Genomic DNA, 1,153,433 nt, shown 5'->3' with positions numbered 1-1,153,433 from the left:
GTTAAAAAGTGTTCTAGTTTCATTCTTTTAGACATGGTTGACCAGTTTTCCCAGCGCCACTTGTTGAAGAGATTGTCTTTTCTCCATTGTAAATTTTTGCCTCCTTTGTCAAAGATAAGGTGTCCATAGGTGCATAGATTTATCTCTGGGCTTTCTATTTTGTTCCATTGATCTATATTTCTGTCTTTGAGAACACCTACAAACTTAAGGGGTCATAAAGTAACAAGGGCCCTTAAAGCCACCTTCTAAGTCCTGCTCTTTTCCCAATGCAGGAATCCCTTTGACAGCATCATCTCTACGTAAATCATTCTAGGGATCCTCAGAGCTGGGGCCTGATAAGTCTACTCAATACTGCTGATAGGATCTCAGTGGGAACATTGTGGACATAAAATTGTGATCAATCCGTGAGATCTCAGAGAAGGTCAGCCAAATGGTAACCGGCTCAAATCTATGTCCAGTGGAGAAGAATTGAAGGAACTGGGAATATTTACCCAGGGGGAGAAATAAAAGACCTTGAGACCATATAGATAAGTCTCCAGATAGTTGTGCAGCTATCACAGGGCGGAGTTAACTTATACTGTAGGTTTTGAGATCAGAGTGAGGGTAATAACCTGCAGTTACAGAGGAAAACTCTGCTGTAAAAGGAAGAACTTTCTGAAGTTATAGCTATTTATCAATGTGACAGTTGCTTTTAAAGTAGAATGGAAATCATCTACTCAATACATATTTACTGCTTACTATGTACCAGACTGAATACTGGTTTCAGTTCAGTTCAGTCGCTCAGTCATGTCCGACTCTTTGTGACCTCATGAACCACAGCACAGCAGGCCTCCCTGTCCATCACCAACAGCCGGAGTTTACCCAAACTCATGTCCATCGAATTGATGATGCCATCCAACCATCTGATCCTCTGTCGTCCCCTTCTCCTCCTGCCCTCAATCTTTCCCGGCATCAGGGTCTTTTCAAATGAGTCAGCTCTTCCCATCAGGTGGCCAAAGTATTGGAGTTTCAGCTTCAACACCAGTCCTTCCAATGAACACCCAGGACTGATCTCCTTTAGGATGGACTGGTTGGATCTCCTTGCAGTTCAAGGAACTCTCAAGAGTCTTCTCCAACACCACAGTTCAAAAGCATCAATTCTTTGGCGCTCAGCTTTCTTCACTGTCCAACTCTCACATCCATACATGACTACTGGAAAAACCATAGCCTTGACTAGATGGACCTTTGTTGATAAAGTAATGTCTCTGCTTTTTAATATGCTGTCTAGGTTGGTCATAACTTTCCTTTCAAGGAGTAAGCATCTTTTAATTTCATGGCTGCAATCACCATCTGCAGTGATTTTGGAGCCCAAAAAAATAAAGTCAGCCACTGTTTCCACTGTTTCCCCATCTATTTCCCATGAAGTGATGGGACTGGATGCCATGATCTTAGTTTTCTGAATGTGGAGCTTTAAGCCAACCTTTTCACTCTCCTCTTTCACTTTCATCAAGAGGCTCTTTCGTTCTTCCTCACTTTCTGCCATAAGGGTGGTGTCATTTGCATATCTGAGGTTATTGATATTTCTCCCAGCAATCTTGATTCCAGCTTATGCTTCTTCCAGCCCAGTGTTTCTCATGATGTACTCTGCATATAAGTTAAATAAGCAGGGTGACAATATACAGCCTTGACGTACTCCTTTTCCTATTTGGAACCAGTCTGTTGTTCCATATCCAGTTCTAACTGTTGCTTCCTGACCTGCATACAGGTTTCTCAAGAGGCAGGTCAGGTGGTCTGGTATTCCCATCTCTTTCAGAATTTTCCACAGTTTATTGTTATCCACACAGTCAAAGGCTTTGGCATAGTCAATAAAGCAGAAATAGATGTTTTTCTGAAATTCTCTTGCTTGTTCAATGATCCAGCAGATGTTGGCAATACTGGTTTAGTATATGATAATTCCTGATGAGCTTTTAGTAACCTATAGTGTTCAAGTTACACTTATTTATTTTCAAAATTTATAAAAACCTTTTAAAATATACTCTTTTAGAATGGGGAGTGGTCACCAGTATTAGTGGCTTCATTTCTCAGTGAACTGACCACCCCCTTTTTTTTCCTTTCAAAATGTGAAAACCTGAGATGATATTTTCTCATGTTAAATATTAGTTATATGGACATTCTTCTATCAAAACAAGTGTTTTTAATATCTGTAAGTCAAAATTACCTGTACTTGGGATCACTTACAACTGGATACTCCCGGGAATTCCCTGGTGGTCCAGTGGCTAAGACTCTGCACTCCTAATGCAGGGGACCCGGATTCAATCCCTGGTTAGGAAACTAGATCCCACATACTGTAACTTAAGACACAGCCCAGCCAAATAAATTAAAAAAAAAAAATAAAGTGTAATCTTAAAAGACTAGATACTCCCTTGCTATTTGTGGAGGAAGAACTACAAAGTTTTTCTAAAACTCCTTTTCCTTTCCTCCTGAGCATACAGCTCAGCCACATTTCCCAGCCTCCTTTGTAATTGGGTGTGGCTGAACTTAAACCAGTGCAAAAGAGGTGAATGTGATGTGTGCCACGTACAGACCTGGCTCATAAAACCATCTCTCCCCATCTTCTGGTTCAATATCAGGTTCGTAGAGAAAGGCAGAGCCATAGGCTAAAAGGAGCCTGGATCTTGAATGACCACGTGGAAGATTATTTGCCCACTGGCTAAGTTGGTTTTTTTTTTTTTTTGCACTGGACTTTACCTGAATGAGAAATCAACTTTAGTGTTGAAACACTGAGATTTTTGGAGTACATGTGTTAAAGCTGCTAGTGTCTTCTTCTTCCAACTTGTGCTGTAAGATGCCCTCCAAGAGACAAGAAACGTGGAACTGAAGTTAGGGACTTTGTTTCACCCTTTCTTGTTTAAAGAGAATTAGTGGAGGAGGCAGAAGTAAAAGACACAGCACTTAATTACACACTGATGCTTCCTTTTTGCTCACGTTTTCTTCCCAACTGATTTATAAATTTAATGAGACATGTTGCTTTGTCTTACTTTCTCTTGTATATTTAATCTTTTGGTGGATATTTATTGAGCAATTCCAGGTGCTTTGGGGGTTTCAGAAGAAGCATAGGTAGCATGAATTATTAAATGTTATTCATTATTCAACAGTTTTTGAGAGTTCACTATGATCTAGACACAGGGAAACACTGGTGAACAAAAGCCACGGTACCTGCCCATAAATTGGGGTATAGCAAGGAAAATAGAAATAAAGAGGCAAGACTAGTTGAGCATGACAGTGCTGTGAGAAAGAAGGACAGGATCTTCTGGGATGCACATGGAACGGACATCTGCAGGGGTGGCAGTCAGAGAATTGTCCTCTGTTAAGGTAGTGAATACATTGAGACCACAAGGATGAGTAGGATTAGCCAGAAGAAGAGGAGACAGTGGAGACAGGAAGAGTATTCTAGGAAGAGCGAATGCATGTACAAAGGCCTAGATATGGGCTTGAAAATGGGGTTGTGTTTGGAGGGACCAGAAGGTAAGCTGAAGAGGAAGCATGGAGAAGATGAGCATGAGAGGAGGAACTCTTAATTTATGTATGCACATACTTGATAAATGCATATGGAAGACCTTGTACTCTATGTGTATGCATTTTGTTGTTGTTGTTCAGTCACGAAATCCTGTCGGGCTCGTTGTGACTCCATGGACTGCAGCACACCAGGCTTCCCTGCCCTTCACTATCTCCTAGAGTTTGCTCAAACTCATGTCTATTGATTCAGTGATGGCATCCAACCATCTCATCCTCTTTTGCCCCCCTTCTCATCCTGCCCTCAGTCTTTTCCAGCATCAGGGTCTTTTCACATCAGGTGGCCAATGGATTGGAGCTTCAGCTTCAGCATCAGTCCTTCCAATGAATATTCAGGGTTGATTTCCTTTAGGACTGACTGATTTGATCCCCTTGCTGTCCAAGGGACTCTCAAGAGTCTTCTCTAGTACCACAGTTTGAAAGCATCAATTCTTCAGCACTGTGCCTTCTTTATGGTCCAATTCTCACTTCCATATATGACTACTGGAAAAACCATAGCTTTGACTATATGGACCTTTGTTGGCAAAGTGATGTCTCTGCTTTTTAATGTGCTATCTAGATTTGTCATAGCTTTTCTTCCAAGGAGCAAGCACCTTTTCATTTCATGGCTGCAATCACCATCTGCAATGATTTTGGAGCCCAAGAAAATAGTCTGTCACTCTTTCCATTGTTTCCCCATCTATTTGTCATGAAGTGATGGGACAGGATGCCATGATCTTAGTTTTTTGAATGTTGAGTTTTAAGCCAGCTTTTTCCACTCTCCTCTTTCACTCTCATTAAGAGGCTCTTTAGTTGTCTTTGCTTTCTGCCATTAGGGTGGTGTCATCTGCATATCTGAGGTTATTGATATTTCTCCCAGCAATCTTAATTCCAGCTTGTGCTTCATCCAGCTCAGCATCTTGCATGATGTACTCTTCATATAAGTTAAATAAGCAGGGTGACAGTATACAGCCTTGACATACTCCTTTTCCAATTTTGAACCAGTTCGTTGTTCCATGTCCAGTTCTAACTGTTGCTTCTTCACCTGCATGCAGGTTTCTCAGGAGGAGGGTAAGGTCATCCGGTATTCCCATCTCTTTAAGAATTTTCCACCAGTTATGATCCACACAGACAAGGCTTTAGCATAGTCAGTGAAACAGAAATAGGTGTTTTTCTGGAATTCCCTTGCTTTTTCTATGATCCAACCAATATTGGCAATTTGATCTCTGGTTCCTCTGACTTTTCTAAATCCAGCTTGTACATCTGGAAGTTCTTTCTTCAAATACTGTTGAAGCCCAACTTGAAGGAGTTTGAGAATTACCTTGCTCACATGTGAAATGAGCACAATTGTGTGGACAGTGTATGCATTTACCTAGAAGAAAATATAGCAGATTTACCATCAAGATGTCAACATTTGCAATATTTGAGTAATTTCTATTTTTCCCCTTATGTTTCACTGTTTGTTTTAAAACTGTACACAGTAAACATGTGTTACATTAGGAATTTTGAAACTCAGAGTGTATTTTCTCCTTAGTTGTGATTGCACCTGCTGTACATCTTCGGATCCTCAGAGCAGTTGTCTGAGCGAGGTGAGGTCAAGAGCTGATGCACAGTGGTGCTGGAGTTGGCTTTCCTCCGGTCCCATTCATTCTACTTCCTCTCCATTTCGTCTGCCTCCCTGGCCATTATCTAAGTACTGAGGATGGCTTTTCGTGGAACTACTGACTTTAGTGCCATGTTGTATGTTCTTGTGTATATTGTTTGCGACTTGGAGAAATTGGATCCACATTTTCATGATCCTGACTGACGTAAGAGGCTTGCCACATGCAAAAAATGGTCCTCCACTTACCGGACTATGTCATCACACCTCTCATTTCTGTGATGCTCTCATGTCCTTTGCATAGTGATTTGGCAGCAGGGGAGAGGGCTATGGATAATTTTAAAGAATGAAGTTAGTGGGGAAATAGTTTCTTATTATCCCATCAACCCACATCTTAATTGACTAGCATGTTGCTGCTTGGTCAAACCAGTGACAGTGAACACCCAAACATTTGGAAGTCTTGAAACACTGTATTAACATTGTCTAAATTGTATTGTGGCCACAAACAACCCCCCTCCCCAAATCTCAGAGGCTTGAAACAACATGAGTTTAATTGATGTGCATATTACCTATATCCATCCTCATTTAGGGCTTAGCACTTTATTCAGAGACCCTGGGTGAAAAAGTGTACAATACACTTCTTCACAAGAAGTACAATATCTCCTGTACGAGATATTGCTGGTTTGTGTCACAGGGAAGAGAGAGGTGACACCAGAGAGGACTTCTTAAAGCCTTGCCCACAGTCACTTCCTCTCACTTTGAGTGGTCATGGTGTGTCACACGGCTGATGAGGAAGAGCAGCCCGTGTTTTGACAGACACCTTCTTAGCTCTCTGAATCTTAGCTTCTGTATATATAAGATGGAAATAAGTAAAAAATTATTCAAACTGTGGAATATTTGTAGCCATTGTAAAAAAGTGAGTAGTTGCCCTTAAAAAAAATGAGTTGACCTGGAGAAAAGCCCATAATATAGTGTTACAGAAAGCAGGTTATACAGTAATGTGTATAACTTGGTCTCATTTTTGCATAAATTAAAAACCCTATATCTGAGCATATTTGTTTACATGAGAATATTAATAAGAGCAGCGAATGTTTACAGAATGCTTACGTCATATGCCCATCCTGTGCTAAGTGCTTTTTACATGCATTTGCTCATTTAATCCTTGCAAAACCCAGAAAAAGGAGTAGAACATTATTAATAGAATGAATGGTTTTTGTTAGCTATCTTACTTGGGGGTGGGATGAGAGAGATTTTATTTACTTTTAAAAGTAAATGATTTCTGTACATTGTTACTGATCACCATACTGTGGATTAGTCAACTTTTGTGATGAAAGAAACCACAGTAACACATGAGTGCAAAGTATTTTGTTTTCTGCTTATGGGTCTGCAGTCAGCTGAGGCAGCATAGCCTTTCAAGGCCCTGCCTGGCTTTCTTTCCTCCCACTGCGTCTGCCTCCCCTGCAGTTTTCTAAGTAGTGATGATGACTTTTCCTGGAACTGCTGACATTAGTGCCGTGTTGTGTGTGCTCAGGTGCAACCTGGAGAAGCAGTGCTGAGGGTCAAGTCAGGTCTGTTCCATATGCCTCACCTTAGAACCCATCCTGGAGATGCAGAATCTGCCAGGGGTCTGTCCTTCTCATGATAGAGGTGGGGGCAAACGGACACATGGGAAGCTTGTGGAGGCCCAGGTTTGGAAGTAGCCTGATGCCATTTTGGCCCACATTCTATTAGCTGAAGCAAGTCACATGGCTGAGTCCAGTAGTGGTGGAGCTGGAAAGTCATAGAGGTTTGGAAAGAGAGAGTGAATATTCACTGTATAGTAATCTACCATCAACATTCATTGCCTTCTTAGTTAAAAAATAAAGTGAGGAAAAAAAAAATAAAGTGAAGAAAAGAATATTTACCAGGGATAGTTTAAATTGTGTTTAATGTATTACAAAGTCACTTTATACATTTCTTAAAAATACAAACTCTGTATCTACAATTATAATGAGCACAGTGATATTAAGATGGACGTATAATTAGCCAGAGAACTCGTTGCCTAGTAGGGCAGGTAGGCCTTTACACCAGTTGGCTTATGCTGCCCGTGGTGTAACATTCTGAGCATAATTCGGAGAGTGTTTAATGGCCCTGTGTATACATCACTGCTACTTGTGTGGCCATTTGCAATCCAAAGAACTTAAATCATAAAATCACAGACTCTTGGGCCTGGAAGGCTCTAGTGCCTCTGGTAGGCAGGTGCCTCTTAACTCATATGAACAGCTGCTTTTGCCAGTTATAGTCATTCTTGATTGTGTGTGTCTCACATTCCTGGAAAACGGTTATGGAATCAAAATTCTTTCAGGTAGCCCATGGGGACAGGGAGAGCCCCCAGCTATCACTTACCTGAGTGGCCAAAATAGGATGGAAACCTAAATGTCTTGAGTGGGCCCAGGGCCTCTTATCTTGTTTCTCTGCATAACATGAACAATCAAGCATATGGAGCATTTGGGAATAGTCACTAGACCATGAAACTAACGCTACTCTCTCTTTAAAAAGTATATTAAGCCTCCTTGTTTTATTGTTTCCTCTGTCTTAAGAGAACCCAAGTACTGCTTAGACCAACTACCTCTGAGTCATGCAATGAAACGCTGTTGGCACAGACTCTGAAATGAAGAGAAGCATGTTAAATTTCCTAAAACACTGCCTAGGGAATCATGCCTATTTTAATTTCCTTTCTTTTCTAGGTAATTTAGAAATATCTGCTTATATAGCTTATGGGAATCAATTGCATAAAGCAAATGTTTTACAGAGGACTCTATTTGTTAAGATTAAGAATTATATTTCTCAAGTTTCAGTCATTTACCCACCACTTTTCCTATTTTTCTCTACTTACTTCTCTCAAATCAGTATACTTACTAGTTTTCTTTAAATAGATTCACTTTTTTAAAACTTAAAGGTATTTATATAGGAGATGATATATTACCAGTATATATTGATAAAAAGTATTACTTGCCATAAACATTTAGACAACTGTAAAAATAAATACATAATCATTACAATAGATAACTTGTCTCTTATTCTACGTGAGGTAGGTGTTTTTCCATTGATATTGTAGAAAGGTATGGTCTCTGGACAACGCTTCCCTGGTGGTTCAGTGATAAAGAATCTGCCTGCAATGCAGGAGACATGAGTTTGATCCCTGGGTTGGGAAGATCCCCTGGAAAAGGAAATGACCACCTACTCCAGTATTCTTGCTGGAGAATCCCATGGACAGAGAAACCTGGAGGGCTACAGTCCATGGGGTCCAAAGAGTCGGACATGACTTACCAACTAAACCTCATTATCAACACGGGCTGTGCAATCAGGAAGACATGGGTTAAAATCTCAACTCATTCTCTTCCCGATAGTGTGACCTTGGGCAATTTTCTTAGTTATTGAGCATCAGTTTCTTATCCATAAGATGGAGCATCATTTTAATCCATAAAATGGAATAACTTAGTGATCAATTGCCTGCATGTACTAGATAATAGTGCATGGGTACTATGAAAGCTGAGTAAAGGGAGTTGAAGACTTGGATTCCAGTCCCATTTTATCTCCTTTTGGATAAGTCATTTAATATCTCTGAGCTTCAGTTTCCTCATCTGAAAATGAGTGTGGTGGTTGCCATTTATGCTACTTCAAAGAACTTCTAGAAGGAATGACATCATAATGAGTGGGAAAGTCTTTGGGTGTTCAAATACAGGTGTTTCTGCTATAATGTGACATGTACATTCCTGAAACACTCTGTGTTGTGCAGAGTTGTACATTTTTAAAAAGTTGTACATTTAAAAGTTGTTTAAAAATTTAAATAGGGTTAAGGCAGACCACTGACAACCTGCACAACCATACTGCTAAGATAAAACTGAATATCCTAATAAAAGTAATAGAGCTAAGGAGATCTATTAAATTTTGACTCAATAAATATACAGATACCCACACATACTACAGCAAATGTAGGATTTTAATCCTGCATTTAAACCTTAAGGCTGGCCAAGAGAACTTGATGGAAGGCGTAAGGAAGACTGGGCTGCTGAAGCTCTGGGAACAACCAGGGCAAATCCTCACAGATGAGGATGCACCATGCAATAAGCTCTCTCAAGGAGTATGCAGGCAAACAGCCCAGCAGGAGGATGGAGGGTGAGAGGGCATTCTGTCCAGTACTCCCAGATCTGTGTGCCTCTGAGGCAACCACATTCCACTCTGTTTATGTCGTTTCTGCTCAGTTGCTGCTCCTCGGTAGAACAAAACATTAACATCCTGGGAAAAATCAGTGTGGAAAAAAGCAAGTTGCTTGTTATACTGCTCTCCTTCCTCTAGTGATCAGCCTTACCTTGTTTTCTAGTAAAATGGGTCACAGTGTCATGTATTGTAGTCGGGCAACCCACATGTGCAGATGAGAAGGAGGCACAGTTCTTAACTGAACGCCCAAGTCCTGGTCCCAGACTCCGTAAGCAGGACAGTCAGAGACTCCCGGAGGTAGAATTCGTCCAGGGCAGAGTCTCCCTCTCTGTGCCCGCTTTCCTTTCTTAGTCTGATCTGTCTAACTTCTTTTCTTCTCCTTGGTTTCAGACTTGCTCTTCCTCACTAGCCTGTGAGCTCCTTGAGAGAGGGCTCTGTCTTAATTCATTGATGTGCTCTGAGGATCCACACAGGGGTCCTGGAGCAGAATAGTTGCATCACAGTTGAACCTCTGTCTGTAGATAAAGAAGAGCCCAGAACTCACTGAAGGGTCCCTGGGCACATCTGAGGGCATCCAAAGCACTGGGCCACCCTGAGATGAGGATGGAGGCACCTTCCCCATAAGGACAAGGACCGTGTCTCATTCAGCTCTATCCCTATCGTCCCTGTTGCTCCGAAGTGAAGCAGGGACTCCTCAGCGGGTCCCGGCCCCACTTTACCTACGAGAAGTCCACAATGGGGCTAGCAGCACATCCTCCTCCTCACTCCTCCTCCCTCCCTTGCTTCCTTCCAACAAATATTTACCAGGCCCCTATCCCATATCAGGCACTACAAGATCCTGAGGATGAAATGGTGGGCAAGAAAGACATGGAATCTGCCTTCATGGTGCTCCCATGTTGCTTGGAGATTAAGGTTACTTCACTTCTGGAGCCAAGTTGCCTGTTTCTGCCACCTGGCTCTGTCTTTTGCCCACTGTATGAACTTGGCCAAATTCATCTCTGAATCTCTGTTTCCTTACCTGTAAAATAAGGCTCATAATAGAACCCAATTCAGAGAGTTGTTATGAATATTAAATGAATGGACATATAAAATACTTAGAATAGTACCTGACCCAGTAAGTGCCCAATAAATATTAACTGTAATCACTAATATTATAGTTGCTGCCTATAGATAATAAACACGTGCATATAAAATCACAGTAAGCTATAAGTATTATGAGTGAAAAGAACAGAATAACCTGGAACTCTGTGGTTCTAACTAACTCTGTAGTTAGTAGACTATGCAAATGTTATCTGATAGGGGAGTGGGGAGATCATGAAGCCTGGGGACCTGAGAGATTTCTATACATTTTGTGATTTGAAAGAAGATAAACAGTGGGAAACTTCTTAAAGACGGTTATCTAAAAGGGGCTCTCTGAAGAGTGACTACGATATAAAGGATGTAAATGCTGACTCCTGAAGGAGGAGGGTAGTGTGGGAGGGGCATTTCAGTGGAGGAAAGGCAGGACAGAGCCATCACCAGTGACCAAGTGTTGAGGAACTCTGCCTATGGTTCTGCACTTGGCCAATCTTGTTAAAAGATCCTGTTTCCAGTTGGGCATTTTTAGTGTCTACTGTATCGGGAGCCTTCGGTGGTGGCTTTCAAGTACTGGTACTAACCACAGCCTGATAAATCTAGAACTCCATGTCTTTTCAGGCTACTGTGACCCCTTCTACATGGTCAAGCCAACCAGGCCATTGTTTATTGGTTTTTTTTTTTTTTTTTTTGGCCAGTGGCATGACAGTCCTAATTCCCTGACCAGGGATTGAACCTGTGCCCCCTGCAGTGGAAGCATGGAGAATTAACCACTGGACCTCCAGGGAATTACCCAGTTATTTATTTCTTAGGTTACACTTGAACAGACTAAAGAAGGAAACATAATGAGCATGCATTTCTATGTACCATGGTCTAAATTCACTCCCAGTGCCTAAGTTTTAATCAGTATATGTTACCAACCACATACAAGTTGGGTAACCTTGGTTAGGTCATCTCATTTCCTATTATTTACCAATACTCACTCAATGAATACCAACTGAGCAAGAAGTATGTGCTGGTGTGATGGGGTAGAGAGGTTGCTTGGGGCCTCAGATTCTCACTAATAGCATGAAGGCTTGAGCCAGATCACTGGTTTTCAACTGAAGTGTTCACTCCCAACTTCCATTTTATTAAATGGAGCCGTACTCTTTAGTATATTGAAAAGTTTTCTCAATTCCTGGATTGACAACTAGCAGCTGGAGAGTTTTATTATTGTGACCTAGAACTTAAGTTTTCTCTGTCTACATTGTTACGCTATGTGAGCCTCACTGTCATAAAGACTCCATGGAAGAGGTTGTGAACTGCTGAAAGGGATGTTCTCTGAAGTCCTTTCTAGTTCTGACATTCTCTGAATTCTGTGACTATTTTTCTTTTCTCTTAGTTTCCTTTCACTTAACACTATTTTATATGCAAGTTTCCAAGAATCCATGGGGTTCTCCCCCTTATCAGCCTCAGGGATTTCCTCCTCTTTGCTTAGCACTTGCCCTATCAATTCCCCGCTCTTGATTCCCTCTCCTTTACAGGCCTTTTCAGAGCCTTCATTTCAGTGAATCCTAATTGTCTGTGTGTATATATCTCCCCACACTTAAGGTCTGTATTCCTGGCACTAGTAGGCACTCAGCAACTGTTGGATGAATTAGTGAATTCTTAATGATTTTCAGGAACTGCACCATACACATTCATACATGTAATAACCTTTGGATCATTTGGCTTCTTTTGTGAGGGTGTCAGTTTGGACAGAATTGCTAGATTCAAAGTTATAAGCTGGTTACCTGCTTTTATTACCAACTGCCAGATTGCTGTGGCTTTTGTTTTATGTAAGCACTAGTATTGCTGATAACATGTGTGGTAATTATTTATAACATAATATTAAATAATTAAATCCAAGAGTACTTCCTCTCTCTCTTCCTCTCACCCTTGTTTCTGGGTGTCAATATCCTTTTTATCCCAAACTCCAGTGGTTTCTGTAAAGCCACTCTAATCAATGCTACTTGCTCTGCATTTAGCCAAAGAAAAAGATATGGGCTGTTCCAGTGCTAGGTGCCCGCAATGTTTGTCTCTTCTTTGAACTCTGCACCATTTTGCAAGTTCAATATCAGCTTGGCTGGGGGTTTTCTGCTGTGTGGATGACTATGGTGATGATGATAAAGATAACTACAATAATCCCATTTTATAGATATATAAACTAAGGCTCAGAGATGTGACATGGCTTGCCCTCAGTTACACAGCTAGGAATTTTCAAAGACAGGATTTACATCTGTTTCCAACAGAGTCAAATATGGTCTTTTCCCACAAAACTATACTACACGGCTCCCCAAGTGGACGTATAGTGTCAGAAGCCTTGTGGGAGCAGCAGGTTTGTCAAGTTCTACAGGACTGAGCTGTTTATTGCTGCTAGGACACTCATCACTACACTAATTACATTAATTGCTGCCCACTCTGCGGCTACGTAGGTGGTTTAACAACACCTAGCAACCTGGTAATGATGCCTGGGCCTGCCTTTCTTTGTGAAAACATCTGACTGCTTTAAAAAAAAGAAAAAATCCTTCCGGTGGTGGCCAAAAATAGTAATTATAGGTTCTATTGGTTGGAAGTTAGTGACTTTCTACCTTGTAGGGAAAAGGTCAAGACACTGAACTTTGACACTCCATCAGCCTCAACTGTGTGCTTGACACTTTATTTAAGGGATCTTTTATAATCCTCATGATAGCTTAGAGGTAGGTATTATCCTTATTTTGTTTCTAAGGAAACCCAGTCACCTGCTTGGGTTCACATAGCTGGAAATGGGTTTAGAACTGTCAGAGGACAAATTTAGCTTCCACACATTTCCCTATACCCTAGCACCTCTCAACAGGAGACTTTTTGCTTCTGATGCTTGGAATTGAATTACATACCAGCGGGGCAGAGTCTGTATTTCTAGAGAGGAAGCAAGGTGTTGAAAATCGGTGTTTCACAGAGGCCTCCATTGCCAGGGGATGATACTAACATTTCAACCTTCTGACTCCCATCTTGTCCCAACCTTCTCAAGGAAATGTTAGCAGAATTTTCCAGTTGACTTTTTAAGAAGTAATTTGAAGACTACATCCAGTACTTCTTGGGAATAGACAAGGTGGCTTTGGCAATTTATCATAATTGGGTAAACTACTTAACTTCCCCAGACAGCCAGATAACAGAGGCTAATTTAGGAAGTAATTGACTTTGGAATGTTGTATATGCATGCAGTTTATAGGTGTGTCCATATTATGTGTCAGTAAATGTAGTGTGTAACCTATGCATGGTGTGTGTTCTTCAGGAAGTCTTGAGGTACTGGTGTACTTAGATGATTTGGTCCCTTTTACCTATCATCTAGCCATAAACAAGGCTTAAAAATATGTTTCACTAATATTCTAGGCAACTATATTATATGATGACACAGAGTAGTGGTTAAGATATCTGGAGCTTGACCAGGGTTTGGATTTTGGCTCTGCCTCTTACCAGCTGTTGTGACTTAATGACTTGGCCATCAATTTTATCATTTCAAAAAACAGGGGTTAAAACAGTTCTGACCTCATGGGATTACTGTAAGTCAGGGAGTTTTTTGTAATTTAATTTTTAATTGGAGGATGATTATTTTACAATATTATAATGGTTTCTGCCATACATCAACATGAATCAGCCATAGATAAACATATGTCCCCCTCTTCTTAAACCTCCTTCCCCCTTCTACCCCTCTCGGTTGTCCCAGAGCACCAATCAGGGAGATTTTTTAGGGCAGGGACTATGTCTGTACACTTCTCTGCACCCAGTCAGAATGAGGTTTGGAAAGAACAGGCTTTGGAGTCAGACAATTTCTCAACTTTGATTTTAGCACTCTCATAGTGACTGTGTGACCCTGGAGGAATTATTTAACTTTTCTGGGCCTCAGATTCCTCAACTATGAAATAGAGGCTCATTATTCCCACCTCAAATGATTGTCACATGATAAGGTGGGACCTATGGAGACCTAGTACCTCAGATAGCGCATTGGAGGTATCTGTTTCCCTTTTTCCTATCCCAGGGGCTGACATTCAGGATGGGTGTGTTCTTGTTTGATATGTAAAACACGTTCTTTTCTCTCATGCGTGTGTTAGTCGCTCAGTCGTATCTGACTCTTTGAGACCTCGTGGACTGTAACCCCAGGCTTCTCTGTCCATGGGATTCTCCAAACAAGAATACTGGAGTGGGTTGCCATCTCCTTCTCTCAGGGGACCTTCCTGACCAAGGGATCAAACCCAGGCCTCCTGCACTGCAGGAGGATTCTTTACTGTTCTGAGCCGCCAGGAAGCCCCTTTTCTCATACTCCACCTCTATTTTCTCCTTCCCACCCTTTTCTGTGTTTCCCTTCCTCCCTCTTTTCTCTTTCTTTTTCGGTCAGCCTCCATCTACAATGACTCGGCCCCTCTATCCAGGGTCATCTGGTCCCTGGATTGTGGCCGCAGCTCTCCCTGGCCTCCTCCATCCTCCTGTCCATCCAGCACTCTGTGATCGTATTCTCCACACAGGGTCTCCTTTCATAACCTGACCCAGACCTTGTTACTCCTCTGTGCCACTCCTTCCAGTAGCTTCTGATCACACTGAGAGCAGTCTGTGGCCCTCACCATGGTCCAAAAGGCTCTGTGTGTGTGAACTGTCTTTGGCAAACTCTCTGATCTGGCTTCCTAGCACTTTTAACTCTGCCCCAGCATCAAAAGCCTTCTGACTATTATGGGAACTTTCCAAGGACGTTCCAGCTTTGGGTCTTTTATAAATGCAGTTCTGTCTCCCTCCAAACAGCTATAGAGTTTATTCTCACTTCCTCACACCTCTGTCCACCTGTCACCTTATCAGAAAGGCCCGTGATGACCTTACATAAAATAACACCCCCAATCACTCTCAATCCTCCATTTGATTTATCTCTTCACTTGTCATAGACAGATTCTAGATTTATTCCTTTACTTTTGATTGCCTCTCTCCCCACAATGGAAGGTAAGCTCTATAAAAACAGACTTTCTTTTCTGCTGTGTCCCCAGAGCCCAACACATAGTAGGTGCTCAATTAATATTTGCTGAGTTGATGAATGTGTGTTGCCTCTGTATGAAATGACAGGGAAGAGCCTGCATAGGTGTTCCAGGTGATTCCAGCCCTGCTCACTGACCAGTATTTATTGTACCCAAGCCAAGGTGATGAGCAGTGAAGAGGTAAATCAGGTGGTCTTTTAAGGACCCACCCCTTCACACATGCAACTTCAAGACCAGATCTGTCTCATCTGTAGCAGTGACTTATCTGGTTTTACACTGCTTCATGCAGAGTTGCACTATTGTCTAGAATTCTCATTGCAGCTTTGCAATATGATTAATTTTGCTCATATAGATAATGTATCAATCATAGATAAAGATCACTCATTTTTTTTAACTCATGTTTTATGTTTAGCGTACTACCACAAACTGAAAGTTAGAGACGTAATATCTGCTTATTCCCAGACTATGAAAACAGAAACACAAAGTCTGCTAGCACTGAATCACTCTTAGCCACCTGATCTCTCTCTGCCTTCACCCTCCTGTCCTGATTCTGTTCCTGTAAAGTATGGTAGCTTAGTGGAGGGCAGAGTTGTACTGGGGGTCCCAACACCACCCCTTATTCACTGTGAGATCTCAAGCACTTACCCTCCCCCCCTGACCCTCAGTATCCTCCTCTGTGAAATGGGCCTTGACAACAGGTACTCAGTACTATGTGCCGAATGAAAGATGGCAAAATGTAACACTGAGGAAGAATGGTAGCCAGTGGTGACCCCTCAGTGGTGCTTGTGCCTCCCATGAACACTGATTTACACGACTGTGATGTAAATTTACCTTGGCTTTGGTCAGCCTTTGGGATAGACAACCCAGCTAAACACGGAGACAAGGCCTTTTGGAATTGGTACTGCATAAGGCTTTCATAGAGGTCCTGTTGTTTGCATGTTCAGTCGATTAGTTGTGTCCGACTCTTTGCGATCCCATGGACTGCAGCATGCCAAGCTTTCTTGTCCTTCACTATCTCCTGGAATTTGCTGAAACTCATGTCCATTAAGTTGGTGATGCCAGCCGTCCATCTCATCCTCTGTCGCCCCCTTCTCCTCTTGCCCTCAGTCTGCGCCAGCATCAGGGTCTTTTCCAATGAGTTGGCTCTTCACATCAAGTGCCAAAGTATTGGAGCTTCAGCTTCAGCATCAGTCCTTCCAATGAATATCTAGGGTTGATTTCCTTTAGGAGGGACTGGCTTAATCTCCTTGTGGTTCAAGGGACTCTCAAGAGTCTTCTCTGTTTGCATGGCAGGGTGGAAGATTCTGGGGCAGGCAGGCAGGCAGTGAAAGGCATGATTCTGCTCCAATTAGTTTCCCAGGGCTGCTGTAACAAATGCCACAAGCTTGGTGGCTTTGAACAACAAAAATTTCTTCTTGCATAATTCTAGAGGTCAAAAAATCAAGGTGTTAGTTATCAGGGCTGCACTCCCTCTGAAGGTTCTAAGGGAAGATCCCTTCTTTGCTGCTTCCAGCTTCCTGTGACTCCTGGTAACACTTGACTTGAGGCAGCATCTCTCTAATCTCTGCTTCAATCGCTGCCTGCCTTCCATCCCTCCCCTCTCGGTATTTCTGGGTCTCATGTCACCCTCTCCTTTCTAAGTCACTAGTCACTGGATTTAGGGCTCACCCTAAATCCACAATGAGATCCTTAATTTAGTTTTACCCACAAAACCCCTATTTCTAATAGGGTCATATTCCCAAACACTGGGGCTTGGACATATCTTTTGGGGGCAGGGGGACACAGGTTGATCTAATACAGTTTCTTCAAGAATTTCAGATTAGGCAAAGGGACAGAATACACACAGCTGAGCAACCAGAGTTTCAAGTAAAGAGCAAAACAAACCCTTCTGGAAGATGGGTAGGGGTTTGATTCATTCATTCTTTGATCCAGCAACACTGCTGAATCCCTGCTGAGCTGGGTGCCAGGAAGTAGAAGTGACAAGGTGACCCCCAGCTGGTGGGGAGGGTGGTGGTGGTGGTGAGAGGGGGTGTGTGGGGGATGGGTAACAGAGAGTAACAGGTGTTTCCAGCTCAGCATGGTAGGGCTCGGAGGACATGGACCCTGAAGCTGTGGGCACTTAGCAGAAAGTCTGGAGATCTGGAGAGCTCTGCAGGCAAGGTGGTCAGAGAAGTCTTCCTGGAGGAGGAGGGGCAGTATCTCACAGGAGACCTGAAGGATGAGGGAGTAGGAAGCAGCCATGTCCAGAGAGGAAGGAGTTCTAGGGAGAAGAAAAGGAATCCACAGGAAGCCCTGAGGATTCTCCACAAAGCAGAGGGTGTGGGCTAAGGAGGCAGGCAAGGGATCAGATTGGACAGGGTGCTATAAGCCATCCAGAGAGTAGTGGAGACATAGACGTATCTGTCTATTAAAAATAAAAATTAGAGAAAGCCTCTAATGGAAAGTGATTTTGTAGTAGATTTTAAAAGTATATTTATCATGTGTTTCTTTTTTTAAGAAGTATAACATGTATGCAGAAAAGTTCACAAGTTATAAGAGTGCAGCTTGATGAATAAGTGTATAGCCCTGTGTGTACACCACTTAGGTTGTTGGATTGTCAGAGAAGAGGCAGAATAGAGAAGAGATTAAGATGGGTCAATGACTCAGAATTCCTCTTCTTTGTCCTGTGGACAAATGACCCCCATAACAGGAAGAAGCAGGGATCTGGATGAGGAAGACTCCACTTTGAGCTCCATATCTGGTATTCCCCTGTGGTGTGATCTCAGGCAAGTGCTATACTTCTCTTATCCTTGGTTTTACCATCTGTGGAATGGGCTAACAGTGTCTGCCTCACCAAGACGGCGTGAAGGTGAAACAGCACAAAGTTGAGGAAGGTTCTCTGTGTTATGCAAAATATGATTCTCAAATTTGAATATGTCTCAGATCTGGATTTCTTCCCTTTATTGTCTTCCTTGTCCTCCTGACAATGTTTCAGATAAATGAGGAGGGGAGTAGGGGGCGAGTTACTCTTGGCAGCACTGTTTTTGTTTGTTTGTTTTGTTTCCCATTCCAAAATATCTATTCCAGATCTGGACTGTCAATCCTGTGCCCTTCTTTATCTTCACTCTTCTTGCTCACTATAGTCCTTCTCACCCAACTAGGCTCAAAGAGGCAGAGGGAAGAAGGAGGGGATTAGGGCCATGGCAAGAAGTTTGAGGATAAAGATAAATCCAGTACTCCTTTCACAGCCTTCACTGAGGACCCGCTGTCGGATAGTGGGTGGGAGGTGGGGAGATGTGGAAGGGAGACAACATTCACATTCAGATCATCTCCTGGCTCATTTGATGAGGTAAAATGGAAACAGGTCCATAACAGTAAAATCAGTTAAGGTCAAGATCTTACTGTTAAGAGGCAAAAAGCCCCTAAGCAGCTGAGAAACAGAAAAAAGGTAAAACACCATGAAGAAGGTGAGTCCAGCACTAGACTCTCCCCCTCTCCTCCCTTTTCAAATTCTTGGCGTTTCTGCAATAAATACCTTTAAGCATCTGTTGCATATCAGACCACTCTTTTACATACATTGTCTTACACGATCCTCGAAACAAGACCAAAAGCTAAGAACTGTGAATACTGTGTTTCAGATGAGGGGGACTGAGATGCCTAGAGACGTGCTCAAGATCATACCACTATTAAAAGAAGGAAACAGCTCTGAACCCCCATTCACCCAGCTCCAAAGCATCTACTCTTTCCATTCTGCTCTACTGTTTCACTGAATGTACGTGGAAGGGTGCCACGTATTTTATCTGGCTGCATCGCATTGCATGCATTTTTAGTATTTGTGAGCACATGTCAACAGGCATGTCGACGTGCCTGCTAGGTGAGTCGTAATGATTGCATTTTGAGTGCTAACTGCATTTTTTGCTGGCAAAGCCTGCCTCAAGAAAACAGGAAAGGCAGCACAGAAACCCACTGCGTGGGAGGCCAGACGCATGGTGAGGCTGGTCCTTGAACAAACCGATGGAAAGTGGCCCTGGGTGGCCCCAGTGGAACTTTACTTTGCTGGGGGGAGGGGGGGTTGGGGTGGGGTGGGAAGTTGAGTTGTTCCATGACTATTCTATTTCCAAAGCACAATTCATTTCCCATTCTTTTTTTTTTCTTTTTTTAAAGGAGCTAATATTTGTTTGGCACTCATTATGGGCCTGGTGGGCATCCTGGAGGCTCAGACAGTAAAGAATCTTCCTGCAGTGTGGGAGACCTGGGTTCGATCTTCTTGGGAAGATCGCATGGAGAAGGGAATGGCTACCCACTCCAGTATTCTTGCCTGGAGAATTTCATGGGCAGAGGAGCCTCAAGGGCTACAGTCAATGGGGTCGCAAAGAGTTGGACATGACTGAGCAACTAATACTTAGATTTATGGGCTAGGCATGGTACTGGGTACTTTTTTTGTGATATCATTGAACTCCCACAAACCCTGCCAAGGGCCTCCATCAGTGCCCTGTGTGGCCCAGGAGACAGATTCAGGAAGTTGGGGCCATCTCCCCGAGATCACTCAGTTGGTGTGGAGCAGAGCAGTGCTGTCCAAACAACAGGTTACATTGACATTTTAAGGTTATTAGTGGGACATTTTATTCTTCAATAAAGTTATAAATGATCTCTAAGTCATGAACCAGGATGCTGGCATGCTGACTCTGCCCCTGATCGTTTAGAAAAAGAAGTGCTTTATCTTTTCATTCTTGAGTAACTGGGCTGTTTTGTCCTAGAGATATAAATCTTCACCCCAGGTCACTTAAGTGTGATGTCTGGAGGTACAACAATGGCCACTCTTGCTCATTTGGCCCTTTCTCTCTTTTTCTTTTTTTCCCCTAAGGCACTGGCCTCCTTTTAAGACTGTCCCCTACCATCACCGTAGTTATGTGGTTGCTGAGGCAGCATTAGCCATGACCAGGACCTGTGGCCTGGACGAGCCTGTGGTCAGAGACAGCTGGTGTGGCCAGGGTCCAAAAGGGACCTTTGAGATTTGTGATGGGCTCTAATAGTCTTCCAAAGCCCCCTGGCCCCACTCAGCAGTGCCCCTCATAGAAAGTAGATGTCCTCAGTGTCATATTTGAATATTTAAGATAAGCATTTGGGCCACCAGCCCCTTTTTAGAGTAGATGACAATTTTGAATACCTGAACAATATTGATTAATACCTTAATGGTCTTCATATTTTGCACTGGGCACACAGATTAACCAGATCTTCCAGAAGCAAGATGAATAGTAAAGACGAAAGTCCTTGAAATCCTAGAGTCTGTCTTTTCAAATCTCTTTCAAGGCTCATAAAAGCAGAGAGCAGTGGGGAGAGAGAATGGGATAGAAGGAGCTCTGAATACAGGCTGTGACAGGAAAAGCCCGAGATTCCAGCTGTGTGACGTTGGGTACACTCCACTAACCTCTCTGAGCCCCACTTTTCTTTTCTGCCATTTGGCAATGCTCTCCCTTCCCCGCTCCCAGCTCCAGGTGACTGCTGTGAGAATTAAAGAAGAATATGTTCCTAGAGGCGGCATAACAACCCACTCCAGGATTCTTGCCTGGAGAATCCCCATGGACAGAGGAACCTGGCAGGCTCTAGTCCATAGGGTTGCAAGAGTTGGACACGACTGAGCGACTAAGCACACCACAGCATGTTTATGGTTTAGAGTAGGGTCCCAATACAGAGAAGGTGCTGAGACAAAAGTCCGGAGGCCTGAGCTATCCTGTAGATCTTCCCTAGACTTTGTATCTCCTTTTTCTGGGTCTCCTTTTCTGTAGAATGAAATATTTAGAGTAAGTTTTATTTCTTCTGGGTTCCCCTTTGATCTAACATGCCATGATTCCTATCTCTAAGTGGAGGATTAACTTGTAAGAGATGAATGGAGCTTTAGTATTCAGCTGTTCAACAATCATTTCATTAAAGGCCAACCATGTGTCAGCATAGTGCTAGGTGATGAGTGTGTGTGTGTGTGTGTGTTAGTTGCTCAGTCATGTCTGACTCTTTGCGACCTCAAGGACTGTAGCCGGCCAGGCTCCTGTGTCCATGGGATTCTCCAGGCAAGAATACTCAAGTGGGTTGCCATTCCCTTCTCCAGCGGATCTTCCCAACTCAGGTATTGAACTTGGGTTTCCTGCATTGCAGGCAGATTCTTTACCATCTGAGCCACCAGGTGATGGGTACAGAGTGACAAACAAAACAGATGCAGCCCCTGCCTTCTTGTCTAGTATGAGATAGCTGGGGGAGCTTCCTCGTCTCAGATAGTTGGAGAAGTGCCAGGGCTCCAAGGGCAACACTGTTAGCTGAAAAAGCAGTGTAATAGAGGTAGGAGATGGGCAGATAGTCATTGAATCAATAAATCAATGCAAGCACCTTAGTGAAGCTCTTGGGGTGGAGTCGAAGAGCAGCTCCTTGGAGTCAGGAAAGGCTGTGGGTGCTCCATCCAAAGGTGTGTGTAATTGCTAAATAGTTTGTTTGTTGAGACACCTGAGAACAGGAGGATCTGCTCCTACCTGCCTGGTTCCCAAGGGGGCCATTTACTGGGAACAAGGAACAAGGACAGCTTCCCATGCCCTGACTTTTCCCCAGAGGAGGAGCCAGTGCAGATGCTGCAACCCAAGGGAAAAGAGAGGAGTGGCCAGGAAAAAAAGCCAACGTTAGGATGACTTTTGGGTCAAGTCCAGAAGATCCCTTGAAGTTACGAGTTTCATCTATATCCCTTTTGAGAGAGAACCTGGGGTCCAGTTGGTGCCTAAAGCTACATGAGAGCTGGCTCCAGAGCCACAGTCAGGAGGCTGTCTGGGGAGATGGAAAGAACCTGGGCTTAGGAGCTGGAGATTAATTTGGGTTTGAAGGCTGTGGAACTTTGAGCAAATCACTTAACCTCTCTGAACCAGCTTCCTCATGTGTTAAGCAGACATCATAATGTTGTCCTCTCTAAGGTGTCATGAGATATAAGCTGTCTCAGGCACCTAAAATCAGTCCCTGCAACTAAGTGTAGATTTGATGATTGGTATTCATAAATATTCCATTATCAGGACCCAGCATCTGTTTCTGTAAAATGTGGAGAGGCAGTGCTAAGAACAATTTCAATAAGACAACTTAGAAGGAGGTTGTATTATCTTTAATATAAGTAAAACAGTGAAACAAGATGGGATTTAGAAGAATTTATCTCTAGCTCAATTCACCCACTAACCAGCTGTCTGACCTAAGATAAGTATTTTTGCCTTCTTTGAGACTTGGTTTTCTCCTCTGTTAAATGGAGACAATCTTCATGCTCAACATTTTCTCATCCATCCATTAAATTTTTATTGAATGCGTGTTATAAGCCATACCATGCTTGGTGCTGAGGATACCGTCCCTGACCCTAAGGAGCTCACCATCTAGTGGGAGAGACTGTTTAACAGATACTTACAAGAGAGTGTAGTCAGGCTTAGCCCTGTCTGAGTGGACGAGGAGGGCTTCCTGGAGGAGGTGACATCTAGCTGAGAGCTGAAGGATAAATATTATTTAACCACATAAAAGTAGGAAAGGAAGGGAGGAGCTGGGAAGGGCAGTCCAGGAAGAAGGAATTGCATATGCAAAGGCCAGGAGATCAGTAGAAACAGCAGATGTGATAATGTGACTGGCTGAGTCTGCCTTTCCTCAGTGTGGACTCTCAAAAGGCAGTGGGAGACCACTGAGAGATTTTAAGCAAGAGAGTTGGAATAACATAGTCACATTTGCACTTTAGAAAGAGCACTCAGGGTTGAATGCGCATGTGTCAAGCTTTATTGTGGACACATAATTATTATTGGGATAAGCTGATTCTTTCCTCCTCCTTTCCCTGACCACAGAAGATGAAATAACCCTCATGAGCATGCCTGGTGTAGGGTCTGGCACACAGTAAGCTGTCCAGTTATAATCCCCCCTTTGAAAGAACAGTCCCTGAAAGCAGGATTCCCAGCATGAAGTGCAGGCTGGGGCAAGAAGGCTGAGGGTGTGGCTGCTTGCATTTCTGGCTGGTGCTCTGGTGGAGCCCACAGGATCTAGGTCAAAGGAAGCGCCCCAGACAATTCAGTCTTAACCAGCCATCCGGGGTTTCAGGGAGGGCAGATGAAGGTCAGAGTATCGTCCCTATTTCGGGAGGCCTCTCCTCCCCAGGATCCTGGTCTTGAACACTTACCAGACATGAGCCATCCTGTTAATTTGTCCAAGTCAGCTCCCTCATCTGTAAAATGGGTATGAAGTTACCTGCGCTGCCAACCACAGTGGGGGGTGGAGGGTTGGTGGTTGTCGTGCAGACTGGAAGCAGTATGTGAACCACAAACAACAAAGTAATACAATAGATTCCACTCATTAATAGCTACCATGGGCCAGAGCTTGTTCTATGAAGCCGGTATTATCTTTATCCCTATCTTACAGATAAAGTGGAGTTCAGAGAAATTATGCAAATCATTCAGCGGCACAAAGTAAGTGGCTGATGTTTTAAACACGACACCCTTATACCATAAACTGCTACCCCTTGAAAACCCACCAGCTGCTCCTTGAGCTCTCAGCATGGTGCAGGTACTCCAGAAATGAGTGCAGAGAGAGGGAAGGAAGAAGGAAAAGAGCAGTGTCTGAAGCCTGAAAAAGTTTTTCCTAGAGCTTCCTGACCGCACCTCTAACCAACTCAGGGTCTTCTCCCAGAGAAACTCCGGGAAATGGTTCTTTGCCCTTATTAAAATGATCTGTTTGTTACCTCGCTGACTCACTAGGCTAGAACTGATGTGGGCAGGTTCTGTGTCTGGGTCATGGTGATCTCCCCAGGGCCTAGCACAGTGCCTGGCACTCAGTAAATATGTGTGAATAAACTCTATTTGAAGAGTTTTTTGCCCAAGCTTTCCTCTTGGCCATGAGGTCTAAAACAGAGGAGCCAGGCTTCTGTGAAAGTCCCCAAGAACCCTGGGCACGTGAGGATGGAGGGCCAGTGGCACTGCCACCCCCAGGCCAAGCCTGACCCTGCACTCCCACACCCCTCATTGCTGGATGGACCCAGGGGGCCGGATAACTCATCCCATTCTGCTCACCTTCCCCTTGGGCCCTGATGCTGGCCGGCCCTGCACAAAGCAAGGGGCCCAGATGTCACCTGAGGAACCCTAAGGGTTTGCTGGGTAGACCTCGGTGCACAAGCCGGTGTACTGTGCCTGGTGGCTTGAGTTGGGTCCACCTGACTGATGGACTCGTTTCATGAGTTGCCTGCGAACCAGAACAATACTCAGGCACATTGAGCAACCGGCTTCCCTTTCTCGCCCGCGGCGGGAGCGGGGCCAGGGAAAGTGAAGAAACCTGTTCTGGGCCTCCGCTGGGGTGGGCGTGGGCGGGGCCCTGCCGGGAAAGCAGCAGCTGGACCAGTTTCCTTGGCTCCCGGACCGGATGCAGTCCCATGACTAGGGCGGAGGATGGAGAAATACGTGCCCTGGGCGCACCTGTGTGTCCTCTGGGCCAACACTGGCTTTGGTAATGATAAGACTAAGGGCTCTAGGTCAGCGGTCGCCGGGCGTGCGACTTCCGGCTGCTAAATTAGGTGAGCGGGCGCGGCAGCAGCGAATCAGCTGATAGTTAGAACTGGAAGAGGCTTTGGACATCCTGTAGGTAGGTAAAGAAAAAGGAGGGAAGGGGCGGCTCCCAGAAACAGCTAGGTCGCACCACTGTCTGTACGTTGCAGACGCCCATTTTGCGCTTTATCCTTGCCCCCTGCCCGGGGCAGCAAGGTTGGATGGAAGGAGCCAGGGACAGAACTGTACTGGAATTCAGCCGTCCCATCTATCGGCTTTTGTGTTCTGGAGCAGGTAACTTCCCCTGCCTACCAGAATAGGGGATCCTGCTCAAAGCGCGGTGTGAAGAGTCGTGAAACCGCACAGGAACAGTGCCTAGCACAAGAGTAGGTGCCCATAAAACGGGGTCCCCTTTCCCTTTGTTTCAGACTCAGGTCTCACTCCCGCCGGGAAGGCGCGCCCCAGAGGCCACCCTAGGACCGTAGGGTCTGGGTGGCAGGCGTCCTGGTTTGAATGCCCTCCTAGGATCACAGAAACAGGACCCAAAGGCAGCCCTCGGAATCCTCCCACACGTCCCATCCTATCTGATAACTTATTTGACAAGTTATTTGACGAGTTATCAGATAGGATGGGACGTGTGGGAGGATTCCGAGGGCTGCCTTTGGGTCCTGTTTCTGTGATCCTAGGAGGGCATTTCAATGCATTCTTTGATTCACGTTATTTATTTATTCACAGATTCCTATCAGGCGAACCGCTTTTTACTGCCTCCCCCGGCGACGTTCCCGGCTCGCCAACGTTTCTTTCGTCCATACAAGGCCAGCTTCCACCGGCTGCTTTTGTGTAAATAAAGCCTGGCCTTCTGCCTGCAGGTTGCCGCCAGAAGCCGGCCGGTGGGGGAAGGGTTCGGAACCGGTGCGACCGCCTCAGCCCGTCCAGAGAGGCCGAGAGCCTGCCACGCTCAGCCGTCGCGCGGGGGCGGCACTCCGGGGCCCCCAGAATGAGCCGAGCGGAGAAACCCAGCACGTGAAAGTCCCCACCCACCTGCACCGTCTTCCGTGGGTCACCCCGCGCGTGGCAGGCCCTTGACAAATGTCGTCCTGAATTCTCCCTGCGACCCTGGGAGTATCCTCCCCATTTTATAGACGAGAGACTGAGGCTCAGCAAGTGTAAGTGGCTTGACCGAGGTCCCATAGGTGAAAAAAGTGGCAAACCAAGAAATTCTAACCGAATATATCTGGCAGCAAAACCCAGTCTTCTCCCACCCAACCGGTCACCAGCGAGCTTGTAAAGGTCTTAAGGGAGAAGAATAAAAAAAAAAAAAAATAACCACACGAATCAGATTAACAGATCGTGGGGAGTTGAAAGGGCCTTCCAGAGCTGCTGGTATTTCAAACAAGTGGACTCGAACCACAGTATAAGTGACAAGACTATTTTTCCTGGGAGACCAATCATACTCTTTTTTTAAAATTAAAAATATATTTATTAAAATAGATTACGATGGAGAAGAATACAATTTTCAAAATAATGGTAACTGAAGACAGAAGACTTAAATGTCAGGCTGTTTCCACCTCGCACACCTTTCATTGCACACACATTCTTGACATCAAGTACACAAACAGGCAAACTGAGGCCCGAAACCAGTCCCACTGAGAGCCAGAGGCCGAGTGGGAGGAGAACCGAGATTTCCGAGCTTTCGGCCTGGGGTGCTTTCGGCTGGGGGCGGGGGTCCTGTTTGTAAACAGGTGTCCTCGGACAGCCACTGCCGATTTTTGTCACTCCGCCAACCGAAGGACGATTCTGAGTAATCGCGGGCAGTCAGCGCAGCTGGGGCTTTACGAAAGGGACGCGCGCGCGACGGGCCCGGGAGGGCCGCGGGTAAAGTGCCCAGGCGTCCGCGCAGGCGGGGCCGTCGCCGGGGTTCCCGTGGGGCGAGCGCGCGGAGGGCGTCCTCCCAGACCGCTCTCGGCGGCCCCGCCCCGCGCGGGCGGCGGGCGCTGCAGGCCCCGCCCCTGCTCCCAGCCCACGGGACCCATCCCGGACCTGAGAACCCGGGTCCCAAACCCCTCCTTCCAACAGGGGCTAAAAGATGCAGGGGGTTTTGACCAGCCCGTCCAGCTTCAGGTCCTGGGACTGGCGGCCCTGTCCTTGCACGTGGGGACAGTCAGGTTCTTAGGCTTGAACTTAAATCCGCCCCTGGTATTTGCTAACACTAAGGTCTTAAGAAAATTGCTTACACTCACTCTGAGTTTCTGCATCTATAAGATGGGAGTTAGCGACTCTTACCTCATGTAATTGCTGTGAGAAGTAAATGTGTACCTAGATGTAAAGGTCTAGAACATTAAAAAGAAAAAAACAATTAAATGCTGTTTTACTGTTATTGCTAGGCGGGCCTGGGTGGGACTCTCAGGCCAATTCAGAACTGGATGACCTGGGCAGATGGACTTTCTTCGTTCCCCCACCTGGAAAAGAGAGCTTCATTACAATTGCCATCACAGGGTGGGGATGAGGACAGGCGGCCTCCCCAGCATCTGGCAAGACCACACGTGGTTATGTTTGCAACTCTTATTATTTGCCATTATTGTCTTAAGCATTTTGCACTTATTAGTGCCTTTCATCCTACACAATTACAGTATGAGAGAGAGATTACTATTTTCCATTTCACAAATAGGAAACTGAAACAGAGAGGTTAAACGATTATCTAAGGTCACTCCCCTACTAAGTAGGATTTGCACAGAGCTGCAAAATCTGGCTTCCTACTCCGTGTTCCTAACTCCTACCAGATGTAGGAGGCGGGGTCTGGGGATGCAGACAGGAATAATGGCACACAGCCATCTCCTCAACAAAGGGCAGGATCTCCTTTCTTAGTCTGCCAGCCTTCCTTCCATATTCTTAAGCATTGTAGGCACTTTATCGTATTTTATTTGTGCATTGTATGCACCTGGTGCAGGGAGGTATTTGACATTGTTGATTTCCCTCTTCCCCTATTTTTGTGGTCTAGTTACAAGTCTTTACTTGGAGGGTGGACATTAGATGTTTTAGGTGATAGAGAACTTAGTGTCTAGTGGGTGCTCCCCATACCTGAGTTCCTCCTTCTCTGTACTTAGCGAACACACTAAGGCTTAGACCTTTAAATAATAATGATTGCTTCTGCCTCTGAGAATTACTGTCTGTGCTGTGGGGTTCCCAGAACTGAGGATGAACTTACTGTATTTATCACTTAATCATTTCCAAAACAGCTTATGACTACGACATCTTTAATCAAAGGTGCAGAATGCTCCCTCTCCAACCCTCTCTCTTTGGGGCGCCTGTGATAACTCTTGCTGTAAATGACTAAAGCTATTAAATATAGAATGTAGATCTTCCTGCGATGCAAGTGTAAGCTGTCGTTACATTCATTGCTTAAATGTTATGATCGTTTCAAGCTTGCCTTTTGCATATGAAACCTTGAGTTAAATGTGGAAAGTAAGGGGGGAAAGTGCTTAACGGTTGGAAATAAAAGCATGCAGTGGATAGGTTTCCAGAGTAATAAAAAAAGATAGCTTTAAAATTTAGAAGATTTGAATCCTGGTCTGGTTCCAGGCAGCATGCCCTAAATTCCCATCATCCAGCAATTCTGTATTCTGAGGGTTAAACCACCTTTAGACAATGCAATGAGCTCAACTGATGACAAAGCATTAAATTGTGAGTTTCTCCTTGAACATGAGATAGCTGTGGAGAGGGTTCAGCAAATGGTAGACCTCAAAGGAAGCCTTTATTAGGGACTGGGATGCAGAGAGACTGTTGAAGATTTTTATTGATTGACTTTTATTGAATACCTACTATGTGCTACATGCTTGTAAGTCTATTATTTCAAATAAATTGCAAAATGAACTTGTGAGGAAAACATCATGTTATAGAAGAAGAAATTGACACTCTAAAAAGTTCATTAACTTGCCTGTCTCACCAGGGAGTAAGTAGTATAAGCTGAGTTGCAATTTGGGTCTAATCCTAAATTCAGCGGCTAATTCACTGCACCTATCTTCTTTTTCCCATTTGCCTGGCTGTCAGTCATCTTAGACCTGGAGGCGAGAATCAGAGGGGACTTTAAGTTGCCCTCAACCAGGGTTTCTCTACCTCTTTATGAAATCCAGGTCACTGTAGATAATGCAAAAGCCTTTTCTGAATAAGTTTCAAATTCAAAATAAATATTATAATTCAAAACAAAGCAAAGGGATAGCATTTCCACATTTTCAGGTTTTTTTGTTTGTTTGTTCTTATACTTTTCAGCCATGCCCTGTGGCATCTGGGATCTTAGTTCCCCACCAGGGATCGAACCTGTGCCCACACCCCCCTGGTTTGGAAGTGCAGAGTTTTAAAACACTGAACCTCCAGGGAAATCCCATCTTCAATATTTTGTTTTTAAACCCAATAAGCCTCTTCAGAGCTTCAGGTCCTAGCTCCTCATCTCCACCCACCCCAGTGAGAGCTGCTCAATCCCCTCACCTCCTGGTCAATTCCTTCCTGGGAAGTAGAGCCCAGAGAGGAATGAATTGCTAGTGGCATGGTCAGCACCTGAACTCAGGTCTGACTGGCTGGCTCCCTTCATGTGTGGTGTCTTTTGTTTAAAGACACTGCTTGCCTCTCCATTTGGAATCTCACCACGCCTTAGCTCAGGGTCCACACTTGAAACTGACTTGACCACCTGGAGTTCCAGAGTGTGTTATCCTTCCAGGCCTCTGTTCTAGGATATCCTCTGCTTGGATTGCTCTCAACCCCTTCCCCGCACCTCCTGTTTGCCGGGTAAATGCCTATGCATCAAGATGCAGCTGAAATGCAGCTTCCTTAGGAGGTTTTCTGGACTCCCACCTATATCCAAGTGAAGGGACTGATTCTTCTTTCCTGATTGCCTGTGTAGAACCATCTCCTGGCATTTGTTATACTTACATGTTATTGACAAGTCTCTCCCTCTCAATCACTTATGACCTCCCTGTGCACCCTCCCACCACCACTGCTCAAATTGTGGCGATAGAGATGAACCAGGTTTTTGCATTTTTTTCAGCAGACTGCCTGACATGTAGCAAACGCTTGGTAAACGTGTGTGCAATGAATATATGCATACACACCCACATTGAATGTCACCATCAGATTATTTTTATAGCCTTAAATCTTCATCCAGACTCTAAGCAATGAGGGAAAACTGTCCTCTGTTGAAGCCATGGGGAGTCACTGCAGGTTTTTGAAGTAGAGAGTTCCTTGATCCACAGGTCCTTGATCCACATAGAGACTTGCTCAGGCGATTGAAACTATCTCCGTTTCTAGGCCTTTACCTTTGTAGTATTTTCCTAGAAAGACTTTATAAATAAGAGGAAGAGAATTTGGGGAAGAGAGTTTATTCTCTTTCACTCCATGTTTATTTTTTTAAAAAAATTACCTGCTAACCCCCAGGTGCTGTTTTGGGCACTACCAATATAGCAGTGAGCAAAGTAGACAAAATATCTCCCCTCATGTTATTTCCATTCTCCTCGGGGAGAAAGACATAAGTAAATCATAAATATCTCAGTTCAGACTATGAAGAAAGAACAGGATCACAGAAGGTAGATGGAATGGAGGAAGGGCAGACTATTTTAGATGGAGGATCAAGAAAGGCTCTTTGAAGAAGTGACATTTGCCAGGGCCTGGAATGCAGTGAGGGAGGAAGCTGGGTGAATATCTGGAGGAAGCATATTCCAGGCAGAGAAAGTAGCAAGTGCAAAGGCCCTAAGGTGGGGGGTGGGGGAGGCCCCAAGTTGTTTTCAGTGGAAGCTGTTGGTGTCAGTTGTTAGTTTGGTAGGTGGGATAAAATCAACATGCAGTTTGTCCTGAGTTCAAGCCAGCTGTGGGTGGATGAATAAGAGAATGAATGAAGCATGGTCTATCAGCCAGAAAATTGGGCTGAATTCCTTGGTCAGATTTTTATAGCTTTCAGTCAACAACAAAATGAAGGCTTTGGAGCAAAGTATAAGAACAATATGATCTTTAAAATGAATTTAAATGACCAAAATAGAACAAAGTCAGAGTGAGTTTCTGAATGTAAAATAGATGGCATTTTAGTGTTATTCCTTAAAGAGAAATCTGCCAAACCCATCCCAACTTGAATGAACAAGTTGCTCCCACTGTACTTTTGGGGATAGCACTGAGATGCCACCTGCAGAGGGTAGCTTCAGCTTGGTCTTGCTGGTGGACTGTGGAGTGTGGGTTACACTTCAGTTACCCCCACCCAAGGCTTAAGGAGCTATAGTACTTTACCATCCTCCCAAAAATAGCACTGGCCATTGAAGTCATACCAGACCACACTAGTAGTCTTCTTCACACCACAAGTAAAGAGGAATCCCACTGGAATCTGGTCGGAACAATGACATTATCTGGTATAATAAAGCAGAATGAAAAAAGGTTGAACTGGACATTCTTCTGCTTTAGCTCTGCCTCATGCATGTAGTACTCATTATACTATAATGATTTCAGGACCCAGGACAGTTATGGGACAGCCACAGACCCATGTCCCGAGGCACAGTTTGCAGCCCCTTGGTGAGCGTCCACTCAGCCTTGAGGGTGGATAAATACATATTTTAATCCAAGAAGGCAGGGAAGCAATGTGGAGGCAGAAAGACCTGAATTCAGATTTTGTCTTCATTCTTGACTCTGTGGAGTGCTGTGTGACCTTCAGCACTTTACTTAACCTCTCTGAGCTTCAGTTTTCTCTTCTAGAATGCTTAATAATCCCCAGGCCCAGACATTTCCAGCTCATGGTCTTGTTTCTCGGGGTCCCCAACTGTGTGTCTATAATGTATCTGAAACAACAAAAATGATAATTTCTGTTTTTCAGGAACTAAATGAATTCTGGCTGGACTGTGTATAATTGATATTCTTGCTTTGTAAGTCATTGTCTTTTACTTATTTTGTTGCTTATAATTACAGGATTTTGATCAAGAAATTTGAAATACGTTGGCAGAGTAATGTTATACCTTTCTTTAGAACTGGAAGGAAACATTAAAAAAGGGCAAGAGAAGGGGAAATAAATTCAGGTTCATTTAAGATGCACTTATGTTGTGGGTGGGGTCCACTGTTGGATCACTCTTCACCTTCTGTTGGCCAAGCAGACTTAAGAGTCTGTGAGAGTTGCCTTTTGATGCCAAGATTTGGAGGTGGCAGTAATGGGGCATCTAAGAGCTGTTGGAGGAGAGGGGACCTGAATGTCTAACACACTGGTGGGGCTTCTTAGGGACATGCCCACTCCTGAGTGATTGGCAAGCCTGCTAAGTTTGGTGCTGAATGAGTAAGTGATTTGTTCCATGTCATGTGATAGCAAGCGCCTGCTTCCTAGTCCCAGTTCCACTTCTTGGGGAAGTCCCTTACCCTCTCTGGATTCTGTTTCTTTCACCATACAGTGGGGCACATCAGACTTGCCCATCCTACCTTCTGGGGTTGTTTCAAGAATCAGATGCTATACAAAGGTACCTGTCTATTACCTGTGATAATGCATGGAGCAAGTCAGATGAAGGAATCATAGGCTGTCTGCAACCGCTTTGCATGAGCTCAGGAAAATCTTATAATTTTACTAAAGCCTCCATATTTTTTTTCATCTGCAAAGTGGAGATAATACCCACCCATCTTTCCAAATTCATAGGGATCCAATGAAGCAGTGGATGCGAAAACATCTTATAAATTGTGAAGTGCTGAAAGAAAAATGAGGAATTATCATTTTCCTTTTCCTCATCCCCTTTGCCAGTATTATATCCCCTGGTCCCTAAGAGGACCTCCAGGGCGGATGTGTTCACACCATCCTCATCAGGCTGCTGCTATGTCCAGAGCCCCAGCTTCCAAGTCAGTGAGGCTTCTGCTCAGTCCCCCACCCCACCGACTACTAGCTGCTGTGTGACCCTGGGTGAGTCACTTAACTTCTCTGAACACTTCTGAAAACTCAAGACAGTGAGACCCACCTCAGCGCTGTTTGTGATAAAACCCAAGCAGGAAAGCATGTGCGTACATCCAGAAGAACGTCTGTTTTAAGTTCAATCCTTGCTGATTATTTTTTTGCTAAGCCCTCCTCCCCCACTTGGATCTTCATACTTAAATCCACAATGAGGTGGCCATCGTAGGGGGTTTAGTCTGGTTTATTCCTGAAGCTATTTGTCACATGCTAAGCTGAATCATGGTGAGTTGCTGAGTCTTTTTCTCCGTTAGACTGTGAACTTCTAAGAAGGACATGTGTGGCTTGCAGCTGTAGCCCCTGGTATAGGGTAGCCATGGTGGTCTAGGCACAGGAGAAAGAACACGGACACTGGGTACACAGATCTGGGTTTGAATTTCTCTCCACTGCTTCCGTGTGGTTGGACCCTGGACAAATCATTGTACTATGCTGAGATTTGGTTTCTTCACATGACCCTAACCAAATAATGGTGTCCATATACCGGGGTTGTTGGGAAGCTGGCTATAATGCATTGTATAATGGTATAATGGCTTGCATGGTACCTGGCACGTCCTCGGCCTTAGTGAGTAACTCTTGACTGAAAAACTCTGCCCAACCTTGTATTCTGTCCCTGATGCGTGTCCTTTTCCTGGACAGAAGGCATTGGAGCATGTTCACAGGAGTGGCACAGCAAGGGGTATGCCACTTGCCACATACCCTTTGCCCCAGAGAGGAAGAGTATTTTATTAAATATTTCTAACATTGTTTACTGCAGCCATGAAATTAAAAGATGCTTACACCTTGGAAGGAAAGTTATGACCAACCTAGATAGCATATTAAAAAGCAGAGACATTACTTTGCCAACAAAGGTCCATCTAGTCAAGGCTATGGTTTTTCCAGTGGTCATGTATGGATGTGAGAGTTGGACTGTGAAGAAAGCTGAGCTCCAAAAAATTGATGCTTTTGAACTGTGGTGTTGGAGAAGACTCTTGAGAGTCCCTTGGACTGCAAAGAGATCCAACCAGTCCATCCTAAAGGAGATCAGTCCTGGGTGTTCATTGGAAAGACTGATGTTGAAGCTGAAGCTCCAATACTTTGGCCACCTCATGCGAAGAGTTGACTCGTTGGAAAAGACCCTGATGCTGGGAAGGATTGGGGGCAGGAGGAGAAGGGGACGACAGAGGATGAGATGGCTGGATGGCATCACCGACTCGATGGGCATGAGTTTCACTAAACTCCGGGAGTTGGTGATGGACAGGGAGGCCTGGCATGCTGCGATTCATGGGGTCGCAAAGAGTCGGACATGACTGAGCGACTGAACTGAACTAAACTGACTGAATACTGTTTACAATTGCCTGACTGAATACTGTTTACAATTGCCTGGTGATGATTAAAACAAAATTGACTTTTATTATATGTACTTTTTAAAGTTTGCTGCAGGTAGCATCCTCCTTATTACTTGCCTCCAGAGTGGACGGCTCCTATTCACCGTCATGGTTTCATCACTGGCTCTCAAAATTAAGAGAGACATGGTGTGGGATGGGGGGGTTGTTGGTTGGGGAGAAGATGTGCTATGATTACAAAGCGGTACAGTGACTGTCTTTAGAGGTGGGTCTATGGCTCTGCAGGAGCTCTGAGGTCAAAGCCAACCACCCACCCTGGCTTTGGGGCCTAGATTTGCCAGGGAAAGTCACAGAGGAGGAGTCTTTCAGCTGGACTTGCAGGAGGAGCAGGGCCATACCAAACAGGGAAGAGGAGGAAGGGCTGTCGGGGGGGGGGGAACCCCACGTAGGAGGTTTGGGGCAGATCCAACAGGACATATTACTTGTATTTAAAAATCTCCCAGGGAATGTTCTCTAAATTCCCATTTTCTTACAGGTTCTGGAGAAGATTCTAGCCTGCTGCTCTCTTGTTCTCTGGGTGCAGAACTCGGTGGAACCCTGCCTTGGCCCAGAGCCATTAGAATATTTCTCAGGGAAAGCCCTTGGACCAAGAAGTCTGTTTTCTCTCTTCTTTGGAAACTATGGTGCTCTTTACAAAAACAAAGGCATTTGGATTCTATTCAGGAAAAATGTAACCTACAAACAAATAGCCTTGGAAAATCTGTGCCTCACCCTGGGTGCCTGGGTCAGGCTCAGGGAGAGCCACACCCTTCCACTGCTTTCTAACTGGCGGCCGCCTCCTTTGTCCTCTTGTGTATGTTGTCTCTGGTCATCCAAAAGGCAGCACCTCCTTTCCACGCTTCTTCCTTCCCTGCTGTTCAGGGCCCCCATTTTGCTCTGCCCGGAATGTTCTTCCCCTCCCTGCCTGTAAGTCACTAATCCTCTTTTGAGACCCCACTTCAGCATTTCATCCAAAGTTCTGATTTCCTTCAGATAGCTCGTTTCTCCTCTCTAGTGTTGCTCTGGATAATTTAAAATGTTAATGTTTTTCTTCTTCTTTTTTTTTTCTCCAAATAACAATCCATGATCTTATTTTTAAAAATTATAATCATTATAATGGTTGCCAACTTAAATTTTTGCTGTGTGCTAAGCAATATGGTACATAATGTTACTCACCTCAGATGCAAAGTTCTTAGGACAGAAATTGACACACAGTAAGTTCTCAGTCGATGTTGCTTTTTATCTTAATTCTCTCATGGCACTTGTAACAAATACAGTTTGTCCTTGTGATGCTAAGGTTACTGGTCTGAGAGCTTCTTGAAGGTAGAAACTTTGTCTTCTTTCTCTCATGTCTCCAAGCATGTGGATATGGGAAGGGCATTTGGTAATTGAACATTTAGCCTTTGAAACTGATGACTCTTTGTAGAGATATATTCCACAAATTCCCACAACAATAGAGTAGCTCTAGCCTGAAGAATTTACGATGGAGAATCAGAAAAATCTGGGCTTAATTGTGTTCCATCTACCTACTAACGTTGTGACCTTGGATAAATTAACCAACCTTTTCTGAGTCCCAAACATCTATTTTCCATAAAGGGGTTAATAGTCCCTAACTTGCCTTACTCACAGGTTTTTCTTGAGCATCAGATGAGCTAACACATGGGAGAGTTTTGTAAATTGTGAAGTATTTTATATATGTGACACATTATTGTTAGAATCACTTTGTTCTTTATTCCTGTCACCTTCATAATTGACAGAACATGAATCCACAGGTAGCTCTAGTTGGACAAATACCAACATGCCGTTTGGGTTTTCATAAAGTCTAAAAATGTTCTTAATGTTTGAGACAGCACGATTTCTTCTTTTCAAAGCATGTGTCTAAGACATTATTATCAACCTTTCTAAAGGTTTTTAAATGGTGCTAATTTTTACCACTAGACTGCTTTGAAATCTATGACTCTAAATATCAATTATGTTCCCTCTCAGGAAATTTTCTGAGAATTGTAATAAAAAAATTTAGTATTTATTGTAGCTTGAGGCTAGGGAGTATAAGGAGGAATGAAAAGATGTATAAGACGTGGTTTTACTCTCAGGGAGCTTACCACCTCATTTGGGAGTTTGGGCTGAGTTACAGACTTGTGGGCACAGTATGTGATCTGAGAAAGAAGAGATTCCCCTATGTTGAGGTGGTTTGTGAAGACTTCAGGGAGAAACTGGGCCTTCTGCTAAGCTTGAAGGAGGGCTAAGGTTTAGACTGCAACCTTGGGAATATAATTCATAAGTCAACACTAGGGCCATAGACAAGTGGTGCTCACACTTGTTGTTTCAGCAGGATTGTTAACTTCTTTAATTCCTGGTGGATTTGGAGGAAGATGCATTCTAGAAATGTATTCACTGACAAATGCCTGAATCCAGAAAGCAGATAATATTTTGTGCCTGAAGATTTCCATGATGAGGAAATATAAAGTTTCTGCTTTAAAAAAAATTTTTTTTTCAGTCACGATGTACGTGTCCAAAAGACGTCAGAGAAAAAGCTGGTTACAGAAAATTGAAACACTCTAGTTCCAGCATAGTAATAACAATGAATACTCCTGGATCAGTAAAGCCAACACACACTGCTAAGGATTGGATAATATTCATAATAACTCAAAGAGGAAATTTTAAAAAATACACAATCGTAAACAACTTAGAAAAAAAGAAAAGGAGAACACTAGATTTAGGGTTTCCCTGGTGGCCCAGTGGTGAAGAGTCCTCCTTGCAATGCAAGGGACACCGGTTCAATTTATGGTCTGGGAAGATCCCACGTGCTTCAGAGCAGCTAAGCCTCTGTGCTGTAACTACTGAGCACGCGCACCGCAGCTACTGAGCACATGCATCTCGAGCCTGTGCTGTGCAGCAAGAGAAGCCCATGCCCTGCAACAAAGTGTAGTCTCTGCTCACCGCAACTGGAGAAAGCCCGTGTGCAGCAGTGAAGACCCACTACAGCCAAAAAACAAAATAAATAAATCTTCAGAACACTAACTCTAAATATGTACAAAATGCAACCAAAGCCATAGTCAGAGGTAAACTCATAGCCTTCATGCTTTCACTTAAAAATGAGAATGCATGAAAAGAGAGCAACGAAGTATCTAAGAATTCAGAATATGGGTAGCGCAAGAAAACCAAAAAAAAAAAAAAAAAAAAAGCAGTACAAAAAAACGAGGATAACAAGTGAATTAGAAAATCAGCAAAATAGTAGAATTCATTAATGAATTCATGAGCTGATTCATTGTTGGGGGAGGGAGGAGTAAAATAAGCAAACCTATAGGAAATCTACTGAAGAAAAAAAAAATTGATATCTGAAAAGTTTCAATAATTTGTAAAACACCTCCCCATTCCTTATCAATCTTGGTTCCTAAATTAATCCTATATGTTATATATTTGTATCTCTACTTTGCTAGTGATCAAACTAAGAATAAAAGAAATGAGACTACTTTTTAGGGTCACACAACTAGTGAATGGTAAAACTATAATTTGAACCCAGCTCTTCTAACCTTGTTGAATATTCTTTCAGTAGTCTCATAGCATGCTCTTGGGATAACTGTAAGGGAGGGAGGGTGAAACATTTCATTTGTGTGTATTAGTTTTCTATAGTTGCTGTCATAAATCATCACAAACCACGGGACTTAGAACAATAGAAATTTATTCAGTCAGAGTTCTGGAGGCTTGCAGTCTGAAATCAAGGTGTCAGCAGGGCCATACTCTTTCTTAAGATTCTAACGGAGAATCATTCTCTGTTTCTTCCTAGTTTCTGGTGGTTGCTGACAGTCTTTGATGTTTCTTGGCTTACAGTTACAGCACTCTAATCTTTGCCTGCATCTTCACATGGTCTTCTCCATGTGTGTCTACACATTGTCTTCCCTCTATGTATATGTCTCCTTTGTTTTAAGCTATAGGGTTTTGCTTTTCAAATTGACAAATTTTTTTTTTAGTATGATCTCATTTTAATTGTTTAATTGCTTCTGCAATGACTCTGTTTCCAAACAAAGTCACGTTCTAAGGTCCTAGGTAGATAGGAATTTTGGAAGAACACTGTGCAAGTCAGTACAATGTAGTTAGTTTTTATAAATTATAGTTTCAAAAGTCTTTATTGTGTCCCATCCACATAATGAATCTGTGCATGCATCCATCCAGTGATCATTTACTGGGTGCGTGCCTGTGTGCTCAGCCATTATGTCTGACTCTTTGCAACGCCATGGACAGTAGTCCACTAGGCTCCTCTGTCCATGGAATTCTCCAGGCAAGAATACTGAAGTGGGTTACCATTTCCTTCTCCAGGGGATCTTCTTGACCCAGGAATCAAACCGATGTCTTTTGCATTGGCAGGCAGATTCTTTACCACTGAGCCAGCTGGGAAGCCCAATCATTTACTGAGTGAGTACGTAAAATGTGCCAGGTACCTAATTACATGGCCCACAACACATAAAAAAAAGACATTTAAATCTTAGGTGGTGTTATTAGGTTTTGCTAAGCTAGGGATATTCATTGGAAGGACTGATGCTGAAGCTGAAGCTCTAATACTTTGGCCACCTGATGAGAACTGATTCATTGGAAAAGACCCTGATGCTGGGAAAGATTGAAGGCAGGAGGAGAAGGGGACAACAGAGGATGAGATGGTTGGATGGCATTACCAATTCGATGGACATGAGTTTGAGCAAGCTCTGGGAGATGGTGAAGGACAGGGAATCCTGGCATGCTGCAGTCCATGGGGTTGCAAAGAGTTGGACATGACTGAGTGATTGAACTGAAGCTGGGGACAGGTTGTGAATGGTAGTCCTACTAGTCAGACCAATTAGAGTAACCGTTCATATGTGCTTTAAGAGGGAGGTAAAGTGGGGAAATTTCAGAGGATGGTGACCTGGACCCTAAACTAATATCAATCTGGCCACACTGATTAGTGTGGCCACTGTTAGAATGCCTAAGAACATCTCAGGTGTGTTTACATGGGATGGGATGGGTTGAGAAGTAAGGGCATGGGAACGCACTTCTAATACACGATGGGCTGCCAGCTAGAGGAGTCTGGGTTTCTTTGTTGGGTCTCTGGCTAAAAGGGCCACGGCCAGTTGGGAAAAGCTACAGAGATTTGTATTTCAAATCAGTTTACAATTAAAACTAGGATTGTCTAAAGCCAACGAGGAGTGGGTGACGCTGGTATGTGCATAATGGAGATTTTTTAAATTTATTTTTTAATTGGAGGAAAATTGCTTTACAGTGTTGTGCTGGTTTCTGCTGTGTAACAGTGCAAATCAGTTATAATTACACATGTACCCCCTCCCCCTTGCGTTTCCCTCCTCTCCTCTCGTCCCGCCCCCTCTAGGTCATCACAGAGGGTGGACTGGGCTCTCTGTGTTACATTGCAATCTTTAAGCAGCCACGGCTGGGAAGAGACAGCTCATCTGTTGGAGGCGCTAGAGGGAGACTAGGAGGGGAGAGGATTGTGAGTGGATCTTGTTACTTGTGAAGATTCTAAACCAGGTTCTCGCTGGTGATCTTGGTTTAAAAATTGTAGAAACACATACTTTAACATTGCTTTGTACAAACACACTCTGTTTCTCAATATACAGGGGTTTTCATAAAATGAAGTCAATTTTATGTGCCAGACACTGCAGTTCACACTGAAAAAGACCTGGGCCTCAACCCCCAGAGACTCAGAGTAGAGTAGGGGAGATCTAACACAAAATAGAGGCAACCAGCTATGATAATATATGGATTCAGCTCAGTAAATATTTGAAGGATGAATGACTGAGTGGTTTCCTTCCAAGAATAGTTTTTGTTGTAATCATCACTTCGCCTTTGGGCTGCTCTGGTGGCTCAGCAGTGAAGATTCCACCTGCCGTGCCGAAGACACAGGAGACGCGGGTTCTACGGCTGGGTTGGGAAGATGCCCTGGAGGAGGGCATGGCAACCCACTCCAGTGTTCTTGCCTGGATATCTCATGGACAGGGGAGTCTGGTGAGCTGTGGTCCTTGGGGTCACAAAGAGTTGGATACGACTGAAGCGACTGAACACTCATGCACACGCATAGCATTGCATTTATCATAGGCTGAGCAACTATCCCAATTTGCTGAAGCCCAAGAGGTTTCTTGGGACAGAGTACTTTTAGTGCTAGAGCCAGGAAAGTGCCAAGCAAACTGAGATGAGCTTGTCACACTATTTTACAGGCTTTTTTAAAGGGGGGGAAGACATAAAAGCAATTACAATAATGGCAGTAACAACAGTTAGGGGAGCAGAGAGAGGGACACACACTGTAAGGGGGAACTAGGCAGGGCTCAAAGCTTCATCAGGATGGAGACCGTGCGTGTCCCGGTCATTGCTATCCTCCCAGCACCCAACCCAGTGTTTGGCACATAATCAAAGTTCAGTTGATATTAATTCGAATGCATGAATTAATTACCATGAGTCAAAAAGCATTTGAGCCAGGCCTTGAAGGTTATGTAGCATTTTGCCCAAAGGGATGTATGTAGAAGTTTCCAAAAATAGAGAATTTGGGTATAGTAATTGGTAAATATGATTTTTAGTGGAGTCTACTATTTTCCTATGGCTATTAATATAGTTCTTGGGAAAGCCCTTGAAACAATAAGTCTATTATATTTCCTCTTCTTTTTTTTTTTCCATCCTGCTGACTCTCCCCCTCCTTCCTTTTCTATTTCCTTCCCTTTTCTCTGTTGGAAGAGATAATGCTTTTTGCAGAGAGGATACCACTAGGAGCTCTTTCAGAGGAAGCTTAACTGGCAAATCAACTGTCCAGGAAAACAGTCTGCTTGGAAATGCACTGAGGTGCAGGTGGAGCAGGAAGGATGAGATTTGGCCAAAGAAGGACAAACAGTCTGGACGGTTGGAGCAGCATGGCAGGAGGAAGAGGGAAGGACACTGTGGCTGGGTAAGGCGCCTGGGTCACCTGGTGAAAGGTCTAGGTGCAGAGTCACGCGCACCATGCACTGCTCTGCCTGGGGTCACACAGGTGTTTCCTACCGAGTTCTCATGATGGAGGACAAAGCATGAGCCTTCCTCCAATGAAAGAAAGAGATGTTTATCGATCAACTACTAAGTGCCAGGCACCATTGGGTGCTTTTACATGTATGATCCACACACATGCATTTTGAAAGAAAGTGTTAGTATTATCCCCATTTTACTAGTAAAGAAACAGAGGCTTAAAGACGTTAACTAGTTAAACTTGGGTCTGTTTGACTTTGTAGCGGTGGTTTCCAACTTCTCATCTTCCTTTTATAAAAGCAGAACCTTTCCCAGCCTCCTCCCTCTTACTTCCTCCCTCTTGTCAACAGCAGTGGAGCCTTCCTCACCAAATGCTCCCAGTAGTCCCTTCCACTAAGCTCAGAGCACCCTGTCCTCCTTAGAGACAAGGCAGGATCTTGGAATCACTGAGACATTACATTTATTATTTCAACCTGGCAGACCCCTAGGACTTTGTGATAGTCTTTAACTTCCATTCCTCCTCAGGAATATTTCTAGCAAGCATTATTGTACTGTGATGATGTGCTTCTTAAAGGGGCATAATTACCCACAGGTGGAGCCTGGGGAATGTTATAAGCAAACAGTCAAACCATCTCTTAGAGCTCATAGCTATGATTTATTAGCAAAACAGAGAAAAACAAACACCAGATTTTAGTCCAGGCACAGTCATTACTAGCCATGTGACCTAAGTTCCTTTACTTCTTTGGACCTCACTTATATTATCTATAAAATGAATGAATTAAACTTGCTTTGCTCCCCTTGCAAAACCATATCGAGAGATGACCTTGAGTGAAATAAGACATCATAAGTCACAAAATAAAAGACAGAGGAAGGATATTAGCTTTAAAATCGTTTATGAAAGGACTTCCCTGGTGGTCCAGTGGTTAAGACTTCACTTTCTAATGCAGCCGGTGCAGTTTTGATCCCTGGTGGGGGAGCTAAGATTTCCACATGCCTAGTGGCCAAAAAAACCAAAACATAAAACAGGAACAATATTGTAATAAATTCAATAAAGACTTTTAAAATGGTCCATTAAAAAAAAAAACTTTAAAAATCATTTATGGAACAAAGGGAACAAAAATAAAACATGAAATATTATTTTTCTTTCTTGGTAGTTAGTGGGTAAAGGAAACCTAGTTTATGTCAAAAAGGGGGCTTTATTTGTTCAGATGAATTAAGGGCAGAGGTGGGGCCAACCTCGGAAATGGCTAGGTCCGGGTCTCCAGTCCTGGCAGAAGTCCTCTCTGACTCACTGTGATTCTGCCTCATTCTCTCCTGAGCTGCGGGAGCATCCTATGTATGCTGGCTGCCACGACTGCCCAAACTCCAGGCTCGCCTTCCAGCTTTTACACAGTCTTTTAATTCACAAAATATAATATATACTTGACATGTACATAATGATGTAGGTACAGTTTAGCATTCCATTTTTCTCAACTGGCTGTCAGAAAGCAAAAAGAGTTTTTCCTTACAACCTGAGGTAGAAAAATCCCAGGGAAGCCCTGTGATCGGCCTGGGTGGGTCATGTGCTTGCCTTGGACAAACCCCTGTGACCAGGCATGAATATTACCATCGGCCCACCTCAAGTGGCCGAGGGGTGGACAAAGCACAGACATGGCTACACTCACTTGTATTCACAAAAATGGAATTTAAGCAATGAAAGAAAGGGGATATTTCTGTGGGCTTCTGGCTTCTCTAGGATGTCCCATCTCTGGGAGCACAGGCCTGCTTGGAGTTATGAGGGGGGAGCTTTGCACTGATTGCTCTTGGGATAACTTGCCATCTCTCACTTAATGTGAGTTTGGCTCAGTGTAATGTATAAGCACCTACTTGCTTCATCAAACTTAGAATAGAGAATGAAGTGAAAGGAACAGGCTCATGAATGAACTTTGACTGTGTGCTCATAAAAATCCCAACAGAGTAAGAAAGACAGAAGTTGAGCAAATGTCTGTGCTGCAGAGGATGAGTCCAGACTACCCAGCAGCATATCAGACCAAAGGATGCACTGACATCAGCGCCGTTCAGGGTCATGGATGGGAGGAAGGCCTTCTCAGTAGACGGACTCAGTTCAGTTCAGTCTCTCAGTTGTGTCTGACTCTTTTCGACCCCATGGGCTGCAAATGGACTAGCATGTGCAATAGTTCTGGGGTTAGAACACACACAGTGGAGGAGTCAAAGGGCCAGTGTGCCTTCATATGAAGTGCTAGGGGAGGATGGCTCAAGATGAGGGAAGGAGGGGCCAGATCAGGTATTTGGGTAAATACTAAATTCTAGGGTCACAGTTCTCTCTCTTTCATCTCTTTGGCCAGGGTTGACTTGTGATCATTCCAGGGGCCTGCCTCATCCTGTCATGTCATCTCCTTTAAGAGGAAAACGAGCAATGGAGGGAGCCTCAGCATCCGGGAAATAGTTGCAGGGCCATTCTCTCTTTCAAAGAGCTCAGCTGCTCACAGTACTTATTAGTGGTAATCATCACACTGGACACCTCTATTGCCACACAGCAAGCCGATCTTCAAAGCTGCCAGGAGCAATAATTACTCCTCCCAGCTCCCCTATGAACAAGGTAAATATGGGTCTGAACACGAGATGAAGAGCCATAAAGTCCTGGAAATCAGATTCTTTCTCTGTGGCCTGGAGCATAAAAAGGAATAGGCACCCTAAAGCCCCTTTTGGCTCCTGATTCTAGAAAAGGTAAGGCAGACAGAAGTAGAGAGGGACTTGCCATCTCACAGGTGAGCTGAACAATTTTATTAGAAGGTAGGAGGTGTGCTTTTATGATAGAAAGGGCTACTGGGCACTGCTCTTCTAGACTTCAGATTCCCCTTTTAGGCAGAAAGAACATGAGGGTCAGGCAGCAGGTGCTGGGATGAAGGAAGGGGTTGGAGACAGCCAACACTTCCTATGAGATGACACTTATCTGGTGTAAAGAAGGCCAGGCCAGGTGCAACCACTTGGCTTGGTGCTGCTGGGATAGGAAAGACCAAACTCTGAAGATATTCAGGCCCTGTCTCTTGTGCTGATACTATGACCTGATAGGTTTGTGGTGACTCAGAAAACCTTGTTCAGGTTTTGTTTGGTCCTCTGCCCCAGCCCTCCCACTCTCCCCCAAGTGCACTTGTTCAGCACTCACAGTGTCATAGGTACTGTGCAAGGTGGTAGGGATAAGACAACAGAGAAACGTGGATCCAAGCTCAGGAGTTGGCAGGGAAATGGATGCATGAATAAATGATTCCAGCTCAGGGTGATGTGCTTTGGGAAGGAAGTGTAGGGGATGAGGGAGTTCAGAGGAAGGACACCCTCCCACGTTAGAAGGACCTTGAATGTTCTTGAGAGAGGCTCAGGCAGCCTTCTAAGCTTGTCCCCTTGAGTCCAGTTATCCTTTGGAAAAGAAGCCTTTCCCAATCATCTCAGCCCGTGTGCAACCCAGGCCTCCTCTCCTGGAATCCTGCAGCTCTGAAGGTCTACTCTTGGAATCCTACAGCTCTGAAGATCTTCTCTTAAAATCCTACTGTACGTCATGCATATACAATGGAATATTACTCAGCCATTAAAAGGAATGAAGCAATGCCATTTGCAGCAACATGAATGGACCTAGTGATCATCATACTGAACAAAGTAAGTCAAATAGAGAAGTAGCCTATGCCATCCCTTATATATGGAATCTATAAAGAAATGATATAAATGAACTTATTTACAAAATAGAAACAGATTTAAAGAATGAACATATGGTTGCCAGGGGGGAAGAATGAGGAGAAAGAATAGTTAGGGAGTTTGGGATCAACATGTACACACTGCTATATTTGAAATGAATAACCAACAAGGACCTACTGTATAGCACAGGGAACTCTGCTCAATGTTATGTGGCAGCCTGGGTGGGAGGGGAGTTTGGGGAGAATGGATGCATGTATATATGGCTGAGTCCCTTTGCTGCTCACCTGAAACTTATCACAGCATTGTTAATCAGTTATACCCCAAGATAAAATAAAAAATTAAAAAAAAAAATCCTACTGCACTTCAACAGGAGCTGCAATGAAGGAGACTGCCTGCAATTCAGGTGACCTACATTCAATCCCTGGGTCAGGAAGAGTCTCTGGAGAAGGAAATGGCAACCCACTCCAGTATCCTTGCCCGGGAAATCTCATGGACAGAGGAGCCTGGTGGGCTACAGTCCATGGGGTCGCAAGAGTCAGACATGACTTAGGGACTAAACCACCACTGCACTTCAACAGACTTATGTCTTAGGACATCTCTTTAGGCATGAAGTTTTGTGCTCTGAAGGAGAGAATGAATGGCGATAGCTATGTTCCCTTATCATGTTTGATAAGCATTCTGCAGTTTACAAAGCACGTTCACAGCCATCACCTTATCCTAGTTTACCAAGCAAGAGCTCGTGCTCAGTGAGTCTGAGAGATGGGGAGCCTCTCACTGTTGTGCTTTCTCATATTCTCATGCCGATGGACAAGTCAGGGTGAGGGGTGGTAGGCATTAGCAGCTAGGGCATCCCTGTGATTTACCCCCTAAGACTTCTCATATGTGGTCCTATTCAATCTTCACACCAGTTCAGTGAGGGTGGCATCTGCCCCCTTTGACAGATGAGGGAACCAAAGCTCCCACAGGTCAAGTCATTGACCAGCATCCCGCAGCACATGGGGAATGAAGCTGGGCATCCCCCTAGCAGGGGCTTAACTCCCAGCCTCTTCTCTCTTGTCTCCACCATGCTGCTCTGCATTGATCTTGGCATTCATTTCTCAATGCCAAGAGTATAGGAGCAACTTAGGAAAAGTTTGATGTTCTGATTTATTAATTAGTCTTCTCTTTCTGGGCTTCCCAGATGACTCAATGGCAGAGAACCCTCCTGCCAGGCAGGAGACATGGGTTTGATCCCTGGGCTGGGAAGACCCCTTGGAGAAGGAAGTGGCAACCCACTCCAGTATCTTTCCCAAGAAAGCTCATGTGCAGAGGGGCCTGGCAGGCTGCAGTCCATAGCATCTCAAAGAGTTGGACTTGACTTAGCGACTAAGCAGAGCAGTAGCAGCAGTTCTCTTCCTGTCTCATCTTCTTGTTCTCAGGGCAGGCTTGCAGAGGTGAGGGGAGAGAGTTTTGTCCCTGACATCCTGACCCCACAGACACTGATGAAGCATCATCCCTGACTGAACACCTGTTTTGTTTTGTTTTTTTCTTTTTTTTTTCCCTGTCTGGAATGTGTCCAGGGAGGAATAGGATGTTAAGATGTGGGAACATTGACTGTCCAAGGTGGATGCTTCCTTCCTGTCCCTCCTCTCCAGTCCTGAATGCCAGCTGCCCAACCACCACGAATAACTCTGCTTGCCAGAACATCATCCCCTCTCTTGGCTAGAGCTAGGGACATGCTACCCATTTCTCATCGGTCCCATTTTCCCAGCATCCTTGCAGGTCATCACTCCTGGATTCATTTCATGACCTCATGGCTTCCTTTCTTATTTACCAGGAAATCTTCTGGTTGTCTTCACTTGATGCCCTCTGCTGAGCCAGGCACTCACGGGTCTCTGGGAGTGTAGAGTTGAACACAGCCTCTGACCTTGAGACATTCCCAGGCTAGGAGGCCTTGAACACTTCAACCAGGGTGAAACAGGTAGATGGAAGAAAGTGTGGGGCTTGCAGCTTCATGGAGGAAAAGCACCTGAGCAGGCAGGGAAGACGGTGGGCGAGGTAGTCCGTGTGTGTGTGTGTGTGTGTGTGTGTGTGTGTTAGTTGCTTAGTCGTATCTGTTTGCAACCCCATAGACTATAGCCCACCAGGCCCTTCCATCCATGGGATTCTCTAGGCAAGAACACTGGAGTGGGTTGCCATTTCCTTCTCCAAAAGGAACTATAGAAAGAAAGAAAGTGAAGTTGCTCAGTCATGTCCAACTCTTTGTGACCCCGTGGACTGTAGTACCAGGCTCCTCCATCCACGGAATTTTCCAGGGAAGAGTACGGAGTGGGTTTCCATTTCCCTCTCCAGAAGGGTCCATAGGTTCCAGCATAAAGGATGCACAGAGACTTTCTAGGCCAAGAGACAAAGGGAAGGAATTAGACAAAGAGGAATGTTCAACCATCCCCTGCTCCATGTGCCCTTGATAAACTACACAGATGCGTATGTGAATTCTGTGAATGGCCCCTTGATACGGGAATAGCTCATGTGCCATGCTGTGTGTGTGGCTTGGTTCCTCATTCCTGAGCACCTCTGTCACCCCTGACTAGTGTCATGGTTTCCAGTTCCCTTCTCATCTTTGAAGATTGACTCTGAACTTGTTCCATTTGAGGACATCCTTCAGAAAGTAGCAGGTAGCATGGCACTTAAGAACAGCCTTCGGGATTTCACCAGGCCTAAGTATGAAGCATATCTTTGCCACTTATTAACTAGGAGAGCTTAGGCAAGCTTCTCTGAGTCTTAGTTTCCATATATGTAAAACAAGGTGGTCATAATACCCTGTCTGTCTGTTTGAGGGGTTTAGATCAGATCGTGAATGCAAAGGACTTGACACGGAGCCTGACAAGCACACAATAATCATCAGCTATGGTCATATGCAAAGTGTGGCCCAGAACCGAACACAGGTTGACCTGAAGGAGCCTAGCAGGAGTTGGATTGTTGCCTCCTGGCCCAGGATCTTCTCATGCGGCCAAAGATCACGGTGGCCCTTTTGGCAGGCGTGTTTCCTGCTGACTCACCCCAGTTCGCCCAGTCCCTGGAAACCTTAAGCCTCATTCTCAAGGGCTATACTGCTAACTCATGTCTCCCTAACCATTTGCTGGAGCCATTGGTGTTAAGTCTTGTCCAGGGCCTGACATTTAGGCTAGTGAAATTCTATTCTGCCGGGAGTACATTTAGCCCATCTATCAAGTCTGTCTGGAATCTTGGTTCTGCCACCTAACACTTGCTAGCCTGTTTCCTAGCAGGATTTTCCCCCTGCCCTATCCATCCAACAGACTATGCCTAGGAAAGCTTTTTGAAAATGATGTTTGCTTCATATTCCTCTCCTGTTCAGAATCTTTCCATGATTGCAAAATAGATGGGGCCTAACCTCCTTAGCCTGTTGCACAAAACTCTTCATGACCCAACACCAACCTACTTTTTGAATGCTCTTATTCTATTTTTCCTGCCCAAATAGGGATGATAATCATTCCTATAGCATAGGATTCTTGTGAGGATTAAGTGAGTTCATAATGGAAAAGCACTTAGAACAGGGCTTTTAAGAATTGTGAAGGATCTACAGTCTTTTGTCATTTGCAAAATAATAATTTAACCTGGCACAATTCCATGTCTGCAAGGTTAGAGACAGGGATTTTATTACAGCAATCACAGTAGTCAGTATATCAGTGTTTTCGTCTTTCTTGTTTTTATTGAAGCATAGTTGACTTACAATACTATATTGCTTTCAGATGTGCAACATAGTGATTTATTTTTAGAGATTACATACCATACAGAGTTATTATACCAACTATATTCTCTGTGCTATATATTATAGCCCTGTAATATACTGATTATTATAGTTATTTATTATATAACTTAAAGTTTGTACCCCTTAATCCCCTTCACCTATTTCACCCATCCTCCCATCCTCTCCTCTCTGGCAACCACTAGTTTGTTCTCTGTATCTGAGTCTGTTTCTGTTTTATTATATGTTTGTTTTTTAGATTCCACATGTAAGTATAAATATACAATATTTATGTTTCTCTGTCTGACTTATTTCATTAAGCAAAGTATCCTCTAGGTCCATCCATGTTGTCGCAAGTGGCAAGATTTCTTTCCTTTTTATGGCTTCAGTTCAGTTCAGTTCAGTTCAGTCGCTCAGTTGTGTCCGACTCTTTGCGACCCCATGAATCACAGCATGCCAGGCCTCCCTGTCCATCAATGATAGTCTATTGTGTGTGTGTATACACACACACACACATATATACACACATATATATGCCACCTCTTTAGCCACTCATCTGTCAAACGATATTTAGGTTGTTTCCACATCTTGGTTGTTGTAAACAATGCTGCAATAAATATCCTTTCCAGTTAGTGTTTTCATTTTCTTTGTATAAATACCCAAGAGTAGAATTACTGGATCATATAGTAGTTCTATTTTTAATTTTTTGAGGAACCACGATTCTGTTTTCCACAGTACTGCATCAATTTACATTCCCACCAACAGTGCACAAAGGTCCCTTTTCTCCACATCCTTGACAACATTTGTTATTTTTGTCTTTTTGATGATTGCCATTCTGACAGGCTCAGTTGGTAAAGAGCCTGCCTACCAGTGCAGGAGATGCAAGGGGCGTGTATTTGATCCCTGGGTTGGGAAAATCCCTTGGAGAAGGAAATGGCAACCCACTCCAGTGTTCTTACCTGGAAAATCCGATGGACAGAGGAGCTGGCAGGCTACAGTCCAAGGGGTAACTAAGAGTTGGACACAACTGAGCATGCATGCACACATGCATTCTGACAGGAGTGACATGATTTCTTGTGACTTTGATTTGCATTTTCCTGATTATTAGTGATCTTGAGCACCTTTCATGTGTCTGTTGGACTTGTGTTTTTATGTCTTTACAAAAATGCCTATTCTGGTCCTCTATTCATTTTTAAATTGGATTGTTTATTTTTTAAATATTATGGGTTGTATGAGTTCTTTATATATTTTGGATGTTAACCCTAATCAGACATGTCATCTGCAAATGTCATTTCCCCTTCAGTAGGTTGCTTTTTTATTTTGTCGATGGTTTCCTTCCCTGTGCAAAAGCTTTTTAGTCTGATGTGGTCCCATTTAAGAACTTTTGGTTTTGTTTCCCTTGCCTAAGGAGACAGATCCAAAAAAATATTCCTAAGACCAGTTTCAAAGAGGGAACTGCCTATTGTTTTCTCCTAAGGGTTTTATGGTTTCAGGTCTTATATTTAAGCCTTGAATTCAGTTGCTTCTTGACCTTTCCGCATGTGTAAGTTTTTAGTTCATTTTGAGTTTGTTTTTGCCTATGATGTAAGAAAACGGTCTATTTTCATTCTTTTTTAAATAGTTGTCCTGTTATCCCAACATCACTTGTTGAAGAGACTGTTTTTTTGTATATTCTTACTTCATTTGGTATAGATCAATTGATACAGGCATATGAGTATTTCTGGACTCTATTCAATTCCATTGATATGAGTGGTTTTTTTGGTGCCAGTACTGTACTGTTTTGATTGCTATCTCTTTGCAGTTTAGTTTGAAATCGGGAAGCTTGATACCTCGATACCTCAAGTTTTGTTTTTCTTTTTCAAGATTACTTTGGCTATTTGTGATCTTTTGTGGTTCCATTTAAATTTTAGGTTTGTTCATGAATAATGGATATTTTGATAGGGATTACATTGATTGTTTTGGGTATGAACACTTTAACAAAGTTAATTCTCTCAGTCCATGAACACAGTATATTTTGATTTATTTGTGTTGCCTTCAGTTTCATCAATGTTTTATAGTTTCCATAGTGTGGGACTTTCACCTGTGTGGTTAAATTTATTCCTAGATGTTTTGATCTTTTTGATGTAATTGTAAATGGGATTATTTTTCATGATTTCTCATTGTGATATTTGGTTAATAGTATATGTGGATGCAACATATTTCTGCATATTAATTTTTGTATCCTGCAATGTTGCTGAATTTATTAGCTTTTAATATTTTGGAGTCTTTAGGATTTTCTGTATATAGTATCTGGAGAGGGAAATGGCAATCTACTCCGGTATTCTTGCCTGGAAAATTCCATGGATGGAGGAGCCTGGTGGGCTACACAGTCCATGGGGTTGCAAAGAGTTGGAGACGACTGAGCGACTTCACATTCACTATATAGTATCATGTCTATGATAGTGACAGTTTTACTTCTTCCCTTCCGATTTGGAAGACTTTTTATTTCTTCTCTTGTCTAGTTGCTGTGGCTGGGACTTCCAATATGGTGTTGAATAAAAGTGATGAGAGTGGATATCTTTGTCTTATTCCTGATCTTAGAAAAAAGCTTTCATCTTTTCATCATTGAGTGTAATGTTAGCTGTGGGTTTGTTATAAATGACTTATTATGTTGAAGTATGTTCCCTCTATACTAAATTTGTTTAGAATTTTATAATGAAGGGATACTGAATTTTTTCAAATGCTTTTTCTGTGTTTGTTAAGATGATCATGTGATTTTTTATCCTTTGTTTTGTTGGTGTGGTATATCACATTGATTAATTTGTAGATATTAAACCATCTTTGCATCCCTGAAATAAGCCCCGCTTGATCATAATGTATGATCATTTTAATGTATTATTGAATTTGGTGTGCTGATATTTTGTGGACTGAGGCTGAAGCTGAAGCTCCAATACTTTGGCCACCTGATGTGAAGAGCTGACTCATTGGAAAAGACCCTGATGTTGGGAAACATTGAAGGCAGGAGAAGAAGGGGACAACAGAGGATAAAATGGTTGGATGGCATCACCGACTTGATGCACCTGAGTTTGAGCAAGCTCTAGGAGTTGGTGATAGACAGGGAAGCCTGTCGTACTGCAGTCCATGGGGTCACAAAGAGTCAGACGTGACTGTGTGACTGAACTGAACTGAATATTTTGTGAAGAATTTTTGCATCTATGTTTGTAGGGATATTGGCCTGTAATTTTCTTTCTTTCTTCTCTTTCTCTCTCTCTCTCTCTTTTTTTTTTTTTTTTTGTAGTTTCTTTATCTGGTTTTGGTATTAGGATAATGTTGGCTTCCTAGAATGAATTTTTAAGTGTTCCTTCCTCTTAGGTTTTTAAGAATAGTTAAAGAAGAATGGGATTAACTTTTCTTTAAATGTTTGGTAGAATTCTTCTGTGAGGCCACCTGGTCCTAGACTTTGTTTCTTGGGAGTTTTTTGATTATACTGGTTCAATTTCATTACTAGTAATTGGCTTTTTAGATCTTCTGTTCTCTCTGATTCAGTCCTGAAAGGCTGTGTTTCTAGGAATCTTCCATTTCTTCTAGGTTGTCCAATTTGTTGCATATATTTATTCATCATGTTCTGTTATGATTGTTTGCATCTGTGAGTATCAGTGTTTTCTTATGCTCATTACTTGAACTTCAATTCCCATGTGATGATGTGAAGAGGTGCCAGATGACACCTGACATTTGTGGGCTGCATTATGGAGAGGATCCCTGAGCTTAAGGAACTTCAGTCTTTTTATTAGCGGGTTGTAGGTGAACCTACCCTCTGCTGTAGAGTGGGGCACTATCTCTGTCTTCCAAGTCTTTTCTTACACAGACATCCTTGAAAAGATGATCTGGAACAAAGGCAGTCAGTGCCTCTGCTCAGAAGTCATGCAGAAATGTGAGAGACCTATAGAGAATTACCTTCCAACAAGGGCCAGGGGTATTGTGAGTAAACATCAGCTATGATGAGTATGGTGGTGGTTGTGTGCTCTGCTTTAGTATGGTGCATCTTCTCTTTACCTTTTTATACATGACTTCTGCCCTTGGTACCTTTAGATATGCAGTTCCTCATGCCTCCCTATCCTCCCCTGCTGGCTAAATACTCCATCCAGTTCTAGCATCTCTAGCGCATCTTTCCTGACCACACTAATTCTACTGGAGCTTTCCTCACTAAACTCTGGCAGTGTCATTTGTCCCATTTTCTCAGCACTTGGCAAGTAGAGTTTCCTTCTGCTCAAGATCTTTGCAAAGCCTTTTCCTCCACTTGGTATTCCTGCTTGTCTCTCTTCAGACTAACCCCACTCATTCTCTATTCATCAGCTTAGATGACATTTCCTTCAGAAAGCATTCTTGACCTCCCTTATACCCAGGCAGTATTAGGGTTCTCCTTTCGCTCCTGTGGCATCAATAGTGACCTTTAAGTGACATTTCTTTCCTGGCTTCCCCTTGAGACTTGGAGGACCTGTTCTGGAGGACCTGTTCTGAGTTCCCCAGGTTCTGGAGGACCCTTCCATGCCTAGCACCTGTAAATATCACCCGGAGGCACTTAATTAACATTAAGAAATGAATGAATAATTGCGTGAATGTATGAACACCCATATCACATTTTCATGCAAAATTAACAAACAAGTCTAACCATGCTGGAAGCTCCTGGAACATGTCCAGTGGTCATGGACACATCAATCAGTGTTTAATATCTGTGGACTGATTGATGAAACATATAATTTGTCCTTTTACTCCTTTTCAGATATGCCAACTTTATCTTGCTTCAAAGGATATCTGTGAGACCAAGTGGACTTCTATTTGAGAATGTAAAACATATATTATCAAAAGCTTTATTCATTATGATTTTTAATAAGGAAAAAATTCTAGCAAGCCTCCGCAAAGCAATTTGAAAACCATAAGCTTCATATTTCTTTAACTTGGTAAATATCAAACTCATTTCATCCTTAATAGTTTACAAAATCAACACTAGATTAATGTTCTGTTTATAATATTCATGCAAGTTTCAAATTGCAAATACATTTTTACAGTGGCTTTTGAAGGTTAATATTGGAAAGAATGACAGAATAGTCACCGTGAAACCTGGAGCTGAGTCAGAGGCCGGCTCCTTGTTTTTCATTATGTGATAAAACTATATGAAGAATGGAAAACTTGGGAACTCAAACCAAAGGACAGGACACTTGGGGACGTAAAGATCACAGTGATTAAAAACTAGCCATCTGGGGACCAATGAGGCTGCTTTTGAATCCTGCTTCTCTTAATGACTGAGCCTCAGTTTCTTCATTTGTAAAAGCAGGAAACTATGACCCACATCACAGGATTGTCATGAGAATTCAATGAAGTAACGCGTCATTAAAAAAAAAGAAACTTTGCACAGCATGTGGTCCATACTAAGCTCTTAACATATGTCAGCTGTTATCATTATTATTACTAATATTGTAGTCAGAAAGACCTGGATTTTGTATCCCTGGCAGTAACTATGTGTTGCATATCTTAAACTGAGGGACATGAGGAGTTACTAACTTTCCTAAGCCTTAGTTTCCTCATCTATAAAGTGGAGACAATAATAATACTTGTATCATAGGGTTGATGTGAAGATAAATTAGCAGATGACATGTAATGTGCTTAAGAAATGTGTGGCATATGGTCAACACTCAGTAACTAGTAGGTAGAAAAAGAGTGATGATAATTATTATTATTCCCTGAATCACTTTTTTGTTTTTTCATTTGTAAATCTGGGAATGCTGGTGTGAATGTAAGAACTGGAAATGATATTTACAAAGCACCTAGCCCAATGGCAGGTACATATTAACTAGGTACTCAAGAGATGGAAGCTATTGTTTCTAGTCTCTCTTCCTGCCTTTGCCTGGTTTCCAGCTCTGGATCAATAGATGCAGCAATTTAGATTTTGGGGTGCTTCTCTGACAGCACTGGGAGGAGGTGAGGGCACCAACTGGAAACTGCAACCTGGAAGTGAACTTCCCTAATCAGCGCTGCAGGATTCCAGCAGCTGGTTCTACTTAGAAATCAATTGGAACCTCCTGGGCCCCTTGCTCTTTTTCTGCAAGGAGCAAATGCCATCCCGCAGCTAAGATTTAGAAATTTGCCACGCCGTATCAGAAACAGATCCAGCCTCTGGCAAGGTCAAGGTTCTCCAGGCCGAGGCCCCAGCTCTGGAGCCTCTCAAACTTCCCAGTGGCCTTGGAGGCAGAGGCTCTGGACTGAGGTCAGGGCTGCCTGTGGCACTGCCAGCAAGCACTATCCTGTTGCTGGCTGTTAAGAACCGCCACCCAAACTCCAAAGTGCCCAGATTTCCATTTCAGAGAGTGAGTCAAGTTCGGATGTGGAGAGCCCATTAAACAATTTTTAGGATATGAGTGTTAGAGTGCAAGAATGCATTTGATTTGGAAAGGAATTGCTTCCTAAATGCCTGCCTTATAATTTCTTCCATCTGTCCACATTTCTGGGGGGCCCTTGAAGGTTTTTGGGGGCCTCTAGGGTGGCCAGTTCTGGCCTTGGGTTCTGTAGGCAGCAGAGGATGTTGGTGAATAGCCTTTGTCATCACTGCCCGAGGCTTGATGAGTCATTAGGTGAATGAGCAGCAGGCTGAGTGAAGTTCTAACTCCAAGTTTACCAGCTGTGTGACCTCAGGAAAATCCCTTGCCTTCTCTGAGCTTTCATCTCCTGATTTGAAGAACCTACCTCAGGGCTGTATGCTCTTAAACTCCCTTGCATCATATTGATTTTCAGATCCCAAGTGATCACAGATGCTATAATTGCTCAAAGGATGAAAATATCAGTTGCTCTTCCTTTTGTCATGAAAAGTACTTTACTGTGCCAATGAATGAGTGAATGCAAATATCTATGATCTCTTTTGGAAAAGAGTGAAAAGGGAGATAAAGTGGCATTTTGAGCACCCATTATATATTAGACACTAGTCTAAAAGACCTAACAGCTTTTGTTTTGTCCTCTTTTCAAATTGGTAGGTGGTATTTTCACAATTTATAGATGCTCCCAGGTGGTGCTAGTGGTAAAGAGTCTGCCTACCAATGCAGGAGATGCAAGAGACACAGGTTCGACCCCTGGGTCAGGAAGATCCCCTGGAGTAGGAAATGGCAACCCACTTCAGTATTCTTGCCTGGAAGATTCCATGAACAGAATAGCTTGGCAGGATACAGTCCACAGAGTTGCAAGGAGATGGACATGACTGACTGACTGAACACACAGAGAGGTTAAGTAACTTGCACATAAGCAGTGCAGTCAAGAACTTCAACTCAGTTTCGTTACTTGGAAAGGGTATGCGGACGTGTCTTCCTCCTGGATTTTGAGCCCTCCTCCTATGTGTTGCTGATAAGCAGGAAGTGCTCAGGCCCAGGGAAGTCCTGAGTCCAGACTGGTTAAATGGGTAATGAAGATCGCAGTGACTCTGTTGGAGAGGAGCGGGCTCTGCCCAGGGTGCACATGTTGGGAGGGGGTGGGAATCAGTAGAGCCCAGCCTCCTGAGTCCCCTGGCCTCACAGTGGTCCCCTACCTGACATCTCTGAGCCTACCCCCTGCTTCTTCAGCAGAAGCAGGGAGAAGTGGGAGAAAAACAAGAAAGAAGAGAGGAGGAGAAGGAAACAGGAGACAGAAGACTGTGCCCAGCTGGACTAGAGCCTGGAATTCCGGGAAGCATCCTTTCCCTTTCATCAGGGCACCTCACCTCTCCTGTTTACCCACCTGTGTGGGTAAACCTGGTGCCAGCCTCTGAAGACTCCTGGGAGGAAACCTCAGGCCCGCTTGACAAACTGGGAGATGGATACCCAAATGCACCCCCTCCCTCCCCGTCCCCAAGCCATCTCCCTCCACGCCACCTCACCACCCTAAAAGTTGTGCTGCTAATCCTAGGGACTATGTCCTGGTGAGAGCAGCAGGACAGAGAACCCAGTATTCTTTGCTCTGACTCAAGAGACTTCCCTGACTGCAAGCATCTGAAATTTGGTTAGTCATGCTTTCAGTTTTTTTCAACAATTTCCATGCTCCTACTTGGACCCTGGCGCTTCTAGACGCTAGATACAATAAAACAGTGGACAAAATAGAATCTATGACTGCCCCTGTGGCTCTTATAGCCTAACTGGAGGCTGAAGTGGAGGTAGGGGGCATTTTAGTTTCCCGTGGCTGCTATAACAAACACCTCAGCACTGGATGTCTTAAAATAAGAGAAATTTTTATCCTCTCAAAGTTCTGGAGGCTAGAAGTCTGAAATAAGATGTTGATGAAGTTGGTCCCCTCTGTAGACTCTGAAGGATAATCGGTTCCAGGCCCCTCTCCTAGCTTCTTACTGGCAAGCCTCCGTATTCCTCGACTTGCAGACCATCACTCCAAGCTCATCCTCCAACTACACATTACCTTCTCCTCTGTGTGCCTTCTCTCCTTCTCTTGTCTTACTAGGACGTTTGTCACTGGATTTAGGGTCCACCCTGATCTAGGATGATCTCCTTTCAAGACCTCTATCTACAAAGACACTTATAAGGTGACATTTGCCCTGGTCCTATCTTTTGGGGCACTTCATACAACTCACTGAGTGGCAAGAATAAAATGAAATCAATAAACAGTGATGTAATTGTGCATGGTGGTAAGTGGTGAGATAGGAAAAGAAACCTGGAAAGTTTTGGAATGAAGATATAGTCTACCTGTTGGATACTTAACTTCTCTGAACCTCACATTATTTACCTGGAAAAATGAGGATATTAATGCTTAACTGACAAAGTCAAGGGCTTCGCTGATAGCTCAGTTGATAAAGAATCCACCTGTAATGCAGGAGACCCCGGTTCAATTCCTGGGTCAGGAAGATCCCTTGGAGAAGGGATAGGTTACCCACTCCAATATTCTTGGGCTTACCTTGTGGCTCAGCTGGTAAAGAATCTGCCTGCAGTGCAGGAGACCTGGGTTCAATTCCTGGGTTGGGAAGATACCCTGGAGAAAGTGAAAGTGAAAGTCACTCAGTCATGTCCGACTCTTTGCAACCCATAGACTATACAGTCTATGGGATTCTCCATGCCAGAATATTGGAGTGGGTAGCCTTTCCTTTCTCCAGGGGATCTTCCCAACCCAGGGATTGAACCCAGGTCTCCTGAATTGCAGACGGATTCTTTACCAGTTGAGCCACGAGGGATCCTCTGGAGAAGGGAATGGCTACCCACTCCAGTATTCTCACCTGGAGAATTCCATGGACTGTGTAGTCCATGGTGGCGCAAAGAGTTGGACACGACTGAGAGACTTTCACAAAGTCAATATTGGGATTCAGTTGCTAGAGAGTTAACATCTGTAGTTGTTGATTGAACAAATGACCAAAGTCCCTGGCAGATGTGTATGGGATTTCTTTTCCACTAGCCTCAAATGTTCCTTCTCCTCATTCATTCATTCAATATGTTTTGAGACCCTATTCTGCACTAAACTTCATCCCCACCCAGGCCCTGAAAATACTACAGGAAACAAAATAGACAAAAATTTGGTTCCCTCATTGAGCTTACATTTTCACAATTGTGATGATTAACTTAAATTGGTTAACTTGACTGAGCTACAGGATATCCAGCTCTTTGGTCAAGCATGATTCTGAGTTTTGTCTGTGAAGGTGTTTTTGGACGAAGTTCACATTTACATCAGTAGGCTGAGTAACGCAGACTACCCTCCCTAATGTGGGTGGGCCTGACTCATCCAATCAGATGAACGCTTCATGCTAGGTCTCTTCAGTCATGTCCAACTCTTTGCGACCCTATGGACTGTAGCGCACCAGGCTACTCTGTCCACAAAGATTCTCCAGGCAAGCATATTGGAGTGGGTTTCCCTGCCCTTGTACAGAGTATCTTCCTGACCCAGTCTCCTGCATTGGCAGGAGGGTTCTTTACCACTAGGGCCACCTGGGAATCCCTTAAATAGAACAAAAAGACAGATACACAAACGCCACCCCAACCCCCACCATAAGTGAGAGAGACTTCTTCAGTGACCACCTACTTGATGATCTTTGAACTGAGACATGGGCTTTTCTCCCACTTTATGACTCAAACTGAAATATCAGTTTTTCCTGGGTCTTCAGCCTGCCAGCTTTCAGACTAGAACTTACACCATCAGCTCTTATTCCCAAGCCTCTGGACTTAGACTGGAACTACACCATTAGCTCTCCTGGGTCCCAGCTTGCTGACTGCAGATCTTAGGCTTGTCAGCCTCCATAATCATGTGAGTCAGCTCCTCATAATCAAGCTCTCTCTCTCTCTCTGCTTCTGTTTATCTGGAGAACCGTACAGTCACCATGATCTCCTTTGAATTTGTCCAGCATCTTCATCTTTTATCTGTTTACCTACCAACAACCTTGTAAAGTAGGCAGAGCAAACTTGTGAAAATCCCCATTTTACAGAGGAGGAAACAGGCCAAGGGAAGATTCTCTTTAGCTGCTGTGCCCCGGGGCTGATCTTGCCACAAGAGAAACATCCTTATGTTCTTGCAGCCAGAGGACATGTAGAAAGATGGATAAAAACATAATGCTCAAGTCAGGTTTTCCAAACCTCTTTAACAAGGGAGCAGAATTTTGATTATGATTATCATTTTTCTTTTTGTGGCCAGGGTGGAAAAACTATTACTCTCCTCTTTGATTTTTAATATAGCATTGGTCATCAATTAGAAACCTCTTAAGATTCCCTCAGGGAGAAATCTGAGACTGTTAAAATGTGGGCTAGGCAAGTCTTGTGAAATAATATATTGATAGAGGCAAGATCTTTTAGAAAAGCTTCAAGTGGCCTTTAGAAAACAGTCTGGATGAGTCACAGCAACTCAGGTTGAAAGTGATTTCAGAGTTTGTCCGTTCCAGTCCATTCCTTACACAGCAAGAACACTGAAGCCCAGAGAGGTCAGCTGGCTGCCCAAGACCTACAGCTTAAAAGGAGTGTATTGATCCTGTTGCTCAGTTGCCTGGACTTCCTGTTCAGTCCTTTCTTCATTATTTACTATGTGTGCACTGAACGCAGACCACCCTCCCTCCCCCTGCTCCCTCCCCCACACTTAGGGTCATCTCATGCCACCCTGTGCAGTGGACTAAAATGGTGGTGGAAAGGATATTCACAGCCTTAAAATGCAGTTTAACACTTGTGATCCTGCATTTGTAAGCAAAATATTTTGGAGTCAGGCAGACCTGGGTTCTAGCCTAGCTTGAGGAAAAGCAGCGGTGTGGCTGGCATGGTGCTTGGTGCTGAGAAAATATTGGTAAGCAAGATCTTGTCTCTGTCTTCTAGGATTTACAGTCAAGGAAAGAGGACATTTCAATATATGAAATGATGATAATTTTAATCATCATTGTCCTCAGATTTCCTGGGATAAATGAAAACTTTTGGATGGCAGGGACCTTCATGAATGCTGTTGACAAAGCATGTCAGGGTGAAATCAGAAATGGCACAAATGAAACCTGCGGAATATGGTCAGGCCGTTCCCCTGCTTAAGGTGCTTTGGTGGCTCCAGGGATAAAATCCTTGCTTCTGAGCAGAGTATTTTTTAAGTTCCTTCTGCATGTTATTAATGCCTCATGGCTCAGCCCTCTATAAATCTCACTTTTTGCTCCAGCCACCCAAAGCTCCATTTAGAGCCCTCCTATTGTCGTTCGTGTCGTCTTGCTGTTCTCTCTACTGAAGATGCAGTTCCTCTTCTCCTCTCGGCTTAACAAACCATCGTCAGTCCTGTAAGACACCACCTCTTCTCAGCATCCCCCAGGCCCTCTGTGTGCTGAGTGGCCTCCTGTGGCTGCCTCCATGAAAGCCACAAATGCTATCACCTGTATTTTTGTCTGTGCCCTGATTGATAGAGCCTGCTTATGCCAGCAACTCCCTGACATCCAGCATAGAATCTGGGAAAGAGAAGGGCTCAGCAAGTGTTGGTGGTATGAATGAGTGAATAAGTGGTAGTTATTCTTAGCTACTTCCTCAAGCCTTGGTTATCACACATTAACCAAGCCTTCAGTCGAAGCATGCTAGAAAACAGAAATCGTTTTCCTGCTGTGTCCACATGGGGATTTGATTTCACCCAGGGTCTCATGAGGCTGTCTAAATCTGTCGCCACCATTGATGTAGGTATGGATCTTAGGGATACCAAGGGAAGCCGGAACCTCCTGGTGGAGGGAGATTTTGAGACTCCATTCTCTTCCAAGAGGGCTCAGAAGTGGTTCTTGTGTTGTCAACGTCAAGAAAGGAGAGAAACGTCCCATTTCACCACGTGTTTGCAATGCTAGACTAAGGGTTTTCATCCTGTGGTCCAAGAAGAACCTCTTGTAACTGAACTTTCTCCTGGGATTCTCATGGTTTAATTTAAAGAATGAGTGCTATGGGGGTCAGAAGGACAGGACTGGAGTCTTTGATTCTTCCACATGCTGGTTGTGTGACTTGGGGACAATCTGAACCCTGGTACCTCCTTTGTAACATAACCTCACATCATGGTGGACCAGATCCAACAGGAGGACATCTGGATCACTGGCCCAGCATCCAGTGCCTCATGCACGGGTGCATGCTAAGTTGCTTCAGTCGTGTCCCCGTGGACTGTGGCCCATCAGGCTCCTCTGTCCATGGGATTCTCCAGGGAAGAATACTGGAGTGGGTTGCCATGCCGTCCTCCAGGAGATCTTCCCAACCCAGGGATCAACCCTGCATCTCTTATGTCTCCTGCATTGGCAGGCAGGTTCTTTATCACTAGCGCCACCTGGGAAGCACCCCCAGGGCCTCATACACATCCAGTAAATGTGGCTCCTTTCCTTAGCACAGATGCTCACTCTTCCAACTCATGCTTCAACTGTTACCCTTGACTAGCCACGTCTGAACTTGGGAAGATGCTCCCTAAAATCTGGTAAGAACAATGACACAAGCACGTGCAATATAGAGGGGTTTCTGTGGACCAGGCACTGTCCCCACAGTATTCCTATGGGGAGATGCCACTGTTACCCAGTATTGTTACCCCCGATTTTCAAGTGAAGAGACATAAGTACAAAGAGGGTCCAAATCTTGCTAAAGGCTCCAAAACTGCTAAGTGGTGAGTCAGGGATTCTAGCTCTAGAGCCCCGTGGCACTAATAGAGCTGGTCCACCACACATACCTCAGTCAGCTGGAGGTTTTGGTGAGTGGTAACCCACTCCAGTACTCTTGCCTGGAAAATCCCATGGATGGAGAGCCTGGTGGACTGCAGTCCATGGGGTCTCAAAGAGTCAGACATGACTGAGCGACTTCACTTGGGCTTCCCTGGTAGCTCAGATAGTAAAGTGTCTACCTACAAAGCGGGAGACCTGGGTTCAATCCCTGGGTCAGGAAGATCCCCTGGAAAAGGAAATGGCAACCCACTCCAGTATCCTTGCCTGGAAAATCCCACGGACTGAGGATCCTGGTAGGCTACGATCCATGGGGTCGCAAAGAGTCGGACACGACTGAGCGACTTCACTCACTCACTCACTCACCTAGCTAGTGGTGATATCAAACCACTACATTTCAGCCTAAAGCAAGGAAACGTGATCATCCTGGGAGTTTGTGGAGGTCACGTATTGACAAATGTAAATTTTCCCATACTTTTTGGAATATTGAAAACACTTCTAGGCACCCCTGTCTCACTGCTTTTACTTTCCTAATGCTTTCAGTCCAGGGATTTGAGGTCGGAAACCCCAACATAATGAACACAATCTAAACTTCTCATGAGAAAGAACACAGAAAGAGAAAAAAAAAAAAGAAAAACAGTTGCAATCAAAGTACTAACGACCACATTAAGCACCTCCCTTGAGTTTAATAAGTAATACATTTTATCAAAAACAACGGCTTAAAATTTACCAATAACCTTCCATGTAGTGTCTCATTTGATGCTACTAAAAAACCATGATTCACTGACAGCCTGCTGAGTGCAAGACACTTTATTAGGCCGTTTTAAAATGTCATCTACTCTTCACAATAATGAGAGATGTATATTATTTCCTCTGGCTTATAGAGGAGGATGCAGGCTCACATACTCCCTGATCTGATCTTTGTCATAAGCCTTTGAGGCTGGCTCTCTAGTGATAACAGATGAGGAAACAGAAGTTCCGAGAGGTGAGGAAACAGAAGTCCAGAGCGGCTAAGAAACTTGCTTGAGGTCACACAGTGAATTAGAGGCAGAGCTGAGTCTCACATCCAGATTTTTCTGACTCAAAAGTCTGAGTTTTGAACCACTGTACTGCAGTTCTCAAAGTAACCCATAATGTAGGCAGGTATCATATCTGTTTTGCAGTGGGGAAATTGAGGTAGTGAGTTGGGGTTGGGGGGATGACTTAATATTCTCCCAGCTTCGCTATGCTTTCTGCTTTCATCATGCTCTGTAATTGTACACAAGGGCTTTGGAGCTGTTGGCACTGAGTACAGTGTTGGGATCTGATGAGCAATCAGTAAATGGTAGCTGCTGTCATTTGCAGTGTGGCAGCTCGGCAGCCCATGACCTTGGGGACAGGCCTGGTACCTGCAACCTGGACTGTCTGCATTCCGTTTTGTGCCGGCTTGTGCTTAGACCACAGAACTTTTCTATCATTTCCATTCAATGCCTGGCATGCACCACCCCCAAGAAAAGGCACCTAAGTCTCTGCAAAGACAGCTCCATCTGTGTGGGTGGTGCATCTGAATGGATGTGGCTTGCCTGAGACTCTTGGAGCAGAGACCCAGCCCCTGACTCACGCTGAGCTGTTCCCCATCCGGCTGAGGCTGGCCCAGGAGCAGCCCCCTCTGCCTCAGAACCAAACCTGGCACCGTCTTCTTGGCACAGACCTCCGGCTGCAGCTTTTGGACTCCCGGCTACAGTATTACTCACTCACTGATTCTTCCTCTGTCATCTGCCAGGATCCAGGAAGAGGGTTATGTAGCCTCTCTTTCTAACTCAGCTTTTTCCCTGCCTTCTTTATTATTGGTTGAACGGTGGGAGCCAAAGCTGAGTTTCTCCCCAATTTCCTCCAAGAGCAGTATCCGGCAGGAATCATCTCTGCACTTGAGAGGCTCGGGAGAAGTCAACAACCAGTGCTGGCTCTTGGCCTCCAGAGGAAGTGTTAGTCACTTGGTTACCACTGGCTGAAATTGATCGGAGATGTCACGCGGAGGAAATGTGCTTCTTATGAGCTTAGTAGAGCATGGTCTTCATGAAAAAATGCCCTTTTCAGTGCACAGAGAAAGTGGCAAGCTGATTTCCTCTCGTGGGAGTTCTGACTCTAGTTTCCTAGGTGCTGCCATGAAAGATTTCTTTCTACTCACTGCACAGAAGTTTTGGGAGGCATGTGACAAAAATGTGGAGTTGGGAAAAGGAAAATGAGATGTTTTAACACCTTGTCTCATTTTATCCCCACACAGCCTATGATCATTATCCCCATTTTTCAAGCAAAGTAGGGTCTAAATTTGTCCTTGCCTGTCCAAGGTCACATAGTTAGTAACTGGCAGAGCTGACATATGGACCCAAGTCTGTCCAAAGCCAAAGCCACAGCAGGAAAAGTGGCTCTTCATCTCTGTCTCTCCCTGTGTCTCCTCTTTTTCTCTCCTTTCCATTTGTCACCTCCTCTTACACCCACCTTCCAAAAAGTCAGAGATTTTCCAAACAATTACCCAAGACAGCACACTGCCTTGCATACAGTAGGTTCTCAGTAAGTACACATTGAATCTGAATTGCCCGTGCCATGCTTTTTAAGTATGTTTGCATTTTCTAAAAGTATTCCTGGAAAAGATAATACCTGACCCCAACAACTAAATGGTGAATTTCTAGCACAGAGAATCTTTGCTCAAATATTTCTTCTACTGCCTTATCTTCCCCTCCCTCCCTTCTTTCCTTTCTTCCTTCTTTCCTTCCTTCTCTTCCCTTCCTGTTCTCTCTTACAAAACATTGGCACTAACCCAAGTGCTCTGTCAATATTTCCTAATTTAATCCTCATCACCACTGTATGGCTTCCCTGGAGGCTCAGATGGTAAAGAATCTGTCTGTAGTGCAGGAGACCTGGGTTTGATCCCTGGGTTGGGAAGATCCCCTGGAGGAGGGCATGGCAACCCACTCCAGGATTCTTGCCTGGAGAATTCCACAGACGGAGGAGCTGAGGAGCCTGGTGGGCTACAGCTGTGACCTGGTGGGGTCACGAAGAGTCAGACATGACTGAGCGACTGAAACTTTCACCACTATATGAGGTAGGTACTGTTATTATCAGCAGCAACCCATTTTTGGAAATAAGTAAATGGAATATGGAGAGCATGGCTTAGATTTCTGCCTAGGAACACACATCTTAAGCATCAGCAGAGGGGATGTTTGAAGGTGGACAGTCAGGTTCTTTAACTGCTACCAGTGTGCTCGCCCACCTGTGAAGGTGGGGAGAACTTCCTGGAGCTATTCCCATCCCTCATACCCACCTGACATTGTACAGTTTCCAAGGTATGTTCACGTCTCATTCCATTTGATCCCCAGCATCATTTATGAAGGTCACACCATCATTCCTCTTTGCCACAAAGGAAACTCAAGCTCTGAGAATTTAAGTGACTTGCTTAAGGTCACACAGCTGGTAAGGTGCAGAACTTGGGAACCCAACCAATGTGTGGTCCTTTTATTTCTATGAATGAGGCTGGTGCCGGGAATTAGAGCTGACTGGAGAAAAGACAAAGCTTTGAACAGGAAAAAAAAAATGCTCAGTGTGTTCATTTTTCTTTCTTGATAGTGGGACACAGGAAATGTGTGTGTGTGTGTGTGTGTGTGTGTGTGTGTGTAATAACCATGAAAGTGTTCCTCAGACCTTGAGGTTTTAATAAAATGTGAAAAAATTTTACCAGCACGTTCCCTTCCCTCCTGGTTTTTGGGCTCTGCATAATTTAAGGAAATGTAATCCATGTGTCTGATTATTCATACTTCCATCATCAAAAAATATTGTTGATTCTTTGAGGAGCGTTTGATGTTCTGGAAACCTTTTTTTTTTTTTTTTTTTGAGGGCAGCAGAGAAGAGAGAATTTTTTTTTTAAAAGCATCTTTCCTTTCTCCTACTATTTTTTATTTCCCTGGAAAAACATTTTATGGCATTTGAATAGGAGATGAGCAAGTGGTCACTAGAATATTCTACATTTTCCTATACATGTTTCTGAGTGATGAGTCCAGGAATGTAGTTCTTGGCCTCAGGGATCTGACATAGCAGGGAGGAGAATGAATACTTATGGAATTTCTACTCCATGAAGCTACTTTACCTTCAAGGTCTTTTGAGTATTAATAATCCACCTGGGATGAGGTGCAATTGGGTCTATTTTATAGAAGAGGGGAGTGAGGCTATAGTGTTTCCAGCTGAGATGCAAATCCAGTTTTGCCTGACTCCAAAGCTGTGGTGCTCACACCCTACATCTCCTTTAAGAGAACATAAGGGTGTTTGCCATCCAGTCAGTCCATTATCAATTCCATCCACATGATCATCCTTCTATCCTTAACCGACCTCTGCACCCGAGCCGCACCCTCCCTTGCTCTTGTCTAGAGGGAGTGAGAGTCAAGGTTCAAATTCAGTGTCCCCATTCATCAGTATTTACTGCATGCTGATTGCAGAATTTGGTGTGGGGAGGGACAGAGATAGACATGACCATCTCTTCTCCTCTGGAGCACCAAATCAAGCAGGGACAGTCAATGTACACCCACCACTAACAATCCCTCCAGGACTGGGAACACCGCAGCCTAAATTCCACCTCTTCAGAGAGGAGCTCTCCCTTCCTGGGAGGAGCTCAACCTGGGGCTCTGTGACAGCCTGGGCGGGGGTTGGGGGGGTGGGGGGTGGTGGTGGGTGAGGAGGGGGTTCGGGGTTGGGGGGGTTCGGGGGGGTGGTGGGTTCGGGGGGTGGGGGGTGGGAGGTGGGGGGGCGGTGGTGGGGGGTTGTGGATGAGGTGGGAAGTGGGAGGGAGGTTCAAGAGAAAGGGGACATGTGTATACCTATGGTTGATTCGTGGTGATGTATGGCAGAAACCAGCACAGCATTTTAAAGCAATCATTCTCCAATTAAAAATAAATAGATTTTTAAAATATGGTAAGGAGAGAAGTGGATGGGGGCACAAATAAAGCAAGATTGGCCATGGGCTGCCCGTTGTTGAAGCTGGGTGATAGAGGGTTTTCATTATATTATTCTTTCTGCTTATTTTTATGTGTGAAATTCTCAAAATAAATACTAAAACATATATATTCTGAAAAAAGAGAGAGACCTTCCCTGGCCTCCCATCTAAAAAAAACCTTCTATACTCTATCACTTCAATCTATTGTAACTTGCAAAACAGCACTTTTACCAAATGACATTTTTTTGTTATTATACCTATTTGTTTATTATTATCTATCTCTACTCCTCTCCCCTTCCCACTAGAAGTAGAACAGTCCCTGGCATATAGAAGACACTTAAATATTTGTTGAAGGAAAGCTTGTCTTCTTTATCACTGAATCCCTAGACCCTGAAACAGACTGGGTTTTTAATAATAACATTATCCAGGACTTACTGAGCACATTCCAAGCATTCTTTGAATGATTCTACATGTGTTACCTTGTCTGGTTCATCTCACTTAGCTTTACCAGACACCTCTGCGGTAGTTGCAATCATTACTCCCATTTTGCAGATGAGGAAACTGAGGCACGAAACAGCCAAGATCCCACAGCTGACAAGAAGTGGGGTTGAATTACAAACACAGGTAGTGTTGATCCCAGAGCTGGAGTTCTTAACCATGATTCCAAATGTTTAATAAACACATGTATGATTGAGACAACTACAGCTAAGCAGAATGTGGGACTTAGAAGGCATTTGGAAGCAATGTGCTGTGTGTAGAGAAGAGAATCAATGCACTGTAGCTGACATAAACTGTTGATTAAGCTCAGTCATTGAATAGGTAGGATGTGAATGTGTGTATTTCAGAGTAGAGTCCAGAATTAGAACCACAGTGAGGATGAAGGAGAGATTAAGCACAGAGAAGGGAGAGAGGGGTGAGGTGGAGTGGGCAGTAAGGCTGAAAAGGCCAGAAGGCCCAGAAAGTGGAGGGCTTGGTATGGGAACAGGTTACCAGGAAATGTTTCCGCACAGGGGGAGCCTCCTGTTTTAGGCTGTAATTAGCCTTGTGTTTCTTTTATTCATTTACTTGCCTGCATAGGATCTTAGTTACGGCACGCAGGATCTTCATGTGTCATGTGAGATCTTTCATTGCAGAATAAGGACCTCTAGTTGTGGCATGGAGGCTTATTGCTTCTCGGCATGTGGGATCTTAGTTCCCTGACCAGGGATCAAACCTGCGTAGCCTGCATGGTAAGGCAGATTCTTAACCAATGGACCACCAGGGAAGTCCCCAGGCTTCTGTTTCAACTCCAGTGCAGATTGCGTGTCATATCTCAATTAATTGTTCAGTCATCTCAGGAGGTTGCCATTACTGTTCCCATTATACTCATGACCCTGTGGATGCTCAGAGAGCTGGATTTTCCCAAGTTTGTGTGTATTCAGTTGCTTCAGTTGTGTCTGACTCTTTGAGACCTAGGGACTGTAGCCTGCCAGGCTCCTCTGTGCATGGGATTCTCCAGGCAAGAATACTAGAGTGGGTAGCCATGCTTCCTTCAGGGGATCTTCCCGACCTGGGATCAAAAGTGCATCTCCTGCATTGGCAGGTGAATTCTTTGCCCACTGAGCCACCTGGAAGCCCCTTTCCCAAGTTTATTAGCTGTTAAATGGCAGAATTAGAGCTCTACCTCCTGCCTACCAGGGCTGTAAGCGTTCCCACCACTGCAGGGAGAAAGAAAGGATGCCTTTTTTTTTTAATGCTTTCCTCAACCTCCTGAGGGAAAGGGAGAGAATTCACGACTCTCCTTTCCCTTCTCAACATTTGAGGCTGCTTCCAGGGGACAGAGTTTCTGATGTGGAGGGAGGGGTCAGAGGGTGGGCATGGTATGGTTGGCTGGGCCCTTAGTGGTGAGAGAGCCTGGTGGAGGAGGGGAAAACAAGAGGAGAGACAGCAAATTGTTTCTGGATGGAATTTTCCAGACGGGGCCTCAGTCAGAGAACAAATGTGCCTTCTGAATTTTCACTATAATTGTTATTGACCTTTAGTGCAATGAGCAAAATTGCTCTCCCGAACCCCTCCGCCCCCACCCCTTTTTACCAAATTGTTTTCCCTGACTTTTCAAAAATGAAATTTGGCCAGCCCAGCCCCAACTGCCGACTGTGGGAAAACAAAGCAACTCCTTATGGCCCCAAATGGAGCGTTGGCAATTAATCCATTGATCTCAGTAGAAAACCCTATTGTATCAGGGTCCGCCAGGAGAAAGCTGCATCCTGCCCCTCTCCCGCCCTACACAGAACGTTCATTGAAGTCAACCCCCAAATTGATGGCAGGATATGGCCCTAAAAGCCTCCAAATTAAAGGGGCCCAGAAAATAATGTTGGCTGGGCAGCGGAAGCTGGGGTGGAGGAGGTGGGGGAGAATGGTGGAAGGGGCTGGGCTTCCTCTGGAATCCATGGGTAGGAGCAGAGTGGCCGGGTGTAGAATTTCTGGTTGCCCTTGACTCTCTATGCTCTTTAGCTTGCCCTGCAGCCTCAGACCCTCAGACATCTCATCTGCTGATTGGCTTTTTGTTGACGCTGTTGCGTGTGTGATCAGTGGTGTCCCACTCTCTGTGACCCCATGGACTGTAGCCCTCCAGGCTCCTCTGTCCATGGGGTTCTCCAGGCAAGAATACTGGAGTGGGTTGCCTTTCCTTTCTCCAGGGGATCTTCCCATCCCAGGGATCCAACAAGTGTCTCTTGCATTGCAGGCAGATTCTTTACCTTCTGAGACACCAAGGAGGCAAATGAATGCTAAACAAACATTCAAACGATGTTAAGCCTTCAAAGAACACCTACAGTATCAGTCTTGTCCTGTTGGTATGTATTATTCTCATTTTATAGTTGGCTGAAATTGAGGCACCCCAAGATGAAATGACTTGTTTAAAGACACACAATTAAGTAGTTGATTCTGATCCAAAAAGAGTGTAAGCTCTAGGAAAACCAGGATACTTTTTGTCTTATTCAGAGATACAGCTCCAGTATCTATAGACCTATATCCAAACTGTGTCTAGTGTGGTGCTGGACACATAGATGGTGAGCAAGAAATATTGGTTACATAAATGAAAAAACTGTATTTTGCTCTTTTCTAAGATATGTGGGGCCCTGATTCTTCTCTGCCTGCCTCATTGCTATTTTGCAATTTATCTAGTCCTTACATTTTTTTCCAGTAATCTTTCCATAAGGATCTTCTGATAAATCCCCCATAAAGTTCAGTTATAGGAGGGAATTGAGTTTCTTCAGACAAATAAAAAAGGTATACTTACTTTAATCTGAAAACAAGAACTATAATAGTCTTCAAATTTCCCATTCTATCTTGGCTTCCAAGGAGTTCAGAATTAAATTTGGTGCTTAATTTCATATTTTCCTTGAGTTAGATTTTGAGTAGAGTTTCTTCATGAATTCTGTGGTTTCAGTTCTTTCTCTGATTCAGTTTTTGGATGTTGAGAAGACAGTCTAGTAATAATAGTGCCCGTGATGTCAGTAGGACCGTATGTTGTTCAGAGCCTCTTACAGGTCCAAGAGCTCTACTGGGAAGCCCCATCCAAGCTCAGACTTGACTATAAGTTTCATTGTTCCTCTAGACCAGTAGTTCTGCATTTGAGGTGAGGGTGGGGTTGGGTGATTTTGCCCCTCCAGGGATGTTTGGCAACGTCTGGAGGGATCTTTGGTTGTCACTGGCATTAGTGACAGAGACCAGGGATGCTGCTTAACCTCCTGCAGTGTACAAGATGGCCTCACAACAAAGAATCTTCTAGCACTAAATGTCAATAGTGTCAAGGGTTGAGAAAACTTGATCTATACCTGTGAACTGTCATGAAGCATCACATGGAAAGAACATCACCATTTTTTTCTCCTTTCTTGGCTGAGGGCACTCAAGGAAAGCCTTTAACCAGGCTTACCATATGTTCTCTTCTGAGCAGACTACCTACCCCCACACCCCCCATCCCCAGCTTCTGTCTTGCTTACACATGAGAGGAACCCAGACAAATGAGGACCCCATCTTATCCATCTTTTGATCTTTCATTTTTGCACAGTTTGTAGCATGGAGGCTTTTCTATTTAAGGTACAAGGTGATCTCACATCTTTGGCACTGAGAGAAGAGAGATAATTTCAGAATGAAATAATTTTCTTTTTCTGATTGCCTTCAATTACACAGTCCCAAAGAGGAAGTTAATAAAAATATAGCTCCCCAGAGATCTGTACTGATAAGTTTTAAACAGAGCTTGAATATTTTTGCTGTGTTAGCATCATTGTGATGAAGGCATTCCCCATGTCCGCTTCTGCCATCATGTGTTCTCTTAGTTGACTGTCAGTAGCAGCAGCCCTTTGGGCCAAGGGACAATTTTACTGCCAACAAGCTAGATTCATCCTGGCACTCTCACAGCCTCTCAGCTGTAATTTTTCTTCCTCACATCAAGCTGTCTAGTCTAAATTCCTGGGCATCTACCTTATTTTCCCTACTTGGCACCTCAGGTCTTCCTGGGGCAAAAGGTAGACTCGAACTCAAGCCTCATGAGCTGGAACGCTGCTGCCCATTCTCTTTTCCTTGGTGTGGGCAGAGAGAGGGAAGGGACTCGTCCTGCTTTCCCTACTCATTCTCCACTGACTGGGTCCTTTCTGCCATGAACCGTGAATGGGGTGATTTCCATGGCTCCATGTAGTTACCATCCATCTGATTTTCAGCATTACTTGTGACTGTGTCCCAGTGAGGGGTGGTACCTCCTTGGTACTGCTATTAGGAGAGGTGAGTTCAGGCTCACTTAATCAAGCAGACACCAATTCATCCCAGAGCATTTAACATTTTGGGCAAAAGTACTGTATGACAAGCACTATGCCCTCTGTTGGGCTCACATGATCAGTAATTTCCCATCACTTTGCTCACAAAGAGGACAACTGGAAACATGCGTTAAGTGTTGTGATTGAAGTGAGCACAGGGGATTGGTGCCTGGAGGGTGCCCATCTCAGGCTGGAGAATGTGGTCAGGGAAGCCTTCCTGGAGGAGGAGATGCCTGAGCCAGATTTTAAAGGGCTTCTATTGGCTCAACCTGGTGGCTCAGTGGTAAAGAATCCACCTGCAATGCAGGATCTGTGGGAGATGCAGGTTTGATCCCTGGGTCAGGAAGATCCCCTGGAGCAGGGCATGGCAACCCGCTCCAGTATTCTTGCCTGAAGAATCCCATGGAGAGAGGAGCCTGGTGGGCTACAGCCTATAGGGTTGCAAAGAGTTGGCCACGATTGAAACGACTTAGCTCACATTGGCTCAGCCAGCTCCTCTAGCCAGTCCGGTCTCCCCAGCAACTGTGTCACACTGGTTCTCTTCCTCCTCATTCTTCTCAGCAATCACTCCTGACAACATCTGTGTTACAATACTTGTGGTGATTCTTCATTCTAGACCAGAAAATAAATTAAAATGAGAGAGTGGTGGACCCCTTGATTTGGGGAAACTTTCCACTGGAGAAGTTATACCCCAGCCTGTGAGAGAGTCATGGATCTCGAACATTCAACCTGGCGTGACTTCAGGTCGTTAACCAACAGCTTCGAGGAGCTCAGTGTTTCTTGTTAGAAGCAGCTGCAGGGGTGGGGTGAGGCCACCACACCTGTCAACCCGCTCCAGCCCTGCACCCCATCAAAGAAACCAGCCCCGAGAGGCCAAACCAGGAGGCAGAGTGGTTTTTTTTTAATATACAGGATAAAGGGACTTTAAAAAAATATTTATTTTTATTTATTTGGTTGCAGCCCGTCTTAGCTGTGGCACATGGGATCTTTAGTTGTGGCGTGTGGTATCTAGCTCCTTGACCAGGGATTGAACCTGGGTCCCCTGCGTTGGGAGTGCAGAGTCTTAGCCACTGGACCACCAGGGAAGTCCCAGGCACAGTATTTTTGGATCTTCTCGCCAGCTCTGAGAGGTGGAGGTAATTGTCCCCATTGCCTGGCTGAAGAAACTGAGAGTCGGATGGCTTGACTCACTCACTAATAAATGCAGGAGACAGGCTGCGAAAGCAGGGCTTTTCAGTTCAAATCTGCTTCCTTCACACCACCCCATTTTCTTCCCATGGCTGAGACTCCACGACCGACGAAGAGCAAAGCAGAGCCCTGCCCTAGATTCCCCTCGGGCTTGCTTTTCACCGGGTTGCTTGGGAAATGAACCAGAACCAGAACAGAGCTTATGTGTTCTGTTATGTCACACCTCTTTTTCCCAAGATCTCAAAGGCCTGGGTCCGTTTATCTAGATACTCAAATTCTCAACAGGGGCGTTAGATAGACACTGGAGAGGGAAATGCTGTTTTGGAAAGAATGAAACCATTCTTGCAGTGTTTATATTCGATTCCGGAGACCTGGTTAGAAAAATATTTTTAACAAACGGAAGGAAGAGTAACTATGCACTCACAAAATGTGGGCTGCTCATCGCGGGGAACCTTTGCCCTGGGAGTCTGTTCCCAGGACAGGGCATGTGCAGCCCCAAACGGCCGTTAGAAGATGAAAGGGAATCTTTCAACATTTCCTCCCATTGTCTGAGCTTTCTCCCTGCTTTGTCACCATAACATTCTTTTTTGGAATTCCATTAACATGAAGTTTTTCCCTCCCCCAGAAACAATTAAAAAGAGGAGTTGGCAAAGCCAGCCAGGAAAGACCTGTGGCTCACTCCTAAGTGAGTAACTATCATGTGTCTTGGAAAGGTTTGCTGCTTCCAATCGAAGATTTCAAGCCTGAAGAGGAAAACACAGAAGTATCCTCTCTACTGACTGCAAGATGTTCTTTAGGCTCTACGGTGAGGCGCTGGGAGGGCTGAATGTGACCCGGGGACCAGAAGACCTAGGCCCAGTCTAAATAGGAAGCTTTAAGCACTGGCAACTCCATCTAACTAATAAGGTAACTAACAACTTCAGTTGGCTACTACATTTGTATATGTGTATGTGTGAAGCAGTCATTTGTAAGTAAAAGAAAAGGGTACTTGATTGAGGCTATCTGTCCAATAATGTGGTTTTCATCATTGATCTGAGTACTAATCAGGATGATATATATATATATATATACACATAAATATATATGACTATATAAAATATATATGTATATTTTTTGTGTAAAATAAGTCTATCATTTATAAAGTACTTGTTGTATCCTGGATACTTTGTGAATATTATCTTGGTTAAACATTATAACCATATTATATAGTAGTGAAGTGAAGTCGCTCAGTCGTGTCTGACTCTCTGCGACCCCATGGACTGTAGCCCACCAGGCTCCTCTGTCCATGGGATTCTCCAGGCAAGAATACTGGAGTGGGTTGCCGTTTCCTTCTCCAGGGGCTCTTCCTGACCTAGGGATCAAACCCAGGTCTCCCGCATTGCAGGCAGACACTTTAACCTCTGAGCCACCAGGGAAGCCCATATTATGTAGTAGGAAGGTCCATATAAGGAATTAAGACTAAGAGATCTAGTCAGTAGTGGAGTTAGTATATTTTTTTAAGAGCAGTTTTAGATTTACAACAAAATTTTGAGGAAGGTACAGAGGTTGCTAGTAACAGCCCTGCCCCTATACATGCATAGCCCCCTGCCACCATCACTCATCAGAATGGTACATTTTTTACCAAGGACAAACCTACATGGACTCATCATTATCACCCAAAGTCCATAATTTACCTTAGAGTTCACTCTTGGTGGTGTACCTTCTGTGGGCTTGGGCAAATGTATAATGATTTATGTCTTTCATTACAATATCATACAGAGTATTTTCAGGACTCTAAAAATCCTCTGTGCTCTGTCTATTCCATCTCCTCTTCCTCTTCACCCTTGCCCACTCCAGCAACTAGTAATCTTTTACTAGTCTCCATAGTTTTACCTTTTGTAGAATATCATATAGTTGTAATCACAGTGTGTAGCCTTTTCAGATTGACTTCTCTCACTTAGCAATATGTATTTAAGTTTCATTCATGTCTTTTTATGGCTCATTTCTGTTTAGCACTGAGTAATATTCCATTACTGGATGTACCACGGTGTATTTATCCACTCACCTACTGAAGACATCTCAGCTGCCTCCAAATTTTCTTGCAATTATGAATAAAGCTGCTATGAGCATCCTGTACGTGGGTACAGGTTTTTGTGTGGACGTAAGTTGCCAGCTCCTTTGGCTAAGTACCAAGGAGTGTGATTGCTGGATCATACAGTAATAGTATGTTTTGTCTTTATAAGAAACTATCAACTATCTTCCAAAGTGACTATATCATTTTGTATTCCCACCAGCAATGAATGAGAATTCCTGTTGCTCCACATCCTCACTAGCATTTAGTATTGTCAGTATTCTTGCTTTTGGCCATTCTAATAGGTGTGCAGTGGTATGTCATTATTTTAATTTGCATTCCCCTGATGACGTATGATGTGGAACATCGATTCATATATTGGGTGGGCCAAAAAGTTTATTTGAACTTTTCCATAAGTTGTTACAAAAACCCGGATGAACTTTTTGGCCATCCCAATACTTATTTGCCATATACATATCTTTTTTGATGGGCTTCCTTGGTAGTTCAGCTGGTAAAGAGTCTGCCTACAACACAGGAGACCCCAGTTTGATTCCTAGGTCGGGAAGATCCTTTGGAGAAGGGATGGACTACCCACTTCAGTATTCATGGGCTTCCCTGGTGGCTTGGATGGTAAAGAATTCCACCTGCAATGTGGGAGACCTGGGTTTTATCCCTTGGTTGGGAAGGTCCCCTGGAGGAGGGCATGGTTACCCACTCCATTATTCTTGCCTGGAGAATATCCAAGGACAGAGGAGCCTGGGGGGGTACAGTCCATGGGGTCGCAAAGAGTTGGACACAACTGAGTGACTAAGCACAGCGCAGCATCTTCTTTGATGACCTCTGTCCTAAACTTGGGCTTGTTTTCTTATTGTTGAGTTTTAAGTGTTCTTCATATATTTTGTATAATAGTCTATTACTAGATGTGTCTTTTACAAATATTTTCTTCTAGTCTGTGGCTCATTCTTTTAGTATTATCTTTCACAGAGCAGAAGTTTGTGCTTTTCATGAAATTCAGCTTATCAATTATTTCTTTCAAGGATTTTTGTTTTTGGTTCTGTATCTAAAAAGGCATGACCATATTCAAAGTTATCTAGGTTTCCTCCTATGTATTTTCTTAGAGTTTTATAGTTTTGCATTTTACATTTAGGTCTGTGGTCTACTTTGAGTTAATTTTTGTGAAGGAGTTTGTCTAAAGATTCTTATTGTTTTTTTTGCATATAGATGGCTGGCTGGTTGTCCCAGCATCATTCATTGAAAAGACTGTCTTTGTACAACTGTATTCCCTTGGCTTCTTTGTCACAAATCAGTTGATAGTATTTATGGGGATATGTTTCTGGGATCTCTGTTTTGTTCCGTTGATCAATTTGCAATTCTTTTACCAATATCACACTGTCCTGTAGCATTATGGTAAGTTTTGAAGTTGGGTAAGATCAGTCCTTCAATTTTGTTCTCCTTCAATACTGTGTTGGCTCCTCTGGGTCTTTTGCCTTTCCATATAAACTTTAGAATCAATTTGTTGGTATCTACGAAATAACTTACTGGAATTGTGATTGGAATTGCACTGAATCTGTAGCTCAAGTTGGGAAGAATTGACATCTTGACTATATTTTGTCTTCCTGTCCATAAACATGGAGTATCTCTCCATTTATTTAGTTCTTCTTTGATTTCATTCACCAAAGTTTTGTGGTTCTCATTTAGATCTTTTACATATTTTGTAATATTTATACCTAAGTATTTCATTTTCTTGAGTACTAGTGTTTTTAATTTCAAATTCCACGTATTCATTGTTGGTATATAGGAAAGGAACTGACTTTTACACATTAACTTTATATCTGCAACTTTTCTATGATTGCTTAATAGTTCCAGGAGTCTTTTTTCTTTTTATTTTTTGTTAGTTATTCTGAATTTTTTACTAGATGATCATGTCATCTGCAAACAGTTTTATGTCTTCTTTCCCAAACTGTGTACTTTTAAATTTCTTATTCTTGTCTTATTGCATTAGTGAAGACTTCTAGTACAATGTTAAATGGAGCAATGAGAAGGGACATCCTTGCCTTGTACCTCATCTTAGTGGGAAAATTTCAGTTTCTTATCATTAAATATGATGGATAAGCTGTAGGATTTTTGCAGTCTCTATCAAGTTGAGAAAGTTCCTGTACATTCCTAGTTTATTCAGTTTTTATCATGAAGGGGGTTTTTAATTTTTAAAAAATTTTATTGGAGTGTAGTTTATTTACAATGTTGTGTTAGTTTCGGGTGTATAGCAAAGTGAATCAGTTATACATATATCCACTCTTTTTTAAGATTCTTCTCCCATGTAGGCCATTATAGAATATTGAGGAGTTCCCTGTGATATACAGTAGGTCCCTATTAGTTATCTATTTTATATATAGTAGTGTGTATATAGCCTGGTGGGCTGCAGTCCATGGGGTTGAAAAGAGTCGACATGGATGAACACTGCACAAGAGGAGGAAGAGTGTATATATATCAATCCCCATCTCCCAATATATCTCTTTTCCTTCTACCCCTTTGACAACCACAAGTTTGTCTTCAATATCAATTACTCTATGTCTGTTTTGTAAGTTCATTTGTACCCTTTTAAAAAAAAAACAGATTCCATATAATAAGTGATATCATTACTTCACTCAGTATGACAACCCCTAGGTCCCTTCATATTCACGAATGGGTTTTATCATGAGTTGGATTTTTTCAAATAGTTTTTCTTCCTCTAGTGATATGATTATGTGATTTTCCTTTTTTAGTTTGTTGGTACAATGGATTATATTAAACATTGAACCAGCCCTGCATACCTGTAATAAACCCCACTTCATTGAATTAGGATTCTGCTCTTTCTGATTCAAAAGTCACTTCTCCCACCACTGCATTTCAAACACCCCTGTGATCTCTAATGCTCATATTAGCATTTAGCAGGCACAGTCTTGTAGTCATTCATATATTCAGTCAAGGAACTGTCAGGTACTATTCTAAATAGGAAGATTCCAAGTTGTAGAAGATGGTCTTTACCAGTTATCGAAAATTTGTGAACTTCATGTATGTTTAAAATTTGTAAATGGAAATATTAATATTTACCTGAAGATTTGTTTGGGAGTATTACTTGAAAGACATGTACATAAAACATCTCAGATTGTGCTTAGCCTATGGTAGGTGTTCATATAAGATTCTTGGCACACTCAAACTGGTCAATTTGAGAAGACTAATTATTTAAGGAGTTACAGATAGTGTTAGAGAAAGCAATGAAGGATAGTTTTCCATCCTGTCTAGCAATACCTAGCTAGATAGGGCTAACAACAGAAGGGGGATTTTAACTGTCCTCAGGCCTGAAGGAGTGAGAGGAAGGACCAGTTATGCAACTAGAAGGTGTAGCCCATATAGAGAGGGCCACTTTTCAGGAGCTGTGGCCTTCAGTAGAGGAATAGCATTAATCCACAGCCACCTGGCACAGAAGGAGCCAGGGGGGCCAATATCTGAACCTCACTCTCCCCTCACTTCCTGATCCCCCACTGGTGGCTCCCGCTGGCCAAATCCAACTGAAAGCCAGAGCACAAGGGAGCCAATTGATGTTCTTTATAAGGTCAGCCTGCTGGGGCAGAGAGTTAGATGAGATATGGGGAAAGTAGATCTGGATGGGCAAATGGAGAATATCCAGCAGAACGTATTAAATCTGAATTCCCACTCTGAAATTGCTTCTGGTCAAATCAACATCCACAACACAGGGAAGAGTCTATTACAGTAGGTTTGAGCTGGATGAACTGCCACTTCATATCTGTCACAACCTGTCGTGGTTCTCCAGTGTCTAACAGAATGTAGACTCCAAGCAGGCCTTAAAGATCTGCTATAATGGGACTTGGATCGCGTTGAGTCTTCCTCTCACTTGATATTGTGATTGATGTTGATATTGTGAGCAAACTGGACTGCTCACCGTAGCAATCACGTAAGTCATAAGCCCTGTCATGACTGAACAACAACAAAGCCAACTGCTTTGGCTGAACTGTTTCTGACAGCCCAGCAGGCCCTGGCCTCTTGCCATCGCCCTTGCTTTTCCAGCTCTCGGGGCACATCCCTCTGCTCCCAGCTCCCTTATAATCTTAGGATCATTTTTCCTCTGCTTCAGCAGTTTGGGGCCTGCTTGTCATGATAGGATATACTCCATTCAACAAGTATTTTGCTCCACAAACACTGAATACCCATTGAGCTCCTGGCCCTAACCAAAAAAGGAACTATATGGGGAATTAGGACTGGTTCTTGCCCCCAAGGAGCTCATGTTCTTCCCAGGATTAGAACTCTCCTGTTGCTTGGCCATCGTCCTTCTAGACTGTGGGTGTCTTGAGGACAGGGTGTCTGCTTAATTCTCTTTGTACTTCCAGTGCTTAGCAACTGAATGGCGCAGGGGTCCTTCAGAAAATGTGAAGCCATAGAGGAAACAAGGATGGAAAGAGGGAGGGAGGGAGGAAAACAGAAATGAATTCATTTATTCCACAGTGATTTGCTAAGTGCTCACAATGTGCCAGGCCCTGAAATACAATGAACAGCACAGGTTACACACATGGAGGGTGTGTTTGTGTGTGTGTGTGTGTGTGTGTGTGTGAGCACACACATGTGCATCAAGTCTGAGCAATTGGTGATGAATGCCTCAGAGTCCTGAGGACAAATCAGCAGATGCTCTCTTGACTTCAGCTTTCTGAACTAAAGCTTTCATAATCCAGACGAGAGAAGAGAAGGGATCTGTTTCAATGTCCGACTGAGTGATTGAGGGATGGTGTGAGAGGACTCTTCAAACAGTTTCTGAAAGCAGGTGATTTTTTGTAAATGAGGGCTTGTCGGCATATGGTATTTGGATGATATAATTTCTTTAATTGAAAGTGTTATCTTAACCAGAGAGTTTTGCAAAACCCCAAAACAAAGACATCTGTTGCTGTTTTTGTTCTTTTCCCCAGCAAACAATCTGGTGGTGAAAAATAGGAATGACTAAATGGAACACCAGGGAAAATTGTGGACATGAAAAACAAACCCCTACATCTTTAAAAGGGGGGCAGTTAATCAAAGTACAAGGCAAGCAGCTTGTCACAAGAACCTTCATGTGACATCTTGGGTCCTGATAGCTCTACTTCTTTATATATCAATAATTACTAAGAAAGAACCAAGGGGATGGGTTTGTGGCAAATTTAACGCATTTCTCTGTTGTTTGTGGACCTTAACGATCAGCTCTGTGCTGCTGGTGCCTTGGTTTGTCTCCAGGTGGAGACCCTTCGATCCACTGGTCTCCTGGACATCTGTTCCTGATGCACCTCAGACTCAGGTGATCAAAACTGACCTTGTCAATCCACCAGAACAGCTTCTCATGAACTCTCCATTTTGGGGAGTGCCCCATCACTTATTCAGTCCCCCAGGACTTTCCCCCTCCTGGAGACCAGCATAAGCTGAAATCAAGATGCATGGCGTCCCTTGGAAAGATCCTCCACTCTGCTCCCTTTTCCTTACCCCCACTACCACAGCATCCCTCCTGCAGATCACTGCCATGGCCCTGCCTCTCTCCAGACCTGTATCTCACCTTGACCCCTGAATCAGTCAGCCTCATGGCAGGAGGCAGAACTCATCTCACATGGTTCAACTGAAGAGCCATTAATGAAGGGACAGAGAGGTGGGGGTAGGGTTAGTGTCACAAACAAGGGATATCGAGGCACCCAGAGACTAGCCAGTGCTGGAAGCTGTTACCACTTCTAGGACTGAAGAGACAAGGGAATAAATAAAGATGATGAAGCTCAGAGAAAACCAGAACCATGGAGGAAGGACTACTTGGGAAGGCTATGCAGAAGCAGGGAGGGAGTGGGGAAGAAATCACATGATGACTGCTTCCTCTGCCCTGCTTGCTGGAGCTTCCTTCCCATTGTTTGAACACAGAAGTCCAGTTCTAGGGGGTGCAGAGGTGCAGTCAGCAGAGGTCAGCCTCCTGGGGCACAGAGCTGCAGAGAAGGGCTGAGGTTGGATCTGGGAATATGGAAGAGAAGGACTGTGAATGCCTAGCCTCTCCCCTCTATCTGTTCTACACTCGGATATCCATGTGCTCACTCTAAGACCCTCATGATGCCTCTTCTTGAACTGAACCACTTTTTTTTTTTTTGAGTCATTTGCTTCCAATTCAGTCCACACACAGAGCATTCAGCATCACACTAGTGACTGGGAGTCGCCTCTCTAATTCATGTAACGTGTCACTCTTGGTCTCTTCTCTGAGACCACTAATCTCATGCTCTCCCGTGAAGCCATCCTGTCCTTCAAACCCTCTCTTTAGCCCCTCACCCACTCCCCCACCCCCACCAGGAGCTGAACCACTTTCAAAACTCTCCAAAGCTCCTTAAATTGGCATTGAATATTCCTTTGACCCTTTCTGACCTCCCTAGTCCTGTCTCTCACCACTCCTGGTCCTTATTCAATACAGTAGCTCTACTGTATTACTCCTGAATACACCATGTTGGCCCAGATCTCCATGCCTTAGTAAATGTTCCCTTTGTTCCCTAGAATACCCTCTTCTTCCTGCCCAAACTTTCTCAACACCTGCCTGGGAAACTGCAAGTCTTCCAAACCTAGTTTAGCTGTCACCTCCTCCAGGAAGACTTCTCTAACTGTCCCACTCACCTTCCTGAATTAATCACACCTGCCTCAGAGCAGTCTTCATTATATCTATTTTTGCACTGTTGATACACCAGTGGATTGTTTTTAAACCTATCTGTAGCCCCCAGCCAGACTGGCAGCTCCTTGAAGGCAAAGACGGTGTATCATGCATCTTCGCATCCCAGCTGATTATCATAGTGCTTGGAGCTTTAAATCTGTTCAATAAAGATTTAAGGAAGAAAAGAAAGCAATAGAAAGGACGGAAGAGGGAGGAAGGAAGGAAATCATTTCACCTGCTCAAAACCTTTTCAAGTACCTTGTCTCATCTGACCTTCACAAGCAGTTTAAATGCTGGGGTAGGACTGTCTGGGTTTCCCTGGTGGCTCAGTGGTAAAGAATCTGCCTGCAATGCAGGAGATGCAGGTTCACTCCCTGGGTGGAGAAGATCCCCTGGAGAAGGAAATGGCAACCCACTCCAGTGTTCTTGCCTGGGAAATACCATGGACAGAGGAACCTGATGGGCTACAGACCATGGAGTTGCAGAAGAGTCGGACACGACTTAGGGACTAAACAACAGGAATGGTTACCTAGGATAGACACTAAGTCTCAGAAAAGATGGGAGGAGGTGGCAGTGAGATGAGCTGAGAATTGGGAATCAGCAAATTGGATTTGAGCTCCAGGTCTCTAACTTATGGGATGTGAGTTCTTTTCTGAACTAAGAGCTTCTCTCTGAGTCTTTGCTTCATCTTTGCAAATTGGGCATAATAATGATTTTTACCTCCCAGAGCTGTGGGCGAGGCAATGTGTGAAGATGTTTCATGTACTACACAGGGACAGACAAATAAAAGGGATATTAGGACCACTTTTCAGCACGCACTGCCATTTTTAGTCGTTCTGATTGACTGATTGACATCTTCCCAGCTGTCCTACCTTTTGTGCCCAAACGAACAGAAGGCTGAGAAGACTCTTCCCACAGTGGGAAAGTTTCTCCTTGAATTTTCAGAGTTGTAATGGCAGCCCCAGAAGACACCTGGAGACCACCTAGGCCAGTCGTTGGTCTGAAAATACTAAGGTCCCCCACTACCAGCTTCCATGACAAGAGGACACAGGTTTCACACACGAGTGGCCACTCACTCCAGTACAGCTGGCCCCTTCCTTCTTTGGAAGACTCTGGTTGTCAGAAACTTCTTCCTTTGAGCAAAATCTGTCTCTCTATAGTTTTTTCATGCTGTCTGTGGTTCTAGGCTTTGGGGCCACCCAGGAGAGGTCTATCTATGCTCATTCCAAGGGATGTCTCTTCTGAAATGAAGGCAAGTCTGTTGTCCTCTAAATTGTTTCTAAGCCAAGTATTTCTCATCCTTCAGATGTTCTTCATCATAGAGTCTTTGGAATCTCTATTACTCTGAGGGTCTCATCAGAATTTTTCTGTCTGCTAGTAATTCCTCATTCAGACCTGTACCAACTCACTTGATTGCTTCTCTTTAGGATATCAACACCACAGCAAGCCACTGTGTGTCCAAAACAATAACTCCATGTATGGGGGAGGGGCTCCTATGTCCAGATAGAATAATTGAGGTTCAGTGAAGTGCCTGCTTGTCCTACTTCATGTGGATGGTAAATAGCAATACAGGGCTTATATCCAAAGCCATCTGGCTTCCAGAGCCCTGTGGTTTCTACTGCCAGTTATACCTTCTCTTGCTCTAGTCAAGAGATGGAAAAAGAGAATGGAAGTGTTCACTGGTTAATCCCCCCCCCCCCCCAACAGCAGTCTCCTCCATGAGAAGATGTGATAGCGCTGGGTCCTAATCACCAAGAGTGCCTTCCACATAAGAAGCACTTGAAAAGTGATGCTCTCATCATCATCATCATTAAATGCTTTCCAAAGCTTGCCAATTGATTAATTTTCCAAGTGATTCTGAGATCTCCATATAATACATAAGGAAGAGTTTTGGAATCGTGTTACTCAAACATGTTACTCAAAGTGTGATCTGTGTACCGGTGTCAGGTGGGTGTTGATCTGTAAACTCTTACGTGTCCTTGATGGGATCAGTACAGAAATTGAGAGCAAATTGAGAAATATTATAGAAATTTGGCATCCCTATGGCATCCAATTATGTGATTTTGTATTTCACAAAATATTGAGAATAAAAACCTGGTCCATCACCATAGACACTCTGAGAAGCAGGGACACAACCCATTTGGCCAATGGTTAGTTCTATTGGGTTGGCCAAAGAGTTTGTTTGGGTTTTTCCATAAGATGTTGTGGAAAAACCCAAACAAACTTTATGGCCGGCACAGTAGTTCCTTTGTAGAAGAACTTGAACTTCATGTGGACAGCAGAGTCAGTTTAGCTCAGTTTGGCAAAACGCCAGCCATACCTACTGTGTGTTGTGTGGTGTACCAGGAGCTGTGGGGAATGCAGGGATGAGCAAGACGTTGGGTCTTCCACACGGAGCACTCAGTTCGACTGTGGGCACAGAAGAGATGCTCAGGAAATGCTGTTGAATTCAAGTTTTACTTGAATGTACATTTGCAATCCTGCAGGCTACTGAAAGGGGGGCTATCTTCAGGACTCCTCAAACCTGGTGGAGAATCCCTGAATGTGTGGCCTCCAGTGGTGAGTTGTAAGCAATACAAAGCAGGCTTCCCTTTTGTGGATCTCCTAGTGTTTTGCAGAAAAGGAGAGATGACTGACCAAGACCCCCAATATTTAACCATGTACTTGCTTGGGTTGTTTTGTTCTCTTTTTCATCATGGTAGTCATATCTTGCCAATGGGGCTGGTTACTTTTGGAAAGTAGAGGCCACATCTTAAGACCACATTGTTTCAAATTCAAAGACATACTTTTTCTTTCATATTTCATTTTTTCTGAAATCAGTATGGATCTTACAATTGATATGTGCATATTACATAATTTTTCTTTTTCCTTCTCTTCAAACTAAAAGTTGTTTCAGCAATGTTTCTTAAAATCAATGTTATCTTAGAATTAAGAAATACTATAATCGTATATGTGAGAGAATACAGGTATTAACTAACCTTGTTGTGGTAATCATTTTGCAATATATGTGTGTATCAAACATTACATTGTATACTTTAAACTTATAATGATATATGTCAATATCTTAATAAATCTGGAAAAGAAAAAAAAAAGAAATACTGAATTTCATGGTACTCAAATCACTCTCTGCACCTTGCTGGATACATATAGAATGCTCCATAAATATCCCCTGGTTGGATTTTTAGCTTCTGGTTTTAGAAACATAATTTGGAGTCATCCTAGAGCAGTATCTTTGTTGTTGTTGTTTAGTGGCTAAGTCGTATCTGATTCTTTGAGACCCCATGTACTGTAGTCCACTAGGCTCTTTTGTCCATGGGATTCTCCAGGCATGAATATTGGAGTGGGTTGCCATTTCCTTCTCCAGGGGATCTTCCTGACCCAGGGATCGAACTAAAGTCTCCATCATTGCAGGTAGATTCTTTACCACTGAGCCACCTGGGAATCCCTACAGTTGAAATATATATTTGTTTACTAATTTAACCCTAGGAGCAATCCTATCTCACTAGTAGCTTTATTCCTGCTCTATGGATGAGGAAACTGAGGCTCAGAGGGAGAAGCTATGGTTTGAGCAGGGCCAACAATGGGTCATTTGCTGAACTGAGAGTCCATGCCCTTTCCACTGTTTCAAGTTGGTCATCTGCATGCCTTGCAAAGCCTGATTCAAAAGGTACTCTTTCAGAAAGATGTCTTTGATTCCTTTCTCCAAGTAATGGTGACCTTTATCTTCTCTATACCTCTCTAACACTCTTCCTGTGTCCAGCTAATAGCCTTAGTGCTTTATGCCTTACATTACAATATTTTATGCATGTTCTGGTTCCCACCATTAGATACCAGTTCCTTGGGAGGCAACTAAGAGACCAGCCTCTGCTAGGAGATGTTTGTATCTTTCCACAGATTTTATATTTCCTTTATAAAACACAATTTAAGGCATAACTCTGTCTAGGTGGCTTGTCTGTGATGGTAAGATGGGATTCTGGTTCCAACTGAGATTCTATCAGTCTATGTGTCCTGGAGTGATTTATTGTTATTTTTTTTTAAGCTTTAAAATAACACAACTTTCTCTCTGACAGTTGTGAAGGTCAAAAATCCAAAATAATTCTTAAGGGGTTAAAATCAAGGTAAAAGGAGAGCTACTTACTTCTGAAGGCCCTGGGAGTGGTCCATTCCTTGCTGGAAGATTCTAGAAGCAGCCAGCATTTCTTGGCTCCTGACTGCATCATGGAGTGATTTACTTTTAAATTCAGCCTGCCTCAATGTGATTGTTTGTTTCCTAGAAGTAATGGGGGGCTTCTACAAGGAATGAGGATTGGGGGCTGTAAGTATAAGATACACAAATTTCCTCTTAATATAACAAAATGATATCACTAACAGTAATAAAAGTCAATGTTTCTGTAGCATTTTATAAATTAAAAACCACTTCCCATCTGTTCTGTTGTTTCATTCTCATAATGACCTTATAGGGTAGGTAGCCCTATACCCATAAAGGGAAACTGAAGCCAAGAGTTCTCCAAGGCCTCCACTGACAGCTGGTGAGTGGCAGAGCCAAAGCTAGAAAGCAGTTCTCAATCTCCATACTCACACTGCTTTTAACAATACAGGAAATGCTACCGTAGCAATTGTTATTCTTATAACAGTACTCTGTTGTTTGGTCACTCAGTCGTGTCTGACTCTTTGCTACCCTATGGGCTGTATCCTGCCAGGCTCCTCTGTCCATGGGCTGTCCCAGGCAAGAATACTGGAATTCTTGGTTGCCATTTCCTCCTTCAGGGGATCTTCCTGACCCAGGAATCAAATCCATGTCTCCTGCATTGGCAGGTGGATTCTTTACCACTGAGCCAGTTGGGAAGCCCAATTATATTAATACATGGATTTATATATGTTACAATATACACTTTGTACTCTAGTTTTGCTTTCAAATTAATTCTAGTCTTTATAGTTTCTTTTCTATTTCCCATCACTCTTTCTCTAATGTGGAGGATTCATTTAGAACACCACTTTGGTAAAAATGTTTACAAGTTTCATCTTCTTATTAAAAATAGTAAATTATCTAAGTAGGGTTTTAGCATTCTAAAATATAATACTTTTGGTTATTTTTAAAAATTGCTCTTTTTTATGAGCAATGAACTTGCTACTATATGTCTTCGCTGTCCTGTTAATTTCATCAATAAGAAATTATTCATTTTTTTTACCTTTTGCCATCTGGAAATTGCTTTGTCTAATTTCTAACGTCTCTTGCTTTCTCCTTATGTTTATCTGACTTACACAGTTGCATACTTATTATTTTAAACTTTCCATGACAGTTCATGTACCAGTCTTTTATATTAAAATATCACTGTTTTTAGTTTTAAAACCTAATCAGAGAGTTTTTATCTTTACAAGCTTTTTTTTTCTGTTTATTCATGTATGCCTTATAGCTCCTTTAGCATCCTGGTTAATAGGGGGTTTATAAGAGCTTCATGTCTTTTTCAATTTCAACTTTCATGAAATCTTATTTTATTACCTCCAACCTCCTCATCTACTCTTCCCTTTGTTTCCAAATCTCTGCTTATTTCCCCAAGGAAACCAGCAGATTGGACAGATCATCAATTCAGTGATATATTTATATGAGTAGTACTTCTCAGACTTTCGTATATAAGAAACATTTAAAAAATAGTATATTTATGGATACCAAAGGACCTTATAAATACCATGTGCATTTGAATGAAAATAGAGAGGTATAATAAGTTTTCTGGATGATCTATTTGTTGTAAGAAATGATCACATTTTGATCCATATGTTTAATGTACAATAAACATTGAATAATATCAGAAATATATGGTGCTTTTATAAGAACTATATGTAACAAAACCCAACAATCATCCAAAAGGCAATATACATGAGCTGATTCAAGCTGTCTATGCATCATGCTGCCATGGAATGTTCCAGGTTTGTGAGTCCACCAGGCATTCTAATGTAGGGTGTGCTGTTTCTCCATTTCTTCTGACCAGACCAGATTATGCTTTAATATAGTGTAACCATATACTGTATTAAAGAATACACACACACACTTTTCTTACAAATATGTGGACAATAACAACAAATGTGTTAAATTATATTTTAGAAAAAAAATGCCAAGAATTTTTTACTCTTTATTGATTACTTTTTCAGGACAACAATTATTTCATGGATCTCAAGATTTCACCGAGTGTAATTTGGGAAAAGTTACCTTAGGAAAAACTAGACTGTAATCATTCTGGAAAAGATAAGACCACAGTGTGCTGATAAATGTGAAGAAGACGTTATTCATCCATCCAGTAACTCGTTCTCATGGCAGACACTTATGAAGCACTTACTCTGGGTCAGCCGTTGTGCTCAACAACGACAGCTAAGATGCTGAACATGACATACTCCTGGCCCTTGAGAAGATCACTGTCTCAAGTGAGTGGTCGTAGGAAGGTGTGATGGGTGCAATAGTAACAGGATAAAGCAATCATGGAGGTGCAAGAAGGCAGTCTTATAGGAAGCCTGAATGACTAAGGAAGCGTTTTTTTGTTTGTTTTTTAATGTTTATTTGTGATTTACTTATTTGAGTGTGTTAGGTCTTACAGCATGTGAGCTCTTCATTGCTGGCAGTTTGTTTCTCTGTAGTTGTGGCTTAGTTGCATGTGGCATATGGGATCTCAGTTCCCTGACCAGGGATCGAACACACGTCCCCTGTGTTGAAAGGCAGATTCTTAACCACTGGACTACCGGGGAAATCTCAGAAAAGAGTTTCATAAAGGGGACACCAGGGCCACCACTCAAGCTCAGAGAGGAAGGTCCTTTATCTGTGCGTGGTCTGTGAGGACACACCTAGCTGTCCATGGACCACAGAGCACATGATCTCAGTCGTAGTGTGAGCGTCAGCCCCTCCCTGTTGAGCATCAGTGTCGTGTCCCAAACTTATATTCTTGGAGGAATTTCAAGAATTTGGGATGTGGTGGGTCCCAGGGGCCTCAGGCAGATGACGATGGACAATATTGGTGATTTCTATTCATTAAACATCAAATATAGTTGAAAGGGGCCGTCCAGTGGCTAGCAGGATGCTATTCAATGGTGGTATATTTTCTCAGATGCTAGTTGGGGTTTGGCCCAAATGAGGTGTGAAATCACAGCTGCCTAAGAGCCATTATACCAAGGCTAGATGTCTTTTCTGAGCCCTACAGATCGAATACTAGTAGATCTTTAGCTCATAGAAATGGCCTAATGATTATGTCCTAATGATTATGACTCTTAAGTCCTCTAGAGAGAAATTCACGATGTGGCCTTAGGCAGTTCATCTCTCTGGGTGCTAGTTTCACTGTCTATAATTTGAGATTCACAAACAGGATCAGGGATGACAAATACGTGTCTGGTGTACTATTCTGCATTCACACATCCAGGACAGATATCCTTAATCGATCTCTACACACCCTCTGGCTCAATCCAAACATGGACTCAGACTTTGTCTCAATGCTGCTCCACACTGTCGCTGTCAGATAAACCCTCGTGTTTTCCCTGGGGTCTGATGTTACTTTTGGTTCTAACATTTTGTTTTTAAGAAATGTAGGTAACTGTTCCGTTCATGTAGTCTATATGTGAACAAAGAAAAGTTAAACCATCATGGCATGTTGAAATCCTAGGGGTAAGAATGATTTCAGTTTCTGTACCTTCAACAGTAATAAGAAGCAGCATGTATTTGTCTATTTTTTTTAACTTTAAATAGTATTGTACAACTGTGGGACATTTTTGACACCCCTGGCCCCCCCAGTGTGCCTGGTGTTTGCTGACAGTATTGCATTTCTGAGATCTAAATTTTTCAGAGTTGAGGGGTTGCTTGCCATTTAAAGAAAGGTTGTGGTGATTCCATCCAACGGACAACTCTTGTGTATTACAGGTAAATACCCTATGATTTCTCTGTGGTGTTTTTGAGCTTTGTTCTTCTTAAATGGAACATACTGAGTATTAGCTGAATTAAGTGAGTTCTTCACTGAGAACAGGAAATTTGCAGGTTTTCACCTTTTGGTTTTATAAAATAATTTTTAAAAGGTTTAAAATCCAGAAATATTAACCTTTGGTAATGATGTTGGGGGTGTCCTAAACTGGTACCTGTGTCTGAGTGTTCAAAACCTCCCTTCTGCATAGAGATTGAGTTGCTCCCTGTCCTGCAGACTAATCCAAGCTTAGAACATTTTCCCAGCCACAGCAATTCCACTGAGCTGGGAGAAGTGAATTGGTTCAGTCCCATAGCAGGAAATACCTAGCATACCTGAGCCCCGGAATACATACTAAGTGTCCCCTAAAGAATTACTTAGAGGTTCTAGGAAGAATCCCAAAGGTGAAAGAAATTTGGAAAAAAAATAGAAGGAATCCTTTTCCTTCACTCTTTGGCATTGTCCTGCTCTTCTGATATCAACATCCTTCTCCTAGAGCCTGGCTTACTCCAACTCTCAAGGGGCAACATGGTCTTATCTATAGGGAGCTTAAAATCTTCAGGGAAAGTCAACCCTATTAGAGGAAACTGTACAGTCATTTGTTCACTTAACATGTGTCTTACTGTTGACCTCCTATGTTCCAGGTATAGAGGAAGGCAGAGATGATGATGATGTCACCTTCTCTGCTGTCAAGAAGATCAGCCTAGGAGAGGAAGTAAGCCAATGAATCGGGTGGTGCTACAGCGGCAGAGGCTTACAGTACAACAGGGACACAGGGGGATAGGTGTGATTCATCCCTAGGATGGGATGGCCTTGGGATTGGCCAAGACACCTGGGGAGATGCTGACCATCTGAGTTTGATGGATTAGCAGGAGCTGGCTACTGTAGGGATAGAGAAACCAAAATGCAGATGTAGAGATTACAAATGTTAGGGATTGTCTCTAGTTTTAAGAAACTTTCCATCTTCTAGCAGCAGGACTAGACGTCATTGCTGAGTTCAGATGGGTCAACAGATGTTTATAGAGTTTTTGTTATGTGCTAAATGAGGACACTAAATGGTGTCTGATTAGGTGCCCATTCTAGGGATAACAGTGGAAACAGTGGCTGACTTTATTATTTTGGCCTCCAAAATCACTGCAGATGGTGATTGCAGCCATGAAATTAAAAGATGCTTACTCCTTGGAAGGAAAGTTATGACCAACCTAGACAGCATATTAAAAAGCAGAGACATTACTTTGCCAACAAAGATCCGTCTAGTCAATGCTATGGTTTTTCCAGTAATCATGTATGGTTGTGAGAGTTGGACTATAAAGAAAGCTGAGCACTGAAGAATTGATACTTTTGAACTGTGGTATTGGAGAAGGCTCTTGAGAGTCCCTTGGACTGCAAGGAGATCCAACCAGTCCATCCTAAAGGAGATTAGTCCTGGGTGTTCATTGGAAGGATGGATGTTGAAGCTGAAACTCCAATATTTGGCCACCTGATGCTAAGAGCTGACTCATTGGAAAAGACCCTGATGCTGGGAAAGATTGAGGGCAGGAGGAGAAGGGGACGACAGAGGATGAGATGGTTGGATAGCATCACCGACTCAATGGACATGGGTTTGGGTAGACTCTGGGAGTTGGTGATGGACAAGGAGGCCTGGCGTGCTGCAGTTCATGGGGTCAGAAAGAGTCAAACATGACAGTGACTGAACTGAACTGAACTAGAGATAACATTATATTCTAAATGGTGGGAAAAAGACCATGTGTGGTTGGACATACTTTGCTCTGAAGATGCAGGTCATTCAGCTGTTCAGAAGATGTGGCCAAGGCCATATGATCTACTGAGGGATCATCCCATGATGGAATTCTAACCCAGCTAGGATGACCAATTTTAGGACAGCATTCCTGTGCTGAGTTCATCTTTCCCATCTGTACATGTTTCTGTGGCTCCAGGAGTCACATTTTATGAAAGGTGTTTATTCCAGAGTATGCATCTGCAGCAGTCAGTTCTTTGCTCCATCCAGCACCCACTGAGAGACAAGGGCAAGTGGATTGAATAGGGAAGAGTCAGAAAGTACAAAGGGTTTTAAGAACACATGCTGGCTTCCCTAGAGTCTTAGTGGTGAAGAATCTACCTGCCAATGCAAGAGACACAGGCATGATTCCTGATCTGGGAAGAACTCACATACTGCAGGGAAACTCAGCCCTGAGCCACAACCATTAGGGCTGTGCCCTAGAGCCCAGGAACAACTATTGAGCCCATGTGCCACAACTACTGCCCGTGCACCCTAGAGCCTGTGCTCTGCAACAAGAGAAGCCAGCACAATGAGAAGACTGCACGCCGCAAGTAGAGAGTAGACCCTGCTGTCTGCAGCTAGAGAAAGACCTACGCAGCAACGAAAACCAGGATAGTCAAAAACAAACAAACAAATAAATAAACCGTTTCCTCTCTTTACAACGCAACTACAATAACACATGCTAACCCTGATTTTTGTAGCCATCATAGTCAACAAAATAATCCAAAGTGCAGTGCTTGGATGTAATCTCAAAAATGACAGAATGACCTCTGTTCATTTCCAAGGCAAACCATTCAATATCACAGTAATCCAAGTCTATGCCCTGGCCAGTAATGCTGAAGAAGCTGAAATTGAGTGGTTCTATGAAGAACTACAAGACCTTCTTGAACTAACACCCAAAGAAGATGTCCTTTTCATCATAGGGGACTGGAATGCAAAAGTAGGAAGTCAAGAAACACCTGGAGTAACAGGCAAATTTGGCCTTGGAGTACAAAATGAAGCAGGGCAAAGGCTAACAGAGTTTTGCCAAGAGAACACACTGGTCATAGCAAACACTCTCTTCCAACAACACGAGAAGACTCTACACATGGACATCACCAGATGGTCAACACCAAAATCAGATTGACTATATTCTTTGCAGCCAAAGATGGAGAAGCTCTATAGAGTCAGCAAAAGCAAGACTGGGAGCTGACTGTGGCTCAGATCATGAACTCCTTATTGCCAAACTCAGACTTAAATTGAAGAAAGTAGGGAAGACCACGAGACCATTCAGTTATGACCTAAATCAAATCCCTTACGATTATACAGTAGAACTGACAAGCCTTTGACTGTCTGGATCACAAGAAGCTGTGGAAAATTCTTCAAGAGGTGGGAATACCAGACCACCTGACCTGCCTCCAGAGAAATCTTTATGCAGGTCAAGAAGCAACAGATAGAATTAGATGTGGAACTACAGACTGGTTCCAAATTGGGAAAGGAGTACATCAAGGCTGTATATTGTCACCTCGCTTATTTAACTTACATGCAGAGTACATCATGCAAAATGCCAGACTGAATGAAGCACAAGCTGGAATCAAGATTGCTGGGAGAAATATCAATAACCTCAGATATGCAAATGACACCACCCTTATGGCAGAAAGTGAAGAAGAACTAAAGAGCCTCTTGATGAAAGTGAAAGAGGAGAGTGAAAAAGTTGGCTTAAAGCTCAACATTCAGAAAACTAAGATCATGGCATCCTGTCCCATCACTTCGTGGCAAATAGATGGGGAAGCAAGGGAAACAATGACAGACTTTATTTTTGGGGGTGACTGCAGATGGTGACTGCAGCCATGAAATTAAAATACACTTGCTCCTTGGAAGAAAAGCTATGACCAACATAGACAGCATATTAAAAAGCAGAGACATTACTTTGCAACAAAGGTCCATCTAGTCAAAGCTATGGTTTTTCTTTCTTTTTTTTTCCCCCAGGGCAGAAAAAGCTATGTTTTTTCCAGTAATCATGTATGGATGTGAGAGTTGGACTGTAAAGAAAGCTGAATGCCAAAGAATCGATGCTTTTGAACTGTGGTGTTGGAGAAGACTCTTGAGAGTCCCTTGTACTGCAAGGAGATCCAACCAGTCCATCCTAAAGGAAATCAGTCCTGAATATTCATTGGAAGGACTGATGCTGGGAAAGATTGAAGGTGGAAGGAGAAGGATATGACAGAGGATGAGATGGTTGGATGGCATCACTGACTGAATGGATATGAGTCTGAGTAAGCTCTGGGAGTTGGTGATGGACAGGAAAGCCTGGTGTGCTGCAGTCCATGGGGTTGCAGAGTTCGACCCGACTGAGTGACTGAACTGAACCCTGAGTTTATACAAAGTTTAGACTTCCTCCTTGATCCAAACAACAGTGATCATAAAAGCCAACAGCAACAACAAAAACATCTAAGGCAACAAAAAGCAACAAAAATGGTTCATTCCTAATGTTGAATTAGGTGAGCCTTTTGAAGCAGCTAATCATCTCCTTGGAGAACTGTTATCATGTTGGTCCCTGAATTCCTGCATCAAGCACCTGGCTTCTGGAGAGGACCAAACTGTGCTGGATGTCAACCAAACCATGAGTGTGGAAGTTAGGGGCACAATGACACAAGCTCTGGACGTGCTTGACAGGTTTGATAGACATTTATTGAGCATTTACTATGAGCTACATATTAAAGAGTTAAAAACAGCATATGTTTTAGTCTGCAAAAAACTCATTTTTCAAGGGTACTAGAATTTATTGATGGTCTATGGTATGTGGATGCATTTCTTTATCTGTTTGCTCTTGTAAGGATCCTGACAACGTACTTTTTTACTATTTATTTATTTGACTGTGGCGCATGGGATCTTGGCTGAGTCCCATGGGACCTTTTTTTGCAGTGCATGGACCCTCCAGTTGTGGTGCTGCAGCACATGGACTTAGCTGGTCCACAACACATAGGATCTTAGTTCCAGGACTAGGGATTGAACCTTCATCCTTTTCATTGCAAGGCAGGCTCTTAACCGCTGGACCACCAGGGAAGTCCCAGGATCCTAACAACTTATGTAGGAGAAGATGGTGATGAAAGGTGAGCTCCCAGGGTGTATGTAGGGGCAAAGACTCTTACTTTTGACCTTTACTTTTCCTCCACCGTGCTGAGGAAGCTTTTCATTGCACCAACATAGGAGATTGGAGTGACTGCAGATGGAGCCTGAGAGAGGTGAAGAGCACCGGATCCTTGGGCTTTCAGAGGTGCTATCTCCCTTCAAGGTCACAGAATTCCCACTTCAGAGGTGAAGACGCTGAACCTCCCTGAGATTGGGAGACTGGCCCAGAGTCACTTTGCTTCAAAAACTATGTAACAATGATCATAGGTTGGTCTTCGTTTAATCCCCCATCTTCTATCCTGATGAAGAGTTAATGGCCCCTCTACTTCTCTCTCTGGGGGAAGCCAGGCCCTTCATCTTCACTGCCTTACCTGTTCAGGGTGCAGCGGTGACCACTACCCTGGGAGCTCAGCACCTCTGAGTTTCTGCCCAATAGCTGTATGGCTTTGAGAAAGTCACTCAACATTCCAGCTCAGAGTCACTTCATTATAAAACAGGAATGGTGCTACCCAGATTCAGATGTTGATTCTGTCACCTCTGGCTTTGTTTCTTTGGACTTCAGTTTCCTTGTCTGTGAAACAGGGTGAAATCATATCAGGTAGGTAACATGAGCTAAAGCGTATGAAAGTGACCTGCCAAACCCCCAGCCCCTAGTTGGCACTCATTAACTCTGCATTTCTCCCCTGTTTTAGGCAACCTGGCTTTCAAAGAACTCACCAGAACTTACAGGAAACATTTGGGCTAAGGGTGTCTCTGTTTTCACCTCCCTCTCATTCTGTCCCTCCCCTAACCTCGCCACTGGTAATGTCTTTGTTTCTTATCTCCATTGTAGGTCTCAGCGTGGTGGACTGGGGAGGGGACAGAGCAAAGCCATAAAGAGAAGTCTTGAGGTAGTTGGGCCCCTGGGAGGGAGAGGGGGCAGGTCTCATTCTATTTGTACAGGTGCATTGTAATGCTGCCTGTGGTGTGAACATTTTCCACTTCATTACTCCTGGCCTGGACCCAGGCCCCTTCTGCTCCCCTGGCCCCTGCCTTGGTTTAATTTCAGCGGTTCCTGGCCTTTGGAAGGCAGCAGTCACAGAAAGGAAAACAAATGAGGTCGCCATAAACATTTCTGCACATTGCCCAACTCGGGCAGATGGGTACATTCATAGAGCAGGAGAGGGGGCCGGCTTGGCTGTACCCCCATCAGAGCGCCTCAATCCCAAGAGCTTCCATGTGCTGAACTCAGCCTTTCTAACTGGAGTTGGCTTAGGTGTAAGGTGTAAACATGGGCCGTAATAGAGACCCAAATGCCTAGGACACTGCTGGTGGACTCTCTAAGAGACGATTGAACAGAATAAATAATAGCTAATATTGATTGAACACTTACTATGTGCTAGATGCTGTCCCATGCACTTTAGATGGATTTTAGAGTGAGGTTGTTGTTCAGTTGCTAAATTGTGTCTGACTCTTTGCAACCCCATGGACTGCAGCATCCCAGGCTCCTCTGTCCTCCACTGTCTCCCATCCTGTTATTATTCTAATTTTTTGCAGATGAGGCACATAATATGATTCATAAATAGCAGAGGTAGATTTTGTCCCCAAGTTTGACTTCAGAATCTGCATATTTAAGTACTGTCCTATGGTGCCTTATAACACATTCTATATGCTTATATTTTGATGATGAGGAACCTTGAGGTATGAGTTATACAGTTGCAGAATGATATAACTTGGACCCATTGATTCTCATGGTTGGATTGGGCCATAGGTGATAAAACCTGATGATGCTCGGGTTCTCTTTATCCACACTCTGCTTACATTCCTCCACTGATGGGAAGCTCACTACTGTATGAGACATCCCATTACATTACATGACTATTTAACTCAATGGCAGTGCCGATGACTCTGTACAAAATGCAGCTTTTTCCTAATCATGTTGATTATCTGTAAAAGAGCTAATTCATGCAACTGTGCCTAGAACACTGTTGGGCATTCAATAAATCTTTATTCCTTTCCCCCTTTCTCCTTTGTCATTTGCAAATTAAAAAGGAAGATATTGTTTACTTACCATACTATCAGGAAAGTACATTCACAAAATAATATGAAGCTTATGCCTCATGTGAAAGGTGAAAGGTTTAGTAGGACAGGAAGATCCAGTTCTCACCCTCTCTTTTTTTATTTCTCCTTGCTTTCCCAAGTAGTTTGTGAATACACATATACCAGTCATTTGCTAGTCATGGGGTTGCAGAATGGAGAAGTACCAATAACATTAGATATGCAGGTGATACCACCCTTATGGCTTAAAGTGAATAGGAACTAAAGAACCTCCTGATGAAAGTGAAAGAGGAGAGTGAAAAAGCTGGCTTAAAACTCAGTGTTCAAACAACTAAGATCATGACATCCAGTCCCATCACTTCATGGCAAATAGGTAGGGAAACAGTGGAAACAGTGACAGACTTTATTTTCTTGGCCTCCAAAATCACTGCAGATGGTGACTGCAGCCATGAAATTAAAATACACTTGCTCCTTGGAAGAAAAGCTATGACCAACATAGACAGCATATTAAAAAGCAGAGACATTACTTTGCCAACAAAGGTCCGTCTAGTCAAGGCTATGGTTTTTCCAGTGGTCATGTATGGATGTGAGAATTGGACTATAAAGAAAGCTGAGCACTGAAGAATTGATGCTTTTGAACTGTGGTGTTGGAGAAGACTCTTGAGAGTTCCTTGGACTGCAAGGAGATCCAACCAGTCTATCCTAAAGGAGATCAGTCCTGGGTGTTCATTGGAAGGATGGATGTTGAAGCTGAAACTCCAATACTTTGGCCACCTGATGCAAAGAGCTGACTCATTGGAAAAGACCCTGATGCTGGGAAAGATTGAGGGCAGGAGGAGAAGGGGACGACAGAGGATGAGATGGTTGGATGGTATCACCGACTCAATGGACATGAGTTTGAGCAAGCTCCAGGAGATGGTGAAGGACAGGGAAGCCTGGCATGCTGCAGTCCATGGGGTCACAAAGAGTCCTACACCACTGAGTGACTGAACAACCTGTCTCTGGGACTTCCATCTACCCTGGGAGCCAGCCACATAAATAACCCGCAGTCAGAAGTGTGTAGAAATGCTAGGGAAAGTCAGCAGTAGGAGGAGTGGCCATCTCACAGTGTTTATCAAGGTAGGGTCTCCAAGACCCAGTGGCAATATTTTTTCATCTCCTGGTAAACTCACTCTATGTAATTGAAAGAAATGTTTGCATTTTAAAGCAGTTTAAAACTACCCCCAAACATTTAATTGTGTTAATTGGGGGGCATTTTATTATAGTAGAAGACACACCAGGGGTTGAAACTGATCCTATCGCTCTCATCTTCTCAAGGACATTGTCCTCTGTCCCTCTCCAGCAGGCTGTAATAGTAACAATCTGTGAAGGCAACCATCTTTAAAAAGAAACCTTCCATTGATCTCAATTCTCTGTTCCTCTTTTGTTTTCTTTTAATTTTTTGAATTTTTTATTTTGTATTGGGGAATAGCCTATTAACAATGCTGTGATAGTTATAGTTTCAGGTAAACAGTGAAGGGAATCCAACCGTACATATACATGTATCCATTCTCCCCCATACTCCCCTCATCCAGGCAGCCACATAACTTTGAATAGAGTTCCCTATGCTATACAGTAGGTCTTTGTTGGTTATCCATTTTAAATAAAGCAGTGTGTACATGACCTTCCCAGACACCCTAACTGTCCCTTCCCACCAGCAAACGTAAGTTCATTTTCTAAGTCTGTGAGTCAACATAGATGGACCTAGACAGTGTAATACTGAGTGAAGTAAGTTGGGGAATGAGAAATATTGTATGGCATCCCTTATATGCGGAACAGTATAGGATCTGTCTGCAGTGCAGGAGACCTGGGTTCTATCCCTGGGTCGGGAAGATCCACTGGAGAAGGGAATGGCTACCCAGTCCAGAATTCTTGTCTGCAGAATCCCCATGGACAGAGGCGGGCTACAGTCCATGGGGTCGTAAAGAGTTGGACAAGACTGAAGGACTAACACTGCTAACACTACTGAAAAGAAATGATGCAGATGAATTTACTTACAAAACAGAAAGAGACTCTGTTCCTCTTTTCAGACACACTCTCCAAAGAGGTGAATCTACTCTCAGTCTCCACTTTCTCTCTTATAGTCTCTCTTGAACCCACTCAATCAGGCTTTTGCCCTCACCACATCACTGAAACAAACATTGTCAGTGTCATGATCTGCCATTTCCAGAGAGAGGGAACTGTGCCAAATTAGAAGTTCCTCACCCTAACTCATCACCAGTTGGGAAGATCCCCTGGAGAAGGGAATGGCTACCCACTCCAGCATTCTAGCCAGGAGAATTCCATGGACTGTGTAGTCTATGGGGTTGCAAAGGGTCAGACACAACTGAACAACTTTCACTTCACTTCGCTTCCACCAGGGAAGTTGAAGAATGGTGAGTAAATATCTCCAGCTTGCCTTTCTCTCTACCTTCTCTGTTTTTACCATTGGTTCTCCAACATACATCTCAAAGTACCATACTTAAAACAAACCTTTTTATCATCACCCCGCACCTGCTCCTTCTCTAGAATTTCCCATCTCTGGAAATGGCAACTTTACTCTCCCTGTGACTCAGACTGAGAGCTGTGGTGTCATCATTGCCTCCTTCTGCTCACACTCCACATTCAGCCATCAGCAAATCCTGTTGCTTCTTTCTGAGAAACAGATCCAGACTCTGCCACCTCTCACCATCCCACTGGCACCACTCCCTGAGCCACAGTCCTCTCCCGCCTCAGTTGTGGCCAGAGCTTCCTAACCGACCTCCCTGTCCATCCATGCTGCTCCCAGGATTGCTCACTTTGGAGCCAAAGGGATCTCTTAGAAAGTCACGTCATAGCACCCCACTCCTTTGCCCAACACCCTCCAATGGCTCCAGTCTCTCTCTGGGTGGAATCCAAAGTTCATTCCATCCCCCAAGAGACAGTTATGAGCTAGACCCCTCACTTCTTCTCTGGCCTCAGCTCCTATCAGTCTCCTCATCCTCCTGTTTGCTCCAGCCACACTGGTCATCTGCCTCCTCCACAGATGTGCCAACAGTGTTCCCACCTCAAGACCTCACGGGTTTCCCTGGTAGCTCAGCTGGTAAAGAATCTACCTGCAATGCAGGAGACGCTGGTTTGATTCCTGGATAGGGAAGATATACTAGGAAAGGGAAAGTCTACCCACTCCAGTATGCTGGCCTGAAGAATTCCATGGATGGTATAGTCCATGGGGTCGCAAAGAGTCAGGCACGACTGAGAGACTTTCACTTTCTTTTCAAGACGTCAAGCCTTCTTCTCCCTCCTAACTGGATGTTCTACTGTAGTCGCCACGTGCCTGGCTCCTCGCTTCTCTCAGGCCTCCATAGATAGGACTTCCCAGAGGATTCTATTAAAAAATGGTACTCAGCATTAATATTTTCTTCCTTCTGCCTATTTCTTCTGCACAGTGCTTATCCTTCTCTGACAGAGTATGTTTTTATGTGATTGTTAACAGAATGATTTTTCCTCTGGAAATTAAGCTTCTTAACAAGTTTGTTTTGTTCACTGCTTTTCTCCCAGTATCTAGAACGATGTTGGCACATAGTAGCTGCTCAAGAAATATTTTTGGAAATAAGAAGTTGGGAACTGGGTGTTTGAATCCCAGCTCTGCCTCTAATTCCCTCTATGACCCAGAGAAATCACTTCCCTTTGTGCCTTAACACCTTCGACTTAGAGTGGAAACAATGTCTTGGCCTTCCAGGTTCAGCAGAGTTAAGAAAGTCCAGTGAGACTGTGAAATCCTTGGATTATGAAAGCATGCCATAATGAAGACACACTCCCCATTTTGTCCAAATTGGTAAATGTGTCTTGGATATGAGAAGAACATTATGAAAATACATAGGATCTCCTTCATCTTTGGGGGCTTTGTTTGGAGTACCCCAGGATGAAGAAGGGAGGGAAAGGAACTTTATAGGATGATTGGTCTCCACTGGGAACCAGGCAGGGGGCATGGGGTGTGAACCAACCTACTATTAATATTTAATATAGCTCTGCCTGGTAGGTTACATGAGCTCCTGGAGGGCAGTGCATGTGCGTGCATTTTAAATTGAAGTGTAGGTGATTTATAATGCTTCTGGCGTATAACAAAGTGATTCAGTTATACTTGTATATATATCTATTTTTCAGATTCTTTTCCATTATAGGTTATTACAAGATATTGAATATAGTTCCTTGTGCTATACAGTAGGCTCCTGTTATTTATCTATGTTATATATAGTATGGATAGTCCCTTACCTATGAACCTTCAAGTTTCGAGCTTTCCAAGATGTGAACGTGTGTGTTCCCATGTCCAGTCATGTAAGTAAGCTCTGCTTGAGGGGGCACCATTAGGTTTCGGGGCATAGGATCTGAGCATAAAACAGTACAGGAAGGTTGCAGCAGCCATTTGGAATGCAGTTCAGCGCTACCATGTCATCTATGACAAGAAATAAAGAGCTACTATTCAGATAAGAAGGTAGATAGAACTGAAGCTGGCAAGGAACCAGAACCTGTGCCAGCAATGTCAGGCATGAGTGAAAGTGCAGTTTGCCCTCCGTCTCCTGTTGCTGACGATTCTTCAGCTCCACCATCTCCCACCGCCTCTCTCTCCTCCGTCAGTGACTCTTGCGCGTTCACTCAATGCTAGCCTCTGTATGTACTGTACTGTACCACTGCACTTTTCAAGATTGTGAGATTACAGATGTGCTACTTTGTGTGTGTGTTTGCTTTTAACGTATTCACCTATCTGAAAAATATTGTAAACCTATTATGTGTGCTAAGTCACTTCAGTTGTGTCTGACTCTGCAACCCTATGGACTGGAGCCCACCAGGCTTCTCTGTCCATGGGATTCTCTTAGGCAAGAATACTGGAGGGGGTTGTCATGCCCTCCTCCAGGGGATCTTCCCGAACCAGGGATTGAACCCACATCCCTTATGTCTCCTGCATTGACAGGCAGGTTTTTTTTTACCACTAGCACCTCATGGGAAGCAGGTTCATTGTGGAGGGTAGTGGTTTAGTTGCTAAGTAGTGTCCAACTCTTGCGACCCTAGCCAGCCAGGCTCCTCTGTCCATGGAATTTCCCAGGCAAGACTACTGGAGTGTGTTGCCATTTCCTTCTCCAGGGGATCTTCCCAACCCGGGGATCGAACCTGCCTCTCCTCCATTGCAGTCAGAATCTTTGCCAACTGAGCTATCCAGGGAAGCCCATTACAGTACAGTACTATATAGCTGATTGTGTTAGTTGGGCACCTAGGCTAACTTTGTTGGACTTAAGAACAAATTGTGTTTATGTATGCGATCTCAGAACAGAACTCATTTGCACTAGGAAACTTACTGTACTGTGTACCTTTTAATCCCCAATTCCCAATTCATGCCTTTCCCTCAGTAGCCATGTGTTTTTTGTTTGGTTTTGTTTTCAGTCCTCCATGTTTTGTTACTTCCTTCTTTATTTCATTACTGCACATAGTTACAATTTTTTTTCTGTGATAGAAACTTAAGTCCCTACTCTCTTAGCCTCTTTCAAATATACAATAAATACAGTTTTGTTAACTATAATCACTGTGTGGAAAGTTATATACCAAGACTTACTTATCTTAAAACTGGAAGTTTGTATCTCTTGACCACTTTCACCCATGTTGCCCACACCCCACCTGCTATTTCTGGCAACCACCGATCTGCCCTCTGTGTCTCCAAGTTTGTGTGTTTGTTTTGGATTTCATATATAAGTGGTATGATACAGTATTTGTCTTTGCATAATGGGCTTCCCTGGTAGCTCTTTCCCAGTTGGTAGAGAATCTGCCTGCAATGCAGGAGACCCTGGTTTGATTCCTGGGTTGGGAAGATCCCCTGGAGAAGGGAAAGGCTACCCACTCCAGTATTCTGGCCTGGAGAAGTCCATGGACTGTATAGTCCATGGGGTCACAAAGAGTCAGACACGACTGAGCAACTTTCGCTTTACTTCACTTCAATGCCATCAAGGTCCATCCATGATGTTGCGAATGGCAGGATTTCCTCCTTTTTTAAATAGCTAAGTAATCTTTCATATTATTATATGAAATAATGTATGGTATAAAGTACTTACTACATTTTCTTTATCCATTCATCATTGACTCATGCAGTGATAGACACTTAGGTCGTTGCCATGTGAATAGCCATGTGTTTTTAACTTTGCAATTTCAGCATCTATTTCAGAGTGGGAAATCAATGAGTTTACTGGATTAAGAACTGGGTTTAATTTAAATGAATTTTTTGTTGTTGTTATTAAGGAGAGGACTCATTGACTGGAATTGACTTGTCCAAGGTCACCCGGGTAAGTGGCATTGTTGTCCTGCACCAGAACCAGAGTTAGGACACCATGCTGCTAAGCTCTGCAGCAACAGCAGGCTGCTTGATTTGGGATAAGTCTCTTAAAAACTGTCCTGGGCAGTTGGTACAGCTTTTGCACACATAACTTTCATGAGAGCCAGCAGTAGTCTAGGTGCGGCCAGCATAAGAGCTTCTGTTTAATGCCTTTTGAAACGAGCCCAGAAAACTCTCCAGTTAGACAGCAAGGGAAAGGTGCAGGAGAAAGCCTTCTTCCAATCAGGCCTGTCTTTGCAGCACCTCCCAAGTTTCGATGTGCAGTTTCAAGGTTTCACTATGGCCAATGCCGTTGCCCTGGAGACACAACAACAAATACTGGGAGGCTGGTAACACATCCCCTCCCCCACCCAAGCCTAGTAAAGGATGTTTGGGACAAGGCCCCTGCCCATCAGGCTGCTGTTTGCAGCTGAATGCAGCCTTTGTGACCGGCCTCCTGGCCTGCCACCAGGCTCCAAAGAGATGATTCGGCCCAGATCTTTCTAAAGAGTGTTTGTGTTTCAGTTGTCCACAAGGAATGGAGGGAAAGCTCTACATAATTCTACGGAAATCATCCAGCCTGTCTGGTTGACAAGACAAAAATGATGCTAAGTCTCACTTTGCAAACGCCTCTAGGACAGCCTGGAAGGAAAAGGAAAGTTCACCCTGCCTGGGCATGTTCAAGGGACTCTGGTCTCCTAGGATCTTTGCCACTGCAGGGACAGTTACTCCCAGCTTACCAGGGAAGTTCACGATCAAGGAAAGGCTACAAGTTGCTTTGGGACATCATGTTAGCTAGCGGTGCTACTGAGGCTGACATGTCCCGGCATTATGAATTTTATTAGTAATTTTGTAAAGTTCCCTAGACTTCTGTTGCACAATGGCTGGCAACTTTTCAGAAACTCTCACCGTGCGCTGTGCTGAGTCAATTTTAGAAAAAGAATATCGTCAAGCAGAGAATTTAAGCCTTAAGCTGGGAGTTCATTTTATTTGCTCATGAGAAGTTGATCTGCCTCCCTATCTCTGCAGGCCGGGCACCGTGCGATCTTACCAGACTAAGTGGGCCCATGGCTTACCAGGTGGCTCCAGTTCTGTTTGGGGGTGGGGAGTGGGAAGGAGGTGGTGAAGGATACTTGACTTAACAGCAGCTGTTACTTTGAGGGCTAGAAAGGTGCCATTGTCTCCTCTGCAATAAACTGCCGCTTTTCACCTGCTGGCGAGTCACAAATTCACTTCCCATTAAAATACTGGGTCATTACTTCATTAATTTAATACATCTTTATTAAATGCTTACTGAGGGTCAAGCTCTGGGCTGGGTATTGTGGATAAGAGAAATGAATAATATTTGTTTAACAAGCACAGATTGAGTGTCTACTCTGTGCAAGGTACTATGTATGTTAGGCCCTGAGGAGACCACACTTGTCCTCTCCTCAAGGGAGCTGCTTGTGGATAAGCCACGTAAACAGATACTTGCCATGGGGAAGATTACTTCTTCTCTTGTAAGGACAAGGTGCCGGGGAGCACCCAGAAAGGGCGCATACATCAGCCCCAACTTGTAAGATCTACCTCAGTGGCCAGTAGCCACTTTAAACGTGTCTGCCAAACTGAGTTGTTCTGTAAATGTAAAAAAAACACTGGATTTCAAAGTCTGAGTAAGTGAAGTAGGTTAGACAGAGAAAGACAAATACCATGTGATATCACTTATATGTGGCATATAAAAAGAAATGATACAAAGAAACTTATTTACAAAACAGAAATATACTCACAGACCCAGGAAACAAGGTAACCAAGACGAAAGTCAGGGAGGGATAAATTGGGAATTTGAGATTAAAAGATATACACTACTATATATAAAAAAGATAACCAGCAAGGACCTACTGTATAGCACAGGGAACTAAATTCAATATCTTGCAATAACCTATAATGGAAAAGAATCTGAAAAATAGTATGTTTATGTATATTCAGATGAATCACTTTGCTATACACCTTCTGCCACTGCTGCTGCTAAGTTACTGTAGTTGTGTCCAACTCTGTGCGACCCCATAGACGGCAGCCCACTCGGCTCCTCTGTCCGTGGGATTCTCCAGGCAAGAATACTGAAGTGGGTGGCTATTTCCTTCTCCAATGCATGCATGCTTGCTAAGTCACTTCAGTCGTGTCTGACTCCGTGCAACCCCACGGACAGCTGCCCACCAGACTCCTCTGCTCATGGGATTCTCTAGGCAAAAATACTAGAGTGGGTTGCCATTTCCTTCTCCATTGCTATACGCCTGAAACATTGTAAATCAACTACACTTCAATAAAAAAAAGAAGAGAAAAGCAAAATCTAAGTATGAAAAACTGTAAAATATTCCATTGGCAATTTAAATTGGTTCCAGGTTGAAATGATAATAGTTTGAATATATTGGGTTAAATAAAATCTACTAACAAAATTAATTTCTCATGTTTCCATTTAAGCTGCCCAGCAACCCTATGAGGTAGATATTATTTTATTCTAGTCTTCATTTAACTGATAGAAAACATGCTTCAGTTCAGTTCAATTAGTCATGTCTGACTCTTTGTGACCCCATGGACTGCAGCACGCCAGGCTTTCCTGTCTATCACCAACTCCTGGAGCTTATTCAAACTCATGTCTATTGAGTCAGTGATGCCATCCAACCACCTCATCTTCTGTCGTCCTCTTCTCCTCCTGCTTTAAATCTTTCCTAGCATCAGGGTCTTTTCCAATGAGTCAGTTCTTTGCATGAGGTGCCAAAGTATTGGAGTTTCAGCTTCAGCATCAGTCCTTCCAATGAGTATTCAGGACTGATTTCCTTTAGGATTGACTGGTTGGATCTCCTCGCAGTCCAAGAGACTCTCAAGAGTCTTCTCCAACACCACAGTTCAAAAGCAAACATGCTTTTGAAAAAGAAAACATGCTTACAGTGGTCAAATGAATTGCCTAAGGTCCTGTAGAGGCTTCCCCGGTGGCTCAACAGTAAAGAATCCGCCTGCAATGAAGGAGACACAGGAGATGCAGGTTTGATCCCTGGGTTGGGAAGATCCCCTGGAGGAGGGCATGGCAACCCACTCCAGTATTCTTGCCTAAAGAATCCCATGGTCAGAGGAGCCTGGCAGACTGCAGTCCATAGTGTCACAATGAATTGGACACAACTGAGCATGCGTGCACTGAAGGTCATATAGACTTAGGGAAGGTAATTGATTTGCTCAAGAACACATACCTGACCTTGCCTCAGAGAAGGACTGTTGACCATTTGGTTCAGAAATTCAGTCTTTAAGACTTCCCTAGTGGTCCAGTGGTTAAAATTGTGCATTCCCACTATGGGGGACACAGGTTTGACCCCTGGTCAGGGACCTAAGATCTCACATACAGCCCAGCCAAAACAAACAAACAAACAAACAAACAAACAAACCCAGAAATCTACAAAGACTTCCCTGGTGGTGCAGTGGTTAAGAATCCATCTTCCAATGCAGAAATTGAGTCCTTGATGAGCAGTTGGTTGTCTTCCCTCAGTGTATGTTAATCTCCTCTACAGAAGGGCTCAGAGTGTCTCAGAAGGATGAAACATTTCTAATCATGAATCTAGCAAGCAGGGCAAACATATTCTGAAAACAAAACACTCATACTCATGTCATGGAACAACTAGTTGTCCCCTTCCTCCTTAATAATAGAATCTCTGGTTTTCAGCTGGGTGTGTGGCTGCTGTGAGTGAAGTTGGTATTGTCTGACCTTCATTATGGCTAGGTGTTGCAGCGTATCTAAGTTCTGGTCCTTGGGATGTAAGCGGAAGTGATGTAAGAGATTTCTGGGAGGTGTTCTTGATTGAAGGAGACATGCCCTCCATCCTGCTCTTTCTCCGTCTTGCTGGAGAGAGTAGCCGTGCTGGGCCTGAAAGTGGAAACTATGCATGAAGGATGGCAGAGAAACAAGATAGAAGGAGCCTGGGCCTCTGCCTTCATGGAATGTATCACCTTCCTCCGGGCTTCTTTTATGTGTGAAAGAACTAAACCTCACGATGACTGTGAATTTTCTGTCATATGCAGCTGACCATAACACTAACACCATATATCAAACTTTTCTCCAAATATGTCAGAAATGAGAAGGTTATAGTGGAATGACCCCTGGAGTCAGAAAACCCCAAATCTGAATTCTTCTCAAGGTGTGTGATCTTCAAAACTTTGTATAGGTTCATATTTCAAATCAACTATTTTATTTTTTGAAAAAGAAACACATGTAAATGATTAAAAAAATAATTCAGTTGCAAAATTTAGATGATGAAAAGTTATTTAGCATCTCTGGGCCTCTTTATTCCAGTGTAAAATGGGTCTAACAATACTTAAAAGAATGTGTGTGTGTGTGTGTGTGTGTGTGTGTGGATGTAGGGATAGCAACTAGCCCTGGACTATACACAGTAAATGCTGATTAACTCTTGCTTTCTGTCTCGAAATCCAATATGTGTCAGATGCTATAGAGAGTGCTAAAGTTGCTTAAGAAATAGTCCTCTGTTTTCAGGAAGCTCACAGCAGAAATGAGTAGATTAGTTCTCTAGGAAAATACAACATCTAGCAAGATGAATGCCACAAAAAGGTACAAAGAACTAGCAGAGTAAGAACCAAAACTCATGGAGCAGCTTTGGAGGCAGGCAGACTAATGTGTGAAATGTCATGAGGTGTGTGAGGTCAGGCAGGTCAGTTCTCCTTTCTGAGTGTCAGTTTCCACATCTATAAAAGGGGAATAATGATATTCATGACTAAGACTGTGGGATGCATAGAATTAAAGGACTCATGTCAAAGTGTTAATCACTATGACTGGACAAAATATATGCTCAACAAATATAACTAGTGCTATCATTTTGGGCTGAAGACATCAGAGAATGCTTCCTAAAGGGCCACCCCCTCCCCTTTTTTAAATATTTATTTATTTGGCTGCATTGGGTCTTAGTTATGATACTCAGACTCTTCATTGCCATGCATGAGCTTCTCTAGTTACGGAGCATGGGCTTAGTTGCCCCTTGGCATGTGGGATCTTAGTTCCCCAACAAGGAATCTAACACGGGTCCCCTGCATTGGAAGACGAATTCTTCACCAATGGACCACCAGGGAAGTCCTCTGTAGGTGGCTTTTAAGCTCAGATGTGAAGGATGAATAAGAGGGCCTTGGAAGGGAAAGAAAGTATATTAGTTAGGGTGAGGGGAACAAAGGATAAAAGACAACTTTGAGGGATAACGATATGCATCCTGAGCTAAAGTGTGGGCTTCAGGGAAGTATGGACTGGGAAGGAGACTGGGAAGGTAGGCTGTCATCAAGAGAGCCTTGAATGCTGAGCCAGGGATTTGGGCTTCATTCCCTATGTACTGGGGAGCTTTTAAAGATTTTTTTTAACATCAACATGACATAGTCATAATGTGTAACTAGGGTAGGTTACTTAATTTCTTAAGGGAAGGTCTGTAAAGTGGGGGCTGAGAGCCTAGTCAACACGAGAGATGATGAAGGCTTTGGCCCTCGAAATGGAGGGGAAGGGATGCCTCTGTGTTAGGGGCCACTGGACACAGTGACTGGCTAGGTGTTGCCCTTCAGACACTCATGCGAGAGAAGGGAGTGGATCCAGTGTGACGTCTCTGTACCCATCCCCTTGCCAACCCCCACCCCGTGAGGGATTTCCTGGGTGATGTGGTTGGCTGGCCTGAGGGATCCCTGGGCACACAGGCCCGGCAGGACTGCTCTGCTTTCTCTTCAAGTTCCAGGTTCACCTCCACCCATGATTCAGCGTGAGAGGCTGATGGATTGGCTTAGTGACCATGGAGAAGGGTGAATCATGTCCAGCGGAGCAGTGTCAGCCTACCTGAGCCAGTGGCTTGTGTTGCGGAATCTAGCAGAAAGGTCATCAGAACAGGTCTGAAGATGTCTGGTTCAGTCACTGATTGCCAAGAACTTGCTGAACCCTGTACACTGTTTTCTTTCGATTTTCAAAATGGGTGGACCTCTCTGAGGTTGGGAAAATCAAATCAGATAATAAATTCTTCTATCAGTTCATTTAGCCAGTGTTGATCGGCACCTGCTCTGTCTCAATGTGCTGGGGACAGGGGGATGAGGGAGACATACATTCTCCCTCAAGAGGACTGACTTCTAATGGGGAAATAGATAAATAAATAGAAGCCATAGGGGCTTTCTAGGTGGCACTAGTGGTAAAGAACCTACCAGACAATACAGGAGAGATAAGAGACATGGGTTAGATTCTGGGGTCAGGAAGATCCCCTGGAATAGGAAATGGCAGCCCGTCCCACTATTCTTGCCTGGAAAATTCCATAAACAGAAGAGCCTGGTGAGCTACACAGTCCATGGGGCCACAAAGAATCACACATGACTGACCACACACACAGTATAGAACTAAACTTTCCGACGTATAGTTTCACATTCACTAACTTACTTAAGGCATCTCATGTGAGGTAAAAACAAATTACATCCATTTGACAGATGAAGAACCTGAGGGCCAACAAGACAACATGATTGATCTTTTCTGGCGTTCCTACATAGAGTTGAACATAATTCTGTCACAGTTCTTAGACCTCTCTGTCAGGGTTTGAAGTTCAAACATTTATTTCACCCTCCCCCCAACCCCTGCAAACTTGAAACTGTCTATAGGCAGGGCTAGCTTATCACATGTCTGTTGACTACCAGCATCTAGCCCAGTCTTGGCATATGGTGATAGAGGCTGGCAGGAAGGGTGAGTGGTGGGGGAAACACAGATAAAAGTTGTGGGGAATCAGCCAAGAGCAGGCTTGGCTTCTCACCTTACCTTTGTTATTGGTTGACCTACTATAAAGCCTCCACACTGTGGATATGAACATATCTGTTTTATAGGAAATGTGCCAGAGGCTGGGATGAGTTATGGGATTTGTCCAAGGTCACATTGAGAGTAACCTGAGAAACTTCAAACTCAGAGATGACCCAGGAAATCATGTGTGTATTGGGGTGTGGTGAAGCTGCTGGTGTATCCAGCAGTCCAAACCCAGAACCAGAGCAAAGTTTCTATAAGGCATCGGGGTGATTCCTGAAAGCACCTTTATTGATTAGATCCCTACCCTGCCCTCAAGCTTTTACTATCACCTGTGTTCCTTTCATTTACCATCCCCCCCCACCCCCTGACTCTGGGTGAATATTTGCTGTGCAAATGCTTGAATGGGAAAGCAAATACATGGATAGAAATCTCCACAAATGCTTAACTCCTCTTTTGTGCCAGGGTACCAGGTAAAACATTTATTTATGCTTTCTCTTTTCATTCCCTCAATATCACGATGAAGTAAGTGCCCTTATGGCTCCAGGTTTATAGAAAGAAACTGAGGTTTTAAAATGTGGGAGCTTGGCCTAAAGTCACAATGCTGGTAAGTGGCTTAGAATCCAGGCCTGCCAGATTCCAAACCCTGAACTACCAAGCACTACTTTAAAGTGAATCCATGCAGGAATGACCTATGGTTCCCCAACTCTTCTGGAAGTGAGCCTCACCCAAGGTCACAGCCTCATTTACTCCCTGTCCAGGGATGTTTTCCCATCATTTACTGATCGGACTCTGTCTGCTGCTTGCCCAGCAGTCAGACAGCACTGTTTAGTCACCCACTGGATCCAGTGATCTTTGGGACTTCAAAGGCTTATGTTTGAGGATGCGGATTAGCCCCTAATCTGAGAGCTCCCCCAAAGTACCCTCAGAAGGGATCCCTTATGAATCCCAATATGCCCAATATCCCATAATGCCAATGGGAGAGTCTTAAGGAATGGAATCAGGCCAAATAGAGGAGAGGGCAACAGACAGGATCTCAGGACGTGAGAGTCGTGAGTCAGCAGTGTGTGGTGTCTGCCAAAAGAAAGAACGTAAACTTCAGTTGCATTAGTAGGAGCATGGTGTCAAATAACAAGGTGACATTGCATTTCCTCCTGGGTCAGACTGGAGCTGGAATGCGGGGTTAAAGTCTGCTTTCACATTTTCAGATTATCATAGTCAAACCGGAACTTGTCCAAAAAGTGCAGAACCAAAACAGAGGAGGGCATACTATTGTCATCCTTGTAAAGGCAGGACCTGCATTTCTTTTCTGAGAAAGAAAAGAGGTGAGAAAGCTGGGGGAGCCAGTCCAACACCCTGTGTTACTATGTGCCAAGCTTGGCCTAGGTGCTTTTCCCCAGTTTTCCTCAGTTCCCCTTTGACCGAGGCAATAAATTTCTTCTCTTTGACCCAAATAGGACTCGAATGAGGATGTAACAGGAAGCTGCATTTGGACTCATTCTTTTTTTTTTTTTTTTTACCCGTGGACTCATTCTTAATGATGCTTTTCTACCAGTTGAAAAGATAGACAAAGAAAGAAATAATTTGTTTAAAAAAATTTCTTTTTTTTTTTTTTAACATTGGAGTACAGCCAATTAACAATGTTGTGTTAGTTTCAAGTGGACAGCAAAGGCACTCAGCCATACATATACATGTATCCATTCTCCCCTAAACTCACCTCCCATCCAGGCTGCCACATCAAAGAAGGAAATAATTTTGAAGCAACAAAAACCTCAGCGAACCTCCGGTCTTTCCTTTGTGTGACACTGCACAATTACCCGATTTTCCCGAGTCTCACTTTCCTATCTGAAAGATGCAGGTGGTGTACATGAGCATCTGACAGCATGCCATCTATGGGAGCAGTGCAGGGCAATGGTTTACACACATAGCCCTGGGACCCAGACTGCTGGGATCGGACCCTCAGCTTAGGACAACCTTGTTGACCGATGTTAACTTCTCAGTGCCTCGGTTTCTTTATCTGCAAAATAGGGTTAATGTGTGTAAGGCACTCAGAACTGTACCTGTCGATAAAGTTAGCCATCATCATCCTCACCCTCACTCTTTATACATGAAAGTGATGTAATAGCTGTTCAAAGAATGCTTATTTCCCCCTCCCCATTCTCTTAAGGGAACTCTTTCAGGGTGTCTCTGGGTACCAGGTTCTTCTCATCTCTAGACATCTGGAGAACATTTCTATAATAAATATTGTGTTTGTGCTAGTTGCTAAGTAGTGCCCAATTCTTTTGTGACCTCATGGAGTGTAGCCCGCCAGGCCTCTCTGTCCATGGGATTCTCTAGGCAAGAATACTGGAGTGGGTTGCCGTTTCCTCCTCCAGGGGATCTTCCCAACCCAGAGATTGAATCTGCATCTCCTACTTGGCAGGTGGAATTTCTACCACTGAGAGACATGGGAAGACCTTCCAAATAGTACGACATCTATTTATATAGATTCAAAGGCAGCTATGTACCTCTGCCTAAATACTGTTTTGGTGAAGAGACAGAGCAAAAAAAAGCCACCCCCTATTTTTAGAAGTTTCCAGTTGTTATTAGTATCCTTTACAGATTACAATGTCTTCTACCTTTGTGACTTCATTCTCGTACCAGCATGTGACTTGGCAGGCAGGAGGAACACTGATGAGGAAATCAGAGAGGTTCTCTGACTTACCCAGGACCAATAAAATCTGAATAGGTGAACCAGGACTTGAATGCCGGGCTTCCCTGGTAGCTCGGACAGTGACGAATCTGCCTGCAGTGCGGGAGACCTGGGTTCGATCCCTGTATTGGGAAGATCCCCTGGAGGATGGCAATCCACTCCAATATTCTTGCCTGGAGAACCCCCATGGAAAAAGGAACCTAGCAGGTTTTAGTCCATAGGGTTGCAAAGAGTCGGAAATGACTGAGCGACTAAGCACATAGCACACAGGTGAACCAGGACTTGAATCAAGGCTTTCTGACTCTGAACAGGAGCACTTAATGTCAAGCATTGCCCTGACCACTGGCCCCTGACCCCACACATATTCTTGGCCTGGAGTTCTGCTCCAGGCAGCATGAGAAAGTCACTCAGCCAGGATCCAAACCTTGAAAACAAATCCCTATAGTATTAGAGAGGAGTGAGAAGGAGAGATGAGCCTGGAACCCCAGATGGTCCTGCCTGCAACCTGAACCCTTAGAGTTGGAGACTTCACCTGGACCACCCTCTGTTTTTAGACGGCAAGACCAGAAGTAAGTAACCAGTGTCAAGAGCCTAGCGCCCCCATCAGCACTCTCCAATCCTATATCTGGACTATCTAATACAAGAGCTACTAGCAACCTGGGCTCTTGAGCACTTGTGGTTGAGCCATCATCACCCTTGTTTTATAAACATCTTGGTCAGGGAGTTTGTTGGCAAGCAGCATTGCCAGGACTCAGACCATCTTGTCTTTCCCAAAGCCAAGCTCTTCCTTCACCATCAGCCGCTTGTCTTCCTTCATACTGGCTGCTTGTCCCACTCCCCAGGGAGGGTCTGTGTCCCCTTCTGAACCCAGACAGGTGATTGGGTCACGTCTGCCTGTGCAGAGGGGCCCCCCTTCCTGCTCAGCTCCACCTGGACCCAACTCCAGAAGCCACCTGTGTTGTTCTACTGATAACAATGTTTGCCCTTCCAAAGCTAGGGCCATAAAAGGCAGCTTTCAAAGTCACTGCCGCAGAAATGTCAACATGAGGGGAGGCCAGTTTCTGAAGTGGAATGTCACCTCTGGGCTGTCTCAAAGACTGCCAGAAAGATCTTCGAAGTCTAGGAGCCAAGAGTCTAGACTTGCTTCTGCTATAATACAAATATGCTGTCCTCCCCTGGGCATGCTGCCTACTTTCTCTGGGCCTTGTTTTTGCCATCAGTGTAAGAGGAGGCTTGGACTTTGAAGACTTTAGTGGGCACTTCTGTCCCTAGAATGTTTAGCTTCTTTGCTCTGGATCCTGGGAGGACAACCCCCAAACTCTGAAGGTAATATCTGTGAAATGCTTTATATAGCTGTAACCAAGCAGGGGGCTTCCCACGTGGCACAGTGGTAAAGAATCTGTCTGCCAGTGTACGAGATATAAAAGACATGGGTTTGATCCCTGGATCAGGAGATCCCATGGAGAAAGACATGGCAACCCACTCCAGTATTCTTGCTGGTAGAATCCCATAGACAGAGGAGCCTGGCAGGCTGCGGTCCATGGGGTCACAAAGAGTTGGGCATAATGATTGTCTGAGCACAACTGAACAGGACCTTATGAAGCTTTCCCAGGACAGGCCTTCCCCGTATCCTCTGCTTTAGCTACTCTCTGAAGTATAATACCTACATAACAATATCTGATATACATTTCCTGAGTTGTTTTAAAGATGTGAAAACCTCCCACCAAATGGAAGGTGTTAACTACTTGATGACTATGAGCACATAGCCCTAAGCCTCCTGGAGCCTAAGAACTGATAAACAGAATTGTGCACAAGCTGATCACAGGCCCAGCAACCACTGCCCCTCGCCCACCACCCTACTAATTTGGCTTTTAAAAATGCTTTGCCGAAACCCTTCTGGGAGCTTGGAACTTTTTAGGTTGTGAGCCACCTACCTCCTTGTACGGCCTTGCAATAAACCTTTCTCTGCTCCAAACTCCGACGTTTTAGTTTGTTTAGCTTCACTGTGCATGGGGCATGCGAACTAGCCCTAACATAGCGACGACCTTCAGAACAAAACCACCTCCAAACCTGAACCTGGATATTTTTCAAGACCTTCAACAATGTTGCCATTGAAGCGGTAAAACTACTCATTAATATCTTGTAAAAAGCGATTTTGTGATTTTCTTAATATATGAAAACAACGTCCCCCACTCCCGATACTGTGCCCAGAACCCCAGAATAGAAACCACAGTCAGACCACTAGGATTCTACAGAGCTCAGGTGTTTGAACAAATTGCCTGCACTTGAGAACACAAGGCAATTTTCTCAACTTTTAAAACGTTTTCACCTTGCCCCCCCTTTTCTGGGGTTTTCACTCCTGCTTGTAACCTAAACCACAAATAAAGCTTTAAGCCTCTGGCTGCTAGGAGTGGAGCAGTGACTGCCAAGAACAGCATGGTTCACGTGGACCTTTTTTCTGCGGCTCTGGAAAACAGCTCTGCAGAGGACAGCAGAATGATCATTTTTCTTTTTCCCTTCTAATTGCAAAAAATATTGCCTTGAGTGTAGTGTGGGGAAAGGGCAGATTGGTGTTGATTCGTAGTGGGCAGAGAGAGACTGGCTGTTTTAGGTGAATCAGAACAGAGCCATGGTAGCCCCAAAGATTCACCTATTCCTCCTAGATGAAACCCCTAAAATTGGCTTCCATGAAGTCCTTTACTCTAGAACTTGGGACATATAGTTATTTGCTACATAGTTGCAGTTGAATGGATGCACTTTTACATTTCTTTACTCTTAACACTTGGCTAAGCATTCACATCTTCATTCAGTAGCTAAGGAAACAAAAACTCTGAGAAGTTAGCCAACTCTTTCAGAGTCATTCTCAAGGTTACCTGGTAGGGATGATGTGTGAACCCAGGCTGGCACCAGATTGGACTCTAAAACCCATGCTTTTTCTGCCTCTGCCTCTCAGCCACACAGGCCCAAGAAACACTTTGTTCTCAGCTCACAGATGAAGCCCGGGCATGATGGATGATGCATGTGAAACTAGATTTCTCTTCTCCAAGCACCCTTTCCCATGACTGCTAGAATTGTCCTGTGGGGATGACATTTACAACAGAAAGGCCAGCTCAACCCTCTTTCCAGCTGCCTGCTAGACATCACTGCCCAGATTTATGCTCAGTTCTCTGGACAGGCATGCTCCATAGTTGGTGATTATTGTTAGTAAAATAATTAAGTCAGTAATGGTCCACAGACATTATCCAAATCTCAACTCATCTTATCCAGTACTAAGTTCCCAGTTTATAGAAAGAGATTGGCAAATGATTGTTCAATAAATGAATGGATGGATGGATCAATGAATGGAGGAATGCATTTTCCCTTCTTCTACCCACCTTCCAACATAATTTATCTTCTGGATTTCCTGCTTCTGCTAAAGACACCACCATCCTCCAATCTCTCAAGCCAAAAGCTGGGGACTTCCCCTTGGACATCCCTTTTACATGACTCATCAGATTGATTACCACATTCTTTTAATTCTGCTTCTGACGTCTTTCATGCCTAACCCCTCCTCTCCAAGTTTGAACTTATGAACTTCTTGTCTTTATTGTTCAAACCTTTATTGGTTACAAGGAGCAAAATCCCAACTTAAACTTGCTTAAGCAAAATAAGGGGAGATTTAAATCAGAAGAATACAACTGCCACAAAGACAATGAAGATGATGGTAATGGTGATGGTAATGATGGTGATGTTTGATGTTGATCTTGGTGGTGATATCTGTTCTCTGGATTTAGTCCTCTCTTGAGCGGTTTTCCAGGCCTGTGTGGGTTTAAGGCACAGGCTTTTGACTTAGGAGATCTGGGCTCAAGTCTTTACTCTGCCATCTGAGTTACCTTGACTAAGCTAATTCCTTTTCTTTAAGATTTGTTTCTTTATTCATAAAGGAGTTCTGACATCACTGAGTTGTAAAGAAATCACAAAAGAGGGGATATTGAAGGAGCTATAAATTTTGGAACACCGTGCTCCTGGCCAAGGCTTCTTTTATCCTCAGAAGATTAGTGTGGCAAATGGTTGTTGTTGTTTAGTCGTTAAGCTGTGTCCAACTCTTGGCGATCCCATCGACTGCGGCATGCCAGACTTCTCTGTCCTTCACTATCTCCAAGAGTTTGCTCAAACTCATGTCCACTAAGTCATGCTTTCAATGCCTTGTTGTGAGAAAGGGGCTTGTATAACTCAATGAAGCTATAAGCCACACTGTGCAGACCATGGAAGGTCCTGGGTTCTAAGCTGCAGGTGGTGAGGAGACCTTAATGGATTTAAGCAGAAGAGAGACATGTCACAGAGCTGCATGCCAGAAAGATCACCACTTTGCTGCTGTGAGGTGGATGGGTTAGAAGGAGGGGGAACTGCATGAAAGAACAGTCAAGAAGCTGTTGTAATGAGTTCAGGCCAGAAAGGGTTTCAGGCAGTGGCCATAGGACTGGAGACGAGGGTACTGGGGGAGAGGGAAGGGCCAAGACAAAGAGCAGCATCAGCAGGTAGGCAGCTGCTGCAGGGGATGGGCCGCCAGCCTGCAAGCCCTCCCGCTGGCCTTTGAGGAAGCCCCTCCCCCTTCCTGGGATTTCTGCTCCTCCCATGTGGACCCTGTTTCTCAGGTTGGATCACCTCCCGAGCTTCACCTCCTGATCTTGCCGGAAGGCCTCTGTAGAGGCGACAGGTCATCTCTGAGCTGCTGCTTGAGCATAAGCCCTTGCCCAGCTCTGTGGAGACACCTAAGCTCCCCGTCCATCTGGGCAGAGGCCCTCTGAGCCCCTTGGGGTCCTTGAAACCAGTCTCAGAGTCTGAGGAGCCAAGGCAGGACCTGAGGCCGGCAGCGGGGCGATCCTGGAGAGCTGCCTGTCCATCTGCAAGCCAACAACAGTCACACTGGAATCAACAAGGGAAATGGGAAGGGAGAGACCCAGACTCCACAGGGGCGCCTGCCCTGGGCCCCGCGCCAGGGTGAGCAGGGCTTTCCGGGCGAGGATTTCCCTTCTGGAATGGGAATAGCTGCTGAGGGTGGTGACGAGGGACCAGGAACAGAATGTGCTTTCCAGAGGAGGCTTCCTTCCACAGCATCTTATTTACCTCAGCTTCGTAACAACCCATGTGTATGTGTGTGTACCCTCATGCACACACGTACACACAACATGCACCCTCTTTCTCTGATTGACAGGTGAAGGAGATCAAGCCTCAGAAGCTAAAGGACTTGTGTGAGATCACTCACTAGTAAGGAGCAGAAAGTGAGTGAGGAAGAGGATTGAGAATGAGTACATCCTTGGGAAAGTTTCGGTTTTGCCAAGTCTAGGGGCTTAGAAGGAGGGATTAGGGATTGAGGAGGTTCAAGGGGCAAGAAGTGTCACTCTGTCCCAGGAGATCTCCCTGCTGGTAATCTCTCCTTCTTGCAACTCAGTCTGACATCCTAGCTGAGGTGCCCCTGATGCAGAATGGTCCAATCTTGAGTCTCCAGACTGCTGTCCTGATCTTCTCCTTTGCCAGCACCCTACCCTCCAGCTACACCTGTTATCTTTTGCCAGATGGCACCATTATTCTTTCAGGCTTGTGCATGCATGTGTGCTAAGTTGCTTCAGTCATGTCAGACTCTTCGTGATAGCATGGACTATAGCCCGCCAGGCTCCACTGTCCATGGGATTCTCCAGGCAAGAATACTGGAGTGGGTTGCTGTTTCCTTCTCCAGGGGATTGAACCTGCATCTCTTATGTCTCCTGCACTGGCACTCAGGTTCTTTACCACTAGCGCCATCTGGGAAGCTTTTTTTAGGCTTTAAACAGGCTGTTTCTTTTGACTAGTGGTCAGGGGAAGTGGCCCTGGGTGGGATGCTTCTTTCTGTACCACATTCTCCAAAGGTGGGCCCCTATGTGACAGTAAAATGACATGAGGGAAATGTGAATGCAGGACTTTAAGGCAGTAGAAAAGATGGTCAAAGGCAACACCTTTTAAATTTACAACCTCCCCAACCAACTAGGAGGGCCCCCCTGACCCCCGCTCACTGGGCTAACTAGCCTGTGGTGTTCCCACCTGGCCATGACTATAAGTGGTAGGCCCAGTGCCTGGAGCATCAGAAGCCACCAGGGTGTCTTTGTGGAAGGTCTGGAGAAGGAGGAGGCTGCAGAGGGAAGTCAACTGCTCTCCCCTCTGCTGGGACTTCCCTGCTCAGGACGATAGGAGGCCATCACTTGGTCAAAAGCACAGCTGGAGGAGGAAGGAAAAGGGCTGGGAGTGGAAGTGGGAGACAGAAGGGGCAGAGTAGGATGGAGGAGGGAGGCGAAGGAAGCATGGTGGGAGTTTAGCCGACTCTAGTAACAATCCCTGAACCTCTTTCAGCTCCTAGAGGAGAAGTCCAGCCTGCCCAAGGGACAGAAGAGGTTGGCACTTCTTCTTAGGAACCTAGAGGCCTTGTCATCTTCACACTCACATCCCAGGGAAGCTTGGGTGAGCGCTGGGCTGTTTGAGCCCAGCTTCCCACCAGCCCTGCCAGCTTGGGATCAGATCCTGGGAAGACCGACTTGCCTGGGTCAGGTCCAGCTGCACTGGGTCTGGATGACGATGCGTCTAAGGAGCCAGTGGGGATGGGGTACAAATGTACAGTCTGTCTGGGAAGCTGCAGAACTGTGACTCAGAGAAAGCACTTCCAATGCCTTCAGTGAGACTCCTGAGCCATAGGGGGATGGGGCACAGGGCTGGGTGAGAAGGAATAAACACTTAATTTCAAAGAAAGCATAGCTAGAGGGGAGGTTTATATAGACTTGAGGTGAAAGAATCTTGAACTATAAGAATAAAGGAAAGCATGCCTTGTGAAGACCTGACTTTGTGCTGGACACTGTTAAAGAGCTGGAGGTATGGAATTATTACCAGTGGTCTTAGATAGTACATATCCATAGTGTTCACCCCGCTATCCGATTTAACACCACAAGTATCCCCTGGGGGGGCCTAGGTATCCTCTGCCAGTCACGGAGGAGGGTCAGACATTCAGTCAGTGACTGTACCCCATCCCCATTGTCTGAGCCCTCCACACTCTGTAGCTGCAGAAAGAGGGGCTGAGACGGGAGTGACTTGTCACAGTTCAAAGACCTTTGAGTACATGGTAAGAGCTGGAGCCATGCTCTGGGGCCTCTTTATCTGCCACACACAACTTCTTAGAAGTTCTCAGGTCCAGCACAGCAAGGCTCAGAAACTGTTATTTCAGACGAAAAATGTCCATTTGTAGGGCCCATGGCCAGCTGCCAGCCCCACGTTCCCAACTGATGGCAGCTTCTTGGTTTCTCCAGCGCAGGAGGAGTTCAACACCACGGGCTGCAGCCCTGCTCCATCGTCTCCCAGGGCAGTAACGACAGCGCACCCACAGGCCGAGGGAATCCCCCTGTGACAGAGAGGACAGGAGAGGGGCAGCCAGGAGCGGGGAGGAAGGGCTAGAGCCGGCGGCAGGTGGGGCCGGCGGCCAGGCCTCCCCACACCCCGCCTTAGAGAGAGGGAAGGCTCTGGGGACTGGCTTCCTTGTAAACAGTGCAGCCAACTCTAAAAATACTCTTGCCCTAGACAGGCACCCTGAGCTCCTTGGGTCTCCTCCAGAGCCTTCAAGGGCCTCAGTCTGTTCCCTGAAAGGTCAAGGGGATGGGAGGAAAGTTGACTTGTAAAGAAGAGGATTTCCTTAGCGAGGAGAGTATAACAATAATTCCTTCCTCTGAAAAACAGAAGGAGGATGCTCTGTGGGTTTTAGCAACAACAACAACTATGACAAAAGGCAAGAAGCAGCTTCACCAGTTCCCTTGTTGGTTATTGGAGGCCTGGGTCCAGTTCAGGCCAGAGGCCTAGAAATGCATTCACAGCCAAGGATCAGGGAGCCGGGAGACGGGGCTGGGCGGGAAGCTCCAGCTGTTCCCCTTATTAGGGGTGTGACCTGTGACTCAGCCACTCGATGCCTCAGTTTCCACAATTATAAAAGGGAATATAATAGTGTTTACTTCACTAGGGTGTGGAAAGGACTAAATGAGATGCTATATATAAGTCTCGTAGCACACCATGTTTGACATGTGGCAAACTCTGGGGAAATGCTCATTATTACGGCAGATGGAAGGCTATAACTATGCCTGAATTCTAACTGAAATGTAGTTTAAAGGGAAACTGAATCAGAAGACTGAGAGAGTGGTAGCAGATAAAAAGGTGTGGGAAGGGACAGAATCATAGAAAACTCAAATCTACGTTTGATATATGGGGAACCTGAGACCCAGGGAGCAGAAAGAAGGAGTCACCCTAGGTCTGGCATTGTATTAACAGCTGCCTGTAGGTTTAATGTAAAATAACAGGGTGTGAGACCCCTAAAACCCTGGGTGACTAAAAGTCTGCCCCAGTAGGAATTAGGAGAAAGAGGCCTTGCATTTACATAACATTTTAGTGTTGGGAGGTTTCTCTGGTGGCTCAGACAATAAAGAATCTGCCTGTAGTACAGGAGACCTGAGTTCGATCCCTGTGTTGGGAAGATCCCCTGGAGAAGGGAATGGTTACCCACCCCAGTAATCTTGCCTGGAGAATCCCATGGACAGAGGAGCCTGGCGGGCTACAGTCCATAGACTCGCAGAGTTGGACAAAATTGAGCAACTAATGCTTTCACTTAGTGTTGAGAAGTCCTTTCCAAGGCAGGCCCAGAGCTCAGCAGGTTGCTGACTGAGGGTGAACTCCATCATGGGAGTGTGATGTGCAAGGACGTGGCCAAACAGAACTCATTCTCAGGGCTGGTGGCTGTGATGATGGTGCCCTTGGACCCAAGGACCATGGGGGCGGGGCCCAGGCAGGAAGAGCTCGGCTCAGCCCAAAGAAGAATTCTAAACTTGTGCTCTCCAGTGTGGTTGCCACTAACTAAATGTAGCCAGGGAGCACTTGAAATGTGGCTACTCTGGATTTTAAGGACAATTTAAAAAGGAAAAAAAAAAAACTCATCCATCATTTGTTTATTGGTTCCATAAAAATGATATTTTTAGATCCATTGGATTAAATAATATATCAGAGAATCCACCTGCCAATGTGGGAGATACAAGAGATGTCCATTGGATCCCTGGGTTGGGAAGATCCCTTGGAGGAGGAAATGGCAACCCACTCCAGTATTCTTGCCTAGAGGATCCCAGGGACAGAGGAGCCTGGAGGGCTACAGCCTATGGGGTCACAAAGAGTCGGACGTGACTGAAACTACTTAGCATGCACACTAGGAGATTTAGAGCCACACCTGGGGCTTACAGTTATCTTTCTTTTGGGCAGTGCTATTCCAACCACTGTAGTTGTACAACAATGGAGCAGGCTGTCTGATCAGGTGATGAGCTTCTCATCCCTGGAGATGTTTAAAAAAGGTGTTGTTCACAGAATTCTTACGGTTAATAGGATAAACTCTGTAATCACTTTAATGCTGCTTCAATTGTGGCTCCCCACTATGAGTCTCTGAGGAGTCTTATTCCTTAGACTCTGAATAGATGTTACAGGAAAAAAGATTGAGGATCAATTTAACATGGAAAATTCTTGGTTTAAAAAAAAGTAAGTTCCTCTATTCTGGGACTTCTCAGAATCTTATAGACACACAAAAGTACATCTCGGTTCTTTATGACAAGGACACTGTAGGCAGCATTCCTCGTATTAAATGAACTTAATTATTAAGTTCATTCTTGAGCCTTGCTGTCCTCAGGTTCTCAAAAGAACATAGATTCTGTTGTCAGATGGCATTGAGTTCATATTCTGGCTCAAATCCCAGATGAGTTTGAACAGGTTATCAAAATGAGAGGAAGAAAATTCACCTCTTGGTATAGTTTTGAGGGTTACACTGAAAAACTATATAGAAAGTGTTGCTATATAGTATATAGCAGTGTTGGGATTTCCGTGGTGGTCCAGTGGTTAAGAATCCACGCTTCCAATGCAGGGGGCACAGGTTTGTTCCCCTGGTTGGGGAAAGAAAATCCCACACACCACCTGGAACAGCAAAAAAAAAAAAAGCAGTGTCATGCCTGATGCATAGTAGGTATTCAACAAATGGTAACTCTAAACCAACTAAAGCCCCCCATAGGGAGAGGGAAGTGGCCTTGCCAAGTGCACACAAGAAATGACATTGCCGGGCTTTGAACCTCCTTCTCTGGGTCCTTCTGGTTCACCTCACCCCTCTTTACTAATCAACAGTAAAAAAGGAACCCAGTTCGTGGAAGGAGATAGAACTTTCCTCAAATCTGTGTGATTTTATAGGTCAAGTGGGTTTTAAATGGGAGATGACTATTTCCTTCCCTCCCTCCTGCCTTGTCGCCTCTAGACGATCTCTGACAAAGGAAGCCGCGGCCAGGCCTGGCCGGCTCCCCAACCCCCTCCTGCTCCTGGTTCCTGTTCCTGAGGTTCTTGGAGCCCCCAGCAGATGGGCTGCTCCTTATCAGCCGGCTCCAGGCCAGAGGAGGAATCCTCAGGTCACATGCGGTTCTCTGGAGGGAGGGAGACCTTGTAAATAAACACTGCCCCAGCGGAGGAAGGGGGGAGGGTCACTGGAAAAGAATCCTTGACATTTTGGTGACTGGACCAGGATGAAAGGCCACCGGGCACCGCTCCTATTGGCCATTTCTGGGGGGAATTGCCAATCTAGGCATCTTCCCAGGATTCAGGGTGGCCTTTAAATAGCCCTGGAGCTGGGGCATTCCCAGCCTGCTGCTGCCTTGATCCAGGCTTAATCCCTTGCCCAGGACTGACCTTTCACAGTTTACAGAGCACTTGATCTCCTGGCTCAATGGAGTCTCACAGAGCTGTCCCGAGAGAAGGGAGTTTATCATCAACCCCAATTTATAAATGAGGAAACTGAGGCTTGGGTTGCGAATGACTCCCTCCTGGCTACACAGCTGGCAGTGAGAGGTTGAATCTGGGCTGAGATCCAAGCTCATTCTGGTGCCACATCCCAAGGTCTGTGCATCACTCCAGTGTCCTCGGGTAGCGGGGCGGGGGGGTGGGGGGCGTCCTCCTTCATGCCCGCATCCGTACCCCGCCACCACAACCCAGAAACCCACATTCCAGGGAGGAGTGAAGGTGGAATGGGTGAATCTCAACACAATTCAGCGAATATGCTGTGCGTTCTCGCTCAATTGTGTCCAACTCATTGTGACCACAATGGACAGTAGTCCATCAAGCACATCTGTTCATGGGATTCTCCAGCCAAGAATACTGGAGTGGTTTGCCGTGCCTTCCTCCAGGGGATCTTTCCAACCCGGGGATCGAACCCAGGTCTCCCGCATTGCAGGTGGGTTCTTTACCAGCTGAGCTACCAGGGAAGCATAAGACAGTCAAAATACAGTCATACTATATCTTTCCACCACTCCCTGGTGGCACAGTGGTTAAGAATCTGCTTGCAGTGCAGGAGACCCGTGTTTGATCCCTGAGTCAAGAAGATCCCCTGGAGAAGGAAATGGAAACCCATTCCAGTATTGTTGCTTGGGAAATCTCATGGACAGAGGAGCCTGGTGGGCTACAGTCCATGGAGTCACAAAGAGGAGGACACAATGAGTGACTAAACCACCTAGAAAATGCAGGCTGGTCTACAGGGCTAAAAAGCAGATAGTTGATTGTTTGGGGAAGGGAGGCAGGAGGAAAGATTGCAAGGACAATTTGAGGTGAGGGGTGTGTACACTGTCTCGGTTGTGGTGATGATTCCACACATCTGTGCATATCAAATTGTGCACTTAACTTCACGTAGGACCTCTATAAGGGCTTCCCAGGTGGCGATAGTGCTTAAAGACAATGCAGGAGACATAAGAGACGCGGGTTTGATCCCTGAGTTGGGAAGATCCCCTGGAGGAGGGCACGGCAGCCCGCTCCTTGCCTGGAGAATCCCATGGACATAGGAGCCTGGCAGGCTGCAGTCCATGGGGTTACAAAGAGTTGGACACGACTGAAGTGACTTGGCATGCACACATACACAGCACAGACCTCTCTAAAACTATTAACAAAGAGAAAGATAAGAGGGGAAAAAGAAGGAAGGAAGTTGGCAGGCATACATTATAAGAACGTTGTGAGATGTTTGAAGAGAGGACACAGCGTTCCTGAGGCATACAGGGAAGAAGAGAGAGATTCTTGCCCAAGTTAGAGAGATCAGTAAAGAGTTCTTGGAACACGTGTATGACGTGGCTCTAGGTATGGATGGGGAGGTGCGAGGTTAAGGGAGATTAAGTTAGAATATACAAGGAGTTTGTTTGGAGAATAGAGAGTAGTGTACCCTGCCCCTCCCCTCCACTGCCCCCACCATCATCCTCCACTTTCTTCCTGATCTTTGAAGGCCTGAGGTTAAAACTAACAGCTTCAATTCTCTCTTTTCTTCAGAAATTCAAACACACGCCCTACTTGGCAGGCAGCTGGTTTTGCTAATAAGATTCCTGCCCTTCTCCCTCCCTCTCTGTGTCGCACATCCCTTTAGGTCTGGCTGGGCCTCTGCCCTCTCCGATTTCCTCTCTCAACTGAAGGGCCAAATGCTTGCTGCGTGAGCCACTGACAACCCCAGCCCCCAGGGCCCTGGGCACGTCCATGTCAGTCCTTTCCAGATCCCACAAAAAGAAGGAGGATCGGGGGGATTCATGTAAGCGTGTGATGGGATTCTAGGTCCAAAATGAAATACCTGTTTTTTCTCTTCCATATCTTTTGACTTAGTAATAGACATACGATCACTGGAAAATTCTGAACAATGAGTTTATTAGGATCTATTGTCATAAAGCAGTAGGAAATTCAAGCATTATTCTAATGTACATGGACCAGTTGGTTAATTTGCTCCAAAAACAATCACTGCTCTTAAAGTTAGTAAAACATTAACTTGGTTTTGGAAGGCCCATTATTCACTCATAATGGACTCTTCCAATGACATATGAAACCCTCATACGAAGTTGTGGGTGAACTCTTACTTTTCAATTTCCTTGGCATGTTTGTTGATTTTTTTAAACTGCCCCTTTTCAAAACTTGCCTTACTAATTAAATAAGCCAGTCAGCCATATTCCCTGCTTCTAATTCAGCACTCAAATGTAAGCTTAGTTCTGGAGTCGGCTTTCTAACCTTGGCTTAAGGGACATTAGTCACTGGGAGCAAAATTCGGCATGTGAACAGCTGTTTCAAGCTTTCAGAGTCCAGGGCCTACAGGTTTGGAGAAGGTCAGGGAAAGGAACCAGTGTTTACTTACTGAATACCTATCATGTGCTGGGCACCTTTATAAAGTATAGTTCTTTCAATTCTCTAAACAGCCCATTAATATGTGTGTGTGTGTGTGTGTGTGTGTGTGTGTGTGTGTGTATAGGTTTGAGATATATCTTCTTGAGGCACAGCAAGTTTAAGAACTTGTCAAAAATCACATGGCTCAAGAGTGGTGGAGCTGGGACTCAAAAGCAAACCAATTCTAGAGCTTAAACTCTTGAAAACTGTCCTATGTGTCCCATGTTTAACCTTCCTGACCCCAAGATATTATTATTGACTGTTATTATCAGACCTGTCTTCCAGATGAGAAACTAGAAGCTCAGAAAAGTAATTTTCCCAAAATAAACTAAATTCACACCCATTTGAACTCTGTGGTCCAGGGCAAGTCACTTCATCCATCTATCCATCCATCCATCACCTTTCCATTCACTAATTGAACAGACTTAATGGGAAGTGCTTATTCTGTCCCAGAGATTGTCTGGTCCATAGACATGAAAAAATGTAAAAAATATTTCCCCAGCTCTTCAAGAATTCATAATGCAATGAGGAAAGAAAGCACCTAAACCATAATAAGAAACAAGAATGTGGGATGAGAGGTGCTATAAGAGGTATATAAAAAGAGCTACAGGAACTTGGAGGAAAAAGCAGCAAACTGCTTGGTGATGTAAAAGCAAGGAAGGCTTTAGAAAAGAGGGGACATTGAACCGATAACTATGCACTCCCTAGGTGGAGAAAGGGAGGGACAGTCCAGGCAGAGAGAGCATCAAAGGGAATACATGGTGCAGTGTCAGATGAGCTCAAACAGTACGTGCCTACCACCTGCTTTTGTGCCCTAACCCCAACCTTAACCTCAGCAACTCTGTGCAGCAGTTTCTATTATTCAGACCACTTGACAGAAGAGGCCCAGGCCCACAGAGGCCTTGTCTACCTGCCTAGGATCACAGGTAACTTGCCCATGATCTCACAGCTAGTAAGGAATCAAGCTGCAATTCAGTCCTAATCCAAGCAGCCTGGCTTCAGATCACACACTCTCAGCCACTCTGCTCTGAGTTTTTGGGGGTGCATGCAGGTAAGGTGACTAGCCGCAGAAACAGGAATTGGGTCCAAAGGGTCTCCCTTTCTTCAGAAGGTCTTAGATATTCTTGGACTAAGGGCCTTGGACCTCACGGAATCCATAAAAGTAATTATGCCATAGTGTCATGGTGTGTGTACATATGTCTGTGTGTATGTGTGTGTGTGTTTGTATGTTGGAGAGGGACATCCAACTTTCTCTATAATGAGGCCATAAAAAGGAATAGTAAATCAACTTTGTTTTAGACTGGGACTCTATTTGCTTGCTGTAGGAATATTGGGTATCTTATGCTCAGCCACATTCTTTGGGCTTCAGGGTCAGTATTCGAATCCTTATTCCCTTTCTGCATCCCTCACCAGACTGGAGAGTCCCTGAGGACAGAGCTCCCATACCACGCTCCAGTACCCCACACAGTGACTCTCACATAATCGTTACTCAGTAAATATTTGTTAAATGAATGATTACTTGTTGAATGAACTCTGGGTCTTTAGTTAATAATTTATAGAGAGAGTAAATAAGTTAATTATGAGTTAACAAATATAGTTTGGTCAATAAAATCCTTTCCTCTGTACAATGGAGGGAGTAGGAGGGGATAACATAAGGGTCTTTGGAAGAGAAACAACCGTAGGGATTATTGGCCTACATCAGTGGTTTACAAAAGGAAGCAGCTGAAGCCAGTACTTCCAAAAAGCTTGCCATCAGGGGTTTTGATTCAGTGGATCTGAGATGGTGTGAGCTTCTTAGGTGATTCTGAGATGACCTGGTCAGTATCTGAACATGGCAAGAACGGGTCCCTTCCTGTTCTAATTTTTTTTTCTTTTTTCCTCCGTCTCATTCAGCTTGTGCTTGACAAGTTCACCGCCACACAAGGCAGGCTGCCCAACCCATTCTGAGAACAGCAACACTAATAGCAAAGACACCAATACAGTGACCATATATGGAGCATTTCTTTTGGATCAGAAGCTCTGGATAGATGTGACCGATTTCAGAAGCTAAGCATTATTTATTCCCATTTTATAGTGAAAGAGACTGAAACTCGAAACTTCGGAGGTTTAGTGGTGTATTCAGTGTCTCAGAGGTGGTGAGGGGCGGGGCCGGATTCCAGCCACCCCCGGGGCGGGGGCGGGCCCACGTGCTTCCCCCGGGCCGAGAGCAGGTCCCCGGGAGGGGGCAGCGGCGACTCCCCGGAGGCGGGAAGGGAGCCGGGACGCCACGTCGCCTGCCCTGCCCTGGTGCACACTCCGCTCCGCCCAGCCCTCCCGGGCCTCCCCATAGAAGGTAAACTCGGGCAGGATCCCACTGGGGCTGGCGGGGCCTGGCGTCCTGCTGGTTTCAGTTTCTGAAGAGCCCGGCCCTGAGCAAACACGGACTGGGAGGAGGATTCTGGAAGCCTTCCCATCAGATAGCAGATTAACTCCCTGCTGCCTGGGAGCCACCCACACGGGAACCAGCTGGGTTACCAGCGTGCGGCGTCCCTGGCGGGTGACAGTCCCCGCGGGCTGCCCAGAGCCACCTGAAGGCGGCTCAAGGTTCCAGTCCAGTCCGGTTCTGGCCAGGACTTCCAGGCGGGCCGACGAGGCCCAGGCCCCAGCCCCACCCTCCAAATATGGACCGATCTTCCTGCTACAGCTTGCTTCTTCCCTCACTCTCTAGGGCGTTCTTGTTCCGACGCATTAGTAAAACGCTTAGAATGTTTGTTTTCTTTCTGAGAGAGACCGAGGGATATTGCCAAGACCAACATGAACTCCCAACCCGGGGCATTGTCTGTGAGACATTTTTCTGGACAGACAGATGAGGGTCTGGGTACCAGTTCTGCCACTTTCTAGCCAGGTGACCTTTGTGTAGATTTCTTCACCTCTCTGAGCTTCGCTGTCCTCATCTGTAAAATGGGGATAATGATACCTATCTCTAAGATATGTTCAGAGAAGTAGATTAGATAGAGGTTATACATATTAAGTATTTAGTGCCCTCAATGTCAGTTAACATTGTTATTAATTATATTGTTATTATGAATGACTAATACTGACACTCAGGATTATTACTAATGCTACTATAAGTAAAAAAAAACCAAGCTCAATTAAATTTTTTTACTGAGGGAAATACCATTAGTTTTTATGAGAGGTAAAGCAAGAAGAGTAACACTGGGTCAGAAAGTATATGCACATGGCCTCATTTAATATTCAAGCAGCTTCACAAGGCAGGCCTTATTATCCCTATTATACAGATGGGGAAGTTGAGGCTCCTCGAAGTTAAGTAAATTGCCTCCAGCACACACTGAGTTAGTACCTGGTGTCCTGACCTCCCTTCTTCAAAGTGTCTCTTAAGCTCCAGCTACTCCACACCTGCCAGTCTCAGCAGAGATGCCTGTGTGTATTAGGGAATGCCTTTTCTTCCCCTAGGCTCCCCGAATTACCGGAAAATGGGAGATCTCTGGAAAGTGAATTAAGGTTACCTCCTCCAGGCAGCTTTCCTAATTCTCTCCCTCCTCCCCTTGTAGATCAAACCCTCCTTCTTCTGTTCTCCAGGTGCCTGGAGCATGTGACTGCACACCCTTGTAGGCTGTGTCTCTCCTCCAGGGACTGTGCTTCTCTGATGCCGACACTATATTTTTTTTTTTTTACCATGGGAGGGTAAGTATGGTGTAATTAAGTACATGTTTAGAAGCCCAACTGCCCTGGCTCAAATCTTGGCTTTACTACTTGCTGGCTGTGAGGATTGAGTAAGTAATATAAGTTCTCTTTGCCTCACTTCCCGGATCCTATGAAAATGGAAATTAACAAGAAGATTGGCCTCATGGCCTTGCTGTAGAATTGAATGAACATCTAGATCTAATCTATGTAGATCTAGATATACTATTGTGAATCTCTTGAGTGATAGATGTCCAGGTAATGATGACGGGAATGCTGAGGATCTGAACTTTGCTTGTTAACAGAAAGTGAAGCATAAAAAGAATGTCACTGAGCATGCCAGGTCAAGGGACATAAGACCTGGTTCCAAATCTGTCTCTAACTTCATGTGCGGACTCAGGCCTGTCTCTTCCTATCTCTTGAGAGTCCCTTGGACTGCAAGGAGATCCAACCAGTCAATCCTAAAGGAAATCAGTCCTGACTATTCACTGGAAGAACTAATGCTGAAGCTGAAACTCCAATACTCTGGCCACCTGATGTGAAGAACTGACTCATTGGAAAAGACCCTGATGCGGGGAAAGATTGAAGGCAGGAGAAGGGCACGACAGAGGATGAGATGGTTGGATGGCATCACCGATTTGATGGACATGAGTTTGAGCAAGCTCTGGGAGTTGGAGATGGACAGGGAAGCCTGGTATGCTGCAGTCCATGGGGTCACAAAGAGTTGAACACCACTGAGCGACTGAACTAAACTGAACTTCCTCTTTCTGAATTTATTTCTCTTGCAGAAAGAGAAGTTTTACTCCTGTAGCTGGATAGTTTTTGAAGAGTAATATTCAATATTATATTAATGATCAGTTCGTTTCCTGTAGGACTTTTACTTGAGTAATGTTCTAAGTTAGAGGTTATACCCAGAAATAAATGACTGGCTCACCACTGGAAACACAAACCTCAAGCACTGGTAGGTGATTGTGCTAACTGTGATTGTGGCCAACTTTTACTGAGCACCTAGTAGTGTTGGGCATTGTGCAATGTGCCATCATTATCCTGTTTATTTTTCTCCAGAACCCTGTAAAGAGGTATCACTGTGATCCTTATGTTACAGCTGAGAAAACAGAGGTTCAGAGGTTAGAAGTAGTTGGGCAAGCAGTAGAGTCCTTATTTGTTAGACTCCAATTCCCTACTGCCTACGAGAGTCCTCCCTGGAGCCAACCTGTTCAAATATCTCTGAGGGAAAGGAACCTATTATCTTTCCAGCCAGTCCATTATTAGGTATCCTGAATAGCTGAGAAAGGTAAAGCTGTCATTTTTATATTTGCTTCATGACTGGACTTAACTCAAGGCAGACACGATTTGGGTAGAGGGCTAGTGAAGTCAAGTGAAGTGTAAGTCGCTCAGTTGTGTCCAACTCCTTGTGAGCCCAAGGACTCTAGCCCACCAGGCTCCTCTGTCCATGGGATTTCCCAGGCAAGAATACTGGAGCGGGTTGCTATTTCCTCCTCCAGGGGACCTTCCTAAACCATGACTTGAACCCGAGTGTTCTGCGTTGCAGATTCTTTACCATCGGAACCATCAGGGAAACCCCAGAGGGCTAAGGAAAGGGAAATTATAAATCCTGTGCACCACCTTCCCCTGCCTCACCCCCGGAAGTCTTCCAATGCCAGTTTACAGCAGAGTGATCAGAAGACATATCAGGTCACCTCGCCCTTGCCCCTCATCCACAGAGTCTGGCCTGGGGATAGAGCTAGCGGATGTTGAAATATTCCAGTATGGCCTAGATTGGGGTAGGGCTGAATGTAAAGAATCAGAAATTTGTGTTTGTGATCACCAGAATTGATTCCCTTAGGGGTGGTATTTCAGGGAGCACATTAACAAAATGTTTGAAGAAAATTCAGGACTGCAAAACCTAAAGGAGAAATTGGCTCCAGGATGACTGACTTTGTCTGGCTTTGTTGGTTTGCTCTTTCACCAAAAACAAATATTCTGCTTGAACAGCTGGAGAGACTTGTCATTCCCAACAAGATAAAGTCCAGACTACAAGGGCTGGCACTCAAGGCCCCTTCACTATCTAGTCCCAACTCACCCTTTTCATCTCTTCTCGGATCATATTCCCAGCCCCATTCCCAGCCAGAGAATTCCATGCAGTTCCCTAAATACTCCATGTTTGTTCCTGCCTCTGTGCCTTGGTATATGCTATTTCTTCTGTCCATGGCATGCCAGCAGATATCACATCTAGATGACACCAATCCCATTTTCAAACTTGTCAGATTTCCCCTTCCATTCCCAAGACTTCTGTAGTCCCTGCAAAGAGAGAGCTTTTGCTGTCTTTTTAGAATTGCAGCTGAACAGAGAAACAAATCAAACCAGCGGAAATACAGAGTGAAGGCATTGAGTGCCCTAACCTAGAGCGTTATCAAAAGCATTATGGTAAAACCCAAACTTGTAAGGCTGCATATCAGTGTGGTTTGAAAAACCTTTCATTACTATGAAGCTAATTTAAGGATGATACACAAATGAGCTCCTAAATCGGAACAATTCACTGTGTTATACTGAAGTCCAGCAACAGGACTGAAAAGCATTGTTAGGGGAACCTCCGCAGCTTATTCAGGAAGTTAACCAGGGTGGGGGAGGCCTTCCCTGGGGCATTTTCATCACAGGTTCTAATGTGTAAGGAAAGAGATTCAGAGCCCTGTTCTTCACAGTAACAAAATGTCAGCATGAAGTCAGGTGGCCATCTGATTTTGTTTGCCCAGGAAGTTGTGGTTTTCACCCAATGTCCTGACATAATTATCAGTAGTTCTCCTTTTACTGTCAAGTACCCTAGTGTGGAAGATAAATTATATGTCACGCTGGTGCTAGATAACCAAACGAGAGCTTGTCTAGGCGGTTGCTTTTCTAAGGCTCTGCCATCTGTTGGATGCCAGTCTGCTCTTCCAGACCCAGCCTTTGTCCCGTCCCCTGCGACAAATTAATAGCTCTGCCTACACACTCGCAGGGCTCCCTTCACTCACTTTTCCCCCCACTAGGCATCAGGCCTCTTCATCAAGCTCTATTCCAAGTATCTCCTCACGTGTGTCCTGGACATGGTAGGTTCTTAACAAGAGGTTGTAGAGTGAACTGTTTAAGAAAAAATTTCCCAAGATGTTTTTGTTTGGGTTTACTTTATTTGCAGTCATCAAAAAGAATAAAAAAGGCTTCATAAGAACTAACCTTTATATCTAAACACTGAAAAGTAGATATAAAATGAAAGAGTTATTTACTCAGTCGTGTCCAACTCTTTGCGACCCCGTGGACTGCAGCCTGCCAGGCTCCTCTGTGCATGAGATTCTCCAGGCAATAATACTGGAATGGTTGCCATTTTATTCTCCAGAGGATCTTCCCAACCCAGGGATTGAACCCTGAGAAACTACCAGAGGCCCAGAGTATTTAAATGATCCAACTGAAGCCTCACAGCCAGTGAGTGGCAAAGTTAGCATCAGGACCCAGTCCTCTGAATGCATGTTTCTTTTTTTTTTTTGCTTTTTTTTTTCATTTATTTTTATTAGTTGGAGGCTAATTACTTTACAATATTGTGGTGATTTTTGTCATACATTGACATGAATCAGCCATGGATTTACATGTATTCCCCATCCCGATCCCCGCTCCCATGTTTCTTGATCCCTGCACAGTTCAGTTCAGTCTCTCAGTTCTGTTTGACTCTTTGGTGACCCCATGGACTGCAGCATGCCAGGCTTCCCTGTCCATCACAAACTCCCAGAGCTTACTCAAACTCATGTCCATTGAGCTGGTGATGCCATCCAACCATCTCATCCTCTGTCATCCGCGTCTCCTCCTGCCTTCAATCTTGCCCAGCATCAGGGTCTTTTCTAGTGAGTCAGTTCTTCATATTAGGTGGCCAAAGTATTGGAATTTCAGCTTCAGCATCAGTTCTTCCAATGAATAGTCAGGACTGATTTCCTTTAGGATTGACTGGTTTGATCTCCTTGCAGTTCAAGGGACTCTCAAGAGTCTTCTCAAACACTGCAGTTCAAAAGCATCAATTTTAGCAAATTTTCCTTGGAAGAAAAGCTATGACCAACCTAGACAGCATATTAAAAAGCGGAGACATTACTTTGCCAACAAAGGTCTGTCTAGTCAAAACTATGGTTTTTCCAGTAGTCACGTATGGATGTAACAGTTGGACTAAAAAGAAAGCTGAGCACCAAAGAATTGATCCCTGCACAAACCACTTCTAACTCTTCTGGACTGACAAAGGGGATTTGATCAGAAACACTCTTATCTTGTCAAACCTGGAGTTAGAATGTGAGCTCTCTGCCTCAGCAAGGCTTACGTGGATACAGTTAAACCATACACAGCCCCAAATTTAGAGGAGTAGAGAAGAAAAATGGTGCATGGATTAGGCTCTGAATCATGAGCTTTGGAATAAGGCAGCTGGGGTTCAGGTCCTGATTCCTCACTTACTTGCTGAATGACTTTTGTCAAGTTACTTAATCTCTCTGAGGCTTAGTCTCCCCATCCAAAATGGGACGACTATGTTTCTTGTAGGATTTGGTGGTTTAAATGAAATAACATGGAAAGCACTCACCAGTTTCTGAAAGTAGTAAACATTACAAAATTATGGGCACTAATATAATTACATTATAGTAATACATTAATATTATATATTATAATATATAATTTTATACTAGGATTATCATAATTATTACTATCCTACTTCCAAAGCTTGCACTGGAGGAGAGCTTATCAGTTTCAAATAGGGCATCAGCAGACATTTCTTTCTGCCCTCAGTTGCCAGTCCCACAAGCAGCTTGACCTAAGAAACCTGTTTCTGAGGAGGTGATGACTGACATAGGGATTGTATGTGGAGGAGCCTGTATGACTGGTTCCTTTGCCATGAGGCATTTTCCTATGTTCTTAGAGTCCTTGAGATCATGATTTTTTTCTTTTCTTTTTTTTTTTTTATGGCTTGTGTTTTGCAAAACTTACTGGTGGGTAGTTTTAATCATCCTTCCTAGCAGTTTGCAAGAGTATGTTATGAAGCTGGAGATCATAAAAAATCTCAGAATATGGGATATGTCAGATATGTCAGAATAAGAGAAAAAGAAGGAAGATGTCTCCTCATGTTTGTTCACTTAAAATATCAGTGACTAGTTCTTTGTTCTTTAATCTTTCATGGTGACTTTCTTTTTTCCTTTCTCTCTTTTTTCCTTTTCTTTCTTTCTTTTTCCCCAACCTCTGCAGACCTCTGTTTACCATTGAAAATAAAACCAACCCGGATAACCTGGCATCTACCAAAGAAATCCATTCATTCAAACATTCACCAGCTCATCTATACATTATTAAATACCCACTGCACTGGGCCCTATGCCGGGTATAGACATGCAGGTTACATAAACTGTCTATGGAATATGAACAAACCTGGGTTACAGCCTCAGCTTCATTAGTTCCTATTGACTTGATCTTGGACAGATTAGCCACTTACCCTCTGAACCAACTCCTCTAAATTCTCTATCTCCATCATGATATCACCATCATCCTCCTGTCCCAGTTCAGAATCTGGAAATGATTTTATTCTCCTCATTAACCCTCTCCCTCATGTCCAATAAGTCCCCCATTGAAGCATGATTTAACTCCCACCTAGCTCTTGAATGTGTCTTCACTATCATCTCCATTCCATTCAACAGTTATTCCCTGACAGTCTGCTGTGACCCAGGCTCTCTGATGGGCATGAGGATACCCATCCCCAAGGAGCTTCCAGACTGGTCAGATGCACCCATAGACACACAGTTCCCCTACAGTGAATGGGTGTGCTGGTAGTAAAGGCCCACTTTTATTGCCCGCTTAATCACTGCTAGACACAATTCTAAGTTCTTTAAACCCATTCAATCATTTAATCATCACAGTAACCCTAAGAGATTGGTACTATTATTATCTTTATTTTATAGATAAGGAAACCTAGGCAACAAAGCAAATAAGCTACTTGCCCGAGGTCACACAGCTAGGCTGCAGTTGAGGCAATTTGCAATGGCCTAAGGTTCAAAGCCAGCTAAAAAGCCACTGCTGTTAACCACCACTGAACTCTGCCTCTGCTTATGGAGAGGAGCAATGTCTAATGAGACTGGAGGTCCAATGAGTGGCTGTCTGTGCTGAGCCTTAAAATCTGAGTAGAGCTTAGCCTGAGCAATCCTCCCGGTTCCCTCTGCCACTGCCCCAACCTTCTTCATTGGTCCTACTCCATTAGTCCATTCTTCCTGCTGCACCAGTGAGCTTCTCATCCAGTTCAGTCAGACTCGCTGATATAGAGAACAAACTAGTAGTTATGTGGGGAGAGGGAAGTGGGGGAAGGGCAAGTTAGGGGTAGGGAAATAAACAAACTATTATGAACAAAATAAGATACAAGGATATATTGTACAGCACAGGGAAAATAGCCAATATTTTATAATAACTATAAATGGAGTATAGTGCTTAAAATTGCCAGTATTTTCTGATAACTATAAATAGAGTATAATCCTTAAAAATTGTGAATCACTATCATAGATACCAGAAATTTAAATAATATTGTAAATCAACTATACCTCAAGTTAAAAAAAATTGTTATCACTCTTTTGCTTTTGTTTTGGAATGTCTTTTTCTCATCTATAGGAGAGAGTCTAAACTCCTCTGCATGACAACAGCCTCATTCTCAGTTTTGCTCCCATCCCCGCCCTCTACACCAGGCCTGAGCCACAGCTGTGGTCCTCTGACTGTAACAGGCTCACTTCTCCCTCAGTTGGTGTCAGGTGTAGGATCTCACTTCCTCAGTTGCCTTCCACGCTCAGCTTCTTCCAAGGATGCCTTCCGGGATCCCACAGGCAAAGTAAAGTACTGTCAACAGCATGCTCATCATACCCCAGATACTGTTATTTTAGCTTCTCCCCCTGAATTGGAGCAGTTGGCTTCTGATTCTGTCTCCTTCTTTACATAGTAAGGTCTTTGAGGTAGGCCCTCCTAACAGGAAGGCTGAGTGCTGAAGAATCAATGCTTTCAAACTGTGGTCCTGGAAAAGACTCTTGAGAGTCCCTTGAAAAGCAAGGAGATCAAACCAGTCAATCCTAAAGGAAATCAACCCTGAATATTCATTGGAAGGACAGATACTAAAGCTCTAATCCTTTGGCCATTTGATGTGAAGAGCCAGATCATTGGAAAAGACCCTGAGGCTGAGAAAGATTGAAGGCAGGAAGAAAAGAGGGCAGCAGAGGATGAGATGGTTGGATGGCATCATCAGCTCAATGGACATGAGTTTGAGCAAACTCTGGGAAATAGTGAAGGACAGGGAAGCCTGGCGTGCTGCAGTCCATGGGATTGCAAAGAGTTGGATATGACTTAGTGACTGAACAACAACAACATGGCCTGACACCTAATGAACTCTTAGAATGAATGAGTGAGTAAATGAATGAATAAGTATTGAGAACAGGGACAATTTTTATGTCCTTTTATCTCTTGCAGCTCATAGTATAGTGCTGAGGATATGGGCTTCCTTGGTGACTCAGATGGCAAAGAATGCCTGCAATGCAGGAGACCCAGGTTTGATCCCTGGGTGGAGAAGATCCCCTGGAGAAGGGAATGGCAACCCACTCCAGTATTCTTGCCTGGAGAATTCTACAGATGAAAGAGCCTGGCAGGCTGCAGTGCATGGACTTGCAAGGAGTTGAACATGACTGAGCGACTAACACTTTCACTCAGGGACACATCCAGTTAAATATCAACTTACACATCTGTGGGATACAATCAGAACTATGAGAGGGTAAATGCTGTCTGTGAAGGCAGAAACATCATGAGAAGAGCATTGGACAAGTAACTAGGAGGTCTGGGTTGTTAGCTGGGTCCTATCGCCAATTAGCTCTGTGGCCTTTGGCAAGACATTAACGTTTCTGAGCCTCCATTTCCTCAACTGTAACACTTCTGTGAAAAGTCCAAGACGTCATGGATGCTGAAGAATTTGTGAAGTGCTGGACCGGGCAGTGGGAGTCAAAGGCATGATTCCTCCAGCTAATCTCCAAGTAAGAGTGCTACTGCAGGCCATGGGGCAAACCTTTCCCACCCTTTCTCCTCTTCTTGGTCCGAGTCCAGGAAGATTTCCATCTGTACCTTGTCTGCAAGCCAGACTCTGAACCTAGTGTTTGGAAAAACAGGCAAATTATATTCTTCCAGGTGTATCCTGTCTATATACTGAGCTGTAAGGCCAAGTTTGTTCTCAGAATAAAGTGAGTGCAGGCACGTGTGTGTGTGTGTGTGTGTGTGTGCATGCGCGCGCAGACGCGCGCATGCTTTCATTAGCAGGGCAGAGTTCAGGATAATAAAGGCAACTATGAGGTACTGGTGAGAGCTCTGAACTTGGCATCAGAATATTTGGGTCTTAATTCCCACCATTGTCACTTCTGTAATGGATGACTTAGGTTGTATTATCAACCTCTTGGAGCCTCACTCCCTCGTCTCTAATATGAAGGCAATGCATTTGCCATAGATTCACTGTGAAGATTAAATGAAATAGGAATATAAGGCAGTTAGCCCAGAACCTAGTGTGTGGTATGTACTATCTTGATGTTTGCTTGTTGATTTTACTTGTGTTAATAATAACAGTGTCAAACATTTTCTAGGTGTTCTCTATGCATGAGGCTTCATGCTAAGCATTTCACATACATTATATTCTTTTAGTCTCATCACAACTTTAAAAGGGAGATCTTATTGTCCCATCCTAAAGACTAGGAAATTGAGGTTTCAATAGGTTAGGCATCTATTCTGAGGTCACAATAGAACTGGTAATTAAGAGAGCCAGTGCTCTCTGGCCTTCAGTAGAGCCCAGATGCCTGTTGCTATATTGTGAACTGATGGATTTGGGACTTCTAATGCGAATATGTCTGTCAGCATTTCCCACCTTATTCTACTAAGAAATTATACTAAGCGTACAATAAGAACAGGGAAAAAGCTGAAGACTCAAGTAATTTAAATATAAGCTTAATTACATAAGTATCTTAAAGAGATGGGACTACCAGACCACCTCACCTGCCTCCTGAGGAATCTGTATGCAGGTCAGGAAGAAACAGTTAGAACTGGACATGGAACAACAGACTGGTTCCAAATAGAGGAAGGCGTACATCAAGGCTGTATATTGTCACCCTGCTTGTTTAACTTATATGCAGAGTCTATCATGAGAAATGCTGGGCTGGAGGAAGCACAAGCTGGAATCAAGATTGCCAGGAGAAATATCAATAACCTCGGATATGCAGATGACTCCACCCTAATGGCAGAAAGTGAAGAAGAACTATAAAGCCTCTTGATGAAGGTGAAAGAGAAGAGTGAAAGAGTTTGCTTAAAGCTCAACATTCAGAAAACTAACATCATGGCATTTGGTCCCATCACTTCATGGCAAATAGATGGGGAAACAGTGGAAACAGTGACAGACTATTTTTTGGGGCTCCAAAATCACTGCAGATGGTGATTGCAGCCATGAAATTAAAAGATGCTTACTCCTTGGAAGAAAAGTTATGACCAACCTAGATAGCATATTGAAGAGCAAAGATATTACTTTGCCAACAAAGGTCCATCTAGTCAAAGCTATGGTTTTTCCAGTAGTCCTGTATGGATGTGAGAGTCGGACTATAAAGAAAGCTGAGCACTAAAGAACTGATGCTTTTGAACTGTGGTATTAGAGAAGACTCTTGAGAGTCCCTTGGACTGCAAAGAGATCCAACCAGTCCATCCTAAAGGAGATCAGTCCTGGGTGTTCATTGGAAGGACTGAGGATTATTTGTATTTTCGATCTACAGTTGGTTGAAACTGTGGATGTGGCATCTGTGGATATGGAGGGTCAACTGTATTTCAAACTGTGTAACCTGGAAATGGAGACTATCTTATGTTTTTTCGAATCCCACTTTGTACTCACAAAAGTTTGTCATGTGATAGATGCCCAAACTGAAAGATTCCAAGATGCAGAAATATTATGCAATATTCTCTTCTTAAAAAACAAGAAAAGTAGAAATTATAATAAGATTTAAAAATAAATTTGTATTTCAGTTAAATAACTTTTAATTCAGGCAGGATTTCAAGTAACATTAATACGAATATTATGTATTAAAACCATGGAATACTGTAAAAGCAGTTTCCAAGGTAAATTTATACCTCAATATTCATATCAGTTAAAAAGTACAGGAACCAATGGACCAAACAAGTATCAAAAATTTAGAAAAAAATAGTCAAGTCAATTGTTGGAAAGCAGAAGGAATAAATTAATAAAGAGAAAAAGTTTAATGTTAGCAAACAGAACAATCTGCATAAATGAATAAATAAATATACTGATTCTTTTAAGAAAGCTAATACAGTACAGTAAATAAAATACTAGGTCACCTGATCATTGAAAAAGCTGTGGGGAAGAGGGGTGTGAAGAAAGGGCAATTACTAAAAATTAGAAACATAGGCATGCAATCTAGAAACAGTAAATAAATATATGATTCTTCTTTGTAAACATTTTTTTCTAAAAAATCTGGATGAAAGAATTTTTGAGGAAAATGCAGTATATCAAAACAGAGCCTAAAAGATATAGGAAATCTAAACAGACTGATTTGTGGAGAAGACATAGAGAAACTAGACAACAAAGTAGTCCCTTTCCCAAATTTCACACCTAAAGAATTTCACCAGAAAATCCTACAGAACTTCCCGGGTGGTCTAGTGGTTAAGAATCCACCTGCCAATGCAGGGGACACCGGTTCGATCCCTGGTCTGGTGAGATTCCACGTGCCGAGGGGCACATAAGCCCATGTGCCACAACTACCAGCGGGCGCTCTAGAACCTGGGGGCTGCGATTACTGACGCCCACGCGCCTAGCAGCTAGAGAAGGCTCGCTCACCACAACTAGAGAAGGCCGGTGCACAGCAACAAAAACCCAGCACAGCCAAAAATAAATAAATATTTTTTAAAAAAGAAAGAAAATCCTACAAAACTTTTAAAAGCAGGTAATAACTGTTCTATTCAAACTGTGTCAGGTTATAAAATAGAAATTTTCAAGTTTTCTTTTTTTTTTTAACAAATGAGAATTCACTGCTATCAAAATCTAACAAAGATTACACAAGAAATATTTAGCATTAGCATTGATTAAAAAATACTAAATGAAACATTAAAACCAGAATGAAGCAACCAATGAAAAGAATAATACATCATAACCAAGTTGGGCTTAATCCAATGCAAGGATGTTTCAGAATGATTCACGATTATTAGTAGATATAAGAAGAAAAACAACATAAGCATCTCCATAGATACTGAAGAGGCGTTTCACAACATTCAACAGCTGGTTTTAATTTTTAAAAAGCCAGTGAAATAAAGATAGTTGAATAGTCCACATGTGTTAAATGACTGTCTCAATCTAAAAGCTACCATTATACTAAGTGAAGAAATTTTCATCCTGTGCTGTCCGATATGATAATTACTACACAAAAATAGCTACTAAATTAATGAAGACTAATAAAATCTTTCAGTCTCAATAGCATGTCAAGAATCCAGGAGCCGCACATGGCTAGATGTACTCTTTAGAAGTAGTCTCACTAAGAATGTCCACTATTACGATTTTGTTATTCAAGCAAAAATATTAATACATAATTGGAAACATAAATATTAGAAAAGATTAAACTATCTCAGTTTGCTTATAATATAGTTGTATAGCTGGTAAAACTAAGAGAATAAACCTGAAGCCTCCATACATAAATAATTATTCCGTAAGGAAGTGGCATACAAAATTAATATATAGAAATCAATAATTTTCATATATGTAAATCACAATGAGAATAGTAAGCATAACAGAAAAAAAATCCATTTACATCATTAACCAAAATATTAAAGTAATATACAATGAAATATAGTTATAGACTTCATAATATACACTTACAGACTTTATAGACTTTGTAAGTCTATAAACATACTTATAGACTTTATAAGTAATATGCAATGAAATATGAAGACAACTTTAAAATAGTCCTGAACATCACAAAAGAAAACTTAAGTGAGAAAGTACACTGTATTTTTTGTACAGGAAACTGCACTATCATAAATATATCAGTTTTCCTTATGTTATTTTGTAAGTTCATCACAAGCTTACTAAAAATGCAACATGTTCTGCTGATTCTAAAAATCCTCTGAAAAAATCAATTATTCAAGTAAGCTAAGAAAAAGAATATCAGTATTAGAGGGCAGCTATAGGGGCTTCCCAGGTGGCTCAGATGGTAAAGAATCTGCCTGCAATGTAGGAGACCTGGGTTTGATCCCTGGTCAGAAAGGTACCCTGAAGAAGGAAATGTCGGACACAACTGATGACTGTCGCTTTTCACTTTTTTTACCTCTACCATATAGTAACACATAAAATAAAACACCAGTGATTTAAACAATTTGATATTATTTTTTGAATTGATACAGTCCAATGAACGGAATAAGACCATCTCTATGAGGATTTAATTTATGATGAAATGACATTTTTTTATCTGTAGGGAAAAGATGTGTGTGTGCTCAACCGTGTCCAACTCTTTGTGACCCCATGGACTGTAGCCTGCCAGGCTCCACTGTCCGTGGAATTTTCCAGGCAAGAATACTAGAGCAGGTTGCCATTTCCTTCTCCAGGAGAATCTTCCCAATCCAAGGATCAAACCTTTGTCTCTTATACCTCCTGCATTGGCAGGCAGATTCTTTACCACTGCACCACCTGGGAAGCCCATGGAAAAGATAAACTACTCAATAAATGGTGTTAGAAAAAAAAAATGACTAGGGTTATTATGACTTCATAGCAAACTGCCCCAAAACTTAGTGGCCTATAACTATGACATTTATAGTGTTCACAGATTCTGAGTGTCAGGATTTCTGAAAAGGTTCATCTGGGTAGGTCTCACTTGGGATGTCTTATGAAATTTTAATCAAATACAAGCTGGGGCTGTTGTTAAGACTTGACCCGGGCTGGAGAATCTGCTCCTGAGGTGGCTCTCTCACATGACTGGCAAGTTGGTGTTGGCTGTTTTCTGAGGTCTTTAGTTCATCTCCACAAAAGGGTCCTCATAGCATGGCGCTTGTTTCCCTCAAGAGTGAGGAATTCAGGATCCCAGGATGCAAAATGCAGAGCTACCTTTTATGACCTAGCTCAGAATGCACACAGGCACTGGCATCATATTCTCTTGCCCAGTCACAAAAACCCACCCAGTTCCACCTCTCTGTGAAGGACTGTCAACATCACATTGTAAGATGACAGTTTGGTGCAGAATCTGTACTGATGTGGCATTTTTCGGAAAATAGAAAGCGTAACAGATAGACATTTGGATATGCAACATTTGTGTATTGATAGCTCGTATTAAGACAAATACCAAGTGTATTTTACTATTAATATAAGAAGTATGTCCATAAATATAGGAAGAAAATATGGGAAAGAAAATTCCTTTGCAACCTGAGAATTAATCTAAAATTATTTTACATGAATTAAAACTAATACAATTAAAAAGTTAATTCGTTAATCTCAATAACCACATTTCAAGACTCCAATAGCCACATGTGGCTGAGATTCAGAAGATGAGGAAGGCGTGAAAGAGGGATGAATGGGCCGAGCAGAGGGAAGAGCACTGCAAAGTCATGGGCAATGAAAGAACACGCATGTAACTGGAGCTCTGAGGACAAGTGGGAGAGTAGTGCAAAGTGGGCAAGAGCCAGCACGTGAAGGACCACATCAGGAATTTGGGGTGGCAGAATCAGATTTACATATTGCCAGGATTGCTTTGGCTGCAGGACAGGAAAGTTGATGGGAGGGAGTCAGAGAGAGAAGACCAGGCCAAAGACAAACAGTAAGAAGATGGCAGCTGTCCTGAGCCAGCGGCCTTTCCCCTGTGTCCACAGGTGACATCACCCTTCTAGAACTGGGTTCAGTTCCAGGGGGCCACTTCCAGAAACCTAGAGCAAACCCGAGACTCTTGAAATGAGCATGAGCACAAGATAGTGAAGGAGTTAAAGACCACACGAAGGAGATGACCCAAAGGAGCTAGGTAGTTTAACCTGGAGACTCAGGCAGCAATGCCATCATGGCAGCCCTCACTCTGTGTGGGGCAGCGGCCAGGTCACAGAGGCCAGACTCTCCCTGGAAAAACTGGCAGGTTCCAAGGCTAAGGAGAGGAGGTTGAGGTTTCTGGCATTCCCTGAGGAGTGAACAAGATTTCTTTCTTTTGTAAAAGCTCCGACTCTTTTTTTCCCTCGCTTCTTTAAGTAAAGGCAACTATCATTTGAGTCACTTGGGAATAAAACTGTTTTGGTCGAGAAGACTTCTGTGGGCGCCCGAGTAGGCGCTGGGATGGCTGCTGTCAGGGAACGGGAGAACATATGGTGGTCTGTTGTGAATGCGATCTGTTTTTTGTGTTGTTGTTAAACTTCCTCTCGTTAGCGCTGGGCCTGTTATGTAAGAGCTTGAGGGTCCATATGGTTTGTTGCATAAGACGCCAAAGAGGAACACGGTTTTCTGTTGCCCTGCAGCTAGTCCAATTGTGAGTTTGGGAAACATGTGACCACAGCATCACATTTAGGTAATAGAGTCAAGTAGCCCTGGATATGAACCTCACTTCTACTGCTGGTTAGCTGTGTGATCTTGGGCAAGTGACCTAACCTCTCTGAGATTAAAACTCTTTGAAACTTTATTTTCCTCTATGCAAAATGGTGAAAATAGTACCAACTTCACAGAGTTGTTAAGAGGATTCAGAATTAATATTACTAACTACAGTTTATTGAGTATATAGAATTTTTTAGTATTGCATGCTTTATAAATACTCTTTCTTTTAAACCTCATAGAGCCCCCCCTGGGAGTAGCCAATCCTAAAGTAGTACTGGGAGTAGTCAATCCTAAAGGAAATCAGTCCAGAACACTCATTGGAAGGACTGATGCTGAAGCTGAAACTCCAATACTTTGACCACCTGGTGCAAAAAAACTGACTCGTTGGAAAAGACCCTAATGCTGGGAAAGATTGAAGGCAGGAGGAGAAGGAGATGACAGAGGATGAGATGGTTGGATGGCATCACTGACTTGATGGACATGAGTTTGAGTAAGCTCCAGAAATTGGTGATGGACAGGAAAGCCTGGTGTGCTGCAGTTCATGGGGTCACAAAGAGTCAGACACGACTGAGCGACTGAACTGAACTGGGAATAGCTATTATTATCTTCATATTTCAGATGAGGAAACCGAGGAGGAAAATGATGGAATGGCTTCCCTCACCTATTAAGAAGTCATGGAGCTCAGATTCAAAAGCTGAGACAAGTGCTCGGGGCTGGTGCACTGGGAAGACCCAGAGGGATGGGGTGGAGAGGGAGGTGGGAGGGGGGATCAGGATGGGGATTACATGTAAATCCATGGCTGATTCATGTCAATGTATGGCAAAAACCACTACAATATTGTAAAGTAATTAGCCTCCAACTAATAAAAATAAATGGAAAAAAAAATAAAAGAAAAAAAAAGTTGCTCTGTACAGACGAGCCATCAGCAACAGAGAACTGTGATTCTCTGCCTCTAGCACTGTGGTTTTCTGCCTCCTGTACTGGTGAAGCACAAGCAGGTGCCAGCAATTGTTAGCCTGGACTATATGCTATCTGAGGGCAAGGCATTTCTCACCTTGAAAGCAGTGCCCTGTGTAGAGCAGGCAACCAGTAATTATTTCCAGACTAAATAAATGAATTTTTGCATTCATAATACATTGTCCTTAGTGATGCAGATATTAACATATGCCAAGATTAATATGTTGTCTTCAACAGAGAACTTAGCACTTCAACAAGTGCCTTCTTGAATCATGGTAATTTAATCCTTGCATAATTGCTTACTGGTAGAATTATAGCCAGACTATAGGAAGTCCATGCCAAAAGGGTTCTCAAGTTTGTTACCTGGGTTTGGGGAAAACAATGATGTGATCAGTTGGTGATCACAAGAAGTGATAATAGTTCAAGGGGTTGTCGGGGCTTGGATCTTGGGAATCTTGGACTAAACTGATTTTCCCATATTTTGCAGCTAGGGAAATTGAGGTCCCAGCAAGGAAAAATGACTTGTTCAAAATCAAGTAACTAACAGGTATCAGAAGCAGCATTTGACTCCTGGTCAGTCTGATTAAGATTCTAGCGCTCTTGCCCTAATTTTCTGACCTAAAGTTCAAGATAAAGCTTCCTCTCACTGCCCCCGTCTCTCACAATAAAAGGTGGGGGGGAAGAAAAGGGAAATAGGACATCTATAAAGCATCTTCTCTGAGCTGGACACTCTCTGTGAGACACTTTACAAACAAAAGACACTCCCTTTGAGCCTTATTGTTGTTTTATGAGGTGGGCAACACTACCTCCATTTTACAGGTGAGGAAACAGAGTCTCAAAGCCATGATGTAATTTACCTAAAATCCCAGAACTGGAGAGAGAATCCTCTATCCTCCTCTGCACCCCTACTGATGATTTGAACCCACACCACACTCGAGGGCTAAAGAGTCATCCATCCAACAGATTTAGGAGTTAAGCTTCTCTGCCTTCCCATCTGCAGAACCAGCTGTGGAACCTTGGGCAGGGGACATAACCTCTCTGGGCCTCAGTTTTTTCATTCTTAATTAAGAACAATCAGCATACATTCCTCAAAGAACATTGTGAGGATTCAATAAACTTAAGTATGTAAAAATGAATACAGAGCATGGCTCGTAGTAAGTGCTTATCCAATGTTAGTTCAAAACAAACAAATTCAGCACATGCAGTCTCTCTGCAGTCCCCGGAGAAGGCAGAGGAGCTGGTACAGCCCACGCGGGGCCCAGGGAGGCTGCAAGCCGGACTGGCCTCCCGGCACCTTCCTCCTCTGAGCCGGTCTTGGCATCCAGCCCAGGACTGAGAAGTCCCTGTTCCTCTCTCCTGTCAACTCAGCAGAACAGGCTGTTTCAGGAGAAGGTGGTTCCCCCTGAGAAAATGTTCTTGCACGCCCTGGAGGCTCTTGCCCTGCACGTCGGCAGCAATCAGCTGGGACAGGGCCGGCGCCCCGCCCTGCCCAGCCATCATTCTTGTCAAAGTCTGCATCCTGCCAGGTCATGAAAGGCAGTGTACGTTCTGAACAGCTGTTGTGTTAGAGCACAGTCCCCTCTGGTCTGTGATGACATTTCACCAGCTCATCTTTCTGGGTCTCAGTTTCACATACTTGAAGATGGGCTGGTAATGTCTGGTCAACTGTTGGGAAGGGAGGTTGGGAGAGATCTCTGGAGATACGGCCTCCCATACCTCACTGTCCATGTCTTCCTCAAATGTCTGCGTCTGACCTCTGTCCCCTCCAGCCTCACCACCACCGCACTGGCCAAGGTTACTATTGAAGTCCACATGGCTCTTGACCTCTCAGTAGCAGTGGGAACACTCCGTCCTTGCTGGCTCCTTGCTACTGTATTCTCTTGATTTGCCTCCTCCCTCTCTGGCCACTGCTTCTGATTCTTCTGTGAGGGGTTCTTCCCCTGCTCCAGTCTTTAAATGCTGCAATTTCTCTAAGATTCAGTCCCCATCCTCTTGGTTCTATGCAAAACACACACCCTCAGGGTGTCCCGACCTCTATCTTCAGGTACAATCCCTGCCTTTAGGAGACAAGGCACAGTCTCTGTCCTGGAGGTCTCTCCCTCCTGACCACAGACTTCCTCTCCTCCCACCTACTAGTCAATTCAGACTCAACCTGTCCCACACTCCCTTGTAGATTTCTCATCCTTGCCCACCAGGCCATCCAACCTATGATTGGAGTTTCAGGGAATTGTACCACCATCCATTCATTCAATGTACAAGGAGCAGCTTTGGAGTGCTAGGCATTGCTCCAGGTATAAACAGAACAGCTGGAAACAGATCCAAATTCCTGTCCTAATGGCATTTATGTTGCATCTACCAAGATGTCCAAGGATCTGGGACTCACTGCAACTGCCTTCATCATCCACATGTATCTGGATACTTCATTGCTGTTGTTCAGTCGCTACGTTGTGTCCCACTCTTTCTGACTCCATGGTCTTTAACATGCCAGGCTCCCCTGTCCTTCACTATCTCCCAGAGTTTGCTCAAGCTTATGTTCATTGAGTCAGTGATGCTATCTAACCATCTCATCCTCTGTCACCCCACTCCTCCTGCCCTCAATCCTTCCCAGCATCAGGATCTTTTCCTCTTTGCATCAGGTGGCCAAAGTATTGGAACTTCAGCTTCAGCCTCAGTCCTTCTAATGAATATTCAGTTGATTTCCTTTAGGATTAACTGGTTTGACCTCCTTGCAGTCCAAAGGACTCTCAAGAGTCTTCTCCAGCACCACAATTCGAAAGTATCTGGACAAGCAACTTGAAAGCAACTGGACATTAAGACTAGCCAATTCTGCTTTCGTAATATCACTTGAATTGATCCCCCTCTTTACAGCCATTTTTACTGTCATGACTTAGTTCAGGCCACCGCTTCAGACATGGTCCACCAGCCTCCAGCCTTGCCCTTTTAGTCCACTTGACATTGTAACCAGTGTGTTTTCACACAAATCCGGTTATTTTCCTCTTTTGCTCAAAGCCTGCCATGGCTTCTTTCCACTATGTTGAAGATGAAGTTCACTTAGCTGGCTAAGTATGTATCAGTCAGTCAGGGGTCTACCAGGAAAGTAAATCAGGAGGAGATTAGGAGTCATCTGTCTACTTATCTATGTATCATCTAGAGATTTATTTGAAGGAATTGGCTTCTTTAGTTGTGGAGTCTGGCTGAGCAAGTCCCAGAGGTGTAGGTCGGCCGAAGCCTGGAAAATCTAAGACAGGAGCTGACAACGCAGTCCACAGGCAGAATTTCTTCCTTCTCAGAAAAACCTCAGTTTTGTTCTTAAGGTCAATCAATGGATTAGACAAGGCCCACCCAGATTATTAAGGATAATCTTTACTTAAAGTCAACGAGTTGTAGATATTACCCATATCTACAAACTACTTTCACAGCAACACCCAGATTAGCATTTGACTGAATAACTGGGAACCACAGCCTAGCCAAGTCAACACATAAAACAAAGGAGCATTACTACACGATACCCTTGGACCTAGTCCATTCTCGTCATCCTCACTTCTTTTCTTCCCTCTGTCCCCACCTCGCACTCTAGGTTCAGCCACTCTGCCCTGTGCCAGCTGGCAGGAAGCCAGCTGTCCCTGCACTGGCCAGGAATTTTACCCACCCCTTTCCTAGATGACTCCTACTTGTCTTTAAAACCACTCAGGTGCCACCTTCTCAGGAAGTCTTCCCTGCCCCAATCCCTGTCCAGGTCCTCTGAGCTAAGTGCACTGCCTAAGTTTGTAAATCCCCCACTGTTACTATGCACTGGAAATTGCCTATGGGTGGCAGGGTCTGCCCGACCAGCATGGGAACAATTCTGGGACAAGAACTGAGCAACTGTTAACTTTCTATTGTATCACTCTGAAGTCCCCACATTACACAAATCCCCATCAGAAATTACCTTGTTTATTGTGTATAAGTACCCACCCCACACACACCTAAAATTAGAACATAAGCTCCATGGATAGGAAATCATGCCAGTTTTATTTCATACAGTTATCTCTAGGACCTACCTGTACCTGGCACATAGTAGTTGCTCAATTAGTATTTTCTGAGTGATTGCGTTAATATTTGTTTGAATGCATTGAACAATAAACACTTAAGTTCTAAGCACCATTTGGGGGGCTGGAAACTTGATAATCCATAAGAAGGGCAAAGGTCTGCTCTCATGAAGCTTATATTGCAAGGAGGGGAGACAGATAGCAACTAAGTATGAATAATCAGCCTAGGGAAATGAAAATGTAGTGTGACTGAATAAATGAAGGGATGAATGAATGAATAAATGAGTGAATGGCTATAAAAATATATATATAAATATATGTGGCTTCCTCCAGGGGAAGCACCAAATTGAGAGAGAGATGGGCCCTGGATTTGGAGTAGAAATTAGACCAGTCTGTTCTTTGTTGTTGGTACGTGTCTGAGTAAATAGCCTAGCCCCTTATACTTAGGTTCCTGATTTGTGATAATGGAGTTGCAGCAATTGCTTTGTTACTCTCACAGGGCTATCACATCACATGAGATAGCAAATGTAAGTGAATTTAGTAGCTAGGCAAGGGCTGTACAAAAGTTAGTGGTCATTGTTGTTGATATTGTAATTGTTGCAAACCAAGCACTTGAGTTCAACAAGTTAATTGCATTGTTTAGTTGGAGAGAGGCAGAAAGGAATTTTGGCAGGAGACAGATGTGGGTTTCTGTTCCACCTCAGCCACCAAATGGTGAGCCATGTGACATCGAACATGAATTAGTTCAACTCTATGGGTCTCGCTTTCTGATCTTTGAAAATGGGGAGGACACAGACCCATCTCAGAAGCCTGTTGCCAGGTTTAAATGAGACAATACATCCCAAGTGTTTGGCATTAGGCTGAGCCCATATGAATGGTTCTGCTAATGTCAGCTATTAATAGTCATTCTGTCAATCAGTGGTCGCTGTTCATAAATGGAGCCATTCATGGTTCAATTTCTCAAGTCTCACATTTCTGCCAGGAAACTTCCAGGATTCTTTATGCACCAACACCTGTGATTATGCAAAACTCCACTTAATACCACAATCAGCATTCATATCCAAAACATAAAAATGCAGAGAATTTGATGTTCAATACCCTCCCCTCCCAGGTTTTCCAAAAAAATATTTTCTGGAACACAGAGATGCACTCTCCATTTCTATAGAAAACAAGTGTTCCTGGTTTTATGATCCTATAACCCTAAACTGTTATGATCCCTAAACCCACACTGTTATGTTTTTTCATGTAAGACCTTTTAGAAGTCCCATAAAGGAATCCCTGTCAAGAGAAAACACAGCTGGTGCCCAATTAGAGAGGTGATCGAGACCAATGACCGGCGGGGCTCTTAATTAAGCTGGACCCCAAGCTGCAGGAGGGCTGGCGGCTGGGAAACTGAGGTGGCCCCACATGCTCACGTGAAGGCAGTGAATGGGGAAGGCAGGAGGTTTCCTTAAGGAGGCAAAGAGTTGGTCTTTTTGGTGACCCCTGAATGTAAGATTTATGACTGGCTCTGCAGAGACTGACACCTGTGTTTGGCTCACTCCTTTCCAGGAGAAACCCCAAATTCTTCAACCTCTATTTAAGTATCAGCTCCAGTCTTATTTTGTCATCACTGACCCCTGGGAAATTTCCAGAAGGGGAAGGGAAATAATCGGCTTCAGGAAGGCCTCCAGGTCTGCACTTCTCTCCTGTTTGGCCATCTTCAGACAACTGCTATCTTTCTTACCCACCCACACCCACAACCACACCCCAGTGTCTCCCGTTCTGGCCTGTGACTGCTGCCTTCTCTGCCCTGTCTCCCATTCTGCCCTCTAGAGCCCCTGGGTTGAGCCAAACGCACTCTGCTACAAACTTGTGTGCCTCATCTCTGGACTTTTAAGTGGAACCTGATGCCCTCACTCTCTGCGAGGATGGTTTGTTTTTCCATATCCCACATATCCCAGGGCCAAAAGGCAGGAACACGTTTCTTATCTCAGTGCTGCTTAAGTCATAACCCTCTGTCCTCTGTCACTCACACACACACACACACACAGATGCACGCACGCACACACACACACACACGCACACACACACACACACACACACATGCACGCACACACGCACGCACGCACACACACACGCACACACACACACACACACACACACACCTGCTCCCAGGCATTTGGTAGCCATATTTGGAAAGAGATGTTATACTTGCTGTGACTTGAAGGGTTGCTGTGTGTCTGTCTGTGAAGCAGAAGGAAGTGTGGTCTTGGGACCTGTAGCATAGGAACTTGTTAGAAATGAAAACTCTCAGGCCTCACTCCAGACCCCAGTGGAGGGGCCCAACACTCAGCTTAACAAGCCCCAGGTGATGCTGATGCTCACCCATATTGGAGACCCACTCACGCAGCATTTAAGTGCATGGGCTCTAAAGCCAGTTTGCCTGAGTTCAAACCACTTCTGACACATCAGTGGCCACTTGGCCACTCAATCTTGGCCAAGTTACATAGCTCTTCCTTGCTGGGAATAAAAATACCTCCCTGTAAGATGTCATGAGAGAACAGAAGCAGCTATACATATAAAGTGGTTAGAACAGTGCCTGACATATAATAAGCTCTCATGAACTGTTAACTTTTATTATCATTACCATTTAATGGAAATTTTAATAGACCCCTGGTTGTTGGATGCTTGCACCTCAAATCCTCCTGGTTGTCATGATCTATGAATTTTCAGGGACTCTTTTACATCTAGTGCTTCTCCAACTTTCCACTAGAGAGGGGAGTGGACTTCCACATACACTTTTCTTTGAGGTCTTATATTTTATATTTTCATGTTTGACCATTTAAAAAATCATTTCCAAATCTCCTCTCCTGGTAAAATGTACAACCCAAAGAGCTGCAACATACTCACCAGCAACTTGTTATCACCTTCCCTGGTCCCCAGTTCTCCCCCCGGAATGGAAGCATGGCTCCATCCGTCAGAACCTTGACCTCCTCAGTTCCGGGCACCTTTACCTTTATCCTACTCCAGCCACCCACACGCAAAGCCACACCTGGCTCTTATCTTGGCTGGCTATTGCTCCAGCCATGAAATCTCAAACAGCAGGGTCCCACTCTCTGACCCGTCCCTCTTATCTTCCCAGAGCTCTCTCACCACACTGGTCTTTTGACCTCATCCTGAATTCCAGGCTCTGGACACCTCCCTCCTTGCCAGGCTTTTAGATCTCAGTCTCGCATGTCTCTTCTTCTGGCACATTGATAGGTGGACATATAGTGTGAACAAGAAATACATTTTTGTATCTGTAAGTCATTTAGAGTGGTTTTTGAATGTTGTTGTGGTTTTAGTTTCTGTAGCATGGCCTGGGTTATCCTTGCTTAGGCGCCTGCCTCCTGAACAAATGTGATGATGAAATAAGGTCATGTAAGCAGGGCACCAGGCTCAGTGCCTGGCCTCTAACAATTGCTCCAGGAATGTTAGCTATTCCCCTTATGCCCCCACCCCTCCCCAAATCATAGAATGCATGTCCCTCCCTTGTAGTGTGTCTGAAAATCCCCAATTATATCAGTCTTGCTTTTGTTCCAGAGCAATTCCAAACTTCATCCTTTACCTTCCCAGCAAACCCACAGCCTTCACACAGAAAATAGAACCCTCGGGGGTGCTTGTTCAATGAGTTTCCTCCAAAGCTGCAAGATTCAATTTCGTTGAAATTGAAGAGACAGTTGGGTTCTATGTCCTGACTATAGAAATTAGAGACCAGAAGTAGGAGTGATTCTAAGACTTGGGAAATGTTGATTGTTTACTCACTCATTCATTCATCCATCCATTATGAATACCTAGTAGGAAGGGGCTTGGAGAGATGTGATTTGAGGATGAGGGAGGATTGGACCTGATTGGACCTACTTTTTCCCCCAAATTGACACTCTTCTTGTCACCTCTTGCCTGCCTCTCCTACCCAGGTACATCCAGTGGCCAAAGCTGGGATGCAGGAGACTGGACTCAAGCTTGTGAATCAGGTAATCCTGCCACCATCCTGAGCATATGGAGGAAAGAACGAGAAGGCCAGTGAGGAATCTGTGAGGAAAGTTGGAGGAAGAAGGTGTTGTAGGGACAACCCTCTTGGGAACTCCATCCACCCACCGTGAAGGCTACCCAAGCAGCAGACCCACAGAGTCTACATGCTTCCTCTACCTCCAGGCAGGTTTTCCTGGAACCCCAGACAGACAGACAGACAGTGATGTTTCTCCTCTCCAGACAGCATCCTCAGCAGCTGCCGCTTACTCAGCCTCCCCACCCTCCCTGTGGGTGGGGTAGGCGGGCAGCTCAGTCCCCAGGGGTGACGCTGTAGGTGCCACCAGGAGTAAAGTTACAGACATCTGCAGACACAGAGACCTTTGACTTGTGTCCCCCAAACACAAGGATGTTTGCAACTCTCTCCTTCATCTGTCTCTCAGCCTCACTATCAGGTCCAAACCCAAACAGTCATCAGCACCATTCTTAGGAAATTGGAATGAAAAGTTCTTGGAGGCAAAGCAGGTGCCATCTGAAAGGACTGTATGGGCTGGCCAGTGCTCCCCTTGAGGAGAAGAGGACTGCCCACCCAGAGGAGTCCTGGGGACAACTCCCAAAGAGCTGGAAAAGCTGAGCAACTCATATCAGGGATGATGTACCTGTTAAGGGCAACAAGCGCAGAACCTTGGTTCCACTTACTTCAAGTCAAAGAAATATTTTAGTACATAATATTAACGTTTGCCTTTATACCAATGCAATTGTAAAGTATAATTATACATACATAAAGTATAATTACACATACACATATACATACATGCATATGTGTATGTGAATGAGTATGTATGTGTATACATTTATGTGCATCTATGTATACATATGGGGCTTCCCAGGTGGTGCAACCTGCCAATGCAGGACATGCAGGAGACACAAGTTTGGGTTGGGCAGATCCCCTGCAGGAGGGCACAGAAGCCCACTCCAGTATTCTTGCCTGGAGAATCCCATGGACAGAGGAGCCCAGTGGGCTACATTCCATAGGGTCCCAAAGAGTCAGACACGACTGAAGTGACTTAGCACATGTATACATGTATTTATGAAGAAAAGAGCCCATGAAGCTAAAAGAGTCTAGAGCCCACAAAAGTCCTCTTGCAGCCTTTCAGGGTCTCAGTTTCCCCGTCTGTAAACTGTAGCACGTAACTCCATCCGCACCGTTCACCCCCACAGTGCCGTAGTGCTTTCCGTGACCTATCACGACATTACCGTTCACTGATTCAATTTGGAAGGCTCCCGTGTACACCTCACACAGAGCCCAAACCTCTTAATGTTTCGCTTGAAGCCTTTCACTGTTTTCCACTGTGAGCGTCTGCTTCCCGGGGAGGCACAGTTCTCCCACTACAAACAGCGTGTCTGGGACTGCCTTCAGAATGAGCTGAGCCTCAGGTTTCAGCATGTCTTTGCACACTCAGAGCTCTTTTGCTTCAAATGTACCCCCTCTTCTCTGCCTGATATCCTATTCACAGAGCTAATGCATAATTTGTGGGGTCCAGTGGACAATGGAAACCTGGGGTCCTTTGTTAAAAAATTCAGAACTTCAAGATGGCAGAGTAGAGCATTACGCCAAGTGCAGGGTCTTGCAGGCGTGGCGCCTGGTGGGACAGCACAGATCACTCTCCTATGATGCCGGCTCAGCCTCCTCCTCTGACATCAGCTCAGATCTCATCTGCTTTTATGTGCTCGCTTCGGCAGCACATATACTAAAATTGGAAGATCTCATATGCTTTTTGAAGCCATGCTTGGTCCCTAAGACAAATAATAGGAAGTCACAAAATGAAGCGCTTTCTATGTCCTAGGCACCGTGCCAAGCACTTTGTAGCCAGGGGCTTATTTAATCCTCACAAATACCCTACGAGGTAGGTAAGATTATGGTTCCCATTTTGCAGTTGGGAAAACAGAGGCTCAGCAAGCAGGTGTCAGAGCAGGCATTTAAACCAATGGCTGCCTGACCCCAGAGCTCACGCTCTTACCAACTAGGCTGTACCAACTCTTTTTAAAAATCTTGCCTCTGCTGTCTAATTTCTAAACTCCTCAACCTTCGCCCTCTTCCCTCATTTCCTGGGCATCCATCCTCTGGCCCTTCAGACACACCAAGGAGTCAATGTGCTTTCTTTCCAGCCAGAGTAGCTTCTGGTTTCCCAGGAGCCATGCATTGAATAGAAGCATCTTTTCCCTGAGACACCTGGGAATTATCAGTCTGTTCTCATATTCCTTGTGACCCCAAATTTAGTCTATTTGGGCCCCATAAGGTCTTGTGAGCCCCACGCCTCACCCCCAGTGCCATTGTTAGTTCAGGGCCTTTTTATCCTTTGCCAGACATCAAATCCCCTCACTAGCCTCTCTTTCACCAATTTATCTGACCCTCTGCAGCCATCCTGTCTTCCAAAAACATGCAGACCCAATCATGTCTTTAAGATCCTCTGTTTCTCATGTATATTGTCTAGGGTGAAACAAATCACCAGCCCAGGTTGGATGCATGAGACAAGTGCTCGGGCCTGGTGCACTGGGAAGACCCAGAGGGATCGGGTGGAGAGGGAGGTGAGAGGGGGGATCGGGATGGGGAATACATGTAAATCCATGGCTGATTCATGTCAATGTATGACAAAAACCACTACAATATTGTAAAGTAATTAGCCTCCAACTAATAAAAATAAATGGAAAAAAAAATCCTCTGTTTCTCCCCATTTCCCTCAGGTTCCTGAGCCTGGTACACAAGACATCACCAGCCCCTCCATAGGAACCCTCCCACATGGTCGTCACTAATTGCTTATTTGAAATTTAGAAAGAGTTGTGCTCATGATGACACTTTCCTACCTGGCATGCCCTTCCCAGAACTCTCAGAAAACTTCCAACAAGTTGAGACTCATTAGCCTCACCTCCTCCAGGAAGCCCTCCATACTGTCCCTTCCCAAGTCTGAGTTAAAGGCTTTTTCTCACCAGCTCCCCCGCTAAAATCTCCCAGAGCTCCTCTCTGGCCCATCACTTATTTACTACCCCACTGGGCTCAGACCCCTTCGGAGATGGAAACCATATCAAATTCACCTCTGGGTCCCCAGCCTCTGGCATTGGAATTCTTTTGGACCTGGAAAGCACATAGTAGATCTTTTCTGAGTAAAAGCTATAGATGACTGACCACTGGGCCAAGATGCCTCTGACCCTGATCACCTGTCTGGCCTCGGGGGCTCCACTGAAACACAGCTGGGCATAGCTGCCAGTGCAGCAGGTAGAGAACAGGTGTTTGAGTTTGAGCAGCAGCACTGAAGGCTCTGGAAGGAAGCAAGATGGACAGATGGATTGATTATCTATTGTGCTTGAAGCTTCTGCAAAAAGACTTACATTCTCAGATGGATGTGCTCATAACATGAAACATATCAAATAAAAAACTGAGACCTTAATTTCAGCAAAAAAGAATAACTTGTACAAAAACAGGAATTTAGTCATCATATTATATGGTTCAGCTGTGATCTACATGGTCATGAGACTATAAACGCTAAATCTAACCAAAAATTATGTTTGTAATTGGATTGGGAAGTTGGGGTAAGGGAGAGTGGCTTTGTAGGGAAGAGAGTTAGATTCTTCTCTTCCATCACAGCAGGTCACTAGGTTATATCTCACATGGAAAATGAAGGAAGAGATGTTTAAACACATGATTTAGAAACATAGGGTTAACGATGGAAAAAATGGGCTTCCCAGGTGGTGCTAGTTGTAAAGAATCCACCTGCCAGTGCAGGAGTCATGAGATATGGGTTCAATCTCTGGGTCAGGAAGAACCCACCTGCCAATGCAGGAGTCATGAGATATGGGTTCAATCTCTGGAGAAGGAAATGGCAACTCACTCCAGTATTCTTGCCTGGAGAATCCAATGGACAGAGGAGCCTGGTGGGCCACAGCTCATGGGGTCACAAAGAGTCAATGGGTGGCTGCCTCTGGATAGTGAGATTTGGGAGTGGAGGGGAATGGGTCTGGGGAAGGGGCCTTAGAGACCTATCTGACTTTCCATACTATGTATGCGATGTTAGTGAAACACACATATCATTTTTCAATATCGCCTGTGGTCTGAAAGCAGGGATCTGTCGTGAGGCAAGCGTCCCTATCCAATCAGCCTGACTAACCTCCTGCAACACCACTTGCGTAGTTCACTCTAGCCCTCCCAGCTCTGGAACAAGACAGGGCTGGGCCTCCTCCCCTGCCCTCGGTGACCTGACCCCACCCTTCCACACAGGACAAACGCCCTTTGCTCCCCACAGACTGGCTCCTCCCACTTCTTCTGCAGACACTGTTGCTCCCACTTCTTGCCTTCCACTCAGGCTGTGCCTTCTGCCTCCACACTAAACACCTTTCTTCTCTTCTGCCTTCCCAGCTCTTCCTCTGACACTAAGGCCGTCGAGGACAAGCGTGTCAGCTTTTCCCAGGTCAGCACTGCAGACATCCAGAGGGGCTGTTGTGGGCTGTGCCTCCTCCCCGGGGCCTTGACACCATCCTTGCTCTCTGGAGCTGTGTGTGAAGGCCACAGAGCCCCTTCCCAGGGCCGTCTCACCCACCTCTACCATCACAGCCAAGAGCCTCTCTGAGTCTGCTTCCTCAGCTGGAAAACTGTGATCTTAGGCCAGCTCACCAGGATGTTCATGAGGGTGGGCTGCCACAACCTTAGTGGAAGGGTCCAAGCGGACCCCCAGAAGCAGCTGCAGCAAGAGTTCACATTTATCAAGTATTTACAACATGTTGGCCCTGTCCCAAACCGTGCATCATCTCATTTAGTCCCTACTGTGGGTAACAGTATCCCTATTTCACAGATGAGGAAACAGGAGCTCATCTGGGGTAACTTGCAGATGAATCTACCTGTCATTCCCACATGAAGCCACAAGCAGCTCAAAGGCAAGGAGCATTGCCCACCCATGTTCTTAGTGGCGTTATCACGGTGGCCAAAAGATCCACCAACAGAAGAATGGATAGATGCGTGTGGTCCATACACCAAATGGAATATTACTCAGCCTTACAAAGCGAAGAATTTCTGACATGTGCTATAGCACAGATGAATCTTGAGGACATGATGCTAAGTGAAATAAGCCAGTCACAAAAAGACAAATTTGTTATGATTCCCATGATGCGAGATTCCTAGAGTCATCAGGTTCACAGACAGAGGGGGTAGAAGTGGTTGTCAGGGGCTAAGGAGGGAGGATGGGGAGTTAGTATTTCATACAGAGCTTCAGTTTGGAGACATGAGAAAGTTCTGGAAATGGATGGTGGTGATTCACACAAAAAGGTGAATATACCTAATGCCACTCATTGAAACACATGCATAATTTTTGGTTAAAATATTAAATTTTATATTATTTATTTTATCACGATAAAAATTTTAAAATGTAGTTAGAGACAGAAAATAGAATGTACTTGATGTCACTGCACTGGATACTTATGAATGTATCTATATATTGTATAAAATAATATATATAAAATAATATTATATAATAATTATAATAATATATAAAATAATATATATTGCCTTAAGACTATTTTACCAGACACACAGGTAAGGCAGGGAGAACCTGTACCTTGCCAGTGTCTCTGAACCCAGAGTTTCAAATGGAACCTGGCACACAGAAGGCTCCCAAGAGCATCTGTTTGTTTGAATAAACTTCTGTTGGAAGGGAGGAGACGCCTTCAGCCTGGGAGAGATGAACAGGATCAGGACTCTGCCTAGAGTCAGCTCTATGGCCAGTTGCATCTTCCCTATGGTCCAAAGTTCCATGGATGTGTAGAATCCCCCAAGACAGAGACAGAAACCGTAATCACACACTTAGAAAGCTGCTATTAATTGCTAGGCATTTTATACACACATAATAAGAGCTAGTAATTATTGAGTACTTAATCTATGCTAGATGCTGTCCTAAGAGTTTTCATTCCTAACAATCCCTCTGAGGTTGCTACAATTGTAATCCCTATTTTGTGGCTGAGGAAATTAACACAGAGAGGTTAAATAACGCATCAAAGGTCACCCAGCCATTTGCAGTGAAACCCAGACTTGTCTGCAGGCAGTCTGGTTTGCTTAAGGAACATGGTCTGTGCTACTGCGTGGCACTGTGTTGTGGCTGGCACTTCTGCATCTCCCCAAGCTCCAGCCGGAACAGCACCGAGAGCCTCTTCAGAGTGGGGAGCGAGGTCAGAACCAGGGCTTTGGAGACGGGAATGGGGGCTCTACATTGGGTACCAGCTCAGGCTTAGGCATCACCTAGACTTGGTTCAAGACTGGTTCAGCTTTTATTGATTGTCTGGTTCTGGACAAGCTACTTCACATCTCTAACGTTTGCTTGTGACATGGCTATAGCAACAGTACTCGTCTCATGGGGTTTTCTTGGGGTGACATAAATTAGTGAGCGTGCACATCTCAGTGAGCGTGCTGCTGGGTGGGGGAGGAAGTGCCCAGGACGTGGGAGTTGGGATGGCGCTCACCCACTTCCTGTAATGATCTTGGGCAACTTCTCTTCCTCTCTGAGCCCCACAGATCTCAGTCATGAAACAGAATTACTAGAACCAACCCCGCAGGTTTGTTGTGAGGATTACACAAACACCTCACTTTGTATTTATTTCTATTTATAACTCGAACTCATTCTCCGAATGTATTTAAGGCAGTTAACAATATATAATTATTTTTAGCTGGAAAATGAAGAATTGGGGGTAAAGAGAAAGGAATGGAAAGAGAAAAGAGGAAATAAGATAATTTTTAAAAGGGACCAGCTGTTCTGACGTGTATTAGCACTCAGTCAATATTGAACATTATTTTCTGGCTGTAACATCTGTTCCCAGTGAACCTGACTGCTTGATGTCATTAGAGCCTGGCTTAGCCTTAGCGATGAGGAGGGCTTCAGAGGGTGTCCCACTGCATGCTTTCTGGAACAGGGAGAGCAGAGGTGAGCCTTGAGGGGTCAGATGTCATGTCTCACTTCAGAGAAGCTTGGACTTTATTTGCATTACATATTGGGCTTTGAGTAAGATTTCACTTCAAGAAAATGTTTCAGTAGTGAGAGAGAGAGAAGAGAGAGGGAGGGAGAGGGGGAGAGAAAGAGAGAGAGAGAATGGAAATTTTGTTTTAAAGAAAAGCATTGATAACTAATCTTTTCATTTCATAGAGATAGACACCGAGGCTCAGAGGAGGGGAGTTAAATGCATTTTGTTGCTTACATCTGTGGTAAGATTTGTCCTTTGGAGAAATCCATCAATCACAAGATAAACTTTGTTTTTTCATCGATCTCTGTTTAACAGGCATTTCTTGAGTCCCTTCTCTGTTCCTGCCGTCCTGTGAGGAAGCAAGCTCCTCAAGGAGCTCATGGTCTAGAAATAGGAGTCAGTTACAGACCCAGAGTGACAGGCGCTGCCTCGGCCTTGGGGAAGTCTGTCGGATTGGAGAGGACCCAGACGGCGTCACCAAAGAGGGGGTGCTGATGTCCACCTCCGAGGAGGGCAGGGGGTGTCGGGTGGTAAGGATAGGTTCACCGTTTCTGGTCTCAGCACTCCTTGTACCCTGTCCTTACCCTTGCTGTTGTTCAGTTGCTGGGTTGTGTCTGACTCTTTTGTGACCCCATGGACTGTAGCCCTCCAGGCTCCTCTGTCTATGGAATTTCTCAGGCAAGACTACTGGGGTGGATGGTCATTTCCTTCTCCAGGGGATCTTTTACCCTTGTGTGTGTTAGCCGCTCAGTCATGTCTGACTATTTTGAGATGCCATGGGCTGTAGCCCTCCAAACTCCTCTCTCCATGGGATTCTCCAGGCAAGAATACTGGAGTGGGTTGCCATTGCCTTCTCCAGGGGATCTTCCCAACCCAGGGATTGAATCCGGGTCTCCCACACTGCAAGCAGATTCTTTACCATCTGAGCCACCCTGTTTTTATCACTTGTCTAACTGTCTTACCTGCCAAGTTCTCGGTAATTTGCAGATAGGGAAGATCCTCATCAATTTGTCCCTCTGTATACAATGTCCCCAGCACAGAAGAAGGAAAGGAGGGAAGAGGGAAAAGAAGGCATTCTGGGAAGAAGGAAGAGCACATACAAAGCACCAGAGTTGGGGAGCTGTGCAGTTCTAAGAACTCTGAGTGCTTCTGGATGGTTCTAACCTTTGCAGATGACTTGAGTGTGATCAGACATGTTTTGGATTTCATTTTGTAGATGATGAGAAATCACATGTCCTGAACTTGGACTCAGAGAACAGGGAATTCTTTGGTGGGTGGTAGTGTTATGGCTCGGGAGATAGTGGAGGACAGAGGAGCCTGGTATACTGCAGGCCATGGGATCGCAAAGGGTCAGATGGGACTTAGCCACTGAACAACAACAGCAAGTGTTATGGCAGCTGATACGCCGCATGAGGAACCTGGACTCTTTGATTTGAAATGACTCTGAGGGCCCTTCAGGTATATATGTTCACCTGACAGGTTATGAACTGTGTGCCATGAGCAAAAGATGTAGCTCCCATTCTTCAGCAACCTTGCCACCATGGCATTCCTGTGAATTGCCTAATTGTATTGCAGGATTTGTTACTGGATTTACCCTCTGGTGTTTACTAGAAAATATTTGTTCATAGTTACTGAGTGTTCACTGTTATGCATTCTACATACTACTATCTCATAGACTCTAAAATGTGATAGATTATAAGAAATATTCTAATTTCAGAGATAGTAATCTGTATCTTAGGATCTATGAGTTGTGATATACAGTTATCCTTAAATTGTCTAGTAAATTTCAGGGATATGCACATTTATATCCAAGAAACTAAGGCTCAGGGAGGTGAGATACTCTGTCCTCAATCTCAGGACATGTACAGCAGAGCTGGGTGGTTCCAAAGACCCCTTTTCTCTTTCCCTTTTCTCTCCCACCCTCCCATTGCCACCCTGAGTATTTAAGAGGCCCTTTCTATCACCTTGCAAAATTTAGTCAATTTTGCCACAATAGGCAAGAATCTGTTCCTTCCTTCTGCTGCCACCTGACCTGGAAACACTTTGCGGTGTGGCTTTGTTTTTATCTCCTTTGCATTTTCCAAGTGAGTGGACCAGCATGCTCCCATCATTTCATAACTTTCCAGATTAGCCAAGTGCTCTCATGTGACACCCCCCCTACTCCCTCCCGACTGTCACTTGAGCAGAGTGCTTCTATTTTCCTCCCAAACATGGACAGCCCACCAAGAAATGCTCTGTGCTGAGGACTCCTTCCTTCCCTTCCCCCCTTTTTTTCCTGTTGTTATTGTATTAACTTAAGATGAGCCTGTACATGCTCCCTGCCCCCCAGGAGAGCTCTCTGCTGTCACCCAGGCAACTATATTGTCATGTGGCAGAACCAGGGCAAGTCAGACTGATCAGTGGAAGAAACTCTAGTTTGAAATCCACTGAGGACTTGTCTCCTGGGTGGGCTTGGGCTCAGACGATGGGCAGATGCCCATCAGATAGAAGGTAGCAAGAGAATGGGTTCAAGGAACATGTGTGGTCTGGCTTGTGCATGGATACAGTAGTTAATATTCACAGATTTGCTGGGAGGTCGATGTAAGAGTTGATAGGCATGTGGGAGTCAGCCAGTATGGTCCCTCCTGTATCACAGCAGTCCCCACTGGGCACCAGGGACCAGTTTCATAGAAGACAATTTTTTCACAGATTGGGGATGGGAGGGAAGGTTTTGGGATGATTCAAGTACGTTACACTTATTATGCACTTCTATCATTATTACATCAGCTTTACCTCAGATCATCAGACATTAGATCCTGGAGGTTGGATCAGACAGAGAACAGAGCTCCAGGGTCAAGAAAGAACTTGACTGAGATCAGGCAGCTCGTGGCAGGACCAGTATTGAGATACATCCCTGTGTGCTTCAGGCAAGCGATACACTCTGGCAAGAGTGGCTAACCTGGGTGGTGTATGGGGGTGGGGGTGCAGACTTCAGCTGTGTGCCTGACTCCCTACGTCAGCAGCCCTGCAGCCAGTGCTGGACTCTCTTAACTTCTTTTTCTGGATGCTGCCTGCCGTATCCTTGAGACTTTGGCTCAGATGTTTGCATCGAGCTCTTCCTGCTCCCCTCTAACCTTGTGCTCTAGACCTTTAGGCTGGTCTTTTGCCTTATGCAGAGATCTTGCCTTATATCTCTGCTGGAGCCCGGGCTCCTGCCTTTTCCTCCAGCCAGTTTCCCAGAAGGCCAGGCTTGGTGCCTTCTTCCTTCCTCACTGGCCCTTCCCCATCACCTTCTGGGGGTCTGGCTGACATGATACTTTTCCTGCCATTGGAGATACCCCTGGTGGCTTTGCCATACAACTTGCATTGATATCTGCTCCCCCAGGCCTGAACCCCCATTGACTCTACAACTGGAGCACTTGGGGGTCACCCATTCTGCTCTCTCGGTGTCCAGTGCCCCCTTCTCCCCAGCCCAGGGTCTGCTTCTCCCTGATGGCCATGCTCTGGTCCTGACACATGGATGACTTTTCAAGCTTGTTTGTATGTTTGAGTTTTACCTTTTGAAAACTGTCTTCCCTCTCCATTCAACCAGTATTTACTGGATTACTGACTCCCCAAGGCAGTGGTGTTCAAGCCTAAGTGTGTTTTAGAATCAGCTGGAGAACTGGGTAGACAGGTACTGACCCAGAGCTGTCTGGGTCAGTGGCTCTGGGCCCTGGGCCGTGGAACTAGGTGCTAAGAGAATCATGTTTGGAGGAAACTTGTTCTTCAAAGGAAGGAAGGCACTCTGGCAGATAATAAGAACCACAGGAATCTCACAGTTGGACACTTGAGGTCACAATTTGTAGAGTACAATTAGATCATCAATCCCACCCTTTGATTAAAACAAAAATAAAATAAAACATATCCTGCAAACTAGTATAGAAAACAAGGGCTCTAGAGTCAGAGAATTGGGGCCCCCATTTATTGATACCAGTTAAGAGACCTTGGACAAATCACCTAAGCTTTCTTGTGCTGTGTTCATTCACCTGCATAATGCTATTGCTGTTCGGTCACTAAGTCATATTTGACTCTTTGCAACCCCGTGGACTGAAGCACATCAGGCATTGCTGCCCTTTTCTACTTCCCAGAGTTTGCTCAAATTTCTGTCCATTGAGTCAGTGATGCCATCCAACTACCCCATCCTCTGTCACCCTCTTTTCCTCCTGCCTTCAATCTTTCCCAGCATCAGGGTCTTTTCCAATGAGTTGCCTCTTTGAATCAAGTGGCCAAAGTATTGGAGATTTGGCTTCAGCAACAGTCCTTCCAATGAATAATTGTGGTTTATTTCCTTTAGGATTGACTGGTTTGATCTCCTTGCAGTCCAAGGGAGTCTCAAGAGTCTTTTCGAGCACTACAATTCAAAATCATCAATTCTTAACAGGGCTCTTAAATCCTACCTTAGAGCATTGTCAGTATTGAATGAAACATTGTATGTAAATGTGCCCATTTTCATGTCCAATAAATGTTTGGAGAATGAAGGAAGAAGGAAAGCTAATGTGTTGTGATCTCTCACTGTTGCCCAGAAGTGGGCCAAGAGCTTTATATGCGCTATATCCTCTCACGCCCACAGCAAAGTAGGGGCATTTTCCTCTTGGAGGTTCCAGGACATTACGTGACTTGTCCAAGGCCATCAGTCTAGTGGCAGGACTGAAATTCAGACTCAGTGGCTCTCACCTTAGAAACAGATGTCTTACTTGATGTGTTGTTTGTTGTTGCGCCACTCAAATCCATAAGTCATATAGTCCTTTAAACAACTCTTTTGGGATTTGATCTCCTTCTCCTGACATCACGCTACAGAAAGACCACGAGCCTGGGAATGAGGACAATGATCATCCTGACTCCATCGCTGATGGTTATGTGATGCTGGGCAAGCTTCTCCCATTCCTGGAGGGAGGAGCCGTAATTCTGCATGGAGATGTGGGGTTGTAGAGCAGGGTGTCAGGAATATCCATGTGATGTCCTCAATGCAAGTGGCTGACGGTTTGAGAGCAGAGAAGGAATTTGGTTTCTCCATATGCCTGGATGCTGGCCTCTGACCCCCCACAGAGGGGGTCACAACCCGCACCCCCCACACCCGCCCCTGACAGGGACTTCTTGGAGCAGGTCTGCCTCACCTCTTCTCCCCTTCAGGTCTGGGTGCCAGCACTCACTTCCCAGGAGATTGGCATGAGTTGATATCCCTGTATCTGTTGGTGGCAGGGGATGACACCTGCTTCCAGAGAGGATGGGCACTGCCCGGGGAAGGATGACCACAGATGTGGGATGTTGGCCTCCCTTTCCACGCCTAATGCCCGCCTCTATGGGGACACACTACAACACAAGCCAACACCGAATACAGTAGCGCAGGCTGCCGTGTGGATCTTTTACTTAGGCCTCTAGAGAGAGGACATTGCCTCTTCCTGCTGGAAGCATGAGAGACAACCAGAGGGCCAGGAACTCAAGTAGGTCAGAGAAAAGGAAAACCTCAAACCAGAGCTCTTCCTGGCAGTGCAGGGCAGGGGTGAAGGGTGTGGGCTCTGCAACTGTCACCTTTGGGTTCCAGGCCTTGTTCTGCCACCCAGGAGCTTTGTGAACTTGGGCGAGTCATTTGACTATTGAGCCACCTCATAAGTCTACACGAGGCATAAAGTCACACAAAGATAAGGCTGTCCTGTGATCACGTGCGGTGGACACGTGTTCTTGTTCAAGCCCGAGCTATCACTCTCAGGGATTTGGACTTCATCTAATCCAGTTCCCCATACTTTACTAGCAATTTCTAACTTCCAGATGGAGTCTGGGGCACTGGATATCCAGCCATACAAGCTTGCCTCAGGGAATTCACAACCTAAAATTCTTAAAACTGTTGTTGACATTTCCCCTTATACACTAATAGCAATAATGACACTAATGAACACCTTGAGCCATTTACTGGACAATTACTACTCGCAGGTTCAGTGTCAGACACTATATACACAGTACTGTTAATATCAGAACAATCCTCTGGGGAATGTGTCACCATTCCCATGGAGGAGGAGGTAGATTGAGGCTGGAGGAGGGAGGGTGATTAGTTACTTGCCAGTGTTTCTGCAGTCGTAAGTGATAGAGCTGGGTTCCGCCTAGGTCCTTCTGATTGTCGTAAAGCCCTCTCCTCCCCAGGCTGCCTCACTGGCCTTCACCTAGGTGCCCCACCCCCACCCCTCCCCAGGCACATAGCTTTACAGATGACTGAAATTTCTGCAGGACCTCAGTTAATCCCTGCAACCACCTTGAGAGGCAGGAACCTTTATTACCAGACTTATTTTTCGTGCGTGGGATCCAAGTGCAGGTGAAGGAATCTGCCAACTGCAGCTTCTAGTGAGATATAAAGACATTGTGTGTCTTGAGATCAAATAAAAGACAACTCTGAGGCTGCCGCTTGGTGAGAAGCCTTCTTGCAGAGGCGAAAAATATGTGCAAACAAAACCAACAGCTTTCTTTATGTTCCCCAAAGTTGCTAAAAATGCCTGCGGGTTTGCACACAAGCAGACGCCCGTGCTGACAGTGTTGTGTGGCTTCTGTCGTGGGTTCTGGCAAGAAGAGACCTGGCAGGTATTTCTCACATCTTTGTTAAACACACGCCAGACAAGGAAAGGAGTTCCAAGGTAGTCCCGGGGTGTGGATTTCTGCCAAGACTCCTTTTTATTTGTTGTTAAGTTAGGGGGAAAAAAAGACACCTCATATATGAGCCAACCATCCCTTGAGGTGACTGGTGTGGCTGAAAAATGCCTTTTCTGTACTTGGAGTCAGACAGTCATCTGTCCTAATTTGGGCTCTTTTACCTGCAAGTCCTGTGAGTTTTGCCTAGTTGCTTGGCCTCCCTGAGGGAATCTGTCTGCTCATCTATAAAATAGGTGTTGTCTTCTGTAGAAATGCAAGCTCCATGAAAGCAGGGACTTCTGTCTGTTTCATTTGCTCCTGCATTCTGGGGCATAGAACAGTTCCTGACACAGAATAAGTGTTCGTCCTCAGTTGAATGAATGAGTGGGTGAATGAGTTGCTATCTTGTAGGGTCATTGTAAACTTAAAATAAGATCATAGATGTGAAATTGCTTTCCAAACTGCATATTGCCATATAAACATGAGGATGTATTATTATACAGAACATAGTCTGGTTTCTATCAAATTAATTTATTCAGTCAATCATTCAGTGATTGCTAATGAGCTTTTTCTTGGGTCTGGCCTTGGGATCTAAAGAAATACGAGGCCTGGTTCCTTCCTTCAGGTGCTCGCAGTCCAGATGGAAGATGTACGAGTTAATCAAGTACTAAAATACAGCAGAGGTAAGCATAGGCTGCTATGGGAACAGACAGGAGACAGGTCTGCACTGGAAAGGGGTAGGTCAGGGGAAAATGTTCCTGAACATTCTGGCAAAAACATCCTGGGACTGTCCCAATCCCAAATCCTTGTCAGACTCATTCCAGCAAACCTAAGCCTTTGGGCCACTGGGTTTCCTTACGACAGTCTTTTAACTCTTGTGTTGTCATTTTCATCACAGTCCCTCCCTGACCTGCAATTTCTCTTGCTTCCATGTGACTCACTGCGCTGCTGGGCAAAGCCGCAGCCTGGCTAACCGTGGCCCTCCACCCACTCGGTTGCCTACCGGTGCCGTTCACCACAGCCAGAGGAGAGCATGCAAACACGCTCATTGTGTCTGGCGAGCTCCTGTTTATTTTCTGGTCATTCTCCCAGTCTCAACTGTTTCCAACTTTCTTCTCTGTCCCTCAAGCTCCAGCCCCTCCTTCTCCATCATCACTTCTAGCTGGAGACCTTGCTTCCCACCTCACTGAGGAAACAGCGGCCCTCTGAAGAGAAGCCCCATGTGTTCCCGTCACTCCCACCACGGTGAAGCCCTGGGGAGAGCAGGTTTACTCTGCCTGAGGGTAGAGCAGAGGGAAAGCTTCTGGAGACATTCTCCAGGCAGGCAGCTGGAGAATGGCCACTTCCTACCCAGGGAAGCATCTCCACCCCGTCTGGAGGTGTGAGAGAGAGTCCCTCCTGCTGACTCACGGGACACCTGGTGGGGCGAGGCTGGAGCTGGAAAGGTTCCTGAGGGTCAGAGAGGAGCTGCTGGACCAGGGTCTCAGGAGGGGCCCCGTGGGGGAGGGAAAGGCATCTGCGTGGACGCCGAAAGACGGCAGGTCCTGGGTTTGTGGGCAGGCAGCCCCCACCGGGAGAAGAGTGGAGGTGTGTCTTCCTGAGCGGAGCCCACACACGTGGCCCAGGGGGCAGTCCATGGAGAAGGAAGGTGGCTCCTGGACGAGCACGGCTGACACAGCCCAGCCCGACCCCCAAGCAGCCACTCGCTTCATTTCTCCGTCCTCCCTCTGACAGAGCTCCCTGAGCGGCTGCAGCAAGGCTCTCTGCTGGGTCTGGGAGGAGCACACACATGAAGAGCCAGCCTCTTCCCTGACGACAAGCGGAGGAAGACAGAGCCGACAGCAGAGTCCTTCCCTTGTTAAACACGGACGGCACGCTCACTGCGTGCAACAGGCAGGAAACAAGGCCGTCCTCACACCGTCAGCCAGGGGCTCCGTTCCGGAGGCCTGACGGAAGGCCCAGGAGGAGAGACCCCGGGTGCCAGGTGGGTGGGGAGCGGAGTGGGCGAGAGAGCGGTGCGGGGTGGAGAGGCACACATCGAAGCAGGTGTCAGGTTGGGCCTCCCTGAGAAGGCGGCCTGGAGCAAAGATGTGAGAGAAGCCGGCCGGCTGTGCACGGCCTCCCAAGGTGCAGTAGGCCAGGCCCAGACGGGTCTCAGGAGCACGGAGGAGGGGGCAGGGGGCAGGGACAGGCCCTACAGGACCCGAGGGTCCTGACTCTGCCTTTTCTTCTGTTTGTAATGGGAGCCACTGGAGGGTTCTGAGCGAAGGAGTCATATGACCGGTCTCTTGTGTTAACAGGATTTCTCTCGGGGCTGTGCCAAAAACAGCCAAGGGGGACAAGGATGGAAGCAGGGGGACTCCTGTGGAGAGTTGATGAAAACTCAGGGGCGAGGCAATGGTGCTCGGATTTGGGCAGCAATGGATGCTTAAGACATGGTCAGACCCTGAGCCTCTTTTGAGGGGAGACCCAACAGTATTTGCTGACAGATTGGAAAGGCAGTGTGGAAAAGTGAGAGGAGTTAAGAATGACTCCTAGGATTTGGACTCGAGCAAAGGGAAAGATTGAGCTCTTGTTATCCAAGATGGGAAAGATGGCAAGGGAAGCAGGTGGGGGATGTTTGGTGAGGCAGGAATCAGGAAGCTGATTTTTATAAACTTCAAGATATTTTAGGCCATGTGAGATGCGTGAAGACATCCATGTGGAGGTGTTGAGCTGGCACGGGAGAGCCTGGGCTGGTGGTGGACCCTGGGACCTGTCTGTGGGGAGATGGTACGTGAAGCCAGGCGGCTGTAGGGGATGATACAGGCGTGAGGGCGCTTACAGAAGAGACTAAGGACTGAGTCCTGGACCTCCTGTAAAATGCCTGGGAAGATATGGAGGAACTACAAAGCAGGCTGAGGTGAAGTCACCCAGATAGAAGGGCATTCAGAAGACCGTACGTGGTGAAAGCCAAGGGCAGAAAGAACTTCACGGAGGAGGAAGTGACTGGTGATTCACCTGCTGCTGCAGGAATCATTAAGATCTAAACTGAGATGCAACCATCGGATTTATGGTGAAGGGCTGCTGTGACTTAAACAAGAGCACTTCTGGGAGTGGGTGATGTGAACTTGATCAGAGTGACTCCAAGAGCTAGAGAGAGATGAGGATTTGAAGGTGGTGTGTATATTCAACTTTTTGGAGTGTTTTTGTTCTAAAGAGGAACAAAGTAGCAGGCAGTAGCTGGAGGAGGATGTAGGCTCAAGAGATGATTGTGTGTGCGTGTGTGTGTGCGCGCGCGTGCGTGCGTGCGTGTGTGTGTGTGTGTGTGTGTGACATCACAGCACATTTGTATGCTGATGAGGATTATCAAGTCTGAAGGCAAACACTGATGGTGTGGGCAAGAAGGAGAGAATCGCTGGAGCACTGACCTTGAGTACCTGAGACAAGATGGAATCTGGTACCCAGGGGAGGAGTAGGTGTTTGTTCAGAGCCTTGGCATCCATAATAACACAAGTGATGCCACAGGAGAGGAGCCAATGAGACAGTGAGGTATATTCTCAGTGTTTTAGCACAGAGTAATAGAAACCCACACTTCTGTAGCCCATACTGTGTGCCAGGCACTGCTCTGAGTCATTTACGTATATTAATTCAAATTCTCATACCACCCCTCTGAAATGAATACTGCTATTATGCCCATTTTATGACAGAGCACTGAGGCATAGAGATATGAAGAATTCTGCCCAAAGTCACACAGTAGCGAGTGGCGTTTCTGGCTGATGACCACCACCCACTGTCTTGGTATGAATGGAGGGATGATGGATGAGTGGGCAGTAGAAGAGAGTCTGCATGGTTTTGGTGAGCCCAGAGCTGGGATGAAATAACTGGTTTCTCCTTTTGAGACACCTGTTCATTTGCAAAGCACTTTTTTGTCATTACTTACTGAGTCAGCAGTCAGGAGGCAGAGAAGGGGGGCTGGTTCCAATTTCCAGTGTGGTCTTCGTGCAGTCTGGAAGGATGGTTTCCTCCCTACTGCCATGCATCTTCCACTGCTTCTGCAGGGAATTATGATCCTTTCTCTTTAGAGACACCCCTGGGGCTCTGAGGACCTGGAGAGCTGCAGTTCTTATCTTCCTGATGAAGGGAAGGGTGGGAGAAAGGAATTGGGGCAGCTGCAGACCCGGCCCTAACACAGGCTGAGGCCAAGTCACTTCCATCCTCTGGGCTTAATCTGCAAAAGGCCAGGGAGGCTGAGATAATGCTTACTGCATGGACTCACGTGTTCCATCAGCACATGTGTCACGAGTGTGACTATATGGCAGACAGGATCAGGACACAAAGATATGAGAGGCAGCAGAAAGGACACATGCTGACTTCATGGAGCTTGTCATCTATGGGAGGGAGAGAACTGACAATCCCACAGTTACAAACATCTTTGAAGGAATATTCTAGGAGGCAGACAGTACCCTTTCCTGAGCACTTCTGTAATTGGGGGAAATCCACCGCTAGTTGGTGATTGTGGGCACATCACTTAACCTCTGATCTCTAGATTTTTTCACCTGAAAAGGAGGTTAGTAATACCACTGTGGGGAGGTAGTGGCATTAAATGACATCCTTTCTGTGTGAAAGGCCAAGGGTTCATGCTCATTTTGTTCCACGGCCTGGCTCCTCAGTGAAGCTGACTGATGCCCCAGGGAGACCGGGGAGGGGAGGCCGCGAGCCACAGAAGCACTCTAAATGCTGAGCATCCTCTCCAGTAGGGTTAAAGAGTGCCAAAGATGGGTTTTGGTCATTTCAAGAGCTGAGGCAGAATTCAGGCCAGGGCGTGAGCTCTGTGGGTGTGGAAGGGGTGAGTTCCCATCTGCCGATAGCATCACGACCTCCTCCCCAACACCAGCCTCTCCCACTTCCCAGGAATCTCTTTTCTTCCTTCCAATGAAGACTTCAGACACCATGATACAGTTACAACACAGTCCTAGGCATCTCCGGCAAGAAAGAAAAGAAAGTGAGGTTGTTCAGTCGTGTCCAACTCTTTGTGATCCTATGGACGGTAGCCCACCAGGATCCTCTGTCCATGAGATTCTCCAGGCAAGAATACTGGAGTGGGTTGCCATTTCCTTCTCCAGGGGATCTTCCCAACCCAGGGATTGAACCTGGGTCTTCCACATTGCAGGCAGACTCTTTACCCTCTGAGTCACCAGGGAAGCCAAACAGACCCATAAATAGACCCTTACAGGCAGTGTCCTGGTACAGAGGGGGCACCAGGAAGGATGCCGCTACTGCTGAGGACTGGGGGTGGGGTGGGGGTGTTGGGAAAACAGTTCTTGGAAGGGGTTGCTCCTGGACCTGCAGACACCCTCCCCTACCCCCTAGTTAACCTCTAACTAGGTTAGATGCTCCTGCTGCCAGGTAGTCAGTAGGCTACAGGCATTGGGTGGTCAGGGACTGCTATTCTGCTCCCTGATGTAGCTTCAGGGTCTAGAACAACACCTGGCACATTGTGGGCACTCGGTACACATTTGTGAAATGAATAAAGAGTGTTTTTTGGTTTGTCTTTTGTTTTGTTTTTGGCCACGTTGAGTAGCCTGCAGGATCTTAGTTCCCCAACCAGCGATCGAACCTGCACCCCCTACAGTGAGTGAAATCTCAGAGTCCCAGCCACAGGACTGCCAGGGAGTTTCCGATAAAGAGTGTTTTAAAAAATGACTAGAAATTTATCAGCTGGACCTGGGGGGAAGGGAAGGGTATCTTTAGCACAGGGAACAGAATGAGCAAAGGCATGTAAAGGATGAGAATTATTGAAGGATATAGGAGGAAAGGATGGTGGTTAGTCAGCTGGGCAGATGGACCACACAGGGGCTGGTGGTATGTGCATGACAAGGCATTTAATGTCATCTCAGGATTAGAGGATTTTACAGGGGAAGGGCAGATGAAGAAGAAAAGTGTCTGGAGAGAGCATGACCCCATTCATTCAAGATTTAGTGAGTGCCTGTAAAGTCCTAGGCATCGTGCTGGCCTGTGGTTCTTGAGAAGGCTATTGAGTTGGGTAGAGGAGAGACAGAAGGGGCCAAATATGGTGGAGATGCAGCTCAGGTAATAGACTCACATGTCACTGAGTATTTGCCAATCAAAGAAGACTCTGGATTCTGGTTTTAAACCACAGAAACTGCCAGAGGGCTAGAGTTGTCGATGAAAGTGGAAGCTACCAAAACAAGAGTTCATGCAGAAATGACACTGGATGAGACCTTGGGCCGATTCCTTTTGTGAGCCTCAGTTATTCATCTTAACACTAACATTCATGATTACATACCAGGCTTTAGATACCCCTCTCACATTTAATTGAATCTTTATAACAGTTCTACAAAAGAGACACCATCTCTCTCACGTGGCAAAATTAAGGCACAGAGGTTCAAGGATTTCCCCAAGGTCACAGAGCTAGGCAGGGTCTTGTAGTAGTGGCAATGTTATTGACTGTAGGACCACTGACACCAAACCCACTCCTTTCTCCTTCCACCAGCTCAAAGAAGGAGACCTCCTGGCTGCCAGCTTTAATCCTGAGTTGTCTACACTGCCTGGTAGCAACCATCTGGGTTCCTTGTGCTTGAGTTGGGGCAATGGGGCAGGAAATGCCTTTTTCTCAGGACTGGTTTATTCCCCATAGACTCTTCCTTCAATAAATGTTAAAGCCATCTTTTGCACTTCAGTAAGAAGGTTCCTCCTCAGAAATGTGAAATCTTAGTCTAAATGAGGCTGTACCAATCTCTAAAATAAGGCTGACCTGTAACACATCTCAGGACTGTCAGGGGGATGAAGTGAGGATGGAATACCCTTGCCTTGAGCCTTTTCACAGGGGCTTCATATAGGGGCAAGGCAGCTGGGTAGGTGGTCAAGCTCCCACACTTCTTGGAGGCAGTTTGTTTGCATTCAAAGCGTGGTTCCTTCACCCAGCGTACCAGCTGTAAGATTCTGGGCAGACCTCAGCCTCTTAGTGCTTTAGTCTCCCTACCTGCAAAACTGGTGGAATACCAGAATCTATTTACCACACACTGTAGTGGCACCCCACTCCAGTGCTCTTGCCTGGCAAATCCCATGGATGGAGGAGCCTGGTAGGCTGCAGTCCATGGGGATGCAAAGAGTCGGACACAACTGAGCGACTTCACTTTTACTTTTCACTTTCCTTCATTGGAGAAGGAAATGGCAACCCACTCCAGTGTTCTTGCCTGGAGAATTCCAGGGATGGCAGAGCCTGGTGGGCTGCCATCTATGGGGTTGCAGAGTTGGACACGACTAAGCATGACTTAGCAGCAGCAGCAGCAGCAGTAGAGACCAAAGGAGTGTGGATTAAACACATGAAGCACTAAGAACAGTGTCTCTGACCTCCCTTCCACTGGGGGGTCTGGATCCTGATCAAGCAGAATCCCACCCCTCTAGGACTCCTGCCTCAAGCTGTTCTCAGAAACCGGTCCCTCCATGATGAGTTGCCAAGAGCAGGCCTGGATGAAGAGGAAAAGAATGGAGTGGGAGGAGGCTTGGATTTGTTCTTTTCTCCAGCATTTTACGCTGCTCTTCATTTGGACCATGTCAAATGCTTAGGTGCTAGGGACCTTCCAGTTCTTCCCTCCCATCAACCCTCCTGCCCTTGCCTCTCAGGGACCCTCCACGCATTTTCATTCCCTTGAGCCTCTGCATGTGCTATTCCTTCTGCCTGGGACACCTGTCTCTTCCTTTGGGGCCATCAACAGCCTTCCATGGGAGGATCTCAGCTCAGCGGGCCACGCTCTGGGAGTCCCTCCTCGACATCCTGGCTGCTGTCGCCTCAGGTCACAGGAGGGACAAGCCCTCCTTCTTGCTCTTCACACTGGGTGCCGCTGTCATGTGTGGGCTGCAGCTCCAAACTCTGGGTGGCCAAGTCTGGGCCAGCATCCAACTACCTTTGCCACATGTTGCCATGCACCCTTTATGTGCAAGGTGTTAGACCGGGCTCTCAGGACACAGGGGTAAGACAGACAGGTATGTATCAGCCTTCGCAGGGTTGGTAGTCTGGTGCAGTAAACAAGCCAATGCTCAGGACCATATGGAGGGTTGGTTGGTGGGGGGTGTGTGCACAGAACAAGGGGCTGTGACTTGGGAGGTGTAGCAGGGCTTTGTGGAGCAAGCAGTGGTTAACCAAAGTAGAAGGAAATGGCAACTCACTCCAGTATTCTTGCCTGTAAAATCCCATGGACAGAGGTGCCTGGTGGGCTACAGTCCATGGAGTTGCAAAGAGTCGGACATGACTGAGCAACTGGCACAGATGATAGATTTAGGTAGGCTTCCAGGTGGCACAGTGGTAAAGAATATACCTGCCGCTGCAGGAGACACAGGAGACTCAGGTTTGATCCCTGGGTCAGGAAGATCCCCTGGAGAAGCAGATGGGAACCCGCTCCAGTATTCTTGCCTGGAGAATCGGATGGACAGAGGAGCAGGGTGGGCTACAGTCCGCGGGGTTGCAAAGAGTCAGATATGACTGAGCGACTGAGCACAGCACTAGTCAGGAGAATAACTAAAGGAGAAGGCAGTGTCCCAGGCAAAGGGAGCAGCCTGTGCAAAGGCCCGCCAGAGAGAGAAAGCTGGATGTGCTCAGCACGACACAGCATTTGCAAGGCCAGGGCTACAAGACCAGTCTGGAAGGCACACTCTGATGGACCCTTTGACCTTGAAGATTTGCATGAATCCTGTCTCCCTCAAACACTCATTTGTGACTCCACGTGGCTTTAATAACAGTTCCCCACGGAAGTTGACAGTCTGGCCTTGCAGTCAGCAAATCTGGGCTTGACTTGAGTGACGTCAGCCATCTACTCAACTGTTCTGGGTCTTCCCATCTTTTAAATGGGAACACTCATGGCCACCACCTCGTAGAGTTTGGGAGAAGACTATATAACTTGATAGAAAGAGCATAGTCCATGGCACATGGGAAGAGCTTAATTGTGTGATTGTCATAGTAATAACAATAACATATTATTGCTATCCCTATTGTTCTCATCCTTATTTCTATGACTGGATCTGAATCATTTCTGCCTCTTTTATGGAGGGGACACCAAAGTCCCCTGTTGCATGTCCAGGTCTTGGTCCTGGGGAAGGAGCAGTGAAGGTGGGTGAAGGCCAGGAGCATAGAACAATGACACTTTGCCCTCTACAGCTATGCATGGGCCAAGGTATGAGATGTCTGTGACCATGTGGACTATTCTGGCAGATGCTTTGGGTACAGGACCCGGATGCTATGTGAACACTGTGGCCTGGTTGGGAAAGCTGTCTGTCAGCCAGGTTCCCTCTTCCCCTTACATGGAATTCTCTTTCTTGGGGAAGAGCCGGCCCTCTTAGGGTTGGCTGTTCTCACTGTTCCTGTAGGATGCCGGGACACCTGCTGTGAGGGTAATTCTTTCTTTGTGGTCATTCCCGTCCAGTTTTTCCATACTCTGCTTGCCCTGAACCCCAGAGGGCTCATGCCTAAGAATGACATCACCCAGACCCCTCTAGACTAAATTCTAGCTGAATCTGGCCAAAGGAAATCTGAAGCAGGGGAGACGAGTGTTGGAGGAGAGAGAGATCAGGTGTCTGTCCCTCTGTCTGTCTGTTCCTTTCTTCTGAAATCTGGCATTGGCTGTGATGCAAAGAGCCACAGTGCCCAGGCTACTCTTCCTTGGTGCCAGCTCTCCACTCTCCCAGAGCACGTGTGTTCCTTCTTTTCCCTTGACCCCTAGAGCAGCACGGGCTTCCCACTCCCCTACCCCGGGCTGCCTCAGCCTCTCTTGCTGGCTTCTGTAACCCTGCCCCACCACTAACCAGCATCCTGCCATCAGAGTGTTTGCCACTCAGTCCTTTTGCATGCAATTTGTTTCCTGCTGTGATTCTGGTCAATAATCCCATGGAGGCTCCCCACGATTCCTCAAAGAGACCTGCCACATGTAGCCAAGAGCCAGGCACTAGTCTGCCCCCCTCTCCTTAGCCTCTCACAACCTTAGTGTCTTCCAGGGGGGCAGGATGAGGTCTCATGTGGGCCCCCATCCTGGATGGACCAGAGCTGCCTGGCCTCCAGAGGCCCCACTCGTCGGCACGTGTGGCTGCTGAGGAAGCCAGAGCCCCATCAAGGAGGGCTTTGGGGACCATAGGGAAGATTTGGGATTTTACCATGAGAGCAGTAAGTCAAGGCAGACATTTGGGCTGGGGAGTGCCATCGTCTGAGTCATACTCGTAGAGGATTTGTCTTCTGTGAGGTTCTAGGGGATAGAGAGTTGGCCCCGAGAAGCTAACCAGGAGGTTGGTGCAGCAGTTCTCTGTTACGTTGGGCACTGCCACCCTCAGAGACATCTGCCCCTCAACCGTGAAGCCTCAGCTGTTCACTCCATGAGGAATCGAAGTTTTCCTTCAGTGTGTACACAGAACTCTTACAGCAGTGCTCACAGTTGGCTTCTGTGACCTTTGCCTCCTCTCCAGGGTGAGCTCCTGGACTCAGTGCCCACTCATTCCTGGAGTCCTGAGCCTGGCACAGGGTGGGCAGAGCAGGGCCTGCATGTCACTGAACTGGTTGTGTGTGTGTTAGTCACTCAGTCGTGTCCAACTCATTGTAACCCCATGGACAGTCTCCTCTGTCCATGGACTTCTCCAGGCAACAATATTGGAGTGGGTAGCCATTCCCTTCTCCAGGAAATCTTCCTGACCCAGGGATTGTACCCAGGTCTCCCACATTGCAGGCGAATTCTTTACCATCTGAGCCACCAGGGAAACCCACAGAACTGGTTGATATGCACTAATTCAAGTGCAAGCACCTTTGAAAGTATATCCTGTTATAACATTATCAATGAATAATGGAAGTCTAACATCAGATCAGCCTGCATCACCTTATCAGGCACAGAAAGAAGGTAAACACCTAACAAACATTGGCTCCATGCTGAGTGGCTTTCTATGTGTGGTATCTTATTAATCTACACATCAACCTTGGACATAGGCAGTATAGTCCCCATTTTACAGTGTGGAAACACAGGCTCAGAGAGGTGGTCTGAGTGCAGCTCGCCCAGCTTGTGAGCAGCAGAGCCTGGATGCAAACCTGGGTCTCTTGGTCTACCAAAGAGATGAGTGGAAAAAATCTGTTGGAAGAACCGGGCCAAGCCTGCTGAGGAAGCTGAGCCTGGAAAGAGATATTTGAATAATAACAAATCAATACAAATTCAACATCCGTGATGTCTGGCTTTAGACACACTTTAGAGGCATCAACCGTCCCCCGCTGTCAGGGCAGAGGAGACGTGCCCTGAGTCTATTCCCTCCTTGTTAGCTGCAGGAATTTACACAATCACTTCACAGTAACTACTGACAGCTTTCCTTTAAGAAGCCTCCTGGATCTTCCAAGTCATAGCTAGACATCCCCTTATATGTGCCCATGTAGTCCTTGTAATTACTGATACACACATACCATATGCAAAAGCCACACACACATACACACGTAAGTATATATGTGTATATATATAAAGCCTTGAGAATTCTGGAGGCATCTCAAGGAGGGCCTAAAAGCTATGTTATATGAAGAAAGTCGCAATGGGGGTGATGATGTAGACTCGTTTTGTAGAAGCCTGAGTGGGAATGGCCAGTGGGTGAATGCTCCAGAGAGATGGTTGTTAGACTTTCTTCAGAGTCAGCCTAAGGAAGAACTTGCTAGCAGTGAGAATTCCTCCAGGCGGCCCTGAAACTCCGAAAGCACAGCCTGCAGAGGCAGCCATGGAGGAGACACACCTCAATGGAGCAGGGAGGGGATGAGACTAGACAGGTCCTGACAGATGGGAAAATCTGTTATGAAAACAGAAACCACCACAGATTAATTTCCTACAAGGTGCTTGGCCCATCATGTGATGAACTCATTTACCTTAGCCTGCGATGTAGGTATAATCCAGTGCACGGATGTGGAAGCAGGGTTCAGACAGTTAAGTCACATGCACAGGAGATATTAAGAACCGGGATCTAAATATGAGCTGAGCCCAACCCTGGAGCTCCCCTAAAAAGCCAGCTACCACTGCCTGCTCAGGGTTTGTGTTTGGACAAGCTTCACCCATGTCACCAGCACAACTTCTTTTGTTTTGTTTTCATATGCCTCGGTTTCCCCTCCTGGGTCAGCAGCCTAGCAGGCAGCCCATCAGATACAGTCTGTTCTGGGAGAGTGGAAGCCTGATCTGGGTCAGTTCCCAGATTGCCTGCTCCTTCCCCAGCCTCCCTTTGTCTCCTTCTAGAAGGAATTCATCATTTATCAATTTGTCACTGGACCTCTGGACACATTTATGGATCCACACGGCCTGGGAGGGGTAAGCAGGTGACACGAAGCATGGCAGCTACTGCTGAGAGAAGGTTTCAAAAAGTCTGTGGCTTCAGTTTCAGGTTTGATGAAAGAAAAAAAAAGAAAAATCTAAACCCAAACCCAGCAGGCTGCCTGCCAGAAGTCTGAGAAACACAGTCCAGGCCAAAGCCAGTGTCGGCCAAGAGGGAAATTACAGGCCTTAAATGGGAGACAAGTCTGCAGAAAACTCCCAGTTGTGTTTGGCATGAGTTTGTTTGCATACATATGTGTTTATGTAGACGTGCTTTTCAAAGCACGTCTTTTTTATTTATGTATTTAGCCCTGAGACCCTTTTTAAAAACAATGTAGAAACTGTACTTTAAAATACTTTAGCTCTGGATGATATCTGGGGCAATTCCATCTAGTTTAGCTAAAAGTCAGCCAGTATTTACTGAAAAACATATTTTGTGCCAGGCGGGGTACTTGGTGCTGGGGTCTAAGGTTGTGGAAGGCATTGCCCTGTCCTGAAGCAGCTTGTCATCCATTGTAAGAAAAAGACATGTGTACAAGACCGCAGAGTATCCACAGGGCCAACATCTTTCAGTGAAGCCTAGCTGGGACCCAACAGAGGGGAGTTCTTAGTTCTTTGTAGAGAGGTGCTCTAGAAAGGTTCTCACAGGCAGACAAAGGTGGCGGGGGGCCATTTCAGGCAAAGGGAGAAGCTAGAAGCTCATCTGAAGGCCAGAGACATGTGATTTGCCCAAGGTCACTCAGCTAGAAAGCAGCAGCCTGAGGATTTGAATCCTAGATTCTGATTCCTCAGATTCAACCCCAGCAGAGAAAGCTGAACATTAAAGTTCTGCTATGCAACTTGTCTGTAAGCCCCTGTCCACTCCCTAGTTGAGTTCTTTCATGTCCCAGAAAGACTAATTTAATACCTACTACTGAGTTCCTATATGCCTTGATATTCCTAGGTATCATTTAATGGAGCTATGCTTTTCAATAGTATAAACACAGGTACTCATGTATTTTAATTTTTGTAAAACAACGATTTGTGATTTCTGTGTCATGACTGCATTTGATAAAGGAGATGAAAGGAGCAATAAGACTGTCTTTGAGGTCAGAGATGGTTTTAAATTCCTTTTTACTTCCCATCACACCTAGTAGGTACTCAAGAAATACTTGCAGAACTGACCAGGTTTGTCTGTATTCATTTATGGAGGTGTATTAGTAAGATATTGCCATAATAATGCAAGGTAAGAGATTTCCCAAGACTCAGTCACTTACAGCTACAAGCATTTTTTTCTAACTCGTGGCCTTGAGGGGTGGCTGGGTGGCCTGGGTTCTGGCTACAAGTTTTAGTGATGCTATGGGTTTGTTCCATTTGTTTCATTCCATGGGCCAAGCTGAAAGGTAGCCTCTGGTCACCATTCTCATGTAAATGAGCAAATAAGCAGAGAAGAAGATGATATAACAGGTGATATCTCTTCATATGGTCAGTCCAAAACTGCCATACTGTCATTTCTCCCTTCTGCCCATCATTCCTTTATCCACGATAAAACTCAGTATGGTTGAGTAGGGAAGTATACTCACCCACTTTAATGGGAAGTCCTACAAAGTCATATGGAAAGGGTATAGTTCTAATACAAAGAGAGCATAAAAAATTGGAGAAAGATACTGGGCTACAGAGGTCGACTTGATTTCAAATTTGAGTTTTTATTGCTTACCTGCTTTGGAGACTAGAGAAATCACTGACTGTTCTAAATCTCTTTCCTTCTCACATACCGAGAGATGTAAACAGTGAAGCACACAGTTTACAATATGCTGGTCACCAAGTGTTTTATGAACATTACTGTATGGAAGGTAGGTTAGATAGGTGTTCAGCGCCCATTTAATGGATGAGGAAACGGAGACTGAGGGGAGTAACAGACTTGCCCAAAGTCACATGTATTCAGAGTTTCAGGCTTACGTGTTCTACCTCTTCTTAATTCAAAGAAAGTGTACATACCATTTGCCATATAGAGGGTGCTTATTCACATGAATTTCTATCTTTTTTCCCCTTATAGTATTGGAACCACCCAGGTCACTGGACTTTTACTTTCTGATGCACTCCCCCAAGGGATAACCAACTGATGTGACTAGCTACCACCACCCAAGTTTCAAAGTTCATTGTGGTTAAAAAAAAAGTAAGAGCTATTATTAGCAGCAATTGGAAGGCGATCACACTTCCCAGTCATGAGTCTTTGGGAGGAAGGACACTTGAAGCAAAGCCTGGGTGGCATTGGTGTGCAACGTGTTTGGTGCAGAAGTGAATTTCGCAACCACCAGTCCTGTCAGGTGATGCTGAGGTCTCTGCTCCTCGGATATCTTTCCGCTCTGGGGCAATGGCTTTGACATCGCCAGGGAAGGACAGATGGCAGCTTCTCTTTTGCAAGACTTGATTCATGTGGCATGGAAGATACTAGCAAGAGCAAGTCTTGCATCAGACAGACCTGATTTGAATCGGGCTGGGTGGCCTTGCCCTGGGCAACACTTCCATCAGCCTGCATGACCTCTGCTTCTCAGAGCCAGCTCTCTGCCCAAATGTCTTGTTGTCCAGAAGATCTTCCCTGACCGTCTCCAGTCCCATGCTCCCTTCACACCCCAGGCATCCCCAGGCCCTTCACTCAGGCTATCCTATTACCTGCTACTAGGATACTGCTCCGGTGTTTGCTTCCCACTGAAGTTCTCCTTCTTTCCTTGTTTCCAGGGCACATGAGCCACTCCAGGAACATTTATTTATCTAACAAATGCAATAATAAATTACTAAAAGCAGACCATTGCTTTGTAACCTTTCTGGAAAAGATTCAATATTGTCTGGGCATCAAAAGCCACTTGTTTCTAAATCCTTGCCGCTCCAAGTGTGGTCATTGGATCTGTATCCTTTGGAAACTTGTAAGAAGCAACATCTCAGGCCCCACCAGAGACCTACTGAATCAGAAGCTGTGTTTTAACCAGATTTTAACCTCAAGCGATTTGCATACACATTGAAGTTTGAGAAGCACTGCTCTGAAGGGCTTTAGGTTAGTTTTAGAAATCAAATCTAAGTGTGGAATCTTGCTCTGGAATATTCAAAGACTACCCCAGCCTCTAGAGCCAGTTTGGTTAGTAGAAGCAGTCCGGTAGCTTTAAGTGCGCACAGCCTGAGAGGGGCTGCTTGGACAGGATGGCCGCTGTCAGTGGTGTGTTCGATAAGCAAGGGCTTGCCCAAGTCCTTCTAGTGACTAGTTTCAAAAGCATGCTGGGTGTACTCATGGTCCCCAGGGGAGTTTTCGTTAACTCTCTAACAGGGGCACAGGGGTGGCCAGTGCGTGGTGTCTAGTCTCACTGCAGGTCTGGGAAGCAGGCAGTATGATCTCCTCGTTTTGTGGAAGGAGGCTGAGGTCCAGAGAGGGGAAGTCACTTGCCCATGGCCACACGTTCAGGGGCACGTCGGGGAAGAGGTGGGGATGCTCCCTTTGCTCCAGACTAACTCTCCAAGGAAACTATGTTTGTAACTCTGACAATAAAGCTTCAGTCTTAGTCCACATTCTGTCCTTACCTCCTCTTCTGTATAGGACTACCTACCTTCTCTGAACCACGTGACCTGGCTCTTCTCTGTTCTCTTGACTTCATCTCATATTACATATGTCCGTGATTCCCTCTGTTCTAGCCACACTGGCCTGCTTTCTGTCCCTTGAATACACAAACGCTGGTGCCCACCCCAGGGCCTTTGCATTTCATTCTGCCTGCATACATCCAGATCTTTCTGTTTTCCTTCTTTGCATCATTCAGGTCTTGCCCAAATGTCACTTCTTCAGGGAGTTTCCCCAACCACCCTAGGAAAAGTCCTCCTCTCTACCCCATTTCCACACCAACCAACTATCACTCATATTCCCATTATTTTTTTTCTCATAGCACTTAGTTTATCCAAAATTTCCATGATCATTTTTTTCAGATGGTCCCTCCCCACACCCCTCCTTCTCCAACTCCATTAGAATGGAAGTTCTATGAGGACAGTCCCTGTCTGGTTAGGAGCTGTATCCTCATACTAGAACAGTACCTGACACATAGCAGGGCTCAATGATACTGGTTGAAGGTATGAGCATGGGATCATATTAAAAGTTACAACACAGAGTAGATGAAGTATGGATTTTGCCATCTGATAGACCTAATTCAATTTCATGACTTTAGCCAATTCTCATTTAACTATTATGAACCTCAGTTTCCATATCTGTGAAATGGGGATAATAACCCAACTCAGAGAGGTAGTGAGGATCACATAAAATTATCTAAGAGATAGATTTGGGCATAATCCAGATCCTCAGTAAATTTAGGAAACTGTTCAAACCCACTCTACCCCTCACATCCTGAGCCTTAACCATGATTGAACTCTTTATTGTTCCTCTGAGCACAGCAGCCTGGTTTTTCCCTCCAGAGAGGTACCTTATCTGTACTGCCCTTCCCTCTACCTTTGAGTGTCTGCAAGTACCTACTCATCTTTCAAAAGTCTCAATAAACTCTCCTGATCCCCAGGAATCTCCATTCTCTGCATCCTGCTAGGACTTCACCCAAACACCTAATCATAGCCCCGGTGACTCTGCAACATGAATTCACACTTGGATGGCGAGGGGAGGGTCTCCTCGCCTTCTGGCAGGTGGGAGGCCAATGCAAGTCCTGACATAAATTCACTGGAGAGGTACTCATTGTGATATAGAGGCGTATTCAAATTACCCATGGACTACATTTGATTTTGACCCTAACGTTGAATATAAACTCCACAAGACAAGAAAGTGTCTATTTTTCTTACTGCCAGTACATGTCACTTGCTCAGCCCTTTGGAAGGAGGCATCTGATAAGCACGTGTGTCTTCTCTGACTTGTCTGGGTCTCAACTGAAAATGTAACAACAGTAAGGATGACTTTTTGAACTCCTTTTGCTTTGCTTTGCCTGAGTCAAGTATAAAAGGGGGGGGAAAAAAAAAACTAACAAAGCAGAAAGGGATGTAGGGAACTCTTACTCTCTTGTGTGAATATGTAAAAGCCCAGATTTGGGATGTCCACCATCTGATTCTGAGACTCAGATGACTCTGCTGTCTGCTCTTCATGAGAGCGAGGTCTGTTGTCCACTTGGGCTGTGGCTTTATTGAATTGCCGTGTTGTGTCCATGCCGTCTTTCTATGACATGCCTGTGGTGTTGCAGAACCCCTCGACACCCCTGCTAAGTGGCTGGAAACCGGCTTGTACTTCTTTGTTTCTAGTCTCAGATAACTTAGCCTACAGAGCTGGGGAGTTGCAAACTAATCTCTGCTTGTGGCATGGTTTATAATAGACCTATTCCCTAAATGGTGTGGAGTCAGACGTGGTCCTGAAGCATTTCTTGGACAGTCTGACCCAGGCTGAGCGGAGAGGAGCAGTGATTTGGTCCGAATAGATCCTGAGGGCCTACTGTGCGTGAGACACTTTGTATACATGACCCTCAGTTCTCACAATGACTTTTATTAGGCTGTGCATGTGAGGAGGGTGAGACCGAGAGGAATGTGATTGCTGATTGGCCCACAATCAGCATGGAGTGGAGCCCAATGCTTCGTCTTCTGGTCTAGAATCAAGGTTGGAGCCAAGGAGCTCTAAGTTACATACCAAGTGCTTTGATTGGAAGCTCGTATCCCCTGCACCCCTGACAAGTGGCAGCACTGGGGTTCAAACATTGCCTGCCTCGCTCCCAGACTCTAGGCTGCCAACCCTGCACCAGTTCCAGTGACCTCTTTGTTATCATTGAGGAAATCTGCCCGAGTTCATGTGGAGCATTAGAGGCTGTGCCACTCACACACACACACACACACACACACACACACACACACAGTGTCTGTTGTCTGAGACCACATCACCCGTCCTCCCTCTGCACTGCCCTGGGAAAGGACTTCCCGAGAATGGTGTCAGGATGACTTCTGATCCCCGGGTGACCCAGGCTTCCACTGAAGCCGAGTGAGTCACTTTGGGGAGGCCTCTGGCTCCTCCTCTGAAGTACTGTTTCTGTGTTTAGTCTGGTCTGCCTCCAGGGAGGAGATGATGAAATGGAGGATGGCCTTGCACAGCTTCTGTCACTTGCATGCCAATCTGTCCTTGTGTTTTCCTTTTGCCAGGGTCTCCAGAGCTGGGCTAAAACCCATGAGCTCAACACTAAAGGAGAAGAGCACTTATCTGCAACTCAACCTGTAGAAAGGGGGTATTCAAGGGGACTATTCCCTAGAAAGCCAGGCTGAAAAGTCCCTACGTTCTCTAAAATCAGGGAGTCACAGTCCTGCAAAGATTCTTAGAAAGCCTAAGTCTTTGCAGCTTAATGGCTGGAATCAGGTCTATGACCAGGCCTGCTCTATCTCCTCCCACTCCCTCCCATACAAACTCAACATGGCTGTGATTTTAAAATGAGATAATATGTGTGATATACCTGGTCCAGAGAAGGCAAGTCATAAATCAAGAGTGGAGTATATGTGTGTGTGTGTATGTTTTTACCTCCTACATCCTCATTTTATAGACAGAGAAATGAGAGTCAGAGACAGAGGTTGTGATGCGCATAGACACTTTGGAGATAATGACAGAGCCGAGTGTTCTTTAGCCTCCCAGGCCAATGTTCTTTACTGCACATCACAACTGTAAGGATGACAATTGTTAAACATATCCCTAAATTATGAGCCATGGAAGCATAAGAAAGATAATTCTCAGACAGCATAGGATGGATAAACTAAAATGAAATTGCTCTTCAAGCATTTCAGCATCTAAAGAACCCTTTGAGGTTCCATCGAGTCAGTGATGTCATCCAACCATATCATCCTCTGTCCCCTTCTCATCAGAGACAGTATCAGGGTCATCTTCTAATGTGATTTCAGAGACCAGTGAAAAGACCCTGCACCTTGTGGGACAAGGTCATTTCTGGAATAGTCCTTTATACTAGCAACACAATTACTGTGTGTTGTTAAGTCGACTTATGGCTCATAAGGGACATTCGCAGTCCTTATCTCATAGATGAATGTGCCCTATGTTTAGGGCACCTTTCCATAGGGTCAGAGCAGTAAACATTTAGTCATGACCATTTTCATTCAAGGGACAGTTAAATTCATGCTCACTCCACTCCCAAGACCAAAAGATTTCAGCCAGGTGTGGTTCAAGAGACAGTCAAGGGTAGAATAAGGTCTCATTGTGTACAGGCCTTGGAGCCAGCTGGGGCACCTTTATCTATGAGATAAGGACTGCAAATGAGCCTTATAAGTCATAAGTCAACTTAGCAACACACAGTAATTGTGTTGCTATTATAAAGGACTATTCCAGAAATGACCTTGTCCCTCAAGGTGCAGGGCCTTTCCACTGGTCTCTGAGATCACATTAGAAGATGACTGATATCTTCTCTGATGAGAAGGGGACAGAGGATGAGATGGTTGGGTGGCATCACCAATTCAATGGACATGAGTTTGAGCAAGCTCCGGGAGTTGGTGACAGACAGGGAAACCTGGCATGTTGCAGTCCACGGGGTCGCAAAGAGTTGGACATGACTGACCGGCTGAACTGAATTGATACCACAGCACAATATAAGGATGCAATTTGTTAGGCATATCCCTTAATTGATAATTTAGGGGAAGTATCCTTCACAGTTAAGAATGAGAGATAGAGCCCCAGCATTCTTTGGTGCCTTCTGAACATCAATGAAAGGCTCAGGCACTGCTTGGTCATCCTTCCGGTCTGTGTTCAAATAATCCTTTCTCAGTCCAGCACCCCCCAAATTGCAAAGTCACCACTAACATGAGTCTATCTTCATTCCCTGATTGACTGTTCATCTTCACACTTACTATCATGCAACATACTACATATCTTATTCACTTTGTTGTTGCCTATGTTCCCTCATTACTTGTTTAACAATACTCACATGCTCTAAATGCTATATAAATATCAGCTCATTCAGTCTTCATAACAACCATAAAGGGAGATACCCTCTATTCAGATGAACAAACTGAGGTACATGGAAGTTAGGTAACATGTCCAAAGTCACACAGCTTGCAAGTGGCAAGGTTAAGATGTGATCTCAGGAGTCTGGCTCCTGAATCCTTGCTCACACTCACCATGTTGTTCTACTCATAGGGTGTGAATCACATAAGGAAAGAGGATTGCCTCTTCATTCCCAGTGCCAGAATATTGCCTGGCACACCATGGTACCCAATGATTATCTACTGAATGAATGGATGGTGAAATGGCACTTTTACTGTTCTATTGCTTTGAAAGCCACTCTCCGTGAACCAAATGTGTGCATCATTGGAAAGCAGTGGGACAAATGGAAAGATCATGGGCTTTAGTGTCAGAAAAGAAGGGACCATAATCCTCACTCTTTCAGTCACACATACAGTGTTACCTGAACATGTGACCTTAACAAATTCATCCGACTTCTCTGAGCCTTGGTTGCCTCAGCTTTCAAATGTAGAGAACAGTGGACTCTCTGTGGAATTATGCCCTACAGTGAATGCTCAATGTAGATAAACACTGAGGTCCAGAGCAGGCATCCAGTAAATATCAGTTCTCTCCTGCCTTAGAAGGATTAAGGAAAGCAAAGTGAAGTTCCATCTTCTTTTAGCTGAGCAAGCTTTTATTTTTCCAGAATGACTATATTAGAGTCAGGGTATGGGAAAAGCAAAGAGGACCAGGAGACAGAAAAATTTCACTTTTCCCTTCTACCGCAATTAAGATTGGAACAACTTCAGTCAAATCAGCAGTATATTTCTTTTGTTTCTCAGATAAAGCTGTATTGACGTCACTTTTTTCTCCTTCTGTTAGCTTATTAAATTAGGTTGCCTATAACATAAAACACTGGCTCTTCAGAAGTGGTTTCCACCATATTATTGAACAGGCGGGACAATTTCAATCTATCTTCCACCAGAAAACAAAATCTGCTTTAAATTAGAGAGAACAAAGTCGTACATCTGACGTTCAAGTTTCCCATTCTTCCTAATTTGTAGACTGAGCTTTTAAAACTCTAAATATTTGTCTTACTTCTAAGACTGTTTTCTTCAAATCTTGGGATTCTGCTGTGCAACTAACCGAGAGTCCTGGGCTCAGGCTAAGTTGGGCTGTGGTCTTTGGACGTTGCTTCTGCTTTCTGGGCCTGGAGAGAACCCTGACGTCAGACGGCACTGGAAACATCCACAGACTGCCTTCAGACAGAGGTCTCTCCTTCTGTCGGGGGAGGTCTGGGGTCCAGGATCCTTTGGCATGTGCTCGGTTCTCTCTCCTAGACCCTCCTACTGCTCAGGTGTGAATTTTGCCCAGGAGCCACGTTGAACTAACTCTAAATTTCTGCACTGGCTTTGCACATGCTGTTTCCTCTTCGCTGTTCCCCCTTCCCTCCTACTCTCTGACCTCTGAGATCTCCTACTCAATCCTCAAAATCAGTGTAGTTCTTCCTCTGGGACAAGGCCTTTGAGGGGCCTGTGGTTGTCAGGTCTGTGTCCTTTCTTAGCAATTATCCCTTTTCTAATCATCTTTAGAGAGTCTTGTTTTTCATCCAGGAACTGCTTCAGAGTAAGGCTGATGCTATTCAGTTAAATATCTTTAGCCCTGGCATAGGGCCTGGTCTTTAGCCAGTGTTCAATGACTGATAGATTTAAAGAGCATTGGTGAAGTTTAAGGGGGCTTCCCAGTTAGTACTAGTGATAAAGAACCTGCCTGCCAATGCAGAAGATGTAAGAGACATGAATTTGATCCCTGGGTTGGGAAGATCCCCTGGAGAAGGGCACGGCAACCCATTCCAGTATTCTTGCCTGGAGAATCCATGGATGGAGGAGCCTGGCGGGCTACAGTCCATAGGGTCGCAAAGAGTAGGACACAACTGCAGTGACTTAGCACACACGCTGCTGAAGTTTAAACTTCAGCAAATGAAATAGTGAAATGAATTGTGCAAATGAATAGTGAACTGAATCCTTAATCACAAGAGCAGGAAGATGAGGGCTGTGTGGACTGCTCCCTAGGGAACCCCTTGGGCCAATCTGGTCCAACCCCTGTAATTTTGCACATGAAAAAGTGTGTGCTTAGGGATATCTCCACAGCTGTATGTGTAGCTGGCAGGGCTGAGGCCTCCTGCCTCTCAATCCAGTGCCTGCCTGTATTATCAGGATATCTCTTGTGCTCATGAGAAGTAGCTGCAGCAAAGGCACAGCTGGAGGAGTGGGGAAAGGCACCCTGGGAGAAAAGACTGACAGTGAGCAAATATCACAGGAGCATGTCCTGCCGTCTTGGCAGCAGACTGCCTGGTGACCTGGCAGATGCTGATAAGAAAGCAATGGGGAGGGTGATGGAAAAGAACCCTGGAGAGGAGACTTGGGCTTTTCAGGCAAGACGCAGTGGCCTGAGTGAGCACAGGAGCCAGGAAAATGTGCCATAGAGCCATCCCCAAATCGAAGCCTTCTGGCTCCTTGCAGCCAGGCATCCAGTCAGACATGAAGGAAAGGGGACATTGCAAAAAAATCTCTAGTAGGAGGAAGTGATTTGCATTTTCTGCTTTCAGGAGGATGTTTCATTTAAATAGAATTTAGTAGAATTACTAAAGGGGAAGTATCCCGAGCCTTCCACTGGTACTCAGATTTTGCTTCATGTAGAGAAGAAGGATTCAGACATGGCCGCCCAGAGGGAGGTTTTCAGCAAGGACTCTCAATGTGGGTAGGAATGAATGTCACAGAATATACTTCCATCTATCAAACACCTGTTCTGTGCTGGGCATTTACCCCAGCTAGTCGTCCTGACATTCTCCCAAGATCCTGGTGTAAACTCAGGTTCTCAGGGGGGAAATGACTTGCTGGAGAAGACACAGCAAGACAGAACCTGCACTCAGACCCACAGCCCAGACTGCTGCTATATCAGCTTGCTCCCAAAGTCAGCTGACCATCCCTGAACCCTTCAGGCTCAATGTAAGTGAGCTTCTCTTGTCTGTGAGCTGACAGTCACCAGGCCAGTTCCCTCTTCTGCTTTGCAAAGCCCAGTTTTGCCCAGCTTACTCCCTGCAGCAGACTCTGGGGAGACTAGCCTCAATGTCTGAGGACAAGCTCTGGTTGAATTCAGCTGGTACTCACCCAAAAACCAAGAACCCAGTAGATGATTTGTAAGAGATTCCTATGCTGGGATCTTTGTTTATTAGCTCATTCCACCCTCACACCAAACTAATGAGGTAGGTTGTATCATGCCCATGTCTGAGAATCACTGAAAGTGATTTTCTCAGTAGTTTGTTTGTTTTTTAAATAAAAGTGTTTCCTGAGTATGGTATAGGTAAGAAATATCCTATTTATTTGTACAACTGTCCCTCTGTATCCATGGGTGAATGGTTCCAGGATCACTGTGGATACCCAAATCTGTGGATGCCCAAGTTCCTTATATAAAATGCTGCAGTAACCGCCACGCACGTGTTTGAGCACACCGAGTCACTTCAGTCGCCTCCGACTCTTTCTGACCCCGTGGGCTGTAGCCCACCAGGCTCCTCTGTCCATGGGATTCTCCAGGCAAGAATACTGGAGTGGGTTGCCATGCCCTCCTCCAAGGGATTTTCCCAACCCAGGGATCAAACCCATATCTCTTATGTCTCCTGCATTGGCAGGCAGATTCTTTACCACTAGCGCCACCTTACCTATCATAGCTGACACAAGGTAAATGCTCTTCAAATAGTTTCAAGTTTTGCTTTTTGGAAATTTCTGGATTTTTTTTTTCCCTAAAATTTTTACTACTGCAGTTGGTTGAATCTGTAGATGTGGAACCCATGAATATGAAGAGCTGTCTGTACTTCTAAATCAAATCAACTGACTCTGCTGCATTTGGCAGGGGATTTTACTCAGCTATATGAGTTGTTGTTGTTTAGCAGCTAAGTCATGTCTCTTTTGTGACACCATGGACTGTAGGACTGTAGCTGTCTAGGATCCTCTGTTCATGGGATTTTACAGGCAAGAATACTGGGGCAGGGCTATCATTTCCACCTCCACAGGATCTTCCTGACCCAGGGATAGAATCTTTGTCTCCTGAGTCTCTTGCAATGGCAGATGGATTCTTTATTGCTGAGCCACTGGGGAAGCCCATATGACTTAAGGTTGCCCCAAACCCTGGGGGTTTATAAGGAATGGAGTTTAGAGAAGAGTCCCATCTCTAGTCTTCAGCTCCAAGATGTTCTAACGACAAGGGTGATGTTAATGAAGCTTTAGCCTCAGTGTCCCTCACTTGCACAGGACCCCTCTTAGAAGGACCCTGGAATGTGTCTGCAGGTCAGATACTAGACAGTTTTCAGAAATGTGATATTTAACTTCAGTGGGTGAAGACTACTGCCTCCTTCCACTCACCTCCATCTCCTCCATCACACTTCCCCTGCGGGGTGAGTCGCAGTAGCTATGGGCATTTTCAATTTGTAACTTATTTTTTCTTTTTTGAGAAAGCTCCCCAAATTGTATATGCTTCAGGGCCTGTAAAGCCTAGCTCTGCTCTTGCTGTGCCACACTCACAGGGAGCAGTGCCCTTCCATACATGCCACGGGCAGCTTGCCTTGCAGTCCCCTGGAGCCCACAACTCTTCCTGTTCAGTCTTTTGATTTTTTACTCTCAGAGCTTTTGCCCCTTTGGGAGGGGAGAGAGTGCTATATGGGAGTGGGATGCAGGGCCCTCCTTCTGGAAGCAGCAGCTACTACAATTTATTTTGCCATCTTGGAAAACCCCTGCCAGGGTCAGGCCATTCCCCTTTTGAACTAGCCTTGCCCACCTCTGCCGCCCAGAATGATCGATCCCTATTTCACCAGAAAGTAAGGGAGAGGATGTGTACGGCTGCTTAGATCCTCCGAAAGACAGGAGTGTCCTCCATGCTTGTGAGAAAAGGTGTTCCACAGCATTCAAGGAAGCAGACCAAACAATAGATGTATTGCTGGGGTTTTTTTTTTTTTTTTTTTTTTTGGCCTCTCACCAAGATGTGTAGACTGAAGGGAAGAGGGCTTCCTGGAAGAAGTGGCATGTGAACTGGGCTGTAAAAAACAGAAGGGTTTCTGCAGGGGAAATGGGTGGGGAAGCCACGATTGGAAAGGGTCCAGAAACCCAGATGCTTTATAAACAGAGTCAGAGTCAGAGAACAGAGGAAAGGCCAGCAGTGAGACAGCAGGCATGGAGCATGTGGTTGTTTTTATTCTCTTAAACAAAGTTCAAAGCAAAGGTCTCTGATATCCCCTGAAGAGAGGACATCCAGGTTGTTTTCCTGCCCAGAGCAAAGTAAACAGGATTATGGGAACCTGCGGTGGCCTCAGCAGGACACGGCTGCCCGGCTGGCCCCGGGAGAGAGGGCAGTGTGGAAAAGGCTGAGATTAGGCACCTCCCCGGCCTCTGGACTTGGTTCCTAAGGAAACGCCTCTGTTGCGACAACCTGTTTCAGCTGCTTTGAATCTATATCTCAGGTCAGAAAAAATGCACAGCCTTTGACCCAGTAATTCTACTTCTAGAGATACAACAAGAAGAGACAGTTGCGGATGTGTGTAAAGATACATGTGCAAGGATGTTCAATGCAATACTGTTTATAGTAGAGAAAAACTGGTAGTAAATATCTAGCAATGGGGGTAAGTGAGGAGACTTAGAGTACATCTATATGATGAAAAATATTAATTTGTATTTATTGACATGGAACATTCAGGATATTTTGCCAAATGAAAAGCTGGCTGTAAAGCAGTACTATCTATTGGCTCTCAGTTATGTAATATACATGACACTAACATTCACTGAACACTTACTGTGTGCCAAGCATGGCTCAAAGCATTTAAAATACATTAATACTTTTAATCACACAACAAGCTTATGAAGAAGATATTTTTATTATTTAGACATTGCTCACAAGGGCACCGAGACACAGAGTATTTAGGTAATTTGTCCAAAGTCACACAGTAGGAAGTGGCAGAACCTAAATGAGAACAAGGCAGTCTGGCTCCAAAGCCCATACTTAAACCACTAGTCTGGTATGATCTCTCTTCCCCTGTATATGTGTGTTTGTCTAGTTTTCCCTCTCTTTCTCAAAAGATTTACACCAAAATGTTGGCTATGTGTTAAGTAATCCTCTCCTATGACAAAATAATGGAACAAGGGAGGAGTGTAGGTATTTCACAGTTATTACTATATTGCAGCTGGTGTAGGCCCTGGAGGCCATCTTGACCATGAACATGGAGACCACAACACGTGCCTAGTTGGATCCTTCCCTGGCCAGAAACAGTGACTCCCCGATTCACTGATTCAGCAGAGAGGGAATGCCAGTTCTGTGCAGGCCTTTTCTAAGGATTCAGCCGTGAACAAGGCAAGGCACCCAAGGCCAATTCCTTCATAAAGCTTACATCCTAGTGCGGGAGGCAGCGCGGTAACCAGTAAATAAATAACTAAGAACAACACCAGCTGGAGTTCAACACTGTTGAGAACTGCAACTCAAGTGGTGTGACAGGGACCATTAAATGGTCAGGGAAGATGACCTTTAAGAGGTGGTACTTCAACTGAGACTTGAATGACCAGGAGGAGCAAGATCCATGTCTTTATTTCTGTATCTTCTCTATCTCTCATCTGTCTTTAACTATCTACCTAATCTTAGAGACAGAGAGAGAGAAAGCTCACTCAGTAAAATGTTAACATTTTAAAGATCTAGGTGAAGGGTACATTAAGATATTTTATATGTGTTGCAACATTTCTCTTAAAACTTTTTTTAAGAGTTTTTTTTTTTTTTTTACTGCGGACCATTTTTTAAAGTTTTCATTGAATTTGTTATAACACTGCTTCCGTTGTTTATATTCTGGTTTTTTTGCCAGGAGGCATGTGGTATCTTAGCTTCCTGACAAGGGATCAAACCCACAACCCCTAATTGAAAGGCAAAGTTTTAACCACTGGACCACCGGGGAAGTCCCCAAAACTATTTTATTATTTATTTATTTATTTTTAATTAAAAAAAAGAAATATATATATATATATGTATATTGGCTGTACTAGGTCTTCATGGCTGGGCCTTTCTCTAGTTGTGGTGAGTGTGGGCTACATTTCGTTGTGGTACCCAGGCTTCTCATTTTGGTGGCGTCTCTAATTGCAGCACACGGCCTCTAGTGTGCACAGGCTTTAGTAGTTGCAGCTCCTGGACTCTAGAGCACAGGCTCAATAGTTGTGGTGCATGGGCTTAGTTGCTCGAGGTATCCTCCTGGATCAGGGATCGAACCAGTGTCTCCTGCATTGGTAGGTGGATGCTTTCACTGAGCCACCAGGGAAACCCCCCCCAAACTATTTTAAAATAAAACTTTGAAAATATGTTAAAGTAAGTATATAAGAATTAAAAATGATAATGCTACATCCAAAGAAGTAGTTGAGGGCTGACTGTTGAATGGCATGGGGTGGGTCAGGAACTTGAGGGGCAGGTGGACACTGGTGCCATTGGCTAAAGTGGGGTGAGGCTGAGGTTTGTGGAGCAGAGAGCAGCCTTCTTTGGCAGCTCTGTTAAATTTAGATGCCTCGTGGCCACTGTTTATAAACTGATGTACATTCATCTTTTTATTGGCTCTTCCCCTGTATTCTGTGAGTTACTTAGGATTGGAATGATATTTTTTTTTCTGCCAGTGAAGAAATTGAGGTCAACAGTGCAAAAATGATTGCATAAGGCTTCATGGTGAGTGAGGAGCAGTTAAGGGTCAAAGTCAGCTCTTCCAAATCTAGTCAACACAACATTCCAAAAGTTCAGTCATTGGAGGCACTCCATGTGTGTTTTCTGCTATTCCTAAGACCATATGGATATTGAACAGGTTGGCAAAAAAAAAAAAAAAACAAAAAAACCACGTATCTGGAGGAAGTACATAGTTCAACCTTAATTAGCTTGTCTGAAAGTGGTTGACACAACTCTATTTGTTAGAATCTGCCAAGGATCTCCAGTGGCTCCTGAAACCATCTAATCCCCAAGCTGTGCAATGTGATGGGCTGCCCCCGACTTTTCTTGCTGCTAAATTATTATTCCATTTTATTATTCTATAATAATTATTACAGATGCAGGTAAAACTACCTGTCCCCATGCAAAGATAGTTATGGGAATTAGCATCCAAGTGAGATGGTACAAATGAAAAGGCTTTGTGGTCTTCAATGCTTTGCCAGACAGAACTTCTGACTGGGACTTGGGCCTTGTTCATTGTCTCCAAGCACATGGAAAGTGCTTCAGAGTTCTTTTAGAGCTCATGGCTTATGACTGACTTGACTTCTGCTGACCCAGAGACCAATTTAAAATGACAAGACATTACAAAAATGAAACAAAACACAGGAGCTTAGAGAAACAAAGATGACTATCAGCAAAGCACTACTAGGCCATTACTTCACTTAATATCCCCAGTGATATTTTGAGCCTGCTTTTACAGAATTCTACAAAATTAAAGAATTTTACAATTCTGTTAGTCTGGTTTTACAGAAGACTAAACTAAAGTTTAAACCAAAACATGACCCTACACCTGCCGTGAGCCCGTACAGTCTAATGTCAAAACCTGCACCCTTTCTGCCACACCACAAGGCCAGATTGGCCCTCTCTGCTCCCAAAGATGAAAGCTAACCCAATCACAAGGTGAAGGACTGAGTTGCCTTGGAATCCACACAGTTTGCAGGTCTTCACCACCCCAAATCAACCATCCGCATTATTTCACTAGGATGGTATGCACGCTTAATTTATGTTGGCATGGAGCAAGCTATAAATTGTGCCCATGGACCCATGGAAGCCTCTTCTCACATTGGAGATGTTTATAGAAGCAGAGAACATGGCCTCTGCATGAACATACTGGTCCTCTCTACGTCAACATCATCATAAATAGATGTATCCAGGATTTCTGCCTGAACTGTTTTCCACAGATACTCAGAAAACCCATGAGGTGGGTCATGATTACCAAGGAGGAAGAAAGAGGCTTTTCCTTAGTCTAGAATTTATCCTGACAAGAGGCCTGCTTGACTAGGGATCATGAAAAAATTCCCCACCCCACCCCACTCTCCTTCTCTCTTGCTAGCAGCTGAGTCTTGTCTTCCTGGATGTCCCTCCCCTTTTCGCAGCTTTGATCAGCAGGTTCTTGACATGGGCATCCAGAGTTTCAGAGTTGTTCTCTGTTCTCTGCTCCTGGAGAAGTGGGTCCACCCTCTGGACTCTGTACACTTCTGTTGTCATTGCTCTTCTCAGCCTGCAAAGCTACCCCGCGCTTTATCACAGTGGACTTCCATAAAGGTCATAGGAAGGGACTACTTTTAATAGCCCCATTCTGCAGATGGGGAGAATGAGGCACAGAGAAGGAAGGGCTCATTATTTGGCTTTACATTTCTCCTGGGGGTTTAGCACTAAACCTTGCCTTTCCCAAGGAACTTTATAGGGGCTGTAGTGGTTTATCACTACAGTATGGTTTATTACCATATTACCAATATCTGTATCCAGGAGAGGCCTGCCAGAAGACAGTCAGCGCACTTGTAATGGGTTCAAATTAAATAGCATGTGTGAAGATACTACTGTAGTGGCGTGGAAAGGGTTAAGGACCAGGGCTTCCCTGGTGGTTCAAATGGTAAAGAATCCACCCACAATGCAGGAGACCTGGGTTCGATCCCTGGGTTGGGAATATCCTCTGGAGGAGGGCATGGCTACCCGCTCCAGTATTCTTGCCTGGAGAATTCCCATGGACAGAGAAGCCTGGTGGGCTGCAGCCGTGGGGTTGCAAAGAGTTGGACATGACTGAGCAGCTAAGCAGGCATGAAGATACTATTGGAGAAGTGTGGAAAGGGTTAAGGACTAGCACCTAGGCACTTACAACAGTTCTGCCACCTGTTTGGGCTGGATCTTGTCCCCCCAAAACTCATATGCCAAAGACCTAATCTCTGCACTTCAGAATGGGACTATATTTGGAGCCAGGGCATTTAAAAAGGTAACTAAATTAAAATGGGGTCATTCGTGTGGGCCCTAATCTGACTGGTGTTCTTATAAGAAGAGGAGATTTGGACACAGATGAATACAGAGGGAAGATCGTGTGGTATCACAGAGAGAAGAAGGGTAATTACAAGCGAAGGAGAGGGTCCTCGAAAGGTACTCCTCTGCCGACATCCTGATCTTGAACCTCCAGCCTCCAAAACTGGGAGAAAATAAAGTCTGTTAAGCCCCCAGTCTGTGCTACTTTCTTATGGTAGCCCTCGCAAACTAACACTATCTTCTAAGCTTTAAATTAAGGGAGCGGGATAAACAGCTCACCTCTTTCCCTCCCTGCCTCTGATATCCGGCTGAGACCTCCAGTGAGCTGAACCCAACTGAAAACCAGGCAAAGTAAGGGTATAACTAGTATGTGATCACAGTGAGCGCTTGGGATAAGAGCTGAGCACATTCATTCATTCATTTTTCATTTAACAAATATTCATCCCTGTGTGCAGTTGCTCAGCTGTGTCCAACTCTTTGTGGCCCCAAGAACTGTAGCCCACCAGGCTCCACTGCCCATGGAATTGTCCAGGCAAGAATACTGGAGTGGGTTGCCATTTCCTAATCCAGGGGATCTTCCTGACCCAGGGATCGAACTTGTATCTCCTGCATTGGCAGGCAGATTCTTTACCACTAGCAGCACCTGGGAAGAAATATTCATCAGATACCTACAACAGACCAGGAGTTAGTCTGGGTACTGTGGATACAAAGATAAATAAGTTACCAGCCTCTGTCCCGCTTTGGGCTCACAGTGTCAGAGAAGGCAGACCCTGAGAGGTGTTCTGCTCTGTAAATAATCCACTATACAATGCAATCTGTCTATTAGCTGATAACCTGACATTTGAGCATGGAGTTGTGGCAGAGAAGGACTCACCCACTCAGCCAGGGAGGTGGGAACAGTACTACAGAGGAGGGATGTTCTGGCTGGCCCTTGAAAGATGCATGGGATTTTATGGAGAGATAGAGGGGAAGGTCATGCTGGGCCGAGGGACATACAAAGACCCAGAGATGCAAAGAGGGGAGGGCCCCTTTGGAAGGAGAGGCTGAGACATAGATGTAAACCACGTGTAGTTAGAATCACTTCCTAACTGGGATGTCTCACAACACTAAGGTCTATGTCTTGAGTACTTTTGGCCACATGGTACCATGGCAAGAACAGGGTTCTGAGTCTTGTGTTCAAGCTCCAGTGCCAGAACCTGCTCCCCAGGTGACCTTGGGCAAATCACTCAACCTTCCAAACTTCTTTCTCTCTGGTCAATCGTTCTGCCAACCCTGCTGACTGTCTTCTCTGTTCAAAGTCCTGGAGCTGTAAAAGTACATGAGCCAGCCCTGGGAGCCCAGAGTAGAGAGAAAGGCAGACCGTACAGTGAGCCTCCTTGGGCAGGTGGGAAGGCACCCAGGTCTCTGCTCCAAGTGCTCTGGGAATACACAGGTTAACACACTGCCCTGCACATTTCAGGGACAGGAAGGGAGACTGCAGAAATAACAGAAGACCAAATGCTTGTAAACTGTGAATCTGACTGGGTGGCAGTTGTGGCTGCTGACATGTTACGTGAGGGTTCTTGGGTATCCTCATTGTACTCCCTGATCATCTTTACGGTCACACCTTGGCTCGCACCACATCTGCCTCATGCCTCTGACTACTGGAATCCTCCCCGTCCTTCAAGGTCAAGGTCCAGATCCACCTTGTCTAGGAATCCTGGCCAGAGGATGGGCCACAGAAGTATTACCTTGCTCTCTATTCCATCACATCCATGGGCTCATTGGATATTTATGCATTAATAAAAGACACTTGGGGCTCTTCTAGGAACAGTGTCTGGTCCGGAGCTGTCTTGATCAAAGAATGCCGAGACTGGGTGAGATGATGAGACCTTAAAAGGCCAATGTGGAGCCTCCATGTTCCAGCTTGTCCACCTGGCAGTCAGAGCAATCACTCAAAACACAGACTGGAGTGTCCTCCCCTCCTGCTTAAGACCAGATGACTCTACAACTTATTGATCAAACAGGAATATTTTGGAGGACAAAAGGGAGTGCTATTATTATAATGTCAGGACAACAGGCCTAAACTGGGGTGACACCAAGCCAACCAGGGCAGACAGTCCTTGTGTGATTTGTCTGCCTCTTTTGGACTCTAGCCAACCTGCACTGGCCCAGCCTCTACTGAAAAACTTATAGTTAAGCAGACTGGCCCGTCTGCCTTGTAGGTGCCGTTCCCTTTGCCTGAAATGGCATCCTCTTCACCTTGTCAGCTTCACCTTGAAATCTCAGGGCAAGGGTAGCTGCCTGTGTGAAGTCTCTTACTTTCCTCTGCACATAGGGGATTACTTCCAACACATGTGTTCTGTCTCCTAGCACAAGGCTCTCCCCTCACTGAGCCCTGGCCTCTCCACTTGACTGAGTTCTCAGATGCTGTATCACAAGCACGCTTGTGCCCATCCACTGGTCCAGTGTTTGTGTCTGACCCCCAGGAAATGCTCAGTATTTATTAATAGTAGTAAACAGATGAGATAGTTTACCTTTGCATATGTTGCTCTGTGTTTTCACTCCATTCTTTCCTATTTAATTTTTGATGTGTAGGTTAAATATCATAATGAGGGTGGACTGCTCAAAATATCACATCCTGAAGATCAAGGTGTATTTTACTACTCCAGAGTTCCCAGCAGCTTCAGAACCCTAGCCATGGATTTCTATATCGCCTAGAGGGAAAATTCTCACCCTATACAGCTACATTCATTGAGTAAAAATTCCCTAAAGTCTTTCAGAGCCAAGTGAGGAAGTTAAGTGAGTGATGGAAACAACAAGAGCCCACACTGGCTAAATAAACGAGTGAAAAAGAAAGGGAGGAATGTACAGAAGGAAGAAAAAGAAAGACTAATTTTCTTATTTTGCTTCTCAACTAACCCTGAATAGGACTTTACAAAAGGGAATTGTCAGAGTAATAGGCAGAAGCATAGGAGAGGGAGAAGGGACCAGCTTTTACTGAGTGTACATTGCATTTAATGGACTAGGCATTTGGGATTTATATGAGCTCACTTTAATTTAAAAGGGACAACACCCATTGAGGGCAGAGATCATCCTCTGGGTTTTACAGATGAGAAAATTTGGGATCAGAGAAATTAAAACATTTTCTAAAGGTCACACAGGTTTTAAACTGTGGCTTGATGGGAAGTTGTCCCCAGGTCAGTGTGACTGTGGCTCCCCTGATCTGTCTCCACATTCGTGAGAAGCCTAGTCTCCCAGTAGAATTTTCAGAAGTCACACCCATTTGGATGCATCTCTTCTGCTTTTTTTAAACATGATGACACTTTTATTATTTATTTATTTAGTATTGGCTGTGGCCCACCGCATGTGGGATCCTAGTTTTCTGATCAGGCATCAAACCCACAACCCGTGCATTGGAAGTGTGGAGTCTTAACCACTGGACTGCCAGGGAAGTCCTGGAAGTGTCTCTTCTGAGTTATTTTGTTTTTTAAAAATCAGTCCTCTTATTTCATAACCACAGCTTACAGATACCAGAAGGACAAGGTCATGTCTTGTTCACAGTGATCAAGTGAATAAATGATCACAGTGCCTGTCCCCGCAGGGTTTACTTGATACACGTTTACTGAAGGTCTTAGCTCAGGTTCTCTGGCTTTCCATGGCTCATCACCCCAGCAGGCCCACTTCTCTGGGCCTTTTGCGTGGGTGCTTTTTGTGAGCTTCTGCAAGATCCCCACAGCCAACCTTGTAGCACATCGGGATTGACTGTCAGGGTCCTTGACAGGTGTCATAACCTGCGTCAGGGGAGAGTGCTCCCATGGCAATAAGCTCTCTGTCATCCCACTGCCTATTGCCCCTGGATCCATCCCCACACAAGAGCTCCTGGCATCTGCCAAGGCAGGTTGGCTCGGCCCTGAAGCTTCTTCAGGATGTAGCATCTTTCCTGGAGGACCAGTGTATCTCTGGTGGGATTATGGTGTGACTTGATCCTCATTTTTGGTCTGGTGGCCTGGAGGGGAAGTCCTGAAGCTGATGTGTACTGCTTTTTCTTTCTGAGGCCCATAGTAAGTTTATTGTGACTTACAGCTTGCCAAAATCCTCCAAGTCATTTGTAAGCAAGAGAGATAAGTCCATAACTGAGAAGATCAGGTCTCTTCTGTGGCCTAGAATGTCCAGGCAGGGCTGGAGTGTCAAGGTTCTCAGGTTCTCAAGTGTTTCAACCCAGATGTCCTTACCCTATGTCTGAGGGTCCCGCTCCTTCCCAATCAGGGTACTGATCTTAGTCACACAAGGGTAGAAAATAACAATTTTACTGAAACTCTGCTGCCTTTTCAATTAAGTCCTGGGCCCAGTCCTCAGCTTTTTCTGCTCTCCTGCTATAGAAGAGACTCTCTTGACATGCCAAGGAGTACTCTGACTTTCCCACCTTGTCTTAAGTTATTGATTAATCATTTCTAGCCTTTCTCCAATACATTGATAGCACTCAGTGAAGTCAACACATCCTACAGTTTTAATAATGGCAGCTTTCCCCCAAATCTCTCAAATGTCTGACCTATGGCACCAGCCAGTGCTTTTCCTTGCACTATCTTCTCACCTCAGCTCACCAAGAGTGAAAATCTTCCCAACATCAGGGCCTCAGGATGCCAGGAGCTATCAGTACTTTCCCTGTCCCAGTGATGGTATTCTAACTGACAGGCAGCTGACAGGTGACCCAGCTGACAGGTGTCCCAGCTAACAGGTGATGCACGCTCAGTCATTCAGTGGTGTCCATCTCTTTTGCGACCCTAAGGACTGTAGCCTGCCAGGCTGCACCATCCATGGAATTCTCCAGGCAAGAATATTGGAGTGGGTTGCCATTTCCTCTTCTGGGGGAGCTTCCTGATCCAGGGATTGAACCTGCATCCCTTGCAACTCCTGCACTGGCAGGCAGATTCTTTACCACTGTGCCACCTGCGAAGCCCAGCTAACAGGTAACCCAGCTACAAATCCTAGATAGAACCATTCCTGCTACCAACAGCCTTAGGATGTGTCTCTTGGGAAACAGACTCTGAAATACAAAATTTATCAGTGGGTGCTTCTGGGAACACCACCCCCCCCACCTCCATGAAGGAGTAAGCAAAGCAGGATTGGGTAGAGACAGAAGTTGAGCTGGAATGAAGTTGCCCAGGACTAAGCCTTCTAAGTTGTCACAGTAGAGGCAAGGAGGCCAGACTCTTGTACCTGCCACCTCAATCCACTGATGGGCACGAGTTGCTCATAAAAAGCAGGCACAACTTTGCTCGAGACAGCACCCTTCATCTGATGGTCTTTCTGGGAGAGGAAGCCAGCTGTGAACTGTCAGCAGTTAACATTCCTGGCAAGTCGAAAAATGGTCTTAAGAGGACAGCCTGGTAACACACCACAGTATCCACTACACTGAGTGAATGATTGAATAAATGAATGTTCTGCTTCTCTAACTACTTTGAAAATCCTTGGGGACAAAAAGGCTCTTCTATTCTGTTGTCTTTATAGACCAAGCACTGCTTGTTGCCTAGGATTATGCTATGTATTTGGTAACTTTACGTTAGAAAGAACCTTTGAAAATGCCCTTCTAGTTCAATCTGCTTATTTCCCAGATGAGAAAACTAAGATCCAAAAGGTAGACAACTTGCCGGAAGTCCCACAGTGAATCTGTGATTGAACTGAGACATCACAAGTGTTGTTTCAGCTTCAGAAACAGCGACTGAAACACACAAGGATTTCCTCTGATGTATAAAAGAAGTATGAAGGCCTAGAGTTGGTTGCAGCCTCCATAGTTATCAGGGACTGCTCCCGCTTCTAGCACATGGTTTCCATCCTCAAGATCACCTCAAGCTCTGAAATGGCTCCTGGATTCCTATATAGCACATCTGGTTCTAGCTTAGCAGCAGGAGCATTGGAAGAAACAACAGAACACATACTCTATCCCTTTTCAGGAGCTTTCCCTGAAGCTCCATTTTCCTGCTCTATGTATCATTGGCTAGAACTTTGCCCATGGCCCCTCCAACTATGATGGAGGCTGCAATTCTGTCTTTATTCTAGATGGCAATTTGCCCAGCAGAGAGCAGAAGTTCTATGTCTAAGCACAAAGGGAAAAATGGATATTTGGTAAGTAACTTACAGAATTTTCATCATTGGTAATGGGACTATAAAGAAGTATACATTTGGGGATTATACCTAGATCGGTCCCCTCTTAGATGCTGGATGAGTTGTAAGTTATTTAAGTAACCACTAGACCTTTAGTTTCTCCATGTGTAAAATAGGCAGTGATCCCTAACCTCACAGGTATGTTACAAACTGCCCTGTGACCAACCAAGGTCAAGTACATGAATTGGCAGAATAGCCACCCCTCCTCCCAAGTACCAAATAACTTGTTTACAACTTAATGCATTACACCATATTGTTTTGTTCCCCAAAATCCCCAAAGAACAGTTCCCACCTTGCTCTTGGAGCACAGTTCAGTGGAGACATGTGTCCAGCATTCCATCAATTTGTTGGGGACTGTTTATAGGAGGAGAAAAGAAAAGTCTGATGTGAAGCTTTCAACAGGCTTCTCCATGAGTTCAGCTGGTGCAGACAGACATAAACCCCCCAAAAAACCCAGAGCATTTTTGAAATGAAATCCTTTCTTCTTCAAATTACTCAGGAAGCCAGATCCAGAATCTAATCATTGCCATACATACCCCCTGGGCAGCTCCTCCGCACTCAATGCAGCCACTGCTGGCCCTACAGGGGCCTGCCTCTCTGCCCCTTTAGCCGACTCAAATCCTCAGACAGCTTCTGTTCATTGAGCCAAGCTCTGCTGGAGGAGCTGGGATACAGAGATGTGTAAGGTAAGGTCCCTGCTTCTGAGGAACCACAGTCAGGTGGGGAGACCAATATGTAAATAGATTATTTCACTTAGGTGAATGCTCAGTAAAAGGAGCTGGAGTTACAGAGCAGCACCCACCCTCGCTTGGGGTGGGAGCTCATGGAAGACTTCTCAGAGGTGGTGAAGATCGAACTGCCTCTCAAGGGATGAATGAGTCTCTTTAGCAGAGGAAGAGGGTAAGGAATGGGAGGGTCCCCAGGAAAGAGAACAGCAAGAACAAAGGCTCAGTGGAATAATAATATAACTTGTTAACAACTGGATTGTAAAGGAAGAGACAGCGGGGCCTGGTTATTGGAAGAACCATTGAATCTGACAAAGTTTCGGTGACTTGCCTCATCTCACTTCTGACTAGGAACAGGCCATTCTGGAAAACAGTGAGCACCCGATCAGTGCCAGATTCAAGCAGTGGTGAATGGTGGGGGGTAGAGAATACTAAATCTGGTGTAATTATTCTGTAATTGATCACTGCGTGAGTCACTTCCAGTTTTAGGATACTGTGATTCAGGATGCTCCCAGAGTGTGTTTCTCATGGATGTGTTTGCCTGAAAACATCTGGCCTTCAATTTCTTTGTGTTTTCTTGGCAGTCTCTGATTGTCTTTAAATAGAAAACACAGAGGAATAAAACCAGGCAACTTGGAACACCTTCACTGTGCTAAATAACCATTTTTACACACCATCTCACAAGTAGTTGTGAGTAAGAAAGATGAGCCTAATTTTTTTTTTTTTTAACGAGATGAAGACACCAGATCCAGTGGCCTGCCTGCATTTACACTGTTAGTGGTAAGATCACACAGTTAGTGATGGAATTGAATCTAAGCCCATCTGACTCTGAAATCCATGCAGCTCTTCTACCACCATCCTAAATGTCTTCACTTGGTTGGATAGAACTTTATTTTACTCCCTTCCTTCCTTTCTCACCTTAGTTTTAAATCCCTGGTCTTTTGGGAACTTTCCCTCCAGGATGACCTTGAAGTTGGGATAATAGCCAATTATTCCAGAGACTCTTAGAACTGGCTAAGGTTGGGTTCTCCCAAGGAGAATGGGCCTTTGTGGGAGGGTTCATTTTTCTATTAGTGAGTTCTTGCCTCAGGTGGTTTGTAATGTTCCAGCATCTTGGAAGGTTAGAGCTACAAGGTCTACAGACGAAGACCCCCCATTGTTTTACAAGTGAGGTTACCGAGGCTTCAGGTGGGTCGCTCAGGGAGAGAGCACAAATTAGTGTAATTTCATGAGAATGTTGTGTTGGGGTTCACCATCCCTCTTTTCCTAATGGGATTTTGGCTTCAGGAAGAGAGACACTCAGCCAGGCATGAGCCTAGACATGCAGACCTATGTAGGAGTTTCCGTGCTGGTTCAGAGACCGGTGTGAATACATGAAAGAGTGTGGGAGAGGAGCATCAGTTTTCTGCTGACTAGGGATCATCATTTGAGAATTGACTATTCTCCAAGGGAAGCCCAGGAATAAAGGATGCCCAGGGCTATATGGACACTGCAGGGCATTATAGGTCTTCAGGAAGGAAGGGAGCATACAGATCATTGAGTACAATCATTTTGTTTTGCAAATGAGGAAACAAAGGCTCAGAGAGTGGAAGTGACTTGCGGCAAGGTCATTAAACAAGTGAATAATAGAGCCAGGTTTCAAATCTAATCCTTATGAACCAGAACGGACTGTGGGTCAATAATTAGAGCACCAGACATCTGGGTTCAGTCTCTGATTCTGCCACTTTTCACTATATAATAAGTGCAGCTGTGTGTCTTTAGCAAGTTGCTTAGCATCTCTGAACGTGAACCTCCTCATCTGTAAATGAGGTCACTGCTCTGTACTCAGAGCATTGTTGTGAGAATTAAATGTGACTCTAACATAGGTGCAAGTGTCTGGCACGCAGTAGCTCATCTCCAGGCCAGAGCATCCCACTGTACCTCGAAACCTTGGTAAGATGATGTTGAGGCAGGGGAGAGAGAATTGTCATGATGATATGACACATAAAGGTGTCAGGAAGTCAGGCTGTGAAGATGCAGGGGGTGCTGTGTGTCCAAAGCACAGATGTAGCGTGAGGCTGGAGGAGCCAGCAGTGGCCAGAGCCTGGGGGTGTTCTGTTGTTATTTGCTTGTCATGTGAGTAGCTTCTACTTCATCTTAAAGGTGAAGGGAAAACACTAAAGGTTTTTAATCCAAGCAAATAGCATGGTCTGATTTGAGCCCTTTAAAGTTCCTTATAAGAACCATGTGTCTGATGAGAGTGGAAACCAGGGAGCTCCCAGGAAAGTAATGCAATTTTCCAGGGGAGACACAGAAGGCCTGAGCCAGGACAGGAGCTCCTAAACATGGGGTTGGTGGCAGAGAGAGGAGGGAAAAAGCAACAGGGCCTGGAAACTAATGTGTCCTCACAGACACATCCAGAATAATGTTTGACATCCAGAATAATAATGTTTGGACACCCTGTAGTCCAGTCAAATTGATACACAAAATTGACTATCATACGTATTAAGTTTCCTGGGTTGTTTTTTTTTCTTTTTTCCTCCTGTGTCTTTTAGCTTAGACACTAGGGCAGCCTGAATCCTGGAGCAAGGCAGTGTGCATGAACAGTAATAAATCCAAGATAAAACCCTCTTCCTCTGGCTAGAGGACAAGGAAGAGTGGGCCCTGCAGGACCAAAGGTTTTTGTGCTTTGGGAGAAGGCAAAATCTCATTTTATTTTATTCTTTTTACTCTCTTGGCTTGACTCCAAGGCAAGTCCCAGTCATGAACTACCTTACTGCCCTGACAGCAGCATCTTATTAAGCGCTTAAAACTCAGAAAAAGATTCTTCCTCTAATCATAAGAACTGGGGAAAGGGATCCCTGTGACCTGAAGACTCTTTTGGGGGAATATCTTTTTATTTTCACTTTTTTTTTTCTCACTGATTCATTCTCAAGGTGGTCTCAGTTGTGAAAAATGTATGATAGCATGAGGAAGCAACATCCTGTCTTACTATCCAGCACACAAAGAAAATGGGACTCTGGGTAAGGGAGAGAGAAGGATATTCAAGAAGAAGGAGCTCAAGAAAGGGGTTCCTTAAATTTGTGGATGAAATTCTGGGCTCACTCCCAGGCTGCACATATAAGGGACTGACCCAAAGCAGCATAACAAAAGCCTGTGACTTAACTGTGGTATAGAACACTTTCCTGGGTGGTTCATACATGGGATTGACTCTAATGGCATTGCAAAAGCCTTAAAAACTAAACTGGCTTTATAACCACAGGCTGAAGAAGGTAGGTTGGGACCTGTGGTCTAAACTTAGCCATGTTAATAGCTTGCTTAAAAAATAAGAACAACAAAAAACATTCTTTAGCTACTCTTAAGAGGATCCACAGTCTCTTTAACACGATATTCAAAATGTCTAAGATTTAATTCAAAATTAATCAATGTACAAAGAACCAGGAAAATCTCAATAACTCTCAAAGGTAAGTAATACCAAGCTGACCCAGATGTTAGACTACCATGACAAAGCCTTAAGAAAAGCTATTATACCATGTTTATGAAGCGAGAGCAAACATTATTGAAACAAATGGAAAGATAGGAATTTTCAGTAAAGAAATAGAAACTATTGAAAAAAATGGAGGAACTTCCCTGGTGATACAGCAGCTAAGGCTCTATACTTATATATTTATAGAGGAATAAATCTCAAAGATATAATATCAAATAAGAAAAGAAATAACTAGGAGGCTATTTTTAGCATGATATCATTTATATAAAATTTTATTACATGTGAAACAATTACATATTGTTTAGTAAAGAAATAGAGGGAGGAGCCAAGATGGCGGAGGAATAGGACGGGGAGACCACTTTCTCCCCTACAAATTCATCAAAAGAACATTTGAACGCTGAGCAAATTTCACAAAACAACTTCTGATCGCTAGCAGAGGACATCAGGTGCCCAGAAAAGCAGCCCATTGTCTTCGAAGGGAGGTAAGACAAAATATAAACGATAAAAAGGGAGACAAAAGAGCTACGGACGGAGACCCGTAGCTGGGAAGGGAGTCTTAATAGAGGAAGTTTCCAATCACCAGGAAACCCTCGCACTGGCGGGACTGGGGGAAGTTTTCAGCAATCTAACTGGGAGGAAAAATTAAATAAGGCCCACAGATTACGTGCCTAAAAGCAACTCCCAGCAGAAAAGTACCCCAGACGCCCGCACCCGCCAGCAACAAGCGGGGCGGAACGGAGAGGAGCGGGCGGCATTGCTTAGGGTAAGGACCGGCCCGAAGATCCTGAGAGCAATTGGAGGGAGCTTTTTTAAACTGTGGGATAGCAAGGGACAAAATTAACCAGCCCGAACACACTGCCAGCGGTTCGCAAAACAAAGGCACTGAGAAACTCCAGAGAAGAGCCGGCCCATCCCCGCTGGAGGTAGGAGGCAGGGGGTAGGAGAAAGGGGCAAACTCAACCCCTGAAAAGCCACCCCCTCCCACACTGCAAACAGGCCCCCGGTTCCTATCTAAAGACTTCCTGAGACCCGACTGGCGGCGTGTGCTGGGGCTGCGGAGGGAAAAAGCGCGCCGTACCCGGGGAGATTGTGCCCAAGCCTCTGGCTGCCTGGGCCGCTCGACGCGGAGGGAAAAGGCGCGTTGCACCCGGGGAGAATGCGCCAAGCCTCTGGCTGCCTGAACCGCTCAGGCCGGGAAAGGCACAAAACGCAGGCGCAACCGAATCCGCACTTTTGTGGAGTACCCGAAAACTGGAACCGCACTCAATGCAGGGCCCGCTCCATATAGAGCAGCCGGGAGCCTGAGCAGTGTAGATGGGGAAAGCACTGACACCCGTGAGCGGGGCAAACCCAGTGTGGCCGGAACACGGTGAGTGCTATCCACACTGAGCGGTATCTGTCTGCAGCGCCCCGCCCTCCCCGTAGCAGGACTGAACTGAACTAGAGAACCTAAATAAGAGATCACTTCTGCCCGCCCGTGTCAGGGTGGAAATTAGACACCAAAGAGACGGCAAACAGAAGCCAAATAAACAAAGGGAACTGCTTCAGAAAGGACCGGTGCAACAGATTAAAATCCCTGAAGGTAACACCGACTACACCGGAAGGGGCCTATAGATATCGAGAAGTGTAAGCTGGAAAGAGGAGCTATCTGAAATTGAACTGAACCTACACTGACCGCAACAACTCCAGAGAAATTCCTAGATATATATGTATATATATTTTTTAATTAAAAAAATATTTTTTCTTTCTTTTATTATTTTTTATTTTTTCTCTTTTATTTTCTTTTAAAATTCCCTATTACTCCCCCATTACTCCTCAACTTTCATTTTCATATATTTTTACGATTTTTTTAATTAGGGAAAAAATTTTTTTTTCTTTTTTTTTCTTTTTCATGTTTTTCTCTCCTATTTCCTTTTAAAGTCCTCTAATACTCCTCTATTATTCCTTAATTTTCATTTTCATTTCACTATAACCTTGCCAAAAAAAAAGAGAGAGAGAAACCCTATTTTTTAAACCGAACTTCATATACATTTCTAAATTTTTTGTGTGTTTTTGTTTTTGTTTTTAAATATTGTATTTCAAAGAGTCTAACCTCTACACTAGATTTTTAATCTTTGTTTTTCAGTATGTGATACAAATTTTGGACATTTAAGAATCCAATATTCAGTTCCCATTTCTATTCAGTAGTGTGGTGATTACTCTCTCACTTTTGACTCTCTGTTTTCTATCTCAGAACACCTCTATTTCCTCCTTTCCCCTTCTCTTCCCAATCCAATTCTGTGAATCTTTGTGGGTGTCTGGGCTATGGAGAACACTTTGGGAACAGACAACTGCATAGATCTGTCTCTCTCCTCTTGAGTCCCCTTTTTCTCCTCCTGCTCACCTCTGTCTCCTTCCTCCCTCTCCTATTCTTCATGTAACTCTGTGAACCTCTCTGGTTGTCTCTATGGTGGAGAATCTTTTCACCATTAACCTAAAAGTTTTATTATCAGTGCTGTATAGTTGGAGAAGTCTTGAGACTATTGGAAGAATAAAACTGAAATCCAGAGGCAGGAGACTTAAGCCCAAAACCTGAGAAAACAAGAAAACTCCTGACTACACAGAACATTAAGGAATAAGAGACCATCCAGAAGCCTCCATACCTACACCAAAACCAACCACCACCCAAGAGCAAATAAGCTCCAGTACAAGACATACCATGCAAATTCTTTAGCAACACAGGAACATAGACCTGAGTGTCAACATACAGGCTGTCCAAAGTCACCCCTAACACATAGACCTATCGCAAAACTCATTAGTGGACACTCCATTGCACTCCAGAGAGAAGAAATCCAATTCCACACACCAGAACGCTGACACAAGTTTCCCTAACCAGGAAACCTTGACAAACCAATCGTCCAACTCCACCCGCTGGGTGAAACCTCCACAATAAAAAGGAACCACAGACCACAAGAATACAGAAAGCCCACTCCAGACACAGCAATCTAAACAAGATGAAAAGGACAGAGAAATACCCAACAGGTAAAGGAACATGAAAAAAGCCCACCAAGTCAAACAAAAGAGGAGGAAATAGGGAATCTACCTGAAAAAGAATTTAGAATAATGATAATAAAAATGATCCAAAATCTTGAAAACAAAATGGAGTTACAAATAAATAGCCTGGAGACAAAGATTGAGAAGATGCAAGAAATGTTTAACAAGGACCTAGAAGAAATAAAAAAAAGTCAATTAAAATTAATAATGAAATAAATGAGATAAAAAACACTCTGGAGGGAACCATGAGTAGAATAACAGACAGAAGATAGGATAAGTGAGTTAGAAGATAAAATGGTGGAAATAAATGAAGCAGAGAGGAAAAAAGAAGAATCAAAAGAAATGAGGACAACCTCAGGGACCTCTGGGACAATGTGAAATGCCCCAACATTTGAATCATAGGAGTCCCAGAAGAAGAAGACAAAAAGAAAGGCCATGAGAAGTTACTCGAGGAGATAATAGCTGAAAACTTCCCTAAAATGGGGAAGGAAATAGCCACCCAAGTCCAAGAAACCCAGAGAGTCCCAAACAGGATAAACCCAAGGCAAAACACCCCAAGACACATATTAATTAAATTAACAAAGATCAAACACAAAGAACAAATATTAAAAGCAGCAGGGGAGAAACAACAAATAACACACAAAGGGATTCCCATAAGGATAACAGCTGATCTATCAATAGAAACCCTTCAGGCCAGAAGGGAATGGCAGGACATACTTAAAGTAATGAAAGAGAATAACCTACAACCTAGATTACGCTACACAGCAAGGATCTCATTCAGATATGAAGGAGAACTCAAAAGCTTTACAGACAAGCGAAAGCTGAGAGAATTCAGCACCACCAAACCAGCTCTTCAACAAATACTAAAGGATCTTCTCTAGACAGGGAACACAGAAAGGTGGTATAAACGTGAACCCCAAACAACAAAATAAATGGCAACGGGACCATACCTATCAATAATTACCTTAAATGTAAATGGGTTGAATGCCCCAACCAAAAGACAAAGGCTGGCTGAATGGATACAAAAGCAAGACCCCTATATATGCTGTCTACAAGAGACCCACCTCAAAACAAGGGACACATACAGACTAAAAGTGAAGGGCTGGAAAAAAATACTCCACGCAAACGGAGACCAAAAGAAAGCAGGAGTTGCAATACTCATATCAGATAAAATAGACTTTCAAATAAAGGGTGTGAAAAGAGACAAAGATAGACACTACATAATGATCAAAGGATCAATCCAAGAAGAAGATATAACAATTATAAATATATATGCACCCAACATAGGAGCACCGCAATATGTAAGGCAAACGCTAACAAGTATGAAAGAGGAAATTAATAGTAACACAATAATAGTAGGAGACTTTAATACCCCACTCACAACTATGGATAGATCAACTAAACAGAAAATGAACAAGGAAACACAAACTTTAAAGGACACAATGGACCAGCTAGACCTAATTGACATCTATAGGACGTTTCACCCCAAAACAATCAACTTCACCTTTTTCTCAAGTGCACACGGAATCTTCTCCAGAATAGATCACATCCTGGGCCATAAATCTCCTCTTGGTAAATTCAAAAAAATTGAAATCATTCCAGCCATCTTTTCTGACCACAGCGCAGTAAGATTAGATCTCAATTACAGGAAAAAAATTATTAAAAATTCAAACATATGGAGGCTAAACAACACGCTTCTGAATAACCAACAAATCATAGAAGAAATCAAAAAAGAAATCAAAATATGCATAGAAATGAATGAAAATGAAAACACAACAACCCAAAACCTATGGGACACTGTAAAAACAGTGCTAAGGGGAAGATTCATAGCATTACAGGCCTACCTCAAGAAACAAGAAAAAAGTCAAATAAATAACCTAACTCTACACCTAAAGCAACTAGAGAAGGAAGAAATGAAGAGCCCCAGGATTAGTAGAAGGAAAGAAATCTTAAAAATTAGGGCAGAAATAAATGCAAAAGAAACTAAAGAGACCATAGCAAAAATCAACAAAGCTAAAAGCTGGTTTTTTGAAAAAATAAACAAAATTGACAAACCATTAGCAAGACTCATTAAGAAACAAAGGGAGAAGAACCAAATTAACAAAATTAGAAACGAAAATGGAGAGATCACAACAGACAACACTGAAATACAAAGGATCATAAGAGACTACTACCAGCAGCTCTATGCCAATAAAATGAACAACTTGGAAGAAATGGACAAGTTCTTAGAGAAGTATAACTTTCCAAAGCTGAACCAGGAAGAAATAGAAGATCTTAACAAACCCATCACAAGCAAGGAAATCAAAACTGTAATCAGAAATCTTCCAGCAAACAAAAGCCCAGGACCAGATGACTTCACAGCTGAATTCTACCAAAAATTTAGAGAAGAGCTAACACCTATCTTACTCAAACTCTTCCAGAAAATTGCAGAAGAAGGTAAACTTCCAAACTCATTCTATGAGGCCACCATCACCCTAATTCCAAAACCAGACAAAGATGCCACAAAAAAAGAAAACTACAGGCCAGTATCACTGATGAACATAGATGCAAAAATCCTTAACAAAATTCTAGCAAACAGAATCCAACAACATATTAAAAAAAATCATACACCATGACCAAGTGGGCTTTATCCCAGGAATGCAAGGATTCTTTAATATCCACAAATCAATCAATGTAATACACCACATTAACTAATTGAAAGATAAAAACCATATGATTATCTCAGTAGATGCAGAAAAAGCCTTTGACAAAATTCAACATCCATTTATGATTAAAACTCTCCAGAAAGCAGGAATAGAAGGAACATACCTCAACATAATAAAAGCTATATATGACAAACCCACAGCAAGCACTACCCTCAATGGTGAAAAATTGAAAGCGTTTCCCCTGAAATCAGGAACAAGACAAGGGTGCCCACTCTCACCACTCCTATTCAACATAGTTTTGGAAGTGTTGGCCACAGCAATCAGGGCAGAAAAAGAAGTAAAAGGAATCCAGATAGGAAAAGAAGAAGTGAAACTCTCTCTGTTTGCAGATGACATGATCCTCTACATAGAAAACCCTAAAGACTCTACCAGAAAATTACTAGAGCTAATCAACGAATACAGTAAAGTTGCAGGATATAAAATTAACACACAGAAATCTCTTGCATTCCTATACACTAACAATGAGAAAACAGAGAAATTAAGGAAACAATACCATTCACCACTGCAACAAAAAGAATAAAATACTTAGGAGTATATCTACCTAAAGAAACAAAAGACTTATACATAGAAAACTATAAAACACTGATGAAAGAAATCAAAGAGGACACAAACAGATGGAGAAATATACCGTGTTCATGGATTGGAAGAATCAATATTGTCAAAATGGCTATACTACCCAAAGCAATCTATAGATTCAATGCAATCCCTATCAAGCTACCAACGGTATTTTTCACAGAACTAGAACAAATAATTTCACAATTTGTATGGAAATACAAAAAACCTCGAATAGCCAAAGTAACCTTGAGAAAGAAGAATGGAACTGGAGGAATCAACCTGCCTGACTTCAGACTATACTACAAAGCCACAGTCATCAAGACAGTATGGTACGGGCACAAAGACAGAAATATAGATCAATGGAACAGAACAGAGAGCCCAGAGATAAATGCACGAACCTATGGTCACCTTATCTTCGACAAAGGAGGCAAGGATATACAATGGAAAAAAGACAACCTCTTTAACAAGTGGTGCTGGGAAAACTGGTCAACCACCTGTAAAAGAATGAAACTAGAACACTTTCTAACACCATACACAAAAATAAACTCAAAATGGATTAAAGATCTAAATGTAAGACCAGAAACTATAAAACTCCTAGAGGAGAACATAGGCAAAACACTCTCCGACATAAATCACAGCAGGATCCTCTATGACCCACATCCCAGAATTTTAGAAACAAAAGCAATAATAAACAAATGGGACCTAATGAAACTTAAAACCTTTTGCAAAACAAAGGAAAGTACAAGCAAGGTGAAAAGACAGCCCTCAGATTGGGAGAAAATAATAGTAAACGAAGCAACAGACAAAGGATTAATCTCAAAAATATACAAGCAACTCCTCCAGCTCAACTCCAGAAAAATAAATGACCCAATCAAAAAATGGGCCAAAGAACTAAACAGACATTTCCCCAAGGAAGACATACAGATGGCAAAAAAACACATGAAAAGATGCTCAACATCACTTATTATCAGAGAAATGCAAATCAAAACTACAATGAGGTACCATTGCACGCCAGTCAGGATGGCTGCTATCCAAAAGTCTACAAGCAATAAATGCTGGAGAGGGTGTGGAGAAAAGGGAACCCTCTTACACTGTTGGTGGGAATGCAAATTAGTACAGCCACTATGGAAAACAGTGTGGAGATTTCTTAAAAAGCTGGAAATAGAACTGCCATATGACCCAGCAATCCCACTTCTGGGCATACACACCAAGAAAACCAGATCTGAAAGAGACACATGCACCCCAATGTTCATCACAGCACTGTTTATAATAGCCAAGACATGGAAGCAACCTAGATGCCCATCAGCAGATAAATGGATGAGGAAGCTGTGGTACATATACACCATGGAATATTACTCAGCCATTAAAAAGAATTCATTTGAATCAGTTCTAATGAGATGGATGAAACTGGAGCCCATTATACAGAGTGAAGTAAGCCAGAAAGATAAAGACCATTACAGTATACTAACACATATATATGGAATTTAGAAATATAGTAACGATAACCCTATATGCAGAACAGAAAAAGAGACTCAGATGTATAGAACAGACTTGTGGACTCTGTGGGAGAAGGCGAGGGTGGGATGTTTCAAGAGAACAGCATCGAAACATGTATATTATCTAGGGTGAAACAGATCACCAGCCCAGGTTGGATGCATGAGACAAGTGCTCGGGCCTGGTGCACTGGGAAGACCCAGAGGGATTGGGTGGAGAGAGAGGTGGGAGGGGGGACCGGGATGGGGAATACAGGTAAATCCATGGCTAATTCATTTCAATGTATGACAAAAACCACACACACACAAAAAGTAGAATTAACTAGAAAAAAAAAAAAGAAATAGAAAACATTAAAATCAGAAAAGTGGCCACATCTGGGGAGTGATAGAAGGCAACAGGATTTGGAAATTCGTTCAAAAGGGAACACGCTTTACTATAATGACTGAATCTTTCTTTTTAGAAAAATCTGAATCACACACAGTAAAATGATAAGATGTGAGGAGCAGAACAGAAGAAATATGACTGTTCATTATATTTATTCTCTATCATAACTCTTGGTGTTGTACCTTGTATGGGTTTGGGCAGATGTATAATGATATATGGGGTTCCCTGGTGACAGTAGTGGTAAAGAACCCACCTGCCAATGTAGGAGACATGGGTTCACTCCCTGGGTCGGGAAGGTCCCCTGGAGGGGGGCCATGGCAACCCACTCCAGTATTCTCGCCTGGAGAATCCCACTGACAGAGGAGCCTGGCAGGCGACTGTCCATGGGGTCGCAAAGAATTGGACACGACTACTCCCCTGCCTGGTAAAAAAAAATCTTACAACTTTTACAAATCTGGTAAAGTACTGCGATAAATGGGTACCCAGATCTTATAGAAGTACAAGGGCCTTAGGAAGAAGGGAAAATGTTTGGGTCTTAGAGCCAAAAGAAATTGTGAGTATATATATTTACCTCATTTTCTTTATCCATTCCTGTTTTGATGGACATTTAGGCTGTTTGCAGTTCTTGGCTATTGTGAATAGTGCTTCTATGAACATAGGGGTGCAAATATCTTTTTGAAATGATAGTTTTGTCTGGATATATATGCTCAGAAGTCCCATTTGCAGCAATATGGATGCAACTAGAGATTATCATACCAAGTGAAGTCAAAAAGAAAAAGACAAGTACTATATGATATCACTATATGTGGAATCTAAAATGTGACACAATCAAACCTATCTATGAAACAGAAATAGAATCAGAGGCATAGAGAAAAGATGTCATTGCCAAGGCAGGGGTGGGAGAGGGTAGCACTCGGAGTTGGGTTATCAGATGCAAGCTGGTATATATAGGATGGATAAACAACAAGGTCCTACCATATAGCACAGGGAACTATATTCAATATCCTGCAATAAACCATAATGGAAAAGAACATGAAAAAGAATATATATACATGTATAACTGAGTCACTTCAGCTGACTTTGCTGCAAAATAATTTGCTTAATTATTTGCTTAGCTATAATTAACACAACATTACAATTCAACTATACTTCAATAAAAAATAAAAAAAAGAGAGAGGTCATGAAGGCATTGGAAGTGGCAGGGTTTGGTAAATCTTCCTGCCTCCCCATTACTTGGAGATGAGATTGGCTAGCCTGCAAGGGCACTTAATTTTCTCTGTTCTGTTCGTGTTTAAACTCCCCTCAAGCCTGACTCAGGGGTTTCTCAGGTGGCTCAGTGGTAGAGAGTCTGCCTGCCAATGCAGGAGATGCAAGAGATACAGGTCAGGAAGATCCCCTAGAGGAGGAAATAGCAACCCACTTCAGGATTCTTGCCTGGAAAGTTCCATGAATAGAGGAGCCTGGCAGGCTACAGTCTACGAGGTCACAAAGAGTCAGACACCAATTAGCAACTGAGCATGCATGTACTCATACAAGGCCGACTCATGCTGAGCTTAGCATCTCCCAGAGCACCTAGCTGAGGGCCTGTGGGGCTGGAGCACTTGACCTCCAGAAGCCAAGGACTGGTCATGGTTTGATACATGCTCCTTACTCCTGGGGCAGGTACATGAGAAATCAGCAGTGCAGTAAGGTTTTCATAAAGTTAAGTTTATTCAGTTAAATAAACTTTATCATGTGTGTGTGTTTTTCTGAAGGGCATGTGGTTAAATTTCTTCCTGTGTAAGAATAGTGACATTGGATGGCAAATTAATTGCTTTCCAATGCTCTTGTTTTTCCAAATAAAATGTTGGCAAGAAATCTGTTGGTGCCTCAAAGTTATTTTTATATTTTTCTGATCAGTTAAATTAAAAAAATATCTGAGAACAACTGTCAGAAACAGCATAGGCTTTTGAGTCTCAAAAAACATGTGTTTTCAATTCTGTCACATGTATGAGCTCTGTAAGTGGGAGGCAATTCACTGAATTTTGGTGAATCTTGGTTTCTACACTAAAATAGGTTAATTATACTCACCTTGTGGATAATATAAGGATAAAATGAGATAATATCTGTAGGCTTCGTACGCATCCATGAATGGATCAGTTCAGGTTTGTTTTGTTGCTCTCTCTCTTCCTGGAGGGCACAAACTGGGCTTTATTTGTGTCCTGACAACTCTCTAGTTGGGACCTGGATCACAGTAGGTGCTTAAGAATTGTCTGTTAAAAACCACAATGAGATACCACCTCACACCCATTAGGATGGCTTAAAAAAAAATCCAAAAGAGAAAATAACAAGTAAGTGATGGAAAGGATGAGGAAGATGCGGGAAAACTGGAAATTTTGCTTTCTCGGTGGGAATGTAAAATGGTGCAGTTACTATGGAAAACAGTATGGTGGCTCCTCAAAAAACAAAACAGACAGTTATCATGGGATCCATCAATTCCACTTCCAGGTGTAAACCTAAAAGGAATGAAAGCAGGGACTTGATCTGATATGTGTACACCCATGTTCATAGCAGCATTATTCACAATAGCCAGAAGGTAGAAGTAACTCAGGTGTCTATTGACAAAATGTGGTATATACATGCATGGCATATCATTTAGCCAGAAAAAGCAGATATCTGACACATGCTACAACATGGATGAACCTTGAAGACATTATGCTAAGCAAAATAAACCAGTGGACTGTAAGAGTACACTTATATAAGGTGCCTAGGTAGTCCTATACATAGAGTCAGAAAGGGGAATGGTGAATCCTGCAGCTGGGTGAAGTGGGAATGGGGAGTTTGTGTTTAATGGGTATAGAGTTTCAGTTTTACAAGATGGAGAGGGTTTTGCAGGATGGAGATGCATGGTGGTGATAGTCACACAACGATGTAAATCTACTTCATGCCACTGACCTACCTTTCAAAATGGTTAGGATCGTAAATTTTGCATTTTTAACCATAATTAAAAATAAAAATTTTAAAGTTTACAAACGGTCTGTTAAGTGAAGGAACTGATAAATGAGTAATGAGAAGAATCAAGCTGCAAGGATGACTGAAGCAAGAGCCTTTTTAGCAAGGAAATAGCCAGCAAGCTCACTCCACAGTGAACCAGTGACGGGCTAACCTGCGGTGGGGTGAGTGAAGGGGAGAGTGGAGGAATGAGGGGTGGGGGGCCGTCAGGAGGCAGAGCACGCAGGTTTTTGAGGTCCATGCACTTTAACTGAATAAGACGGAAGCAAAGAGCGGTGAGGACACACACGAGCAGATGTAAGAAGGAGGGCATCCAGGCAGGCGGGAGGAGGGGCAGGGCTGCTGTGGGCTCTTGGACTGAGTGGCCTATCGACAGGCAGGCGTTCCCTGGGGACTCATGGCATCCTTTGGTCAGACCCCTCCACCCTTGAATGTCCTGATTGTGAGCTTGGCTGGACAGGGGGAAGTGTGTCTTTCCCAGAGACCCCTGAATGCACATCACTGCTCTTGGGTTTTAACGTGGGAGGAGGAAGTGTGAAGGGTGGGGGAGCGGTTTTTCTTATCACACAATTAGATTAGAAAGCTGGTGGCTGCTCGGGGCAGGGACCCACCCATGCTAGGCCTCCAAGGGAGTTGCCCCTGTGGGTGGCCCTGCTTTGCCCTGGAGCAGCTTGAGTCTTCTGGCTCTGACTTCTTCAGTTCTTCACATCCTTGAGAAAAGGCCTATGCTGAGCTTCACGCGAACACCCAAACCAGACCGCCCCCCCCCATGCCCTTTGAGTCCTATGTTGTTCGTTCATTCATTCTTTCATGTATTCATTTGCTCACTGATCATTTCTTGAGCACAGACTATGTGCCAAGCATTATTTTAGGCCCTGTTGTCGAGGTACTCAAAGAATCAATATGGGAATCAGACAGACAAACCTGAAAGTATACTAGATGTGTTAAGGACTGTGATATACTGGTAATAAAGAGATTAAAAATAAGCTGATTAATATTTATTAAGTGCTTACTCTATGCCAGGCAGTAGTCTCAATGATTTGCATATGTTGACATTTAATCTCAGGAAAACCCTATGGCGTGGGTGCTAGCATCACCCCATTTCACAGATGCTGATACTGAGGTACAGAGAGGTTAAGTGGCAAGAGTACAATGCAGCGAAGAAATGTTGTGTCCAGAAACCTCAAGCTGGGCAATCCAGCTCCAGAGCTGCCTCTGTGTGAGAACTTCCAGGAGTGTGGGTAAAGTGCATCACCTAGGGGTGGTGCCGTCTGCATGTCGGCAGGTGACAATAAGTTGGCTAAGCAGAGAAGACAGGGACAGAGGATTTATGAGGACTCTCACCAATCAAATTTCCACCCTTTGGAAGTTTCAAGTGCAAAGCTGAGAAGCATGTCAAGACAAAAGCATTCCAGTTGGAGATAAATCCCGTGCACTGTGGACAACCTATATCAGATCAAGTGGTACATCTTCTTATCTTTTTCATTTCTCTGTCACCAACAAGACTGAGGATGCCCCAGAAACAAAGAAGTGACCTTTATACTGAGTCTCCATGTGGCCCATCACATGCTGAGTATATTACTTCATTTAAATTTAATTATGTTACTAAGTGGATATTATCATTATCTTATCCAGTAAAAAGTCATGATTTTATAGAACTGGAAATTGATATTCAGAAAGTTTAATAACTTCTCTAAAGTCATTTAGGGGGACTTCCCTAGAGGTCCAGGGGTTATGACTTCATCTTTCAATGCAGGGGATGTGGGTTCGATCCCTGGTTGGGGAATTAAGATCCCAGATGCCTCACGGCCAAAAAAAAAAAAACAAAACAAAACATGAAACAGAAGTAACAGATTCATTAAGGACTAAAAATGATTCACATCAAAAAAAATCTAAAGGATGTGATTTAAAATAAATAAAGTAATTTATGGTTTAATGAACTCAGGGGGGGAAGAAAGAGACGAGCACTTCAGAAAATTCTGGGAGAGGAGAGGCAGGAGATGAGCTGAGAGAGAGGAGGGTCTGGGACAGGATCCCAGGGGTGAGGTAGCGGGCTCATATCTTTAGGTACTGGGAGATCACTGCAAGCTCTTTAGGTCTGAAGTGATGTGATTACAATGACCCCTTTAGGATTTTTGCAGGTTTTTTTTTCACAGTTTGGGTTGACTAATACTAGCCAGTATGTAAGTCATAAGGAATTCCTCTCTCTGAATGGCCTAGTGATTCACCATTTGCACCCTCTTCCCACTGAGCTTTATTCTCTAATCTGCACTGTGCTCTGGAAGGCTGACCCTTACTTAGGACTGAATCTGGCGGCTCCCTTCTCTGTCTTCAGTTGGGTGTGGCCAGTGACAGGCATCGCAAAGGATTAAGGGGTGGGGGAGCAGGAGAGGCTGGGACATTTCTCCCCAGCTGCCTCCCTGCTTCTGTGCCTCTGTCTCAGTGACTAGCTTCTCTAACACTGTAGCTCCTGCCAGCAGCCTCTCTCCATTGCTCCACCACTGACTGGGCTCCAGCGCTGCCTGGCCCTCCTCTTGTCCCGTTAGGTCTGGGGGTGGTGATAATCCCCGCTGCTATAGGTATCTGGGTGCTTCAACATCCGGTACTGATTCCCTTAGCCCTGCCCCACCCCTATAAATTATCCTTTCATCACATCCTCTTGAGAATGCCAGCAGAATCAGCCTTCTTCTTTGTGCTACAATTAGTCCTGCCAAGAACGTGATAAAAATGGCCTTCTGTTGACTACCTACTGTGTGCTTGGGGCTTTGTATGCATTTTTTCCATTTAATACTCACCTAAGTCCATGCATTACAGATCATTTATATCCATTTTCAAGGTGAATAAACTGAGGCAGGCACAGACACAGTTGTTAAGTACCTTAGCCAAGTTGGTGTAAGCCTCTTGTCCACAATCACATAGCTAGCCAGGAAACAAAGCCAGAATTTAGTCCTGGGTCTCTGGACTTCAAAACTTACGGTCTTTCCACTGCTTCACATCACTGAGTAAACTGTAAATGCTTAATTTGTCGGACTCTGGAAAATCAGGACAGGCTGTAAGAATAAAATCTCGAGGGGAAGTGGCAATGGGGTATTTTGTGGAAGGATGTGTGTCTCTGGAGGAGAGGCGGATCTTTAAGAACAAGTTCCTGAACGTTGCCATTCCCGCGTTGATGGAAAACACAACGGAGAATGACTACCCAGAAGGCCTCGCGCTACACGATGTAACTCCACTGCGGAGGGAGCGGAGCCTTTAATGAGTTCAAAAAGAAGGGGAAGCGCATCCCTCCAAGACCCACAGCAGAAAGCGTAAGGGTTTATTTATAGAGAAGATTTTTTAAATTATTTTTTAAAGTCACTGTGGGTTCCTGCACAAAGCTCAGGAAAAGGCATATATTCGTGGCCAGTGGTTAAGGGAAACCACCCTGTTTTCTTGGCAGTGCTGTGGCTGAAACGGCCTTCCCAAAAACAATACGTGGGGGAAGGAAAGGCGAAACCAACGGGAGGTTTTAAAATGCTGTGGTTTGCCTTTCAGTTTTGGGGGGCTTGTGTGTGTGTGTGTCTGTGTTTGGGCTGGAGAAGACCGTGGGATGGATTCTACAGCTGGTCAGAAATGTATATTTCCCTTGGCCTGAGCATTTCTGGAACTGCCCCTGCATGCCTCCTGCCTTCTCTGACCTTCACTGCCTCTCTCAACTCCTCCAGGCCCATCTGGGAGTTCGTGATAATAAAGCTGCTCTGATAACACCTTCACCCTAGATTTTAGTGGCTCTTTATTTCCCGAACTCACTCATATTGTAGCAAAAATGGCTGCCTTTATCCCAAGTACCTGGCTTTTGATCTTCATGATTTTATTTCATTTTGAGACAGTCCTTAACCTCATGTGACAAATGAAGAAACTGAGGCTCAGAAGATTAAACACCATGCCCCGAGTCACATGGCCAGTGAGGAAGGAGCTGAGGTTTGAATGCAGGCTCAAGGCAAAGCTGGTGTCTTATGCTTCAGGACTGTTCTGGGGATTGGCATTGTGTTCCCTTTTTCCAGATAAGGAAAGTAGAGATACATAGAGAAAATGCTCCAGACCGCTGGGTGAGTTGAGGATGAAATTGGACCAAATGCAGAATTCAGGATGCTGCCCAGGCATGGCTCCGTCCACAGGTTTGTGGCTACATCTCAGGAAAGGAGCCCGCTAGACAGATTGTTACCTGCTGGGCCATGTCAGCCAGTCACAGAGCTTTTGTTTCAGACCCAAACAGGCACCCACCATGGCTCTGATACAACCACAGCTTTGCTTGGTCATACCATCTGTTCTTGGGCTTCTCTGGTGACTCAGATGGGAAGAATCTGCCTGCAAAGCAGGAGAACAGGGTTTGATCCCTGGGTTGGGAAGAGTCTCTAGAGAAGGACATGGGAACTCATTCCAGTATTCTTGCCTGGAAACTTCCATGGACAGAGGAGCCTGGTGGGCTGTAGTCCATGGGTTCGCAGAGTTGGACATGACTGAGCGATTAACACACTCATACATACATACCGTCAGTTCTTAGGCATATTTTTAAAGCAAAGTTTCCAGATGATTGCTTTCCCTCCCCCTGCAAAAAAAGTCAAGAAGTAGGTGGTGCTTGAATCTGACCAAAAAACTTAACCTGAAGGACAGATTTGAATTTACCTCATGTTCAACCCCAAGAGGAATCAGGGCTGGAGAAAATGCTCCAGTTTGGAACACTCCTCCACAGACTCTTGCTGTCTGTGCTTGGTGCCCTGACCTCTGGTTCACGTCACTCACAAGCTGTGTGTCCTCAGGCAAGTGACAGAAGCTTGCTGAGGCTCGCTTTCCTCAGAAGACTGATTTAGGTTTTCATAGTCGGGAGCTTATTCCTTCTAAAAACATGACTGGCTGTGAGGGACCCAACTGGGCCTTCTGGGTCTAAGAGACACAGGACCAGTGCTAAAGAGCAAGGTGGTTGCTAAAATTCATAGTTTTTATTAAAACTGTGGGCAATGTTAAGCTATTACAAAGAATAGTGAATATGTTTGGTACTGGAAAGTTCTGCTCTTATGTCACAGAATTTCAGAGGAAATAGGTTCATACCAGCCATCTTGTCAGACAAGCCCATCATGATATACAGACTGAGGTCTAGGGAACAGAAACCCCTCAGCGAGCCCTTTCAGGGGCTTGAACCAAAACACCAGTGCTCTTTCCAGTAGGTCCTAATGCCATTTTAAAGAATTCCCTCATCTTCGTATGGGAATAGTAGCCAACTCATATCATGCTTGTGAGGATAAGAAGAAGTAAGGACTATGCAAATATTTTGTACACTAAAGCAGCATGTTTCTAACAAGAGTTATCCTTCATCTCAGACAGTCCTACCAGTGCTGTCGAAGAAGCAGCATGTGCTGGACCTATGGGGAGGTCTTGCTTGAAAATGCAACTCTGCTTTGATTTGTTTTCAGTCAGTATATTGACACTGCTTAGAAATTGTAATTAACATGAAGGTAAGGGTTATCTGATTTTGGTTCTCATAATGGGTACCTGAATGTTTAGAGAGACTGTTTTACCAGGACTCTCAAACTCATATGTCTCCAGGAGTCTGGAGGTGAATGCCTCACTATAGGTGATGAGCTCCTGTCTGCTCTAATACAAGCTGATTTTTGCCAGACAGGAATAAAATTTTGCCCCCCTCACCATGCAGATGGCTATTTTTTTTATATTAGCTGCAAGGATGGGTTCCAGAGTTTCTTTAAACCTTAGTTGAGTCCTTCCAAAAATACACCTCCTAGCCTCATACAGGCTGTGGGCCACCGATGGGCATTCTCGGTCAGTTCAGGTGTTAATGTTGTGTGACTTCTGTTTCTCTGCTTAGCACAATATGGGCATCTTCCTTAAGTCCGCTGGACACCAGGACTGTGTTACCATTACTTATGCCTGAGGCTAGGGTTCTAGGTCAAGGATGTCAGTGTGGGGAAAGTACACAGGCTCCAGGCAGGTGGCCCAAGGTTAGGTCTCAGCTGTGCCATCTACCAATGGAGCAAGGGGTGTAATCACTTCAATCAAGCCTCAGTTTCCTCATTTGTAAACATATAATACCCATCACACGAGGTTGTGGAAAAGAGTAAATGTGGCAGGTGTTAAAGGCTTAGCTTATAGAAGATGCTCAAAAAATGGCAACTCCATTATCTTTTTATGTGGGTGTTAGTTGCTTTGACCTAACTCTTTGCGACCACATGGACTGTAGCCCTCCAGGCTCCTCCATCCATGGAATTCTCCAGGCAAGAATACTGGAGTGGTTGCCATTTCCTTCTCCAGGGATCTTCTTGGCCCAGGGATCAAACCTGCATTCCTGTCATTGAAGGCAGATTCTTTACTGTCAGAGCTACTAGGGAAGCCCAACAAGTCCTAGCTAATTTTGAAAGTTCAACACAGGCTTCAGCCCTTCCAGACCTCTCTTGACCACAGGATGCCTTCCATTTCCAATTTCCAGTTGCCCTTTATAACTGACATTTGGTGGACAATTCTTGGCATTCCCATGTAACTTTCCATATGTACATAATGCTTTGCCTCAATAGGTCATCAATTCCCTAAAGGCCCTTCTTTTTTCCTTTTCATGAACTTAGTTCCTTGCGTTTTATTTTCCATCAGGCCTTGCTTTGTGTCAAGCTTTCTCACAACATCTGTGTATGGGAGGGAGCATCATAGACTAGAACCCCAGTGGGGCAACTGGCACATGATGTTGGATAACTGGAAAGAACTAGGTAAGTGTGTAGTGTTTAGGTCACCAAGGCAACCAGGCAAGAGAGTGTGGTTGATCAAATTCAGTCTGACTTCCACTCCTGGAGAAATAATGCCAAGGGCAGTTTTCGGGGGGAAAGCAAACCTCATATCCTCTAAAGATATCAGGTCCTAAACCCTGGAAGTTGTGAATATTGCCTTACAGGGAAAAAGATGTAATTAAGTTAAGGGTCTTGAGTTGGAAGATTATCTTGGCCCAGGCGGGCCCTCAATGCAATCGCAAGTGTCCTTGTAAGAGAGAGGCAGAGGGAGATTCAACACAGGTAGAGAAGAAGAAAAGGAAGGCCAGGTGTGGATGGAAACAGAGAACGAGGTCTGACTACCACGGAAGAGAAGAAGGTGTGTGTCAGAAAAAGAGGAAAGTAGAATCTGAGAGAGGAGATGCTGTGCTGTTGGCTGTGAAGATGAAGGAGGAGGCCACGAACCAAGGAATACAAGGAATGCAGCAGCAGATGCTGGAAAAAGCGAGAAAGTGGATTACTCCTCTGGAGCCTCTGAAGGGAGTGTGGTCCTGACAACACCTTGATTTCAGCCAGAGATACTGACTTCCAACTTTTGGCCTCCAGAACTGTAAGCGAATCAGTGTGTGTTGTCTTAAGCCACTGAGCTTGTGACAGCATCCCAAGGAAATGAATAGCGCAAGCGAGGGAAAGAAGTAGAAGAAAAGAAACAATGATAGGGTGTGGAGGGGTTTGAAATAGTCCTTCAGAATGCATCAGCAAACTGGGGTGCTTGTATCTGCTCTTTCATCATCTGGCTATTTCAGCTTGGAGAAATCACTCCACCTCTTTGAGCCAGGATTTCCTCATCGGGAAAATAGGATAATAACCTACCTGTCATGTGGAGAAGCTCATAAAGGCCAGCTGCTATTATCTTAATATTAAAGAATGACTAAATATCATGGCCAGGTGGTAGAGGTACATTCCAACCATGCTTCTGTGGAACATGAAAGCTGGGCTGAGGCAACCCACTCATGAAATTGAATAGGAACCCCCTTGACTCATTTCACAGAGGGAAAGGAGTCAAGAGGAATAGTTTTATTAATTTTATGTTTTGCTCTAATACTTTCCTTTAGGCCTTTGGCCTTGCTTATAACCAGAAATCAGTTAGGATAGCATCTGACTTAGGGAAAAATTGCATATTTAGTCATTTAAAAAAAATATTTGGCCACACTGCAAAGCATGTGAGATCTTAGCTCCCAGTGCGTGTGCTAATTTGCTTCAGTTTCATCTAACTCCTTGTGACTCTATGGACTGTATAGCCTGTCAGGCTCCTCTGTCCATGGGATTATCCAGGTAAGAATACTGGAGTGGGTTGCCATGCCCTTCTCCAGGGGATCTTCCCAACCCAGGGATCAAACCCAGATCTCTTATGTCTCCTGCATTGGCAGGTAGGTTCTTAATCACTAGCACCTCCTGGGAAGCCCTTAGTTCCCAATCCAGGGATTGAGCTGTACCACCTGCTTTGGAAGCATGGAGTCTTAACCTTCAGACCACTAGGGAAGTCCCCATTTAGTCATTTTAAGTTTAAAAAAGTAAAACAACATTCTACCTGTAGGTGTATTCTGCAGAGACCACTAAGACCCTGAGGCTCTGCAACAGGTCCAGCTTTTGAGCTGCTGTTATAACCTAGCTGACCTCCAGCTGTGATTCTGCCATATCCCGGTTAGGTGACCTTAGGGAAGCTCTGCATCTTCTTTCTGACCAGCTACCTCGTCTATAAAATGGGGATGCCCCCTTCCTCAAAGGGTACTTTTGTGGAGGGGTTGAAATAGTGTATGTAAAGTGGGTATAGAAAGTGCTCAAAAATTAGCAGCTTCTTAGCAAGGTCATTATTTGTCATTATTGTTGCCCAGTTCTTAATGAAGGTAATTAACTGTAGAAAAATCTCATCCCCTGTATCCATAGTAAGTTACCTATAGTTCCTACAGGAACTTTGAGCCGTAGGGGCAGTAGAGCTTAGTGGTTAAGAGAAATGAAGTTAGAGAATAACCTAAGTATGCACCTTATTCACACCACTGGCTATCAGGCCAATGGTATCAGGCCAATCATGGGAACTTTCCAAGCCTTTGTTTTATCTTTAATATGGGCTGATCTTAGTATTTATCTCTTAAAATTGTGATGAGAATTATACAAAACAATGTATTTAAAGGGCTTAGCCTGGGGACTTCGGTGGTGGGCCAGTGGTTCAGAATTCACCTTCCAATGTGCGGGGCGTGGGTTTGATCCCTGGTTGGTGAACCAAGACACCCACATGCTTGGGTGTGTACGTGCTGAGTTCCTTTAGTCGTATCTGACTCTTTGCGGCCCTGTAGACTATAGCCCACCACGCTCCTTTCTCCATAGATTCTTTAGGCAAGATTACCGGAGTGGGTTGCCATGCCCTCCTCCAAGGGATCTTCCACACCCAGGGATCAAACTCACGTCTCCTGCAGCTCCTGCGTTGCAGGCAGATTCTTTACCACTGGGCCACCAGGGAAGCCCAAGATCCCACGTGCCAAGGAGCAATTAAACCTGCTTCTTCAAGAGCCTGTGCTCCACACCAAGAGAAGCTCACGTGCTGTGTAAAGACCCAGCACAGCCAAAACTAAAAATAATAATAAATAAAGGGCTAAGCCTAGCTGGCACATAGTAGGCCCTTAGTCAATATTTAATGAAGTAAATTCCTTACTTTCATTTTCATTTAAAAATAGAGGTGGGGGGGGGATGTCTGAAGGTCCAAGGCAAGGAGAGTTATAGGGCTATTAACCAAAGGTGAGAACTATAACTTCATGCCTGGCGTTCTTGTCACTTAAAAAGGGAGTGTTATTTCTAGAAGACTGAGTTAACAGGAAATAGGACCTCTCTCTTCCAGAAACCTGAGGTATTAGCCTGAAGAAAAATCCCTGAGCCAGGAGGCTGTTCCCTGGTGACCTTTTACAAGCAAATTTACCCCAAGCCTGGAGGGAAGAGGCCTGGGAGCCCCCTTTCCAAGCTTACAGCTGTGGGAATTTCCTCCTGGCCTTCCTGGGTCTGCCCTGCTGCGCCTGACTGGGCTCCTTGTGGCTTCTGTCACCCCTGAAACTGCTGTGGAAAGTTCAGCTTGAGCAGAAGAGGGAACTGGGCTGTTTTGATTTTTTTTTTTCCCCTTTCTGTTTGAAAGTCGAACAAACCCACGACTTGATTTCAGAAACTTTAACCCGAACCAAATGCTATTCTGTGTGGAGCACCCGGGGGGTTTTGACTTCATGGAGACAGCGGGCAGATCTCTCCCGAAATCAAACGTTACAGGTTCACACGCCACCAGGGACCACTGGAATGTGGCTTTGTTTTGGACTCTGGATTTATGGCCCAACCCCTCCTTCCTCACCCCCTGGAACTTGATTTATTGTTGTGCAGACCCAGTGGCTCTCCTCCAACTTTATTTCTTTCCTCAGAAGTAAACAAGAATTTTACAGCTCCATAACCTCCCCAACGTTTGTTTGTTCTTTCCTCTGTACAGTGTGGGCCATGTTTGTTCCCTGGGAAAGTCTCTTCTCTAATTATTTTCACATTTCAGCAGTTTCTGCTGCTTCTTCTTTCTCCAAGGTTTAGAAAAGTGCTGATGGGCAGATGTGCTTTGGGCGAAATTATGCCGTAAACATCTTCTCCTAGGTACCTGGGGGCCTTGGCGACTTGAGGTTTTGCTGCCTTTTATTATTGCGTAAAGCCGAAGAATTGGTGCTTTTGAACTGTAGTGTTGGAGAAGACTCTTGAGAGTCCCTTGGACAAAAAGGAGATCCAACCAGTCCATCCTAAAGGAGATCAGTCCTGTGTGTTCATTAGAAGGACTGATGTTGAAGCTGAAACTCCAATCCTTTGGCCACCTGATGCGAAGGGCTGACTCATTTGAAAAGACCCTGATGCTGGGAAAGATTGAAGACGGGAGAAGAAGGGGACGATAGGGGATGAGATGGTTAGATGGCATCACCGACTCAATGGACATGAGTTTGGGTAAACTCCAGGAGTTGATGATGGACAGGGAAGCCTGGCGTGCTGAAGTCCATGGGGTCGCAAAGAGTTAGACATGACTGAGCAACTGAACTGAACTGAACTGAAAATATGGAAATGTGAACGTCTTGAGGTGCTCCTTTGGATGGCTGGAGGAAAAAAAGTACATTGGGAAAATGGGGAAACGCTGTCATCTTGTACCAGAAACAACTTTGTGTGTGTAATACTCAGCTGAAAAACAGCCTGTCTTGAAGGTTGTGTTCTCCTGTAAGCTGAGATCTTTCTCCCTTCAAGCACAGATGGAAAGTTGGTGCATTTTTAAGGATATACGAACTTAGGAAATCAAAGGCTACTATATCCTAGCAAAATCTTGGATTATGGGACAGGTAGGGGCTTGTTCTCACCCAAAAGTGTGGATCTAATCTTGGTGTTTGCATACCCCAGTTTGAAGCCTGAAGGATCCCTCTCATACTAACAGTGGTTGGTTTTGGGTGAAACTGAGGCACAGAAAGATGATGGATTGTTTGTCCATCACATACTTAGGGTCTTGCAAGTTTCAATACAACCTCTCCCTACATCCACCTCTGATAGTAGTACTGCCTATTCTCCAGAATCTCAGAGCCACATGTCCAGTCAGCCATTGTCTGAGGTTCCAGACCTGTCCCTGAGCATCTCTCCTAGTATCTGAGAGGAACCTCAAACACAGCTGTCTAAAATGGAATTTGTCTTTACCTTCAATTGGCACTCTCCTCACATTTCTCACCTTTGTAAGGGGCACCATCATGCATTAAGGCCCCTTGTGGGAAGCCTGGAGGCATCTAGAACCCTTTCTCCTGTCTGATCTGGCCTTCATACTGTCCACTCTACCTGTCCAGTGGTCCTTAAACTGGACCTTTCTCCTTTCTCACAGCCTTTTGCCATATTCAGACTTTCATTGCCTCTCACCTAGCCCACTACCAGTCTCCTTGTTGGTCTAGCCCACTACCAGTCTCCTTGTTGGTCTCTGCCATGATCTGAATGTTTGTGGCCCCCTCAACCACCAAATCATATATTGAAATCCTAATGCCCAGTATGATGGTGCTAGAAGGTTTAGGTTTGGGAAGTGATTAGGTCATGAAGATGGAACTCTCATGAATGGAATTAATGTCTTCTTAAGGGCTTCCCCCATGGCTTAGCAGATAAAGAATCTGCCTGCAACACAGGAGACACAGGAGGAGTGGATTTGATCCCTGGGTCAGTAAGATCCCCAGCAGAAGGAAAAGGCAACCCACTCCAGTATTCTTGCCTGAAAAATCCCATGGACAGAGGAGCATGGAAGTCTACAGTCCATAGGGTTGCAAAGAGTCAGACATGACTCAGCACTCAGCATGTGTGTGTGCATACACACGCATGCACACAGACACACACACATACACACACACAAGAGGGTCCAGAGAGCTCCCTCACCCCTTCTGTCAGGTAAGAACACAAGACATTCACAGTCTGCAACCCAGAAGAGGGCCTTCACTAGAACCTGATCATGTTGGCACCTTGATCTTGGATTTCAAGCCTCTAGAAGCATAAGGAATAATTTTCTCTTGTTTATAAGTTCCCTGTGGTATTTTGTTACAGCAGCTTAAATGGACTAAGCCAGTCTAACCCACAAATCTCACTGCCTTGGTCCCATTTAAAGGATTGCCTCCCAAGCTATGACCACAGGATCAGGTCATAGATAATACCTATGTCCCTCTCACCCCATTGTCCACACAGGCTGGCCCAGGCCTTGCAGCGTGGCCGGTTCCAGGCGTCTCTCCAGGTTTGTTTGATGCCCACATCCACACACCCATCCACATGGTTGGTTAGTGTCCCCAATATCCGCCATGCTCTTCCATGCTCCATGCTCCTCCCTAACTGGGAGTACTATTATGCTCCTTGTCTAGCTGGCAAAAATCCACTGAACCTTGAAGGCCCAATTCATCCATTAGCTTCTCCATGAAACCTTCCCAAATCTCTCTAAGCAGTGTCACTACTTCTCAAGTGTTTCCAAAGCAGTCTGTACACTTCTTTGCACTGTATTTTTATCTTGGTGTGTCCTTACCTATACTCCCCATCTTCCATCCCTGTACCCACAAGGACTTCGAGTCCCTGGAAGGCAGGATGTAAGTCCTTCCTACCTTTATATAACTGCTGTTTAGTACAGAATTTGGCCTATGGGAGGGACTGGGGATGAGTGTGAAAGGTTTCATGGACTGAATTGTGTTCCTAACCCCCGCCATGGTTGTGAGAGTTGGACCATAAAGAAGGCCAAAGAATTGATGCCTTTGAACTGGGGTGCTGAGAGAAGATTCCTGAAAGTACCTTGGACAGCAAGGAGATCCAACCAGTCAATCTTAAGGGAAATCAACCCTGAATACTTGTTGGAAGGACTGATGCTGAAGCTGAAGCTCCAGTATTTTGATCATCTGATGAAAGCAGCCAACTCATTGGAAAAGTCCCTGATGCTAGAACAGACTGAGGGCAGAAGAAGAGGGTGTCAGAGGATGAGATGGCTGGATGGCATCACCAAAGCAATAGACATGAACTTGGGCAAACTTCAGGAGATGGTGAGGGACAGGGAAGACTGGTGTGATGCTGTCCATGGAGTCACAAAGAGTGAGACACAACTAGGTGACTGAACACACATCCCCCACCATGACCCATATTTATATGCTGGAGCTCTAAACCCCAAAGTGACAGTGTTTTGAGATGGGACCATTAGGGGTTAATGTTGAAGTCAAGAGGATGGAGTTTTCCTGATGGGATTAGTGTGTTTACAGGAGGCAACACCAGAGAGCTTGCCTGCTGTCTTTTCTTTCTATCAAGTGAGGGCCCAGTGAGAAGGCAGCTGTCTCCAAACCAGGAAGAAAGCCCTGGTTATCATCCTTGAGGCATGCTGATCTTAGATCAGATCCTTGATCACAGACTTCTAGCCATCAGAGCTATGAGAGATAAATTCCTCTTGTTTAAGCCCTACAGTCTATAGTATTCTGTATGGCAGCCCAAGATGACTAAGGAGATGTCTCTGAGTTCATTTCAGGGGAGACAGTCCCCTGCCCCAGGATGTACTTGTGGTGATGAGGGTGAAAACATGGCTTCTAGCACTGCTTGGAAGACATGGACAAAGCTTCAATCCAGGTCAAGGGGAGACTGAGACTCTGAATGGAGTGGGGCAGAGGCTACTGTCATGGGCTGCAAGTTATAGCCCCTTTAGAGTCTCCCTTCAGAGTAAAGGGGGACATCATCCTGGGTCCTATATACTACTGGTACCACGCCCTGTCTGGAACCTCCTGTCATCATACACCCCCACCACTTAGTCCCTCCTGCCCCAGCTTCCAAGCCTGAATGTCCCACATCCCTAACAACACATGAGGAAGTCCCAGCATGCCTCAGGACAATACCACTTTTGGCTGATGGTACGTGTTTTATCTAGGAATAGGGCAGCAAAGCGGCTATGAGGTTGGGGTTGGTGTCTCCTCTGCTAAGACTTGAATGAGACAGGAAAGATTCTAGGATCTGAGAGGTCTATACTATAGAGCTTAATTCATTTCTTCAACTCATTTTCAGAGAACCTACTATGTGCCAAGGATTGGAGCTGGGTGATGAGGATATAAAGATGAGTTAAACAACATTCTTGTCTTAGGAGACAGCATCTCTTGATTCATCTTGGAGGTTCCCTTCTGGGTCCTCAGCCTGAGAACCAGAAAATCTCCTGAGCTCATGTATGTGTCAGGCTGCATATACATGATAGGTAGAGCTAGGCTGGGGGTAGGAGGTGAGAAAGCTGAAGGTTAGTTCCAGGAAGGTCTGAGTCTTGGCATTATCTGGGGCCCTTACTTTCTTTGCATTTCAGTTCCCTTGTCTATAAAGGAGGGATCTGAATCCTTGATTATTCAAGATTGTAAACATCTTCTGCGTGGTCAAGCCTAGGGATGTGAACATGCATCCAGTACAGTGTCTACTACAGGTGCTCAATAAACACTAGTTGATTAAATGAGAATGAATAAGTGGTTTCTGTTCTTAGTCTTAGAGGGAAAGACCATTCATTTATAGAGTTCCTGCTGTACTTAGCCTCTGTCACAACATGGCACATGCAATCACAGCTAACAGGACAAGGTAAGGTACCTTGAGCTGAGACTCCATGTAGAGCAAATGGTTTCCTTTCCTTCTCACTGCCATCCCTCACTGATATCCCTGCTATCTCACTGCAGGGATAGCAGTTCTGTTCAGGGATGCTGGGGAGGGCTCCGTGGAGGGGGGAGCTCAGAGCAGCCCTTGGGTAAGGTTGGATCATACACTCTTTACCCCTCCCTACCAGGCTCCTTGGAGTACCACAGAGCTTCCAAGGAGGGTCTCCTTGCACCCAAGGCTCCTTCTTCCCTAGCATGGCAGGGACTTTCACAGGCATTATACATCATGAAGCCAAAACCCTTTCTTGAGATCTTCTGCAGATGGAGAAGAGGTGTTTGTGGTATGGAGACTCTTTGGTCCTGTCTCTGCGTCTGTGATTCTAGATATTTTACCACATCTTCCTTCCTCTGGGTCTTGGTGTGCCTCTGACTTTTTTTTTTTTTTCCTCTCATGATATCTTCTCTTCCTGCCTGTTCCCCCTCTGATTGAAAGTGTTTCTCTCTTCTCTGTTTTTTTCAAAATGAGATAACTTCGAGACTGAGTGTGGTTGCCTTTAACCTGGAAGTTCTTTGATTACAGGCCCCTTGAGGGCAAGTATTCACCTCTGTCTGTTCACTGAAATGTACCTGAAATCTAGCAAGGGACTGCACTCAGTAGGGACATCCAGATGCTGTTGATTGAATGCATGCAGAAGGCAGGTTTGCTTGGGAAAGCTGAACAGCGTCAGAACAGGATCTGGAAAATCTGAGCAAGGAAGCTATAGCTTGGGTCTGGCTTCAGCCTAAGCTATAAGGAAAAGTCAGAAAAACATGCTTTGAGATTTGTAGACTGTCTATCCCAGATTCCTATGTGAAAAGTATGAGTAGAAGCATCTCTCAGTAACAAAGAGGCTCTGTCTATAAGCATGTTCCCTTGGTTTTATCTTTTCTTAGCAACATGAAGACCTGGGGAGCATAAAGTTCTAAGGAAGCCTGATGCTATAGGAGCATTTAATGTGGAGTCCCTGCCTTCAGGGTACTGGAAGTCACCTCATAAATGGCAGTGGTGGTCCCCCTTCTTGTCCTGTCTATGGATGCCTGTATGAACCTGCACAAGCTGCCCTCTCACTGGCTCTGTCCCTTCCATAAAGTGAAGGATATGACCCAGGTGATCCCCAAGGCCTCTGCCAGGCTCAGCTGTTCTCAGAGTTGTGGTAAGGGAAGGGCTGATGATTTGATCAGGATTCCTTATCAGAAGCTGTCATTCTTGCTGGAAAGATGGGAAACAATAATTTGATTGACCTGTTCATTGCTGGCCGCACTGAATGTGCCCCTAAGCTAAATGCTGACTCATACAGGCCCTTCTAAAGGAGGTGCCTGGCCCAGGCAGGATGCTACCAGGCAGGATGTGAATGTGGTAACCAACACATATGACCACAGGGCACAGAAATCCAGGTCTCTAAACACAAGTATCCATATGGGAGTTAAACTATTTCACAACTTGAATTGTCAGGAAAATAGTACTTGGTTGCCTGGTTCATCTTTATATTTCCCCCTTGGATGGTGTTCCTACCCTCCAACACCTAGTACTGACCACAACTAAAGAGGTCAGGCAGCATATGCCCCCCAAACCGCATATAGACATATTTGCCCATGTGAATACTCAGCATATATACATGTGTCACATAAACAGACACATGCCTTAGACATATATAGATCATCTATATGTTCTACACACACACACAACCTACATGCATCCCGAGATATCCTACTTTTGCCCTTGGACTAGCATTTGGGGATACACAGGGTGGCTGACAGCAAAATGGCTTCTGAAAGACATTCATATCTAATCCTTAGAAACTGTGAGTATGTTATGTTACATGGCAAAGAAAATTGACATTGCAGATGGAATTTAGGTTGCTAATCAGCTGACTTTCAGATAGGAGTATTAGTCTGGACTACCCTGGTAGGCCCAATATAATCACAAAAGTCATTAAATGATAAAAAGAGAAGGCAAAAGAGTTGTTGTCAGTGTCAGAGAGACACAAAGTGGGGAAGACTCCACCAGTCACTGATGGTTTTGAAGATGGAGGAAGGCACCATCATTCAAGGAATGCAGGCAGCTTCTAGTTGGAAAAAACAAGAAAACATATTCTGCCCATAGAGCCTCTATAAAGAAACATGGACTCCACACAACTTGATTTTAGCCCAGTGAGGGCTGTATTGGACTTTCAACCCCAGAACTCTACGGTCATTAATTTGGGTTGGTTTAAGCCATGAATTCATGGTAATTTGTTACATACAGCAACAATTGGAAACTAACACCCATGTAGACACACAGTCCTACCACCATGGAGCCCATGGTCTAGTGGAGGAGACAGAACCAAGGTCCTAGAATGCAGAGTAAAAAGACGGTAATAGGATCAGCTCAGATTGCTGAGAAAACACCCAGGAGAGCCGCCCAACACAGACATGAGCACAAAGGAAGGTTTTCTCATAGAAACTCCATGAGGGAGGGACCCTTGTCAAAAACACCTACCACTGTGCCTGCAGGTACTGTGTCCAGTAAATATGTGTTGGCAGGAGGAAGGAGGGAAGGAAAGAGGAAAGAAAACTCAAAGTTGGGGCTGATAGATAAATAGGGTTTAAGATGGGTGAATGGAAAGCAGGGGAAAGTATTTCAGGCCAAAGGGACAACATGGGCAAAGATGTGAGAGCTATTTAGAGAACTAAAATAAAATTTAGTTTGGCTGGGACACAGTGCTCCACAGGGAATGGGGAAAGATGAGTCAGGTCAAGGTACAGATCATAAGGGGCCTTATCAACTATAATTAGACATTTGGCCTGTATCTTATATGCAACTGGTGCATGCTCTCTCTCTCTCTGTTTTCTGGTTTCTCTCTCTCTCTCTTTTCTCTTGGTTTATACTTTAATATCTCTTAAATGGAGTATATATATTCAATCTCACTTAAGCCAAATAAAGCTTATAGAAATACCACATCTTTGTCTCACAGGTTATATTTCAGACACTCCCTCCATTTTAGCAATGCTTTACTACCTAAATCATCAATTTTCATTTTAGGTAAGATGAATTTTTGGTCTGGTAGACCTACTTTTCATTTTCATTTTAGGTCTGGTAGACAAAGAACACTGGATGTGTAATCATGGCCAACTGGGTTCAAGCCCACACTCCTCTATTTACAAGCAGTATCTCTGTAGTCTCTAGTTTCCAGTCTAAAAAATGGGACCAGAAGTGTGCTTACCTCATGGGCTTTCTGTGAGGATCAAATGAGCTAATCTATGAATGAGTTTTCAAAGTGCTATGTATACATCAAGTAGTCAATGGAAGCTATCTGCCAAAATCATTACTCGTGGTATAGTTACCCTCAACCAGCCATAACCATTGTGCTGGTAAGTGTCCATATTGCCCCAGGTCAGCTCTCACTCTTCTGCATGCCGAGAGGCTGGCCTACATGGACCACGTCAGTGAGCTCTGGCCCTCTAGCTCCCAGGAGACTCCAGCCTATGGGATGCATCAGCAGGCAGTGCAGAGAGTAAGACTGGTGTGTTTGCTTTCCCCAGTCCCTTCCTTTCAGGGTTTCTGGGGCTCAGCTGATTTCCTTTATCAAAGGTAGCCTCTTCTCAGGAGGTCCTTTCGCTGCAACTATCCTCTTCTGCTTCCAGGAACTTCTCCCCCTTCTTGCCCCTTTAAGACCAAGTGATGGTAATGGCTTTCCCTCCTTTGCCAGCCCCAAGCTTTCCTTCATACCATCTCCTGTTGATTTCCTTTGCACCTAAGTCATGGTCCTTTCGTTAAATGTTCCCCAAATGAACCCTGTTTGAGCATGTGTTCCATCCTTGTTGGAACACTGATCAAGATAACTGTCTTGGTAGGGAAATTTGGGTCTGTTGACTCAACAGGCCAAGACCTCACTCTGTTAAGGAAGCCCTTGTCCCCCTGATCAGATGTGGACTCTTCATGGAGCTGACCACATTGTCACAAGACCACTTTTTTCTTCAGTCTGCAAGAAGCTTTGAAAGTATAAGGAAAGTTGTAAGCTTAATATGCATGATGACCACATTCTGTATCAGAAAATGAAAGCAGAACCAAGTGACCCAGGAAGAAAACTGGGCTGCTGCGGGATTCCAGCAGCCAGGGGCCCATGAGTCAGAGTGACTGGCATGAGGCCATGAAGGGAAGAAGGTCAGTGCATCTAGGGGCCACTGTAATCACGCTGCTGTCCTCAGCGGCCTCCAGCCACATTCTACGGCTGTGTAGGCCCTTCATCCACATGCTTCTCCAGCACCATACTTGAATAGGCTCTCTCCTACTGGCAACACCACTGAAGTGGAATTTGCAAGTGACTTTCCCCCACTACAGCCCTGGTGTGACACTGAAGAACGTGAAGTTCAGTTGTGTCTATCCTTACTCCCATCCAGGTGTGCCCACCTCCCTCTGCTCCTCACCCTCATCCCATACGTTGGCTCCTTTCTTGTTCAAACTAGATCTTTCTTGTTTAGCCTGAGAGCTTGTTGTGGTCAGAGAATGAGTCTTAATATCCTTGGTACCCATCTCAGAGCCTGCTTTTTAAAAAAAATTTATTATTTAATTGAAGGATAATTGCTTTACAGAATTTTGTTGTTTTCTGTCAAACCCCAACCTGAATCAGTCATCAGTCAGTTCAGTTCAGTTCAGTTCAGTCGCTCAGTTGTGTCCAAGTCTTTGCGACCCCATGAATCGCAGCACGCCAGGCCTCCCTGTCCATCACCAACTCCCAGAGTTTACTTAAACTCATGCCCATAGAGTCGGTGGTGCCATCCAGCCATCTCATCCTCTGTCGTCCCCTTCTCCTCCTGCCCCCAAACCCTCCCAGCATTAGGGTCTTTTCCAATGAGTCAACTCTTCACATGAGGTGGCCAAAATATGGGAGTTTCAGCTTCAACATCAGTCCCTCCAATGAACACCCAGGACTGATCTCCTTTAGGAAGGACTGGTTGGATCTCCTTGTAGTCCAAGGGACTCTCAAGAGTCTTTTCCAACACCACAGTTCAAAAGCATCAATTTTTCAGTGCTCAGCTTTCTTCACAGTCCAACTCTCACATCCATACATGACCACTGGAAAAACCATAGTCTTGACTAGATGGACCTTTGTTGGCAAAGTAATGTCTCTGCTTTTCAATATGCTATCTAGGTTGGTCAAGACTTTCCTTCCAAGGAGTAAGCGTCTTGTAATTTCATGGCTGCAGTCACCATCTGCAGTGATTTTGGAGCCCCCAAAAATAAAGTCTGACACTGTTTCCACTGTTTCCCCATCTACTTCCCATGAAGTGATGGGACCAGATGCCATGATCTTAGTTTTCTGAATGTTGAGCTTTAAGCCAACTTTTTCACTCTCCTCTTTCACTTTCATCAAGAGGCTTTTTAGTTCCTCTTCATTTTCTGCCATAAGGGTGGTGTTATCTGCATATCTGAGGTTATTGATATTTCTCCCGGCAATCTTGATTCCAGCTGTGCTTCTTCCAGCCCAGCGTTTCTCATGATGTACTCTGCAGATAAGTTAAATAAGCAGGGTGACAATATCCAGCCTTGACGTACTCCTTTTACTATTTGGAACCAATCTATTGTTCCATGTCCAGTTTTAACTGTTGCCTCCTTGACCTGCAGATAGGTTTCTCAAGAGGTGGGTCAGGTGGTCTGGTATTCCCATGTCTTTCAGAATTTTTCACAGTTTATTGTGATCCACACAGTCAAAGGCTTTGGCATAGTCAATAAAGCATAAATAGATGTTTTTCTGGAACTCTCTTGCTTTTTCGATGATCCAGCGGATGTTGGCAATTTGATCTCTGGTTCCTCTGCCTTGAATCAGTCATAGGTATACATATATCTCCTCCCTCTTGAACCTCCCTTTCATCTTTCTCCCCATCCCACCTCTCTAGGTTGATACAGAGCCCCCGTTTGAGTTTCCTGAGACATACAGAGCCTGCTTTTTAGAGAGTCCTGAGTCTAACATGAGGATAAGATATACACCTCACCTAGGTTTTGGTACCAAAGAGATGAATCTTGGTTCCCTTAGCCTTTTATCCATCATTTCTCACCTTACCTTGTTAGTATCTTTTGATTCTAGTCTTGATACCATTGACTTTAAGATATTTCATTTTCATGAGCTATGTTTCTTTCATGCATAAAAATGAAGATAAAATTATCCTCCTCATAGTGTTTTTATGGGAATTAAGTGAGATAAGCATATACAAAGACCTCAGCATATTAACAAATACAGAAACTTTTATTGCTATTACACTGGTGAATAAAACTTTCTGAAATTAGAGACCCACATGTCTGCTTGTCTATAATTTCAAAGCAGACAAGTACACAAGAGAAACATCAGAAGATCTGAACAATGTAGAAGCATCATGTTTCTATGAATGTACCTATGTCTATGGAGAAGCAGTTTCCTGTAACATGAGAGGCCTGGGTCTTGAGAAGGGCTTTGGGTCTCAGATTTGCCAATTACAAATTGCCACAGGAGGCATGTCACTCCACATCCATAAGCCTCAGGTTCCACCTCTCCAAAATTGGTATCCACTCAAGGTTATTTTCTCCTTAGATGATAATTGAGCATGTACTATGTGTCAGTCATGATTCTAGGCTATAAATATAGCCGCAAACAAGTCAGTATAACCTCTGCCCTCATGGGGCTTACACTTTATTATACAACAGTTGGGGAAGGGGCAGGGGGAGACAGATAATAAACAAGTAAATAGATCAATAAGCTAATTTCAGGTGTTGATAAGTGTTATGGGGAGAATGAAAAGGGACATTAGAATGTAGACTAACCCAGGGTGGGGACTGTGTTGGGTTCCTTGATTAAGGTGGTCAGAGTGAGACTCTCACAGTAGGTAACTTTTGAGAGTAAATAAAAATGGGGAGAAAATGCCAGCCATGGGAGGATCTGGTGGGGAAAGAAATCCAGGCAAATGGACAGCCAGTACAAAAGTCAGAGGTTAAACAATCTTGCATACCCAAGGCATTAAAAACAGACTAGTGTTGCTGGATCACAGTGAAAGAGACAAGGTCAGAAGGTCACAAGGATTAAATGAGATGAGGTGACTGACCTGCCCAGCACAATGACACTGGGGGTATGTTTGGGGGGTGCTATCTTTCTCTCAACATCATCTATACCTTGAGGACCTATTGTGTGTCAGTGTAAGATACAAAAATCATTAAATTATATTGCTATCTCTAAGGAGTTCATGGTGTAACAGGGAAGGAAAGATATCCACTTTAAAGATAAACATATCAAAATGAGGCAAATGATGAGGCCTGAAACAAGTGATAGAACCTGAGTGTTGAAATAAAAATAGAATATATAGATATGGATGTGGACATGGGCGTTGGATGCAGGTGTAGATGTTCCATATCAGATGTAGATGAGGGTGTGGACATTGGGTGTGGATGTTGTGCATGGATGTGGATGTTGGATGTTGGAATGGATGAGAATGTAGATGCTAGATATGGGTATAGATGTTGGATGTGGATATAGATGCAGTGTTGTGGGATATGGTTGTGATGGTGGATGTGGACATTGGACATGGATTTTTATATATATAATAGAATGAATAAATGATTGAAATAGGTAAATACATATAAAGGAGGCAGAGAGTCCCAGGGTGGATGGCTGATGAGAAGTCTTCCCTAAAAAGGCAGAGGTAGGCAGAGTTGGCATTCAGAAGACATGTCCACACTGGAAGACACTGCCTGAGCTTGAACAGAGGCTTCCTATAGGGAAATAATGACTGGAAAGTAGGCATAAGCCTGACTGTGGGGAATTCTGGATTTGCCCTGTGAATCTCTCACGTTATTTATACTTGCACAACCAATAGACATTTCTGTAGTACATGAATGGACAAAGCATGTCTGCATCAGGCCTGAGTTTCTATAAGCATATTCTATTTCCCAGTTTCCCCATGGGAAAGCAGAAGCACAGAAACTATCTTTCTTCTGCTTTTCTCCATGACTATTTTAGAGTCAGTCATTATGTCTTAAATTCAACAGTGAAACAAACAAAAGACTCGTTTCAGGTTCTGGTGGGGGAAGGAGGATGGAAGAGCCAGTGGTGATATTAAAAAATGTCATAGATTTATTTCTTTATAATAAGTACTTTTAATGTTAAAATCTGGATATGAAATAGAACTCAAGAAAGTTCAAAAAAATAAAATAATTATAAATGTCAAAATTGGGGTGGCCCAGGAACACAGATCTGCAGACTGTCAGGACCCTCATGATTTCTACTGTCCATTTGATTCTGTGCTGCTTCACAGTCAGAACCAAACACAGATTTAGATTACAGAACTCCCCACACAAATGATCTTCTTGCAGGACTGTGTTTGGCAAAGGAAGCTCTGGGAAAAGCTAATATATGCCATTGAATATAGTCAGTATGGTTTAAACTGAATACCTTTTAAAGCAGGGGTTGCCAGTTGTCCACTAGAACTGTAAAACTTCAGAAAAAATATTTTAATAATACACTATGGAACATGCAGTTTTGAGCAATATAAATTGTCAAAGAGATTTTTCAGGTTGAATTAGTTGCAAATTATGTCACTTAAATTACCATAAACATCAAGCCATTGTAAAGGTTATGGGCTATGAGACAATTACATTTGTGCAGTCATCAGCCTAAAACAGAGTTTTAGAAGTGTTGACATTAAGCTGTCTTTGCTGCCAATAATTAGATAAAAGATCATTTGCTGGTTGAAGTAATACTTCAACCAAAGAGAAGATCCTTTCCCTCGTTCTCTATGGGAACAAAGCATGGGGCATGTTTGTGAATTAGCATCCAGCTCTGATAGGTAGCTCGGGGGTCTATATGAAAAGGAATCCTCAAAAAATACTGGGTGATGGTGATGCCAAGAGAAGGTTGCAGCTCTTTTAGAAAGGGATGGAGTTGAAATGGCAGAACCTTGTTTCATCTACAGAATGTAACAATTCGGAAGAGCTTTTAAATTCAGGGAGTGAGTTCATTTTGCTTTCCCTTGCTGTGATAAATTGGTTTGCCTTTGAGGCAGGTAAAAGCTAAGTGCTTGGCCCTGATGTGGGTCTTGAGTTAGCCCTGAGTCCTGCATTTTGACAGACAGGGTCCTTCTCACCCCCACCCTGAAATCACTGCAGAGGCAGCAGTCTAGTGTTGGCACTCAGACCAGGATTTCAACCTGCTCTAGAACATGTTTCTTGCACGTCAACCTAAAGGGCCCCAAAGCCAAAGGTCTTGTTCCCCCGAGAGCTTCTGGACCCAGAGGAGCCCCGTGTTGGAAGCCCAGGGCATGTGGAGTGGAAAAATATGACTCCTTTCTCTCCCTCCTAAGTTTTTGAAGTTTCAAAAAAAAAAAAAAGCAGGTGCAAATCACAACTGAATTTGAAACCCCTGAGGAAGTCAGAGCAAATTAACTTAACAACAACAACAAAAAAGCTGATTATAGCAAAACCTGGAGAAAAACTACAGCTGTGGTATCTCCGAGCAATTATCAACTCCCTGGCTGATTTCAAAGGCCCCTCAGGAACTCACATAGATTGAATCCTCATGATCTCGCCTCATGTGAGGCTCGAGTGGGCTGTTCTTGAGCCAAATGTCTGCGGTTGTGGGTAAATATATTGATATCCTAGCAACTTGCAAAAGCCACAGTACCCTAGGCAAGGGCTTGTTTTTGCTTTTTGTTAACAGGAGAGTAAGTTTGAGGTGGGGGCCTGGAGATCTTTGGAACCAGCTAAGAGGTTCTTGGTAAGCACGTGAGTTCTCTGACTTCTGGTCATCCTTGGCTGCCCCTTGCAAGTTGGAGTCATCTTCCCATTCAGCCTTCTTGTGTCTTCCCGAAATGTGAAGTTTACTCTTTTTTCTTTTAAATGTAGAAGCCAGTATCATTCATTCACCAAACTTTCACAGTTCCAGGCACTGTGTCTCAGCAGTCCCTAACCTTTTTGGCACCAGGGACTAGTTTTGTGGAAGACAGTTTTTCCATGGACCCAGCGGGGTGATGGTTCAGGTGGTACTCTGAGCAGTGGGAAGCCACGGGAGCTATAAATGAAGCTTCGCTCACTTGCTGGCTGCTACCTCCTGCTGTGTGGCCCAGTGGCAGAGGGAGGGGTGGTTGGGGACACTTGCTGTGCATGGTTATGAAAATGGAGTTAAGACATGGTTTCTACCCTCAAGAAGCACACTGTCTAGTCAGGAAGACTGCCTGAAACATTCACACTAGACCTGCTGCTTTCCACCTTATTGTCCTTACACTTGGCTCTTCCTCTGCCTGAACAGAATGGCTTTGCTCCCTTTCTCCTCTGGGGCAGGCCTCCTCCACCCCCACCCAAGCCAAATTGTCCACACCTCTGGGATGCTCTGGGCTTTGGTCCCTCATCTGTTTCCAATACTTTGGCCACCTGATGCGAAGAGCTGACTCCTTGGAAAAGACCCTGATGCTGGGAAAGATTGAGGGCAGGAGGAGAAGGTGATGGCAAAGGATGAGATGGTTGGATGGCATCACCAATAGACATGAGTTTCATCAAACTCCAGGAGATAGTGAAGAACAGGGAAGACTGGCGTGCTGCAGTCCATGGGGTTGCAGAGTTGGACACATCTTCAGCGACTGAACAACAACGGTTTCACTTTTTTTTAAAAAGAATGGGATGATCTGAGATCCTGTGTATCCCTCCTTCCAGGTCCTGTTTATCCCTCTTCAGCTTGGACTATTTCCTGGCACATGGTAGACATATGATCATTATGGATGGAATGAGTGAGTAAATGAATTCACAAGAAAAGTATAGCATTCTGAAGCTTAACTGCTGATTCCAATGCTCACAGATTGAGCAAACATAATTGAGTTATTCTGCTTCCCAAGACTCACTACTTCTATCTATAAAATGGGAATAAGACCTGTTTCCCAGGGTTGTTGCAGGGATGAGCAAATTCTTAATATGTGCTTAGCAAAATGACTGCCACCTGGAGCTTCGTGACTCATAGCCACAAGGAGAGTCATCCCTAGCACACAGTTACTGCTTGCCTACTAGGTGCCCTGCACTGAGGATATAAAATGAATAAGGAATGGTATCTGCTATCAGTGAACTCTCAGCCTGGTCAGGAAGACAGATATATTAACAGAAATTAAAAGGCTGTTCTGCCAGTTAAGTGGGATTAGGAACGCAGAGGTAGGCACCTAATCCAGACTGGGGCCTGGGGCCTGGGGCTGAGGGGCTAGATTGATGAGGAAGAATTCACAGAAGTCAAACTGGGGATGATGAGATCCAAACGGAAAAACAAATCCAGAATCTTGCAGGCCTTCCCCAAACCCTGCCTTAAATATTTCTAACATACGTCAGCATTTCCCTTCTTTCCCCAGCTCCTTTTTTCTAGCTATACTGTTGCTTTTTATTATTCTTTGATTTCCATGAGTGTATTACTTTATAACTTACAAAGTGCTTCCAAACAGTATATGGTCTTATTTGATTCTCCCAACTTCCCTGGGCAGCAGATAAAACAGGTAATATAATATCCTGTTTACAGGTGAGGAAATTGGAGCTCAGAGAAATCACACAGCCCCTATTTGATATCAGCTAGATACAGCCCCCAGGGCTGAATTAAGTCTGATGTCTTCCCACTCTGACAATCTGTACGCCCCATGAACACACCAGGAGCCCACGACATCTGCACCTTTGCCACACTAGATCCTCCATCTGAAGTGCCCTTCCTATCTCTTTGTCTGAATCCTTCTCTTCTTTGAACTCCTTGTTCTAACCCTACCTCCCCTGGGAAGTCCTTTCCTGTCCACACAGCCAGCAGGAGTCTCTTGAACTCCAAGAAGACACGCTGTCTAGGCTGTAATAGGACACTGACATCCTCTGGTAGAAGCTTTTGGTTCATTTTTATGTGCCCATGTCTGGCTCTCCTACCTGGCTGTGAGCCTCTGGAGGGAGAGGACCTTGTTAATCTCTGTAATTGACATATAGAAAATGCTCAGAAATGCCTCTCAATTAAGTGAATGGCATCAAGGTTGTTAGCCAAGCTGCCTTTTAACTGATGGGTACATACTTGCAGGAGAAGCAGAAGAGTTTTTATTAGGCAATCAGGCCCTGATGCAGAGGTAGAAGTGAGGTGGAGTATCAATGAACACAGAGTCTGACAGCAAGCATATGGATAATAACCACACAGATTGGGAAAGTTTCAAACAGAGTAAAATACAATGGGAGTAAAGTGCAATGGGAGAACACAGGTGGTATATGGAGGGGATAGAAGAACCAACAAAGGAAGAGGCAATTCTTAAGAAGGTCTTGGAGCATGAGTAGGAATTGACCAGGAGAATAACTGGTGGCAAGGTGGAGTGTAGACAGGGGCTCCCAGGTCTATAGAAGGAATAAAAAACAAAAACAATCCAGAATAATGAAAAGACATGAAATGGATATAAAAATAATATGGGCTGTTGTTTAAATACCATCCTGAAGCCCAAGTAGATTCTGCTTTCTGGATGGATGGTTGGAAGAATGCTATGAACATCCACTCAGAAAGAATTGAGAGGAACATAAGTCAAAGATAAATTCTAGACTCTGAATGCTATAATTGTTGGTGTCAGTAACTATGTGTTGACAAGAGCAATGTAAATTTACTCTTAGATATTAAGAAGCAGAGACATCACTTTGCCAACAAAGGTCCATACAGCTAAAGCTATGGTTTTTCCAGTAGTCATGTATGGATGTGAGAGTTGGACCATAACAAAGGCTGAGTGCTGAAAATTGATGCTTTTGAACCATGGTGCTGGAGGAGACTCTTGAGAGTCCCTTGGACTTCAAGGAGATCCAACCAGTCAGTCCTAAGGAAATCAATCCTAAATATTCATTGGAAGAACTGATGCTGAAGCTGAAGCTCCAATCCTTTGGCCACCTGATGTGAAGAGCCAACTCATTGGAAAAGACCCTGAGGCTGGGAAAGATGGAAGGCAAAAGGAGAAGGGGAAAGTAGAGGATGAGATGGTTAGATAGCATCACAGACTCAATAGGACATTAATTTGAGCAAACTCTGGAAGATAGTGGAGGACAGAGGAGCCTGATGTGCTGCAGTCCATGGGCCTGCAAAGAGTGGAATACAACTTAGCAAACAAACAACAACAACAGCAATCAGGAACTAAAGGTTAGCAATTTTAAAAATTACTCTTAATACCTCCATTCAGGTATAACCACTGTTAATATACTGGTGTAGGTCTTTCCAGTCTTTCATGTCTCTCTCATCCATGTGTCTATCCATCTAGCTATATACCTCCTTTCCTCCATATCTATCTATAATCCTTCTATTTATTTGTCCATCAATCCATCTAGATGTCACTAAAAATATGCTTATCTGGCACATTACATGTTGTAACATAATTTTTTAACCAATTAATTATAAGAATTCAGTTATGCATATCTATTTTTAACTCAGATTCTAGTAGCTGCCTAATATTCCTGTGAACATACCAGAATTGGTATTACGATTCCCTACTTTTTTTTTTTTTTTTGCCATTATCAAAGATACTTCGGTGAACATGGGTATTCTTTTTTTGATCCAAAGTTACAGCAGGGAGGCTTTCTCTATAGCTAATGAGGTTCTGGGTGTTCTGGGTTGATTGAGCACATCTTGAACTTGATATGGAATCAGGTTTAATCCTCTGACATAAATCATCTGCCTCCTGGAGTGACTCCCCTTCATCTCCCCTGGACTCCTACCTGCAGCAGCCAGGAAGGGTGGAGGGGCCTCTGTATAGAACAGGTACATCAGCGGAGCCACTGGCAACTGCAGGGCATCTGCCCCTGATATGCTTTGACAGCACCAGCAGTTCTGGCATCTTCACAGCGCTGATGATTCAGAGCTGTCAACTAACACAGCTGCGAGAAAATGTCAATGATGGGTTTATGGTGTGTGGCAGTGGCTTCATGACCCACGGATGGAAAAGCAGATGCCTTTGAAATAAGATTAGTCACTGTAGCAAGAAGGGGAGAGAGGGACCTACCTTATATAGTAAAAACACAACCCATTCTAATACTTTCTTGAAGTTCAAGAATTCAGTCACTCCCTAAAACTTCCAGGAAAAATATCAAACGTTTTCTTTTATTATGGCAGTATGGTTGCTTTGGCTCTGCTGGTAAAGAATCCACCTGCAATGTGGGAGACCAGTTCGATTTCTGGCTTGGTAAGATCCCCTGGAGGAGGGCATAGCAGCCCACTCCAGTATTCTTGCCTGGAGAATACCATGGACAGAGGAGCCTGGCGGGCTGCAGTCCACGGGGTCACAAAGAGTCAGATGACTGAGTAAAACACACACACACACACTTACATACACAGACGCACACACACACACACTCTCACACACTCACACACACTCACACACACACTCACACTCTCTCACTGACACACACACTCACACTCTCACACACTCACACTCACTCACACTCACACACTCACACTCACACACTCACATACACAGATGCACACACACACTCACACACTCACACTCACACACTCACACACACTCACATACACAGATGCGCACACACACACTCTCACACACACACTCGCACACACTCACACACATACATACACACATACACTCACACTCACACACACATAAATACACACACACAGTCACTCACACACAGTCACTCACACTCACACTCACACACACACTCATACACACACACACACACTCACACACACATACATACACACATACACTCACACTCACTCACACACACAGTCACACAGTCACACACACAGTCACTCACACTCTCACACTCACACACACACCTCACACACACACTCACACACACACAAATGCACGCACACTCACACACACACACACACACTCACACACACCCACACCCACTCACACACTCACATACACACAGTTGCTTTACAATATTGTATTGTTTCTGCTGTGCAGGAAAGTGCATTAGCTCTATGTATACATGTCTCTCCACTTTTTTAGATTTCCTTCCCAATGAGGTCACCACAGAGCACTGTGTAGAATTCCTTATGGTATACAGTAGGGTCTCATTAATTATCTATTTTATACATAGTAGTGTATATATGTCAATCCCAATCTCCCAATTCTTCCCACTCCTTCTTCCCTTTCTTGGTGTTCATACTTTAGTTCTTTACATCTGTGTCTCTATTTCTGCTTTGCAAATAGGTTCATCTGTACCATTTTTCTAAATTTCACATATATGTGTTAATATAAACATTTGCTTTTTCTTTCTGAATTTCTTCACTCTGAATGACAGTCTGCAGGTCTACACATATATCTGCAAATGACACAATTTCATTTCTTTTATGCTGACCAATATTCCATTGTACATATGTACCACATCTTCTTTATCCATTCCTCCATTGTGGATAGTTAAGTTGCTTCCATGTCCTGGTTATTGTAAATAGTGCTTCAGTGAAAACTGGGGTGGATGTATCCCTTGAAATTATGGTTTTCTCCATATATATGCTCAAGAGTGGGATTGCTGGGTCATATGGTAGTTCTATTTTTTTTTTCATTAAAAATTTTTATTTTTAGTTTTTTAAAGGAACCTCCATACTGTTCTCCAGTGTATCAATTTACATTCCCATCAACAGTGTAGGAGGGATCCGTTTTCTCCACACCCTCGCCAGCATTTATTGTTTGTTGATTTTTTGATGATGATCTTTTTGATTGGTGTGAGATGATACCTCATTGTAGTTTTGATTTGCATTTATCTAATAATTAGTGATGTTGAGCATCCTTTCCTTCAGTTCAGTTCAGTTGCTCAGTCGTGTCCGACTCTTTGAGACCCCATGGACCGCGGCACGCCAGGTCTTCCTGTCCATCACCAAGTCCCAGAGTTTACTCAAACTCATGTCCATTGAGTCAGTGATGCCATCCAACCATCTCATCCTCTGTTGTCCCCTTCTCTTCCGACCTTCAATCTTTCCCAGCATCAGAGTCTTTTCAAATGAGCCAGTTCTTCACATCAGGTGGCCAAACTTATATTCAGGATTGATTTCCTTTAGGTTGGGTCGCATTGCAGTCCAAGGGACTCTCAAGAGTCTTCTCCAACACCACAGTTCAAAAGCATCAATTCTTCGGCACTCAGCATTCTTTATAGTCCAACTCTCACAGCCATACATGACCACTGGAAAAACCATAGCCTTGACTAGACGGACCTTTGTTGGCAAAGTAATGTCTCTGCTTTTTAATAAGCTGTCTAGGTTGGTCATAACTTTTCTTCCAAGGAGCAAGTGTCTTTTAATTTCATGGCTACAGTCACCATTTCTAATGATTCTGGAGCCCCTGAAAATAAAAGTCTGTCACTGTTTCCACTGTTTCCCCATCTATTTGCCATAAAGTGATGGGACCAGATGCTATGATCTTAGTTTTCTGAATGTTGAGTTTTAAGCCAACTTATTCACTCTCTTCTTTCACTTTCATCAAGAGGCTTTTTAGTTCTTCTTCACTTTCTGCCATAAGGGTAGTGTCATCTGCATATTTGAGGTTATTGATATTTCTCCTGGCAATCTTGATTCCAGCTTGTGCTTTATCCAGCCCAGCATTTCTCATGATGTACTCTGCATATAAGTTAAATAAGCAGGATGACAATATACAGCCTTGACATACTCCTTTCACAATTTGGAACCAGTCTGTTGTTCCATGTCCAGTTCTAACTGTTGCTTCTTGACCTGCATACAGATTTCTCAGGAGGCAGGTGAGGTGGTCTGGTATTCCCATCTCTTGAAGAATTTTCCACAGTTTTTTGTGATCAACACAGTCAAAGCCTTCATGCTCAACATCAAAAAGAAAAAGCACAATTAAAAAATGGGCAGAAGATCTAAATAGATATTTTTACAAACAAGACATAGAGATGACCAAAAATACCAAACTTTTTGGTCAAGCAAAAAGGTAAGCAATATGGTGGAAAAAGGATGGGCTTAAAAGCCAGAAGCCATAGATTCTAGTTCAGTTCTGCTCTTCACTGGCTATGTGACTTGGGCAACTGGCACTCTTCTTGGATTTATCTTTCTCCATCTCTGAAATTGTCATACATAGAAGATGTATACGTGTTTGAGTAATGAGTCAGTAAAAGGTCATGTATCATCTGAAAATCATTTACTGGGAATCTGATGTGCTAGGGGACACAGTTGACTAGATAAACCAGCCCCCTAACTTTGAAACTTGTGCTCTAGGGGAGTGGGAATGAGGAAGTCAGAACATAAAATAATGAAATAGACTGTTAAATAGTGATTCAGTGCTCGGTTGAAGACAGAGCAGTGTGATGGTCGAGACAAACTGGGTTGGGTAGTCAGGAGATGGAGACCTGGTAGCTAAAGCTGGAATGAGAAGATAGAAAAAGCCACAGCCAGGGCTGGGGAGAAACGGTCCAGCCCGAGGGAACCACTATACAAGGCCTCCAGCTGAGCTCGATGTTCCGTTAACGGAACACGTCTTTACTCTGTGTTCCTCCACTCTCCCATAGGGACGTGAGGATGCACGGGAAACCTACAGGCTCCACCCTCACTGGACTTGGAGTGAAGTGGAAGAAAAGACACTTATTTATTAAACAGTGATTGTGACACAGACTGATGGATGAGTACTGGGATGATGAGCAGAAACTTGGCATACTCCTGGAAAATATGACAGAAACCTCTAACCTAGCCTGGGAAAGCTGGGAAGCCTTCCCTGAGGAGCTATCATTGAAGCCAAGATCAGATCAAGCAACATCAAAACAAAACAAGCCAGAATGGGATTTGAATTTGAACCAACCATTGGTCAACCTGTCCATGCCCACTCTTTAACTGGCTACACTGGGATTCTGCTGGACTCATAGTGATGCGGCAGAAAGTGTTTATTCATTTGAAGAAAGCCCGGGACATTGCAGGAAAAATACACGAGATACACTAAAGCAGCCAGTAAAACATTCACAACATCATCACGTTATCACCTATGGCAGGGGTTCTCAAACTTGAGCTCACATCAGAAGCCCCTAGTGGGTTTAGTGAAATACAGAGTGCTGGCCCTATGCTACCCTCTGGTTTCTGACTCGGGATGTTTGTGTGGGGCCTGATAATTTGCATTTCTAACCAGTTCCCAGTTGATGAAGCTGCTGCCAGTCTGAGAACCATACTTTAAGAGAACTGACTTAGAGGGGGTGCTTGAGTCTGTAGGTAGGACTTTTAGGGCTATAGGAGTGTTTTCTAAAGAAACAACAGAGCTGGGGACAGGAGTTCCCAGGCCAGGATGTCTGGAACCCTTCCAGAAGGATCCTTTCCAGCCAGGTTTCCCCTTCACACTTCTCGTGGCCAATGGACCCCAAAGAACAACACCTACTGTGGTTTTGGCATTTGTGTGCTAACAGGTCAGTGCACTTAGATATTCACTTCTTTTCTGAGAGAGACAGAGCTGGGCTTTGCCAAGCCAAATACACCGACACCAAACGCCATTTCAGCTTGTCCTCTTGGGTAGTCTACCTTCAGTTCTTTTTTTCTCAGTTGTGTGGATCCCAAGTGAGTTGAAAGTGAAAGCATTAGTCGCTCTCAGTCATGTCTGACTCTTTTGCAACCCCATGGACTGTAGTCTGCCAGGTTCCCATGTCCATGGAATTCTCCAGGCAAGAATACTGGAGTAGCCAGCGACTTCTCCACGGGCTCTTCTAGATGCAGGGATCAAACCTGAATCTCCCACATTGCAGGCCAATTCTTTACCATCTGAGCCAACAGGGAAGCCTCCCTAAGTCCGTATTAATTCTCTGCTGGGTCGGCTCCCAAAGATGCTGCTGTCATAGCTTCCAACAGTGTCCAGATAAACCTACCAGGCAGCATGTGAGGTGAACTCGAGTAAAGCAAGTCCTGGCTTTATTCCTGACCAATCACTTAGCAAGGACCCTACATGGGAGACGCTTCATCTCTCTGAGCCTTCATGGGATGGTGAGGGAGGGGCAGTAGCTCACAGGATTGTTGGGATCTTGGCAAGAGGTGATGGATGTTAAGCCTCGGTGATGTAGGAGGAACCCAGCAGGTTAGGACTGTCACAGCATTCTGTCTTGTAAGGTGGTGGTTGGCATAGAATAGCTGGCTCATCTCCTACACTTCCCCAGGCCTCCAAAATACCCACAAGTGGCTGGAGGGGCCATCGCTCAATGCCTATTGTATCCTCCTCTGTGGCATATTTCCAGGCCCTTGACATCTTTTGCCTGGATTATTACAATGGCCTCCAAAGGACTTACTTGCCTCCAGAGGGCCCCTAAAAGCCCTCATCCACATTTGTAAAGCAGAGACCTGATTATGCGTGCCAAAAATTCTTCAGAGATTCTCCAGCATCCAGAGCAGGGATCATGTCCTCAGAGACTACAGAAGGTAGAAGGAAATAGACATGAGTGCCAGGACCACAGAAAGGCAACGGGGCAGGGGGTGGGGGGCGGGGGGCGGGCAGTAGGGATTATGGCATACCGAGACATCACTGTCTAAAGGCATTCAGACTCAGAATTCTGTAAAATCCTCTGTGGTCCAAGGAAAGCTTGCCCTGGCACTGGGTGTAGTCTTGGATTACCAGAGGAAGAGAGTTCCCCTGGTGTGTGAAATCCAAGCTCCTCAGCCTGGCTTACAAGGATCAGCCTCCTCCTCTTGCTCTGCCCTGCTGACTTGAAATTCATACAGCTGGCCAGCTGCTCTCAGTCCCTCCATACGTGCCATGCTGGTCCTCGGCTCTGTGCAGTGAGTCTCCTACACATGAACCTTCAAGCTTTGAACTCTCATAAATGTGAATGCACATTCCATCAACATCAGGCATGAATGAAATTGCAGCTTGCCACCCCCCACTCTCTCCTTTTGCTGATGATCCTTCAGCTCTATCATTTCCCACCTCCTCTCCCTCCTCCAGGCAGTAACTCTTCTTGCCTGTTCACTGAATACCAGCCCCTGTATATCAGCTGTTGTACGGTACTACTGTACTTCCAAGGTTCTGTACTGTAAGATTGAAAATGTTTTCTTAGTTTTTGTGTTTGTTTTTGTTTACATGTTATTTATGTGGAAAGTATTACAAACCTATTACAGTTCAGTACTATATAACTGATTGTGTTAGTTGGGTACCTAGGCTAACTTTGTTGGACTTATATGAACAAATTCAACTTAAAAATGAGTTCTCAGAATAGAACGCGTTCATATGCAGGGGACTTACTGTACCTTGCCCCTGGAGGAGGGCATGGCAACCCACTGCAGTATTTTTGCCTGGAGAATCCCTTGTACAGAGGAGCCTGGCAGGCTATGGGCCATAGTGTTGCAAAGAGTAGGACACAACTGAAGTGACTTCGCATGCATGCATGTACTATACCTTGATCAGGCCTACAAAGATTTATTCTTACTCTTCACATGGCAAAATCCTGCCCATTGCTGAGAACTCAGTGCAGGCAACACCTCCTTAGGGAAGTCTTCTTTGCACTTACTCCTAGTTCTACTAGAAGGGTTATGAACCTTTTCCTGGTGCCCCAGCAATATGTTGCTTTTCTCTTTTGTTAATACTCATCAGATGGTACTATCTCTTTTGTATCTGTCTCTCTGCTAAGGTGGAAGCACTTATGCTTAATTGCCAAATGTTAATAACCTTTGTACCTAACAATCACTACTTGTTAAATGGATGATTGGGAGGCAGGCATTCCCCACAGCAGTGCAGAGTCTGAACAGTGGCACAAGAGGTATACCCTTTAGCGACAGGAAGAAATTGGGAGAGGCATGGGACTGGTCCTTCCACTCTCCCTTCCCATCACAAGAATGGATAGAGAACAATGAAAGTAACAGAACTGAGGAGCAAGAATGCCCTTGACTTTATCTCTCAACCACTAAAGACTGTCTCCTCTTATTGCTGATTCAACATCCCAAGAGAGAATCTGATTGTTAAATCACTTTAGGCCCATGGGACAACTGCCCACACTAGACTACCTTAAGATGCTAGCCAGACTGTATTGGCCTATGGTCAGGGGTCCTTCTTTAGTCTAACTGGGATAGAATCATCTGCAAGAAAGCATGGTACCTTCCATGATTAGCAGCTCTTTGGAGGGACTTTGAGAGTGGCAGGTGAGTTCCGTAGCTTAGGTGGCACAGGGTTCAGGATTGAGGCAGATGAAAATGTCAGGAGGACTCCCTCAGGGTTGTGCAGGGGCCTCTCTCGCTTTGCCCCCATCCTAGTCCTCATGGGTTTGCTTTTCTGCATGACTTCAAGGAAGTCCCTGTCTCTCTGCCCTTCAGTTTCCTCATCTGTAAAATCAAGGGGTCAAACTGTTGGGCCTATTAGATTCCTTTTGGTCTTGAGACTCCTGCATATTTCCCCAGCTTCTAGAACAGTCCACCTTCCTACATCTTATCCTCTGGACTTTCCCCCTTTGTCTGAGGGACCTGATCATCTCTTCATTAACAGCCCTGGTCAAGCCTGGTTTGACTTCCAAGGGCCCAGCTCACAAACCAGTTAGCAAAGCCAGTCATAAAAGAAAACATAACATCTGTTCTGGGCTTTCACAGAGGGCATGCTTCACATTCCTCCCCTCAAAGCAAACTGGATCAAACCTTGACCTGGGGCCAACCAAGGAAAAGTAACCTTCAGGGGGTAGGGTGCCATTTGATGCCCAGATGAGGTCACTTAACATACAGTCATTGGTAGCCCTGAGGAATGAAAAGTATTTGCCTTCCCTATTAATAACTCAAAAAAGTTATGAACATCTTGGATCAAACTGAAAGTATAAATCTTGCAGACAAAGGGGCCCCTTTGACTTTGAAAGTTTGGGTCTTACAGACAAAGGGCCCCCTTTGACTCCCACTTAGTATTGAGTTGGCCAAAAAGTTCATTTTGAATGAACTTTTAGACCAACACAATTCAAGTCCAGATAGGTTTGTTCCTCTGAGCTTAAGTGAGAGGACCACAGAGAAAGGAAGAGGAGATAATGAGAAGAAGGGAGGAGGAGGCAAGAAGGTGTTATTCATCTAGTCCAATGCTTGAATCCAGGCTAAAAAGTTTGGTTCCTTCAGTCATCCTCCTCCAAAGGCAGCTCATTTACAGTTGGATGGTAATGTTATTAGAAATACCTTTTAAGACAATGAACCAAAATATATCTCTTTGATCCATCCCTATATTAGTCAATATGAAATTGGAATAAGTCAATTTCTCTCCCAAATAGTTGCCCTTAAAGTGTTTGAAGACACATCCTACTTGAATCTCCTATCCCCCATGCAAAAAAAAAAAAAGAAAGAAACAAAAAAAACACTCTCTTTCAGTTCATCCTTATACATCATTTTCCAGCCACACATCCCCTCTGTTTCATCCTGACACACTCTTCTGGAAACATAGTGTATTTGTGACCTTCTCACAGTGTGGGGCCAGAACTACACATGATTTTGCAAGTGTGCAGATCAGATCAATCATCTCAACACACAGATACCACTAGGTGATGATAGAGTCAGGAAAGAGCCCAGTTCTGTTGATTCTCAGGTACCTGGGGCAGGTGGAGAAATACCAATAAACCAGTAAGAGAGGGGACTAGCCTTTGCAATACACAAATAGTTGCATGGAATTTATCATGTGTCCCTAGTGGCTCCCGTGGACCACAGATCTGTGCAAAGCCAGCATGCCCATAGATGCAGAATCCAAATCTGAGCAACCACAGGTGCTATCAGCCAGTCAAACCAATAACAGTTCCATGGCTATTGTTAAAAAACTGATAATATAGTGCAGGGGGAAGGCCTGGATGAAGACTCAAGCCTCTTTGATTTACAAGCATGTTGCCTAAACTGTCTTCCCTACCTTGATTACTAACAACCATGGAGATGTTCGGTTCCCTTTAAGGTATATTTCCAAGAAACTATACCAATATGTCAGCTCATTTTTCCTGGCTTCTCTTAGCCCAATATTCCAGAAAAAAGTATTCCCTCATTTCATATGATACCATATTTTTCATTCTGCTTCTAACGATGCTGTGATTTCCTCTTTAAAGTATATATTAGTCCCATGAATATTGCACAGTATCACTATGGTAATAGAAAGGACTCTATTCTTAACTTACCCCTGTAGTTTCAGGGCTACATACTCAAAGACATCTCCCAAATTTTCACCCTGAACTATATCCTAAATCATGCACTATGTATTTCCCTTGGTACCTCTCCCTTTTAGCGTCCCACAGGTGGCTTCCCTTATAGCTCAGTTGGTAAAAAAAAACTGGGCTGCAATGCAGGAAACCCTGGTTTGATTCCTGGGTCGGGAAGATCCACAGGAGAAGGGATAGGCTACCCACTCCAGTATTCTTGGGCTTCCCTTGTGGCTCAGCTGGTAAAGAATCTGCCTGCAATGCGGGAGACCTGGGTTCAATCCCTGGGTTGGGAAGATCCCCTGGAGAAGGGAAAGGCTACCCACTCCAGTATTCTGGCCTGGAGAGCTCCATGGACTGTATAGTCCATGTGGTCACAAAGGGTCGGACACGACTGAGCGCCTTTCACTTTCACTTTATTTCGGGTACTTGAAATTCCTCATCTCTTCTCTCTACCCAGACTTTAAATAATCTACCATAATTAATGGTCCAACTGAGTTGCTGAGAGAGAAAATTCACATTTCTTGAGCATCTACTGTGAAGCTTAACAACTGCATAGTACAAATATTATCCCTATTTTATAAAGAAGGAGACTGAGGTATACTGTCTCCTGCCCCACATTTGATCCTTTAACAAATGCAGTGAGCTCTGCTTTCAAAGTACATCCAGAATTCGTGTGCATTTGCAGTTTCTAGTCACCATCATCTCCTGCTGTGGTTACTGCAATAACCCCTGACTAGGTCTCTCTGTTTCTATGCTTGCTCCCCTAAAACTCAGCTTTGTAAAGTCCTGTTAAATTTCCATCTCACTTAAAACAATGTCCTTCTCGTTGTCCTGGAGGACCTACATAATCTGCCCTCGGTTCCTCTTAGAACTCATCTGCAGCTGTGCTTTCCCCCACTCTCTCTGCTCTATCACATGGGCCCCCGGCACTGCCACAAACACACAGAGTTGCTCTTGCCTGAGGGCATTTATACTAGCTCTTCTCTCCATCTGGGAGGCACCTCCCCCAGACAGTCACACGGCTCGCACCCTCATTTCCTTCAGCATCTCGCTTCAGAGGTGCACCCATCCGTAATCTTCACACTCTCCCTTCTCTCCTCACCTGCTCATTTTCTTTTTCTTTCTGATGCATTTACAGCCAATATATAAATTCAATTTTTATTTGTTTGTGGTCCAGCTCCTCGCTAGAATATAAGCTTCACAAATTTTTCTTCTTGTGACAAAACCTATTTTGTCTGCCATCCAGCAGGTGCTCAAGAAATAGCCAGTGAAAGAACGGTTAAGAAAGTGAAAGTGAACATGTTAGTTGCTCAGTCGTGTCTGACGCCTGCAACCCAATGGACCACAGCCTGCCAGGCTCTTCTGCCCATGGGATTTTCCAGGCAAAAATACGGAAGTGAGTTGCCATTTCCTTCTCCAGAAGCTCTTCCTGACTCAGGGATTGAACCCGGGTCTCCCTCGTTGCAGGCAGACTCTTACTGCCTGAGCCATCAGGAAGCCCAAGACAATGACTAAGAGGCAACTGGCTGAGTGGGGAGGACCGAAGATACCGTGGAATTCAGACCATCACCTGCAAGAGTTATTGGGAACAGGAAGAAAATATGACCCGGAAGGACAGGATAAGGAAGGGAGTCATGGAGAATGATTTCCATTATTTGAAAAGCTGGCATGCAGAGAAGCAGCAGATTTATTCTGAATTTTCCATTAGGTTAAACTAAGATACTAAGTAACTTGCCAGGTGGACAAAAAGGGTGTGGCGGGCATTCAAGACTGAGAATTATTTGAGAACTGGGTTGATGCTGAGACATGGAAAGACGTGGTTTGTTCGCCAAATACCAATTACACCCCTACCCTCCAGCTACCAATCATGTGTAGCTGGAGGATACATGGGGCCACAAAAATAAACTTGGTGGGCTATATATGTCATGTCATGGAGTTTTGACTTATATTTTACTTATTTGTTAATTTATGTAAACATCATATGCTTGCCATTTAATGAGCACACGTTCTATCCTAGGCTGTCTCCTGGGTCATGGTGATGAAGAGCATGGAATATATAATCCCTGTCCTGAAAGGATAGTAATGGGCATGGAGCAAGTTCCTAATGGCCTCTGCACATAATAAATGCTCAAAAAATACTAGATGCCTGAATGCAGGCTAAAATTTTCTAGTTAACATGTATAACAATCCTGTGAAACAAATGAAATTTTACCCATTTTATACGTGAGGAAACTAAAATTTAGAGTTTTCTGTCCCATCTTCATAGAATTGGTTAAATTTTGAGCCATCATTTAAATCCAGCTCTGTCTGGCATCGAAGTATTTTCCTTTTCTGCATCATGTCCTCTCATCACCTCAAAGGAGCTCAAACTCTTATAAATGCCTTCATAGGCCAAGGAGATACAAAGAGGAGGGCTGGGTCTACTATCTACATCCAGGAGAATTTTGAGGCAGGCCATGAAAAATGAATGAGTCTCTTTAATCTCCTTGGCTAAATAGTTACCAGGTACCTATGTGCCCAGAACTGCCTTGCCACCAATCTCTGGGAAGTAAGGGTTGCCGAGACTGAATGTTCCACCCTTAGGTTGTATAGTCTGGGGTTAGAACACCAGCTTTCACCTTGATTAGCTATGTGACCCTGGGCATATCAAGTAATCTTCTTAGCTCTCATTCCTTATCCACAAAATAGGAATTAAAAGTTGTACCTCCTGATACAATCACTACAGATCCTATGGCTATCATAGGGAAATAAAGGAATACTATAAAAAAAAACTCTATACCTACAAATTCGATAATTTAGGTGAAATTAACCAATTCCATGAAGGACATAATTTGCTAAAACTTGCATGAGAAGAAATAGATAACCTGAACAGGCCTGTGTCTATTAAAGAAATTATTAATCCTAATAGATCAGTTAATAACCTTCCAAGACAGAAAGCACCAAGACCAAATGGGTTCAGTGGTGAATTCTACCAAACATTTTTTAAAAGTTACACCATATCTCTATAATTTTTTTCGAAGTAAGCCAGAAAGATAAAGACCATTACAGTATACTAACACATATATATGGACTTTAGAAAGATGGTAATGATAACCCTACATGCAAAACAGAAAAAGAGACTCAGATGTATAGAACGGACTTTTGGACTCTGTGGGAGAAGGCGAGGGTGGGATGTTTCGAAAGAACAGCATCGAAACATGTGTATTATCTAGGGTGAAACAGATCACCAGCCCAGGTTGGATGCATGAGACAAGTGCTCGGGCCTGGTGCACTGGGAAGACCCAGAGGGATTGGGTGGAGAGAGAGGTGGGAGGGGGGATCGGGATGGGGAATACATGTAAATCCATGGCTAATTCATTCCAATGTATAACAAAAACTACTGTAATGATGTAAAGTAATTAGCCTCCAACTAACAAAAATAAATGGAAAAAAAAAATTGTTGAAAAACCTCTTCAAAAAAAAAAAAAGAAGTCAAAGGTATACTTCCTAACCCATTCTATGAGGTCAGCATTATCCTAATACCAAAAACAGACAAAGACATTGTGAGAAAAGCAATCTACAGACCAATTATCTCTCATGAACATAGATGCAAAATTCTTCAAAATATTAGCAAATTAAATCCAACAATATATAAAAAGAATTATATACCACAACCAAGTGGGATTTGTCCCAGGTAAGTAAGACTGGTTGAAAATTAGAAAATCAGTTCAAGTAATCTATTACATCAACAGGCTAAGGGGAAAAAAAGTCACTTGATCACATGATCATATCAATAGATGCAGAAAACACATCCAACAACCATTCATAGTAAAAACTCTTAGTGAATTATGAATAAAGAAGAACTTCCTTGACTTGATAAAGCATATCTTCAAAAAACCCACAGTTAACATCACACATGATGAAAAACTCCAAGCTTTCACACTAAGATTGGGCATAAGACAAGGATACCCCTTAGCACTCCTTTCAACATCACACTGGAAGTTCTAGCTAATGCACTAAGACAAAAAAGAAAAATAAAATAACAAGTATGCAGACCTGGGAAAAGAAAAATAAAACTATATTTGTCTACAGATGATATGGTCATCTAAGAAAATCTGAATTGCTAAAAAACTCCTGAAACTAATAAGTGATTTTTACAAGATCACTTACTGTACAGATCAATATACAAAGGTCAGTTGCTTATACACATATCAGTAATGAACAAATGGAGTTTGAAAGTAAAAATACAATACCATTTACATTAAAGCCCCCAAATGTTAAAAACTTAGGTATAAATCTAACAAAATGTGTACAAGATTCATGTGATTAGGACTAAAAATCTCTGATTAAAAAAATTAAAGAAAAACTAGATATATGCATAGGAAGATCAGTATTATACAAATGTCTGTTCTTTACAACTTGATCTATGGATTCAATGTAATCCCAACCAAACCCTTAGCAAGTTATTTCATGGATATTGTCAAACTAATTCTCAACTTTATGTGTAGAGACAAAAGCCTCAACTAGCCAACAAAGTTGGGTAAAACAAAGTTGGAGGACTAAAACTATCCAACTTCAAGACTCACTATATAAAGCCATAGTAATCAAGACAGTGTGGGATTGGTGAAAAAACAGACACATAGCTCAATGGACAGAGTGGAGAGCCCAGAAATTGACCCACATAAATGTAGTCAACTGATTTTTGACAAAAGAACAAAGGCAATGCAATGGAGTAAATATAGTCATTTCTACAAATGGTGCTTGAACAACTGGACATATATAGGCAAAAAAACTCTGGGAGTTGGTGATGGACAGGGAGGCCTGGCATGCTGTGATTCATGGGGCCGCAAAGAGTCGGACACGACTGAGCAACTGAACTGAACTGAACTGAACTGAGGCAAAAAAAAACACAAAAAAACCCCACAAATGTAGACAGAGACCTTATACCCTTCACAAAAGTTAACTCAAAATGGATTACAGACGTATATGTAAAACTTTAAAGTATGAGATGCTTAGAAGATACCATAGGAAAGAATGATGCATAGATGGTGCCTTTTTAGATATAATACCTGATTCATGAAAGAAATAATCATTAAACTGATCTTCACTGAAATTAAAAACTTTTGCTCTGTGAAAGACAACATCAAGAGAAGGAGAAGACAACCCATGAGCAGGAGGAAATATTTGCAGATGACATCTGGTAAAGGACTATTATCCAAAATATATAAAGCACTCTTAAAATTCGGTGACAGGAAATCAAACAACTTGATTAAAAGTTAGCTAAGAGCTTGACAGATATCTCACAAGGAAGATATACAGATGGCAAATAAACATATGAAAATAGCTCCCTGTCATATGTCAACAGGCAATTCAACTTAAAGCAATTGATATACCACTACATACCTATAAGGATGGCCAAAATCCTGAACGCTGACAACAGGAAGTGCTGGCAAGAAAATGGAGCAACTGGAACTCTCATCCACTGCTGGTGAAAATGCAAAATAGTACAGTCACTTTGGAAGAGTTTAGCAATTTCTTACAAAGCTAAATATATTTCACCATTTGATCTGGAGATAATAATCATTGAAAATTTATGTCTAAGGAAAAACCTACACACAGATGTTTATAGCAGCTTTACTTACAATTGCCAAAACTTGGAAGCAACAAAGATACACTTCAGTAGGTGAATGGATAAATAAACTATAGTACATCTAGACAATGAACTATTATTCAGCCCTAAAAGTGATGAAAAGGAAAATTAAATGCATAATTTCTAAGGGAAAGAAGTCAATCTGAAAAGGCTACATACTTTATGATTCCAACTATAGGACATCCTAGGAAAGGCAAGACTGTGGAGACAGAAAGATTAGTGGTTGCCAGAAGTTGGGAAGGGGCAGGGAGGATGAATAGGTAGAGCACAGAGGATTTTTAAGGCAGCAGAAGTACTTATGTACAATGTTATAATAACGGATATATGTCATTATACATTTGTTCAGATCCAGAGAATGTACAATACCAAGGGTAAAGTATGGATTTGGGGGTAATTATGATTGCGTCTGTCTGCAATGCAGGAGACCTGGGTTCAATTCCTGGGTTGGGAAGATCCCCTGGAGAAGGAAACGGCAGCCCACTCCAGTATTCTTGCCTGGAAAATCCCATGGACAGCGGAGCCTGGTAGGCTACTGTCCATGGGGTTGCAAAGAGCCAGACACGACTGAGCAACTTCACTTTCACTTTCTTTCACTTTCATGATGTGTGAAGGGGCTTCCAACGTGTTGTTAGCAGTAAAGAATCTGCCTGCCAATGCAAGAAAAATAAGAGACCAAGGTTTGATCTTTGCATGTGGAAGATCCCCTGAGGAGGGCATGGCAACTCACTCCATTAGTCTTGCCTAGATAATCCCATGGACAGAGGTGTTTGGCAGGCTACAGCCCATAGGGTCACACAGAAGTCAGACACCACTGAAGCAACTTAGTACACGTGCATGATGTGTTAATGTAGGTTCATCAACTAAAACAAACATACTACTCTGGTGGGCAATGTTTATAACGAGGTAGGCTATGCATATATGGGGACAGGTGGTGCATAAGACATCTTAGTACTGTCTGTCAATTCTGTCGTGAACCTTAAACTGCTCTAAGAAAAAAAAATTAATGAAAACATTATACTTCTCATAGCAGATCATTAGGGAATTCAATGATATAAATCATGTAGAATAGTTAGCAAAATTCCTGGCTCAAAATAAGTGATCAATGACTCTCAGCAATGGTAATGAAGGTAACAATGATGGGGATACTCTGGCTCCAGTTGACAAAGCCAAGCACATGTCTGATTAATAAGGTCAGCTTAGAGGATTTCAGTATGAAAATATTCAGAAAAAAAAAACTGGGACCCCCATCCTTCTAGGCCAAGAAGGGTTTATTTTTGCTCTGTTCTAAATCTTTTTCAATGAATTCTTTTAAGGAAATAACTATGACCTCTGTCTGGGGTCTAATCAGAATGCATTTGTGTGTGTTAGTCGCTCAGTCCTGTCCGACTCTTTACGACCCCATAGGCTGTATAGACCCCATAGAGCCCAACAGGATCTTCTGTCCATGGAATACTCCAGGCAAGAATACTGGAGTGGGTAGCCATTTCCTTCTCCAGGGGATCTTCCCCACCCCAGGGATCAAACCTGGGTCTCCTGCACTCCAGGCAGATTATTTATTGTCTGAGCAACCAGGGAAGTCCCATTAGTATGCCTATAAATGTATATATTCAAGAATATTAATACAAAACACTTTTCAAAATACCTTTTGCTTTTGGGATGCTGATGTGCATTTTATGTTAAGTCTTGGCTGTGCTCTAGGCAGCTGCTCTAATATTTCTGCTGAGCAAGGCAGGGTCCACCACCCAAATGCATTTCATCTAAGTGCGATTTGGTCTGGGACATCTTGGTAATCAGGGGAGACAAAGCAGATTGAAAACATGTGAGCAGCCAGTTTCCCAATGAGATGAGACAGGCTCTGTTGATAAAAACCACTCCACACTGGGCATGGGTGGGATGTGGTGAGGGAGAGAGGGAAGCCCAGGGTCAGGTTGTGATGAGGAGGTAGGAGTTTGGTCAAGCCCAGGGTCTGTTTGGGATGCCAGCCATGAGAAAGCAAGCTTCGGCACAGCTGTGTCAGATGTGGACTAACCCCACATATTTATATTTCAAAACCCATTTCCCGGGGCGGATTGGGGGGGGGCGGATTTTGGGAAATCACAACATGTTGTTAAAGTCAGAAAATCCTTGGGTCTTGGTATTCTCCCCAGACTCCACAACATTCAGTATGAGGAAAACCTGAGAAATGATCCACTCTGACTTGAGAATCTAATATGTGCTTTTCTTACTTTTCCTCTAACTATCCCAGAAGCGATTACTCAGGTTCAGAGAGGAGCAGTAATTAGTACCTGAAGACCTCAATGTCCTAGAAAGGCCCTGGGAATCTACTGGGGAGCAGAGAAGGAGGGAGATCACGGTTTCTGTCACCTTCCAAATTGTGAGCAGGGCACTGGAAACTCAGCCAGAGATGTGGGCTGCCAGTGAACAAGACCTGTTCCAGGTCATTCTGGACTTCCCATTTGAGACGAGAGAGGAGCAGTCATTCCTATTTCCTTGAAAATGATTCAGTCAAGGCCATCATGTCAACCTTCTGGACCGGGGAGCAAGACAATAACAATACCCACTCAGTCTGCTAGAAGGAAGTTGTCATGACTTGTCCTTATTTTTGTCATATTGGAAGTAGGTTTGTCATATAGAATACAGGATGCCTAGCTAAATCTGAATTTCAGATAAATAATGAAAAGTTTTTATATAAATATGTCACAAATGTTGCATGGGATAGACTTTAAAAATTATTTGCTTTTTATCAGAAATTTGAATTTAATCAGGTATCTTGTATTTTTATTTGCCTAATTTGGAAATTCCTTCCACAAGTCACTAGATAACATCTTACAAGCATCCCTTTGCAGAAGGTGGAGGGTAGTGTGACATAGCACAACTTTCTGTGAAGATGTGAGTGATGATGGGAGTGAGCCTCCCATCACTGAGACTTCACTTGGCAGTTCCCACCCCTCACTCTTCAGCTCCTAAGGACCATGGACCCTGAGCCAACTGCTTGGGTTTGAACCCTGGTTCTATAAAGAGTTAGCTGTATGACCTTATGTTAAGTAACACAACTTCTCTCTTTGTTACTAACTTTCTAATTTACAAAATGGAAACAATAATAACAGTAGCCTTCAAAAGTATTTTTTAAAACATAAAAGTATCTATACTTAGATCAGTGTTTGGCCCATGGGAAGAAATAAATGTTAATCTTTATCATTCTTCTTCTTATTCCTTGTAACTATATATAAAAGGAGTTGGGCTAGTGAGAATCCTGTTGTCACATCAAAGCTGGGGCAGAATATTTTGTAGCTTTCTATTTTATATTGGAATGTAGCCGATTAACCATGTTGTAATTTTTTCCTGTGCACAGCAGAGAGATTAAATCATACATATACATGCATCCATTCTTCTCCCATCCAGGCTGTGGGGCAGAATTTTGGATCACTGAAGCCTTTGTGGGACCACTGTAGTCCAGAGAAGATGAAGGCTTTGTGGACATTGAGTGCTATCCTCTTATTTTATAGGTGAAGAGAAAACTTGAGGCAGAGAGGCCAAGTGGCTGGCTCTAAACTTTACAGGTGGTTGATGGTATGGTTTTGGGGTGAAAAGGCAGATATTCCTTTGAATTGAGTTAACTGTAGACAACTTCGGCTAGAATCACAGAATTAGACAATTACAGAGCCACAGGCTATAGCTATGGCAAAATTTGCACCGGGGTCAGCTTAAGATGAGAGATACTGACTCAAGAACCCAGTGTTAAAGAGTTCTCTTCTCAGTTCTGCCTTGATGTTTGCTACGTGTCTTTTGGCAAGTTCTCACCTTTTCTGGCCTTCTGTGTCCCATCTGTTCAACAGAGATAATCATCTTAGTTCTGTCCACTTCCTAGGGCTATTGCAAAACCTTTGGAAGGACTGACACTCTGGCTGCCTCCCCAAAACTCACTACCCCATTTTGCCCTTTTGGCCTCTCCCCAGCTCATCAGAGCACTGCCTTCCTTCACGTCCTTGGCTTCTGGCCCTCACAGGTCTAGGATATCTGGGCCTCAGCTGACTGATGACCAGCAGATTCTAGTAGGTGGAGTGAGGGTGCAGATGGCTCCTTCCTGCTGGTTTAGAGCCAGGCAAAGACAACCTCTGAACTCAGCTCTCAAGCAATGCTTCTTGAATTGAGCAGTGACTTTGCTAAAAAGCAAGTCTGATCTTGACACTTACCAACCTAACACTTGTGTTATAGGTGTTAAACTGGTCCCTTCCCACACTGTTATATATTACCTTTTACCCAGTTACCTCTGCTCAAATCCATTGTTTACTTGGCCAGTGAGAATTCTTACCAAACTAAAACTTCATTTAGACATCTATCTGCTTAAAACCCATCATCCACTGCAGAGATTTGAGTTGTTTGTGGGTTTTTAAAGTTTATGGATAGCCTTCAGCAAATCTGTGAACATCCTGAAATGTACACCCTAGTTTTATTTGTGTGCACATTAACTTTGTTCAGATTCTCAGAGGGGTCTGTGACATCTCTCACACCACATACTTCCCAGTCCCTCCTCCTCCTATAATAGTTTACAAACCTCTGATCCACAGAATCAAGTCCAAAGTCTAATTTGCAAGGCATGCAAAGCCCTTCTTGATACACTGTCTTCATTTTGAAGTCTCTTGTTCAATTGCTCAAACAAATCTCACTATTCCTCACCTCCCTGCCTTTGCTCAAGGTTTGCCCTCTGATTTGAACATCTTCTCCTTCCCATTTTTCCTGCTGACTTTTCTCACCTCGTTGACTCCTACTTAACTATTGTAACTCAATTCAAGAGTTCCCTCTTCCAGAAAGCTTCCTCTGACCCCCTCTTCCACCCCAAACTAGAGGAGAGTTCCCTCCCTAGGCTATCAAAATGCAGATGCATCCACTTCTCTAGAACTGCACTAGTCACACTGTACTCCCATGAGATGAAGCTCTTCGAGGACAAGACTGTCTCACTCATCCTTTCCCTCTTCTCTTTCTCTAAAGCCAGTGGTCCTCAGTGATCAGCAGCATCCTCATCACCTGGGACCTTGCTAGAAGTACAAATTATAAGGTGGGTCCACCCCAGACCCACTGAATCAGAAATTGGGGGCGGGGCCAGCAAGCTGGGCTTTAACAGGCTTTCCAGGGGATTCTGATGCCCACTCAAGTCTGAGAAGCACTGATCTCAAGGGATTCTCTTATCTCTTGCCTGGCCCACTGGGACAGCTCCCCACTGAGCTTCCTCATCTGTTACTTTCCAATCTGTTCCCCACACTACAGCCAGATTACTTTGTTGTAACATGGTGGCGCAGTGGTAAATAATCTGCCTGCCAACGCAGAAGACATCAGAGATGCAGGTTCAATCCTTGGGTCAGGGAGATCCCCTGGAGTAGCAAATGGCAACCTGCTCCAGTATTCTTGTCAGGAAAAGTCCTTGGACAGAGGGGCCTGGTGGGCTACAGTCCATGGGATTGCAGAGAGTCAGACACGACTGAATGATTGAGTACATACAGCTCAACATGTAAGGGCCCTGTTCAAAAGCCTTAAGTGCTTCCTTTTTCCCTTAGAATTAAAGACCCGACCCCTCACCATGGCCTACAGGATCCAGCCTTGGTTTGATCTCCAGCCTTGCCCTGAAGTCCCCACCACTAACTCTCCACCATCGGACACACTGGCTTGCTCTCTTGCTTTTAACTTCTTAGAGCAGCAATCTCTTCCTGCCTTGGGCCTTGTGCTGGGACCAGGGAAAGGGCATAAACGAGTCACCTTCTCTGCCCTTGAGGAGGGGCAGTCAAGTAGGAGACACAGATATGGACACAAATAAACATGCAGATTACAGGAAGCAAAGGAACAGAGTTGGGCATGTCGTGGACAAGCAGCCAAGATTAATTCCTTCTGGGGATTTCCTTTCTGTGGCCATTTCCGACTGTTTCAAAGCCCTAAGGGGAAGATTTCCCCATTTGAACATTCCAGCTCTAGTTATTCCATGGCCCCGAGCCTCAGTCCCCACATCTGTAAAACGGGCCAGGGGCAAGGCCACATCAGGATGCGTGTAGTGCGCACTTGAGCACAGGGTGTGCCTGCCGCAGGGGCACAGCAGGGCCATGGTTCTTCCTTGTTGCTGGAGCAGCTCCAAGTTTAGATCTTGGGGACACCCGAGCCTCAAAAGAAAATTGAGTATGTCCTGAAAAAAAAAAAAAAAAAAAGAGTTCAGCAGCAAGCTTGGGGTTAGGCCTAAAGAGAAAGGAAATTTCCCCTCCACATTGAGAAATCTCCCTCCTGTGGGTGTGGTAGTGAATGTGAAAGTGGAACCTCCCTCCTGGCCCCTGCACTTACCAGAAGGGGCACTGAGGCTTGCAAAGGCCTTACAGAAAGAGCAGCTGTTGAACAGGAACTGGGGCCACTGCTTCTGGGAAGCTGGGGGCTTCTGGGGCAGCGCCCAGAGGCCCAGTGTTTACGAAGCCCAGAAGCACCTGCACTAAGACCGTGTTAGACATAGACCAGATCATGCTGAGCTCTTGGCACATCCCCCAGAGAGAAAGCCAGGATCACTTCTCCAGGGCTCAGAGCTCCCAGATTCCCAGATAAAACAGTGCAGCTACGGCCACCAGGAGGAGGTGGGGCATGCAGAACAGGCTGAGTGGGTTAGATATTCATATATTCATTCATTCACTCTTAAATTCTTCATCTGTCAAATGGGGAAAGGAAGTATTTTTGCTGTCTATTTGGGATACATATAGTGGGGAAGGGTGGAAAAAGGGTTGTTAGGAGAACAAATGAGAGAATAAATTCAGTCATCATTTCATGTATCCTAACAAAGCACCTGCTTCTTGATGAAAGTGAAAGAGGAGAGTGAAAAAGTTGACTTAAAGCTTAACATTCAGAAAACTAAGATCTTGGCATCTGGTCCCATCACTTCATAGGAAATAGATGGGAGACAGTGGAAACAGTGTTAGACTTTATTTTTGGGGGCTCCAAAATCACTGCAGATGGTGACTGCAGCCATGAAATTAAAAGACACTTACTCCTTGGAAGGAAAGTTGTGACCAACCTAGATAGCATATTAAAAAGCAGAGACATGACTTTGCCAACAAAGGTCCATCTAGTCAAGGCTATGGTTTTTCCAGGGGTCATGTATGGATGTGAGAGCTGGACTGTGAAGAAAGCTGAGTGCCAGAAAATTGATGCTTTTGAACTATGGTGTTGGAGAAGACTCTTGAGAGTCCCTTGGACTGCAAGGAGATCCAACCAGTCCATCCTAAAGGAGATCAGTCCTGGGTGTTCATTGGAAGGACTGATGCTGAAGCTGAAACTCTGGTACTTTGGCCACCTCATGCAAAGAGTTGACTCACTGGAAAAGACCCTGATGCTGGGAGGGATTGGGGGAAGGAGGAGAAGGGGACGACAGAGGATGAGATGGCTGGATGGCATCACTGACTCTATGGGCATGAGTTTGAGTAAACTCCGGGAGTTGGTGATAGACAGGGAGGCCTGGCGTGCTGCGATTCATGGGGTCGCAAAGAGTCGGACACGACTGAGTGACTGAACCGAACCGAACCAAGTACCTGGGCCTTCCAGGTAGGTCAGTGATGAAGAATCCACCTGCCAATTCAGGAGATGCAAGAGATGCAGATTCGATCCCTAGGTCAGGAAGATCCCCTAGAGGAGGAAATGGCTACCCACTCTAGTATTCTTGCCTGGAAAATATTCTTGTCCTCCTAGGGACAGAGGAACCTGCTGGGCTACAGTCCATGGGGTTGCAAAGAGTCAGACACCACTGAGCAACTGAGAATGCATGCATGCAACTAAGCACCTGCTATAATAAAAATAATAATGGATGTTTATAGAGTGCTACTTTAATCCTTATAACCACTCTTCTGAAGTAGCTTCTATTATTTCAATTTACAGATGAGAAACTGAGGCTCAGAAAGATGAACTCACCCAGATTACATGGCTCGTCAGTGATAGAACTGGGATTTGAACATGAGCCCACTGTTAACTAGTCCTGTGCTCAGAGCCACAGACAGAGCTTACAGCAAATCTCTGGCACTAGAGTCAGGGATCTTCAAGGTCAAAAATGATCATCTATTAACCTCTGAATCTGCTGTGCCTGGGCCACAGCCCAGGGTGTCGAAGCTAATCACTAAATGTGGGTGGGCCACTTTAATATTTATAAAGCAAAGTGAAACGAAGCAATCTGGTAGGGCAGACGGGGGAGCAAACAGAGCATTGTGAGTAACAGGTGTGTGTGTATGTGTGTGTGTCTGACTCTTTGTGACCCTGTGAACTGTAGCCTACCTGTCTCCTCTGTCCATGGGATTTTCCAGACAAGAATTTTGGAGTGAGTTGCCATTTCCTCCTCTATGCGATTTTCCCAGCCCAGGAATCAAACCCATGTCTCCTGAGTCTCCCACGTCTCCTGCATTGCAGCCAGAACCTTGACCTGCGGAGCCACTGGGGAAGCCGCTGTAACAGGTAGGTGCCTACAAAGGACTTCTGAGCTAGTGCTGCATCAGCAAGTACCCATCAGGGTCTCAACGGCCCATCACTTTATTTGTGTTTAGAGGAGGGCTTATCTGCAAAGATGTAGATGTAGAAGAATCACAGGGCAAGTATAGGAGTTTAGTAGCTGCTGAACTTCTCCCACAAGGGGAGGGAGCATCCTGCAGGGTTGATCACCTTAGTCGGAGCACGTGAGGGACATGCCAGCTCCAGTGCCCTGGCAGGGAGGAAGGCATTCCCTCTCTCCTGAAGTTCCCAACTGGACAAGCACCCACTGATGCCATCCCCACAGATCAACTTCCTGGGCACAGCGCAAATGGAGAAAGCTGGAGTGTGGATCTAAAAAGGGGGGGGGGGGGATAAGATATTCTGCATAGATGGGAAGGAGGTGTAGGTGTTTACTGGAAAGCAGAACTGGATGCGACATTCCCCTTGAGGGAAAGGAAGTGCAGTCACCTTGTCCGGAAGGCTTGGAATACTTAAATATATCAGGACGTTGGGAATGAGAGATGGAGTGGTAGGAATCGATATCAGAGAGAGACAGAGACTGGATCATGGGAAGGTAAAGCAGGAGTAAAGGTAAAGTGCCGTTCTGCAGGCACTGAGAAACACTGAAAGCATTTAAGCAAGGAAGTGACTGGCATCTATATGTTTAACATATTATTATTAACTTTATGTAAAGACTTACGGTGCCCATTATAGATGCTTGGAAAATGGTGGCTAACTAAAACGGCCATTCCCCAGTGAGAAAGAAGACTCTAAGAAATTAAGGAAGGTTGGGCCATATTGCAAAGGTCTGGCCTTGCCAGAGTTCAGCTGCAGTTCACTCTTGATTTCTGTGCTATAGGATGATTGTCTGAATGAAAGTGAACTCTGTCTCTCTGCCCCACCATCAGATAAGCCCTGTGTAATCTAAATCCATTTTGATCTCAACAGAGATCTGTGTACACATGCACACACTTGGCAGCCATGGGCTGTGGACCTGGTGCTCTTGCTTGTGATTTGAGCCATGTTATCAATACTTGTGAGTGTAAACTTGGGAGATCAAAGCGATCCAGGTCAGAAAGGCTAATATTGAAATTCCAGGCTTGCAGGCACAGCTCTCAAATTCCATGGCTCAGAATCAAGTTCCCATACAATCAAATCAAACATTTGCTTGACAGAGTTGTAGGGCTCTGGAGTGTGGGTGGGGTTTGCATTTAGAAGAAATTGAGGGTACGCCCAGAATGGAATTCTGTGCAATTCCAGCTGAGGATGGTTTTTAGGTTAAAAGCTCTGTGTGACCCTAGTTGGAGGAAATGTATTTTCATGGTCCAGCTTTAATATCACAGAGGAGATGTTTATAGTCTTTGGAAATAATATATTCTGCTGCTCTCAAGAGGAAAGACCTGGAGATACCACACCTTACCCAGCAAAGTAATATGAAAACTAGATATAATGGGCATAACCTTCCGAAACTAAATAGGCTCATAACACATGGGTCTGTTTTTGTAATTGGCCTTGATATTATTGTTCCTTCACCACCGCAAACATGCAGATCAGAGACAATACTCATTGGCGATACTGAACCATCTTTTCTGTCTACCCCATTCACTTCAGTAAACCTTTGGAGAGTGCCTTTCATATGCTAGGTAAAATGTAAGGCTTATTTTGAGTGCAAAGATGAATAAGATGGCCCCTCAAGCAAATTAACCAGTCTTAGGAAGATGATACACTTACTACTAGTTATAATACAATGTTTGTGACTTAGGGGTGGGATATACCCAAGTCTATGGATTCACAGGTAACAGAGTCATTCATTTTTTTTTAATTTTCATTTTTAAATAAAGGATAATTACTTTATAATACTGTGATGGTTTCTGCCATATGTCAACATGAATCGGCTGTAGGGATACCTATGCCCCTTCCCTCTTGAACTTCCCTTCCCATCCCACCCCACTAGGTTGGCACAAAACACCAGCTTTGGGCTCCCTGCACCACACAATTCCCACTGGCTATCTATTTTACATATGGTAATATATATGTTTCAATGCTACTCTCTTAAATCATCCCACCCTCTCCTTCCCCAACTGTGTCCAAAAGTCTGTTCTTTACGTCTGCGTCACCTTTGCTGCCCTCCAAGTAGAATCATCAGTACCATCTTTCTAGATTCCATATATATGCATTAATATACAAGATTTGTCTTTCTTTTTCTTACTTCACTCTGCATAATAGGCTCTATGTTTATCCGCCTTCTTAGAACTGAGAGCCTCTCATCTTAGTAGCAATGGATTAATTTTCGTGGAGGAGCTGGACCTCCAAGTCTTTCCTAATGTAGTGTAATAAATAGCACTGGATCCCAGAAACCGAGGTTCAAATCCTGGCCCTGCCACTATTTGAGCTGTGTTATCTGGAATGTATAACTTAATACGTTGTTGCCAGAGACGCGTTAATACATTTTCTGTTACCCAAACATTAATGACCAGGGTGTTTCAATATTCACTTACATAACAAATCACTGGCCACAAGCGTTAGTTTCTGCAAAAATCCCCTGGTCAATAATGTGTTAACCTCACCGAATCTTAATTTTCTTGTCTGCAGAACGGGTATAATTATAGGATCTACCTCATCGAAGTGTCTGAAGAAATAATGAGCTATCTACGTAAGACATGCAGCACTGTTCCTTGTAAAGCTTGCCCAGTAGATCATTTAGTTACCATTATTTCAAAAAGGAACTTAACATTTCATCTTAAAAACATCCCTTTCTGTGCTGGCATACAATCAAATCAATTATAGCTTACATCCATGTAAACTATATCCATGAAACATACATAATTGATAATATTTAACCAATTTTGACCTATAAAAATGGCAACCTCATAATAGCTTTTCAAAACACCTTCTCCTGCAATATCTCATTTGATCTCTGCAACAATTTTGTGAGTGTGTTAGTGCTATGTGTTAAGTTGCTTCAGTCATATCTGACTCTTTGTGACCCCATGGACTGTAGCCTGGCAGGCTCCACTGTCCATGGGATTCTCCATGTGAGAATACTGGAGTGGGTTGCCATTTCCCCTTCCAGGGGATCTTCCTGACCAAGGGATTGAATCCATGTTTCTTATGTCTCCTGCATTGGCAGGAGGGTTCTTTACCACCACGATTTGGAGGAAATCCTCCCAGATTCCAAAAACACCTCCTTCCTCAATTCACATGGATGCTGAGACACTATCACATTCAATGGCTCCTGCTGTTTGTCACAGGTAAGCACGTGGCCTCATTGGACCAAATGAGGACCAAAACTTCTAAAATTTTTTTTTTTCTTTTCTGACTAGAGTCTTAGAGAGCTTTGCTAGCCTTTCTCCAATAACTGAAGTTGCTGGGTATTAAACTCTGGAGCAGCTGGTGGCTATGTTTTCTAATTAGCATTTATTTATCTAATTAGCATTTATTGAGCTAATCCTTCATTTATCTAATTAGCATTTATTGAGCGCCTTCTATGCTCCAGGCACTGTGTTGGGGGCAAGGGATTAACAAACGGATAAGATCCTTTCCATCAGTGAACTTCATTGTACTTAAAGAGATCGAAACTAAGCAATGAAATGAATCAGTGATGGTAAAATACAATCAGTGCTTTGCTGGAACTATAGGGAAAGAACTAGGCTACACAGAGAGAGGAGGATACAGTCGACACACTGATAGATGCTGAAAAAGTGGTGGAGGGAGCAGTAGTGGGATATGAGTCCCTGGTTCCAGCAGCATCTGAGGCTCTGCTCTCTTGCTGGCCTCCTAACACCTTAGCTGTTCAGCTTTCCCTGGATTTCATATTATAGTTGAATTCAGTTAGGTTTCTATCAGTTATAATCAAGGACCCATTGTAATATAGCAATCTAGAAGGGAGCATGTGAAAATGAAACAAGGAAGGGAATGTTTGGAAAAGTGGATCGGAAACCTAAGCCACTCAAATCCTTTTCGGATATGTAGCTTAAGTACAAATCATAAATAACTAATGTAATCTGGGACACTGTGTGAGATTTAAGAAATAATTCATCAACTTTCATCAAGTCATTGCTGTCATCGCCATCTTTGATGGCTTTTTATGTTTAACAATATGAAAATATCCAATAGAATCAGAGTATCTGGAAGTTGAAAAGAACTTTAAGGATCATGAAATCGGAACTCACTTTACAGATGTGGAAATGGAAGCCCAGAGTGATACATGACAAGTTCAAAGTCACGTAACGTGAAAGCAGCCAGGTTAGAGTTGAACACAGGATGCCTGACTCTCAGTTCATGTTCAGGCTACCATGGACTCATTCATTCACTCCTTCAAGAAACATTTTGAGTGTCTATTATGTGTCAGGCCCTATTCTAGGCACTGGGGTCACAGTGGTTTCTGTTCTCATTGTTTCATTCTAATTCAGGAAAGACATACAATAAAAGATATATATCAATAGAAAATCTTGTGGTCCATGTTAGAAAGAACCTAAAACAATGTGAGAAAATATGTATATGGGAAAGGAGTCATGTTATTCTAAACTGAATGGTCAGAGAAGTCTTCTCTGGAGACATGTGGTTTAAATCAGGATTTGAGTGGCTGGAGGAATCATGTGCAAGAGTATTCTAAGAGAAGAAGGAAAAGTATTCCAAGGAGAGGTGATTGATGGTGCAGAAGTCCTGAAACTGGAGTGAGTTTACTTATTCAAAGAAAACAAAGAGGGTTAGTGTAGCTGAGGCACAGTGAGAAAAGGGGAATTAGGGATTGAGATGAACTGAAGAAGGAGAGGTCAGCAGGGGCTAGATTGTCGCCTTTGGGGCCAAGGCAAAGAAAGGATGAGGTTCTGACCCTCAGTGTAACAGGAAGCCATTTGGGCAGTTTTAAAGAAAGAAGCAACATGACTTAACTTCTCTTTTGAAACCTGATTCTAATAACTTGCTGGTCAGTGAAGAGTAGAAATAAAGAGCTGGTAAGGCAGGTAAGAATGCTGGGGATCTGGATGAGGGTGGAGTCACAGAGGTGGAGAGAATATGATGCTTTTCAGATATGCCAGGGGATGTAGAGTTGGTAGGACTTGACAGTGGCTTGGTATTGGGGAGATGATGGATCCAGTCTGAATCAATAGCCAAGTCCTGAGTTTTTGCCTTAAGAAACTGAACAGATGGTGTTGCCATTCACTGTGGGTCAATGGGGAAGGTGAAGGATTGAGAAAAAAAAAAAAAACAAATCAAGAGCTCTGTTTTACGTATCATTCTGTACTCTTCCGTGATGGCTCAAACTGTAAAGAGTCTGCCTGTAATGAGGGAGATCCCTGGGTCTGATCCCTGGGTCGGGAAGATCCCCTGGAGAAGGAAATGGCAACCCACTCTAGTATTCTTGCCTGGAGAATCCCATGGACAGAGGAGACTGACAGGCTACAGACCATGGGGTCACAAAGAGTCAGACACAACTGAGTGGCTAACACACTCTGTACTCTTGCACCACAAGAGGTCTATATTGAAGGACAGCAACTAACAAAGTAAGTCTGAAAAAGAATCAGAAGGAAACTTTAGAGGGCAAAGACCGCTGCTCAGCTGCTACACACCTGGTCATCTGGTTCCCTTATTCCTCATTGATTAATCAACATGGATCAGCCTAATAAATAATAATCATCATGATGGCAAGCCACAGAGAGGTAGCCAGAAACTGTCAAAGGTTCATCTCAGCATGAAAAGTTACAGGTCAGACCCTACCAGGAAATACAGAGTTGGACCAGGAGGGGCATTCCAGGCAGAGGGGAAGTATGTGCTCTACGAGTTAGGAAATGTGGAGCTTCACAGAGAGCTGAGAATGGAGAGCCCAGGCCCTCAGAAAGCATTTCAGAAAGCAGGTGAGAAGTAGGTGTAAGGGAATATCACCATGTGAACAAGTTTAGGAGGACAAGCAAACTCACTCACTCATTCAAACAAATCCTTCTGAAGCCCAATTTTCATGTAAAACTCTTGTCGGTGCAAGGACATAACAATGAACAGAAGAAAGACCCTGCCTGTGAGAGGTTTACATTCTAGTGGGAAAAGACTGACAGTAAATTCAAAATGTAACCTGATGTCAGGAGCAGGTTACGTGCTGCAGAGAAAAATAAAACAGTGTGTATTTTGTCTGAGCATTTTGTTCTCTGCCAGAGAAAACAGGTGAGAAACCCAGTCCTCACTTGACTCGTCCAGCTTTGCTCAGTGGCTGGCTGCTTCTGCACCAGGGAAGCCTTCATGCTCTTTCTTGGCACCAATCACTGGGGCTGAAGGTAGGAGGGCAGTGGAGGGGAGGGTGAGGTCAGAGAGGTAACAAGATGAGGTCGTGTAGAGCCTTGTAAGCCATGTCAGAACCTTGGGTTTTACTCTGAGTGTGAGGGGCGCAGAGATAGGCATCCTGTGTCTGTTCCCAAGCAGCACTTCATTGACCTGTCCCTTCCCCTGCCCTGCAGGTAGATAAAGGAATCAGAAACTCTCACTAAGGTGACATCCACCAAATCTCCAGTTCTTTTTTGGTCCTTTTGCAGAAACCCCACCAGGAATTTTGGGGTATGATGGAGAGAGGAATGAACCCACTATTTCATTCAAACCTAATAACAACCAATGTAACCCACTCTATCCCTAAGGTTGTCATCTTGGTGGGAAGGCTCCTGGCCAAGGAACTTGGTCTTGGGTCTGCCCCTGTCTATCTGTGTCCCGTTGGTTAAGTCAACTCCCCTTTCTGTGGGTCAAGGGAGATGAGTGGCTGTATAAAGGCTCAGACTTCATTCTCTGTAAACTTCCTTTCTACGGTAGGATTTCTTGAACCCCCATCATTCTTTTCCTTCTCAACATGTCCCTACTCTCAGGCTTTGAAATGTGTCCATTATTGAAAACAAGGACTAGGAGGCTCAGGGTGGAGAAGGGAGTCAGGGCTGGGCAAGTGAAGGGCTCCATGGGCTGGTCCAATACTGTGGAGGCTGGGCAGCCAGAGTGCGGGGTCCCTCTCCGTGACTTGGGGAAAGTGCTAGCTCTCTGTGCAGTGGGGACTCTGACAGTCTAAACCCAAACCAGATGTGCAGCAGAGAGAGCAGGGCCTATTACAGAATGTTGTGAAACGGCCCAGGGGAGGTAAATAAGCAAAAACAGGCCGGTTGCCTAGCAGCGCATACACCAAAACAAGCCAAGCTCCACTGGCATTGGCTCTCTGCAGTGGGGGGAAAGGACGGGGAGGACTCCAGGCTGATGAGGACCCAGGGGCCCTGCTCCCCAGCGGCTTTGCCCACTCCCAACAGGCGGCTCCTGCTCTCGGGGGTGGCAGGGTCTGCCCTTGGCCTCTGGGGCTTTGCACCCAGCCAGCCCCACAGGGCGGGGGACCTGGGATGAGGAAGAGACTGCACCCGCTGCCCGGAGCTGTGCTCTAGTCCAGCCACCAGGCTGGGGAAGAGGCGGGCTGAGGCTACGGAGATCTGTTAAAGGTACACTGCGTGCCCACCTGTGCTCTACACAGGACTCTGTCATTCATTCCGTCAGACGCCACCTATTTCTTGACTGCCTAATTTGCCCCAGACACTGCGACTGACCCCAGGGAAAGACAGAAAGGAAAGGAGAGACACGCTCTGTTCTCCACCTACGGGAGGAGACCCGACACAGAATGAGGAATCACTGAACCAAATGCATGATTATAAACAGTGATGAGGACTCTGAAGGAAAAGGAAGAGCAGCAGGAGACCATGAGAGAGGGCGCTGGGTTTGAACAGAGCATTCAGGGAGGAAATGGCAACCCACTCCAGTATTCTTGCCTGGAGAATCCCATGGACGGAGGAGCCTGGTGGGCTACAGTCCACGGGGTCGCAAAGAGTCAGATACCACCGAGCGACTTCACTTTCACTTCTCTTAGGAGGACACGTTGAGACTTACAGGCTAAGTAGGTATTGTGTGCTTAGTCGCGCAGTTGTGTCCAACTCAGGAATCAAACCAGGTCTCTTGCATTGCAGACGGATTCTTTACCAGCTGAGCTACCAGGGAAGTCCAGGTGAAAAGAGGGGAAGGGGAGTCCCTGGGGGCTGGAACAGCAGGTGAGGGGTCCCTGGCAGGAAAGAGTCTCTACTTAGGTGATGGCAAAGAGAGAGAGGGTCTGCAGAGGAGTCTGGAAGGGGTGGGGAGTGGAGAGGTAGGTGGGGGCCAGATCACAGAGGCCCTTACATGATAAGGATGGGGGTTTTATTCTAAGTGCAATGAGAAAGGCTTGGCATTTATTTGTTGATAACATTGGGGGAGGAGCCCTAATGACCAGATTTATGTTTTTATAAGATTATTCCTGGGAACAACATGGCAGTTCTGAAAGGGAACAAAAGAGGGAATAGCAGAGAAATTCAAGATACATTTTCTACTGACTTTAACATTACAGGTTGTGCTGTGCTGTGCTTAGTCGCTCAGTCGTGTCTGACTCTTTGCGATCCCATGGATGATACAGTCCATGGAATTCTCCAGGCCAGAATACTGGAGTGGGTAGCTTTTCCCTTCTCCAGGGGATCTTCCTGTCCCAGGGATCAAACCTAGTACTCCCGTATTGCAGGCAGATTCTTTACCAGTTCAGCCACAAGGGAAGCCCAACATTACAGGTTGCTGCTGCTGCTGCTGCTGCTAAATCACTTCAGTCATGTCCGACTCCGTGCGACCCCAGAGACAGCAGCCCACCAGGCTCCTCTGTCCCTGGGATTCTCCAGGCAAGAATATTGGAGTGGGTTGCCATTTCCTTCTCCAACACTGAATGTGAAAGAAAATGAAGTCGCTCAGTAGTGTCTGACTCTTTGCGACCACATGGACTATAGCCCACCAGGCTCCTCCATCCATGGGATTTTCCAGGCAAGTGTACTGGAGTGGGTTGCCATTTCCTTCTCCAACATTACAGGTTGGGTATTATTATTTCATTTATAAAGACTGTGTAATTTGCCCAGGCTTCCCAGGTGGCGCTAGTGGTAAAGAACCCATCTGCCAATGCAGGAAACGTAAGAGATGTGGGTTCAATCCCTGGGTCCGGAAGAGCCCTTGGAGGAAGGCATGGAAACAATCTTTGGTGTTCTTGCCTGGAGAATCCCATGGACAGAGGAGCCTGGTGAACTGTGGTCCATAGGGGCCCAAACAGTCGGATGTGACAAGCGACTTAGCACACAGTTTGGCCAGATCACACAATTCCCTCGGAGGGGCAGTTCATAAAGAACAGACCTGGAATTGGAACCCAGATCATCTAGACTCCCAAGCCCTTGCTCAGTTCATAGTCCTGCACCAACAAGGTTGGTTTTCTTCCATGATCTACTAAGGATGCAGAGCTGAAGATGGTTGGCTCAGGAAAAGTGACAGGAGTAGAGTCGCAATAATAATGTGGGAGGAGATGTGTATATGGTGTGTGTGAGAGAGACAGAAAGAGACACAGAGAGAGAAGACTAAGAGGAGGAGAAGTAAGAAGAAAGGGCAGCATGCAAAATGCTTGCACAGCTTCCCAAAGTATTTCTGCCTCCATGTGGCCACTTTACAAGGCATTTCTGGTTGTTATCATAATTAGCCCTTTCCAGACCAGTGCTTGCTTACCGCCAGCAATGATGGAGACATATACCCCTCCTCCTGGGGGACAGTTAAGGCAGCTTCTGCAGCTCAGCAACAAGCTGGTCTGCAAGTCAGGAGTCGGCATTTAATGCACAATTTCAGGCCTGCATCCCACCTTGGTCCCATCATGACTTTGGGCTAGTTTATGAACTTTTCCATTTTCAGTTTGCTAATCTGCAAGTCGGACATAGTAACACCTGTGTCAAAGGGTGACCATGTCCAAGGAGATATCGATGCTTAACTTAATGCCTGCCACTAAAACTGCACTCAGCAGAGAGTGTCCATTTTTATCCCAGCAGCTGAAGACCCTTGTCAGAATTAGGCAAGGAGGTCTGTACTCCACCTGTACAGTGGTCGTCTCCCACTCCTGCCATATTCTGCAGTTCAGAAGAGCACTGGCCTGGATGTTTGGAGATTGAGCTCTTCTCTGGCCCCACTGCTGACTTGTTGTGTGACTTTGGGTGAGATCCTCCCCTCTCTGAGCTTCAGGTACTCCCCTCTACAAAATTAGGAGGTTGTACAGATGGAATTCTAACCCAGGGCATAGAAAGAAGACTCTGCTATTCACTTGGGGCTGCTCTAGTGATGGGAGAGAATGGAGGAGCAAGACATAGAAGATGATCTCAGAGTAAATGCTTTTAATTAATTGGGGATTTTTCCCCCCCATGAAAGCTCTTTATTATTTCCAAAGAGTCTGAAGTTTGGGCAAACCTGTCCTACACAGTAGGGTTGCCTGTAGCCCCACAGATGGGTTCTCTGGTCTCCTGCTCTGCTTCATCTTTCTTCCACATAGAGAGAGTTCATCATCCCCAAATATGTAGAATCTATTTCCAACTTAAACAGCTCCTTTATGCTTTCAGTGTTGGAGAAAGAAATAACAAAGAACCAAAAGTGGGGTGCCAGAGTATACCCCATGGTGCTGGGTTGGAGCTGGAGACATCAGCATAAACCCTCATTTAGTTTAATCAATATACACATGGGTAGAGATGCATGTATATGTAGATTAGAAGACATAGATACTGCCCACTGAAAGGGCCCAGAAACAATGACATTCCAAGACTAACAAACACAACTTAAGTGCCCAGGGCTTGGTTTTTATATACCATTCTCCAATAGAAGAAATTGGGATTCCTTGAAGACATACAAGGTAAGCCTGGAGTATCATGCAGTGGCAAAAGGTGTTCGAAACTAAGCCAAAAATGGATGGAGAATGTCAAAAGGACACAGGAATCAAACTGAAAAGAACACCCAGTGCCCAAGGCTAGAATGATTTGAGGCACAACAACAACAAAATAGCAATTATATTGAATTGTACACAAAAAATAAACTGTATTGTATTGAACACAAAGAATAAAATAAATACCCATGAGTCCATATTGTGATAAATGATTGATTGAATAAATAAACAAGTTTCGGTGGAAGGGTCAATTTTCTTTACAGACCATTTCCAATAATAAGTATAAAGGAAATGAGAGAAGCAGCAAATCACCATGAGAACAGCACAATAATAATTGCCTCAGGCCAGAGTCATTGCTGAAGGCTAAAATTAATGGACGAAACCTTAAGGAAAGACAAGATATTTTGCATAGGCTCAAACCACCTTCCCCTAGTTATGTACTAATTGCCGTGGTGGTTTTAACATATGTCCTAAATTCTTTGATACTCCTCTTTCTAGAGGAGAAACGCAATTCCCTGCTAACCCTTGAGTGTAGGTTAGACTTAGTGACTAATTCATTTCTGGTGACTAGAGTATTGGGGTAAAAAACAGCAACTTGCAATAGAGAAACCTGCCAGACACCACCTTATCTAAGTGTTCCAAGTTAGCATCACCTGGGATAAGTCATGTTGACACAATGTACCCACAGATAGGATGTGATGAAATGGCACATCATTTACGTGTATCCTTTTCTTAAATCCATAACCTCAGTCTAATCTTTAGAGAAACATCAGACAAACACAAACTGAAAAACATTCTGCAAAATACTCCGTCAATATCAAGATCAAAGTTAAGAAAGGCAAAGAAATAAAGAGGAACCGTCACAGATTGGAGGAGACTAAGGAGTCTGCATCATAGATTGAATCCTGGAGCAGGAAGGACATAGGCTGGAAAACTAGAAATTTGAGTCACATCTATAGTCCAGTTAATAGTAATGGACCAGTGTTAATTTCTTGACAGACGTATTTTGGTTATGTAACATCAGGGGAAGCTAGGTGAAGATTGTGTGGGAATCCGTATCATGTTTGCAACTCTCCTATAAACCTAAAATCGATCCATAACAAAAAGTAAAAACAAAAACAAAGATACCCCCCCCCAAAAAAAAACCCTCTAGAGTGTAAAGTCTTCCAGGGAAAAAGTCATAATGTATGCTTTCTCTCTGTCTTCTCCGAGTTTCTGAAAGTGTCAAATATTCTCAAGGAATTCTTATGGAGAAAAGCTCTTTGGGAGCACAGTGTGTGGGTGTTAGTTGCTCAGTCATGTCTGACCCTTTGCAACCCCATAGACTGTATCCCACCAGGCTCCTCTGTCCATGGGACTCTCCAGGCAAGAATACTGGAGTGGGTTGCCATTTCCCTCTCCAGGGAATCTTCCTGACCCAGAGACTGAACGCAGGTCTCCTGCATTGCAGGCAGATTATTTACCATCTGAGCTACAGGGAAGTCCCTAGTGTGTCCTAATCCCATCTGTATCCTCAGTGTTAACTAGTGGTGGAACATGAGAGATGACTATGGCTCTGGGAGCCTGGAGAATGGTGGGGCAGTTGGGCAAGTCAGGCTTCCCAGGGATTGACTCTGTATACCTTAGGAAGTTCACAGTTCACTTCATCTCTGAGTCATATTCTCCATCTAGGAAATAGGGACAAAAATACTGTTTACCTTATAGGGTTTTGAGGATTAAATGAGACAATGGATTGTGGGGAAGAGCTTTATAAATTGCAAAGCCCTATGTAAATATTCATCATTATGTTGACACACAGATGCTGATCAATCAGAAGTTCCACCTGAAAGGATCGGTGTTTCCCCAGCTCTCCACCTATGACACACCACCTATGCACAGAGTCAAGGGTGCATCCTTCCTTCCAGTGCTCACCTAATTCAGCCACTTGTCCGTACACATCCTGGATAAGTTAAGCACATGAAAAAGTTCAGTCCTCTTTTCCTAATATGGCAAGTTCCATCTTTATTCTCTGCTTGCTTCTGTTCATGTGCTGGCAAAGAGAAATCAGGAAATTCTAATTGTTCTACAGCATCTAAGGCTTCTTTTCCTTAATACTATACAACTCTACAAAGTTGCAATATGGTTAGATGACAATAACAATGTCAGCCATTCATGGTGGGGTCCTAAGGGTTATATGTGAATTAGTTGAATATTTCTAAGATTTTCACCATTTTGCACTGTTCTCCTAATTTCTTCCAGATATAAGTATTATCTTCAATCTGCTTTACTACAATTCACTGTAGATCCAGTGAGCTCTGGAAGTCTGCATTAGTTTATTTTATTCTATACCCTGGGATGTCCTGCTGCCCTAAACAGGATAACATACTCCAGGCAGCTATTTAATCAAGGGATCACACTTCAGAGACAGCATTTCAGTTATATTTCACTCCATTTAATGTCAAACATTTTGTTAATTAGCACAATAGATGTTAAAAGTAGGTTTCAATGAATTATTTTAAAGATATGTGTGTTGGCTAAAATATTATGGAGACCATGGTCACTTCTGTATGAATAGTACACAAGAATCTAGTGGGCTTTTTACTCTCCACTCTTTGGAAATGTGGATGAGGCTTCATTCTACAATACTCTGAGTTCAGCTACTCATGTAGAAGGGCTTCCCAGGTGGTGAATGGGATAAAGAATCCACACAAGAGATGTGGGTACTATCCCTGGGTTGGGAAGAGCCCCTAGAGTAGGAAATGGCAACCCACTCCAGTATTCCTGCCTGGAAAATTCCAAGGACAGAGGAGCCTGGCAGGCTACAGTCCATGAGTTTGCAGAGTCAGACACAACTGAGCGAATGAGCATGTATAGTGACGTAGAACATTCTGATTGCTCATGTGGAAGCCATGAAAATGGGCTTCTCAGATCACTGACTGCATAAGCCTAAAAGCCCTCACCCCTGGGCTCTGAAATCCATTACTTACATTAGCACCAGAGCCATGTTCCCACCAGCTGCCCCCAGCCCACGACTGCCTGCACCAGGTACTAAGACACATACTAGGATAGGTTGGCTGTGAGGAGAAGACAGAGGACTCCCCCGATGAGCAGCACTGGCTCAGGACTCCCAACAACTCCACCAAACTTCCCCTGGGACTGCTCTGAAGTCTAAGACACTTCCACCCAACTTTCCTTCCTTCCTTTTTCTCTTCTTCACTCCGGGGCATACAAGCCTTCCTGGGATCCCCCAGCTCCTTCTTCATTTTCTCTCACGTGTTTAAATTTCCCTAATAAATTTCTCACACATATAGATTTGTGTCAGCATCTCAGAGGACCCAGAACAGCACACGTGGCACTGAGAGTGGTCCAAAGAAACTGACAGTAAAATGGGGAGTTGAAATGAGCTCATCTCCCACACAGCCAAGGAGGGGGACACAGTCGTGGCTGACAGGTGAGGCACGGGTGGTCTCTGGACTCAGGTGGTGGCCTCACAGAGAAGATTTCACCAGTGGTGACCTGGGGAAATGTCCTGGTGATAGGAAATGCTGTGGCAGGTTCAATGATGTAAACAGATGAAAAATAGGGGGGTATAGTGCCTGAAAGACCAGGAAGTTGGCTGGTTACTCCTAAGTTGTATTAACACCCCAGAGAACGATACCGAGAGATGGCATTTAATAAGCAGCTAGTGTCCAAGTAGCAGGGTCATCAGCTTGTAGAGAGGCCTGTTACCACCTGTGACCGAAGGGCAACCCCAGCTGAAGGACATGCTGAAGTCCTACCTGTGAGACCGGCAGAGCTCCAGAGATGTTTTGAATGCCTGGGCTGTGATGTGAAGGACAGCATCCTGGTGTGAAAACCCAGGACCCTGAAGTATTGGACAGAGACATCTGGATGGGTCCCCTGAATGTGTTGACTCTAATCACTTCTAAGCCAGTACCTATGGTTAGATCTCCACATAACCCAGCTGGAGGTGTGTTGGCTCTAGTAAGAGAGGAAGGAGACCACACGCTTAAAGAGTTGCAAGAATGAGCTGTTAAACGTCAATAAGAGCCAAGGGACGACTGCTGGGGTTGGATTTTGAGGATGCTTGATGAAGAAAGTAAAAAACTAAGAATTCATTGACTCAGGGGAGCGTTTAGGGGACATGGGACTTAACATTCTAGGAAGGACACCAGGATGGGGCAAACACATCATAGGCTGTTAGAAGCCTGGAAAAACAGATGGGCAGCTGCCAGGGAAATGAAACTGCCTGAAGCGTTCCCAGCAAATGGAAGAGGAAGTAGAGAGGCAGAGAAAGGAAACACACTATAACTAATATAACATATAAGGCCATAATCTCCACCTGAAGACACATAGTTCCCCAAGGCCACCAGGAACACACTGGTGAGAGGAGCACAGGATTGCTAAGTTCAGCGGTGGCCTCCTCTGCAGGCCATGCATGATGGCCAGAGAGACCATCAGAGAGATGGGCTCCTTAACTGCCCTGGGTGATGGTGCCTCACCCACCCACCCACCAACCCAAAATAAGGAGGTCAGGTGGTGGTGCTTAACCACCAGAAACCAGGAGACCACAATTGCTGAAATGACCAGCAAGGTCAGAGGGGCAACCAGGAGAGACTGACCCAGAGGAAGCTGAGGAGATAGTTAATAGCACATGATGTCCACAGGGGCAAAATAAATGGACAGTTAACAAGGATGATGCTTAACATCTATTACAAAGAAAAACAAACATGGAGGGCAAAGTACATCATGAGAAACGCTGGGCTGGAAGAAGCACAAGCTGGAATCAAGATTGCCGGGAGAAATATCAATAACCTCAGATATGCAGATGACACCACTCTTATGGCAGAAAGTGAAGAAGAACTAAAGAGGCTCTTGATAAAAGTGAAAGAGGAGAGTGAAAAGGCTGCGTTAAAGCTCAACATCCAGAAAACTAAGATCATAGCATCTGGTCCCATCACATCATGGCAAATAGATGGGGAAAGAGTGGAAACAGTGTCAGACTTTATTTTGGGGGGCTCCAAAATCACTGCAGATAGTGACTGCAGCCATGAAATTAAAAGATGCTTACTCCTTGGAAGGAAAGTTATGACCAACCTAGATGGCATATTAAAAAGCAGAGACATTACTTTGCCAACAAAGGTCCATCTAGTCAAGGCTGTGGTTTTTCCAGTGTTCATGTATGGATGTGAGAGTTGGGCTGTGAAGAAAGCTGAGTGCCGAAAAATTGATGCTTTTGAACTATGGTGTTGGAGAAGACTCTTGAGAGTCCCTTGGACTGCAAGGAGATCCAACCAGTCCATCCTAAAGGAGATCAGTCCTGGGTATTCATTGGAAGGACTGATGCTGAAGCTGAAACTCTGGTACTTTGGCCACCTGATGCAAAGAGTTGACTCATTTGAAAAGACCCTGATGCTGGGAGGGATTGGGGGCAGGAGGAGAAGGGGACGACAGAGGATGAGATAGCTGGATGGCATCACTGACTCGATGGGCATGAGTCTGAGTGAACTCCAGGAGTTGGTGATGGACAGGGAGGCCTGGCATACTGTGATTCATGGGGTCGCAAAGAATTGCACACGACTGAGTGACTGAACTGGACTGAACTGAGGAGGTTCATGATCTTTGTTCAGTTTCATACCAGAGCCCTTTTTCAGATCCAGAGCTCATTGGTGCAGAGATGGCTGTAATCTTGGAAGAAAAACCCTGGAGGACCATGACAAACATACTGTGATGCTCTCCTCAGTCCCTTCTTAAATGGACCTATGTCTATGCATATGGGTGACCATTCTGGGGAAAACTGGAATATCAGGATTTGTAGGATTATTGATTACAGGGTCTGAGTAACATCAATATCCAGAGGTCCAAAGCACCATCACAGCCCCCTGTTATAGTGGGGGCTATATGGCCCCACCTATGGGTGGGGCCTCTTATACTGGCCATGTGACCAGCATAGCCATACTCAAAAGGGCCTGCACACTCTGGGATTGCTGCTTTGACACTCTTAATTTTATCTTTGAATTTGTTTCATAAGTGATGTCTAATGACACGGGGGAAACCAGCATGACCCTCACCCACCACTGCCTTCCCAGGACAAGTTCTCTGTCACCTGCCGCTTGTCCTCCAGGGCCCACCCAGACTCCTTCTCCATGTCCTGCAATCACTGCTGTCCTCCAACCTGGGAGAGACCGGGACACAGGCAGAGGAAGGGTCAGCTCACAGCATCACAGAGCATCTCAGAGAAGGGCATGGAAGCAGCCATCCTGCCTTGGGCTGGCAATACCACAGTATACCTGGTGGGTGACAGGCTAAAGGTGTGTCTTGCTCACCCCTGATCTTGGTATCAAGCATGTTGCCTCTCCTGGGGCAGAGGTTTAAAGATCCTTGGGGGTGGCCCCTGTGCCATGAGCTGGGATGGTGGGTCTTGGGATGTGAAGACACCCAGCTCTACATCCTCATGTGGTGTGCTGGTCCTAGTCGCTCAGTCATGTCTGACTCTTTGCAACCCCATGGACTATATCCCCCTAGGCTCCCCTGTTCATGGGATTCTCCAGGCAAAAATACTGGAGTGGGTTGCCATGCCCTCCTCAAGGGGATCTTCCTACCCAGGGATCAAACCCAGGTCTCCTGCCTTGCAGGCAGATTCTTTACCATCTGAGCCACCAGGGAAGCCCCAACCTTCTCATACTCTGTTCCTTATCAGACATGGTGCAGTCCAGTGGCTGGTGAGAGGAGCCCTTGCGGCCACCAGGTCAGCGTGCCCTACTTTGAAGGCTGGCTTGTACTCACACTGCAAGTATCTCCACACCCAAAAGCTTGTATTGTCTGGCTCTGTGTCTGCAGGGATCCTTTTTTCTCATTCTAACCTTCCTGAGTCTGGCTTATATTTGTCTCTTGTAGCCATCTTGAGGCACCCTTAGAGACAAGCTATGAAATACAGATAAGTAGTTTTGGTGATTCTGTCTACAAGTTTACTCTGATATTTACACTGAAAGCTGGCACAATGGATGATAAAATTAATGCTAATCATTTCAAATTTTTATTTGTACCTTAAATAGCAAATAAAAACACCATGACAAATTGAGACAACACACAGAAGAAGGGAAAATCTTTATGTGTATCATGAATGACAATTTTTTCCTCACTTTTGGAACAAGGGGCCCTGCATTTTCATTTTTATTTGGCTCTGCATATGATGTAGCCTGCCATGCCTAAAGGAGACAGGTAATAAATGAAATTCTGTCTAACATCTGACTCATAGTAAGCCCAGTGGGCCCCTGGACTGACCCAGTGGTCATTTTCTCAGCTCATGAGTATATATTTGTGTGTGCTCAGTTGCTCAGTTGTGTCCAACTCTTTGTGATCCCTTGGACAGTAGCCCACCAGGCTCCATGGAGTTTTCCAGGCAGGGATATTGGAGCAGGTTGCCATTTTCTCCTCCAGGGGATCTTCGTAACGTAGGGATTGAACCTGAGTCTCTTGCGACTCCTGCATTGGCAGGTGGATTCTTTACCACTGCACTGCCCAGGAAGCCTGAATATATAATTGGAATTTATATATTCGGCAATTGGAATAATCCCACACCAGATCCCTGGATTGTGATCAAGGGCTACCATGGCAGGAAGGCAAAAGGAATTACTCTGAAACTGTTCCCCACCTCAGCCAAGATAGTAAACCAAAAGCAATCACATCCTGGGGGAGTGGAGGATTAGTCTCCCCATTAAACATTTAAAAATTGCAGAAGTGGTGGTCCCGTGTAATTCACCAGTCTAGACCCTGCAGAACAGACCCTGCAGAAAGCAGATCGATTCTGAAGAGTACTGCAGACTGCATAAGTAGCAGCCCTGAGTGCAGCAGCTATGCCAGATGAGGCCTTCCTGCCAGAACTGGCTGATAAGACCTCAGGGATACGTTATGTCACCATTGGTTTGCTGAATGCATTTTTTTCCTTTCAACTTAAAAAGAGAATCAGAAACAATCTGCGTTCTTATGGGACAGTATTAATTTTTCTCAGGACTATGTGAATTCTCCTGTGCCTAGTCAGTTAGTCGTGTCCAACTCTACAGTCCAACCCCATGGACTATAGTCCACTAGGCTCCTCTGTCCATGGGATTTTCCGGGCAAGAATACTGGAGTGGGTTGCCATTTCTTTCTCCAGGGAATCTTCCTGACCAAGGGATCAAACCTGCATCTCTGGCATCTCCTGCATTAGCAGGCAGATTCTTTACCACTAGCACCCACCGCCTGGGAACTCTCCTGGCATCCATTCTAATGTAACCTCAGAGATGGACACTGATCCATTACATCCATCCTATCATGTTGATTGGATATGATGGGCAAGCAGTGGCCAGTAGGCTAGAGACCTTGGTAAGACACATATGCTTCAAAGGGGAGGAAATCAACCCTACAAAGATTCAGGGTTCTGTCACTTCAGTGAAGTTGATAGACATCTAGTGGTCCAGGGCATGCTGGGGATAGCCCCTCCAAAGTGAAAGGCAAATTGTTGCATTTTGTATCTAATACTACTACTGTTCAGAAGTGGTGGTGATGTCTAATTGACCCTGTATGTAGGCATCCTTCCCTCAAGACCTGAGGTCAAGAGCTGAATCATCTGATGCTGGTGAGTTGCTCATGGTCTTGGGCAGAACTTCCCTATCAACAAGGTATCTACTGGGTTGGGCAAAGTTTGTTCAGCTAATCGAATGTGTTCTTCCATAAGGTTCTTCATGAAAATGAAAAGTGTGAAATGAAATGAAAAAATCTGAAACTGAAAGAACTTTTTTGGACAATATTTTGGTGAGTAGCTGGACCTGGGGTTTTCATTCATAAGCAGCAGGATCTAGGTTCTGACCCTCATTTTATTTAACCTAGGATGCTGCCCTGCATGTATTATAGTGTAGGAGAGATGCTGGGAAACCCTGTTCTAGTTATTTGGTGAGGAAAAAGGAAAAATCTTTCTTTTTGGAGACAAAGCCATGCTCCTATTCCAATATGAAAAGAACTCTCTGACATTAGATAGCTAAAAAAATGCCCACTCTTTTACTAAAGTGGAAGTGTTAGTTGCTCAGTCATGTCTGACTCTTTGTGACCCTATGGACTTGGAGCCCACCAGGATCTTCTGTCCATGGGATTCTTCAGGTGAGAATACTTGAGTGGGCTGTCATGCCCTTCTCCAGGGGATCTTCCCAACCCAGGTATTGAACCTGGGTCTCCTATATTGCAAGTAGATTCTTTACCTTCTGCTTTTATTTTTTTAAACACCTATTATGTGCTCACTGTTTGGTCTAAGTAACCCAGGTCTCTCTGATTGATACATGCTGGGAATGGTTAAACCATCTCCTGAATAATTTGGACTATCATGGGCATGATGTTTCTCGTTTGTGTCATTTCTGGTCATTTTCACTTTGTGGCTCCCATTTTTTTCAACCAAATTTAGGCTGATGGCTTATTTGTATAATTCCCTATGCAGAGACATGGTCTTTTTTCAGAATCCCGGAACCTGCACGGTGCTTCTTCCTGGAAAATGCTAAAAGATTCACAATGAAGATTTTCCTAGCCTGTTATCTCCAACATTATATCATCTGACAGAACATATGGGCCAAGGTGATTGTACCACAGCTCAGATTTCCTGAGAGCTTCTTAGGATACTGTTGGGAGACAGAACCACACCAGCTATGTTAACAGAGAGAGCTTCATATAAAGAATTGTTAACTAGGTATTAAAAACACTAAGAAGAAAAGATAACAGGAGGTAAGGATTGCAGAAAGCAACTACTACCTCCAGCACTGGGGAAATGAAGGAAGAAGTTGGAAATATCAAAATGTAGAAACTTGAATATGGGGCTGAATGAGGACTGAAACACCAAGTGGGTGCTGCTCGGCTGGGACTGAGGTCTCAAGCTTGGAGGAGGAGCTCCATGTTGCTGCAACCCAGACCTGTGGGTGCCAGCAGCTAAGTACTGATGTTCCTGGGCGGACGCAGTGAGGCTAATTCTAGAATTGGAAAACTCCTACCTGGCTTCAACTGGAAGGAATTGTTGCTGCCCTGCCCAGGGACAGGGAGGAGAAGAGGAAAGGTAGGTGTTAACACTGGCAGGAACAGGAAGAAAACAGGAAGGAGCAAGTCTCTCCTTCCTCTGCCAGGCTTACAGTCTCTCTCTAGGATCCCCCATACAATACTTTGTTGACAAAGGTCGGTATAGTCAAAGCTATGGTTTTTCCAGTAGTCACATATGGATGTGAAGCTGAACCATAAGGAAGGCTGAGCACTGAAGAATTGACGCTTTTGAACTGTGGTGCTGGAGAAGACTCTTGAGAGTCCCTTGGACAACGACGAGATCAAACCAGTCAATCCTAAAGGAAATCAATCCTGAAAGTTCATTGGAAGGACTGATGCTGAAGCTGAAGCTCCAATACTTCGGCCACCTGATGCAAAGTGCTGAGTTGCTGGAAAAGACCTGACTCATTGGAAAAGACCCTGATGCTGGTGAAGATTGAAAGCAGGGGGAGAATGGGGTCAACAGAGGATGAGATGATTGGATAGCATCACCGACTCACTGGACATGAGTTTGAGCAAACTCAGGGAGATGGTGAAGGACAGGAAAGCCTAGCATGCTGCAGTCCATGGGGTTGCAGAGTCAGACATGACTAAGCGATTGAACAACTACTAGAATTCCCTATCGGCAGAGCTGTTGGCAAAGGAGGCATCTGCTTTGGAGAGTGCCAATCCAGTGTCTCAGAACAGAGAACTGAAGTGTGGGGAGGGGGATGAGGGGTTGTAAACCAGAGACAATACCCTCATGACGTATACACAGAGCCATCCCTAACACTGGTGACAATCATTTGGTATTATAAAGGATGTGTGTGTGTGTGTGTGTGTGTGTGTGTGTGCACACGCGCACATGCTCAGTCATGTCCAGCTCTTTACAACACCATGGACTACAGCCTGTCCATGGAATTTTCCAGGCAAGGACACTAGAGTAGGTTGCCATTTCCTACTCCAGGGGATCTTCCCCACCCAGGGATCAAACCTGCATCTCTTGTGTCTCCTGCATTGGCAAGTGGATTCTTTACTACTAGTGCCACCTGGGAAGCCAATCATAAAGAATAAATCTTTAATTTTCTTAAATGTTCCATTTATACAAGAGCTGATATTTGTGTATCTCACTGTAGTTTTTCATTTATTTGTTTTTAGTTGAGCCTAGTATCTCATTTAATCTTTTGAAAATGATAGGAATCATACTTTCCCTGTGGAAGATAATGGTTCCCAGAAAAGCCAAGCACCAAACTAAAGATATACAACATATAAAAGATAGGCTTGGGTCCCTCTTATCTCTTGTCCAGCCTCTTACACTACACCATATTGTCTTCTAAAAATTTGGCCACAAAGCAAATGCATTAGTGACCATATCTTTATTAGAAAATCCTCAACCAAAAATTGATTCAGGTAACCGTATTAGTAATTATCATTTTAATTCTCCCCCTTGAGAAACCTGTATGCAGATCAGGAAGCAACAGGTAGAACTGGACATGGAACAATAGACTGGTTCCAAATAGGAAAAGGAGTACATCAAGGCTGTATATTGCCACCCTGCTTATTTAACTTATATGCAGAGTACATCATGAGAAATGCTGGGCTGGAAGAAGCACAAGCTGGAATCAAGATTGCCTGGAGAAATATCAATAACCTCAGATATGCAGATGACACCACTCTTTTGGCAGAAAGTGAAGAAGAACTAAAGAGGCTCTTGATAAAAGTGAAAGAGGAGAGTGAAAAGGCTGCGTTAAAGCTCAACATCCAGAAAACTAAGATCATGGCATCCGGTCCCATCACATCATGGCAAATAGATGGGGAAAGAGTGGAAACAGTGTCAGACTTTATTTTGGGGGGCTCCAAAATCACTGCAGATGGTGACTGCAGCCATGAAATTAAAAGATGCTTACTCCTTGGAAGGAAAGTTATGACCAACCTAGATAGCATATTAAAAAGCAGAGACATGACTTTTTCAAAAATGGTCCATCTAGTCAAGGCTATGGTTTTTCCAGTGGTCATGTATGGATGTGAGAGTTGGACTATAAAGAAAGCTGAGCACTGAAGAATTGATGTTTTTGAACTGTGGTGTTGGAGAAGACTCTTGAGAGTCCCTTGGACTGCAAGGGGATCCAACCAGTCCATCCTAAAGGAGATCAGTCCTGGGTGTTCACTAGAGGGACTGATGTTGAAGCTGAAACTCCAATACTTTGGCAACCTGATGTGAAGAGCTGACTCATTTGAAAAGACCCTCATGCTGGGAAAGATTGAGGGCAGGAGGATAAGGGGACAACAGAGGATGAAATGGTTGGATGGCATCACCGACTCAATGGACATGGGTTTGGGTGGACTCCGGCAGTTGGTAATTGACAGGGAGGCCTGGTGTGCTGCGTTCATGGGGTTGCAAAGAGTTGGACAGGACTGAGTGACTGAACTGAACTGAACTGAGTGAATTAAGTTTCATCCATTCATTTAACAAATATTTGATGCTATAGGAGAAAAATCTTAACTAGAATAGTGTATCTGTCCTCAAGGATTTTCAGTCTACCATGGGAGACAAAAAATTACAGCATGTAGGAAGTGTAATTCTAGGAGTGGCATAAGATGCCAGCGGAAAGAAGAGCCATCCTAGTTCATCAGGGGAAGGGAAAGGAGGGAAGGGAAGTTAGTGAGGGTTGTGGGAGGGGATGACAGGGCCAGCGGTGTGTTCCAGGAAGACGGCACAACCTAGAAAAGTCCAGAGGCTAGAAAGAGCTGAGTTCATTAAAGAATATTGCCTTTGTAAGTGCATCAAGACTCCCTCATGAGAGGAAGAATGGGCAGAAGGGAAGGGATTGAAGAGAGGGACCCAGCCATCCTGAATACTTTGAATGCAATCCTGAGGGCAGCTGGGGAACCTGTGTCTCAGGAGTTGCACTTAAACCAGCAGCAAAGCCAGAGCTTGCCTCTGGCTGTCTCATCTGCATGCTTGTGGAGGCAGAAGGTAAATTTAAACTGTCCCCTCTCGTGGATGCCTCTGTACTAAGAGGATTCTGCTCTAGACGGCCAGGACAAATTAGTCCTATGTCTACTACTGAAGAAAATTCTTATCTTCTTTGGGTTCCATGAGATCACTTTGATGTCACAGGGCATTTTTCAGGGAAAATATATGCCAAACTTTCCTCCCAATAACTAAGTAATGCCCCCACAGAGAAATTAAGGAGGAGAAAGCCCCTGTTTGGAAAGCCCCAGGTGACCAAATTTCTAGTTCTCTGTGTTTTCATTCTCCCTCTGTTATCTCTGTGAAGATCCCTTGCTGATGTCACCATGAACTCGAGATCCCCACCTGAGAAGACAACACCCAGAAACCCGCTCCTCCACGTGATCAGCCCAAACGCATTACCTCGTCACCTACCACACTGAGGGGCTGCAATGACTTTGAACTGAAGAAAAAACCAGATCCTTTCCCCAAAAGGCTCCTATTCATGATCAGGACAGCTGAGCATGACTTTTGGCAGATGGTCAGATTAAATACTTTACATCATTAACAATGGTTCTCCTTTGGGGGTCGATTACCAGGGCACTTCCACATCATATGTTTTTATATTTCTGTATTGTTTGAATTTTTAACCGTCTGTATTACATACGTAATTTAACAAGTGGTGTGTTTAAGGATATACCTAAAACCCTCAGAAACACAATTCTTGTCACTCAAAAGACTATGATGCTTGCAGAACACAGGAGGGAACTTCTGAAACAGATTCTCACTTCGACTATATTCCCCAGTCCATAAGCTTCACTAAAACTTTTGAGAAATGCAGAGTCTCACACTAACCCTGGGCCTGCTGCATCAAATTCTGCACTTTAACAGATTCAGAGGTGATTCCTATGCCCATTAACATCTGATCTAGTGTAGCCAACATTCAGGATTTCGACTGCTGAGGCAGCAGGAAGGACAGCAGAAACTATTTAAGTTCACACAGCTCCTCAGCACCAGAACTAGGGCTTCAGTTCCTATCTTTAGACTCCCAGACCAGGGCTCTTTTCATGCCTCTCCAGCATGTGGTCTTCCTAGAACCTCAACTTATTTTTCTATATTTTATAAGTGAAGGCATTCTAGGTCTCAGGGCAACAGAGAAAGTGAATATCAGGTCTCTTAATACAACACAATACAACACAATACTTCTGGGTAAGATAAAGCACTGCAGTCTAAAAGCTGAGTCTACCATCCCTGGATGGAACCCCAAGTCATATTCTAATAGTGTTTGAGAGAAGGCCCAAGTGGATTCAGGGACAAGTAGGGATAGGAAAGCGCTTCCCAGGTGGCTCGGTGGTAAAGAATCTGCCTGCTGATGCAGGAGACACAGGAGATGTGGGTTCAGTCCCTGGCTCCAGAAGATCCCCTAGTATTCTTGCCTGGAGAATCCCTTGGACAGAGAAGCCTCGTGGGCTACAGTCCATGGGTTTCCAAAGAGTCAGACATGACGTAACAACTAAACAACAGCAACAAAGGTAGGAAAACTAGCAGGGCCAGTGACATCAGGGCATCTCTGGAAACTCAGGGGCAGGGGAAATGTCCAGGAATCCCTTAGTTATTGGTTCTCATTTGTATAGGTGGTGGAATGAGTCAAGTGCTGGCTGCTGTGTTACATAGAAGGGAATCACCTCCGATTGAGTATTCACTGCTTATACGGATACTAACCAACCAAGCTGTTCCCAATTTGAGTTTAGCTTCCTGTACACACTTACCCAGAGTAAATCATCCCAGGCTGTTGGCTTGACTAAAGGAAGAAAGACTGGGTCTGCAGTGTTGGCTGCTCCTATGGATGTGAGGTCATCCTCAGACTCGGGTATATCTGACTCAGGAAAAGTCTGAGTCCAGCTCCAACCAGCAGAAGAGCCAGATCACAAGAGGGCCTCCCCAGGGCCACATGTCTGGAGGCAAGGAGTCCTTGCCTGAGACCTTGCAAGATACCTTCAGAGGCCAAAGGTACAGGCTGAGCCAAAGCTACACAAGAAAGGCAAAGTCCCATATCTCAGAAATACTATTCATAAATGGGCTCCAGTGGAGGGAGAAGCCAGTAGGAAAGAAGGATGGTATGGTTAGTAGCTAAGAGGTAAGTGATAAAGGGTCAATTCTGCCTCCAGCCATCTCTATTTGTGTGACTGTGGGTGAGAGCTTTCTTTTTTCACAGGTATCATATATCAAATCAAGAAATATTATTGCAAGTTAATATATCTTTTTCAAAATAAAGCACTAACTTCTACAAGGAGTTGAATATAAAGTCATTCCCTGCCATGGTCTGCATGTGTCCCCCCACCCCAAATCAATTTGTTGAAATCCTAATTCCAATGGGATGGTATTTGGAAATTGGCCTTTTGGAGGTGGGGGCTTAGGTCATGAGGGGAGACCCCTTATGAATGGGATTAGTGCTCTTGGAAAAGAGACCCCACTAAGCTCACTAGCCCCTAATACCATATGAAGATACAAAGAGAAGTTTGCCACTTGGAAGAGGGCCCTCTGTGACCATGTTTGTACTCTAATCTCAGACTTTCAGCCTCCAGGACTGTGGGATTATATTTCTATTGTTTACAAGCTTGGTATTTTTGTTATAGAAACCCAAAGACTAAGACATTCCCTCTTTGCTGAGATCATTTTTTGGGGGGTAGGATAGGGTGAAGGAACAAGTTGTTTTTGTTGTTTAGTTGCTAAGTCACGATCAACTCTTTGTGACCCCATGGACTACAGCCCACCAGGCTCCTCTGTCCATGGGACTTCCCAGGGAAGAATACTGGAATAGGTTGCCATTTCCTTCTCCAAGGGATCTTCCTAACCCAGGGACTGAACCCAAATCTCCTGAACTGGCAGGCAGATTCTTTCCTGCTGAGCTACCAGGGAAGCCTTATATTTAGGCCTGCAGGGGAGCTTACTCAGGGTTTCAGTTAGTGAGTGGCTGAGTGGGATTCAATACAGTCTCATCCCAGAGTCTAAATTCTCAGTCAGAAAGCTGTGATGTTTCTTCAGGATGAGGCTCCAGCATCACCTGCTCAAGCCCTCCCTAAGCAGTGTCCCTTTGTCTTTCCTCTACATGTAAGACCTGGTTAAACAGCCCTGTTCTGCCTTCCCTCAGGACTCCAGGCTTTCCTCATAGAACTTTGTGCCCTGTGCTATAAATTGCACAGGAAAATTCTCTGAGGTTAAGGGCTGTGTCATATTCAGCTATGACTACAGCATATAATGAATGCTCAGTAGAGAATATCTGTTGAGTGATATTCTCAGGATATTATATATCTCAGGTTATTATAAATCTACTTTTCTAGATAGGGTGGATTAGCAATCAAACCCATCACATCCTCATTATATGAGTATACATTGCTATAATGTGGGGGCTAGAAAGATAAAAGGTATGTGTCCTAGACTCCCTTGCAGCTAAGCTCTGGACGTGATTTAGGTTTGGCCAATCAGGTGCACAAACATGAACTCTGGAAAGCAGATGTGAAAGGACTAGCTTCTGCTGCCTCTGCAGCTTCAGGGGCAAGCTCAGCTGTGAGGATGCTTGGTTTTTGGTAGCATCCTTGGTGGAGCACCCTGTCCTGGGTTGCTTGTTTTGTGGGGATCAGGAGACAGGGGCACCAGGGGTTCATTCTGTTGATGGGTACTGTAGCAGGCATAACCTGGCTCTTCCTGGTCTTAGTTGCCCTGAAGCAGCTTTGGAAGCAAAGTTTCCATTCCATAGAAGGTCCAAGAAGAGATAAAAGGTTCCTGTCTTACCCAGGACTTTGGGCTCATTTCTAAAAGCTTAATCTAAATTCTATTTATTCAGTCCTTCCCTGACCCAGGGATAGAACCCAGATCTCCTGCATTACAGGCAGATTCTTTACCATTGAGCCACCAGGGAAGGCTTGTCAATAACTCCACTCCAAAGCCATTTAATACTAGAGGTTTCTTATTAGGACATTGCTTCAGCCACTTCACCAGGACAAATACAGTCTCTTAAACAAGATAAAAGGCAGGCCAGTAAATTATAGTGCCTCTGCCCCTCAAGGTCATTCAAGGACTCAGTTTTCTCTTTTCTTGGTGCCCAGTCAGCTCCCTAGAATGCTGCCCTCATCCCATGGTTGTAGTTTTTCACCACAGCCATGCTGTATTCCAGTAAATGGGAAATAGGAAAGAAGAAAAGGAAGGGAAGCAGCTTCCTTTAAACGAAGTGAATGAAAACTTCACACATCCCGTCCATGTACATTCCATTGGCCATAACTTAACCAGAGGACTTCCCCTCATTGCAAGGGGACTGGCAGTTAAAAGAGTGGATTAGAGGGATCTAAGAGTGAAAATAGTTTTTGCAAGAGTCCAGGTCTTTGGATGCTAAATTTCAGGTTTTTCACTACATCACAATGTGTACTTTTAGGTGTTGGGGCTAGGCATTTGCAAACCACATTTTAGGCTAGGCTAGCTAGTGACCCATTAAATTCTGCCAATAGGGGTAGAAGAGGGAGCCTGCACAGCTGGAGGGGTGAGAGGGGACTCCTTCCTGTTTACTTCCTGTCTCCCTGGGGCTCTTGTCTGTGTTACTGAGCAATACTTCTTTACCCTGGCAGCAGGAGTTCCTGTCAGGAGCAAAAGTTGAACCCACTTTGTAGCAACAGTCACAGAAGCAGCCTCACTGTCCCCCTCAGTGATATCAGGCAACCCAAGTCCCTTCCTCAGAGATCTGGCTCCCCAGCCAATAAGACCCCTCCTTCAAGCTCAGAAACACCATCATAAGGAATTACCCCTTCTCACAATCTAAGTTTCAGCTCCATAAGCTCCCTCCCACGCGTTTCTAACTTTTAATAATGCCAACCTCTTACCCAAACACAGTGAAGGTCATGTATGACAAACACAGCTGATGCACTAATCAATGGGGAAAAACTGAAATCTTTCTTCTGAGATCTGGAGCAAGGCAAAGATGCCTACTCTCACCATTGCTATTCAACAGAGTACTGGAAGTCAATCAGGCAAGAAAAAGAAATAAAAGCCACCAATCAGAAGGGAAGCAGTATACTCCTCTCAGTTTGCAAATGACATGATGATATATACATACAAAACTCTAACAATTCTACATACAAGCACCTGCCTCCCCCACAACACAAGGAACCTTGAGCAAGATGAACAAAGCTGGATGCATCATACTTTCTGACTTCCAGTTATATTACAAATTTATAGCAATCAAAACAGTATGGTTCTGGAAGGAAAACAGACATGGAGACCAATGGAACAGAATAGAGAACCCAGAAATAAAGTCATGCATTTAGGGTCAACTGATCTTTAGCAGTGGGGAAAGGATAGAGATTCTTCAACAAATGGTGGTAGGAAAACTGGATATCTAAATGCAAAAGAAAGAAACTGGCCCCAACTTCACCCCATACACAGATATTTACTTAAAATGGATTAAATTCTTAAACATAGAACTTAACACCCTAAAGCTCCTAGAAGAAATCAAGGAAAAAATCTTATTGACATTGATACTGGCAAAATTTTTAAAAATATGACACTGAAAGCACAGGCAACAAAGCAAAAAATAGAGAAGTGGGATTGGATCAAATTAAAAAGCCTCTGTACAGCAAAAGAAACAACCAATGAAATGAAAAGGCAACCTATGGAATGTGACAAAATATTTGCAAGTCATATCCGATAAGATCCGTTAACATCCAAAATATATAAGGAACTCCTACAACTCTTTGCCAAAAATACAAGTAACCTGATTTAAAAATGGGCAAAGGGCCTAAATACACCTCTTAAAAGAAACTCAAATGACAGAGGTATGTGAAAAGATGCTCAATATTTCTAATTATCATTAAAACCTCCATAGGATATCACCTCACATCTGTCAGAATAGCTGATATAAAAGAGACAAAATACAATAAGCATTGGGAAAGATGTGAAGAAAAGGGAACCCTTGTGCTAGTGGGTGGGAATGGTAATTGGTGCAGTCATTATAGACAACATATGGCAGTTTCTCAAAAAAGAAATAACAATAGAATTACCATATGAACCTGCAATTCCTCTTCTTGGTATATACCCAAAGAAATAAATAGTAGGAACACAAAGAGATATCTGCATTATTCACAACAGTCAAGACATGGGAACAAACCAAATGTCCTTTGATAGATGAACAGATAAAGAAAATGAAGTGTGTGTGTGTATATACACACAGTGGAATATTACTCAGCCTTCAAAAAAGAAGGAAATCTTGCCATGTGCAACAAAATGTTTGGAGCTGAAGGGCATTATACTAAGTGAAACAAGCAAGACACAGAAAGAGAAACACTACATGATCTTATATATAGAATCTAAAATAGTCACACTCACAGAAACAAAGAATAGGTCAGTGGTTGCCAGGAGCTAGGGGAGGAGGAAATGGGGTGATGTTGGTTAAAGGGTACAAAGTTTCAGTTAGCTAAGATAAGTTCTAGAGACCTAAGGCACACAGGGTAATGATAGTTAACAGCACTGTTGTTGCTCTTCAGTTAAGTCATGTCTGACTCTTTGCAACCCCATGAACTGCAGCATGCCAGGCTTCCCTGTCCTTCACCATCTCCCCAATTTGCTCAAACTCATGTCCATTGAGTCAGTGATGCCATCCAACCATCTCATCCTCTGTCACCTCCTTCTCCTCTTGCCCTCAATTTTTCCCAGCATCAATCTTTTCCAATGAGTCAGCTCAATGCATCAGGTGGCCAAAGAATTGGCCCTTCCACTTCAGCATCAGTCCTTCCAATGAATATTTTGGACTGATTTCCTTTAGGATTAACTGGTTTGATCTCCTTGCAGTCCAAGGGACTCAAGAGTCTTCCCCAGCACCACAGTTCAAAAGCATCAACTCTTCAGTGCTCAGTTTTCTTTATGGTCCAACTCTCACATCCATACATGACTACTGGAAAAACCAAAGCTTTGACTAGACAGACTTTTGTTGGCAAAGTGATGTCTCTGCTTTTTAATACACTGTCTAGGTTTCTCATAGCTATTCTTCCAAGGAGCAAGCATCTTTTAATTTTGTGGCTTCAGTCACCATCCACATTGATTTTGGAGCCCAGGAAAATAAAATCTGACATTGCAGTGTACTTAAAATTGCTAAAAGGATAAATAAATTTTATTTAATAAATTTTAAATCTGCTTACACATAAATGGTAACTTTGTAGAAATAATAAATATGTTAGCTGTTTTGTGGTGATCATTCCACAATATATACATACACCAAAATACAAAGTTGTCATCTTAAATACATATATACTTTATATATGACAATACTATCTCAATAAAGCTGTTTAAAATTGCAGTCAGAAATACAACAGAGCTACATAATAGCAATGTGAGCACAGGTATGACTCTTAACCTCTGTGAATCCTAATTTCTGCATCTGTAAAATAGGTACAGTAAACCTCTATTGAAGACAGTTATTGTGGGGGATAGCACATGCTGGGAATGTCACAATTCATGGCAGGTATTATTATATCTCCCATAGAGAGCGGTTGATTTCAGATGACTAACAAGTATTTTTAAAACATGTTCTGTAAATGTTAGTTTTATTTCTCTTTTTTTTTCTTGCCAACTTTCAGATACCTCTGATTCTTGACTTCTGTCCTTCATGTTCCTCACTCACTTTCCTACACATTCAACTCTTCCTCACTTCCTTTCTCTCCCTCCGAAACTATGACCTTGACAGCATCAGGAGGAAAGCACTCAGCACAATGCCTGACGTTGTCCGCATTCAATAGTTAGCTGTTGGCTGTCTTCTAATCTCTGCTTGCTAACTGCTCACTCCTTGCTCTTCCTGGTTCCTCACATCCTCCAAATACCTTTGCTTCCCATTCCTGCATGACTGGGCCCAAACATCCAGACAAAAAGAGAAGAAGGTGAAAAGAGGACACTTTTCACCCATCCATGGCTTCCTTCTATTTTGAAGGCCAGTGACACTTTGACAACCAGCTTCCCTTTAACCTTGGCCAGCTGGAGCCATATAAACCCTATCGGCCACCCTGGGCTGGCAGCTAATACTCATTAGCAGCTGATTAAGGAGTAATTAGTGAGCCCAGTCAGGGCCATTAGCATTTCTAAGTTCCCATTTGTAAATCATATTAATAACTGTCTTGACTGAGGTTCAGAAGCAGTTGGTGTGGGGAGATTCAGCTACAGTTGCCACTTTAGCACATGTTAGGAATTCCCGGGGACCTCTGCAGGTCAGATGGTTTCTATCTCCCTGCTTACCCCCCCACCCCACTACATGCACACACTATCCATAGGGGTAATAGTTACCAAGAACTCTGAACCTCTCCTGCAGTTCAGAATCTCAATTGTCTCCTTCTCCTAGTTAAAAAAAAAGACTTGGTCACCCTGAAGAGAACAGAGATTTGGAGTTAGACCTGAGTTAGAAGACTGCACTTATTAGTTTGGTGACTTTGAACAAGTCACTTAACTTCTCTATCAGTTTCATTATTGAAAAACACTCTTGTCTTTAGGCAAGACTTTTAGTGAACTTTCTAGCAAATCAAAAGGGTATTTGATGGCAAAAGATCAATGTTTGCCAGGGTTCAGGAGCAAGAAAGGAGAGATGAATAGGGTGGAGCACAGGGGATTTTTAGGGCAGGAAAACTATTATGTGTAATACTGTAATGGCCAATACATGACATTATGTATTTGTCAAAACCCATAGGGTGTACAATGTAAAGAGTGAGCCATAGTATAAACTATGGACTTGGGTTTAAAACATTGTAATATTGGTTCATCAACCTTAAACAATGTACCTCACTAATGGAAGGTGTTCATGTTAAAAGATAAGCTAAAGCATGTTAAAAATTTTAAGTTTATTTGAGCAAACATCTATTCCAATAGGGCAGCACCAAACTGGAAATGGTTTGGAGGGCTCCAGTAATAGGAGTAGGGGGATAGAGGGATCCTAGACTTTAACAGAAAAGACCTAGGCAAAGCACAGGAATCATTTGATTGGCTACAGCTTTAGTGTTTGCCTTATTTGGAGAAGTCTAGTTGGCCCTTTGTGATCAGTGGTCTTCACATTCCACATTCTTTGCCTTGAGGCATTTATAGGTTAAGTCTGGGTTTGCTTAAGTAGGCAGCAGCAGCATTAGAAAATGACCTCCAAAAAAAATAAATAAAATTAAATTAAAAAAAAAGAAAATGACCTCCATCTTATGAACTCTTCGTTTAATTAATTGAACACTAACAATAGGGGAAACTCTGCAGAGAGATGAAGTCTATGAGAACTCTACTTTCTGCTCTATTTTTCTGTAAACCTAAAACTTCTGTTTAAAAAATCGATTTTTATTATTTTTTTAAAAGAGTTTTTGACTAGGTATCCTTTACCCGGAGTTGCCTCAACCAGTATTGTTGAATTGTCATGTTTGCATGAATCATCTATAGGGACTATGTCAGTCCAGAGTGGAGCCTGAGAACCTGCATTTATAATAAGCAGGGCTGTTGGTCCATGACCCTACTTGGAGATGCAAAACTCCAGACTGAGGCGATAACTGTCTAAGTAAAGGAACTGGGAAATAACAGGTGCTCAACAAAGTGGGACAAATATTAATATTGTTCCCTACTCTGCCATACATTCGGTCTGGAGAGAACCCAACAGCGGGCTACAAACTTCAGGGATTTAGGATTCAAATAACAACTGAGTCCAGGGAACTCCTTGGTGAACCAGTAGTTAGGACTCACTGCTTTCACTAGCTGGGGCCTGGGTGCAATCCCTGGTCTGGGAACTAAGATCTTGCAAGTCGCTTAGTGTGGTCAAAAAAGAAAAGAAAATACTGAGTCTATTTAGGAGTAGAATTGTCAAATTAAATATGGAGCATCCAGTTACACTGGAATTTCAGGTAAGTAACAATTTTTAATATAAATACACCCTGTGTAAATATGTTCCTGAAAAATCAACTTAATCAGGAAGATGTTTCTCTTCTGTAACTTTCTTACCCACTTAAATGATGAGGAGAAATTCTGAGTGTGTGTAGGTGTACTGATACTCATCTCTACCAAGTCACTGCTAACACAGTGCATCTGACTTCACATGCGTGCTCAGTTGCTCAGTCATATGCGACTCTCCGCGACCCCATGGACTGTAGCCTGCCAGGCTCCTCTGTCCACGGGATTCCCCAGGCAAGAATACAAAGTGGGTTGCCATTTCCTCATCCAGGGGACCTTTCCCACCCAGGACTAAACCCTTGTCTCCTGTATTAGCAGCCAGATTCTTTATCACTGAGCCACCAGGGAAGCCCGCACCCAACTTTACTAAACATATCCTCTAGCTCAATGTTTCTCAGTAATGCACACACAAATCACCTGGGATCTTGTTAAAACACAGGTTCTGATTCAATAGGTCTGAGGTTGTGCATGTCTAATGAGCACCAGGTGATGCTGATGCCCCTGACCTGTGGACCACACTTTTGATTAACAAGGGTTTAGATTTCCTTTTTCTGGGATTTGATGACATGAGGAGAGGTAAGCAAATTATCCCAAGTTGTAGGCTGTATCATCCTCACTATACAGTTGAGGAACTAAAGCCTTGAGTGAAGTGGATATTCTCAGGGCTGGGGAGACAGAGAGGGAGATGGGGAGAGAGGAGGAGAGAGAAAGAGCACCTCACCAGGATGGAGGTCCAGGTCTACCATGCTGTGCTATGCCAGCTCTGCAGGAGAGAGAAGTCCTGGGCATCCATCCCTCTCTAGTCTCTCATAGGCTGTATGGTCTTGGGAAAGTTATCTGGCTTCTCTGCATCTCAGCTATATCAACTATGAGAAGGAAGGGTGAGGACCACTACCTTGCAGAGGTTCCCATGAGAGGCAAAGGAGAGGGAGGCTCTGTAACAAAATCTGAGATTCTGTGACATGATACAAATGCTAGTTCTTATTTGTTCTAATTCCTGAGACAGCTTTTTAAAAGATTGTTCGACGTGCTTCACATATGCTAGTTATTCATTCCTTACAGTGGCCCTGAGAGGTAAGGAGGATCATTTTTAGCCCCCTTTACAGTAAGGAAACAACTGAGACACAATGAGGTTAAGGAAACTGGCCAAGGCTGAGAAGCACAGAGGCAGGGTTCAGGCCCTGGCCGTCGAGCTTCACAGTCCATGCTCTTCACCTCTGTATTGCTATATTGCTTCTCTGTAGGTATAAGCCCATCTCTTCCTCCACTGGTTTCATAGATAGAAAACTGAGGTTCGGCAAAGTTAAGTGATTTTCCAGTGGTCACAGAGCAAGACTGCACACATATGAACCACACAGAATCTTCACACTCTTTCTAAAGCAACTGTCTGGTCCCAAGTAGGCCCCAACTCTCTGCCTTACAGGAATCCATGGAAGCTTCTCAAAGGTGGGGATGTTGTTCAGTCACTCAGTCGTGTCTGATTCTTTATGACCCCAGGGACTGCAGCACACCAGGCTTCGCTGCCCTTCACCATCTCCCAGAGTTTGCTCAAACTCATGTCCATTGAGTCGAAGATGCTATCCAACCATCTCATCCTCTGTCACCCACTTCTCCTCCTACCCAGCATCCGCAGGGTCTTTTCCAATGAGTTGGCTCTTTGCATCAGGTGGCCAAAGTATTGGAGCTTCAGCATCAGTCCTTCCAATGAATATTCGGGGTTGATTTCCTATAGGATTGACTGGTTTGATCTCCCAGAAGTCTAAGGGACTCTCAAGAGTCTTCTCTAGCACCACAGTTTGAAAACATCAGGTCTTTGGTGTTTAGCCTTCTTTATGGGCCAACTCTCACATCTGTACATGACTACTGGAAAAACCATAACTTTGACTGTATGGATCTTTGTTGGCAAAGTGATGTCTCTGCTCTTTAATACACTGTCTAGGCTTGTCATGGCTTTCCTTCCAAGGAGCAAGTGCCATCTAATTTCAAAGGTGGGGAGATAGTCCTAAATATTGTGTTCTGAGGAGGGGAGTGGAGGGGACCAAAAGAATCTTTTAACTTCCTTCCAGTAAGGTTAAATGAGTGAGACCATGTCAGCCCCCTGACCCACTTTTTATATTTCCAGGCCATTATCCTCCAGTGAGACCCTAGAACTCATCAGTGTTGGGCAGAGACATATTAAGATGAAATGGCTTCTTGACCATGCTGCTGTATAACAGATGTAGCCCAGAATTCTAGGATTAAAGTCTGGCTGGCTACATGGACTCAACAGTGATAATTTAAAGACAGTTTGGTAGGAAGGGCTGCATGAGCCATGGAATTTGGAAACCAATTTCTGGTTCCACCATTTTCTGACTGACAACAGGCAAAATTCATCAGCTGAGGGAGTGTCAGTTTCCTCCTCTAGAAAACGAGGATGATGACAGTGTTGCTACGAGATCAAAAGTCATCATGGATGTGGAAGCACACTGTTAACTTCAAAGGGCTGTACCTTCATTAATTGTGATTATTATGTTTGAGTCCAACCTTTCCATTTCTCAATAGAGAATGGCCAGAGCATCACCAGTCCCCATGACAAATGATCACACCACTCTTTCTCCCTATCACACTGCAAGACTTCTGTGTTCAGGCCTGGCTGCTCATGCTCTACATGGGATGCCCCTCCCTGTTTCCCCACTTGGGGAAATTCTTCTTGTGCCCCAAGACTCAGCTCAGATGCTGCCTCCTTTGTGACACCCTCTCTCAGCTGGAATTATTAATCACTCCTTTCTCTGTGCTTCTACACTATTTTGTTTTTATCTAGAGTGAATGAATATATTAATATTTGGGATTGGATCCCTGAGGTAGAATGCTATTTCTTCTACTAATTCTGAGACCACGAAAAAACGATTTATTGTCTGAGCCTCAGTCCTCTCTCCACTTCTGTGAAATGGAGATAGGAAACAAACTTGAAAACCATTGCCAAACCTAAGGTATGCCCATACAAATTTGCCCGTAGAAATTTGCCTCTTTGTGACTCAGGACCCACCTGGGATTTGATGCAGTCTATCTCAGCTCTCATTGAAAACAGGACCCCAGGTGTGTGACCTGCACCTTCATAATAACAAAGTGTGTAATCTAATGGTCCAGCTCATGAGGCGAGCTGGAGGCTTGAACTCAGAGTCTTACCTTACGTGGTAAGCACACAGCATTGCAGGAGGAGACCACCAAAACTTGTTTCTTAAATGATGAGGATTTCCCCTGCCTGGCAAACTTTTTTTTCAACTCTGATGGTATTCATAGTTATATTCACTTATCTCTCAGGGTATGGTGAAGCTTAAATGAGTTTAGAACAGTGTCTGGTATGTGGTGAGCTTAATGATAAATGGTAGCTACCTAGCTAGTAGTAGTACCGTTACAGTATTACTTGTATTACTGCTGTAGTATTAAGGCAACCGCGTATTTCTGTTTTCCCTAGAGGTTCTGAGTGTTTTGAGAGTAGGGCATGTTTTACTCATCTCCCACAGCCCCAGCACATGGTTCCTGGTACAGGAATGAAAATGAATGTGAGGGTGATTTTTAAATGATGAAGGACCCTACAAGTAGGACTTGTGATTATTCAATAGATATTGCTAGAACTGAAGTGAATTGAACCCCTCTCTGGTCATGAGGACATAGGAGAGAGAAAGATCAGGGATGAATGTTTATGAAGGTAGGTCTAGAACTCGAAGAGAACTAGACCTGCAGAAAAGGCGAAGCGTTTTGATCAACTGGAGCCATGGGATGGCAGATGAGGGAGCAGTAGCTGCCTGCTGGAGCCCAGAGATACCCAGGTTTGGGCTGGGACTCAGGGCTGAAGTGGTGGGGTAGAGATGAGCAGATGGACCTTGCTGTATTTCCTGGATCATCCCCAGGGTGAGAGGTGCATACACCAGTCATGCAGCCCCTAGAACTCCCACAGCAGGGAGTGGAAGCTGCGCTCGCTCATGTGAGACTAGCATGGCCAACATAGGTTCCCCCTCCCCTTCCATGAGTGAAGAGAAAAAGAGCTTCCCAACAGCCCTGCGGTGGCCCATCAGGGCTCAGAAAGCCGAGCCAAGCCACTGAAGTGGTGGTGTGACTTCAGCAGTGCCCTTAACCTCGTGCCGCAGAGTCTTGTGTCCTTAAATAGAGGATAAGAAGGCCCACTGTGGGTACCTCGAAGATCTTTGAGGGGGTTATATATTGAAAAACATAGTATATTAAAGATTCATTTACTAGTATCTATTACCAAAGTAAGAAACAGGACACATAAAGCAGATACAGATCCTACAGATCCTACCCACAAGGAGCTCATGTTAGTAAGGGGAGAGAGAAAGAGAGAGAATTACCATACTGTGTGACATAATACAGAATTATCAGATGTGGAATAATAGTCGCTAACAATATTTGCATGACAGTCACATCCAAGCACATTACATTAGTATTACTGTACAATAATGACATTAGTATTATTATTTTTATAACAACCCCAAGAGGCAGTTATTATTACCCACTTGTACAGATAAGGAATCCAAGGTGTAGATTCACAACTGACTATCGTTTGCAAAGCAATGAGTGCCAGAGAAAGGGTCCAGATGCAGGCATGCTGACCTCAGTCCAGGGCTGAGTCACTGCCCCTCAGTGAGTAACACAGGCCTCTAGGCTACAGAGGAGGCTCCCGGGGCCCTGCCTCTCTCCTCCTTCATCACGCAGTCCACTAATGCTTATTGATTCTACTCTGTGTCAGATACTGCCTTGGAAAATCAACACCAGCAAAAGCAAAAGCACGGGTCTTCCTTTGCTTTGTAGACATTCTAAAGGGAGTAACTTGCAGCCACCCTGGATTTCTAAAGGCCAAACACGTAGCCACCTTGAATGCAGGCACTGTGCTAAGCACATTACAAATATTATTTAATCTTGGAGACTCTCCTACAAGGTCCCATCATTAGCCTCATTTTACAGATGAGGAAACAGAGACTTGAAGAAATGAGACAGTTTGCCCAAGGTCCCATGGTGAACAAATTCCTAAGTGAGGATCTGAACTCCAGTGTCTGACATGAGAGTCAGACCCCTAAGCACAGGGTCTATCTGATCTAAGCATCAGGTCTGTCTGAGACCTAAGGACCCACTGGGTACTGTGATGGTAAAGTGTGAGGGATGGGAGAAAATCTTATTATGATGGAAAGACTGGAGACAGCCTCTCTGAGAGATGATGTGACATTTAATCTAAAGCTGGAATGATGGAAAGTTCTAGCAGCTGGGCACTGTGTTAGGTGTCAGTAACCCTACTTCCCCCAACATCTCCAGGAGCTCACACTCTCACAGCAAAAAGAAAGACAATGCAGGATTGACCTCTTTCCTATGTTCCAGATGAACCAGGAGAAAGAGCTTAATATGGGGGGAGGGGTGGGTTGTCAAGTCCTAGAGGAGGAAATGGCATTTGACTTTAAAGAAGGAGCAGGATTCCAGATAGAGAGAAGTGGGGAGAATCTTCTAGACAGGGGGCAGCACATAAGCAAAGACATGAAGAGATCTGTAGTTCAAAGACTGGGAATAGCTGAGTTCACCTTAATGGCCATGCTGAGGAGCTTTGCCCTGATGGAGGAGGCTGTGTTGAAAGCCCAGATCATAGACTCTGGAAACCCAGAGCAAGTACCTACTGTGTGCCAGGCAGTGCTTGGGTGAAGAAGAGGCTATGGCTCAACAGCAAGGTCAGGGAGCAGAGGCAGGCTGGGTGAGGAGAGAAGGTTCTTGGAATCAGCTTGGCAAGTTTAGTATAGTCATTTGTCAGACAACCCTACTATGCTTTGGGAAAGGTCACCAGTGATTTCTTAATGAAGCTCTGAACATGCTTCTCAAGGGTGAGGGTGGTGAGACAGCAGACTCCAGGAAGGAGGGACTGAACTCCTGAACAGTCTTATGTGCCCAGCCTACTGAACATCTGTAGGATGATCTCAGAAAGGGCCCTTGACCCTAATCATGCTGAAAGCAGGATGGACTCAGACAGACCTCAGTTCTTCCTTTTTTTCTTTTCTGTTTTGGTTTCCCATCTGTAACATAGGGATAACAGTTATACCTATTCCACTGGATTGTAGAAGATAAGTCACTTCTTATTGTTGTGAAAAAATGAAATGTCAGGAAGGCATTTAGCACAGTGCCTGGCACCAAGTAAGTGCTCAGTAAAAAGGGATTATGGGTAAGAAAAAATAAATAAATAAAAAACGTTTCTGTAGTAACAGGGCTGTGGGAGGAAGGAAGAAAACAAATGGATGAAACCCCTTAAATCCACACCATCAGTAAAAGTGATTTGCCTATTCAAATCCACAAGTCTTAGAGTTGGTTAACTCATTTCCCTAAAGAGGGGATGCAAATGAAGTTCTCTCTCTGTGGGGACTACATTTCTCTCTCCTTCCCCTTCTCCTTCCCCAAAGAAAACTGTTCTAGGGAAAGGAACCACAAGTCTACAGAGTAACTGCTATGTGCAGGGCCCTTTATGAAGATCTTTCTTTTATATCCACCCAATGCCTCAGTTGGGATGTAAATTCTATTAACTCTGTTTTATGGAGGAGGAACCAAGACTCAGGTTGAGTGCTACACCCACATCCACCCAATATCAGCTAACATGCCACGCTCATTCATGATGGATCTTAGATTCAGACCTACCTCCTCTGAACCAACATCAAACTTTGATAGCTCCTTCAGATCACATGAGGCCTTCCCTGGGTCTGATCGGTACTCACCACCCAGCTTCTGCGATGACACCACTCAGCACCAGACAGCCTTGAAAGCATTTCACCACCGAGCACAGAACCATTTTCCCACAAGCTAGGTGGTTCAGTTGTAGTAGCTCCACTTCAGCCTTGAGAGGAGGCAACTGAGTTAATTATTTGAGCTGAGAGCCCCTGGGTTGTATCAGCTAAGATAATGATCACAGTGAGTAGCTGCCAGCCCCAAGCAGAGCTGAAACACTAGCACTCAATTACTTACTAACATGATTTGGATAATTTTCTCAACAGCTCTCCAGTGGAGCCGCTAAAGAAGAAAATTGTAAAAGCCCATCAGTTCAGATGCCCAGCTACCCAGTTCAGATGCCCAGCTACCCCCTTACTATTTCTTTCCCCAGGAGTAGAGAAATCCCATGGACAGAGGAGCCTGGTAGGCTACAGTCCATGGGGTTGCAATATGGACTTAGTTGCAACTTAGTGACTAAACAACGAGAAAGAGAGATCTGCATTGGACATCTGGCTGGGGACAGTCACTTGTTGGGTGATCCTAGCTGATAATGACCCTTCTCTAGGCCTCCTGGTAAAATGAGATGGAATACCACATGTGATTCATGAGTTGTTTCAAGGACTAAACTGATAAGGTTTGTAGAGACGTGGATGGTGCCTGGGGCTTAGGTCGTGCTGATGAGGGAGGAAGGGAAGGAAAGAGGAAGGAGGTTTATTGAGTGTCTGCTGGGTAGCAGAAGGGCTTCACTGGTAGCTCAGCTGGTAAAGACTCTGCCTGCAATGCAGGAGACCCTGGTTTGATTCCTGGGTTGGGAAGATACCCTGGAGAAGGGATATGCTACCCACTCAAGTGTTTTTGGGCTCCTCTGGTGGCTCAGCTGGTAAAGAATCTGCCCACACTGCAGGAGACCTGGTTTTGAGCCCTGGGTTGGAAATATCCCCTGGAGAAGAGAGCAGCTACCCACTCCAGTATTCTGGCCTGGAGAATTCTATGCGGCTCTTTGAGTCACAAAGAGTCAGACACTATTGAGCAACTTCGTTTTTACTGGGTGGCAGAAAATGCATAGACAAAATTTTATTTGATCCTCACAACAATCCTATGAGATAGTCTCACCCTCATGTTACAGATGAGGAAACTGAGTCAGAGAGCTTTATTTAAAGTTGAACAGCTGGTAAAAGCAATGATTCAAGCCAAATCTGGGTGACTTCAAAGCCTGAGCTGCCTTTCCGTTTCCTTTTCATTCTCTTTCTGTCTCTCTTTCGGTCTCCACCTCACTGTTTCTGTCTCCCTCTGTGTATCACTCTTTCTCTGTATCTCTGTCTTTCTGTCTCTCCCTGTGTCTCTCTCTCTTCATTCACTCCTTTTAACCTCCTCTGTTTCACTCTCACTTGCCTCCTCTTTATCCTCTCTTTCATTCTCACTCTTTTTTTCTCACTCTGTTTTATTTTTGATCACTTTCAGACCATGCTACTTCTAGAAATAAGCAACCAAGGAAAAATCTGGACAAAGATACGGCAGCCAGAGCAGTGATGAAAGGTCTGGGCCCAAGAAGGGAAATTTTAGAGAGTGATTTGGAAGGGTTAGGAAGGCAAAGAGACTTTCCTCTATGGATTTTCATATCGAGGGTCAAGGCCAAACCCAAGGCAAAATCCAGCCTCTAAAACACCTCCAGGAACTGAGAAGGAATGGGCTTCCCAGGTGGCTCAGTGATAAAAAAAATTCACCTGCCAATGCAGAAGACACAGGATACCTGGTTTCAATCCCCTGGGGGAGGAAATGGCAACTCATTCCAAGTATTCTTGCCTGGAGAATCCCATGGACAGAGGAGGCTAGTGGGCTGCAGTCCATGGGGTTGCAGAGTCAGACATAACTGAGCATGCATGCACAAATAAGAAGAAAAAGCACCACTTTTTCTTCCATCCCTGTTTCATAGGTTAGGTTCACATCTCACCTAGAGGCTGGGTTCAAATCTCCACTCTCACCATTTTAGCACTGAGACTTTGGATGAACGCTTCATCAATGCTTCAGATGCTCTGAGCCTCAGTGTCTTCATCTGTAAAATGGGCATCATAGAAGCCTCCCTGTCTCCAACATCTAGGTGAGGATTTGAGGCAGTGCTCTGCACCCCACCAGGTGCAGCGCAAGTGCTCAGCAGAATGAGTTTGGCTACTGTCACAACCCAGAATAAAGCTATGTCCCTGGTTTCCTCCAAATTCCTTACTCCGACACGTAGGTCTTTTGTAAATGTGAACTTTTCCCATGGTTCACTTTCTGCAGGCTTCCCATGGTGATCTGGCCCTTTTAACTACAGCGGTGTCAAGGCATCTTTGTGAATCAGCCATCAAGTGTAGGCTGCTTGACGTGACTGTGGGGTTAACTTACAAGTGACTAATTTTTGGAGGTGCGATTTGGTACCCTCCCACCCGTGGCAGTGTAACTGGGTGTAATTAGTGCTGATGAGTTTACTGAGGGGCTCATTAACGTGTCGGTATTAATATCCATATGAATACTTTCAACAAAACCTTTTGTTCTTGGAGGAGGGGGTGTGGGAGGTAGTTACAGGAACCATCCTGCTTTTCCAAATTTAATTGTCTAAATACAGTGCTGTCTCAGCAATTCAGGACATTTTTTTTTCACTCTCTTTCTCTCACAGGGCTCTGCCAAAAGCCTACTTTGGCAACAGGAATGATTAGTTTGTGTTTCAATAAACTTGCTCCCTCAGAGTCACTTTATCCCAGCAGGGCACAAGGAGTTGAAATGTGCTCTCCATAACCAGTTTGAACTGTTATTTATTAGAGATGAGTCCAGGGCAGGAGTTGTGGGAGTTTGGATGAAGAGGAGCTTAATAGCTCACAGGTGAGTCATCTTTCTTTTAGTTGATACACTGGGTTCCCCACAAATGTCAGGGTCAGAGTCTCCCTAAAGACACACCCACCCCCAACCCCTCACCCCCCACTTTTCACCATCTGCTGAATTAACAATCACTAACATTGCTTTGAGAGGCACAGTGCAAAACTTTGCTAAGTTAATCTTCCTAGTAACATACAGAAGAACTATTGTTAGCAGTCTCATTTTGCAGATGGGGAAACTGAGTCTCAGAAAAATGAAGTCATTTGCCCAAGTTCACACAGAAATCAAGTGGCAACATCCAGTATGGGAATCCTGGTTTGTCTGATTACAGAGCCTAAGGTCTTAATCATAGCCCTCAGCTGTTTACAGCAGTTTGAGGGTTCCTGGCACCCTACTCTCAGGCTTGCACAGGGTCATAGAATTTTATAACTGGGACATCTTGATTTGCCTGAGAATGCGGGAGCTCTTGTGACTTGGGACATCCAGTTTTAAGACTGGGACAGTCCCAGTCAAACCAAGATGAGTTGGTCATATCCTCAGGCTAGAAGCTTGGCCAAACTGTCAGAGATAAAAGCACAAAAGCTTCCAGACTTACTTGAGGCACTCTTATTACCTCTTCCTCTTTAAGTGTGTAGATGAACAAAGCAAGGGAGAGGGGAAATGACTTTCCCAAGTCATGTGGCTCCTTAGTAGACAGAGCAGGAAGTGGAAAACAAATCTTGGGACTCTCCTGCCATTTTTTTCTTCCAGTGAGTGAAGCTGTGAAATTTAAGTTTATGAGCATTTTTTTGACCTCTTACTGTGTGAGCAACTGGGCTGTGGGTTAGCAAAAACTCAGGAGAAAGGTCCAATAGAACCTTCCATGATGGGGGAAATGCTCTAAATCTGTACTATCCAATGTGGTAGTCACTAGCTATATATGGCTAGTGTGACTGAGAAAGTGAATTTTTAACTTAATAGCCACATATGGCAAGTGGCTACTGTGTAGTACAGTTCTAACAGATATGATTAGTATTTCCAGAGGCATTTTCTTTCTCTGAGAACAGATTCTATAGTGGGCTCACTCTTAAAAGGTGAAAAAAATTTTTTTAAATAGAAGGACTACTATATTTAAAATAAACAACAAAGACCTACTATACAGCACAGGGAATTATATTCAATATCTTGTAATAATAACCTGTAATGAAAAAGAATAGATGTGTATATGTAAATAATGAAACATTTTGCTCTATACCTGTAAAACGGAAAATCAACTACACTTTAGTGAAAAATTAAAAGCTAAAAAAGGAGAGGGGAAGATGGGAACAGAAAGAAAGTACCATTTACAGGTGCTATACTAGGTACTGGGCTTCCCAGATGGTGCTAGCGTTAAAGAATCCACCTACCAATGCGGGAGATAAAGACTCGAGTTCAGTCCCTGGGTCGGTAAGATCCCCTGGAGAAGGAAATGGCAACCCACTCCAGTATTCTTGCCTGGAAAATCCCATGGACAGAGGAGCCTGGCAGACTACAGTCCATGGGGTTGTAAAGAGGGAACATGAATAAGCAACTGAGCGCACACACACACACACGCGCGCGCTGGGTACCAGGACTGAAGTAAGCATTAGCTCACTTATTCTGGAGGTCTGTGCTCACAATTCTGCACATCTAACAAACTTCCAGGTGATTCTAATGCTGCTGGTTCAGGGACCACACTTTGGGCAGTAAAACCCGGCCTCTCTTAAAAAACAAAACTTCCTCCCTTCCTTCCATTGTCAAGAAACACTTACTATTCACCTTGCTTATAGTTTCCTTTGTTGTGCAAAAGCTTTTAAGTTTCATTAGGTCCCATTTGTTTATTTTTGCTTTTGTTTCTAATATTCTGGGATGTGGGTCATAGAGGATCCTGCTGTGATTTATGTCGGAGAGTGTTTTGCCTATGTTCTCCTCTAGGAGTTTTATAGTTTCTGGTCTTACATTTAGATCTTTAACCCATTTTGAGTTATTTTTGTGTATGGTGTTAGAAAGTGTTCCAGTTTCATTCTTTTACAGGTGGTTGACCAGTTTTCCCAACACCACTTGTTAAAGAGGTTGTCTTTTTTCCATTGTATATCCTTGCCTCCTTTGTCGAAGATAAGGTGACCATAGGTTCGTGCATTTATCTCTGGGCTTTCTATTCTGTTCCATTGATCTATATTTCTGTCTTTGTGCCAATACCATACTGTCTTGATGACTGTGGCTTTGTAGTATAGTCTGAGGTCAGGCAGGTTGATTCCTCCAGTTCCATTCTTCTTTCTCAAGATTACTTTGGCTATTCGAGGTTTTTTGTATTTCCATACAAATTGTGAAATTATTTGTTCTAGTTCTGTGAAAAATACTGTTGGTAGCTTGATAGGGATTGCATTGAATCTATAGATTGCTTTGGGTAGTATAGCCATTTTGACAATATTGATTCTTCCAATCCACGAACACGGTATATTTCTCCATCTGTTTGTGTCCTCTTTGATTTCTTTCATCAGTGATTTATAGTTTTCTATGTATAAGTCTTTTGTTTCTTTAGGTAGATACTCCTAAGTATTTTATTCTTTTTGTTGCAGTGGTGAATGGTATTGTTTCCTTAATTTCTCTTTCTGTTTTCTCATTGTTAGTGTATAAGAATGCAAGAGATTTCTGTGTGTTAATTTTATATCCTGCAACTTTACTATATTCGTTGATTAGCTCTAGTAATTTTCTGGTAGAGTCTTTAGGGTTTTCTTTGTAGAGGATCATGTCATCTGCAAACAGAGAGAGTTTCACTTCTTCTTTTCCTATCTGGATTCCTTTTACTTCTTTTTCTGCCCTGATTGCTGTGGCCAACACTTCCAAAACTATGTTGAATAGGAGTGGTGAGAGTGGGCACCCTTGTCTTGTTCCTGATTTTAGGGGAAACGCTTTCAATTTTTCACCATTGAGGGTGATGCTTGCTGTGGGTTTGTCATATATAGCTTTTATTATGTTGAGGTATGTTCCTTCTATTACTGCTTTCTGGAGAGTTTTAATCATAAATGGATGTTGAATTTTGTCAAAGGCTTTTTCTGCGTCTATTGAGATAATCATATGGTTTTTATCTTTCAATTTGTTAATGTGGAAACTATAAGCAAGGTGAAAAGACAGCCCTCAGATTGGGAGAAAACAATAGCAAATGAAGCAACAGACAAAGGATTAATCTCAAAAATATACAAGCAACTCCTCCAGCTCAACTCCAGAAAAATAAATGACCCAATCAAAAAATTGGCCAAAGAACTAAGCAGACATTTCTCCAAGGAAGACATACAGATGGCTAAAAAACACATGAAAAGATGCTCAACATCACTCATTATCAGAGAAATGCAAATCAAAACCACAATGAGGTACCATTACACGCCAGTCAGGATGGCTGCTATCCAAAAGTCTACAAGCAATAAATTCTGGAGAGGGTGTGGAGAAAAGGGAACCCTCTTACACTGTTGGTGGGAATGCAAATTAGTACATCCGCTATGGAAAACAGTGTGGAGATTTCTTAAAAAGCTGGAAATAGAACTGCCATATGATCCAGCAATCCCACTTCTGGGCATACACACCAAGGAAACCAGATCTGAAAGAGACACGTGCACCCCAATGTTCATCGCAGCACTGTTTATCATAGCCAGGACATGGAAGCAACCTAGATGCCCATCAGCAGACGAAAGGATAAGGAAGCTGTGGTACATATACACCATGGAATATTACTCAGCCATTAAAAAGAATTCATCTGAATCAGTTCTAATGAGATGGATGATGAAACTGGAGCCCATTATACAGAGTGAAGTAAGCCAGAAAGATAAAGACCATTACAGTATACTAACACATATATATGGAATTTAGAAAGATGATAACGATAACCCTATATGCAAAACAGAAAAAGAGACACAGATGTATAAAACAGACTTTTGGACTCTGTGGGAGAAGGCGAGGGTGGGATGTTTCAAGAGAACAGCATCGAAACATGTGCATTATCTAGGGTGAAACAGATCACCAGCCCAGGTTGGATGCATGAGATAAGTGCTCATACCTGGTGCACTGGGAAGAACCAGAGGGATCGGGCGGAGAGGGAGGTGGGAGGAGGAATCGGGATGGGGAACACATGTAAATCCATGGCTGATTCATGTCAATGTATGACAAAGCCCACTACAATACTGTAAAGTAATTAGCCTCCAACTAATAAAATAAATAAATAAAATAAATAAAATAAAATAAGCAATCAAAAAAAAAAAAAAGAAACACTTACTAGATACCTACAGAGAGGAGGAGACATTACAAATTATAAAAGAATTACAAAAGCTCTGAGAAAGAGTTTCTTTTTTTACTTGAAAAAGGACATCCTCATGAGCGGAGATCTGAGGGGCTCCTGCTCAGTGAGCTTCATCCAATAGCCAATCGGATAACATTTTTGTCAAACGGTACACAACCAACCAGGAGAAGGGGAGGGGCACTGGGAATGCTGCTTTGGAATGAGGTTGATTTGGAGAGGGGTTCCAATTCTGCTTCTGACCAGCAACGTGACCTATTGCGAATAGCCGTCATCCACCTCTCTGAGCCTCCATTTTCACCCTTGCCCTGTTGCAGAAACCAGTACTTGAGAAACCACGCTCCACACTCGGAGAGTTGGAGAACTCAGGTTTATTATGCCAGTGGGCCCAGAGAAGTTAACACTCCAAGCTCTGAGCCCTGAACAAAGGGATTACAGAGTTTTTATAGAAAGACTGTAGTGGGCAACACTAGCTGTTAATAGGCTGGCTTAAACTAAGGGGTTTCGTGCGCATGGGAACAATGGTCAAGATGGGGAGGGGGATGCCTGACCTGGACAGGCATGATTAAGCAGGTTTGCAGGGGCTGGGCGATTGCAAAGAGCAGGACAAGGGTGAGTGAGATAAACTCCAGTTCCTAGTATTGCAAGTCCCCACTTTCTGAGACTACGTGACCTACATGATCTAGACTTTGCAAGGGGCAAGCTAAGTTACAGAGGCAGAAGGAGAAGGAGGTTATGTAAAATTTTAACTTTTCCTTTTCAGCCCCTGGTGACAAAGAGATTGCAATTCATGGGAATAGAGATGGTATAAGAGAAATTGTGTGTAAAGTGCCTGACCAAGTACATACTTAACAAATAATGGGTTCCTCCTACCCTCTCTCCCTCTTTCTCACCCTTCCTTTTTTCTTACCTCTTTTTGGGAAGGCTCCTCCAAAAGCAACTCTGAGCAGAAGAAAGACAATGACCCCTGGGCTCAGGTTAGTCCATCTAGATGTAGCCCAGTCAGCTACTTTCAGCTCTGAGCTTGGGCAAGGTTGGGAGTTCCATAGGGAAGGCCAGGAACATTGTTACTTTCTGATTTGTACCTGGGAACCACCAGAGAAATGTCCTCTTCCCCATCTTTTCTCTGCATAGCTGAATAGATTGGAAACACTGGAGAGAGAGAGAGAGAAAAACAAGTTTAATCACTAAAATATGTCTGAGCTGAAATCCAAATAAATTTAGTTTTAAAAAATTAAGAATGTGATTTCCTTGACAGGAAGCAGAGTTCACATGAAGGGCCCATGTTTTAAACGACGGTGATGATTTCTTTGTTCTGTACCTCAGAAGAGTGTTAGAGGCAAGACTAGAATGTTAATCTGAGATGAGTGCAACTTCCTTCAGCAGCCGTATCTGGGGAGGATTGCTGACCCAGCACTCATGTCCAGCTGCTCATCTGCCCCACAGGCTTAGTGCTTAGGGCAAAGCTTAGTGCTTCACCAGGGTCCCTCAGACTCCCAGCCAACTGACTTGTCCTGCGAGTCATTCTAACACTCTAGGGTATTTATTTCCTGTCTGAGCCACCTACTGAACTGTGAGCTTCTGGGAGAGCTGTGTATGAAGCTTCCTGGTGGCTCATTGGTTAAGAATTCACCTGCCAATTCAAGAGATGCAGGTTCGATCCCTGGGTGGGGAAGATCCCCTGGAGGAGGAAATGGCAACCCACTCCACTATTCTTACCTGGGAAATCCCATGGACAGAGGAGCCTGGTGGGCTACAGTGCATGGGGTCACAAAAAAAGACAGGACTTAGTGACTAAACAGAAACACATCCCTAGCTGCCTTTGAAATGTACTTAAATTTCAATAAACATTTGTTAAAATGTGTTGATTTGTTCATTGTTTTGGTAATCCCTACGGTGGTAGATTAGGCTTCCCAGGTGGCTCAAGAGGTAAAGAATTTGCTTACAAATACAGGTTTGATTCCTGGTTTGGAAAGATCCCATGGGGGAGAAAATGACAACCCACTCCAGTATTCTTGCCTGGAGAATCCCATGAACAGATGAGCCTGGAGGGCTAGGGTCCAAAGGGTCACAAAGATTCAGATACAACTGATGACTGAGAAGGCACACACGGCGGCAGATTGCAGTATAGATTCCAATTCCTCAACCCACACTACCCTCTGTCTCTGCCACGGCTAAGTTCCTGCCATGTCCCTCCCCCACCACCCACCCCCACCCCAACCCTCTCCCCCCCCCCCCCACACACACAGAGTTTCTGATGTTGTAGGTCTGGGGTGACACCAAAAACATCTCAACTACAAAAAAGAGCTTAAGAGAAATCTCCAAATCATGCATTCTTCTTTTTAATACCAAAGGAAAAAGGAAAGAAGACCTGTTCTGATAAGACTCCTATTTATTTTCCTTCTTTAAGTGTGCAAAGAAGACTAGATTAAGATGCAAGTTTTAAAGGGGCCACCCAGAAAGACAGCTGAGCTTTTAACCAGTACTCAGCCTATATCTGATAAAGGATTGCCCTGCAGCCTGTGAATAGAAATGGTTTCTCTTCTCAAAAGTAGTCCAGGGTCTACTTTGGGAGCTTGGAGATCCTGAGCTTCAGTGACTTTCCTCTCCTCCCTCCCTCCCTCTTTCCTTCCTTCTCTCCTGGCAGAGACTGTATCCTGTTGCTCTGAGCAAGCCCAAGAGAAAGGCCAGCGGCAAGTGACTGCTGGGAAGGAAGACAAATGAGTCCCTTTTCTGCAGGGCTCCTGGCATCCTGTGGGAGGAAGGAAAGGACAATGCTTTGAGGGAGCTGGCTCTGCTGACCCCCTCCTGGCGGGCTCTCCCCTCCCCTTTCCGGTGCCTCGGGTTTGTCAGCCCCAAAGCCTGCGCTTCCTGAGTAATCATTAGATGCACGCGTGAGGTATGTGGTTCCCCGGGCCCTGGGCAGATTCCTGGCCCAGCCTCAAGAGGCACAGTGCAGACAATCCTGGGCTGGGACCCTGAAACACAGGTGTCTTGGCTGCTTCCCTCTCCCTGCCACCGTGGCTATTGCCAGATCACTGCCCTTCCCTGGGCCTCCATTTGGCATGTTTAGAAGTGCCTTCTGTGTGCCTGAAATGGCCATCTGCATCAGCACTTCCTGAGCCTCGGGGGCACCAAAATCACGTGGGGGCTTTGGAGCCCTCCGCCCTGAATGGGTCGATGCTGCAGTCTTGGCACGCAGAGCAGACCTGGCATCACTGGAAATGGTCTGGGGTGATGCCAGGCTGCCTGGAATGGAAGGACCATCCCTCTCTATCCCAGCTCCTACCCAGCACTTTTCAATCTCTTTCTGACAAGTTGGTAGATAAGAGGTCAGTAGACATAGTGATGGGCTTCCCCGATGACCCAGATGGTGAAGAATCCACCTGCCCTGCAGAAGACCTGTGTTCAATCCCTGGGTTGGGAAGATGCCCTGGAGAAGGGCATGGCAACCCACTCCAGTATTCTTGCCTGGAGAATCCACATGGACAGAGGAGCCTGGTCGGCTATAGTCCATAGGGTCACAAAGAGTCACACATGACTAAGCCCAGGCATGGTGATAATAATAGAAGTAGTAAGGAGTAGCAGTTTAGAGAGCTTCCTTCAGAGACAGATTAACAGCAAGCAACACACAAAGCCACCACCTGACCCACAGCCTTGGGAAGAACTTGTAACTGTTAGGAGCATCCCTTTATTCATCTACATAACAGAAACAATAATAACAAGAACACCTTCCTAGGACTATTGTGAGAGTTGAGTTGATATGTTCAAAGCCCTTAAAATAGTATGTGGCAAATTGTAAATACTATATAGGTACTGTGCGTGTGTGAGCACTCAGTCGTGCCTGACTCAGCAACCCCATGGACTGTAGCCTGTCAAGCACCTCTGTCATGGGATTTTTCAGGCAAGAATATTGGAGTGGGTTGCCATTTCCTTCTCCAGGGAATCTTCCTGACCCGAATCGAACACACATCTCCTAGGTCTCCTGCATTGTGGACAGATTCTTTACCAATGAAGCATATGTAAGTGTTAACCAATATTATTATTATCTAGATGTTCACAAGTATATTCCTACTTTATTGAACATATAATAAAGAGTATCTTTTCTGCACCTAATGTCAGGCCAAGCTGTGGTGATTTAGGAATGAATAAAATGGGTTTCCTTGCCCTCAAGAAGCTTTCAGGTTAACAAAGACTTGTAAACTCATAAAGAGCTGACTATAATATAATTTTGTCACAGGCTAAGTCCCCAGAGAAGTAGATTCGGAAGGTGTTGAACACACAGGATGTTTTTAGGGAGTGCTTTGGGATTAACACCCATGGAAGTGGGCAAGGTCAGAAGCAGGACTGAAAAAGCACTCCTACGTTGTCCAAAGTTAGGTCCGGATGGCCGAATCTTTTTACACCCCTGGGTTAATCAGTCATTGGATGTAGGCTGCCCCAGAAACGACTGTAACCTCTGGGGAGGTGGCTCTCCACACTGAAGCATCTCTGAGGGCTGTCTGCTAACAGCACTCCCAGCAGGTGGAGTCAGTAATTACAAGTTCTTCATTGAAGGGGGTCTGGATTGGTCAACATAGCATCCACCAGATATAGAAGGGTAATTCTGATGAGATGACAGAAAGTACAGATGAGTGCTTTATTTTTTTATTTTTTTATTTTTTTTTATTAGTTGGAGGCTAATTACTTTACATCATTACAGTAGTTTTTGTTATACATTGAAATGAATTAGCCATGGATTTACATGTATTCCCCATCCCAGTCCCCCCTCCCACCTCCCTCTCCACCCGATCCCTCTGGGTCTTCCCAGTGCACTAGGCCCGAGCACTTGTCTCATGTACCCAACCTGGGCTGGTGATCTGTTTCACCCTAGATAACATACATGTTTCAATGCTGTTCTCTTGAAACATCCCACCCTCGCCTTCTCCCAGAGTCCACAAGTCTGTTCTATACATCTGAGTCTCTTTTTCTGTTTTGCATATAGGGTTATCGTTACCATTTTTCTAAAGTCCATATATATGTGTTAGTATACTGTAATGGTCTTTATCTTTCTGGCTTACTTCACTCTGTATAATGGGCTCCAGTTTCATCCATCTCATTAGAACTGATTCAAATGAATTCTTTTTAATGGCTGAGTAATATTCCATGGTGTATATGTACCACAGCTTCCTCATCCATTCGTCTGCTGATGGGCATCTGGGTTGCTTCCATGTCCTGGCTATTATAAACAGTGCTGCGATGAACATTGGGGTGCACGTGTCTCTTTCAGATCTGGTTTCCTTGGTGTGTATGCCCAGAAGTGGGATTGCTGGGTCATATGGCAGTTCTATTTCCAGCTTTTTAAGAAATCTCCACACTGTTTTCCATAGTGGCTGTACTAATTTGAATTCCCACCAACAGTGTAAGAGGGTTCCCTTTTCTCCACACCCTCTCCAGCATTTATTGCTTGTAGACTTTTGGATAGCAGCCATCCTGACTGGCGTATAATGGTACCTCATTGTGGTTTTGATTTGCATTTCTCTGATAATGAGTGATGTCGAGCATTTTTTCATGTGTTTTTTAGCCATCTGTATGTCTTCCTTGGAGAAATGTCTGTTGAGTTCTTTGGCCCATTTTTTGATTGGGTCATTTATTTTTCTGGAGTTGAGCTGGAGGAGTTGCTTGTATATTTTTGAGATTAATCCTTTGTCTGTTGCTTCGTTTGCTATTATTTTCTCCCAATCTGAGGGCTGTCTTTTCACCTTGCTTATAGTTTCCTTTGTTGTGCAAAAGCTTTTAAGTTTCATTAGGTCCCATTTGTTTATTTTTGCTTTTATTTCTGAAATTCTGGGATGTGGGTCATAGAGGCTCCTGCTGTGATTTATGTCGGAGAGTGTTTTGCCTATGTTCTCCTCTAGGAGTTTGATAGTTTCTGGTCTTACATTTAGATCTTTAACCCATTTTGAGTTTATTTTTGTGTATGGTGTTAGAAAGTGTTCTAGTTTCATTCTTTTACAGGTGGTTGACCAGTTTTCCCAGCACCACTTGTTAAAGAGGTTGTCTTTTTTCCATTGTATATCCTTGCCTCCTTTGTCGAAGATAAGGTGACCATAGGTTCGTGGATTTATCTCTGGGCTTTCTATTCTGTTCCATTGATCTATATTTCTGTCTTTGTGCCAGTACCATACTGTCTTGATGACTGTGGCTTTGTAGTAGATTCTGAAGTCAGGCAGATTGATTCCTCCAGTTCCATTCTTCTTTCTCAGGATTACTTTGGCTATTCGAAGTTTTTTGTATTTCCATACAAATTGTGAAATTATTTGTTCTAGTTCTGTGAAAAATACTGTTGGTAGTTTGATAGGGATTGCATTGAATCTATAGATTACTTTGGGTAGTATAGCCATTTTGACAATATTGATTCTTCCAATCCATGAACACGGTATATTTCTCCATCTGCTTGTGTCCTCTTTGATTTCTTTCAGATGAGTGCTTTAGAGGATGAGTAGTTAAGAATATATTTTAAACCCCTCAGATTTCCATGGCGTTTAATATTTTTCAAAGCATTCTCCCATAAAAAAGCTTGCTCACGATTTTCATTTTGGGTTCCACAGGCAGACTAAGAAGATGTGTACTAAAGGAAAAAGCACTGGATTTGGAGGCAGAGAAGACACTGAATCCCAGCTTTGCCTCTGCTTAGCTGGGAGTCCCTGTGCAAGCTGCTCGTGTTTCTTGGGTCTAGTCTCTGGAAAGGAAATGATCACATGCAATTCACTATAAGGGTTCAATTAAGGGGTAGATGGGAAACAGTGTCTGGACATAGTTAGAACTCAAAAGAGTAACAATACCAAACACAACTTCAGAAAAAGCAACAACAATAAAGATTATCTTCCCCATTTTATAAACAAAAGTATTGAGACCTCTAAAGGTAAGATTCAACCCTAAGAACTCACAGTGGACTCTGGGTGTATCCAAGACTATTCTATTCAGTATAAGCCTACGGAGTTCAGTGCTATGTAACACTATAACTTTCATCTTACCTACAGAACCTATAGAAGTAACACACCTTTGAAGGGTCAATTCAGATGTTCTGTTTATAGTTAACACTAGAAGGAATCTTAGAAATTACTTTCTTGCAACACTGAGAAATTCAGGGCTCCATGTGGCCTAGCCTCTACATGGAGTAGACTTTCAATAAGCCAAGCCCAGCAGTAACTAAGGACAGATTCCTATACATATATATATATATATATATATATATATGTATTTATGTCTTGGGAACTTTCAGTTCAGTTCAGTTCAGTCACTCAGTCATGTCCGACTCTTTGCGACCCCATGAATCGCAGCACACCAGACCTCCCTGACCATCACCAACTCCCGGAGTTTACGCAAACTTATGTCCATCAAGTCGGTGATGCCATCCAGCCATCTCATCCTCTGTCATCCCCTTCTCCTGCTGCCCCCAATCCCTCCCAGCATCAGGGTCTTTTCCAATGAGTCAACTCTTCCCATGAGGTGGGCAAAGTACTGGAGTTTCAGCTTCAGCATCAGTCCTTCCAATAAACACCCAGGACTGATCTCCTTTAGGATGGACTGGTTGCATCTCCTTGCAGTCCAAGGGACTCTCAAGAGTCTTCTCCAACACCACAGTTCAAAAACATCAATTCTTCAGTGCTCAGCTTTCTTCACAGTCCAACTCTCACATCATACATGACTGCTGGAAAAACCATAGCCTTCACCAGATGGATCTTTGTTGGCAAAGTAATGTCTCTGCTTTTCAATATGCTATCTAGGTTGGTCATAACTTTCCTTCCAAGGAGTAAGTGTCTTTTAATTTCATGGCTGCAGTCACCATCTGCAGTGATTTTGGAGCCCCAAAAATAAAGTCAGCCACTGTTTCCACTAACTAGTTCCCCATCTATTTGCTATGAAGTGATGGGACCAGATGCCATGATCTTAGTTTTCTGAATGTTGAGCTTTAAGTCAACTTTTTCACTCTCCTCTTTCACTTTCATCAAGAGGCTTTTTAGTTCCTCTTCACTTTCTGCCATAAGGGTGGTGTCATCTGCATATCTGAGGTTATTGATATTTCTCCCGGCAATCTTAAGGAAGACCAATTCCCAGCAACGCTTCTGGAGAAATCTTTCCTCCCTAACTGATTGCTTTGTATTATTGCTCTAAAACCACACTTTCAGCAAATACGCTGGCATTTATCTCTCAGATTTTAGCCTTCAAGGCTTTTCTTTCTTTTCTAGTTCTCCTCTTCAACTCTTTATTACACAGATCACTCAGTGTCTCTTTCCTTCTGCCTTTCAGTTTCCGTTTCTTCTACATTTCCCAGATTCAACATCACATAATTCAAGGACCCATATTAGCAAAGAGAGAACTTTCCATAGGTGAACATGGGTCTGTGAAGGAGGGGAAGGAGGAGGGTAAGGGAAAGGACAGTATTCAAAACTGTTAACAGCTTATGCAGTCTAGAGACCCACGGGTCAGAATACTTAGGTCAAAGAATTGGATTAAGGTCTGGGCAGCTCCCTACTGTGCGATGGTAACAGGTTGCTGACTCAAGGGGAGGTGAGAGATGGTCCTGGGGGCTATCTGGGATGGCTGAGGTAACCAAGGGAAGGGGTCAGGGCAGTAGCAGCTTATGAATGGGTGGGAAAATATTTCAGTTGTTGCTCTTTGAACAACTAATACAGTCTTACAAAGAAGTTGCAAACTGTGTATCTCCCAAGTCAAGACACATCTTCTGTGTGGGACAGTCAGTGCATTTGACCACTTCCATCTTTGGCTCACTGGTCTCCTGGTATCCTAGGAGAGACTTTGGATCCTTAGGTACCTTCTTCATAGGGTTCTTAGGAGGATTAAATAAGTTAACATATAATAAAATTGCTTAAAGAAGTACCTGGCAATGGAAGTGCCCTGTAATATTATCCATCATTAGCAAGTAGAATTTTATAGACATTTCTCAGTTAATTTCCCAATAATATAAGGTGGGAACTATTATCCCCATTTTACCAACAATAAAACTAAGGCTCAGAGTATTTAAGTAATTTGCTGAGATTCACACCAAGAGTAAATTATAGACAACGAATTTAAGCCCCAGATTGAGGGACTCCAGATTAATCATCACTCCACCTAATTGTATCTGGCTCCTTCCCTCTGACTCTGGTTCCCAAAGTTTGTGGACTTAGGCAACTACGTGCCCCAGGCTGTTCTACTTCCAGATTTAAGCGTTCATCCTCAATCAATACACACACTATGGATGTCCTAGATTCCACTTCCCACTGTATTCCAAGGGGCCAGAGGTCAAAGCTGGCAAGTCCAACTCCTCTAACATCCCATCTTCTGGAATGGATGTGAGCATGCAATGTTTAGTCTATTGTTTGTTTCCAGCAAGTCTATATTCAGACTGCTTTACTAGAGGATTATGACTCAGGAATCCAGAACAAATGGCTTTTCCAAAGCACTCTTGATCATGTCTTTTGCATTTATTCAGGCTGAGATGTTTTATCATGTCCCCTCTCTGATGCAACCAAAAATGCTCAATGTCCTGGTGGCTGGGATTAAGTGACAGGCTTAACTCAGAGGTGCTGTTTGCAAAGCACATGCAGCACCTTCTCAACCCCCCAAAATGTGTTTTGAAGTTGAGAACTGTTTGCAATGGCTATATTGAACATTCAAAACTATTCATGATAGTTATGGTTATTGTAAATTTATGGCTTTGGAGGTGTTGCCACAGAGTCTGGGACCTAGCCATTGACTCTTGGGAGATGACTCCCAGCTTCATTAATTACTAGATGTGTAACCTGAGGCAAATAACTTCATCTGTTGAGGTCTCAGTCTCCTCATCTTTAAAAAGAAAATAATATTACTATATTTCATAATGCTATTGTGAGGCTTAATAAGCAAGTGCATGTTACATGCTTCAACAAGGTTAGACATGATATTAGCTCAGTGGCTCACTGGTAAAGAATCTGCCTGCCAGTGCAGAAGATATGGGTTTGATCTCTGGACTGGGAAGATTCCTTGGAGAAGGAAATGGCAATCCACTCCCGTATTCTTGCTTGGAAAAAACCCATGGACAGAGAGGCCTGGCGGGCTATAGTTCATGGGGTCACAAAGAGCCAGACAAGATTTAGCAACTGAACAACAGCAATTGACTCATTATTCATAGCCAATAGCCCTGATTTTTCTGGAGATTTAACAAATTTGGGTAAAAGCAATTAGTATAATTCATGGCATGTGTCTTAACAGGTCTTAGGAACTGCTTGAATGTGGGAGCTGACACTCAGGTGACTGGGTAGATATTCATGCCATTCACAAATACTGAGAACACGAGCAGAACAGAAGCGGGTCTCAGGAGACAGTGCTGAGCTCAGATTGGGGCACCCTAGAAGAGTGAGGCCCAGGGGACAATCAGCAGGCAGAGATGTTGTCTCGGTTTAGACCGCTTTAACAGCTACCGTAGAGTGAGTGACTTAAAAGCAAACATTTATTTCTCAGAGTTCTGGAACCTGGGAAGTCCAAGATGAAGGTGCCAGCAGATTCTGTGCCTATGAGAGCCCATTTCCTCATTCATAGCTGTTCTTTTCACTGTGTCCTTAAATGACAAAAAAAAAAAAAAAAAACCCACAGAGATCTCTCTGGGGTCTCTTTTATAAGGGCATCAATCCCATTCATGAGGGCTCCAGCCTCATGACCTAATCAAATCCCAAAGGCCATACCCCTTAATACTATCACATTGAAGGGGAATTTTTCAACTAATGCATTTGAAAGGGAGAAACATTCAGTCCACAACAGATGTCCAGTAACCCCCTGGAGCTATTCAGTGTCCTTATAGATAAGGATGTGAGAATCATTAGCAGGTAGGTATTTAGAACCAGAAATAGCTGAGGTTTCTTAAGAGAGGTTTGTGAGGTGTGGAGGCCTGTGGATAGAATCTTGGTGAGCCCTGGTATTTATGGGGCTAGCAGGGACATGGTGCACAAAAAGGAGGCTGAAAAGGAAGGAGCCAAGAGTGGGAGGTAGAGAGAAAAATATAGCAAGGAGTCCAGCGAAGGCCATGGCCTTGGGTATCTTACAAGTGTGGACTTGAGGCCAGGTTCTGCCACTTAAGGGCTCTGTGTGTTTGAACAACTTACAGAAACCTCTGAGCTTCTCTTTCTTCTTCAGTGAAATGGAACAGTAGCATCTAGTTCATAGGAATGTTGTGAGGATGGGATGCTGAGATGATGCAAGTAAGGTGCGAGAGGAAGCATCTTTCACTTATTTGTTGTTGTTTAGTCACTAAATTGTGTCCCCAAGGACTGTAGCCCACCAGGCTCCTCTGTTCACGGGATTTCCCAGGCAAGAATACTGGAGTGGGTTGCCATTTCCTTCTCCAGGGGATCTTCCCACTGCAGGGATCAAACCCACATCTCCTGCACTGGCAGGTGAATTCTTTACCACTGAGGCACCAGGGAAGCCCCTCTTCACTTATTTGCCTGCTCTTATTTCTCATAGCTCCTCTGCAGGTCAGAACCCCATCATACTCCTAACTACCTACCCGAATGTAAGCCCAACAGGAGCCTCACCCACTCTGGGTCCAGAGTGCCCAGCAGAGGGCCAGGCAGCGATCTACCTGCTGGGACAGAGAAGTGAAGCAGTGACCAAGCCCAGCGCTTGCGGAGTTTACTTTCTAGCGCAGGAGACGGGCAACAAGCAGGAGCATCCAGACGGTGACAGAGGCTGTGAAGGCAGCCTAGGTGTGTAATGGGGTGGAGAGAGGGCTGGGGCTGGAGGGGAGCAGTCGATTTGGGTCAGGAAAGGTCTTGGGGAGGGGGTGGTTTTCAGCTCAGAAAGGCAGCTGTGTGAGGATCAGGAGGAAAGCACTTCCAGCCCTGAGACCCACAAGCACAAATGTGCTGAGGTGGTAGCAAATGTGGCCTGTGTGAGGAGAAGGAAGGTCTGCAGGGCTAGAATCAAAGAGGGGGAAGGGACACAGGAAAAACAATTTCAGGTTAAAAACAAAAAAAATTAAAAATTTAATAATTAGAAAAAGAACACCTTATGCAGCAACATGGATGAACCTAGAGATGATTGTAATAAGTGAAGTAAATCATAAAAAGACAAATATCATATATCACTTATACACGGACTCTAAAGAAATGATACAAATGAACTTATTTACAAAACAGAGACAAATTCACAGACACAGGATACAAACTTATAGTTATCAAAGGGGAAGGGAGGAAGGGATAAATTAGGAGTTCAGGATTAACAGATGCACACCACCGTATATAAAATACATAAACAGTAAGGAACTACTGAACAGCACAGGGAACTATATTCAATATCTTGTAAGAAGCTACAAAGGAAAAAGAAGTTGAAAAGTATTCATGTATCTGAATCACTTTGCTCTACACCTGACACTAACATGACTTTGTAAATCAGCTATACTTCAAAAAAAAAAAAGAGAGAGAGAGAAGATTGCAGAGAGAGGCGGGACCTTTTTTTTTTTTAAGTATTTATTTATTTGTCTCTATCAACTCTTGATGCTGGGAGGGGTTGGGGGCAGGAGGAGAAGGGGACAACAGAGGATGAGATGGCTGGATGTCATCACCAACTCGATAGGCATGAGTTTGAGTAAACTCCGGGAGTTTGTGATGGACAGGGAGGCCTGGCATGCTGCAATTCATGGGTTCGCAAAGAGTTGGACACAACCGAGCAACTGAACTGAACTGATCGGCTCTTAGCTATGGTACGAGGGATCTTTAGTTTTGGCAGGTGAACTCTTAGTTGTAGTTTGTGGGATCTACTTCCTTGACCAGGGATCAAACCCAGGCTCCTTGCATTGGGAGCGCAGAGTCTTAACCACTGGACCACTAGTGCAACGGGTCCTCAATTTCTTCACTCACTGCCCCTCTCCTGATGGTCTGCCCGCCCCGGGAGTGTCTGAGGGCCACTCCACAGACTCGCCCTCAAGTGTCCTCACAGTGGACAGGCTCTGTGGCTCTGTGCTGACAGCCGTGGTGTCACTCCCGTGGCCCACAGGTTCTCTGGCATTAAGGACCCAGGTCTGTGACAGAGGGAAACATTGCCTTGTAGCTTTGCTTTGAAGTGTATTTCATTCTAAGGACAGAAGGAAGAAGAGAGATTTTTTCCCCCCAAGTTTTTATTTGGAAAATTTGAAATTTACAGAAAAGTTACAAGAATAATACAACAAGCATATGCCCTTCCAGTAGCCCCACCAAGTGTTCATATTTGGCAACATTCATTTTCTCTCTCCCTCTCTCTCTCTTCTCTCTCCTTCTTTCCTATGTGTTTATCCATTTTAACTTCTGCAGAACCGTTTGAATATTAGTTGCAGAAATCATAGTTGTTGTTCAGTTGCTCAGTCATGTCCGACTCTTCTGTGACCCCATGGACTGTAGCCTGCCTCCTCTGTCCATGGGATTTCCCAGATAGTTTGACTCAAATACTTTAGCACAGATCTCCTAAGAAGAAGGAAATGGGAATATTCTCCACAACAACAATTTTCACACTCAGGTAACTTATATGATATGATACCATTGTATAATGTAAAGTCATAACAATATAATATACAGTCATATCTAGGATCCAATCAAGGATCACACATTTTAACCATCATGTTCTGTTAGAATCTCTTTCTATCTAGAATAATTTCCAAGTGTTTTTATTTTGGAGTTTTTTTAAGGCTTTCATGCTAGTGAAAAATCTGAAGAGCATAGGCCAGTCAGGTAAAATGTTTGTTTGGATTTGTCTGATTATTTCTTCTTAATTAGATTCAGGTTGATCAGTTTTGTCATGAATACTGAATCCTTCTAGGTGTCTCATATCAGGGGCCATAGGATGTCCTATCACTGGTGACACTTTCTTTGATCATCTGGTTAGTGGTCTCTCCCAACCTCTCCACCGTGAAGAGAGCTTTGTAGTGGATTAGTAACCTACTGAGTGGTACTTTCACCCACTCTAGTGTTCTTGCCTGGAGGATCCCAGGGATGGGGTCGCACAGAGTCAGACATGACTGAAGTGACTTCGCAGCAGTAGCAGAGTGGTACTTTCAGACTGTGAATACCTTGTTCCCCATTTTTTCAGCAAGTGGTTTTAACCATTTAACCATCATTCCAGGATGATTCTCATTTGAATCCAGTATTATCATTGTTGAAAAATGGTGATTTTTCTTTGTTTAGCTTTTCTGTTACATTTCTTAAATATTACTCTTTAGTGAGGAAGAGGCTTTCTCACCACCCACTTCCAGGACTTATCCACTCCTGACATTCTTGGTGCTAGGGTTACAATGCCCAAGATTCAAATTTCATTCAAAGTCTAGCTTTGGGAAAGGTGATGCAACTTATTTAATAATTCTACTAAGGCTGGGGAGAGGTCATTCCTCAAAGAAAACTGGGGTGTGATCATTAAAAGTGGGAAAAATGGAAGCCAGGCGGGCAAAAACAACAGCTACTCATACGGCAGGCTTCCCTTGTGGCTCTGCAATAAAGAATCTGCCTGCCCATGCAGGAGACATGGGTTTGATCCCCAGGTTGGGAAGATCCCCTGGAGCAGGAAATGGCAACCTGCTCCAGTATTCTTGTCTAGGAAATGCTATGAACAGAGGAGCCTGTGGGCTACAGTCCATGGGATCACAAGGAGTCAGACATGACTTAGCAACTAAACAACAACAACTCATTATGGCAAAGAGTTAATATTGATAGGACTTCTTCCCATGGGGACTTTGGGGACTACTAGTCCTCAAAACAGCAGTGGATTAAAAAGAGAAAAAAAATCTTAGGCCAACACATCAGTAAGATATTCAGAATTGGTTGGGGCTCATACTGGCCCAGACTCCTAGCCTATGCTTCACTAGGTGTGACCTTCATTCCCATGGTTTCCTCTGGGTTCCCAATAGCTCCTCTAGCTTAAGTTTTCACCACTGTATCTCAACCAAAGGCATGAAAATAATAGAAGGAAATCATACTTTTACCCATCAGGGAAATTTCTCGGAAACTGGACATGCCATTTCTGCTGGCATTCTGCTAGGCAGAGTTTACTCCTATGGATGTGCCTTGCTAGAATGAAAACAGGGGAAGTGTGGTCTTGGGTCCAGAGAGTCATTTGCTCAGCGAAGAACTGGGGGTTCTATTGCAATAGAGGGTGGAGAAAAACAAACTAAAAACAATTAGCCTCTTCAACAGACCTCACGAGGTACATGCTCATTCTAAATGGGAGAAAAGATAAAGCTCAGGGAAATTCAACAGTCTGGTAAAGGTTGCACAGACAATAAAGTACTGGGTGTTTGATGCCAAACAACACTATGCTATGACTCTGATTTTATCCCACTTGACCCACTTTCCAATTCTCTGTATCGGTATAGATTTGCTAAATTGCCTTCTTGGTGGAGTAAGTTGCAGCCTCATGACACAGTGACTCTAGTGATAGCAGGTCTTTCTTAGAAATGTGCTGTTCATTCCTGGCCAACGTTCCCTAGACGACCAGACCAGTGCGGACAGCTGAAAACCTGACACCTACGTGGCAGTGACAAGAGATGCAGATGGAAAATAGAATGGCAGTGGGTGTGTGCTGGAAAATACCCCAGCCTGGGAGCCTGGATACCAAGTCTCAGCTCAGTCTCCAGTCTCAGCTCAGCCACTCATTAATTGTGCTATCCTGGTTCAATCATGACCCACTGTCCCCCAGCTTCCTCCTCCACGTGTTCCTTCTAGCTCTCTCTTTTATTTTAGGTAATATCTGTTTGCAGGATGACTCAAACTGGGATCTGAATTCTAAAACTAAAAAGCCTCTACTTCCCTATGTGGTGCAATTTTAGAATCTGTTGGATTTCAAGACCATGCTTACTAATTGGGTTTGCGTTTTGATTTTTAGAAAGTCTCATAGGATTAATGGGAAATGCTCATTAACCAGAAGCTCTTTGAGAGCAGGAATCAAGTTTGATTTTTCTCACGGTTATATCCCCAGCAACTGTCAAAGCCCCTGGTAGATGGTGAGCTCTGCAATATTGATTGACTTATTGACCGACCTGGACAATGTCTTTGCTGGAAAGACACATGTGATCAATTATTACCCTCCCTGCTCCTCAAGAGAAAGCCTGAGCTTTGAGGGAAGGAGTAAGGAAACTAGGATTTACACAGCACATATTTTCAATTTACCTCATTTGCTTTTTACAATAACTCTTCAAGAAAGCTGTAATAATCCTTTTTTTCATGGATGAGCAATCTGAGATTCAGAAGGATGAAGTGATATCTTAAAAACAAATTTTGACAAGAAATGATCAGAAATTATACCAAGAAAACTATAAAACGTATCTGAAAGACACAAAAGTAGACTTTATCAGCATTTATGCCACCTACTGTCACTCAAACAATTGACAAGTCCATCCCAAATTCAAGGGCAGAGGAAAGATACTCCACCTTTTGCTGAGAGAAGCATCATATAATTTATGGCCATGATAGCCTATCACAAACATGCACGGTGAAAAAGAGTGGGGCGCATCTCCGTGGGTGGATATGGAGTGACTTCCAGGGAAAAAGCAAAGTGCAAAAGTATATATTTTGCATAAGAAAGATGCAGAAATAGGGGAAACAGAAACATATCTTTCTGCTTACTTTTGCAAAAAGAAATAAAGGAATAATAAAACAGAGAGCAATCAAGTTGTTTATCCACTAGGACTTGAGGGAGTGAGGTAAAAGGAATGAGGAGGAAGAACACATCTTTTGGTAGAGTTATGTCTTAGAAAGCATGTTAATGTTTTCAATGTTCAAAAAGTAAAATTAAATCAAGAAGGAAAAATTTTAATTTGTATACAAATAGAAATAAATATACCAGTAATTACCTCAGTTACTGGAGAGGAAAAGCTGCTATAAAAGACATTGAAAAAATTGAAATACAGACTGTATATAAAATTAATATATTAATGTTAAAGTTCCAGAAACTGTACTGAGGTTGTATTAAGAAACTATCCTTCAGTAGTACACATGAAAGTCCTAAGAGGTGTGATCTACACAGCATGATACATGCAATTTATTCTCAAGTGGCTCCAAAAATAAATTCATATTATTATATAATATCATAATGTGTTCCAAAAATCTTACTGCAGTTTTAAGCTGCAATAACTTTAGCAGTATAAATGCTAAAAACTTATAAGCAGTGGCACTTCAATGTTTACTTATAGTTCTTTTACTTTTATTTACTTTTGTGATTTTTGAACATTTTGCTTTGATTTTTTGGTTTCAGAACATTTTTGTCTCTCAATGCAATTTTTTGTGGCCGATGAATATTTGTCCTCTTCAACCAGAGAGGGATTAAAATAAAAAATTAAAAGAGAAAAAGAGCAAGATAGAAAACGTGGCACAATGTAAAAATTGCTGGATCTGAGCAAAGACTTCCCTGTACCACTCTTGCAACTTCTCTGTAAGTTTGAAATTATTTCAAAATTTTAAAAACTTGTTTTAAAAAAGATTATACAGTTGGTAAGTGATGTATCCACTTTTCCTTCCTAGCTCAAGTTCATTGAGCTTCAAGCTCAAGTTCATTCTTCTTCACGGCGCTGCCTTTCACAGTGAGTAGGAGGGATGGATTTGCACTGACCCATTCGCGTTCTCTGACCACTGGGACCAGGCGGGACCACAGCTACCTCCGGCCGGGACCGGGCAGTCAGCCTGCAGCCATGCAGCAGAAGAGGGGAAGAGCTCCCAGTGCCCTTGTCTTTGAAGGAATCACTCTCTAATCCCCGGAGCTAACCAACTCCAGACTTTTCCCTGCAGAGAACCGTGTAATAGGCATGTAAAAGCAATGAAGGGAATTGCTTTGGAAACTTGTGTAAATAACTCTTTGGGCAGGAGAAAGATTGCCAACACCTGCTTTTTGTTTTCTGGTATTTATTAGAGCCACCCTGTGCGGGACCTCTAAGCTTCCTGGATCTTACTCATTTATCTGAGTTCATTCTTGGTTCAGGGTCAGCATTGTTGGGAGTGTAGAAAAAGTTGGCAAGGATCAGAGGAGGGTCACTGACTCTGAGCTTTCAGTAAGTGAACATGGTTCAGAAGTCCCCACATCGACAGTAACGGTCTTTGGGCCAAATCTGATTGTTCACCATGCTTCTCCTAACCTATTACTTCCTACTCCATTCCTCTCACAGTCATTTCTTAATTTATCCATTCATTCATTTACACATTGACTTACCCAGTCATAAATAATTAGGCTCATATTGTGAAAGATGTTGTCCTAGATGCTGAGACTACAGTGGCGAATTAGGTACATGCCCTCAGGAAGAGAAAGGGACAGACAATTTAGCACAGCAGGAGCAGTGCTGTGACACATACAGGTAGAGGGTCCCTTACCCAGCCTGGGGAGGCCAATCAGGAGGCGTCTCTGGAAATGAGTCTGGAAAACGGTGGGAATGATGAGTTAGGCAGAGGACGAGCATGAGTAAAGGCAGGAGAACTTCACCTCTTGCTGCTCAGAAGTGTGGTCCATCCATCAGCTGAATCAGTGTCACCTGGAGCTTATTAGAAATGTGGACTCTTGGGTCCCACCCTAGATCTCCTGAATCAGATTCTGCATATTAACAAGGTCCTCAGGGAAGTCCTATGCACATTAATGTTTGTGAAGCACTGTTTAAACACCGTTTCTTGTGGAAATTGCCAGTGGTTGCTAGGCATCCACTTAGTCCATCTTAGTCCAGAATGCCCTAACTTACTTAAAACCCCAACATCCTCAGCCATCTTACAGTTTCTGAGAAATGAGAAGTTCCTTCTCTGGAAGAGTTGCTATGTCTAGCTTTCTTCTAGCTATAACACTGGCTGTACTTTTGGAATCAGTAATTCCACTCTAAGGACACTAGCCCAAAGGAAAAAAAATCTAAAAGAAAATCGTCATTTATACTCAGATGTAAAATGTTTACAGCCATGTCATCTTCAATCATAGGCGATCAAAAGAGAAACAAACCAAATGCTTAGCAATGGCATAGGAGTTGGGGGTGGGGAGCTGGGTGTTTCCTAAACACATGTGGGGGTAGCCAGAACTGCCTCTGGGGACACGTCAGGATGTCCTGGAATGTGTCTTGGCTTAAAAGTCAGGAAACCTGGGTCTACTTTTCCTTCTACCCCTTTGAACTGTACCCCCCTTGAGTAAGCCCATTCCCAACTGAGGGCTTCAGGTTCTTGGGTGATCTTTACGCTGTGACATTCAATCTGTGCTCCTTGGTGCCCCACATCCTCCCTGCCTGTCACCCAGGGAGGTGAGGCCAGATCACAGCTATGAGCAGAGCCAGCAAACACTGCAGGGAGAGAGAGAAAAGAACATGTATTAAACTCCTAGTCTGAGTAGACTCTATGATACCAATAAAGGCTAATGTTTACTCCACGCTTGCTGTTTGCCAGACTTGGTTTTAAGTGCTTTACATGAATTAATTCACTTAATACTCATATCAACACTATAAAGTCAAAATGATTATCACCCCTATTTTCCAGGTAAGATTTAGGAACGGCCTCAGGACACTCTCCTAGACATAGCAGGGCCAGGAGCTGAACTCGTTGAGGTCTGTCTCAAGAGCTTACACACGTAACCCATGACCCAGTGGTGATCCCCAGATCAGTGGCATAAGCATCACTTGGCAGTGTGCAAGAAATCAATACTATCCAGACCCATGGAATCAGAAACTGGGGGCCAGAGCCCAGAGATCTCAGTTTTAACAAGTTCCCCATTGGCCTATGTGACTCAGATGCAAGATACATTTCTCGAACCACTGCTCTAGCCATTTGCTGATTTTATATCCATAACAATCCCTAGAAATAGGTATAATGAGCTCCATTACATCACCATGGCAACTGAGGGTCATGTGCTCATGGTCCACCAGCCAGAAAACTGCAGAGTCGGGATTTGAGCCCAAGTCACTGATGCCTCAACACCAGCTCTTTCCACTATACCACGCAATGCCTTCAGTGCCTCTGCAAATATCAGTTTACTGGAGGTAGAGAAGACCAAAGAAAGGCAGAGGAAGGCACTGGTTCTAATGGTGGGGGGGAGGGGAGGGTGGTTTCGGAAGAGTGGGGAAAGGGGATGCATGTGGGAAAATGAGCCAGACCTCCTCTCTTTGGCCACTGTGCCCCTGGGGCGCTGGTGGCTGTTTACTGCTGCCTGGTTGGCTAATCCTGTATGTGCCCGGCTGCTGATTTTCCTGGGCCCCACGGCACAGGACCTATTTTTAGCTCAGCCCTGATGGGACACGTTTGCCCAGTGTTGCCAAATCACAAGAACAATCACACCCTGGTAGCAGGCGGGCTCGGCTTGGCTCACAGACCACACAGGGCTGCCTGGGCATGCTCCCAGCCTCCACCCAGATGCTGCTTCCACCTGGACCAGCCCTAGGTGGGGAGAAAGGGATTCCAGGGGAATCCAGGCCATGGCACATCCTTTCTCCTATCCCAGGCGGCTGTTACTGATGAGGATCTCAAAAATCAGAGGCTCAGAGGGGCACTGTGACTTATCCCCAGGTCCCCAACCAGTTGGCGGTGAGGTGGGAATTCAAAGCCAGGCTTCCTAACTCTGTTTCCCCCACAATGTAGATAATCTTTGTGTTCTCCAATATGTTTGTGTATTTATGTTCTATTTGCTTCTGCTAACAACAACAACAACAAATCAACCTAAGGAATGCCAAAGCCCATCCTAACAGATGGAGCATCCCAGGAGGCACTGTGCAAATAGAGAGAGCAAACCAGTGACCATAGAAAGCAGTTTTCTATGGACAGAATAGCAATCCAGGGAAAAAGCTCAGGGGACCAAATGCTGTGGCTCCAGGTCACAACTGTGGGTGGTATTTTTATGCAAATTTTCCCCAAATCTGCTAAGAGATTCTTCTTCTTTATTATCTAGTATCTCATCACAACTCACCGAAGAAGAGAAAAAAGCCAGAGATGCTTTATTATTATTAATCATCAAGATGTTTGCAATGATACTGACTGCTATATTTGGTGTCAGGCTCTCTGTTTTGCATTCATTAGCTCATTTAAACCTCACAATAACCTCATGAGCCTTATATTACAAATAGAGAAATGAAGTCTCAAATAGCACAAGTCAGTTGCTCCAGGTCACATAGCTAATAAGCATCAGAATATCAGAGCCAGGCCTAGAGACAGCCAAGCATGTCAGCTTCACCATATGCCACACGCACTCTAGAAAATTGGAGACTGGTTGGAAAAAGAGAGGACAGACAGACATGAAAGTGCCTTCATGTAGCAAATGGGCTATTCTGTAACATGAGGAATAAGCAAGACCTATCTCCTAGCCGAATCAGTGCTCTCAGGTGAAAGGATTTGTTGTTGTTGTTTAGTCACTAAGTTGTGTCTGACTCTTTGCAACTCCATGGACCGTAGCTCCCCAGACTCCTCTGTCCATGGAATTTTCCAGGTATGAATATTGGAGTGGGTTGTCATTTCCTTCTCTAGGGGACTCTTCCTGACCCAGGAACTGAAACCTCGTCTCCTGCACTGCAGGCAGATTCTGCATTCTTTACCGCTGCGCCACAGGGTGAAAGTTACCAGGATGCAAATATTATTAATGTAAGAAGGGAGCCCTGTGCGTCATTGAGTAAGCAGCCTCAGATGTAGCTCCTGAGTCTGGAGGTGTGCCAGTAGGAGCTGAAGATGGTGTGTTTAGGACAGATTAGAAAAGACTAGAGTCAATCCCTCACAGCTCAGAGATTCCAGTGTGTGAATACACCAGCCTCTGCAAGGCAGATATCACACTCAGTACTGTCCCCCTGATGACCCAGAATAGACCACCTAGGTCAGTGTGAGGATGTGCGCTGGGGCTTGGCATTACCAGAGATGCAGCCGATTTCCTCTGCGTGGGCCTCAGAATGTGCCTTCAGCTCTCTCTTGGCTATACTAGCAGGTCTCAGTTCAGCCAGTCAGTTCAGTCGCTCAGTCATGTCCGACTCTTTGCAACCCCATGAATCGCAGCACACCAGGCCTCCCTGTCCATCACAAACTCCTGGAGTCTAGACTCCAAATGGTGACCCCGCACAAAGTCCTCATTTCCTGGTGTCTCTGGCTCCTAAACATGGCAATGTGGCTAAGATCTGGTTAATCAAAGTGAATGGAGCTGAAGCATGCAAATTTCAGGAAGTGTCCCTTCTGCCACTCTCCTGCCTGAAAAACAGATCTAATGACTCAGACTTGAGCAGCCTTCACGAATCACAAGGTGGATGCTATGAACTGAGGATGGCGGAGCAGTAAGACAGCAAGAACCTGGGTCTGACAATCAGGGGGCGGCTGCTTATGTAATTGGAGAGAGAAAGAAATTTACCATTACTTCTGGGTTTCCCTTACTCCCAGCAGAATCCAATTCTAAAATTCTTATAGAGTTGAAAAAGTTCAAAATTCTAAAACAACCACATGAGGAAATGACTGCAAAAGTAAATCTGGAAGGGTTACTACGATGCAAATAATCATAGAAGAGGAGAAAAGAAGACAATGAAGAGAGTAAGAAAAAGAAGAAGGAGAAGAATAAGAAGGAGAAAGGAGGTGGGAGTGAGGGAGGAGGAGGAGGGGTGGAGGAGAAGGAGGAGGAAGAAGAATGAAAGAGGGGGATGAGTGGGGGAGAGGGGGAAGAAGAAGGCAACAACAACAAAAATGACAATGATGACAATGCCAGGAATGTGTCCTGTTTACAACCAGGCTACACTATTCCCGACGCCAAGATAGAAAGAACTCTATATTCCTATGGCCATCATCCTAGTTCCTATGCCCATCTCATCTCAGATGAATCATTGGATCGGCTCTGTATTTAGCATCTGTCTCCAGTCTCTCCTTGCCGCTCTTCCGTCCATCCTGCAGACTATTATCCGAGACATCAACATCACTCCCCAGCCTCCAATCCTTCCAGGCCTCCTTTTGTGTTTCAGACTACATATGAGCGCCTTAGCTTGACATGTACCAAAAGTCTACCATCCCTGCCTAATACCCACTCCACACCCCATGCCACTCCTCACCTTCTATTTCAGGAAGAGGAAATTCATCACTGTCCCCCAAATGTCCCTGCTAAATTCCTGCTTCTGTCTCTTTGCTTGCACTGGCTTCTCCACCTGGAATACCTTTTGCTCTCATCTCTGAGGGCGGACACCTCATCTGTCCTTCCTGTCCCTGCTCAAATGCCCTCTTGTCCATCAATAATCTGCAGCTCTTCTTGCTCCAGCTGTGATCAGACTCAAATGCTCATGCATTTTCTGCTACACAGGCTACCTCCTTCAACCACAGCCTGTCTATGGCAAGAGGACTCAACAGAAGGAAAAGGCGGAAGAGGAAGGGGAGGAGAGCAGGCATCTCTCTCTGCCATAATCTGGCCTTTTCTGTCTCTTCATTCCTAAGATGTTCTAGGCCAGGTGAGCTAAATGACACATCCTGAGATTCTCCACCTCTGAGATTTTGTATTGCTGTGGCCTCCATCTGTAATCTTCCTTGCCCCATAAAGACCCTCCCATTTCTCAAGGCTCCACTCTAGTTTACTTCTCCAGGAGCCTTCCTGATGCTCTGAGTCATCTTTCCCTTTTCTGACCCACCTCCATACTCAAACAACATCCATCACTCTCCTTCCTCCACTTTACAGATCTGAGTTCTTAAACCTGCTGGATAGAGTATGGAGCTTTGAAATTAGATCTGTCATTGGACAAGAAAGTAACCTTGTTCAGCCTCAGCTTCCCTTTCTATTAAAAAAAAAAAAATGTGGGTCCTAACTCCTGTCTCACAGAGTAGTTATACAGATTAAATAAGACAAACTGGTTCTAGAAGCAAAGTTAGCATCACCTACCCCTGAGAACTCACATGGAAGCTGAGTGTCACTGTGATCTTGGCAACACCTGAACAAGATGGGCTTGACTGTGGTGGAGGACATCTCTGCATCTTCTAGAAGCAGAGAGACAACTTGACCTTGTTTCTAGAGAACCAGCTAACCTCAGGCAAGAGGCTTCTCAAGTGTCCACTTTGGGCCCTGAGACAGACCAAAATTCTGGACAGCCTTGGCTTCCTTGTCACCATGAAGCATAGGAGAGCAGCATGAAAGTTCCCACTGACCTGGTGAGGCTGGTCCAATAGGAGAAGCTCTGATGGGAGATCTCAGAAGATCTCAATAGGTGTAAGTCAACTCTCCCTCGGCACTCTCTTCTGGGTTGACCCCTCTCAAGGAGCTCGGTTTATTTAGAGACCTGTTCTATGAGAGGGATCTGAATACATGCAAGGTTTCAGAAGACAGGGTGCAGGGGGCAGGTGGAGGGTGGACAAGGACTCCCCCCTCATTGAATTCACTGACAAAGTCTTTGAGTTAAGATATGAAGTCTAAGGGAAGGAAGTTCAGAAGGCTTGGGTCCTGGTGTCCTGTATTTGATGGACTGTCATGGGGACAGAAATGTGTGAAGTGGGCCAGATGCAGGAGAGGATGTAGTGTAAACATACTCCCAGGAAGCTGAGTGCAACTGATGATTTCAGAGCCATGTGGGTCCAGATCCTCCAGCTTTTCTAGAGAAGACATAAATCTGGGTTTTCTTGTGAAGTGTTACAATTTTCATTTTGGCAACTCATTCAAAAATTGTCATAGCTCTGCACCAAACAACACTATGCAGCCCAAACAAAACACATCTCTGGAAAAAAAAGAGACCCTGATTTGATAGCTTGTAATCTTCGAAAGAGATGATTTCTAGGGTGGCTTCTAGATTGTACTCTGTGTTTATACAATAGTCCGTAAATTTAAGATAGCTTGACTCAAATGGTGAGTGTTGGCACCATGTATCTTAGGAAAATAGACTGTTATGTCTCTTCAGTCCCCACCATTATTGCTCCCATCAAGCAAAGAATGGTTAAGAGCACACCAGGGCTGGAGTCAGACAGACCTGGATTCAAATCCCACCTCTGCCACTTTGCAGTTCTGTGAACTTGGGCAAGTGATTGAACTTCTGACCTCTGACTCTTCCGCTTGAGATAGTAGCTAAATTTGAGTTTACAAGTGCTTTGTGTACTAACTTACTTAGTTCTCTAAACAACTGTAGAAGGTGGGCAAAATTACCATTATTTCCATCCCACAGATGAGAAGGCTGAGGCAGAGAGAAAGGTTTCACAGCTGGTAAACAGGAAGCCAAGATGCAAACCGAGACACTCTCTCTCCAGAGTCTGTGCTCTTAACACTTTGCAATCCTGGACTGAATCTGAGAAATGGGATGGTAGTGAGAGTGAACCCCAGGATTTTCATGAGAGTAAAAATGAGGATGTATGTAAGATAATTAGCCCAGTGCTTGCATATTCTAACAATACAATTAAAGGCGCTTATTAACTTTTTCCAATGTTCATTCTCATTATCCTTCTTGTGTCTGTCTTTTTCTCTATCTCTTCCAATTATTAGAGTCAGGATTATCTCAACACCCACCTCCGGACAAAACACTTTTCTATTCACCACCACACCATGGCTTACTCCTGTTCACTTTTCTGTTCCCTTCGATCTCTCCCTAGTTCCTCCCTAACCTTTTTGTTTAATCCTAGGGATTATTTATCAGGTAAATCTATCATTAGGTAATGTTTTAATAACAGGTTTCCCATCAGATAGTGGATATTACGTATTCCTTATAACCAACCATGCACTATGGTAAATATTATCCTCAAAAGGAAATTCATGACTCACGAATAACCAAACAGCCAACTGGGAAGCCAGGGAGTTCTCGCTTATGAAAATTATTATTGTTTGATTGATTTTAACCCACCCACTGCCTGAGGGTCCTTTGAGTCATGCTGTACATATGCAGCATGCAAACCATCAAGGGCTGATTGGCTGGGGATGAAGTCAGGGTTATTTAATATCCTATGTTTATAATATCTACTTACAAGGGAAAAATCTCCTCTGTTTTATGCAATTACCTATAATCAGGAATTTGCTGGCAAAGAACACTTGCAACCACTGACAGCAGGTCCCACACCTCACCTGCCCCAGCAGGTCAAGAGATGCTGTGCATTTCCTCTCCTCCATCCCAGGGCTGAGCTGCATGGAAGGGTCTCAGTTCGGGCAGTCACTCATGCCTGATATGAAGTCCAGCATGGCCACTGACTTGCTCTGTGACTTCAGACAAGTGCCAAACTCTCCAAGCCTCAGTTTCCCCCCTTAGGAAGATTGTTGTTGTTCAGCCACTCAGTTATGTCTGACTCTTTGTGACCCCATGGACTGAAGTACGCCAGGTTTCCCTGTCCTTCTCATCTCTTGGAGCTTCCTCAAACTCATGTCCATCGAATCGGTGATGCCATCTAACCATCTTGTCCTCTGTTTTCCCCTTCTCCTGCCTTCAATCTTTCCCAGAATCAGAGTCCTTTCTAATGAGTTGCCTCTTCACATCAGGTGGCCAAAGTATTGGAGCTTCAACTTCAGCATCAGTCCTTCCAATGAATATTCAGGACTGATTTCTTTTGAATTGACTGGATTGATCTCCTTGCAGTCCAAGGGACTCTCCAACACCACAGTTCAAAAGTATCAATTCATCAGTTACTAGCCTTCTTTATGGACCACATCCATACATGACTACGGGAAAAACCATAGCTTTGATTAGACAGAACTTTGTTGGCAGAGTAATGTCTCTGGTTTTTAATATGCTGTTTAGGTTGTCAGAGCTTTCCTTCCAAGAAGCAAGCATCTTTTAATTTCATGGCTGTAGTCACCAACCACAGTGATTTTGGACACCAAGAAAATAAAGTCTGTCATTGTTTCCCCATCTATTTGCCATGAAATGATGGGACTGGATGCCATGATCTTAGTTTTCTGAATGTTGAATTTTAAGCCAACTTTTTCACTCTCCTCTTTCACCTTCATCAAGAGGCTCTTTAGTTCCTCTTCACTTTCTGCTATAAGGGTGGTGTCATCTGCATATCTGAGGTTATTAATACTTTTCCCAGCAATCTTGATTCCAGCTTGTGCTTCATCCAGCCTGGCATTTCCCATGATGTACTCTGCATATAAGTTAAATAAGCAGGGAGACAATACACAGCTTTGACATACTCCTTTCCCAATTTGGAACCAGTCCATTGTTCCATGTCTGGTTCTAATTTGCTTCTTGACCTGCATATTGGTTTCACAGGAGGCAGGTAAGGTGATCTGGTATTCCCATCTCTTTAAGAAGATTACCATGAAATCTCAGGAAGATTACCATGAAAGTTAAATCAGATAACGTTCAGTTTCAATTCTGTCACTTAGTCATGTTTGACTCTTTGAGACCCTCATGGGCTGCAGCATGTGAGGCTTCCCTGTCCATCACCAACTCCTGGAGCTTGCTCAAACTCACGTCCATCGAGTTGGTGATTCCATCCCATCATCTCATCCTTTGTCGTCCCCTTCTTCTCCCACCTTAATCTTTCCCAGCATCAGGGTCTTTTCCAGTGAGTCGGTTTTTTTGCATTGGGTGGTCAGTTTTGGAGTCTCAACTTCAGCATCAGTCCTTCCAATGAATATTCAGGAAAATAATGTGGCACATAATAAACGGCTCAATACATGGCCCTGTTGGACTTCCCTGGTGGTCCAGTGGTTAAGAATCCATTTGCCAATGCAGGGGACACGGGTTTGATCTCTGGTCCAGGAAGATCTCACGCACTGCAACTACTGAAGACTGCATTCCCTAGAGCCCACGCTTCACAAGAGAAGCCACACTATTAGAAGCCTGAGCACCTCAACGAAGAGTAGTCCCTACTCACTGCATCTAGAGAAAGCCCATGCATAGCGATGAAGACCCAGCACAGCCAGAAATAAATAAATATTTTAAAAAATATGGCGCTGCTCCAGGATATTGGCGGCTATATTTTTGAGATTGTAATTGGGAAGAGGGGCCTCCCCGGTGGCTCAATGGTAAAGAACCTTCCTGCCATTTCAGGAGACATGGGTTTGACCCCTGGGTTGGGAAGATCCCCTGGAAAAGGAAATAGCAACCCACTCCAGTATTCTTGCCTGGGAAATCCCATGGACAGAGGAGTATGGTGGGCTATAGTCTCTGGGGTTGCAAACAGTTGGACATCACTGAGAGACTAAACAACAACAATAGCAACAACTGGGGAGAAGACTCCACACACATTTTATAACTGTCAGTCCTTCGTTTGCCTCATATTAGCAAACCTGGGAGAAGGAAATGGCAACCCATTCCAGTATTCTTGCCTGGAGAATCCCAGGGACAGAGGAGCCTGGTGGGCTGTCATCTACGGGGTCGCACAGAGTCGGATATGATAGAAGCAACTTAGTAGCAGCAGCAGCAAGCCTGGAAACTACGCCTCCTCCATACAATAAGTCAAAATTCAGATTACCTATTCTTGAGCACTTCCTGCATGTGTGGGACTGGAGTGGATAGATGCAGGGTCATTTAGAGGTAGACATCATACCATCCTTACCACTATGGAGCTCACAAGGAACCAAGATTCTCTGTGTTAGGTGTAGTGTCCAGACCACCTTGATGCCTGGGCTTTGACTCCAGATTTACTGAATCACAATCCCTGGAGAAAAAGCCACAGGCCCTGTGTTCTCACGAATCCCTCTGATTGACATTATGTACATTTGTCTGCAGTGAGCAGCATCCAAGATTTATCATGTGTTCACTATTCATTCCTTCACTCAACAGATATGTGTTGAGGGTATTTCTGTGCCAGATAAGTGTGTTACATGCACTGTTTCAGCACATCTACATAACAGGTACTGTTAGCCTTATTGCTGTAGTCAGAGAGCTGAGGAAAGTACACACTTCTCATGACTGGATGTGTTAGTGTCATAACAAAGGGCCATAGAATGTGCTCTGGAAACACGCAAAAGGGAGAAATTGGGCTTCCCAGGTGGTGCTAGTGGTAAAGAACCCACTTGCCAATGCAGCCGACGTAAGAGATTCAGTTTCAATCCCTGGGTTGGGAAGATCCCCTGGAGGAAGATCCCCTGGAGGAGGCAACCCACTCCAGTATTCTTGCCTGGAGAATCCCATGGACAGAGAAGCCTGGCGGGCTACAGTCCATAGGATCATGAAGAGTCAGAGATAACTGAAGCAACTTAGCACGCACATCTAATAAAGAGAGGCAGTGCAAAGAAGCCTCTAAAACGGGCCTGAGCAAATGTCCCTCCAGCAGAGTTTTGGAGCCCTTCAGGGATGGGCAAGTACTCACTCACCAAAAAAAAAAGACAATTACTCCCAGGCTCCCTAGTTACAAGGTGTGGAAACACAGATGAGCTGTTCCCCAGAGAGATTTACACATCAGTAAGCACTTTGTGTGTGTCTCAGACATAATTGATAGCTTAATAATCATATCCATATGCCCCAAGAAGGAAGCATGGGGCTTTTCTATTTGATTATGGGGGAATGAGAGGTGTTTTAACAACAAATTGTCATTCTTCAACTATTCTGAGTCAGTGACATCTATTTTTCTCTAAATAAAATCAAGTACAGTTTGTGGTTACGGAGTTATGAGTTTGATGCCTAGCAGATACACAAGATTAAAAAGAGAGAGAGAGAATATTCAGTGTTGGCAAGGGTGGGGTGAAATGGCCATTCTCAGAAACTGCTGAAGCTGATGGAAGTGTAAATCGTTACACCCTTTCTGAGGGGTATTTGGTAACATGTGTCAAGAACTTGAATGAATATTCATACCTTTCAACTGCATCATCCTCACTCTCTTCATGAAATAAAAGGCTTGGAAAAGGCTTTATCAATCAGAACACTGTCCCTCATAAACAGCATTAAAGCAGAAAGAGTTGAAACATTTCACCACACAGACTGGTTAGATGAACAATCACAAGTTCCCAGGATAGAGGTGAAATACACTCTAAGCCCCTTGGAGGTAGGGATCCTCAGCACCTACCACAGTGCCTGGCTTGTAGTGAACACGGAGCAAATCATTGGTGTAGTCAGGCATGAGTGCTTTGAAGATGCACCTCCTGGCCCTCACTGCAGTTGATAACTTCACCTCACTGTCTCCTCTGCAAAAGGAGGGTGAACATAAAATATTTTCCACAGGGTTCTATTCAGATAGAAGGCCATAATGAACACAAAAGGTGGCATTAACATAGAAGCACAAAATAAACGGTATCTGCTCTGATGATCCACAGGAGTTCATAAGGGAACATCCTCATGGTTAGTAAAAACCAGCACCTCAAATACATTCAATGAGACTCAACAGTTGCAATAGGAAAATACAAACACAGTTGCTCTTGTAGCTACCACGTCATGTCTGACCCTTTTGCAATCCCATGCTGTAGCCCGCCAAGCTCCTCTTGTCCATGGCATTTTTCCAGGCAAGAGTACTGGAGTGGGTTGCCATTTCCTTCTTCGGGGGATCTTCCTGACCCAGGGATCGAACGTGCAACTCCTGCATTGGTAGGCAGATTCTTTACCACTGAGACATCAGGGAAGCCCTGCAAACGTGGTATTTATACTTAAAAGATGAGAAGGAAGCTTACTTTTCATGTGGATCTCTGAACCACAAGGAACACCATAGTTTTTATGAGCAAAGGAACAATGTGCCCTTGAAAGACTTGTGATGAAAGACAGAGTTTAACACACATATGCCTCACTCTCTGCATTCACAGACCCCAAAGGGATCAAAGCAACTCAGCAGGATCTGGGGGCCAGGGGCTGGAGGAGCAGTGTGGAGCAGGGAGGAGAATCATGCTGTAACCAGTTACTGAAAAGGCAAACGCAGGGCTTTGAAAACTTCATTCACATCAAACCACATGTTCGGTGTTAAGACTTGATTTTGCTTGCTGATAAGAGGTGCCTCAAATGAAATTTAATTCTTGGCATACTTCTAGAATTGGTAGAGAAACATCTGAGAACTCAGGGAAAGTTCTGTCACTTGCGATTTCAAGGTATCCCCGAAGCACTTCTTGGCTCTAGACAGAGCACATGCTCAGACGGTTTTCCAGAACTTTGTCTAACACCTTCAACTAGATCTTGCCGATCTAAAGATCCTATTCGGTAATCCATGTTTTCAGAGCCTGCTCTAAAACTTCCTGGTGGCATGGGAAGCTCACAGTAATCTGTGGTTAAGAGCAGTGATAATGGAGTGACTTTGTGATTTAAAGGAGCTACAGACAGAGTTTATATTGTGGACTTTTAAGATGTTTCCCAGGTCACCAGCCTTAAACACCATCAGGAACCCAGAGGAAGGTCAATGACACAAAAACATTTTTGTGGTTCTACCCCCACCTCCATTGGACTGTTGGTCCAGAAGTGGGCTGTGAAGATGGAAAATGGGAGAGAAACCATTCCTGTATGTACAGTTCAAGTATTAACTACTGAAATTAAGGCTGACGGGCCCCTGGCTGAAATCATATCTATTGAGGGACATATTGAGAAGATTTATTCATCACAAAACAAGGGGAATTTTTTCTGTTTTAAACTGCTTTAAGAAATCAAAGCAGAGAGATCTGGGAAGGTGCTGATTAAAATGCAGATTCCTAGGTTTCGGGCCAAGAAATTCTTATTTGGTGGATCTGCCTGGACACTGTTATCTGCATTTTTAATAATCATACCAGGTGAAAACCACAGATCTAGGAAAACTTGCTTGAGAAATTAATCAGCTTTTTGGACTCGGCAAAGGCAGGTGCCACGACTCATCTTGAGAGAGGTCAAAAAGAGATGAGATTTACATTTTCAAAATTTTTACAGCATAGTAGAACTTGGAGGTTTTCCTATTGTCAGCCCTTGTCAAAATCTTAGTGCTTGGACTTGGGAGAGAAAAGAACATGGCCAGCTCCATGGAAGGAGGCTGTAGCCAAGAGTGAGTCACTACCTTCAAGGGACAGATGATGAATGCTGTCTGACATTTAGCTTTACTTGTCTCCCTTCTTGTGACGTGACTTCCTTACTTCATCACCAAATCTTTAGTAAAATGCTCTATACAAAATGGCTCCGTGTTGGTACTGCATTGGGAGATGAGGAGAGAGGAGTATGCTGGGGTTTTCCAATGAAGTAACTAGAGAGAACTTCATAGCCGTGGGGAACGGGGACCTGAGAGTGAAAAGTGAGTGACAATTGAGGTGGAGGGAAATTCATAGAACAAAGAGGAAGGGCTTCACAGGGCAATCTGCAGAAACTTGAGGGACCCTCCCTCTGGAAAGTCTGAGAAGACTGCAGGAAGCCCGGGGATTGTGGGATATCATTTGTTGTTGTTAGTCACTAAGGTCCGATTCTTCGTGACCCCAGGGATTGCAGCCCACCAGGCTCCTCTGTGGGATTTCCCAGACAAGAATACTGGATTCTATTTCCTTCTCCAGGGGTCTTCTCGGTGCAGGGATTGAACCTAAATCTTCTGCATATCCTGAATTGCAGGTGGATTCTTTAACACTGAGCCACCAAGGGAAGCCCAGGGGATATTGTTAACATACAATAAAAGACTCCCAATGTATTTGTACAGTTTAATTGACTTTGACAAATGTATACAACCAAGATCTCTAATACCGTCAACCTAAAAAATTTCCTTCTGCTCATTCTATCAATAAATAAGAAGCGGTCAAATAAGTTTTGGTCACTGTAGATCAGTTTTGTCTCTTCTAGAATTTCATATGACTAGAATTATATAGTATAGACCCTTTTGTATAGAATGGTAGTTTAGGTTCCTCAATGTGGTTGCATTTTTCAGTAGACTGATAGGTTGATGGGTTGCCTGTTGATCCATTCATCTGTTGGTGGTCATTTGGGTTGTTCCCAGTTTGGGGATAGTATCAAAAAAAAAAAAAACAAAACTGTTATGACCATTTGTGTACAAGTCTTTGTGTGGACATACATTTTGATTTCTCTTATGTGAACAACTTGAAGTGGAATTGCTATAGTGTAGGGTAGTCATAGGGGCTTCCCAGGTGGTGCTAGTGGTACAGAACCCATCTGCCAACACAGGAGACATGAGGCACAAGTTCAATCACTGGGTCGGAAAGATCCCCTGGAGGAAGGCACGGCAGCCCACTCCAGCATTCTTGCCTGGGGAACCCCATGGACAGAAAAGCCTAGTGGGCTACAGTCCACAGGGTCACACAGAGTCAGACATGACTGAAGCGACTTAGCATGCACATAGGGTAGTCATAGAGGTATATAAGAAAGTGCTTTTTTTCCAGAGTGGTTGTGCTGGCTTTGTTACCATCAGTGACACAAAAAAATTTTAGTTAATCCACATCTTGTCAATATTTGATATTACAGTCTAAGTTTTGGGCATTTTAATGACTATGTGTGTCATTGTGATTTAATTTGGTATTTCCCTAATGATTAATACTATTAAGCATCTTCTCATATTTATTGGCCACTTTTATATTTTCTTTTGGAAAGTATGTGTTCTAGACTTTTGCTCACTTAAAAATATTTTTTGTCATCTTACGTTTTAAGAATTGCTCATATACACGAAATACTTGTCCTTTGTCAGAATTAGCAATGACAAATATTTTCCCAGTCTATGGGGTAGCTTTTTATTCTTTTGATGATGTTTCTGGAATAGTAGCTTTAATTTTTCAGGAAGTCTGATTTATCTAATTATCCTTATTCTGTTTGTGTTCTGTCAAAGAAATATTTGCCAACAGAGAGGTTGAAAATATTTGCTTAATGTTTTCTTCTGCAAATTTGTAGTTTTAGCTTTTACATTTAGATCTATGATCCATTTCAAGTAATTTTTAAAAAATTTTCTGAACTAAGTTTGTGAGTTAATGGCCTTGATCTTACAATGAAAGTATTCTGTCTTTTAACTTTACAGATATTAGTTTCAAGATTTTCATAGATGCTCTTTATCAAGTTGTTGAGGAAGTTCCCTTCTATTCTTCGGTTGAGAAGTATTTTCTTTCTTTTTCATAAAAATAATGAATGAATATAATTTTTCAAATGCTTTTTTCCACCCATTAAACATTTCTTTTTACTGTCAATATGTTAAGTTATATTAACTGATTCTGATTCTTATATATTAAACTATCTCTGTATTCTTGGAATAAACTCCAACTGGATGCAGTATTTACCCATTTTAAAGTATTCCTGGATTTTATTTGCTGTTTTTTAAAAGGTTTTTTACACCAACCTCAGGAAGGGTATTAGTTTGTGGAGTTTATTCTTATAAGTATTTGGTTTTGATTGTAAGATAAGTCTAACCTTATAAAGTAAATTGTGAAGTGTGTCCTGAAACAATTTATGCAGGATTCATATTATTTCATATTTATTATTATTGGAGCTGAAACTCCAATTCTTTGGCCATCTGATGCGAACAGCCGACTCATTGAAAAAACCCTGATGCTGGGAAAGATTGAAGGCAGGAGGAGAAGAGGGTGACAGAGAATAAGGATAAGGGTGATAGGATAAGAAGGTTGGATGGCACCACTGATGCAGTGGATGTGAACTTGGGTAAACTTTGGTAAACGGTGAGGGACAGGGAAGCCTGCTGCAGTCCATGGGGTCTTGAAGAGTCAGGCACAACTTGGTGACTGAACAATATATTATTTCTTCCTTAAATGTTCGATATAATCTACCTTGGAAGTCTTTATTTTTATCAATGGAAAGGTTTTAATAACAGTTTCAAATTCTGTAGGTAATTTAGGGCAATAGAAGTTTTCTCTTTTTTCTAGTATTAGTTTGATAATTTGAGTATTTCAAGAAACTTGTGCATTTTATTTACATTTTTAGTATCATATTGCTTAAAATATTACCTATTATTCTTTAAATTTCTGTAGGATTGTAAATTTGTACTTATAACAATATTCCTTCATTTATCCCTATTATTGATCATTTATGCTTTCTTCATCTCCTATTTGATGAGTCTACTAGAGATTTACCTACTTATTTATGTTATAAGAAAGAACAGCTTTTAGATTCATTGATTTCCCTAAGCTGATTGTTCTATTATATGTAATTGCCATTATTTTTATTATTTTTTTACTCCTACATATTTAGGTTCGAAGTTGTTTTCTTCTTCTAGCTGATTTTTGTATCCCTAGTTTTCTAACATAAACATGTAAAGCCATAAATTTCTCCCTTAACTGCATTCCACCAACTTTGATGTGTGTTGTCATTTTCGTTCAGTACAATATATTTTCTAGTATATGTTGTGATTATTTTCTGACCCATGAGTTATAGAAAACTGTGTTATTTAATTTCCAAATACTTGAGAATATTCCACACATGTCTGGTAATATGATTTCTAATATATTTTTATTCTAGTCAAAGAAAATACTTCATATGATTTCAGTATTTTTAAAAGTATTATTTCTGGGCTTTCTTGGTGGGTCAGTGGCAAAGCATCTCCCCTACCAATGTAGGCGACATGGGTTAGATTGCTGATCTGGGAAGATTCCACACGGCGAGGGGCAACTAAGTCCATGTACCGCAACTGCTGAGCCTGTGCTCCGCAACAGGATAAGCCAGTGTGAGGAGAAGCCAGACACTGCAACTAGAGAGGAGGCCCTCCTCCCCGCAGCTAGAGAAAGCCTGCATAACAACGAAGACTCAGCACAGCCAAAAAAAAAAGGAAAAAGAAGTATTATTTCCTTGCATATGGGGTGGTGGTGGTTTCATTGCCAGCTCGTGTCTGACTCTTGCAACCCCATGGACTGTAGCCTGCTAGGCTCCTCTGTCCACGGGATTCTCTAGGCATGAATACTGGAGTGGGTTGCCATTTTCTTCTCCAGGGAATCTTCCTGACCCAGGGATCGAATCCAGGTCTGCTGCATTGCAGGCAGATTCTTTACCTACTGAGCTATGAGGAAAGCCCCTTTTGCCTATGGTAGATCTTGTTAAACGTTCCATGTGCACTTGAAAAGTAGGTGCATTCTGGGTAGAATGTTCCATAAATATCAATAATATCAAGTTGCTGATACCTTTTTTGAAATCTGTTACATTTCTTTAACTTTTTATCCTGTTGTATTGGGATCTAGTCAATTAACATGTTGTGACAGGTGAGCAAGGAAGGAACTCAGCCATACATACACATGTATCCGTTTCTTTATAACAAAAAATCTGTGGATTTGTCTATTTCCCCTTTCTGTTCTGTCAGTTTTTGCTTCCTGCATTTTGAAGATCTGGGAGAGGGATTTAGGATTATTGTGTCTTTTGGATGAATTGGCCCTTCTGTCATTATGAAACATCTCACTATATCCCTGGTCATATTGTTTTTGCTGAAGCCTACTTTGTCTGATATTATTACAGACAATCCAAATTTCTCAAGGCTGGTATTTTCATGGTATTTTCTTCCCACCTTTTTACTCTATATCTTTGTAGTTAAAGAGGTTTCTAATAGTCTATTGTTGAGACTTACTTTTTTGTCTTTTTTTTTTGAAATCTAGTCTTACAATATTTGCTTTCCAGTTTAAGTATTTCCACTTCTTACATTTACTGTAATTAGCAATATTGTGCTTCATTCTATCATCTTGTTATTTGTGTTCCATTTGTCCCATCTGTCCTTCGGCCATTTTTCATCTTTTTATGCCTTCCTTTGATTGATTATTCCACTTTCTCTCCATTATAAGCTTATTTGTTTACCATTTTATTTTCAGTGGTTGCTCTAGGCAGGGGTTAGCAAAATACAGCCTGTAGTCAAATCTGAACCATTATTTATTCTTATTAAAAAAATTTGATTGGAACACATTCTCACTTACCTTTGTATTGTCTTTAGCTGTCTATGTAGCTAATGAGTTTTATGCTATAAATCAGAGTTAAGTAGTCATGACAGTGACCTTCTTACCCAGAAAACTAAAGTATTTACTACCTGATCCTTTACAGAAAGAGTTTGCCAACTCCTGCTATAGTGTTTACTATGTTTCTGTAAATTATTACAATCTACCTTCAAATAATATTATATGACTTCACATATAAAAACTATAATACAATATACTTTCATTTTCCCCCTCCTGTTCTTTGTCCTATATTTTATTTCTGCATATATTATAACCCCAAATACATTTTATTGTTTTACTTTGAAGAGTCCAATATTTTTAAAGAAATTAAGAAATAAAAGGTATTTCATATTCATTCATACATTTACCATACTTTGCATTCTTCGCTTCTTTTCTACATCCAAGTTTCCGTCTGTTGAAATTTGTCTTCTGTCTAAAGGACATCCTTCAGTATTATAGTTCAGCTCTTCTGGTAAGAAATGATCTCAGCTAATATTTGACTGAAAGTCTTTATGTCATCTTCATTTCTGAAGACAGTTTTCACTGGCTATAAAATCTGAGGTCAACATTTGCTTTTTCTTCTTCTATTATTCAGCACTTTAACTATAGTTTCCTGTTGTCTTCTTACATACTCTCAGATAAGAGGTCTATAATCATTTTTTAAATCTTTGTTCCTCTATACATAATGTGTCTTTTTTTCCTTTGGTTACTTTGATGATTTTTCTCATTACCACTTGTTTTCAAAAACTTGGTTATAATGTGCCCTGGTGGAGTTATCTTTGTTATCTTGATTGAGGCTCATTAAATTTATATTTTTGATCAAATTTGGGAATTTTTAATTATTACATTTTAAAATATTCTTCTGCTTCCCTTTGCCCTAGCCTCTCCTTTTGTAATTCTGTTAAACCACTTCAAAACTGTCTTAAACGTCACTAAGACACTGTTAGTTAGGTTTTTCAATTATTTTCTTCTATGAGATTCATTTGTATACCTTCTACTACCATATCTTCAATTGATTAATATTTTCTTCTTCAGTATATAATACACTCCTAATCTTTCTAGAGAAGTTGTCATTAGCATATAATTTTTTAATCTGTAAAAGTTTCATTTTGTCTTTTTAAAAGTCTTCCATTTCTCTTCTCACTAAATTCATGCTTACCTTTGAATAAGTCCATATAACTTAAGAGCTGTTTAAAGTCCTTCTCTGCAAGTCTATCATCTATATAATTTCTGAGTCTGTTTCTATTGACTGTTTTTTCCCCTGATTATAGATAACATTTGGCTACTTCTTGACATACCAAGAATTGACATATCCACATATTGGTGAATAATGACCATGTGCTTTATGCTGAGTGTCTGGATTTTGTGGTTATCCTTTAAAGGGTGTTGAGCTGTGTTCTAGCAGGGAAAACAACTTCCTGATCAGCCTGATCTTTTCCAGACTTCTTTTTAAGATGTTTTAGAGCAAATCAAGAGAAGTCTTTACTCTAGAGACAGTTTGACCCTCTGCTAAGGCATGACACCTCTCTGGTCTCTGCTGAATGTCCCAGGTGATCTCTATGCTTATAGTGGTTGGAGTCTCCCAATTCTGTGACTTTTGTGAACTGCTCAGCCTAGAGCTCCCCAGTCATCTACTGCCTGGCCTCATGGAGTTATGCCTTAGGCATATATGCATGAGTATTTAGCAAAGAGTCTGAAGTACTTTTTCTATGTTGCTCTCTTTTTTCTGAAAGTCTACTCCACAATTTTGAATCACCTCAACCCACCAGATCTTCGATATCTGTCTTCTCAACTTCCTTAGACTGCGGTGCTCTGCTTAGGATTCCCTTTGCTGCAGGGAGATCCAGAATGTGATTCCAAACAGGAAGTCAAGGGCTTACCTCACTTATTTCCTTTTCTTGGGAATCATAATACATACTGTCTGTTGTTCAATATCTGAAAACAGTTGTTTTGTATAATTTTTTCCAGTTTCCTTATTGTTTATGATGGGAAAACATGTCTCGACCCTATCAGGGTCGAAATGGGAGTTCAACTATTATACTTTTATTTGTACATTTAGAGAAAAGGGTAAACATCAAGACTGGAAGCAGGGATAATCATGCTACAATAGCAAAATGAAACATGTACAAAGAGTTATGTCTAAGATGTGTTCATTAAAGGAAGTATGGTATCTAAGACTAGGAAAGTAATAATCCCACTTAATCCCACTCCACATACAACTGGCCTTGCTCCTTCATTCATTTATTCCATAAATATGTTTTGAGCACTATCTTTGTCACTGTGCTAAGCCATTGTGCTAAGCTAACAGGATGAATGAGATATAGCCTGTGTCCTTTAAAAAACTCATAGGCTAGGGAGAAATAGACAACACGGAAAATAACAATACATCATGATAAGTACTACAGGAGAGAGAATCCCAGGGGTTATAGAACACAAAGGATGGAAAGCTGTCCAATGTGAGTGAGGGCGGGCCTATCAAGATGCACTGTCTATACCTTTGTGTCTTTGGACCAGTTGTGACACTTCCCATATTTGAGGGGTAACTTGAAGCTGTCAAGTCAAGACATTACATATACAAATCCATGCTATTTATTATGACCATTATTTCATAAAACTAAAGACATCTTAGGCTTTAAAATAAAAGGATAAAGGACAATGTTTTCAATGGATTAAATTTTGACATATGGAAAATTAAAAAAAAAAAAGATGGCTGTCTACAGGAGATAATGACTTGGGAGTGGAGTCCTGATGGATGAGTAAGAATGTGTCAGATGAAGAAAGTGGGAGGAATTAGGGTTAAAGTACACACAAGCAAAACTATATTTAATTTCTTAAGGGAATTTTACATATTTCAGAGTGGATGAAGTGTCACGTGGAAAGAACAGGAGTGGAGTGAGATGAAGCTAGAAAGAGATGTAAGAGCTGAGTAATATAAGGCATTATTTAAAACTTAATTCTATTCTAGAACTGAGGAACTATTGATTAGTTTATCCAGGTGAATAATATGGTCTAATTTCTTTTTAAATATCATGGGCTGCAGTTTGGAAAACAGGTCTGTATGGAGGAAACAATAAACCATCAGGAAAACTTAGCATTAATTTAGGCAAAAGATGCTTTGGACCTAAGCTGTTATTAGAAATGGGAACTGAGATAGTAGATGAGTGAGAGGTATTTAGAAGCTGTAAACAACTGAGCCTGAAGACTGGCCAGATACGGGGAATAGGAAAGAGGCAGAAGCCATAGACAGCACTTGGAGTTTCACTAGGATGACTCAAGTATTCTATTAAGGGTTAGCAGATTTCTTTGTTTCTGTCTGAATCGACTATTGTTTTGCCACGTGTGTGATTCTAGCCTTCTGGTTACCTGGGCCTGTGTACTTCCTTTGGGTATTTGAGATTGTTTCCTGTCTGCTAAGCTGCCTTTCATCTCCTGCCTCTTTCTAACAGAATCTGTGTGAGCCAATACTCCTGGCTGCTCTCCTGGTTCTGCTTGGACTACCAGGCTGGGTAACTTATCAGGTCTATCTAAGTGTTCTATGGGACTTCCCATATTTACTTCTATGACTCATGGAAAGTTATAACATGGAGCTGGCAAAATAATACTTGGAAGTCAGCAGTAGAAGGCAGTCAAGGCACCATGTGGTACAATATGCCAATTTTGTCACCAAAAAATTAAAAACATAGATTTATCATTTCATTCATACACTCATTAAACATGTGTCGATTTTACTATCCTTCATAGGTCAAATATATTGATAACGTAATTATAACTCTCCCACGTATAGAGATATTCTTGCAAGGTTGTATCAGGTAAGAAAGATGGTGATTTCCTTGCATAATGGAGATCAATACTGAAGGATAGAAGTTCAACCTACGAAAAGTAGACCTAAGAACTGAACAGGAAAAATTGACGGGACCATGGCAAAGACTGCTATATGTTTTGTTATATGGGTTCTCTTCTCCTATTTTGGTAATAGAACTATTAATTTTTAGGTAAGTGCCTGTCCATAATAAAGACCTTGTAGTTAGGTAGGTGTGTCAAAATCCCAACAGAAAACAGATGACATACTCAAAATGGGATAAGTCAAAGAGATTTTATTTATAAAGGGCCTATTTACTAAAATTGGGTGTGGAGGAACTGTAAGTATAATGCAGTAATCCAGTGCTCATAGCAACTAGGCTGTTATCTCCCTCAGGGCTAATGGGATGAAGGGAGGGAGCAGTTACTAGAGACTAGAAAAAGAGAGAAGCAGGTATAATCAATCATTTTTCAAGGATAAGTAACCCTCAGTTAAAGTATACAGCCCATCCAGTGCAACCTTGAAGGTGGGGATCCAGAGAAATAAATGCCTGAGCTCATGTTTGTTTGTTTGTTTTTTGATCTCTTGCTACAGCCCCTTGGAGAAGGAAATGAAAACCCACTCCAACATTCTTGCCTGGAAAATCCCATGGACAGAGGAGCCTGGAGGGTTACAGTCCCTGGGGTCGAAAAGAGTTGGACCTAGCAACTCTGTAACTTAAGAGCCCCTATTGTCTGAACTAGGGCCATAAAAAGCAGGGATTACCATCTCCCACTGATGAGGTACCCACAGGCCACCCTCCCTTGGCAGAGAGCAGATGAAGAGGAATAGGCAGTGGGCCTGGAGGATCAAATAGATGGCATGTGGGAATTACGTAGCTACATTTTGGCCAGTGGAAAAGAATTAGAAATAGTGTGATCAACTTTGAGGGGCACACCTTTAAAAGATGGGGCATGTCTTTCTTCTTCCTATATGCTGGACTGGTGGCTGGAATTTGAGCAGCCACGTTGGTCATGAGATGAAAGCTCCATCCTGAGATTGGCAGAACAACATGAGAGAGGGAACTTGGATGATCAGGTAATTAGTTCTGGTTGCCTACATTCATTTGAGAGAAAAACAAACTTGTAACCTGATATTTTGGTTTTCTGTCACTTACAGCTGATGCAAATCTTAACCAATTCAGAGACCAAACAGGAAATTCTTGTTTGGATTTGGACTGTATTGGTTCTGATTTTTTTAAACTTATAAGCATCTGAAATGGACTTTGTCTAGCTTAAGTTAAAGGGAAATTTATTGGAAGGATGCTGGGGGTGTCTCAGAGAATCAAAGGAAATGCTGAACTACCAAGATAGGAGAACCCAAGGCAGTTCTGGTATCTCAGAATTCTTCATGGCCTTTCACCTTGGAGGACTGCCACAAATGTGACTCAGCTCCAACAACTCCCAGGCTCTTCAGCAATCCATTCCAAATTTCATATTTCTGTTAGAGAGAATCTGATTCATCCTGCTTGGGTCAAGCTCTCATGTCTTTATTGGGATGTAGGGTGTAGAGGGTCACAATGCAAACAGAGTCACTGGGATCCTCCAAGGTTCTTAGAACCATGGATGCATTGTGTGTCAAATAGTCATCCCAGTGACTGTGACAAAGGGACTGTTACCTCAATTTAAACCAATCATTTAAATACTAATAGCATGGACAACGATAATGACTGGTCCATAGAAGTTACCAATTAAATTGGACTCATTTTCTTTCATTTACCTTCTCTGTACCTGATGTCACAAGCTCATTATGGGGGTAAGGATGGGCAACAACTCAAAGCCACAATTCTGTGTAAGTTCAAAATTGTAACTAAATTCACAAAATTCTCAATATCTACTATAATCCAGGAATTCTACTGAATACAACTGACAGGAAAAAAATGACTAAATGCGTTTAAGAAATCAGACTTCAGGGAAAAGAAGCATGTGGACAAATGATCATAATAATAAATAGCAAGTCATATGCCATAGTAGAATTAAGTATCAGATGCTTTAAGAGAATAAGCAACTGAAGGAATTGGAAGAAGTGATGTTTGAGGAGGTGTGTGTGGGTGAGTAGGAGTGCTATAGCCAAAAATGGAGGGAAAGAATTCTGAATAAAAGAAATAGCAGGTGCAAAACTCCTGAAGCATGAAAATGCTCATCCATTTTCAGGGAAAAGCTAAGACCTCTATGTGAATAGACTCCTGGGTATTGACTGGAAACTCATTTATTCATTCAATTATAATTCACTGAGTGCTGCTCTGTGTAGGGTTACCAAGGAGTCAAAGGTAAATAAGATACATGCCTCACCTTCAGAGGGAGAGGCAAACTCAGCGGCTACAATCAGATGAGCCCTAAGCAGAGGAGATGAAAACCCTATTGAGTGGAAGCTGGGGAAAGGACATTATCTAGGGACCCAGGAGGAGACCAGAGCTGTAGGCAGGAGTTAGGATCTTGAACACCATGTAATAACTGCTTCAGTTTTTTTACCCTGTAGGTCATGAGGCTCCTGAAGTTAAACTCACATGTGTTTGTTAAAGTAAAGCCTTGCTAAAGTTTATTAAAGCTTGTCAAATAAGATTCTGATTTGCTGAGGCTGCTTTAAAACATCTGACTCAAGACAAATAAATCCCATTTGTTTAGCGCATGTGTGCCAGGCACTGAGCTAGGGATTTTAAATACCTTGTTTGATTTGAGCTGAGAAGGACCAGCAGGTGGAGAGTCCCATGCGCCCAAGTTTGGAGGTGAGCAAGGCAGAGAACAGAGACAGAAACACTGTGTAGAGTGTGGAGAGTGGGATGATTCAGCCGGTTAATGCTATTTTAAGAATGAAGCACAGGAGTTTAAATTCTTCCCTGGATTTCAGAGAAAAGTCCCTGCTCTAATCAAAATGACTGCCATTATTCCATCAGTCAGGAATATGGACAGCTGCAACCTGATTAACCTAGCCAGGGTGGATTTGTCTCAAGCAATAAATCCAGGGGAAAACAGCCCAACCAACAATCCTAGCAGAGGTACAAACTCTTCCATCTCTCCAAGATGGCTGCTGAATCTCCATTTTCCCCTCTATTCCTTGGAATGTAATTTCATCCCAAGAAGGAAGAAGGGGAGAAGGAAGGCTTTTGCAAAAAAGTTTTAATTTTCTTATTCAGGACAAGGTCCCCTTTCTAGAGACTCCTGCTTACATTTCATTGGCCAGAACTATGTCACATGGCCACATCCAAGTGCAATGAAGACCGAGAAATATTTTAACTGGGTGCATTTGCTGCCCCCTCCACATCAAATGGGGCTTTCCTAGTTGCTCAGATGGTAAAGAATCTGCCTGCAAGGCAGGAGACCTGGGTTTGATCCCTGGTTAGGAAGATCCCCTGGAAGAGGGCATGGCAACCCACTTCAGTATTCTTGCCTGGAGAATCCCATGGACAGAGGAGCCTGGCAGGCTACTGTCCATGGGGTTGCAAAGAGTCAGACATGACTGAGCGACTAGGCATACCACATCAAACTGGACTTCCCTGGTGGCTCAGTGGTAAAGAATCTGCCTGCCAATGCAGGAGTCATGGATTCAGTTTCTGGGTCAGAAAAATCCCCGGGAGAAAGAAATGGCAACACACTCCAGCATTCTTGCCTGGGAAATCCTAAGGACAAAGGAGATTGGTGGGTTTCTGTTCATGGGGTCGCAAAAGAGTAGGACACAACTGAGTGATTAAAACATCAATAACCACATCAAATTAGTTTTGAGTCCTAAGGAAGGAGGACATACATAGTGGGCAGCATATATAATCTCACTCCATGTTTCCAAAAGTTCTATAAGATAGATAAGGTTATTCCCATTCTACATATAGGAAAATAGACTCAGAGTGGAAAGTAAATTACCCAAAGTCATATGAAGTAGTGAGTATGCAATCACTGCTTAATGGAATAAAGATTTTAAAACAAGCCTGTATCATTCCAAAAGCAAAAGATTTTTAATGATACATTTCTGTCTCCCTTAGCTATGTGACCTTACGTGAGTCACTAAATTTCCCTTAGCCTCCATTCCAAAATCTGTAAAATGAAGACAATTATCCCTGATTCAGCAGTTCTTGAAGTATCAAGTTAGATGGTGAATGTAACATGGCTGAAAAGAATAATGTGGATGCTGCTGCTGCTGCTGCTAAGTCACATCAGTCGTGTCTGACTCTGTGCGACCCCATAGACGGCAGCCCACCAGGCTCCCCTGTCCCTGGGAGTTTCCAGGCAAGCACACTGGAGTGGGTTGCCATTTCCTTCTCCAATGCATGAAAGTGAAAAGTGAAAGTGAAGTCTCTCAGTCGTGTCCAAATCTTAGCGACCCCATGGACTGCAGCCTACCAGGTTCCTCCGTCCATGGGATTTTCCAGGCAAGAGTACTGGAGTGGGTCGCCAGTGCCTTCTCCTAATGTGGATGGGACCTTGCCTATTATCCACATATTATCCACATATGTATCAGCTGAAGTGTCTCTCTCCTGGCTGACAGGAAGAAATGGTTCTTGGAGGAGCATGGTTCCAACACTGGTATCCAAGCCTGGCACCAGTAAAATCTCTTGAGTGGCATTTCCTATTTGGGCCCCATGACAGTTTCCCAGGAATTTCCACTGGCTGGGTTTCTTTTGTCCATTCCAGTAGCTAGCTGCCCATGTAGATGAATTATGAGCCACATTCCACAGCAGGTCAGATGAAAACTATGTGCAAATCGTTCACCCATCTCTATTGCCTTCTTCCTCCGTGGCTGCTCCTCCAAACTAGAACTAAATTCAGGCCACTCCTCGGCCTGTGCTTCTTCTGGTGCCCTGTTTCAGGACTGAATAAACCATCTGAGCACTGAGGGTCACATTCCAGCTGCAAATACAGCACAGCCCACCCTGTTTCAGGCCCTAGGCCTGGGTTCTTGTGTACCTCTGCCTAGAAAGTTTTGCCTTCATTGTCTTCCCCTAAAGCACCTCTTCCCAAGCCAAGCTCAGGCTAACTCCCAGAGCCTCCTCTTCTGTGCATCTTCTCCTGTGTTTCTGGAAAGGTGTCTGTTTTACATTCTCTTCTGTATTAGCGTGGAGTTTTGTCTATACTTTATTATTGAACTAAACCTCTTCACAAGTCTGGCTTTGCCTTGCTGGGTACCAGAGTCTTGTAAAAAAAAAAAAAAAACAGATAAAGTAATCTCGATAACAAAAATACATGTTTATTAGACTTAAGGAAGAAAGAATAGAAGATAGGAAAGAATGAAGGAAGGAAGAAGGGAAGAAAGGAAACCACAGATATAAATGGGGGAGGTGAGTCTCATCCCCTTTCCATCCCTATTCCTTATAATCACTTAGTTATGTATCTGGTTGTGGCACCCCCAGGGACAAATCAGAAGAGAGTTGTAATTAGATGATCGAGGGCTCCTGGAGAGACAGGTGTTCATTTTTTAGAATATGGTCATTTTTCCATTCCTTTCTATGAATATACCATCATTTTAAAAACCATTTCCCTACTTTGGAAGCTTCTTTTTTTTACTATTACAAATTATGCTGAAGTGACCATGCTTGAAAATATATTTGTGAGCATATGTGTTGATATACCTATGTGTTTGTGTCCTGGAAATTGAATTTTGGTGGAGACTCTATATTTAGACTCCCACTAACTAAATATAATCATACCCATTTTCTCAGAGCCTCACGGACCTTGAACATTGTTGATCTTTTTAACTGTTGCAAATCTTGGAAAAAAAATCTCATTACTTAGTTTGAATTTCTTTGATGATTAGTGCAACTGAGCATCTTTCCATATGTTTACAGGATATTTATTTTTTCTTATTTTGTGCCATTGCTGTTAGCATCAGAATCTTGACTCCAGTGGGTCCCACTCAGTCTTGAGATCCAGTTCTAACAATACCTCATTAAGTTTTCAATTCAAGATAACACGACAGTGAGGCAGGAATTTGTTAAGAATGACAGAGACAACTCTCTGAAATTAGAGTTCAAAATAGTTCTTGTTTTTGGCATCACTGTGTTTGTCAACCATGCACATCATTCACAGACGTTCTGAGGGCAACTTTTAGGCCGTCCTCATGAAGCATCTACTGAGCTTCTTTCATTTGTGTGACTAATGAAAGAGTTTAGGTTGGAGGGGTTGTACTTGGGTCTTTTTTTCAGTTGACTTGTCCGCCCAGCTCTTGTCTTTGCTTTGTCTCAGTCTGGCCAAGCCCCTCCCGTGTGAGATGATGTCTAGCTCTGCAGCATCCTGACCTGGGAAGTCACCGTCTCAATTTTGATCCCTTGGTATTAAACACGCGTACTCTATTGCCTTTCTACGATGAGTCAGTTGCATTTCATTTCAAAGTCAAGGAGCACCTACTCTGTGTTAGACTTTGGGAATACAAAAATAGAAAATACTCAGCCCCTATTTCTGGGGAGCCTGAAGTCCAGTGGAGATGAAGGCCAGGTAAATGGGATTACCATGGTCCCACAGTTAAATCAAGAAAGAGTGGAACTCTGGTGCTCTGGAGACAGGTGAGCTCTTCTGCTTCTCACCGATGACATCTCGGGCAGGTAATGTATACACTGCGTGCTTCAGTGTCTTCCTCTGTAAAATGCAGAATGTACCTGTATTCTTATTTCATAGGATTGTTATGAGGACTAAATGAGCTAATTCAAATATAAGGCTTAGAAGCTGTTGTGTAGTAAGTGATCCATAAATGGTGGTTTTTAGTGTTAGTATCATCACTGATTTTTCAAATTACTATCAATATTATTATAATAGCCCAGCAAAGGGACCTAACCCAGTTTGGAGGCTACTAGGGAAGGTGATGGCATGGTCGAGTCTTGAAGAGTAGAGAAAGGAGACGTAGCCTTGATCCAGAGGTGAAAATACCCCATTATGATCATGTGCTGAGCAGCAACAATGGGTTGGACATTTAACCTATATGACCTTGTTTACAAATGAAGACATTCAGACACAGAGAAGTTATGTAACTTGCCCAAGGTTAAAGCAGCTAGTAACATATAGTATTTTATTTCTTCTATTTTATAGTCAAGAAAGGTGAAGCAGGGAGTGGTTTTAGGGGCAAGATTTATGTTCAAATCTCATGTTCTTCCCACTTGCTATATTGCCATCCAAGAGAGTATAAGTCTTGTGTCATTGGGACTTTTGAACAAGACGTGGGCTTCTTTACACTTTGATTTTCCTCTGTCTAAAGCAGGCATCACCACACCTCTCCTCTCTGCACACAGCCCTTCTTTCAGGCTCCAGGAGAGTCTGTGACAAGGAGTGGGCTCCCTCTGCAAGACATCCTGATTCCTTTGAAGAAAGGCAGCCAGGAAATGTGAAGCATGGTGATGGTGGCCTTTTCAGGAGTGGGTGATGAGTGGAAACTTCCTGACGTGTCAAGTGACAACATCGGAAAGAAAGTGGAATTTTCCTGAGGCACAGGCAGGAGTTCTCCCAGCTATTGATTTGGAGTGTGCATCTTGCATTTAACCCAGTGATTAGTTTGGAGGGAGGCAGCATGCATGCTGGGCTTTCATTTAGTGAGTTTAAAGGCATACAGCTTCTGATTTATTTTTCCTTTCTTCGTGCAGGGCTGTTTTATTACTAAGAGTTGAGTGACAGGCTTCCCAGCAGACTCGAAAGACAGGTAAAATTTTAAAAAGGAACATAAAATCTTTCAAGGCACTCTATTTACCTTTTGTAATTTATTAATCATGCCTAGTGAAGGCTGGTTGCCCCTCTGGGAACAGTTCAGCAAAGGAAAACCATTCTGCAGGCTCAGCTTTTAAATCCCCTTTCTTTCCTTATTCTTTTTTATGGATGAGAGAACTAAGAATCCCAAATAGGAAGTAACTCATCCCAGTCATAATATGGGTTAGAAATGGAAGTAAGTTTAGTCCTGTCTGGCAACCTCGGATCACTGAAACACAAGGAGTATGTGTAGCACTCCATACATGTTCCCAAAATCTTTAAAGTATATTTTTTTAAAAACTGATGAATTAATATAAGCACCCCCTTGCCTATATCTCTTCAGTACCACTGAAGGACAAACTTCAGGGCAAGACTTACAAGATCCTTCAAGAGCTGGACTCTGCTCAACAGGCAAGGTTCATCTCTTGTCTTTCCTTCTCTGAAATCATCCATTTATATGGGCTTCCCTAGTAGATGCTAAAGAATCTGCCTCCAATGCAGTAGACCTGGTTTCAATCCCCAGGTCAGGAAGATCCCCTGGAGAAGGGAATGACAACCCACTCTAGTATTCTTGCCTGGAGAATTCCATGCACAGAGGAGCCTGGTGGGCTACAGTACATGGGGTCACAAAGAGTCGGACACGACTGAGTGACTAACACTTTCATTTATATGGAACATCTTTATCTTTCCCATATAGAACATGCTTCTTACTGCTGGGTTGATGCACATGCTATCCATCTGCCTGAAACTTTTCTCCCTGGATGGACGGATGGATGAATGAATGAACAACTAGGACCTGAATTTATAGATCATTTCATTAGAAGTCATTGCTTCATTGGTTAGTGTTAATTCAATCAATTCAAATTACCTCTAACTTCCCCAGATTTTAATTTCTCTAGCTTGACTTTATCACTTGCTTGAGATTTTCCAATTGTAAACTTTGGGTCTGAAATAATTCCGTTTAATTCAGGAAGTTGCCATTCTTCCCTTGGTATAAGTCTTTCCTTTTAAAAACTCAAGAAATTCTCTCCATTTGATGCCTCTGTAGGCAAATCCTCCTCATCTATAATCATATGGATTCCAAGAAACCAAATAAAAATTCGAGAAGTTCAGAGTGAAAAAAAAAAGAAAACGCATTTGTATTATGTAAGTGAGCCACATTACTGTGAAGTTTGGTAGCTTCAAACTTCAAGCTCAAAAAGCAGGCATTTCCAAAATGGGGGACGTGCAAAGGATATAAATGTGATGGGCTGCTGAGGGGCAGCTACAGATCACAGGGTGGGATGGAGGGGTGAGCATGGAGAATATGTACTATGTCATTGGCATGATGGAAAAGGCAGAAGCCTAAAATAAAGGGGTGAAGGGATGGCATGCTGGGAAAGTTGGGGGATAGATCATTTCACTTCTTTAACAGCACATTTTATCAAGTAGCTGCTCGTGCCAAGCCCTTGTCTGGGACCTGGGTATTTGCAGAGGAAAACATGTGACAGAAAGAAAGTTTAGAATTTGACATCATGGAAACCTGGATTTCAATTACAGTTCTATCACACATTACCAGTTTGAACTTGGATGGTTTGTTTTGGTTGCCTTATTTGTAAAATGTGTGTGTACTTTCTTGCTTATCAATAGCTACTATGTCATTTAGACACTGTGCTAGGCACTGGACACTCAGAAGTAAACAAGACAGATAGGGCCCCCTCCTCCCAAAGGCTTATGGAGTAAAGGAAGAGTTTGACAAGTTATAAGAATAAAGTATTTGCTGTGGGAGGATTAGCAGGATTGAGATATCATTTGACATACAGGACCATTAGGATTAAATGAGATAACGTATTTGAGAGCCCAGTGTGATTTTGATAAGAGCACAGAACAGGACTGGAAACAGGCTGCCTCCATTCAAATCCCAATGTGGCCACGTATTAATTGTATCACTTAAGATATAGATCAATTGATTTATAGATCAATTTCCTGATCTATAAAATGGGGATAATAATAGTAGTCAACTCATGGGGTTGTTAAGAAGATTAAATACGTTAACATATGTAAAGAGTTTAGAATAGTGCCTGGCACACACTGCGTACACAGCTGATATTGATTAATTGTTGCTGCTGCTGTTATTGTTTGCACATGGCCCATGTGGGTGCTCACAACCAAACCACCTCCCCGCCACTGCTCTTCTGAAAGCAGTAGCCCTGGCAGTGAACAGCAGTCCATGTTCATGTTCCATCCTATGTCAAAGGCCCAGAAGGGTAACTGCAGAAAGCATTGTTCTCAGTATAATTTATAATTTATTCCTGTCCAAGCAATTGGCCTTGCTGAACCTTTGAAAAGCACAAAGCTCTTTCCTGTACTTGGCTGGGCTGAGCACAAAAGGTCATGGTAAAATTAGAGCTACAGGGACGAGAGCGCCTGGAAAAGAACTTGGACTGCAAATGGATGACAACTGACTCCTTCCCTGGGAGACCTGGAGAAGAAAAGGTCCCATATTGATGTTCAGCCACACAGGGCCCAGGGGTCTCACAATCTTGTGAGCAATGCTTGGCTCTGCTGGTACAAGCCATGTAATCTCCTGGGTCATGTCTACAACCCTCCTTAGGGTTGCTGTGAGGATTATATGGAGTAACTAATTTTCAAATGCACTGTTGTCCAGCCTTGTCATCCAATGATGTTCATTAAATTCTAAGAGTAAGAAGAGCTTGCTTCTTCACAGTGCTGAGTGATGCTTGCTGAGGGGTTATGGTTCTGATAGTGTATTTAGTGGTTCTTTAGTGACAGCTAAACAGCTTTCCTCCTCCAGTGTTTGAGGGTCTGGTCTACACCCTCCCAGGAATGCAGGCATAGAATTAGGGGTCCAAACTTCAGGAAGGCAGGCACTGGTGAGTCTTGCTCCTCCTTGTGGTCCCAGATGCTCGCTGGCAGGCAGCAGGGATGTGACGAATACGTGCTGAAAAGGTAAAGTATAAGGACAGGCAGAGAAATGTAGTGTGTCTGGAGGCATGGTGAAGGGACTCAAAGCCACACTGTGTAAAGAACATGGGTGGAACTAAGGCTGAAAAGCTGGAGAAGGAAAACTGGGGGCATGTAAGTTTTCTCTGTGATTGCATCAGTCAGAGTTCAACTAGTATGCAAGACAGATGACTGAGATAGACAGATAATAGATGACTGATAGATGATAGATTCATTAGCAGAAAGTTAATATAAAATAGACATATAACAATCCATCATGTTGTACATCTAAAACCAATACAATGTTATATGTCATTTATATCTCAGGTTTTTAAAATGTTAAATAAATAAATAAAAGTAAGGAAGCTGTTTCCAAACACTTAGGAAACTTAGGAAAGTTGTTGAGTCGATACCAAAAAGTTCATGTGCCTGATTTTTGTCTCTTTCTTGTTTGATTTTATTAAGTAATACCACTCCCCCAAAATGAGGAATTTTATAATCTATATTGCTCCAGAAATGGCACAAGTTTGCTTTTTAATAGAATACCAACTATTTTAGGATAAAATCTTCTCTACCTAAAAATCCCATCGATTTTTGTCTGAAAGCAAGAATAGCAAATTAAGAAGAAAGCAACTCAGTTTATTTATAGATTTAAAAAATCCAGTCATGTTTCATATGTTCAATAAACTAAGGGCTTTTGGTTTTATATATAGGAAGCATAGGCCTTCCTTGGTGGCTCAGTTGGTAAAGAATCTACCTGCAATGCAGGAGACCTGAGTTCAATTCCTAGGTTGGGAAGATGCCCTGGAGAATGAAATGACAACCCATTCTGGTATTCTTGCCTAGAAAATCCCATGGACAGAGGAGCCTGGTGGGCTACAGGCTATGAGGTCACAAGAGTTAGACAGGACTTAGTGATTAAACCACCATCACCACCACCACAATGGAAAGCATATGGAAACAAATTGAAGAACAGGCTTAAAATATTATAAACTCTGATGAAAACCTATCACATGGTGACTCATTTGTAGACTATCCTCCAAAATAAAATTTAACAAGAAATGGACTAAGTATTCACATTTTCTGTATTAATAATTTTATATTATCTAACATTAAAAAAGATAAATCTTTTAAAAGATTTAGTAGTTTTCGATTATTATTGTTAAAATTGTTGTTAATTATCCTGTGTAACTGGGGGAGCTGGCTAAGCAAACATCCACAGGTAAGTGGTCAGGAAGGGAAAACCAAGGGAAGCGTGGGTAATTGCAGACCCCTGCCGGCTACATGAGCAAGGAGAGTCTTCCCAGGGGAGTTAAGGTTGAAGTAGGGGACTTCAACAAAGATAAAGATTCAAACAGATAGACAGGATGAGGAAGGCATTTCAGGTGGAGGAAGTAGTGTGGCAAACGTGTAGAGGTCATGGGCTCCGGGTGTGTTCATGGGGTGCATAGACTGTGGGAGTGGGAAGACATCAGACTTAATTCAACCCTGGGGGCTGTTTTGAGCTGATATCACACAGAAGCTGTGTGGTGTCTCTGAGTCTCAATTTTATCCCTTGTGGACTGGATGTTACATTACCTGCTTTATCTGCCTCGCAGAGGAAGAAGATGTGGACCCAGTTGAAGAAAGAACTTCAGGGCAGGCAGGACTGCTTTCTGAGTCCCTGCTATAGACAGGTTTTCTGGAAGGATGACCTGCAAACAACGCTCCCGGGCCCATGATTTCGAGATCCCATGAGTCGGGGATGAAGGCCTTGGTTCTGACGCTGTCCCTCACACACCAGCCTCATTCAAAGCCTCAGTCAACATTTGCTGCTGGCTTGTTGGGCACAGTAAGATCTGAGAGGCACTTAGATCAAATGACACCTGAATCACATCATCTTTACCACCCAGTGAATCTCTTCCTAGGAGCTGAGAAGGGAGCACTGATATCCTTGAAATGACATCACAACAAAAAGAGGAGAGTTAACACCACATATGGGGGGTGGGGGGATGGTCACCAGATTTGTGGATCATGTGGCCTGGAGCAAGAGCTTCGACCTCACCACTCAGAAAACACAGGTAGCTTCACTGTACTCGTCAGTTCCATGGTGAATCAAGACCTTGAAACTCTTCATGAGGATATCAAATCTTCTCAAATTCCAAAAACAGTTAGGCAACCTTTCACCCCTCAAAAATCTTTGTACCTGCTATTGCGTCCTCTTCCTGCAACCCTTACAGCCTCTTTCAGGTACCTAATGCTGTGTTAACAAAGTTCCCCAAACATGCTTTATAATGAAACCACAAAAATCTCTATTTTGCCCCCAAATCTGCAATTTAGGCTGGCTGAGAGGGAACGGCTCGTCTCTGTTTTATTCAGTGTCAGCTTGGTGCCTCTAAGGCCAGGGGCTGAAATTAACCAAAGGTGGGGTCCCTGGGCATCTCCCTCCACTGTGCATGGCTTTTCCACGTGGTGTCTACAGCATGTTAGTTTCAGGGTAGCCAGACGTCTTACCAGACAGCTCAGGTCTCCCGAGGCACATATCCCCAGAGGGAGAGAGAGAAAAAACCAAGCAGAATCCAGGTTGCCTTTCGGTGACCTAGCCTCAAAAGTCACATGCATCTCTTTTCTGCCCTCTCTGGGAGGAGTTAGTCAAAAGCCACCACCCGGATTCCAGAGCAGGGAACACAGAGCCCCCTGCTTCTCCATATGAGGCGGGCCAGTCTCATTGTGAGAGGAGCATATGGAACGGGAGATATAGCTTGCTGAGTCCATTTCTAGAAGGTATAATCTGCATCCACTCTTATCTGTCTGAAAAACCCTTCTTATGCTTCAAGACCCAGCTCAAATATCACTTCCTTTATAGAGCCCCCAAGTTCCTGAGAGCAGGTTACCTCCTTGATGAGGCCTAACTGCACTTTGTACCTCTACTTTCAGAGCACTTAGCACCCTGAAATGACATCTGTCTCTTTCTGGAGTCTGTCAATGGCGAGTTCTTCAAGGTCTGAGGCTGTAATATGTACTTCATTGCTTCTAGCTTTAGGTACTGGGGAGCTGCTTAGAAAACAGATGTTGCTACGAGCTAGACGAGGGGTTCTCATACCCTGGACTATGTGCAGCAGAATGCCTGGGTGCTCGTTCAAAATGCTGACTCCCAGATCTGCATCAAACCTGCTGCACTGACTCTTGCCCGAGGGGCTCTAGTTTAATCAACCACCCAGATGGTTCCAATGAGTATCAATCTTTGCAGGCTATCTCTGTGTTCCCAGTGCCGAGTACCATGCCTGGCACACAGTTGCTACTCAGTAAATACCTGCTGAATGAATGAGTGAATAAGTGAGTGAATGAATATTTTTAGACTGTACTGGGTACACAAGACTCAGTTTGCTCTCTTGGCTAATGGGACATGGTCCAGGTCTGGCTCCAGAGTCAGATAAGCAGACATCCCTCGAGGTTAGGTCCAGGTGGGACTCAATGCCCTCACTGCCCCTTAAGTGTGCTGACTTTCTGGAGGAGGTGGCTGAGCCAGTCAAAGGGAGAGACTTGGCAGTTGTAAAATTAGTGCATTGTCTCCTCCCTCCCCCCACCACCAGAAAGCTCCCTTCCCATCCCCACCTCCCACTCGTCTCCCTTCCCCCAAGCATCCTGTCACATCCCAGATCAGAACCATTCTGGAAGCAGTATTTGCTAGTTTGACATTTCAAAATAGCATCAAGGAGGCTAAAGATAGCTAGGTTACAAGGGAGGTTAAACAGCTTGCCAAATGACGCTGAGCAAATTTGGTCTTCTCCGCGATGTCCGAAGAGTTCTTTGATGTTATCCCTCTGTTTGGAGGAGTAGAGCATTGGATGGAGGGAGGATGCTGAGCCAAGAGCCAAAGGGTGCAACCTCGGTGGGTGGGAATTCAGTGAATGGAAAAGGAGTGTGAGTTTCAGAGGTCTAGTTAACAAACTCCGCTTTCTCCACATGTCTAGGACAAGGCAGACACGGTAAGACCCTGCTTGCCCGGCTGCCTGTGTGTGGCCGTGTCTACCTATGCATCTGGTTTCCAGTGAGACCAACACAACCATGAGGAAACAATTTGTCCATGTGAGATAGTAACATTTTTTAAATGTCACTAGCCTTTTACTTCCTTTTCATTTCTTCCTGGCTCATCCCCATTTTAACTAAATTGCCCCAAGCCAGAACTATGTGACTATGGATGTAGAAGGTGGGGGCCAAGACCCTGGTGACTGTGGGGAGACACTGTGTTCTCTGGGGATCACGTACCCACTCAGTGTCCAAATAATAATACCTACCATTTATGGACCATTTGATGTTCGCCAAACTCTCTGCTAAGCTTCTTACATCCTTTACCTCATTTATTCTCACAGAAGCTCTGTGCCTTAGGTATAGGACGGCCTCCTTCCCAGGCAGGACTAGTGGTAAAGAACCCGCCTGCCAATGCAGGAGACATAAGAGTAAAGGATTTGATCCCTGGGTCAGGAAGATCCCCTGGAGAAAGGCATGGTAAGTCACTCCAGTATTGCCTAGAGAATCCCATGGACAGAGAAGCCTGGCGGGCTACAATCCATAGGATTGCAAAGAGTCAGACACGACTGAAGTGACTTAGTATGCATGACTTAGCACACACACACCGTATAAATGAAGGTCTGAGAGACAGGGAAGTTAAGAACTTGCTTCTGGGACCGCAGCCAGTGCTGTCGAGTTGAGACTCCAAAGCAGGTGTGTCTGACTCCAAAGACAGCTCTCCTCCTGACCATGTTACATCGGCTCCTTTTACAGAAACAGACAAGGTCCATCTTCCCCCGCATGCCCTGCATTGAATCTATCCCAGGAATCAAACCACCTTCAAAGGGCAAACGGGTGCCCCTTGCGATGGGCAGGTTGCCAGGATGGACACTCATGCCCGGTGACTCAGCAGCACAGTCCACTTGTCTGACCTTTTCCCATGTCACAGATATCTAATGAAAGGGCTAGCCCTGCTCGCATCCTGCAGCCCCGGAGGCAACCTGAGTCACAAGAGACGGACTGAATGTCAGAGTTGAAGTGAGTGTCTCTGCCTCACCCTCTCTAAATGCGGCCGCAGCTGCCCATTCAGTTGTGGCTGAGCTGTCACAGCCAGCACAGGCTGGCAGAGAGGCAGGAGGGCTGCCTGCGGGGGCAGGATGCTGGTCATCTGGCTAAAAAAGGGGGGTGGGGTGGGGTGGGTGAGGCAGCCCAATTATGCCTGGCTTTGCTTCCAAGCTCTATAATCGGATTCAGGTGCTTCCAAAAGCTCCTGCCTCTTCCGAGCAAATTCAGTTAAGGGCAGGGGGAGGGCGTGCTAATGGTTTCCACATTGGGGGCCTCTGCAGAGAGGCCTCTCAAGCGTGGGGGCAAGGAATCTGACCTTGCCTCCAAGTAGAGCCGTGCTCGAAGGAATGCAAATGTGTTCATTAAGTACCTCTTACGAGCGAGGGTCTTAGGTCTTGTAGGCTGGACGCTGAGAGTATGATAAACAAGCAATCACAGATGTAGCCTGCCCGGAGCTTACAGCTGGTGGGAGAGACAGAAAATGGACCAGAAAATTACAATACAGAGAGAAGAAGCCTGCAGGTACTGTGGAGCATAGAGAAGGCCACCTACCCAGATTTAGGGCTTCAGGGAATGGTTGGCTCCCTGTTGAGTGGCTGAAGAGGAGTTCACTGGGGAATCTGAGAGTTCTGCGAGCAGAAAAACAGCCCAGGAGAACGTGAGCTGGGGGAGGTGTAGAGCTGGCCAGAGCATAGGTGGACCGGCACAGGGTGAAAAGAGCTAAGTTAGGAATGCGGAGCAGTTGGTAAAAACTTCTGGCCTTTGTACTTCAGCAAAGGAGAAGGCCAGAGGTATAATACGCTCCGTTTAGAAAGGCCAGTCTGACTGGGACGGGATCAACTGCGTCAAGGGAGACCAAGGGAAGCAGCGGGAGTGGTTCACGGTCCTGCCAGCGTGTCTCAGACGAGGGTGGTGGCTGAGGGGATGGTGAGGGAGGGTCTATCTGGTTATAAGGCCAAATCAACAAATTACACGGTCCCTGCCTTCAAGGAGAAAACAGTTTTAGTTGAAAAAACATTTTCTCCCTTAATTCATCCCAGTCTTACGTGACCGGAAGGGAGCTTAAGGGTCATTCGGTTCAATCTCCTTTTTGCAAGAAGTCCAGTGGTTTTCAACCTGGGTTTGAACTCCTTCAGTGAGGGAAGGTAGTGGTGGCAGGGAGTCTGGGTGGGCAGCTGGCCTGGACACAAGCTTTCTCGAAGTTTCAGAAACCCCTGGACCTGAGAGGCGGTATACCCTGCTGGGGGGGGGCCCTGGTTCCAAGCACTGGGGCAGTTTTAAGGTGACATCTATTTTGCCAGCTGTGATGGAGCAGGCTGCTGCCCACCCCCACTCCCCCAGCAGAGGGGGGCCACAGAGGTGGGCTGGGGGCTGAGGGCCCTTTTCTGTCAACAGACCCACCTGTGAGTGCTTGCTAAGTGTCTGCCCTGTGCCAGCCTTATTCCTGGAAACCGCTGTGATAACACTCCCTGGGTGAGAACCAACACTCACTGACCTTTTCCATGGGCAGAATCCGCAGGAAAAGGTTGTTGAAAATTTAATGACAGCAATTCGTGAGGCTTGTAAAATTCTTTTAACATTTCTCTAAGCACAGACAACAACAGCATCTTCTCTTAGCCTGAGAGGGGTTCTGCAGCTCTAAAGCACTCATTCACTTGGTCACCCTTGATCCACTAACAAGCCTGAGGGGTGTGGGCAGAGCTCCTGGGCCCTAGAACCCCAGTGACCTGGATTCAAATCCTCTGTGCCCCCTGTAACAGTGTGACTGTGGTCCTTGCTTTGCCTCTCTGAGCTTCCTCTTCTGTAAAATAGGGATAATATGCCTATTTGAAAGGTTGCTGTAAGCACTCAATAAGAAGATTCTGCTAGCCCAGTGCTTGGGGAAAGCTCATTTCCTTGGCCATATTTCTCTTTCATTCCTATATTCCAGATAAGGACATGTCTAAGTTTGCATAACTAGAAGAAGTGGTGCCTGGCATATGGAGCCTTAGTCAGCTCGGGCTACTATCACAAAATGCCAAAGACTGGATGGCTTAAACAACAGACATCTATTTGTCATGGTGCTGGAGGCTTGGAAGTCTGACATCGGGGTATTTGTCTCCATGGTCAGACAGATATGCTCTTCCTTGCTTGTAGATGGCTGTCTTCCTGCTGTATCCTCACATGGCAGAGGGAGGATGTCACTTCCTCTTCTTTTTTTTCTTAAATTTATGAATTGGAGGATTAGCCATAAGTATACGTATGTTTCCTCCCTGTTGAAACTCCCTCCCACCCCCCACCATCCCATCCCTTTAGATCGTCACAGAAAAATATGGAATGCTTCATGAATTTGTGTGTCAACCTTGGGAAGTGGCCATGCTAATCCTCTCTGTATCCTTGCAATTTTAGTATACTACTGCCAAAGTAAGAACATCCTCATTTTTTAAAATAAGGTCACTAATCACTAATCCCATCACAGTGGCTTTCCTGGTGGCTCAAATGGTAAAGAATCCGCCTGTAATGCAGGAGATCAGGGTTTGATCCCTGGGTCAGGAAGATTCCCTGCAGAAGGGAATGGTTACTCCCTCTAGTATTCTTGCTTAGAGAATTCCATGAACAGAAGAGCCTGGCAGGCTACAGTCCATGGGGTCTCAAAAGAGTGGGACATGACTGAGTGACTAACACAACAATAACAATCCCATCGTGGAGGCTTCACCCTCATTACCTCATCTAAACCTAATTTCCTCCCAAAGACCCTACCTCCTAATGACTCACCTTAGGGTCAGGGCTTTAGCCTATGAATTTAAGGGGATGCAAACATTCAGTTCATAATACAGTGGGCCTAAAATAAACGTTAGCTCCACCTTTCCTCCACCTCAAGGCCTGGGACTCAGGCATCTCTTCTTCATGCTTCTCCTTATGCAGCCTCTCGTGCTTCCTACGGACCCGCTTTGAGAATGTCATGAGAGCCACGGAGCCTCTTCCCTGAAAATGCACATCTATATGAACAGACGTCATGCACACCTTATCACCCACAGAGTTCCAGATCCCTGAAGCTCATCTACGGACTCTGATAACCTACCATAGCACCCATATGACACAAACTACCTTTGGCCACAAACTGTGGTTCAGTTTTCTAATTTCCCCAGGTAGACTTTTCACTACATGAAATAGGAAACCACTCTTCTTGTTCAAATCTGTATTCCATATAGTGACTGGAGAGGGGCGAGTATATAGTGAATGTTAACTGATCTAGTGGATACATAGATGGATGAATGGAAGGATGGATGGATGGATGGATGGTAAGTTGGTTGGTGGGTCTGTGGGTAGGTGAGAAGATAGGTCAAGATGGATAAATAACAGATAGAAAGGTGATGAGTGCTAGGTGGGTGAACAGATGTATGGGTGCTCTGGGTGAGAGGATAAGTGGGGAGATGGATGGGTGGATAGATGACTGGATGGTAGGATGGTGAGGTCTTCACCATGTTCAGAGAAGCACCCAAGCAAACCCTTCTTGAGAAGATAAATTCATGGTGGTGGGGACCCAAATACTGGAGGACCTGGAAAACCCTGGCTAAAAACCTCTTAATTAATTCAGTAGAGACTATAAACTCCAGGATCAGAAGCAGAGGCTGCATGGAGGGAACAATGAGTGTGTTGGTAGGCGGGGTCTGAAGAAGGGCTGTGGGCTCACGTGGGAGAAGAAGACTCAGAGTCAGAAAAGCCAAGTACGAAGCTGAACAAGAGGAGGGGGAACCTCTGATGGAGAAAGCAGCACTGGTACTGAATGGAGAGCAGAAGCTTCAAAGACCCACTTCTAAGGAAAACTGGAGGGCAGGCAGGATCTGGGTTGGGCGGGGGTGGCGGAGCAGAGATGACTGAATGGAGACACAAGAATTCATGACCATGGGATTCTGAGCCACTCCTTCAACAATCATTTGCTGAGTTCCTCCTGTGTGCCAGGGCTCACTGTAGGCACTGAGGAAAAGTCCCAGTCTCTGCCGTCAGATAAGAAAGACAGAAACACTAATGAAAGTTGAAATTTACACAGTACTTACTATGCACCGGCCACTCTTCTGTTTAAGGTGACTCACCTCAACAACAACCATATGAGGGAGGTATTATTATCATCCCTACTTAGCAGACAGGGAAACTAAGGTGCAGAGAAGGTAAGTTATACTTTACCCAGGTAACACAACTAATAAGTGTGAGAGTCAGTATTGAAATTCAGGTTCCAGAGCCTATGTGCTTCATCACTGTTGCCATTAAATGAAAAGTTAAACAATAGTTGTAATGCAAGATAATGGCAGTCTGAACCGTTACAGTGGGTTACAAAGCAGGGATGGGATGACTGACTCTGGCTGGTTGGATCTAAGAGGATTTGAGAGAGGAGACCCTTGGGAGCTGGGCCTTGGAGAATGAATCATGTTTCTTAGGCATCCTGCAAGAGGTATGTAAGTTGAAGGATGAGGGAAAGGGCATACCAGACAGAGAAATTGAGTTGTGCAAAGGTCACAGGCGCTGGGGCATGAAACAGCAGACACCTGTGCGGGTGATGCTAAGTGGCTCTGTGTGACTGCTTGGAAGGGCTGGGAGCTGGGAAAGGCGAGACAAGCTACACATTGGAAAAATGCCAGGGAGTGTTCCCTCATACTTATGCGAAGGTTTATGATGTTCAACACACTTCTCTATCCCTTTAGGAAGACAGTACATGGCAGACTGTATATATAATATTTTTGTTCCCATTTTTTAGATGAGGAAACTAAAATTCAAAGTACAAAATCCATGAGGTAATATGATCATAGCCAATATCCATCCTATGATTACTGTGTGCTAGCCACTGTGTTCAATGCTTGTACGCAATTTTTCATTTCATTTCTACAAATTTGCCATGAGATAGATGCTGCTGTCAAGCTCATTTTAAAATAAAGAAAATCAAAACTGAAAACCAGTTAAGGTCCTCCCACTAGGACGATCAATCAACCACCATGCAAAGGCCCTACTCTTTGGCACCATGTAATACTGGGCTTCCCCAGCGGGTCAGCTGGTAAAGAATCTGCCTGCCATTGCAAGAGACGCAGGTTCAATCCCTGGGTCAGAAAGATCCCATGGAGAAGGAAATGACAACCCGCTCCAGTATTCTTGCCTGGGAATTCCCATGGGCAGAGGAGCCTGGCGCAATGGGGTCACAAAGAGTCAGACACAACTGAGTAGGCATGTATGCAAAACTGTCTTCGCTGACTTTGGACTCTAGTCTAGCCCACCTGAAAGAAAGATAACATGCTTTGAGCTTTGCACAAAACGTCTGTGGAAGCAGATACATTTAATGATGAAAAGCTTCTAACTCTTCTATACTAAACTATCTCCTTTGTGGCTGAGCCAGACTGATAATCCACTGGGTTCCAAGACTCCTAGGATATCCTGGTTCCTTCACAATCAGGACTAGAAATCATGACTTTCATTTCTTTGAGAATGAAAGGGCTTAGACTGGGCAGGAGCCAGGCATGAGTTAGGCCTGGGCTGCAGGGTGTCAGGTTCCTGGCCTGGGTGAAGAAGCCTCCATTTAGAGCTGGGATAACAAAAGAACCAGGTAACATTCACTGGGTACTTACTTCGTGCTAAATACCCTTCCTAACCTTAGAAACCATTTACCCTGTCATCTGCCAATGAAGCAGTAACCATTATAGCAATCTTTCGGATGATAAAATTGAGGCCCAGAAAGCTTAAGTGACTTGTCCAAGATCACACAGCAATTCAGTAGTGGAAGCAAATTTCCAGCCCAGCTAGTCTGGCTCCAGACCCTATGTGCTAAACTATATATTATACCTGAAGGAGGCTTTTGTAGCTAAAAAGCCAAGCTCTACATTTTACCTATAAGGAGGACCCAGACAGATCATGAAACTTCATTAATAACACACAGCATCACCCAAATTTCAGTTCAGTACTCAAAAGTTTCCTCTCCAGAGCCATTCCACTCCTCCTTCCTCACCTCCCTCTTCTTTGTGGTAGCCTTGCCTCCGAGCTGGCCTTGAGGTTAATGGGAAACAACTCAGGAGGCAGTCATACAGGGGGTTAAATCTTGGGCATGCAGCTTTTCAGTTTAGGTACTTGGTCAAGGTGCATAGTCTCAGCCTCAATTTTCACATCTATCAAATTATTATATAGTCTTATTCACCTAGAAGGGGGGTTGAAAGGGTTAAATGTGGCATTGTTTGGTCACTCTGCATCATTGTTTTAATTTCTTCAGAGCTCTGTGAAGAACACCATCTATTGGACAGAGCTCATTCTGAACAATCTCCAGCAAAGACTAAGTTCTTTAATACATCATTGGATGCACACATGCATTTTCTCAAATAAATGAGTGTCTAGCACAAAGGTCAATGTATTAATAGGCAGATACTAGGTGACTTCATAGGATCCGACTGTCTGCATTAAGCTAATAAACTAAATTTGGTTGAGGTGTCCACAGCAGCTAACATTTGAAACTAGTGTCCTTCAAGATAAGATTGCCATTTTAACTGCAACTTTATAATAGACAGAAGTAGGCTTTTTTTCCTACCATGGGACCCAAAGAAAACTCCTTTAGATACAACCAGGAGAGGTAGAGGGAAGAACAGCCAGTGCGGAGGGTGCTGAGGGAGCAGAGGAAGGTGGGGACAGATGGATTCAGGACCCAGTGAGCTCCCTGCCCACAGGTTTGCTTGTTTTCACTGCTCACTGCCCAGAGCCTAGGACCACCCAGGGCACATCGTGGGCGCTTAGTAACTCTGTTTAAAAAAAAAAAAAAAGTATGAAAATGAAAAATAAAGGGAGGCAAGGAGAACAAATCGGGCAGGAAGAGAGAAAAATAGAGACAGAGCTCCAACAAAGATAGAGAAGACAGCCAGAGGGGCCTGAGGTGGCTGGCGGCGGGGGCAGCGGGAGGGACCCTACTGGCTGAAGCCCAACGCCAAGAGCCCACCAGCGGGGACTCGGCCGGGGGACCCCAGCGGGAGGGGCGGTGGCCTGGCGGCGGTGGAGAGAGCGCATCGGAGCGCAGCGCCTGCGCTCAGGGCTCCAGACAGCCCAGCCTGGAGACGGCCGTGGTCAGAAGGTCACGGCCGCGCCGTGGGACTTTCCTGGGGTGGGGGTGGAGGACCTGGGAACAACGCTGGCCTTTAAATTCCCAGGTCAGACCACCCCGCGCTGCCTCCGGTGCAGGGAACCCACCCTGAGCTAGCCTGCCCGCGGGAGCTGTCCTCTGGCCTGACTTTTTAAGTCCCTCCCTGCCTTCAAATTTCTAACAGAGTCCCTCCTTTCCCCCAGCCCGAGGTTTCTCACACTTGAGTGAATCAGAATCACCGCGAGGCTTTGTTCATTCATTTAATTGAACGATTTAATTAAGTCGATGATTAAATTATCGTTAAACCCCTCACTGCCCACTCCACCCCACCCTCCTGTTTCTGACTGGTGGGTTTAGGTTGGAGCCATAGCCTGTGTTTCTATTAAGTTCCCAGATGATGTTGATATATCTGGTCCCCTGACCCAGGCTTGAAAACCACTGCCCAGGATGGGACAACTGAATCCCTCCTTTTCCTCCTTGATCCACCCAGTACTGTGTTCAGCCTCCCACGGAGCTGGGAACCCCTGACAGCTAAGGAAACAGGCAGGGGAGGAGGGGATGTGCACTCGGGCAAAGCCAGGAGGGTACCAGGAATCCCAGCTCCCAGCCCCTAAAGCTGTCTGGTAGCAGCAGCCATTTCTCTACCCTTTCCGGGGTAGAACTGGGATCCAGAACAGGGCAGAACCCTGAGGAGTAAAATCTGAGTGGAAAGCAATGTTAATCAAGCCCACCTCCAAGAAAGGGAGAAAGAAGTCGTTTTCTTCAGGAGAGGAGAGTGCATGGAGGATTCCTATTCAACAACCAGCAGTGCATTAATCAGCGCCACTGACACTTAGAGCAAACCTGTTCATCAAGCAGCTACTCTATGCCGGACACCAGCTGGGTACTGGGGAAAATGAGGGAAATAAAACTGGCGTCAATGTCTGAGGGAGACTGCTTTCTAGTAGTCAGATTAACAATGAACTTAGGAAAGTAGTATGCTAGAAATAAATTATAAGTCCTATGGGGGAAAAAAAAAAAGGTAAAGGAGTGCCATTGAGTACAACTGTAAACAAGATGGTCAAGGTCGGCCTTGTTGGGAAGGTGACATTTGAACCAAGAGCTAAGGGAGGCAACCATGTGACTGCAGAGAGGAGAATTTTCAGGTAAGGGGAACAGCTGGAGCAAAAGCCCTGAGGTAGGAGCAAGGCTGGCATATCCGAGGCCCCACGGAGAGAGGAGTGTGACTGGGTGGGGTGGGGTGTGGAAAGAGTTGAGTAGGAGACTGAGGACAGAGAGGTAAGGGGCAGGCAGGAAGATGTTACAGGGCTGGGGTTGACGGACCATTCACAGGGCTTTTACCCTAAGATGTCCCTCCATTTTTCTTTACTTTTTTGTCCTGTTCTGGCCTCTTCCATCTACAATACCAAGTCTAAGAATAGTGTTAATCTAGCTCACAGCTGGAGCTGGTTCTGAGAGACAGTTTCCAGTAGGTTAGTCAGGCCAACCATCTCAGATAGTTTATACAGGTTGTAATTACTTTTTCTAACCTGCAGGACAGCTGGTGAGCTGTTTACATTTGCCTCAGCATCCTTCTTTCTCTTTCCCCATCATTCTCCAGGTCTCCTCCAGGCTCTAGTTTCCCTGATATCCCTGCTCCCTCACACACCCCAGGCTTCTACAGCAGCACTGTCCGATCAAAATATAATATCAGCTGCACATATAATTTAAAATTTTCTGGTGGCCACATTAAAACAAAAGTAGAAAGAAATAGGCAAAATTAGTTCTACTAATTGATTTGATTTAACCCATTGTAGCCAAAATAGCATCTTGTCAACATGTAATCAATACAAAAATTAATGAGATATTTTACTGTATTTTTTCCTATACTGTCTTTGAAACCCAGAATGTATTTTATACTCATATCACACCTCAATTCAGCCTAGCCTCATTTCAAGTACTCTAAAGCTTCATGTGGCTAGTGAATACATGGACCTCATCACCCTAGACTCAAACTCCCGATCTTCCTTCCCCTCCTCAACAAAATTAACTCTTCCTGTTTCCAGAATAAGCTGACACTTCCTTCAGGAAGCCTTCACCGATTTCTTCACTTCCCTTACTGGCATGTAAGAAATAAATGAGTAAAACTGTATGAATATATGGTACTCAGAATAATCCCTGGCACAAAGTAAGTTTAATTGAGGTGTTAGCTATCATTACTATAGTATTTACTGCCATTGTAATAAACCGACTGTTGTATAACTCTTATAAAACAATTATATATTAAGTTTCCTGCTTTCCTCTCCAGACTACACTGAAAACTCCATGAGAAGAAAGTGGCTGCCTTTTTCATTGCTCCACTCTCAGGACCTTGTGTCTGGGAAAAGTAAATGAATATTCAATATAAATGTATTAAATGAATGAATAAGAAAGCATGCTTGTAGTTTAATTCTAACATTATAGTAGGTAATCATAATCCTGGAGGATATGATATCAGGTTCCATTTTTACAGAAATTCAGACAGTATACTATAAATACTATAGAAGTTCAGACAGATACTATAGAGAGATGAAATCTGGTCTCAAAAATGAAGGAAAAAAAAAAACAGGGTGGTGTGATGAAAGGATCCAGACTCTGAATTCAGACAGATTTGGGTCTTAAGTCCTATTTCCTTACTCACTACTAGTATGACCTTGGAGAGCTTAGTTAATTTCCTGGTATCTCAGTTTCCCCATCTGTAAAATGGGGATAGGAGTATTTCTTTACATTATATTATATAATGGGCTTCCCTGGCAGTTCAGATGGTAAAGAATCTTCCTGCAATGCAAGAGACCTGGGTTTGATTCCTGGGTCGGGAAGATCTCCTGAAGAGGGGAATGGATACCCACTCCAGTATTCCTGCCTGCAGAATTCCATGGATAGAGGAACCTGGCAGGCTATAGTCCATGAAGTCACAAAGAGTCAGCCATGACTGAGTGACTAACACTTTCACTTTTCATTATATACCTACATGCAAGGTTGGTTTGTAAGTGGCAGGAACACAGGTCCTAATCTCAGCCCAGCTACCCTTGGGTATGCTGCTTTACCTTTTGTGTAACAAAATCTGTGTGTGTGTGTGTATGCATGTTCTGTTAGTATTTAATGAGGTATACTATACATACAAAGTTTTGATACACTGTAGATGCCCACATTAGTATCTGTAGTTTTTCTTTCATTTCTATACAGCAGCGTGGGATCTTTCTATTCTCCTTCTTTTTCTTCCTCAAAGGAGAAAAGTTCAAGCAGTTTACTTACTATTTCAGGGAAATTTCACCATCCTGCCTAGCAGATAGAGTGAAACAGTTTCAAGTTAAGAAAAGACCCTTTGGCAAAACTGTAAAACTTAACACTTTGGTCTCCCCGACCTTTTGTCTCCTTCTTCAGCCTCCCTACTTCCAGAAAGTCCTTCTTTTGTATCCTTTTGGTTCCAGGCATTTTCTTTTCTCTCTGGCTCCCAGAGACAAAAGTAATTCCCACCCACACTGAATTTTGTTGCATGTTAAAGAGGAATTCCAGACACCTAGAAATGGTTACCATTCAATGCTCAGGGTTCTCAAAGCTCTCTCTCTGGCTCCGCTACCGTACTTTCCCCTTACTTCCTAAATGTCTGTGAATGCATTTCCCCCCTCACCAGACCCCTGGACGGTACATGCAGATACAGCCATGTCTCTCTGAATCTCAGCCCTTAGGAATCAACCAGACACATAGTAGGTGCTGGATGAACATATGCTAAATGCATATGTGCATGTATGATGTCTGAGTGACTGTTTATTACTACTTCCCCTCCAAAATGCCTGAAAGACTGACAGATGTGTGTGGTGAGAGCTGTAATGGGAGGAGGTTGGCTGCCTTCTTAGAAATGCAACTGAACATGCCTTGAAGCTCAGCTCCACTGTCTGCTTCTCTTTGGTGTCCTCTGGGAGTGACAGGGAGGAGGTTGGAGGTGGGGAGCCCAGGAGGGCTGACAAGGTGCCCTCTTCAGCACTGAGTCAGCAACACCCAGCCCCGTGGACACAGGAAGATGCAGCTTTCAGGGTCTGAGTCACATGAATAACTGGAATAGTTGTTTAGATCATAATGAATTCCCAGAACCTTTCCAAGCAACCAGCAGGCACTTGCTCTCTCCCTACCCTAAGAGCTTTCTAGCTTTGTGACTTAGCAGAAAGGAGGAGCCAGGCCTGGGATTCTGGAGGAGAGAGGCCTCAGGGGAGCAGGGTGCAAGCCTTCTTGCCATTCCCATCAGACGGCACTGCAGGTTGTTTCTGGACATTTTCATGTTTCCCAGAAGATGTAAAAAGAGACTGGCATTGCAGGCAGCAATCCTGCATAGGCCTCATAGCTGTTGTGTCAACTGGGCAAGGTGTGGGCCAGAGGTCCTGGCACCTCCCGGTGAGCAGGGTGTCAGAGGATACTAGATGCTCCAGGAGGCTGGACAGGTTATCCTCTGCTGAAATGTCCTTAGAGGTCTGTGTTACCTTGGATGAAACAAGATACCTAATCTGCAGCCCTAGAAGTAACAGTATCCGGGAGGGTAGAGGATGGCAGCCCAGGCACTGTGGGACTGGTGCACAGGTCCATGGTGTGCATCTTCTCAGCTCCAAGTCCTGAGTCCAGCAGCTCCCAGAAAGGCCTGCTCTGACAGCCACACAAGCCCACAGGGAATGCCTTGTCAAAATATTGGCAGGGTTCAAACCTATGCCTCAGTGTTTCCTCCCTGAGAGAATCCAAAAAGGATCTCAGGCTTCTAAGATTTTCCTCTATCTTCTTGGATCGTATGCACTGTCAAAATCCCGCTTAGGCCAGTGAACTGTGTCTAACGCTGTATCACTCAAGTTTATGCCTGTGTTAATAAGGCAGTGTTTCCCAAACTTAAGCATATATCAGAAGCACCTGAAAGACTCATCAACAGATTTCTGGGCCCCACCCTCAAAGTTTCTGGCTTACTATGTCTTGGATGGGCCTGGGAATACACATTTCTTAACAAGTTCCCTGGAGATGCTGATGCTGCTGGTCCAGGGATCACATTTTGAGAACCACTGCTCTAAGGCAAAGTTCTTAAATGTATTTTGGGGTTGAAAACCCATCTGAGAATTTCTGATAACCTATTTGATAAGTCTTGCCACCACTTCCCAGAAAAACAAGACACAAATGCTGAAAAATTTTGATTACAATTTCAGGGTTCATTAGACTTGCAGAAATTCATCCACGAACATCCAGGTTAAAAGAACTCCTGATTCAGGGTCCAAACCAGAATTAAGAAGTAAAATGCAGATTAATAAAGTACAGGAAGGTGGACTTTATGTCTAAAAGCAAAGGAGTTTCATAGTAAATTTGTTGAGTATTCGTTTTCTAAAAGTAGAGAACCTGGTTTCAAACCAGGCTGTAACATTTGCCAGCTGTCCCTCAGTTTCCTCATCTGTGGATGGATAATTGAACCTATTTCATAGGGCTTTGTAGGGATTGAATGGGTTCATACCTGCAAAATGTATAGAATAGAGAGCCTGGCACACAGTATACATGCAATAATTGTTCCCAATTATTTCAGCTCAATCAAGCCCTATTGATTTTCAACTTCCTGACATATTTCAAACCCTCTCTTCTCCAGCCCAACACCCATAACACTAATTTAGGTTCTAACCATGTCTTGTCTACCATGTTGCAGTATCCTTTCAACAGTATCCTCTCTATATTCCTGTTTTTCCTGCTTCTAAGTTAACTTCTACAAGATGCTCTTCAAGACTCAGCAGGAGGACTCTTTTCTCTGCCACTTTCCCTGAACCCCAAGTAGACCTGATTTCTCTCTTCTTTCTGATTATATAACATGTTTTCTCCAACACTTTAGTGTGCGTGTACATTCATGAGTCCATGGGGAACACTGCTAATTATTCTCCCAGTTCCAGTTCTCATCTTCCATAAAAAAGGCCATTTTCCAGACTTCCTTATAGATAGGGTTCTGAATGCAAATTAAATTCTGCCAATAGATGTACATGAATGAGATGTGAAAAGTAAAAGTGAAACAAAGGAACTTCTGCTCTTTTAGACATTTTCTGCTGGCAAGCACATTTGCAGTGACATGAAGCTTTTCTGCATTGTATTCCAGTAATTCATCAACAGTATTATGATTTTCAAGAGTGAGTTTTAACAGCAGCAATAACAGCTTCCTGAAGCTGCCTTTCTGATTCCCTAGATAAAAATATGGGATTTGTTACAGATTCTAGGATCTAGAATTCATGATTGAATTTTAGTCCTCCGGATGTTCACCTTTCTGACAGAGCAGAGGTAGCAGGTCTCTCTGGAAGTTATCCTGAAGCCTACAGTCCATTCCTCCAGCCCTTGCAATGATCCTATGAGCCTCTAATCCCCACATTGAAATCCTCTGTGCTTGAAATACCTAGAATGGCTTCTATTTCTTGAAACTGAAAGATAGAGGTTGAGTGCTATTAGGCTAAGATCAAGTCTCATTCGTCTTTGTATCCTTCATGTCCAAAGTTGTCAAGAGAAGTTTCTGGAAAATGAACCCCTTAAAGAAGTGAGTGGGGCCACTAACCAGAGTTAAAGAGGGGCAAGTCATTTATTGGTATTCACCAAAAGAGCTTTGAAGTCAGAGCTGCTGTCAGACCAACCAGTGAACAACACACTTTTGCTGTTGTTTAGTCCTTAGGTTGGATCTGACTCCTTGAGACCTCATGGAGTGTTGCCTGCCAGGCTCCTCTGTCTGGAGTGGGTTGCCATTTCCTTCTCCAGGGAATCTTCCCAACCCAGGGATTCAACCCATGTTTCCTGAATGGCAGGTGGATTCTTTACTGTTGACCCACCAGGGAAGCCCAACATACTACCACCACCAAAATAACAAAAAGTAGGAATTGAACGAATAGCTGGAATAGTAGTGTCAGTTTTGAAATAGAAAGATGCAGACCTTGCTCCTCACTGTGGGACCATTCTCTCCTCACAGAAGCATTTGGCCCCTCAAAAGCCCAGTGGAGAAGTTAGGAGAGAATGAAGGGGAAGAGATTGTGAGCAGTCTCAATAGCCTGGAAAACTGTGAACAACAGAGAAAAGAATAAGTGCTGCTGGGATTTCTCTGGTGGTCCAGTAGTTAAGACTTCGTCTTCCAATGTAGGGGGTGAGGGTTTAATCCCTGGTCAGGGAGCTAAGATCCCACATGCCTCATAGCTAAAAAACCAAAACAGAAAACAGAAGCAATATTATGACAAATTCAATGAAGACTTTAAAAATGGTCCACATTAAAAAATATATTAAAAAAAAAAAAAAGAATGAGTACTGCTGGGCACAACCTCAAAAGTCAGAGGCACAACATGGCTAGACACCAGAGGGTTTGGCTGTTTGACACATAAGCACATGAAATGAGGGACATGTTGCAAAAATCTAAAATACTTACAGTGGGAAATCCATGTGTTTTGGACATCAGACCTACTCATCATCAAATACCAGGTCCATTGCTAATCTCTGTATGCATGTGTGCCTGCTAAGTCGCTTCAGTCGTGTCTGACTCATTGCAACCCCATGGACTATAGCCCACCAGGCTCTTCTGTCCATGGGATTCTCCAGGCAAGAACACTGGAGTATGTTGCCATGCTCTTCTCCAGGGGATCTTCCCAACCCAGGGATCGACCCATGTCTCTTACATCTCCTGTATTGGCAAGCGGGTTCTTTACCACTCACTCCATGAGCCTCTGTCCCCTCTCTCCTAAAACTGATGATTACAGCCCCTATCCCAGAGGATAAGGAGCCTAGCACAGGGAGCTCCAGACACAGAGCTCTCCCCAGGAGCCCCACAGTTCCTCAATCTCTGCACATCCTTCAGATCCAGCCTGGTATTCTTTCTAGTGGTAACACTGCTCCATAAAAGAGCTGATTTAGAGTTTTGTTTTCTAATGATGGTGCTGGAAGGTAAGGCACTGAGATTTGTGTGAGGGGCAACTTCTCAATCCATTCATTTTGTCTGAAAATGCTTAAGGCAGGAAGTAAGATTCCCGGAAGTTTTTTTTAAGTGCAGAGAGGCTGGGAGGTAGGAGGGAGCTGTTCCAGGAAGCCTGCTCCTGCCAGCGGGGGAGAGAGTGCACAACTTGGCCTTGCAGTCCCTGTGTAATCATGTTGTCCACGCTCATCAGTGGGGCTATTAGCATTTGAGTCTCAGCCAGTCTTCCTGCGGCATCCCGGAGGACATCCGCCTCCTTCCATGTACCCTTTGTAATCTACTGCAGGTTTATTGTGATGAATTTCTCCGCCGAAAAGGCCAGAATGTTTCCACTTAGTGAGAGAGATGGCTATTTCAGATATCTCACCTGCCTTTTCACCAAGATATGTCCTATTGCCTTTGGGTTGAGAATAAGTGAAGTCCTTCAGAACAGGTCTGAGCCCTAACACACTGGGAGGGCTCTTCATCCCTTTAGTAAATCTGTGATCTTCCATAAGGGTTTTCCAGGTGGAGTTAGTGGTAAAGAACCTGCCTGCCAATGCTGGAGACATAAGAGACGCAGGTTCCGTTTAGATCACCGGGTCAGGAAGATTCCCTAGAGGAGGGCATAGCAACCCACTCCAGTATTCCTGCCTGGAGAATCCCATGGACAGAGGAGACTGTGGGCTACAATCCATAGGGTCACACAGAGTCGGACTGAAGCAACTTAGCACACACAGCACGCACAATCTTCCATGAGTCCCTTGGCATCTTTTATGAGGCTGGTTGTTGGGTTTGTTGGCTTAAAACAATGCACAACCTAAATGTTGAGAATTCTGCTTTATATGGGAAACTAAACTGAGGACTTAAGCCCAGGACACATTATCTCAGATAGCTCTGACAAAATGCCATCTGAAGATATGTTTCAGGAGAAGGGAGAAACTAGGATATATTGGAGTTTTTGCAACAAAGACAAGGAAGTCAGGACATCAAAAGATTATTGTTAATTCAAGAAAACCAGGTATCTCAAGTTAAGGAACTTAGTGCTCCTCTACATAAGGGAAGATGCGAGTGTCTGAGCTCACTGAAACCATTCCTTTGACACACACCGCAGCTATCCAGGTGCAGTATCCTGTGCTTTCCTTTCCCATCCTGAGTCTCCTCAGGGTGCACCATTGTCGAGGGTGTGGCTGCAGGGGCTGAGGGCTTGGCAGTCCACTTGATTCCATCCTGTGTTCTCTCAGGGCTCACTGTCAGGCTGTAGTGGCTTGAGGGCTGCAACATCCTTGGTTAACTGACACAGCAGGCAATATTTTTTGATTGACAGGCTCATCCAGGACTGGTAGGACTAAAGGAAGGAACCTCACAGAAATTGAAGTGGTCTCCAGGGATGAGGACACGTATACAGAACCACAGTAACATTAACCACAGAGGAGCTTGGACAAATGGCCCGGATACCTTTGGGAGAGTAGAAATCAGAATTAGGAAGAAAACTACCATTACTGGGCACCCATTGTGTTCACAGCATTGTGGTGGAGAATTCTGAAGCTCTTGCAGACTGGGCATGAAACAGTTAAGCAGTCAAGTTCTGAGTTTAGGCAGCAGGAATATTTGATATTACTGCACAGGAAGCTTATCCTAGAGTGAATAATTCCTGCACAGCAGGGGAGCCTTTTTGCAGGTTGAACCCTGTCTGGAAGCTGCTCTTTTCTTGTCAAAGAGCCAGGGGCAATAGCTATCATCCTGTTCATCAGTTCCTGCCCCTCCCCACCCCCAAGAGAGCCATGCAGGCAGCTGAGGACCCAGGGAGAGACATTCAGAGGTCCAAGTAGAGGTCCACTGAGCTACCACTTGTGCCTTGTGCCTGTGACAATGGAGGAAAATAAACCTCCTTATTAGCTGTTGATGACCACTTGTATCTTTAAGCCCCTGAAGACTGAGAGAGTAGGAATGCTCTGTTGTTATTGTTTAGTTGCTAAATGTCCAACCCTTTTGCAACCCCATGGACTGTTGCCCACCAGGTTCATCTGACCATGGGATTTCCCAGGCAAGAATACTGGAGTGGTTTGCCATTTCCTTCTGCAGGGGATCTTCCTGACCCAGGGATCGAAGCCATATCTCCTGCATTGGCAGGCCGATTACCCATGTGGAAGTAACCATTGCTTTGTCTACCTAGGCAGGACATGGACAAGGAGGAACTCAAAAAGGGATGAAAATAGTGTTAAAAACAGGATGACTAAGAAGAAGAGCCTCTAGATCAGAGGGCTCCCAGATCCCTGGTGAGAAACTAATACCACAGGATGTGTTAGGGTGTGTGTTAGATATGTATGTATGAGAAACCTCTTCAACAAAGTAAGTATATTATATATACAGAAAGGAAGAAAATATTAAACAATGAAATAATAAGCAAGATGCCATTCCAGATATTATTCTACATTAATATCTGGTATTGAGAGTATTCTAATAATTCTAATAATTAAAATTCTTATGAGTAGTCTTCTTTTTAGGGCTTGGCCTTAACAAGGGTTATTTCTCATTGTTTTATGCCACCTGTTCAAAATGAGTGTTTCCTTCAATGAATATAGTAAAGTTGCAGGATATAAAATTAACACACAGAAATCCCTTGCATTCCTATACACTAACAATGAGAAAACAGAAAGAGAAATTAAGGAAACAATACCATTCACCATTGCAACAAAAAGAATAAAATACTTAGGAGTATATCTACCTAAAGAAACAAAAGACCTATACATAGAAAACTATAAAACACTGATGAAAGAAATCAAAGAGGACACAAATAGATGGAGAAATATACCGTGTTCATGGATTGGAAGAATCAATATTGTAAAAATGAGTATATACTACCCAAAGCAATCTATAGATTCAATGCAATCCCTATCAAGCTACCAACGGTATTCTTCACAGAACTAGAACAAATAATCTTACAATTTGTATGAAAATACAAAAAACCTTGAATAGCCAAAGCAATCTTGAGAAAGAAGAATGGAACTGGAGGAATCAACCTGTCTGACTTCAGGCTCTACTACAAAGCCACAGTCATCAAGACAGTATGGTACTGGCACAAAGACATAAATATAGATCAATGGAACAGAATAGAAAGCCCAGAGATAAATCCACGTACCTACAGACACCTTATCTTCGACAGAGGAGGCAAGAATATACAATGGAAAAAAGACAACCTCTTTAACAAGTGGTGCTGGGAAAACTGGTCAACCACCTGTAAAAGAATGAAACTGGAACACTTTCTAACACCATACACAAAAATAAACTCAAAATGGATTAAAGATCTAAATGTAAGACCAGAAACTACAAAACTCCTAGAGGAGAACACAGGCAAAACACTCTCCGACATAAATCACAGCAAGATCCTCTATGACCCACCTCCCAGAATATTGGAAATAAAAGCAAAAATAAACAAATGGGACCTAATGAAACTTAAAAGCTTTTGCACAACAAAGGAAACTATAAGCAAGGTGAAAAGATAGCCTTCAGAATGGGAGAAAATAATAGAAAATGAAGAAACAGACAAAGGATTAATCTAAAAAATACACAAGCAACTCCTGCAGCTCAATTCCAGAAAAACAAAAGACCCAATCAAAAAATGGGCCAAAGATCTAAACAGACATTTCTCCAAAGAAGACATACAGATGGCTAACAACCATATGAAAAGATGCTCAACATCACTCATTATCAGAGAAATGCAAATCAAAACCTCAATGAGGTACCATTACATGCCAGTCAGAATGGCTGCTATCCAAAAGTCTACAAGCAATAAATTCTGGAGAGGGTGTGGAGAAAAGGGAACCCTCTGGCACTGTTGGTGGGAATGCAAACTAGTACAGCCACTATGGAGAACAGTGTGGAGATTCCTTAAAAGACTGGAAACAGAACTGCCATATGACCCAGCAATCCCACTTCTGGGCATACACACCAAGGAAACCAGATCTGAAAGAGACACATGCAGCCCAATGTTCATTGCAACACTGTTTATCATAGCCAGGACATGGAAGCAACCTAGATGCCCATCAGCAGATGAATGGATGAGGAAGCTGTGGTACATATACACCATGGAATATTACTCAGCCATTAAAAAGAATTCATTTGAATCAGTTCTAATGAGATGGATGTAACTGGAGCCCATTATACAGAGTGAAGTAAGCCAGAAAGATAAAGACCAATACAGTATACTAAGGCATATATATGGAATTTAAAAAGATGGTAACGATAACCCTATATGCAACACAGAAAAAGAGACACAGATGTACAGAAAAGACTTTTGGACTCTGTGGGAGAAGGCAAGGGTGGGATGTTCTGAGAGAATAGCATTGAAACAAGTATACTATCAAGGGTGAAACAGATCACCAGCCCAGGTTGTATGCATGAGACAAGTGCTCAGGGCTGGTGCACTGGGAAGACCCAGAGGGATGGGATGGGGAGGGAGGTGGGAGGGGGGATCGGGATGGGGAACACATGTAAATCCATGGCTGATTCATGTCAATGTATGGCAAAAACCACTACAATATTGTAAAGTAATTAGCCTCCAACTAATAAAAACAAATGGAAAAATAAAAAATAAAAAAATAAAGCAACTATACTCCAATAAAAATTAATTTTAAAAGTGAATAAATAAAAAATATTTTTCCTTAAAAAAATAAATAAATAAAATGAGTGTTTCCTTTATTCCTCATAGAAACACTAGGAAATAGGTTCCCCAGATCCATTTTACAGACAAATGAACTAAGGTGCAGGGGCATGAACTGAATTGCCCAGAACAACATAATTTATCAAGTGATAGAGCTAAAGCGCAAATCTAAATATATCAGGTTATTTCCAAACCTGTGCCCTATCTACTCAGAGAAGGCAATGGCACCCCGCTCTAGTACTCTTGCCTGGAAAATCCCATGGACAGAGGAGCCTGGTAGGCTGCAGTCCATGGGGTCGCGAAGAGTCGGACACGACTGAGCGAATTCACATTCACTTTTCACTTTTATGCATTGGAAAAGGAAATGGCAGCCCACTCCAGTGTTCTTGCCTGGAGAATCCCAGGGATGGTGGGCTGCTGTCTATGGGGTCGCACAGAGTCGGACACAACTGAAGTGACTTAGCAGCAGCAGCAGCAGCCCTATCTACTAAACCATGCTCATCAACCCCATTGTGTTTAATCACTGGAATATCCTCTTAGAGAAAAAGGAAGCTGACTTCAGGGGGAAGAACTAGAACAATTTTTTAAAAAATCAAACAATCCAATAAAAATAAAAGGGAAAAAACATTTGCAAAAATAAGCCTTTTAACAAAGAGATGTACATGGCAAATAAGCACATACTTAATATCATAAGTCATTAGTGGAACATCAGTTAAAACCAAAATGAAATACCTCTACTTGATAGCCAGAATGGCTAAAATTAAAAAGACTGATTATATCAAGTGCTGGTGAGGATACAAGCAACTGGAACTCTCAAACATTTCTGGTGAGAAGGTAAAATAGTACACCCAGTTTGGAAAACTCTGAGACAGTGTCTTAAAAAGTTAAACATACACCTTCCATATAATTCAGCCATTACACTCCTAGATATTTATTTAAATAAAAGTATATGTCCACACAGAGACTTGTACATGACTATTCATAGCAGTTATATCTGTGCTGATGTGCATACTGTTATACATAGCAGCATCCATACAATGAAACAAAAGAAATAAAAAAAGAACAAGGTATTGATATACTCTAAGTCATGGATCTCAAAATAATTATGCTGAGTGAATGAAGGAAGACAGAAAAATAATGCATGCTATATGATTCCAATTCTAGAAAATGCAAACAGATCTATAATGACAGGAAGCAGATCAGTGGTTACCGAGGGATGGGGAGAGCAGGAGAAGAGCTAGACTACAAAGAGACGTGAGGAAGACTGGGAGAGGGAGTGATGGATATGCTCCTTATTTGAACTGTAGTGATTTTTTTTTTTTATGAGTGTAAACATATGTCAGAACTCATCAATTTTTACTGGTTATTGCATGTCAACTGCATCTCAAAAAATCAGCAGAGATAGGTTGCCAAGAAGATACAGCATTAAGAAACAGAAGAAAATAAAAGCAAATATGAGCAAGGGAAGTAACCTCAAATAAATGCAACATAATAGTTAAGAACCCAAGCCATAGATCCAATTATCAGCTTAACTTTAAGCAAGGTAGTTGATTACTTCTGTAAAATGCAGATGATAATAGTATCTCCTCAAAGGGGAGTTGGGACAATTAAATGAGTTATGCACATAAAGACCTAGATCAGTGCCTGGTACCTAATAATGATTCAATGAGCATTAGCTATTATTATTGCAGAAATCATTGTTTTTCATCTGACATCAACCCTTTTTCAATTGGAAAAATCTTGGAGTCCCATCCAGTTGATAAATCCAGAAGAGAAACCTGGGGTCAGTTTTTTCCAAGCTCAAGTTTTCTGATGAGTATCCATTCCTCCTCTTGAGCATGGCTTACTGTGGCTCCTTGAGGTTTTTCAAGTCAAGGGCTAAATAATGTGCTTAACAGCCCAATACATGCATTCTACAAGCACTGGGGAAATAAAGGATAACAAGACTCCCTACTGAGGGTGAGAGGAAGCAACAAGACCCTGAGTCACTTGGGTGGAGCATCACGTGGATTCCGTTGCACTGCTCACTCTCAGGGGTCTCGGTTTGTTCCTTGACTAGTTATTCTAGCTGCCCTGGCTTCTACCTACCAAGAGGGCTATCTTTGGCCAGTGTTGCTGCTGCTGCTAAGTCATTTCAGTCACGTCCGACTCTGTGCAACCCCAGAGACGGCAGCCCACCAGGCTCCCCCATCCCTGGGATTCTCCAGGCAAGAACACTGGAGTGGGTTGCCATTTCCTTCTCCAATGCATGAAAGTGAAAAGCAAAAGTGAAGTCGCTCAGTCGTGTCCGACTCTTAGCGACCCCATGGACTGTACCCTACCAGGCTCCTCGGTCCATGAGATTTTCCAGGCAAGAGTACTGGAGTGGGTCGCCATTGCCTTCTCCATTGTTAGTCAGTACCAAAACTGATAGCAGAATTGAGGAGGGTTCCATCACAAGGGACTGTACAGTTTTGGTAGTTCATTTCTGTTTGAGTCATGAATATGACCCATTGTTGCTTTCACAGTTCAATAAGCACAGGTCTCTCTTTCCTAGGCTTGAGTCTTTCATACAGCACAACTTTTTAAAGTATTTTCTTAGCCAAGCTTATGATTTCATTGGGTTAGAGGAGGGAGGAGGCATAAGAGACTCAGTTTGCTGGTACCCAATACCAGAAATCTTGCCCAAATTTTATTTTGAATTTGGACCTCATATTTGTACCATAAGTTTCTTAATATCAATACTGGGGACTCTGCACATCTCCTCAGATCTTAGCTTATGGGCCTCTGCCTCAAAGAGTAATAGGCTGGAGTAATGAGGAAAGGCTCAGTTTTTTCTGCCAGGTAGCTCCTGTCTCAACTTTGCTACCATCCAAATGTGTATTTCCAACATTCCCAGGTGGGGATGCACAAGAGAGTTGCTCAGAAAGAATCTGATCACTAGGATCCCCAGATTCTGCTGCACCAACTTTAAGACCAGATTCTTAAGGCACTTGTTATGTGATTCAACAGATTCAAATTCCTCACTACAGGTAGAAAGAAATTAAGTCTTTTAACAGGACTGTAAATCTGTCCAGCTATTCTCTATCTGCTATTAGGCCAAAATCAACAAGTTACTTGAAAAAGCACAGGTGGCAATATTTTGACATTTTTCTACCAGATTCCTAAAGTTTCCATTTTGTGGGCAATGCTCTGAACTCTAGCATACAACTGATAATTTTTTTTTAACCTCAGATTAAGCAATAGTTTATTAGATATAATACAATAAGCATGAATGACAAGGGAAGAACATAAATTAGACTTCATCAAAATTTAAAACTTTTTTGTGAAAAGAAAAAGTATAAAGACAACCCATAGAATGGGAGAGAATATTTGCAAATTTTATATCTAAGGAATTGTACTCAGTATATATAAAGAACGCTTACTGTTGCTCTTTACATACAACTTACAGCACTTATTGTATGTTCACAGATAATCTTTGAACCAAACAGATTTTCTACCCCCTAACAAGGCTCATTAATTTATCCACCCTGTGTGTCAGAGTCCTCACAACGCCTAATCTATCCCAATTTAGCCAATTTTATTTTAGGGGATCTGTCAGTTGTGACATTCCTGTATTAGTCAGGACACTTTTGGTTAGAAGTGAGGCAAACCCATCTCAAATGAGCTTGGACAAAGGGATAACTTATTGAAACGATATGAAACATCCCATAATTGAAGGGGGAAAGGATCAGACTTCCGAGGGCAGTGACTTAGCCAGCTTTGGTCACTGCTCTAGGCCCAATACCTGGAGTAGAACTTGTTGAATGTTAAGTGAATAAAAGACCAAACTTCAGTAAGGCCAGGGTTGTCACTTGGCCTTGTTAATAACTAACACCAGCACTTCACGCCTCAGGAAGAGAGAGGAGATGGGAGAGCTTTGGGTTGTCCCCCAGTCCATCTACTGTCAGAACTTCCCTGCTCCATCATCTACCTACCTGGTGTCCAGGGACCAGCCCTAGGAAGCCAGAGTCATACTGCATGATCCTTCCTGCCTGGTCAGGGTTGCCTATTGCAGCACTGGCCACAAGACTGGAGTGTGGCCAATGATATCTGCTCTGCAAGAAACTTTAACCAAGACCAAGATTCAGTCTCTTGTTTGGTGGTTGAATTGGTTACAGCTAAATGTAGATACCAATGGAGGCTGTTATTTAAAGTGAGAGAGAGAGAAGGTTGGGGGGAGAAGAGGAAGAGGAGGAGGAAGGAGATGGAGAAAGGAGCAGAGAGCGGGAGGGGAGGAAGAAGAAGAGGGAAGAAGGGGGAGGGGAAGGAGAAGAAGAAGAGGGAGAAGGCAGTGGAAGGATGAGAGGGGATGTCTGGGGAAAGAAGAGAAGGAGGAAGAGAAAAGAAAAGAGCAGATACCCTTAGAAACAGAGTGCCAAATGCTTTTGAGATCCTATTTACATTCCACTGCCAGGCTCAGCTGAATCCCTGTACTTGGGTTCCAAGAGATGCCTCTTATTCTTATTAACGATTTCCTCACATTCATAGAAGCTGGCTCAAATTCTTTCCTGACACTTTCAACCAACAGATACCTCCCACCAAGGAAAACATGAACACTGAGGATTCGGAAGTATACAGATTTGCCTGTTTGTGAAAGAACAGACAGTAAGTACCATGGTCTTTACTATTTTCTCACTCCTAAAAAAAAAAAAAATATATATATATATATATATATATATATATATCTGCAGATAACAAAACAATACTAATAAAAGCTTAAGAAATAAATGCATTTTGCTATTGAACTTAGCTAGGAGGGGGGGAGCAGGCAATAGACAGATTAGTTGCAAGCCCCAACAGTGTCCCCAGGCACCCAGCCACCCTCAACTTACTAGTTTTCTGTCTTTGTGGGTTTGGTCATAGAAGGCTACCACAGAGTTGGGCATCTTGGCCAAAATCCAGTAGCAATGGGAGGAGAGTTTGGGGGAGAACAGATCCATGTATTTGTATGGCTGAGTCACTCTGCTGTCCACCTGAAACTTTAAAAGATTGTTAATCAGCTATACTACAATATAAAATAAAAAGTTAAAAAAAAATCCAGTGGCAAACCCAAAGGGACTATGCTTGCCCCACTGTGTACAGGTCTGATATCATGTTCCTGGCATACCACCAGCCTCCTTCAGGGCCCACAGTATAAGCAGGTGTGATATTAAGAGAAGAGTCCCTGATAAGGTGAAACTCTGGCACTGAAATTTGGGTTCTGTTTTTTTTTCTTCTCACTGTTTTACTTGGAAGAATCACCGAAGCTTTCTATATTTCATATAGTTCCTCATATGTTTAAAAAAAGAAAATAGTTATCCTTGGTGATTATGAAAAAGTAAATGAGATAATATATACAAATATGCTTAGTTTAATACCTTGGAATTTACAACTTTCTTAAAGAATAAGACTTCCCTTCCTTTTTCATTCAGGCCTCCCAGTTCTGCTAGGGAAGGAAGTACAAGAGCCGGCTCAGAAAAAGGATGGACTTCAGAGTCAAATTTTTATTTCAAGTCCAATTCTGTCATTTATTAGTTATTTGGATTTGACAAATCACTTTATCTTGCTCACTGGCAAATATTTACTGGGCACTTACTAGGCGACAAGCACTGTTCTGCCTGTTGAGGATACAAGAATGAACAAGAAAGATATACTCCCTGCTCTTTAAAGCCTTTATTCTAGTTTGCTCATTTATTAAGATGAATAATATATTACATCTATTATTGCTGTATGAACTAAACAGAAGAGCTCGTGCAGAATACCTGTGAATAGCAGATGCTCGATATCTGAAAATTCTCTTCCCTCCTTCCCTTTCTCAGTCACTACTGGATGCTGGAAAAAGTACTGGGTTGGATGTCAGAACCCTGGCGTTCTAACCCTACCCCTGCTGTTCACTAGTTAGCTGTGTGATATTAGGCAAAGGCCCTAATCTTTCTGGGTCTCAATTTCCTCTTCTGTAAAATAAGAGTGTTGTTTGAAATAATTTGTTAGACTTCCTTTGTTTGGTGAGATTCTGTATGTCTCAAAAGCAGTCATTCTTCTTGACATATTATGGCAGAATGGGTATATCAAACTGCATGACAATTTAAGTCAAATTTATAACATTCATTAATAACCTCCTAGGTCTAAGCATTGTGCTACATCCCTGCTTTTTATTTTAATCCCACGATGACAGCTGTATAAGGCAGGTATTATAATCTTCATTCTGTATAAGGAAATGGAGCTCACAAAAGCGAATTTGGTCAAAGTCACCCTGCTAGTCAGAGGCAAAAGTGGCATTGATACCCACACCTGTCTGACACTGAAGGCTTTAGCTTTGTCCTTCACTGCTACTGTATGGTTATTCTGAACTTGCCATAAAACCAACTGAACAGAATTAATGACTCCATAAATGAACAAGGATGTCACACCAGGAAGAATGCCCCCCTCATGGTTCATCCAGGGGAATACACAGAGATAAGTGTGGGTCTTTCTGCATCCCACGTATTATTCCTGGTTTCTCTCTATAGCTGCCTCTCTGCCTCCATCTCTGTGGATGGGTCCATGTGATGAATGAGAAAACAAACATTATTGTTCAGGAATTATGTTTTTCAAATTGGACATCTGCTGCTTATTTGGCTGGGAGTTTGGCAAGTGTTCCAGTCTGTTGTAGTGGTCAGACCTAGAGGAAGTGATCAGGTGGTCATGGCAACCAGCATCCCAAGAACACCATGGTGATGCCAAGGAGGGAGCACTGGATGGAGAGTCTAGTGGTCCACTCCGCCATGAATGCTCTGGCCTTGGGTTCCATAGCAGGGCCTCTGGAACTTTAGCTCTTAAAATCTCTCCATTAGGATAATTTAATGTTTAATTTCATACTGAAAGAGATAGGTCCTGAGGTCCAAAGAGCACCTAGAGAGGAGGTATAAAAATCCTATGAAGCTGAGAAAGACTAAAGAGGGGTGCAAAAATGCACATGTGAAATATCCACTCTTGTCCCAGGAACAGTGCTGTATGCAATGTATGCAATGCCTTAGGCCTCAATTCACCCTCATGATATCCTTTGTACAGAGGAAGAAACTGAGACTTGGAGAAGTGATGTGACTTGTCTAAGATCACACAGCGAGGCAGTAAAGGAATGAGAACTTGAAACCTTGGCAAGTTGATCCTAAAGCTTTTTTATAACACCTACACTTGGCTGCCATCAGTACCTTTGCTAACATAGCTTCTGCTAGAGGTAGAATGGGGGCTGAGAAGAAATTCAAATGGTATCAGTCCTGAAGGCCCCGTCATTGGTTCCTCTACATAGTTCAACTTGGCGGGATTCTTCTCTCTGGCCTAGACCTAAACCTTTCCAGCATCGGCTGAAAGTCTTATCCTCACCCCAGTTTTTTTTAAATCCAGGTTCTCCCCAATGTATTGATATTTCTGTTGTGCCCTAGGCAGGATATTGAAGTTGAATCTGAGCTCAATTCTCTCTCTTTCTTTGCCTCATTGGAAAAAAAACACAACAGAGTATGCAACATGCTCTCCAATCCCTGGATCATAGATCTTCCCTCTGACTCAGAAGTTAAGATTCCTGTTTCCCAGAAACAGGTTCAGAAAAATCACACTCTTCCATGAGTTTTCTTCCCCTTCCCACCTTCCTATAATTGTTTTACAATCACATGAGACTATTATATACCCTTGACTTGGTGAGGGCAGGTTACCTGGTGGGCTTCAGGAACAGAAGAAAACTCTGACATTCCCTAAAATGGAATCAGAAAACCTGCCTTTGAGCCCACTTGCTGCCACCAACTAGCCTGTAACCTTGAGGAAGCCAGTGAACATTTTTGCATCAGCCAAATAAGAGGTCAGACGAAGCCCTCCTGAAGGTGTCATTCCATGCTAAGATTTGATAATTCAAGCCATCCTTCTAGTAAACAAAATTTCAGTGCCCATTTGAAATTTAAGATGGTTCAATCTGCTCCTTACTTCAGAATGGACAGGGTTACCTCTCAAATTGATACAAATTCAATGTCCTCACCTTGAGCTATTGATTTTTCTACCCCACATTCTCCCTGAGTTCTGAGGCTGTGACTATGAGTCTTTAGAGAGCTCTCTGTCTCCTGATCTGATGGGTAGAATGCTGGATAAAGGGAAAATAGAAATGGTGGTGGTGCCAGTGAAGAAAATAAACAAGTTAAATGACACTGTTAGAGAACTGAAGACAAGGGTTACCTGGGTCAGCCTGCCCTCACTATTACTGTATTTCACTGTTTTGGGCCACAGTGGGTGATGGTATAATAGGAAGGGCACAGTCTTTGGATCTGGTTCTGTCACTTAAATAGCTGTATGGCCTTCAGCAAGTCATGCAACCCTTCTAAGCATCAGTGTCTTTTCTGTTAAATGTGGATAATGGTACCTTGACAGTTGTTGTAAGGATTAGTGATAAGACAGATAAAATGGTGGGTCACTGAAGTTTGGAGATACACACTGACATATTTACAGAGGAACTGACATGTCTGCAATTTGCTTCAAAATAACAGGAGATGATGGTCAATTGATTTTCATAAAGGGAACCAAGACAATTCAACAGTCTTTTGAATATTGTTTTCAACAAATAGTGCTGTAACACCTGGATATCCACTTGAAAAAGAATGAAGTGAGGCAGTATCTCATACCATGTATAAAAATTAACTTGAATCAAACACCTAAATATAATGACTAAAGCTATAAAACTCTTACAAGAAAGCATAGATGTACATCTTCATGATATTGAATTAAGCAACTGTTTCTTAGATTTGACACCATAAATACAAGCAACAAAAGAAAAACAATAGGTAACTTGGACTCCATCAGAATCAAAAACTTTGGTGCTTTGAAGGATACCATACAGAAAAAGATGACCCACAGAATAGCAGAAATTAATATTTTAAAATTATTTGATAAGACACTTATATCTTGAATATATGAAGAACTTTTACATATTAATAATAAAAAGATGAATAACTGAATTAAAAATGGCCAAATGATCTGAATAGGTATTTCTCTAAGTAGTGTCCCTTTATCCATTGGGAATATGTTCCAAGACCCACACTGGAGGCCTAAAATTGCAGATCATACTGAAACCTACATACTATGTTCTTTCTTAGAAATACATAGCTATAAAAAAGTTTAATTTTTAAATTAGGCATGGTAAGAAATTAAACAATAACTAATAATAAAATAGAACAATTATAACAACATACTGTAATGAAAGTTATGTGCATGTGGACTCCCTCTTTCTGTCTGACTCTCTTTCAAAATTATAGTACCATGCCCTTCTTCTTGTGATGATGTGAGATGATAAAATGCCTACATGATGAGATGAAGTGAGGTGAATGACATAGGCATCGTGACGTAATGCTAGGCTAATGTTGACCTTTTAATGATACATCAGAAGGAGGATAAGCAGCTTCAGGTGATCCTGTATCATTGAGCCATGATGATGTTGATGCTTGGATGTCAGAAACAGATGATATGGAAGGTTGTAGATCCTGGGTAGGCTGGAACAAGACTGCATGAGATTTCATCCTGTTACTCAGAACAGTTCACAATTTAAAATTTATGAATTATTTATTCCTGGAATTTTCCATTTAATATTTCCAGATCATGGCTGACTGTGGGTAACAGAAACCACAGAAAGCGAAATTGAGGATAAGAAGGGAATACTGTACAAATGACCACTAAGTACATGAAAATGCTCAACATCCTTAGCAATCAAGGAAATACTAATAAAAACAAAGATGCAGAATTATTATTAGGGCAGTCAAAATACTCTGAATGCTATTATAATGACTGATATATATAATTATATATTTGTTCAAACTCATAGAATATACAACACCAAACACGAATCCTATTGTAAACTGGAATTTGGGTGATTATTATGGATCAATATTGATTCTTCAGTTGTAACAAATGTACCATTCTGGTGGAAGAAGTTAATAGGGAATGCTAAGCATATGTGGGGTGGGGGGGCAGTGGTTCCCAGTTGGTTCAGTGGTAAAGAATATGCCTGCTAATACAAGAGATGTGGGTTTGATCTCTGGGTCAGGAAGACCCCCTGGAGGAGGAAATGGCAACCTGCTCTAGTATTCTTGCTTAGATAATCCCATGGACAGAGGATGGGCTCAAGTCCATGGGGTGGCAAAGAATCAGACACAACTGAGCATGCATGCACTTAATTTTGAGAAACTAAAACTGCTCTAAAAATAAAGTCTTTAAAAATTTTAATTTAAAATTAACAACTTTAAATAAAAAAACAAAAAGTGTGAGGAAGATGTGGAAAAATTAGAATTCTTATACACTGTTGGTAGGTATGTAAAATGGTATAGCCACTGTGGAAACCAGTCTGGTAGTTTCTTAAAAGGTTAAATATAAAGTTACTCTATGACACATAATTATCTCTGCCAGGATACTGGAGTGGGTAACCTATCCCTTCTCCAGCAGATCTTCCCGAACCAGGAATCGAACCAGAGTCTCCTGCATTGTAGCCAGATTCTTTACCAACTGAGCTATCAGAGAAGCCCCATAAAGTTACTCTATGACCCAGAAATGTCTCTCTTAGGTATACACTCAAGAGAAATGAAAATATATGTCCACTTGTATATGAATGTTCTTGTACACAAATGTTCTTAGTAAATTATTCATAACAGCCAAAAATGGGAGCTCAATGTCCATCAACTGCTGGATGAATGTGTAAGATGTTGCCTATCCATACAATGGGGTATTATGTGGCAGAATAAAGAAATGAAGTGCTAGTAGATTCTATAACATAGGTGAACCTTGAAAACATGATGCTAAGTGAAAGAAGATATTCACAGAAGACTATATACTGTATGATTCCATTTATATAAAATGTCCATCATAGGAAAATCTATAGTGACAGAAAGTAGATTAGTGGTTACTTAGGGCTGGAGGAAGAAGGATGTAGGAACAGGGAGTGACAGCTAGAGAGTGGAAATTCTTTTTGGGGTAATGAAATGTTCTGAAATTGATTGCGGTGATGGTTGCACAACTCTATGAATCTACTACGAACTATTGCATTATACACTTTAAATACATGCATTGTATGGTATGTTAATTGTATCTCAGTGATGAAGCACAAGCTGGAATCAAGATTGCTGGGAGAAATATCAGTAACCTCAGATATGCAGATGACACCACCCTTATGGCAGAAAGCAAAGAAGAACTAAAGAGCCTCTTGATGAAAGTGAAAAAGTTGGGTTAAAACTCAACATTCAGAAAATTAAGATCATGGCATCTGGTCCCATTACTTAATGGCATATAGATGGGGAAACAATGGAAACAATGACAGACTATTTTGGGGGGTCTCCAAAATCACTGCAGATGGTGACTGTAGCCATGAAATTTAAAGACCCTTGCTCCTTGGAAGAAAAGTTATGACCAACCTAGACAGTTTATTAAAAAGCAGAGACATTACTTTACTAACAAAGCTCCGTCTAGTCAAAGCTATGGTTTTTCCAGTGGTCAGGTATGGATGTAAGAGATGGACTATAAAGAAGGCTGAGTGCCAAAGAATTTATGCTTTTGAACTGTGGTGTTGGAGAAGACGCTTGAGAGTCCTTTGGACTGCAAGGAGATCAAACCAGTCCATCCTAAAGGAAATCAGTCCTGAATATTCATTGGAAGGATTGATGCTGAAGCTGAAATTCCACCTGATGAGAGGAGCTGACTCATTGGAAAAGACCCTGATGCTGGGAAAGATTGAAGGTGGGAGGAGAAGGGGACAACAGAGGATGAGATGGTTGGATGGCATCACCGACTAAATGGACATGAGTTTGAGTAAACTCCGGGAGTTGGTGATGTACAGGGAGGTCTGGTGTGCTATAGTCCATGTGGTTGCAAAGAGTGGAACACGACTGAGCAACTGGACTGAACTGAACTGAACGTTGTTATTCAAAAAATAAAACTTAAGTTGATATTGATGGTGGAGAGTAAGTGAGAGACTAGAAGAAACAATATTGATTGGCTATGATTTGATCATGTAGAAGCTGGTTAATAAGTACCTTCAGGTTCATTATAGTATTTTCCCTACTTCTATATATGTTTGAAATTTTCTATAATAAAAATAAGTTTAAAGAAATAAAACAGCAAGATATAATAGGCTGGCAATAAATTCAACTATTACTATTACATTATAGAGCCAAGACTGAATTTGAGAATTTAAACATATACCCCTAAATAACCCATTATTAATACATCTGACAGTTTTCCTTTAACTTGCCTACATTCCTTTTGTAGGAAATGGCAATTTTCAACATGGCCACAGATGGGCAGAACAACTGGTCACACACACAGAGATGGTGTGTAACCTCTGACTTGTCCCCTTCTTTATCTCCTTATGGCCAGTCACCCACTCTTGCCAATTTCCTTCCAAATGACTCAGCTTCAGCCATCCTTCTTACCCATGCCACCTACCTAGACCAAGTCCTTGGCCAGTTCTACCAAGGCTGCAGCAATAGCTGAGCTTCTCTCACAGCCTCTCATCAATCCCTCCCCTGAGTCTAGTGCTCATCTCTGCTACACATCATCAGTGCACACTTTCCATGCATGGCCTTACATATTCCTCTCCCCTACTCAAAGATTAACAGGTTCTACAAGGCTTATAGCATAAACTCTTAATTTTTCTATTTGGATTCCTATCATCTGATGCCATCCTGTGAATCTAAACTTATTTCCGTTTCAAAATGTGTTCCTATTGCTTTGATTTAGCACTTCCATCCACTGTGTTCATTCAGGCATCCACATGCTTCAAATGAGGCAAATCTAAAATAGTTTTTATCCAATCATGTTATTTCATTTTTCTTCCCAGTGATTGGCTTGGTAATGTGGGTGTGATGACATTCAGTACAGTAACACATGAGAGGAGGTCTTTGGGGGAAGAGTATACCTTGGGGGGAAAAGTATTGCTCTTATAAAAGACACGGAAGAAGAGACATGCCCTTTCTTCAATGATGTCTGGAATTGCTGCAGTCTTCTTGTGACCATGAAGTCAGGAGAATGGAAGATACTGTTGAGCTGGAGCCACAAAGCCACTGAACTGCTGAACTAAATAAAATCTGGAACTGAGCTACTTCTGCACATCTTATTACATGAAATAATAGATGTTCTTAGAGTGCAAGGCAATTTTATTTCAAATCCTAAATCTTTGTGAACCATCTCAATACAGAGTCTCTCAGACTCTGGTTTAGGAGACAGCTAGACTCTATCTTCAAACTTCTTCTTGTGACTTATTAGCTCTGGGAATTTGGCAAGTTACTCACTTTTCCTAGTCCAGTCCTTCTCAAATGTTAGTCTGCATCAGAATCACCAAGGGGCTTGTTAAAGCACAGATTCCTGAACACCATCCCACAGGGATTTGGTTTTAGGAGGTTTGTGATGGAGCTGAAGAATTTACATTTCTAACAAATTCTCTGGTAATCTGTTGTAGCTCCAAGGACCACACTTTGAGTAACAGTGCCCTAGTCCTAAATTTCTTTGTCCACAAAACAGACATGAGAGCAATCCCTAGCAAGTTTTATGAGGATTAAACCTGATAATACAGACACACTGCTAGGCCTAGTGCCTGCCTGACACAGAAGTAGAGCTCAGAGACAATAGCTATTAATGTCAACTTGGGAAAATGTTAATCCTGCAGCTGAGGGCTCAGTTTGTGTGAATTCCAGGTTCAGATTCATTTCTCTGGAGTTCTGGGGCCTTGCCTAGCAAGCATTCCCAGACAAAAGAGCCAAAAGAAACCTGTTGACTGCTAATATTAACTAGGTGGCGTGGGAGAATGACATGAGTGATTTGCTGGGATGACTGGAAATCATCTGAAATACAGCCTGGTTGAGAAGTAGCTGGGAGGAAAAATGGCCTTCACTTATCAGCTTCCCATTAAAATGGTTTGTAGTGTGTCCCAGCTTTATCCAAATGATTAAAGAGGTGAGACCTTGAAGAGGGGTAGGGGAGGGAACCAGACTTGCCGGCTGGCTTCAAAGAGGGAAGGCAATAAAAGATTAGTTATTAAATAAATGAAACTCAGGAAATGATCCAATGTCCTGGGAGTGTTCAATCACAGAAGACGAGAAGCTTCTAACCTTGTAGAGTCAAACAAAATTTAGAGAAACAGGTTACCTCAGGCATGCCATTCTCTTGCAGTTTCTCAGGGTAAGGAAAAATTAAGAAGAATGAGAAATCTGGATTTTAAAAAAATTTCCATGGATTCAGGTCCTAAAATTTTCAACAGATCTTATGTTTTCTTTAATTTAAAAAAATAAAGGAAGGTTTCTATTGCTGCTGTTGTTGGTATATAACAGAAACACAGCCATTTATTGAGTCCTTCTATGTGCCAAAACCATGCTAACAATTACCTGCATTATTTCTTTTAATCCCTTTAACAATGATAGGATGTAGGCTCTATCTATGTCTTTTAGAGGTGAGTAAACAGGTTCAGAAAAATGAGTGGTTTCAGCCATATGTTCAGTAGAAGTGACTTTAACTTCGAAACAAATGGTATTTTAACTTTTCAAATAATATGTAACTCTATTTTCTCACCGTTCTCCCCAGAATGTTAGGTAGGTTTTAATATTCTTGTGTTTTTAGATAGGGACCTGGAAATGTAAAGGATTTACATGATGTGCCCAAATTTCATCATGAGCTGGAACTCAAGAGCGCTCTCTCTACTGTGTTACAGTGCCAACTCTGAATTGCTTTATAGAGGTAATTTGTATGACATACCTATATATAATTCCTTTCCCGTTAATAAATGAGACAAAAGATCTTCCAAAATATCTTCTCACACTAGTTATTTAGAAACAGTGTTTACCTTCATCTTGATTTTCCTTCTCTCTTATTTCCATATCCTCCCATTTAAAGAGCAGGAATCACCTCTCCAAACATCTCATATTCTGGTATTGCTTTGATTTCGATGTATCTATGAGCCCTAGAGAGACAGACGACTAAGTCAGAAATCATTCTTCTGCTTGTCCCTATTTCCTTTTAATTAGTCTTCACCACCTACAACTTGCAAAAGGTCAGATATTATTATCTGCATATTACAGATGAGGAAATTGAGTCAACAGAAAGGTCAAAAATGTTTCCTAAAACAACCACATAGCTTTCGTCAGTGTTCTTTCTGATTTTAAAGTACTCTTTGTAAGGCTTTACTTTGAGTTGGCCAGAGATCTGATTTTGAGAAGAGTTCAAAATCTGCCCACAATCAGGCTAAGACCAGACTGATCTTAAGCAAATTTCTTATCTTCTCTGGTATCTGTTTCCTCTTTTGTAAAATGGAATTTCTGTAAAATTTGGAGGTAGTGTATAAAGTGCTTCTACTGTGCCTATAGTAAGATATTAACAAAAGCAAGTTATGTGTGTGTGTATAAACATATACATACACATACATATATACATAGACTTACAAAAATGTTACAGTGTTAGCTTTTATGTTTAGCTTTGATCCATTTTGAGTTAATTTTTGTGTATGGTATAAGGGTCCAACTTCTGTTTTTTTCACATGAATATACAGTTTTTCAAACACCATTTGTTGAAAATCTGCCCTTTCCCCCATTGAATGGTTTGGCATGCTGGTTGAAAATTATTTTACTATATATGCAAGGGTTTATTTCTGGTTCTTATTTTGTTCCATTGGTCTATATGTGTATCTTTATGCTAGTACCTCAATTTTTGATTACCAAAGCTTTTCAATAAGTTTTGAAAGGAGGAAATGTGAAACCTCTAACTATGTTCTTCTCTTTCAAGGTTATTTTGGCTATTCTGGGTCCCTTGAAATTTCATATAAACTTGAGAATGCACTTTTCTATTTCTGAAAAAAAAATCATTGGGAATTTAACAGGAATTGCATTGAATCTGTAGATAGCTTTCAGTCATATTAATATCTTAACAATATTAAGTCTTCCTGCCTGTGAACACAGGTTGCCTTTCCATTATTTGTACCTTTAATTTCCTTCAGCATTTTTTAGTTCTCAGTGTACATGTAATTTACTGTCTTGGTCAAGTTTACTCATTAATATTTTATTCTTTTTCGATGCTATTGTTTTCTGAATTTCCTTTTCAGAAGGTTGATTGTTAACATAGGCAGGTGCAATTGATATTTTGCTCATTGATTTTGAATTTTGCAAATTTGCTCATTTATTTATTAGTCCTAACAGTTTTTTTTAATCTTTAAATTTTATTGATATAAGATCATGCCATCTATGAACAGAAACAATTTTATACTTTCATTTCCAATTTGGATGGCTTTTGTTTTTCTTGCCTAATTACTTTGGCTAGGACTTCCATCATCATGTTGAATGCAAGTGGCCAAACCAGGCATCTTGCCTGTCCTGCTCTTAGAGGAAAAGCTTTTAGTTTTCCACCACTGAGTATGTTAGCTGTAGTTTTTCTCACACATGGTCTTTACTATGTTAAGGTAGTTCCCTTTGTTCCTAGTCTTATGAGTACAGATTACATTTTTAAAGACACTTGGGCTACTCAGTGGAGAACAGACTGGGTGGGGATGATATGATAGAAGCCTTCTGGAAGCTGCTGTGCTAGTTTGTTTCAGCTGTGCCATGTGGTTTGTGGGATCTCAGTTCCCAGACCAGAGATTGAACCTGGGCCATGGCAGCCAAAGTGCCATGTCCTAACAACTAGACCACCAGGGGATTCCCTTCTGTACTAGTTGAAGCAATAGGTAATGTCATTCTGAATTAGGAAATTGTCAGAAAGAATGAAGAGACAAGAACAGTTATAAGAGACTTTTAAGAAATAATGTTAGTAGATCTTAGTGATTGATTTGATATGCTAGCAAGGGAAGGGTTATTAGTAAGGGAAGGATGCTTTCCAGTCTTCTGACTTGGGAAACGGGATAAAGAGACTCCTTTTAGGGATAGTTTTCTGAGCAAATATGATGAATTAGTTGAAAACAAGGCACTCAGGGTCAGGAATTTAGATGGAAGGGTCAGACACTTTACAAGAAAAGGCACAAACTGGAGAAGTTTTGATGTATTTTCATCCAGGTGGTGGTCAAAACCATGTGTATGAATGAATCGAGCAAAGTTTACAGGAACGAATGCTTGGAGAGTTCAGGCAGGTAAAAATCACAGTGAATAGACCTGATGCAACACTGTAAGGGGCCACAGGGCCTGGGGCAAATGAGTGTGCATGTCCTGCCCAAAGCCTTTCCAATGTAATCCGCCAAGCAGAGAATGCTGGCTTACATGCAAGTCCTCTCCCATCCCATCATTATCCCTCATAAGCCTAACAGAATAGGTTCCATCATCTTAATGGAATTTCAGGGAGTGTGGCTGACCAGTGGGGAGGTAATTAGAATAAAGAGACACCCCTTGCCTTACCCCCAGCACTCCTGACATCATTCCACAGAGGCAGATGTGGCTCCAGCTGCAACTGGCTCTGTTCTCAGCAGCATTACGCAGAGCAGTGGCTGCCGGGAGCTCAAATTTGAGAGCCTGGGGGTCCTTAATATGAAAGAGCCAAGAGATCTCAAGGCCAAGGCCAGCAGATCTGGCTTCTGTTTCAGGGTCTTGGAAGCACAGTTCTTCAAAACGTCAACACATTAAATGACCTGCTGAAGGCTTGGCTTCTTATGCATGTGATATTTGGAAAGAAAAAGTTATTTTTGTTGTTGTTTTTAAATAAATAACACAATCTGACTTTTCAGCACTACAGAGAGGTCTAGGCAGCCAGGATGGAAGACCCCCCACAAGAGTGACTTTCTGGAGCCAGTTCTTACACGAGCCTGAAGCTCCAAAGGGATTTGGGCCTGAGCAGCCAGAGGTCAGCATCTTTCTTCCTGTTTTTCCCACAAATGGCAGGCCAACTGGGGCAGGAGATCCAGACAACCAGCCTACATGGTTGAGGCTGTTTTTTGAAATGTTAGATTGAACAAACTTAGCAAGCCTGTGATTTTTGACTTTTTGATGGCTATCCAGACCAGGGAGGAGATTTTAGGAGGCTCTTTTCAGTAACAGAAATAATCAGGACCATTAAGCAAGTAGCAAGCAAATATAGTCATCTTTAAAATCCTGGCTCAGATGTCACCTTCTGCATCCAAACCTTTGTCTATATCCTTCCTTTGGGGCCCCATAACATTTACTTCTGTTTTGAGCCTAACTGGACCATATTTTGGGCTTCTCAAAGGCAAAGAGAATCATATGCTAACATCTCGTAAAAATTGGAGTATAGTTGCTTTACAATGTTGTGTTAATTTCTGCTATAGAGCAAAGTGAATCAGCTACACATATACATAGATCCCTCTTCTTTGGATTTCCTTCTAGGTCACCGCAGAGCACTGAGTAGAGTTTCCTGTGCCATACAATCGGTTCTCATTAGTTACCCACTTCATACATAGTAGTGTATATATGCCAATCCCAATCTCTCAATCTATCCCACCCTCCTTTCCTCTCTTGGTATCCATATGTTTGTTCTCTACATCTGTGTCTCTGTTTGCCTTGCGAATATGTTCATCTATACCATTTTTCTAGATTCCACATATGTGTTAATATATGATATTTGTTTTTCTTTCTGACTTACTTCACTCTGTATGACATTCTCTAGGTCCATCCACATCTCTGCAAATGGCACAATTTTGTTCCCTTTTGTGACTGAGTAATATTCCATTATATGGCTTCCTAGGTGGTGCACTGCTAAGGAATCTGCCTGCCAATGCAGGAGATATAGCTTTGATCCCTGGGTTGGGAAGATCTCCTGAAGTAGAAAATGGCAACCCACTCCAGTATTCTTGCCTGGAAAATTTCCTGGACAGAGGAGCCTGGAGGGCTACAGTCCATGGATTGGCAAAGGGTCAGACATGACTGAACAACTGAGCACACACACAAGATATTATATTGTGTAAATGTATCACATCTTCTTTTTCTATTCTGTTGATGAATGTTTAGGTTGTTTCCATGTCTTGGCTATTATAAATAATGCTGCAATAAACACTGGGGTGCATCTATCTTTTTGAAATGTGGTTTTCTAATTCTTTGTGTTATCTGCTCCAGGACCAAGTAAAAGTTATCTCATAGAGATTCAGTGTTTGAATGATAAATACATTGCTTTATTGTTTCATTAAGGCATTGTTCCTTCCTTCACAGTGCCTACTTCCTATGGCTACCACGTAACCTTTTTTTTTAAGCTTATTTATTTATTTAATTTTGGCTGTGCTTGCAGGCTTTTCTCTAGTTGCAGAGGGCAGGGGCTACTTTCTAGTTGTGGCGCGTGGGCTTCTCATTGCGATGGCTTCTCTTGTTGTGGAGCACAGGCTCTAGTGCATGGGCTTCAATAGCTGCGGCTTGTGGGCTCAGTAGGGGCCGCGTCCAGGCTCTTGAGCACAGGCTCAATCTTATGGCACACGGGCTTAGTTGCTCTGAACCCATATCGCCTGCTTTGGCAGCCATATTCTTTACCACTGAGCCAGCAGGGAAGCCCCCCGCCCCGGACATATAACTTTTCTTTCTTTTAGTGATTGTATTAGTTTCCTAAAGCTTCCATAACAAACACTGCAAAGTAAGTGGCTTAAAGAACAGAAACGTATTGTTTCACAGTTCACAAGGCTAGGAGGCAAGTATCAAGGTGTCACAGGGTTGGTTTCGACTAAGGGCTATGAGGGAGATTCTGTTCCATGCTCCTCTCTTCACTCCTGGTGGTCTGCTGGAGATTTGAGGTGTCCTTGCTTTGTAGATACACTGTCCCGATCTCTTTCTTCATGGTCACTTGGCATTTCTCCCTGTGTGCACACCTAAACCTCCCTTTAATAAGGACCCTAGTTATATTGTATTCAGGGCCCACTCTACCCTAATATGACCTCATCTTAATTAATTTCATCTGCACTCACGCTGTTTCCAAATAAGGCCATATTCTGAAGTTCTGGCAGTTAGAATTTCAAATTATGAATTTGTGGAAGACACAGTTCAATTCCTAACATGCTTTTTATCTAGTGATTTTTCACAGAACTCTCTAATCTCATAGCTTAACCCAGGTCAGAAATTATGTCTTGCTCTTTTCACAAGACTGTGGTGAATTAGAAGGAGCTCTGCTCTAGAAGAACAAGTCACTCCTACTTCCTGGCCTTAATTTTCTCATATGTAAATGGAAAAGTTAGAATAAATAATGCTTCAGGCAACTCCCAGCTCTGAGAGTCTTGGATTTCTCTGGTACTTAACTAGCCTCAGGGCCTGTTGTGTTTTCTAGACATTCTACTCTTATCATTAACTAGCAGCAAACCTCATCATCAGTATGTGATTGTTGCTGATCAATGACATTTCTCATTTTTTATGCAATAATTTGTATATTCTTATATAGTTTGTTGATATATATTCTTTTTTACTGGGTGTCAAGGTACACTCCTGACTTAATTATTAATAACCTTGAAGAAGATGTTATCCACACAATCTGAAAGGAGTTCACACTCAGTTATACAAATGATGATCTAGCCTTCTCTGAATTCTGGTTGCATTAATGAATAACTAGGTCTGGTATCTGCCTGGTATCTATGTCATCCTAATACATATTGTTCACCTCTATCAGTCATTCTCTCCTTTATGCATATTCCTCTAGCCACATTATATGTGTATGTCTCTGTGCATCTCTGTGCATATCATCATTATTAACATTCATTCCTACCTTTATGCCTTTGTTTTCAATATTCTTTATTCCTTATATGTGGCCTTTTTCCATCATCTCTTACTCGTCAATCAAGATCTAGCTGAAATTCCACCTCTTCCATTAAGTCTTCTCTTACCTTCCCAGGCCAAAGAATTCACCCCATTCTCTGAGCTGCCATTGTATTATATGTGTACTTTTCTTTCACATTTAACCACTTTCTACTTTGTATCTGCAGAGGATTCAGTTTTACTACCTTTCAGCTCCAACTCTGAGTAAATCAGTTACCTTTTCAAGTCTCAAGTTTATCCATCTGCCAAGTGGGAACCATTATGCCCAACATATAGAGTATTTAAAGCAATAAATGTGAGAGTATTGAAACACAGTAGGTGAATGATAAATGGTCGTTCCCTCTTCATAATCACCCAAGTAAGGTTGATGCATTTATTCATTTTTGCACCCCCATTGCCCTCTTGAATACAACCTTATTAAGCTGTATGCTTAATAAGATATGGATATGTGAACGGATGGATGGGTGGTAAACTGAATAACCTGTGAGAAAAGTTGAGAATACTCAATTTGGACTACTGTTTTTCCCCCCCCAATTATTTTTATTAGTTGGAGGCTAATTACTTTACAATATTGTAGTGGTTTTTGCCATACATTGACATGAATCAGCCATGGATTTACATGTGTTCCCCATTCTGAAGCCCTGGGCTACTGTTTTTATATAAGCAATGCCAGAGTTGAGTCTTTATGGTCCAAAACCATGATCTAATTAATAAACAAAGAAAGGCATTTCTGGCACTTTATATACAATCTCTCACCCCACCCCCTAGACTCAAACTCACACATTATTTATTTGTTCACTCCTACTCAGACACTTGAAATCCTAAAGCTGCCTCTTGGCTGCTATATTCAGTCAAGTCTTTCCCCTTACACTTGACTTGTTCTATGTATTGTTCTATGTATTCTTTCTTCTTTCTCTCTATTTGCCCATCAGAATTTACCTGCTCCTGAATACTCTTGAGAGTCCCTTGGACTGCAAGGAGATCCAACCAGTCCATCCTAAAGGAGATCAGTCCTGGGTTTTCATTGGAAGGATTGATGTTGAAGCTGAAACTCCAATACTTTGGCCACCTGATGCAAAGAGCTGACTCAATGGAAAAGACCCTGATGCTGGGAAAGATTGAGGGCAGGAGGAGAAGGGGGTGACAGAGGATGAGATGGTTGGATGGCATCATTGACTCAATGGACATGGGTTTGGGTGGACTCCGGGAGTTGGTGATGGACAGGGAGGCCCAGCGTGCTGCGATTCATGGGGTCGCAAAGAGTCAGACACAACTGAGTGAATGAACTGAATTGAACTGTGCTAATCACTTAGGGCTCGAATTATTACAGAAAAGAAGTCTTCAACTGGTGGAAAGAAGGGCTTAATGATATACTGACCAGCCTCCAAAACTGCCCCAAAGGATCCTCAATTTATGATTTTCATACCCTAGTAGTGTGCCCTCCCGTGCTGAATAAGGATGACTTGGGTGGTCAATAAAATAATGAGAAAGTGACTGTGGATGATGTCCAGGGCGAGGCCATAAAGCACACTGCTGCCTCTGCCTTGGGCTCTGGGACTGCTCACATGGAGGAAGCCAGCCACCATGCTGTGAGGACATTCAGCAGCCCTGTGGATAGACTCACGCGGATAGAAACTGAGGATTTCTGTCAACAGTCAGCACCAACTTCCTAGTTATATATGAGAGAACCACCTTGAAAGTGGATCATCTCACCCCAGTCAACTCTTTAGATGACTTTAGCCCAGACCAACATCTGATTCAATCTCATTCGAGTCTGAGTCTAAATGTTTGAATCAGTAGCCAAATCATTCCCGAATTCCTCACCCACCTAAAGCATGAGACATAATAAATATTTATTTTTCATTTAGTTAGGCCACTTATTTGGAGGAGGTTTGTGTGTGTGTGTGTGTGTGTGTGTGTGTGGGGGGTAGCAATAGATAACCAGTATATTGGGTTACCCAAGAGCTATTGATTTCTTATTCCCAAAGAGTAAGATTACAATTCATAGGTTCTAGGAAGTACAGTGAGAGAGAGATTGTGAACAGACAGAACTATTGAAGCTTCTTGAGTTCCTACCAATTAAAAGCAGGGAACATTCAGCTACTTTGTAAAACTGCATGATAGTATCTACAGAAGGTGAACATGTACAAATCCTAACATTCAGAAATTCCACTCACAGATATGTACTCAACAGAAATGCATGAACTAAAGACACATCCAAGAATTTTTATGGCAGCATTATTGATAATAGCCCAAACTCAGGAACCATCCAGATGCCCAACAACAGTAAAAAGGATCAGTGAATTGCAGTACATACACAGCACACTGTGCAGAATAAGAGTGATCAAGCAAGACACAACTACACACAATATGAATGCACGTCTCCAGTATCATGTAGAGTTAAAAAATCCAGACATAAGAACATCTATTTGTGATCCCATTTGTAAAAAGTATAAAAAGGCAAAATTCCTCTATAGTGTAAAGTTGTTATGTTGTTTGGTGGTGTTTAGTCACTAACTCATGTCTGACTCTTTTTGAGACCCCAAGGACTATAGCCTACCAGGCTCCTCTGTCCATGGGATTTCCCAGGCAAGAATATTGGAGTGTGCTGCCATTTCCTTCTCCAGGGGATCTTCCTGACCCAGGAATCAAACACGTCTCTTGCATCTCCTGAATTGGCAGGCAGTTTTTTACCACTGAGCCACCAGGGAAACACATAATGTAAACTGGTAGTTACCTTCAGAGATGGTAGTAAGGGGGCTGATGGTGATGTTCTGGTTCTTGATTTGAACACTAAGAACATGGGGCACATTCTCCATTTGGAAAACTCCGTGAGCTATACACTTATGACTTATGCATTTTTCTGTATGTACATTTACTTTAAAAAAACAATGTACCTTTAAAAAAGGACTTAACCAATTTTTAAAAAGAAATAAGTGTACTTGAGAGCAGAAAGGGATCTTGCTTTATATTAAGGAGGGAGATGGGAAATTTCTGGCCTAACATTAATTTGCTCTGGGCCTCAATAGCCTAATAATAATAACTACCTAAAGTATTATGTCAAATAAATAAGTATGACAGTGTAATTAACTGTAAAATATTTCAGGAGAGGTAATAGTATACTCATTTTACAAATGTGGAAACATAAGTTAAGACAGATTGAGTAACTTGCTCAGAGTTACACTATGTATTAATGACATGGGTTGCACTTGAATCTAGATCTCTGACTCCTTCAGTTCAGTTTCAGTTCAGTCACAGTCATGTCAGACTCTTTGTGACCCCGTGAACCACGGCATGCCAGGCCTCCCTGTCCATCACCAACTCCCAGAGTTTACCCAAACTCATGTCCATTGAGTCAGTGATGCCTTCCAACCATCTCATCCTCTGTCGACCCCTTCTCCTCCTGCCCTCAATCTTTCCCAGCATCAGGGTCTTTTCAAATGAGTCAGCTCTTTGCATCAGGTGGCCAAAGTATTGGAGTTTCAGCTTCAACATCCATCCTTCCAATGAACACCCAGGACCGATCTCCTTTAGAATGGACTGGTTGGATCTCCTTGCAGTCCAAGAGACTCTCAAGAGTCTTCTCCAACATGACAGTTCAAAAGCATCAATTCTTCTGGCTCCTAAGACTGCTTTTTTCAGCAAAGCCACAGGACCACTGAAAAGAGAAAGGTAACTAAGTGTGATCTCTCCTCCTCTAGTCTAAGATTAGGATCTATGCAAGTATAAATCTATGTTGCATGTGTATGTATTCAATAGGCTTGCACACATACACCTATGTGTGGGGGTTATGTGGATGTTCATGTACTGAGTTATGTGGCCAAGGCTCTGTCTGCCCAGTGCCAATATCTACAGGGAAACTGAAAAATGTGAAGATTCACAGGGATGATTCCAAATATTTGATCTTTAGCACTGGGTCATGCTAAAGATGACCCATGCTAAAGTAAAGCAACTGACTAGACCTTCTCTCTGCTTTTCACCCAAGTATTTACTCAGTACAAATGCTGGCTCAGACTCAGTGGCCTGATGGGTGAATTGATCTGCACAACTGTCCTTAGTTGTCTGCAAGGGATTGGTTCCAGGACCACCAACCCCGACATCAAAATCCATGAATGTTTCAGTTCCTCATATAAAATGGTATAGTACTTGCATATAACCATGCACATCCTCTTGTATACTTTAAATTATCTCTAGACTATCTATAACACTGGATGCAATGTAAGTGGCATGTAAATAGTTGACTGCACAGCAAATTCAAGTTTTGCTATTTGGAGCTTCCTAGAATTTTTTTCCAAATATTTTCTATCTTTGCTTGGTTGAATCCATGGATGTGGAATCTTCAGGTATTGAGGGCTGACTATATTCATTTCCCTGATGTTTTTCTTGCTTCTGTTATTCTTGATCTTGAACTCAGAACAATAAAACTCTCAAATTGAAGCTGGGCACATGGCCACCAAGCTAGAGACTCCATCTGTCGTCCTTCCTTGAAGTGGGACATGAATGAGGGTAAATGATGCATGGAACCTCTTGTCACCTCCTTAAAGATAAAATCCCTCATGCAGGACTTGCTTTTTTTCCTCCCTGCGTGCTGGAAAGCTGACAAGATAGCAACCAAGTTTCAACAAGAGAAAAGGATGACACTCTGAAGATGATACAAGGGATTTCCCTGGTGGTTCAATGGGTAAGACTTTGTGCTTCCACTGCAGAAGACATGGGTTCTATCCCTGGTCGGGGAACTAAGATCCTGCAAGCTACTTTGTGTGGCCAAAAAACTTAAAAAAAAAAAAAAAAAGATACTTCCTATTATTAAAAAGTTTTTAAAAATCAATAAAGATGGTAAAGAAATCAGCTGGAAGAAAACCTGGGTGGCTTGGGCAGTACAGCCACCCCACTAACCACACTGCTCTCCTTTGGTCTGTTAAAAGAGGAAGAAATCTGTTTTCTATCAGTCCAGTGAGGGGCTCCATGAAGCCTCCCTGATACCTCTGGCTTTACAGGAGGGGTTAATGCCCAGAGACCATAAGATAGTGCCTTGGCCAATGGCCAGCAGCTCAGCCCTCAGGGAGCAGACACTTATGTGCCCAGGTGAGAGACCACACTGTGGGAGGCAGTCCCAGAGGAACAGATAATTTCTTTCTGGTGGCTGACAACAGGGTCCCATATGCACCTTTATATTTGATCCCCATAACAAATATATGGGGTCGGAATTAACTTTACTCCCATTTTGTAGGAAAACCAAGTTTCAAAGAAGCACCTTGGTCGTGTTAACAAGTGACACGGAGCCAAAAGCTTTTCATCATTCCTCATCTCCCTGGAAAAAGATTTACATGGAAACTTGAGGCTAAGGAAGTGGTTCCTGAAAGATGCCTTTTCACCACTGCTACCAGTTCAGTTCAGTCGCTCAGTCGTGTCCGACTCTTTGCAACCCCATGAACCGCAGCACACTAGGCCTCCCTGTCCATCACCAACTCCCGGAGTTTACTCAAATCCATGTACATTGAGTCAGTGATGTCATCCAACCATCTCATCCTCTGTTGCCCCCTTCTCCTCCTGCCCTCAATCTTTCCCAGCATCAGGGTCTTTTCAAATGAGTCAGCTCTTCGCATCACGTGGCCGAAGTACTGGAGTTTCAGCTTCAACATCAGTCCTTCCAATGAACACCCAGGACTGATCTCCTTTAGAATGGACTGGTTGGATCCCCTTGCAGTCCAAGGGACTCTCAAGAGTCTTCTCCAACACCACAGTTCAAAAGCATCAATTCTTCAGTGCTCAGCTTTCTTCACAGTCCAACTCTCACATCCATACATGACCACTGGAAAAACCATAGCCTTGACTAGATGGACCTTTGTTGACAAAGTAATGTCTCTGCTTTTTAATATGCTATCTAGGTTGGTCATAACTTTCCTTCCAAGGAGCAAGCGGCTTTTTATTTCATGGCTGCAATCACCATCTGCAGTGATTTTGGAGCCCAGAAAAATAAAGTCAGCCACTGTTTCCACTGTTTCCCCATCTATTTGCCATGAAGTGATGGGACCGGATGCCATGATCTTAGTTTTCTGAATGTTGAGCTTTAAGCCAACTTTTTCACTCTCTTCTCTTTCACTTTCATCAAGAGCCTCTTTAGTTCTTCTTCACTTTCTGCCATAAGGGTGGTATCACATGCATATCTGAGGTTATTGATATTTCTCCCGGCAATCTTGATTCTAGCCTGTGCTTCCTCCAGCCCAGCATTTCTCATGATGTACTCTGCATATAACTTAAATAAGCTGGGTGACAATATACAGCCTTGACGTACTCCTTTTCCTATTTGGAACCAGTCTGTTATAGAGCCACACAATTCAGAGGGACAGTTCTGGCCTCTTCTGTAAGAAGGTAAAAAAAAAAATGCAGGAATTTCAGGAATCTGACTTTAAATCAGCCTTGCCTTCTGTGCTTTGCCAGCCCTAGGTACGAGCTGGAATAACTGGATAGCTTTATGACCATAACCTAGACTACAGCACACTCACTTTCATTGGAGTCACAAAATAAGCCTGTAATTTTTTTTCTTTTTCTTTTTTATTGAAGGATAATTGCTTTACATAATTTTGTTGGATTCTGTCAAACCTCAACATGAATCAGCAATAGGTATTCATTTATCCCCTCCCATCTGAACCTCCCTCCCATCTCCCGCCCCATCCCACCCCTCTAGATTGATACAGAGCCCCTCTTTGAGTTTCCTGAGCCATACAGCAAATTCCCATTGGGTATCTATTTTACATATGGTAATGTAAGTTTTCATGTTACTCTTTCCATACATCTCACCCTCTCCATCCCCATAAGTCTATTCTCTATGTCCGTTTCTCCACTGTTGCCCTGTAAATAAATTCTTCAGTAACATTTTTCTAGACACTGTGTATATGAGTTAGAATACAATATTTATCTTTCTCTTTCTGACTCACTTCACTCTGTATAATAGGTTTTAGGTTCATGCATTGCATCAGAACTGACTCAAATGCATTCCCTTTTATGGCTGAGTAATATTCCACTGTGTACCACAACTTCTTTATCCATTCATCTGTTGATGGATATCGAGGTTGCTTCCATGTTCTAGCTATTGTAAAGAGTTCTGCAATGAACAATGGCAGAACTACATGTGTCTTCCTCAATTTTGGTTTCCTTAGGGTATATGCCTAGGAGTCAGATTGCTGGGTCATAAGGTGGTTTTGTTTCTTTTTTTAAGGAATCTCCATACCATCTTCCATAGTGGCTGTAATAAATTTACATTCCCACCAAGAGTACAAGAGTACTCCCTTTTCTCCACACCCTCTCCAGCATTTACTGTTTGTAGAATTTTTGTTGATGGCCATTCTGACTAGTGTGAGGTGATATTGCACTGTAGTTTTGATTTGCACTTCTCTAAAAACTTCAGCCATGAATTTAAAAGACACCTAGTCCTTGGAAGGAAAGTTATGACCAACCTAGATAGCATAATAAAAAACAGAGACATAACTTTGCCAACAAATGTCCGTCTGGTCAATGTTATGGTTTTTCCAGTGGTCATGTATGGATGTGAGAGTTGGACTGTGAAGAAAGCTGAGCACCGAAAAATTGATGCTTTTGAACTGTGGTGTTGGAGAAGACTCTTGAGAGTCCCTTGGACTGCAAGGGGATCCAACCAGTCCATCCTAAAGGAGATCAGTCCCGGGTGTTCATTGGAAGGACTGATGCTGAAGCTGAAACTCCAATACTTAGGCCACCTCATGTGAAGAGTTGACTCATTGGAAAAGACCCTGATGCTGGGAGGGATTGGGGGCAGGAGGAGAAGGGGATGACAGAGGATGAGATGGCTGGATGGCATCATCGATTTGATGGGCATGAGTTTGAGTATACTCTGTGAGTTTCTGATGTACAGGGAGGCCTGGCATGCTGTGATTCATGGGGTCGCAAAGAGTCAGACACGACTGAGCGACTGAACTGAACTGAACTGAATAATGAGCAATGTTGAGCATCTTTTCATGTGTTTGTTAGCCATCTGCATGTCTTCTTTAGAGAAATGTCTGTTTAGGCATTTTCCCCAGTTTTTGACTGGGTTGTTTGTTTTTCTGGCATTGAGTTGTATGAGCTGCTTGTATATTTTAGAAATTAATCCTTTGTCAGTTGTTTCATTTGCTATTATTTTCTCCCATTCTGAGGGTTGTCTTTTCACCTTGCTTATAGTTTCCTTTGTTGTGCAAAAGCTTTTAAGTTTAATCAGGTCCCACTTGTTTGCTTTTGTTTTTTATTTGCATTACTCTAGGAGGTGGGTCATAGAGGATCTTGCTTTGATTTATGTCATCAAGTATTCTGCCTAAGTTTTCCTCTAACAGTTTTATAGTTTCTGGTCTTACATTTAGATCTTTAATCCATTTGAGTTTATCTTTATGTATGGTACTAGGAAGTGTTCTAATTTCATTCTTTTGAACGTAGCTGTCCAGTTTTCCCAGCATCATTTATTGAAGAGGCTGTTTTTGCCCCATTGTATATTCTCACCTCCTTTGTCAAAAATAAGGTACCCATAGGTGCATGGGTTTATTTCTTGGCTTTCTATCTTGTTCCATTGGTCTATATGTCTTTTTTTGTGTGCCAGTACCATACTGTCTTGATGACTATAGCTTTGTAGCATAATCTGAAGTCAGGAAGGTTGATTCCTCCAGCTCCATTCTTTCTCAAGACAGCTTTGGCTATTTGGCGACTTTTGTGTTTCCATATGAATTGTGAAATTTTTGCTCTAGTTTTGTAAAAAATACCATTGGTAATTTGATGGGGATCGCACTGAATCTATAGATTGCATTTGATAGTATAGTCATTTTCACAATATTGATTCTTCCCACCCAGAAATATCCCTTAGAAGAAATGGAGTAGCCATCATAGTCAACAAAAGAGTCTGAAATGCAGTACTTGGATGCAATATCAAAAACGACAGAATGATCCCTGTTCATTTCCAAGGCAAACCACTCAATATCACAGTAATCCAAGTCTATGCCCCCACCAATAATGCTGAAGAAGCTGAAGTTTAACACTTCTATGAAGACCTACAAGACCCTCTAGAACTAACACCTAAAAAAGATGTCCTTTTCATTATAGAGGGACTGGAATGCAAAAGTAGGAAGTCAAGAAACACCTGGAGTAACAGGCAAATTTGGCCTTGGAGTACAGAATGAAGCAGGGCAATGGCTAATAGAATTCTGCTGAGAGAATGCACTGGTCATAGCAAACACCCTCTTCCAAAAACACAAGAGAAGACTCTACATATGGACATCACCAGATGGTTAACACCAAAATCAGGTTGACTATATTCTGTGCAGCCAAAGATGGAGAAGCTCTATACAGTCAGCAAAAACAAGGCTGGGAGTGGACTTTGGCTCAGATCATGAACTCCTTATTGCCAAATTCAGACTGAAATTGAAGAAAGTGGAGAAAACTATTAGACTATTCAGATATGACTTAAGTCAAATCCCTTATGACTATACAGTGGAAGTGAGAAATAGATTGAAGGGACTAGATCTGACAGACAGAGTGCCTGATGAACTATGGATGGAGGTTCGTGACATTGTACAGGAGATAGGAATCAAGATCATCTCCAAGAAAAAGAAATGCAAAAAAGCAAAATGGCTGTCTGAGGAGGCCTTACAAATAGCTATGAAAAGAAAGAAAGTGAAAAGCAAAGGAGAAAAGGAAAGAAAGATATACCCATTTGAATGCAGAGTTCCAAAGAACAGCAAGGAGAGATAAGAAAGCCTTCCTCAGTGGTCAATGCAAAGAAATAGAGGAAAACAATAGAATGGGAAAGACTAGAGATCTCTTGAAGAAAATTAGAGACACCAAGGGAACATTTCATGCAAAGATGGGCTCAATAAAGGACAGAAATGGTAGCGACCTAACAGAAGCAGAAGATATTAAGAAGAGATGGCAAGAATACACAGAAGAACTGTACAAAAAAGATCTTCACGATCCAGATAATCACAATGGTGTGATCACTCACCAGAGCCAGACATCCTGGAATGTGACGTCAAGTGGGCCTTAGGAAGCATCACTATGAACAAAGCTAGTGGAGGTGATGAAATTCCAGTTGAGCTATTTCAAATCCTAAAAGATGATGCTGTGAAAGTGCTTTACTCAATATGCCAGCAAATTTGGAAAACTCAGCAGTGGCCACAGGACTGGAAGAGGTCAGTTTTCATTCTGATCCCAAAGAAAGGCAATGCCAAAAAATGCTCGAACTACTGCACAATTGCACTCATCTCACACACTAGTAAAGTAATGCTCAAAATTCTCCAAGCCAGGCTTCAGCAATACGTGAACTGTGAACTTCCAGATGTTCAAGCTGGTTTTAGAAAAGGCAGAGGAACCAGAGATCAAATTTCCAACATCCGCTGGATCATTGAAAAAGCAAGAGAGTTCCAGAAAAACATCTATTTCTGCTTTATTGACTATGCCAAAGCTTTTGACTGTGTGGATCACAACCAACTGTGGAAAATTCTGAAAGCGATGGGAATACCAGACCACCTGACCTGCCTCTTGAGAAACTTGTATGCAGTTTAGGAAACAATAGTTAGAACCGGACATAGAACAACAGACTGGTTCCAAAGAGGAAAAGGAGTACATCAAGGATGTATATTGTCACTCTGCTTGTTTAACTTATATGCAGAGTACATCATGAGAAATGCTGGGCTGGAAGAAGCACAAGCTGGAGTCAAGAATGTCAGGATAAATATCAATAACCTCAGATATGCAGATGACACCTCCCTTATGGCAGAAAGTGAAGAAGAACTAAAGAGGTTCTTGATGAAAGTGAAAGAGAAGAGAGTGAAAAAGTTGGCTTAAAGCTCAACATTCAGAAAACTAAGATCATGGCATCTGGTACCATCATTTCATGGCAAATAGATGGGGAAACAGTGGAAACAGTGGCTGACTTTATTTTTCTGGGCTCCAAAATCACTGCAGATGGTGATTGCAGCCATGAAATAAAAAGCCGCTTGCTCCTTGGAAGGAAAGTTATGACCAACCTAGATAGCATATTAAAAAGCAGAGACATTACTTTGTCAACAAAGGTCCATCTAGTCAAGGCTATGGTTTTTCCAGTGGTCATGTATGGATGTGAGAGTTGGACTGTGAAGAAAGCTGAGCACTGAAGAATTGATGCTTTTGAACTGAGAAGACTTGAGAGTCCCTTGGACTGCAAGGACATCCAACCAGTCCATTCTAAAGGAGATGAGTCCTGGGTGTTCATTGGGAAGACTGATGTTGAAGCTGAAACTCCAATACTTTGGCCACATAATGCGAAGAGCTGACTCATTTGAAAAGACCCTGATGCTGGGAAAGATTGAGGGCAGGAGGAGAAGGGGACGACAGAGGATGAGATGGTTGGATAGCATCACCGACTCGATGGACAAGGGTTTGGTTGTACTCCGGGAGTTGGTGATGGACAGGGAGGCCTGGCGTGCTGGGGTTCATGGGCTCATAAAGACTCAGACACGACCAAGCGACTGAACTGAACTGATAGGTTTTGACTTGTTGTGTTTTCATTGTCATTTGTATCTAGAAATTTTATTTCCCTTTTGATTTCTTCAGTAACCTATTGGTTATTTAGAAATGTGTTGTTTAATCTCCATGTGTTTGTGTTTCTTACAGTTTTTTCTTGTAATTGATCTCTAGTCTCAGAGCATTGTGGTCAGAGAAGATGCTTGATATGATTTCAATTTTCTTAAATTCACTGAGGTTTGATTTGTGACCCAAGATGTGGTCTATTCTGGCTACTGTTCCATGTGCACTTGAGAAGAAGGTGTATTCTTCTGTATTTGGATGTAATGTCCTGAAGATGCAATGTCCATTGCATCTAATATATCATTTAAGACTAAAACAAGCCTGTATTTTTATTTTTCCCATTTTACACAGATGGAAAATTTGAGGCCCAGAGAGGCTAAGCAACTGACCCATGGCACCTCAGTGAATAAGTGAGATCCTTCACTTTGAACACTCAACTCTGTCTGGCTCTTCTGAAGTGCAAAATAAAATGTGAATTACTGTTTGGAAGGGCAGGTAATGGCTTAAAGTGAAGTCTCCTGACTGTACACCCTCTATTCCACTTGGCCTCTGTCCTGAAGCTTTTTCTCTCAGATCTCCCTGTCCCTGAGGCTGTCTTTGTAACATACTCAGTAATTATGACAGCATCACTGGCATGGTGCTTACTCTGTGTCAGAAACTGTTCTACATGCTTCCGCTTATTAGCTGCGTCCATGCCCTCCAATCAAAGACCACCAGGAACAATCTGTAGTTGAAAGCTGGATTGATGGACTCATTGTAATGAGGGAGAGTGCACATCACAGGGAACTATAGGATGTTTCAGCAGAGGGTGTCCTAAAGGACTTACAGGATGTGTACTTGTAGGAGCTGAAGTCAGGTGATCTTGGAGAGAATTCTAGGAAGTGGGGATTTGCTCCATATTAGGTGCTATCAAGGAGCAAGTATAAGGCAAACTACCATATAGAGAATGGATAGGCAACAAGGTCCTACTGTATAACATAACTGTATACAGTATCCTGTGAGAAACCATAATGGAAAAGGATATGAAAGAGAATGTTTGTGTATATACACATACACATTCTTTTCCATATGGTAAACTGAGGCACTTTGCTACACAGAAGAAAGTATCACAACCTTGTAAATCAATTATACTTCAATAAAATTTAAAAAAGAAGCAAGTATAATTCTAGTTTGATACCTTAGTGAATGTTAGCAAGAAAGAGGGAAGACTAGACAGAGGCTAAAACACTAATTTATAAAGAGGCAGCAGTCATTTATTCATATTAGCTGGGAAAGCGGGATGTCTGGTATTTTTGTGGTTTGCATGGCAACCCTGTTTCTGTAAATACTTGGAAAAAATATAAGATAGCCCTTTACTGGTCTCATTTGTGAGATTATTTACGTTCAGCAGGAGAATACCGCAGGACTTCCCTGGCGATCCAGTGGTTGAGGGTTCTCTTGCCAGTGCAGGAATCATGGGTTCGATCTCCAGTCGGGGGAGAATCCACATGCTGCAGGGCAAGTGATTACTGAGCCCATGTGCTGCAGCTCCTGAAGCTCACCCATCCTAGAGCCTGTGCTCCACAAGAGAAGCCACTGAAATGAGACATCCGCACATCACAACTAGAGAGTAGCCCCCACTTGCTGCAACCAAAGAAAGCTTGCATGCAGCAACTAAGACCCAGCACAGCCAAAGAATATATAAATAAGAGAACACTAGCCTGGCAGCAAGGACAAGACCAGCACCTAACAACCTAGCTGTTAGTGTTGGGCCAGTTTATAGATATCTGGCTGCTTTTCTCTTTCTAATCTATTTCATCTTCATAAGAATCCTATTTATGACTTAGATCCTGAATGCAAGATACCAAAGAGCTGAGTAACTCACCAAGGTCCCACAGGTAACAAATGGAAGCACGAGGGTGAGAATCTAGGCAGTGTTGCCTCCTGATCAGTGGGTGTAATATCCCACCTCTCCAGTCATCTCCCTGGGGCTTAATTCTATCAGTGTTTGGGCAAACCCTCATGGAACACGCCTGCTGATTCCCCGACCCTATGCACTGGATTCTCTCCAATCCCACGGCTGGATTCCACAGCTTCTCACTCTGTGGAAACAGCTGCAACTCCTGACCTGAAAGCCTGCCTGGACCTTTCACTCTTTTCCCATCCCAGACTTGAAACCTGCTCCGCCTGCTTCACAGGACAGCATTGTCATCACCTCCTATGGCTCCCTGAGGTCCTCCCCACCCTGCTGATTGAGGCTTGTTTCTGGAGGGGCCAGACTAGGGCCTGCCCAGCCCTGAATGCCTGTTGTGACATCCCGAAAGAATCTGAAGAAGGCCCCCCAGGGTGTTGGACGCTGCCTGCAAGCTTGGAGGCGGGGCTATACAGGAAGCACTAGCGGAACCTCTGTTGAACACAACTCTGTCCTCTGGGCAAGTTACTTCACCTCTCTGAGGTCCATCTGCTGTCAAACTAAAGGCAGTAGTGATCCCCTCAGAGTGCTGCAGGGAGGATCAGATGAGATTACGTGTTATTCTTTTGGTGGAAACTGAGGGAGGGATTCCACTTTCCATTTGGGTTAAAATGGAACAGACTAGAGAGTGCAAGCAAGGGATGGTGACACAAGTTAGAAACCATCCTGTGAAGGGGAAGCCTTCTCGAAATATTTGTCTCCCCCTCCTCTTATAAGACAGAAGGAGCTGGGGACTATAGCCTATAGGTGAAGAGCACAGACACTGTCAGCAGACTGCATGGTTCAAAGCCCTGGGCCATCGGTGCTAGTGTGCAGCCTCAGGCAAGTTGCTTAACCTCTCTGGACTTTTCTCTCTTCACCTGTGACACAGGGAGCAACACCGCCTGGCACAGCAGTTGTGAAGGACCCGCAGGTTGGCATCTGTGGCATGACTAGACCAGGAGAGGCTTCAGCAGAGGGAGGTTTCCACCAGTCCTCCCCCCACAGTGAGGGTGACCGTATTTGAATAGAGGCTCAAGGGGAAAGGACAGTGCCTAACTCCAAGGTCAGAAGAGCTGACACAGCCCTTTCAGGCTTGTTGTGGAGGCTTGGGGAGGGAGGTCAGGGAGGCCATCCCAACCCCTATCAGGGGCTGACCACCTACTGCAAACAGGTCAGTGCAGGTGAGGGTTGACTTCACCCACCAAGGTGAGGGTCAGGGGAGAGTTTCAGTCTCTGATGGGCCTAGGAGTGCCAGATACTGAATGTAAGGGGTAAGTACTGGAGTCAGCCTCAGAATATCTAAGTCTTAGACCTGGTGGCACCATTTTCTGGGCTTGAGTGAGTCATTTAACCTCTATCTTTTTCTCCTCTTCCTCCTCAAGAACAGACAGGAAGTTCCTGCAAACTCAGGTTAAGTACTTGACTTCTATGTTTTTGGACTTCACTACCACTCTCTCTAGTAGGTAATGTCATTATGCCCATTTCACAGCACAGGAAACACAGGCTCAGAGTGGTCAAAGAGCCCATCTAAAGACACACAGCCAACAATGGCTGGGGTGTGACCCAGGCAGCCAGACTCTAGAGGCCGCACTCACAGCCTCTCCCATAAGCACAAGCAGCATCTCAAGGTTTCCACTCTGTTACCTGAAACCCTGGGAGAAGAACTGCCCCCAGCTTTCTTCCAGGAAGCTCTGAGGATCAGATAGGCCAATGGACATGATTGAGATGTGCTCTGTTGACTGGGGGAAGCAGGGTAGAGATGCAGGGGGTGTTCTGCTTGCTGTGGTTTTGGAGGACAGCATCAGCACAAAGGGGCTTCCCAGGTGGTGCTAGTGGAGAAGAAGCCACCTGTCAATGCAGGAGATGTAAGAGACACGGGTTCGATCTCTGGATTGGGAAGATCCCCTGGAGGAGGGCATGGCAACCCACTGGAATTCTCACCCGGAAAATCCCATGGACAGAGGAACCTGGTGGGCTATAGTCCATATGGTCACAGATAGTCAGGCACAACTGAAGCGACTGTGCATGCAAGCAAGCACATTAGCACAGAAGTTCACAGCACAGATGAGAAAAGAAGATTTCAGCTCCAGGTAAGGGGAAGACTTTCTGAGGCAGGAGATAGACGGGTCCCAGGCTGATCAGGTGGAATTGGTTCCCTGTGGACAGACACTCCAAGGTGAAGACAATAGCAAGAGGGAGAAGCTGGGCCCTGCCCAGAGAAAGAGACTTCATATTCCTCATTCTCAAGGTCAAGGACACCTTCACAACTACACATGCACAGAAAGGCTCTTCAGAGGTCAAAGGGAGGGGTACCACCCCATAATAGGTGATGTCAACGTATCCATAGGTCTCTTCACTAGAATCCATTTTGGCAAAGAGATGTGATGTATACACACACAATGAGATAAACCAAATACGGACTCAGAGTCAGGCAAAGCAAAGTGACTGCCAAAAGAAACCCAGAAAAAATGCCCTATAATAAGTGATTCAAATTACCATGAGGGCATGGCACTCTCTGTCTGTCTGTCTGTCTGTGCCTATTCACATGTACTTTTTCCTCCTAATAAACACACTATTTGTTTCACTACATTCTGCCTCTTTATAAAAACTCATTTCTACAAAGGTCATGGGCCAGGGTCTTGCCACTGGTCCCTGGTGGTCTAGTGGCTAGGATTCTGCACTTTCACTGCCATGGCCTGACTTCAATATCTGGCTGAGAACCGAAACCCTACTTCAAGCCACCACACCTGAGATCACTTCCACAGTGCATGCTTCTGAGCGAGTAGGCGAAAGAAGCAGCTGCTGAGCAAGCAAGGGGATTCCTCCAGCAGCTGAGAAACGTACTGGGAAGCTTCTAGCACAGGGCTCTACACCATTTGGTGAGGCTTCCTGCCTCTTCCTCACTTCTTTTCACGTTAGATGCTCTCCGGCCACCATTTCCCCTCAAATTCAGTGAATTTTCCCATTTCCGTGAGGTTGCCAGGGCCCAACTAGATCTGGATGTCGTTTGCCAACTTCCTCACAGCCTCTGGGGCAGGGGTGGGTCTGCGGGAAAACATTTTTCCTGAACTCTGGCTCCGACTCCTGCAACATCTGTGGAAAACAAGGGAGTTGACCACACGGCCCTCTCCCAATCACACTCTCATTTCATGCTTGGCTCCCCAGAGCGACCTTTCTCAAGAAAAATACCATTTAAAGCTCTTTCTCCACCTCCTTCCCTCTTTCTGAGAGAGGGAGTTCTGAGGCCAACCACGGAGAAAGACTCTTTGGTTTCCCCCCCCTGCAGATTGTTGTTCTAATACCCTGGGCCAAAGCAGGCAGAAGGGAATGCTGAGCATACCCGGTATGACCTCTTACGCTGCCTGGGTGGGGACAGAGCAGGGACCGAGGAGAAGGGCTAACAAGGAAGCCATAGTTTCTTGACAGCTTTCTCTGTCACCAGAGGACATGGGAGCCCAGATTTCTCAGGAATACTGGGAGAGGAGGGTGCGATAAAGATGATGACGGCCGGGGGGGGGGGGGGGGGGGAGGGTGGGTATTGTGGGGAGAGAGAGACAGACAGAAAGGCAGAAAGAGAGAGAGATAGGCAGTATGATGCCATCAGGAATTTTCCATCCCTTTGAGAGCTAGAGCCCTAGGACTCAAGGTATGATGGGAAGATCACAGCAGCACCACCATCACCCATGAGCTTGAGCCTGCTTGAAACGATTCACTCCAGATTGACTGAATCAAAATCTACATCTCATCAAGACTCTCAGGTGGTGCAGAGACACTGAAATTTAAGAAGCACTGTTCGATGTAAGATTGCATCCAAGCTCCTGGCTGTGTTACGTGGAAGTCCAAATCCCCAGTGTATATTCTATGGCAGTCCAAATGTGTGTTAGTCGCTCTTTGTGACCCCATGGGGTGTAACCTGCCAGGCTCCTCCATCCATGGGATTTTCCAGGTAAGAATACTGGAGGGGGCTGTCATTTCCTTCTCCAGGGATCGAACCCGGGTGTCCTGCATTGCAGGCCGACTCTTTACCATCTGGGCCAGCAGGGAAGCCCAAAGACCTCCCCGAATTGCCCGTGAATCTCCAGGGAGCTAACCCTCTCAGAGTCGCCTCTGCTAAGTCTGGGAGAACTGTTCTCCTGCATGGGACAATTGAAAGCCTGTTCTGTTCTCCTTTGCTCACACACTCTGCCTGCTTCATGTCAAACCAGACCGAAAACTTAATCCCTTTCTCAGTTTCCACCAAAAGCAACTTACATAGAACATGTGTGTGTGTGTGTGTGTGTGTGTGTGTGTGTGTGTGTAGATTTTCCCAAATATGTGAAGTAGTGGGGATGGAGTAAAACAATTACCGTAACCACTTCATCTGTAACTACATTTCTGGTCTTTGAACACACACACTGGCCCCTCATTCCAGGTGTTCCCTACGTCACCTCATTTCCCTGGATCATCTCTTCCTACCTCTCCTGCCTGGCCCCAATCCTCTCTTCTCTCCCAATCCCTCTCAGGAGGTAAGCTCTCCTCATTTTCTCATATGGAGCAGTAATGACATCCCTTCTGTTATCTTCACACTATGTTCCTAGGATTCCCTTTCTGTCCAACATGTCTCAAAGCACCCATCTTCATAGCAGCTCTGTGCACAATGCCAAGAGGAGAAAGCAACCCAAGTGACCAAAGACAAATAAGTAGATTAATAACATCTGCTATGTGCACACAATGGAATATATTCAATCTTAAAGAGGAAGGACATCCCTATACATGCTACAACATGGATGAGCCTTGAGGACATTATACTAATAAACCAGTCTCAAAAAGACAAATATTGTATTAGTCCACTTATTGGTTGGCCAAGATGTTCGTTTGGGTTTTTCCATACAATCATGTGGAAAAACCTGAATGAACTTTTTGGCCAAGCCAATATATGAACTATCTAGAGTAGTCAAAATCATAGAAACAGAAAGTAGAATGGTGGCTGCCAGAAGCTGGAGGGAGGGGAGAAATGGGTAGGAATTGATTAACGCGTACCAAGTCTGATAAGATGAAAACATTCTGGAGATGAGTTATACAACAATGTGAATATACTTAACACCACTGACCTGCACACTCAGAAATAGTTAAGATGGTCAACTGTATGTTATTTTTCCCCCTCAATTAAAAGTTAAAATTAAAAAACCCTCTGGGCAAGGAATGTATCCTTCTGAATCTTAGTTTCCTCACTGGTAATTGGGGATAAATATATATGTTCCCCTCTAAATACACCTCATGGGACTCTTTTGAAGCTCATATAAATTGATGACTTTGAAAGAAAAAAAGGCAACTCTTTTCCCATGAGGAATTCAGATGCCAGTGGTTTAGTCATTATCCCTTGTAGCGTATATCTCTCCCATTTCCTCCGCCTGCCTACCCAGGCTCCACCCATCCCCTAACCCTGCTTCTCCTAATCTACCATTTCCACCAACACTGGTGTGCCTTAACATCGTTTCCTCCCTTCTTTTATGTTTCTATTCTTTTTTATTTCACTGACTTTCAAGGCTTCAAGTGGCTCTATGAGCACACAAACACCAACCCATTCCTCTTGCTTGGTCTCCTTCCTAATACAGACTAATTAACCCTACTATCTACTGCATTTCTTCCTGCCCCATGCACCTCAAATTGGCATGTTCAAAACCAAACACATCACAATTCCCCAACAACCATCTCCTCCAAAGTTCTTGCTCTTGGTGAAAGGTCTAATAACCATCTCCCCTGATAGCCAAAAATAAAAATAAAAATCTGAACACACTCAGTTACTGCCTCTCTCTCCTTCCTACCCTCACCCTTTTTAAAGGCCTACTCTCAAGAAACAGTCTCAGATGAGTTATGTTTTAAAAGATCATTTCTCTCTTGGGTTATTGTCAGAGGCAAATGCAGGTGGCAGTGCTCTGCTCTGTGTGTCTTTTTCATTCCAAGATCCAAACTGAAGGGACACGCCATTCTAATGGCAGGGGTAAACAGACAGGCTGACATTTGCAATGGCTCAATATTTCTGCCTGGTCTCAGTCTAAATCACTCCCACTTAAGGTTCCATTGGCTAAAGCAAATCATATGTCCACAGTTTTGATACTAGTAATCTGGGAGAGTATATTCCTTCTCCAGGAAGACACTGCAAGTCACAGGGCAAATGATAAGAATATAGAATTCTCTTGCCAGGAGAAGTGAATAATATATGACACTGCTTGTGTATAAGGCTGGTTCCATCTGTAGAAAGACCACAATTAGAAAAGTACCCACATCTTCCCCAGCCCAAATCCCAGGATTGCTGGTCTCCTGAAGGAAAGTAGATGAAATCTTGTAGGAAAAGTGTTGGCATCTTGATAAAGAAACTCTAGAAGATAATCCTGCTTCAGTCAACCCAATGAGTAAAATGGAAGGAAATTTACTTCATGATGTGGGCTCCTTCTGCAGTGTTTTTAATGAACTTCCTGGGCTTCCCAGGTAGCACAGGTGGTAAAGAACCTGCCTGCCAATGCAGGAGACATGAGATGCAGGTTCAGTCCCTGGGTGGGGGAGATGCCCTGGAGGAGGGCATGCAAGCCACTCCCATATTCTTGCCTGGAGAATCCCATGGACAGTGGAGCCTGGCAGGCTATAGTCCACAGGGTCACAAAGAATCGGACACAGTTGAAGGAATCTACAGGAGTGAGTGTCCAGCAGCAGTGTGTGTACACCATGGTGCCACTCATGGACCAAGTTTGACCAGGCCAGGGGAAAGTCCCAGACCCAAGCTGGTCCATCCAGATCCTATCTGTGGTTATGTGGAATCCAAACAAAGAGGGGCAGGAGGTCAATCTCTCCTATGGTTGGAGTGATAACTTGTGAATTTGGAAGTTGTGGGAGACTTTGATTGTTCCAACCATTTGTTCTGAGCAGCTGAGAAAGCCAGTCTTCAGGGAAAATTACAGAGACAGCCCATGAGCAACAGAGAAAAGGAACAAGTAAGAGAAGCAGCATTCCCCAAGTTCCCTGGGGCTTCCTTCTTCCCACGTCTTTTCATTCCTGGCTCCCTTCCATGTGGTTCATACATGAGGGTGGGTTTCCTGAATCACCCCTGCATCTTGAGATGAACTTCAGCTTAAGCTGGATTCAGTTGGTTTCTGTAGCTTGCTAAAGTTCTTTGAGCAATTTTCATTCACCTTTCTGAGCTTTAGTTTGTTCAGCTGAAGAAGAAACAAGATAATGATGCTGAGGCACTAAACTGTTGAAAGAATCAACTGGATGTAAAAAATGTTATAAAAAATGGGAAGAACTATTATTATAGGAGAGAAATATCATGGCTGAAGGAAAATAGCTTAGGAAGAACTTTTGCTCTGAATTTTTGAAATATTGGTTAAAAAATAGTAAAAATAATAATCAGACAAATATCAGGATATGCCAGACACTGTTCTACGTATTTGAGACACATCATTTCCTTTCATCTTCATATCAACCTTATTTTCTATAGGTTCTGTTCTTTTACACCATTTTGCAGATGAGGAAACTAAGATATACTAGAAGTTTAATAACTAGCCAAGGTCACACAATACTAGGTGGCAAAGTTCTATTATTGACTTTTATATCTGTTTCCTAATCCATAAAATGGCACAAATGACAGATAATACAGGATTGTGTTTTGAGATTTAACTAAAAATGTTCTCACAAAGTATATGACACATTGTAAGAATTGATGTAATAATCCCTTTCATAAGAAGACTCATCATAAATCTACTCCTTGTTGCATTGCAAATGAAGAAAATAAGATATGCAACTATGAGGAGGTGAATTTCAAATAAATAAAAGGCAATTCTGTTACCAAGGCAGGAGATAGACTTGTTAAACTCATTGATCCCAACAGGGAATAGGCCTGAAAATCTATCATGCTTTAATAAAACCTGGCCTAAGGCAACTTGAGTCAAACAATTCTCAAGCCATCTCATTATAAGAGAATCGTGATAACCCATAGTCTGCAGTGCTTATTGACATACAGTCAGTGCTAATTGACATACAATGTTTTGTAAAAAAGAAAAAAAAATTATTGGAGTATAGTTGATTTACAATGTTGTGTTAGTTTCAGATATACAGCAAAGTGAAATCAGTTATACATATACATATATCCACTCTTTTATAGATTCTTTTCCCATATAGGTCATTACAGAGTATTGAGTAGAGTTACCTGTGCCATATGGTAGGTCTTTATTAGTCATCTTTTTTATATATAGCAATCTTTTTTAAACTCTTCTCTGCTTTGAGAGTAGCATGTCTCACTTGTATATGAAATGGAAGAGGACAAGGAAACTGAGAATGATGGTATGGTTCTATATCATGGGAGTTCTGCAGGCCTCATGTCATGTTATAGATGTAACGTGGGAGCTCCAGGAGGTAACATAACATGCCTTCACTCCAACAAACAGGAAATTGAAGAGCTGGTTTTCAAAATACAAGTCTTTCCAACCCCAGAGTCTCTACTTTCATCCTTATCCTTTGAAATTCCTTACCAAAATAGATAGCTTTTGTACGTGTATGTGTGTGTGCGCTCAGTCACGTCCGACTCTTCGCAACCCCATGGACTATAGCCCTTCAGGCTCCTCTGTCCATGGAATATTCCAGGCAAGAACACTGGAGTGGGTTGTTTCCTCCTCCAGGGAATCTTCCCTGGATCAAACCCAAGCCTCCTGCATTGCAGGCAGATTCTTTATCACTATGCTATAGGAATTCCCACTATTAGTGCTATGAGCTATTAGAGCCTAACAATGACCCAAAGTCAATAATTCGAAACAAGATGTACTTATTATCTCACAGTTTTTTGTGGGCCAGAAATTCAGGGCTGGCTTATCTAGGTGGTTGTAACTGTGTCATGAGGAGACAGTCAAGATGTCAGCTGGAGGGACTTCCCTGGTGGACCGAGTGGCTAGGATGCCTCACTGCCAATGCAGGGGGCCTGGGTTCAATCCCCAGCCAGGGAACTAGATCCCACATGCTCCAACTAAAAGTTTGCATGCCACAACGAAAGATCCCACATGCTGCAACAAGGACTGAAGATCCCTCATGCTACAACTAAGGCTTAGCAGTCAGTTAGTTCAGTCACTCAGTCGTGTGCGACTCTTTGCGACCCCATGGACTGCAGCACACCAGGTCCATCACCAACTCCCAGAGCTTGCTCAAACTCATGTCCATCGAGTTGGTGATGCCATCCAACCATCTCATCCTCTGTCACCCCCTTCTCCTCCTGCCTTCAATCTTTCCCAGCATCAGCGTCTTTTCAAATGAGTCAGCTCTTCACATCAGGTGGCCAAAGTATTGGAATTTCAGCTTCAACATCAGTCCTTCCAATGAATTTTCAGGACTGATTTCCTTTAGGATGGACCGGTTGGATCTCCTTGGAGTCCAAGGGACTCTCAAGAGTCTTCTCTAATACCACAGTTCAAAATCATTCATTCGTATACTAACACATATATATGGAATTTAGAAAGATGGTAATGATAACCCTATATGCAAAACAGAAAAAGAGACTCAGATGTATAGAACAGACTTGTAGACTCTGTGAGAAGGTGAGGGTGGGATGTTTCAAGAGAACAGCATCGAAACATGTATATTATCTAGGGTGAAACAGATCACCAGCCCAGGTTGGGTGCATGAGACAAGTGCTCGGTCCTGGTGCACTGGGAAGACCCAGAGGGATCGGGTGGAGAGGGAGGTGGGAGGGGGATCTGGGATGGGGAATACATGTAAATCCATGGCTAATTCATTTCAATGTATGACAAAAACCACTGCAATGATGTAAAGTAATTAGCCTCCAACTAATAAAAATAAATGGAAAAAAAAATGAGATAGTGACAAAAAACAAAAACAAAACCAAAATCATCCATTTTTCAGCACTCAGCTTTCTTTATAATCCAACTTTCACATCCATACACGACTACTGGAAAAACCATAGCTTTGACTAGACAGATCTTTGTTGGCAAAGTAATGTCTTTGCTTTTTAATATGCTGTCTAGGTTGGTCATAGCTTTTCTTCCAAGGAGCAAGTGTCTTTTAATTTCATGGCTGCAGTCACCATCTGCAATGATTTTGGAGCCCAAAAAAATAGTTTCTCACTGTTTCTATTGTTTCCCCATATATTTGCCATGAGGTGATGGGACTGGATGCCATGATCTTAGTTTTCTGAATGTTGAGTCCAGGCAAATAAATAGATATTTTTTCAAAAAGGTGTCAGCTGGGGCTACAGTTATCTACAGGTTTGACTGGGACTGAAGGATCTGTTTCCAGCTGCGACGGCTGGCAATTTGGTACTGTTGTAGTTCCTCTCCATCTAGATTTTGCCATAGGTTGCTTGAGTGTCCTTACAGCATGGTGACTAACTTTCCCCAAAGCATGCAGTTTGGCAGAGAGAGCATGTCAGGGGAGCTATCCTAGCTGCAGAAGCCACATAGAAACACTTCTGTCACATTTTATTAGTTATCAATAGAATTAAGATTGCCTATATTTAAGGGAAGGAAATTAGGCAGAGGAGAATGATGGACATATTTTTGACCACTATACTTAACAAATGAGAAAGAATTTGCAGCTCTGATGTGAATTGCCTAGCCTTTGTTTAAAATGAACCAAAGGTTTCCAACACCGCTCGGTTTGAAATCAAAATCCTTAACATGACAGCAAGGCCAGGCCAGGCCAGGCATGCCCCACACACTGCATGCCCCCAGCCTCAAACCAGGTCTCTCCCCTTTATGTTATATAGTAGTAGTAGTGTTAGTCACTCAGTTGTGTCCGACTCTTTGTGACTCCACGGACTGTAGGCCACCAGGCTCTTCTGTCCATGGAGATTCTCCAGGCAAGAATACTAGAGTTGGTTGCCATTCCCTTCTCGAGGGGATCTGCCCAACCTGAGGACTGAACCCAGGTCTCCTGCATTGCAGGCAGATTCTTTACCATCTGTATCTGGACTGTTTTCATTTCCTCTAAAATACTGCATTCCCAGCTGCCTAAAAGCCTCTCAGAGATGTTTCCCTGGCTCTCCATGCCCTCCTCTAACCTCCTTTGCCTTGTTAACATTCACTCTTGGATCCTGGTTCAAAGGTTGCTTCTTCATCAGACTTTCCCTGATCCCTCAGACCACATCAAGTCTGGCCAGAAGCAGTTATGAATCCTTGAGTTTTTTTCTGAATGATACTTTTCACTTGCAATTATGGATGGAAGTGATCACTTGATCACTTTCTGACCAATGTTTAGTCTGTATTGAGACTAATGTTTTACTCACTGTTGCATCCCTAGCACTTTGCACAGTGCCAGGGAAGTAATGTGTGCTCAGTCACAAATGTGTCAAATAATAAGTGTCCAGACAATGATCTCCTTGCAGCTGGAGGTATGCACACAGAGGTGGAACAATCTTTTTATAAATGTGTTTCAGGGGAGGTTTGAGCATCAGATCAGAGTTGACTGGATGACTTTTAAGGTTCTTTTCTTTTAGGGGAGTCTCTGAGATTCTATGAGTCTGTGATTCTAGGGTCCCCACTCACTGGGAGAAAACCCTGCCTCCTTGCATGACTCACCTATGGCCCAGGTCTCAGGTCTTCTGGCTCCAAGGACACAACCCTCTCAAGAGGCAGCTAACTCCAGGCTCCTCTGGCAGCCTGGTACTCACATCAAGCACAAGGAGAAGCTATGTTGGAAACCTTGGGAGCAGCTGCCTGGGGGCTTTAGTGATTGGACCCTCTGTGGCTCCTTTAAGAAGTTTTACAAGGTTAAGGTTTGCTCTAAAAATAAGCTCACAAGGCTTTTTAAAAAGCTTCTAAAACCATATGTCCACAACAGCCATTTTTTGAAGGGCCAGTGAGCCTTTAAAAGCTTCAAAAGTCACTACTTGGCCTGCCTCCCACAGTGGAGAAAGTTCAATATGCAGTGTGCTTAAAAACAGACCTGCTTTTAAGTCTTCTAGAATCTGCACCTGAAACACTCTGCTCCCTATCAAAGGGATTCAAAATGGAGATCAGTTTTGTGTGAGGCTTGTTACCCCAGAGACTAGGTTCTTTCCACAGTAATCAAGTGCCCTAAATAACCACAAAATTTCCACTAGTTGCCTATAGAGAGACTAGTTCAGGTTTTTCTTTCCTGTTCCCTCTTTCCTCCTATAGTTCTCTTCATATTATGGGGTGTTGTGGATTATTCTGTTAAGTGCATACACACAGATTCACAGGAACCATGGTGTGTTTAAGAAAATGTTCACCCAGACTGAGTGTCTATCAGATAACTGGTAGCAAAGGAGAAAGGGCATTTATTTGTTAAATTGTTCTTAAATTCAATATGTGGTACATAATAGGTAGGCAGTTATGTATTTATAGATATAGAATACCTATATTTCAGGTGAGAAATACCTATATTTCTGTTTTTTGATTCCTCAAAAAACTAAAAATCGACTTGCTATAAGATCCAGCAGTGACACTTCTGGGCATGTATCTGGACAAAACTCTAGCAGCTCTTTTCACAATAGCTGAAACATGGGAATAACCTAAATGTCCATCAACAGATGACTGGATAAAGAAGATGTGGCCCATATATATAATGAAAAATTATTTAGCTGCCCCCAAAAGAAAAAATGAAATAATGTCATTTGTAGCAACATGGATGGACCTAGAGATTATCATACTAAACGAAGTAAGTCAGATAGAGAAATTCGAATGCTATATATCACTTATATATGGAATCTCAAATATGACACAAATGAACTTATCTATGAAACAATAACTAACTCAGACAGAGAACAAGCTTTTGGTTGATAAGGGGGTGGGGGTGGGGGAGGGCTGGATTGGGAGTTTGGGACTTGCAGATGCACACTCATATATAGAACAGACAAACAACAGGGTCCTACTGTATAGCACAGGGAACTATACTCAATATCTTGTACTAAACCATTATGGAAAACAGTATGAAAAAGAACATATATGTGTCTCTTTGCTGTATACCAGAAACTAACACAGCATTCCAAAGCAATTATACTTTAACAAAAAAAGGAAAAGAAAAATAATATCTTCTCCCCAAAGACATTTTATAATTTGCAGGGGGGACTAGAGAGAAGCATGGGGTATGATGAACCATATTTCAAGCTCCTCGAATCCTTCAAGCCTCAGTCAGGGATCCCCTATCGACCCCTCTACATAATGAAAAAAATGGAGGCCCAGAGAGGTTAAGATTGATCCCACAGGACGACCAGCCTCCATGTACCCAGGCTCCTCGTATTGGTATAAAAGGGCAGTATAATGGCTCTAGGCATAGAGCATTGAGGTTTGACTCCCACTTCACTACTTCCTAACTGTAAATCTTTGGGCAATTTTCTCCACCTCACAGAACTTCAGTTCTTTGTCTATAAAACAAAGATAATATCTACCACATCATGTCCCACTCTTTTGGGACCCCATGGACTGTAGCCCACCAGGCTCCTCTGTCCATGGGATTTCCCACGGGAAGAACACTGGAGTGGGTTGCCATTTTCTTCTCCAAGGATCTTCCTGACCCAGGGATTGAACCTGCATCTCCTACACTGCAGGTGGATCCGTTACTGCTCAGCCACTGGGGAAACCCAAAATAGCTACCACAGAGGGTGATTAAAGAGACAAACTGCAACAATCCAAGTGAAACAAATCCATGTGAAATCCATGTGATGCTGTTATTAGCATCCCTGGAATATAGTATGCTTATAGCATATGTTACCTCACATGAGATGAGTACTTTATCCTGGGTGATAAAGTATTTTTTCCCTGTTTTGAGGGCAGAAAGGAATGAACAAAGAGCTCATTTGGAAAGATTACAGCACTTAAAAGTATGAGACAGCTGCAGAACTGCAATGTCTCAGGTGTGTTCTGGATTACCATGGAGAGAAGAGATTTGCAGACTTGAGCATGTACCAGAATCTTCTGTAACACTTGATAAATCACAGCATGCTGGGTCTACCCCCAAAGTTTCTGATTTACTGGGTCTGGGTTATTTCCAATAAGTCCCCAGGTGAGGCTAATGCTGCTGGTCTAGGGACCACACTTTCAGAACCACTGTTCTGGAGATTAAGTAACAAATTCACAATGATCCTGCTGAGGGCCATGCACATTCATTTTATGTCTCATCTCAAGAAGTCCTCCCAGAAGAACTCATAATTAACTACTTACTCACTTTCTCTTTAGAAATAAAGAAATTAACATGTGAGTTTGAGTAACTGGCCCTTTATGACATAGTCAGTGGTAGAGATGGGATGTAAATCCAAGTCCGATTGCCCCAAAGTCTGTTCATCCCCACTTAGCAAATGAGTAAACCAAGGCACTGAGCAGTTAAATCTTGCCTAGATCACCTATTTAAAGGTAGTTGAATTCATTTTCAAATCTAGACCTATCTGACCCCAAAGTCCAAGACCTTAACTCAAGCTTTGGTGCATAGCAGGCTATGTTAAAGACTGTACTCATTCTAGCATGTAGCCCAGCCCCTCATCCCCAGTGCATGATTTCCCTTTGTCCTTTCCTTTTTGCTTGACTTCTCTGGGTAATTGCCTCCTTTATCCAGGCCCTTGATTGGGTAGGCACAGTCTTCGTGGGGATTGAATGACCGCAGAAGGAAAATAACTTAGAACAGGCAGTTCTTCATTCTTCCTCAGCTGGTGTTTTTCCTTCAGAGCCTGGAAAGAAATGTGGCCTCTGCACACTTTAAATTGGACCATCAATTATTTGTGTCCTGAATATGCAGAGCTCATTAGGGCTACGTTGGCCACAGTAGAGCACCTGGGCTGAGAAAAGTAAACTTTCCTCAGCTATTTCAATCCATGCCGCCCCTCCGGAGTGGAGCCCAGGCTGGGACTGCCAGGCACTAATGCAACCAATTATTTCTGTCCTCAGTTACTAGGCCATAAATTCTGCCCTGGCACCAAGCCCCCGGTTTCTGGTGGAAGAAGGTTGGGTTTTAGGAACCCAGAGTGGTGTGAAGCTCTGGTTAGGACTCTTGGACTTGAAGCCAGACTGTTGCTGGGACCTCATTATGGCCTGTCAGTAACCACTTGTCATATTTCCATCCTACTCCTCAGCTATCAAATGGGTCCAGTGTGTCCCAAGTTTGCTCAAGTGACACTGTGTTTGAGAAAAGAGGTCAGGCATCTACATGGGGTCACTGGGAAGATCTAGGTTTATCTGAAGGCCCTGGTGTGGTTTCCTAAAAGGAATGTTCAGGATCATTCCCAGGCTTCTTTCTGCTCAGGGGCCTTTGTACTCTTCAGAATGTTCTTCCTTCTGCTGTCTGCATACCTGGATTATTCTCACTCTCAGTTACCTACTCAAACTTGCCATTTTCCAAAGGGGCTTTCCCCAGCTCCTACCTCAAATCCCCCTTTCCTCTCTGTGCTCCAGTTACTGTCTGAAACATCACCTTCTTTTCAACCTCTTCAATCTGGAACATAATCTACACTTACCTTGTGTATTTCTTTGACTGCATTGTTGTTAAGTAATGACGTCACATGCTGCCAAGTTAATTTGTCTTTGTGGACATTTGAATGAGAATTTGCCTGTCCCCTCTATGAACCCCATGCCCCTGAAATTAGAAAGCTCACTCTTTAAGTACAGGATTGGAAACTTCTCACCAAAGCAATTTGCGTCTTTCAAACCAAACAACCAAAACAAAGTGCAGAAGAGTGTTATGGGTGACACTGATTGAAAAATGTCTGTATTCATTAATCTAGTTTTATTGTTTTTAGTGGTGGTCATTAGATGTTATTAATTTGATCTCTTTTTTAAAAGACAGGGAAAACAAAATGGGGGAAAAAAGATAATCCCTGCTTTGAAGAAATGCAGTTAAAAGGGGAGATACACAGAGTAGCAGGCAATTGCATAGCCATTTGCTAAGTTTGCCAGTCAAGGTAATAAAACTTCATAGAGGCTTGTGAGGTGAAGAAGGGCAGGAAAAAACAGCATGAATAAAGCCAGGGCTGAGAAATAGGACAGCACATTCAGGACTTAAAAGTAGCTCAGTGTATGCTGAACGTGAGCAGAGGGGAATGAAGGGCTCACAAACCTCTCAAGCGCCTCTCCACCCCATTCTGACTCTGGGTTATGGACGTGCGATTCTTTGTCTGTCTGTCTGTAATCTCAATCCCAGATCCCAAGTCCCCAGGACCAAGCACGGTGCCTTTCCAGAATCAACATTCACTTATCATCTTCTGAGTGAGCTTTGAATAAAGGGGCCAGGTTCTCAGGGCAATAGAGGTGGTAGGTGGCAGACATATCTGCACAGTTGGAGACAGGGCCGAGAAAACTTGGGAGAGACAAAGGGATCCCACACACTTTGACTCATGTGTAGATATTTCACAAAGATTTGGACCAAAAATTTGGCCAAACTTTCACTGAAGGTGTGGGAAGAATAATCCTGGTTTTATAAGCCATAAACACATGTCATTAAAATATAATTATTAGCCAATAAAGGAAAATTAGAGTTATTATTTTATAATTCCCCCCAAATCTTATTATATATATAGCAGTATCTAGGTTCAGTTTCTACTTCAACTTAATGGATTTGTAAATAAATGGCTAAAGGGAAAAAAAAAATCCTTTGGTAATGAAGTTTAAAATGCAGGATTTAAAATCAAATAGATTTCCTTTCTGAACAAAGGTTTGCCACATTCCATATGACCTTAAACAATTAATTTAATCTCTTTGAACTTCAGATGTCCTCCCTATAAAAAGTGCTAAAATCACAAGTCTTATTGTGGCAATTAAATCATGTGTTTCAGTTATCTACTGCTGCCTGTCAAACCATCCCAAATTTAGTAGCTTCAAACAACAACTTACAACGGTCTCTAACAGTTCTCTTAGTTGCCTGGATTTGGCCAAGCAGTTTTTGCTTACTGCCTCTCATGAATTGTAGTCAGATATTTGCTGGGGCCAAAGTCACCTGAAGGTTCAACTGGACTAGATATCCAAGATGGGGCACTTGTATGGCTAGCAGTTGATGTTACCTGGGAGTTCAGCTAAGTTTCTGTTGATTGAAAGACCTAACACAGACTTTCCATGTGGCAGGGAAGAAACATACAAAAACAGCACAGCAACAGGGCTGGGTTCCAAGAAGGAGCATTCCTAGAACCAGCACTAACAAAGCTTCTTGCGCCCTTGTCCTGGCAGTCCCAATTCATCGTTTCTGCAGATTCTGTCGGCCAAGTTAGGCACTGAAGCCAGACTAGATTCAGGGGGAAGATGGAACTGGGCTTCAGCTCTTCATGTGAAGAGCAGAATGCAGGTAGAGAGAGGGGAGTTTTGGGGGCAGCCACCTTTGGAGACTCACAAACACACAGTATATGACATATACATACATGGCATATCATAGACTTGGATGAACATCTGTTCTCTCCTTCCAATATTTACTGTGTCTCATTATTTTTCCAAAGTCCTTTTGATACATACTTTTAGAAAGTCAGAGCTAGGCAAAATGGCACTTTAAAGAGGATCTAAGAGAGTCCTCTTTAATTTGACCTACAGGAAAAATGATGCCCAAAGGAAGGAAATACTAAATCCATGGCTTCTGTCCCTAGACTGCATCCCAGGTTCTTGACAAAACAGATCCTAAGTAAGTGTTTCTTCATGAAGCAAGTGGCTCTCCACATCATTTGACTGATTTTAAAGCATTGCCACATATACCCTCAAAAGCAAAGTGAGGCAGTGAGAATTTACCAGATTTTGGAATAATTAGATCTGTGTTAGAATTCTACCTCTTCTACTCACTTTATGATTCTAGGTGAATTGCTGATCTCCTCTGAGCTTTAGATTCCCTTAACTCTAAAAACAGTCTAATGAAACATGGGTTTCCAAAACATTATGAGTGCTGAAGTCATTAATCAAATATCTGATACAAACCAAGTGTTCAGTATTTGGCGATCATTTTGGTACCCTGGGAGGTAGGCATCGTAGTCCCATTTTACAGGTCAGGAAACTGGACCTGGAAACGAGTACGTGCTTTGCTTAGCACAAATAGCTAGCAAATGCCATCTCCGAGACTCGAAAATCATCTTTGATTCAACCTTGGAAGCACCCTACTACTCATCACTCCTACCCTCACTGCCCACATATTCATCCTTGGTATTCTACTCTAAGAAGCAAAGAGAAGATTCTGGGTAGCAACATTTGCTAAATTAATGATTACTTAGGGCTGTTTTCCCACTAAGGGGAGGGAACTCTGCAAATCATAGTCTGCTCAGTAATTTAGCACCTTTTCTAGCACTTTAGCATTTTTAAAGTTTCCATGTTTCTTTGATCTTTGATACCAGATGAGACAGGAAAGGCCAAGATTATCATGTCTATGACATAGATGAGAAAATCAAACCTTACTTTTAGCAAAATTCCCATGGCTTCCCTTCCTACTCTGGAGAGAGTATGCTGATCACACTGTTTGCTATGAGGCAGAAAAATTAGAGGAAATAAGAAGATTGTGAGTATGGCTCTTTCATCCTCATTAAACTGGTGTCATGTCACCTTTTAAAAGGCCAACCACAAACCTCATTGAAAACTGTGAGATTCCTGGAAGAGCACCAAAAACAGAATATAATCAGAACAAGAGTAAGACAAAAACCATGGGGCAAATGAAGGGAAACCAGATATATCCAATGGACAGACTGGCTGACCCCTAAAGGAATCTTCACTTCCAAATCTGCTGGACAGAGCAGGGGTATAGCCCTGCCCCTGACCCATCCACTCAACCACCCCCTTTAATTGTTGCATCAGAATTCAACAAGGGGCCAGACACCTGGAAGTGAGCTAAACCCTTTTGTGCATGGCACATGTATTTTAAAAGTTCTTTGAAAATATGTGTTCTAGATCCCATGAGAGAGTGACTTGAGAGTAAAAGAATTATTGTATTGCTCTTTGGGTTGCTTTCTTCTCAAATTGTCACCTTCTCCCCTACAATGAAGAAAACTCACTTGAGAAGCTTTCCTTCTGTTTCCTTCTCCTTCACTCTCCAGAGCAAGAGCCAAATAGCCAACACACTCTGATTTCCAAAAGATAACAAAGTGGAATGATGGCTGGGAAGGGGACTCTCTGGCCTGGGAGAAACCCAGCTTATGTGCAGTGTTTCTGTTCCCTGTCACCAGGCAGGCAGAAGACTCAGGGGACCAGCTCTGCTCCTTTACTGGCTATTTGCAGGGGATACATGACATACTGTCTCTGAACTTCACTTTACCCAACAGTAAAATGAGGACACTCCCCAGAAATGGGAAGACTCTTCTGTGATGCCAGGAAACATGCTTCATAAAATGTTCTCCATGTAAAGCTGTCACAGTGAACCTGGCAGGGTTCACTCTTTTTTAACTTCATAGCTTGCTTTCTCCTCTTGCTGCAAAATTATACCCAGATATGCCCATGGAAGAAATGTACTGACCCAAAGACAATAACATCTTGAAAATGAACTCAAAAGGGATAAACAGAGGGGAGAAAAAGCCTTTCAAGTGATGGCAAGTGGGAAATCTTGAATTACTTTTTCTACTTTTTAAAATTACAGTTCACATTGGGGTAACCTATTGGAAAGAACACTGTTCTGGAATCCTGGACAACGAGCTCTGCTGACGCTCACTGTGTGACCTTAGGCAAGTCACTCTGTGAACCTCCCTCTTCTACAAAGTGGGGTCCCTAATGGGGAGTGTTGCATAAGAAAACACACTCTAGACACAGACATACTTAGCTTCAAATCACTTCCTCAGGCTTATTAGCCATATAACCTTGACCTCTCTAAAGTTTCCTTGTTTACTAGGAAGATTTCCTTTATTTACTAAACAAAGTTATTAAAAGTATCTATCTAATATGGTTATCCTGAGGATTAAACAAAACAAACTACATAATATATTTAGTAGCTTGCTTGGTGAACAGTCAGTACTGAAGAAAAGGAAGTTGCTATATTATTAGAACTATCATTATTATTATTAGTGTTATTGTTACTCTAAAACTGTTAGGAATTCAAGAAAGTAAGGCTGTATCAAACTATCATTATTATTGTTAGTGTTATTGGTTCTCTAAAGCTGTTAGGAGTTCAAGGAAGTAAAGGTCTCTCCCTCAGTTCTTGGTACTCTCTGAGGTCAGTCTCAGCAGGGGTGTATGTTGAACGGCCCATTCTCCCCAGGACCCACAGAAACACCACAGAGAGAGGGTGTCCATCCTGTCTGGCACACAACTTGGGAAGGGAAATGAAGCCCTCCTGTGCCCTCTCTCTGGAGTCTCATGTTTTCTTCCTGGCCCTGCCTGGCCTGGCCCAGGTCTGATAGCTGGAGCTGCTGTGCTCTGGGTTCACAACAGTCAAGCAGCCAGGAGGGAGAGGAAACCAGAATAAACATGTTTTGCAAGAGCAGAGCCAGTTTAAGTGAAAGCAATTCTAAATAAGGACAATGCAGAGACTTGACTGCCTAATGGCAGTTTCCTCCACATAGGGGTTTGCCGTGAAAAATCAAAGGTCAGACTGATAAGCTGGGGGTGCCTGCAACCAGGCTTGCAGGAAGCTCATGGCAGGAACCCCTAATTCAGTCAAGGGAGGTGGGTTCAGGGGAGGGAAATCCAAAGACCCAACCAGGATCCAAACTCAGCTACTCCATTGTGATGTAAGGTCTGTCCCTTCACCTTGCTGAACCTCAAATTCCTTACCTACATAAATTTTTTAAAAGAAGTAAAATCTGCTCTGGGTGTCCATGAAAATTAAAAAAAAAAAAAAAAAGAAAATTAAAAAAAAATAGTTAAGTAAAGGTGGTTACAAACTAGTAGTTTGCAAAACTCAGAAGTTAATCAGTAGTAGGTTTTAATCCCAGCTCCATTGCCTGCTAGCCACGTGACCCTGGGCAAGTTAATCTGCTTGTTTGAAACAATTTTCTATGTTGTATGTTTCATACTCATCCTGGCCTAGTGATCTCAGAGGTCATCAAAGCAGCAAAGTATGCGAAGTTGGCATATTAGTTTCTTGCGGCTTTTGTAACAAATTGACATCAATTGGGTGGCTTAAAACAAAAGAATTTTATTCTCTCATAGTTCTGGAGGCCAGAGGTCTGAAATCAGTTTCACTAATCCAAAATTGGGATGTCTGTCTGGGGATTCCAGAGGAAAATCTATTCCTACCTCTTTTAGCTTCCTTGGCTGGTGGCCGCATCAACTTAGTCTCAACCTCTATGGTTACATGCCTTAAAAAGTAGTGACATCACTTTGCTGACAAAGGTGCACCTAGTCAAAGTTACGGTTTTTCCAGTAGTCATGTATGGATGTGTGAGTTGAACCATAAAGAAGGATGAGCACAGAAGAATTGATGCTTTTGAAATGTGGTGTTGGAGAAGACTCCTGAGAGTTCCTTGGACAGCAAGATCAGTCCAGTCAATCCTAAAGGAAATCTACCCTGAATTTTTATTGGAAGGACTGATGCTGAAGCTGAAGCTCCACTACTTTGTCCACCTAATGCAAAGAGCTGATTCATTTGAAAAGTTCCCGATGCTGGGAAGATTGAGGGCAAAAGAAGCGGGTGGCAGAGGATGATATGGTTAGATAGCATCACCAATTGAATGGACAGGAATTTGAGCAAACTCCATGAGATAGTGGAAGAGAGGAGCCTAGTGTGCTGTAGTCCATGGGGTCACAAAGAGTCAGACATGATGTAGAGACTGAACAAAAATGACACTAACTTCTGTGTGTAGTCAAATCCCCCTCTGCCTCCCTCTTACAAGAACACTTGTGATTGCATTTAGGGCCCACCTGAATAACCCAAAATATCCTCATCACAAAATTTTTAATTTAATCACATCTACAATGTCTTTGCTACATAAAGCAACATTTATAGGTCTTAGGGATTAGGACCTGATATCTTTGAGTTCTATTATTCAGCTATACTTAAGAGATATTTAAGTAATAGTTTGCCTACCATGCTTATTGTGTTCTTGTTTAGTCACTAAGTAATGTCTGACTCTTTGCAACCCCACGAACTATAGCCCACCAGGTTTTTCTGTCCATAGGATTTCCCAGACAAGAATACTGGAGTGGGTTGCCGTTTACTTCTCCAGGGAGCTTCCCGACCCAAGGATTCAACCCACATCTCCTGCTTGGCAGGCGGATTCTTTACTGCTGAGCCACCAGGGAATGCCACTTTATTATTAACTTAATTACATAAAAATGGATGAATAGTTGTCTAAATACAAAAATTAGACCTAGAAGGACACATCAAATTGTAAACTGCTTGTGATTATGGGTGACTTTGTCTTTTGCTTATGATTTTTGGTTTCATACTATGCACATGCTAACTTTTAAGAAATAAACGTTATTTTAGTAATCTCCGGGAGTTGGTGATGGACAAGGAGGCCTGGTGTGCTGTGATTCATGGGGTCACAAAGAGTCGGACACGACTGAGCAACTGAACTGAACTGAACTAAAACCCTTTAAAAAATAGAGATATGGAGGGCTTCAGAAGGATTTCAAAATTAAAAATACCTTGTGACTGAAGCTGAGGATTAGGGACTATCAGAGTATACCAAAATAATGTTGAATGTCTTTATATTTCTATGTTTTGCATAGATGTCCCGCTTAGCTACCTCTTTATCCTAAGCAAGTAGTTAGGCAGAGACACTCAGTACAAGCTTAATGAATGGAAAAAGGGATGCATGGAAATACTTGTATAAATTCAAATTTCATTTGGGCATAGAAGAGTAGGTATGTGTGTAGACTAACATCAGATGACCTGAGTGAAAACAAGGTCCCCTTACTTATTAGCTATGAGATTTGGGGCAAGTTACTTAGCTTGTCAAAAAAACCTTCCATGTTTTCAGATATAAAATAAAAATAATTAAAGTATCTACCACATAGAGTTTTGCAGGTAATAACTGAGAGGGTCCATATAAAGGAATTTTCATTATGCCTAGCATGTGATAAGTACTTGTATGATATACATATTAGCTGTTATTAACTTTTTAAAGTTTCCAAGTTTAATTCATTTAACATGCCCTTGGTGTATGCCAAGAATTGACTTGTTTCGGGGGCGGAAGGGAGAGGGAGGTAGTTTAGAGAGAAACAGGAACTAGAAGCATATCTTTAGACTTATACTAAAGAATTCTGCCTAATAGTTTTATTCACCATCTTCAACCTAGATTACCACAAGGACCAGAATTGCCCTTTGCCTCTAGGTTTTGTTCCTTGGTAACAAAGAAAAACAAAACAAAAACTTTGATCAACTGAGGTCTTTCTTTCAGCCACTGAGAGTTTCACAGTCCAAGGCAACAGCCTAGAGTAGGGCATGGCTCTAAGCCGTATCTGTGGCTCAAATGATCAGATGGAATTGAGGAGGGACAAGACTGGCATCGAAAGAACAATGTCTTTATCAGGGAGTACTGGAAGAGATACCAGAATATAGATACCAAGGCCCAAGAGATCAGAAGGCCACGGGAATGACAAGGAGTTGGGAAACACCCAGAATATATGTTGTTTCTGTGCTTAGGTTTTACATGTTCCTCTGTTTGGAAGAGCGGACTCCATTTAAATGACTTATTTTTCAAGGACTATAGGTTCTACCAAGAAAACAGATATGTATACAACAAATTTAAGATAGACTGTGAAAAATGCAGCTTTAGAAGTGTGACAGGGCAGGGAGATGAAAGCAAAAAATCCAGCTCAAGGACAATAGAAGGGGATGAAATTGGGAAAGTGTTCCAAAGAAAACGACATGACATTTTAATGGGTTTCATGCAGTTTCCTGTAACCTCTAGCCCTTTCAAAACACACTTTGAAGAATTAAACACAAGAGACCAGGAGAGATTATCTGGCTTAGACCTCTGCTTTCAAGGGCCTGTTTATCCCCATTTTATAGATAAAGTTGCTGAGGTCCAAAGAAACACAGGAAATGTTGGTGGAGAGAAAATGATAACACAGATCTTTCTGTTTCTTAATATTCTGTACTTCTAGACAGGATAAATAAGGAAGAAATAAGATTTTTAAAAATTGTAATTGCTAGATTCCATATATAAGCTTTCCGGGTGGTGTAATGGTAAAGATCTTGTCTGCCAATACAGTAGATATAAGAGACATGGGTTCGATCCCTGGGCTGGAAAGATCCCTTGGAGAAGGAACTGGCAACCCACTCCAGTATTGTTGCCTGGAAAATTCCATGGACAGAGGAGCCCAGCAGGTCACAAAGAGTCGGATACGACTGAGCAGTTGAACACATTACACATTATAAAAGCTAAAAGTATGACCAGTTGAGAATGAAAAAACCCCAAACAAAAATGAGTGAGATAGGCAGAACCATACTCTTATCTTGTGTAAAAGAAATCTAGAGATGCTTGTACACAAACATTCATAGAACACTATTCACTATAGTCAAAAAGTGGAAATAACCCAAATGTCCATCAACAGATGAAGAGATAAACAACATGTGGTATAAACATATAAGGAACTATTATTCATTCATAGAAAGGAACAGAATACTGATACATAATCCATCTGATGTGCATGAATCTCAAAAACATTATGCTAAATGAAAGAAACCAGACACACAGATACTATGATTTCATGTATATGAGATGTCCATAATAGGCAAATCCATAGAGACTGAAGGTAGACTCATGGTTTCTAATAACTGAGGAAAGGATGGAATGGAGAGTGACTGCATAATGGGTATGATGTTTCTTTCTGGGGGTGATTAATAGATCTTGGAACTAAACAGATATGATTATTTCATAACCTAGTAAATATACTAAATGCCACTGAATTGTACACTTTAAAATGATTAATGGCCAATTATGTTACATAAATTTTACCTCAATTAGGAAAAAATAAATCCAGAGGTGGAAATTTAAAATTGGTATGCATCTTTATGACAACTTCAGGGATTCACCCTCTTTCTATCTTGTAGTTCTGCTATGTAAAGCTTTAACCTTTAGCTCATGGTCCAAAATGGCTTCTCAAATCAGTAATCGCAACTGCATTTCAGATATCAGGAAGGATAAAAGAAAAAAAAAAAAGAAGTGAAATAGGGAAGAACCCTGAAGAATGACATAGATATACAAAAATTTGAAGAATATACAGGAATCAGTCAAAGGAAGAGTGATGAGGAGAGATTTCCAGGACTCAGAGGGTACAAATCTCAGGAAAACTGATGGGAATATTCCAGTACAATTGGCACATGGGGAGTGAGGAGGAGAGTCCCAGAGAGGTAAGCATGGGTTAGATTTCCTAGCCCCTACAGACCCCTGTATGGTGCTGGAAATCTCTCTCTCCTATCACTACCCCAGGTCTTGTTTGTTTTACCAAACCATATTCCTGGGCCTTAAGGAAATTGATTTCATAAAAATAAATGAGAGAAGAGTTTAGAGATGGCCTTTAGTAAGCATAAAAGCACACATTTTATCTTCCAGTCAAGGACTTTTTGAAATTATTTACCTCTCAAAGACAGCTGCCAAGGACCCCATGACTTAAGTGTCCTCTCCCGCCTCCCGATGGTGTGTTTTACTGCTGCCCTCCTAGAGGTCTTCTCCATTGTCCCCTCCCTCTATGACCTCATTCACAATGCCAGTGAGAGCCAAGCTAAATCGTGCAGACTTACAGCCAGGGCCAGCTGCTGAGATGTGAACTGCTTATTTGTCTCTGCAGGCCCCAGGGGAGTGGCGTTTGTTAGAACAAGGAGAAGGAAGCCTTAGGTCACCAGTGCCCACGGTTCTGTCCATTTGGCTTTGATAGGAGCTAGGATTTTATGTGCCAAGAGGTGCAGGGGGGGCAACCTGCCCTGGCTGAACCTCTCACACCTAAAGAGAGAGAAAGCAGGAAACTGCCATGCTCAGTGAGGACTCCAGGACACTCTGGTGTGCCCTGAAGATGCCAGTTTGTTGTGGTGACAAGAATGGCAGAGCTGAAGAACCTTAGTCTCCGATAGGTGAGAGGATGTTCCTCCCCAAGGGCAGAATTTGAAGAGTTAACTTGCTCAGCTCAAGGGTTACAAGCTATCTCATTAAATGTCATTTGGTGATAACCCAAGAGAACTCCCTTCAAACTGCTGGATTCTTGATCCAAAAAGATGAAGACAGAGAGCAAGAAGAAGGCAAAGACTAATAGGAAATGAGAATGTTAATACTGTTATATATGTGTGTGAACTCTTGAATAACTGCTGCCAGTTGATTCCTAACCAGGTGCTTAACTCTAAGCATACTCATTACATGTTTAAACTCATTTTGTCACTGCTCCAAAGCTGTAAGGTAATATAATTGTCTCCATTTCACAGGGGAGAAGCTGAAGCTCTAAGACACGCTGTAACTTACCCAAAGTCACCCAGCTATTAAGAGACAGGAGCCAATGTTGAAACCTAGTTGTCTATGACCTTATGGTCCAGGATCTTAGTCAATAGCCTTTACTCTTTCTCTTTAAACTCTGCTAACCAGCATTTCCCTGTTCAGGTAGATATGATGTTTCACAGGAAAAGATGTGGAGGAATCACCAAACTCTATTCGATCAAACCCAGAAACAAGGTAGCTGAAGATGTGAGATGCCTGGCTGAAGGCTGGCCATGGACAGAGGGTGGAGGAGACACAGGGCCGTCTACCTCCTGCCATCTTGCACTGGTCTGCAAAACTCCTGATATAAACTGGGTGGTTTCCATTCACCCTTGCAAATCCCCCTTCCACTTCAGTTTCTCTGGGCCCCAGAAGCATGGCCTCCATGGACCCCATCAACCCTCTAGTTTCCATTGGGTTCAACCAATGGGAGGCAACCTCAGGAGATTTGAGAGCAGAGTATTTATTCCATGCTCTCTCCTCCGAGACCACAGGTAGGCAGTGGTTGTGCCCCTTTACCAAAGTCCTCACTTCCCATTAGGTGGCTCTCTGCTGGAGAGCCTCTCCTGCTCTCTCTAAGGGCCTGGTTACTCTTGTTTGTTTCCCTTAATTCCATTCATACCTTTGTTAGTAGTCCCTTCATTAAACTGTCCTCAATCATTCCATTCAAATCAGCCATCTGTTTCCTATTAGGACCCAGGGCAATTTAGTATGAGAGTTTAGGGTCTGGAAGGCATGTTGAGAGTCTACTACTTCCATGGTTTTCAATTTTTTTTATTGTTACTTGCAGAGATCTAGTAAGAACCATAATTAGAAAACTGACAAAATTCTGGAAGGTCATGGAACCCTGCCTGCTCCTCATAACACCCAAAAGTGCTCCTCTTTGCCTCCCTCCAACTATTCCTTGAAATCCAAGGGCTGTGGGCAGCACACTCTGGAACCAGCTGACCTAATCCAAACCCCTCACTCACACCAGAGGGGTGGTTGGCCAAGTTTCCAAAGTGTCCTTTGTTGGCCCGAGTGGGTCTGATTTATGCCCTGGGCCTTCATCAACAGTTTGCCTCAATATCTTCCAAAGTGTAAAGTCCCGTAAATCTTCCTGGGGAGCGACAACTCAACCGCCAGCCCATGTTATGCAAACACACAGAAATGTCATTAAGGCAACAAACAGCCCCATTGGCTTTGGCAAAGACCTGTTCTGCCAGGCTCAAGTTACTTAAAATCAATATTTGAACAAGGACAAAACCACATGTTTTCAAAACCAAATTAGAGGGGTCTAATACCAGGCCTAGCAATGTGGTTACATCACATGCATTCCAGCACCGTCCCCCCAACACACACCTTCTGGGGTCGGGGCAGGGGCGGGGGGTTCTCCACCATTTGGTTTGACCCGGTCATCCAGGCTCCTACCCCTTCGCAGTGACTGGACTTACTTGTCCTGAGTATGTGACCTCACCAGACAGGTGACACCAAGGGACAGACTGAGCAAGAAACAAGAACTTTCAGAGACCCAGTTTTATAAAACAGAGGTTGGGTGTGTTCCTTCGTGCATGCCTCAAAGCAGCAATTCAGGAACTGTACCAGGCTGTCCCTGAAAGTCTGGGAGCCCAAAAGTGAGCAAAACCATGAGTCTCTGCCCTCAGGGAACTCACTGCAGTATGGAAGGGAAAGGACAACAGGTCATTTCTTTTTTAAATTTGATTTATAATGTTGTGTTAATTTCTACTATAAAGGAAAGAGACTTGGTTACACATGTATACAATCTTTTTTATACTCTTTTCCATTATGGCTTATCACAGGATAGATAAACAGGTCAATTCTGGAGGACCAGTACCAGGGATGTAGGGAAGTTTAGGATGCTTTGCAGGCACATGGCAGGGACAGGTAACCCAGGAGCCGAATGAGGGCCTATCAGAGAAGACTTCCAATGGCAGATATCCTATCTAAGAGGTGCTCTATCTAACCTACTATTCTGGCTTTATATGTGTAAGGCCAGGTGGCACTAGTGGTAAAGAATCCACCTGCCAGTACAGGAGATGTTAGAGATGTGGGTCCGATCCCTGGGTCAGGAAGATCCCCTGGAGAAGGGCATGGCAAACCCACTCCAGTATTCTTGCCCAGAGAATCCCATGGACAGAGGAGCCTGGCAGGCTACAGTCCATAGTGTTGCAAAGAGTCAGATACGACCGAAGTGACTTAGCACAGCACAGGAAAAGAAGGGGGTCGGTGAGATGAGGCAAAGGTATACAAGGAAGAATTTGAGGTTCTCTCCTTCTTGTCAAGTTGGGAACAGTCATGGAGCATGCCCAGCTCGGCCTTTCTGGGCCTCCTCTATTTAGGAAACAGTCTGTCCCCTGCTACCCCTACCATCCTTTTCCCAGATTCTCTGCAAAAGTGTATGGTAAGGATTAGCAGGTCTCTGCAGCTGGGCCAGCCCATTGGTACCTGTTGCTGTGTGGGTCAATCTTACTCAGAGGGCAGCCTCATGGCAGCACTTGGCTATGCACCTGAAGCCCCAGTCCCTGGGTAATAAAGCTTCAGTAGCTTTGCTCTCCATCTGCCTTTGTATCCTGAGTCTCTCTTGAAAGGAAGGGTTCATAATTGTGTCCTTCCAAAACAAATGACATTCAAACTTCTCCAGGCTATATTATTAGACACAAATATGAAACACAAAACTATATTTTTTTCATATCATGCTTAGAAAAATAAGATAAAATCTGCCAACAGGAAAACCATGGTTACGTTTATATATGGTGATACAAGGTTTTCTTATTTTTTAAGGTATTTTCTTTGTTAAAGATCAGTATGTGCTATTTTTCATCCTAAGGGGGGGAGAACAGGTAACTGTAATGAAATGGTCTTTCACATTTGTTAAAAATATAAGGGGAAGTTGTAAATCCTGAAGAACATGTTGAGGATCCTGGAGCCATCAGCGGTGGCCGTGAGAGCAGGCCTGGTCCACTCTCGCTCGCTTTCACCTTCCTGAGGAACTTCGTGTTCGGTGCTGAGGGCTGGAGGCCCTCTCCTCCTGAGGCAGAACTCCAGGCAGGAGACTGTGCTCTGTGTGGGTGTATCACCTGTGGGACTCCCTGGGCTGCACGACGCATCTCTCCCTGGGGCGTGAGCTCTGCTGTGTCTGTGCAGGTGAGTGTACTCCGTACCTCAGCGAGCAATGCCTTCCCGCCAAAGCACACAGTGAAGACGTGATCTTCCTTTAAGACTCAGCTTCTATATGGAACTTAGAAAGACGGCAATGATGACCCTCTGTGCAAGACAGCAAAACAGATACAGGTGTAAAGAACAGACTTCTGAACTCTGGGGGAGAAGGTGAGAGTGGAACAGTATGAGAGAATAGCATTGAAGCATGTATATTACCATATGTAAAATAGATGACCAGGGCACGTTCAATGCATGAAGCAGAGCAATCAAAGCTGGTGCTCTGGGACAACCCAGAGGGATGGGGTGGGGAGGGAGGTGTGAGGCATGTTCAGGACAGTGGGACACATGTACACCCATGGCTGATTCATGTCAGTGTGTGGCAAAAACCACCACAATATTATAAAGTAATTAGCCTTCAATTAAAATTAAAAAAAAAAAAAAGACTTAGCTTCAGTGTCCTCTTCCTCAGGACATCATCCCTGTCTTGTCTCTGTTTTCCCTAGGCAAACTGGAGGTGTTCCTCTCGCTAAGTGTGTTTAGAATTTAGCTGTGAAAGTACCTGGCAGTTTGCATTGGAACTGCGTGTTTCCTTACCTGTCTCTCGTTGCTGTCAGATCCACACCCTCTTCACTGCCTTGCTTCTTCCTTCATTTCTTCCAACCAGAACACTGATTATGCTCTATTACAGGCCAAGTACTGGGCACTGGGGGCACAAAAAGGAGAAGACAAAGATTTCCCCTTCAAAGGATTTATTGTCTAATAGAAAAGAATTAATATTTCTCTTCCACATAATAAAGTAGAGCTTGTTGGTGAAGGGAAGGTAAAATTTAGCCAAGTAGATGCCAAAAATTTTTAAAAGAAAGAAATATCAAGGAAGAGTAAACAGCAACCAAGATCCAGAAGCCTGAATTAGTCCATTTTATGCAGGGACTTACAGATAATTCAATGTGGCTAGGACAGTAAGTGCTAGAGTGACTTTGAAGTGATACCCCACGTCCAAGGGCAAAGGAGAAGCCCCAGAAAAATGTTAGGAGGGGAAAATCATGTTTAGAATCAAAACCCTTACCCACCAGAAACGCTCAGAGGGCTCAAACAAACCTTGTGCACACCAGAACCCAGAGACCCCACAGAGACTGAGACTGAACTGTCTTTGAATGTCTCCAGTGGAGGTACGGGTCAGAAGTGGACTACTGCAGGGGCAGGGGCTCTGGGTGCAGCAGACCTGGGTAAGGCATAAGCCGTCTTGGTGGAGGTCGTCATTAACCCCACCATAGAGCCACCAGAACTTACACAGGACTGGGGAAACAGGCTCTTGGAGGGCACAAACAACAACTTGTATGCACCAGGACCCAGGAGAAAGGAGCAGTGATCCCACAAGAGACTGACTCAGGCTTGCCTGTGAGTGTCCAGGAGTCTCTAGCAGAGGCATAGGCTGGTGGTGGCCTGCTGCAGGGTGGGGAGCACTGAGTGCAGCAGTGCATGCATGGGACCTGTTGAAGGAGGTCACCATTATTTTCCTTACCTCCACCATAGTTTGGCCTCAGGTCAAATAACAGGGAGGGAACACAGTCCCCACCCCCATCAAGAGAAAACTAGATCAAAGATTTACTGAGCATGGCCCCACCTATCAGAACAAGACCCAGTTTCCCCCTCAGTTAGTTTCTCCCATCAGGAAGCTTCCATAAGTCTCTTATCCTTCTTCATCAGAGGGTAGGCAGAATGAAAACCACAATCACAGAAAACTAACCAATCTGATCACATGGACCACAGCCTTGTTTAACTCAAAGAAACTAGGAGCCACGCCGTGTGGGGCCACCAAAGACGGATGGGTCATGGTGGAGAGTTCTGACTCAATGTGGTCCACTGGAGAAGGGAATGGCAAAACACTTCGGTATTCTTGCCTTGAGAACCCCATGAACACTATGAAAAGGCAAAAAGATAGGACACTGAAAGATGAACTCCTCAGGTTGGTTGGTGCACAATATGCTACTAGAGATCAGCAGAGAAATAACTCCAGAAAGAATGAAGAGATGGAGCCAAAGCAAAAACAACACCCAGTTGTGGATGTGACTGGTGATGGAAGTAAAGTCCGATGTTGTAAAGAGAAATAAGGCATAGGAACCTGAAATGTTAGGTCCATGAGTCAAGGCATATTGGAAGTGGTCAAATAGGAGATGTCAAGAGTGAACATCAACATTTTCAGTTCAGTTCAGTCGCTCAGTAGTGTCCGACTCTGCGACCCCATGAACCACAGCATGCCAGGCCTCCCTGTCCATCACCAACTCTCAGAGTCCATTCAAACCCATGTCCATCAAGTTGATGATGCCATCCAACCATCTCATCCTCTGTTGTCCCCTTCTCCTCCTGCCCTCAATCTTTCCCAGCATCAGGGTCTTTTCAAATGAGTCAGCTCTTCGCATCAGGTGTCCAAAGTATTAGAGTTTCAGCTTCAACACCAGTCCTTCCAATGGACACCCAGGACTGATCTCCTTTAGGATGGACTGGTTGGATCTCCTTGCAGTCTAAGGGACTCTCAATCGACATTTTAGGAATCACCAAATTAAAATGGACTGAAATGGGTGAATTTAACTCAGATGACCATTATATCTACTACTGTGAGCAAGAATCCCTTAGAAGAAATGTAGTAGCCATCATAGTCAACAAAAGAGTCTGAAATGCAGTACTTGGATGCAATCTCAAAAATGACAGAATTATTTCTGTTTGTTCCCAAGGCAAATCATTCAGTGTCACAGTAATCCAAGTCTATGCTCTGACCAGTAATGCTGAAGAAGCAGAAGCCAAACAGTTCTATGAAGATCTACAAGACCTTCTAGAACTAACAGCCAAAAAAAGATGTCCTTTTCATTATAGGGGACTAGAATGCAAAAGTAGGAAGTCAAGAGATACCTGGAGCAACTGGCAAATTTGGCCTTGGATTACAGAATGAAGCTGGGCAAAAACTAATAGAGTTCTGCCAAGAGAACACACTGGTCAGAGGAAACACCCTCTTCCAACAACACAAGAGAAGACTCTACACATGGACATCACCAGATGGTCAACACCGAAATCAGATTGATTATATTCTGTGCAGCCAAAGATGGAGAAGCTCTATACAGTCAGCAAACACAAGACAGTGAGCTAATTGTGGCCAGATCATGAACTCCTTATTGTCAAATTCAGAATTAAAGACAGTAGGGAAAACCTCTAGACCATTCAGGTATGACCTGAATCAAATCCTTTATGATTATACAGTGGAAGTGACAAATAGACTCAAGGGATTAGATTTGATAGACAGAGTACCTGAAGAACTATGGACAGAGTTTTGTGACATTTTACAGGAGAAAGTGATCAAGAACTTCCCAAGAAAAATAAATGCAAAAAGGTAAAATGGTTGTCTGAGCAGGCCTTACAAACAGCTGTGAAAAGAAGAGAAGAGAAAGGCAAAGGAGAAAAGGAAAGATATACCCATTTGAATGCAGAGTTCCAAAGAATAGCAAGGAGAGATAAGAAAGCCTTCCTCAGTGATCAATGCAAAGAAATAGAAGAAAACAATAGAATGGGAAAGACTAGAGATCTCTTCAAGAAAATTAGAGATACCAAGGGAACATTTCATGCAAAGATGGGCACAAAAAAGGACAGAAGTGGTATGGACCTAACACAAGCAGAAGATATTAAGAAGAGATGGCAAGAATACACAGAAGAACTGTACAAAAAAGATCTTTATGACCAGATAATCATGATGGTGTGATCACTCATCTAGAGCCAGACATCCTGGAATGCGAAGTCAAGTGGGCCTTAGGAAGCATCACTATGAATAAAGCTAGTGGAGGTGATGGAATTCCATTTGAGCTATTTCAAATCCTAAAAGATGATGCTGTGAAAGTGTTGCACTCAATATGTCAGCAAGTTTGGAAAACTCAGCAGTGGTCACAGGACTCGAAAAGGTCAGTTTTCATTCCAAACCCAAGGAAAGGCAACGCCAAAGAATGCTCGAACTACCGCACAATTGCACTCATCTCACACGCTAGCAAAGTAATGCTCAAAATTCTCCAAGACAGACTTCAACAGTAAATGAACCATGAATTTCTAGATGTTCAAGCTGGATTTAGAAAAGACAGAGGAACCAGAGATCAAATTGCCAACATCCGTTGGATCATCAAAAAAGTGAGAGAGTTCCAGAAAAACATCTACTTCTGCTTTATTGACTAAAGCCTTTGACTGTGTGGATCACAGCAAACTGGAAAATCCTTAAAGACATGGGAATACCAGACAGACAACCATCCCTGCCTCCTGAGAAATCTATATGCAGGTCAAGAAACAAGTTAGAATTGGACATGGAACCACAGACTCATTCCAAATTGGAAAGGAATATGTCAAGGTTGTATATCGTCACCCAGCTTATTTAACTTATATGCAGAGTACATCATGTGAAATGCTGGTCTGGATGAAGCACAACCTGGAATCAATTGCTGTGAGAAATATCAATAACCTCAGATATGCAGATGACACCACCCTTATGGCAGAAAGTGAAGAGGAATTAAAGAACATTTTGATGAAAGTGCAAGAGGAGAGTGAAAAAGTTGGCTTAAAACTCAAGATTCAGAAAACTAAGATCATGGCATTGGATCCCACCACTGCATGGCAAATAGATGGGGAGATAATGGAAACAGTGACAGACTTTATTTTTGGGGGCTCCAAACTCACTGAAGATGGTGACTGCAGCCATGAAATTAATAGATGTTTGCTCCTTGGAAGAAAAACTATGACCAACCTAAACAGCACATTAAAAAGCAGAGACATAACTTTGCCAACAATGGTCCGTCTAGTCAAAGCTATGGTTTTTCCAGTAGTCATGTATGGATGTGAGAGTTGGGCTATAAGGAAAGCTGAGCACCAAAGAATTGATGCTTTTGAACTGTGGTGTTGGAGAAGACACTTGAGAGTCTCTTGGACTGCAAGGAGATCCAACCAGTCCATCCTAAAGGAAATCAGATCTGAATATTCATTGGAAGAACTGATACTGAAGCTGAAACTCTAAATTTCGCCACCTGATGTGAAGAACTGACTGATTTGAAAAGACCCTGATGCTGGGAAAGACTGAAGGTGGGAGGAAAAGGGGACGACAGAGGATGAGATGGTTGGATGGCACCACTGACTCAGTGGACATGAGTTTGAGTAAGCTCTGTGAGTTGGTGATAGACAGGGAAGCCTGGCGTGCTGCAGTTCATGGGGTCACAAAGACTGACATGACTGCGTGACTGAACTGAACTGAACTGGGACACTAAGCCCAGTGAGGATGGAACTGGGGATGGGATAGGGGCAGGTGGCAAGAGAATGCAAAGAGAGCATGTAGTGAGAGGCAGGGCCAAACCAGGGTGCAGAGTGTTCTGTGAGCCATGTGGTTCATCTCTGTGTCTGTCATGATGAGTGGGCCCATCACTCACGTAGAGCAGCTCAGGGAAGACTTCTAGGGTGAGATGACACTGAATCCTGAAGGACTTTGTCTCAAGGGAGAGCAAAAGGCATTTGAAACTGAGAGTCGGGAAGATCCACTGGAGAAGGAAATGGCAACCCATGCCAGTATTCTTGCTTGGAAATCTCCATGGACAGAGGAGCTATAGTTCATGGGGTTGCAGAGAGTCGGACATGACTTAGTGACTAAAGAACAACAACTTTTGGGGTACACAGGTATACCTACAAATTCTAGGAGGGGGTTCAAGCTGGTGTGTGGAACAATTAGACCATGAGAGACTGTGGTGCAGCAGCAGGTTATAGTCTACTTAAAAAGCCAATAACAGGGCTTGGGACTTAGTAGATTCTTCATAAATAACTGTTGATGAGTCTGTCTACTCTGTGACTTCCTTGATACTCTGTGACTTCCTTGATAAGAAGGGGGTTACACTGACAAGTACACGGGTCTATAGATATGGGGATACTAGGAAGTTAGAAGCTTAGGAGGTACTAGGAAGACAGTTACAGTGATCAGTCTCAGGTAGGATTTTGCAATAATTGAATCCAAATCAGTATTTTTGCTCAGGGCCCTGGGATTCAAGATAGCGACCATACAGGGAGGCAAGCACAAGAAAGGTTAGGATTGCAGAACCAGGGGCCATGGCCAAACCAGGGCACTTCACTTATTTACTCATCTACACATCCTGCCCTTCATTTGTTCAACCATCCAACCCTCCGCCCATCTTTTTCTATATGAAAGCTTTCCATAAAACTTAGCATTTGATTTCCCCCTCACTCCCTTCTTTCTCCTGCCACAAATCCTTTGCAAGAAGTGATGTTAGTAAGACAGGATAAAGATAAAGTGGTTGTCTCAGCACAAAAATACATTGAAGGTTTACTAAGAAAGTTGGTCAATATTAGGAATCAAAATGCTGGTTTGGCTTTGAACACTGCTATTCCACTCAGAAGAACTGAAAGATCCTAAAGCTTTATAGATTTACTGTTGCCCTTTGGATTGAACCTGAGATTCTGGGCAGGGGAGGAGGACATATAGACACAAAGCAAGCGTAGAAAAAGAAGGGAATAGAAAACAGAAGAACAAAGTCCCTGGATCCCAAATGTGTATGTCAGCTGGACTCTGGCACAGGAGATGGCAAAGTGAGAAAACAAACATTTCAGATCATCTTTTACATGCGTTCAGAAGTAAAAAGCATCATTTTCATTTTGATGATGAGAAATACCCACAAGCTCTTTTTGAAATTTTGTTCAAATGAGGATCAACCTTTCTTAAGTGCTGGGCACACCAACACAGATGAAGATACAGCCCCTACTCTGGAGTACCTCACATTCTAAGGGAGATGGCAGACATGAAACAGCAACGTGATGGAGGAGAGTCGCACTGATAAGATGGGCCACTGCACCCAGACTTGGACTTTCAAGAAGAATTCCCAGAAGAGGCATTATGGCTGAAAGCTGAGTTTTGAAAGAAAGGCTGGAGTTATCCAAACAAAGAAGTAACAAGTGTTGTATGGAGTAGGAGAAGAATCAGGGCATGGAACAGTGGTGGTGGTTTGTGCGGTTAGAGAAAAGGTATAAGCAAGAAGGAGATAGGTGCTAAGGGCAAGAACTAGGTCATGAAGGGTCTCGCATGCCCAGATGAGACTTCAAACTTTATTCTGACTGCTATTGAGAGCCATTTGAGGAATATTCCACAGAACTAGGATCTTAAGTCACTGAGATGGAACTACTGGAATTTCTTGGATGCCTACAACCATTTACCTCTGGGTCCTAGGCTCTGATGTCTGGCCTGAAACTCACGCAGCCTCTGGCTTCCTCCTGTGCCTTGGGAGCAAGGACTGACACCCCTGGCTCAGAGGATGGGCTCCTTTCCATGGTGTTGGGCCACCTGGGTGGAGCCTCGCTAGGCAGGGCCTTCCAGAAATGAGCTGCATGCACATGATGTCAGAGGGGTGGCGCATGGGGAATGGAGCAGGGTGTAACCTCTTCTATCACTGTCCCCCCTCCTTTCTCCTGAGAAATTGAAAATTCCTCCCCAGGCTGCTGATCAAAGAGTCCTTTCACTTCTGGAGAAATTCAACCTTTTGTAAAACCCAAATTAATTCTGGAAACAATAGGTTGTGAAAAGACCTCAAGCTTTGTAGTGAAGTTGATCTGGGTTTGGATCCTGGCTCTGTTACAAGCTGGGAGATCTTAAGCAAATTAATTACTTTCTCTGAGTCTTAGTTTTTTATCTATATGAACATATATCTATACGAACATATATCTATATCTATATGGAGATAACAATGTCTCTCTCACAGGGTTATCAGGAGCACCAGAGAAGAAAATACTTGTAATTATCTTTGGCAGTATATGGGCTTCCCTGGTGGCTCAGATAGTAAAGAATCTGCCTGCAATGAGGGATACCCAGATTCAACCCCTGGGTCAGGAAAAACTCCTGAAGAAGGAAATGGAAATCGATTCTAGTATTCTTTCCTGGAGAACTCCATGGACAGAGGAGCCTGGCTGGCTACAGCCTATGGAATCACAAAGAGTAGGACATAACTGAGCAACTAACACTTTCCTTTCGCAGCATATATTAGTTCTGCAAGAATTTTCTCCTGTGGAGTTTCACTTGTTTATTGGTCATCCACAGCTCACTCAGTTCAGTTGTTCTGCCCTTGAAAGAGATTTAGGAAAGTATTAGTTGACAATATATTAACATATATATATGTGGAATCTAGAAAAATGGTAACGGTGAACCTATTTGCAGGGCAGGAACAGGGAACATATTAATTGAAAACATGGAGGCCATTGACCAAATTGAAAATTTTGGTTCATCTTGAACTTGTCAGTACACTGTACTATGTCAGGAATCACAAATTTATGAACTTGGAATGCAAAGAGCTTAGGACTCCAAGTATAAGCCCTGAGCTCTTATCTCTGTCTATCCCCTTGGCCAAGTCCCTTCTCTGGAAGATGAGGTCCCTTCTGGTCCTGTCCAGGCTTGATGGTCTCTAAAACAAGCTAATAAAGGATGATGAGACTCCAATAAGTCATGCTTATGGGGGGAACAGGAGATGAAGCACCAAAGGGTGTCCCTCTTTCTTGTACATGTAAGTTCTGTGCATTTCCACACAGCCCTGAAGCTAAGGAAGAAGAAATTCCTCCATGGGAAAAAGAGTTAAGAAGGCCATGCTACAAGCATGAATCATAAAATATTCCAAGAATGTCAGAGAGAAATATGAGCTACCCCAGGGGACGCCTGGGGGAGTGGGAGAGGTGAGCAGCTAAAGCTGCCACAGGCTGAGCCAGGTGCTTTCTCCAGTCTGATTGCAGAGAGTAACATGAGCCCATGTCAGGGTGGGACATCTCTCCCCTTGTCTCCATCCCGGTCCTCTGGATACAGGAGTCCTTTCCAGGGCAAACCCACTGATGATGTATCCAACTTCTGATTAGTGGATGAGAGAACTACCTTTGGAATCAAATGTCTGGATTCAACACCCAATTGTGCCACTGACAGTGTGACATTGGCCAAGTGAATTCATCTTTCTGAGCTTCAATTTCTTCACCTGTCCCCAAAGGATACACACATCTATTCCCTAACATTTTTTTAAAGGACTGAATGACATAATGTAATAAAGCCTTAGGTCCAGCATCCCAGGAGGGATTCCATCAATAACAGTTAATATTTTAGGTAAAGGCAGCTGGGTGGAGGGGCCACGTGCCACACGCACAGTTTAGGCCCTCTCTGAATCACCTGGGTCCCTACAGATGAATACAAATTATGAGGCTGATTTGGTTTCCATTCACAGTTCCAAAGGTTTTGAAGGCGTGTGGAGGGAAAGCAGAGACTTCTTCCAGCAACATAAAGGGAAAAACAGAGCTTCCAAGAGGCCGAGCAGCCAGAGGAGCAGGCCTGGCTATCTGCCTGAATGTGGACCTGCAGCTGGGCCAACACTGAGAGCGTGGGGTCTGAGGGGTGTGGCAAGCTCCATGGGATTCATTCAGCAATCATTCAACAACTCTCTGCTGGGCATCCACTGTGTGTCAGCCCCTGGTTCTGGAAACTAGAGACACAGAAGAGAATAAATCATTGCCTTCGTCTTCTTGGAGTTAAAATGCCCAAATAAACTGGTATCTTTCAGGTAATACGTATTTCCCTGATTCAGACAAATCAACCTCAGCTTTCTAAAGGGAGGCAGAAGGCCTGGCAGGGGCCCACAGGTTGGCCACAGCCTCTGTCCCCAGGTGGGCAGTGTCCACAGATGTCAGCAGGAGTGATTTTCTGAGGCTAAAAAACAGGCTCTGAAGTCAGACAGCTGAAGATGACACCTCATCCCACTAATTTAAAAATCTGAGCCTTGGGCACATTACTTAACTTCTGGGAGATTTACTCTCCAGCTCTGTAAAAGAAATTAAAAAACAATTTACCTCTGGGATTGCTATGAGTTTTAAATGAGATAGCAGATACAAGGGCTTAGCAAAGCACCAATAAATTAGATTGTTTTTATTATAATAATTAGCATGGTCAGAATGTATCAATATGAGTTCTTTGAACTGGGTTCTTACAAAAAAAGTAATGAACCCCATGAATAGGGCAGGAACCAGTCCTGGATCCAGCAATGAGTGGGTAAGAGCAGAGGACACTCACAGTGAGAGCAAAGGGGAAGGAAAGTGGGATTCCAGGGGTCAAAACCTAGTACGAAACCTGGGCACATTTGGCAGCAGAGCAAAAACAAAGAAGAATTTGTAGACAACCTGAGGTACAAAGAGAAAGTCGGATTCAAGCCAAAGAGTAGCGAATAATATCTTATCTTGACTGAATGCTTCCATGTACCAAGCCCTGTTAGTTTGAGATACCTGTTGCCATTTAATTATTCAGCAGTTCTCTATGGCAGGTTTTACTATCCTTCATTTTACAAATGAAGAAACTAAGACTCAAAGAGATTGCAACTTACCAAAAGTCAACCAGCCAGCAAATGGTCTTGAACCTGGATTTTAACCTAGAGGTATCTAATGCCAAAGCCCATGTTCTCAGATATAAGGCCATTCTGTTTTTCCCAAATCCAACTGGCCTCCTTTAATCAGGAGTTATTGAGGACTTCAGCACAGGTCAGTCCACGGCACAAGGTGGATGCTTCATTTAAGTGAACAAATATTTATTAAGCATCTTCCTTGTGCTGGCCACTTGCCATGGACTCACCTGTGCTGAAGTCCTCAATAACTCTTAGCAATATATAAAGAAGGATGTACAATTTAAGGATACCTGCTTGGAAATCAGACAGAACTTTGTGACTAGTAGGGTGACACTGGGCAGTGTTTGACAGCCTAATTCCTCAAAACCTACTTCAAAGACACCAAGCTCATGTTCTGGTACAATGAGCTGCACTGAAATGGTGCTGCAGAATGAATCTGTATCTCTGAGTCAGAAGACCTGGTTGCAAGAACGGAAACATCATCTAGTCTACAAGAAACACAGTTTCCTCCACTGCAAAATCATATTTTAGGACTAGAAGCCTAGAAAGACCCCACTTGGATGCCAATATCTTAGGCCTTGAATTAATATCTTTGAGCTCAAGGGAGATTGGCCAAAATGGCAGAATAGAAAGACCCTGGGCTCACCTCTTCTTATGAACACACCAAAATCATAAATATTTGCAGAACTATTTGATGAGAAATACTGAAACCTCCCATAAAAGATCTACAACTAAAGACATAAAGAAAGAACCACAGAGAGATGGGTAGGATGGGTGGACTTATGATATAGTCAAGTCCCATACTCCAAGATAGGCTAGTCACAAACTGCAGAAATATTATATTGCAGAGATTCTCCCACAGAAGAGAGAGCTATGAGCCCCACATCAGGGGGTCCTGTACTGGGAAGATGAGTCCCCAGAGGATTTGCCTTTGAGGGGCTATGGGTCTTAGTTTCAAGAGACCCACAAGACTGGGAGAAATAGAGACTTCACTCTTTACAGACACATAAAAAAATCTCACAGACTCTGGGACCCAGGGCCAAAGCAGTAATTTGATAGGAACCTGGGCCAAACAGCAGAGACATTACTTTGCCAGCAAAGGTCTGTCTAGCCAAAGGTATGGTTTTTCCAGTAGTCACATATGGATGAGACAGTTGGACTATGAAGAAAGCTGAGTGCCGAAGAATGGATGCTTTTGAACTGTGGTGTTGGAGAAGACTCTTGAGAGTCCCTTGGACTGCAAGGAGATCCAACTAGTCCATCCTAAAGGAGATCAGTCCTGGGTGTTCATTGGAAGGACTAAGGAGATCAGTCCTGGGTGTTCATTGGAAGGACTGATGCTGAAGCTGAAACTCCAATCCTTTGGCCACCTGATGCGAAGAACTGACTTATTTGAAAAGACCCTGATGCTGGGAAAGACTGAAGGTCAGAGGAGAAGGGGATGACAGAGGATAAGATGGTTAGATGGCATCACCGACTCAATGGATATGAGTTTGAATAGGCTCTGGGAGTTGGTGATGGACAGGGAAGCCTGGTATGCTGCAGCCCATGAGTTGCAAAAAGTCTGACACAACTGAGCAACTGAACTGAACTAAACTGAATTGCACTGATGGGCCAGAGCCTCCTGCTGATCTTGGTCTGCTGGAGAGGCAGGGGTCAGCTATGGCTCACCCTGGGGACACAGACACTGGCAGCAGCCATTCCTCAGAGCTCTTTCTGTCCCGTGGATGATGGGGCTGGCAGGCACCATTGTAGACTCCTTCCTTAGATCATTATGGCCCAGACTTTGCTCTACCCAACATCCTGCAAGTGCCAGTGCTATGATGCCTCAGGTCAAGCAACTAACTGGGCAGGAACACAGCCCCACCCATCAGCAGACACACTGCCTCAAGACTTCCTGAGCCCGCATTCCCCTCTGGACATGGCCCTGCCCACCAGAGGGTCCAGGTCTGAGTTCCACCACCACTGGACGGCCACTAGCTCCAGAATCCCCTGAGCCTTGGCCCTGCCCTTCAGAAAGACTGCTCAAGCCTCTGGACCAGCTTCACCCACCAGAAGGCAGGCACCAAATGCAAGAAAACCACAATCTGGCAGCCTGCAGACGCAGCCAGCTGACAGCAGGGTAGACCCTGCCTTGGAACTAGCTGGGCCATAGCACTGTACACTAGCAAGCCAACACAAGCTCTGGAGCACCCCCAGCCTCATACCCAATTGTGTCAAGAGACAGCTCCCCCGCCCCCACCACCAGGTCTGATACCAGGGATCCCAGGGCCTTGCAATCAAATCTAAGACCTGGCTCTGCCTGCCAGTAGGTCCATCTGGCACTAACCCTAGGATCTAGATTAAATCACCAGTGTATAGACAACAGTTCTGGAGTCTTCTGGAGCTTGACTTCACTCACCAGTGAGCCAGTACCAGACTCAGGGCCTCCTGGGGTTCTGTAGTCAGCCACCTCATGACCTGGATGTGTCAACCAGCAGCTGGCAACATCTGCTCAAGGCAAAGCCTGGTAACCAACCAGATCAGAGGCCACTGAAGACTACCAGACCACCTGCACAGTCAGCCCAACACAAGAGAAGGACCCATGAAGCCCTAATAGGGGAAATTCCTAGGGCATATAGCTTGGGTGATAAGCAGGGAGTGTACTGCTAGGATGTGTAGGATGTCTCCTATAGAAGGTCAACTCTCCAAGTTTGAGAAATGTAATGAATTTACCAGGTACATAAAAATACACAGTAACTTAGGCAAAATGAGTTGACAGAGGAACATGTTCTAGATGAAGGATTGAGACAAAACCCCAGAGAAGAAGTAAGTTTAGTGGACATAAGCAAACTACTCAAGAAAGAATTTAGGGTGGTGATCATAAAGATGACCAAAAAACTCAGGAAAAAAAAAAGATGAACAGAGTGAAAAGTTAGAAGTTTTAAACAAAGAATTAGAAAATATAAACACAATCAAACAGAGATGATAAATACAATAACTTAAAGGAAAAATATACTATAAGAAATCAACAGTAGACTAAATGATATAGAGGAATGGATCAGTGAGCTGGAAGACAAAGTAGTGGGAATCACTGTTGCTCTATAGAAAAGAAAGAAAATAAGAATGAATTTAAATGAAAAGTCCTGCAAGGCTATAAGCTGACTTTTCAGCAGAAGTTGCGGGATGGAAGGGAGCGGCACAATATATTTAAAGTGATAAAAGGGAAAAGCCTACAACCAAGACTACTCTATACAGCAAGACTCTTATTCAGATTTGATGGAGAGACCAAAAACTTTACAGCGAAGCAAAAGCTAAAAGAGTTCTGCACCACCAAACCAACTTTACAAGAAATATTAAAGGAACCTTTTTAAGTGAAAAAAAAAAAAAAAGCCACAACTAGAAATGTGAAAATTACAAGATGAATTTTGTAACTCATCAGTAAAGGCAATGATACAGTAAAGACAGGAAATTGTCTACACACAAAGCAAGTTATAGGAAGGTTAAAAGAAAAAAGGAGTAACAATAATCTATATCCACAATAATCAGTTAAGGAATACACAAAACAATTACATGTAAAATATGATATCAAAAGAAGTAATCATGAGGGGAAGAGAGTACAAATGCAATGTTTTAAAAATGCACTTGAAATTAAGAGATCAGCAACTGAAAACAGTCACATATATAGAGAGATTGCTATATAAAAACCTCATGCTAACCACAAAGCAAAAATCTATAATAGATATTCGCCCAGAAAAGAAAAATGAATCCAGATTTAACACTAAAGATAGTCGTCAAATCACAAGAGAAGAGAACAAAATAAGCGGGGGGGGGGACGGACATTCTACAAAAACAACTTCAAAACAACAAAATGGCAATAAGAACATATTTATACATAATTACTTCAAATGTAAACGGACTAAATGCTCCGATCAAAAGACACAGAGTGGCTGAAGACAGAGATCGAAAGCGAGGAGATGGACAAAGATATTTTATGCAAATAGCAAAACAAAGTTGGAGTTCCAATACTTGTATTAGACTAAATAGACTTTAAAATAGTGACTGTTACAAAAGACAAAGAACACTACACAATGTTCAAGGAATCAATATAAGATATATAATTGAAAATATATATGCACCCAACATAGGAGCACCTCAATGTATCAGGTAAATATTAAGAGACATAAAGGGAGAAATTGACACTAACACAATAATAGTAGGGAACTTTAACATGCTACTTACATCAATGGACAGATCATACAGATAGAAAGTCAATAAGAAAACACTGATCTTAAATAACACATTAGATCAGATAGATTAATTAATATATACAGAATATTTCATCCAAAAATACAGAATACACATTCTTCTCAAGTGCATACAGAACATTCTCCAGAATAGATCACACACTAAGCCACAAAACAAGTCTTGGTAAAATTAAGAAAACTGAAATAAAATCAAACACCTCTCTGACAACAAGGCTATGAGACTAGAATCAATTACAAGAAAAAAATGCAAAAAATACAAACTTGTGGAGGCGAAACAATATGCTACTGAATAATCAATGGATTACTGAAGAAATTAAAGAGGGAATAAAAACTACCTGAAGACAAAGGAAAATGAAAACAAAATAATCAGAAATCTGTGGAACGCATCAAAAGCAGTTCCAAGAGGGAAGTTTATAGAGATACAAGCTTACCTAAGAAAACAAAAACCTCAGGTAACAACCTAACCTTACAACTAAAGGACCTAGAGAAAGAAGAAAAAACAAAACCCAAAATTAGCAGGAGAAAAGAAATCATAAAGATCAGAGCAGAAGTAAGTGAAATAGAGACTAAAAAAAACAGAAAAATCAATGACACTGAAAGTTGGTTATTTGAAAAGATAAACAGAAGTAAGAAGACTTTAGCCAGACTCAAGAAAAAAAAGGGAGAGGACCTAAATCAATAAAATCAGAAATGAAAAAAGGCGAGCTACAGTTCACATCAAAGAAATATAAAAGAACATAAGCAACTACTATGAACAACTCTATGCCAATAAAATGGACAACTTAGAAGGCATGGACAAATTCTTAGAATTGTACAATCTAAAATATGAACAGACCAATTACCAGTAATGAAACTGAATCTAATAAAACATTCCTGATAAATAAAAAAGTCCCGAACCAGAAGGTTTCACAGGTGAATTCTACCAAAATTTAGAGAAGAGCCAACACTTATCCTTCTCAAACTGTTTCCAAAAATTGCAATGGAAGGAACACTTTCAAACTCATTCTGTGACGTTAGCATTGGCCTGATACCCAAACCAAAGATATCACACACAAAAACAAAATTACAGGTTAATATCACTGGTGAACAAAGATGAAAAAATCCTCAGCGAAATATTAGCAAATCAAATTCAACAATATGTTAAAATGATCACACACCATAATCAGGTGGGATTTATCCCAGTGATGCAGGGGTATTTCAATATCCACAAATTATTCAATGTGCTAAAACACACTTATGAATTGAAAAATAAAAAACCATATGATCATCTCAGTAGATACAGAAAAAAAAACATTTTGACAAGTTCAGCATCTATTATAATAAAAATTCTCCAGAAATCAGGCATAGAGGGAACATACCTCCAGATAATAAAGACTGTATATGAAAAACCTATGGCTAACATCATACTCAATGATGAAAAGCTGAAAGCATTTCCTCTAAAATCAGGAACAGGACAAGGATGCAGACTCTCACCACTTTTATTAAACATAATATTGGAAGTTCTAGCCACAATAGGACAAGAAAAAGAAATGAAAAGGAATTCAAATTGCAAAAGAAACATGTACCAAGGATATTTTTAACAGAACTAGAACAAATAATTTTAAAATTTGAATGGAAACAAAAAACTCTGAATAGATAAAACAACCTCGAGAAACAAGAATAAAACTGGAAGAATCATGCTTCCAGACTTCAGACTATACCACAAAGCTACAGTCATCATCATAGGATGGTACTGGCACAAAACCAGACACAAAGACCAACAGAACAGAATAGAGAGCCCAGAAATAATTCCGCACACTTATGGTCACTTAATCTATGACAAAGGAGGCAAGGTTATACAATGAAAAAATAATAATCTCTTCAATTGGTGCTGATAAAACTGTACAGCTACATGTAAAAGAATAAAATCAGAACATTCTCTAACACCATATGCAAAAATAAACACAAGATGGATTAAAGATCTAAATATAAGACTGAAAACTATAAAAACTCCTAATGGGAAACACAGGCAGAACAGTCTCTGATAGAAATCATATCAATGTTTTTCTGGATCTGTCTTTTAAAGCAAAGGAAATAAAAGCAAAATAAACAAATGGGACCTAATCAAACTCAGTATATCAAAGGAAAAGTAGTTGCAAATGATATGACCAATAAGGGATTAATATCCAAAATATATAAACAGCTAATACAACTCAATATAAAAAATTCTGATTTAAAAATGTGCAGAAGACCCAAACAGACATTTTTCCAAAGAGGACATGCAGATAGCCAATGAGCACATGAAAGGATGTTCAACATCACAAATTATCAGGGAAATGCAAATCAAAACCATGGTGAGATATCACCTCACACCTGTCAGAATGGCTATCATCAAAAAAACACAAATAATGAAAGTTTTTAAGGAAAGGGAACCCTTGTACACTGTTGGTGAGAATGTAAGTTGGTACAGTCACTGTGGAACACAATATGAAGGCTTCTCAAAAAACTCAAAATATAACTACCATGTGACCCAGAAATTCTACCCCTGAGTTTATATCCAAAAATAACAAAAACACTAATTGAAAAAGAATGTTCATCGCAGCACTGTTTATAATAGCCAGGACATGGAAGCAACCCAGATGCCCATCAGCAGACGAATGGATGAGGAAGCTGTGGTACATATACACCATGGAATATTACTCAGCCATTAAAAAGAATTCATTTGAATCAGCTCTAATGAGATGGATGAAACTGGAGCCCATTATACAGAGTGAAGTAAGCCAGAAAGATAAAGACCAATACAGTATACTAAGGCATATATATGGAATTTAGAAAGATGGTAATGATAACCCTATATGCAAAACAGAAAAAGAGACACAGATGTACAGAACAGACTTTTGGACTCTGTGGGAGAAAGCGAGGGTGGGATGTTTCGAGAGAACAGCATCAAAACATGTATATTATCTAGGGTGAAACAGATCACCAGCCCAGGTTGGATGCATGAGACAAGTGCTCGGGCCTGGTGCACTGGGAAGACCCAGAGGGATGGGGTGGGGAGGGAGGTGGCAGGGGGGATCGAGATGGGGAATACATGTAAATCCATGGCTGATTCATGTCAATGTATGGCAAAAACCACTACAATACTGTAAAGTAATTAGCCTCCAACTAATAAAAATAAATGAAAAAAAATAAAAATAAAATAAAAAGATACATGTGCGCCAATGTTCATGGCAGCATTATTTATAATTGTCAAGATATGGTAGCAACATATATATATTCATAATATGTGCGCACGCGCGCACACACACACACACACACAGTGGAATACTACTCAGCCACAAAAATGAATGAATTTTTGCCATTTACAACAAGCAAGAACCTGGATGGTATTTTTTGATAATTTTATTTATTTATTTATGTGTGGCTGTGCTGGGTCTTTGTTGTTGCGTGGGCTTTTCTCTAGTTGTGGAGAGTGGGACTATTCCCTTGTGTTGTGTAGGCTTCTCATTGGGGTAGCTTCTCTCGTTGCAGAGCATGGGCCCTAGGGCGTGTGCACTTTAGAAGTTGTGGTGTATGGGTTCAGTAGCTGAGGTTCCTGGGCTCTAGAGCACAGGCTCAGTAGTTGTAGGGCACAGGCATTGTTGCTCTGTGGCATGTGGGATCTTCCAAGACCAGGGATTGAACCAGTGTTTCCTGTATTGGCAGGCAGATTCTTTACCACTGAGCCACCAGGGAAGCTCTGGACAGTATTATGCTAAGTGAGGTAAGTCAGAGAAAGACAAATACTGTATGATATCACTTTTACGTGGAATCTAAAACAAACAACAAAGTAGTGATTATAACAATAAAGAAACAGACTCATAGATACAGAGAAAAAAACGAATGGTTATTAGCGGGGAGAGTGAGGGAGTCGAGGCTATATTAGACGTAGGGGATTAAGAGGTACAAACTATTATGCATAAAATAAATTACAGGGGTATATTGTACAATACAGGGAATATAACCAATACTTTATAATGACTACAAATGAAGTGTAATCTTTAAAAACTGTGACTCTCTATACTGTACACCTGTAATGTATATAATATTGTTTAGCAATTACATTTCAATACAGAAAATAAAATCTTTGAGTTCAAATCCTGTATCTACTGCAAATCTACACTGGGACTTTTGGTAATTCAAACTCTTATACCCACTCCATCCCATATCTTGGGTTTTGTTGTTGTTGTTAATCAGAGGGAATTGATTAACCTAACATTCAATGAGTCTTTCAAGCAGTGGCTGTTTCCTCCCCTACATTCTTGCATCACTGGAACAGGACTGGAGATTGACTGCTGCTGTTCAGTCACTAAGTCCTGTCTAACTCAGAGACTCCATGGACTGCAGCAGGCCAGGCTTCCCTATCCTTCACAGTCTCCCGGAGTTTGCTCAAACTCAAGTCATCAAGTCGGTGATTCCATCCAGCCATCTCATCCTCTGTCACCCCCTTCTCCTCCTGACTTCAATCTTTCCCAGCATCAGGGTTTTTACCAATGAGTTGGTTCTTCACATCAGGTGGCTAAAGTATGGAGCTTCAGTTTCAGCATCACTCCTTCCTATGATATTCAGGGTTGATTTCCTTTAGGATTGACTGGTTTGATCTCCATGATATTCAAGGGATTCTCAAGAGTCTTCTCCAGCTCCACAGTTTCAAAGCATCAGTTCTTCATGTTCAGTCTTCTTTATGGTTCAAATCTCACATCTGTACATGACTACTGCAAAAATCATAGCTTTGACTATACAGACCTTTGTTGGCAGAGTGATGTCTCTGATTTGTAAAATGCTTTGTTTGTCATAACTTTTCTTCCAAAGAGCATGTGTCTTTTAATTTCATGGTTTGTAGTCACCATCTGCATTGATTTTGGAATCCCAGAAAAGAAAATCTCTCACTGTTTCCACTTTTCCTCCTATTTGCCATTTCCCCTGTTGCCCCATTTTCCATCTATTTGCCATGAAGTGATGGGACCGGGTGCCATGATCTTAGTTTTTTGAATGTTGAGTTTTAAGCCAGCTTTTTCACTCTGCTCTTTTACCCCCATCAAGAGGCTCTTTAGTTCTTCTTCACTTTCTGTCATTAGAGTGGTATCATCTGCATGTCTGAAATTGTTGATATTTCTCCTGGCAATCTTGATTCCAACTTGTGATTATCCAGCCCAGCAGTTTGCATGATGTACTCTGCATATAAGTTAAATAAGCAGGGTGATAATATACAGCCTTGACATACTCCTTTCCCAATTCTGAACCAGTCCATTGTTCCATGTCTGGTTCTAACTGTCGCTTCTTGGCCTGCATACAGGTTTCTCAGGCAACAGGTAAGGTAGTCTAGTATTCCCATCTCTTTAAGAATTTTCCACAGTTTGTTGTGATCCACACAGTCAAAGGCTTTAGTGTAGTCAATGAAGCAGAAATAGATGTTTCTCTGGGATCCCTTTGTTCTCTTTGTGTTCTAACGGATGGGGGCAATTTGACTGATTAGGTGTCTTCCTTCTTAAATTCATCCCATGGTCCCATCCCCCTCCAAAAATTCACCAGTTTGGAAGCTCATCAGACACCTGGGAGCTGGAAGAATGAGTGTATGACCTGGGGGTATAGCACTACAGCTGTACCATTCAACTCTATGTGCTTTGAATAATAAGTTCAACTCAACTGAATTGCTCCTCTTGGAGTCTGTTTTCTTTTCCCAGGGAAACTTACAAAGGGAAAATTAGGATGAACTAGTCCGTGACACTTCAGTTGGCCTCCTGGAGGCAACAGATTTGTATCACTTCCCTCTCCTTACCCATCTGTACCCCTCTTATTCTCTAGAGCCTCTGTTAATCTAGGTGGTTTACATGGGAAAATAGAGGATAATCCAGATTCTCACCTATGAAGTCTGAGACCCTGCCATCATGTTCTTCCTGTCCATTTACTATCAAAATTGGTTACAGGAGTATCAAATGATGCCCCTGTGATTCCCCTGGGTGTCAAACTGATCCCTCCATGACCCTATCATATAATAGCAGCTCTACCTCCTGCTGATGATCAGAATCAATGAACTCGAAGGTGGTTTAGCTGGTTCACTGTAGTTGAGAATTCAATCTTCTCTAAAGAGAGTTCTGCTATCGTTATAATTAAGTTCTGGGACTGAGACTCAGGTATTTTTTTCCTGCCCTCTGCTTGCATTACATGGGAGTCTGTCTGTACGCTGCCAAGCAGGACCGCTGACTTTCACATTTTGCCATAAATTGGTGATTAATCACCCCAGCCTTTCATATGTCTTTCCAATGTGTTAATTACACTCAACCATCTGATTCCATTGTCTTTATAATTACTCTTTCCTTTAAACCTCTTAAATGGCTGAGATACAGCATAGCTAGTGCGTTCCTTTCCACTGGTCTCTCATTCACCACTAATTGAAGTGTTAACAGTTATACTGCCAGGCCTCTCTGGGCTCTCCATCTCGCCAGCAGCGGGGCCCTCACTGCTTGCCAGGATGCCCACTGAATTAGCCCCCACTGAGACAAGGGGTCAGGTCTTTGTAACTCTGCATTGGATGTGAACTGCCCCTAGACAGTAGGGGCAAAATGTGATCCAGGTAGCTCCTTTGTTGAGGGGCAGTTCCAGGGGAGAGGTGCAGGTGGGAGCCACCAGCAGCTTCCAGAAGCCAAGGAAATGAATACCTTGGTCCTGATGTGGGCCACACAATACAACATTCTCTACAATACCGTCAAATTATAGGAACAATCTTACCACCACCATTCACACTGCCAGAGAATGTCAAATGCCATCTTACAAGTAAGGCCTCTCCCCGAGCACTTGCTGCTCCTCTCACTCTGTTTCATTTTTTTCCACTGGAATTATTTCCATCTGAAACTCTTGTTTATTATTTATCTCTTACCATCAGACTATATACTCCAGACTTAGGGTACCCATTACCCAGAAGAGGACCTGGCACAAGACAGGCTCCCAACAAATATAAATGAAATTCCAAATATGTATATGAACCTACCCTGAACATCTCACTGGAATTTCTGTGAGGACTAAAATCTCCTACATGTAAGAATACAGTTCACAGTAGCCACTTAATCCAAAAAATAATATAAAAATGTAAATGTTGGTAAAGAAGTGTTTGTGTGTGTATATATATTGTGTATATATCTATCTTTATATATGGCATTGGGATAAGGAAATGGACCTTTTTTCTTTTATTTTAAAATTTTCTGGCCATATCACTCAGCACATGGGATCTTAGGTCCCAATCAGGGACTGAACCCATGCCCCCTGCATTGGAAGCATGGGGTTTTATAACCACTAGGGAAGTCCTTGGACCTTTTTTCTTGGAGGAAAGATACCACAACTTGAGCAATTCAGCAGCAGGGAACAGAGAGAGAACTTCTTATCCAGGGCTTAAGAGCAAGCCTTTGACTCTCTGTAAGGTAGGGAGATTTAAGACTAGCATTTATTTCTTCCAGCACCAGCATTTAATTCCAGACTTAACAGGGACTGAGACCTATAAAAGATTCACCTTGTTTCTCTGAATGTGTACATTATTTACCATACAGTTTATAAAATATTTACCCTTTTATCAACCGACTGCACCCTGCTCAGCCTTAACTACCTTACTGCTGCTCAAAGCTGATCAAATAGGTGGCTGCCAACTCTCCAGAAATGAATGGAGTGAACAGCTGGAAGGGAACCATATTTTATGCATTTGTCAGAGCACATAGCAATCAAGGGTGTTGAAAGCCTTTCAGAAGGTACTGGGGAGGGGTGTGGGTCTTCACTCCCTTCCCACCTCTACCCACCTGCTCTAAAACAAAGCTGCCTTTGCCAGGTCCAGCTCACTCATCTATTCAAGACACACTTACAGAACAGTTATTGTGAGCAAGGGGTCTTGGGGAGACGGATGAGAGGAAAGTACATTCCTATGCTCTTTCTGTGGAAAACGAGCCCAATGATAAAGAATCACAGCAAAAACACCCAGATATTAGACTCTCTTTCCATATGATCAGTGCATGCAAAGTACACAGCCTTATGAGCCAGATTTTTGGGTTGAAACTATATCTTACTCTATCTCAAGTGTATGACTCTGGACCAGTTGCCTAACTTCTGGTTGCCTCAGTTTTCTCAGGGCATTAATAGTCACAATTTCATGATATTATTCATATTAAGTATATGGTGCCCAGCACATAGAAAACATTCAATGAAGTTAAGAGATGTGGAGAAAGGGGAGGGCAATCCTTAGGCCAGATCTACATGGTAAATAGGTTATGATCCTCATTTTACAGATGAGAAAGTGAGATTTAGGAAATTTAGTACTTTGCTAAAATTCACTTATAAGCCAAGATTCAAGATTATGAATGCCTAATTATAAAGACTCTACTTGTAATCACTGCTCACACACACACACACACACACACACACACACACAGGGGAACATGGCATAACCATCATGTGTGCCTTTTCAGTGATGCTCCCAACCAACCTTCAATGAGATGAGATTTTCTTATTTGCCTTTATAACACCTCCTTCACTACAGTCATCATGACTGTAATAATTTATCAATTGAATCATTATTTGTGACAGGCTGGGTCCCCTACTAAATTGTATGTAGACAGGGGCTTGTGTTCACCATGTATTCTCAGTGCCTAGATGACTGTTTCACATACACTGTCATTAAATATCCACAACAATGTTAAGAAAGAAATGATATTTTTCTCCCATTTTATTGTTAATAAAACGGAAGCTCAAAAAAACCAAATAACTCACAGAAGAACATACAGAAAAAAAAATAGGGGAAGATTTTAACCCAGCTCAGTTGATTTCAGAGCCCATTCCCATTCACTGGGCTATATTCTCTCCCTAAGAAGGAAGGAACCAGAAGACAAGGGTAGAGGAATGAAGTTTACATATCAAGGGCTGCCATGTCGGGTATCAAGCTGAAGTTCATTATTAATGCTATCTCTTATACTCCTCAAGATAAACTTTTGTTCAAAACAAGATTTTTGCTAAAACAAGTTTTCTTCCAGACCTGGGTGCAAGCCCTGCTGAGATGAGCTAGTGAAGCGGGGAGAAGGCTGGCACTGAGCATGAAGTGAATGGGGAAACTGACAAGCTTACAAAGCCCTTCAGTGTAGCCCTTTGCTCCAGTACTTCATAATTCAGGAATAAGGCCAGTTCAGGTGGGGCTTAGGCAAAGGCCAAGGTCAGGAGCTCAGGCGAGGTGGGGTGAGGGAGGGATCAGGAGAGAAGTCAGATGCTTTGACACCATCATCTTGACTCTTACTTATACTACATGAAAGAAAGAAAGTGAAGTGGCTCAGTCGTGTCTGACTCTTTGCGACCCTATGGACTGTAGCCCGCTAGGCTCCTCCATCCATGGGATTTTCCAGGCAACAATACTGGAATAGGTTGCCATTTTCTTCTCCAGCAGATCTTCCCAACCCAGGGATCGAACTCAGGTCTCCTGCATTGCAGGCAGACTCTTTACCCTCTGAGCCACCAGGGAATCCCATCCTACTGGATGACCTCTCTGCTATACAAAGGTCCTTTCTCCTTTGCTTTTAAAAAAGAAAACACAGATACCATTGATTTTCTCAGCTTTCTATGTTCAATTGTTGGTTGATTCTTTTTTTTTAAATTGAAGTATAATTGATTTATGCTGGTTTATTCTTAATGAACACCACTGGTAAAAATAACTGGCATAAAACACAGTTGATAATGATAAAGCCATACATAGTATAACATGTTATTGGCTATCAGTTAACAGAAGTATCAACTCTTCCTAAGTAAGAATAGATTTTCAAACTGAATTTTATAGAATTAATGTTTACAAAAGAAAACTGGCAGTGCCAGAAGCTATTATCAGATTAATATGATATGGAAAAAATGATGATTGGTTAATATAATACTCAGTTTACAATTTACAAAGAAATATTTGATTCTAATAAAATGTAAGTAGGACACTCAGAAATAGTGAATGGTACTGTATAGAAATTCAAAGTTATAAACTGGCTCAATAGAGTTTGCTCCAGAAAAGAAATTTTTGGATAAATATGAGTACAATTTTGATGAAAATAGGTGTTTCATGTAGTAACAACCATAAACACCTTTTGGGTCCAATGCAAGTTTCTCACAACATCTTATTACCTCACCTAAGGTTCAGTGCTATGCTGGGGGCTCTACTTAAATGTTGTCTCTAATCCTTACAACAACATTTTGTTATAGGAATGCAATTCCCCAAGTTTCAGAAAAGGAAATAAATCAGAAAAGATATGTGATTTGCCCAGCATAACCCATGGTTTAGTACCAGGGCCAGGATTATTTGTTGATTAAAACTGAACAGTCTAATCAGGAAATGATGATCACCTGGACCTCCCTTCCAAGATTTCAGGGCATTTTGCAAGGGGTGTGGGGGCACCTCTTTATTTCTTGGCCTCTCCAGAAAGGCAGATGTGTCTGTGCCTCTTTCCAGGTGGAAATGTTGAGACCTCAGGAGAGAAACGCACTAGCCTAAGGTTTCAAATTATATGAAGGGCCTGAGCTTTCCCTGATCCTCAATCCACCACCCTCTTCACTCAATGAAATGACCTGCATAAGGCTGTCTTTAAAATAAGTAGAGACAGGAAGCTCTCTGCTTCGAGAAGGGTATAGTTTATGGAATGTAAAGTGGTTCATTCATGGCTGATAGCATTCACGGAATTTTGTCTCCCTATCAGCCCCCATCCCCCAAAGTAAAACTACTTGTCAAAGATACCCTAAGTAATACATCCTTCAAGGACAGTCTGCAGTCCCTGTGCTCATTATTCAACACTCAAGACAGTGAAGGCAAGGGGCCTAAACTGGTCCTCTGCAACATCATAATATCAATGTCTTCTATTATCTTTGGTTTCTCCATGAAGCAGATGTCTCCTATCTGTTTAGTAGTTACCTAAACTGGGGGTTCATGAGGAAAAGAACGAGGCACATTTCAGGCCTCTAGGGAAATAAATATTTCTGTCATGATTTCCATTTGTTTAAATTCAAATCAATAAAATCATACTGAACTTCATTTCACGTTCCTGGCATGACACTTGGTGTCTTGTGATGGGGGTACAATTTTATAGGATAACTTATGGGATCAACCTGCCCTGGCTGCATCCTGGTTTTAGGATGCAAGATCTTTCAGTTTTACAACTAAACAGTGTCAGGCAGGTCTGGATAGTTGATCACCTACTTGTTCACTACTGTATTACTAGCAGCCTCGCTAGCACCTGGTGTGTAATGAGCCTCTGCTAGCCTCACTGGAGTGTTCAATGCCTTGGTTTCTTTCCCTTTAGGATAGGAACAAAGGGGACTAATAATTGCCCTGTGTCACTCACAGGGTTATTATTCTATACAGTAATGTTGAGGGAGAATTATACTGTTATTATTATTGTTCTGTCTAGTAAAGTAAAAGAGAATTAAAAAAATCTCTGAAAAACCCTCTCCAGAGAGTCAATTTTTTGAGACCGGAACCATGGTTTATTGTATTATGTCCTGCAGCACAGTGACTGGCAGAAAAGACGCTCAAAAACCTAGCTAAATGAAAAAATAATGAACAAATGGATAGTTAGATGAACATTCTGTGGATGAGAATAAAGGGATTAAATTAACTCATTTTGTAGAATTATTTTCAGAGCCAGAAGTTCATTTAATTGAACCCCTGCATTTTTCAGAGCCCACATGTAAACAACACATTCTTGGTAGGGTTAAGATTAAAACTGAGTCATTTCAATATACTAAAATAAAGTAAAAATTCTTGATTAATTTTACTTATTTTCTCCAGTGATGTTTTTCCCCCAGCATAAGAAATGCCAGTTCAGCCTGTAATTCATAGTCCTTCCAACAGAAGCTGAGGGTTGTCTAACAGCAAAGCATGTGGGCTTGAGCTCCACCTCACATCTAGGCTCTGCTCTCACTGAGATACAGATAAGCTTCAGAGGTGCTTCAGAGAAAGACCTGACATGTTGGAGGGGGTTGTCTAAGAGCCTGGGACATCGAAGGACATCACCATCAGCATCAAGAAATTGTAAGTATTACCAGAAGCCTGATCACAGCAAGCTAGGAGTCTTAACCTGCTTTCCTCCTTTCTTCTACGGTAACATTCCAAATTCCACCTCCTTCTAGGTCCCTAGAAGGAGGGGCTTCTCAAATTTCTCTTCGCAGCTCTTTGGCTTCATACTTAAGACTCCATAAGACTCTGAGTAACTTGAGGACATGGACCTACTTTATTCATCTCCAGATCCCAGCACTTAGCCAAAGGTCTTGTGTAACGTAGGAGTTCAAAAAACGTGAGAGTGAATAAATGAATTTAGTGCCTAAAAGTTCCAGAAGTACATCCAAATTACAACATCTGTGCCTAGCTCGAAATGTTGTTTCAACAGATATTTAATAAATGTGTGAAATAATGAATAAATGATTGATATGGATGACTACTATTAATGGACAATTGATTATGCACCAGACACTGGCCAGGAACATTTTACATGTCATCTTATCTAATCTTTTTAACAACTCTGCTTCATCTTTTTGTCTGCAGTGCTTAGCACTATCTAACATACCATACATTTTATTTATTTACCTTGTCTACTATCGGTCTCCTCCATAAGAATTTAGCCTCCAAGAGGTCTGAATTTTATCTGCTTCCCCTGTCTGGAAGAGTGTTGGTACCAAGTTTATATTCAGTAAATATCCATGGCATGAATACTGAATAAATATTATCCTTACCTGCATAGAAAAAGCTAAATTCATTGATGCTAAGAAAAAAATTCCTGATCTTGTGTCAGACACTCCAAATCTTCCACACTTTCACTGAAAACTGGTGACACATTGTGATGTAGGTAATATCATTATTCTAATAGGACGGACACTGAGACTCAGAAAGATAGGGTCACCAGCTTGGATCACAGAGCAGTTCACTTAATAAAGTGCTGGGTCACAATTCAAACCCTAGTGTGTGTGGCTTCAAAACTATTGCTCTTGTCATGACCTCAATCTACCTTGAAATGAGAAACTGACCCATCCATCAATTAAAATATTCACAGAGAGATGTTGTTGCACACCTAGAAAAAATCGAGAGACCCCCATTACAATCCAAGTCAATTTAGAAAGATCCCCATTGAACAAAGAGCATCCTTTTAACATTAACAATACAATACATGCTGAATGCAGGAGATTAGAAAAACGTTATTAGGATGAGAAAGACATGCCAATGACTCGGATCCCCACTGTATCTAGGAGTAAGCAATTTCCCAGAGGATTATCTGATGTGAAAGGAATAGTAAGGAGCTCTTTAGTGGCACCCAGACACATCCTCTCACATACACACCTGCTCAGGGCGCAGTGAAGACTGTGCGTAAATGTCTGGAATATTACATAAAAGCTGTCTGCCCAACCAGTCAAAGCTATTAAAATCCATCTTGCTGAAACTAACCCTGAAAGCAGGTCAAACAAATCTAATTTTTATTGTTCCTTAAGGAGATGACTATGTCGGAGACAAAGGAGAGAGGCAGAAGGCCAGTTAGAAAGAAAAAAAAAAACAAACCTAAGAGGCCTTAAAAAATTAAATGTTCAGAAGAACCGTGGCAGGCAAGATAAATGATATATTACAGTGCCGGTTTAAACCTAATTGATGACTAATGTTGCAATGCATCTGAACCTACACTGATCTATTATCCGTCTGGTCCCGGATGAAGGGATACTGCAAGGAGAAAAATTGCTAACCATTTTAACCTGATGGAACTTTAAAAAAATAACCAGCCCAGTTACTTTAAAAGATAAATGGCTGGGTGGTGACCTCCTAATGTATATCAGGGTCTTGCAAGGCAAAATCAAATGTTAATTAAATAGAATCCAGTGCAAGAACGATGCAGAAAGAGTGTGGTTTAGAGCCCAAGAGGCCACAGGGAATTGTGCTGTCAGGTTTCAAAGAAACTACCAATGGAGAGGCAGTAATGGCAGACCACACTGAAAAAACCAGATGTACACACAAACACCATCTATATAATACTTACATACAAGGTATATAGAACAGCTTTCAGGCACAGCTAAATCACAATCCTTGGAAGGGCAGTGTTATCAACAGAGCCACTTAAACTCACTGGGGTGGATCAGAGACATTTTATTTTTCTGATCTATATCAATATAATCTCAACACAATTCTCAGAAGGCAAAACAATGTAAGATGTAAGAATCTGTCAAAGGGATTCAAGAGCCAACTTGAAATGGCTCCAGATGGCCAAGTCGGGGATAATGTTAGCCACAAAATAGTGAATGTAATAGATGATAACCAAAGGCTAAAATGAGAGTCAATGAGCTCATATTGATAATAATAAATGAATATATGAATGGAAGAAATAATGAATGATGAGAAGGGAAATTTCCTTGTTAGTGTTCGTGCCTGTGTTTGCACATGTTAAGTTGCTTCAGTCTTGTCCAACTTGTTACGACCTTATGGACTCTATCCTGCCAGGCTCTTCTGTCCATGGGATTCTCCAGGCAAGAATACTGGAGTGGATTGCCATGCCTCCCTCCAGGGAATCTTCCCTACCCAGGGATTGAAGTCTGTCTCCTGTGGCTCCTGCATTCCAGGTGGATTCTTTACTGCTGAGCCACACACCAAGTATCAAGTCAAAGAATGACTCGGGAAGTATTCTATATTAAAGGAGATCATGTAGATATGGCAATAAAATTCAACCTGTTTGGACACTAGGCCAGAAAAATAGACATCTGTGGAACAACTGGAGACTTTTGTATTAAGTCCCTGAATTAGATACTAAACATTGTATCAGTGTTCCTCTCATAAACTTGGCAGTTACACCATGGCTATTTGGAAGAAAGTTAACATTTGGGGAATTAAGAGTGAAATTTAGACATTCTTTGTTCTATTTTTGAAACTTTTTTTTATAAGTCTGAAATTATTTCAAAATGGAAAGTTAAAAAATTATACGCAGAATGCCATCATTGTACTTTCTCTGAAGGACTATATTGAGAATAAGCTGGTCTCCTCAAGAGGTGGGAAGAGCTAGCACCGAAGCCTATATGTCATTGCTCAATTGGGAAAGGAAAGAACCAATGGCAGAAAAAGGTGATCACTTTGATCAAGTTTATCAGAAATAGGCAGATACCTACAAGACATGAGCAACCACAGAACAGTTTTGCCTGGTTTGTCCATGCCTAGGATGGTATCTGACCTTTTGGGCACAGGGGCGACAGATGTGTCCACTGAGGACAGCTCTGGATGGACAGTGACTTAGGAGAGGGAATCATTGTTAACAACTCTAATAATAATTACACCATTTATCTTGCACCCATTGAGTTAGTCTTTGTGTTACTGTCCTTCATATATTATCTAACCTAAGATGTAGAGAAGCCTCTGAGAGAGGTATTGTCCACATTTTAGGAAATCGAGGAGACATATTTGTTTTCTAAAACAGAACTGTTTCAATAAAAGGGAGATTTAGCAATACTGTTAAAATGACCATACTATCCAAGGCAATCTATAGATTAAATGCAATCTCTATGAAATTATTAATGGCATTTTCCACAGAATTAGAACAAATAATTTTTAAATTTGTATGGAACCACAAAAGACCTTGAATAGCTAAAGCAATTCTGAGGAAAAAAGAATTTCAGGCTAGTACTGGCACAAAAATATATAGAGAGAACAGCCCTCAAGAATACTGGAGTGGGTAACCATTCCCTTCTCCAGAGGATCTTCCTGACACAGGGATCGAACCCAGGTCTCCCGCATTGCAGGCAGATTCTTTACCATCTGAGCCACCAGGGAAGTCCTAATAAATCAACTATACTATACATCAATAAAAATTTAAAAAGTAAAAGAAAGATTTATCAATTTGGCAATGGGTGGAAGTGATAACATAGTGATAATCTATGCTTATTATTCTAAATCCTGGTGTGTTCCACAGCCTCAGCAAGAGTGTAGAGCCTACCTAACAATGACTTTTAAAAAATTTAACTAGATTTGATCCATAGTCTATTGTAAAAATTTATATGTGAAAAGGAAAATGAAAAAACAACAATTTCTAGCCAAGTATATAAATATATAGGCAAGATTGTTGCAGAATCATTTAATCTACTTAGGAAACCTATGATTTCCAGCACTTGAGTAGAACTTCACTTATTTCACAGTAATCATCCATGTGCTAACTGCTAATGATCCTCATCTGTTAAGTCAATAGGAATTTAGTGAATATCTTCTAGTGCAAAATATAGGGCTGGGCCTCAGAGGGACAGAAAGATAAAAATTATCCATTTGAACCTACCAAGGGCAAGCCATGTTAAGATCCATCATAGTGATATTCCTTCCTCTCCTCCCTCTCCCCATCCTTCCTCTTCTCCGTTTTTCCTCCCCCTCCCTGATCTGCTGCATCTTCTCTCCTCCTCCTCTCTCCTTTTCCTCCTCTCCTCCCCCATTCCTCTCTGTCTTTCTTATCCTCTCCCTCTCCTTCTTTTTCTTTCAAACTATAGAAGCACAGATAAAGGAGGAATTCATTCTAACTGGAGGATTTAGGAAGATTTATGGAATATAAGCCCTGACTGAATAGGGTCATGAACAAGAGGCAAGACTTTAACATGCAGGATGAGAGAAAAAACTTTCCAGGCAAGGGACTCATTGGATCAAAACTATATTGGCGGGGAAATTCAAGGAAATAAGAACTAGTGTAAGTGGTCTGAGCATGTGTACATGAGATGATAAGGGTAAGGAGGAAAGAGCAAGGGATAGGGAGTGGCAAGACTACTGGGGCTGAGCCTGGAGAAGCCATTAGTTCCTTCATGAGGGATCGGCATTTGACCTTCTGGACCAAAGAATGGTTACTTGTAGGAGGGGTAAGTGATGAATAAGCACATTCTTTGTCATCTGAAAGACCTGAATCCAATTCATAAAAGTTAGGCTCAGGAATCATCTGCATTTAAACAGTTCAGGATAGTCTCACAAACAATAAAATGACTCCTTGAGACCTCCACCTGGGAACAGGTTGTTATTATTACATTCTTCCTAAAGAACAAATTATAGGTGTTCTTGTCCTTCAAGATTCTCTGTAACCCAAACTTTTTTCTAATATAAACTGGCTGTCTTTCTGCTTCGTAAGAGTCAGTAGAGTTTGCTCATAAGGGCTCATTTTCCACAATATATTTTGATAGACGTGCATGATATGAGTACCCAAAGTTAGGAAAATAAGAACAAACACTCTTGGAAAGAATTATTAGCTTTCCTATTAGTGCAGGAGCTGACAAACGAGCTTCCCTAAACAGAGGCACTGGCTACCTTCCAGGCTGGCCATGACCACTCAAGCTCCAGACCAATGGCTAGAAAAGTCAAAGTCATATTTTATGAAGCTCAGCTAGTTCAATGAAACACTGTGTTGAAAAACCTCAAGTAGTCTGTAAATAGATTTCTAGTGTTTTCTTGAAAGGTTTATGAGAACACCAAGGCTTAGCACTAAGTTATGTGAGTGAAAGGACCAGAATGCACCTTTGAAGGGATGTGTATCTCTGTTAATCTGTGCTTAGTCAACCAGATAGGAACACAAGTTCTGGGGTCAGGAAGACCTGGGTCAGAATCACAGTTCTCTCATTTCCTACTTCTGTATAGAGGCAAGTTACTTAATTCCTTTGAACCTCAGTTTTTTTGGGGGGCTCTAATGCCTAGTTCTTCAGGTTATTTTTGTTAGGTAGTTAGAATAGGGAAAAGGAGTCCAAAATGGCGGTGGCTAAAAGACAAGGAAGGGGAAAGCCTGCGAAAATAAAACAAAGGAAGGTCAAAGAAAGGTCCGAGGACCGGAGTGAGGACTTCAAGTAGAACAGCACTCCTGGCTGAGCCCAATTTGCATAGGGCAGGCCCAGGGGGGAGAAAACATATAAAAGGAGGAGCCAAGCGCGCGCTCTCTCTCTACCCCCGACCCCCGCCTTCCACACACTGGCGCGTTCCTCCACTCTCTTCTCTTCTTTGAGGATGGATTCTCCTGCCACCTTCTAAATAAAATAGAGCTGTAACACTGACTTCTCTAAGAGCTATGACACGGTTTGTCCAAAACCCTAGAGTTGTGATGCGCCGAGGGCTTTAATGTCCATCGCATCGCTCCAAATCATTGCTGTGACAAGACATGAACCCAGAAGCATACACTTGCCTGACATCTATCATGGAGGGGGGAAGTGGAGGGAAGGCGACAGAGAGAGAGAGAGAGAGAGAGAGAGAGCGCGCGAGTGAGCTTGGCTCCTCCTTTTATATGTTTTCTTCCCCCTGGGCCTGCCCTATGCAAATTGGGCTCAGCCAGGAGTGCTGTTCTACCTGAAGTCCTCACTCTGGTCCTCGGACCTTTCTTTGACCTTCCTTTCTATTTTCACAGGCTTTCCCCTTCCTTGTCTTTTAGCCACTGCCATTTTGGACTAATTTTCCCTATTTTAACTACCTAACATTTTGAGGGCTGATCTCTTCCCCCAGATATCTGTATGCCTCATGACCACACCTCTTTGGGTCTTCACTCAATTTTCCTTCTCAGTGGAGACTTCCCCAAGCTTTATATTTAATGCTGAATACACCCCTACCTGCCCCCAACACGTCTTATCCTCTTTCCATGCCTTTTCACTTTAGTACTTACTCACCACAATATAATACACTGCATATTTTACCATTTTTATCTTCTTTAGTTTCTGTCTCCAATACTAACATTTTAACAACACAAGAGCAGGAATTTTTGCTTATTTTGATCACTGCTATAACTTCTGTGCCTAGAATAGTACTTGAAACAAAATAAGTGCTTAATAAATACTTACTGAATGAATGGGTAGATGATTAAATGGTTAGTCAACAGGAAGATTCCTGGGCCAGATTCCTGGTCGATATGGTTTGATGAGTTTATGCTTCTAGTGTCCTTGAGTGCCAAATACCCAGAAATGAGAGATCAACTACAAAAAGGAAAAAACATTAAAAACCTGTGTTATATGAGAGGTTAATTTAGGAGAAGCTGGTGGGAGGTATTCAGTTACTTTCTGTACTATCCCTGAAATTCTTCTGAGAATCCAAAAGTGTTTTGAAAGAAAAGTTAAAAAAAAAATAACTGTGGTTGAGAAAAACAGATAAGCATCTCTGTGGCCCAGAAATAGAACCAAAACACAGCAATAATCAGGGGCTAAAGATGTGGTCCACTAGGCTCTTCACCTAGCCAGCCAACACTGAGTAGTTGAGCTTCTGAGGCAAGGAGAGCCACACACGGCAGGGAACCGAGTGAATCTCATAAGCTAAAATTGACAGTCTCAGGCAGGACTCTCCAATCCATGAAGAAAGGCTTAAAGTCATACCACCCATTGTCCAGGGCTATGATTTATATAATGCTCTAGGAAGGAAACAGACAACTGTGCAACTAGGATTTGGGTCAAGTGATTTGTTATTGACCCTCTTCTAGACAAGGGTGGAGAAGTAGTATATGAAAAGATAATGGACGAGAACTTTTCCAGCATGCATGATAGACCATTGGACTTTGAAACACAAGGAAGGCTAAAGGTAAATAAAAATTGAACTGTATTTACACACAAAGGGTAGAACATTATGGATACCAAGAAAATCTCCAAAACTACTAGAGAAAAAGGACAGATTGTCTAACACAGAATGATAGTGAGGCACATGGCAGGTTACTCATCAGCAGCAATCTCTGCCAGAACTCAACAGATACCTACAAAGTGCTGATGGGGGAAAGATCTGACCCAGACATCTATACCCTGTGTGACTATCAAGCAAAGGTATATTAGTATACTGCTAGGGTTGCCATAATAAAATTCCACACATTGTGTGACTTAAACAGTCAAAATTTATTTTCTCAGTTTTGGAGGTTGGAAGTCCAAGATCTGGGTATTAGCAGATTTGATTTCTTCTGAGGCCTCTCTCCATTGCTTGCAGATGGCTACCTTCATGCTACATCCTCACATGGTCTTTCCTCCAGGCACATAAACTCCTGGTGTCTCTTTTGCATGTCCAAATTTTCTCTTCATAGAGGGAAATCAGATTGGATAAGAGCTTACACTAATGGCCTCATTTTAACTTAACCATCTAAAGGCACTATTACCAAATATAGTCATATTCTGATGTAGTGGAGTTTAGGGCTTTATCATATGAATTGGGGGAGAGGATGCAATTCAATCCATAGCAAAGAGTAAGAGAAAGACATATTCAGACCCACAAAAAAACTAGAGCATTTATTACCTATAGATACTTGCTTCAAGAACCACTAAAAGCTATGAGAAATGAAAATTACCCAAAAAATGGTAGAAATATATACAAAAAGTAATAATAAAGTTGATTATAAGTGAATTAAATTCCTCTGCCGAAAGCTAGAGATTATCACATTGGACTTTTAAGACATCCTGTTAAATGCCTCATCAAAGAGACATAGCCAAAACACAGTGGCCTAAAGATCAAAACTAAGTGTATGAAACAGGAGTTAAAAGCCACATATGAATCAAATAAAGCTGGTACAGCAATATTAGAATTACACCAAAAACAATTTAAGGAAAAAGGGATTAGTGAAGTAAAGAATACGAAATAATAATTTAAAAGAATTCTGCCAAGAAGATGGAAAATCATAAACCTGTATTTACCTAAAACCTAATGAAATACATAGAATAAAAAGTGACACATCAGCAAATATATAATTATGACTGAAATATATTCAATCTTCAATATATATGCATTTGCACACAGACAGACACACACACACAGATACATTCAAGTTTCTAACACAGAGAAAATATACATTCCCTAGAATGTTCTGCCTTGTTAATCTGGCATGTGCTTTTCAAACTTCAAGACTCAGTCTTACTTGGGTCTCTTGAGCAGAATTATTCATTACAACACTAGGGTCCCTTAAAATCACCCACATACGTGGTATAGTACTTATCTTAGTATTTGTAGAAAGATAACTATTTGTTTTCACTAGATGCTGAGTCCCTTGTTAGCACTGGTGTGTTACCCATCTTTGCCATTCCTGGCGCACAGCACATGGTTAAAAACTGTTTATTGGATGAATGAATCCATAGTCTCTGCCCCTGAGAAGATCATAAGGCAGAGAAATAAGCAGCTAACATGCACTGGGAAAGTCTAAGTGCTGAGCATGCTTATAAGTGCCTTACAGGTGGTATTCCATTAAGCATCACAACATCCCTATAGGGTTAGTCTTCAGATTATCTCCCTTTAGAGATAAGAAAATTGAGATCACCAAAGTTATTGTAACCTGTTCAAAGTCACAGAATTAATAAATGGCAGGATCAGGATTTGGCTCCAAATTCTCCGATCTCAGGGTCTGAGTCCTTCACCATCATATATTACTACTTATTTTGTATATGAAAACAGAATCACTAATAGAAAGCAGTACTGGTCAAGTAATACATTCAATGCTATTTTGCTGAAAATACTAGTTATACAAATTATATCTTTTTTTAAAAAAAAGAATCAATCTGCATTTTTTTGGCTACACTATGCAGCATGTGGCATCTTAGTTCCCCAACCAGGGATCAAATTTGAGTCTCTTGCATTGGGAGCACAGAGTCTTAACAACTGGACTGCTAAGGAGGTCCTGCGTGAATCTGTATCTTGACAAACTGTAAAATGATTCCCACATCTTTCCCTTTCTTCCCACATCTCTTCTCTGGAAAGCGTTTCTCTCTCCCACTTCTCTGGAAGGCTGTGTTGGGTGGGAGATAAGGGAAGAAGTCATCTGGTCTCTTTCCTTGGAGTCCAGGTCCTCTCTGAAGTCATTCCAGAACCCTACTGCTGCTGCTGCTCCCAAGTCGCTTCAGTCGTGTCCGACTCTGTGCAACCCCACAGATGGCAGCCCACCAGGCTCCCTCGTCCCTGGGATTCTCCAGTCAAGAACACTGGAGTGGTTTGCCATTTCCTTCTCCCCACCCTACAACTCTACAGTCTTGGCAGAAATTGCAGGGTGGTGCTCTGTGACTCTCAAATCCATCTGGCCCGATGCTTCTCAGTGCCCTTAATAGGGACAAGGAGTGATGAGTGGTACAGCCCATGTAGACAACTGAGCATCTGCTTTGTATCCTCTATATTATCCAGAAAGTTTAGCTATAGGTCAATTGTTGGATTCTGAGAAAAACCTGGGGTGAAAGGTGCAAGAAAACCATTTGCTTCTCAATCCTCATTATCATGAAAACATTATGAACTGTTTTATATTTTTGGTGCCTGAATCATATGGGTCATGAACTAATATATACAGATATCCAAGCATACCGACATATGCCATTGACAGCTTATTCTCAGTGGAGTAACAGCTAAGAAGAAAAACTGCTTTATTTGAGGAGATATGTATCAACTTCTCTTGAGTTCTGGAAGCCCCCACACTCCATCCAGTGTCACTGAGAAATTATTACACAGCTTACATTGTCTACTGTGTTGGTTTTATGGTACATTTGATCAGGGTTTATGAGACAATTTACCACTGAATAATTTCCCTCCAAATGTTGAAGCTAGAGACAGTTTAATTCATGTCTAACTTCAAAGCTGAAGCAATTGAGGGCTGCAGCTGAGCAATGAAACAGTTGGCAGGGTGAACACTGTAAAAAACGCTTTGACTACAAAATTTAGAGTGCAAATTTCTGGCCAGTAATTTAACATCAATGATCCATTTTAAGAAATCATCTAAAAAAGCTCCTCTGGTTTTCAAGGTAGATCTTTTAAGGTCCCAAATTGGTGAGAGAGGTAATAATCAAAATAATACTACTCTGTTGTTTGGTTGAGAGGGTTAGAGTTTTAAAATATATTAATTTAATTTTAATATGGATTTTGTGGAGCCTTTATTCTACCCCACATTACAAATAAGAAAGATAAAGTTCCCAGGAAAGAAATGACTTATCTAAGCAAAATTGTATCATTCTTAGGAAGTAGCAGAGATAAGACTTAAAATTAGATTTTCTTGTCTAATACAACACCTTTCCCCCATACCAAAGTTTTGTCAGTTGTACTTTAATTTTTCATTATGTTTAACTGCCATCAGATGTGATCCTTTAGCCAAAGAGCTAGAATTTCTGCTGTGTTACACAAAGGAAGGACAGGAAGAAGATACTTGAGCTGAGAGGGACTTTAAAGAAAGTCATCTGGTTCCATATTTTTGCTTTAAGATTAGAAAACCAAGACCCAGAGAGACAGTGTTGTTGAATGATTTGAGACCAGAGTCAGAATGCATCTTGCCTCTTCATCAGCCTTTCTGCTACTTCCTGACACCTCACCAGAAATATTTCACCTCTCAACTCTTGAAATTGTGTTTATTTATTTGGTTTATATTTACTCATCACTTTCTATGGGGCAACTAATGGTTTAGTCTCAGAGAATACAAAAATTTACACTATGGGAACTCCTAGTCCTTTAGGGAAGACAGATAAACAGTTACAGTTACTATTAGAGGTTTGCACAGATGAAGTGGATTGGCCAAAAGTACTTAATTAGGCCTGCAGAACAAAGGGAAGACAACCAAGAAGAGTTGAGTTTTCAAGTAAGAGGAGAAGTTTGCTATCCAGATCATAGAGAAAGGGGTTTTGCATGAGAGAAAATGATTTGTGTAGTAAAGGAATTAGGGCTGTGGAAATCACTGAGAGAAACATGCCAGCCCTTAGGTATGGGGAAGTCATCAAGACTCAGAGGACAGTGATAGGAAAAGAGAGAAGCCGGTACAGAGTGAGACGAAGGCTTCATATGTCACAGTAAGGAAAATGGACTCTCCACGGGGAGATGGAAAGGGAAAGTGAAAATGAAAATCAGTCAATCGTGTGCGACTCTTTGCAACCCCATGGATTATGTAGTCCATGGAATTCTCCAGGCCAGAATACTGGAGAGGATAGCCAGTTCCTCCAGGGGATCTTCCTAACCCAGGGATCAAACCCAGGTCTCCTGCATTGCAGGCAGTTTCTTTACCAGCTGAGCCACCAGGGAAGCCACCGCCACCACACGGAGATAAGGAGCTATTAAATCATGGAAAGCAGAAGATCTGATTTACAAATTGCCTTGTTAGGTGGGTTTTATTATCCCCAACTATAGTGATAGAGGAACTATGGTTCACAGAATAAATGACATACTCGTGTGTGTGTGAGAGAGAGAGAGAGAGAGAGTTAAAGAGCCTCAACCAAGACTCCAGTATTCTGAGTCCAAATCCCAGGTTCTTTAGACATCACCCTGTGGCTCAGGCAGTAGAGAATCTGCCTGCAGTGCAGGAGACCCAGGTTTGATCCCTGGGTGGTGAAGATCCCCTGGAGGAGATGGAAGCCTACTCCAGTATTCTTGCCCAGGAAATCTCACGGACAGAAGGGCCTGATGGGCTACAGTCCATGGAGTCGCAAAGAGTCGGACTGAAGCTACTAACACACACACACAGTCTCTCTGAGTGTAAGTGATTTTGAAAGGGAGAGACCGAGTCCTAAGGTCCTGCCCAAGATGTCCAGCGTGGAGAGCGCAGAGACGCCATATGACTCCACCCCTGATGAAACACCCACCTGGCCATGCCTTACTTCCAGACCCTGCTTTTCTGTTGATCTGTAGACTTCAGTTTACCTTTCCCTAGCTTCTGAAAGACAAATGAACCAAACGGCGACACTATGCCTATGACTCTTAGGGGTTTATGTTGACAGGATAGTTAAGATATAAGCAGAAAGACATAATGGGAAGAAGGCACTGCTCTGTCTCCAGTTCAACCCTCAGAGAACTCAGCCAATGCAGAAAAAACACTTCATATTCATATTCTCCCTCTGAATCCTTCTTTCTGTAGTTCAGATTATCCTGTCTCTAGACTCCTTCCTAAGAATCAGCATGTCAAGCCTGCCCTTTCTATATGATTCCAAGATCCAAACAAATCTGGTTTATCCTTTCTGCTCAAAAAATAAATGTGTTTATTCTGTTTATTTCCTATGTAATACACTTTCTACTCTTTCTGATTATAGAAGTGAGAAACAAAGAAAAATAGATCACAAGAGTTTTAGCATCAAGTTGGTCCAAGTGTAGCATCTTTTGTAGCTTTTGTATCCATAGCACCTAGCACAATCATTTGTGGCCAATTCATTGATAGCTTTGTATCTGGCCCACAGCAGACCCTCAATAATTTTTAAATTGCCCAAAGGTTTGATTCCCTCTCTAGCATCTTGAGTAAAAACTGGAAGAAAAAAATTATAACAGCCATCTATGTATAGCTGAGCAAATTTCTAAAAATGTAAAAGAATACCATTAAGAAAATAATAATTACCAGGTCAGTCACGGTCCAGTTAGAAAAACAGAAGTGAGGCCATGTAATTCAATAGAGGAAATTTAATAGGAGAAACTCATTTCATGTGTCTTGGGAGAACTAAAGGTACAAACAGTGGATAGAGGAGTAACCCAGAAATTAGCAGAAACCCATTGTCACCTTAAGGATGGCAGGACAAAGGAAAAAAATGGTCTCAGAACTAAGAAGCAGAGCCGCACAGAGGGAGGGGTTGCCAGGGTTAGATGAAACAATTGTGGAATCATTGCCACCTGGAAATGCTGCCTGAGACAGAGGAGGGGCATAGAGAAATGCCCTGTCTTCTCTCTGCCTCCCACCCCCCACCTCTGTCTAGTGCCTTCCATTGTCCAGTCCTAACAGAGAGACAGAAAGCAAGAATGTGTGATTATGAGAAGTAGTTTGCAAGGCTTGGCTCTTTATACTACGATGAAGATACAAAAGTGGTGAATGGGTCTGAGCTCAAACAAGAAAACAGGAACAGATATCTAAAACTTCACTTTGAAGAGACAGTCATGGTTTACATGCTGGCATATTTACTTTTCATCCTCTTTTAATGTATTTTCCATTTACATAATTGAGATCATACAGGTTTTCCAAGTTTATGTCCTTCTCTGTTGACTCAGTATTATTTCTTATGTGTTTTCCTACATCATTTAAAATTTTATAATCTTGACTTTTATGGATGCATACTACTGCATTTTTATAGGAGTGCTATAACATTTCTTCATTATTGGACATCAAAAAATGTATCTATCAAAGTAATCTTTTTTAAAAAAGAACAAAGCTGAAGGATCTCAACAGACTTCATGACTTATTATAAAACTACATTAATTAAGCCATTATAGCACTGGTGCTAAGTTAGAAAAGTAGATCAACGAAACAGAATATAGAATCCAGAAATAGATCCCCATATATATGGGCACTTGATTTACAACCCTGAAGTTCAGTAGGAAAAAGGCAAGTTTTCCACAAGTGGTACAAGGCAAATTGAATATCCTTATGGTTCATTTTTTGAACTTTGATCTTTGATCTCAACCTCAAAGGATGCACAAAAACTAATTCAAAGTGGATTAAAAATCTCAATGTAAAGGCTGAAACTATCAGGCTTATGATATAAAATATAGAAGAATAATATCCTGACTTTAATACATATTAAAGGACACAAAATAAATAGGATGCAAAAGAACTTGCTATAAAATGGATTATACTAATTTTAAGAATTTCTGTTTATCAAAAAGTGAATAAATAAGCCATAGTTTGACTGGAAGCTATAATTTATAACACACAAATCCAACAAATAAAACACATTCTCATAATATGTAAAGAACTTTCAAAAATGAATTAAAAAACCACAGACAACCTGATTTTTTGAAGGCAAAAATACTTGGAATACTGCACTAAAAAGCCTATTCAAATAGCAAGAACATTAAGAAGTATTTGATTTCATTAGTCATAAGGGAAGATAAAACCACAATGAGATGCCACCATAAAACCACCAAAATGGCTAAAGTTAATGACTAGCTATATCAAGGCTAATCAAGGATGTGGAACAACTGGAACTCTCATACATTAATGGTATCATTGTAAACTAGTTTAGGCACTTTGGAAAACTGTTTTTCAGTATCAATGAAAACCAAGATGCAGGATATGGATGAAAATACATATACACTAAGTGAAATGAAAGTCGCTCAGTCGTGTTTGACTCTTTGTGACCCCATGAACTATACAGTCCATGGAATTCTCCAGGCCAGAATACTGGAGTGGGTGGCCTTTCCCTTCTCCAGGGGATCTTCCCAACCCAGGGATCGAACGCAGGTCGCCCACATTGCAGGCAGATTCTTTACCAGCTGAGCCACAAGGGAAGCCCAAGAATACTGGAGTGGGTAGCCTATCCCTTCTCCAGGGGATCTTCCTGACCCAGGAATCGAACCGGGCTCTCCTGCATTGCAGGTGGATTCTTTACCAACTGAGCTATGAGGGAAGCCCACAAATACATCAAAGACATGTACAAAAATACTTACAGAAACTTCATTCATAATAGACCCAAACTGGAAAAACAACATGATTGTCCATCAGCAGGAGGATGGATTGTGAAACATTGGGAAAATGTGTGCAGTGCAATTGGAATCAGTAACATGAAAAAAGAAAGAAAGTGAAGTCGCTCAGTAGTGTCCAACTCTGCGACCCCATGGACTGTAGCCTACCAGGTTCCTCCATCCATAGAATTTTCCAGGCAAGAGTACTGGAGTGGGTTGCCATTTCCTATTTATATTCACAAAAATGGATGAACTTTCTAAACATAAAGCAATGAAAGAAATCACAGAAGACACTATATGGTTCTATCTATATGAAGTTGTTGAATAGGCAAAATCAATCTATGTACATGGGTAGTGATTACCTCTGGGTATGGGTTATTGAAGAGGAAGAGGAAAGCAGAAGACCACTGGGATATAGGAATGTTCTATCACTTGATGTGAGTGGCAGTTATACGATCTATGTTTGTATGAAAAAATTCATTGAACTAAACACTTAAGATTTTGCAATACTGTAAGTCAACTATACATTTAAAAAGTACTAAAATATTTCCTAGGATAAATAATATGCCACTGCATATTTTTGCATGTTCATCTTAACCCCTATACCTATCTACATAAATTGGAAAGGCCATGAAGCATGGTGCTAAGCATGCCAGCTCTGAAGTCAGACTGCCTCAGTTTAAATTATTGCTCTGCAAATTACCAGATGTGCAAGTGTGGGCATGGTATATCTGCTCTACTTTCCTTACCTTTTTCCTCACCAATAAGATAGCAATAATCACAGTATCTATCACATAGGGTTTAATGAGATGTAACTGTCCTAATATGCAACTCACTTAAAACATCGCCTGTACATACTAAGTATTTGATAATTGCATCTGAATTCTTCAGAGAAGCAGAACCAATAGAACACTGATTGACTTAAAAAAATTTTTTTTCGTTTTCCTTTTTATTTTTTTTTAAAGGAATTGGCTCATGCGATTATGGTAGCTGCCAAGTCCAAGATCTGCAGTCAGCAAGCTGGAGTCCCAGGAGAGCCAACGGTGCCGTTCCAGCATGAACACCAACAGACCTGAGACCTAGTAAGAGCAGATGTTTCTTTAGTTTGAATCCAAAGGCAGGAAAAAAGCAATGCCCCTGCTAACAGCAGTCAGGCAGAAGGTCCTCAGCCTTTTGTTCCATGCAGGCCTTCAGCTGACTGAATGAGGCCCACTGCATTAGCAAGGAAAAACTACTTTACTTAATCTGTCAAGTTAAATGTGAGCTTCATCCAAAAACATATTCACAGAAATACCCAGAATGCTTGTCCAAATATCTGGGCACCCTCTGGCCTAGTCAAGTTGACACATAAAATTAATGATTAATAATTACCTATTTGGGCTTCCCTGGTGGCTCAGATGGTAAAGAATCTGTTTGCAATGTGGGAGACCTGGATTCGACCCCTGGGTAGGGAAGAGCCCCTGGAGGAGGGCTTGGCAACCCACTCCAGTATTCTTGTCTGGAGAATCCCCATGGACAGAGGAGCCAGGGGGCACAAAGAGTCAGACATGACTGAGCAACTAAGCATGGCACAATTACCTATTATCATCAGGGCAACCCCTGGACTAAAGAATATTGACATATGAAAGGTCTGCCATACGTGTCACACAATTTCTTTGAAATGGTTGTACCAGTTTACATTTCATTCACCAGACTACAACAGGGCCTGTCACACCATTTAATGAAGAAAATTATGTTCAGGTGTTGCAGCAGATTAAAAGGAAAGAACAGAGCAGTGTGGTTAGGTAACAAGTACTGAGACTTGCAGCTTTGAGCGAGTGAGTGAAGTTGCTTAGTTGTGTCCTACTCTTTGCGACCCCATGGACTTCAACCTATCAGGCTCCTCTGACCATGGGATTTTCCAGGCAAGGATACTGGAGTGGGTTGCCATTTCCTTCTCCAGGGGATCTTCCCAACCCAGGGCTCGAACCTGGGTCTCCTGCATCGCAGGCAGATGCTTTACCATCTGAACCACCAGGGAAGCTAAGTGAGTACCAAACAACCCTGAAGAAGTCAACTGGATGTGGTGATCTGAAACTAACTTGCTCTCATAAGCTCCATGCTTCAAAGACTCCATCTTGAAATTACCATCAGCACTTTTGGTACTTGCTCTGCATTGCAAGTCCTATTCCTGTTGACTTGCCTCCCCAGTCCTGCTCCAAATTGGCTACTGCCTGCTGGCCATCCTCTTGTCTTGCCCTGGCACTCCTGATATTCAGTTTCTGCAACTGCTATCAAGCAGCTTTCTTCAACAGATGGTGGAAAGAGGATTTTAGACACAGGAATTAGCACAAGAGAGAGACAGAACTTGAGAACTTTTATTAAAAATGAAACATATGTCTACCCCTGGGCTCAGCAATTCCAGTACCAGGTATCGACCATAAGCACTAGTGGCAACTAGAGGGTTGAAGGCCTTGAAATTCAGGGTGCACAGGACGAAGGGTATAATAGCTCAGTCATCTCTAACCTGTCCCACCACTTCACCAACTTCCTCACTTACTGTCAATGTTCCATCAGTAGAAATGACTTAATGGTCTGGATTCTGCTCTGCTTTGTCTCTGAGCCTTCGCATGTACTCTTCCCTCCACCTGAAACAACATTCTTGATTGTTATCAATGACTGGCTCCTACTGTCCTTAGGACTCATCTTTTGAGCATACCCATGCCCATGTCCCCATAAGTCGGGATGGCCAACAGAAACGTACATCTGAGGGACCCTTCAAACCTGGAGAAAACCTAATTAAAGCTTTCAGGTAATTCCTCATTGCCTTTAGGATCAAAATCTGGAAACAAGCAGCCTCAAACAATCTGGTTCTGATTGTCACTTCAGTCTCATCTTTCAGTACCTCATGCTCCAAGGTCAAAGAATGTTGAACATCTTTCAGACCCTTGAACTTGATGCCCACCGTTGCCTCTGGTCCTTTGCACTCTTTCCACGAGGAACACTCCTCTCTCTGGAACTTACTCCTCTAGGTGGCTGACTTCTATTTTTCCCCAAGTCTCAACCTAAAGGTCACTTTCTCAGGGGAATATTCTATGGGCTCCAGATTTGATTAGCTACTTTCCCACTCATTATACTCCCAAAGCCCCCTGACCTCTCTTTAACATAATAGTCATTAAGCTTTATGAATTATTTATTTTGTCTTTTTTTTCACTAGATAGAAAGCCCGAAGGGTAAAGTGGTATTTATTTAGTTTACCTTTTCATCTCCATAGTTAAGTAAACTGTCTTCAGCAGATTTTATCTCTATTATTTCATAGTAGGTACTTTAAATTATTTGCTAAATGAATGAATAATGTGTGTGTATGCACATGTACACTTACATGGGAGAAAACCTGAATGCCAGATGTGTTGGTTAGTCTCCATTTACCCTCTCCCAGGACCTATTTTCCGCTCTGCTTTGCCCTCCTCTATGCTTCAAGAGGCTGCTTCTGTCAGGTTATATCACATTTGTGATCTGGCTTCCACTGGATTCAGACAATGGAAATTTAGGAAGCACCAGTGGAAAATTAGGAAACTGAGCAGAGAGAGGCTGGGGCATTTCTTCCTGGCTTTGGTGCCATTTCTCTGGCAGCTGTTGTGACTCTCTGTGGCTGAAGCCCCTACTGAAAGGCTGCTCTCCAAGGCTCCAGTTCTTATCAGACTGTAATACACTATCTCTACCTCCTGTTCTCTGGCTCTAGAGGAGATGCTAGCTTCGCACTGAGTGTATTCTCCAGGTGCCCCCAAGTCCTTTGCTTGTTCTCGTCACTCTCTAAGACTATTCACTACATTTAAATTCTCTGAATGAATCCTGGCTCCTTATTTTCCTTTCCTCTCCTCTCCCAACTGCCAGCCCTCATTTGGGGGGCTCCCTCTGTTGCCTGGCATTTACCTTGCTCTATTTAATTATCTCTTATCCCCACTGGATGGCGAGTACCTTGAGGGCAGAGAAAATATCTTATTTATCTCTCCAACCTCAGGGTCTAAGATAGCACCTAGCCTATAATGAATAATTAATTGTTGGTCTCCATCTCATCTGTAAAATTGGGCTGAATGATCTCTAAAACTATTTTTAACTCTTCCTAAGCAAAAGAGACAAAGAAAACATTCTTTTTAGATCTCCCCTACTGGAAGAGCTCTCCAGGAAGATGCAAACACATTTGTCTTTTCTGGGATGATGCTGAAGCCATCTCTAGTGGGGTAGATGCCTATCTACCCATCTTAAGCAATTTATGTTGGAGGAGCCCATCTTAAGCAATTTATGTTGGAGAAGAGATTTACCACAAAATATCACAGTTCAGATCAGATTTAATAGACCAATAAATGGCTGCTTAACAAGGACATTTGGTTACTGTTACATTAAGTTTCCTTAGGGACTCTGTTCTCTTCTACTAAAAGGCTGCAAAGGGCTATAAAAGTACAAGCCTTCCAAATTTAATTAAAAAAAAAATCCAGTCCTTTTTGGAAATTGTTTTTCTTAAATGACAGTATGAAAACAAGCCTCAAATTTTCTTTTCTAGGCACTTCCTTCATGTATTTTGGGGAAAGTCTGGCCTGACTTACAAGGAAACCCCTTAATTGTCCCTTAAAAGTAGAATTGCGTCATTGTGGATAAGACGTGGTGTTCAAATAGCTCCCTGGGGGCCAGGCTCTTGGAAACTCAGCAGGATTTTAATTGTAAGCAGACAATTTGTTTTGGATTGTATGCAGAGCATGAAAATATAACTGCTATAGGATCTAACAACATATAAGAGGATTAAAGTCTAGTATTTCTCTCCTGCTTTACTTCTTGGTCCCAGGCAGTTTTGAAAGCCAGGAATTTACCATATAAGGTTATTGTGAGTCCTTTTGAAAATCTGAATTGTATTAATTATTAGATCCCAGCATCTTGAGGGGCTATATCAGTCTTGTTCACTCATATCACCAGGGCCTAACACTATTGCTCATATTATCTGTGCCGAATAAATACACTGCATTTCATCAATTCTAAGACACATTTTTTTTTTTACAATTTAAAAGTTCTGAAATCACAATGCCTTATATCATCAATGTCATGTCACAGATTAATTGGCTTTTCCTTTTTCAGTGATACCCCAAATCATGATACCTATTACATCTGATAGCATCTTTGACTCAGTGAAATGTGGAATGCCAAGTGCCTATGGTGAACCAGATTCTATGTCAAGTCCTTTAATGCGTTATTCATTGCACCATGTGATAATAACTCTTTAATGTGGGTACTATTATCTCCATTTGACAAGGCTCAGAGCAGTGCAGTCAACTGTCTACAGTAACAATTTCTACTGGGAAATACAGAGTTGGCCTCAAACCCAAGTCTGACTTCAAAGTGCATAATCTTCCCATTATATCGTGCTCTCTCCCACTGGAGACTTCAGATAAACATATTTTAGAAACTATATGTTAAAATCTGAGATGCTTCATTGCAGTTTAACGTTCTCTACCCTGGTTGTCCTGAATTCAAGCAGTAAATCCCATCTCAGGGAGCTCTCAAAAGAGATCAAGATGTGTTAATTAGTTTGTATTCTTGGTGACAAAGCCAGAGAATTATTGGAAGTATCTTCCCCGGTGGTGCTAGTGTAAAGAGCCCTTCTGTCAAGGCAGGAGACACAAGAGACATGTGTTAGATTCCCAGGTCGGGAAGATCTCTTGGAGGAGGGCATGGCAACCCACTCTAGTATTCTTGCCTGGTAAATCTCATGGACAGAGAATCCTGGTGGGCTTCAGTCTATAGGTTCTCTAAGAGTCAGACATGACTGAAGCCATTTAACACACACCCACAGGTATCTCACAGCTTTAAGGCTAGGCAAATGTTTGATATAGTTGCAGCCCAGGAACTATTAGAACCAGAGACTCCAATACTGGTGAGATATTATCTTGTCTCTGTTTCTCTCTGTGTACACCCTCATTCTTCTCTTTTACTAGAAGCCCATGATTTAAACAAAGCAAAACCATAGCCCTTTAGAGGTCCAGAGTCATACATCTTGGAGCTTCAGCTAATGAGACAGGTTGAAAGAACTTTTTCTAAAGCAAATCTAAAAATCCCAAAGTAAGGGCTCATTGGCCCAGAGTTCAGGTATATGCCTTGCTCACCCCTAGAGCTAGAGTCTTGGGTAGAGTCACACTCATGTCACATGGCAGGTCCCACAGTAACTATTTGACTGGAGCTGGAGGACAATCAGAGCAAGTTCCAGAAAACAACTAGGAGTAGGCAGGAATTTCTCTGATGTCTGTTCTACAAAGCAATCAGAGATGTATAGAAACCATATTTAGAGATGATTAGAGAAGAAGCATCACTAAGAATAAAGCTAGTGGAGGTGATGGAATTCCAGCTGAGCTATTTCAAATCCTAAAAGATGATGCTGTGAAAGTGCTTCACTCAATACGACAGCAAATTTGGAAAACTCAGCAGTGGCCACAGGACTCGGAATGAAAAGGTCAGTTTTCATTCCAATCCCAAAGAAAGGCAATGCCAAAGAATGCTCAAACTACTGCACAATTGCACTCATCTCACACACTAGCAAAGTAATGCTCAAAATTCTCCACTCCAGGTTTCAATAGTATGTGAACAGTGAACTTCCAGATGTTCAAGCTGGATTTAGAAAAGGCAGAGGAACCAGAGATCAAATTGCCATCATCTGCTGGATCACTGAAGAAGCAAGAGAGTTCCAGAAAAACATCTACTTCTGCTTTATTGACTATGCCAAAGCCTTTGACTGTGTGGATCACAGCAAACTATGAAAAATTCTTAAAGAGATGGGAATACCAGACCACCTGACCTGCCTCCTGAGAAATCTGTATGCAGCTCAAAAAGCAACAGTTAGAAAGGGACATGGAACAACAGACTAATTCCAAATCAGGAAAGGAGTACATCAAGGCTGTATATTGCCACCCTGCTTATTCAACTTATATGCAGAGTACCTCATGTGAAATGCCAGGCTGGATGAAGCACAAGCTGGAATCAAGATTTCTGGGAGAAATATCAATGACCTCAGATATGTAGATGACACCACCCATAAGGGCAGAAAGTGAAGAAGAACTAAAGAGCCTCTTGATGAAAGTGAAAGAGAAAATTTGGCTTAAAGAAAGAAAAAGTTGCCTTAAAACTCAACATTCAAAAAACTAAGATCATGGCATCGAGTCCCATTATTTCATGGCAAATAGATGGGAAACAATGGCAACAGTAACAGGCTTTATTTTGGGGGGCTCCAAAATCACTGCAAATGGTGACTGCAGCTATGAAATTAAAAGACTCTTTCTCCTTAGAAGAAAAGCTATGACCAACCTAGACAGCATATTAAAAAGCAGAGACATTAATTTGTCAACAAAATGCTGTCTAGTCAAAGCTATGGTTTTTCCAGTAGTTATGTATGGATGTGAGCATTGGATTATAAAGAAAGCTGAGCACTGAAGAATCAATGTTTTGAACTGTGGTGTTGGAGAAGACTTCTGAGAGTCCCTTGGACTGCAAGGAGATACAACCAGTCCATCCTAAAGGAAGTCAGTCCTGAATATTCATTGGAAGGACTGATGTTGAAGTTGAAACTCCAATACTTTGGCCACCTGATGCAAAGAAGTGACTCATTGGAAAAGACCCTGATGCTGGGAAAGATTGAAGGCGGGAGGAGAAGGGGACAACAGAGGATGAGATGGTTGGATGGCATCACCTTGATGCTTGATGGACATGAGTTTGAGTAAGCTCTGGGAGTTGGTGATAGACAAGGAAGCCTGGCGTGTTGCAGTTCATGGGGTCGCAAAGAGTCGGATATGACTAAGCAACTGAACTGAACTGAACTGAGAGAAGAATGGTAACAATATTTCCAGGTGGGGAGACTGGTGGGAAAGAGAATTTCAAATAGACCTGGAAGGATGGCTATGATTTGAGGATATGGAGATGGGAGGCCTTACCAGGTGGGGAAGCAATGTTACAAATACATAGTCTAGTTAGGAGTTGACCGTGTAATAACAGAAAGACACAGCTGTCAATTAAATTTAGTGGCATGGAGGAAAATATATATGAAGATGTGATAAAGAAAACCTGACTCTGAGGAAAGAGGGACAGCTTCCTTGGAAAAGTGATGTGTCAGTTGTGATCAGAAGGATGAGTAGACAAAACAAAGTGAAGACCTGGGATGATAGAACATTTCTAGATGGAAGGAAATGTATGTAAAAGATCCTGTCATGGTGGAAGCAAGTCAGGTTTGTGCAACTAGAAGGACATCTGCTTCTGATCTGTTCCTGGGTCTTGGTTAAAGCCCACTGAGGTTATCTCTTTATCCAAACTTAACCAGGTCATTTACCTACCTAAAGCTCTTATATTACTTCCCATCACCTAGAACAGCACTTTCGAACAGCATCAGGGCACACTGCTGTGTCACAAATGACTTATAGAGTCCCTCCATCCTTGGAATAGGCATCTTCTTCCATTTACTCTACTGTGCCATAGGAAATAAAATATGCTCTAATTTTCTGTGTGCCCCATGATGAGACAAAAGCTGAAAAGCACCACTGAGAATAAAATTCAAATATCTAGCTTACAACTTAGTTCTCCTCTCTAATTTCATTGCCACGTACATCAGTCACAGTCTTCCAATTCACCTTCATGATATAGTCCCGGATGAGGCTTAGTGGGGAGCTGGGACAATGTAATTTCCTTCCACCTTTCCTCCCTACTTGCTTTCAGAATAGCCTTTGTAGGCACCTTCATGAAACTGATTCCTGAGGACTAGGTCCTTCTTTGCACTCTCTTCTTTTCTGTAAACACGAGGCATATACAACTAGTTAATATTTTTCCCCAGCCCTCCTCCTACCACACACCATCAAACAAAATTGTTTCACACTGCTGTGCCTTTTCACTTCTTCCCTCTTCCTGGAATGCCCTGATCCAAATCCCTTGGAGTCTAATAATGAGGGATATTAATGTGGTTATGGCTTAGTCACTAAGTCATGTCCAACTCTTGCGACCCCATGGACTGTAAGCCGCCAGACTCCTTAGCCCATGGGATTTCCCAGGCAAGAATACTGGAGTGGGTTGCCATTTCCTTCTCCAGGGTTATTAATAAGTATTGCAAAAAAATATGATTGCATTTGTGAGCAAAGAAGATGAGGAAGCCCTGGCTAACCAGAGTTAAAGGGTGACTTTACCACAGGATTTCTCAGCACTTTCCACATGGTGAGTTGCACTGTGAAGTTCTAGGAAGGATAGTTATTTGGGATCCTGGGTTTCCCAAAACTCCTTAACCACAGTGTCACTGTAGGTGGAACATCTGTGGGATGGGGAAATGTTCCCAAGATCACATAGATGGGAATATGAAGAAATATGGGGTTTGCGTTTAGGATGCAGAGAAGTCAAGGAGGAGAAAGAGGGTGAGACAGAGAAGGCAGATGAGAAAAAGGAGAAGGGGGAGAAGACACCTCTACAAGGATGAAGGCTCCCCTTCAAAACCTACAGATTTATCAGACTGCCTCTTTCTACACGGAATTATTTTTTCCCTCGGCAGAATCCCCCAGAATTGGGCTTGTGTGGAGGGTAAAAAATTAAGTAGACAAAGCCATACCCTGCTGCTACTTGGGAACCTGGTTAATAACTGTCCTTAGAGTGTGAGGAACATGCCTCTCCTCTCATTAAGGTCTCAGCTGCAAGGATGGTCACCGCTTGCTGTGACAACGGCTTTTGCAGCAGCCTTTCCTTCCTTATCTCAAACAATAGCTCTTCACACCCTGGTCAGAGTTCACTTAAGGAACGAGATTGTAATGACTGTGCTGATGACCGTGGCATCATTACTTAATATTCTACCAGGACTGTACTTTCATACCTACTTTAACCAACAACATACTAGTATTAATAATAATGTTACTGATCACAGTCACCATACACTGAGCAACTTTTATGTATCAGGAACAGTGCAAAACACTGTGCATAATCAGTATTCAAAGCATGGAAGCAGGGTGATTATAAATATGCCTTCTTTGTCCTCATAAATGCATTAGTTGCTTCATAACCTGGGTTGCAATTAAGGTCATATTTTCATGGTTAAACATTTTGATGAGCATGACTCTGGCTTCCCTCTCTCATTTTGCTTTTTCTCTTTGAATTGTTTTCCTCATCCAAACTCAGGCTATTTCTAATAACTCTCAAAGGAAGAAAAGGAAGCTTTAATCCATGTATGAGTGGCTCTGCTTTCTAGCTTCTGACACTACTGCATGGGGTCATCATCACAGTCTTGTCCTGCCTAGTCACCTTCATGTTCACCTCCTGCCTTAGTGCCATTCTTACTTTTTCAGACCCTTTCAAAGCTTCAGAGGTGTTTTTTTTTTTTTTTTTTTTTTTTAAGGAAGGACAACACTGTCTTCTCAATACTATTCTTGGCCATGGTTGCTCCACATCTGTGCTTCCAACTATCCTCAAGGCATTTCCACCAGCAGAATCAGAGGCCACACAGTTGATTGAAATGATCTTCCCTTTGTACCTTTGAGGGCTTGATATTGAACACGGATAATCAGTCAAGAATAGGCTTCCCTATTTCACAGTGGTTAAAAAAAAAAAAAATCTGCTTGCCAGTGCAAGAGATGTAGGTTAGATCTGTGCATCGGGAAGATCCCCTGGAGAAGGAAATGGCAACTCACTCCAATATTCTTGCCTGAGAAATCCCATGGACAGAGCCTGACAGACTACACTACATGGGGTCGCAAAAGAGTTGGACAAGACTTAGCAACTAAACAACAGTAACAATAATCAGTCAAGAAATTTCCTCATGGATTTTTAAAAAATTTATTTATTTTAATTGGAGGCTAATTACTTTACAATATTGTGGTGGTTTTTGCCATACATCGACATGAATCAGCCATGGGTGTACATGTGTCACCCCATCCTGAACTCCCTCCCACCCCCCTCCCCACCCCATCCCTCTGGGTTTTCCCAGAGCACCAGCTTTGAGTGCCCCGCTTCATGCATCGAACTTGGACTGGTCATCTATTTTACATATGGTAATATACATGTTTCAATGCTATTCTCTCAAATCATCCCACCCTCGCCTTCTCCCACAGAGTCCAAACGTCTGTTCTTTACATCTGTGGCTCTTTTGCTGTCTTGTGTATAGGGTCATCGTTACCATCTTTCTAAATTCCACATATATGCATTAATATACTGTGTTGGGGTTTCTCTTTCTGACTTACTTCATTCTGTATAATAGACTCCAGTTTCATCCATCTCATTAGAACTGACTAAAATGCATTATTTTTATAGCTGAATAATATTCCATTGTGTATATGTGTCACAGCTTCCTTATCCATTCATCTGCCGATGGACATCTAGGTTACTTCCATGTCCTGGCTATTATAAACAGTGCTGCAATGAACATTAGGGTACACGTGTCTCTTTCAGTTCTGGTTTCCTCAGTGTGTATGCCCAGCAATGGGATTGCTGGGTCGTATGGCAGTTCTAGTTCCAGTTTTTTTAAGGAATCTCCACACTATTCTCTATAGTGGCTGTACTAGTTTGTATTCCCCCAACAGTGTAAGAGGGTTCCCTTTTCTCCACACCCTCTCCAGCATTTACTGTTTGTAGACTTTGATGACAGCCATTCTGACTGGCATGAGATAGTACTTCATTGTGGTTTTGATCTGCATTTCTCTTATAATCAGTGATGTTGAGCATCTTTCCATGTGTTTGTTAGCCATCTGTATGTCTTCTTTGGAGAAATGTCTGTTTAGTTCTTTGGCCCACTTTTTGATTGGGTCGTTTATTTTTCTGGTTTTGAGCTGCATGAGGTCAAGCAGCTCATTTTTTTTTTTTTTTTTTTTTAAGCAACTCTCACTGTCCTTTTTGCCAGCAGACTTCAGCTGGGCTGTCTCTAGTCCATACTACAGCTGAATACCCAAAGGAAAGTTCAGGTCTCAATGCCTTGAGTCTCTATGCAAATATTTCGATAGCCATCCAAGAGATTTTCTTCAAATATGAAGGGAAAGCAGCCTCCCAAAGCCACAAATAAAAGGCTTTATTACAGAATTCCCTTAGGCACTGTGTGCCCACTTGCCTTATGTATGTGCAACTAAAAAGGGCCGTCATGTGAAGAGACACCTTACAGATCAAAGAAAGATGACTCCACTGCTGTCCAGGCTTTTCTCCTAGGCAGAGAGGCAATTTTAAAACGGCAGCTTACTTAAAAAAAAGTGTTTTGGACCCTACTCAGACACCCCACTACATTTACACCACTGTGCTTTCTCTATCCGGTTTGCTGGCTCCTTCTGTTTCTCCTATGCTCTAAACATGAGTTCATAATCCTCTGCTCTGCTCTGCTCTTTCTCTTGACATCTAAATTCTGGCTTCAGCATCCACTATGTTGGTGACTCTACAATTCTCATTTTCTCACCAGAGCTCTGTTGGTTACCTACCTAGAGTCTGGCACTTACATGGTGCTCAGTAAATTCCTTATCTCTAACTGCCAAAGGACATCATCAGTTATACATCCCCTTTCATCAGAAATTAAATGCGTCTAAAATGGAGCTTTTCTTCCCACAGAAGTGGACCCTCTCCAAGTCTCTGTCTCTTAGTCAGCAATGCCATCAGCTTCCCAACCAAACTTCAAGTCAGTAAGGTTATCTGAGTCAATTTCTCCCCACCACCTGATGCTCTCTTCTTGCCCATTTCTGCACTTGTAAAATGGGGATAATAATAGTGCCTCCCTCCTAGCACCCAGCATATAGAAGGCAATAAATGCTAAGCTTTATTAATTTTTAAATTCAGGAGCTATATTTTCTGTAACTGGAACCATGTCATGGTCGTCTGAGGACAAGGGATGGACCCCTACTTAAACGGTGGTTCTCAGTGTGACGACACTGTTCACAGAGTAAAAGTGTTATTAAATACAAAGGGGACATATAATTTATTACTCATATAATGAGACTTTCCGGGGCGATCAGAGTGGCTGCCAAGCACATCCAAAAATGGCTTGAGTGAGGGCAGGGGCAGGAAACTTGGTTGGGATTTTATGGTGGCTGCGGGGTGAGGACGGGGTGAGGGCTCCCATGCATCATTTAACTCCCCACTGGTGCCAAAGGAGGGAGTACTGGACTTTCTTATCAGCGTGCCCAGATATGGAGGTGGGGGAGAAGAAGAGGGTGAGGCTTAGAAGCATCAAAAAAGGAAAAAAAAAAAAAGGAGTAAGATTCTTTACTATAAAGCTAATAGGGCAGATCTCAGCCAGTCAGCTACCACATCTTCTCAATTTTTAATCTGAATTCTCTCTAACATGTGCCTCTAGGGGCTTCCCAAGTAGTGCCAGTGGTAAAGAACAGGCCTGCCAACGCAGGAGACATAAGAGATGAGGGTTCGATTCCTGGGTTGGGAAGATCCCCTGGAAGAAGAAATGGCAACCCACTCGAGTATTCTTGCCTGGGGAATCCCATGGACAGAGGAGTCTGACGGGCTATACAGTCCATGAAGTCACAAAGAGTCAGACATGACTGAAGCAACTTAGTTTGCACTCATGTGCTTTTTCCCTCCTCTCTTACGATCCTAAATGAATAAAGTTCCAATCACTTTTTAATTCAAGTAGCACAAAACCTCCTTTCTGGATTTCCTACCTCTATTTCTCTGGCCTTCTCTTGTTCTCTCTGTCCACAGTCATTTTTTTGCTAATGTAATAGCGCAAATGTAAGTTTCCTTCCCACTGTGAGGTTCAAAGAGGTTTCCCATGTCACTTTTTAAGACATAGTCTGAAAATTCCTTGACACTCTGCCTAAAAAGAGGTGGGGTCTATGTCCCCTTCCCTTGACTCATGAGTTGTCGCAGAAATGATGCTATCAACTTTCCGGAGTCGGTCAGTAAAGCCACGCAGTTCTACCGGGTCTTCTCAGAATGCTTGCCCCGGGGATGCCAACCACCCTCTAAGAAGTCTGAATTCAAGCCAACCATGCTAGAGAGGCTATGGACAGGGGCTCCTGTGGACAGCTCCAGCTGAGCGCCCAGCCAGCACCCAGCAGCAACTGCAGCCTGGCAATGAGCCACCCTGGACACCCAGACCAACTGAGACTGTGGCCGACAGCCTCAGAAGACCCCTGCCTCTAACCACATGAGAGACCCCAAACAAAAGCTTCTCAGTAAGCCTTTCCCAAAGTTCCAACCCACTATACTGGGAGGGAATTATATGGTTGCTGTTTTATGTCACTAATTTTAGGGTAATTTGTTATGTGGTAATAATGATCAGAAAACGATCATTTTTGGCATTAAATGTGGACTGTCAAAGAATAATTTTTTTAAGAATATCAACAATTATATATGTGGAATCTAAAAAAGGGGTGCAAATGAAATTATCTACAAAACAGAAATAGAGTTATAGACGTAGAAAACAAACTATGGTCGTTAGGGGTAAGTGGGAGGATAAATTGAGAGATTGGGATTGACATATACATACTATTATATACAAAATAGATAACTTACAAGGATCTACTATAGATCACAGGAAACTCTACTCAATACTCTCTAATGGTCTATATGTGAAAAGTATCTTAAAAAGAGTGAATATATGTATATATGTATAACTGAGTCACTTGGCTGTACACTTTTAACTAACACAACATTGTAAGTCAACTATTTGTAAATCTCAAATTTCTTTAAAAAAAGAGCATCAACAATTACAAAGTGAGCACAAGAGTATTCTAACTCATTAATAAAGGAGCCAGCAGATTACGAAAAGTCATTTGAAAAAACATGTGAGACACGTTTTACGCACTGAAGAAAGTACATTGGGATAAGATTACTCAGTTAAACACAAAACTGGACAAAACCGGTTAACATCCTATAGGGCAATGAAAGCATAACCTTTGGGGTTATTTTTCTTCCAAACAAAAATTTGCATTTGTATATTATGTTTTTCCACAGACTCTGGGCCTTAAACAGTAGTAAATGATGTGCCAAACATTAGAAAATTAATAACCCTACAGTAGGCCTGCCAGTACAGGAGATCCAGGAGACATGGGTTTGATCCCAGGGTCATGAAGATCTCCTGGAGTAGGAAATGGCAACCCACTCCAGTATTCCTGCCTGGAAAATTCCATGGACACAGGAATGTGGCGGGCTACAGTCCATGAGGTTGCGAAGAGTTGGACACGACTGAGTGCCTGAGCACACACAGACACAGGCCTGTTAGACAGTGCTCCAGAATGATACTGAAAGAATACACAGCTGAAGTTCAAGCTAAGTTTTGGGTAGTTCCTTTTTGTTTTTTTTTTAAACTAGGATCTATACTAGATATTACCTTTTCCCAAAAAAACTTCCTGAGGGTCAAAAACAACCAAGGCACAAATGGAGGAAAAGTGGAACTTCTGTTCCTGTGACAGACAGTGGAAAGAGATATTAAGCGGGATGATGTTCTAGTACCTTCAAACCACATCATATGTATTGTGACTATCATTTAGCAAATCTGTGGTTTTGCTGAAAGAAAAAGAAAGTTGACTACTTTTCCTTTGGAAATAATGGCACTCTTAGTAGTAAGGATGATATTAGGAGAATGGCCTGAATATTGGGTTTTCAGAAAGTCTTCAGCATAGTGTGATATATTTAAGTAGAAGATATTTGTACGGAAAATCAGAACAGACCCTGGACTAGGTGTCCTTTTTTCGGTCTACCATTTACTACCTGGTTTCCTGATCAGGAAAATGGGGCTGATAAAAATCATTTTCCTAATTCAGCGAGAGTTTTGGAAATGGTACAGATCTCCTTACAAGAAGAAGATTGTTATTATTGCTATTACCTAGTTGAGGACACAAATGGGGGAAAGAAGGAGATTCACTCTAGCAGGTTGCTGGCCAATGCAGCCCCACCCAAGTGGCTGGACCAGAAGCTCCTAGTGCAGCTCACTGCTACCGGTGGAATTGTCTGACTGAACAGGATGTTTTGACATATATTGACAGGGGCAGCTCAGGAAATCCCCTCTTCACCCCAGCAGTGACTCACAGGGACTCAGAGCAAAAGTGAGCTGGGGGAGTCTCCTGAGCCTGAAACACATTGGATCGAGAGGAGAACTGGTCCTCCAAGGAAGGGAGGAAGTGCCACTGCAGGCTTTGGAGTCATGGAGAATTGAATTAAACCCTGGCTCTGCCACTCTGTGGTCATGTGACAACAGGAAACTTTCTAATGCTCTTTGAGTTTCGGTGGCCTCATACGTAAAGTGAAGATAACCATACACAGCTCAAAGAGTTGATGGGAGATTTGAAACTGGAGAAGGAAAAAAAAATCAGAGTTCTTCATAAGAGTAGGTAGTCAAGGAAAACCCCCAATACCACTGACAGCAGAACGTCTAAATACATAGTGATACGGTGGTCTGGTGGTTTAGTCGCTAAGTCGTGTCCGACCCGTGGACTGTAGCCCGCCAGGCTCCTCTGTCCATGGGATTTCCAGGCAAGGATACTGGAGTGGGTTGCCATTTCCTTCTCCATATAGTGATATAGTCACACAACAGAAGACACTCAGCAGTAGAAGGAATAAACTATAGCCATATGTGCCAGAGTGGTGAATCTCTGTAATACAATAAATGTAAATATATCTGTGTGTGCATACTGTATGTTAAAAGTAAGGAATAAACACTGGGAGAGTCTGTAGCATTTGGGAAGGGTTAATTTGGCTGGGGGTGGAGGGAAAAGGTAAGAAGAGAACACATGGGTAAACACCTATGTTCTAGTTCTGATTGTTGAACTTGGTGGCAAGTTTGAGAATATTTTATTTTACTATTAATAATGATGATGGAAATTTCCTCATTGCTAACATGATGAAAGTAGACCATGAACTAAGGATTAGAATGAATTCAGTTTTGTGCAAACACAACACAGGACAAGCACTCGATAAATATACCTTCCTGTCTCCTTGCTAACCTTTTTCTTCCAGAAATCTTTTTAAAGAGCAAAGCATTTTCTTTAATGTATTTATTTTCTTCACACTGCATATAGGGAGGGTCCTTTGTCCACATACCTTTAATTAAAGCTAAAAATTATGATATTGCTATGTTTAAATTGTTTCTATCTTTGATAACTGTTTTAATTATACCATTGTCTGCTTCTCCTCTCCATTATGTCTTTTCTAACTTCTATTTCTCACCCATATTTGTAACACAATAAGGGGGACAAGCAGTAAGACATTCAAATAATTGAAAAGAAAATGCTAGCGCTGACAAGATAAAGCTGAGGCCTCAGAGCTAACACATAAGGCCTTTCATAGTCTTGCACCAGACTCAAACCCATCCCTCAATACACCTCCCTTCCAGTCAAACCGAAAGTCTCGCTGTTCCCCAGCATGTTGTTACTGTTTACACCTCTACACCGTACCCTTCTCGAATGCCTTCAGCACCCTTTTCTTTCTCTTTCTCGGAAAATTCCTGCTCTTTTTTCTGAACCACACTTAAATGTCACTTCCCCCACGAAGCCTTCCTGAGCAGCCCCAGGGAGGTTGCTGCTGTCTCTTCTGGGCTCCTACCTTACTTGAAAAATACCACTATTTTAGCCCCTAACACAGATATTGAAATTATTTCTTCACATGTGGTTCCCCTACCACTCTGAGGAAGGGTTATATCTTGTTCACCTCAGAAGTGTCTGGTGTATTACAGACAAGAAAATAAAGATGTGTAGGAGTGAGTGAGAGATTGTTATAACATTTCATATCTCTTCTGCTCACAGGCGATTCTTTGACTGTAGTGTGGTGCTGACATGGGAGTGCTAACGAGACCAAATGTCCAGTCAGGGAGCTTTCTTGGAGAAGAGATTCAGTAGGAGCCTTGAAGGATCAGAAGTATGGAAAAGGGAGTATCTTCTCTGTGGATTCCATCAGTCCCTAGTTGCGGTCTTTCTGGTTCTACACCCAGAAGACCTTCCCCCTCCTGGAAACAGAGCTCCTGTGAGGCCCAATAAGGGATTTTCCTCTCTTGTGAGAGTTTCACAGAAAACACATAAAAAAACACTTGTGGATACAACTTTGGATGGCCTGGAAACAATTTCCAGAGGGGGAAAGTTGTAAGATATTTTTGTATTACACCTACTTGGTGAAATATCTCCCATCTTCCGAAAGTGTCCACTGATGGAAAGAAAGTCGGTCTAACTGAACTGAGACTATGAAAGAGGTCAGTAAGACAGTGAACACTATAGCAGCCTCAAGTGATGGGAGTGCCCATGAGCAAGAACTACAGACTACCAGGAAAAAACAGTACATTGCAGTGACTAAAGAACAGGATTTGGAATTAGATTTGGGCTCATGTTTCATCTACCTAGCTAAACATCCTTGAATAAATTACTCAGCTTTTTTGATTATTTAGTTTGTCACTAATGACACAGGCAGAAAATAACATTTTATCTCACTGGATTGTTGTAAGATTATATGAGATGCAAAAACGATGGAAGAAAAGCTATGACCAACCTAGACAGCGTATTAAAAAGCAGAGACATTACTTTGCCAACAAAGGTCTGTCTAGTCAAAGCTATGGTTTTTCCAGTAGTCATGTATGGATGTGACAGTTGGACTATAAAGAAGGCTGAGCACCAAAGAATGGATGCTTTTGAACTGTGGTGTTGGAGAAGACGCTTGAGAGTCCCTTGGACTGCAAGGAGATCCAACCGGTCCATCCTAAAGGAAATCAGTCTTGAATATTATTGGAAGGACTGATGCTAAAGCTGAAATTCCAATACCTTGGCCACCTGATGTGAAGAACTGACTCATTGGAAAAGACCCTGATGCTGGGAAAGATTGAAGGAGGGAGACGAGGATGACAGAGGACGAGATGGTTGGATGGCATCATCAGCTCAATGGACACGAGTTTGAGTAAGCTCTGGCAGTTGGTGATGGACAGGGAAGCCTGGCGTGCTGCAGTCCATTGAGTTACAAAGAGTTGGACATGCCTGAGCAACTGAACTGAATTGAAAAACAATAAGTGTATCAGAAGTATTCAATAAATGGCAGCAATTACTAGTAAAGTCTCTGTTTGCTTCAAGAATGAAAAAAAAGTGAGGAGCAGGCAATGTTACCTACCTCCCAGGAGAGTTAAATGAGGAAGCATTCAGTACAAATATTGAGAATAGTGTTCAGCACTGGGCTAAATATGCAATGAATATCTGAATCAAGAAGAGAAGAAAGCTTGAAATGAGGAAGTTGATCTAAGATTTCTTGGGGACTTCCCTGGAGTGGTTAAGACTCTGAGATCCCAGTGCAGGGGGTGTGGGTTTGATCTCTGGTGGGGGACCTAGGATCCCACACATCACACATTGTGGTAAAAAAAAAAAAAAAAAATTCTTAGTATTTTTTTCCAGAGATGTAGGCAGATACCCTCTTAAAATCTTAAATAGCTATGAGTCATTTCACCAGGAAACAAAAAAAAAAAGTAATATATGAATATATTATTTTAAAATTCTAATAAAATTGTGGTGACCTCCTGAATTTTATCTAAAAAATAGAGTACTTGGACCTTCAGGCTTAAAATCCCTGGTCTAAATAAAGGTAAAAATATAGGCCAGAGGAAATGAGAACAATACTGTAGATTTTCTTTTCCTTGGTTTTAAATAAGTAGGTCTATTATTCATTTTAAAAACTCTTGTTAGCTGAAGTAGGCAGACTGTTAAGTGGAAATTAATAAACTCTTTTGGTGGAAGAAACAGGAACCAGTGGCAAATATTTAATCTTTTAGAAGTTGGAGTGGTTTAGTCTCTGCTCTTTTTGTGCAGGCTATAGATTTTAATCCCCTTTTGGCCTCTTCCTTTGATTAGAGCTAATGGAATTGTTCCCCTCTTATGTCCTCATTTTCCATTCCTCAACCTGTCTGGACTTTTGCCTCTGAAGGTTAACATCACTATGAAGTAATGTAATTCATCATTACGAGTTAGACAGATTTATTCAGAGTTCTCCCTCCACAGCTGTCTGTAAGCATGGTGAATCTGATATCCGGACTGCCCACTGGGGTTGAATATTATATTTACTTTATCTAAGCCCAAAGCTAAGAAGCAGAGAACCCTCAAAACCCCCACAACTTCAGTGAACTTAGTTTCAGTTAATTTGCCTTACTTTGGAATACTGAAGTTGGCCTTACCCACACTTACAGCTTGGATAAAACATGCAGATTCATAGATTCTAAACATCACTGGGTCAGGAAGACTCCCTGGAGTAGGAAATAGCAACCCACTCCAGTATTCTTGCCTGGAAAGTTCCATGGACAGAGGAGCCGAGTGGGCTACAGTCCATGAGGCTGCAGAGAGTCAGACACGACTGAGCAGCTGAACCCGCACATAGGAACAGTGAAGCTTAGAAGGCTGTCTAAGGGACAGCACTGCCTCTTACAGAGCTTCCCAACAGAGGCCCAGGTGGCTACTGTCATTCAGCTGGAAGTGCCTTAGGACCAGAGTCCTCTGTGCCATGTCTGGTATTCTAGGGAATGCATTTGGGGAACATCCTTGTCATCATCTCCACACTGGAGCTCCTTTTTGGAAGGGAGCCTCCTAATAGTCTTTTCCATCCTGGGGCCATAGAGCTTTTTATACCAAAGAGTCAAAATCTGTCTACCCCACTGGAACTGACCTCCTCCTTGGGGGAAAAAAAACACATCTACTCCCTCTTCCACTTAAAAGACATTCAGTGAACTGTTTAATTGATGCTCCATATACTATTTATTGAGCATTAATCATATCATACACACTGTGCCACACATATGGGGTATTTTGGTAAGCAGGACAGATCCAGCTCTTAGAGAGCTTACGTCTCAGCAGGAAAGAGATTTGATGACCACTGTGACTCTTCTCATCTTCAGCGTGAGAAGTGCATGGGTGAATGCAGTCCCATCACCATCCTGCTCAGCCTCCTCTAAATTCATTCTGAGTGGTCTAGGACCCTCTTAAAGGATAGGGCTAGACTGAACACCAGGAAGAAGGCAGGGGAGAACTAAGCCTATCACTGCTATCCTGGATTACTTTTCCCTGTGAGTCTCTGACACTCTCATCATTATCAACCTTATTTGAGTTGCCCAGCTTCCCTATGGAGTAGGGGATGAGGGCAACACATAGACAACATGAGTGATTTGACAACATGAACTGAGACCATGGACTTTCGAATCAAAGAGGTCCAGATGTAAGTCAGCTCTGTCACTTCCTAACTGAAGTAAGCTGGACCAACGTTATGGATACGTGACCTGTGCAGTCATGAGGGCAAAGGAAGGCGGGGAGGCTCAAGCTCAGAAGGAATCTGAAGTTGGTTTAAGGCTCTGCTGTCACCATATGAAATTCTTTAATAATTTCTCAGCCTGGAGCCCTGTATTTCTATTTTGCACTAGACTCCACAATTATCACTGTAAGCAAGTTATTTAACCCCTCTGAGCTTTAACATCCTCACCTAAGACAAGGTGATAAGGACATTTACTACACAGATTTCTTCGATCTTTGAACGGGACAGTGTGTGTACCATGCACATCCCACTGTAAGGGCTACTGCCCAACCAATTTAGGTCAACGGCATTGTTATTTAGAATATCGGACATGAACTATTCTGAATTTATGATCTGTGGTGCCAGAGTGAGCACTTCTAACCTCTATGTGCCATTAGTTATACTATTCAGTAACTTCTGTTCTTTTAACTCAGCAATACTTGGGAAAGGAGAGTTAACTTTTTGTCATTAGTGGGCATCTGATATGTTTGCCTATGACAAACACTGCTTCTTCATTGCTTATGCAAAAGGGAATTTTTGAAATGATAATGTGCCCTCAAAATAAACAAAAATGATAGTAAGACTGGAGAATCAGGCTTGGAAGTGAGTTGGAACCAAGACATCTTTGCTCCCAGGCAGAAGAGTCCTGGCAAGGGTGGAATGCATGAGCTCCTACCATTTTCAGTCTCTGTATCATATTTCTGAAGATTGAAATTCCAGACTGAGTGTGGCCATGACCTACCTTGGGTCACATGCTCACATGCTCACCCCCAGGCCAGGGAAGGGCAGGGCACCTGATTACAGAATGTACTATAGGATGCTAAGTTGCCTCAGTCATGTCCAAGTCTTCGTGACCCAATGGATGGTAGCCCACGAGACTCCTCTGTCCATGGGATTCTCCAGGCAAGAATACTGCAGTGGGTTGCTGTGCCCTTCTCCAGGGGATCTTCCCTACCCAGGGATTGAACCTGTGTCTCTTAGGTCTCTTGCACGGGTAGGCGGGTTCTTTACCACTGGCGCCACCTGGGAAGCCCCTAGATTGGGAGTGGAAGGGACTAAATACAACAATAAGGTACTAGTAGAAGAGGGAAATTGATCCAGAAAAACAAAAAGAAAACAATAAAACTTCCCCAGAGTGTCTGCTACGTAGCCATTCAGCTGTTAGGGACTTTTGTATCGTATTCATTTTATATTACATACAGTGACTAGCGTGAGCTAAGTACCCTGCAGGTATTCGTTGAATGAGGGAATCACTGACTGAACTTACTTAATTCTCACACAACTCTTGGATGTAGGTATCAACAGTTCCATTTACAGAAGAGGAAACGGAGGCTCCGACAACCACGTCTGTGCAAAATCACACAATCTATATGTTACAGTTGAGGTTACTACCTGGTTCTGTTTGATTTCAAAGCTTATTATTGTTCCACTGCATGCGCTGCCTGCCTTCCTCAGGGTGTATGTGAGAGGCTGTTCTAAACCTCTCGACCTCTTGCAGTGCTGTCCCAAGACAAAGGAGTATATATGTGAAATCTAGAAAAACTGTATAGATGATCTTATTTGCAAAGCAGAAATAGAGAAAGGCCTAAGAGATCAAACATATGGATACAAGGGGGGAAGGGGCGGGGTGGGATGAATTGGGAGACTGGGATTGCCACATATATATGCTACTATGTATAAAATAGATAACTAATGAGAACCTACTGTATAGCACCGGGAGCTCTACTCAATGCTCTGTGGAAGGAAATTAAAAAAAGGGGGTATGACTGATTCATTTTGTTGTATAATGGACATTAACAACATTGTAAAGCAAATATACTCCAATAAGAATTCATTTTTTAAAAAAGAGACAGGAGATTGATGCAGTATCATTTATCTCGTCTGGGAAAAGTTCATTTTGTGATCCTCCACAAATTTCAGAAAGGAAGTGGTGTAAACTGTTTAACCTCGGGCAAGATATCTCAGTCTCTTCAGCCTTAGAAGTGTATGATAATGGTGTCTCCTACAGGGTTACTGTGAGACACTTGAGAGGATGTTTGTAAAGCCTTTAGCATAGTTTCTACACAGAATGCCCTCAGATATGACACCTTATCTACAGGCTCGAAAATAAAGAAACCGGAAGAAAGTCCTGGGGGAGGCATCAGGTTTCAGTATCTTATTTCATCAAAGTTAAGAGGCCACCAGCTGAACTCTTAATTTACATATGTCTTAGAAAGAAACAGCATTGGCAATTAAGCCATGAGGATGCTTTCTAAGTTTTTTAAACTTTTATTAATACTGACAAAATCTCTTGTAGATATAATTAGACATGATTTAGATAAATTTTTAATGAAAATCTCCTTTAGGTTTTTTCATATTTCTAATCATGTACTGCTTTTTAAAATAATTTTTAATTGAAGTATAGTTGATTTACAATGTTAATTTCTACTGTATAGCAAAGTAATTCAGTTAAACATATATGTGTATATATTCTTTTCCATTATGGTATATCATGGTATGTTCCCTGTGATATTCAGTTGGACCTTGTTATTTATCCATTTTATATAAAACATCTTGCATCAGCTAATCTCACACTCCTAATCCATTCCTCCCCAGACCTCTTCCCCTTGGCAACCACAAGTCTGCTCTTTAGGTCTGTGAGTCTGTTTCTGTTTCGTAGATAAACTCACTAGTATCATGTTTTAGATTCCATACATGTGATATCATACGGTATTTGCCTTTCTCTTTCTGACTTATTTCATTTGTTAAGATAATCCCTAGATCCATCTATGTTGCTGTAAACATTATTTCATTCTTTTTAATGGCTAAGTAGTATTCCATGGTATATACATCTTTATCCATTCATCTGGCAGTGAATACTTAGCATGAGTCAATGTGAGTCACAATGAATCCACTCCAGTATTCCTGCCTGGAAAATCCCAAGGACAGAGGAGCCTGGGGGGCTACAGTCCAGAGGGTTGCAAAGAGTTGGACATGACTAAGCAACTAAAGAACAACAACAACATGATTCTGCACTTTGTGCAAATTCAGAAAAGTTGCCCTCTTGGCTGGGGTGGGGCAGCCTCACAGGCCCACAGTCTGGCTGGCAGAGCAGGGACTGAGTTTCAGCCCCCACCAGCTCCCTTTTACTGACTGTCTTGCAGAAAAGAACAACTTGGCAGAGGTGGGGGACATTATGGAAGGCCTGTGAGTCCATTTGGCTTCTTTTGTGCTGTGCAGGCCTCTTCCTATAGGGTGCAGTTTGAAAACTACCCAAACCAATGTTCTCTAATGGTTCCCAAACGCCATGGTTCTAGAGAAGTGAATGGCAGCATTCTTCCAACTGAAGTCCACATACCACAGAGGCTTCAGGGGCCTCCTCTGACCCAGCCCCTGGGGCCTGGCATTATGTGCTTCCAGCAAGCTGACTCCCGGCCCTCCTCTGGCCTTGTCATCACCTCATGGTCCTGGACTCTCTTCTCCCACCTGTTGCCTCATTGTAGAAAAACACTCATTGGAGTTTAGGGTCTCACATTGTTGTCATGGCTCATCACACAGTTTGCACTTTTGTTAAAATGACTCATGGCCAAGAGGCTGTGGGGTTGCAGTTGGGAGATGTTAGGGGAGAAGGATATAGGTAGTGCAGAACTGGTTAGGATGGTGAGGTCTGGGAACTAGGGAGTGGGTGAGCAACTCACACCTGGAAGACAAACTGGTGCTGCAGAGTGAAACCAGTGAGATGATTAGGACTTGCATTCATCCAAAGCCTTATATCCAGTATGAGCATCTCTGTCCCCTTTAGCTCAGCAGAAACTCCCTCTTCAGCAGTTGGGCCTGGGGAGTCTTTCAATAGGTGACTTCCAGCAAGGGGCTCCATGTTTGTGAACCTCTGTCCCTATAGCGGGAGTCCTTCCTTCCTCAGGTGGGTGGTTGGAAGGAACCACTGTAACACCACATGTGGAGGTGCAGCGCCAGTGTGGTCAACGTTAGCACAATCCTTCCTTCCCCCTGCACCTGGTACCCTCTCTTCTTCTCACCATGGGGTGCCCCTAGCACTTTCTCTGTGCTTTTAGTATAGCATACAGCTCTGGCCCAGCACTCAGCAAGTATTCAGTGCATGTTTGTTGACTGAAGAGATGATGAAAGCAGGCAGACAGAGGGCAAGCAATAAAGTAAGTTGGAACATTCTTTCATTTTTGGAAATGAGCTACTGGCATCCTTTAGAGGAGAGGGTTGAGCAAACTAATGATGTTGTATATATAATATGGCTCTGGGTGGTGGTCAAGATGAGGAGCTTGGCAGCTTCTCTGGTCCATGGTTTCCCCTTACTGACCATCTGTCGGGTCTCCAGTAAACTATTTCAGTTATTTTCCTCCTGAGATGGTAGGGTGGATTTGGGAGAGAGAGTGTGTATGCAGTGGCACCTGTTCTGGCCAGAGGGTCAAGTTTAAGGGAGGCTTTAAGGAGTCTAAGTTGAGAAAGAAAGAAAAGGAGAGAGACAGGAGAGAACAAGTTTGATTAGGAGGGAGGGATCCAGGAGGCAGGTAAGGGCTGTCACTGCCATAATTATGTCAGTGATATACCTGCTATTGAGGATACCTAGGTGGCACAGTGGTAGAGAACCTGCTTGCCAATGTAGGAGATATGGGTTCGATCCCTGGGTCAGGAAGATCCCCTAGAGAAGGAAATGAAAACCCACTTCAGTAATGTTGCCTGGGAAATTCCATGGACAGAGGAGCCTGGCAGGCTACAGTCCACAGGGATCACAAAGTCGGACACAGCTGAGTGACAGCACAAGCATGATACCTGCTATCACAGAGCACTGTGAGAGTTGCTGAGACTGTAAAGTAGAAGGCGTAGGTCTTGCCCTCTATAGGCTTCTGATCTAGGTAATCACCTGGGGGTTTCTCTGGAGGCTCAGATAGTAAAGAATCTGCCTACAGTGCAGGAGACCTGGGTTTGATCCCTGGGTTGGGAAGATCCCCTGGAGGAGGGCATGGCAACCCACTCCATATTCTTGCCTGGAGAATCCCCACGGACAGAGGAGCCTGGTGGGCTACTGTCCATGGGGTCATAAAGAGTCAGACACAACTGAGCGACTAAGCACAGCACAGCACATAAGACTATGAAGCAAGGACCAAGTACTATCCATTCAGCACTGGGATACGTGTTTTAAGATCTATCTCAAGAAATAAATTACTGTTCTCCAAAGAAACTACAGAGAGGTTAAGCAATCTTCTCCAGGTCATTCAACAAACAAGTAGGACTGAGAGAAGAACCCAGGTCTGTCTGCTTTGATGACCTTGTGCTGCTCACAGGACTGTTAACAAGGGCACCAGAGCAGGCGAGTAAGGAGAAAGAACTTTATCAGGAGTCTCAGGGCCAGGGCCACATGAGTAATATATGATGACTGTTGCAGAAGCTTAGAAAACAAGCGATGTGTTGAGGCCTGCCGAGCAGCTCTGCTGAGGAAGCAGGTCCTCAGTTAGATGCTGAAGGCAGATTATGAATCCAACAAGAGAAGGATGGAGGGGCAGGCTTTCCAGGTGGAAGGAGGCATAGTGTGTGCAAAGGTGGAAGCTGGAAAAATGCAACCTCTGGGTTTGTGCCGTGCAGTGCAGAGCAGTGGAGAGAGCACCGCCTGCTCCAAACTCACTAACAGTGCAACCTGAGGCCAATCAGATAATCTCCCCTTAAGCCTCAGTTTCCCTAGAGGTCAGTGGTTGTGATAGTAGCCACTTTAGAAGGTTATTGAAGACCCTTAGGTCTTCAGTGTATGTAATGCACCAGGCTCCTCAGAATCACCAATTTCAGACTTCAACTGAAATCACATTCCCTCTGTCATAGTATCCCACATCCTGTCCTACCTGCAACTGGATCCATCTACATGGATTCAGTTGCAGTTATATATATATATGTATGTATATATGTATCTGTAAGCTTATATGTTGAATGTCTGTTTCGTGACTGTCAGTTCCATGATGACATGGACAATATCTGTTCTTTTCAACACCATCTCCATAAAGAACAGACTTTTAGACTCAATGGGAGAGGGAGAGGGTGGGATGATTTGAGAGAATAGCATTGAAACATATACATTAGCATATGTAAAACAGATGACCAGTGGGAGTTTGATGTATGATGAAGGGCACCCAAAGCTGGTACTCTGACAACTTGGAAGGATGGGATAGGGAATGAGGCAGAAGGGAGGTTCAAGACAGAGGGGACACATGTATGCCTGTGGCTGATTCATACTGATGTATGGCAAATACCATGACAATATTGTAAAGTAACTATCCTCCAATTAAAATAAATATATAAGTGAAAAAAAAAGTCTCTCAATCTCTGTTAGATGTGTGAATACATAAATGTCTGAATTAATGAATAAATGAATAACCATACCTATTTCTGTGCCATGACTCTAAGAACCTCAGGGAAAACATGTCTTCTCTGTAGTGGGGAGGGGGTGGTTAATTAGAAAAAGCTTTCAGAGAGTGCAGTTGGAGCATCAGAAGGTCACCAAGGATCACCAGGGAGAGCACCAGGTCTCCTGTCTGCCTCCTGATGTTGCACATAATAGTCTCTGAACAGGAAGGAAATTACACAAACTTCCAGTTCAGCTGGTTCCAGTTTCACAACCCAGCTCTTTCTGTCTCACTTAAATCTGATGTGCTGCGTCACTGATGTGACTTGTGACCTGTCTACTGGACAATGACTCTGCATGATCCCCACATTGCCTGCCAATAATCTAGAGTGGACGTCAAGACTTTCCAATAATTGAGTCTTTTAATCCAATGCGACACGATAATCCTTTATGCTGAGTAGAAATAAACAGGTGCACTAATAACTACTAAGCATTTGATACATTTTAGTTCCATGATAGAGGTAAGGATAGGGAGCTGAAGGAGGCTATAACCCCGCCTAAAGTGAAGCAGTGTACACATAGCTGGATAACATTCACAGCTTTCATGTTATGGTTATGTATATAACCATAAAATGGGAAAGTACAGATAATATTTGCCATTATTTGGTCCCAATATATAAGAAACTTACACAACTGGGGTTGGTTCAGGATATAAGTCTGGTTTCAGGGCAGATTTGAACTGAGTGTCCAGATCTCATGATTATCGATTTAGGCATCTTTCTTTCTTTTGGATCTCATTGTCACTCACTAGCTTTATACTAGTCAACAGCGTACAGGTGCCTGTAATGTCACAGTCCCCCTACACCCTGTAGTATATTTTTATTCTGATGCACTTTTGTGATGGGACATCGGAATGTAATAAATCAGGGATTGGCAAGCTAAGGCACACTGGGTCACACACCAAGATGAGATCTCCTGCCATAGTTCCTAAGGCAATCAGTATATTCATTTATTCTATTCCTGAGGTAAAACTGAGGAAGGTTCAGAAGCCATCTTACATGTGTTCAACTTCTAACACTTCACCAAGTATTTCTATATTTATTACCTTATTTACTCATCACAATACTCTGGAAAGGTAAGATGAAAAGGTCTTATATTATTATTCCTATTGTATTGATACATTATGATTCACACGTGCTGAGAACCAGATCCTAGTACTTCCCACATTGCCAAAGACTACATGGTTAAGCTTTGGCTATTTGTTGGAAATGAAGGTGAATAGTCATGGTGTAGAACAAAGAAAATGACTCTGTAATGGGGGTTAGAGTTGCCACCCCAAAATGTCTCTTTGGCATGCAAGTTATTTAGAGCTGAAAAAAATTCAAAGCCCAAGAAGACTCAGGAAAAAACTCTGATGTCCCCCCCTTAGCTGCCTCAAGAATGTAGATAGGGAACCTCTTCCAAGAAGCTATCATAGATAACTATAGTATGAACGAGGTATGGTAGACTGGGAGAAACCTGGGAAGAATTTTTTTTCTAATTCTGTTCTGTGTCCTACTGTCTCTGCGCATCCTGAAAACATTTGTTTACCAAACATTTTCTTTTCCATCTTCATGCCTTCCTCCCTTCTGAAAACTCAAACCACTACCCCCAACATCTTTGTCTTTTTTTTCTTTTTAATCCTTAGTTAAGGATGGTTTGTCAGTTACTCAGTTTTACTGGGTCTTTCCCATGTACACATGTGATTAAACTTTCATCTGGTTTTCTCCCATTGATCTGTAAATTCAATTCTTAGACTAGCCAGAAGAACCAAGGAGGGTAGAAAACAACTTCCTCCTGACAACCCCAACCCAGGAGGCCTAGGAACTAATCACGCGGCCTCAGCCTCACTGAGCCAGTATCCTCACCTGTAAGGCCAAGAGAAGAACATGTATTTGGGGTAGTTATGAGGAGAGCAGAGTGACTGTCACATACTTGGCACACACTCCAGTTCAGTGAAAGCACAGTGATTGCCTAGGCTTACCCCTCAGAGCCGGCGTGTCCTTGGACAAGCACCTCCTTTTACTGTGCCTCAGTCTCCTTTTCTAGGAAAATAAAGAATTTAGGCTTGATAAATTTCCTTCCAAATGCCAGTCCCATCAGCCTGGGAGCCTGACTTTTCAAAATACGTGGCTCAGGTTTAAGCTAAGTTTGTGGAATCTTCCCTCCTGTTACTTACTGGGTGTTTCAAAACAAGCTGAAAAACGTTTCAGACTACCTGCATCTGTAAACTAGGGACAAATAGGACCTAGCTAACTGGAAATGTAAGGAGAGTGAAGATTAAATGAGATATGTGTATCCAGGACTCACCAGACTGTAATTTCCTTAGAGGCTGGGACTCATTTGTACATTTACAAACTGTGACACTTCTTCTGATGGTTGCCCACAAAATTAGATGAGTAAATTTAAATAAAGTATCAGGAATAGGATCTGGCACAAACTAAAAACATTTGATAAATAGTAATTGAAGGGCTTCCCTTTTAGCTCAGTCGGTAAAGACTCTGCCTGTAATGCAGGAGACTCAGGTTTGATTCCTGGGTCAGGAAGATGCCCTGGAGAAGGAAATGGCAACCCACTTCAGTATTCTTGCCTTGGAGAATCCCATGGACAGAGGAGCCTGGGAGGCCACAGTCCATGGGGTCGCAAGAGTCGAACACGACTTAGCGAGTACACCACCATCACTTTATTTTAGCAACTGTCTGCATGAGTCCTGGTGCATTGTTGAAACGCAAAGTTACAGGATACACGCTGGACACACATACCCACCAGCGGCTACGGAGAGTTTGCGTGGAAAAATCCTGCTAGAAGAGCCTGCAGAGCAGAAAACTCGCGGCCTGAGAGGACACCGCCCACTTCAGGCCTTAAAAGTCCCTGAGAGGGTGGAAGAACCTGTTAGAGACCGAGGCTCACACCACTCGCCCGGGCCGCTAGACCGCAGGAGCAGGCGGGGGCCAATCCCCGGCCCGGTTCAAAGGGCCAATCGCGGCAGGCTTTACAAGGGCCCGAGGGGGCGGGGCCGCGCGCGGGGCGGGGCGGGGCCTCAGCTGCTGCGGTGGACCGCCCAGTCCAGGCTCGGTGGGGCTCGGTGGGGCTCCGCTTGGCAACCTGCAGAGCCCTGATAGCTAAAATGTAATTTCAGATTGGACAAGTAAGTGACCCTCCTCTCAGTCCCACGTGTGTACCAGGGGCTTTAACAGAAGCGCAGGCTCGCAGCGCGAACGTTCTCCAACCAGAGAGCGTATCTGGCCCAAGCCTCCCTCCCCTTTCCCGCAGTCGCCGCTTCCACTTCCTCCTCTGACCGCCTGAGCCTTAAAGCCAGCGCCAGCCGGGCCCTTGGCCTCCGAGATCTTGTTGAGTCCCTTGTGTTCACTCCTGGGTGAGGCGTCCGGCCACTCCAGAGACGGGTGGGCCTTTACCGTATTCCCCCATGCTGCCTGAGATGTCTGGAACTCTGGGTCCTCTGCAGTGCCTATCCAGTTAATTATGTTAATTTGCTCTCTCCCCCCCATCCACCCAGGGCCCTCTACCACCTTATTTCAGGATCTTTCCTGGTAAAGAGTCCGCCTGCAATGCGGGAGACCGAGGTTTGATCCCTGGGTTGGAAAGATCCCCTGGAGAAGGGAAAGGCTACCCACTCCAGTATTCTGGCCTGGAGAATTCCATGGACTGTATAGTGCATGGGGTCGCAAAGAGTCGGACACGACTGAGCGACTTTCATCTAGGCATTTTTGAGCCTTTTAATTTCAATCTGGCTACTGTAAGGCATTTTAAGACCTGTGTTGCTTGTAGCTTTCAATGCTTTCAGCAACTTATGATAATATTTGAGGCGCAGTTTAGATTAGATGGTATAATGCTCTTTGGCTACAGTTATCCTGGGTAGAAACGGCCTAGGAGTATCTTTCCATTTTTATTAATGACCTTTCTTTTTAAGAACAAGATGCAAAATGGTGAATTTCCCTAATCCTTGACTATGTTCCACTAAAGCACTTTTCATGTCTTAACATTTGTCTCTAGAGTCTCTGATATCGTCTCTAAAGAGTCATTTCCAAAATACTGAAAAGCAGTCATCATTAGATTAATTTTAAAAATATGGTATTAGGGGGAGGAAGTGATGATGCTTTTGAATCGCAGAGCAGTGAGATAGAAGGCAAGCTGCCTTTTATTTTGTGGCTGGTGTATAGAGGGTAGAGTTCTGTTTTATTTTGCTTGCTTTTCCCCTCTTCCCTATAATCCACCAAATGTGCATCCTGAAGTTGTACTTCTTAAGTTGCTAGCTGGGTCTTCCAGCCTTCTGGCTGCCTCCTGGTCTTCTGGGAGTCTCCTGTCAATGAGGTCCTGTCTTTGGTTTTTGACCTGGTGGCCACTGGCCTGACTCTTGGAGGTATCAGCTAAGGAGGACTTCCTGGTGGCAGGCTCAAAAAACTCTTTATTAAGGATGATTGAAGGAACCCAGAGGGTAAGAAGGCCTGAGATTGATTTTGAGGGGAAGGGAGTGTCTCTGCTGGATTTGGAAGTCAAAACATGTGTATTGGGAGAAGGAACTAACCCAGAGGGTGGAGATCTTTGTCTTTCTGGGTGAAGTTAAGTTTACTGGGCGGAGACTGGACCTTCTTCCAGGCTGTGTTGTTACTATGGACCTTGTCTTTTCCTGGAATCTGGTTCCCTTTCCCTAACCTACTTCACTTAGTTCAAACCACCATCTGTTATCAGCTGGTTCTGAAAACACTTTCAGGTAGTGAATCTTCCCCACCCCCACCCCAAAATATTTGAAATAATTGTTTTACCAGAATGTACTACAGAGAGTATTCAGCCTCTTACCTGCCCCTATTTTTATAAGGTGGAATTTAGAGTCTACTCAGATTATGTTAGAGGAGGTCACCCAAACCAGCTCTTGCGTTCATTTGTTTGTTCACTGATTTGGGAATGTGCTCTGGGCCTGCGCACTGTGGTAGGTTCTGGGAAAGCAAGAATTGGTCTTTGCTTTCAAGCTTTCATACATTCTGCTTCTGTCTAGTCTGGCCAAGGAGATTATATGAGTTGGTGCTGTAGCAAGATATAAGAAGATTCTCCTCTAATGGCCTGTATGGGAAAAAAAATCTAAAAAGAAGAGTGGATATTCCTGATTCACTTTGCTGTAGACCTGAAATTAACACAATGTTGTTAATCAACTACACTCCAATAAAAATCAATTTTAAAAGATATCAGGAGTTGAGAGAAGTCCAAATGGCTCACCATAGGCTCAGAGGAGATAATACCCAATTGGAGAGTTGCAAAGCTTCAGTATGACTGGGCTGGAGAAAGACAAAGGAAAGTGGATTATCTGACTTGGGACAGCATGGGCAAAGCTATACAAGGCTGGTACACTGCTGATTATGGGCAGACAGGAGAGGGTGAAGTGGGAAATCACCAAAAAGGAGGATGGGGAGAGTGCAAAGGCCAGCTCAGGGAGGGTCAGGTGAATGAGGTTAAGGAGGTTGAAATGTATCTCTAGAGCAAGCAGCAGCTGTTGAAGTAACTGACACTCAGGGATGTGTTTTAGAAAGTTAATTCTGGCTGCAAGGTGGCAAATGAATTGAAGTGGTGAGGACTGAAGAGACTATTTTAATGAAGGTGAGAGATGGGTTAGCATAGTTATGGGACTAGAAGAGAGGGATTAGAATAGAATGATTAAGAATTAATTACTGATTGAATGTAGGAGATGAGGAAAGAATATAGCAGTCAGGGTACCCTGGAAATGAAAAGGCATTCACCACTGGGATATTTTTCAGCAGCTTTATTGAGGTATACCTGGCATACGGTAAACTGTACATATATAAAGTGTCTAATTTGAGAAGTTTTAATATTACCCATGACACTGTCATCACAATCAAGATAAAGAGCATTTCTTATACCTCCGTTGATTTCTTGTGCCCTTTTCTAATTCCTTCCAAGAACCAGTGAGCTGCTTTCTGTCAGGATAGATTATTTAAACTTTTTTAGAAATTTTATCTGTAGGGTCATACAATATGTATCTTTTATGTATGGTGACTTTTCTTTAGCATGATCCTCTTGAGATTTGTCCAGGTGGTATGTGCATGCATACATAGTTTTTGTTTTGTTTTACTGAGTGGTATTCCATTGTACAACTATGCCATATTTAGTTTATCCATTAACCTGTTCATGGACATTTGAATTACATTTGAATTATTTACTGCTTCTTGGCCACTACACATAAAGCTGATATGATTACTTGTATAAATATCTTTGTGCAGGCTTTGTTTCTCTTGGTTAAATACTTAGAAGTGGAATGGCTAGTTTACATGATAGGTGTGTATTTAACTTTTTAAGATGCATTCAATCTGTATTTCAGAGTGATTCTAGTTTGCTCCAACTGCTATGGTCACTTTTAAATTTTAGTTATTCTATTAATGTGGAATTCTCTCCTGGGGTTTTAATGTATACTTCCCTAATGACTAATAATCTCAAGCTTCTTATCATGTGCTTATTTCCCCATATATATTTTATACATCTTCTCAGTTGAAGTGTTTATTAAACTTTTTGTCCATTTAAAAAAAAGACCTATTTATTTATTGATTTTTGAGAGGTTTTTATGTATATTCTCATTACAAGTTTTTTTTTTTTTTTAAATCATAGTTGTGATTTGGAAAAATTCTCTCCCATTTTGTGGCTTATATTTTCATTTTCTTAACAGTATCTTGAAAAGCAGAGTTCTTAATTTTGGTTAAGTTTAATGTATCAATTTGTAATTTTAATGATGTCTGTTTTGTCAGTTTATTCTTTTATGGATCGTGGTTTTGGTATCTTAAGAAGTTGAGCCTAGTCTGAGATCTCAGAAAGTTTGTCATATTTTTTTTTAAGAAACTTTATTTATTATTTTATATTACAGCCAGGATTTGTTTTATGTTAACCTGTAGAACAAGATATGGACAAGCTTTATTTTTTGCATATGGTATCAGCTGTTCCAGTACCATTTGATAAAAAGCCTATCCTGTCTCTCATGAAGTGTCTTTGTACCTTTGAACAGAATCAGTCTACCATGTGTATATGTGGACCCATTCTGGCTGTTTTATTTCATTACATTCATTTCTTTGTCTATTTTAATGTTGTTACCACTTAGTTTTGATGACTATAGCTTTGTAATAGATATTAAAGTCAGGTAGAATATCCTTCAACTTTTTTTGTTTTTAAAGTTGTTTTGGTTATTCTACATCTGTTACATTTCCATGTTAATTTTACAATCATTTCAAAATAAAGCCCTGCTTAGATTTTAATTGCAGTTTAGTTTATACATTAATTTGGGGAGGGAATTGACATCTTAAATTCTGTTTTCTACCCTTGGACAGAGTATATCTGTTCATTTATTTAGGTTTTCCTTAATTTCTCTCAACAATGTTTTTTTAGCTTTCAGTAGATGGATCTTTGTCAGATTATCTGTAGGTAGTTCACATTTTTTGATGCTGTTGAAAATAATGTTGTCCTTTTAGGTTTCAGCTATCAATTGTTTGTTGCTACTTGTATGTTGACCATGTATCTTGCCATCTTGCTAAATCACTTATTTAGTTCTAATAAATTTTTGCAGATAGATTGTCTATCTGATCATATTATCTGTGAAAAAAGACAGTTTTACTTCTTCCTTTCAATGAGAATGTCTTAACTTTTCTTGCCATAGTACACTGGCTAGAATCTCCTGTGCTGAGAGGTTTCTTTAATTTTTTTAAGTGAAGAAAGGGTGTAATGTTTTGTCAGTTGCTTTTTTCTGTAACTATTGAGATCATAATTTTTTCAAAGACTGTTAATATGGTCAGTTACATTCATTGATTTTTTTTTGAATGTTAAATTAACTTTGTATTACTGAGGTAGATCCCACTTGGCGAGGACCTATTATACTTTTTATATTTTGTTGGATTCTATTTGCTAAAATTTTAAGAATATTTGCATCTGTGTTAATATTTGGTAATGTTATAATTTTCTTTCCTTATATTGTTTTTAAAGTTTTGTTATCAAGATAATTGTGGCCTCATAGAATGAGTAGGGAAATATTTCTTTCTCTTCAGTTTTCTGTAAGGGTTCATGTAGAACTGACATTGTTTCTTTCTCAGTTGTTTGGTATAATTGATGAGCAATTGACTTAGTAATAGAAGACTGTGCAGATTATCTGTTTCTTTTTGAGTGAGGTTTGATAGTTTCTATTAATATATTTCAAGGAATCTGTACATATCATCTAAGGTGCTCATAATACTTTTGCTATCACTTAAACATTTATAGAATCTGTTGTAATTTCATTTCCCTCATTCTGAATACTGGTTATTTGTCTCTTTTCTCTTTATTTTCTTGATCATTCTTGCCAGAAATTTATTAATATTTTGGATCTTCTGAAAGAGTCATCTTTTTGTTTTCATTTATTCTGTTTATTATTTTTTAATTTATTGATACTTACCCTAAATTTTATTTTCTTTCTTCTGCTAACTTTGGATCTCTGTTACTCTTTTTTTTTCTAATGTATTAAAGTAGAAATAAAGGTCATTTACTTGAGATGTCTTTTCTAATATAGGCCTTTGAGGCTGTAAATTTTTAAGTATGGCTTCAGCTGCATCCCACAAGTTTTGTTGTTTTTATTTTCATTCAGTGAATACATTTTCTAGTTTTTTAAAGTATCTTTTTGACCTATGGTTTATAGAAGTGAGTCAGTCAGTCTCCAAATATTTGAGGATGTTCTGCATATCTATTATTGATTTATAATTTAGTTCCATTGAAGTCACAGAAAGTAGTTTATATGATTTGAATTTTTTTAACTTTTTGAGACTTATTTTATGGCCCAGAATGTGGTCTGTCTTTGTATTAGGTTGGTGCAAAAGTACTTGTGGTTCTACAGTGTTAAACTTTGCTGTTTGATACTGGAATACATTCTTAAATGTGGTGATGTTATACGTCATTTTAATGCACGTTTCTCACTTTATTTTTTTGTTAATGACTTCTTACTTATATGTTTATTTTATATTTATTTTAGACTAGGGAAATGATGTTAGATAAAAAAAATGAATTCAAGTGATTTGCTTATTCGAATTCAAAGTGAGTCATAAAGCAGCGTAGACAACTCACAGCATCAACAACACATCTGGCTCAGGAACTGCTAACGAGTGAACAAGAAGCAGTGTTCCTTCAAGAAGTTTTGCAAAGGAGATGAGATCCTTGAAGATGAGGAGCATAGTGGCCAGCCACTGGAAAGTTGACAGTGACTAGTTGAGAGGATCATCGAAGCTGATGCTCTTACAACTACATGAAAAGTTGCCCAGGATCTCAGTGTCAACCATCCTACATTCATTCGGCATTTGAAGCAAATTGGAAAGCTGAAAAAGGTTGATAAGTGTGTGCCTCATGAGCTGACCGAAAATCAAAAAATTATCATTTTGAAGTGTTGTCTTCTCTTACTGTATGCAACAGCAACAAACCATTTCTTGATTGGATTGTGATGTGTGATGAAAACTGGATTTTATATGACAATCGGAGGTGACTAGCTCAGAGGTTGGACCAAGAAGAAACTTCAAAGACTTTCCAAAGCCAAACTTGTACCAGAAAAAGGTCATGGTCACTGTTTGGTGGTCTGCTGCTGGTTTGATTTGCTTTCAGTTCAGTTCAGTTCAGTCGCGTCCAACTCTCTGCAACCCCATGGACTGCAGCATTCTAGGCCTCCCTGTTCATCACCAACTCCTGGAGTTTACCCAAACTCATGTCCATTGAGTTGGTGATACCATCCAGCCATCTCATCCTATGTCGGCCCCTTCTCCTCCTGCCCCCAATCCCTCCCAGCATCAGGGACTTTTCAAATGAGTCAGCTCTTCGCATCAGGTGGCCAAAGTATTGGAATTTCAGCTTCAGCATCAGTCCTTCCAGTGAATATTCAGGTCTGATCTCCTTTAGGATGGACTGGTTGGATCTCCTTGCTGTCCAAGGGACTCTCAGGAGTCTTCTCCAACACCACAGTTCAAAAGCATTAATTCTTAGGCGCTCAGCTTTCTTTATAGTCCAACTCCCACATCCATACATGACTACTGGAAAAACCATAGCTTTGACTATATGGACCTTTGTTGACAAAGTGATGTCTCTGCTTTTTAATATGCTGTCTAGGTTGGTCATAACTTTCCTTCCAAGGAGTAAACATCTTTTAATTTCATGGCTGCAATCATGCAGTGATTTTGGAGCACCCCCCCCCCCCCCCCAAATAAAGTCAGCCACTGTTTCCACTCTTTCCCCATCTATCTGCCATGAAGTGATGGGACCAGATGCTGTGATCTTAGTTTTCTGAATGTTGAGTTTTACACCAACTCTTTCACTTTCACTTTCATCAAGAAGCTCTTTAGTTCCTCTTCACTTTCTGCCATAAGGGTGGTGTCATTTGCATATCTGAGGTTATTGATATTTCTCTCGGCAATCTTGATTCCAGCTTGTGCTTCATGCAGCCCAGCATTTCTCATGATGTACTCTGCATGTAAGTTAAATAAGCAAGGTGACAATATACAGCCTTGACGTACTCCTTTTCCTATTTGGAACCAGTCTGTTGTTCCATGTCCAGTTCTAACTGTTGCTTCCTGACCTACACAGATTTCTCAAGAGGCAGGTCAGGTGGTCTGGTATTCCCTTCTTTTTCAGAATTTTCCATAGTTTATTGTGATCCACACAGTCAAAGGCTTTGGCATAGTCAGTAAAGCAGAAATAGATGTTTCTCTGGAACTGTCTTGCTTTTTCAATGATCCATCGGATGTTGGCAATTTGATCTCTGGTTCCTCTGCCTTTTCTAAAACCAACTTGAACATCTGGAAGTTCATGGTTCATATATTGCTGAAGCCTGGCTTAGAGAATTTTGAGCATTACTTTGCTAATGTGTGAGATGAGTGCAATTGTGTGGTGGCTTGAGCATTCTTTGGCATTGCCTTTCTTTGGGATTGGAATGAAAACTGACCTTTTCCTGTCCTGTGGCCACTGCTGAGTCTTACACATTTACTGACATATTGAGTGAAGCACTTTCAGAGCATCATATTTTAGGATTTGAAATAACTCAACTGGAATTCCATCACAATTCCATCACTTCACTAGCGTTGTTTATAGTGATGCTTCCTAAGGCCCACTTGACTTCACATTCCAAGATGTCTTGCTCTAGGTGAGTGATCACACCATTGTGATTGTCTGGGTCATGAAGACCTTTTTTGTACAGTTCTGTGTATTCTTGCCGCCGGTTCTTAATATCTTCTGCTTCTGTTAAGTCCATACCATTTCTGTCCTTTATTGTGGTCATCTTTGCATGAAAAGTTCCCTTGGTAGCTCTAATTTTCTTGAAGAGATCTCTAGTCTTTCCCATTCTATTGTTTTCCTCTATTTCTTTGCATTAATACCTGAGGAAGACTTTCTTATTTCTCCTTGCTATTCTTTGGAACTCTGCATTCAAATGGGTTTATCTTTCCTTTTCTCCTTTGCTTTTCACTTCTCTTCTTTTCACAGCTATTTGTAACGCCTCCTCAGACAGCCATTTTGCTTTTTTGCATTTCTTTTTCTTGGGGATGGTCTTGATCCCTGTCTCCTATACAGTGTCATGAACCTCCGTCTGTAGTTCATCATGCACTCTATCAAATCTAGTCCCTTCAATCTATTTCTCACTTCTACTGTATAATCATAAGAAATTTGATTTAGGTCATACCTGAATGGTCTAGTGGTTTTTCCCCACTTTCTTCAGTTTTAATCTGAATTTGACAATAAGGAGTTCATGATCTGAGCCACAGTCAGCCCCTGGTTTTGTTTGTGCTGATTGTATAGAGCTTCTCCTTCTTTGGTTGCAAAGAATTTAATCAGTCTGATTTCAGTGTTGGCCATCTGGTGATGTCCTTTAGCTTTCTGAATGCCAGTGAAACCATTACATCTGAGAGGTATGTTCAGCAGATGGATGAGTTGCACCAAAGACTGCAGTGCCTGCAGCTGGTATAGGTCAAAAGAAAGGGCCCTCTTTTCCAGAAGAACACCGACCACACGTCACACAGTCAGCACTTCAAAAGTTGAACAGTTGGACTGTAAAGTTTTGCCTCATCTGCCATATTCACCTGACCTGTTGCCAACTGACTACCACTTCTTCAAGCATCTAGAAAACTTTTTTCAAGGGAAATGCTTCCACAACGAGCAGGAGGCAGAAAATACTTTCCAAGATTTTGTCAAATTCCAAAGCATAGATTTTTATGCTACAGGAATAACAAACTTATTTCTCATTGGCAAAAATGTGTTGATTATAATGGTTCCTATCTTGATTTATAAAGATGTGTTTGAGCCTAGTTATAATTTAAAATTCATAGTCCAAAACTACAATTATGTTTGTACCAACCTAATAAATATTCCATGTGCTCTTGAAAAGAAAAAATATATTCTACTCTTGTTGGGAAATGTGCTTTTTACATGTCAGTTAGCTTTATTGACTACTGGTATGTATTATGTACTTGCTGATTTTCTATTTACCTGTTCTACCAATTATTGAGACTAGCACATTTAAATCTCTCTTGATAATTGTAGACATACACGTTTCTCCTTGCAGTTCTATCAGATTTTGCTTTAGGTATTCTGATACTCTGTTATTAGGTGGATTAATATTTGGGATTTTTAGGTCATGTTGGTGAATCATCAACTTTATTATTTCATAATTTCTGATGCTATTTTTCTTCACTATCTACTGAATCATTATTCCTGGTAATATTTTTGCTTTAAAATCTACTTAGTGTTATACTAATATAGCACAGTCTAGCTCTCGTTTGATTATTCTTTTATGGTATATCTTTTTCCTGCTTTTCCTTTTTAACCTGTTTGTTTTCTTAAATTTAAAATGGGCTTTTTATAGACAGCTTAACAAGGCAAGACATAAAAATCTCTGCCTTTTAATTAGGGTTTTTGGACTATATATAATGTAATTCCTATGGTTTGTTTTAAACATAGCATGTTGCTTTTTTCTTTTCTGTTTGTTCCATCTGTTTTTTGTTCTCTTTTCTCTGCCTTCTTTTGGATTAGTTATTTTTTTAATTCTATTTTTTTCCTCCTTTATTGGCTAATTAAGCATATCCTTTTTTTCAGATATTATTTTAGTGGCTGCTTTAAAGTTTATAGTAGACATCTTTAATTTATCAGAGTCAACTTTCAAGTGGTAGTATACCACTTCATATGTAATATAAAACCATATGTAAAATTGGATAGTCAGTGGAAGTTTGCTGTGTGACACAGGAAGTTCAAACCCAGTGCTCTGTGACAACCTCAAGGGCTGGGATGGGGGTGGGAGGCGGGATGGAGTTTCAGGAGGGAGGGGACATACATGTACCTGTGGCTGATTCATGTTGATGTATGGCAGAAACCAGCGCAATACTTTAAAGCAGTTATCCTCCAATTAAAAATAAATTAAAAAGACCATACAACAATGTATTTCTAATTCTTGCCTCATAGCTTTTGTACTACTGCTATTTATGTTATACAATACATTTTCCTTCTGAGTATATTGAAACCCCACAATACATGGTCGCTGTTTTAGTTTTAAGCAGTCAATTATCTTTTTAAGACATTCAGAACTTTTAAAAAAGTGTATATAGACCCAGATAGTTACTTTTATGCTCTTCCTTTTATTTTATGGATCCAGATTTCCATGACATATTATTTTCTCCCACTTCTTGTGGTACAGTTCTGCTGCTGAGAAATTTTGATCTTTTTTTCTTTTTTTTTTGGTCCACACCTTGAGGCATGTGGAACTTCCCCAACTAGGGATAGAACCCACACCCTCTGCAGTGGAACAGCAGAGTCTTAACCACTGGACCACCAGGGAAGCCATAGATGTTTTGTTTTGTTTTCTCTGATGATGAATTTTGGTATGACATCTTTGGTATGTCTCCAGAAAATCTTTATTTCAGCTTCAGTTTTGAAAGATTCTTTTTCCCACAGTATAAAGAATTCTAGTATAAAGTATTTTCTTCTAGTTATTCAAATCTTGCTTTGCTGTCTCATAGCTTGCATTATTTCTGTTGACATTCTCACATTTTTTTCTTTTTTCTTTTTTTTTTGTACAATTTGCTATCTCCACCCTGACTGCTTTTAAGATTTCTCTACTTTTTACTATTGGTCTTGAACAATTTGGTTATGATGTTGCTTGGCTGAGTTTTCTTTATATTTCTTGTGCTTGGAGTTCATTTGTGTCCTTGAATATGTGGTTTTATAGTTTTCATCAAATTTGGAAATTTATAACCATTATGTCTAATGTATTTCTCCTGATCCCTTCTTTGTTCTCTCCTTCAGGTATTCCCATTTCACATATATTAGGTCACTTAAGTTTTCCCACAGCTCACTGATGCTCTCTGTTTATTTTTAAAAAATCTTTTTTCTCTTTGTTATATTTTTGATAGTTTCTGTTACAATGTCTTGAAGGTCACTAATCTTCTGTGTTATCTAATCTCGTACAGTCAGCTTTTCATCTCAGATATTTTAGTTTTCATTTTTATATTTTCAACTTGATTCTTTTAAAAACCTTATATGTCTGAACTTTTAAATTCACTCTTTCCTTTAGCTTTTTGAACATAGGACTTTCACGTATAATAACTGGCTTAATATCTGCATCAACGCATTCTATCAGATAGGTCAGTTCTGGGTTGGAGTCCATTGATTTTTCTCATTTTAAGTCGTATTTTCTTGCTTCTTTGCATGCCTGGTAATTTTTGACTGAATACCAGACGTTATGTGTTTTACTTTGTTCAATGCTAGGTATTTCCGCATTTCTATAAATACACTTGGTCTTTGTTTTGCAGCATGTCTAAGTTATTTGGAAACAGTTTGATCCTTTTGCGTCCTGCTTAAGCTTTGTTGAGTAGGACTAATGCTTCTTGGCTGCTGAGGTAAAGCCCGTCTGTGCATTCTCCCCCAAGCCCTGTTAATTATGAGGTTTTCCTCACTGGCTGGTGTGAAAAGCCACTATTCATGGCCCTGTGTGAAGTCCTCTGATTGTTCACTGAGTGCTTCTGGCTCAGACTGTTTCTTCGCCTGTGTACAGTGACCGGTACTGTCCTGAATACTTGACGAGCACACCTTCCGGGGCAACTTCCCTATCTCCTACTTTGCCCCAGGAATTCTAGCCTCCTTGCTCTGCATAGACTCCTAGCTCTTGCTCAGGGCAGGAAACTGCAGGCCTTGGTGTGGATTTTCTCTTCCTGTGTCCAGGTCCCAGGCATTCAGGTTGAACCATTTCAGGATACCTCTTTCTCTCCCCATCTCTCTGACATCACTGTATTTTGTTGCCTGATGTCCAGTATCCTGAGAACCTTTGTTTCCTGTATTCATTATTTTAGTTATTTAAGGTGAGAGGGTAAATATGGTGCCCTTTACTCCATCTTGGCTAGAAGTGCAGGTCTTCACCTGGAAATTTTGAAGAATATTTTAAAAGAGACTACTAGAGTTTCTGAGGAAGGGAATTTGAGTTATTCAGGCACTTTTACTGCTTGAGGCCTGAAAGGGCACAGTGGAGGAGTAAATCAGAAGGAAAGACACCCTGAGATTTGTATAATTTTAAGTACAGGAACTATTTAGAAAGATGAGGGCAGCATGAATGCCTAGAGCTAATATTAGTGGTATTTGTTACACCTTTCTACTTAAGTGGGCAAGGGATGGAGAACTCAAAAAGAGAAATCCCATGGAGAAAGCTGCCTTGAGAGGATCTGTTATCTTAAAGAAATGCAGCAAGTTCGAGGCAGCTCCAATGGAAGGGAACCCTGACCTTACTTTCCTTCCTCCTTTAAGGTTTCTGCCAATGGCTCTCCATGGGCAAAACCAACTGGAAGATAAAAGGGTTAGAGAGCCTTAGAGGTCAGACTATAATCCCCAGGACACAGGGTAGGCAGAAAAGTGTTGAGTGTGGAAGAGGTGGGTAAACAGAGAATAACCTGCACAGGGAATCAGTGATGATTTTTAGATTGCTGGCTACAATGGCAGGGTGGTTGGTGGTGCCACTTGATGGGAAAGAAGAGAAAAGGCACAGTGTGTTCGGGCAGAAGTAGGTTTGACACAAGGAAAAACGAGGTGGTTTTCCCTGGAAGTCCTATAACTGTCGTTTTAAATTATTTAGAAGGTCCTTATCAACATGGATGATGAAGCAGAGTTTATATAGCAAGTGCATATACAGTGATTTGTGTGGGGACTGGGTTTAGGAAGAGTGGGGAAAATAAAGTAAAAATCATTCAGCCTAAATGTATGTGTTGCCTGTCCCTTGGGCCATGTGGATTTGGGGCCAGTTACACTGAAATCTGTTGCAGACGAGGCTGAGAGCTGAGAATCTTGGATTCTGCTAAAGTGCTGTGGGACGAAGAGATTTGGAAAGGACTCAATTACTGAACATCTATCGGGGATAAAAGTTGAGAAGACAGGTGATAAAATCAAGCATGATTTAGATACACCAAACTCAGTAGTTTATCAGATTCTGGGATTGTAGAATTATGTGGCCAACGTTGATATTAGAGTGTGGCTGTTTTAAATCATCATGCGACATAGTGGAAGGAGTATGGGTTGAAGTCCCTCTATTGTTTTTTTACTGACTCTGTGACATTGGACAAGTGACATAAATGCACAGAACCTTAGTTTCCCCTAAGATCTGATTAGTCAGTTCTTTGCATCAGGTGGCCAAAGGATTGGAGTTTCAGCATCAGTCCTTCCAATGAATATTCAGGACTAATTTCCTTTAGGATGAACTGGTTGGATCTCCTTGCAGTCCAAGGGACTGTCAGGAGTTTTCTCCAACACCACAGTTCAAAAGCATCAGTTCTTCAGGGTTCAGCTTTCTTTATGGTCCAGCTCTCACATCCATACATGACTACTGGAAAAACCATAGCTTTGACTAGATGGACCTTTATTTGCAAAGTAATGGCTCTGCTTTTTAATATGCTGTCTAGGTTGGTCAGAGCTTTTCTTCCAAGGAGCAAGCATCTTTTAATTTCATGGCCACAGTCACCATCTGCAGTGATTTTGGAGCCCCCCAAAATGAAATCTGTCACTGTTTCCATTGTTTCCCCATCTATTTGCCATGAAGCGGTGGGCCTGGATGCCATGATCTTATTTTTCTGAATGTTGAGCTTTACACCAACTTTTTCACTCTCCTCTTTCGCTTTCATCAAGAGTCTCTTTAGTTCTTCTGCACTTTCTGCCATAAGGATGGTGTCATCTGCATATCTCAGGTTATTGATATTTCTCCTGGCAATCTTGATTCCAGCTTGTGTTTCATCCAGCCCAGCATTTCTCATGATGTACTCTGCATATAAGTTAAATAAGCAGGGTGACAATACACAGCCTTGATGTACTCCCTTTCCTATTTGGAACCAGTCTGTTGTTCCATGTCCACTTCTAACTGTTGCTTCCTGACCTGCATACAGGTTTCTCAGGAGGCAGGTCAGGTGGTCTGGTATTCCCATCTCTTTCAGAATTTACCACAGTTTATTGTGATCCACACAGGGTTGCATATCCAAGGGCTAGCTCACTTAAAAGAGATGTGGTGGTTTGGATGATCCCATGGGATAAAAATGTGGCCTAGAGGGTGGAAGCCACATAAGTAGATTTCAGCCCAGTGTAAGAATCTTTCCTGTTATTACAACAGTAGCTGCCTATTGTGACAATTCAAGCAGCACAGAGAGAGGAGGTTAAAAATTGCCGCCCATGCTTCCACTGTGCCTCTTTCTCTAGATGTCACTGTAGTAAGCAGGCTTTTGCATACTTCTTCCTGAAGTTTTGTATGTTCGATCCTTATACAGTTTAGTGGTTCTTAGACTCTAGTAGCACTCAGGGTAGTCTGAAGGGTTTTACCAGCACAGGCTGTGAACCATACTCCCCTGAGTTTCTGCATCAGTGGATCTGGGCTGGAGCCTGAGTTTGCAATTCTAACACATTGCTTGGTGGTGCTGATGCTGCTTCCCTGAAGATCACAGTTTGAGAACCATTGATGTGCTTTCCTCTTTGCAGAGTTCTTACAAATGCAGTCATATTGTAGTGTCTAAGAATTTGCTCTTTTACTCAATAACATATAATTAGCAATTTTCTTTAGCTATGTCTCTTTTTTAACAACTGCTTCTGTATCAGTTTTAGCAAGTCCCCTGTAAATGAATGGGGCTTCCCTAGTGGTTCAGCGGTAAAGAATCCAGCTGCAGCCCAGGAGCTGTAGGAGAGGTAGATTTGATCCCTGGCTTGGGAAGCTCCCCTGGAAGAGGGCATGACAACCCTCTCCAGTATTCTTGCTTGGAGAATCCCTTGGATTGAGGAGCCTGGCGGGCTACAGTCCACGAGGTCGCAAAGAGTCAGACACGACTAAAGCGACTTAGCATGCAGCCACTATAAATGAATATTGAATTTGTTTCCAGGGTTTTTGTGAGTGTGCCCTTGCCTTTAAAAAAAAAAAACTGAAATGTGCATTTTTGTATATATCTTTTAGATGAGCCAATCGTCAGTTCTTAGAAGGTAAATTCTTAGAAGTTAACAGCTCTTGGGTAAAGGGGTAGATTTGGGAAACAGATAGATATTGCCAAATTGTCCTAAAGGAGGATGAACCAATTATTACCAATTATTCTCTTGCTAAAAGTATCTGAAACTGCTTGTGTCCCCAAGCTCTTGCCCAAAATGGATATTATCAGCATTTTCATTTTCTGCCCATTTTTTTTTAAGGTGTAAAATTGTATCTCAGTGTTGTTTTTATTTGCATTTCCCTCCATTTTTTGTGAGGTTAAAGGGTCAATATATGGATTGAATATCTTTTTCTATGAACTGCAAGTTTGTATTTTTTGCATCACATGAACAAAGGCAGCAAACCTTCATTTGAGGGATTGCTAGTTATGTTGTAAGGTTGGCACATTATGGGTTATGATCAGAGAGGAGGTCGGGAAGTGGGGTTAGTGGTTCGGGCAGGAGCAGGAGCTTTGAGTTGCTTGTGGGCCAGATGAAGAACTTGGCCTTCACTTTGGGCAGAAGCAGCATTGCTGGTGTTGAAGCTTACACTGCAGCTCGTGCTGATTTTAACAGGGCCTGTTTCTGGAAAGGCACACTGTTCAGTAATCTTCTAATAAGTCATTCTTTAGGCCTTTCACGTGGGGTCTTGAGGCCACCTAGCCATTCTTCATAAATAGGGAGTGGGTGGGTGGTGGTGGTAGGGTGGCCCAGGAGGGAGTGGGCACATGTATACTTCTAGCTGATTCATGCTGTTGTACAGCAAAAATGAACACAACATTGTAAAGCAGCTATCCTTCAATTAAAAAGTGGTCAGTAATTGTTAGTAGTAAGTAAAAATAAATTACTACATATTAATAATATATAATATATATTCTATATAATAATATATAATGTATATACTATATATTAATAATAATATAAAAATGTTTATATTAGTAAAATAATGGAAAAAAATTAATAGAATTTCTTTAAAAAGGAAAAAAAAAAGCTGAAAGAGTAGGCCAGAGACCTCAGCCATCCTCAGGCTGGGCATTGTCTTTGAGGGCAGAGTTTTGCAAGATGGTGTAGGGATTGGATTTTGTTGCTGTACCCAGTACTTCTCGCCTCCATGCCTGTGTGTGCGGAAGTGGGCTGCAGGTCAAGGAGGGCAAATGCCCTGGGAAGGGGTGCAGTGCTTCATACAGAAGAGAGGCTTGCTGACAGTGCTTCTAGAACTATTTAGGGATGGTGAGTTTTTAGTCAGTTAGTTAGTTAGTTCAGTCACTCAGTCGTGTCCGACTCTTTGCAACCCCATGAATCGCAGCACGCCAGGCCTCCCTGTCCATCACCAACTCCCGGAGTTCACTCAAACTCATGCCCATCAAGTCGGTAATGCCATCCAACCATCTCGTTCTCTGTCATCCCCTTCTCCTCCTGCCCCCAATCCCTCCCAACATCAGGATCTTTTCCAATGAGTCAACTCTTCGCATGAGGTGGCCAAAGTATTGGAGTTTCAGCTTCAACATCAGTCCCTCAAATGAACACCCAGGACCTATCCTTCAGGATGGTTGGATCTCCCTGCAGTCCAGGGGACTCTCAAGAGTCTTCTCCAACACCATAGTTCAAAAGCATCAATTCTTCGGTGCTCAGCTTTCTTCACAGTCCAACTCTCACATCCATACATGACCACTGGAAAAACCATAGCCTTGACTACATGGACCTTTGTTTGCAAAGTAATGGCTCTGCTTTTTAATATGCTATCTAGGTTGGTCATAACTTTCCTTCCAAGGAGTAAGTGTCTTTTAATTTCATGGCTGCAGTCACCATCTGCAGTGATTTTAGAGCCCCCCAAAATAAAGTCTGACACTATTTCCACTGTCTCCCCATCTATTTGCCATGAAGTGATGGGACCAGATGCATGATCTTAGTTTTCTGAATGTTGAGCTTTAAGCCAACTTTCTCACTCTCCTCTTTCACTTTCATCAAGAGGCTTTTTAGTTCCTCTTCACTTTCTGCCATAAGGGTGGTGTCATCTGCATATCTTAGGTTATTGATATTTCTCTCAGCAATCTTGATTCCAGCTTGTGCTTCTTCCAGCCCAACATTTCTCATGATGTATTCTGCAGATAAGTTAAATAAGCATTTTTAGAGACTTTTTATTTTAAAAGGTATTAGACTATTTTATACATTAATAATTTCCTTCTCCCTCATAGCCCAGGAATTCCCCTATTACTGCAGGACACATGACATGCTTCCCTCTAGGCAGAAGGAAGTAGAGGGCAGAACATTCTGAATATCTTATTCTTCTCATAGTAGCCTATAGTGACATAGGGTTGTCATTAATCAGAGCATGGAGGGGCGTTTCTGATGGTTGAGTGTCTGAGAAGTTCAGGATGAACTGACTTGGAATTGTGTTCTGAGTATGCCAAGGATGAAAGCAACTTGGTTGGGAGGTGGGAAAAGTCAAGTCATTTCAGGGATGGATAAGAGTCCTGTTCTGGCCTAGACAAACCTCAATCTGAATACAGCCTCCTTCATCTTCCAGCTTTGTGACCATCCCCTGGATTTTGTTCCTCTCGGCATTTCAGTGTCTTCCCCCATAAGTTGGGAAAGGGTGGGTGTCATAAATGTGGGTCCTCCCTCTCTGCTTCTCTGCAGAGAGAATAGCTTGGTAGGGCATTTTAAAGGGCTTGGAAGGCATTTTAACAAGTAAGGAGCTGCTTTATTGGATCACAAGGATTGAAGAGAAGGGAGTGTAAGCGAGGTTTTATAGAAGAGGACCTGGGAGATCCAGAGTTTAATTTGCTCTCGGGCGATGTTTGTTTTGGGAGTTTGGGGATATCATTTGACGGGTCAGATTTTCCACCCATGATTTTGTTAGGACCTGTACCGTGCATTTGACCTCAGCATGGCTGGGTTTTTCTCTGCGTCAGCTGTTGAGCGTTGCCTATGTGGCTTTTGGAGAATGGTGGGTTTTGGCCACTGCCCAGGACCGCCTCAGTGTTGATCCCTGTGGCCACCACATTGTGAGGCACGCATGAGGCTTCGTTAAGTTTGCCTTTTCTACCTGTTGGAATCCAACTTTGAATCTAAGACAACAGTAAGCTTTTCTTCTGTCTGATTTATTTCACACCCCTCGTCCAGTCACCTCAGATTTGTCTTTAAAGATGGGCTCAGTCCAAAGCATGAAAATCCTCAACGTCTTGAAAAATACTGGGCTTCTGATCTTGTGCTTGGAAGAGTGATGAAAACAGTAAACTCGTACTTCTTTTATCAACTTACATCTGCGTATTCTGCCAAGGAAGGTGGAGCGGGAACAAGACACTTGGCTTCAAGAGTGTAGCTGAGATTCCACTGGCAAATGGAGCCCCTTACTGCCACGTGCAATATTACCAGGCGCGTTAGTTGTGTATCAAGTGCATAAACTAGACACAACTTGAGGCATCACTGTTTGACTTCCAAAAATAAGATTCTTACACTAAATTGTCAACTCTTTAAAGTCAGAAATGATGTATTTTTCAGCTTCCTATTCCTAGTGTCCTGACCCAGAGAAAGCACTTAACATTTATTTCCTGGAATTTGAGCTGTTAGACATGGTGTGAATACCTAGGTATAGATCATGGATATTAAAGGATTGCAGGTTTTCAGGGGTGATTTGGTCATGAGAGAGAAGGTTGGCGTATCTTAATAGTGCTAATAATTGCTGCTGTTTACTGAGAGTGTGTGTGTGTGTTAGCTGCTCAGTCATGTCTGACTCTTTGTGACCCTATGACTGTAGCCTGCCAAGCTCCTCTGTCCATGGAATTCTCCAGGCAAGAATACTGGAGTGGGTGGCCATTCCCTTCTCCAGGGGATCTTCTCAACCCGGAGATCGAAGCTGGGTCTCCCGTATTGTAGGCAGATTCTTTACCATCTGAGCCACTGGGAAAGCTGTTACTGAGCATATACCATATATTAACACCAGGCACTGTGCTGGGCACTCTGACTATACAATCTTAGTTAATCGTTCAAAGAATACAGCATGATTGGAACTGCAGGAGACAACCTTTCACTTTAATAGAAGAAGTACCTGTCAAGAAGCTGTACTTGTTCTCCCATGTATATTTTTGGTAAAGCCAATGGAGAACCAGGTATTATTGCCAGATTAGCTCTTTCCTTCCCATGCCAAATTTTATTTGCATTTTAGAGCATGGGAGAATTGCTTAAAGTGGTATTTAACTCTTTCTGTTAAGGAGACTAAAGTGGAGCAGCGTACTCATTGCTTATCTTTTTTTTCCCCAAATCTCCCAACCCCTGATTGTATTATAACTAAAAAAAAAAAAAAAATTTGTGTGTGACTCGTGTACCTGAACTCACAGCCAAGACCAAAGATCAAAGTCAAGAGAGGATATTGAGCTCCCTCCCAGGTCCCTGGGACGCTGGATCTGTAGACACTGTCCTCAAATTTATCCTGAAGGAGTGGCCCGCTAGGAAGTAGGACTGCAGGTAAGCTTATCCACTCTGGAGGGTTGCAGGCTTAGGGAACAGTGTTCTGCTCTTTAGGGGGAAAGAAGGAAGCAAATATAAGAGAACAGCCCCACAGAGTGGTTTTCAGCACGGTTATGTGTAGCATGACCCCTTTTGAGAATTTTTGGGACAGTAATGCAGAGAACAGCCTCCCATGTCCCTGTCTGTGTCTCCTTTTCTTACACTGCCTTTGAGCAGCTTTCACGTTTGTTGAGGAATCAGCTGTGAAACCTATGGTTTCCTGTGGCACATTTCTACTAATATTTGTACAGGCTGTTATTTAATGCACCATATAAATATTTATCATAAGAGCAGTCTTTTGATCATGAACAGAGGCTAAAAACCAGTTCAGTCCGTGCTGGCAATTGGCTGGGAAGCTGTTCTGCCCTTTGGAGCCTCTTGTAGACCGCGGAGTTAGGTAAGGCCTGGGACATGTGTGCAGCCAGCTTGAATTTCTCCCTGTAGCTTTTCTTTCTCTTGGCCTCCACAGCCTATGCTCTTAATTCTCTTGTCTGACCAGCCACCCCATATTCCCTATTAGTTGTGTTTCTTTTTTTGTGGGCTTCCCTGGTGGCTCAGATGGTAAAGAATTCACCTGCAATGCAGAAGACCTGGGTTCGATACCTGGGTTGGAAACATCCCCTGGAGGAGGGCATGGCAACCTACTTCAGTATTCTTGCTTGGATTATCCCCATGGACAAAGCTGCCTGGTGGGCTACAGTCCATGAGGTCGCAGAGTCGGATACCCCATATTCCTTATTAGTTGTTTTTCTTTTTAAAGAATTTATCTCTGCTTCAAATGAATTAAGTGGGATCAACTTTCTGACTCTCGGCATTCATCTCTTGGGCTTTAAAGCCACACCATTGTGACCTGGATAAAACCAGCTCCTCTGGTGGTGTGCTCTGTGATCTGAAATTGCTTTATTGCTGAGAACCTCAGTCTCCTTAACTGGAAAATGAACTTGTAGTGGCAACCTCATGGGATTGTACAAGTGAAATCACAAAATCAGGTGGGTGATTTGCAGAGCAGAGCTTAACAAATGCCAGTTGTTGCTGCCTTTGTTGTTGATACTGTTGTTGAAGGATTTGGTTTTCACTTTTAGGTTGGTGTCTGGAAAGAGCCCTAAAGTTGCCTTAAGAGGCCAGGGTTCAAATGCAGATGCTGCTGCTGTTTACTCTTTGTGTGACTTGGGGCAAATTTTCCTTTCCCAACAAGGTATAAAATGGTGGTAAGTTTCCCAACTTGAATGTGTTTCAGTTGGAAGAGATGAACAAATGTGTGAAAGTGCCAAGCATGCGGGAGGATCCTAATCCTTTTTTTTTTTAAAGAACAAATTTTAAAAGGGAATAATGTTTTCCATTTTGCAGTTACTTTATTCTCTGAGGCCAAGAGGAACTGGAATATAGTTTGGAATCTAGGACACATCAGAGAGTACTTATGACCCAGGAACAAAGGGCACAGAGGGGAGACGGGGAATCTGAGTGCAGAAAATCCTCTGGCAGAGTTTTTATAACTCACAGGGTCAAGTTTCAGGGAAGCTGCCCTAGAGCTTGAACTTTTCAAGATCCAGGTGTGGAAACAATCATAAAGAGATCACTTAAAACTATAGTAATAGGAAACGTAGTGAACCTGAAATATTTAATTAGGATCTATTTCTTACAAAAACATGAACTGGGGTGTGTGTGTGAACAATGCAGAGAAGGTATGACGCCCTTGTTCCCGTGGGTTTGACTCTCTTTTGGACTGATGTCTCAGTCATATAGTCTAGAAATGGATAGTTTTACCCAGAGAGAAGGCCACCTGGTATTGGGGAAGGGACAGTCTCTAAAGGTGGGAAGCCTGAGTTCTGAGTAAGCCAGTTGTAGACAGAGTAGGCACACAGCTTTGAGCCCTAAGTCAGGAAGATCCCCTGGAGAAGGAAATCCACTCCAGCATTCTTGTCATGAACAGAGGAGCTTGGTGGGCTACATTTCACAGGGTCACAAAAGATACAACTTAGCGCCTAAACAACAATAGCAACATACAGAGTAGGCAGAGTCCTTGGCAAACATACATTAACTAAGTGGAGGGTATCATGCAGCATGGGGCTTCCTAGGTGGTACTAGTGGTAGAAAACCCACCTGCCAATGCAGGAGACATAAGAGAGGTGGGTTTGATCCCTGAGTTGGGAAGATCTCCTGGAGGGGGGCATGGCAACCCACTCCAGTATTCTTGCCTGGAGAGCCCCTATGGACAGGGGGGCCTGATGGGCTACAGTCCATGGGGTCGCAAAGAGTCAGACACGACTGAAGCAGCTTAGCATGCATGAACCTGTTAGCATGGCATTCTGAGAACTGTTAGGGATTTGGCAGCCAGAGGGATGAGACTGCTCTCACCTCTGTTACTTGCTGTTTATATGACATACGGGAGCAAGTTACTTGACTAGTCTAGGACTTGTTTTTCCTCATCAGTAAAATGGGAACAGTCCTAGTAATTCTCTTCAAGGGTTGATACCAGTACAAAAAGTGGATTTAAAAATGTAAGCAAGCTGCTCAGTAAAGCATCAGATACACAGTAAATTTTTACCTTTTATTATTTCCCTAAAGGTAGGTTTTAAGATTGCGCTGAGTCTCAGGGACTTGATGAGTTTGTGCTATGTGCCAGACACTGGGCTGGCACTGGGGGTACCACTGTGGTCCAGGCAGCCCTGGAGTTAACTCTAATGGCAAAGCTCCACTCTCCATACAAGTCAGAGTGGTGGGGGAGGGTTCTCCGGAAGGATGGGCTCTTTCCTCTTTAGCCAAGAAATAGGTCCAAAACCCAGAGCCAGGGCAAGCCCTGAGTCAGCTACAGAGTGGAAATCTGCCTCTTTGAATTTTACTGGGAATAAATCAGGATGTCTGGGTAGTGGGTGGTGAGATGAGATATTCCATGCAGAACAGGACAGTCACAAGTGAGGGAACCAGGCCTGAGGAGCTGGGCCAGCCCCCTGGGGGCCTCTTTTGTCAGTGGCTCTGGTAGGAGTAGAGAGAAGCTTGGGTGGCTGGCCAGGTCTGTGGAAGCCAGAATGTTTGCAGAGACTCTTCATTTCCTATTTTTTCCCCCTTGTTTCTCCCTGCAGTGTTTAGAATAGTTTTGAAAAGCTCTAGTCAAGGACAGAGTTGTTGACTTGCCAGGATCAGTGTTGGAGAGCAGCGTCCTTGGGTCCTTCCAGGTGGTGACAGCGGGACACTAAGAGGGAGTCCTGAGTTCAGCAAGCGGAGGTGTGTGGTCATTTGGGGGTGGTGGGGCAGCTGGCCTGGTCAGCCTTCCTCCTCTGCAGAGAAAGAAATCTAGGAAGATAGTGGCCACGGCTCTGCCCTGGTTTGCCCTTCACTGTATCCTCAGGGTGTCCGGTGCCTGGCACAATCTGCATTTCTTCTAATATCAGTCACTGATTGCAATATGCTTCATTATTTCATCCATCACTAAGAAAGATGTTCCTGATTAATTATAAGATGCCATTGGTTTTTAAGAGTCACTGATTTCAGAGAAGCTAAATATGAAAAGAAATGAGTATCTTAGAATTAATAAAATGTGGTTGTAAGCGTCCAGTAAATATTTATTAATTGGATGAATGAAGTATACAAATATTAGAACCAAGGCAAAACACTTGTGCAGATGAATACAAACCTAGGAATCTGAACTATTAAAGCATGAACCTGTTCATCCTTATTTTTTTTGTTGATTCACTGATTTAGGTGTTCATTCCATAAGCACTTACTGGGAACTATTATGTACTAGACAGTGTACTGGTCTGGGGATACAGGCACTGTAGGAGCTGAGAGTATAGAAATCAATCAGTTCCTTTCTTCAGGTTCAGGCCAGTGAGGGAGGTGAACACAGAAGCAAAAAATTTGGTCAGAGTGATTTTTAAAAAGTTTAAAAGAAAGAAGGGACACACTACTCTGGTGGCACTGGGGCATGGAGAGAGGCAAGAAGTGATGGCTGGGATTCTCTGGTGGTGCAGTGATTAAGACTCTGTACTTCCAGGGGAAGGAGCCCAGGTCCGATCTCTGGTCTGGGAACTATATCCCACATGCCTCAGTCAAGATCCTGCACATGGCAGCAAAGATCCTACGTGCCACAGGAAGACCCAGAGCAGCCAAACACATTAAAAAAAAAAAGTGTTGGTTGAGCAAGATCTTAACATGAAAGTCAGCAGACAGCATATTAAAAAGCAGAGACATTACTTTGCCAACAACAGTCCTTCTAGTCAAAGCTATGGTTTTTCCAGTAGTCATATATGGATGTGAGAGTTGGACTCTAAAGAAAACTGAGTGCCAAAGAATGGATGCTTTTGAACTGTGGTGTTGGAGAAGACTCTTGAGTCCCTTGGACTGCAAGGGGTTCCAACCAGTCCATCCTAGAGGAAATCAGTCCTGAATATTCATTGGAAGGACTGATGCTGAAGCTGAAACTCCAGTACTTTGGCCACCTGATGCAAAGAATTGACTCATTGGAAAAGACCCTGATTATGTGAAATATTGAGGGCAGGAGGAGAAGGGGACGACAGAGGATGAGATGGTTGGACGGCATCACTGACTCCATGGACATGAGTTTGAGTAAACTCCATGAGTTGGTGATGGACAGGGAGGCCTGGCGTGCTGCAGTCCATGGAGTCTCAGAGTCGGACATGACTGAGCAACTGAACTGAACTAAGGCACACAAGAGAGAAAGGACGTTGGAAGGAAAGAGAAGTATGAAGTGGAGACAGTCCTGTAGTGGTGCGGTGCACCTGGGAACCTGTGAGGGTTCAATGTGTCTGAAGCCTGATGTGAGAAAGAGCAGGACTGTAGTAGATGTAGCTGGATAGGAGGCAGAGGGCAGTTCTTGGAGGGCCTGGGATGCTGTGCCGAGGGCCTCAGCCGATGGTTTTCAGTCCTTAGGAAGAACTCAGCAGAGCCACGGTTGGGGGAGGTCGAGGACCAGGCAAGGATGATCTTTGCTTGACACAGCGCTGCTGTGTTTTGATCTATTTCAGTTTCCTTCGAGTAATGGCTTGAAGAAGAAATATCCCTGTTGGATGTTTGAAGGAATGCATGGTTTGAAAACTGGTGCCACTGATCATGTGGGCGAGGAGATGAGAAGGCAGTCAGGCTGGAGCCTGGGAGTTGGTCTCGGAAGCTCAGAAGAGGGTAGCGCTTGTTCGTATTCCAGCTTCTACCTTTGCCTCTCCAGCTGCCCATGAACCATAGGGACCACATGCCGTCGGGGGATCATTGTGAGCTAGACAGAAGCCATCATGTTTAACAAAGCCATTTTTAACAGGAAACACCTGCTGGCTGACTTCGTTTTAGAATCCCCAAGTATGATCTTGCCGAGGAAACATTACCTCTTTGAAGTGAAAGGGTACAGAACGCTGCTCTGGTTGAGATTAGACCCTGGGCACTGAGGCCACCCTGAGCTCACCTAGGGGGCTGTAGCATGTTCTCCAGCATACATGTCTTGGGGGCTTGTTCTTATTTAAAACGCCAGTCTGACAAATGAAATTCTCTGTGAGATGTCTGCATCGTGGGGGCTAATCTGAGCAAAGGGACCCAGAGCAGCAGTGAAGGCCAAGGAATTCCTTGAGTGTTTGCTGGTCAGGTTTCCTTGTAACTTGCAAGGGGTCTGTAAAGAAAACAGATTGTTTAACAAATTCCTGATCCTGTCTCCCTTGAGGCTCCTTCTCAGTCCCAGTCAGTTCACAACATGGATGCAGTTTATTTGCCTCTTCTCCAAATCTGTGCTGTGAGCTGTTAAGAAGAAAAAGAGAACGTACAGATGTGGGATTGTGGGTTCAGGCTGTTCTTCAGTCGTGCTGCCTCATCTCTTAATTTCTGAAACCTTTTTGCCCATCACTGTAATGTGCGTGATTATAGCAACTTGCGTTTGCTGTTCAGAAGTGTGTGGACCTAGCGTTAAGAGAAAATTTACATATTCCTTGGAGTCTCATCTTAATCACCTATAAAATAGACACTCACTGTCAGGGTGAGGGGGGAATTGGATGAAAGCAGGCAAAAGGTACAAACTCCCAGTTATAAGATAAATGAATACTAGGAGTATAATGTACAATGTGATAAATGTAATTAACACTGCTGTATTTGTATATGAAAGTTAATAGAGTAGATCCTACGAGACCTCATGACACAAATGTTTTTCTGTTTCTTTACTTTTCAATCTGTATGCTGCTGCTGCTGCTAAGTCGCATCAGTCGTGTCCGACCCTGTGCCACCCCGTAGATGGCAGCACACCAGGCTCTGCGGTACCTGGGATTCTCCAGGCAAGAACACTGGAGTGGGTTGCCATTTCCTTCTCCAGTGCATGAAAGTGAAAAGTGACAGTGAAGTCGCTCAGTCATGTCTGACTCAGTGACCCCATGGACTGCAGTGTACCAGGCTCCTCCATCCATGGGATTTTCCAGGCAAGAGAACTGGAGTGGGTTGCCATTGCCTTCTCCATCAATCTGTATGAAATGATAGATATTTACTAGATGTATTGTGATAATCATTTCTTAAGGTATGTAAGCCATATCATTATGCTGTGTACCTTGAATTTAAACAGTTCCGTATGTCAATTATACCTTAATAAAATTGGAATAAAAATAGTCTTACCTTGTATTGTCACAGTAAGTAGAGGGCCTCTATGACTTCCCTGGTGGTTCAGACGGTAAAGCATCTGCCTACAATGTGGGAGACCCAGGTTCAATCCCTGGGTTGGGAAGATCCCCTGGAGAAGGAAATGGCAACCCACTCCAGTGCTCTTGCCTGGAAAATCCCATGGGTGGAGGAGCCTGGTAGACTACAGTCCATGGGGTCACAAAGACATGACTTCACTCACTCACTCATGTACTGTTTAAAGTGCTTATTGGCATGTGATAGGTGCTCAGTAGATAGTTTTTTGAATGAATGGCTGACTGGGTAGATGAGTTCCTTTTTAGCACCATGGCCATTGTCCTTTTGATTCAAATTCAGTGAGGAAAAAATGCATCTCTGTTGCTTCCAGATTCTCAGTTCTACAACCCTTTATTTATCCTCATTGTACTTTTCATCCAATATCATGACTTTGCTTGAATAATGGTGAAGCTTGTAAATGCTCATCATCTGACTCCCTGCAGAGAACAGAACCTCCGTGTCTGAGGGCATGCCTGCCTGTTTGCCCACCACCTCCCTCAGTGCCTGCTCGCACACCGGCAGCAGTGAGCATCTTTCTTGGATTAATGAATAATCATCCAGTTGGTCAGCTGTGCCCCTTCATTTCCACTTTCAAGATGTCCCGTGCTCGACTTTGCAGACTTGCTTGGTCTTCACGTGGTTTTGTCCTTGACCCCACAGGTGGAGGAATAGCAATGCCCGGTGGAGATGAACCCAGGAGCTACTATGTGGGCGTGGACGTGGGGACCGGCAGTGTCCGAGCAGCCCTTGTGGACCAGAGGGGCGCCCTCTTGGCTTTCGCAGACCAGCCCATCAATCAGTGGGAGCCTCAGTTCAACCACCATGAGCAGTCGTCCGAGGACATCTGGGCTGCATGCTGCATTGTCTCAAAGGTATGGCCATTACTCTGGCATTCTATCCTTGCATGTGCTTCCTTCCCCCCGCCCCTCTGCTGAGTGTCTCGTGTGTGTCCATCTGGTGCCAGGAACAACATAAGGGTAACTTTAGACCCTGGCTTTGCCTTTTGGGAGCTCAGGGTCTGTGGCAGAGACCAACAGACAGCAGGGATGTGACATGAGAGGTGTGGGAACAAAGTGACTGGCTGGAGCTGAGAATGGGCCCAACCCAGAGGGGCTCAGGGTAGACGGTGGAGGACTCAGAGCTGCAGTCAGAGGACTTGGTTGGGTGTGACTGGAGGTGAAGATGTCACTGATGACCACAGCTCACCTCTACTGTGCCTTCAGCTGTGCCTAGTTCTGTGTAAGACAGGTTAACCTGCATCATAGAGGGGAATCCTTGCCATGACCGTATAGAGGCAGTGCTGTTAACACTGCCTCGTTTCATTGAGGCAGAAACAGAGGCACAGAAAGATGAGATAACTTACCCATGCTCATGCAGTTAGTAAGGAGGAAAGGCAGGGCTGGAACCTAAGCAGCCTGATTCCAGTGCAGCACCCTGAGTTACTGGACCGTCCTGCCTTCCAAGTGGACAAGTGAGGGGAACCTCTTTTGTTTGGGGGAGCAGCATATGCAAAGGCAAGGTGGGCTCTGAGAAAGGAAGGAAGTTGGGCAAGACCAGTGCATCTCTGAATTGTAGCAGGTAGGCATTTTTCTTGAGTGGCCTTTGTTTGCAGTCAGCTTGCTGACTTGGAAAAAAGTGACGCTGGATGAGAATTGTTCCCTTTTAGTTTCACTTGACTAGTTTTATATCCCAGTAATCAGGAACGACAGAGATGTTTTTGTCTTTTTTTTTTTTTTTCCAGAGGGAAAAATAAAGACCTGGGTTCTGTCTTCTCCCTGTTCCTAGTTTAGTTCCTTAAATATTCATGATGGGTTTGGTAATTTGCAGATGGACAATTCACCATTCTGTCTGTATTGATCAGTCTGTTTAAACTTTCATGAGCTCAGGGCTGCTGTTAGTGCCCCCAGAGAAGAAGGCAGGGAGAGGAGGCTGGGGGTGGGCAGCACTGGAGCATGATATAGGAATAAAAGGGAGGCACGTCTTTGCTTCTGCCTGTTTAATTTTCTTCCTCCCTCCCCCTCCCACCGCCTGCCTTGGTGAGAATCCTCTACTCTTTGCCCTTGGGTCTCCTTTGTCCTTCCAACATAGAGCCTTTCTTGCCATTAAGGAAATTGTCAAGGAGAAAATATAATCCCCTGATGAAAAGCTACTTTAAAACAGGTCTGCTCTAAGTACAGCTTGGTTTAATGTTGGATTTTTAATCATCTTGCAGTGGCAGCCACCACATTATCTGTTTTGAGCCCCTTCAGCCATGTGAGTGCTCTGGCCTTTTGTCCTTCTTGAGGCTGGTGCTAGAGTAAACCTGGATAACACTATTGGGTCTTAGGCCCTTCTCTCATGGGGCACGGCCACGTGGCCATGTGTTGGAAGCCATGGCATAAGCATGGCACATCTGCTCATAGCTCATCGCTGTGTGAGGTTGAAGGAGGGGAAGCATGTTTATATTAGAGAAGTAACACAGCAGAGAGCACAAATTCTAGAGGTGGACTGCCTGGATTGACATCCCAGTTCCAGCATTTATTAGCTTGTCATCTTGAAAAAATTGCTTTTGGTTTCTTGCTTGAGTTTCATCATCTGTAAAATGGGAATGATGACTGTACCTATCTGCTTTGGGTTGCTGTGAGGATTAAATGAGTTAATGCATACAAAATGTCATAACAGTGCCTGGAAATGAGTAAGCACTGTGATTCCTATGGCGATTGCACTGATGACAATAACACAAATGAGTAGATTATGGAGAAGAATGAATTTCTAAGATAGAATGTTGAGAAGTCAAAGTCAGTCAGGGAGGTACCTCATGGGGAATATTCACTCCTTTTCTGATTAGGGTTCTTTCTATGTAAGATTTTGAGAAGCAATGATCTGGGGCAAAGGGTGACATAAAATACATCCTGACCTGTCTTGTTCTCAAAAACTTAAGGAGCTCAAGAGTTTGAGAGCTGTTGTATTGTTTCCTTTTCTCTAAGTTGCTCACATTGCCTGAGATGGTTTTCCCTTAGTGAAATTAATAAAAACAACAAGAACAACAGCAGCAACAGTAATAATAGTTACCACTATTATTAGTGATAGTAATAATAACAATAATAATAATAGTAATAATAGCAGTAATAATAATGATGATGGCAACTAACATTTCTTGGGCACTAGTTCTGTTCCAGGTATCATGCTCAACACTTTATAGCAATCACATCTTGTTATCTACACAAAGATCTCTTTTTAAAAATTGAAGTAAAAAAAAAATAGAAATTGAAGTATAGTTGATTTACAATGTTATGTTAGTTTCACATGTACAGCAAAGTGATTCAGTTATACACACACACACACACACACACACACATAATCTTTTTCAGATTCTTTTCCCTTATTGGTTAGTACAAAAATATTGAGGATAGTTCCCTGTGCTATAGTGTAGGTCCTTGTTTGTTACCTATTTTATATATAGTGAGAATGAGGTCACTCAGTTGTATCCAGCTCTTTGCGACCCCATGGACTGTAGCCCACCAGGCTCCTCCGTCCATGGGGTTTTCCAGGCAAGAATACTGGAGTGTGTTGCCATTCCCTTCTCTAGGGGATCTTCCCGACCCAGAGATCAAACCTGGGTCTCCCGCATTACAGGCCGACTCTTTACTGTCTGAGCCGCCAGGGAAGTAGTGTGTATATATTAATCCCAAACCCCTAATGTATCCCTCCCCCACTTTTCCTTTTGGTAACCGTAAGTTTGTTTTCTGTGTTTGTAGGTCTATTTCTATTTTGTATCTAAGTACGTTTGTATCTTTTTTTTTTTTAGATTCCACTTATAAGCAATAATATGCGTGGAATCTTTTGTCCTTTTCTGTTTGGCTTAGTTCACTTAGTAAGACAGTCTCTAGGTCCATCTTTATTGCTGCAAATGGCATTATTCTTGCCTTTTTTCTTTTTTTTACTGAATAATATTCCATCGTTTATATGAACCACGTCTTCTTTATTAATTTCTCTGTTGATGGACATTTAGGTTGCTTCCCTGTCTTGAGTTCTATGTCATCTCTGGTTTTAATGGCTTATGTTCCTTCTGGGGGGCTTCCCAGGGGCTCGGTAGTAAAGAATGCACCTGCCAGTGCAGGAGATACGAGTTCCATCCCTGGGTCGGGAAGATCCTCTGAAGGAGGAAATGGAAACCTTCTCCAGTATTCTTGCCTGGGAAATCCCATGGACAGAGGAACCTGGCAGGCTACAGTCCATAGGGTCACAAAAGAGTCAAACACAACTTAGTGACTAAACATTTCTTTTGGAGCCACAAATCTTAATCACCTCAACAAGGCAAGATGATTGCAAGTTTAGTGTATAGTAACATATTCCATTGGGAAGAAGATGATAAGCTGGAAGTGTCATTTAGTCTTCAGATATTTATTGAGCACTACTGAGTTCTATACTCTTTGCTAAGAACTGGAATATATATGGGAGAGGGGGCTACAACAAGTTCTGTGCCTCTAAGGATGAAATAGTTCAGTTGTATGGGGAAAAAATAGCCATGAAGTCAACAAAGTACCATTTTTTCCCCCCTAAATTGTACCAGCTGTGTGAGTAATATATCCTTCGAGAGAGAGAGAGCGAGCGAGCAGAAGGAGTCACACATGTGGGGTTGAGCAATGATGTCACCCTCCTGACATTCATAGAACCTGTGTGGTTTATAAAGCATGTTCCTAGCCACTTGATTGTCCTATGAAGTGGGTAGGGGAGGGATTGTTCCTTCCATTTTATAGTTGAAAAGAAAAACTGGGATCCAGAGAGTGAAGTGACTTTTCCTAAGTCACCCAGGAAGTGGGTGATGAGCCTGAAGTCAGGTCATATCTCTGCATTCCCTCCATCTCCAACACCCCATACTTTCATCTTTTGTTTAGATCAGCGCTGGAATGTAACCTCCTCCTAAATGTCCTTCCCCTGTGATTGTTCTCCTTCTTGAGCTGGAGTGACATTTTAATGCTAACCTGACAACTCTTCTATAGCCTCAAACTACTTATAGCCTCAAACTACTCTAAGGATAGAACTCAGAATTCTTAACATGCCCTCCAGGCCTTGCATGATTTGCGTTAAGCCTGCTCTTCTGGTTTATCTCATGATCCTTCTCTCAGTTCTGCCTCCCACCTACGTTTTCCTTCTGACCTGTCTTCAGACATGCAGTGCTTCCTCTTTCACACATACTCTCTCTTCTTCCTGTGCACTCTTCCTGCCTTCAGCCAACGTATTTCACTCCCATACATCCTTAGATCCATAATGTCCAATATAGCGGTCACTAGCCACATGTCTTTTCATACTGTTCATGGGGTTCTCAAGGCAGGAATACTGAAGTGGTTTGCCATTCCCTCCTCCAGTGGACCACGTTTTGTCAGAACTCTTCAACATGACCCATCCATCTTGGGTGGCCCCACATGGCATGGATTAGTTTCACTGAGTTAGACAAGGCTGTGGTCCATGTGATCAGATTGGCTGGTTTTCTGTGATAGTGGTTTCAGTGTATCTGCCCTCTGATGCCCTCTCTCAGCGCCTACTGTCTTATTGGGGTTTCTCTTACCTTGGACGTGGGGTCTCCCCTCACGGCCTCTTGCTGCTCCAGTACCATTACTTTGCCAACAAAGGTCCATCTAGTCAAGGCTATGGTTTTTTCAGTGGTCATGTATGGATGTGAGAGTTGGACTATAAAGAAAGCTGAGCGCTGAAGAATTGATGCTTTTGTTTTGTTTTTTTCTTCCCATTTATTTTTATAAGTTGGAGGCTAATTACTTTACAGTGTTGTAGTGGTTTTTGCCATACATTGACATGAATCAGCCATGGATTTACATGTGTTCCCCATCCCGATCCCCCCTCCCACCTCCCTCCCCACCCCATCCCTCTGGGTCTTCCCAGTGCACCAGCCCCAAGCACTTGTCTCATACATCCAACCTGGGCTGGTGATCTGTTTCACCCTTGATAATATACATGTTTTGATGCTGTTCTCTCAAAACATCCCACCCTCGCCTTCTCCCACAGAGTCTAAAAGTCTGTTCTGTATATCTGTGTCTCTTTTTCTGTTTTGCATATAGGGTTATCGTTACCATCTTTCTAAATTCCATATATATGCATTAGTATATTGTATTGGTCTTTATCTTTCTGGCTTACTTCACTCTGTATAATGGGCTCCAGTTTCATCCATCTCATTAGAACTGATTCAAATGAATTCTTTTTAATGGCTGAGTAATATTCCATGGTGTATATGTACCACAGCTTCCTTATCCATTTGTTTTCTGATGGGCATCTAGGTTGCTTCCATGTCCTGGCTATTATAAACAGTGCACGTGTCTCTTTCAGATCTGGCTTCCTCGGTGTGTATGCCCAGAAGTGGGATTGCTGGGTCATTTGGCAGTTCTATTTCCGATTTTTAAGAAATCTCCACACTGTTCTCCATAGCGGCTGTACTAGTTTGCATTCCCACCAACAGTGTAAGAGGATTCCCTTTTCTCCACACCCTCTCCAGCATTTATTGCTTGTAGACTTTTGGATAGCAGCCATCCTGACTGGCGTGTAATGGTACCTCATTGTGGTTTTGATTTGCATTTCTCTGATAATGAGTGATGTTGAGCATCTTTTCGTGTGTTTGTTAGCCATCTGTATGTCTTCTTTGGATAAATGTCTGTTTAGTTCTTTGGCCCACTTTTTGATTGGGTCATTTATTTCTATGGAATTGAGCTGCAGGAGTTGCTTGTATATTTCTGAGATTAATCCTTTGTCTGTTGCTTTGTTTGCTATCATTTTCTCCCATTCTGATGGCTGTCTTTTCACCTTGCTTATAGTTTCCTTTGTTGTGCAAAAGCTTTTAAGTTTCATTAGGTCCCATTTGTTTATTTGTGCTTTTATTTCCAGTATTCTGGGAGGCGGGTCATAGAGGATCCTGCTGTGATTTATGTCACAGAGTGTTTTGCTTATGTTCTCCTCTAGGAATTTTATAGTTTCTGGTCTTAAATTTAGATCTTTGATCCATTTTGAGTTTATTTTTGTGTATGGTGTTAGAAAGTGTTCTAGTTTCATTCTTTTACAAGTGGTTGACCAGTTTTTCCAGCACCACTTGTTAAAGAGATTGTCTTTTTTCCATTGTATATCCTTGTCTCCTTTGTCAAAGATAAGGTGTCCATAGGTGCGTGGACTTATCTCTGGGCTTTCTATTTTGTTCCATTGATCTATATTTCTGTCTTTGTGCCAGTACCATACTGTTTTGATGACTGTGGCTTTGTAGTAGAGCTTGAAGTCAGGCAGGTTGATTCCTCCAGTTCCATTCTTCTTTCTCAAGATTGCTTTGGCTATTTGAGGTTTTTTGTATTTCCATACAAATTGTGAAATTATTTGTTCTAGTTCTGTGAAGAATACCATTGGTAGCTTGATAGGGTTTGCATTGAATCTATAGAATTGATGCTTTTGAACTGTGGTGTTGGAGAAGACTCTTGAGAGCCCCTTGGACTGCAGGGAGATCCAACCAGTCCATCCTGAAGGAGATCAGTCCTGTGTGTTCATTGGAAGGACTGATGTTGAAGCTGAAACTCCAGTACTTTGGCCACCTCATGCAAAGAGCTGACTCATTTGAAAAGACCCTGATGCTGGGAAAGATTGAGGGCAAGAGAAGGGGACAACAGAGGATGAGATGGTTGGATGGCATCACCAACTCAATGGACATGAGTTTGGGTAGACTCTGGGAGTTGGTGATGGACAGGGAGGCCTGGTGTGCAGCAGTCCCTGGGGTCACAAAGAGTTGGACACGACTGAGCAACTGAACTGAGCCACATGTCACCATTTACCTTTAGTTAAAATTTAGTGTAGGTCAAAATTCACTTCCTGGAAACACTTTTTCTTGCACAGGTTTCTACAAGGTCAGCTCCTCAGGTCCTTCGAGTGTTTCCTCAAATCTCACCTTTTTGGCAACTATCTCTGCCTTCCTCTGAGTTCCTGATTCCCATGACATCACTTTCTAGTATACTGTACATACACTTATATAATTTTTTCACTTTATGGCTGTTGTCTATCCCTTCAGTGTAACCTCCAAAGGGGTAAGGAATTAAAAAAAATTTTTTTTCTTTCCCTTGCTTCCCAAATACCCAGAAGAGTGCATAGCATGACCTTAGAAGGGGCTTGATAGTATTGAATATTTGCTGACTGACTGAATGAATGAGTAATTGAATTGTGTAGGCAATGGGGACTGATGGGCCTGAGGGAACTAGGGATTTCATAACCTCATGCATACCCCCAAAGCTGACAAAGGCATTCAAATCAAGATTTAAAAGAATACAGTACCAGCCACATGGAACTCTGCTGCAAGCTGAATTCCGTGAGGCCCCAGGCCTTGACCCTTGATTCAGACAGAGCTAAAGATAAAACCAGGTATGCCTCTGACCCTCCAGTTCTCAGTTTGGAAGATTTCTGAGGAACGCTGTCTCCCCACCCAATATGGCAGAGCCTGCTGATTTAAAACACATGCAGGATTGAACTGGTTCCCACAGTCAGAACAAAGCGATGCACAATCCCTTCCCCAAATATTTGTTTGCTGCCCCATAGCTACGAGTTGACAGTTGCAAGACATGGACCAGGTTACCGAATGAAGTTGCAGAAATCTCCTTCTCTGGAAATTCTTTAGCAGAGCAATGTGCTTTCTCTCTAGCTGAGGAAATTCCCTTGATGCCAAGTTGTTGGGTTGAGTTTACTAGCCTGCTTTCTTCTTCCATTAATGAGAGTATAAAAAAGAATCCTCAGGTCAGCAGGTCAGAGTCCCAGGGGCCTTCTGGGTAGTGTGACTCTGACAGCCATCTCTCTGAGATGGTTTCGCTGGGGGGTGGGGTGGAAGAGCTGTGGCGGGGGGTCTCAATCATGATAAGCATGATCATAAGGCATTCCCATATAAGGCTGGGCAAATGACAGTGGCTGCCTAACCAAACCAGGTTTAAATGCATGTCACAGTTATTTCTCCAGTTCTGTGTGATAGGTTTCCCTTTTAGAAATGGAGACACTGAACCTTTGTTGCCGAAAAGCCATAATTAGAATGTAGAACTCTGTAGGTCTTCAGAGGGGATTCATAAAATAGATTGAAGAGAATATTTTCTTTGCTTCTACTGGAAGGTCACCTTCACCACAATTCTTAGGAGGATTCGAGTTTAATCTTTCAATCGTTCATCCTGTGGTTTTTATATGTGATTACATGACACAAGGAGCATGCTATACTTCGTACGTAAGATTCCATAAACACAATTAATGAAGCATCAAGTGAGTTTTTCCATCCTTCACGTTTCCTACAAAGGTTGATGGGTTCCAAAGCACTTTCAAACTAACTGATACTTTGATCCTAACCTATCTCTCTGTCAGGAACACGAGGCTCAAAAAGGTGATGATATTGGTGCAAGATTACCTGAACTGGGAGTTGGGACCAGAAGCTGACGCTTTTGATACCATAGTGTATGCTCCTTTCTCCTGCAGAGCTTTTTTGTATTGAGTTTTATTGCATTTTCTACCTGTTCTCTCCCACTTCCTCTCTTGACTAGAGACTGTTTGTAGGCCTGTGTGGGATTGGCTTGCCTGAGTCAGGCTTGTGCTCTCTGGGCACAGAGACCAACAGGACTACATGGCAGGTAGAAGTTAGGGCTGGTTTATGCATTGACAGATTGAGGCTCCATGAGTTCAAAGATTGAATGCAGTTAGTGTACTCATATAATGGCAGCTGCTTCTTGCGCACTGATGTTGGGCTAATCACACCTTATTTTGCTGAATTCTCCTAACATCATTAGGAGATATAGTCTAAGTAGTAGCTTTGAATAACCAAGGGAGCTGGTTTTGTGGCTTCCTAAAGTCACAAGTGGAGAAGGCAGTGGCACCCCACTCCAGTACTCTTGCCTGGAAAATCCCATGGATGGAGGAGCCTGGTGGGCTGCAGTCCATGGGGTCGCTAAGAGTCTGACACAACTAAGCAACTTCACTTCCACTTTTCACTTTCATGCATTGGAGAAGGAAATGGCAACCCACTCCAGTGTTCTTGCCTGGAGAATCCCAGGGACGGGGGAGCCTGGTGGGCTGCCGTCTACGGGGTTGCACAGACTCGGACACGACTGAAGTGACTTAGCAGCAGCAGCATCAGAGTCACAAGACTAGTCAGTGTTGGAGCCAGGTTTCAAGCACCCAACACCATTGATATTAGCCAGTACCTAGAGATTTCCAAGCCAACTTGGAAGGACATTCCAGGCAGAGTTGGCCATGCTTATAAATGCTGCAGAGACATGATCCAGCAAGACAAGGTGACTAGAAGGACTGAAATTGTGTAACCTGCCTTGGATCATGTAGCCAGAGTGACAGAGCTAGGATTTGAAACCAGGTCTTTGTGGCTCTTTGTCATGAATTTATATGCTCCTCATGCTCTTCATTGGTAGGACTGATGTTGAAGCTGAAACTCTAATCCTTTGGCCACCTGATGCAAAGAGCTCACTCATTTGAAAAGACCCTGATGCTGGGAAAGATTGAGGGCAGGAGGAGAAGGGGACGACATGAGATGGTTGGAGGAGAAGGGGTTTGGGTGGACTCTGGGAGTTGGTGATGGACAGGGAGGCCTGGCGTGCTGCGGTTCATGGGGTCGCAAAGAGTCGGACACGACTGAGTGACTGAACTGAACATGCTTTTCTAATTCTTGATGGATCAATAAAGTAGTAAAGATTTACAGGGCGTTCACCTGGTACTGTGGGGCAAAGATGTTGCCTGGAGTCACTGGCAATGTTCTGAGGACACATGCCAAGTCTCTTGGGCAGGCAGGCAGTGTGGTGGAGTAGAACATAGGAGCATGTGGCAGGAAGAACATAGCCATTGACTGGCTCTGAAACAGGATTAAGTTCAAGTTCTCAATCTCTGGGATGTGCTTGCTCTTCCCTTCTCTCCCTAGTCTTCTAGTTACTCTTTTTATGAAATGAAAATACTAAATGTTTCCTCAATAGGCTTTGTAAGCATTAAATAAGGTGATGCTTGTAAAGTACCTGACACACAGTAAGTGCTCAATGCATGATGGCATTTTATTATTTGTTGTTAGTATTTGAAAAAAAATTAATGCTTTTCCTTGTTGAAAATATGTAATAGTTGTGTGTAGCTCTTATTTGAGGAACACATTCAAATTAAGAAATGGAGTCCTAAATGACAAGTCTGGCATTCCATAACAGGGGAAAAGAAGAATTGTACATTTTATCTCTTTAAATTTATTTTTTAATTTTTTTTAACTTTTTTAATGATGATGGACACATTTGAATTGATTTTTGTGGGCTTTAAAAGGTTATTATCTGTTTTAAGTTTCCAGGAAATATTAATGAATATAATCACTTGTGCTTTTTCACAAAAGGAAACTGTGGAAACAAAAATAAAAAAATAGAATTAATAAATCTGTTCTACAACTTAAAAAAATTACGTGACAAAGTGAAAAATCTCTCATCTCCTCCAGCTGTTGTTTCTTCTCTCAGAGACAACCATTAGTAACAGTTGTATGTACTTTTTATTTTTTTTACCTTATTAATGTACCATGGATATATTTCCATTTTTTATGTCTTATAGCTGTTTTTTAAAAAATATTTAACAGCTTGAGGTATAATTTACATACCATAAAATCATCAATTTAAATGTGTAATTCAATGATTTTATTAAATTTACACCTTTGTATAACCATCACCATAATTAAATTTTAGAACGTTTCTTTCTAAGTGAAAGTCACTCAGTTGTGTGTGTCTCTTTGCTACCCCATGGACTCTACAGGGCCAGAATACTGGAGTGGGTAGCTGAACCTTTTCCAGGGGTTCTTCCCAACCCAGAGACCAAACCCAGGTTGCCCACATTGCAGGCACATTCTTTACCAGCTGAGCCACAAGGGAAGCCCAAGAATACTGGCGTGGGTAGCCTATTCCTTCTACAGCAGATCTTCCCGACCCAGGAATCGAACCAGGGTCTAAGTTGCACATATCATTGTATGGATATACCACACTTGGTTTCACCATTTGGTTAAACCATGATGAATATTTGGTTTGTTCCCAGTTTTAGGGTATTTTGAATATTTCTGCTGTGAATAGTCACATACAAGTCTTTATGTTGACATATGTTTTTATTTTTCCTGCTTGGATACCAAGGAGTGAAATTGCTGGATTGTGTGATAAATTTTATTGCACTTCATGAAATAGCTGCATTGTTTATCTTCTTGTTATTGAGTTATGTGTTCTTTATATATTTCATATATGTCTATTATCAGATTTATGAATTGCAAATATTTTCTATTAATATTTAGCTTATCTTTTCACTATCTTGTTTCTTTCAAAGAGCAAAATTTTAAAATTTTAATGAATTCAAATTTATTATTTTTTTCCTTTATGAGTCTTGCTTTTTAATAAATTTTTGTCTAGCCCATGTCATAAAGATTTTCTCTGCAAGTATTATAGCCTTAATTCTTAACATTTGGGGATATGATACATTTTAGAGTTAATGTTGATGTATGGTATAAGATAAAAGTCTAAAAGTATGGGATTTTTTTGCATATGTTTTGTGGGAATGTTTTAGGTACAGTTTTATTTTCAAGAAAGATTACTTCTCAGTTTCTTATGTGACTTTGGTTAAGTTTTATTCCCCTCAAATAGTTTTTTTTGATGATTTTGTCTGGTTTTATGCTTTTATTTTGTTAAGCGGATTTGCCAACTTCTTCATACTACCAAACCCAGAATATGCTTCTCTACTTCTTTTTTTTAATGGTGTAGAAAATTCTGTTTTATAGGTGTATCATAGTTTATCTAATAAAATAGTTTTTACTAATTTTTATATTTGTAAACAGTTAACCTTGGTTTATATAATATTTTACTTATGCTAATAATTCATTAAGATAGTTTCCTAGAAGTAGAGGATTTCTGGGTCAAAAGTTATATATGTTTTTAATTTTAATAAATACTATACTATATTCTTAAAAATCTGTACTAAATTATCACATTGTTAGAGTCATGTAAAGAAGGCCCATTTCTTTCCTGTCTTGACACTATTAGTACTATATATTCTTAATTTTTACATTTTTGCCAATAAGAAAGACAAAGAGTGGAGTATTTTTATTTGCATTTATTTAACATTAGTGGAGTTTGGAACCGTTTTATATACTCTATATATACTCTTTGTTTCTTTTATGAAGTGACTTCTCATGTCGTTTGCTTAATTTCCAATTAGATTGGTTGTCTTTTTTAAAATTAATGTATAGAATATTCTGATATTTTAGTGATACTGAGTATTTATCTGTGTTTTGTTGTAAGTACTTTATTCATTTCTTTCTAGTCATAACTGTTTTAAGTCTCTGAGAAGCCTGTATTGTAATTCATATTTTTTGTTTATTTGTTTTTAAAACAGAAAGTTGTACAAGGGGTCAATTTACACCAAATTCGAGGGCTTGGGTTTGATGCCACATGTTCTCTGGTTGTTTTGGATAAGCAGTTTCGTCCTTTACCAGTCAATCATGAAGGTAGGACCATTTCTGTCTCTTTTTCTGGTGGTGGGAGACTGGCCGGGGCCCAGGTAAAACATGAGATCAAGTGTTTGTTATCACCATGAGTGAGATTTACAGGTGGAGCATGGAGACCAGAAATCCTGTCCCCAGAGGTTAAGAGCTTGGACAGCAGTTAGTAGGAGAGGGGTGACTTTAGGATTAGGTGGATTAGGAAGAGAATCTGCTCCCTAGGGCACAAGAGCAACAGTAGAAAGTTTGGTGTCGGATGGACATGGAATCATTAGCTCAGAGTGAGTAGCCTTGAAACAGGTAAGTGGTCTGGTGCTTTCCAAGGAAGGTAGCCTGGAGTTGCTTATGCATATGAATTTCCTCCACCACATTCATTTGACTGGGTGAGTCAAGTTAATTTAAAGGAAATAGAATAAGACAGGTAGAACTGTATATCACACAGAAGCTGGAAACAAATGGTCTCTATTTTCAATAGTCAGACCAAAGATGTTCCCGTTGAATGATGTTGTTCTAGCAGACACTCATGAGTACTATAATGAGCTGTTTCAAATGTTTAAGTGCCACTTGCATCTACCATCAGAAAATTTTCATGGATGAGTATGTGCCCTTTTGGGATACTTTAGCCAGTAGTGCTAGCACTAAAGTTGTAACCCCAAAAGTCAGATAGGTGATGTAAGTGAGTAAAGTGGGCCAAATTTGAGAAAGATAACAGCACATGTGCAGAGATAAATTTCAACTGATATTTATCTTTTTAATGGGTGACAGACATTTGGGAGTGGTGGAGACTACAGTACATTGGAAATTGCACCCTACATCTAAAGGAGTGTGGCTCTCTGCATGTTCAGTTGGCTGTTACCAGCATAGGTATCACAGCATGCTTTGGGCTGTGTTAAAAAATCCTTAGTAGTGGACACTGCTGTAGCAGCACCTTTCTTAAATGGTGGCTGTAGACACTGGGGCACTCTGAGACACTCTGAAATTAGAGTCAGATAGTTTCAGATCTTAACCCTGCTACTGCTGAGCACCTTGAGTGAATGCTGATATACCTTGAGTGAATCATTTAACCTCTGCATGACTTGGTTTCATCTCTGAAAGACTTGGAGTAATGAAACAGCACTTTGCTCTGATAATTAAGTGAGAGACTGATACCTGACTGTTTAGAAAAGTTTCTTCCATCCGATTATGAATTCCTTAACTTAGGAGAATGTGTTCCACTCATTCCTATGGACCTGATGCATGGAACGGTGATATTTATAAGTGACATGCCCTGAAGAAGTATGCAGATGGACGAGTGATTAGAACACAAGTAGTAATGGTGCCCATCTTTTACACACACACATTTTTTCTAATTATGTCACATTTACTAGCACCCCTTGTGTGCCAATCCCTGTCTTATTAAGTGCTAAGGCTTCAAAGATGAATACAAGTGGTCCTTGTTCTCCGTGGCCAACCACTGGCTCAGCTGACATTGTTCTGGTCCAGGAGCAGCTCCTGTCTGGACCACTTCAGAGAGCAGAGACCCAAAGAATGGATTGAACCAGTGCACTCAGCTCAGCAGCAGCAGGCCCTCTCCAGCCATGGAGCAGGCTGCTGGGGAGGCTGCTGGGGCTGCTTTTGTAGGCTGGCTTTAAGGAGCAGTCAGGTGATGTTCTGTCAGGGATATTGTATGAGGAATTCTCATTTTGTATGGGGCTTTAGATGCTAAGAGCCCTAAGTTCCAAGGACTCTATACCTCTAATCTGCTAAAATACATGGTTTTAAACTCTGGTTGCGTGTTAGAATCAACTGGAGATCTGTTTAAGATTATCAGTTCATGAGCCTCACCCAGGGTTGTTTTTATTCAGTTGGCTTGGGTGAAGCTAGGCTATCAGTGTTTTTATAAAGTCTTCTCAATAATTCTAGTATTTGGAGAATCACTGGGTACAGATGAATGAACAGCTATAATATTAGGAACAAGAACATTTGAAATGGAGGAAGAGTTCTTTGTTAAATCTGCTTATACAAGCACCCTCAGATACCATCTTTTCTTTTCAGTGTAGGTAGAATTGCTTCCTATTAACAATTATAAGGGTATGTAGGTAGCTACCCTAATTATAAGTGTTGAAAATATTAGGTAATTAGGTTGCAATCTATTAAAGAAAAGAGTATCCAGGTTGCAACCCTAATTATAAGTGTTGAAAAAAATTGTATTCTGCCTAAGAGGTTAAAATGTACCCATTCATCAAATGCACACAGCTGCAGGTGCCCCTTACCAGTTTCTTGCCTTTCAGTAGGTTCTATTAAGGTTAGATTTTATGTGCAGTGGATTAGCCTGTGTTGGAAAGTGAAATTCAGATTTTAAGGATGAATTAAAGGGTCTTTAATGACTTTTCCTTACCTGGCAATGACCCATTCTTGATTGGTCAGTTGGAGTAATTGTGGAGTGGGATCAAAAAATTAGCTATTACCATTAAACCCAAGGGTTTCTGAGGTGGTGCAAGTGGTAAAGAATCCACCTGCTAGTGCAGGAGACACAAGAAATGCACAGTCCCTGGGTTGGGAAAATCCCCTGGCGTAGGAAATGGCGACCCAATCCAGTATTCTTGCCTGGAAAATTCCATGGACAGAGGAGCCTGGCGAGCTACAGTCCTTGGGGCCACCAAGAGTTGGACATGACTGAGCACACACAGACATTAAAACCAAACCCACAAGGCTGGCAAAATGTACCGTCTTTAGATGGTAACCAAAAAAAGAGGGAAATTCCCAGGAAAACTAAGTACAGTAGTTTAAGGACATTGCCCTGTGTGTTAAAAGCACCTCACTGTTTGGTTTCTCTTCCTTGGAGGGTCAGAGCAGCTCTGGGTTGGCCCATGAGGCCCTTGCTCTGTGCTTCCTACCTCTGCCACCCACCTGGCTCGGTCGTAACTCTGGGTGAAGCGTTCCAGCCACAGGAGCCTGGGAGGGAGAGGAATGGAGGGTGGTAGTTTAGGGTCAGGGAGGAAGTTACTGCCTAGGCTCTACTCTGCAACAGAAACCTAATGTTTAGATGGTTTTCTGATCTAGTCATTTCCTTCAGGTATCCCTCGAACACCTCCTGTGAGGCATTTGCGGTACTAATTGAATGAGTACAGGGATGAATAATCTGCCCAAGGGCAAATTTACTTTGTAACCCTAATTCTTCTCTATTAGATTGTTTCCAGTTGTATTAAATATGATGCCGTCTTGGGTCTGTGCTCACGTGTTGTCTCTGTTGTGTGACCCCTCTTCCCTCACTCTTTCTTCACCTGCCTACCCAATGACCAGACATTTTCAGAATTAACCAAAAGCTTTCCTGCCTATCGGAAGCTCCCTGTGCAGCCTCAGGTTTCGCTAACTGGGGCCTTCTCTCTGCCCCTCCTCTTGTGTGTACCATGCCCAGGTCTTCTGTCCTGGCAGTCATCACTACATACAGACTGTTTTGTCCACTTACCCACCTGCTCCATATGAGCCAGGTCTATGGCACATTCTTCTTGGTATCTCAGCACCCAGCACTGTGTCTGGCATATAGAAAATGGTTACTGAAAGATGAAGTGAACTTTCAGTGGAGTCATTTGTTTATATTTTTCTACAAGCACTGGAAAGATGAACTTCCATGTTGTCGTCTATAATGAACATTATTAATTAATAATCATAATAAATAGAATAAAGTAACTGATTCTTCACAGTCTTCATTATGTCATTCTGAGAGCCTCTTCATGTAGAGCAGTAGTAGCTGATCAGTCTGTCTTTATAGTTAATAGTTTAGCAACAGGTGGATGCAGTTGCAAATACATTCTGTATAGTATTGAAGATGGAATACTGATACCATCCTTTCCAGCACCCACACGTGTGTGTGTGTGTGTGTGTGTGTGTATGCATGAAATGTGTTCATACACCCACATTCTGATTCTGTGATGGTTCTTGAATAGGACCTGGACATCAATATTTTTTAAAGCTATCCCAGGAGATTCTAATGTGCAACTAGGGTTGAGAACCAGAGCTATAAGTGGTTTTGTTATATAGTGAATCCACTCAGCCCTTTATACAAAATCTTAGATGTGCTTATGGAAGGTTCCATGTACTTTCTTTTATTTTCAATGTGTTAATGTTGTTTGAGGAGTTTTTTGCGACCTGAAATCTCTCTGGTCAGGCAAATCAGTGCCTGAGGTCTTGACTTATTTCAAAGATGACCTAATTTAGATACTTTCTCAGGTTGACTTTTTTGGTCACGTTTTAAAAATTCTATTTCAAATATACGGATAAGTAAGGAAAATAAGATAATAGCCTCCTATGTATGTATGAGGATAAACAGATGAAGTTTTATCATATTTGCCACAATTCTTTTTTTCTTTTTTTTTTTTTTAAGAAAAAAACCACTTTAGTCCATGCCCTCCTCCTCTCCTCTGTCCAGCAGGTGATGGTTCTGCTGTAGTTGGTGTTCACAAACACTTTTCTTCTGTGCCTTTATCACATGTGTGTATACCAACAGCAACAAACCATATATATTGTGTTTAAAAATACCCCAACTGGTGTAGCTCAAGTTTAAACTTGTTTTACTAATTTATTTATCCATTCTCTGCACAGATCTTCTTTCAAAACACTTTTGTGCTTTTTCCAGCTATGAGAGAGCAGGCAGGTATTGAAGCCTGCAGGCAGTTTGTCATTGAAAATGACCTAGATCTCAGAGTTGTTTTTAGGATTAAATGAGATGATGTGTATGAAATGTTTAGCACAGGGCTGCCAACACACACACACACACACACACACACACACACACACACACACAGAGCTTTATAAACATTTGTTATTAGCAAAATTATATGATAGCTGCAGTTACTTTGCCAATAAATAAAATAAGGTGGGAAGTGCCTGGCTCAGTTCCGCTGGAGTCCTTTTTCTCTTTCCCTTTAATAATCTGCCAGGTATATTCACTGCTGTTCTCTGCATTTTGCCGTTGGATGAAGCAGAGGACCATGGAAAGGGTAGTGACTTGCCCATCGCTGTAGGATGAGTTAACGAAGGCTTGGGGAGGGACAGAGGAGCAATTAGTTCCTCTGTGGGCTACAAGGTGTCAGAGGTTGGATGTGAGGGGCGCTGCCCATGCTCCTTTCCCAGCTGGTTTCAAATTCTGCTTCCTCTGAAACATTCCTCTTGAGGGTCTGCTATGTGACAAGTATGTGCTATATCTTTACGCACGTTATCTTTTGTTCAGTGAATGAAAAATCTCAGTTAATCTGTCTAGGCCTGGTTATCCCCGTTTTATAGAGGAGAACACTTAGGCTGAGAAAAATTCCACAACTTTTTCAGTATCTCTGTCTGTACTGAAAGAGCGTTCCATGATAGGTCTGCTTGGTTCCCCAAATGGAAAAAAATACTCCACAAACCAACCAAGTGAGTAAAAAGCACTTAAATTAACTAATTTTAATTAAAGTGACTGGAGGCAGTGAGACTATAAGCAGATAATAGCCATTATGTAGATGTATATGATAATCATATCTGAAATATATGTCCTGATTTCCAGGAGGCATATCTTAAAATTATTGTTTAGGCTTATTTCATTTGTTCTTTGCTTGAGTATACATCCAGAAAAGTTTTTCTTAGATATAAGGGATAGGAGAGGGGAAAAGTTGAGAGAATGAATGGTAATACTATATAATTAATCAGTGAATCTTGACTAGGTTCTTTTGTAGACATTTAATCATGGAACTATATTCAAAGAGTACATCTCTTGAAGGGAGATCTGAGGTTTGGGTGGGATGTACCAGTCAGTGTTGGTGGTGTTCCCAGTTGATATGTGAAATTATAGAAGCCGTTGTGAAGATTTCTGCCCTTGGGAATCCATAAACACCCCCTTTCCTTGTTTTTGCTAGGGGATTCCCATCGAAACATCATCATGTGGCTGGATCACCGGGCGGCCAGTCAGGTCCACCGGATCAACGAGACCAAGCACAGTGTCCTGCAGTACGTCGGGGGCGTGATGTCTGTGGAGATGCAGGCCCCGAAGCTTCTGTGGCTAAAAGAGGTGAGTGCACAAGTTTGGGGAGAGATGCTCATAATAGCAGAGGATTCCTTCCAGTGAATCTATCCGTACCAGGCACCCTGCTCAAGTCTGCTATGTTGGATTTTTCCAGCAACTCTAAGAAGGTTGATCTCGTTTTATTGATTCAGTTGCAGTTAAGTCATTCTGCTTAACTCATGCAAGGCACTGTGATAAGTATTTGACAGAGATTATCTCTTTGAATCCTAACAGCAACCCTATAAAGTAGTTTTTTTTTTTCTTCTTTGTGTGTGTTTTGTAAAAACTAAAGCTAATAGAGATTCATCAGCTCACCCTAAGCGACTCAGAACCTTAGCAGCACCCCTATAGTTTTCTTTTTCTTTTTTATGTGTTTTGTAAAAGCTAAAACTAATAGAGATTTGTCAGCTCACCCTAAGTGACTCAGGAAGCATGCAACGGAGTCAGAATCTGAACCTAAAACTGACTCTGAAATTGATTTTTTGTGACATCCACTGCTCTGCTGCAGTTCACAGAGGTTAATTACCATTCCAGTTAGAAAGTGGCAGAGCTGGGATTCAAGTCCTGATCTTCTAACTGGAACATTCTCTGCATACTTCTAGCCCCCAATGATTAATGTTTGACCTTGGTGGCATTTTATGGAATGCCTTTCGCATCTCACCTAAACTTGAGTTTCCATGTCCTTGTGTGATAAGATGATCTCTGAACAAAGCACTTGCAGGTGGTTCCCATTTCCAGATGTTAGGATCATTTATGAAGTGCGGAGAATGGTGATGTCAACTTAATGGTTCCTAGTAGATATGGATGCATGAGAAAGTTCAGGTCCTCTGGGAACTGTAAGGACTTGAAAACCCCTAGGTGGTCTGGTCAGAAGACAATTCATTGAAGGGTAAGACCTGCTGTGATTCACTTACTGGCTCTGGTGGGCTGGTTCTTCAATTATTCAAATGTGGGGTTGGGGTTGGGGGAGTTTCAGGGTGCTGACAAGGTGTCCTTGGATTGCCACCATGGGACAGAGAGAGATGAGCAAAAAGGATATTGATAATTAAGGCAGGCTTGGGTTGTTACTTGTTTAGTATATTGAGCTATTTTGTAAGTTTTAATTTGCAGAAAGATGTCTGTATTTGCTAGGAGTTTGAAAATACAGTGTTTTAGGAGTTTGGGGTTTCAGGATCCTAATTCTGACTCTACTAGCATCACACTGTATAACTTTGAGCAAAGCATTTCTCATCCCAGGGTTCACTTTTTCTGTCTAGAAACTGAGTGAGTTGAATTGGGTCACTTTGAAAACTGGATACCAAAATATCCTGAAATACAAATCAGATTGCTGAACTGCCCTGCACTGCCCCCACACTCTATTCTGTGTTTGACAGGCTTTAATTGATTTCATTCTAGCAACCTCTGCCTGCTTGATGGCATGAGAAACTGAGGCTGAGAGAGAGGGTTATATGACTTTCCCAAACAGATGATAGAGCCAGAATGTAAACCGGTGTCTCCTGGTCTCTAAATTCCAGCTCACTCCATTTGTCATGCAGTGCTGAAACCCTCTTTAAAGCTTGCCTGTCCAGGAAGTACAAGTAACAGGGATGGTGGTGGTCTTTAAGCCAGCCTAAACATGGTGCAAAAGAATAAATGGGTTGGCTATGTCACCCTTCTTGGCCATAGGTAAAGAAGAGCTATTCTGAATTAGGTGAGGAGAATGGGACAGGTGGTCATTGGTGCAATATCAGCACCTTCCCGAGCACCGGCTTTGTAGCCAGCTTAGTGCTTTGTACCCCAGGAGATCTTAATATACATCCAATTATAAGCTTGTCTGGATATTTGCCTGTGTGCTTGAGATCAAAGTAAACTAAATAAAGCCCACAGAAAATAATTAATATCTAGATTTCCTGACTGTGATTATGACCTAAGACTGACATTCCATCCGTCTATTCATTTAGTCGATTCCATTTCAGAATTTTCTGAGCATGGCTCTACACCATGCCTCACTGTGTATTCAACTACCTGAACGTTGAGCTTCAAACCTGTGTTTCAGGTTTTTTAAATTGATTTTTATTTTTTTGGTAAGCATACCCAGGAATCCTTGCTGAGAATTCCTTTGGTTTTACTGTGTTTGCAAATTCAAAATCAAAACAACTTCTAACATCAGTTTTCACATCTTCTCCTTAAAGCGTGCCAATGGCTTTATAGCTTCTCAGACTTTAATGTGTAAATGAATCACCTGGAGATCTCACTGAACTGTGGATTCTGACTTAGCAACCCTGAGATGGGACCTGAGAATTTGGGTTTCTAACAAGCTCCCAGGTGGTGCTGATGTTGCTGCCTGCAGATTCACAAAACGACTTTCGGTTCTAAAGGCTTTTCTACCCTTATATCCTTAAAAGCATTCATGTATGGAGAAGTGGGAAGCAGTTCCTTCTTTTTAGTGGGCTTATGGGGAACTGAGACATAGGGACATGGACATAGCGTTTCCCAGGTGGCGCTAGTGGTAAAGAACCCGCCTGCCAATGCAAGAGATGTAAGAGACACAGGTTTGATCCCTGGGTCTGGAAGATCCCCTGGAGGAGGGAATAGTAACCCACTCCACTGTTCTTTCCTGGAGAAATCCCATGGACAGAGGAGCCTGGCGGACTACAGTTCATGGGATCGCGAAGAGTTGTACACAACTGAAGCGACTTAGCATACACGCATACACATAGCTTCACGAGCTGTTCAACAGCACATTCAACATCAGAACATGAGACCATGCCAAGTTCACGGGGTTGCTAGGTGTTTACTCTTCATTCATTCCTTAATTTGTCAAATCTTACTTGTGGTCCTGCCATCAACTGGCAGTATGGTAGGCACTGGGGGCATGGGTACAAGGAGGACTCAGCCTTACCCTCGAGGGGCACAGGGTCCAGTGGGAACAGTGGTGGGGAAGCATAAGGAGGATAGAAACATGGACCCAGAGCCAGCAGAAGATGCACTGAGCAATGTGATAAAGGAATATAAAAAGTGCTTTTGGGGAAAATAATCTGCTTCCTGGACAAGTTACTTGATATGAGCCTCAAGATATGACTGGAGGTTTTGCCTAGTAGAGAAGAAAGGAAGGATATTCTAGAGAGACCGTTTTTTGTTATTGTAAGGTACATAGGCCCCAGGACAGGAGCCTGAGGTGCTTCCCTGAGAGTAAGAGAAAATGAGACCAGGTAAATAGCCTGGGCTTGATTTGTTAAGGGCCTGTTTGGTGAGAGAGATTAGGGATGGTTGTGAGCCAGAGGAGGAAATATCCTAGATATGTTGGGCAGGGTGAAGAGATTAGATTAGGAGTAAGAAAATGTGTATGTTGTAGGGAGTAAGAACCAGTTTTCCTTTTTTTTTTTTTAATTATTTATTTGTTGCTCATGCCACATAGCTCGTGGGATCTTAGTTCTTTACAGAGATCAAACCCAGGCCCCAGCAGTGAACGTGCCAAGTCCTAACCACTGGACCACCAGGGAATTCCCCAAGAATCAGTTTTCTTATTTTTCTGATTATAGCACTTTGTCGGCCTTGCTTTGCTTTTAGGATAAGCTCCAAAATTTGTAATCTGGCTCAGAAGATGGTGTAGGATATCATTTTCACCTCCCCCCGCTGCTTACTCTGTGTCCCTCACTTTGTTCACTCCGGTCCATCCATAGGGACCCACTGAATGCCTCCGTCACTGCAGGTCTTTGCCATCTCAGAGTCTTGACTAGGGGTTGGCCAACTATGGCCATGTGCCAAATCTGGCCTGCTGCTTGCTTTTGGATGTCTTGGGAGCTGAGAATGGCTTTTACCTTTTCAAATGTTGAAAAAGAATTTAAAGAAGAGTCATGTTTTGTGACTGGTGAAAATGAGATGAAATTAAGACTTTGGTGGCTGTGAGTTTTACTGGCAGCCAGCCACATTATTTGTTTATGTACTTTCTGAGGTACTTTTGCACTTCAGTAGTAGATCTGAGTATTTGAGATGGAGATTGCATTGCCTGCAAAGCTGAAAATGTTTACTCTCTGGATCGTTACAGAAAATGTTTGCTGATCCCTGGTCTTAAGTGACGCTGTGCCTTCTGATTGAATATTCTTCCCTCTACTCACCATTGATTCTAACTCATCATGTAAATCTCAGTTTTACTGTCACATATTTAAAGAAGCCTTTTCTGACCCTCAAGTAAATCAGAGGTCTTTTGTCATTTTACTCTTTTTAAAAACATTAATTGATTTATTTTTGGCTGAGCTGGGTCTTGGTTGCTTCGTGCAGGCTTTCTCTAGTTGCAATATTCGGGTTTCTCATTGCCTCTTCTATTGTTGTCGAGCATGGGCTTTATAGCACATGGGCTTCAGTAGCTGTGGTGCATGGGCTTAGCTGCCTCGAGGCATGTGGGATCTTCCCAGACTGAGGTTCAAACCCATGTCTCCTGCATTGGCAGGCTGATTCTTAACCACTGGACCACCAGGGAAGCCCTGTCATTTTACTCTTAATTTTATTTCATTATATCTTTCATAAATTGTAATGACATGTCCATTTCTATAATGATTTGTATAAAGCTCACCCCCTCCAACCATTGTAATGCACAGGAAGATGGAGGTGATGTTCATTTTGTTCCTTGCTGTGTCCCTATCCTTAATCAAATGACTGGCACATAATGGGCACTCAGTAAATATTTTTTGAATGACTTGAGTGGGACAATAAGGAGCTCTTACAGTTCTCCAGGTGAGAAGTGATGAGACCTCAATTAGGCATTGTGGGATGGAGAGGACACAGGTTCCCAGAATTGTTAGGGATTAATGTCAGCAGGACATTGAGGCTGATTGGCCATGAGGGGTGAGCTAGGTGGAGGAGTCAGAGCTGACCACTCATTTCAGCATTGCTGTCATTCATGCGCTCCTTGTGCTTAGCCTGGAATCGAATGTCAGAGGCAGTTGGATAGAACTTGGAGTTCAGACTTCCCAGAAGACAAAAGTGATGTACTAGGACCACCGTGGCTCATGGACAAAGCCACTTGGGTCCTAGTTCTGCAATATGGAATTTTAATCGTGTCTTTTTCATTTAAGGTTTATGTGTTTTAGGTTGACGTATGTCTCCTTAATAAGAATTGTCAGATAAAAGGAAAAATGCCATTTGAATTTTTCATAACCCCCAGCAGTCTGGCTTCTCCATTTGGTCTCAATGACTCTGACTCTCATCTTAATGAAGCCCAAATGTAAATTAAGTTCTCTCAGGCTGAAACAGCTGGAGTCTCCTATCTTTATAAACATGAAACATTGTAGGGTAACGAGGTGCAGGCTGAGGAAGGTCAAGCAAGTTAACGGGCTGATGCCGATCCTGACAGCTCAGTGTTAATGGAAGTTAATTAACTGGCTTGTAGAGGATGCATGGAGATATTCCAACCCCTCTTTTAACTCATTTCCTCTTTTTGCCATTGTCAGCAGAGCAGAAAGCTAATCATTTTATAGTTTGCAGTTTTCATTGTTCATTCCAAAAGTCTGGAAGCAGCTGGCTGGAATGTCAGAGAATTTCGTTGATGGGTTTAGAACATGTATTTGTCCCTTTCATTTCCCCAGTCCATACCGTTCTGCCTCCGTTCTCTTGGTAACCTATTGGGGAAATGAGTAAGTGATGCTCTGATTGGTTCTAATGTGCTTTTTCCTGTGTATGTAGGTTCTTGGGAGCAACCAGGGATCTTGGATGACCAGAGAAGTGGTTTGATAACTTCCTGCTAGCTGTGCAAGGTGTCAGTTGAATGCTTTGCAGTAGAAACTATTAAAAAGAAAACTCTGTTATACTTCAGGAAAGCCTGATCATTGTCTCCTCTGTACAGTGAGAGGCTTGCAGAATAAGTGCCTTGACCAGCCTTAGTCTTCTATTCCTCTTGATTATATAGTAAGATCTATTTTCTTTTCTTCAGGTTTCTTGTCTTGAAACTTTATGAAGGATAAACAGTGTCAGTGTCTTTCTTAAAAATGGAGCATTTATTTTTTGATGGCAATATAGTGGAAACTGTATTCTTTCTCTATTAGTTACTCTGGCTTTAAATGCATGCGTAAGTCTTGATATTATTTACCTACGTTCATCAGGTCTTTGCAGTGGAGCTAATACAAGGAAGGAACTTTGGGAGGTAGAATGCATTTCTGTGACAACAAGTACCGGGTTTGAAGGCAAATGACACTTGCATTTAAATCTTTATCCACCGTTTACCAGTTTTGAATGACCTTTGACTAAATCAGTGTCTGTGATTTTCAGCATGTGTAGCTGTCAAATGACTAATAACAATAATATCAGTCTTGTGGAATTAATTGTAATTTAGTCAGATATTTGTAAAATATCTTATACAGTAGATATTCAAATAGAAGTGTAATTCTCACTTCCACTGTGTTTTAAAATGTTTGTCTCTACCGATGGATATGTCAGTAACATTCTATAGCCAATTGAGAGAATGTTAAACATTAGAATATCTTATTTCAAGTCACTGAGTGTAATGAGTTGCATGTTTTCCCTGTTTGAATAATAGCTAAAGAAAGCATCTGAAAATGACCACAAAATTGTCAGACAAATCAACAGTCATAGAAAATAGTAGAAGAGTATAAAACAGGTTTTCAGAGTCATTCATTTATCTGAATCCTCTGTATCCAATGTATGATACCTGTACCAGGAGGCAGCCAGCTTTGAACTGCAAAGCAGAGTGACTCACTGAATATCTTGTGCATGTTTCCCCTAAAATTCACCAGTGCTTACAGCCCCAGAGTTATTTTATTCCACAGTGATTATTTAATTTTTATACTATCTTGTGGTTAGATTTATAATTTTTTATAAATGAGGAACATGCATGCGTGCTCAGTTACTTCAGTTGTGTCGGACTCTTTGTGACCCTATGGACTGTAGCCTGCCAGGCTCCTCTGACCATGGGATTCTCCAGGCAAGAATACTAGAGCGGGTTGCCATGCCCTCCTCTAGGGGAACTTCTTGACCCAGGGATCGAACTCGCATCTCTTGAGTCTCCTAGCCCTACAGGCAGATTCTTTACTGCTGAGCCACTGGGGAAGCCCATAAATGAGGAAACTGAGGCCCCCCCCAAAAAAGTTAAAAGCCTCATATCATGTAAGTATATGTATATCAAAATCCATACAAACAGCTCCATCCTCTATTCCCTTCCTATGGGGGCCGGCCTTCACAAAAAAAGTGATCTCTGCCTTCGCAAAATTATAGCTTTTTTGAACTAAGCAATAAGAACAGAATAAGTAAATAGATATGGTGTTGGAGAAGACTCTTGAGAGTCCCTTGGACTGCAAGGAGATCAAACCAGTCAATCCTAAGGAAATCAATCCTTAATATTCTTTGGAAGGACTGATGCTGAAGCTCCAATACTTTGGCCACCTAATGTGAAGAGCCGACTCATTAGAAAAGACCCTGATGCTGGGAAAGATTGACGGCAGGAGGAGAAGGGGATGACAGGACGAGATGGTTGGATGGCATCACTGACTCAATGAGCGTGAGTTTGAGCAAGCTCCAGGAAATGGTGAAGGACAGGGAAGCCTGGCATGTTGCAGTCCAAGGAGTCGCAAAGATTCGTACACAACTGAGCAGCTAAACAACAGTAACAGCAGAGAAAATAGATGAAATCAGTAGCCAAAATGTGTGTAGTGCTTATTATATATCTAGCACTTGTCTAAGCATTTCATCCCAGTTAAACTTATCTGATCCTCACAACCACCCTAGGAAGTAAGTCTCATCTTTTACAGATGACAAAACAGCCTCAGAAATATTAAACAATTTGCCTAAAGTTATTCAGCTAATAAATGGCAAGGTTGGGATTTGAACCTTGGCATTTCAGACCCATTGAATGGGCTTATCACCATGTCACTCTACTGCTTCTTCAAATATTTGCCTTCCAGGGTTTGGATAAACTCGTTCAGGGAAGAAAGTTGGATGTGACAACTTCAGGAGAATCTGAGGCTCAGAACAATGGGTGCCGGGATCATTTTTTTTCATTTACAAAGTATTGGTTCAGTGTTTCCTGTGTGATGGGTATTGAGGATTCCAAGATGAGCAAGATAGATGAGCGCCCTGAGTAGGCTACTGGGAACTTAGATTCTAGTATAGAGAGACAGAAAATAGACACAGAGACAAATATATATATATATGCACAGTGATTTTGTTTCCTGGAAAATCCTATGAGGGAGAAACTCAGGTGAACAGATTTGGCGTGGCTGGTGTGTTCTCTTAGGAGGTCTTGGTTGATGAGAATGATGAGATTTTCAGGAAGCAGGAGCAGTGAGGATTCAGTGAGGGGAGAACAGCACCTGTGAGATCTGCTGAAGTCAGCAGGGCCAGGGGCAGGGTATGAGCAAGTCAGATGGGCAGAAGGTGGGTTAGAGTAGTGACCAAGGGCCAGACCCTACACAGCCTTGGGGTCATTGGCAGGAATTTGGATTTTATTCTAAGAGCAGTGGGAAATGGTTGATGGATTTTAAACATGGGTGTGACATGATCTATGTTACGACTTTGGAAAAAAAATACTTCTGGCGCATGTACTGGGTAGATAATAAATATTTGTATAGCAACAACCAAGTTTACACTGCAATGTTAAAGGGAAAAATTATGAGGCTCTACAGTCTTACAAATGCATTTGTTTTAAGAAATTTACAGTATAGGAAAAAATGGCTGTATATATTATTATAAAACACAATAATGAGATACTATCCATGGTTGGAGTAGTTTGCTACTGTTACAGCACAGTGCTCAGGCTTTTATTACTTCTTAGTACTTTTCCATTAAAAAATAATCTTATCATTCCAGGTATCTTTTCTGGTTGACAACACTTCATTATTTAGCACAGGATTTTTTTCCTCCTCCCCATGCCCCCCCCCCCCCACCCCCCGCCTGGCATTATTTCCTTAAACCATCTGCATTATATGAAGGGGTTTACATGCAGTATTTCATCTAAGCCCCTCTGTGACAGGTATTATTATTCCCTTATACAGATGAGGAAAACAAGCCTCCGGGGCTTGAGTAGTTTCTTTAAAGCTACACAACAAGTAAATGGTAGAGCCAGGATTCTCACCAGGTCCAGCCCACCTCCAGCCCTGGGCTCTCTCCATTGGCCTGCACTGCTCTGTGACTCATTTCTGCCCACGTGCAGGGTTACAGGCTAGCAGCTCACAAACTGAATCTGGTCCCCAGATGGGTTTTGTTGGACCCACCCTGTACTTGAAAAAAAAAATTCCTTTTTGAATTAGTGTCCAACATTAAAAAAAAAAAAAGAAATTTCACATAAAAATCCAGATTTTTGTTTCTCTCGAAAAAATAATAAAAGGATTTGGCAGTCCTGGGTTCAGATTTCCATGTGGGAGGAACTGGCCAGAGCTGCCCTGCGGCTGCCCCTCAAGAAAAGGCCAGTGTCCTGCATTTTACAGCGTTCCCCACCCAGCCTGCTTCACTATTTCCTCTTCCCTCAACTGCCCCTCTGGGTGCTTGGAGCTGAGACCCAGGCTGCGAGAATTTGTTCAAGGACTCCATCATTATTTTTCCTTTAACAGAATGCTTCGAGAAATGGAAAGTCTTGCCAGATGGTGCATTTCTTTATCAGTGGATCTAAGGATACCATACCCATGTTCTCTTACACCTCTGGATCTTTGCTGAGGTCTTCCTTCTGCCTGGCAAGCTTAAAATGATTTCTTTTCACTTAGGGAAATTTATACCAATTTTTCAAGCTCCAAGAAGCCTTCCTTGACTTTGACCATGGAGTGTTGATTAGGGTCTGACCCTCTGCCCCGCCTATGGCATCTTTTTCTTACCCCCCACCCTGGAATTTATTAAACTATTATTGCACCTCATTTATCTCCACGTCTGTGATGTCTGGAGCATTGCTTTGCTTTGTATCTAACACTGATAACTCAGTAAATATTTTAATGGATGGATGGGTGAACTTACTAAATCATTTGTCATGCCATTTTTGGTTGCTGGGTGTGTCTGTTCAGATAGTTCTGTTCCAAAGTAAAGATCCACTGCATGTCGAGCAAATGTTACTTTTCTCTTCCCTATTGTGGAAAAGGAAGTTTGGACTATTACTGCTCCTTTCCACCTCAGAGCCACCCCTTGGCTGCAGCCTGTCACCTCAAGTCACTGCATATTTTGTGTGAAGTGAAGCCTCCAGATAGAGGCAGTAACTCCTCTGGGCTTTGCTCCTTGTCTTTGTCCTCTGAGGGCACTAACCCCCTTTGTGTTGCTTCTTTCATCCCCAAGAAAATCCAAGACACATCATCTGAATCAAACAAGCTCTTTTTAGAGTGTTTATACTAGGGCCATATTACGTTTGGACCAGATTTTTCCCAGCCTTTGAGCACGGCCGACCGTATTGTCAGCTGGTGTTAGGGCATCTGTTGTGGATTTTCTCTCCAGGGTGGTCTTCCCATAAACTGGGCTCGTAACTGAAATATATGGAGTGTTGAGGCTGATGGCCTGTCTTCATTTACCTGGACAGTGAATCTTTTCCTTGTCCCTGCATTTGCATATTTGATTTATGCCAGCTATGTGCTGTATTCTTTTAGTTTTATAGTCCAACAAAGTGATTTTAAAAAGCAGACCAAAGTTTTTTAAAAAAGAAGGACTTGGCCTGGTACCTAATAACATGTAATAAATGTCAGCTATTGTTATGATACTGTATTTTGTATTTTACTTTACAGCTTCTATGGTTTGAACCTATGTTTTCTGTATTTGATTGATGACATGGCCCTGTGAGTTAAACATTGAATGTTTGCTGCATTTTATAGATAAACACAATAAGCCTCAAATAGATGCAGTGCCTTGTCCACAGGTATCAGGATTGAGTCTTCATGAAGGTGCTTCTGGCCCTAAATCCTGTCTTGTTATTTTGTTTGTTTGTCATCTGTTGCATCATGTTCCTTTCTCATCTAGGTGGTTGGTTTCTGAGCTCCATGAAAGTAGGTACCAAATCTCTTTCCATACCTGTTTCCTCCCCTTACCCAAACATGGTGCTTGGCATTGAAAACATACTCAATAAATATTTTCCAAATGGTTCCTTGTTTTCTGGTCTAAGGCAAACTCATGGCTGTAATAAATAGCAAAGCCTCCGTCCCCAGCTTCCTTGCTGCCAGCCGTCCTGACAACTGTGTAGGGATGTCCACTGGCCTTATGCCTACATGGTATGATTTTTGATGTAAGACAAAGATTGGACAAAATTCTTTTCTCACCAGATTAAAATGGAGGTCACATCTATTGGAGGAAAGAACTGTCTTTAGAAAATACGCTAAAAAAGAAAGTGCATTTAATGCTTGTTGTGATATATAGGAACTCATTAGCATGGTCAGCTTCATTGAGGTGAACTGTTCCATTGGAAATCTGGAGACCCAGGATAGGTGGATGTTAATTAGGGAAAGGGAGGAGGCAGACCAAAAGTCAGGAAAGATATGTCAGAGCATTCTTCTGAAGTAGTAAGTCTCATTTCTCTGAACATATAGGTTGGTTTTATTTTCTTTTGTTGTTGTTCTGTTGTTGTATTCAAAATGAGAATGACTGTTCTCCTATTGTAGGACTATAGTTATTTAATCAGTGAAACAAACACTCATCTAGTAACTACTGTGAGAAAGGCACTGTGCCTAGTGATGGGGAGGCAGAGTAGAAGCCAAGAGCATCCTTTATCTCAAGGGGCTCTCAAGTCTAGGATCAAGTGTAACAGGCTGTGAAAGCCATTTTTCCCCAGTGCTTTATTGTCAAAATTGTCAAACATACAGAGACGTAGAAAAAATTTTATAATGAACACATAGAACCCTCACCTGGATTCTATCGTTAATATTGTACTGTACTTGGCTTATCATGTGTATATCCATCTATCTGTCCTTCTGTCCATCAAGTCAGTCCATCTTAAGTTTTTGGAATAGGTTGAGTTACTCTTGGGCTTCCCAGATGGTGCTGGTGGTAAAGAACCCGTCTGCCAATGCAGGAGACACAAGAGGCACTGGTTCCATACCTGGGTCAAGATGATCCCCTAGAGGAGGGCATGGCAACCCACTCCAGTATTCTCCCTGGAGAATCCCGTGAACAGAGGAACCTGGTGGGCTACAGTCCATAGGGCTGCAAAGAGTCGGACACGACTAAAGCAACTTAGCATGCACGCACAAGACATTATTACACTTGTGAAAGCATTTTGAAATATTAAAACCCTTTATTTTTTGAGATGCTTATCAATATTTTCAAGACATTGACCCTGTTTGATTGCTATCCATGAACATTATTGACACCTGCACTAGAATTTATTAAATATTCTACCATGTGCTCGTAAGTCTGCTATTTCAGTTAATTTATCTGAAAATCCTGTGAAATAGATGTTATCACTTACTTTGAAGATAAAGAAGCTGAGGATGGAGAGAGTTAGATGGATTACCACCTCCTGGCTCTATGACTTCTGGCAGGGCTGGAATGAAAAAACCTGGGTTTTCTAACTCTAGGAAATGGATTTAAGAAGTAAAGGTTATCTGGTCAACTCCAGCTTCCGCCCGCCACCCCCCCACCCCCACCATGAGATACCTAGGTAAAGAGAGCTAGTTCTCTTAGTTTAAGTTGCAAATCCCAGATGGCATTTTGTCTAACTCAAATTTTTAAGATAAATATGAACTCTAGAATAAAAAGTTCTCCTAATTTAGACATACGATTGAAGAATCATGCTTGAAACTGGGTGAAATCTGAGGTTTCCTCTACTGCACAGGCTCCAACCCATTCCTCTTTTTTTCTCTGTGGTCCAGCACATGAAGTTACCTCCCAAAGGTCTGGCCTCTTCCTTCTCTTTGCGTTCATCTGAAATGTTTGCAGTTGGGAAAAATGAATAAATGACTCAACTACTTCCTTAACTGTTCTGAATCTGGGGGTCCTGGCAGTACTTCTGTAGCTAAGACCTCACTGGAGGCCAGTCTCTATGCCTGAAGCTGTGGCCACTTTGCTGGTTGAATGAGAAAGGGATTCTAGGATCCGCATGAAAGCCCATGTCTCTGAATCTTTCCTGTATGGAGAGGCTGGGGACTAGGTGAAACTTGGGCACGACCTCAGTAATAAAAGAAAGTCTGATCTCAGCGCTACAGCTTCATCAGTACTCCTACCCACACCCTCTCAAAAAGCTGCTTTAGTCTGGCTTCCAGGCTCTGTCATCGCAACAGTCAGTGTCTTCTGGCTCAAAAACACAGGACTAGGGAGTGTTCAGAGGGAAATAGAAGCTGCCCCGGTAGTGGCTGCCCTGTTTGGTCTCTGTCTCATTTTGTCTTTGCTTAAGGATCTGAAGAGTGGTACAGATCGACTTTTTTCTCCCAGTAATCTTGCGTGTGTAGAGTATTGGAGCTTGCCCAAGAAAAGCAAAGCGAGCTACCAGGACACGAGCTCTTTTTACCAATCAATTATTCATAGTATTATTAATAATAAGGATTTCATCTTCTCTATTGGTATTATTCACCACTGATTAGCGAAAGTGACCAGTCACGGCTAGCAGCAGTCAAGGTCTGGCATTTGGGAACAGCTGTTCTCCATGACCCCTGGAGTTCTCTCTCAGTGCTGGCGTTCTGTGAGCCTAAGATAGATAGGGAGAGAATCGGGACCAGAGTGAAGCCTCCTGCAGTTGTCTTGGCATGAGACCCTGTGGTCTGGCTTTGGCCAGGGGTCAGAGACCAGCCCATGGACCTGAGAAAGGGAGTGAATCATTGTGCAAGTATTTATTGAGCACCTCCCATGTCCTGGGAGGCCGCAACCGGGGCAGCAAAGAAGAAACACTAGGTTTGGAGTTCAAGTGGCTGGGGTTTCACTTACTCTCTGCATGATCTTGGGAAATTCATTTCTCTTACGGGCCTTAGTTTCCTGTCCATAAAAGGTATTGATAACAGTATTTTGTATCAGAAGGTATTTGGTAAGTTGTAGAGTATTGGTGGTAGTGATGTATTTTCTGATGATGATTAGAACAGAAAAAGTTGATTTTTGGGGGGAAAAAAAAGGAGTTAATGAAGTCTATTTTCCATATGCTTATCTCTAAATGCAGTTAAGAAAGCTAAGCATGAAAGTAAAAATCCACATTTTTCTTGAGGTAAGCACTGGTTTTTTTTTTTTTTCTTTAAACTATGCTTAATCTTGATGGACAGCTTGGGGAATGGGTGGTGTCATTTGTGTTTGAGCAATTGGGGACAGGCTGAGTGTGAGTGTTAGAGCAGGGCATCTAAATCAAGGCTAACTCAATCCTCTACCCTTCCCACAACAGCTTACAGGCCCAGGGAGAGAGAAAATCCATCCTCAGATGCCCCAAGCAACTGCTCCCAGAGCAGTTTCACTTGCACCATTATGCGTAGCTTTAGGGTACTGTCTTCAGCAAGCAACATTCTTAGGACTATGGCTATAAGAGTGGGCCCCTGTTTCAGAGAAGTCTGAAAATGCTAGCATAGTGCCCATCGCTTCCTTCTAGAGTTGACCAGAGACATTCATTCATTCAGCGAATATTTACTGAACATTTATTTTATTCCAGGTACTTGGTTACATGCAGTAAACCAGAGTCCCCATCCTTAAGCAACTCATATTCTAGTAGAGGAACAGGAATAAAGGCACCGCGCTGTAAGCAGGATGGAGATACACCCCTGTTAGGGGAGAGGAGTCAGGAGGAGATGACGTGTCGGCTGGGAGCTGGTGGAAGCGGGCACTCGGCAGGGTGGATGACTGGTGCAGGGAGGCGTCTGTCCGTCCAAGGAAAGCAGGCCTCCTTGGGGCTGCAGTGGGAGCGTGGCGAGAGCCTCGAACGTGAGAAAGCAGTTCTGTGAGTCAGTCTAAAAGCATCTTTTGAGGCCCTTTTGCGAATTCGCTACTATTCATCATGGGAATTTCCTTTGTAAACATTATGGAATGGAGCCCTAGCCCCAGCCAGAGAAAACTTTCTGTCCCACCTGTTCTGACCATCCCACCGCAGGGCCTGGACCAGCGGCGACAGGCTTGGCGTGCTCCTGTGGCTGCGGTGTCCTCCCTGGGCCCAAGGAGAACCCTGCTCATTTCAGTCCTCTCAGGACCAGACTAGACAGTGTCCCAGAGCACAGGGCAGGGAATGAGCCCCTGTTGTCTGGGAGGGTGGGATGGAACGCCGGGCGGGGGCTGCCCCATCTCCTTGGTGGGCGTGTGACTCAGAGGCGGTGACATCAGCCATGACTTCATTCCCTGAGAGGAGAGGCGGCTGCAGACCATGCGCGGGCCTCCGGCTTCTGCCCTTCCTTCCCCACCTCTGTCTCGTCCTGGGGACGTTGTCGTGGTCCTGCTCTTGTTTTCCACACATCTTTCACTTTGCTGCTTTTCTGTCCTTCTCATTTTATTCTCTTCTCATGTTTAAGCTCTTCCTTCCCTTCACCTTAACTTCCCCTTCTCTCTCTCTCTGTCTTTTGCTTTTGTCTTTTTCTTCTTCCTTCCTCTCTTCTAGGTTTCTTTGTTTCACTTTGCTTTTCACTCATCTTCTTTGCTCTTTTGGCTTCCTCTTCCTTTTTCTTCCTTTTCCTCTGCTCTTTCTCTTCCTTCTGTGTCAGAAATGTAGGTGGAAGCTGGTCCTCCTCCCTCTCCCCGACTCCAGACTTCCCTCCATGTTGTTGCTATCCTCCCCTTCCTAAAACTGGATCCACAAGTCACCCCCTGCTCAGGACTCCAGGTGGCTCCCATTGTCTTCTGACTTGAGCATCTAATATGAATTTCCCTTTTCCTCCATTTTGGCACACATCTCTCAGGCTGACCTTCCCAGCATTCCTCTCCCATGACCATGGATAGTGTTGCTGCTTCTTCCTGCACTTTGCTCAAGCTATCCCCGCAGCCAGACTGTTCTCCATCCTGCCTTCCTTAGTCTTTGCTTTCTCTCCACACTGAGGTCAGACTCTCCCTCGCAAGTAATACCACCCCTCCACTGGCTGCCCACAGCAGTGCCTTGCTTTCATGACCATGCAGCATCCTCAGTTTATAAATCAGATGTTTTCAAACTTGAATTATTGTTTACTACTTATCCATCCCTGCTGAGTGTTTCCTATGCAGACTCTTTGCTCCGCCTAGCTAGTCAGCAACCTGAGAATTAGGACCAGTATATTCCTACATTTCATCTATGGTTACCTTCTTGTGCAGCACACACCCAGCCACAAACCGGGACTGATGGGCAAACTGTTGCATGGTCAATAAGTATGTCATTTAAGAAATCATTATTTCATGTTATCTCAGGGACACAGATGAGTAAATTATGATCTCTTCTTATAAGGGCCTAAGATTCTAGTAAGAGAGACAGATTGGTCCCATATAATTTGAGAAAAGTAAGGATTGTGAGGGAAACTAACATTTACTTGTGATTGTGCCAGGATGAACATTGTGATATGTATAACCTCATTGAATTGAATCCTACTAACAGTGTGAGTTAAACATTGCTGTAAGTGAACAAAGGGAGACCCAGAGATATTAGGTGACTACTGTTCAGAAGTAATGTAATTACCAAGTAGGAGAACCTAGCTTTAAAAATTTTTTTTATTATTTTAAAAATTTATTTTATTAAAGTATAATTGATTTAAAATGTGTTAATTTTAAATTAACAAAGAGATTCAGTTATATATATGTATGTCTATATATACATATGTATACACATATAAATATTCTTTTAAATGTTCTTTTTCAATATGGTTTATCACAGGATATCAAATACAGTTCCTTGTGCTATACCATTGGACCTTGTTTTTTTTCCATTCTATGTGTAATATTTTGCCTCTGCCAACCCCAAACTCAATTTATCTCTCTCCCACCTTCTTTCCCCCTTGGCAACCAAAAATCTGTTCTGTATGTCTAAGTTTGTTTCTGTTCTGTAGATAAGTTCATTTGTGTTGTATTTTTGATCCTACATATGTGGTACCATCTATTTGTCTTCCTTTGTCCAACTTCACTTAGTATAATGATCTCTAGTTATATCCATGTTGCCGCAAATGGCATTATTTTTTTTATTACTGAGGAGTATTTCATTGTATATATGTACCACATCTTTTTTATTCATCTGTCAATGGACATTCATGTTGTTTCCATGTGTTGGCTATTGTAAGCAGTGCTACAGTGAACATTGGGGTGCATGCATCTTTTGAATTATAGTTTTGTCACTGTATGCCCAGGAGTGGGGTTGCTGGATCATATGGTTACTCTGGTTCTAGCTTTTTGAGGAGCCTCCAAACTCTTTTCCATAGTGTTTGTACCAATTTACATTCCTACCAACAGTGTAGGAGGGTTCCCTTGGGAGAAACAAGGTTTAAACTAAAGTGTGTCAGTCTCCAAAGCCCACTGTCCTTCCTGAAAATGGAAATGTGGTGGAACAGACATTCTAACTAATATAGAAATCACTTAAGAAGTGGTTACCCTGTTCCAGATGTTCTGGACGCTTGACCTACACTTGCTCATTGTTCTGTCAATAGCTGGGTGGTAAAGGTGGTACTGTTGCCCTCTGTAATCACCATAGACAGAGAAATGGAAGTGAAGCGTAGTTAAATAGCTTTCCCAAGGCCACATGGCTAGGATGTATTAGATCTGGGAATTTTACTCTTGCAGTCTGTCTATGAAGAAGAAGCAATGGAGAGTGCAAAGACACCTTGGTGCGGAGTAAAACACTGTGTTATTAGAGCTACCATTGCGTCAGTCAGTTTGAGGAATCAGGGACAGAGTGGGGAGGGGTGGTGCTGAAAGGCAAATGTGTTGAGAGATGAGGCTAAAGGGAAGCCTGGGGCCAGGCCACAAAATCCTTATAGTGTTCAGTGCCCTCTGTAAGCACTCTTCACAGAAGGTGCAGAAATGTTCCTTAGAAAGTATGTTTTCTGTGATGTTGGACTGTTATGCATCATCATGAGGAAGAGTTTAAGAAGTTCTGATCTTCTACTACTTGAGTAGTGAAGGGATTTCTCAGTTGTGGACCTTGTCCACACACATATATATCATATGATTTATGTGTGTGTATATGATGTACATATATATATATGTATGCATATAATATGCACCATGTCTTCTTTATCCATCCTTCTGTGAGTGGAAATTTAGGTTGTTTACGTCCATACACACACCCCCGCCCCCAGGAAGGGCCAAATGCAACTGTGAAGTACACCCATCCTTTATGTGTTGGTGTAAGTAACATTTGGGTTGAAGGAAACTGGAGAAAATAGAGGAAGGCCCTCCTTGTGAGCCAGCCTGGATCCGCCACCAGCTTGTCCTCAGATGTCCCAGAGCACGCGACATCTGATGGAGCACTTTTCCCGCTTCAGCCCCCTCTCCAGTATGCTTGGCAGACGTTCAGGGTAGTGCTGCACTGACCCAGGAGTCCCAGCCAGGAAGTGAATGAATCCATTTTCCAATTAAAATGAAACTTCTCCAAAGGACCTGCTCACCCTGAGAAGAGAAATTTATCTTCCTGGCAGTCTGGCTTGGCTAGGATATGTCTGTGCCCCTAAGACAGACAGTGAAAAGCCATTAACTTGAATGAGAAAAGAGAAACTGGGACAGTCCTTATTCACAACCTCATTCATTTATCCATTCATTTGTTATTTCCATTTCCATAAACTTCTATTTAGGTTGCACATCTATGCTCATTCATTTATTTGTTCATTCATTCAGCTAATGTTATTCATCATCTATACATCAGATAGAATGCAAGGTCCTAGCAGCGGAGAGACTGAACAAAAACACAGTCCACGACTCTTAAAGAGTTTTCAGTGTAGCTAGGGAGACAGACACGTGAACAGACAATGGGAAGTGTCGTGGTGGGGCTAGTCACTGAGTGTTATGGAGGAGCATAGCACAGCATCGCCCCACTCCGTGTGGGGGAATCACAGAGGATGTCATGGAGTGCGTGAGTCCTAAATGATGATCACATGTTGGCCAGGTGAGAGAGGGAGGGCATCCAGATAAGCAATACTGTGGATAAAGACGTAATAATAATGGTGAGGAAAAGGACAGTTTAGTGCAGTATCTCAGAGATGGAGAATATCAGAGAGGAAGCTGCCAAGTCATGATTTACTTGTAATAAATTTACATGTAAATAAATTTAATCTTTTTTTTTTTAAGAAGACAGTGTCTTTTTTGTTTGTTTTTATATGGACCATTTCTAAAGTCTTCATTGAGTTTGTTACTATATTGCTTCTGTTTTATATTTTGGTTTTTTGACTACAAGTCATGTGTGATTTTAGCTAGCCATCAGGGATCAAACCTGCATCCCCCACACTGAAAGGTGAGTCTTAACCACTGGATCTCCAGGGAAGTCCCTAGACTTTAATAACTCCCAAGGTGCTAGAAAACTTTGAAAGCTCCCTGGGTGGAACTGTGTCTGCTGTTTGCTGTCATTTCCCTAACACTGAGCACAGAACCTGACCTGTAGAGGATACCAAATGAAGAATGAATGAGTGATTTACATAGTCAAATATACATTTTATGTAGGCCATTATATTCTAATTGGCTGTGTAGAGGGTGGGGATTGAAGGGGGTTGAGAGTTGGACTGTGAAGAAAACTGAGCGCCGAAGAACTGATGCTTTTGAACTGTGATGTTGGAGAAGACTCTTGAGAGTCCCTTGGACTGCAAGGAGATCCAACCAGTCCATCCTAAAGGAGATCAGTCCTGGGTGTTCATTGGAAGGACTGGTGCTGAAGCTGAAACTCTAGTACTTTGGCCACCTCATGTGAAGAGTTGACTCATTGGAAAAGACCCTGATGCTGGGAGAGATTGAGGGCAGGAGGAGAAGCGGACGACAGAGGTTGAGATGGTTGGATGGCATCACCGACTCAATGGACATGAGTTTGAGTAAATTCCGGGAGTTGGTGATGGACAGGGAGGCCTGGCGAGCTGCAATTCATGAGGTTTCAGAGAGTTGGATATGACTGAGAAACTGAACTGACTGACTGAGAGTTTGAAAGAGGCCATATCAGCTAGGGAGATAACAGACCACCTCAGCACTTAATAGAGTAAAAAAGCAACAACTTATTTACCTTGTAATTACATAGGTTACTGATTTGGGGTGGGCTAAGGGAAATGGATTTTCTGGTCTCTACTGAATGTGTTCAAGAGTCCCTGGAGGGCTGCTGACTTTCCTGATCTGGGCTCTGCTCACCTCTCTTGAAAGCATGGAGCCTTAGCCGAGATGGTTTGTTTTTGCTCCAAGGGTCCTCTCATCCTCCAGGTTTCTGAGTTTCCTCATGCTGCCGCTCTACACTCCAAGGAGAAAAAAAGCAAGGTCTTTGAGACCTCTATTCAGGACTATCACAGTGGTGCTTCTGCTTCACTGCACTGGTTAAACCAGGTGCTATGCCCAGCCCCAATTCATGTGGTGGAGAAACAGGTTCACCTTCTTTATTTTTTCCGATGAAGTATAGGTGATTTACCATGTTATGTTCTGCTGTATAGCGAAGTGATTCATTTATACACATATGTAATTTTTTGTGTTTTTTCCATTATGGTGTATCACAGGATATTGAATATAGTTCTCTGTGCTATACAGTAGGACCTTGTTGTTTACCTGTTTTATATATAATGGTTTGCATCTGCTTACTGCAACCTGCCAATCCATCCCTTCCCCAGCCCCCTCCCCCTTGGCAAACACAAGGCAGTCATTTATGTCCATGAGTCTGTCTCTGTTTTGTAGGTAAGTTCATTTGTCTCATATTATAGATTCCACATATAGGTGATATCATGTTTGTCTTTTTCCTTCTGACTTAGTATGAGCATCTGTAGTTGTATCCACGTTGCTGTAAATGGCATTAATTTGCTCTTTTTTGTGACTGAGTATAGTATACTCCATTGTATATATGTACCACATCTTTTTTATCCATTCATCTGTTGATGAGTATTTAGGTTGTTTCCATGTCTTGGCTATTGTGAATAATGCTGCTGTGAACATCGGGGAGAATGCATCTTTTTGAATCGTAGTTTTCTCTGGGTATATCCAGGAGTGGGATTGCTGGATTGTATGGTAACTCTAGTTTTACTGTTTTGAGGAAGCTCCATACTGTTTTCCATAGTGTCTGCACCAACTTACATTTCTATATTGATTCTTTTTCTTTGGAGAGCTCTGACTACTACAGGGGGATGACGAGGTGGGAACTGCTTCATGGATTAATTGTGAATTTAAACTAGAAGGATGATTGGATATAAGCAGTGAGAGAGGAGAAGATGACTTATTGGGTAACTAGTACACTGAGGAGGAGGGAAACATTTGGGGAAAATAATGGATTCTGTTATGGACCTGTCAAGTTAGAGGTGCAGTGGGGCAGTTTGAGATCATGCATGTTATTTGACTTGTAGTTGGCTAGAACCTTGGAAACAATTAAACTTGTTCAGGGAGCACATGAACAATGAGAAGAACATTTAGATGAAACAAGAACATCAGCGTTTAAAGGGAAACTAAAGAAAAGTTGCTCAGGAAGGAGATAGAAAAGCAATGATGAGAAGGGCATTGAAGGAGTCCAGGAGAAAGAAGTGGTAAGCAAGACCCCACTCAACCTCTATTTGTCCAAATCTTCCACTTTATGTCATGTCTGTTCCAAGACCTTACCCAGTCCAATGTCCTCTCTTCTGTTAGGATCCTCCCCTCCAGAGACAGTATTGTCTACTTGCAACTGTGTATCTAGGTCACCATAGTATCTTTCTCTTTTCTCCCTTCTTCACTTTATTGTGCTGTAGGGGAGGCAGACCCCTGACTAGCAAGAGGCCAGGTATTAGGGATCTGTTGATACGTTTTAGTCTGTCTTTCCACTGAAGTGTTGTGTGACCTTGGGACAGTTGTGATCCCTTTCTGGATTTTACTTTGTCAACCTGCAAGGTGAGGTTTATAATTTCTTGCCTTTCCCTTATTCATTGCCTTAAAGGATTAGGCAGATCTGATGAGATCATGCATGTCAAAGTGTTTTAAAACTCATGAAGCTCGCAGCAGTAATTAGAGTAAGATCCATTGACTTATTAGGCACTCCATGTTATTTCACTTAACCCTCGCAACGTCCTTTGAGGTCAGTGCTAGTCATGTGGCATCGGAGGAAACTGAGGCTTAGAGAAATTAATTTGCTTAAAGCTACACAGTTGGGAAGTGGCAAGGGCAGTAATCAAACTCAAGTCTGCCTGACTCCAAGGTTCTTAGAGCCCACATACCAAAGCCTTGTTTTCCTAATGCTTGTGGTGGTATCACATCCTGGGCAAAGTCAGCCTTGCAGAATATGATCAGTTTTCATGCAAATGATAACATTTTTACTGTGAGGGAATCATTTCCAGTGTGGATTATAAATTCACCTTTCTGTATAATAGCAGGGCTTCAGGGAAGGTGTGGGGAAAGGATGCATATATATATATATCTAGTTCTTGAAGATTAATTGAAATCTTCCAATGGAATTATTTCATTTTATGAATAAAGTCTGTGAAGGTACAGTAAAACAAATCCTTCTCTAAAGGGAGTACTCTACCTTGTCAGTTTATTTTATTTTTGAGGAAGATTCACTTTTATTTTATTTTTTAATTAATTTTTATTGGAATATAGTTGCTTTACAGTGTCATGCTAGTTTCTGTTGAACAGCACAATGAATCTGCTGTATGTATACACATATCCACTCTTTTTTGTATTTCCTCCCCGTCTAGGTCATCACACAGCACAGAGTGGAATTCTCTGAGCTGTATAGTAGGTTCTCACTACTTATTTTATACACAGTATCAGTAGAGTTTATATGTGTCATTCCCAATTTCCCAGTTTATCCCACTTCTCTTAAACCCTTGGTGTCTGTACATTTGTTTTTTGGGTGTCATTCTCAGCAGAAGCATAAATATTTTTTTCTACTTGATCTTTAGGCTTCAGCTCAAATCTCTCTGCCATAAAGTCTTTTTTAGCCACCTCGGCCCCAAAGCCCTTTCCCTTCTCTGAACAATGTCTATGATTAGTCATTAAGGGGTAGATATATGGCCACACACAAAAAAATGAGTTATGAGGCTGACTCACCAAACCTTGGTATCAGGCTCATTACATGATCATCATACATCATCTTATTCATTACTGACCGTTTCCTTTGCACACATCTTTCTCCAGCTTCATTGTAATTTTACTTTAAAAGTGTTTGGTCTTAAATTTCTTTATACCTCCTGAAACTTTTTGCATTTTTTTTTCTCCAGGAGTTAGCTGGCTTTTGCCCTCCAGGAGTTTGTCCTTTTGAGATGGACTTAGGTGTATGAGTATATAATAAGGACTCAGCAATGAGTGGAGAGATTCATTGAAAAGGTGACATTTGAGCTTCATTTGAATCAGGTAGACATTTGATCATGAGAGAAGATGGGAAAGTTGATCCCATAGTAGAGGCTTCAGCCTCGACAGATACAGGGGAGTATGAAAGAGTACAGTGCGTTTGGGGAAGGGAAAGAAATGAGGTGAGATCAGGATGGGGAGTGGTGAAGAAAGAGGTGATGGGCAGTGAGCCCAGAAGGAGTCATACAAGTAATGGCCAAGTTGGAGCTAGGTTAAGTGTCCCGAGAGCTGTGCCAAGGAGATAAAATGTGATTCCAGGCCATGGGGAACTGTCGAACCATTTTAAACAAAGAAATGTCATGGTATGTTTTAAGTTTTTTAGAAAGATACCTCTGGTAGCACAAACCTCTCAGCATCTCTGTCTGTCTGACTTGAAATATCTCCAGTGTTTGCTCTTTTTTCTCTGTAGATGGGAGTTTGAAGCACGGTTGTTTCATTCATTCTGGAAAGTTTCTAGTTGGGGATTATGACCCAGTCCATGTTTTTGGCATTTTATTTTATTTTTTTTAAGAATGACATTAAGGATTAAAATTTTTTCTTGAAACATCTCTCCTCTCTGGGCTATTAGCCTGTGCCCTACTTCTCAGTCCTAAATGTAGAGTGAGGATAAGTTTTTTCTTTTCAGAATGTCCTTGTGTGGAAAACGTGAGTATTGGAGATGATCCAGTAGGATCCTTTACTGGGAGGGGAAGTAGGAAGCTCTGTTCCTCCCTTTCATTCAGTGTACACAGCAGGAAGCCCAGATAAAATGCTTTTGCAAGTCATAACAAAATACCTGATGATCCCTTTTTAACTGGTCACCCCTACTTTCCCATGCTGTTCCTGGACCCTGGCATCTCCCGACATACATTGCAGCATCTGCTTCATTTTATCCCAAAGTTCCCTTGGCATCTAGAAGATCTAGAAGCCAGCGGAGACCTCACTGCCTCCTTGGACATGGCAGTGAGAAGGAAAGGGTGAAAGCTGGTAGGCTGGTTGCTGCCTGGCCTTGAACCTTGGATTTGCTACTCCACCTCCAGCCTCTGCTGAGACCCAAAGCTGTGTGTGCTTTGAGTGGTAATCTCCTCCCAAGAAAGGCTGTGGTTTTAATGAAGTAATAGATGATTAAAAAAAAAAAAAGAGTTGTTCTCTTTGGTGGCTTCCAAGCCTAAGGGATTGCTTAGCTCAAAGGATTGTTATTGGAATGCAGAAGCCTTGTTTGCCAAGTCACACACCCCAATAACCCCTGATTTCCTTCTTTTTTTTTTTTTTCTTGAAAATGCTACTTTTTGTATGTTGCTTGGTAACTGTAGGAGAGACTTAACTCCTTCAGCACAGAGACCTCCTAGTTTGAACTGGATTCAGTGCCCACATTATGAGATGTGTCTACACATCTTGTGATGGGGACCTGCTCTGTGTTCACTCCAGCCCATGTACCATTTGTGTGTTATGAGGGTTTTGAAGGATATAGAAGTTAAGTGAGTTGCCCAGGATTGAAAGTGAAATCTCTGAAATTTAATGTTCTTGTTGTTGTTCAGTTACTGGGTCATGTCTGACTCTCTGTGACCCAGTGAACTACAGCACACCAGGCTTCCCTGTTCTTCGCTATCTCCTGGAGTTTGTTCAAACTCATGTCCCTTGAGTCAGTGATGCCATCCAACTATCTCATTCTCTGTTGCTCCCTTCTCCTCCTGCCATCAGTCTTTCCCAGCATCTGGATCTTAGTTGGCTCTTCTCATCAGTTGGCTGAATTATTGAAGCTTCAGTGTTAGTCCTTCCAATAAATATTCAGGGTTGATTTCCTTTAGGATTGACTGGTTTGATCTTGCTGTCCAAGGGACTTCCTAGAGTCTTCTCAAGCATCAGCTTTCTTAGGTCCAACTCTTACATCCCTACATGACTACTGGAAAAACCATAGCTTTGACTATATACCAACCTTTGTCAGCAATAGCTTCTATCATAATGCTTTCAAAAGGTCAAAACCCACAGCTCTGATGAAACAGGGAGCTTCAGGGTGGTGACTGTGGCCTGGTGGAAAAAAGGAACCCTCACTTTAGAGCAGGTTTGGGCAAAGTCTTGAGCAATTTTGGGCAAAGTCTCTGACTGTGAGCAAAGTATTATCACATGAACATCAGTTTCTATATCCTTGACATGTGGACTATTGTGTATCACCTACAACCTCTGAACCATCCTGAGAATCCAATGAGACAACGCACTGTCTTGAGACGGGGGCACTGTTGTAAGCTGTTGGAGAATCTAAGAGCACAGTCACTGGTCTGATGCAGGCCCAGTGGTTCCAAAGGTAGAATTAATTCAGTAAGATTGAGACCCTGGGGTGGGACTCTACTGACTGGGGAGGGGCAGAGATGGAGAGATTTTCTCATAGAACTGGATTAAAAATCCATCCACAGGGGGTAATAGGCCCTTGGCCAGTCTGCCATGTGATGACTAAACACTTGTGAATCATGTAGCCCAACCTAAGAACATCATGGGAGCCTGGTAAGCAGTGTCAACATCTCCCAGTAAGGGATCGGGCTTTCGGAGCATCCCTTTCATCCAAGCATATGCTTGCCCCCTCTCCTTTTCTGGCTAAGTTGCAGACTTTGCTTTTGTGGAGAAGACAGGGAGTATATATATATACTGCTGTCTTCTCTCCCGAGACCACAGGCATTCTTAAGGATACTCCACACTCCTAATGTGATACCATTTCTGGTGTCTCATTCTATGGAGAGTTTGAGCTGGGATCTCTGACTTTGCCTGGTGATGCTGGCATTGTCTCAAGAAAAGGTGACCCACCAGGTTGCCTTGCCCCTCCTGCCCCTGAAGTTTCTCTTTCTGGCCAGAGGCCTGAAGTTCTCCCTGAGACGTACTGCCTAGGTTCCATTGTCCACAGCGGCCTGTCTGCCTGGCCACAGGCTGAAAGCTCTGATTCTGCAGGTCTGTAATGACTGTATACTAGATCTAACAGAAGCAGTTGTTTTCCCAGTGGAGGAAGATTGCCTGGCTTTGACTGGTAGCATTGATAGTTGCTGCAGCCGTTTCATGGTTTTTTTCTGATTGGTCTTGAATTTCTGGAGTCTTTAGGAGGAGGCTGCCATTTCTCCTTGAGAACTGATCACTGACACCACAGGGCATGTAGTCTGGAGGACTACCCAGAAGACAGACTAGTCATTTGACTCATCATGTCAAAGGCTACCATTTCCTGGCTGTGATCTGTTAGTATACAAAGGTACTGCTAGTTCAGAACTACATTTGGTCTATTTAGTTAACTTTAAGTGTTACTTTTTTAACCATTAAGATGTATGGGTGTTCAAAGCAAAGTTTAGCCCTTTCTGCTTGTAAAGTGAAAATGTGTTAGTCACTCAGTAGTGTCCAACTCTATGTGACCCCATGGACTGTAGCCTGCCAGGCTCTTCTGTCCATGGAATTCTTCAGGCAAGAATACTGGAACGGGTAGCCATTCCCTTCCCCAGGGGATCTTCCTCATCCAGGGATTGAACCCAGGTCTCTTGCATTGCAGCCAGATTCTTCCATCTGAGCCACCAGGGAAGCCCTTTCTACATGTAAGCGCTCACCCAAATGCTTAGGAATTTAAAACAACCAGCAGTAACAGAAAATGGGCTTAATACAGCCTTTTACATCTGAGCCCTTTTGATGTTAGTGTTGTTTTAATGGAACCCTGTTCTGGGTTAATACTCATTTTCTCTGCTGTGAGTGTCTGTGTTCTGAAAGTTGAGATGGGGAAGGAGAAAATAGGAAGAACTCATAGAAGTTGAGGGCAAATGTAGATGAAAGCCAGTGGTGTGTCTGTAAATTAGATAGAGCAGCGCTTGGGACTTTTGTATGCCACGTGGTGCTTCCCTGGTGGTTCAGCAGTAAGGAATCTGCCTGCCAATGCAGAAGATGCGGGTTTGATCCCTGCTTCAGGAAGATCCCCTGGAGCAGGAAATGGCAACCCACTCCAGGGTCCTTATCTGGAAAATCCCATGGACAGAAAAGCCTGGTGGGCTGCAGTCTATGGGGTGGCAAAGAGTTGGACACAACTTAGCAACTAAACCACAAGCAATGGAGATAATACACATGAAAACCCTTTGTAAAGTCTGAAGTGCCCCCTCATCTGAGAAAGTTTGAAAGGTGAAAATGAGCAGTTGGTCTGGTTGGTCAACCCATGTCTATTGAATGTCTGCTCTACATCACCCGCTCGCTGATACTGGAATATGTCTCTTTTGGAGTTTCTGCCTTGTTGCCTCTGGGTTCCCAAAGATACCCTTAAGCTTTTGGTGCATTCATTTTTGTTGTAGCCTCTTGGAGAGGGGATAAGTGAAACCAGGACACGGAGAGTTGCCTGGATAGTAGGAAACCTTTCTTGCTGCCACTTGTCTGCATTGCTCTTCTCTTTATGAAGTCCTACTTCTCCAGGTCCTTGGCAAAAAATGGCCACTTCACAGTTTCCAGCTTTATCTCACCTGTTCCACTCAAAGGCAGAAGTTAAATGACTCTAATTGGATCCCAATTCTAAATTTCTGGGAGAAAGAATCAAATTGGCCCAGCTAGGTCACATGTCTGTCCCTTGTCCAGTTAAGTGTGTTGTCTTCTACCCCTGGGGGAGCCTCCAGACTGGGACTGGAGTCATGTGGTTTGCATCTCACAACTAAGGGTCCAGTCCTGTGTGGGGGAGGAGAGAAGACAATCGTGGGATATTACAGTACATGAAGCTGAGAAGGTCCTTGGCCTCATGGAGCTTACAGTCTAGCAGGAGAGAAGAACATTATACAGATATTTGTGAGATGATGATAGTTCCTGGTGGCTGAGATGGTAAAAACATCTACCTACAATGTGGGAAACCTGGATTTGGTCCCTGGGTCAGGAAGACCCCCTGGAGAAGGAAATGACAACCCACTCCAGTACTCTTGCCTGGAAAATCACATGGATGGAGGAGCCTGGTAGGCTACAGTCCATGGGGTTGCAAAGAGTCCGACACGATCGAGTTACTTCACTTTCATTTTCACTTGTGAGGTGATAGGGGTTGTATGACAGCCAGACCCCCACTGAGGAGGAGATTCTGGATGACCTCCCTAGGGAAGGGTGGGTCTGGTTAACCAAAAGGGGCAGGGCAGCGTGAACCCTGGGAAGAAACAAGGTGGTAAGTGAGGAAGGAGGGTTCCAGACACAGGTGGCAGAGAAAAGAAAAAGCCTGGTGGTAAGGGGGAAAAAAAAAATCTGGCCAAATTGGCAATGTGGAAGAAATTGGAAGCAACAAATATTTTAAAAAGGTATAAGGATAGGTTGATACAGTACCATTCTCTCTGGCTTAGATTGGAAGTTCTTTGTGGACAAGGGGCTATCATTCCTGTTGTTTTTGGAACCTGTCAGCGTGGGGAGACGTTTTTATGGCAGGACACATCTCATTTCATCAGGTAGTTTTCTAGTGTGATTTTTCTCCCCAGTTCACAGCTGTTCAGCTTTGAAGTCTTTTTGTATGTCTTGAAAGGTATCCCCTTGCCCTTCACTGGAAAGATGGATTGCATACCCTTGCAAAGTGTACTTCTTCCCACTCCAGATTGGCAAAGAGGAATAAAAGGGAAATTATAGTCATTTTTGAAAGGATCAATAATTGCCAATTTTTCTTTCCTGTGTACTGCTTTTATACTCCCTTCCCCACCACCACTTCCCAGACCCTGCACAGATGTTTTCTTGGGCATTGTTGGCTATGCTTTTGTTTTGAAAATTTTGAAACATTATTGAGAGAGGAGAGGAGGAGAAAAAAAGCCCGTAATTGATTCTAATATATATTTAATTTGGCAGAACTTGAGAGAGACTTGCTGGGATAAGGCGGGACATTTCTTTGATCTCCCAGACTTCTTATCGTGGAAGGCAACAGGTGTCACAGCACGGTATGTTAATTACAAGTTGAATTTTATTTGTGTTCATCCATTCTTGGGTGTCTGTATATATATTGCTTTCTTAACTCGCTTTGACTGGTTGTACTGTTTGTACATCTGCATGTGATTTTGCATACTTGAAACATCTTGAATCCATCTTCCACCTCCACTGCACATGCCCAAACACCATTGTTTTTATGAGGCCTGGAATGTGTGTATCCAAGGTGAAGACCATTCATTAAAATTGGACACATTTAAAGGAGATGTGAATAGTCCTTTGTGAAATGTGACTGTTTTTCCAAAGCCACTTTTTTACATGATGAAGAAAAGAAACATTTTAGGCCCCTAAAATTAAGGCAAGAGATACGTTTTTTAACAGAAGCTGATTTTAGCTTTAACTAGATTGGTGTGTTAATGAAGCTATTTTGCTTTTTGTATCAATGTACCTGAATCATCCCAGAGTATAAAGGTATGTATGTTGAAATCAATAGTATTTCTCAGTAAATTTTGAGTGTTATACATAAGTCATGTGCTATCTGGCACACACCTGACAATTAAAAAAAATACTCAAGTGTGATTGCAGCTGCTGCAGTAAACAGAGTGGATGTGTGCACAGATGTGCATATATTTGGACAGATAGGGCATGACCTCTCAAAGCATGCAAACCTGTTGTCATCTTGACCTCAAATTTCAGGGGCTGCACAAGGGCAGGGGTCTTCTTATCTTGGAAATGACTCATAATTGCATATAAGGAAGAAGATCATTTCCCAAAGGACAGATAAACCTGCTTCAGTGTATATATTTAGGTGTATCTTAAATTCATCTCTTTTAAATATTCTCCATTTTCCTTTCTATTCACACTAATGAGAAGCTGGGATGGGGAGTTCCTTCTTCCCTGTGCTCTTTCTGTTTGTCTCATTTTGTATGATTTGGGCTTTCCTAGTGGAGAGTTGATGAGAGTATAGTATACATTCAGTGGCAGGGCCTTCCGGAAAGTAGAAGATACATTTCACAAGATACATTTCATTTTGTTGATTATTCTCCCCTCCTCTTAGTGAAATGCTAGAGTAGAGGGGATTCACATGCATATAAAAATGGCCTTGGCAGACCTCAGGTACCCACCTTTCTCTGGGGTGAGGGCTCTGGAGGAGTGGTCTGAACTTGACCCCAGAACTTGCAATTAGTCACCATCATCTGTTACCATCAATGAGGAGCTGGACTTTGGGTGAATGTCTCATCTGGACCTTCCTCTTTTGTTGTGATATTGATTGTCTACAGTTATTTCAGGAAGGGCCTTTCTCTAGTTTTTTTTCCCTCTATTTTTGTGCAGTAGTGAAGGAAGTGTTTTGATTAATTTAGCCAAATGAACCTAGAAGTCAAAGCAGTGCTAATAGTGTGGGTATTAGTAACAATCCGTTTGCCTACAAGCCTTGAGGACTTAAAAGCAGAACTAAAGATGGCAGAGGACCTCAATTTTCCTTTTCTTTCCTTGGGTGTTAATCAGTCCAGTGTAATGATGTCTTCCTGGGTTTTGTTTTGTTTTTTATTTAAACCTTTTTTTTGTATTGGAGTATAGCTGATTAACAATATTGTGATAGTTTCAGGTGTATAACAGAGTGACTCAGCCATACATATACATGTATCCATTCTCCCCCAAACTCCCTGCCCTCCAGGCTACCACGTGACATTGAGCAGAATTCCCCGTGCTGCACACTAGGTCCTCGTTGGTTATTTTAACTGTCAATTCCAAGCTCCCTAACTATCCCTTGTTTTTTTTCTGATGGTGCTAGATTGTCCACACCCCCATTTCCAAGTGTCTGATGCCATGTTAAGACACCAGGAAGCTTGCTTTTGAAACTAGATCTGGCTCAGATAGATTCAAATGCTGTGGCAGGCATATCTGCTGTGGAGTTACAGTGTAACTTATCCTCAGTTCTGCCACACAAGAGTTTGGTGACCTTGGGCATGGCCTTCCCTTCTCTGTGTCTCTCTTTCCTTATCTATAAAATGTACCTTGCAAGCCTATTGGCAAAGTCCTGTTAAAACAGTTTTTTCCAAACTAGCCTGCTTATAGGAATCAGCTGGATCATTCAAAGCCCAAATACCCAGGACTTCCAGTTTTAAGCCTACTGAATCAGAATCTACATGGGATACCTGGGAATATGTGTGATTAACAAAGGCCCCAGGTAATTATATGGTCAGGCAAGTTGGGACAACAGTGCCTAAAGAGTACATGGAAGTAATATGTGATGGTAAGTTGGTCCATTCCTGCGAAGGATTGGAAGTGTTTTAAAGAATCAAATTAATTTGGTGAATTTAAAAGTGGACAACTTCTGGTTGGCTTATCAGACCATGCTTGGGGGCTTCCATTGCCCACCCATGACAATCTGAAACCCTGAGGATGCAGAAAGATTAGTGCTCAGAAATGACTTACTGACTAGTCCAGTCATCCGTGCCATTTTTTCCTTGACTGAGACACTCATGACTCATTGTACTTAGTATGAATTTGCAGACCCCTTGCCCACCCTTTGCCCGTACTCGCCAGCACCTTCAGAGGCCCCTCTTCCAGCTTCCCTTTCCTGAAAAGCTGAGCCACAGACCTTGGACCCTGGGAATCACATTCCTCTTGTTAAGATGGTTGCCCTCTGCCTAGCACACGTCTCTTACATCTGTCTTTACTATTATTTCTTCAAACTCTTCTTTCTTTCTTTCTTCTCTGTTTCAACTTGTATGATCAGGGTGAAATAGGAAACCTCTGAGCTTTCTCAATTATAAACATAATTGGGGGAATGACAGTACTTACTCCATGGAGTTATTGTATGGACTGACTGAATGAGGTGACAGAAAAACTTCTGACACAGCGCTGAGAAAGTTTTTGAAAGAATTAGCAATTTTATTTAGTTTTCTTTATCGATTTTGGCAGGGAATCTTTGCATTAAGTTTCTGGCATAGCAGAAAGAGGGAAACCCTTGTAGTCAGGGGACCTGGGTTCAGTGTCTCTGCCATGTACTGTCTGTGAGAAACTGGAGGAAATTACTACTGATCCCCCCAACTCAAATTCAGATCCTCATCTGGACATCCGATTAGGGTTAGAGGTACTGTGGCTAAAATGTGTAGCACGTAGGATTTAAAGAATTCATAGTTCTTGTAATGAAAATTCCCCATTGTCTGTCCATCTTCTAGAATAAGGAAGATGAGGATCTGTGTTTGAATGTACCAATGCCAAACAAACTTTGGGCAGTGGAAAATGAACTTGGCATCCTCTGCGCCAATGAGAGGGTCAGATTTGGTGTTTATCTGGCTCTTATTGTGATTGTTTTGGGAGCTTTTTGGTAAATGGGTGCCAAAAAGGCTAGAGGGTGGTTTTTTTTTCCTTTATTTTTTCTTTATTATTCTAATGGAGTCATAGCTAAAAAGTGATCAGATTTCACCTTGTCTTAAGCCTTCAGACTTGTTTTTGGCAGTGACTGTGTAAGAAGTCTTCCTCTTCCTCTTATCTGTTTTTCTCTCTTCTCTTGCTTGCCCTGCACCGTTTATTTATTGATTTTATCCTCCAAACTATGACAGCTACTCTTGTTTATCTGGGTCACTGAGAAAAGCATCACTCTGGCCTTTGGTTAATTTGTAAGTCAGCTCCATTCTTTTCATCGTTGTTGTTCTAGTTGCTAAGGTGTGTCTCTTTTGCGACCCCATGGTCTGTAGCCTACCAGGCTCCTCTGTCCACGGGATTTCCAGGTCAGAATACTGGATGGGTTGCCATTTGCTTCTCCAGGGGATCGTCCCAACCCAAGCATCAAACCTGCGTCTCCTGTGCCTCCTGCATTGGCAGGTGGCTTCTTCACTACTGAGCCACCAGGGAAACCCATTCTTTTCATTATATTGATGAAAATAGTTATTGCTATTTTTGTTAACAGTAATTTATATAATCATCATCATCATCATTTATTGAGTGCATTCTCTCTATCTGAGCTAATATTTTAACAAGTGTGAACCCCATTAGTCCTCCTAACCATCAGGTAAAACAGGTAATGTTATCACCATTTTACCATTCAAGAACTGAAGCTCCATGTTTTAGTAATTTGCCACATCATAGCCTTTAGTGGCTAATAGTCCAGAATTTTGGTAACGTGAGAAATGGGAAGTCAGAAATTTGTATAGTAAAATTTTGTGTAATCAGACAAAACCATATATGCATATAAATCTCCCTGAAGAGATATGAAGTGACTAGTAATAGAAGATAAAAACAGTGATAAAGATGTTAAAAATGGAATGAAATCACAATGGAGTGAAATATTAATAGAATAACATAAAGTTAAGAACATCATAGAAACTATGTGGTTCTTCTTAATTACCAACAGATTTGTTTCCAAACTTCTTAGTCACCAAAGAAAAAGTGAGAACATAATCAAGATGAACTGCGTGAACAGATGAGAACCCAGTTGCTGTCCAGGAGTAGAACTACTTCTAACACTGGGGTCTGAGAGAAGTTCCTCCTAGATTATCAAGGATTAGCAATACTCTGTCAACTATCTAAAAGTATGTCCTTTTAAATTCAATTATAATTTCAAGTAGGCTTTATGTTAAATTAATTCTAGATTTACAGAAAAGTTGTGAAGATAGTGTTAGAGTTCCCATATACTTGACACCCAGTTTCCCTTATTATTAACATAGTATGTTAGTGTGAAACATTTATAAACAATTGATGAACCAGTGTTGCTCTATTATTATTAACTAAATTCTGTACTTAGTCATATTTCCTTAGCTTTTACCTAATGGGCTTTTTTTTTTTTAAATTCCAAGATCCTATTTCAGATACCACATACATGTAATCATATCTCCTTAGTCTCTTCATGGCTTTGACAGTTTCTCCACTTTCTCTTGTTTTTGATGATCTTGATGGTTTTGAAGAGTGGTTATATATATATATTATAGCATGTCCCTCTAATGTAATTTGTTTGATGTTTATCTCATGATGAGACATGAGTAGTATGTTTTTGGAAGACTACAGTGCCATTTTCTGTTGAGTACTATTATTATCATATCATGTCATGTCATATCATATATCATATCACATCATATCATATCAAGGGTACATACTGTTAGTATGGTATCCATGTTGATGTTGACCTTGATCTTGTGGCTGAGGTATCGTTTGTCAGGTTTCTCCAATGTAAAGTTACTCCTTTCCTCTTCCTATCTTGTACTTTTTGGGAAGAAATCACCATTCACTGGCCACAACAAGGAGTAGAAAGGAGTTATGCTTTATTTTCTTAAGGATAGAGTTATCTACATAAATTATTTTGAATTTTCATAGGAGATTTGTCCTCAATTCATTTGTTTTTATTGCTTAGGACTAAAAAAAATGATGACCAGGTTCCTTACGCACAAGAGACTGTTTGGTTAGTTTGCTTTAGAAGTTATGTGTTAAAATTTCTGAGACTTTCCTGTGGCATGTGGGAAACCAGGACTAAGCTTCTAGAATCTCAGGTTCACTTTTCCTCACATTTCGTAAGGACTAATATATGCTATATAATATATAATAATAATAATTAATAATATATAATAAATAATACATGTTATATATTCTCTCCCCCCATGACAATGTAAAATTCCGTGATGGTTGTCGGTAAATATTTTCTACTTTAAGAGATGAATTTATGTTCTCTAGAACTGTAATCTTTTTAAAATGGCATTTATTGTCCAGATTTTCATGGTTTTCTATGTTTGGGGTTGATGGATAGTAATATATTGTTATTTTCCTTATGGTTATTTGCTCATTTGTTAGGAGAAGATTCTGGCAGGTTATTGATCCAAATTTATAGTCATCTTCCAAGTATAATCTCTGAGATTTCAAAAATTTAGTAAAATTATTTATATTGTTATTACTGTGTTTTGTTTATTATAAATCTGCCTTGCAGATTAATTATAAATTAATTTTACTCATTATTGTATTTTTCATATCATTAGATATCTGAAAACATGTTTTTGATACCTGTTTAATATTCTGTCCTATATCTGTATGATATGTCTGTGTCAATTTTTAACCTTAAAATGATTGCTTATTTTAATGTGTATTTATATTACTAAATGCAGTTACTTTTTCTTATATTTATTAACTACTTGTTCTATTAAGTTATGCCAATTAACATCAATAACTATTAGTATTATAGGTATCAATTACCTATTTATGTCAACTACTAATATTTATATTGGATTTCAGTGTTTTCTTAAATATTGGTGAGCATTCATTTTTTGTTTAAGTTTTTTTTTTGAGCATTCTTTTTTGTTTGTTTGTTTGTTTGTTTTAGTGTTTCCCCCAAGGTATTATTTTTGAAAAAAAATTTAAAGCTACAGAAAAGTTGAGAAAATGATATATGGAACACTGTATCTTCACAATAAACTACATTCTTCAGTTAATGTTTTTGTTACATTGTGCTCAAAAGTGCTCTGACATGCAAATATGTGTTTATTTTGCTAAGCCACTTATAAATGAATTCCAAATACCGTATTTTCCCTCATAAATTCTGCAATGTGGTCCCCAAGAGTGCTGTCCTTCTCCTATCTAACCACAGTGCTGTTAATCACACTTAGGACAGTTAGCATTAATCCTCACTATTTTGGGCTTTCCAGGTGGTGCTAGTGGCAAAGAACCTGCCTGCCAGTGCTTCCCTAATAGCTCAGATGGTAATGAATCTGCCTGCAATGAAGGGGACCAGGGTTCGATCCCTGGGTTGGGAAGATCCCCTGGAGTAGGAAATGGCAACCCACTCCAGTAGTCTTGCCTGGAGAATTCCTTACAGAGGAGCCTAGCAGGCTCCAGTCCATGGGGTCGTGAGAGTCGGACACAACTGAGTGACTTACACTAACACACTCACTGTGTAAATTCCCAACAGGTTCCCTTTGGCTGGGGCTTTCCTGGTGACTCAGACAGTAAAGAATCTGCCTATAATGTGGGAAACCCTGGTTCAATCTCCCAGTCGGGAAGATACCCTGGAGAAGGGAATGGCAACCTACTCCCATTTCTTGTCTGGAGAATTCCATGGACAGAGGAGCCTGGTGGGCTACAGTCCTTAGGGTCGTAAAGAGTCAGACACGACTGAGTGACTTACACGCACATACCTGTTGGTTAAGTGTTCAAAGTGCCACTCACCTTTCCTTGCCATTGGGGTTCTGACTGATAGAGACTACATAAAGAGCATATTAGCTCTTTATGAACAGTGAAATGAACAATGAAAACCTACCTCGTTATTTTAGAAAATACTCATTAACTTCTAATGTGTAGAGCTTCTAGTATACTGGATGGAATAAAGCAACTCAGAAATGAGGCTAAACCAGCAACCACGTATGCAGGTGTAGGTGTACTTATATGGAGGAAGGCTGGCCTGGTGTGCCAACCAAATATCAAGTCAAGTAACTGAGTCAGCAACATGAATGCGGACGCCGCTCAGGTGTGCTTTCCTGAAGCCAAGGCATGCTGGTTGCACCTGGTCATAGAGAGCAACAGTGTGGGCTCCATGTTATTCTAAGAATGACTTATCAGCTTATCTTTAACACAGTGACTCCTTAAAACATGGCTTAATATATTCCAGTATCACAGCTGTCAGATGGATTTCCCTTACCCCCTTGGAGAAAATTAAGTCAGGGACTCTGGGGTGCAAAGTCGGCTCTGCTTCCTCTGGTGCTGCTCTTAGTGGAGAGAGCCAGTGGGTAGCCGTCTCACGCTCCCTGCAGGCCAAGACGGCAGCCTGAGGAGGGACGGAGAGACTTCTATGATAATATCTGCCTCTGGTGACGTGCCTGCTGCCCCATCCCTTCCTTCGTACTTGATGTCCTGATCACTTCTCTCATTGCATATCTAAGATAAGATTTGATTAAAAAAACAGCTTTATTGAGAAAGAATTCATATACTATACAAGGCACTCATTTATATAGGCCAGTGCTTTTGATGGATTATTTTAAGTTATAATAGCTAAATATTTGCAGCATACAATTTACCATTTAAGCCATTTTAAGTATACAGTTCCATAGCGTTAATCACATTCATGGTGTTGAACAGCTGTTACCACTATCTCCAAGACTTATTACTCAAATACAAATTCTAACCATTAAGTAACAACTCCCAGTTCATTCCTTCCCTCTGTCCTTGTTAATGTCCAACCTGCTTTCTATCTTTATGAATTTGCCTATTATAGATATCTCATATAAGTAGGATTTTATATGTCTGGCTTATCAATACTGCTTTCAATATTCATCCATGTTGTAATGTGTAAGAATTTCCTTCCTGTCTATGGCTGAATGATATTCCGTTATATACATGCACTGCACTTTGCTTTTCCATTCATCTGTTGGTGGACCCTTGATGGATAATTGGGTCATTTCTTCCTTTTGGCTATAATGAATAATGCTACCAGAAATATTGGCATATATTTTTGAGCCTCCTCTTCCAGTTCTTGTTGGTACATAACTAGGAGTTTAATTGCTGGGTCACATGGCAATCCCTTGTTTAGCTTTCTGAGGAACCACTGAACTTTTCCATACCAATTGCATCATTCAGTATTCCCACCAGCAATGTATAAGGATTCTGATTTCTCTACATCTTCACCAACGCTTGTTTTCCTGTTTTTTTTTTTTTTTTTTAATTATAGCTACTTTCATAAGTGCAAAATGGATTCTCATTGTTGTTAATGACTTGATTTTTTTTGTTAGCAATCTATTAAATTTAAGGAAAACTGATTGAATTTAGGTCATTCTAGAGGTAACATTTTTTTGGCCATAACTTGGTTGAAACTTGACAAGGATTCTAGAGGTAGTATCATAAAATTAAAGAATTCTGAGAAAAATATCATTTATTTCTGATATGATTGATGCAAAAACTCTTTGATTTCCATTGTTTTATGGTTATGTTCTCAGAACAACAGTATAAAACAGTTCTAGGTTCTATGAAAAATGATTCAGTCATCCTCTTGCATCAGCTTATTTTTCAGTATCTTTAATAGTGCTGAGAAATGGCCTGTAAATATTAGATTTCCTTTATCCTTATTTTTTGGGAAAAAAGAGTTCTCTCACTCTTACAGAAGAAACATGATCCTTATCTCTTCACTGATGAGTAATAGAAATAATAGAAAGTTTAAAATCACAGTGGTTTGAACACATAAGTGTTCATTCTCTTCTGTAAATATATCCAGATGTACAGTCTTGGGCTACTTTGAAAGTCCCATGAAGTCATCAAGGACACTAACTGTTTTGGCATTTTTACTTCACTATCTTCGGGCCTGACTTCTGTCCTCAAAGGCTTCTCATGGCTTTGAGACCTCAAAATGGCTGCTGGAGTCTCGGTTTTTCAGCCCACATTCCATGTAGCAGGAAGAAAGAAGGTGGGAGTTTCATAAAAAGGATGTACACACCTGAGTTAGCCTTTTTAAATAGCGTTCTTTGAAGATCTGCATAAAACTTTTGCTTGCGTATCATTGGTTTATGCTCGCACGCAGCTAGAGTGGAGCCAGATAAAGTTGAATGCCTTGTGACTTGAGTAAAATTTTTTCTCTTACTACTAAAGAAAAAAGGGGGAATTAATACTGAGAAAGTAAAAAGATAAGCACAAATTGTTGTTTCTCAGTAAATATTGATATCCTAGATACTGATTTATAAGCCTTCTGTGATAGTGACAGAGAGAAGGGTGAGCATGGTAGAGGTCATAGAGGAGGTGATGTAAATTTGAAACAACCTTAGTTTACAATTCCCTTCATCTATCCATTCATTCACTCACTCTTTCACTTATTCTTTGTGTATGTATTAATAGACCACCTAAGAGGCCTCCTCTATCTTGTCTAACAGTAGGTAGGTATACATTTATTTAAACTGTACAAATGCATGTAAGGGCTAGAGCCAAATACTCCTTAGCTCAAAGATTTGCTCTGCCATTTACTACCTGGGTGAACTTGGGTAAGTTATGTAACCCTTCTCAATCCCAGGTTCCTTTTTTGGTTAAAGAGGGACAAAAATGTCATGGCTTTGTTTTAGGGAGAAAATGGAGCACTGTGGTGAAACCTGTACAGAATAGTGCACACAAGTTTCTACTTTCGTTTATCTTTCTCTTTAGTCTCTATTTTTTAGTTTTATTCTTAACTTTTAAGGTGAAGCTAAATTTAGTTAAACAGCTTCCAGGTGGGGTGTGGACAATGGGTCATTTAGAAACAGTAATCTGTTGGGCAACCTGGCTCCCCCCATTTGCAGCTTTTGTATAGCCTTTCTATGGATTTGATCACGGTGCCGTGAGTCAGGGAGTGTGAGAGTGTCACCAAAGCTCAAGGAGCTGTTGTGGGTGTGAAAAAATGAGCAGATGCCAGGAAACCACAGGCTATCGGTGTTCAGAGGCTGCAAGTCTGGGGAGGGGCAGGAGAGAATTGAATAAATCCAGGCTGTTGGAGCAGGAGGGGAGTGCAGTGTTCCTATCATTGTTTCTCACCCACACCTACCAAAAGCATCAGAATCGAGGTACAGACCCCCGGAGGCTGGGAGTCCTGCTGCTGCCTGCAGTATTGCTTAAATATGGGGTCAGTGACCACCTTCGTTATCTGCTATGTTGAGTGAAATCCTGGGGAAGGATTTCTTCTTTCACTTGTCATCAGTAAAGCAAATCTCCATGGAAAAGATGAAGAATCCCTACCTTTGTCCTTTGGGACAAAGGAGGTAAAAATGTGTGACCTTGGGTGGTTATGATGTTCACCCTTCATTTAGAGCAACTAATTTGAATTTACTTAGTTTCCATAATTTAAAAAAATAATAACAGCCAATTTGTATTGAGTACTTGGCTATGTATCTAGATATCAAGGCACTGATAACAGGTCTTTTTAAAATATATATATATATATGTATATATAAAATATGTATGGGGTGTGGGGGCTTCCCAGGTGGTGCTAGTGGTACAAAATCCACCTGCCAGTGCAGAAGACATAAGAGCCATGGGTTTGATCCCTGGGTCTGAAAAATCCTGTGGAGAAGGGCGTGGCAACCCACTCCAGTATTCTTGCCTGGAGAATCCCATGGACAGAGGAACCCCGCAGGCTATAGTCCATAGGTTTGCCAAGAGTCAGACACGACTGAAGTGACATACATATGTTGAAGTACAGTTGATTTACAATGTTGTGTTGGTTTCAGGTGTATAGCACAGTGATTCAGACATATATATATATATATATTCCCTTAGGTTATTACAGAATTTTGAGTATAGTTCTTTGTACTGTACAGTAGGTTCTTGTTGGTTATTTTCTGTATAGTAGTGTGTATATATATATGTTAATCCTATATTTTATGGAATTAATAAATCCCATAAAAAATCCTCTAATTTGTCACTCTCCCTCCCTTTTCTCCTTTGGTAACCCTAAGTTTCTTTTCTATGTCTGTGGGTCTATTTTTGTTTTGTCAATAATTTCATTTGTATCTTTTTTCAGTGAAATTCCACATATAAGTGATATCATATGATATTTGTCTTTTTCTGTCTGGCTTATTTTGCTTAGTATGATAATCTCTGGGTCTATGTTGCTGTAAATGGCAGTATTTCATTCTTGTTTTGGCTGAGTAATATTCCAACACACACACACACACACACACCCCTAGATGTGAGTGCTTACACCTGAGAGATAATGGCCAGTATCACTGTAATTTTCCAATTGAGTAGCTCTGTAGCGTTTTCTTTACTTAACAGTTTTCCCTGAGACCTTGTATCACTTTTCGAATTTAATCTTGTTTGCTCCTTAGTACAATAAAGTGGAACAATCTTGGGATGGGATACCTCATTTTAAAACAAACAGTATGATGGTATGTGCTGTGCTGTGCTTAGTCGCTCAGTCATGTCCAACTCTTTGGGACCCATGGACTGTAGCCTGCCAGGCTTCTTGGTCCATGGGGATTCTCCAAGCAAGAATACTGGAATGGGTTGCCATGCCCTCCTCCAGGGGATGTTCCCAACCCAGGGATTGAACCCAGGTCTCCCACATTGCAGGCAGATTCTTTACCAGCTGAGCCACAAGGGAAGCCCAAGAATACTGGAGTGGGTAGTCCATCCCTTCTCCAGGGGGTCTTCCCAACCCAGGAATCAAACCAGGGTCTCCTGCATTGCAGGCAGATTCTTAACCAGCTGAGCTACCAGGGAAGCCCTGTGGTGGCATATTCTTTGCTAAAAAAATGCTTGGAACTATAAAAATGCTAAAGAATAGAGATCTCATTTTCTAGGTAGTATGACAGAATTTCAGAAGGGTCTCACTCTGAGGGTGAAACTAGTCCATTGTAGTTTGCTGTCCAGGATGGCTATCACTAGAACTCTTATGAATTTCATTATTGGGTCTTCTGAGTGTACTGCACCTGTGTGATTCTGGGTAGCCTCTAAATTTCTGTCAATCTGATGAAGATGTGCATATTCAGTCTTGAAGTCCATGATACTCTAAGGGCTCTGAGGCCTTGGCGGTGGCCAGGACGCACATCATTAGGTACATAAGGTGTCATGGTTTGAAACTGGGAAGATGTGTCTGGTCCAGTCAGATAACCTTGGGTCCCCCAGAACTCAGTTTGTTTGCAGAATTTGATGGTTGGCTTACGTGATCCATGTACCTTCTCCCTGGACTGACACTCTCGAGTCTGAGAGGTAATGGTATTGATCTAAGTCTTGCTTTGACTTCTTGCTTCACCGTTTTTAGAAAAATAAAAGTTGAACATTAAATTCAACCCTTTGGGATGTCACTTAGTGTCAAACTCTTTCCTTCTCTTCTTTTTTCACCTTTTCTAGTTAATTATTTTTTAATTTATTTTCTTTTTTCATTGTTTTCTTCACTTTTCTTCCATCCCTCTGTCTAAATTATTGTCAGGGACCTTTGAAGAGAATTCTCAAATGTTATTAAGAAATTGTAGTCAGGGAGCCCTTTGTTCCCAAGTCATTTAGAAGATTGCCTTTCCTTTTGTTAAATACAAAACATTGTCAACCTGTATTGTGAAAATGTGCCAGAAACTGTGTTCCCCCAAAAAGCATCAGCTCTTATTATTGCCCAGATAGTATTCTTTTCAAAAGCTGAGCTTTGTCCCCAGGCTTTCTAAGCAATCTTCTGCTCATTCATCTTCCTGGCTTCGTTAAATTTTGAACCTCTCTGGGTCTATACAGAGTGGCAGCGTGTCTTTTAAAAATTAATGGGTTCCAAATGCCATTCAAACCTATTTCCGCCCTCAACCTCCTGCTCCCTTCTCCAGCCCTGCCTGTTAGGAGTCTTATATTCTGTATAAATATTGAGCTGGAGATAGTTTCTAAAGAGGTGTTTGGACTTTTAATTAACACTGACAGCCTGCCTGCTTGGGATTTTGCTCTGCTGTCTCCATGGAAAAGTCAGGCAGGTCAGTTTGGAGAGGGGAGGGAGGCCCACAGTGGATATGTTCCTGGCGGCTGGCCCTAGAGACACTGAACTCTGAGCCAACCATGAAGTCATTTCGAATTTAAGGAGTCTTGCTAATCCAAGGCAATGTGTCTTAATTTGACAAAGTAAAGACTGCCCGATAAGCAACCCTAACTACAAGTTCTGTGAAACTGGGGGTGTTTGTAAGTTTAGATTGTGCTAGAGAAATGTGGTGATGTGGAAGAATGGGCTCCTTTTCCTCTGTTTACTCCCTTTTCCAACCCCTCCCCCTCTCCCCTCGTCCCTCTCCCCTCCCTTTCTCTTTCTCTCTCTCTGTCTTACTTACTTTGGCCCAATTCAGCCCGGCAGTCTGGCCTCTGCGGTGCCTTGATGTGAAATTTGAGAAACATATGTAGTTTTCTATTTCAGGAAAATGATCTCAGGGATTGAATGTGTCTTTTTTTTTGTTGTTGTTGGCTGTTAAGCTCTGATCTTGCCCAGTGTGGTTTCTTGATGATGGGAAAGAGGCTTCGAAATGCTTTTTATCAGAATTTCATGTCATAAACCTGAAGGCTTGGTTTCTTTCGTTGGGCCCCCACCCCCTCCTGGGCCCACGACACAATGTCATCTATTCTGTCAGAAGTGGGAAGAAGTGCACATTGTTCATATTACAATCAGTTCATTGCTGCAGGCACGCACATACATGAAAATGGCCGCTGTGTCTGCCCTTCACAAAAGCTATTTTAAATGTAGTTCAGTGGAGGACCGGGGGTCTGCATACTGCTGCCCATAAAGGAAAAGAGATCCATGGGGGAGAAGTCAGCCTTTGTTTTGCCTTCGAAGGGCCAGTATTCTTCTTTGTTCTTGAGGTGAGAGCCAACAATGGACCCAGTGCCCTGTAAACCAAACTCCATTGATCCTCCATGGGGGGGATGTGCAGACTAGCATCACTGAGGCCTGAGGAGCGCGGAGCTGAGGGGGCGGGGGAGGGGGTCAGGCGAGTAAGGCTGCTGGCAAAGGCGCTAACTGAGAGTTGGCATGGTGGAAGGTGGTCCCACTTGTTTTCACTTGGGTACAATCTGCCTTATGTCCGAGGGTCTCCAGTGGAATGAGACATGGCCCCAGCCTCCAGGGAAAATGGCTCCCTGACCTGAACTTCTGGAACTAGAAGTGAGCTTCTGGAAGACAACAGCTTGTCCATGTTCATCTTTGTATCCAGAGAGTACATGCTGAATTAATAGGAGAGTGATATGCTCTAGTGGAGGCTCTACAGAGTATGCTGGGAGTACGTAGAAGGGACCAGTCTACCCAGCCCCAAACTTGGGGTGGGGTAAGGGTCAAAAAGGAGGAGAAAGCTCAGGAAAGGCCCACCTAGAGGAAGGGAGCTGGCATTCCTGGGAAGTATGCAAGTTATCCTATTTGATTCTTCCAGTGTATCATTTTTACAGATGAGGAAACAGACTTAAGAAACTCAAGAGGTCAAGGAACATGTTCAAGATCACACTGTCACTGAGGAGCAGAGGCTGGGTCTCAACCTAGGTTTGCATGGCTTCAAATTGGAGTCCTTTGCTGTGGCCAGCCTTTCTAGCAGGGGAGAAAGGATGGAAACCTTAGTGCTTCTCATACTGCATTTGTCTTCACCTCTTGGGTGGTCTGTAGTGAGCTGGCCATCTCCCTCTGGCCCTCAGATCTGGCCTTTGTCAGAGGGTTTGGAAAATTTTGGTGGTGCTCGTGGTAAAGAACTGCCTGCCAATGCAGGAGATACAAAAGATGTGGGTTTGATCCCTGGGTTGGGAAGATCCCCTGGAGGAGGGCATGGCAACCCACTCCAGATTTCTTGCCTGGAGAATCCCATTGAACAGAGGAGACTGGCAAGCTACGTTCCATAGGGTCTCACAGAGTCGGACCTGACTGAAGCAGCTTAGTAGGCACACACAAGAGACATTTAAGTGGTAGTGGAGATGGGCTTCACCTCCACCGTGAAATGAACACAATGGAGCTTAAACTTCAGGGACCCTCACTCACATGGGCCCCAAGAGTTCAGGTGGTTGTTGGGAGCTGTAGAATGTTCCTGGTGGGGAGGGGTTACAATCAGAAAGCATTTCTATGTAGGCATTTCTGATCTAAGGAAAAGGGAACCTAAATCCTCGAGGCTCCAGTTATTTAATTTTTTTCTTATTGTAAATATTCATTATTGCACCTGATTTTATATTCATAGTTTTGCATTCCTTTCTTTAAGAGCGCCCCCTCCCCCATGTAAAAGCTTTAGACCCTTCAAGATTGGGTCTGCCCAGGGAAGTGATATGAGAGCATCCTTTGTGGAGGGAGGAATGGAACTCCAGGTCGCCATTGAATTTGGGCTCTGGGGTACTGCACCAGCCCCGGGACTCATTGTGTGACCTGGAGCAAGCTTCTTACGTTTTCTGCACTTCATCCTCTTTGTGCCCTGCGGGCTTGCTGTGGGGATTGTAAGAATTCACGTGTGTGGAGCTTGTAGGGCAGCATGCTTAGATGTCAGTAGATGTCAGCAGCCCCCGGTGCTGTGGTTGCTGTTACTGGTATGTGAGACCCACACAGATGGAGCTGAATACCCGAGTTTGCCATTGGAACACTGACCTTCTGAGGGGAAGAGTGCCAGGATAACTTCAGACTTAACATTAAAAAGCCCACAGACTATCCCTCAATGCACTGATTTCCTTATCATCTTTGACCATCATCCAGACGGCTTCAAATAAATTTCATTATGTGAAAAAAGTGGTGATATTTTCACAGAATCAAGACATGAGCTGTCTTCATCTCCTGGCGCTCTTCATCACACGCCAGCATTCCAGCCCCGTTAGATGTCTCATTGACATCTAGGCCCTTGCATGTCTTCTCACCTCTGGGTCCTGTGGAATATCACCTGCCTGCTCTTCTCCCTGCTAAGCTGTCCGCTCACCCTTCAGGACCCACCTTAAACATCCTGTTGTTTGTGAAGCCCTTCAGATTCCCTGGGGCAGCTAGCCACTCCCTCTCCATTGTTACGCTAGTGTTCTAGCACTTCTCTCACCAAACTGTAATTATTTCTCCACAAGTGTTTTTTTTCTCCCCCCCCAGTAACTTAGGAACCCTTTGTATAAAGAAACCACAGTTTATCCACCTTTTCAGTATGCACAGTACATGTTAGCTGCGGAGAAATGTGAGGGGGTTGCTGGTAAAGAGCTCTTCGTTCTGTATCATTAGGGTGTCATTTTTACAGATGAGGTAACCAAGGCGGAGGTCAGGGAACATGTTCAAGGTCACACAGGCATTCAGGAGTGGAGGCTGGCTCTGAACCAAGGCTTGCAGGCCCTTGCTGTGGCCCATCTTTCTAGCAGGGGAGAAAGAATGGAAAATCGGGTGCCTCTCATGCTGCCCTGTCTCCACGTCTTGTTTGGTCTGTGGTGAACTGGCCGCTTCTCTCTGGCCCTCAGACCTGGCCTTTGTAGAAGTGGTTTGCTGAGAACATGACACATGTTCAGTACAGAGAAATTTGGGGGAGATTTACTGAAAAGAATTTTTCTTCATATTTCATTGTATTTTAAAAGCCACAACAGTTTGTTTCAGAAGAGCTGTATGGTGTGATTATACCGAATCATGTTTTTCCGCTAGTTTTTATTCCACTTGAAGAAATGTTCTTAATGTCTGATTGATCTCCAATTTGAAATGGCTTTGTAGAGTTTTCTCTTTATTTCCCTGCTTTCAGCCCTCTGATTTAAGGACGTGCCTTGTAAACAACTACGTAAATAGTGTCTTCTTTGCTCTAGACTGTAACTTAGTACAGAACATTGCATGTTTAGTCTACAGCTCTGTCCTCAAGATCTAACACTGACATTGACACAGGGTAATAGTTCTAATAGTTCTAGAAAAACTGTTACCTCTCCCTAGTAGAAGAAAGTTATAATAGTAATATTAGGAGTAGTTTATACTGATAACAGGGCTTCCCCAGTGACTCAGCAGGTTAAGTATCTGCCTGAAATGCAAGAGACACAGGAGCTGTGGGTTCAGTCCCTGGGTCAGGAAAATCCCCTGGAGAAGGAAATGGTGACCTGCTCCAGTATTCTTGCCTGGAAAATTCTATGGGCAGAGGAGCCTGGCATGCTACAGTCCACAGGGTCACAAAGAGTCAGACACGACTAAGCAACTAACAAAATAAAACAAATACTAGTAATAGTACTCAGCATGTGTAGGCACTGTTGTGAGCACTTTAGATTTACAAACCCCATCAGTCCTTCCAATATGCATGTGTTATATATATACTATAATTAGCATGAATATTTTACAGATAAGAAAACCCGAGGTTCAAAGAGGCCAAGGACCTTGTGTGAAATCATAGAGTTGGTGAGCAGCGGAGCTGGGATTTGAACCCAGGCAGTCTGAAAACAGCAACAAGCAGTCTGGCCCCAGAATGCAGATTTTTTACCACAATGGTATACTGTCTCTGCTTAGTACTAACTAGCTCAGCACTTGTTTGTTACTTGATTATTAAGGGAATCTCTTAGATACCTGTTTTTCTGAAGTGTTCATTTGTTAGGTGATTATTTACTCTAAACCAGTGGTTCTCAAAGCATGATCCCCAGACCAGCAGTGTGAACATCATCTGGACATACATTGGAAGTGCAGATTCTCTGGTTTCACCCTGCCTACTGACTTAGAAACTCAGGGAGCAGGACCCATTCATCTGTTTTGATCCTACAGAAGCTTCTGATGAGAACCATGGTCCAAGACTAAATCATTTTCTCTGGAATTTTCTTTCCCTTTCTCTTTTCATTTCTCCTTTCCTTTCCTGGGTAGAAAATAAGAACATTAACATAAATCACAGCAGGATCCTCTATGACCCACATCCCAGAATTTTAGAAACAAAAGCAAAAATAAACAAATGGGACCTAATGAAACTTAAAAGCTTTTGTACAACAAAGGAAACTATAAGCAAGGTGAAAAGACAGCCCTCAGATTGGGAGAAAATAATAGCAAATGAAGCAACAGACAAAGGATTAATTTCAAAAATATACAAGCAACTCCTCCAGCTCAACTCCAGAAAAATAAATGACCCAATCAAAAAATGGGCCAAAGAACTCAACAGACATTTCTCCAAGGAAGACATACGGATGGCAAAAAAACACATGAAAAGATGCTCAACATCACTCATTATCAGAGAAATGCAAATCAAAACCACAATGAGGTACCATTACACGCCAGTCAGGATGGCTGCTATCCAAAAGTCTACAAGCAATAAATGCTGGAGAGGGTGTGGAGAAAAGGGAACCCTCTTACACTGTTGGTGGGAATGCAAACTAGTACAGCCGCTATGGAAAACAGTGTGGAGATTTCTTAAAAAACTGGAAATAGAACTGCCATATGACCCAGCAATACCACTTCTAGGCATACACACCAAGGAAACCAGATCTGAAAGAGACACGTGCACCCCAATGTTCATCGCAGCACTGTTTATAATTGCCAGGACATGGAAGCAACCTAGATGCCCATCAGCAGATGAATGGATGAGGAAGCTGTGGTACATATACACCATGGAATACTACTCAGCCGTTAAAAAGAATTCATTTGAATCAGTTCTAATGAGATGGGTGAAACTGGAGCCCATTATACAGAGCGAAGTAAGCCAGAAAGATAAAGACCATTACAGTATACTAACACATATATATGGAATTTAGAAAGATGGTAACGATAACCATATATGCAAAAAAAGAAAAAGAGACTCAGATGTATAGAACAGACTTGTGGACTCTATGGGAGAACGCGGGGGTGGGATGTTTCAAGAGAACAGCATCGAAACATGTATATCTAGGGTGAAACAGATCACCAGCCCAGGTTGGATGCATGAGACAAGTGCTCAGGCCTGGTGCACTGGGAAGACCCAGAGGGATGGGGTGGAGAGGGAGGTGGGAGGGGGGACCGGGATGGGGAATACATGTAAATCCATGGCTAATTCAATGTATGACAAAAACCACTGCAATGCTGTAAAGTAATTAGCCTCCAACTAATAAAAATAAATGGAAAAATAAAAAATTAAAAAAAAAAAAAAGAACATTAAAATTTTTTTCCTAGTTTATTGAGATATAATTGACATATGACATTACATAATTTTAAGGTGTACATTGTGTTGATTTAATATAATTACATATTGCAAAATGATTACAAGGGTTTCCCAGGTGGCTCAGTGATAAAGAATACATCTGCCAATGCAGGAGACATGGGTTCAATTCCTGGGTCAGAAAGATCCCCTGAAGAAGGGAATGACAACCCAACACTTCAGTATTCTTGCCTGGGAAATCCCATGGACGGAGGAGCCTGGTGGGCTACAGTTCATGGGGTCCCAAAGAGTTGGACACAATTGAGCACTCATGCACACAGGTGTGCCTTGTGTTGATTTGATACAACTACATATTGCAAAGTGATTACCATGGTAGTATTTAAGATCTACTCTCTTAACAGCTTTCTAGTATATAATAAAGTATAATCAACTATAATCACTGTGTTGTATATTAAACCCCCAAAAGTTATTCATCTTACAGCCAGAAGTTATATAAAGATATAACTTTATATAAAGATATATAAAGATATAAAGTTTATATCCTTTCACCAACATCACCCCATTTTTCCTACCTCTAGCCTCTGGCAACCACCATTCTCCTCTGTTTCTATGAACTTAGCTTTTCCAGGTCCCACACAGAAGTGATATACAGTATTTGTCTTTTTCTGTCTCACTTAGCACCGTTCCCTCTGGGTTCACCCATGTTGTTGTTAAGTGATGGGATTTCCAGGATTTCCTGATTTTTCCTGGCTGAATACTATTCCATTGTATATATATACACACATATATGTATACATATTTATATACCACATCTTTATCCTTCAATCCATTGGCACTTAGGTCATTTCTACATTGTAAATAATGCAGCAGTGAACATTGGAGAGAAGACAGCTGTTTTAGATCCTGTTTTTATTTCCTTTGGATCTAAACCCAGAAGTGAAATTGCTGGGTCATATTTTGGTTCTATTTTTAATTTTTTCAGGAAACCTCCATGGTGTTTTCCATAGTGGCTGCACCAATTTACATTCCCATCAGCAGTACACAGGGTTCCCTTTTCTCCATTTGCTTGTGAGCATTTGTTATCTTTCTCATGATACTTTGGCTTTTTTTTCATGGTACATTTGGCTTTTCTTAAAACATACTTTTTGAGTGTCTCACCACTATATAGCCCTGAGTTTTGTGACATTTATGTGGGAGACTCACTACTAGACTCTGAATATTTTTTGCTGAGGTTCCTGAGAGGCTTTGAGATTTGGGGTGTGTCTATAGCTTGACGCTTTTCTTTTTTCAGTACTGACAGATTTCAGAATCTGGGAGCTGAAAGAATATAAGACATCCTCCATCCAGCCCTGCTCTCTCAGGTTTCCCTGACTGGAGGGTAAAGAAGTTGCCAGAGATGCAGGGATAATAGAAAAGGGGAGGTCACAAAACCAGTGGATGGGGGAACCAGAGTTTCTTGCTGTCACACTTCTCAGAAGGAGCCTCAACCCTATGGACTCTTGATTCATACACAGTAGCAAAAAAGAGCGCTGGACTTCAAATTGAACTTGGAATCCTGGTTCAGCCTCTTTGCATTTGTGATTATAGGAAAGTAACCTTGCTGAGCAGCAGTTTCTTCATCTGTAAAATGGGGATAATATTACCTACTTCATAATGATTATATGAGGATTTTAAATGCTCATGTTATGAACATTTAACCTGTATTATTGGTTGTTGTTAATAAATTTAGTTGTCTGAGTTAAAATCTGCAACTTGGGAAACAAAATACTGTATTGAAAGAAGTGGTAAGAGCTAGAACTAGTCACTAGCATCTTTACCAGAGCATTTCCTAAGAAAATATTCGTAGGTTTTACAGGGTGGCAAGGACTCCACACAGTGGCTGGTATTCCCAGGAACGGAGTTCTGGGATGTTCAGATCCAGAGAAAACCATGCCCTAGATGAGATGGTTTATGTCTTAAATCTCCTCATTTTCAAAAAGCGCTTTAACAATGTCAAGATTTAGTCTTAAGGGTGTGGGGCGGGGGGTTGGTGTGTATGTGTGTGTGTGTGTGTGTGTGTGTGTGTTAAAGAGGCCATTGGTGCAAGTCAAGACCTAAGGACTGTAAAAATATTGATGCAACTGTCAGAGGTACGTGGTATTTGACCTTCTATTAATAAAGACAAATTACCACATTTCTGTGATATTTGAGTCTGCAAGAACTTCCCTTAATTCTGCGAATATCCATTCCACAGCTACTGGGGCCACAAGGACAGCGACACAGGGTTGTGTTTCTGATTTATGAGGTGGAACAGGAGTCTGATTTACCAAACTGAAAGTCAGAGAAGTTTCAGATAGCAATAGAGTGAAACTTCCTGAGTGATAACAACCAAAGCAGCAACTCAAGTATTTGGCATGACAGCAAGTTTGGCCAGAAGTCATCTGCAGAAGAAAATACAAGCTAGGGTGAATAACTAGTAGGTGGTGGTGGTTGTTGAGTCACTAAATAGTGTGTGACTCTTTGTGATCCCATGGACTGTAGCCCTCCAGGCTCCTCTGTCCATGGGATTTCCCAGGCGTGGGTTGCCTTTTCCTTCTCCAGGGGATCTTCCCGACCCAGGCATTGAACTTGCGTCTCCTGCATTGGCAGGCAAATTCGTTATTACCACTGCGCCACCTGGGAAGCCTATTAGTAGGTGAGCACACATAAATAGAGGGTGAGGCAAATACGGAGCTCATTAAACTGGAAGCAGAAGTACCTTGAGGGAGGTGTTTCATGGGCCTTTGCAAGATGTAGGGAGTGAAGTGTTCATGGTGGCTGTTTGCTAATATCATTCCACCTTCAGGGATTGTTCTTTTTCAGCCAGATTTTAACAGTGGGTCATGCCAGGATGGCAGGGTAGTGTACTCTGTATTACTTAAAGACATTTCAGCTTACACAGGGAAGCAGTTTTACTTTTCACCCTCACCTTTGAAGAGAGCATTCCAGAATCAGCTCATCTAAGCCTCCAACTTCAGAGAGCTCATTCTTGTTTGACAATAGTCACACCTACTTTTGCCAATTCTTTGACCTTTAGAACAACATGCACTCAGGTCTGATCTGTCAACTAAAGAAATCCATGCAGATCAAGGACGTGATATTTTCAAGAGCACATCTAAGGGACAGAGACCCTTCTAATTTTGATCATCCAGGACTTGTTTTGGGAGAATCCAGCTGCTGCTTCTAGTCTTAATGAGATGTGACTTTAGACGGGTCGATTCTGTGGGGCCTCAACTTACATTATGGTCCTATACCCTTTTATTACAAGCTACACGTGGTGTTTTTAGCCACTCATGTCAGCATTTTTCTCCAGCTGCAGTCAATTTTATCTCATTCTTGTTGATCATGATCACTTGACTGTGAAAGTATATTAAAAAAAGGGGGGTGGTTTCAAAGGGCCATTTGCCACAGGAAAATAGAATATGGTGACCTTTTCACTTATGTCCATTTGGGGGCTTTTGGGCCCAAAGGTCTGTTCACATGTGGCTTCTGGGACCATTCTTTGGTATGTTTCAAGTAGTCTAGAGATCTTGAAATTTTGCAGAATGAGAAAGGAAAATCAAAGAGGAGTCTGAATCGATTCAACAAGAACCTGGTTGGCTAATTAGGACAATAAAATTCCTGGTGTAACTTGTTTATGTCTGCAAAATAGTGATAATATTACTTTATGTTTGTGTAGTTTCTACCTTCTTAAATTCAAGTAGAGTCCCTTTTTGTATGCCCTATGTTTCCAAAATATATCTGAGGTATTGTTATGTGTTTCAAAATGCAGGCACATCATCATGAAGGAGAAATGAATGTAGTGTTGGGAATAATGTATTATTGAAAGTACCTAAATTGGAAAAGACCCTGATGCTGGGAGGGATTGGGGGCGGGAGGAGAAGGGGACGACAGAGGACAAGATGGCTGGATGGCATCACCACTCGATGGACATGAGTTTGAGTGAACTCCAGGAGTTGGTGATGGACAGGCCTGGCGTGCTGTGATTCATGAGGTCACAAAGAGTTGGACATGACTGAGCAACTGAATGTAACTGAAAATCAGGACTGAAGAAGCCTGTCAAGCTTCCAGTAGCTGTGAGGCACTTTTTAAAAAATCTCAGTTTCTTTATATTATGGGGATAATAATAGTAACTTTTTCATAGGATTGTTGAGACCATTGATTGTGTTAATATAATTAAAACTTTTACATGGTAATGCTGGCACTTTGGGTGGCGCTAGTGGTAAAGAACCTGCCTGCCAATGCAGAAGACATAAGAGACTCAGGTTTGATCCCTGGGTCAGGAAGATCCCCTGGAGAAGGAAATGGCAACCCACTCCAGTATTCTTGCCTGGAAAATCCTGTGGACAGAGGAGCCTGGCGGACTACTATCCATAGGGTCACACAGAGTTGGACATAACTGAAGCAACTTAGCAAGCAAGCAGTGCTGGCACATGATAAATTATCAGTGAGTACTGTTGTTTGTGTTGGTTTTAGAATCAGTCAAATGTGAATTTAAATGCCCACTCTGTCATTCAACAAGGCATATAGTCCTGGACAATACTGGTAACGATCAACATAGCTGCCATTTATTGAATATAACTTATACTGCCAAGCATAATATTAGGTACCTTACATTATTACTCTCTCAAAACTTACTTTGACTTTTCAAGGTATGTATGATTATACTCATTTTATAGATGAGTAAAGTCAGGTTTTAGAGATATTAAGAAACTTACCCAAAGTAACAGAGCTAGGTTAGTAGCAAAGCTGAGTTCTTATTCTTTGTTCACTTCTTAGTTAGGTTTCCCCAAGCCATGGTTTTATTATTTCTAATAGGAATAGCAATAATCCTTCATCAGGATTAGATATTGTACATAAAGTGCTTAGTAACTACGGGGCACTGTTGACGCGATGCACTGTGATGGTATCATCACCTTTGATTACAGCTCTCATGCAATAGAATTTTTCTTTTTTCTGTTCTTTGTATTAGGTATATATCTGTAGGGATTAAAACAAAGTTCTTAAGGGTAGATTCTTGCATTTCTGAGAACTTCAGAGTCTCATGTACAATTTGGAGCTATATTTGGTGTCTGGGTATCGGTGTATATGTGTTCTTGCATCCAGTCTCGAAGTAGATGGATGGGTACTAAATCTGGGTGCTATGTAAAGAAACTCACAAATGTTCAGTATCGTGGACTTGAACATGAAAACATCTTGGCCTCGACATTTTGCTTTTCTGTTTTTCTGTAAGTTGTTAAGAAAACTGGCTCAGCTGAAGCCAAGCATTTGGGAACCGAATAAGTTTGGATGGGTTGGGTCGAGTCAGCATTATGCATACATATTTTGCATTCAGAAGCAACAGTAATCCTTCAGACTGGTGTGTAAAAATGTAATGTATTCCATGATGTTTTAGCTTATGTTGCCTGTCTTAGTAAGTCAAAACACTTTGTAAAATTGGACTGCAAACTACTGCCCTATATCTCTCTTTCCTTCTGGCATTAGAACCTTTACATGAAGGATTCACACCGACTTCCTTCTTTTATTCAATTACCCATTCATTACTTAACACCCTACAATATGGTTTCACCCTAACCACCCACCTTGGAGGACACTGGTAATTCCTTTACTGTGATTTATGTCATAAACACCCATGCCAGACATAGCTTCTCACCTGAATATCAGGACCCCTCTCCAGAGACACACTTTTAAGAAATTGTCCTCTTATCACTTACTTCAAAGTTTGTAATTTTGAAGATAAGTTAGTAGGAGCAAAATATATTCTTGTACTTAATTTTGAAATTTTTCTTCCTTATAAAATATGGAGATCCTGAGGTTGACATTCTGCTTTTAATTAATCTTTATAAGATAGGAAGCATTCTTAAGTAGAAGTACCCCTTAAAAGGCTTTTGACATAAATGGAATCAAACCTTATATGTAGTCCTTTATTATTGTTTTATGTTATGAATGTTAGGACCAAATAGCACCATAAAGATTAGAATTACATTCTCCTTGTTAATAATGTCTTGCTTTATATGATTTAACTGTATATGGCAGTGTTCTTTGTCAACTCAAGGTTCTAATGTCGTCTCTCTTGACATATGATTTAACTATCAGTCTGTCAATGTAAATTATATTTCTTAATTGTTTATTTGGTGCATAATAGCAGTTTTGCAAATCATCATTAATACCATTTTCCTTTTGTGATAATACCTGTACATTTATATTTAAACTAACTGGTACATCTTCAACATAGAAAGCCCATAAAGAGATTTTTTAAAACTCCAATTTTGTTCTAAATTGCTTACCATATTTAGAAGTGATATTATGATAGTAACATTAAATCCCAAAGCTATCTTGTGTTACTGACATGTTTACACTGTATAGAGGTGGTGGAGATCCTCACTGTGATCATTATCGTTGGTCACACATAGGTTAAGTGATGCTAGAACAGGGATTGAAACAAGCAAGCTGAAGATTGAGGCCAAAGATGAAACTCACAATGACTTGGAATAAATACTGTCGTCATGTTAAACTTCGGTATATTCCTGATTTTTTCCTCACTTTAGAGATGTGGAAAATGTTGTGGGACTGAGATGTTAAATAACCTGCCCAAGGTCACATGCTTGTAATTACTTGCCAGAATTTAAACAATAAAACTCAGACTCTTAACCACTACAGTCCTGCAAGATGCTCAGTAAATATTTGTCAAATAAAAAAATCAGTTTGCTCAATTCTAGAAATGAAGATAAATGATCATGTCATACATTATGATTCACTGTGAAAAATGTAACTGCCGAGTGTATAGTATAGTAAGAAATGTGAGGAACAATGAATTACAGTGGGATTGGAGGCAGAATGGGGAGAACAGTGTCTCAGGGAGGAGGCACCAAGAGGGGGTTCCAGGCCTTTCCTTTGAGCCACCAGGGCAGCCCGTGTTTTCCTTGCCATGGGACGAAATTGCTCTTTGGTGTGCTTATGTGTTTACTCATCCTCACCTCCCACTGGACCGTAAGCTCTCTAAAGATGGGTCATAAATCTTATATCTCCATCATTTTCTATAGGAACTGGTACCTAACAGGTATTTAATAAATACAGAATGGTGAATGAATGAACTGCAGGGGGTGAATACAGTCCTCAGGGAGAGATAGGACATTACAGCCAAAGAATTGAACATGAATGAAGGTGTGGAAACTCATTGCATGTTCAGAGAGAAGTGGGTGGTATGGAGTGGACAGGGCATGGAAATATGAACTGGTGTCTTGTGAAGGGATAGGCCAGTCATCTGTGCTTATGTATGCCATGATTAAGGGTGATATTCCTCAGTTTCTTGAGTGCATGCCTTTCTTCAGTACATCCTCATCTTTTCAAGAACAAAGACAGAAGACCAAAAACTGAAATAAATCATGGGAATGCAGAAGATCTCTTTTCATATCCCACTTCTGCTACTCATCATCTGTAACATTGGCCATGACACCTAGCTTTGTTGTCCTGCTTATTATAGAGTATGTATTCAGTGAAGATTTGTTGAATGGACTAATTAGTATAATTACATCTTTTTGAAAGTAGGCTTTGAGGAATTTGAGATAGAACTACATAAAAGACCTAGTACCATGCCTGGTATTTACTCACTGAGTGGGAGACAGAGCTTAGGAATTTCTAGGTGAGAGGGACTGGACGTTTAGACATGGTGGCAGCTGTAGCTGTCTGGTTCACAATGGCCAGTCTGCCTGGAACAGAGCTAAGCTAGTACTAGGGTGGGCTAGGGGCACTCAAATCCTCAGCAAGATGGACTATTTATTGAAAGGAAAAGAGGTTTGTCGGGGCTCATCAGGTCAAGGAAAAGGCTCCAGTCTCAGTGGAACCCTGGAGGACAAATCAAGTAACAGCTGAGATCTGAGCCACGGATCCAAGAAGCCTGAGAGTGGGGAGCCTGGTCTGCTGAGGGCTTGGACTCCAACCTAGGACATGGGTAGCACAGTCAAGTCCAGACTACCTTGTGTGGCTGGGCCTAAGCCTACTGTTTGCCCCCTGCTGTGGTCTGGATAGGGCTCATCTTAAGGATTGTAGGGTCATGGAAGAAAGGAATTTAATGCATTTTGTTTGTCAGAAAACTAAAATAGGGTGTGCATTATCAGTGAACTGGATGCTTTGGGATGTTTGGGAAGTTTATAAATGTTCTTAGATTTATAAAGCAAAATATGGTTTTTCTGTCCTTTCTCTCTATAAATTGAAGCAGAGAGTAACATTTTTCTCTATACTAATAATACTAGGCCATATTGTGTATATGGCCAATGTATAGATTTCAAGAACTCTCAGTTTCTTTACTTGTCATACATCTATCAAAGTCCTGCTGTGTGTCCTGCCTTTAAGGGACTCTGAGATGAAACCAAGCCCCAGTCACATTGCAGTGCAGTTAGCACCATAATGGAGGTCCTGTAGGTTCTAGATTCTGCAGTCGTAAAGAGGTGAGTGATAGCTCTATCCAGGGAATCAGGACAGTCCTCATGAGATAGGAAAAGAATGAGCAAAAATTTACTGGGTGGGGTCATGAGGGCCACCTGGCAAACAGACAGCATGTGCAAAGCAATCGGTATGAAAGACTCTGATGTTTCTGCAAAGGTGGGGCTTGTTGACATAACCAGAACGTAGGGCGCATGTTAGGAGCATTCAGAAAGAAGACCAAGACGTCCCCATGTATTTTACTCAGGCCTTGGGCTTTGTGACACAGACTATGGAGCCAAACTTCATGGCTCTAAACCCTGGCCGTGCTGCTGTGTGCCCCTGTGATCCTGGGCAGGCACCTTGATTTTTCTGTCCCTCCTTTTTTCACCTGATGAAATAATAGAACATGCATCACAGGGTGGTTGTGAGAATTTGAATAATAACAAGGGATTTTGAGTAATGTCTGGCATATTGATAATTATGATTATTGTATAAGATATAGAATCATATAATTAACAGTGATTTTTGTTCTTAAGGGCTTCCCAAGTGGTGCTAGTGGTAAAGAACCTGCCTGCCAGTACAAGAGACATAAGAGATGCACGTTTGACCCCTGGATTGGGAAGATCCCCTGGAGGAGGGCTTCGGAACCCACTCTAGCATTCTTGCCTGGAGAATTCCATGGACAGAGAAGCCTGGTGGGCTACAGTCCATAGGGTCACAAACAGTTGAACATGACTGAAGTGACTTAGCATGCACTGTTCTTAAATCGTAACTTGTAGTCAGAGTGGAACAACCTGATAAGAGTGATGCTAAAGAAAGATCACTGTCAGCCCTGTGGAATGGAGTGTGAATTGGAACCCAGGACCTGGGCTGGTGGTGGGCAAGTATAGCAATATCCTCAAGGGATGTCGGAAGTCTGTACTAACATAGGGGAAGTGGAGGTGGATCTGGCAGATGCTGGAAAGGTAGACTTGCTCGAGTCTGGTGAGCCATTAAATAAGAAGGGTGAGAACCCTCTTTTCTCAGGATTCAGGAATTGTGCTAGATAGATGCTGATGTTAAGGGCCAGCGTGTTCATCAAGGTACCACTATGGTTTGTATGAAAACTCTGCCTCCTGCATTGCCAGCTGAGCTCACATCCATATTGTGCATGCTGGGCAGCGTTCTCTTCATGATGTTTTCAGCCGACTTAAATGTAACCCTCGATGATGACCATATTTACATAATGTGTGGCTGGTGAAATCATGGAAGATTGGAATTTCCCATTTTAATTCCATTTTAAAGATGCTTGTTAAGCAAAAGGATATAATTCATTTTTCAAACTGCTGAAATGTTATTTTGGCCTCTTGAATCAAAGGCATTCCGCAAGTGTTTTCTTTATTACATGCCTTAAACTTTAATTAGAATTTAATTATAAGATCCTGACGGCATGAGTAAGAGGAGCAGATGGGACAGTAAAAGCAGCTTAGTGAAGGAGGATTAAAGATTAAAAGTTGCTCGTTAATGGCATAAGGAATGAACAGAGAGCTAAATTACTATGCTTTTCTGCTAGTCTAATGCTTTTCCAGTTCTGCAACTCAGTTTTATCCCTAGTTTGAAGCTCAAGAATCTCATAAATTTAAGTTTTTTATTTTATTTTTCAATCATTAGAGTAGGTTTGTGCATCTAAAATAAGCTCGATAGACACTTGTTATTTGAATCTTCATTCTCACTCAACCCAGAAGGGTCCTTTACTGCTGGTAGATATTTTTGAACACAAAGATAGAAACCAGTACCAGAATACAGGCTTTTCTCCCTCTCTTGCTTTATAGGTTAAAAAAAAAAAGAGATGTTTCAGTGGATATGTGTACACTTGTGCTTCTAGAACTTGGCTGGACTCATGTCATTTTTATAACATGCACCCAGGGCTTCCCTCGTGGCTCAGATGGTAAAGAATCTGCCTGCAATGCAGGAGACCCAAGATTTATTCCTAGGTCAGGAAGATCCCCTGGAGAAGGGAATGCCTACTCCAGTATTCTTGCCTGGAGAATTCTCTGGACAGAGAAGCCTGGTGAGCTACAGCCCATGGGGTCACAAAGAGTTGGACACAACTGAGTGACTAACGCTGGGAGATGCAGCAGTTCTGATACAGGGAAGGAACACTGGGTCTAGGGTAAGAGCAGTTTATAACATGCTCTTGGACAAATCACTTCACCTCTCTGATTCACTTCCCTCACCTGTAGAAAGTACTATTTTTTTTAGCTTTTTTTTCCTTTTGTCTTTTTGTCACTTAGTGTGCTCCCATGAGAACACCTCTACATGGGCAGTAATTCTGAATGTTCTGTTTGTTTTAATTTTTTGACTGCATCATGTAGCATTCAGGATCTCAGTTCCCCAAAGAGAGATCAAACCCTGTGTCCTCTGCATTGAAAGTGCAGAGTCTTAACCACTGGACTGCCAGGGAAGTCCCTGTAAAAAATTAATATCTAACTCCCACATCAGTGTTCTTGGGAGGTTTAAGCTAAATGCAATAACTCTGCAGTGCTTACTGAGCCTACTTGGGCAGTGCCTGTCCTCAAGAAGCTAGCTCAAAGACTGAAAGGGAAAATGAACCGATAAATAAATTGAGATGATGTAAAATGTCATAGTAGAGGTATCCATACAGTGGCAGAGGGATCACTAATCACTAACAGACATTTAGAGCCAGGAGGTAATGTATATATAAGGGTGTTAGCAATCTAAAGTGCTTTACAAATATAAGCCATTTACCAGTATAAGATGATGAAGTTAGGGATCCAAACCTTCTGATTATTCTCAAATTAGGTAGAATATTATTTACAAATAGGTGAAACACAAAAGCGGTAGCCCAGATGGGAAAGAGTCTGTCTACAATGCAGGAGACCCAGATTCCATCCCTGGGTGCGGAAGATCCCCTGGAGAAGGTAATGGCAACCCACTCCAGTATTCTTGCCTGGGAAATCCCATGGACAGGGAAGCCCGGCAATCTTCAGTCCATGGGGTTGCGAAGAGTCAAATACAACTGAGCAACAAACACACAAAACAAGAGGTAAAAACATGCAAAACGATGCTTAATTCTTCTGGCACCTTGTACAGAAATTTGTACATAGCTCACATAGTTGGGGCTCAAATAATATTTGTTAAATTGATTTGAAAGAGGCTCACATTTTCTCATGAGTCAACTTGAGCATAAGGAGATTTTGCTCAAGATGGATGAGGAGGGTGTGTCTGTGAAGCCCGGCGAGGTTGTTTGGGGGATGTTGTCCCTTCATTCAGGAAGTCAGCTCATGTGCCCCTCCTGCCCACAGCCTGCCCCATGGCTGGCCTTTGCAGCCATCCTCCTCACCCCTTGGGTTGTTTGCTGAAGGAGAGGTAGAGATTGGAGTGGGGGCACCTTGGAACTGCCCTTCACATCACGCAATGAGGATGACCCATTCTGCTCTTGGAGCCATATCTAGCGTCACCTCCTGCTCAGCTAGATGATTCTACTTCTCAATACTTTTGCTCCTAGTTTTTCTTTCTTTTTGAACTCTTAAGTTTAGAATCTCTCTCCTCCTCTGCCCTCCACCACTAATTACAAGCTTAATGCAGAGTAGGCAGCAGTTGAAAATAAAAAGAAGTAAAAATATAATAAAAAAAAATTTCATCTCCTACCATCTAGGGACAACTTTTTTTTTCTTCAAATATCTTGATCTATGCTTTGTTCTAATTGTTTGCAAATTCTGTATTTTCAAATTCAACTACTCAAGAAAATTTTTTTGTAACTCCCAAATTAATATTGGTGGTGCTTCTGTGGTCATTGTCAGATAAGCATGGAGCAGCAAAAATTTTCTGAGTTATGTGTGTTTTCCCAGCAGAGGTTGTGCTAGGTGACACTCTGCCTTCTTGTTTCTGTTGTCACTCTATTTGTGTTCTTTTGTGGTCTATTAGTACCCTATTTTTCTTATTTTTGTGCTTTTTATTGGTGATTTTACTGTATAAATGACCCCCAGACTTGGTATTATCTGTGTTTCTAAATATAGGAAGGCTGGAAAAAAAAATATAGGAAGGCTTTGCTGTGACTTATAGAGAAACTATGTTAGATAAACTTTGTTCAGACATGAGTTAAGTGCTATTGGCTATTGCATTCACTGTTAATGAATCAACAGCATATATTAAACGGTGTGCTTTTAAACAGAAGCACGAAAAACAAAGTTATTTATTCATCAGTTGGTAAAAACAGAACCAGAGGCTTGCAGGAACCTAACCCTGTATTTCCCCTAGGAACGATGGAGCCATGTTGTGGAGACTTCGTAGAACCTAAACCTTTGTGAATAATGAGAACTGACAGTGTGTCTTTCTACTCTTCTTTTTGTTTTCTCTTCTGTCTCACAATGCCTCAATCTCTGTTGTGTGCGGTATGTGTATATTTGCTCAGATTGTATGTGCATATGTTTAGCAACTGTAGTATCACACGGCACACTGTTCTCTGACATATCTTACCGCATCAGTGGTCTGACATACCTTAAGTCATCAGTGGTGTTGGCCTTTGGCCCAGATCTGTTTGTTGTCCTTTCCTGCTCTACTCTGCATTCCAGATGGTTGACCCCTGCCTCTGACAGTTTGACACCAGTGGGAGATGGGAGGGTAGGAGAAAGGGAAGCCGGGATATATTGTCCTCCACTCTCTGCCTTGGACAGCATTGCTGGCAGCGGCCACATCCCCTTTGTGGCTCTCCCACCCACAGGCCGGGCTCCATCTCCTGCTGAGTGACCCCGGCAACCACACCTCCTCCTTCTCTCCTTTCAGCCCACGAGTGGGAGCAGCTTCCTGCTGTCACTAATCTTCCCTGTCCCCTGGGTAAAGCATCAGATTCAAACACCAAAACAAGACCAAAAAAAAAAAAAAAGGAGAGAGAGAGAGACTAGTAGCAAGGGTCCAACCCTGTACGAGAGAGACTGGGAAAGGGGGGGAGAGAGCCCTCACCCTGAGGGCCACATGTGCTGAGTGTGTGACGCTGGACCCTGCGTGCACAGGGTGAGCAGCTGAGACGCCATCGGTGGTTGGAGAGTAGTCTGCCTCGTGACCTGAGCATGTCTGTCTGGAATACGATGCCCCTTAACCTGACTAGATCATCTACTGAGGGAAGGAAAAAAATCCATTTTGATAATTATTCTGACAGAGTTCTAACAGGGCCTCATTCCCTAGAATATGTATATGTGTGTGTATTAGTCACTCAGTCATGTTCAACTCTTTGCGACCCCATGGACTCCTCTGTCCATGGAATTCTCCAGTCAAGAATACTGGAGTGGGTCGCCATTTCCTTCTCAAAGAATATATATATAGATGTGTATGTATTTTTCTAGAATATGTATATGTGTGTGTGTGTGTGTGTGTATGTGTATGTTTCTGGCCTCTTTTTATTCCCTTTTTCACATTAGGACCCTGTCTCCCTAGAGTGTGAGGTCCCCTGTGGGTCTTATATTCTGTTTTCAACCTTTCATGTTGGCACAGTCCTTATTAAAAATGTATTTTTTTCTGAGAATTGGCCACACTGCTGAAATGTGGATTTACGGAAAGGCCTTCAGACCTGAAAGACATTTTTGAAGAACCACAGTACCAAGTGACATTAAATATTTATCAGCTACCATGTGTAAGTTGTTCATCTGTTTGCTTTACCTCTTGGACCAAAAGGTTTCTTGTCTCATTTTTGCTAAAGTAGATATCACAGAAAAGTTGCCCTTTTACCTTCCATTCCTGCCTGTGCTGTATTCCTGCCTCAGGAATATGGTACATTACTCTGCCTGTAGCAATACTTGGAAAGAGTGCTACAGGCTTTGAGTATTTCATTGGGAAGAAATGTAGAATAATGATGGAAAAAGCCTTAGACTCTGAGGCAAGAATGGCTCTGCCACTTTCTAGCTGTGTAGTTTGAGTGGTCATGTTTACCGTTTAAGGTGGATGTGTCTGAAATAGGACAGAATGGGAACAGTACTGAGCACAATTCCTGGCCCACAGTGGGGCAGCCATAAAAGGCAGCTTTCTCACCTCATTTTCTTAGTCCTCTATCTGGGACTTTCCAAACACATTTCTAAGCAACCTAGAATAAAATATGCTATTAATAATAACCAAAAGCACACAGTTTTAATCTTATTAAGTAAACCGAAATGTTGCTCAGACACCCTTCACTATTTATGGAATACCTTTGTAAAACAACACTTTGGTTTGTTATTAAAAATACCTACAACTTCTTAAAGACTGGTTACAGCCTTTGTTATTCACACCTGAAAACATGCAGAAGTTTGGTTAATTTTGGCATATGCATGTACTTGCATATATATATGTATATATATATATACATACATATATATATGTATGTATATATTTATTCTTTTTTCTCTTTCTCTTTCACTATGTTTGTATATATATGCAGGCACACATATAACTCTTTAAGAAACATTCTTCTAGTGTTTTATTTTCTTAAAGTCTGTACTTCACAGAATTTTTTTCCCCCAGAACTGTTTATCCACACTCCAGACACGACCGTTGGAAAGGTGGCAGAAAAAACAAACGACTGGTGTGTTTTGGGGCAGTCTGCATTCCTTTTAACTCTCTGAGCCCAGGCTTATGCTTGGGCTTTCAACCTATTTGTCCTGGGGCTCAACCCCTTTGATTCCTGCTTGAAAATTAGCTTGTTGTTCAAGCTCATGAGAGCCGCCCCAGAGCTCTCTTGGGTTCGTGAACTAGAGATCTATGAACTGTTTGACTTTATTTGTAACTTTAACCACAGCAGCCTTAACCAGGCTTTTGTTTTCTTATTTAACTTTTATCCTTGTAACCTTAACCTAATTTTGTTTTCAAATCTCCATCCTCTCCCATCCCACAATTCCTAATCCCTCTTTTGTCCTCAGATTTTCCTCCAAAGTCAAGAGTATGACATTTAAGTCCATCCTTTAGGAAGCGTCTAAAATCTTAACACACATACTGAATTAGGACTTTTATTTCTGGGTTGCTTAGGAAGATTGAATACAGGTTTTAGAATGTAAAATTCAAAAAAGCACAGACAGAAGTTGTGGTGTGGCTTGGGAGTAGGGGTGTGGGTTTTAGAAAGTACTGCGATACTTCTCTTGGACTTGGGGGGACTTTTATTTCCTCTGTGAGGGTCCAGGAGCCAGGGCTGTGGATGGTTTAGACAGAGAAGGATTGAAGGGATAACTACATCCAGACCCTGAGCCTTGAATGCTAATGATAGTTCAGACTCTCAAGAAAGGGAGCGAGAGGCTGAAACAGGCTGGGGGAATCCCCACACAGCTTGCTGTGGCTCCAGTTCAGCTTAATCGTTCAGTCGTGTCCAACTCTGTGACCCCGCGGACTGCAGCACGCCAGGCTTCCCTGTCCTTCACCGTCTCCCAGAGCTTGTTCAAGCTCATGTCCATCGAGTTGATGATGCCATGCAACCATCTCATTCTTTGTCATCCCCTTTCTCCTCCTGCCCTCAATCTTTCCCAGCATCAGGGTCTTTTCCAGTGAGTCGGTTCTTCACATCAGGTGGCTGAAGTGTCAGAGCTTCAGCATCAGTCCTTCCAATGAATATTCAGGATTGACTTCCATTAGAATTGACTGGTTTGATCTCCTTGCAGTCCAAGGGACTCTCAAGAGTCTTCTCTTAACACCACAGTTCAAAAGCATCAATTCTTAGGCACTCAAATTTCTTTATCGTCCAGCTCACACATCCACGCATGACTACTGGAAAAACCATAGCTTTGACTAGATGGACCGTTGTCGGGAAAGGGATGTCTCTGCTTTTTAATATGCTGTCTAGGTTGATCACAGCTTTTCTTCCAAGGAGCATGCGTCTTTTAATTTCATGGTTGCAGTCACCATCTGCAGTGGTTTTGGAGCCCAAGAAAGTAAAGTCTCTCCGTGTTACCAGTTTTTCCCCATCTATTTGCCATGAAGTGATGGGACCAGATGTCATGATCTTAAGTTTTTTAATTGTTGAGTTTTAAGCCAGCTTTTCACCGTCCTCATTTACTTTCATTAAGAGGCTCTTTAGTTCCTCTTTGCTTTCTGCCGTAAAGGTAGTGTCACCTGCATATCTGAGGCTATTGATATTTCTCCTGGCAATCTTGATTCCAGCTTTTGCTTTATTCAGCCTGGCATTTTGCATGATGTACTCTACATAGAAGTTAACTAAGCAGGGTGACAGTATACAGCCTTGACATACTCCTTTCCCAATTTGGAACCAATCTATTGTTCCATGTCTGGTTCTAACTGTTGCTTCTTGACCTACATATAGATTTCTCAGAAGGCAGGTAAGGTGGTCTGGTATTCCCACCTCTTTAAGAATTTTCCAGTTTGTTGTGATCCACACAGTCAAAGGCTTTGGCCTAGTCATTGAAGCAGAAGTAGGTGTTTTTCTGGAATTCTCTTGCTTTTTCTGTAATCCAGTGCATGTTGGCAATTTGATCTCTGGTTCCTCTGCCTTTTCTAAATCCAGCTTGAACATTTGGAAGTTCTCAGTTTGCATACCGTTGAAGCCTTGCTTGGAGAATTTTGAGCATTCTTTGCTAGTGTATGAGATGAGTGCAGTTGTGCCTCAGTTTGAACCTTCTTTGAAATTGCCTTTCTTTGGGAGTGGAATGAAAACTGACCTTTTCCAGTCCTGTGGCCACTGCTGAGTTTTCCAAATTTGCTGGTATATTGAGTGCAACACTTTCACAGCATCATTTTTTGGGATTTGAAATAGCTCAGCTGGAATTCCATCACCTCCACTAGTTTCCTGTAGCTCCAACTTGTGTGTATTAATCTCTCAGCAGATCCCTGGCCGCATGGGACATTCTTCATTACCTCCACCAACCCTCAAAAGAGGGTTCAAAAGGCCTCAAAAGAGGCCTTGCAAAAGAGATGGTAGCAGTTTTATAGAAGGGGGAAGCTGAAGTTCTTTGAGGTGAAGGAAATTTAGGGTCTAACCAGGATTAGAGTGGGTCTGGATTAACCAGTTTGTGTATTGCCTTTCTCTTCCCCAGTACTTTTCCTTTCTTGATTTCCATGGCCCTTCTTTGGAGCTTAGTTTCTTTTGATATTCTTCCAAAGGGAGAGACTGAGATCTTTGCACTATCTAAAATGCATCAGGAACTGTTTTTTTTTTTTTTTTTAATGTTTTCTTTTTAATTTTAAAAATTGAAGTATAGTTGATTTACTGTGTTAATTTCTGCTGTATAGCAAAGAGGTTCAGTCCTGCTATACAGATAAATATATATGTACGTTCTTTTCCATACTTTTTTCCATCATGGTTTATCACAGGATATTGAATATACTTCCCAGTGCTGTACAGTTGGACCTTGTTGTTTATCCATCTTCTGTATAGTAGTTTGCATCTGCTAATCCCAAAGTCCCAATCCTTCTCTCCCCATATGCAACCATAAGTCTGTTCTTTATGTCAGTGAGTTTGTTTCTGTTTTGTAGATAATGTTCATTTGTGTTGTATTTTATATTTCACATTTAAGTGATACCATATGGTTTTTGTCTTTCTCTTTCTGAATTACTTTTCTTAGTATGATCTTAGGTCCATCCATGTTGCTACAGATGACATTATTTCATTCTTTTTTTTATAGCTCAGTATATATTCTTTTTCAGGTTCTTTTCATTATAGGTTGTTACAAGATGTTGGATATTGTTCCCTGTGCTTATAGGTCCTTGTTTTTTTTTTAATCTATTTTGCATATAGTAATATATGTCTAGGGAGAGATAAATTAGGATTTGGGATTTAATAGATGCGTCAGGCACTGTTTTTATTCATTCACACAGGGTACATTTTAATCAAAATCCTGTGAGAGGATAGTGGTTTCCCTATTTTAAACAGGAAATTTCTGAAGCTTTGAGGGTTCAGTCATTTGTCCCAAGATCACGTGGGACAAGGAGCCGACTCTTTGGAGTTCAGGTGTGGCTGCAGAAACTTTGCCATGCCCACTATACCAGATCCCCATGTTAGGCTTCACCAATATTCGGGTGAAGCCACTCAGAAGTGGTAGATATGTGGCCATCAGTGCAGAAACTTTGCCATGCCCACTATACCAGATCCCCATGTTAGGCTTCACCAATATTCGGGTGAAGCCACTCAGAAGTGGTAGATATGTGGCCATCAGTGCAAACGTGGTGTGTCATGCTCTATTGTAATATCATTTTATTTCTAGGGATTTATGGCAGAGGTAGGCTTGCTTTCTTAGTCTCAGTTGGAAATGAAGGAAGGATAGTAATGATGAGTATTGTTCAGATGTGAATATCTATGTCTATATACCAGGCACAGTTACTTGGGTTTTTATTTATCATTTATTCTTTCAGGTCAGCCATATAACAACTTCAGAGTTTTCTCTCATTTACAGATTTGGAAATACTGAGGGAGGTGGAATCACTCCCCTGCTGCACCTCACACTACTGGAAAGTGGAAAAATGGGGTTTGAACCTACATCAAAACTATTTCTTACGCCAATAGTATTCTCCCTCTACTCAGCATATGGACACACATCCCTGAGAACACATGTGGGGACCTCATGTGATACATAAGATAACTTACAGTAGTACAGGCCAGGGCTTATAAAACAGTGATTCACATAGTGAAGAAGTGGCATGCCCCTTTCACCTGTCTTATAGATCACTAGGTTGCAGAAAGGAGAAAGTATTAGGGGCACTAATGCATTTTATAGCTTTCTAATACTTGATCCTTTTTTTTTTTTTTAAAGAGAGAACAGAGCTCAGGCTCTGAGGCTTAGACAGCAGAGTCTGAAAGGATGCAGTGACGTTTGTTATACTTATCTGTATTTAAATTTTTTCTCCTCTTTAAAAAGTATTATGACATGTTTTTACACATAGTATAATATAATGCATATATAAGGAATAAAGAATATTGTAGTGGACATCCATATACCTGTTACCTACTGAAAAATGACCCACCACTTTCAGGTACTATTGGAACCTTGTGTGTATCTCTGCCCATCACATTTTTCTCCTCTCTCTCCCACTGACATCTTCCATGTTCACTGTACAATGGCCAAAATCAGGTAATTGACATTCATACAGTGCTATTATATGATGTATAGAACATACTCTACTCTTTCCTATTGTTCTAGTGATGTCTCTCTTTCTGGCCCAGAACACAATCTGGAATTAGAATGCATTTAATTGAGACATATTCTTTGTCTGCTTTAATCTGGAACTTTTCTTCAGTCTTGTTCTTTCTGACCATGACCTTTTAAAGCATCCAGCCAGTTATTTTGTGTTGTGTCCCTCAACTTATTTGATGTTTCCTCAGGATTCCATTTACATTATGCATTTTTGGCAGGAAAGCCAGAGAATGATGTGCTCTTTACAGTGCATGGTATCAGGAGGCATGTGATGTCGATTTGTCCCATCACTGGTGAGGTCAACTTGTGATGTCTCTTGGTTAAGATTGTGTCTCCCAGGTTTTCCCAGTATAAACATACTATTTCCTACTTTGGAATTAATATTACCTTGTGGGGAGATCCTTTGAGACTGTATCTTTGCCCAGTAATTTTAGCATTCGTTATTAATTCTTGCTTGAGACAATTATTCCTTTGTGTTTGCCAGGTAGTGTTTTTCTATGTTTGTAATTTCTTCTATATTTACTAACTGGAACTCTCCTGTTAGTGACTTTCCCCTTGTCTCTTACTTATTTATTCTTTTAAATATTTATTATTATCAATATGTGCTTCTGGATTCTTACTTTATTCTGTTCGTTATAATTCATTATTATCATTATTTTGTTGCCTGAGCAGTCTTTGACTTAACCATTGGGAACCCCATTGGGGGTTCTATGTCCTTCTGTGCCCCATTTTTTTTTTTTTTTGAGGACATGTTTACTTCAGGCACCATAGGATGTCACTTAATACTTTCCTTGTCCAGCCTTGGAATCAGCTGATTCTAGGTCACTGCATAGTTTTGGCAGAAGAGTGACATGATCCGATTTACATTTTAAGGAGCTGTTTCTAGCTGCTCTGTGGAGCAAGGATTGTAGGGAGATAAGAGTAGAAACAGGCAAGCGGCAGTTGCAATAATCCAAGTGAGAAATGACCATGCTTTGGATCACAGTCATAAAGATGATGGAAAGTGTTAAGAGTAGGGATCTTTTATGACGTTGATGCTGAAAAGACTTGCTGGTGTCGGGGAGAAGAGTTTCAGGCAAAGAGTAATCAAGAATGAATCAGTGGCCCTTCAATTCCCTTGACCTTGATGATAATTCACATGCTTACACCTTTCTGACACTTCTGTCTATGTCTCATTCGCAGGTTCCTCTTCTGGAGTCTCTTTATGTGAGTTTTCAGAGGCTCCTGACCTTGGTTCATTTCTCTTTCTTTTCTGCCAGGAACTGTACAACAAAAGATGCAAACTCACATTTCTGTGGGAGACCAGAAGATAGCATAAGGAAACACAGGCTGAGATAACTGTGCGCATCCACACCTTTTGAGTGGGGACAGCTACGGTGAACTGTTTTGTGTGAACCTGGTCTCCAGGGGGCTTCCTGAAATGATCTCGAGAGGGGATGCTGGCCCCGTATTGCAAAGTCTTTTGGTTTTTCAAGATAAATTAGAAATCCAGTTTTTAAAAGAGTTGCAATCATAAGATTTCTGTATGTTGGCTGAAGCTTTTTTTAGAACTCTGTGGAGGCCAAACAAAATAAGTCTGTGCTCCAGATGTGGTCCATGGGCCACTGGTTTGCAACTCCTGCTGAAATATTCTTTCTGGGGTAACTCAGCATACATGGCTTGGTTTTCTTGTTAGTTTATGAGCCCGTGACTTCCAAATCTGTATTTCCAGAACTCTTCTTCAAAATAGAAGTGGCCGCAGGACATAGGTAGCTTTCCACTGTTGTCTCCACCAGAAGGTCCCAGATTCACATTCCTCACCAACCCGCCTCTTTTCTGCTTGCTTTGTCCAAGTGATTCACTATCTTTTCTGAGGGATCCAGGCTGAAACCTGGCTTCATTCTTGATGCCTGCCTTTCTGACAAATGTCATATTCAGAAGTCCATCTCTGTGACTTGTTTGTGTTACTTTCTAAATGTTTTTTGTGTGCCTTCTTCTTTCCCTTTCTTCTACAACATTAATTTGGTCATTCAGGTAGGTTTGGAAGGAATATATCCAGGTCTCCATTATCACACCCATTTTATAGATGATGAAAACTGAGACTTGGAGAAAACTTGTCATTTGTCTAAATCACATAGTAGCAAGTGGCAGAGTGGCACTTTGAACCCAGGTGACGTTAATTGCAGAATGTGTATTCTTTATCAGTATGAAATAATGCACTGTTCATCTGTATTATAGGAGATAAAAGTAAAAGTGTATGATCTTGAGCATCATTGCACAATGTATATATATGTATGTCAAATCATGTTGTATACTTTAATATGTACACAATTATATTTGTTAATTATTCCTCAATAAGAATGGGAAAAAAAGAAAGAAAATGTTTTAAAAATAGAAAATAAATGACAAATGGATAAGAAGTGGAAGTAATCAACTAGAATTACCTAGATTTGCTTATAGCAGACCTCTTCTATTAAGTTGCTACCTATATATAACTTTTTCCCTTTGGTTACAATATCATCTTTATATAAAATGGTGCTTGATAAGTACTCAAGGAGTGTTTGAAAACATCTTTCCCTTGCAGATTTTAGCTCTTGTTTTAGATACATTTGCATTATCCATGAAATCAATTGTCATCCCCTTCTCCTGCCTTCAGTGTTTCCCAGCATCAGGGTCTTTTCCATTGAGTCAGTTCTTCACATCAGGTGGCCAAAGTATTGGAGCTTCAGAGGATGAGATGGTTGGATGGCATCACCAACTTGATAGACATAAGTTTGAACAAGCTCTGGGAGTTGGTGATGGACAGGGAAGCCTGGCGTTGCAGTCCATGGGGTAGGAAATGACTGAGTGACTGAACTGGACTGAAATTGGCTGAATCACAGAGAAGTTCATTACAAATTGTGAAATTTCAGTGTTCACATTCAAGACACTTTAATGTTATTTACAAATATGACATATAAGGGAGTCCAGGTGTCTGAAAGTAAACAAAAATTTGCCCCCTGTAACAGGGAACCTGTTGCCTACTGTCTCAGGAGTCTCAATATTGGATGGGTTCTCTTTAGGTCATCTGGGTCTTCTGATAGCTTCACCCAGCTGTCCCCAGCAGACAGGCCTGGCCTGGGCTAGCTCTGGAAGGAGATTCCCCCTGCCTCCCCCCTCCATGGTGTTTTCTAGAGAGTTTTGTTTTGTTTTTAGTTGAGAGCTGCTGGCAACAGCATTATGCCTATGAGGCAATTCCCAGTTGGTGGTCAGTTCTTTGCTTACTTTAGAAGGTAGCTTTTATTTTGGACAAATTTTAGTCACCCACAAAGAGAGCAAGATTATTCCTTGGTACTCTGAAGCTCTGGATTCAAACACAACCAAAAGCTTTTGCAAGAAATCCTCAGGGATTTTTTCCATTAAAAAAAAAAAAAAAAACTGTATTGAATAAGAGGGTGAACTTTGGATTCAGACTTTCCTAGGTTTGAGCCCCAACTCCTTTCTTTGAGCCTATTTTTAGTCTATAAAGTGGGAATAATAATACTGCATAGGATCCTTTTGTCCACTGAATTAGATAATGCTGGTGAAACCCTTAGTTAAGTACTTGGAATATAGTAAGCACTTAATAAATGTCACTTATACTGTTATTACTGTATCAATTGAATAGTTCTTAGATCAGATCAGGTAACAGTTCCTCAATCAACTCCTGTTATGTATTCATTCCCCCAGCATATCTCTCATGTCTAAGGGACTGCTTAGTTATTGTCAAGCTGTGCTTGATCAGCATTCCTTCCTGCCCAGTTTTTGAATGAATGAATGAATTAAACAGACACTCTGAGTATCCTCTAGATGCCAAGAATTGCACTGAATACTGCCCATTTAGAGTGATATACTGTGAACTTTCACTCGTTTTAGTCCCTGTTTCAAATCCGAATTGCATTACTGTAGTTCCTCAAATGTGCCATCTCTCTCCTACCTACACACCACAGCATAGACTGTTCATGTGGCCTGGAACACTCTCACTTACCAAGGGGCATATTTCTGCCTTTGACTCAAATCTTATCTGAAGCCAATTTGACTCAACCAGTTCAGTGCTTTTTCTGTTGTCTGAGTGTTGTGCTTTGAGTATGTGATTATTTCATAATATTCTCATGAGTGTGTGTATTATAATCATTTGTCTGTGTCTCTGCTCACTGGCCTAGGAACACTTTGAGACAGGGACCACGTCTCTTTGTTTTTGCCTTCTTAACAGAGTGCTTATAGAAATGTGATTCTATCTATTGGTGAGTTGGATGGATGAGTGAACGAGTAGGTGGGAGAAAGAAGAAAAATGATATGTAAATTAAAACAGACAAATAAATAAATGAAAGAAACAGGGACCTGACCCTATGACCTTAAGATAGTGTCATGCTGATAGAGGAAACAGGAATGTAAACACTCTGAGTGTGGTGATAAATGCTTAGAGATCCTTAGAGTGTAAATGGCAAGTGATGGTCAACAGGTTTTGCCTGTAGATGTGTCTTGTTTCAGCCACTCTGTGTTTGTTTATTTATTTAAAAAAATTCAGGTACCCCAATATAAAAATCCTTCAGCTTCCCATATTTGGCAACGCTGGGCCATTCTCTGCATGAAACAGTATCCTAGAGCTGGAGAAACTGAGGGGCAGGGGCTGCCTTTATGTGTGGGTGACTGTTCCACAGTCCTCTCAGCTTTACTCATTTATCTTAACCATCCTGACCCCGACTGACCAGTCAGTCCTAAAGGAAATCAAATATTCATTGGAAGGACTGTTGCTGAAGCTGAAGCTCCAATACTTTGGCCATCTGATGCAAATAGCCAGCTCACTGGAAAAGACCCTGATTCTGGGAAAGACTGAAGGCAAAGGAGAAGGGGATGGCAGAGGATGAGATGGCTGGATGGCATCACTGGCTCAGTGCACATGAATTTGAGGAAACACTGGGAGACACTAGAGGACAGAGGAGCCTGGTGGGCTGCAGTCCATGGAGCTGCAAAGAATTGGACCTGCTTAGCAGCTGATCCACAACAAACCTGACCTTGAATACACTTGAGTTTGCAGCCTCTACTGTAGAAAGCAGTTGAAGATTTCTCCAATTGGGAAGTGGGAAAAGGGGACAGTTCAGCGTGGATAGAAGGAAGGAGGGAGCTGCAGTAAGAGGAAATGCCTGGAGATGTGAAAACTACGTGGGATATTGGAAAACGGGCATAACTCCTGTCCACCTACAGCGCACACAGCTTGTAGGGGCTAGTGAAGCCAGTGGGGGCCCAATCAGGGTGTCTTTTTATATTTTTCCTGAAGAGTTTAGATTTCAATGTAGAGTGAATGGGGAGTAGTCAGGGGATGGTTTAAGCAGAGGAATGACATGACTGTCCCTTATAAGCTGGATAAATTCCAAAGGAAGAAGAGCATATGCAGGTGGACCTATTAGGAGGCTGTTGCCCAGTTCAGTGGTTCTTAACCTGGGTGATTTTGCTTCTCAGGGGACACTTGGCAAAGTCTGTAGACATGAGGAGGGGGTGTGCTGTTGGCATCTTAGTAATAGAGGCTAGAGGTACTGCTAAACAGCCTCTACTAACGAGACAGCCCCCCACAACAGAGAACTATCCAGCCCCAAATGGCAGTAGTGACAAGATTGAGAAGCCCTGCTCTGTCCAACTGAGACATCATAAGCATGAGCTCCTTAGCGACAGAGTGAAAGGGACACAGTCGGTGTGTTTGGGATGTAAAATCAGTGGGCCTAAGTAACTGATTATTTGATTGTGTTCATTTGAGGAGAGAAAAGGAGGATGAGCAAATAGGGGGAAAGAGCTGAGCAAGGTTTATTTAGCAAATAAAGAAGCCAGCCTTAAAGCTGACCAGAGGTGCTACATTAACAACACCATCATTTATGCCTATTGATTAAACAGCACAAACAAGCACTCTCTCATCTTTTTTCATCTTTAAGAAAAAGCTGATAATTTTATTGAGATCTAGCAAACTTAGTTTATTGGGAAAAAATATAAAAAGGTTTCCATTTATACTTCGGGGCATTTTTTTGGCAAGAGAGTTTTACTTTTGGGTTTCGAGGTAAAGTCATAAGGCCAAGATCAGTTTAAGGGTTGTCCCAGGTCACTTCCTGATGTTTTTCTTTCTCCAGAAATTTCTTGATCGTTTTAGCATGTATCCCTTACAAACATCCATTGGAAAGACGGAAATTGTGAAGATAACTCTATCAAAATGTGTTTGAATTTTTCTTCTAACATGACTATATTGACCCTTGTTCTTACTAGTTAAGGGGAAATGGAACTTGGTGTTGACAGCACTTAACCTTCCTATACTGAAATTAATTTGATCTATTCTGTTGGTGCAGAAAGTTCAGCTTTTGAAGGACCAGGAAGAGAACAGAGGGTAGGGGTGAAAAACAGAAGTTGATTAATAGCAACCTGGCATCCTACTCAATCTGGGGAAAAAAGCCTTTTTCAGTCCTAGATCCTCACCACAAATACTGCTTCATCCAGATTCTAGTTACCTGGCAACATCTTACGTCCATTCAGGGTATACAGATCAGGCAGGATTCTGAGGAATGAGATGGAGAGTATACTTAACCTCCATCTCCACACCTTCATAGCTCTTCTTTGTCTTCCCTTTCTGGAACCTGCTGCTATGAGAGGAGTGAGAAAGTGGGAAAAAGTTCCACTGGTATTCTTCCAGTCCCCTCTGGGCTACCTCCATTCTGTTTTGTCAGAGCATCAGCTAGAGGTCCTGCAAGAAGCTGGTGGCACACTCCACTGAGGTAATTTGAGAAGAGTGGGTAACTGTGGGGTAACCACAAGGATAGTGTGCAAGAGCCCCAGGCTACCAAATGTGGAGCTTGTGTCAAGGGCAAGGGGCGGGTGTGTCCCCAGGTCCTGCGGAGATTGTGTATGGAGAGGCTCAGCAGTGTGACCTTTGGTAGAGAGCCGCGTCCAGGCCACACTTCCCTCTTGCCTGCTGACACCTCTCAGTGCCCCCTCCCCCACCCCCACTTTTGCCAAACCCAGGCCAGAAGGCAGAGAGCCTTTTGGTGTGACCACACCAGATGCATCCTGATCAGAAAGCAGCAGGGAGAAGGTTAGAGAGTGAATCTGGAGAGGCAGATGGAAGATGCTGGGGCATGGCCGTGTTCCTTCTGACTGCTGCTGCTTGTGGTCAGATATTTGTGGAGGAGTCAGGTGGTGGAGGGGGGTGCTGTACTTTGGAGTCAGAGTCTGGTACAAAATCACATCTGCTCCACCTACTCACTGGGCGATTCCCAGTTCTTCCAACTTCACCAAGCCCATGTTTTCTCATCACATGATGGGAGCAAGGCTAATGCTACACCACAAAGTTTTGGAGAGGCTCAAAAGAGAATATTTCAGTGCTGTTGACAGGGCCTTGGGAAAGGCTGGAAGAAGCTACAGTAAAATGATCAGTATACCTCAGTGAAGCTGTTTTTCTATATAAAACAGATATAACTGTGTTGTGAAATAATCCTTTTTTTTTTCACTATACTTTTTCTTTATTCCAGTTTCCCTGCCACCAGAACAAACATTTACAAAGGCTTTTAATAAATATGTTGGTGTGTTAGTCATCCAGTTGTGTCCAACTCTTTGCGATCCCAAGGACTATAGCCTGCCAAGCTCCTCTGTTCATGGGATTCTCCAGGCAAGAACATTAAAGTGGGTAGCCATTCCCTTCTCCAGGGGATGTTCCCAACCCAGGGACTGAACCCAGGTCTCCCACTTTGCAGGCAGATTCTTTACCATCTCAGCCATCAGGGAAGCCCAGATATGTTGGTACCAGCCTCCAAATTATTATTGTTGGCTAATACTCTGCTCTCTGCCTTACTGAGGTGTGGAAATCAGCAGCCACAGCAGCGCTGGCTTGACTGTGGACAGAACATCTCATGTCATTTCTTGTGATGTGGCTATAGCCTCAGTTCTCTCAGTTCTCATCCCGTGGAAGCCTTTGGGACACCACCAGTGCTTCTCCTCGAGTGCCTGTAGCCCAAGGCTATTCCCAGCATTTAGCACATTGTGTTGCAATTCCTTCCTCTGCTGGCCTAGGACCTTCTTTAGGTCCATGCTGTTATGTTTTATTCATCTTCTTATCACCAGCCTTGTCTCCTATTTGTAAATGCTGCCTTCATTCCTGTTGTCCAGGTTCCCCTACACCTCTGCAGGGAGTTCTCAGGCTCACATACTGTAGCTTCTACAATGGAGAACAACAAGTTCCAAAATCCTGGGGAAGAATTTTGATTATTTTCATATGTGTCAGGTCCACCCTCTTTATTGATTAAACTATACCCATGGGCGTAAGATGTTATAATGGTCTCAGCTTTAGGCAAGTGTCCATTCCAGGGGAATCTGTCATGACCAGTGGGGTGGGGTCTATATAATCATGTCAACTCTTACTTAAATCCATGGATTGCAGTGGAAGAGGATGAATCAATTAGGAATGCATTCAGCTTCATAACACTAAGAAGCTCTCATTTAAATCCGTGAGTTGCAGTGAGGAAGAAGCATGGATCAGGAATATATCTGCAAGAGTGCAAACATTGGTTTTTGGAGGATGAAAAAAATCTCAGGCATTAAAATGGTTTGTAGCCTTCTAAAACTCAGCTGTACCTGACATTGTAAACAGATATGCAGGTGTTAAAACTTGATAGGGGCAGGGATGTAAAGGAATGTCTGAAAATTCTCTTTAGTGGGGTTGATGGTGAAAAACTGGTTGAGAAACACTGAGTTCTAATGACAACAATAATACCTAACAGTTCTGCAGTACTTAGCAAGTGCTAGGAAATTTTTTGGATGTTATATTAAATTAACTTGTTTAACAATATACCCATCAATATACCATTTTACAGTGGCTTAAACAAGTAGGCTTGATTTCCTACTCTACTTGATTTTTCTACTCCTAAATGAAAAGTCCAAAGGTGGTTTGACCATGTCAAAACCAGCATATCTTTAGTTCTGTAGACTTTTCCTTCATGCTAATTATCTCATGGTTACAGGATAATTACTGTAGCTCTAGACGTTACATCTACCTTTAATGGTAGAAGAATGGGGAAGAAATGAAGAAAGCAGTGTCTCCTTTTTTTCTTCTTTTTTTTTAAATGAGCAGAGTAAAAGTTTTTCCAGGAGCTCTCCTACTTGACTTCTGCTTAGGTATCACTAGGTAGAATTAGGTTGCATCGTCACTTGTAGCTATAAGAGAGGCAGGGAAAGGGGAGAACAAGATTACCGTGGCTCACTTAGACCTACACAATTTAATATGATAGCCAGCTATGACTATTTAAAACTTTTCTTATTAAGATATGATTCACATACCTTAATGTTTATCATATTAAGTGTACTTTTTGGTGATTTTTAATATATTCACAAGATCATGCACAAGTATCACTATCTAATTCCAGAACATTTTCATCATCCCCCGAAGAAATCCAATATCATCCGTATTCACTCATTTCTCCTACCCCCAGGCCCTGGCAGTCTACTTTCTGTCCCTACGGATTTGTCTGTTCTGGACATTTCATAAAAATGGAATTATACAGTATGTGGCATTTTGTATCTGGGTTCCTTCAGTTAGCATAAGTTGCTCAAGTTTCAGTCAAGTTATAACATCTGTCAGTGCTTCTATAAAATCCACTCATTTTTATGACTTTGTAATAGTCAACTCATGAGCCGACTCATTAGAAAAGACCCTGATGCTGGGAAAGATTGAAGGCAGGAAGAGAAGGGGACGACAGAGGACGAGACGGTTGGATGGCGTCACTCAATGGACATGAGTTTGAGCAAGCTCTGGGAGATGCTGAAGGACAGGGAAGCCTAGCGTGCTGCAGTCCATGGTGTCGCAGAGTAGGACACGACTGAGCAACTGAACAGAACAATAGTCAGCTGCATGGATATACCACATCTGTTTATCCATTCACTTGTTGATGGACATTTACGTCATTTCCACTTTTTAGTTGTCATAAGTACTACTATAAACATCCATATACAAGTTTTTGTGTGAACGTGTTTTCAGTTCTGTTGGGCATATTCCTAGGAGTGAAATTACTAGATTATATGATAACTCTGTGCTTAACCCTTTGAAGAAATACCAGACTTCCTCCAAAGCAATTGCCGCATTTTATAGATCTTGATGGAAATGAGAAAGAGTTTCAGAGACATTCTCACCAGCTTTTGTTTTCCATTCCTTGATTCTAGCCATCCTAGCAGATGTAACGTAGTATCTCATTGTGGGTTTGATTTGCATTTACAGAACAGCTACTCATGTTGAATATCTTTTCATGTGCTTACTAGCTATGTGTGTATCTTCTTTGGAAAAATGTCTATTTTGATCTCTTGCTCCTGTTTTCAAATGAATTGTCTTTTTAATTGTTGAGTTATGATGACTGTTTTAATTTAGATCAGTTAAAATGAGATAAAATTTAAAACTTAGTTTCTCAGTCTCACTGGCCACATTTCAGGTACTCAGTCACTATATGTGGAAAGTGGCTGCACTATTGGGTGGTGCATGTATAGACCATCTCCATCACTACAGAGTATTTTGGACAGCACTGGCTTAGACCATCAACACTGATCACTTGGAGGTGGGCACATGGCCACTCGAAACAAAACTCAGAGTTTTCTTAAGCTAAGAGAAATGGAATATAACTACAGAACATTCTTCATAAAGAGTAAGATATCCTGATCCCTAAAGATATGTATCTGCATATTCAATATATATCTCCTGAAGATGCATAGAATTTTCCCAAGGGAAAAGCTGGAGCAGGGAAGTGAGTGGGAGGCCAAAATTCTAGATCAGGGATTGGCAGTCTTTTTCTGTAAAAAGTTAGATGCTAAATATTCTTGGCTTTGCTTTCTGTATGGTATCTGTCATAACTGTTCAGCTCTGTCATTTTAGTGAAAAAGCAGTCAGAGACAGTATATAAGTGAATGGGCCATACTGTGTTCTAATCAGACTTGATTTATAAAAAACAGGTTGTGGGCTGGAGTTGGCCCATGGACCATGTTTTGTGAGTAACATTATGTAGAAAAGTATGGGGATTTGCAGGGGCCTACCACGCCGCAGTGGGGGGAGTGGTGAGATGTTTGGTATGGCCAGAAAATAGGCTTTAAGGATAATGGTATATCAAGAAGGCTAGGAAGAGAGACAACCATATCATAGGGATGGATCCTCAATGCATGTCAAGCTTGTTTTGTTCTGGTATTTTTGTTTGTGTTTTTGAAATATTGTAAGTGACAAGAAGTTATCAGAGCTTTTTAAGTTGGAAATTATGCAATTATGTTGGCTTTTTAGACAACCTTCTGGCAACATTGTGAAAAGTAGATTGGAGCAAGGGAGACTAGAGGAAGAGAAGACCAATTAAGAAGCTATTGAAGAGCCTGAACAGAAGCAGTACTATAAACCAGGTCATTCTGTTAATGAACGTACACGTGTCTCCCTAATCTCGTCAGTCAGTCTGTTTACAGTACACTGAGATAGTGACACAGGTTAAGCCTCTGTGTCTTGGGTACACGTAAATATCTGCTAATCATCATGTTAATTGCCATCAGTGTAGATATTAACAACCAAGCTGATAACTTGTCCCCACTAACCTCTTTACTGTGAACTGGGCAAGAAGTGATGTTGGTTTAAATGAAATGTGAAGAGTGGGACTTGGATGTATTCTTTTCATGTCCTAGGAGAGTCACCTTGAATGCCAGAGAATTGGTGCTGAATATTACTCTGAGACTGGAGAAGGAAATGGCAACCCACTCCAGTATTCTTGCCTGGGAAATCTCATGGACAGAGAAGCCTGGCAGGCTTCAGTCCTTGGTGTCACCAAAGAGTTGGAGAAGACTTAGCAACTCAACCACCACAACCGTTACTCTGAGAACATTGGTGACCTTTGGAAGCTGTGAGGCTGGAGTTGAGTGGAGAGACATGGTGACCTTGGAAGAGTTATTTCTAAATGGGGATGTGAGCTCATCCTCCATGGCTCAATTCTGAGAGGGCCCCTGAAGGGGACAAGGAAAACTTGATGAACTCCTCATTTATGAAGTTAAGTCCAGAGTTAACCACAATATGGAGACTTGAAAATAGCAAATACAAATTATGTGTCCGTGGATTTTTTTTTTTAACATAGTAATCCTACCCTGTGAGTACATTACAGTTTTTGCAGACTGAGTAATAAGAATTCTACAATAAGTGCTGCTAAGCTGTTGCTAGGCTGGTTTTCCCACTTGTAAGCATATTAGAGGTCTTCCCAGGTGGCACAGTGGTAAAGAATCCAGCTGCCAATGCAGGAGACACAGAGACACAGGTTTGATCCCTGAGTTGGGAAGGTCTCCTGGAGTAGGAAATGGCACATGGTTCAGTATTCTTGCCTGGAAATTCCAGGGACAGAGTCTGGTGGGCTGCAGCCCGTGAGGGTCACAGAATCAGACATGACTTAGCGACTGAGCACATATGCATACTTGTCAATAAAGTATTGTGGCTTGTTCACTAGTTAAATCCTCACTGATACCTAAATTATGAAATATAAATTAAAATATAAGAAGCAGCTTTGGGCTCTTCACAAAGCTGAATTATACTTCACCTCAGGAATGAAAATGAATCAATATCTCACACACACAGTTTTTTGTGTGGATTTTTTTTTTTTTTCTCTCTCTCCGGATGTCCTGATTTCAAATACTATGAGCATCAGAAAATACCTCCTGAGCCTAATTTGAAGTAGTCAGACCTATGTCCAGTGTGAATTATGAGTATTTCCAAGGGTAGGATGGATAGAGGTGATAACATGAAAAAAGACTGGCCCTGTGACCAGGCCTGCTTTGTGAAGGCATCTTTCCCAAGGTGGGCGTGGGTGGGTGTGCTCTCGTGCAGGCCCCTGTGGAAGCCCAGGTCCTCTCCAGTCGCTCTCCACAGGCAGAGGCCGTGGCTCTTTCGGAATGGCAGTTTTTGACGTTCTGAGTCCAACACTCTTGAACAGAAGGACAGACTTAATCCAGGCATATGGCGTTCACTGAGTTTGTCGACTTATTTTTCAGGCTTGTAGGGTTCAGGACTTCCCCAAATATATTTTGCCAAGTGTTTGCATACTGGTGTCTACTAAGGGCCGTGCCCTCTGTATGTTTCTGATTCATTTACCCTGGAATGATCAAAACACTGTGTTTTGGAGATATGTGACATCCAGAAAAGTTCTTTTGAATTTTTAGATGTCCTTTTTGCTTTTTAATGAGACTAACAGAAATGGGTGATCCCAGTGATCACAAAGAGGCCCAAATTTGCCCCCAACTTCCTGGACACCAAGAAGCTTTGGACATGAGTATTTTCTGTGGTGTTTTTTGCTACAGCACTATTCTAGGACATGTTTCTTATTTACTTTATATATACCTGCTCAGCAAAACTGTTTTTGAGTGAGTTTTCCAGCAGTCATTAACTTTTATTTTCTTTAATGAAGCGTTCTCAAGTCATTTCGTAGAACAGGGAATTCTCTTTATCACATAGAATAAAATCTAGCATAAAAAACTAGTTAGGTGACCTAGTTCCTTCAACAAAACCAACAAAAAGATGACAGGAGAAGGAAGAATAGAGAGAGGGATGAGGAACTATTTAGAAAAGAGACATAAGAACCATATGGCTCACTTGTAATGTATGCCTTTATTTGAACCCTCATTCAAACAACTGTTAAAGAAGAAAGTAAAGCATTACGAGAAGTAGGAATACAACATGGATAATGGTGATATTAAGGAATTGTTTTAAATTATGATATTACTGCAATTACATTCTAAAAGATATCTTGCACTTTATAACTGCATGCTGTGCAGAAAAATAATACAAAGTCTAGAATTCTCTTAGAAGGAATCAGAGTGGGGTACAGATGAAACAAGATGGGCATGATTTGAAATTACATGTAGCTGTTTTAAGTACCTGAGAGTTCACTAACTATTCTTTCTAATTTTGAATATGTTTGTAATTTAACATACTAAAGAGTTTTTTGGTTTTTTTTTTTTTTTTAAATTTAACAGTTTGAGATCTCTGAAAGTCTTGGGTTTCTAAAGGAATTTCTTTTGGTTGCATTTGCTTCTATTCCACACCTCCCTAAATCCCACTGGAGGGATGGTTTTTCCTTTGAAGTGAAGTGAAGTCCCTTAGTCGTGTCCGATTCTTTGGGACCCCATGAACTGTAGCCTATCGTGCTCCTCCATCCATGGGATTTTCCAGAGTACTGGAGTGGGTTGCCATTTCCTTCTCCAGAGGATCTTCCCGACCCAGGGATCGAACCTGGGTCTCCTGCATTGTAAGCAGATGCTTTATCGTCTGAACCACCAGGGAAGCCTGTTTGTTTCTCCCTCCTTCCCTCCCTATATTCTATCCACTTGTCTTTCTGTTCCCACCCTCCTCATCTGTCTTTCTGTTTTCCTGTCTTCATTTCTTCCTTTTCTGACCTTCACTGGGGCTGACAAGAGAAGACATATGTCTTATATCAAGTTGCAGATATACTTGGGACATATTATCAGGGTCACACAGGGGCTGGGCACTTTCTGGAGACTCAGATGAGTGTGGCATACTGCCAGGGCCTGCTTGACCACTAAGTAGTCCTACTGGCTGAGGACAAAACTTGACTAGACCACCCTCCCACAACAGTCAGTTCCTGCAAATGGTTTGTAGAAATATTTGCCATGATGAGAAGGATGTGGGTTGCACTTAACTTTTTATCGTGAGTCTAGATTTTCAAAGGGGATGTTGAGATCCCACTCTTACGTTGTCACTGTTTGTGATTTGGAAGGAGTTCTTAACTCTAAAGTTTTGCTGTGAGTTGGTCTGATTTGATCGTTGTCTGAGTAGACAGATTAGACTACTGACTCCCAAACTAGCCTCAGAAAGTAAAGCATGGAATCACCTGTAGAGATTTAAAAAAAAAAAAAACAAAAAACTTTTAGTAGAGATACTTGGGAAGTTCACTGGGAATTCTGATTGAGATCTGAATGGAAACAGGAGCTGAAAATCCATAGTTTTGTTAGTCTCTCATGATTCTCATGATCATTAGATTGGGGAATCTTCCCTGGTGGTTCAGATGGTAAAGAATCTGCCTGCAATGCAGGAGACCCAGGTTCATTTCCTGAGTCAGAAGATGGGGTCTCAAAGAGTTGGACATGACTGTGTGACTACTTGTGGTGGTTTAGTCGCTCAGTCATGTCCAACTCTTGCAACTCCACAGACTGTAGCCCACCAAGCTCTTCTGTCCATAGGATTTTTCAGGTAAGAATACTGGAATGGGTTGCCTTCTCTAGGGGATCTTCCCAACATAGGGATCAAACCCAAGTCTCTTGCACTGCTGGCAGATTTTTTACCGACTGAGCTACCAGGGAAGCCCAAGTGACTACTTACTACTTCTCTTTTCTACTAGACTTAGTCGTTCTTTGATAGATTGGAGGGTTTCTAGTTGCTCAAGGAGCAGATTTAGATTGTGTTTCCATACAGTTCTGCTTTATTACAATGGATATGGCAAGTTTTCCACTGGTATCAGTTACTGTTTATAATCGTTTTTATGTAAGATGACATGTTCATGAACAAGGTGTTGCATCTGGTAGTTACTGCATAAACATCTGATGGCTCAGTGGGTAAAGAATCTGCCTGCCAATGCAAGAGACACAGGAGATGTGGGCTCAGTCCCTGGGTCCGGAAGATCCCCTGCAGGAGGAAATGGCAGCCCGCTCCAGTATTCTTGCCTGAGAAATGCCATGGACAGGAGAGCCTGGTGGGATACAGTCCAAAGAGTCACAAAAAGTAAGACATGACTGAGCCCAGACATACATACAAGATAAACAAATGGCAATACAGAAAAGAAAGTCAGGAAAAAGATAACATACTTATCAAGTGCCTACTCTGGTAGTCAACTTGACTCATCATTTGTATTTTCTCCTTTAATTTAATGCCAGAGCCTGGAGAGCAGTTATTACTGCCCATCTTTATACTTGCTGGCACAGAAGCTCAGAGAAGTTCAGTATTATACCCAAGGTCATACAGTGAGCCAGTGACAGAAGGAGTATTGAAGCCAGACTTACCTGTCTTTTCTACCACACAGCCTTTCCACACCCTGCTGCCCATGTCCCAGTCCTTCCGTAGCCTTAGAGCATTGAGTGCCACAAGGGGAAATCTGTGTAGGTGTCAGGAAACACGACCAGTGGGGCAGGCTGCCAGAGCATCCTTTGCTGGGCTGTACCGGCATGTTTGCTTTTCTTGGTCCACAACTGGATAAAGGGTCCCACTGAAAGCTTTGTTGCTGCTCAGAATACCAGTGTGTCATGGCGGGAACATGGTTGGGCAAAGGAACATGAGAGTTGAGGGACAGAAGCCTCTTCTGGATGGTTTGCCCATGTCCGAATTTGTATGCATAGGGAACCTTGTCGTAGGCCTGAGATGTGTGGGGTTTTGTGGGCACCATCCAGCACCTTGGCCTTCTCTGATAGTGGGGAAGGTCAGAATGTCAGCTGGAACGAAAAACCTCCCCCAGTGGATTCCAGGCACTTGAGTATGTCACTCAGCTGGTGTATTGCACCCTGGCCTTGCTTTCTGTGGTCTGTTTTCCAAGGCACTCTCCTCAGAGAGGATCCTTGTAAAGATGCAGATCTGATTATGCTTCTCCCTAGTAAAATCCCTTCAGTGACTCCCCATCCCTTGAGCCCCCCTACACTACACTACAATGAAGACCCTTCCTGGGCTGGCTGTGTCCCTCCTGCATTTTCTACCCCTCCCTGAATCAGGAGCATCCAGAGCCCTCGCACTTCATAGCTGTGCAGCCCATCCTGGAAACAGAGTGGAAAAAAAAAAAACCCAAGAAAATTTATAAAATTTAGTTCTGACCTCCTTGGTGCCTGGCAGGACTTGATTTTTCCATGTGTTTGTTGCCTGTCTTTCCCACTGTGCTGTAAGCCCCCTGAGAGCATGGCCTTTAACTTGTCTCCTGTTGTATCATCAGTGTGAAACAATGCCTAGTGCATAGCAGGTGCTCACTTAAATGATTCAGGGAATAGATGAATGGTTGTCACTAGGCAGTGCTATGCAAGGTCAAAAGAAAGGATGCTGGCCAGAGTGGTCAAGGAGGGCTTCACAGTGTACCTGTTGTGAAGGAGTTAGGCTTTGAGGAATCAGAGGATCTGGTTGTGGTTTTAGTCTTAAGAGGATCAGAATTTTTGTAGGGCTCTTGGTGTATTGGAAGGAAGATGTGTTTTAGAACCAAAGAGATCTAGGTTCAAATTTGGACTCTTTCAGTTACCAATTTTGTGACTTAAAGATCTCTGAGTTTCAGTTTCTTCACCCGTAAAATGAGATTGATATTACTGTCTTTATTCTCGTGAGGAATTAAAGCAACATCATACATAAAGCACATGGCATAATGCAGAGCACGTATTAGGCTCTCCATCACTGGTAAGTAAAACCTTATACAGACAGTGTGACTGAATGCCTGGGAAACGGATTATTTAGAGGAGGTGGTTAAATTTGATGAAAATGGCACAATTGTTAAACTGGCACGGAAGAATCAGAGTCACAGTAGATTTCACAGTACTGTAGCTGTTTTCATGTGCTTTGAAGATTTCTCTCACGTGTCTGTACTTTTTTAACTTTGGAAAATTGAGGTAGGGGGATGTGCCTCCATCTTGCCCGCCTGGTATATAGATTCCCTCTGCCCTAACACTGGGGACCTGTTGCAAGGTAAGGCTTTTCTGGCAGGAGATCATGATGAGAAGAAGAGGAGGATGGAAATAAGCTTTTTTTAATAGGTAGAAAATTTAGAACTGCTCTTCCCATGACAAACTACATGCACCTGACTTTCCTTCTGCTGTGTGTGTGTGTGCGCGTGTGTGTGTTTCCCTGTAGACCTCGGCCTGAGAGTTTTCACTGTGGTCACGATCCTGAACTCTACCTAATTCTTCCCCTTTCTTTTAGGACATCTCTCCCTTTCTCCACCCACCTCTGCTTCTCTTGGGCTCCTCGAAAATGCCAAGTTCTTTTCTGCCTTGGATTCTGTGAATCTGCCAATCCCTTTGACTGAAATTCTCCTCTGCCTGTTTCATTTTTCAGAAAATCAGCAGGCTCCTTTTCCTATAGTGGTACTGGAGCAAAATAACAGTCTTGGTTTTTCACTATTTATTTTACATGATGCCAGGGAGTGATCTTGGCATCATGTAAAATAAATAACAGAAAAGTGGGGTTTTTTTGTTTTTGTTTTCCAGTACTCTTGCCTGGGAAGTCATGGACAGAGGAGCCAGGTGGGCTACAGTCCATGAGGTCACAAAAGAGTTGGACACGATTAGGGACTAAACCACCACCACCCCTCTCCCCTGGGCTCCCTGTAGAGCTGCTGCCTCTTCATGGAGAGGTGTTAACAGTAACCACTGCACCCTTTCCCTCATCCTGCTGGAGCCTTCAGGCAGTTCCTCTGCTTTAGCCTGTTGCAGGTGGTTTTGTCCCTCTCCCTGTGAATCCAGCGGGCTTCCCTTGTGGCTCAGCTGATAAAGAATCTGCCTGCAATGCCAGAGACATGGGTTCAATCCCTGGGTTGGGAAGATCCCCTGGAGAAGGAAAAGGCTACCCACTCCAGTATTCTGGCCTGGAGAATTCCATGGCCTATATAGTCCATGGGGTAGCAAAGAGTCAAACACAACTGAGTGACTTTCAATTTCACTTTCTTTCTATGAATCCAGTAGATAGTCCGGCTGGGGACCCAGTTCCTCCCCTTCCCCAGTGGAAAATGCGTCCTGGCAGAGAGGTTACCAGAGCTGAGAGGCGAAGAGGGGCCAGGAGTACTTGTCATTAGGGTATCCGGGACAGAAGGAGGGAGTAATTGGATGGTAGAGTCAAGGAGGGGAAAGTTGACATGGAAATGACTTAGTTGTTCACTGACAGATGAATGGATAAAGATGTGGTGCGTATACATGATGGAAGATTACTCAGCCATAAAAAAGAATGACATAATGTCATTTGTAGCAATATGGATAGACCTAGAGATGATCATACTAAGTGAAGTCAGACAGAGACAAATATACGATATCACTTATATGTGGAATCTGAAAAATAGATCAGACGGGCTTCTTTACAAAGCAGCAGCAGACTCACAGATGTAGAAAACACATTTGTGGTTGCCGAAGGGGAAAGAGGGTAAGGGACAGGTAAATTAGGAGCTTGGGGTTAGCAGACAGACTCTACTATATATAAAATAGATAAACAAAAACGTCCTACTGTACAGTACAGAGAACTATATTCAATATCCTGTGATAAACCTTAATAGAAAAGAATATGAAAAAATATTTTATATGTATGTATGACTGAATTACTATACTGTATACCAGAAACTAACACAACATTGTAAATCATCTAAAGTCAATTAAAATCAACTGAAATCAATTTTTATAAAACTCCTAGAGGAGAACATAGGCAAAACACTCTCCGACATAAATCACAGCAGGATCCTCTATGACCCACATCCCAGAATTTTAGAAATAAAAGCAAAAATAAACAAATGGGACCTAATGAAACTTAAAAGCTTTTGCACAACAAAGGAAACTATAAGCAAGGTGAAAAGACAGCCCTCAGATTGGGAGAAAATAATAGCAAACGAAGCAACAGACAAAGGATTAATCTCAAAAATATACAAGCAACTCCTCCAGCTCAACTCCAGAAAAATAAATGACCCAATCAAAAAATGGGCCAAAGAATAAACAGACATTTCTCCAAGGAAGACATACAGATGGCTAACAAACACATGAAAAGATGCTCAACATCACTCATTATCAGAGAAATGCAAATCAAAACCACAATGAGGTACCATTATACGCCAGTCAGGATGGCTGCTATCCAAAAGTCTACAAGCAATAAATGCTGGAGAGGGTGTGGAGAAAAGGGAACCCTCTTACACTGTTGGTGGGAATGCAAATTAGTACAGCCACTATGGAAAACAGTGTGGAGATTTCTTAAAAAGCTGGAAATAGAACTGCCATATGACCCAGCAATCCCACTTCTGGGCATACACACCAAGGAAACCAGATCTGAAAGAGACACGTGCACCCCAATGTTCATCGCAGCACTGTTTATAATAGCCAGAACGTGGAAGCAACCCAGATGCCCATCAGCAGACGAATGGATGAGGAAGCTGTGGTACATATACACCATGGAATATTACTCAGCCATTAAAAAGAATTCATTTGAATCAGTTCTAATGAGATGGATGAAACTGGAGCCCATTATACAGAGTGAAGTAAGCCAGAAAGATAAAGACCATTACAGTATACTAACACATATATATGGACTTTAGAAAGATGGTAATGATAACTCTATATGCAAAACAGAAAAAGAGACTCAGATGTATAGAACAGACTTGTGGACTCTGGGAGAAGGCGAGGGTGGGATGTTTCAAGAGAACAGCATTGAAACATGTATATTATCTAGGGTGAAACAGATAATCAGCCCAGGTTGGGTACATGAGACAAGTGCTCGGGCCTGGTGCACTGGGAAGACCCAGAGGGATCGGGTGGAGAGGGAGGTGGGAGGGGGGACCGGGATGGGGAATACATGTAAATACATGGCTAATTCATTTCACTGTATGACAAAAACTACTGTAATGATGTAAAGTAATTAGCCTCCAACTAATAAAAATAAATGGAAAATAAATAAATAAATAAATTAATTAATCACAATGTATAAAGCACCAAGAACATTTCTGCAACTCTTTGTATAAATGTCTGAAAAAAAAAAAAAGTCAGTTGCTGCTTGATGTCTGAAATAGCAGTATTATACAAAAAACAAAACAAAACAGTAATTTAGGACTAAAAATAACCAACACAGTATGGTTTAACACCAAAATGTGGTGGCCTATTCATAGTTCTCACCTTAGAAGTTATTCCCTCAGGGAGACCATCTCAAGTGGGCTGCTTCTACAGTCCATGTTTAAGTCCCCATTGCACTTACTACTCTCTGGAAATGCATTGTTTATTATTTTGTATTGTTTAGTTGTCTAAACGATATTTAATTGCCAGAGTCCCCCAAATGTCATCTAAGCTCCATGAAGGCAGGGGTCTGTCTGCTTGCTCCCCAGTGCCTAGAACTGTATCTGGAAATAGACAGTTTAAATCCGTACGTGTTAAATGAGTGGACAGGAATGACTGCGGCAATCCAAGTTGCTTTTGGTGAGATTAATGATGAAGAAAGGAGTGCAGTTGCCTTCAGTTCTCTAAGGCAGGTCAGGCAATGCTGATACAGGCTTGATTATTATCATCACGATTATTATTTTGTTTCAAACCCTTTTGAGGATGCTAGGCATGTTGTGGACTGAGGGAAGTAAAAGTCTTGCAACAGATGGTACCACCTGCAAAAGAGTTAAATCTGATTTTTCTACCCCAGCCTCCACTCCTTATCACAGTTATGAATAAACACACACCCAGTTGTTTTTAACGCTCTCTTTGGAGGGATGGCACATTTATATTCTGAGTCAGGCAAGAAGAGTCTCTAGCCACAGGACAGCTGGGAACTCAGGTCCGTGGAGGGCGCCCAGGATGGAGGTGAGGAGAAGGCGCCTCCTTGTCTGGTGACAGCAGCTGGGGCCTCCTCTGCCTCCCTCCCCACAAAAATCCCATTGGAACCAGCTCATGCTGGGATCCTGCCTGCCAGACAGAAACAGATGGCCTCAGGCCGCCGCCGATCCGGTGGCATGGGCTGCATAGCTGCTGCTTTACTCACGGCCAGGGAGACAGAGATGGGGATGGTGGAGGTGAGGGCCGGTCACCTTGCGTTCCCTCCACAGCTGAAGTGACTCACTCTGCCTCAGCTGAAATTTCACGTCAGGTTCTGTGGCTTGCAGGCATTCCGTCTGCTCATGCCAGTGAGAAGCAGACTTGGCCGGGTATATGTGTAAATGTGTATGCCTTCAATCAAAGCATTTGAAAAAGATACTTTATTTTTCCCCTTCCTCCTTCACCTGCCACAGAAGGGGTTGCTGGGATTTGCTTAGCAGTTAGTTGTTCATGAACTACAGCCTCCCCTCTGGGCAGCCCTAAGGAGTGGCTTCTCCCACCTGCCTGAGGCGGTGTGGGTGGCTCGAAAAGGTGGAGCAGGGATGGGGAGATGGGTAGTTTCCACTCTGGGGCCACGATTGTCATCTGCTAGAGGTGGGACCCTTGGCAGGTCATGTAACCTCCATAGCCTCCTGCTGTCTCATTAAGGTGGGACTGGATTGGGGACATCATATAGCTTAGCTCTCAATCTATTCTTATCAACTGGAAATTGCTGTTTGGATCAGAGCAAGGGATGACAGATAAGTCAATCTCAGCTAAGCCAGAAAGAAATATCCACTCTTTTTTGTTGTTGTTTTTGGCTGCACCCTGCAGTATGCCAGATCTTAGTTCCCCAAGTAGGGATCAAACCCGCGTCTCCTGCAGTAGAAGTGCGGTCTTAACTGACTGCCAGGGAAGTCCCAAGAAACAGCCACTCTTGATATTCTCCAAGTGTATGGACGTAGGTAGTAGTTCACATGCTGTATATTACCTGACTTGATGGTAATATCTGCCCCTGTTTAAGCTCCAGGAGTTGGTGGACAGGGAAGCCTGGTGTGCTGCAGTTTATGGGGTCGCAAAGAGTTGGACGTGACTGAGCTACTGAACTGAACTGAACTGATGTGTCCTTCAGAGATCATGTAACAGTTTCCCATCGTAATCACTGCCTGAGAATAACCTTTATTGATAAAGGTGAGGAACACACACACAATCTGACTTTTACTGAGAGTTTGAGATTCCATCATTTACCCCTCCTCCTTATGGAGAGAGAATCTTTTAAATGACTTGCCCAAAAGCCTTCAGCTAATAAGCGATGAACCTTGAATTCAAACTCAGATCTATCTTCAGAACCTAAGTGCTCCATCCCCACCTTGCACCCCTTGTCAGCTGGAGATTAACATTATATGTTTGTGGGTATGGAATTGGTTGCTAAGGACACAGAGATCAGAAAGTTGCCCAAGAGATTTATTAACTGTTATCTGCCTGTCTCTTTTAAGCTTACAACGTACTTTCGAAATACTGTGGATACATACAGGATACTAAAGACATATACAGATTTATTTTTAAAAACTGGGTTATTTCATTTAAACTTTCAAAACTGTTACTCCTCTTTCTCAGGGAAGATAAGGCTCGTAGAGTAAGGTAGCTTGCCTTTGGTGGCTGGTACTCAAGCCAAGGCCTGACTGCCTCTGGAGTCTCTGATGGTACCTGTTGATGCTGATGTATCCTGAGTGGACCCCTTGGCAACATTAGAGGTGCTTTTGAATATGAAAGGTGGGGTGAATATCCCCCTGACTTAGGTCTCTTCTGTTCTCTAGAACTCGAGAAAATCCTGCCCTTACTTACCAGGGTGAGCAGGGAAGTTTCCCAGCTGCTCTTCCTGGCCACCAAACCCTGGCTGGGGCCAGGGGACTCCTCTGGGAGAGGAGCGTTCGGCTAGCATGCAGATGAGTGGTCGATCATCAACTGACTGACCTCATGCATCAGGAAACTTTCTTCACCTTCATGAAAACTGAACACATGAGACCATCAGATGTGTGACTACACTGAATGCAAAAGAGTAAAGAGACCTTTAGAAAAGTGAATCTCCTGCTAGACCTGCTAATTTAAATAATTCTGGCCTTTTTAAAGCTATCTTAGAAACTTTAAGGTTAAAGAATAATACATACAGACCCCTAAGTATATGTGCATGTGAAAATAGGGCCTTTGAGAGGGTAAATGGAATAATACTTTTATGTTTCAGCAGTCTCTCCTTTTGTTGTTGTTGTTGGGCACCTTTCAGTCTTTCCAATCAGCTGCATTTATTTGGTGCTATTGCTTTCTTTTTATGAAAAAGATTAATTCTGGGGATTTGATCAAAATAGACTTGAAAACACAAGCCTCAAATTGCAAATATCAGGCAATCTGGAATTTGGCCTTTTCGGGCTGAAGTCATTTTGCTAATTCGGAGAAGGCAATGGCACCTCACTCCAGTACTCTTACCTGGAAAATCCCATGGACGGAGGAGCCTGGTGGGCTGCAGTCCATGGGGTCGCGAAGAGTCAGACACGACTGAGCAACTTCACTTTCACTTTTCACTTTCATGCATTGGAGAAGGAAATGGCGACCCACTCCAGTGGAGTTGGGAGTGTTCTTGCCTGGAGAATCCCAGGGACAGCGGTGCTTGGTGGGCTGCCGTCTCTGGGGTCGCACAAGAGTCAGACACGACTGAAGCAACTTGGCAGCAGTAGCAGCAGCAGCATTTGCCAATAAATTTGCTGTCCTGACCCTGCCTGTACCCCACAACAAGAAGTCTCTCTCTTTTCCAGGTCCCCCCTCCCAGTGTGTTAGTAGCAGACCCGCACACACACCCATGCACACACACGTGTGCTTGCACATGGTTTTGACTTTGTGCTGATAGGTAAAAAAATGCCAGAATCAGCTAGGGTGGGCAGTAGGCCTGTCTGGTTTAAATTGAAGCTGCCTGGGAGATCTGGGGTAATAAGTGAGTGACAACAGGTGCAGATTTCGTTACGCCCTTCTGAGCTCAGCCCATGGTTCTTTCTTTGATTCTTTTCACCCAACACCCTTGCCTGAGTTGCATCCAATAAATTTTATAGCCGCATGATCTTGTTTCAGAGCGGAAGGGAGATTTTTCTCTCCACTTGGCTAAATGGTGCCTAAGTTAAAACCCCACTTCCTGCCCTCTCCTTAATTCTTAAGAAGTAGGGGTAAGGAGTAACCGCAGCGAGAAGCTGCTGCTGGGTCCAGTATCTGTAGTCTGGCATGTGAAGAGCTTAATTTTGGGGTCCTGTTTTGGAAAAGCCAAGAATTAACTTGCAGAGTATGCATGTAGGCTGTCGTTTCGGCCGTGTCCTACTCTTTGTGACCCTATGGACTGTAGCCTGCCAGGCTCCTCTGTCCATGGGGATTCTCCAGGCAAGAATAGTGAGGTGGGTTGTTACCATTTCCTTCTCCAGGGGAATCTTCCTGACCCGTGTCTCCTGCATTGGCAGGTGGTTTCTTTACCGCTGATCCACCTGGAAAGCCCAGAGAAACTTGCAGATAATTAACCATAATTGGGGAGAAAATAATTACTGAGCTTCATCTGCCCTGTGATAACTGGAGCCACAAGCTAGTCAGAGAATTCTTTGTTGTCAGTTCAGCTCAGTTGCTCAGTCTTGTCCGACTCTTTGCAACGCCGTAGACTGCAGCACTCCAGACCTCCCTGTCCATCACCCAACTCCCAGAGTTTACTCAAACTCATGTCCATTGAGTCGGTGATGCCATCAACCATCTCATCCTCTGTCATTCCCTTCTCTTGTCTTCAGTCTTTCCCAGCATCAGGGTCTTTTCCAGTGAGTCAATTCTTTGCATCAGGTGGCCAAAAGTTTGGAGTTTCAGTTCAACATTAGTCCTTCCAATGAATATTCAGGACTGATTTCCTTTAGGATGGACTAGTTGGATCTCCTTGCAGTCCAAGGGACTCTCAAGAGTCTTCTCAAACCCCACAGTTCAAAAGCATCAATTCTTCAGAGCTCAGCTTTCTTTATAGTCCAACTCTCACAACCATACATGGCTACTGGAAAAACCATAGCTTTGACTAGGTGGACCTTTGTTGGCAAAGTAATGTCTCTGTTTTTTAATATGCTGTCTAGGTTGGTCATAACTTTTCTTCCGAAGAGTAAGTGTCTTAATTTCATGGCTGCAGTCACCATCTGCAGTGATTTAGTGATTTAGGAGCCCAAGAAAATAAAGTCCATCAATGTTTCCATTGTTTCCCCATCTATTTGTCATGAAGTGATGGGACCCGATGCCCTGATCTTAACTTTCTGAATGTTAAGTTTTAAGTCAACTTTTTCACTCTCCTTTCACTCTCCTTTTGCTTTCATCAAGAAGTTCTTTAGTTCTTCACTTTCTGTCATAAGGGTGGTGTCTTTTGCATATCTGAAGTTGTTGATATTTCTCCCAGCAGTCTTGAATTCAGCTTGTGCTTCATCTAGCCCAGCATTTCTCATGATGTTCTCTGCATATAAGTTAAATAAGCAGGGTGACAATATACAGCCTTGACGTACTCCTTTCCAGATTTGGAACCAGTCTGTTGTTCCATGTCCACTTCTAACTGTTGCTTCCTGACCTGCATACAGATTTCTCAGGCAGCAGGTCAGGTGATCTGGTATTCCCATCTCTTTAAGAGGTTTTCACAGTTTGTTGTGATCCACACAGTCAAAGGCTTTGGCGTAGTCAATAAAGCGGAAGTAGATGTTTTTCTGGAACTCTCTTGCTTCTTCAGTGATCCAGCAGATGATGGCAATTTGATCTCTGATTCCTCTGCCTTTTATAAAACCAGCTTGAACATCTGGAAGTTCATCGGTTCACGTACTGTTAATGCCTGGCTTGGAGAATTTTGAGTATTACTTTACTAGCGTGTGAGATGAGTGCAATTGTGTGGTAGTTTGAACATTCTTTGGCATTGCCTTTCTTTGAGATTGGAATGAAAATTGACCTTTTCCCGCCCCGTGGCCACTGCTGAGTTTTCCAAATCTGCTGGCATATTGAGTGTAGCCCTTTCACAGCATCATCTTTTGGGGTTTGAAATAGCTCAACTGGAATTCCATCACCTCCACTAGCTTTGTTTATAGTGATGCTTCTTAAGGCCCACTTGACTTCACATTCCAGGATGTCTGGCTCTAGGTGAGTAATCACACCATCGTGATTATCTGGGTTGTGAAGATCTTTTTTGTATGATTTTTCTGTGTCTTCTTGCCACCTCTTTTTAATATCTTCTGCTTCTGTTAGGTCCCTACAATTTCTGTCCTTTATTGAAGGAAATGGCAACCCACTCCAGTATTCTTGCCTGGAGAACCCCACAGACGGAGCAGCCTGGTAGGCGACAGTCCACGGGGTCGCAAAGAGTCGGACACGACTGAGCGACTTCACTTGTATCTCTAGTTTTCTTGAAGAGATCTCTTGTCTTTCCCATTCTGTTGTTTTCCTCTATTTCTTTGCGTTTATCACTGAGGAAGGCTTTCTTATCTCTGCTTGCTATTCTTTGGAACTCTGCATTCAGATGGGAATATCTTTCCTTGTCTCCTCTGCCTTTCGCTTCTCTTCTTTTCACAGCTATTTGTAAGGCCTCGTGAGGCAACCATTTTGCCTTTTTGCACTTCTTTTTCTTGGGGATGGTCTTGATCCCTGCCTACCTTATAATGTCACGAACCTCTGTCCATAGTTCTTCGGGCACTCTGTCAGATCTAGTCCCTTAAATCTATTTCTCACTTCCACTGTATAATCATAAGGGATTTGATTAGGTCATACCTGAATGGTCTAGTGGTTTTCCCCACTTTCTTCAATATAAGTCTGAATTTGGCAATAAAGAATTCATGATCTGAGCCACAGTCAGCTCGTGGTCTTGTTTTTGTTGACTGTATAGAGCTCCTCCATCTTTGGCTACAAAGAATATAATCAGTTTGATTTCGGTATTGACCATCTGGTGACATCCATGTGTAGAGTCTTCTCTTGTGTTGTTGGAAGAGAATGTTTGCTATGACCAATGTGTTCCCTTAGCAAAACTCTATTACCCTTTGCCCTGCTTCATTCTGTACTCCAAAATCTTCATTCTTTGTTGTGTGGCTGTGCAGTTGTGTGTTGTTGAGTGTTTAGCACCATCCTTGGCATCCACAAACTAAATCCCAGTAGTACATCTCTCTAACCCCCTTTCAGGGAGACCAAAAGTGTCCCCAGACAACCAGCCGACCCCTGGGAGGCAATATCCCCCTGGTTAAGAACCAGTGATGTAAATCGAGTGACAGCTCAGCTCAGGAGCCTTGAGTAGCGCTCACATCCAGAAAGGACATCTCAGGACTGGCAAGGCGGCTGAGTCTCTCAAAGACGCTGATGTAATTTCCAGCCTTCCGTGTCTGGCGTGCAGAGAGGAGTCTTGCTCCACTCAGAATGTGTCTGCAGAGGCAGCCATGGTGATCTCCCTGTGTATGCCAGGCCTTCTTGGGAAATACTAGAGAGGGTCCCTCTGGAGGCAGAGCTCGCTGGGCTGTGCAGATCTGCTCTCTGGCCTGGCACCACCTGGCAAAATTTCATTGTCTTACCCAAAAATATGCTTTTGTAACCCCTGGCAAAACAGGGGCCGTTTTCTGTTTCCCGACTTCTCTTTTCTGTTTCCAGATGTGTCACTGGTGACACGTGGAGCCCATGGAGAACTCTTTTGGAATCCAAGGCTCTCCTTATTCTCTGCCAGCCCCCTTGTCATGACTTTTCCTGCCGAATAAGCCAATCTACGCTCTGTCTCCACGTGGTGGTCGGTGTCTGGGTATCACTGTCACCTTTATTTTTCTCAGGCCTGTAGCATCTTGCAAGGAGAAAACTTCATAGGTCTTTTCTACAAATGGAGTTAACACTTTCATGCTTGCATTGCCTTGATTGATGAGAAGGGACAGGCATTCACAGTCTATCATTTGTTGGCTGTGTCATTTGGGGCAGGATACTTAGCTTCCTTGGTCCTTCATTTGTTTGCAAATGAGAGTAACTTACCCCTGCAGAGTTATTATAAGAACAAAATAAGATAATCTGTGCAAAAGGCTTAGACTCTCCAGTGTGATATACTATCAGTGCACCTTTTACGTCCAAGAAGACTGCAGCAGCCTTATTCGTGGGGACTGGTTTGAAGTTCAGTTGAGGTAGACTCTGTCTTTTTCTCCCAGTTCCCGGGACCTAGAAAGTACTCAGTAAATACACGATGAATGACCGTATGAAGGAACGTTGGAAGGTCAGAGCCTGTGGCCCATTGCCCCCTTGGGGGTTGGAGACAAGGGTAGAGAGTTTCTCTATGGTTTATATGTCACTTACATTTGTGAAAGACATTCCAAACAGTCACATTTTTAGGAGTTCACAGAGTGTTTATTAGGGAGAGGCAGGTATAAGATGAGACAGGTGGGGAGGGGTCCAGGAAATTGGGGAGAGCACCTGCAACCTGAAGACATTCATGGTCATGACTTTCGAAGTCTCTGCATCAGCCAAAGCAAATGTGTCTGTGGGCCCATTTAAGTCTTCCTGAAACCATTTGTGACTCCTATTTAATTTACAGAGTGACAGGTGCTGGGCAGGTAGAGATGAGGTGCTCAGAGTCTAGTAGCAAAGATGGACAGGAAATGGACAGTGAAGGCATGAGAGTAGCCGAGATGGATTGAGCCCTCAGCCAAGTACTGTTTTTACAAATGACAACTTGGATTTAATCCTCACAGCAGTCCCGCGTGAGGTAGGGGGTATTATTGTCCCTCTAGAGGAGGACAGTTAAGATGCAGAGAGGTGGAGTAAGCTGTCCATGAATGTGAAGCCAGTCGCTGGCTGGGGACGCAGCGTGATGTGCTGTCGGCAGTATAGCACAGCACACCGTCTGGGTCTCACTCCTTCCACAGCCCTCCTCCTGTTTTCCCCCCACACTGGAGCCTAGGTGATCTCACAGAGTCGCTGAGATCAGGCCACTCACAGTCTCCCGGCTACTGGTGCAGCATCACGCCCACTTCGAGGAGGCCCTGTGCCATGGGGATGCCCCTTCTCCCCAGCTGTGCTCCTCAGGCTCCGTGCTCAGCTCCACTTACTCGGCTGCATAGGCCCCAGGCTTTACGGTCACCCTCCCCTCTGCCAGAGTCTTCCTCTGGGGGACCAGGATCATTCCTCGGGCCTCAGATCCCGGGTCCTCTCTGCAGAGACCCACCTAGCCTGCCCCGTCCAGAGGCAGCCTCCCAGGTTACTCTCTTCCTCATCAACCTGCTCGTTTCCTCTCTGGCACATGTGGGTTTTTTTTTTTCCCCCATTTATTTTTATTAATTGGAGGCTAATTACTTTACAACATTGCAATGGTTTTTGTCATACATTGAAATGAATTAGTCATGGATTTACATGTATTCCCCATCCCGGTCCCCCCTCCCACCTCCCTCTCCACCCGATCCCTCTGGGTCTTCCCAGTGCACCAGCCCCGAGCACTTGTCTCATGCACCCAACCTGGGCTGGTGATCTGTTTCACCCTAGATAATATACATGTTTCAATGCTGTTCTCTTGAAACATCCCACCCTCGCCTTCTCCCACAGAGTCCACAAGTCTGTTCTATACATCTGAGTCTCTTTTTCTGTTTTGCATATAGGGTTATCGTTACCATCTTTCTAAATTCCATATATATGTGTTAGTATACCGTAATGGTCTTTATCTTTCTGGCTTACTTCACTCTGTATAATGGGCTCCAGTTTCATCCATATCATTAGAATTGATTCAAATGAATTCTTTTTAATGGCTGAGTAATATTCCATGGTGTATATGTACCACAGCTTCCTCATGCATTTGTCTGTTGATGGGCATCTAGGTTGCTTCCATGTCCTGGCTATTATAAACAGTGCTGCGATGAACATTGGGGTGCACGTGTCTCTTTCAGATCTGGTTTCCTCAGTGTGCATGCCCAGAAGTGGGATTGCTGGGTCATATGGCAGTTCTATTTCCAGCTTTTTAAGAAATCTCCACACTGTTTTCCATAGTGGCTGTACTAATTTGCATTCCCACCAACAATGTAAGAGGGTTCCCTTTTCTCCACACCCTCTCCAGCATTTATTGCTTGTAGACTTTTGGATAGCAGCCATCCTGACTGGCGTGTAATGGTACCTCATTGTGGTTTTGATTTGCATTTCTCTGATAATGAGTGATGTTGAGCATCTTTTCATGTGTTTTTTAGCCATCTGTATGTCTTCCTTGGAGAAATGTCTATTTAGTTCTTTGGCCCATTTTTTGATTGGGTCATTTATTTTTCTGGAGTTGAGCTGGAGGAGTTGCTTGTATATTTTTGAGATTAATCCTTTGTCTGTTGCTTCGTTTGCTATTATTTTCTCCCAATCTGTGGGCTGTCTTTTCACCTTGCTTACAGTTTCCTTTGTTGTGCAAAAGCTTTTAAGTTTCATTAGGTCCCATTTGTTTATTTTTGCTTTTGTTTCTAAAATTCTGGGATGTGGGTCACAGAGGATCCTGCTGTGATTTATGTCAGAGAGTGTTTTGCCTATGTTCTCCTCTAGGAGTTTTATAGTTTCTGGTCTTACATTTAGATCTTTAATCCATTTTGAGTTTATTTTTATGTATGGTGTTAGAAAGTGTTCTAGTTTCATTCTTTAACAGGTGGTTGACCAGTTTTCCCAGCACCACTTGTTAAAGAGGTTGTCTTTTTTCCATTGTATATCCTTGCCTCCTTTGTCGAAGATAAGGTGACCATAGGTTTGTGGATTTATCTCTGGGCTTTCTATTCTGTTCCTTTGATCTATGTTTCTGTCTTTGTGCCAGTACCATACTGTCTTGATGACTGTGGCTTTGTAGTGTAGTCTGAAGTCAGGCAGGTTGATTCCTCCAGTTCCATTCTTCTTTCTCAAGGTTACTTTGGCTATTTGAGGTTTTTTGTATTTCCATACAAATTGTGAAATTATTTGTTCTAGTTCTGTGATGGCACATGTGTTTTCCTGGCTGATGCTCCTTGCTGGGATGTAAGCTCCAAGAATGTCAGGACCTGTCCTGTTTCCTGTCGCATGCCATTGATGACACGTGGCTGGCACAAAGAAGACACATGATGAAGACCTGTTTGTTGATCAAACACGGCAGGATGTGGGTGGAGTCTGTCTTCACAGGGCAGAATCAGAGGAATGGAAACCCAACTGATGTCATATGGGTAATCAAAGCAGAAGACAAACACAAAGCCCCTTATCCTCTTCGATTAACCCGACACAGGCAGACTTCTGTGAAGGGCAAGCTCCAGCCTGGGCCGTGGAATCTTATCGTGAGCTTTCTCAAAGAAGAGGGTGGTCATAGCAGATTCATGCGCTCTTCATTCACCCACTCACTCTACACTCATCCATCTGTATACCCAGTCCCTTGACAAATGTTTCCTTAGCATGTGCCATCTAACAGGCCTAGGAGTTGACCCTGGGTGCACAGAGATGATCCGGGGAGTCAGGATTTTTCAGGCGCCTTGCTTGAAACCTGTCATTGCCTCCCCTCTGGTTGTCACATTAGCTCCCCAGCACTTGGCACTTGGCATGTGCCATAGACCTTCATGCTGCCCCTGCATCGCCTCTAGCCTCACAGCCCCCAGTTCTCTGTACACCCTCCCCTCCTGCTGTAGTCGCAGTGACATCACCACTGCCCAGTCAGGCCACATTCTGGCAGGTCCAGCACTTTGCATGTTCTCTTCCTGAAGCTTCCATTATCCTTCAAGTTTCAGCTTCAATACTCCTTCCTCAGGAGTCTGTCCCCAAGCCCCTGGACCAGACCAGAGGCCTCTCAAGTACCCTTCGTTGCATTGATCACCACTGTTGTTACATAGTCATTTTTGTGACTTACTGTCTGATTCTGGCTGTTCTGCCCAGGCCTCCAGGAAGGGCAGCCAATTCATCTCACTCATCTCCGTGCACCCAGGGTCAGCTCCTAGGCCTGTTAGATGGCACATGCTAAGGAAACATTTGTCAAGGGACTGGGTATGTAGATGGATGAGTGTAGAGTGAGTGGGTGAATGAAGAGCGCATGGATCTGCTATGACCACCCTCTTCTTTGAGAAAGCTCACGATAAGATTCCACGGCCCAAGCTGGAGCTTGCCCTTTGCAGAAGTCTGCCTGTATCGGGTTAACGGGAGAGGATAAGGAGCTTTGTGTTTGTCTTGTCCCAGCACAGGAAAGGGAAGAGCTTCATCTCTGAATGTTACAACAAGAACTAAAATTAGCCCTTTGGGGGTGATCTTTATTTCCCATTGCCTAGGGCCAACTGTTCTTGGAGAAAGGTTAAGGGAAACCAGACAGGAGGTGGGTGTTTTCAAGTCCTGTCCCAGCTAGCCCAGGGTTCCCAGACCCTCGTTTCCCTGACCCCTGGTTAATTAGAGCTGAAGAGGCAACTCCAGACATGGATTTCGTCTTTGAAGAAGGATCCAGGGCCCAGGGTGCCACCCTGAAGGCTTTGTCCTCCTCCCCTGCCTCCATGCTCACGCTCTCACCAAGTCCTTGTAATTCCAGCTCCCCAGAAGCTTCTCTTCTTCCTCGGGAGGCTGAACAGCAGCATAGGGTCGGAGCTCTGTTGTTGCCTGAGGAGCCCTGTGGTTAATTTGCATTACACGGGGCGATGTCTGGATGACCACCAGGTTGAATGATGTTCGTCTAGATTGGTGGTAGACGGCAGTTCTGTACAGAGATGCAGTCCGCAGGGGAAAGCGTGAGGCAGAAATAACCTGCTCCCTTGCCGTCAGAATGATGATCCCCCCACCCACCCCATACTGGAGCTTTCTCTGCAGGCCAGGCACTAGCTATGCACCCAAGTTTGCGCCACCCTGGACTGGCCTGTTCTCAGTCACAATAAGACCCAGACCTGGCTCATGAGCTCATCTCCACGGCTTCTGTTACCTATTCCTGCCTAAGGAGAGCACACCAACTCATGCTTTTTTAGTTAATGACACTATTTGAGACCTAGGACTCCATTGGTTTCTAATCCCAACAATGCAGCTACCTGGCGTATACACATCTCACTGTTTACACATCCATAGGGTGTATAAAATGTCAGGCAACTGATACTTGCTGAAGATGATCTGAAAGAGAAATCACAGTTGCTAGTATTTGTGAGTAGTTTTGGTTGTGCAGCTTTGAGTCAGTTACTTAAATTCTGTTTCTTTTTACCAGCACTATTAGGAGGCAAAAATCAGATGTAGCAAAGGTGGCCCACCATCTTCTCCTTCCACCAGCCAGGCTGTCCTCCTGGTTCGGATACTGCCCTCCCCCTCAGGCCTCAGGGCACAGTGCCTGTTCACCACTTCCCTAGCAGTCCTGCCCTGACCCCCCAGAGCAGACTGGGCCTCTCATATTATAAGATTTCATGGTTCCCTGCACCTTTCCTACTTAAGGAGACTGTAAGTAGGTATGTAATTTTATGTTAACCACTCGGCTCTTCAGTCCCATTCCAGGTGCAGGATGTTGATCTTATTTCCTTCAGTGAATGGCACACAATTGTTCAAATTAACATTTCCTAAGGTCAGCATTAGACTCTGTGTCTCTAAATCCTCTGTTACTTGATTTCACTTTTCATTGTGGAAATTTTCAAAGGTACACAACAGTCAACAGAATAGAAATTTCATATACCCATTACATGTAGTGACCAAGAACATATTTGAACGTATTTCACCTTCATCCTGCTTCCTGAGCAGTGGGTCTGGTGACTGCCTTGGAGGAAGTGTTAGGGAAATACTTGGTGCAAGTTAACACTGTGTGACTGATGTGCCAGCTTGTGGCTCACCCTGGAGGTTACGTCCGTGTCCACACATGCATGTCAGTGATTGTGTTGATGGACCAAGATGAATGCAGACATTTCACTGGAGATGTTCTCGTTTGGAGTTTTTATGTAAATGCCACTGAAAACATGAATGTTTCAGACCGTTTGTCAAGCTAGAGGATTATTAAGCTCAGGGGAACAGACTGACTGGAGGGAATCTAAGCCAGTTTATGGACTGACAGGGGAATTGTGTGCTAATGTAAAACCGACCCTCCCCATGTTGTCTCTGCACCAATCAAGGAGAGATATGGGGGTTTCAGAAGAGCTTATTTAATTTATTGAGATTTTCCATAAGGTTTGACAGACAGATTTCAGGAGACGTATGTAGTGCCTGCGTGCGTGTGCGTGTGGGTGCGTGTGCGTGTGATGTATGTGAGTTTAAATGTGCCAAGTGAAGGTGAAGAATGAGGATTACTGGTAATACTAGGTGTGGTTAATGAGGGCCTGCCTGCCAGTAGGTCCTTTACAGTATATCTCTTCTTCACAATAAGGTTTCACGTTCAATGTCATTACCCCACCTTAGAAGTGACAGGATAGAGCGGTTCAGAGAGTTGCCCACACCTAATCACACAGCAAGTGGCAGAACTAAAATTTCAATCCAGACCTACCTATTGCCAAAACCTCTGCCCTTTCTATAACATTACACAGCATCTTGAAACATTGTTTTGTTTTCTTGAGAGGTAAGTTGGGAACTTATTCTCTTCTTTCTTTATTCACTGGAAACCCAGAATGCTTTGCAAATCCTGCAAAAGTGGCCAGCTCTAAGGTTTAGGCATATCATAGTTTGTTTTTTGGTTTTTTCGCACAAATAGTTGAGAGTGGTGTTTCTCTGCTTCTAGTTGGAAAAATTTTTCAGAGTCAGTTATCTACTGTGGTAATATTTTTAAACCCTTACTGAAAGTGCCACAGCCATTCCATCAGCTGGTCCTCCACTAGGCAATCCAATCCATATTGGCTCCTTTTGGATGCATTAAGTGGCTGAGAAACCAATGATTTTGTGTGTGTTTAGCAGCTATTTGTTAATTGTCTGAATTGTAACTTTCAACATCAGGAATTCTGTTAAAAAACATCATAATAAATTTGATCTGACTTCTTCCAGTTGAGGGGAAAATAATTAGGAAATAACTTTATTTTGACCTAAGGATAATAAATATCTCTAGCCTCACCTTTAGAGATTTACATACTGGGTCACTTCTATGACCCATGCCTACTTTCAAGTTTTCTTTCTTATTACTTCCCAACAGCAAGCTTTGTTCAGTTTAAACGAGGCCATTCCCTGTTCCCTGGCATGATTCAAATATTCATACTTCTGTGTGTTTAAAATGTTTATAGCATTTACCATCTTATGACTTTTTAATACCAACTTCATAGTCTACCTCTTCCTCAAATTCTTTCCAGCACTTGAGAGCCCAACTGCATGTTTCCTTTCTACTTTTTTTTTTTTTCTTGATTGCCCCACGGTTTGGATTTCTGTAATGCTACTTATTAGTCTCACTTACATCACAGTAATTCATGGGCTCATTTTCTCTCTTTCATTGGACTGAGGACCAAGACTCATGTTTTATCTCCATGCTCCTGACACCTCCCACAGAATTTGCACTTCATAGCCACTCAATATATTTTATTAAATTGCAATTTAAAAGGAAGCCTGTGTGCTTTTATTTAAATAAGCCCATAAATTCAGCACAACTGTCTTCATGAATTCAAAATTCTCAGAAACGTTACTCTTCAGGATTGTTCTTTTGTTAAGATCCAAGAGGTTGGCTTTACAGTAAATGAATCACAGAATCTCGGTACCAGAATAACAACAGTAATAAGGATAAAAACTAGAAGTTATCTATGTGATCCATTCCCTTCTCTTCAGACAGTTCCTCAGCCACCTGAAACTGATATGGCTGTCCTTTTGCAGAGATCCCTTTAAAGGAGAATGTCATCTCATATGAACTCATCATGTCTTCTAGTCTTGTAAGTTAGGCAGTGTTCTCTCAGTTAATCTGAATCCTCCCTTACTGAAATTTATGCTCATTGCTTTCATAGAAATGGAAACCAGCTGCTTTCAACTGCAAATATTTCCCTTTCCAAAGATGGTTATTCCATCATTCCACATCCTTCTCTTCCCTTGGTGTAATTCTCCCTTCCATCTGACATTCCTTTCCGTTCTCCATTTCCAAACTATTGAATGCTACACTCTTAATTTATTGGTGTTTTGCCTAAAAAAAAAACTTCAGGCTAGGTATGATTAGTAAGTGATCATTGATTTCAGATGTACCTGGAAATATGTCTCACACCGTTAAAATCAGTGGATGCAGCCAGGTTGGTGAGTAACTGAAATACTGAGACCGTGTGTGATATATGATGGTTTCTTTCTAAGCCTGCCATCAACCATTCCCATCTCAGATTCTCCAGTTGCTTAATTTACAAGACATGATTTGTTTGTCATAAACTGCTTTGCAAGGTTCAAAAGAAATAGAAATGATGCACATGGGAAACAGAGCAAATTTAGGCTGTGGATGTTTTTCTTCAGATCTGGTTTATAAATAAGCCTTTCTCAATTAGAAAAACACATGATCATTTTAAAAGAGATTAAAAAAAGAACATGGTACACTGTAAGTGCCCTTTTACCTTTTTGTATGGTTTCTCTATTAAGAAACCCCATGAGCTCCTTTGTGCTAGTTATTAAAAAGAATAGCAAGCAGGCGGTTTCCTTTCCTTATTTAGTTACCAAAGATATGGACTTGCAACTTGAGCAGAGGTCTCTGGGCCCCCTTTCATGGGTTGGTTGTTTTGTTTGTTTTCAGTTTGAATGCATTTAAAACCTCAACATGTGGACTGAGTTGCAGGGGTAGAACTCCGGTTCAACACTCCAAGCAGACTTGCAGTACAGGATAAAATGGGTATGTGTGCAGGCTAAAGAAGACATGGGTGATCATATTGAGTCAACAGACATGTACTTCATGTGTTCTGTGTATCAGCCTTACCAAAAAGTCCAAAAAGCAGACTGTGCATGTAGTTTGCAGTCGACTGGGAAACAGACAATTTAGCAGACAATCATAGTGCAGTACATGCTAGGATGGGGACCAGGGGAAGCACCATGGAGGGGTGAGTAACACACCCTCGGACACACTCCCAAAAGATCGATATTGGGAGGTAATTACGATTTACCATGGGTCCGCAGGGTAAGGGTGTCTCAGACCAAGGGAACTCCATGCCACACGCAGAAGTGAGTGGAAGCAGGACCTGTTCCGGGGACTGCGGCTTGTTTGAACTAGAGAATAGGCAACTTAGTACTCCTCACCCTAGGCTCCCTGGGACGTGTATCTCAGGCACATTTTTTCATTTTTCTCTGGTATTTTATCACGGTTTCTAGAATATATACATGGAGTTAATTTCTCAAGGCTTCTGTGCTCTTCTAGAGCTTTCATATACTCTCAGTAAAACCCTTGTTACCTTGCTTTTTGCATTTCCTTTTATATGACTATATTCCCTTCTTCTCTGTGAGCTGTTGAGGGAGGAGATCTAGTACTTGCCTCTCTATCTCTGTGACTGCGTGCTCAGTGGTGGCAAAATTGTGTCTGGGAATGAATGAATCACTCTAGAAATGCATGGAGTATTCTGACTGGTTTTGCCCCAACTTTGCACAGTTTGGGTCCAATACTGGTTTGCCAGATATGAAACAAAAATTTGGTTTTTAACTCAATTGTATATTGAATTGATCAAGAGTGAGCTGGGTTGCTTAGGTTATTATTTCATTTAGTTCACTTAATGCTCATCAACACAGAGCTGAAAACCCAGCTTATTTCTCTGTAGTATTCTTAGTGTTGTCTCGAAGCAAGTTTTCATTTGAGTATTTCTTTTGTTAGTATTTTCTTGATAAGCGGTAGCTATGAGACGATGATGGTGGTAGTGGTAATGAAAACATCGAGAACATAAATGACTCCTGTTCATTGTTTATATGCTGTGTACCGGGTGCTCTGCTACATGCATTATGTGAATTAATTTATGAGATAAATGCTACCGTTATTTTGCTTAAGGGATAAAGAAAATGAAGTGCAGGGGAGCATCATCATGTCTGATCTAGACTCTGTACATGCTCAGTAATCCCTTCCTCTTAGCAGCAGTGAAATCAAAAGACTAGAGGAGCCCCAAGGAGGTCAAGTGTTCTGTCTTCCATCTGATGTCAGGATCACGCTTGAACTGAATGCCTCGGTACATGTGCTCTGCCCGAAACATCTCTTCCACAGCCTCTGTCCCCTAACCTCCCCACCCCCCCATCCCCGCCCCAGTGAACTCCTGTTCACATTTCAGGGCTCACAGCTCAAACTCCTCTTCTGAGGAAAGTGTCCTTAAGAGCCCCAGGTAGGGTGTCTTCTTCCTTCGTCTGTTGTTCCTCTTCTATACCTTATATTTCACCTCTGAAATGCCCCCACCCCCACCCCAGTCAGTGTCATGGAAATGGTATGTTCCCTAGAAGCAGTGTGTTTTGTTAAGGACACAGCTCTGAAACTGGGTCCACTTTCTCTCCTCATGTTAGCTGGGTGATCTCAGGGTGTGCTGCTCCCCTGAGAGAATGTAAACCCCCTGAAGCGAGAGAGATGCTATTTATACCATAAATGGCTTAAATGGCTAAGTCACAAAATTGCCATTTTCCTGACATTAATAGCAAATCTGTTTGCATCTTCCTTTTGAAGAGCTGACATGTGGTTTATGCCAGTCAGTTTCTTGATCTTGACCCCTGAGGACATTGAGAACTGAAGTTGTTGTCATCATTGTTTTTAATAGGCTATTTTTTAGAGCAGTTGTTGGTCTACAGAAAAAATGATCAGAGGTACAAAGATTTCCATATACCCCTTCCCTAACACCTGCATATCGGCATTCCCCCATTAGAGTGGTACGTTTGTTGCAATTGTTGAACTTATCATAATTACCCTAAATCCATAACTAACATTAATATTCTCTTGATGTTTCACATTCTATGAGTTTGGACAAATACAGATATGTGTCTGCATTTATAGAATTATATAGATATATGTCTACACTTTGGCCACCTAATGTGAAGAGCCAGCTCTTTGGAAAAGACTCTGATGCTGGGAAAGATTGAGGACAGAAAGAGAAGGGGACAACAGAGGGTGAGATGGTTGAATGTCATCATTGACTCAATGGACATGAGTTTGAGCAACCTCTGGGAGACACTGAAGGACTGGGAAGCCTGGCCTGCTGCAGTCCATGGGGTCACAGTCAGACACAACTGACTGACTGAACCACAATGACATTATAGAATCATACAGAGTAGTTTCAGTGTCCTGAAAACCCTCTGCATTTTGCCAGTTCATCCTTTGAGAATCTAGGTTTAAGGTCATATTTTTGTTCACTGCTTTTTCTTTTCCATTTCCATTTCATTTTCCCATTTTGTTCCTTTCCTTTCCTTCCTTTTTTTTTTAGAAATGATAATATCTTGAAAGTTATGAAAACTTCAAGTCTGTACTTACAGTTCACCAACTCTTTTTTAAATTTTTAATTTTATTGGAGTATAATTGATTTACAATGTTGTATTAGTTTCAGATACAGCAAAGAGCTCCAGTTATGCACATGCATATCATCATTACTTTTTAGATTTTTTCTCTTATAGGTTATCACAGAATATTGAGTAGAGGTGCCTGTGCTTTACAGTAGGTCTTTGTTGGTTACCTGTCTTACATATAGTAATGTGTATATGTTTATCCCAGGCTCCTGATTTGTCTCCCCATTCCATGTTTCCCCTGTGGTAACTGTAAGTTTGTTTTCAATATTTACAAGTCTGTTTCTGTTTTGTAAGTTCATTTGTATCACTTTTAATACAGTTCCACATTTCAGTGATAGCATGTGCCATTTGTCTTTAGTGTGATATTTTCTAGGTCCATCCACGTTGCTGCAATGGCAGCATTTCTCGCTTTTTATGGTTGAGCAATCTTGTGTAAATGTTCCACATCTTCTTTATTCGCTCCTCTGTGGAGGGATATTTAGGTTACTACCACGTCTTGACTATTGTAAATAGTGCTGCAATGAACATTTGTGAGAGGGGTGCATGTATCTTTTTGGATTATAGATTGCTCCAGATGTATGTCCAGTAGTGCAATTGCTGGATCATATGATGACTCTTTTTTAATTTATTAAGGAGCTTCCATACTGTTCCTCTTAGTGGCTGTACCAATTTACATCCCCACCGACAGTTTGTAAGAGGGTTCCCTTTTCTTCACACCCTCTCCAGCATTTATTGTTTCTGGACACCATCTCTTTTAGTGTTTTCTTCTCTTTGTCTTGTTTGAAAATTCTTAACCTGGCCCTCTCTCCTTTCTTCTGGAGAGCTACTGCTTGATGTTAAAACTCTCAGCTCTACAAGTAAGTAAGCAGGCAGCTCCTCAGATGCTAGCACAGTTGACGTGATTACTAAGAAGGGTACTAGCATCACCATGGTGACTTGCACTTATCATTGTGGCCATCCTCGTGTTGGCATCCTCAGTACCTGGAGTACAGTGAGTCCTGACAAAAGGAGAACAAGGAAAGAAGTCTCCAAACACTTGTGCGTTTTGCACCATGGGAGAAGAGTGGCATCATTTCTAGAGACCAGACCAAAACTGATAGAGAAAGAAAACTGGAAGCATAGATCTGCTATTTTCAGGACTGGACAAAAATATCAAGTGTAGCACTTTGGAATGTTTATTGTAAAAGAAGACACTATGTCTTTCAAAAGACACTATGTCTTGTCAGTGTCTCATAAAAGATAAAGTAAAACATGTTTGTGGAGTGCTTAGAGTATGTTAGGTACTATGCTAAACTATAGCATAGTATAATTGGTGTTATTACTAAGGGGATTTGCAAAGGTAATCCCAGCTTATCAAGGAAAGATTGTTTTTATAGTTTGTTTATGCATTTATTTATATTGAAAAGTATTCTTGAGTTAAGATAAGGTTAGTTGGGTGTTCCAAAGGCCTAATAGCCAAAAGGCCAAATGAAATAAAGGAATCCATGGAGCCACTTGGCAGGAGCTGTTTGAATCTGCCTCTTTCTCATCCTCTTCCAGGAATCTTAAATTATCTCTTCACAGCAGAGCAGCCTTGAATGACCATATATTAATGTAACTCTCTTTTCCTTGCTTCCCTCCCTACCAAGGAGTTGCATTAGAATAGCTTTGCTCTTTTTCATGTATTTCTTGTCTGTAGCTTTGGATTTCAGACTTACTGATGGGTGCACTTTAGATAACTTTGGATCAGTCCAGTGCTCAGCTTAACAAATGGCACATTTGGGATGCCATTAGGACTGAGGAATGTTGAGAGATAAGGATTGTATAGACACCACTGTCTGTCTTTGTTAATACACAGTGTGTTGTCCTGTAATAGGATAGGCTAAAATGAGTTGACCTTGGAAGAGATACTTTAGTATTGGAACTTATAAAATGTTTGGGAAAGGTCTCCCTTCTGAGTCAGACTGGGATAGGTCTGTATCTTTTTACATTCTCTTCCAAGTTATGCTAGGATACAGATATGATTGGAAATAGGTCTTGGTATCAATAACTTCATATCCTCACTAGGGTAAACCTTACAGAGGAAGCCAGCAGCAGAGTCTGGGACCTTGAGACCAAGAGGTTTGAAAGAGCTAGAAGGAGATTTGTTTTTTTGTCTCTAAGTTGTGTCTGACTCTTTTGCAACCCCATGGACTGTAGCCCACTGGGCTCCTCTGTCCATGGGATTTCCCAGCCAAAAATAGTGAGCGGGTTGCCATTTCCTTCTCCAGGGGATCTTCCCAACCCAAACTTGCGTATCCTGCATTGGCAAGCGGATTCTTTACCACTGAGCCACCAGGGAAACCCACTAGAACGGGAACCAGTGATGAATCTTCAGATGACCAGAGCCTAAAGGCTGAGAGCATGTCTCATGCCCAAGAAATAAAAGTTTTTCTTATTTGGCCAATCCAATGAAATTCCCCAAATCATAACAGTTTCTCTTCTTTTTTAAAAAATTTATTTTTAATTAGAGGAAAATTGCTTTACAATGTTGTATTGGTTTCTGCCATATAGCAACTCAAATCAGTCATAATCATATATATATGCGACAGAGGATGAGATGGTTGGCTGGTATAATTGACTCAATGGACATGAGTTTGAGCAAATTCTGGGAGATAGTGAAGGACAGGGAAGCCTGGCATGCTGTAGTCCATGGGGTTGTAAAGAGTCTGACACGACTGAACAATAGCTAATATATATATACACATATTCATATCCCCATATCCCCTCTCTATTAAACCTTCCTCACCTCCCCCCATCCACCACTGTATGTCATCTCAGAGTGCCAGGCTGGGTCCCCTGTGTTACAGAGCAGCTTCCCACTAGCTATCTGTTTTACACATGATAGTGTATATATGTCAATGTAAGCTTGAAATGATTGAGTTAGAAACCCACCATCACCAGAATGGAGAAGGCTTCAGGGCAATGGCAGAGGCGAACCAGAGGCAGGAGGAGAGGGCAAAAATCTGAGGATGGTTCCATCAAAAGGCAGCCCCATTTTGATGGCCTTTAGCTCTAGGATCTGCCAGTGGAAACCCTTGTGCCCAAGTCCTGCCCCCTTAGTGGAAGAACCTGAGTCAGGATATAAATTCTTGTTCTACATGTCTTTTGATACCATAAGCTCTATTTACACGCTCTAATGCTTGTTCATTTTACTTACCCTTCATAGTATTTATTAGAAATTTGAGTGAGCCCCTCATGGATTTTTCCCTTTTGCTCGATTCTAAGCCCCATGAAGGAAGAGACAGTATCTCTTCTTGGTACACATTAAGAACTTACTGAATAATTGTTAGTGAATGCAGGGCAGAGGGAGTGAATGGTCCTTTTGTTCCTTTTCCTACTTGGGGAGGATGCTCAGCCCTTGCGGTTTGCATGGAGAGACCCTCTGAGATGTGCTTTGCACTCTCCTGTTTCCCACTTCCAGCGTCCTGCAAATATGATTCTTTCTGCCTGGAAGTTTCCTCCCTCCCCCCATTGACACTGATCTCTGCCTCTCCCTCTTCTGCTCCTGCCTCTTCCTCACTCATGCAGACCAGCCATCCATCTGACTGATTTTTTTTCTTGACCATCATTATGCTGTCAGTCTGGTTACTGGGAGCTCTAAAGGTCCTGGAACCCATTTTGTCTTTTTAGGAAAATTTTGCAGATTTGGACTCCTATTCATGATGAATTAACATTAACAGCTGAACTCTCAAAAGTAGTCTTAATTTCCCCATCTTGAGAGAGCATCTCATTGTTGTCCTGTGTCCCTGCCTATGGCATGCATCTCCTTAACAGGGTGACTTTTATCAAACTATCCTCCCAGGAAATCTAAGGCAGCAATCTATTTGCTCCCTGAGCTCTTTGTTTCTTGAGTGCTTCATTTCTTTTTAGTCATCATCTAATTGTCATCATTCTTATTCTTTAGGGGATAAATCCAAATCCCGGCACCCACGGGCTTTATCAGGATCTTGGAATGTTTTGGCCAAAACCCTAGGATCCTCAGGATCTTCAGTCTTGCTCTCTTGGAGACATGGGAAAGCTCCCTGCACTTGATCATGTATTCAGTTCTTTCACGCTTCCCATATTGTCATGGCCACCTTCAAACTATATTATAGGCAAGCCTAACTGAAAAGGCAATTTAATATTGCCCTGCCTTGCATCATGGCATGTATTATTTCAGTCTGACCTGTCAGCAAGTCTTGATGAAGTGCAGAGCCAATAGTAACAAGCCTGGAGTCTGACAGCTCTTTACTGGGTGCAGTGGTATTTCTTTAGAAATAAGGCTCTCTTGGTCCCTTTGTTGGTACAATTAGCAATCCCACTCAAGTCATATCTCCCCATGAGCTGTATCTTCCATGCTAGTAACTTGGTCTCTTGTATGGCTTGGAAAAACAGAGCCTTCATAGGCCTGGGATGTGCTGAATGCCGCAGCCAGGAACATCTTGGTAATTTATCCCTACCCTCAGCTCTAATTATTCTGTTATCCACTCACTTGTTCGATTGAGACTCTCCAGGCCCTGCCTTCCCCAAGCAGAGAACAAAAGGTTTCCCTTGAAAGTGGGGGCCTGGCAGCGTCAATACAGTGAACTGCTTATAAATAATGCAGCAGTGCCGACTTCATTTTTATAAAATCATGTTGGAGAAATATGTGATAATGATCAGGCCCCTGGAACTCAGCAGGCATGTGCTTTTGATGTGTGCCTTGCTCTAGGTAAAAGCAGGAAAGTCAAAAGTTCTCCTTGCTCTGATTCAGACTGTTCATGGTCTCAGGAGTCTGGCCGGAATCTCGGTGATACTTTCTCTTTGTTTCTCCCAGTCTGGGGGCTCCCATCAGCCTGGAAATACTCTGGTATGTCCCTAGTGAGCCCACAGTAATATTTTTTGAATTAATGTGTTTTTTTTAAATGGTGATGATAATTATAGAATTACCACTATTGATCATGAAAAATGGTCTTTACTTATATTGTGTCATTTTAATCCTCTTAAGACCTGAGTCATCTGGCTGGCCTATGCTTTCTGCACCCTCTGTCCTCCCAACTAACCTTCGGTTTTTTTCTTGTGTCAGGCTAGATTCCCCCAAAACAGATTTTCAGGGTATAAACCTGGCAGCCAGATCTCTGGGAGCTGAGCTGGGGAAAGGATCTTGAAGGCTGACCTGCACAAAGACTGGGCCTTGCTTCATCTCTGTTCTTGTCAGGATGCCCCCTGCTGTAATCTGGGCGTTTGGCCCCACTCTGTCTAAAGATGAGCCTGAATCTTCTTCAGGGTGTGGGAGAGATGGTGTCTACGTTGCTCATCATGAGGGCACCTAGCAGGGCAGGTGGTTCTCGTTTCTTCGTACACAGCTTTCAACCATCCTGTTGATTTTGTGTGTGTGCTTAGTCGTTCAGTCATGTCCAGCTCTTTGCTACCCCATGAACTGTAGCCCACCAGTCTCTTCTGTCCATGGAATTCTCCACCAAGAATACTATGGGTCACCATTTCCTTCTCCAAGGAACCTTCCCAACCCAAAGATTGAACCTACATCTCTTATATCTCCTTCATTGACAAGTGATTTCTGAAGAATCCCATTTGCACCAGCTGGGAAGCCCTTTGATTTTAGCTCCATTTTTATCCCCACCTTCAGAGGTACCTGGTGCCCCCATGTCCTGAACTTGTCTGAGTCTCTTTAGGGTAATTGTGCTTCTGGGTTTTTTCCACTGCTACTTAATCTTTATCTTTACAAGTCTACCGAGTGAGTTAATACTCATCCATCCATATTTTCTAGCTCTTAGCATTCTGCTACTGTCATCTTTTATTCTGTCTTCTTTGACATGGTAGAGTTTTGCCTTTTTGAAATTTTCTCCCACTGCCATTTTATTGGAATTTTTAAAGTGAGCATAAGTTGTGTCTAGTCAATCTGGTGTCTTTATCTGAAAGTCTCCTTGTTTTTCATTTATCAGAAAAGGAAAGTAGATGTATTTGAGATTTGACATGTTTTTGTGTCTAGGGAAATAGGTGATGGGAGCTGTGTGAGATAGGCACAGTGCATTTTCTTTCCTTTTTTTAAGGTTTTTAAGATAACATTTATTTCTTAAAAGTTAGCATGTACATAATGGGAAACAAAAAACACAAGAAGCAAAAAACAAAGTCATTCATAGTCACAAGCAGTTTACCTTTTGATGTGTTCTTCAAGGTTTCATTTGTTTATTTTCACAACTAAGCATCCATTTTTAGGTAATTAAGATCATGCAATTATGTATCATGCTTTTTCACACATTTCAAAGTCCATTACCATTTCAGAGTCCCAAAGCTATGAGTATTTCGATAACCAAGAATATGCTACACCAACTCAATCTGGAAGGAAGACACAATGCATTTTCAGAGCTGTCTGTGTTCTGTGGAGGGGGATGGTCTTGTCCAAGGAGCCCAGGGCTCTGCTACTGCCCTTGGACCCTCCAGAGATCTCGCTTCTGTCTCCTTTAGGACCTGCACAGAAGGCAATAGCTAAAGATTTGGGCCTTAGAATACAAATAATTCAAAAGTGATTAGGAACCCCAAAGTTTTCTTCTATAACTGACCTCCTAGAGTTCTCATTCATTCCCTAATAAGCATGCATTGAGCACTCAAAATTTGCCAGAGAGGCACTCTGCTTGGTGTTAGAGAATGGCATTTTGGATGAGACAGATATGGCCCCTGCTGTGGGAGGTCATGGCCAGGCCTGATATACTGAAATTCCCAGAACAGATAGAACATCAGGAAATGAAACAAAATAAAATAATAATGTTCTGTTATGATTAGGAGGTAGATCCTTCAGAACCTCCTGGCCTTACCCAATCATAAACACTCTTGTCCAAAATACTGTAAAATGCAGCAAGCCCACAGTTCCAGATTTCTCATCTGTCAGGTTGTTTAATTAACACGGGCCACTGAGACCGCTAAATTTCAGGCACGCCTGTATAAGAAACCACCACCAAGGGCAACCCTGGGTGGTGGTGTTGAGTCTTTAAGTCATGTCCAACTCTTTTTCCACCCCATGGACTGTAGCCCGCCAGGTTTTTCTGTCCATAGGATTTCCCAGGTAGGAGTACTGGAGTGGGTTTCCATTTCCTTCTCCAAGGGATCTTCCTGACCCGGGGATTGGACCTCCATTCCCCTGCATTGCAGGTAGATTCTTCATGGCTGAGCCACCAGTGAAGCCCAACCCTAGGTAACCACATCCAGTTGTACCACCTTGAATCCTTGATTTCACATGCACGTTTTACACTGCTTGTTTGTTAGTTCTGAGCTAAATAAAGAAAAATGAAATCTGACTTTGGTTGCATTCAAGTTGCCATTATACAAAAGTATCATTTCTTCTTTAGGTCACAAGTCTTCTTGACAAATTGACCCCTTTATCACTATGTAATGTATCTCTTCTTCCCTGGTAATGTTTCTTGTTCTGACAAGTCTTCTTTCTGATATTCATATAGTTACTTATAATACTTTTTTACTACTAACGTTTGTATATCTTTTTCTACCTTTTAACCCTTTAACCTATTTGTATGTTTATATTTAGAATGTTTCTTACAGACAGCATATAGTTGAATTTTATTTTTCATTTTCAAATGCCCAGTTGATGATTTCTGTCCTTACATTGAACTTTTTAGACCATTTACTTTTTTCAACATATTTTTAATCAGTCAATTAATTTACTAATTTGACTGTGCTGGGTTTTAGCTATGGCATGCTGGATCTTTAGTTGCAGCATGTGAACTCTTAATTGCAGCATATGGGATCTAGTTCCCTGACCAGGGATCAAACATAGGGAGTGCAGAGTCCTAGCCACTGGGCCATCAGGGAAGTCCCTAGGCCATTTACATTTAATGTTTGGATTTTAATCTACTATCTTGTTATTTGCCTTTTATTTCTTCGATGTATTCTATGTAAGTTTGCCTTTTTCTTGCCTTCTTCTAGATTGCTGAATTATTTTTTAGTGTTCTGTTTTATCCCCCAAGTTTGTTTGTTAATTTTATTTTTTCATCTGGCTCTTCAAGGATTTATAATATGCATTTTAAATAGTCATGGCTCTTTTTAAGGGAATAAAAGATCAAATTTATCTAGAATATTTTGCTTTTCATTTAATCTTTGTGTACCTGCAGGATTAGTTGGTCCTTAGGCTACAAATATTTTTACCTTTTTATTGGAATATAGTTGCTTTAGAGTGCTGTGTTAGTTTTCGCCGTACAACAAAGTGAATCATCTGCATATATAGATGTATCCCCTAATCCTTGAATTTCCTTCCCGTTTAAGTCACCACAGACCACTGAGTAGGGTTCCCTGTGCCATGCAGTCGGTTCTCATTAGTTATCCATTTTATACACAGTAGAATGCATGTTAATCCCAGTCTCCTAATCTGTCCCACACCCCTGCCCCTCTTGATATCCATACATTTGTTCTCTAATCTGTGTCTCTGTTTCTGCTTTGCAAATAAATACATTTATACCATTACCTTAAAATAATTTTATACCCTGTCACATATATCTTCACATCTCCTTATCGTTTATGCCACTATTGTTGTGTGTTTTCTTTGTACATATAAATCCCTCAATGCATTGATTGTTTTCCCTAAATTATCTTTTAAAGATAAAAAACTTAAAGTTAAAGAAATTTTAAAATATAAAGGTCCTTTGTATTTACCCATATATTTACTGATTGATGTTTTTCATTCCTTTGTGTAAACTCATATTTCCCTTTATTCTCATTTTCCTTCTACCTCAAGAACTTCCTTTAACATTTCTTACACAGTGCAGGTTTCTTGGAAATGAATTTTCTCAGCTTTTGTCTGGCTGGAAAAGCCTATGTTCCACATAATTGTTCGAAGCTATTTTTGCTGAATGTAGAATACTATATTGATTCTTCTCTCTTTAAATTTTTTCAGTGCTTTAAAGACATCATTCCATTTTCTTCTGGGTTGTGTTGTTTCTGGCAAAGAGTCTGAAGACATTTTTATCCTGTTCCTCTGTAATGTTTCTTTTTCTCTGACTACTTTTAAAGATTTTTCTTTTTTCACTTAAAAAACAATTTGATTGTAATCGGTCTTGATGTGATTTTGTGTTTATCTTGCCTTGGTTTCATTGAGCTTAAATCTGTGGATTGGTAGTTTTTATCAAGTCAAAAAAAAAATGTGGCCATTGTTTCTTCAAATATTTTTTATTAGATGCTGACATCAATTTTATGTTGTTGAGTGTCTGGATTTTGTTGGCGTCCTTTAAGGCATCCTTTAGCTTTTGTTGAGCTAGTTTTCATAGGAAGCTATTAATGTACTTTTGGCTTAGTTTTATCCTTTGTAGTCTTCTTTTTAAACTTTGGTAACGCAGGTAGTATAGTCACGTTGCTAAGGCATAGGCCTTTTGGGGTCTCCACTGAATGTCTCAAGTGATCAGTGATGGTGTTCCGTTCTTAATTTTAGTAATTCAGGTGATTCCCAGCTGTTTGTAAACTCAGAAATTGTTTTGATCACAGATTCCCATTCCCTCTTTACCAGATCTCAGGAGTGTCAGTGTGCATATCTGCATTGCAGTAATCAGCAAAGATTTTGCAGGACTCTTGTGCAAATTTCTGGGGCCCTCATTCTGCCACTTGACTTCTCTGGATTCTTATCTCAGTTCCCTTAGCTTCGTGAAGCCGCCATGTTTTCCTTGGCATCTCTGCTTTGTGGTCTGGCGTGTTCTCCCAGGCAGATGGCCAGAGCAGTCTTAGGACTCATCCTGTTGTTTCCTTCTCTCAGGGATCAGAGACCTATGCTGCCTCTTGTTGAAGTCTGAAAACAGTTATTTCATACATTTTCTTGGACTTCCCTAGTTGTTTAGGGCAAGGTGGTAAAATCTAGTCTCTACTCCCACATGGTTAGAAGCAGACATTTCTATTATTCCCACTTCAGTGGGTTTCTGTTTATGTGGCATTTAATTTTATCAGATACTTTCTATTACTAGATACAAGTTGATCATTTTCTTTCTCTTAATAAAATACTGTGGTAAAATACATCCACAGTTCTTCTGTTATTAAATATTTCTTGAATATTGTTCTTGATGTATTTTTTCCCCACATTTTTCTATTAAATTTCGTCATGTCTAATTCAGAATTTTATGTTCACATTCATAATGAGAGTGGACTCTGATTTTTGTTTATCTCTGCTTGCTCTTTGTAATGTAGTTGCCATAACTTTATAAATAACTTAGGGAACATTCCTTCTCTTCTAGATTCTGAAATATATATTTTGGGGTACTTGGTTCCTTGAACATTTGTTAGAATGTTCCAGTACAACCATCTGGGCTTGAGGATTTATTTGAGGTGTGGTTTTTAACTGCTGGATCAATTTTTTTAATGGTAATAAATTCACTAAGATTTCTGGTGGGTTTTTTTTTTTTTTTTGAGCCAGTTATGGTAAGTTCTGTTTAAGTAAATGTTCCATTTCACCTAAATTTTCAAGTTTGCTAACAAAATACTGTTCATATAATTCTTTTTTATTCTATTAGTATCTGCTTTATCAGTAGTTATCACTCCCATTTTCATTAGTGGTATTTGTTATTTTTGCCTTCTCTTCTTTTTTCTTCCTCAATTTTCCAGATGCTTTTTTGTTTAATTTGTCTTTTCATAGAACCATTGTTTGGCTCTGTTAATCCTTTGAATTTTATCTTGCTATTTTATGTCTTTCATCTGCTCTTATCTTTACTACTCCTTTTTGATCTTTCTTTCAGCTATTTACTGTTTTTCATAATTTCATAAGTTGGCTGTTTAGGTTATTAATTTTCAGACTTCTTTCTTTTCAAATAAAATATTTTAAAACTTTAAATTTACCCATGAAATACCACCTTACCCATCTGGTCTCTGCTTGTATTGAACAATAAAACATTCTTCTTTTCTCCCCCTATATGAATAAATAGAATTGAGTTTGTTGACTGTATGTGAGTCTTTTAATTCCTCAATAGTAGTAGTAATTATTATTAATGTTTTGATTTACCTGGTCCTTTAAATTATCTAAGAATAATAAAATCTTTAAATAAAGTGTGTCTCTCTTCAAGTACTTTTTTATCTAGGAGTGCTTATTTTATGTATTTCATATTATATTGTTTACTTCATAAAATTTAACAAAGGGTGGTACTCTTCTTTGATTGAGCATTTAGTTATCAGAATCTTCCTCTTAGTCTTGCTAATATTTTTGGTCTTGTATTCCACTCTGATATTTTTAACATATGCATTTGTTATTTTTTTGTTGACTTAAAAAAAAAAAAACCTCTTTAACACATTTTAAAAAATTTTGTACTATAAACAGGATATCCCTTAATTTTAATCCCACTGTGGCTATTAGTATCTTTCCACCAGTGGCAGAATTCAGGTCGTTCACACGTTACAATAATTGAAATAGCTGATTTTATTCTTTCTAATTTATTTTTCTTTTCTGTATATATTGCATTACTCCCTCTTATCTTTTAATTTTTCTTGGCTTAGTTTGGTTTAATTTGTTAATTTGAGCATTCTATTAAGCTGTTTCCGTTAGTGATTACCTTCTCATTTCTTACAGTCAACATTAAACTTATGTTTTGTGCATATACACATAAAATCCTTTTCCTGTGGATGCTTTTTTAAGTGTCTGACTTTGATGTTTTGCTAAATTGATGTTTCGTTTTCAGACTATCATTTGGTTTTCCTTCTAAGATGGCATACTTGTTATGTTTCAACAAAACTTAATATTGCAAATTCCTGTCCACATAATTATCATTTATTTAGGTTAAATATGTGTACACCTATATATACATGCATGTGTGTGTGTGTGTGTGTGTGTGTGTGTGTATGTGTGCATACACACACATGCATATGTATTTCCACACTATCCCCTTCTTGGATCACAACCTTGTCATGGTAAAGGGGCTTGCATAACTTAATGAAGCTATGAGCCATGCCATGCAGGGCCACCCAAGAATGACAGGTCATGAATTTGCAGATGTACAAGCTGGGTTTCGACGGGGAAGAGGAACTGGAGATCAAATTATGAGCATTCATTGGATCATGGAGAAAGCAAGGGTGTTCCAGAAAAACATCTGTTTCATTGACTACACTAAAGTCTATGACTGTGTGGGTCACAACAAACTGTGGAAAATTCTTAAAAAGATGGGAATACCCTACCACTTTACCTGTCTCCTGAGAAACTTGTATGCAGGTCAAGAAGCAACAGTTAGGACCAGATATGGAGTAACTGACGAGTTCAAAATCAGGAAAGTAGTACAACAAGGCTGCATATTGTCACCCTGCTTATTTTAACTTACATGCAGAGTACGTCATGTGAAATACTGGGCTGGATGAATCACAATCTGGAGTCCAGATTACCAGGAAAAATATTAACAACCTCAGATATGTAGATGATACCATTTTAATGGCATCATTTTTAAAGTAAAGAGAAAGTGAATAGCCTTTTAATGAGGGTGAAAGAAGAGAGTGAAAAAGCTGACTTGAAACTCATCATTAAAAAAACTGAGATCATAGCATCCAGTTCCATCACTTCATGGCAAACAGATGAGGAAAAAGTGGAAGCAGTGGCAGATTTTATTTTCTTAGATTGATGCTGAACCTGAAGCTCCATTACTTTGGCCACCTGATGCAAAGAGCAGACTCTTTAGAAAAGACCCTGCTGCTGGAAAAGATTGAAGACAAAAGGAGAAAAGGGAGGCAGAGGATGAGATGATTAGATAGCATCACTGACTCAATGGACATGAATTTGAGCAGACTCTGGGAGATAGTGGAATACAGAGGAGCCTGGCGCGCTACAGTGCATGGGATCACAAAGAACTGAATGCTTAGCAACTGAATAACAACAACAGCAGTATTTATACTACACACACACACACACACACACACACACACATATGCATATATACATAGAGAATATGAATTAATATCAGGGTTCACCATCACTGCTTCTTCTAGTCTTTGATTTCCACTCTGTTGATATAGCTCCTCAGAACCCATTGCTTTTTAGGTTATGTTCTTTCTCAAATGTTATCCTTAGAGAACATATATGGGAAGTTTACTTTTGAATTCTTGCACTCTGAAAATGTTTTCCTTTCCTCTAACAGCTGAGTAATACTTTGTCTAGATATAGGATTCTTGAATCATTTTTGTTAATAGTCTGTACATTGTTCTGCCATCTTCTACATTCCAGAGTTGTAGATGAGAATTCCTTAGCTAGGCTTAATTTCTTGCCTTTGTAACTAACTTACTCTTTCTGTCTGGAAATTTGTATAATTTTCTGTTTACACTTGAAATTCAAGTATTTCCTGGATTCACTTCCTGAACTTAATGAGACTTTTCATCTGCAGGCTTAAATCTTGCTTCAGCCAGTTTAAAAAGAAAAACAAAAACCTAGCACTGTATTTGTTTAATTAGAATATCTCCTTCAACTTTTCCTTTTTTCCCTTTTCTCTTTAACAAAAAAAAAATATCCCTTCTGGAATTCCTTTTATTTTTGTGTTAAGCTGCCAGATCTGTCCTCCAAAAGGCACCTTATTTATTCCCTCATTATTTCTTCCTTTGTGTCTTTGTTACAAGTAGTAAGATATTTTGCTCACTTTGTCTTCTAGATCATTAATTCAATTTTTAACAGTGCCAGTGTTTTTTTTTTTTTAGTTCTTCTAAGGAAATTTTTAATAAATTTTAAAATTCATAGCTTTAGTTCAGAGTCTTTCTTGCTGCCTTCTGATTTCTCATTGCTTTCCTTATTGGTGTTCTCTTCCAATTTTATTTTCATCATTTCTACATCACTGAGACCTTTCTCTTAGAGGCCTTCTGTATGGATCTTCTCTTGGGCGAACTAGTCCCCTAAGTTAGGTATTGTTTTCATTTTGCCTTCCCCTTCATTTATGTTCTTTCAACTGTCATGTAGGCTGTAGACTTTTATAGCCTCTTTGATGTTAAAAATCCTGAAAGCAGTGAAGGATACAGAAGTTTCTGCCATGGTATTCTGGCTGGCAAGGAACAGATAGTGAGGGACCCTTTTCCCTGAGCAGATGCAGCTCTCCCTTGGAAACGAATCACCCTGCTAGTGCAGCCCCTGTCATTTTCAGGTTGCTCTCTTTAATTATGATCCTGCAAATCACTCCTCCCACCCATGCCTACACACACACACACACACACACACACACACTCGCTGATAGGTCAGGTTGCCAGAAGGTGAATAGCTATCCTTAGAGTGCAGGTTGTCCACTAAAACACTTGAGGGAATGACAAAATGTGGTCTTAATAGAAGCCTCAGAGGGAGGCAGATCTCTTGTTCTACTTCTGGGAACTTGCCTTTACTTACTAACAAGATGAAGTCCTATATTTGCTCTCTCTCTCCTGGAGATTTCCAGAGAAGCTAAGTTGGAACTAAGGCCAACTAAGTGGCCTAAGTTTTACTCTCTTGTTGTTCAGTCTGTCAGTTGTGTCTGACTGTTCACAGCCACATGAACTGCAGCACACCAGGCTTTCCAGTCCTTCACCATCTCCTGGAGTTTGCTCAAACTCATGTCCATTTGAGTCTGATGCTATCTAAGCATCTCATCCTCTGTCATGCCTCTAAATATTGCCAATTCTGCTACTTTCACACATCCATTTTATCCAAGAGCTGATTTAGAGACCCAAATGAGATAGACCCTCATAGTGTTTGGATAAACCTAATGGAGGATGGAGTTATCAGAGGCATCTGGAGCTATAACACTTTCTGCCTCTTGGGGTCAGTTGTCTTTACCCCAAGCACACTCTCTGGCTACTTATTCTAACTGGCTGTGAGACAGACATCCCTCTCCTTCCTCTTATTGTACATAGGGTAGACAGTCTGTGTGGGATAACTTAGTTGTGCTATAAACTGTTGAGTTGTTTAACTATTGCTCCATTATGAATCACAGCCAGTGCTCAGTAGTTCAACAGAGTAATCCCTTATGTGACTCGTGGATACAACATTTAGACTTTGCTCTGCAGGGCGATTATTCTGTTCTCAGCTGTACTCACTCCCTCAGGTCTTGGCTGCCTGGGGATGTGTGATCCACACTGGACTTGGTGGTCGTTCCTCTCTACCCACATACCTCTTGCCCTCCTCCTGGGACCAGTGAGCTAACCTGCATGATCTTCTCACAGCAATGCCAGAAGTGCAATAGAGCAGGCAGAAACACACAATGCTGCTTTTAGCTTAGACTTGAAACTGAGATGCAGTTATTTCTGCCTCATTCTTTTGGCCAAATCCAGTTGTGTGACAATATCCAAAATCTTGAAATAGGAAAGGAGGCTGTGCCCATAGTGTGGGGGTTGAGAGGAGGAGGGTGAGCACTGCAGGTTACGTGGCAAAGGGTGTGGTTATTTAGAGATTAGAAGATTGGGGGCCATGAACTCAACCTATCTCAGCTCTTAAGAACTATAGTGAAATATTTCCAAGTTGTAATGCTACTTCAAAGGAGATAGCCATGAGGTGAGCTTGGAGGTAGTGAGGAAACTTGTGCAGAAGAGCTGGACCATGAGAAAGACATGGGGTTTTCCAAGTAGACAAGGATGAGTGAATGGAGCAACACTGAGTTAATGACAGATGGGACAGAGTAGACGCTCGTCCCGGTAGTCTGCAAGTGAATGGAACATTTGGGGAGTGAAGAGTTGTCCTATATGGATGGATTATAAGACACAATCCTTTCACACCATATTGTTTCATTACATTGCTCTTTCCAGTGAGTTACCATAGCTTCTAAAACATCAAAATTTCAGGCATTGTGCCAGGAAGAGTTATCCTATTGCATATTCTTCAGAACATGCGTCATAGGTAGCTGCTTTCTTTATACCTCAAAAAATTATTTTGCTTAAATCAGGTGAGGGGTTTCACATATACATATTGTTTCTGCTGGGACTAGTGTTCCTTCAATATATCCATGCCACTTAGCTTAGCTCAATGTGTCTTGTCATCTGTGGCGGTGGTGGTGTAGTTGTTAAGTCATGTCCGACTCTTACGACCCCATGGACTGTAGCCTGCCAGTCTCCTCTGACCATGGGATTCTCCAGGCAAGAATACTGCAGTGGGTTGCCATTTCCTTCCCCCAAGGGATCTTCCTGATCCTAGAATCTGCCATCTTTGCCACATGTGAAAAAAATAATGATGAGTAGTATTTGTTTGCTTTCAGAAGACATTCAGGTCTCATAGAAGGTGAGCTCTTCTGTGAAGCCCTCCCTGACACTTTCTCCCCCTTTCTCCTGCTGAAACTTTTCATTTTTCTCTTTACTTCCTTCAGAACATTTTTGTTAGGATGTGACTTTAGGTGTGATTATTTGATCACTGTCTCCTCAATTATATTGTTAGCGTGTAGGAGAGCATCAGGCCAACTGTTTTGCATATAACTGGTTCCCCAGCACCTAGCATAATGCCAGGGTCATAATGACTGAATACTAAATATTTATTAAGTGAGTGAGTGAATGAGTCAGTCAATTTAATGACTGAATCAAATAGACCAAAACTGCTGGCTCTGTGAGATAGATAGGTTTTGCTTTATCTATAAACCTGCAAGAACCCTCCAGGTTTATCACTTAACTATGGTAATGTGGACAGACTATATTTATTCTCCAGAGCTTCCATTTGATCAGTATTCATTGTGGCTTGACCTGTGGCTGGATATAAATACTGGTGATCTGGAGATTATTAAGGTGGGTTCTCCTCTGAAGGTATTGCTGGTTTAGTGGGAGAAATAGAGAAGGGAAGGGGCAAGGACAATGACTGTGCTAAGTATTAAGATATGGGTATGAGAATATTGAACTTGGAGAAGGACTTTAGATTCAGCTGGACCTGTGTTGGGGCTTCATGAAAAGGGAGTCTGAACTGAGTCAGGAAGGCTAATCAGCAGTCAGATACATAAGAGGGAAGAACATTTTGGGCAGAATGGAGCAGAGGTTCAAGGCACTGTATCTCTGAGCAATCAAGGCCCACTATGGAAAGCTTCATATAATTTATTAGTGTAGAATGAAGAAAACAAGGTTTGGAAGGACAGGAGAGGAAGCTGCAGGTCAACATGGTCATATCACAGAGCATCATTCAAGCCTAGCTGAGGACTGCACTTTTTCCTGAAGGGAGTGAGAAGCAACTGAAGGGTTTTAATCAGGAGTTGGTACCATCAGATTTTACTTTAGAAAGTTTTCTCTGGACATAGTGGCGAACAGATTGGAAGGCTTGGGGCTGTTGGGAAGAAGATACACAAAGAAGCAGTTAATTACTCAGTGTGATAAGGTCTCTAATAGCTTTGGTGCTTGCTCTGTGATGTTAAAGCAGGAACATCTAAACTAGAACTGAGGTCTCGGTCTAGACTAAAGGAAGTATTCGAATTATCAGGCTGAAGAATTTTGAAAGCTCATAGAAGAAGGACAGAGGCACAGAAGTATGCAAGAATGTGACTTTTTCAGAGCACTCTAAAGGATTGTTTATTGCTGGAATGTAGAATACTAAGAGGGAATTGATGAGACATGAAGCCGGAAAGGAAAAGTCCATCTAGCACTCAGTCTTCCTCCTGTTGAATGTTGCTCTAGACTGCAGTCATCACATCTATACTAGACACCATTTTGGTTTTTTATTTTTTTATTACAGAGAATTTTGAACATGTACAGAATAGAGACGTATAATGAACACCCATTTAACCACCCTCAGCCCCACAGCTACCAACCCATGGCCAATTCAGTTGCATCTGCAATGTCATTCACTTCCCGTCACTTGCTGTTTTACAGTAGATCCCAGATAATAAATCATTTTATACATCAGTGTGTTAATATGTATCAGTTAGCTAAGAAGCCTTTTTCAGAACATAACCAGAATTATCAATTTCATACCTAACACTAAATAATAATTCTCAGTTCAGTTCAGTTGCTCAGTCGTGTCTGACTCTTTGCGACCCCATGAGTGGCAGAACGTAAGGCCTGCTTGTCCAACACCAACCCCCAGAGCCTACCCAAACTCATGTCCATTCAGTCGGTGATGCCATCCAACCATCTCATCCTCTGTCCTCCCCTTCTCCTCTTGCCCTCAATCTTACCCAGCATCAGGGTCTTTTCAAATGAGTAAGCTCTTCATATCAGGTGGCCAAAGTATTGGAATTTCAACTTCAACGTCAGTCCTACCAATGAACACCCAGGACTGATCTCCTTTAGGATGGACTGGTTGGATCTCCTTGCAGTCTGAGGGACTCTTAAGAGTCTTCTCCAACACCACAGTTCAAAAGCATCAATTCTTCAGTGTTCAGCTTTCTTTATAGTTCAACACTCACATCCATACATGACTACTGGAAAAACCGTAATCTTGACTAGATGGACCTTTGCTGGCAAAGTAATGTCTCTGCTTTTTAATATGCTCTCTAGGTTGGTCATAACTTTCCTTCCAAGAAGTAAGCATCTTTTAATTTCATGGCTGCAATCACTATCTGCAGTGATTTTGGAACCCCAAAGAATAAAGTCTGACACTGTTTCCACTCTCTCCCCATCTATTTCCCATGAAGTGATGGGACCAGATGCCATGATCTTAGTTTTCTGAATGTTGAGCTTTAAGCCAACTTTCTCACTTTCCTCTTTTACTTTCATCAAGAGGCTCTTTAGTTCTTCTTCACTTTGTGCCATAAGGGTGGTGTCATCTGCATATCTGAGGTTACTGATATTTCTCCCGGCAGTCTTGATTCCAGCTTGTGCTTCCTCTAGCTTAGCATTTCTCATGATGTACTCTGCATATAAGTTAAATAAGCAGGGTGACAATATACAGCCTTGACATACTCCTTTTCCTATTTGGAACCAGTCTGTTGTTCCATGTCCAGTTCTAACTGTTGCTTCCTGACCTGATACAGGTTTCTCAAGAGGCAGGTCAGGTGGTCTGGTATTCCCATCTCTTTCAGAATTTTCCACAGTTTATTGTGATCCACATAGTCAAAGGCTTTGGCATAGTCAGTAAAGCAGAAATAGATGTTTTTCTGGAACTGTCTTGCTTTTTCAATGATCCAGTGGATGTTGGCAATTTGATCTCTGGTTCCTCTGCCTTTTCTAAAACCAGCTTGAATATCTATCTGGAAGTTCATGGTTCACATACTGTTAAAGCCTGGCTTGTAGAATTTTGAGCATTACTTTACTAACATGTGAGATGAGTGCAATTGTGCAGTAGTTTGAGCATTCTTTGGCATTGCCTTTCTTTGGGATTGGAATGAAAACTGACCTGTTCCAGTCCTGTGGCCACTGCTGAGTTTTCCAAATTTGCCGACATATTGAGTGCAGCACTTTCACAACATCATCTTTTAGGATTTGAAATAGCTCAACTGGAATTCCATCACTTCCACTAGCTTTGTCGTAGTGATGCTTCCTAAGGCCCACTTGACTTCACATTCCAGGATGTCTGGCTCTAGGTGAGTGATCACACCACCATAATTAACTGGGTCATGAAGATCATTTTTGTACAGTTCTTCTGTGTATTCTTGCCACCTCTTCTTAATATCTTCTGCTTCTGTCAGGTTCGTAGCATTTCTGTCCTTTATTGAGCCCATCTTTGCATGAAATGTTCCCTTGGTATCTCTAATTTTCCTGAAGAGATTTCTAGTCTTTCCCATTCTATTGTTTTCTTCTATTTCTTTGCATTGACCGCTGAGAACGGCTTTCTTATCTCTCCTTGCTATTCTTTGAAACTCTGCATTCAAATGGGAATATCTTTCCTTTTCTCCTTTGCTTTTCTCTTCTTTTCAGAGCTATTTGTAAGGTCTCCTCAGACAGCCATTTTGCTTTTTTGAATTTCTTTTTCCTGAGGACGGTCTTGATCCCTGCCTCCTGTACAGTGTCATGAACCTCTGTCCATAGTTCATCAGGCACTCTATCAGATCTGGTCCCCTAAATCTATTTGTCACTTCCACTGTATAATCATAAGGGATTTGATTTATGTCATACCTGAATGGTTTAGTGGTTTTCCCCACTTTCTTCAGTTTAAGTCTGAATTTGGCAATAAGGAGTTCATGATCTGAGACACAGTCGGCTCCCAGTCTTGTTTTTGCTGTCTGTAATAATGCTCAATATCATCAAATAGCTAGTCATTGTTTTAATTTCTGCTTATCTCCGGGCTTCCCTAGTAGCTCAGCTGGTAAAGAATCGCCTGCTATGCAGGAGACTCTGGTTCGATTCCTGGGTTGGGAAGACCCCCTGGAAAAGGGATAGGCTACCCACTCCAGTATTCTTGGACTTCCCTTGTGGCTCAGATGATAAAGAATCTGCCTGCAATGTGGAGTACCTTGGGTTCCCTTCCTGGGTTGGGAAGATCCCTTGGAGGAGAGCATGGCACCCACTCCAGTACTCTTGTCTGGAGAATCCCAGGTAGCTAGTCAGTATTGTAATTTCTTGTTATCTCATAAATGTCATATAAATATGAATAGAAATATACATGCAAATATTTATATATACTCTTTAGTCAGATCTAAATAAAGAGCTGAAACCCTTTTGAAAGTGAAAGAAGGTATTCTCAATCATTAGCAGATGTCACTGAGGACTTTTGATTGTATTCAGGGGTGAATAATTACTTCAGTTTGTTCTGTTTTTTCAGTATTGCAGATGTCTCAACAAGTGTTTGGCAAAATATGAAGGAAGCCTGGCTCATACTATTGGTTCTACCTCTCTCCTATTTTCTTAGGTCTCTCTGCTCCCTGGTGTGCAAATGGACATACTCTGCAGAGAAAGGCTGGGATGACAGTTTCTGGAAGATGGTTGGTTTGGAAGACTTGGTTACAGATAATTACAGCAAAATAGGTACAAAATAATATATATTTTTCTGATTATGTGTACATATACATGAACATATTGGTGTTTGCTTTTTGTTTGTTTTTGTCTAAATTAAAATATAGGAACACATCCCTATTTTTCAAAGAGAATCGAGTAAGCTATGATGGGTAGGCCATGACTAATAGGCCTTTGTACTGGGGCTTATAGTAACTAAGCTATGATAATCTGCCTTGAAATGTAGACTCTTAGACATGCCACTAGACTGGGGAAGATATTTTCATGGAGCAGCTGGAAATAGCATGATCAAAGGTATGTATGGATCATCCCAGTCAGACCTTGGAAAATGTATTGTGATTTAGGTTCAAGGAACCAGGTAAGGGCATGAACAGGAAAAAACAAACAATTGAAGTGGTCAAAATTGGAAGGATCAGGAATAAAGCATAAACTGGAATGCGAGCCAGTTGTTCCTGACTAAAGCCGTAGGGCCCCTGACTTCCAGTTTTATGTGGCACTAACTAGGTAGGAAAGGAGTGGATGACTAGCAGGAATTTACCTGGTAAAATAATTCAGATACTAGGTATATATAATGGTAGCTGATATGTTAAAGTTTCAAGATAAAGTTCATATTCATGTCACAGAAAGATGCTTATTTCGTATAGTTACTACCTACCTTTCGAGTAAGCTGTCATCAGGTAAGATACTCCACCTGATTAAAGAAAATACTTCTGTATTGTTTAGTGTGTCGGCTAGGAGATTGGAACAAGACAATTTTCAAGTACTGTGAATTAAACAGGATGGCAGAGTATTTCCCTCTTATGTATTAGAACCGAAATAAGTGATTATCAGGCAGCTCTGCTTTCTTATAACATGACCTCCAAGTTTGGGTCCAAATTGCTTCTTCAGTTCTCATCAGTTCCCAGCTAGTGATTGGGAAGAAAGAAAAGGACCAGAGGAATCCATCCGCATTCCTTTGGTGGAAGCATAACAGAGAAGTGGACCATTTCATTTCTGATCACATTCTGTACACCAGCGCTTCTTAACAAAGCCCCACTAGGCTGCAGGGGTGGCTGGGAAATGTGATAATTGGTCAGGCAGCCTTGGGGCCATCCATGTGACAGACCAGAAATTGAGAGCTGTGCTGTGAAATATGGGTGAACAATTAGTAGTGTCTGCTGCTGTTTCAACTGCCCTTGATAACTGAGTCACATAGTAGATTATTTCAGTCCAACTTTTCTCTGGTGGAGTGCTCATGACTACTGTCGACGCATTTCGAGAATACAAGGACAGAAATGTGAAAGATCCAAGTAGCATCTGTAGCTGCTATGCTGTAGACATCATAGCTCAGCTGAGCGTGGTCTGCTCAACTAGTCATAGCTAAATCTAGGGAGAGAACAGAGCCAGGGTAGCATGCAAAAGAACCCTTCTGGACTTTCTGTAGCTCAACTGAAACCACTGTAGGATTGGAGCTTGCGGAGACGGGCAGGAGCTTGGGACCAGAGGAAGAGAAGAAGAAAGCAAACCAGCGATCATTAGTCATTAGTGGCATTCTAAGTCCTTTGGTTGGTGGTTTGGTAGGCGATCAATTCATTTATCTCATTTGGCCCTCACAAACCTATTCGTCTAGGTGTTCCCAATTTTCAGATGGAAAAACTGAGATTCAGTTCTTCTATTTGCTCTTGTAGGGTCATTATTAGGACCGCGGTCTCTAACTCTATACTTTCCTAACAAAGCAGACGTCCTCCTTGGGCTGTTTGAGACTTGAGGGGACTGATGTGGCTGTATAACTGACCTCCAGCAGGGTTAGGCAGAGGTCCGATATTTAGCATCTAAAGCCAGTTTGAGCTTCATTGAAACAAACATCCATAGTCCATACTTAGAGAGATTAGAGTCTGAGTGTGATAGACTCTCGGCTGATGAGAGGATATAATTCACAGGGTATGAAAAGTGTTAATACTTTAAGGCATGTAGTACCTTAAAATTCTGGATATTCACACCACTTGGAGCCAGGCAGCCAGACAGAAAAATGATACTAAACCAAAAGCTTCTGGAGGGCAGGGACTGTATCTGCCTTACCCTTGAGTATCTTGGCATAGAAGATGTTGATAAATATCTACTGACAGAATGTGTACAATATAAGCATAGTTGATTGAATTGAAATGGACTGGGAAGTTCAGTTCAGTTTAGTTGTTCAGTCATGTCTGACTCTGTGACCCCCATGGACAGCAGTACATCAGGCTTCCCTGTCCATCACCAGCTCCTGGAGATTGCTCAAACTCATGTCCATCGAGTCAGTGATGCCATCCAACCAACCGTTTCATCTTCTCTTATCCCCTTATCCTTCTGCCTTCAATCTTTCCTAGCATCAGGGTCTTTTCCAATGAGTCAGTTCTTTGCATCAGGTGGTCAAAGTACTGGAGCTTCAGCTTCAGCATCGGTCCCTCCAATGAATATTCAGGACTGATTTCCTTTAGGATTTACTGGTTTGATCTCTTTGCAGTCCAAGGGACTCTCAAGAGTCTTCCCCAACACCACAGATCAAAAGCATTAATTCTTCGGCACTCAGCTTTCTTTCTGGTCCAACTCTCAAATCCATACATGACTACTGGAAAAAACCACAGCTTTGACTAGATGGACCTTTGTTGGCAAAGTAATGTCTCTGCTTTTTAATATGCTATCTAGGTTGGTCATAACTTTTCTTCCCAAGAGCAAGCGTCTTTTAATTTCATGGCTGCAGTCACCATCTGTAGTGATTTTGGAGCCCAAGAAAATAAAGTCTGTCACTGTTTCCATTGTTTCCTCATCTATTTGCCCTGAAGTGATGGGATCAGATGCCATGATCTTAGTTTTTTAAATGTTGAGTTTTAAGCCAACTTTTTCACTCTCTTCTTTTACTTTCATCAAAAGGCTCTTTAGTTCCTCTTTGCATTCTGCCATAAGGGTGGTATCATCTTCGTATCTGAGGTTATTGATATTTCTTCCTGCAGTCTTGATTCCAGCTTGTGCTTCATCCAGTCTGGCATTTCTCATGATGTACTCTGCATATAAGTTAAATAGGCAGGGTGACAATATACAGTCTTGACATATTCCTTTCCCAAGCTCAAACCATGTCCTTGTCTGGTTCTAATTGTTGGTTCTTGACCTGCATACACACTTCTTAGGAGGCAGGTAAGGTGGTCCGGTATTCCCATCTCTTGAAGAATTTTCCACAGTTTCTTGTAATCCCCACAGTCAGACGCTTTGGTGTGGTCGATAAAGCAGAAATAGGCATTTTTCTGGATCTCTGTTGCTTTGTCAATGATCCGGTGTATGTTGGCAATTTGATCTTTGGTTCCTTTGCCTTTCCTAAGTCCAACTTGAGTGTCTGGAAGTTCTTGATTCATGTACTGTTGAAGCCTCGCTTGAAGAATTTTGAGCATTACTTTGCTCGTGTGTAAGATGAGTACCTCCTAATCAACTCTAATCTCCAAATACATTGGAGGCTAGACCTTTAGCATATGAATCTTGGGTACACAATGTAGCCTTCAACCCCAGGGTACTAGTTCATTGGTCATTGGTGCTAAAGGAGGGGCCCCTAAGTTTTAAGTCTCCAGTCTGATGTTCTGGAGGTACCCCATAAGTTCCCTGCCTTGAAGGAGAATCATCAAGACTGGGTCCCAGGGGCAGGACTGTTGTCATCTAATTGAGGACTGCAGGAAAGTTGGATCTAAAACATGAAACTGGGAGCAAGGGTAGTTTTAGTTTTAGCATTAATTGTATGAACTTATACAAGTCTCATAATGCTTTTTTATCTCTATAGTCTTGTCTATGAAAGATATAGTTAATGGTAGAATTAAAAGTAATAGTGTATTGTTTCTGAGACATAGTACTATTGCATTACAACCATTATCTTTCAAAATTCTCCAAACAGCATAACAAAGTTATTTTTAGTTATCTTGTTCTACAGCTGAAGCAGTCAAGGTTCAGAAAAAGGAAGGGTGTCTAGCCTTTGGTTGCACAGTTTGCAAATGGTAGAGGCAGAATTCAAACCTATGTTTGGAGGATTCCAAATCCTGCCTTAACCATGACACTGTATTGACTTCCAAATAATATTGATTGGGGTCTATAGTAGGCAATAAATAAATGCTAAACCTCCTTCCCCTTCTGTATTTCAAGCACATTTCTATGTGGTTTTAAGTACCTTGTTGCAAGTAATTTTCACAACCAGTGGCAAAAGTGTACAGTTACTTTGTTTTTAGATGAGAATCAGAGAGAGAAGGAACTTTCTGTAACCACATGCAGAATCAATAAGTGATGTCCAGAATTAAAACTTGCTCTGTGGTATAGCCTAGAAGAGCTAATAGTTTACTGGAACACAAATTTCAACTTCAGTTGTTTCATTGTTTCAGTGATTTTTAAAATTTATTTGTCCACCCTTTCCCTGAGATTTAGTTGTTTGTCCCTGAATATTTCCACGGTGTGTTGAATGCAGCTTTATTATAATATACATTGATTACCTGTTAGATGTCTTCATTTTACTGTAGACTGTAAGGTTCTTGACCTGTGAATTTTCACTTGTTTACCTTTCTGTTATGGTCCTAGCACAAGACATGGCACATTTTAGCAGCTAAATTACTCTTTGATTAGTAAGTGGATAAGGATAAATGAATGACTGGGGTGGCTGGTACTGGGATATCCAGTTTTCACTTCTAAAAGCTCTAGTGCTCTTTACTAATTTTAGCAGGATTTTAGGTGATTTGGGTCCAACCTCAACTCTGATTTTCTGATTATTTTCATCTTTTTGTGCTCCTCTCCCAACCCCCCCAAGCACAAGATCCATGTTTTATAAGTATATTAGCTCTGCTAATAGAGCAATACCTACAGGAAATATTCATTAAAAGTCTATAATGTTAACCTCACAGAAAATTTCCAGAGTAACTTTATTAGATTTTGCCTGTTAAGTTAATGGATTTTTAATGGATGTCATAAGGAGACATATCATTAACCAGAATATTACCATATGTGAATTAAAACTTACCCATTCATCAAAATTAATTGTGTGATGTTTCCTTTGATTTTCATTTCTGGTGACTTGAGCTTGTAGTTTCAGTCTGAACCAGAAGTGGACGATGTTAAAGAGATAAATATGCACTCCCAGTTGTGACTTTCAGAGACTCCTCTGGAAGTTACCTCCAGACAGTCTGTCGCAATTCTTGGAACTATGAGAAATGTATCTTGGAAGCCTCCCTATGAAGTGTTAAGCATTTCTGGTGGACTCATTGCCCATCAGACGTGGGCAATACAGTGCAAAACCTTTTAACAGATTTGAACAGCACATCATGGATTTGACCATTAATATAATTGCCATAATTCGTTCCGTGTGGAGCTTTTAGCCAAGTCTGTACCAGCCTTCCTGGGCTCACGCAGTAAATAAATGCTTTCCCCGAAAACTGAACACCTCAGCAGCTGATAGTCTTATGGAGGGATATTTTTGAAATAAATTATTTATGAAATGTAAGTTAAGGATCAAATGCAATATTTATATGCTGCATTTCAAGGACAAGGGAAGAAATTTACAATGTTTTAAGTAACTACTTTCAAATTTCCAAAGATAAAATGTTAACTACTTAATGCTTTCCTTCAGGGAGATGTTTGGGTGGTTTGGTTTGGGAACATTATACAAAATAGGGGAAAAAAAAGTTTTGTGAATCAGAATATAGTAGACATTTTTTTGGAGAGTTAAAACTATACTAGTTGATTTCATGTTCAGAATTGATAGAGAGACCTCAAGCCCAGCATTTTGTAGGGAATTACATACCCGTAGTCCAATAAAATGATCTGTGTCAATAGATTTTGAACTTCCCTTCTGTGTGAACCATTGCCTTGTTACCTATCTGATCCTAAACATCTATCAAAAGCAAATAGGAAGGAAGAAATCAACAGGGAAGAAGGACCCTTAGGAAGAGAAGTAGCATCCTACCTGTTCTAGTTGATTATCCAGGCTCTCTTTCAGCAGGTCCCAGTTGCTTTTTATCTTCCTGGGAAAAAGTGTTTCATTGTGTTATTGGGGCAGGCCATTTTATGAATGTGTATAGCATGGCTGAATTATAGAGTGATAATTTGCATTACAGACAGAGCCTTGTAATGCCTAAAAGGGTACAGTATGTTAGCTTATAGATCACTTGTTTTGTGGGGTCAGGGAAGCCAGACAACAGAGAAACTTAAAATGCAAGTAGGAGGAGTTATCAACTGTTACATGAGAGACAGAAATGATGATGAAGCAGATGTAAAGAGGACCATTTCTTAAGAGGAGGGAAGCTGCCTTTTTTATCTTGTTTCCTCTCCCTTTATGAGACCGTGTTCTAGGCAGTGGACACTGGGCCCTTTATCTGCCACTTAGTACATACTGATGAAATATGTACTTGAATGAGTAAATATGTGTTTGAACAAAGGATTTGATAAATAAGCCCCTCTTTGGCTTCAATTGCTCCTACTAGTTGGGAACAATTAACCTAACAGTTAATGGACTCTGTACCTCCTTTTGAATTAAATGATAGTGTTAGATGATAGACAATGATTTTGTTTCATAAATCCAGTGTTTATAGTCCTTTTTTCACTCACCCGTTTGTCACTTACACAGGGACTCCTGTGGAAGACAGACCCCCGACCTGAATGAGAGCTCATTCCTACAGCAAGTCTGTCAGAGACTTTCCTGAGAGGAAATATTAGACTCCTTCAGAAAAAAGCCCCAAAGCAACGTGCATAACTTAGTTTCGAGAGACTGGGAATGTCACTCTTTCAAAGTTTATTCGTTTGTTTATTTGGGGCTATGGCGGGTCTTCACTGCTGCACGGGCTTTTTCTCTAGTTATGACAAGTGGGGGCTCCTCTCTAGTTTCAGTGCACAGGTTTCTCATTGTGGTGGCTTGTCTTGCTGCAGAGCCTGAGCTATAAAGCTGGGGGTTTCAGTAGTTGTGGCAGGCGGGCTCTAGAGCACAGGCTCAGTAGCTGTGGTACACAGGTTTGTTGCTCTTCAGTGTGTGGGATCTTCCTGGACCAGGGATTGAACCGATAGCTCTTGCATTGCAAGACAAATTCTTTACCCCTGAGCCACCAGGGAATCCCTGAGAATACCACTTTTCTCATAGAGTAACATAAATCCTGCAGTTAACTGAAGCTGCATTTTAGATATTTTTGTCCTTTAGGCTTAAAAGTATAGCTTAAGGATTTGACTAATGATGTGTACATGTTGGGGACAAAGATCTGCCAGTATTCACCAGCGTTCTGCCCCAGAGTCTAACCAGTTGAGAATATTTCACAGAGACACCTGAAGCAAAGTGTTGTTTTGATTTTGGTTAGACTAAATTAAAGACCACGGAGGGACTCTTACCCTCTTTTCTGGACCTGTCTAGGCCCTGGAAACAGCATGGCACTGGCAGGCCCAGGAGCTGGGACAAAGAGACAAGACATCTGGCTGGACTTGTTTCAGCACCTGATGTACTGTTTGATCTGCTAAATTCCAACTCAGACTCCAAGGGCCCACTGGCCTGGAGGTGGTTCAAGAAGAGAGACTCATGCCACACCTGCACTGACCCCTTTCAAGGCCGTGGTTCTACTTCCTCATTAAAATGACCCCATGGATGTTAGTTTTTTCCCCCAAGTCTCATGAATCAGTTAGGCAGTTCCTTTTCCTAGGATTAAATAGGAGTATAGAACTAGGAAGTGGGAGTGTTTCTGCTAATTCTACCACATCCTTAGGGAAAGAAGAGGAAATCCCATTGTGGAAACATACCCAAGGGGTTTTCACCAGGAGTATTCATCAGGAACAATGTTGGGAGCCTGAGTCTAGCAATGTCATCCATAGCTATGGATATTATAAAGACCTTTTATCTGTGTATACTCAGTGTTCTGAATTTGCCCAATAAAACTAGACATGTTTACAAGGATTTATCCATTTGTTCCTTAGAATGTGAGACTTGTTTGTCATTTCAAGCTTTGCTGAACTGCTTGTTGCACCATCTTGGTATCACAAGATGTCAGTGCTGTTTTTGGTAATTTACATTGGGAGGTCTGGAGAAGCCATTGGCCACAGGTAATTGCAATGTTTTCTAGGCTCTGTAGGGCCTGTTGTACTATCTCTTCCTTGTCCTGAGGGAGACCATCCCTGTGGGTGCTCTGGACTAGCCTTTGCCCTTGACCATGAGTCTTTGGTCTTATCCATTCTACTCTTATCATCTTTTTCATTCTTGTCCAAGTGCCAGAACAAGGTGTTTCCAGGACTTGAGGTGATAACATATCCTTTGAGTATCACAGTATCTTACTTTACCCTTTAAAATTAAACTTCTTCCTGATGGAGAATGACCTAGAGGTCTTCCTGTCAGTTAGTGACCTATCCAGTCATGCATCCATCCCTCTAGCCATACTGCTGAGTGTCTCCTATGTGCTAGGTGCTGGGCTAAGCACCAGGGATAAAAAAATTGGATTCATCATGGTCCATCCCTTGAAGATCGCACATCTATGGGGTGAGGAATGGAGATAGTTGAATTAACATTCTCAATGTTTTTTGTGTTTTTCAACAATTTTGAGAGGTACAAATTACTTGGGCAAGCAGAGCAGGAAGTCACCAATAACTAGAGGTTGTATCAAAGAAGTCTTCACATGAGATGGCATCTGAGATGTGTCTGAAAGAATATGAGTAGTATTTTACCAAGAAAAAAGGGAAAATAACTTGGGAAGTGGAAGAAACAGCATGAAGAAACAAGCAAAGGCATGAAGATACAGAAGAATGTCAGTGAATGATTGGGTGTTGCTGGAGCAGTGGACTTGGCGTGGGGTGGGGATGAGTGGCAGAGGATGGGATAGGAGAGGGGACTGGGTTTAACTTCTAATGACCTTTCTATCCTTTCTTGAATGTGGGGCCACTGGTAAGAGACTCAGTGTCAAAAAATTGGCTTCACTGCTTTCAAGAGATGGTTCCAATAATTATTCCTGCCAGTGCTATAAATAAAGTAGATAAAAGTGAAGGAGTTTTAGGAGTTTTGTAGCTGCTATGAAGCTGAGAAATATTGTGTGTGTGTATACGTGTGTGTGTATGTTTCCCAAGCCCATTTCTTTCCTTCAGTCACATATAGTACCCATTACCTACCTTCCCTTCCATAAAGTTTGTTGAGAAGCTTAAATGAGATATCAGATCAGAGGACAATGTGATTTACAAAGCCTGTAGACATGTCATCTGTTATCATTTGTAAGTGTGCCTTGGCAACTAGAGGACAACAGTCTTCACTCCCTGGACACTCCTTGTTTCCTTTCAGTGGGCCTGAAAGAAGTAACCACGTTCCCCACTCTTCAGCGCCCTCAGATTCCCAGAAGTACTGTTTCAGCTGCTGGTGCTTCCAGGAATAGCCCTGCAGAGCCAGAAGGGTAAGGGAACAGTGATGACCACATCAGGTTGTAAGATAATGACTGTCAGAGGTTTTGCTCTATATAAGGTTTCATGGAACTGCTCCTCTTTTCAGCATGGCATCTGGAAAATAATTGGGAGCCTCCCACAAGTGAGGTCAAACTCCAGCTTCTCTTTACCACGGCACAACCAGTTAATACCAGAGCCAAAAGAGATCTTGAAGATTTTGCTCTAATGCCCTCATTTTATAGATGAAATACCAACACTTGGGGAGTCGGGGTGAACTTCTTTCATCTTGCAGCATCTTAGTGACAGAGCTGACATCAGAAACCAGGTCTTCTAACCCCCCAGTCCCATTTCACTACTTTACGTCAACTTTCCTCCTTGACATTTTTCAACGGATTTTGGTCATTTAGCCAATCTGGATACTGTCACTTGAAAAGGGGGTAAGCTCTAGAAGAATGTCACTGAGGGAAAGACCTACATAGGTGAACCCAACCATTGTCCAGTGTTCAATCTTGAAGATGCAAAAACTGCTTTGCCCAAAACAGCTGGAGATGGTTGGATCTTGGACCGTATCAAACAAGCTTTCAAGTGACTAATACAAATAAAATAAGTAATATATTAGTCATTGCCAGTTTTAAAGTTTAAGGCCCCCCTGGTGGCTCACTGGTGAAGAATCTGCATGCCAATGCAGGAGACGGGTTCAATCCCTGGTTCAGGAAGATACCCGGAGAAGGAAATGGAAATCCCATGGACAGAGGAGCCTGGAAGGTTATAGTCCATGGAGTTAAACTGAACAACTACAAATTTTAATGTTTAAAAATGTGGTCACCAGACTCAGATGCCTGAGTTTAGTTCTGGCCTGATCATATGTGTTTTTGCATGAAGTGGTTGATTTTTCTGAGCCTTAATTGGTATATTATGAGGATTAAAGGAAATATTGCAGGTATAGTTCCTAACACATCCTGTGTCTTCAGAAAATATTAGTTATTGATATCTTAACAGCTGTCTGTTCTGAACACAAACTGTTCTCTAAGTGACAGATCATGTCTTCCAAGACCCATTCCTCTTAAACAATCCCGTATAATTATTACCAACTTATAAATTTGGGGAATATCTTTTTCTGAGCTTCACCTTTGGGTTCCCACAGCTTTTTTTCCCCAAGTTGGATATAATAGACTAAGCAGATGTCTGCTTCTAAATCATAATCACATTCTTAACTCTATAAGAGGGTGTGTGTGTGTGTGTGTGTGTATTCACATCTATATGCTCAGTTGGGTCCAACTCTTTGTGACTCCATGGATGGTAGCCCCCCAGGTTCCTCTGTCCATGGAATTTTCCAGGCAAGAACATTTGAGTGGGTTGCCATTTCCTACTCCAGGGGATCTTCCCAACCCAGGGATTGAACCCATGTCTCTTGCACCTCCTGCATTGATAGTCAGATTCTTTACCACTGTGCCAACTGCGAAGTCTCTTTAAGAGGTTACCTTGATTTGAATTATATGTTTTCCTTCAGTCCCATAACTGGCAACTTTTGGTTTTTTTGATGAGCAAAACAGCACATAGCCACAGGCAAATAAAAAAATACAGGGTGCATTGGTAATAATTAACTGGGAAACTCAGTGACTAGTGTTCCTACTATGCTTTACAACTTTAGAAGAGTTTTTTTTTTTAATCGTATACAATCACATTTATATTTCCCATTATATTTTTCCCCTCTGGAAAAAAAAGTTTACATTTGGGAGAACCAGAAATCACAAGCTTTCAAGTTAGAAGGACCAGGGATCAAATCCCAGAATTACCACTTGGCTGTGTAACCTTGGGTATGTCACTCAACCTCTCTGAGACTCAGTTTCTTCATCTATTAAACATGTATAGGAATACCTACCTTGCATTGTCCTTATGAGGGAGTGGATTTGTGTGTGTGTTGTGACATCTGTTAAGACCCTGGCAACCAGTAGCTAAGTTAACCAACACAAATTTCAATACTCCATAAAATATAGTAGAACTAACAGTGGGCTGCCCTAATGCCAAATCCTATCAATAACTAAAAAGGACTTCTGGTAATTTTATTCACGAGAAAGGAAACTAAGAAGGTTGGGCTAATGGGACACAAAAACATGGTAATACTAATAACAGCATATAAAAAGAGAGGAAAGACTTTTATTTTTCTTCTTTGCTTTTGTTCGTCAGCTTAACAGTACTAAGCATTGTGTTCCATGCAGAAGAATAATGGTGAACCAAAGCCAACTGGATTTCTGTCTTCCTAGAGGGTTCAGACTAGTGCAGAGAGCATTAACAACCCATCCCAAAACTGCCACTGAGGTAAATGCTACAAAGAATGGGGAAAGGGGCTTCAAGAATATAAGAGAGACTATGAACTTGTCAGAGAAGCTAGGAAATATTTGAGAAAGTGCTGTTTATATAACTTAATGTGCATTAACACTGTGAATAGGCATGGGAACAGTGTTTCAGGCAGAGGTGACAGCATTTGAATGACTCTGTGGCAGGAAGGAGCATGGTGAAATGAGTCTACTGTGACCTGAGCTGAGAAACTTGGAAATCTATAGCACGCAAGGTGCTGAAATCATTATTCCAGAGAACTAGCTTCATTCAAACCAAGTGTACCTGAGAGAAAATAAAACCTTAGACAGCATTTTGACCGTCTCAGTCAATTTTATGTCCAGCTGGGCATTCACAATGAAGAAAATAAGTTTTAGATGTGATCTTGGAGCCCCTGGGAATAAAACTGAATTGCTGCCTAGAGGTAGGAGATAGTCGTACTTTATCCCAATTTTCCAAAAGTTTAGTCCCTCAAAACTATTGATCTGTGTCCTTTATATTAATGATATAAGATACCTTGCTTTTGGTTGTTAAGTCTATAATTGTGAAAGAGAATGTCATTAGGAGGTAACCCGGGTTCACTGTGAAGAAGTCCTGCTACCCTGGCCTTAGGTGTTATCTGTTCTTGAAATTCTTTTCTCAGTAACACTCTCCCTGTCTGGAGGTTGGTACATAAACTAAGCTCCGGTAGCACCTGGTGCTTACATCTTGTCTGTCCGCTTTTGTATCTTCTTGTAGACTCTCTTTTAAGACTCCTTGTCTCCTCTCTGTGTCCTAGCATCACCACAAAATAAACGTTTAATAGGGGGATAGATGCATGGGGAAGATTAATTCCAACACAGAACTCTTAATTTCCTTACGTGGCCCAGCCATACAGCATGCTGTTCCTTTGGGTATCTCCATCTCAGTAAAAGGTACCACAACTTTCCAGTTGGTCAGGACCCAAACCTAGAAGTCATTCTTCATGCTTCTTTTTCACTCACACTTTACCTTCAATTCATCAAGTCCTTTCTGTTTGACTCCAAAAGGAACCCAGAAGTAGGCTATTCTTACCCTCTTCCATTGTTATGGAAAAATCGAGAAGTTTTACCCTCTTCCCAGTTCATAGTACTTTCATCTGTTGCTAGGTTAGTGTCCCAGCCTCTTCATTGGTTTCCTTGATAATGTTCTTCCCTCTGATAATCTGTTTTCTACACGGCAGCCAGAATATTATTTTAAAAATATAAATTAGATCATGTTACTCTCCTGCCTAAATTCTTCCCAGCCAATGGCTTTTCATTACAGTAGGGGAAAAAAAAAAAAATCTAAATCCGTTGCCATGCTCTACAAGGTCACATGTGATATCTCCCTCTCTGTGTTTTGTATTGCTTACCATGACCCCCATAGTCACCATTCAACCATAGTAAACTGCTTTCTATCCTCAAAGATTTCCAGTATATATTTCGTATTCATTATCTCTGACTTCTCTCTGGCTCGGTCTTTCTTAAAATATATGCAGGGCCATCTCTTTCTTTTCAGGTCTCAGCTCAAATGTCATTAAAGAAGAGTCTTCCTTTCCCACCCGCACTAGCACCTCTGCTCTACCCATATTCTGTTTCTTTGTTGTATTTTCTTCTCAGCACTTGTCACTGTATAAAATTACCTTGTTATTGAATTTATTTGTCTGTTTATTGACAGAATGCTGTTCATTAATTGTTATTGAATAAATAAATGAGTTATTATTTAGAATTTTGAGAACATGATAGATCAATAAAATGGCATAGAAGAAAAGTATCCTGCATTCAACACATTTTTGAGAATTTTAAAAATTTTCTGATAATGAAAAGAGATATTTGAAATAAATGTGTCCATAAATGGATTCCCAAATGTACAAGGAAGTGTCTCAAAGACTGTAATGGACCAAATCTCAACCTGTGTGTCCCTGCTGGTATGATACACAGCATTGCATTCTGACTTGCCCTTGTCAATATTTTCAATCAACAACTTAGATGAATACGCAAGAGACTTGCTGAATAAAAATACAAATGATAGAAAACAAAGAACCATAATTAATACATTGAACAACATAATCCAAAAATAGTTTAAACATCAGTGGACTAGAAGGTAGTCTAAACTTACCAAGGTGAATTTTTATCAAGGGTTTATAGTCATGTCTTTTCATTAAAAAATACAAGGAAAGAATGACAGAAGATATGAATAGACATTTTTTTTTTTCCAAAAAGACATACAGATGGCCAGTAGGTAAATGAATAGATGCTCAACATCTCTAATCATCAGCGAAATGCAGATCAAAACCACAATGAAATACTATCTTAACTCCTGGATGGCTATTATCAAAATGACAATAAATAACTAAGTGTTGGTGAGGATATGGAGAGAAGAGAACATTTATGATGGTTGGTAAGACTATGAGTTGGTACAGCCACTATGGAAAACATTATGAAGGTTTCTAAAAAAGTAAAAAATGAAACTACCAGTTGATGCAGTATTCCACTTCTGGCTATTCATCTGAAGAAAATGAAAACACTAACTTGAGAAGGTGTATGTATCTCCATGTTAATTGCAGCATTAGGTATAATATCCAAGATACTAAAGTAACCACCTCAGTGCTCACCAAAAGATGAATTGGTAAAGACGATGTGGAATGTATGTACAATGAAATATTATTCAGCCATAAAAAGAATGAAATCTTAACATTTGTGACAATATAGAAGGACCTTGAAGGCATTGTGCTAAGTGAAATAAGTCAGGGAAAGACAAATACCTTAGGATCTCATTTACATGTGGAATTTAAAAAAATAATAGAACCAAGTGTATCAAAACAGAAAACAGATTGGTGGTTGCCAGAGGCTAACAGTGATCAAAGTTAGCTAGATTTATTGTGATGATCATTTTGTAATATCTACAAATATTAAATCATTATGTTGTTCACCTAAAACTAATATAATGTTATATTATATAAATCATGCTATAATAAAAAAAATAGAAGGACGGAAAAATTATCTTTTCAGTGGTATAAATGTGAACTCAGTAGTAGCCTAAATTTCTTAGAGAGTTGTAATAAACCAAGTAGATATTTGTTGAGTATTTATTACATACCAGTCACTTCTAGATACTTTGCATCTATTAACTTATTTAATTCCCTTAACCAGTCTATGTAGGTACTGTTTTATACTTATTTTACTGATCAGTAAACTAAGGCACAGAGAAGTAAGTTGCTCAGTCACGCAGTAAGTAATGGAGCTAGAGATAGGTTTTCTCTAGAGCCGGCATATCTGACCACAAGTCTGCAGAGCCTCCTGGGGCTCGGCCGCATCTATACAGCTGCACTATTCAAACCAAGATAGCAAGATCCCCTCTGGTCAGATTATATCTGAAATCCTGTTTCCTATTCTAGGCCTATAAAGGCCACTGACAAAAAAAAAAAAATGAGTTTATCTACAGGAAAATGACCCAGATAAAAGCGATACTTTTGACCCAGTGAAAGGGAAACAGTTGAAGAGTCTAGGGTTGTGTGATCTAGTGAAATCACCTGCCCAAAGTCAAAATATTAATAAATCATGGAGCTAGATCCACATCAAGATCTGCCAGACACAAGAGCCCCTTCTTGTTGCCAACTCGAGGACATTGCTCAAGAAGATTACAGAAGATGCCTGCCATCTCAGAGGTTCCTTCTTCTCTTACTCTGAAATAACATAGATAAAAGAGGCATAAGGATGTGGTTCTTAGATGATTAGAACTGTCTCAGTCCCTCTGAAATCCCAGAAGGACTGGACAGTGTGACGCAAAGTGGCATGTATTTTAATCACATTAAAATGTACAGCTCTATTTTGCATTTCTTTTCCCTTTTTCTGAAAGGTATTAGCTTCTAGATCCTGATTAGACACCTGAGCTCATGCCACGATTGTCATCCATTTAGAGGACATTCCGTTCAGTGTTCTTGAAGGGCAGCCATTTTTGGTGGCTGCCGTTCTCCGCTGCACGTAGCACGTCAGCTGCTGCCTCTCCCGCTCAACTTCTACCGGTCACGCAGCAGATGGGTGATGACCTTGGCCTCTGAGGTGGCCCTTCCCTCTGACAGCCTAGCTCTTCTGCTCTGCCCCTTACCCCAGTTCTGTAGAGTTTTGACGGTGAGATACCCACGACCTTTTCAGTTTCCCAGCACGGTCTAACCTTTCTGAGAATCCACATTAGAAGGCCACTGTGGTCAGGTTGGCAGGTCACCGGTTGACTAATGGCCTTCTCCAAGGTTTGCTGGCAGATACCGCCTTGCCTTGAACCCTATTGATCCCAGAAGTTTGCCCACTGCTCAGGCAGACTCTGCGGGCAGGAGGAGGTGGTGAGTCACGGCCTTGCCACCCCTGTCACACATCTGTTCTCGTGGCGAGGAGAACGCAAATGATCGCTTTGTGGTATCGTAAAACCTAGAAAGACATTAAAAATTCCGTTAAATTTTCATACCCTTTTAGCTGCTGAAATGTACGATCTATTAGGAAGGGAAAAAACCTCCTGCAGTTTTTTTGTGTGTTTTTATTTTTTTTCCCCACTGCCCTTACTTCAGAGGCTACTTAAGGGACCAGGTAATGATTTTACAATGTTTTATTAATACATCATATTCTTCCCTCCCCACAATCTTTTCTACCAAGGACTATGGATTTGTCTTTAAATTGAAAGTGCAGAGCTGCCAGGGGATCTTCAAGATAGAGAGCTTTTGCAATATCATATGTTGCACTGTTGTGGCCGCTGTATGTAGACATCTGTCATCTCAGAGATGCTGGGTAGGGGACGGTTTTAAAAAGATTTATTTACTTACTTATTTTTGGCCATGCTGGGCCTTGGTTGCTGCATAGAACTTTCTCCAGTCGCAGTGAACAGGGGCTGCCCTCTAGCTGCAATGCATGGGTTTCTCCTGGCGGTGGCTTGGCTTATTGTGGGGCACAAGCTCTAGGCACGCAGACTTCAGTCGTCGTGGCTCACAGGCTCTAGAGCTAGACTCAGTAGTTGTGGTACACGGGCTTAGGTGCTCCAAGGCGTGTGGGATCTTCCCGGACCAGGGATCGAACCCATGTCTCCTGCACAGGCTGGAAGATTGCTAACCCCTAGACCACCAGGAAAGCCCGGGGACATTTATTTTTAAAAGGCACTTTGGGGTTATGTAAAGAAAATACGGTTTGATAGCCGTATGTATATATGGGTTTAAATTCTTGGCCTTGCCATTCCCTAGCTGTGTGACTAGTATCAAGAAAGTTGTTAAACCTGGATTCACCCACCTGGCATACTGAGAAGGTAATTCCTAAATAATACCTGGTCATTAGGATGACCTCACACAGAGACCTTGTATCACAGGCCTCACAGAAAAAAAATCTTGTCTGATCTGAGTATTTAACTTATTTTTAGTTTCTCTTAGTTTTTCTGAATAATTACTTTTAGTTTCTCCTGGGCATCGTCTTGAATCACTGGCAAGATATTCCTCACCCCTTTAGCTGCTTGAGAATTTAAAGCAAATCTGAGACTCATTTTTAGTGGGTTTTAAAGCCACTGGTGTATGTATTTAGGCCCATCCCAATTCATTTTGTTCCCATCTTTGGCTTTATTTAATCTTTAATTAATATTTATTTCATCTTTAATCCCCCCCCCTTGTTTATCTTTGCTTACTAGTTATAAGTTCTCTCAAATATTTTCTAAAACAAAATAATGTGTAGAAAAAAACTCGAACATGGTAGGTACTCAGTAGATTTTTGGTAAATGAATGGATGTATTGATAGAAGTGTTAGGAAATGCACAAAGACAGGCTTCAGAGGAGAGTTAAAACAAAGGAAAGAGGGTTAAGATCATGAGTCCCGCTTCTGAGATATCTAAATGAAGACAAGGAGTAGACAGTTGGGTCTGTGCTGAAACAAGAGATAAGGTTAGAAGTAGAGGTTTGGAAGCTATCAGTGTAGGTGATGTTTGAAGCTGTAGATATGCATGAGAAGCTCTAGCAGAAAGAATAACGAATTTGGCGCAAAGGAATTGCAGCACTTAAAGACTCGGTAGAGGAGGATGTGCCTGCAAAGGGGGGCTAAAGAGTAATGAACAAGAGCTAATCAGACCAGGAGAGCTGAAAGTGGGAGGGAACAGCCTCCACGGAGGTTGGGAGAGGAAATGAGATTAGGACTGAAAACTGTCTATTTGATAAAGTGACTTTATTATACTACTGGGGGCAGATGATAAGGGTTGAGGAATAAATGATGGTTAGTACAGCAGCTACAGCTAATAATGACTGAATGCCAGACACCATGCCAAGTGCTTAAAATGGGTTATTATATTGCAGCATGTAGTCATCTTATACCCCCCCACACCACTTTTTACAGGAGAGGTAAATTGAGTCTAAATAAATTTAATCACCCAGAGTTGCACAGCTAGCTAGTGTGAATTCAAGCCACAGGCCAGCTAGGTAATCGGGATTCAAGCCAAGACATTCAGATGCCAGACTCAGAATGATAGCTGAGAAAACAGAGCCAGCATGTTTAGGCAATTCTTAAGAAATTTGGTTGGGAGGGAAAGAGAGAAATGGGGGCAGTTGCTAATGGAGGAGTAACTGAGAGTGAATGGAGTTTTCGGTTTGGTCGGTTGGTTGATAATGGCAGAGGTTTGCTTGAGCAGATCTACTTGCTGATGGGAAGGTTCTAGCAGTGAGTGACTGGTTAGGGACATCAGAGGGAGAAGGGAGAATGAACACTAAGAGTTTCGGAGAAGGCAGGAAGCAGTGACTTCTAGACAAGAGCAGGGATATAACCCTACTATTGTTATAAAAAAAAAAAAAAAGAGTGAAGACCTGGGGATGTGTAAGCTCAGAATGGAAAGTTGAGGGAGCTTTCTTCAGGTGACTTATATTTTCTCCGTGAAGTTGGATGTGAGTTGGTCATCTGTGAGTGTGGTAGAGAACTGGAGGAGTCAGAAGTTTGAGAAGAGTAGACCAGGTTTCAGTAGGGAGTGCAGGAGCAAAGTAACTAGAGAGAACCTGGAGGATTAATGAATAGTCCTGAGAGCTCAGGTGAGGGGCAGTCATGAGTTTATTATTAATCTGCCCTGTTGTGTGATTTTCTTCAGCAGTGCTCCACGTTGTGATTATCAGCACACAGCGTGGGGATCATTCATTTGTTGTTTTGTTTTGCAAGCCCTTGACATCTCCTTTTCTTTGATTTCCCATGTATAATCAATTACCAAGTGCTGTCAGGTTCATCCTCTGAGTATCTCTAATTCATGTACTCTCCACCTTAAATGCCACCAAGTTTATATTCCCGTAATCTCCCTTCTGGGCTATTCAACAGGCTTTTGACACCTCTCACTGAAACTTGCCTTCTTCAATTCATTCTGCATGCTGCAGCCAGTATGAACTTCTATAATGAAAATTAAATCCTGTGACTTCACAGAATAAACCTTCTCGAGAACCAAATGCTCTTGGGGCACACAACAAAACCCCATCTTGGCCTCCCCTTCTAGCACCATTTCCCCTGCTGATGTCTGTCTTCTGGTTGACTGCCCTTTTTCAGTCCTCTACACATCACACCTTTGTCCTCACCATGGAGCCTCATCTGATGGTCTTACTATCTTGCCTTCAAGGTCAAGTCCATGTTCTAGGAAGAAGAGCAAGACCAAGAGCAAAAGTGTTCGTGTTCAGTGAGTCTGCTTCCATTTTAGAATGTTATCTCTGACAGTTCATCCACCACTTGTGCTTATGTCTCATTGGCCAGAATGGTTTTACACAATTACAACTAAGGGAAGCTGAAAAAAAGATAAATTTTTCGCTGGTTACGTTTCAGCTGCCAATAAAAACAAGAGTTGTATTAAGAAAGGGGAGGTTCTGTAACTAAGTAGGCAAGTCATAGTCTCTGCCATAGATGAAAAGGTGTTTTCCAGGTGAAGAGCTATCCAGGTGAAGGGTATTGCTGATAGAAGTGACAGCATAAATGAAGATTCAAACTGAGTGATGGGGTATGTTCAGGGAAGAAATTTCTGGAACATTGAGTTAGAGGCCAGGAAAGGGGAGAGATGAAACTGGAAAAGTAGGCAGGAATCAAACTATAATGAATGACCTTTCTATGCACAATGAGTTGCTTAAACTTTTTCCTATATCTTCATGTTCTCTAAATGAGATTTTATACCTCAAATGATGTCAAGCAAGATGGTCCACTGAGTATGGGAAGAAATTTAGAATTTCTATTTTTAATTTCATTATTTTTAAATTCCATTTTTATGTATGTTTCATAATGCACACATAATGCATAAATTCAATAGCACGTGTATGTAATTTATAAGTAATAAATATATATTGGGAACTGATGCTAAAGACTTTTAGTGGCATGCACAATCAAAATGTTAAAAACTATTGCATTAGGCATCAAGGAACTATTGAAGCATTTTAAACAAGGAAATAATGGGGTTCATTAAGTCATTTCTTTCCTTAACTATATAAAGTTCTTTAAATTAAAATATATATATATATATATTTTTTTTTTTTTTTCAGAATGTTAGTACTTAAACATGAAGAACATCTACTGGCTTTACAGGGAAAACAGCTGAAGCCCACAAAAGTGAAATAATTAGGGATAGTCTCTGAATTAGTTTGAGGCAGATCCCAGGCTCAAACCCACATTCTGTTTCCTTTGTGTGTTTTAACTACACAGTTCTTCTCTTCCTGATTCTCATCTTCTTTCTTCAAAAACTACTCTTCTCATCAGAACCATAAATCTGTGGGAGCCAGGAAGAGAGCAAAGGTGTGTATTTCCATTAAACACGAACACCAACAAAACAGAGTTTTTGTGAAAGTAAATTAGCCAGTTTAACCTTCGATTCTTTCAACGTAGAAGTTACAAGGCACATGTTCCTTCAGGGTCTGTTTCCATTATGCTGAAACCACATGAAGTTCAACTCATTGGAAAAGCTTTAGACATTGTATCGGCAAAGCTAAGGGGCTCGACATGAACTGAACAGCTTTATGACTTGGGAAGACAGACTTCCCAAGAGGTGCGCTGCTCCGCTTTACGCCGGCTCTGTGCATGTGAAGAAACACGTATTCCTGTGGGAATGTGTCTGTGTTGGGATATATTTCACAGAGAGTATCTTTGAAAACTGATAGAAAAAAAAAATTCTGATTTATAGAATCCTATTTCCTGATGCTGTGAATAATAGTTCAGTTCTATGTTAACTGCTTTTTGGCTAGAGTAATTGATTGATTTCCTCATGCCATCATCAGCTGAGCTCTGCAAGTAGGAGAACAGGGCTGATAACCAGATGGTGAACACAATCTGTGCTCTCTCGTGTATGCTAAACTATTCAGAAACTTCAGTTTATAGGGGTACAGACCAAGGGTTAGATGTCTCTAGACGAATGTGTTTGTCAAGTTGATGATTGTGTTTACCAGGATCTTTTTATCACCAGCTGAGTCCTCTTTTAATGGCTTAGGTCACCCTGGAATTATTTCAAAAACCAGACTGATGTTAGAACTCCTGTGGGCTTGCCAGACACAAATCTGAAGTGAAGTCTGTAGTTTTCATGGTAGCAAACTCCAACCTCAAGCTCAATTATATGAATCATGGGCAAATGTTTTCATACTTGAGCAAGTTCTCACCCTTAGAAAAATTACCGTTTATTTAAAAGAGAGAGGCTACATAAAAACATTTAATAAGTTTGGGGATAAGAATCTTGACTACATTTCCCAAGGGGGAAATTGTGTGTATGTACATATGTGTGTATATGTATTCTGTATAGAATCCTGTTTCATATAGGATTGTAGTAGTATGTATGTAGTTTTAGGACCAGAAAATAGTTTTTATTTATCTGACAACCCTGCATAGTCTGAGATTTAGTTTGTATATTGAAATAATTGCCTTTGCCAGAACGTTCTAACCCCTTTGGGCACAGCAAGAAAGAATCCTGCATATATACCATATAATTTTATGATTGTATCTGGATGAGCATATATATGACTAGAGTTTCTGATTTTTATTACTTAGAGTATAAGCTATTGCTATAATAAAATCTCAAATTATAGTGGCTCAAACCAAAAAAAAAAAAAAAAAATGGTATTCTTTCTCCTAGTTCAGGGCTGTACTGCACCTGAATGGATTCAAGGATACAGGCTTTTCCACTGGTGTTCTGTCATTCACGGCGCTTTGACCATATGTCTGAAGGAAAAGCCATTCCAGCCCTCAGGAAGGAACAAAGAGGAGGAGGAACATATGGTTCTCTTCTTCAAGGTCATGAACAAGTACTTATACCGATCACTCTTACTCTCATACCGTTGACCAGAACCTAGGCACAAGGCATTCTTTAGCTTATGGCCATGCGTCCACCCGGAATACCTTGCACCATAGAAGGGACAGAGGATGTATATTGGGGACCAGATATTAGTCTCTGCCATACAAATTAAGTCGAATGTGAGTTTCCTAACATCTTTTTCTCTATTTTTAGTAGAAATGACCGTCAAATCCTATGAGACTGTTTCTCAGTCTACCCTAAAGCATGAGGGAACATGGTAATATGAGAACTTAACTTGGTTAAAAGTCTACAATATTCTATGTTCTTTATATAAAATATCATTTAGTTATTATAACCACCATGAGTAAGTATTATTCTTCCCAGTTTACAGGTAAGAGAACTAAAACTGAAGTGAAATAATCTCACAGAGCCAAGAAGTAGTAAATTTGGCACCATTAAACTTTCTACTTATTACAGAAGTTGATTCTGGAAAAAACAACTGATTTTCCCTTTCTGGGCTTCCATTTCCTCTCCTGTAAACTGAGGAGATTGGACTATTATCAGCTTTTCTCAAACTGCAGGATTTCTTAAAACATTGATTTCCAGGCCGCCTGTGGCATTTCTGCTTCAAGGTGTGGAGTGGGGCTTTTCCAACAAGTTCCCAAGTGGTGGTCTGCAGCCACACTTTGAGACCCATTGAAGTAGATGATCTTTCAGATTCTTTCCAGTCATTTCCTACCAGAGGGCCTGCGACCTGGCTAACTTCCTTCATCTCCTGCAGAGCAGAAATATTACTATTAATACTTCATGCAATGACTTCCCAATGGCTTTGGCCAAATTTGGTGATGATTCAGGAAAAGTCTCAGTATGACTTGGAGAAAAATGCTGATGAAAATTACTCCTTCATGTATTTATTCATTTACTAATTTGTTCAACCAAAGTTTATTGAGTATTCCACGTGCCAGGCATTGTGCAAAATACTGGAGACAGAGTATGATGAAAACACATCTGGCCCCTGCCTGGGATGTGCACATAGACTATGGAGAAAACAGATTATTCATTTATTGTTGTTATTGAAAAGTATAAACAGGGCCATATAAAAATAAAATGGTCTTCTCCAGAATTTTTGATGATATTTTCAGACTTTACCTAAACAGATCTACTTTCTACTGTGGTCTTAAGTCATAAATTATCTGCTTGCTCTGGCTAGCTAGTTTGATTTTTTTTCTATAGCTAGCTAGTTTAATTTTTTTTCTTGACTTTTTGAGGTATTTCTGTTGTGCCAGCTCAGTAAGTGGCATTTTCATTCAATTTTTGCCAACTTAAATGTTGCCTTCCTGTCCTAGATGAAACCTTGGCTTTGTTCAAATTTGCTTTTTCATTTTTAGCAGATAGTGACAGTTTAAATCAACAGCAGAGCAGAAACCCTTGTCTAAAGCAATTTATGCACTGTTATTCCAACGTCAATGAAATTAGAAGTCCTGGGGGGATGAATTCAAATAGTCATCTGCACCCCCACCTGTACCTCCAGCAGTGCAGCTTCTTTTTTTTTTTAAAGAATAAAAGTTTAAAGATGCAGGGTTTGTGACAGGAGGATGTCTAGCATAAAAAGAGGAGGAAAGAGAGAACAAGATGGTGGAGGAGTAGGTGGACGTGAAGTACATCTCTCTCCACGGATGCATCAAGAATACACCTTCAGACACAGAAGTGCATGCAGAACACCAGCTGAGAGAAGACAGGAGTACCTGACCGGTGGAAAAGAATATACAGAACCACGCAGAACTCGGTATGATGAAGGAACTAGGGGGAAAAACAGGAGTGTTAGTAGGACTGGACCTGCCCTCATCAGGTGGGGGAACTGAAGCAGGGATGCTATCCCCACATCTGGGAAATTGTCTGAGTCAAAGGAGAAACATTTAAGGCTGAGAGTGAAACAGCTGATCTGTGGCAGCCTAAATGGGATGAGAATCAGACAGTCCTTGCCACAGCCATACATACCCTGGACAGGGATGCAGGTCCCCTGGAAGGTGCAGCGGCTGGTAGCTGGAGTTTAGGGACTGTGGAGCAATCCCAGGGTGAGGGCTGCTGTTGACTGTGGAGAGATGGATCAAGTGGATGTGAGGGAGGATATTGTGGTGGGAAATGCCTGTGGAGGAAAGCCTGGTAGGCATGGAAACAAGGAGATACTGCTGAGTCATGCGTAGGGGGTAGAGCCATCACCATAGCCTCTCTCTCCCCGCACACCAGCATCAGGAGCTTAAGAATAGAGAGGCTGGCCCATCACACACCTGATGCACTGAGCTACAGAGTCGGACCACACCCAGGGTGCCCCTTTAAGTGACTGACGCACCAATCTACATAGTAGGACCCCAACCGGGGTGGGGGGGGGGGCCCTCTATGTGCCTGATGAGCTGAACAACAGAGAAGGACCCCAGGCAAGGGAGCCCTCTAAGTGCCTGAATGGGCAGAGCTATGGAAAAAGAGGCCAAAGAGGCCTTCTGATCGCCAGCTATAAAAGCCTGAAAAAAAGACTCTGCTAGGGCCATAACTCCTGGGGTGGAGGCAGTCTGTGTCCCTGCACACTTTGCACCATCAGGGTCCACACAAGCCAAACAGCTGCACCACCTTCACATGCAACACTCACTGGGGCAAAGCTGCCACAGGCAAAAAAAGTCTTGGGTCTATGTGCACAGGGTCACTTCAGTCATGTCCAACTCTTCGTGACTCTGTAGACTGCGGCCTGCCAGGCTTCTCCGTCAGATAGTGGGATTCTCCAGGCAAGAATACTGGAGCGTACTGGCCAATACTGGTTGCCATACCCTTCTTCAGTTCAGTTCAGTCCAGTCCCTCAGTTGTGTCCGACTCTTTGTGACCCCATGAACCACAGAACACCAGGCCTCCCTGTCCATCACCAACTCCCAGAGTTTACCCAAACTCATGTCCATTAAGTTGGTGATGCCATCCAACCATCTCATCCTCTGTCATCCCCTTCTCCTCCTGCCTTCAATCTTTCCCAACATCAGGGTCTTTTCAAATGAGTCAACTCTTCACATTAGGTGGCCAAAGTATTGGAGTTTCGGCATCAGCATCAGTCCTTTCAATGAATATTCAGGACTGATTTCCTTTAGGATGGACTGGTTGGATCTCCTTGCATTCCAGGCAGCTTTCAAGAGTCTTCTTCAACACCACAGTTCAAAAGCATCAATTCTTCTGTGCTCATCTTTCTTTATAGTCCAACTCTCACATCCATACATGACTACTGGAAAAACCGTAGCCTTGACTAGACAGACCTTTGTTGACAAAGTAATGTCCCTGCTTTTTAACATGCTGTCTAGGTTGGTCATAACTTTCCTTCCAAGGGGTAAGTGTCTTTTAATTTCACGGCTGCAATCACCATCTGCAGTGATTTTGGAACTCAAAAAAATAAAGTCAGCCATGGTTTCCACTGTTTCCCCATCTATTTGCCATGAAGTGATGGGACTGGATGCCATGATCTTAGTTTTCTGAATGTTGAGCTTTAAGCCAACTTTTTCACTCTCCTCTTTCATTTTCATCAAGAGACTCTAGTTCTTCACTTTCTGCCATAAGGGTGGTGTCATCTGCATATCTGCTGCTGCTAAGTCTCTTCAGTCGTGTCTGACTCTATACGACCACATGGACTGCAGCCTACCAGGGTCTTCCATCCAAGGGATTTTTCCAGGCGGGAGTACCGGAGTGGGGCTGCATATCTATATGCAGCCGGGAGGTTATTGATATTTCTCCCAGCAGTCTTGATTTCAGCTTGTGCTTAATCCAGTCCAGCATTTCTCATGATATACTCTGCATATAAGTTAAATAAGCAGGGTGACAATATACAGCCTTGATGTACTCTTTTCCCGATTTGGAACCAGTCTGTTGTTCCATGTCCAGTTCTAACTGTTGCTTCCTTAATCTGCATACAGGTTTCTCAAGAGGCAGGTTAGGTGATCTGGTATTTCCACCTCTTTCAGAATTTTCCACAGTTTATTGTGATCCACACAGTCAAAGGCTTTGGCATAGTCAATAAAGCAGAAATAGATGTTTTCCTGGAACTCTCTTGCTTTTTCGATGATCCAGCAAATGTTGGCAATTTGATCTCTGGTTCCTCTGCCTTTTCTAAAGCCAGCTTGAGCATCTGTAAGTTCACGGTTCACATATTGCTGAAACCTGGCTTGGAGAATTTTGAGCATTACTTTACTAGCGTGTGATATGAGTGCAATTGTGCGGTAATTTGAACATTCTTTGGCATTGCCCTTCTTTGCACCATACCCTTCTTTGGCCATACCCTTCTAGAGCACTGTATTTCCTGCTGCCCTAGCCACCAACTCTTTTGAGGACCTGGTGCTATCAGAACCCCTGCAGCCCAAGGAGCTGCACCACCGCCATACCTGGCCCTCACAGGGGCAAACCCAAGTCCTCAGGAACAAACCACAGCTGAAGACCCACATGCAGAGATGGAAATAAAACCACAATTGAAACCCAGGGGCCATGTGGCTGAGGAAGAAGACCCAGAACCTTCCCACCAGCTGTGTAAGCTGCAGCTTAAATCCACAAGATCAACTAGGCAGACTCTGTGTCTATGGAATATATAAAAAGTCATTGAGAGCTCCCACAAAAAAAAGCGCACTAGTTCTGATAGCTGTGGACATTGGAGGCAAGAACACACAGGAATGGGACTGGATTAGAATCTGAGCTGCCCCACAGCAGATCCAGAGATCAGCACCTTGTTGGAGGGCATTCTAGGGAGGTGAGGTGGACTGTGACTCCCAGCGAGGGAAAGGACTCTGACAGCAGTGACTCAAGAAAAACATTTATTATTCTTGTGTTGACTTGTTCTATAGATTCTTTTGGATTTTTTTTTCTTTTTTCCTTTTTTTCCCCTCTCTGTTATAGTTGTTGATTTTATTGGCACTATGAAATCTAATTAAGCTTTTGAGCTTTTTTATTTTTCTTAGTCAGTTTTTTTATGTTGTTAGAAACCTCTGCCTCTATGTTGGGCTTTGCAGTTCTCTGGAGATTGCCTTTTTTTTTTTTTTCTTCTTTTCTCTTTTTTTTTTAATTAAAAAAAAATGTAAGCTATTGTTATTTTTTCTACATTTATTCCTTTGCTTGCTTTTCCTACAATTCTTTCCCCCATGCAGTTAATCTTTAATGTGTATAAATCTTTATCTACCTCTGTTTAACTTTGCATATCTATTCTTTCTTTCTTTTCCTGTCAACATATTTGCTAGTTTTATTTTCATTGCTTTATTCTGCACTTAGCACCTTGCTTTCATTTTCTTTTTCCAGATTATACTTTAGTTAGTTTTGTTCTTAACTGGTAGATATAATTTTTGGTTTCCTTTATTCACCAGGTCAATCTACTGTACTTTCTTTTTGTTGGAATGTTTTGATTTTGCTTATGGGTGTATATGTATATATGTATATTGAGTCACACTTTTTATTGTTGTTACAAACCTCTGAGTCTACATTGGGCTTTTGCAGTTCTGTGGAGTTTTTCTTTCTTTTTAAAATTTTTTCTTTCTTCTTCCTTTTTTTTCTCTTCTCTTTTTTATAATTTTAATTTTTAGTTTTTTTAAACCTATTATTATTTTTTCTACATTTATTCCTTTATTTTCCTGTCCTACTGTTCTTTTCCCCTTGCATTTAATCTTTAATGTATATAAATCTTCTTCATCTACCTCTGTTTAATTTTGCATATCTATTCTTTCTTTCCTTCCCTCTCAATATGTTTGTTAGTTTTGTTTTAATTGCTTTATTCCACACTTAGCACCTTGCTTTCATTTTGTTTTTTGGTTTGTGCTTAAGTTAGTTTTGTTCTTAACTGGTAAATATAATTTTTTATTTCCCTTGTTTACCGGGTCAGTCTACTGTACTTTATTTTAGTTGGACTGTTCTGACTTTGCTTATGGGTGTATATGTATATGTGTATATTCCATTGTTTTAATTATTATTTGCCTGATTTTGTAACTGCCATTTGTCTGAGGTTCATCTTCAGTTTTTCGTTTTTGGGTATTTGTTTTAATGTCACTTAACACATCACGCCTTCCCTGGTGGCTCAGACAGTAAAGCGTCTGCCTACAATGCGGGAGACCCAGGTTCAATTCCTGGGTCAGGAAGATCTCCTGGAGAAGGAAGTGGCAACCCACTCCAGTACTCTTGCCTGGAGAATCCTATGGACAGCGGAGCCTGGTGGGCTGCAGTCCGTGGGGTGGGACACAGCTAAGTGACTTCACTCAATAATGCCGTAACAAACCACTTGTGGAATCTTCATTCCTGACCAGAGATAAGCCCTGAGCCTTTGGAGCACTGACTCCAAGACCCTAGACTACCAGAGAACTAACCCTAGGGAGTATCAAATAGAGAGAACTCACACAAAGGAAACCACTTGAATACAAGACCTGGCATCACCCAACCACCAGTAGAACCCTGTTCAGGAGGCCTCATATAAACAAAAAACAAAACAAAAATACAAATCCAATCATCAGCAGACAGGATTACTACCTCACTCAGCTTTGCCCATCAGAGGAAAAACAAACAGACAAACAAACAAAAAACTCAGCACAATCTCACCCTATAAGAAGCTTATACAAACCATCAGACTAACCTTAGGAGGGCAGAAACCGAAGGGAAGAAAGAATGCAGCCTTGAAGCCTGGGAAAAGGAGACCTCAAACACAGTAAGTTAAAAAAAAAAATCATGAAAAGGCAGGGAAATACTACACAAATGAAGGAACAAATTATAAACACAGAAGTCCAAATAAATGAAGAGGAAATAGGCAAACTACATGAAAAAGAATTCAGAATGCTGATAATAAAGATGATCAAAAACCTTGAAAATAAAATGGAGAAAATGCAAGAGTCAATTAACAAAGAGCTAGAGGAATTAAAGAATAAACATACAGAGACAAACAGCACAATTACTGTAACTAAAAATACTCTGGAAGGAATCAATAGCAGAATATTTGAAGCAGAAGAATGAATCAGTGAGCTGGAAGATAAAACGATGGAAATAACTTCAAGAGCAGAATAAAGTAAAAAGAATGAAAAGGACTGAGGATAGTCTTAGAGACCTCTGGAACAATATCCAGTGCACCAGTGTTCTAATTATAGGGGTCCCAGAAGAAGAAGAGAAAAAGAAAGGGTATGAGAAAATTTTTGAAGAAATTATAGTTGAAAATTTCCCCAACATGGAAAAGGAAATAGTCAATGAAATCTTAGAGGCACAAAGAGCCCCATTCAGGATAAACCCAAGGAGAAACATGCCAAGACACATACTAATCAAAGTAACAAAGGTTAAACACAAAGAAAGAATATTAAAAGCAGCAAGGGAGAAGCAGCAAGTAACATACAAGGGAAACCCCATATGTTTAACAGCTGATCTTTCAGCAGAAACTCTGAAGGCTAGAAGAGAATGCCTGGATATATTTGAAGTACTGAAAGGGGATAGTATACAACCAAGATTACTGGACTCAGCAAGGATCTCATTCAAAATTGATGGAGAGATAAAAAAGCTTTTCAGACAAGCAAAAGTTAAGAGAATTCAGTACCACCAAACCAGCTTTACAGCAAATGTTAAAGGGACTTATATAATCTAGAAATACAAAAGAAGAGAAAGATCTACAATATCAAACCCCAAACAATTAAGAATAGCAATAGGAACATATGTATTAATAATTACTTTAAATGTAAATGGAGTAAATGCTTGAACCAAAAGACACAGACTGGCTGAATGGATACAAAAGCAAGACCCATATATATGCTATCTACAAGAAACCCACTTCAGACCTCAAGACACATATAGACTGAAAGTGAGAGATGGAAAAATATATTCTATGCAAATGGAAAGCAAAAGAAAGCTTGAGTAGCAATCCTCATATCAGACAAAATAGACCTTAAAATAAAGAAAATTACAAGAGATGGAGAAGGATACTACATAATAATCAAGGGATCAATCCAAGAGGAAGACATAACAACTGTAAACATCTATGTACCCAAAGAAAGAGCACCTCAATACATAAGACAAACACTAACAAATATAAAAGGGAAAATTAACAGTAGCACAATAATAGTAGGAGACTTTAACATCCCACTCACACCAATGGACAGATCATCAAAGCAGAAAATAAGGAAGCACAAGTCTTAAGTGATACACTAGATGAAATGGATCTCATTGATAACTTAAGGACATTCCATCCAAATGCAGAAGAATACACCTTCTTCTCAAGTGCACATGGAACATTCTCCAGGATAGACCACATCTTGGGTCACAAATTAAACCTCAGTAAATTTTAGAAAGTTAAAATCTTATCAAGCATCTTCTCCAACCACAATGCTATGAGACTAGATTACAATAAAAAAAAAACCGTAAGAAACACAAACACATGGAGATTAAGCATCACATTTCTAAATAAGCAACAGGTTACTGAAGAAATCTAAAGGGAACTGAGAAATTTCTGGAAGCAAATGACAATGAAAACATGACAACTCAAAACCTGTGGGATTCAGCAAAAGCAGTGCTAAGAGGGAAATTTATACCAATACAAGAATACAAGTATATTACTACCTCAAGAAACAAGAAAATATCAAATAGACAACCTAACTTTATACCTAAAACAACTGGAAAAATAACAAACCTCCCCCAAAAAAATTAGTAGAAGGAAGGAAATCATAAAGTTCAGAGCAGAAATAATTGAAAAAGAAATGAAAGAAACAGTAGTAAAGATTAATAGAACTAAAAGCTGATTCTTTGAGAAGGTAAACAAAATTGACAAACCTTTGGCCAGACTCATCAAGAAAAAATGAGAGAAGAATCAAAAGTCAACAAAATTAGAAATGAAAAAGGAGCGATTACAACAATGCAGAAATATAAAGGATTATAGGAGACTACTATGAACAACTATATGGCAATAAAATGGATAACCTGGAAGAAATGGACAGATTCTCCAAGGCTGAACCAAGAAGAAATAGAAATTATAAACAACCCAATTACAAGCACCAATATTGAAGCTGTGATCAAAAATCTCCCAAAAAACAAAAGCTCAGGACCAGATGGCTTCACAGGAGAATTCTATCAAATATTTAGAGAAGAGCTAACACCAATCCTTCTAAACCTCTTTCAAAAAGTTTCCAAGGAAGGAACACTTCAAAACTCATTCTACAAGGCTACCATCACCCTGATAACCAAAACCAGACAAAGACAACACAAAAAAGAAAACTACAGGGCAATATCACTGATACACATAGATGCAAAAATCCTCAACAAAATTTTAGCAAACAATACAGCAACACCTCAAAAAGCTCATACACCATGATCAAGTTGTGTTTATTCCACAGATGCAAGGGTTCTTCAATATATGTAAATCAATCAATGTGATACACATATTAATGATTTGAAAGATAAAAACCATATGATAATCTCAATAGATGGAGAAAATACCTTTGACAAAATTCAGCACCCATTTATGATTAAAACTTTTCAAAAAATGGGCATAGAAGGAATCTACCTCAACATAGTAAAGGCCATATATGATAAGCCTACAGCATACATTATTCTCAATGGTGAAAAGCTGAAAGCATTTCCCCTAAGATCAAGAATAAGACAAGGGTGTCCACTTTTACCACTATTACTCAACATTAGTTGAAGTTGGATTAAAATTCAACATTCAGAAAACTAAGATCATGGCATCCAATCCCATCAGTTCGTGGCAAATAGATGGGGAGACAGTGGAAACAGTGTCAGACTTTATTTTTCTGGGCTTCAAAATCATTGCAGATGGTGACTTCAGCCATGAAATTAAAAGACGCTTACTCCTTGGAAGGAAAGTTATGACCAACCTAGGCAGCATATTAAAAAGCAGAGATATTACTTTGTCAACAAAGGTCTGTCTAGTCAAGGCTATGGTTTTTCTAGTAGTTATGTACGTATGTGAGAGTTGGACTATAAAGAAAGCTGAGCACAAAAGAATTAATGCTTTTGAACTATGGTCTTGGAGATGGCTCTTGAGAGTCCGTTGAACTGCAAAGCAATCCAACCAGTCCATCCTAAAGGAAATTAGTCCTGGGTGTTCATTGGAAGGACTGATGTTGAAGCTGAAACTCCAATATTTTGGCCACCTGATGCGAAGAGCTGACTCATTTGAAAAGACTCTGATGCTGGGAAAGGTTGAAGGCAGGAGGAGAAGGGGACGACAGAGGATGAGATGGTTGGATGGCATCACCGACTCAATGGGCACGGGTTTGGGTGAACTCCGGGAGTTGGTGATGGACTGGGAGGCCTGGTGTGGTGCAGTTCATGGGGTCACAAAGAGTCGGACATGACTGAGCAATTGAACTGAACTGAAGGGAGCAAAGAACTGTACACAGAAAATTATGACACTAATGAAAGAAATCAAAGGTGACATAATCAGATGGAGAGATATTCCATGTTCCTGGGTAGAAACAATCAATATTGTGAAAATGACTATACTACCAAATGCAATCTGCAGATTCACTGTGATCCCTATCAAATTACCAATGGCATTTTTCAGAGAACTAGAACCAAAAATTTCACAATTCCTATGGAAACACAGAAGACCCTGAATAGCCAAAACAGTCTTGAGAAAGAAGAATGCAGCTGGAGGGATCAACCTTCCTTGCTTCAGATTATACTACAAATCTACAGTCATCAAGACAGTATGGTACTGGCACAAAGCAGAAATATAGACTAGTGGAACAAAATAGAAAGCCCAGAAATATACCCATGCACCTATGGGTATCTTAATTTTGAGAAAGGTGGCAAGAATATACAATGGGGCAAAGACGCCCTCTTCAATAAGTGGTGCTGCAAAAACTGGACAGCTCCATGTAAAAGAATGAAATTAGAACACTTCCTAACACCATACACAAAGATAAACTCAAAATGGATTGAAGATCTACATGTAAGACCAAAACTGTAAAACTCTTAGAGGAAAACATAGGCAGACACTTGATGACATAAATCAAAGCAAGATCCTCTATGACCCACCTCCTAGAGTAATGGAAATAAAAACAAAAGTAAAAAAGTGGAACCTGATTAAACTTAAAAGCTTTTGCACAGCAAAGAAAACTATAAGCAGAATGAAAAGACATACCCTCAGAATAGGAGGATATAATAGCAAATGAAACAACTGACAAAGGATTTCTTTCTAAAATATACAAGCAGCTCATACAACTCAATGCCCGAAAAACAAACACCCCAATCAAAAAGTAGGGAAAAAAACTTAAACAGACATTTCTCCAGATGGCTAACAAACACATGAAAAGATGCTCAACTGTCTACGGCCATACCACCCTGAACGCGCCCGATCTCGTCTGAAAAGATGCTCAACATCGCTCATTATTAGAGAAATGCAAATCAAAACCACAGTGAATCCATGGCTGATTCATGTCAATATATGGGAAGAACCACTACAATATTGTAAAGTAATTAGCCTCCAACTAATAAAAATAAATGGAAAAAAAAAAAAGAAAACCAAAATAAATAAATAATTAAGAAACAAAACAAGAAAACCACAGTGAGATTATCATCTCACACTGGTCATAATGGCCATCATCAAAAAGTCTACAAATGATAAATGCTGGAAAGGGTGTGGAGAAAAGGGAACGTTCTTGCACTGTTGGTGGGAATGTAAATTTATACAGCCGCTATGGAAGACATTATGGAGATTGCTTAGGAAACTAGGAATAAACCCACCATATGACCCTGATGCTGGAAAAGATTGAGGGCAGGAGGAGAAGGGGACGACAGAGGATGAGGTGGTTGGATGGCATCACCGACTCAATGAACGTGAGTTTGGGTGAACTCTGGGAGTTGGTGATGGACAGAGAGGCCTGGCCTGTTGCTGTTCATGGGATTGCAAGGAATCGGACATGACTGAGCGACTGAACTGAACTGAACTGACTGATGACCCAGCAATCCCACTCCTAAGCATATACCCTGAGGAGACCAAAATTGAGAAAGACACATGTATCCCATTGTTCACTGCAGCACTATTTGCAACAGCTGGAACATGAAAGCAACCTAGATGTCCATCCACAGATGAATGGATAAAGAAGTTGTGGTATGTATACAGAATGGAATATTACTGAGCCATAACATGGAGTGCATTTGAGTCAGTTCTAATGAGGTGGATGAATCTAGAACCTATTATACAGAGTGAAGTAAGCCAGAAAGAGAAAGGTAAATATCATATTCTTATGCATATATATGGAATCTAGAAAAATGGTACTGAAAAATTTTCTTACAGGGCAGCAGTGGAGAAACAAACATAGAGAATAGACATGTGAACGTGGGGAGAGGGGAGGAGAGGGTGAGATGTATGGAGAGAGTGACATGGAAACTTACATTACCATATGTAAAATAGGTAGCCAAGGGAAATTTGCTGTGTGGCTAAGGAAACTCAAACAGAGGCTCTTTACCAACCTAGGGAAGTGGGATGGGGAGGGAGATGGGAGGGAAATTCAAAAGGGAGGGAATATATGTATACCTATGGCTGATTCACGGAGAAGGCAGTGACACCCCACTCCAGGACTCTTGCCTGGAAAATCCCACGGACGGAGGAGCCTGGTAGGTTGCAGTTCATGGGGTCACTCAGAGTCCGACACGACTGAGCGACTTCACTTTCACTTTTCACTCTCATGCATTGGAGAAGGAAATGGCAGCCCCCTCCAGTGTTCTTGCCTGGAGAATCCCAGGGACGGCGGAGCCTGGTGGGCTGCCGTCTGTGGGGTCGCACAGAGTCGGACGCGACTGAAGCGACTTAGCAGCAGCAGCAGCATGGCTGATTCATGTTGAGGTTTGACAGAAAACAACAAAATTCTGTAAAACAATTTTCCTTCAATAAAAAATAATTAAAAAGCCAAAAAGGGGGAAAGGAAACAGTGTCCTGATAATGGTCATTGTTTGTTGAGTGTGGGTTATGTGCCAGGAACTGTTGCCAAGCACTTTATTTGAATTATCAAGTAAATTTTCTGACAAACCAATGAGGTACAGGTCCTAATACTATCTCCTTTTACAGATATGAAAATCAAGGCTCACAGAGTTTACATAACTAGCCTAAAGTCTTCATAGCCATTTGGTGAAGGAGCAGGAATTCAAAACCAGGCCTGTATTACTCCGAAAGCTCATGCTTTTTACCAGTAAATTACATCCCCAATCACTTCATGCATTTTTCATGGGGATGGTGCTGAATCATTCAGCTTACTGGTTTTCTGACTCATCTCACTGAACAGGGCCAGATCCAATATGTCTTCTGCACTCTGTCTGTTTCTCCCTGTCCTTTTTTCCTAGCATAGTGCACCTACTCTGTCACCTTCTTTCTTTCCATTGGCCGTAAAGCAGTAGCTTCTTATGGACTGTTCCCGTGATACAGTAGAAGTCTGGTAAGTATGCCAGGGAGTAGAAGTACATTTGTTCAGGACTATAATGTTTCTTGAAAGGGATATTCAATCACAGATTTGACTTTTTTATGAGCCTCATCTATATCCTTGTGATTGGAAAAATGCTTCAGTAAGGAATGCCTCCATGAAGTTTCACTATCACGTGCATTTATTTTTAAAGATTTGGCAATAAAAAGCACTCAAATTATTGATAATACATAATTAATATAAAGTAAATAATATGTGTTTTAAAATAAAATTCACTACCATAGTGATGAGAATATGTGTTTTTATTTTTTTCTAAGCCAAAGATAGATGGATTATCCATCACTAAGGAATATGTAAACACATTAATCTGGGGACTTAGTTTTTCTCTTCTTATCAGAAAAAAAAACCTGATTCTCTTCTTCAGAAGAAAGAGTGATTTTTTTTTTTAAGCTCATTGAGATGGTTCCAAAAGTTTTGGCTAGCAAACACCTTTTTAAAAAATCAATTTTTCAATAATTTAGAGTGAATCAGACCCTTATAGTTACATTTCCTTTAAGAGATATGCTTTCACAATAATTAAAGTTGAGGCAGCTTTGTAGCTCTTGAGATAATGTTCTCAGAAAATGTCCTTTGATTTGCTGTGAACCCCAAAGCTTTGAGAAAACTGAATAGGACTGGGATTACCTTCCCCCCTTCACTGCCAGCTAGTGGCACATGACCCAGAGGTACATGCCCACCTCATCTATGTACTCTTACCCTTTTCTTAACAAAATTCAGACTTGTAGCTGAATATAGGTATTTTTACATTTCCTGGCTTCCTTTGCAGCTGCATATGTTCATCTAAGCTTTGGCCAACGTGATGTAAGCAGAAATATTCTGTGGAATTCCTCAGAGACCTCCTTTAAGTGGGGAGAGGGGCATCAAAAAGGCACTCTTCCTTCATACCTGAGTCAAGTAGACTAGCTGGAGTTCTTGCAGCCCTTTTAGATAAGGAAAACAAGAGCCATACGTCAAGAATGGCAGAGTAGTGAGCATTTGTGGTGCTACAGTACCTGCTTTGAATTTGCTCTTTCGACTTCCTTTACAAGAGAAATTTGTTTTTGTTTTTTATGTCAACCTTTTATGGGTTTGTAACTACATTTGTTATAACTAACAAAAATAGTGACTCGGCAGGTTTGAGGAAACAGTAAGAACATGAACATAATAAGTTTAGCTGTATTTATTTATTGAGCCCCTTCTATGTGCCAGGAACTATTCTGAGAGCTTTATTTGTTATAGCTCACGTAACTCATTCAAAAGTCTTCTAAGAGACTATTATGCCCATTTTACACGTGATAAAACAGAGGCATAGAAGGGTTAAATCACTTACCCAGTTTCATACAATGAAGCCAGTAGTTGAAACCAATCTAGGTCTAGAACTTTCTCTAAACCTCTGTGGGGATGTGACTTGACAACATTTCAAAAGCAAGTAAAAGCTAGATATTTGCTAAGGTGTGTTTTATAGCTGTGTGCTCAGTCATGTCTGATTCTTTGCAACCCCGTGGACTGTAGCTCACTAGGCTCCTTGACCCATGGGATTTTCCAGGCAAGAATGCTGGAGTAAGTTGCCATTTCCTCCTCAAGGGGATCTTCCTGACTCAGGGATTGAACCCCAGTCTCCTTTGTCTTCTGCACTGCAGGCAGATTCTTTACGTGCTGAGCCATAGATCAGAAGAAAAGGCCAGATTCAGACTCCAGCTTTTCCCTATATAGCAGGTTTATCCCCTATACCTGACTGTCGCTGTGTTGTGTCCTCTGTAACTTTGCTGAACTCCCCCTCTGCCTCAAACTTCCCATGTGACAGTACCTGACCGTGTGTATTGGGCATCCACTCTGGGCCTGGCACGTTGCCAGGCACGTAAATGTATTCATGACAACCCTGACCAAAAGACTGCACAGGTTGGTCAGAGAGTTGAGACCTGAACCTTTGAGTAAAGCTGAGAAACAAGAGAACTACAGAATAACATTACCACACCCAGGGAACCCATGAGTGTTTCCAAAACTGAAGTGACAGCCCATAATTAAGTGCTGTGTGAGCAGGAAGAAATCAATATTGTGAAGCAAAAGGAATGGAAATCTTTGGGATCCAAAGCTCTCAGGGAGCAAGTCTCTTACTAAGGGTAAATTCTGGGTTAATGTTGGTGAAATCAGTCAGTGAGGGGGTTCTTGCAGAGTTGGTAAGATTGGCTTGGTAGTAGGTAAATTAGGCTGCCCTCCCCTTTCTGCCCTTTCTGTGTCACAGGTTTAGTTCCTTCAGTTCCACGCTTACCTGCTTTGGTACCTAATCCTCTTCTCGCTGCTGGCCATGCTTTCCCAGCCTCTCTCCCTAGATAAGTTCTGCTCATCCTTCTGCTCTCAGTGACCTACAAGGAGGCTCTTCTCAGTAGACCAGATCTCTCTGATATACCCTCTGAATGTGGTAGAACCCATCAAAATGGAAGATTTGGTTCTAAAGTCAGTGCCTATTGTGAGAATTTTGTCAGCCAGAATTACTCTTGAAAATCCCGTAGGCAGCAAGATCCACAGTGAAACTGACGAAACAGCAGAGGCAAAGATTCAGTAGTTTTTCTTCCTTTGAGATACTGGTCTATTTTAGGGTCTAAGTTTATGAAAGAATTATATCACATTCAGCTGAGCACCCCTGGGAGCTCAGGTAGGAGACCATGATATAAGTGGTGCCCTCTGAAGTTGTTCAGGGCCTGCAGAACTGTGCACAAAGGCTTGTTAAGAATTATATGTAACAATAGGAGACACACTATGAGAAAATCAGAGCTGAAGCCAAAACCCAGCAAAGAGCGGATTTATATCCTACTCTAGGTCTGGGTTCCCTGAGTGGGATGGTGAAATAAATCAATTGCATTATTTATATTGCTTAATTTCTCTCTGCATCTTCATTTGCTTCCTGAATCCTGTGTGCAGTTGAATTTGTGTCATTTTTATGCAAACCACAAATCTTGTGCACTTCCTTTTATAACACTCATTATGTTTGAATTTTTCATGGATTGTTTGTAATTATGAGCTTAATGTTCATGCTCGATTACACATTCCATGAGGGCAGGAGCATGTCCACCTGCTGTAGCTCAGAACCAACACAGTACCTGATTCAGTTTTGCCAGGCAGTTCCTTGCCAAACACTGATGTGGCTTTCTAGTCTCCGGCAGCTTTCTCAGTTACTTAGGGCTGAAATCTGGAGCTGCTGAGGCACTCAGTTAAGCCTGCAGGGAGATAAAACCTGTCTGGGCTGGTGCTGCTCTAATGCTGCAGAAACTCCTGAAACTGATAATTATCCAGAGACACTTGATATATGAAAGGCCTTAGGAGCTTTGGACCACCTTGGCTCATTAGCACCTCGTTAAGCCCCCCACCTCTAAATGCTCTTCTCACCATTCCCGCTGCCAGCCCCAGGCCCTGAGGCTTCTCCCCAGCCTGCCTTTGACTGAGGCCTTTTCACAAGTGAACTTCACTGCAGTGTGATCTTGAGCATATGTCACTGTTGGTTTCCGAAAAGGCAACCAGGTAACACCAGCATGATCTCCTCCCTCTTAGTTTTTTTCTTTTATCTTGCAAAAAAAGTAAAAGTAAAGGGAACTAATGAAAAGTCAAAAAGTAAATGAAAGCAGAAAACAATCTTACCACTCGAATACCCCAATACAGTTTTAATTAACTTTTGCCTTTTTTTCCTGGACAGTTTAACACAATTAAAACCCCTATTTATATACTAGTTTATGACTTGAAGTCTTTAAAGTAACACTATTATGTATTCATATTTCTATTTTTCATTATGCCCTTTATAAGCATAATTTTAATTATAAAGTAAAATTTTCTGAAAACATGAAAATAATTTTTTTATCTAATGTTGCTCTTATAAAGTAACAATAGACACTTACAGGTTGTCCTTATTGGATACAAAGAATCTGGCCGTGTCATTTTCTCAGATCTCATCCTCCCAACTCTGGAATTCTGTAAGAAAATGGCTGAACACTCTTAGGATATGTAAAAGCAAAATATCATATTTCAACTCTCAATTGTTTTAGGGCCAGTGGCTAAGTTAGTTCTACAACTCTACCCATCATTTTGATAATAACTATTGTTCATTTGTTTTGCATGAACTGTCTGGTCCCACACTAGTATATGCATCAAGAGAGATGTAATCTCTCTTCGTCGTGTGATTCCTCTATTTCCTCCAAATTTTTGCTATCTTTTGAATCTGCCTGCTTATTTGGGTGTCTGTCTTTTGTATGAGAGGCTGTTTCTTCAGATGCTCAGGTGATTCTTGGCTGTTTATATTTGAGAATGGGGTACTAAATAACTGATCAAAAATTCTGTTACAGGGCTTATCAGCACAGTTCTCCCTATAGGGCAAGCTGGATGGTTTGCTTACTATGAGGATCTTTGAATTTCTTCTCTTGCTTTTATTGGAGTCCCCAGGGGAAAAAAAAGAACTTCCAATATTTTAATATCCCATAGCAGGGATACAGGCCTGGCTTCTTGAGTTCAAGAAAGCAGCGTAGGAACGAGGTTGGATGTCTCTGTACTCATTATGACATCTTTTGCTGTTTCTTTCCTCTTTGCACTTTATCTTCCCTATTCTCACTTGTCTGGTATCCTGTATCCAGATCCAATTTTGCTCTTTCCAGGGAGTAAGTGTCGTCTTTGGCCAGGTTGGGGAAAGGGATGGTCATGCCAGTGTAATGTCAGTGTTGAGCTTACCTTTTTATTAAGTAGGCTTTCAAGCAGACCTCCTATTTTCAACCACAAGTGTCACTTCCAGAGATAATGTGTACCACTAGATTCCTAAGCCTTTGGGGGTTCTGCAGGGCAGATTGTGTTGCTTCTTAGCTTTCCTAACAACCAGTTTAGGATTCAGGTCACTTAGGGTTCATGGCTCTTCTTTCCAAGCTTCCAAAAGTTTATTGCTGCTGTCACCTTTTACATATTTTTGGCCTTATTTCTTTTAAAAGATGTGCCCTCGTACCTCACACTCACCAGGATGAGAGTGTTAGCAAGAATGTAGAGAGATTGAAAGTTCTGTGTATTGTTGATGGAAATGTAAAATGGTGTGTCCACTGTGGAAAACAGTATGGTGGTTCCTCAAAAAATTAAAAATAGACTTATCGTGTGATCCAACATCCATTTTGGGTATATACCCAAGAGAATTGAAGACAGGACTTGAAGAGGTATATGTGTACATCCCTATTTAAAGAAGCGCTATTGACAATAGCTGTGTCCAATGACAGATGAACAGATAAAATGTGGAATAGACATACAACGGAATATTATTCAGCCTGGAAAAGGAAGGAAATTCTGACACCTTCAAAGATGAACCTTGGAAACATTGAGTGAAATAAGACAATCACAAAAGGTCAAATACTATATGACTCCACTGGTATAAGGTACCTAGAGTAGTTAAATTCAGAGACAGAAATTAGAATGGTGGTTGCCAAGGGCCAAGAGCAGGGGGAGAATGGGGGTTTATTGTTTCATGCATACAGAGCTACAGTTTTGCCAGGTGAAAAGAGTTCTGGAGATAGTTGATACTGATAGTTACATATAAGTGTGAATGCACTTAATTGCACACAGAGCTAAAAATGGTTAAATGGTGAAGATTTTGAATTTTATGTTGTGTTTATTTTACTGCAGTTTGAAAAAGAGGGATACCCCTTTATTTCTACTTCACTCCCCACTTGAGAGGGAGAAACTAATACGCTCAATCTGTTATGTAAATAGAAGCCCATTATTTCCTATTTTATAGGAAGCCTTCTGGAACCTAAATGACTTGCCCTGGTCACAGAGCTAGTCACTGGTGGGTGAGAATTTGATCTCATTCTGGGAGGAAGGCTGGGGCTCTTAACTGTTGTGATACATTGATTGATTCATTCATTCAGCAACCAGCAAATATTCTTTTAGCATCTTCTTTGTTTCATCATTCTTGACGGTAACAGTGAGCCCAGATGTTAAGCTTATATTGCATTACAGTGAGAGGAAGGGATTCCATACAATAGCAAGAACATATACAGACAAGACAGTGGCAAATATTGATGCGTGTCATGATTGAAACAAAATGCTGACTTCAGTATGGTGGTGGGGAACACTTTTGAGTTGAGACCTTAAAGTGGAGATGGTTTCAGCAATGTGAACATGTGGGCATGAGAAACAGCATGTGTTTAGGCCTCAGGAGGGTTTAAGACTGATTCTTTTAAGGAAGTCAAAAAGACCAGTTTAGCAGAATGTAGTCAGAGAGGGGATTGGCAAGAGGCAGGGTAAAAGGTTTTTTAAATGTGGAGCCTCATGAGCCTTGAAGTAAGGCAGACGGAGCTTTCCTCAGGGTGATCAGAGAAAGCCACTGGAGGGTTTTCAGAAGGGGAATGATGTGATGATTTTGCCTTTTAGCATGTGGTTGACTTTCACCAAGTGTCTACCATATAGCAAGTGCTTAGGTAGACACCAGAAATGCAACAATGAGCAGACTCTGTGGCCCACAAGGAAATTATAGTCTGCTCAGAAAGAAAGAGCAGACAATGCCATGAAAATATAGCAGCCTAGCCCACAGTGTACACTCTGAGACTGAAGGTGATTTTTAGGAAAAAAATTTCCAGGATCAGTATAGAAATCCATCTATAGTTCAGCTTGGCCTTTCCCAAATAAAACACCAAGAGCTTTATTTATTTCCCAAATAAAACACCCAGTGTTTGTTTTAAATGACATTTTTGAACTCATGGAGCGGGAAATACACCCTGGGAAACACTGAATTAAGGAAAGATGACAATTGAGCCATATGCCGGGTGAGATGGCCACGCTGAGAGGAGAACGAGCACAGTTCAGGGTGTGGAAGAGGTGGGCATTCAGGGTGGCCGTCCAGAAGGAGCTGAGCCCTGAGTTGCTTCCTATGCGGAAAGAGAAGTTAGCTATGTGAAGGAGCAAGGAAACGGATATTCCGTAGAGAAAGAACAGCCTGAGTACAGACGTGGAGACCCAAATAGCCACTTCATTATCCTAGGAAAATAGATGAACAGATTTCGAGCAGGACAGGATCCATTTGCTTGTGTCACTCTGCAGTGGGAAGAGTTGTTTTAAAATGGAGATAGTGGAATGTAGTTCTCCTAACCTGGATTTTAGTGTGAAGTGCTTATTTCTGCTCTCTAGCAGGCCCCTGTCCTCTGTTGCCCCGTTGGCGTCTCTCACGTCCCCAGTATCCTTTCCTCAGCCTTTTTCCCCCTGCCCTGCACACACCGTGCAGCTCTGTCTTGGGAAGGACAGACAGAAGCCCCTCGCTGGGCACTTTTCCCACCTATGTCAGGTGGCTCAGCCTTCCTGGAAACGTGGATTTCCTGTGAGTACCTGCAGCTCAGTAGCACCATCCTTTCTGCCTTTACATTGTTTCCACATCCTCTCACATTGTGGTGTTCCCTTCCACATCCTTCCACGTTCATTTGCATCTCATTGGTGCAAGGCAACATAATGAGAGGATGTCATATTTCCCACAGGAGAGAGTCTCACTCACAGCAGGACCCAAGGAAATGGAAAGGCACCTTGCAGATACCCAACAATCTCACTTCTGTGTGCTCAGCCCCTTCTGTCTGATAGAATAGAGGTACTTTACGTGGAATTTGCTTTCCTCATTGTTATTAGATGGTTGAAAGAAATAGCTTCTGCTTCTTTAGTACTTACAAGGTACCAGACACTGTGCCAAGTGTTGTATACTATCATTTAATTTTCACAACCCTAAGTATGTGTTATTAGTTCTGTTATGCACATGAGGAGAAAGGGACTGGGGAGTCATTCGCCCAAGGTCACTCAGCTGATCAGAAGAGAGGCCATTGTTTAAACCAAGGGTGCATTTGTGAAGTTCACTCATCCAATACACAGTGTCATTAAATGATTTAATTGTAAACATTTTCTGGGGATTCTGTGCTTACACCTGCTTATGCTTCAGGCTCACTAGGGAAACTTTTAAAAATAAGGGTTCTCAGGCCCCACTTTAAAACCATTGAGCAAAAGTCATATGGGGCCTGGGAACTGCGTTTTCGAAGGCCCTCTAGGTGATAATGCAGTTGTTGTTCAGTTGCTCAGTCATGTCTGATTCTTTGCGACCCTATGGACTGCAGCATGCCAGGTTTCACTGTCCTGTTTCACTGTCCTTCACCCATCTCCCGGAGTTTGCTCAAACTTATGTCCATTGAGTCAGTGATGCCATCCATCCATCTCAGCAGTGGTCTTCATCAAGATGGCTTGGAGGGCTATTTGAGCCGCGCCCCAGAACTTCTGCTCCTGGAGGTCTGGAGTGCAGCCCAAAAATGTGCCTTTCTAGCAGGTTCCCAGTTGCCGTTCATGCTGCCACTGGGGAACCTGCTTTGACAACACCAGTCTGATGCAGCAGGTGAAATATAAGGGAACAGAGCAAAGTGATGAGAACAGGAGAGTTAGCATTTAGAAGGCAAATGCTAATGCAGTTTCCTTTTCTTAAGTCCTTGAGGTTTCAATTGATTCTGACCAAACATTTAAATTCAGAAATAGGAAGGGGGATGTTGAAGTGGGTTTAGAGTCAGACAGCTGGCATCAGTTCCCAGCTTCACCACTTATGAAGGCTCTGGGCTCCAGTTTCCCTAGCTGAAAAATGGCACTGCTCATAGCTGCCTCCCAGACATTTCATAAAAGAGGTCTCACTCCCCATCTCTTCCCTTTCTACTTACCTTAGGAAAGAATCGTGAAATCCCAAAGGCTTTACCTTTAGTCTTTAGTTCAGGAGGTTTCTTCAGGCTGTGGAAGCAAGCTCTAGTGTGAATTCATTTTGTGAATTAGTTAGGCCTGATACAGTTGGTATCTCTTCTGACATGTTTTCCTGCTCCTTCACTGTCCCTGAGAGCATATGCAAGGTGGAAAAATGGTAGAATCCTGGAGCATCTGTTGGGTAGGCCACTAGCTCATGGCGGAGTGTTGGCTCTGGGGAGAAAGCAATATCAGCCTTCCATTGGAGAGGGAGGCTAGGATTACTAAGCAGAATCTTACCGAGGGAATTTGCAAGCACATTTGGAAGACTGTCATTTTCTCAGAAAGGAAGAGTAGAGCTAATAGCAACACCCAGGCTTTGGGAAACAAAAGGAAATGAATTTTACAACCAGAGCAACTAGATCCTAACTTCAACCCTGCTACTTATTTGAAGTGGAACTCAAACATGTTATAAGTCAATCCTGTATCTTGGTTTCTTCATCTACAGTATGGGGATGACCTCTGCTCCCTCACAGGCTTAATAAGAGACTTTAAATGATGTAAGAAGCATAAAGCGCATTGTATCATGCTTGGATCACAGTTGGTGCTTAATGCAATGTGGCCCCTTCCATTATTTCCTTCTATATAACTTCATGTCTATGGGGGAAAAAGAAGAAAATAAAATACTTAAGGAAAGTCAGTTAAGTGCCTTGCAGTATGCTAGGCTCTTTTATATTCATCATCTTACTCATTTCTTCATAGCATTCCTTTTGTGTACTATTCTCCCCAGATTATACAACTTAAGCACATAACCTAAATTTTTATAGCTGGTAAATGTTGAAGTGGATTTGAACCCTAGTATGTCTAAATCCAACACCTGTGTTCCTTCCATCATATCTCACTGTTTGAGCAAGGAACCTGAGACAGTGTCCATCTAAGGAAGAAGATGCAGGTGTTTTGGGTGTGACCTTTCCGGCTGGAAAAAGTTGTCATACTTTTGCCTTGTTTTTCTAGTTCCTTAAGGATGTGAGCTGTTGGAGAATATTAGACATTTATTTGCGGCTCCTCCTTCTAAGTGAGGGATAGCAGAAGTGCCATTCCTAAACTCCTCAAGTGAGCCATGGTGCCGTGTGGATGAGGATTAATTCAGAGATGTTCTTCACAATATTACTTATAAAAAGAATGGTTAGAAATGACAGTGTTGATTTTTATCTGAGCCCTGTGCCCCTGGAAAGCTGGGAATGTTTACAAATGCCCCCAAGCTTTGTGTTCCAGGAAATGGGTGCTGTAGAGAATTGTCCTTCCTTGTGTGACTTGGATAAGACTCATGGATGGCTCCTTTGTTTATTTCCAACAAGGCCAAACACAACCCTCCACATTCCCATTCTTTGCTTTATGAATGATTAGCTGCACTGCATGTCCCCACTGATCATTTAGAACAAAATACAGGTTTAACCATACATTGTGCTTCCTCAGGCCCCTGACCTTTGGCCCACCCTCAGCCTGAACCAACATACAGCCCTCCTTAAGAGTCTCATATTAGGGTTCTCCAGAGGAACAGATGAATAGGGTGCATGTGGATGAGAGCATGTGCATTTTATAATGAATTGGTTCACGCAGTTGTAGAGGCTGGCAAATCTCAAGATCTGCAGGGTAAGTTGGCAAAGTGGAGACTCAGGAGAGCTGATGGTGTATGTAGTTCCATCCTGAAGATGGCAGGTTGGAGACTCAGGAAGAGCTGATGTTTCATTTCAAGTCCAAAGGCAGGAAAGAAGCCTATGGCAAATTGAAAGGTTTTCAAGCAGAAAGGATTCTGTCTTAGTGGGGGTTGGAGTTCAATTCAGGTCTTTGACTGATTAGATGAGGCCCACCCACATTAGGGAGGGCATTCTGCTTTATTCAGTCTGTTGATTTAAATGTTCATCTCATCCTAAAACACCTTCACAGACGTAGCTAGAAAAACATTTCATCAAATATCTGGGCACCCTGTGGCCTAGTCAGGGTAACATGGTAAATAAACTATCATGGGTCCCTCCCCAAAATAGACTGGCCTCAAGGTAAAACACTCTGATCTACTCTCTAATCACACCACTCTTTTTTGCCATTTCCCTACACTTTATTCTTTCTAGCCTTGTTTAGTCTATAAAAGACACACAATTTATGTGCAACTCTTGGGACACTTACAGATTTTATGGTTACAATATTCTCCCTATTGCAGTAAATTTTCCTCCCCTGTTGGAAAAACCCCTTTACCCCCTTATAATAATCCGTACTAAGTCTCTCCTAGTGATCACCCACCTAGAGCCAGACATCCTGGAATGAGAAGTCAAATGGGTCTTAGGAATCATCACAATGAAAAAACCTACTGGAGGTAGGCATTCCAGCTGAGCTATTTTACATCCTAAAAGATGATGCTGTGAAAGTGCTCCACTCAATATGCCAGAAAATTTGGAAAACTAAGCAGTGGCCACAGCTGGAAAAGGTCAGTTTTCATCCCAATCCCAAAGAAAGGCATTGCCAAAGAATCTTCAAACTACCGCCCAGTGGCACTCATCTCACACACTAGCAAAGTAATGCTCAAAATTCTCCAAGTGAGGCTTCAATAGTATATGAACTGAGAACTTCCAGATGTTCAAGCTGGATTTAGAAAAGCCAGAGGAACCAGAGATCAAATTGCTAATATCTGTTTGATCATAGAAAAAGCAACAGAATTCCAGAAAAACATGTACTTCTGCTTCACTGACTGCACTAAAGTTTTTGACTGTGTGGATCACAACAAACTGTGGAAAATTCTTCAAGAGATGGGAATGCCAGACCACCTTACCTGCCTCCTGAGAAATCTGTATGCAGGTCAAGAAGCAACAGTTAGAACTGGACATGGAACAACAGACTGGTTCCAAATTGGGAAAGGAGTATGTCAAGGCTGTATATTGTCACCCTGCTTATTTAACTTAAATGCAGAGTACATCATGCAAAATGCTGACTGGATGAAGCAGAAGCTGGAATCAAGATTGCCAGGAGAAATATCAATAACCTCAGATATGCAGATGACACCACATATGGCAGAAAGCAAAGAGGAACTAAAGAGCCTCTTGATGAAAGTGAAAGAGGAGAGTGAAAAAGCTGACTTAAAACTCAGCATTCAAAAAACTATGATCATGGCATCCGGTCCCATCACTTCATGGCAAATAGATGGGAAAACAATGGAAACAGTGAGAGACTTTATTTTCTTGGGCTCCAAAATCATTGCAGATGGTGACTGCAGCCATGAAATTAAAAGATGCTTGCTCCTTGGAAGAAAAGTTATGACCAACCTAAACATCATATTAAAAAGCAGAGACATTACTTTGCCGACATAGTCAAAGCTATGGTTTTTCCAGTAGTCATGTATGGATGTGAGAGTTGGACTGTAAAGAAAACTGAGCACCGAAGAATTGATGCTTTTGAACTGTGTTGTGGGAGAAGACTCTTGAGAGTTCCTTGGACTGCAAGATCAAACCAGTCCATCCTAAAGGAAATCAGTCCTGAATATTCATTGATGCTCAAGCTGAAGCTCTAATACTTTGGCCTCCTGATGTGAAGAACTGACTCATTGGAACAGACTCATGCTGGGAAGGATCAAAGACAAGAAGAGAAGGGGACAACAGAGGATGAGCTGATTGGATGGCATCACTGACTCGATGAACATGAGTTTGAGCAAGCTCTAGTAGTTGGTGATGGACAGGGAATCCTGGCCTGCTGCAGTCCATTGGGTTGCAAAGAGTCGGACCCAAATGAGTGATTGAACTGAAGTGAAGCCTCTCCTAGGTCAATTTAGATTTGTTTTTAATTTGACAGAAACAAACTAAGTTTCTGAAACTAAGGGCTTAGTTAAATAATATGGCACATCCATATTACAGAATGATACATTTTCAAAAAGAATGTACTCACTGATGAGTAAAGAAGTCTGTTACATACTGCTGAGTTAAAAAGGCAAATTATAAAATTGCATACTTGTAATATCCCTTGTACATAAAGGCAAACGTGTATGTATGGTATGTGCATGTGTGTTCAGTTGTGTCTCTTTTCAAGACTGTGGACTTTAGTCTGCCAGCTGCTCTGTTCATGGGATTTCCCAGCCAAGAATACTGGAGTGGGTTGCCATTTCCTCCTCCAACGGATCTTCCCAACCCGGGGATCAAACCTGCATTTCCTGCATTAGCAGGCAGATTCTTTACCAGTGAATCACTGGTACCTTAATATATTAGTAGGGTATTCTCTATGTGTTTCAGGGGTAGTTATCTCTGGGAGAAGGAAATAATGGGAAATTTCTTCTGCTGTCTTTTTGTAGTGTTTGAATTGGCTGTAAGGAATTTGTATTATCTTTGAAAACTAGAGAGAAAAAAGACCCACAGTTTTTCTACATATGTTTCTGCATAATAGCTTTGTGATCTTGATTTTTGTTTAAAAAATAGTCAATTCTGGCTATGCAAGCCAGGGCCTGGTGGATTAACCTCATAGACACCTCCCCCTACCCACCCCATAGATGTCCACCCTTGTTCACCTTCCCGAGGCTACACAATCCCAAAACTCTCTGCAAAAGGCAGAATCCTGCAGTTTGTCTGTTTCTCCTCCTGACCCAGGACACGAAAGCCTGTTAGAAATCTGGGCTAGCTCCCTCTGCACCCCGTTCCCCCTCTGGGAATCATCCATGTGGCCACTGTGAAAGGATGAGATGGCCAGTGACACTTCTGGGCTCTGAGCCAGCTTTCCTTTTGGGCACGGTCTGTTCAGCCTCCCCGCTCCTGTGTCCAGAGAATGAGACTTTGAAATGGAGAAATTAGATTTTGTTTTATTTACAAAGCTTAAGGTTGCATCTTCTTATCACTTGAGCATTTTCCCCAAAATGTCCATGAACCTTCTCTCTTCCCAACATACACACTGGATGAGCCAGACAGAGACTTAAAGGACATTAAGTTAGAGCATCATGTTTGGAAACTTTTCCTACTAAATTCCCATGGTGACATGGTTGAGGGCTTCAGGGATTTTACTCTGACATTTGGCTCAATGCCAACCTGGCATATTCCACTCCCGCTTGTGGGTCCTTCAGTGCCAGCATCTTCGCTCACTCAGAATGAGGTCACTGTCTTTGTGGTTAAATAGTGGACACTTTCTGCTCTTCACTTTTTGTTCTACAGCACAGCCTTAGAGCTTGATGCTGGGACAGAGGGAAGGCAAAAGGAGAAAGGGGTGGCAGAGGATGAGATGGTTAGATAGCATCACCAACTCAATGGACGTGAATTTGAGCAACCTCTGGCAGGTAGTAGAGGACACAGGAACCTGGTGCGCTGCAGTCCATGAGGTCGCAAAGAGTCCAACATGACTTACAGACTGAGCAACAACAGCCTTACGGACCTACAGTTTTCCAGCGCCAGATTACCATCACTGCCCTCTAGAATACCTTCCCATCACAGTTTCTCACTATAGATTAAGTTCTGGATTAGAACCCCTGAACCTCAGCCCCCAGATCTGGATGTCTCATAGATGTCAGGGCTAGGGCATCCATCACTTTGGGGCATTTTCTCTCTAGTTGAACCAAATCAGAGTTATGTATTGATTCCATTTGGGGAGGGGGGAGTTCTGGTTTTTGGAAAAAAGTTAAAAAACCACAGCCACATTCTGTTTATTCATATATTTTAGATGTTTCTAAGCTTTGGTAATAAAAGAATCTAACTTCTTAGAACAACAAACTCAGCCCTTTTTGCCTTTATGTGCAGTGTTTCTCTTTGTAGCTTGGCTATTGAAATAAAATAGCTATTAAACAGCTGTTAAATTGAATTCTTCATAGCAGCCTCTCTTTACCCAGTTGAATTCACCATACATCCCCCTCTCCTTCTTTATATGTACATTTGTATGTCTGTATCTGTGTATTTATATCCCCTTGAAGGATCTCAAAACCCTGAGACCCTGGTCTTTTAATATTTTCTGAGTATTGTTGAGTTTTGCTGTTAAACCTGACCAAAGGGACACGTTGTTGTCTGCTTTCCATATTCTGTCTGGTAAATGGTTGGTTGTCAGGACAACAGCATAGAGGGTGGAGGGTCACTGATAACCACATGAATTCTTTAAACAAATGTGATGAGAGCAAATTCCAGGGTGTGCTTGAGAGCCATAAAAGAAGAGGAAAGGTTTCAGACAGGTCCTTCCTTTTACAGATTTGATACTCCCTTAAACAGTAGCTTCAGTTGGAGTTGCTCATACTTTTATTAAAAACCCTGAATCAAGGCACTGGTCTTGTTGGACAGTATGCTTGTCCTTCCAGCATTTTAAACAGGGCTTGAATAGCACCCCAACTTGAGCACCTGTACTCTTGACAGAGGCCCCAGGACAGCACTGGGGTTCCCCGTTGTGTCTCTCTAATAGACTGAGTAAATGTCCAACACATACTGTAGAAATGAATGATCTCAAGTCCTCCCAGTGTCCCTTTTAAATGGTTTTATGATTTATATCTGCAAAGAAAATCAGAATCCAGAAACTTTAAGTAGCTTTGTCCAAGGCCCTTAAAAGTCTGAAGGTGGGACTGGACACAGAACTAGAACATGTTTCATTCTGACTCCTAAGACCACTCTTTTCATTATAGCATACTGACTCATTGCAAAACTTACTAGCTATAAGGAATAAACATTTTAAAATGACAGAACTCTCCTAAGATACAGTATATACTTTTCAAAACAGGAGTGGAAAACCTTTTTTCAAGGTAAAATCATTGGAGAATAAAGGAATAGTATGTAATTTGCTATTCATTGAAAATAAGCAATTAATTCTGCCCTCCAGGGTGAATTTATGTCTCGCTTATTTGCACATGAAAGTACAAGATTGGCTTCATTTATATGAAACTAAGACATCTGGTTGGGAAGTGAAAAATTTGGTCAATTACCTGAATCATGTTTGGTCTACATGATAGAAAAGCCCCAGATGTCTTCAGATCACCAGATGTTTGATGATGTGTGGTTAACACTGGCCCCACCAACTGACTTCTTCACGTGAGGACTTGCTGTTTGGTTCCCCCATTGTTAGAAGGCTGTTACAATTCTGTAAACCAGCAATTTGCTAACAGGAGTCTAGACTAGAGACCAACTGTGGCCCCTGGCAAGGTGTTCACTGGTGTGTGATAGGATGAGAAAATAAATTCTATAAGAGGAAATATATTTAATTTTAAGAGAATATCCTTTATTTTGAGGTCATCCCCTTTCTCTTCTTTTCAGAGATAGAGCATTGTGACAAATGATCCAAATTCTAGTATTTTTTTTTTAATGAATCCAGGAGACTAAATAAAAAATTGAGAAATCTGTGTCAGTCCCTAGTTTTCTTTATATGACTTTTATTTTTTTACTGAATTATGCAAAGAGAAAATAAAGCTGGCCAGACCGCAGCTCTAATGTCTTCAGCACAGTGACAGCTAAAATATTTTCATATACTTCCTGAATTTGCCTTCCCCTAGCAATAGGGGAAGTCTCCACAGCAGAACTGTATGTCTGGGTTTTAAAATCATTGGTCATCTTAACAGTCAAGCGTTTCACTGACAAAATCATAATTTTTCCTTTTGAAGCAAACATTTGGTCCTTAAAATAACTCTGAGGGGAACACCTTCAGCGCTTTTAAAATATTTCACTCTGGAGACATACCATGGTGACATAGCTGTGGGGAGACACTTTTTGTGCTGGAAAACTGAACTCTATTACTGTGAATATTTTAGCAGATTTTCGCAGTTTCTCTGGTTTGTTCTTATAAACCCCAAAACACATATCTCCACATGCCCTAACATTGAGGCTCTCTCCTCAGCTCTGTAACCTCAGCCAGAATGAACTGAGTAACCACTGTGTGCCAGGCAGTACCTATACACCAGCAATACAGAGTCACAATAGCCATGGCATCTACATTGATCAAACATTTCCCTTGTGGCAGACAGAATCCTAAAGTCCTTTTGTATGTATCACCTTGTTTGAGCCTCACAACCACTTTGGGAGAAAAATATTCAAAAACATGATTGTAGCCTTTTAAAAAAGGAGGATATTGCAGCAGGGAAATTGAATTACTTGCCCAGGTCACAAGCCCTGTGATTGGTAAAGCCAGGATCCTCACCCACGCCTGCCCGCCTCCTAACCTGACCTTCTGAGTGCTCTGCTAAACCAAAAGAGCTCTGCCCTCAAGGTGGTTAGAATCTAAAATAGGAAAAGGAAGCACAAGGGGGAAAAAAAGCTATTATGTAGAACAGAATGATGTAATTCCAAGAAACATGCCGTGGGATTGTAGAGGAAAGACTGATTAATTATGATCTACCCAGGAAACGCTCTTTGGAGGTGGCCTTAGGCTAGGTGAGGGCAAAATAGGGCATCAGCAATTATCTAGAGAATTAGGTCACTGTTGGTGTCAAAGTGGATGATTTCAAGCTAAAAAACTGCACTTTATGCTCTGAATAGTTTAGAATTGGCCACCTGCACTGCTGGAATCCACTGGACTTTTGCCAACTCTCCTTTCTCCCTGTGACTTAGACCCTGGCTTAAGTGAGCTTCCTGCTGCAGTTAGGATTGGGGGCAGGATGGTAGTATGGAGAAGTGGAGGAAGCCTGCCTCTGGTTGGGAGCCCTAGGGTTCATTCCAGACTCTACTACCACAGACAGTGACCCCAGGGAACCCACCTTCCTCCCTGATTCAGTGTTTTCTGGTGTAAGAGGAATGTACTAACGTTGATGGTCCCTAATGGCCATTTGAAGTCCTGAGTCTCTGTCTTTGGAATTTACCTAGGAGAGAAAAGGAAGGAGCTAGATGGATCAGCATGCTGGGATTTCATGTTCCTGGACACGACCCACTTGGGAGCCTCTTGTCAAATGAAGCTTCCTCCTGTTATATCCATAACAGTCAATATATTCGTGAGATCATCCTCTCTGGCTCCGTATCTCCCAGCTCGAATCTCTGTGGTATAGTAGGAAGATCTCCGACTTTGGAATCTGAGATTCCTGGATTGAAACCCAGACCTCGTTCCTCATCAGATAGATGAGTTTCAACAAATTATGTAACCTTTCTGTTGTGTTTATTTCTACAATTGTAACATAGTGATTCTGAGCTTCCCTAGTGGTTCAGATGGTAAGGAAGTGAAAGGCAAAGATATACCCATCTGAATGCAAGAGTTCCAAAAAATAACAAGGAGAGATAGGAAAGCCTTGGGTGAGCAGTGCAAAGAAATAGAGGGAAACAGTAGAATGGACAAGACTAGAGATCTCATAAAGAAAATTGGAGATATCAAGGGAACAAGTCATGCAAGGATGGGCATGCTAAAGTACAAAAATGGAAAGGACCTAACAAAAGCAGAAGAGATTAAGAAGAAGTGGCAAGAATACACAGGAGAACTATACAAAAAAGATCTTCATGACCTGGATAACCGTGATGGTGTGGTCACTCACCTACAGCCAGATATCCTAGAGTGTAAAGTCAAGTGGGCCTTAGGAAACATCACTATGAACAAAACTAGTGAAGGTAATGAAATTCCAGCTGAGCTATTTCAAATCCTAAAAGATGATGCTGTTAAAGTGCTGCACTCAATATGTCAGCAGATTTGAGAAAACTCAGCAGTGGCCACAGGACTGGAAAAGGTCAGTTTTCATTCTAATCCCAAAGAAAGTTCAAATTACCATGTGATTGTGCTCATTTCTCATGCTAGCAAGGTATGCTCAAAATCCTTCAAGCTAGACTTCAACAGTATATGAACTGAGAACTTCCAGATGTACAAGTTGGATTTAGAAAAGTCAGAGGAACCAGAGATCAAATTGCCAATATTCACTGTATCATAGAGAAAGCAAGGGATTTTCAGGAAAGTATCTACTTCTGCTTTATTGACTACACTAAAGCTTTTGACTGTGTGGATCACAGTAAACTGTGGAAAATTCTTCAAGAGATGGAAATACCAGACCACCTTACCAGTCTTCTAAGAAACCTGTATGCAGGTCAAGAAGCAACAGTTAGAACTGGACATGGAACAACAAACTGGTTCAAAATTTGAGAAAGGAGTATAGTACATCATGCAAAGTGCCAGGCTGGATGAATCACAAGGTGGAATCAAGATTGCCAGGAGAAATGTCAGCAACCTCAGATATGCAGATGATACCACTCAAATGGCAGAAAATGAAGGGGAACTGAAGAGCCTCTTGATGACAGTGAAAGAGGAAGTGAAAAAGCTGGCTTAAAACTTAACATTTAAAAATCTAAGATCATGGCACCTAGTCCTATCACTTCATGGCAGATAGAAGGGGAAAAAAGTGGAAGTAGTGATAGTTTTTTTCTTGGGCTCCAAAATCACAGCAGATGGTGACTGCGGCCATGAAATTAAAAGACATTTCCTCCTTGGAAGGAAAGCTGTGACAAACCTAAACAATGCACTTGGGGTCACAAAGAGTTGGACATGACCGAGTGACTGAACTGAACTGAAACAATTTATTAAAAAGCAGAGACATCGCTTTGCCAGCAAAGGTCTGTATAGTTAAAACCATTGTTTTTCCAGTAGTCATGTACAGATGTGAGAGTTGGCCCATAAGGAAGGCTAAGTGCTGAAGAATTGATGCTTTCAAATTGTGGTGCTGGAGAATACTCTTGAGAGTCCCTTGGACTGCAAAGAGATCAAACTAGTCAATCCTAAAGGAAATCAACCCTGAATATTCATTGGAAGGTCTGATGCCGAAACTCCAATACTTTGGCTGCCTGATGTGAAGAGCCAACTCATTGGAAAAGACCCTGATGCTGGGAAATATTGAGGGCAAAAAGAGGAGGGGGGAAACAGAAAATTAGGTGGTTGAATAACATCACCAATTCAATGGACATGAATTTGAGCAAACTCCATGAGATAGTGAAGGACAGGGAAGTCTGGTGTGCTGCAGTGCATGGGGTCCCAAAGAGTCAGACATAACTTAGCTACTGAAGAACAACAAACATGATGATTCTAATACTCTCCTCACGGGTTTTTTGCTACTAATGAAGTGGGTAGCAACTGAGCAATGCCAAGAACAGTAACTGAGAGTCCATAGGTTTTGATAAATAGACATTATTATTATTAGGATATTTATCTTCCTAAAATATGTCGTATATGCCACTTCTTGGCTCATTGACCTGCAGTGGCAGTTGCTTGTTAGAACAAGTCCAAACTCCTTGGCCTAGTGTCCATCCTGCCTTCCTCAGGACCATTTAGCTGTAAGACCTGGGACTTTAAACTTGTAACTTGACCACCATTCACTTCTTGAATCTGACTTGACCAGGCAAGGAGAGTTTGAGAGCCTCTGTTTCATTCAGGATGATATCCACAATGACTTGTCAGCATAGCATCACCGTACCTAGTGAGAGCCGTGGACCTGCTGGTCAGTCGTTTTCTAGGCACATGCATACATCTTAATACATTACATTGTGCCTGAGTTAGATGAGAGTGTATTACTTGTGGGATTATATAACGAAACATGTTCCTTGTCTCAGTAGCATTCAAGAATTAACCTTCAATCCAGTCTCTGCTCTTGACTGTCCCAACTACTGGTATTCAGCCTTGTGTTTGTGTATAATCTTTCTAAGTTAGTTTATCACAACTTTATGTTCTTTCTAAAAGGAATGTATAAATTCAGTTGAATGAACATTACTGAGGATGTGTGTTCTAGAAAACACTGCTGGGTGCTGCGGGGAGGGGAAATGAATGCAGAGATAAATACAGTTATCTCTGAGCTGTTCTCTAATAGGAGAGAAGAAAAGAAGAACAGGGAAAAAACAAAATATAACGTAAGGGTTATTCAAAGCTTGATTTAAAATATATTGTGTGTTTATTGAGTAAACACCTCCTGTGGATCAGGATAGAATGGTAGGGATACAGCAATATAAAAAAGAGAGTCCAAATCACAGAAGAGCTTACAGGATTGGAATAGTTACAATTATAACTCAGAAGAGGTATTGGTTGGGAATAGTGTCTATGAGGGCAGAGACCCTCATCTCTCTTGTTCCTTAATGCATTTTTATCATGAAAGCAGTGCTTGCCGCATAGTAGGTATTCCATAAACATTTCTTTAATGATCAATGAATGATGAGGCTATCATCAGAAAATTATTAAATCAGTAATTTAAAATACAGTTTAATTCCTAGTTGAAACAAGGTTATTTTTAGCAGGGAAATGAACAACTTCTTGTTTCAGAAGATGTCTTTCACCAGGTGTCAGGACATGTCACGTTTGAGGTTTTCATTACTTACTCTGAGTGAAGAGTTGTAGGCATGTGTACTTCCCATTCAGGAGCAAGAATTACTGGAAAGTTTTTCAGTGAGTCTTGTATCAGTTATGGTTCCAGGTCTAGAAAGCCCCCTGAACCAACCTGCCCAAGTGAGATCTCTGTAGGAGAATTTTGGTGCTAGGTATGGCTGAAGCCCCTGATTCTGTCAGTTCTTTTTAAAAAAAGTATCAATAGCCAATCTACTGGCAGCCTTAAGCATATAATGGTATTATGTTTTGGTAACTTGAGGCCTCATGGTTCACGTAACTTTGGAGCTCTACCACAATTGGTCTTTACAAATCTTCGAAACTCTCCCAGCTCATAGCTTGCCCGTGTGAAGCAATAAAGTCATAGAAACCACCATACTCTTTTGAAGTAATTCCCAGCCTGTTGTTGGAGAATTGCATGTTCGTGTGTTTTGTTCTCTCATCTCAAAACCAGATTGAAAGTGGATTCAATCTGAAAGTCCTCAGAGACCCACTCTGCAGGCAGGGCAGGATGTCACTTAGCACTGTCCTGGTTGATCCGGTTGGCCTGTTGACCTTGGCAAAAATGAGCAGGGACCAGGGATCCAGTGCCAAGCACAGAGGAACCAGGGTCACATACCACCCACGCCCAAACCTCTCTCTGACATTTCCACGGGCTTTGAGCCAGCTCTCCCCTTGGGTTTCATCTCATGTTTGTAGGAATACAAAGGAACACTGAACCTTCCAGTTAATATGACACCCTGCCCCCACCTCCCCCTTCCTGGAGAGGATAACAGTTCTGTTGACCATTATAATGCATTTTCTGTCTCCCAGCAATACACACAGTCATTAATTTCTGCTGCTGACGTCAGGAAAGAGGATTATGTGTGTGTCTGAAACTGTTCCCAAAGTGCTCATTAGTCATAGATAATTGAAAAACTGGTAGGGGAAGATTTGATATAATAGTAGCCCCTGCCTATGCAGAGAGACTGTAACCACCAGCTAATTGTAGGCCCCAGTTTGTGACCCTCAAACTGACTCTGCCCTTCAGAATGGGAATCAGTGGACAGAGGGGCCCAAGAGCCCTCAAAGCAATTGCTTTTTTACACCCCAAGGTGAGGGTGTGTTCACGGGAAAAGAAGCCAACCAGATCAAAAAAGTAAGTAAAATGGACTAGGGTTTCTCCCCTGCCTTCAGGCTGAGGAGTACTATTTGAAAAAAGTATGTAGAATTCTCCTTACTTTAATCTTGCTTTTATTTTAACTTAACCAGTTTGCTTTGATCACAGAAGAAGTTCAAGGCCAGGTACAAATGAAGCACAAGTGGCAGAGACAAGGGCCCACCCTGGATCCCAGTCCCTACTGGAACAATATTCTGTGCTTTTTTTCTAGGACTTTCCTGGAAGTGTATGTGCTTATATTTCTGTATCCTTTAACAGAATTCACAAGTGGGAGAATACTCTGAACACTGCTCTGCATCTTGCCATTTTCACTTGATTTATCTTGGACTCCCTTCCAAATCCACACCTTAATTCTTCCTCATTCATTTTAATGGTTATGAAGGATGCTGCTGAATGCATGTGCCCTAATTGACTCACCCTGCACAGATTTAAGGGGAAACACGTTCAAAAATATTACACAAGATGCACATGTTCCAGGTAGAATAATTAGAAAGAAAAAAGTCATAATTTCTCTATCCAGAGAAAACCTGTTCTCTCTATCTTTCCCCTAGGAATGTATTTCTACAAGTAAGTCCATCTATATCTTTGTTGATGTCCTTAACAAGAATTCATCTCTACATAATGTTTCCCAGCCTGAAGTTCCTTTTCTAGCATTTCTCACTGCAGATTTATCTTCTTAAGTAGTAAACATAAGAGTTCAAAGTCACTGATCATCAGGCCGCGTGGCTTCAGTTGCCACCATTCTCTCCTCCCTGGTGCCCTTTTTTGGCAAAGAAGAAAGCCTGAAATAACCTGTGTGCCCAAGGCTCCCTCCAGTGAACTCGCTTTTCGCTCTAATGGCCTCCATCTCCCCAAGCACTGAAACCGGCAATCTGCCACCTGTCTTTCAAAACCAGGCTCAAATGTCACCTTCATCTTGATTTCCTGTTCTCCCCCAGGCCATCCTCACTGTCCCTCCTCGGTGCTCTGAGACCAACATGCACATTCCGCCTTGAGAGCATTTTCTGTATGGTCGGGAGAGCCTTGGTTTGCACAGACTGCTGTGTGAGCCTTCTGAGGTCAGAAGCTCCTCATTGAGTCTATCACTCATTCCACAGCACCTAAATCTAGGCACAGGACGATCGAAAATATCTGGGGCCATCCTCATTACCATTGTTCTTGAAATGTCTGCTAAAATGCTTGAATAAACAGTTGAGTGAAGAAAGGAAGAGACTGCAAGTGCTGGGGCTGTGAAGTTCTCATTAAGTCTGCGAAAGCCGATACTGTGGTTAATCGAATTTTATGGTGAAAGAAGAGCTAAAGGAAGATTATTTCCGGAAAAGTTGTCAAGACACACTAAAGCCTACTCTGATAGCTCCTCTGGTCCCCAGTGCACCTCTGGCTGATAAAGGGTGATTTCCTGGGATGCCTTCTTAGAGGTCCCCACCTGTTTATATCATCCCATCTTATACCAAGCTGTTTCCCTTTGGGCTCTAGCTAAACAAGGCTTATTCCTGCTTGGGGTCCAGGGAAATGATTTCTGAAGGCTGTGGTTCCAGTTCATAAGAAGATGTTAATCTTTGTGCATATTTTTTTTTGTTCTTAGACCACGGGATTGAGGAGAAAGCCTGGCTCACTGTGTTAGTTCAGGTTCTTTGGAAGCAGATGCTGAGATAGATTTGGGAGTATAAGATGGTTATTAGGGATTGCCATCTGTGAAAAAAAAGGGATTGTAGTAGAATTGGGCAGAGGGTGAATTCAAATGTGATGAAGTCCAATGAGACCTTGGCTCACTGGGCAGAGTATTGTGTTCTGGAGTGAGTGGTGCACATCAGAGCCCTGTCTTCCCATTCTGTTGAGTCTCCAGTTGCAGCCATACTTGGAAAGTCATCACCTTATCTGATGACCTTGAGGAACTGGCAGTTGAAGGCTGTCTGCTGATCTGACCGCCCACTGGACAGCATGTCCATCCTTAATGGGAATCCAGTCGTGGTACCTCCCTATATACCAGACCTCCCACCATTTCTCACTCCACGAAATCTCTCATATCTGCCTCTGTTTCTGCATCTCACTTGCCAGTAACCTTAATGAATGCCCTTCTCTATTCTCTGGTTACCTAGAGAGCTTCACTACTGTTTTTCCTTACATCATTCTGTCCACTGCTAGAGAGATCTTTAAAAAGATGCAAATTCATGTCTGTGAGTCTGGGTGGTTGTTTTTCAGTCACTGAGTCACATTCAACTCTTTGCGACCCCATGGATTGCAGCATGCCTGGCTTCCCTGTCCTTCACTATCTCCTGGAGTTTGCTTAAACTCATATCCATTGAGTTGGTAATACCGTCCATGCATCTCATCCTTTGTCGCCCCTTTCTCTTCCTGCCCTCAACCTTTTCCAGCATCAGGGTCTTTTCCAATGAGTTGGCTCTTCACATCACGTGGCCAAAGTAATGGAGCTTCAGCTTGGAGTCTGGGTGCTGTGTTCAGTATCTTGTTGTTGTTCAGTTGGTCAGTCATGTCTGTTTCTTTGCAACCCCACAGAATGCAGCACGCCAGGCTTCCCTATCACCAACTGGTGGAGCTTGTTCAAACTCATGTCCATTGAGTCGGTGATGCCATCCAACCATCTCATCCTCTGTCGTCCCCTTCTCCTCCTGCCTTCAATCTTTCCCAGCATCAGGATCTTTTCCAGTGAGTTGGCTCTTCACGTCAGGTGGCCAAAATGTTGGAGCTTCAACATCAGTCCTTCCAGTGAAAATTCAGGACTGATTTCCTTTAGGGTTGACTGGTTGGATCTCCTTGCAGTCCAAGGGACTCTCAAGAATCTTCTCCACCACAATTCAAAAGCATCAATTTTTAGGCACTCAGCCTTCTTTATGACCCAATTCTGAAATCCATACATGACTACTGGAAAAACCATAGCTTTGACTAGATGGACTTTTGTTGGCAAAGTAATGTCTCTGCTTTTTAATACACTGTCTAGGGTTGTCATAGCTTTTCTTCCAAGGAGCAAGCATCTTTTCATTTTGTGGCTGCAGTCACCATCTGCAGTGATTTTGGAGCCCCCCAAAATAAAGTCTCTCACTGTTTTCATTGTTTCCCCATCTATTTCCCATAAAGTGATGGGACCGGATGCCATGATCTTAGTTTTCTGAATGTTGAGTTTTAAGCCAGCTTTTTCACTCTCCTCTTTCACTTTCATCAAGAGGCTCTTTAGTTCTTCTTCACTTTCTGCCATAAGGGTGGTGTCATCTGCATATCTGAGGTTGTTGATATTTCTCCCTTCAGTGTTGATTCCAGCTTTTGCTTCATCCAGCCCATCATTTCACATGATGTACTCTGCAGATAAGATAAATAAGCAGGGTGATAATATACAGCCTTGACATACTCCTTTCCCAATTTTGAACCAGTCCGTTGTTCCATGTCTGGTTCTAACTGTTGTGTTTTTGACCTGCATACAGGTTTTGCAATATCTTATAATAAACTATAATGAAAAAGAGTGGGAAAAAAACATATATATATGTATGTAATCAAATCACTTTGCTATATACCTGAAACTGACACAATCTTGTAAAACACTCATGCTTCACACACACACATGCAAAAGCGAACATTCATTCACCTCACTCCCAGGCTTAATGCTCTTTCAGAAACTTACAGTGATCTTTGTGATATATTGAGACACCTTCATCTGGATTTCCATATGTACCTCTCCAACCTTATCAGCCTCTTGCACCCACTGCTAGGCCCCACCCCAGCTTCTATGCCAGCTTACCCAGCCCTGTTGGTCTCAGGCCTGTTACTCAGTCTCCTGTCTTTCTAGGCCTTTGCTCAAAATGCTGCCTCTACTGGGAAGTCTAAGTAGACTTGTACTCCTCCAGCATGTCATTTGAATCCAGGCCTTCTGACTGCAAGCCCGGGGCTCCCTCTGCATCTCATCAGCCGACGTTCCTTCCTAAATTACTTCCAAAAGGCTTGGAAGTGTACCCCACCGAGCTAACCCTTTTTCTTTTCTGAACCTTTTTTTTTTTTCATTGAAAATTACAGGCTTTGTATTTGTGGGGGTTGGGGATGAATAGAAGTTCCCATTTTGACCTTCCTAGGAAAATTCACCCTTTAAAAAGAAATCTGAATATAGAGCACATGATTTCTACATGGGCCACTTTTTAAACACATGTAATGTTTGTTCTACAAATACTTCTCTTGATTCCTTCCTTCACTTAGAAGCTACACTGAAATGTAAAGAACAGGAGCACAGGGTTGGTATCCATCAGATTGGAATACATGCCCGTGTTCCAACACTGTAAGTCGTGTGATTGTGGAAAATTTACTTTCCATTCATAAAGCTGATTTTCCCCATTTGTCTGTGCAATGGGGACAAATTAGAATAGTACCCACATAGGGAATGTTCCCACAGGAACATACGGTTTCTGTGACAATGAAGTGAGACAATGTGTGATGTATCCTTAGGATGGTCCCCAGCATAGAAGTGCTCAGTGAATGGGAATGTTGTTTGGTATGTGCTGGATACTAGACACAGTGACATGATGGAGACAGTGTCCAGAGCCAGACTGTCCACAGTCAAGGGGGTTGCTTTCCTCCAAGTTTCTGCTGGCTGTGCATTCAAAGCAGAGTAGAGATTCTCTGGGCCCCCCAACCCATCATTTGAGTATCTGGACCTTATCCTCTGGTCCAGTGCTGTCTGATAGAAATATAATATGAGCCACATATGAAATCAAAAATTTACGTGTAATTTTTAAAAAATAAATATTTATTTATTATTATTATTATTTTTTTTTTTACTTTTGGCTGTGCTGTGTCTTCGTTGTTGTGTGGGCTTTCCTTAGTTGTGGCGAGTTGGGGCTACTCTCTAGCTGTGGTGCATGGGCTTCTCATTGCAGTGACTTCTGTTGAAGAGCACAGGCTGAGGGCCTTAGTAGTTGTGACACATGAGCTTAGCAGCTGCAGCATGCAGGCCCTAGAGTGCAGGCTCAATTGTTGTGGCACATGGACCTAGCTGCTCCGAGGCATATGGGATCCTCCCGATCAGGGATGGAACCCATGTCCCCTGCATTGGCAGGTAGATTCTTTACCACTGAGCCTCTAGGAAGCCCTGAAATTTAACGTTTTCCAGTAGCACTTTAAAGTAAAAAGACATAGGTGAGATTAATTTTAATGTTTTATTTTACCTACCATATCCAAAACATCATTTTAATATATAATTGATCCAAAAATTATTAATGAGATATTTTACATTCATGTCCTCATACAAAATCTTTGACATCTGATGTGTATTTTCTACTTAGTTCCTTCCTCTCAATTCAGACTCTAAATTTTCACTGTGAATACTTAATTTAGATTTCTTGAATTAATGTTGAAAAATCGATTTGTGGTAGTTGTTCCAAACGTACTTAAAAGTTTTTCAGTAATTGAATTGAGTATCAGTTTTGAAATTGAAATGGAAATTAATTCAGATGAAATTAATTTAGCACCTTAGTTACTCCAGCCACATTTCAAATGTTCCACCCACATACGCCTAGTGACTCCCATACCGGACAGTGAAGCTGTGGAATCCATGCAGTGGGTTCAGTCTTCTCCTGTTTTCTTTTCTTAGCTAAACTTTTTCCAAATTGGAGAAGGTTTGAAAAATGGATACAAAATGGTATTGTAGAGGTGCTTTGTTTTTGGTTACAGGACATTGGTGAGACATTCACCCTCTGCCTCCTTCTAATTCCCACTCTCACCTCTATCCCCAGGAGTCCTGAGGTGCGTCTGTTCATGCCTGGAACTCCATGAAACAGTTAACAAGTGGTGGCAATCTTAGCACTGAGCAAATGGCACCCATTCAGAATCTTAGAGCCTTAAGGTTCAGAAAGATCTTAGCATATATAGAGGTTCTGCTCTGTACCCTCCTTATTTTACAGAAACAGTTACTATAAATTCTTTGGCTGAACACGGGTTCTGGGAGGCGGGGGCCACCCAGCCTCTGCTAAACACCTGGGAGCAGATGGATCACTTCATTCTTTTCTGACTTGCATGGTTGTCTGTGTCCTGATCTCTTCTCCCTAACTAGGTTGGGGGCAAGGACTGCCTTTTACAGTACTGTGGCGCCCACACAAAGCAAGACAATCAATAAATTCTTAACTGAAGGCCTGGCTGACTGCAGGAATTCAAGGTCACTTGAAATATCAGGGTCAATGCATTGCACAACTCCAAAGAACACCATTCAAATTGTATTCTGTGATTGTGCAAGTAGCAGCCTTGTGAAGTCTGCAAGGTTTAAGCTGGGCTCTCATTCCCAACTGAGATGAACTTCTAAGAAATTCTTTATTGGAACAAAATAATTCCCTTATTTATCTTCTGACAGGAAGCAACTACATAAGTAAATTTTCTTAACTTCTTGGGAATATACGTTAATCAGGGAGTATGTATGGATGTGGGAGTATGTGTGTATGCGTGTGTAACATATGCTGGTAGGGCTGCTATGTTAGGAAGCACGTTTGGAACAGTTTGACCATTTCAACCTTGTCTCCAAGAGGCCACTGTATTTGTATCTTTTGAAATTTCCCATGAATGGAATCTTTCTCTGATTTGAAAGATGCCTTAGAGCTCTTGGCTTTGTAAAGCACCCTAGAGCATGACCTATGGGAAGCAAGCTCATACACCTAAGTCGCCAAATGAGCACAAGGACTCTTTGTGGCTGCATGGTTTCTATCTTCATGAAGTTGAGAAAAGGCACAGGAGAGGGGAGGGGGCCAAGAGGTTCTCTTAAGAAAACTCTCTATTTGCTTTTGTGTTTCTCAAAATGACAGGTGTTTATTTTTTCTCCTGTCTACCCAGGAAACCAAGTGCTGCCTCCTGGAGCTTCTCTTGGAAGTGGGCTCACACCAGAGGCAGCAAAGGACCTTGGCCTTCCTCCTGGAATTGCAGTGGCAGCCTCACTAATTGATGCTCATGCAGGAGGACTAGGTAATCTCTTTCTCCATGTCCCCACCAGCACTATGTCCAGTCACTCTCTAGGACCGAAGACACTGCTTTTCTATTTTTATTTTTTATTTATTTTTTTTTCCATTTATTTTTATTAGTTGGAGGCTAATTACTTTACATCATTGCAGTGGTTTTTGTCATACATTGAAATGAATTAGCCATGGATTTACATGTATTCCCCCTCCCGGTCCCCCCTCCCACCTCCCTCTCCACCCGATCCCTCTGGGTCTTCCCAGTGCACCAGACCCGAGCACTTGTCTCATGCATCCAACCTGGGCTGGTGATCTGTTTCACCCTAGATAATACACATGTTTCAATGCTGTTCTCTTGAAACATCCCACCCTTGCCTTCTCCCACAGAGTCCACAAGTCTGTTCTATACATCTGAGTCCCTTTTTCTGTTTTGCATATAGGGTTATCATTACCATCTTTCTAAATTCCATATATATGTGTTAGTATACTGTAATGGTCTTTATCTTTCTGGCTTACTTCGCTCTGTATAATGGGCTCCAGTTTCATCCATCTCATTAGAACTGATTCAAATGAATTCTTTTTAATGGCTGAGTAATATTCCATGGTGTATATGTACCACAGCTTCCTCACCCATTCGTCTGCTGATGGGCATCTGGGTTGCTTCCATGTCCTGGCTGTTATAAACAATGCTGCGATGAACATTGGAGTGCACGTGTCTCTTGCTTTTCTATTTTTAAAGCCAAGATTGAGAGCTAGTGACAAGTTAGAGAAAAAGCCTTTTTACAGTTAAGTATTTGTGTAGAGTTACAGAACTTTTCATCAACTGTAGAATTCATTTGTAGTTTTATCAGTTTACCCATACAAACTAATAGAAAAATAATATAAATAAATACCCGGATGGCTGTTTGGTTTACTGAAAACTTGATAGAGATATGTTAACTTCCAACTAGCATCTATGACAAAGGTGTACTTACCTGTACTACTTTTTTCTACCCATGCTCCAAAGTCCTTGCAAGTCTAATTTTATTTTCATAATGTATTTGGCTTATATCCTATGTCCAGTTACTTGGGTATATTCCTGATTTCATCTTTTAAATAAATCTACAACCTGGCATTCTTGTATTCATTTATTCATTCATCAAAGAACCATCAAACATTTGGTATGTCCCAAGCATGGTGCTAGGAAACAGTGCATTTTTTTAAAAAGACACAAGGTTTCATCCTTCAATGGAAGGCAGACAGTGAGGCAGAGTTTACCCTAAAGTGTGATGACTCTTTCCACTTTTTTGTTCTCACTGCAGTTTTTTTTGTTGGTGGGGCAGTGGATTTTTCATATTCTCAATATTTCTTACTTCAACTGTAGACAAATTTGTTTTTTCCCCTAGCCTTTCTTTCTAACAGTGTTTCTTTTTAAATTATGCTTCAAACTTCTTGAGATCAATTTAGGAAATCATGACCATTAGATTTTCAGAACAGTATAGACTGACCAGAGGAGCACTTTTTTGTAGAACATACGTTTCCACTGCAATTTTATGTATCTGCATGTGTACACTGCTCCATAATGAAAGTGAACTTCTTACTGTGGATTACCATCAAAAAACTTTGAAAAATATTTTAGTCAATACTTCATACTACAGTCAAAAGTTATCTATCAAATGCTTACATCAAACTGCACTCACAGACCTCTGTCTTTGCATTTCTATTTCCATGTCTTTGCACATGTGTTTCTCTGCCTGGGGATGACTCATCCTCCACTTTGCCACTAATTATCTTCTACTCTAAGTTGAAGACCATCTTAGATGCTTTATCCTCTGTGTAGCCTTCCATGGGTGACTCTTCCATTTATATCTAAATTCTCTAAGCTGTCTTTCTTCCATCACTTTTACCTACCCCTATGGAAGACGTCATTGTATTGTAATTGCTGTTTTATCTGCTACTCTTTCCCACTAGACTGTAAACTCCTTGAAGGCATGGGCATTGTATTATTCATCCTGTTTAACCTATGCTCAGCCCTATTTCTGGTTCTTACAGGCGCTTGACAGATTTATTAAATGAATATAGTCCTGTTAAGTCAAGAATAAGACAACATGGTCCTAAGCTGTAGAGTGAAAGTTAATGTTTCCTTACACAGCAGATTATTAAGCAGTGTCTAGTCTTCCACATGGTCTCTGGAGTTTCAGAGCAGAAGAGGTATCTACAAACATGCCTGTTTTATTTATCTTTATGTGTTCAGAATTTAACACAGTGCCTGAGAAATTGTAACAAGCCAATAATGCATGTGCATTGGAAAATATTAATTATAGGTGAGGGTGTTTCCTTCCCTTCTTAATGTGGGCAGTGTGTGCTTTTGATTGGCTGGGTTTGGTTTCTAAGAACAGGCACAAAGAGAACTTGTGGTCTAGACAGACATGGAGTGTTCCTATATCCTGGTAATCCTGACCTCTCATGGCCTGCCTGAGGCAAGGGAAACCTCCTCCATCAAACATTTTCAGTTATCCTGAAGCAACAGTCTCAGTCATCCTCCCGCACCCAGGAGACAACACTTGACCTGGACCACCACATGCTGAAAGAAAGAGGGCTACACCTGGGAACATTCAGAACTCTGGTTCCCTTGTCAGTTTCCCAGACCTGCCTTCTCACTTCTGCCCAGGGCGCACTGTACCCTCTAGGAGAGGAGGCTGTGTCCTGTGTACCACCTAGTACTTGAAGACACTCGAAGACTGTTAAGTTGACCTACACGGAGAGGATTCTGGGCTGTGAAATGAGCACCCTCACATTTTCCCAAACCAGAGATGGTCAGTGGCAGAAATTTTACCCTTAGAAGCTTTCTGTTCGGTTGCTCAGTTGTGTCTGACCCTTTGCGACCTATGGACTGCAGCATACCAGGCCACCCTGTCCATCACCAACTCCCGGAGCTTACGCAAACTCCTCTCCATCAAGTCAGTGGTGCCATCCAGCCATCTCATCCTCTGTTGTCCCCTTGCCCTCCTGCCTTCAGTCCTTCCCAGCATCAGGGTCTTTTCAAATGAGTCAGCTGTTCACATCAGGTGGCCAGAGTATTGGAGTTTCAGTGTCAGCATCAGTTCTTCCAATGAATATTTAGGACTGATTTCCTTTAGGATGGACTGGTTGGATCTCCTTGCAGTCCAAGGGACTCTCAAGAGTCTTCTCCATCACCACAGTTCAAAAGCATCAATTCTTCAGCACTCAGCTTTCTTTATAGTCCAGCTCTCACATCTCACATCCATACTACTGGAAAAACCATAGCTTTGACTAGACAGACCTTTGTTGGCAAAGTAATGTCTCTGCTTTTTAATGTGCTGTCTAGGTTAGTCATAGCTTTTCATCCAGGGAGCAAGCATCTTTTAATTTCATGGCTGCAGTCACCATCTGCAGTGATTTTGGAGCCCAAGAAAATAAAGTCTCTCACTGTTTCCGTTGTTTCCCCATCTATTTGCCATGAAGTGATGGGACCAGATGCCATGATCTTAGTTTTCTGAATGTTGAGTTTTACACCAACTTTTTCACTCTCTTCTTTCACTTTCATCAAGAGGCTCTTTAGTTCTTCTTCGCTTTCTGCCATATGGGTGGTGTCATCTGCATATCTGAGGTTATTGATATTTCTCCCTGCAGTCTTGATTCCAGCTTGTGCTTCATCCAGCCCAGAGTTTCTCATGATGTCCTCTGCATATAAGTTAAATAATCAGGGTGACAATATACAGCCTTGACATACTCCTTTCCCTATTTGGAACCAGTCTGTTGTTCTATGTCCAGTTTTGACTGTTGCTTTTTACCTATGTACAGATTTCTCAGGAGGCAGATAAGGTGGTTTGGTATTCCCATCTCTTTCAAATTTTTCCACAGTTTGTTGTGATCCACAGTCAAGGCTTTGGCATAGTCAATAAAGCAGAAGTATATATTTTTCTGGAACTCTCTTTGTTTTTCAGTGATCCAACAGATGTTGGCAATTTGATCTCTGGTTCCTCTGGCTTTTCTAAAAGCAGCTTGAACATCTGGAAGTTCATGGTTCATGTACTGTTGAAGCCTGGCTTGGAAACTTTTGAGCATTACTTTGCTAGCTTGTGAGATGAGTGCAATTGTGTGGTAATTGGACCATTCTTTGGCATTGCCTTCCTTTGGGATTGGAATGAAAACTGACCTTTTCCAGTCCTGTGGCCACTGCTGAGGAAGTGAAGTGAAGTCACACAGTTGTGTCCGACTCTTTGCAACCCCATGAACTATAGCCTACCAAGCTCCTCTGTCCATGGGATTTTCCAGGTAAGAATACTGGAATGGGTTGCCATTTCCTTCTCCAGGGGATATTCCCAACCCAGGGATCGAACCCAGGTCTCCCACATTGTAGGCAGACGCTTTACCATCTGAGCCACCAGGAAAGTGAGTTTTCCAAATCTGCTGGCATATTGAGTGTAGCACTTTCACAGCATCATCTTTTAGGATTTGAAATAGCTCAACTGGAATTCTGTCACCTCCACTAGCTTTTTTCATAGTGATGCTTCCTAAGGCCCACTTGACTTCACATTCCAGGATGTCTGGCTCTAGGTGAGTGATCATACCATTGTGGTTCTCTGGGTCATGAAGATCTTTTTTGTATATTCTTCTGTGTATTCTTGCCACTTCTTCTTAATATCTTCTGCTTCTGTTAGGTCCATACCATTTCTGTCCTATATTGAGCCCATCTTTGCATGAAATTTTCCCTTGACATCTCTAATTTCCTTGAAGAGACCTCTAGTCTTTCCCATTCTGTTGTTTTCCTCTATTTCTTTGCATTGATCACTGAGGAAGGCTTTCTTATCTCTGCTTGCTGTTCTTTGTAACTCTGCATTCAAACGTGTCTAAACTTTGCCTTTAGTTTCTCTTCTTTCCTCAGCTGTTTATTTAGAAGCTTTGGCCCAGATGTTTTTGTTGCTTTTAAAATACAAATGCACTTACATTAATGTTTTCCCCTTTGTTTTCCAAAAGTAAGTTTTTTAAGCAGAAAGAGAGGACAGGACCTTGGATTCTTAAAGGGTTAAGCTTAGGGGCCAGAAGTGGCTAAGGAGTGCCTAGGAAGGTGACCTGTTTAGCAGTTTTGACCAAGTTTTATCCTTCTTCTACCTGCATCTCTCCTCTTTACCTCATAGCCAGTTTAGAGTTAGAATGTCTCGGAAAGAAAGGAGGCCTGGAAGCAAATATTCCCTCTTGTTTCCCAGCCTGCCTATGCTCCTTTCAGGATGGGAGGAGAAAAGATGCTCAAACATCTTAAAAAGTCATTCACCCATCCAAGCATGTAGATACTAAGGATATATATTGAAAGCTTGCAAACCTGGTGCTTACTGGAGAAGGAAATGGTGATGCACTCCTGTATTCTTGCCTGAAGAGTTCGTGGATAGAGGAGCCTGTTGGGCTACAGTCCATGGGGTCACAAAGAGTTGGACACAACGTAGTGACTGAACAACAGCTGGTCCAGGCACTGGATATTAGCAGCAGTGAATCGAGCAGCCAATGTCCCAAACCTTCTAGTTGTTCTCCCCTGGCCTGCATGTTTGTGACTTAACGGTCCTGGTGTGAGACAACCAACCCCTGAGATGTATTGTGATGCTATAATCAGGGCTCTGAACATGGGGTTTGAAGATCTGGATTTAAATGTTTATATTCTCTCTACCTGTGTACCTTGAGTCAAATATCATACCTCTTCATACTTCTGAATTTTCCCTCCTGCAGTAGGAGGTAGCAGTGCTCTTCTCATTGATATGTTAGGATGAACACAAGTAGAGCAGATGGCTTAGCATCTGGCACATAGCAGGCATGCAAGAATGAGGTATCTTCCTTTGATTTTTCTCACTCTGGAGTCACAGTGCCTGACACAACGTAGGAGCCTTATTTAGGGAAGTTCTCTTAGTTATTATCCAAGAGAAGTATCTTCCCTTTGCATAGGCAGTTGGAGAAGAACCCCACCCATGCCTCTGGATGTCATCTGCCTTCCTTGAATCTCTACCCTATATTTCCTTCCCCAAAACTCTTTCATGGAATGCAGGGTTCCCGACTTTAAGATTCTGTTTAGGTTGAGGTCAGAAACAACCTCAAGATCTGATTAGATGAACTCCATGCTGAGAGATTGCCAAGAGTCAGGTTAAGAATCTGGCTTTGGATGTCATCCAGGCCTCACACAAGCCCCGAACAATTACGGCTCCTTCAAGTGCTGACCTGGTGTGACCTGCCTCAGATTCTACATTCTGACTGGCAGAAGGAGTCAGCATTCTGCTTTGGAGAAAGGCTCCTGGACTCTCAGTCTCTGGGGAAGCCTGGGAACAGGAGGATAAAGATCAAAGAAGCAAGTGCCACTCAACTCCTGCTTTTTCCAGTTCTGGAAAAAGAGGAGGAAGGACTTGGTGGGAATAAAAATCAAAGATAAAAGGACATTTCATACGTAAGGTGCCAGTTAGTAAGTACTCCAGCAGACAGCCAGAAGATAGGAGTAGTTTTGTTTGCTCTTTATGGGGGTGGTTCTGGCCAAGGCTCCTGCTGCTGATATTTTTCTCGCTTACAAAAATAGTATTAACTTGGTTCCAGGTCTGTGCTTGGCTCTGGCAGCGCAGCTGTCCTAAAAGGCAATAACAACCTGATTCCTGTCTCTGGCCCTTTCCCCCCAGTTTTTCTTCTCTACCAGTCCAACTTCTGATTGTCCTTCACATCTTGAAGGCAGGCCATCTCCTCAGGGGGCCTTCTCTGACTCCGCTAAGCTGACTTACAGTGTCCTTTCTCTCCCTCCCATGATGTCTGAGACTTGCCTCCATTACTGTACACATCACCCAGGTTTGTGTGTGATGTCTCATTTGTCTCATTTCTGAGTTTGTGGACTCTTTGAGAGTAAGCCCTCTGCCATTTCATTCTTATATTCCAGCAACCAGCACAGTGCTTTGCATGTGGAGCACGGTTAGCACCGTGCATATTTGGTGAATGAGGGAGTGGATGGCATCCCCTCCATGAGGGATGGATGCTCAGCTGAGAAACGGGGTAACCTCCCATTACAGAGGAAACTGTCCCTGCACAGTAGGTGTACCTGGCTCAAGTCTGCACAAGGCAAAAGGGTTGTGTTGAGCACTCCCTGATCCAGTCTGGGAAGTCTGAAGACTCCTGTCCTTTGTGCTCCGTCACTTTAGTAGGTGTTGGCAGGGAGCAAACATAGTGCCTTGGTTTGGCATCACTCTGATTCCAGATACTGGTTTCTTTGCCAGATGTTGATTTGGTTTAAATTGCTCATCTAGCCCAGATGTTGAATTGGCTTAAATCACTCAAGTTGCAGAATCAAACGAAAATGAGAATTTTTCATTTCTCCCTCACCTCCCATCCCTTTCCCTCTGCTCTCCACTTCCTTCCTTCTTTTCTTTTTGCAGAAGAATTGGTTTAGCCCGTCTTGCAAAAAGCACTTCTGGTTCAGTGCCTTCTTAGAGAAAAAACATGGTTTATTCCAGTGAGCAATAAAACTTGCCAACTTTACATCTCACCATTGTCGGTACTCTAGAAGCCATACTGATTCTCAGAGCATCCTTATACACACTATTATTTTGTTTCCTTTATTAAATAAAACAACGAGGCTCACAAAGACTACCTAACTTACCTAAAGTCACATGGTTATCAAGTGGTAAATGCATGATTTAAACCCACGCTATCTGATTCCACACTTCTAATCACTGTGCCTTAGGGAATGCATATTTGTTACAGTATGATCCTGCCTAGGCTTGCATTTGACCTCAATTATACTCCAATATAAAACAAAAAGTTAAAGAATAGCACATGAGAAAGTAACAAATATCAAAAAAAGAAATTATTTCGATAACTATTTATTGATGACTCACTCTACTAGTTGATGGGGGTCTAAGGTAAATATGAGAGAGAACTAAACTTCTGTGTACTTGCAACTACTAGTAGTGAAAATAAACATTAAATACACAACACAATTATACATCCCAAGTATATAAGGCTTTGGGAAAATATGGAATGGGCCCAAAATTGAGACTTGAAGAATTGTAAAAGGATTCTTAGAGCAAGTGATGTCTGTAATGTAATTGCAACATTTCCTGCCCTATAATTTCTTCTCGGGCTTCCCAGGTGGGGCTAGTGGTAAAGAACCTGCCTGTCAATGCAGGAGACATAATAAGAGATGCATGTTCAATCCCTGGGTCAGGAACATCCCCCGGAGAAGGAAATGGCAACCCACTCCAGTATTGCTGTCTGAAGAATCCCATGGACAGAGGAGCCAAGCAGGCTATAGTCCTTAGGTCGCTGAAGTGACTTCGGACACACTTGCTTCTTGATAAAATGGAACTTATTTAGTTGTTGAAACTTTCAAACTTCAGTGAGGTTTTATTCCTAAAAACAACAACAACAATATCATTAGTAAAACAAGAACCACTACTCTCATTGGTGCCACTGTTACTGTGAGTGTTTCTTACTTGCCTCCCATGTGCCAAGTACTGTGGCTGACACTTCACGTACTTTTATCTGTTGGTTCTCATGATGATCCTACAAGGCAGAAGTTATTTCCCATTCTATACACGAGGAAGCTGAAGGTAGAAAGAGTAACATCTCCACCATCACATAGCTAGTATCATGGCAAGATGTGGACCTGAGACTGACTTCAGAGCTCATGATCTTTTTATCTCAGTGGTTCTCAGCCAGGGGTGATTTTAACTCCTCAGCCCTACTCCCTTGGGACATTTGGCCATATCTGGAGACATTTTTTTGATTGTCATTTGGAAAAGAGGAACTGGTATGGCATGTGGTGGGTAGAGGCCAAGAATGCTGCTAAAAGCCCTGCAGCACTCAGGACAGCCCCGCAAGGGAAAGTTATCCAGCCTCAGGTGTCAATAGTGCTGGGGATGAGGAGTCCTACTTTTAACTGAAACCCTTCCAGTGATATTATTTCCCTTCATCAATTCAGGTGGTTTTCTTTTTTTTTTTTTTTTTTCATAGAAACCAGGAAGCAGCCCCAATTAACTGTCTTAGTGATATGTCAGTACTTGGTCAAAATGTTCTTTCTGAAATTAACTCTTCAGTGAAACTAGTTGTGAGATAAGAAACTGAAGACTTCTGAATAGGGAGTATAAGATGATCCCCACCCCTTCTGTCTTACCCAAAGTCTAACACTAGACCACTTGTCCTCCTTTCAACACATCAGATACACTTGCCCTCTGGCCTTTGCTTGTGTTGTTTGCTCTGTTTGGGGTGCTTCCCTCCCCCCACCTTCCACAGTCCTACTCATACATGAGAAATCAGGCTCAATGTCACTTCCACAATGGAGATGTCTCCAAACTTAACCTCATTCTTAGAAACCAAGAATCACTCCCTCCCTGTGTTTCTGCCACACTGTCACCTTTTTCACTTTTTACACCATATCATGTTTTTTCTACCCATCATTCAGCATAGAACCCACAGAGTCAGTCCTCCAGGTATCAGTGAGTTAATTAAGATAGTAAAAGTGAGAGGATTTTGAAAGATCCAAAACAAGAATTGGTAAATCCAGGTATGGGAGCATTAAAAAAAATGTAAATACTTACGGCCTGCCCACCAAGGATCCTGAGCCTGGGTACATATGAGGTGGGTCCAGAAAACTGATTATAGGATGGAAGGTGTCACCTGGTGCCCAGAGGAGAAAGCCTGCAGGACAAGTTGGCACTGAGTACACAGGTGAGAAGCAGAAAGGACGTGCAGCTTTCAAGCAGACAGATCTGACCAAACCAGAATGGTGCTACGAAGGAGCCAGGCCTAGCGGATCAAGAGCTGGGGGCAGGAAGGAGTGTATCCAGCAAGAAAGCAAAGGTGGATCCAAAGAGGCAGACTTTCTGTGAGGAATGGAGGGGATTAGAAGAGCAGATAAAGTCTTGCTGGCAAATCTAGAAGGAGAAAAGTAGTGTCAGTACCCAAACAGATAGAGTGAGGGTGACTCTGGGAGTTACTGGATGTGAATCAGAAGGGGGAGGAGGAGTTTGTTTGTGTGATTTTTAAGAATATTGTTTTAGGATGAGGTTTGGTTTATTGAGAACCACTGCTGCCTGATACCAGAGCAGCTGCGTGAGACTTGTTGAGGGGCAGAGAGGGGAGAAGGGGGTGGGCAAGACAGCTTTGGGTTTCCTGCCCCCAGGCCCCAGGGCTTTCCTGGAGCACTGTGCTTCTCTGGATTGTGAGGGATGGGCCATAGCTGAGAGACCAGTCTTTCCTGTGGCCAGAAGTCCGGGAGGAATGTGGGCCCCTGGGGCTGCAGCCAGCTCCCGTGCCCTACCCTTCTCCACTGCACAACGCAGGGTGTACAGCCATGAGCCTGCCCTGAAATGGTGGTCTCTTTATTTGATACACATGCTGCTGTTTGGATAATGAATGATCATAGGCTTCAGAACTGAAAGTTTGCTCAAAGACTTTCTATATCAAAGTCTTCAGTATGCAAATGAGAAAACCAAAGCCCAGAAAAACAGTGAGCCATCAGGGTTGCCCCTCACATTTCCATCAGGGTTGGAGTTAGAAACTGAGCCTCCTAATTTATTGGTCAGGGGCCCTGCCCCCATTCGTCCACACTATCTCCAAATTAGGAAGGGGGAATGGTTTTGGGCATCTGGGGATGCTTACCGGTTGTAGAAAATAAGAGGAGGTGAGAAGCAGGTATAGTCAACACAGGTGCTTACATGAGTATATGTATATGCAACTGTGTATGCACTGCATGTATGTGTATATGTGCTGATATATCCCTGCACATGCATATACATTGTTACTTCATTCTACACATCATATCCTATTTAAAGACTGTAATTAGGATCCTAGGTGGCCATCAAATAGGTAAACTAGTTGTTCTAAGCCACACATGAGCAAGTCTCTTCCATTTTGTCATCACAGTCTCCCTTAAAAGCTGGTAATAATAACAGCACCTGGCATTCAAGGTCCTTCTGGGAAGTTCAAAGCAGTTATTTTTTTGTTTCATTCTGTGCCCAGCTTTGTGCTCGGCACTTAAATAGTCAGTGTCATCAACTCACAACTATGCTGGGACATACCATTGTTTTCTGTATTTGATATACAAGGATATCAAGGTTTAAAAACTTGTTTAGCATGGCATTTCAATAAATGATAAAGTTGGACCCTAGGTCCAAGTCTTTCTAACTCCAGAGTCTATAAGCTTTCTCCTGCTTGCCCTGCAAGAATATTTTTGTCTGCCTAGATATATCTATGCCTTTACTTACATTAGCCTGCAGTTACACAAACATATGTCTATATCTAAAGCAGAAGATAGAGCTTCTATAATATTTAACATTCTTCCAGGTAGGTGTATTTCTAAATCCATTTTATGGATGAGAGAGTTGAGGCACAGAGTAGAGAAGGGACTTAATAAAATGTAAGCACAGCACAAATTTCTGGGGTTCTCCCAGTTGTTGGGAATTAAGACCAGGCTTATTGACCAGGCTGGCTATTTTTTGACTGCATGCTGGAGAGATCAGAATACTAAAGTTGATAAAATTTCATTGATTATTTTTTTTATTAATATTGAAATGAATGTTGACACTAAACTTATTTGTGTAGGTACTTACTGTTCTAACCACCATCATGGTATTTTTACCTCCATGAATGGTTGAGCAAACAGACACTCCAGCAGGTGAAGGAATTTGCTTAGGGATACAGGGTGAGGAAGGATTGTATTCAAGACTGTGATACTGATCTCTCTCTCTCCCCTTTGGTGAAGACTTTTCCTCAAACAATGGAGAAAGTGCTTCCTCCTAAATAGAGCAGAATGTCAACTCAGTATGAGTTCCTGGGCTCTGAGGCCCTGATTTCAAGTAAATCTGTGACCCTCATCAGCTTCAGAAACTTATCTGGTATCCAGAGGGAATTTTTAACCAGGAGGCTCTACTTATTCTCTCATGTATTAATATGTGACTGAAAACATGAGCTGTTGTTTTCCTTTGCTGAGCTTGGAAACAAAAACAAAGACACACATAGTAACCCGGTCCCAGGTTCTGACTCTGCCACCACCTGTTAGGAGGACTTCCCACTCCAAGTTCAAAAGGTAGAAGACTGCTGGAAAAGTGTTTGTTTGGGGGCCTGAGGTCTAAGATTGCACTTGCGTCACTGACTGTGTGAGTAGGCTTACCCAACAGGTTCACTGTTTTTCATGGCACAGAAACTCAACACATGGTGCTTCACATCCATATAATATCCCCAAGTGCTAATGTTTACTTTGGGGCTTGCACATCCGCAGCTGTTGGTGGGAAAATGAACATCTCCAGTTATTGCTCAGTGGCGGCAGCCTCACATCTGAACTGCTGGCTGCTTCCTTATCATCTCTCCACGGGCCTGCTGAATTTCCTTGTTTTCAATTTTCTTTTAACTAAGCATTCATGAGTCATAATAAAAGGTGAAGAGGAAAGAAAAAATTTTTTCCTACACTGGGAATCTTGAGAATCACCTCCTGGCACCCTTCAACCAGTATAGATGTCTAGAGAAACTAAGGAAGAAAATTGTTTCGAATATCGAAAAATTGCATTAGTCTCTAGTAGGATCTTTTAGTAGCGTCTGCCCCACCCACCTTGATAACTCTAATTTTATCATGTTCTCTGCTATGATTCTGATGTAAGAATTTGATTTCTGAAGACAATGAAAATGAAAACTCTTGAGGTAACACAAGGCAGCAATTAAGCACACATAACTGATTCAAATGAATCAGAAATGGTATGGACCTAACAGAAGCAGAAGCTATTAAGAAGAGGTGGCAAGAAGACACAGAAGAACTGTACAGAAAAGATCGTCATGACCCAGATAATCACGATGGTATGTTTACTCACCTAGAGCCAGACATCCTGGAATGCGAAGTCAAGCAGGCCTTAGGAAGCATCACTACGAACAAAGCTAGTGGAAGTGATGGAATTCCAGTTGAACTATTTCAAATCCTAAAAGATGATGCTGTGAAAGTGTTGCACTTAATATGTGAGGAAATTTGGAAAACTCAGCAGTGGCCACAGGACTGGAAAATGTCAGTTTTCATTTCAATGCCAAAGAAAGGCAATGCCAAAAAATGCTCAAACTACTGCACAATTGCACTCATCTCACACGCTAGTAAAGTAATGCTCTAAATTCTCCAAGCCAGGCTTCAGCAATACGTGAACCGTGAACTTCCAGATGTTCAAGCTGGTTTTAGAAAAGGCAGAGGAACCAGAGATCAAATTGCCAGCATCCGTTGGAGTATCAAAAAAGCAAGAGAGTTCCAGAAAAACATCTATTTCTGTCTTATTGACTATGCCAAAGCCTTTGACTGTGTGGATCACAATAAACTGTGGAAAATTCTTAAAAGAGATGGGAATACCAGACAACCTTCCCTGCCTCCTGAGAAACCTGTATCCAGGTCAGGAAGCAACAGTTAGAAGTGGACATGGAACAACAGAGTGATGGGAGTACGTCAAGGCTGTATATTGTCACCCTGCTTATTAAACTTATATACAGATTACATCATGAGAAACGCTGGGCTGGATGAAGCACAAGCTGGAATCAAGATTGCCGGGAGAAATATCAATAACCTCAGATATGCAGATGACACCACCCTTACGAGAGAAAGTGAAGAAGAAATAAAGAGCCTCTTGATGAAAGTGAAAGAGGAGAGTGAAAAAGTTGGCTTAAAACTCAACATTCAGAAAACTAAGATCATGGCATCTCGTCCCATCACTTCATGGGAAATAAATGGGGAAACAGTGGAAACAGTGACAGTTTTATTTTGGGGGGCTCCAAAATCACTGCAGATGGTGACTGCAGCCATGAAATTAAAAGACACTTACTCCTTTAAAGAAAAGTTATGACCAACCTAGACAGTATATTAAAAAACAGAGACATTACCTTGCCAGCAAAGGTCTGTCTAGTCACAGCTATGGTTTTTCCAGTAGTCATGTATGGATGTGAGAGCTGGACTGTAAAGAAAACTGAGTGCTGAAGAATTGATGCTTTTGAAGTGTGGTGTTGGAGAAGACTCTTGAGAGTCCCTTGGACTGCAAGGAGATCCTACCAGTCCATCCTAAAGGAAATCAGTCCTGACTATTCATTGGAAGGACTGATGTTGAAGCCAAAACTCCAATACTTTGGCCACCTGATGCGAAGAACTGACTCGTTTGAACAGACCCTGATGCTAGGAAAGATTGAAAGCAGGGGAAGAAAGGGATAACAGAGGATGAGTTGGTTGGATGGCATCACTGACTCAATGGACATGAGCTTGAGTAAACTCCGGGAGTTGTTGATGGACAGGGAGGCCTGGCATGCTGCAGTCCATGGGGTTGCAAAGAGTCAGACATGATGAGCGACTGAACTGAATGGGTTCAAATCCTGATTCTGCTTGCTGTCTATGTGACCTTGGGAAGTCGCTTGACACTCCATCCGTCAGTTTTTCCTCCTGTAAAATGGGAATAAAAATCACACCTACCTCGTAGAGTTGTTTGGAGAATAAATGAGCTAGTATTTGTAAAGCACTTAAAACAGTGTCTGTATATTTATGTGTGAGCAGTGGGATCTCAGCAGATTTACATTATGAATGATAGCAGTTGGCAAGAGAAATTCAAAGTCTCATTCCTTTATTTAATAAATATGTGATATCTTCCTTTTATGTGCCATGTGTTATTATAGGAGTGTTAGATATGGTATTGAATAGAAACAAGTTCCTACTCTGTAGGAACTTCTATTTGCTGAGGATGTTCTATCCTGCTTGAAGTGTTCATAACCTCACATATGTGTGTATATTTTATATGCACTGAATGCATACATGCACATGCACACACATACATGTGGATGGACATGTTCATGCATGTGCTTATGTGAGTCCATATGTTTTCATTTGTTACACACTTCTGTCTGCATGTATGTATACATGTTGTGTTTGTGCATACACATGTACAAATTACCTATATCTGCATGCTCTTAAATATGTATGTTTGGCTGAATGTTTGTGTGTATGTTTGTGTGTACATATGCATGTGCCAGTATACCCACACACATACACTTGTGTATAGTGTATGTGTGGGTTTATGTATATATGCATGTATACATTCATGTGTCTTTATCAGGTACTGCTACGTGTTACAAAGATCAGGTCTGTATAAAACAATGAAGAGTGCCAGCAGTTGCTGCCAGTACAGAGAGTTCTGGAAAGTTTAATCCAGAGTGGTGACATTTGAGGAAACAGACCTTAGTGGAGTGAGGAACATTTTGTGGTTTAAGAAGCAAGTAGCAATTAATTCAGTCAGCAAATATGTGTTAGGCCCATACTTGGCCCTCAGATGCCATACAGGCAACTGGGGCTACCAGGGTGAAGATGACCCAGTCCTTTCTCTAGAGGAGCTTAGTAGCTGGTAGGCAAGGCAGACCTGTCATCAGGAAAATCTCATTGGAAGCTGCACCCAGCTTTTCCCAGATGAAAGGGAAGTGTCACAAGAGTGCAGGGAATAGATCAACCGCCTCTGCCAGGACAAGTGAGAGAAGCATCACTTAGGAGGTGGAAATGGGATAAGCATTTCAAGAGGCTGGAACAGAATGTGAAAATTTTCTGAGTGTGATAAGGCCTGACTCCATCAAGGATCCTTTCAGTATGGAAGCCTGCAGTTCATCTGTGAGGGGAACAGTGAGAGATGGCCCGGAAAGCAGAAGCCATGTACCATAATATGGGTTCTGAGCTCCCAGCTTTGCCATTGTTTTTTTTTTTTAATCTCAGTCTTCGTTTTATTTGGCTACAGCAAGATCTAACCCAGTTGAATAAACCCAACTGAACACAAAAAACAAAACAAAACACTTTTTCCCACTTGGTTTACATGGCATTGCTCCTGTTTCTTTCCATATCTCAGTAGTCACTTTCTACCACTGAATATTTAAATATCCCAGGCCTTAGTTCTAGGATAATTTTTCTTTTTTTTTTTTTCATTTATTTTTATTAGTTGGAGGCTAATTACATTACAATATTGTAGTGAGTTTTGTCATACATTGACATGAATCAGCCATGGATTTACATGTATTCCCCATGCCATTGGTTTTTAACAAGTGATGTAAGTGCTCTACGCCTCAGAGTTCTTTTCTATAAATGGAGATGATCCTCTCGAATTGTGTAGACACCTTCTCCTAACACATGGTGAGCCCTTAAGTGTTAGCTCTTCCAGGTCAGAAGCTCAAATGTAAAAAGCCTTGAATTCCAAGTCTAGGAGACTGGATGCTTAAGTTAAGTTGGATCAACCATATCTGTTCAAGTAGCTTCCTCAGCACTGATTGTCATGTGACAACTATGTCAAGTATTCTACAGGAGGCATTTGCCTTGGGAGTATGTCTGTGGTTGGTAACACCAATGGATGATAGTCCAAAAGAGATAGAGCAGTAAAATAAGTAAATAATGTCATCTCTATTTAAGCTTAAAACAAAAATTTACTTCAAGGGAATGAAGCAGATATTTGTTCTCCCAGGTCCTGGGAATTCATAAATAACCTGCTTTTTTCTGCCAGGGCTTTGCACTCTTCTTTTGCAGCATCACTTCCCAACCTACAGAAGTGTAGCTGGAAGAGGAAATGCATTTCCCCATCTCTGACTTCCGTATCTCAGCATCATTGTTTCTCATCCATCAGGTCTGAGGGTGGCAGTGATACTTTTCACTGTCTTGTACCCACCCTGATCTTGGCCACTGTCTTTATGAGAGAAGTTTTATACCTGGTCCTGTTATCTCTTTCTTCAAACCCACACGGAGAATGTACAAAGTCTGCGCATGCTCACTGTAGTCTGAGATGCTGAATGTTCTTCCACGATTCTTAAGGATTTCTATTCCCGTACTTCTCAATATTCCATCTTCATTTTTTTGGTGGCAATACAAACGTTCCCACATAGCTTCCCTCTGTTCCCATTTTGTTGAGAAATTATTATTTACTGGAGACTGAGAATGGAAAATACACAGAGGAGCAATATGAGAAAATAAGTCATTTACAGTATTTCCAATTCTCTGTAGTAAATTGAAATCATAATCCAGATAATCCCCCCAAAAAACCCCAATTATTTTAATTTGAACATAGAATGACATAAGTTTTCATTTGTTTGTACATCTGATTCCTGATCTTATTTACTTATTGTAGTGGTTTGAATATGCAGAGTCAATCAAGGAATTAATTAAAATGCAGAGTACTGGGTTCCCACAACCACCACTACCATAGATACTAAATAGTAGATTTGACTGTGGCCTAAACATCTGCCTTGTATCCAGTCCCCATGTGATACTAATGGACTTCACCACCAGCACCTTAAAAGATATGCAAGGGATGCTCAGAACTCAAGTTGGTTCCAGTCAAAGTTATCTGTTTATAATCCAGAAGGAACAAAATTGAGCCCAGGCTAATTGAAAGACTGCATTTAAAATTTTTTTATTTGAAAAGTAGAGCAATAAAGAGCTCTTCCAATCTGGTACGCTTACCATGAGTTGGGCACTGCATAAGTGTTTGCCTTCACAACTCTTACAACTCTGGCTATGTAGGTTCTTCCCACCCCTGTAAAGGTCAAAATGAGACTCGCTTCGGTTCAGGCGTGTGGGTGGGGTGAGAGGAGAACCTGGAAGGTCTGTCTGACTCTGCATCTCCTATTCTTACCATCAGATAGATTCACCCAAGCCTGTGTTTACTGAGTTAGCCTTAGACAATTTTTTTTTTTTTAATGTTGAAAAAAGGGAAAACATGCAGAATCTTTGAATCAAATGTTCAGGTCTGGGGAAAGCTGAGGTTCTTGTATTCTGTTTAAAGAGTGTGTTAGGCTGTTGAGTTGTGTTATTACAGTTCCTGGGCTGAATTTAGCCTAGTGAGTTAGAAGTGTGCCAGCCTTGTGACTCACCACTGTGAAAACTGCGGTGGGGAGGGCGGGCGACTCTGCCACCAGTATCAGTGACATGAGTGAAGACTCCACACGCCTTTTATATTCAGGCCTCTCACCACTGAAACTTGTAAAGAAAAACCCACACAATTCAATTCTGTGAAACACATTAAATATTCTTGAATAATATGTGTCTTATTCACACATTGTCTGGTTTACTGTGGTGTAACCTTATTGCCCAGCCTAATGCATGTGGGATAATAATTCTTTCCCTGTGTGCATCTCTCTAAATGTAACACAGAGAGAATAACATTTAGACATTTAAATAGATGATTATATTACCGTCCCCTACTTAGACTATGAGCTTCTTGTGGGCAATGGATCTGGCCGTATTCATCTCTGTAACTTCAAAGCCCAGCACTTAACCCAGTAAGTATATTCTTCAGTTAATGTTTTTGCCTATAAACATGCTAAGCACTATGCTATTAATAGTTACTGTGGCAAAATCAGTGATGCAAAGAAGTTCTTAGCCTGAGGACTAAGTTCTATAGGAATTTGGAAAAGGGAGAAGTCTCTTTCAGGAGAAACTGTAAGACAGTGGAAAGACAAGATACTAAAATTCTTTTAATAACTTAAGCATGGCAGTAATGTGCTAGGTAGTGTTCTTGCCTGGAGAATCCCAGGGACGGCGGAGCCTGGTGGGCTGCCGTCTATGGGGTCGCACAGAGTCCGACACGACTGAAGCGACTTAGCAGCAGCAGCAGTCTACTTGTATGATCATCACATCAACTCCAGAAGCTTACACAGGATCACACAACTAGTAATGAGAACCCTAGAATGTCAGCTGCCATAGTCCTTTCGGGCAGTGTGAGGGGTAGCCTTTGAACTGAACCCAGAGTAATAAGTATCTTCTCCATTGCAAGCAATGACATATAAAGTAGTCTGGATGGAGAGAATAGCATTCATGAAGCCACTAGAATGGGGTTGAGAAATGGTAAGCGTTTCGATTTGACCAAAGTCTAATATCTGTAAGAGATTCCTGGAAGATGGGGTTATAAGGATCAGATAGGTAGGGAGAAAATGGCAATACTTGAGCATCATGTTGAAAATCTGTGCTCCCCTCCTCTTCGCAGGCATCATCAAGCCACTGAAGGTGGGTTTAAACAAGATACTTATTCCAAGCAGATGTTTCTATATTTCCCAGAAGTTTGGGAAGAGGAACGTGCAAAGAAGGAGTAGCCTGTAATAGTGTTGTAGCAGGGGACCTTGAAAGAAATACAGGGAATTTGACAGTTTTTCTTCCTCCTCCCCTTTCTTTCTCCTCTTCCACTTTTCTTCTTCTCCTTCTCCTTCTTTTCTAAATTCACTGATTATGCGAAAGTTATTGAAAATTTTGGGTTCTCTTTGTATTTCTCCTATTACTAAATATATGAAAGTATCTTTTTAAATTTCAAATGAAGTTTCTCTCATAACTGGCAAAATATAATAAATAACTTGTTAACTTTAAAGTAGTCAGAATAATTTATTCAATTTTAAGCTGGGCTTTCATTAAAACTTATTTTATTCAGTGGAGATATCCACTTGACTTGAGGGACCATGATCAAAAGAGAGGCCCAGAGAATTTGGCTTGATATTTCTACCCTTTACACAAGACATTTGCTGATTTGAAATCTGCAGCTGAGATTCTGGCAAGCTAAGCTCCAATTTGGTAACCTCCCTAGGATGGAAGAACAACGACTTGAGTTCAGGGATCGTTAAGGATGAAAAATCCTGGTAAACACTCTAGACTTTTAGTTGGGACCATAAGAGTAAACTGGAAAAGACAGACTTTACTGAAGCCTGGCTTTGAATCAAGTCAGCACCTAATTAAATGCAGTTAAATCTTTCCCTCTTCAGCTAACTGCAAAAAGCAAAATTGTATTTTTTCTGGAGAAAGACAACATAAGAGGTTCAACTTACACATAAAATTTTTTCATTTACAGTTTCTCCACCAAAACAATCTTAGGTGTATGCAAAATCAAGAGAAAAACCAAACCCACAAATGATTGAGGTGTTGGAAGTATTATATTCAAGAAATTATAGGAAAAGATGGAGAATTCAAAGAACTGGGAAATTTAAAAAGAACCAAATGGAAATTCTAGAGCTGAAAATGCAATAATTGAAATTAAGAACTGAAATTAATAGCAGACTCAATATAGCCTAAGAAAGAATTAATGAACTGGACAGTAGGTCAGGAAAATATCCATACTGCAACATAGTATACACAAGGTTGGAAAATACACAGGAGTATGAGATATGGGCATGGTAAAGGGGTCTAGCAGAGATGTAATCGGAAGCCTAGAATGAGAGGAGATATATTATAAGCAGAGCTATATTTGAAAAGATAATTTCCAAAAGTTTTCCAAAACTGGTAAAAGAACTCAAGCAAATCCTTTTAACATTTGAAAAAAAAAGGAAAAAAAAATTTGAAAAAAAAGAAACTATTAATGCAGTTTCATATTTAAAAAAGAAGAAAATGATAGGATTATTTTAATAACTGTTTAAAGAAAGACCTTTCATAAATAAAATGTAAGACAGATTCATGACTTAAAAAAAAATCTTGGCAAACATAGAACAGAAAGGAACTTTTTTTTATTCTGATTAAGGATGCATACAGAACAAAACACTTAATTCAAATATCAAACTTAATGGTGAAATAAAACTTTCCCATTCTCACCACTTTTATTCCACATTTTAGTGTATGTCCTAGCCAGAGCAGTAAGTCAAGAAAAATATAAAGATTATGAGAAAGACATACAGTTGACATCATAAATGACATAAGACATATATAGAAGTTTTAATATTTTATAGATAAAGTATTAAAATCTATAAATAATTTAGCAATATTGCTTTTCAAAAAGTCAGGACAGAAATAAATTTTATTCTCATAAAGGAGAAATGTTTATTTAAAATATTAAAATTTTAAATAGCATAATTTACAGTAATATAAAAAAATCCAATACCTAGAAGTAAATTTAATGGCAGATGTTAAGGACATCTATGCACAAATCTATGAAACATTATTGAAAGAAACTGAAGAAGATACAAATGAATGAAGGGATATATGATGTTCATTGATTGGAAGACTCAATATTCTCCTTTTTTTGTACTTTCCAGTTTCTTGTATGGACTCAGTGAGTCTAGTTCAAAATTCTAGCAGATTTGTGTGTGAGGGGGTAGAAATTGATGGTCAAATTTTGAAACTTTATGGAAAGAGCCAATAATAAACAAGATATCTTTGGAGAACAAAGTTGGGAGAATTTAATACTACCAGATAGTAAAAAAAACTTGTTATAAAGCAATAAAGGCTGGTTTTATGGCACAGGTAGACAAACTAGAGGAAAACAGATTAAGGAGTCTAGAAACAGACTCACTCATATATAAACAATTAATTTATTACGAGGGTAGTACTGCAGATCTGTGAGGTGTGTTAATTAGATGTCAGTATGGGGAAAATTGGATGTTGCCCCTTGCCTTATACCATGAAAGTGAAAGTGACTCCGTTATGTCCAACCCTTTATGACCCCATGGACTATACAGTCCATGGAACTCTTCAGGCCAGAATACTGGAGTGGGTAGCCTTTCCCTTCTCCAGGGGATCTTCCCAACTCAGGGATTGAACCCAGGTCTTCCACATTGCAGGTAGATCCTTTATCAGCTGAGCCACCAAGGAAGCCCAAGAATACTGGAGTGGGTAGCCCATCCCTTCTCCAGGAATCGAACTGGGGTCTCCTGCATTGCAGATGGATTTTTTTTACCAGCTGAGCTACTAGGGAAACCCCATACATTAAAAATAAATTCCGGTGGATTTTATATACAATTTATAGACAATGGACTATTATTCGGTAGTTAAAAAGAATGGCATCTTGCCATTTGTGCCAACATGGATAGATCTCAAGGGCATTGTGTTAAGTGAAATGGATAAGACAGGAAAAGACACATACTGTATGGCTGTATGATCTCTCTTATATATGGAATCGAAAAATAAATACCAAGCTCATAAATATAGAGAACAGGTTGTTGGTTGCTAGAGGCAGGGGGTGAGAAGTGGGAGAAATGGATGAAGGAGGTCCAAAGTTAAAAATGAAAAAAAGAAATGAGGAATGGATACCAAACCTTCCCAGCTAAGTTCTAATAACTGACAGTGGTTGAGTACTTCAATGAATTGTGAAAATGACTTTGAACACTTTCATCATTTGTGTTTTTTGCATGTTCCTCCCTCTGCCAGGGTAAGAGTAAAAGCAAGGTTTACTAGTTTATAGTTTTTGTTTTTTTCTTTTTCCATAGAAGTTTCTTTTCTTCTCACTATTCTAGTTTAAGTTTTATCCTAAAAAGTTCCAGGTCGCTAATCAGATTATTTTCGTTCTTAAAAAAATTTGGTTACATCGCTTGATTGATAACAGCCCAAATGAACTCCAGCCACACAGCTCCAAAGAAAAAGAATGCAGTAAAGAAGAAAAGAACATCTGTGGACCTGCCAGACTCTAGGTTGCAGATTGGCAGATGGCAGAATGTGGGGAGGCTGTGGATGATGACGAGGACTGGCCAGCTTTGGGGGACAGCGCCCAGTGATAGCATAACAGGTGTGCCTGGACAGTGCAAGGTTGGAATGCCTGGCAAGTGGAAGCTGCTTCACGTTGTCTGTTCAATTGCTGCCTCTGGTCCACACTGCTGATGGCCTTAGGAGTTATCTCTCCAAAGAGTGCCCAGAGAGATGCACTGACTTGGACACACTCCAGGTTTGCCCAGAGGTGCTTTGAAGTGATGGACTGGGTGTTATTTTTTTAAATCACTCAAGAATTCTTCCCTTCGTAATAAAGAATTTAGAAGGAGAGCAAAGGCAGAGTGAAAAAATAGTATGAACATACAGCATCTATCCAACAGAAAGAAGTACCTGTGTGTACCAAAAAACCCTGCCCAAGAATACCCACAACTGCATTCCTACAGTCTCAGGGTTGGAAGAAAGCATGATTTCCAGAGCCAGACAGCCTGATTCTTATTCCACACATCACCTGCTCTCTGTGATCTCTGGTCAGTTACTTACCCTGCTGGCTCGAAGGTTCTTGTTTCCCAGAGGGGCCTCGTAACAGTAATTATGAGGATTCGCTACTACGATAATTTACAAAGAGCACCTAGAAGAGTTCCTGGAGCAGGTAAATGCTACACAGGTGTTAGCTCTTACGATGACGGCGTTGTAGAGAAGACCTAAAGCTTTTGAGGTGGGCTGCAGCAAGACCTGGAGTGAGAGGCCACAGCGAAGGTAGAGGAGGCCTCTGATCACCAGGTCAAAGAGGAAACAGGCGCTCAGTGGAGAAGCCTATCTAGACCCACACGCGGTGAGACCCTTCCTTCTGCTCATCGCTTGCTGTGCTCCTTTGGCAGCCATGATCAGCTGCTGGGTACCCGCATCCTTGGCCCCCAGGGCATTGTGAGCCCTAGGAGAACAGTGATTAGGTTTTTTCGGGTACTGTTTCCCCTGCAGTGCTGAGCATGCTGCCTCATGGAGAGCTGTGCTCAGTAAACATTTATCAAATTGGATCCTACCGAATGGAGGACGCAGAGAATATTATTCAGGGCCTAAGATGTGATCACAGCACTTCTCTTTCAAAACAAGATTGCCTTTTTACACTTTTACTTTGAAATCATTACTTCGCTGTTACAGAGGAGGTATTAGAGGCTCAAGGAACTCAGCTCATTTGCTCAAAGTCATGTGGCTGGAAATGTCTCTTTCTTGCTGACGTCCAGGGCTCTTTCAGACCATCCCCCTTACCCCCAGAGCCCAGGGCAGACCCAGAGAAAGAAGAGGGGAGCCTGGCCAGGGCTAACTATCCCAAGAACGCGGATGTCGGGAGCAGGTGTGTAGGTGGAAAGGGAGGGCTGAATGTTGATCTCTTGTTTCATCTGCAGTTTTTGAAAAATCCCAGTGTATTCCTTGTGGGATTTTCTGTAATTCATTTTTGCTCTCGTCTTCCATACTATTTATTTACCTAAGCCTTTGTTCTCTTTGAAACTATTTGAGCCACATGTCGTTCATTCGCTGTGCTAAAACCCTGGACTCTTTATCCTGCTCAGGTTTTGTTTTGTTTTTCCTCTCTCCAGCTGCTCTGCATAGCACTTAATTCTCCGATTCTCTGGCCTGACTCTTATCCAGCGATGGGTCGCCTTACACTCCCACCCCCACTCCGCCAGTAATAGGGGCCAGGAACAGAGGATCCAGCTTCAAAAATCTATTTTTCTTTTTTGTCTCCTTGTTGTCTGAAGCGTGGCGCAAGGTTAGATCAATCAGTCTGTGTGTAGTGAAGCCCTGTAACCCTCTCTGGGGGAAATCCTAGCCCCATAGAAACTTGGCTGGTTTTGGCTCTGGGAGTGAATTCCAGGCTTTGAAGCATCTGTCAATGTTCAACTAACCCCACAAAACCTCTGGACGTTTTTTGATGGAACCAAAACTCACACCAAGGGAGGAGGCACTGAGTGTGGCTTCAGAGGCTGGGGAGAGAGAACTGGGGAGCCAACTGTGATATTTTCCTCTGAAATTTCAGGCCTCTTCCCCAGGTTCAGGTGTCCAAAAGAATCTGTCTGAGCAAGTCCCGTCTCCCCTTAGCGTTGTCCTGAATCATCTCACCGGTCTGCTCTGTGTCTTTGACGGGACTGTCAGGGTGACTAGTTCCTTTTTCACCTGCAGAGAGCCTTCAGATAATTTGATAAATGAGACCATTTGTCTAGGGCCAAGAAAAAATACTCTCTCCTGGGAGAGGTTGGACACTGATATTTATTTAGCAGTTTTTACATCCCAGGCACAAGGCTGCTTGCCTTACGTGTAGGGTGACCATGCATTACCCCTTGCTCAGGACTTGGGACGAAGGGCGTGCTTCCTGGCACATGGGGTGTACAGTGCTATTCTGTTGTTGTTCAGTCACTAAATCATGTCCAGCTGTGACCTCCTGAACTGCAGCACACTCAGCTTCCCTGTCCTTCACTATGTCCCGGAGTTTGCTCAAACTCACGTCCATTGAGTTCAGGATGCCTCGTCCTCTGTCACCCTCTTGTCCTCCAGCCTCCAGTCTCTCCCAGCATCAGAGTCTTCTCCAGTGAGTCAGCTCTCTGCATCAGGTGGCCAAGTAGCTGCTGTTACACCCTCCTCACACCTGAGAAAACTGAGGCCCACAGAGGCGAGTTAGCTCATGCTATGTGCTGTGTGCTGATGCTGATGCACTAGCTTATGCTGCATGGTGTTCATGTGGTGGACCTGGGAACCCAGGTATAAACTGTGTGCCTTCTGCTCCAGAGCCTTGTCCAACCATGTTCTTCAGAACACAGGGTTGCATCTTCTTCAGTTTCTGTAGGCCAGTAGTTCACATCATCTGTTTTTCTTATCTATCTCTAGGCTACTGGAATTGCTTTTCCTTTCCTATTCTCTCCCCCTGCTGACTGAGGAGACTCCTGCCTCCCCTCCTTCAGGAGGTCCTTCCTGACCATCCAAACTAGGTCAGGGGTCCTGGCTCCATACTTTGATTAGACAGGTTCAGATCTGAGTCACTGGTTGTTCCTTATTGTCTTGTGTCTGCCTATGTCCCTTTCGTCCCTCCTAGATTGGGATCCAGTAGTATAAAAGAAAACAATTTTCATCTTTAGCATTTTTCTTCCTCACAGTGCCTGGCTTATAACTGGGAATCAATAAATAGCTGTCAAATTAACTAACTTAGAAACATCAGAAGGCAACTGTGCGATTTAGAGTCACAGTTTTAGATCTATGTAAGGATTTATTCCAGAAGACACATTTGTGATACTTGGACCAGTTCTCTTAATTTTATTTCTTTTACTTAGATGGTAAGTGATTTTTGTGACTTAACTTGGCTATTTGGGTTGGATTTCAACTTGACTGTTTTCCATGTCTAATGCCCGTGAGTGAAAAATTGTTTTTTATGATGTCACAGATGAGAGTGTCCAAGTAATCTAGAGGCTATGTTGCGGTTAAGAAGAAAGGAATTTCTGAAATGAAGTTTTTCCTTAGTCTTTACTGTGGATTTTGCTAGTGTTCTCTGAGTCTCAGATTTCCAAGCTATTACATATTATAGCCTACCTTTGAGATTTGATCTTTCTGGGTAGAAGGGAGAACAGAGGAGTGAGACCCAGATACAGTTATCTGAGGGTCTCTTCTTTGTTCTCTGACCTTCCCAAAGCTCTTGTATTGGTGTCTGATGGGTGCAAGTCTTGGACAAGTGTGAAATTTAGAATTGATGTTCATCACCAAGTTGTACTGTAGGATGAATGATCCTCAGTTCAGTTCAGTTCAGTCACTCAGTCGTGTCCGACTCTTTGCGACCCCATGAACTGCAGCACGCCAGGCCTCCCTGTCCATCACTAATTTCTGGAGTCCACCCAAACCCATGTCCATTGAATCCAACCATCTCATCCTTTGTCATCCCCTTCTCCTCCTGCCCTCAATCTTTCCCAGCATCACGGTCTTTTCAGATGAGTCAGTTCTTCGTATCAGGTGGCCAAAGTATTGGAGTTTCAGCTTCAACATCAGTCCTTTCAATGAACACCCAGACTGATCTCCTTTAGGATGGACTGGCTGGATCTCCTTGCAGTCCAAGGGACTCTCAAGAGTCTTCTCCAATACCACAGTTCAAAAGCATCAATTCTTCAGCACTCAGCTTTCTTTATAGTCCAACTCTCACATCCATACGTGACCACTGGAAAAACCATACAAACATGTTACTGTGGGTTTTAGGAATATAAATAGCTTTTGGTTTATTATCAACAGTGTTTAAAATGTTAGCCTGAATCGTTCCTACTACCTGGTATCTCATTTTTGTGATTCCCGTGAGCCCCCCATTATTTTGTCATCAGTTGTACACACACGGACAGAAAACAAATGTTCCAGTCACTCTATGTAAGCCCAAATCCCTCTGGCAGAGCATGCAGCATGCTGAGAGGGAATGCCTGAACAGTCATGCCAAGCCCTGCTTTAACACCGAAGACTGAGATTGGTCAGTAGTTTAACAACAATGGCAGAACTATATGGAGCAAACTGTGATCTGGGTACCAATCTGCTCACTTCGTCTTCACAATAGTGCTTGGAGCTACATTCTGTTGTCATTCCAGTTTCATAGGCAAGGGAACCGAGACCCAACAAGGTTAAGTGACTTGACCAGTTTGCAGACTTGAAGTCAGGTGGTCTGATTCTAGAGCACTTGTTCTTCACCATTATGCCCGAAATAGTGCAAATATCTTGTAAAGTCTGTTCACATCTCATTTAGACAAAAACGTTTCCTATTATCTTTCTGGTTCTGGGGATGGGGGTGTGGGCTGAGGGGAACAGAGGTGGTGGCAGTGTCAAGGTGTGTGAAATTTCTTTGTAGAATTTTTACCTAGGATTTTTTTTACACCTACTTTAGGATTTAGACTAGATGCATTCTAAGTGGCATTTCTTTCAAAGCCAAAGTGATGCTTCATCAAACACCAGGATCACAGAAATCTTTTCAGCTGTTTCACTCCCCTTCATTTGTTAGGCTTGAGATGAACCCTTTGGGCTTGCTGTAGTGGATTATGACAGTAAATCCTGAAAGAGATCTGAGTTCAGCTCTGCTGTCTGTGAATACTTGAAATTCTTGTAAGTAGTTGGAAAGAAAGGAACTAGTTTCTCTAGCTCCATGAGATTTAGCATTGGGTGGATCTGTGTGTTGTCTTCCCCCGCTCTGACTCTGAAGGACCTTGGACAAGTTCCTTGAACAACTTTTGGTCTGTCTCATTTTCTGAATTAGTAAAACGGTGTGATAACAGCTACCTCTCGAGATCATTTTAAGAATTTAATACAATAATACTTGTAAGGTCTGAGACACACAACAGTGTTTCAATAATCAGAAGGGTCTTAGCATCTTTATTTTTACCAGTGATTTTGACAGTTCTAAATAAGGTGAGTTGTGAGGCTCCAGTAAGATTTTCACCATCACTTATAGGTTGTCCTTCAAAACTCTTTATCTTTTACTGTCAGTCGTATTTAAGACACAGCGTATCTGCCCATGATTAAATCCACTAGCTTTATCTAGAAAACATCTTGTGTTTCACTAGTATTATATACACCTTGTGCAACATGCAGTCATTCGTTTGTTAAACAATACCCAAAATTAGTGAGCCTGCCCTGGCCTCAGTCTGCTCAGAGTCTGCTAGAGGGAGACAGCTGTGCAAACAGCTACATTACAGATAGAAAAGGTTGACCAGTTCTCCCTGACTGGGGTGCTCAGGGGAATGGCTGAAGGCACAGTCTGGGAAGACTGTTGATGAAAGATCTGGATCTGCACCCTGGAGCCCATGTTCCCCTGGTAGATTGTTGGGGGATGGAGTGTACTAGGGGAAGAACATTCCAAGGAGAAGGAAGAGCATGAGGTAATGTTCAGTGGCATGGCTGAGCAAGGAGCATTTAGGAATAAGTAGGAAATCTCTACATTTGTGCCAAGCACACCTGAAGGTCCCATCTGTTGAGTACTGGTAGAGTCCACCTACATCTCACTTAATCCCCACCCACAATTTTGTAAGGTAAGCATTATTATCCAGAATCTTTAGATTTGGAAATTGAGGTTCTAGAGATCAAGGCATTTGCCTAAGAATGTGTCAGTGGGATTCAAGACTAAGTCTGAAGACAACAATAATAGCAACGATAGTAAAAACAGCAAGCATTCGCATAGTCCTCAGCACACTCTAACTAATACCACAGCCACTAACCACATGTACTACTGAAACTAATCAAAATGGAAAATTCTGTTCCTCAGTTGTGCTAGCCACATTTTGAGGGCTCAGTTGCCATCTGTGTCTGGTGACTGCTGTATTGGAAAATGCAGATCTAGAATATTTCCATCATCTTAGAATGTTCTCCAGACAGCACTGGTGTAAGCACTTTACACATATTAACACATCTAATCCTTACAACTATCTGCTGAAGAGGATACTGTTATTCAAATTGTACAGATGTAGAAACTGATGCATAAAGGAGATAAGAAACTTAACCAAGGGCCTATGATGAACAAGTCCAGGTTTTTTAAGCACTCTAGTGCCAAACCCATCTATTATTTTCAATATAAAATGGATTAATATTCAACAAAAGAACAGAATTCAGTATCTTCTTGTGTAGAAACTGGTGTCTGGTCCTCTGCAGAAAAAATTCTGGGAGCTTTACAATTATTGAAACACAAGGCTGGTGATCTCCAAAGAGCCCCTTCCTGAAGAACCGCTTAACCCCTTGGCCGGCTTAGTCAAACAGCTCATTTGATGAAATTTATCAGTCAGTTTATTCCTCCACATGGCCAATTTGAGAGTCTCAAGTTCATACAGTCTTAGGTAATGTTCAAATTCCTTTGCATCCTTTTTTCCTTCAGAAAGGTATCTGGGGTTGTTATTTTAAGAACATCATTTTTAAGATGTAGATCTATCTAAAACAGACCTTTTTATTTCTCAAACATAGGAAAAAAATCTTCAGACTAGGAGAGTAAAACTCCTAGCTGAGTTTTACTCCTGCCTCTGCCTCTTAAGTAGCTAAAAAACTTGAGTAAGTTACTTTACCTCTCTTAAATTGTTTCTTCAACTGTGATCTCAAAATAACGCATATGACAGGATTTTTTTTTAAAACTTCATGAAGGGTACAGTGTTTAAGGATGCTTTGCAAACTATAAAGTACTTTATATAGCTGTAAAGTATGAGATAATTATAACACAAATGCTAGAGCTTGGGATGTTTTTCTTTTATACAACCCTTTAAAGTTTTCAAAGCAGTTGTGGCTTGATAAATTACAGGATAACCAACCCACTGTTAATCATAACATTTGCAAAGTCTCTTTTTTCTTTGACAGAAATAGAGTAGATATTCAATAAGTGTTTGGATGGAAGGATGGATGTTTGGTGGATGGGGCAGGGGGAGGGAAAGAGCACATAAGAAAAAATGAGTTGTTCATGAATTTTTAATTTTCCCTTTTTAATTCTGTGTTTTTAAAACACATTTCTTGATATGAACTAAAGGGGAAGAGTCATTAAATAAGAGGCCCTGAATTGATTCATTGACTCAGTAAGCTATTTGTTTTTCATTCAACAACAACAAAAATTTGTTAAGCAACTACCATCAGCTGAGCATTGTGCAAGGTTCAAGGAAAACCCAGTTGAATCTTGCAATTTTTTTTTTTTGATGCCTATTTCTTCAGCTGCTAATTTTGCTCTTTAAACTTTCTGAGGAATGCTGAATTCACTGATACTTGCATAGTCATGTGAAGGGCCCCAGTAGTTCAGAGGGCTGTGCTTGTCAAAACCCCGTCTTAGGAATTGTTTCCTGATGTACACATGAGGCCCATGATCCCTCTATGAATTGTGAAATGTGTTTATGCAGAAAAGAGAAAGCTCCTCCTCCCCTCTGTTGTTTCCTGGGCCTTGGACCTCTTTTCTCCGGGTCGGCCCCTCCAAGCTCTATGTGGCCAAAGACAAAATGAGGGATGCCAGGGCTGAGACTCACGTGGTCTCCCAGCAGCATCAGCCCTTGGATCGGATCTGTTAGGCAGAGTGCTCAGAACCTCTCTGGAGGGGAAACCAGGCAATACTTGCCTCTCACTGGTGCTGTGCCAGCCTGGCCTGAGGTTTTCTACGTTCCCACGGGACTTGAGAATATACCATCTTGGGAGGGATTTCTTTCAGCCCTCCTGTTTCCAGGCCAGGAGACACTTTTTCAAAGAATTACTAAGTATGTTATGTCCTGAAAATGGCTGAAAAACAACCTCCATTTGTGATCCACTTCTCTCCTAGTGGATGTGCAGGAATAGTTCAGACTTTCAAGTGGTTCATGGCAGAACTATAGCTCAAACTCAGATTTTCAAACTCTAAACCCATGGTTCTGAGTCCCTGGTGCACTGACACTTATAAATATATTTCCTTTGTATAAGATGATTATCACATTATAAAGTTACAGATTCTAGAAAGAACATGGGTTTTAGGGCCAGACCAAATAAATTCAAGTTGCCGCATCCTGGCACTGGTTTTATAATTCTGTGACCTTGGGCAAGTTACTTTGCTGCTTCTGTATGTGTTGAAGGGAAGCAAGAATATATTTCACAAATGTTATGAAGGTTGTGAGACAATATTGAAAGACTTTAATGCAGTATCCAGCCTATCCTAGCCATCTGATCAATTTTCTAAAAACATAGGAACAATACAACTGTCTCTTGAGAAGAGTTCAGATGATATTGATGACAATGCCGGATAGTGATGGTGGTGACATAACACCCATTAATCCAAGTTGTTATTTTTAAGCATTACCTCTATATTAGAGCTACCATTTGATATTGTTATTTTCTTCATGTTATAGCAGGTCTTACTGTCTCCAGATCCCATTCTTTTTTTTCTAATAAGTGACAGCAGCTTTTAAATCATTTTCTATTTTTTAATCTTTTTTTGGAGTTTAGTTACTCCACAGTGTTGTGCTAACTTCCCATTGCACAAGCAAGGTGAATCAACCATATGCATACATGTATCCCATCCCCTTTGGATTTCCCTTATCAGCACAGAGCGCTGAGCCGAGCTCCCTGCACCATGCAGCAGGTCCTGATTAGTCATCCATTCCATGCACAGCAACGTATATAAGTCAGTCCCAACCCCCTAATTCATCCCATTCCCACCCCGACCCCAGCCCAGTGTCCACACGGCTGTTTTCTATGCATGTGTCTCTATCTCTACCCTGCAAATCGGTATGGCTGCTATGAAGAACATTGTGGAGATTCATTCTTTTTCATTGTAATACACTCATTATCAGATTCTAAGCCTAGTAATATCAACAATGAATCTGCTAATCAAAGAGGAAACAAAGAAATATTTTCCACAAATTTCTTTTCTTACCTTGCATAACTCCCTTTCAGGATTGAGGTACCCTGTAAGATAAACTTTGCTCATGCTTTATATGTATGGGACCAATAAAGGCAGTCATCAGCAGGAATTCCTTGAACGTGCTTATAACACTGGGGACCACCAATGGTTAACCCCTTTTCCAGCAAGGATCTCAGGATCAATATTGTAAGGCCCCAATATTTTGAGATATACAGATGAGTAAACATTGACTACCTGGTTATCTGATTTTCATTTTGGAGAAAAACCTAAGACCCAGCAGTTCGAAATCTGGCTACCTGGATGGGATTCCAAGCCCTGCTTCTGGTGAGCTGTGTGATCTTGGTTCAGTTCTCATTTCTAAGCTTCAATTTCTTCCTTTGTAAAAATGAGGATTTTAATAACACCCATCACACTCAGTGGTTGTAAGAATAAAATGAGACATGTACAGAGAGAGGGGGCTTCCCTGGTGGTTCAGATGGTAAAGAATCTGCCTGCCAGTGCAAGAGATCTGGGTTCAATCCCTGGGTCAGGAAGATCCCCTGGAGAAGGGAATGGCTACCCACCCCAGTATTCTTGCCTGGAGAATTCCATGGACAGAGGAGCCTGGCAGGCTACGATCCATGGGATCACAAAGAGTTGGACACAACTGAGCAACTAACACTTTCCCAGAGAGAGAGACTGCAAATACAACTCAAATAAAATGATCTCGTATCTAGGGTTTCTTCCTGTCAAAAGTCTTTGCGCTGGTTGGGGAAATTTATCACCCAGGATTTCCCAGAAAAAAATGTAAAGCGCTCTAAGTATATACAAAAAACAGGGAATTTAATACACAAAAATGGTGACTTAGATTATGAAGGAGCTATAAAGGGCTATATTCCCTGCAAAGCAAGTTAGGGAAACAGCAAAATGGAAGCTGTTGCCACTCTGTGCTGGAGGGACAAAGGAGGAGGTGATGTAACCAGAGGCGAAGGGTGGTCAACATGGGCCGAGTGGGAGTCTCGGCCCTTTCGGCACAGCTGAAGTCATGAAGAAGCAGCCCCTTGACATGGGGGGAGTGGGGGAGAAACACTCTGGCTCTCCAGTGCCTTAAGCCTTCACATCTCCTGGCAAGGCCCTGCTTGGCTGACCTAGTGTCTGGGAAACACGGGCCTACAGGGGCAGCCACATGATGCTCACGGCTTGATGAAGGCCCTCAGGTCTGGGACTCTTCAACCTTAGTCCCAGACCTCAATCACCTGGTTGCTGGGACCTAATTCCTGTGATAACACGAAACAGGCTGTGATAACCAGCACAGAGAGTTACAAAGAGGCTTACTTCCTCCACCACTGGCCTCTGCACAATAACTGAGGTTTCCAAGTCTCTGTGCCCAAGAAAGTAGAATTTGGAAGAAGCTTTAGAAAAAAACCTAGAAAGCTGTTGGCATGGAAGAGACCTCATAGTGGCCCCCTCGACCCTGCTTTCTGGAAAAGCCTGCTTGTTGAGCAGCCACAGCCTTCAGTGCTAGGGATCTGTGGCTTAAGGATGCACCTTCACCCTTTCACATGGCTGTCTCCTGCAGAACTCAGCATAGACCCCCTCCTTGGAAATCCCCTGAATCCCTGAAGGTGAGCTAAGCTGCCCTGCAGTTCTCCTCCTCCTTCTTCTCCTTCTCTTTCTTCTTCGATTATTTTCTTAAAATTTTGTAAACTGATTTACAATGTTGTGTTAGTTTCCGCTGTTCAGCACAGTGAATCAGTTATACACATATCCACTCTTTTTAGATTCTTTTCCCATAAGAGTCATTACAGATTATCAATTAGAGTTCTCTGTGCTATAGATATAGAATAAGTCTTTGTAGTCAGTTGAGTTCAGTCACTCAGCTGTGTCCAACTGTTTGCAACCCCAGAGACTGCAGCACACCAGGTTTCCCTGTCCATTACCCAACTCCCAGAGCTTGCTCAAACTCATGTCCATCATAGTCAGTAATGCATTCCAACAATCTCATCCTCTGTCGTCCCCTTCTCCTCCTGCCTTTAATCTTTACCAGCATCAGGGACTTTTCTCAGGAGTCAGTTCTTTGCATCGGGGGGCCAAAGTATTAGGGCTCAACTTTAGCATCAGTCCTTCCAATGAATATTTAGGACTGATTTCCTTTAGAATTGCCTGGTTTGATCTTGTAATCGAAGGAACTTTCAAGTGTCTTCTCCAATACCACATTTCAAAAGCATCAGTTTTTCAGTGCTCAGCTTGCTTTATGGTTCAACTCTCACATCCATACATGACTACTGGGAAAACCATAGCTTTGACTACTTGGACCTTTGTCAGCAAAGTAACATCTCAGCTTTTTAATATGCTGTTTAGGTTGTTGTAGCTTTTCTTTCAAGGAGCAAGTGTCTTAATTTCATGGCTGCAGTGATTTTGGAGCCCAAGAAAATAAAGTCTGTCACTGTTTTTATTGTTTCCCCATCTGTTTGCCATAAAGTGATGGGACCAGATGCCATGATCTTAGTTTTCTGAATGTTCAGTTTTAAGCCAGTTTTTTTCACTCTTCTCTTTCACTTTCACCAAGAGGCTCTTTAGTTCCTCTTTGCTTTCTGCCATAACGGTGGTGTCATCTGCATATCTGAGGTTACTGATATTTCTCCCAGCAGTCTTGATTCCAGCTTGTGCTTCATCCTGCCTGGCATTTCACATGATGTACTCTGCATGTAAGTTAAATGAGCAAGGTGACAATATACAGCCTTGATGTACTTCTTCCCCAGTTTGGAACCTGTCCATTGTCCCATGTCTGGTTCTAACTATGGCTTCTTGACCTGCACACAGGTTTCTCAGGAGGCAGGTAAGGTGGTCTGGTATTCCCATCTCTTGAAGAATGTTCCACAGTTTGTTGTGATCCACACAGTTAAAGGCTTTAGTGTAGTCAATGAAGCAGAAGTAGATGTTTCTCTGGAATTCTCTTGCTTTTTGTGTGATCCAACAGATGTTGGCAATTTGGTCTCTAGTTCCTCTGCCTTTTCTAAATCCAGTTTGAATATCTGGAAGTCCACAGTTCATGTACTGTTGAAGCCTGGCTTGGAGAATTTTGAACATTATTTTGCTAGCGTGTAAGATGACTGCAATTGTGCTGTAGTTTGAACGTTCTTTGGCATTGCCTTTCTTTGGGATTGGAATGAAAACTGACTTTTTTCCAGTCCTTTGGCCACTGCTGAGTTTTCCACATCTGCTGGCATATTGAGTGCATCACTTTCACAGCATCATCTTTTAGGATTTGAAATAGCTCAGCTGGAATGCCATCACCTCCACTAGCTTTGTTCGTAATGATGCTTCCTAGGGCCCACTTGACTTCGCATTCCAGGATGTCTGGCTCTAGGTGAGTGATCACACCATCATGGTTTTATAGGTCATTAAGATCTTTTTTGTATAGTTCTTCTGTGTATTTTTGAATACACAGAAGAACTATACAGAAGGTCTTTTTAGTTTTCTATATTAATAGTAGTGTGTATATATCAGTAAAGATGCTAATACAGAACACTAATAAAGGTCACAATAAAGGAAAGAATAGTATTGACCTAACAGAAGCAGAAGATATTAAGAAGAGGTGGCAAGAATACTCAGAACTATATTAAAAAGATCTTAACAACCTAGATAACCATGATATGATCACTAACCTAGAGCCAGACATCCTGTAGTGCAAAATCGGGTGGGACTTAGGAAGCATGACTCAGGAAAACTCTAGTGAAGGTGATGGAATTCCAGCTGAGCTATTTCAAATCCTAAACGGTGATGCTGTGAAAGTGCTGCACTCAATATGCCAGCAGATTTGGAAAACTCAGCAGTGGTCACAGGACTGGAAAATGTTAGTTTTCATTCCAACCCCAAAAAAAGGCAATGCCAAAGAATGTTCAAACTACCACACAATTGCATGTGCTAGCAAAGTCATGGTCAAAGTCCTCCAAGCTAGGCTTCAACAGTTTGTGAACTGAGAACTTCCAGATGTACAAGCTGGATTTAGAAAAGGCAGAGGAACCAGATATCAAATTGCCAGCATCTGTTGGATCATACAAGAACCAAGATAATTCCAGAGAAACATCTGCTTCTGTTTCATTGACTACACTAAAGTCTTTGACTGTGCAGATCATAACAAACTGTGAAACATTCTTCAAGTGATGGGAATACCGGACCACCTTACCTGCCTCCTGAGAAACCTGTGTGCACTTCAGGAAGTAACAGTTAGAACTGGACGTGGAGCAACAGTCTGCTTCCAAATTGGGAAAGGAGTACATCAAGGCTGTATAGTGTCACCCTGCTTATTTAAGTTATATGTATAGTGGATCATGCAAAATGCCAGGCAGGTGAAACACAAGCTGGAATCAAGATTGCTGGAAGAAATATCAAAAACCTCAGCTATGTAGATGATACCACCCTTATGGCAGAAAGCAGAGAACTAAAGAGCCTTCTGATGAAAGTGAAAGAGGAGAGTGAAAACGCTGGCTTAAAACTCAACATTCAGAAAACTAAGATCATGGCATCTGGTCCCATCACTTCATGGCAAATAGATGGAAAAACAATGAAAACAGTAACAGACTTTATTTTCTTGGGCTCCAAAATCACTGTGGACGGTAATTGCAGCCTTAAAATTAAAAGACGCTTGCTCCTTGGATGAAAAGCTATGACAAACCTAGACAGCATATTAAAATCAGAGACATTACTTTGCCAACAAAGGTCCATCTAGTCAAAGCTATGGTCTTTCCAGTAATCATGTATGGATGTGAGTGTTGGACCATATGAAGGCTGAGCACCAAAGAATTGATGCTTTCAAACTGTAGTGCTGGAGAAGCCTCTTGAGATTCCCTTAGACCTCAATGAGATCGAACTGGTCAGTCCCAAAGGAAATCAACCCTGAATATTTATTGGAAGGACTGATGGTAAAACTGAAGCTCTGACAATTTGACCTCCGGAGAAGACCCTGATACTGTGAAAGATGGAAGGTAGGAGAATGGGACAACAGAGGACGAGATGGTTGGATGGCATCACTGACTCGATGGACATGAGTCTGAGCAAGTTCCGGGAGTTGCTGAAGGACCGGGAAGTCTGGCGTGCTGCAGTCCATGGAGTCACAAAAAGTCGGACATGACTGAGTGACCGAACAACATGTCAATCCCATTCTCCCAGTTTGTCCTCCTCTACCCCTGCTTTCCCCCGGTAATCGTGTGCTTGTTTTCTACATCCGTGATTCTACTTCTGTTTTGTAAAAAAGTTAAATATGTGTTAAGATTCCATACATAAGTGACATTATATGATGTTTGTTTTTCTCTGACTTATAGCTAGGTCCATCCATGTTGCTGCAAATGACATTATTTCCTTCTTTTTGTGGCTGTGTGCCATTGTATACATATATACACCACATCTTCCTTATCCATTCATCTGTGATGGACATTTAGGTGACTTCCATGTCTTGGCTGTTGTAAACAGTCCTGTAATGAACATCAGAGGCCTTGTATCCATTCAGAATGTACTTTTCTACAGATAAATGCCCAGGAGTGGGATTTGTTGGATCACACTGTAGTTCTGTTTTTAGTTCTTTAAGACACTGCCATATTGTTCTCCACTATGATTATAGGCCCTGCAGTTCTTCTTGTATCATCTGATCCCGCATTTAAATGTTCCATCTAGGCTTCCCCTTCCCTTCCTCCCACAGGACTGTGAGCAACCCTAGGACAAGAGCTGTCATCTTATCATCACATCCCCAGCATAGGTACTTTCACTTCCTATTGTGTACTAGCCACTGTGGTCAGTGCTGGGGGTCTAAGCATGTATGCAAGGCAGTGCCAGCTTCCAGCAGCTTTTATGATTGCAAGAGAGACAGATGGGGTGCAGTAATTCTGTAAATTACCAGTGTCTTGTGTGTTAGGGAAGTCCAAGAAGGTGTGAGAACCCTGACCAGGGAGCCGAATCTTGCCTGGAGGAGCAGGGAAGCCTTCTGAGGAAATAACATTTGAGTTAGGAAGGAATTGGAGCTCACCTGGCAAAGAGGTTGGGGAATGGCATCTCAGGCAGAGGGCAGAGTGAATGCAGAGGTCTGGAGGTGAGAAGGAGCACTGAGGATTAGAGATGAAGAGTGAGGCAGCATGGCCTAGGGTCTATGAGGCGGGAAGGAGCTGTCTTCTCCTGGATCCCAGCCTCTGTGCTCTGCCCTGATGCTCACCACCTCCTGCCTGTCTCCTTGCTGGGAATGTTTCCGTGTTTGCATCTCCCACATATAAAACCCAGTATGTTTTATTATGTATTGAAGGTGCTCATTGAGTATTTGAATGAATGATAGATGACTCAAGGCTCTAAAGTCTAACTACCCCCTTGCATTTGTAACTTCACTTGCCCAGTAAGTATCAAGGAACACAGTCCGTGTGGAGGAGCAGCCTGAGCTTATACCATGTATGGGAAACTCTCTGCCACCTGGCGTTCTTTCAACCGAAACTTACTGTCAGTCACTCTGCCCTTTACACTGAGAGTTCTGGAAAGAGTAGTACTAAGAATGGTGACCCAGAGATGCTGAGAAGGTCCGATCGTCAAATGATTCCATTGCCTTCTTTGAGATTGAAATGTGATGGGTTAAACTAGGTTCCCTTCAGCTCTGTTTCTTATTAGCAATGTGATCTTGGACAGTCACTTCACCCATACATAGGCCTTCCCTGTTTCACTAATGTGTGGTGTTAATAGCATCAACTTGACAGGCTTCATATAAAATGAGACTATACTTATAACTATTCAGCACAGTGCCTGGTAGTTTGGGAGCAAAAATCACTGATGACCATTGCTTCTGTTATTCTAGTTAGAGTCACTATTATTATTCCAGTGTTCGAGACAACACACTGTGTGTGCTAGGTGTGTGCTAAGTCGCTTCAGTTCATGTCCAGCTCTCTGTGGATTGTAGCCCTCCAGACTCCTCTATCCATGGGATTCTTCAGACAAGAATCCTGGAGTGGTTTGCCATGCCCTCCTCCCGGGGATCTTCCCAACCCAGAGATCAAACCCAAGCCAGTTCTCTTACATCTCCTGCTTTGATTGGTAGGTTCTTTACCACTAGCGCCACCTGGAAGCCATACACTGACCAGAGAGAAAAGCAAAAATAAAAGAGGCCTCTTAGTTCCCCTTGGCAGGCTGGTACGCTCTTTTGTGTTTCTAGTCGAGACTGGCCTACACGTGGAATGCCTTCTCAGCGTTGTTTGGTGTTAAAAAATAAATAAATAAAAGAGTGTCTTGGGTATGTTCTAGCTTTCTTTCTTTCCTTTTTAAGAGGATTCCGTTGTGTTTTCTCACAGGAGTGATTGGAGCAGATGTGAAGGGGCACGGCCTCGCCTGTGAGGGACAGCCGGTGACGTCACGGCTGGCTGTCATCTGTGGAACATCTTCTTGTCACATGGGCGTGAGTCTGCCGAGCGGTTGAGGGCGGGGCGGCCACACTCTGGGGGGGACAGCCCAGCCAGGGAGGACATCTGAGCTGCTGGCCCCTGGGCCCCCTCAGCAGCTTCCCGTTCTGTCCCCTGTGCCGTGTCGAGTGGAAAGCACGGCCCTCCTCCCAATAGCCTTGCTTTGATTTGCCAGATCTTTTTACAGGGGTCAGATTTTTTTAAAGTGTATAAAGGCGTGAACCCACCTTTCACATCACCCTGGCCAGAGAGCTGAGGAGCGAGGGGTGAAATCGGATCCAGAGATGGCAATGCCTCCCTCCCAGACAGTCTGTCCCTAATGGGTAGCCAAGTCCTCCCTGCACAGAGGTGTCTGTTTTCCTTGGCGGCCAGGCTCTCCCTCAGTCAATATAAATCCATCTCCCTGGGAGTGGTCTGATGATGTATAGAATTAGGCTGCATATCGTGACTTCAAAAGCACACTGATAAGCAATTTTCACTCTGTTAATTTTTCTCCATGAATTAGTGGTTAGGCTTTCTCCAAGATTACAGTTAAAATTTAGTGCCTGCCCTAAAATTTATATCTTCTTTAAATGCCTGAGTCTGAAAGCATTCCATTTCGATAAGTACCCATTTCTACCATATTTTTATTTAAAAGTCATTACTCTGTTAAAGTTAGATGGACGATCCTTGGATTTTTCCCAGATGAGTAAAATAGAGGGGAGAGTCGGGGAGGAGGAGGAAGGCCTGGGGACAGGAGTGAGGGTTAGAGGGGGATCTGGGATACAGTCCAGGGCAGAGACCCTACCACAGTGGAGGGACTCATAGGCCCTGAGAAACTGTGTTTAGTTACTCTTGGGACCAGTGAGCCTCTTATACCATGGAATATTTTGGTTGAGTAAATATCGATACATTTACTTATTCATTGATCCTCTGCTCTTGTGCTAAACCCTGGGGACATAGGCATGATACGAGTCCTCCCATTGGCGAGATAGAATAATAACAGATACTATGGTACAAGGCCCCTCAGTGTAGATTCAGGTTGAACTTGAGATGCTGAGCATCTAGTATGCACCAGACATGGTGTCAGGGGTTCTCACACATTTCATAAAGATGATGGGGCCACCTGACTGGTTTCCAATCCCAGTTCCTCCACTTTCTAACAATGGGCCCTTAGACAAGGCACTTAACTTCTCTGGACCCCAGATTCCTCATCTGTGAGATGTGAGAGTTGTAGTATGTGTCTCATAGTACGGTGAGGATGAATCTCGGTGTGCGTCAGAGAAAGTAAGCACTTTGCCAGGGCTAGCTCCCCATCAGTAGCACTGGTGTGCTGGGCAGAAAGGATACAGTGCCTGCTTGGGAAGTGTCCAGGCTTAGAGACAGCTTCCTAAGGGGACACTACGCTGGACTTCTTAAACCTCCTCAAGAAAAATTTCCTTCTGCTTGTTTCTGTGGACACACTTTTAAACGGAACTTCTTGAACAGTCCTGGCCTCTGTCTTCCCCTCAGCAGCCCTACTGTAAGGCTTGACTGCTGCTGAAGGGAGAAATCTGCGGAGGCCTAAGGCCACCGTGAGCAGGAGGGCAGGAGGTGCCCACCAGGACACTCAGCCCTCATCTCCCGCTCTGTGAGTCTACACTTGCTAGCTTGTCTTCACTGAACACTGTTTTAAGCCTGTTTAGATCACCTCCCATCTTCACAGGGACCCATCTAACTTGGTTTCTCCTGTAAAGTCTAAGTATCGGATACTTTTACCCCATTCGGTTTGGATTTGTGAGCAACAGCAAATCCATTCAAACACGAGTCTGTGACATCCCCATGTCTTAATTTCATGAAAACGCTGCCGGCTTGTTGTAATCCATCTATTTTACAAATTAAGCAACTAAAGCCTAAGAAAGACCAGACATTTTCCCAAGGTCACAAAACTGTTAAGCTGGAGCTGAGAGCGCAGGTCCAGCTCTGAGTCCCAAGAACATCCCTCTCAGTGCCTTCCTGTGCCGTGTACAGTTATAAAGTGCCAGTACTGGAGTGGAGCGAGCCTGGGCTTCAGAGTCAGACAGGTGTAGGTTTGGACATCTGCTCATGCACGTTTCTGACCCTATGACCTGAGGTGAGCTACTGAAGTTCTCTGAGCCTCAGATCCTTGATCATCACACTGGGGGTGAGGATGCCCATCTTAAAGGGCTGCTGGATAACATGAGTTATGTACATACATCCCCCATGCATAATAGACACTCAGAAATGGTGGGGATTCTTATTACACTTCCCTAGTGATATAAAAGGCTCACATGAAGCAACTGTTTGGATTTTAACAAGTTTGATGGGCAGCTGCAGTTGGTTGCAATGAATGAGGGCCATAAAATGCCGGTTTATTATGGTCATGTTGTGCTGGAAATAAAGTCCCCACCCCCACCCCGCTTTGTACTTGGGAGTGGGAAGGGACCTCCTGGGCCAAGGGGATTAATCATCAGCTTTAATGTTATGTGGTGAGGGTGAGACTGTGGTCATGCTGGCATCGGAAAATGCCTTTGATCTGGCTCAGGTGCTGGGCGCCCAGCGAGCCAGCAACAATGACACCTTTGTGAGGTCTCGGAGAGGTGCAGGTCTGAGGAAACACTCTCCAGGAAGCTCAAGGACCCTCTTTGTTGTGGTTCTGGCAAATAAAACCACAAACTGTCAGGAAAAATTCTGCAAACAGAACACAGGGACTAGAGGGGCCTGTGGGCTTTTCAAAAAGTGGTTTCCAACTTGGTCTGAAGGATTCTCTTTCTTCCTGTCTGCTCATTGCTGATGTTTCTAATTCTAATTTTGATTGGGGCAAAACTCCCAGGAATATTTTGCGTTTGATCCAGGTTGCCTCTTTCTAGCTCACCCAGAGTGAATGAATGAAGGAATGTCCAAGTAACAAGTCCTTTAGAGTTGCCTTTCTTCACGTCCCTGTTACTTCCAGGAATCTAGAGAAAAAGCCCGAGGTTGAACATAAGCCTTACTAATCAGGCCTTTGATATTTTAGAAGATACAAGTGTGGGCTGCACATTTATCTTCCTTGTAGATGATTTAATTAACAAGGAAAAAGAATACTGTTCTTTTTTTAACTGCATGAAAGCAGAGCTGCTTGTTCAGAGTTAATTACTACCAAGTCACCAAAACCCAAGATCATACGCAGCAGGGGTGAGCCAGAGGTTGAAAAGTCATGGGGTCAGATGGAGCTGATCCCTGCCATCGCTCCAGCACCCCTTTTCTCGAGCTGTCAAGTCAGGTCGTAACTTTGGCAACTTGTCTTCAGTCAGCATGACAGATGGGGAGAGGACCCTGGGGCAGGGGGTGGGGAAGCATTGAAGAGGTAAGGTTTGAGCAGAACAATGGTTGGTGAGAGCTAGGAATTACATTTGCATCTTAAATCACTCAGAACTGAAGTTTTCTCATTTTAGGTGAATGTAGACCTGGTGATTAGCTATCACATAGTGGGTGTAATTTCAAAGGCAGGCTCTTACACCGACTATGCCACTCACTTTGGTAAGATACTTCATCTTTTAGTACCTCTGTGACTTTGTCTGTTATATGTGGACAATAGTATTTATATAATATTGTTTTGAGGATTAAATGAGGTAATCTTTATAAGCAGTTTGGCACTGTTCCTAGCACCATATACCAAATATGGCATTATTATTAAAAGTGATTTAAGAGCCAACTCATTGGAAAATATCCTGATTCTGGGAAAGATTGAAAGCAGGAGGAGAAGGAGGTAACAGAGGAAGAGATGGTTGGATGGCATCACTAACTCAATGGACATGAGTTTGAACAAACTCCTGGAGTTAGTTAAGGACATGGAAGCCTGGCATGCTACAGTTCTTAGGGTTGCAGAGTCAGACACAACTTAGTGACTGAATGGCAACAACAGCAATGCTAGAATCATCTATGTGACAATGGATTCAAATTAAAAACATCTAGATAAACTCATGTTGAGTTTATTGTAGATCTTATATATATATATACACATACACACACACACACATATATATATATACACATATGCAGGTATTCAGTGTAGTAAACCTACATGTATTTCCTGGCTGTGATAGTGGAGGGGGCCTTGAAACAAGGACACCCTAGCAGCTAGTTGCTACAAGCACTCCTGGTGCCTATATCTTCATTTCTAATACCATTCTCCAATAAAAAGTATCAGGGCTTCTTGGAGAAATGGTTGATTCTAGGACCTCAGCTATGCAGGTGACACCACCCTTATGGCATAAAGTGAAGAAGAACTAAAGAGCCTCTTGTTGAAGTGAAAGAGGAGAGTGAAAAAGTTGTTGTAAAGCTCAACATTCAGAAAACTAAGATCATGACATCCGGTCCCATCACTTCATGGCAGATAGATGGGGAAACAATGGAAACAGTGACTTTATTTTGGGGGGCTCCAAAATCACTGCAGATGGTGATTGCAGCCATGAAGGTAAAAGACACTTACTCCTTAGAAGGAAAGTTATGACCAACCTAGACAGCATATTAAAAAGCAGAGACATTACTTTGCCAGCAAAGGTCCATCTAGTCAAGGCTATGGTTTTTCCAGTAGTCATGTATGGATGTGAGAGTTGGACTATAAAGAAAGCTGAGTGCAAAAGAATTGATGCTTTTGAACTGGGTGTTGGAGAAGACTCTTGAGAGTCCCTTGGACTGCAAGGAGATGCAACCAGTCCATTGTAAAGGAGATCAGTCCTGAGTGTTCATTGGAAGGACTGATGTTGAACCAAAACTCCAATACTTTGGCCACCTGATGTGAAGAACTGACTCATTTGAAAAGACCCTGATTCTGGGAAAGATTGAGGGCAGGAGGAGAAGGGGACAACAGAAGATGAGATGGTTGGATGGCATCACCAACTCAATGGACATGAATCTGAGTAAACTCTGGGAGTCGGTGATGGACAGGGAGGCCTGGCATGCTGCTCTCCATGGGGTTGCAAAGAGTCAGACACGACTGAGCAACTGGACTGAACTGAAATGAAGACTGAGGCAGGAAATAGACAAGATGATCCTAGAGTATCTTGTAGTAGCACCAGAAAATAAATGTTTAAAAAAGCAAACATTGTAACAACTTGAGGGGGCCTCCTTGGTGGCTCAGATGGTAAAGAATCTGCCTGCAATGCAGGAAACCATGGTTCAATTGGTTAGATCCCTGTATCAGGAAGATCCCCTGGAGAAGGGAATGGCAACCCACTCTAGTATTCTTGCCTGGAGATAAAAATAAAGTGTATTGGACTATAACCCAAAGTGCCACGTAAATATTATGAGTACGAGCCCATACTGATATAAATAAGTAAATAGAAGAGACAAATCTCTCAGGCAGGAGAATTCCAAATAATTTATATAGATATACTTCCACCCCAAGGAGGTGGAGCATAACTTCCTACTCTTAAAGCATGAGCTACACATGGTGACTTCCTTGGACAGTACAAAAAGCGGGGGGAAAGAGTAATTTTACAGTGGGGAAATCTGACCCACTAACTTTAGCCAGGTGATCAAGGTCAGCACCAACAGTGATAAGTAATGTTGATAGTATGTACTATTGCCATGATGTGATGAGAATGGCACTTTATCTCTGTTATCTTCCTCCCCCAAACCCATAACCACAGTCTAATCATAAGAAAAACATCAGACAAATTCCATTTGAGAGACATGCTACAAAATACCTGACCAACACCGTCCAGGTCATAAAAAAACAAGGAAAGTCTGAGAAATTATCACAGTCAAGAGGAGTCTAAAGAGATGTAACAACGGAATGTAGTGTGGCACCCTGGATAGGATCCTAAAACAGAAGAAGATGTTAGATAAAAACTAAGGAAATCTGAATCAAGTAAAGTCTTTAGTTAATGATAATATTTCATCATCATTTTTTATTGTGACATATTAGCTTAATGTAAGATATTAATGATAGACAAAACTAGGTGTCAAATCTATGGAACCCTGTACTACCTTCCCAACTCTTCTGTAATCTAAGCTGTTCTAAAATTAAAAGTTCGTTAGAAAATATTTATTAAATCATTCACTCATTACCAAAATATTTTCTTGTATTTGCCTGGCTAAGTACTAAGGATATTAAGATAAATAAGATAAAGTGTCATGCCTGCCTTTATGGACAGAGACAGACAAGGAGAAGATGACCACAGCTCAGAGCAGTAATTCCGATGGTAAATTTAAGACTGGAATGTGGAGAAGCAGAGGCTTCCCTGCTGGCTCAGACAGTAAAGAATCTGCCTGCAATGCAGGAGGCTGGGGTTCAATCCCTGGGTCGGTAAGATCTCCAGGAGAAGGAAATGGCTACCCACTCCAGTATTCTTGCCTAGGAAATCCCAGGGACAGAGGAACCTGGCGGACAATGGCCCATGGGGTTGCAAAGACTTGAACACCACTGAGTGACCAACACTTTCACTTTCACATGGAGAATGGGACCAGTAAAGTCTTCAGCAGACAGGGACGCTTTCCTGTATCGTGTGGTACTTACAGGACTGTAGTTTCCCCACTGCATGGGGATGCTGTTCCTACTCAGTTTCAGGCACCAGATCCCCCCCAGTCTCATCCTCCTACTCTTTGTCTTTGTCTTTCGTGTCTACAGCACCCACCACTGAGTTCCTCTGCTCCTGGATGGTTTGTAGGTATTGCAGACCCCCTGGGATAGCGCTGTAGGAAAGGAGAATGTCACAGCTAAGAGACGGTGGGCAGGTTTCTCTGCCTTAGTCTCTGTAGCAGGTGGCATCTGCAGAGGTCACTAGAAAGGTGGAGAGGGAAGGGAGTCCATAGGTACAGATAGGTCCACGGTCACAGCTCCCAGGGAAGGAGCCGGGTTCCTGTGCGTGATTCACTAGGACCTGCAGTTGTCAGCCTGTAGGACCAGTGTTCTCAGGAGTTGGTCTCTTCATACTAAGGCTCACCCTAGTCCCCTCAAAGACATGTTTGGAAAACAGACTGTATGCTAGGCATTGTTTGGCAGAGAGGGGTTTGGCATGGTTCTGTGAGCAGTAAGACAGCTCGTGCAATCAGAAAATTCAGCGTAGTGCTTCTCCTGGCATTTGAGGCAGGACAGTTCTACACTGCGCTGAATGGATAATGTTCCGCATTCCTGGTCCAGCCTCAGTCATTATCAGAAGATAGGCAATAGTGTTTGCTGCTGCCATCTATTGAGCACCTACAGCATACCAGGCACTGTGCTAAATCCTTTATGTCTTGTCATCAGCTCAACAGTCCTATGAGCTGGGCACCATTACTCTCCCCATTTCACAAGTGAGGATATGCAGGTAAAGAGCAGTTAAGTGGGTCACACTTTGTGCAGGAAGTGGGGAATGACACCCCTCTAGGGGACTGAGCCCAGAGTCCTTGCTCTTCCCTTTCAGGTCCATAGCTTCTCTCAATTCCCCAGGGGAGAAGGAGAGAGACTCAATTGAAATATGGGACAGTGTTGTTGCAGACATCTAATAAAAGAAAAGATTTGAATGACAAATACCTGGGAAGATGCTCAATGTCATTAATCACCAGGGAAATGCCCATTCAAACCACCGTGAGATCCACTACATGCTTGTTAGGATGGCTGACACTGTGATGAAGATGCAGGAAACTAGAACTTACTGCTGAGGGGAATGTGAAATGGTACAACCACTTTGGAAAATAGTTTAGCACTTTCTTACAAAGGCAGCGTGCACCTACTGTGTGATCCCACTGTTCCACTCATGAAAGCGTTATGTCTATACAGAAACTCATGCAGGAATGTTCATAGTAGTTTCATTTGTAATAGCCCCAAACTGGAAACAATCCACACGTCTATCAACAGTGAATAGAAAAACTATTGGTCCATTGTTAGAATGGAATACTGCTAAGCAATAAAAGGGAATGAGGTATTAATATAAGATGCAACATGGATTCATCTCAAAATTAATTAATTGTGCTAAGTGAGAGAAGCCAGAGTATAAACTATATGTAATTCCATTTATTAAAAATTATTAGGAAATGCATTTTATATATACATATATATATATATATATATATATATATATATGTCTAATATATAATGACAGAAAGCAGATCAGTGATTGCCTCCAGTGGGGCAGTGGGCAGAAATAGGACCAGGAGGGTAAGATTATAGATGGGCACAAGGAAACTTTTGGGGGTGATGGATATACTTACCTTGATTATAATAATATCTTCATTGTTTGTTGTCTGCTATGTCAAAATTTATCAAACCAGATATTTTAAATGTGTGCAACTTAATGAATACCAATTAAAGTTCAATAAACCTTAAAAAAAAATAAAGAATACCAGAAAATAAGAACAATAATAATACTGCCTGTAGGAACTTATATAGTGCTTTCTATATTCCAGGCACAATATCTCTAAAAATGTTTTAGTCTTAAAGAATAGTACTTAGTAGGTGCTCAATAAATACTAGTTGTCACGTCTTTCCTTCTAACCCAAGTAAATTCTCTAGGTAGTCTGACATATTTTACTGTTCTGTTCTTTTGGTCCATAGCACAGACTGATAGGTATGGTTATTTGTATTTTTTTTAAACTTTTTATCTAATATTAGAATACAGTTGATTAGCAACGTTGTGATAATTTCAGGTATACGGCAGAGCAACTCAGCCATACACATACATATATCCATTCTCCCCCAAACTCCCCTGCCATCCAGGCTGTCATATAACATTGAGCAGAGTTTCGTTTACTACACAGTAGGTCCTTGTTGGTTATCCATTTTAAATATAACAGTGTATACATGTTGACCCCAAACTCCCTTTCTCGCCCTCCCATTCTCTCTCCCCACTCATGATTGCCAGGCGTGCTTATTTGTGTTTTAATGGTGCGGCTTCCCTGTGGCTCAGACAAGAAAGAATCTGCCTGCAGTACAGAAGACATGTTCAGTCCCTGGGTCAGGAAGATCCCCCGGGGAAGGGAATGGCAACCCACTCCAGTATTCTTGCCTGGAGAATTCCATGGACAGAGGAGCTTGGTGGGCTACAGGCCATGGGGTCACAAAGAGTTGGACAAGGCTTTCTTTAATAGTACCAGCTCATATCTCAGAGGAAGCTGACTTGCTTACCAGGTCTACACTAGTGGGTCCATGTCTCTGTTGCCCCTCTCATCCCATCCTGTCCAGTTTACAGCTGGGGTATGATATTCACAAATACTTAGTGAATACATGGCTGGATTGCTCCCACCCCCGCCACCACCACTTCCCTTACTGACAAGCGTGCAAGTGCTTGAATTTTCCTAAGCCTCTTTTCACACCTTCCCCCTGCAGTAGGGCCATCTTTCATCATCTGTTTCTGCTGAATGGGGGTTGGGCGGGGGGCTGACCAACTGGTAGAAGCCCCCCACGTCCAGGGCTCTGTCAGTCTGTCTCCCCGCCGCCCCCCCCTCCCATCTTGCCAGTCATACCTGGGAGTTCACTTGGCCTCTCTAGGAAGTGAGAGCCTCACTAAACAGCTTTACTTCACCAGGACCTGCGAGGCACAAGCCAGCCGCACCTGCTCTTCCTTCCTCCACCTCACAGTCCTCCAGAGCTCTCCATTCCCATCCATTATGGGTCCCTAGAAGAGAACAGAGTCCCTCCCCAGCAGCTCTTCAGGATGCACTTTGGCCAAGAGTGGATCTGCAGCCTGATCTCTGTTCTGTTGGGAAACAAGGGCTCAGGAGTCCTAGAGTCCTGGGCTCTAACCAGAGAAACCCTCTCAGGCCAGGCCACGTCGTTGGAGCTGTGCTCTTTGGGTGATGATTATAGCAGTGTGGTGCTCTACCCAGGCCCAAACTGAGGGACAGAGGGTGCCATACATGGTTCCTTACAAGGGAAATGCAAGTTCAAACCACAGTGAGACCCACGACATGCTTGTCAGGAGGACTGAAGTTTGATGAGCATGTGGAACTGGAACACTCACAGGCTCCTGCCGGGTACGTGAAATGGCACAACCACTTTGGAAAATAGTTGAGCAGTTTCCTATAAGAGACTCTCACATCTACTGTGTGATCCAGCCATTCCGCTCCCATAAAAGCTGGGCAGGGCTGTCTGGTCCCATGTTTCTGGAGGCCCACCAGGAACACAGCAAAGCCAGGTAACACAAGACCTTTCATGAGGTCAGAACAAATGAGAGTGTGTCAGCTGGCCTGAGCCCAGTTTTCCACAAAAGACGGCAGCTCGCCTGGAAGAATGGTTGAAGCAGAGAGAAGAATCGAAATTAGCAGCAGTAACAATAGCAGCTAATATTTACTGCATGCTTATCATGGGGTAAGAAATGTGCACCTATTATTGTATCTAACTCTCATAATAACCTTATGCAGTTACCAACGTTATCCTCCCATTTTATAGGGACTGAACCTGGGTCTCAGAGAGGTAGAGTACTTATCCAAGTCCATAGCTAGTAAGTCCTGGAGAAGTTTCTAACCCAGGTAGTTTGATTCCAGAGCTCACATTGTTAACTCTTTGCAGAACAATGAGACAGGGGCCATGGGATGGTTGGTTGTGCACATGGGTGTTTTGTGAGAATGAGGGTGAAGTGATTACAAGGCAGATGGTTTTCAAAGTCTGGTGATAACTACACAATGAGGCCTGGGTGCAGTTCAACCACAATGTTCTCATTTTCCTTCCTTCCCAGTCTCTCAAATCACTGCCCTTCAAGGGGCCCCCAGACTGACGATAACAATAATAATAAACAGCATCACTTGTCACCATTGTCCCCTGGGCATGTATCTATGAGACTTCCTATTTATCATCTTCCCTGCTTCCCCGCTGCTCTGTGGTCCAGTACCGGATTAGGCAATTTGAAGACATGTGACTCACTTCTCAGATCACGGAGATGTTTTTGTGTTTGTTTGGAAGAGCGTGAAATGAAAACCACGTTGATTTTTATTCCCCCTTTTTCTGTTTACCACTCCTCTGCTGTGAGGGTGACCCAGCAGCGATGGCGGTGCTAGTGCCCTTCCGGCGAGTGCGTGAGGACGTAAAGGCATCTGAGGCAGCCAGGGCGGAGCCCTAAGCGTCAGCTGCTGCGCTGCGGTTCTCAACACGCAGCGACTCCTCCACTTCTGCGTACATTCTGGGCTTTCAGAACTTCTGCCTTGTTGCTTCTGCCTTATTGTTTTCTGGGGTTTTTTTAATATATATATTTTTCGTCTTTATTTATTTATTTATTTGGCTGTGCCATTTCTTAGCTGCAGCTTGTGGGCTGTAGTTCCCTGACCGGGGATTGAACCCAGGCCCCCTGCATTGGGAGCATGAAGTCTTAGCCACTGACCACCAGGGAAGTCCCGCTTCCCCCTTATTTTTCATCCCCATCTCCCACTCTCTTTGTGTATGTGTGCTCCAAGGACCTCTTTTTACACCTTAATTAAATTTTCCTATTTTTTGACCTTCAGAGCCATCAGAAGTTTAGTGTAGTTTCTCTTCTTCCATTTTACCAGTGTGAGAACACCAGGAGAAATGACATGTAAGAGAACAAAGGTCCCAGAAAAACATGAGAAATTTTTTGAGCAATCAGTGCTCAAGGGTTGAGGTTGAAAGTCCCTTCCTAATGAACATCAGTGGCCCTACTGCCCGTAGGGAAAAAGAAAAAAAAAAAAAACAAAACAGAGGTTCAGTGTGAAAACCCAGTGGAGAATTTGGCCATGTTCTTATAGGTTTGGGATATATTCAGTTTAAAAAGAATGAAAGTCTTAACTCTCAAGGAGGTGAAAGTTACTGCAGTGCTATGATGTATTATTTTTAAACTTTTTACTGAAAGATAATTCACATAGCATAAAACTCACCCCTGTCATGTATTTTTCAGAACTCTAGAGAACTGAGTTCAGTGATGCTTGAGAAAGAGAAAGATTTAGTGCCCATATTTCAGGTTATACTGTGGAACGATACCAGCATGTGGTCTTTATTACTTACAGAGGTAACAGAAAGATAACACAGAAAAGTAAATTTCCATTTCTGCTTGCACTTAGGATAGCACCTGACATGTGGTATGGGTCTCGTAAATACTGGATTGATAGGTAGAAGGACAAACAGAAATATACTGGGTAGCAACCATCCAGGTTTTCTGAAGAACAAACCATGCCATACCAGTTTGGTGTCCTTTTCTTCGATGGGTTGACAGGCCACATGGTGAAAGAAGAAAGATCCAGCATGTCAGCTCTCTGGTCTTCAAGAAAGAACAGGTTCTTTCCTTGATGACTTGATCCTTCCCACTTATTACAGCAGCATTGCTACATTCAGTCACAAGATTCCATCCATGTGAGAACTGATTTGTTTCACTGAATTATACCTTGAAGCAGACCATAAGCAAAAGCATAAAACTGATTGAAAAGCGGCCATATCATCCAATTGCCAGATTTGTGTTTGGGCCTTGTGTCATTGATTTCAGCCTTGTGTAGAGCCAGGCAGAGACAGCCTTGATTCTGTTGGTTGAGGGGATGATTAAGTGGAGGGTGTTTGTAAGTAATTGGTCAGCCATCCAGGAGCTGCCTGATGTAGAGGAGTCACGGGGCCACCCTCGCTTACTTACCTGTCATCTGCCTACCTGCTACAATCTACTGAACATTCCTCAGGTTTCCATGTAACTCTTAATTCAAAGACTAGCTCTGATCTTGAAAGTCAGGGCTGGTGTTCTCTGGAATTAGGCATATGATTCATGAAAAAGAGGGAGCCCATGGAGAGAATGGCCAGTTATATTAACACATGTACTCATTCTTCTGTGTTATGCAAGGCCCTAGTTTGCATGGACCTACTTTGACAGACTCACAGTGGAGATGGTCCTGAATATCAAGTCTGATGGCTTCACTCTCCCAGTTAAAATCTCTCAGTGAGTCTCCTGAATCTTAGCAGGTCATAGCGGATCATGTGTGACTTGAGCCCTGCCCACCCCTGGCCTCATCCCCTGCTATTCCTGACTTTTCATCCTGTATTCTATTAACAGGTACATCCCATATCCTTTTGTGAATTCCATGGGGCTAAAATTAAAGTTTTTACTGTGTGTATACAGTATATTGGACTTCCCTGTGACTCAGATGGTAAAGCGTCTGCCTACAGTGCAGGAGACCTGGGTTCGATCCCTGGGTTGGGAAGATCCTCTGGAGAAGGCAATGGCAACCCACTCCAGTACTCTTGCCTGGAAAAATCCCATGGACGGAGGAGCCTGTTGGGCTACAGCCCACGGGGTCACAAAGAGTCAGACATGACTGACTGACTTCACTTCCACTTCCATACAGTATATTACATACCAATGTTAGCGAGATCTAGGATAGCACCCATAATCAATCACATTTGTTTTTCTACAGAAGGCTTATGAATATTCACACCAGGGATCTTAAATAGGTTCTAAATAGTAAGCTATTTATTCATTTTGCCATCCTATGAAACATGAAAAATGTGTTTGGTATTTGGAATACTTTAGATTGAAGAAGTATAGATTTCTTTTTGCAAAGAGCCTGTACTTTCTCATTTGGCCTCTAGGCATATTTGTTTTTTCCCCTCTGGCTGGAATGGCCACAACTCTCTTCTACCTGATGAATCTCATCGCCACTAGAATCATCATCATTATTATACTTCACATTTATTGAATATTTACTATGTTATTTGATACTCCCAGTAAACTCTAGGATGACTCTCACTGTATTATGATCCCAAGTGTTCAGATGAGGAAACTGAGGCTTGGGGAGCTCACAATGTGAGGAAGAGACAGAACAGAGGTTGATCCAAAGCCCAGGGACCCCAGAACCTATGCTTTTAGTCACTGCGTATCCTTAGTGCGTGTCTTTCACAAAGTTCCCCAAAGGTCAGGTGTTACTTCCATAGGGCTCTTGTCCCTTCCTCCAGCATGTTTGGTGAGTTGTGCCTCCTCTGGGCCCTCATAGCTCTCTAAGCTCAGCTCCAGAGCAGCACTTATCACTCCTTGTCTTCCCTACATGCCTGAGCTCATTGAGCAGTCAAGGAGAAGCCTCCTTCATGCTCTATCCCTAGGGCACACAGGAGGAATTCAGCATACCACATGTTATCAAGTCCACCCAAAGAGGTTTGCTAACAGACAGTAAATGATCTGTAATCCTGGTGAAGTTAGATAGTAAACACCACCACAATTTGAAGGATTAAAAATTCAAATTTTAAAAAGAGAAGGATATATTCACCAAACAAAAGACTACTCAAATTTATGTGTCATATGTAAAGAAGAGGAATTTTCTGGGGACAACATGTTAGGGATGAACAAGCAACGTGTTTATATTTAGGAATAACAATAGCTGGGATTTATTACATAATTACTTTGTGCTAGTTCCTCTGGCAGCCTGTATATAGAATATCTAATTCTCATAACAAATATGGGTGATGCTGGGAAGGATTGGGGGCAGGAGGAGAAGGGGACGACAGAGGATGAATGGCTGGATGGCATCACTGACTCGATGGACATGGGTTTGGGTAGACTCCAGGAGTTGGTGATGGACAGGGAGGCCTGGCGTGCTGCGATTCATGGGGTTGCAGAGTCAGACACGACTGAGTGACTGAACTGAACTGAACTTATGAAAGAGAAAGGTGTAGTAGGCATGTTTTAAGTCAGAATAAAGGGTAGTACTAATACATTCACATTAAACAAAAGTCAAATGTCCTTAAAGAGTAGTAACCTAAACTGACCCAGTAGAACTTATTTCTCCATCTAAGAGATGGTAGAATTGAGGTCAGAGAGATTACAGAGCTAGGATGAGGCAGAGGAAGCCAGATCTGATTGGTCTCCTGTCCTCAAAAATGTTAACATGGTGCCAAGAGTATATCTCACTGTCCTACCCAGAGCTGGGTCCACTTTCGAGTTCTGCTTCTGAAAAAAGCTGCTGGAACTTGGAAGGAAGCACATTATACACAGTTACAATGTTTAGGAGAAAGTGGGAGCAAAGTTCAGGATTTTTAAGAGATGGGCTAGTTCTGACTGTTTAAAAGAAACCTTATGGGTTGGCTTAATTTTCTTGTTTATTAAAGTTTTTGTGATCATATAATGACTAACTCATTCTTGGTGCTTTAGAGTCTGTAAAATGCCTTGTGGAATGCGATACTCAGAATAACTAAGTGAGGTAGACAGAGCAGGTGTTGTTTTCTTTTTTTAAATGAGGTTCAAAGAAACTGAGTAATCTGTCCGAAGTCCCCTGGCTATTAATAGTAAGGGTTAGGTCCGAGATTCAGATACATATGTGAGCAAACCCAAAGCCATTTCTGCTCCATGCTTAGTTGGTTCACCTTCATTTACTCAAATTGAAGGATCCTGCAGTTGGGGGAAGTCTGATATATCATAGGAAAGGCCCCTGATTCTGTCACTGTCCACCCCCACCCCAAGACTGTAAATTCTCCACTGAGCTGCCAACCCATGGTTCTCACTTACTGTGCATAAAATGTCCCTGAAGACTCCTTACAAATGCAATTCTTCAGGTGCCACTCCCACAGGGAATGAGTCAGTGAGTCTTGCCGGGAAGGAGTATACTGTCATTTTAACAGGTGGCCCAGTGATTCTAATCAGGGACTTTCAGAAAAATGGCTTTAAGCTCCTTCAGAGTAGCAATTACACCTTCTCATCATGGTTTCCTCAGTGCCCAGCAGAGCATTTTGTACACAGAAGTGACTCTAAATTTATACTTGGTGAATGTTAAGAGTGAAGTAAATAAATGTAAAAGTAGTGTAAAATGTAGTAAAGTAAGTTGAATGGTCAGTCTGTCCCTGCTGGCTTGGGTCACACTTGGAGCTTCCATGAGTCTCCATCCTTTCAAAGGAAACGTCTCTCGGTAGGCTTAGGTACAGACAGATTGAGAAGTCAGGACTTGGAGAGAGTACCTCGTAGAATCTGCTAACAATTAGAGACTGTAGAATTCTTATTTTCATATGAAAAGCAGGATGAAGTGAAACCGTGAGGGACCCCATTTGCTGCTCTGTGCAGACAACTCAGAAACCAGAGCACAGACACGCCAGGATGCAACAGGAAACCGCAGGGGCCTAAGATCTTTCAGTGTAAATAGGAAGTCAGAGTTTACTTTCTGAACCCACAGTGCCAAGCTGAAGTGCAGTGTGTAATACAGCTCTCTGCCCAGCCCTTCCTTGAGCCCAGGCACAGATGAAAAGTGATGCCATCTGGGTAAAAGCATCTTCAAATGTTTGTTCTGATAGGGGCTTGGAGCAAGCTTCTTTTGTTTGTGCTGGTGAATAATTTGGGACACAGGTGCAGTTTGGACTTGAAAGCATTAATTGCTGTCCCTGGTTTTCCCTGTAGTGATATCCGATACCCCTGTATTTGTATACAAAGTAATCTTAATCCACATACATTCATCAACCATTTGCCATTGACTGTCACCTTTCATATACCCCATCTGCGGACCTTTGAGTCCAGGTGCATAGTAGTGAAACGTTGGTGGACACTTAATAGATACTCCATGCTTATTAGAGTGACATCTGTAGTCATATTTGATTGCTACCATTGCATTGGACTTCCCTTGTGGCTCAACTGGTAAAGAATCTGCCTGCAATGTGGGAGACCTGGGTTTGATCCCTGGGTGGGAAGATCATCTGGAGAAGGGAAAGCCTACCCACTCCAGTATTCTGGCCTGGAGAATTCCATGGACTGTAGAGTCCATGGAGTAGCAAAGAGTCGGACACGAATGAGCAACTTTCACTTTCAGGGCTTCCCTGATAACTCAGTAAAGAATCTGCCTGCAATGTAGGAGACCCTGGTTCGATTCCTGAATCAGAGAGATCCGCTGGAGAGGGGATAGGCTGTCCACCCTAGTATTCTTGGGCTTCCCTTGTGGCTCAGCTGTTAAAGAATCCACCTGCAATGTGGGAGACCTGGGTTTGGTCCCTGGGTTGGGAAGATCCCTTGAAGAAGGGAAAGGCTACCCACTCCATTATTCTGGCCTGGAGAATTCCATGGACTATAGTCCATGGGGTCGCAAAGAGTCAGACGCGACTGGGAGACTTTCACTTGCATTGCATTTGAAACTGGTAAGTAGGATACAAATGATCATCACTATTTTCAGAGAAGGAAAATGTAAATGATAGAAAAGACATGGGTTGTGAAGTTAGATAGACTTATGTTCACATCCAAAATACTTAAACTTTCTTATCCAGAGTGCCTTCTTTTACTCAGCCAGTTGTTCTTGAGCTCCTGCTCTGTGCCAGGCACTGGAGTGAAACGGTAAGCACGAGGAAACACAGACCTTACAGTCTAATGGGGAAGGTGGATACTAAGCAAACAGTCACAGAAATATGTAGTTACAGATCTTGATAGGTGCTTTACATTCATACCCTGCTGTTGTTGTTCAGTCGCTCAATTGTGTCCAACTGTTTGCGACTCCATAGCATGCCAGGCTTCCTTGTCCTTCACTAGCTCCCTGAGTTTGATCAAAGTCAAGTCCATTGAGTCGATGATGCCGTCCAACCATCTTGTCCTCTGTTGTCCCCTTCTCCTCCTGCCCTTAAACTTTTCTAGCATCAGGGTCTTTTCCAATGAGTCAGTTCTTCACATCAGATGGCCAAAATACTAGAGCTTCAGCTTCAGCATCAGTCCTCTCAATGATATTCAGGATCGATTTCCTTTAGGACTGACTGATTTCATACCCAGCTGATGGGAGTACAAATGGATGTAATCAGTTGGGGAAACAGTGAAGCATTATATGAATATGCACATACCTTGCACTCCACCAGTTTCATTCCTAGGTAAAAACCTGGAGAAACTATCGTACCCTTGTACAAATATGGACCCAGGGATTAGTACAAAGAGTGTTCATAGTATTATTTTCACAATAACTCCAAATTTGAATCAACCCAAGTTTCTCCTAATAATAGAATGAATATGCTAAATTGTATTGTAGTCTTACAATGGCATGCATACTTAGATTGAAGGAATTACAGCCACCTATACACGTCAAACAGTTTTAAGTGAAAGAAACAAGGCATGAAAGAAAATACAGAATTATTTTACTCAAATAAAATTCAAAGAGACCAGAGAGACAACACATTTTAGGAATGCATGTATGGATCATGAACCTTGAAAGACAAGCAAGAAATTTTTTGGCCGTAAGTACAGAACATTTGGTTAATTACATGGCTACGGCTGCTGGTTATTGAGGTTAAAAAAATAAGATGCCTCCCAGGAGGGGCTTGTGACAAGTAGCATTTCTGGTGAAGGTTGGATGAGTCTTTATTATCAGTCTTTGAATTATACATATATGTTTTATATGGTGTGTAAATGCTGTGAGGAGAAGCAGTGACAGAGGATGAGATGGTTTGATGGCATCACCAACTCAATGGACATGAGTTTGAGCAAACTCTGGGAGATAGTGCAAGATAGGGAAGTCTGGCGTGCTGCAGTCCGTGGGGTCACAACGACTGACATGATTTAGTAAATGAACAACAGCAACAAAGTGCTGTGAAGTGGAGGAAAAACCATGAGAGTGTAAAGCCAAGTGACTGATTAAGTTTGGGTGATTGGCTTTTATAAGGCAGGGATGTTTGAGATGAAATACTTTGATTAGGTAACTAAGCAGAGTCTAGTAGGGAGCAGGGAGGGTTGAACATGGCAGTGGATGAGGGGTAAGTGGTCCAGGAAGAGTGCAGCAGGATGATAGGAGAGAAACTAGCAGATTGGGTTTGGTACAGGCCAAACTTGGGACACAAGTTAAGCCTGGAGAAGCAAAAAGGGGCAGGGCATGCTAGGTTTATAATCCTTGTGAAAGATGTTTGTCTTTTAAGAGAAACAAAGGTTTTAAGCACAGTGGGTAACATAAGTAGATTTACAAAGGATCAACATAATTGCGATTTGGAGGACAGATTGGAGAGAGACCACAGTGGATGCTAGGAGACTAGATAGAAGGGCCTTAGAGATCAGATAAGATGGTATTGCAGAGGCTTGTCTCAGAGTATGGCAGGGGAGATGGAGAGGAGTTGATATATTTGAAAGACAGTTAGAAGATGAAATTGATGGTACTTTTGGCAGTGGAAGTGCTAAGGTTGCAGGGTGGATGCAATCGAGGTTTCCCAGGAGAGGAGAAACCTTTCTGATTAACACAGATATTAAAGAGACTAACATCTAAAGGCAGTGTATGATCCTGAATTGAGTCCTAAACTAGAGAATATTTTTCCCCTTTTACTGTAAAAAATGTTTTGTAACAATTGGTAAAATTTTAATAAGTCCTGTAGATAAGATAATAGAATTTTGTCCGTTTTTATTTCCTGATGCTATAATTGTATTAGGGCCATATAAAAGAATATTCTCTTACAAATAAAATGTGCTTAAGTATTTAGGAGTAAATTGGCATTATATCTGCAACTTACATTGGTTCAGAAGAATTTTCTTCACATACACCCAGTGAGTGTTTGTGTGAGGGGAATGGATGGATACATGGATGGAAAGAAAGAATGCCTGTGCAACATATTAAGAGACTCTGAATCTAATGAAGGATATACAGAATTCTTTGTACTATTTTTGCAACTTTTCTCTAAGTCTGAAATTATTTTTAATAAAAATTTTAGATGCAAAAATAAAAGAGTAATAGCTATATGAAAGTCATACCTCTGTTACTTTAACCATGCTGATAAGTTAATATGTTACTCACTGTACCCCATATAAAATTCCACTGGAGAATTTGTTTTAGAATTTACTGGTTTAAAATGTTGTTTAATCTGAACTTACATATCCTTCTTTCCAATAATGCAAGCTATACAATCAACCCCATTTTTCTTCTATCCCTGTAAACCAGGAAGCTTAGAGTTGAAATCTAACACTCAAGCTAAAATGTTGAGCCTTTGGTTTATCATATTTCCATTCTTATTTTCATTAGTTTTATATTCACAGCTTTTGTTTGAGTTACTATAACATCTGTGTGTGTGTGTGTGTGTGTGTGTGTGTGTGTGTTGAAGGGGGCTATATAAAATATCTAAAACCTTTTGAATTAGATTTCAATGTCTGCTGTAACAAACTTACAAACTTGGTGGCTTAAAACAATGCACATTCATATTCTTAAAGTTATGGAGTCCAGAAGTCCAAAATCAGGTTCAGTACACTGAGATCAAGTGTGAGCAGGATCTTCCTCTCTCTGGAGGTTCTAGCTTCTTGCAGCTTCCGGTGTCTGCGAGCATACCTTGGCTTGGGAATACATCACTTCAGTGCTCTATGGTCAGTCACTTTAGGGCTCTGTAGTCACAAGCCCTTCTCATCTGTGGTCAAACCTCCCTCTTCTTCTCTCTCAGAGGACACTTACAATTGCATTTAGAGCCTGCCTAGATAATCCAGGATTATATCCCCATTTCCAGCCCCCACCTCCAGCTTTTTTTTTTTTTTTTGGCCATATACAGTAACATTCACAAGTTACAAGGATTTGGACATGGCTGTCTTTGGGGGGGATCATCATTCATTGTACCACACCCTTTGTGAAAAGAAGTAATATCAAAATACATTTTTTAAAGTAAATGAAGTTAAAATATAATAGTTTCTTTGGGACATGTTAAGTACTTCTACATTTGTGTGTACCAAAAGAGCACAGATAAAGCAGAGTCAGATTCCTGTACAGTGACTTTTAATTGCTTTTATGAATTTCATCTAATTCTGTCTTATATTTCCTATTTAGTTACTGCCAAAATAGAGAAATATATTTGATTTTTAAAAACTGGTCTTATATCCACTAACCTTGCTGAATGCACCTTATTAATTTTGTAATTGAAGTATAGTTGATTTACAGTGCTGTGTTTCTGGTGTATAGAAAAACAATACAGATATAGATAGGTAAGTATCGAGATAGATTTTTTTCATATTCTTTCCCATTATAGGTTATTACATGATATCTAATATAGTCCCCTGTGCCATATAGTAGGACCTTGTTGTTTAATTTATATGTATTAGTTTGTATCTGCTAATCCCAAACTCCTAATTTATTTCCACCTGCTCCTTTGGATAACCATACATTTGTTTTCTGTGTCTGTGAGTTTGTTTCTATTTTGTAAGTAAGTTCATTTGTGTCATATTTTAGATTCCACATGTAAGTAACAACATATGCTATTTGGATTTCTCTGCCTGACTTATTTCACTTAGTATGATCATCTCTAGTATGATCATCTCTAGGTCCATCCATTGCCAGGAAATTTGGAAAACTCAGCAGTGGCCACAGCACTGGAAAAGGTCAGTTTTCATTCCAATCCCAAAGAAAGGCAATCCCAAAGAATGTTCAAACTACTGCACAATTGCACTCATCTCACACGCTAGTAAAGTAATGCTCAAAATTCTTCAAGCCAGGCTTCAGCAATATGTGAACCATGAACTTCGAGATGTTCCAGCTGGTTTTAGAAAAGGCAGAGGAACCAGAGATCAAATTGTCAACATCCACTGGATCATTGAAAAGGCAAGAGAGTTCCAGAAAAACATCTACTTCTGCTTTATTGACTATACCAAAGCCTTTGACTGTGTGGCTCACAATAAACTATGGAAAATTCTGAAAGCGATGAGAATACCAGAACACTTGATCTGCCTCTTGAGAAACCTATATGCAGATCAGGAAGCAACAGTTAGAACTGGACATGGAACAACAGACTGGTTCCAAATAGGAAAAGGAATACATCAAGGCTGTATATTGTCACCCTGCTTATTTAACTTATATGCAGAGTACATCATGAGAAACGCTGGGCTGGAAGAAGCACAAGTTGGAATCAAGATTGCCGGGAGAAATATCAATAACCTTAGATACGCAGATGACACCACCCTTATGGCAGAGAGTGAAGAGGAACTAAAAAGCCTCTGATGAAAGTGAAAGAGGAGAGTGAAAAAGTTGGCTTAAAGCTCAACATTCAGAAAACTAAGATCATGGCATCCGGTCCCATCTCTTCATGGGAAATAGATGGGAAAACAGTGGAAACAGTGTCAGACTTTATTCTTTGGGGCTCCAAAATCACTGCAGATGGTGATTGCAGCCATGAAATTAAAAGATGCTTACTCCTTGGAAGGAAAGTTATGACCAACCTAGATAGTATATTAAAAAGCAGAGACATTACTTTGCCAACAAGATCCATCTAGTCAAGGCTATGGTTTTTCCAATGGTCATGTATGGATGTGAGAGTTGGACTGTGAAGAAAGCTAAGCACCTAATTGATGCTTTTGAACTGTGGTGTTGGAGAAGACTCTTGAGAGTCCCTTGGACTGCAAGGAGATCCAACCAGTCCATCCTAAAGATCAGTCCTGGATGTTCATTGGAAGGATTGATGCTAAAGCTGAAACTCCAATACTTTGGCCACCTCATGCGAAGAGTTGATTCATTGGAAAAGACCCTGATGCTGGGAGGGATTGGGGGCAGGAGGAAAAGGGGACGACAGAGGATGAGATGGCTGGATGGCATCACCGGCTCGATGGACATGAGCTGAGTAAACTCTGGGAGTTGGTGATGGACAGGGAGGCCTGGCAGCTGCGATTCATAAGGTCACAAAGAGTTGGAAACGACGGAGTGACTTAACTGAACTGAGGTCCATCCATGTTGTTGCAAATGGCATTATTTCATTCTTTTTTAGGGCTGAGTAATAGGGTCGGGAAGATCCCCTGGAGAAGGAAATGGCAACCCATTCCAGTATTCTTGCCTGGAGAATCCCATGGACAGAGGAGCCTGGCAGGCTACAGTCCCCGGGGTCGAAAAGAGTCGGACATGACTGAGCAACTTCACTTCTTCTTCAATAATCCATTACACACACACACACACACACACACACACACACACACACATCTTCTTTATCCATTCATCTGTCAATGAACATTTAGGTTGCTTCCATATGTTAGCTATTGTAAATATGCATTTTACTAAATTTTAAAATATGCATGTATTAAACAGTCTGTACATGCCTGATAGCTTTCACAGTAAGTTTTAAACCGTAGATCCCAGTGATCTTATATGGTTTGGATGGTCACGGAAGGCTTCCATAAGGTTGTGGTGTTGGAAGTGTGATATTTTGGTCAGAAAAGAAAGAGATTTTCTCAGGATAAGTATGAACTTTATCTGGAAGATCATTATCACCAGAAAATTTCTTCTCTCTCTTCCCTTCTTTATACCTTTTGTTGTTGTTGTCAATTTTTGTATAATTGTGTTTATCTGGACCTCCAGTATTATGTTGAACAGTTATGATGATTAAAAACCAATCTCGTATATTTTTGAGATTAATCCTTTGTCTGTTGCTTCGTTTGCTATTATTTTCTCCCAATCTGAGGGCTGTCTTTTGACCTTGCTTATAGTTTCTTTTGTTGTGCAAAAGCTTTTAAGTTTCATTAGGTCCCATTTGTTTATTTTTGCTTTTGTTTCTAATATTCTGGGATGTGGGTCGTAGAGGATCCTGCTGTGATTTATGTCGGAGAGTGTTTTTCCTATGTTCTCCTCTAGGAGTTTGATAGTTTCTGGTCTTACATTTAGATCTTTAATCCATTTAGAGTTTATTTTTGTGTATGGTGTTAGAAAGTGTTCTAGTTTCATTCTTTTGCAGGTGGTTGACCAGTTTTCCCAGCACCACTTGTTAAAGAGGTTGTCTTTTTTCCATTGTATATCCTTGCCTCCTTTGTCGAAGATAAGGTGACCATAGGTTCATGGATTTATCTCTGGGCTTTCTATTCTGTTCCATTGATCTATATTTCTGTCTTTGTGCCAGGACCATACTGTCTTGATGACTGTGGCTTTGTAGTAGAGTCTGAAGTCAGGCAGGTTGATTCCTCCAGTTCCATTCTTCTTTCTCAGGATTACTTTGGCTATTCGAGGTTTTTTGTATTTCCATACAAATTGTGAAATTATTTGTTCTAGTTCTGTGAAAAATACCGTTGGTAGTTTGATAGGGATTGCATTGAATCTATAGATTGCTTTGGGTAGTATAGCCATTTTGACAATATTGATTCTTCCAATCCATGAACACGGTATATTTTTCCATCTGTTTGTGTCCTCTTTGATTTCTTTCATCAGTGATTTATAGTTTTCTATGTATAAGTCTTTTGTTTCTTTAGGTAGATGTACTCCTAAGTATTTTATTCTGTTTGTTGCAATGGTGAATGGTGTTGTTTCCTTAATTTCTCTTTCTGTTTTCTCATTGTTAGTGTATAGGAATGCAAGAGATTTCTGTGTGTTAATTTTATATCCTGCAACTTTACTATATTCGTTGATTAGCTCTAGTAATTTTCTGGTAGAGTCTTTAGGGTTTTCTATGTAGAGGATCATGTCATCTGCAAACAGCGAGAGTTTCACTTCTTCTTTTCCTATCTGGATTCCTTTTACTTCTTTTTCTGCTCTGATTGCTGTGGCCAACACTTCCAAAACTATGTTGAATAGTAGTGGTGAGAGTGGGCACCCTTGTCTTGTTCCTGATTTTAGGGGAAAAATATACAAGCAACTCCTCCAGCTCAACTCCAGAAAAATAAATGACCCAATCAAAAAATGGGCCAAAGAACTAAACAGACATTTCTCCAAGGAAGACATACAGATGGCTAAAAAACACATGAAAAGATCCTCAACATCACTCATTATCAGAGAAATGCAAATCAAAACCACAATGAGGTACCATTACACGCCAGTCAGGATGGCTGCTATCCAGAAGTCTACAAGCAATAAATGCTGGAGAGGGTGTGGAGAAAAGGGAACCCTCTTACACTGTTGGTGGGAATGCAAATTAGTACAGCCACTATGGAAAACAGTGTGGAGATTTCTTAAAAGACTGGAAACAGAACTGTCATATGACCCAGCAATCCCACTTCTGGGCGTACACACCAAGGAAACCAGATCTGAAATAGACACGTGCACCCCAATGTTCATCACAGCACTGTTTATCATAGCCAGGACATGGAAGCAACCTAGATGCCCATCAGCAGACGAATGGATGAGGAAGCTGTGGTACATATACACCATGGAATATTACTCAGCCATTAAAAAGAATTCATTTGAATCAGTTCTAATGAGGTGGATGAAACTGGAGCCCATTATACAGAGTGAAGTAAGCCAGAAAGATAAAGAGGGGACCATTACAGTATACTAACACATATATATGGAATTTAGAAAGATGGTAACAATAACCCTATATGCAAAACAGAAAAAGAGACACAGATGTATAGAACAGACTTTTGGACTCTGTGGGAGAAGGTGAGGGTGGGATGTTTCAAGAGAACAGCATCGAAACATGTATATTATCTAGGGTGAAACAGATCACCAGCCCAGGTTGGATGCATGAGACAAGTGCTCAGACCTGGTGCACTGGGAAGAGCCAAAGGGATCGGGTGGAGAGGGAGGTGGGAGGGGGGATCGGGATGGGGAATACATGTATATCCATGGCTGATTCATGTCAATGTATGACAAAAACCACTACAATTTTGTGAAGTAATTAGCCTCCAACTAATTAAAAAAAAAAAAAAACACAATCTCATCTTGTTCCTGATGTTAGGGGGGCTGTGTCTGAAATTTCTATAGTGAAATGTGGTATTTATTGGAAATTTTTGAGATATGTAGACATATAAATATAGATATTCTTTTTGTGAAATTGAGAAAATGATCTCCCATAGCATTCAGGACAGTTGATCAGTAGCCCGTGCCTGAATAACCACTAAAGGTGATTTTATTTGACAGTTCCATTCCAGGGCCAGGGAACTCCATCACTCTGAATTTCACAACGGCAGGGACCATCAGCTCTCCATTGCGTCCTCTATGTCTGTTCTAGTGCCTGGGACTCAGTTAGACATTCAATACTTATTGAATGAAGAGTGAAAGATATTTAATAAGTATCTGTTGAATGGATAATTTGAAGTTAGCACATTGTTTGCTTAAGGGGAGCCAGAAAGCATGCTACATTCCACACCCCTCACACCAGAAACTCAGCGTGTGGTGCTGCCCTTTTTAATGCTCTCTCAGCACGTGGCTCAGTCAGCTGAGCACTGGACACAGGAAGGAAGAAATGAATGAATCCATCAGAGAGTGTTCTGTTGCTAGCTATTAGACTTTGCCCCTAATGATTCACTTTTATTGGAACTGGAGCCGGATGGTTAAGATGATTTAATCAGGACAAACATAAAATACTTGCTTTAATGGAATAATTGCTAATTTCATTTTCTTAAAGTTGACCATTCATCTCATGCCAGTGTCTTTCGATCTGTATATGTTGCCAGGAGTATTGAAAGTGATTATTATGAATTAAGACAAAAGTACTCACAAAGGATTACCTTATTATGTTAGTAGAGGGTTCAGAGTTTCAGTATGACATTGGAAAGGGGTTGGTAGAGTGGCAGGCTTACATCCAAAAAGATAGATTTGAGTACCCTGGTAAGATTATATACAGATTTATGGGTAAATAACTGAGGAAGGTTGGTTATCATAAAATAGGAAATTAGGTAAGACTATCTTAGTAGTTTTGAATTCTTTACAGTGATTGTAATCCTCTATGTACTTCTCATTTCAAGGGGGATTTCATTAAATAAGTTGGTTAAAGTAACACCCAGAATGTCTGGTGTTCAGAAATTGATGACATTTTCCTGATTTGGGTCTCTACTCAAAGTCTTTGATGACTACTGTTGCCAGAAAGTAAGTCGGCTTATTGAGCCCTGGCCAGGTCTCTGCATCTCCTCTCCCACCATGCGCACTCTGCTCCAGCACCTCTGAGGAGGTCTTACAATAGGGGTCTTCCTTTCCTCAGGCTTTTGCAAGAGGCCCCAGAGACCAGACTGCCTATGTAGGGCTTCCTCAAAGCTTGTTAAACTAGTGTTAAAAACCACCCTGAGGATATAAAACAGAAGTAGAATCCGAGGAAGGAGGCCAGGGTTGACTCTTGTATATGAGATACTAAGGCGAAAAGTGAGGGCTGCTCTGGGCATGGGCTGTGTGTCTGCTGAAGACAAGGCAGAGGTGTGCGCATGGATCTGGCGCAAGCAACCCAGCAGGGTATATCTTACAGGGACTCCTGTGCAGAAGGAATGAGTGAGAAGGAGTAGGGTTTACTACTGAGGGCCAGGAATGAAAGGGACTCCTGAGCAGAGCTGTGGAGAGGGAGGGAGAGAGAGTGAGAAAGCCTGCTCCAGGCATACTACAGTGGGGCCACGGGGAGTCCCCAGTGGGCTTGATGTCGTGAGTCAACAAAACCGCATCGTGAGTCTGTTTGGGACATGCATCCCACCCTGAGGACATATCGGAGCCAGATCATGATCCTTTCAGTCCAGTAAGACCTCCCCGAGGCGCCTGCCTAGGCTGTGGAGCAGCCTGAGCAGCAGATGGCTAGCCAGCAGAGGGAAGGGTGGAAGAAACAAAGACAGAAACAGCCTGAATCCCCACCCCCTGCTCCAGGTATGCTTCCAAGTCAGTTGTAGCTGTGGGAGAGATGTTTTCAATTAGATGCGATGGGAGCTTTTTTTTTTCTTAAATTTAATTTTTATTTTATCCGGGAATGTAGTTGATTTGCAGTATTGTGTTAGTTTTAGGTGTACAGCAAAGTGATCCAGTTATACACACACACACACACACACACACACACACACATCCATTCTTTTTCTGATTCTTTTCTCACATAGGTAATTACGGAGTATTGAGTACAGCTCCCTGTGCTATATAGTAAGTCCTTATTGATTATCTATTTTATATATAATAGTGTGTGTGTATGTTAATCCAAAACTCCTAATTTATCCCCCCCATGTTTCCCCTTTGATAACCATAAAATTGTTTTCAAAGTTTGTAAGTCTGTTTCGATTTTTCATGTAAGCTCATTTCTCACTTTTTTTTATTTCATATACAAGTGTTATAGTATGATATTTATCTTTCTCTAACTTACTTCACTTAGGATGTTGCTGCACATGTCAGTATTTCATTCTTTTTTATGGCTGAGTAATATTCTAGCATGTGTGTGTGTTTATTGATATATATATTGTATGTGTATATACATGCACACACCATGTTTTCTTTATTCTTCCACTGATGGACATTTAGCTTGCTTCTATATCTTGGCTGTTGTCTAGTGCTGCAATGATTTTTTTTTTACTGGCGTATAGCTGCTTTTCACTGCTGTGTCAGTTTCCGTTGTACTGCCAAGTGAATCAAGATGGGAGTTTTAAACATTAAAATGGAGTGTTCACATTAAATGTTGAAGGTCAACCAAACACTTTCTATTATTTCAGGCTGTATGAATACTATGGCTGACCCTGAAATTTCATTCCAGGATGAGGAAGAAGAGTTCACAGAACAAATTTTATATGGAGTAGAGAAGCAAAGAAGGCTCTTTTCCCCCTGTACGCTTCTATAACTGTGCAGGTCCTTCAGTAAATTAGAATGTACTCCAGGCTCTAGCAGTTCTCCCCTCCCTCTCCTGCATTGACAAATCTTATTCTCTTTAACCGTATAAGATGACAACAGGCTGTAAGGAGTCTGGCTGTAAGGATGACAACAATCTGTAGGCTGTAAGGCCTACAGCCCACGGGGTTGGAAAGAGTCAGACAACTTAGCAACTCAGCAAGAACTGGAGAGAAGAGGAAAAAATTCTCTTAACCCCAATGGAACTCCCATACCTCCTTTTATCTCATGTCTTTACTTTTCTGCCCTCATCTATGACTTTCCTCTTTGTTCACACCCCTCCAGCTGCACTGATGTGAGATAGTTGTTCGTGTAAGATACAACCACACCCCTGCCACAGGGCCATTGACTTGCTCTTACCTCTTGGTCTATATCATTCCTGACTCCATGCTTTCCTCCCTCATTCCTTTACAGTCTCAGGTTAAAGTAACCTCATCGTAAAGGTCCACCCAGATCACCCTGTATTAAAATAACAACATTTGCCCTCACCACGCTACTTACTTTCTCCTTCCTGCTTTATTTTTCTAAAAAGCCTTATCACAGCTGACATATTGTATATTTGAATACGTATATTATATATAATCTATATTATATGTATAGATTATATAAATTACATATTCCTTTATTTTTGTCATCCCAAGTTCCATCAGACCATAAGTCCCATGAAGGCAGGACTTTGTTTTTTCCCAGCTGTATCCCTAGCCCATTGAACAGTGCCTTGAAAGCTAGTGGAGGTGATAGAATTCCAGTTGAGCTGTTTCAAATCTTAAAAGAAAGTGCTGTGAAAGTGCTGCACGCAATGTGCCAGCAAATTTGGAAAACTCAGCAGGGGCCACAGGACTGGAAAAGGTCAGTTTTCATTCCAATCCCAAAGAAAAGCAATGCCAAAGAATGTTCAAACTACTGCACAATTGCACTCATCTTACACACTAGCAAAGTAATGCTCAAAATTCTCCAACCCAGGCTTCAACAATACGTGAACCAAGAACTTTCAGATGTTCAAGCTGGATTTACAAAAGACAGAGGAACCATAGATCAAATTGCCAACATCCCTTGGATCATGAAGAAAGAGAGTTCCAGAAAAGCATCTACTTCTGCTTTATTGACTATACCAAAGCCTTTGACTGTGTGGATCACAACAAACTGGAAAATTCTAAAAGAGATGGGAATATCAGACAACCTTCCCTGCCTCCTGAGAAATCTGTTTGCAGGTAAAGAAGAAACAGTTAGAACTGGACATGGAAAAACAGACTGGTTCTAAATCACGAAAGGAGTATATCAAGGTTGCATGTTGCCACCCTGCTTATTTTACTTATATGCAGAATACATCATGCAAAATGCTGGGCTGGATGATGCACAAGCTGGAATAAAGATTGCTGGAAAGTGAAAGTAAATTCACTCAGTTGTGTCCAACTCTTTGAGACCCCGTGGACTGTAGCCTATGAGATTTCTTCATCCATGGAATTTTCCAGGCAAGAATACTGGAGTGGGTTGCCATTGCCTTCTCCAGGGTATCTTCCCGACCCAGGGATGGAACCTGGGTCTCCCTCATTGCAGGCAGATGCTTTTACCGTCTGAGCCACCAGGGAAGATTCCCGGGAGAAATACCAATAACCTCAGATATGCAGATGACACCACCCTCGAGGCAGAAAGCGAAGAAGAACTAAGGAGTCTCTTGATGAAAATGAAAGAGGAGAGTGAAAAGTTGGCTTAAAGCTCAACATTCAGAAAACTAAGATGTGGCATCCGTTCCAATCACTTCATGGCAAATAGATGGGGAAACAATGGAAACAGTGATAGACTTTATTTGGGGGGGCTCCAGAATCACTGCAGATGGTGACTGCAGATTGCTCCTTGGAAGAAAAGTTATGACCAACCTAGACAGCATATTAAAAAGCTGAGATATTATTTTGCCATCAAAGGTCCATCTAGTTAAAACTATGGTTTTTCCAGTAGTCATCTATGGATGTGAGATTTGGACTATAAAGAAAGTTGAGCATTGAAGAATTGATGCTTTTGAACTGTGGTGTTGGAGAAAACTCTTGAGAGTCCCTTGGACTGCAAGGAGATCCAACCAGTGCATCCTAAAGGAGATCAGTCCTGAAATTCATTGGAAGGACTGATGTTGAAGCTGAAACTCTAATACTTTGGCCACCTCATGCGAAGAACTGACTCATAGAAAAGACTCTGATGCTGGGAAGGATTGAAGGCGGGAGAAGGGGTCTGACAGAGGATGAGATGGTTGGATGACATCGCTGACTTGATGGACGTGAGTTTAGTAAGCTCCGGGAGTTGGTGATGGACAGGGAAGCCTGGCGTGCTGCAGTCCATGGGGTCTCAAAGAGTCAGACACAGCTGAGCAACTGAACTGAACTAATAATTGCTTTACAATGTTGTGTAAGTTTTTACTGTATAGCAAAGTGAATCAGCTGTACATATATCTCCTCTTTTTTTTGGATTTCCTTCCCATTTAGTTCACTGCAGAGCACTGAGTAGAGTTCACTGAGCTATATAGTCAAGATCGAGAGAAGTCGCTCAGTCTTGTCTGACTCTTTCCCATCGACTGTAGCCTACCAGGCTCCTCCACCCATGGGATTTTCTAGGCAAGAGTACTGGAGTGGGTTGCTATTTCCTTCTCCAGGCTATCTTCCCGACCCAGGAATCAAACCCAGGTCTCCTGCATTGCAAGCAGACGCTTTACCGTCTGAGCCAATCCAAGAGCGATATAGTAGGTTCTCCTTATTTATCTATTTTATATAAAGTATCAATACTGTGTATATGTCAGCCCCAATCTCTCAATGCATCCCACCTATCCTTTCCCATCTTGTTGTCCACAGGTTTGTTCTCTATGTTTGTATGTCTATTTCTGCTTTACAGTAAATCATCTTATCGTTTTTCTAGATTCCAGTCTCAGAGATCATTTTTTTTGATTGTCTGTTTGTTTTTTTAAAGGAATGTTTCCTAACTTTCTTTGGCCTTTCCATATTCTGTTTCTTCAAGCGAAAAAACTTCTCTTTCCCTTGCTTACTTTCTTCCTTTCTCCCACCCCAAATGAACCTGCTAAAATCTCATGCATCCTTTGAGACCCCGTTTCCATACCACCCTCTCTGTTCTGGTGCCCTAGTCAGATGTTATCACACTCTGCAGAACTCTGACCTCTCAATTATATTTCACTTTAATCAAGTTCAGGCTGTTTACCACTAGAAGAGCTCGTGTTCTTTCTCGATGTTTAGATTTTAGAGATGACTCATTCAACAACCACAGGTCCTTCTCATGTTGTAGAATTGTAGATAGCTGTCTTTGAATTCCATGCTGCAGGATAAATCCTAAATCTGGACTTTCTAATCCCTCAGCTCTCTGGTTTCTCTTTCTCTTTTTCCTCTTCCTCCTCTTCCTCTTTATTTGTTCTCTTCTCTTCTTCATCATAAGAAAGTCCCAAGCACACAGTTTATGTCTGTCATTTTTTTCAAGCTTCTTTCATTTACTAGTCAAGGAGAAAGCCCATCTCTTCCATTGACTGGCCTGCCCTGTGACCATGTTAAGTAAGGACTTTTTCTCTCACTTGGCCTCTGGAACAGCTGAAATGCCCCCAGCTGTTAGCCTCCAACCATTAATATTATAAAGCAAAATGGTGTCTGTCAATAATGACTTTGGCCAGCTTGTCATCTATTTTTTTTTCAAGTAGACAATTTGCTTTTATTTAAAAACCCTATAAAAGTGGAAATTTAGAAACTTTAGTTTTTACTAACTATTTTAATAATTTTAATTCACTGAGTAATTTTAAGACATATTAATTTGTGCATGGGGGAAATGACATTGGGTCGTTGAGCACATGAAATCATTTTCTGTCTTCTCTGAAATGGTTTGGGAAATGAGGCTGGTCAATCACTTTAGCTCAGTGCCTCCCTAGTAAGATCCCATTAAGTTTTTGGCCAAGAAGATGGTAATATTTCATGATGAAACTTGAAGTTAAAAATTTACAGATGACTTATGCTTTTTCTCAGGTTTTTTTTTTTTTAAACTTCCTCTCTGTTTTTATTCCGAGATCATTTGCATGAGAAGGAATTTCATTAGAATTCCTCATTGAGAACCTCTATAATGGACAAAATTAGACTTGGAGATAAATTCTCTCACAACTTCTATGGAATGAAATATGTTAAACAGTAGATGAAACAACTTGTTTATCTTGTTTATATTGGTCACCAGCTTAACTAGCACCTCATCTCTAATACCTGAGCCTCCTCCCATGATCCCAGGCAAAAGTCATCACAAGTTTGTTTGTGTTGCCATAGCACTTTCTTCTTATGAATGTCATTGCATTCATTTTATTTTATGAAGTAGCAAATGGCAACAGAGGAATGGATAAAGAAGATGTGGTACATATATACAGTGGTACATTAGCCATCAAAAAGAATGAAATCTTGCCATTTTCAGCTACATGGATAGACCTAGAGATTATCATACTGAGTGAAGTCAGTCATACAGGGAAGGAGAAATATTGTATGACATCCATTATATGTGGAATCTAAAAAGAAATAATACAAATGAACTTACTTTCAAAACAGAAACAAATTCACAGACTTAGAAAATGAACTTGTGGTTGCCAGGGGGAAGGATGGTAGAGAGAGAGAGTTAGGGCATTGGGGATGGACATCTACATACTGCTTTATTCAAAATGGAAGACCAACAAGGACCTACTATATAGCACAGGGAACTCTGCTCAACATTATGTGGCAGCCTTAATGGGAGGGGAGTTTGGGGCAGAATGGATACATGTGTATATGGCTGGGTCCCTTTGCTGCTCACCTGAAACTGTCACAACATTGTTAATCAGCTATATTCCAATACAAAGTAAAAAGTTTTTGTTTTGTTTTTTTTTTAATAAAAATGTAGCAAATGGGTGTCTCTGCCACTAGCCCTTGAGCTCCCAAGCCTAGTCATTATGCTCCCAAGGGCCATGCTGGTGGCTCATTCATCTCTGATGCTCAAGGTCTAGCGTATACTGAGCTCCAGTCTGCCCTGTCCCATTAATAGTTAGTGGACATTTCTTGAGCAACTGCTATGTGCCAGGTATTTTGAAGTATTTGGTGTTCTTTATTCCTTGTAGTAACCCTCTAAAGCACTGCTGTCCCTCTTACAGATGAAAGAGAATGTGAGTGGTTTACCCAGTCTTGCAGTCAGTCAGTAGCACACCTGGGCCTGAACTCAGGTCACTGAGAGCCAAATACTGTGCTCTTTCTCCCTTCCTTTGGAGCTTAAAAGATCTTTCAGGCACCCATTGATACGATTTAGCTACCATCTCTATAATAGCATGAAAAATATTTCTAGAACTGTGATCATCCATTCAGAGAAGAATCAGAATAAGGGACCCAGAAGGAACTTTAAAGATCATCCAGTTGAGTTCTCTCATTTACAGATGACAAAGTGGAGTCCCAGAGAGGACAGAGGTCTTAGCCACCATCTCCTTTACCAGCTGGAATCATATGATCCTTCCCCGTCTGATCCCCGCTACAGTCAGTACCCGAAGTCCTTAGCGAGTTCCATGACCCTGTGCACAGTGTGGCCCATGTTGACCTCTCTGACCCCACATTGCACACGTCTCCTTTCCCTTCTCTCTCCTACAGCCCCGCGGTGCTGCTCCCTGTTTCCTCTCCTTCCCCCTTCCAGTGGCCCTTTCCCTCTCCTCCTAGGTGATTCCCACTTAGCTGTCATATCTTAGTTCAGACATCATCTCTCTCTGGAAGCTTTCAGATTCCACTCGGTGGGATATCTACGTGCCCCCATAGTACATACCTTTATCTCAGTGCTTGTGTTGTTTGTTTGTTGTTAGTTGGGTATACATCATCCTTGCTCAGTGGTGTGAATTCCTCAAGGGCTGGTATTGTGGCCTGTTCATTTCCGTATCACGAGTGCCTGCTACAGCCCCGACCCAAAGTTGGCTTTTGATGAATTTTTAATTAAACAATTGTTCATTTAGGACTCAGGTTTGAAGTGGGACAAGCCTTGGAGATGTGGTGGTGTTGAATGCTCACTTTGGTATCTAGAAGGTATTCCTGAGGGCTCTCCCAGTCTTGAAGATCCAAAGAAACCCACCATTCCATAATGCTGCAACGGTTTCCTGGTGTCCCCTGCGCCTGGGTGCTGCACCAAGGACTTCTGGCATGGCAGGTGCAGCCTCCTCACCCAGATCTGGTGGTCTCATAGTGTCTGCTCTTTACTGCCACTAAAGGAAAAACTGCTTTCAGAGCAAGGAGAGCTGGGGGAGGGCTGCTCAGCCAACATTGCCAAGAGCAGTCAGGATTTAGACTAAGTTCAAAGGCCAGAACCTCGAGACCAAGCATGCCATGAGTGAGAGATGGAGATGAAGGTCTTGGGTGAAATGTTACCTAAATCAAGGAGGAAGTAGGTCTGAAGGGCTGACAGCCCCCACCCCCCTTTGAGAGGTCCAAGGCTCACATGTATGTTTTGAGTTTTCTGGCTTGGACTGTCAGGTGATTTAAAGGTCCACGGTCAAAGTAGGAGGTCTGAAACATTCAAAGAATGGAGTGGCAGAAGGTGGTAAAGAGCACAGTTTGGGAAGAGTAGATGGATTAAATGAGAAATGGATGGATAAATGGGGAAATGTATTTGAGGCAACGCCTCTGTTACCCTGCCTAGAACTGTTGACTTAGCAAAGTAGAAGAAACCACACATCCTTACGCACCAGGAGGCCGATCCAGAGCTTGGAGGCTCCTGAGACCAGGGAAGGCCGGGCTCTGTGTGGACACTTACGTAGACGGTGACCGCAGGAACTTTTGGGCCATATAACAGACAATTATCATTCATTATGCATTCATTTGTGAATCAAAACAAACCAAACTGAACCACTGTGCAAGTTTGGCCTCTGGTAATCCCGAATATGTGCTTGAGATGGGGGAAGCAGTGGGTTTGTGGAGTTCCAGCTGCAAAGTAACCAAAACAAAAATTGGGGATATATTTCCCCCATTGTCTGCAAGAAAAAAAACTCTACTGTTCAGCATGTCGTGAAAAGGCTTTCATCATCTGACCTCTGCCTGCTCTCCACTCATAGGTCTGACATTTAATATTTTCTTGTCCTGCTCCATGGCGGCCTGACCTTGGCCTGACCAAGTTATATAACCCTGCTGAGCCTCAGTCCCTTCATCTGTAAAATGGGAATACAGATAGCTATCTTACAGGCCTGTAATAATTATTAAGTGAGGTGGTGCAGGTAAAGTCACTAACACAGTCTTTTGCTGACACCTTGTGCCAATTCAACATTTGTATGATTTGTGTTATTATTACTATATATTCTACACTCTAGCCAAATCATAACAGCTTCTTCAAGCCATTATTATGCTAAGAACTTACGCCTTTATTGAAAAGTTTATCAGAGTCTCTTGCCATTGGGGGATTAGCTGTTGGGCATCATGACGACACTGAAAACTAGGACAAGGAGAGAATCTTTTTCATCTTTATTTCTCCAGGGCCTGACACATAGTAGGTGCTCAATTAAATGTTTGCTGAAGCAGTGTGTGAAGTGCCTCTGTTCCAGAGAATCTTGATTCCACGGAGGCCCCAGATATGGCCTGGGCCCTCCTCTCTTCCCCCGTCTTAGGGACCTGCTGGGTGTCAGAAACCACATGCACAGTCACAGCTCACAGCCCCAGCTCTAGAAGGCAGCTGTGGAAGCTCTTCACAGAGGAGTGCAGAGCCTCAATTAACAGAAATGCCTCAAGTGTAAACATTAGTTGGGTTTTTTTTACCATCAACCCATTAGGGACACAACTTGAGATCCAAGCCATCCTCACGGTCTGGCTAAAAAAAAAATGAGACCCACATTCCTTCCACCCAAACCCTACTGTATCTCCGGCCGTTCGCTCCCTCTGCCGGCATCTCAGCTATTTGCACCTGAGCAGGATTAACCAGGCCAGTCTGCTCTCCTCACTCAGAAAAATGTAGATTAAACATTGCCTGGCTTAACATTTCCTGGTTCAGGAAGTTAAATAATCAGCTAACACTTGTTGTTTATTTACTGTGTGCAGGCACTATGTCAGGATTTTCTCTCTGTTGCCTCTAATATTCCTGAACCTTCTGGAAGGTAAACACTCTTGTCTGTCACTGACATGGGAGAAACCAGAATTCACCAGAGTCTCATAAATTGGTAAAGAACCTGCATGCAATGAGGGAGACCTGGGTTTGATTCCTGGGTCAGGAAGATCCCCTTGAAAAGGGGATGGCTACCTATTCCAGTATTCTTGCCTAGAAAATTCCATGGACAGAGGAGCCTGGTCGTCGCAGAGCCAGGGGGTCGTAGAGTCAGACACGACTGAGCTACTAACACTTTTCACTTTCATAACTCACTGCACAAGTTTTGACTCCCTACCTGGCTTAACCGAAATCCTCTTCTTTATGGCACTATTCGACCTTGAGAAAGGAGTCTCACCAGCCCCAGACCCCATTAACCAGTGCTCCCCTCTCTGTATTCCCCAGAGACCAGCGTGGAGGGTGCAGGAGTGTCTCTTCCCACCATGGCTGTGTGCTCAGTCACCACCCTCTGACAGCCTGCCAGTGAAGTGGAAAAATAGCTCTGACTCCTTACCCTGACATCTGCCCCTCAGGTGAGAGCCAGATTCTCAGATTGCTAGGCCAATGGCGAATGAGCCCACCCCCCACACACAGGGTATCAACACACAGACCGTTGTGCCGGAATTCACACATCCTGGAAGCCAGGCTGGCCCTGGTGGCCAGTTTCATTTAATCTTATCTTTGATTGCTGCATGATGAGTGGAGAGAGGGAAGCAGGACCCTAGGGAAGCGCGCTGAGCTCAGAACCCGGGCTTGGTTCGCTCATTAAGGGAACCCTTAGGCAGTGCCCTTATCCTTGCAAGTACCAAGGGCCCCTCTCTGTAAACCCACAGCCCAGGCTCACACCCAGAATGGGAAGGGCTGCTTCCACTGACCCTCGTACATCCATTTGACTTTTCTGGCTCCCAGACAGCCAAGAAGCAGCTGGCTATAGTAAGAAGAGCGTGGCTTTTGGAGTCAGACAGATCCAGATCAATCCCCTTTCTGCCCCTTCGTACCTGTGTGGCCGTAAACAGGGCTTTGAATTTTGTGAGCTATGGTTTCTTCATCTGTAAATCAAAGTGAAGTTGCTCAGTTGAGTCATACTCTTTTGCAACCCCATGGACTGTAGCCTACCAAGTTCCTCCATCCATGGGCTTTTCCAGTCAATGGTACTAGAGTGGGTTGCCGTTTCCTTCTCCAGGGGACCCTACCTACCCAGGGATCAAACCCTGGTCTCCCACATTGTAGGCAGTTGCTTTTACTGTCTGAGACACCAGGGAAGCCCTCTGTAAATCAAAGAAAATCTATAAATATGTAAAAACCATCAGACATAGTAACTGTTTGGCAAATGTTAGCTGTCTTCCCTTCCCTTTTCCCCTGTGTTTATTTGCAGTGCCTTTAAATATATATATATATACATACATACATACATACATATATATATATACACACACATATATACACACACATATGTGTATATATATATATAAACCATTGTATTGAGTTGGCCAATAATTTCATTTTTCCGTAAGATGGAAAGACCAGAACAAACTTCTTGGCCAACCCAGTAATTGTCATTTGTTACACTGTGAGCTGAATATGCTTTCCAGGTAGCCCAGTGGTAAAGATTCCACCTGCCAATCCAGGAGACACAGGTTCTATCCCTGGGTAAGGAAGATCCCCTGAAGAAGGAAATAGCAACCCACTCCAGTCTTCTTTGCTTGGAAAATCCCATGGACAGAGGAGCCTGGTGGACTACAGTCCATGGGGTCGCAAAGAATCGGACACAACTTAGCACAAGCTAAATACATGACTGATCTATAACACAGAAACTTTATTTAAACCACTCTTCCAGAACTGTAACCCTGACCTGCATCAGGTCATTTATTTTATATTTTACAGATACCTGCTTTTTTCTCTTTTTCCACCCACTCCCCCATGCTTTTTTCCTAAGGAAATCCAGATGGGTCCTGATCCATTTTCATACACTAACTAGCCTCTGCTGCTGCTGCTGCTACTAAGTCGCCTCAGTCGTGTCTGATTCTGTGCGACCCCATAGACGGCAGCCCACCAGGCTCCCCCATCCCTGGGATTCTCCAGGCAAGAATACTGGAGTGGGTTGCCATTTCCTTCTCCAGTGCATGAAAGTGAAAAGTGAAAGTAAAGTTGCTCAGTCGTGTCCGACTCTTGGACACTCTGCAGACCCCATGGACTGCAGCCCATCAGGTTCCTCCGTCCATGGGATTTTCCAGGCAAGAGTACTGGAGTGGGGTGCCATTGCCTTCTGCGAACTAGCCTGTAGCCTAGTTGAAATCAGGCCTGCCTCACATGCAGATGATCTGTGCATAACAGAAGCTGCCTCCTGGCCATTGCCCACAGCTGAACTTTGTTACTCTGCAGCCCTCCTTTCATTTGTTTCTGATTGTTCTGCAGTGTTTACATATCGCCTATATTAAGTGTGGTCTTTTATAAGACTACAGGCAGAGGGCACACCCCCTCAATCAACTTCCCCTCTGAGCATCCTTTCTTCTTTAGTCCCCTTGCCTCTGTGGTACAAGCCATTTCTCTTTTATAAGATCTCATTTAAATAGGAAAGCAATTTATTAAGTAATTTCTTTTTATCTAAACATGAGACTCCCTTAATATTCTTAAAGAAATGCTATTGAGTATAGACAGGAGGCTTCCCTGGTGGCTCAGTAGTAAAGAGCCCGCATGCAATGCAAGAGACGCTGGACATGCAGGTTCGATCCCTGGGTGGGGAAGATCCCCTGGAGGAGGAAACAGCAACCCACTCTAGCATTCTTACCTTGAGAATCCCATGAACAGAGGAGCCTGGCGGGCTACAGTCCTTGGGGTTGCAGAGTCGAACACAGCTAAGAACGCACGCATGTGTAGAGAGGAGGAAAAAAATACTCTGGAATGTGTGGATTCTCTCTCTCTCTTTTCTTTTTTTCTTCTCTTTCTCTCCGCAGTATAGGAAAATCTCATCATGCTGTTGAATTTGCAAGGTACATATTCCATTCAAGGTCCAGAAGGCACTGGGCTTACTCCAGACCAAACATGGAAGAGAGTGCTCCCAGTCTCCTGTGTTCTTGCAACCTTTTTCCTCTAAAACAATGTCTCAGAAAAGATAGGAACTCTTACATCCCATCTGAGTCTAAATCCTGATTCTGCCTTTTGGAAGCTGGGAACTTGAGTTAATATCTCTAAAGCTTAGCTCCCTTTCCCATCAGAATCACATACAGCACAGGCCATCCCAGCATCTGGGGATATATGTGAAAGTGCCTCCTGCCCCCATCGGATGGCAGAGAAGTTTCAGGGCACGTCACTGCATTGATGGATGCACCCTGGATGCCTGGTCCAGAAATGGCAGGACAGAGGGCCATGATCACTTGTCTGCTCTGGACATGCTGGTAGCCAGAGAATATTGGGTTTCACACCATTTCTCCCCATCTTCTTCCTCCATCCAGCCGTCACTATGTTTTGATGTTCTTGGTCTCTGTTGCTATAGAGAAAATGTAAGGGGTAAACCCCTTCACCCTGAGTTTTGAATAAACTTCTCTGTTTATAATACTTTTGTAGTTACTCATTGAGGGAAGTATCATATAAATATGAATAGTCTTTAGTTTCTCTTCTGGCTTTATCTTCTGAGGCCAAAAATGGAGAGAAAATTCTGCCGAGGAGGATTCTTCAGGTCTAGACTTGCATGGACAGGGCTCAAGTTCCCAAGTATCCCCTGATTAGCAGGAGTGGGATGTCTGGGGAGCACTTCGGAAAGGCTATAACTGATGCATATGTCCTGAATATTCATTGGAAGGACTGATGCTGAATCTGAAACTCCAATACTTTGGCCACCTGATGCAAAGAACTGACTCATTTAAAAAGACCCTGATGCTGGGAAAGATTGAGTGCAGGAGGAGAAGGGGACAACAGAGGATAAGATGGTTGGATGGCATCACCGACTTAATGGACATGGGTTTGGGTGGACTCCGGGAGTTGCTGATGGACAGGGAGGCCTGGCGTGCTGCGATTCATGGGGTCGCAAAGAGTCGGACACAACTGAGCGACTGAACTGAACTGAACTGATGCACAGAAAGTCTTTTATCAAAAGAGGCTCCAATATAAATCAGCCAAGGCTGTCTTTGCCTTTATAGCATATGCTTTTACCAGGGTAAAGCCTCGATTGTGTTTAATCCCAGTGACAGATCTTGCCAATAGAACTGAATTCATCCGAGTGAGAGTTCGATTCTTATCTTGGGTTCTCTTCTCTAGAGCCAGTGCAGCTTCTGTACCCTACTTTAGCATTCTAGTCAAGATCATGTCAGATCGTACGTTTTAAAATTAAACACCCATGTGTACGCCAATCCATAAATAAGAAGTACACTTTGGCCGGTATGGAGGTGATGATATTAATACAGGCTTCATTTCCCTGGGTCACTGAATGTACCAGGCACCGCACCAATGCCTATAATAGACTGTGGCACATTTAATCTTTACAAATCTGTAAAAAGAGGTCCTCTGCACCCCATTTTTCAGATGATCACCCTCCAAGGGGCTAGGTCACACAGCAAGTTAAGACAGAACATTGAATATTAAATCAGAAAATCAGAGTCCATGGTCAGATTTATGAGATGATAGCTGAGGCCAGACCACGGTCTTAATAAGGGACATGCAGAAACAGACCAGGAGCAGGGCTGGGAGAGAAATGTCCACAATTTAGCAGGAAGAGTCAGAGCACGTCTGATGGAGGTGCTGTGTCATAGGTGCCAAGGGTCTGTCACAAGGGAAAAGGCTGTGTCATCCCCCTCTGGACCTGCTGATTTGCTCAGCCTCAGTTATGAAACTACTCCCTGGCATCATTTCCACCCCCCCACCCCCCACTATAACTTTTTTTTTCCCTTTAAGCTTTTTATTTTATACTGGAGTATAGCCAATTAACAATGTTGTGATAGTTTCAGGTGGGCCGCAGAGGGACTCAGCCACACAATACATGTATCCATTCTCCCCCGAACTCCCCTCATCCAGACTACCACCTAAGATTGGACAGAGTTCCTTGTGCTATACAGGAGGACCTAATTGGTCATCCATTCTAAGTATAGCAGTGTGTACATGTCCATCCCACACTCCCTAATTATCCCTCCCCCCATCTTTCCCCCAGCAACCATAAGTTCATTCTCTGTGAGTCTCTGTCCATTTTGTAAGTAGGTTCATTTATATCATTTCTTTTTAGATTCCGCATATAAAGGATATCATATGATATTTCTGCTTCTCTGTTCTGGGCACCTTTTTAAAGGGCATCTAAATTCTGTAAGGGGGAGCTGCTTTTCATAACAGCTGATTTGGAATCAAAAGAGCATTGGTTGAACTGTGTTTGAGAACCGCTTAATAGTACTGTGCTCATTTATGGGGGGTGTGACCAAAATAGAAAATACAGTTCTGATTCTGAGGGTCCAATTCACTGTGTGACATCAGAGCAACAGAGCTAAGAATCTGTCTGATGGATAAATACTGCGCACATAGAGCACCCCTCCTCCTCTTTAGCTCCCTCCCCCACTACAGAGGAAACTGTGGTTTACCCACCACAGACTGTCTGGGCTGTAAAAAAGAGGCCAGATATGATTTTACATCTTTGGGGTCACACAGCTCTCAAAGCTTCCAAAGCTGAAGCCAGTCTGAGCTCCGTGGAGCCCATCAGGCATTTGTACAGAGAAGGTCAAGTGTGGCTTCTGGTCTGCAGGGGAAAGGAAGCTGGGGGAACTTCAGGAGGACCCCAAAGTCTTCTTGGCTATTCAATCTCTCTTGTAGTCAACTTTGGAACTTCAGGAAGATCCCAAGGTTTTCTTGGCTATTCAGTCTCTCTTGCAGTCAACTCTGGGTGTGTTCAATGTGAGTGGATAAGAAACAGATGAATGACATTGCTGTTGTGATCACATACCGGTTTCAAGATGATGAAGAAGGTTTAAAGGGTCCAGAATCCTTTGCAGATAATTCAGGACATTACAGGCAATATCTGGCAAATGACATTGCTGTTGTGATCACATACTGGTTTCAAGATGATGAAGAAGGTTTAAAGGGTCCAGAATCCTTTGCAGATAATTCAGGACATTACAGGCAATATCTGGCAGCGTCCCTCCATCCCCAGATTGGGGACTGTTTGGTTGGGTGGCACACCTGCTCAGTGCCCTCCCCGCCTGCCCACTCAGACTCCTAAGCCCCAGAAGATAACTGTGAATGGATTTCATGTGTCCTTGTTTTGTTCAAACTGAAATAAAGGGATTGAGTTTCTAGGAAAGGCAGACTTTATTGGAGGACTCTGAACCTTTCCAAAACCTCCATATAGAGGAGAGGAGAACTTGGCAGGCCTGAGCTTTATTAGCCACAGGTCACTTACAGTGATTGGATATGTGTTTTATTCTACTCTTGTTCTTAATGCAGGTGAGATAATTAATATTAATTATTAGTAAATTTATTAAAACTATTAATAAATTAATAGTAATTTTAGCCATTTCTTGCATATGTGTGATGATTTCATTTACAAAGCATACTCTGTAGATACAAGTACATATTATGTGTATATTTATAGGTCTCAGTATACACATTTACACATGGAATGTTAGAATTGCCTACATCATGAAAGTACAGAGAGCTAAGGGAAGATGCAAGGAGGCACACCCAACTGGGAACGAGGAGAGAAGTCATAGTTCAGAGAAGGTTTCCCTGAGCAGGTAGATGTAATATGGAACAGTCTTATAAAGGGACATTTTAGAGTTAGTCAGGGGAAGGTGACAGGAGCTGCCCTTTTTTTTTTTTTAATGTGTATTTCAAATAAGCAGTGAGGTTTTCTTTCTTTTTTTTTTTTTTTTTTGGCCGTGCCCTACAGTATATGGGGTCTTAGTTCCCCAACCAGAGATTGAACCAGCACTCTCTGCATTGGAAGTACAGTCTCAAACACTGGACTACTTGGGAAGTCCTGGGGCTGCCTTTTAGAAAGAGAGAGGAGAATTGATGAAGATTCAGAGATGAGAAAGAAATGGCTCACTTGTGGAATTCCTACATTGTGATGAGCTTACTGCAATAAAAAATAGAAACGACAGGGCAAAGAGTGGGGGAAATGACCACATGTACCAAAGGTCTACTTGGCCAAATCATACGTAGATAAGATCAGAGAGGTGGGAATGTCTGGTCACTGTCTAAAGGATGTAAGTAAAGGAAGTGATAGAATTAGATTTGTGTATTGGAAAGACCACTTGGAAGTTAGTCTCTGATGGGGCTTGCAGATTGCAGGGAGGAGGACAATATTTGAGGCAAATAAACCAGTTTAATTGCTGTTGCAAGAACCCAAGCAAGAAAAGGTAAAGGACTGATAATGTAATGGCAGTAGGGAGAAACATAAAGGTTTCTGTTTGAAAATAGAGTTGACCATATGTGCAACCTAACATGGAGCAATGAGTGAGATGAACAAGTCAAGAATGATATTCTGCTGGTTGGGTAAATAGGGTACCATGTAGTAAGACAGGGACCCCAGGACAGGAGGAGGCCTGGGAGAAAGAATGACAAAATCTATCTATATTGGACATGTTGATTAGACATTCGGGTCAAATGTCTTGTATGGAACTCAGGAGTGAGGCCTGCATTTGGAATAAAAATTTGAAACTCAGCAGCATAAAAATTGTCATAACTACACGAGAGTGAGCTGACCCTGAGAGATGTGGTAAGTGAGACAAATCCAGGAGGAAGGAGGAGGAAGAGCCCAGCAGAGAGATGGAGCTGATGAGGGATGGGATCTGGGATTGTCCCCATTTATAGTTGAGGAAAGGGACTCAAAAGAGATTCGAAGGTTCACGACTAGGATGCAACCCAAACATAGCTGACAGCCAGCTTTTGGTAAAGAGTCTACCAGCAATGCGGGAGACCTGGGTTCGATCCCTGGGTCAGAAAGATCCCCTGGAGTAGGAGATGACAGCCCACTCCAGTATGTTTGCCTGGAGAATTTGGTGGACAGAGGAGCCTGGCAGGCTACAGTCCATGGGGTCACAAAGAGTCAGACACGACTGAGCATCTAACAACACTTTTCCTGACTCCAAGGTCTATGGTCATATTACCAAACCATGTTTATGTACTACCTTTAGGATAACACACGGTTCCTCACCATTTTGTAGGATAGGCTCATTGCAATTCAGCCTGAGAAGTGCAAAAGTAGAGGTGAATACTAAGAGCCCCCATTCATAAACAGAATCCTCTGTGCTCTTTTTTTGTACTATGTAGTGAGCTGGGAGCTGGCTGGAATGTGTATAAATGGTTTTTTCTAGTAAGACGATAGCACAGTCGTTTGGAGGGAGAGATGAGCCACCCACGGAAATACCCAGTCCCACATATGCCTGCGGCTACCCTCTTACATTCCCAACCTGGCTGGAGGCACTCAAAACAAAACCTCCTGTTCCCTCCCAGGACCACTGGCGCCTGCAGCCTGCCTCCTGCCCCTGCCAGAGGCTTAGGCCAAGCTTGGGATGACGGGATGGGGGAAGGCAGAGCGGACGTTGCCGGAGCAGCTCCCTACCCTGAACCCAGTCACTGCTCCCAGAAAGGTGTGAGCAGGCGCCTGGGTTTTATCACCACAGGGAAACTCAGCTGACTGTAGCATAGCCCTAGATGAAAAGTCAGCCAGTGGCATCCACTCCTGGAGCCAGCTCGGACACAGACATGAAAAGAGGCAGGAGCACATGCAGAGAGACTTCTAATCCCAAATCCACCATTTCTGATCCTTGTGATCCTGAGTAGTTCGATTACTGTCCCCATTCTTGTGTCTTCACCTGTAAAACAGGCTCTGTGTGTTTGCAGCCATGTATTACTAGGGTTATTTTCAGTCTGAATGCAAATGTACATTCAGAAGTCACTTGATGCCTGAGAGACTACCCAGCTCATCCTGCTCTCCAGTGCCTAGTAGATTGTAAACAGGGATTATGTAATTTACATGGCTCTCAACACCCATCTTTCTTTTTATATTTAAAATAGTAGTTTGAAGTCAGTGTGTATCCGGTAAGTAGTTGCTGAATATTTACTCAGCTAATGTAAGATATTATAGATAATAGCCATTGAATATAATCCATGAAGTTGGCAATCTGGTGAAGCCCCAGTAATGTTGGCCATAGGTCAGGGAGTTGGTAGAGCAAACTTGGGTACTTAGAGATGCCCCAAGAAGCAACCCCAGGCAACCCCATGAGCCCCAGGCCATGTGAGGGCAGAGTCTGTGTTGAAATATTAATAGCGTTCTGGAGAGTTCCGATTGGCCAGCTAAGGAAGAATGACTCAACTTTCAGGAATCAGAGAATCTCAAAGACAAAAGAGATATTAAACATCTCTAGTCCAGGCTATTTTATGGGTAAGGAAAATATGATCTGGAGAGAAAAATAAGTTAGTAGATCATAGCTTGGATCCTGCTTGGACCTTGCAATTACTCCTTTTGTTTTTACGAGTTATTTGACCTTCTTCAGCTTAGATTTCCTCATTTGTGGAGTAAGTATAATAATAGTATCTATCTCATTGGGTTGTCATGAATATTAAATGTGATAATGTCTGTAAAGTGCCTCAAAGAGTCTGGCATGTAATAAACCCACAGTAGCTGTTAGCAATTGCTATTTTATTACTTATTATTATTATTTCTTCTATCTGACTTTGAGGGTGGTTTCACTGAGGCTTTTTTCCCCATCACCGGATTTTAAAAATGGAATCTTTGACAAGCAATAGGATATGTTGTTGCAAAAATATACCCATCCTTCAGACCTTGTGAATTTTTATGTAAAGTAAAATGGAGAACTTTAAGCCCTCATAAAAATCGAGATGCTTGCATAGCTTCATGCCTCTGAGGCTTGTTACCTGGGATACCCTCCCTATCCACCTAAGGAAGCACTTATTCCTCCTTTAAGGCCTGGCTCCCATGTGGCCGCCTCTGTGAAGTGCTCGCTCTTCTCCCAGGTAATTTGGGGTCCTACCACACTCCTCGCCCAACTCACTGTAGCACTTGGCATGTTTTGTTGTAATTTGTTAATTTCCACCTCTGTCTATCCAGTCTGACCAGGAGCACCTTGTGGAAAAGGGCTGTGCCTTATTGTTAATTCTCCTCCTTCTCCTCTCTCCTCCCTGTTCTTCTTCTTCTATTATTACTAGTATTCTGCTTTATTATTTTATTAACCTTGTTGCTGATCTCAGTGCCTGGCATAGAGTGCACAGCCAAATATTTTGTTTTATTGTAGGTTTTTATAACTTTATTTCTATCACACATAATTAAACAATATGTCAAAGGTTTCCATTCAAATCATACTAAATTGAATGCTCATGTAACATCACCCAGGAAAAGGAATATTCCAGAAGGGACTATTACCAGTACCTTTTAAGTGTAAAATTTTGACTTTACGATTTAATAAATGTTAATGTTCTAATTCTTAAAGTAAGTTTGAATCATGATTTGGACATGGCTCATGATAAGTAATTCTCCCAAGTTTATACCACCTGAAAATATGATAAACTTTGCTTCTATATCAGCTTCTATGTGCTCTGCTGAGTCACTCAAACTCATGTCCAACTCTTTGTGACTCCATGGACTGTAGTCTGCCGGGCTCCTCTGTCCATGGGGTTTTCCAGGCAAGAATACCGCAGCCGGTTGCCATTTCCTTCTCCAGGGGATCTTCCTGACCCAGGGATCGAACCAGCATCCCCTCAATCTCCTGCATTGATAGACAAATTCTTTACCACTGAGCCACCTGGGAAGCCCATGTCATCTTCTACTTCATTATTAAGAATGCTGACTAAATGAAACCAAGAATGCATCTAGAGACTTCCTTAATGGTGGTGGTGGTGGTGGTGGTTTAGTTGCTAAGTCATGTCCTACTCTTGCGACCCCATGGACTACAGCCCACCAAGCTCCTCTGTCTGTAGGATTTTCCAGGCAAGAATACTGGAGTGGGTTGCCATTTCCTTTTCCAGGGGATTTCCTGACCCAGGGATCAAAGCCAGGTCTCCTGCACTGCAGGCAGATTCTTTACCAACTGAGTTACCAGGATGTGTGCTTAATGGTAGCAGTTACTTTTGGCTATGGCCATTCATCCCAGTCACCTGACTATCCCATCATACCTTCCTCATTTCAAGAACTAACTTTTACATGACATTTAACATATGATAAGCTGTTTATAGGTGACAGCTTATTTTATTTTCATGAAAGTCCTACCACATTTATATCATTCTTCCCATTTTGGAACTGAGGAAACTGAGGCTCAGAAAGATTGCCTTTCATAAGGTCACTTGGCTAAGAACATGGTAGTCATGATAGAGTGAAGACAGGCCTTTGACTCAGTCCTTTCTTTCTCCTCTGCTCTTCACAAGTGTATAGGGGGAAACTCATCAAAAGCCTTTTGCACATGAAGATTCCCTAACCGACGTGTCATCAAGGCAAAGAGTTTGCTTCAGTCTCAGTGAGTCTCTTTTGGCTCTAATCACCCTTGCTTTCTGCCCTTTAAAGGTAAATGAAGGACTCGAAGAAGCAGCGGTCACCTAAAGTCAGGAAGAAATACAGAACAGGAGCAAACACAGAACCTGTAGAGCCTGGCTGCTTTGTATTTTTATGACCTTGTGTGTGCTATTTAATGGGCTTCCCAGGCGGCTCAGTGGTAATCCGCCTGCCAGTGCAGGACACACAGGAGATGTGGGTTCACTCCTGGGGTCAGGAAGCTCCTCTGAAGGAGAAAATGGCAACCCTCTCCAGTGTTCTTGCCTAGAGAAACCCCATGGACAGAGGAGCCTGGTGGGCCACAGTCCACAGGATTGCAAAGAGTCGGACATGACTAAGCAACTGAGCTTGAGCATGTATGCTGTTTAACAGTCTCTGCCTCGGCTTACATATCTGAACAATAGGAGTAATGATGGAATCTTCCCCTTAGGGTTATTGTGGGGATCAAGTGATTTACTTCCTGCAGTGTGCTTAAAATACGGTCTTTAATAAGTCCCCAATCAGTTGTAGTGGTTGCTGTTGCCAATAGCACATTATTGCTGGAAAGTCAGTGTCCTGTATGGACACCTATTAATAGTGGAGTAAAATGCGCTCCTTCCCTTTGAGTCCCAGAGCAGCCTTCAAGCCAAGATAGCTATCAGCATGGAAAAGGCTTTCACAAAAATTTTCTGAAGTATTTAGGTTTACTGCAGAGGATTAGAGTACATATAAATACATGAATGTGCACTCGGTCTAAACAAACTCTTACCTGTTTTCTCCCAGAGCTTGGGAGTAATTGGAGGTGCTCTGGGGAACATATTTCTGTATCTGTTTCCTTGCTGTAGTCAGGATATCCAATGAGAAGCATGTGCCATTCCAAATGAGTGAACACAAGCAGGAATCAGCTCAGAGCATTCTGGACAGTCAGACAGCGCCTTCACCTGCCATTTCTGAGCAGCGGAGTCCAGTCTGCCAGTGGAGTTCAGCAAAAACTGATACAGAAACATCTTTAAATCGTGGGGTTTGAGGTGCAGGGGCAGTTGAGGGGTGGTGGTGGCAGGAGTGATGCAAAACCCTCCTAAGAAATTTATACAAATTTTGTTTGTTTTCAAAAAGCATATCCTGGGGTTTGACGCCAGTATCTACCTGGGCTCAACTCCCACCTCAGCCATTTACAACCTTTGTGACTGTGAACAACATGCCACCTCTCTGAAACTAATCTGTCGAATGGTGCTGGAAGAATTCTGGACGGGAAGGGGTGCAGGGCATGAAAAGAGATGGCTTGACTCCGGTGGGTGTCCATCTACCCATCTAAACCCTGGGGCTTAACTGCTTATAGTCATGGGCTGTCTTATTCACCCCACAGTGGCTCAGGCATTGCAGAGTAGGGCAGTAGTTTCTAGAGCTGGCATGTGATAAAATTTTCACTGGCAAAGACAAAGTGATAAAAATGAATACCAGTTAGTGTGTGCTGCTTCTGTCTGGAACACTCTGTACTGGAACAATCATGTACACGTACAAACACACATATATATGTACAAAATACAGATGTATATATGCTCACACCTAAATAATTTCTGTGTATGTTTTCACCTTAATTCAGATATCACTTCTTTGGAAAACTCTGACCCCTAGGTTGCATTAGGTACCTCACTTATGAGCCCTTATAATACCTTTTGATATTCTTTCATTCACTTATCACTGTTTGTATTTGTACATTTGTGTGATACCCATCTTAGGGTGACCAGCTGTCCCTTTTGCCTAGTACTGAGAATTTTCTAGGACATAGGAATTTTAATGCTAAAAGTGAGAGAATCCTGGCCAAACCTGAATCATCAGTCCTCCTAGTCTGCATTCCTCTTAAGAGAGCAGTTCCATGAAGATGGAGACTGCACTCTTTGGTGTACGTTTACTTTCAGTGCCTGGATCACAACAGGAAATCAGGAAACATCTGCTGAACCCGTCAAGAAATGAGTGAACATATAAAAGTTAAATGGCCTTTCCTTGCAGGGGGGAAGAAAAAAAACAGAAAAGCTCTTTACCCCTGAGATTACTTTAGGTGTTAAATTTACCCTTTTTATAAACCATATTTATTTGACAAAATTTAAAGTTGATAATATTGTATAGTCTCCTGCCTTCACTCACCCCTTTCCTTTTCGGGGATTGGAACTCCTACTGATTTGACTGATTTCATTCATTTAGTGATAAGAGAACCAGAATAGTTAGAAGGTATATCCATATGCTGAAGTTCTGTACTATAAAGTCCATGAGCACAGAGATTATAGATATATTCAGTTCACTTCTATATCCCTAGGGCCTGGCATAGTAAGAGCTGAATAAATATTTGTAGAATAAATGAATGCATACATTCTCTGCCCAGCTTCAGGACATTCGGGAGTGGACCCAATGTACCTAACTCCGTTTTCATCCTTACCTTCTCATACACCCCCCACAACCATAATATCACTTCAGCATTCGTCTCCACTGGGTGGATGAGAAGCTCATGCCTTTCCAGATCAGTAAACATGTGGTCCATCCCTGCCTGTCCTGTCTCATCCCTTGATGTACTTTCCTAACACCTAATGGACTTCCATGGTCTGCTACAAAAAGACATTGCCATATCTTGAATACCAAGAGCATCTGTCTCACCTACATGGCTTTGTTCAGGCTATTCCCTTGACCTGGAATGCCTGTTCTGTTTCATCTTGCTAAATCTTACTAGTCTAAGTGTATGTCCCATTCTCTAAGAAGCCACACTCTGGACCACTTCATTCCTTACCTGATGTGCCCCCCCATAGCATTCTATGCTTTGTCTTTACCATCCCATGGACCACACTGTTTTCTATTTGACTATTTACTTATCTAGCTCCCCCTACATGAGGAGTTTCTTGCAGACTAGAGCTCTTTCTCATTCATCTCCGTGTCCCTAGTCAAGAGAGATAGTATGTTATTAGGTGTCTAATAAATGTTTGTAGAAGTAAGGGGACATATCAGTTATCTCTTGCCTTATATATGTTAGGTGGGAAACAAACATAAGATCCTCATGACACACAACAGGACGTGTATTTTTGTTAACAAATCTTATCAGTTGGCTGAGTGATTCTGGTGATCCAGGCTTGCCAGCTGCTGGTTGACTAAAAGGATTTGCTGATCCGATTTGGGCTGTCTCATGTATCTGAATCATCACGTGTGACAACTGGACTGACTCAGCTTTCTACATATCTGTCCAGAAGGCTCACCGGGGCATGTTCTCATGACAGAGGGAGAGGGGGAATAACAGCACACAGTTCTTGAGGTTCAGGCCTGAAAACTGGTACACAGTGTCACTTCTGCCCCATTCTGTTGGCCAGACCAAGTGACAAGGTTGATCCAGGCTCAAGGGATGGGGACCCCACCTCTCAATGACAGAGGCTACGAAGTCACATTGCAAAGCAGGTGGATGCATAGAGGGCTAGAAAATGGGGACCATGACTGCAATCAGTTCACTACAGAGAGGGAGCCAGCCAAGGACTGTCACATCAGTTTCTTTCCAAAGTGATCTCTTTTGCTACCTTGACACCTGGATGAGTTTATCAGAAAGGGTTTTAAAGAAGAAGCCAGGACCATCCTTTGGCAGGAGTGACTTCCCCACCATCAAAGGTATTTAGCAAGAAGCTGAATTCCATGGCCAGAGGGACCTCACATGGGAGGAAAATAAGACTGCTTCTAGCCTTGAGGGTCAATATTTTCACATACTTTGCCCCTTTCTTTCCAGATCAGCAAAAACCCAATCTTTGTACCAGGTGTCTGGGGCCCTTATTTCTCAGCCATGGTCCCTGGGTTCTGGCTGAATGAAGGTGGTCAGAGCGTTACTGGAAAATTGGTAAGTTGACACTTTCTTCCTATGGTCTTTAATGTTTTTCCACCCTTGACTAGTCCATTTTGTCATATTCTTTATACCCAGTATCTGAAAGATTTGCAGACTCTTAAATCAGAATTAACTTTTTCCTTAGCATACAACCTCACATATGGAGCATATGCTGCCTGCGTTTGCCAAAGGAATAAATGTTGGTCCAGGCATTGATGACTAACCGATCTTCTCACCTAGCTTTCTTTTCACATAACAACCCATTTTTCTCATGGCAACAAGAGTGATGTTCTACTCTGTGAAAAGGACTGTGTTAATCTCTAGCCAGCATCCTTCACTGGTTCCTCATAGCCCTGGGGGCATAGTTCAGATAGTTTTCTGGGCACATCATTCCCTTTGTGGTCTATCCCTTCCAGTCTGACATGTGTACTTGTCACTAAGGCTGGATTGCCCTACTCACGGCTTCCCCATGGCTCATGTTATTCGACTCCTCTGTGCCTTGGCATATGCTCTGCTTGGAGAGTTCTTTGTCACTTGCTAGTTTTACTTGATCTGTAAGACATAACTTTAGTTCTTAGCACATTCTGAGATAATCTGTCTTTTCTAGAAATCTAGGAGCTCTTTAAAGGTATGGACCATATCATACTTCTCTTTGTATCTAGCCCAGTGCAATCCCTGGGTCAGGAAGATCCCATGGAGAAGGGCATGGCAACCCACTCCAGTATCCTTGCCTGGAAAATCCCATGGACAGAGGAGCCTAGTGGGCTACAGTCCATAGAGTTGCAAAGAGTCAGGTATGACTGAAGCGACTTACACACAGGAGCTCTTTAAAGGTATGGGCCATATCGTGTATCCAACCAGTGCCTGGTTCATAAAAGGTGCTTAGAGAAAATATGTTGAATTCATGGTGTCATCTCATAGGGAAGACAGAAGATCAATAAAAGTGAGATGTATACTATACCTGAGGTATAAGACACAGAGCAGGAACAAAGCTAGATTGAGAAATTCTTGGCAGTGGAGACAGTATTTGTGCTGAGCTTTAATGATTAATAGGGACCAACCAGACAAAGAAAGGCAGAGATATTTTCTAGGTAGGAGAACTAGCATAGACACAAAGATATCTGAGTGAAAAAATAACAAGGCATATTTGAGGATAATTGCAAACTTTCACTTGTGGCATAAACTGTTCTTAGAAAAATGGCTTGCAATTGGGAGAGCTGGTCAGGGACCACACAGAAGAATTCCCTGTAAAACATGCTAAGGAGTTGAAATTTTAGGTAGTAGATCTAGAAGAACAGGTGAAAGATTGGAAGAATGACAGATGTTGTCATATCTCTGTTATAATACTGGCTAGTATCCATCAGGAAGAAGGCTTAGGCGTATATAGCCCAATGAAAAGAGACTAGCTTCAATAGATTGACCCACTGACAAAAAGCCGTGAGGGCTTGAATGAGGACAGTGGCAATAATGACTGAGAATTGAGGTCGAAAGATCAGCAGACCTCTGAGGGATTAAATGTGGAAAAGCAAGGGAAAATGAGACCCAGCCTTGGTTACCCAACCTCACATTTACTATGTTGTATTGAAGTCACCTGTTTATGGTCTGCTCTTCTCCAGCTCTTCTGAATGTTCAGCCAAATCAAAAGTGGTCTGATCCCAAGCTGAATGTGGATATAAATGACCATTAATTTCCATTTCTCTCTGTGTTTGTATCTTATTCTTAGATGCCTTGCATTTTCTCTCAAAGTTGGTGGATGCATAGGTGAAAGGCTAGATTCAAAGAGCCAGTTGTGTGCCTCCACTCTTGTGCCGGGCTATAAAGATATATGAATTGGTCCCCTAATAGTCCCAGGTTTAAGGAGCTCATTGTCTAGTTGGGAAATATAAATTAAATAACATTTGATTGTTCTCAATAGGAAAGTTCAGAAGAAGACATCACTCTGTGCCAAAGATGCAGTGGGATTGGGGCTTGATGATTTCCTATTTAAACGTAGTGTCATATATTTACACAACTTTTCAACTTAAATATCCACTCCCTTTCTGTGACACAAAGAAAACCCATTACTGAAACAAACACCTTTACAAGCCCACATTATGGTATAATTACCTTGGAAGACCCAGAATTCATAGCAGACACAACCTGGAGTCTTTTATAACAAAAATAGTGATTCATTAAACTAACTCTTTTTGCAGGATGCATTGTCCATGAAGCTGTCCATCAGTAGCTTTTCGGAGATTTAGTATGCCAGTTGAACGTCTGTGTCAGTCAAGAAGTGCTTTTCCTAGTATTTGGCTTAGAGTTTGTTCCATTGCTATGGATATAAGCCATCTTTGCCCAAACATTTTGACATACTTTGGTGGACAAGAATTGGTTATGCCTACTTCCTGAGCCTGAAATTAAATTTTAAAGAGTGACTCTTTTCTGACCATTAATAAAATCTTCATAATAGTCCACTATGGTTTTTGACAAGAATCATGGAAACTGTTGGTATTTACCTAATTAGTTGATTTTGCACCATCAATACAGCTACATGTAGAGTTCTACTTTGGATAATTCTCATATATAGTTTCATTGGATGTCGGGATGGAGCATGATTGACCCATGTGTTACAGAAAGCAAAATCTAAGGAAGTCCAGAAGTTAGCAAGATGGAGCAAAATCTGAATCAAGAAAAAAACAGACTATCCAATAAAGCATCAGTTCAAAGAGGCCAAGCAAAGAGACATAAACTACCTAGAAAACAGAGATACAGAAAGAATAGCAATGATGATGATAATAATAATAGCAACAATAATTGTACCTTATTGAGTGCATTTTCCCATGGGAAAGATTTATATGTATAATCTTGTTAATCCTTGAGTGATAGTCATAATAATCACAATGCCTAATATTTATTTTGAAGACTTATTTAGTCTCAATTCCAAGAGCCTTTCATGTACTATTTTATTTAATCCTCTTGGAACCCCTACAGGTTAGGTACAGTTGTTATCCATATTTTATAGATGAGGAACTGAAACTCAGGGTCTCAAGCACAGCCTGGAGAGTTTCCTGATGCACTGTCAATGGCCTTTTTACATGATTCATTTGCCACTTATCTTTTCTTTCTATTTACTTATTCTGGTTCATGTTTTGTGAATTCTTATCACTGGTTTTTCAGCATATTGTCATTGTAAAGAACACTATAAGAGGACGTTACATCTCTTTTGTTCTGTGTTTCATATGTATACCTTCTCTCATATACTTTGTCTATAGGAGTCTGCTCTATTATTACACTGTCCAGAATACATTACAAACATGCAGTCATAAACATATCATCTAAAGTGGAAGAGAAGAGACAGAAGAAGAAAAGGAAAGTAAAGGAGGGGAAAGGAGAGAGGGAAGAAAAGAAATAAAATTTATCTGAACGCTAGATTTGGAAAAAAAAGATGTTTTGTCTTATTTTTGCAATTAAATACAGATCTTCCATCACAAAGCAAAATCTTTCATTCCAAGTATATGAATAGATTGGTACTTTAAAAAAAAAAGTCTCCATCTGGTTAACTTCAGGATGAAGAAAAAAAATAGGATAGGATCTTTTCTGGCTCTGGAGTCCTTGCAGTTTCATCTGCCTGAGATTTGGGCTTGTTTTCCACTCATTTCAAACTTGTGCAGCCGATATTTATTTCCTCTTAGAAGGGCACATACCCCATTCCCATGGATGATTTATTCCAGCTCACCAAACACCCATCAAAGACTGTCTCGTGCTTGTCGATACTCTTTCCAGAATAGCTGTGCAAAAACCATCGTTTTTTGCCCAGATTTTTTCCACAGAATACCAACCCATGCAGTCACTGCATCCAGATGCTGAAGCTTATTTCCAGCTGGACCTCAGCCATCCTTCTCTCCAAGCTGTCTTCTCTGTCTTACTTGAAGTCATTTTTACTGGGGCAGGCACTGGATAAAAGAGACTAAGACAGATTCCTGAGCTGCCCCTGTGGTGCACTGGCTTTCCGGGACACTAGGGCTTGGTGGGAGTTAGCATTGAATTGCTTGAAGTCAGAATTTAGCTTTATAAACTTGAGCCACAGGGTTATGTGAGCCGCTGTTTTCTCTTGGAGTTTAGGATTTGTTCATCTTGAGTGCCTATCTGCTTGCTCCTTTATCACCAATGCCCCTCAGCCTAGGGCTAGCCTCAGGGGCTCAGCCAGTCCTCCATAACTGGGTGTATACGGAGTACATCATGCAAAATGTTGGGCTGGATGAATCACAAGCTGGAATCAAGATTGCCCAGAGAAATATCAACAACCTCAGATGTGCAGATGATACCACTATAATGGCAGAAAGTGAAGAGGAACATCATCAAGAGCTTTTTGGTGAGGGTGAAAGAGGAGAGTGAAAGGGGTGACTTGTAATTCAGCATTAAAAAAGCTACTATCTTGGCATCTGGTCTCATCACTTCATGGCAAATAGAAGGGGAAAAAGTGGAAGCAGTGACAGATTTGGTTTTCTTGGGTTCTGAAATCACTGTGGATGGTGACTGCAACCATGAGATTAAAAGAACCTTGCTCCTTACAGATTTGGTTTTCTTGGGTTCTGAAATCACTGTGGATGGTGACTGCAACCATGAGATTAAAAGAACCTTGCTCCTTGGAAGGAAAGCTAGAGCAAACCTAGATAGCATATTAAAAAGCAGAGACATCACTTTTCCTAACAAAGGTCCATATAGTCAAAACTATGGTTTTCCAATTGTCAGGTACTGTAGTGAGAGTTGGGCCATAAAGAGGGCTCAGTGCCAAAGAACTGATGCTTTCAAATTATGGTGCTGGAGAAGATTCTTGAGAGTCCCTTGGACATCATGGAGATCAAATCAGTCAATCCTAAAGGAAATCAACCATGAATATTCATTGGAAGTGTCAGGGGAGTGTGTAATTTCCTCAGATCTGTCTCATCACAACAAAAATTTGAAGCAATGGCCCAGCATTACAGCCCTCGGACAGACCAGTGTTACAGCTCTCAGATGGACCAGTGTTACAGCTCTGTGTTACAACTCAGTTTTATTTAGAAAATAAAGGAAAATACATCATCGAGGCATGAGGGCATGCCTACCCAAAAGATGCGAAGAGAAGAGAGAGAGAGAGAGACCCCCGGCCCTTTGGCTTCTCTTTTTATATGTTTTTCTCCTCCCTCTGGGCCTGCCCTATGTATATTGGACTAGCCAGGAGTGCTGTTTGTTCTACCTGAGGTTCTCTCTCCAGTCCTCAGACCTTCCTTTGTTCTATTTTCATGGGCTTCTCCCTTCCTTGTCTTTTAGCCACCACCATTCTGGACTCCTTTTTCCTGTTCTAACTACCTAACAGAAGGATTTATACTGAAGCTGAAGTTTCAATACTTTGGCTACCTGATGTGAAGAGCTGACACATTGGAAAAAACCCTGATGCTGGGAAATAGTGAAGGCCAAACGGAGAAGGAGCAGCAGAGGATAAGGTGGTTAAATAGCATCATTGACTCAATGGACGTGAATTTGAGCAAACTGCAAGAGAGAATGGAAGACAGAGGAGCCTGGTGCACTGCAGTCCATGGGGTCACAAAGAGGCAGACAGGACTTAGCCACTGAACAACAACAACGTGAAGAACTTACCGTGTACACAGCTTACAGAGATCCAAGCTTACAGAGATAGTGATGTCACTAACTGTGACTTCATGTAGTCAGTTTCCTTCCTGTTAGAGATTTCCTGAGGAATTACTCTGGGCTAGGCAAGGACGTGGTCACATGACTCCTGTCCTCCGGTAGCTTATCATCTAATGGGAAAGTTGGATACTGAACTGGTAATTATAGTCTATTGTAGCACATAAAAGTAAATTGCACTCTCCCTACAGCCAACTGGAAGAATCTGTTCTATGCTAAGCACATTCAGGCCCTCAGGAAGATTAAGGATTTTATCTGATCTTCACAGCATGTCTGTGTGGTCAGTTTTATAAGTTTAACAAGTGACTAAATAGGCTCAAAACAGTGAGGTAACTTGATCAAGGTCTAACAGCTATAGGTGGGGAGAACCTTGATTCAAACCCAAGTCAGCTCCTGGAAGCCCCAGATCTTTCTAGAACTGGACTTGACTTTTATAGAGCGGCCTTTCTGAATTTTTTCTTACAGTTCTCTTGTACACTTCCTTGAGAAACAATTATTTTATCAGTGTGACTTTTCTTTTCAAGTGTATTAAAGCACATACAGTTGGTAGACTTAGTGAGGTCATGAAAGAGAAAAGTGTGTGAATCAGTGTTGGCAGGATCTAGGTATATAGAGACAGGTGTGTTTCATGCCAAGGATCTCACATTAGCTAATTGGAACGACTTCACGGATACAAAGACCAACTCTGCATAAACAGATGCTTCCCTGTTCCCTCCTCCTGCCCAGGCCTTCACTTTTTTTTTTTTTAAAACATCCCCCTGGATCCTGCTCAGCTTCCTAATTACCTTCTCACTTCTAATCTTTCCCCCTTTAACCCTTAGGTATTAGTTTGGGCTGCTATTAAAAAAAAGTTCCATGGACCAGGTGGCTTATAAGCAACAGAAATTTATTTCTCATAGTTCTGGACACTGGAAGCCCAAGATCAAGGTAGCAGCATGGTTGGGGTCTAGTGAGGGCCCCCTTCTGGGTTGCATAAGGCTGTCTTTTCCTTGCATCTTCTCCTGGTAGAAAAGGAGAACTCTGGCTTCTTCAGATCTTTATAAGGGCAGTAATCCCATTCATCAGGCCTCTACCCTCATGACCTAACCGCCTCCCAGAGGCCTTATCTCCCAATACCATGACATTGGTGGTTAAGATTCAAAGTATGAATTGGGGGCTGGGGGTAGGGGGAGACATTTAGTCACATCACCCTCTCTAAAGATTGCAGCTAAAACAATCTAAAGCATAGAGATGACTCTGTCTCTCTTGTTAGCTCTCTAGTTATCTGTAAGGTCTAAACTTGAGTGATGTTTATTTATACAGTCAGTATTTATTGAGTGCCTACTGTTTTCAAGGCACTGTTCTGAGTGAGAAAAAGGCAATAAGTAAAACAACCCCTTCTGCCTCTCCTCTGAAAATCTGTCCCCTTGTCAAGCTTACATTCTAACAACAGGAGACAGATAATACACAATAAAATGATAAGAAAGTTTTATTTTACAATATAAGTTGTAAAACTAATAGAGGAAGTCAACTCGCAGTTTTAAATACGGTGGTCAGGATAGGCCTCATTGAAGTGACATCTAACAAATATGGTTTGGAAGGGAGTTAGCCATTTGGCGGGTTCGATCACTGGGTTGGGGAGATACCCTGGAGAAGGGAAAGGCTACTCACTCCAGTGTTCTAGCCTAGAGAATTCCATGGACCATATAGTCCATGGGGTCGCAAAGAGACGCGACTGAGTGACTTTCACTTTCACTTAGCCATTTGGAAACCTGGGAGAAGAACATATCAGGCCAAGGGAAAACCAGTGCAAAGATCCTGAGGGGGCTGCCTACCTGAGAATAATATAGGAATAGCAAGAAGGCCACAGGAATGGGGCAGAGTGAACCACAATGAGAATTGTAGGGGGTACAGTCAGAGAGGTAATAGAGGCTGTATTTTGGCCAATGTAAGGATTTTGGCTTTTATTCTGTAAAATGGGAAGTCACTGAAGAATGATGAACACAGGAGAGATATGCTATGACTTAGGTCTTTAAAGTATCATTCTGGCTGCCGCCTGCTATGTTGGGAATAAACTGTGGATGGGAGTAGGGGAAGTGGAAGCAGGAAGACCAGAAAGAAGCTCTTGGAGTAGGCCAAATGAGAGGTGAGAATGATGGCAGTGGTCTTAGTGAAAAGTGCCCAGATTTGGGATATGTTTTGAAGATACACGCAAAAGGATTACCTGCTGGATTGAATGTGAAGTGTGCAGAAAAGAAAAAGGAGACGGGTTTTGAAGGATAACGTTTCTGTGGACGGAAACAGTGGATTAAATATCAAGGAGGTAGAGGGCAGAAGGAGTCAAGGATTACTCCATTTTCTGACTATAATAACTGATAAACTCACTGTGATCCTCACTGTTTGTCTTCACCTTGGTAACGTACACCATCATTTATATACTTATTAAAGCCAGAAAATCAGGATTCGTACTTACCTCCCTCTTTTCCCTCTCTGTCCACATCCAGTTCATCAGAAAACTTTCTTGTTTCTCACTCCAAAATGTAGATCACCAATCTAGCTGTTTTTCTTTACCTTTATTCCCAGCACCACTGGCCAAACCACCATTGTCTGTGTTCGGGACCATGTAAGGTGCATCTTTTGTACACAGCATGTAATTAGGTCTTGCTTTCCTGTTTTGTTTTATAACCTCTGATTTTTCTTCAAGTGTTTAAGCTATCACCATTTAATGTAAAGATGAATATACTCAGATTTAGTCTTCCGTTTTACTCTTTGTTTTCTGTGGTCACTTTTGTTTTCTTGCTTTCTACATCTCTCATTTTTGTCTTTTATTAGATTGAATATTTTCCAATTTTGAAAATTTCATTTTTCTACTGGTTTTTAGGCATTTTTCCATTCTGTTTAAATGCCTTTTTTAGGAATTATAGTAAACATTCTAAACTTTTCAGTCTACTTAGAGTGCATACTGTATAACTTCATGTAAAATTCAAAAAGCATTCAACTCTATAGTTCCCTTTACTAGTTCCCCCAACTCTTTATGTTGTAGTTGTGATATGTGTGGTATCTACAAAGCTGTAGTCTCAACAATACAGTGGTTGTACTGTAGTTTGGTGAGAACTCCCTTACTGGCCTGCACATGGCCGTGTTTTCACTGTGTCCCTCACATGGCCTTTGCTAGGTGTATAGAGAGTGAGCTCTGGTGTCCCCTCCTCTTCTTATAAGGACAACAATTCTATCAGATTGGGGCCCCATCCTTATGACCTCATTTAACTCTACCTGCATAATGTCTCCATCTCCAAATGCAGTCTTATTGGGGGTTGGACTTCCACATCTGAATTTTTAAAGGATACCATTTAGTCCATAACAGTCATATGTATTTCAAAGAAATTCTGAGAAACAAAACATGATCTTTTGTGTTCACCTACATAGTTACAATTTCCATCATTTTTTTTTATTTCTTTGTGAAAAAATTAAGCTTCCATCTGTATTTCCCTTCACTCTGAAGAACTCTCTTTAGCATTTCTTTGGTTCTTACAGGTCTACTGGTGAAACACCAACAAAAATACCTTCTTAGTTTTCTTTTTTTTTTTTTTCTTTCAACAGTTAAAGATGTCAGTATATTGCATTCTGGCACCATTGTTTCTTATGAGAAGTCAATCATCATTTACTTTGTTCTTCCCCTTCATATAGTATATCCTTTTTCTCTAGCTACTTTTAAGATTTTTCTCCTAATCTTAGTTTCTATGATGGTGTGCACATATGTGGTATTTGAGGAATTTATCCTTATCCAAGATTTGCTATACTTCTTGAATTTGTAAATTGCTGTCTTTTACCAAGTTTGAGAAATCTTTAGCATTTACATATTTAATATCTTTCCTACCTATATGCTCTTATTCCTCCTGTGACTCCAGTTACACATATTGAAGACCTCTGGCTATTGTCTCATAGCCCCACCTGAGGATTCTGTGGTTTTTCCCTTCCCCCAGTTTTTTTCTCTTTCTCTTCTTCTCTCTCAATTAGACACTCTCTATTGGTCTTTTATCAAGTTAATTGTCTCTCCTGTTTGCAATTTCCAGTCAACTATCAGGCCCATCCGCTAAATATTTATTTCAGGTATTATATTTATCAATATTAGAATTTCTACTTTTTATTATAATTGTTTCCATTTCTTTGCCATTTCCTATCTGTTTATTAGTTATGAGAATGTTATCCTTTTACATCCTTGAGCATTGTTAAACTACTGGCTGTAAAATTCTTGCCTTTTAATTTTAGCATCTGTGTTATCTCAGGGCTATTCTCTATTAACTGGCCTTTCTCTTAAGTAAGGATTATATTTTCCTGTTTCTTCATGTGTCTAGTAATTTTGACTCATATATTGAATTTTTTAATTGATGTAATATAGTGACACTGGCTTATACTTGTTTCTCTGAAGAGTGCTTTTTTTTAAGCAAGTAATTTAATGACTGAATACAAACTCCAAGTTTTTTCTCTCCTATGATGGACACCTACTGAAATCTTTGTTGAGTTCTTTAAGCCTTAGCTAGGCTACATATTATGTAATTCATAGATCATCCAGAGATCAAGGTAACATTTATAGTCATAGTGTTGAACTCCCTTTTCATGTCTGTCTCCTTTCTGATATCTCCCTATCTCTTACTTTCTAGTTGTTATCGTTGCCTTAAACTCTAACCTCTCATTTCTTAGCTAGGAAGACTGTGTATTTCTATCTGATTATTAGCTGTCCTGAATGGCACTGATTGAGGCCTGCTCTCTGGCAAAAATCTGTAAAATCAAGAAACACACATAATGCTGTTTTTTCCTCCCATGTGTCTATTCCTCTTCAGTTTCTACCTGGTTTGGTAACTTTCTAATATCTTCAGAGAATTGTTTAATGTAATTTGATAAGCATTTATAATTGTTAGGTTGTTATTTATAATTGTTTGCATAATAAGAGCTATCTAGTCATCTGAACTTCCCTGGTGGCTCAGATGGTAAAGCGTCTGCCTACAATGCGGGAGACCTGGGTTCAATCCCTGGGTTGGGAGGATCTTCTAGAGAAGGAAATGGGAACCCACTCCAGTATTCTTGCCTGGAAAATCCCATAGATGGAGGACCCTGGTAGGCGTCCATGGGGTCGCAAAGAGTCAGACACGACTGAGTGATTTCACTTCACTTCACTTCAGTCATCTCCAGAAGTAGAACTAAATGATTTCTTTTAAAGCAAACAAGATTACATCTCTTCCCTGATTAAAACCCTTCTGTTAGCCATCTGCATGTCATCTGTATGGTCTTCCTTGGAAAAATGCCTATTTAGGTCTTCTGCCCATTTTTTGATTGGGTTGTTTATTTATATTGGGTTGTATGGGCTGTTTGTATATTTTAGATACAACCCCTTGTTGATCTCATCATTTGCGAATACCTTTTCCCATTCTGTAAGTTGGCTCTTCATTTTGTTGATGGTTTCCTTTGCTGTGCAGAAGCTTTTCAGCTTGATTAGGTCCTATTATTTAGTTTTGCTTTAATTTATTGTGCCTTGAGAGACTGAGCTAAGAAAATATATTGCTACAATTTATGTCAAAGAATGCCTATGTTCTCTTTGAGAATTTTTATGGTGTCATGTCTTACATTTAGGTTTTTAGACCATTTCAAGTTTATGTTTGTTTATGGTGTGGGGGAGTGGTCTAATTTCATTGTGGTCAGAATGCCTATCATCAAAAAAATCTACAAATAATAAATGATAGAAAGGGTATAGAGAAAAGGGAACTCTCCTACACTGTTGGTGGGAGTGTAACTTGGTGCAGTCACTATGGAAAACAGTATGGAAGTTTCTTAAAAAACTAAAGATAGAGCTACCATGTGAAAAGAAAAAGAAAATTCTAATTCAGAAAGATACATGCACCCCAGTGCTCATAGCACCACTGTTTATAATTGCTAAGACATGGAAACCACCCACATGCCCATCAACAGATGATTGGATTAAGAAGAAGTGGTATGTATGTACAATGGAATATTACTCAGCCACAAATATAATGCAATACTGCCATTTGCAGCAATATGGAGGAACCTAGAAAATATTATACTAAGTGAAGTAAGTCAGAAGAGAAAAACAAATACTAATCCTGTCACTTGTATATAGAATCTAAAAAAATAACACAAATGAATCTATATACAAAATAGAAACAGACTCATAGATATAGAAGACAAATTTATTGCTAGCAAGGTAGGGAGAAGATAAATTAGCAATATGGGATTAACAGATAAAAACTACTGTATAAAATAGATAAGCATCAAAGATACACTGTACAGCACAGGAAACTGTATCCAATGTCATATAATAAATTTATAGTAATAGTGTTAGTAGCTCAGTCCTGTCTGACTCTTAGACCCCCATGGACTGTAGCCTGCCGGCTCCTCTGTCCATGGGATTCTCTAGGCAACAATACTGGAGTGGGTTGCCATTCCCTTCTCCAGAGGATCTCCCCAACTCAGGGATCAAATCCAGGTCTCCTACATTGCAGGCAGATTCTTTACCATCTAAGCTACAGGGGAGTCCTGTATATATAATAACCTATAGGAGGATATAATTAGAAAAAATAACTGAATCACTTTGCTGTATACCTGAAACTGACACAATACTGTGAATCAGTTATACTTCAATTAAAAAAAAAAGCTTTCTATGTCCTCTGATTGTACTTAGAGTAACATCTAAAGCCTTTGAGATGGCCTGCTTGATCTGCCCCACTTTCTACCTCTTTTTCCTCATTTCACACAACTTTTCTGCTTCTTTGCTCTTTTGGACACCTATCAATTCCTAGGACATGTGAAGCTCTTTCCTACTATAGAATCTTTGCATTTGTCATTCTCTGTACTGGGAATTATTGGTTCATATTTCTTGTTCATATCTTTGCTTAAATTTCACCTTCAGATCTCTCCATCTTTACTGAATCCTCTATCTGAAATCAGTGTTCTTTTTTTTTTTTTCTCTCTTTAATTTTGACCTGTCTGCACAGCTTGCAGGATTTTAGTTCCCCAACCAGGGATTGAACCTGGGGCCACAGCAGTGAAAGTGCCAAGTCCTAACCCCTGAACCACCAGGAAACTCCCCAAACCAGTGTTTTTATTACAGTGACTTATCAATTTCCTTCAAAGAACTAATCACAATCTTTAATTATTGTATATATTTGTTGACGCTATACCTCAATGTAATATAATCTCCATGTGAAAAAGAAAATCTGCATGTGAACAGAAAGAATCCCCTGTGGTTATTGACTATGACCAAAACAGAGTGAGTGTGTGTGTGTGTGTTTATGTGGGTGTGTGTGTTAGTCACTCAGTCATGCCCAACTATTTGTGACCCCATGGGGTGTAGCCCACCGGGGTTTTCCATCCATGGGATTTTCCAGGCAAGAATCCTGGAGTGGTTGCCATTTCCTTCTCCAGAGGATCTTTCTGACCCCAGGATCGAACCAAGGTCTCTTGCATTGCAGGCAGATTCTTTACCATCTGAGCCACAAGGGAAACCCTAATATTCATTGAATCTATAAAAAACCTTATCAGGCTAGACTATATTCACATATTGGGATGCCCATTTTCCCTTCATTGGGAGAACTTTGTAAGGGCAGTGACTTATATTTATCTTTGTATCCTGAGTTACTAGAATGATGCCTCGCACAAAGTAGACATGTATCACATTAGTTTCATGAATAGGTAAAACTAACAAACTATAAAAATGAACAAAGCTACCAATTTTGATGATGAATGAAACTGACTGAACTAGCCCTACATTAAATCACAATTGATCTCCTTGAAAGAGAAATTGTCCTTTGAAGAGCTAAAGTTGTTAAAAAAAAACCAAAAAACACATAGTTTATATTTTCTTTCAGGAATGTTTGTTGTTCCTAGTAGCTGTTCAATGTTGAAACTCACAATCAATTTTTTTTTTTAAGTGGGCTTTCTTATTTCATTAGACTTTCATGAGAATTTCAAAGCTGAGAGAAATCAAGCAAAACGTTTTTGCTTTGAGCTAATATTAGTTAAATAAAGAGTTGAAATAGTGGACTTCCTTGATGACCCAGTAGTAAAGAGTCCATTTGCGAATGCAGAAAATATGGGTCCCAGATCAAACATCCCTGATCTGGGAAGATCTTAAATGCTGCAAGCAACTAAGCCTGTGTGCCACAGCTATTGACCCTATGCTCCAGAGCCCAGGAGCCCCAACTACTGAAGCCCACATGCCCTCGAGCCCGTGCTCCACAGCAAGAAAAGCCTCCGTAGTGAGAAGCCTTCCCACTGCAACTAGAGAGTAGCCTCTGCTCACCACAGATAGACAGAGTTCCACACAGCAATGAAGACCCAGCACAGCCAAAACTAAAAAAGTAAGTGAATAAATAAATAATCTTTTTTAAAAAGGGTTGAAATAGCTTAGATGAAAAAGTGACATTACAGGTAAATACAAACGGAAAAAAGACAGTTGTCCCAAGTGATGCCCCTGAGCCTAATTGATTCCTATCTGTAAAGAAGGAAAAAGACAGTCTCAAGAGTAACACATAAAGCTGTTTTTAGTAGAAAAGCCCATCGTGCAATAAGATAGCTTTGTCTCAGCAAAAACAGTTATGGAACCTAAAATTCTTACATTTTAAATTTGTCTTTTCCTTGCCTGTAAACTCTTTGCCAACAGTTTTGATATCTCAAATGGTGCAGTTCTCTGTAATTTTACAAGCTCTTGCCTTTCTGGCATATTAACTTATTAAATGTTTTAGAGAGAGAATTAGAAATGGCCTTGTCCAGGGTCATGCCCTGAGCCAGAGCAGAGCTCAGACCTCAAGAGTTCTTGACTGTGCTCTCTCTCTGCCATATCAAGGGTCAAAAACTGCAGTGCTTAAAGAGTTAGACAGATAGCGTAAATGAACAAACAGACCAGGCAAGAGATATTTTTCACTTCTCCAGAGCAGTTTCTCTTTTCAGCTTACAGTACTCTTGGGCTGAATTCCATGTTCCCTCCTTTGACTGAGAGATGGGCATAGAGAAATAAATCTCTACTCCGAGTAAAGCATTAGTGCCATCATGATGATAAATTGAGTGGTGGCGCCTCTCACAAAGTGGAGGGTGCAGGCCTGTCTGAGGCGATCAGTCCCCACTCAGCTCCAGCTGACTCTTGCCATGGGGAATCTGGGTGACCCAGTGTTTTATATTCACCGCTTCTTCAAGAGAAACCAAAATCTGGACTGAAAGCGACATCTCTCAATTCGAAAACATTGGCTCATTTTTAAAAACATTATATATCCCAAATAAAGTACATCTGTGGGCCAGATGTCACCTCATACTACACATGTATGATCTCTGTTTTCTATTGTATTGCATTTCTATTTTTCTTATATTCCACCTTTATAAGGAAATGCAAAAAAGAAACAAAAATTCTACTTGTGTATTGTAAGATGGCCTTTTTCCTCTTGATCCTGACCTGAAAGCCATCCTGAAGATGTGACTCCACCCAGCCAGTGTAAGCTTCCTACCTCTCCAAATAGTTCGTAGTCTTTTCTGCCTACTCCTACAGCTGCCGGCTGTCAGAGCTGAAATCTGAGAAGATGGAAGAAACAAGAAAAGAGTCATAGAGTTAGGGTAGTTCTGTCTATATATTTCTATGGCAACCACTTGGCAAATATAGTTATTGTGGTAAAACTGGTTATTTCATTGGGAGACAAATAACCACTAATGGGACTCTGTGATCTGCTATACTGTGCTAAATGCTAGAGGATAGAACATATATAGAAAGATCAGCCCTTGGAACAGGCACTCCAGGCTTTTGAAATGAGTGCTCAATTATTCGACAGACCGGCCCCTTGTTTGTTAATCAGGGTGGGCCTTTACCATCGATGCTGTGGAAAAATGAAACTGCAGCTGACCTTTTAAATCCTGTTCTTCCAGCCATTTTTCCTGTTTGGGTGGTACCTCCTTCTTTTTAATAATAGGTGTTATGATCTGAAAACCGTCTCTATATCACTCACCACAATCTTGCCTGCAAAGCAAATTTTCCTATCCACATTCTAGAGGTCCAAGAGAAGAGGCTTTGTGAGGTCAAGTAACTTAGATGGCAGAGGATACTAAGTTTAGACCATGAGTTTGAACCTAAGCCTTTTCCCGAGGCCCATGTTTCAGCTGCTGTTTTAAAATATAGATTTTATTATTATTCAGGTTTGACGAAGCCTGCACTGCGTGCCTGTGCATGCTCAATCGCTTCAGTTGGTCTTTGCAACTCTGTTGTAGCTGGCCAGTTTGCTCTGCTCATGGGATTCTCCAGGCAAGAATCCTGGAGTGGATTGCCATGCCCTCCTCCAGGGGATCTTCCCATCCCAGGGATCAAACCCACATCTCTTATGTCTCCTGCAGGCAGGTTCTTTACCACTAGTGCCACCTGAAAAGCCCTGGAAGCCCGCAGATCAGGAGACAATTACCTTTAAAAGGATAGCTTGTTATTCCCGGTTCTCTGAAAGACAAGGCTGGCCACACCATGCAGGGCCACACAGGAAATGCTAGGGTCGTCTCGAGTTGTCTTGTTCCTGACTCTGGGGTGATTACAGCAGGAACATAGTGGCCCATAGAGGGGTTGGTGAGGAGGTGGGCTCTGGATCAGTTACTTTGCATGTGAAAGACAATGCTCACAGGCCAGTGAGTCCTTCACTATCCCTGGGAATTGGCTAACCATGGAAGGAACAGTCTCTCCAGGGTTACCAGGGCCCCAGATCCCAAAGCATCATAAATACAGAAAATAAAAAGATGTGATTACAGTAACCACATTTCCTTTACTTAGACCCAAAAGTTCAAAGCATCTTTTCACTCTAATTTTCTTATATTCTGTAACGATTCAGTCACTAAGTTTGGTGGCTCAGACAGTAAAGCATCTGCCTGCAATGTGGGAGACCTGGGTTCGATCCCTGTGTCGGGAAGATCAACTGGAGAAGGAAATGGCAACCCACTCCAATACTCTTGCCTAGAAAATCCCATGGACGGAGGAGCCTGGTAGGCTACAGTCCATGGGGTTGCAAAGCAACATGACTAAGCAACTTCACTTTCTTTCAAGTTTGTTTTATTTCCTTCAAAATGTATCTTGTTCATCCATTCGAGATGCCAGGCATTATTGCAGGCACTGAAGAATGGGAAATTACAAGGCTTTTGGTTTAAAAGAGCTCAGAGGGTAAGGTAAGAGATAGACATATAAACTAGTAATTGAGAAGAACTTGATTAACTTGATGAATGCTACAATAGAGCAAAGGCAGGGAATATTCATGCCTTGTATTCCCAACATCAGCCTCTGAATCCTGTCTGTGTTTTCCTACCCTTTGTGCCTACCCTGCTAGGTTAATTTTCCTTAATTTGTCATTATTTTGCTCCACAAATCAAAATAATTTCCTACAGCCTATAATTCAGTGAAACTATAGTCACTTATCTGACTTTTAAGAACCTCTGGCAGTCCACACCCTCCTCATGTACCCATATTTTCACCACTTCATTTATTCTCTAATTTAGTATACAGTTACTCTCTGACCATGAGTGCCCCACACAGACAGATACAAATATAAAGGGTGGTAAGTGTTCCCAAGAAGTACATGGTATTCTGTGAGCATTTGGCCCATTATGGTTCATATGTCCCACATTTATTCAGTGGATATTTATTGAGCATCTATAATTGCCAGTCTCGAGGCTAGACCAATCTCCTGCTGTCTATACCAGACTTGTCTTTCCATCTTCATATCTCTGCTCATCACAGCCTACTTTCTGGCATCCCTTGCCTGCAGCCCTTTACTCCTCCAAACTGCTTGTCCTTTACTTCTTTCCTTTTGCTACTATGCATTATATGTGTTTCTTTTTTCCACTCTATCCCAGAACCTAGTCATAGTACCTGGTGAGGTAGGCAGTTGGCAAATGCCAATAACTGCATTCATGCATGTGGTTCACATGCTAGGCTCTGTGGTTCCTCTGAGAAGCTCATCTAAATCCCCTTTCTCTGACCTCCTAAAGCACTTCCCATAGAAATTAGCATCAAATCAAGTAATGGCTTTAATTATCCATTATTGATGCCAGTGGGTTCATTGTGATGTTCCTACTAGATTGCAAACTCTTTAAGGCTCAGATTGTGCCTCATTAAAGTAACCGAAAATTGGACCTTCAGGAAGTAAACATTCAAAACCTGAATGACTTTCTTTCCATTGAAATGACCACTTGCTTTGGTGTTATTTTGAAACATTTTTGCAGCTCAACACAAATAGAATTTAACACCTTATACCTAGAAGTTCAGGAGACGATGTGACATAGTACTGAAGACCAGAGACTTTAAATAGAGAGACCTAGGTCTGAAACCTAAATCTGCCACTTATTCCCTATGACCCTAGGCAAGATACTTAATCTCTTCTAGTTTTTTCACCTCCATGGTGAATAATAGTATCTTCTTCACAGAAGTGTTGTAAGGATAAATGAGATAATGTATGTAAAAATGCATAGCTTAGTATTGGTATATAGTAAATGAGTCAATAAATTTTAGGTGGTATCATTTATACTGTTGTTGGCATTGTGGTAAGCACACTCTGTGTCCTAGAAACCCTGTTTTAAAAGAATACTAGGATAGGAAAAGGGAGAGAGGAGCTTACTGAGGCTCAGAGCAGTAAAATGACTTGCACAAAGTCACACAACTAGTTTCTATTGGAGCCAGAACCCCAGACCCAGCCTTGGCAACTCCAGAACAGAGCTTCTTTCTCTTTACACAGTCCTGACTCTCCAAAGGCATGCTCAGAGAAACTATCTCCATGAGGCCACAGTAACTGGTCTGTTCGTAGTTTGAATGAAAATAAATAGGTCAGCATGGTTGTTTTGGAGACTCATGTAAACACTGAGAAAATACACAGATTAGGTTCAGGAACTCAAGCCGGGCGTTGGGTGTGTTTTAGCAAGCAGTCACAGCGTGGAGAAACACATCCCTTCCTGATACTTAGCACATATTATTTTGTTTAGAGCCACCAAGTGGATTAAGGGTTAATCCTAGGCATGGAATTTCAAATGAGGAGACCATTGCCCACAGAGCTCAGGCATTTCTGTCCTTGGAAAGCTCTGTCCCACTTTCCCACAGGATAACTTCTGTGTCAGGAGAGGTTCTCTTGACAGCTCTGGGGCAACTCTTTGGTGCTTTTTTAAACTCAGACTCCCTCCTCACAGTCCCTTTCACTCAGCTTTTCCATTAGGAAGATGCAGAGAGTAATTCAAGGTCTGGCATTGCCCTGCGGTGATAGCATGGGGTAACAGGAGGAGGGGCAGATAATGTAACCCCGAGGTCAGTGTTTTTAATACCCGAATCCCCCTCCCCAATCCCAAACACTTACCCTGAGTTATCTGAGTTATGACTCCTTCTCACACCTCTATCAAACCTCACTCTTAGATCTGACACTACCTGCTGCTACCAGTTCAGCCTTGGGAGTTTCATTTCCTACTGTTCTTCTCTTTAAACTTCTTTGTTTTATAAATCCAAGAAGCCAGCAGTTAGTTAAACAAAGCTAGATTTCTGAAAGAGCTGAGACACTCTTGCTGAGTTAGCTTTTTAGCATTCTTGGCTCCTCTGTAGACAAGGAATTGAAAGAAACAGACATTTTAATATATCTTCCTCTGGCTTAAACATAAACTAGAGAAGCTATAAAACTGACCCCTCTCTCTTGTTTTTCAGATAGACCACATGGTGCAGGGCCACGCTGCCTTCCCTGAACTCCAAGCCAAGGCCACAGCCAGGTAATGGCTCTCTCTGTTCCCTACAACTTTCCCCGCCCAGCTGCACTGGTGGCGCTGACTTTAGGCGGCTGCATGATTTTCAGATTCTGTGAGCAATGAAAATGCCTGGCAGTTCTTGGTTATAAGATAGTCATCTGGGTGATTCAGAACATACATGTATTCATTTTCAAAACAGCCTGCGATAACTCACAAAGAACCTAGACGTCCCCATAAAATATTCTAGTGACCATGGTTGAAATGCTCTGATGTAGAAGAGGGTGCGTGGATTTTGGAGTCAGAACTTCTTGGATTCAAACAGTTTTTCTGCTTCTTAACTGTGTGACCTTGGGTAAGTTATTCGATCTCTCTAAGCCTGTCTTTTCATCTATGAAACAGGATAGCAACTGCTAGGAGTGGTTTCTAGAATATATTGTTAAGGGAAGAAAGCAGAGTATAAAGGAGTTTTGCAGTATACTCTTTTTTATGTAGAAAGAAGGTGATATAAGAAAATAAGTATAGGAAAAGAAGTATAGGAAAGTTAAATCAGAAACTAGTGAAGTTATTAACTATAGTGGGGTGTGGGTAGGAATGCGATGGAAATAATGGGGAAATGGGAACAGGGTAGTGGGAGGGAACAGCACTTCTTTGAGCATGCCTTCTTATATAGCTCTGACTCTTAGAATCATGATGATGCTTCATGTCCCTCTGAAAATAAGTAATAGATAGATGGATGGGGGATGGATGGATGGATAGATAGATACTTGGATAGATGTGTGTGATGGGGGTGAAATGCAAATAGTAAAAAAAAAAAGAAAGAAAAGGAACCTATTGTATTAATAATAACATGATCACACTAACAGGGATTTGAGAAAGAAAAAAACTAGCCTAAGTAACTCTGAGAAAGAATATTTTGAGAGTATGCTGTATGGCTAAAGATAGAAACAATTATGTAAATAATATACTGTTATTAGTGAGTTTGTTTTTTGTAGTATCAGTTAGCTATTCTGAAACTCCTTTATGTATATACTATAGTTGAGCAGAAAAATAGATTTTTTTTTTTTTTGCAGATGATGGGAACCAGGTTTCCCATGGATAAGAAAAGGAGAAAGTTAGAATGAACAGTATGGTAATGGATGGAAATCAGAGGTATCAGTATCAACTTGTGGTTTTTTAGTTTATATATTGCTGGATCTAGGTAGAAATAAATATAGATACATATATTCATGTGTGAGTGGGTGTGACATATTTATTTGTTCTCTAGTGATCTCTGCTGAGATGGCTTAGAAGTAATGACACGTTCATAGCAATGCATACACCTAGCACTCATGTTTGCCAAAAAGGAAAGTTGGGGAAGGATTAAATTAGGAGTCTGGGATTAGTAGATACAAACTACTATATATATATATATAATAAGGTGCTACTCTATAGCATAGGGAACTTCTTTCAATATCCTGTAATAAGCCATAATGGAAAGGAATATGTGTATATGTGTAACTGAATCACTGTGCTGTATGCGTGAAACTAACACAACATTTTAAATCAACTGTATTTCAAGTAAATAAATAAAATTAGTGAGTGAGAGTCTGATACAAAGCAAGGTATTCAAACAGGGGCTCTGTAACAACCTAGAGGGGTGGGATGGGGAGAAAGATGGGAAGGAGGTTCAAAAGGAAATAGATATATGTATACCCATGGCTGATTCATGTTGAGGTTTGACAGAAAACAACAAAAACCTGTAAAGCAATTATCCTTCAATAAAAAAATAAATAAATTTTTTTAAAAAGCAGGGTATTTACATAGTCCCGTAGTATTTTACTGTAAGATACTTATTCAAATAAAAGAAAAACAGTGAAGAAATCTTAACTTCACAGTGGAGAAATTTGGCAGGCAATACCTTACCGAAGTGATCAAGACTAACAATACTGGCAATAAGATACATCAGCAACATGGACCTCATTTTATGATGCACTGAGAAGAATACAGCATCATTTTTGTAATGTTTAATCGAAAATGCATCACCTCAGTGTAAACATGAGGAAACATTATGCAGACCCAAATTGAGGAACATTCTACAAAATTATTAGCAAACATGCCTCAAAGACTATGAAATTTAAGGAATTACTAGAGAACTGTCCCAGATTTGAAGAGACTAAGATGCTACTACATCTGGAAACAATATATGATTGTGGATTGGTTTTGATCTTAGCCAGAAAAAGGCCATTAGTGGGGAAAAACTGTCAACATTCAAATAAGTATAGAGATTAGTAATACTATAGTATTTGTGTTAATTTCTTAGATGATTAGTATAAGGGAAGTCTGCATACTGTTTTTGCAGTTTTTCTGTAAATCTAAAATTATTTTGAAAAAAGTTTGAAGAATAATTATCAAATTAATTTCATGATATTAATGCTAGCTGTTGGGCTTTTTAACAAAATAAGGTATTTTATAATATTATCAGAGAAGTTCCATTAGTGTAGCTAGTACCTGGCAAAAGGGAGAAAGTCTAAGGTGAAGGTTATTATCATAGATTCTGGAGCCAAATTGCCTATCTCAGTTTCAGCCCTTAGGAGCTTGTCACCCTCACAACTTATTTAACCTCACTGTGCCTTCATACTTCACTCTACAGGAAAATAACAGTAAGCACCTCATTAGGTTGTTGAGAAGATGAAATGAATTTGAATAGTGTCTGGGATACAATGACAGTTGCTGAGCTGTAATAGGTATTCAGTAAATGATAGAGATAGTGATAAAAGGTGTTGTAGTCACTTGTATTAGACATTTCCTTTCCACCAAGGGACATGCAATCATGCCAAGGCACACCCACACAGCGCAGAAGGAAGTGCATACTGACTGGAATATAAACACCGTGTTGTCAGGGTATAGAGGGGGTTTGACCCCGACCAAGAGTCTCAGAAAGGCTTCGTATGTTTTTCCCTTCTAGGAGTCTCTGGTACCAGGTCATTACCATTGTACCAGAGGGATCACACCACTTCACCAATAATTAGCGTTTTAGTTGGCTTAGAGTCCACATAACCTAGAGGAGGGATGCCTAACCTCAGATCATCAGTGAACCACTAATTGTGTGCAGAGTTTTGTTGATTACATATTTATGTGTATATTTCTGGAAAGAGAGGCCATAGCTTTTATCAGATTCTCGAGGAGTTCCAGCATTTATAAACCTCTAACCCACAGAAAAGAGTGCAAATACAAAATTCCAAGATCTGGATTCAAATCCCAGCTTTCACATGCATTGTTGTGTGAACCTTAGTTTCCTTAACTGACGTGGGATAGAGAGCCCAGTAGAGGGGAGAGAGCCAGCTGTGGGTAACTTCAAGAATTTGAGCATTTGGAAAGATTTCATAAACTGTACAATGACAATAACAACCACCACTACCACAACTTCTACTGCTATTACAGATGATCATAAAAGAGGAGGATTTTTTTTGGAGGGGATCGTTCTAGGGTCAAGCAGCAGTTGTCCATCTTCTATCACCTGCCTGCCTTCTCAGGGAATAGCAAGAACACTGGACTGGGAATCAGAGGTTGTGGCTTCTTGTACCGATTCTGCCATAAATCTCTTGATGACTCAGTTTCCTCACCCATAAAATTACAATCATACCACCCTGCTTAACTCGTTTTCCAAGTATTATAAGGATGAAAATAGACCATGGGAATGCCAGTCTCTGAAGACCTTAAAGCTCAACACAAACCTAAGGGATAGTTTAGACTTTGCCATGAAATCCTCAAAATTTCCAGAACTTTCTTCTGTAGCTTAACCTCATGTAAGTAGTTTCGATTGAAAATATGAAGAAAGAATTTATGGATTAGCATGCAATCTCAGAGAAAGCACCGCATAGGGTGGTCCAGAAGCATTAATTTATAGAATTCACTCTTAAAGTCAGGCTCGGTTTAAACCCCACATCCCTTCACGTGCCAACTGACTTCATCCCCCTTTCCTACTACCTCCCTATATTTTTCCTTCTCTTTGGAGCTAAGTTGCCCCAAAGCATTGCCTGTACTCCTGGTCAGTTTCCTCACTCCACCCTTGCCCACTCGAGTTTGAATTCTGTCATCAGCCCCTGAAACATTTACTATTCCAGTTTCCAGCAAACTCAGGATGCCTTCCAGTCCCTTTCCTTGAGCTTCCAGCCGCGTGCGACACCAGTGATCACTCCTCTTTTCCAATACTCTCTTCCCTTGGTTGTCTAGAATGTCATCCTCACCCAGTTTTGCTTCTGTATGTCTGACTCTTTCTTAATCTCCTTTTCAAGCTCATGATCCTCTTCTTGATCACTGACATCAGAGTTCATAACAGATACATTCTTGGAGCCATTCTGTCTTTGTGGTCTTTTTCCATAACCCCATCTACATCCTTGGTTTCATGTAATTCTATATTTTATCTCCAGCTCATATGTGTAGTAGGCATTCAGTGTTGATTCTCTTCCCTTCTAGTTTCCTTCTATTATCTTGCAAAGGAAAATGTGTCTCTATTTATCAGATCTATAAGTAGACTGTATCAGGACTATAGCACTCACTATACTCAAATCTTAGAACCAAATAAGAATAGTTGTTATTATGTGAAGTTGGTTATTTGGAAGGGACAACAAATCCCTTGGAATGAAAAACTGTATGCCTCTTTTGGTATGACTTGGGGCTCTTTGAAAACATCAGTGCAGGTCACCCCTATCTCAGAGCTTAGCATCAACAAATCCTATTTGAAACCATAGAGACAAATGTTGATAAACAGACTTAATATTTTATACTGTCTATTTACTGTACTCCTTCTAGAGTTCATCCTGAAGAGGACTGTTTTATGAGCTTTTGAAGTGAGTAAACAGTACCTAGATGTACCCATGCATGTAAATGACAACCAAAGTCTCTTCCTGTGTGGGGCCAAATATCCAACTATTTTACTACTTTACCAGAGATCCATTGATTATAACTTCAGCTCTTTTCCTCTAGACTGCCTATTATTTTCTTACTTCTCTTAAAGACTGTTTACCAGTGTTTCAGAATGAGGTTATGATGATAGCAGGATTTGGTGGGAAGATAATAATCCACAAGTGCTGGATTCAAGGTTGGCAGCAGAGCCAAGGTTAAAATCTGGGTCCTCAACTCTGACTGTCTGCTAAGTGTCTTATGAACACTTATGGTATAACAGTGAACAGAGAAATAAAGAAGTCCCTGTTTTCATGGAAATTATGGTCATGCACATACACATACATACATGTATATATATGTATGTATGTATATGCATATCTGTAGAGAGAGACAGAGAGAGCACATACTCCAGGAATTGGTCATCATTCTAAAGAAAAAAATAGAGATGAGTAAGGAGACATAGAATGAGAGGTGTTGAGGTGATGGATGGGAGCTATTTCAGGTGGGGAAGCCATCCTTCATTAGGTTGCACTCAGAGAGGACTCTAAATAAAGAGAGGGAACAAGCCATGATTATGCAAAGAAGATCCCTTTGGTTGAAAGGAACAGCAAGTCCCATGGCCTGGAGGCAGAAGCCAGCTTGGCAAACTCAGTAGACATTTTAAAGGTCACTATGGCTGGACCAAAGTTGAAGAGAGTGGGGGACAGAAGAGAGCTGAAATTTAGCCAAGGGCCAAACCATGTGGGTCATTGTAGAAAGCTATGAGACCACTGGACTTTATTAAAGACTTTTGGTTAAAAGGATGACTTTGGGTGCTCTATAGAGAATTAACTAGACCATTGGTGAGAAGAGGGGTCAGTGGAATCCAGGGATCCTGACCTCAGCAGGCTGATAATCTCCTGGAGGAGGAGGACTGGAGACAGAGAAGCCCAGCCCATTCTGAGCTACTTTTGCAGCTCTCACTGCAGGCAGTGGTGTGATTTTGTTCACTTCCAGTCTCTCAGAGGTGCAAGGTTCTGCTAATTCCCATCCTCTTGCCCAGTCTGTCTTTCTTTTATCCCACTTCCCCTGGAGTTTTTTGTTATTCCTTTGAGGACAATCAGTTTTTCTTGATCTGATTTCTTCTTCAAACCTCTTTTGTTTCTGTGATTTCCGTAATCCCACTGAGGATCACTTTTAAAATGTACTGGTCCCCCATATGCCAAATCTCAGGGTATATCTAAATCTTTCCATTAAAATCTGTATAAATTCCCTCTGAAGAAAGAAAGACCGAGAACATTTTTTAAGAATTTGCAATGTGCCTAGCACTATGCTTAGTGACAATTATATACACACACACACACACACACACACACACACACATAATCTCATTTAAATCTCAATGAGGAAATGAGTATTATAGGGACTCCACTTGTAAACATTGTCCTCACTGTCCATTCTTGTGTTCCCTTGGCCTGTATGGATTCTTCAACCTTGGTCCCTCATTCCAACAACTGGGACCATCAGTCTATCAACAAGTATTTACTTAGGCTCCCCTGAGCTCTGGCAATCATAGAGCCAGGGTGATGATATTAACACCTTTTATCCCCTAGGGTGTGCCAGGATAATTGGTAAATTCTTAATGTCTCTTGGATGAGAAATGTTTTTTTAAATAGACATAAGCTGGATATTACAATGCCTTTCTTTGGCTTCTGTTCTTCAGGCAAGTATAAGAAAGTGCTCATTAGGGTGCTAAGAAGACTGAGGGCTATGCTGACTTAGGAAATCAATTCTTTCTTTTCTGCCTCTCAGCAGATTCAGTGCTGCCCACCGTGGTGCCTGGCACATGAGTGGAAGCAGGGGGTGGGTGTCATGAGATGATTATTCCTTTTCTCTGCCCTCTTCTGTGGGATGCATCCATACGCCTGGAAGGCTGTGTCCACGTGACTGCAGAAATCTATTCTCTGGCAGCCCTGTGCTACAATGAGATGGAGAAGTTAAAAAATAACCTCTAATATTCCATGTGGGATCAATATTTACACTTCAGTAACCGTGTTGAACACCTGGTAGGATGAGTAAGATGTGACTGTTTCCCGGGAGTTCTGATTCCAGAGATGGATGCAGATAAAATTGAGACAGTTATCATATAGTGGCGGAAGGCTCATTCATTTGATATATACTCTTGTGTGGTACTGTGTGCCAAGTGCTCTGCTAAATTCTGAATGTATACTGGTGATGGCCTGCCTTCATGAAGCTTAAAGTCCACAGGACTTTAAGGCAGTTAATAAGTAAACAAATCCATAAATAAATATATGGTGACCAAGCCTGATATGAAAAAAACTGACAGAGTATAGTCATCGAATATCAGGGGAACCCCATTTAGATGAGGTGGTCAGGGAAACACTAGCTGATGGAAACACAGTTAAGACAAGAAGGATAAAAATGAGATAACCATGTGAAGAGCAGAAGGGAGAAACACCAAAGGTTACCAAATGGGAAAGGGGGGTAAGGAGGGATATATAAGGAGTTTGGGATTACCAGATACAAACTACTATACATAAAATAGATAAACAATAAGGTTCTACTGTGTAACAGAGGGAACTATATTCTATACATTATAATAAACTATAGGGAAAAATAATCTGAAAAAGAATATATATAAAACACCCATACATATATGTGTGTATATACATATATGTGTATGCACGTTTGTATATGTGTGTGTGTGTGTGTGTATATATATGTGTGTGTGCTCAGTCACTTCAGTTGTGTCTGTCTCTGTGCAACCCTATGGACTGTAGCCTGCCAGGCTCCTCTGTTCATGGGATTTCCTAGGCAAGAATACTTGAGTGGGTTGCTATGCCCTCCTCCAAGGGATCTTCCTAACCCTGGGATCAAACCTGCATCTCCTTTGTCTCCTGCATTGCAGGTGAGTTCTTTACCTGCTGAGCCACTTGGGGAAGCCCAAGTTATTTATATGTAAACTGAATCACTTTGCTGTATACCAAGAACTAACACAGCACTGTAAACCAACTATACTTCAATTAAAAATAAAAAGAGTCTTGAACAATGATTACCATAGGCAGGTAAAGGAGGCAAGGAAGAGAATTCTAGGAGAGAAGGAGAATAGGCAAACATTCAGAGGTTAAGACCAGCATACTTTGAAAAGTCAGAGTAGTTTAGTGTCACTGGAGCATGGTGTATGCAGGAGTGAGGAGGGAGGAGGAATGGAAACCACATCCATGGATGGAACAGTGTGACGAGGACTAAATAAGGAAGAACATCTGTGTCAAACAAGGAAGTTTATGCTTTATCTTGAGGGCAATGGAAAGGAGCCACTAAAAGTTTTAGGTAGGTATGGAGTCATAATCAGAGTTGCATTTTCAATGAACCACCCAGGAAGGAGTGCAGAAAACCCAGTTGGAGGGGGCAGAATTTCAACAGGGGAGATAAGCTGAGGCCAAAGCTCTAATCTGGGCATTTAAGGAGGCATGCATAAGGAATGGCAGTTGTACAAGAGAAAAGTATGCTGGTTAGAGGAATATTTAAAATAATAAATTGACAGATTCCAGTGAAAATTTAAATTTGGAAACTGAGGGAGAAAGAGAAGTCAAATATGATACCCACTCTGATTCTGCCCCTAAAATGATTGAGCAACCACTTAGTTGAGCTTTTTGTTGTTGTTTAGTTGCTAAGTCTTGTCCAGCTCTTTTGTGACCCAGGGACTGTAGCCACCAGGCTCCTCTGTCCGTGGGATTTCCCAGGCAAGAATACTGGAGTTGGTTGCCATTTCCTTCTCCAGGGGATCTTCCCTGCCTAGGGATCGAACCCATGTCTCTTATGTTGCAGGCAGATTCTTTACCACTGAGCCTCCAGGGACGTTAAGTGAGCTTGGCTTTGGTCAAACCAAGGAGCATAGAAAGAAGATTGCGTATGTCAGAAAAGACGATGTGTGTCCTAATAGGTACCTTTAGTTGAGGTCCCTTTGGGCTTCCAGGGAGAAGCATTTGATGGGTGCTTGAATATTTGACATGGAACTCATCACAGAGAAAGAAGCTGGAGATAGGGGCGTATATTTGGAAGTCTTCAGTGCTAGATAGTTAACTGGAGCCATGAAAGGAAGATGGAATCATCCAAGGGTAGAGAAAGAATGAGAAGAGGACCATGGACTGGACTCTGGGAGTCTTCATATACTTAGGCACAAACAGAGGAAGAGAACCAGCTGGAAAGGAGATAGGAAATCAGACGAGACTCATGGCCTGGAAACAAGGGGATGAAAACAAATGAGTAAGGAATGGTTATGCGGTACAAACTGCAAAAGACAGTTCAAGTGAAATAAAGGTAAATCATGGTCCATTGCAGATAGTGACAAAGCGGGGACTGATCTTTATGGTGGGACTGGTCTTAGTAGAGTGAGGTGGGGTAAGGGAGAGGGGAAGTGCAAGCAGAATACCTTTTGCAGTGGGTCAAAAAGGAGGAACTAGAAAGAGTGTGGAAGCTTCTTTTCCAAGGCTTTCTCTTTCTCCTGGAAAGGGCACAAATTCTTCAGTTACACCATGTGTTCTGATTTGGGATTTGAAAGTGTGGTAACCGTACTTTAGGGCAGCCTGTGAATCCAAAGAATTAAATGATTTATGAAGAAGGAAAGGAGAGATTCCAGGAGTGCTGTCTGCATTGAAGGTTGTGAGCCATAAAGTCTGGAAAAAAAGATCTTGCCTGACTCTTATATTTGTAAAAAACTAGAAATGAATGTCCTGTGATAGAAACAAGAGGGAACTATTTATCGATCGTCTGTCATTTTGTAGTACTCAGGACTCCGTATCTAATCATCAGAACAGCCTATAAGGTAAAAGTATTGGCCCTGATGGCAAAAAAGTAAACTGGGCTTGGAGAGGTTTATTGTGTCTGGTCAGCCACCTGGCACACAGTGAAGTCGCTTTGTGATTGTTGAAACTGTATTTTCTTCATAGGCACCAAGACTAGGAGAGCAAGGATTTCTCTCTCTAAGAGAGGATATATGAGCCTGGAATTTTCATGAGAAAGAGGGAGACAGATCCACTAGGAACAGTTAATATATGATTCCCAAGCTGAAAGAGGGCAGACCACCATTTGGGAAAGAATTGATAAAACATACAAACTGAAACAAAGTCAGAACCAAAAAAGGCACCATGCAAGGTTAAAATTATGTGAATAATGATGTGCATTTGTTATTTTAATGTTTTCCAAGTGCATTTCATTTTGAATGATATACTCAGATAGCACACATGGTAAGGGATAATTGAAAAAATGTGCAGGAGAATGGCTGTATTCAAAGAATAAACATACAGCTGCAAGGAGGTTAGGAGTCAAAGGGGTAAGCATATGCCCCATCCCCCAGGGATCTCATTAGTGCATGAGTGACCATATATGTAGAGGCTAAATGAATCTCACTGTTTGCAAAGACCCACAGTAAATGAGACAATGACGAATCAATAGTAATTAGGCCAATAGATTCTTATTGACCCAGATGTCTGAAACCAAATGCCCTGCTCTGAGATTCCTTGAGAGACAAAAGATTTATAGACATGTGCTTTTTTTTTTAAAATCCCTTTACTCTAAGTGCAGTGATGTTTTTCTGAAGCTACAATTAATGCAGACTCTTGACTTCTAGGTGGAAAGGATGTTCTTATGGCCATTGTTGACCAGATGATTCTGTTGGACCAGGAGCAGAAAAGCTGGGAGATGTAAAAGCAGGGTACAGTCATATTCTCCCCAGATATGTGGTTCTGGCCTTGTCTTCTATGAAGACCTCAGAGGACCCTTGCCTAACACTATCATGCATGCACTTTACTCAGTCGCTTTAGTCATGTCCAACTGTATAGACTGTTGCAACCCTGTAGATTATAGCCCGCCAGTCTCCTCTGTCCATGGGATTCTCCAAACAAGAGTACTGGAGTGGATTTCCATGCCCTTTTCCAGGGGATCTTCCCAACTGAGGGGTCGAGACCGAGTCTCCTACATCTCCTACATTTCAGGAAGATTCTTCACCACTAAGCCGCCAGGGAAGCCCAACACTATCATAGAATCACTCTAAAACAGAGCTTAAACTTGGGGCTTTGACAAGTAATTCCTGGCCAGAGATACAGAAAGCACATGGCTTCAGAATCACAGAGAGAGTTTAAGTTTGAACTTGGTCACATGTCTTCACTCCTTACACATTCCCTCTATAAGGGGTGTTACCGGTACCTGGCTCACTGGGTTGTGGTTGAAGGAGCAGCAGTTAATGTTGCTCTGGTTAGTAAGCCTTTTCCCAACAAGATCTTCATCTTCTGATAGAGGTTCAAAGATTTTTTCCAAACGGGAATGAGATGTCAGGTCAAGGACCAAAGAGAGTGCCTGGTAAGGATGACTGCCCGCACCTCCGCCCAGCACACATCTCACAAACACCCACACACATACACACATTCTCACATACACGTGCAAGTACTTACATAGATTAGTTTTGTTTTTCTGTATTTTCTATCTTGGAGTTCTACATAAAATTTATATACTGTAAGAGTTTGAAAACCACCACTTGTTTGTTTATTTCTTTATACTTAGTGTAAAAAATTTTCAGGAATTTCATAGGATCCAGAAAGATATTCAGTTTTGCAAAACTAGAACTAGGAACCGCTGAGCTGTACTCCTAAAACATTTTAAATGTAAATAATAAATGTTAGGTGTCTTATGTATCAGCATCCCTTGGTCATTGATCTCCTATACTTTTTTTTACTTGCCGTTATTCAAGCTGTGTTTTTATACTTTAAAGCTATGGTTCCAAGGGCAACAGTGGGTGATGGCATGGGATACTAGTCCACTTTCTTCTAGAATTGTCAGTTCAAGAGAAGGAAGCACCTTTAAAGAGAGGACGGCTAACCAACTTTAATCTTTGTGTCATGCAATGAGATTTCACCCAGTAAGGTGAAATTTCCCACTCATTATATGTATGGGAAACTGAAGTTCAGAGAGGTTAAGTCACTGGCTTATGTCACCCAGTGAGAACAGGTAGAGCCAGGATCTCTGTCCTGGATGGTCTTGGATACAGATCCTGGTTCTGCCTGCCCTAAGCCCATCCTCCCAAGCCCAACCTCTTTGGCTCTCTCTCAAGTAAATAGACTGAGAGAATGAGAAAGGTCACCTGACTCTTTCATTCTACATATGAAGAAACTAAGCCTTAAAAAGAACAAGAACTAATGCATTGTCATTAGGTAGGTTTGGGTTGGAAATCAAGTCTCCCAGCTGTTGATCCCAACTGCATCCAGCCCATCCTATCACTGCTTTCAGCAAACTCCCATCCTGAGTCCGGGAACTTACATTTGTCTCCATATGTCAAATTATTATTGTTACAATTAGTAATACTGATTTTTAAAAATTCTTTACATATGTACAGCACTGTACAGTTTGCAAAATCATGTATCTTCACCTGCATAGTCTCCTTTGATCTTCACAATAATCCTATGAGGTCAGTTGGGCAGGAATTATAATGGCTTTTTTTACAGATGCCAAGAGAGTGATTCAGAAAGTTTGAATAACTTTTTCATGGTTACATACCTACTATGAAGAAAAGCCATTCTTGGATCTGGTCTTTTGCGTCCAGACCTTTCCACCTTCCACCAGGACACGCTTCCTGTCCTTGGTGAGAGCACAGTGTGGTCTGAGAGTGTGGTTTGCTGTCTGTAAGTTGGGGGTAATTTCTTTGCTGAAGCTTTTGGGACCCCACTTACTTTCTGGATCTGATGTGGGAGTACAAACAGTTTCTTTCTACAGAGCAGTTTGCTCCCTGACCCTAACCCCCCTTTTAAAAACAACATCCTCTTCTCTTCCAGACGCCAGAGTGTATATGCATATTTGAACAGTCACCTGGATCTGATTAAGAAGGCTCAGCCCGTGGGTTTCCTCACTGTTGATTTACATGTTTGGCCAGATTTCCATGGCAACCGGTCTCCCTTAGCAGATCTGACACTAAAGGGCATGGTAAGTAACAGTCAGTTCTTGCACGAAGGTGAAGGCGGGCCAAAGGGCTCCAGAGTTGGAAGAAGCAAAGCTGAGGAGAAGGAAAAAAGAGGAAATATAAACAAAACCGGCCAACAGCCCACTGGCTTCTTGCAGATGTACTGCTGTTGAGAGGGTTCTTGAAACTACATAGGACGATCTGCTGAAAGTTCTCATTGTTTCTGAGCCAAACTTGAGAGTGTTAAAAGCAGGATTTCTTGCTTGTAGCTACTGCTGCCTCTTTGTCCCATGGAGCAACTAGAAGTTGTGAGCCCCTGCCTATGCAATTTTTCTATTTACATCAGTTTGTGGAGTCATGTTTTCCATCTCCATCTCCAGGCTGCTGGATAAATAAGTGGTAAATATTACCACCCATGGTCTAGCTTGCCACAGCCACACATCTGCCTAGGCTCTGAGTCAGGGATGTTCAGAGTGTAGGCTAACATTATTAGAATTTCAGATAAACATTGGTAAAAGTAAAATAAAGTTAATAACTTATGTTAGTGGGTAAATTCAGCTGTTAGTGACCTTTAGACTCACTTTTAGTTCAGAGTTTTGGGGCTGGAGGTGCCAGCATGCCCTTGGTGGAAGTGCTCACAACCACCTAAGCTAAGAGATGGCCAAGCAAGATGGCTAAGAGTAGCTTAGCGCTAAGAATTGTGTTTGAGGATGGATAAAGCTAGGGAAAAAGAGATAAACTTCGGGTCCGAGAGGCCAGAAGAGACCACAAACAGGAAAAGAAGCCATGAATTCAGAATCCAGATGTCCCATTGAGAAGCAAAGTGTGAGGTGCCTTATGGCAGGGCTTTAGAATGGAAGCCGTAAGCAGTGCAAGCTTTATGCACTATGTGACAGAGGAGCAGGCCTGCTGGCTTGAGGAGCTTCAAGACTTAACAAGCTTTGGTTTTGTGGTTAATTCTATTAAGATTATTTTAAATATTTTTGTGTAGCCAACAGAAAGACCCAGTCTTTCCTTTCATTACCTATTTGACACAGTCAACTTCTGTGTATGAAAGGGAGTCATGATAGAAAAGAACATTGGACATAGTGAGGGCAATGTCTGTCTGGAGTCCGTGAAGCATGCCCATTCAAAAACTAATGAACTTGGCCTCCTATTTGGCCCATGGAGACAGAAGAGGAACGTCCAGAGAGGTCCAGGTGCCCTAGGCTACAGCTGGAAAGTCGTACTTTCAGATGGCTGACTTTCTGGGTACAAACAGAACTTAAGGGAAGGGCACATTTTGTATGAATACAAAAATCCATATCTTAGAGACAAATATCTAAAGCAAAATATAGGAGACACTTAAAGTGTTAAAGAAGGGTCTTCCCTAGCAGTTCAGTGGGTAAGACTCCATGCGTCCACTACAGGGGACCCAGGCTCAATCCCTGGTTGGGGAACTGAAATGCCACATGTCACATGACACAACCCCCAAAAAAAAATGAATTAATGAAAAACTGGAAACAAAGAAATAAAAATTAAAACTTTTAAAAAATGTTAAAGAAGTTAAGAAGGATGACTGGTTCATAAAATTACCCCCCACCCCCCAGAAAAGCAGGGTTGTGTCATAAAATGATCATGGCTCTGAAGTCCAGGGCTTGAATCCAGAGTCCTTCCCTTAGGGACCTTACCTTGCGACACCTGCTCTACCCGCTCACCACCCAGCATGGCAGGTGCCATGGGCTTTGTCAAAGCCCTTTTCCCAAGGGCTTTGTCTGTTTCTTAAAACCAACCCTGACATCCAGAGACTTAGGAATTGCCATCATCAGGATTCCAATAAAGTTAGCTCAAACACAGAATGGGATTCCAAACAAGCCAATGAGTGCTTTGAAGAGCGTCTGTCTTATTAGATTAAGTACAAATAGCTGTGTACTCACCAAAGGCGATGTCTTGCATGGGGACATATGCCCAACTGTATTAAAAAATCCTGCTACATTTTTAGAGATATGATCTTTCTTTCTGTTGAAGCAGTATATGAATACAGGTTTGTTTGTTGATGTATTTAATGTCTTGGCCATGCAGTGCAGCATATGGGGTATTAGTTCCTGACCTGGGATTGAACCTGCACCCCCTACACTGGAAGCACAGTCTTAACCACTGGACCGCGAGGGAAGTCCCTGTATTTACTTTTTTAGAAATTTTATTGTTCTATAAACATACTTCACACTTCACCTGATGTTTCTTAGCAGGGATTTCCCTTCACAATTGCCCTTGGGTTGGCCTTACCTTTGAATAGCTGTCATTCTATGAATGTACCTCACAAAACTGGAAGGAGAAGATGACCTAGATAAGGTACAAGAAAGGAAATTCTAGGCTAGAAATTTCTCCTCAAATCTCATTTTTTTTTAATTTATTTCATGTTGGAGTATAGCTGATTTAAAATGCTGTGTTAGTTTCAGGTGTACAACAAAGTGATTCAGTTATACATATACATATATCTATTCTTTTTCAGATTCTTTTTCCATATAGGTTGTTACAGAACATTAAGTAGAGTTCTCTGCACTGTACAGTAGGTCCTTGTGGATTATTTTATATATAGTAGTGTATATATGTTAATTCCCAGACTCCTAATTCATCCCTCCCCAACACCTTTCCACTTTGATAACCATAAGTTTGTTTTTGAAGCCTGTGAGTCTGTTTTACAAATAAATTCATTTGTATTATTTTTTTGGATTCCACATATAAGTAATGTCATTGATATTTGTCTTTCTCTGTCCAACTTCTGTCACTTTTTTTAGCATGATAACCTCTAGGCCCATCCATGTTGCTTCAAATGGTATTATTTCATTCTTTTGGATGGCTGAGTAATATTCCATTGTATATATGTGCCTCATCTTCTTTGTCCATTCAGCATGGACAAAAAAAATGTTCTGTCAGTGAACATTTCAGTTGCTTCCATGTCTTGGCCATTGTAAATAGTGCTGCAATGAATGTTTGGGTGCCTGAATCTTTTAAAATTATGGTTTTCTCCAAGTATTTGCCCAGTGGTGAGATTGAAGTATCACATGGTAGTTCTGTTTTTAGTTTTCTTAAGAAACCTCCATACTGTTCTCCGTAGTGGCTGTACCAACTTACATTTCCGCCAACAATGTAGTAGGGTTCCCTTTTCTCCACACACTCTGTAGCATTTTTATTTGTAGAGTTTTTGATTATGGCCATTCTGACTGATGAGGTGATGACTCATTGCATTTTGATTTGAATTTCTCTAATAATCACAAAGAATCAGACATGACTTAGCAACTGAACAACAACAACAACAAATAATAATTAGTAGTGTTGAGCATCTTTTCATGTACTTTTTGGTCATCTCTATGTCTTTTTAGGGAAATATCTATTTAGATGTTTTGCCCATTTTTGATTAGGTTGTCTGGTTTTTTAGATTGAGATGCATGAACTGCTTATGTATTTTGGAGGTTAATCCCTTGTCAGCTACTTCATTTGCAAATATTTTCTCCAATTCTGTGGGCTGTCTTTTTGTTTTGTTTATGGTTTCCTTTTCTGTGAAAAAGCTTCTAAGTTTGATTAGGTCCCATTTGTTTACTTTTATTAGTCTAAGAGATGGATCCAGGACGATGTTGCTGTTATTTATGTCAAAGAGTTTTCTGTCTGTTTTCTTCTAGGAGTTTTATAGTATCTGGTCGTATATTTAAGTCTTTAATCCATTTCAAGCTTATTTTTTGTATGGTATTGGAGAATGTCTAATTTATTCTTTTACATATAGCTATCCAGTTTCCACAGCAGCACTTATTGAAGAGACTGTCTTTTCTCCATTGTATATCCTTTCCTCTTTTGTCATAGAATAATTGAACATAGATGTGGGGGTTTATTTCTGAGCTTTCCATCCTGCTCCATTGATCTGTATTTCTGTTGGGCCAGTACTATACTACTTTGATTACTGTAACTTTGTAATATAGTCTGAGGTCAGGATGGATGAGTCTTCCAGTTCTAGTCTACTTTAAGATTCTTTTGGCTATTCAGAGTCTTTTGTGTTTCCATACACATTTTTAAGTTTTTTTTTTACCTAATTCTTTGAAAATTGCCAATTTGATACGGATTGCATTGATTCTGTAGATTGCTTTGGGTAGTATAGTCATTTTGACAATATTAATTCTTCCAATTCAAGAACATAGTATATCTTTTCATCTGTTTGTATCATCTTCAGTTTTTTTCATCAGTGTCTTATAGCTTTCAGAGTACAGGTCTTTTGCCTCCCTCCTTAGGTAGGTTTATTCCTAGGTATTTTATTTTTTTTGATGTGGTGGTAAATGAGATTGTTTCCTTCTGATCTTTCATTGTTAGTGTATAGAAATGCAACAGATTTTTGCATATTCTTTTGTTTCCTTCAACTTCGCTGAATTCATTGATGAGCTCTAGTAGTTTTCTGATAGCATCTTTAGGATTTTCTATGTACAGTGTCATGTAATCTGCAAACAGTACCGGTTTTACTTCTTCTTTTCCAGTTTGGATTCCTTTTATTTCTTTTTTCTTCTCTGATTGCCATGGCTAGGATGTCTAAAATTATGTTGAATAAAAGTGTCGAGAATAGACACACTTGTCTTGTTCCTAATCTTAGAGGAAATGCTTTCAGTTTTTCACCATTGAGTATGATGTTAGCTGTGAGTTTGTCATATATGGCCTTTATTATGTTGAGATAGTTTTCTTTTGTGCCCACTTTCTGGAGAGTTTTTAATCATAAATAGGTGTCGAATTTTGTTGAAAAGTTTTTATGCAACTATTGACATGATCATATGGTTTTTATTCTTCAATTTGTATCACATTTGTATCAGTTTTCAAAGAACTAGATTAATTTGTATATATTGAAAAATCCTTGCATCCTGGGAATAAAACTTACTTGGTCATGGTGTGTGGTCCTTTTGATGTGTTGTTGGATCCAGCTTGCTAGTATTTTCTTGAGAATTTTTGTATCTATGTTCAAATCTCTTTCCCTCAGTCCAGTTTTGGATAACATCCAAATAATCACCCTGAATCTATTTGTCATTTTATCCTTTTGCCAGAACCTACAGTAACTACTTTCTGCAACACTCATTCAGAAAAAATTTATTTGATGCCTATTTTGTGCCAAGCCCTACTAAGAAAATCCCAGTAGGGCAAGAACAATATATGATTTATATAAACAGGCAATAGGGATGCAAGTTCAGGCTCCAGATGCCACTCACTGCCCAAGGCTCTATAGACATATAGAAAATGATGGCCCACCATGGTCTCAGCAGTCAAGAAAAGCTTCAGATAGGAGGTGACATTGACACTAAGGGAAATAGAAAACAGGGTTTGTGACCAAGGGAATCATAGTATGTGCAGTGTTCTAGAGGGGAGGAGAGCATGGTGGGTGAATGTTTACAATTTTGGGGTCCATATGTCACTGTCTAACCAGTGATAGATTGCACTTAGCATTTTACCTAGGTAATAAAAAATCTCTCAGAGAACCAATGGCCACTCCTGTTCTTCTGCTTCAGCAACAGCACACTCTCCCGATTCTTTTCTCTCTCCATGGTTGGCTCTTTTCTCTTACCCTTCATTGATCACCTACGTTGTGCAGGCCTTGGCTAAACTGAGGGAAAACAGACTTGAAACTGTACCTGTTCCAAGTTCACATGATAATTGGGGGAATAATATTGTACATGTGTGAGTGTGTGTGTATATATGTGTGTATGTACATATGTGATCCCTGTAATACAGACATCTGTACAAGCCAAAAGAGGTACTCAATAAATGCCTGAGTTTGAATTTTTTAGGTGGCATTTGGGCAACAAACCCTGATGCAGCCTTTCTCTGCTTCATTTGAAAATATCTGTGAAGATGCAAGAAAAGAGGATAAACTTGTGCTGACTTAATTAAGATGACATTCAACTAGAAAAACTAGAATTGACTCTCTCATGGAGGATCTGGGAAGGTTTTACAGAATCAAAAAGATTAAATGTGTTTAATAACTTGTTTGAGAAATATAATGTCTGACATATGAACAAAATAAACCATCAGCCTTGCAAATGTTGGGACCTCTCCACTTCCTGGTCCCTAGCTTAAAATTGCAAGGTTCCTTTAAGCCTAAAAACAGAGCAGTCATCCCTCTACTCTACTGCTGATGGTTAAGGTTTTTTGCTTTGTTTTGCTTTGCTTTTTGGAAGCAGCCAGTGAGCTTAGTTTCCCAGAACTCCTCCACAACCTGGACCTTATCTTTCCTTTCAGTTCAGTCCATTAGAAAGCTGCCAACCTAAGCAGCCAGCTGGGCTGGAAGGCTGATTTAGGATGTATGCTGATGGGCTGCAGTCTGAGGACCCTGTATCAAACTCTCTTAGCGGGGCAGAGATAGGGAAACTCTGTGAATTTGACAGAGGAGGGTAGCTTTACATGTCTGTCATCTGCTCTAGGGTTAGAAAGCCAGGCAGTGGTCATCCCCCTCAGGCCAACAAAGCTCCACAAAATAAAAACTGCTAGACTCTGGGAAATGGCAACTAGCTATAGAGCTGAAGAGGCAAACCCAAGTTACAGTGAGTGGGGCTGAGAGTAAATCCTGTGTACAGTGTGCTGGGAAATACTGAATATGTATAGTGCCCTAGTAAAAGTGAACTTAAAAAATAACAAAGTGAGTCCCTTAGGAAAAACATGTTGCATACAAAGTAAAAGAAATACCATTTTGAATGCTTAAGGGAAAGGCCTCTTAAAAATTACTTACTACTGAAACCAAAAGAAAATATTCTAAAACTTCTTGGCATATTCAATAGGATTTTTTTTCAAAGCACATCTCTGTGGAAGAGGGCAGAAACTTATTAGAAAAAGATGAGCTCAGATAGCGAGGCAATGGAATGAGAAAACAAAGGAAATAATAAAGACAACTGAAAATATAGTAGCAGGATTAAAACCTACATTGAAGATTTGAATGCAAAATTCATAATTTGTACTAAAAAAAATAAGATCAGAGCTGTCACAAAGCAGCATGTGCTTTAAATGTATTAGAAAAAAATTTTGATTGTAAGAGCTATGGCTTATTTAGTTTCTAATTTCAACAGTGCTTAGATCAAAGATGGGCACTGAATAATTGCCTTCTGGTTAAGCAGTTATTTCAGCCTTCACTTGCCAAGGGAGGAAGGAACAGTGACCTGCCAAGGCCACAACGCCAAGAAGCAGCGGAGCTTAGATGAAAACAGGAATCCCAGCTCTTAGGATGCACACCCATGTGCTGTGTGCTTCGCTCAGTCATGTCCAACTCTTTGCGACCCCATGGATACTGGCCCACCAGGCTCCTCTATCCATGGGAATTCTCCAGGCAAGAATACTGGAGTGGCTTGCCATGGCCTCCTCCAGGGGATCTTCCCAACCCAGGGATCAAACCCAGGTCTCCCACATTGCAGGAGGACTCTTTATTGTCTGAGCCTAAGGGAAGCCTATCAGGGAAGCCTGAGAATGCTGGAGTGGGTAACCTATCCCGAGGCTTCCTTAACTCATACCTCTGGACTTCGTGGGATGCACTGACTATATAAAGGACTTCCCATAGCTCTATCATGCATGATTTCACACTGAACCATGCTCCGCAGCCCAGTCCCTGCTCACCTTGTCTGACCACTAGCCTTCTTGCTTGTTCTCCCATTTTTCCCCTTACCCTGATTCTTGGATTTAAGCTCTAACCCTATCTTTGCTCAATAACAGTTCTATTTTTCTTTCCACCCTCACTGACTCAGATTTCAGAAGTAATAACCACTCCTGGTTTGACCTGGCTCTAAACCCTTCCACTTTAGGTGCCTACCCTCTTAAATAGAACAGGGCAAAACTCAGGAATCCTTCCATGAGGCTTGATAGAATCACTTTCTTTTACTCTGGTGAGAGTTGGCTTCCTGCCAGGTTACTGGCTGTTTCATTTCTCCTTCGGTGATGCAGGATTGACCTGTGGCACTGGACTCAAAAGAGTGATGGTTAGAGGGTCGGCAACTTAATAGTATGCTTGAACCAAGTAGCCACCTATGTAAATATTTCTCTTTGCCTCTTGATAAATGAGGCATGGAGAGGTGAGGGGCATGCATCTGATGTTTGAAAGGAGGTTGGGTAACAGCAACCAACATCAAAACATTTAACACCAATGATTCTAAGTTCTTTAAAAACAAAAACAATACTTTTTAAAGAAGTATGATGTGGTCATGTGGTCATAGAGAGAGATGAAGCTAAATACTACCACTAATGGTTGTGTGTCTTAGATAGGGGATGTATGTGTGATTTTTATTTTGAGTGATTGATTGGATAGCTTTTACTTAAGTGAAACAATAAAGTGAGCCCAGGATTATGAAGTCAGACATATCTTGAAAATGTGCCAGCGGTGCGTGACCTCTGAGGTTAGCTCTGTGAGGTCCGTCTGCTGTCAGTAAGCAGGAGCTGCGGAGGCTTCCTTGCAAGGTCATTGTCAGAATCAAATGGAGAGACTGTCACACGGCAGACAGACAGCAACGGCAGCCACTTTTGAATTGTAGGTCCTGCTCAGTGGCCCTTACTTGCATGTTTACAAGGTGGCCTTTGAATCCCAGGCAGCCGGTCACAAGCCATCCACCTTAGGCCCAGAACCAATGGTACCTACCAGCCACCAAGGCCTCCAGCCACAAACAATCAGCTAGAGAAACTGAACACTCACTTGGTCCTTCATAGGAACCATGTTTCGTACAAGTGTAGAGATTAGCCTTCTCTTTCCCAGGTTGCACTAGTGGTAACAGATCCACCTGCCAATGCCAGAGACATAAGAAGATGTGGGTTCCATCCCTGAGGTCTTCCCAGGGGATCCTGGAATGGCTACCCACTCCAGTATTCTTGCCTGAAAAATCCCATGGGCTGAGGAGCCTGGTGGGCCACAGTCCGTGGGGTCACAAAGATTCGGACACAACTGAGTGACTGAGCACACTTCTACACTTGAGTGTTTAAATTCTCAGCCCTCAGTTTCCTCATCAGTATGATAGGAAACTCAGCTTTGGTGTGCCTTACAAAACAGCTAGGGCTATAGGAGTTGTAGAAGAGTCCTTGCCTCCTTGTGTACAGCCAGTGTTTATTCTCAAATCAATACGACCTCTTTGTTATGGTGGGTTTTTAAAAATTATTTTCCTGAAACACCCACTCAGAGAAGTAAATTACCTCAGAGACATACCGGAAGGTGAAAACAGGCCATATTCACCAGTTGGCTAAAATGTGTTTTCCCTGCTTCATTTTGCAAGTACAACACTACCCAGAACGCAAAGTTATTTTCTGGTTCTTTGAAGAGCTGTGATTTCTAACATAAGGCCATATGCTGCTCAGAACTGCTGGAGAGGTTGAGTGCTATTCCAAGGGCTCTTCAAAGCAAGCACAGTGCAACGTGTGTGTGGAAAACTAGGAGGGAGTCAGGAAAGAAGCGCGATGAGATCTTAGCCAGTTCCCAGAGGACTGACTCCCAGCTAGAGACGGACATCGCTAAACAGAGTCAGATGTGGGGGAGTCAGCAATTCTGGTGAGTGTGTGCAGAAAAGCCAGAGGCTGTATCCCTGTGGCTTCCTCTGATTGGGAGATGGATGATCGAGTTGGAAGCTCATGGACCAATTAAGCACCATTTGAGTGATATATTTGTAAGCCTTGGAAACACATGGACTCTTTGACATGAGTTTATTGATTTTTTTGTTGTGATTGAATATTGTTTTATGTACCATTCTTTCACATATTGTTTTTGCCTATGAAAAATTGACTGCTATAATGAAGTTTAATATCCTCAGTATCATTTAACTTGTTTTCAGATAATGTATTTTTTTTTATTAAAGCAGCTAATTTACCAGCTAGTATGAGGATTTGTAATATGTGCTGTTATTTTCAGGAATCATGACCTATCAAGCATCATGATAGATGCCTTCCAAGCATCATCACCAACTTTCTTTATAACCCTGCAAGACAGTATTATTACCGCATTGAAACGAATGGAGAAATTGAGGGTCAGAGAGTCTAAGTAATTCACTCAAGGTAGAAAAGACCAGAAGTAGTAGTAGAACCCAGTCAGTTCAAACTGAGGTCACTGACATTCAAATGAAAAATTAGATCTTTGTATTTTTGGCATTCCTTTTGCTCTGTTTTCAATATGTCTGAAATATTTCTCCCTCAGTTTAGTGATTTTTTTAAAAAATTGCCATATAGAATCAGTCTTTTCTTAGTGCTTTTTATCTTCCCTGTATATACCAAATGACAAATAAAACTGGGGCTAGGGGGCAGTGTGGATTGTGAACAGGACCCTTTCTCAAGACACTGTATAATGATAAAAGATTGAGGAGTAAATTAGGTGGAAATCTGCCAGGAAGACCTAAAAGATGAATAATGGGAAATAATTAAGGCCAGAGGACCCAAGATGGGATCCAAGTTGTGTGTGAATCCAAGACAGGGTTATATGACAGCAAATGTGAACCAGGACTGTTGACCAAAACAGCCTTGTTTATACTGGTACAAGTGCATATTAAAATATATGATTGTTTTAGATTTAGATTTTTTAGACTTAGATTTAGCATATCAGAAGCAAGGTAGATGAAGGTGTGAAGTACCTGCTACATCTGTGCTGTGCTGTGCTAAGTCGCTTCAGTCATGTCGCTTCACTCTTTGCGGCCCTATAAACCACAGCCTGCCAGGCTCCTCTGTCCATGGAATTCTCCACACAAGAATACTGGAGTGGATTGCCATTTCCTACTCCACCTGGTCCACCTGGGAAACAGCAAATGGCCTAGTGTTCTTGGTATAGACTTCACCAACAGAATAGGCTATGAAGGAGAATGTCAGTCCATCCTCCAGTTGTCATATGTGTATTAGTTGTCCATTGCTTCTGTAATAGATTGCCACAAGCTTAGTGGCTTACATGTATTTTTTTTATATTTATTTTTAAATTGTGTATTTAATTTTGGCTCTGCTGGGTCTTCGTTGCTATGCACACACTTCCTCTAGTTGTGGCGAGTAGGGGCTACTCTTTGTTGTGGTATTCAGGCTTCTCGTGGTGGTGGCTTTTCTTGTTGAGGGTGCACAGGCTTCACTGGTTGAGGTGCACAGGCTTAGTTGCTCCATGGTATGTGGAATCTTTCTAGACAATGTATCGAACCCTTGTCTCCTGCATTGGCAGGCAGATTCTTAACCACTGGTCCACAACGGAAGTTCAAGGCTTAAATTTATTATCTCACAGTTATGTAGGTCAGAAGCCCAGGCTGGCCCAACTGGTTTCTCTGCTCCTATTTTCACAAGACCAGAACTAAGGGAGATTCTGGGAATAATCTGCTGTCAGATTATTGTTGGCCAAATTCAGCTCTGTGCAGTTATAAGACAGAGGTGCCTGTTTCCAACATAGCTGTCAGCTAGGGATCCTCAGCTTTGAGAGGCCACGTGAATTCCTTGGCTCATCGTCCCTTTCTCCATCTTCAGAGCCAGCAATGGGCAGATCAAGTCCTTCCATGCTTTGAATCTCTCTAATTTCCACTTCTACCTCATCTCTCCTGCATTATTCTCCTGACTCTCTGTCTTCCTCTTCTGCTTTTAATAGCTCACAGGATTACATTGGGCCCAATTGGATAATCCAGGGTAATCTCCCTATTTTAAGATCAACTGGCTAGTAACCAGTTCCATCTGCAAAGGCCCTTTACAGCAGTGCCCAAATTAGTGTTTGATAGGGTAGTCAGGGGCTGTTAACCTAAATTTGGCCTATCACATTGTGTTAATACATTTATATGCATTTCCTATTTCTGGGTGAGTTTTTGCCAAGTGTTGGTCTCCATCCCTGATACTGATAACCTATAAATATTTTAGGGAAATTTTATCTCTCTTTCTCTTGCAGGCTGCTGACTATCTGAGACCTGTTTTCCGATCTCTGGCCTCTCTCCAGAGGTTTACCAGAAATCTTTCTCTGATCCTCCTTGTTTCCTTGCTATACGCCCATCATCTCCTCCTTCATTATTGACTGAACAAGCAGAGCGATTTTTGTTCCTTTGTGTTCTGAAAAGCTTTCAGTCAATTCCCTTGAGCCTTGGATACTCCATCAAGCTCTAATGAACCTAGAAAATCTTATGACAGAGAATCCCATTTTCTTGTCTTTCATAATCTTTAGAAACCCCTCAAGATCTATTTCTAAGCATTTTTTTCTTACCAATATACATAATCACTTAATTTTTTGAACAATTAAGAAGGGAAAAATTTAGCTAACTAAATTACTAATAGATACTCCATGGCCTATGGACCTATAATTGACATAACCAAGGTTTAGGGCAATCATTCCTACAATTTATCGTGCATTCAGGCCTTGCTAAAAATGCAGATTGCTGGGCCCCCAGGGCCTACTGAACTAGGCCCCCCTAGTTCAGTAACTAGAAGTTGGATCACAGGAAACCTGCCTTTAACTCAGATCCCGGGAAAGAGTTAAGAGACAAGCTCAAGTTCACAAAGCTGCCTAGGGGCAACAGGATTTCAGCTGAAGTCCAGGGTGAAGATTACGTGTCTTTCCTTTCACAGAATGAATGGAAGTGTGTAGGCTGATAAGGACTAAGGCTTCTCTAAGAAATCCTTGAAAGTGAGTCTTCCACTGTCCTATTGCTGGGCACTCATCAGGGGCACACTGCTTCTCCACACTCCTAGATGTCCAGACCATTCTCACATGATCCTGATGCTGACGCCCAGCACTCTTTCTGCTCTACCTTCCCCACCCTATACCACTACTGGTCTTCAGTCCCCGTCGCTGATACCCTGGGAGTACCCACAGCGTGTTGCGGGAGATCTTTTATTTCTATATCCCAATCAGTGAATGAGATTGAGCCCCTCATGTAATTCAGGAGAACAGAAGTGAATGAACATTTATTAAGAGAAAAGGGAAGAGTATGAACATTTATTAAGCGCTGTAAGTGTCTAGCTCTTATTGATTTGGTACAGCTTGTGGAAAAAGTTAGATGCTTTGCAAAAGATAACTTACTTAATCATTAAATACCTTGAAGTATTATTATTCTTATTTTACAGATTTTTTAAAAATGATACTCAGACAGGTAACAAAACTCACAATTTTCCTGCAGTCAATTAGAGAGAAATCTTACTCCAAAGTGTATCATCTTTCTTTCACCTTTATAAATCCCAACAGTATTTACATAAATGTTTTACAGTCATACCTAAGAGGTTGAAATTATCCATTGCAATTCATGTCTCTTTGACCACCATATGCCTCTAAATATTAATTATGAATGTTTTATGTTACAGTCTTCATTTCACAATAGTCAAAATAAATAAAATATGCTTCCCATTGCAACTCTCCATGGGGGCTTCCCCACTCATTTCACTCTCTCCCAAGCATTCGAAAGAGGCATATGTGCATCTATAAACAGATTCCTTCTACTTAGGCTTGCTTTTCATATCTTCTTACTGAGGGAGCCATTCAGACTTCAGCCAGAGTATTAGCTCCTCTGGCCTATTCCAGCTCTCTGGCTGGTTGCAAATCTGCTCCTCCCCCAGAACATCCCTGGCATTTCCAGGGCACTGCTACCCCTTGCCATGATAGCTCCATGGGATCCTCTGTAGCCTCCTGAGGGGTCCTCATGACCGACACACCTTAGAAAGTTCCATCTTGGGTTGATTTTTGTCAAGATGAGGCTGGGATACCTGATACTTGAAGGAGAATCAAATGATTATCTGTTCTTCTACTGTCTCCGTTGGCAAATCAGGTGAGATGTCAAGAAAGCAGGGACCCTGGGCCATAGTAATTTCACAGTTTACAGAGAAGTGTCTTTCACTGAGCCACATTTCAACTCATGGCCCTGGTGTTGGTGGTGAGGGAATGTTGGAAATAGCCATGGGAGAACCATTCTTGCTTATTACTCCCTTGTGATACGGAATACTTTCCATATGATGGTCCATGTAATAAATTCCTCCCCAGGAATAATTTTATCTGTCTTGAAGAATGATATGTTTTATTTGTCATAAAAGAAAGGCTGTGCCATCCATCATGTTTCTTTTTTTGCCATAGGTACTAGTAAACCAGCTCAAGAGTTAAATTTAGTACTCATTTACCTTGATCATCTCATTCCCAGTTTCTGAAGAAAAGAAACTATCTTTTCTTTGCTATGATTTCTGAGCTTTGAAAGCATTCAGAATTTAGAGAAGGGTCCATGGTTTCTTTCTGCTTGAATATAAATACTTCGGGGAAGTTCTCATGAATAGCTGCTGGGATTAAGGAAACTAAATCTAGTCATATTTTAGTCCCCGTCTCTTATAGGTTCTTACTAATTGAGAAGAATATCAGAACCAGTTACACGGTCAATGTTATTATACAGAGCCCTAGTAAATTAATAGGAAAATGCATCTATATAAAAAGTCAAAACCCTCCATCACAATTTATCCACATGTGGCATTCAGGACCCTCCTGTGGATGGATGTTGATCTGCCAAACAGACTGGTACCCAACCACATGGAGAATCACGGTCTGATTCACATCTGATTGACAGCCAGCGAGAGGAGGCCAAAGGTAGCCTACCTATTGGACTAACTCTGGAAGAGAGCTCTAAACTGTGGCCCAATAACTTTCCCTAACTTGTTGAGGTCAGGCCAGTTGTGAAGAAGAGAGAGAGAGACCATTTATGACTTGTGATCTTTACCAAGGACCACTGCACTCCCTGGGGCTGGTACACTCGCAGGGTGTTCAGCTGAGGGAACTTAGGGCAGGGCTGAAATCCTGTCCACTCTGCTCCTTTTTATAATTCGCTCTTCTCAATGGAATGTCTTGCATTTAGTCCACCTAGCAGGAGAACCATTTTCTAAATCACACAAAAGCTCTATATAACCTACAGGGTCACTTCTTTTGCATCCCAGGTGGTGCAGTGGTTAAGAATCTGCCTCCAATGCAGGAGACATGAGTTCAATCTCTGGGTCAGGAAGATCCCCTGGAGTAGGAAATGGCAACCCAGGTGGCTCAGATGGTAAAAAGAATCTGCCTGTAATGCTGGAGACCTGGATTTGATCCCTGGGTTGGAAAGATCCCCTGGAGAAGGGAATGGCTATCCACACCAGTATTCTTGGGGCTTCCCAGGTTTCTCACACAGTAAGGAATCTGCCTGCAATGAGGGTTCTGCCTGCAGAATCTTCCTGAAGACTGGGTTTGATTCCTGAGTCAGGAAGATCCCCTGGAGGAGGGAATGGTTACCCACTCCAGTATTCTTGCCTGGAGAATTCCAAAGGAGACTGGCAAGCTACAGTTCATGGGGTTTCAAAGAGCCAGACATGACTGAGCAACTTAACACTTTAACTTAGCTTCTTTTACTGCGGTCTCATAGAAATCACTTCTCTGATGAGGAAGAGAAAGTGTGGAGGTTGGGGGAGGGGGAAGAGCATGGAATAAGCAACTATTAAGTGATGGTCCAGTGTTTTTCTTTCTTGGGGTGTGGAGAAGATGCACCCACTCCACCTCTGTGAATTTATGAGGGGCTGAGGTAATAAATGCTGTCTTTCCTAGTGGCTCAGACAGGAAAGACTCTTCCTGCGGTGCAGGAGACCCAGGTTTGATCCCTGGATTGGGAAGACCTCCTGGAGAAGGAAATGGCTACCCACTCCAGTGTTCTTGCCCAGAGAATTCCACGGACAGAGGAGCCTGGTGGGCTGTAGTCCATGGTGTCCCAGAGAGTCGGACATGACAGAGCAACTGACACTTTCACTTTTTTTTTCACTTTTATAATTATATATGACAGAGAGGGATAGGATGTTAGAAGAGAGAATGGCGTTCTTAAAGAAAAAGGAGCGTTGAAGTGCCACACACTCAGCAAGCGCTAGCTTAGTGCTGCTGTGTGCCAGGCTCAGCGGCAGGCATGGGAGATCCTGTGGCGAGTGACACAGGGTCTGTTAGGACACCCAGGTTTTGGCTTCCATGAGCCTCTGGATTCTCTCTGAGGCAAACTGCTTTCTCCTCTGTGTCGTAAACCTCTATGGTATTAGTGTGGTTCATGTTCTCCTAGTTCCCACATCCTTACTGCATATTTAGGCCTCTGGAGAACTTTCTGAGAGATGTTCCTTCAGAGTTCTTGGCTGGAGAATAGGTACCCCAAGAGCTCCTTTCTGGTTTCTCCTTCAAACCTCCCATGCTTCTTTGTGTTCATATCAACACCATTACTATCATTGAGTGGCTTCATAATCTGCCCCCAAAAATCTATCAGCAGGTAGCTCTACTGAATCCAGGAATACCCACTTTAGCAGATTTAGATGAGTAATCAGAACAGCTGGGTGACTTCCCTGGTGGTCCAGTAGTTAAGACTGTGCTTCCACTGCAGGGGATATGGGTTCGATCCCTGGTCAGGGAACTAGATCCCACAGGCCATGCAGCCAAAAAGTTAAAATATAAATAAAAAGTTAAAATATAAATAAACAGTTAAAATATAAATAAAAAGTTAAAATATAAATAAATAAATAAGCACATGCCGTGTGCTCAGTCGTGTCTCATTTTTTGCAACTCCACCGAATGCAGCCTGCCAGGCTCCTGTGGGATTCTCCAGGCAGGGATACTGTAGTGGGTTGCCATTTCCTACTCCAGGGAATCTTCCTGATCCAGGGATCGAACACACACCTCCTGTGTATCTTGCATTGCAGGCGAATTCTTTACCCACTGAGCCATCAGCCAAGACATTTTAAAAGAAGTACCATTAAAAAAAAAAAAAAAAAAAAAAAACGCCAGAACACAGGATGTTAAGTGAGGACAGAAAAGACGAGACACTTGTGAAAAGAGCAGGCCTAACCGTGGGCAGAATCACTCATAGAAGACAGGGAGTGTGTTTCTGCTTCAGAATGAGGGAAATGGAGATAGAATTTTTCACATGATCAGTTTACTTTTGAGAATAAGCACTAGCTCCCTTGTAGAGAGGAGCAAGCCCCATTTGAAACAGGGAGATTTGATCAGGAGCTATATCAGCAATCAGGAAGAATGTGCTGAAGACCTGGGTTAAGGAGGTGACTGACTGACAGGATGAAGAGAGGGGATGGATTCAAAATAGATTTGGGAGCTCAAATGTACAAGACTTGGAGACTGATTAAATACAAGAAGGGAGAGAAAAGTCAGGGGAAAGTGCTCCCAGGTTTCTGGTTTGGGTAGTGGAGTGATATCTGTGCCCTGTAACAGGCCAAGGCTGACGCCTTAATCCTGGCCGGGGGTGGAATCTGGAAAAAATGATAAGTGGGGCTGGAGCGATTGAAGGACAGAGACCTGGGTAGACCACTAGGCTCCCCCGTTTTAGTACAGGCTGCATGTCACCACTTCATTGAACTCAGGAATGTATACATCATTGCTGCTGCTGCTGCTAAGTCGCTTCAGTCGTGTCCGACTCTGTGCGACCCCATAGACGGCAGCCCACCAGGCTCCCCCGTCCCTGGAACTCTCCAGGCAAGAACACTGGAGTGGGTTGCCATTTCCTTCTCCAATGCATGAAAGTGAAAAGTGAAAGTGAAGTCGATCAGTCATGTCTGACTCTTAGTGACCCCATGGACTGCAGCCCACCAGGCTCCTCCATCCATGGGAGTTTTCCAGGCAAGAGTAGTGGACATAAATTAATTTTGTCAAGAAAATCTAAAGTGAAGTGTGCCACTGATGCCCATCAGCTTTGGACTAGACTTAAAGAAACCACCTGTCTTCACCCTCTAGAAATGTCCCAAGAGAACACCTTCACAAACGGGAGACATGAAAGTGAGATTACCCAAATCCAGTAACCTGTTGTCCTGGAACCTCTAAGAAATTGACATGCTCCATAAAAAGGCATGTGGTTCAGGTTGACTTTAATGGAATTCCCTTGCAAACCACAGATTCTAAATTATCCCCTAGTAGGTATAACATTTATAGGAGACATGTTAGTTTACTCTGAATACCCCCCACTGATTTCTGACAGTAGCAGAGCTCAGAATAATATCGTCTTTTACTAGAATGCCCATGCTACATGTTGATTTCTGTAAGCCAAAGAGAATAGGTGTTGGTAATAAAAGAATAATGTTTTCAGATAAAAAGAAAGATATTTAATTCATTCCATGCTAATAAATACCAAACACAATCTCCTAAGAAAAACCACACACAATCTCCTTATACTATTTGGTTTGTTTTTCTCTAATCCAAGGCAAGGCATTTTCTTTGGGGGAAGAAAGAATACTTTTTCCAGGTCTGGAGATTAAACAATTTAGTAGTCGCTTCACGTTCAGCTTACAAAAAGGGGATTTGCATATGAACTTGCTTCGGCAAGAAAACACATCTGAGCGTGTTTCATGGGAACTATCTCTAACCATGGCTCCATCTTTTCTTTTCTTCATCCCTATAGGTCACTGGATTGAAACTATCTCAGGACCTCGATGATCTTGCCATTCTCTACCTGGCCACAGTTCAAGCCATTGCTGTAAGACACTTGAATGCTATTTTTAAAGAGATTTAGGTCTATTGATAAAGTTGAGACCACATATCCCCCAGAATACATCATATGCTGTTGTGACAGATTTTAGGGAGCTTGCCAAAAATAGATGCTTGTCTGGAAGGAAATTCTGAAGATCTTTACCTGCTTTACTATTAGCTTCACATAGCTGGGAACTAAAAGGAGTTAAAATCTTAGAACATCTTGCCTACCATTTATCTAATTTGTCTTCTAAGTTCAATTAAATAGAAGCAAGCAAGCAGATGCCATGTTCTTGTGCATTAAGAAGAGCTGGTATTAAGAATGTCCAGATTTACACAATACATGATATTGTTCACTTTGCAAAAGCATCCAGTCTGGGATTCCTTTAAATAGTCAGCTTCCTTGGAACATGAAAATGTTTGTTTTTATAATTAGTTGCTTAAATGAAAGCGTTGGATGGTTAGGCAGAGAGAAAGGGGAGAATTCAGTGTTATGAACTCCTAAACTGAAGATCAATCAGAAATGAAAACAAGTTTTTAGAAGCTCAAGCATCACTGTCTAAGGACTCATTCTCTAGAGGTGATCTGTGAGTGAGCTACAGAAGGGCTCTAAACCTGAAATAACATATGAAAGATTGCATGTATGTGCATGTTAGAAAGTGCATTTGAAGGGAATGAATCATGGCCTTCAGGATCTCAGAGCTGGTAGGAGCTCCAAAATTACAATAATCCACTGAGGCTTAGTTGCTCTGCTCTGGAAAGGGAGTTGGGGACTAAAGGAAAGGAAAATCAGTTCACTGAATTCTGAGTCATAATTTATTTTTCAGAAATGTACCTACTTAAGCAAAGTACTTTTGTTTATTCATGCTATATAGGTATAGCTATATGCTATTCAGTTAGTCTGTTCTCCACATACCACTTTCATATCCTCATTGGTTTAAAGAATAGAATTACATACATATTTTCTATATATCCATATCATCAACTAAAGTACTTTCCCTATGTTTAAGTTTACCCAGGTACCACATACATACAATAAAAGAGCAGAGTTGGCCAACACAATTAAATAATGCTTTTTAGTTTATAAACAAGTTTATCTATAAATAACTATTGAAGTAACTGTCTTATTGATTTAAGAGCTTGTCCAGTTCAGTAATACCAGTCAGCCTGCTTTATTTATGGGAACTTAGTAAAAAAACAAAAAAAAGGATAGTTCTGACATCTCTCAAAATGGCAAGAGTGACTAGTATGAAAAGATGAAAAAAATGGAGAAGAGAAATATGCATCAGTAGTGAAGGTAGTTATTTAGTGATCTTGCTTCCTAGTAAAGATGATAATAATAAGTGATATAGTTTTGAGATATTATGTACCAGGTAGTAGGCTAAATATTTTATGTACATTATATGACTTTACCTTATGAGGGAGGAATTATAATCCCCATTCCAAAGGTTAGAATCTAAGCCTAAGTGAGGTTAATCAACTTGCTCAGTTTCATACAGCTAGTAAGTGGCAGAACTGGGATTTGAACCCATAGCTTTCTAAAATAAAACTGGGTACACAGTGTATTGAGGAGCGTTTATTTTCTGATGCTGATGTGTGGAAAGTCTTATAGTGGAATGAATCACAGGCATTAAAATGAATAATCCTGGAAAATATCAGAGCTGCATGAGGTTCATCCTTCTGAGTCCCTGCTAACAGGGAGACATGAAGAAGGAGGCCACCCAGGATGAGCCAAGGGTCACCATCATCTAATGATCATCGCTCTTCCCTCTCACTGATGCCCACTGCCTGTGCCAGGCACCAAACAGGGTACCTTACCCACTGTGAGTAACCCTGTAAGTAGGTGGTCTTGTCTCATTTTACAGACAGGGAACACTGCTTGCCAAGGTCAAACAGCTAGTGCGTGGCAGAGTCAGAATCTGAACCTCTGTCCTTCTGCTCACTGGCTTTTGCTCTTGCATGTTACCATTCTACATTGCTCTTGGATCAGTTTGTAAAAGCTACGTGATTGAAATAAGCCTTCAGGCATTCCTGAGAACAATTTTGATTTGACACATCTTAGAAAACATCATTAATCTGGCCAGGATTGTCTCACAGAGTCCCCTTCCTGGTAAGAACACTGTAGCAGAAATCCAAGAATGTATAATGCGTCCAGAGGTAAAGAAAGGCTGGGGCAGGGGAAGCCAACTACGTTTTCCAAACGCCACACACTTGGAAAATCACTTTTGTATATAATAGTTGTACATATGTTAAAAGCTATCATATTTATTCTCTCCATTATTTTAATGACCTTTATAGCACCACGAAGGAAAGGCAATTGAAGATAGATTTTTCAATAAGGCTATGTTGTGCAGTCCATTGAATTGTGAGGAGTTCAGTCTGTTTTGCAAAAGTATCTTGAGTGTTCTGATCTTTTAGTTCATTTGTGCATTTTAATGTGCATTTTAATTAGCATTCTTATACCAGAGATTTTCCCATGATGTTCAAAAAATGTGTTCACTGACTATGAATATTGCCCTTACACCTATTGATTATAAAGTTAGTTAAGCACATTCCTCTCCATAGCAATATCTATGGTTGACATTTTCTAAGAACAGAATGAAATTAAAGAGATATTGTACTGAAGTTAATTTGAGACTATGCAAAACCCTTCATGATGTGAAATTCTCTCCTGACCAAGCTTAATTGAAAGACCTGTCAAACACCCAGTTTATACATAGCCTGTTCATCCATAGTTTTCTTTGCAGAATAGACCCTTTAAAAGTACTATTTGCATTTGAAGTCTCTCTATTTGCATTTGGTTCTGTACATTCCCAGTGGAACAGCCTGATTTTAATTTAAATTTCTCTGTGAAAACATTTTTTCCAGAAAGGTGAGCACAAAATCATTTTAGCACAAAGCCCTTTGGTGGGGCGTTTAAGGAGGGTGGAGTGTTTCACACAGAGTGGCGTCTAAGTCGCCAAAAGGGAAGGCCCTGTAACTAGCCAGCAGCCTGAGTGGGAATTTCCTGCTGACAGTGCCACACGGAGGATAGACAGGCCATCCCAGCCCCTCTGGAGGGAGCGCCTCTTGTTCTGATCACTTCTTGCCTTTTCCCAGAGAATGTGCTTTGTGTTACTCTCCTCTCAGGCCTGCTAATCACATGAGCCCCCAGGTTTCTGGTTTTAGAAATATCAGAAATACCCATTTTGCACGGCATCTCCACGCATGTTAGGAGGCAGCTTCCCCTCCCCTGAGGCAGACGGCATGGCTTAAAGCAAATTATGGAAATCCTAAATGGGGATAATAATATGCAGCTTTTGATTTTTTTTCATAAAATTAGAAATGATGTTAAAGAGCATAGCAGAGTGCTTAGCCTCTAGCTAATAACCAGAATAGCTCTCATTTCTAAATACCTTCCGTGTACTAGACACTCTCCTGTGAGCTATACATATTCTGTCTACAGCAGCAACTTTGCAAGGTAGATATGTCAAGTCTAAGACCACATTTTAAATTTTTTGTTGCATGTTAATATTTTAGACTGTCCTTGGAGTTATCAAATGAAAAATATGATGTTTTATTCCCATTTTTAAAATGAGAAATGAGTCATGGAAAGGTTAGGTGTGGATTTGATTCTAAAAGTAGATAAAATGCCTGAATGCCTTCCCAGGTTGGTTTTTTTTTTTTTAAATTCAAAAGCCACACTCTTATTTCCTAGGTGCAGATTCACGCTCCTAGAGTAGACTAGGGTTACCTGGAATCCACAGACACCAAATGATCCATGGCAGATGTAAGGACATTTGTAGGGCTCCTAAAATTAGTTATAATACTATTTTATATATGACTTTTTTTCTAGGGAGGTCAGTAGGCTTTATCATATTCTCAAGAGGGTTCATGACCGCTCCCAAAAGATTAAGAGAAAACATCTGGGGGTAATCAGGCATATTCAATAAGCAGGATCTGGTCTTATAGGGTACAACATGTTTTAATCTTTTTTTTAACACACTACATCTGTGGATGATCTTTGGAGGCCCAAGTTTTACCTAATCCATATTCTTACTAGACTCACTAATAGCTTCCACAAACCTGAAGACCTGTGGGCTGAAAATGCTTGGTTCTGCTCCTGAACTGCCCGACTATTGCAGGAAAGACCCCTTCCAGGACTCAGAAAGGGGTCTAACACTCAGAAATGAATTGTCAAGGGAGACACACGTGCTGACAAAGCAAGAGACTGTTGGGAAGGGCACCCGGGCAGAGAGCAGCAGAGTAGGGAACCCAGGAGAACTGCTCAGCCACGTGGCTCACAGTTTTAGGTTTTATGGTGATGGGATTAGTTTCTGGGTTGTCTCTGGCCAGTTATTCTGGCCAGGGTCCTTCCTGGTGGTGCAAGCATTACTGAGCCAAGATGAATGTCAGCAAGAAGGATTCTGGGAAGTAGTAGGACATGTGGTGTCTCCTTTTGACCTTTCCTGAACTCTTCCGGTTGGTTGTGGCTAGTTAGTTCCAGGTTCCTTGCTAGGACCTCCTGTCGTAAAATAATTCACACAAATAGTTACGGTGGTGCCTGGCCAGAGTGGGTGGTTTCAGTCAGTGTGTTTCCCCTAAGACCATCCCTCATCATTTACTCCACAGCAGTCAGGATTTTCTGCATCCTGATGATTTCCTAAACCCTCCTCCTTTCCTTTGGTGAAGCTCAGGTACTGCCTGCCCTCAAGCTGAGCTGTTGCCTCCTCTTCTGTGCACTTGAATGCCACCTGACCAGAACCACTGTCCACCTTCACTGAACCTGTGAAGCCCACACCCCACCTTCTTGGTGTTTGCACCATCTCTTACCTCCCAGATCCTTAACCTCCCTTTCTCCTTTGACCTACTCCTCCTTGACCTTCTCTTCCATCTGCTTCAGCCACTTCCCGTGTCCACACCTGGGACTTGGTCACTCCCCTTGAACATCTCAAGGGCTATCATGCCACCAAAATACCTTCTCCCTCATTTCTTCCCAGAGCCACTTTCTCTAATATCACCATGCAGCTGCCTCCTAAAGTCATATCACAGTTCATCTGTTTTTTTTAATCCTCTCTCAAATAAATGATGATTTGAAGACTTCCAGTTTTTTAACTTTCAAGGAAATTATGATTTTTAGCTACTCTAATACCCTAGCTAAAACTTGTGACTTATATATTAAGATTCACCTTGATGACCCTATGGTAGTATCTTCTTGTCAAGCATCAGTTTTTACTGAGTTTCATGAACTGAGCAAGACAAGGATGAAAATAATACATTTTTGAAAGATAGGAAGACACAAGGGCGGAAATGAAAATACGGTGAAGCTTGAGCCAAATAGGGCATATGGTTTCTGCATCATCTCAGATCACCAAGGACTGATGAGGAATGTATTCTGGCACTGGAAACCTTCTCATTAGAACCACTACCTGGTTTCAGGTGATAACAAAAGTCCTTTTAGCCCTCTGCTAGCCTGAAGTCTGTGGCTTACCTTCTTTGTGCAATGAGAGCCCTCTTTCCATGACTGGTTTCAAATCAGAAAAGGAGTACATCAAGGCTGTGTATTATCACCCTACTTATTTAACTTATATGCAGAGTACATCATGTGAAATGCTGGGCTTTATGAAGCACAAACTGCAATCATTGCTGGGAGAAATATCAATAACTTCAGACATGCAGAAGACACCACCCTTACGGCAGAAAGTGAAGAAGAACTAAAGAGCCTCTTGATGAAGGTGAAAGAGGAGAGTGAAAAGGTTGGCTTAAAGCTCAACATTCAGAAAACTAAGATCATGGCATCCAGTCCCATCACTTCATGGCAAATAGATGGGGAAACAGTGGAAACAGTGGCTGACTATTTTTCTGGGCTCTAAAATCACTGCAGATGGTGATTGCAGCCATGGAATTAAAAGACATTTACTCCTTGGAAGGAAAGTTTTGACCAACCTAGACAGCATATTAAAAAGCAGAAACATTACTTTGTCAACAAAGGTCCATCTAGTGAAAGCTATGGTTTTTCCAGTAGTCATGTATGGATGTGAGTGTTGGACTATAAAGAAAGCTGAGCGCTGAAGAATTGATGCTTTTGAACTGTGGTGTTGGAGAAGACTCTTGAGAGCCCCTTGGACTGCAAGGAGATCCAACCAGTCCATCCTAAAGGAGATCAGTCCTAGGTGTTCATTGGAAGGACTGATGCTGAAGCTGAAACTCCAATACTTTGGCCACTGGATGTGGAGAACTGACTCATTGGAAAAGGCCCTGATGCTGGGAAAATTGAAGGCAGGAGGAGAAGGTGATGACAGAGGATGAGATGGTTGGATGGCATCACCAACTCAATGGACATGGGTTTGGGTGGACTCCGGGAGTTGGTGATGGACAGGGAGGCCTGGCATGCTGTGGTTCATGGGGTCGCAAAGAGTCAGACACAGCTGAGCAACTGAACTAAACTGAACTTCCATGTTTCAGCTGCTGGGTTTGTTGGCCGCATTTCCAAGGAACAAACTTCTTTAGTTCCTCTTTAGGGAAGGAAAACTGACTCAGGGATCTCCAGCAGAGATCTTTCGAAGCAGAATTTTTCGCAGCAGAGTTGCCAATCACTCCATTCCCCATAACTCATAGAGCAGAGATCCCCAGCCTGCCAGGTTGCACAGCAGAAGGTGAGAAGCAGGTGAGCTAGCGAAGCTTCATCTGTATTTACAGTTGCTCTCCATCATTCATATTACCAACTGAGTTCTCTTTCCTGTCAGATCAGCCACAGCATTAGATTCTTATAGGATCACGAATCCTGCTGTTAACTGCACATGTGAGGGATCTAGGTTGCACACTCCTTGTGAGAATCATCCAGAAACCATCAACCCCACGCCAGTCCGTGGAAAAATTGTCTTCCACAAAACCAGCCCCTGGTGCCAAAAAGTTTATCATAGAGGATCTGGGCCATAATGGATACTCATCAAATATGTGTATTTGAATGAACTGTGTTAACACTGTCAACTTGTTTTGTCAATATTGTGTAACTCCTGATAGAAGCAAATGGTATAATAATTCATAAGGTTTTGGAATCAGGCAGACCCAGGTTGGAATTCCCACTCTGTAACTTAATAATATGGCATTAGCATGAGCAGTGTAATCTCCTTGAGTCCTGACTTTCTAAGAGAGTATACACACACACACACACACACACACATACATGTCAAGCGCCGAGTGCAGTGTCTACTGCTGGGTAAACACTTAGTAAATGTTCTATATCATTTCCCTTTACCAGCATGCTGATGCTTTCTTCTGTTTTTCCCTTGAAGTTCGGGACGCGCCTCATCATAGAGGCCATGGAGTCAGCAGGGCACTCGATCAGCACCCTTTTCCTGTGTGGTGGCCTCAGCAAGAATCCCCTTTTTGTGCAAATGCATGCAGACATCACTGGTAAGTCTGAGGAGGAGGAGAGGAGGTCATCCTAGACTTGACAGCACATGAATGTGGCCAAGATCTAGACAGGGTAGAAAAAAGGAGGATATAGGTGGGGTGCCATATTATTTGGATAATTTATGTTAAAATTATTTTTTTCTTAAGTTAACTGTTGTTGTCACATGAGAGAAAGTGACTTCTCTGTGTATCCAACTACTGGATGATGGTGAGAAATAAGAGAAGTTATTAAGGGCCAGATCTTAATTTTCAAATATTTACTTAACAGTCTTGAGTACCTCTTCTGATACCCTACTTTGGGTAGTATTGATGATACAGAGATGAAAACATGATTCTTGCTCCCAGAGAGCTCAGGGTCTATGGCAGAAGGCAGACAGCAAACAGACATGTCAAATCTAGTGTAGCAAGAGCTTTGAGTGAGAAAAGTATAGGGTGTTATGGAAACACCATGACCTTGCCCTGGTTTGGATCTGTAACAGTGCAGGGCAAGTGACTGGAGGAAGTGATAAGCAAACTGTCTTGAAGAAAGATTGCAGAGCCTGACTATGGTGGGAGCTGTGGGTGTCTGGCTGCTGGTGGGAATTTGAACCCTGATTCAAATTTCAAGATCCTGTGATTCCTTCTCAGCTCACCAGAACCAGAGATCATGACACAGATGGAGAGAATCATGGGTAATGGGCTGATCCTTCTGTGCTCTGAGCAGACAAAAGCAAGCAAGCTTCATAGTGCAGACTCCTGAGCCCCATGAACGGGGCCTCAATAATAGGAGGCCTGCTTGAGTCCCAGTGGCTGACCTGGCTCCTATCTCTCTGGACCTGCTGCCCTAGTGCCTGTTGCTCCCTTCTCTCCCACTGTCTCCAGGGAACTGATGTTCCCACTCCCCACCACCACACGAAGGCCAGGCACCACAGCAGGGCAAGTGGAGGGAAGTGGGAAAGGATTGGACCCTGCTTACAGCCCCAACTCCAGTCTCATCTGATTCTCCCTCCACTGGCCTCCATTCATCATGATCACTTGCTGCCCCCTGTCCCCTGCATGCCTTACCTCTGATGAATGGGAGGTCCAGTTTTCTACTGGACACTCCCTTCCCCGCTCCAGGCCATGCAGATCCCCACAGGTGAGAGCTTCCCCACATGTGATGGGGAACATCACCCCCTGCACGGTGTGAGATCAAACCCTGTTGCTGAACCCCATCTTAGAGGTAGGGAAATGGAAGCATAGGCCAGTGAACAGTAGCAAAAGCACACAGTCTAAGGGTAAATATGTAAAAATAAATGTAGAATTGACTACACTCAAATGCACGCCTACTCTGTGTCAATGTAAATCCCTTTATTTATATTTAATCTGCACACACCACCGAAAGGTAGAAATCGGTGCCCCTGCCTTACAGACAGGGAAACTGAAGGTCAGGGAGGTGACTCATATTGACTGTCCAAGGTCAGACACCTGGGAGGTGCCGGACTAGGATGGTACCAGGTGTGTCCAGACCTGATGTCTCCTACACTATGCTGCTGACCCAGGTTTCTTAACTTTTCTGCCCAGTCTATAACCATTTAATGATGAATCCCCCTTTCCTAAAGTGTCCAAAACCTATGGAAATGGGCCGTTTGGAGGCAGAAAAGAAGACGTAAAAAAGAGCCCAGATTAGCTTATAATTTTCCCTAAGAGAAAAGCCATAAATATGCTTTATCTCAGAGTCAGCTAGCTTGCTCAAATACAATTCATACTTCAGATCTGATCTGTGAGTGACTTTCCAACGTCCAGCCTCCAAAGAGCCATCAAGACTTCCTACCTGGATCCAGGAAGAGAGATGGAATCAACCCTGGCTGACACATCACCCAAGGGAATAGGAAACAATGGCCCGAGAGCAGGCAGCAGGCCCTGACTCACACTGCAGCTCCAGCCTTTAGGAAAGTGAGTTCTCCAGGCCTCACACCCCTGAGCTGACTCAGAAGCAAGGGGTGCAGTGGCTTCATAGAAAGTTCTACTTTGGAAACTGTTCTCCTTTAGGCTGTCAAATGAAAAGGCTGTTAATCATTATTTGGATTCCAATTGAAACTGGACCCTTTGTCTCTGACTGTGGACCAGTTACAGTTTTGAACAAAGGGATCTTTTCTTTGGCCTGAAATGCCTCTGCCTGGGGAAGCCTGTGATTGACAAGTGATGGCAAAGTGCATCTGCCTTGAAATGCTTTGGGTTCTGCTAGACTCATTAATGCATCAGATAAAATAGTTCACATTCCAGGCAAAGCTGCCTTCTTCCTCTCCTTCACCCAACACACTGCAAAAAGAACACATTTGCATTTGTTTCTGTAAAAGATGGGTACACAAGCTGTGGGTGTATAGGTAGAGTGTTCGGTGCCTTTAAAATTGTAATTGCTCTAGTTTTCCTGCAAACAAAGCTATAGAAAGAACCGTAGACCTAATACATGATTCTCAGGAATACATGTGAAAACATAATGGAATTTAGCAGATTTCATTGTAGATAGTATGGAATAATGGAGCAGAGGACTAGCTCTGTGACTTTAGGCAAATTGCTTTACCACTCAGCCTCATTTCCCCCTTCTGAAAGGTACAAATAATATTATTTCCCTCATGGAGTGCATGCCGAGGAATAAATACTCGTGAGTTTGTGTGCACCAGTCTCTGTGCTTAGCTTAAGATAAGTGTTCAATGAATGTTAGTTCACGTCTTCCCTTCAGGCAGCCCCACACCAAAAAGGAGGAGGTGCACTTGAGAAAAAAAGAAGTTAAATATTTTGTAAGCAAGTCTTTGCCATTTGGGGAACAGTCTGCTCCTGCTCTGTACAAGCAGGGAGAGCAGGATTTTGCCAACTTGAGAAATGTCCTCTACGTGAGGAAGAAGAATCTCGTTGTACCCTAGGCATATAGTTAACTGTGGTTTCAAGAAATATTCGGTATGTACTGAGTAATTATAGGTTTCTCTCACTGACTCGGGACTAAATGTTCCTCCTAAATTTTGTTTTGAAAAATTCTGGCCATTTCAGTAGGGGTTTCCCTCTGCCTGTCTTATTCATTATTCAGTCATTTACTCTTTCATGTATTCATTCTCTGAGTTTGGCACAGGCATGTTAAGAAGAACAATCCTGTCCTGCCAAGAGGGTCATTACAAACAGAAAAAGTGCTGTTGTGCTCCGACCACTCTCCAGAGAGGATCGGGAGGCCCAGAGGACGTTGGTGTCAGTATGAGTCAGATCCGAGCAGAGAACAGATGACACTCACATTGGATTAACTGGAGAAAAGTCCAGTAAAGGGTCTGTTTACAGCGGCATGGGTAGGGTTGAGGGAAACCCCGGCCAGCAGGCAGTACCGTGAGTGTACTCAGAGTCTGACTACCCCGAGGCTTCCAGGGGCCGGGGCGAGAGGTAACCCACCTGAGGCTGACGGGATGCGTGAAGAGGGGCCGTCTGACTGCAGATGAGCTCAGTCAAGGATGCGATCAGAGGGCAGGGGGCCTACAGACATGGTCCGTACAGGTCAGTGTCCCACGACCCAGACAAGATAAACATGAAGAATTTCGGATTCTCCAGGCAAGAATATACTGGAGTGGGTTGCCATGCCCTTCTCCAGGGGATCTTCCAAACCCAGGGATCAAACCCTCATCTCTTATGTCTCCTGCATTGGCGGGCAGGTTCTTTGCCATTAGTGCCACCTGGGAAGCCCAGATAAGTGCTTTCTCTAAGCCACAAACTCTTTTTTTAAGTGTCTTATTTACAATATCACTTTTTTTTTTTAAAGTATAGAAGCTGGGTCAATTTTTTATGAGAATGCTCTGAAACAGTATTAAAAATGCTCAAATAAGCTTGTAAGTTCTCACAACTCTGTGAGATCAGTGGAATTTTAACCTCATTTTGCAGCTGGGAAAACAGGCACAGAGAGGTTAAATAACTCACCTAGGGTCACACAGCTGAGACAGGGAGGAAGCCAAAATTCAAACCCTGGCAGCCTGGCTCCAGACTACTCTGGGCTACAACTGGAGGGCTGGCCGGGGATCCACCCAGCTCCCCCTGGAGTCCCATTCCCAGGACGGGGCCATGAGCCATTCTCCTTTGCTCAGACCAGTGAGACTTTAACAAGGAAAGGAAGGCTGAGAGGCAAGCAGCATGTGGGATGATGTCATGTGATAAGCCCAAAGCCCGTGGGGTGGTCAAGATCACATTCCCGTCCCCACGATCCCCAGACTCTGCAAAGGCTTGCCCTGCTCTCTCCAGAGGTGGCCCACACAGCCCTCCAGTGGCCTGGTGTCTCTCCTACCTTCTGAACGACTGATGGACATCTATCCCATTCTTTTCTCCACTGGTCCACTTTCCAGCCCAGGTGAAGTGCACCTAGAAGGCCTTCGCCCCTCATTGAGATTCTTCCTAACACCACCATTCTGAAGGGCTTACCATAGGTCAGGGGTTGTACTGAGCCCTGTCCATACCCTTTCCCATTACATTCCAGCAAACCTGTTATTATCCCCATTTTACACAGGGGGAAACTGAGGCTAAAAGTGTATAAGTGACTTGCTGAAGGACACAGGGCTAGTGGAACCAGGTTGAGCTCTTCCCAGAGACCCCACCCCACCTTGTCAGCAAAGTCTCCAGCACTGCCCCTGTGGATGGGGCTGGTATTCCTAAGTCCCCTGGGATATGTGTGAGAATTCTGTCCACTGTTCCCTTCATCAAGGGTAGCTGGGGAAGGGGCCCCAACCTTGGAATGGAATGATGAGTTAGGAGATGGTGGGAGGGCAGAGGAGGCTATGTCCAGGAAGTCTTCCCCAGAAAAGACAGGAAGAAAAATCCAGACTTTGGAAAAACAGTATCTTGAGTAGAGGAAGATCTTACAGGTCTGGCCACAGAGCTTACCTCTGTGGAGTTTGCTGCCATCTCCTGATTAGCAAAAATATTTGTATTTTATGTATGTTTTATTTCATATGCACATGTATAAAATACTAAGAAATTCTAAATTATTCCTATTCATCTTAAGTCTACTTTGAGCTAGGAGTGTTCCTCCCTGCCTGGTGGACCCCTATTCATCCTTCATATTCTTATTGAATCCTGAGCTCCACCACTCTGACCCCCTTCCCCATCTCAAAAATGTATTTGTTCATCATATAAGCACTTACATGTGCTCAATACCAGTCTCAATTCCAGGGATCCAGCAGTGGACAAAATAAAGACCCTGCCCTCGTGGAGCTTGTGTTCTAGCAGACAAGACAGTAAACCAGGGAAGTAATAATACAGTGTTGGAGGGCATTGAGGAAGTTGAGGGGGATAAGGGATGTTGTGGGTAAGTTGTCATTTTACTTTGAATGGTCAGGAAAGCCACAATGGGAAGACATGTTTGCACAGACTTGCAGGAAGGAGTTACCCTGGGGACATCCTGAAGGAAGTGACCCAGACAGGAGGAACAGCACAGGCAATGGCCTGAAGCTGATTCAGAAAAGAGCAAGGTGACCGGATCGTGTGGCCTGGAGGAGAGGAGGAGCCAGTCAGGGTAGGAGAAGTGGCCCTGGTCTTGGAGTGCCTTGTCATCCTTGGTAAGGGCTTTCGCTTACACTCTGAGTGATGTAGGAGGCCCCGCCGAGGTTCATCACACCCTCTGTCACGCTTCCCTTCTCTTAGTGCATCTCAGTTACAGACCAACCCCGTGTGAGGCCTCTGTCTCTTTCTCATCCATCTCCCCTTTGAGACCTGAGTAGCAGAGAAGTCGGATTCATCCCTGTCTGCCATAGGCTCAGTAGAGCACTTTAGAAAAGTTCGTAGAAAACTACTTGAAATGGCAGGTAGCAGCTAGCAGAAACCTAGAACCCGAGGCAAAAAGGTCTCCTGAGTTAAGGGGTGTGTGTGTGTGCATGTGTGTGTGCGTGTGTGTGTGTGTGTGTGTGTGTGTGTTGGTTCCCAAGGGACCCTTGTCTACTGTACTGGCAGGTAGAGACAGGGAACTCCTTTAGAACCAAGTAATCCTAAAGAACTGGAAACTGCAGGGGGCAGGGAGGGAGCCCTGCCGCTGCCTTTACTTCAGGGATTCGTGCTGCTGGGGCTGCTGACTGGCTCCGCTGGCCCTGCTCCCTAACCAAGGTGTGGCCTTGTTCTGCGCAGGCATGCCTGTGGTCCTGTCGCAAGAGGTGGAGTCTGTTCTTGTGGGCGCTGCTATTCTGGGGGCCTGTGCCTCGGGGGATTTCGCTTCTGTACAGGTATGTGAGGACCGAGGGGTGGGCCGTGGCCCCTCCCCTGTCTGGGGCTGTCCTTCCTCTTGACAGCAGCTCATGTCTTGCAAAACACACACAGGATATAATTAAGAAATGATAGGCTCCAGCCAGGGAAAGCACAAACACTTCTAGCCTCAGACATATTTATTGCAGTTTTCATTTGACTTGGCTTTCATTACTGTCAGTCGTTCTGTTCTCCTGTTGCTTTTCCTTTTTTTTTTTCCCCTCCTTTAAAATAACTCTTACATGATTTCATCTAAATTTCCCCCTTTTTTTTCTTTTAGCAAGTGAAACAGGTAAGGTAGAAAACTTAAATTTTTCATGTGAATTTCTGATTTTTATCTGCTTCCTTCATCTCCACCCACCGCTTTTTAAATACCTCCAAGGCCTCTTTCAACAAGAGACACAAATGTAAATGTTAGTAAAAGGGAATTAAAAGAAAAAATAAGGAACAGAGATACAGGAAGAAGGAAACAACTTGATGGTGATGATGGAGCACACAATTTGACTCTGAGCTTCCTGGCAGCCAAGACAAAAAAGAACACATGATAAGTTGCTTAATTCTTATTTTCAAAAAGAGGAAGCATATTAGTCTCTTTGGGAGACAAAGCTTTTCCTACCACCAAATTGCAAAAGACATTTCACATGTGGGTTATATGGAGAGATTTTGAGTTGTAAAACAATAAGGTTAACAATAGGTTTACAAAAAGTTAGAGAAACAGTATGGATTAGGGCTCAGAGCACAAGCTCCAGAGTCAACCCTCACTTGACTTCCTACAAGTTCTGTGATCTGCTCTCCACCCTGTTTCTTTATCTATAATAATAATCAGGAGCACATTATGAGTTCTTTCTCTGAATCAGGAATGTACATTCAGTCCCACAACAGCTCTATTATCCCCCTTTTATAGTTGATGAGTCTGAGGCAAAAGAAGTTAAATAACTTGGCTTACGTGAAACAGCTAGTAAATGCCAAAACCAAGAAGTCTTGACTCTGAAGTTGTAACTGAAAGTTGAAGAAGTATTTGTTCAGGAGAGCATCAGAGAGCTTAAGTGACTTGCCCACGGTCTCAAGGTTAGGACTTGAAGCCAGGTTTTCCGTTAGTAGCTCAATAATGACAGCTTTATTTATTGTAACCTTCTTTTGTACCAAGAACTATGCTAGATGCTTTTCATATAATCTTCCTGGTACCTCTCACAACCCACATGGACAACAGAGATCCAGAAAGATTAAAAAATTTAAGGGTACATATTGGAAAAGGTTACATGCAAGAGTCTCATTCCAACATTTTTGAAAGTGTGACGCCCTGCACCCTGCCCAAGCCTATCGAACTGATGCTTATGAGATATCTCTTACAAAGAATTGAACCCGTTCATGAATGCTTGTGGATTTTAACTGGAGTTTTTAAACAAAGATGGGAGAGTTGAATTTTCAACATTTTTCTGGATTTTCTGGTAAATGTCAGAAACGTCACATGGAGGTTTTTATTGTTGAAATGTCAGTGACTTATTTTAATGTGTTGATTGGTGAAGATGTTCTCATAACTAGCTGCCTTGCCCTCCCTGGGATGAAGCATAATTGCTAGAACAAAGCAGTAGAGATGCTTACTGAGGCCCTGCATAGGTTAAGTCATATTATGAACTGGAAATTTCTATTCCCTTAAAATTCAAATGTTGAATCCCTAATCCTGCAGCATGATGATATTTAGAGATGTGGCCTCGGGAGGTAATTTGGATTACATGAGGTCATGAGGGTGGGACCTCTATGGTGAGATTATCTCTTCTAAGAAGAGATATCTGACCTTGCTTCCTCTCTGCTGTGTGAGGACACAGCCGAAAGGTAGCCATCTGCAGACCAGAACCAACCCTGCTGGCACCTTGATGTTGGTGCCTTGAGAAAATAGATTTATGTTGTTTAAACACTCAGTCTGGTATTTTGTGATGTCAGCCTGAGCAGATGAAGACACCTCATTTAATCTTGACAGTCTCCCCTACCTGCAGGGTAGGGCTTTTCATTCCTATGTTATATATGAAGAAAACCAGGCTCAGAGATGTTTTAAGAAATTTGCTCAAGGCTACAGTTAATAAGGGACAGAAGCAAAATTGAAATCAAGGTCTCTCTGGATTTAATATATCCTCTGCCAATTTTCATTCTGTTTTTATTTTTTTCTTTTTTCTTGAAAAATATTTTTTGGCTTCTTAAATGTTCAGGAGTGAATTTTCTGAAAAGGAATGTCATTGGTCACAAAGGAGATTGTCTACAGCCAAAACAGAGTTGTGTGACATGATCTGACTGTTCCATCCAATGCTCCATACCATGATTTATGGCTCCTCATTGATATCTTAGTCATATTTGGAGTTTCTAACGCTGAGAAGATTCCACTCATATCTTCTCCTAGGTGAAAACTGAGCCTCATCCCACACTGACCTCTTTTTCACTACATAATATTCTCCCTTAATCTTCTGGAACAGTATCTAAGATAAGGTAGATTGAATGTTGGAATCAGTGACTTGAGTAGCAACTGGAAGGCTTACCACATTTTAAAGACAAGGTCCCACCCTGTTCAACCCACAGAATTAAGTGCCTCTCCTGATTATTTTTAGGAGACACTATAATCTAGTAAAGAAAGCCAGCAGGTGCAAGAGACCTGAATCTTACCTGTCATCACATACCAGGGAGAACCGATGTGGTCTTGACTTCTGTGTGTGATTGTTGTGCATTGTCAAACAGTGTCACTTGACCTCTCCAGGTGCTTGTTTCATTTATTTCCTTTTTAAAAATTGTTTAATGAAGAATTGCCACACTTGTGGAACTGCTGAGATAGAGCCTTTGAAAGCTTCAGTGACCTCCTTGAAGTTCAATTCAATCACATCCAACTCTTTTGAGACCCCATGGACTGCTGCATGCCAGGCCTCCCTGTCCATTACCAACTTCCAGAGTTTACTCAAATTTATGTTCATTGAGTCAGTGATGCCATCCAACCATCTCGTCCTCTGTCGTCCCCTTCTTCTCCTGCCTTCAATCTTTCCCAGCATCGGGGTCTTTTCAAATGAGTCAGTTCTTCACATCCAGTGGCCAAAGTATTGGAGTTTCAACTTCAGCATCAGTCCTTTCAATGAATATTCAGGATTGATTTCTTTTAGGATGGACTGGTTGGATCTCCTTGCAGTCAAAGGACTCTCAAGAGTCTTCTCTAACACCACAGTTCAAAAGCATCACTTCTTTGGTGCTCATTTTTCTTTATAGTCCAACTCTCACATCCACACATGACTACTGGAAAAACCATAGCTTTGACTAGACAGACCTTTGTTGGCAAAGTAATGTCTCTGCTTTTTAAGTGACCAGATGCCATGATCTTCGTTTTCTGAATGTTGAGTTTTAAGCCAACTTTTTCACTCTCTTCTTTCACTTTCATTAAGAGGCTCTGTAGTTCTTTGCTATAAGGATGGTGTCATCTGCATATCTGAGGTTATGGATAGTTCTCCCAGCAATCTTGATTCCATGAACTTCTATGAAGCACAGGTATAATTATCAACATTGTTATAATGATTATGTTTGGAAATGTAAATGCATGTACACTTGGATTCATTCATCTCTCTCTAAAGAAGAGATGCAAACCTGTGTGCCCCAGGTCTGGGGACCAGCTCAGGACTCTGGCAAGTTGAGGTGAAACAGAATAACTTCCTCCCTGTGATTCATATTCTTCAACCTGAACTTCAGACTTCAAACCTGAATTTCATAGATCCTAACTTGATCTTCAGGATGCCTGCTACCCCTTCCTTTAAGAAAGCTGAGCAAAACTTGCCAGCAACTCAGTGATTCCCGTGGGCCATAGGTTTTGTCTTCTTATAGGCTACACATATGGTAGTTGGATAAAGAATTTCACTTCTTATCTAGATGGGCTGACTTTGGTATACTCAGCCAGTGGCATCTCCTTCAGATGAAGGAAAGGATAAGAAGACTCTAAAAGACCCAGGCTGCATGTAGGAAGAGGCCTACGTGCCTGGGGAGATAGGATTTCCCAAATTCTTAGGCCATGAATGGATGACGTCAGCCAGGGATAGAGCACTATGCCTTCCTTTGCTGGTACAAACAGATCAGAAGAACTTAGAGTTGTGGATTTTACTTATAGCTATTGCACACTTCTATATATTTCAATTCTGGGGAAAGTGTATCAGCTGGAGGGAAAGGGGTAGTGGATAGAATTTTCTGATGGGCTATTAATGAGGTTGCTCAAGTTACAAAGTCCATTGCTATTCAAATTTTGCAGCCCACTGATAGTTCCTGCTCCCACCCCTTGTTTATTTATCCATTCATATTCTTATCCTCAGAGTCTCCCTCTCTTCCCCTGCCTTTTTCTGCCCTCCCTTTAGACAGCTAAATTCTTCCTCAGTTCAGTTCAGTTCCTCAGTCGTGTCCAACTCTTTGCAACCCTATGGACTGCAGCATGCCAGGCCTCCCTGTCCATCACCAACTCCTGGAGCTTGTTCAGACTCATGTCCATCGAGTCAATGATGCCATCCAACCATCTCATCCTCTGTTGTCCCCTTCTCCTCCTGCCTTCAATCTTTCCCAGCATCAGTGTCTTTTCCAGTGAGTCAGTTCTTCACATCAGGTGGCCAAAGTATTGGAGTTTCAGCTTCAGCATCAGTCCTTGCAATGAACATTCAGGGTTGATTTCCTTTAGGGTTGACTGGTTTGATCTCCTTATAGTCCAGGGGACTCTCAAGAGTCTTCTCCAACACCACAGTTTGGAAGCATCAATTCTTCAGTAGAGTCTTCCTACTATTCCCTTTTCAAATTAGGATCTCACAAAGGGTGTTGGTATAGCTATCCAGCCACATTAAACAATAGAATAATAATATCTTACAGCAGGGGTCCCCAACCCCCAGCCCACAAACCAGTACCAGTCCATGGTCTGTTAGTAAGCAGGCAGTAAGCAACGAGTGAGCAAGCGAAGTTTCATCGGTATTTGCAGCCACTCCCCATCACTTGCATTACCACCTGGGCTCCACTTCCTGTCAGATCAGCTGCAGCATTAGATTCTCATAGGAGTGTGAACCCTACTGTGAACTGCACATGTGAGGGATCTAGGTTGCTTGCTCCTTATGAGGATCTAATGCCTCATGATCTGATTATGTATTATGGTAAGTTGTCCATTTATCACATTTATATCACAGTGTAATAATAATAGAAGTAAAGTGCACAATAAATGTAAGGCTCTTGAATCATCCTGAAACCACCACCCCCTACCCTAACCCCACCTCTGCTGCCCCCAGTCTATGGAAAACTGTCTTCCACCAAACTGGTCCCTGGTACCAAAAAAGGTTGGGGACCACAGTCTTAACGAATTGTCCCTCCCCAGCAATGGTGCTCTCCTCTGAGCAGTTTTCAAAACTGTTATTCCACTAGACAGTGTGACAAGTATTGTGTTTAAGCTGTATCTATAGCTTAATAAAATGGAGTCAAGTCACAGAGATTCCACTTTCATGGTAAAAGTTTAGCTATTGAGTGAGAGGGGACACAAGGAAGGAAGTCTTCCTCCCTCCTTATAGTCATAAAAACATGGAATCCAGGCAGTCTTGGCATCTGTGATCTTTCTGTCTGACCTCTTCCCCAGCCCTAGAAGGTCACCCACTGCTCCTCTGTCCATAAGTGCACTAATTCTGAATATCCTGGAAAGCAAATAATTATAATTAGAAGTTGGGAGCCTCCCATAACAATTCTGTAGGCTCCTAGGTCCTGGAAAATTAACAAACTGGAAAAAATAACTTTATTTCTTTTTATCAGCACGCTTCCATTTTCTAAGCGCAGACAATAGACGAGTTCTGAGAAGCACAAAGGGCACAGAACACAAGAAACCGGATTCACGATGCCATGAGAGAAAAACTCAGTCCAGTGGCAGAGGCAGAAATACAAAATGGCTTTCCACTTCCTGCTTCCTTCAGCCCCTCTGCAGATGTCCTTAGCTTCCTGTAATTTCTTATCTTATAAGGTAGTTTTTTTCCCCCCAAGACTATTTATATAAAATAAACTTTAATTCTAACAGTGCTATTTATCTTAACACCCACCCTCCCCACCTCAGGGGAAAAAAAAAAAAAGCAGTAGAGAGAAGCATCTAAAGCAAAAATCAGCAAAAGGAGACAGTGACAAGAGATCAGAATGAATTCAGCCATCTTTCAGGATAAGGAAAACAAGCCCTTGGAATCAACCAATTAATCAAAACCTCTTTTCCTCCCACGGTGTGAGGGCTGCTGCCTCTGTAAACCGTTGACTCCACTCATTCCCACCATCAGCTTTCCTTGTCACGTTCCAGACAGACTCCTGTGTCTCGCAGACCAGTACATGGAAGCAGCCAGTGGAGAGCGGTGATTACTCACCCTTTCTGTAATGTGTGCCCACAGGATAAACTATCCACGCTGACCACAGTGGTCTACCCTCAAGGTCAGTCCTTGCAAACACCCTCACTACTTAGCCAAAGCCTCTCCTTCTTTCTGTTCTTTTTTGGCGAGGTTTTACTTCATTTGGAGCCAGTTTATATTCATCACCTATTATGTGCTTCAAAGCCTGTGGTTTTGTATGTGACACAATACCTCTCCATTCTGTTTTATTTTGTGAGAGTCAACTTTCTGTGCTTTTTAGTTCTGTTTGGCTTTCTGTCACCATAAATACCAGTTTTACATTTTGCAAAGTAAAGTTGATTATCATGATCTTGCTTTCTGGAGGTTTGGAAGGACTGATATATTGATATAATGGGTGTTCAGAAATATGAAACCATCCCATTTCTTGGCACATTCAATCTTAATTTGCTGAGTTTTTTCTTTTTTCTGGAATACAAGTAATAATTCGTGTTCATTGGGAAAAATAAAAAAATTCAGTTAAGCTGAAAGAAAAGTATGAAAACACTGATATTGCTAGCCTAAAACAATCACTATATTAGATTCCAGTTTCTATCTTTTTAATCCTTTGGTCCATATTTTTAAATGACTTTATACTTTTCTTGATTGCAGAAATGTATTCATACAATGCATATTGTTTTATAACCTTTTCCCCCACCCCAAAATACATAGTAAGCATTTTTATTTATCGTTTTTGTAGGCTGTATAATGTTCTGCCCCATAGAAAATGCCATGACTTATTTTTTCCAGTCCTCTAGTTTTGAATATTTAGGTTGTCTCTGTTGTTTTAAGGAACGTTGCAACTAATAACATCTCTGTAGCTAAAATTTGCCCAGGCCCTAAGTTATTTCCAGAAACTAAATTATGGAAAGTATAGTTGTTTGGTCAAAAAGTTTGCCCAAGCTTTAGGATTTTGATACATATTAGCACCTTATACTCCCACCAATAGTGGGTGAAATTTCAGGGCTCACATTTCTTGTGTGTAAGGAGTCTTTTGCTGTGAATTTTAGTTTCATTTGGTTTTCATTCCCAGGCCTCTTAAAATCCTATTCATTTCACATATGGTCCTGATACTGTCATCTCTCTAGTAGTCTTTTGCCCTTTGCTGCTTAAGCATGTGCTTCAAGAGCTATGAGATTCTGGTTTCTTATTAAGTAGATTCAGGTCTCTGATTGGATTTTTGATGTCCTATCCCATATAGGAGTGCCTCATAGAAAATCATCAGAAAATCCTGGAATGGTAATTAATTTAAAGAAGGATTAAATTAAGAGTGGGATATTGCCCTTAACATTCTTTATGCTTATTGCCATACCTGGTTAACAGTACATTCTTATCTTGTTTAAAAATTGCTCCTACTCGGAAAAAAAAAAAAACAAAAAAAAATACAAATTCAGGTTTCAGGTCCATATCTCCAGTTTGCAAAATGACATCATGGATATAAAAAAAAATCAAAAATTAGGGACTTCCCCAGTGGTTAAGATTCTGTGCTTCCACTGCAGGGGGACATTGGTTCGATCCCTGGTTGGGGAAATAAGATCCCCTACTGAGTAAAAAAATAGGTAACTAATAAAGACTTACTGTATAGCACAAGGACCTCTACTCAATGCTCTGTGGTGACCTAAATGGGAAGGAAATCTAAAAAAGAGAATATATATGTATACATATAACTGATTCACTTTGCTGTACGGCAGAAACTTTAACACAACCTTATAAAGTAACTATACTCCAGTAAAAATAAATAAATATTAAAAAGTAGCTCAAACTTAGAATTCTATTTTTAAGAGATTATTTCAACATACAAGATATATGACATTTGACTCTCCCGTTCACAGGGTGATCCTAGATCAAGCCCTGTTACTTTCCATCCTATGTCAGTCATGGAATCTTCGGTTTAACATCCACTGCAGCAACCAGTGGATGTTAACAGTGAGGTCATATAACCTTGTTCTTTCTGTTCCCTCAAACCATGCTTTTTATATCTGTTGCCTGGAAAAAGCAGAGATTACAATGTGGCAGCACAGCTGCTCTTCTGCAGGGTGGAATGGATAATAGAATATATCCGCATCAGTGTTTATCATTGCTACTTTGTTGATTATGACTTGTAGAAATAAAAAGAAGAAACATACCCTCTTTGGTTTGGAAGTTTTCTACTTCTTTTGTTTGGAGAAGACTTCATACCATGTTCCCAGTAGTGTTTTATCTTTTTGTATTTAATCATAACCTGTCCATTTACTTTTTATAGAGATAGATATAAAAAAGCACTTAACTAATTAAGAATTTTAGTTAAAAGACACTTTTTATAGTATTGTTATTAACACAGAGGTTTAGGCCAACAAGCATTTTTTTCAAAGATCTCCATCCTCCTGCAGTTTTCACTCAGGAACTTAAGAATTGGACTTTTATAAAAGCAAACAGTAGCCAAATATCTACTGAGTCCTTTAGTTGCTTAGAAGGATTTCAGGACTGTAATTCTAAAATAAAGTTTACCTACTTCTCTTGAACTTAATTTTGTTCAAGACAACATTTTATACTGGTACAAATCTGAAAAAATATATTAGATTATTTTGTAGAAATGAATGTCTATACATACTTAATTCCTCATTCTGATTATCATTTATGCTTTTATTTTTTATGGTGAATTTCCTTGTTGGGATAAATTAGAAATGAATAACTTGGGCTTTCTTCTGGTTTCTCTAGGATGTTAGGAATAGAAGATCTGTGCAATATAAATTTAATATTCAACACAGTAAATTAAGCTATAGAAGCAAATAAAACATGAGGGAAGATAAGACCTTTAGTTAAATCAGGAATTGTCTGTAACTGGGGAAAAGTTCTTAAAAATGCCTACACATGCACACACATAAACGCACACATATAGATATAGATACCACTGGATAAAGTTAATTCAGAGCCATGGAATATTTAGAGGTCTTGCTGAAATCTATGTAAGACTTCTGATTCCATCATTGAGGCAAATGATCAAGACCTAATGGAGAGAAAAATATCATTATTACCGTTACTTATTGGAAATGTTTCATACTTTTCAGAGAGCCATAAAGTGCTATGAGTACAGAAACTTGGATGTCATCTCTCTAATCATATATATTTCAAAGAAATTTGAACATCTAAAAATTTGGTACCATGTTAAAAGTTATACATAAGGAAATTTCCTATACTATTATCATCATAAATTTTACAAATGAAGAAACAGGGTAGGAAGGTTTAAGTGACTTACCAAAGTCACATGCTAGAAATGGCAGGGGCCAGAATCCAAGGCCTAGGCTAGAATTCCAAAGCTGAAGATTGTTCAACTCAGTCATACTTGGAAGTGGACTCCTGTGAGGCTGAGTGTGATTACCATTATTTTTTTAAATTTTTTAAAAATTTATTTTATTGAAGAATAGCTGATTTACAGTATTGTGTTAATTTCTGCTGTGCAACAAAATGATTCAGTTATACTTATATAACTGAATCTTTTTCATATTCTTTTCCATTATGGTTTATCACAGGATATTGAATATCATTCCCTCTGCTATCCAGGACCTTGTTGTTTTTGCATCCTGTGTAGTTTGCATCTGCTAATCCCAAACTCCCAATCCATCCCTGCCTCACTCCCCCTCCCCCTTGACAACCACAAATGAGTTCTCTATATTTGTGAGTCTGCCTCTCTGCAGTTCAGTTCAGTCGCTCAGTCATATCCGACCCTTTGCCACCCCATGAACCGCAGCACGCCAGGCCTCCCTGTCCATCACCAACTCCCAGAGTCCACCCAAACCCATGTCCATTGTGTCAGTGATGCCATCCAACCATCTTATCCTGTGTCGTCCCCATCTCTTCCTGCCATCAATCTTTCCCAGCATCAGGGTTTTTCAAATGAGTCAGCTCTCCGCATCAGGTGGCCAAAGTATTGGAGTTTCAGCTTCAACATCAGTCCCTCCAATGAACACCCAGGACTAGTCTCCTTTAGGCCATCCTGGTTGGATCTGGGTGGATCTCCTTGCAGTCCAAGGGACTCTCAAGAGTCTCCTCCAACACCACAGTTCAAAAGCATCAATTCTTCAGCACTCAGCTTTCTTCACAGTCCAACTCTCACATCCATACATGACCACTGGAAAAGTCATAGCCTTGACTAGACGGATCTTTGTTGGCAAAGTAATGTCTCTGCTTTTTAATGTGCTGTCTAGGTTGGTCATAGCTTTTCTTCCAAGGAGTAAGCATCTTTTAATTTTATAGCTGCAGTCACCATCTGCAGTGATTTTGGAGCCCAGAAAAATAAAGTCAGCCACTGTTTCCCCATCTATTTGCCATGAAGTAATGGGACCAGATGCCATGCTCTCAGTTTTCTGAATGTTGAGCTTTAAGACAACTTTTTCACTCTCCTCTTTCACTTTCATCAAGAGGCTCCTTAGTTCTTCTTCACTTTCTGCCATAAGGGTGGTGTCATCTGCATATCTGAGGTTATTGATATTTCTCCTGGCAATCTTGATTCCAGCTTGTGCTTCCTCCAGCTCAGCATTTCTCAAGATGAACTCTGCATATAAGTTAAAGAAGCAGGGTAACAATATACCGCCTTGACGTACTCCTTTTCCTATTTGGAACCAGCCTGTTGTTCCATATCCAGTTCTAACTGTTGCTCCCTGACCTGCATACAGGTTTCTCAAGAGGCAGGTCAGGTGGTCTGGTATTCCCATCTCTTTCAGAGTTTTCCAGTTCTTCTGCTTCTAGTTGTCTGCTTCTCTGGACAACTAGAATTTGAATATACATTAAAATGTCACTTTGTTAGTCAAGGTCTCCACAGAAGATACCCTCAAATTAGGATAGTTGTAGGGAGTTTAGTAGAGGGACTGTTTACAGACTGTGGACTGGCTCTGGAGAAATCACAAGGGAAGATGTAGTACACTGGAATCTGTAAGAGCTGGACCTTAAGAGGTGAAGGAGGAACACAGTTCCTAGAACCTCTGAACTCCAGAAGAGAGGACTGTGTGGAGGCTACCAAGTCAGCTGTCTTGCCAGTGACCCTGGAAGTGACGAGCTGGATTATTGACCCCTTTCTCTTCCCTCTCACTGATTGACTGTCAGGTTTCCATTGGGTGGAGTCAAAGTCAGAGGTCAAGGAAGCTCGTTGATATGGTTCAGACACATGAGCCTGGATCAGCCCAGAGGAGAGTGGGAGAGAGTGTTCAGGAGCATGTACCACCATCCTCCGCCATCATCCAGACTGGGCTGGGCAGGTCTGTCTGCAGACCAGAGGCCAATCTGTGAATGGTTTGTTACAGATCTGCACTGAGATAAAGGACTTGCATCAGAATGTAACTCGATTATGACATTTTTTTCATAGCACAGTGTTCTCAATGAAAGAATCAGTGTGTTTGTTTACTTTCTGGTGCAACTCTTTTTGTCATCATGTCATAGACAGCCCCTTTGAGTAGCACTGATCAGATCTGCCAGCTCTACAGATGACAGACAGCCTAGCATGCTCGAACAGAACCCCCTTATATCTGCCTTTATTTTCCTGCCTTACCTTCCACTAAAGACAGGAAAACTGTGCCTCTTCTGAGATGGGCTGGGCAGTGTGCTAAGGTACTGGAGATGACCTTTACTTCTTGAAAATAGGTTATTCACCTCACCATTACAGATAGGAAACTGAGGCTCAGAAAGTTTAAATACATCATCTCACAAGTAGCAGAGGTGGTGATCAAATCCAGAGCTGACTCCAAAACCCATGCTCTTCCTATGGGCTGCCTAGGGCCATGCTTAAAATGATCTGATGTTAATACTTAGGAAACAGTGCAGAGTTCTGGGGGGATTGCCTTGTTTGGAGGCCCAGAACTGTGTTCTGGTGTTGGTAACAACCACGTCATGGTTTCTGGGAATAGACACACCCCAACTCCCAAAAAATTAGAACCATTTATGGATCCCATGTCACTCAGCTTTATAAGGCCTTTCCCAGCCCAGCCAACCAGATCAGAAGATGAAGTCAGTTTGTTTCTAAGGACTTCTTGTCTGTTTCTATCTCTTTTTTAATCTGGGAGGTTGGAAACAAGATGAGAAAGAATTCATGAGAGGGATACATTTCCTTAGAAATGTTATTAATTGGCTGGGCAAAACAAGGGAAGGAAATAAAATAGCTGCTCCTTACTAAGTAAAGGCATCTCATTCCCTTATCTCATTAAAAATTAAAAGCACTCTTGGTTTAAGTAGGGCAAATTAGTAATTAAGTGCTATATAATCAACTTGTGTAAACATAATATTGAAGGGGAGGCCAAATTAATCACTCTGCTGGCTTGTTTTTGCCTGCATTAATGCACCTTTTACTTGGGTCCTTCCTGTGATGTCAGGATGCATTTTCTGCTCTCCCTCTGCTGCTGGAGATAGGGTGGGCTGTGATAGCTGGGCTGACAGATAACAGTGGGCTGGATCTGGAAAAGACATGTGTCTGGGCCTGTTTCAACTAGGTTGTGAGGATCCCTTTAACAGGTGGGGCAGGCCAAAGAGGCTCACCCAAAATGATCATCCCTTGGATGCAATGGATGCAGCTACTTGCACTCATCTTGGCAGTTTTGCTTTGGGAAGAAAATGATTTATCATTCATACTCCTCTTCCATAAAGGATTTGAGCAAGCTTATAATAAAGGCTAAGCAGAATAAAACTAAGCAAAATAAAACACAAGTTAGAAGCTATGTAGAAAGAGAATACCCCAACTACTTAGACTCAAATATATATGCCTTCAGGTGCCAGCTAGTCTGTATAAGCATGGGACAATACCGGCAAAGGCCAAGATGATTTCTTCTGAAGGTTGGAGGATGTATACTCTGCCTAAGGACACTGACATTCAGGTTGTTTTAACCCTGCTTTGGTGAGTGCCAGACCAAGCAGATTTATGGGGCAGATTTGGCCTGTGGGTCTCTGACCCTGAAATAAGAGGATTACTTGGAGCTTCCCAGCAGCCAACACAGAACTGGGAAATAGCTCAAGTCAGATAGTGTCCATGGAGTCAAGGAAGTATACACCCATTCTCCAAAAGAGACTAAGTCTTCCCTGCTACCAAATTCTAAAGTTTCCATTTCTTTAAAAACAAACTGAGAAATCCTTCTATGAAACTTCACAGAAGCAGCAGAATTCATCCTATACTACATTGTTAAGGGTCCAGAGCAGAACATTGAAACTTAACTTGAACTTAAGAATTGCCCAGGTTTATAACTGAGTGGAGCTGTCTCTTGATCCAAGGGTAGAACTGAGAAAACCCAGCATGGTAAGGATGGCATGTCCCTTACCTCTCTTCCCCGAATATTCCTTCCCTCAGCCAGCTTCACAAACAAAGCTGTGTCACTGACCTAGGAGTGTCTTAGAAGACCTCAGTACTGAAGGTTTTTACCAGCCTGGCATCAGGGACGTGCTAAAATGAAGCACCCATCAATCGAGAAGGGCAGCAGATGTTGAAGCCTATCAGATGTCAGTAAACAGCAAGCCTACAGAGGCCAGTGAACTTGGCATCCTCCTAGCAAAAATACACTGTTGCCTTCAAGAGGGAACGCCATGGACTTTTATACACTGCATTAGGTGATATATTTTTTCTTAATCTCTATTTTTTTTCTAAGGGCAGATTTATAATGTTCACAGAGTGTTCTAGGCTTTCAGCCCTAGAAGTGTAGGTCTTCAAAATATCCTCCCAGTAATTATGAGACGTTTCATGTTTAGCTTATCTAGTACCCTCCCTTTTACTGTTAGAAGTATGATTCATATTATAAGCAATAAATAGGACCATAGTTAAGAGCACAGACTCAGATATCACAGAAGTCTGGGCTCCGGTCCTGAGTTCAGATGCTAAAGCTGTACGTTGGGTCAGTCCTTTTACCTCTCCTCTCTAAACTGGTGTTCTCACGGTACAAATGAGACTGTTAAGAGCGCCTGCCTCATAAGAGTGCCGTGAAGATTAAATGAGATAATATGTAGAAAGTATTTAGCACAGTTCCTGGTAGGAATAAACTTCCAGTGAGAATTCTACAAAGTTAGAGAAATATTTATGATACCTCTCCTTATTAGCTGACTGTAAATTACACGTTGTTATAGCAGTTTAGGTACATTATTAAAAGACAGCTGGGCCACTCATTTGCCTGTTTGCTCCCAGGTAGCTTTTTACTACCTGTGCATTACATTTCCTGGACTCTCTTGGAACTGGCCATTGAGTAGTATTTAGCACTGTTTTTGGCTTAGTTTTAGTCTTTGGTTAATGGGAGATACTGATGGAGATTGGCATGCAGGAAACAGGGAGAAGTCAGGTCATTGCTCTCTTTCACTTCAGCAGCAGCAGCTGCATCTCCTGTGTGATTCCAGCTTCCAGCCTCTTTCCCTGCAGGTCCCAGTGCTAAGCACTCAGCCTTCAAACTTCAAACTTCATTGGTTTCAGCTCCAGCCTGACATCCCCAGCCCCTATCTCTGGTCACACTACTGCCTCCCATCAGCTCTTGATCCCTGAGAGGAGTAGCAGCTTTTTGCCATCCCTGATCTCTGAGTTCCTTTGGCATCATCAGTTTGGCTTCTTAGTTTCTTCTGTCGTCAGTGAAAACAATTTCTTGCACTCAGTTCTTTCTGTTAAATGACCTAGAGTGGTTTCACATCTCCTGACTGGACTCTAATGATACAGTGGCTTTTAAATATTAAAAGAGAAGTCACTCCTTATGGTGAGTCCACTTCCCCTTCTCTCTGCCTGTTGGAATGGGCTAGGCCAGTGGGAGGAAGGGTGGCTGGTTCTCATGAAGAACAGTAAACTTTGATGAAATAACACCAAAAGACAAGAAATTAACCTTAGCAACTCTAGTGAATATCCAGCTCTGAAATAATCGAACTCTGAGTCAGGCATTGAGGACAGTGGCTGTGCATAGCTTACGACTTCCATCAGGAGACACGGCTGGATTACAGGTCAGAACCAGGCCCAGTTCAAGGGAGTTTCTCATCAAAAAGAATAGAAACTCCTCTTTCTTGAACCAGAACTCTGGACCATTCTACATGAGTCATTATATTACATGTGTGATTACTCTCATCACTCAGAAAGGACAAGCAATTTGCCCAGCATCCCATAGATGTTAAGTAATAGTATTAGTTTAAGTCTGTACGTCTCAGAGCTTATGTTTATTGAGACATATCTTTCACTCAAGGTTTTCCAAACTTTCTTCCTATTTCAAAGCAAATTATAAGAAAGCTACTTGCAAAACTCATATTTTTCTGGTCTTATAGACATTCCCTTGCAGAATGGATAGTTAGCCTTTTTTCCCCTAATTCTCACAGTAGATTCATGTGCAAATTTTCTTGCCTTCAGTTTTACAAATGAGAAAGCAGAAAGTGAAAAGAACTTACCCAAGGTCACACTAAGTGTTAATATTCAAGCTGAAATTTGAATACAGGTTTTCCTGTCCCCATGCAAACACAATTTCTACTGGCAACATCAAAGCACTGGATTATGTGATAGAAGGCCAAATGTTTTACAGTTTTTAAAAAGAAAAAGGGGAAAAACAAGGCCAGGTTCCCCACCTTCAAGGAGTTAACAGGCTAGAAAAATAAAAATGAAGCAACCTGAAACCAGAGAGTGCTGTTACATAATCTACTCCCTGGTAATAGCTACAGGCAGGAAAGAGAAGTGTGGCTTTGTATAAGAAGTCAGACTTGAAATGGAAATGGTAACTTAGGAGGAGCAGAGAAGCAGTAGGAAGTGGACTTTTCAGATAGAGATGCTAGTGAAAGGAAAGGAACAACACAGACAAAAGAGACATCAACTCAGCTCCTAGGAAAGCTTCCCAGTTCATGAGGAACAAAAGAGAAAGCTCAATACATAAGGACCACACTTGACTGGGAATGGGAGTCATCAACTATGAACAAATTATTAGGAATTTGATCAGGAGTCTTGGGAGCATCCTTTGCCCAACATCCCATGACTCTGTCCGTTGTTTTTGTTTTTGTTTATGTTTCAGGCTAATAGTCTTTTTTTTTTAAATCAACAACATCAAGTGCTTAGATAATAATACTGCTTCGCGCTTTACAAAAAAAAAAAAGCCTGTAAACTAATTCAACCTGAGAGTAACAACAAAGATTTATTATTTATCTCTAACAGTTTTGAAGTCTTTAAATGCCCCTGGAAAATTTTCCTATTTTGCAAGAGAACATTTGTGTATAGAGTGTTGTAGCATATCATGTTTGAGAATTTCAGGATGAAGGTACCTTCTGAGACAAGGCCAGTGAGATAATGGGAAGCAAGCAACCCACCTCATCCCACCTCAGATCCTACCCCTTCCCCTCCCTACCTCAACTGACACCTTGGCCAGAGGAGCCTGTATGTTGGATGGAGTCGATCAGACTGAAATTCCTACGAAGTTGGCCATGTCAGTTTCACCTGTCAGCATCTCTGATGAGGAGGGATCCTGAGAGGCCAGACTGGTTTAGGTGATTGGATTATAGCGGTTGTCTTCATTTTAGTAAGCTGATTAACCACTACAAACAGACATTTACAGAGGAAAAATTTATAGACAGCCCTAAAGTGGTGATTCAAGCAAGTGCTTAGACTACTGAGGAGCAGCAGGCATTGTGAGTCCAGCATGTTGTGACGTGGTGGGGAACGAGGAACCTGTTCTTCAAGGGGCTCCTAAAAGGATAACAGAGGGTATTCTTGTGATTTCACCAGTCATTGTGCATGTGACTTTGTGGAGTAAACCACTTAATCCTCACAACAATTCCATTCAATTCTGATATTCCTAGTGCTTTGCAGATAAAGAGGTCTTTGCAGATAAGGAGGTCAAATCACAGAGAAATTAAGTACTTTCCCAAGGTCACAAAGCTGATAAGATATTCTTGGGTGATGTTCTGACCCTGTAGTCTGTCCACTGGAATAATACTGGAACCCATCTGTAAAATTGCCTTAGGACATTTCCTCAGGTGGTCAGGCCCACCTCTACACTCCCCACCCAGGCCTGTGTTTATCTCTAGTATTGCCCTTAGATATTCCAGTGTCTGCTTACCCCACTTGGATATGGGCTTCCAGGGAAGGGTCCCAGAAGCCCTCATCCTTAACCAGTAGCGGGTGCTGCATAAACATGTGTGGTACCAAAGAGGAGGTGAAATTGACAGAGAATGTATAGTCTCCCTTGGTCTGGCTGAGCAGCCACTTAAAGAAGAAGTGCTGCTGTGGATAGATGTGGATTGAAAACCCTTAGCAGGTAAAATCTGACGCAAGTCCACCTAGTTCTTACCTCTGTCTCTGAAAACAGCTTTTCCCATTCTCATGGGCATTCACTCCAGACTGTTCCTTGTGATTCCCAGGTACTCTCTTTTTTCCAAAGATAAAGTCCCCATCCTCAAAGTCAGTTTGGTTACAAAACAACTCAATATATAACCTGGGACAAGAGGTCTACTACTTTGGGCCTCAGATTCCTTGTCTTTACGCTGAAAAAATTAGGTCCTGATTTTCAAACAATTTAAAGTAGTGGACCACTTAGGAGGCCACTATGTGAAATACATAGAAGCTGAGCCATGTCTCCTGTTCACCAAGGGTCCCAACTGAACATAAGAAGCATGACGCTCAATTGTTTCAGAGGCAATAACCCAAAATATATTAAGGTAATCAACACAAATACTTAATAGTACAGTAATTAAAATGACTTCAGAATGGAAGATCCAGGCCATTGAAAAAAATGGGTTCACAGGCTCCCAGCGAGACCCCGTGCCTGCTTCTCTGTACCCCTGGAGGAAGAGGGTGCGAGGCTTGACTGTGTACAGTGGGTTGGGGAAGCTAAAGCCTCTGGGCCCATCCTCCTTGACTGAAGACAGACTGTGTGCTGTGGCACTAGTGAATTAGAAATTCTAGCCAGTGACTCTTAGAGGTTGAATTTCTGTCTGGGGATCTGACCTCTTGCTTCACCAGCCAAGGGGATCAGACTGTCCTGGGAGGAGCTGTGAGCTAACCCTCTGAAAAGCCTTTCCTTTCTTTTTCTTTCTTTCTTTTTTTAACTGTATGTTTCAAGGGGAATTTCTGACTGGGGGCTTAACACCATCAGTTTGAATCCCTCTTAGCATTTAGAGCTTTGAGAGATCCACACCACCCTCTTCATTGGTGTTTTGTGCTAGAAGATTACTAGAGATTTAATTCCATTTATGTCACTGGATTTATTTAATGAATGCCCCATTCCCCCCCCACCACCTTTTTTTTTTTTTTTTTTTGGTCAATTTTCACTGATTCCTTATGTGAATGCCTCAAGGGTAAGAATCTAGTTTTAGTTTTTTAGTTATTTCCAAATCTCCAGTCCCTAACACAGAGACTGACCTGGACTGCTTGGTAAATATTTATATTTCATTCGACAAATACAACCCGCCCCCCCACCCCCGCCCCAGGTACAGCAATGTGTAAAATAACCATTGTACCAGGTTTCATCCCATTTACAGTGGAGTGTAAGAGACCTTTAAAAAAGTAAATCCAAATAAATACATAGTATATCTTGGATTAAGGGCTCTAAAGAGAAAAGAACAGTTTCATTGGAAGGACAAATTTGATTGATGAATGAAAGGAAAATGACCCCAACTGCCAACTCAAAATCTGTCTCATCTCATCTCTTTGTAAATAATTATCATTGGTATTATTTTAACTATCACAACTGCTGCCATTTCTTGAGTATCCACCACATTCCAAGCTCTGTCCTAGTACCTTCCTATTTAGTGCATCAAAAGAACCTTGCTATTTAGGCTTCCACATCCCTTATTCCAGATGAAAAAGGAAGGCCCAAGGGAGGTAATTAACTTGTTCATGATCAGAGTCGGTAAATGTCTGGGACAAATGCAAGTTGGTCTGACAGAGATTCTGCAAAAGGAAAAAAATTCCAAAGATTATCATCAGGGATCCAACAGGGAGTTGCTGACTGAGGAACACTATATCCTACCTTGTTGCAGATGATCAATTATGTTAGGGGAGAGGAAGGAAAAAAAAGAGAAAAATCTATGTTCAATAGTGAGAGGGAAAGGAAGATAATATTCTTGAATTGGTCATCTTATCAGGCTAGCAATAATAAGCCATCACCATGGGAACAGGAACTCTAATTAATGACAGATGTTGAGTCACTTTATAAACCACACCATCTGAATGCCGAGCTGGTGCTGTAACCCTCTCTCCCCTGCCGCAGCTGGGAGCATGCTATGGTCTTGTTGGAGAGACCCATCTTTCATGGGGGGAACAGACTCTGGACTTGGCATCAGAAGACTTGCATCTGAGCCTCAAATCTGCCCTTTCTGAGTTCTTTTGCCTTGAACAATAAGCTCACCAAAAGTGAGAGGTGGCTATCATTAATCTTGTCACTATTATTGCTACCACTAGTAGTAGCTTTCTGAGGCTCTAGATCTACAAAATGCAATGTAATATCATCTCATCAGTTACTACACTGACAGCACATGTCCGGCATAGAGAGTGTGCCGTGTTATTTAACCATGGAGATGCTGATGCTGGATAAGAAAAGAAGAAAAGGGAAAGAGGAAGAAAAGCAGTTGCAGGGATGTGCAATGATGTACGTGCATAGAACTGTGAAAGCTCTGAGGTGTGATACACATGAGGGCATTCTACTCATTGTCAAAATATTTTTGGTCAGTTCCTGGGCTAACAGCCCATTCCTGTGTTCAGTTTTGTCAAAGGTTCTATTGTCTCTGTTGCCTTTCTGTCCAGCCCAGGGTGCATGTCTCTCCTCCTTCCGGCTGTGCTGTTTAACTGGGGGAAGGACAACCAAGACAAAGAATTCACAGAAATTATGAGAAAAATTTACTCAGAGCCCAAGTTCTCTATAGGCCAGGATTTCCCATAGACTGTTCTTTTGGACATTAGAAGATATTCCTGGAAATAATTCCTTTGGAAAACACTACATGCAAGTTAACTAGGTATCTTTATAGTAAGACTTTGCATAAGAGTTCAATATATTAACATGCCTTGTGAATCTCCCAGGTTGTGGAGGCATTTAGAATACAGATTTTCCTAAATTTACTTGACCAAAAAATTAGTTTTTCATGGAGCATTTTACTTTGCTAAAGGACCAAGCGTTGAAAAGTGCTGCTGTAAGCCTAGAGTCAAGACCATCAAGTGTACAAGTATTACCACATAACAGGTTTGAAAAACCCCACCAACCTTCCCGTCATTCATGTGTCCATTTTACACATTAAAAGGGCGCCAATCGCTTCCCTCATGAAGGACAGAGAAGGGAAGGGAAGCCTGTGTGCTATAGTCAATGGGGTCGCAAAGAGTCAGACGCAACTGAGCGAGGGAACAGCAGTGCTGTATTTGGCAGTGACTTCATGCTGGATGGTGGAGAAGCAACAACGATCCATGTATTTCCACTCTTACCATCTTGGAGCTTTTGTGAGCATTTTGGGGTGATAGAGAAATTGCCTGGCAATAGCGATGCAGGTGAAGGGTGGAAAGCAAGGGTGCTGTGGTACCAAAGACAGGAGCTTCCTATTCCTACTTCGTAGGTCAAGAGGAGTTTCCCAGGGAAAGGAACTTCTAACCTGAGATCCAAAGAACAGTGAGAACAATAGGTAACACATTGTCCTTGCACTTTCCCAGGTATTGTCACATTACATCCTCCGAGCAATCCTCAGGGTCAGTCGCAATGAGAGTGGTGACAGGAAAGATGAGAGGAATGTGAATCAGCACATTGCTTTGGGTCTGTTGGTTTGAACTTGACTGAGTTACTAAACTCCATGGACTCAAGTGTCCAGGAGCCATAAATGGATAAAAAGTAGAATAATATGGCTTCTCCCCAAATGCACAGGTACACCGTCAGTAGCACCCAGGATTTTAGCTGGCTTGTGGACACTCTTTTTGTAATAGATATATACTTAATTTAACATATAATAGAAAAAGGTAACCAGCATCATACCTATGTTTTCATAGAAATTTTTGCCTAGAACAAGGCAATTTGAAAAAAGAGAAAAAAGAATTTTTTCAGAATTTAGAAAAAAAATATTATACTAATATAATACTACACATGACACTTGAATATGGAAACAATTATGAAGATGGTATGTGAATAACTAAAATTTGTGAAGTAATAAAGTAACATGTGTGAAAGTGTCTCATGCATAGAAAGTGAAAGAAGTGTTCGTTGCTCAATCGTCTCCAACTGTTTGTGACCCCATGGACTACAACCTGCCAGGCTCCTCTGTCCATGGAATTCTCCAGGCAAGAATACTGGAGTGGGTTGCCATTCCCTTCTCCAGGGCCTCTTCTCAACCCAGTCACTGAACCCAGGTCTCCTGAATTGCAGGCATATTCTTTATTGTCTGAGCCCCCAGGGAAGCCTCATGCATAGAAGGCCCCAGGAAATGCTTCCTTTCTTTCTGATTCACTGGGCCACCAAGTGGCAGACCCCAGGGCTAAGCCAGAGTCAGACTCCCAGTCTAATGCTCCTTCCAGGACACCTTTAACTGTCTGCCTTACCCAGCCACTCATCCCTCAGTAATAATGCAATGAGTAGGTATATCAGAAAGGACTCATGACTTTGCAAAAATGTTCTGATGAATATCAATAATAAATAACATGTATACTTATGAATATAGACAGTGTTAGCATTTGCAAAAACAAGAATTGGAATCTGAGAATTGAAAGGGCACTCAGAGATCATCTCACCCAATCCTGCCTTTTATGGATGTGGAACTTGGGACCCAGAGAGGAGAAGTGCTTTGTTCAGAGCTCTTAGCTGATCAAACCAGGATGAGAATTCATATAAAACATGCAGATATGAAATGTTACATGTAAGGGCTTTCCTGGTGGTCCAGTGGTTAAGACTGTACTTCCAATGCAGGAGGTGCAAGTTCAATCCCTGGTCAGGTAACTAAGATCCTACTGGCTGAGTGGTGTGGTGACAAAAAACAAACAAAAAGGTTACATGTAAAAAGAAAAAAAAAAACAAAAACCTGTCTCCTTTTTTCCAGAAAAGTAGCAGGGATATACCACAAAAGGACTTTTACTTTCACAAATTTAAAAATTTGGGAGGTCATGCTTCATACTATGCCAAGCAGAACATTGTAAATGATCACTGGAGAAAGCATTCCTGGTTCTATTCATTTGTTTGTTTGTTTTAATTGTAAAATATACAAAACAAAATTAACCATTTTTGCATAAATAATACAGTAGTGTTAAGTATTATTCACATTATTGTGCAACCAACGTCCAGAACTCTTTTCATCTTGCAAAACTGAACTCTCTACCTATTAAACAACAGTTCCCCACCCTTCTCTCTTCCAGGTTCTAGCAACCATGATTCTACTTTCTATCTCTATGAATTTCACTACTCTCAGTACATATATAAATGCAATCATACATATTTGTCTTTTTTTGTGACTAGCTTCTTTCATTTAGCATAATGTCCTCAAGAGCCATACTCATGGTAGCATGTGTCAGAATTTCTCTCCTTCCTGGCTGTTTTCTTGATGTGACACACAAACTGTTCTCTGTGGTTCCTGATTATACCCATCATCACCGTGAAGACTTTGGCATGCTTACTGTTTTAGTGACTTTTCTCCAATGGGGGAAATAGATAGCTCAGTTGTGGATGACAGCAGCAGTGAAAATCAGTATCTAAGAGGAACTCGAGCCTTCGTCCTCCAGTCTTTTCTAAGTAGGTGACAAGGGAGATAAATGAGATTGCTTGCTGCATCTCCCATCCTCATCCCCAGTTCCCTTCATTGCTTCCACCTCAAGTCTGCAGTCAGCCACAAAGGAACCATGAGGTGGTGGTTAGTGATTTAAAAAGTGGATTTTCAAGTAAAACAGCCTTGGATTCCAGTCTAGCCTCTGTAACTTACTAAATCTAAGATCATAGATAATATGATTAACTCTCAAAGCCATGCTTCTGTTATCTGTGGATGGACAGAATAATACTTGTATATAATTTTTCTTTTTTAAAGCTTGTTTGTTTTCTCCTATGTGATAAGATGTTATTTCTGGACTTAGTTTCTCAAACTGAAAAATAATAATCAGTAATTTCTTCCACTGGATTTTTCAGAGATGGGATGTGATGTTATCTGACATTTTGGCCACTGAGACATCTTGTTCCAGGCTGAGAGTTCTAGGGAACCTCGTGATATTGGAAAGGAGAGAACACTCATTTATTATGCAGCCTCTGTATGTCAGATATAGTACTTTTTCATCCAAAACTCTGAGTAGGACTCTATTATGGCCCTTGGCCCTTTGCATCATTAGCATTTGCTGTCTTGCTGGCTTGTCTTAACCATCCTTGTCCCCCAACTGCCACCCTTTCATCAGGGCCTGCAACATGACTACAGATCTTGCTCGCCCTGCTGCCATTTTTTTTTTTAACTGTTTCTTTAATGCATTGGGAGTCACTGAACATGTGCCTGCATTTCTTTGGCCACTAATACATCCCCATATCTCAGGATATTCTCTCTCTTCCCACTCCAATATCCCCATGGCCTCATGGTAAAAGGTACCATTCATTTGACAAGGAAGCCTGCAGATGGAAACTGATTTGGGCTCCTCTCTCAGCACTCTCCTTGCTGACCACTCAGGATTTCCCCCTCCCCCTAGATTTGACCCTCTCATCTTCATTCTTTTGATAAACAGGACAGCTGTCCCCAAAGGGATGCATCCATTACATTTCACCAGAGTTGAGTTCACTTTCCATTGTGTGTTTCTGTTTAAAAAGAAAGCCTTTTAAAAGGGTTGAGCATACATTGAGTGTGTACTTAATTTTTAATATGTGTGTGTGCCCACAGCCAAAAGAATAGAAGAGAAGCCTTAAATAACAATGAAACTGAATTGTATATGTGTGTTATGTGGCACTGATTCCTAAACATATATATTCTTAGCAGGCAGGTATTATTTAATACATCCCCATTAGTCAAGATGCCAAATCTAAATGAAAACCATGTTTAAATATATTTAGTAATATTATGGCTTTTGGTTGACTTTCAAGCTGTATTAACATAACTTTATTTTTCCCCAGCCAGCCCTCAGTCACTGTCTTATATTTTTACTCTGAATGTTAGTCTAGTTCTTTTGTGCTATCAAGCCAATTTTGATCATAAACAATTTATACCACAGACTTTTAGCATCATTTGCACTGGGCCCTTAAATGTAAATGTTTTAGAAAGAGAATAACCCTGAGATTTTTTTTTTTTTTTTTTTTCTGGCTGAAAAATGAAATGTCTCTTCTTCATGGGGTGAGTCCCTGAATTTAAAAGGAAGTTAATAAGTGTCTTGGAGATGGTAAATTGTTTGTAGTTTCTGTAACGAATGGTGTCTGCCTTTTGAGTTGTTATTGCTTTTAGTGTTTTGTACTAAATGTACTGTGTTCATATTTTTTTCCCCTTGTGAATGATTCACGCTTCTGTTAGTTCTGCAATAGCACCACCTACAGGCTGTGGGGAACATTGCATGTGCTGCTAAAATGTTCTTAGTAAGTTTTTTTAAAATGCAATTCCCCTGCTCTTCAGGATATAATGACAAAAGGCTTGTGGGTCTTGGGATTGAAGAAGAGAGAAGGCAGTAGTAGCCTGATGAGGTAGGTTGCTATTTCCATCCACCAGGTTCTCAATCTGGTGACAAACCAAAAAGAGCTATAACTAGAAAGCATTCCTTTTATAAAGAATTAGCCACACTTGGAGTAAAATATTCTGTTCTAGCAGATTTTTAAGAAATTATTAATAAAACATCATTGTATTTATTTAGCATGTTTCACCCTTGTTCTTGTTTCCAGCGATTCTTCTGTTTTCATCCTTGTAACAGGCATTTTCCAACGTGATTGCAGTGACATGATTCTTGCATGTGGTGCTCCGGTTTTGCTCTCTTGTAGTAATTACTAGCCTCTCACATTTCCACATGCTCTCTTCTTTCTTCATTGTTCTCTGTATTAGTCCTTACAAAGTTTTATTTCAGCCTTCAGCCTATTTATGCTTTTCACTAATGTTTCATTATCGTTTCCTCTTGTTTCTGGAGTTCTTACATGGTCTTTCTGTTTACATCTGAAAATATTTTAAAACCTGATTAAAAGTATCACAAATGTGTTTATTAAAAACACAATACAATTCTTTGATTATATTAGTGCTGATAAATAATGCTTACAAAACTGTCTTTTGCATCATATTAAATCCAAAATTTCGCATGTGTTTAACTTTGTACACTGTAGATGTTCTGTGGTTCACTTTAAAAAGAAAAATTAAATATAGTGCATAGCAGTACATAAAAGTCCTGTAAACAGGTATTACTATCTGCGTGCCATATCTCTGTAGATGACGATGGCAGCGATAATGATTTTAGGCATCACTTGGTGATTCCTACATGCCAAACCCTGTTCAAATCACTTTACATGAATTAGCGTATTTAATCAGCAAAACAAATATCATGGGATAGGATCTAAAAGTATTGCCGTTTTATACATGTTTACAGAATGTTTGTGTGTTCCCCAAAAGGAAATGTCTACAAGGTCATGTATGAGCCTGCCATAGCTAGGGTGCAGTTAAGAAGTTAATATTATTAGTTCTTTCTTGGACTCTGAGAGTTAGTTTGGGTCACTTTTCTTTGTCTTGTTAACCAGCTTTCGCTTTAGGAGCTTGTGCTTCCCTTCACCCTCTTAGGCCTGTCAGCTTCTCCCCGGGCGACTCTAGCTTTATCTCCTAAAAGAGCAACGTCTGCCCTCACAGAGCTTATCCTCTCTTTGGAAAGAGTCTCGTACAAGCAATTCTGGAAACAAGTAGTCACAACAAATAATAGGATTTCAAGTAACAGCAACAACAACAAAAATGCTGTGAGAGGAAGGAAAGAACACAAAGGAACAAAGAGAGGCCAGGCGGACTGGGTGGGTGGGAGGCCGTGCGAGCAGCATGGTAGAAGGGCCCTCCTGAGGAAAGATGCTAGAGACGAGACTGGAATGGCAGAGAGCACAGTGCGCGCAAAGGTCCTTGGCTGGGAATGAGCCGAACGTGTCTGGAAAAGAGCCAAAAAAAAAAAACAGGGAATGGGTCTCTCTCTCTCTCTCCTACCTCAGCTCTCTGACACTTCATTTTCTGCCTCAGACCCTGGTCTTGCTGAATTCAAAGAAATGATCTGAAGCGACAGAATCCTGGGATGATATTCATGGAAGTCAGGGGGCGGGGAGGGACACCGGCCAGAGGCTAAGGCTGGGAGAGCCTACACTCCGTGTGCCGCCAGGCACACGCACATGTAATGTATGTCTGTTGTGTAAAGTCAGATTGAAGTGAGCGTGAGGCAGACGTGAGGTCCCAGCCCTTCCTGGTGCAGTGAGTCAGCCATCCTTCAGTGCCCCCGTAGTACAGAACAGGCCTGGCACGTATTCCTCCTCAGAGGCATGTCAACTCTTCCTCCCACCAGGCTAGAAGCTTACTGAGGGCACAGTCCCTGTCAGAAGCATTCTTCAAGCCTTTTTCCTTCTGGCATTCATTTATCCGGCACTGTTTCTGAGTGCCAGCCGCTTATGCTAGGTCTGTCTCTCTGTCCATAGACGCAGGTCTGAACAAGAAAGACCCAGTCCTTGTTCTCAAGTTTCTTACAGTATTGCAGAGGAAAAATACAGTAAAGTAGACAACCAACCATAGTAGAGTCTGCTCTGTGCTATAATAGGTGACGTACCGCACCCAGCCTTCGGGAGGCAGAGAAAACGTTCCAAAAGAATGACAGTTGAGCCAAGACTTGGAAGTATGAACTAAACAAAGGCATGTTTGTGTGTGTGTGTGGCTGAGATGAGGAAGGGTGTACAGAATTTTAGATCTTGGGAACAAAGGATTCATGAACCTAAAGGTGAGCTCAGTATATACTGGATGAAAATGTGAATTTGAATAAATAAACGAATGAACAAATTAATGCTTTGGTCTTGTAGGAGCAGCTCCTAACACGGAAGTAGAAAGCGGGAAGACATTTTGTTAATCCACCTTGATAAGTCACTGTTCCAAATGCTGCTTGTCCTGTGCCTGTGGGCAGACGCTCACGAAAACCTGTGTGATTATCAGAAGGCTGCCCGCCTCATAGATTATGCAGGGATTTATTGGAAAAGTGAGTTAGGCAGTCATTTTTAATCTGGGCAATGGATATATCCCAAGTCCAATGACCAGCATTCCTATCTTTCCTGAACATTACTCAGATGAGAACCATGGGATGGATGAAGGGGTAAAAAATGAAGTCAGAATCTCAAGGCTGTGCCTGGAAGAGAGAGCGGCTGTTAGAATGTTCGAAATGTGAGGGGAAGAGTGCTGGCTTGAAAGAGCCAAGGACCTGGCTTCTGTTCTTTGCTCTGCTCGTGGTGTGGCATTGGTCTCCCCTGTGCAGTGGAATGATGCCAGACAATGGCTGAGATCCCTTTCAGCTCTGAAACTCTGTGATCATCTTAGTTCCACCAGATGAAGAGAGGGAGGGAGTGGGTATGTATGGGTACCAGCCCTGCCCTAGGGTGCTCACTCCCCAAGAAGCCTGGGCATCTCCTGGCCCAGAGAGCCCTAAGGAGCTGGCCTGATCGGCCACACTCGTGCAGGGTCTGAGTGTCCAGCACCTGGGTCCCTGCAGAGCCGTGCATGACTTCACTCCTGGTGGCCTTCTCCTCCCCGTGTGTTCCACAGTGATGCAAGAGCTCAGCTATCCCTGATGTAGCCTTTCCTTAGAGTCCCAACACTCAGCCTCTGGTCTGCTTATTTTCCCTCCTTGCTTCCTGCTCTAAAGCCATATCACAAGCATTCATATCCCAGCCCTTCCACTAACCACCTGTGTAGCCATCATCAGGTGTCTTAATCTCTCTGGTGGATAGCAAATAAATGTATAGAGTTGTTGGTAAAGAGGAATGAAATAATTCACATAAAGCAGTTAGAACAGTACCTGGTACACTGTAGGTACAATGTGCATTGCTGCCTTCCTTTCTCAAACATTTTCTGCTCTATTCTCAGCAAACAGGATGGATCCCGTGGTATGTAGGACACCTCTGCCCCAAGGGGTCCAGTCCAGTGCCCACTGTGAGTCACACGCTTCACCTTGGCTACCTTACTGAGTCCCCACCTCAGTCCAGAGCAATACTTATTCTCAGAATTTTTCTCAGGCCTCAACCCAGAGACCAGAGGAGTCATGTGACATTCCCTGCAGGGTGCAATCTATAAATGCACAGTTGAAGTCAGAGATCAGATCTCAATGATCTCTCAGACTCCAAATCCAATGCTCTTTTCCCCACCTCACCCAGGATGCCATCACTGGCTTGTTTTGAAAGGAAAAAGAAGTTGTGCATCATGGGAGTGATGCTGTGGAGATCAACTCTCCTTCCCAGGTCATCCACTCCCAGCTTTCAGAAGAGGTGGGACTGCTAGACTCCTGAGCCCAGCTCCCAGCAGCCCTTGCGTCCGCCCATCTGAAAAGGATCCGTCTTTAAAAGCAAGGAGCCAGAAAAAATAATTCATACTAAAAACAAACTCTGTCATGAGTCATTTGACTTTGCTTTCCCCCGAACACATAGTTTATATCTTGGGCGAGCTAAGGCTAAAGGAACATCTGATATGTTTTAGGCTAGCAGAGCCATTATTTAAGGAGCTCTACATCCAGTAGAGCTACATCCAGTATGTGTCTGTTGAACCCCATGGTTTAAATCAAGGCTTGTGCCGAGGGAGCCTGACAATTTGTTATTGCTATTGTGGTTCTTTCGGGGTGTGACTGTGCACGAGTTTTATCAAGGTGACGAGAATCTTTGGTCCGTGATTCAGAAGCTCTTGGGTGTTGAACTGACCTATGCAGTAGCTATTCTGAGTGAATATGTACCCAAGAGGAATATGCACAATGTGCATGTGTTGAGATGGGTGAGCCCCTCTGGAAATGAGAGGGAGAGAAGGTGGGGGAGGGGCGAGGCTTCCAAAGGAGCTGCTTTCTAGTCCCCATCTGCAGAGAAGGGATTCTCAACCCTGGACAAGAGTACTTCTCAATCCTAGGTGAACAGGACATCACCCAGAACAAGTGTCTCCACTTCTGTGAATTTCTCCTCTTTAGATAACTGAAAAATGATGGAAATATATTTATATTGTAAAATCTCAAACAACATAGCAATGGGCTTCCCTGGTAGCTCAGCTGGTAAAGAATTCTCCTGCAATGAGGTAGACCTGGGTTCAATCCCTGGGTTGGGAAGATCCCTTGGAGAAGGGCATGGCAGCCCACTCCAGTATTCTTGCCTGGAGAATCTCATGAACAGAGGAGCCTGGCAGACTACAGTCCATGGGGTCGCAAAGAGAAACAACTGAGCAACTAAGCACATAAAGTAAAAGGCAAAAGACACAAATCTCCCCTGATCACAGAGGTAATCATATTGTCCATTTTATTTGTCTTTCTAACCTTTTTAACACAGTCACAGAGATATATATATTATATATATACACACACACATATATATATATATATGCATGCATGTATAGGGCCATATAGTACAAACTCTTCTGCAAGTTCTTTTTCATTTATTCGATATTTGGAATATGTCAGTGCATGTAGAGTCACCCCATGTCTGTTACATATTGATAGAAATTCCAGAGCCTGCATACATAAAAAGTTATTTAACCAATGTCCTATTGACAGACATTTAGGTTGTTTCTAGTGTCTGGTTTTTGCAAACAGAGATACAAGGATCATCCTGGGTATGGTTCTTTATACATAAATATGAACAGTTCTCTTGGAGAGATACAGAAGGTGGAATTTCTGCTGGAAGGATTTGTGTGTTTGAAATCATGTTAGCTGTGGCCAAAACTATCCTCCAAAGAGGCTGTCCCAGTTTGTCTCCCTGCCAACGGGGCCCCTGTGCCTTTGCCAACACTGCATATTGTTAATCATTTAACATTTTTGCCCATTTCTTAGGCAGAAAATGACAGTTCATTGTTCCTTTCCTTTGCCTCAGCCCTGTTGCTAGTGAGAATGAGCATTTTCTTTATTTGTCTTCAGTCACTTAATACCGTCTTCTGTTGTGCATGCTAAATCGCTTCAGTCATGTCCGACTCTTTGCGACCCTATAGACTGTAGCCTGCCAGGTTCCTCTGTCCATCCGATTCTCCAGGTAAGAATTCTGGAGTAGGTTGCTATGCCCTCCTCCAGGGGATCTTCCCAACCCAGGGATTGTACCCACACCTCTTACATCTCCTGCATTGTCAGGCAGGTTCTTTACCACTAGCAACACCTGGAAAGACCCTCTGTTTTCTGTTAATGGCCTATTACCATCCTCCCCATTTTCCCTTAAGGTTGTTTGTCTTTCCCTTGGGGATCTGGAGGGGTTCTTTATGTGCTCTGTACATCAGTGGTTTGTCATGTATATTAAAGACTTTCTTGTGATAAGATCCTTAATATCTACCTTTGCTTATAGTGTCTTATATAGGAGTTTTTAATTTTCATGTGTTCATATCCATGAATCCCTTTCTTTATGGCTTCAAAATTTCTTGCAAGTTTTTCCTGTAAACTATTTCTTTTCCTGAAGCTGTGTTTTTCAGAATAATAACATTGTACACTACAACACACCAGGTTGGCAGAATGGCCTCTGTGTTTTTGCAGACATTCTTGGTAATTTTACCATTAACGATGGGGAAATTCTGAAACCATATGGGTCAGTCATAGGCAAATGAGAGGCCGCAGGGAACTAGCTAGCAGGCAGCCTACAGTCATATATGTGGGCCTTGGACCATATGCCGGCTCCTGTCCTTACCACTTGATTCGGGGACATCACTTTGCTGCTCTGAGCCTTCGTTTATTCCTCTGTAAAATTGGGCAAATCACAATTCCAAAGGATTATGGAGAGGTTTAGTGTCTCCCATGTCTCAGCCCACTTAATGCATGTTTGTTTCTGCCTCTCCTGATAAAAGTCTTTTTTTTTCCTCCCTGCTCATTTAAGTGTAATTGGTCACTGAAAACTGTCGACTTCCATTTCTTTGGAGGATTTTGTAGCTGAATCGTGGAGTCACAGCTTACCCAAGAGTCTGAGGCAATTTCCTCATGATATATCTCTGTGGGCCTGAAGGAAACGAAACACCTATACTATTGCTCAATGCTGGAAAATTCTCCAGGGTGGCCGACACCTCTGGCAGACAGTAGCCAGGGTTCTGGGGGACACAGCCCATGTGGGCAGAGAGCTTAGTAGTTCCTGAACTCACTGAGCTCCTGCCTATGCAAGGACAATCCACTCTCCTTTGAAATCATCTCCTCTTCTCCATCCCTTGCCTGGCATCCTTTGCTTCTTATAGCAACACAACACTCAAAGTTAGGGTCACAGACACTTGAGTTAAACTACCTGGGTACTAGATCCAGCCTGGAACAAATGTCTTAATTGCTCTCTACCTCAGTTTCCCTTTCTGTAAAATGGGAATACTAGTATTACCTAGTCCATAGGGCTGTTATGAGAACTAATACTTATAAAGCCCTAGTACATAGTACAGTGATCAAGGAGCTACAAAGAAATCATAGATGGTGTCTGAATCCTGGATTCTCCTTTCACAGATGGTTGACTTTGGATAACGTACTTATTCTGACCTCAGCTCTATCATTCGTAAAATGGGTATGAAAATAGCTACTTCATAGGCTTGCCAGGAAAGTCAAATGGGATAATGTATGTAATGAGTATTGTTATGTTGTTTGGTCGCTAAGTCGTGTCCGACTCTTCATGACCCCATGAACCACCAGGCTCCTCTGTCCATGGGATTCTCCAGGCAAGAATACTGAAGTAGGTTGCCATTTTCTCCTCCAAGGGGTCTTCCTGACCCAGGGATCCACGTCTCCTACATTGGCAGGAGGATTCTTTACCACTGAGCCGACAGGGAAGCCTTGTAATGAGTATAAGACTTCAATTATTGGTTGCTACTGTGGTAATGGTTATTGAAAAAGCCAGCGGTGAATATGCAGGGAGGATTCAACACTGAAAAACAGAGAGACTGGTGATTAAAAGAAGATTCTGTAGTCAGACACACTGGGTATGAGAACTCAGCCTCCGCTACTCTTGACTCTGTGACTTTGGACCTAAACCTTTGTGACATTCAGTTTCCTGATCTGTTGAATAGGATTGAGAGTGGTGCCTGCCTCTAGGTTTGATATGAGGAGGAAATGATGATAAACCAGGAACATAGAAAGTGCCTAATAAAATTAACTGTTATTGTTACTTACATCTCCTGTCCATCGGTGGGAGAACTCCTGCCTGCAGTCAGGAGTCCCTGGGCAGGAGGAACGGTAGCACAGCCAGAGCCCATACCCAGTCCATTCTGCTGGGTTTGGACCAGAAGATAGGCAAAAGGGCCAAAACTCAAGCAGGGAATCTGAGGCAAAAGCCTGGTTTTTACAGATCATCCAGAATGGTTTGCATAGAGAGGTAAACACAGTGAAGGATGTCTGGCAGGATTTAGTTCAATGATGTATCTCCTTGTGACCCTTAAAATCATTCTGTTGGGTAGGTCCTGTTATTTTCAGTTATCACCTGGTGAAAATTGAGGGTCAGAGAGGTTAGGTGACTTGCCTGAGATCACACAGCTAACAAGTGGAGGAACTGGGATTTGAGCCCAGGACTGTCCAGCTCCAAATCCCTAATGACATGCTGTTAATATATGTCCTGCCTCTGTTGGGAATGACTCAGAGGCCCAGCAGGAGCAGAGTGGAGTAGGGGCATGACCCCTGTTTTTCTGGGGGACCAGAGGAGGTGGAGGAAGGGGCAGCAGGTCTGGAGCTGACAGGCTGCATGTAAAAATTTGGAAATTTTGCCCCGAAAGACAAGAAAGTCTTTTCAGCAGGGGCCATTTTCAACTGTACCCTGTGTACTAGGCCAAGGGTAAACCAAAACACAGCCATAAATAGTACTCCCCAGAATTCTCGTCATAGCAGCCCACTGTGCTCCTTCTATTTGGAGATGGCTGTCAAAATACTTCACATGGAAATGTCTGAATCTGCTACTGTTCACCAAGTCAGTCACAGCCCATTTGCACGAGGTGCCCTGGGTGTGAGTGGAGGCACAAGAATCATCAGATGACCAATCACTGTGAATCCTCACCAAATGTCCTGCCCAAGAAACCAGCATCCTGGACTAGGGCCAGTCCTTCCTAGAGCCACGGCTTTGAAGGGGTCCATCCTGGTTCAGTGGGCCTGCCCCAGCTGGTTATAGAATATGTTTTTATAGCTATCCTTTCTCTAATTAAAAATAAAGTATCAAAGATGAAATTGACTTAAGTCCTCTCATCTAATACATTTAATAGATGGAGACATTTGTTTCCCACGTGGGAAGTGACATTCCCAAGGTTATAGAGAGAAAATCTGAGACTAGAATCACAGCTTCCTGATTCTTAGTCTAAAACACATCCCGTGCTGCCCTCCTGAGCCTTCCCAACACAATCACAGATTTCCCACCAGCCTCTTCAAAGGGCAGAGCTGAAAGATAGGAAAGGTTGGAAGGAGGTTATGCTTCTTTAGGCATTCTACCTTCCCCTCCATGTCTGTCCCTGCATTTCAGTGTTTCCTCTCATCTGTCGAAACTAGTTCTGTAGGCCCAAATCTAGATCCTTGAGAAGCAGCTTCTCGGGTTTCCAGGGTTCACTGCTGCTCCCTTGTCCAGGAGCAGTGCAACCTCTTGAACAGTGGATAGGTGTCCAGACCGGGAGGATGCCTGGCTCAGCACCTGTTGGGTGGGTTTCCCAGGTGAGACAAGGCCTCCCCAAGCATCATTTCTCATCTGCAGGGGAAGGCCAGGAAGAAGAAAGGATTGGATGCTAATTGATTGTCTGATAATATGCTGGATTATATAACCTCATTTAATCTTCAATTTACGCTTTGTGGGGTAGGTAGATACTATCATTTCCACTTAACAAACGGGGAACAAGAAGCCACACAGCTAGAAAGTGAGAGAGTTGGGACCTGAACCTAGATTGGTGCAAAATTCCAAAATATAAACTCTTTCAAGTTCACCAGGCTAGAGAAAATGAGATTAGTGTGTACTTTCTAAACTGTGAAGAGCCACCCACCCGTGAAGGATGGTGAGGATGACAATTAGCACTCAATCCAAGTCAAGCAGGAAATGACTCCCAACAGGCAGGTGTTTAGCCCCTGGGGAAATGTGCCTTCCACAAGGACATCTGGGTATCGAAGCTGTTGCTCAAAGAATCTACTTACAAGAAGGGGAGTGTAGGGGCTCTTTCAGGGCCAGGGTCTCTCTGTGACACGTGTGCATGATAAATCGCTTTGTGTTAGACTCTTTGTGACCCTATGGACTGTAGCCCACCAGGCTCCTCTGTCCATAAGATTATCCAGGCAAGAATACTGGAGTGGGTTTCCATGCCCTCCTCCAGGGGATCTTCCCAACCCAGGGGTTGAACCCCCATCTTTTATGTCTCCTGCATTGGTAAGGCAGGTTCTTTACCACTAGTGTCACCTGGGAAGCCCTTGGTTTTAATGGTGATGGTTAATTTCTTGACCCCACTCTCTGCTCCTCACAGTTACTACAATTGACCAATCAGGAATGGGTCACTGTCAGGTAAGCAGAAATCATTAAAGACCCTTTAATTCATCCTTAAAATGTGAATTTCATTTTCTAGCACAAGCTAATCCATTGCAGATAAAATCTAACCTTAACAGCACTTGTTGAAAGTCAAGAAACTGATGAAGGGCACCTGCAGCTGGTTGATAGGCCACCCCCAAGGGTTTCCAGCTTCCCAGGTGTCTACGCAACCCTCCATGGCAGTGGGGCATGGGGAGGGAGCGGCACTGCCTGTCTGGTCCTGAGATACCACAGGCAGGCTAATGGCTTGGCCTGGCTCTCCCCTCCCCATGCCACCCTGGGAGTACGTGGTCAGCAGTGGGGAAATGGGGTAAAGTGCCCAGAGGCAAGGAGCACATAGCCAAGAACTGATCCTAGAAAAGGAAAGGCAGTAGGTCTTACCCCACCTGCCCAGCACATGCTCCATCAGCCTTCATCCGCAAAGCACACATTCAAAGATAAAATCAAGACTTTCCAAACAGGGACTGCAAATCACAGAACCCCAAGCTTGAGCCCTTCCTGGCACAGGGCCCTGGGCAACTGCATGGGTGGCATACCCATAAAGTTGATCCTTATTGCAGCTTTTTAACAGAATGTCACTAGTAGAGGGGAAATGAAGATGTGAGGGCAGTCTGTCAGGGTTTTACCAAAACTGTATGTGAACAATTTAAATGACTTCCCTATATTCTGAGATTATGATAACTATTTGTCTCCCCTTTAGTGTTAAAATCTTTTTATTTATTTATATTTTGGTGGTATATGGATTTACTTTTTACTTGACTTTTATTGGAATATAGTTGCCTTACAATGTTGTGTTCGTTTCGCTGTACGGCAAAGTGAATCAGCTATATGTATTGGTTAAGCCCTCTTATTTGGATTTCCTGCCCATTTAAAAATCTTTTTCATTAGGACATGATGGCCAGAGTAAAAGTTGAGTAGGTTTTTGGTTATTATTATTATTTTTTTAAGATGCTTATATAGGCTTCCCACGTGGTGCTAATGGTAAAGAACCCACCAGCCAGTGCAGGAGAGTGAGAGACACGGGTTCAATCCCTGGGTCAGGAAGATCCCCTTGAGAAGGATATGGCTACCCACTCCAATATTCTTGCCTCGGAAATCCCATGGACAGAGGAGCCTGGTGAGCTACAGTCCACAGGGCCCAAAAAGTCAGACACAACTGAGCACTGACCATCTGAGCACAAATAGCAAAGCAAAATAAGAAGCTGACAATTCTTTGTAGATCTCCAAAAGGTTTGGAGATTATATTGGTCCAGAGATTGGGAACTCCTGAGCTGGGGCTTCCAAGAAGATAACCCTTCCTGATTGTTAGGAATGGAGCTTCTTCCCCCACTGCCGGAATCAGAATGGCATACCTTCAGTAATTGTATATTTCAGTAATTTCTAGGTACATCTTTGCTTTTGTGAAGTCTAAAGTCTGGTGGAATCTGTGAGAAGAGGCAACACAGAATAAGGGCATCAAAATCAAAATTCAAAGTCTGAAACTTTTTGTTTTCTGTGACCCTAGAGATCATTTCTCTAAATTTCCCAACCATCAAGAGCTCTGCAGAAGTAAAATGGAAAGTAATAACACACCCAGGAGAAACCCAGCTTACGTCTGATGTCCTAGTCTAATTATTAATAATTGATCATTAAATTGTCCAGAACTCAAAGAGGGTTTATCAGGTTAATAAACTATGGCTCCCTTTATTAAAGGCCCCTTCATCTCTCCTGGGGCCTCCCAGGAGGCTCAGCTGGTAAAGCATCTGCCTGCAATGCGGAAGACCTGGGTTCAGTCCCTGGGTTGGGAAGATCCCCTGGAGAAGGGAACAGCTACCCACTCCGGTATTCTGGCCTGGAGAATTCCATGGACTATAGTCTATGGGGTTGCAGTCATTCACGACTGAGCAACTTTCACTTTCATCTCTCCTGAAGCCACAAGCCCCAGAGAGACTACTGTTTCCCTGAGCAGGAACCACTTGTGAACAGTTGAAGGGTTGCATCTGTCCTGCCAGAAGCCTGGGCTGGGTGATAGCCTGGAGCCTGGAAGATCCCCTTGTGGTGGTAAATATCTATGACTCCCAGCCCAGCGGCTCCCACCATTGTATTGTTTTATAGGAGCATTAAGTCGAAGGCCAACCCACTTTCCATGCTTTGATGAGGAAAAATACATCAACACAGTGGTCCACTGAATTCTGGATATAGACAATACACAGTGCCTTTTGGGGTCTGTAGCCTAAATAGTTTTACTCCAAAAGATGTGGCATTAGGCATAAAGCAGACAGCTGATTAGTGCTAAACCCACAAGCTCAAAACCAACCATTATGCCTCTTCTCAGTTACAGAACCAGAGAGGCTTTGCCTAGAATAGGCATCAGCAGACTGGGCTTTGGGGTGAGGAGTCAGAGGGAGGAGGAGGGGGAGGAGGAGGGAAAAGAGGAATAACACATCGCAGAGGTGTACAGTTTTGAAATGTACAAAGTCTGTGCCATTTAATTGGGATTACTTTTTCTTTTTATCCCATGTGTATTTCTTTTTATCCATATGGAAAGAAATATTTGTCAATACCTGCTTCAGAGTCTCAGGTTTAAGAAGCCGATCGCTGACCCAAGGAGAGAGAGACATAAATCACTTTCAAGTTCTTCAGACAAAGAACAGCTCAAGGCAAGCTGGAGAGTTTGCAGGGCATTTTGGTGACATTTCTGGATGCCCTTTTTTTCCCCCCTTTCAAGAAAAGCCCTTTCTTTCCTTGCCTTCTCACATAACAGCTTGGGATTCTTGTCCCCCACCCCCTCCCCAGAAATGCATTTGAACTTGCTGGGTTTGTTAAGAGTCAGGGCATAAAGCATTTTTCCATGGTAGAAAATTCTGGCATTCCACAGCAGAACTAATGTGAGATTTGGGAAAGCTGCCCTATTTGTGCACTTAATTAGGGCTCCCCAAAGGCAGTTGATCCATCGGTGTCATAGGAAACCGACGCCAAAGCTAGCAAAGGCTGAGACTGTGAGCACCCAAGAGGGGAATGAACATGAATCCCACACCTGTTCCCCACTGACTTGAATCAAGACTCAAGGGAAATAAAGACAAGGGCTTGCCTACAGTGCTCCTTTGGATCCCAGTCCTGATTTCATCATTCTGGGTATCACCTGCTTTTGAATCAAGTCCTAAAACCCTTGTAGATAAAGGATCAGAGTTACAGGTTCTCTTCAGGTCTGTGAAATAAGGTCTTGGTTCTGATAAGATCTGTGAAGTTGACAAAATTACAGTGGAAAAATTATAGACTCCGAAGACCAACTAGCCTCTGCTCTGAGTCTGACTTTGCTGCTATTAGACAGTATCAGATCTTGAAGAAGTTACCTGGTTATTTCTGAGATTTAATTCCTTTCCCTAGAAAAGACCATCCTAACAGCTCTTCCATGGGTTCATTATCATAACAACAGCGGACATTTGTTGAGCAGTTTCAGTGTGTAAGGCACTGTTCTAAAAGCATGAACTGAACATTTATATCATATGTGAAACAGATCGCCCGCCCGGGTTTGATGCATGAGGCAGGGTGCTCAGGGCTGGTGCACTGGGATGACCCTGAGGGATGGGATAGGGAGGGAAGTGGGAAGGGGGTTCAGAATGGGGAGCACATGTATGCCCATGGCTGATTCATGTCAATGTATGGCAAAAACCACTACAATATTGTAAAGTAATTAGCCTCCAATTAAATTAATTTTTTTTAAGTTTTTTTTTTTTAAAAAAAAGAAAAGCATGAAGTGTATTCTCTTCAATCCTCTGTAGACCCTATAAGGTAAAGTCTATATTAGAGGGTGCAAACTACTCACCATGGGCAATTCTTGCCCACGCTTATTTGTGCAAATAATGTTTTATTGGAACATAGTTACGCACATCTGTTCATGTCTATTCTGTGGCTACTTTCACGCTACAGCTCCAGGGTTGAGTAGTTGCAACAGAAACTGTATGTCCAACCAAACCTGAAGTATTTGTTATCTGACTTTCTACAGAAACAAATTTGTCAACCCTTGCTATAAATCATCCCAACTGAAAGATGAAGAAAATAAACCATGGGTATTTTAAATAGCTTAACTGAGGTCATTCAGTTAGTGACAGATAGAACTAGGAATAGAACCTAGTGGCCTGATCCAGAACTTGTGATCTTCACCAGTGTCCTACATGTAATATATATGAATTGTTTAGTGCAGTACCTGACACATAGGCGATGCCTGATATCTGTTGCTTTAGCAATCCTTTGCATTCCTCCATGGTTCTCTTTTCTTCTGCCTCCCCTTGCAGGTTACTGTCCATTCCAATTGCCTTATCTTTCTCTTCTACCAGAGTGTGTTTTCAATTCAGCAGACTTCTGGGCAATTTTGTACCCATTATCTCAATCCATCAAACAAACCTGTGCATAGGTAAATAGAGTAGGAACAGATTGTACAGGACTTTGAAGGCTGAGAGAGGGCTTTAGAATAATAATAGTGCTAATTATGGTAACACTTTGGCGAAGGGTTGCTAACCCAGGTACTCTAGATACATATTCTCCTTTAACCCTAACAACCCGTCTGTGATACACAATTTAGTATTTTCCTATCTTGCAGATGAGAACATTGAGGCTTACACTGTAGCAATCAAATATTAATGGGAAAATCAGAAATATTCCACATGCCTAGCTCAACAACACAAGGCTTTTGTGTTGTTCACTTCTCCTGTGGATGCATGTGCTTTCAGTTGGGGTTTTAGATATGTCCATACAGTATACTCTTAGGTTTTGCTGATAAAATTGTCCTCACTTGCTCTAGTGAGCAATCTTACTTGATCCTGTAATCTACTATTGGTTGCCTGTGGACTCAGATGGAGAACACCAGAAATTAGAGACTCTACACCTGGACCACTATGATACCTCTCATCACAGGCAGTAGGGAGCCATGGAATGCTTTGGAACAGGAGATGCCATAAAGAGGAAACTACTCTGCCAACAAAGTCAAGCTGAGTGGGAGCTGGGAAAGTCAGTGATAGCTTATGGTGTACCGTATTGGATTCATAATCTCCAAAGAAGATTTAGCTTCAGCACCAGGGACCAGGCTTGGTCACTCAAGAGCTTTTGTGTAGGAGAGTTTTATTAAAGTGAAAAAGGGCAGACAAAGCTTCTAACATAGACATCAGAGGGGAGATGGAGAGTGCCCCCTCGAAAATCTAAGCAAGGGAGTTATATACTTTTTGATTGATTACAGTAAATCAAAAGAATGTCTCAAGGTTGTAAAAATTTTACCAGACCCACTCCCACAGTTTACATTTTACGATAACAGAATTAAAATGAAGGATGAAGACCTACAAGACATTCTAGAACTAACACCCATAAAAGATGTCCTTTTCATTATAGGGGACTGGAAGGCAAAAGTAGGAAATCGAGAGTTACCTGGAGTAACAGACAAATTTGACCTCAGAGTACAAAATGAAGCAGGGCAAAGACTAACAGTTTTGCCAAGAGTATGCACTGGTCGTAGCAAACACCCTCTTTCAACAACACAAGAGAAGACTCTACACATGGACATCACCAGATGGTCAATAATGAAATCAGATTGATTATATTCTTTGCAGCCAAAGATGGAGAAGCTCTATACAGGCAGCAAAAACAAGACTGGGAGCTGACTGTGGCTCAGATCATGAACTCCTTATTGCCGAAATCAGACTTGAATTGAAGAAAGTAGGGAAAACCACTACACCATTCAGATATGACCTAAATCAAATCCCTTATGATTATACAGTGCCAGTGACAAATAGATTCAAGGCCTGATAGACAGAGTGCCTGAAGAGCTATGGACGGAGGTTTGTTACATGGTACAGAAGGCAGGGATCAAGACCATCCCCAAGAAAAAGAAATGCAACAAGGCAAAATGGTTGTCTGAGAAGGCCTTACAAATAGCTGAGAAAAGAGAAACAAAAGGGAAAGGAGGAAAGGAAAGATATACCCATTTGAAGGCAGAGTTCCAAAGAATAGCAAGGAGAGATAAGAATGCCTTCCTCAATGATCAATGCAAAGAAATAGAAGAAAACAATAAAATGGGAAAGACTAGAGATCTCTTCAAGAAAATTAGAGATACCAAGGGAACAGTTCATGCAAAGATGGGCCCAATAAAGGACAGAAATGGTATGGACCTAACAGAAGCAGAAGATATTAAGAAGAGGCAAGAATACACAGAAGAACTATACAAAAAAGATCTTCATGACCCAGATAACCATGATGGTGTGATCACTCACCTAGAACCAGACATCCTGGAATATGAAGTCAAGTGGGCCTTAGGAAGCATCACTATGAACAAAGCAAGTGGAGGTGATGGAATTCCAATTGAGCTATTTCACATCCTAAAAGATGATGCTGTGAAAGTGCTGCACTCAATATGTCAGCGAATTTGGAAAATTAGCAGTAGCCACAGGGCTAGAAAAGGTCAGTTTTTATTCCAATCCCAAAGAAAGGCAATGCCAAAGAATGCTCACACTACCACACAGTTGCACTCATCTCACATGTTAACAAAGTAATGATCCAATTTCTCCAAGTCAGGCTTCAACAGTAAATGAACCATGAATTTCTAGATGTTCAAGCTGGATTTAGAAAAGACAGAGGAACCAGAGATCAAATTGCCAACATCCGGGATCATCAAAAAAGCAAGAGAGTTCCAGAAAAACAACTACTTCTGCTTTATTGACTATGCCAAAGCCTTTGACTGTGTGGATCACAACAAACTGTGGAAAATTCTGAAAGAGATGGGAATACCAGACAACCTTCCCTGCCTCCTGAGAAATCTGTATGCAGGTCAGAAAGCAACAGTTAGAACTGGACATGGAACAACAGACTGGTTCCAAATAGGAAAAGGAGTATGTCAAGGCTGCATATTGTCACCCTGCTTATTTAACTTATATGCAGAGTACATCATGAAAAATGCTGGGCTGGAGGAAGCACAAGCTGGAATCAAGATTGCCGGGAGAAATATCAATAACCTCAGATATGCAGATGACACCACCCTTATGGCAGAAAGTGAAGAAAATCTTAAGAGCTTCTTGATGAAAGTGAAAGAGGAGAGTGAAAAAGTTGTCTTAAAACTCAGCATTCAGAAAACTAAGATCATGGCATCTGGTCCCATCACTTCATGGCCAATAGACAGGGAAACAATGGAAACAGTGGCAGACTTTATTTTGGGGGGCTCCAAAATCAGCACGGACAGTGACTATAGCCATGAAATTAAAAGACACTTGCTCCTTGGAAGAAAAGCTATGACCAACCTAAACAAACAGCATATTAAAAAGCAGAGATATTACTTTGCCAACAAAAGTCCATCTAGTCAAAGCAATGGTTTTTCCAGTAGTCGTGTATGGGTGTGAGAGTTGGACCTTAAAGAAAGCTGAGCACCAAAGAATTGATGCTTTTGAGCTGTGGTGTTGGAGAAGACACTTGAGAGTCCCTTGGACTGCAAGGAAATCAAGCCAGTCAATCCTAAAGGAAATTAGTCCTGAATAATAATCATTGGATGGACTGATGCTAAAGCTAAAACTCTAATACTTTGGCCACCTGATGTGAAGAACTGACTCATTGGAAAAGAGCCTGATGCTGTGAGAGATTGAAGGCAGGAGGGGGGGACGACAGAGGATGAAATGGTTGGATGCCACCATCGACTCGATGGACATGAGTTTGAGTAAACTCCAGGAGTCAGTGATGGACAGGGAGGCCTTTATATGCTGCAGTCCCAGGGGTTGCAAAGAGTTGGACAGGACTGATTGACTGAACTGAACTGAACTGAACTTCCACGGTTTACATTTTAAGATAACAGGATTAGAACTTAACAATAGAGGGATTTTACCCGACCCACTCCCATAATATACATTCTAAGATATCAGGATTAGTCAGATTTTCAGGAAGGAGAAAGTGTCCTCAAGCAGGATACATTGTTGGTATATAGTCCTTAGTACAGGGTTTAAACTGAGTTGTCTGTTGTGTCATCATCAGTTCTTGGCTTAAAGGGAAAAAAAAGTTTTTAGTTTTGTGTGACTAAGACTAAGGAATTTAGAGAAAAAAAAAAAAAAGACATTTGTCCTTTCCTCCTCATTGAGAATTCCAACCCCCGATCTCCTCCTTGGGGACCCTGGGCTTCTTATCAACCTTCCTAGGAATTGACTTTCTCATCAGGAAGGAGGAGGGAATATGAACGCACAAGTGTGATATGCAGTTGTAAGCCCTCCTTGGATTGAGCTGTAAGAGCTTAGGTTTGGGAGGACAAGAGGATCTGGCAAGAAGAGAAGGGCATGTATATGCAGTCAGAGGGCCAAGACCAGCACTGCTTAGAGCTTTCTACTAGACAGCCATGCCTAGATTCAGGTTCAAGTCCTGGCTCTACTGCTGAAGTTGCACTGTGTAAAGGACGAGGGAAAGGGGAGGGATTTTATGCTGTTGAAGTTAGACAGCATCTCATGTATTTTCTCATCAACTTTTGGAGGTGGTGATAAGAAGAACAATAGATAATATTTAAATACTCCTGGAACCAGCACTTCTCGTGTTCTCTTCTAGCCATTTCTCTCTCTATATTTAATCTTCATAAAAATCCCACAAGATAGGGAGCCTTCTCATCCGCTTTGGATAGATGGGGAGACTGAGGCACAGAGAAGTAACAAGGTTGTGGTCACGCAGGTGGAAAATAGAGAAACTAAGTTTTGCACCCAGGCAGCTTGGCACCAGAGTCCTTGTTCTTAGTCATTTTCAGATGGTCTCTGAGGCACATTAACCTCAGGGACGGTTCTGGGGTTAAGGCCATTCTATCCCACCCCATCAGGGCTTCCACGTGGCTCTGTGATAAAGAGCCTGCCTTCCAATGCCAGAGCCATAAGAGACACAGGTTCGGTTCCTGGGTCAGGATGGTCCCCTGGAGGAGGAAATGGCAACCCACTCCAGTATTCTTCGCTGGAAAAAAAAAAAAAAACATGGATGGAGGAGCTTGGCGGCAACAGTCCTTGGAGTCACAAAGAGTCAGACATGGCTGAGCGACTGAGCACCCATACCCACACGTCCCACCCCATAACTGCACACTGACAGCCCTGCCTCTATACTGCAGGGTCAGGGACTTCCCGCTGAGAAGACTCCTTGCCACAGCCTGTCTGGAACATTTCACTGTACCCTCCGCAGGGACCCCTCCCCACCCCCGCCACCTCCTGGCTCCTGGCCATTCCCAGTGCCCTTGGTTCTAGCCTCCCAATCCTGGAGCACTTGTGCCCAATAACATACCTCTGGTTCCCCTTTGAATAGTTTGTTTTTGCCCCTGGGACACGTTAACCTCTTGGTTCATTGTAAGACTCTAGCACCCAGCTTCCTCCCTCCAGTGCCAGCCCACAGGAGTGGCATCCCCATCAGATTTGTGCTGGATCCTGGAAACAGAGCTGGACAGCTTGCTCAGCCACTTTCTCAAGGGCTGGTCCCTGACAGTGTTACCAATCCCACCCATTCCTGGCCTGGTAGCTGCCAATCCAACTAGATGAGGCTATTCTGGGAGCAGCAAAGACTTATTCACACTAGTGAGGTCTTTAACAAAAGAAGTCAAAAGGCTTTTCATTGTTGTTGTTTTTTTTTTTTTAATGTGTGTTAAAATTCTACCCAGAATGCTATAGCAGTTAAGTCATGGCCTCTGAAATCAGAAGCATATGGGTTCAAAATCCATTTCTCCTACTTGCTAGCTGTGTCATCCCAGGAAAATTGCTCTGTCTCTGTCCTTCATTTGTAAAGGCTTTGTAACGAGGGGAAAAGGTCTGTCTTATGGGGTAGTGGTGAGACTTTGGTGAAATGATGTATGCAGGCACGTGTCACACCACCTGACCAGCAGTAAGTTCTCAATACCTGGTAGTTATTATCAGCGTTATATTAAGTATCATTATATAAGTTTCATTCAAGACTCCCTAGAGATGGTTCATTCAGTTATTTACTCAACAGATATTTATCAGGAGGCTACTCTTTGCCATATCTATACCAGGTACAAATATAGGGTGTATGTTTATGAGAGGAAGCAATGCATGTTAATCATTTATTATAGGCCATACCCTATTCTAGGCATTTTTAGGGACATGAGCTTCCAGATGTTCAAGCTGGTTTTAGAAAAGGCAGAGGAACCAGAGATCAAATTGCCAACATCCTCTGGATCATCGAAAAATTAAGAGAGTTCCAGAAAAACATCTATTTCTGCTTTATCGACTATGCCAAAGCCTTTGACTGTGTGGATCACAGCAAACTGGAAAATTCTGAAAGAGACGGGAATACCAGACCACCAAACCTGCCTCTTGAGAAACCTGTATGCAGGTAAGGAAGCAACAGTTAGAACTGGACATGGAACAACAGACTGATTCCAAATAGGAAAAGGAGTATGTCAAGGCTGCATATTGTCACCCTGCTTATTTAACTTATATGCAGAGTACATCATGAGAAACGCTGGGCTGTAGGAAGCACAAGCTGGAATCAAGATTGCCAGGAGAAATATCAATAACCTCAGTTTTGCAGATGACACGACCCTTATGGCAGAATGTGAAGAAGAACTAAAGAGCCTCTTGATGAAAGTGAAAGAGGAGAGTGAAAAAGTTGTCTTAAAGCTCAACATTCAGAAAACAAAGATCATGGCATCCAGTTTATCACTTCATGGCAAATGGATGGGGAAACAGTGGAAACAGTGGCTGACTTTATTTTTCTGGGCTCCAAAATCACTGCAGATGGTGACTGCAGCTATGAAATTAAAATATGCTTACTCTTTGGAAGGAAAGTTATGACCAACCTAGACAGCATATTAAAAAGCAGAGACATCACTTTGTCAACAAAGGTCTGTCTAGTCAAGGCTATGGTTTTTCCAGTAGTCATGTATGAATGTGAGAGTTGGACTATAAAGAAAGCTGAGTGCTGAAGAATTGATGCTTTTGAACTGTGGTGTTGGAGAAGAGAGAGTCCCTTGGACTGCAAGGAGATGCAACCAGTCCCTCCTAAAGGAGATCAGTCCTGGGTGTTCATTGGAAGGACTGATGCTGAAGTTGAAACTCCAGTACTTCAGCCACCTGATGCGAAGAGCTGACTCATCTGAAAAGACCCTGATGCTGGGAAAGATTGAGAGCAGGAGGAGAAGGGGACGACAGAGGATGAAATGGTTGGATGGCATCACCAACTCAATGGACATGGGTTTGGGTGGACTCCGGGAGTTGGTGATACACGCGGGGGCCTAGCATGCTGCATTTCATGGGGTCGCAGAGTCAGACATGACTGAGTGACTGAGCTGATACTGACTGATATCATTTTATCTATTTTTATGTATATATTTATTTTTTAACCTTATAAAGCATATATTTTTTATTTATTAATATTTTTACAGTATGTCCTTGTTTATCTTTCGATCCCTGGGTTAGGACAATACCCTGGAGAAAGGGAATGGTTACCCACTCCAGTGTTTTTGCTTGGAGAATTCCATGGACAGAGGAACCTGGTGGGCTACAGTCCATGGGGTCACAAAGATTCAGACACGACTGAGCAATTAACACTTTGACTTTGATTATCTTATCTCATTTTTAAATGTATTTTTATAGAAATATAATTGCTTTACAATGTTGTGTTACTTTCTGCTGTACAGTGAAATGAATCAGCTATATATATATATATATATACACATATACCCTATGTGTGTATATATATATATATATATATATATATATATATATATATTCCCTCCCTCTTGGACCTCCCTCCAATCCCACCCCCATCCCACCCACCTATGTCATCACAGAGCACCAAGCTGAGCTTCCTCTTCCTTATAGCAGGTTCCCACTAGCTATCTGTCAAGTCTAATCTCCCACCTCGTCCCCCGCTCCCCTTGCCTCCCTGTAACCACATGTCCATTCTCTATATCTGCATCTCTGTTCCCACCCTGGAAATATGTTCATCTGTACTATTTTTTTAGATTCCACATATATGACTTAACATAGCAGTGTGTCCGTATCAATCCCAAACTCCCAATTTATCCCTCCTTCCCACCTTTCCCCACTGGCAACCATAAATTCATTCTTTAAATCTGTGAGGCTGTTTCTGTTTTGTAAATAAGTTTCTTTAAAAAATATATATACAAATAAACTTACATTTCATCTTGATAATGTCTTTTCAGGCAGACATTAGAATTGTCATTTTACAGATGAAGAAACTGAGGTTCAGAAAGATTGGCTTCTCCAAAGACATGTCCAGTGGTTGAGTGTAGCCATAAATAAACCAAGATACTCTGAGATCAAGTCCCCACTATTGAGAGATGCACACTTTATTCTCATATTCATGCAGTTGAATGCCTTTGTTTATGTGCCTTTCTGGTAAAAAGGAAGTTCAAATAAAAGTATTTTTTATTTCAGCCTATTGGTACAAATCTCTGAAAGAGATGAGAGTTCTGTGCCCATCTTAGCAGACTAGTGATGAGCCTGGGGGGCTGTCCTACAATGATTGGGGATTTTGTCATCCTAAAGGATAACTTCTCTCCTTATGTGGGACTGGAATTAGAGAGGGAAAAGGTAGTAGGTAAGGTGCTTATATTGGACTCACCCAAGGCATACTTTGCAAGTTATTTTGTTTTGTTTTTTAAATCAGTCTCAGTCATAAGCTTGCTTTTTGGATCAATGCCTTATGCCTCTAGCCATTGAAAGCCAAGTATGTCAAGGGAAAAAAAGTTCCTTCAGTTAGTTGAGGTTTTATTCTGTTTCTACTTTGGTGGTTTGAAACTAATTACAGACTCTGGGTTGTGCCTGCATGTCCAAAATGAAATGAGAGTTTGAGCCAATTGCTCTAATAACTAAAAGAGGAAAATCCACTTTTCTTTCCATTATCTAAAGATTTCAGGCATATGTAGTGTTTTTTTTTTTTAATTGAATTATGTGAAAAGTTGGCCTCAAGCCTTCATTTCACTTTGCCTGTCTAGAAACTAGACTGAAATTTAGTTTCAGGGAGGAGATGGCATGCCTTAGACTGCTTTGGTGGGTCTAGAGGGTCTTGTTAGAGCAATTAATGGCTAAGAGATTTTGTGTTCTTAAGATAAAATATTTGCATATGCTTGGGGGAGGGAGGTGTATTACAAAGGCTATCTCTTTATTTAAACTGTTTTGAAAGACTGAAGCACCTAAAATAAATTTCAAAATGAACAGTTTCCATTCATCTCATCTATTGATTCATGTATTTGATCCTCACTGTGGCCTACAAGGCTGCCCGCCTGGCACCCAGTCCTTTTCTGACTTCATCTCGGGCTCTTTGCCCCTTTCCCAGGTTGCATATCTGCCCTGGCCACTTCACTCTCTGTCCGTATACTAAGCACACTTCCACCTCTGGGCCTTCAGACATATAGTTCCCTCTGCGTAGAATCCTCTTCCTTAGATATTTGCATGGTTCATCCTCTCATCCCTTTCAGATCTCTGCTCAAATATTTGTATCAGAGAGATGCCATTCCTGCTACCCTGTACAAACTGACTTCTCTACTCCTGTGGAGAATTCTTCATCCCCTTATCCTACTTGATTTTGCTTCCCTAGTACTCTTCACCACCTAACGTAATGTATGTGTATGTGTACTTATTCATACATTATTTTAATAAACTCTTTTTTAGAACAATGTTGTATTTATAGAAAATTATATAAAATTATGTAATTATATCTCTGTAAAAATACAGAGTTTTCATAAACTGGGCATAAACCCCATGTCCAGTGTCCCTTATTATTAGCATCTTACATTAGTATAGTATGTTTGTTGCAATTAGTTAATCAATACTGATAGGTTATTATTAAAGTCCATACTTTATTTAGATTTCATTAATTTTAATATCCTTTACTTGTTCCAGGATCCCATCCAGTATATTAGATTACACTTAAACATCATGTGTCCTTAGGCTTCTCTGGTTTTTCATGACCCTGAAAGTTTGGAGGAGTTTTATAGAATGTTCAATTGGCATTTGATGCTTCTTTTATTATTAGACTGTGGTTGTTTGGGGGAGGAGGACCACAGAGATGAAGTACCATTCTCATCACACACTTCAAGGGTACATACTGTCAACATGACTTGTCGGTGTCGATGCTGACTTTGATCACCTGGCTGAGGTAGTGTAGGCCAGGTTTCTCCACTGTAAAATTACTCTTTTTCTACTTTATATGCTGTTCTCTTTGGGAGGAAGTCACTATGTGGATCCCACACTTAACAGAATGGAAACTATGCTCTATTTCCTTAAGGGTGGAATATTTACATAGAATTCTGTGTGGGAGATTCACCTCCTTATTCATTCATTCTTGCTTTACTTAGTCATTTCTTTATGATAGTTTGGGCTCATAGATATCTATGGTATATTTGGGGTTATAATCCAATACTACTTATTCTGTTTCCCAGTTCTACTTTTGACAATTGCAAGCTCCTTAATTGCCTTCTTTATCTCTCTGATAAAACCCTCACAATTCTGTATGTATTTTTTTTAATTACTTCTTTAATTTTGGGCAGTACAAGATGTTCCAGACTCATCTTTTATATTTCTTGCCCCAGACCTGGAATCAGCCACTTCTCCAAGGAACTCTGTTTTTAATTAGAGAATGATATTAGAAACCAAAATCTGGGCACACGTGTGCTCACTCCTGAGCTGTTTTTGCTTCTAGGGAGGGCAGCTGACAGTGAAAGGAAATATATGTGCCTATACTAATCTGTGTATATACCCATCTCTGTAAGTATTTCTTTGTATAATCATCTCTGTCTACATTAAGCTACACATTAGTTTATACTGATGTCTACAACTGTAGTCTTTTACAGCATGAATTATTCTAACCTTCCCGTTTCGCTTATTTGTAAACTCTCACTCAAATAGTGAGAAACCTGGCTCCCACCATTCACCATCATTTTTAAATTGTTCAGTTCCAGTGTACCTGTATGGAAATATCAGAATTGTTAAGCCAGACTCTTATGGAGTATAGCTTTATCAACTAGAGTACAGTGTTTATGTACAGTTTCTCTTGCCTTTAGTTTTACAAACTCTACTTATTTCCAAAATTACTTAGATCAGCACATTAATCTCCCATGACCTACAGTGAGACTGTCTCATATCATACATTGTATTACAGTTAGATTGCTTGACACATACTGTATTCCATCATAGGATTCCCCTCATCTCTGAAATTATCTTTTGAATTTACATATCTTATGGTTCACTCTTTGCACTGTCACCTTCAGTGGTTTTGACAAATGCATAATGTTGTGTAAAGACAGTTACATTCCAGAATGTCACATAATTGGGATCATGAATATGTAACCTTTTCAGACTCATTTCTCTCACTTGGTAATATGTATTTAAGATGCATCCATGTCTTATTGAGGCTTTGTAGTTCATTTCTTTTTATTGTATAATAATATTCAATTGGTGTAGATGGTACAGATACACCAGTTTGTTTATTCACTCACCTACTGAAGGACATCCTGGTTGTCTCCAGTTTTTGGTGACTATGCATAAATATTTGCATGTAGGTTTTTGTATGGACTTTAGTTTTCAAATGGGTAGGAATACAATTGTAGGTTTTACAATAAGACTATGTCCACATTTGTTATAAAAGAGCAAACTATCTTCCAAAGCAGCTGTACTATTTTGCAGTTCCACCAGCAAAGATTGAGAGTTCCTATTGCTCATCATTTATGTGAAAGTTTGATACTGCCAGTTTTGTGGATTTGGGCTATTTTGTAGTGATATATAGGTTTGTAGTGATATATCATTATTGTTTTAATTTTTAATTCACTAATGGAAAACGATGTTGAGCATCTTTTCGTATGATTATTTGCCATATGATTTGCCATATGATTATCAGCCTATCTTCTTTGGTTAAATTCATATCTTTTAGTCATGTTTTTACTGGGTTGCTTCTTGTTGTTATTGTTGAATTTTAAGTATTCTTTGTATATTTTGGATACAAATTCTTGGAGAACAATATATGTTCTCCAAGTCTGTGGCTAGTCTATTCATTCCCTTGAAATTGTCTATCACAGAGCAGTTTTTAAATTTTAATGATCCAGCTAATCGATTTTTTCTTTCGTGGATTGTTCTTTTGATGTTGTATCTAAAAACTTTTTGTTAAACCCAAGGCCACCTTAATTTTCTCCTGTGTTATGTTCTAGAATTTTTATGGTTGTACATTTTACCTTTAGGTTTATGAACCATTTTAAGTTAGGTTTTGTGGGAGGTATAATGTCAGCACATAGATTATTTTATTATTTTTTTTGCATGTGTGTGTCCAGTTGTTTCAGCATTGTTTATTGAAAGGACTACCCTTTATCCTGTGAGTTGACTTTGCTCCTATGTCAAAGATTAGCTAATTGTGTTTGTGTGGGCCTATTTATGGACTTACTTCATTGATCTGTTTTCCTGTTCTTTCACCAGTACACTATTGTGATTATTATAGCTTTATGTAAGTCACGGGCTTCTCCTGGTAGCTCGGCCAATAAAGAATCTGCCTGCAGGTGCAGGAGACCCCAGTTCGATTCCTGGGTCAGGAAGATCCCCTGGAGAAGGGATAGACTGTCCACTCTAGTATTCTTGGACTTCTCTGGTGGCTCAGATGGTAAAGAATCTGCCTGTAATGTGGGAGACCTGGGTTTGATCCCTGGGTTGGGAAGATCCCCTGGAGAAGGGAACAGCTACCCACTCCAGTGTTCTTGCCTGGAGAATTCCATGGACAGAGGAGCCTGTCAGGCCCCAGTCCATGGGGTCACAGAGTCAGACATGACTGAGTGACTTTCACTTCACATAGTGAGTCATGAAGTCTGACTTTGTTCTTCTTTACTATTATGTTGACTAATCTAAGTCTTTTGCCTTTCCATATAAATCTTAGAATCATTTTGTTGATAATTTACAAAATAGCTTTCTGAATGTTCAGCTGGGACTGTGTTGAATCTATTGATCAAGTTGGGAAAATTTGTCATCTTAACAATATTGAATCTTATAATCCATGAATAGAGAATATCTCTCCATTTACTTAGCTCTTCTTTAATTTCTTTCATTAGAATTATGTACTTTTCCATATATAGATTCTGTATATTTTATGTTAAACTTATGCCAAAATACTTTAGGTTTTGCAGTATGCTAATAAAAATTATTTTAACTTCAAATTCCAGAATTTCATTGCTGCTAGCAACTTTATAGAGCAACTTGTGGGACATAATTATATATTACCTTATGTCCTGTGACTTTGCTGTGCTCTTTTATTAGTTCAAAAAGGTGTTTTGTTTGTTTTTATTATTTGGAGTTTTCCACATAGATAGTTATGTCATCTAAGAATGAAGACAGCTTTATTTCTTCCTTCCCAATCTGTATGCTTTTTGTTTCCTTTTCTTGTCTTATTGTACCATCTAAGACCAATACAGTCTTGAATAAGAATAGTAAGAAAGGGCATCCTTGCCTTTTTCCCAGTTTTAGAAGAAAAAAACATCCAGTTTTTTCTCATTAAGTATGATGTTAGCTGTAGAGGTTTTGGTAGATGTTCTTTATCAAATTGAATATGTTCCCATATTTTCCAAGTTTGCTGAGAGTTTTTAATCATGAGTGGTGTTAAAGTTTATCAAATGTCTTTTCTGCATCTATTAATATGATTGTTATTCTTTAACCTGTTGATGTGGTGAATTACACTGATTGAATTTTGAGTGTTGAACCAGTCTTGCATAACTGGAATAATTTCTATTTGATTGTGGTGTCTATTTCTTTTTATACATTGTTTAATTTGACATGCTAATATATTGATAATATTAAAAATTTTGCATCTGTATTCATGACATGTATCTGTTTTTGGATTTCCTTTCTTGAAATATCTTTATCTGATTTTTGGTAGTAGAGTAATGCTGGCCTCAGAATGAGTTAGAATGTCTTTCCTCTGCTTCTCTTTTTTTTGGAGGAGATAGTGAAGAACTGGTATAATTTATTTTTTAAGTGTTTGGTAGGATTCACTAGTAAAACCATCTGAGCCTGGCACTTTGTGGGCTTTTTTGAAGTTTGAATCTTTCATTGAATAGTCTGTTTCATCTAAGTCATAAAATTTGTGGGCATAGAGTTGCTCATAGATTCTTTTTTTATCCCAATGTCCATGGGATCAGTAATCATGATCTCTCTTTAATATCTGATATTAGTATTTTGTGTCCTCTATCTTGGTTAACCTGGTTAAAGGTTCATCTATTTAATTGATCTTTTCAAAGAACCAGATTTTAGTTTCATTGATTTTCTCTATTGTTTTCCTGTGTTTAGTTTCATTGATTTCTGCCTTTTATTATTTTTTTCTTGCTTTTTTTCCTTCTTTCTTTCTTTCTTTGATATAGGCTTAAACTGTTTCTCTGTCTTAGGGCTTCCCCAGGAACTCCTGCATAAACAGAGCCTGCATCTTTCAGCTGTAATCCACTATTATTTTACTGGAGCATTGTTAGTGTAGTTTTAAGGGGTGAGAAAGGGAAAGCACTCTAGAATCTTTTGATTTCATCTTGAGCCTGTGTCCTTGGGTTGTGACCTTCCCAAAGGTTTCTTACCTTTTTACCTCCCTTGTTAATTGAGAAAGGGAGGTTAGAAGGGGCTAGAGTTCAAACGATGTCCCTCCCCTGGATAGGATAAGTCTTTGGTCAAGCCTTTTATCCTTGAAAGTAGACCTTTGTTATAAAGAACACTCTGACATATTTCACAGTGTTTCTTCCTTTTCACTCCTGCTGGAACCAGTGGGGGATCATTCTTGCTTCTTTACAGTGAGTACCTGATAGGGTTCCCAGAGGTAAAACTCATGAACGTGTGGGCCTCCCCCTAAAACTACAGCCCCTGAAATTTCTCAGTCTCATGCTAATACACACTCAGCCCCCAGCACTTCATCAAAATTATCACTTAAATGTTTCTACCAGTTTCTGACTCCAGTGGCTTCTACTCTAGGAAAGGAGATCTCGCCTGCAACTCTTTGGAATTCTCCTGTCTCTCCAGAACTCAGGCTGGTGGTTTGCCCCGTAACCTCATTTCTCCAAACAATCTGAGTGGAAGTGAAAGTTCCTCAGTCATGTCTGACTCTTTGTGACCCCACAGACTCTCCATGGAATTCTCTAGGCCAGAATACAGGAATGGGTAGCCATTCCCTTCTCCAGTGGATCTTCCCAGGGATCAAACCCAGGTCTCCCACATCACAGGCAGATTCTTTACCAGCTGAGCCACAAGGGAAGCCCAAGAATACTGGAGTGGGTAGCCTATCCCTTTTGCAGTGGATCTTCCTGAGCCGGGAATCGAACCAGGGTCTCCTGCATTGCAGGCGGAAACAATCTGAGAGCAGTCAGTAATTTTCCATTTGTTAGCTCTTTTCTTATTATAAGAATGGGAGTAATGACTTCTAACTTCTTTACACACTGGAGCTATAAAAGGAAGTCACTCTATATATTTCCTTAGTGTATTTTCTGATTCTCCTACAGGAATATAAATTTATGAAAGCAAGGGCTGTGTCTGTTTTATTCACTAGTGTATTTTCAATAGCTGAAATAGTACCTGACTCAAAGTAGCTGCTTAATAAATATTTGTTAGATACATTGATTAATCTGTTCATATTCAGTGGGCACATCAGTATACTAGGCACTGTGCTTGGTATGGAGACACAGCAATGAAAAAGTAAGTTCCCATGTGTCTACAGCCGTTACAGTGGTAGTAGGGGGCATGGTAGACATACTGTAAATGGAAATAACAATAAACTATGAATTAGGAGATAGGTAGGTATTGAAGCATGGAAGACACCTACCTAAACTAGTCTAAGCAATATGGAGGTAGAACATTGCCAGAGGAGGAAACCACCATGTGAGTTGAGTTGTAAAGAACAAGTCACTTCTAGCCCATATAAGGGAGGGTGATACTGGCAGAGGAACCAGCACGGACCTGTTAAAGTTCATGTAGGACAACGTGTAAAGTGATTTTCTCACCACAATTCATGTAACATATAGTGCGCCGCACAAAGCAGGCACCATTAATTCATTTCACAGATCAGAGGGTTTAAGTGACTTGACAGAATGTCACCAATGCTGAGTCGTGGAGCAAGTCCCCTTGAGTCCAGAGTCCATTTTCCTCCTGCTGCAAAGATGACTAAAGCTCGAGTCAGAGCCTGGCGGAGGAGCCAAACACGTAAACAGATCTTGCGGGTGCCAGTTGCTCCCTTTGAATTTGCTTCATTGTCGTTTTTCTTTAAGACTGCAGCCCTCGAAGTAGTGAGCTGCAAATCAGGGCTTCTTTGCAAATGCCCACAAACCACTTGGGGGGAGTTTTGTCAAAGAAGGCGGGAAAGAAAAATAAATGTGGGCTTCTGCTCTTTAAACCTCAGCCCAGTGAGGCGGACTTCCCGGAATACTTCAGGCCGCTTCAAAGGCCTATTGTGGGAAATCTCCAGATGTGCGTGGAAAACCTCACTGGGGAGCTTCCCAGTGAAGAGGCCTTTTAAGCTTGAACTGAGATGAAGGAAGTTGACGTGATGAGTCCTACCAGGTGGCCCGTTTTCTGAAGGCCCCCAGATTCCACCGTGACTTTGAGAAGGCGGGGGTGGGGGTGGGGGTGGGGTGTGCGGATTAGCCAGTTCAGATGCCTTTGCCCAACAGTGCATCTTCTTTGATTGTGGAAAGTACAGGTCTTTTTTTGCTAGAGTCAGGGGTGGGGGTCATTCACCAAATAATTTATCTACTTTAAATGGTTAGTGACAGCCTGGTCATTCCTCCAGCCCATCTTGGGAGAGCTGGGAGGGATTTCAGGGTTGGAAAAAGTCGAGGCCCTGAGCAATTCATGCCAGTTCTCACAAGGATGCCTCTTGGCATTCTGAGAGCTAGCATCCTCGGGATTCTTGGTCAGAGACTGCCCTGAATCTCCACTTAACCCATTTACCCACCCAGTGCCCGATGAGGCCTCAATTTAACATCTTCTTGCTAGACACAGTGGAATCAGACAGACCCAGGTTTAAATCCTGGCTCTCAGGTTAGCTTTGCCATGTTGGAGAGTGCAACTTCATTTGACCAGATCTCAGCTTCCTCATCTGTAAAATGAGGGGACCTAGTCTCTGCACCATTACCCATGTGGAGGAGGTGAATGACTGAGTTGATGCACTCGTGGAACCCAGCACATAGCGTGGCACAGAGTAAAGACCCACTCTGCGTTTATCCCTTTCCTCTTCCCGCCGGTCGTAAAGGAAGGCAGGGGCTGTCCCTTTGGGCCTTTGAATGTTTCTTCTGTAGCTCTTTAAATCCTCTCCCTGCCTCGTCCATATGGGCTTAGCTAAGTATTTTGAGATCACAGTGTATTTAAGGGAAAGTCCTTTTGGCTGCAGCTAAAATTAGGCCTCTCTTTTGCTCCTCTGTTTACCGCCCCCCTTCCTCTTTTCACCAAGCAGAGGCATTGACACTGAGAAACACTTGAGAAAAGTTAGGAGAACAGCTGGGAGTTGTTCTAGATACTGGCAGCTGCTGCCTCTCAGCACACAGGCACCGAAGAGGATGCTCCTGATCCGAAGGGAGAGAGGGTGCCTCAGAGAAGACGGAGGGACGCCAGAGCCTGCCTGGGCTTGGCAAACAGCCGGGTCGGGGTTGGGGGTGGTGGGGGCAGGTCCCGTTACTGTGTCCTCCACCTTCTGCTCAAAGAAAGAAAGAAGGGGGTAGGGGGTGGGGTGGGAGGAGCGGCAGATCAGAGAGAACCGTGGAGACGGAGCGAAAGAGCTGAAGGGAAGGTGGTGTTCAGAAGTTCAGCGAGGTGGCTAATTATTTAGCTGGCTATTTCATGCAAACAGCCTCTTCTTCTGGGACTCTGATGGTGGAATTCTGAGCTGAGTGCTGGTGAGCTGGGGCTCTGGGCTGCTCTCCCACTGGAAAGTACAGCCTCACTCGGAGATGGCCTCTGACTGCCTACCCTCTCCTCCATCCCTGTTGTTGCCGCAGCTCAGCCCACCGCCTTTCCATCATCTCCCTCTCCAGGTCTTCCTTTCCTGCAGCCACATCACCTGAGTTTTATCCAGGTGTCTACTGGCTAGCCATGTGACCTGGGTTGAGCAAGCTATTCCCAGCTTTGTGCCTCATTTTCCTTAGCTGAAAAATGGGGACACTAATGGTGATGATCTCAGAAAGTTGATGTAAAGATTGATGAATAAATAGTTATCATGTATTTGGTATGGGGACTGGCACGTAACTGCTCAATATTGCTTTCTCTGTCGTTGTCATCACTGTTATCATTGTTCTTATTCCTTTTACTGCCTTGGCTGTAATGCTGCCCCTCCCCCAACACACAGACTTTTTCTTGTGATCTCAGTCCTCTTGTTCCTTCTGTCATGAGTTTAAATGTCACTTCCTGAGAAAAGTATTTCCCAACACGCCCCAATCTAAGCTAGTGTTCTTCACATGATATCCTGTAACCCAGTACTTCTGCTCCACAAGTGTAATGAATTGGTATAGATATTTTTGAGGATATTTGTTTACTATTTGTTTCTGGCAAGTCTATCAAGGGTGAGAACTATGCCGATTTTTTTTTTAATTGGGGGCTAATTACTTTACAACATTGTAGTGGCTTTTGCCATACACTGACATGAATCAGCCATGGGTGTACATGTGTCCCCCATCCCGGTCCCCCCTCCCACCTCCCTCCCCATCCCATCCCTCAGGGTCATCCCAGTGCACCAGCCCTGAGACCCTGTCTCATGCATCAAACCTGGACTGGCGATCTGTTTCACATATAATATATATACATGTTTCAATGCTATTCTCTCAAATCATCCCCCCCTTGCCTTCTCCCACAGAGTCCAAAAGTCTGTTCTATACATCTGTGTCTCTTTTGCTATCTTGCATATAGGGTTATCGTTACCATCTTTCTAAATTCCATATATATGCGTTAGTATACTGTATTGGTGTTTTTCTTTCTGACTTACTTCACTCTGTATAATAGGCTCCAGTTTCATCCACCACATTAGAACTGATTCAAATCTATGCCGATTTTGTTTACCAGTAACTGCCAGAGCCTAAAACAGGGATTGTCACGTAGTAGGTGTTCAATAAATGTATATAAAGGGAGAGAGGAAAGAAAGGAGGTGGGAGAAAGGAAGAAAGGAGAAAAGAAGAGAGGGAGGGAGGAAGCAGGACAAGGGAAAAGGAAACAAGATTATTGGGACAAAAAGAAAAATTACTTCTAAAGCTCACTCTCCTTGGGATCTGATTCTCTCAGTCTTAGGACATCAAGGGTTACAGAGTGCATCTAGCCTCCTCTGTCCTCACTTTTCTTTCTTGTTTCCCACCCCCTGAGACTTGCTCTAGACATCTCCATCATATTGATATAACAAAGATCCCTTCCAGCATATTGACTGTTTCACTAATCCCTTCTTATTAAACACAATGAAAAGGCAGATATTTGTCCTCTGGAGATGCTATCTTAATTAAACTCTTGTAGAATCAAAACTCCAGGTAGTGAGCCATGGAGATAAGCAAGCTTTTGGTGTCACCTGTCCCCTAGGGACCTTACTTACCAAGGCCCTTCCTCCAACATCATAGAAATTTTCAAAGATATAATGGCAGAATTTGGGGGTCAGGAGACTTTTCATCTGACCTCAGCTCTGCCTGACTCCCTGTTAAATGCTGAGCCATTCCAGTGGTTCCTGCCGCTGGCCAGCTGTGACCCCAGAGTGTCTGTGCCCCTGGCATGCCCCTCCTGGTATAGTTCATACAGCCTCTCTCCTGGGTGACCCAACACAAGGACTGACTTTGCTGTGACCCACCTGTCAGAGGAGACCTGGGAACCCTTCTCTCACAGGTAGGCCACTCAGAAAGGCTGCCTGGAGCTTCATTTTATTTTGGGGGGGATATATATATATATATATATATATATGTATATATATATATAAAAGGATGAAAAAGAGGACATGATACAGCATGATATACAGAACAATTTATAAAGGATTACAGTCTCATTTAACAAACAGGCTTGAAATGGCCTGTGGGGATGCCAACTCTAGCACTTTAGCAAAATGTGTCTTAGTTTTAGTGAACTTATAAACCAACGTGCTTCCGTTTTGGAGTAAAAACTACATCCCATGCCATAGAGTTATCTGCAGAGTTGCTTATCTAGCACCTGAGAAACATGCAGAAACAGAGTAGATTTCTCTAAGAAACATACTGGGATTTTTTTTTTTTTTTAATATCTAGATTCTGATCAAGGATTCAGCAGTCCTAAAGATAATCCAAAATCTGTGTCTCAATATAAGCAGTTTCTGGCCTTAGATCCAGTCACTAGTAGTTCTCAGACATCAGTCTCAAAAAGGGTTTCTTTTCCTGGGGAGGGTGATTCCATAAGGAGAAATATTGGGGTTCAAATATCAAAGCTACACTAAGACCCATGCTCATCGTACCTGGCAGAGAACTTCCTGGGCTGCCATGGAGGTAAAAGAGGCCCAGTCCATCAGCACAGCTTCTTCCAACATCACTCACTCCACTTTACTGTTAAAAGCTGAGTCCTTCATTCCTTAAGGAAAACTTCCTGGAGGAGGTGGCATTTTCTGCTCAGACAGTCATGTCTGATTCTTTGCAACCCCATGGACTGTATGTAGCCCGCCAGGTTCTTCTGTCCATGGGATTCTCCTGGCAAGAATACTGGAGTGGGCTGCGATTTCCTCCTTCAGGGGATCTTCTGACCTGAGAACTGAGCCCACATCTCTTACATCTCCTGCATTAGCAGGCAGATTCTTTACCACTGAGCTACCTGGGAAGCCAGTGGCATTTTAGGTTGATCATTTATTCACCATCCATTGATTCAGCAAATATTTACTGGGTGAGCATCACTAGCAAGCTAATCTCTGTGCTTCAGTATGACCTGTACACATAGGTCCTACCCCCTGGGATTGTTGGCCCAGTGGCAAAGTCAGAGAATAAAGAAATAATTGTACATATAACCGATATACTCATTATGAGAACTTAAAGGAGAGGTACAGGGTGTGATAGGAGTGTTTAAATGGAATTTGAGATCTGTAAACGTGGCTAGTGATTGCTACCTTCTAGAGCAATTGTCTCATGAGAATGAGAAGTGTGCCCTGGAGGGGAGATTTACCACCAACAAATTGCCAATGCCTGTGGTAATAAAATCAGATGAACCTTTTAACCAGTCTTCTTCTTATATTTTAATTCTCTACAGAGAGTGCAGCCCTCCCACCCACGTTGTCCACACTCAAGGTGAATGGCTTATACCACCCTGCCCTTTGATATACCTCTGAGTTAAACAGATAGATTCTATTACCTGGCTTTGAATTCTGGATTTATCATTTACTATCTGGGTAATTTTGAGCAAGTTACTTAACCTCTGTTTACCTTTTTGTAATTTTGGTTTTTATTGCAGTCCAGTTGGTTTACAATGTTGTGTTTGTTTCAGGTGTATAGTAACCTCTCTTCTCTCCTCTGTAAAATAGGGTTAATAATTATAGCACCCATCTTACGGGGTCACTGTGAATTTGATGAGATAAGACATATACACTCTTAACATGGTGCAAAATGCATATGATACCAAATAATGTTAGCTGTCGTTACTATGAGTGCTTAAGGAGTGGTGGTGATTCTTATTTTCTTCTTTTCTACAAGGGTGGAAGTAAGATTTGGCCCCTGAGCAGAAATCTGCTGGGGATGTGAGAGAGTAGGAGGCAAAAGGAAATTTCCTTCCAGTGTCTGATTTAAACGGGCCTCTCCATGTCCATGGGCTTCCCAGGTAACACTAGTGGTAAAGAGCCTGCCTACTGATGCAGGAGACTTAAAAGACACAAGTTCAATCCCTGGGTTGGGAAGATCCCCCAGAGAAGGGCATGGCAGCCCTCTCCAGTATTCTTGCCAGGAAATCCCATGAACAGAGGAGGCTGGTGGGCTGTGGGCCATAGGGTCACAAAGAGCGACTTAGACCGCATGCTCCATGTCCATTACAGCCTTGAAACGCTCCAGAGTTCCCCTTGAAATTCCTATGAGTGTCCTGCACACATTCACTCCTGGGTGGAGGCTCCCACCCCATGCACCCCCAGGTACAGGCTCTGTGGTTCCAAGAAGCCCCCGTGCACCCCCAGGTACAGGCTCTGTGGTTCCAAGAAGCCATAGCTGCTTGCTCGAAGATGTCTGTGCATAAGTGCTCTAGCATTTTCCATGGCCTCGTGTCTTCTATCTTGACGCATTTTCCTGTCCTCCCATCTCCTCCTGACCACCCTCAGGAAGCCGGGAGATGCCTGTTTGTGAGGATCTCAGCCACAGATATTGTGCTGAATGTCCAGGAGTTATACTTAAACTCCCAGGTTGTCCAGAGCTTCTGCTACTTAAAAAAAAGAAAACAAGTGCCTTCACATCTCAGAAGTAGGTGCCAGATCTTGTAGCACTTACAAGAACAAATCCATTTCTTACTGAGAAATGGAGCTTAAAACCCACATGACTGGCTGACGTAAGCTTTGGCCAGGTCTCTGAAGAACCTTTGCAACATTATTTCTCCTGATGTTCTTTTCTTATACCTGATGTCCTCTGAACAGGAAGAGGCAGGGCTGAGGCTTTGCCACTCCATGACCCTGAGTGGGCCCTTTCAGATCTAGAGAAGCAGGCTGTGTGCAGACAGCCCTCAATCCCAATCCTCACTCCGCCTCCAACTAACCAGGCAGATGCCTAAGCCCAGATATCTACGAGTTCTTGAGTTGCTTCTGACAACTTTTGTTCCCTAATACCCCGATCTGTTTGCTCCTAACCTCCATCACCAAAGCCTCCCGAGCACCTCTTGTATTTGTATGCATCTCTCTCGTCCAGTAGCACCACCCTGGTTTTCCCCTGGACCCCTGCACCTGGCCCCTGCCAGGCTGAACACAGTGGTGCCCCTCTGGCTTCCCTGTGCCCAGGGAAAGGAGACTGCAAGCGAGGGCTGTGCGGGCACTGCCTGCCTCTCAGCTGTGTGTCATCCACCCTTGCCCTTGCTCTGTCTGCTCCGAACATGCTGGCCTTCTCCTGCCTCAAACGTATTGTTTTCCCCTTCCTCCACATGGTCCTCCCCTCTGCTGGATGCATGCTTCCCCCATCCTTCAGCCAGCTAACGCCAGCACATCTTTGAATGTCAGCCAAGCCATAACATATAGGATGCATACACACATAGCATACCATATCATACATACACACATGCCATACATCACAAGAGGCAGTGGACCAGTCCCTGGGGGAAGAGTGAGCCCTCATCTCTCTGATTCAGCCAGCTCTCTGACAGAGAGGAAGGATCTGAGGAGATAGCTGTCTGAACTACCCTTGCCATGTCACTTCTGCTCACGCTCCTGAGCAGACCCATCCAAGGGGAGGCTGTGGACATGATCATTTCTTCTCCTCACCTTGTCTCTAACCTGGTAGATCATTCCTTGATTACCTGGAAGAGATTAATTTGACTTCTGCAAACAAACTTGCAAAGCTTTTCTGCCCAAACTATCAAACATAACCTCACCTGTCTCTCTCAGTTCAGTTCAGTTCAGTCACTCAGTCGTGTCCAACTCTCTGCAATCCCCATGAATCGCAGCACGCCAGGCCTCCCTGTCCATCACAAACTCCCGGCGTTTACTCAAACCCATGCCCATCAAGTTGGTGATGCCATCCAGCCATCTCATCCTCTGTTGCCCCCTTCTCCTCCTGCCCCCAGTCCCTCCCAGCATCAGGGTCTTTTCCAATGAGTCAACTCTTCACATGAGGTGGCCAAAGTACTGGAGTTTCAGCTTCAGCATCAGTCCTTCCAATGAACACCCAGGACTGATCTCCTTTAGGAAGGACTGGTTGGATCTCCTTGCAGTCCAAGGGACTCTCAAGAGTCTTCTCCAGCACCACAGTTCAAAAGCTTCAATTTTTTTGGCACTCAGCTTTCTTTGTAGTCCAACTCTCACATCCATACATGACCACAGGAAAAACCATAGCCTTGACCAGACGGACCTTTGTTGGTTGGCAAAGTAATGTCTCTGCTTTTTAATATGCTGTCTAGGTTGGTCATAACTTTCCTTCCAAGGAGTAAGCGTCTTTTAATTTCATGGCTGCAATCACCATCTGCAGTGATTTTGGAGCCCAAAAAATTAAAGTCTGACACTGTTTCCACTGTCTCCCCATCTGTTTCCCATGAAGTGTTGGGACTGTCTAGCCACATCCAAAACATTTGTTCAAGGAATTTTTTTTTTTTCTTTTGAGCTACACCCGGGACTTCCCTGATGGTTCAGTGGAAAAGAACCCACCTGTCAATGCAGGAGACATAGGTTCTATTCCTGGGTCAGGAAGATCCCCTGGAGAAGGAAATGGCAACCCACTCCAGTGTTCTTGTCTGGGAAATCCCACGGACAGAGGAGCCTAGTGGGCTGTAGTCCATGGGGTCGCAAAAGAGCCAGACAGGACCTAGTAACTAAACAACAGCAACTCCCAGCACAGACTAGGCAGGAGTGGGAAGAAGGATGAGAAGGGAGTCGGGGTGGGAGAGAACTGCCCAGAGTGACTTGAGGACATTCATAAAAAGCACTCCACTTGCCCTCCTCCCCCCTCACTCACATTCCTAGCCATGCTGAGACTCTCTTCCACTCACCAGCCCTCTGGGGCAAGGCACAGGCCACCTTCCCCCCTTCGCCTATGTCTTCTCCCCAGTGTATCCCATCCATTCCCCCCAACCCCTCTTCAGTTCATGGGAAAGATCTTCAGCCCAGAATCCCAAATTCTTATCCTGGCTTTGACAATACTGATTCTATGATCTTCTCTGAATATCATCAGTTTTCTCCTTTGAAGCTTTTTCAGCAGCATGGATTTCACCCCTGAACCCACTGTGCACAGAGGCAACCAACATTTGTGAACACTTGCTTTATACAAAACACCAAGCTACGAGAACTTCCAGATGTTCAAGCTGGATTTAGAAAATGCAGAGGAACCAGAGATCAAATTGCCAACATCCGTTGGATCATAGAAAAAGCAAGAGAATTCCAGAAAAACATCTACTTCTGCTTTATTACCTATGCCAAAGCCTTTGACTGTGTGGATCACAAAATAACTGTGGAAAATCCTTAAAGAGATAGGAATACCAGACCACCTTACCTGCCTCCTAAGAAATATGTATGCAAATCAAGAAGCAACAGTTAGAACCAGACATGGAGCAACAGACTGGTTCCAAATTGGGAAAAGAGTACACCAAGGCTGTATATGGTCACCCTGCTTATTTAACTTATATGCAGAGTACATCATGTGAAATGCTGGGCTGGATGAGCACAAGCTGGAATCAAGTTTGCCAGGAGAAATATCAATAGTCTCAGATATTCAGATGACAACACCCTTATGGTAGAAAGTGAAAAGGAACTAAAGAGCCTCTTGATGAAAGTGAAAGAGGAGACTGAAAAAACTGGCTTAAACCTCAACATTCAGAACACTAAGATCATGGCATCTGGTCCCATCACTTCATGGCAAATAGGTGGGGAAACAGTGATAGAATTTATTTTCTGGGGCTCCAAAATCACTGTGGACAGTGATTGCAACCATGAAATAAAAAGACGTTTGCTCCTTGAAAGAAATGCTATGACCAACCTAGACAGCATATTAAGAAACAGAGACATTAGTTTGCCAACAAAGGTCTGTCTAGTGAAAGCTATGGTTTTTCCAATAGTCATGTATGGATGTGAAAGCTGGACCATAAGGAAAGCTGAGCACCAAAAAATTGATGCTTTTGAACTGTGGTGTTGGAGAAGACTCTTAAGAGTCCCTTGGACTGCAAGGAGATCAAACGAGTCCATCCTAAAGGAAATCAGTCCTGAATATTCATTGGAAGGACTGATGCTGAAGCTGAAACTCCAATACTTTGGCCACCTGATGTGAAGAACTGACTCATTGGAAAGGACCCTGTTGCTGAGAAAGATTGAAGGCAGGAGGAGAAGGGGACGACAGAGGATGAGTTGGTTGGATGGCATCACCGACTCAATTAAACATGAGTTTGAGCAAGCTCCAGGAGTTGGTGATGGACAGGGAAGCCTGGCGTGCTACAGTCCATGGGGTCACAAAGAGTCGGACACAGCTGAATGACTGAACTAACTCACTATCTACTCACAATCCCTATGAGGTAGATATTATTCACATTTTACAGAGAAGAAAGATTAAGATTTAGGAATATTAAGAAAATTGTCCAGGTCCATAGACTGGTGAAGATGGGTTTCAAACCTAGATCTGCTCTTTCCATCACATTAAGCTGAGTCCCAAGTGTACTGTAGGGAAAGAAATAACAGTGACTTTTTACAAAATAAGAAATAGAGCTCATCCTCTTTCATTCATGCATTATGCAGGAGATGAAATGCCTTTCTTGGATTCCCCCTCATACATACCTCTACCTGGGAGCTAAGAAGAGCAAAAAACACACATTGGGACTTCACATCCTCATCTGTAAAAGACCCAGTACCAGAGGAAGAGGAGAAACAAAAGAGGGAACATGGGATGCTGTGAGGCTCTTAGGTGTCAGAGCAAACCCAACCTGAGCCTTTGGATACATGACAAACAAACTGAGGACCAGATGGTCATAGAACTTGTTTGAGTTCACACCAGTTAGAGATGGAGGCAGAGACTAGACCCCAGGTCTCCTGACTCCACAGAATTGCCAGGGTCAAATAGGCCTCCTCCATTCAAAAAGGACTTTCAAGAACACTGATTTTGTCCCCGTCTAAAAGCCATGCCGAGCTGTATGTATTGGGTAAGTAAGCCAAAGGTATTGTGCATTGCAAACATGTTCTCACAGAGACTTCCAGCTGAACACACAAAGAAGGGAGTCTCCAAGGAACAGGGTAAGGATTGTCTGAAGGGATCTGTGCTGGTGAGATTACAAAAATCATAATATATGGATAAATGAACATATGGAAGAAATCAAGCAAAGCCCTTTCCTTCTTCCCATATGTAAACTCAGTCTTCGCCTGAAATCATTAAGCAAACACAGATGCAGCCAAACCAGGCACCAGATGGCAAATGAGAGTTGCAAGAAAAGGTAAAGAAAGCTTTCGATGTTTATTCAAAGATGGGGGAAAGCCATGATCTGAAATGCCATGGTTTCCATGGAATGGTCACCTGAGGTCACCAAGACCCAAACCAAGGCCCCAAAATGACCAAAACAAAACAACACAAAACTAGAGTAATCTTGATTGGGAAGTTGTAGGCAAACCACCACTATCTTCTGTCAGTGGAATACAGCATCAGAAGAAAGTGGTAATTGTGGGAAATGAAACAAAGAGTTAAATAACAAAAGGACCAGTGAGGGACAGGAATGTGGGAAGAATGGACTTTAGCTGAGTTCTTGCATGAGGCAGGAGCTTTGCACCCTTGGTCTCCTTTAATCTTTACAACTATCCATTTAGGTATTGACCAAATTTTATAAAGAAGGAGATTTTGTAAATGGACCAAGAGAGATTAAGTTCACAGGAATTCCAGGCTAGCTACTTCCAGTGCTTTCTGTGTACCTCTCCCAATTAGAGAGAATTTGCAATTAGAGAATTCTTATTTCTAATCTTTTATCCTGTTGTCAGACCATGTAATATTTGACACAGAAATATGGTCCTTGAAAGGTTCCGTTTACCCTGTAATCACTAAGTGTTTGTCACAGGCCATGCCCCTAGGAGTATGCATGGGTTATAGCTGTGAACCAGACACACAGGGGGAATTGTATGGCATTCTCTCACCCCCTCTGCCCATCCCACTGGGTGTAAGGAAGATGGTAACCTAGTCAGGTACTGCCTAGAGGCGAGACAAGAGCAGATGCAGACTGGAGAAAAGAGCCTGCCTGAGAGCATAACACCACTTCTGTTTCATCACAGACTCCCAGGCACATTCCTCCCCCGCCTCTTAACTTGTCCCTTGGGAGTGAGCATCTGTAATGACAAACCAAGGGGCGTCTTAGTTTTCCAGTGTGCATGAGTTCATATATACAGGATAGGAAAATTCCAATAATATTTTGGTTTCAATGAAGAGTTTAAATGAACATGAAAGTGTACCCCCTCTTCCCCAAATCAATCAGACCACTCCTTAGCTTGCAGGTGGACCAGCAGTGCAGAAACTGTCTGTACACTTGGCAGACCTGTCTCTTGACTCCTTCACTAACTAAGCTTACTTCTTAGGCAGGCCACTCTTTAGTTCTAGTTCCTTGTCTCTAAAACAGAATTAACATGTGCTTTGAAAGGCTGTTGTGGTACTTTCTTTCCTTTCTTCTTACCCCTCTTCTCTCCTTACAGCTGGCCAATCTCCTTATGACTGTTTAATTTTTTCACTTTTTCCCTTTGTTCTTCTTTTACCAAATCCCAATTCAGGATGAACCCAGCTTTCGACCTTATGCCTGCCTGAAGGCCACTGAACACTCTCGGGAAACACTATGCAGCAATAGAAGGCTTCCCTGGTGGCTCAGTGGTAAAGAATATGCCTGTAGTGAGGGAGCTGCAGGAGACCTGGGTTCGATCCCTGGGTTGGGAAGATCTCCTGGAGGAGGGCATGACAACCCACTCCAGTATTCTTGCCTGGAGAATCCCATGGACAGAAAATCCTGGCAGGCTTAGTCCATAGTCACAAAGAGTTGGACACGACTGAAGCGACTTAGCACTCACGCATGTACACATACAACAATAAGGCAGACTTCTAACTTTATGTATGAATGATCCCCGGACAGCCTCCCTCACCCTCTAGTTTCTAGTTGCACTTGGCCACTGGGCACCAGAGGGAGCCTGGGGGGGTGGGGTGGATGGAGCTGTTTGTTTGCCCAGCTCCCTCCTTGCTGAATTGCCATGGTTTAGCTGATTCATCTACCATGCGTCTATACCATAGACCACAGTTCCTGCATGTGGCCCTCTCCCTCTTCCCATCTTCTCTCCAGGTGATGGGAATCACTCCCTCCCCTTGCTGCTTCAGGCCAGGAGGCGGTAATGGTTTTCCACTGTTGCTAGTCTTTTCCTAAACCTTCTTTAAAACAAACCCTTTGTTAAGCTTTACTTCAGTTACCCAATGTGACTGTCCATCTGTTTCCTCACAGGAACCAGACTAATACATCAGATTAGTCTCTAATTTTCTGCAACATGATATCAAATCTTCTCCATTCCCAGCCCTGTCTTTCCTGTCACATTCAGGCATATGACCTCCCACTTAGTCTCAACCCCCAACTACCTCAAAAAGAAAATAAAAGCCATTAGGAAGACACCTACTGTCAAACCTGTTTCTCATATCCAGTGGTGTGCTGGAGCTGACTCTCGCCTGCTCCCAGGAGGCAACTGTGGGCATCTCTGCCCAGCTTCACTTTCAGTGACATCACATTTAGTTCAGTTCAGTCACTCAATCGAATCTGACTCTTTGTGACCCCCATGGACTGCAGCACACCAGGCTTCCCTGTCTATCACCAACTCCCGGAGCTTACTCAAACTCATGTCCATACAGTAGGCGATGCCATCCAACCATCTCATCCTCTGTCGTCCCCTTCTCCTCCTGCCTTCAGTCTTTCCCAGCATCAGGGTCTTTTCCAGTGAGTCAGTTCTTCACATCAGGTGGCCAAAGTATTGGAGCTTCGGCTTCAGCATCAGTCCTTCCAATGAATATTCAGGACTGATTTCCTTTAGGGTTGACTGGTTCAATCTCCTTGCAGTCCAAGACACTCTCAAGAGTCTTCTCCAACACCACAGTTCAAAAGCATCAATTGTTCAGTGCTCAGCTTTCTTTATGGTCCATCTCTCACATCCATATATGACTACTGGAAAAACCATAGCTTTGACTAGGCAGACCTTTGTTGGCAAAGTAATGTCTCTGCTTTTTAATATGCTGTCTACGTTAGTCATAGCATTTCTTCCAAGAAGCAAGCGTCTTTTAATTTCATGGCTGCAGTCACCATCTGCAGTGATTTTGGAGCCCCCCAAAAATAAAGTCTCTCACTGTTTCCATTTTTTCCCCATGAAATCAGCCACAGTGGAAGCCTTTACACCCCAGTGCTATGAATCACAGCCTTTTTTTTATTTTTTGATAGAACCAGTTGTTGAGCATTTATCAGCACACCACTGCTTACATCCAGATGCAGCCTTTTGCTCCTTTACATTTGGTATAGTGGAAGAGACAGCCCGCCTGTTACAGAAGCTCCTCCACCTCCCACTACCTTTGGTAATCCATTGATCTCTTCCTCTGGCATATTTAGCCTCTTCTTCCATACTAACTCCTCATCAGCATTCAAACCTGCTCTAAACTTGTGCTGTCCCGCACTGTAGCCACTCATCAGACGTAGTTACTGAGCACTTGAAATGTGGTCAGTCCAAGCTGAAATGTATAGAAGACACACCAGATTTCGAAGATTTAGTATGAATACAAGAACATAGACTATTTCATTAATAATTTTTATATTGTTGAAAAAATATTTGGGATATAATAGGTTAAATAAAGGACATTAAAATAAAGTTCACCAATTTCTTTTCACTTTTTTAAATGGCTTCTAGGAAATTTAAAATTACTTACAGAATTCACATTATTTCTATCGGACAGTGCTACCACAAATTCTCATCTTAAAATCTTTTCTTCTCCCTATCAGCCCCTCCAGTTACTTCCTCTCACAGTCAGAAATGCTTTAAAAAGTGGCCAGCGTCATTGTCATGATTTTCTTTATTTTAAATAAATTTGTTGCTCTATTTTTGGTTGTTCTGGGTCTTTGTTGCTCTGCGGGCTTTTCGCTAGTTGTGGTGCGTGGGGGCCACTCTCTACTTGTTCTGCACCAGTTTCTCATAGGGGCGCTTCTCCTCTTGTTGAGCATGGGCTCTGGGCGTGCAAGCTTCAGCAGTTGCGGTGTGTGGGCCCTAGAGCACAGGCTCAGTAGTTTTGACACAGGGGTTTTGTTGCTCTGTGGCATGTGAGATCTTCCCAGAGCAGGGATCGAACCCATATCTCCTGCATTGGCAGGAGAATCCTTTACCACTCAGCCACCAGGGAAGCCCTGTCGTGATTTTCTTACACACCACCTCCCTCCTCACCAAGGATGATCTGCCTTCCTCTTCCACAGATCTATCAGAATCATTCCCGTTTAGGCCACTAAAGCTCACCTAGGTCATTGCACAGCACGAAGGACTTTTCACGTCTTACCCTGCTTTACACTGAACAGCATTTTGCAATGTGGCGTACTCGCTTCACTGAAACACTTTTCTTCTTATTTTTTTTAACTTGATTAAAGTATCAATAAAGTCACAATATTGTGTTAATTTCTACTGTACAGCAAAGTAACTCCATTATTCATAGATAAATATATATATATGCATTCTATTTTGTATTCCTTTCCATTATGGTTTATCACAGAATATAGGTCGCTGTGCTATACAGTAGGACCTTGTTACCGGCACACTCCCAATCCATTCCCTCCCTCCCCTTGGCAACCACAAGTCTGTTCTCTCTGGCTGTGAGTCTGTTTCTGTTTCATAGATAAGTTCATTTGGAAACACTTTCCCACTAACAGCATACTTCCTTGATTTTCCTCCTACTGAGATGCTCTTAACGCTATTTTCCAGATTCCTTGTCAGCTCCTGTCTCTCCTCTATCTAGAATTCTGTATTGGTCTTCTGTAAGATTTTGTCCCTCTTATCCACTTATAAGGATTCATTTTCTGTTGATATGCAAGCAGCTCTACATCTACACTTAAAGGTCTCACAGGCATCTCAATTTAAACAGGTTCAAACCTGAACTCAGCATCTCCACCTTTGCCTGCAAAACTGGCGCTAGCTTAGGACCTGGCACTATCGGTAATGGTACCACATCTACTTAATCACTTCTGCCAGGACCTCAAGGACATTCAGAGCCCACCCTCTTCTTCTTCCTCCACCCTGGTGTCCCCTGGTCTCTTTCTAAACTCCTCATTGTATCTCTTTAATTCTCCACTTTGCTTTAACTCCACAGTCCCACCCTAGTCCAAACACCATCAGCTCTCACCTGGACTTCTCCAAGGGCCTCTTGAATGGGTTCCCTACTGCCATTTTACCACTCTAATCCATTCTCCACACACCTGCCAAAGTGATCTTTTACAAACTTGAATAGAATGCTTTAGCTTAAAAATTATCAGTGTCTTCCCCTTGACTTTGGCATAATGTCAGAAACCTTTAACATGATTTTAAAAGACCACCCCAAAACCTATTCCTGCCTTCATTTGTAGCTTTGTCTGTTTTCACTCTTTCCCAGCATTCTGTCTACTCAAACCACCTTGGACTTCTTTTAGTTCTTTGAATGCACCGTATTATCTTGACTTGGGACCTGCAAATATGCCTTTTATTCAGCCTGGGACCCTCTTCATCAATACTCTTTAACTATTTGCCCAAGTCCTTCTGAACCTTCAGATAGTTCGCTAAGCCCCCAAACTAGTTTTGTCTCCATCTGGTGCTCTCACATAATTCCTTTGTTTTTCTAATAGACTCTAAACTCCATGAGGTCAAGGATCAGAGCCATCTGATTCACTTATGTATCCACAGTGCCTAGTGTAATGTCTGGCACACAGTGGGTCCTCAATAACTATTTGTTGAACAGTAAAACATTATCTGGCTCAGGCTTCTCGTTTTGGAGATGAGGAAACTAGTATCCAAAGAAAGGAAGCAATTCATTCAAAATTACAGAGCCCAGACTGAGTTCATACAGGACCAGAGCCTCCTGATTTCCAGCTCAGTCTTCTTTCCAGTATATCATGTGTTTGTCAATAACTTAGTAAACAGAGGGAAGTAGACTGAATTCCCTATGTTTTGAGAAAGCCAGCACAAGCTCATGTTCATAAACACAGCTGACATAGTTGTTGTTTTCTTTGTTTTATGTAAAAGGCCTGGAAGTCCAACCCAAAAATAAACTCCGTATTCTAAACCTACAAGCTCCTACAACTTTTATTGCCTACAGGCCCCATTCTGCTCATTGTCCTTCTTCCTTCCCCGCATTAACCAGAGGCATCAGCTGGTATTCAGGGTTGAGCAATGCCTTCATTCCATGCTCTTTATCAATCCCCTGCCCAGGCAGCATGTCACATGTAGCAGAAGATGAGGAAGTGCTGTCTTTAAATAGTAGTGCTCAAGAAAACAATATAAGATATATAGTGCTAGGGTGGAGATAGTGGAGATTTTTATAAAAATAACAAATTTTTTAGCTCTCACTTGTGCCAGGCACTAAATTAAATGGTTTGCATGCATTTTCTCTTGTCTCACTAACTCTATGAGTAATTATTTCTTTTGTTTCTATTTTACAGATGAGTAAACCAAGGCATAAAGAGGTTATTAAATTGCCTAAGCCATTCAGTTAAAAGAGCCAAGGCTCTGATCTAGGCAGTCCAGAGCCCATGATCTTAACTGTGTGATATCTGAAAGTGAAGAATATTATTTCCTAGCAGTAAATACCAAAAAGTACAATTGAGGGATATCCCAAAGTTGATTTATACAGATATCCCGTCCCTGATTCATTCATTCATTGATCTATCTACTCATTCGTTCTTTTAATCTCTCAACACTACTTATTGAAAAGTCATATTATATCAATTGTTGAGGATACTGGTAAAATTAATGACCTCTCTCCTCTGAGCTCTCATTGTCTAGTATAAGAAACATATAAGTAAACAGACATTTATCCTACTGCCTGCCAAGTGCTAAGATAGAGGGGGCTTTGGGAACACAAGAAAAGCTTATAAACCAACTTAAAAGGACACGTGTGATTTATCCTGGACCTGCCTTCCATGCTTTTTTCACTCTGTGTACCTCTGCTGTCTCCTTCCTTCCCAGTTTCCCTCCAGGCTTTCTCATGCTTTTGGTGCTTTGCTGACATCTTCGGCCTCCTCTACTCCTGGTTTCAGATGCATCCTCTCTGCTTGTCTTTGTCCTCCTAATATAGGTTTGAAATGCGTTCTGGCATAGCCGGAAGCACATCTGTACCATAAAGCAGTCTAAGCCCAACCCCAAAGGCTAGACCAAGATGTGCATGCCCCACTTCTAATATGACTCTGATCTAGGAGAGTTGGAAATCTAAAACATGGAGCTTTAAGGTGTGTGGAGGGCAAGATAGATGGAAAAATACCTGTGTCTTAGAAAATTTGGTTATTTACCAACCTAAACACAGAGAAATTGACTAGTGACTACCCAACATCCCTTGTAGCTCATCATGTCTTGCATGTCCTGCACCACCACTTTTTCATGATCTTATAGGATATTGGCTTCTGTGCAATGGGGGAATTTTTGGTTTTACAACAGAGTATAATAAAATGAATACATCAGATTTGGAACATAAAAAAATGTTAGTGCCATCACATTTTTATTTTCTGCTATCAATTATGATGCCTGATCTGTTGACCAAAAAAATCTTCACAATACAAAATTAGCTTTGAAACAGGAAGTGTAAATTTCCAAGTTGTTTGGACTCTGAGAACTTTCAGGATCCTGTATTTTCTCAAGTTGCAATCTCCCATCAGCCCACTCCTTCCTAAACTTTGTTTTACTCCTACAGTCATAAATGAAGCATATTCTAGCTAAGGAATGTCTGTGGATTAGATGTATCAATTGAATTTGACAAATAAAAGATAATTAGTAGTGACTCTCATTGATCAGTGTTTGATTTAATGGACTCACCCCTATATATGGAAGAAATCAGTCAGAAGAGGTATATAGGCTCAAAAAAGGGACTGAGATTCTGGCAATAACCATCAGGTGGAGGAAGACATTTGATAGGAATGATGTGGCAAACAAGATTAAAGTAATGGGCAACTGAAGTCAGAAAGTGGCAATTATAATATTGAAAACACTTCAAAACCACAAGACTCAAGCATTGGATGGGTCCTGTAAACAGATGCTGAAGACTTACATGATGAAGACAAACCCCTAGATGGATAGGGAGATGAGATCTAAGCCTTCGGCTCATTTGACATCAGCAAGAGGCTAATGATGACAGCATAGAGATGCAGGGGAACTAAATATGATTATATCTCTATCGTTAGGTGGCATAAAACTCAGAGTGGAGGTTTTTGCCTGCAGATGGAGAAGCAGTCATCCAGAAATGATGATAAGGAGCCAGAGACTGTTGACATCCACCACCTTCCCTAATCTAGTCACCCCACCAACCGGAAACACATATCCAAGTATTAGTGATACATGTTAACTCTTACTTTTAATAAAGCTTCTGGAAAATAAGGTTTGTTTCAGTTGATGGGTAAATAGTATTAGTAGTAATAACAACTATGCTTTTAATCATTTATTTCATAACAATATACCTATAAAATAGGTATTAAGTGTCCCATTTTTAAAACTGAGACTCAGAGTGTTAAATGGAAGAGCTAGGGTTTGAATTATGGTCTCTTTTATCACCAAAGCCTTTGTTCCACAGTGAATGGTTAAGAATAGAATTCCAAAACTGTTTGTCTCCTCATCTTTCAGTTGGGGATATGAAGTTGGTAAAGTGTTTAATGGGGCTTCCCAAGTGACGCCATGGTAAAGAATCCACCTGCAATGCCGGAGACACAAGAGACATGAGTTCAATCCTTGGGTCATGAGGATCCCTTGGAGGGAGTAGGAAATGGCAACTGGCTCCAGTATTCTTGCCTGGAAAATTCCCTGGACAGAGGAGCCTGGCAAGCTACAGTCAGCGGAGTCTCAAAGAGTCATACACAGCTTAGTGACTCAACAACAGCAACAATAAAGTGTTTAATAAAGTATTGGGCCATTAGCTGCCATTATTATTTTTGTTGTTGAGTTATTGTTATTAGTATTATTTCTGTTACAGCTCACTGAAGTACTCAGCCAGAAATATCAGCAGGACCATTTCTTTTTCAGTCAATAACATATTATTAAATGGGTGAGAGCTTGCCATTTTGAAGTCTATAATATGATGCTTTTAGCAAGAAGCTTGATATTTTGCCCTTGAGAAAACTCATAAGAGCCAAGTCAAACCAATGTAAGTAGGATGACTAGTCACTCAACTATTCATTTTAGGGCCCAACCCCTTTGCAACCAGGCCCTGTATTAGGACTGCATCTCAAAATATCACAGTGGTAGGTATCCTTACCTATTATGGGACCTCTCCCCTCTGCCATGATTGCATGACTGAGTTGGAATGAGGCTATACCTTGCTGGGGAAATACAGTAAGTATATTCTCTCTTAGAGTAAACCTAGTTAAAAATAATAATAATAATAATAATAAAATGTACCATTGAGAGCAACCGGTTCATTTGTCAACTGAGAGTTAATCAAAAAAAGACATGTACATGGAAGCAACAGATTGCAAAGCTGGCAAAGATTTTAGAAATAATCTAATCCAATCCCTTTATTTTGATGATAAGGAAAGTGAGTCCCAGGGAGGGCTAGACCTTACTCAGGGTCATACAGTTGGCAATAATTTTGTTTGCTTCAAAAATTAACATGAACCGTCTTTCCATACATCAACGAATCTTCCTGCTTTTGTGAGCACAATATCATAACTATAATTGAATTTGTCTTTGATGGTGGAGGAAAGCAAGCTTTTAGGGTTTTACAGGACCTTAAAGTCATCAGAGCAAGATAAATTGTCTTGAACTAATGCTGGAGATCTATTAACTGTGAGCTTGTCAAGGAATAGGCCTGGTCTTATTCATGAGTTAAAGCAAGTTTCAAATCCTAGCTAATCCATCTACTAGCTTAGGAAAGTCACTTAACCTCTCTGAGCCTCTGTTTTCTCATTATAAATTTAGATAATAAGTCCTTCATTACAGAATGTTTGTGAGCATCAAATGAGGCAGGATATAGATACACAGTGCCTCACCAGAACAGACTTAATTAGTGTATACTTTCAAATAACCTTCAGCTAACATCCTCCTAAAAGCTAAAGATACATCAATGAATAAGAAAGCCAATGACCCTGATTTCATAGAGCTTAGGTTCACAAGGAAGGAGTAGGTGTGAAAGCTGAGGAAGAAATAGACAGTAAACAAGGATGCAGATAAATTAACAATATAATTTCAGGTACAGGTAGGTAGATTGATACCATGTATTTAAAATTATAAATGAGGTGTGAGTCTTTATGTCATGATTAGTGATGAAGACTTACTTTCCTTTCTCTCATCCTTTCTTGCTTCTCAATTGTTGTTGTCATGGAGGTTACACAGAATACCAGGTGCAGGTCAAAAGATGAGTGTGTCAAAACGAAAAACAAAATAAATAGAAGAACAACGAGCCATTTCTTAACACTTGCTGGAGGAAAATCACATTGCTATACTTTGTTTTTCTACGGAGGGGTCATGTGCCTCAGCCCACACATTAGCATGTGAACTTGTTGTTCCAGTAAAATGAAATGAGTCAGAGTTCCTCAAGAAGGCAGATTCATGTATTTCAGAGCTATGTGTCAGCATCTTTGAAAAAAGGTACAGTGTTCTGTACTGGTGTGTCTCACAAACGCACACACATCGATCACACGGCTAATCAGCAGCAGAAGTGGGATTTGAACTCAAGCCCAGAGGACTCAAGGCTTCCCTTGGTGGCTGCCTTGAAGAGGGAAATGGCAACCCACTCCAGTATTCTTGCCTGGGAAATCCCATGGACAGAGGAGCCTGGCAGGCTACAATCCACAGGGTCATAAGAGTTGAACACGACTTATTAAACCACCACCACCAGGGGATTCAAGTGCCAGGTTTTTGTCTTGCAAAGAGGATAGGAGGGTCATGGCTGAGTGTAGGGCTAAGCATAAGCCTGGAGTCAGAGGTGGGTCTGAATTCTAACTTTACTGCATATTCGCTTTCTTACCTTAGGCAAATTCCTCATACTCTCTCCATTCACTTCTTGGTCCATAACGTGAAGACAGATGATGATACCTGTGTCATAGTCATTTGGAGAATTTAAAGAGTCATGTACATAAAGTGATTAGTACAATGCACAGCACAAAGTGAAAGAAAGTGAAAGTGAAGTCACTCAGTCGTGTCCGACTCTTTGCAACCCCGTGGACGATAGCCCACCAGGCTCCTCTGTCCATGGGATTCTCCAGGCAAGAATACTGGAGTGGGTTGCCATTTCCTTCTCCACAAAGTAGCACCTGCAATATCTTGGCTGAACTGGTAACCTAGCAACAACCATGGGAGTTGACTGCTGGGCCAATGGACACCTTGCTTTTTGGCTCATATACTCCATCAGTTTAAAAAAAATTGAACTTACATGCTAAATACATGGAAACTTATTTATGAAAAAGCATATACATATTCTACTGTGCTTGTAGATTATTTACACATAAAACAACTGAAATAGAGCTGAAATGATACTATTTTATAGTAATATCATCATACTAACATTATGCAATATCTGAAGTTACACTGTCTATGGCCAGATGAGTTTTTAATGATTTTTTTAAATGATTATTGATGATTTCTAAATGATTTTGTATGTGCTTCTATATATATCAAACAGTATTCTTTTTCTTTTTTTAATTAAAGTATAGTTGATTGATGATATGCTAATTTCAGGTATATAGCATAGTAATTTGGTATTTTTACCAGTTATACTCCATAAGTTATTGCAAGATAAAGACTGACTCCCTGTGCTGTACAATAGTACAGTATATGCTTATTGCTTATCTATTTGTGCATAATTTGTTTCTCTCAGTCTCCTACCCCCGTCTTCCCCATCCCTCCTTCCTTGTCCCCACTGGTAAACACTAGTTTGTCCTCTACTGCTTTACATATGAATTCATTTGTATTAATTTTTAGATTCCACATATAAGTGATGTCATACAGTTTTTATCTTTTTCTATCTGACTTATTAGCTTTCCAGGTGACTCAGTGATAAAGAATCCACCTGCCAATCAGGAGACATGGGAGACATGGGTTCGATCCCTGGGTCAAGAAGACCCCTGGAGGAGGAAATGGCAACCCATTCCAGTATTCTTGCCTGGGAAATCCCATGGATGGAGGAGCCTGGCTGGCTGTACAGTCCATGGGGTCACAAAGAGTCAGACATGACTTAGCAACTGCACACGCACGCTTGCACATAAACCTACCAACCTGGAACATGTAAATGACGACATGTAGCAAACCCCTGGAAGCTGGGGACACAGAATGGAGTGCCCTGCTGTCCTCTGTGGTGTTGCAGCACTCTCATCCTCCCTTTAGGAGACCTCACACATCTTATTCATTCATGACTGTTGTGCGGACCAACTTTTGGAACTGGTGACAATCCGCATATTAAAACTGAAGTAATTTCCTCAGACTAAAAGTCATATAAATAGCACTTCCAATATTTTCTTCTGAAATCTTAGCAGGTCACCTCCAGCACTCCCTGGAGTGCATGTATACTATTTTAGAAACACCATTAGGTGTCTTCCATTACCTTCTGTCGTGAATATCACCACCCTTGCCTTCAGCAGCTCAGCCAACATTAACCAAGCAACTATGGACTCATGTGCTTGGACCATGTTAAGCATGAGACTTACAGTGACATGTGCCTTTAGGGAGTCACAGTATAGCTCCCACCAGGCCAGGTTGTGGCTATTCTTCCTGTAGACCATGACTCCACACTGCCAAACTTGCATTGCACTTTGGTGCCTAAGTCTAGACTACCTGCCAGCCTTCCCAAAGTCTTAAGGTCATTGTTCCCCTTCTCCTGGGTGGGAGGGAAAGTATCAAACCCCCTGCTCCCCAAATTGCCAACATTTCTGTCTGCCACTCTCGGAATCCCCTTCTTCTCCGTGGGTGCTGATGAGCACCTTCCTTTCTTGAACCTAACTTCCCTGGGTACCCCACCCAGTGTAGCCTACAGCCCTTCAGTGGCTCCCAAGCCAGTCTGGGACACATGAGAACTGGGAGTTCCCTGGGCCTACACAGGCCTGGTGGCTGCCAGTGCTGCTCCCAGGGAAGTGGTGAGCTGCGTGTGCGGACTGGTATCTCGGCCTTGACACGGCAGGGAAGGGTCATACCCCATGAATGCAGTCTTTCACGGCCCTGGTACAGGGCTCCTATTTTTTCTTACAGAAGTGACGATCAAATGTGAACTTTCATGGTTTATTTATAGCTCGGCCTTATAGAGAGAAAGAAAAGAAGTGATTAAAAGGCGATTTTACCAAATATTTTGTTTTCAAAAGCTCTCATTGTGTGGGCAAAAAGGAAAGAGAAAAGTCCCTGTCTTCGTTGTTTCTGTCTAGACTCCCCAACAAAGAGGGTAGCGTGCTACAAATCCAGATTGTCCAGCTCTTGCCTGCTGACAAAAAGGATGAATTTTGCGGCCAACTTCAAATAAACCCTTTTGAACAGAAATATATTGTGGGGGGTGACTATATTTAGCACGTGTCAGCATTTCCATAATAAATTCATATTGTTATGCTGTGGTAATTTCCAGATTTACTGCAGCCAGTGGGTTCATGAGGTTTCAGTTTTATGTTAATGATTTGGAAAAATGGGAAAACTCAGCAGTGCCGTTTCTGATGACAGCACCAATTCTCTGGGTATTCTCCATATTGTGTCGAGTACCCTTAATGAGCCCCACCTCCCAGAAGAGAGGAGAATGAGCACAAGTCATTTTGACTGCCTCTAGAAGCATAACTTTTTTTTTTTAGAGTGCAGTTTTGTTTTATTTTCCTTCAAATGATCAAATCCCTTTATGCCATTGTATCAAGTGAAGACAGAAAAAACAAGTGAACACTAAAAACTAACCACTCATGCTCTTGAACCTGCTGATTTTTTTAATATATTTTCATCTATTGTTTATTATGCACATATAACACAATTTTTGAGACAGAATTGAAAAACAACTGTATTTTTTCCTCCCACTGTCCCTTTATATGTGCACTTTAGCTAGTTTCTCTCTGCCCTAGTTAAAAATTTTGGTAGTCCCATTACTTTCTTAAGTAAGCAGAAAGTCATTTAGATAATATGGGTTTCATGGTCACTGTAAGTCATGCTGGTGCTGCTGCTAAGTCGCTTCAGTCATGTCCGACTCTGTGCGACCCCAGAGATGGCAGCCCACCAGGCTCCTCCACCCATGGGATCTTCCAGGCAAGAGTACTGGAGTGGGTTGCCATTGCCTTCTCCGTGTAAGTCATGAGACATAACCAAAATTCCAACATTAGAATACCAAGAAATATATCATGCTCATCACTTCATTGTTCATCTAAAGATAAGAGAGCTCCTCATTCCTCCAGCCAGGACTGCTGGAGATGTGAAGAGATGGCTGTGATTAGATTCTTCTTTTTTTCCTCATTCACTTTCCCTCCAAGTATATGTTAGCTTTCTTCTTGTTCTTCAGAGGTGGTTGGAAGCTGGAAGGGAAGAGAGTTAAGGGGTGTAGGAAAGTTCTTATCTTGAATAGCACTGTCATAAATGGACTTCGTGCTAAGTTGAAAATGTGTTTACAGCTAGGCTCCATTGCAGATTTTTTAAGGAGACTCCACTTCTGTAGACACCTCATTGTATCCACTCCTTGTCCTTCTCTATTCTAGTAGCTCTTTTAATTGCTTAAAAATCCAGTTGGTTGCCTCAAGCTTCTTTTTTCTCTTTTTAATTGGAATATAATTGCTTTACAATGCTGTGTTAGTTTCTGCTGTTCAGTGAGCTGAACCAGCTCTTTGTACACATATATCCTCTCTCTCGCGAACCTCCCTGCCGTCCCGCCCCCATCCCAACCATGGAGGTCATCACAGAGTGCTGAGCTGAGCTTTCTGTCATTGTCGCAGGCTCCCAGTGCAGGCTCCCTCTCATTAGATAGCCATACTGGCCAGGATCTAAGACAACCCACAAAGCCCTCTCACCTGTGGCCACCTCGGGTGGCCTTTTGAAGTCTGACAGACGCTGGCCGTACCGGCTGATCCCAGGGCAACACTCCTTCACTTCTACACCAAAGCTGCCAGCCAGCACTTCTCCTCCAGACAGGAGATACGCTCAGCCCACCCTGTCCCCCAACCTCAGGGATATGTGTCCAGATACCAGTTGATGTCAGTGAAACCATGCTCTCAGCCCCTCCCCTGGAAGGAGCCCTGATGCTCAGTCCACACACGGCTCCCTCCTAAAATTCCATCTCTTTTTCTGACCTTCCACATGGATGAAAGGTTTCAGAATTGATTTATGGGTCCTCAGCTACCCTTTCAGGGTGGTCTGTTTCCAGCTCACTGTGGTGTCTTATATCTGTCAACTTTAGCTCTCAGACAAAACTTCCATTTTAACATTCCTTCACATGTATGGTCCTTAAGTTCGTTCATCCCATAGACATTTGCTGGGCACGTGCGATACCCCAGATGCTGAGTTTGGCAGTGGAAATAGTTAAAACAGTTGCTGCTTAAGGAGCGGGAGTCTAGTTGGGGCAGCTGATGTGCTAACAAAAAATTGTGGTACTGTGTTATAAATGCTATGATAGATGGGAGCACAAGTTTCTACAGTAGCAGATAACTCATTCTAGGTGGGAGGCAGGCAGTGAGGATGAGTCAGGGAAGACCTTCTGTGGAATCAATAACTGAGTTCAGCTTAATGTCTTAAATCTGTACTTTTGTGAGAAACAAAATAACCTCTTGTTAAACCTTTGAAATCTCTATTGCTTTTATTCCTCAAACATTTATTTTAAAAATAAGCAAAAGTAACATGAAGACAGGAAGAAAGAATTCCCTGCTATCTGCCGTGTGTCTACACATCTATTATGGTGGGAAGGGAAGTGACATTTATGATGCTTCTTATATAACACAAGTTTCCTGGATCCCACCCATGAAGGCAGTCTTAGAATGTCAACTCAAGTCTAACACCAAAGCCCAATGCTGAGGATACCCCCAGGGTATTTTCAAGATTCAGAGCAGGCAAATCTGCCCTAAAACAGGCAGAGCAGAACAGAGCACCACTGTGAAGGAAGAAGCAAGCCCAAAACAGGAGACCTAGTGGCAAAGTTGGTGGGGGGGATGACTGTGACCATTTCAGCAACACATGGGACTTGCTTTAAAGGAAATCAGAATTTAGTTTTTGAAGGAGAATGTTCTGACACACATTGGGGTGAGCAGAGCTCTTTAAATATTCTTGTTAAGTGGAACAGCAGTGACCACACCAAGATATGGATGCTCTTTTACAAAATGTCCCTAGGCTGCCCTTTGTTGGTTCTTATCCTTTCACCTTGATTCCCTTTTCAATAATTTTATCATAATTTTTCAAACCTCCTTCTTAGTAAGACTGCTGTTTTTTTTTCCTTCTGTCAGTGGGCTTCCTACTCTCAGCATCTCTGATCTCCCAAACAGCACTTTTAAAACCACTGAACATTATACAGAGCGAAGTAAGCCAGAAAGATAAAGACCATTACAGGATACTAACACATATATATGGAATTTAGAAAGATGGTAACGATAACCTTATATGCAAGAAAAGAAAAAAGAGACTCAGATGTATAGAACAGACTTGTGGACTCTGTGGGAGAAGGCGAGGGCGGGATGTTTCAAGAGAACAGCATCGAAACATGTATATCTAGGGTGAAACAGATCACCAGCCCAGGTTGGATGCATGAGACAAGTGCTTAGGCCTGGTGCACTGGGAAGACCCAGAGGGATAGGGTGGAGAGGGAGGTGGGAGGGGGGACCGGGATGGGGAATACATGTAAATCCATGGCTAATTCATTTCAATGTATGACAAAAACCACTGCAATGTTGTAAAGTAATTAGCCTCCAACAAATAAAAATAAATGGAAGAAAAAAAAAAAGAAAAACCACTGAACACTAGGAAACCAGATAACTGGTCAGAATGTCCATGGGACATTTTTCCTTGGGAAAGAGCTGGTAGAACGTATTTGCCAGACTGGAAATATGTGTAAGTGATTAGTAGATGGAAAACTATTAAGTTTCTTGATCCTTGAATAACTATTGAAAAGAAGTTTATCTGCTTCTAGCATGGTATTTATCACATTCTATTTTGATCATAGTAAATGTTTTTTCCATTCCATGGTGAGCTTCTTGATGAAAGGACCATTTATTCTTCATCTCTGTTTTCCATATATATTGAATGCTGTGCTTGGCACGTGGAAGGGGCTCAATATGTTTTATGAATATTCTAGGTACTGAGATTACGCAGCAAATAGACATATCTCCCAGCCTAAGTTGCTTACATTCTCGTCAGAATGAAAGATGAAGAGGCAGAGAAGGAATATAAGCTAGTAGGTACATGACTTGTCACACAAGAATTAGTGATAAATAATAAACATAATATTTATAGAATTATATAAATACATATGTATGTGTATGTGAATAAATAAATCACCAGTAAAGTGGTAAGGATGTTCAAGGAAACACTTGGGCATGTTTTGAAGATACCAAGGGCCTTTCACATTCTGTGTGGTAGCCAGCTTCTTACATTTCTTTCCTCCTCTGCTAATATGTGAGTTTCTGTGGGCCATAGGGTGTGTCTTACACAAATCTGTATTCCTAGCACAGTGTCTGGTACATAGTGAGTAATTAATACATGTATAGAGTAAGAAGTTGTACATATGTGACCCCAGAATGACTGCATCCTTAACAATAAGAGTTCAATAGCTGTTCCCAAGACAGGACCTCTTCTGAGGAGCTTTGTCATGCTATTGCTTGCAATCTCCCAAAGTCAAGTCTTTGGACTCCACAAACTATGGGTTCACTCTACTCCCCTAAGTTTCCCACGAACTTAACAACATTGGGAGACCACCCAAGGAAACCTGACCTCTCCATTCATACAATGGAGCCAATGCAATCTGTGGTTGATCTTGCTGCTGTTCATTCCGACCATGTCCACCCAAGACACTGCAACAATGCCCCCCTGCCCCATTGTAAAGACAAGAATGTCCTGAGGTCGAGTCTGTTAGACTCAGCCCAGAGGTCTCACATCTGTACTCACAGTTGCAGAGACTACTGGGAAAAGAACTGAAAGTGAAATGAAGAGGTCTTAAATATTCGGACCTAAAGTTTGCGTGCAGAGTGGCTTCTGTGAGTTCAGTGGACAACAGGCTCTGGCAGATTATGTTGCCTTCTCAGGCCTTCATGTCTGGGCAATGGGAAGGGGAAATAGTTCCCTCCCATAGCCCGCTGCAAGCCATCACAAAAGTACTTTGCCTTCCAGGTTGTTATGTACTGGAGGTCTCGATAGGCAATCATTTGTTAAGCCCAAGCTGTGTGGTGGTAGATGTAACTTTTAATATTCACTGGGTTTTAATCTTAACACTAGAGAAATTAAGTTGAAAAAAAAATGGACTAACTGAATCTCTTAAGGGGAAGTAAATTCTCATTAACATGTTTTTGCTTGTGATAGGCCTCACTTAGGTCCTAACTTTCCAACTTAGCTGTGTTCTGTTTTCTATTTGACAGGAGGCAATGGCAAAAATGAGCAAAGTTGGAAAAGTTGTGTTTCCTAGACATGAGGATAAAAGGTAAGTTTGTATGTTTTCTATGCACAATACTGAGGAATGAAAACAATAGACACACGCAACTCTAGAGCTGGATAAACCACAGGGGTCAGCAAGCCAGCCTTTTCATTTAATAGTTGATAAAACTACATCTCAGGAAGGTAAAGTCATTTTTAATTCCCTAAGATCACAGAGCTAGGAAGGGCCAGACCTGGGGGTCAAATATTAACTTTTGAACTTTCAAATCAATGTTCTTTTCCTTAGGTCATTAACTGCAAATCTGGTCTCATCTGTCCTAAAATGGAAATCTCATGTCTTCGCGCACAGTAGCATTTATCTGTTCCTCCACCCTTTGCCTTTGCGTTACGTGACTTTGAGGGTTACAACATGACTTTCTTTTAAAATGGAAGTATATTTGATTTACAATAATCCTGTTAGTTTCAGGCATACAGCAGTTCAGTTATATATGTGTATGCGTGTGTGTGCATGTGTGTATTCTTCAGATTCTGTTCCTTTATAGGTTATTACAAAATATTGAGTATAGTTCCCTGTGCTATACAGTAGACCAACATGACTTCGATTAATATTTTAACCCCAGTTCACAAAACACTTATTTATTGAGTCCCTCCTGTCTTCAAGCCATTATGCTGTTTGACATCTAGGCAGGACTTAGAAGAGAGTAAGACACAATCTTATTTATATAATAGATCACTTCAGGACAAACAGGTATGTTATATAATAAATGTGTTACTAGGTGATAAAGTAAGCAAAGCAGAAGAAAATTTGACCCTGTGGGGGTAAGGGAAAGCTTTTGAGAGGAGGTTAAGTTTACCTGACTTTAAATGCCTAAAAGAAATTGTCAAAACAAAACCAAAAAGAACTTTGTCAGTAGGGGGAATAACAAAGCAAAGTTGTAAAGGTGGGAACTGCATCGTATATTCAGGAAACTCTAAACAACTCATAATCCTGAAATGCAAAGTATGAGATGGGAGATGACGGGAAGTGGAACTGGGTGTAGGGGGAACAGAGGCTTCCTCTCACAGGGAGCTGTGAGAGAGCTAAGGACCTCAGGTTTCATCCTCCCAGCAGAATGGAGATAGTGAATTTTAAGGAGTGATGGGACCTGTTCAGATGCAGATATTAGAAAGATCCTCTTAGAGGATGCATGAGAGGGCTTAAGGGTAGAAGCAGAGAGACCAGATGAAAAACTTTTCAAGGATCAATTCGAGAGATGAAAAGAACCTATACTGACTCACTGGTTGTCAGTTTAGAGATGAAGGAACAATTGTGCCAGTGGCTTTTATCGTTTTAGGAAAGTATTTGAGGTTAAGACATAAAAGCAAATTCTACCTTATATAATGGACAGGAAAAGGTGCTGGTCCCACCAAAGCAGAGTGGAATGGTCCATGGAGAAAGCCATCCACCTTTTATTTTCTTAGAAGATCTCCAAAGGGGAGCTGTTAATCCCCTGAATATAAACCCCTCTCTAAATACCTGCGGGAGCTCTATGCCAGAACATGGAGAGATCTGAGTTCCCCGTGGCGGTGGGAGCCCTGGGCCAGCAACATCCCTCTTTTGTTGAAATTAGAAACAGATTCTTCGTTCCATCTCCTCACTGACCCTCCGAAGACTTTTGAGGAAAGCCTGTTTTTCAGTTCTTTGAGTAGATCCCACGTGCTCTTTTGAGAAGAATCCTTGGTTTCTTGCTGTCAGCTGGGAGCGGGCCTCCGTGAGGGAGCCACACACGGTGCTCTAGCACCATCTGCAGGTGGCCCGAAGATTTGCAAGTGGAAAGAGAGCCGGTGCCCTTCTGGGCCCCTCTCAACATCTCCTTGACTCAAATCACGTTCTTGTCTGAAGAGAACACTCACTGAGGTCTGTGCCACACAGACCTAAGATGGAAGGATCAAGGATTAATATCCATATACAGATAACTCTTAAAACTCAACAACAAGAAAACCAACAACCCCAATCAAAAATGGGCAAAGGGCTTGAATAGACATTTCTCCAAAAATAATATATGGTCAGTGAGCACATGAAAAGATCAACATCACTTATCTTTAGGAAAATGCAAATCAAAACCACAAAGAGATACCAATTTACAGTCATTAGGATGGCTACTGTCAAAAAAGTAAAAAAAAATAGCTAGTATGGGCTTCCCTGGTGGCTCAGATGGGTAAAGAATCCGCCTGCAATGCAGGAGACCTGGGTTCAGTCCCTGGGTTGGGAAGATCCCCTGGAGAAGGGAATGGCTACCCACTCCAGTGTTCCTGCCTGGAGAAATCCATAGACAGGGGAGCCTGGCAGGCAACAGTCCATAGGGTCACAAAGACTGAGCAACTAACACTTTCACTTTTCACTTTTATTTACAAGGGTGCAGAAAAACTGGATCCCTTGCCCACTGCTAGTGGGAATGTAAAATGGTGCATCCTCTGTGGAAAATAATACAGTGGTTCCTCAAAATTTAAAGATAGAATTATTATATAACCCAGAAATTCCACTTCTGGATATTTATGCACCCATGTTCATAGCAGCATTATTCACAGTAGCTGAATGAAGGCAACCTAGGTGTCCATTGACAGTTGAAAACATGAAGAAAACATAGTATGTACATATGATGGAATATTATTCAGCCTTAAAAAATAGGATTCTGAAATGTGCTACAACACGGATGGGCCTTGAGGACATTATGTTAGTGAAAAGAGTCAGTCACAAAATGACAAATATTGTATGATTCCATTTACATGCCACTCCTTGGAGAAGGAAATGGCAAGCCACTCCAGTATTCTTGCCTGGAGAATCCCATGGACAGAGGAGCCTGGCGGGCTACAGTCCACAGGGTTGCACAGAGTTGGACATGACTGAAGCGACTTAGCATAGTGTGCCACTTACATGAGGGACCTAGAATAGTCGAATTCATAGAGACAGAAAATAGAAAGGTGGTGGCTAGAGACTAGGAAGAAGGAGAGAAAGGGAAGTTACTGTTTAATGGGTAGAGTTTTAGTTTTGCAAGGTGAAAACAGTTCCATGGATGGATGGTGGCAATGACTGTACAGTAATATGAATGTGCTTAATACTACTAAATTGTGCAGTTTAAAATGTCTAAAACAGTCAATAACGTGGTATGTATGAAGTGAAGTGAAGTTGCTGAGTTGTGTCCGACTCTTTGTGACCCGATGGACTGTAGCCTACCAGGCTCCTCCATCTATGGTGTTTTCTAGGCAAGAGTACTGGAATGGGTTGCCATTTCCTTCTCCAGGGGATCTTCCCAACACAGAGATTGAGCCCAGGTCTCCCACATTGCAGGCAGACACTTTACCATCTGAGTCACCAGGGAAGCCGTGGTATGTATATTTTACCACAATAAAAAAAGATTGAAAAATAAAAAGCACAAGAAAAGAAGTGCCTTGGGACCTCAGCTTGCCATGTATAAAAAAGGGAAAATATAGTATATCCATCTCTCTTTTTTTTTGTTGAAGTGTAGTTAATTTATAATGTGTTGTGCTATGTGTCAGGCATATAGCAAAGTGATTCAGTTATGCAGATATTGTATATATGTGTGCATATGTGTGTATATATACACACACATATATATTTTTAGATTTTTTTAGATTCTTTCCCATTATAGTTTATTATAAGATATTAAGTATATATATATATATACACACACACATATATAGAGAGATATTTTTTTTATTCTTTTCCATTATAGTTTATTACAAGATATTAAGTATAGTTCCTTGTGCTATACAGTAGGTTCTTGTTGCTTATTTACTTTATATATAGTAGTGTATGTATTTTAATTCCAAACTCCTAATTTATCCCTCCTTCCCTTTCTCTTTTGGTAACCATAAATTTGTTTTCTATGTCAGTGAGTCTATTTCTGTTTTGTAAATAGTTAATTTGTATAGTTTTTTTTGGATTCCACGTATAAGTGATATCCTATGGTATTTTTCTCTTTCTGACTTCACTTAGTATGATAATCTCTAGGTCCATCCATGTGGTTGCAAATTTCATTAATTATTTCATTCTTTTTTATGCCTTAGTAACAGTCTATCCATCTCTTGACATTTCAGAATACTAGAAGGATATGAGAATGTTAGCTCACATGTATAAGAGTTTGACAGCCTACAGAGTACTTCATGTTCATTTTCATGTTTAAAGTTCAGTCACTCTATGACATTAGGTACTGTTATCATCCGTCTAACAGTGGGGAAACCGACTCAGACCAGTTAAAGAAGTTCCCAAAATCACCTAGGCTTCTCTGCCTGAAAAGCCGATGCTTTTCCCACTGTACAAAGTTGCTGCAAAGATTTCAGTATTAAAACTGAAAATCTTCAAGTGTATGAGAAGGAACACTGACCCAAGCTCCCTTCTAGAAGTTTCCCCAAAGTCAGAAAATCCATCTCATATAGTGAAAAAAATTATTGACATTAGATTGTCAGAGAGTAACATTAGAAGAAGCAAATTGTGGTTCCCCAAATCATTCTATGGTTAATACATTTGGAGGCTCATAGAGCGAGTTTTAGTAGAACCTACATATAGTGAGATTGAAGATAATACTGGAGCATTAGTTTGTTTTTTTTTTAATTGAGGCTAAGATTTTTATTATTTTTTTTTCCATTTATTAGTTGGAGGCTAATTACTAGCATTGGTATGACTTGCTATGATCCCAGTGCTGTTCTAAGAGCTTCTCAAATATTACCTCATTTAGTTCACATAACAGCTCTCTTGAGGCAGAGAGCTGTCTGAGGTTGAGAGCTGTCCCATTTACAAATAGGACATTTAGGAATGAATAGATTAAGTAAAATATCCATGGTCACACAACTAACAATGATGCCAAGCTGAGATTCAAACCCAGTCCACTTCTTAACCCTGTGTTTGGTCCCATCACAGCTCTTCAGTTACCAGAGTTCTTAAAGTAGAAGTGCCAGGGATGGGGGGTGGAATGGGAGTGGGGGGTTGTGTTCCTGTTAATCCATTTAGTCCTGTGTGTTACAGGTAGAAGTCCCTGCGTGTAGTCCAGGGTTACTGTTATACTCTCTCACCCCCAATTCCCAAGCTTGCCTCAAAGTTCCTTCATGAAGACTTCTTTTCAAAGAAGCTCAGAATCTACCAAGACATGTTAGACAGGTTTCATTAACCCCTTACCCCTTTCTCCCAACAAAAAGGAATAAGGGCCAAGCTGCCATCTGCAAGTATAACTGGTCTTAGCTACTATTGTCCTTTTGAAGACTGTGATGCCAAGGTAGCTTCAGCTGTCTGACTCATGGGCAGCACTAGTTCTAACAGGTCTCATCTGAAGACTCAGCCAGAGAGTACAGGAGAGCAGGGTCCTCTGTGGGATGCCTGGAAGGCAGGGTGCAGCTCCAGGAGAGGCATTAGTCATGTTTTCATGGGGTTTTACTCCCAGATAAAGCAGCCTGCAAAGGAAATACAGGTGCAGAATCTGCAAAGGGTGATTAAAACACTCAGTCTCATCTCTGGGCAGGCTATGACTTTAAACCAGTCACTAAACTGGAGCAGGGGGTGGAGTAGTCATACATGAAATACTTATTGAAGCTGAGAATGTGAAAAGTCCTGTGTCAACCCTGGGTTTTTCACTATGTTATAGTGGAGGCTTTGACATCAGGTAGCCCTGAGTTTGAATTCCAGATCTGCCCATTTTTAGTAATACTCTTTTAGATTTGCCTCCTTGAGCAACTCTCAGATTAAAACCTTTACCTCTAAAGTGGAGATGTGGATTCACCCATGGAGGTTAAAGACAGTGGGTGTGAAACATGTGACTCAGGGCCCTGTCCGCATCCAAAAAGTGGGAAGTGTCTGCAAAACCGTAACAGACACATTCCTGTTCTTCTAAACCTCGGGGGAAGCTGTACAACAGTTTTGTTGAAATCACTCAACATGATTATTTTTTTCCTACAGATATTATGACAAGAAATATCAAGTATTCCTGAAGCTGGTTGAACACCAGAAGGAGTACGCAGCCATCATGAAAGGGGACTGAGCAGAGCTTGCAGGGGCTGATGCCAGGTTTCATATCATTGTGTTGGGGACCTCTGTCATTTCACCTTACATTCGAGACCCTTAGGTATAATTTCATTCATTTCTGCATTGTCTTTAAATAAAGAGAGCTGAGACATGTGCAACCAAAACTTGAGTCTTCCATTTCAAAATACCACCATTATTTACTTGGTAGTTGCCGCGGGCACCATCATGGAGACAGAAGTTTCACCAGGTATCGTAGGATCTCCTATGGGACTGGAACTTGGGGATCATTCCATCCAGGAGAAATGGTCCTTGGTAACTGATTCAATGTCAGCCACTAAAGACTTACATAATTTCATGTGGGGCATCCAATGTTTATGCTAGAGGTGGCTAAAAACTTGTTATTAATTTTTTATTTGGAAATAATTTCAAACTTACAGAAAAGTTGCAAGAATAGGAATAATAGAGGGAGGGAACACCCATTACCTTTTAATAATTATCCCATCCATCTGCTTTCTCATTTATATGTTCCCTCCCTGTGTGTGTGTGTGTGTGTGTGTGTGTGTATACTCATATATATTCATTCACATATCATATACATACAGATTTTTATGAATCACTTGAGAGTAAATCTCAGTAGCCTTAATTTTTATGTAGTGCTTTTATGTAATCCTCCATTCATATTCTGATTTTGTCAATAATTCAGTAATGTCTTCTATGGCATTTTTCCCTCCTTCATAGGATCCAATTTAGACTGAGACATTGCAAAGAGTTGGATACAATTTAATGATGAAACCACCACCAACACTCCTTTTAACTGCAGAAGAGTCATCTTGCAAACATCATATTAAAGATAGGTACAGGCAGAAATCATCAATGAATCCAGGAGGAAATTTTGATGAGTAATTGGATATGTGTGTGGTCTTAAAATGTCTCCTCATAGATTGTTTATCAGTTAAAAGAAAGGGAAAAAAAATGTTAACCACGCAGGGAAGACATAGGACAGTATCTTGACTGATTGATCAAAATTAACTTCAGATGCATAAATAGACATCAGGGGCCTCCAGATGTGTGAGCCTGAAAAGGACACACATCACTCTGGCTGGGAACGCATAGCCTGCATCTAGTCAGAAGGAAGCATTAGACAAAACCCGAATTGGGCAGCATTCTATTCTTTCAATAGACTATATTCTTTAAAAGTATTTATGTCATGCAAAGTGTGTGGAAAAGAAGCATGGTGGCTTAAAGTTTTTGATGTAGACAAGTGTTTGAAAACACAGCTAAAGTTACTTTAGTTGATATAACACATACATACAAACACAAATACACGGATATGTACAGACACACACACACCATTCTGGACCAAAGAGTAACTGCTAGTGTTGATTCCAGAGCTGTCATCCTTCAGGTGAGTTTGGATAGAAGGCATATGGAACCTCAGCAACATAAGTCAGCAGGTAGAAAAGAAAAAACCACTACCACTCAGTCAGCAAACCTCTTCTGGATTTCTTATTTCTTATTCTGTGCCAGGTATTGTGCTACCCACTGGAGCACAGGGATAAACAAACACATGATCCCTGCCCTCAGGCCTCTCCCGGTCTAGAGAAAAACAGAAACAAGTAAATTAATCACAGTACATTGTAAGAGTTGCCACATTGAAAGAAGGCACCTGCTGCCATAGAGCATATCAAACACCCAGAAAAGTGAAAGATTGACAGATTGGATGGAGCATTATGGTATAATGGCTGTGACCCTTGGCTTGGGATTCTAGGCCTGGTTTCACCTCTAACTTCCTGCATGACTTAAAGAAAGGCCCTCAATCTTCCCAAGTTTCAGTTTTTGAATGAAGATGTTCATGGTACCTACTTTACCAGATCATAACAAGGGTTAAGTGAAATCATACCTGTAAAGCATTTAGCTCCATTGTCTGGACCATACCTGTCTTTTTGCAGGACCTGCCACCTAGGAGATGCTCAGTGGTGGTTTAGTAGCTAAGTCGCGTCCGACTCATTTGATCCCATGGACTATAGCCTGCTAGGCTGCTCTTCTCCAGGCAAGAATACTGGAGTGGGTTGCCATTTCCTTCTCCAGGGAATCTTCCCAACCCAGGAGTTGAACCTCGGTCTCCTGCATTGTGGGCTAGGCCTGGTTTCACTTCTAACTTCTGAGGAGATGCCCAGAACAATAAAAATACAAATCATGAGTAGGATGACCATACCCAGTTGCAGAGGCCAGCTCTGTAGTAACATTCTATAGCATCTAAAAGATATCAAGATCTTGGGCATGGACTAGGATGTAAAGTGAGTGTGGCCATCCAATCCAGCAGGCTTTGGCAGCTGGAAGAAGACCAGTTCATTCACCTAGATGCCAGACAGAACCTGAGCTAGGGATGAGAAAGACTGAGGAGAAGTCAGGTACAGCAGGATCTAAGCGAAATGTCAGGACCACAGTCTCACAGGCCTAGGCTCCTAATGCTGATCAACACTGACTTAGAGACCAGGGCTGGCCTGGCCCGACTCGGGCAAAGCAGTGATGAATGCAGGAGCTGTGCCTGGCCAGGAACTGCAGAGATCGGAGGCAGAATAATTAGCCACTGTTTGCCAAGTCCTTCCTGTAATCCCTACCATAGTGTGGAGAAGTAGGCAGCATTAACTTCACATTGCAGTTAAGAAAACTAAGGCTCAGAAAAGTTAAACAGCTTGCCCTGAGTCCCACAGGTGGTAGTAGAAATGGGATACAAATCCAGATCTGTGTGGGTGCAAAACTTCGAGTGTTTCCTTGTATTAATAACAGCTACAAAGAAATCTGTCCCTACTATCCATCTGCTCTTTGGTTAGAGTGCTTGTGCTGTGGGGGACTAGCAGAGCTACTGGGCATTCTCTGAGGCAACTCCTATCCAAACCAAACCTGACCTGGGGTTCCCACTGCTTTATAGAGAAAGGAAAACACACAAACGAGGCAAGGAACATGGGAATCTTAGAAATGGCTTTGGCACCTTAAGAATGAGGAGCTGAAGTTAGAAGGGCTGAAAAACCTTGGGCAAGATACTTAACCTGTAAGCCTCAGTCTTTGTCTGTGTCAGTTCTTACCTACCTGTTACTTACCTCCTAATGTTGGTCATAAGGATTCAGTGAAGAAAACATAAAGGCCCTACCTCAGTGGGTGAAAGGCACTCTGCAAGTATTGTTTCCACAGTGTTCTATGGTGCCACCTGGCCAGATGGCTAATCCCTAAGAAAATAATTCTGGTTCCTACTATAATGCTAGTGTCTTAGGGAAATGTAGATGTCTATATGGCTTTCTTTAACCATTGGTGACTCAATAATAAAAATTTTAATGACACCAGTACTCACCTTCTTGCACTGGTAAGGGGGGGTTTTACTTAATGCACACCTGTAAAGTGTAAGTGTATTTAGCTTTTATGAATAAGAATTACAGTGTGGCCAGAGTGGTTCCAGGGAGTTTTTGTTTGGTTTGGTTGCCTACTGTAAGCTTTTCTTTCAAGTTGAAGTCAGCCTTGTTTCTCAAATCACTGTGCTAAGGAGCATGTTGCGGATTTTTTTCTTTTGACCAAAAACTCTTGCCATGTGTGAAGAATGTAAATGTGGCTTTCCAAAGAACCTGGGAGAACAAAAGCTGGGAGAAGAGGGAAACAGGGAAGAAAAGACAGGGACAGCAGAACGTGTGACATGGTGCAGAGCAGGGATAAACGACGGGACCTGACGCTAGAATCCAAACGCAGCAGCTGAACACGATGCCCTCTCTCAGGGGGATCCCAGTGGGCAGTTGGTCTTAATATCAGAGCGCAGTCTATGTTGTTGCTGGTTGCACTAGCAGGCAGAAGGATAGAGAGAGGTGTTCCAAGGGGTGTGGTCAAAATATTGTAAGGCATCCCCAGAAACACTCAATTTTGAGGAGGCACTCGATCTGCAGGCGAGGGTAACAAGCTGGAGCATTAAAGTCTTAACATTAACGTGATCCTCTGTTTCTCACAGGCTGGAGGATAATCAGGTTATTCAGGTTGACTTATTTGTTCCCCTGCTGCTGACCCGGTTGCTCTTGTGGAAACCAAGACCTGTGTTCTCTGCACCTAGATAGTTCCCAATGCATATGGGTGCTCAATATATATGTATGTAAGTAAATCCACAGACATGAGACATTTTTCTGCACAAAAAAGACAGGTAAAACTAAAAATATCTCCAAAATGTCTCACTTTCAGGTCAATCTATGATATGTGTTAACACACCTTAATTTAGGCAGTATCAAAAACTTTAAAATGTGACATGGTTATTAAACCATTAAGAAAGTCATGCCTTGTATCTAACGACTTGCTTTTAGTTTTTTATTGCACAAGTGCACACACACATACACATGCATAACCACACACAACATTTGGGGTTGTACTTCAAGCTCAGAAACCTTTTGCAAATTGTTGGTGTTGTTATAGGCCATTTCCTGTATGATCTCTTATGGGAAACTAGTTACATCGTTGTCCAGAAATACCCATTGTTCATCAGGGCTGCCGTATACAGGCTTTCAGAATTCAAGGGCATAGTTACAAATGATTACCATCAAAGGATTTAAAATGAAGGACATTGTTGCTAAACAAGAAACTAATGACCAAGCAGAGCTATGTAATATAATTATACTTAAGAAGGGCCTTCTAATGAATTACAGAAGCATCTTTGTGCTGTCTCATGTCTCCAAAAATATACTTAACTGTTATTGACGGTTTATAGGAGGAAGTCTTGCATATAAAAAATGTTTTTTTTCCTTTCCTAGTTTTCATAGAGAGAACTTAAAAAGCAGTACATTTTTAAAAGGATGTTTCTGCCTGTACTTCTAAATATTTAGCAATCATATACAATTTATAAAGCAAATGTAACTTAAAGACTATTGCTAATAAATTCAGGTTTCCTAATTTATGATTAGCTCACTCATTAATCTTATGATCAATTTCTATTCTACACAGAAAGTCATTTAAAATTACATATTAGAATAAATTGTTCTAAAGACCTAATTTTGTTTGCTTAAGTTATGCCTGATGTCTTGATTAGAAGTGTTTTCTCATTAAAATCTAGGGTTAGCCTGGCTCCCTACTGCACAATTTTAACACATTTGAAGTGGAAAATATTTTACTTATAATGTCTGGTGGACAAAGTTAATAATGATGCCTTCCATTTGAATATTTCTTTTCAGTATCCGTATTGATTGCACCTATATAATCTCAGCTACTCCTTATAAATAGATTGATAAGGGAACCCCTGACAAAGGGGGAGATCACATTTTATAGATACAGAAACCACGGCTCCGAGAGGTAAATTAACCAGCCCAAGACTGGGTAGCAGAAACAGGGAGGCCTTGCTTCTTCCTAAGTAAATTCAGTTAGCTTATTTGTGCAACAGGGGATGATTCACTAGTTAGCTAATTGCTCTCTCCTCTGTGGTTCCCCTCTTTAGCAGATGTGTAAATAATATTTAGGAGGCCCCTTCTGATGCTCACTTGTTGATCAAAGTACTGTGCTATTTCTATTGTCTGCAGAGTGATGAAGTGATAAAGCCTTGAACCATGGAGTCCTGCCTTCAGAACACAGCTTCATTGCTTACTGATCCACACAGTGTATAAATACACTCATGCAAGCTAGTTAACTTATGAGTCTCTGATCCTTATTCATAAAGTGAAAGAAAAGAAAATCTGCCTCATGACTAATGTGAGAAGTAAATGGGATGATGTTTTGAAGTACCTGGCCCAGCGTATGTGTGAATGTTAAGTTGCTTCAGTCATGTCCGAATCTTTGTGACTCTGTGGACTATAGGCCACCAGACTTCTCTGTCCATGGGATCCTCCAGGCAAGAATACTGGAGTCGGTTGCTGTATCCTCCTCCAGGGGATCTTTCAGACCCAGGGATAGAACCCCCATCTCACATCTCCTGCATTGGCAGGTGGGAAGCCCCACCTGGCCCAGTGCCTGATATAAAATAGAATTGCAATAAATAGCAGTTTTTCTCCTCAATCAATCCAATTTTACATTATAAAGCTTCTAGAAGCATTGCTTCCAGTCAGGTTGGATAACTTTATATCCAGTTTCTGTGGATAAAAGTTCTGTGTTCCATCCATAACAACCAACGATTAATGGGTTCTTACTGGGTCAAGAGAGCCAGAATAGTTCTTGTCAGTGCATCAAGGGGCCAGGTGCAAGTCACTGAGAACGGGGACATACATAGAAAGAGATTTAAAATGCCCAGAAATCTCATTCTAGATGCCCAGTGAGTGGTGTTGAGAGAGGTCCAAGGATGCCAGGAATGTATGTCTGTCTTGAAAAGTCATCTGTAAGTGATGAAACATCTAGCCCTTCTTTCTCAGCTCTGCTAAGCTCAGGTACTAAAGGTCTTTCACCTGATGATTCAGCTCTGCTCCATCCCCAAGGTACACCCAGGCTATATACACCCAGTTCAGACCAGCAGCAGCTCTTCCCCAGCCAGTGAGTCTGGAATTTGTCTTTCTGCCCTTAGGCCTAAGGCACTGGGAACCTCACTAAATCACAGGCTTCTTCCCTAAGAAACAAACATGTTTGTCCAGTCTGGCATGACCCCTTGAAATTGTGCAATTCTTCTTATGCTGGACACAAAGAAAGAAATGTTGAGTCCACTCACATGGTTCACTGCATTATTCCTAAGCCACTTGTCAAAAGTCCATGCCTCACATTACATTGCGTTCCGCATGTAATCCTCCTGAACTTGGGCTTTGTTTACTTATTCTCTTATTTCTGGCCTCACTAATCCTTCAGATTTGACTTTTGAAACTATCTCCCTTGGTTAAATTCACCTTCCTGCTACTCTGACTTACAAATCCTCTCTCCTATCCCACCTGGCCCCAGAAATTCCTCTCAGATTAAACCATATGGAAGGTTTATCTACCTGAACTCAGCAAACAGAAACTTGGGGTAAACATCTAGGCCTCCAGCTTCCCTCCTGGGGCCAGAGTCCTGCTTGGATTGGGGGCTGTTTGATAGAACCCTGACACATTGTCTAGCGCTTATGAGCTCTCTCCCCCAAGGCCAAATGCAGTTCCCTGAAATCCTCCAGTCACCAACCCAGGTCTGGCTTTTTCCCAGACAGACCTCCCAGAGAGAATCCAAGGGACTCAAGCATGCTTTCTGGCTGGAAACTTTTGTCGCAGTGCCAGCCCCACTGCTGTGAGCCATAGCCAGTGAAGATGTTCTCTGAGTGCTTCCCGTTCCTGGCCTCTTTATGGTTGAGTGGAATCTTGTAACCAGGTCTGTTTAATGAGCTGTGAGAAATGATGGGTGTTATTTCTGGACCAGGCCTTTGATTGTCAAGTGAGAGTCCCCAGAGCTTTCTTTTCTATTATATAACAACTAGCACTTGTCCAGACAAGGATTCTCCCTCCTCCTGGGCCCCAGAGTGAAGATGAGTCAGAGAAGAGACCCTAGTCAACCCACAACGGACTTGCAGCTTGAATGAGACTTAAATTTTTAAGATTGTTTCTTCCCTCAGCATAAGCTTTTTTTATCCTTACTGATGTACTTCACAATGGATAGACCTCATACTATTAGCACCACGCTGACTCATATGAAGCTAAGTTTGCCATGATCTGAACAGCAGGTTCAGTCTTGTTAAAGTAATCCCCTTGGTCCCAGCCCTGAACAACCCTTCATGCTTCCTTCCCTGGCTAGTGTGTGTTGAGCACTCAATCTCACAGGAAATCAGCAAGACACCCTCTTAATCCCATTGCCCAAGAGAATGTTTGTCAATTGTGATGGTTTGAGCTGCAAGTGATAATAATCACATTTGAGAGTAGCTTATATAAAATTTGCATTTTCTTATTAAGAAATATGGAGACAGGTGCGGTCATCAAGTTGACTTGTGGATTCAACAATTTCATCAAAGATTCAAGTCCTTTTTATCTTTCTGTTTCTCCCAAGACTCAGCCAGAAGGCTTTTGACCTCAGGTTTGTAACTCCTGACTGTAAGAGGCTGTCACTTTTAGAGGCGTCTTATTTTTCACAGACCAGTATCCGAAGGATGATAGGGTAATAGGCCTGGCTCGCAATGCCATACTTTGTAATAAAGGAAGAATCTCTCAGGAGACTTCTCCTTAGGTCTCATTGGCCAGGTTCTGCATCACAGGTCTGCCACTAGGGATTCTCAAGACTGGCTTAGAGAATGCAAGATGCATTGGGACTGGGCATGTTGCTGTTCCAATGAAATCATTGTTCTGTTAGAAAAGGGGAGGAGGGAAGAGCTCTTGTATAAGGAGCCAACAAAGTTTGCCAGAATAAAGGTTTTCCTTGGGAAAATGATCCAGGAACAACTAACTTTGGGAAACAGTTAAAACAGGCTTTGTTATTATAGGATATCTTAGAATAATTCAGACTGAGGCTAAACCTGAAGCTCCAATACTTTGACTACCTGATGTGAAGAACTGACACAGTGGAAAAGACCCTGATGCTGGGAAAGATTGGAGGCAGGAGGAGAAGGGGATGACAGAGGATGAGATTGTTGGATGGCATCACCAACTTGATGGACATGAGTTTGAGCAAGCTCTGGGAGTTGGTGATGGACAGGGAAGCCTGCCATGATGCAGTCTGTGGGATCACAAAGAGTCAGACACAACTGAACGAGTGAACTGAACTGAACTAGAATAATCTGATTCTGTGTGAACTGTGAATCTCCTAGAGAGAGAGAGAGAGAGAGAAGTTGTGAGGCATCTTCCAGACTTATTTCATTTTGGTAGTGACCATTTTATTGCACTCATATAGAACCACTACAGTAATTTGAACCAAACTGACCAAGAGTTTGTAATGTTTTAACTTGAGTTGTATGAATGTTTCTTTCATATTATCTGTGAATAAGAGGTTTATTCAGCAAATTAATAGCTATTAAATGAAATCTGGTTATTTTACCTAATTATAGAAACAAACTGCTTTACTTTATCAATGTACTATATTCACTACTTTGCTATATCAAATATTATCTTACAAGTGAATATTAATTTTCAAGGTCTAAACCAGTCACTGGGGATTCCCCTGTGGCTTAGCAGTAAAGAATCCACCTGCAAAGCAGGATACGCATGTTCTATCCCTGGATCAGGACGATCCCCTGGAGGAAGGCATGGCAACCCACTCCTGTACTCTTGCCTGGAGAATCCCATGGACAAAGGAGCCTGTGGACTGCTGTCCATAGGGTCGCAGAGAGTCTGACATGACTGAAATGACTGAGTGTGCACAAACTAGTCCTTAAAAATAGGCTCAAAGAAGGTGTCTATTTAGGAACACCTTATAATAAATCTTTCAATTCAATCAAATTATCCTTTCAGTTAAATTTTAGCTCTCAGAGCAACATAGATCAAATCATTAGGGTAGCAGCTAGTGTTAAATACAGCTGAAGATACAATCCTGCCTTTCTTGGTAATATTATCAAATTTGGTATTTCCATTTATTCCAACTTTAAGCCTTCCTCTGCTCTATAATATATTCCAGGTAGGAAACTCTCCAGTCACACACAGCAGCCTGAGGACCTCTCACTCTTACCTTACTTTCCTGTGCACACCCTAACCCTAAACCATACCTGCAACATGAACAACCTTAACACAATGTTAGATCTTCAGCTAAAAAGAGTAGAAAGCTGAGACCAACAAAATTTCAATGGGAACTATATATGCCAATAGCTTTTTTGTGACACGTGGAGTTTCTGATACTACCTTTTGTGAGTTGCATTAAAACTGGGTTGATTTAAATCTCAATGTTGCATAGCAATTTTAGTATCATCCTTTTGACAATAGACTTCTTAGGTTTTTTGGCTTATTATATGTTAATGGTTTTAGAAGAAGTTTTGGCATATCCTAGTTTTTTTTTCTTTTCATATCCTAGATTTTTAAAAACTTGTTGCAATTAAAAAGGATTTGAAGAAACCATACAGTTGAATTGTGTTAATAGCAAACATGTGTTTATTTTTTTGTAAATGTGCATTTTCCTTTTTGACATCTACATAGTAATTTTCAAAGTATAATTTCTGAAGCATATGGCTTAGCTGTTCTACACAGGTGTTATACTGCACTGGAGAATGTATTATGCTTCTATATATTCAATCATGTGTTTCAAACCTACTCTTCTTAAAACAAACACTTCATAGACTTCCTGCTATTTATATCAGGAACATATACTTGGCCTTGGTATCACCTGCTCTTTTTAATACAAGGTATTGTCAGGAAACTTCTGGGAGCTTATGAAATCTACCAGAAATACAATGTTGATTTTGTTATAAAGGTGATTGAGTTGGTGAGGAAGTGGTTAAGAAAAAAAACACCTTTATGATTGTAAATGTAGAATGAGATAACAATGTGTTACCCTTTTAAACCTTTCCTTATTATTTTACTCTCCTCACAAGCTTTTGTGTTTGTACTTAATTCAGTGTTCTAAAAATTTTTTTCTCATACAATGCTTTAATCCCAGCTCTCATTTCAAGTATTTATAGTCTATGTACCAATAAAAATAACTAATCATGATAAAATCTTACATTGGATAAGTATTATCAAAGACTATTGTGTCATATTAAAATAACACTAGAGCCAACTTGAAGTGTTTCCACTGGCCAAATACAGGAATTATTGCATCAAAAAAAAAGAAACAACTATAATGGATAAATAGGTATACATCAATATATAAACATCCATGAGTAGTCCCTAAATATAAACATGATTTAATTTACATTTATCCACTGGATAACTCTGCAACATACTGCTAATCAAATCATATTTATGCAAATAGATTCAGTAAAATCCTTCCACCCTAGATCTGAATATAAGGTGATAATAAACTGAAATTGTCTCTTTTAGGAAAACAAAGGTTCATATTCCTCATAAGAGAGGAAGAATACTAGTCTTCTCAAATCTGTAGAACACAAAAGATCACAAGACTGTTGTCTGTATTAGAGCTCTCCAGAGAAACAGAATACATATATATATACTATTGTTAGGTTACTAAGTTGTGTCTGACTCTTTTGCGACTCCATTGACCCTTTTGCCTGCCATGCTACTTTGATCCCAGACAAGGGTACTGGAGTGGATTGCCATTTCCTCCTCGAGGGGAGTCTTCCCAACCCAGGGATCGAACCCGTGTCTCCTGCCCTGGCAGGTGGATTCTTTACCACTGAGCCACCAGGGGAGCCGTGTTTATACACTCTGTTCTTTACACTGAGCCACCAGGGGAGCTGTGTATATATACTTTGTACTTTGTTATAAAGAATTGGATCACAAAATTATTGAAGCTAACAAATCCCACAATCTGCTGTCTGCAAGTTGGAGACCCAGGAAATCCAGTGGTATAGTCAAGTTCAAAGGTCAAAAAGACCAGAAAGAGCCAATGGTATAAGTCCCAGTCCAAGGGCAAAAGGCGATGTCCCATCTTATCTAATTAGAATTCTCCCTCCACCTTTTGGTTCTCTTGATGCTCACCCACATTGGGGATGGTAATCTGCTTTTCTTAGTCTACTAGATTCAAATGTTAATCTTATCCAGAAATACCCCCACAGACATGCATAGAAATAATGTTTAACCAAATATCTGGACCACCTCCCCATGGCCCTTGTCAAGTTGACACACAAAATTAACCATCACGCCATCCAACTTCAGATCCATGGTTCATCTAAGCTGGTGATTCTCACTCCCAATTGTGTATTAGAAGAACCTGTTTGGATTTCACCTCCAGACATTCTGACTGAATTGTTCTGAGATGTGGCCTGGCATTGGTACATTTGAAAATCTCTGCCAAGTAATTCTAAAGCGCAGCTGTCATTAAGAACCATTGGAGGGGACTTTCCTGGCATTCTAGTGGTTAATACTCTGAGCTTTCAATGCTGGGGTCATGGGTTCGATTCCTGGCAGAGAAATAACATTCCACTTCCACACTGGTTGGCTCCCCCAAAAAAGAACCATTGCAATCTAACTTCATTTTATCTCTGGGAGAGAGGCTCTATGGTACAGGAATGAGAGAGCCTGTCCTTCAGGAAATACATTTAAAAACACCATCACCAGCAATAATAACAAGCCACTAAATACCTGATATGCCAGATCAGGTAGTATGACTCATTTAATCCTTTGAAAAGCACTATAAGAGATGCATTATTATCCTGATTTTTGTGATAGAAAAATAACAAATGGTAAGTAAGATGAAGCACAGGGAAGTTAAATAAATTACCAATAGTACAATATTGTAAAGTAATTAGCCTCCAACTAATAAAAATAAATGAAAAAAAAAATTACCAATAGTCACACAGCCAGTAAATAGTGAAACCAGTACTCAAAGTAGGTCTTCATCCATGCAAAGCCCATACTGTTCACAATATCACACTTCAGATCACTGTCTTCCTGGCTTCCTAGCTAAAAATAAGTTGCTATCTAGGCTGAACAGGTAACTTCTCAGCATCAGCCTGTGGTGACAAATGTTTTAGTTATTTTTCATTGAAGAGTCACCTCTAAGGAGGTGAACATGATCAGGCTCACCTTTTTAGGTTACAGGAAGAAGGCATGTATGAGCCTGGTTTGCATGAGAGTGCACGTGGTTGCACTGTCTAACTAGATCACTAACTAATGGTACTGTTTTAAAACATAGATTTTAAGTGCCGTGATCAATATTTAATAGCCGTAAATTACCTCTTTCAGTAGAGAACTGAGAATTTCTGTATAGGAATTTCCTTGAGGACTCAATTTGGTGGAAAGAAGGAACTAACAGTCTTCTCATAAAACTACTTTTTCAATGCCCTTTCCATAGGAATGAGAAAACGTGAACTGTCCAAGATCAAAGAATTGTAGGGGAAAACCAGTGGAAATTGTAGAAATGCAAAAACCCCTCCACCCTAAAAACCCTACCTGTCACTGCTACTGTATCTCAGATAGGCAAGGATGTTTATGGAACCATCCAACTGAGGCCAAAAGGAAGTGATTAGATACTCTATAAGCTGTGTCTTTATTATTAAATATTATTACTATGATTATCTCTCTCTAAAGAAATCTCTTGGAGTTCCCATACATCTTCACTTCTTCCACTCTCAGAGTCCAGGTTCTAACTACGTTTAACAGCTTCCTAGCTAACTGCCTGCCCCCATCTCTCTTTCCATTATTCTAATCTGACCATTGCTGCCAACCTCATCATCCACTCTCACACCTATCTTTCGTTTGGTTTCCTATTTTTAATTGAAATGAAAGGAAGAGCCTGGTGAGGTCCTAAGTGGGTGTATGGAAGGAGGGTCCTGCATCACTGTGGTGGGAGTATGAGGAGCTGAGAGACAAATTCCAGAATGATGTCCTGGAAGGGACACTAAGGTTAAGTTAGGGCAACTGGCCAAGCCAGGTTGCCCTTCCCAAGGGCAAGGTGAGCCATAAGTGTGAGAAATGGAGCCCAAACAAGGAAGAAGAGAGCAAGAACGCGTGTGAGAGGCTGTCTAAATGAATGCTGGAGACACAATGCTAATGATAGTAGCATCTTTGTGTATGAAGTACCAGCATGGCTAAGTCAGGTCTATTTAAAGCGCCTGGAATGGTATGGATGCCTCTCTCTGACTCCAATACTCTAGCATACTTCTAATCAGGGGGGCTCTTTTGCCCATATAAACCCTGATGACACATCACTGGGGTGGGCTGTGTGTCACTGGGATTCTGACACTTCTTCCTCCCATCAGATGTTTCTTATTTGTCTGGGACTGTCTGGAAAGCAGTGGTGCTTCAGTAATTTTAGACTGGCTCCCAGAAGCATCGCCTTCTTCTAAACTTCACAATACCTGAAGCCCAGGATGCTTCACAGCACACTGACTGTCACAGATACTTAGGAAAGCAAGCCGTGGAGCACTGGGAAGCCTTGCCCCAGAGTTTCAGTCAGTCTGGAAAACAGGGAATTTCACCATGACCTTTGTTTTTGCCAGAATCTAACCAGGAAACAGAAATCACCTGGGCATTCATTAATAGCGATTTCAAAACTGGGAATAAGTTACACGGTAATGGAGGGACTGAGAGCCAAATAGAGGACAGGGAGGCAACCCAGAGAATAACTCACAGGAGTTGTTCTGTGAGAATACTCACAGGAGGAGGCCATTAAGACTCTTGAGTTACAGGGACAGAGGAGGAGGTAACACGACTGGCCCCTGGACAAAAACTGAGACCATGGCAGGACTGTTGATGGGCGAAACGTCACTGCTTCTGGAGTCTTTGCCCCAGCAGTGTCTCAACATTGCCTCTGATTGACCATGAAAATGAAAGTGAAGTGAAAGTCGCTCAGTCGTGTCTGACTCTTTGCAACCCCATGGCTGATACAGTCCAACACAGTCCATGGAATTCTCCAGGCCAAAATACTTGAGTGGGTAGCCTTTCCCTTCTCCAGGGCATCTTCCCAACCCAGGGATCAAACCCAGGTTTCCCACATTGCAGGCAGATTCTTTACCAGCTGAGCCACAAGGGAAGCCCAGGAATACAAGGGAAGCCCAAGAATACTGGAGTGGGTAGCCTATCCCTTCTCCAGTGGATCTTCCTGACCCAGGAATTGAACTGGGGTCTCCTGCGTTGCAGGCAGATTCTTTACCAACAGAGCTACCTGGGAAACCCAATTGACCATATTGAGCTGGAACCAGCAGAAGTGGAAGGCTGAGAAATGCAGCCTGCAGGGGACAGCCTCCTCCAAATGCAGAGCAGAGTGGGGTTCAAGTGAAGAACCTGCCTAAGGCAGCATGCCCTAGATAGACTACTCGCTCCTCACTGTTAATCAAAATTCAGGGCCCTCAGACACACTTCCATATCAGTATTGCTCCTTGTTTCATTGCCCCATCTCCCACAGTTTATTCTTATACTTCTGCAAGTTTATGCCAACCCCTCCACTGTGCCTCATGGAGCCTCCACTTTGTGTCCTCAGCTTCTTCTCCAAACTCTCTCTGACTTTAATTGAATCACATCTCCCTCTTAGCAAAAACCTTGCATCATTCATTCTTCAATCATTCAACAATGATCTGTTGAATGGGAATTAAATCAATGATAACTAACCCTCCACTGTCATTTGTGTGTTATACATATTAAACCCTGCCATTCTCATAGCCACCTATCTTCTGTTTTACAGATGAGAACATTGAAACATGGAGTATTTAAGAAACTTGTTCATAACATAGCTGATGAGTGGCCAGGACAGAAATTAAATATACAGGCTCTAGAAATCAAAGTCTTATCCAGCATGTCTGGAAAGTAGCATTCTCTTCTAGGAATGGATATACTGCCAAGATGATTCCTGCTGATGGAGTTCAGTGGAAGAAGATATTTTTAGCTTCTCATTTTGAAATAGTTTTACAGAACAGTTGCAAATAGTGCAGAGAGTACCAGTATATGCTTCCCCCATCTCCCCTAATGTTAGCATCTAACATAACCATAGAATGTTTATCACTAAGCATTAACATTGGTGCAATACTCCTAACTGAACTACAGATTTTAATAGACTTCACCAGCTTTTCCACTAATATTTTTGTTCCAGGATTCCACACAGGACAGAACATTGCATTTAATCAGCAACATTTTCCTACTCTCCTCCAATCTGTGCCAGTTTCTCAGACTTCTTTTTTTTTTTTATGACCTTGAGACTCTTGAAAATTAAAGATTAGGTAGCTTGTATGAATTCCCTTAGTTTGGGTTTGTCTGATGTTTTCTCACAATAGACTGGAGTGATGGACTTTTTGGATGAATAATCTAAAGGTACAGTGCCCTTCTCACATCATGTCAAGGGTACATATTATAAACATGATTTATCACCAGTGATGTTAACCTTGATCATTTAGTGAAGGTGGTGTATGTCATATTTCTCTACTGTAAAGTTACTATTTTTATAGTAACTATTTTCATATTCTGTTAGTTAGAAGGGAAGTGATTAAGTGTAGCCTACACTCAGGGCGAGAGGAATTAAGTTTTATTTCCTGGTGTGTGGGAGCAACTGCCCTTATTATTTGCAATTCTTCTGTAAGAAGCATTTGTCTCTTCTCCTCCAATTATTTATTTATTTGATCACATATATCAGTATGGCTTCATAGGTGTTTGTTTTACTCTTTAAATTATAACTTAATACTATCATTATTGTTATTTATCAATATTCTGTTGCAAAGCTGTTCCAGCTTTGGCCATTGGGAGCTCTTCAAGGTTGACTGCTATGTCCTTTTCACGTATCACCATTTTTAAAAGCACTTTATTGTTTTCTGTCACCATGAGATGCTACTCTAGGCTCATCTGCATTCTCTCTGCCCCTAGAATCATCATTTGTCCAAGGATCCCTTCCTCCTTTTATTGAGAAAGATGTTAGAAACCAAGATGTGGGTGCTAGATGTGGTTCTAGGCTCTCTTGGTGCTAGAAAATATATGTATGTATGTATACTACTCCATGCATATGCACACAAGAAGAATTAAAGTAAATGAAAGCACCAATAGGTTGTTACACATAAGCTATGAAGAAAAATGCCACATTCTATTTAATGAATTACAGGTGTTATTTACTATAAATGAGGCAAGGCAGTGGCCGTGTGATCTTCTTTGTAGCAGGAATACATAAGCCAAAATCTTACAAACGAACAAGAATTAGCCAGACCAAAAGGGCAAGGAGAGAGCATTTTAGGCAGAAGGAACAGCCCCTGAAGAAACACTGTGTGGGAAGAGCTCTTGCATTTGCAGAAGTGGAAGGAACCCATCATGCGAGAGCAAAGAGATCCAAGGGAAATGGAACTGTAAATGGGCAAAGACTGAATCATGAATGGCCTCAAAGGCCATGATGAGAATTTCAGGTTTTGTCATGAATGAAATGGATTATCATTGAAGGGCTTTAAATAGGGAGGGAGGTGCATCCTGGCTCGCATAGAAATGTACGTCTGTGTGAAGTGGGAACCAGCCCCAACTGCCTCCGCTCTCCTTCCCCCTCTCCTAGAAGCTTGTCTCTGCTGACACCTGTCCCCCAGGAAGCCATATCACTGTGGTCCACGCCACAGTCTTATCTTCCCAGTTTGTTTTGGATTTCACCAAGGCCATATCTATGAAATGCAGTCATATGAGGGGTACCTGTATGCTTTTGTTGTAAAGTATGCTTTCATTTACATTATTTATGTAAAGCCTTTTCAATGAACAGACTTATATCAAATGCCTCACAGAACTCCAGGCTCTGCTAAATAGTAAGAATAATGTTTCCTTCTGTTGCTCAGTTGCTGTGAAGTTCAGGACCACATATACACACTGAGTTGTATTTTCCTGTTAATTATTGATAAAATAATTTCTCCTCTCCTCTTTCACTGATTGGTTAATTATAGTGACTGCTTGGATAAAAATTTATTATATCTGTACTTTTGTTGTCAACAAATTGAAGATATTTTTTGAAGTGAGGGCCGTTACAATATATTTTTTTAAATGAACAAAGAAATATGAAGGCCATCCTACTACTCAAGCCTAGAATTTTCTCTCTGGCACCACTACGAGCCTCAGCCTGAGGATTTCAGCAACACAGAACTCCTAATGTTGCTCTGTTTCTCTGAACAGCTCTAATTACTGCAGAGTTACTAATGTTTATTGATTGTTGGGCCAAGTGAATTAACAATGGTCTGTTGTTTTTGTTAAATAATGGGGTACTGGTTGTTTAAAGTGTTCATTGTGCCTTATGTAAAAGTAAAGGTTTACTAAGCTTAAAATACCTTAAGAAAGCAATTTGTTTATTAAAATCATAGACTTAAAAATGGATCAAATGTAACTATTGAAATGAAAATAGTAGGTTCTATATCATCTATAGAGTAGAATTGCTGGAATGCAATAAAGACAATTATCACCAGAAGAACACCATTACAGTCATTGCTTAATTACAGTTTATTTTTCCTTTCCTCTTGTGATAATTACTTAGTCCTTCAGACCAAGCGATGCTGACATTTCGGTAACAGCATGATTGTTTTTATTCCACACACCTGTGGTTTCCTCCCATTTTAGTCTGAAGACAATGTGTTCAATTATTTTCAGGTTCTAAATTTATTTTAATAGTGTCTGTGTTTATTTAGATTAATGATTCTAATTTTTAAAAATTAGAACAATTTTATTTTGACATTTTACAAATATATGGAGTGCCAGTTGACTTGTTAAAGAATTCTTAGCCCTTATACCATACATAAACTTAAGTTTGAAGGTCAAGTCAGAAAAGCATCAGCACCAAGACTTGGATTTAAAAGACAGCTCTACTACATACTGTGTGTGAACTCAGACAAATCAATTAATCCTTCTGAATTGTTCTTCTTTTATTTTTAAGGTAGAGTTTGTAGTTATCCCTCTATCCAAACCACTAGGCTGTTATGAGGTTCCAATGGAATAATTGCTGAAAAATGGTCCACTTTCTACACCATAAATTTCTTGTCAAGGGTCAATTGTGGTATATGTATTCATTCATTTCAAAAATGTTTGTTGTATACACAATGCACCATCCCCAGTGCTCATGCCAGATATCTAGAGATGTCTGAATAGAAGATGATGATGAAAACAAGTTTCATAGAATTAAACATGTACATAGTATTTCTTAGATTACATCTATGTAACAACAACAGAACATTATCATGGAGTTATGATATTTCCTCTTATTAAACCTTTAAAATTTGTTTTCCTTAGTTTGAAAGCAATACATTTCTTCTAATTTGTCATAGATGTTATATACTGAGCATTACCAATTAATGTAGCTGAAAATCTGGATTTGCAACTGTATGATTTATGATTCTACTATTTCTAGTAAAAAAAAAAGTTAGAAGCTGGCTAATTTTTTACTAAATTGGTGAATTTTATCAGGTTTTGTGTTTAGTTCTTAGTATTGTCCTGATCACTTCTTCCTCTTTTGGCCTGACAATGGGCCCAAGCCAGGTAACATGACAAACTGTCACAGAAAAAAACTTTTGAGACCTTCTGTATCACCTGTTTTCTGGAGTTTATTTCAGAATCAGAAGCAGAAATGGCAGTAGGACTACAAAGCAAGAGAAATGTGAGCTGTAGTTACAACAGGGCAGCAAGGAAGTGAATTACGGCAGGGACAGAATGAGACAAGATGCCCTATTAAGTCAGCAAATACTGATGGAGCATTTACCATGTACAGAGCACTAGTGACAGGAATACAGCAGTAAATACAGACCTACTACTCAATTCATGAATTTTAGAGAAATTAGGACAAGTTAGGAAGAAACTTCTAGGCAGAAAAAGCAGCACTTGGAAAAACCCGGAGGTCTTCCCTTACAAATAAGTTACCCCTGGGGCTTGGAGGACATGTCCCAAAGTGTTCTTTGTATCTGTGTATTGCTCCCCATGTCTGGTATTGTGTGGTACACACGGAGATGAACAACAGATATTTTAAAATCAACAATAAATGATGAACCCCAATGATTATGGCACCATTGGCTCAGCTGACTCTCTCATAGCTGATCTAGCTGTGAATGCCAGAGCATTAATATCTTCTTTGGTAAAGTATGAACCTTGATATCCACTACACAGGGTAATATGGAAAAATAATGAGGTGTTACAAGAGAAAGCAATTTTTAAATGTGAAAACATCATCAAATGTCCGTTGTTTATCTTTGAAACAAATGGAGGAATAATAAGAACATGGAGCAGAAGAACTACCAGGAAGATTCTGCATTGGAAGGTGTCAGGATCCTGAACATTTTCTTAGTTTTAGGTCTCAAACACACCAAAGAACAGACTATAACTGAATCAGAAGTAGCTGCATCTGTGTCAATGTCAAAGTTTCATCAACTGGACTTGGAGGAGAAAGAAAAAGTGCTCAGGCTTTCACTGGGGTTAAAGAATAATCTTTTCTCATGATCAAAGCTCACAGGTCAGTGAACCTGTTTCACACAACAGAGTAGAAGGCGAACGGTTTGATTAAAGAACATATTAATGGTGCTGATCAGTGAGTGTGGGTAGATTTTCCACAGACTTAAACTCCTTTTGTTTATATGTTTTTATACCTACAGTTAAATATGTGCATTAGTATGAAACTTGTTAAAGCTTCATTTGGAGATTATGAGATAACATAGGTGGAAACACATTAAAATCTACCAATATGTATGGAATTCTAAGAAATTGCTTTTGTTGTTTTTCATTTGCTAAGTCATGTCCAACTCCTTGCGATCCCATGAACTGCAGCATGCCAGGCTCCTCTGTCCTTCAGTATCTCCCAGAGTTTGCTCAAATTCATGACCACTGAGTTGGTGATGTTTTCTAACCAAGAAACTGCTATTTTCTGTAATATTTTGATTGTTATACTGTTCCAGTGCCATTACAAACTCACAGGGAAGGCTTCATAATAATAGTCCTTTGAAACTTTCACTAAATGCACTTGAATGAAATCCAAGTCTCAAATTGCTTAAATGAGTTCCACTCCTTTCTGAATAGTCTTGTCGTGCTGCTTCAGGATGTGAGATAATATTATTGTGACCCAGCAGCTTTAACAACGCTAACTCTATTAATAAGGCCAAAGAGGCCTTTATCTAGGATGATAAAAAAAACAAACAGCAAGCAACTTTTTAAAATAACCATTTGAGATATTGTTGGAATAATGCCACATACTTGAGTCTAAAGAATAAAAATTAATTCTTTGGAGAAGGAGTGCACTCATATATTGCACATATTGCCTTTTACTAAAGTATTTGAAGCATGGGAAGCAGTCAGACTATAATGACGTGCATCACATACAGTAAGCTTAAATAAAAGGCTCTCAGGATGTCTGTGATTAAACATAAAAGCCACTCTCTTGGTAGGGCATTTCCATATTAGAGGTCTTGAAGAACTATTGGTTAATTTACTGGTCATATTACACTGGGCATAGCAAATAGGTTTCAACTCCGCTGTCAATATTAATTGATGGGTAGTGGCTGCTAGGAATACTTTATTGAAAAGGCTGTGATAATAAAGCCAACTCTACCACAAAGTTAACAGATGTGTGTGTTTGAGAATGGAAGTCAACCTTAGCAGTCCCTACACAGCGATGGTCTATTAGGGGAAAGGCTGATCAAGCACAGATCCCCAAAGTTATTCAGATACTAGCTACTCATTTACTCATTTGTTTATCCTTCACCTCTTCAAAAAAGACATGTAATATAAAAAGATTTTAAAAGACAAGGCAAAAGGAAAATAAGGTAGGTAAGGCCACTGAGATATGCAAGCCACAAAATCATGCACAATTAGCAATGGGGGCTTAATATTTGACTCTGAATTTCCTAACAGCCAAATTAAATATGGAAGTCGTAATTGTTTACAAGGCTCACATTGTCAAAAATATAAGGCTGGTCATGTAAGTGAAGTGTAAGGTCAGAAGGTCAAACATTTTAGTATAAAGAAGTAGAAGCGGCACTAGAAGGTGTGAATTTAAATTTTAGGTCTGCCACTTAGTCCTGGACGAGGAAATGGCAACCCACTCCAGTGTTCTCGCCTGGAGACTCCCGTGGACGGAGGAGCCTGGCGGGCTGCCTGTGGCCCATGCAGTTGCGAAGAGTCGGACGTGATTGAAGTGACTTAGCATGCGCACACGTGCTGCCACTTAGTAGCCATATGGCCTTCAGCAAGTTATTTAAACTTGACTGCCTCAGTGTCTCCGTTTGTAAACTTTGGATAATAATGCTGCTTCCTGAATTATTCCAAAGTTAAACTGTGAAGTGAGCATATTCTTTATCTTCCCTTTGGTCCCCGAGATCCATTCCCCTCACTTCTCTGCCCTGCAGGCTGCATCGCCTAGGCTCCCTTTGCCCTCAGGCTTCCTATTCCATTCAGCCAACAAGGAGAAACCTCTCCCCACTTCTTCAATGCCGAGGTCTTATGGTAGCTGGTCCCTTTATGACTGTAGCACCTGGTGGGCAGATACCTTCCAGACCACGAACTCTCACCAGGCTCCAAGACTGTGGCCTCCCCTTCCTTCTTTAGGCTGCAGGAGGTGACACCTGCTTGACATTGCTATCACAGGATATCTCAGGATCGCTTGTTGGTTTCCGCAACTCCATTCATATTTCTGTAAGCAGTCCCTTCATTAAATTCTCACCAGAATCCAATATGAGCATATTTTCTATTTCTGATCAGGGCCCTGACTGAGTAGAGTTGATTTTTGAGCCCCAACTACAGGCCAACCATACACCAGTCAATACTTATAGCAAATATTCAATATGTGCTGATAAATCTGAAGTAAGGGATATAAGAAGGATAAAGGAGAACAAATTTCACAGACAAGAAGTTGAGACATAGGACTTGAATCCTTTCCGTCAGATGACCTCCTTTCTCCAGTATGGAATGTCAGCAGAAGAAAGAGGAATAAGCAGGATTAATCAGGCTGTTTAACCTGCACAACCACAACAAAATGCCAGCATTTATGAAGATGTAAACTATTATTCTAGGTTTCAGAAAAAAATCCAAAAGGAAATGATGCAACAGAAAGCAAGTATGTGAATTTTCTTTGTGCCATTTCAGATACCTGGGTGTAGGATAGAGGTGAGTGGACATAAACATAATTAATGGAATGCCTAGAGTGCTCATGTGCTATTCTTTTTTGGAATGATTTATAATTTTCTGAGGATGTATAATCAGAAAGGAAGTACTTTGTCTCCTTCTCAAAATAAAGATACTTTAAGAATCTCAAACAAGAGAGACCATAACAAGAACTCATGAAGAGTGTTCCAGCACAGGGACAACAAGAGGTTTGTGGCCACACAGCAAGTTCTGCTGTTGTCCCTAGAAAACACCAAACGCACATAATTTCAAGTGCTTCCCTTACTGAAATATCCTACGTGTTACTGCCATCAGGAGAGACTCTCATTCTCAGATCCTCTTTATAGAAAGAGATCTACTTTTTTTTCTTTTCTCTGTTGAGGCACATTTTTACAGGAGGGCAGAGATGTCTTAGATCTTTTGCCCAAAAGCTGTCACCGTAACCAAACAGACAGACCTTGTACAAAAAAATAACCACAGTATAGGGGAGAACTCACAAAGACAAAGATGCACAAAGTGAAATGCTTTGCTTTCCTTTTTGCCATTTTCATCCTGTTTTGGTTTTCAACATGTGCAAATTGTTCTGTGGCTGTAAAACTTATTAAATGAAGTAAAAGAGCAAAGACCAAAAATGTAAGAATGAAGTGAAGTTTTAATCCTTTACAGTTTTTTTGGCATCATCAGCTTGATTACATTTGATATACACTGAAGGGTTTTGAATTTCAGACGGAACTTTCTTAAAACTGTTCATGCGTCCCAGATGTGACCTAGTTTCATTCTGGGAAATGGATGCTGAGTGTAGCACAGGCAAGTCAAACAGGCATGGCTATTTTAGGAGCCATTAATGTAGCATATTTACAGGAACCAAATATGTTATTCCAGCTGGCCAGTGAAAACCTCTATTGAGCATGTACTATATGCTGAGCTGCTGCTTCTGCTAAGCCGCTTCGGTCCTGTCCGACTCTGTGCGACCCCTAGACGCAGCCCACCAGGCTCCCCCATCCCTGGGATTCTCCAGGCAAGAACACTGGAGTGGGTTGCCATTTCCTTCTCCAATGCATGAAGTGAAAAGTGAAAGTGAAGTCGCTCAGTCGTGTCCGACTCTTAGAGACCCCATGGACTTCAGCCTACCAGGCTCCTCCGTCCATGGGATTTCTCCAGGCAAGAGTACTGGAGTGGGCTGCCATTGCCTTCTCCAATATGCTGAGCACAGACCTGTAAACACAAAGGACCAGTCCGGATCTTGAGGAGCTCAGAAACCAGGCAATGAACATGTCACATTGTAAAAGAAAATACATGTAAAAAATAAAGCCAAGGGGTAAAATGTGCAGGTTTTAGAAGCTGGAAAAAGGTAGAAAAATGCTCCAAAATCTGTAAACAATTTTTTTTTTTTTTTTTTTTTTGTCTTAGAAGAGTTAAGGGGATGTTTCACAGAGGAGGTGGAATCATGCAAATTCTAAAGTTTTAATTCCAGCTGGGAAATTCTCTTCAGTTAAGTCATGACCTATTTATGGGCAAATGAATTTATGGTTCACTTGGATCGATGAGAAAAGAAATGCAAAATGCCTAGGATAAGACTGGGAATAAGATAAGAATCATCAAATGCTTCCTCTCTCCTCCTGTATTTTCTTTTTTTTTTCTGTATTTTCTTAATTGAAGTGAAATTCATGTAACAACACCCTGTTCATCATTTTAAATTATACAGTTCAGTGGTGTTAGTACATTCAAGCATTATCACTATCTAATTCTAGAATAGCCTCATCAGCCTACAAAGAAAGGCTGTGCCCATTGAGAAGTCACTAGCCATTCCCCTCCCCCTCCAGCACCTGGCAACCACTAATCTGCTATCTGTTCCTAAGGATTTGTCTGTTCCAGACATTTCTTATGAATACAATCATAGCGTATGTGGCCTTTTGTGTCTGCCTTCTTTTGCTGCAGAAAGGGGGACCCTTTCCAGGGCCCGAAACCGGGCTCTTGTCTAACATTCGGAAATGAATGGTCCGAGGAGACACATGTGCTAACAAAGCAAGAGATTTTATTGGGAAGGGCACCGGGTGGAGAACAGGAGGGAAGGGAACCCAGGAGAACTGCTCTGCCGCGTGGCTCGCAGTCTCAGGTTTTATGGTGATGGGATTAGTTTCCGGGTGGTCTTTGGCCAATCATTCTAATTCAGAGTCTTTCCTGGTGGTGCACGCATCGCTCAGTCAAGATGGATGCCAGCGAGAGGGATTCTGGGAAGTGGACGGGCACGTGGTGTCTCCTTTCAACCTTTCCTGAACTCTTCCGGTTGATGGTGGCTTATTAGTTCCGTATTCCTTATCAGAATCTCCTATCATAAAACAACTCATGCAAGTGGTTACTATGGTGCCTGGCCAGGGTGGGTGGTTTCAATCAGTGTGCTTCCCCTAACACTTTCACTTAGCTTGTTTTCAAGGTTCATCCAAATATTAACGTGAATTGGTACTTCATTTCTTTTTATGGCTGAATAACACTTCATTGTACACAAATACCGTGTTTTGTGTAACCATTCGTCTGTTGGTAGACACTGGGTCATTACTACCTTTTGCCTATTGTGAATAGTGTTGGTATCAACATTCACATACAAGTTTTTATTTAAACACCTGTTTTCAATTCTTCTGCACGATATATACCTAGGAGTGGAATTGCTAGGTCAGATGCTAATGGGACAATTAACTTTTTGAGGAACGAGTAAGCTGCATTTGTGGATGTACCATTTTAGATTATTATCAGCAATGTATGAGTGTTTTAATTTCTTCACACCTCATTGATGCTTGTTATTTTCTGTTTTGTTTTGTTTTGGCTTGGTTTTGCTTGCAGCAATCCCAGTAGGAGTAAAGTGGCATCTCATTGTGATTTTCATTTGTGTTTTCCTACTGACTGATGATTTTGAGCAACTTTATATGGGCTTGTTGACCATTAAAATTTCTTTTTTAGAAAAAAATGTCTATTCAGATCATTTGTCCATTTTTAAATTGGATTGTTTGATCTTTTTGTTGTTGTGTGGCAAGTTATTTATATATTCTGCATACAAGTCTCTTAACAAATAGATGATATGCAAATATTTTGTCTCTTACTGTGGTCTTTATTTAAAGGATAGTGTCCTTTGATGAACAAAAGTGCTGTTTTAAATTTTTATAAAGTCCAAATTATCTACTGTTTTCCTTTTTTTGCTTGTGCTTTAGGTATCATGTTTAAGAAACTATTGCCTAATCCAAAGTCATGAAGATTTACATCTATGTTTCTTTCCTAGAGTTGTAGAAATTTAGCATTTACATTTAGGTCTTTTGATTAATTTTGAATTATATTTTTTTATATGGTAGAAGTAGATATCTTAGTTCATTCTTTTGTGTGGATATCCAATGGTCCTGTTGTAGCCACGTGTTCCCGGAAACAAACTCACTCAGAAGGACAGTGCAGATAGTGGAGTGCAGTTTGTTACACCAGCGGGTCCAACGCAGAGTCTCCTCTTAGTCAAGGGCCCCGACCAGTTTTTGTGAAAACCTTATATACCCTCGGAGAAGGCAATGGCAACCCACTCCAGTACTCTTGCCTGGAAAATCCCATAGACGGAGGGGCCTGGTAGGCTGCAGTCCATGGGGTCGCTAAGAGTCGGACAAGACTGAGTGACTTCACTTTCACTATATACCCTAAGTGTACGTGCTCAAACCTACCTCCCCAAATTCTCTAAAACTAGTCTGAACAAAGGAAAAGAAAGATACAATCAAAGGTAACCCATGATTCGTGTGCCTTAAGCCTAGGTAGTTAACAGTGGACAATTATCAATAGGCCTGTGGTCATACCCCAATAAGCATAATAGAATGTATGATTCTATTTGGTTACACAGATAATTAGGATATTCTTTTAGGCGATGGAGAGTCTAGGTACGAGCCCTGGGGCTCTTCCTTCCGGGGGCCTGGTTTTCCAGTTGGTATGTCATTTCCATAGGTACTGGGCATATAGCTCAAAGTCTACAGTCTGGCCCACGATGGATTCCTGCTGTCAAGATGGAGCCTGTTCTGTCTGTTTCCTCCTTCAGTCCCAGCACTGTATTTTGAAAAGACTATTCTTTCTCCCATTGAATGTTCTTGGTATGTTATAGATATCTGGGTTTACTTCTGGATTCTGAATTATATTCCGTTGATCTGTATGTCAGTCCTTACGTCAGCACAACAGTGTTTTGGTTACTGTAGCTTAGTAGTACGTTTTGAAATAGAGAAATATGAAGAATTTTGTCCTTTTTCAAGATTTTGGATATTTGGCATCCTTTGCAATTACATGTGACTTTTATAATCAGCTTGTCCATTCTTCAAAAAGGCAACTGGAATTTTGATAGAGATTACACTGAATCTGTACATCAACTTGAGGAATGTGAATGTTAGTTGCTCAGTCATGTCCAACGCTTTGCAACCCCATGGACTGTAACCTTCCAGGATCCTCTCTCCATTGAATGCTCCAGGCAAGAATACTGGAGTGGGTAGCCATTCCCTTCTCCAGAGGATCTTCCCAACCCAGGGATTGAACTTAGGTCCCCTGCATTGCAGGCGGATTCTTTACCATCTGAACCAGAAAGGAATATTGCCTCTTAACTATATTAGGTCTTCCAATCTATGAATGTGGGATGCCTTTCCATTTATTTAGGTCTTCTTCAATTTCTTTGAGCAATATTTTGTTGTCTTGTCTTTAATATATGAATCATACCTCCTTAGTTTACTAAGTATTTTATTCTTTTTGATCTTAAATAGAATCTTTTTTTTTTCTATTTCAGTTATCTCTACTCAAATTTTCATTCTTTCTTTCTATTTGCTTTGGATTTAGTTTGGTGTTGGTCCTTTAATGGACCAGAACCTGGTGGTCCGGAGTCGACGATGAGAAAGTGAAAGAAGGAAAGAGGCTAATATTCCCTGGGTTATGAAGCCGGCTTTCCCACTCCAGGGAATCACCCAGAAATAGAAAGATAAAGAGAAAGAGAGGAAGAGAAAGAAAGAAAAACACGGGGACCAAAGCTCTGATGGAGCAAAGGTGTTTTAATCAACATGGCATGGACATATATAACGTAGTTATTATTAGCAAAGATAAAGATTAAAATTCCAGACTTACAAAACACAAGGCGATCCCTTAAAGAGAGAAGAGGGTACTTATCACCATAATGAGAAACTAACAAAGGAAATGCCTGGATTCCTCAGCCCTGGGAAAGGCGTACCTCTCCTCTTAATTCCTGAATATTCAGGAATTAATAAGGGCCAGAGGATTCCTGACAGTTTGTTTGGATTTTTTTTTTTTTTTACTAGTTTCTTAGGAAGTTTAGATTATTGACAATAAGTTTATCTTTTTTTTTTTTTAATGTAAGCATTTTAAAACCACAAATTTTCCTCTACTAAAAGAGAAAACAGAACAGGCTCTATCTTGAAAGCAGGACTTCATCTTGGGCCAGACTCTGGACTTTGAGCTATATGCCCAGTATCTATGGAAACGACATACCAACTGGAAAAGGAAAAGCCCAGGGCTCGTACCTAAACTCTCCCTTGCCTAAAAGAATATCCTAATTATCTGTGTAACTGAATAGAATCATACATTCTATTATGCTTATTGGGGTATGACCACAGGCCTATTGATAATTGTCCACTGTTAACTACGTAGGCTTAAGGCATATGAATCACAGGTTAACTTTGGTTGTATCTTTCTTTTTCCTTTGTCCAGACTAGTTTCAGGAAATTTGGGGAGGGGGTTTGTGCACAGACACTTAGGGTATATAAATTTTCACAAAAAACTGGTCGGGGTCCTTGGCTAAGAGGAAACTCTGTGTTGGGCCCATAAGTGTAACAAACTGCACCCCACTATCTGCATTGTCCTTCTGATTGAGTTTCTTTCCCGGAATGCATGGCTACAACACTACGAGCTGCTTTAGCTGCATCCCATAAGTTTTGGTGTGTTATGTTTTCTTTTTCATTCACCTCACAGTATCTTCTAATTTCTTGTGATTTCACTTTTGACCCATTGGTTAGTGTGTTTAATTTCCATATATTTGTGAATTTGACAGTTCTCCTGTTTGTTATCTTCCTCCCTTATTCCCTTCCTTCCTTGGCACCTTTCTTTTTCTTCTATCTTTTAAGAAGGACTTTTTGTGTTTTAAAGAACACTAAATGTATCTACTCTGTTAATAACCTTTAAGTGCACAATATAGTATTGTTATAGGTTAACTATAGGCAGAGTGTTGAACAGCAGATCTCTAGAATTTTTTCAGGTGGCAACACTGAAACTTTATACCTGTTCAACAGCGCCATCCCATTTTCCCCTCCCTCCAGCCCCTGGCCACCATCTCTATATTCTCTGTTTCTATTAGGTTGGCAGTTTTAAATACCTCATTTAACTGAAATCAGGCAGTATTTATTCCCTGTGACTGGATTATTTCACTTAGCACAATGTCCTCCAGGTTTATCTATATTGTCACATATGGCAGGATTTCCTTCTTTTTTAAGGTTGAACAATATTCCATTGTGTGTATACATCACACTTTCTTTCATCATTTGTTGGATATTTAGGTTATTTCTATATCTTGGTTATTGTCAATAATGCAAAGAACTTTGGAATGCATATATCTTGTGGAGATTATGAATCCAATTTATTTTGATATATGATCCCCTGGTAAGTCTAATTTTAATTTTTTAAAGAAACTATACTGTTTTCCATACAGGCTCACCCTTTTATATATCTTATGTCTACCAAAGTGTACAAGAGTTCCAATTTCTCCACCTCCTTACCAACACTCATTACCTTTGAAATATATTTGTAATAGCTATCCTAACAGGTGTGAGTGATATTTAATTGTGACTTTGATTTGCATTTCCCTGGTGATTAATAATGCTGAGCATCTTTTCATATGCCTATTAACCAGTTGCCTATCTTTGGAGAAATGTTAATTCAAGTTCCTTGCCCATTTTTCAATCTTATTTATTTGGTGGGGGGGCGTTGTTGAGTTGTAGGAGTTCCTTGTGTATTTTGGATACTAACCTCTTATCAGATATATGATTTTAAAATATTTTTCCATCTCTATATTCTATCTTTTCACTCTGTTTCCTTCACCGTGCAGAAGATTTTTAGTGTGATTGCATCTGTATTTTTCCTTTTGTTGCTTGTGCTTTTGGTGTGTTATCTAAGAATCATTGCCAAACCCAATGTCATGAATGTTTCTTCTGTGTTTTCTTTCTTTCTTTTTTTTTCTTCTGTGTTTCCTTTTAGGACTTTTACACTAATTTCTCATTTTATTCCATTGTGGTCAGAAAACATGTTTTGTATGGTTTTGGTCTTTTTAAATGTATTGAAATGTATTTTGTGGCCTAATATATGGTCTTTCCTGGAGAATGTTCCACATGCTCCTGACAAGAAAGTTTATTCTGCTGTTGTTGGGTGTTCTGTTCTATATATGTCTCTTAGCTCTAGTTGGCTTATAATGTTGTTCAAGTCTTCTGTTTCCTTACTGATTTCTGTGTAGTTGTTCCATCCATCATTGAAAGTGGGGGTATATATGTGTTCTACTATTACTGTTTGGCATTTTAATTGTTAGTTTTCACTTTATATATTTTGTGGCTTGGTTTATGTGTTTATACTTAATATGTCTTCTTGATGGATTGGTCTTTTTATCACTATGTAATAGCCTTTTATCTTTTATAATAATTTTTCTTAAACTCTATTTGTCTGATATTAATATAGATAATCCAGCTGTGTTGTGATTAGTGTTTGCATGGAATATTTTTTTCGTATCTCTAAATTTTCAACCTAGCTTACCTTTGAATGTAAGGTCATCTCTTATAGATAGCATATGATTGGATCATGATTTTAGAAACTATTCTGCCCTTTTTTTGCCTTTTGATTGGTTTTAATTTCATTTTCCTTCAATGTAATTACAGATAAGGGAGGATTTCTATTTTGCATAGATTCTCTACATGTCTTATATCTTTTCTTGTTCCTCAACTCAATGACTGCCTTCTTTCATGTTCAATATGTATTTTTTAGTATACCATTTTGATTCCATTCTCTTTTTCTCTACACATTTTTAAGTTATTAGTGGTTGCCCTAGAGATTGCAAGTAGCATTTTGATTCATACAATCTAGTTTGAATTAGTGTCAATTAAGCTTCAGCTATGTAGAAAATGTTTGCTCCTATACAATTTGATCCTCCCTTTATGTTATTGTTATGTTACCTTTTATGCATTGTGTTCCCATCAACGTAGATTATTTTATAGGAAAAACAAGGAGTTACAAAGTAAAAATACATTAACATTGACTTTTTTACCTATGTAGTTATCATTATTGCTCACCCTGTTTTTTCTTTTTCCCTTTCCTTTCTCCCTTCCCTCTTCATTTGTTGCATTTCCCTTTGTCTCTTCATTCCTTGTTTCTTACTTCATTTCTAAAACATTGGTTGAAACAAAAGAAAGTTGTGTTTTATTATTATTGTAAATTGGTACACTAATAATGTCCTTAGTAATTAATCATTTCCCTTCTCTTTGACACTCATATGGTGTGTTACAAAATGTATTTGCTCTTTTTCATATGTAAGTTCACCATCCCCAACTAGATGGCCAGCATAGTAAGAGTAGATACTCTGCCTTATAGTTCTCCACATTTTCAGTGTCAAATGAAATGTTCAGAGATCAAATTGCCAACATCCATTGGATCATAGAAAAAACAATTGAATTCCAGAAAAATATCTACTTAGGCTTCATTGCCTATGCTGAAGCCTTTGACTGTGTGGATGACAACAAACTGTGGAAAATTCTTAAAGAGAGGGGAATACCAAACAGACCATCTTACCTGCCTTCTGAGAAATCTGTATGCAGGTCAAGAAGCAACAGTTAGAACCTGACATGGAACAACGGACTGGTTCCAAATTGGGAAAGGAGTATGTCAAGGCTGTATATTGTCATCCTGCTTACTTAACTTATATGCAGAGTACATCATGCAAAATGCCAGACTGGATGAAGCATGAGCTGGAATCAAGACTGCCAGGAGAAATATCAATAACTTCAGATATGCAGATGACACCACGTTTAGTGCAGAAAGTGAAGAGGAAATAAAGAGCCTCTTGATAAAAGTGGAAGAGCAGAGTGAAAAATCTGGCTTAAAAATCAACATTCAAAAAATTAAGATCATGGCATCCAATTCCATCACTTCATGACAAATAGATGGGGAAATAGTGGAAACAGTGACAGACTTTATTTTCTTGAGCTCCAAAATCACTGCAGATGGTGACTGCAGCCATGAAATTCAGACGCTTGCTCCTTGGAAGAAAAGTTATAACAAATCTAGACAGCATATTATAAAGCAGAAACATTATTTTGCAACAAAGGTCTGCCTAGTCAAAGCTATGGTTTTTCCAGTAGTCATGTATGGATGTGAGAGCTCGACCATAAAAAAAGCTGAGCACCAACGAATTGATGCTTTTGAACTGTGGTGTTGGAGAAGACTCTTGAGAGCCCCTTGGACAGCAAGGAGATCAAATCAGTCAATCCTAAAGGGAATCAGTTCTGAATAGTCATTAGAAGGACTGATGCTGAAGCTGGAGCTCCAATAATTTGGCCACCTGATGTGAAGAACTGACTCATTGGAAAAGACCCTGATGCTGAGAAAGACTGAAGGCAGGAGAAGGGGACAACTAGGATGAAATGGTTGGATGGCATCACTGACTCAATGGACATGAGTTTGAACAAGATCCAGAAGTTGGTGATGGACAGGCAAGCCTGGTGCTGTTGATGGGGTTGCAAAGGGCCGGACACGACTGAGAGACTGAACTGAGCGGAACTGAATAGAAGTTACCTAATGCATGGTTATTGATGTCCTAGATATCCTGCCTCCTTTCTTCAGGCAGGGAAGCTATTATCCCCATTTACAGTGAAGAGAACTGAGAACAAGAGAATTCGGGAGTTGACCAATGTATTAATAAGAAGGGGAAACGAACATGTTCTTATGGGCTTTGTTCCCAACCTTGTTTTTCAGGTAACTTGCCTCAGTTATGTCTTACAAGCCTTCAACAAGCTTTCCGAGCACTAGACAAACTCTGGCAACAGGCAGGACTTGTAATAAATAATCCAACTGAGAAACACTCAATTTGAGATGCCTATCTGTTCTTTTTGAATCAACAGTGAAAGCAAATGAAATCAAATTGTTTCCCTACAAACTTCCTGAGCACTGGAAAAATGTTTGAACCTTATTCTCAACTGAAGGACAGTATTTGTGAGGGTGGCTATGCATGCAAGTCACAATGAACAACTTCAAGTGAAACAGGGTAAGCGGCTTGAGCAAGTTTACTCTGTTTCAAACCTGAAGTAGGCGAAAGTTGTGTTTTTAGCTCATCAACCTCCTTGCTTGCCTTGGGGAACAACTTAGGGTAATAGAAGGCACAGATGAGGCTTTTCTGGCCAAACAAAAAGGGTTTCAGTTCTAGACTATCTGCTATACATATTACAACTTTGAAGAAGTTACTTCCTCTTTTGTAAAAATAAGGATTGTTGTAAGGATTAATTTAAATAGTTTACACAAATGTTCCCAGAATAGAAGTAATTGATATTAGCTTTCTTTCCATCCATGAACCTGTTTCACCTCTCCACCACCCTCAACCCCCTCCCTTCACATTGTCCAGTGTCCTCATTCTTTCTGCTTCCGATCTCTTATAAAATATACAAGCCGATAAATACTTTCACCCTGACATGTAAATGACTATTACGTTCCATATTTTAGTTTTTACGGGGATGTATTATTTCAACACAGAACTAAAATCTAATGTTGAAAAAACAAAATTATAATTAAGAAATGTAACCCACTTTGGTCACAGAAATTGAGCCCTACTAAATACCATTCCCCATAAAATGGAGCCAGGGTTTCTGTGAGAAATGACTGATGTCAAGATAGGGACAGGAAAGTACAAAGGGAACTCGGAACTTCTTCTGTAGAGAAGTGCATAAAAACTGAAGAGGTATGCAGAAAGGACACAGAAGGCAACTTGAAGGGGCTCCTACTGGCTGAACTTGGGATAGTTTGATGACTAAAAAATAGTGACGAGGATTAATTGTATCATATTGAATAAAAACACATTTATGAGTCCATATTTACACTTTAAAAAGTTGTGGGTGTGGAGAGAAGAGGAAAGGTCTTCTTTAACAAAACAGTGTCAGTTAGCAGATTTAAAAAGAATGATGGAAAAAGAAAAGCACCATTTTGTGACCACCATGGTAATAATCAATTCAGGCAATAACTAATAATGGATGCTAAAAGCACCGAGTGACAAACTTTTGGGGAACCTTATATTCACACAGTGTCAAGTTACTAAGTAATTACAATGGAAAAAAAATCTTTATAATGGAGAAATCTGATGGATACTATCTAAATTATAACATTTAACATCTCCCATAATCAGACAATCCAATGTCATGTTCCTGCCAATGTGACACACTCACTGAGTTCATATATACTCTCTGCTAAAAATGTTTAAGCCAAATCTGGTCGTGAAGAGATAATCTGACAAATGTTACTAGATGGGGCCATTCAAAAATGTTGTTGTCATGAAATCACACACATACACATGCACACAGGCTAGGGTACTGACATAGATTAAAGGAGACCAAAGCAACTTGGAGACTCAGAAGATGTGGATTCAGTTCCTGGGTGGGGAAGATCCCTTGGAGGAGGAAATGGCAACCCACTCCTATATTCTCGTCTAGGAAATCCCCCGGGCAGAGGAGCCTCATGGGCTACAGTCCCTAGGGTCAGTGAGGATTCCAGAGGGAGAAAAATAGTTAAGAACAATTAGGTAAATTTAAAGAAGGATTGTAGGTTGAAATGGCTTTCCAGGTGGCAGAATCCACCTACCAATGCAGGAGTCTCAGGATTTGTGGGTTCTATTCCTGGATGGGGAAGATATCCTGGAGGAGGAAATGGCAATCCACATTAGTACTCTTGCCTGGAAAGTTACATGGACAGAGGAGCCTGGTGGGTTACTGTCAATGGGGTTGCAGAGAGCAATCGAGCACACACGATTGAATAATAATATTGTATTGATGTTAAATTTCCCAAATGTGATAATTATAGGTGGTTATGTAAGTGTGTGTGTTAGTTGCTCAGTCGTGTCTGACTCTTTGCCACCCAATGGACTGTAGCCCACCAGGCTCCTCTGTCCATGGGGTTTTCCAGGCAAGAATACTGGAGTGGGTTACCATTTCCTTCTCCAGGGGACCTTCCTGACCCAGAGATCAAACCTGAGTCTCCCACAATGCTGGAAGATTCTTTACCATCTGAGCTACCAGGGAAGCCAGCCAGATTATGTAAGAGAGCATTCTTATTCTTTGATGATTTAAGGGGAAAGAGTAATTATTTTGGTTACTATTGAAATATACATACAGAGAGAATGAATATGGTGACTACAATCAATAAAAACAATTTGAACATAAAAAATACACCCCTAATAGTAGACCAGTTATTCAGTCCAAATATCCAACTTAATTATTGCTGAGAAAACTCATGTGATGTTTATAAGAAAAATCATATTTGAAACAATAAGTCAGACTCATCTTCAGATAAAAAATGTCAAAAGTTTGATCCATTCAAGGTCTCTCAGTCACGTGTATAGTCACTAGCCTCAGTCAGCAGATTCTGTTTGCAGATGACATGATCCTCTACATAGAAAACCCTAAAGACTCTACCAGAAAATTACTAGAGCTAATCAGTGAATATAGTAAAGTTGCAGGATATAAAATTAACACACAGAAATCCCTTGCATTCCTATACACTAACAATGAGAAAACAGAAAGAGAAATTAAGGAAACAATACCATTCACCATTGCAACAAAAAGAATATAATACTTAGGCATATATATACCTAAAGAAATGAAAGACCTATATATTACAAAACACTGATGAAAGAAATCAAAGAAGACACAAATAAATGGAGAAATATACCATGTTCATGGATTGGCAGAATCAATAGTGTGAAAATGAGTATACTACTCAAAGCAATCTATAGATTCAATGCAATCCCTATCAAGCTACAAACGGTATTTTTCACAGAACTAGAACAAATAATTTCACAATTTGTATGGAAATAAAAAAAACCTTGAATAGCCAATCCTGAGAAAAAAGAATGGAACTGGAGGAATCAACCTGCCTGACTTCAGGCTCTACTACAAAGCCACAGTCATCAAGACAGTATGGTACTGGCACAAAGACAGAAATATAGATCAATGGAACAGAATAGAAAGCCCAGAGATAAATCCACATACCTATGGACACCTTATCTTCGAAAAAGGAGGCAAGGATATACAATGGAAAAAAGACAACCTCTTTAACAAGTGGTGCTGGGAAAACTGGTCAACCACTTGTAAAAGTAAGACCAGAAACTATAAAACTCCTAGAGGAGAACATAGGCAAAACACTCTCCGACATAAATCACAGCAGGATCCTCTATGACCCACATCCCAGAGCATTGGAAATAAAAGCAAAAATAAACAATGGGACCTAATGAAACTTAAAAGCTTTTGCACAACAAAGGAAACTATAAGCAAGGTGAAAAGACAGCCTTCAGAATGGGAGAAAATGATAGCAAACAAAGCAACAGACAAAGGATTAATCTCAAAAATATACAAGCAACTCCTGCAGCTCAATTCCAGAAAAATAAATGACCCAATCAAAAAGTGGGCCAAAGAACTAAACAGACATTTCTCCAAAGAAGACATACAGATGGCTAACAAACACATGAAAAGATGCTCAACATCACTCATTATCAGAGAAATGCAAATCAAAACCACAATGAGGAACCATTACACACCAGTCAGGATGGCTGCTATCCAAAAGTCTACAAGCAATAAATTCTGGAGAGGGTGTGGAGAAAAGGGAACCCTCTGACACTGTTGGTGGGAATGCAAACTAGTACAGCCGGTATGGAGAACAGTGTGGAGATTCCTTAAAAAACTGGAAATAGAGCTGCCATATGACCCAGCAATCCTACTCCTGGGCATACACACTGAGGAAACCAGATCTGAAAGAGACACGTGCACCCCAATGTTCATTGCAGCACTGTTTATAATTGCCAGGACATGGAAGCAACCTATATGCCCGTCAGCAGGCGAATGGACAAGGAAGCTGTGGTACATATACACAATGGAATATTACTCAGCCATTAAAAAGAATTCATTTGAATCAGTTCTAATGAGATGGATGAAACTGGAGCCCATTATACAGAGTGAAGTAAGCCAGAAAGATAAAGACCAATACAGTATATTAACGCATATATATGGAATTTAAAAAGATGGTAACGATAACCCTATATGCAAAACAGAAAAAGAGACACAGATGTACAGAACAGACTTTTGGACTCTATGGGAGAAGGCGAGGGTGGGATGTTTTGAGAGAACAGCATTGAAACAAGTATACTATCAAGGATGAAATGGATCGCCAACCCAGGTTGGATGCATGAGACAAGTGCTCAGGGCTGGTGCACTGGGAAGACCCAGAGGGATGGGATGGAGAGGGAGGCAGGAGGGGAGATCAGGATGGGGAACACATGTAAATCCACGGCTGATTCATGTCAATGTATGGCAAAAACCACTACAATATTGTAAAGTAATTAGCCTCCAACTAATAAAAATAAATGAAAAAAAATTTTTAAAAGGCAACAATTAATTTCACTCATTGGATATGAAAGCTTCACTTGCTTCACAGTGTTCAACCAAAAGAAACTTGACTGCCTGAAGACATATTTCAGTAGCAAGGGACAATACAAAAACAATAACGACTGAAGAATTGTATGTGCTATATTTTATTCTGTAATGGTTATCTTAAAAAAAAATATCAGTTCTTTCCACAAACCACACACAAACACCAAAGAACAAAAGGAAATTTTTGGAGATGGTGGCTAGGTTTAGAACCTTGATTGTGGTGATGGCATGATGGGTATACACAGATATTCAAACTGATCAATATGCATATGTTAAATGTGTGTAAATGTTTGTATATCAATTATACTATAATAAAGCTTAAAAAACAGTGTTGATATACCCTGGTAGATGTCTCCTCTTCACATTTGGAAACACATTTTCTGAAGTATGCAGCTTATTCATGATCACTTCCTTCATCTGTAAAATAAAGACTAAAAGTGTTACCTACCTTGTCAGTTTGTTAAAGATATTAATAAATGAATTGGCAAAGATGAAGCACTTTGAATAGTGCTTAGCACCTAATAACAATGCCATAAATTTTAGCTGCTATTACTATTGTTGCTGTTGTAGGTCTTTATAGCCTCAGGACTAGATATCTTCTTGGTCACCAATACTAAACACTATTCAAGTACTTTAATGAAATGTGCAGCTTCTCTCTACTGTAAAAGAATAAGCCCTGATCAGTTTTTAAATTTATGTTTGTTTTGTTTTATTTTTAGGCTATCTGGAAAATATTTCCAAGTCACATAAAAGAGTATTTATTTATTTGGTTAAATCATTTCAAAACTTTTATTAACATTAATTGGACTTCTAGGTATTTCCTATACTTGCTCATATTAACAAAGCCATCACACGTCTTTTCTGGCCTTTCTGTCTTTGTTTTTACAGCCTGATTTGTTATTGGTCTTGATTAGATAGCCCACCTTCTTCTTTTTCCTTAATTTCCTGATAAATTTTTTCCTTCTAGCATTTTCTATCTTAAGTCACAGTATTTAACACATGGAGAGTGAACAGGTATATCTCCTCAGGCAAAAATCACTTTCCTTATTCTCAATTGATATACATGTTGGAGGTTTCAGAGTACCATGTTTAGCCATAATGGTTTCAAATATAGATTTTTCAAGCTATAAAAAGATATAAGCAGTATTTCTAGCACAGTGATCCCTGTCATCCTTAGAAACCATACTTTTATTATTTCTGTGAACCTTGTCTCGTGAATGATTTTATTCACTTTCCATTTATATGATGTAAACTAAATAACTTCTTATTTTTAAAATATTAATCTTCAATATCCTTGAAGACAATAGGAGGTAACTTGGATTGTTATACTGTAAAGTTAGATTTTGCTTGCTTTTTAGAGACAAACATCTGTGGATTAAGTGATTAGCCACTTTGTGTCAGTGTTTAGAGTTTATTTTAAAAATCTGCTTACATGGATTAGAAGGATTTTTGTATAGAAGAAACAGGTCACCAACAGAATGAGGAGTGGGGATCAGCTCTTCTAATAGAGTGTAAAATGATGACATATCTTGTGATTTGCTTAGGGAAGCTGAGCCGGAAAGCAGACGATTTGTATATTTAAGTTGGTTGGTTAAGTTTGGTTTGGTTTAAACCAAAATGCTTTAGGTTGCTTACATTATTATCAATACATTTTACTAAATATTTGTTACCTGTTGCTTTTAGGTTTTTGAAACATGGTTTTTGAAATATATACCTTGCTATTAAATTTTTTTCTCATCTTAGTTCCTTGTGTGTGTTAGTCGCTCAATCATGTCCAAATCTTTGTGGCCCTGTGAACTGTAGCCTGCTAGGCTTTTCTGTCTATGGAATTCTCCAGGCAAGAATACTGAAGTGGGTTGTCATTTCCTCCTCCAGGGAATCTTCCCAGCCCAGGGACTGAACCCAAGTCTCCTGCATTAAAAGCAGATTCTTTACCACTGTGCCACCTTAGGGCAAGATAAAATAATCAGGTTTAGCTGTATTTGACTTAGCTTTGGAGTGTGTTTAAATATGCTTAGTAAATGAAATGGTGATATTCATTTTCACTCAATAAGTGACAAATTGATCATTCTTTCTCATCAGTTTAAAATACAATTGATAATATCATCCTACATTGCGATTTATCTTTCATAACTTTTATTTCCCCAGGCACCCCAGTTTTAAATTCTCCAAGGCACTATTTGTTTAGTTATTTGACACCAAGTCTTTACATGAAATTATAACTGTTTCTATACTTTCTTTCCATTTTGGTGCCTTCTCAGTGCAAGAACTAAGGATGCCAGCATTCTTCCTCTGTGACCATTTTAACTTAGTGGTTATGATACTATTGCCCCAGTTGGGGTTACTTGTCCAGGCTTTTCTGAACTAGACTTTACCATTCTGAGTGATGGCACCCCCACATCCATCTACATGACTGTAGGCATGACTGCTATTCAGAGGATTCTGTGATGTGATGCCCAGATCCCAACATGGGGGAGTGCTGTTCACAGACAGCCATCAGCCATTGTGAACTGCCTGGGCTGCCATGCCACCTTTCCAGGATAGCCCATATCCAAGGACTATGGAGGCATAAGGATTAAACCCCTTTCATTCAAACTCAGAAAACTCAGAAGCATCATCCTAGCTTCAGAGCTCCCCAGGGGTTGGTTGGGACTATCAATAGGACTTCATCTCAGCCTTCTTTCTCCCTCTACTCATTTCTGCTTCATTTCTTTCCCTTCCACGGCTGTTATTCCCAAGAGCACTTCTTTTTTATTTTAAAGTAATTAAATTAATTAATTTATGTATTGCCTGTGCTGGGTAATATTGCGGCTCATGGGCTCTTTGTTGCTGTGCATGGACTTTCTCCAGTTGCGGAGAGCAGAGGCTATTCTCTAGTTGCGGTGCATGAGTTTCTCATTGTGGTCACTTCTCTTGGTGCAGAGTGCAGGCTTTAGAACACACAGACTTAGTAGTTATAGTGTATGGGTTTAGTTGCCCCAAGGCATGTGGGATCTTAGTTCCTGGACTAGGGATCAAACCCCTGTGCCCTGCAGGCTGATTCTTATCCAATGGACTACCTTCAAGAGCACTTAGGAAACCTCCTGAATGCTAATCTTCATCTCAGAGTCACTTCTTGCAATTTTTTTCTTATAATATAAATTTAAAATCTTTTGTATTGTATCTGTATATTCATCAGTGACAGAGACACCTTCACTCTTGATCTGAACTTCATTAAAATCTTAGAATAATCTCTTTGGGGTAGCACAACAGGTTAGTAATCATATTGATTTTAAATACTGAAACAAAATACACTTAAAAGCAGTTTTATTAAGTGATATAAATTTTCTTGTCTATAAAAAGCCCCAGAAGCAATATTTTCAGTATCATGTAAGTCTCTCATTATTTTCGTAACAGGAGTCAGTTCCTGGCCAAGGTGAAGTATTCTCTTTTATACCCAGTGGGAAGTAGTCCTCATCCCTGATCCATTTTCTCCAGTTTCTTTCTCAATAGTCACCAGGTCTGAAAATACCTGTGGGGATGACTCCCACTGAGTGCTCAAGTCAATTCTGTCCAAGATTGTCTCATCAAAAAGCTAAAGCTCACCTGTGGTTAGTGTATAGGGTTGGTCTTGCAGTCTTGCTTCCCTAATGCCAGTACAGTATTTTATAGAGCTAGGCACTTGCACCAACTCTGATCACAGGCCTAAGAACTAGATGCTGTTTTAAAATGTAAATTTTCATCATCATTTCTCTTACCTGGGAGTCTACCTAGGGCTTGTAAACCCCCTTTCCCAGGGTGTGGACACTCATTCCAAAGTATCTCCCAGATTCTACAAATTGTCACAATCTAGAAATGTCTCCTGTTGTATTCAGCTGATTATAGATCTAGATGCTGACTGGATGTAGGATCTTGTGTGTAGGGGCCCAATAGTTTGCTTTAGGAATGAATGCTTTGCTGGGGAGGTCCATCGGGATGTTTGCTGCTGATATGGTCACTCTGCTAGAATGACTGTTCTGTCTGAATGTCTAGATCTGTGCCTGTCCAGGCCAGGATTTTCTTCTAGCTGGTGTCTACCCTCGGCCATTCAGTATATCTACATATCAGCAGGGAAAATCTTAGACTTCTCCATTTTTTCACTCCATAACTTTATGGGCAAGGCACAGATATACTCTATCAGTAGAGCCGTCTACAGTTCTTTTTAAGGTACCTAGTTAGGGCTTTTCTCCTTTTATCACATATCCATCCACTTAAGAGGCCAATTCAGAGCTTAAAAATCTCATCCTGATCTCATCTTTCTCTTTTAGAATTTTTGGTTTTATTTTTTTTTTAATTTTTTTTAAATTTTTTATTAGTTGGAGGCTAATTACTTTACAATATTGTAGTGGTTTTTGTCATACATTGACATGAATCAGCCATGGATATACATGTATTCCCCATCCCGATCCCCCCTCCCACCTAATATTAGTTCATTTTGGTAAGAGAGGAAAATTTAAAAATTAATAATCACTGTGAATAACCTCTACCAAAATTTTAATGTATCTTTTTTCACTGTTTTTTTAATGAGTGCAAACACACACACACACCTTAAGACATATATGCAGTGTAAATAAGAATTATACTAAAATAGATTTAGCAATTATCATGAGCTAGGAGTTCTTTTAGGCATTTTATATGCATTTGGTATTCACAGCAACCATATGAGTTTACGTGGAGGGAACTGCTCTTTTTGTTTTTGTCTGCAGGCATCCATATCCCCTACTCTATCCACATGGGGCAACCACTGCATGATTTCAACTTGGGTTTACAGTCCTGGTCGGGCAGCCATTCTAGGCACTTTATCTTCCTCTGGCAAAGGATTGGATAAATATGTCATGATAGACCCACTAGATGCTCTTTCTCCAACTTGAATCTTGAATAAAATGACTTAAAAAGACTTGAAACCATTTTTATTATATTCATCTGGGTGGCACTCTCCTGAAAAGACTTGTTAGAACTTTTGCAACCTAGATCTGATAAGCTGCTCTGAGACCTGCCCTTTCCCATGTGGAGTTCTTCAGATTTTTTTCTCTGAATCCATGAGATTTTGTACCCTTGAAATAACATTTTAATAGTTACCAGGTTAAATTTCACCCACTTAACACCAAAAAATCCCTAATCAATGTATAAATGTACAGAAACATATACGTATTATTTGAGTTTACAAAGATTGAAATTAGGGATTACTGAAATTAAGTGACTTGTCCAAGATCATCCAGGAAGTAAGTCACATCAGGTATCTAGAACACAAGTTTGAACTTAATTTAAAAAAAAATTTTTATTGGCATATAGTTGATTTATAGTGTTCTGTTAGTTTCAGTATACAGACAAGTGAATCAGTTACACATATACATATATCCACTCTTTTAGAGTCTTTTCCCATATAACCTTTACAAAATACTGAGTAGCGTTCCCTATGCTATACAGCAGGTTATTATTAGTTATCTGCTTTACATATAGTAGTGAGTTTATGTCAATCCCAATCTCCCAATTTATTGCCACCCCCTTATTCCCTGGTAACCATAAATTTGTTTCCTATATGTGACTGTACTTCTGTTTTATAAATAAGTTCATTTGTATCCTATTGTTTTTAGATTTCACATATAAGTGATACCATATGATGTTTATCTTTCTGTGTCTAACTTACTTCATTGAGTATGACAATCTCTAGGTCAATCCATGTTGCTGAAAATAGCATTATTTCATGCTTTTTATGGCTGAGTAATATTCCATTGTATGTATGTACCACATCTTTTTTATCCATTCTTCTGTTGATGGACATTAGGTTGCTTCCATGTCCTGGCTATTGTAAACAGTGCTGCAATGAACATTAGGGTCCATGAAGCTTTTCAATTTATGGTTTTCTCCCAGTATATGCCCAGGAGTGGGATTGCTAGATCATAGGCATAATTATAATCAATTTTCTTTTCAATCTCTCTCTGTTCAAACACTTAGGAGTGGTGTGTGTGTGTGTGTGTGTGTGTGTGTGTTTGCATGCTAATATGTATTCTTTCATGGTTGAGATCTAACCATATTCAAAATTTTAATTATTTTCAGTTATTTAGTTTGTCTAATGATAAAAGTCACTGTAGAAGATTTCAAAATTATTGTCAAGTACAAAGAGGTAAAACTTACCAATTATTCCCAAACCTGGATATTATCATTATATTACTATCCATCTCTCTCTCTCAAGAGAGCCACACTGTATGTACAGATTTAAATCATCACTTTTTAATTTTAATATTATTTTGTAAGCATTTTCCTGAGCAATTAAACTTCTTTCAAATTATTTTAAGAGCTACTATATATTTTATTGTATGGATATATCATAATGCAGTTAATTATTCCTCTTTCAGATATTTAATGGCTGTTTCTTTTTTCTGCTTTGATAAATAGCACTGCAATCAACAACTTTGTTGACATCTGATTATTTTCTTAGAATAGATTCTGGAAGTAAAATTGACTTAAAGGCTTGAACATTTTAAAGATTCTTGATAGCCTCAAAAACTTTTCAGAAGATTGTATCAATTTATAATTCCATTGCTAGTGTTTAAAAGTTAGTTTCATCCAATTCTCCAAATATGGGTGCTGATTTTTAGAAATGAATGCCAACAGTTGGAAAATAACAGCCTACATTGTTTTAGGCATTTCTTTTAACATCTTTTTTTTTTTTTTCCTGGCCCAATGTATTGCAAAATAATCTTATAATTAAAAACACAAAATTTTCCTAAAATGCTTGTTCTAGTTGTATATGAAAGTGCACTTTTTTCAACATTATTTTGTATTGTTTTATTTCAATGATTAATGTTTTACACTTTTCTAACTTCAAATTTGAAATATTTCTTTAAATTCACAATCATGTCCTTCACATATTAATATTTTCCTATTGAATCTAGTATCATGAAGAGAACTGGGCATCTATTCTCTGATTGTATAGATCCCAGAAAGATAACTCAATTGCCTCTCAGTTGCCCCTTCTTAAATATTCCCAGTAGTCACTAATGTGGCTCTTAGTGACATGTTCTCAAACACTTCTAAGCATATATGTGATTGCAGTAACTCATATTTGCAAAAGAGTTTTTCATTCACAAAAATCTTCCAGATCCATTATCATTTTTGCCCTTATGAGGTATCCAGGGGAGGTTAGTGTCATTCTCATCATTTTAGGAAGGTGGAGGTTAGGTTCCACACGAGAAAGCTGTCAACATTGCCAGTGAAGAGTAAAGTCAAGACCCAGACCAGGTCTTCAATTCCTAGATCTTTTACTTTTCATCAAATCATATTACTAGTGTTGCTAGTGTACAGAAGTAAAAAATGACTCCACACAGTGTAAGAAAGTCCTGTAATAATGTTAAGGGACTCAATAGCAAATGCATGTACTCTATTTTTAGAATGAGACTGATTTAAATTGGGGGGCTTTTAATTGCAGTGATCAGTTTTAAACATTCAATGTCGAAACATAAAGATGCAATAATATAAATGAGCCAGCTGCATTTTTACACAGAGCATGAACTGATGAGTTTATGAATGAGTGATGAAAATCAAGTGAGTAATAATATTCCAGGCCAATTCAATAGCCTAAATTATGTATCAGTCAGTACCTTAGTTTCCAATATACACCTCCCCTCCCCCATGAACATTTTGAGAAAAGACAAGTTTTCAACCGCTCTAGAAACATAACAAGCATTGTACATTGATATCTTTCATACTTTTTTGAAAACGAAAAGATCATTTTTCATTTTCCTACCTGAAAATGGCCTTCCCTTTTGCCTCATTTAAAATAAAATTGTCCATGGTTTTGTGATCTTGTGAGAGCTTATTTGATTTAAGCAGCTTTATAGTATTTTACCCCATAGGAAAAAATTTCTTTGCCATATCTGCAAACTAAAATATCCTTTTCTAACGAGCGCATAGAACATTAGCTCTCCCTCTCTGGATGGTTTTTATTCACTGGTAGGATCTATCTCTGAAGACGCTGTGGAAGCAGGCTGTCGGTCTTCACAGGTGTAGCCAGGAGCTGCCCTATTCGCATGGAGGCGGGAAGATGCCTGGAGTTTCTCCTACACATTCCTAGGCCCCCGTGGCCACTTCTGCCCTTGGTGCTACGCGATAGTCGACCTCACTAACGCCCCGTCGCGCACGCGCACTCACTGCCCCCCGCCCTAACTGCACCTGCCAGGTCATAAACCCCTTCCCACCCGCTCTAGCTCTCACTAGAAGGCTCAGTCTTGTCTCACGTTGATTGGTCGAAATCCAAGAGGGTGCGTCCAATCAGCAATCCCTCCTGCTCAACCAATTCCCGCTCTTCCCGCCCCCTCCCCGCCCCACCCATCCCTCTCAGGCACCTATCTTCTTTGTGACTGGTGCGCGCCCAGGTCACTCAGTGCGGCAGGCAGAGGTGTGCCGGAGTGGGAAGGAGGGACGGGAGGAGGGCGGGGAGGGGTGGGGAAGGGAGGGGGCGGGGCTCAGGTGCCGTGCGGCGCAGTCCGGGCCAGAAGCGGGAGGGGGCGAACTGCGGAGCGGGGCGGGGGCTGCGGCGAGGAGGGCGTTACGCCGGCGACGTCGGCCGTGCGAGGCTTCGCGCGTGAGCGGCGTGGGCACCGGGCCTGGCTACCGAGCTTTCCTGGCGGGCGAGCAGGTCCTCTACGCCGGCTCCTGGGGGAGCGCGGGGAGGAGGGAGGTGTCGGCGTCAGCGGTGTAGTCGACGGCGGTCCTGGCCATGGAAGAGACGCAGCCGCTTCCGCAGTCCGAGCTGGCGCTGTGCGACAGCCTCATCATCTGGGTGAGTGCGAGGGGGCGAGGGGGGCCGAGGGGCCGCGGCGAGTTCCTGGGGCAGGGGGGTGCCTGGTTCTCGCAGGTGAGCCAGCCGAGGAGCGAGGGTAACCTGCGCCCCGAACTCCGCTCATTGCCCTCCGCGTCTCCGGTCGCCCTTGACCTCGAGAGTGCCACCTGCGGGTCGCGGGGCAGGTGTGCGTAGGTGAGTGAGTGTGTGTACGTGTGTTTCTGTCTTCGAGAGGGGGAGGAGGGAGGGTGAAAGGAGCTGGGGATAGGGGAGCGGGAAGGAGGACACTCGTCTTACCGCCCTGATCATGCTCCTGACAGCTGTGGCGGGAGCCCAGCGCCCATCCGTTTACTCCCAGCTGGGCCATTTGCTCCCCTCTGCTCTGCGCCCAGGCCCTAGACTTTCTGGACCACCGACACCCTTGCCTTCCGTCTGCAGAACAGCCTTCTCATAGAGACCTTTATGCTACTTGGGAGTGAAGACCCCCCTCTGAAACCTCCCTCCCACTGCAACAACCTAGCTCTACTTTGGACGCAGATGGCAAAGAAGTGGTTTTAGTTCATGCGTCAGGGCTTCTCCTGGACCCCAGGACATCCGTTTTTGTAGAAACCTTTTAGAAGAGATGTTTCCACGTACATATATACTGCGTGGATCAGAAGATATATTGGGAGTGGGGTGCTCGTATTCTCTCTTTCTCACTGGTTCCCCTCCTCTTCCAATGGACAAGCATTTTCTTTAAAGGAAAAAAAAAAAAAAACTTGGCATTTTCGTTTGCACTTTATCCGCACTTGGTAGTCCTATTAATTTATGTTGGGTTTGGACAGACAGGATCTGTCCTCAGTATTGCGATTAACAGAAGTGTCTCACCTTTTGGAAGTGCTCAGCGATCGGAAAGAGCTGACAATCAGGTGTGGCTTCTAATCCATATTGGGCAAGTTTGACGCTCCATGGTCCACAAGGTTCAGTCAGTGATGCTCACCCCAAAGCAGTTGTTTAGTTTTGTGTCGCGGAGTGTGTGTAGAATGGAACGTAAACAGACTAGATTAGGAGGCAGTAATTGATGAGTTTCTCTAGCTCTCAATGCATGTAATTCAAAAGAATGAGAAATCAGGGAACGTTTCTGGCAGTATGTGAAGTCTCTTGTAAATAACCACAATGTAAAGCTACCTTTACACTTTGGAGGTAAATAGTTTTTGCTCCAAGTAAAATGCAAGCATCTGGAGTTTCTGAGTGAAAAGCAATTAACTAACCATTCACCCATATTTTCACTTAAAATTAGTATGGGATTTAGATGCCATATTTAAGGTTGCCATGAAACAAGGCAGTTACTTCTAATGGTGTGGTTTAGTAAATGACTAATTAAAGGGTGTTTCCTAATCTGTTGCGTTGTTGCTCTAAACATCTGACTTATATAGTAAACTTAGTCTTTATGATGTCATTGACTCATATGAGGGTTGGTGGTGAAGTATAAGATTTTCATGAATTTTATTTAAAATATTTAAAATATTTTGTGACTATATCCATTCTTTTAATCAGTATTAATAGTGAAGTTCCTACTTTGTATAAGACACTGAGGAAGAAAGATATCAAGAATAATCAAAGAATCTTCCATTGTAATTGCTGTGGTAGGTAGATCTGTGTATTTTTTATAATGGAAGGCAAAATTCCTTAAAAACAGTAAAATTTTTATTTTTTTTCGGCCATGCCATTCAGCATATAGGATCTTTGTTCCCCCACCAGGGATGGGATTGAACCCATGCCCCCTGCCTTGGGAGTGCAGAGTCTTAACCACTAGACCTCCAGGGAAGTCCCATGTAAAAAAATTACTTAAAACATAAGGAATGATAATAGATTACAGAGTATAATCGGTTGTTTGCTTCTCCAGTTCTCTCAGGCTGCTGAAACACTATGGAGAAAATGGAATTAATGTGCAGACTGTTGCCTCTCAAATGCTGCTATAGCTAAATCCTCCTGTTTCCATACCCAGCCCAGCTTTATTATTAAGATTAACCATACAGTTCCTCTCACGTTGCTCTTTGCAAACCTTAATCAGTATCCTGTTTGAGCCCCAACCCTTCTCCCCATCAGGAAAGTGACCTCCTTCTTATCTTTGGCTCTGGCTCTAGATCCACACCTTCCACCTTGTCTAAAACTTTGTCATTTATCCCCTCTAGTATCTATTTTTTCCTTTCCATTAGCTCCTTCCTCACTACATGTAAACTTACTCAAATCTTCCCTCTCCTAAAGAAGAAAAACAGAAAACCATCACTCTCTATTGAACCACACTGTATCCCCCCACTTTCCTTCAGTCATATTTCTTTCATTTTTAAATACTCATCCTTTATACTTTTTGAACTTTTATTTACATCTCAGCCCACTGCACTTGAGTTCTTTTCTCTAAGGCCTTCTCATACTGGGTTTGGCAAACTGGAAACTTATATTATCCTTATGTTAATTGGTGGTTCCTTTGTGAAATTATCTTCTGCCTTAGTTTCGTGGGTTCTTGCCTCTAGGCTTTTCTTTACTTCTTTGGATGATTCTTTGGAGAACTTTGCTGGTTGTCCGCCACGTCACTGTAAGTGTTCGCTTACCTCCCCGACTTTCTACAAGCTACCCTCATGCCTCGCTTCTCTGTGCTCCCATACTGCGTTGACTTTCTTTAGGAAGATAAGCATTTGTGTAGGGTTTTTTGTTTTTGTTTGTTTTTATTTGTAAATGCATCACAAGTTTTTAGCTTCTCTTTCCTCTACTTTGAAATATCCTTCTTCTAGTTCTTTCAGTGGCTGATTGACTTGTTACCTTTCATTTCTTGGATCTAGTGTCATCTTTCAGAGACATGCTGTGATCGTGAGTACCCTACTCATATCCCGTTGTAACCTGTTAACCCCTTTTTGTTGTGTCTGTAAACATTTAACATTTTCTGAAGTCATCTTGTTTGCACTTTGGGAACAGAGCCCTTGCCTGACCTGTTTTCGGTTCTGTCCCCAGGAACAAAAACTGACTAGGATCTCTAGTACAACATTGAATCAAGGTGATGATAGTAAATATCCTAGTCTTGGTCCTGATCTCGAAGACTAATATTTCACCATTGATTATTTCACCACTAAGTACCTGGGATACATTTTTAACTGTTTCATAGAGGATTGATGTATTACGGTAACTCATTACGGTTACATTACGGTAACTCATCTCGGCATGCCAGGTTATCACAAAGACCATTTCTGAAGCCTTCTCACTGACACAGGCATAACGCTGTTTTTTCATTCTCTTGTCACTCTTACTGCTATCCACAACATACTAAGGATGTCTCTCCCTTGTTACTCTTCAGTGATTCTTCATCACCCAGAGCAGTAGTTCTAAACAAATGATGTGCATAACAATCACTGGGGGATTTTCTGATTTGTCTGGAGATTCTGATACATGTTGTCTTAGACTCCACACTTTGAGAAACCCTGACTCACAGCTAATGTGCAAACAGCTGTTGAATTTGTACCATGTGCTAGACACAGATCTAAGTACACTGTGTTTACTAATTTATTTAATTCTCACAACCATCTTGTGAGGTAGAAACTATTCTGCTGTTTCCCCATAATATAGATAATACCCTGAAGGTGAATTCCAAGTTTCTTACCATGGCCCTTCCGAGTTCTACCCTGTGCCCCTTGGTTGTCTCCCCTTAGCACTGAAATGCATAGAAATCCAGCAATACTAAACTGTGTGTTACCCAAAAATACCATTTCTTTTCTTGTATTTGTACTCTTTCCATGTTGCTACCTCCTAAAACTTCCTTCTCCTGGTCCTTTCTATACTCAAGACCATCCGTTGGAATCATCTCTAAGAAGTCTTTCCTAGTACACACCCTAATTAGATTAGCTGGCTCTTACACAGTTCAGAACATTTTGTGCATACTGCAGTCATGGGAGTAGTAGTGGCATTCTCTGGAAATGATTTGTGTCTTTTTCTCCCCTCTTTAATTCTCAATTGAAGCTACTTAAATGTGGAAACCTGGTAATGTTCCCTTGCAATTCCACCTTATACTACAGTGCCCTACGTACAGTAGAAAGCTCAGTAAAGTATCTGTGCTTTGAAAGTAACTGTGGCTCGATTTCGTTTCTGTCAGTCTTCCTTGTTGTATTAGGATAATAGAGACAAATTTCTAGAACCTCAAAATACAGCACCCACTAAAGGTGTTTTATGGTGGTAAACTAAGGAATTATAATTGAACAATTGAAGAGTAAAGGAGATGAATAAGTGTGGGAAAAGAGAATCATAGTATATTTAAGATCTTTGCAGATTGAGATTTGATTTCTAGAAAATATATAATCCATTTTAGCTCTGTTGTAATTTGCTTTTAAATAATTCCTCTATCTTGTATTTACCTATTAGAAAGAGCTGCCACCATTTCACTTCTCTTTTCAAAATATACATGAATATTTAACAGAGATTTGGAAAGTTAGTAGTTCCTAACACCAAATTAGATAGAAACAACTTGATGTTGTAGGTGGGCCCTGGACTGTTCATGCTCTAAGGGTAACTGTTGGTAGCAGGCAGAAGAAGTCTTACCTAGAGCTCAGTGATAAACTAAGAGTGTTAAACTTGACATTTCTAGCCTTTGTTTTCCTAGCAAGTGGTATGAATTAAATTTTAACTTGCAGATATTAGGTTATTTTAAAGTTCTTTTCCTGATGTTATTCTCCTAAAAATTGACAAAACAGAAAGTATGACTCTCTTAAGAGCTCTACATGTATTTTCCAGAAATTCTGAAGTATTTCATATGTGACATCAATATATCTGAGTATTTTAGGTATAATATTCAGTGGTTTTATGAAAGGTTAAGTGTTTATTCTTATAAAAATACAACACAGTTATAGAAACTTATTAGTATAGTTCCCTTTGTTTGGCAGAGAGTGTTCTCTCTAGTGTGCGTTTATGTATGCAAACTCAGTGGAGTGAGGAGTTGGCATAAGCTTGCTCTGTGTCATTGTAGCTGCAGACATTCAGCACTGCTGCACCCTGTCAGGATGTCAAGCAGCTGACCAGTGGAGTTGCCATGGCACAAGTTCTTCATCAGATGTAAGTATGGTTTCAGGTTCTTCCTAAAATAATTATACCATAAGGCTGTTGAAACTTGCTCCTTTAGTGCTGACAGGCTTATGGTATCAAGGTATTCATGCATCTAGGGGACAACAAAGTTTACCATCTGATTATTTCTTGCTTATTCATAGAGATACATCTTAATTAAATTACCAATCAGGATTCTTATCTATTCAAGAGAGGTTTAATTTTAAACTTGTTTTGGTCATATTCACAAGTTATAGTTACTAGGAGAGAAGCAGGTTAAATGAGTGATGTAATTTCTTACAGTGTTTTCTCCAGTTATACTGTTGTCATTTTAAGGTATCAATGCTTAGAGATTATTGTTTTTTAGATAATTGAAGCATGAAATACTGGTTTTAGAAAAAAATATTAAGTTTAACATTTATATTTGAATTAATAATAGTAATTGTATGAATCCACCAGTAGTGAAATGTTCTATAAATGAGATTTTAGCTCACAAATGCTAAGGAACCTTACCTAGTAAAGAGATTCTGTTTGGGTTGGGCCCGTTTTAAGTAATTATACAATATCAAAAGAGCCTTAATCCATTATTTCACCATTTTTGCCAAGCATTGGAAGAGGATTAGGGTTATAATATCCGCAGCATGAACTGTACCCTTAATAAGACAAAGAGGGCCAATGCTATAGTCATAATTTATTAATTGTCATATTGATTTTGTATTAGCTGACGTTCATGATAATATATCTTCAATGAATCCTATCTCTGCTACATGACTTTAGATGTCAGAAATTGTTTAATTATTGCCATCATTTTTGTAAAGGTTTTTTTTTATGACTGACTCTGAAAAATGCTTCAGCAAAAAATGGGTTAGCAGAAATTCTTTACCATTGTTAAAACAACAACTCAAACAATATCATAATCTTAGTTACTTTGAATCTTTAAAATGACCTAATTTGAATAGACAGATTTTATGGTTAACTCAAGATTAACACTTTAAAAGATAAATTTAGCATGTTAACATTTTTTTTTTTGGCAGTCTTTCTGAAGTATGCCTTACTTCCCTGCTTTCTTAAAAATGTTTCTTAATTATTTTATTTTTCCTGTGATTGGTTTTAAAGTGATTTAATTTGTCCAAACTAAGAATTGGGCTTCCCAGGTGGTGCTAGTGGTAAAGAACCCACCTGCCAGTGCAGGAGATATAAGAGACACTGGTTCAATCCCTGGGTCGGGAAGATTCCCCTGGAGAAGGGAATGGCTACCCACTCCAGTATTCTTGCCTGGAGTATCCCATGGATACAGGAGCCTGGCAGGCTACAGTTCATAGGGTCAGAAAGAATTGGACGCAATTGAAGCGACTTAGCACGCACACAAGAATTGTGAACATGGTCTTGGTGATTTGGTAAATTCATCATTGTTTTAATGTACAGTCTGGCCTTTTCTCATTGTTGTGGATGTTGGTGTAGATATAGCTATCTTGTGGTTGGCATAGATGTAAGGCTGATGAACGTTCACTTACTTCGATATCCAAAAATGCTATTTATATGTACTGAAACGTCTTTCATAGCTTTACACCACAACATAGTAGATGAGAGCTGTTTTTACCGTTATATGATGATATACACATGGCTCTTTGACCTCCTATATACCAGTACTATACCTGATGTTTAGAGTAGGGTCAGGTCAATTTTAGTTAAATTGTATCCTTTATCACCAACTCATTTTTACATAATGTGTTGGATTCTGTTGTTATTGCTGATTCTGTCTCTCCGGTTTTTCTCTTTTTATTCTCTTTTGTCTCTTACCGTCTTCTAATAGCTTTTCTGCAGGAATAATATGAGTGAATCAATCAGAAAGCTTTCTTTCTTCATAAAACAAATGACAGTGAACTAAAATTGGCCCTAAACCTCTTGTTTCATTTACTTGTTTTTGCATGTACTTAGATGTGTAAACCTCCTTATCCTATAAGAACCAGTTTAAATTTATTTTTCTTTTGACTCCCTTCCATTTTTTGTAAGCTTTTTAGAAGTCTGGTTCCAGACAGTGAAACTCACAGCATATGTTTTCCCTTAGTTGGGTCAGTGTATCATATTCCTGCTTTAAAAAAAAAAAAAAAAGAAGCAAATTTTACTTTATTTCTTTGAACACTTCAAAGCACTTTATATATGTTCCAATTTATTATATATTTCTTTGATGGCTGTTGTGACTCACATCAAAGTTGTTACTGAAAATGAGATGGGAAAGTTTGCTTTTTTAAGGAAATAACAAAATCTAGTGAATAATTCTTTCATTAGTTACCTGAGGCAGATACACTTCTAAATAATACAGTCTTAAAAATCAATTCCCAAAGTATATGACTTAGACATGATGAGTCATGAAGTTGTTGCTAGGATTCTACAGTTCTTTATTTGTTATCTTTAGTCTGAATACATAATATATATCTCTTTTTTAAATGCAGAAACTGTTGCTATTTTAAAGACACATGGGAGAAAACCTGTAACTACAACTGTATTCATTTCTTGGGATTTTTATAACAAAATGCAACAGATTATGTGGCTTAAAACAACAAAAACATCTTCTTTAGAGTTGAGGAGTTTACAAGTCCTATATCAAGGTATTGGCTGAACCATGCTCCCTTCAAAACCTCTAGGTCAGGATCCTACCTTTATGTTTCTAGTCTTTGGGTCTCCAGGTATGCCTTAGTTTGAGGCATCGTAACTCTAATCTGTGTCTCTGTCTTCACATCGCTATCTTCCCTCTGTGTTTCTTCTCCTTTTCAGTAGAGGGACACCAGTCATAATGGATTAGGATCCACTCTAATTTAGTGTGACCTTAAACTTGATTACATCTTAACTTGATTATGTTTGCACACACCCTTTTCCAAATAAGGTTACGTTCATAGGTAGTAAGGGTTAGGCCTTGAACACATCTTTTGGGGGGTTGTAATTCAGCTGTAATTAACAGCTATAAATAGTGCATACTACTTTCCTAAATGGAAAGACTTAGCTTTGTTATTTTATGCACCACATAACTTTTCTGTTTTTTTCTGTTGTCTTTGACTAGACATTTTTACAAGAGAGAAAAGAATAATACAGAATGTAGAATATCCAGGGAAACCTTAAGTATCAAGTACAAATTATTTGTTTATTCATTTATTCAGCATATATTTGAGCATTTAAAGAAATAAATCATGATAGCCAACATATGAATGTTTATTAAATGTAAGACATTATATACCCTATATATGTGGTAGTTCATTTAATTTTTACTGTTTTGTGAGACAGGCATTATTTTTATCCTCAACTAATAGGTGAGGAAACAGAGATTTATAAAGGTGAAATGACTTAAGTAAAGTCAAATAATGAATAAAAATAGCAAAGTCCAGACTTTTATCACTTTGGCCTGACTCAAGCCATACTTGTGGTCAGCTATAATCATTGCAGCCTAGCATCTTGAACCCCTCCTGATAGATTTTTACTTTGAAGTCTTAATAAATGAGAGACCAGATGTGCATGTCAAAGTACTGACAATTTGATATGGTAAATGCACAAGACCTTTGATTACTTAAGAGGAATGGTGTCAGGGTGTCCACTGAAGCAACAAAACGATGTTGTGTCTAGTAGCCAGTAGGCATTAATTACTACCTGTATTTAGTTGATAGAATTGTGAAGACAAATACCATGGATGGAGCTAAAAATAATCATATAGTGTTTCTTACTTGGTTTTATTAGAAAACAGTTGGACCACATTTCACTGTCTTTGTGTTTCCTTGTTTGGTATCTCTTAAGTTTCATTGAAGTTCTGGGAAATACTTGAAAAATGGAGCTAATTGTTGGAGCCAAGTGTCTAGTTAAGGCTTGTAGATGTGGCAATGCAGAAAAAGTAAAAGAAGGATATATATCCTGAAAGTTCTGAAGTTGAATATCAAGTTTAATAGGGGGAAAGGTTGGCTGCTGTTATAATTGTTTGAGAAAGATGAATTTGTTTATAAGAAAGAAAACAAGATATAGACTTTTATGGAAGGGTTAGAAAGTGTTTCTAAGAGTATCATGGACTGAAAGTTTGTGTCCCTTTAAAATCCTGTGTTGCACGGAGGAAACCAGATCTAAAAGAGACACGTGCACCCCAGTGTTCATCGCAGCACTGTTTATAATAGCCAGGACATGGAAGCAACCTAGATGCCCGTCAGCAGGCGAATGGACAAGGAAGCTGTGGTACATATACACCATGGAATATTACTCAGCTGTTAAAAAGAATTCATTTGAATCAGTTCTAATGAGATGGATGAAACTGGAGCCCATTATACAGAGTGAAGTAAGCCAGAAAGATAAAGACCATTACAGTATACTAACACATGTATATGGAATTTAGAAAGATGGTAACGATAACCCTATACGCAAAAGAGAAGAAGAGACTCAGATGTATAGAACAGACTTGTGGACTCTGGGAGAAGGCAAGGGTGGGATGTTTCAAGAGAACAGCATCGAAACATGTATATTATCTAGGGTGAAACACATCACCAGCCCAGGTTAGGTGCATGAGACAAGTGCTCAGGCCTGGTGCACTGGGAAGACCCAGCGGGATCGGGTGGAGAGGGAGGTGGGAGGGGGGACCGGGATGGGGAATGCATGTAAATCCATGGCTAATTCATTTCAATGTATGACAAAAACCACTGCAATGATGTAAAGTAATTAGCCTCCAACTAATAAAAATAAATGGGAAAAAAAAAAAATCCTGTGTTAAAGTTCTTAACTCCTAGTATAGCTATATTGGAGATAGGGCCTTTCAGGAAGTAGTTAAAGTTAAACGAGGTCATAAGAGTAGGGAGACATGATCCAGTAGTATTGAACTCCTTATAAGAGGAGAATTCGGAGGCCTCACTCTCTATAAACATACAAAGATGAGGTTATGTGAACACACTGCATGATGGTAGCACCTAGGATCTCAGAATGAAATCTGCCTTGCTAGCATCCTGATCTGTGGCTTCCACCCTCTAGAACTGTGAGAAATAAATTTCTGTTGTTTAAACCATCCAACCTGTGGTATTTTGCTGTAGCAGTCTGAGCAGACTCTTAAGACATAGGGCTAAAGTCGATTTGAGATGGGAAGGAAGACAAGTAGGAATGCAAGACAAAAGGAGGAAATACTGAAAGAGGTTGTCTCTAGATCCATTTTCTAAAGGTAATTATTTATGATGGAACTACAGAATGATGTATGAAGATTTTTTTTGGAGTCAGAAGACTGGTGTAGTATCTTCAAAGAAATAGAATAAGATGTGTATATATACAATACACTGCACACACACACACACACATACACACACGCATGAGGGATTAGAGAGAGAGTTAAGAAATTGGCTCATGTTCTTATGCAGCCTGGGAATTCCAAAATCCAGAGTAGGTAGACCAGTAGGCTGGAAGTCTAGGGAGGAGTTGATGTTACAACTAGAGTTGACAGGCATCTACTCTTAAAAGCAGAGTTCACTCTTTTTCAGGGGGAAATCAGTCTTTTTCTTTAGGTCTTCAACTGATTGGATGAGCCACATTTTGGAGGGTAATCAGCTTTACTGTAAGTCTACTGATTTAAATGTTAATCTCATCCAAAAGACATCTTCACTACAATATCCAAACATATTTGACCAAATTTATGGGTACCAGTGTTCTGCCAAATTGACACACAAAATTAATGCTAATTAATTAATTGTGATGATTAGCATACCTCTTTAACTTAATCTGATGTCAGAAGAAAGTAAAATTACTTGAAAATTTTTACTCAGCTAAAAAATTCAGTCTTTTCAGGTAAATACCTGGTTAGAAATACATCATTTATACACTTAGTCAAGTTATTTTGGTAACTATAGCCTTAACATCTGAGAAAAGCCAAAAATAATTAACATTAATTTGCTCGAAAGAAAATGGTTGCAAATTCCAAGTAAGTGAATTGAAAATGATGAGGCCATTTCCAGTTACTCCGGTCAGAAGAGACATTCTTCTTTTGTATTAGCACATTTGAGGCAGAATGATTTCTGAAAAGCAAGGCACTGTTTTCAGCTTTGCATTTTTAAATTCAGGATACTGCCTTGGAAAGAACCCCTTTAATTTTTTCCCTCACTTTAGTTGGCTTATCTGTAAAGTTGAAATTTAGGCAAGACTTCTGAGACTTCTGTTAGCACTAATATTCTGTGATTTCTTGGTGTTTGTTTACTGCTTAAAGCATTTATCACCTTCTCCTTAGATGCTCTAGAGTAGGGAATGGCAACCCACTCCAGAGTATTCTTGCCTGGAGAATCCCATTGACAGAGGAGCCTGGCGGGCTACAGCCCCTGGGGTCTCAAAGAGTCAGACATGACTGAGCAACTAACCCTTTCACTTCCTTTAAGTATAGTTATTTGTGCTCTTTCAGTTCAGTTCAGCTCAGTCATGTCCGACTCTTTGCGACCCCATGAACCACAGCATGCCACGCCTCCCTGTCCATCACCAACTCCCAGAATCTACCCAAACCCATATCCATCGAGTTGGTGATGTCATCCAACCATCTCATCCTCTGTTATCCCCTTCTCCTCCTGCCCTCAATCTTTCCCAGCATCAGGGTCTTTCCCAGTGAGTCAGCTCTTTGCATCAGGTGGCCAAAGTATTGGAGTTCCAGCTTCAACATCAGTCCTTCCAGTGAACACCCAGGAGTGATCTTTAGGATGGACTGGTTGGATCTCCTTGCAGTTCAAGGGACTCTCAAGAGTCTTCTCCAACACCACAGTTCAAAAGCATCAATTCTTCTGCCCTCAGCTTTCTTTGTAGTCCAACTCTCACATCCATACATAACCACTGGAAAAACCATAGCCTTGACTAGACGGACCTTTGTTGGCAAAGTAATGTTTCTGCTTTTTAATATGCTGTCTAGGTTGGTCATAACTTCCCTTCCAAGGAGTAAGCGTCTTTTAATTTCATGGCTGCAATCACATCTGCAGTGCTTTTGGAGCCCAGAAAAATAAAGTCAGCCACTGTTTCCCCATCTATTTGCCATGAAGTGATGGGACCAGATACCATGATTTTAGTTTTCTGAATGTTGAGCTTTTAAGCCAACTTTTTCACTCTCCTCTTTCACTTTCATCAAGAGGCTCTTAGTTCTTCTTCACTTTCTGCCATAAGGGTGCTCTTTACTTTCTACCTTTAATAGCTATTTCTCTTAGGAGGATAGTAAATTATTCATCTTTATATTAATCTCACTCAATTTTTTACTCAGAATAAGCCTCCAAATATTGTTTAGAATATAATCTTTTATTATAGTTGACTATTTTTAATCAGATGTTATTCTTCAAGGCCTTATTAAATACATAATAATTTGATATAGTAGCTTTGTTTTGGACTTCAGTGCCTATTTAGGGCTTAACAAATTTAATTCTAAACTTTGCTATGTACTAGTGTCACTTAGAAGATAGAAATGGCAACCCATTCCAGTATTCTTGCCTGGAGAATCCTGTGGACAGAGGAGCCTGGAGGGCTGCTATCCATAGGCTTGCACAGTCGGACACGGCTGAAGCAACTTAGCATGCATGCATGCATGCATGCATGCATTGGAGAAGGAAATGGCAACCCACTCCAGTATTCTTGCCTGGAGAATCCCAGGGACAGAGGAGCCTGGTGGGTTGCCATCTATGGGGGGTAGCACAGAGTCAGACACGACTAAAGTGACTTAGTAGCAGGCAGTGTCCCTTAGGGCAAATTACTATCTTATCCTCAGTTTACTAAAGGACTGAGATTGGGGATCATAGACCCTTTACTAAGATACTGTTATATTAAAAATGAAGTGATATGGAAAAACATTAGGCACAATGCTTGATGCGTAGTAGATACATTGTTTTCTTTTTTTTTTCCCTTTAGGATTAGGATTTTTATATCCACCTGCTACCAGGGTGCATGAGTATGAGTTATTTAGTAAATTTTGTTAAATTGAAGATGTTAATGACTTAATTCATTTCCTATGAGAAATTCCAAAAGAAACCCTTAGGAATAACAAAAAATTCAGTGGGTTCATTTTAAATAATATTTACTGTTTTTAATAAGGACAGCCTTTAAGATGGAAAATAACTCTATCTGTTGATTAGATTTGGTATTTTCATGTCATACAAACATTTTAATGTTCATTTGTATTTTTGTTGTAGTGATGTAGCTTGGTTCGATGAATCTTGGTTAAGCCGAATTAAAGAAGATACTGGTGACAACTGGAGAATAAAGGTATACAGAATGAATGTTAGATGTACATGATCCAAACAGTGGTTCTGAAATTAGCACTAAGCTCAACTAAATCTTCTTTTTTAAATTAACTGAAGGGTGTATTTTGTTGTGCATGGTTTCAGTTTTGATAGTTATATGTGTTCTTATACCATCATAATCAGATGTAGAACATTTTCATTAACCAAAAACATGTACCTGTTCCCCTTCCTAGTTAATCCTCACTCCTAAGTTGGCCCTGGATGGCCACAGATCTGCTTTTAGTCACTGTAGGTTTAATTTCTAGAAAGTGAAAGTTGCTCAGTCTTGTCTGACTCTTTGCAACCCCATGAACTATATAGTCCATGTAATTCTCCAGGCCAGAATACTGGAGTGGGTAGCCTTTCCCTTCTCCATGGGGTCTTCCCAACCCAGGAATCGAACAGGTGTATCCTGCATTGTAGGCGGATTCTGTACCAGCTGAGCTATCAGGGAAACCCTTAATTTCTAGAGTTCATTATAAATGGAATTTGATAAATCTGGTTTGATTTTCCATTTTTTGAATTTTTTTTTCAAAAGAGCAGCTTTTGTTTTCTTTTTTGTTCATTTCCTTTCTGATCTTTATTATTTCCTTTCTTCTTTATGTCTGCACCTTTTTTTTGCTTCTTAAGGTGAAAGCTTCAATGATGTTTTCAGCACTTTTCCCTAACAGTAAGCATTGCCTTAGTCACATCCACACATTTTAACATACTGTGTTCTTATTTTCATTTCAAAATATTTGATAATTTCCCTTGTGATTTTTCTTTTGACCCCTGAGTAGATTAGAAATAGGTATTTCAGGTTCTAAATATTTGAGGATTTTCTATATATCTTTTATTTATTAATTTATAAATTCCATTTTGGTTTGAGAACATACTCTGAATTCTTTTACATTTACTGAGACTTATTTTGTGACATAATATATAGTCTGTCTTGGTGAATATTCCATGTACATTTGAAAATAACATATATTTTGCATTTCTACAACTATGGATTATTTTAGCTTCTTTGATAGTACTGTTTACATCTTTTATATCTTTATTGATTTTCTGTCTGATTATTCTGTCAGTTAAGGGAGGAGAGTTTTCAAATCACTAATGATGATAGTGGATTTTTCAGTTTCTCCTTTCAGATCTGCAAATATTTTAATCATGTAATTTGAATCTATGTTATATGGTTTATATACATTAGTTTTTTATGTCTTGTTGATGAGTGAATCTACTTATCATTATGAAATGACTTTCTTTATCTTGGTAATATTTTCTGTGTGGAAGTGTAATTTGTCCGATACTGATATAACCACTTTTGTTATGATTTTTTTTGCCTATTGTCTTTTTCTTTTCTTTAGTCTCTCTCTATTTATATTGAAAATGCTGTAGATACCTAATAGGTCTTGCTTTTTAAAAAATCCATTAACAGTCTCTTTTATTTAGTTTTTTTTTTTTTTTTTTTAGTAAATCATTAGCTCTCTTATATTCCTGCTATTTAAATCCTTGAACATTTTAAACTAACAATTTTACCGTTTTGTCTTCTAATTCTTTCATCTCTCATTTTTGGACTTGTTTCTATTGACTGTGGTTTCTCCTAGTTATAGTTCACATATTCCTGCTTCTTCATGTGTGTAGTAATTTTTTATTGGATGCTAGATAGTGTCGATTTTCTTATTGAGTGCTGGGTTTTTTGTATTCCAACACACTTTAAAGAGTGTTGGATTTTGTTCTTACAGGCAGTTAAGATACTTGTGAATCAGTTTGATTCTTTCATGGTTTGTGGAGGTGGAAGGCAGATCTAGAGTTATTTTCTCCTCTTGGACTATTAGACTCACTACTAAGTTGTGACCTTTTTGAGGTCTTTATTGAATGCTTATCTATATTAACCTGGTCATGGTCTCTTCACTCTGACTGGTGAGAATTTCAACTGTTTCTGGCCCTGTGCAATCTTCAGGAATTGTTCAGTTTATAGTTCCCTGCATTGTTGTTTCCTTGGAAATTATTTTTGTTTAATCTCATAGAGTTTCACCCATGCACGTGCAAATTATTGTTCAGCCAAAGAGTCAAAGGAACTACTATGCAGATTTCTGGAGCTCTTTCTTTCCATAGCTCTCACCTCTTCATTTATCTACTCTGCCAATCCCAACTACCTTGACCTTTCTGAACTTCTGATGTCTATCTTCTCAAATCCACTAGAATGTCAGGCTTTGTTTCGTTTCTACCTCCCTATGCCATGGTATGAAAATTGCCTCTAGAGAGAAATCTTAGACTAGTATAGGGCTCACCTTTTTTGCTTTTCTTCTCTCTGCAATTAGAGTTCTATATTGTCTTTTGGCTAAGCTTGAAAATAATATTCCTGTTTTCTAGTTGTTACTCATGACTAAAGGTGGACATGCTCATAGCTAAATTTTCTAAGTTAGTACTTGAATTCTAACTTAGCCACAACTTATTTGTGGCTCATTTTAAATAGAATCACTGTGGTTAAACTATGTAAGCAGTAAAACATTTTTTCTTCGATAAAACTCTGAATAAAGCTTTGATGTTTAAAAATTACCATGTATTTGTATTTGTAGAGCTCTAATACGTATTTTTGTTGTCCTTTTTATTGGGAAGTCTTTATTGTCTTTCACCTTGATGTGTGTTTTCTTTCATTATTAATTTTAAATGATTTATTTAATTCTTATTTTTTCTTCTGTTAGGCTAGTAATTTAAAGAAGGTACTTCAAGGAATTATGAGTTACTACAATGAGGTATGAAAATCATCTGACTGTTTAAATATAAAATACTGTGATAATTATATTGACAATGAAAAATGACTTGCTTTTAGTTTATAACATTTTATGATGTATAATTCATAATTGAAAGATTTTTTTCTCCATTTTTAGTACACTCAGATTTTGTGAACATAAAAGGGCTAAAACTTAATATATTGATTTGTAAAATAATGTTTATATGTTGCTACTCTTTAAGTTGATTATTTTCTCAAATAAAATTGCTTACATCTTTATATAATTTGATCTTATATAATAAGACCTATAAAGTAGATCTTGTAATTAAATTGAAGTACTTTTCTGTTTAACGTATTCTGATGTTTCTTTCCAGTGTAAACAACAGCAAAGCTCCACTATGAAATTTATGCTTGTGCAAGTAAATTGAGGAAGAATGCAAAATAAAAGTAGTATTAAAGTCACCTTAGATATTACATTATTCAAGTACTTTGTTTTTCTTATTCAGCATTATAAGAAATTCTCTAGTAGGATTATTTGATATTAGAAGGTTAATTGCTTAATGTATGAAAGCTTTTGGTCTGGTTTTGCTGTTAAAGAATTTTTTTTTAAATTTTTGTACCATTGAACTTGTTCCTTCCAAGTAATTTTAGAACTAAAATTTTTCAATTCACTAATGCCTAAAACTCATTTTGAAGTTTTGTTTGTTTTTTGTGTTTTTAATGCTAAGAATACTTTTTAGTAATTTGAAGAAAACAGTCTTGGGAATTCCCTGGCGGTTCAGTGATAGAACTTGGCACTTTCACTCCCAGGGCACTGATTCAGTCCCTGGTTGGGAAATTAAGATCCCACAAGCCGTGTGGCACAACAAAAAAATAGAATGAAAGTTGTTCAGTCTCTTAAGTTGTGTCCCACTCTGCGATCCTGTGGACACCACGCAGAAAAATTATAGGGCCAGCAAAGATTAATCGTTTAAATCTGTTACTTATTTGTCGAAGTGTGACAGTTTATTTTGTGTTTCTCTGTTCATTGAGACTGTATCAAAATATTTTGAATATTCTTTGACTTAACATAGATCTGTTTATTTTTTATGGAAAGGCATAAGTTTTATCATAATAGATCAGGCCAGGGGCTTCTTAAACAATTCCTCTCTCTGGCAGTGGGGTAAAATGATACTTGTTAGTTGCATTTGGTTGGTTCTCAAAATTTTAGGAGCTTGCTTGAACTTTGCTAACTGTTTTGGTCAATAATTGTGGTTTTGTCATTTGTTAATTTATTTGAATCATTTCATGAACCTATTTATAGAATTTATCTTCCTTATAACAACTAAATGTAGTCTCTTCTCTGTAGCTTACATAAGTGAGTGATCTAATTTATTTTTAACACTGCAGTTTTTGGGGCAACAGATTTCTGAAGAACTTATCCCTGATTTAAACCAGATAACTGAATGTTCAGATTCTGTGGAGCTTGGGAGATTGCTCCAGCTTATTTTAGGTTGTGCTGTCAACTGTGAAAAGAAACAAGGTAAGTGAATTTCTTATTTGAGGATATCTACTTTGTAGAAACAACCTACATTGCTTATAAGAAATAGCATAATAATGTACTGTTGAGGGTTAGCAGAAGGCCAGAGGTTCTGAATTCAAGCGCAGCTCTGCCATTAAAAAGCCACAGATCTTCAGTATCCTAATTGTATTTCTGGATTCTGAGATTCATATTCAATGGCTAAATAAAATGTACTTTAATTAGCTTAATTTAATCAGTGCTTAGGACTTAGTGGGTATTCAATAAAAATTGTATTTATTCACTTGATAAGCTTTCTCTTTCACATACAGACCCTTATGTTGGTTGAGATTTTCATAAATAATTATACAGCTGCTAAATTATAATCCAGGCTTCTTCAGGTGATATTCTGCTATTTTCAGAAGAATGCCTTCAGTGTGTCCTCCAAATAAGCAGTCTGATGATATAAATGGAATTGAGGACTATATTAGTATATCTAAACACAGTAATCCATACCCAGCTGAGTACTAAAAGAGTGTTTTTGGTTGAAAGTAGTGAGTAAAATGATGAACTGAACAGACCATCTACTTCTCTCAGGAGCTTGCATCAGTCTGGGTGATGAGATTTTTGATCCTGATGTTTTTTGCATGACTCATCCAAAACTGGCTTTAGGACATCACCTTTTTGGGTGCTGAAGTTTGTAAAATACTTTAAGTCAGAACCTTAGAAAATATTCAGTGTTATCTAACTAATGAAGAGAGCACATAAGACAAGATAAATTCAGTAAGAATTAATTCAGGAAGGAGAAAAATAAAATATATGAAATCAGCTATAGTTTATCAATAAAAAAAGGGTTCAGGTATCAGAAAACTTTCATATTAGGCCATCTCTGTTATTAACTGGCTGTTTTTTCTTGGACAAGTGAGTGCTTCTCCATAGGTTTTTATTTCTCATAGCTATCCTTTGCTGTGCAAAAGCTTTTAAGTTTAATTAGGTCCTATTATTTATTTTTATTTTCACTACTCTAAGGAGGTAGATCCAAAAAGATATTGCAGCAGTTTATGTCAAAAAGTGTTCTGCCTATATTTTCCTTTGAGAGTTTTACAGTATATGGTCTTACATGTAGGTCTTTAATCCATTTAAAATTTATTTTTGTGTATGGTGTTAGAGAATGTTAATTCACTATTTTACATTTACCTATTCAGTTTTTCTAGTACCACTTATTGAAGAGACTGTTTTTTCTCCATTTTATGTTCTTGCCTCCTTTGTTATAGATTAATTGGCCGTAGGTACGTGAGTTTATCTGTGGATTTTCTATTCTGTCCCATTGATCTATACCTCTGTTTTTGTGCTATTACCAAACTGTTTGATTATTGTAGCTTTTGATTACTGTATAGTCTGAGGTCAGGGAGCCTGTTTCCTCCAGCTGCATTTTTCTCTCTCAAGATTGCTTTAGCTCTTCAGGGTCTTTTGTGTTTCCATGCAAATTTTAAGATTTTTTTGTTCTAGATCTGCAAAAAATGCCATTGGTAATTTGATAGGGATCGAATTGAATCTGTAGGTTACCTTAGGTAATGTAGTCATTTTGACAATATTGATTCTTCCAATCCAAGAACATGGTATATCTTTAGATTTGTTTGTGTCAACCTAGACTGTTGGTGGGAATATAAATTGGTACAGCCACTCTAGAGAACAATATAGAGGTTAAAAACGAAAAATAGATTTGATTCACTCTTGGGCGTATATCTGAAGAAAACTAATTAGCAAAGATACTTGCACCCCAGTGTTAATTGCAGCACTACTTACAATAGCCAAGGCATGGAAGCAGCCTAAATGTCCATGAACAGATGATGGTAAGGAAGATGTGGTACATATATACAATGGAAGATACTCAGCCATAAAACGGAATGAAATAATGCTATTTGCAGCAACATGGATGCGATTAGAGATTGTTACTAAGTGAAGTCAGACAGACAGAGAAAGACATATATCATATGATATACTAATATGTGAAATCTAAAAATTGTACAAGTGAGTTTATTTATAAAACAGAAACAGACTCACAGGCTTAGCAAACAAACTTATGGTTGCCAAAGGGGAAAGATAGGGAGAGCAGATAAATTAAGATATTGAGATTAACATATGCAAACTACCATACTCTACTCAATACTCTATAGTAACCCATATGGGAAAAGACTATGAGAAAGCCTGGATGTATATGTATATGTATAACTACTTTCCTCTACACCCAGAATGAACACAACATTGTAAATCAGCTATATTCTAATGTAAAATAAAAATTAAAAAGATAAAGGAATGTTTCCCTTAAGGGGAAAAAGAAAGAACATAGATGATTCATGGGAAGAGATAAAAATACCAGCATTCACAGGAGTTTGGAAAAAACTAATTCCAACTCTTGTACATGACTTAAGCAGTTCAAGACTTCAATGGAGGGTTTAACTGCAGATGTGGTAGAATAGCAAGAGAATTCGAATTAGAAGTGGAACTTAAAGATATGACTAAATCTCATGAGAAAATGTTAATAGATGAGTTGGTTCTTATGAATGAACAAAGAAAATGGTTTCTTGAGATGGAATCTACTCTTGGCAGAGATGCTGTGAAGATTGTTGAAATGACAACAAAGAATTTAGAAATTACATAAACTTAAGTTGATGAAGCAGTAGCAGGATTTGAGAGGATAGGCTCTAGTTTTGAAAGAAGCTATACTGTGTGTAAAATGATATCAAACAGCACTGCATGCTACAGAAAAATTGTTTGTGGTAGGAAGAGTCAACTGATAATGGCAGACTTCACTGGTTTCTTATTTTAAGAAATTGCCACAGACAGCCCAGCTTTGACCAGCGCCCTCTTTGGTTTTTTCTAGCAGCCATCAGCATCAAGATATCAATAAGATCCTCTATTAGTAAAAGGATTAGCACTTACTAAAGTCTCAGATGATGGTTAGCATTTTGTTAGCAATAAAGCAATTTTTAATTCAGGTTTCTACATTGTTTTTTTAGATTTAATGCTATTGTCACTTAATTGACTAGAGTAGTTTGTAAATAGAACTTTTATATATACTGGGAAACTAAAAAATTCATGTGACTCACTTTATTGTGATTATTGCTTTATTGTCTGGAACTGAACTTATGATATCTCTGTGCTATACCTGTGCATGTGAATTCATCCCATAATGTTGAATTTTTAACAAGATAGAAGAAATTGTCATAGTTGTTCTAAGATTAATTGCAATTTCTTCTCGTTTTCTTCCTTGTAAGAAACTTAGAGATTTTCTTTAAAACATTTATAAATATTTATGTGAATATTTTCAATTATGTGTATTTGTTTTCAATGGACATATTTCTTGTGGGAAAAGTATTGTACTTGCATAAAGAATTATGTATAGTGAATCAATTTTTATGTGGTTAATTGAATGGCTGAATTACTGTGGATAAAGAATAGAGTTTTTATCAGATCTGATTTTTTTTTTAAACCATAGAACATATTCAGAATATAATGACATTGGAAGAATCTGTTCAACACGTGGTCATGACTGCTATTCAAGAGGTAAGTTATATCATAATGACATATGTATAAAAATCCTAAACCAAATTGTATAAAATTTTTCACAAAAACTTTATGGATGTATATTTCACTACTGTATAAACGTGCCCTTTGCAGTAGGTTGACTTATCTTTGACTGTTATGTCTTCCCTTCATTCTTTTCCCCCCAAATTTCTTTTATAAGGATTTCAAGCCCAATTTTAGTACCTCAGCATTTTAAAAGCTAAATTACTGTTAAGTTCCTTTAAGTAACTTTAGCTAAGCAGGATAAACAGCATTTTCCCAGATAGGAATTTTTATACCTTCTTTTTTTTCTGCCGGATAGAATAATCTTCTCTGAAATTTAAAGTGTGTGTGTGTGTGTGTGTGTGTGTGTGTGTGTGTGTGTGTCTGTATCTTATGTGCATTTTCAGAATGTTAGAACTGTGAGCAAATACAGTCATAATTATATTTCAGAGCCAGGTAGTCTGGGTTCAATCCAGTCTGGTTATCTTAAGTTATGCCATAAAGATTCAAATTTCATTTGGCACATGTTCATGTTCATTCTTAAAGTCAGACCAGAAGGCTGAGATGAAGTCAAGTGAAGAGGAGGCCTGAGGGAAAATTGAGTGAAGGGTTAGTTTGGAAGAGTCATGACTTAAAGGGAGACAGCATATAGGACTTGAAAAGTGGGTATACCCTGAGTTTGCATTGCTGGTTTGAATTCAAAACACTGCTATGCATAAATATACGTGTCTCGCATATGCAAAAGAAATTATTTTACAGGATCTTTTTTCTCATATAATTGTAGCTCCTACACTTAAAATGGCTTCTTGGATTAGGAATTTTGCCATATCACTCATTTATAGCTGTATTTTAAACGTGCCAACTCATGTTACAGAAGAATCATTCTTTAAAATTATTCAATGTGCTCAATTTTATGTAGAATTTGTATTATAATTTTTAGTACATTAGTATTTTAAATATATCTATTTACATATTTCAAGCATACTCTACTTTTTGTCTTCACTAATATAATGTTTGAACATTGAATTATTTAGCTTAAGTTGCTGTTTATTTTTTATTTGAATAATATAAGGGTCATCAAATTAAGGCAAGGAAAAATTAAACATGAAACACCTTACTGTTATTTTTACTGTGTAAAAGAACTTTTTGCTTGTAAAAAAAAAAGAATACTTTTACTGTGTAAGCCTCAGTTTATTGTACTTAATTTTATTATTTTAATCCTAGTTGATGAGTAAAGAAATCGTGAGCTCTCCCACAAATGATGCTGTTGGAGAATTAGAACAGCAGGTGAGTATTTCAGTATGTGAGGAAAATGTAACAGCGATAGAGTTCCTCTGTCAGTTATTGGGTTAACCAAAAGGTTCATTCGGGTTTTCCATAACTTCTTAATGGAAAGACCCAAACAAACTTTCTGGCAAACCCAGTACTGTCTTAAAGGCTTACATCAGAGAGCACATATAAGGTATTTTCCTCCATGAAATTTAGATAGTTTGTTCTCTTGTAAGATCTTAAATATTACTATACATTCCTTCATGAATGCAGGTAGTGTTGATTTCCACAGTTTTTAATGATAGTGTTTGAAGAATCAAGTGGCATTAAACTTTCCTGATATTTGTTAATACATATGTAGCTCATGCTATATAGTTATGTAATTAAATAGCAGACAATTTTTAAAATTCTGCTAAATTCTAATTTATCTAATAAGCAAATGTGATTTTTATCATAGTTGCTTTCCTTTAATATTGAACTCAAGGGTTCTGTACTCAAGGCTCCCTTCCCTGGTTGTTTCACACAGTTGTTTTCCATGGTGGAAAAGATACTCTCTTCCTCTGTGTAACCCAACCTGGGTTATGGTAAGAGAAGTAAGGGAAATGGTAAGAAGACGCACATGCATTTGTTAATTTTGAAACTGTTTCCAACATCAGTATATATATGTGTTGTGATAAAAGTTTATTTTTCAGTTTGTTTCAAAATATGATTTACTAAGAATTAGGACATTTTTCTATTTCAGCTTAAAAGGGCCCTAGAAGAACTTCAGGAAGCACTAGCAGAAAAAGAAGAACTGAGGCAAAGATGCCAAGAACTAGATATGCAGGTATGGATATGAGAGTAATTTCCTCTTTGAATTAATAAGCCTTTTTAAATTAATTAATTAGTAAAGTGTTTTGGAGATTGGGTTTATTTCATGGAGGGATCATTGAAAGAGTTTGGTATAGACTTGAATATTGAGGCATAAATTTTATCATTTTTCTCTTAGAGTTGAAAATTGCTGGTGTAACTACTTCATTGAGAAGATCATTCAAATTGTAGAATTTCAACTGGTTAGATAGGGCTTAATTTGTTATTCTGTAAAAATGGGAAACTAAAGTATCTCCTTTATAAGATATGAGTATTAAGTGGAGTCCTTTATGGAAATACTTAGAAGTGCTTGATCTCCAGTGAATGCAGGTGCCAAGTTTGTTTTGCTAACATGTATGTGTATATGAACACGTATATAATTCTCAGGTTCGTATGCACATACATGTTAGCAAAATAAACTTGGAATGAGAAACAGTAGTTAAAGGAGAATCGTCAGACCAGGCTTCCTGTATTCAGAACCTGATCATATTACTACTGTTGTTGTTTAATTGCTAAGTCATGTCCGACTCTTTTGCGATCCCATTAATGGTAGCCTGCCAAGCTCATCGGTCCGTGGGATTTCCTAGGCAAGAATACTGGAGTAGGTTGCCAATTTCCTTCTCCAGGGGATCTTCCTGACGCAGGGTTTGAATCCATGTCTCCTGAGTTGCAAGTAGATTTACAACTGAGCCACCAGGGAACTCCTGGTCATGTTACTAGCTAGTTATGTCTGCTTGGGCACATTGCTTAGTTTCTCTATACTTCGTTTTTCTCTTTTGAGAAATGATGTGATAATAGTATATATTTCCCTATGTGATAATGAAGATTAAGTGAATTAATATACTTGAAGCTCTTAAAAAGGGCCAGGCATATAATGGGTTATGTATGTGTTTGTGTATATTGTTATTATTAAATGAAAGTGCAAATATGAAATTATGCAATAAGTCTTGAAAAATTGTACAAAACATTAAATACACCATCATAATATGCTCCATGTGAATTGCACTTCTCATTCAAATAATGAGCTACATAAATAATTGACTCTGAAAATTATGAGGACAAGGAACAAGGCTTGTGGTAGCAATACCCTTGCTTAAATATCTAAAATTATAGGGCTGGGTAGTATTTCTAACCTTCATGGGTTTGCAAATGAGATGAGAAGTGACTTGGTCAGGGTGATTCGATGTGCAGGGCAGTGACAACCAGCACCAGAATCCAAATCTCCTAACTTCATCATTAAATATCCCTCCTCTGTGTTTGAACAAAGCCAGTGTTTATATTTGAACAAAACTAGTGTATCACTATGTTTTTCCCTTTCTTCCTTTTTAACCACATGCACAGCATCTGAAATGTTTTATTTTCAAGTAAGATTATATCCTTTTTCTAGAATACCTCATGTAAAGAGTAGAGGACTGACTCATTCAGGTGTTACCAGCCTTATGTAAGATCTCTGTACAGTTTTCTGAGAAATTCTTTTTTTAAAAAGAACACAAAATTTGGTTAAAACATTTCAGTGTTTGTTACACATGGTGAAGAGTACATGATGATCTGATTTTAGTTGAAAAGTATAGACATCCCAAGTTTTGGCATTTTAATTCCAGTATCAAAGTAGAGGCAACCCTCAACTATCTGCTACACGTGTGAAATAAATGACTACTGCATATAATCAGAACAAAAAGTAATTGATTAATTTAACAATATGAATTTCACACAGGTGTATATGATATATACCCTAATTTTATAAGAAAAAATTTTTTTGAAAAATGTTTGTTTTTAATCACATGTAACCAGACAGTAGGTTACATTACTTCATGGCAAATAGGGGAAAAGGTAGAAATAGTGACAGATTTCTTCATCTTGGGCTCTAAAATCACTGTGGATGATGACTGCAGCCATGAAATCAGAAGACAATAGTCCTCTTGGCAGGAAAGCTATGACAAACCTAGACTGTGTTGAAAAGCAGAGATGTTTCTCTGCTGAGAAGAGTCCATATAATCAAGGCTATGGTCTTCCCAGTGTTCACATACAGTAATGAGAGCTGGACTGTAAAGAAGGCAGAGCACCGAAGAATTGATGGTTTTGAACTGTGGTGCTGGAGAAGACTCCTGAAAGTCCAATGAATAGCAAGGAGATCAAACCAATCGATCTTAAGGGAAATAAACCATGAATATTCGTTGGAAGGATGCTGAAGCTCCAGTACTTTGGTCATCTGATGTGAAGAGCTGATTCATTGGAAAGGTCCCTGATGCTGGGAAAGATTGAGGGCAGGAGAAGAGGACATCAGAGGATGAGACGGCTGGATGGCATCACTGATGTAATGGACATGAACTTGGGCAAACTTCGGGAGATGGTGAGGAACGGGGAGCCCTGGTGTGCTGCAGTTCATGGTGTCACAGAGTCAGACGCAACTGGGCAACTGAAAAACAACAACAAAAAACTGGAGAGTGATATTTAAATTTGTGGGGAATTTTTTTTTAATACCCAACCAAATGAACCAAAAAAGAAAAATAGGTGGCAAAGAAATTCACCAAGGGCAGGTAAACAAGCACAAGGGCTTAACCTAATAAAGTTAATTTAAAAGCTTGGTAATCAAGGAAAGAAGCAGGCATATGATATTGATAGAGGTGCTACAGAGCAGGAACCTGCTGTTCTTTCTTCATTTCTTGCTCTTGCTGGGGAGTCAACAAAAATCTTGTGACTTCTCACAGTAATCTCAATCAGAAGGAAATTCACTCTTTGAGTTCTTCATTTTATTTGCACTAGATATGAGTGGAAATAATGGCCAAGAAGAAAGTAAGGACCTGACTCTTTCTGATATGAACAAAGGGTATAGGGCCACACACTGAATTGGGGCAGCACTGACGCCCAAAGGAATTTCTTCACGGAAATGGAATACCATTCTCACTGTGCTTGTATGAGGTATTTAAACCTCAGAAATGATAGCCTAGCCCATGTGTTATTAAAAAAGAGTGTCCACTGGCTCAGCTGCTCTTCCCTGCCCCCGCAGCTACTGCCTTCCCTCACCATTCACGAGGCTATATAGAGTGGTGGAGAAAAAACAGTCCCAGCTATAACTTAGAGGGGAAAGCATACTGGGCCATGGGGTACATTAGAGAGCATGTCCAAGAAGTCTTCAACATTGCCAGAACAAATAGGGTATCTTGACTGCCAGCAAAGCATGAACTAGATGAAAAGAGTAAAAGCATGACATCTGTGTGAACGTTACAGACTAAAAGCAGAAATAGAGAAGCATATGTAAAAGATAGTAGCCGAGCTTAGAGAGGGCTGCCCAGGTGGCTTAGTGGTAAAGACTCTGCCTGCCAGTGCAGGAGACACAGGAGGCACGGGTTTGACCCTGGGTCAGGAAGTTCTCCTGGAGAAGGGCATGGCAACCTACTCCAGTATTCTTGCGTGGAGAATCCATTGAACGGAGGAGCCTGGCAGGCTACAGTCTGTAGGGTCCCAAAGAGTTGACCATGACTGAAGCAACTTAGCACACAGGCACTCAAGCTTAGAGAGCTTTTGCTTTATGTAGTATTACAGTTTCATAAGAACACTTCAGTAGAGTAGACTAGGTGGTAGGACAGTGAAGAGAGATTTGAAAGGAAATTTCAGCTAGAAACAAATCAGTGGATAATTAACATCAAACCTCATCTGAGTTAAGCTCTCAGATTTCAGGAATAAAGGCAAAACAACTCTGTAACAGGTAGAAAAGCTAAATCACCCACAAAGATTAGAAAATCAGGCTCTCCTACAACTTTGGTGTCAGAAAATGGAAGAGTGATATCCACAAAATGCTGAAGCAGGGAAGAGCATTAACTAAAGAAGCATTAACTGAAGAAGAGCGCAGATACAAATTCATGAGCCCTTCTTGAAAAAAAACTGCTTGTTCACACAGTCCAGTTAGCAAATGTGTTTTAATCAGAATAAAAAATGCAACAACTCTGTAGTGAAAGATCTGGTGGTGAAGCACAACCCATTTAAATAAAGATCTATGTGCATTCTGTGCAAATTATGGTTATAGGCTCTGGAACAACTGAAATTCTGACCAAGTCAGGAGGAAGCCTGATTATGTGTACTTTAAAAGAAAAGAAAAAAACCCACATGAAAACTTGATGTAAGGTTTGAGAAACTCAGCTAATCTTATAGTTTTGGTCCAATGATTATGGGGCCTTTGGGCAAGTTAGGATGAGTTTATCGACATCTCTCTCCTCTGCCTTTAGTTCAGTTCAGTTCAGTCGCTCAGTCGCATCCGACTCTTTGCGACCCCATGAATCGCAGCACTCCAGGCCTCCCTGTCCATCACAAACTCCTGGAGTTTACTCAAACTCATGCCCTTTAGGTCTCCTTTAGGATGGACTGGTTGGATCTCCTTGCAGTCCAAGGGACTCTCAAGAGCCTTCTCCAACACCACAGTTCAAAAGCATCAATTTTTCAGTGCTCAGCTTTCTTTATAGTCCAACTCTCATATCTATACATGACCACTGGAAAAACCATAGATGGACCTTTGTTGGCAAAGTAATGTCTCTGCTTTTTAATATGCTATTTAGGTTGGTCATAACTTTCCTTCCAAGGAATAAGTGTCTTTTAATTTCATGGCTTCAATCACCATCTGCAGTGATTTTGGAGCCCAGAATAATAAAGTCAGCCATGCTACTCAACCATTAATCCTAATACCTGGCAGCCATCAGTAGCTCTCCTTCACTTACTGCGGTAACAGAGGCCGGTTATTCTTGCTTACAGTATGTTAGAAACATACTCCTACCCAGCATTGTCACATATACTGAGGCGGTGATCTTCAAACCTAAAGGTGTCTGCAAATTATATGTGAAACAGGACTCCAGCTATAGAAATTTATGTTTTAAGTTTTTAAATAAGCTTAGATTTTAAATAAGCTAATATGATAAAAATATTGAATCTGAGTGATGTGAGAAAAGAGCATTATTGTTTTTTTTTTAGTTTTTTGAACTTTAAGTAGCTCATAGAGAGAAAAAAACTAGAGAAACAGAAAGGGACAGAGGCAGGTACAAAGTGAACCTAAACAAAGTATCACCATAGCATCTTGTTGAGAGATATCTAGAACCACCTGTGGACATTCTAAGTCACTCATCTGGAGTGGCTCTGGAACCACTATGTGAAATACATGGTTAAGAACAAGGTTGGTTACCCACTAGATGCTGAAAACGAAGTTTGCCCTTGCTCTTCTCCCTTCTTGAGGGGATTCTTATCCAGTTTGAAGACAAGGTATTGTTTCTACTCTACCAGTCTTATAACAGCCCCTACCCTCAAGCTAATATGAGATATTCTTTTCTCGCACCACCCTCCCCCACCCCCCCAAATAGCGTAATTTCATCAAAGCACCACATTTTCTGTCCTGTAATTGTTTACATTTCTGCTGTAGGGAATCTTAAAGGGTGCAACCTCTATTCTTTTTTGTATCGCAATATAGGATTGTATTACATGACAGATAATAGTCACTAAACTGCTATATATATGACAAGGATGGATGCATGCATTGTATTTAGGAAGAGAAACTGTTTCCACTTTGTCTGGGAATGGTTTTTCAGACTCTGTGTTACTCATTTGGAGGACAGCGTTTGTAACTTGCCTACACTGTATTTAAGACTATATAATATAACTTGATTTTTTTAAAAAGATTTATTTATTTTTGGCTGCTCTAAGTCTTTGTTACTGAGCATGGGCTTTCGCTTGTTCTGGTGATCAAGAGCTACTTTTCGTTGCAGTGAGAAGGCTTCTCATTGCGGTAGGCTGTGTGGAGCACAGGCTTAGTAATTGTGGTGCTTGGGCTTAGGTGCCCCGTGGCATGTGGAATCTTCCTGGATGAGGAATCAAACCCATGACCCCTGCATTCACAGGTGATTCTTAGCCACCTGCCCACCAGGGAAGTTCCTATGACTTGATTTAATTTCCTGTTAGTAGCTCAATGTGTCAATATGTAATCCCGTTCACGTAACCAGACTGCATTGATTACACCTTTTGAAACTATAAATAGCAAACTTATGCAGTAATATGTTGTGAAAGTGAAAGTCGCTCAGTCGTGTCCAACTCTTTGCAACCCTATGGACTGACTATACGTCCATGGAATTCTCCAGACCAGAATACTGAAGTGGGTAGCCGTTCCCTTCTCCAGGGGATCTTCCCAATGCAGGGATCAAACCCAGGTCCCCTCATTGCAGGCGGATCCTTTACCAGCTGAGCCACTGGGGAGGCCCAGTAACTTACAGTGTATCTAGGTTATGGTGAGTCAGCCTTCAAACTAATCTTAGCAAAATCCCATGTGGATGTCTGGTCTTACAAAAGAAAGAAAGAAAGAGAGAAAGATAGTGCTATGTCCAACTCTTGGGATCCCACGAACTGCAGCCCGCCAGGCTCCTCTGTCCGTGGAATTCTCCAGGCAAGAATACTGGAGTGGGTGGCCATTTCCTTCTCCAGGGGATCTTCCTGACCCAGGAATTGAACCCAGGTCTCCCGCATTGCAGGCAGATGCTTTACCGACTGAGTTACTCAGGAAACATGCCTTATAAAAGGTTGCAGCCTTACTCTAAATGTTTAAAGATATTTTTAAATGAATAATGCTTGTTAACATAAATATGTAAATAAAATAAAAAATGTATCCAGTACTGGTATTGATGTCATTCTAAAGTTATATGTTTATATCCATTTTAAATCTTAAGCAAATAGTTTCAGTGTGCAGTTGGGTTCAGTTTTTTTGCTGCTGATTGACTAACCAAATAATGTGGTTATCCCCTAAAGATATGATGTGAATCTGATAATTTTCTACTATGAACCTAAAATGGTAATTTTGTGCATATTTGTGTGTATCTCAGTTTACTAGGTAACAGCATCCTGAAAATAAATTTGTACCTAAAAGGGAGACATTATTTTTTTGAAGTACATAGGTGCATAAAATTTTAGAGACTAAAAAACAGTTTCTTCTCTGACTTAAAGCAAGCATGAAGTTTGGAAGATATTCTCCTTTGTATGTATTAACTCTCTTTCCTCTGTATTAATAAAATTAATTTTGTTTCTTCTGATTCAAACCTGCTAGACCCAGAATTCCAGAGCTAGAGGAATCCTTGAGAATTCATCTAGTCTGATTGACCAGGCTAGTTAACGGCTTGGCCAGAGTTAGAGTCTAGAGCTCCACTGCAATCTCTGCTTTGCTACTGATGCCTATGCTTGTGCTTTTGGTTTTAGGTGACAGCACTTCAAGATGAAAAGAATTCACTGGTTTCTGAGAACGAGATGATGAATGAAAAACTTGACCAGTTGGATGGATCTTTTGATGATCCAAATACAATGGTTGCAAAAAAATATTTTCATGCACAGTTGCAACTAGAACAATTACAGGAAGAAAACTTCAGGTAGCATTTTTAATAGGAATCATTCTATACAGTTTTATTAAACTAGTAGCGAAAAATCATAATAGCAACAACTGATGATTAAGCATTACAACACATGTTTAGAATACTAAGTGGATGAAAATACTGTCTAGTATAAGTGGTTCCTGTCCTTGTAAGGCTAACAATACAGTTAAACAAGTGGGATACATATATAAAAAGCAAAACAATTCAAAATAATGTGTTATGAGGGCCAAACAAAGGCCATATGCAAGTCCACGAGGATTTAAAAGAATGTTTGCTGAAACCTGGGGAAGAAGAATTTTTGCATAGGAGAGGGAACTTGATAATAAGTGGAAAAAAGTATAAACCTCACCCTAAAAGGATATTTTTCATATCAACTTTTATATTTCTTCTTTTGGGAAAAAAAAGTGTACATCTAACCTTTGATAAACATTATCTTTTTGTGTGCTTACCTCTGAGCCCTGCAGTGTAAGGCCCTGATAAATAGGCGCTCCAGTTGCATTGTATGTGGTTTTTTGTTACTTTATTTTGGTATTATTTGAGACTTACTGAAAAAAGTTGCAAGAATAAGACAGGGAGCTTCTGTATATCTCTCATTCAGATTCTACATTTGTTTTACAGTTCTATTCATTTGTTTTAGCGGTCTCTTTACATAGTCACATGTGTATATATGTTTTGTTTTTTTGAACCATCTTAGAGTAAACTGGAGACATACTGCTTTACCCCTATGTACTTCAGTGTGTATTTCCTAAGAACAAAGATATTCTCTTATAAACCACAGCATAGTGATCAAAATTAGTGATTGATCTTTGAAACAAATCATCTAATCTACAGATCATATGCAAATTCTATCAGCTATCTCAGTATCCTTAAAACTTAAGTTTTTTCTTGTTTCAGAATCTAATCCAGGATCGTGCTTTGCATTTAGAAATGGATTCTTACTCAATGGACTATAATTCCATTACTACCATCATTTATTTTTATGTTAAATTGTCCCAGATTTGACCACTGAGGAGCCTTTCAATTAGCCATGTGTCTTTACTATATGTTGCTATCCTTCTTTGAGTATTTTCTTCTTTCTGGCACAACAAAATGTTCCAGACTCTAATTGTTCTTCCTCAACTCTAGAGTCAGCCATTTCTCCAGGAAGTCCTGATTCCTTTTAGTGGAGAATTCTCCACTAAAAAGAGAAATCTATGATCTAGATGAATTTTTCTGTCTAGATTTATTCTCCGCTAAAAACAAAGGTCTATGGTCTCAGTTCAGTTTAGTCACTCAGCTGTGTCTGACTCTTTGCAACCCCACTGACTGCAGCATGCTAGGCTTCCCTGTCCATAACCAACTCCCAGAGCTCATTCAAACTCATGTCCATGGAGTCGGTGATGCTATTCAACCATCTCATCCTCTGTCATCCCCCTCTCCTCCCACCTCGGTCTTTTCCAGTGAGTCAGTTCTTCACATAAGGTGGCCAAAGTATGGGAGTTTCAGCTTCAGCATCAGTCCTTCCAATGAATATTCAGGACAGATTTCCTTTAGGATGGACTGCTTGGATCTCCTTGCAGTCCAAGGAACTCTCAAGAGTTATCTCCAATGCTACAGTTCAAAAGCCTCAATTCTTAGGCGCTCAGCCTTCTTTATGGTCCAACTCTCACATCCATACATGACTACTGGAAAAACCATAGCTTTGACTAGATGGACCTTTGTTGGCAAAGTAATGTCTCTGCTTTTTAATATGCTGTCTAGGTTGATCATGGCTTTTCTTCCAAGGATGGTCTAGATGAATTTTTCTGTCATTGCTTCTGGGCCACCTTAGTGTACAGAGCTAGGAAATACACTTGTACAGGTTCATACCAGTCCATGATTGCACACATGTGTCTATGCATATATCTATCTATTTTCATAGCTACAGTTATGAACAGTGAATTCATATTATCATCTTCCATTTCAGTCCAGTGACTTCAGGGTACATTCTGATTTTCTGCATTTCCATATTGTAACTCCCTTCACCAACATTGAGAAACCTGACTTCCATTTTCCTCAGCAGTTTTATTCATTTACTCAATCCCAAAACACATTTGAAGTAAGAATTGCTAATCCATGCCTTCTATAAAAAGGTAGTGCTACAGTGCAAACTAATGCTACACTTCAGTATGTTTACAATTCTTTTTTTAAGATAGCGTTTACATACTGTAAGTTGAGTGAATAGCACTGTTTGGCATCTTTTATTAAAAGCATACATTTGTGTAACTCACATTTTTATCATTTGATAAATCATTTCTGTCACTACAGAAAGTTCCCCTATCTATGTCCCTTCCCAGATAACCCCTATGTCCCAAAGACTCTTCCAATTATTTTCCGCTATAGATGTCTTTTCTCTCATCTAGAACTTCTTAGAATTGTAACATGAATTCTTTGGTGACTGGCTTCTTTTGCTCAGCATATTTGTGAAATCTACTGATGTTGCTGAATATATCAGTTCATTTTTTTAAATTACTGAGTAGTATTCTGCTAAATGGAATTATTGCACATTGTAACACATTTTGCTTATTCATTTTCCTTTAGATGGACATTTGAGTTTCCAGATTTTGGCTAATATAAATAAAATGGATATGAACATTGGAATATAAAACTTTTGTGAACATATTTTTTCATTTCTCATTGGCAATTACATAGAGTGGCATTGCTGAGTCACACATTTTGTTTATGTTATATTTAAAAGATACCAGCAAACCATTTCCCCAAGTGGTCGTATTGTTTTGCATTCCCACCAGCAGTGCTTGCTGCTGGTTGCTCTAGTTACTCTGCCTGTTTAACATAAGTTGGCCTTATCAGTCTTCTTCTTTTTAGTTATTCCAGGGAATGGGTTAAGAGTGTTGAATTGTGGCTTTAATATGCATTTTCCTGATAACTAATGATAATGGTAAGCACCTTTTCATGTGCTTATTTGCGCTATATTTTACTATGTGAATTGTCTCTCTACACTGTTAGCCTATTTTTAAATTGGGTTGTTTGTCTTTATTACTGAGTTGTAAGAGTTTAAAAAATATATATTCTGGTTATAGAATCTTTGTCAGATATGCATGTAATAATATTTCATCCTTTCTGTAGCTTGCCACTTCATTTTTCAAATGGTATCTATCAAGAATTAAAGTTCTTAGATGAAGTCTGATTTATCAATATTTTTAAGATTAGTGCTTTTCATGTACTGTCCAAGAAATCTGTCTACTCCCTAGTCATGAAAATACTCTAGTATTTTCTTCTAGAACCTTTATAGTTTTATCTTTACAGTTAGGTCTGTGATCCATCTTGAATTGATTTTTTTTTGAAAATAGTATAATATGTGGGTGTCAGACTTTACTTTTATTTCCCTTATGCGTATCCAGTTGTTCCAGTATCATCAGGTGAAAAGATTTTTATTTTATTCCATCAAATTGCTTCGGCACCTTTGTGAAAAGTGATATAGCCATAAAATGTGGGTCATTTTCTGAACTCAGTTCCTTCCTGCTGATCAATTTGTCTGTCTTTAGCCCATAAGGCATGATCTTGATATTTATTTGTCTATTTTTGGCGATGCTGGGTCTTTGTTATTGTGTGGGCTTTCTCTAGTTGTGGAGAGTTGGCAGTACTCTCTGGTTGTGGTAGTCGTGGAGAGTGGCGGATACTCTCTAGTTGTGTGCCAGCTTCTCACTGCGGTGTCTTGTTTCGGAGCACGGGAGCTAGGCGCACGGACCAGGAGTTGTGGCACGTGGGCTCTAGAGCACAGGCCCGACAGTCATGGCACACGGGCTTAGTTGCTCTGCTGCATGTAGGATCTTCCTGGATCAGGAATCAAACTTGTGTCCCCTGCATTGGCAGGCAGATTCTTTACCACTCAGCCACCAGGGAAGCCTGCTGTAGAGTTTTTAAATTGGCTTTTTATCAGATTGAAAGAGTTCTCCTTTATTTCTGCCTTGCTAAGAGTTTTTATCATTTATCAGTGTAGATTTTTGTCTTAGGACTTCTGTGCATCTTGAAAAAAGATGGTTTGGTTTTTCTTTTTTACTCTTTTAATATGATTAATTTTTGAATGTTAAAAAAATTTGTATTCCAGAGAAAAACCACCTTGGTCATATTTTCTTATCTTATACACATATGACTGGATTTGATTTGCTGATATTTTGAAAGTATTTTTGTGTCTTGTCTTTATAATAGATACTGGTCTATAACTTTTTTCTCTTGTAATGTCTTTCAGGTTTTGTTATCAGAGTTCTACTAGTCTCATAGAATAATTGGGAAATACTCTCTCCTCCTCTATTTTCTGAAAGAGTTTATGTAAGAATGACATTATTTCTTCCTTCAATATTTGATAGAATTAATCAGTAAAACAATTGGATCTGTGGTTTTCTTTGTGAAAGGGCTTTTAATGACACATATAATTTCTTTAATGGTCATAGGCTTTTTAGATTTTCTGTTTCATATTATGTCAATTTCCTAAATTTTTTTTTCAAGGTATATATTTATTTGATTTAAATTGTTTAATTTATTGGCATGAAGTTTTTCATAATATTCTATTTATGGTCCCTTTAATGATTGTAGGAGCTGTAGTGGTGTTTCCTTTTTCATTCTTGATGTTGGTAATTTGTGTTTTCTTTCATTTTTCTTGGTCACCCTTGCTAGAGGTTCATCAGTTTTATTAATCTTACACCCTTTATTAATCCAACAGCCTTTATTAGTTTCCTATAGTGTGAGTTTTAGATCTTTGTTCTTTATTCCTTTCCTTTTACTTACTTTGGATTTGATTTGCTCTTCTTTTTCTAGCCTCCTAAAGTTAGATGATTGATTTTAAGCATTTCTTTATTTCTATTATAAGCCTTTAAAACTAAATTTCTCTGTAAGCACTGGTTTAGCTGTGTCCCTAAAATTTGATTGATTTCATTTCTGTTATTATTCAGTTCAAAATATTTTCTAATTTCCTCTCTGATTTCTTCTCTGACTCAGGAATCATTTAGAAATGTATTTTTTAATTTCCAAATATTTAAGGCTTTTCTCCAAACTTCTCATTGTGACTGATTCCTAATTTAATTTCCTTGTAGTTAGAGAATATAGTCCATAATACTTCATTCTTTTTAATATTTATGATACCTATTGTGATCATCACATGTGTTATTGCAGTGAATATTCCGTGAGTACTTGCAAAGGATGTGTATTCTGTAATTTTTTACTGACATGTTTCATGAATATTTATTATATCAAGCTGATTAGTAGCGTTATTCAGATTTCTTCTGTATTTGACATTTTTGGTTAGTTCTTTCATTTATTGGGAGACTGATGTTAACATTCTTGACAATAATTATGGATTTGTAGATCTCAGATCCTGTCAGTTTTTGCTTCATCTCTTTTAAAATTTTATTTTTTGTTATATATAATTTTTTGATATGTCTTTCTGATGGATTGACCCTGTTATAATTGTGAAATATCTATACCTTTGGTAATACTTTTTGTGTTAAACCATTTTTTGATGTTAATATAAATATCCCAGTTTTCTTTGCTTATTATTTGCATGATACTTATTTTCATCTTTTTACTTTTAACCTATTGTGTCTTTATATTTAAAATGTTTCTTCTAACTAGTATATATTTGAGTGTTGCTTTCTTATCCAGTCTGATAGTCTCTGCCTTTTTAATTGGTATATTTAGTCCTTTTGCGCTTTACATAATTTTTGATATGGTTGTGCTTCGGGTCTATCAGTTTGCTATTTTTTATTTGTCATATCTGTTTTTGTGTTTATTTTTCTTTTCTGCATTATTGTCAGCTGATCAAGTAATTTTTTAGTATTTTTATCACTATATAGTCATTTTAGTTTTTGTTGTTGCTCTTCGGTTCAAAGTATTCTTTATCACAGTCTATACTTAGAGTTCATATTTCACCACTTTACATGCTATGTACATTTTTGGGTAACTTTACATGGTTTCTCTTTTTCTCTTGAAATTAAAATTTCTGTTTGAACTAGAGAACCAGGCTCAGTGTTTCAGAGTGATAATGAAAATTCAGAACATCACTGGCTTATCAGTTCTTACAAGTAACCACACTAATGAAAGATGTTAATAATAAGGGAAACTAGGGAGTGAGATGACCATGAGGGAATATATGGGAACTTCGTACATTCTGTTCAGTTTTTCTGAAAAAAAGTCTATTAATTTTTTTAAGTAAAAAAAATCATATGACCATAAATGTTAAGAGTTTACTTTTGGACTTTTAATTGTCATTGATCTATATGTCTAGCTTTATGGTAGTATGATACTATCATGATTACTGTAGCTTTGTAGTAAATTGGAAAGTATGACTTCTCCAACCTTTTTTTTTTTAAAGCTATTGTTTTAAAACTAAGGACTAGAAAGTAGCTTATTCCTTTAGTTTTTCTTTTGAATGTGGAATCAAAGGAGCATTTTAGAAGTAAGTTTTGCTAAGCTCGTGTCTCAGTAAAGAAACAAATAATGGAAATTACATTATAAATACTTATTTTCTTTATGCAAGGCTTGAAGCTGCAAAAGATGATTACCGTGTTCACTGTGAAGAACTTGAAAAGCAATTAATTGAATTTCAACATAGGAATGATGAATTGACTAGTCTTGCTGAGGAAACAAGAGCCCTGAAAGATGAAATAGATATTCTTAGGTATGTCATGTCTAAATATAATTGTGTCACTTCTCATTTTGGTATTCTATATTTTAATTAAGGAATCTTACAGTTATACCTGTGTATCAAGTATTGATCAGTTTTTACCCAAGTTCCTAGTCTTTACTTCTTTTATGTTTGTTGATAGTTATGTGAAGTTTCAGGATAATATTTGATTCCTGTTAGGAGAGATTTTCGTATTAGAACCATAAACCTTTTTCTTATTTCTGATTAAAGAAAACGATACCTTTTTCTTAAAAATTTGTAAGCTGAGTTATTTTTAGGTGCATTTGACTTGACCTTCTTGTACTTATTAGTACATCTTGTGAAATTTTTGTGTAAGAAATGTATTCTCACAAACCATACTTTGACATTTGATAAACTATAGACAAGAATCCTAGCATTTATTTCAAGATTATCCCGGGTTCTCTTATTGTCTTTGACAGTACAAAGTTTATAATGAGCTTTGCCTGTGAAATGTTAAGCAAAGAATCTGTTTAAATGATTTTTTTATTTTGTTAATTTTTCTTAATTAGGCATTTTCTTACAGGCTTTAATGTTTTTTTAAAAAACAAAATCTTTATAAGCATTAATTTTAACCTTCATGTGATATTGAAGTGATTCTGTTTATTTTTTCTCCATCCCGTTTGTCAGGTGTGCACAACTCTAAAGGGAAGTGCTCTGCCAAACAAATTATAAATTCAGTCAACTTCCTGAATGTATCAAATACTTAAACTGCATTAGATATTATACACAGAGCACAACTGGCCTGTAAGCTTACAGGCAGCTCAGAATTATTCAGCTATGTTTGTAAAACCGTCCTTTTTTTGTACATTGTGTGATATGTAGAATCGTTTGATAATACACTGTGACAAATTTCGAGCATTTTATTTTGATGACTTTATAACAGAAGGGTTGAACTTTCTGAGTCCGTTTCAAGATTTCTCACAAAGTTAATGATTTCTTTTCTCTGTCCCCTCATTTTTTTTTAACCAGTTGATAGTTCATTTGGAAGACTCGTTTTACAGCCAGAATAACACTGTTATGTGCATTTACTTGTTTTTACAAAGTAATGTTTAATCTTTGTTATTATAGAGCTACCTCTGATAAAGCAAATAAACTGGAGTCTACAGTTGAGATATATCGTCAGAAGCTACAAGATCTGAATGACCTTCGCAAGCAGGTGAAAACTTTACAGGAAACAAACATGATGTACATGCATAATACAGTCAGCTTAGAAGAGGAATTAAAGAAGGCAAATGCTGCACGCACACAATTAGAAACATACAAGAGACAGGTAAGGAAATATCTAAATTTTTTAAATCAATAAAATTGAAAGAGTGTACCTTTTCACTCCTTTAGAAGGATGTAGCAGTGACTAAACACTGTGCTGTGCTCAGTCACTCAGTCGTGTCTGACTCTTTGCACCCCCATGGACGGTGTAGCCCGCCAGGCTCCTCTGTCCATTGGGATTCTCCAGGCAAGAATACTGGAGTGTGTTGCTATGCCCTCCTCCAGAGGATCTTCCCAACCCAGGAATAGAACCCATGTCTCACACATTGCAGGTGGATTCTTTGCCATCTGACCCACCAGGGAAGCCCAGAAATACTGGAGTGGGTAGTCTATTCCTTCTCCAGTGAAACTTCCCAACCCAGGAATCAAACTGGCGTCTCCTGCATTTCAGGTGGATTCTTTACCCACTGAGCTACCCAGTAAACCCCGAATAAACACTATTTGTAGTCAGTTGTGTCCTTATTATCACATGTATCTTCTATCTGTAATTTAATTCAAGAGTTGATCATTGAATTTGTGTTCTCTAGGTCTTTTGGACTTCCCTGATAGCTCAGTCGGTAAAGAATCTGTCTGCAATGCAGGAGACCCCAATTTGATTCCTGGGTTGGGAAGATCTGCTGGGGAAAGGATAAAGTACCCACTCCAGTATTATTGGGCTTCCCTTGTGGCATTTTTATTAGCTTCTGAGCTTGTATGCTTTTGAAATGTTTTATTGTTTCAGTAACATTTCTGATAATCAGGGAAAATACCTAGAGAATGCACTTATAACCTAAAATATTCTCTTTTGCTATTTATCAAACACCCTAGAGAAATGGTAGAAGACTGATATTTTTTTTTGCTAAATTATTATTTGTGTATTTTAAAACTTATGTTAATTTTTTTATTTACATGCCATTTCCATGAATATTTAGAATTAGACTATAATCTTACTATATATTTTATTTTCAGTTTTTAATTTATTGATCTCTGAAATGCTATCAATATTCTAAACTCTTATTTTCTACTTTTGTTTCTGATAAAAGGTTCAGGATCTTCATGTTAAACTTTCCTCTGAATCCAAAAGGGCCGACACACTAGCATTTGAAATGAAGCGGCTTGAAGAAAAACATGAAGCTTTACTTAAGGAAAAAGAGGTAAACATAAATATAATTGATGTGTAATATGTATGTCCTGTTTTAGTTTTAATATTACCCTCGCTGTTTTAAGAATGGAAATGATGTAACCAGTTCTTCTTTCTCCAAATTGAAATTAGTGATGTAAAAGAAAGTCTTGTAGAAATTCTTTATGCAGTTTTGTAAGTTTTCTTGATATGGTAAGATGAAGTCGTGTCTCAATGCATGTGTTCCAGTTCTGGACTGTCAACTCCTTGAAAGCAAGGACCATAGATGCAATTTTTGAAAACTTTACTAGGATATAATTTACATACCATAAATTTCACCTATTTAAAAGCTATGGTTCAGTGGTGTTCAGTGTATTCAGTGTTGGAAACCATCATCGTTTTAGAATTCTGTTATCACTCCAAGGAGACCCTGTGCCTGATAGCTATTCTGCATCTGGTCCCTCTTTCCCCAGCCTTAGCAACCATTAATCTACTTGCTGTCTATGAATTTGTCTTGTCTGTCCAGAATATATAACCATACACTTTGTGGTTTTTGTGACTGGGTTCCATTATTTAGCATAATACTTCCAAGGTTTATCAGTGTTGTAGCATGTATCCATACTTCATTCATTTTTATTGCTGAGTAGTAATCCATTATATGGATATACCACATTTTATTTATCTGTTCATCAGTGGAAACAAAGTCCAGTTGGGTTGTTTCCAGATTTTGCCTATTAAATGAATAATGGGGCTCTGAACATTTATGTACAAGTTTTATATGGACACATGTCTTCATTTCTTGAATATGTGTTGAGGAATGGTATTGCTGGGTCATATGGTAGGTGTTTAACTATTTTAAGAATTACCAGACTTTTCTAAAGTGAATGAACCATTTTTCATTCTCACCAGCAGTTTGTAAAAGATTGCAATTTCTCCCAATTCTTGTCAAATCATATTGAATTTTAATTTTGGCTATCCTAATAGGTATGAAGTGTAGTATATCATTGTGGTTTTGATTTGTGTTTCCCTAATGACAAATGATGTTGAACATCTTTTCATGAACTTATTGACCATTTCTGATTTTATTTCTTTGAGAAATGCCTCTTCAAACTCTTTAGACCATGCTTTGTTTATTATTTGCTTTTCTATTTTTGAGTTCTAAGAGTTCTTTATGTATTCTAGATACAAATCTCTTGTCAGATACATGGTTTGCAAATATTTTCTCCTATTCTGTGAATCCTCTTTGCAATTTTTAAATGGTGTGTGTGTGTATTTATATATAGCAGCAGAATAGTTTTTTATTTCATGAAAACAAAGTTATCTGCTTTTTCTTTTGTGTTTTTTTGGTGGTGTTTCTATGACACCACTGGGTAACCTTAAAGTTATAAAGGTTTATTCCTCTGTTTTATTTTAGGAGTTTTATATTTTTAGCTCTTATATTTACTCTGTGATCAATATTGAATTCATTTTTATGTGGTGTGAGATAGGTTTCTAACTTTCTTCCTTTCTGTTTAGATATTCATTTGTCCCAGCACCATTTGTTGATATAACTGTTCTTTCCCCCACTGAATATTCTTGATACTCTTGTTAAAAATCAGTTGACATTGTCCTGTAATGATGGATATATTATACCTTTGTCAAAACTCATAAAACTGAAACAAAGAATGTACCCTAATGTAGACTATGTCCTTTAGTTAATAACAGTGTATCACTTTTGGCTTGTCAGTTCTTACAAGTAACCACACTAATGCAAAATGTTAATAATAAGGGAAACTGGGGAGTTGGGGGAGAGGATGATGGGAACTTTGTACTTTCTGTTCAGGTTTTTTTTTTTTTTTAAAGCCTATTAATTTTCTTAAAATAAAAAGAAATCATTTGGCCACAAATGTTAGAGTTTATTTCCAGATTTTGAATTGTCACTGATATATATGTCTAACTTTATGGTAATACCACACTGTAATGATTACTGCAGCTTTGAATTAAGTTTTGAAATTGGAAAATATACTCATTTTAAATAAGTTCTCCAACTTTTTCTTTGGAAAGCTATTGTTTTGGTTATTCTGGGTCTCTAGCATTTCATATAAATCTAAGGGTCAGATTAATGTTTCTGCAAAATATCCAGATTGAAATATTGATAGGAATTTCCTGAATCTGTTGATCAGTTTGGAAACCTGGCCACCTTAATAGCATTAAGTTTTCTGATCCATTAATATGGCATAACATTCCATATATTTATGTCTTTAGTTTCTTTCAACAATGTTTTGTAGTTTTCATTTTGTAAGATTCGCACCTGATAGAACTACTCATGAGTGTTTTATTCTTTCTGTCAGTGCTAACATATAGAAATACAGTTAACTTTTGGACATTGGTCTTGTATTTTACTTACATCCTTGTTGGATTCCCTTAGTATTTCTAATAGTTTTTAGTGAATTAGTATTTTTATATACAAAATCAGGACATTTGTAAATACAGATAGTTTTATTTATTCTTTTGCATTCTAAATGTCTTTTATTTCTTGTCGAATTATCCTGGCTAGAACCTTCAGTAGTTTGTTGAATAGAAATAACGAGGTGAGAGTATCTTTCTCTTGTTTCCAATATTAGGAAGAAAGCATTCATTCTTTTACCATTGTGTGTCTTATTAGTTGTGGATTTTATTTGTAGATTCCTTCTGTCAGGTTAAAGAAGTTTTAATTCCTAATTTGTTTCATGTTTTTATCTTGAAAGAGTTCTGTATTTTGTCAACTGCTATTTCTGGGTCAGTGGTATGACACATAGTTCTTGTCTTTTACTGTATTGGAATTTCAGCTTCAGCATCACTCCTTCCAATGAACACCCAGGACTGATCTCCTTTAGAATGGACTGCTTGGATCTCCTTGCAGCCCAAGGGACTCTCAAGAGTCTTCTCCAACACCACAGTTCAAAAGCATCAATTCTTCAGCACTCAGCTTTCTTTTTAGTCCAACTCTCACATCCATACATGACCAGTGGAAAAACCATAGCCTTGACTAGACAGACCTTTGTTGGCAAAGTAATGTCTCTGCTTTTTAATATGCTATTTAGGTTGGTCATAACTTTCTTTCCAAGGTGTAAGAGTCAATTTCACGGCTGCAGTCACCATCTGCAGTGATTTTGGAGCCCCCAAAAATAAAGTGAGCCACTGTTTCCACTGTTTCCCAGTCTATTTGCCATGAAGTGATGGGACTGGATGCCATGATCTTAGTTTTCTGAATGTTGAGTTTTAAGCCAACTTTTTCACTCTCTTCTTTCACTTGCATCAAGAGGCTATTTAGTTCTTCTTCACTTTCTGTCATGAGGGTGGTATCATCTGCATATCTGTCATGAGGTTATTGATATTTCTCCTGGCAATCTTGATTCCAGCTTGTGCTTCTTCCAGCCCAGGGTTTCTCATGATGTACTCTGCATATAAGTTAAATAAGCAGAGTGCCAGTATACAGCCTTGACATATATTGAGAAAATGTTCCTGTATTTTTGGTTTTACCACACTTAAAGTCTTTGTCTAGTATGTCCACCCACTAGTGTCATCTCATTGACTCTTTCTGTTAACTGTTTTTTTTTTTTTTTTCCTGTATAGGAATTTCTCTATTTCTTTGCATGTTTTTTGTTGTTGTTGTTGTTGTTGAAAATATAACTTTTAAAATAATAATGTGTTTCAACTCTGGAAATCAGATTTTCCCCCAACCTCAGGGTTTTTGTTTTTGCTGGTTTTTTAGTGACTTTTGGACTAATTCTATAAAGTTTTTTTTCTTTGTAATGTGCAGCCACTGAATTCTCTGCTCAATAACCATTGCAATCAGTTAATGATTTGTCAGGTGTTTCCATAGATCTCCCAATCTTTGCCAAAGGACTCAATGTGTATTTATTTTGGGAAACATCTTCAATTCTTAGAAAGTTTACAACTCTGCCTTTGCATTTATGCTTCAAGTTTTTCCAGAGCTGAGACATTGGGGTCCTCTCGGGTTATTTCTGGGTGTACGCACAGCTCTGTACATAGCTGACCTCCTGGGTCTCCATATGTCAGGACTTTTAACCTCCTCTATGCATATCATGTTTCTCAGCTCTTCCTCGTAAATTTTTGGCAAGAGTCTTGTTTGCCTTAACTGGCATCATGCCTTCAGCAGCTATAATGAAAGCAATTGCTGATGATTGTTTTTTTACAGATGCCTGAGGAATATTTTCCTGCACAGCAAGCACCAAATTAGCTCAAATAATGAAACGCATGATTGGGATTTCTCCAAGGTACTGCTTGAGAGACCAAATAGTGATAGTTTTCTAAGCATGGGGCTTTTTAAGAAGAGCTTCATAGCTAGGCAGCCTCTCCAGGTGGTGGTAACATCTGCTTTTCAAAGCTACTCAAGGCTACTCCAGGGTTGGGGAGAGGGCGATAGTAATCAGGATAGTTAAAGAACAAAAAGCTCACTGTTCTGAGGTTCAGCACATTTTCTTTAATAAGTGCTGCTCAGATCATGGCAGACCTTTGGTTAATCTTCATACTTTTTGAAAAGTTGATTTTGACAAATTGCTAGTGTTCACATTGCATTTATGAAGGAACAGATTTATAGGGGTCCTGATGCCTGACTGTACTTATAATTTACAGTGTTCAGAGATCCCTAGAGCATCTGTACACACTGGCCTAAGGACCCTTGGAAGCAGTTACCAGTTTACTGTTAAGTTGATTTGAGCCACATAATGGACCTAATAGGGTTTTATTTATTGATCTGAAGTATAGTAACATTTAAAATTTAAAATACAATTTTATGTTACTTCTCAGGTTCTGGAAAAGTCATTTAAACCTGAGACTTTTTTTCAGAGTACAGAACTTTGTCATTGACTGTCAGCTGTAAAATAAAATGAGTTCAGTTCAGTGGCTCGGTCGTGTACACCTTTTTGTGACCCTATGCACTGTAGCACACCAGGCCTCCCTGTCCATCACCAACTCCTGAAGCTTGCTCAAACTTATGTCCATCGAGTTGGTGATGCCATCCAACCATCTCATCCTCTGTTGTCCCCTTCTCCTCTTGCCTTCATTATTTCCAAGGATCCAGGTCTTTTCCGGTGAGTCAGTTCTTCACATCAGGTGGCCATAGTATTGGAGCTTCAGCTTCAGCATCAGTACTTCCAATGAATATTCCGGCCTGATGTCCTTTAGGATTGACTGGTTTGATCTCCTTCCAGTCCGAGGGACTCTCAAGAGTTTTCTCCAACACTGCAGTTCAAAAGCATCAATTCTTTGGCACTCAACTTTTCTTTATAGTCCAACTGTCAAAACCATACATGACCGCTGGAAAAACCATAGCTTTGACTATATGGACCTTTGTCAGTAAAATAATGTCTCTGCTTTTTAATATGCTGTTTAGGTTTGTTATAGCTTTTCTTCCAGGGAGCAAGCATCTTTTAGTTTTATGGCTGTAGTCACCATCTGCAGTGATTTTGGAGCCTGAGAAAAGAAAGTCTGTTTCTGTTTCCATTGTTTCCCCATCTATTTGCATGAAGTGATGGGACTGGATGCTAGAATCTTTGCCTTTTGAATGTTGAGTTTTAAGCCAGCTTTTTCACTCTCCTCTTTCACCTTCATGAAGAGGCTTTTTAGTTCCTCTTCACTTTCTGCCACAAGGGTAGTGTCATCTGCATATCTGAGGTTATTAATATTTCTCATGGCAATCTTGATTCCAGTTTGTGCTTCATCTAATCCAGCATCCAGTCCAGTAAAGTAAAATAGCTAACGACATGAAGTCCTAGCATACTATCCCTGGGAGATAGTTTTTTTCCACAGATTCATACTTCCAGTATGCTGTTTACAGTAATTGAAGGAAATAACAAGTCTCTTGCATTTCTTACACACCAGACTGTGTTCTAGATATTAGACAAACTTCTCATTCACTACTCAGAACACCTTTCAGGGGCTTATGAATCAGTGTCCCTGTTTTGATGATAAAGATCTAAAGCCAAAGAGTCAGTAGCTTGCCTTAAATAATACAACTGGAAATAGTAAAACTGAATTCAAGCCGTGCTCTGTTTGCCTCCAAAGTCCACGTGCTTTTATTACTCTACAGTTACATTTTTGTACTCTGTTGTATACTTACATTCATTTGGCTCAAAGGTAAGCTATCTACTGGGAAAATCACAAGCTTTGTGTTGTATAAAGTCTTGTTATTTATGTGATTTATGCAAGAGAAAATTACCCCTTAGCATTAAAACTAAAACATTGTCATTTTTAACTAAATAGGGAACAATTATCAAATTAACATATTAAGATAAATAATCTTAAGTATAAAGTACATTGCCTTTGGACAGAATTAAATATTTTGCTTATATAAATAATTCTTTTTTAGAGACTAATAGAACAGCGTGACACTCTGAAAGAAACAAATGAAGAGCTCCGATGTTCACAAGTACAACAGGATCACCTAAACCAAGCAGGTGGATTTCATTGCATTTAGAAAAGGTTTTTTAATGGTAGATATAATGAGATGTTAATCTATTTTTTTGTTGCTGATATTGTTTAGATGCATCTGTTACAAAAAGTTATGAGAATCTTGCTGCCGAGATTATGCCAGTGGAATATAGGTAAATTTGTTTTTATCAATTGACAACCCATACTTAATATTAGAAATGTGAATTCTTCTTTTCATAATTTTCTGTCTTTATTTTCATTTTATGAATCATAGAGCTTGAAAATACCTCGTCTCATCTGCTTATACTTTCTAAATCATGCTGTTATTGCTACTATGCCAGTTTAAAAATTTACCAGAAATAAAATTTCACTTACTAGCTGAATAACATATTCTGGTCTTTTGTAATATGGCCTTTATTGTGTAGAACTTATTTTTCTATCCTTAAACTCTTTGGTATCATTTTAAAGTGACTGTTATTTAATGGACAAGAATTTCCTTTCTTATACTCTAGAAACCCTTTTTAATACATAGTTTTCAAATTCCCAGCAGTGGAAGAAAGTAGGAGATGATCTGTCAATTTCAGGACAAGTAAGCCAGAGTTGAAATACATATTTTAGAGGTTCCTCTTGACCCAAATTTTATTTTGGTATTTTACTGCTGTGTTTACTTCTGGTTATTTGACTTAGCTGGTATTTTTATGGTCTTCTTTTCCTTTTTGTGGCAACAGTTTTACTTATTAATTACTTCAAATCCTACTCTTTATTACTGAGATATAATTCATGCATTTACAAATGGGCAGTCTGGTACTTTTTAGTGTAGTCAGAGTTGTGCAACCATCATCGCTATCTAATTCTAGAACATTTTCATCCTCCCCAAAAGATACCCATTCCTGCCTCCCCTCCAATGCCAGCTCCAGGTAACCAGTAATCTACTCTTTATCTCTGTGGATTTGCTTATTATGGACATTTCATATTTATGGAACCATACAATATGTGGCCTTTTGTGGCTGAATTCTTGCATTTTTCATAGTTTTTATAAGTTGTTGATTTTCACTTTGTTCAGTTTTTTGCTGTTAAGATAGAGCTGCATACAAGCTGGGCTGGAAACTAACTTGTACTTTTTAGTTACTAATATCCAGTGATATTAATCATTTAAAAGTAGTCCTATGAGCCTATATTTTTAAAGTTATCATGCTGGCATTCAGAAGAACAGAAATTGAGATTAATTGAAATTAGTTGCTTTCAGGTAATGGGATTTAGGAAGGCAGCAGCATTATTTTTCATTTAACACCATTCCTATCATTTGTATTTATTTATTTATTTATTTATTTTTTATATCATTTGTATTTAAAAAAATATATGTATACATACCTTTAATAAAATTTTTTCTAGAAACCAAATTCTAAAGACAGTCATTAGCATAAAAGTATATTTAAAAATTTTAGGCAGACTGTAATTTCTTAAATCTATTGCTTTTTCTTCATATGTTTTCTAAGGATGTGCTGTATATTACTTTAATGTGAATAGTTTCTAAATTATCAAAGAAAAATGATTCATATTATCTCTTAGAGAGTTGCATCATAAAGATTTATTGATCTATGATCTTGTACCTTTAAAAATTTACTATTTGGTTTGTGAGACATAGTCTTACAGTGTACATTTTTTTTAAAAGAAAAACTTCTTGAAGGCTTTAGTAACATTTCAAAATGACAGCTGTTGAGTAGATAGAAATTTTCTGTTTTAAAAGCTAAAGAATTTTTTAAACTCTTATATTTAAAAAATTTAAAAAGAAATTTTCATTTTTAACCTCAGGGAGGTGTTCATTCGACTGCAACATGAAAATAAGATGCTTCGATTACAGCAGGAAGGTACTGAGAATGAGCGTATTGAGGAGCTTCAGGAGCAGCTGGAACAGAAGCACCGCAAGATGAATGAATTGGAGACCGAGCAGAGGTGACTGATGCCCTCCTTCATAATGATAACCATTGCCATTTCACTGCCTAGCCACAGAATCTTGATTCACAGAAGTGGAAGATGTCATTGTAGTTCAAATAATTAGGATTTGTGGAAGTTTCAGTTTTTGCTTTTTCATCTCTCACTACCCATTATTCTTAGCAGACTTTGTTAACCAGTTTGCTTACTCTTGAATTTCACTCATATGTCTTCACAAATGACAGAAAATTTAACAAATGAATAAATGGCAATCTGGGTTTCAACTGCAGTCCCGTGCACAGATGGTACATAGACTATGGAATCAAATTTGAATGCCACCTTTACTTAACTGGGCATTTACTTACATTCACACTTAGTATCCTCAGATATAAATTGCAGATGGCACCTATTTGCAGGTTGTAATGAAGATTACAGATAATGTGTTTAAAGCAAATGGTGTACTTATTTGATACCAGTGAGGTGCTTAAAATTTATAAATATTTAAAAAAAATAATGTTTATGTGGTGCTTGGGCTTTCCTGGTGACTCATTGGTAAAGAACCCACCTACCAATGTGGGAGATGTGGATTTGAACCTTGGGTCGGGAAGATCCCTTGGAAATCTCATGAACAGAGGAGCCTGGCAGGGCCACATTTCATGGGGTCACAAAGAGTCAGACACGACGTAGTGACTATACTACAACAACAACATGTGGTGCTTACCAGTGAGCTTCTAAGCTCTTTTTGATATTAATTCATAAATTCTTACAATAACTCTATGAAATAGTAACTATGATCATCTCATTTTATGAACAAGGAAACGGAGGGTGCAAGGACATTAAGAAACTTGCCCAAATCACATAGCTAGTGAGTTCTGGATCCTGCATTTGAACCTTCTGTCAATCAGACTTCAGAGTCTGTGCTGTTACCACTATTGCTATCCTGCGTCTTACAAATAGCATACTGGCAATAAAAGTATTTGGATTTGTTTGACATACCTTTATTGGATCTGAGAGATCACTAAGAATTTTTGACACTTGAACCTTGTCTGTCAACTTGTATGTGTACTGTTAAAAGAAAAATAGCATTTTAGCTTCCTGAAGAGACTATTGAAAGTGAAATTCATTCAGTCGTGTCCGACTCTTTGTGACCCCGTGGTCTATACAGTCCATGGAATTCTCCAGGCCAGAATACTGGAGTGGGTAGCCTTTCCCTACTCTAGGGGATCTTCCCAACCCAGGGATCGAACCCAGGTCTCCTGCACTGCAGGCGGATTCTTTACCAGCTGAGCCACTAGGGAAACCCTAAGAGACCATTAAATATTGCTAATTTATATAATTCAGTATCAGCAGTGGAGATGCTAAGTTTTAGCTTTTAAGATAGGAAGATAGACATGTGAATAGGTAATTATTACATTATGTAATATATATAACAATGGAAAAATGTAGTATTATAGTGAGCAGGGGGTGTTTTGTCATATATATGACGAGAAAGACAGATACTAAGTGTCTTGCTGGTAACTTCAGTAGAGGTAATGATTAGGCAGGGTTTTAAAGAATGAGATTTTGCCAAGTTAAAAAGCTGCACTACTTGCTAGTGCCCATCTCTAAAGTCATGAAGAAATGATTGGAAAATGGTGGCCTTCCTTTTCTTGCAATACCCTGTGAAATCTGAAACAAGAAACGGAAACCTAGTTTCCATTCATTAAAAATACAACTGAAGGAAAACTGAGCTAGTTTTATAATTTTTATTCCAGTGAGTTCACTGCAGAAATGTCATGCTTTTGCCACTGACTAATTAGGTACTTTAAACTTTTAAATGTGGACATATATGCTTTTAGGATGAAAATATCTTTTTTAAAGGAATATTTCCTTGAAAGTAGTTTACTATAACATATATTGTACCTAGCCACAGGTAGTTGTTCAGCTTTGGTTGTTGCTATTAAATGCATACTCTGTGAGTTAAATTGCATAAATGCACCTGGCTTCCCTGGAGGCTCAGCAGATAAAGAATCCGCCTGCAATGCAGGAGATGTGGGTTTGATCCCTGAGTGGGGAAGATCACCTGGGCGGGAGCATGGCAACCGTCTCCAGTATTCTTGCCTGGAGAATCCCAGTGGACAGAGGAGCCTGGCAGACTGTAGTCCATAGGGTCACAAAGAGTTGTACACGACTGAAGCAACTTAGCACACATGCAGGAATCCTTAACTACTTTGACTTTCAGTACAAATAAACACATGTAACCCATCTTATAATAGGCTGAGCAAAGAGCGAATCCGAGAGTTGCAGCAGCAGATTGAGGACCTCCAGAAGTCTTTACAAGAACAAGGCTCCAAGTCTGAAGGCGAAAGTGTAAGTAACTTAAAAATTATGATACTTCTGTTCTGTGTGGACTCTCTAATTGGTCCTGATGCCCAAATTAATCTTATATTTGAAAATAATACCCTTATCATTGGGGGTACCCTTAAATACCGTATATATCTGCATAACAGATGCAGTGACTTTGCCAGTTTGGAGCCTATGAGTCAGTAATATGGATTGGAAAGTGATTTGTCTCTGCTGTTCTTCAACAGCTACCCCTTAGATTTATGTAATTCCTGATTGATAGCATGCTACAATTGAACCTTCACAGTAGTGCTGGGATCCCTACAGGACTGGCTTGAGTAAAACCATGGTAAGAGTAAATAGCAGTCAGAATTGAGGAAAAGAGAGAGTGAGAAAGTGATTTCTGCCAAAAGACCACTCAGGAAATAGTAGGTCACACCAGCCTCCAAAGGATAGAAATTTAAAAGCAGTCTTGAAGTACATTGCCCCTTAATTCTTCCCTCCTTTCATACAGACTCATGGCCTTGCCATTTCTAATGGTTTTATGGTCAATAGTTGTGAGGGTATACAGATCAGAGAACCTAAAAGAGATCAAACAGTGTAACTGAGTAGACATAGCAGTGTTTCCCTAGTTTGATGTCTGTGCAGAGAGAAGAAGTAGTAATAATTGAGGGAGAATGTATTTAACTAAAACAACAACAAAAAGATAGGATGTGTTAGATAGGTTTTGATTGGATAGAATGTTAGGTGACATACCTGTATTGATGGGGGAGAAAACTATGGAGTGAGAGTAAATAAGATGAAAAGGAAGATTGAAAGGGTTGAGTTTCCTTCCTGTCTTTTATATGCTTTATATGATTTTCTCTTTCTTCTCTGGGGGCTTGGAAAATAGAAATCGTCTCATGCATGGCGGCATCTCATATGTGCATATATACGGTATCGTACCTCTCTAATACAAATATTTTTAAGCCACAATAGAGAATATTTTTAAAATGGGATCATTTTGGGATAGTACATTTTGGACCACAGTGTTTTAAAGATTTAAAATTTATCACTATAAAAAAATTATTGGAGAGCTTTCCAGTGGTTAAGACTCCATGTTTCCACTGCAAAGGGCACAGGTTCAGTTCCTGGTCAGGAAATTAAGACCCCACATGCTGTGTGGTTCAGCCAAAAACAACCACAAAAATTATTGGTATCAAAAATACATTTCAGATTATATATTTTAAACTTTTCTATCTATTTGGTAGATGATACCGAACTACTATTGCCAGTTAAATTCCTGTTCTTTTAAAGAGGAAATTTTGTGTTTAAAAAAAATTTTTTTAAACAAAATCCAGTTGCTTCATTTTGATGTTAATATTAGAAGTGCTTGCGTTTAACAGTAAGGTTTTATTATAAAGATAATTTAGTTTTTTAAGTATGTTCTTCAGTGAAGGTCTAAAATCTTTAATTTTATATTTTAGATGGATAATTCTTTAGATGTTTAAATGTTTGATACTCCTCAATATATCACATTCAGCTTGCATTTGGTATTTTTCTTCCAGTTCAAATTTTACTTTCATTATATTTAGAAATACGAAACATTTTTCTTTCTTCTCTTGCACTATTCCTAATTTAATTTTCTGTTCTCTTTCTTTTCTTCTTTGAAGTAAAAATGTACCTAAAATTTTATGTTTTGAAAGTATGTTATTAGAAATAAAAGCTTTTAAAACATTTGTTATTTTATATAATCCATCTTCAAAAGGAGGTAAAGAGATTTTGATGTCTGGAAGACTTCCCTGTGTCACAATAGTTATCTTACAGCAACTTTTTCTAATTTTTATAGTCCAGCAAACTAAAGCAGAAGTTGGAAGCTCATATGTAAGTAAAACTGATAACTTCATTTCAAATGTTAGAGGGGAAGGATTTTATTGTAAAAGGTTATTAATACCATTTTCTGATTTTGTTTATAAAAAATAAAAACCCTGATGCAACTGAATGTTCAGCACTGTCACCAAAATGTGAAAAGAAAAACATGGTAAAAGAGTCAACCTGCCTGCTCATGATCCCGAACTCCTACACTTTTCAATTGCTAGTGTCATTTGAAGAATTTACAAAATAGACAACAATCATAACTAGATCATGTGGAAAGGAAAAGTGAAAGTGTTAGTCTTTCAGTCATGTCCAACTCTTTGTGACCCCACGGACTGTAGCCTGCCAGGCAGTGTGGGGTGTTTAACCCGTGAAATATTTATTTTAACTTTCTTAGGTAAGTTAGGGTGGCCGGGGGGAAAAAATGAAAATTTTTGCCATTCACCATGTGTCAGGCAGTTTACATCCTCACAACCATCCCTTAGAATACTTGCCAGGTATTATTACCATTTCACAGATGAGGAAACTATGGATCAGAAAGTGACTTGTCCATAGTCCACAAATGTGATATGGCAGAAACCAGTTTTCATTCTTAGGTCTCTCTGACTCCAAACCTCCATGCTCTTTCCATTACTTAGGGAAAAACTAACAGAGGTCCATGAAGAACTACAGAAGAAACAAGAGCTCATTGAAGACCTCCAGCCAGATGTAAACCAGAATGGTAGGTATTTGTAAAAACCTGAATCAGACTTTATCTAAAGACTTGCCTTAAAAAAAAAAAAAAAACTTACCTTTTTAGTTGAAGGATGCTAGAACTGTGCATATTAGTCTTTGGGCAATGCAAAGATAAATATGTTGCAAATAAAAATCATTAATAATTTTCAGTGATTTAAGTAATTAATAAATGAGTATATCTTAAAGCAAAAAGTAAATCTGCAAAATAAACTGAATGATATATAGGAGTATCAAACATTGTAAAATGTAATAGAATTAGTAATATGGAAGTGTAAATAAAATTTGTAATCAGTTTAAAATGAACTTCAAATATGTAGAAAGAACATTTTATTTTGTGATGGTTGTGCTTAAATTATAAGCTGTATTTGCTCATTGAAATACTTGCTATAGAAAGGAGAAACATGGCTTGGTAATGCAGATTATTGATATTTTTAAGAAAAAATAATACAAAATGAACAGGGATGTCTTGTGTGTAGTTCAAAAGTTTTAGAGAAGAATTCACTATAAAGAAGGAATAAAAGATTTCTCTTTATCAGTCTTTAGAAAATACATGTAATCTTTTTATGTGAGGAGGGAGTATTTCAAATTGGTCATGTCTCTTTTTTTTTCAACAACAGTACAAAAGATCAATGAGCTTGAAGCTGCTCTTCAGAAGAAAGATGAAGATATGAAAGCAATGGAGGAAAGATACAAAATGTACTTAGAGAAAGCAAGAAATGTGAGTGGCTTGTCTTCCAGCATTTTAGTCTTTGTGACTTGGGTTCTAATTGGGTCCATACCCACCTTCATGGATCGATGTCACATTGCTTTCTCCTCACCACCCTGCCTTGTCAGTCAGGTCCCTATTTACAGGGCAGACATATTAGCAGTATTTTAGGGCTCTGCATAAAATTATCTTCTTTTATTCAGTAAATAGAAACAGGTGCAATAACTGCACATGACTTCATAGGGACAGTTTAAATGTTGTAGTAACCTCACTGGAGAAAATGACTACTGTAAGTAATGTAATCTTTAGCTCTTACAATTAACATTTGCTGTTTTGAAAACTTGTTTAAATTGTTTTAGCATTGTCTGTATTAGACAACTAAAGGCTAGTCTACTGTCCACCAGACTATTCTTTTCCTTATTTCATACTTTTTCTTAAATATTTCTAAGTACTGTTTTCATAAAATCTTTTATTTCCATGAATATATATTCTTCATTAACTCTAAGTATTTTCAAAGAATGTTATTGTACCTGCAGCAGCAGGTAAACCCCATGACCTCAAGGCTTAACAAGGTAAAGGTTTACTTCTTGATCAGTGCGGGAGTGGCTCTCTACTCCACACAATCATGCAGAGTCCCAAGCTGATGAAGGCTCCACCTTCTTCAGTATGGAGTTCTCAGATTCACTGGACATTGTCCAACTGTGTATTGGGGAAGACAGCCAAGATTGCATGGCTACTTTCCTCTCATTTCATTGGGCAGAACTCAGGCATGTGGCTGCTCCCAACTTCTAGGGAGGCAGGCCTGTGAAACATCCAGGCAGACTGCCACAGTTCAGTGTCTCCTTTACAAAAGTATAAATGCTTTCAGTGAAAATATATTGTAAGGTTCCCAGAGACAACTGCTCATAACTTTTTGGTATGTTTTCTTAACAGTGCATTTTTTTTCAATGCCTATTATCTCTGTGATTGTTTACCATAATACAGACACACACTTAGTTTGTATGATCATAAAACATATGATTTGTGATCATATGGTTTGTATTTTTAAACTTAATGTTCTCATGTTATATAGATGTAATTTAATATTTAATGTTATGCTAAGTACTGGGAATGCAGCAGCAAAGAAGACACTTTGTATATGAAGCAGACTACAAAATAAAAGACTCGCTAGGTGATATTCTTTCAGTTGAGTAGATGTATCATAGTTTACCTAGTCGACGTCCTATTGTTGGGAAAATTTTGTTTCCATGTCTTTTTCTTTTTTGCTCCTAAAAATAAAGCTGCAGACAGCATATTTATATAGAAAGTTTTCCCCTTATTTTGGTTTATTGTCTTAATCTCATTCCTAGGTTTATCTCTCAAACAAAATTATTAGGTCAAAATATAAGAACATTGTTAAGATGCTGGAAATAATATTCCAAAAGTATTATAACTACTTAGACAAAGCAGTGACAATGAATCCCATGTTCTTGCCATCATCAAATATTGTCATTGAAAAAACAGCTTCTTTTTTGGTAAATATGATTTTGTGTTTTCCCCTTATGCTACTTCAGGGCAGAGGTTAAAGTAGTACCATGTGTATATAATAGGAAACTCAGAAAATATAAAAAAGTCACAACCATACTTTTAGCACTTGGAGGCAATAAACTCTTATGTGTTCTTTGTAATTAAATTGTGATTTAAACACTAATATGTCTGCTTTTATAATGTGTACTTCATATGGGAGTGTCCCCAGACTCTGGTGAACTGTTGTAGTCCCATCTGCCATAGTGCCTGCCGCATTTAGTGCTTAGTAAATTGTTTTGAATGAACCACAGTAATTTTTAGGGATATTACCTTCTAGTCTTGTTTTCCATAGCTTCTGTAAACATAGATGAAATTTTCTGAATTCATTAAATTTTCAGTTCAGTTGCTTAGTCGTGTCCAACTCTTTGCAACCCCATGGACTACAGCACAGCAGGCTTCCCTGTCCATCACCAACTCTTGGAGCTTGCTCAAGCTCATGTCCATCAAGTCAGTGATGGCATCCAACCATCTCATCCTCTGTCGTCCCCTTCTCCTGCCTTCAGTCTTTCCCAGCATCAGGGTCTTTTCCAGTGAGTCAGTTCTTTGCATCAGGTGGCCAAAGTATTGGAGTTTCAGTAAATTTTAAGTCCTTTAAAATAGTTTTGTAATTAGATCAAACAGATGACATTATTATTGGAAACTTGTTTTTGCTTGTAATTTACACCTGATATTTCTGAGTTGATTTCCTGCCATAGTAGGAAACCACCTCATAAACTAGGTGACCGCCTAGTTGGTTCACTCTGAGCAACATCTGGTCAAACTGTAATTTACATAGATATAATTGAGTACTCTAGAATTTACACAGAAAATCATCGTCTATTATATTGATCTTATGTATTGAATTACATTTAACTAGATAATGGTGATAAAAAAGATTATTGCTAAGAAATTTCTGTTACTCTTAACCATGTACATTCAACAGATTGTATAATTATTGAATTGATTTTAATTAAACTTTAAAAAATTTTTTTAATTTATCTAAGTCAAATAAATGTTTAAAAGGGTTATTTCAAGGCTTGAGTGCTCAAAGCTTTATAAAGCTAAGTAACTTTCTGAGTACTGTGTCTTGAAGAAAGGAAATTTGATTTGGGAATGTGCATCTTCATATTTTTAATATTGAATTTCTTTATAACGTTATTTTTATTTTTCAAGTTAGACTATAAAATAAGCTACAGTTAACTCAGATCACTTTCTGCATAATGTTTCACTTTATTTACACTGATTTTATAGACTGTGTTCATATTTCAGTATTTGACAAAGTAAACATAAGAGATTTGTTTTTTTTTCCTTTAAACAGGTAATAAAAACTTTAGATCCCAAATTAAATCCAGCATCAGCTGAAATAATGCTACTTAGAAAGCAGTTGGCAGAGAAAGAGAGAAGAATTGAGATTCTGGAGGTAAAATTTCCATATTCATACATCTCCTCTTAATTCTGTATAATCCTGATGATTAACTGCTGCCAGCATTTTCCATTAATGATCAAGTTTCACAAGCACTTAGGAGAGCAGCACACTTCAGCCCTCAGTGTGGGTATTACAGCATCTCACTGGCCCACGAAACGGGCCTTTCCAAGCCTGTGTGCCCTGCCTCATTGTATGTCTCTCCGTCGGTAACAGCCAGTCATATAGCCTGTCCTTCTTTCTAGTAGAATTCTGCTATCATGCTCCTTTTAAAATGTCAAAGGATGGATGAGAGTTCACTTTTTAAAAAAAAAGACACAAAGCTTATCTTTTTAAACAGGTACTGTACTCAGTTAACCAGATTCTTCTTCCCTTTTCTTCTCCCTGTAAGTCAACTAGGAAGGTTGTGTTTTAGGGAAGTATGTTCATCATTTTCTTCACGTTATTTCTGAGCCGTTAGAGTGTGGTAAAAATATTTAAAGTCTTGAAGACTTTAATATCCTGCATGTACACCAGCCTTATGGTGGCACTTGCTATAAATGCTTGTCCAGGCCATGTCAGGCATTGTAAAAAGTACTGGATAGAGGTATCTCTCAGGAGAAATAACTCTTCCTTCTTCAGGATCCAGTTTCAATATCTCCTCTTTTATAAAGCTCTCCATGTATGTCTTAGGCACAGTTAGTGATCTCTCCATAGTGACTCCATGTACTTTGAACTCATGAATTCATTCCATAATAGCACCTTTCTTTGTGACATGTGTTAGAGTGTCTTGAGGACAGGGGCTGTATCTTATATCTCTGTATTGCCGCATTCAGTATCACAGAAATCAGAGGCCAAGGTTACAGCTTTAGTGTTAATGTGTGTTAAGGTTACCACCTTCCTTTCTAATCTTCAGTCTCTTCATCTGTAAAATAATGGGACTTGAACTGAATGATTGCTGAACTCTAAGTCGCTCTGATTATTCACGTCCCAGTGAAAGCCAATGAGCAGGTACACCAGTGTCATTGCTTGACATGCAGCTCCCTAACAGCTGTGATGATAAAACTGCACCTCTAATACAGGGCTCTGAGGAAGTATTCAGTTAAGACCCTGCATATGGACTTTTAATTTATGGATATGTATTTATACACACTGCAGAAGTAAAGAGGAGAAAGCTAGTGTTTATAGCAGAGGTTATTCTATCTGCATCCTTCTTGGGCAGTTCTCCTGGAGTGCATGTGATCCAGAAGAGCATCTTATCTCCTTTGTTTCCTGTATGCTTTTTGTTTCATGAGCATCTGTAGGAACATCAGATGTTTTAGATTATAACATTTTATGTGAGTCAGCTATATCTGATGCTCAACAAAATTACAAAATCCACTGTACTAGAATAATTAAGAAATGAATGTCAGTCTCTAGGGTGGCACACAGATAGGGCCACAGCCAGTCTAGTATACAGTCACCAAGGACTGAGACAGAACAATTGAGGCTTAAGCTTTAAAGGAAAATTTAAAAGATTTTTTGGGTTATTTTTCCCCACATCCCTTTTCTCCTTAGTTTTGACTCCTCCACAGGTGCAGCTCTGTTTTGTCACTGAAGCCAGTGGTTACTTTTTTCTCTAGATAGACTCACTCAGTTTTTGTTGTTATTGTTCCATATCTGTTCTCCTAGTAAAGTTCCTGGATTTTATTAGTCAGTCTTACTCTTTGCTGAAGGTGTTGGGCATGTACTGTCCATGATTCAACTTTACATTTTGTCTGCTGTATGTGCCTCCCAGCACTTATTCACATTCTCTTGATCATAAGCATAATGAAAAAAGTATCCATTTTTAGCAGTTTGGGTTTAATTCTGGGATTTTAAATAGTCCTTGTATCTTTTTCCAGAGTGAATGTAAAGTAGCAAAATTCCGTGATTATGAAGAAAAACTCATTGTTTCTGCCTGGTATAATAAGGTGAGTTGAAATTTAGCCAGTGATTAGATGTCTTGAACCGTGCTTATCAAACATTTTGACCATGAACCATGGAAAGAATTAGTACAAATTAGAACATGTACAAGTTAGTACTTGTTCACGTTTATGCATAATTGAACACAGTTACCCTGACTCTGTGTGTCGCACTCAGGTATTTTGTCATATGCTCTTTTATTTAAAAAAAAAAAAAAACTGGTCATAATCCAGATTTACTTTATATTTTATTTTAATGTCTTTAGTTGATTCTGACTTTTTCAAAACCACTAAATAGATTTCAATACTCAGCAACCTTTAATGTACATGAAGCATTCATGCAATTCATAAATATTTTTAAAATTGCCTCATTTGAGCTAAAGCAGTTAATATGTTCTTCATAAAGGGTTTCTGTGGAAATACAAATATCTGTATAATGCAAAATTAAGTGTTACTAGTGCTCAGCATTTAATATCCGTAAAGCTGATCTCAGTATGTCCTTTATTGTATTTAATTTTTGTAGTCCAGACACTGCTCTTCAAGAATTGTCTGTCTGTCCTAACAAAGCAAATAGTATAAAAATAATTTGAAACGCATTTTATTTTGTCATCCTTAGTGGGATGTTTTCAAGAGTAGCATCTTGATGTATATGGTTCTTTTGGGTATTCTAACCAGCTAGCATAGATGATAACACAGCCATTATCTACCTTAGCTACTGTGTATCTGTGTACTTATTGATAGTATGAGTGAATTTTGGACTCTCCACCTGTGAAGCCTATACTTCATCATGTGGAACTGGTTATCCTTCTTCAGACATGCCTTCTTCTTTCATGCCATCGTACTTTTTGTCTGTATTCTTTCCCTCCCTCCTCTGTTTGATAAAGTCTGCCTTAATTTAGCAAGACCTCGAAGGAAATTGTGTAGATGTTCCCAGCACCTTCCCTCATGAGTTATCCATCCTAGTTAAGATCAGAGACGATTTATTATTTTCCTTGTTGCTCTGTGGCCTCTTGACACATAATAAATTAGCAAAGATACTAGAGCCAAATAATGCATTATTTAGTCATTTCTCAGCCTGTGTTTTTTGAGCATTTAAATGGCAACCCACTCCAGTATCCTTTCCTGGAAAATCTCATGGACAGAGGAGCCTGGTGGGCTGCAGTCCATGGGGTCGCAAAGAGTCGGGCACGACTGAGCGACTAACACTTAACGGTAACACTATGTACTGGTTACTACTGAAGCTGTAACTGTGGTATGTGGTCTAGTGAGAGAGGAGTAATGACTTTCCTTAGTAAGGAACACAACAGCCCACAACTGCGGTAATTTGTCATGTACAGATTTACAACTAGACCGTAGTAAATTTGAAGTATTCTGTGGTTCTCAAACTTCAGCATGCATCAGAAGACTTGTTAAAATACACTGTTGGACTTACCTGCAGAGGTTCATAGTCAGTCTAGGTAGAATCCATAAGTATAATTTGCACTTTTAAATTCCCAGTGGTGCAGGTGTTAATCCACAGGCCACATTTCAAGAACCATTGACCTGAGCCATTCTCTTGTGCTGTGTCTGCTCACAGTGGCTGGAATAATGGCCCGACATGAACGTTTGCTTGGAACTTTTTTTGTTGTTGTTGTAATTAAGCTTAATTCTAGGACATTATTTTAAGCTATTGTTTTTAAAGATTTCAAATGTAATGGATTAAAATAGAGAAACTGGGTTTTATGCCCTGGTTTTTCTCCTATCTTAATGGGTATTATCACGTTCAGATTAGCTTCTGAACTCTTATTTTTCTCTATAAAAAGTGAGGAAAACACCCACTTTAGAGGATTGTTTTGAGGATTAAATGACTTTGTATAGGTGGAAAGCGCTTTGCAAACTCTAAATAGTCACGTTGTTTGTTTATTTTTGTTCAGAGTCTAGCATTCCAGAAATTGGGGATGGAATCTAGACTTGTGAGCAGCAGTGGTGCTTGCAAAGACACGGGGGCCTGTGCTCCCGCCCGGTCTTTTCTAGCACAGCAGCGGCACATCACCAGCACCAGAAGAAATCTCTCTGTTAAAGTTCCTGCTGCGACAACTGATTAAACTGCAAAAGAACACATAAACAGAAGTGCCCTTAAAATATTTTGTATCTCTCAACTAACTGCAAGGTTGGAAAGAAGTGTATGTTTCTCATAGCAGCTTTTTAAAAATCAAAATGTATGCAATTAATCTTGCCAGATTAATATGGAAACAGAATTTGGAAGTAGCTATCTGGGGGAGCACGTGTGAATAATTGGAAGATATAATAAGGTAAACATCTCAAACATTTGTCTTTGGAGAGTATTCTATTATTTAAAATTGACTTTGTATATTTTAATGTTCTCAGTTGTAGCAGTAACTAATTTGCAATGTGTTATCAGTTATATGCAATTTAAAACTACTGTTCTGGTCCATATGAAACTAGTGGACAGGTAGGCACATGGAGAACTATATAAGAGTTATATTTTTTTGACAAAAATACACAGATATTACCTCTGACCTCTTTCTGTCATTGAATGGGTATATTTTTATCATGTAGTGGAAAATAACATTTGGAAGATTTGACTGTATTGAAATGTCTTCTCCATAGTAGAAGTGACTATTTGGAAATGTTGCAGATTTAGACAAGGTCATAGTTCTCATATGTACCTACTATAAACAAAGGCTTCTGTATAGCATGGTTGAAATGTTAAGGGTATGGACTTTGGACTTTAAGAGATGACTTTCTGATGGGAGGCAAGCTGAAAAATATACTTTGTGTGACATGCCCACACTATTTTAATATAATTAATGAAGATTACAATTATTATTGCTTTTAAGCATAAAATTATTATTTTTAAGCAATTAGAGGGCTTCTACTACTAAAAAAAAAAGATGAGTTAGTAGTTTACCTCTTCACTGAAAAGAGAGTATACAGTGAAGGGTCAATTTGGAATAAGTTTTACCTTGTTTACTAATTAAGAAACCTGTCTTGGGCTGAGTTTATTGTATTTAGTTCTTTTCTGCCCAAAGCTCTTTTTCTCAAAGGTGTTACTCCATTATTTTTAGTCATTTTTAAGAGTCACACTTTGGAATTTTAATTTGAGTAAAATCTGTGCTGTCCAATAATGTAACCAAAAACCACGTGTGGCAAATTGATTAAAATTAAAAATTCAGGTCCTTGGTTGCACTAGCCACATTTCAAGTGCTCAATAGCCACATGTGGCTAATGGCTACAGTACTGGACAGTGCAGATATAAAATGCGAAAACCTCCACTGGACAGTACAGTACTAAATCTTTTTATAAAAGTCTGGAAATACTCAATGTTAGAAGAAAAAAAAAAAAAAGAAAAATGTTAGGACGATATCAAATATGAAAAGGAATTGAACTGTGATGTAAGCAGCATCTTACATTCCTTTTAGTTGAATACCTTGTGTTGTGACATTCACAGTTAAGTGTTGTGACATTCACAGTTAATTTTTCCAGAACTGTTCAATAATTACAATACCGATCAGCACATGTCTAGACCAGAGGTCAGCAGACTCTCCATGAAGGGACAGATGGTCGTTGATATTCAGTAAATGTTTTAGACTTTGTGGGCCATTTGATCTTTTGCAAATACTCATCTCAGCTGAAAGTATAAAAGCAGCAGCCATACACAATATGTAAATAAAATAGGTGTGGTTGTATTTCAGTAAAACTTTGCAGAAACTGGCCAGAGTAGGCCAGACTTGGTAGGCTTATAGACCTCTGGTAAAGATTTTATTCTTAGCCTCTTAGACTTTTTTTTTTAAATTACGACTATTGTTCCATTTACGGTATTATTCAGATACTTGGTTTTTAGATTCTATACCAGTAAATGTTTCTAATCAGTGAAAATATAAGAATTTCATACTCTATTTGGGTCTCTGAGATTAGGGAGCATCTGCCAGGATATTTTATCAGGGTTACTTCTTTTTACTACCTCTTAGATTTTGGTGTTCTTTACTGGTGCAATTATGTTGTTGGGTTGCATTTTCCTATATTTTTAGAGTCTCTGCTTGCCTGTGACTTTTAGTGAAATGAAATATGTCTTTGAAACTATTTTAGCATGCTAATTAAAATTTTCCAGTTATTATGGCATTTTGGTATATTTTGGTCAGTGTAAGACATCTGCTCCTTTAGTGTTTACTACTTGCTTGTAATTGAGATTTCAGAAGCTCTTCAAGCTCCCTTTTAATGAAATCTGTTGTAAAACATCAACTTCAATAAATTAGAATTTTCACAGTTCAATTGCTTATAATTTTCCAGTTATTATATTTGAAATTTCTAAATAATTCATGCAATTTCTAAATAAGGGTGTAAGACTAGATTCTTTTTCCTAAATAGAGAGAAAGCAAATTTTGTGATTTATCACTTTTCTAGTTGATAGAATTGAACATGCTCGATATGTATTTATACTAATAACTTACTAACATAATTTAAAGTTCTGTATTATTGTGATTATCATATGGAAAACCAGGAACTGATCAGAAGTGAGAGTCTTTTCCACATCTGGTTAATATAGTGAGATTGACACCCTGTGGGTGGTAAAGCATTATAAATATTCATCTTGAACCATGATTTTTACATGTTTGTGTTGTGAGGCTTGAGTGCATATTACCAGGGAAGAGAAATTCAGCATTTATCTATTTGATAAGGAAGTGAATGTCCCAGTGATTATAAAGTAAAACCACTTTGGGAATGATCTTTAATTTTCAGCATTTTCTCTAAGATTAATAATTCCTTTACCTTTTTAAAATAAAAGTGTGTACACATATGACAATGTTTATCCTCTGCTTAATGTAATGCAAAATATTTGAAGTTCATTGTATTTTTTCAATGAAGAAAGACTGTTGAACTAACGATTTAAGATACATTAAGAATTAATGTCTTGTCTAGAAACATTAAACTGAGAATCCCTTGCTAAGATATCATCATCTTTGATAACTGGAGTGCTAAGTTGAATGTCAAATAATACTTCTACTTCTATACCTGTTTCTACACTATCTGGCCCTATGGGATGGCTTTTAGGCCACAATATTATCTGTGTTAGGTTCTCTGTATGTGTATTTAATGAATAACATTCCTATGTAAAAATGTATGTGGTTTTATGCATACATTCATATTGTGAACCTATACATTGCAAAGAAGTAAGTTTTTAAAGCACAACCATAAAAGAAAATAGTGTGCAGTTATTAAACTTGATGTATCTTAAATGTAATTTTTAGTTTGTAAAAGGTTCTTTCTATTTTCTATGGCAAAGACTTTGACACTTAAAAAATAGAAGTGATACTGGATTTATTTTTGTAAGTATTTAAGATATTATTTTAAATAAATGATTGTCCAATATGATAGTTGTCAGATGTTTTAAGTAAATAAACTTTCTGATTCTGTGTCTGATAAGTATTTTTAGTGGGTACAAGCGCACATTTATTTGCTGCTTTAAATAAAAAAACTTTAATATTTAGACTGGTAAAGAAAAAATAATTGCACTAATTCTAATTTTGCTTTTCATTTGAATTGTTTTGGTGAATGAGAAGATGTGTAAAAGTGATTTTTGATGTATCATTTTTGTCCCCAATTTGCATTATCATGGACTCTAGAATTTTTTGTTGTTGTTGCAAAATCTGATACTGTCGTTTAATATTCATTCTTCTCTTCTTCTTTAGTCACAGAGCCCCATACTTTAGCTTGTTACATTTACCAAGGGGGATGCATGGGAAGGAGGTGTGGATTAGCTACTTGCCAGATTCCTTTGTGCAGCTTTCCAGGTGGGGCAGTGGGAAAGAACCTGCCTGTTAATGCAGGAGTGCTGGTTTGATCCCTGGATCAGGAAGATCTTCTGGAGGAGGAAAGGGCAACCCACTCCAGTCTTCTAGCCTGGGAAATTCTATGGACAGAGGAGCCTGTGGAGGGCTGCAGTCTGTGGGGTCACAAAGAGTCGGATGGGACTTAGCACAGCACAGCAGATTACCTTGTAAAACTGGGTGGGCCATTTAACTACGTTCTGGCCAAAGAGATGTGAATAATAGTCATGGGTGCCTAGTAAAAGAAAGGGCGCCCTTTCCCTAGTTCTTCCCCCTCCACTCCTTATCTCGAATGCCATGTGCCTGAGGGACAGCGCAGATTAAGAACATTTCCATCATCAAAGAAAATCCTATTGGACAGTTCTACTCTAGATATCTCTGGCTTCCCTGGTACCTCAGTTGGTAAAGAATCTGCCTGCAACGTGGAAGACCCCGGTTTGATTCCTGGGTCGGGAAGATTCCCTGGAGGAGGGTATGGAAACCCATACCAGTGTTCTTGCCTGGAGAATCCCCATGGACAGAGGTGCCTGGCGGGCTACAGTCTGTGGGTCTCAGAGTCAGACATGAGTGAGCAACTAAACACAGTGGAGCAGCACAGGAGGAGAGAGAAAGGGGAGGAAAGTTTATTCAAAGAAAGAATAGCTGAAAACTTCACACAGCTGGGAGAAGAAACCGCCATTCAGGTCCATGAATCCTAAAGGATACCAAATAAAATAAGCCCCACACCAAGACACATTATCATCAAATTATTGAAAGGTTAAGCACAGAATTTTGAAACAAAAGAGAAAGTGACTTGTTACGTAGAAGGGAAGCCCCATGAAACTATAAGCAGATTTTTCATCAGAAATCTTGTCCTCCAGAAGGGAGTGTGATAATATATTTAAAATGCTGCACGGGGTGGGGTGGGGGTGGGGGGGTGACGGGAACCTGCTAGCCAAGAATACTATATCTGACAAAGCTGTCCTTCAAAAATAAAGAGGAAACAAAAGACTTTCTCAGATAAAAGCTGAAGGATATTAAACAACATAAGAGCATAGGAAATTATGAAACTCATTGATAAATGTAAATATATAGACAAAAACAGAATTCCATATTACTGTTACAGTGGTGGGAAATCATTGTTCATTCTAGTATAAAAGATTAATTAATGGATACACAATATAAACAGATGTAAGTTGTGACATTACCATATAATGGGGCAGGAGAGAAAAAAGCTTTGTTTGCAAGTGAAGCTGTTATCATCTTAAATAGACTGTTACAACTATATTTTCTGTAAGCCCCATGGTAACCACCATGTACACCACACCCTATCCTGGGACCAATCTGTCCCTGACCCTTGGGTGATGAGAGGGGAGGGCTCTGCTCAGATGCATAGGACATCTCTTACAGAGGGTCACATCTCCAAGATTGAAAAGCATAACAAACCTACCACATACAAATAAAAACTAAAGTGGTGGCAGGGGAATACATATGGGACAAAGGAACAAGATAAAATCACAGAAGAACCAAGTGATGTAGAGACAGGCAGCCTACCTGAGAAAAAGTTCAGAGTAATGAGCGTAAAGGTGATCAAAGAACTCAGGAAGAGAATGTATGCACATTCTCACATTCAGAGTGAGAACTTAGAGATTTAAAAAATACTTAGAAAATATAAAGAACAAAAAAGCAGAGTTGAAGAATATAATAACTGAAGTGAAAAATAACACTACAAGGAATGAATAGTTGGCCAGATGATGCTAAAGAATGGATCAGTGAGCTGTAAGACAGAGTAGTGGAAATCACTGCTATGGAACAGAATAAAGAAGAGCAATTTAAGAGACCTCTGGGACAACATCAACGGTAATATTCACATTATAGTGGTCCCATAAGGGTAACAGAAGAGAGAAAGAACCTCAGAAAATATTTTAAAAGATAATAACTGAAAATATTCCCTAGCCTGGGAAAGCAAACAGTCAACAAGTTCAGAAATTCCAGAGAGTCCTATACAGGGTTAACTCAAGGAGGAACACACACACACACACACACATTGTAATCAAAATTTAAAAAAAAAAGGGGGGGGGAATATTAAGAGCAACAGGGGGAAAAGCAACAAATAAAATACAAGGAAATTCCCATAAAATCATCAGTTGATTTTTCAGCAGAAACTACAGGTCAGAAGGGAGTGGCATGTTATATTTAAGGTGATGAGAGGGGAAAACCTGCAACCAAGGATACTCAGAAAGGCTCAGGTTCAGATTTAATGGAGAAATCAAAAGCAAAGTTCAAAAGAATTCAGCACCAAACTAACTTTACAGCAAATCCTAAAAGAACTTCTGTAGGCAGAATAAAAAGACAACAAATAGAAACAATTAAAGTATGGTAAAGGCAAACAGAGTAAACATCGAAAACTATCCAATCCTAAACTGGTGGGTAGGTTAAAAGACTAAGATAGTAAAAAAAAAAAAAAAAAAGTTCATGATTGGGCTTCCCTGGTAGCTCAGCTGGTAAAGAATCCGCCTGCAAAGCGGGAGACCTGAGTTCGATCCCTGGGTTGGGAAGATGCCCTGAAGAAACAAAAGGCTACCCACTCCGGTATTCTGGCCTGGAGAATTCCCTGGATTGCACAGTCCATGGGGTTGCAAAGATTTGGACACAACTGAGTGACCTTCACAAGGGAGTAAAATCACTTGCATCCACAAAAAGCAGTGTAGAGATACACAAGCAATTAGATGTAAAACATGATACAAAAACAGGAGGGGAAGAGAGTACAAATGCACGGTGTTTAAAATGCATTTGGAATTAAGAGATCAGCAAGCAATATATATGATTGCTCTAAGTTCATAATCTACAGCTATATCGATTGCTATACAAAAACTTTATGGTAATGTGTGTGTGTGTTAATCGCTCCGTCGTGTCCGACTCTTTGCGACCCCACAGACTGTGGCCTGCCAGGCTCCTCTGTCCATGGATGGTAATGGCAAAGCAAAAATTTATCATAGATATACACATTTAAAAAAAGGTTCTTCCTATAACACACACTGCAAAATGCTCATCAATTGTGTTAAGGCTGGGACCACTTAATCAAAAGCTGACAATCAGTTTTCAAGAAAAGATCACACCCACCACATCATTAACCCAAGATGGGGCTTGGGAATAAATACCCAAGAGGGGATTTAAGGTAAAGAGGCACACAAAAGACAGAAAACTTCCACATTTGTTCCCCAAAGCTGCCTTCCAGGTTTAGTTTATTTTGGTCACCTTCCTCTTGGCTCTGGTGTCCAAGGCCAAGGCAGTGTTTCCTTGGGTAAACCAGAGAAATTGCTTCTCCATAGAACCCTGTTTGTCAATCAGGAATTTATCTGCCCTGCTGACTTACCAGGGGCCAGTCTAAGGGAGAAGCAGGATAAGCTTGCTCAGTGCTACCAAGTGTGAGGGCCTTTCTGGCCTAGGTCAGTAGCTGCCCCAGGGTCCAACTTCTAACTCTTAACACCATTTGGCACCACTTTGACCCAGGCCATCTCAACAGGCCAGAAGCAAGTCCTCGTCTAAGGAAGGACACAGAAGGAGGCAGATCAGAGCTGTGACTTTTATGATGTGCTTTATGATTTCCAAACCATTTAAAATCCATTCTTTCCTCTGATATTTACAGCAATTTTTCCTTTAGAGAGGGAATCATTGTCCACTTTAAATCTTCTGGATGAAAATGGAATCACTCACAATGTAACTTGTTTCTTCAAGGTCCCACTGGAGACAGTAAAGCTTGAAAGCAGTTTCCTCTGTGTCTGATTCCTATGATCTGTCCTAGAGGCACTGGATGCTGTTCCTTCACTTCTGAGCAGGCCCTGTGCCTTGAGGGGGGAAGGCCTATTCTTCTTGCTTTCTTTCACTCTCCCCGCCCCAACAACTTCAGCCTCGAGGAACAGCACAGAGCCTGTGGCTGACTGGGGCAAGGGTCAAGCTAACCCTGAACTTCAGGCTCAAATTCTCATTCTCTGGCGGCCTAAAGGTAAAGTTTTGCAGAAGTGAGGTAAAAAAAATAAACAACTCAGTCCTGGCCAACTGTTCTCCAAGGCACATCCGCTTTCCTGAAAGACAAAAATATGAGTTACCTGTTTAGGTGGTCTGCGCCAGCAAGGACGGAAATCTTCCACCATGTCTTGCAAAACCTGAGCCAAGGGCAGGCCTGCCTGGCCCTGGGCCTCTATGTACTTAGCTTAGTTGATCACAACCACCTGGGTTAACAGAAGCCCTCCAAGCTCATTCCACAATCACACACTCAGTGCCTTCAGGGGTCAGACAGGTGAGCAAGGGTGAAGGTGCAGGGTACAGATGAAACAAGTGAGGGCCAAGGTTCACCTATAAATGTGGCCGCGCCAAAAGTCTTAGAAAAATCCATTATCAAAGGGCAAAAGCAGACAAAAGCAAAACTCTGTGTTTATCTCTTTCAATTTTCAAGAAAATTGTTGAAAAGAAAAAGAAAGTATGTGTCAAAGCAGGTTTCTCAAGTATGAGGCACCTTTTCCCTGTGCCAAGTTTCCCTCCTTCATGACTGGCAACCTCCCTGCCAGGGCTCCCCGTGCAGGGCCGACCCCATCTCATCCCAGCTGTGCATCAGCTGCTTCAGGCTTCCCCCAGCACCACCCCCCATCCCGCTTCATGATGCCCTCTGCCCCGACTTGGGCTACAACACCCCACGCTGGTCTCTACCATCATCTCTCTTGGGGGTGTTTTAATAACTTACTTTCTCCCTAAGTAATACATGTTTAACTGCAAAAATGAAAAAAAAAGTAAAAAGTATTAAGACATTAAAAGATGTTTGTAATCCCAAATCCAGAAAAAACCCTTGTTAACATTTGACACAGTTCCTCACTATCTCTGTAAAGATTCTCTTGCACACTGTCACTGACATACCCTCTGTAGTCAATTCTGGGTGTAACTTTTGCTACTTTGTATTTCCCAGTGCAATTACAGTTGTGCTTCTTTGAGCTCAGCTATAAGAATCAGCCTGCAATGTAGGAGAGACAGGAGACATAAGTGATGCAAGTTCGACCTCTGGGTGGGGAAGGTCCCCTGGAGAAGAAAATGGCAATCCACTGGAGTATTCTTGCCTGGGATATCCCATGGACAGAGGAGCCTGTCAGGTTACAGTCCATGGGGTCGCAAGAGTTGGACATGACTTAGTGATTAAATAAGTTGTTGAGGAAATAAGATTAGAGAATATCTGCAAATGTATTTAATAAATAAAAATATGCTTCAGAATTATGTAATTTTTATATAATTGTGCCTGTGTTTCTTACCACTACATGTCTAATAATCTCTGCTCCCCTCATTCTGATCTCTTACCCATTGCTAATAGAAAAGTGGGGAAATTGGCTAAAATTGCAGCAAATGAGGAAATTTGTTCAAACTGCCCCATAAGCTATTTTGGAAATACCCAGGATTCTCCTAGAAGAATCCAGGTATTGGGATAAAGTTGGACCCATAGAGTCAGGATCCAGGGTTACAGTATTTATTACATCAGTAACCAGCTCTGGGCTCTGAGTAAATAGATTATTCTCCCTGATCTAAACAGTTCTTTCTTGCCAAGCTTGTGAAATAATTTCTTTGTGAACTATACTGTATGGCTGGTCAATGATACCAGTAAAACAGGAAATATGAATTTGATTTATAAATCATGAAAAGGAGGGCTACCTTATTTCAAGGCTTCATCCTGGAAACGTGGACCTTCTCTTTGGTGCTTGCACTAACTGGAAATCACTGACTAATCAGGTCAGTTACCCCACTAGAAATGAGAGAATTGACCTAGAGTTTTTGAGAAACATCTCTCTATCTTATCTCCATGATTCAGTGATGTTTTTGAAAATTGAGGACTCAGCCTCTTGCCTTTCATGAATATGCCTGCTGTTTTGTTGAATCAAAAGAGAAGAACTTAAATGAAGATAAGAAAATAAGTTTGCAATAATACCTTTGTCATCTGCCCTGACTGTTAGTGGCTCAGTTGTGTCCAACTCTTTGTGATCCCATGGACTGTAGCCCACCAGACTCCACTGTCCAGGGGATTCTCCAGGCAAGAATACTGGAGTGGGTCGCCATGCCCTTCTCCAGGAGATCTTCCCGACCCAGGGATCAAATCCAGGTCTACCACATTGAAGGTGGATTCTTTTCCATACGTGCCACCAGGGACTGTGTGTCTATCCTAATTCCACATCTGATCACCTTTCCAAGAGAAGGGAGGCAGCTCTCCACACCCCATTCCTTTTTAAAGAAGCTTTCTTAACAAAGTGCTGGATCAAGAATGAGGCAAAGAAATGGTGCCCCAAAGACAGGAGTATGCTGGGAGTAAACTTGACAGCAGTGTTGACATTTTAAGTCAGTGGATTTTTCTAGTTTCTATTTCCTGTTCTGTTTAGCTAGCCTTCATTTAGTCACAGCTGAGGGAATCCCCAAACTGTTTGCTTTGTCTGAATCAGTCTTCTCGGGCAGAAAGACAGGTAGATCAGTTGATTGCAACACTGGCTCCAATCTCCCCCTTTTCCCTGAACCTACATCACTGGCAATGTGACTTCATGGCTCTTCCATAAAAACTGTGATATTTTCCCTTCCCCTTGAACTGGGGCTCACAGTATGACCTGCATGGACACAGGAATGCAGTGGGAGTGATGGTCGCCAGTTCCCAGCCTGGCCCTTGGGAGGTACTGTGTGCTTTCTTCCCTCCTGCGGTCTTATCCTCCACATGTACACCAGCTAGGCTAGTCTGCTGGAGGAGGAAACTTGGAAAAGAGTCCTATTGTCCCAGCTGAGGTCATCCTAGATCAGCCTTCAGCCAACTGACCTCCCAAATGGGCAAGAAAGCCCAGCTAAGAAACATGAAGCCCTCAGCTCAACTGTAGACTTGTGAGCAATAATATACACTTATTGTTTTAAGTCACTGAGTTTTCTATCTTTGTAATGTTGCAACATAACAATAGATACATATGCTCTAAACTTGGTGAATCTTTAAATGGAATGGTCGTTAAGTAGGAAAATGAATAACGTTCTAATTATGTTAGCAAGAGCACTAGATTAGAACTTACTATATAACCAACAAGGACCTACTACAGAGCACAGGGAACTATGCTCAATATTTTGTAATGGTGACTCCACTGGTAAAGCGTCTGCCTGCAATGCGGGAGACCTGGGTTTGATCCCTGTGTCAGGAAGATCCCCTGGAGAAGGAAATGGCAACCCACCTCAGTACTCTTGCCTGGAAAATTCTATGGACGGAGGAGCCTGGTAGGCTACAGTCCATGGGGTCACAAAGAATCAGATATGACTGACCGACTTTGCTCTCTTTATACAGGCAAAAAACCTAGAAAGCAAAGATGTATATATGTATGTATAATGAATCCGTTTGCAGTACACCTGAAACTAATACAATATTGTAAATCAACTATACTTCAACAAAAATTTAAAAAGAGAACCAGAAACTTGAGTCTTTGGCCCTTTTATGCAGATTCCTTGGGCACATGACCTTGGATGAGGAAAAACTTTCTCTTAATTCTTACTTCCTTTCACTGAGAAAGGAGCTAGTAATTGCTTTCCCAACTTAATAGCTGGGTTGCTTTAAGTATAAAATAAAATAATTTGCTTGCAAATGAAATATGTAATTAAAAGGACGTGTTACAACTCTCAGTAACAACAACAATTAAACAGTGAAGCAAGAATAAGTATAATAGTTAAAATAAAACAGCTGAAACGTGTACTATGATGGGAAATATAAAGCTTTGCACACAGGAAGACTGGAAGGTTTTCCTACATCGTGTCTGTTTTCATATTAGAAAGTTACTTGTCCAGCGTGAGCAAAGGTAGCATAGAACCAGAGGAAGAAAGACACAAAGAGACACAGATGTACAGAACAGAATTTTGGACTCTGTGGGAGAAGGCGAGGGTGGGATGTTTTGAGAGAACAGCATCAAAACATGTATATTATCTAGGGTGAAACAGATCACCAGCCCAGGTTGGATGCATGAGACAAGTGCTCGGGCCTGGTGCATTGGGAAGACCCAGAGGGATCGGGTGGAGAGGGAGGTGGGACAGGGGATCGTGATGGAGAATACATGTAAATCCATGGCTGATTCATGTCAATGTATGACAAAACCCACTACAATATTGTAAAGTAGTTAGCCTCCAACTAATAAAAATAAATGAAAAAACAACAACAAAAAAAGAAAGACACAGAAGATCTAATCAGACTGAGTTCAGATACTTGCAGGACAGTGTTCTAAAGCAGGAAAGCCTGGGCTGTGAATCACTCCTACATGGGTTCAAATTCCAGTCCCTCCCTTTCTGTGCCTTTGTGGCACGATCAGCAAAACTATACTGTTATAGAAAGTCAATCTATATTTAATTTAACTTAATGATAAGAAAAGGAGAAGGAAATGGCAACCCACTCCAGTATTCTTGCCTGGAGAATCACATGGACAGAGGAGCCTGGTGGGCTGCAGTCCATAGGGTCGCACAGAGTCGGACACGACTGAAGTGACTTAGCATGCATGCCTCCATGCATGCATTGGAGAAGGAAATGGCAACCCACTCCAGTATTCTTGCCTGGAGAATCCCAGGGACAGAGGAGCCTAGTAGGCTGCCATCTATGGGGACACAGAGAGTTGGACACGACTGAAGTGACTTAGCAGCAGCAGGAGCAATGATAAGAAAACTGTTATGAATTTCAAGTGTTAACTTACTGTAGCATTTAGTTACTTTTTTGGGGAGACACTGCTAGGAACAGCACAGGCTTTTGTATTTGATAAACCTGGTCAACCCTGAGTTCTAGTTGTGTCCCGTGAGCTTTAAGACTGTAGATCCCATAGGTGGCCCTGCTAAGCTCCACTTTTGAGCCTTATCCCCAGTGTGGTGATTGGAATTTGAACCTTGTAACGTTAAACTAGAACACATGGTCCATGAGAGTTGCACTGTTTTTTTTTCTCTACCTAATCATTGTCATATTCACAGGGTTGCATAATTGAGACATAACAGGTGCTCAGGAAACATTTATAGATATAAGGACTTAGGAAACAATTTGAAATGATCTCAGCAACATAACTAACTCTTTATCTGGTATACAAAAAGAATTTTTCTTACTCATTTCACAATATTATGAGTAAAACACCCAACTGCACCCAACTGGCTGGCTGAGAAACAAGAAAGAAAGAGTTTTCTTTGCATTCTCATTCATATTTCAAGTTTTGCACCACATCAATATATCACCTAGATTTGTAAAGGGTGGTTGTTGTTCAGTCACTAAGTTGTGTCTGACTCTTTGCGACCCCACATACTGCAGTACACCAGGCTTCCCTGTCTTTCACTATCTCTGGGAGTTTGCTCAAACTCACGTCCCTTGAGTCGGTGATGCTTATGTAATCATCTCATTTAAAAAGGCAAAAGGACCTCTTCAGGAAGAACTTAACAGAGTAGAATCTCATCTACTTAAGTCCATGGTACTTAGAATCACTTGTGATGCCCACAATGCTAAGGAAACAGCCTCCCCCATCCCTTTCTCAGCAATTAGCTTTATGTTTTTGTGAGTGGGAGGCCCTAAAAAGATCTCAGAACATTTAAAGCTCAATAGAGATGGTGAGTGTCCAATCTTCTTTGTGAGTAACAGGCAGAGGCTAAACTCCTATCCCCAAGTTTCTGGGGAGAGAACAACTTGAAGGTGAAATCTCCATCAGAGTCAAGCCAGGGCTTAGGAAGTAAGGGCATGAGTCTTGGTCATGTACAGCCTAGGGAACCCTGAGATGCAAACAACTGCAAGAGTGAGTCATGCTGGGCAGGGCTATCTGGAGACATTCCAACTAAAGCAAAGCATCACAAGCACAAGAGTAGGGAAAGGCAGAGAGAGGAACTCGATCCCCATGCTCCTATTTCTTGTTACTCACCTATTGAAAAAGGCATAAAGGATTCCCTTTTCTTAAACTGTCCATTCTCCAGAAAATGCTCTGGATTGAAGGTGTCAGGGGTGGCCCACTCTGCGGGGTCTTTGTGCAGTGCAGTCAGGTTAGTCATGACCATGGTGCCCTGGAGAAGACAGAAGTGACTCATGCAAGACATCATTCAACACATGTGTGCAGAGGGGCGGCAGTCCCCCGGGCTCTCACGGCCTGGGGTCCAGGGCTGACAGCATCCTGAACTCCCTCAGCCTCCCCAGCTCACCACCTTCTGAGGCCAACCATGCTCTCTGCCACGGGACAGCTTACACTGGTGGACTGAAACTGTCTGCTGGGAACTTTATCAGGGAAGTGTGACTACTCGAGTGCAGAATGGATCTCTTCAGGCACTTGTCAGTGTAGAACTTGGGAGGGAAGGTGTATGCATCAGTAAGAGAATAATGTGACAGTGGGCAGGCAGTTCTGGACCAAAATCAACCCAGTTGCTCAGTGACATGGCAGCTTCTCCAACATGAAAAGTGTATCATTCATCTAAGATTCTCCAACTCCCTTCCCTTCATTATCCAGCACATTCCACAGAAGATTTAATGATAGAATCAGGTCACCCAGTGGAAGGAACCACTGTCCTTCCCGGTACACAGCAAGAAACCCAGGAGTCCTCCTTAGTGTCTCCCTTTCCCTCATTCTGTTTGCATCCCATCCTTCAACCAGGCTGGTCAATTTTCCTTGAAATTCCTCTTGATTCTATCACCTCCATGTTATGTCCTCCACTTCCTGGTCCAAGGTACCACCTTGGTTGTCCACACTCCTACAGTAGGCCTAACTACAACTCTATATCCTCTCCCCCCTTCAAAGTGCTTTACACACAGAAGGCAGAGTTAGCTTTGGACATGATTTGGTTATGTCACTGCTATCCACCCACTACATCTGGCACTTGATGGATACACTCCAATATTTCCCAGCACTCCTATATTAAGGACACATCACCTGCCTTCTATCTGAGTCACGGTCCTTTTGCTTGCACTCCCACTATATCAAGCCTCTTTCAGTTTCTCGGTCATACCACTTGTTCCCATACCTTTCTGCATGGTGGCCTCTGGGATCCTCACTAGACCTGCTGGTGCCAGGGTATTTGTCCCAGCCATGAGCCCTAGTTGCCCCTTGCCTCTGCAGGAGACCTTCCAATATTAGTAGGTAGGTCTGATCCAGTCTCTTATGAAGTCACTGCTATTTTTCCCTGGGTGCTAGTGTGCATATGACCCAAGAGTGGAGTTGATGTTCCTCCAGCGCTGTGGAAATCCTCCAATCAAAAGCTGCTGGCATTCAAAGCCAGATTCCTGGGGGCTCCTCCTCCTGTTGCCAGACTCCCAGGCTGGGAAGACTGCTTGGAGCTCAGGATTTTCACTCTTGTGGGCAGAATTTCTATACTGTAATTGTTTTCCAGTTGCAAGTTCCCCACCCAGGGATTTGTTCTAGTCCTCACAGAATACTACATCAGAAAAAAAAATCTTGCAGAACCAGTCTGTTGAGCTCGGATGGTTCTCTGGAGCTAATTGAATTGCTATGAATATGTGAAGATCACCTGTAATATCATTTAGACCTCAGACTTCACCCATAAAATGGTCAATCAGCAAGAAACTAGTAAATGCAATCGCTGCAGGAATCACTGCTTCTCCTAGGGCTGCAGGGACCATGACCAAGGTGAGCCCAAAGGGGCTCTTTTCTTCCAGTTTTGCCTTGAGATCAACACCAGGTTCAATACACAGAAGGACTCAGATTGGAATGGATCCACAGAAATAGACCAAGGTGGCGAGAAAGCAAGGTACTGTATATCTACACTGTCCAGGTAAGACACTATCCGGCAGAGGACAGCTGTTTGCTGAGATCCTAGGAGTGATGGGCAGAGAGAGAGCAGGACTGCCTTTGTGAGGAAAGGGAATTTAACAGGGCCCTGCTGAGAACAGCTGCAGGAAGACTCTTGGAAACAAGTCAAATGAAGCAACTCCGGTGCGAGAACATGGTGTAGTACAAAAAAGATGAACCTGGGCATCAGAACACTTCTAGTTCTTTAACCCAACTCTTGTTGGGATCTTTGTAGCCAAGGGATCTTATACAAGATCAAACAGCTCTGAGCCTTGAAGTAAATTTGTAAAATGAGAATGATTGAGAATTAAGACATTTTGAAAGAATCTGTATAGTTCATAGTACATAACCGCTCCTTAAAAAGCATTCATTAGTTCTCTCCTTTTGTGATATTTAATGTGCACAGACTTGTGCACTACCTCTTGTGAGGTAGTCCCATCAAGGGACTGTAAGTCAAGGCAATACCTGTGGGGATATTACCTTAGAAACATCTGTTTAATGTGATGGCCCAGGAGGTCTCAACTCTCCCTCATATTTTAACATTCTATAGCCCCAGGATTGTGAAGCAGAATTTTCCAAAAATAAATCTGGCAAGTCACTATCCTATCAGAAGCCCTCCCATGACAAAGAAAAGGACTTCATGGCAAAGGCTGACGGAGAATTGCTGCCTGCACATCACTTAGTAAAAAAATAAGAAATCTCACAGCAGAGAAAATTCAGCCTTTGCCTGAACGTGCTTGACGTAGGAATTTCTGTTCTCCTTCAGAACACCAATTACCATTGATTTGATAATGTTCTGAAGACCCCACATGAAGAAAAATATCCAGTATTAGGTCAGTAATTATATCTCTCTCTCCCCATTGAAGTGTTTCGCTAAGACAAGAAAACACGTCACTTGTCCAGGTGACAATCCCACCATTTAAAATATGAGCTTGGGGACCTGAGGCTACGAGTGGGGCCTTATTACCTTGGGCAGGTGGTATCCGGCCAGGGTGGTGTCCACTGCCACCTCCCGGGGCACGTTCAGAGGGATGATGTTCCCCATTCGCAGCACCTCGTGGATGACAGCGTTGGTGTAGGGCATGGACTCTCGCGCGGCTGTGCTTGGCTGTTGCGATTGGCCGAGCACCCTGTCAATCTCAGCTTGGACTTTTTCTGAAAAAAGCAGAGGTGGTTCTAGTATTCTGTTTTTCCATAACTCTCCTTGAGTCTGGTTGAGTTAAGGAATGAAATAACCAGCATCAAAATGACTATCTTAGGCTCTCCAGACTAGCTTCTCAGGGAGGTGTGAGAGTGGGAAGTGGGCCCTGGTGTGAGACAAATTAGGTGGAAAACTCTTGCTCAACAACATTCCTGCTGCGAGTTCCTAAAGCTGTGTGAGCCTCAGGTTCCTCTTATTAGTGAGGGTGAACCAACTTTCCCTTTAGGAATACTGAGACATAGATGAACTAATTTATGGAAGCATACTGACCTGGCCGAGGCCCATCCACTAATGAGCTCACCTTGGATTTCGGGGTTCAGGGCCATGTAGAGCAGCCCCCAGCGCAGGGTGGTTGAAGTTGTCTCTGTTCCAGCAAAGAAGAGGTCCAGGGTGTTGTAGATGAGGTTTTCTTCACAGAAACTTGAAGCAGCATCGCCCTTATGCTAGAAAATACAGCGATTATTGGTTTATCCAGATGGTTCTTAGTTGCCACAACATAGGAGGACTTCACCCTAGAGAGAACATGGAGAGGAGAGATTCCCCTAAGAGAAATGACTTTTCCTTTGACCATCTCAGCAGGCAGAGGCTTATTATTGCAGTATCATTAGCATCTTCCTGCCCCAAGTGTTGGAATCTCTTGTCACCTTGGATGGGTGAAATTTGAGACATCCTCTTTACTTCCACATTTTGGGAGAATCTATTATTATATTGGAAATAGAATAATATTTGCATTCCAATATTAGCCACACCTCTCACTATATGTACAACTTGACCAAGTTACTAAACCTCTCAAACACTCTGTGTTCAATATTCACTCCTCAATTGGCATTATGAACTATGTGAGATGGAAAGGTCATATAAGAAATCCTCAACAAATGTTTGTACTGATACCATAAAGAATAAAATGAATTTCTCTAAAGTACAATTCTCACCATTCCCCATTAACATCCTCCTTAGGTTAAACTTCTCTGATTCCAACAATCATTCCTCATGGCACTCCAGCATCTTCACCACTTTGCTATAGGAGCTTCAATGTGTCAGTGTTCCTCTGTGTGCCTGCACACCTTATAACAAATGAAGTCTCCTCCTCTCAGGAGGAATCAATACTTCTGTTAATGGTATAACAGTAAGGTGAAATAAGAGAGGAGACAGAAAAAAAAAAAATTCACCATTCTTTCAACTCTGTGAGATGGAAAGGTCATATAAGAAATCCTCAACAAGTTGAAAAGTTGAAAATGAGTCAAAAATAATGACACTGATGCAATGATGAGTATTAACCTCAGGGCTTAATATGTTAAAGGACCTATATTCAATTTGGCCTTTTCCCTGCATCTCACAAACAACATTTGAAAGTGCATGAAATAGGGAGGAGGGAGGAAGGCAAAAGTCCTCCACTTGAGACTAACCTTTGGCATCTGACTCAGCTTCACTTATACTCTGCGCTGGGGAACTGGGGAAGGGGTAGGGGACTGGACATTGGTACAAGTAATAATGAAACAATGCTTCTTTTCCCTATTGTGTACAGGTCTTTCAGATATGGGTAGAGGATAGAAATAGACTATCAAAAGGCAGTATATGTGGGCTTTCCAAAGACCTCAAGCTGAATACTCTTAAACCAATATCTTTGTTTCAAATGTATCATCAATTCTGAGCCAATGATATTTCTATACTCTGAAATAGTGTCTCTATTTTTCCAACCTTGTGCTAGGCTGAATAATGACCCACAAAAATGTCCATGTCCTAATCTCTGGAACGGGTAAATGTTTTTTGACAGATGGAACTTCGTAGATATCATGAAATTAAGGATCTTGATATGGATTATCCTAGCGTGCCCATTGTAATCAGAAGAGGAGACAAGGAGCAAATTAAGAGAGGACGTGAGGACAGTGGAAAAGAAGACATTACATCAATGGCTTTGAAGACTGAGGAAAGGGGCATGAGTTCAGGGGTACAGGCAGCCTCTAGATGCTGGAAAAGCCCATCAGTGGATTCTGCCCTAGAGCCTCAAAAGAGCCAGCCTGCCCCAACCTTGACTTGATAAATGTTGGTGTTTTAAGCCACCAAGTTTGTGGTGATCTCTGACAGCAGCAATAAGATATCAGAATCACCTCATTTGCTCTTTAAGAACACTACTCAGGAAAACACTTAGGTTCCTTCACCTTTTCTATTTCCTGGAGATAAGCATCAATGAAGTCTCTTGCTTCAGCAGGATTCCGGTCTCTCTTGTGGTTTTCAATCATTTTGGCAACAAACATTTTCAGTTTCTCCAAATTACTAAAGAGGGTTTGGTGCGGACCCGGAAGGAAATTCATTATCCTTGGAAAGACATTGTAGAGCTGATGGAGAAAACAAGAGAGTCATGGAGACAAGGAGGTACCCGTTTTCCACTTTTGAAGACAAGGAAACCATTGTATCTCTATATGTATTTTCTTTGCTTACATTAACCCTTGGAGTCACCCTTGACTCATCTTCTCTGTCACACCCCTCTTCTTTCCCCTCTGGCAAAGCATTTCAACACTCCATCCAAAATAGAACCATTTTCAGACCACTTCTCAGTAGTCCGTCTGTTTGTCATTCTAGGACAAAGCCCCAGCATTTCTTACCTAGATGCTTTAAGGCCTCCCAGCAATTTCCCTGATTCTCTCCTCAACCCCTTTCCCAGTCTATTTTCCACTGAGCCACCAGAGAGATCATTTAACAGTTTAATCAGATCATCCCACTATTTATCTTTCAATCCTGCAAAGATTTTCCATGACATTTAGACAAATTCTACATCACTCTCCTGGCCTGGAGCTCTACAGGAGCTGGCCTCTTCCACGCCTGTCCCCTCTTCTGCTATCACTCACTGCCATCTTACTCTTAGTCCAGCTCCATTGGTCTCTGTGACAACATCAAGAATGACAATGTTTAGTCTTTTCCATTCACTATTCCTTCAATGAAGATTGGTCTTCCTCTGGAATTTGTATAATCCTAGCCTTTTATTTCATTCAGGTTGGCTCTTGCTTGGAGATATCTTACCTGATAATCCTATAATGCAGTACTTCTGGAACCTCTTCCCATTCCCTTATTTTATATTTTTTCATTACATTTTCCTCTAATATGTGTGTATGTATCTTTGTGTATGAAACATCTCTTTCTAGCTAGCTAGTTAGTTATGTTAAACATAGATATGTGTTTATCTATCTTACCATTATGATGTATTCTTCATGTGGATAAGACATTTTTAATAAAATTAAGTGTATTTTGGATATATTTTCCCTAAAAATATCTGGTAGAAAACAGATAGCCCAACATAATGGAAAATTGCCTAGACTTAAAATGAAACATACATGCCTTTGAATATTAGCTCTACTGCTTTCTAGCTATAAGGCTTTGGGAGTAATAATAATGGTAATAATGACAATAATGAAGATGATGATGTAATTTGTCCGGGCTTAGTATAATCTGCTGCCACTGGGGCACCAGGGTTATTTTCGTCACTCAATCACATGAGATCTATTCCACACTTAACACACAGCCAGTGGATCACTATGTGAATATGCTTAAGCATTCCCATATCTACTTGCATACTTTAGGATGCTCCATTTCATCTTTAAAGGATTGTTGTAAAAATTGACTGAAATAAAGTATATTCAATTGTCAGTCATACCGCCTGATCTATTTTGGGTCTCTCTCTGAAAAATGCATATTACCCCCTGCCTCACTGCCTCATCCAACCTTCTTCAAATTCCTTCTCAGGAATTTCTTTTCCCTGGGAATAGTCAACACATGCTCACTGTGGTCCCAGACTTCCTAAGTTCTGTCTTAATAGTAAGGAATAAAATGGAATTACTGAATGGAGGGGTTACCATGATTAGAAGTGACAATAAGAAATGTTGTTCAAAAATAATACTGATAATAATCATAGTAGCTTACACTCATTATGTCCATTTTCTGTGCCAGGATTCAAGCTAACTGCTTTATTAGGTTAGGTGAGATGGGTTCAAAAATCTCCAGGCAATGTTACTTGTTAAAAATGATTTCAAGTAAATCCTCCTTTACATACACAAGGGTTTACCCCAACACTTAGGGCTGATTTTCCCCTAACAGTGCCTTCCAAATAAACAAGAGGGGCTGAGAGACCAAGCAGATGAGCAGAGCTTTTGACAGACTTAAAACCCTAGCAGGACAAAAGGAGACAGCAGGGACTACCAAGGACAGGGTGAGGGTTGAATACCTTAAATCAATATCCTAGAAATTTAGAAAACTGGTAGTAACAAGTGTGGATGGGCATGAAAATAGACCAACAGTTGGAAACCATTAAGGATATTTACATACAGGTGCATATGCAAGAGAAATGAGTGGATGTGTCCACATGAACAATAAAACAGGAATGTTCATGGCAGTTTTATTCATAACATCCTCAAATTAGAAATCCCTCATATGTTCAATAAATCTGCAAGCATTATTCAAGAGAATAACAATCAGTGGCACCTGCATGCAGAGGAAAACTACACAGAGTAAATTAGAAGACCCAATAAATAAATTTCAAAACAATGAGCTGAGTTAGAGCCAGGCACAGAAGCATACATCTGAGGATCACAGAGGTGTGGGACTAGGGAGGGACATGGACAGAAGGGACTCAATAGTGATGGCAGTATTCTGTTTTTTAAGGAAAAGAATGTAGTGTATACCTGTAAGTCATGTAAAGTACTATACTTTACACAAATGTTAGTAATGTTATTTATCAATAGTAAATATTTGACAATATTATAAAAATCATTAAAGTCAACAGATTGATTTCAAACAAGTTTGTGCCGAAGTCAATTTCAAAAGGTTATCTTTTAGCTACAAAGGAAAGGAAGACCCCATCTAATCTGTGACGGACATCAGCCTAATGTCTTTATGAAAGATAGGAGGTGACAACTGCCTCACCTGGCAGCACACTGATGTCTGCAGATTTAAGATCTCATCCAGCAGCCTCAGCAGCTCCTGGAACTGATCATCCTGGTAATCAAATCGCTCCCCGAAGGTGATGGAGCAAATAATATTGGAAACGGCATTGTTGATTGTGAAGTGAGGGTCAAAAGGCTGTCCTGGAGGAAGAAGAAGAGATGGAGCCTTCAGATAGGATTGTTTCTATTTTACAGAGATTCCACTCTGTGTGACATATGACACACCGACTACAGAACCACCTCTGAGACTGTGACCCCAGGGTCTGACACTGGGCAAGTACTTAGTCAATGCATGGGAAGTCAAACTGATGACCAGGACTTAAAACCAATATGTTTACTACCCATCTTTTTCTTAATTCATGAGCCCCATGAGGAGGACAGGTCATGGATAGCTGTTCCCTGTTATCCCCTCAGCACCCTACACAATTCTGGGCTCAGGAAAGGCAGGTAGGCACTGATGAACATCTGGTTAATGGATATATGAGCCACGGTCCCTGCACCTGTCCTATGACATGCTCACCATTCTCCTCTCTTATCGTCTGGATGAGGTAGGAGGCCTCCTCCTGAATGCGTTCCTCTAAGCTCTTCTTTCCTAAACCAAAGTTCCTAAGAGTTGTCAGGGCAAATCTTCTTTGTTCCTTCCATATGTGGCCACTGGACATGATCAAGCCTGGGAAAAGAAAGCCAACATTATGCAAAAAAGCCAACAAGACCTGTGATGTATCAGAAGGAAGAAAAAGGGCTTTAAGGTACTTGAAACTATTCAGAGAAACAGTCCCTAAGCAAGGCTTGAATTTACTGATTGCTTGCAATTCTGTGCACATTAGCATTTTTAATGCATTCTGGGATTTAGAACTCACAGAAACTCTGATGAAATTATTAATGTTAAACCAGCCCCCCAGTTTTTTGATGAGAAGAATGAGGCACAGGAGATGAAAGTACAATCTGCAAAGTTACAGAGTTGGAGCTGCAGAACAGGCATTCATTTTCAAGTCAGCCTGACTCCAATGCCCATGCTTTTATTACTGCTCACATACTATATTTAAGTATATGCTACATCCTAAGCATGCACTAATGGACTAGACAAAATAAAAACTCATAAGGAGAAAGTGTTTAAATATCTTTACAAGATAGATGAATCACCCAAGAAAACAAAGAATTTGAATGGTGTGCAGAAAGAAAATCACAGGCAAAAGATAAAAAATCCATCATGAGGGGTGCAGAGAACTTCATTTATTTTATAACACAGGGGAGACCACCACCCTCTCAATTCTTCATTCCAGTACACTCTTCCACTCCTTCTAATATCTCCCTTTCACTTCCACCACCTTAGTGAAGTGGCCCTCCCTGCTGTTCAGTCCAGGATCCTTTTCAGCCTCATGTTGATGTGTCAACAGCAGGAGATGCTTTTTTCTTGAAACAGTCTTTTCCAGCAGTGCTCAGGACACCATGCTCTCCAGACTTTTCTGCTAATTCTCTGACTTCACAGAAATCATCATACCTTCAGTTAACTTATCTCCTATCAAATTTTGAAATGATGGACCTTTTCAAGCTTGGGTCAAAGCCTCTTCTCTGTTACACTTATCCTCCATTTCTGCAAAATCTCATCAACTCCAAATATTTCAAATGACAACTACTAATGTGACCATCTATATCTGTGCCTCAGCTCCAGACACATAACCAATTGTCTACTTCACTCTCTTGGCTTTATACTCAGCACATTCATGATTTTATTCATGATTTGCTCCTTACAAATCCCTACCCAGGCCAGCCAACACCTTGTCCTTCTCCATATCCTCCTTCTTTCCTTTACGTACTCACTTGGGTGTCTGCCTCATCCTCCCTCTGTCTAGGTCATCACGTCCTATTGGATATGCCTCCTGAATAGCTTAAATCCATGTATTTTCACAATCAGTTTCCTGGTCTAACCTACTGAATTGCTATTTCTTGACACCTCCCTAGTCCAGGCGACCACCTTCTCTCACCTGAAAGGCTACAATAGTCTCTTACTCCCTTTATTCCATTCTTTACATTACAGTAGAGAAGCCTTTAAAATGTAGCATGTAAATACAATGATTTCTTTTTCTACTTCAACCATTGTTACTAGGTTGCTAGGTTAAAAGCAACTATTGTTACTAGGATAAAAGCAACATCCTTAAACATGAACTCTTTCTGGCCAAACTTAGCATCTTCATCTTCATTTAATTATCTCCATTTAATCTCTGTTCTTCTCACACTGGACACCTTTCAATTCCTCAGTTCACTGTCCTCCTTTCCACCTAAGAAACTTTTCATATTCTATTCCCTCTGGCGGATTGCTTCTTCACTTTATTACTTGTCATTTACTTACAATAGCTTTTCCTGAGTCTTAGGACCAGACTCAATACCCGTATTAAGGGAATCTGCTCTTAACTTCATAACACTGAGGCATTAAATTATAGCTTACTTCATACTGTTTTTCTTAAGAGCATGTAGATTACAGAAAAATAAAAAATCTTTTCTGTTCTACTCACTACTCTGTCACTGGTGCCTAGTCTCGCTACGTTCACATGGCATGGTAAATGAATGTAAAATAATGGGTAAACGATTTCAAAGCAGAATTGAGAAATACCTGAAAAAAATGGTGTCTTTTTAGAAGTATAGATTTAAGTTATTCATTTAGATTTTTGAAAATGTAAGTTTATTTAGTGACCATTCTAAGTATTCATGCCAAACTCTTTTAACATAGATAGAAGGCTTGAGATACCTTTGGGGCACAGCCTTAATAATAGAGCATAAGGAACTGGAGGCAAGAAGGGAATCACTTAATCAACAGGAACAAGCTGATCCACATCCATTTTCTAGATGAAGAGATCTGAGTGGGAAAGCAGAAAGAGAACCTGAGGATGCATTGCCTTTTCTCTGCTTAAACAACACATCACATCACTGAGTGATGAGGATACTTATGTATCAAAGCATCCAGAGTGAGTTCATGCAAGTGATGGCACTTAGGTTCCTTATGAGGAGCCTGGTCCCTGGGGTTGTTGGAGATACTTTCACAGACAGCAAGAATATCAAACATATGCTTACCAATGTAAGAGCTTACCTTTATTGTTTATGACATGCTCTTGCAGAGGCATTACAGGGCGGTTGGAAAAGTTTTGGCCTTGGTTGACAAGTGCTTCTTTAATTAAGGGTAATCCAGTTACAAGAACAGAAGGAAATGTACCAAAATCCAAGCTAAAAACATTGCCATATTTCTTCACAAACTGAAAAATAGTAGAAGAGTCACAGTTATACATGCACATGTCTGTGTGTCCTGGAATGGAGGGTATGTAGAGCTGTGGGAGACTATATTGAGGGGAATCTCTCTCTCTCTCTCTCTCTCTCTCTGTGTGTACCTGGGGCTGTTGGAAATATTTCTGCCTGTTTTCATTTCAATCCACTACAGGACACAGACATTCATTATAAATACTCATCCATATGTTCATCATACTTGGATTGAGTGAGCATATGTATCCTGAGAGTAAGGCATAAAAATACAATAAAATAAGCAAAGTCTCTAACCTCAAGCATTTTTGAGTCTAGTGAAGGGAGAGAATTCAGCCCATGTGACTCACCAGAGAAGGCAGAGATGTGTTTAGTGAATGTCTGGGGTAAAAAGCATGGACTTCATAGTAAATCATATCTGTTTAACCACAAGATAGTGTCCCCTACATCAAGTTCTATGTGGCAAAAAATTCATTACAGGGCTAGGACCAGTCATAGACAAGAGCTCACTAGCTGGAGCCATGTAAACTCTATGGTTGGCTAGCTGTGAGATCGGGAAAGTTGTTTCATTTTCTTGGATCCTTGCTCCCCAGCTCTAAGAGGGAGAAAATTATTTTTCGCTTCCAGTTCATGGAGGGGTAATTCCCTGGCTGTCCAGTGGTCAGGACTTGGACTTTCAGTGCCATGGACACAGGTTTAATCCTGGATGGGGAGCTAAAATCTCACAAGCAGGGCAGTGTGCTCTCTACACCCCCTGAAAAAGGGGGAAAAGTTTCTGTGAGGAAGAGTGAGAACAACAATGGGAAAGGCAGTTTGTTTTCTGATACTGGCAGACAGCCACTCTAGACTCTGGGGAATGAATGGGCTCCGTGAGCAAAGCAGCACAGGTGCAGGTGCTCACGGGGGCGGACAGGAGAGAGCAAAGGGCTGATGGGCAGGAGGAAGGCGCTGGGGGCCACAGACAACCACACCCACCGGGAGCCACGATAACCACCTTCCACCTTTTGTCTCATTTCCCTCACACCACCCTATGGCAGTGTGTATTCCCTACTAGGGAAGCTAGACCAAGTTTATCTTTTTCTGACTGTACCACACAGCTGCGGGCGCTTAGTTCCCTGAATAGGGATTGAACTCATGCCTCCTGCAATGGAAGCGCATTTTCTTAACCACTCGTCCATCCACCCTATGGCAGTAATGATATTATTCATGTTTTGGTAAGGAAAATGAGTCATGGAGAAGTAACTTAGCCAAGGTGACAGAGATATATGGGCCTGGAGGTATTTGTGAGATTTAAGGACAAAGACATAAAGCTGAAATAGCACTGGGAACTTAGAGTTTACTGGATGTGACAGCGATAAACTGAGGATGAGAGCAATGGGGCAGCGAGAGGAGAGAAAGAGTGCGAGTGGAAGGAAGAGTGTCTGGGTGTGTCACACACACATAAGGGTCCTGGGGCTAGGATAGGTTCCTGGAAAGAACCACTCACTTGTGTAGGGAGATGGGATACAAGGCCGGAAACGTACTATGAGCTAGACCAAGAATGTCTTAATGTCAAGTGAAACACTTTGTATCTTGTTTTGTTTGCAGTTAAAAATTGAATAGGAGAGGTAAGGTGAGTGCTTAGTACTTGGATTTTGAAGGCATACAAATCCCTTTGTATCCAGCTGCCACTGGATATTTTCTATGTGATACTTGGTCAAGTTATTTAACTTCTCTCTGTCTCAGTCTCCAAATATATAAAATGAGGGCTCTTACAAATTCTCATCTTTAGGATTCTGGGGTTAGCAATCATAATACTAAGGTTAATAATAAAATTATATATTTTTATTGATGTGTTTGGGAGTGTATTTTAGCAAAAGATTTCTTGTAAGATATTGACAAATAAATGGAGGGGAAGTGACCAGAGAGTGTATGAAGGGAGCCCATGCAGCAATCACGCCAGAGAAGTGATGCCTCATTTGCAATCAAAAACTTTTTTTTTTCTTGAATTTGTTACTATAAATGTTTGAAGAGAGGGGGAGGGAGTTAGATATATAAACTGAGCATCAACTGTATGCTAGGCACCCTGGCAGTAAGCTGATAATCCTAACTAATTTGGTTCTTATAACAACTCTATAATGTATGCCCAGTTTTCAGAAAAAGAGGCACAGAGATATAGTGCATAGCTGATGGGCATAAAGTAGGACTGTTTCTAATTTGCTCTGTATGTCTCATCCTTAAAGAAAGCATGGGCACATTCTCTCTCTCTTCTGCTGAGTGATGGAACTCCCTAATGATTAACTGGTCACATTATCCTCACTTAATTTCACGTGAATCCAATGGGACGTGAGTAGTGTTGACGTGTGCATCTTCTGGGTCGTGTTCTTAAAAGAAAGTTGCTTCTCACCACCTCTCACTTTCCCCTTTTCATGGCACAGAACTTACACATGACACTGTTGCAGGACCAGAGCAACAAGACAGAAGCACTGTAGTTTTAGATGATCTTGTGAAGCAAAGCAGTCTTCCTACCCTGGTCTTCCTGCCTACATCTCAACTTACTTGTGAGAGACAAATAAATTTCAATCTTTTTTACATCACTGTATTTTGGAATCTTTTTGTTACAAGCAACTCTATATAAACCCTCACAGTGCATTTAACCACCTTATCTACCATTTTCCCTTCTTAGTCCAATAAGAAATCTTTCTTATTCACATAAATGTTCTATAATAAGCCAGACAGATATGGTAGAGAATGTTGAGAAAATGGGGGGGAAATCATGATAAACAAATCAGCCCATTTCTTCACTGCCTTCTTATTTTGTTTTAGCTCACGTCGCTTCTCCAGTTTAAAATCTCCTGTCCACTTTACTCCACAGAGCCACTTGCCTCTGTTCAAGTCCAGCCAAATTTATTTCAACATTCTATGGAGGGTATCCCCACAGATTCCCATTCACAATGAACCCACCTAATGACATCTCATTTGGTTACCAAAAATTTATACCACACATTTCACCATATACTCTTCTTGTATTACACCTGTCATATGATAAGCACTTCCTAAATGCCTGTTGGATAAGTGCAACCCTGAACAAATCAATTATCTGCTAACTATATCAAGAAAAGTCAAGTAGCATAAGTAGAGACCAGATTAAGATTCAAGTCCTTCTTTGGCCATTTTCAGTGTTGAGTAACCTAGGCAAATCACTTAGCTTTCAGTTTCCTTAGCCTTAAAATGGAGAAACAACCTCAGATGATACAATAAGCTGAGCATGCATAGCACGTAAACTTTAGAGCAAAGACTTAAAGCACCAAACAAAGAAATGTACTAAAAACACTACAGTTAAATTAGAAAGGAATTCTTAAAAATGTTCAAGTGACCCACAGGAAGACCAGAGAGGAGAAACAGAGGAACAAAAAAACAGAGTGAAAAATAGAAAGTGAACAGTAAAATGGCATGGTTTAGTGTTCACACATCAAAGTGAAAGTCTCTCAATCCTGTCCAACTCTTTGTGACTCCATGGACTATACAGTCCATGGAATTCTCCAGGCCAGAATACCGGAGTGGGTAGCCTTTCCCTTCTCCAGGGGATCTTCCTGATCCAGGCATCGAACCAGGGTCTCCAGCATTGCAAGAGAGCTGAGCTACCAGGGAATTCCTCAGACATCAAAAGTTACACTAAATACAAATGATCTAGATTCACCAATTAAAAGAGATATTAGCACAATGAAAAAATGACCCACCTATATGTTCTATATAAAAGCTCATTTCAAGTATAATCATATAAGTAGGTTAAAAGTGAACGAATGGAGAAGCATATAGTATGCAAATCCTAATTAAAAGAGAGCTGGTGTGGCTCTTTTATATCAGATAACATTCAGGCAAAGAAAATCATCAGGGATAAAGAAGAACACGTAATAACTAAACAGCCAATTCACCAAGATAACGTAACAATTTTAATGTGCGTGAGCCAAATAAAAAGAGCTGCCAAATAAAAACTATCAGAACTGATTTGACACATAATTAAACTTCTAATTACAGTTGGAAACTTTAACATGCCTCTCCTAATAATTGACAGAATTAGCAGATAAAAAGTCAACAAAGGTATAGAAGCACTAAACAATACACTCACCTCTTCAAGTCTATCTGATATATAGTACAGAATGCTCCAACAACAACAGCAGAAGACATTATTTCAAGTATGCATGGACTCCATTTTAGGTCATAAAACCAATCTTTATATATCTGTTCAAAGTTGAAATACAGTATATATCCTCTGACCCCAATGAATGCCAACTGTAAATCATTAACAGAAAGAAATCAGGAAGATCTTCCAAAACTTGGAAATTAAACAGCACAATTCTTAAAGAAAGGCACAGGCTTAGAATCTTGGCATCTTAGCTTTAAAATTCTATATACTCATCCTATCACTTAGTGCAACCAATTGGCTGTTTCTCCCAGAAAATGATGAAGCCATCTCCATCTGAACTTGAGTTTGTAATATAGGCTTGTGTTGAAAGTGCTCCAGGAATTTCTAGGGAACTAGAACTATTCTTTTTTGAGCACCAACTATAAGCTATTTTAACACTGAGCATTCCTTTTATTTAATCATCACAACCACTTACCACAGTGTTGTCAGTCAGGAAGGTGCCTGTGCTGAGAGGCAGGGAGGCAGTTGGTTCTTGAGACAGTGTTGAGTGATTAAGTGAATTTTAAGGAATTCAGAATGGCCACAGTTAGGGAGCCTTGATGGGAGATGACTATAAAGTGGAAAGAGGCTACAAGAAGGGATCCATGTGGCTCCCTAAGGAATATGAACTCTGGGAAGCAGCAGAAAGCACTAAGAAAATCTAGGCAGAGGATGACATTTTTAAATGAATACTTTAGTGAGAGTGAATTGCAGGTGGAGGAACCTGAAGATGAGGAACCTGAAGATGAGGAACTCTGTCCTTGTGTGGATGGAAGAAATGTAGTTGAAAAATCGTGAGTATTTAGGTAGGGATGGCTCAGCAGGTAGAGTCCACCTGCAGTGCAGGAGGCAAAGGAGACTCGGGTTCGATCCCCAGTTCTGAAGATCCCCTGAAGGAAATGGCAACCCACTCCAGTATTATTGCCTGAAAAGAATCTCATGGACAGAGGACACTGGTGCACTACAGTCTATGGGATTACAAAGAGTTGGATATGACTGAGCGACTAAACACATGCACACACATCCTCATTTTACATATGGAAAACGGAACCTCCAAGAGGGGAAGTATAGCATTCACCCCTACCCACATCAAGAATAAAATTATTGAAAAGACAAGTGATCATACTATAAATAGAATGTCCCAGTAGTATGTAACCAGACACAACAAAATGACTTTATTTTATTATTATTTTTTGAAATGACTTTAAAACATGTGTCGTCACACTCCAGACTAATAAAAGAAACAGAAGAGACAAAGAATCACTTGGTCAGTCAAAAACATTTAGTGAGCATACAGAGGGGATTCTGAACCATATTCTATCCAAGGATCCCTGACATGAGAGAAAATACGCAGATATTTAAGCTCCTGGAAGTATGTGAGGCTTCAGATGAGAGCTACAGTTCAATATTTACACTTTTTTCCATCAGCTATATGGATCAAGAAACACTTTTTGTTTTGTACAATAAACCTTCAGCCCCTACCTCCCCCAAAGCAGATCGTGTCGGGACACTGAAATAGTAAACAGTTAACAATAGTTCACCCCTAGAAAGCGCAGCTGGAATCATTCCGGTTGATGGTGAGGACAGAGAAGCTCAAAGCAGGGTGTACCCGGTTCCCGATTTAGCTTCAGAAACCCCCATGCTCCGGTCCTCGGTACCCGGAATGGCCCTTGTCCTGCAGGTAGAGTCAGGTCGCGGTTCTGACACCTTCACCCAGTCCTACCTGCTGAAGCGTCAGGTGCACCTTCTCAGGGTCCAGCTGGAACGAATTGCCTACAAAGGGCAGGCCCGCAGGCCCTGGCGGGAAGTTTTTTGGACGCCGCCTCTTGAGGAAATCAGCAAAGATGAGAAAAGCGGCAGCCCCCAGGAGGAGAGTGCCAGGACGGAGAGCCGCCCAGAGGGCCGCCGCCAGGGAGCCCAGTACCTCCAACATGGCTGCGATGTCTTGTCCCTTTTCTGTGCTCTGAGCGGCAAAAGTCCCCGAGGCTCTGTGCCTCTGGGCTCTCAGCCGTGTTCCCAGGCCCCGCCCCATCCTACTGTCTCACCCCGCCCTTCCCTCCTCCCACCACTGCTCTTCCCTTCCCCCAGAGCTCAGCTAAGCCCCACCCCTGGCTCCATGTGGCACCTGGTCCACCGTACCTCTCCTCGTTCTTCCTGAGGTCCTGCCTCCTCCTCCCCTCGCCCCAACTTTCCCCCACCTGTATCTGTCCTTCTCTGGGCTGGAGCCCAGCCTGCCTGCTACCCACTAGATGTCAGGCATGGGTTTCCCTGGAGAACGTACTTGGATCTGAGAAAAGGCTAGGCTGGGAGGTTTCTTGTGTCCACTGAAAGAATACTCACAACCTAAACATGGAGAGCTATGTTTTACTCCATGAGAAGTTTAGGACTTCAAGTTAGTTCAGTTCATTTCAGTTGCTCAGTCGTGTCCGACTCTTTGTGACCCCATGGACTGCAGCATGCCAGGCCTCCCTGTCCATCACCAGCACCCGAAACTTGCTCATATCATGTCCATTGAGTCGTTGATGCAATCCAAGCATCTCATCCTCTGCCATCCCCTTCTCCTCCTTCCTTTAATCTTTCCCAGCATAAGGGTCTTGTCCAAGGAGTTAATTCTTCACATCAGGTGGCCAAAGTATTGGAGTTTCAGCTTCAGCATCAGTCCTTCCAATGAATATTCAGGACTGATTTCCTTTAGGATTGACTGGTTGGATCTCCTTGTAGTCCAAGGGACTCTCAAGTCTTCTCCAACACCACAGTTCAAAAGAATCAATTCTTTGGAGCTCTGCTTTCTTTATAGTCCATCTCTTACATCCATATATGACTGCTGGAAAAACCATAGCTTTGACTAGACGAACCTTTGTCAGCAAAGTAATGTCTCTGCTTCTTAATATGCTGTCTAGGTTGGTCATAGCTTTTCTTCCAAGGAGCAAGCATCTTTTAATTTCACGGCTGCAGTCACCAGCTAGGGTGGCAGCATTTCAAGTAACAGTAAGAGAACTGCTCAGAGGAGGTGGTGGGGGGACAGGTAGTCTGAATGGCAAAAGATTATTGTTAATTAAACTAAAACCAGATATCTTAAGGAATTTAGCACTTTTCTATATATGGGAAGATGCAAGAATCTGGGCTCACTGAAATGATTCCTTTGATAGGCACCTCACCTATCTGGGGCCAGTGTCCTGTGTCATCACATCCTGAGTTTTCTCAGGCCTCAACATAGGGAGTAGCTGCAGTCTGGTGGCTCCTCGGTGGCAGGTATTCTTTCTTTCCTGAGTTCCCTCAAGGATCATCAGCTCACCATCCGCAGTTACTGCGATCGCTGATGACTTTGACGTACTTTGTTTACTAATGCAACAGGAAATATTCCAATTCTCGTTTATTGTTTTGTTCTATTTAGAGAGTCTGTCCTTCTGAGACCAAGGGTGTACTAAGGTTTATGGTTTCATTGCATCTCAGAGAGCTCCACAGACACTTGAGCTTTGTGTTTTTCAGTCACCTTCTCACCAAAGGATTGGAGCCCAGCCAACAATGGAACCGGACATTTCTTGTGAGGTACTCTCTAACAAGAGACTGAACTCTTCTCTTTATGTAAATTACTTCAGTGACAAAATTATGCAGATGCATT

General features: G+C 42.0%; 3 protein-coding genes, 5 long non-coding RNA genes and 3 other non-coding genes across 29 annotated transcripts; 5 read left to right on the top strand and 6 right to left on the bottom strand.

The window, feature by feature from the left end:
- The first annotated feature begins 40,684 nt into the window (after positions 1-40,684).
- LOC139035069 (uncharacterized) lies at positions 40,685-45,118 on the top strand. Its single transcript, XR_011487583.1, has 3 exons — positions 40,685-41,148; positions 43,547-43,800; positions 44,719-45,118. It is a non-coding gene; the product is annotated as an uncharacterized lncRNA (long non-coding RNA).
- A 27,812-nt stretch (positions 45,119-72,930) lies between these two features.
- On the top strand, positions 72,931-74,793 carry LOC139035068 (uncharacterized). Its single transcript, XR_011487582.1, has 2 exons — positions 72,931-73,588; positions 74,675-74,793. It is a non-coding gene; the product is annotated as an uncharacterized lncRNA (long non-coding RNA).
- Positions 74,794-127,540: 52,747 nt separating this feature from the next.
- LOC139035067 (uncharacterized) lies at positions 127,541-131,880 on the top strand. Its single transcript, XR_011487581.1, has 2 exons — positions 127,541-127,663; positions 128,911-131,880. It is a non-coding gene; the product is annotated as an uncharacterized lncRNA (long non-coding RNA).
- Positions 131,881-375,987: 244,107 nt separating this feature from the next.
- Positions 375,988-376,092, bottom strand: LOC139035326 (U6 spliceosomal RNA). Its single transcript, XR_011487996.1, has one exon. It is a non-coding gene; the product is annotated as a U6 spliceosomal RNA (small nuclear RNA).
- An 80,374-nt stretch (positions 376,093-456,466) lies between these two features.
- LOC139035066 (uncharacterized) lies at positions 456,467-529,492 on the bottom strand. The gene is made up of 4 exons (XR_011487580.1): positions 529,354-529,492; positions 528,572-528,632; positions 457,597-457,705; positions 456,467-457,107 (listed from the first exon to the last, which is right to left on the bottom strand). It is a non-coding gene; the product is annotated as an uncharacterized lncRNA (long non-coding RNA).
- On the bottom strand, positions 500,953-501,024 carry TRNAR-GCG (transfer RNA arginine (anticodon GCG)). The gene has a single exon. It is a non-coding gene; the product is annotated as a tRNA-Arg (tRNA).
- A 130-nt stretch (positions 529,493-529,622) lies between the features above and the next one.
- FGGY (FGGY carbohydrate kinase domain containing) lies at positions 529,623-1,014,311 on the top strand. 16 transcript variants are annotated; one of them, XM_070468088.1, is made up of 17 exons: positions 529,624-529,735; positions 556,882-557,093; positions 569,605-569,716; positions 575,578-575,729; positions 604,788-604,876; positions 704,363-704,478; positions 768,790-768,918; positions 807,940-808,043; positions 859,635-859,742; positions 879,073-879,134; positions 891,818-891,965; positions 910,275-910,349; positions 917,617-917,737; positions 923,840-923,934; positions 1,008,119-1,008,180; positions 1,011,378-1,011,500; positions 1,014,082-1,014,170. In XM_070468088.1, coding segments are annotated over exons 2-17 (1,695 nt in total). In that variant the 5' UTR covers positions 529,624-529,735; positions 556,882-556,895; the 3' UTR covers positions 1,014,083-1,014,170. The 16 variants fall into 16 exon arrangements, with proteins under 16 accessions (XP_070324200.1, XP_070324189.1, XP_070324201.1 ...); XM_070468090.1 differs by lacking the exon at positions 529,624-529,735 and adding an exon at positions 529,849-529,963; XM_070468089.1 differs by lacking the exon at positions 529,624-529,735 and adding an exon at positions 529,849-529,991.
- Positions 872,393-872,465, bottom strand: TRNAE-UUC (transfer RNA glutamic acid (anticodon UUC)). Its single transcript has one exon. It is a non-coding gene; the product is annotated as a tRNA-Glu (tRNA).
- A 29,840-nt stretch (positions 1,014,312-1,044,151) lies between the features above and the next one.
- LOC110130242 (uncharacterized) lies at positions 1,044,152-1,059,707 on the bottom strand. The gene is made up of 3 exons (XR_002311786.2): positions 1,059,141-1,059,707; positions 1,051,716-1,051,792; positions 1,044,152-1,045,080 (listed from the first exon to the last, which is right to left on the bottom strand). It is a non-coding gene; the product is annotated as an uncharacterized lncRNA (long non-coding RNA).
- A 260-nt stretch (positions 1,059,708-1,059,967) lies between these two features.
- HOOK1 (hook microtubule tethering protein 1) lies at positions 1,059,968-1,122,938 on the top strand. Of its 2 annotated transcripts, none has more exons than XM_020882040.2 (22): positions 1,059,968-1,060,175; positions 1,065,163-1,065,248; positions 1,073,390-1,073,462; positions 1,076,167-1,076,217; positions 1,077,585-1,077,717; positions 1,081,193-1,081,260; positions 1,082,488-1,082,550; positions 1,083,275-1,083,358; positions 1,090,600-1,090,766; positions 1,097,281-1,097,421; positions 1,098,517-1,098,718; positions 1,099,737-1,099,847; positions 1,106,166-1,106,253; positions 1,106,340-1,106,400; positions 1,108,040-1,108,180; positions 1,110,415-1,110,508; positions 1,112,310-1,112,344; positions 1,112,974-1,113,056; positions 1,113,688-1,113,788; positions 1,116,640-1,116,741; positions 1,118,607-1,118,675; positions 1,120,580-1,122,938. In XM_020882040.2, exons 1-22 carry the CDS (start codon positions 1,060,113-1,060,115, stop codon positions 1,120,748-1,120,750), a joined length of 2,187 nt encoding a protein of 728 aa, XP_020737699.2. In that variant the 5' UTR covers positions 1,059,968-1,060,112; the 3' UTR covers positions 1,120,751-1,122,938. The 2 variants fall into 2 exon arrangements, with proteins under 2 accessions (XP_020737699.2, XP_020737702.2); XM_020882043.2 differs by lacking the exon at positions 1,059,968-1,060,175 and adding an exon at positions 1,060,349-1,060,370.
- Positions 1,122,939-1,128,045: 5,107 nt separating this feature from the next.
- Positions 1,128,046-1,151,825, bottom strand: LOC110123281 (cytochrome P450 2J2-like). 3 transcript variants are annotated; one of them, XM_070468083.1, is made up of 9 exons: positions 1,151,535-1,151,825; positions 1,145,483-1,145,645; positions 1,142,918-1,143,067; positions 1,142,378-1,142,538; positions 1,139,623-1,139,799; positions 1,137,765-1,137,906; positions 1,137,230-1,137,417; positions 1,134,391-1,134,529; positions 1,128,046-1,128,558 (listed from the first exon to the last, which is right to left on the bottom strand). In XM_070468083.1, the coding sequence occupies exons 1-9, from the start codon at positions 1,151,742-1,151,744 to the stop codon at positions 1,128,380-1,128,382; spliced, it is 1,509 nt and encodes a 502-aa protein (XP_070324184.1). In that variant the 5' UTR covers positions 1,151,745-1,151,825; the 3' UTR covers positions 1,128,046-1,128,379. The 3 variants fall into 3 exon arrangements, with proteins under 3 accessions (XP_070324184.1, XP_070324186.1, XP_070324185.1); XM_070468085.1 differs by lacking the exon at positions 1,134,391-1,134,529; XM_070468084.1 differs by lacking the exon at positions 1,139,623-1,139,799.
- Positions 1,151,826-1,153,433: the final 1,608 nt, after the last annotated feature.

Source organism: Odocoileus virginianus, chromosome 5 (genome assembly GCF_023699985.2).
Source record: "Odocoileus virginianus isolate 20LAN1187 ecotype Illinois chromosome 5, Ovbor_1.2, whole genome shotgun sequence".
Lineage (NCBI taxonomy): Eukaryota > Metazoa > Chordata > Mammalia > Artiodactyla > Cervidae > Odocoileus > Odocoileus virginianus.
Note: the sequence above shows the minus strand (reverse complement) of the source record. Positions and strands in the feature narration are given on the sequence as shown.

Coding starts and splice junctions, on each gene's coding strand:
- HOOK1 (XM_020882040.2), top strand. CDS start 1,060,113: ATGGAAGAGACGCAGCCGCTTCCGCAGTCCGAGCTGGCGCTGTGCGAC. Junction 1,106,401..1,108,039: donor ATTATGCCAGTGGAATATAG/GTAAATTTGTTT, acceptor TTTTAACCTCAG/GGAGGTGTTCATTCGACTGC. Junction 1,116,742..1,118,606: donor GAAGAATTGAGATTCTGGAG/GTAAAATTTCCA, acceptor ATCTTTTTCCAG/AGTGAATGTAAAGTAGCAAA.
- FGGY (XM_070468088.1), top strand. CDS start 556,896: ATGCCCGGTGGAGATGAACCCAGGAGCTACTATGTGGGCGTGGACGTG. Junction 768,919..807,939: donor TGCTCATGCAGGAGGACTAG/GTAATCTCTTTC, acceptor GTTTTCTCACAG/GAGTGATTGGAGCAGATGTG. Junction 879,135..891,817: donor CAAGCCAAGGCCACAGCCAG/GTAATGGCTCTC, acceptor CTTCTCTTCCAG/ACGCCAGAGTGTATATGCAT.
- LOC110123281 (XM_070468083.1), bottom strand. CDS start 1,151,744: ATGTTGGAGGTACTGGGCTCCCTGGCGGCGGCCCTCTGGGCGGCTCTC. Junction 1,143,068..1,145,482: donor GCATGTCATAAACAATAAAG/GTAAGCTCTTAC, acceptor TTCTTTTCCCAG/GCTTGATCATGTCCAGTGGC. Junction 1,128,559..1,134,390: donor CTTTATGCCTTTTTCAATAG/GTGAGTAACAAG, acceptor TTTGTCTTTCAG/GAAAGCGGATGTGCCTTGGA.